At 43.9% G+C, this 1,127,658-nt stretch overlaps 6 protein-coding genes and 3 long non-coding RNA genes across 43 annotated transcripts; 4 read left to right on the top strand and 5 right to left on the bottom strand.

Moving 5' to 3' along the window:
• Window positions 1-49,090: 49,090 nt before the first annotated feature.
• LOC127051344 (uncharacterized) lies at window positions 49,091-52,165 on the bottom strand. Its single transcript, XM_050953601.1, has 2 exons — window positions 52,127-52,165; window positions 49,091-51,544 (listed from the first exon to the last, which is right to left on the bottom strand). The coding sequence occupies exon 2, from the start codon at window positions 51,005-51,007 to the stop codon at window positions 50,066-50,068; it is 942 nt and encodes a 313-aa protein (XP_050809558.1). The 5' UTR covers window positions 51,008-51,544; window positions 52,127-52,165; the 3' UTR covers window positions 49,091-50,065.
• Window positions 52,166-73,044: 20,879 nt separating this feature from the next.
• On the top strand, window positions 73,045-216,350 carry ACTN1 (actinin alpha 1). 5 transcript variants are annotated; one of them, XM_050953473.1, is made up of 22 exons: window positions 73,045-73,346; window positions 138,661-138,775; window positions 151,243-151,362; window positions 167,797-167,883; window positions 168,498-168,585; window positions 170,569-170,647; window positions 178,824-178,905; window positions 180,982-181,067; window positions 188,280-188,372; window positions 189,922-190,152; window positions 191,011-191,158; window positions 192,806-192,956; window positions 195,402-195,510; window positions 196,739-196,879; window positions 199,260-199,442; window positions 200,382-200,516; window positions 202,921-203,100; window positions 205,424-205,570; window positions 207,771-207,851; window positions 208,400-208,465; window positions 210,707-210,865; window positions 215,437-216,350. In XM_050953473.1, exons 1-22 carry the CDS (start codon window positions 73,242-73,244, stop codon window positions 215,593-215,595), a joined length of 2,745 nt encoding a protein of 914 aa, XP_050809430.1. In that variant the 5' UTR covers window positions 73,045-73,241; the 3' UTR covers window positions 215,596-216,350. The 5 variants fall into 5 exon arrangements, with proteins under 5 accessions (XP_050809430.1, XP_050809433.1, XP_050809432.1 ...); XM_050953476.1 differs by lacking the exons at window positions 180,982-181,067; window positions 207,771-207,851 and adding an exon at window positions 182,812-182,897; XM_050953475.1 differs by lacking the exons at window positions 180,982-181,067; window positions 208,400-208,465 and adding an exon at window positions 182,812-182,897.
• A 13,301-nt stretch (window positions 216,351-229,651) lies between these two features.
• Window positions 229,652-235,452, bottom strand: LOC127051375 (uncharacterized). The gene is made up of 2 exons (XR_007774486.1): window positions 235,242-235,452; window positions 229,652-229,827 (listed from the first exon to the last, which is right to left on the bottom strand). It is a non-coding gene; the product is annotated as an uncharacterized LOC127051375 (long non-coding RNA).
• Window positions 235,453-235,647: 195 nt separating this feature from the next.
• On the top strand, window positions 235,648-257,120 carry LOC127051354 (serine/arginine-rich splicing factor 5-like). 3 transcript variants are annotated; one of them, XM_050953615.1, is made up of 8 exons: window positions 235,648-235,751; window positions 239,861-240,004; window positions 245,375-245,445; window positions 246,240-246,335; window positions 249,641-249,713; window positions 254,076-254,149; window positions 254,970-255,080; window positions 256,026-257,120. In XM_050953615.1, the coding sequence occupies exons 2-8, from the start codon at window positions 239,879-239,881 to the stop codon at window positions 256,240-256,242; spliced, it is 768 nt and encodes a 255-aa protein (XP_050809572.1). In that variant the 5' UTR covers window positions 235,648-235,751; window positions 239,861-239,878; the 3' UTR covers window positions 256,243-257,120. The 3 variants fall into 3 exon arrangements, with proteins under 3 accessions (XP_050809572.1, XP_050809571.1, XP_050809573.1); XM_050953614.1 differs by having other exon boundaries at window positions 256,023-257,120; XM_050953616.1 differs by lacking the exons at window positions 254,970-255,080; window positions 256,026-257,120 and having other exon boundaries at window positions 252,927-254,080.
• A 45,960-nt stretch (window positions 257,121-303,080) lies between these two features.
• LOC127051382 (uncharacterized) lies at window positions 303,081-307,801 on the bottom strand. 2 transcript variants are annotated; one of them, XR_007774495.1, is made up of 3 exons: window positions 307,610-307,801; window positions 306,543-306,686; window positions 303,081-303,617 (listed from the first exon to the last, which is right to left on the bottom strand). It is a non-coding gene; the product is annotated as an uncharacterized LOC127051382 (long non-coding RNA). The 2 variants fall into 2 exon arrangements; XR_007774496.1 differs by lacking the exon at window positions 307,610-307,801 and adding an exon at window positions 307,195-307,597.
• Window positions 307,802-307,936: 135 nt separating this feature from the next.
• ZFP36L1 (ZFP36 ring finger protein like 1) lies at window positions 307,937-313,034 on the top strand. The gene is made up of 2 exons (XM_050953599.1): window positions 307,937-308,142; window positions 310,497-313,034. The coding sequence occupies exons 1-2, from the start codon at window positions 308,086-308,088 to the stop codon at window positions 311,442-311,444; spliced, it is 1,005 nt and encodes a 334-aa protein (XP_050809556.1). The 5' UTR covers window positions 307,937-308,085; the 3' UTR covers window positions 311,445-313,034.
• An 84,901-nt stretch (window positions 313,035-397,935) lies between these two features.
• Window positions 397,936-1,078,814, bottom strand: RAD51B (RAD51 paralog B). 16 transcript variants are annotated; one of them, XM_050953535.1, is made up of 14 exons: window positions 1,021,812-1,022,049; window positions 1,019,414-1,019,457; window positions 1,018,748-1,018,841; window positions 1,017,796-1,017,909; window positions 1,014,050-1,014,166; window positions 1,006,372-1,006,508; window positions 996,063-996,182; window positions 994,627-994,810; window positions 727,946-728,042; window positions 632,483-632,607; window positions 585,548-585,626; window positions 558,971-559,025; window positions 410,183-410,269; window positions 397,937-398,592 (listed from the first exon to the last, which is right to left on the bottom strand). In XM_050953535.1, exons 3-14 carry the CDS (start codon window positions 1,018,829-1,018,831, stop codon window positions 398,265-398,267), a joined length of 1,527 nt encoding a protein of 508 aa, XP_050809492.1. In that variant the 5' UTR covers window positions 1,018,832-1,018,841; window positions 1,019,414-1,019,457; window positions 1,021,812-1,022,049; the 3' UTR covers window positions 397,937-398,264. The 16 variants fall into 16 exon arrangements, with proteins under 16 accessions (XP_050809495.1, XP_050809492.1, XP_050809489.1 ...); XM_050953532.1 differs by lacking the exon at window positions 1,021,812-1,022,049 and adding an exon at window positions 1,020,674-1,021,057; XM_050953533.1 differs by lacking the exons at window positions 1,019,414-1,019,457; window positions 1,021,812-1,022,049 and adding exons at window positions 1,020,674-1,020,768; window positions 1,022,056-1,022,125 and having other exon boundaries at window positions 397,938-398,592.
• On the bottom strand, window positions 1,048,870-1,112,073 carry TMEM229B (transmembrane protein 229B). Of its 12 annotated transcripts, XM_050953631.1 has the most exons (5): window positions 1,078,729-1,078,813; window positions 1,072,744-1,072,897; window positions 1,072,090-1,072,178; window positions 1,068,314-1,068,447; window positions 1,049,211-1,053,132 (listed from the first exon to the last, which is right to left on the bottom strand). In XM_050953631.1, exon 5 carries the CDS (start codon window positions 1,053,103-1,053,105, stop codon window positions 1,052,602-1,052,604), a length of 504 nt encoding a protein of 167 aa, XP_050809588.1. In that variant the 5' UTR covers window positions 1,053,106-1,053,132; window positions 1,068,314-1,068,447; window positions 1,072,090-1,072,178; window positions 1,072,744-1,072,897; window positions 1,078,729-1,078,813; the 3' UTR covers window positions 1,049,211-1,052,601. The 12 variants fall into 12 exon arrangements, 10 of the variants coding, with proteins under 10 accessions (XP_050809595.1, XP_050809588.1, XP_050809589.1 ...); XM_050953638.1 differs by lacking the exons at window positions 1,068,314-1,068,447; window positions 1,072,090-1,072,178; window positions 1,072,744-1,072,897; window positions 1,078,729-1,078,813 and adding exons at window positions 1,054,797-1,054,809; window positions 1,082,233-1,082,419; window positions 1,111,899-1,112,073 and having other exon boundaries at window positions 1,048,870-1,053,132; XM_050953632.1 differs by lacking the exon at window positions 1,072,744-1,072,897 and having other exon boundaries at window positions 1,078,729-1,078,824.
• LOC127051380 (uncharacterized) lies at window positions 1,072,908-1,078,721 on the top strand. Of its 2 annotated transcripts, none has more exons than XR_007774492.1 (3): window positions 1,072,908-1,074,319; window positions 1,076,521-1,076,697; window positions 1,077,017-1,078,721. It is a non-coding gene; the product is annotated as an uncharacterized LOC127051380 (long non-coding RNA). The 2 variants fall into 2 exon arrangements; XR_007774491.1 differs by having other exon boundaries at window positions 1,072,908-1,075,074.
• Window positions 1,112,074-1,127,658: the final 15,585 nt, after the last annotated feature.

Below are 1,127,658 nucleotides of genomic sequence, written 5' to 3'. Positions count from 1 at the left end.
TCAACAGCTGGCTCCAGAGGTGTAGAATGACCATTGAATGCTATTTTGGTACATTGAAAGGGACATTGGCATTGTTTACTCACAAGATTGGATATCAGTGAAAAAAAATCCCGATGGTTATAAATGCCTGCTATGTCCTGCATAATAGCTGTAAAGCAAAGGGGGAAAAGTTGCCATGGCTGTCTGCTGAGACAGACTGACTCAAGGACTATTAGAAGAGCTCAATGCAGAACTATATGACTCAGGGATGCCCTGAAAGATCACTGTAACAGTGAGCCATGGTAAGGCATTGTGGACTGTGCTCTATCTGGCCTGACAGTTTTGGTGCCTGTTAAGAATTGTGTGGTGCTGGGTGTATGTTTGAATAAAACACTGTCAGTGCACCTATTTTGTGGAGCTTGCTCTATATTTATGACAGGTTTCAGAGTAGCAGCCGTGTTAGTCTGTATCCACAAAAAGAACAGAAGTACTTGTGGCACCTTAGAGGCTAACAAACTTATTTGAGCATAAGCTTTCGTCGGAATAGACAGTCTATGCATCGGATGAAGTGGGCTGTAGACCACAAAAGCTTATGCTCAGATACGTTTGTTAGTCTCTAAGGTGCCACAGTACTCCTGGTCTTTATGTATATTTATGATGATTACTCTGTGTTGGTCACTGATCCTGAGAGTTGTCACACTATACAATAGCAAATAAGTAGATGCTTTCAGTACCACTAGGTATTCTGCAGCATATGTTGAGAACTCATAAAGATTATTTTAAAAAAAAATGGAAACCACTTCAAAAAATAAAAGCAGCAAAGAATCCTGTGGCACCTTATAGACTTAACAGACGTTTTGGAGCGTGAGCTTTCATAGGTGAATACCCACTTCATCGGATGCATGCGACAAAAACACGAAGTGGGTATTCACCCACGAAAGCTCATGCTCCAAAACGTCTGTTAGTCTATAAGGTGCCACAGGATTCTTTGCTGCTTTTACAGATCCAGACTAATACGGCTACCCCCTGATACGAAAAATAGATCAGTGCAAGTTAAAAGCAAATTAAAAACTAATGGAACAGAACTTAAAGGGAAAACATTCACATCAATTTTGGCTACACATACAGCAACCATGGCCCTCACAGGTCAGCATATGTGAAGCTGTGGCTGTCCTTTCTGTCCCTTGGTATGGTGTAGTAGGGGTACCATCTGGAATGTTAATGGGGGCAGGATACAGGGAGGTGCTAAAATGGAGTCGTCCGAGCTGTAATTGTTGAACCAGTAAGTCCACAAGAGTCTGCAGCATCTGTGTTTTGCTGCTGGAGAAGCCCCATTATGTCCTTGTGCATCTCCCTTTTCTTTTTCTGCTAGGACTCCTGGGCCTTTCTCCTGTCTGCTTTTTCCTTCTCCGTACAGTCTGCAGTATTCGTTCTCCAGGACCTGTGCTCACAGTCTGATGCAGCACTGGCTTGAAGGATCTCAGTGAACACGTCATCCCAGGTCCTCTTCTTTCTCCTCTTTATCTGGCTCAGGTGTTATGTGGATGGGGAGGGGGAACCCCTCAAGGCCGCAACAGCAGCAACTCTAAATAGAACACATACACCATTGTCAGTATAGTCAAATCAGAACATGAAACTTAAGATTCAGATTTCCTTGCTCCCTGAGAGTTTTAAACAAGACCTGCTTATTGCCATGTCTGCTTAGGCATGCTCGTGCACCACGCATAGTACCAGTCAGGATGAGTATTGCCCACAAGGGAAAGGTGGGAATTGCTGAGTTGCATGAAACAGTATGAGGCAATGGCACTGAATACTGGCACCAGAGAGGCAGTGGTGATTTTAGATGTTATCTCACTCCTGAGGGCAACAAGGACACTGTGCACAGTTGCTGCAAGTGTCCCAAAGCTGCCCAGGCCTGAATGCCACAAGCATGTTTACTACAATGGTGCCTGCCATGGCTATTGCCGACTGACGTGGGGAAGTATTCTACCATGGATGAAGAAATAAGGCTGCCATCCCTAGAAACCTTTGGAAGGGAAATGCAGACCACTTCCATGAAAGTTTCATCAAGAGCACTCAGGTGGGTTCAAGGGACACCTCCGTATACATAATCTGCATTGTGAGACAGGTGCTGGGAGGACTGTTAGGGTCAACATATGTAACACAGTGGCTACACTCGCAATGCGTCGACCTCAGTACATCGACCATGGCTCACTGCTGTGTGGGGAGGTGGTGTTACTGCATTGCTGCAAGGGGCTGCTTACATCGGTGGGAGACAAATTTAAGTGTAGACGCAAATACAAGTAGGTCAATGCAAGGCAGCTTATGTCTGTCTAACTTTGCAGTGTAGACCAGATCTCAGTCAAACAGGGATGAGCACTACAAGAGCAGCCTCACTGATTTGGGGACCTTTCATTCCCACAAGTGGGTCTTAAGGGTCGTCATGCAAAATTCTGTGGCTGTTTTCCCACTCCAAAAGAAGAGATTAAGTGTGCGGCGAAGCCCTTTTTCAAATACAATGACTTGTGGGGAGTTCCTTCTAAGCCAATAATGAGTTCTGGAAGCTGTTCAGCTTTCTGCAGTGGTGGTTTCTCAGACACAGCATGCACAGATGCATATACCTGTCTCCAGAAGCCAGTGGCATGGATTTTGACCACAGACTTAGCAAATAGGCAAGGCATTTATTAATTCCAAGATATCTTGATGATGTGTGTAATTAGGGGGAGGGAGGTGTGAATGGAGAAATTTCAGATGAGATTCCCAAGTTACTTCAGAGTCAATTTTTCCCAAAATACAGTGCATGGGAGAAGTATGTTTCCTGAAATATCATATTCCTTACTACTTTAAACCTGGCTTTTCTGCCTATTCATAAGCAACATCACTTGATAACTAGGAAGACACTGTTCATAAATTTAAGGAAATGTATTTAAAATACTCTAGATCCCATCACAAGCTTTTGTTGGTTAAGGATACTACCTGAGTGTGATGCTGGACACCCTAAAGTCATGGCTTGAACCTTATTTTCTTTCAAAAGTTGGTATAATGTATACATAGAAAACCTTTATTCATCATAACCAGCAAAAGTTAATGCTGCCCTCTCCCATGAAGACCTTGAAAGTTTTTTTTTTTCATTTTTGCATAGCCTAGCTATAGCACTTTCCTCGTTTATTTGCCGTTGAGAAAGAGACAGGTATTTGAATTTCTTTGCTAGATTAAAATTCTGCCTGTTAATGGTTCTCCAACTCTGTCTGCAGTCAGCTTCATCAGAGGGAGACCCTTATGTTCGCCAACCTTTCCTCTTAGGCTCTCAATTTTCCTTTTACTGATTCTCTAAATGTTTCCCTTTTTTTGCAGAACATGAAGGTACTATAGATTGCTGGGGATAATCTTAGCAAAATAATTGAATTGCCAAAGGCGGTCTTGGAAAACATTTTTTCCCCCAAGCCTGTTGTAATACATGTATAACTTTTGCATGTGCAAAGTGCACACCTACGTCCCTGTGGAGTGTTTAAAATGGGGACCCAGGTGGACATGCAGTGGTGGTCCCACAATAAGAAAGGTGTGTTGGGCTTTAAAGAGAGAGAAATATGCAATTTCCAGTCTAACTAGTCACAAGTGTTCCTCTCATAAGCACTTAGGATGTAGGTGTAGACATAACCTGTGCCAGCAAAACTTACGTCGCTCACAGGTATGAATATTCCATGCCACTGAGCGACATGAGTTACATGATAGAAGCGCTTGTGTGTACAGCGCTATGTCAGCAGGAGAGCTTCTGTCACTGACACAGCTTCTGCTGCTCGCAGAGGTGGGTTTTTTATGCCAGCGGGAGAGCTCTCTCCCATCTGTATAGAGCGTCTTCACCGGATGCGCTGCAGCGGCATCAGTACAGATGTGCCGCTGCAGCACTGTATGTACAGACATAGCCCTAGATTCAAATACTGCCTGAGGTACCGGCCATTACTGGCCATTCCAGATCCTATGACACTTTTTCAAAGGGTTATAGTATTACCCTCAGCATCCTGGTTAAGTTCCAGGTTGGACAATTACATCCTCTGTTGGAGTGGGAAACTAAGGTAGTGACAGCTTCCCATTTTGATTTTCCCTGTGCTATGTTAATTTAATTTCACCAAAGAAGTGTGTGAGAAGGGGCAGCTGTATCTCTCCTCTGCAAATCTGTGTTGCATGTTCTCTTAAAAAAGAAAAAAAGATGAGGGGCAGGACCCACATATCTGATCAAAGGACAGGGGACGTGATCCGACGCATCTGAATATTTTCTGTGCTAGAGGCGATTTAAAATGCAGATTAATGACCCAAATCAGGAGGCTTATAAAATGGATGTGTTTGTAGATCAACAGAGCTCACGTACTCAAAAACTAACAGAGTAACAACTGTGCATAGGCTGGCCATTTTTATAACAAGTAATGTAACTGTCTGTATTTTTGTCCTGTTCCTAAACATCTGGGGTGAAGTTTGTCCCAAAAGTGCACTTCACGCAACGGCTAAATACACATAGTCACTTTGAGTGTGAAAGTCATTCTCTCTGTTCAGGTACTGTTGACAAATGCTCTTGCACAGTTAGTTACAGAATCAAGCCTGGGCACAGTTTGCATGTTATTGCAGAAGTATGTTAATATGAACAAGGTCACCCTGAAAGTGGTCTGGTTAAGTGTAAAGAACAAAAACCCCAGCTAATCACATCCCCCTACTAGAACCCCGTGTATGTGCTCTGAGTATAGGTGAGCACAAGTTGTTCAGCTCAGCAGTAGAATAGCATGCATGCAATAGCCGCAAAGAGTCCTGTGGCACCTTATAGACTAATAGATGTACTGGAGCATGAGCTTTCGTGGGTGAATACCCACTTTGTCAGATGCATACAATAGCTGAGTTCCAGCCATCCAAACATAAGTTGCTATAATGTCCTCGCTTCTCTGATGTCCTGTGGTACCAAATAGCATCCTAGACAAGCCGACTGTCCCAAGCACAACCCACACTAGTCCTGTATTTGGGTTACTGTACGTGCTGCATAAATCTGTCACTACTTTTGTGAGCAAGTCTCAGCTATTCTTTAAGTTTCTTGCTTTGCAAAACACCCTATGAGACTATGCATGTGAACTATTGGTAGGTATGTGGAGTCAATTAGTACAAATATACCACCATATGCCTACAAATATCTATGCATAAATATGGCTCACATTTTCTCATTTAGTGAGTGAACAGGCTCTCAAATGCTAGATTCTGCCTTCCGCTGTGTATGTGGTGCTCCCATTGTGCAGGTCTCACAGAAGTCGTTCATCCATAAGCAAACTTAAGGCTTATAGCAGCATTGACATTTGAAATCACTGACTCCTATGTATGTATACACTTTGCATTCCAAGAACTTGAAGATAACCAAACCATGTGTTTTGTGGGGAAATCTTGTGTGTTTAAATTTCCTTCAAGTCCCAGAACTAAGACTTGCTGGGCCAAATTCTGCCCTTGGAAACCAGAAATGTGACTTCAAGGAAACAGTATTTGGCCTGAAATGGTGAGTTTCAGTCCAAGGAGCATTTTTATGGCTGAATTCTGAAATGTAGATTTACAGTAGAAACACTGAAACAATTTGAACTGCAGAGTTCTAAATGGAGTAGTAACTCTAAGTGGGACAAGGGATGAAGGAAGCAATTTAATCTTTGGGAAATATTTCAAGTACATTCTGATTTTAAACACTTTAAAAACTCATCTACTAGCTCTGAATCCAAATTTAAACCTCTAATTTTGTCTATATGTGAATATGGTACGAGAACAGGCATTTCTGTCTTGACACTATCACTAGATATGTGCTAGCCATGGCCTCTGAAGACCTTTCTCACATGCTTTCAGTAATGTCCCTGCATTTAGCAATGTCTCCATGATTGGATGTACTAGCTCTTGAGAGACAGTCTGGACCTTATTGCCAAAACAGCCCACATACAATCAAGGAGACCTTGACCCACACTGGAAACAGAAATAGAAACAAGAAAAGGAAGCTGAGCAAGTGTCAGAATTCTAACAAAGGCAGTTGGGACCAGTGGTCAGATCAGAGTCAAACCTGAAGCTGGGCATAGTGGAGGAGTTTACAATTCACTTCCAGGCCAGGGTCAACAGCAAGAGGCAGAGCCCAGGCAGGTTTCAGGGTCTGGGTCAGCAGGGGAGGGAATTCCAAATCAAGCCAAGGCAAAGTCAAACATTCAGGAGCAGGAATGGTCATGACAGCTACAGGAACTCCATGCTGTTGCTTGGACACTTCCTGGAATGTTCCTTTGGCTTCCTCACCCTATATAAACCCATCAGGAGCCATGCAGCTGTGATCTGACAGACCCCTTGAAGTGGGACTTCCTAAGGTTTGTGTCCACAGCGTGTTGCCCGCACTGGAGTGCAACTGTTTTATTACTGCTGTTGGGTGGTACCATGGAGATGCCAGCTGCCTGGCAGCTCTTCAGGCCTGGATTCTAGACCCACAGGGTCTTACAGAGCGAAGGAACCAGAAGCTACACATGCTGCTGTAAGTTGCAGGTGACTAGCGTGACCTGGGCCTTTAAAAACTTTCTGATTTTAAGTTTGGTTGCTGTCACTCAAGGCTCTGAGATAAGAGCGTTATGAACTGGGTTAAGCTGCTCCTTCCTGGACTGGATGCCTGAGAGAGAGGGAAAAAGTCAACCAACCTGCCTCCTGGAACAATAAGGGTATGTCTACAAAGCACCATAAGACTGGGCTCTGATTTAGGTTTAAGCCCAAGTCCACCTTCCCTCCACACTGAAATCACTCTACTGGGGAGAGTGGATCTGAACCTGAGTCTGGAGAGTCTGCCAATGCTATCCCACAACCCCCTGAGACTGTTTCCCAGCCCTTAAGAACGGCTAAACTGGGTCAGACTAAAGGTCCATCTAGCCCAGTATCCTGTCTTCTGACGGGCCAATGCTAGGTGCCCCAGAGAGGATGAACAGAACAGGTAATCATCAAGTGATCCATCCCTTGTCACCCATTCCCAGCTTCTGAAAACTTGCCAAAACTTCCCACTTGCTTCCCAGGTAACAGAAGCAACCTCCTTGTTCAAATGCAGCTGGTTGGTGTTTAACCCTTCATTTCCACACAGTCTGCTCAACTGGGAATACGTTTAACCCTCGTGAATTAGTATGGCCAGCACTGCTGCCGAAATGTTCACCGTGTTGCAGATGCGCCACCTGTTTTCCTGAAATAGGGCTCAGAACATGAGGTGAAGTTTGTCTACTGGGTTGGGCTCCATATTGATGGTTCTGGCTGCAGGGAGAATGCAGACACAAAATGGCTCAGCTGCATGTGTTGGTAGGCCAAAACCATCCAAAACACTTCCAGGCAATTGCCCTGGAACAGACAGGCAAACAAGTTCTCCCACTATGAACCACGCTCTGGAGCAGGCTAAGCTGGTGAGGGTGCTAGGAACCCTGGGATACGATATGTGCCCACAGAAGCTGAAGTTCTGACTCAGTGCTACATGGTGCAGTATGGCTGCAACCGCATGGTTGAGAAGCCCAAGTTTCCAATGCAGTGTGGATGCTCAAGTGTGGACTTGGAAACACCTGTTTGTAGGTGCAAGTCACAAAGCCCCAGGCTGTGATGTGTCGCCACACTCTGAGAGGACTAGGAACTTCAGAGGCCTTCTTAAAGAGGACTAAGTTTGCTTTTCGGCCTCCCCTTTCTCAGATTCTGTGCAGCCAAGCTTTACACTTGGATGGACAGGGAGTATCTGAGGGTAAAATGATACATCTGCCCAAATGTCAACTATCAAATATGCAATATCTATTCTGCACACTGAGTTCTAATTAATTGTATGTACTGCTTGGAAGCACTTGGTGGACCATGTCCTTTTGGATCTAAATGATTTACCAGATAATTTAGATTCTTGGTCCCAGAACTGTCTGGTTTGGCCACAGAACCACATGCGATTTGCTGAGCAAATAACTTGCACTCTCTGGTATAAAGGAGTTCATGTTTGTTCTTTAGCCCTGATAGAAGGTGGTTCTAAGGGTGTCTGAGCCCTCTGCCACCAGATCAAGTTTTCTGCAGGCTTTTTCCTCATCCACCATTTAACCCATAGTGAGATGGATGCATTCCCAAGAACCTCCTTCCCCTGCCAGGGGATCATAGGAGGTGAGGTGAAAAGCCTGATCCTTTAACTCAATCTTCTTCCTCTTCTAAGAGGGCTATGGTGCAAACTCTACCTCTTCCTTGTGACAGCCAGTTGTGGAACCCATATCTCTTTCTCCACCTCTGGCTGGCATCTACAGAGACTTACTGTATTTGGATGAATGGAATGGAAACAGGTGTTGGTGTTAACCAGTCCTTTGCTACTGAGCAAGTAACTGCTTCTCGGTGCTGTGCTATCATCACATCTGCCTGTCTGGTACCTCCAGCTGACTATATCTAATTTCATGAGTTGCTGCTTTGGATGGCCAAGTTCTTAGTCCTGGAGCTCACCATAGGGTGAGAAAAGACTCATCAGCCATTTGGCCTTCTGGAGACCAGTGAGAAGGTGACCTAGCATCTGACCCACTATGTGAATAAAGTTAGGTACCTACTGTACATGAGTTCTTCATAGGTCTACTTAAACATTGATTAATCAGTGTTTTTCTTAGCAGCTGACACTTCTCTCTGTTATGAATGTTAGTTACCCTACAAATCAGTAATACGCACAGCAGCAGCCTTTCATTTCCAGCCCATGATTGATCATTCTTCTGGGAGCTTCTGCACATTCTTAAATCTGGCTTGTTTTCACTTTTATCATAAAATTAGCTGACAAACTGAGAATGGATTCAGCATGTCCTACGGAGCAGCTCTCCAGGACTCAGGTATATTTCTCAAGTCTGATACCATAAAAGCCTTAATAAGAAGCCAGGAATGTCTACAGTAAGTTTTGAATTCCCAGATCAGAGTGGGGGATAATCCATATCTCCATCATTGGAGATTTTTGAAAGCAAGTTAGACAAACACCTGTCAGGGATGGTCTAGATCAGTGGTTCTCAAAATTTTTTGTACTGGTGACCCCTTTCACATAGCAAGTCTCTGGGTACAAGCCCCCTTATATATTAAAAACACTTTAATATATTTAACACCATTATAAATGCTGGAGGCAAAGCAGGGTTTGTGGTGAGGGCTGACACTTGTTCCCCTCCCACGTAATAATCCCATGACCCCCTGAGGGGTCCCATCCCCCAGTTGGAGAACTCCTGGTCTAGATAATACTTAGTCCTGCCATGGAGTGCAGGGGTCTGGACTAGATGACCTCTCAAGGTCCCTTCCAGTTCTATTATTCTATAGCTGAAACAGTAGGAGTAATTAAAGCCTCTGTTGATGTTTTGATTTATTTACACGCACATTTTTACCACGTTACCAGCCACACAAGGCTCCTCAGTCTTCATGTAGCTTACAGTCTGCAAAATGCTAGAGTTCAAAGAGGTGGAGGAGGTATTCTTCAGTGATTAGAGCACAGATTCTGAATTCTGTTCCTGGCTCTATTGTTACGTGGCTGTATGACCCTGGGTAAGTCACTTCTCTGCTTTCTGCTTCAATTTCCCCACTGCAAAATGGGGATAATACCTACATCTTGCAGTGCTGTGGCACTTAGTTCTTATTTGTAATTGGCTTTATCTGCAGATGGAAGCTCCTGTAGATGGGGAAAATAATTATAGTGGACATGGTGGGTGCCCAGAGGTTCTCTTTGCAGGATAGCAGGGAACGCCTGGGGTTTAAAGAAGGCTTTCGGACAGGTCAAATGGGCAATAGGGGACAGGCAGTGGCACTTTGTCAAAAATGGCATTACCTATTTCCAAATCATTATCCCCTTGGAAGCAAATGATCTTGACCGTTCTTGGATTATTGTTCTACCAGATTAAAACACAATTGGGGGGTTTAGTTGGTATCTGCTGTAGACCATCCAATCACATGAGAGAGCAGGATGCTCCTTAAGCATCCATCTATAATATGTAGCAAAAAATGTACATTATGACGGTGATCTACGCTGCAAGTCTCATGTTGCCAATCTTAAACCATCCTTGGGATTTCTGAAAACTTCCTACTGCAGAAAGTGTTGCATCCCAGATGGGGAAAATTCTGTATTCAGCCTCATCTCGGCAGGTAAAGAGGAATTAATCCCAGAACAAAAAGTTAGTGGTTGTTAGGTAGAAGTGCTCATGACTTGATCACATTTGTTCTGTGCAAACTGTGGCAAATTGCCAGCACTACTATGATAAGTCTTACGCTTCCTCTTCTTGGGGTGGGGCGTGGGTAAAGTGTTTCAGAGCGCCATTTCTTGCCCCTGAACTGGGACGTTTACTGCCCCACTAGTGTCCTAGAGGAGGAGAGTGGAGAGGCAGGGACTCAGGCCCGCCATCTACTCCGGGTCCCAGCCCAGGGGCCCTAGGGATAGCAGTAAACCACTCGAACTAGCAGTTCCTTCCCCTGAGCTACTTCCCTCTCCTGCCCTTCAGCTTGTGGGGGCTTCCTGCCCTCCCTCTGCACAAGCCAGGTGCCCCTTTACATAGAGTCTTGGTCTTCGCCCACCGCAGCACTTCGCCAAACTTTCCTCTGCTCCAACCCCTCCACTTGTCTGATTGAAGCAGGGGGGTTTTATCAGGTGATTGGCTTCAGGTACTTTAATTAATCTATAGCAAACTTTCTTCCCTCTACAGGGAATAAGGCTCCCTTCTAACCCTCTCCTGCTGCCCTCTGGCCACGCTGTATCACAAAACAGAATAAAGTCCAAACCAGCAATATACGCTTGCTGCTTTAAAAGGGCCAGTTTCACAAAGCTTAAAACAATTATGAAACAAAGCAGCTGGTAGAATTTAAATGGAAAAATGTGAATGAAAATTGGGAATTTTTTGAGGAAGTATTTACTAGACATCTAAAAAGCCCCAGTTTTTCTGGTTAAAAAGCCAGGATGGCTTAGAAGGGAAGTTTAATGCAACAATAAGAAAATAATAAATGTTTAAAAGGGGAACCCTGGAGCTTATAGCCTAAATGGACAAAGGGTGAGGAGACAAGAAGTAGTAGTATCCCAATTTTGCACATGGGTAATAGAGGCAAAGAGATTAAATGACTTGTCTGAGATCATGAAGTCTGGGGCACCACTGAGAACTGAACCCAATTCTGCTGAGTCTCTGGCCAGTGCCTACACTGCAGGACCATCCTTCCTCTCGTAGGAAACTGTTGTTTGCTTGGTAGTCAAATACAGCATTGCAAAGGGTCGTGCTCAACAGAACTAGTGCCTCTTCTGCATATGCAGCAAAATGGTGTCTTATAAGTCTGATATGAACTTGTCTTCCTGGTGGCAGGTGGTACTTATTTTGTTGCTCTGTTTTGACCATAGCGGGCTGAGTCTTTATACTGCCGTGCATTCTGTTGTGTAATGTATTTGTAATGCCACAAAATTAAACTTCTTGGGTTTTGTTCAAAGTGTAGGCAAACCTGGGACTGACTATTCAAATAGACTATTATTTGTATATAGTCAATTGTACTTTCCCTGGCTTGTCATTGCTGTAGCAGATGATATCCTATAACTCTGGCTGTTCAAAGAATGCAAGCACTAACTGTACTTGTGCATTAAATTAAATCATGTGGGAGAGCTTTCCTGCAGAATTTACAGGCTACCTTGCTGAGTTCAGGAGCCCTATATCTTTTACATCACAGACCTGATAAAAGGGGCTTTATGTTTGTAAAGCTTGTCTGTTAATACTACACAGCTGGGCTGTCAGAGGTTGCAATAACTCTCAAGGCGTCTCAAACAATAACTGCCTCTCCAGGTGTCTCAGGCTGATCTGACAAAGGAAAAAACATGGAGAATGGCAATATGTGTGTACAGTGAATAAGCTGACATCAGCATCTTTGATCTCTTGAATCTGATGTCCCCTATTAGTGTGAACCAACCAAGTACAGGAGCTGAGCCAGGTCTGGGCATTGGTTCCTGACGAGAAGAATGAGCTGTAGTATAAATAACTAAAATATAAGAGCACTTTAAAAATCTCATTTTGGATTGGCTTGTTGACAGTTGAGGCTGTAGACTAGCCATCTGGGCTCTCATTGCAGGAACTACCTCTGCAGGTGTTACTCATTTTACTATGGGAATAAATACAACTAAAGAGCATTCAAAGGCCCAAGATTATTTACCAGGCACTGAGAGACAGTGTGGGCTAGCAGATTGTCCATGAGACTGGCAGTTGGGGACTGCTGAGTTCTACCATTTGCCAGTTAAACAGAGCTAGCACTTCCTCAGTTCCCAGGGAGTTGTGAAGGCTAACTAGGATTTGAAAGATTTGCTAGCCAAGTACTAAGAATTGTTAGTGGGGTCCATGCCCTACCAAATCAACTCTGAAGTTTCCCTTTTGGTACGTTACCATTTATGTTGCAGCTATGGCACATGAGAATTTTATGAAAGAAAATCTAGCCTTGCCGGTTGCTGAAGTTTAATAGTGTGGGTCATTTTTAAAAACCAAACCCAACAAGGACCAAGTTCCACCAATGCCAGCACAACTGCAGTACTAGGACACATAGTGAGTGTGATGCACCTACTTGAGCCTAATGGAAGATCCCAGTTCAATGCCCCAGCAATGGTATGGGGTGAGGGAATAAGAAGGAAATTCTGAAGATCTGCTTCAACTGTAGAATTTTTAAAATAACAAAAAAAGCAAGAGAAATTTGTTTTGTAGAAAAAACTGTTCTGTCCAACCCAGCGTCCTCAAAACAGTATTTTTCAGCTGTATCACACACTGTGAGACTTGAACATAGGAAGCCCCTTTCTCCAGACCCCTATTGCTTGAGCTAATGAAGAATGGGTGACCTGTAATAATATTCTTTGTGGGCTGGACACTGGAGGGAGACAACAACACCCACGTAATCAGGCCAGGCCTGCTATCCAATAGATAGCAGTGATGACTATATTCATTCATCCCCTGGCATATGTTATGTGAGCACTGGCTAACTTCCTAGGATTGAGGGTTGCCATGGAGAGGTGAACTACAGGAGAAAGAAGATTGTTTCTGGTTGCTGAGAGGCTGGGCTGTGTTAGGCCTACGGCTGTCAAGTGATTAAAAAAAATTAATTGTGCAATTAATCGCACTGTTAAACAATAATAGAATATCATTTGTTTAAATATTTTTGGATGTTTTCTACATTTTCAAATTGATTTAAGTTACAATACAGAATACAAAGTGTACAGTGTTCACTATATTTTTATTACAAATATTTGCACTGTAAAAAAATCCAAAAGAAATAGTATTTTTCAATTCACCTAATACAAATACTGTAGCGCAATCTCTTTGTCATGAAAGTTGAACTTACAAATGTAGAATTAGGTATTAAAAAAAAACTGCTTTACAAAATAGAACAATGTAAAATTTTAGATCCTGCAAGTCCACTCAATCCTACTTCTTGTTCAGCCAATCACTCAGACAAACAAGTTTTATTTACATTTGCAGGAGATAATGCTGTCTGCTTTACATGGTCACCTGAAAATGAGAACAGGTGTTTGCATGGCCTGGTTGTAGCCAACATCACAAGATATTTACATGCCAGATGCGCTAAAGATTCATATGTCCCTTTATGCTTCAACCACCATTCCAGAGGACATGCGTCCATGCTGATGACGGGTTCTGCTTGATAACAATCCAAAGCAGTGCAGATGGACGCATGTTCATATTCATCATCTGAATCAGATGCCACCAGCAGAAGGTTGATTTTTTTTTATGGTGGTTTGGGTTTTGTAGTTTCCACGTTGGCTTGTTGCTCTTTTAAGACTTCTGAAAGCATGCAACATGCCTCGTCCCTCTCAGATTTTGGAAGGCACTTCAGATTCTTAACCCTTGGGTTGAGTGCAGTAGCTATCTTTAGAAATCTCACATTGGTACCTTCTTTGCATTTTGTCAAATCTGCAGTGAAAGTGTTCTTAAAATGAACAACAAGTGCTGAATCATCATCTGAGACTGCTCTAACATGAAATATATGGCAGAATTCAGGTAAAACAGAGCAACAGGGGACATACAATTCTCCCCCATGGAGTTCCGTCACAAATTTAATTAATGCTTTATTTTTTTAATGAGCATCGTCAGCATGGAAGCATGTCCTCTGGAATGGTGGCTGAAGCATGAAGGGGTGTACAAATGTTTAGGGTATCTGGCACATAAATACCTTGCAATGCTGGCTTCAAAAGTGCCATGCAAATGCCTGTTCTCACTTTCTGGCAACATTGTAAATAAGAGGGCAGCATTATCTCCTGTGAATGTAAACAAACTTGTTCGTTTTAGCGATTGGCTGCATGAGAAGTAGGACTGAGTGGACTTGTAGGCTCTAAAGTTTTAAATTTTTGTTTTTAGTGCAGTTATGTAATACAAATGTAGATTTTATTTTAAGTTGCACTTTCACGACAAAGAAATTGCACTACAGTAGTTGTATGGGTAAATTGAAAAGTACTATTTCTTTTGTTTACAAATATTTGCACTGTAAAAATGATGATCAAAAACAATATACACTTTGTATTCTGTGTTGTAATTGAAATCAATATATATGAAAATGTAGAAAAAACATCCTAAATATTTAATAAATTTCACTGGGTATTCTATTGTTTAACAGTGCGATTAAAACTGCGATTTTTTTTTTTTTTTAGTTAATTCCATGAGTTAACTGCAATTAATCAACAGCCCCAGTTAGGACTAGAGCCCTCCTCCTCCCACATCTTCCATCTCCTAGGGAAAACTCTCCCCTGCCTCAGTGTGTGCACATGGCATGGACATCCTCACCCCACTTCTAATTCTTGTCCCCTCCTTTAGGTTGGGAATACTCCTGGGTCCTTGTGAACAAAAATGAATGCCAGAGTGGCTTCGCGCAGAAAGGCCGAGCTGGTGGTTATACAGAAGCAGTTGGGGAGTACAAATCTGTTGGGGTAGGTGTTTGACAGGATGGAGGGATAGGTAGGGGAGAGGGGGCTCCATGTTTGAGGGAGCTAGCAGGTGGAGGAGGTGGAAACGTGTGGAGTGAAAGGGGCAGAAAATGAGTAAACAATTCAATGGTTTAAGGGATAACAGTAAATATCACACCCCTCCCCACCCATCCCATCCCATGTTGCAATGCTATGTTTTGCACTGAAAATTCTATACATAAAAAGACTTGTTCTAAGGCTGGAGTGTACACCCTTGTTGCCTCTGACTGCACACACGGGAATGGCAAGGCTTCTCTGGACATTGGTGTTAGAGCATGCTTCAAGGTTACGAGAATCATAGAATCTTAAGACTGGAAGGGACCTCAAGAGGTCATCTAGTCCCATCCCCTGAACTCCTGGCAGAACTAATTATTATCTCTAGACCATCCCTGACAGGGGTTTGTCCAACCTGCTCTTAAAAATCTCCAGTGATGGAGACTCCACAACCTTTCTAAGCAATTTACTCCAGTTCTTAGCCACCCTGACAATTAGGAAGTTTTTCCTAATGTCCAACCTAAACTGCCCTTGCTACAATTTAAGACCATTTCTGCTTGTCCTAACCTCTGAGATTAGGGAGAACAATTTTTCTCCCTCTTCCTCATAACAACCTTTTATGTACTTGAAAACTGTTATCGTGTCCCCTCTCAGTCTTCTCTTTTCCAAACTAAACAAATCAATTTTTTTCAATCTTTCCTCATAAGTCATGTTTTCTAGACTGCTAATCATTTTTGTTGCTCTTCTCTGGACTTTTTCCAGTTTATCCACATCTTTCCTGAAATGTGGTGCCCAGAACTGGACACAATACTCCAGTTGAGGCCTAATCAGTGTGGAGTAGAGCAGAAGAATTACTTACTTACAACACTCCTGCTAATACATCCCAGAATTACGTTTAGGGGTTTTTTGCAACGGTGTTATACTGTTGACTCATATTTAACATGTGATCCTCTGAGCCCCCCGATTCCTTTCCACATTACTCCTTTCTAGGCAGTCATTTCCAATTTTTGTACATGTACAACTGATTGTTCCTTCCTAAGTGGAGTACTCTGCATTTGTCTTTATTGAATTTCATCCTGTTTATTTCAGACCACTTCTCCAGTTTGTCCAGGTCATTTTGAATTTTACTCCTATCCTCTAAAGCAAAGCACTTGCAACCCTTCTGCAAACTTTATAAGTGTACTCTCTATACTATTATCTAAACCACTGAGGAAGATATTGAACAGAACCAGGCCCGGAACTGATCCTTGCAGGACCCCACTTGATATGCCCTTCCAGCTAAACTGTGAACCACTGATAACTACTCTTTGGGAACAGTTTTCCAACCATTTTTGCACCCAATTTATAGGTTGTATTCAGGGCTGACCTTAACATGAGGCGAACTGAGGCAGCTGCCTCAGGTGCCAGACTGGGGGAGGCGCTACTAGGACCCAGAGTGTAGAAAATTGTCTGCTGCTGGTGCATACGTATTCTCTTTGCTCTAGATACACAGAGATGGTGGAGTGCTGTGCTGGAGGAAGGAGGCACAAGAGACATAACAGGCCGGCAGGAGAAAAAGTGACAGGAAATAACAGAAAGCAGCAGGAGCTGCAGGGAGAGGAGGAGGAGCCTCTTATGTACCTCTCTAGCACCCCCAGGAGCCTGGACTGATTAACTCCAGCTTCTCAGGGAGCTTCCTATTTCCTGCTGCTTCCCTGAACCCACCTGAGGAGACCAGGCAGTCAGCTGAAGTAGTAGGAGCCAGTTAGGCCCTTAAGACGCTGATATCTTCCCTCACTCAGGCCCTGCTACCAGCCTGCTTATTTGTCCCCTTCAATTGAGTGTTGAGAGCCACTACAGCTGGCACAGAACAACAGTCGTGAGTGAAAGAAGAAAACGCCCCTCTGGGGCAGCATTCAGAAAAAGAAAGAAAGCAAAGGAAGCTTTTCTATCTAAGCAGGAAGGAGCTCTCCTGAGATACATAGACACAAATCTTCACGGTGAGCCTTCCGGCCCCAGTGAGGATGTGAGTGGTGAGGAGATGCCTGATCTTCCAGTTAGTCAGAGTGCAGGTGACCTGGCAGCTACTGCAGCATCCATATCTCCATCTCAAATGGATGTACCCAGGCACATTCCTGAAGAAAAGTGTAGATCAGAGAAGTGTGTGGTGAAGGCGCGAGGAACAGCTGCTGCTGAGTTTAGTTCCTTAAATCCAGATGATCCAGGACTGTGTACCCACTTAAGCAGTAGCCTGAGGGACTTCCTTGTACTGCATGGGCCACAGCAAGTAAAACACTTCATATTCCCCAAAGACAATGAAAATAGAAGTTTCCATCCAACACATTACTGGCGTGAAATCCCCAATGGTGACAAAGTAGAGAGGCCATGGCTTATGTACTCAAAAAAACAGAATTCTGCATACTGTTTTTGTTGCAAACTCTTCCAGTCTAATGTTCCAGCCACATTGGGTTCTACAGGAACAAAGGACTGGAAAAGTCTGGCTAGAAATCTGGCATGCCATGAGAGGGCAGCAAATCACCTGAGAGCATTCCATAGGTGAAAAGAGCTTGAGATGAGACTAAGGTTAAAGGCCACCAGAGATGATCAGCATCAAGAGAAGATTGCGTCAGAGCCTCTTTACTGGCAAAATGTTCTGAAAAGGCTCATTGCCATTGTGAGAATGCTTGCTACCCAAAACCTAGCACTGGGTGGCACTTCAGATCAGCTGTATGTGCCAAACAATGTAAAATTCCTTAAAACTGTCAGGGCTACGATAATGGTGCCAACATGAGAGAAAAGAACAGAGGAGTGCAGACACAGATCTGAGAGTTAAACCCTGGAGCTTTTTTGTCCCAGACAGTTCTCGTTCATTGAATTTGGTAGTCAGTGATGCAGCATCAGCTTCTAGTGAGGCTGCTGAACTTTTTAATGTAATTCAAAGCATCTATGTATTTTTCTATGCCTCAACTCATCGATGGCAAATTTTGAAGCAATATATGGGAACATCCTCTCTGACACTGAAAGCCACACAATGGGAAAGTCAAGTGGAGGCGATAAAGCCTATCAAACACCAAATTGGGAAGATAGATGATGCCATAGTTGCCATGTTCGTGACACGTTGAAGCTATTTTCGCACCCATTCAAGAATACAAGAGTCACTGAAGAAGACAACATTTTGATTACAAGGCATGAGGTAATCCCATAAGAGACCCCAAACAACAATTCAAAGTTGAATTCTTTAACCAGGTGCTAGATTGTGCAATACAGTCAGTTGAACGTTTCATGCAGCTCAAGGAACACAGCAGTATATTTGAGATGTTGTATGATATTCCAAAACTCCTCGTTATATCTGAAGACCTACACAAGCAATGTAGGGCACTAGAGACAGTGTTGACACATGATGACATGGACGATATTGATGCAAGTGATTTAGGTGATGAACTTGAAAGCCCTTTCAAGATACATTTCAGCAGGATCAACTCCAAAGGCTGTTCTGGAATATATGTGCACAAATAAGATGACTACCCTCTTTACAAATGCTTTTGTTGCTTTGCACATACTTCTAACACTTCCTGTTACAGCTGCCAGTGGAGAACACAGCTTCTCCAAGCTGAAGTTAATAAAAACACATCTACGCTCCACAATGACACAGGAGAGGCTGCTCGGCCTTGCAACCATCTCCACAGAGCATGAGCTGGCCCAGACTGTGGACCTTCAGGAGGCAGTTCAAATATTTGCAGCCAAGAAGGCACGGAAAGCACCACTTTGATTATTCAAACAGATAAAAATGCCAGTGTTTACTATGCAGACAAGAAAAGTTACATTTTCTGTTCAGGAATTCAAAAATTTTAAGTAACAACTTTCAAACAAGGCATTTTAAGTTGTTAGTTCTCCTTTATTGGGGTAGGTAGCAGAGCAGTACCATGAGAGGAGTAGAACAGGAAAGAGGCAGAATTGAGACCTTTCAAAGTTTTAACCCAAGCGAGAGGGCATGGGTATTTGAGCTCCTTGCCTCAGGTGCCAAAATGTTGTGGGCCGGCCCTGGTTGTATTTCCCTAGTTTGTTTGTGAGCCGGTCATGTGATACAGTATCAACACCTTTCTAAAGGCAAGATACACCACCTCATCTACCACTACCCGCTATCCACAAGGCTCCTTACCCTGGCTCGTAAGGTTGTTTTACATGATTTGTCCTTCACAAATCCATGCTGAATGTTACTTATCACTTTATTATTTTCTAGGGGGTTGCAAATTGATTGCTTAATTATTTGCTCCATTATCTGTTTGGGTACTGAAGTTAAGCTGACTGGTCTGTAATTCCCTGTGTTGTCCTTATTCCCCTTTTTATAGATGGGCACAATATTTGCCCTTTTCCAATCCATTGGAATTTCTCCCGTCTTCCATGACTTTTCAGAGATAATTGCTAATGGCTCAGTCAGCTTCTTGAGTCTAGGACGTATTTCATCAGGTCCTGGTGACTTGAAGACATCTAACTTGTCTAAATAATTTTTGACTTGTTCTTTCTCTATTTTAGCCTCTGATCTTACCTCATTTTTGCTGGCATTCGCTATGTTAGACATCCAGTTGCTACTGATCTTTTGGTGAAAACTGAAACAAAGTCAGTTAGCACTTCTGCCACTTCCACATTTTCTGTTATTGTTTCTCCCTCCCACCCTCATTGAGTAACTGCCGTACTCTGTTCTTGGGCTTCCTCTTGCTTCTAATGTATTTGTAGAATGTTTCCTGGTTACCCTTTATGTCTCTAACTAGTTTAATCTTGTTCTATACCTTTGCCTTTCTAACTTTGTCCCTACATACCTGTGTTATTCATGTAGGTCAAATTACAAAGGGTGAATATAGTTTCCACTTTTTAGGTCAAGAGCCTCTAAGACTGGTGCTTGTACTTCTGCTGAGATAACCCACCTGAGTGCTGAATAGCGGGCTGGGGCCACAAACATTACAAGGCAGCACAAGCATGTTTAGTGGCTCTGGCTTAGAGCCCAGACTTCATATTCCAGCCCAACTTCTATGCCAGAAAACTAAGTTGGGGTTTATTTTTCAATTTTGTTAACACCTTTTAGAAACTTGAAAATGAACCCAGATTCCAGACCATTTTAAATCATTCCCATGTTCATTACAACACTTGGATTAACTGGCCTGCTGTGACACAAAGGAACATGTCTGTTGGTCATAGACAGAAAAGACTGGATGGTTATTGCAAACCTCTGCCCACTGAAGGGCATCTTCGGCTTCTCTGTTAACAGCCCTGACATCCTATTAGGAATTAGCAGTGAAATGGCAGTTCCCAGTGAGAGGCACCAGCACCATTCCTGGGTATTGAGAGAGTGAAACGGGGCTGGAGATCTCTAAAAACATGTAATAGCTGGTGTGTTATCTAATATAAAATATCTACCATTGCTATGTATATGGCTATCAGATACTAGAACTAAACACTGCAATTTCCCCAGCAAGATTAATCTGAAAGCTGACTCAGCACAAAATACAGGGTGCTTCATCCCACTTGTTGCATTAAGGCCACTCATGATTATTGCCCTTTACAGTTCCCTTCCACTAGTCCTCTTTCACTAGCAGGGCTGTATCCATGCCCCTCCACAGATTATTTTGCAAATGAGGAATACACTAAGTCACCAGAAAAACACAGACCTATGAAGCCTGGGGACCGAAGGAGGGTTAGTATTAGAAATGGTCAACATACATCTGCAATAACTTAAAAGTCTAATTACAACATCCAAGGCAGGGATCGGTGTGGGGAACACAACTGGAAATAATTACTTTTGAAGAACACCCTCTTCCCCAAAGAGTTGTGTGCTGTAACAAGTGTATCTCGGAAAAAGCTACAGAGGGCTGTGTTTTATGGAGAGCAGGAGATGGAGCAGGCCAGGCCCAGTGACCTTTCGAGACTGATTTAAATGTTAAGGTATCTTTTCAACACTTTACCTGAGTTCAAAAAGCACCAGGAGTGGAGTAGCGGGCTCCGCACGGTAAAATGCTTTGAGAGGAACCGTTAGCTGTGCAGTCATCTCCTCCAGCTTCAGCATGTCCACAACCATCTGGTCACCAACTAAACACAACGAGCTCTGGCACACATGCCAGCTGACTGGCATACTAGGACTACAAGGGATGCAGGGAATGGAGCTGGCCTGGTGGCTTGGCTATCGTTGTGCATTGCCAGTGCTAACCTCTGAACACAACGGGAAGTAACAGAGAGGCTGACTAGGCAGGAAGAGCCACTGGCAATGGAGGAAGTGAGCAGCCTGCTCAAGATTTTGGCTATTTCTGAATATTCCAATGAGTGAGACTGCATATTTTCAATTAATCTAGTTAGTGAAGGTTCATTTCAAGATGGTGGAGGTCTGGATTGCGACTGTAATTAGACATACCAGTGAACAGTTCACTGCAGTATCATTAAACTCTCTCTTGAAGGGGCTTCTTAAAGCACTGCACCTAATAATTTTATCTCTTAATGATTGTATTGTTTGTTACTCATCAGAGCATTCAGAGTCAGATCTTCAGGGATCTCTCTCCATATGTATCCATTTGAACTTGGGGTTATATATGGCCGCTAGTTGGAAGGGATTATTATTTGTATTATTGTAGCACATAGGAGTTTGTCATGGACCAGACTCATTGTGCTAGGTGCTGTACAAACACAAAACACAAAGATGGCCCCTGCCCCAAGGATCTTACAATCTTAATATAAGGCAAGATTCAAGCAATGGATACAGACAGACTGATGGGGGAGTACAAGGAAACAGATCCACAGACCACTGATGATCAGCAGTGGTCTCTGCATACCCAAAGCATAACTGTTGCCAAGTTTTTTGCAAGCATCATGGCAGAGGAGGGATTTGAAGGTGGATAATGACGTAGCTTTCTGGATATTTATGGGGCACCAGCCTCTACCCAAGCATGTGTGCAAATTTTCCATGGGAAAAATCACAAGAATGCTTGTTTGAAAACTTAACATGTGGGCAATGGAGACTGGCATCGTGGGCTGCTTGGAGGTGAGCACTGACAACTCAATAATGAATGAGCGATGATAGGTAGGATGAGGATTGACTGTGAAGGGCCTTGAAAGTCAGAACAAGCCATTTACGTTTGATGCCATGAAGAGGGAGCCAGTAGAGGAATGCAAAAAGGGGGGATGTGGTCAAAGCCACAGTCTAGAAAAATTATTTTTGCACTGGCATTCTGAATGGATTATGAACAGGGCAAGATTGCATTTGTCAAGGTCAAAGAGAAGGCTGTTGCAGTAATCAAGACAAGGCAATGGGCTGAGATACATTGATGTTTTGACTGCTGAATGTGTCTCCTGTGTACTGTTGTGTTTCTGCAACACCCTACAAACCTTCTCACTCCCAATTTCTTGAGCCCAAGTAAACCAAGTCACGACATAGACGAGGTAAAATTTAATTGAATACATTATTCATATGAATTATTTGCTTGTTTTAAACAACTAGCTGCTTGAGCATTCCCCCCTTCCCTCCCCCATCCCCAAGTCAGATTTTATTTCAAGTGCATCTGATTTACTAGCTTTAGGTGAATTGAGTTAGACTTAATTTCCTTCTCATAAAGAGCCTGACTTTGATGGGGAGCTTGTGTAATCATCCAGAAAATTCATCATTGCATAAATGGAGAACACAGACCGAACTTCAATTAGCAGGAGAGCTGCGAATGTTCACAGAGACGTTCTATTACATTAGCCAGATCACGAGTTGGAGGCTTTGGCTTTTTCTCCTCACTCATAAAATGGTCCCCACCAGAGCCCTCTGTGGTGAATGCCTCCAATGTTCATCTTCTTTAAATAAATCTAATTATATTTTCAACATTGGAAACTGTGTGGATGAAATTATCAGCATCAACCATTCATCTCTTTATAATTCATGTCATGTTAACAAGACAATGTTCCACCACCGAAGGAAGCAATGCGCTGGGCCCTTTGGATTAGATAGAAGAAGAGGGAAGTGTCTGCCAGTGTTACTCAGTTTTTTCCAAATAAAACACTATTCAGATGTAACACTGACTGGCTCCAAAGCTTGTTTCATCACAGCCCTTCTTAGCCAGTGGGGGCAGCTATGGAGGATCATGATGGCGAAGAAGGTGTAATATTGTGAGAAAACAGAGCTAGACTGGGGCTGGAGCACAAGGATGTTTTATATACAGGGACTTGGGATACCCATGATAAAGGTATGTTCTTGGTAACCTTATATACCTCTGGGACTCTGTTACACAGGACTCTACAGATTTCCACCAACACCTGGGCTGTATGTAAATATCGCTTGGATGTGTTGTATCCTTATAACTATAATGTATATAGTTCTCTTGAATCTCTTGAACAGAGCTCAGTGATACCACACTAAACACACCTGTGCTGCTGAGTGTACCATTGAGACCGAATGCACCCCTGTATTCACACCCTGCAGACTGGTCTGGATTGCACCCCAAAATGTGATAACCATCTACATCCTAACTTTCCATTATTCTGCTCCTCCTATGTTGTGTGCAGATATCGGGCCACTTCCAAGAGGCTCTACAAAAGGTTAGTAATGCCATACAGTTTCTTCAATTGAATTTAGTGCTGGTAAAGGAGCTGGCTTGGCCTTAGATCAGAGGGATCTCTGCGGTAAACTCCTATGGGTTTTCCCTATGGAGAAATCCCCATTGGATGGCTGAACTTCCCTTACTTCTTGGGGGAGGGGAAGCTAATCAGAGGCACTGTGGGTGCTGTGGGACAAGTTAGTGCCTCCCTCCCTGAGTTAAGGAAGGGTGTCACACTGCTGGAGTTCTGCAGCAGCCCTGTGACTGTACTGAGCGCCCACTGGGGTACTATCACTTCTTGCCAGTTCTGCAGCAACCCCATCTTGCCGTCCATGCCCTGCCCCTCCCCGGGTCTGGAAGGGAATAGGAATCCCCTGGGCTTCTAAAGGTAAAGAGAGGGAGACAAAATGTCGTGATTTAAGGGACAAGAGGAAGAGAATTAGGCCCTGATTCTGCAAAAACTTGTGCATGTCTTTTAAACATTGAAATCAGTGGGGCTCCTTCTGTGCTTAACGTTAAACTCATGCTTAAATGTTTGCAGGACTGGGGCCCGAAATGGCTATGGGAGGGCAGAGGGAAAGCATTGAAATGCTGAGGTCTCACTCCATCTTCCTGGTCCTCCCTCTGCTTTTTCTCATTCTTGTGCTGACTTACTTGTTTTTTGTTTTGAGGATGTTGGCAGCTATGAGACCTAAAGAAGGTAAAAGGCTCCCTCCTGTTCCTAATCTCCTGAGCCATCCACTCCCCCACCAGGTTTTAATTAACACACTGCCAGCTGTGCCTGTCTGGCCGCACTTGCTGTGTTAGTGACCCCACAGCGCAATGGCAGCTGTGCTCGGGGTGACTGAGGAGACCGGAGTTGTGGGGGAGCAATGGATTCAGTAGGGTTTGTACAATTTCAGATTATGATGATTGTTCTAGCTCAATCCCAGCATGCATTGGAGCATGAGTCCCAGTAGCACCACACCTCCACTGGCAGGGAAGGTTGTATGCTCTGATAATGAAATAAGCAGTTGTCTTTGGTGAGGAAGCTGGGATTAATTGGTCCCACTGCAAGAGCAGTGTGTGGATTATCACAAACAGGTTGTGATGGCAAACATGTCCCTCTTTGAGCTGGTTCTGATTCCACTGTCCTGTTGCCAGCTTGACTTGATTACGATCACTGAACCAGGGTTTAACTTCAGCCAGAGCTGTATAGAGTGGAGCACCGGTCAATATTTTGAAACCCACAGGGCTGACACCCTGAGCCCCGGTGCCTCCTGCAGAGGGCTCAGGGAAATGCGCTTTTAGAATTTTTAAGTACTTCACTGAACCAACCAGATGACCAGCTCCTGAGACAAACTGAGCCACCTGAGCTCCCGGTGAAGTCACTTGGAATTTCATTTTACTGAGCAGGTCCCAAGATCAGGTTCTAAAGGGCCCCATTTAGTAGTGAGGCAGAGCGCACACAAGCTGAAGCCTCTATTTAATAATGTATGACAACACGGCAAATACTCTGTCCTTTCCTCCGGGCAACAGAGCAGTTGCCGGAAGTGATACCGGGCTGCCTCCTGCTCTAAGGACAGTTGTTAGCATTCAGGCTGGTTCTGCCTCACGTTTACATGGCATCTTTTACTCCAAAGGTTCCCAAAGCCCTTTGGAGGCTATATGTGACAGTAGCTTCAGCTGCTATTAGAATGTAGCTACCTCTGGGCTGGAAAGCAGCAGGTATTTTAACAATAAGCTGTAATGCCTCAGAACAGTTTAAGACATGAAGTGAAACATCCTGCATCCAATTCAAAGTGCAATGGACCTTTCAGGTAAGTAGAAAGTCAAGGAGCAATTTTGCCAGGACACAACATCTAAATCCTTCTATTCCCTTAAAAAACAGTTATTTTTGTAAACAAGATTCAAGGAATACCCTTCATGGAAAGAAGGTCCCTTCAACAGGTATAGAATTAGGAGTATTTTCTACTGTTTCTGGTTATCTCCTGTCATTTTTCCTAGAAAAAAAGTAAAACAAAAATATTTCCTGCTCCTAACTCTTGTGATAAGTGTCATAGAATTTCGAATGACCATTAACTTTCATGACTTTGGCTTTATGTCATCCAAACTATGGCACCTCTAGTATTCTGGCTCACTTGTTCCATGTTAGCTCAGAGGCAGAGAATTCTACCTGCTGTGTCAGTCAGCACAACTTCCTGAAGCCCCAGAGCTTTTCTTGGGGATCACTTTCCAAAGGACTGACAAGCTCTAACCTTGGTTGAGTCTTTCTTCCTTTTATTACGTAAATCTAAAATAATGCCTATCCAATAGTCTAGGCACCGTAACACGCAATTCATAAAACAATAAAGTCCTAGCAGCACTAGAAATTCCTCTCTGCCCCTTCACTACTCTGAGAAGCACACCCTCAACCCTCTCCAAAAACCCTCCCAGATATTAGTCTTTGCAGATGCCCAGAAGGTCACCAGATTTGAGCCATTTCCAATCAAGAGGGCAGGGAGTGAGTTCCAGAGTCCTGTAGCCCTCACAGAGAACACCTGGCCAGCCACTCCCACTCTTTTATAATGAGGGGGATCCAGCTGAGGCACTTGTCCTGACCTCATCTGTGGCAGGATGGCATTTGGAGACATGCAGTCCCTCAGATAGGCCACTCAAGCTTTACCAACACCTTCAACTCCACTCCAAGACCAATAGGTCAGATCCCAGAGCACTGGTTTCATGAGATCCCCTGCTAAAATAAGCAAGCTGCTGTGTTCTGCACCAGCTTCAATCTTTAAATGGCTTTAACATGTAACCCCACGTAGAAAGCATTGCAGCCATCTGATCTGGAGACAGTAAAAGTCGAGTCCAACCAGGCAGACATACAGCTGGGTGTTGTCAGCAAACTGAAGACACCAGACCCATGCCTCCTCTTTACTGACCCTCCTCCTTGCCCTATGTACACATTAGCACCTGGCAGGACCTCCTTGCTTGAGAGCTCTTCAGGAAGAGGAACAGTTGCCCCTAACTATGCGTTGAGACCTCTCAGAGACAAAAGAAGGCAGCCACTGATAGGCAGCCCTGTCTGCTCTCATCATGGTCCACATGAGTCTACAACACTCACTAGCTGGTTAGCTGGTGAAACCTACTGAGGGCACAACACAACACCCCTCCTCTCCAGTGGTTTATTACCACCATATTTTGTGGCTAAGGAAGTGTGCCAATCAAGTAAATAAAAAAAAATCAGTTAAAGGAAAACAGGTGTTCTTATAAAGTGGTATTGAAGCGGAGTGTAATGAACTCCAGGCTGCTACTAGGTATTTATATGGATTTCTTCAGTATGCTTGTAAAATTCTGACAGTTAACTACTTGCCTACTGTCAGACACCCCATATACCACACCGGCTGGATATCCTCACGTTTCATTGATGTGAATTATGTGTCTTGGGTGAAGCTGCCCATATGTACCTAGATGGCTGGAGGATGCATTTAAAAACTAAACTGGAGTAAAGAATGGATGACCATTGCAATGTCTCCAGGGAGATGAGGCTTGGCAAGGAAAAGGGTTAAAAGTTTTACTTTAGATGGTCGAGGAAGAGTGAATAAAACCTTCTGCTGTTTGGTAATGACAGTGGCTACCAGAAGTGGTTACCATTTGCTGATTGACTGGTAACATGTGGAATGAGTTTGATGTCTGAGTTCAGTTTCTGGTGTCCATATCACAGACTGAAGGAGGGTTCAGGAAAAGGTGAGGAAAATGGCAAGGGACCTAGAAAAACTCTCATCTGAATTCACAGTAAAGGGAATTTGCCTTAGAAAGGAGATGAGTAAGAAGGGACATGACCCCAGTATATAAAATTAATGAGTGGGAGTGTCTGTTCTCCCTGTGTCCTAACTGTCAATGAAATTAAAAGGTGGCAAATTTAAAACTGATCAAAGGAAATACTTTTTCCACACAATATGTAATTAGACTGTGGAACTCATTGCCACAGAAAGTCACTGAGACAAAGTACTGAGCAAGATTCAAAAAGGGATGGAACATTTACGTGGCTAGCACAAATATCCAGAGTTGTCATAATTAACTATAACACACATTTCAGAAGTGCTATTAAAGCTTCTGTTCAGGGCTTAAACCGGTCTCTAACTATTAGACATCAGTGTGAGACCTAATGTGCAGGTCAGATTATCTCATGTTTGCCTACTGTAGAGTTCTTATGCCTTCCCCTGAAGCACCTGGTGCTAGCCTGGATGGACCTCAGATGTGATTGAGTGAGGCAATTCCTGAGTTCTTAACAGAAATGGCCATGACGGGCATTAATTAACCCTTTTGTTGGCAATGTCAGCAAAGACTGAATAAGCCACAGAGATTGAACTCCTCGTCTATCCCTACAAGTGGTCAGCCTAAGGTATGCTGGTGAGACCATGGGAGGAAGGCTGCACTGCTACTGCCAGTGCTGCATTTGTTTTGTGCCTAAAGAAAGGAATTCAATCTCTAATCGCTCACCAATCTGCCATTTTGGCACTACTTTTAAATTCACTACAGAAACCCAAAAAAACTTTTCAGTTGCCACACCCCCAGCCTCACACTGTTCCTCAACGCAGGTTCCTCAGGGTGCAGCTGCTGTGAGACTAGAGGACTGCAGGCCTTTGGCCCCTATACTACCTGCTGCTGGAACTTCACTGGAATCTTGGTGGCCATCTCACTATAGGACACATAGTTCAACAAGTGGACCCCCACTGCAATGCCTGCTGTGCTGGAGAAGCTTAGTCAATGGACAACTACCCATGAGATTGTCTATAACCCTTGGAAGGAAGTGGGAAAAAGACTGAGGCTCTTGGTGAACTTTGCCCTGTCCTAAAATAATTTTCCACACCTGACGTTACCTCATAATAGGATTTTGCTGGTTGATACCAACTAGTGTGCATGGGGCAAAAGTGGTTTTAAATGGGTGTTGAAAACCCGTGAATGGAGAGTTTCCAATCTGTTGCTACAGGTGGGAGAAGCCTGGAAGAAAGCCACATGCATGGAGCAGTCTAGACATGTTTGGGGTTTGTTTTTTTTTCAGTGTTAAAGAACAGAAGTGCCATAAGCCTTTTTTCCCCCAGGGATTCTTACAAGTGGCCAATGTAAACAATTCCCTCACTGCCCTAAAATGTAGAGTAACTCACAGGATGAAGCAGTGACCTACTGAACCTCTGGGAAGGGTAATGCAAGTCTCTGTCTGGTTCGGTACCTTTAGTGAGCCGAGTTTGGGCATTTCCGCTCAGTTGCTTCAGGCTTTGTGATGTGGAATGTACTCCAGGGGCCTTGTGGGGCAGTTCTCCATATCCACGGGAGGCCCAAAGTTTCAAATTTGACTGTCTAATGTTAAGGACCTAAATAACTGGCCTGCTGTTCAGAAGCCCTGAGCTCCAACAAATTCCACTGTCTTTAGGCAGAGACACAGGTCTCCATCACTTCTGCAGATCAGGAGACTGACCCAGATACCTTGATATAGATTTAAGTGATTAACATCAAGCCCTCAAGCTTGAAAATGTTGACCTCCAGGTGTGTTTACCACCACCCTGAGGAAATATTATCGCTCAGCCCAAGTGCTTCACAAGTATTAATGAATTATATCACACTTCCACACTAAAACTTTTTTTCGACTAGTCCTTAAGACAGAGATCTTCTCATGGGCCCTAGTGCCCTTCTTAACCTGCCGAGTCCTTGCCTTCCCTGCAATAGCTATAGAGCTTGTTTGCATTAAAATAAATATTAGGATAACGTAATGAAAACAAGATAAAAATAAACTCATTTTATTGTGAAGGCTACAGCTGCCGGGTACCTCCCTTAATTTTGTATCTAATGTTCCTTTCTGTTTCCTTTACTGGTGTCAGATTCCATCTCATTGCCTGCAGCCCCTTTGCTCTAACTTCTCTAGGTCACTTTACAGTTGGGTTCACCTCCTATATATTTTTTACCCCTCCAATTTTGCTTTTGGCTGCACAGGGGAGGGATAGCTCAGTGGTTTGAGCATTGGCCGGCTAAACCCAGGGTTGTGAATTCAATCCTTGAGGGAGCCACTTAGGGATCTGGGGCAAAATCAGTACTTGGTCCTGCTAGTGAAGGCAGGGGGCTGACTTGATGACCCTTTGGGGTACCTTCCAGTTCTAGGAGATGGGTATATCTCCATTAGTATTATTATTTATTATTATTCGATCATGGTTGGAATTACACCAAAGAAGCACTCAACAAGGACAGATACAAAGCAGCTGTGCATTTGGGCTGTTTGTTAAAGTGCTGTGAAGAAGATGTGACCTAGCCAGTGCTGGAGTCAGTCATGTAATACTGAACATGGAAACTGGTCACAAAAATCTGTCCAAGAAAAATCTGAATGGACCTGTCCAAAGCATGGACTTCTTCCTCGCTGGCAATAAGGTGGGAGAAGTCTGCTGTTGATGGTGATGTCCTGAAGGCATGAGGAAATGCTGATGGCTATATCAATCTGTATAGCAAAAAGGTGAATTATTTTTCAATAAACCAATTGGAAGAACTAGGCAGAGATGTGTTCTCACTTTCTTGGTAGGGTGGGGTCGCTTGTGTGTAAAGGGCTGATATTTATTACGGTTGGGTGTAGAGAGTGATTGTCTTTGAGAAAGCTAGGTCCTTTGAAAGTGGAAGGCAACTTGGGTGAAAGTGATCATGAAATGGTAGAGTTCATGATTCTCAGGAATGGTAAGAGGGAGAACAGCATAATAAAGACAATGGATTTCAAGAAGGCAAACTTTAGCAAACTCAGGGATTTGGTAGGTAAAATCCCATGGGAAGCAAGTCTAAGGGGAAAAACAATAAAAGGCAGTTGGCAGTTTTTCAAAGAGACATTATTAAGGGCACAAGAGCAAACTATACCATTGCGTAGGAATGATAGGAAGTATGGCAAGAGATCACCTTGGCTTAACCTGGAGATCTTGAGTGATCTAAAACTCAAAAAAAGAGTCCTACAAAAAGTGGAAACTCGGTCAAATTACAAAAGATCAATATAAACAAACAACACAAGTATGTAGGGACAAAATTAGAAAGGCCAAGGCACAAAACAAGATCAAACTAGCTAGGGACATACAGGATAACAAGAAAACATTCTACAAATACGTTAGAAGCAAGAGGAAGACCAAGGATGGAGTAGGCCCGTTAGTCAATGAAGGGGGGAAGACAATAACAGAAAATGTGGAAATGGCAAAGGTGCTTAATGACTTTTGTTTTGGTTTTCATCAAGAAGGTTGGTGGTGATTGGACATCTAACATAGTGAATGCCAGTGAAAATGAGATAGGATCAGAGCCTAAAATAGGGAAAGAAGTAGTCAAATTACTAAGACAAGTTAGATATCTTCAAGTCACCAGGGCCTGATAAAATGCATCCTAGAATACTCAAGATGCTGACTGAGGAGATATCTGAGCCATTAGCGATTATCTTTGAAAAGTCATGGAAGACAGGAGATATTCCAGAAGACTGGAAAAGGGCAAATATAGTGCCCATCTATAAAAAGGGAAATAAGAACAACCCGGGGAATTACAGACCAGTCAGCTTAAGTTCTGTTCCTGGAAAGATAATGGAGCAAATAATTAAGCCATCAACTTGCAAACACCTAGAAGATAATGAGGTGATAAGTAACAGCATGGATTTGTCATGAACAAATTATGTCAAACCAACCTGATAGCTTTCTTTGACAGGATAACAAACCATGTGGATAGGGGGGAAGTGGTAGATGTGATTACATCTTGTGGTATATCTTGATTTTAGTAAGGCTTTTGATATTGTCTTGCATGACCGTCTCATAAACAAACCAGGGAAATACAACCTAGATGGAGCTACTATAAGGTAGATGCATAACAGTTGGAAAATTGTTCCTAGAGAGTAGTTATCAGTGGTTTACACTCCTGCTAGAAGGGCATAACAAGCGGGGTCCCAGAGGGATCGGTTCTTGGTCTGGGTTCTGTTCAATATCTTCATCAATGATTTAGATAATGGCATAGAGAGTACACTTATAAAGTTTGCGGACAATACCAAGCTAGGAGGGGTTGCAAGTGCTTTGGAGGATAAGAGTAAAATTCAAAATGATCTGGACAAACTGGAGAAATGGTCTGACGTAAACAGGATGAAATTCAATAAGGACAAATGCAAAGTACTCCACTTAGGTAGGAACATGCAAAGTACTCCACTTAGGTAGGAACAATCAGTTGCACACATACAAAATGGGAAATGACTGCCTAAGGAGGAGTATTGCAGAAAGGGATCTGGGGGTCATAGTGGATCATGGATCACAAACTAAATATGAGTCAACAGTATAACACTGTTGCAAAAAAACCAAACATCATTCTGGGATGTATTAGCAGGACTATTGTAAGCAAGACATAAGAAGTAATTCTTTCACTCTACTCCGTGCTGACTAAGCCTCAACTTGAGTATTGTATCCAGTTCCGGGCGCCACAATTCAGGAAAGATGAAGACAAATTGGAGAAAGTCCAGAGAAGAGCAACAAAAATTATTAAAGGTCTAGCAAACATGATCTATGCAGGATGGAAGATTGAAAAAATTTGGATTTGTTTAGTCTGGAGACGAGAAGACTGAGAGGGGACATAACAGTTTTCAAGTACATAAAAGGTTGTTAAAAGGAGGAGGGAGAAAAAATGTTTTTCTAAACCTCTAAGGATAGAACAAGAAGCAATGGGCTTAAATTGCAGGAAAGGCAGTTTAGGTTAGACATTAGAAAAAACTTCCTAACTGTCGGAGTGGGTAAGCACTGGAATAAATTGCCTAGGGAGGCTGTTGAATCTCCATCATTGGGGATTTTTAAGAGCAAGTTGGACAAACACCTGTCAGGGATGGTCTAAATAATACTTAGTCCTGCTTTGAGTGCAGGGGACTGAACTAGATGAGCTCTCAAGGTCCCTTCCAGTCCTATGATTCTAATACCAGTTTGGGAGACTTCATTATTTCACTTACCTAAATTCTCCTTGTAGTTTCAATTACATGCTGTATTCTTCCTCACTTTCTATCCCAAACGTTGCAGTGTTCTATGCAGTGTCAAACGGCTGCTACATCCTACCAGAGGTGGCAGCACTTCAGTGCCGGGTCAAATGACCCTCAGATAAATGAGGTTATAAAGTGGTTTGGGATCCTCCTGGATGAAAGGTGCTACAGCAATATTGAAGTGCTGACAATTTTATCATATTGAAAACTCCTCAGGTACCTTTCAGTGAACTTCATTTCTTGTGTGTCTCTGGCAATGTTCCCTGTTGCCATAGTGATGGTTATTCCTTTAAATAGGTCTGAGTCAAGAACAATATTGTGGTTCTTTCTCTGTTGTGGTTTAGTTAAAAATAACCTTCCTCAAGTCCTTGACATCAATCTCTGCTGTATCTGTTGAGTGAGACATTCCAGTCAAACTCTCTAATCAGCCCATTCCTCTACCCAGTTAATGGACTTGCCCCCGCCACAGTCTCTACATTATCACAGCAGAAATTTTTGACCCTGGACCTTCATCATTGGTAAATATTGTAGAATCTCAGCCAGGTGAGCTAAAATGGACCATGCTGAGCTGTCCTCAGCTGGACACTGCGCTTTGTAGTAATGGTCTAGAATGCTGCAGAGCTTGAGGCCAATACCAATACTGTGCCTTTCCATTTGTGAATAAGATTTGGTTACCAAAAGGTTTTGGTTGTCCTCAAGCCTTTCATGAAGGATAAATATAGAAGGTGAAGAATTGTTGTAATGGTAGCAAGATCCTATGGGGCTTGGCCTCCGAATTATACAATATGGAATTAGAGTCCCTTGCTGGGTTCATGCACCCCATGCAGAATATGCACGCCTGCACATGAAGGTATTCCAAGCCACTGGACAGCAGGGGCAAAAGAAGGAAAATATATACCTCTCCCCTTCCCCAGCTTCTGGGTTTTAAGTGGTTTTTAAAATATCTACCCTTTGCTAAGTGCGAGCAGATTTTGAGCTTTGCAGTGGGTTGGTTTCATCTTGAAAGTACAATTGGTAACAGACGCTGGGCATTGTCTAGTGTAATTAAATTGTTTATAACATTTACACATATTACCAGTTTACCAGGAATGGAGATGGCCAAAAATGCACAGAGGTATGGCCCTTCGTTTTCAGTTTTTATTTTACTTAATTATTCCTGGGAATTTATCAGTGTTTATTACCACCACAACAAAAATAGATGAAAATCAGTGCAAAAAATATTAATGATTTTTCTGGGTAAATATCAGGGTTTATTTTGGTGGCCAGAAAGCCAGAGGAAAAAAGTATTCAGTAGATTAATGTTTACTGCTGTAGACTTAGAACTATTAGCCTACAAATATTTACATTTTATAAGTGGGCCATACCATTTCCAGCACATACACTCAACTCCATCCTTTTCTCCTGTTTCTGTTTTGTTTTGTTTTGTTTTGTTAACTTTTGACTGTTTCCTAGTGTTCTGAAATGTACTCAGATATAGATTTTCGTTTTATTCTCAGTTTAGTGTGTCAAATCTTTAAATGGTTATCTAACAGCTTGAAATGTGTACTTGGTGGGCATGAGATTCATCAGTATGTTCAGATGTGCACACATTTCAGAGCTTGCATGCTTGCCTGTTTATTGTGTGTATCTTTTAGACTAATACATAGCCTTACTTCAACAGGCAGCTTTGCATATACACTGATTAATGTATTATTGTAATACATAACTCATGCAATGTATTATTTTTTCTTAATAAAACAAGTTATTTTTTATATATTTGAATGATACAAAAGTAGGGTGAAAATCAGAAAAATCTGAACAATACTTTTTGTAAAACCTAGGAATTTTTCAGTAAAAATCGGTTTAAACTGAAAACAAAGGGGCTTACACACAGGCAATTTCTTTGCAAAATAAAACCAGTTAAACCAGGTTTATGACTACTTAGCATTACTGTGATGGAGTGTCACTGTCAAACAGCTGCCATCTTCCACCCCAGAGAAGGCTGCACTCCAGTGGTAGATGAAGTAATTTCTGTATAACCAGTGTTTACATGGACTGTGTTTCTTTTGTGTTAACATGAGATCTCATAGCATAGCGGGGCACCTATGGGACTATCTCAAGTAGTTCCTTACTCATCTTATGCCTTTGGCTATACTATGGGATCTGAGTTTTGGATGGGACTGGAAAGAAGGGTTGTTAAAATACAATGCTGCCATGATCAGAGTATCATCTCAATGCTGAAATCGTGATCTTTATGTCCTCCTGTCTATTGCCATGCTCTGGGACTCCTGGATCCAGGGTGGTTCCAAAATTCTTTGGGGGTATTGTACTGCTGAGTCACTGGGCCAATCTGGTGAGGTCTACTAGAACTTCATAAGCATGTCTATTGACTCAGTGGCACATACACACACCTCCCTGTTCATCATATCTGCAAGTTACCACAATTTCCAGAGGACTAGAGATAGAAGCGGCTATATGAGCAGGAGCTTCAGTGGGGAAACACTCACTCCATATCCAATTGATCGTATCAGAGAAAATCATTGTATTTTTATGCCATGGAGAGAGTTTTCTTTTACCTGGCCATAACAACTACAAACTCCAGAGTTGCAGTCTTTTAGAAATATAAACATTTGTATAGTTTGAAAGTTGCTTTGGGATGAAAGGCACTATAAACAGAAACGTATGAGATGCAGCCTCTCAGCTCTGATTTATTATGCTGCAATCAATAGCTGTCAGAGTTTAGTGCTTTTTTTGGGTGGTGCAAGGGAGACTAGTAGGAACTATGAAGTGGTAACTTATCCCTCAAGCTGAACTAGAGCTTGATGAGCTTTCTTTTTATTGGAGTGGAGGATCAAAGGTTCCAGCATGGTGTAAAGGGACCATGTGTGCATCTTGTCAATCTCCAGTGACCATGCATAAGGGAAAAGAGTAGTGCTAGAGATTCCATTGCGGTCACATAACAGGCTCCTGTTTACCAATGTTGACACTGATTCTTTAGCATGCTTTGAAGAATAGTTACAAGTGGGATGTAGAGACAAGGGCTCTTTGGTAATGCACAGTTCTGATCAAAGGGGAAAGCGTACTGAAGACTTTTTCACAGCACTCCACCTCTGCCTTCCCCTTCCTCCTCCTCTTGGGTAGCTTGTCTGGATATCAAAGGGCCTATTCCTAGGCCGGACTGGTGAGCTACCACATACGTTAGAGATGGAAAAGATCTAATAGGTCATTTAGTCCATCCTGCTTCTACAACCAGATTGATTCATATAGTTTAAGCAATAAATATTCATCAGCTCAGCCGCCTTTACTGTTCCACTGCTTGAAGAGTTGGAATGGCCCAACTTTGGTCAGTGAGATGATCCAGGGAAAGCAGGGGAACTCGGATCCTATTTTCACTGCACTATCTGAAATGTACTGATACCCTGTATATGTGGGCTGCCAGGGCCAGATTAATTTTTCTGTGGGCCTGGGACTGTTAGATTTTGTGGGGCCCCTATATACAAGTCTTTTTCCTAATTTAAACCAAAATTCTCACTATTATGGCATCAAAGCTATTAATACTATACTAAACTTGCCTTTTAATTAACATAAAGCATTTCTGTGGTTATATTTCAGTCTTAAAACATGTAGACTATAGTTAAGTTAATTCAAAATAGCCTACTTCTTACCTCAGAACAGCTGTTATATTAGTTTCTTTTGGGGTGAGAGTTAAGGTGCAGGAGGGGGCTCCAGGCTGGGGCAGAGTGTTGGGGTGCAGGAGAGGGTGAGGGGTGTGGGCTCTGGGAGGGAGTTTGGGGCAGGAAGGGATTCTGACTTGGGGCAGAGGGTTGGGGTTCAGGAGGCTGTGTGGGGTCTGGGAGGGAGTTTGGGTGAAGGAGGGGATTCTGACCTGGGGTGGGTCTGGGAGGGAGCTTGGGTGCAGGAGGGGATTATAACTTGGGGCAGTGGGTTGGGGTGCAGGAGGGTGTGCTGGGTCTGGGAGGGAGTTTGGGTGCAGGAGGGGATTAGGACTTGGGGCAGCGGGTTGGGGTGCAGAAGGGAGTGTGAGGTGCAGGCTCCAGCTGGTTCCCAGCCAAAGGGAGCTGTGGGGACGGTGCTGGGGGCAGGGGCAGCACGCAGAGCTGCCTTCACCCTCCCCAGGGGCCACACAGATGTGCCAGCAGCTGGCTGCTTCTGGATGTGGAATGGGACCACGGCATGCAGGCAGCCTATCTGAGCCCTGCTGTGCTACTGAATTTTTAGCGGCCCCGAGATCGCGATCGACTGGCAAAAGATCCAGGATCAACCAGTTGATTGCAATAGACGGGTTTGTGGCCACTGAATTGTATATAATTATGGATTTATGTTTGCAGGGGCCTCCTTAGCCTGAGGCCCTGGGCTGCAACCTCTAAAGCCCCTGCGTTAATCCGGCCCTATGGGCTGGGAGCAATGCATGAGCTGCAGGTCTCTCTAGAAAATGGTAGCAGGTGGTTTAAAAGGAAAACAGTGAGACGAGTAAGAGCTTTGAGGGAGGTGGCTGTGTTTTGCCGGCCTCTCTTCATAGGAGGCCGTGGTACACCCTGGAGCTGAGAACTGTGTTTCAAGCTTTGATCATGGGGACATCTGTAGCTGCTATGGCTTTACCTTTGTAGACGCTGGGTAGAGAAAACTGTTGCTCAGGAGAAATAGTAAACCTAGGAAATAGAAATAAGGAGAGTGTATTATAAATATATGGCAGAAAAAGCAAAAGCTAATCTATCGAAGATGGCTTGTTCTTGTAACCATGATAATAGGCCAAACAGATGAGCCTTCCCCCCCCCCCCCCGACCCATTTGTTTTCAGGGCAGGTATTTTTCTAAGGATGGAACAAGGATTTATTTTCTGATCTCTCGATAAAAAAAAATGTTAAGGGTGCACAGTTAAAAAATCATGATATGTCCTGAGCCACTTTGCACATTCTGTATAGTGCTCAGTTTATGTTTATTACATAAACAGCAATACATAAGCAACACATTTAAGCAGAAAAGTAGGATGTGGACAAAGCATAGCTTATATATGGACATGGTTCACTCAGTGTTGCTGTTAAACACATTTCTTGACTTTGGGTGAGTTAATTGCACAATCTTACCCTTTGCATTAAGGAGGGTGCATTTAATTTCCTTGGTTCATTTTACATGCCTGTGCTTATTTATTTAATGCATTTATTTCAGTTTTTACTCTCCTATAGCATATACCCTTTGCTCCAGGCACTCCTTGACAGGCTGCAATAAAATCATACAGACAGACAACTCCAGGGATGCCTCTTCATCCAGTTATTAACAGCAGTGCTTTAAAGTGGTCCACAAAAAGTGGGGTGTCTTATAATCTTGGAGGAACAGCTTTGGTAAGGTAGTGCTTGAAGTGCACTCCTGAGAGACCCAGCTCAATTTTTATTTTTTTCCCTCTGGGTCTGTCACCCCTTGTGTGCCACCACACACCTTCCCCCCTGCTTACACACTTTAAGCACTGATTATTAGCATAAATCTTAACCTTGTAACGTTTAAATGGACCCACTTAAGCCCTGGACTTCAGACTTCACTGGAGTGAACAAGTTCTTGAGGCAGACAAGTTCCTTCCTTCACAACTGCTGCTGATAGTTTGGAGACCTTTTCTACAAGGCTGAGTTAACAGTTCAGCAATCTCCTCAATGTAGGTTGGGAAGACAGTAACTTGACAAAAGAAAAAGAGAGAAATTTCTTTTGAACTGGAGTAAAGTAATTTTGGTCCAGTGTAAAACCAATATTATAGGAACAGTTATCATATAAGCTACCAGCTGACTGAGATGATATTTCCTGGATACATTTTCAGCAATACATGGAACTAATAAGTTTTGTACTTTGCAATTCCCTTTGTACGGGTGAAGAGACTGATCCTTATAAGGCGGAAAAGCTTGTGTCCCACTTCTGAAGATTGGAATGTTGACACGGCAGCGATTGCTTCATACGAGCTGCTTATCTATCAGATTCATGATAAAAGTGAAGAATTTTATGTGCTATGGAAAGAATTTCTCTCTTGTCTAAAGGAAGCCAGCGATGTGGAAGGAAGAGTCGCGCCGCATGAGATGGCTAGACATGGGGAACCAGGGGTGTAGAAGTCCAGGAGATTGCTTTGCAATGTGGCCATTGGTTGTCCATACCTTGTGTTATTCACGTGTATGGTTCTATATAATTGTACTGAAATCAATACATTTTAAAACTGTATGAATGCAGCAAAAATTCTTCAGAGACCTTACCCTTATGGTATTTCTGGTCTTGATCACATGCACAATTTTGACCTGTCTTTGACATTCAATTGAGTTTTGAAGGGGTAGGATTTTGCTGTGTGCATTTCAGTGAGTTATTTGCAATTTCCCTCATGCAAGTTTTCCTGAGAGCAGCAGTTTCGGTGCCTATTAAAACAGGGAGAGAGAATATGCAGTGAAATCTAAAGGGCTTCATCTGTCTGAGCAGACACCCACACACTTTGCTCAGTCACTAATACCTTCATTTTAAACGAACTGTGTTTCCCCTGTAAGCCAAGGAACGATGCCAGTCCTCAGCATTAACACTGTCCTTGCCGAGTTTTAAACTCCAGCTGTTGCTCTTGTAGCCTCCTTTTTCAAAGTGTGGCTAGACACATTCTGTACAATTGGGAAAAGTGTATTTTGTCCCATCACCTAACACAGGCACCTGGAATGATTTCCCTCAAACATTCTCAGAACGTCACCTTCCGCCAGAGATTGACTGTGACAGACATGGGGAGACAGGGGACCGATAGCCAGGGCCGACTTTAGGCCTATTCCACCAATTCCCCCGAATCGGGCCCCGTGCCCAGTGAGAATCCCTTCCCTGGCTAGAGGCGCCTTTTTTAATTTTTACTCACCTGGCAGTGCTCCGGGTCTTCAGCGGCACTTCGGTGGCAGGTCCTTCGCTTTCTCTGGGTCTTCGGTGGCACTTCGGGGCCGGGTCCTTCAGTGCCGCCGAAGACCTGGAGGGAGTGAAGGACCCACCGCTGAAGACGCAGAGCACCGCCTGGTGAGTACAAGCCCCATGTGGTTTTTTTACATTTTTTTTTTTTAAAGTCATCCCTGCTGGGGCCCTGCCGAAACTGTTCGAATTGGGCCCCGCATTTCCTAAAACCAGCTCTGCCGATAGCAGCCCTGCAATGGAAATAGTAGGGAGTGGATTTATGTCTCCACCCCACACAATATCTTCTGGAGGAGAGCGTGGGACCCACTATGTTCTGCATGCGGGGCGAGGGAGGGGAAAAGGCAGAGACCAGAGTGTGACCTAGAGGGACTTGAGCAGCTACTGTGGCGCTCAATATCGGACTGGCCTCTGGGGAGCAGGTAGGACTCTCTGACCTAGCCTGGTCCTGCCTTCCAGCTACCACAGGTCCCCAGGGGGAGGGGCAGAAGCACATGCACCAGCCCCCAGGGTGGGATGGGAGATGAAACAGGGCACCAGCATCTAGCATAGGGTAGGGGGCATAGGTGCCCAGGGCCGGGCCTCAGGAGCCGGCTCTCTGACCCTAAGTCTCAGTAGCTCCTTTGCTCCCCCTCCTTTCCCTCTGCCCCCCGTCCATTCACAGGAGCTTCTGTCCCCTCCAGACCATGGGCAATTTCAGCTCCCAGGGTGAATGTTTCAGAACAATCTGAGAACGTAAAAACCCAGATAATTGTCAAGAGGCACCTTCCTGTCTCCCTACCCAAGGGGGAGGATGGGTGCGGCTCCTTCCCTTTCTCACTCCCTGGGAGGACATAGGAATTTCGCCTTCTTTTTTCTCCTGAGGTGGAGGTCGGAGGGGCTTCTCACCTACAGGTCCCAGCTTGGCCCCCAGTGCCTCTGGTTACTGAAATCCTCCTTATCCCTCTCCCTCACTTCATTTTTGCCTCTCTGTCCCTCCAACTCCTTTCTGACTAGTGCCCCCTTTCTGTCTGTCCCCTCCTTCCTACCTCTAGCTGTCTGCGCTTTCCTCAGTAGCACGCAGGGGGAAGCCAGGACAGTTTATTCTCCTACTCTGCAGCTCCCAGCCAGCATCTTGCTGCTGGGCAGAGGGAGCAGGAAGCTACCAGCTGGCTGGCTGGCTGCCTGCCATCCTCCCCATCTAATTAGCGCTGAGATGTTGTCAGCAGGCAGGGGGTGAGATGCGCTGGTCTATTAAACAATCTATGAGGCCGCTGTGAGGTGCTGAGGCTTTGCTGTGTCACACCCAGGAACAGACCTCAGGCTCTTTAGCCTTTGGTCTCGTGCCAGCATAAGCAGCATTGCCAACCCCAGGCATTCACAAAACTTGAGTCCAGCCTTGAGACAGCGTGAAGATTTAAAAAAAAATAATAATTCATTCTGGTTTCTTTATATTTGTCCATATGAGCCTTTAGGGAGCAGTCAGACCACGTTTTCAAGTTTTTTGCTACAGCTATGAGGGCTAGCAACTTCTTTTTTAAATGAAAGTTGAGATTCTCACATGATCCCAGGGTACCAGGAGCTGGGGCTTTCTAAAAAAAACCTACCAAATACCACAAAACTCACAATAAATTCACAAGAGGTTGGTCACACTGAATACGTCCCTCCTCTTTCTTTTTCTTCAGTTTCAGCCCCGCCTTCACCCTGCCATCTGTCCCAGCCTTTCCATTGGTGTCTGAGTTTCACAGAAACTCCTGCTCCCTCCACAGCCTTAATGGCAGGAGGCCAAATTATTCTTTCTTTCTGTGGCTGGGGTTGCAGATATCAAAGATAGGGTTAAAAACCCAGAGAACTCTTTGACCAAAACAAGGCAGTTGGCAGGTAGGGACTGTAATCATGACAGCTCTCTTAAGCAAAGCAGGGTCAGACCTGTGGTTGCCAACTTTCTACCTCCATCAGTCTCTCTCCCCTTGCCCCCCCCCCGTTCCCTCACCCCCCCCCGCTCATTCACTCATTTTCACTGGGTTGTGGCAGGGGTTTGAGGTGCAGGAGGGAATGAGGGCTCTGGCTTGGGGTGCGGGTTCTAGGGTGGGGTCAGGGATGAGGGGTTTGGGATGCAGAAGGGGGCTCCGGGGTGGGGCCAAGAGGTTTGGAGTGCAGGAGGGAACTTAGGGCTGGGGCAGGGGGTTGGGGCACAGGACAGGGTTTAGGATATGGGCTCCAGGTAGCGCTCATCTCAGGCGGCTCCTGGGAAGCAATGACATGTTTTCTGGCTCCTAGGCAGAGGGCCAGCCAGGCACCTCCATGCACTGCCCCTGCCTGCAGGCATTGTCCCCACAGCTCCCATTGGCCACAGTTCCTTGCCAATGGAGCTGTGGAGCTGGCACTTGGGGTGGGGGCAGTGCGTGGAGCCCTCATGGCCGCCCTTGTGCCTAGGAGTCAGAGGAAGATGCTGGCAGCTTCCTGAGAGCCATGCAGGCACCCTGCCTGCCCCACTGGGGAAGGCCAACCAAACTTTTAATGGCCTGGTCAGCAGTGCTGACCAGAGCCGCCAGGCTCCCTTTTTCACCGGGCATTCCAGTCGAAAACAGGATGCCTGGCAACCCTAGCAGTTCTCCATTTGTAAAATGCAGATGATAATGCTGCCTTTGTTTTATCTATATAGATTGTAAGCTTTTTGATGCAGGAACCGTCTTGTGCTACGTGTTTATACAGCACCTAGCACCAGGGGGACCTGATTTTGATTGGGGCCTTTATGAACTATTGTAATATAAAGACATGCTGAGCACCCACAACTCCCAAGTCAGTGGGAATCTGTAGGTCAATGGGAGCTGCAGCCCCTCTCATGGCCAGAACTTTGCTGGGCTTTCCTATAATGTTATGTTCTTAGTATATTCACAGTAATTAGATCAAAACTACAAATATTCTTGCAGGAAGTTTGGAACTTAGAACTTCTTTATTTCTTAGAATTCAGAACGATAAAACATAAAAACCCACAAACAGAGAGAGACAAAACAGGATGCTCCCTAAGGGAGTGAGGCACAAATCACTCCACATTGCACTAAGCTGGCTCATTTCAGACTGGCTGGCTGCTGCACGTTTTGCTACAGAGCGCTGTAGCCTGCAAGTGGGACCCAGAAATCTCCCCACTCTTAGAATGATAGCTTGCAATTCCACATATAACAACCCATCATCTCTAATAACAGATTACCTGGGACAAGTACTCTCTTACAATTCTTGGAGGGGGAACATTATTACAAATTTGGTAATTACATTCTTTCTCTCTAAATTCTTCCTGCAGTTTTTAACTAGATTCCATCTTCTTCACTTTCTGTGTTAGCCTGTTAGATAGCCTTGCTGGGCACTTTTAAATAGTGGCCATGTTCCAGCCCACAAGTGAGCTCATTGCAATGTAGGGTGCAGAGATTCTTGTGTGTGTGTGTGTGTGTGTGTGTGTGTGTGTGTGTATATATATATATATATATATATATTTATAATTTGTAAAGTAATTTAGGATCCTTCAGAATGACAGGTATTATAGATATTTAAGCTATTAGATATTGTTTTACTAAACACCATTTAAACTGAATTTAAGACAATGGGTTCAATAAAATGATCTCCTGACTCCTAGTCTAATACTTTTCACCATAGCACCAGTCATTCTTTCTAAAGATCAGGCCCTCTGAGAACAAAACCTGATGACTGTTTGCAAATTACTTTGATCCCAAGGCCATTCAGTGTTTTGTTTTGATTTGATTTTCAGCTTGTTTCAGTGACAGCTGGAAATGAAATTTTTGGAGGAAAGGATAAAATTGATGAGGAACATTGCTGCAGGATTACAACCTCCTCCCTTCCCCTGCTTAAAGGAAATAAGAAATCTGAAAGAATCTGTCCCAGGCATATCTCCCAGGTGGGTGACCCACAATAAACTCCAAAGGCTAACAGTATGTACAGCAATCATTTCTGTTATCAGTGAAGTTCAGCCACCTCTAGTAGCTCCATGCACAACAACACTGCATACGTTTAGGGAAGCAAGTGAAGCATTCAGCTTCGCATAGACACTACGGAAGGAAGTTAGAAAGACAATTCTGTGAGTTTGAATTAGGCCATGGCACTAGGGCTAAGCTCCCTACACTGTTAAAAATTTTCATGGGATCCTCAATGGCAACAAGGGGACAGGACTTTTGTTGTAAACATTTCACCTGCAAGATGGCAAAGAGTCCCTGAACACCAGGCTGTGGTATGATTCAGTACTGACCTAGAGGTAGGGTTGATAACTTTCTAATCAAACAAAATCAAATACTCTTGTCCTGCCCCTTTCCCGAGGCCATGCCCCACCCCTCTCACTCCATCCCCCTTCCCTCTGTTGCTTGCTCTCCCCCATCCTCACTTCCTCATTTTCACCAGGCTGGGGCAGCGGGTTGGGGTGCAGGAGGGGGTGAGGGCTCTGGTGTGGGGCCAGGGATGAGGTATTTGGGATGCAGGAGGGGGCTGGCGGATAGGGCTGAGGGGTTCAGAGTGCAGGGAGTGGGCTCCGGCCTAGGGCAGGGGATTGGGGTGCAGGGGCATCAGGGCTCTGGCTGGGGTTGCGGGCTCTGGGGTAGGGCCGGGGATGAGGAGTTCAGAGTGCAGGAGGGGAGCTCCCAGAGCTGCGGAGGCAGCACTCAGGGCCCCAGGGCAGCATGTGGAGCCCCCCGGCCATCCCTCCGCTTAGGGGTCACAGGGACATGCCACTCACTTTCAGGGAGCTGCACGGAGCCAGGTAAGGAGCCTGCCAGCCCTGCACCAACCAGACTTTTAATACTCTGGAGTGTTCCAGTCAAAAACCAGACACCTGGCAACCTACCTAGAGGGAAGAGCTCCCCACTACTGAACTATACCACTAACAACATTTCCAGAAGTGCTCTAGGGCAAATACTGACCAGATCTGAGTTAACTGAACTGAGGGCAGAATTTGGGCCTGTAACTGGAACTTATTTAGCAATTATGTTGTTGATGCAGGAAACAAAATAGAACCCAGCTAGAGTGGTTTGGCAGCACTAGTGTGATTAAAATATAGTTAAAACTTACCCCAGCCATTACAGTCAGCAGATAGCAATCATATTTACACAAGGAGCAAAGGTGCCATTTGAACACAGGCACTTTTCTGACCATAAATGCACTTTAAAGGGTTAACAAGCTTTCCTCTTTGCTTGCAGAAAAAATATGCCATGCACCATAATGGATACTAAACATAAACAAAACTAGGGACATATTCAAAGTCCTTTTTGCTTTTTAAATCCAGGATTTGAGCTTTTCAAGAAAACTGAAGCAAAGTTAATAAAAGAATGAGGGTTTTACCTTCAGAGCTCCTAACTGGCAGATCACTCCACGTGTGCTAATCAGCTGGGTCCTGCCTCCCACCAACCCATGTAGCAATACCTCCTCTTTGTCTCCAGCACTCCCCCTGGGAGCTAGTACCTTTTGTCAAGCCATTCCTGCACTTGCTCCTCAGAGAGGAAGAGAGCGAGAGATGCTATATGATAAGCCTCATTCATGTGGGTGGAAAGTGTAGGGCAAACATTTACCTTACCCACTGAGGGAGAAATGGGAGGAACAGACACTCACCCACCTGACAGACAGACGGGCTTCCCCTTAAATCAAGGATTCCATCAAAGGCTTATGTGAAGCTAAAAATGCCCCCTGGAGGACAGGTCTCCAGAAAAAACTTGAATTGCAACACCCCCTTTCCTCCCCCACAGGATCCTTTGGAAGGAAAGGTGCTGTATAAGGGTATTATTTATGTGCTCTGCTAGGTGCTCTTCTCAAAGACCACTTGGAAGCAGAGCAATGGCAGAACTGAGGCCAGCTAACACTCCCTTGGTTTAAAAGGATGGAGACAGGGCTCTCTCAGCAGAGGGCCCATGTCTTTAATTCACTCCCATCATTGATCTAGCAGAACCAGAGTCTGTTAGGCCTTGTACAGCTCTGAAAAGCTCATCTCTTTTACCTGGGACTGGGGAGGAAGATTTGGGAAGTAGGGCTGATTTCTAGAATAGATCTATGTAGCGTGCAATAGATTCTGTATGCAGTCCCTGAAGCATGTTGAATAGGGTTCATTTTATAAATATAAATGCTAAGGTATGAAAAAGGTAAGTGAACAGTTCAGGTAAACAGGCAATGAGAGAGGGTGCTGGCATAATTGCGATGGGAGTTGAAGGTGCCTGTGCTGTTCCTTTATTATGAGGATAAATAAAAGGCAGGCCAGCTCTTGTGCCAATTAAAGTCTGTGGTGGTTTTGCCATTAACTTCAGCAGGCATTGGATTGGGCCCAGATTCTTCTTTTAATTGCTTTTTTAAAATTACCATTATTATTGGGGGGTTTCCCAGTGAAGGCTTTTGTTAGAGTTGAACGCAAAGGTTGTGATGCACATAGATGTCACTCCCATGCAGTGCCTGAGCGATAGGATGTGACTGTTGCAGATCTCACAGCAAAACACCAAAGGAGGAATTCACCCCTCCGCTGCAGCCACTCTGCACCAGCTAAGCCAAAGTGCTGTGTGGCCACCCTGGTGAATTCCCCATGGGGAAACAGAGACCCTCAGCAGGCACAGAGCTGGCTCTGCAGGGGGGTGATGCAAGGCAAGCAGGGGCATGGCTAGGGTAGACCTGCTCCCTCACAGTGGCCCATAGAGGCCACTGCAACAGATCTGTAGATTATGGCAGCCCTCAGAGCTGGTCAAGGCTGTACTGGGGTCCAAATTAGCCCTCAGAAGCCCTTGCGTACGTGAGATGTAATTTTACCTTCCTGTTCTGAAGTAGAGATGAATTTGCCTTTTTTGCTTCCCATGTGCTGTCTGAAAGACCCACACAAACAATGGGAAAATTGTAAAATTGACCAGACACAGTGCTGCCATATGTACAAGGTAAACAAATGGAGGGGAGAGAGACTATGTGTGTGTGTCGGGGGGTAGGACTTGTTCTCTAATCTTCAGCTATAGCGATCTCAGATATGACAAGTAACAGCAGGTACAAGATGTATGGACAGACATACAATTTGTGTCCCAGTCCAGTATGATTTCTTTGAATTAATGCTGTCCCTTTAAGGCTGCTTTTGTTGCTCTTTTAAGAGAAAAAGGTTAGGGGTTTTGTCTGTGTAGTTTCATGAGACCCACATAGACTATCCCAGGGGCTTCTTGGCAGGGCCGGCTCTAGCCATTTTGCCGCCCCAAGCATGGCAGCATGCCACGGGGGGTGCTCTGCCGCTCGCCGGTCTCACGGCTCCGGTGGAGCATCCGCAGGCACGCCTGCGGGAGGTCCAACGGAGCCGCGGGACCAGCGGACCCTCCGCAGGGACGCCTGCGGGAGGTCCACCGTAGCTGCGGGACCAGCAGACCCTCCGCAGGCATGCCTGCAGGAGGTCCACCGGAGCCGCCTGCCGCCCTCTCGGCAACCAGCAGAGTGCCCCCTGCGGCATGCTGCCCCAAGCACACTTTTGGCGCGCTGTGGCCTGGAGCCGGCCCTGCTTCTTGGATCCCCGACCAAACCCCTGCTCAGAGAGTGTGTGCATTATGGTGTCACAAAGGGGGTATTCACTAGGTTATCCACATTTATTAGCAGATGCCTTCTGAGCATGCTACAAAATATGTCAGTTGCCTAGACGTTTTTAATTTTAATTTTCCACATTGCACCAAGCAAGGCGCTAGTCCTCAGTAAGCAGTATGCCTGTGCAAGTTTCACAGTTCAAACAGGAATCTCGTTTTAAGCAACAACAGCAAAAATGTGTGATCTTCAATAGTATGAGCTGTGTATTTTTTCATACTACTCCTTAACTCAAGAATTGAGACAATAGGAATTTAGCTCAAGCTTTAACAAACAAACAAACAACTTGGAGTAGAGACCAAGCATGGAAAATTTTAGTCCCAACAAAGAATGTTTCAAACAGTTATGAGCATGTGAAAATGGCGGATAATAATGGAAAGTGTTTCACAACTTTATCTATAGCATCTGCTGAGAGTAAAAGAATAAAAAAGCAGTCTCAGAAGGGTGTCATAAACTCATGATTTAACCATTCCCAACTAGATCCCTTAGTCAGCAGTGCACAATCTCTGTAGCTAAGGGTTTGGCTACACTTGCAGGTGTGCAGCGCTGGGAGTTAAAGCTGTCTTCGTACAGCTGTGTAGGGAAAGCGCTGGAGTGTGGCCACATTTGCAGCGGTGTTGGGAGTGGTGCATTATGGGCAGCTATCCCACAGAGCAGCTCGTCTCATTTTGGTGCCGTGGGTTGTGGGAAGGGGATGGAAGGGTGCAGGTCATTCTGCTTCCTGTCCCAATGCCCCGTGATGCATCGCTTCACATCCCAACAATCCCTGTTTTTCCGTCCACATTTGGCACCATCTTGACTCTCTCAACGGTTTCTGTGCAGCGCTATTTCTGTGGGAAATGGAGCCTGAACTGCTGAGGAGTATGCTGACGAGTCTCGCCAGCACATCACGTTTGGCGGTTGAGCTATTCCTTAAGATCCAAAGTGATGAGGAGTCTGACGATGATAGCGAGTCGCCTGACGCGTATGACACTAAATTGCTTCTGGCATTCACGGAAATGCTCAGCACCGTGGAACGCCGCTTTTTGGCTCGGGAAACAAGCACTGAGTGGTGGGATCACATCGTCATGGAAGTCTGGGATGATGAGCAGTGGCTGCAGAACTTTCGGATGAGAAAATCCATTTTCATGGGACTGTGTGCTGGGCTCGTCCCCACCCTGCGGCGCAAGGACACGCGATTGAGAGCTGCCCTGCTGATGGAGAAGCGGGTGGCTATTGCAATCTGGAAGCTGACAATTCCAGACAGCTACCGATCAGTCGGGAACCAGTTTGGAGTGGGAAAGTCGACCGTTGGAATTGTGTTGACTCTGGGGAACGTGCAGGACATTGTGGATGGCTTTGCATAAATGGGTTTCCCTAACTGTGGAGGGGTGATAGATGGGACGCATATTCCTATTCTGGCACCACCCCACCTAGCATCCGAGTACATTAATCGGAAGGGGTAGTTCTCTATGGTTCTCCAGGTGCTTGTGGATCACCATAGATGTTTCATTGACATTAACACAGGCTGGCCTGGAAAGGTGCATGATGCACGCATCTTTTGGAACACTGGCCTGTTCAGAAGCTGCAGGCTGGGACTTTTTTCCCAGATCGGAAGATCACAGTAGGGGACGTTGAAATGCCCATTGTGATCCTTGCAGACCCCGCTTACCCGTTAATGCCTTGGCTCATGAAACCATATACAGGGAAGCTTGACAGGAGCAAGGACTGGTTCAACTACAGGCTGAGCTGGTGCCGAATGACTGTGGAGTGTGCTTTTGGCCGTTTAAAGGGGCACTGGCGATCTCTGTATGGGAAGCTAGACTTGGGGGAAAGCAGCATCCCCGCGGTTATATCCGCATGCTGTACCCTCCATAATATTTGTGAAGGGAAGGGTGAAACATTCAGTCAGGCATGGACCTCTGAGGTTCAAGACCTGGAGGCTGAATTTGCACAGCCAGAGAGCAAGGCTACTAGAGAGGCTCAGCACAGGGCTGCAAGGATTAGGGATGCCTTGAGGGAGGAATTTGAGGCTGAAAACCAACAGTAATGTTTGGTGTCTTGCATGGGAGTGAAGTGCAGTGGTTACAATGTTAGTAGGAATCTGTTTTTCCTAAGCTGATGTGCAATGCCTGTTTCTTTCCTGGGCTAAGGTATCTTTGACTTTCTGCATTAATAAAGACTGTTTTCAAAGTCAAGAATTCATTTATTGAAAAGAAAATAACTTTATTGACAGACACACAACATTTTGGGAACCTAAAAGGGCAGGGGGGTGGGGTGGGGGGTGGAACTGTACAGTCACAGGTTTGAAAATATCCTGTCTGGAGTGCTGTGCAATGACTGCTGCACTTCAGGATGCCTATACTGCATGGTGGTGGGGGTTGAGTGCAGAGGGTAAAGGTCGTAGTTCTCAGGGCTGGTAGGTGAACTTACAGGTGTTGGAGGCAGCTGGTGGTGGTAAAAACCTGGATGCTGGGGAAGGGGGTTTTGAGCTGACATTGGGGCACAAGGGAAAGAGCTTTGGGATGAGGGGGCGGGGCCGATGCTGTAGTGCTCTGCCTGCATGGCTACGAGCGCCTGGATAGAGTCCGCTTGGCACGCCAGGATGCTTATCAGCTGCTTTGTGCTTTTCTTCCTGGCCGCTGCGTTTTTCTGGCGGATCCTGCTTTCCCTTTCCCTCCAGTCCTGCACTTTTTGATTCTCTGTGACAGAGTGATCCATAACTGCTTGCAGCAGGTCTTCTTTGCTTTTTCGCGGCTCCTTCCGGAGGTTTTGGAGTCTTTGAGCTGTTAATAACATGGGCAGCCGAGATCTCAAGGTTGCTTGTGGAAAGGCAAAAAAGGCAACACTTAACAGAAGCAGTATTGTTTATATCAGACAGTTATTCCCACACAGTGAAGGAGTTTACAGTCGTCACAATAGCATAATTTTCCCATACCAAAGAGAGCGCACATAACCCACAGGAGCCCTGAAATGGTGAGTAAGGGGGACTGATTGCTTCAGGGCTGTTCTGTCCTCGGGGTTTCTGTCCGTTGGGGAAAGCAAACAGCTGCAGGGGGCACCTACACTGAACACTCTCCCAACATTTTCCACAGGAGCTGATCCTGGAAGATATCTCGCTGCTGCGGGTCACCTGGGAAGAGCAGGGGGGTCTTCTACAGCAATGCGGATTCTGCCCTGGCCCCTATGCAGTTTGCCTGTGTCTTGCAATGGTCCCCCCACCCCTCGTGGCACAGTGGCGCGGACGCGTTAGCCAGACTAGGACAAGGACCGCAGTGGATCTCCCAATAAACACATCTAGGCATGCATGCAGCCCTAACCCTCCCTCCTCTCTCGAAAAATTTCCATCCTGAAAATAAAAGCCACTTACTGGGAACCCGCTCCTCTGTTTGTCCTCCACCAAGTACCAGCTGCTGCAACTGGTTACCTTCCTCCTGGCTTGCGAAGAGCTCCTGGCTGCATGCCTCCAGGGACTCCGGGGTGTCTTCCCCCACCCCAGTACCCTCACTCTCAGTTTCCTTCTCCCCCCCTCCCGCTCTGAAGTGTCCATCATGGTCCTCGGATTGGTGGTGGGGTCACCCCCAAGTATCGCGTCCAGCTCTTTGTAAAAATGGCAGGTCGTGGGGGCAGCGCCGGAGCGGCATTTTACCTCACGGGCTTTGCAATAGGCACTCCACAGCTCCTTCACTTTAACCCTACACTGCAGCGCGTCCCAGTCATGGCCCCTTTCCAGCATGGCCCTTGATATCTGGCCGCAGGTATCATAATTCCTACAGCTGGAGCGCAGCTGGGACTGCACAGCTTCCTCTCCCCAAACACTGATAAGGTCCAGCAACTCGCCATTGCTCCATGCTGGGGCTCGTTTGGCGCGTGGAGGCATGGTCACCTGGAAAGATTCACTGATTGCACTCCACACCTGGCTGAGCAAACAGGAAGGGGATTTTTTTAAATTCCCAAGGCATTTAAAGGGCGGGTCACCTGAGGCCAGGGCAGTAGAGTTCAAACTGATGAGCAGAGTGGCTGAACAGGCATTCTGGGATATCTCCGAATACCTCTGGAGGCCAATAACAGCACTTTTGGTGGCCACACTGGCGGAGCAGCGCTGCATCAGCAGTGCTATAGTCATTATTCCCCAGGCTGAGGTGGAGTACAGCCAGCACTGTAGCCAGGGAGATACAGCATTGAATGTGCCTTGCAAGTGTGGACGGGGAGTGAGTTGCAGCGCTGTAAAGCCACCACCAGCGCTGCAATTCTCCAGTGTAGCCAAACCCTAAGGGGCCTGAATTAGAATCTCACTAGGAGGCAACTTGTGCACTGGCAATTAGCATATACATTCACTTAGGGTTTTAAGCAGCAATAAATATAGAGCACTAAGTACACACAGAACTTAAAGAAACATATGGAAAGATTAAAATATACTTTGTGGGCTGTAGGTGGAAGTGTATCAATGAGAAGACTAGCACTGCTTCCCTGAAAGCAAGTTGTTGATTTGAGCTTTGAGCAGGGGATGGGACCAGATGACCTCCTGAGGTCTCTTCCAACCCTGATCTTCTATAATTTCTGGCTCCATCCCTGAGTTGGTCACACACATTCTAGAATGCAGGTCGGAGTGTATTAGGCAATTGCAATGTTTTCATTTGTTTCAATTCAGGACAGAAAAGGACTGTTCACAAATAAAAAATACTTCCAATTAGGCTTTCACAAACAGCAGCCCTCTTAAATTTTCTCACGAGGGTCCCCCTCAGAAGTCACTTAACTTACAAGATGAGATAGTCAATTTAAGATTTAAAAAAAAAACCCACACCACAAGGTTTCCCCTTCTATATGGAAGGTGCCCTGAGAAAAGAGAAGTTACTATGAAATAATGTCACCCATTGAAAAGCCTGAGAATCAGCTGAGTTCCTGTGTTGGCTGAACCTCCTGAAACACCATCTGATAGGAGACTTTTAAAAAAAAAAGTCCAAACCCTCTCATTTCTCTTTCTTCTGTACCAGACTGCAGACTTGCAAGTAGTGATGTCATAACAATGCGATCACATAGCATGTATTTGACAGTATTCAGATTAGAATTTTTTTTTAAAGTTTTGGTTTTGACAGATCAGCATTTTCTGATGGAAAAAAGTTTAAGTGAAAAATTCTCAACCAAGGAACTCAGATACCACAGGAACAAGTGCAGTAAAAATGCCTAGAGAGATTAGATGTTAAAGGCAGAAACAAATGATAAGAAAAAAGGACAGTGCACGGACCTAATGGCACATCCTATTGGGAAGTTCATCATCCTTGTGGTAGCCCCTCTCCATCCTCCCTCCGTTTTCTTTAGAAAGATACCTTGTACTGACTTGTAGAATGATTCTGGAATGGGGGTGCATGCTCAGAACCATGGTTTCATGAAGGATGAGCTGATCACAAGAGGCACTGGAATTCCACATCACCAAATTGCTGAACTGGAAGCAGAGAGAGAGGAGCCCCAGCTCCCTGGCTTCAGAAATGACCTCCGCTGAGTGTGGACATGTGTAGATGCAGATGGTAAGAGTACCTCCTTAGCCCATCCCTGGAAGAAATAGTGGAGTTGCACTGGACATGCCACCATTCTGTCATTCCCACAATGCATAGGGAGCAACCATTGCAAGAGTAAAAGCAAGGATCAAAGACCTTGCCACTTTCACACACACCTCTCCCTTTCTGGGACCTCTCTGCAGTTTGGGCAGAAAAGAGGGTCCCAGTGCACAAACTCAGTAGCCAAAACCTCCCTGCCTGGGACAAGGACCCCAGCCACACCCATCACAGCTGCTAAACCTTCCCCAACCATCAACCCCATAACATGCATGGGTCAGATTGGATACCCTTCCTTTCCACACCAGATATGCAGGTGATGAAAATCTACCTGGGATACTATCTGTGATTATCACCAGACTTAGAGCTAGCTCTGTTGTAATGACAGTAATCAAAGCTCATACTTCAGGGGATAAGATGATCACCGTGGTAATCAGAAAGGAAGCCATGGGTCAGAAGGACCTGACATCTGGCACAGCACAACAGAGCGGGGCTGCTCTGCCTTTCTCAGAAGCAGCCAGCATTAGCTGTTCTTACAAGTCAGGAGCAGGATATTGCCCTAGATGGAGCAAGAGTCTGATGAGATATGGCAGTTCCTATGTTCATAAACCTCAGCGCAGTTTAGTAGTTTTAGTGTGTTAATGCCAATAAAGCAAGTTTGTTCATGTACGGACCATGCAAGGTTATTTTCTCTTTCTAGAACTGGGTGATTTGCACTTTCTTAAGCCCCCCGCCCCGACCCAAGCTCCTTACTCTGCCCGTCTGTGTATAACAGCCCTCTGATGCCTACTGAGCTCTCCTTGTTCTGGGCTGGGTGTGTGGAACACTTCAAGCTACCCCATCCACAGGACCAGGTATATTTGCACATGGCCAGATCTCTTCCCCCTTCTCCTGCTTCCTGCTGTAGTGTGAACATAGAGACAGCAGAGCAAGTGGAGAGCAGAATCCTACAAGACATGCTTTGGGAGGGGGAGGAGATTTCATTATTTTTAGAAAGAGGGAGGGGCAGGTTATAGATCCACCACCCGCTAGCCCTAGAGTTTTCTTTAGGAAATGGGGCGATGGCAAATGGGCAGTGATTGGATGATCCAACAGAGGCTTTTACAGCCACCAAGGTGGTAAATCTTTGTGTTTTATTAGAACTCAGAGACGTGGCTCACATTAGGACTCCACCTGAACCTCATTTGGAAGAAGATGGCGAGGAAGCTGTTTGGTACGTATTCTCTGAGGACATATTACGAGTGAAGTGGAAGGAGAGATCCGTGCACCTGTGGTGAGTTCCGTAAGGATGCTTGGGGGAAAGAAATCAAATCCCCAGAAGAGGGATTGGGTGGTTTCAGTGATTGGTAACAAGATGCAGAGCCTTTTCCTCTCGAGTACTAGCTCACATGCAGGTAAGGTTTGTAGCGATTGAACATTGCTGCCACTCGAGAGTTGTTAGGTACCTATTCCAGGCCTGCACCTCACCCCAGCTCTAACAGTGCATTCAACGTATCCATATTCATGAACATGCACAAAGACCCCATTATACAATGTGGGCAGCAGCCATCCAATCTTCCTCATGCGGCCCTGCAAATGTGCCCCAGCCTTGGCCTGGAGGGACCACCTCTGTGGAGGACATGGAAGCTCACTCTCAATGGGCAGTCAGTCCTAGCCTGTGGCTCCTATACCAAATTCTGCCAAACTCAGGGCATGGCTCTTACCTCAGAGCCTGGGCAAGTGAAAAAGGTTCCTTCACAGAGTCTCTTTTATCTGCTTGCGGCTGCCCTGCCCAAGCTGACTCTCTTGCAGCTTCTCAGAATCAGCCCCCTTTCCCTGCTCCCCAGAACTGCTTCAGTTCTCTTATAAGGAATCAGCTGCTTAAGGTTTTTTTGCTATGCTAGGTATCTCTGGTTGGCCCATATAGCAAGCCTGTGCCAGGCTTGAAGTCTCCTGCTGGGCTGCTTCCTCACTTCCTCACAGTAATGTACTTACCACACAACACTTTGGCTAAAAAAACTAGAACATAAAATTAACATGGCACACATTAAATAGATTAAAAACTGGTTAACTGATAGATCTCAATATGCAAATGTAATTGGGTAATCATCATCAAGCGAGTGTGTTTCCAGTGAGGTCCCTCTGGCTATGTCTACACAGGGATAAAAAAAAACATGGCTGGCCCAGGTCAGCCGACTTGGACTTGCAGGGCTCTGGCTACAAGGCTGAAAAATCGCTGTGTGTTGCTGTTTGGGCTCAGGCTACAGCCTGAACTCTGGGAGGGACCCTGAGAGGGTGGAAGTCCCAGGACTCTGACTCCAGCCCAAGACCGAATGTCTACACAGGAATTTATAGCCCTTTGAGCCTGAGTCAGCTGACCTGGGCCAGCCATGGCCAGGCTGTGGGTCTTTTATCTCTGTGTAGACCAGGGGTTGGCAACCTTTCAGAAGTGGTGTGCCGAGTCTTCATTTATTCACTCTAATTTAAGGTTTTGTGTGCCGGTAATACATTTTAATGTTTTTAGAAGATCTCTTTCTATAAGTCTATAATATAGAACTAAACTACTGTTGTACATAAAGCAAATAAGTCTTTTAAAATGTTTAAGAAGCTTCACTGAAAATTAAATTAAAATGCAGAGCCCCCCAGAATGGTGGCCAGGACCCAGGGAGTATGAGTGCCGCTGAAAATCAACTTGTGTGCCACCTTCAGCACGCGTGCCATAGGTTGCCTATCTCTGGTGTAGACATACCCACAGTGATCAGTTCTTGGCCCTATGCTATTTAGCATTTTAATGAGTGATCTGGAAGAAAACGTAAAGTCATCAGTGATAAAGTTTGTAGATGACACAAAAATTGGGGGACTGGCAAATATTGAAGAAGACAAGTCATTGATCCAGAGTGATCTCAACCACTTGGTAAACTGGGTGCAAGCAAATAATATGTGTTTTAATATGGCTGAATGTAAATGAGTACATCTAGGAACAAAGAACATAGGCCGTACTTACATGACTGAGGACTCTATCTTGGGAAGCAGGGACTCTGAATGAGATTTGGGGGTCGTGGTGGATAATCAGCTGAACATGATAATCAGCTCCCAGTTTGATGCTGTGGCTAAAGAACTCGTAATCCTGGGATGCAGAAACAGGAGGATCTTGAGTAGGAGCAGAGAGGTTATTTTATTGCTATATTTGACTGCGACTGGCATACTCTGTCCAGTTCTAATGCCACAATTCAAGAAGGATGTTGATTAATTGGAGAGAGTTCAGAGACGAGCCATGAGAATGACTAAAGTATTAGAAAATACTCCTTGTACTGAAAGGCTCAAAGATCTCAATCTATTTAGCTTAACAAAGAAAAGGTTAACAGGTTACTTGATTACAGTCTGTAAGTGTCTACATGAGGAACCAGTTTTTTAATAATGAGCTCTTCAATCTAGCAGAGGAAGGTCTAACATAAGCAGGGGCAGCTCCAGGCCCCAGCACGCCAAGCGCATGCTTGGGGCAGCAAGCTGCAGGGGGCGCTCTGCCAGTCCCCAGGAGGATGGCAGGCAGGCTGCCTTCTGTGGCTTGCCTGTGGAGGGTCCACTGGTCCTGCAGCTCCGGTGGACCTCCCGCAGGCGTGCCTGCAGAGGGTCTGCTGGTCCCTCAGCTTCAGTGGAGCCGCGGGACCAGCGGACCCTCCACCGGCACGCCTGCGGGAGGTCCACCAGAGCCGCAGGACCGGCGACTGGCAGAGCGCCCCCCACGGCATGCTGCTGTGCTTGGGGCGGCGAAATGTCTGGAGCCACCCCTGAACATAAGCCAAGGACTGGAAGTTGAAACTAGGCAAATTCAGACTGGAAATAAAGTGTAAATTTTGTTAACAGTGAAAGTAATTAACTATTGGAACAGTTTCCCACGGGTCCTGGTGGATTCTCCATCACTGGCAATTTTTAAATCAAGATTGGACATTCTTCTAAAAGAACCTCTGCTCTGGGCATTATTGTGGGGAAGTTCTGTGGCCTGTGTTATACAGGAGGTCAGACCAGATGATCGCAATGGTCCTTTCTGGCCCTAGAATCTATGAATAGGGTTTTGATCAACTAAAAGTGCGAGCCATTAACCCCAAACTACTTGTGTTCTGTAAAGGGGATGGGAGGTTAGTTATTCCAGGGACTGTTGGAAAGATGAATCGCATTTTTCAGGAGAGGAGGGTGCAGGGGAGATTGAAGGATTGGTTTCATTTTCCAAAAGTGGAAAAGGAGCGAGGGGTGTCAGAGGGGGAGGGTTGTATGGATTCTTTTTGCAGTTTGTGGAGAGGAAGTATCTCTTAGCTATTTAAATAGCACAGGTGCCTGGAGCAGCCAGTGAATTGGCCCTACATCTTTCCATACCATTCATACCTTTCCCCTGATACCTTTCACCATGCATTCAATGCCTTGTCTAGAACAGCAAGCACAAACCACTCTAAAGTTGGAAACTGGCTGGGGAAGGGGGGCGGGGAGGAGAAAAACCAAAGGTACAAGGCGGGGCCCAGTTCTGCCCTCAGTTACTCAGGTGCCACTCTGATTGCAGTCAACAGGAGCTGCACCCATGTAAATTAGGAGAGAGTTAAGTCCCTGAATGTGTGACTGACTGGCACAGTGCCAACAATTACAGTTCAGAGGGAGAGAGAAGGAGCCATGTGAAACTTGTACCAATAGGCTGATGCATCTTTAAGGGGACTCCAGCAGGACCCCCTTTTCCCTCCTCATCTAGCTGCATGATGTCACTTTCCCACATCGCCTCAAGTATGCAAGTTTGTCCATATAAGGCAGTCAGGCTTTCACCTTTCCCCGTCCCAGCTCCATACTGCAGGGGGGTGGGCTGGTATAGAGGGAGCCAGCCTTACCTTAGATGGCTATGAAAACCTCTGGCCTCTTTGCACGGCATTTCAAAGTTAGCTGCAGCCCCCCAGGCAGCGGTGGGTGGCAGCAAGCAGCTCTGCACATTCCTCCTTAGTGTGTAACGGGAAGGAAAACCCAGAGCCTGGCAGGGAGCAGCCATTCCTGGAATGCATCTCCTTGCAGCCCTGCCTGCTTTGGCTTAAAGGGGAACAGACACCCTTTCTTTGCTCCCTTTACTGTCCTCCCATCTCTGTGTTTGTACAGCACCTAGCACAAAGGGGTTCTGGTCCAGCCATACAGATAATCAATAATAATGCCCATTTTTATAGATAGGGTAAAGTGAGACTTGGAGGATCAAATCCAAACCTGGAGTCAGTGGGAGTGATACGACTGGAGGATTTGCAGTCGTACCCAACTTACATCAGCTCTGAATTTGACCCCAGTGGCCCAGTTAATCATTTTCCTGTGGCCCTTTTACTTCAGCTAGGCAGCTGTGAAAGGGTACAAAGTAGGTAGGCCTCCCCACAGGCAGTATTCCCCCCACAGGAAACTCCTGTGTGCAGGTGCTGAGCTAGCTCGGCCAGTAGGAGCCCCAGAGCAGGCTGGGCCAAGCAGAGGTGGGGTGTGGGCAGACTAGATAACGCAGGGATTGATTGGAGAGGATCTGTGCCCTGCTATTCTGCATCCCTGCAAAGGTCCGCAGGAAACAGTACAGAGGGCTGCAAGTTAGCACGCTTCCTTCCCCCACTCACAGACCTTCTCAAACCTTGCTTGGGCTGGGGGGGGACACTTTTTAACCTCTCTGGACTATGTGTCATTTTATCCATTCCTACAGGCAAGGCCCATGTACTCCGTGACAAACTGGACCTAACTTCTCCCACACTCTTGCTCGGCAGGCTGAGGACTCTGTGACAATTCTATTTAGATTTACAATGGACATAAAAAATAAAGTCAGTGCAGGAGCCCCATGTTACTCTTTATATTAAATTCAATTTATTTTATGCTGCCCCCACGTTTTCCAGTATGTCTCAGATTCCTGTATCAGCAACACATAAGTGAGTCATAAATGGCGTCAGGGGAAACTAAAGGTTTTAACAGCTGGGTAGGGGGCAGCTCTGAATTATGGACTCTGGCCATACACCTCTTCCCCTGCCGAGCCCCCCTGGGCCAGGCTGCGGGGAGAGCTCCAGCAGCTGTACCACAGCAGGGAAGTCCCCTTAAGAATTTCCTGGGGCCCACTTCCAGACCCTTTAAAGCCCCTTTATGCCGCTCGTTGGTGGAACTGCAAATTGGTCTCGTCAGCTGGATGTTACTGCCAAAACAATTGTTAATAACTGAACTGCCATCATTAGCATTATATTAAAAGGTAACAGTTTTCAGCGAGATGAACAAGGCAGGTAATGCGTCAGGCTCTCCGCGAAGCCTGGAAGACGGTGTGCATCGGTTATGCTTGGTTCTTGTTTGTAAGGCTTCACAACCCTTATTTTATGTAACCCACACACCTCCTGGGTGAGGTGTTCTGTCCCGGGCAGTGGCACTGAGACCACTTAGAGAGAGAGAGAGATTAATGAGTCTGCTCTACAGCCTTAGCTAACAGCCAGTGTATGTGGCCATAGACTCAGGATCACAGTTCTGAAGCAAGGCCTGAAGCTTCAGCAAATGCCACAGCTGCAGAATTGCGGAACACTCAGGGCTTTCTCCTATGTTGTTTTCTTCATGTGTGGCAGGACTCTGAGAGCAATAAACTCCCAACAGCCACCAAAGAGCCAAGCTATTACAAGTTTACTCATGTGTGGCGTGGTTTCTGGATGGACATCAGTTCCCCCTTTCCCTCTTTAACTTAAGCCAGTGTCACTGCATATGTCCAGCATGGCTTCCTGCTGGGGCCCAGAGCAGTGTAGGGAACTCTGCCCTTAGGCAACAAGCAGGCATAGCAATGGCTGGGTACCACCACCTCTACTGACAGGTGCTGGCTGTAAATCCTGAAGGCGACGCATGCAGCTGCAGCGATTGAGCCAAGGCAGTTGGAGTGAGATTTCATGACTGTGAGGTACCGAGCACTCACCTTTCCTGTTGCATCACCTCTCCAATTTGCACAGACCATGGTCTGTGTTTCCTTACTCATACCCCCTCTACTTTAGTACTTTCAAACCAGCTTTTGTTGTAGCATCAGAGGAAGCACAAAAAAGCAGCTAAACATTGTACAGAAAACTTGACAGAGGCAAGGCACACAATGGAGCAAAGAGATGACGCTCGTGGTTTGAAATCTGCCAACCTCCCACATTGCCTGCAAAATCGCAGGTACATAGCACATGACCAGGGCAAGGAAAATCCCTCCCACAGGACAGGTTTGTGAGGGATCAAACTGCTGTCTGGCTGCCCCCTGCCATGCTGGGGCAAACATGCAGTTCTAGTGATAAATCTGACTCTGGGATGTTTTTGCTGTTTTCTTCTGCCACATTTCCCCTTCTGCTTACAGAAGCTATCCATGTTTTCAGCCAGGGTTTATTCACTTGTAGCTCATCTTCTGATGTAAATGATGTCACCATGCTGCATGTGTCACACCACAAACATTGTTTGGCTGTGGATGGTGCTGCCACAGGCACAGTGTTCTGACTGCCCACTGCAGGCTCAGATAGAAGAGTGGGCTGTAAGGTTATTGAGGCAGAGATGCTTTGTTCTGTGAATGTACAGCACCTAGCACAGTCACTGGTCCATAACTGAGCTCCTAAGCATTGCCACAGGACAAACAAGAAGAAGTATGAGCTGGGAAGGAGAATGTGTATCTGAACGCAAAATAATAGCAGGGGAACACACACAAAATTACCAGCCAATGGCTTTTTAAATACAGTATTGTTTGCACAGGGAATCCAGAGTTGACCCCCTTTGTGCACTGAGGTTATCTGCCACCCAGATTAAGAGAGAGATCCCTACCAACAGGGCTGGCTTTAGGAAGTGCAGGGCCTGATTCAAATAGTTTCGATAAGGCCCCGGCAGGGATGACTCACCCGGCGGCACTCCAAGTCTTCGCTCCCGGTCTTCTGCGGCACTGAAGGACCCACTGCCAAAATGCTGCCAAAGACCCGGAGTGCTGCCAGGTGAGGAAAAATTAAAAAGGCACCTAAGTTAGGCGCTCTTCTTTAGGGCGTGGGAGCAGGGCCTGATTCGGGGGAATCAGCCTAAAGCCGGCCCTGCCTACCAAAGGTGAACTCCGAATACAGGAGCCAAAAGAGAGAGCTCGGAGACAGCTCCTGGCCTCTGGGTAGGAGAGAGAGGGGGAGAATACCTTGCCCTGGGCCAGGTGCATGTGAAGGAGGTGGGCCTGTGTGTGTGGCCTAGGCAGTGAGCAGCTGCCAAGTGACATTTGATCCCCTCCCGTGAATTAGTGTGAGAACTGAGGAAGATCGAGGGGCAGATTGCACAGCCTCAAAACCACCAGTTCTAATAGACTGAGCCCCGGTCTACTGTACAGAATCCCCTGAGTGAGGCAGTTCTGCCAACTGAACTCCCGGTGTAGACAGCACTATGGCATGGTGCGTGGAGGTGGAGTATGGACAAGCCCTGAGAAGGATTGATGGGTCTGGGCTCAGTTAACTTTACATCAATGAGGCAGACTTAACGGAGCATGGATGATCTGAAGCTGCCTCATGAGTTTCGTTCTGCTTCAGCGGGTGAGTCTGAGTTTGGAGACAGACCAGATTTATATAACTTGGCACCCTCCATTGCAGTTGTGTCCCCACATGAAAACATTGCATTGTGAGCTGATGACAACATCCGCTCCTGACTGCACAGCAACGCAGCTTCAGTATGTGGAGACAGAGGTGGGTCAGGCTGTAGGGTGTGCAAGACCAACCTCATGGGGGGACAGAGCCAAAATCCAAAAGCTAGCCCATGCTCACCTGTTCCATGTGCCCTCACAGCTGATCTATTGCTGGGTAGGGTAGCCTGATATCACAAGGCGCAGAAACATGATTAATCCCCTGAAGGTTGTGGGTAACAAGTAAAAATCTAATCTTTTCAAGGGAGATAATGTCCTGTTTGTCCAATGAGTTTGGGGATGGGCTGCTGGGGTTTAGTTTGTCAGGTGGGTCTGTTTGTTCTCAGCTTTCTGTGACCTGTCTGTCTGCTGTCCTGGCCTTCACTGATTGTCTGTACATCTCAGAGCTGCTGGTCAGATGTCGCTGTGACAAATGTCACCACTGAAATAAACAGTTTATGCTAAGAAAGTGTGGAGATGGGGGTGACTGAGGCACATCTGATAGTCAGAACGAGAAGGAAAGCATCTTGCAGCATTTGAATATTGACCCCTATTCTGACATTGTCTGCATAGCAACAGAAAATAGCATCCTCCTTTACATTAGCAAAAGGATTGTATGTAGCTTATGTCCAGATAAACATACTGCAGAAATATGGCTGTGAGTTCTGTAATTCCTCCATCTCCGCTATTACTGTACTTTATGTCTAGACAGCAACTAGGAGCGCGCTTCCCCGCATGGACAGACAGACACAGGAGCTCTGTTCCAGCTAGCGAACTAAAAATAGCAGTGTGGCTGAGGCAACACAGGTGATGGCTTGGGCTAGCCCCAGAGTACAATCTTACCTGATGTCTAGCCTGAGACCCTGTGCTGCTGTGGCCACTCTGCTATTTTTAGCATGACATATCTGTTGTCCTGTGCTGGGATGCACACTCCCAGCTGGTGTGTAGACGCACCCTGAATTATGTTAAACTTCTGAGGCACTAAATCAGGGCCCTGACCTATTATGCTTATTGTGACATGACGAAGTCATGACCCTTTTCACATTGCCAACCTCGTTGCCCTGGCCACAGTCCCTCCCTAAATTCCCCTTCTCACTGCATATGCTTTTCTGACTCTGTTGCTGTCACTAACCTGTTGTGTAGTGTTTCTGCATGTTGTTAACCAGCTGCTCCCCTCCATCCCAGAGCTGGCTGTATTTCAGTGGGTGGGTGAACTGATGGTTCTATGCAGATGTGTATTTACATCTATTCGTACACAAAAAAATGTGTATCCGTTAAGGTTGGTCTACACATAATAGATTTAACAGAATCTCAGCAGCAAAACAATGAAAAGTTAAGCCATCTAAGAGCATGTACGCTGTGTTGCTCCAGCTAGAGACAGATTTCACTAAGAGTGTAACCACCATACACCACAGACCACACGTCGCAGCTTTAACTCTTCCCCTTCTCCCCCTGAGAGATACAAGACTTCCAGTATCCCCTTCCCCAAACTCCCCCTGCTCCCATAAGGGCTAAGGTTCCATTGTGTGGGCTGCAACAAACAGGAGAATGGAAAGCCCCCAGTTCTCCCCAGACTGGGATCACCTTGCACATGGCAATCCTGAGCAAGTGTGGTGCCAACAAAATCAGCTCCTTGCAATTCCCATGTAGGGGATATGGCCAGCGCAGGGCAAACTCTGGCAGTCATTGACCAGAGTAAAGTCCCTTGGAGAACATAACCACCTGGGGTATACTGGTGCAGCCCCATGTGCTGAGGTCGAGGTTGGTGCAGATCAGTCCAGATAATCAGGGATCTTTAACTGGCTCCCTGACATCACCTTGTGCAAAAACAGATCTTGGCACAGGACAGAATCTGGACCTATGTCCCCAACCACTTTATAGAATTTAATAATACATAGAAGAGAGGAGGGTTATATAAGATTGTACTACAAGGTTTATAGTATAAGATTGTATTTCATATGAGAGTTGAAAAGGGACAGAGAGTTGAGGTGAGAGAGTCTAACAACTTGCTTGTGTTGTGTTTAGATTCTGTTCATAAGCAAACAATAGTCAGGCTGGATGTAGGTTCCAGCATGATTCTGCTGTGTAGAAGGACAGGGCCTAACTCACTGTGAAGGAGAACATGCTGAAATCCACTTCAGTGTGCGAAAAACACCTATAACCCTCTGCCACTGGTACCAACAATTGAGGCAGTATGGGACAGCTGCCCAGATTTTCCAGAATGCCCTAATGCAAACACAATTGTACAGCCTGCTAAGTTTGGATAAACCAGTGATGTTGACACACTATTGTGCAGGGGAAATTGTAACTCTGTGGATGAACTAAAGCTGTAATCATAACAGATGAGCACGTCAGCATGGTTATGTCTATAGTGTAGATGGGACCAACCAATGTGAGTTTCATAAAGAGGAGGAGGAACCGTGACAGGACACTGGCATAACTATGAAGCAGTGATCCACTGAGGTCTAGGAGTATGATGAAGAAGGAGACTTCCTCAGTGGAAATAAAGAGTTTAACTACATGCATGAAAACACACTCCCAGCTATAGCCAGGGTGAAACCCCAATTGCAAAGAGTAGAGGATAGTGTTATGCGAGAGGTGATGGGAGAGGGCTAGTTTTGCAAGCATGCTGAGAAACATAATGCCTGTAAATTAGAGAGAACATCAGAGTCAAGGGAGGGATTTTTAAGAAGGGGTGAGCAGTGTCAGATCTCAAAGTTTGATATTTCTCTCACAAACGAAGAGCGTCTGTGTGTGAATGGGGGGGTGGGAAGACCATCTCTGTTAAAGACTGAATAACCCCCTACTTTGCCTTCCCACCACCAGATTGCCATTGCCATCCTTCCAAGTAGACTTGGCAAAACTTGCCTCTTAAGTCTGTCACAATTGCTCCATAAGCAGCTAGGAGGGTTGCTGCTGAGTGAGGCAGCAGAGTCCATCTAAGGGACAGAGTCAGGCTGTCTTGGTAACCTCTGCCGGTTCAGAGAGAAACTGGGAAACAAACCGGTCCCAGAATGCTATTTTAGGATGCTGCACTATTGGAGGCAAGATCTGTCAGGTCAGACATAAAAACAAGGTCCTGATCACTAGTCATTAAAGATCTCTCAGTATTTTTACTGGGGTGCTGGCCCCAGTAAGATGGTCAAATTCCTATGTGGATAATTATATTCTGCCTCTCTCTATAACATTAACCCCGTAGCTTCAGTTGGATACAGTGTTCTTCACTTCCTGTCTTGCACTGCTGTATGGTGTTCCTGTGCGTAGCTAAACAGCTGCCGCCTTCCACCTGAGAGGTGACTGCATTTCAGTGGGGAGGTAAAGTGAATTTTGTAAACAACGTTTGTAAAGCACTCTGTGATCATTCCAGATTAAAGTAATTATAGAAACAGAATGGATAATTACTAATAGTAACAGTTAATTATAAATTCAGTATTAACAAACAAACAATACTCTGAAGGCAAAGGGAGCGATCTGTGATAAATTCTACTTGGAAAATAAACTGCAGTGCTGTATTTACAGGAGGATCAGAATATTCTTGCTCCCGGAATTATTCATTTGGTAGCACAAGTAAAACATTATCAGACATTTCAATTATATTTAGTAAAGATGATTGTAAATCATTTTGACTCGAGTGATTATTTTCTTCATTTTTATTTCCCCTGGGACTTACTGGGTGGCCTCCTGCAGCTCTCTCCATTTCTCCTCCCACTTCACATTCCCTCCTGCCCTCATCCTTGAGTTACCCCTGCCCCCAAAACCAGTCTTCTGCCTGACAAGGAATATTCCCGTGGGAGTCTATCAGCAATGGATCAAGGGTTTATAAATGTACAAGCTGCAGGCGATGACTTAGAGGTCCAGCTCTCTGGTTTTTATACACTTAGGGGTGATCTACTGTTGCCCTGCCCTTTATGGAGTCATTTACAGCAATGCCAAGTGAGTCCTGTGTTTACATCCACTCAGCAGTGGCGTAAATGCCTATGTACAGTGCAGGGCAATGATTAGTTTGGCCTTCAGGGCCTGGTTCAGTACTAACTGAAACTAGTTTTACACCACTGTGACTTCACTGATTTCAATTATCTTAAGCCTTGTCTACATTGGGGATTTCAGTGACCAGCCACTGTTGTAGTTGCACCAGAAACTCCTAGTGTAGACAGGGTGACTAACTGCATGGGGGGAGGGATAGCTCAGTGGTTTGAGCATTGGCCTGCTAAACCCAGGGTTGTGAGTTCAGCCCTTGAGGGGGCCACTTAGGGATCTAGGGCAAAAATCAGTACTTGGTTCTGCTAGTAAAGGCAGGGGCTAGACTTGATGACCTTTCAAGGTCCCTTCCAGTTCTAGGAGTTTGGTATATCTCCAATTATTATTATTTTTATTTATTATTATACTAGTGTAGCTTGCCAGGTTCAAGTAGGGGTACATTTTTATAGGTGTAAATCATGCCTATAGAAGCTACCTGCCTACAATAGGGTCTTCACTGTTACATGCGTGGCTGAAATTCCCTGTGCAGACAAAGCCTCATTCCTAATTTACTGTGCACAGAACAATTGGACCCTTAAATACCCAGTAAATCTAGGGAGGGTCAGTTGAACCCTTTATTCTTCCAACAGGGAGTTCAATGCAGTTTATTGCACTAAAGGTATTTGGATGAGCCCTTAGAAACCAGGCTTCCATCTGATTGCTGTCATTACCTACTTTTTTTTGTGAGCAGAGGCTTTTGACCCGTGCCAAAATTTCTCCCTCCCTCCACTCTTATGGAGGATGCTGCTACCTCTACCCTGAAAATGGCTGTATGTCAGTGGTGCTGTGTATACCTACTTTGTAAAGTTCTTTGGGCTCCTTTGATATGAATGATCCTGTGTTGTTTTCAATATTGTATATATCTGAATAAATGTAAAGTATTATCCCTCCAAGCTGCTTTTATGCACCAGAGAGACAAGGTGGGTGAGGTAATATCTTTTATTGGACCAACTTCTGTTGGTGAGACAACCTTTCAAGTTACACAGAGCTCTTCTTCGTTTATGCCCCTGAGGCATACGGGCTTGTGAGATTTGCTCTAAAGCCTTAGGACAAAAGGCAAGTGCTATTTGAATAGGCCTTTGAATGTCCTTATGGATCAACAAAGCTCACCTGCCAAGCAGACAGGAATCTTTACAAAAGAATCTGAATGCCCCTGGGCAGGCCCCTTATGGGTGGCTCCCCAGGGGAGTGAGCTACTCATTGCTAGTATTCTGAGCACAGGCAGAATGAGCAGCAAGCAATTCCCAAAAATACCCACATGCCCTTGGCTTAGCTTCCTTCTTTTGTCTGTTACAGCCCAAAGAACAGGGTGCGTCCCAGCCCTTCTCATGAGAGGGCTCTGCCCACAGCACTGTAAAAAATGCTCCCTTCACTGGCCTGAGAAGCTTTCACAGCCTGCACAATGGGAACTCCCATGGAAGTCGATGGTGGTTATGTGTGTCTTGTGTGCTGAGACAATAGGGCTGGAGGGGGGGGCACAAATGAAAACAGAAGAAAGCTTTTTCTCATGTCAGGCTCTTTGGGTGATCCCCTCGGATTGGATCACCCTGGATTACTACTTGGGGTGGTTTGGACTGAGCTCTCATCCACCATTTATCATCTGCAGTCAAAACACCACAGCCTGCAAGTCCTCTTCTCTGCATGCTCATTGAAAGTGTTTGTAGGGCTGCTGACTGGTCTCCTCTGCCAGCCCAGGCAGCAGTGGCACTAGAACCCATTTTTACAGTGGGGGGGTCCTAAAAGCCAGTGGTCCCCAAACTTTTTACCTGGCACCCCCCCTTACCCCATCTATGCCTCCTCTCCCCAGATCCAGACCAAGACTGGGCCATGGCTGGGGAAGGGGGGCAGGATGTGATAGAGGGGTTGAGGCTGGGACAACAGCTGTGGGTGGGAGCACAGCCCCAAGGGGTGGGTCCTGTGGCAGCCAGGATCCTGTGTGTGGGACCAGGGGGCAGAGTCCCAGAGTCCCAGGCAGGGGTCCAGCAGCAGCTGGGACCACACATGGAGGACCCTGCATGTGGGACCAGGGGCCAGGACCCCACACAAAATCTGGAGGTGCTGCAGCACTCCTCACACCTATAGTTCCCATGCCTCTGCCAATAAGGATCAAACACCACCACCCAAACTCTGTTCAGGCCCTTCCTTCAGTGCACAGTTACAAAGTGATACAAACAAATCTATTCCCCTGACCAAGGCAGGCTGCAGAGGCCTCCAGGCCTTTCCCCTTCCATCATTCCCCCCTCCTGCAACTCCAGGACCCAACCACAAATGACTACTTACTTCCCATAGCCCTCCTTCAGTTAAGATTTTTCAGCCCTTTATAGGAATCAGCTGACCCTTTCCTAGCCCAAACTGATAATCCCCTCTACCAGGCCCAAACACCTGTCCTTAAAGAGGTTCTGTCTCCAAACAGAGCTGACTGGTCCCAGGACACTAGAAGGGCAGAAGTTACAATATTGTACCAGGGTAGAAGATGGAAACAGAGATGGGAGAGGTCATCTATGAGCAGGGTTAGATAAGACAGGATTTGTCACATGAGGACCTGGCAGTCTAAGGAAGCACGACAGCAATGGGTTGTTGAGAAATCAAGTATCTGTCCAAGGGGCTAAGAGTACAAAATCAAGGGGCCCCTCAGAGTTCTGGGGGGACAGTCTGTTTGAGGCATAAATGTCAAGGCATTGTGGGTGGGGGGCCTGAAAGCAAGAATCTGCATACTGGTATTTTAGGCCTCAACTATTTTGCTAGATCTGGGCTACTTTAGTTGTAATTCACTCTTATATTAGGTCAGGACGGTAATCCATCTCCAGCTATTGCAGCAATGGATTAAATGGATGGGATCTCTGATATATTTTTTTATTAATAATACAAATACTTACACTGATTTTTATAGTATTACAAGGCACCACATCACAGTGACATCTAGGTACACTGTGCACCAGTTAAAAAGAACCAAGCAACATAATGAGAATGGGGAACATACACTCTGTGACCCTCTGCAGCAACTAACTCTGTGGTCACAGCGAGCAGACAGCATCCAGAAGATTAAATGTCTGGGATATTAAGTGCAAGTTTTTGGGATCAAACCTATGAGGTGGTGAGCACCTCCTGGAAGATGTGGAGTGCCCTCAACTCATGAATTTCAGCAAAAGATGAGGGCTCTTGGCAACATGTGGGAGGTATGTGGTACAACTACATCATCTGGGAGGTACTGGGCCATTAAATGTGGGAAGGAAATAAAATGAGGACCTGATGATATTCAAATCCAAAGCAAGGCTGTTTGTCTGAAAACATCGTATTCATCTCCTCTCAAGGAATTTTTTAAAACCTGTTTTGTTTTGTTTCCCCAGGTCTCGGTGAGTCAAACATCTTAAGATTGGAAATCCTGAGCTGATGAGAGGAACAATTAAAAGGTGACTATTGCATGGCATTTTTATTGTCTTTAATCCATCCTGCGATATCCCAAAGATATACATAGTCTCAGAGATAAGTGATCCAAAATGACCTGCAGTTGAGGGAGCAGAACAGTATATTACCAAACATTCATCAAATGTGTATGGAAAATAAATGTAAATGTATTTATAAACTGAATTTATTTTTGGGCCCTTCTCTATTGAAGTTCTTATGATTCCTCTATTTTTCCCAATTTAACCCCCTATTTTGCACTTTAGAGTCTCAGAGACCAGTCATCACTATCATCTTCCTTCCTACTGAGCTCATCAATCTCTCTACAATATCACCTGACATTTTATAACACCTTTCATTGCTGAAGCACTTTGGTCAAGATTTTTAAAAATGCCTAATAATTTTGGATGCCTCAGTTCTGGGTTGTCCAGTCTGAGGCACCTTGAAGGGTCCTGATTTGGAAAGTGCTAAGTACGCAGCCGCTAAACATCAAGCCCCTTTAATGTGCCTCTAGTTGGGCATCCAAAAACCTAGGCACCACAAATCACTAGTCACATCTGAAAATCTTGGACTTTATGCACCACAAATACAAAGGTGATTTTATCCTCCACTGTAATGCAGCTGATTCTAGGGTGGAACATGACAACTGTTAAATAGTACAGAACTCTATAATCATTATTTATGGGTTTATAATGTCCAAAAGTGTGCTAGATGCCTTGCAGTGCTGATACAAAGACAAGGCCCAAAGACCTTATATCTAATAGACCCTGCATAGCACTTTAAGACGAGCAGTGAAGAAGACTATAGCCAATTCAAACTTCAGAGAGAATTTTAAAAAGGCAAAGAGTCATTACCCAATTTGGAAGATGATCGTGACCATGGGATTAAGGATTCAATCCTGCAAGGTTCTAAGTGCTCTGGCTCCAATACAGCAAAACTCTTAAGTATGTGGCTAACTTTAAGACAGTGAGTAGTACCATTGACTTGAATATGTCAGTTGACTTGAATCAATATTTATCACTTGAAGCTTAAAATTGAAAACCCAAAATTTAGTATGTGGACACAAGTGTGTGGTTAATTAGCTGTCTTTATTCAACAACTTCCAATTTAAGCCCACCATCAAGTGGCTGTGCAACCCCATAGCCCAGCCATTTTACTCTCTATACCTCAAAGCTCCCATAGCATTGCATATAGTGCATATATCATGCCAGCTGACCAGCTGGACTACTCTTGAACAAATGTAAAGTATTTTTAATTGTAAGACTTAGAAAGATAATACTTTACACTTCCGTAGTAACTCTTCATTGTTGAGGATCTCAAATTGTTTGACAAACAATAAGTTAAGCCTCACAGTATCTGTGGGAGACCAATAAGAAGTATTATCCCCATTTGACAGCGGAGAAAACAAAAAGCATGGAGAGGTTAAGCGACTCACCCACAATCACACACTGAGTCAGTGGTAGGGCCAGGGAAAAAAAATCCCAACCCCCTAGTCATAGGCCTGGTCTACCCTTAAAATTAAGGTTGACAGCTATAGTGTTACGAGGTGTGAAAAATCCACATCACTGAGTGCTGTGGCTATTCTGACTTAATCCCCAGTGTAGTTGATGGAAAAATGTATCCATTGACCTAGATATCATTGCTCGGGAGGTGGTGTTCCTACAGCAACAGAAACAACCCCTTTTGTCACTGTAAACTGCATTTACACTGTGGGATTATGCCATCATAACTACAGGGCTGTAGCTGTTTCTAGAGTCTCCATAGTGTATACATGACCATATGCTCTGAGCATTAGACCCTGCTTCTTCTGCTTTAGCAGTGCTGGTGATTCAATAGGTGGCACTCTTCTCTCTGAGTCAGTACTGAAACAGTGATCCAGATCACTTCAGAAGAGATGTCACATTGATGTCCTGCCTGCTTGTAGGCACTAAAGATCCCACAGTGTTTTTAATTCATGAGTAGCAGTGTTAGTGCCAGAATCCTGGACAGATTCCAATTTAGGTAATCACATTCTGTCTCCCTAAAAATTCTGCCTGCAGCTTCTGTTAGATATAATATTCATTTTCACTCCCTTTCCTAGGTGGATTTATAATGTTGCTCTTAAAGAATTGCTGCGTTCCATCCAGAAATGGCAACACCTCATATCTGGCAGATAATTTCAATACCTTGTGCCACACTTATTTAATTTGAAAAATATGGCTCATAACATACTTTACAATTGCCTAGTGCTTTTTCATTTTAGATTTCAGAGCACTTTACAAAAATGGGTAAGTTTTATTATCACCCATTTTACAGTTGGCCTTTATACAGAGATCTGAACAAATTTGTTTGAGAATCACCATGGCCTCTAGTAGATCAGAGCTGGCTCTCCTCCATTTCTGATCAGATGTCTGCTCCGAGCTCTATCATATGTGTTCTATATAACTATTCATATGTCACATACTCTCTATTCCTTAAGCAATCTGAAAACTGGACTTGTGTACACTCTCCCTAGGCCAAGGGATTGTATTTTGGTGCATAATGCCTGCGGGGGAGCTATTTTAACAAGAACTGGGAATTTCCTTTCAGTGTCGCAAAGTAGCCATGACTGGCTCAGAGACTCTTGCAGAAAATATTTGCTGTTACCAGGTTTTTTTCTTCATCAGCTTCACTGACAGAGAATCATGTCAAGTTCTCAAACAGCAGCAGCTTCTTAAATATTTTACTATGCCAGTCTTTGAAAAACTGCCTCTTGCGGGATGATCCAAGTTCCAAATCTATCCAAGTTTAAAGAGTTCTAGTGCAGTGTGATTTTGTTGGATAGAGAGAAGGACACTAAGAAACACTGAACCCTTTGTAAAAAATACTCTTAAAAAAAAATTTCAGGCTTTTTATTACTTACTTTAAGTAAAATTATCAGCAAATGCTCCAGTTGTTAATGAAATTTAACCCTACAAATTTGAAAGCTTAAGAACTTTGGTTTATTTTATTTACAATAATGTAATGGGAGTGTGGTTGCAACATTAGCTATGGAGAAGCTATTGCCGCTCCATAATAAAACAACATGTAACTGTAGAGCCAAGATGGAATCCTGGTCCTTCCACTCCAAAAACATAGGCCTTCAAACACTTGTGGTTAAATGAAAATCTCTGTTAACTATCATATATAGAAATACCATTATGTTCTTTCTGGGCTCCAGCCAGCCAAGGGGGCAATGATCTCACCTTATTCCACCTTGGTTGATCCTTGTGCCCATACAGAGTTCTATTAATTTCCCTGGGGTTCTGTGAAGATACAGGGGTTTATCTAGGCGGACGCTATCATAGGATCAGAGCGATAGCTCCAGTTCAGCAAAACACTTATGCATGCACTAACCTTTAAGCATGTCCCTGAGTGCTTTAATTTTGGTTTGGAAAGTTACCAGACTTACTCTGAAGGAATTTACTCAGAATTACTCAGGGAATGTTTTTGCAAACGCTGAAGAAAATGTGTACAGGACTCCCTAGTTTAAGGCCCCAGTTCTGGAACACACATGGACTTAACTTTAAGCATGTGACTAGTCCCACTGAACTCAATGAGGTGACTGGCATGCATAAAGTTAAGCATGTGCATAAGGATTTGTAGCAACCGAGCCAAAAAATTATGGTAACTTTAACTTTTTATGGCAATTGTTTCTTTGTCTCTCTCTGGCTTAATATGTGTTTTACTCTCCTCTTCAAACATTCAATATAATTTGATTTTTAACAAATAAACTTTCCCTATAAAGTTTGCAACCCAAACATTGTAGCACAGTGCTAGTGGAATCAGGAAATGAAATAACTGGAAACATTGTAACTGACTGTCCAATTTGACAGATATGCACAGACTAAGGCTCCTATTCTGCAAGTTCAACTCAACAAGACTACAGACATGTTAAGTGTACATCTATAAGGATTTGCAGGATTCTGGCTTAAATAAAGTGCTTTCCTACTGACAAGTCAATGAGATGTTTAACATTTTTTCAGTTTTTAATAAGGTGTTTTTCTAGTAATCCAGGTAAGGACTATTTGTTTGACTATTGTTCATGGTTAACCTGACAATGTTTCTTTAACACTGACCTGAATAATGTAGAAGCTTGTGTAGTAAAACAGGGATGAGGGGATAATACATCAAATATAACAGTATGCGGTGTTGGTTCCAAAGGTGGGTGAGGTTATATAACAAAAGTTGGTTCAATAAAAGATCTTATCTCACCCACCTTGTCCCTCTGTCAAACACAATAAGCAGACATACTTTGTTGTTGCATTTTTTGTATTGCACAGCAGGAATCTCACTGGGTTTAAGAATGTCTATTCTGTCTGTTCAGTAGCTTCAGATATTACTATAAACCCCCAAGGTAAGGGGAGACGTCACCAAACTGAGTCCACAGCAGATTAAACTCAGATGTCATATGAGTAAGGGGGAGGAGGTGGGAGGGCAGCCTTAAATCAACCTATATCAACTGCTGAAAGCCCTGACTGACACAAGGGGGCCTCAATGAGAGCGACGGTAGCCTTGGAAAATGAACTTTTGGCAACTCCACCTAGCCAATGAGATTAACTAGGAGGCAGGGCTCTTCCCCCCACCACCCCCTTCCCTTCTGTGTGTGCAAAGACTAGGTTGAGCTCTGGTGTAAGTGGAGCTGCCGCGCGCTGCCATCTCCTCTGTCTCTCTCTGCCCGTGCTCCGCTGTAGCTGTGCTTCAGCAGGGAGCTCTCGAGACCGCCTGGGAGTGCGAGCTGTGGCAGCAGCAGAGGAGGAAAAACAAAAGCAGACGAAAGGACACGCACAACCATGGATCATTATGACTCTCAGCAAACCAATGACTACATGCAGCCGGAGGAGGACTGGGACAGGGACATGCTTTTGGATCCAGCCTGGGAAAAACAGCAGAGAAAGGTAACACCCCCCCTTTCACCCTCACCTCACCCCTTTCTCTCCCCCCCCCCAAGCATCCTAGTAAAGATTCTGGAGCAAGGGGTGGGTTGGTATTAGTAGAGGCTGCAGTAGCTCCATTAGAGAGGAGTGTTGTATTACAGGCAGTTAGCAGGATGGGGGTGGGGAAAAGGTTTCCTTGGATTTGCGGGAGACTAGTTGTGTATTGGGGGTCTGCGTGGCTACCTTCGCACGTTCAGTCCCCTCCCTGTTGAACGCTGGGGGTATTTTCCACGTTTGCGGAGGGTCCAGGACAGAGAGCAGGTTTGATTGATAGCTGGGCAGGTTTCCTGTTGGGAGCCGGATCCCTGCATCACCCTCTCGTTGTATTTAATTAAATAATGGAGCCTCGTCTGAGGAAGGGTTGGGGGTGGGACGAGCTGCAACATCAACCTAATTATGGATTTGTATATGTATAGCCGCCTATTTCCTCCTCCTTCCGATTTTTCCCATCTGGTCAGAGGTTGCAGTGGCCCCTGGAGCTGTACTCGCCTGCCCAGCTTTGCACAGGACCTGTTGAGATGCAGAGCTTGAATCCTGTAGCAAATAGATCGCCCCACGCCCGTCTTTTAATTCGATCTACAGCAGTGATTTTAACTGAATTTAAACCAAGGTTTTATCTGGTGGCTCACAGATCCCCGTGGAAACAGCGTTTGGAGATTGTGTATTAAACGCCTCTGGAGGGCTTGTGTGATTTAAAGAAACAACGTGTAACAGACACACATTAAGCTGTTGTCTTTCCTACCTGTGTGTGTGGGAGGTGGCTGGGCGCTGAAGTAGTGCGACCTGTGAGGGGCGGTGGATAGGCGAAGAAATGGTGCCGTTTTAGTGCCCAGTGTAGCAGCGCAGAAGTTCCTTTCCCCCCTAAAGCAACAGATGTTTTCCCTGTCAGCGCCAGGAGCCAGGCAGACGGGAGCCCTAGCTCAGTCTCCTCCCATTTCGCAATGCAATTTACCAGGCTACACTCCTCACTTTCTGGTTTTCTTAAATGGTGACGGGACTGCATTTGGCTTGTCCTGCTGTGCGTGCTATTAGGGGCCGCCTAACTGCTCCTCAGGAAGCTGTTGAAGAGATGAGTTGGGCGGCTGCTGGTGCCCTGGGGGAAGGAAGGGCTGTGCAGGTACATGTGTGTCTGCTACGAAGTGTCCCTTCCATTGCAAAGCACTCCACGCGTCTGCGTTGCCCCCAGAGAACAATGGCACACAAAGGAACGCTTAGATGGAGGCAGCAGACGCTGATTAAGGAGGAAATCAGAATGGGAATGTAAAATTGGCTTGTTCCCAGGGTGCACGCTCCTTCAGCTGGAGATGACCCCTCTACGCTAGACCTGCCTCCCCGCTGTACAGGGAAACAGGAGCACTACAGCTATTTAGGAGATCAGATTGACTGACTGACCAGCGATCTGTTGTTAGTAAATTACCTCTTGCATTCCCACCACCTTATTCTCCCTTTTTGAATGGTCCCCAATTCCATGTGATCACAAGCGGGATGATAGCTCACTTCTCATTTGAATGGTGTGGTTTAGGGTTGGGCTTGTGCAGAACTTATGTCCAAAAATGGTAACATTCATCCCTTTTTAAAACTGGGGGTGGGGGGGAGCTTAGGAGGAGTCCTAGCTGCTTCTTTTTCTCTTTTTAAGCCAAGGCATCCTGTATTAGATCACTCTGGAATCCTAATCCCTGAAACATTTCCCTTTTAGTCACTTCATCAGACAATAAAATTGAACTCTTTTTTTTTTTCTTTTTTCTTTTTTTAAAGCAGCATGGCAGGGCACCTCCTACAACTGTCAAAAGTCACTAGAGTGACTCACTTGTTAATTTTACGCTTGCAGTTTGTCCCACATCTTGCCAATTCTGAATAGAAAATCGAACTACTTTCCTGTCGCTCATAGTGGACATAGGTAGGGCCCTACCAAATTCACTGTCTGTTTTGGTCAATTTCACGGTCAAAGGATTTTAAAAATAATAAATTTTGTGATTTTAGCTATTTAAATCTGAAATTTCATGGTGGTGTAATTGTAGGGGTCCTGACCCAAAAAGGAGTTGTGGGAGTTGGAGGTCATAAGATTATTGTAGGGGGGGGTTGTGGTACTGCTACCCTTACTTCTGTGCTATTGCTGGTGGTGGCACTTCCTTCAGAGCTGGGCAGCTGGAGAGCGGTGGCTCCGCTGGCCAGGAGCCCAGCTCTGAAGGCAGCGCTGCTGCCAGCAGCAGCGCAAAAGTAAGGATGGCGTGGTATGATATTGCCACCCTTAATTCTGCACCACTGCCTGCAGAGCTGAGCTCTCAGTAGGCAGCTGCCACTCTGCAGCCACCCAGCTCTGAAGGCAGCAGTGCAGAAGTAAGGGTGCCAATACCACAACCCCTCTAAAATAACCTTGTGACCCCCCCCATGATCCCTCTTTGGATCAGGACCCCCAATTTGAGAAACGCTGGTCTCTCCCTTGAAATTGCTATAGTATAGGGTTAAAGCACACAAAAGACCAGATTTCATGGTGAGAGACCAGATTTCATGGTCCGTGAAACATTTTTCATGGCTGTGAATTTGGTAGGGCCCTAGACATAGGTGTTGGAGGCTGGTGGGAGTATATCTGGGATTTTAAAAATTGTGTTTGGCTCCCTTCATGAATTTGGGAGTAACTGTGTGTACCAATAAGAGGACTATTTGTTTTTCCGTGGCCCTCACCCCCAATACTTTAGTTCATAGTTAACTGAAATGGTGGGTTCAGAAAGATTTCCATTGGGGACTGATGAGTTAATTAGAAATGATAGCTATGGAGCGCCTGCCATTGGTTTCATAGCTTGAAAAGGATGCATGGAGAGGATAAAAGGCGTGAGACCTAAAGCATACAAACAAGAGTGCTTATTTGAGAACAGAGTTCATGGTAGGTAAGCTTATATGTCAACAGGGGGAAAGAGAAATTTTAATTCCCAGTCCATAGTGTGAGAATGCTAGATTGCTTATCTGAAGGATCAACTAGCAGTAGTTTCTTTCTTTGCTCCTGACTAATTTAAAAGAATTGTCTGACTATGCCATAAAGTTTAATTCTCACTCAGGTATTAGGATACTAAAGTTGGTAAGATCTAATGTGGCCTAGTGGAGCCTAGCAATTTCCTTTGCAGAGCAAGGTGATCAGTTTTGCTAATAGATACTTCTCTGAGGGGAGAGGTATATTATGTTTGTTACTTGTGGTTCATTGGGGTAAATATTAAGTGATTTCATAAAGAGTGTAACACTCTGACTTAGTTGTCAGCAGCAGGGATTGATCCCAGGCCTCTGGATCTAAAAGCATGTGACTCTGCTGCCTGAGCAAAAATCTTTTAGTCTTTTAGATCAAGGATGTAGCACACTCAAACCTCTATGTGGGCCAACCACTTAAAGGGGACAAAGAGTTACGCTATAAACATGGGTTACACGCAAGAGAAATGAGTGGCACAAGGGGAAATGGTCTGAGGAATTCGTGTATCTGTAGTAATCTACTATATTCTATTGAAACTGAGCCTGGACCAGGGAATTTGGAATATTGTACGACATTCCTCCTCCTGTTGTGATAGAAGGGATGTAGATGTCTGTGTGTTTCTCTCTTTGGGGGATGGGGTTGTAGCATGGATCCCTTCCTCAAATGCTACATTACCAAAGAGATTCTCTTCGGCAGAGGGATGTAGGATCCTAATCTCATAGTGAGACACCATTCTGGTTCTGCACGTCCATATGCGGGGTCAAATGATGGGGGAGAAGTGGTATTCTCCCATGCTCTGCCCGCAAAATAAACTGTCTATGTGAATCACCAGATTGAGTAAAATGTGCAGATGTTCAAAATGTGACCTTGTGTGCTTCCTGGTGCCCCCTCAGTGGGACCTGAATATGCCCTTGCGCTCTTTGGGCTTGGCTCCTTCTTTATTAAGGGGGAGGTGGTGGTATTTCCCAAGTATCGCTCAATTGTGGCACCGAAGATTAACATCTGGGAGCAGAGCTAGAGTGCTAAATATAGCAGTGTGGCCATGGTGGCACAGGCTAGCCACTTGCGTAAATCCTGTCTGACTCCCTTACTATGTACTCCAGGTAGCTAGCCTGAGTCACTTCCCATGCTGCTGCAGCCACACTGCTATTTTTAGTATGCTAGCTTAAGCAGAGCTAGCATGGATATGTTGAGCCAAGCTGGGAATTACACCTTCCAGCTGCTGTGTAGATGTACCCAAAACGAGACTCTCAGTAAACTATGCAGATGTGATTTCCTTTCTACACAGCATGGCAGCACTTTAATGTGGCTGTGTAGTTGTGACTCCAGCGCTGGGAGAGCTGCTATAATAAAACCACCTCAAAACCACCTCCGAGAGGGGAATAGCTACCAGCGCTGGGAGCACTATCTACACTGCCACTTTGCAGCGCTGAAACTTGCATTGCTCAGGGTGGTGGTTTTTCACACCCTTGAGTGAAGAAAGTTTCAGCACTGTAAGTGGCAGTGTAGACAAGGCCTTACACAGGGAATGAAATAGTTCACAGTGTTGACATTAAATAATAATCACTGGGCATCTAAGTTTTCACCCCAGTGAGGTGAATGGGGCAGTTCACACCTGCTTTGCAGACTCATGTCTGGACCAGATATGCTTGGTTCACATTTCAGACATTTTTTTTCACAACCACAGTAGCTGCTGCTGCTTTTATAGCAAGCCAAGACTGGAGAGCAAAGAGAGTAGATTCAGAGAAGAGCCTGTATAGTACATGAGTGCACACCAGCTGTTTCTGGGTTATATGTGTTTGTATATATATAATTTTTGTTTTATATATAATTCTGTTTGTATAATCCGCTTTTAGAACTTACTGTCACTGTTTCAGTGTTTCTTTTCCATTATGTGAATAGTGCTGATAGTGCCCTTTTTTTGATGGCATGAAGGAAGAGATGCTTCCATCTTAACACTTCCAAGCAGAAGGGCTACTCTGAAATTGTGTAAGACTGAGGGAATCTGAGAATAAACATTTGAGAATAAACAGCCATTCTCAGTAGTGCTCTATAGCAGTGGGTCTCAACCTTTTCAGACTACTGTACCCCTTTCAGGAGTCAGATTTGTTTTGTGTACCCCCAAGTTTCACCTCACTTAAAAACAACTTGCTTACAAAATCAGACATAAAAATACAAAAGGGTCACGGGGTGCTATTACTGAAAAATTGCTTACTTTATCATTTTAACCATATTCCAATTGATGTATTTTATAATGATATAAATATTGTACTTACTTTTCAGCATATAGTATACAGAGCAATATAAACAAGTCGTATGAAATTTTAGTTTGTACTGACTGTTCTTTTTATGTAGTTTTACAACAGTAAAACTAGGCAAATATCTAGATGAGTGGATGAGCCCACTGGAAGACCTCTACGTGCCCCCAGGGGTACACGTACCCCTGGTTGAGAACCACTGCTGTATAGGCCAAACTAGGCCCTGGGTGGTAACTGTGCAATCCCATTGTCTTCAGTGGATTTGCACAGTTATAACTAATTGTAAACAGTTCTGTTGACACACAAAAGGACTGGAATCTCTCTGCTGCGCTGCTCAGCAGAGCTAATGCAGGAGTAAAAAAATAGTAAGAATTTAGATCTGCTGACTTTCAGTAACTGACTCTGAATGCTCAGCAGATCTGCACCCAATGTGCAAGGAGATATTTATACAGAGTTAGTTTTCAGGTAGTTTTCACACATTCTGTGTGGTTGTATTTCTCCTTCTGTACAATGAGATTGATGCAGTGTTCTTCACAGGTGAGTAGTGAGATTGGGATCCATGTCTCCTATAAATCACTTTGAGATCTGTGGAGGAAAAGCCTCTAAAAGTCCTTATGAATGATAGCTGGAAGATGCCTCCGCTCCCTCACATCTTCTTATCCTCTCATTTCAGACTCCATTGAGTAACTAGCTCCCTGCAGGAGCTTGCTAGGTGAGGAGCAGGAAGTTGTCAATTTAGAATGCAGAGGGCATTGCCACTGCTTGGAAAAAACAGCTTTTCCAGCTGCATAGCTTTTCTGTGAGAGGCTTTTTGGGCTGTCATGTTTTCAGAAAGGTTTTTAAGAGGCTTTCAAGAGCTCATCTCAGCAGTGATATTCACTTAAGGAGTGGAAAATAATGAACAGGACTAATTCTGCTCAATCTGACCTTTAATAAGCTTCTTCAGGGCCCATTTGTACAACAGCGGGGGTCTCTTGTGGGGATTAAATCTCTTTCCCTTGCAATATCGGATGACTCTTGGTGAAATCTTTCAGTTAGAAGAAACTACCATCTATTATACTCTTCCCCATTATTCTCAAGAAAATACAGTAAATGGGCTTCTAAAAAACACTTGCTAAGGCCTAACAGACTGATACTACTACTTCTCATTGTTACCTAGTGAAACTTTTTGAAAGCCACTGTCAGAAAATCACTCTCAAAATGTTCTCATCACTGCAGGTTGTTTGGCACATTTTATAAGACTACATAGATTTCCCATTATTGCCTTCCTGTGGGCATTTACTAGTTTTGAAATACACCTCTACCCTGATATAACACTGTCCTTGGGAGCCAAAAAATCTTTGTGTGTTATAGGTGAAACTGTGTTTTATTGAACTTGCTTCGATTCGCTGGAGCGTCAGGCCTTCCCCTCCCCCCCCCCCGCTCTGCTTTACCGTGTTATATTGGGTCCTGTTACCTCGGGGTAGAGGTGTACTAGCCAATTTGTTGTTCCAGTTGTAAAAGCCGCCATGAAATAGAACTTCACAGCCCACAAGAAATTTCTGCCTCTTGATCAGAAAAATCTGAGGCCTTGATCCAGCTCTCATAGGTCAATCAGGAGACACCGACTGACTTCAGTGAGGGCTGGAGTGAATAGGTGAGCTCCCTGCAGATCAGCAAGCTTGGGCTCCGTCTGACTTGTGATGGAAGCAAAGTCCACAGCTGAAAACAACCAACCCCTAGTGAGAAAACCAGCCTCCGGGGATGCAGTGGCAGTTCAAGCTAAAAAGTTTGTGAGGCCAGTGACTTTTGTGGTACCTCCATCTGAAATGCCATAGATCTGAGTTTTAGAGATGCTAAGTACTGGGCACCTCTGAAAATCCGGCTCATGTTTTTTCAAATGGTTAACTCTAATTTCAGACACTGGTCACTGTCTGTAAGCGACTGGTCCAAGGTTGCAGAACCGAGAGAGAGAAATCTGATTCCCAGCCTGGTATGCTAATGACGATACTATGCTCCCTTTCTGACCAGACAGCTGCCATCTTGATAATAGGATGCAGAGTAGGGTGAAGAATCCATTTGTAATGAGTGAACAGAAATTAAAAACCAACAGAAGTTTTTGTTTTTATCTATTCTTAAGGGATTACAGTAACATTATTTTAAAATATAGATTCAATGTAAATGATTCAAAGATTTAATTTTTATTTTAAAAAAATAATAATGGTCTGTTTTCTCCAGGCCTGTTATCACACAGGACTGCTTAATAGGAAACGGCAGTAAAATGCACTTCTTGCTGAGAAATCTAAACCATTCAGATTTTTGGAATTAGTGGAACAGTGACAGCAATAGCTAAACTGTGCTGAATACTTCCTGTTTATAGGTAAATATTGACTAAATAAAGTATCTGTAAATCACTGAAATTATGTTAGAAATGGCACCATCCCAGTAACCGGTAATCCTCTCAGTCTAGCAAGCAGTGTGTCATGTGCCATATGTAAAGATAGTTATGAAGATAAATGGTAGTTTGTATGGCCAGAAAGCTGTGGAATAGGTGCTGTCTGCCTGACGCTCTGTTCCATTCAGTCCAATGAATCTACCCACAGAAGTTGGTCCAATAAAATATATTACATAGCTGACCTTATCGTTTATTAGTTCTTTAAAGACATTTAACTCAAAAGCATCCCTGACATGTTGCTGCAGAGGATGGATAAATCACTGGCTTTGGAAGGCAATTCATTGTAGGGCAGTAGGAGGTGGCGCGCTCTCTCTCTCTCTCTGATCAGGGTTTTTTTTGTTTTGTTTTTGTATTTTTACCAAGAACATTATTATTCATTGTAACCTCTTTGTATTGTGAGATGAGTGAGGCATCTGGGCTTTGTAGTGACTTGTTCATCCACACAGCAGCATGTTAGTGGAAGAACTAAGGACGAGGTGAAGATGGACAGGAAAATGGTCTGTGCAGATTTGTGAGGGATGTTACAGGAGTGTGGACTGCAATTTTAAAAACACAAAATGTAATGTACTAGATCAAACCATCTGTCCACCTACTCTGAGATCCATCCTCCTAATTGTCTACAGGAGGGGGGAAAACATCCAAAAGGAAGCAAGCTATTAGCCCAGCAGTGTGAATGTATGGTTCTGGGGAATCCCTTGACTGTTGCAGGCAACCAGTTTAAATTCTTGGGTCTGTGATTTGGTTATCACTATCTTACTGTACATAACTACAGAAGGCAAAGGTGATACCATTAGCCAGCCTCCCTAAACTTATTACTGATTTTCAGAGTGCAGCTTGGGGTGTATTTTGTGCTTACTGCTAGTCCAATAAGCGGTGAAATTTGAATAGAAACTGTCCAGAAAGTTGTATAAACACTTTTTTTTAGGCTGTCTAGTGAGAATTGGTCTCTTTGAAAATAATTGCATGTTTAGAGATGGCCTTTTCCTGATACAGAAATTAAATGTAGCTAGATTACAGGTTTGGGAGTATGGGTCTAACAGTATTATTAAAATAGCTAGGATTGGAAGAGCAGTTGGCTCAGATTAAAATGACATCTATTGTGTCTTAATTAGAGCACACAAGATTTTTTTTTAGTGTTTTGACCATTAGATCAGCATAATACAAATGCAGTAATGTACTGTATCCTGGAGGGTGGGGGTGCAGCTATTTTTGTCCTAGGCACTTTGCTCTTGAACTAGTGCTGCACTGCATGTGATATACGATTTCAATGCCTCACATGTAATACATTTTATATACTGGAGGTTGCAAGCCATCTTCACCAATGAGGATGTGGGACTGTGTACTGCTCACTGCAATATCTTTGGAATTCACCGATGAAATTGGCCTGGAGTCCTCCTGGTTGGTGGCACCAGCTTTGGTGACAGAGATGGCAAAAGCTAACACAGCATTGCTTAAGAAGGCTTGGGAGCTTGTTACTACATCACGGCTAATTTTATTTTGTAGCATTATCTGTGAAGTCCTGTGCCTGGTGATTTATCATTGTTGAGTCTAACACTTAAGACATTCTCTAGGGTTTAGTTGCATTGGTATGAGGCAGCTTGCTCTGTCCGAAATTAGACTGGAGAAAGGGTTGGAGAGACTACCTTGGGAAGACTTCATGAAGGTGTAGCCTAAGGTGGCCAACTGGTTGTGTTGCTGGTTTTAAATACGTTCTCTCATAAGGGCCAAGCACTGATTCTTGGAGAGGAGGAGAGAACTCCACTGTAGTTCTTTAAGAGCTTCTAATGCATCCATTGTCATGTGGGTATGTTAGGAAAAAATCCTCCATGGCCTCTCCCACCTCAAAACAGGGAAATAAGTACCCACTTGCCCCCACCAAAATACAGGGCAATTAATTAAAGACCTGAGTTTGTGTATGCATGTAAAATAAATCTATAAAATGCAAGAGTGTTTTTTCCCCTGAAAATTTCCAAATGTGAGTTTTTTGTAAGAGAGTGACTTTTTTATGAAGAATGCCCCCCTCTAGGATTTCAGTGCTGGAGACAGTTATCCAGAGCCTTGATCAATTATGAAGAAGTAGATGGGGAGAGGATGATTTGTGAGCCTTGACTATTGACCATGGGGCCTCCAATCTGAGAGTAGCCATCACTCAAATGTCAAGTCCAGTTAACCACCTCAGGGCTACTTCCAACTGCATTTTGAAGCAAGATTGACTGACTCATTCTGAAAGGAGCCTGTTGGTGATGGTGGGGAATCTCTTGAATGGGGGGTCGGGAGTGGAGAGAAATGGAAGGGAATCCATGGGACTCTAAGCAACAAACTGTATTAACTGAGTGAAACCGCAAGCGTTAATAAGATTAGCAAAGAGCTATCTAGCTTCCTGTTTCTCTGCTGCTGCCTTTTTTTTTTTTTTCTTCCCCTTCATTATAACAGAACCCAGCCATAGGATGTTTGTGGTGTGGCCTGGAGCCAGATAAGCCTCTTAGCTCCCTATTAGGCAATAAAACAGCACTTCTCTCTCTCTCTTTTTTTTTTTTTTTTTTCCATGTTAATTTCCCATCCTTGTATCTTTCCTGCCATGCTGGTAATGGACATGTGACTGGATGGGCTATGATTACTGTAAGCAAGCTGTGCCAGGGCTGTACCAGTGTTACCACTGCCTCACACCTCAGTGGTAACATGAACTCAAATTTGTCTTCTGTCTGTCTTATTTCTTCTTCTCCTGCTTGCCATCTCCTGTTCTTTCCATCTCTGTCCCAAACACTCACAGATGCCTGGAAGTACTGAGACCTGAATTCAAGAAGGTTTTATGATTGCAAACCCAGGTCCTACAATTATGTTGCACCCCCTTACCTGGAAATATTGCCAAGCGTGCTGAAAAACACTGAACTGCAGCTGTCTTGGGGGTGGGAGGCGGCAGCCAACCAGTGGCTACAGCTTGCTGCATAGCTGGGGTTGGGCAAGAGCAATTCTGGCTGAGATGCCTTCTCTGATTGCACGTTGGTGTCTATCCCCCTAGGGCCTGGCTCTTAGAGGTACTGATCATCCACAACTCCTGCGGAAGTCAATGGGAGCTGCAGTTGCTCAGCATCTCTGGAAAACCAGGCCCAGAAATCTCATTCAAAGGGCTTCCTCAATGCATAAGTACAACTCCCGTTGGTGTGAGTGTGAGGTGTATGGATAAACATAGTGTGGCATATGGTCATTTACCCAGCTGAGTCTTACAGCTATGAATCAGTCTACAGGGAGAGAATGCCTCCTGGAAATGCATTCCACTCTAAAGAGCGAGAACTGACACCAAAACTTGCTCTTCTCTTGTGCTGGAGCCAAGGGGCACTGTTCTGAATGGGAGACGCTGGCAGGTGACAAAACTACGTTCTGGTCATTTGCATAATTTAAGTGCACACTATTGAGGTGTGAGACTCAAGTTAACTTGTGTGTCTTCTCAGATCTGGGAGGTTCATGTAAATGTCTGGGCTCTAAAGGCCAGCAGCCTTGTTTTTATGATCAACCCTACAAAAACAAACCAATAGGATTAATGAAAAGATGTGGGGGGGGGGCGGAGAAGAGTTTTCTTTAAGGAAATCATTCAAACTAGTTTTGGAAGGCTTCATTGGTCAGTGGAAGGGGGGCTGACTCCGAACAGAATCAGCAATAATTCTAAATCTGTTTAACTTGTAGTGACTCCAGATTACTATGATGATGGTCACCTACCACCCTGAAATAAAAGGTTTTATAATATAAAATGAGGTGAGGGTAGCCCGTGCTTGGATCTTACTCTGCAAGTGCTGTGTTGTGAGCTCCTTGCTGACTTGCCTAACTTGGTGATTATGGGTTCAAAAGCAGCTCAAGTCAGCAGAGTCTGAAACTGGCCAGTGTTTCTCAAACTACTGTACTGGTGACCCCTTTCACACAGCAAGCCTCTGAGTGTGACCCCCCCCACCTTATAAATTAAAAACTTGTTTATATATTTAACACCATTATAAATGCTGCAGGCAAAGTGGGGTTTGGGATGGAGGCTGACAGCTCATGACCCCTGATGTAATAACCTCACGACCCCCTGAGGGGTCCTGACCCCCAGTTTGAGAACCCCTGAGCTAGGAAACATAATCTCTGCTTTAATAACTAACTACTAAATGATCAGGGTAGACAGGCAGAACTGATTGCTGGGGATGATCAGTGGGCCCATCCTTCACTGTAGTATAGGCACATGCTGCTCTTTTGCACGTACTTAATTCCAGTTAACTGTGAAACCCTTTTGGAGTATCTGTATCCAGGCAAAGCAGGCTATCTGTGTCGTAAAACAGCTCAGGAACTTTCATTCTACTTGCTTTATAAACAGGTTCACTATTGTGTGAGGTGGGTTCCACGGAGAACACACACATTGCTACCAGATTCTTTTAGTATCAGGCTTAGCTCTCAGACGGAGTTGATCCAAGACCTGTTGAAAGCCACAGAAAGACACTCAATACTTCTGTGAGCTTTGGATCAGGTGCCGAGGGTTCTTGCTGCCTCTTCAGTGAGGTGTATAGTGTGTTTATCATCATTACTGCTATGATGTAATATGTGTTGCTAAACCCCTGAATACAGACCTATGAACTAGCCTCTCAAGATTTCTGGGACATGTAGAGAGATCCGGGTATGGTCTATATGTCCGAACTGTGTGCTCTCTTCTTAACTATAAAAAGTGATGTACATGTCACATAGGGTTTCCTGAAATTCTCAGTGCTGTTACCCATGGCACCTTTATTGTTGTGAATGCACCTCCCAGCAAATGCACAGAGGCAGTTGGTGAGTAACTTCTGCTACTTAATTTGTTATCCCCTAAGAAAGATATAAAACAAAATTGAGTCCCACTGCCACCCCCTAAAAAGCCCCTGTCCCCTTTCAATTGATTAATGGTATAGCAAAAACTATTCTCTTAAAATAGTTATACCAAGCATGGGTAAATACTTAATGTCCTTGGGGTAATATTAATTGCAGCCAATAACATCTGTCTATTTTTTCATCTGGCTTCTTAATTTCCTAGTAGGTATCTCCGACTGAACCTTTTTTGCCAGGGAGATAGATATATATAATAAGTAGCAATGTCCTACCTGGCTTCGGAGATTTTGATATTCTGTGGAGAAGAGAACAGTAGTTAGGCCTGTGTGTGTGTGTGTGTGTGTGCACACGCACACACACGTTTCAAGCTACTAGCTTCACTCCTGCTCCAGATCATGGTGGTGGTTTTGTGAGTGGCTGCTGTCCGTGCTGTACCTGCACTGTGGATACAGCAAGAACATCAATCTCTCTAGCACTGTTTGTCTGGCACCTTTCACCAGCAGCAAGTTCAGTCAGTTGAATTGCCTGGAGATTGGAGTGAGAAAGGGAAGGAAGAGGGTCATCTTTATATATTGCTTCGTTAATAGCCACCTTGAAACAGACTGGTTCTTAACTCATGGACACTAGCTGTTTCCCAAGGGCTTTGTTAGGCCACTGGAGAGCTCAAGCCAGGATTAAAACTGGTTCCAGCTGTGGGGAGCCAACTCTGAACTCACTCTGGGTTGTAGTCCCAACTCCTGGGCTTTCCTGGTCAGAAATCCTCATCACCAGCCTGCACTCCTGACGTGATCAAACTTTTCCCTGCCTGTGTTTGAGCTGAGAACAGGTAGTGGAAGTGACTTGGAGAGGTAGGCCATGCAGAACAGGGCATCGCTGTGTGGTGAGGGGGGCTTACATAGTTCAAATCTTAGTGGTGAGGTAGGCTGACAGCATATATGAGACAATTGGGGATGGAGGGAGTGCAGGTGTAAATAGGCCTCACAGAGGAGCAATGTTACAGTTCCTGCCCCAGGGGCCTTACAATCAAAGTATAAGGCAAGAGACGACAGACGAACACAGACAGGGCTGTCCAAGTAAACGATGAGACAGTACTGGTCAGCATGATAGGCAGTGGTCTCTGCACACCAGCAGCCCAACCGTTATCAAGGTGTGTGTGGTGGGTTTTTTTTGTTTTGTTTTTTGGGTAGGCATCATGGCAAAAGAGTGTTTTTTTTGAGAAGGGGTTTGAAAGTGATGAATAATGAGGTGATTCTGTAGATGCTTACATGGAGTGCCTCCCAAGCATATTGGGGAGCACTGGGGAGCCCTCTGGGAATTGGAATTTTTTCCCCTTTACTGTGGCTCTGGCACACTGGGGGCTTGTCTACATCAGAAAGTTGCAGCGCTGGTGAGGGAGTTACAGCGCTGCAACTTAGGAGGTGTACACATCTGCAGGGCACCACCAGCGCTGCAACTCCCTGTTTGCAGCGCTGGCCATACTCCTGTTTTGTCTCGGGTGTAGAGGATCCAGCGCTGGTGATCCAGCGCTGGTAATCAAGTATAGACACTTACCAGCGCTTTTCTTGACCTCCGTGGAATAAGCATGTATCCCAGCATACCTGAGGAAGCCTCTGGTAATCAAGCTGGTCTCCTTCCCCGGCTTGCTCTCGCGTTCCCCGAACCCCGAGCAAGCAGGTCTTCTTCCCTGCGGTTTGCAGGGTGGTTCGGGGAACGCGAGAGCAAACCGCGGCGAAGCTGGTCTCCTTCTCCGGTTTGCTCTCGCGTTCCCCGAACCCCGAGCAAGCAGGTCTTCTTCCCTGCGGTTTGCTGGGTGGTTCGGGGAACGCGAGAGCAAACCGCGGCAAAGCTGGTCTCCTTTCCCGGTTTGCTCTCGCGTTCCCCGAACCCCGAGCAAGCAGGTCTTCTTCCCTGCGGTTTGCAGGGTGGTTCGGGGAACGCGAGAGCAAACCGCGGCGAAGCTGGTCTCCTTTCCCGGTTTGCTCTCGCGTTCCCCGAAAGCCCTTGAAGCCGCCCAACAGCGCTGCAGTGTGGCCACATCTAACACCACTTGCAGCGCTGGTTGCTGTAAGTGTGGCCACTCTGCAGCGCTGGCCCTATACAGCTGTACTAATACAGCTGTAACAACCAGCGCTGCAAAATTTTAGATGTAGACATGGCCTGGGTGTTCCTTTCCCCTTCTATTAAATAGGAACACTCAGTTTTTCTCTCTCTCATCCTGAGTGGTACAGGACAGAGGAGGTATGCAGCTGGAGCAGGAAAAGCTGTGTGACCATGATCTGCCTCACCTCACAGAAAATGCTTGGCCAGAGGTACAGCATGGAGTGACTCCGTGAAACTGCCTGTCTTACCTCCCAGTAAGCATTGCCTCTTGGACCCAGAAGGCTTTGAGTTCAGGCAGCAGCCCATTGGCTCAACCTTCTCTTGGCACTCTGCTTCCAAGGAATGCTCCTAAGGGAAAAAGGAGAGATGGAATCAACAGGGCCAGAGGCTGCAGGAGGCACCCACTGAGACTAAGCCACATCAGGTTGGAAACTTCTGGGTTAATGACTGATGCTCGAGGCCCTTGCATTATCATTAAAGGTTGCTACTCAAAGGAAAATACTGCATTTCCACTGTTTCAGATGACATGGCCTTTGGCTCAGGATGCTGTCAGTGTTCACGTCTGGCTAATCAGTCAGAACTAGCAGGCTTGTGTTAAGAGCTTCCAAAATGTTTGTCATTTACAAATCATTACATGCTTGTAACAAACTTATGAACATGATGGCATGTAGATAACTTGTCATGCACATGCCTGTCTACAGCAGACCTTATAGTTCAAATGGTGTACAGGCCTCCCAAATTACAAAGCTAGTGTATGAATAGGAGCCCTCCTGTTCATGCAACTATGCCTCCACCAAGAGTGTAATTTTCATGCAACAATGTATCATTTTGTGACACATTACATTGCACTTCTTGCTGTGCCAGTCTTTGCAAATGCTTTGAGCCTTCCAACCACTGACAGGCTCTGAAATCTGAAAAGAGAGGTTTCCATTTTAGAACCTTAGCGATTTTCCCCTATTCCTTCTGTAATGGTTTGTTTCTTTAAGGCTGTTAACTGGCTGTAATCCAGTCCAGTTGCTCCCTAGTTACTGTAAGCATTCTGTTAATTACAGTAGTAATAATACTTGAAGGCTAATACCATTGATATTTGCAGGGCTTGGAAAAACTTCTACCTGATAACTACTATCCAAGGCTGCTGTTAAGAAGGGGGAGGCTGCTGATCAGCATCTGATGTGAAGCCCAGAACACCTCCCCTCTAGGCATGTGGTGGGAAGGTGCCTGAGCTTTGGACTAGGGTGCCACCTCAGGAACCCACCATGAGGATCCACACCTCTTGGCACCATGCTTTGCCAGCTTGTGTCTGGCAAATTCTGGAGTGGTTCATGCCCAACTCCCATCCTGTCTGCTAGAGAAGAGGGTTCTCTCTTCTCTCACCTCAAAGGAGGCATTAAAGCTACTGTTCCCCTACCCTTATCCCCTACATACATCCATCTGCTTGTGGACGGGGGTCTCAGTGGGCCATTCTTCATTTCTCCCTTCCCACCCCAAAGGGAAGGGGATACCGGTTTAGTGCTTGGCTCTCTGATCCCTGCTTTGCTTGAAGGGCAATAGAACAAACAGGGAGCGGTTTGTTGCACCAATGGGCAAGGCAGTTCTTGTTATTAATTTTGACTCTCATTGGTGTGGGGACAATCCCATCCTGTCCCAACACTCCATGTCTTCACAAATGCCATGTGCCAGTTTCCTGCACTCCTCTGTCAGAAATGACACTCTTACTCGCACAGGCCACAAAGAGTCAAAGTCAAAGGAGACAGTGTAAGATGAAGCCAAGTGGCAGCTGGAAGTTGATTTTCATGTTATAAGGTGGTATAATGCCTAGTTTTTGCACTGTAAAAACAATCCCCATTCTTTCCCCAGTGGGAGTAATTCTCTTGTCATATGAACCTCTTGCCCCTCCCCCCATATAATGTATGCTTTTCCTACTCCAAAAAAAACCTCCCCCCCTCCCCCCCCCCCCGCCCAGTGGGCCTGAGGTGAGGTGATCTTTCTCTGCTGACTCACCCTTCTGCCTAGGGCTCAGAGTTTCCAAGCAGACAAACCCTCCTTGCCTTTGTCTTTAGACTCTTCCTTTTTAGGATCAGTGAGGTGAGTAACCCAAAGGCTTGTCCTGCTCTTCTCTCACTTCCCCCACATACTTATCTAGGAGCTTATGTGGCTCCCATCATGGTGGTATCTGTGTGATTCTCATACTATCCTGTATCAAGTATGTTGTGCTACAGACAAGCTAACTCTTGTCTTGTGTAGGAGAGGGACTGAGGAGTGGCATTTGGGAAGTTCAAAAAGCAGAGGGCGATGCTGGGTGAAGGAGGAAGAAAGTAGATGGGCGTGGAGGGAGAGCTACAGAACATAGAGGATCTGACATTAAAATACTGGTGTATCTAGCTGCCAACTCTCTCTGTTCACAGGCTGGATGTGCCGAGTGGTTGAATTGGTCTGTTTTAGTGTGTGTTGGCCTATGATACAGGATCAGGGAGTGAAAAAGGTATTCAGTCTGGCTTCAGGACAGGGAAAAGAAAAATATACCCCACCACAGAATCTTCAGTTTGGTTTTGGGGAATCTTATTTCACTGCTTTTACAGACTTCATTCTGGATATGTGCGGGGCATTAGAGATGTATGCAATTTGAATCATGGCTTTGCCATTTAAAGTGAGGAGGAAAGAAGGAATTTTAAAAACTGCTGGTGGGAGTTGGCCTGACCCATGCACTGGCTTTTGTCTCTGGAAGTGGTCAGATTTTGTTTGAAACCAGGTAACAGACAATCACCTTTGACATCACAGTCCCACAGAGTTGATTACGTTATCACTTCAGAGGCCCTGATGTCACCGGTACACTATGTGGAATGGAGTATGACCCAGACTGTAGAACAAAATTTATTGTACAGGCACTGCCTTTAGCACCGAGTCTTGTCATAAGGTAGCGAGGAGGGTTTCTGAAATACAGTTGGCCCCAACACGGGAGTAGGTCTGCCGAGTCCAAAGAGTATCCATGAGACACAACTAGTTCATGAAACAACCTGGCCTTAAAGGACGTTGTCAAAATTTACCTTTTAACTTTTTTCCTTACAGACTTCTATATTGATTATTACGAATGGAATTTGCTTCCCCATTTTTGTTGCCTGTTTGCATCTTACTAAGCTTAAACCATGAAAGTAGCCCCATCAGTTTCAGTTCCTTATTCTTCTTCTCTAGCACAAGGTGTTTGGGTTTCCATCTGTCTTAGGTACTGATGTGGCCCTGTTACCACAGTATTGGACCACCTCACAATCTTTAATTTGAGGTGAATAAGTGCTCTTATCCCTATGTTACAGGTGGGGAACTGAGGCACAGAGAGGCTAAGTGATTTGCCCACGGTCATGCAGGAAGTCTGTGGTGGAGCAGGGAATTTAACAGGCACCTCCAGAGTCTTGGAGTAGTGCCCCACCGCTGACCATCCTAGTACATTGCTGCAGGGAATGCATTAAATCAAAACTGTCACTGGAGCTACAAAGCTCACAAACATTTCCAGTTATACTGGGTCTTACAAATCCCCATCTTATTTATTTTTAAATCTCTAGTTTGAGTATAAGCTCTTGGACAGCATCACTTTAATATCTTTCCTCTAGGGCTATTGAATTGGTTTAACCCAGGAGGTTTTCTTTTCTGATGTCAATTTCTCCTTCCTGCTCTCTTCTCTTCTCTTTCCTCACCATTATCATTGGGAGCTGTGAAGCTAAATCCCTGCTCTCACTGTAACTTGCTGTTGTCTTCGCTGCTTCCTTAGGCTTTGGGTTGAAGTTCGCTGTTCCGCTTAGATGGGCTGCTGGCTCTCATGGTCTGATTACGTTAATAAACTGAGACAGTCGTGGAAAGGAAGTACTCAAAAACAGCACTTCTGCTAACAAATTATCAACAATTATCTTCTTCAGCTTCTTCCTTTTGTAGGCTATTTTACTTGTGCCATTTTAAAAGTATTTATTCTGAAATCTCCTGTTGGCAATGAATTCTGGCAGCCACTAGCTATCTAAACCTCACCCTGCTTCTGTGTATGGCAATAACAGACCAGATTGAAATAGGGAAGTTTGTTTACAATCAGATTATGGGAATCTGAGATGGGAATGTAATTTACACAGTGCATGCAAGGAAACAGCTCTTGTGCACAACAAAGTCCGTCACCTAGAACTCTGCGTACAGTACATAGCCAAGGATATCCTCTGTATAAACATTCTCAAGTGGGTGTGGAAGGATGGTCTTGAGTCTAAAGCAAAGAGCTAAGAGGTCTTGATTTTATTCCTGGTTCTGCCATGAATTTCCTGTGTGACAATGGGCAAATCACAATCTTGCTGTGCCTTGGTTTCTTTATCTGTAAAATGAGGACCATTCTTATTTATAGGCTTTTTCAGATATTACCATAGTATCTGAGTGCCTCCCAATATCAAGTAAGCCTCCCAGCCCCAGTAGTAGGGTTGCCAACTTTCTGATTGCAGAAAACCAAACACCCCTGCCCTGCCCCTTCTCCAAGGCGCCGCCACCATTCACTCCATCCTCCGTCGCATGCTCTCCCCCACCCTCACTCGCTCACTCATTTTCACTGGGCTGGGGCAGGGGTTGAGGTGCGGGAGGGGGTGAGGGGTCCAGCTGGAGGGTGTGGGCTCTGGGGTGGGGATGAGGGATCTGGGGTGCAGGAGGGGGCAAGGGGTTGGGATGAGGGCTCCAGGGTGGGGCCAGGAATGCGGGATTTGTAGTGTGGGAAGGGGCTCAGGGCTGGGGGCAGAGGGCTGGGATATGGGAGGGGGTGAGGGGTGCAGGCTCTGGGTGGTGCTTGCCTCAGGCAGCTCCTGGAAGTGGCCGGCATGTCTGGCTCCTGGGCGGAGGGGCCAGGGGGCTCTGCCCACACCTGCAGGCACTGCCCTTGCAGCTCTCATTGGCTGCAATTCCTAGCCAATTGGGAGCTGTGGTGCTGTCAGTTGGGGTGGGGGCATTGCACGGAGCCTCCCTGGCTGCCCCTGCGCCTAGGAGCCAGAAGTGCATGCCCGCTGCTTCCAGGATCCGTGCGGAGCCTGGGCAGGTTGGAAGCCTACCGTAGTCCTGCTGCACCACTGACTGGACTCAACAGCCTGGTCAGCAGGACTGACAGAACAGCCAGGGTCTCTTTTCAACCAGGCATTCTAGTCAAAAACTGGATGCTTCGCAGCCCTACCCAGTAGGGTAGATATTAGGTGAGTATTGTCCATAAATATGTACCTACTCACTTCAAAAGTGGATTGAAGCTTAATTAATTGCTCTTTGTAAAGCACTTTCGAAATTCTCTTAGAGTACAGAGTTTTCTAGATGTATGTGTCTGGTACAGCTCCCCCCTCTGGGACTGTTCATAGGCTTGTTGTATAGAGTTAAATCTACTGTGGAACTGGTGCAACTTGGTAGTTCTGTAACTAGAAAAAAAAGTCTGATAAAGAGGGATTAGGTTTGTACTGTGTGATCCCAACTCTGGATAATTTGCCAGGAGACCTCCATAAAGATCCCCTCAAATTGGCAGTCTCTTGGTTTTTTTCCACTGGCCTTCAAACCTAAGATCTGTCAGGAACTCTTGTATCCTACTTTTGATTTAACTTTTGTATATCCAAAATGAAGTCCTCTCCCTTCTTTAGTTTAGCTGGGGAAGGGCTCATTCTGCAAAGTAGTATGTGGAACCACAGACAAATTGCAGATGGGATCTAGCCCTGATATAGCCAAGAGAGATGGAGGGCTGCACCCATCCCAGGACTCTAATGGCAATTGCTTTTTACTGCTGTACCATCTACTGCCTGGGGGGAAAAAAATCTCTTTTCCTCTGTTCAAGCCTTGCCCAGCCATCCTGAATTTTTGCAGGTGGGCCCAGTAATTGTGTTATTCTGTATGTGAAAAGAATAAACTCTGCTTTAATGTTCCATTGATAGGAATATAACAAGGTTTAAATAGCCTTTCACTAAGCAATACATCTGAATTCAAGCATGGGAGGCTGGCAATCGGAAGCCTTGGCTGGCTTGAATACTGTTCAGCCAGGAACTGCAGACTGGCCATTCCAGTAAGGCTCAGCAGGATGCAAATGCTGTCAAGTTTGTAATTTACAGCAAACTGTCTATATTCAAGTAACTGTCACAGGACGCAATATTGTGAGCTTAACTCTGACCATGTCATTCCCCTGGGTACTCTACAGACCTGGCCTATAGTTTGAATTTGGCATTCTGCTTCTTTTTGTGGTCCTAACACAGCCGCCTGCATTTTAGAAAAGAGTGTTAAAGCTGATAGTCAAAATACCTGCATCTGCTGCGAACCCTGGAGGACTGAGCAAAGGCACTGCTTCTGTTGCCTATGAAGAAGCTTCAGCTAACTCCTTCTAGTCCCACTGGTGATCTTCTGAGCTCAGACTTACACTTGGGTACCAAGTTGGACATTGGCTCATAGCATAACAATTGCATATGTGCAACCTCCATACTTGTTAAGGCTGAAAGTTCAAAAATCTGGAGGCTTTATGCAAATGATCTGATATCCTAAATTTGAATATGCATTGCCTTATTTGCACAAATAACAGCAAATGTCCTGAATACCGTAATTTTAAGAAGAACAAGATTGCAGCATGGAATAAACTGTGGATATATAAGAATTACTGTGCTATGAGCAGGCTCTTGCTTCTGCCTGGGATGGTGTCCAGGTAACTGGTGATTGATTCCTCAGTTGCCCCTTGTCTTGCTGGGTTGGTAGCCCCTGGTGCCAGCTGATGCTTGCTCTGGGCTTTGAGGGGGCTATGATAGCTTCCTGCCATCATTTTGGGGATGCTCTAACTGTGCTAGCCCCTGGCTGGGTGTACTGCTGTGGCAGCACCTTGTTCCTTGGCAGGTGGAGCTTTGGCCCAGCCTGGCCAGGGCTCCCTAGTTACTGCTTACAGGCCTGTATGACTGGGGAGAGATCTGAACACAGCTCCAACTCTGTAGCCAAAAGTGCGTTGGGGCAGCATGCTTAAGGCTCAGTCTTCTTGGGTAGATCCTAGCAAAAGTAACTTTTACAATAGAGAAGCATCCTGGAGTGTATCTAGTTCTCCAGCTAAGATCTCCTAGGCAGGAGCAGTTGAGAAAACTGCTGAAGATAGGAGCTTGCAGGCCAAATCCAGAGACTTAACAGCTCTGGCAACCCTAGTGGGGGAGAGAAGGAATAAACTCTAAAGAGTTTAACAATACCGTACCTTTTTATAGAAATAGACTGGCTAGTTCACGGCACAGTAAACGTTCTCCTGTGGAAATGGTAACCTTGTTCAGCTGCTGCCAATACATAAATGTGGAATCGCCTGCAGCAGGAGGTCTGATACTGAGATAGGATTTTAAAAGACTGTGAATAACTCAGACCATTAACAATTGTAATTAGGCAAGCTAAGCACTGTGCAGTACTTAGTGCTGTGAAGCCTCAGGCTTCCTGGCACAAACTGACTGGTTTATTTAGGAAGGAAAATTTTACCTTCCATATACAATGCTGTATAGGTGGCTAAGTGCACGGGAAGAAAAAAGTCCTCTGAACCGGTCTTGGATACTACAGATAGCAGGGTGGCAGGCTGTAGGTTACAATGGAAGGGGGAGGACGCATTACCTGGGTCCTGTCCCGCTGGTTTGAGGCAGTTTCTTTGCCTACTTTGTGGTGGATGCTGGCATACAACTACGAAATACTTATGACCCCTTTCTGTAACTGTAGGAATTAACATAGGAGTTGATGCACTGGATCAGACTTCTGGTATGACTGGCAGATGCCATGTCTCAGGTAGTGGCAGGTACAGCCTTTTCCACCCAGGAAACCATTTTTGGCATGCACTCCCCTCACCCTCCCCACCAGTGGCCCTGTATTCACACTGTACATGCTACTGTAATAATCTTTGTACAAAATATGCCTTGTGAGTTATCACTTAAACTAAGGTTTCAGAATAGCAGCCGTGTTACTCTGTATCCACAAAAACAGAAGTACTTGTGGCACCTTAGAGACTAACAAATTTATTTGAGCACAAGCTTTCGTGGGCTACAGCCCACTTCTTCAGACTTAAACTAAAAACTCACTGGTCAATAATATCATGGTGAAATAAATGTATGTAGCAATATTAAATGTAAAATTCTAAATTCCCCTGAATGATGTTGGTAGTACATATTCAAACCCATGTAGGCCTGGTTAAGCAGATCTCGCTCTTTCACCAGAGAAGACAAAGGAAACCAGCCCTTTGGACTTTGGCGGCAGATCTTGACTTGAGAATTTGGTCAGCTGTGTTGCTGGGAACATGTAAGGATTTCACTCTGAAGCAAGTCTAGTTTAAGTCTTAGCTGCTAGGAAGCACTGTATCTTTATTTCTCTTGTAACCATTTCTGACTTCAGTGACTTTAAATAAACTTGTTTTATTCTTAAAACAAATCCAGTGTTGTTTTTAAACTTAATTGTTTGATTGATCCAACTAAGGTAGCAAACTGTTGTGTATTGACTCCTTACAGGGGCAATGGACCTATAATATCTGAACTGTCCAGGAGCGGGCTGGACAGTGCAGAACACATGCTTTTGGGGAAAATCTGGGAGTGGGAGTGCATTGGGGTCACCCTGCAAGTGGTAACCAAGGCAGGTGGAAGTGAGTGTGACTGGAGTGTTGCTGGCAGGCTGCAGCTATACACAGTGAGATTGTGAACAGTCTGCTATTTGCATGGGGCCCAGGTTGGGTGCTACAGCCACAAAGCATCTTGAGGCACCCCAGGTTGTAGGGCAGGTGGTGACATAACCCCTCGTGAGTCTGGATTGCACCCGGAATGGGATACTGGGCAAGGAGGGAAGTGGGAGGAAAGCCAAGTAGTATTGCGCTCCCTGGAAGTTGGTGCCTGGGCGACTGCCTTGTTCACCCACCCCTAGAACCGGCCCTGGATAGTGGCCATTACTTATCTATCCTTGTTGCATGCAATCCATGCGTGTTGCTTTAGAGAAAAATCATGACCCTTGTGGCTCCTGCTCCCAAAGCACCTAGCCAGTAACCTGCCAGGTATGAGATTTAATTACCCTTAGCTTATTTTCTCACTCTTGCACCTTTGCATCTGCACATTAGCATTTGTGTTATCCTCTAATGTGATGGTGGCTGGTGCAGGTCCTTAGGCCTGAGCCAGAGTGGAATATGCCACAGAATAAACAGTCTTTGTGGGGAGCAATTGTGAGTGAAGGCTTTATTTGCCCATCTCTCACATGGCAGTTTTCTTCCAGAGGAGATGGCAAACAGAGGATAATAGACTGGTTGGCATGTACAAATGCTGCTTCACTACTCCCTGTGAGGTAAGTGCACGTATTATGCAACAAGTTTCTGTTTACTGCATACTTCTCTTGTAATCAGGGTTGGCATCCAAATCCGGAAACAGATTAGCACGTAGAGCCCCTGAAACAATGTGTGAATTCCATGTTGGTGCTCCATACCCTATACTATCAGCTCTACTGCAGAGACCAGCTCCTTTCCCTGTCCTTGTATAGCAGGGGTGGCCAACCTGTGGCTCTGGAGCCGCATGCGTCTCTTCAGAGGTTAATATGCGGCGCCTTACCTAGGCACTGATTCTGGGGCTGGAGCTATAGATGCTAATTTTCCAGTGTGTTGGTGAGTGCTCACTACTCAACCCCCTGCTCTGCACCAAGCCCTGCCCCCACTCCACCCCTTCCCCCAAGGCCCCTGCCCCTTCCTCATAGCCTGCCATGCCCTCATTCCTCCCCTGTTCACCCCATAGCCTCCTGTGCACGTGAAGCAGCTGATTGCAGGGGGAGGGGAGAGTAGGTGTTGATTGTTGGGGGCTGCCGGCAGGCGGGAGGCTCTAGGGGCTGGGGAGCAGATGGGAGGCTGCTGATGTATTACTGCGGCTCTTTGGCAATGTACATTGGTAAATTCTGGCTCCTTCTCAGGTTGGTCACCCCTGTCTTAGAGGAAGTAACTAGCACAGTAGAAAATGGATGTTTCTGGAGGCTACTAAGAGCAATAAAATGCTGTGGACCAAATTTGTCCCAGCTTTAAATTCGAAGTCAACTTGTGCCAGGAAAGAACTGAAGCCAGTGAGTTACAATGGGAATGAACTTGATCCATATTACCCAGCTCTGTTTCAAAGGTAGTTTTAAGAATTGCTGGCTGAGACTCTATTCTAAGACAACTGCAGAATGAAATACCAATTTGAGAGAGATGGTCTGTCTCTCAGGGAAATGGAGGTCTGATGAAGGCCAAGCATCCCATAACTGACTAATTTAAAATGTAAAGGATAATCAGAGTCAGTCTGATCTCTTGTGAAGTAGCTGTATTACTGGGCCAGGAGGGCAGTGGAAGAAGTCCAGTGGTATCTGTGGGCAAGGTGTGGAGAAGGGTATTACAGTCCCTAAAAACACCACGTAACTACAAGAGGAGGGTGTAGGCCTCACTGTAAAGTTAAACGATTGTGTTTCATTTTATCTAAACTGCTTTGCCTAGGGAGTTGGTTAGCAACAATTACAGACTCACAATCTAGCACAAAGACAGCCAGCAGAGGTAAGAAACAACTGGCATGGGGTGTGGAGGCCCAGTTTTGGGGACCAAGAAGTGCTGAAAGAGAGGTTTGACTTTACAGTGAGGCCTACATCCTCCTCTTGTGTTTTATCTTCATTGTAGCTTTGCTTTCATTGGACCCCCATTTTGAAAGGTATGAGCCAATGGGGACAGCTTTTCCCTGCCTTATCAGTTAGTAGAGCATAGCAAGCTTTCAGAATGGAGGGAGTGGGGAACTGGAGATGGCGTCTGCCCTTAGCACATATTTGAAATCCTCCTCTGTCTGTGTGACTATCGGTTCTATTAAAACTGCCAGTTTTGTTTTGTCCTGTGTGTTTAAAGTAAACTAAGCAAAGCGTTACAACATCTTGTAAGACACTTAAAATGGTTGGCACACCATCATTTTTCCTATATCAACTTAAGGAATTGGCTCCAGGATTGGCGCCAGGATGACAACATGGGAGTTCCTGGCTTCCATTCCTGTGCCCTGACTACTAACCCATGACACAGCTTATCATGCTGTACACATTTTTAAAATATAGTGACTTGAAAATCTGTGTAAATCCAGTGTAATGAAGTAGACCTATACCGGATAAAGTTATTACAAGAGAAGCGCATAACCATGTGGGCATATGGAAACCATCGCAAATTCCTGTATTTAACAAATCCAGGAAGAATGTTGTGGAGCACTATAAAGCAATCTCAGCTTCTTATTGTGAGAAGCTTAGGATGACCTCTATTTTTGGGGTGAATTTGTAGGTCTTCCTAAACAAGTGGCAAAAAAGCTTCTTAGCTCCACACACCATCACACCTTTGACTTCCAAATGGTAACTAAAACTTAGTTAATAACTATCTTAATTTTCCCTTCCTTGATAGGTTTTTGCCTCATTCAGCTAGTTTCCCATGTCAGGAAAGCAGCTGCCAAAACATAGGAGCTGGATCAGATAACTGATCAATTGAACACACTATATCATTTGGATTATGTATTTAAAAAGGAGAGAGACAAGAAATAGGAGGTGGAATCCAGGGTTTGCTGGTTTTCCTTTTTGTTCTAGTTACACCCACACATGGATATTTCTGCAACAGAAATGCAATTAGGAGTCCACTTGGGTAAGAACAAAAATCTGAGTGACACTGCTGAGGAAATAGAGCAAGCAGAAGATCTAGAGTTTGGGGAGATATGCAAAGTGAGCAGGACCCAACAGCAATACATTTTACATGGCAAATATTCCAAATTGTTATCTGCTATTAATGGTATCTGTAAATGGTATCTCAATGTTTTGCTTAGCGACTGTTGCCAAGGAGAATCTGTAGGTTAAAGCAAAGTTCAGAACCCATAGTGTATTAAGTTGATGTTGTCTCTAAGTGAGGTGCTCCTCTTCAAACAGATGAGCTGTATTGTGACTTGCTGTTCATTACTGGATGATTTAGAATATGCTTATATGCATGTGTGGGAATATGAATGTTTATGGATTAAGGAGTGTTGAAACAGCATGGTTGGGTGAAGATTCTTAGCAGCCTTACATGTATGGTGCCTTTTGTGTTAGATCTCATTATTTGTACTACATAGCATCTCGTGGTCCCGTAGGGCAGGCGTGCTTTCCTCTGCAGTGATTCTTGTGGCTACTCAAGGAGCAGCATTGATGAACTTCGAAGGAAGTCCCGTCCAGCTCTTGTTGGCCAAAGAGGCAGTGGTTGGTTTAGTGAACCTCCACAGAGCAATCCTTTGAGGTTGGTCTAAACTAGACACCACTTTCCCCAAATTTCCCACCAGCTCCTTCTCTATTGTAGACAAGGCACCGGTGTTTCTACCATCATGTCATCTAGTCTGGGTCTGGGCAGAGTTAGAGAATGCAGTGGTTAAAATGCTAGCACCTTGTCTATGTTAGTGCTGCAGGTAGGGAAACTTGAGGGGGAAATAAGACCAGAGTAGACAAGGCTTTAAGTTTCAAAGTAGAAAATGGATACCTGATGGAGAGTAGCATAGTAAAAGTTGCATGGATCACGGGAGCGAAAGAACTGAAATATAAAACAGTGAGCTAAGCCAAGCAATAAATTGAAACACTAATTTCACTAAATCTTTCTTCTTCCTCATACCTACCCCATCATTTATATTGTAGCCTGAACATGGAACCATTTTTATCACATAGTAGAATGTGTATGACTGTACACATTGAGCAATTTAGCAATTAGTTGAAGATTAAGAGCAGTTTGAGCCTTTAAGAGAGGGAAACATGGCTATGGCTCATTCATCCATGGAAGACAGGATATAAGGTATTAAGGGAACCTGCATTAAACAACCTCTCGGGATGAGCAGACATCATTCTAGTTGAACAAGCTTCTCTAGCAGTCTTGCAAGTGTAGTGTGAAATCGTGGAGGATCTACTGAGTGACACTTGATGCCACAACACTAGTGTTATGAAGATAATGGGAACTTGTTTAATTTATTATGAAATTCAGTGGAAACAAAGTTTAAAATAATGAGGAGTACTTGCGACACCGATGAAGTGGGTTATAGCCCACGAAAGCTTATGCTCAAGTAAATTTGTAGTCTCTAAGGTGCCATAAGTACTCCTCGTTCTTTTTGCTGATACAGACTAACACGGCTACCACTCTGAAAGATGTAAAATGTAAGTTACAGAAAAGAAAACAACCCACTGGTTTCATAGTCCTAGGGTATGGCTACATTTGGAATTTCAAAGCGCTGCCCCGGCAGCGCTGCGAAGTGTGAGTGTAGTCGGAGCGGCAGCGCTGGGAGAGAGCTCTCCCAGCGCTGCATGTAAACCACATCCCTTACGGGTGTAGCGTGCAGCGCTGGGAGCTGTGCTCCCTGCGCTGCCGCCCTGATTACACTGACGCTTTACAGCGCTGTATCTTGCAGCGTTCAGGGGGGTGTTTTTTTCACACCCCTGAGCGCGAAAGTTGCAGCGCTGTAAAGTGTGAGTGTAGCCATGGCCCTAGAGTGAGATCTTTATATTCTCTGTGTGGCTCTCTGATGTTTGAGTAGGCCCGATAATGGAATCTAAATGAGTTAAGTCTCTAATCTAGAGATTAGCCTGAACCAGAGCCCCAGTCCTAGCTGCATACCTCTCCTTTGCACCCAGCTCTCAACCTGGAAAATCCAGATCAGCACTTCGGTACTGAGACAGAGCTCCTGTGAAGGCACTCTTGGAGTGAACAAGAAGCAGCTGGCAGGGAGGGAATTTTGAGTGAGGGGATCTCTTCTCCAGAAAGCAAGTTCCAACCTTAGTTTGACAGAGCCTGAGTCTGATGTTTGTTAGGGCCTGATCCCTGAACCAGGTGGGTTGAAAGTGGTAAAGAAGATTTTAAGTTTGGTGTGTAGGGATGATTGCAACATGGGCATTGGCCCTCCTGGATTTAAATGTATGTTTGTAGTTTTGTTTGTGTAGATAATTCTTTTCCTCAGAAATAATCTTGCTTATTGCAAATCACCATTGCTCCCAAACAAATCTAGGGTCCCTCTTTGTACATATGATTACAAGAAAATCTAGGTAAATCCCATTCTGAATTTCTCCTCCTTCCCGTCCCCTGGATGGACTAGTAACAGCCCAGCACAACACATAGGAACTCTCAGATGCTGGTGAACTGTCTGTGCTGGGACTGGTACAAGCATGTAGTGTAGTGGCTACTACAGTAATCACTGTTTTTCCTTGCCTTTTCCACCCTCATCGCTATACTGACTAGTGTGGTAATGAAACAAAGCCTTTGGAATGTTCCAGGATTCTGCTGGAGGAGGGAGGGCAGCTGTACTGCCAGCATAATTACAGAGGAAACTTGTGCCATGGTTACTAGCCAGCTCTATCCTGCATGCTGTGTTCGATTTGCTGTTCCAAAAAAAATTAATCTCGCTCTCAATGCACATATTTTTGTGGAACCTGAATAATTATATTAAACAATATATCAGCAAAAAGAACGAGGAGTACTTATGGCACCTTAGAGACTAACAAATTTACTTGAGCATAAGCTTTCGTGGGCTATTTATTTAATGTAATTATTTACATTGTAAACAAGACACGAGAAGTCATTCTTCCACTTTACTCTGCGCTGGTTAGGCCTCAACTGGAGTATTGTGTCCAGTTCTGGGCACCGCATTTCAAAAAAGATGTGGAGAAATTGGAGAGGGTCCAGAGAAGAGCAACAAGAATGATTAAAGGTCTTGAGAACATGACCTATGAAGGAAGGCTGAAGGAAGGCTGAAGGAATTGGGTTTGTTTAGTTTGGAAAAGAGAAGACTGAGAGGGGACATGATAGCAGTTTTCAGGTATCTAAAAGGGTGTCATCAGGAGGAGGGAGAAAACTTGTTCACCTTAGCCTCCAATGATAGAACAAGAAGCAATGGGCTTAAACTGCAGCAAGGGAGATTTAGGTTGGACATTAGGAAAAAGTTCCTAACTGTCAGGGTAGTTAAACACTGGAATAGATTGCCTAGGGAAGTTGTGGAATCTCCATCTCTGGAGATATTTAAGAGTAGGTTAGATAAATGTCTATCAGGGATGGTCTAGACAGTATTTGGTCCTGCCATGAGGGCAGGGGACTGGACTCGATGACCTCTCGAGGTCCCTTCCAGTCCTAGAGTCTGAGTCTATAATGGAAACTGGGGCCTGTTTAATGATGAGGGAACAGAGACCTCAGATGTATCTTTGTTGATTGGCCTGTCAAATAGTGCAGGCCACCATGGTGCATGGTTGCCAAGATGCAGACAGAGTGTAAGTTCAAGGTGCTCTCTGTCTGCTGGACACCAGCTGTGTTGCAGTCAGTTCTCTCTTGGGCTTGTGCCTCCTTGGCACTGCCATCCTCTCTTTATTCCAGCACTGGACTCTGTATGGCAGCGTAGTCTGTAAGAACTAGTGCCGTACCCTCATCTCTTTCACAAGGGTGTGATGGTCTGTTTCTAAAGGTGTACAACTACTGAAGAGAGAGCCAGTGTGCTCGCAACTTTGCTGCCTCCCACCCCAATCAGCAGCAGTGATTCACCTCTGCCAATCTCTTGATGAATATATGCAGTGCTTGCTGATTTCCATCTCTTGATGTTCCCTCAGAAGTGGAACTTGTCATCATTCTATTTGTGTGTGATGGCATTAACCATCTGACTTCCTTTGCAGTTATAGGCTTGTATTTAAGGACAATTTCTTCCCATCTTAAGGGGAAGGTTGCCGTGCCTTTGGTATGCGAGAATATAGAGCCTTTATTCTCTTTTAGCAAAGTTGCCACTTACTGGAGTTTGGCAGATGGAACAGACTCGGTCATCTGTACTTGGCAGGATGGCATGTGGTACATCATATCACATCAACAGATCATGTGAAATATCACAATGGAACGGCACTTCTTCAGACCCTGAAACTGAAGTTAAATGTTCACTTCATTCTCCTGCCAGTGGTACTCTTGAAGCTAAATTAAGTGTAAAAATGTAATAAGAAAAGCCAAAAGGAGTTTGAAGAACAGCTGGCCAAAACTCAAAAGATAATAACAAAATGTTTTTTTTAAGTACATCAGAAGCAGGAAGGTTGTTAACCAACCAGTGGGGCCCCTGGACAATTGAGATACAAAAGGAGCACTTACAGATGATAGTCATTGAGGAGAAACTAAATGAATTCTCTGCTTCAGTCTTCACAGCTGAGACATTTGGGAGATTCCAAAACCTGAGCCATCTTTTGTAGGTGAAAAATCTGAGGAATTGTCACAGATTGAAGTGTCACTAGAGGAGGTTTTGGAATTAATTGATAAACTTAACAGTAACAAGTCACTGGGACCAGATGGTATTCACCTAAGAGTTCTGAAAGAACTTAAATGTGAAATTGTGGAACTATTAACTATAGTTTGTAACCTGTCCTTTAAATCAGCTTCTGCACCCAATGACTAGAAGTTAGCTAATGTAACACCAATATTTAAAAAGGGCTCTAGAGGTGATCCCGACAATTACAGACTAGAAAGTCTAATGTCCGTACCAGGCAAATTAGTTGAAACAATAGTAAAGAATAAAATTGTCAGACACATAGAAGAACATAAATTGTTGGGCAAAAGTCAACATGGTTTTTGAAAAGGGAAATCGTGTCTTACTAATCTCTATTAGTTCTTTGAAGGGGTCAACAAACGTGGACAAGGGGGATCCAGTCGACATAGTGTACTTAGATTTCCAGAAAGCCTTTGACAAGTTCCCTCACCAAAGGCTATTGCGTAAATTAAGTTGTCATGGGATAAGAGGGAAGATCCTTTCATGGATTGAGAACTGGTTAAAAGACAGGGAACAAAGGGTAGAAATAAATGGTAAATTTTCAGAATGGAGAAGGGTAACTAGTGGTGTTCCCCAAGGATGAGTCCTAGGACCAATCCTATTCAATTTATTCATAAATGATCTGGAGAAAAGGATAAACAATGAGGTGGCAAGGTTTGCAGATGATACTAAACTGCTCCACATAGTTAAGACCAAAGCAGACTGTGAAAAACTTCAAAAAGATCTCACAAAACTAAGTGATTGGGCAACAAAATGGCAAATGAAATTTAATGTGGATAAATGTAAAGTACTACACGTTGGAAAAAATAACTCCAACTATACGTACAATATGATGGGGGGCTAATTTAGCTGCAGCTAATCAAGAAAGAGATCTTGGAGTCGTCATGGATAGTTCTCTGAAGATGTTCACGCAGTGTGCAGCAGTAGTCAAAAAAGCAAACAGGATGTTAGGAATCATTCAAAAAGGGATAGAGAATAAGATAGAGAATATCTTATTGCCCTTACATAAATCCATGGTACGCCCACATCTTGAATACTGCATACAGATGTGGTCTCATCTCAAATAAGATATACTGTCATTAGAAAAGGTTCAGAGAAGGGCAATTAAAATTATTAGGGGTTTGGAATGGGTCCCATCTGAGGAGAGATTAAAGAGGCCAGGACTTTTCAGCTTGGAAAAGAGGAGACTAAGGGGGGGATATGATAGAGGTATATAAAATCATGAGTGGTGCGGAGAAAGTGAATAAGGAAAAGTTATTTACTTGTTCCATAATATAAGAACTAGGGGTCATCCAATGAAATTAATGGGCAGCAGGTTTAAAACAAATAAAAGGAAGTTCTTCACACATTGCATAGTCAACCTGTGGAACTCCTTGTCTGAGGAGGCTGTGAAGGTTAGGACTATAACAGAGTTTAAAAGAACTAGATAAATTCATGGAGGTTAAGTCCATTAATGGCTATTAGCCAGGGTGGGTAAGGGTGGTGTCCCTAGACTCTGTCTGTCAGAGGGTGGAGATGGATTGCAGGAGAGAGATCACTTGATCATTACCTGTTAGGTTCACTCCTACTGGGTCACTTCACATTGGTCACTATCGGTAGACAGGATACTGCTGGATGGACCTTTGGTCTGACCCAGTATGGCCATTCTTATGCTCTTATGAGCCAAGAGGCTTTTTTCCCACTGCAGTTGGGAAGTGTTCAGAACCTCCTAATGCAGCACACAGTTGGGCTGAATAAAGTCTAGCAGGCCTTTCTCTGCTCTCCACAGAAACTGATCTTGCTTTGAGAAATGCAATTCATGGTACTAAAACATCCACCGTAAGTGGCACTTACCCCAGGATTCAGAGGAGAACTATTCTGCAAAGGCTTTTCTCTGCCTCAGTGGGAAAGAAATACACCATTCCCTTCAAACAATTCAAAGTACCAGTGTGCCACAGCAATTTGACCATGGTTTGGGGCCACTACCATAGCACACATTCACATTTATAAAGGGAGCCCCTTATCAAGAGTTAGCTCATGTAGACTTTTTTAAATATAGCCACTTGATGTAACATTATGGATGTTGAGATAATGCATGCATCTTTAGGAAGCTCACATGGCAAAGTGCTGTAGGACTGAGCAACCACCTGGTAACAGGTTTCTTCCCTGGGACTAGACAGACGCAGGGGGAGAGGAGAAGGGAAGAGTTGCAACTGAGACACTGCACTGCTTGACTTGCCATCCAATTTGGCCACCACAGTCCTCCCCTGCATTAGGTGGGAACAGTGGTAAATCTGGTCCTCCAGTTTGCCAGCTAAGAAAAGTGTTTTCAGTTGAGGAGGCTTCCAACAGGCCAGTTCACCTGGAAAGGTGCCTTACAATATGTGCTAGCTACATATGCTGAACAATCTGTTCCACCTTGCATTTCATTGTGATGCTAGGAGTATCTTTCCCAGACCCGAAGAAGAGGTCTGTGTGGCTCAAAAGCTTGTCTCTCTCGCCAGTAGTAGTTGGTCCAGTAAAAGATATCACCTTACCCACCTTGTTTCTTTGAATGATTCATGCAGTTTGGATGCAGGCAGATAGGAGCAGTTTGCGAACGCATCTCTTGATTAGTTGGATGATATCTACTGCACAAGGCTGTATAGGGAAGATGCTGTTTGGATGGTGAAATAGAAATATTTTCTCTTAATAGCAGTCAGTCCTACCTTTCCATTTTAGTCCTGCCAGGTGCCTTGTCCTTCTCGGTAGTGTTGTCCACAATGGTGGCTGCAGCTTCAAAGGGGCTCTGTAGCCCTATTTAGCTGTAACCTCTTTTGAAAGTGCCCTCAGCTCATGTGCTCGGCTGCTGAGCTGTTCACTGAAGTGCAGGTGCCTCTTTGACATCTTGGTGCAGCTTTGGAACCCTCTCCATTCCCCACAGTGCAATGAATTATAGCCTGGGAGGTGCCTGAGCAGATGCCCCATGTGGTTCCTTAACCTGAGAGATGGATGCTAAATGAACAGCTGTGATTGCATACTATTTTCCCCTTGGCCTTTTAGGGTGGGAGCCTTCTCTGTGATGAGGTTCCTTGTCATTCTTAATCATTAATGATTAGGTCTCATAAGTGACAGCATGAGGAGAAACTGGACAGTACCTTTTTAGGTGGGGAGGGACAGCTCAGTGATTTGAACATTAGCCTGCTAAACCCAGGGTTGTCAGTTCAATCCTTGAGGGCAAAAATCAGTACTTGGTCCTGCTAGTGAAGGCAGGGGGCTGGACTCGATGACCTTTCAAGGTCCCTTCCAGTTCTAGGAGATATACCTATCTCCTATTTATTATTATTATTATTATTATTTATTTTATTTTAATCATCATCTTGTATTCAATGACCTGTAGCAGCTAACAGGGCTGGATTAATGCATAGGAATGAGGCATGTGCCAAGGGCCCAAATTTGTGGGAGAGGTCCCTCCCCAGTCATACAGTGCACTCACTGCAGCCATGCTGTGGATCCACTGGGAGTGAGTGTTCATCCTGCTCAAGGCACTGCTTACCGTGACACAGGGGTGGCCAGGCTAAATTTGAGTGGCATTGTGATCCCGTGCACCAGACCACAATGCCACTCACTCAGATTTGGTGAGCAGTGGCAGGATGAGCAGCCCACTCTGGCAGATCCAGAGCATGGGTAGTCCAACTGCGATGAGTATATTGTATGGCAGCTTGTTCATGAAAAGATAGGGGCACAGAAATGGTATGTTTGCCTAGGGCCCATTAATTGGCCCTGGCAGCAGAACAACTTGAGCAGGCTGGGCTGTCTCTCTGGATTCTAAGGCTGTAATAGTCACCATTTCATTTGGGTCTTTTTTGCGCCTCGAAAAGTGACTGTGGTTGGGGTTGCCTTATTCATCCTTCATCTAGGATGGAAAGCTGGGTTATAGCCATCTTGAACAGGTCTGTAGTTTTATTTACATAGAACAGGCTTATGAAGAAGGAATTTTAGATGTCATTTCAGTGAGATATAATATCATTGTTGCTGTGTGCTATGAAATGTTTTTATAGTACCCATAAGTGTGCTTGCTGCCTCAAAGAAAATAGTCCCTGAAGAGCTCACAATCTCAAGTCACGAACATGACAGCTAACAATGAATAAAACAAAAATCAGAGAGCAGGGAAGCACGTGGGTCATAGATGTTGTAACTCAGTTCTGGCAAATGTGTCTTGATGGTTCAAAGGCTTTTTTTTTTTTTTTTTTTTTTTTTTTTTACACAATGCAATGTAATACATGCATTATTTCATTAAAAGACAATCCTGTGGTAATGTATGTTTAGGAGCAATGCATGTTGCCACCCCAGAGGTAAGTGCACTTGTGTGAGAACTTTTTAAAATGTGTAAAGTTGTGGTGCACAAGGTGAAGGAAAGTGACCTATTCAGTAAACATTTCTATTTGATGTATGGGAGAGGGGGGTGCACCTCCCTTTGATGGCTTTGAGGCTTCTGTTGTTGGCAGCAGGTCCACTTGTAGTTAATGTACAACCGGAATGTCCACAGAAAACATGGATTTCAGTAGCTGTTGCTTGAACTCTGGAAAAGGGCGGGAGGGGATGAGTTGCTTTGTGTTGCCTTAAACAGCAAATATAAACCCAACTGCAAGTCCCTTAATGTAAAGCTGATCGTCTTCCAAATCAAATTCTGTATAAACCTTCCCTAGCAAATACTGCAAATGGGATAATGGTCTAGAAACACTACAGTGATAATACTGTAAATTTGTAATTTCAACCATTGCTGCAGTTTGCTTAGGGTTAATACAAGAGCCTGAACTTCGTAATAATAATAAAACTGTCCTCCTTGAAATATTGAACAAATGCCACGTGATTATACTCTTTCCCCATGACACTACTAGGCATTGATAATGCTGCTATCTCAATGGGCCCGAAGAATATGCTAGTGGTAGTGCTTGATTTCTGTTCTTTTCTTTGAGATTCAGTACTGAATACAGTTCATCCAGCTGAGGGTGGATCCTGGATTTTATACAATTGTATTATAATATTGCTGGTGATAGTTTTCAACCCGCTTCTTATGAGTCCTAACATCTTGTCTGCTTTTCTGATGGTTTTGTTGCATGTTAAGCAGAGGAATTGGTAAGTTGTCCATACTGATAGCCAGATCTCTCTTCTTGAGTGGCCACAGCTAATTTAGAATCCATCAAGATGTATGACTAGTTCAAAATTTTCTTGCAGATGTGCATCACTATGCATTAATCAGCAGTGAATTTCATTTGTCATGGTGTTGCCTAATTACCAAGTTTTGATAACTGAGGAAGTTCAGTAGGAGTTTTCCAGGCTTTACTAACCTAAATAGTGTTGCTACCATGCTGTTCACCTGTTCCAGGTCATGAATAAATACACAAGGACCAGTGTCCTTGAATGTGTGCCCAAAGTTCCCTACTGTTTAACCTTTTGCCATAATAGAAATTGACCATTTATTCCTCCCTTGTTTTCTGTTTTACCCAGTTTCCAGTCTGAAAGAGGACATTGCTTGTTTCCCTGAGTACTTGAGTTATTTGATAATCTCTAGTGAGTCACTTAGTCAAAGGCTCTTCAACACTCCAAGTCAACTGACATCTGGCTCTCACTTATCCACTGACTGGTTGAGGTACCCAAAGCTCTTTGGGGCAATGACTCTCCCCCTCCCCCACTTGCAATGTTTGATCAGAGCCTAATGCAATGGAGCTCTGTAGTATGAATAATACTATTACAAATGCTACTGCGATATAAATAGCTAATACTAGTGAGGCACAATTCTCCTTGACAGAATATATTACCATCACCTCATGTTTGTTGAGATGTTTTACTTGCTATGGAAGTAAGGCTTGCTGGCTTTTATTTCCCTGGGATGATCCCTAGGGCATGCTGCATTTAAAAAAAAAAAAGTTACACTGCTTGTTACACTTCAAGCCTCTGGTATGATAGGTGATTGCTTATTTTTATTGGAAACTCAGCCATTTGAGGCCTGGTCTACACTTTAAAAGTTAGGTTGTCATAACTACAGTGCTCGGGGTGTGTGAAAAATTCACACCCCTCAGCACCATAGCAATGCCAACCTATCCCGTAGTGTAGAAACAGAAGAACACTGTCATTGACCTAGCTACCATTGCTCAAGGAGGTGGAGTTCCTACAGTGATGGAAAAACTCCTTCCGTTGCTGTAAAAAGTGCCTGAACTATGGTGCTACAGTAGCATAGCCATAGTACTCTAGCTGTGCCACTATAGTGCCTGTAGTGTAGACATGGCCTTAGTTTACACCCAACAGGTCGGAAGTAACTTATCTTGTATTCCAGCACCACTTTTTTTTTTTTTTTTTTTGATACCTCCATCCCGGGCAGTACTCTATCTTTGTTACTTAAAAGATGATGGTTGGGATAGATATCTCCCCAACATCCTCTGTGGTGAAGATGGATGCAATTCAGGCAGATGATGTCTTGCTTTATTAAATCTCTAAGCAATAACTACAGTGGTGAAGTCTCTGCCAGACTTTGATGGTAGCTAGGGCTGCCAACTTTCTAATCCCATAAAACTGAACACCCCTTCCCTACCCCCCTCCCCAAGGCCCCTCCACTTCTCTGAGGCACCCCCCCCGCTTGCTCCATCCCCCCTTCCTCTGTCGCTTGCTCTCCTCCACCCTCACTTTCTTTCACCAGGCAGGAGGTTGGGGGCCAGGAGGGGGGAGTGAGGGCTCTGGCTGAGGGGGGGGTTGGGAATGAGGGGTTTGGGATGCAGGAGGTGGCTCAGGGCTGGGATTGGGATGTGTGGAGGATGCAGTTGCAGACTCTGGGAAGGAGTTTGGGTGCAGGAGAGGACTATGGGCTGGGGCAGATAGTTGGGATGCAGGAGGGGGGTGAGAGCTCCGGCTGGGGGTACATGCTCTGGGATGAGGCTGGGGATGTGGGGCTGGGGGGTGAAGGAGGGGTCAGGGGGTTGAGGTGAGAGAGTCTTCGGAGTGCGGGGTCCCAGCGGCTCATACCATGGTTCCCAGGAAGTGGCTGCCAGGTTCCTGTGGTCCCTAGGCACATGGGCGGCCAGGCAGGCTCTGTGCCTACTGGTGCCGCCCCCACAGCTCTCATTGGTCACGGTTCCTGTCCAATGGGAGTGGTGGAGCAGGTACTCGGGCAGGGGCCGCACGCGGAGCCTCCCTGGCTGTCCATGCGCCTAGGGGCCTCAGGGACCTGGTGGCCACTTTCAGGAGTTTTGCTGAGCTAGGACAGGTAGGGGGAGCCTTCCTTATCCCCAGGCCCCTGCTGCACCGGTGACTGGACTTTTAATGGCCCGCTCTGCAGTGCTGACTGGAGCCGCCAGGTTCCCTTTTCAACTGGGCGATCTGATCGAAAACCAGACATCTGGCAACCCTAGTGGTAACAGGCTATGTCTTTAATTCTAGGGCTGTTAGTTAATCGCAGTTAACTCACGTGATTTAACTAAAAAAAATTAATCACGATTAAAAAATTAGTCGTGATTAATTACAGTTTTAATCGCACTGTTAAACACTAGACTACCAATTGAAATGTATTAAATATTTTGGAAGTTTTTCTGCATTTTCATGACTTAATTTATAAATTGTAGAGAAGGATGGCCAATTGTTAATGGGATCAGGAAGCATATGCAAAGTATTGAAAGGTCTATTGGTGGTTAAATTGAAGATGGGATTTGACACATGGTTAATGGGAGAGGGATAAACTTAGTGAATCAAAAGTCTGATGCGTTATAATTTTCAGTCTTGCTTGGTCCATGGAGAAGTAAGTATGTGTGCGTGCGCGCAAGGCCTATGAATTTCTAAGAGCACTGTTCTACTTCTACTGTGGGGAGAGCTGCTGACTTAACGTAACCTTTGGATTTGTTCAGTTCCGTTGTATGGCTATGCTTCTGCAACCACAGATCTAATCTCAGGGCTTGTCTATGCAGAGCAGCAATACACAGTACAGGGGTGTGATTGCTAAAGTGCGTGAATGTGGTGCTCATTAACAGGTCCATGTAAACACTGCTGTAGTGCTTTTTCAAACAATGATATGTTAGAGCATGTTAGCAAGGTCTACACAGACCAATTTAATGCACTTGGAAATCATAACCCTATAGGATGCATTACCATATCTTGTAAACAAGCCTATACATTTAAGAGCTAGTACTCTTGTGGGTATGTTACTAGCTCCATTCACTGCTAGGGGTGCCTCCTGCTGGCCGTCCTGGGGATTAGCCCTGCCAGCTTGTGTTCTCCCTTGAGTGTTGTCTTCTTCTGTCATGTCTCCCTCCCCTGCCCTGGTCACTCCAAGAACTGCAGTCTCCTTTTCATGACTTGGCCTTCAGACCAGATCACTAAGGCCCTCCTCTTCTGGGGAATTTGGTCTTTTCAGACCTCCTGTCTGTCTGGTGCCTGAAACACCTTTGCTAAGCCTCAGTGGCTGTTAGGGGAACCCAAGCCCACCCTCTGCACTGAGTTCCAGCCCAGAGACCCTACAACATGCAGCCACAGTCCTACCTCCTGCTGCTGTTGCCCTGGGCTTCTTCCTACATATCTGGCTTCTCTGGGTTTGCCAGCCTCCAACTCCCTCCACTCATGGAGTGACTGCAGCCTACTTCCTTGCAGCTTTTCCCAGCAGCAGCCCACCCTCTGCAGCCAACTCCTGGCTTTATACAGGTGCTGCCTGTTTCTGCACAGCAGAGCCTGTCCTTAATTAGCTTCCTCCAACCTAAATCTCCCCTGCTTGCAGCTGAATTAGCTGATTGGGCTCACCTAGCTTAATTCAGCTCTTGCAGGGTCAGTGTGGGGAGTCCACCCCATCACAGGGTGTCTTTCTTTCCTGACATTTAAGAGGTTCATGTTTCCTTTTAGAATTCTGCCAACTTTTGGATCCTCTGTAATTTGCTTGTAATGCATATCCTATGGTGTGATACCAGCTGGAGTAACCTCTGGGTCAATTAATCATGGAAGGCCCTTGAACTGTTTCTGACAGTGTGTCCAGGTTGACTTGTTGGTCAAAAACACCTAGGGTTTCCCTGGTCTATTTTAACAGCAAAACTCTTCCAACAAGGCTCAATTCTTTGTTATTCCTGGGCGAGACTGTATAGGGCTCGAACTGAACTTGATTCCAGGCTTTTTCCCTCCAGAAACTGATGTGTAATAGGGGTGGATGGGAGGTACCTCCAAGACCAAGTGTGCAGCTATACCATAGATGTGTATATTTCTTCTGCATTAGGGCATAAGACCACATGTAAATTACCCAATAAGTTAATAAGCTCTCTATCTATCTAATTTATCTATCTAGTTGGAGCAGTCAGTATCTCAGGAGAAGCACCATATTCCGCCATTCAGGAGAGTGGGAAAGAAGAAGAATCATCTTTCACCTTCCCTCCCCTGCTAGATGATTCTATTTTGCATTTCTCAATCTCTACCTGTGGGAACTTTCTTGGCATTCAAGTGACATGCCAATGAAAATAAGTTTTGAAGGTGTGAAGCAAGCTCTGCTCTCAGCCCCAATTAATTTAGAGTCCTAGGTGCTACTCTTCAAGACTTCATGAAGCACACTTGCACCACAAAGATAAATGAAGGGTGTTGTGGAGTGTTAATAGGGTCTGGGTACTCAGTTAAGCTTGGGTAAGTTGGGGTGGGAGAGGAGAGATGAGTGGTGCAGAGACCCTTGAAGATCTGAGCAATTTTGGCAACAGAGGAGGTGCTCAGTATTTAAATTTAGTGCAGACAAGGGGAAGAAAATTCCCTCTAGCATCTGGTTTTTATTACAGCTCTCTGCTTCAGAAAAGGGTGTGTTTACACTGAAGAGCTCTGGTGCCTAGCAAGGGGAGTTCTAATGCTGTTAGCTTCTGAGAGCTTCTGTGGCTTGTGGTTAGCCTTGCAACTGCTCTAGTGTCCTTCCATTGTACTCCTTAAATAGTTCCTGTTATCTGCTATCCAAAAAGGCTTTGCCATGTGGTATGGCTTCTTGGTCACAGTTGTTTCTTAACAAACTAGATAGACATGGTTGTCAGTCTCCTAGGTCTGTTTAGGAAAATTGTGCTGGCTGCTTCTCATTCTGTTCAGCCTAGAAATGGGAGGCAAAGAGTCACTTGCATATGGCTTTATCTGAACATGTCACAAGTGACCTAAGCTTCCCAGTGATGGCTATAAAACTGCTTAATGGTGCAATCTAGTCCTAGCTTCTTCTAACCCTTTGATTACAGAATGTCACTTCTGCATTGCTGTAAGTCTGTGCTTCAGAGCAGCAGTAGGAAGGAGGAGTAAACACATTTATTGTTGTGGTGTATGGATTTATTTAAATAAACTGTGATTTGTGTTCTTCAAGCAATTTCAATATAGCCAGGTTTTGAAAAGAAACCTGGATGTTGATATTAGTTGCACCAGGACTCTTAAGAAACAAATCACAGGTAATATCTTGCACAATACAGTTGTAACTAACATAAATATTGCCTTCCACTAAGATCTTGTGTGATCCTCCAACGTGTCTCATCAGGAACTGATTATACTCTAAACCTTGTGTTCTATTAAACTATAGCTGTGGAAGGCCGATTGCTGAGCTCCAGCACTTTCCCTTTGAGTAAGGACTTTAAAAATTCCCCTGAGTTTAAATGTCTTGTTTAGATCCAAGACAAACATTCTTCAAAGCTTCTTCATATGCAGGGATAAAATAAAGATGCATTTTAAGTCTTGTGTTCATGACAAACTAATATCTGGTCTGAGAGGTTAGTGATTTATTTTAGTGTCAGATATATCTGACCACTAGGAACAAATGCTATACATCCTCTGGGGAAAAGTGGACAATTCCAAATTTATATTAGAACGTAGCAGGGATGAAATCCCTGCTAATATGAACAGCCTCCCCAGCTGCTGCTGCTGGACCAAAACTGCTGTCCCCACCTCCAGCCTAGGACCAAGATTCGTAACCCAAATAAATTCCTGCCCACAATCTTTGCAATGTCCCTCACCCCAAGAGAAATCAAAATCAATTCCCGACACCCAACTTTTACCTCACTTAAAAACTACTTGCTTTCAAAATCAGACATAAAAATGCAAGTGTCACAACACAGTATTACTGAAAGATTGCTTACTGTCTCATTTTTACCGTATAGTCATAAAATAATCAACTGGAATGTAAATAATTTGTTTACATTTCAGTGTAAGCATATAGAGCAATATAAAAGTCATAGTATGAAATTTTAGTTTGTATTGACTTCGCTGCTGCTTTTTACGTAGCCTGTTGCAAAACTAGGCAAATATCTAGATGAGTTGATATACTCCCTGGAAGATTTCTGCATACCCCCAATATGTGTCTCACTGGTAGAGAGCTACTGGTCTAAGGAAACCAAACACACAAGAAAGATTCATCAAGAAAAATGAATGAATCTAAAGATTGAATAGTGGAGTAGTTGCTTTTAATAAAGATCTCGGATCTCAAATACACACTTCAGGATTTTTGATTTATTGAAAATAACTCAAGATTTTGACTCCTTTTGGTCGAAAGCTGGAAAAAAACTTTTGAGAACTAGGATTCAGCATCTAACCTTTCTCAGTTTACATTGCCTACTCTATTTCCAGTCTCCTTTATTTTTGCAAATTCCTGAACACTGCCTCCTAAAACAGGCAAATTAAGGAATATACAGATTTATCCCAAGTGTGCCTAGGGCTTAAATCTTAGGCTGTCTCCAATACTTTAGCCACTGTAGCTCAAACTCTTGCCTGCCAAACATTCATCAGCTTCCTCTGCTGTCCCCATATGTTGAAATTAACTTCCCCATCCTGATACAGTAGCATAGTGTTGATAATTTAGTTAGGGTTAGGCTTGTCATGTCTTTGCAAGAGGAAGGAGTGATTGAAAGCAGTGTGGTTTTATAGAAGCAAAGCTTGTGCTGGGGAACTCCTAAGCCTATGTGAGCTAATGGAAACTCCAGCTTTCATGGGGCAATGATGCTGCACAGAATACTATTTTATATTAGAGAGAGAACTTCCCCTCCTGGAAAACCACTTTGTGTCTCAGTCCTCCAAATGCTCAGATGCACAGAGAATGTTGTTTTGAAGCCTCCAGCTCTGAGTTAGAAAAGTAGAAACTTCAAACGTTTTCCTGAAGGCTGAACTGATCAATAAAGGCATTTTTCCTTTCAACAGTTTCTGCAGTGTTTTTCCCCTCTGTTCACAGAGGCTTTCTTGTGATCAAGACTTTATTGCTGGATTAAATTCTTCCCAATGATCTCTGGCAAAGCATTATCTGTATTTACTTTAAAATAATGCAGCAGCATCATCTCATGGCTTGTTTGGAATTATGAGTCACCAGATTCTTTCAGTCATTTCCTTCCCACCCACCGCCAGCAGATAGGACCTGATCCATACCCCATTGAAGTCCAAGGGAACACTCCCATTGACTTCAGTGGCCTTGGAGCAGGTCCATAGGGCATGCTGACAGCACTTCCCAGTTTTTGTAAAGCACGGCTACACTAAGGGATGGAGAATATTACATTCAGTTAACTTTTCTAACTAATTTGATTTTTAAATCCAACTAGTTACAGCAGTGCAAACTCCTAATGTAGATGTGTTTTAAACCTCACTTATATCAATTTAATATAAATCAGCGAACCTCCCAGCTGACCCCTTTCTCCCATAGATTTGAATGTACTTTAAAGGCCCTAAAACTAAGTGGAGAGGGGTGAGGGTTTTTTTTATAAAAGGTTTCAGAACTGAATAAGAAGGTTTAAAAAACTGTCAATATGAAGCTTTTTAACCTGTAAACATTCCTTTGTTAAGTTTGGGTCCCTTGTGCTGTTGCAGTGTGACTGTGTTACCAAGAAGTGAAACTGGTCAGTGCAGTGGTCCAAGTTGAACAAAGGCATGAAAGAAAATCCCTTAGTATTAGTTCAATGCAGGGATGGGCAAACTGTGGCCCGGGGACCACATCCAGCCCTCCTGATGTTTTAATCTGGTCCTCGAGCTCACGCCAGGGAGCAGGGTCAGGGGCTTGTCCCACTCTATGCGGCTCCCGGAATCAGCAGCATGTCCCCCCGTGGCTCCTATGTGTAGAGATAGCCAGGGGGCTCCGCACGCTGCCCCTACCCCTAACTCTGCCCCCACAGCTCCCATTGGCTGGGAACTGCAGCCAGTGGGAGCTGCGGGGGCAGCGCCTGCGGACAGGGCACGTGCAGAGCCGCCTGGCTAGGCCTCCATGTAGGAGCCAGAGAGGGGACATGCTGCTGCTGCTGCTGCTGCTGCTTTTGGGAGCTGCTTGCGGTAAGCGCCGCCTGGAGCCTGCCCTCCTGACTTCTCTCGCCCAGCCTCCTTCCCCAGTCCTGATCCCCCTCCAAACCCCTTGGTCCCAGCCTGGAGCATCCTCCTGCACCCCAATCCCTCGTCCCCAGAGCCCGCAAACCCAGCTGGAGCCGTCTTACCCTCCCAGACCCCAACCCCCAATTTTGTGAGCATTCATGGCCTGCCATACAATTTCCATATCCAGATGTGGCCCTCAGGCCAAAAAGTTTGCTCACCCCTGGTTCCATGTCTGACATGTCTGTTAATCAGACTGTTTCCTGCCCTTACAAACTGCATAAACAGTGACAAATAAATTAGATAATTACAGTAAAAATGCATAAAATTTGGAGATGTGTAGTCTCAAAAGGAAGAAAAAAAAAAAAGAAAATTAAACAGCTCCCTTGAACAGTCCATTTAACGTGAATCCTTTTCTGTTTAGGTCCCAAGTTTGGGGCCTTGGCTGCTGAGAGGGGACAGTGTACCAGAACAGAGTGTGTGAGCTGAGGGAGGAAAAGGAGAATCAGCCATCTTGTCCTCAACTGTATTACATGGAATGAGTCAAAATTGCTTTCATCTCTCTTAAACCGGGCACTGCTGTTTCTCACAAAACAGGATGTCTGAAACACTGAACCACAACAGGCTGGAAAGAACTGCTGTAACTGATCACGCACAACTTTTAACTTGCGTCTGCTTTCCTTTTTTTAAATCTCTCTTAGGACTGTTGGCACTACATGTGAGCAAATGTCCTGGGCAGGGCTTTCCAGGAACTGGACTGGACTGGACTGACCCGACCAGTGTTTTTCTCCCCTCAGATGCTAACTAACTAGCTTTTTCTTGTCGTTTGCTCTGTAATCTGCAGAGGGAGGAAATTCATTCAAACAGGGCAACTTAGTCTAAAGGATTTGACACAGGTCACCTAACGCAAAGCTCAGAGTTTGTCAGGGACAGGCTGGCTCAGGATGTAGTATGGCATCACTTACAGGATGGTGGTGGTAAGGCTTTGTTATAACCAGCTCTTGGACAGTAGGAAGAGTTGCAGCCTTTGGGCTCCCAAGGTGCAAGGTCATAAGGCCAAGCAGTGGCAGATATCACCTGTCCCAGTGGTGGGCAATAGAAAATAGCTTACTATCCAATTGCAAGGGTGCGTGCAGATGTGGACAGCTTAAATCCTGGATATCCTTGCAAGTAGGCTATATGTAATCTGCTAAATAAACCATGGTGGATGTGGGTTCAGATGCTTCCAGCTACTGGCATTCCTGGATAAACCTCCAGGGTTTCCTGGGTAATTGAGAATTGCCACAGATTTGCATCTACCTTACACTGAGAGTGTCTTGTAACCTGCCACCCCAGGCAGCATTGAGGTTCTGGGGTACAGTTAAAGTAGTCAAAGTCTAGAATCTGAACATTCCTTTCCTTTCCTTTTTTTTTTTTTTTAACCTCCTTCCCCCTGCTCACTGGTGGCACTGTGTGTTTATCACAATGGCTCCATATCCAAGGGACTTAGAACATTTTTACTTGTAACCTAAATTATAGCTGTACAAACTTGGGCCTCAGCCCTTCAAGTTACAACTTCTAGGAAGACCTCTTCACCTAGGTAGGGCCCCACTGAAGTCAGTGGGGCTCTGCATGTTGTAACATGCAGGATTGGGGTCCCAGCCTACATCTTCAATAATAAAGATTTGCAGGTCAAACTAGACACCCTCCACCCCACCCCAGTGACCACAGTGAAGCCCCGCTGGCTTAGACTATAGGTATATGTCTGACTTGAATTTAGGGATCAATTCTGTTCATGCACAAAAAGTAGAGTGAGCTGGGTTCTGTTATCTTAACTGGGCTGCCATAGCAGAGATAACAGAAGTAAGAAGTAGCTACTTGTTTTGGTTTTTGTTTGTTTGTTTGTTTAATCAGGTATATGCATATGGAGCAGTTCTACTGAGTAAGAAGGTTCCTTTTTCACAGTCGCTTCTCAAATTGAAACCACATTTTTCATTCTGCCTTTTGATAATTTCTGACATGCCGGAGGGAGGGCGGGGCTGAGTAAAGCTACCTCTGAATTCCTTGGGGTTCAGATATGTATTTTACTTTTGAGGCTACATTGTTCTGTTCCTGTTCATTTCATGTGGTGGATTTCTCCCCCCCCCCCCCGCCCCCCACTCATTTTATATGTATGCAAAAGCTTAATTCCATCCAGATCAATGAAATCTTGTCATTTGGCAACAGATGTGATTATATGTTGGATCAGGGAGTTAACTGTTATTTCCTTCCACAACTGCCGAAGGATCATAAAACTCTCGTTCAAACTCTCATGATCTCATGTCTTGATTACTGCACTATCTTTTCTTCAGGCTTTGAAAACTGCAGTCGTGTCCCACTTGTATCCATACAGAATAATGCTGCCATGATCATTTTCTTAGCTTGTTACTTTGAGCGTGTCACCCCTCTTCCTCTTTCTTTGCATTTCTTCATTGGTTCTCCTTTCTGGGTCACCTTGAATGTAAGCTACCTATCTTCACTTTCAAGACCCTTCAGGGGCTATCCCCACCCTACCTGTCATCTATCATTCACTATTAAGATAGACTCCCACATCCAATGTGCCAGAGATGCCTGCTTCCATTGCCCACTTGCTAAATTTTCAACCACTTTCTCTCATGCTGCTCCTCATGCTTGGATGGAGCTCCCTATAAACACCCACAAAGCTACCATATCCTCCTGAATAGTCTCCTTGCCATGATGCCTACAAAAACCTTAGGGAGACAAGGTGGGTGAGGTAATATCTTTTCTTGGAACAACTTCTGTTGATGGGAGAGACAAGCTTTCAAGCCACACCGAGCTTTTCGTCCATTCGCTACATTGCATATAAAAACCTTAACAGTTTTTAACAGCTGGAGTGTTGAAACCGCAGTCTATGGTGCTGACCATTATCTCATTGCTTTTCCTTCCTATCGTTCTGGCTAGTTTCCTGTTGTCTTTTACTTCTAGACTCTGAGCTCCTTGGGGCAGGGACCATTGTTTTTGTTTTGTGTTTGTACAGCACCGAGCACAATGCTTCTAGGCTTTACAGCAATACAAATGATTAGAATTCATAATAATAGATCTGTAGGTCATGCTAACCCAGGAATCACTTTGTCAATTATAACAATTCAAAACCAAGTTAGTCATTAAAATGACTATGCATTTGCACAAAGGAGGAGGCTATTGGGATGTCTGAAGACAATGTTCCTATAGCTGTGAATGAGTGTTAACATTCTGCATTTTGTTATGGTTGGTGTTACAATATGGGAATCTGTAGCCATCTTTTGCCACCTTACAGATGATGTGCTTGATGCTGTTTGTACACCTAAGGAAAGGCTACAGCAGGCTTTAGCATGTGCAGAATGAAGATCTGGGATTTAGGAAGGTCATAGCAAAGGGAACTGCAGTCAGTAAAGACAAGAAGTGAAGGTAAGGGAGACGAATCCAGCATAGTAGAGCAAAGGTAGTGGGATAAGCAGGGATCTTGCAGAGGTGGTGATGAACAAATCTACAAACATGGGAGATCTGGTAGGAAAGACTTGAAGGTTACAGTGTCCTCACCAGTTTAGTTTGGTTTTCCTCCTGCAAATTTAGCTGTTGGTTTCAGTCACACGGGATGAGGATGAAGGCTGAATACATAGTAAATCCATTATGCTAAGCCGTCAGGAAATCTCTTGGCTGCAGGTATCCTTCCAGCTCCTTGCTCTTTGTTACCAAGCTGTCAGGCTCAGTGCCAATGATTAGCTCTGATTCTCTTTCTCACTGGAAACGTAACTATGGGATCTTGTGGCGTGGCTGTGAAAGCTGCCAGAGAGAGACTGCTACCTTCCTGCTACCAGATGACTGAAGTGAGGTCCTCCAGCTTTGGTTTAAAGAAGGTTTCCCTTCCCATCCCTGCTCATGGTGAGGTGGTTTGGCTCTCAATAACAGAGTGCAGTCCCTGCATTCAGGAAGGGCTAGTATGCCTCAGGTGAGGAAATTTAGACTGTTGACTGCTCAGGGTCCCTGTTGAGAGGCTGTATTTTTTTGCTGGGGGGCAGGGGAGAGGAATAAGCTTCACCAGTGGGGGAAAAAATCTCTTCTTGGTAAGCAGTTCTCTCCTTCAGAAATCAAGATTATGTCAAGGTCCATCTGCTTAACAGAACAAGGAACTGATAAATTGCTCCAGCCCTGGTGATTGAAAGTGGGCCAACTGTCTAGAGCAGGTGAATGACTCGATTGGCACAGCCTTTTGTGCAGAGCAGCAGGGAGATGGGTTACGCTCTTTTAATTATTCACTCTGTTTATATTGGCTTTGTGTTTAGAAAGCCCAAAGCGACAACACTACCTATCCTCCCCCAGCAAAACAAGCAGCACAGGAAACACCATAGAAAAGGCAACACCTGCAAGTCCTCTCTTGAAATTTGAAGAGACAGAGCTGCTCTAGTTGGCAACATTCTTCATAACAATAAGGGCTTTGACAGAGAACAGAAATACTCGGAACTGTATGCAAAGTCCACGAGTGTGCTAAAAGCAAAACCAAAGTACGTAGAACACCAGAGTTATGAACTGACCAGTCAACCACACAGCTCATTTGGAACTGGAAGTATGCAATCAGACAGCAGCAGAGACAACCAAAAAAAAACCCGCCAAATACAGTACATGTTAAACATAAACTACTATAAAATTAAGGGAAAACAGCATTTTCCTTCTGCATATTAAAGTTTCAAAGCTGTATTTAGTCAATGATCAGTTGTAAACTTTTGAAAGAGCAACCATAAAGTTTTGTTCAAAGTTACGAACATTTCAGTGTTACGAACAACCTCCATTCCCGAGGTGTTTGTAACTCTGAGGTTCTACTATACAAAGCTGCGACAATACAGCTATGTGTGGGGAACACATCACACATCTTGACCGGGGTATCCTCTGAGTAGACCTTCACTGAAGCCATGTTTAGGCTGCTGCAAGGACACTTCTCAGCCCTCCATAAAGTTTTCACCTTACTGAAAACTTTTGCTGTGATCTCAAGCAAACCAGAATTCGATCCAGTCAGTATGTGGGCAGGAGACATCCAAGGAAAATCCAGAAAGGTGCAGGAAGATAGATGACATTCTTCCCTTGGACTCATTACAGAGATCCAGCATGATACGGGCAGCTCCAGCAGCAGTGGAAGGATTTAAAATGGAAATTTGAGGAAATTGTGGTCATCCAAGGTGCATGGCTCTTTGTAGTGGTTTTAGTCCTAGTATCCTGGCCAAACTCTAATCTGGGTAGTTGAGTTCTGCCTCCATAAAATAATTTGATTTTTAATTCCTGTCTTTGATGGCTTGTTGCTATTTTCCACCCAAGAAGAGGCTGCATCTTAGTGTTGGCAAGTTGATCCCTTTCAATATAGCTGAAGTACTGTAAAGTGTGTTTTGGGACTCGCAAAACATGTAATGCAAGCTGCAATGCTGTGTGATATTGCCTTGTAACATCACTCTGCTTTCAGACAGTCTGCAACACATTTTTATATTTTTTTTTGTGTGATGTCTAAGGACAGAAACAATCACTATTCAAGCCCAAATGAAGAGTTTTGCTAATGAGAATTTCACTTTAAAATAATATTAAGGGCATACTTTTAATGTTCTCAACACAGCCAGTTTTATTATTTAATTTTGCCGGGACTTCTTTCTGCTTCTCCAAGGAAAAGAGTGAGGTGGCAAACCTTTTTGGTGACTTACTAACATTATTACTGTTCTGGTCATGCAGAAGTAAGCATTTCTGGTACTTTACCAATCTGAAAAGCCATCCGACTCACTGATTTAATGGTCAATAGGATTAAAATGACAGCAGCAGATTCTCCCTCTGGCTGCACAACACTGTAATGGTAATGGAGACACAGGATTCACGAGGCACACATGCTTGGAAGAAGAGCAAATATTTACTATGTCTTTATGGAGGCACATGCTGGTTTTTTTTCTTTCACTACTTTAGTCTGTCATTGGCTAATAAAAGGTACACTCACTTCACAGCATTTTGCAATATCCTGTGGGGAAAACCAGTTCGGCAAGGATTCCAGCTTTTCTTTCCCCTTCTTTCAACAAAGTGCCGCCGATCGCGGTTTTTCTTTTTTTCTTTTTTTCTTCTTTTGTTTTTCTCTTCGCTGCTTGGGGCAGCAAAAAAGCTGGAGCTGGCCCTGGCTGTGTATCTAGAAGCACGCATAGATATAGCGCAATCATTGAAGATATAGATGTAAAATCTGCAACACAAGCCATGTGCACAATCCAAATTTTCTATAGTGTAGGTCTAGTCTGTTGGCAGCTAGAGCTGCTCTAATGGGTGATTGTGTTGCATCAAAGCCCTGTGTGAACCAGTTCTCTGTCCTTTCTTAGTGAACTATTACAGAACCATGAATGAGGGTCTGGATGTTTTTAATTTAAACAAAACCTAATAGTAGCATGGACAGGGCATTACAGTTTGCTGAAGAAGTTAGTGGGTCCTAGGCAATCCCATAATGCACAGCATCATGTCAAGAACCAGTGCAAAGTGCCTACTTCCAAACCAGGTAGTAAAAGCAGGCTGTGTTGTGCACTCAGAAACACACAGGTGCAGCTATTCAAACACGTGGCTCTCCAAACATAAGTGCCTGTGACTCTGTGAATTGATTTTGTTTTCCAGACATGTATGACATGTACTTCTCAGTGTTGCCCTTACAGCCTTTACTTTGTGGTGAGGGAGGGACTTCCCCTAATTCAAGATGTGGCAGTTGAAAATCGTGGGATAGTACCCTGTAGCTATAGTTTGCCCAAGATTTCACACTGCAAAGTACATCTGAGCTGATTTGTAAAGTAGATAGTGTACTGTGTAGTGCACAGAGGATTGACTGTCTGAGGCCATGTCTACATCTAAAATTTTGCAGCGCTGGTTGTTACAGCTGTATTAGTACAGCTGTATAGGGCCAGCGCTGCAGAGTGGCCACACTTACAGCAACCAGCGCTGCAAGTGGTGTTAGATGTGGCCACACTGCAGCGCTGTTGGGCGGCTTCAAGGGGTTTTGGGGAAGGCGAGAGCAAACCGGGGAAGGAGACCAGCTTCGCCGCGGTTTGCTCTCGCGTTCCGCGAACCACCCTGCAAACCGCAGGGAAGGAGACCTGCTTGCTCGGGGGTTCGGCGAACGCGAGAGCAAACCGGGGAAGGAGACCAGCTTCGCCGCGGTTTGCTCTCGCGTTCCGCGAACCACCCTGCAAACCGCAGGGAAGGAGACCTGCTTGCTCGGGGGTTCGGCGAACGCGAGAGCAAACCGGGGAAGGAGACCAGCTTCGCCGCGGTTTGCTCTCGCGTTCCCCGAACAAGCAGGTCTCCTTCCCTGCGGTTTGCAGGGTGGTTCGCGGAACGCGAGAGCAAACCGCGGCGAAGCTGGTCTCCTTTCCCGGTTTGCTCTCGCCTTCCCGGAACTACCCAGCAAACCTCAGGGAAGGAGACCTGCTTGCTCGGGGTTCGCGGAACGCGAGAGCAAACCGCGGCGAAGCTGGTCTCCTTCCCCGGTTTGCTCTCGCCTTCCCGGAACCACCCAGCAAACCTCAGGGAAGGAGACCTGCTTGCTCGGGGTTCGGGGAACGCGAGAGCAAGCCGGGGAAGGAGACCAGCTTGATTACCAGAGGCTTCCTCAGGTATGCTGGGATACCTGCTTATTCCACGGAGGTCAAGAAAAGCGCTGGTAAGTGACTATACTTGATTACCAGCGCTGGATCACCAGCGCTGGATCCTCTACACCCGAGACAAAACGGGAGTACGGCCAGCGCTGCAAACAGGGAGTTGCAGCGCTGGTGGTGCCCTGCAGATGTGTACACCTCCTAAGTTGCAGCGCTGTAACTCCCTCACCAGCGCTGCAACTTTCTGATGTAGACAAGCCCTGAAGGTCTCCCCTCTTCTAAACACAGACTAAACCTTTATGGAAACTTACTCGGCCTCAAAATTGTGTGTATGTGTTAATAACATTACGTTAAATGTAACTTATGACACAAATAGGGAATTGAGTAGCTTTTGATGGTTGTTCTAGCAAAGCTTATGCTCCTTTGAGCTGCTTGCCGCTAGACTTAAACCTCCTAAATGGGAGAGTAGCAGACAAGACTTTCTTGGCTTAGTTACAATGTCTCTGCAGCTATTATACAACTATGGTACAGCCTCTCTGCCATGGTTTGGAAGTTTATACTCAACTGTAGAAGGAGGGGCTGGGGTGGAAGAAGGATTTAGTAGGACTAGAAAGAATAAAGAGCAGCTGAAAAGGTCAGATAAAGCTGGTATGTCTCAGCAAGAAGATAAAACTGCCCATTTGATTTTATTAATATCTGTCACTTCTATGTTTGTGGTGGCATTGACATTTTAGATTGCAAAAATTGCTTGTGGGGGTGAAGTGCCTTGTGCCTTGTGTGTTTTCCTGTTGCAGAGCACTCTTACGCTTCTTGCAGCAATGTCACTTCTGTGTTTTGCCTTCTGCAACATATTGTAGCTGTCACAGCACGTGTCCAAGTAACAATGGAAGTCTCTGTCTCAGTGGTGCACCCTCTCTTTCAGCACTGGCTCTGAGACTTTGCCACACTCCTAAGAATCTGACAGTGGACATACTGACTTACCAAGGCTTCCCCCTGAATTGCAGGATGTCTCATTAGAGCTGTTGATACAAAGAGAAGTGTCAGATTGGGAAAGGATGATGAGATGAGCAAAAGCCAGCCCGACTGAGGCCTGGTCCACACTACAGCTTTAAATCGATTTAAACAGCGTTAAATCGATTTAACGCTGTACCCGTCCACACTACAAGGCACTTAAAATCGATTTTAAGGGGTCTTAAAATCGATTTCTGTACTCCTGCTCAACGAGAGGAGTAACCCTAAAATCGATATTACTATATCGATTTAGGGTTAGTGTGGACGGAAATCGAAGTTATTCGTCCCATTCTTTTACTGAGCTACCCAGAGTGCACCACTCCGGAAATCGATGGTAGCCTGGGACCATGGACGCACACCACCGAAGTAATGTGCCTTAGTGTGGACGCGTAAAATCGATTTTATAAAACCTGTTTTATAAAATCAATTTTATTAATTTTGATTTTACTCTGTAGTGTGGACGTGGCCTGACTTTAGTGGAGGATTGGTGTGTGTGTGTGCGTGTAAGCCAATCTGGTGCTACTGTAATGGCAGGACAGCCAGTTGCTATGGGGAAGATCAGACCAGGAACTATGAGTTGTTAACGGTGCTCATAGTAAATTGGGGGCCTCAAGTAGCCATTTGCTTTTCTTGTGCTTCTGGCTGGCACTAACAAGAGTTGGTACAGTGGAATCTGGTTAGCTTGGGTCTTCCTAGCTGGAGAAGCAGGAGGATTATATAGCTCCCAAAAGGATGTCTTTGCTTTATACACGTATGAAGTCAGGCCCTTGCCACAAGGAATGTACAGTCTAACCAGACAACCCAGAGTCAAAGGGTGGAAGGAAGGGGCACAACATAAAGCGACTGAGCAGAGGCTTGCATTGTATTTTGTTTCATATTTTTATATTTACTATTTTTCTGACGTTATCTCACTGTTTCTTGAAACTCCTCTTCCTCTCTCAGCAAAGAGACTAGTCCATGTGGACTGTGCTTACCTATTTAAGCAGTCTTTCTCCTGTAATCCTCTCTGCAAAACTAGTTGAGAGACAACACACCTGGGAGGAGAGTTGAGGAAGAAGTACCCTAGATAATTGGGTGTGAAATGTCTGAAGGCCTTGGAATTGTTGGGATGGAGGCTGGTGCTCTGGTTGCTACTGCCTGCAGTAGCAGTCACTAGTACCATTGACTCCTCTCTGTAAAAGCAGGTGAGGGCTCCATTAGTAGGTCTTCCTGGGTTTAGTGAGGGACAGATGCTCTTCCCTTATCAAATGGTTGGTAATGGGTCTACTTCTTCCAAGTACTCTGTTGCCTTATCTTTTGTTAGGAAGAATGTGTGGAAGCAACACACCCATCTCCATAAGCTTCTCAGGGCTTGTCTACATCAGAAAGTTGCAGCGCTGGTGAGGGAGTTACAGCGCTGCAACTTAGGAGGTGTACACATCTGCAGGGCACCACCAGCGCTGCAACTCCCTGTTTGCAGCGCTGGCCGTACTCCCGTTTTGTCTCGGGTGTAGAGGATCCAGCGCTGGTGATCCAGCGCTGGTAATCAAGTATAGACACTTACCAGCGCTTTTCTTGACCTCCGTGGAATAAGCAGGTATCCCAGCATACCTGAGGAAGCCTCCGGTAATCAAGCTGGTCTCCTTCCCCGGCTTGCTCTCGCGTTCCCCGAACCCCGAGCAAGCAGGTCTCCGTCCCTGCGGTTTGCAGGGTGGTTCCGGGAACGCGAGAGCAAACCGGGGAAGGAGACCAGCTTCGCCGCGGTTTGCTCTCGCGTTCCCCGAACCACCCTGCAAACCGGAGGGAAGGAGACCTGCTTGCTCGGCGGTTCGGGGAACGCGAGAGCAAAGCGGGGAAGGAGACCAGCTTCGCCGCGGTTTGCTCTCGCGTTCCCCGAACAAGCAGGTCTCCTTCCCTGCGGTTTGCACGGTGGTTCGCGGAATGCGAGAGCAAACCGCGGCGAAGCTGGTCTCCTTTCCCGGTTTGCTCTCGCGTTCCCCGAACCCGAGCAAGCAGGTCTCCTTCCCTGCGGTTTGCAGGGTGGTTGGGGGGACGCGAGAGCAAACCGGGGAAGGAGACCAGCTTCGCCGCGGTTTGCTCTCGCGTTCCGCGAACCACCCTGCAAACCGCAGGGAAGACCTGCTTGCTCGGCGGTTCGGGGAACGCGAGAGCAAAGCGGGGAAGGAGACCAGCTTCGCCGCGGTTTGCTCTCGCGTTCCCCGAACAAGCAGGTCTCCTTCCCTGCGGTTTGCAGGGTGGTTCGCGGAACGCGAGAGCAAACCGCGGCGAAGCTGGTCTCCTTCCCCGGTTTGCTCTCGCGTTCCCCGAACCCGAGCAAGCAGGTCTCCTTCCCTCCGGTTTGCAGGGTGGTTCGCGGAACGCGAGAGCAACCGCGGCGAAGCTGGTCTCCTTTCCCGGTTTGCTCTCGCGTTCCCCGAACCCCCGAGCAAGCAGGTCTCCTTCCCTCCGGTTTGCAGGGTGGTTCGCGGAACGCGAGAGCAACCGCGGCGAAGCTGGTCTCCTTTCCCGGTTTGCTCTCGCGTTCCCCGAAACCCCTTGAAGCCGCCCAACAGCGCTGCAGTGTGGCCACATCTAACACCACTTGCAGCGCTGGTTGCTGTAAGTGTGGCCACTCTGCAGCGCTGGCCCTATACAGCTGTACTAATACAGCTGTAACAACCAGCGCTGCAAAATTTTAGATGTAGACATGGCCTCAATCTAGTCACCTGGAGCTATAGACTGTATCTTGACAGTCAATCACAGGCTGTTGCATTATCCTCATGACATGACTCAGAGTTTCATTTTTAGCCTCTATGGAAATCCTGACAGGAGTCTGCCCACGTCTATTCTACTTCCAGCATATAGCTGCTGTAGGCTGGTTTACCCCTTGCCTCTCAGGAGAACATGCTTCTTCTTCTACAGCATGTGAGTAGCAATTAAGTCTATACCAAAGCAATAAATATCTAATTAAGTGGGTTGAGATATGGTTAGTTGGGTTCCAAAGAAACTTACTAAGAAAATGAATAGAGTAATGACTGTCTGCTACCAAGAGGGAGACCCGAATTCATTTTCTGTTTACTTCACAAGTGAAATGGCTCAGCTGGTGGACACTTACTCTGCTCCAATTTTGTAGTGAGGACAATATTTGCTCTCCAAAGAAGAACAGCAGATCCAGAACAGTAGGAGTGTTAATATTCTTTACTTTTTTATTGTTTATCTTATTATCGGACTAGTTACATTGCAATAGCATTCAAAGGGCCTCAGTTGAGATGGGGACCCTAGTGTTTAAACAGCACATAGCACGTGTGGGAGGAGACAATCCCTGTCCCAAAGGCCTTACAATTAAGGCGCAAAAAGAGAGGGTAACAAACCATAGAAATGAAAGGGCGTGGCGGGAGGCTGAGTGTAATGGTGATAAAAATCACACATTTATATGAGCTAGCTAAGTGTAGAACGTAATGGTTCTGAATCACTTAGGGATTCTAATGAACACACATTGGCTATTGCCGACTGCCCTTCAATCTAGCCACCCTTAGTTGGCTCATAACTCGTAGGTATCACAGAAGTGGGCCTTGAGGAGGGAATTGAAGAGTTGTGGTGTTCAAGGCTGAAATTAAGATTATAATATAGGTTAAGGTCTTTGGGTCCAGGAGCATGGCTGTGTTTAGGATATTTTTGGCCAAGTGCCATCCATACATATGTATATGGCTGTGTAAATAATACAGGGGCACCATTGTGGATTTGTGTGGAGGAAGCCCAACTGGCAGTACCTTTTTGTGCCACTACTATATCCAGTTTAGCAAAATTTTCTTTTAATCCTTTGAGATTGACAATGTATTTCTTGTTTCCCTTTACCTCCAGCTCCTTGTCCCAAAGTGAAGTGAAACAATGTCCTGGCTCTTGCCTTTGTAGACATCTAGGAAATACACATCTGTCGCTTTAGAGGAGTAATTTTAGCCAGTGAGTAACTAAATGGGGATTCCAAGACGTCTCAGGTTCCATACTCCAAGAATTATTAATGTCGTGCAGAATTGCCAGCTGCCTCACGCCACCTCAAAAAACACAGGTGTTTTGTTTTTTTTGTTTTGATCTGGCTGGTCCCAGGGCTGGGCTTGCACGGGAAATGAGGTTGGCTGCTTTCAACAGCCTTTTCCTCTTTCAAAAGCCTTTTTCCCTCCTGACAGGAAGTACAGCTGTTGTAACGGCTGCCAACTGCTCATGGCTACAGTTAGCTGTGTGGGGGGGCTGTTTTCTTAACCAAAAAAATTGGAGGGTGCGTGTGAGAGAGAGAGAGAGATTCTCTATGAAGCGAAGTCAGTAAAAATGGCTTGAGCCAAGGTTGCTAAAATTTCCAGGACCCCATCATCTTATCACATTCTCTCGCCCCTGGGCCTCTCATCTGCCAATCACACATCTTTCTAATCCTCTACTTCAAGAGTACAGGGTACTTTAGCTACATATGTTGTGTAGGGTAATGTAATTGTAAAGCTGCTTTCTATGTACTGAATGTTTTCAATAAAGTGCACCCCACAATTTGCGAGGATGCTTCCTGTGAGTCACATCAAGATGGCTGCTGTTTGTGAGAGAGTTCAGTGAGACTGCGTTTATTATTCATCAGCCTGCCCTTTGTAAAATGGCCCTGCGCATCCTCAGACAAGGAGGGTGGAGTAATATTGTTTACTGAACAAACTTCATTTGGTGAGAGAGACAAGCTTTCGAGCTACACCAAATTGTTCTTTAGACCTGAAGTCTGTGTAGCTCAAAAGCATCTCTCTCTCTCTCTCTCTCTCTCTCTCATATATCAACAGAGGTTGGTCCGATAAAAGATATTACCTCATCCACCTTGACTCTCTCATATCCTGGGACCAACCAAGCTACAGCCACGTGTCAAACAGTGCATCTGCCTACAGAGCTCCCAACTGTTGGTACATCAGTGCACTGTGGGGCTGCATGGCAACTTGTGAACTTTTGTAGGACCTGAAGGGTGTGCTGGGAAACTGCTCTGGACATCCCAGTACCCTTGGGAATTGTCACTACTTTCTGTATATTAAACGAGCATGGAGCTCAACCAGGAGGAGCTGAGCTGTCAGCTGTTTGCTTTGCAAGATGATTTCTGACTAAATTTCCAGGCTTTGCAGAGTTAATTGGTGTCAGAGGCAGGGCTGCCCAGAGGATTCAGGGGGCCTGAGGCAGAGCAATTTTGGGGGCCCTTCCATAAAAAAAAATTGCAATACTATAGAGTACTATATTCTTGTGGAGGCCTGGGGCAAATTGCCCCACTTGTCCCCGTCCCCTCTGGACGGCCCTGATCAGAGAGTCTCTGATATTGGTGAGTGTGATTATAGGAGAGACCTAGATGTGTCAGAACTGGGGTTCTTGCATATGATTCATTCTCAAGAAAGGCTTGCAATAGCATTGAAGTGAGGTCAGGTGCCTTCCAACCTCAGAGATGCAGTTATTATCCATGTGATGTGTCATTCCGTATTCTTTATGAAAAATATGCTTATGATATGAATGACATAACTTAGATATACTTTGGGTGATGCCCTTTAATGATGCGACGACTCACCCCTGCGGCGCCTCCTGTCGGTCATCCTGGGAATTAGCTCTTCGACCCAGGAGTGCCCTCTGCAGGCCGGTGTCTCGTCTTGCCGCTGGCCCCTGTGTCCCTCCCGAACCCAGGTGCCTCTTCTGCCAGGGTTCTGCCGTCTGCAGTACCCCATGGTCTCTCTGGGTCTCCCTTCCCTAGGGAACCTCCTTGTCCCACCTCGCCTCAGTCTTTGGCTACTGCCAGTCACCATCTAAGCCCCGCTCACTGGGGCAACTGCAGTATAAGCCACTCATCAGTGACAATGGGAGTTTGGATTTGCTGCCTCTGCCTACCCTTAGGCTGCCCCGTTGCAATCCCAGTACCTTTTCGGTCCTTAACAAGGCCTGCAGCCTGGGGGTTGTCTGGCCTTTCCCCAGCCCTGCTCCACTTTAGGTGCTTGGTTCAGCTTCCCAGCAGCCAGGCCCTTCTCCCTCTAGAGACAAGAGAGAGACTCTCTGCTCCTGGCCCACTGCCCCTCTTACAAGGGCCAGCTGGGCCCTAATTGGGATGTGGCCAGTGCCGGCGCAACCCATTAGGTGACCTAGGCGGTCGCTTAGGGTGCTAACATTTGGGGGGGGCGGGCGGCCACCGTGGCGGCCGGACCTTCTGCCGCCTCTGTCAGGGGCGGCGTTTTGGGGATGGGACCTTCCGCTGCCAGGGGCGGCAAAAAAGCGGGTGGTGCTCCTGGGCATGGCCCCAGCTGAGGCTGCTTCCCCAGTCAGCCTTTCCCCAGCTACAGCCCTCTCCAGGGCTGTGTTTAACCCCTCCAGGCAGGAGTGAGGTGACTGCCCCGCTACATGCGCCCTGCTTACACTTCAGGTACACTGATGAAAAAGCCAGACAGTGCTGATGGCCCATCAGCAAGAGCCAATGGACTGTAAAAGAGCTTAGTCTTCCTGTGAACCTGTGCGTCAGCTTGTGAAGAATGGGAACAGGGGCCTTAGAGGCATGTAACCAACGTCCTCAGATACTGGAAGACATCTTGAATTCTGTACTTTTTTCCACAAGAAGTTGAGGGTCCAACTAGGAAACAAAGGACTCCCGCCTATGCAATCCTGTTTAAGGGTGGGGAGTGAGTTAATCAAGGTTGTCAGTTCTCTCCTGCTACCTCACCCAAGATGACTGCTGGAAACAACTAAGACTGAACTGGGGGAAAGAACTGGACCCAGGCTGGAAGGGCATCTGGCCTCTGAAGAAGATTATTAGAACCATATTTAGGGTGAGAACTTACATGTAACCAGTTTCTTTAGTGTATTAAGCTTAGTCTGCGTGCTCTGTTTTATTTTCCTAGTAACCTGCCTTGTTCTGTCTGCTACCTCCTTAACTACTTAAAATACACCTGTTATAGTTAATAAATTTATTTCTGGTTTACAATATAATCCAGTTTATGGAATTTCTAACTGCAGGGGAGGGAGGGGAAAGAAGTGTGCACACCTCTTCCCACATTTCAGAATATATCTTTGGGTGTGTACTCCAAGTGAGGTGGGCATCTGAGTGCTGGAGCAAGTCCCTTAAACTGAGTCTTCCCAGAGCTGATCTGCAGCTGGATGTGGCCCTGTCTGTGTGTATGCTAGAGGAGGTTTTTGGGAGCCTGGCTCAGCAAGACAGGTTAAAGGGGGCCTATGCTGGCAGAACAGATAAACTCAGTGGCATCTCAGCACATCAGGTGGCTTCCCAAAGGGTCCAACCCATCACAGTGGCATAGTTGAGCAGGATAGTGTGCACGGCTTATTGCCCTGAAACACTGGTGGTGGCTAGAGTACAGACAGTGTAGTTACTGGTTGGTTATTTTCTGTTTGCTTATTTCGGGCAAGAGAAGTAGAGACAGAAAAGTAGGAAAATGAGTGAAAGTGAAGCTATGAGGAAGTTGGAGCTCTACAGGTTGCAGGTAGAGGAAAATGGAAAAAATACACCAGAGACAGATAGAATTAAAACTGATGGAAATTGATGAGCAGAAGGCTGCACATCAGAGGGCCCTGGGACTGAGCCAGCTTGAGGCTGACAGGGAAAGGGAAGCTCAGAAGCATGAACTGGCTGTAATGAAGTGGAGGAGACAGAACCCCCACCAGGGGGCCCCACCTCTCCAAAAATCCATAAGGGGGAGCAGTTGTGCCCACCATATAGTGAGTCTGGTGACACTGTTGAATATTTCATCGCCTTTGAGAGATTGTGTATGCTCCATGCAATTTCTGAGGATCAAAAGATGACCAGTTTGATTGCAAAATTGACTGGGAGAGCTCTGGACATACTCAATAAGATGTCCTTGGGTGATTCTTCCAATTATGGTAAATTTAAGGATTTGGTTTTAAAACGGTTTCAGATTACACCTGAAATTTATAGAGTAAAATTAGGAGCCTTAAGAGGGGGGCTGGATTAAGTAATGTGGTTTATGTGAACCAAATGAGAGATCTACTGGGTAAGTGGGTGAGAGGAAAAGATATTACAAGCTTTGAAGGAATGTGTGATTTGGTTGCTCAGGAATAGTTCCTGAATATGTCTAGTGATGATGTAAAACAGTGTTTATGGGATAAAAAGGTGGAAATAGTTGATGCACTTGCTTATGCTGATAAATTTGAGCAATCCCAACCACCTAGTAGGAATGAATCACAGGCAGAGGGGTTAAAGTTTGGTGGGAAGCAAAGTCCCTGTTTTACCCCTGGGAAGAAAGAGGGTGGATGAGAGGCTCGACACTCACCTTCCCAAGTTCACTCCTGCAGTCCTTGTTCCAAATCTCCTGTGAAAGCAGAAGAGCCCAGAAGGTGCTATCATTGTAATTCCACTAAGCACCTGAGGAATAAATGCCCTATGCTGAGTGGGAACAGGCAGCAGATAACTCAGGGAAATGCTGCTACCCAGAGCACAGTGACACCTCAGGTAGTTGCCACTTATCACACAGGATTTGTAAAGGTTGCCACTGCACAGCCAGGCAGTAAGCACATGAAGGCTGTCGGAGTAAATGGCAGAGAATTCCCTTCATGGAGAGATACTAGTGCAGAAATCTCTGTGGTCAGGAGAGATGGCAGAGCTTTTGTTAGTAGGGGTGGGGGGCACAAAATCCTTGTGCCTTTGGTTAAAGTGCATATGGAAGCTGGGGATTTGCAAGCTGAGTTAACTGCAGCTGCAGTTTTTCATCATGCAACATAAATTCTTTTGGGTGATGACTTTTTTTCAATGTGGCTAGGGCTATACAGGGGTCTGTCAGCAGCGAAGAGAAATCTTGTGCTGAAGCCCCAGTGGGAAGGAGCAAAGCTACAGAGAAAATGGGAGAGAGTCTCTTTAATTCCTCTCCAGGATTGCAAAGCCATTTGCCACAAGGGGTGGGGGTGAGTAGAACCAGCTCCTGTCCGATGGCTGTTCCCTCAGGGGAGGGGAATGTTTTGCCTGATGGTAGGGAGACTGTCAAGGTTGCTGGCTGCCAAGATGTTGCAGTTAAGCAAGGGATAAATCCCGTTCTAGGATGCATAGGGAAATGTGTCCTGGAGGAAGCTTTAGAGGGGGAAAGTGATATCTGAGAAACTGCTGGGGGGAGGGGAGGGGGGAGGATTCCGGGGCTCTGTAACTGGAGGCCAACCCCATTCAAAGAAGGAGGAGGATATAGGGCTTGACAGTGAAGGGTCTGTCATGGCTAGTAGCTGTGAGCCCAGAGCTGGACAGGAGACAGATTGCCCTCCCAGGGAGCGCAGGGGTGTGTGCCGTGGCAGGGGGCCCAAAGAAAGAAGTTAAGAAGGAAAGTGGGGGAGTAAAGGAGTGTCTCCCCATTCATTACAAGGAAGGGTTTTGCCCAGGAGAAATTTGCTAGATCTGCGTCTGTAACCCCAGGCACCTCACCCGTGGCTCAGGTTTTAAGGGGGAACTGTGTATGGCCGCTTCCCTCCGGGAGGTCAGATATAATTCCTTTTGGGAATAACGAGAGGGGTGACCCCAGTCCAGGTCCCACTTCGGCAAAATGTTTTTCCTACTGTACTTGTGAAAACTAACTCTGTCTCTTTAAGGCAGGGGGGTTTTCTTACAAGCATTTTGGTGTCTGTGAACATGCTAATAATCCACCTGATGAAGGGGCAGAGACAGCCACTTCCCGGGCAGGTAAACCCCTCCCCGCAGCTAAGCATCAAACACTGGTTTGGAGGTGAACAGCCCAAAGGAATCTCAGGAGAGGGGGTGGAGTCTTTGCATGGGCTTAACTCTGGAGAGGAAATGCAAGGAGGGGGAGGGCCAGTAACATACAAGGTCTCCTTACACCCTTTCCTTGCCAAAACCCCAAAGACATTCCCTAGGTAAGAATTTTTACTGAGGGGTGAGAAATACCATAAGTGCTGAACAAACTGATCTGTTTAGACAGAAGGCATAGTATGATAATCATACTAATCAAGGGGGATGGATAGCTCAGTGGTTTGAACATTGGGCTACTAAAGCCAGGATTGTGAGTTCAATCCTTGAGAGGGTCATTTAGGCATCTGGGGTAAAAATCTGTTTGGGGATCTATCCTACTTTGAGCAGGGGGTTGGACTAGATGACCTCCTGAGGTCCCTTCCAATCCTGCCATTCTATGAATACTTGGAAGCACCTCTCTGTCATGATTTGCTGGTAACTTTCTCTCTTACTACACACACTGTGGGTTACAACAAATAATTTGATACTGGTGGTAAATACCTTAAAAATGTGTAACATGCATGATTTTTGGAAAAATCTTCGGTACAGACTGGGAGTGGTAACAAGAAAGTTCTATGAGCATACTGCTTCTCAGCTAGTACCTGTAAACAAGCTTAGAGTTTGGCACAACAGAGAAAGCATAACCAATCTAGACTGCTGTGTGGAAGGGGAAACTGAGGCACACCACCTCCTAGCATTGGTGGTTAAATGCCAAGACACCTACACTTTAAAGGACACTGACATCTGCATTATGTGCACAATGCTGCACACCACAATGTTTTCTGGCAATCTGGGAACAGAAACCCAGAACTTTGCAAAAAAACCTATGAATGACGTTACAGTGTTTGGTAACACTTGGAGGTTGTATAACCAAAGCCAAAAAAGGAATTTTAGGCACACTGCCTCCACATTGGTCAGTGACCAACCCTCTGGCAGTAATCTCAGAGGGGAGGTGTAACATATCATTCCATGTTCTTTATGAAAATATGCTTATGATATGAATATAACATAACTGAGATATACTTCATGCAAGATGGCTCATGTGAGATATCATTGGAAAGGTTAAGATTCACTGAATATGATTATCCTATTTGGATGCATGTATCATTTCTGTATCTGAAATTAGGAATATTGACTATATCTATATTTCAACTATGTTACTTTGGGTGACACCCCCGCTAACACTTCAGGTACAACAATGAAAAAGCCCCCAGTGCTGATGGCCCATAAACAAGAGCCAATGGACTGTAAAAGAGCTTAGTCTTCGTGTGAATGTGTATGTCAGCCTGTGAAGAATGGCTACAGAGGCAAGTGGCCACGTCACCAGATACTGGAACCCATCTTGAATTCTGTACTTTTCCAGGAGAAGCTAGAGGTGGGAGGTTCAAACTAGGAAACAAAGGACTTCTGCCATATGCAAATCCTATTTAAGGGTGGGGAGTGAGGTAATCCATGTCTTCAGTTCTCCCCTGCTACTCCACCCAAGATCCTTTTATTCAGCTAGTTAGCACACTGCCACACTTTGAACTTGAGGTATTTATTATTTTAATTTCTAAGTGAACAATAGGCAGGCCACATTTCTGGCCTTGCATATATGACGCTTCCCCTTAGCAACCTACCAACTGATAAGGAAGAGATATCCAGGCAATCTATATTACCATGTGTTCAAAATGCTAATCTTAATTTAGGTCTTTCTCATGACTGACCAAACAGTCATGATCACAGATTGCAGGATGACCGAGACAAATTTCACCACAACTGCTGATGAAATCTTTTCTGTGGTTATGCTCGCCCCTTTGAGAAATCCTATGTTCTGACCACCTGGGATTATTTAAGACCCGGAGCATTTCCCAAGAGTATGTGGGTGTTAGTGGCCAGGCACAACTGGAATTCGGATATATGTGCTCTGGGAGCCTAAATTCCTTCTGTTGCATAGAATTGCTAGTTTATAGAACGGAGACTGTATTCTATCTTAGGTGTGTCTGCATTGGCTCCCAGACAATGGTCCATGGACAATCAGCAGACCACAGAACACTTTCTGGTGTCTTATCATCAGGTGCTTGAATTTTCTTTTCCAGGTACTATATTACATTACAGGCAGCAAATACCACAATTATTTGGAAAGCATTTATTCTTCCACATAAGCAGCTGCAGCTGCCGTAGGGATGTTAAATGACCGTGAATGTGAGGCGAGGTGGCTTGTGTTACTATGAAGCAGAGAGGAGGCAGGCCACAAGACCATCCCTTTTAAGATGTTGCTCTCACACTTTGAGAGGCTCTGCTCTGTGTAGTCTCCATAAGTGTGCAGGCTGTAGTGCTTCCTAATGCTTTATTGATGAAGGAAAAAGGTGGGTAAAAGAATGGTTCTCTGGTTCAAACACCTGCCTTGGAATAGGTAGACCTGGATTATTTTCCTTTGACATATTGTGACATACTGAGTCACCTGCAGCTAAGAGAAGTAAATGGGAGCTGTGAATGCCTAACGCTTCTGAAAATCAGATTCACGTGTCTCAAGCTGAGCACCCAAAATTAGGGGGCTTTCAGGAGAACTTGACATCCTGGAGCCCTAGACTGAGTAGTTGTTTCTACAAAATTCTTATTAGTATTGTACTCATACGTGGAAGGGCTTTGCAGGCCCTTTGTGTCTTCAGGTACTGGCTCTAAGTGCAGGGTCAATGCATCAAATGTTGTTCAGTCTAATTGTGGCTTGAAGTTAACCCCCTGTATCCTAGCATCAGTTCTTTGGTTCTCTGTATTTCCTTTCTGAACTGTAATATAGCCATTGGGAAGATTGCCAACTACTCTTTTCTTTTCTTCTCTTTGCTTCTGTTTCTAGACATTCACAGCATGGTGTAACTCTCACCTCCGCAAGGCCGGCACGCAGATTGACAACATAGAGGAAGATTTCAGGGATGGTCTTAAACTCATGCTACTTCTGGAAGTCATTTCAGGTGAGAGGGGTTTTGTGTGGGTTTAAGTATCATTAATGTTGCTCACCCAATACGAAATATATGTAGGATAGCATGGGCAGTGATGGTGGAAGCTTTGTATGTGCCTGTTCTTGATCTGCAGTGTACTGAGAGTGAAGCTCGGGTTTCATGGCCTCTCTGCCCATTATCCAGTGCTTTTGCTCTTCTCTCTCCACCCCTTCCTGTCAGCAAGGAATTGGGTTGAATTCGCTGAATTGTTTTTGTAAAAACAAAAATACCCAGCTAGGGTGACCAGATGTCCCAATTTTTCACATTTGCTGCCTGGTCACCTTACCCCTAGCCCTCCAAGAAATAAGTTGCAAAAAAAAAATCAAAATGTTATGATACTGTTCAAAACAAAATATTTTATTTGGCCCGAAACTAACTTGTGTGTGGTATATACAATTTTATATAAAACTGTGGGTTTTATGCTTAGGCTTTCTTTTGATGGCTCCTTCAGCAGACTTTCCATGTCAACAATAAGGGTCCTCTGTTTGACTTGCTCCCTTCCCCACCTCTTATATTTACGAATAGAGATGCCTCAGCAGGGACACGCAAGCCCTGACTCCCCATCTAGAGTGTCAGTTTTTGTGCTCTGCAGAAATTGAGGCCACAACAAACCTCAAGTTCCTATCTTTTCCTCAGGCTGCTAGTTTTAGAGGGTTCCGAGTTCAAAATGCTACTGACTTGGAAGTTAGGAATAGCAGTTCCACAGCACATACTCTTTTGTAAGAAAGTAGCTGACTGAGTCATCTGCTTATTTCAATTATTTACCTTTTTAGTGAATCCTTGTTCACATGCAGGGGAGGAGGGGAGGTAGATGTTAACCAGTGCAGGTATTCAAGTTGTAGATTGCTGAGGCTGAAGGGAAGGTGAGGAGATTGAAAGATGGAGGGAGAATGTGTTAGTTTAACTTAAAAGTAACCAACTTGTAGCTATCACCACCGCTGTTTTACATCCTTGTCTCCCATCAATCATCTGACCTTGTCCATTTAGGGCAGGGATAGTCAATAGGTGGACTGCGGACCGAATCCAGATGGCCAGACCTTTATGAACAGACCCCAACATCTTTTTATTTACTTATTCTTATCATCATTATTGTTAATAGGTTTTTTATTATTATTATTATTATTATTTTCTCTGGAGTCTGGACCTTGACTGTACCTTAACCAGGAAATTTGGACTTTGGCAAAAAATAATTGACTATCCCTGGTTTAGGGCAAGGACTATGGGTTCCCATATATGCTGGAACCTATTCTGAGCACTGTGGCATTCTAAATACTGTGTGATCCAGTGTATGGCAGCGTGTTTGAGTGATGTGATGCACCAGTCTGCCTCTTAATGACATGTCTACACTGCAGCAGGGTGCTAGTGTGCTCGGAGTAGCACGGGTGGAAGCTCAGGCTAGCTGCGCAGGTACATACCCAGAGGTCAGGCAGCTAGTGGAAGCCACCACCTGTGCTCCCCCCAGCTAGCAGAGCTAGCCCGTCTGTGTCTACCCATGCTGGGAAGCATGCTCCCAACTGCACTATAGACTTACCTTAAATGCAGCTGGGTGTGGCACATGCTGCATGTGCTTCAAGCACTCAGCTCTAGAGGTTCAGGCCCTTGACAGTTCCCATAAACATCCTTACTTTTTGAGTAAGGGGAGGATTAAATAAATATAAATTATAAGTAAATTAATGGAGATATACCTATCCCCTAGAACTGGAAGCGACCTTGAAAGGTCATTGAGTCCAGCCCACTGCCTTCACTAGCAGGACCAAGTACTGATTTTGCCCCAGATCCCTAAGTGGCCCCCTCAAGGTTTGAATTCACAACCCTGGGTTTAGCAGGCCAATGCTCAAACCACTGAGCTATCCCTCCCCCCTCTACTAGGACTGCCAGATACCAAAAGGCATGATTGCTAAGGCACAGTTACAACAAGACACTAACCCAGCTCCTAGGGGCAATCCAGTACAGGGATATAAAGGGTAGGGTCTCAGTGTTGAGGTGAATCCCAGCCACTGTCTTGCATGTAGGCTGATGCCCTGCATATTCCTGCTGCAGTTACTCCTAGTCCCCTGCCAACCGGGTGTGTCTGCCTGGCTCACAGCCTTCCGGTCTCAGCATCCAGGCTACTGCCTCTGCCTGCTGTCCCTCTTCTTTTACAGCCCTGGCTCTCTCCAGAGCCGCCTCAAACCTCTAGCGTGTCCTTCCTCTTCCTGTCCTCGGGATAGTGGAGCTCTCTACTGGCTAGATTTTGAACTGGGTAACAGTGCCCTCCACGGACTAGATCCCTTCCTTTGAGCCCAGCAGGAGTGGGAAGAAGATGCCCCAGTAATGGGACAGCAGGCTCAGTACAATAATAATGGGCCATGTCAGCTCTGCTGAGATCTATGAGCAGATCTGTGCCTCTCCATGTGGTGGTGAGAACTAGGGTGACCAGATAGCAAGTGGGAGGGGTAATACACATCTATATCAGGACTTTCTTTATAAAATCTGGATGTCTGGTCACCCTTATCGGAATTGGCTGTGGGATGGGGTAGAATCCCTGGTAGCACAGCTGCCAGAGAGCAAGAGGGGGGGTGCTGTGGTGAGATAGAGTTTCTGTGCAAATTGCCCTAGCCTTACACAGATCCACCAAATTGCAGTGCAGAGGGGGCAGGCAGGTATGGTTCCCTCTCCAAACAGGGTGATATGGGAAGATTTTCACAAGGAAAGTCCCTTCCTTTTGCTTTTACATTAAGAGGTGATGATCTGGCCCTATCACAAGGTTTGCCCTGAAAAACAGCTTTCCCACCATGCATATATTTCCTACCTCATGCGTTCCCTTCACCAGCAAGCCCCTTGCTTGCCATGCACCTTTTAAATAGGATGCTGTCAGGCCAAACAAACTGGACTTAAAATTTAATACCTGTAAAAGAGCTCTCTCTCTCGCTCTCTCCGCTCCCCCTCCTTTACAAAGCAGCTGACCAATAGCGTTTTTTATTAAACAAATTCCACTGTAAGCAGCTTTTAAGCCAACAGTTCCTTGCATTTTTTGGAAGACTTGGCTTGTGCATGAGAACCAGAAAGCAGAAGTGAGGAGATTATTTTAATTGTCTGAGGGTAGTACAGAACAGTAAAGCAGCAATGCAAACAGTAGAAAGCCGAGGTGGGGTGGGAGGGGAAGGGGAGAACCCAAAACACTTCTCACATGGTTTAGTTCTAATAGCCTATGAGGGAACTTTTTTTTACAGGGACATTGTCATTTGACACTTTGCTCTGAAATCTAATTTGTTACAAATGTATATTCTAGTCTAATGGAAAGGTCCTCAGTTCTTCAATTTTTTTTCCACTGCAAAGTTATTTTTAAACAAGTATCCTGCTGTAATGTCTGAAACACTGAGAACCTCATGCTGGAACTGATTGAAGCCAGCTTGGTTTTTGTTTTGCAATGACTTTCATTATGCAAGCTTGGAGAAATGCAAAAAGAAAGCAGCACAGAGTGTCATGTCCTTTTAGACCAGTGGCTCTCAACCTTTCTAGATTACAGTACCTTTTTCTTGATTTGTCTTGTGTACCCCAGGTTTCACCTCACTTAAAAACTACTTAAACAATCAGACATAAAAATACAGAAGTGTCACAGCACAATAGTACCAAAAAAATGCTTACCTTCTCATTTTTACCATATAATTATAAAATAAATCAATTGAAATATAAATATTGTACTTGCATTTCAGTGCATAGTATATAGAGCAGTATAAACAAGTCGTTGTCTGTATGAAATTTTAGTTTGTACTCATTTTGCTAGTGCTTTTTATGTAGCCTGTTGTAAAACTAGGCAAATATCTAGATGAGTTGGCGTACCTCTGGGGGTACATGTACCCCTGGTTGAGAACCACTGCTGTAGACTATTAAAAGTGAGATAACTTTTTAAAATCTAAGCTGGCGGTAGTGATTTAGGTAAAGAAACTTGTTTACGCCATAGGGTTAAGATGAGTGTCTCTCTTCTTGATTGTCAGGTAAAAAGAAACAGGCCTGCAATAAATAATAGAAACAATTATAATAATTGGGAATAAAATAATTTTTTCTCTCTGGGGGAGGGAGGGAATGCCCATTGAAGTAATCTGCTGCTTTTCCCCCTTCACTTTTCCAAACCTGTGTTAAAGAAACAACTGTGGCAAGGCACCTTCTCAGTCTCCCCAGTCTCTGCTGCTTTTAGCCCTGGTGAGACAGGCTCGGGTAATGCAGTCCCCCTTGTGACACAAGGGAAGTTTGCTCCCCATATCTCCACTAGTCCTGGCTAACGAATTCTTACCCCCTTGTGGGAGAAAGTACTGCCTCTCCTCCTGGAGTGTCTCGCTGTTTTTCTGCTCCTGCACTCCTGGCAGCAGGGCTTCTTCTCTCTCTACTCTCCCCCCCCTTCCTTCCATAGGGAAGGGTTTAAAAAGGTCTCAGGCAGCCCCAAGTTGGAATCAGCTGGTCCCAATTAACCTCAGGTAGCTCCCCCCTCAGCTGATTCTAATTTGCTACCTTGGTAACCCTTCACAGCTGAACCTGATTGACCTGTGGTTGCCTCTCAGTTGATAAGGAGGAGGGCCTTTTAACCTTCTGGTACTGATTCCTACCCCTCCCTTGCAGCTGTCTGTCCTGAGTTTATCACATTAACCCCCCCCTCAACACTACAGGGTTGGGCTACTTGGGTCGGCAAACAATGTACCCTTGAAAGGCCATCCGCATTGCCATGCTTTATTCTGGACCTATGTTGCACTCTGAAGTGGAAGGGCTGTAGCGACAGGAACCACCTTGTCACTCTCGCATTTTTCTCTTTGTTTTGGTGCATCCACTTCAGAGGGGCATGGTCCGTGACAAGGGTAAACCTCCGTCCGAGTAGGTAGTAGCGGAGGCGTTCTACGGCCCACTTCACGGCCAGGCATTCCTTCTCTCCTACGGCATATTTACGTTCCCTGGGCAGGAGTTTCCTACTGAGGAACAGGACTGGGTGTTCTTCCGCTCCAACCATTTGTGAAAGAACCGCTCCCAATCCAACCTCAGAGGCATCCGTTTTCAGGATAAACTCTTTCTCCCAGTCTGGAGATACCAGCACTGGGTCGGTGCAGAGGGCGGTCCGCAGATGTGCAAAAGCCTCCTCAGCCGCGCTAGACCATCTTACTATGTCTGGACCACGGGCTTTCGTTAGGTCTGTTAGCGGGCATGCCCTGGTGGCGAAGTGGGGGATGAACCGCCTGTAGTACCCAACCAGCCCCAGGAATGCTCTGACTTGTTTCTTCCGGACTGGTTGGGGCCAATTCTGAATTGCCTCTAACTTGTTGAGTTGGGGCTTCACCACGCCTCTCCCCACTATATACCCCAGGTACTTGGCTTCTGCTAGCCCAATTGCACATTTGGAGGGATTTGCAGTCAGCCCCGCCTTCCTCAAGGTGTCGAGGACTGCTTCCACCTTTCCCAAGTGCGTCTCCCAATCTGGACTATGTATAATGACATCATCAAGATAGGCGGCTGCATACTTGCCATGTGGACGCAACAGTTTGTCCATGAGCCGCTGGAAGGTTGCAGGAGCCCCATGTAAACCGAAAGGGAGGACTGTGTATTGATACAGTCCCTCTGGTGTTGAGAAGGCCGTCTTCTCTTTGTCGGCCTTGGCCAAGGGAATTTGCCAATAACCCTTAGTCAGGTCAAGGGTGGACAAAAATCGTGCTTTCCCCAGTCGGTCAATTAACTCATCTACCCGGGGTATAGGGTACGCATCAAATTGGGACACCTCATTCAGTTTCCGGAAGTCATTGCAAAATCTCATACTGCCATCCGGTTTAGGTACAAGGACCACTGGGCTTGACCATTGGCTATGAGACTCTTCAATGACTCCTAACTTCAACATTTTCCTGACTGCTGTTTTGATCTCTTCTCTTTTCACCTCCGGGACCCGGTATGGCTTGACATTCACCTTCACTCCAGGCTCTGTGAGGATGTGATGGTGAACCTCAGTAGTCCTGCCTGGCTTTTCCGAGAACACGTCCTGGTTGCGCTTGATCATGTTGATCACCCCAGATCGTTGGTCAGGGGTCAATTCTGGGGATATTCTCACTTGGCCTTGCTCTCAGGAGGAGGTGACCCTAGAGTGACCACATGAGCTACTCTGTCTTGCCAAGGTTTCAACAGGTTTACATGATAGATTTGCTCCAGCTTCCTTCGTACCGGCTGTCGGACTTTGTAATCGACTTCTCCAATGGCTTCTATTATCTCATATGGCCCCTGCCATCTGGCCAGGAGCTTGCTCTCCGCTGTGGGTACAAGCACCATCACCTGATCTCCCACCTGGAATTTTCGGATCGTCGCTTGGCGGTTGTAGTATGTTTGTTGGGCCCCTTGTGCCCTTTCCATGTGTTCCCCCACTATGGGGGTGACTTGGGCTATCCTGTCTTTCATCTGCAACACATGCTCGATGAGGCTTTTCCCTGGGTTCGGCTGTTCTTCCCAACTTTCCTTGGCAATGTCCAGTATGCCACGGGGGTGGCGACCATATAACAGTTCAAATGGGGAGAACCCAGTTGAAGTCTATGGTACCTCCCTTATCGCAAACATTAGGTACGGTAACAGGGTGTCCCAGTTCTTCCCATCCTGGCTCACCACCTTTCGTATCATGTTCTTCAACGTTCTATTAAAACGCTTGACAAGGCCATCTGTCTGCGGATGATAGACTGATGTCCTTAGGGTCCGTATGTGGAGCATTGCACATAAGTCCTTCATTAATTTAGACATAAAGGGAGTCCCTTGGTCCGTCAGAATCTCTTTAGGTATTCCCACTCTAGCAAAAATTTGGATTAATTCTTTAGCTATGATCTTGGACGTAGTGTTCCGTAGGGGAACGGCCTCGGGGTACCGGGTGGCATAATCTATCACCACCCGTATGTGCTGATGGCCTCGGGCCAATTTTTCTAGTGGCCCTACTAGGTCCATAGCTATTCGCTCAAAGGGGACTTCAATAATCGGCAGAGGTACCAAAGGTGCCCTTAGGCGTGGTCGGGGCCCATGTAATTGGCATTCCGGACAGGAGGCACAATATCTTCGGACCGCCGCATATATTCCAGGCCAAAAAAACCTCTGCAGAATTCGATCCAGGGTTTTATCTATTGCCAGATGGCCCCCGAACAAATGACTGTGGGCTAGCTCCATCACTCCACTCTGATGTTTCTGTGGTACTAGGAGCTGTTCCACGACCTGCTCTTGGATACGAACTACCCTGTATAGTAGATCCTTCTTGATCACATAATATGGCCCTGGGCCCTTGGCTCTTCCCTCCACAGGGACCCCATTCACCTCAACTACTTCTTTGCGAATATTATTATATACTGGATCATTGGCCTGATCCAGCCAAAATTCTCTAGTGAAGGCCCAATTTGCCCAAATTCAGGGGGTTCTACTTCCCCCTCCCCCTCGAGGGAGGTCCCTGAGGAACTGGGCCCAGCTGCTGGTCTCCCCGCCTCCTGCCTAGTTTCCTTGTCAGTCCGACCAACTTTTTCCCCTACGAGTATAGGCTTATGGTTCTGGGCCAGGATTCTCGTTCCTCTCCTCTTATCTGCCCTCCTTTCTCGCCGAGTCTTCCTGGGCTTCCCAGGGGGCGAGAATAAATCCTGGGCAAATTCATGGAAGGCCAGGGGGTCACTAACTATCGAGGCCATTCCATTGCTCTCTGGGTCGTTACCACCTTCTGACTCCCTTCCAGGAAGTAGATGCCGAACCCTGGGAAGTCTCGTCCTATGAGGACTGGGTAGGGGAGTTTCGGGACCACCTCCACCATCACCTTAGTGGGGTTTCCCAGGACCTCCATTTTTACTGGGATGGTTGGGTAGTAATTGACATCCCCATGGACACAGGATATCCCTGTGCGCTTGGCCCAGGATAGTTGATCATACCCGACCAGCTTTCCCGAGACCAGCGTGACTGCGCTTCCTGAGTCTACTAATGCGGTGGTCTTTATGCCATTCATTTTAACTGACCTAGTATATCTATGAGGGACCATCATTACCCCTACTAGATTTATCAGGTCACATGGCTCTTCCAGATTTCCCAGGTCGCATTGTATGGGCTCCTCTAGGTTTGGGCATTGGGCAGCTATATGCCCTATCTCTCCACATGCATAACATCGGTTTCCTGCTCGGGGCAGCCCCCTAATTTTCGGGCTGTGAGGCCTTACCCCCCGAGTCTCTCTCCCAGTCCCCAAGTCCCTCCAAGTACTCTGGCTGCTCTTCGGTCTCCTTCCTCCCCTCCAGAGTTCGGCCCGGAGCTACAGCAACTCGAGCCCTTGGTACATAGACTTGCCTCCTATTCTGGTGCCTCCCTTCTCCGGTGGTCCGAGAAAGTTCCCGCGCTGCTAGATGTCTCTCTACGAGGGCAACTAGCTCATCATAGGAGGAGGGATCATTTTGACTGACCCATCCTCGTATGTCTGGCGGTAGCCCTCTCATGTACCTGTCCAGCACCATGGTTTCCACGATTTCCTCTGGCCGGTGGGTCTCGGGGCGCAGCCACTTCCTGGCTAGATGGATCAGGTCAAACAGCTGAGACCTCAGGGCTCTGTTGACCCGGTATTTCCACTCATGGAACCGTTGTGCCCTTATAGCTGTCGTCACGCCAGACCTCGCCAGGACCTCCGCCTTTAGCTGGGAATAATCTGAAGCTGCTTCTGTTGTCATGTCAAAATATGCTTTCTGTGCCTCCCCACACAGAAAAGGAGCCAGAATACTGGCCCACTGGTCTTGGGGCCAGGCCTCCCGCCGGGCTGTTCTCTCAAACGCAAGGAGGTATGCTTCCACGTCATCATCCGTCGTCATCTTCTGTAAGTAGTGACTGGCCCGCAGGGGCCGAGTCCCAGGGGGGCCGTGCGCTAGGCTGGTCAGGGCCTTTAACTGGTTCACAACCTCATGCAGGGTGACTCGATCCTGAGCCACCTGGCTCATCAGTAGTTGATTTGCCTCCTGCTGTACTCGCACTGCCTCCTGCTGGGCAGCTATCTGCACCCTGGTAGCTTCTTGTTGGGCCGCAGCGGCCTGCAACAATGCCTTCACTATATCCTCCATTTTGGGTTTTGTTTTTTTTTGTTTTTGGTTGGGGGGGGGTGCTTTACCCTGCCCCGAGATGACGTGCCACGAAGCCTCACTCACATCCTACTCCTGACACCACGTGTGGCAAGGCACCTTCTCCGTCTCCCCAGTCTCTGCTGCTTTTAGCCCTGGTGAGACAGGCTCAGGTAATGCAGTCCCCCTTGTGACACAAGGGAAGTTTGCTCCCCGTATCTCCACTAGTCCTGGCTAGCGAATTCTTACCCCCTTGTGGGAGAAAGTACTGCCTCTCCTCCTGGAGTGTCTCACTGTTTTTCTGCTCCTGCACTCCTGGCAGCAGGGCTTCTTCTCTCTCTACTCTCCCCCCCCTTCCTTCCACAGGGAAGGGTTTAAAAAGGTCTCAGGCAGCCCCAAGTTGGAATCAGCTGGTCCCAATTAACCTCAGGTAGCTCCCCCCTCAGCTGATTCTAATTTGCTACCTTGGTAACCCTTCACAGCTGAACCTGATTGACCTGTGGTTGCCTCTCAGTTGATAAGGAGGAGGGCCTTTTAACCTTCTGGTACTGATTCCTACCCCTCCCTTGCAGCTGTCTGTCCTGAGTTTATCACATCTTTCTTCAATGGGGCAGAAGAGTTAATGAAAAAATAACCCCTCTCTCTCTCTCTCTTCCCCCCATTAAATCTAGTGATATTGAGTCTAATCCTGCTCCCACTGAATTAAATGGTGCAGGATTGGGCCTTAGGAGTAGACTTTGGAACAGGAAATGAACTGAGTGAATAACCACTAACAAATAACAACCAAATTTGCCCTTTTATCTCTTTGTGGATGTTCCACAACTTGCTAAAACTAGCTCTGAATGTAAAATCTCTTGCAACTCTGTGACTCTTGACATTTGGATGGTTCTGCTTACGTGATTGATGATGTACCTATCTAATTAGGTTGCTGGTGTGAGTGCTTATAGGATATATTAAAATTCAGTTTGAGTTCATGTGTGAGCCTTTTGTTTTCTATGAATGCCAGTTAAACTGGATCGTGTGAATATTCACAGGAGGCCAATCAAAAGGGCCACACATATACTTGAAGCAAACTACTTCAGAAGAATATCTTCCAAAGACTTTTCTAGAATATTCTCCAAGCTCTACTTAAGTCAAAAGTTGGTATTCCCTGTGAGATCCAGCCCCATCCAAATAGAGGTTACTTGCTCTTGTCAAAGAGCTGTGTTACTCCCTGTGAAAGGGCAGGCACCTCTTGAGCACCTCCTTGCAGCTGGGTGCAGTGTTATTGTCCTCTCGCCCCTGGTGCCTCCTGTAGGCTTCCAGCCAACCATGGCGGGTCTTCAGAGGTTTGCCTCTCCAGCCAAGTCAAAGTCCAAATGAACCCTTTCCAGGGTTTTAAAATCCAATAAACTGTCTCTTTGCTCTTGCTAGGGTCTTCAGCCCCTGGTCTGCACTCTTTAAATTCAGGCCTTTGTTCAGGCACCCATATAAGACCTACCCCTTTTAGGGGTTTGACAGTTTATCTGTGACCAGGAGGGGACTCAGGCTCACACACTACTCCAGGTTCCCACCCAGGGACTCCCTAAACAGCAGCCACATGCAGCTTGATTAAATTCATTGCTGGTGCTTCCTTGGTTCTCTGCCTCCCTGGCTCCTTTAGCTTCACCCTTATCTCGGGGTTAAGATTCTTAGGTCCTTTGTCTTCCTGCAAACCCAGCTATTCAAAATGCATCCAGAAAACAAACTTCAGTTGCCCCTCAAGTTCCTTTGGCCAGAGAGGAGCACCCCTCTGGTCCTAGTAAGAAACTGAACTGCTAAGCCCAGGCAGCTCCTTTTTTTCTGGCCAAGTAGGGCCCTGATTGTCTGTTGCTAGCCCTTCGAGGATCAGGTCATTGTGGGTTGTGAAACTGCAACTGCAGTCTCCTTTCTAGGCAAGCTTGGTGGACCCACCTTTGCTGCTCTTTCTCTCAGCTTGCTGCTTCTTGGGGTAGGGGCAGTAGGACAGTGAGGCTCCCAGCAGGAATAGGGGGGCGGGGGTAGGCTAGAGGGATGAGCCCCCAGGCACAGGGGAAGGCCAGCCCGCTGCTGAACAGTTTCTGCAAGAGAGAGTTCTGAAGTTCCCAGCTGGGGAGTGACTGCATGCCGTTGACACCAGATCCCTGCAGCCACAAGGTTCTGGGAAGGCTCTCCCCCCTTACCTCCACCCCCTTCTCACGGTCCTGTCTGGGGGAGTTGGAGTCGCTGCCTCTGGCTGGCTGGTGAATGTACCCAGGCAGGAGCCATTCAGCAGACTGGTGGCCTTCTGTACAGCTGTGGCCTTGTCCTCCTCTTTGCAGCCACAGCTCTCTGCTATGCCTCGCCAGGACCCAGCCTTCCCTGTACCTTTTGTCTGCAGGGATTCAGTGTCACAGCTATGCAGGGGGCCCTGCTCGCTCACTCACCAGGCAGAAACTGTTCAACAGCGAGGTAGCTGGGGGCTCGTCGTCCTACTTACAGACCTGGCCTCAGGTCTCTTTTTTGCTGGGGCAGGATGACCACAGTCTCCCCACACCTTGAGCCCTGAGGTGTTGGACTCCTAAGCCATATAGGGAGCCTCCTGCAGCCCCGCTGTCAGCACTGTCCTAATCCTAACCTCAGTGCTACTCCACAGAACTGTAAAAATAAAAATAGTTACAAATAGAAGGAAAAAACCTCTTAAATAAAAATTGATTTTTGTCAAAATTAGAAAAAAATAATCAAATTTTGCCAAGCCCACCTCTGCTACATAGAGGCTGCTCACAGAAGAGGAGAAATCCAGGTGATTTTTTTTTTTCCTTCCTGGCATATGCAGTCGTGGTCATTCAGCATTTAGCTGCACAGAGCCTGCGGAAAGATGAGTCTCACACCGTGTCCTAAAAAAGGCAAGGCTTGGGCTGATCTTTGGCAGCAGTGAGTTCCATGGCAGAGAGGTTTCATGAGAGGTTGCCCTGTCCTTCCTACAGTTCAGATCCTGACCTGGTACATGGAGAAGCAAGTTTTGGGGCACAGACCACTTACTGTACTTTATGATTGATATGCTCTCCAGAGCATGCATCAAAGGTTTTGGGGAGTGGCCTAGTCCAATAACTGCCTGAGATGTGGTAATGGTAATACTCCCCTCCCCTCAAACAGTCTCTTCAAGGGTGCTCTTTGTATTTGCTGGGATTTTCTTGTGGGGAGGGGTCAACAAAGTGCATCAATTATTAGAATTCCCAAGAAGTGACCCAAAAGATCGTGTGCTGTATCTTCACTGCTGAGGGCAAGAACGTGTGACTTGGATCAAGCGTTGGGATTATCTTATTAGATCTGCCTACTTGGGCTGGTGGTGGGGAGAGTGGAATGGAGCAGTTCCGAATTTGTTTTGTATTTTTTCCCCCCCTTTCTGTCTAGGTGAACGTTTGGCTAAGCCTGAAAGAGGCAAAATGCGAGTGCACAAAATCTCCAATGTGAACAAGGCCCTGGATTTCATTGCTAGCAAAGGAGTGAAGCTGGTGTCTATTGGAGCAGAAGGTAAGGGAGCCAATACATGCCTCTAACGCTCAAAATCTAGAGGGGGCGAGTGATGATGATGGGTGGACTGGCAGCTCCCCCAGTTTTAGACCCAGTCCAAATATGCTATTTCCCCCACTCCACACCACATTCTTTCCCCTGCACACCCCTCCTCCCCCCAATTACTCTATAGCCTTGTTTATAACCTAGCTCATGCCTCTCTGTGTAAGGCAAGGGTGGGGGACGAAACATTTTGGGCCCCTTGATGAAGACTAAAATCCCACTTGCCAGTGTTGTTCCAGCGTTGAGGGCTCTGTGCCTTTCTTGCTAGTTTCTTCATACACTGAGACTCATAGACTTTAAGGTCAGAAGGGATCATTATGATCATCTAGTCTGACCTCCTGCACAACGCGGGCCACAGAATCTCACCCACCCACTACTGTAACAAACCCCTAACCTGTGTCTGAGTAATTGACGTCCTCAAATTGTGATTTGAAGACCTTAAGCTGCAGAGAATCCTCCAGCAAGTGACCCATGCCCCATGCTGCAGAGGAAGGCAAAAAACCTCCAGGGCCTCTACCAATCTGACCTGGAGGAAAATTCCTTCCCATTCCCAAATATGGTGATCAGTTAAACGCTGAGCATGTGGGCAAGACTCACCAGCCAGCACCCAGGAAAGAATTCTCTTATTCTGACTCTCCTGTTCTGACTCAGTGACAATGTTTAGAGAGGCTATAAATATTTCATGTATGAAAGATGTTGTAAAAATAAAACTGTTCCATGAATATTTGGAATATGGAGTTATATACAAGGGGAGCAAGATTAAGAAGTGGGAGAAAAGATTCCTTCAACTGAGATTTTAATTGGAGAGACAAGGAAGCTGTTTTAGATAGTACAGTCTGTGGAGAAGAGGCTTGGTCTAATGGTGGTGAGGTTATGCAGAGGCCAGAGTGGAGTGAATTTTTAAAAAAATTTTTTTTAAATCACCAATTTTAATCATGATTTAGATCAGCGAGCTGGAAACCTTGATTTAAATAATCAGTTGTAATTGTGTTTTGCATTTGTCCTTTTGTTATTTTCCTAAAGAGAGGCTGATTCTCATTGGTTGGTAACAATTAAAAGGTATTGGTTTGCCACTTAATACAACCTTTACACTAAATTTGGTGCTTCTTTTTGCTAATCAGGAAGATGCACATTTATTTAAGCAAGTGTATATAGATTTACTTATTTATTCAGATTCTTAATGTTTACTTTTTTATTATGTTACAAAATGAATGATCCATTTCTTTTTGGGGGGGGACAATTTTTCTCCATAGTTTCTCCGACTTTTTCATTTTTGTTGCTCTCTTGTCTATTCTACTATATGAAGCAATGCCTTCTGGTTTAATTCATAAGGCGAGAAGCCAGACTCCTGGGTACGTTGCCTAAGACCCTGCAACGAACCTGTTGCAGAACTGGGAAAGTTATTTAGCCCAAATGTCCAGTCGTGTACATGCTCAGTTTGAATTGTCAAAAGTGTGCTTGTTCTCCACCCCCAGAAGTGCTGAGCACCAGCAGTTCCCTCAAAAAGATGATACAATATATTTGAAATGGGAAAGGTTCAGAAAAGGGCAACAAAAATGATGAAGGGCATGGAACTGCTTCCGAATGAGGAGAGATTAAAAAGATTGGGACTATTCATCTTGGAAAAGAGATGACTAAGGTAGGGGGGTATGATAAAGGTCTATAAAATCAGGACTGGTGTGGAGAAAGAGAATAAGGAAGTGTTCTTGTTTGCTCCTTCACATAATGCAAGAAGCAGGGGCCACCCAATGGAATAAATAGGCAGCAGGTTTAAAACAAACAAGAAAAAAATATTTCTCTGCACAACACATATTCAACCTCTGGAACTCATTGCCAGGGGATGTTGTGAAGGCCAAAAGTGTAACTGGAGTCAAAAAAGAGAAGTTCATGGTGGATAGGTCCATCAGTGGCTATTGACCAAGATCATCAGGGATGCTACTCCGTGCTCTAGGCTAGGTATCCCTAGGCCTCTGACTGACAGATGCTGAGAGTGGATTGCAAGGGATTGGGCACTGGCCCTGTTCTGTTTGTTTCCGCTGAACCGCCTTGCATTGGCCACTGTCAGAAGACAGGATGCTGGGCTAGATGGACCATTGGTCTGACCCAGTCTGGCCTTTCCTACATTCTTAGCTCCAAAAATTAGGTCTTGGTGGTCAAAAACTGAGTGGCCAAAAGTGGAGGCACCCAAAACAAGAATGTATTTTTGATAACCGGCTTTAGTCTGTCTTAGTTTTTAGCAATCTGTAAAAAAAATGGGTATAATGTCAACCTCCTGCACTTCAAGGGAGTTTTTGTTCTTATGGCACCCTTCTTCCAAGGATTCTGCAGTACATATTATTAACCAGTGACTCCTTCAGGTCTCAGTTGAGGATGTGTACTCTGAATACTGCAAAACTAAATAACTTGTCTACTGATCTGGATTCCAACTCCATGGCATGGTTGTCCCTCCTCACTAGTCCTGTATTTAGATTCCATCTAGGTCAGGGGTGAAAGTAACTTAAAGGACATACCGGTACACCGGAGTCCTGAGCGGGGGCGTGGCCTCAGTCCGAAGAGGCGGGGCCTTTCAAGATTTAAAGGGCCTGGGGCTCTGGCTGCTGCAGAGCTCCGCGCCCTTTAAATCGCTGTGAGAACCCGGCTGCCAGAGCTCCAGCGGGGATTTAAAGGGCCCGGGGCTCCCCGCAGTGACCGGAGCATTGGGCCCTTTAAATCCCCACCCGAGCCCAGCTGCCGGAGCTCCGGCAGCGCTTTAAAGGGCCCGGGGCTCCCCACAGTGGCTGGAGCCCTGGGCCCTTTAAATCACAGCCACAGAAGCCGGTCCAGTCCGGCACAGCATACTGGCTCTTGCCAGTACACCGCACCGTACCGTACCAGCTTACTTTCACCTCTGATCTAGGCACTTATATTGTCACTGTTCCTGTAGTATTCAACGATATCCAAAGCATTTATGGATTTATCCTCACACACCTAGATGAGGTTATCGAGGTTTATTATCCCCATTTACCAGATGAGACTAAACTATTTGGCCATAGTCCCCAAAGGAAGCATGTGATAGAGCCAGGAATTAAACCCAGTATTGGGCCCAGGATGAGCTCCCCCTTGTGGATTGTCATCAGGCTGCTGTTTTGGACCCAAACCCTGGATCCCATGTATTTTAAGCTTACTGACTCTGAGCAACGTCCAGATGCTGTCTGAGAGTCTGGCCTTGCAGGAAGAAGAACAAGAGTACTTGTGGCACCTTAGAGACTAACAAATTTATTTCAGCATGAGATTTCGTGAGCTACAGCTCACTTCTTCAGATGCACAGAATGGAACACACAGACAGGAGATATTTGTACATACAGAGATCATGAAAAGATGGAAGTATGCATACCAACAGGAAGAGTCTAATCAATTGAGATGAGCCATCATCAGCAGGGGAAAAAAACTTTTGAAGTGATAATTAAGATGACCCATAGAAGGTGTGAGGAGAACTTAACATAGGGAAATAGATTCAATTAGTGTAATGACCCAGCCATTCCCAGTCTCTGTTAAGGCCTGAGTTAATTGTGTCCAATTTGCATATTAATTCAAGTTTAGCAGTCTCTCTTCGGAGGCACGTTCCTGGAGTACAGACTCCAATGCGAGTACCCCTTCTTGGGATGTGGACTCAGCAGCGTTAGCTCCAAGATCAGGGTGGACCTCCCACCCAAGTCTCACTAGTAGAGCTTTCATACCCTCTCCAGAACTCCATCTGCAGGGGTGTACTCTGCTTTACAGTTTTGCCCTTTGGGGACTTTGTGACAGTTAAAGCAAGTAACACAGAGACTTTGCAAAGGCACCTCTAAGCCCACAGACTTTACTCATAAACATGACACAGAGATATACAGATCTGTGGAAGAATAAGAAACACACACACTCAAGTTCCGCCCTCAGTTTCCTCCTGAGTGTCCTTTGGGTATTAGTGTCTCAAAGGGAATCCAGGATCCTTCTGCACCCCTACCACTCCTCCTGCCAGGTCTTCTCTTCTAGTCTCTCCTTGTTAGTGAGAGTGATTTCTTTTAATAGAAGATTCTAACACCTTGTCTCCTCCCTGGGGTTTTTCCATTCTCTGATCAGACCTCTGAGCTGCAGCTGCCAGCAAGCTGAGTCATCAGCAAGTGAAGAGTCTTTCGCCAGTTGTCTCCATTGTTCTGTTAAGGCAAGGTTAATCAATTACTGATGGTCTTCAATGACACTTGAATTTAGGGACAGATGCTTAGATGTCACCCCCCCTCCCCACACACACACACACACCGCCTCCTTAGCACAACAGGGATGATGTAATCTAATGTGACCATCTTTAGTGGAAGACGTATAAGAAAATAGAGTTCATAAAATCATACAAGAATTCGTAAGTTCATATAGGCAGTTTCCCAAAACTTTCCCACCCAGATCTCAATTGCCACCTCCATTGACTTGGTCACAATTCATCCTTCCTCTTTAGTTGAGCCACTTCCTTCATCTCTTATTTCTTTGAAAGATATCTGCATCCTCCTCCCTTTCTGATTGGCAGCTAAGTAGCTTTTGTTCCATTTTGTTTGCTCTATCAATAGGGTGGCCGAATTACTGCTCCGACCAATATCTGGCTTCTGATGCCATCAAGGGAATGGCCTTGCTTATGATAATCAAAAGAGCTGTTGCTGCTGATACTCTGAAGAAATGTGGTGCAGATTAAAACTGTCTGGTACAAGACTGTGGAAACCCTAAGATTGTCAGAGCCTCTCCTCAGGTGAAGCAGGTGCAGAAAACAAAGATCAACTCAAAACTAGTGTGGTGCTAGCTGGTGTACTAATTTAAATTCTTCCTTGGTCTATATGTGCCAGTGTCTGAATCTGTGGGGAGGCTGGGACTAAGGTAGCAGGGGGTGCTGAAAGTTAGGACTGGGGATTGTCTGATCTCTATTCAGAAAGCTGGTACATGTTCTTTAATGACAGCACAAGCTATAACCAAGCCGAAGTGATCACAGCATGAGCATGAAGTTGTATTTCAGCTAGACCTCACTAATATAACTATTGAAAGTGGTGAGGGAGCACCGCTATACTTACGGTTGCATCCTGAGATCTGTTTAAAAGTTGACCTAAGACCTCTAAAATTGACATGCTTAGTTAGATTTCTTTGAATGTTTGTGTGTCTTAGGAGGGTGAAGAATAGGATTTGGAATTGTTTGAGCCACGGATTCTGGAGATACAAGCCCCTCCCCCCAGTAGCTATTTTTAAAAACGTGTATAGGTCTGTTTTTGCACAGGGCTAGTGATCAAATTATTGATGAGCTATGGGTCAAAATGGTCTCAATCTTTTGGTGTTTTCCCAGTAGCTATTTTTAAAAACGTGTATAGGTCTGTTTTTGCACAGGGCTAGTGATCAAATTATTGATGAGCTATGGGTCAAAATGGTCTCAATCTTTTGGTGTTTTACCCATGGTAGTGTATGGCTCTCTCAAAAGCTTTAGGTGACCCAAATTGAAGGTGTTATTTCAGATAATGCCCATTTTTACAGTGTGCATGCGCCAATACCGAAAAATGGCTAGAGGGTTTCAATTCCTGCAAATATATATGCTTTAAATTCTACTCTTGTAAGTGCTGTAAAATGAAATTTGGTGTGCCTCAGGGAGGCATGGGCTTATTGTTAGTGATCCAAATTTGGGGTAATTTGACCAATGGGTTCCTAAATTACAGCTGGCTGCCCCACCCCCCCGCTCCCCCAAAAAGGTTTCCTTGTTCTACTCTTAAACTGAAAGGCACTAATTACTGGATGAATCACAGGCCTCTTGATGGCTGTGAACTCACCCTTCATTTAATATATTGAAGGATAAGTTAATCAGACCCCCACCTAAGATAAAAGGAGTTGTAGACGCAACCTGACATCAGTTACAGTTTTGTGAGTCGTGGTGTCAGTTTTGTATTGGGGGAATGTAATCAAAGTGTTGGGGAAAAAAATAGGCACATGCAAGATTCCTGAGAGAAATGGGATATTGAGGACTGAAGAGTGGGGGAATAGGGGGAGAGCATTTGGGGCTGCTGTGAAGGGAGAGGGAGGGGGATGGATGGTAGGCAGGCGAGAGAGGTTGGGGGCGTGGCACCTCTAGCTTTGCCAGAGTACCAGAACCCCTGCACCTCTAGTTTTGCCAGTGGATTCCAACCACCCTGCACTTCAACCTTCCTGTACCACAGCACTATTCCATTGTAACATCATTGTCCTTCACTCCAGGCCCTGGAGGTGAATGTGGTTACAGGAATGGGGGGTAACTGCAATAGAAATGTTTGCAGCCCAGGGAGTGAAGACTTTAGGTGGGAGGCCGAGGGTATAGTAGGGAAGGGGGCCAGGCTGGAGGAGGGAACGCTTTAAATGGGTCAGCAGCATGGTTTGGGAGGTGTTGTGAAGACGGCACAAGATCAGTGGGAGAATTACGGCGTAGGTATTTCCTTCACTGAAGTGCCGCTGTAGCATTTTAAGTGTAGATAAGCCCTGTGTTAATGCAGAGTTACGGCTGCTTGGTGGTAGGTCGTCCCCTTGCAGAACGCTGAGTTGAGTAACACTCAAACTTCTGAAAATCAAGAAAAGCAGAGTTAAGGCATGCTGACTGCACTTGGGGTGTATCCAAATAATTCCCACTGGCTACTGACAGCTCCAGGGGAACACAGGGACAGTGTTGTGGGCAACCTTTTCTTTTTTGTCCTTTAATAATGTTAGCTGGAATCCTGTGGATGAGAGTGAATGGGCTGTAAAAGGAGGTGAAGAGCTTGTACATTTCAGCAGCTGTAGAGGGGGTGTGTGTGTGTGTGTGTGTATTGGTTCACAAAGCATGTTAAGGCATTGCTGAAAGAGGATAGAGTTAAGGTTGTATGGGCTGTCTTAACTGTGCCTGTCCTGGTTTTCAGACATTTGAGTTTTGCTGAACTCAGCATTCTGTACAGGGAGACACACACCACCAAGCAACCTGAAAAGTACAGTAACGTAGATGTGGTGAGGTTTAGCCCAAACCACTGCAGTTCATAAGCACTGACTTCCCCTCTGCCTGGTGGATGCTTGACCCCTCCCCGCCCCAGCCCTGCCTCTTCCCACCCTTGCCCCACCCCCATTTCCACCCTCTTCCCCCAAGTCCCTGCTCCACCTCTTTTCCGCTGCCTCCCTTGAGTATGCCACATCACTGCTCCTCCTCCTCCCTCCCGGAAAGTCCTAAGCACCTCCAAACAGCTGTTAGGCGGGGGGGGGGGGAGAGAAGCACTAGGAGGGAGTGGGAGGAGTGGGAACGTGACGTGCTGGGGGGGCGGAAAGAGGTGAGGAGAGGGGAGCTTGGCTGCCGCTGGGTGCAGAGCACCCACTAAATTTTGCCTGTGGGTGCTCCAGCCATGATGCTGACTCCGTGGGTGCTCTTATGCTGCAATTGATGGAGTAAGAAGATGTAGGTGGTCTAGGTGCTAAGTGAAATGCATATACATCAGCATTAAAAAAGGGCCTCTGCTGTTAATGTCCCTGGTGTGACAGTAACTGTGCCCACTGAAGGGATTATGAGCTTTTCTGGTGCATGTATTTTAATAGCCTAAATTAAGACTTCAAAAAGTTATCACATCAGCAAACTAGAAAATAAAAACCAATGAGGCAGTCAAAATGCTACTAACACAGCTCAGGAAAAACAAGCTATAAACCCCTTAGGCAGGTGAGACTGAGCTAGGAAATTATCTGAGTAACTTACTACAAAAGTGGGGAAACTTTGGCCAGGCAAGTGCATTTCTCACCCGAAAACAGTCCCCCCACCTCACCCCCCATCTCAGAGTAAGGCTGCCATGTGGCATCCAAAGGATCTGATACCCAGGGGCTCTTGCCCTCTCTGTCTCTGTGTGTGTGTGTGTGTGTATATATATATAATGTATGTATATATGTGTGTATATAAAATATTAAACAGCAGCACTTTGTTGTTGCCCATATCTGTGTCTAGAGCTATTTATTAAATTAGAAAGACAGAATTGTTTCCCACTCCCTTCCAAAAAAGCAAACCCAGGAAAAAATCCATGGGAAACTGTCAGGCATGGGTAACTGGTGAAAATATTCTTTGGTGAGGCCTGAGCCCCACACTGATCCCTGGCCTGGTGCTCTAGATCGGGGAGGGAGCAAACATTGAGAGTGAGCCCTCCCCACACTGGTTCCTGGCCCCACATGGTGGGGAGGCTTAGAGATTGAGCCCACCCTGTACTTATTTCCAGCCCTGTGCAGAAGTGAAGTCTTGGGGTTGGGAATCAGAAGGGGTGGAGTGGGGTGGGCGTGGGTCAGTCTTGGTTTTATCAGACACAAGGCCAATAGCAATATTTTTCATGCTATTTTTCTTACATTCTAACAAATATTCTCTGGTATTGTTCTGGTGCGCGTGAACCAGAAAGTGGAATTGACTTCTTTATAAACAATAACAGAGCTGGCTCTTTTTCCTTGTCCAAACTGAATGAAATGCATTGTAAGCAAACAGAATAACCAGTGAAACCTAACCACAGCTTTTACAACTATCTTCAACTATTAACCTCAAGCATCACTATTAACCTTTAAAAATTACTTAATTGGAGGCCCTCTGATCGGTTCACTTGCAGTACAAGACAGCTGTAAAAATCTGGGTCAAGGGTGTTGTAGCCAGGGGTGGCTTCCAAATTATTCTCTATCTGACACTAAAAATCTCATTCTGCAGAGGTCTCATTCTGCTGATGCCCAGTGATCTGTCCTAGGTATTGATCTGTCCCACTCCATCAGTAGTAATGTGCCTCCTATAGACCTCTGCTTGGAGGGTGTTCTATATTTTATCTTTGGCCAGTTAAGATAAATACAATGTGAGTGTGGACTCAGGGCTCCTTGTCTTTAATGTGCCTCATTTTGATCAATGCTGGCATGTTGATGGACGCTCGTCAGCAGAGTGGTGTTTATTTAACTTCCTAATTATATCATCTCCTATCCTGCCAATTATCCAGACAGTGGCAAGCTGCTTTTCCAGTGGCTGTGCTCTAGTGGGTGACACACATAAATGGCCAGGAGAGAAAATTAATTCTTTTGACCCTGCTTCTTACCACTGAGGTTAGGAGAGGAGAAGAGAGCATGGTACCTATTACATTATCCAGAGGGTCAGGATTCCTGGATTATGCCTATGAAAAGAGTGATGGCATTTCAAACTCCAGATCTCCAGAGCAAGCCAGTCTTATTCCTGAATATTTGTCAGCCCCTTAATTGGCTGCCAAACAAATGGATGGAGGTGCTGTAATTTTTGCATATCTTGTTAAGAGTGCAGGTTGTAATAATGGGAGTCAGATGGAAGCGCATTTACTGGTGCAAAACATTTCCTGCCATTAGCAGCAAAGCCTCATCTGTTCTAGTCTCACATTCAGTATGAGGATAGATCAGTTTAAGTCATGTTAATAACATGCACTTGCGGTTGTGGTTTAGAACAGCCGCTTGGTGTTACTAGCGGAAGCGCGCAAATAATTTTTGTAGTGCTCACACCTCAGGAGTGTTACAAAGCATAATCGGGCAATTGGTTCCACAGCAGGAGGCACTCTCTGATCTGATCATGAGCCCTATAATGTCACATGGAAACTGCTCTCAAACTGTTCAATGTTAGCTGGGCTGATGGAGAGCAAACATCCAGAGTCTTTAATTAAACAAGTGTGAGGTTGCTCTAATTGGTTACATTTAACTCCTTTGTAACTTCTGTGGTGTTAAAGATTCTCATCTGATGAAATGGCTTTTAGCCCACGAAACCTTATGCCCAAATAAATGTGTTTAGTCTCTATGATGCCACAAGGACTCCTCATTGTTTTTTCTCTTTATAGTGTGGAACCAGCAACTCCCTGCTGCACTGTGAGCTTTGCTCCTCTATATTAGAAGCAGCGATAGTCCAAGGGCACCACATGAATCCTATAGTGGAATGAACTTGCAGTGTATCTTGGGCCATAGGAACACAGCTATAGGAGATGTAGTAAGATGAGGCCCTGAAACATTAACTCTAGTGTCAGAGGCCTAGTCTGAAGCCTGAACCAAAGTACTTCCAGGCACTGCTAAGCAAAAGCTGGGCTGTGAGCTAGAGGCAGGCCTCACTCACAGAAGAAGCGAGACGAGGAACTTGTGCCAAGATGACATCAAGATACTCCATAGACATAACAAGGAACAGGCAGGTGCATCTTAAAGACAGGACAGCATGATGGATAGATCTGTTTGTCTGGAACAACATGATCAAAGGGGAAACAGCACCCTAATGAGCCAAGGGGCTGTACCTCAATACGTTAGTAAGGATGAATAATCTGTTCTGTAACTGTATAAAAGTAGGTCCTGGAGTGTGCGTCTTTGGCCAGCCTAGCGGGTAGTGGAAAGTTCGACCACTGACTGAGCTGTGTCCATTGCCAGGGGGCACATATTCATAGTATGTCCTGTAGAGTCTATAGGAAACTATTACTGTGCTTTGTTTGACAATAAACCTGGCTCGGGTTCCTTCGTACCTTACTCGAGTCTGTGGTCTTTGGGGGTTCTCTCGGGGTTTGCTGTGTCAGCTATCTGCGCAGAGCCGGGGCAGCACACAGAGGGAACATGTACGCAGCTGACTGTTATCATCATCGAACAAGAGCAGAGCACCACACCAGTAGCTACTGGCAACAGGAGAGTGAATGGGCTAGGGTCAGATAGCTTCACTGGAGTAGGTGTGACCACTGGCTTCTTTCAGCAAGCTGGCAAAATTTGTACCCAAGGTGCTGGAGGATGTACTTGGGCTCTAGAAGGGAAGGGTGCCTGCCTGCTCTTTACTCAGAGCAGCAATTATGTAAATTGTATCAAAGTCTTTAAAATGGTGATATGAATTACCTACCTCATATTGGTTGATTTGTTAGTGTTTGTAAAGCACGTTTAGGATTAAAAGATGCCATAAATTGAACTGGAGTCAATTAAAATAAAAAGCTAGCAGCAGTTTCAGGTCTTAAACCTTCCCCTGTGTCTTCCTGCCAACTCCTGTGATCTTTACAATCCTAGCTGGTTTTTTTCCAAATGTTTCTCTCCTCTTGTTTTGGAAAAACCCACAGAAAATGCTGTCAGATGCACCAGATAAACAAACTGAACACAATAGTGCAATTTTCCTTCATTCTTTCTGAACTGCAGGCATCTCAGGTTGTAGACATCATTTGTAACAAAAGTACAAAAATACTCAAAGGGAAGTGTGGGTATTTTTCTTTAAATTGACTGGAGTTCTGGAGCTCTTCAAAATACTAATATCGTAGGACTGGAAAAACTTGCTGTAAACTATTTCATATCATATTTTTGATTCTTTCCTCAAACTGTGGGATGTATGTAATCTATTACTTAAATAAGCTTCTTTACTAGATGACTGGAGGATAGATAATGTGATGCCAGAGGTGATCCGGGCAATTACAAGCCAATAAGTCTAACGTCAGTATCAGGTAAATTGGTTGAAACTATAGTAAAGAACAGAATTATCAGATACATAAACAAACATAATTTGTTGGGGGAAGAGTCAACATGGCTTTTGTGAAGGGAAACCATGCCCCACCAATCTATTAAAATTCTTTTTAGGGGGTCAACAAACATGAGGAGAAGGGGGTATTGTGTACTGGGACTTTCAGAAAGCCTTAAGAAGGTCCCTCACCAAAGGCTCTTAAGCAAATTAAGCTGCCATGGTATAAGAGGAAAGGTCATCCCATGAATAAAAGACAGGAAACAAAGGGTAGGAATCAATGGTCCATTTTCAGGATGGAGAGAGGTAAATAGTGGTGTCCCCTAGGAATCTGTACTGGGACCAGTGCTGTTCAACATATTCATAAACGATCTGGAAAAGGGCGTAAATAGTGAGCTGGCAAAGTTTGCAGATGATACAGAATAAGTATATAAGATAGATAGTTAAGTTCCAAGCTGACTGCAAAGAGTTACAAAGGGATCTCACACAACTGGGTGACTGGGCACCCAAATATCAGATGAAATTCAGTGCTGATAATTGCAAAGTAATGCACATTGGAAAACATAATCTCAAATATATATACAAAATGATGGAATTTAGCTGTTACCACTCAAGAAAAAGATTGTGGAGTCATTGTGGATAGTTCTCTGAAAACATTGTTTCAATGTGCAGTGTCAGTCAGAAAAGCTAATAGAATATTAGGAATCATTAGGAAAGGGGTAGATAATAAGACGGAAAATATCATAATGCCTCTATATAAATCCATGGTAAGCCCACACCTGGAATACTGCATGCAGTTCTGGTCACCACATCTTAAAAAAGATATATTAGAAATGGAGACACAGAAGGGTAACAAAAATGAAAAAGGGTATAGAACTTCCATATGAGGAGAGATGAATAGTCCCAGTCTTTTTAATCTTGGAAAAGAGATGACTGGGGACGGGGGGATGATAGAGGTCTAAAAAATCATAACTGGTGTGGAGAAAGTGAATAAGGAAGTGTTATTTACTCCTTTATATAACACAAGAACCAGGGGTCACCCAATGAAATTGATACAAACAAAAGGAAGTACTTCTTCACACAACGGACACTCAGCTTGTGGAGTTCATTGCCAGGGGATGTTGTGAAGGCCAAAAGTATAACTGGGTTCAAAAAAGATTTAGATATGTTCATGGAGGATAGGTCCATCAATGGCTATTAGCCAAGATGGTCAGAGATGCTACTCCCATGTTCTGGGTGTCCCTAGGCCTTTGACTGCCAGATTCTGGGACTGGATGACGGGATGGATTACTTGATGACTTGCCCTTTTCTGTTCATGCCCTTTGAAGCATTTGCCATTGCTTGTGGAAACTGGTCAGGAGTGTGAATACAACACATGGTAATGCTCTTTTGTGCTATAACAAAAAGTTCTATGCATATTATTATTGGGCAGTGAGCGTCTGTTTACTACAAAGATTCCATTCCAGATTGGGATAGTAAAGGCACCATAGTCCATTAGTGTGTTGTGAGTGGGGAGACGTGTGAGGAAAAAGGGTGGAGGAGAACGTACCAGCATATCTGTTTTAGGATTTGTCGAAAATTGGGAAATCTCTACCAGTACAAACCCTTATGGAGACGTGCTTCTCTGCTGCAAAACAGGGACTGCATCAATGAGGTTTACCCTTGTACTTTACGAGGGATTGTCATAACAGCAACATTGCCAACTTTTCATGCATTCAAAAGTCACAAGATTGGCTTGAAATCATGAGCTTTCCAACATAACAGATCTGGAGTTCTCTTTATTTGCCTTCTGGTTTTGGAACCTTTAGAGATCATACTTTCCAACTTTTATCTGCAACCACAAGGGCTTAATTTTTTCGTTCTTTCTTTCTTTAAAATGAAAGCCAAGATTCCCATGCAATCCCATGACTCCAGTAGCTGGTTATGAGAAAAAAGCCAAGTATTGTGGATCTCACTATAAAATCAGGAGAGTTAGCAGCTGCAACCAATGCAAGCCTCGCTTGCACCAGTATGAGGCAGCTACACAAGAGATTTGCACAGGGGTAAAAACTAACTCTGCCAGCTCTTTTGTTAGCATTCTAGTAGCTTAGGCCCAAAACAATAGGCTTATCCAACCCTTTTCTTTAGAAGTCTTAAATTAGAAAGACCTTTCTAGTCATTTTAAAGTTGATTGTCTCTTAAACATTTCCCATGCAATGCAGGCAATAGCAGTAGAACAAAAAAGATAAATTGACTAGTTTAGTTTCACTGTCCAAAAATAGTTAGTGGTATACATTATATGTGATTCTTTCAGTTTTGTAATCTCTAGTACTAGTGACAGAGGCTAGGTATCCTAAAGTCGCTTTTTTAAAACATTGATAATGTTTTTCTCTTAAACCCTATGGAATATTTTTACCTGTCAAGGGTCAGAGCATTAGAAACAGCTATTTGGTACGTCCTGTATTACTTGGCACTAATCCACAAGCAATTGCAAACCCTTTCTGAACCGGCTGCTACTCTCCAGAACTTACATCCCAAATTCTAAACCTATTATGTCTCACGCATGCATAGAGTCTGTTTCTAAAGCCCATGAGTTGTTGATCACTTGCTGATTTGCATTGCAAAAGGGTCCAGTGAGCAATAAAGTACAATCTGTTTCATATCATGAGTTAATATTCTGCTTGAGTGGAAGATAACGTGCTTTTTGCTGCATCTTCAGCTGAGATGTATGTGCTTTGATGGTGACATGCTGTTGATGCTTTCTGGCAATTATGTATCTAAAAGTAGCCCTACATGGATGGAGTCTGAAGACCTGCACTTACCCAGGAACCAGCCATGTTTCATTTGTAATCTTGGTGGGGATTTGTCCACACCACAACACTAGCTCTTAGGGTTTAGTTACACAGGAAAGATTCACCAGTTACATTGGTATAATTATACTGATATTTTAAACTGCAGTAGTTCTGTCAGGTGTATAACTCCCCTGCATGGCCTCTCTTGTTGTGGGATATGAGTAACTTTTTAAGATAAACTTTTTCAGTTTAGCTTAAACAGATTCTAAAGGCTTGTCTACTCTACAGAGCCCGGGCCAGCGTAGCTATGCTAGCAAAGCCCCTTAGTGGAGATGCAATGTATATGTCACCCAAAAGAGTTCTGCTAGCTCCTCAAATGACATTAGCTGTGCTGACAAAGGTGCTTTCCTGTTGACATAGTTGTATTTACGCTATGGCTTTTGCTGGCATAGCTATGTCAGCAAGGGGCATTTTTGGACCAGACTCCAAGTCAACATAGCTGTGCTGGCAAAACTTTGTAGCATAGACCCAGGCCTGCACAACTCGTAAAGCAGCAAGGGCCATATTACTCCAAAGAAAACAGCTGAGGGCCAAAACTCTCCGGCACCCCTGAAACACCCTAAGTCCGTGGAAAAACACACACACACACACCCCAGCGCCACCCAGCCCCGTGGAAACGCACACACACACACCCTAGCGCCGCCCCTCCAAAACAGCGGTATTGACCCTTGGTAATACGTTATAGTGGGCCCCTAAGATAGTATAATTAAGGTAAAAGAAAAATTTCTTTTGCTAGAAGTAGAATAAGATCTCTTTTCCCCCTCCCACACTTTTGTAATCAATTGCCCTGTTGAATGAATGAGGAAGGCGTGGAAGGCAGCACCTCCAGACAGCTGCAACCCTTGGAGAGGGGATGGGAGCCAAACCAAGGATAATCATACTTGTCAAGTGGGCTGACTAGAGAAGAGCAGACATACTGATGGCCTAGGTGGTTAGAAGCAAGCTCCTTCCTTTGGGAACACCCTCTTTGCAGCATTGGGACAACCCCCCAGCCCAGGGAAAAGCAGTAAAAGGACCAATTTTTATGAGAGACAAGATCAGTAGAACAGGTTAGCCACTGACTTGCTGCTCGCCTCCTCACCCCGCTCCTGCCACTGCCCATTCGCTCGGCTCATCATGCTCCCACCCACCCACCCCCTGGCTCACCTACTCACCTCCCCCACCCACTCGCCTCCTCAGCCACTTCCCCCCCCCCACCACTGCCCGCCCGTTCGGCTCATCATGCCCCCCACCCCACCCCCAGCTTGCCTACTTACCCCCGTCGCCCACTCGCCTCCTTAGCCCCCCCTCCCCCACTACCGGCTTGCCTACTTACCCCTGCTCGCCTCCTCAGCCCCCCTCATACTGCCCCCCGCCAGCTCACCTACCTGTCCGCCACTGGCTCGTCTGCTTCCCCCCGCTGCCAGCTCATCTGCCTGCCCGCCGCTGGCCTCTTACCTTCTGCTGCTGCCCCCGCCCCATGCCGCTGGCTTACCCTCACTCCCCAGCCTGCCACTGGCCTCTTCCATCCTGCCCGCCTGCTGGCTGGCCAGCCAGCCGTTGGCTTGCCCCACCCCACCGCTTGCCTACTCAGCCCCCGCAGGCCACACAGTGAGCCCACACAGGCTACATGCGGCCTGTGGGCCGTATATTGTGCAGGCCTGGCATAGACCAAGCTCTAAATGACATACGTGAAACCAGAAAAAGGCATTGTACTGAAATAAGAGTGTCCGCTTGGGAAGTTACACCAGTATAGCTATAGTGGTTTGAATGCACTCTGTACCAGATACCGATATAACTTTCCCATGTAGACAGGCAGTTATACTGTCAGCCGTACTTAAAGGCTCAGTAGTAGGATTGAGATATATCAGTGGAGCTCTGCAGAGCTCATACATAACATACCAGTGGGTGCGGCAGGTCAAGACTGTGGTCCATTGACACAGTTGTAGAGGTTGGGGTGGGCAAGCTTGTGGAGAGCCTGCTGGGCTGTATCAATTTAGCCTGGGAACCTTACCCTGCTGGAAACGTTCATCAGATGGAAGTCCAGCTCTGAGATCTGTAAAAGATAAAGCTCCCCATGTCAGGCTTCCCCTGGGGTTTGCGCACACAACATAATTTTGTTTTTTCCTGCAGAAATCGTGGATGGAAATGTTAAAATGACCCTTGGAATGATCTGGACCATCATCCTTCGCTTTGCTATTCAGGATATCTCTGTGGAAGGTAAATCTCAGAGCCTCCATCTGCTGTTCGAGAACAAGTGAAGGTGGCTTTGGTTGGGGGGCAGGTAGCTGTGTTCCTTGCCACAAAGGAGATCCCATTTCAGGGGTAACTGAATCAGCAGAGAACATATCCTGGATGCCACAATGGGGCCTGAGATCCAAGCTGCCCTGAACTCTGACCACCCTTGATGGCCAGTTCATGGCTTGATATGGATATCGTGGGAGGAGTCTTCATATCCTGCTCCTTGGAGTGTATTTGAGAGGAGTGAGGAAGGAAAGGGGCAAAGGTGAAACCTGGCAATGTGCAGTGGGTCTTGGACTCTAGGGCCTTTCCTGCTGGCTGATCTATGGTGTTGCACGGAAATGTTGACCTGTACTAGGCAGCTAACTCCAAAATGCCATGTAGACCTACCCTGAGAGAAATAATGGTAACAAATCAGAAACCTGCATAAGACATTCATCGCTAGAAGAAGGAAGTTAAATGCCTCACTGCTGTTTCTAACAAAGACACTGGGTCAGAATGAATTGGAAATACTGTTCTACAGCCTATGCAAGGGATCAGAAAATTCCAGGAAAAAATAGGTTAATCCGTGTGTGTTTTTGCTTTCTCTCTAGAGACATCTGCTAAGGAAGGGCTTTTATTATGGTGTCAGAGGAAGACAGCTCCCTACAAAAATGTGAACATCCAGAATTTCCACATCAGGTAATATATTATTCAAAACAAATTTTTCTTATAGTATTTGGCTTTCTGATCTTTGTATGTTCATAGGGCTCTTGACACTATTCAGCATCTGGCATAAATAACCTCTCAAGGAAGTTCTGAGACTAGTTATTGTTCTGCTATTATGCAGGCGAAAAGTTGCATCTACTGTCTTGCCCAGTGTCCTACAGCAAATCAGTAGCAAAACCCACAACAAGACCCAGTTTCTCTGCTCCCCAGTCCCTTTCTCCAAACACAGATGCTGCCTTTGTCAAATACTTTGGAGTGTTAGGCACACTGAAGACACTGTCGGTGTTTGTAGGCTGATTAAGAAATGGTACTTCCCCTGAGTGAAGCTATGAAAAGTTTTAGGATAAATTTCCTAAGGTCGTGTCTATATTAGAAATTTTTACCTGTATAGGAAAGTTGGTTAGGAAGGTGATTTTTTGTTTGTTTGTTTCTTAAACAACATTTCTGTACTGGCAAAAGCACTCGCGTAGACGAAGTTATACTGATATAAGAGATTTTGCCGTTACAGCTCACTTTGCTTGGGGAGCCTGTTTAAGCTATACTCGCAAGAGCACCTTTTTGCTGGTATAAGCTGGGTCTACATTAGGAGGGTTTCCCGGTAGAGCTACCCCAGCAAACCTTTTCTGGTGTAGACATGGTCGAAGTTTGGGATCTGTTAAGCTATGCAAGTATCACCATGGAAGGGGGAAGGGGGAGCCTTGCTAGTGGGGGTGGTGGTATAAAGTTAGGTTAAACAAATCCTTACAAAAAGCATAACTGTGCGGAATGATCCTGTCATAGTCGGACTGGGGAGGAGGAGAAATTGACTAGAATTGCCAGTTTTGTTTGTTTTTTGTTTTTTTCCTTTTCCTTCACCTTTTGAGTTCTACTAAATAAAAGCCCATCCCTCTCCAAAGGCAAAATATAGGTAGTCTTTTGTATTAATCTGACATTACACCGATCAGGGTGGATTGATTTAAATCGTCAAGTGGGAAGCCTTAATTTAAATAATCAGTGTTAATTAACTTTTCCATTTGTACTTCAGGGTTTTTTAAAAGAAAAATGAATTCTCATCGGTTGATGTAAATCAATACATTTTAATAGTTATAACTAAACTGAGCCTTCATACTAGATTGGGTGCATCTTTTTGCTACGTAGTAGGGTACACTGCTGGCATAAATTTATTTAAACAATTATACAGCTTAAATATTTTCAGGTTCATATAAATTGTATATTTTTAGCATGTTAGAAAATGGTGAATTATGGGAGGAGTTATAAGAATATACATAATTTTGAGAACTGAGCCAATCAGAGCTCAGGAAGGGAGAAGCTATAACATAGGAGTGAGACCACCCAGGTGGGCTCATTGAGTGATCCTGGTGGGGTAGATGATGGTGTCTCCGGGAGTCAGAGGCTGGGTCCCAATGCCTAGTTGTTTTTTTTTATAATTTAAATAATAGAATAAAACCCTCATTTTTATCCGCTCTGATATTGGTCTATTTTTTGTCCTCCCTTCTCCCACCAGCTTTGGATTCTATGCTGAGGACCCCCAGGGGTGGAGAGAAGAGGGAGGGCAAATATAGCACTGATCATCGCCAATAGCGATTGCTCCCCCTCATTCTTGATCTATCCTCTCCTAGAAGATCTTTGGTTTGCATATGAAGACATTTTTCATCCCTAAGCTCTGCTTCTGCCCTTGAGTGCCTGGGCACTATTTAACAATGAAAATTCTGTGGTGAGTGAAAATTGGCATTAGGGAGGCAGCAGCACTAAGAACCTGGTCCTACACCAAGTCAGTGGGAGTTTTGGCCACTGACTTCAGTGAGAGCAGGATGGGGGTTACGGAAGTTGCTATAAGCCAATGAGCCCAAAAGTAAAGATCTAGGCTCCCAGAGTCTTGCCGCCATCTGTCATGCCCCTCCATGTGTCTTCCTGACTGAACACTGCTAATTGTGCTGTCTTCTGTCTCTTTCACAGCTGGAAGGATGGCCTTGGCTTCTGTGCTTTGATTCACAGACATCGCCCAGAGCTCATCGACTATGGGAAGCTGCGAAAGGTACTAGCTTAATTTGATTTAAGTTAAGGAGCAGATACCCTGGGTTTGCTGAAATTAAGAGGGACTTGAATTAGCTTGACAAACCAGGAGGAAAACTTAAACTTGCAACTGAAGCTGAAAATATCTTGCCTAAGGGAGGAAAGAGGGAAGAGATCAATAGATTCAGCCTCACTGAAAAAAGCTTCATGAATTTGCCTACCTGCCATTCCCTGTTTTTACAATGACTTATTGGCAGATAAGAGGTGGCTGTGGTCTGTAGGAAGTATGGATCATGTGTGCCCAGGTCCAATGTAGCAAAATTTGTTAACTCAGTTATGCCAATTCTTTTATGCTAGCCTTGTGTGCAAATTACATGAACTAGCCAGTCAAGTCAGTGTTAGGTCTGGAGCAAAAAGGATGGGGCAGGTTACCTGGCTATGAGATACCTTTTCACAGAACTAGAGACAGACAGGCATATGTGTATCCTTTGCCATCTCTTGAAGCCTTGTAATGCGCTGCCTCCTTAGTGGTAAGTCATCTCTGCTGTAGTGTTGGGCTCTTCCTAGCACTTGGATTGGTGCATTCAGCAATTGAAAAGTGTTTATAGGAAAGTTTGATTCTACTTTGAAAAATAATTCTATGAAAATGAGATCTTCCTGCTCAAAAGATCAGCTCCCTGGTGTATTGGAGGCAGGTCGGATGATTTGGTGCCCAAAGAATGTTTATTGCTTTGTATACCTGTTAGCTCTCCTGAGCCAGCACAGTATGAAAGCGTGAGCTGGATTCTATTCCTACTTCTGCATTGTCAACAGAACAGTCTAGTACACCTCTACCCCGATATAACACGAATTTGGATATAACGCGGTAAAGCAGTGTTCTGGGGATGGGGTGGGGCTGTGCACTCCGGCAGACCAAAGCAAGTTCGATATAACGTGGTTTCACCTATAACGCGGTAAGATTTTTTTTGGCTCCCGAGGACAGCGTTATATCACGGTAGAAGTGTAGTTCTACTTACTTACGCCTGCGCCAACTCATTGAAGGAACTGACACTGCGCAGGTGTCACGGAGGGCAAGAATTTGTGATACTTGGAAACTGAGCGTGTTAGATATAGAAATCATTGATATAAGCATAGAACCTCATTGCTAATGGATCTCGGTTCTTGCAGTGGTGGGGGCAAGTGGATGGGACCAGTATGCAAATAAGTAGAGTGCAAAAGAGTTAATTAAATCAGCTGTCTGTGTGAGATGCTAACTGCACAATGCCTAATACTGCATAGAATCAATAACTTCCGAGGTGTTCACTGTCTTGCAGAGCAGTCAATTGTGTTTTCTATCAGTTTTAGCGTCTTGGGATCAGCACTTGATGAATAAACAGTGGAGCTGGACCCCATCTGTTTACACAAACAGCAGCAACAAAAGAAAACAGGTTAAAGTCAACCACATTTTCATATTTTTTTCCTATTGGAAAAATAAGGCAGCTAAACAATGGGCCTTTGAAAATGAAAAATCCAGCAGGGAAACCACAGAGTTCCCCTACTAGAAACAAAAGCCAAATCACCCTGCTGTGAGGAAAGGGAAAAGAAGTTTGTCTGCTCACGCAGCCTGACAGCTTTTTAGAATGAAAATGAGTGGTCGTCCTGTCCACATGGAGGGCAAGAATTTGGTCTGCGGAGGGTTTGACAACCCCTCCTCCTCCCTTGTCTTCTGCCTTTCTTGAAGGTTAAAGAGAAACCTTCTAATGAGAGAAACTCATCAGACCTTTGCTGCTGCTTCCTGTCCACTTTCCCATGGTTGTTTTTCCTTCCCTGTGCACTTTTCTTACCACCGTTGTTCCTTTGCCTCTTCCCCTTGCTTTTTTTGGCCTTGCCTAGACTGGGATTTAAAGGTGCCCTGTTAGCATGTTGTCTACAGCAATGGGGTTGGCTGAGGGACACTGTCTTTTACACACACTGAACTGGTTGAGCTAAAGCCTAGGGAGAGTGTAGCAGGCAGCCTTGCTCCAACTCTACCAGTTTAGTTTATGCTGAAAGCAGCAGGGGGCCTTGTCCACACTACACTTTTACATGTCATCTAGGATGTTGCTAACATGGCTCTTTTTACAACCTGGTCTCAGCAAAGCCATTTCTCCCTCCTCAAATCCTTGCCTTTTGTCTCTTCAGTTCATCTCACTTAGTTTTCTCCACTGCCCCCAGAGTTTGGAGCCTTTCCCCTGGTTCTGTTTCATTCCTGCTAGAGCTTTTGGATCAGTGAGGAGGAGGGTAGCAGCTGGATAGCAGAATAAAAATGACAGTTTATCATTGTAGATAAAATGAAGGGAATTGGGCACGTTCTGAACAGATATGACCGAAGGGAGACACAATTGTCCACATAAAGGAATCTTTGAGATAAGCTGGGGATTGTGCTCTTTCAGTAAAGCTCAGACTAGTATTATAAGGGGCTTAAGAGGCAGCAGGAAAAACTGACATCTTTTTAATGAAATGTTGACACCTGATGTCCTATTGAGCTGCTTCATTAAAAGCTGCAAAAGGGCTCAGCAGTTCTGGAACACACCTGAGCCTTAATAGGCTTGGATGGCAGCAACTACTTGATATTGCAGCTACCTGTTTTGGACAAGTGATTGCTCTTCAGGGCTCTAGTTAATGGTAGGGAAGATGTTGGGGTGAATTCTCTTGGCATGCTGACATGGGGCAGTTTGTCAGAACAGGAGTTGGGTTTTTCCCTTCCCCCATCTTTAGCCTAATTGCAAACCACGTTTTTGATCTCTTCATTCAGCATGAAGATTGAATGATGGCATAATCACTCCTCCAGTACTGTAATCAGTACATAAACTTGGCCAGTATAAGCTTCATATTGCCATGTTGTATGCTTCCTAATTTGTTTAAGATAACTCCTGAAAACATAAGTCATACTAATTGGATTTCTTTCGGCTTCTGCAGCTCTGACAGATACAGTAAGTGCTCTGTCTCTCCACTCCCACCTCCTTCCTGATTGCTGGTTGATAGAGGAATTTTTGTATTGGTGACATTGCAATAATTACCATGGTAACACTTGTGATATGGGGACTTCAAGCTTACTGGAGGAGGAGAGACATCTCTGAGTGTGTGAGTCAGGGTTGTGGGGAAGAGGGGGGAGCTGTAGGAGAATCTAACATGAATGTCTCCAGTCAGCAAAAGCAGAGTGCACAAGATAGTTTTTATTCTGGCCAGGTTTACCAATGATCACAGTTTAAATAGTGGAATCTTTAAACAAGTAAAATACAGCTTTCCTTAATGTTGGCTCAGACAGACTCTAGCAAGCTGTTCCTTTCTTCTTCCCTCATCTACCTTAAAGCTCATCTGAGGCAATTTGGTGTCAAGGCACTTCTGCTGGGCCTTACCCCTTTAAACATCAGTCTTGTGTGTTCTTTGGGGTGCACAGCCCTAGAAGGAATTGGAGATGTTAGAGAAAGAGAAGTCTCGGCTTTCATTCTATGCCAGTCTATCCATGTTCTCATATCACCTGTCGCTGTGGCATATGAGTGCTGTGTTAAACCATATGACTAATATGTGACAGATATTAGTTCTTTCCTTGTTTTTCTCTATCTAGGGGAAATCTGCTGCATGTGGATTTAAAATAACAATATGTCTGTTGTGCTATGTGTGTGTGTTTATATTAGTGAAGGTGAGGTTGAAGAGGTGCATGTTCTGTTTGGAATGGAAAATGGTGAGGTTTAGAGGTGATTTGTAGAATCTGTGTGAGTTCATTCCACAGTCGTGGACTGGCATATAAGACAGCTCTGTCTCCTGCATGAATGAGCTTCACCTTTGCAGCTCTGTTGTTCCTGAGAGGTGGACTTGTTGACCATAGTCCTTTTCCTGTATCTTTAGGCAGTCATTCAGGTACAAGAGGACTGGATTGTTAAGCACCTTACATTTTGGTGTGAGAGTACAGGGAGCTAGTGTAGTGAGTAAGGACAGGTATGATGTGCTCACGATGACCCCTGTTGATGTGGAGATGTGCTGCTGTGTCTTGTAGCTCCTGAGGAATGTGCAGGTAGAATGCATTGCTGTAGCCCAGTGAAGAGGTATCACAGGTTTGTATTACTGAAGCCAGGTCATCACCACTTGCCTAAGAGGGGACAGTGTCCTAGCTAGCCAGAGATGGTGTAGTGCACTACTCATCTCCAGTGCTGTATGAGAACTAATTTAAGCATGGAATACAGGGGCACTCCTAAACTGGACCGACTTGACTAATTATGCATCTTCCAACAGAAGACTGCACCATTGCTATACAGTTCTAAAAGCATTTCTCTTTGCCAGCTCACAGTCTGAGTTTTGCTCAGATTTAGGTCCCCTGTTCATCCATGAGCTAGTCTTTGTCAAACACTAGGTTGTTTGCTTGCAGTGGTGTGGTCATCAGCTTCATTCCCTTATAGGCCACTGAATCTTGCATTTTTGTTACCTACAAAATTTATATATGTATGGACTTGTCTCGCTTTGTGTTCACTTTCGCACACAACAGGGCTTCCAGTGCTTCCTCTGGGAGAACTTCTACACAGTAGATCTTCCCTTCAGGAAACCCGTCCTGACTTTCAGCCACAAAATTTCTTGTTAACTAGGTTCTATTATGCTAAGCTGTACCCCTCCTGTGCCAGGCCTAGATTCGTCTCCCTCTTTGGTGTTGGAAGGGTGTAGATACTGTCTGATATGCAAATGAGTTTGACTTAATGTTTTGCTCCTCCCTTTCCTGAAGGAGGTGTTGCTGAGTCTGACCACTCTTCAAAACACATGTTCAAACAGGTCTACACCAGTGAAGTGTATCAGGGCTGGTTTTTCTTTTAAAAGGCCATTTAAATGCCAAACTGTTTAATGATCACTTATGACTGAGAAATTAGACTGTTAGCGTACACGGTGCTGCTTAATGTATGTGGTGTTTCTGTACAGTAATGGAAATGCTACGTGGGCTAGGGGATGGAGTTAGTGATGGAGCCAGCACTTCGGATTTCTGAATTCTCAGGCTTTTTAATGCAACAGTCTGGCTGAGAATTTAATGTAGTTTAATGAATGAAAGGCCTTTTCTTTTTTCTCTCTCAAGCAATGGGTCTAAGGCCCTGCCTATATAAGGTGAAGGAATGTTGCTATAAATGTTGTTTGGGGTTTGCCAAATTCATGAAACAGTGTGTATCCACACGCAGTAGCTGATGTAAGTGTTTTACATGCACTGACTTACTAACTGGTCCCAGTGCCTGAGGTGAGGTCTTTAGCAAAGCACTGGCTGAACAGGCATGGCTTATCATGGTTTCTCCCCACTGCGGATAGGAAACAAGAATGTTGCATGCGAATTGTTGTGTCCAGTCCTCTTAACTCCATCCCACAATACAGTTCTTTGTGGCTGCCTACAATCTAAAAGCACTGATGCAATCACATTTATGAGTATACTGTGCCTGGACAAAGCAAAAAGGTGCCATCAAGCAGCATGGATTATTTGTGGCTACGGCTCTCATAATGACACATGTGACAGCCATCAGTTTCATGCCAGCTGTGTCCATACAGTGGTTTCCTCACTTAATATAGACACATCCCATTTAGATTAAAGGACGAACTCTTTTCAGCCTTGATTGGGGAGAGGTAGGGGTTGTTTTGTTTTGTTTTTTGGCAGCTGTTGGGAAGGAGAAGGGGAGCTTAGGGTTGTCACATTTTGTCAGCCAAAAGTCACTTTTTTATTTTAGGCAGGGACCCAAGTGTTATGGAAGCAGGAGGAAGAAATCTCTCTAACTTGTAGCAGGCAGGAAATACCAGGGAAATGTGCAGACTGTATCTCTGTAGTCTAGCAACACTAGAAAATGACCTATTGCTGGCAGTGGTTGTCTGCAACAAAAAACAGCACTGCAGCCGGCCTCCCTTGCTCTTCCTCATCTGGTGCTGAAAATCATTATCTGCAAATGTAGACAAGGCACTTTAAAACCAGCATAGAAAAAGTGACCAGTAGTACCATGTTCCACGAGATCTTCACGCTTTCTGAAATGGCACTGAACGCGTTTTGGTTTGGTCTACACTGATACTTAGACTGTGTTCAGTACTGGGACTCTCCACATGTGCCATTACAGATGGCCGCCTTGGCTCTGTGTATCTGAATGTATAGGAGTTAGAGATTGAAATGCTTATTGTTAATTGTGATGCACTCCTTTTTAGATGTTGAATGCATTGCCAATAGAGTATTTTTGCCATGGTCTCTGTCTGTGTCCATTTCACTGATTGATAAAGTTTGCAGATAACACACAGCCTCTTCTTTATTTACCACTCCCCCAGTTTAAGTCAGTTATACAGAGTGATCTAGATTGCTTAGTAACCTGAGGCACAAGCAAACAATACGTGTTTTAATACAACTAAATGAAAGCATATACATCTAGAAACGAACAATGTAGCCCATGGTTACAAGATGGAGAGACTCGATCCTTAAGTGTTGGAGTTAAGGGGCATAGAAAAGCCAAATGTGAAGTATGAAGAAATTCCATGCAGTTTATCTCCTAGCACTGGGGAGAGTCAGGGGTACACCACTCTTGTATTGATGAGAATATGCTGAGAGAGACAGTCTTCACACTCTCCTGAAAACCTGTTAGTGTACGTGCTAGTTAAACACTACCAACTGCCATGTAGACTCTCTACCAATAGAAGCCACTGGTTCCAGTGCCAACAACATAAAAGTTGATGGTATCTCTTTGGCAGCTTATTTCACAAAAATAGAATGATTTTTGGGAGCATGATTGTGACAAGTTTTGACTATTGCAATATTTTCATAGAATAGAACTAAATCTCATTTCTGTAGGTGTTTGATGCAAAGCTGAATAGTCTGGAGTCCCAGAGTTCTCAGACTGGTTGAGAGGCACTAGATTGTTGGTACCTATGTTTGAACACTTAATGATTTCTCACAGAGCTTTCTTTTTTGATGATTGCTGCCTTCGGAATTCTAGCTCCTTGTTTGGTCCTTTAGAGTTTAGTTATCTTCATGGTATGGTCAAGGCACACTTACGTGCTTTAGGATTTGACTGACTACCTTTTAAGCTCTGTAACTGAAGTGCATTTTTGCCCTGGCAATCGGTATAATAGAAATTAATACAAATATGCTATGTTTTCGAGGGCTACATACTGTCTGTTAAGTGGGGAGATCTTGGATGGAAGTTTAATACGCATGCAAAAGACAGGACCTTTACTTAAAAACAAAAACAAAAAATCTTGCAGAGTAGGGATTTATTCCAGGTGTCCTGGGAAACTACCTTGTCTTCCCACTCAACTGTACACCAGTTGGTAACCATAGTCAAGCCCAGAGGTAGCTGCCATCATAGTGTTGCTGGATGTAAATAGTTGGTGAAGCATTTTGAATTTTTTTTTGGGGGGGAGGGGTGTTAAAAGTGCTGTATAAATGTAAAATACCACTGTTACTATCAATATGACATTAAATCTATAGTAGGGCAAATTACAGACTTTTAATTAGGCTGTGAGGTATGCATAATGTTTCCTATTGTTGCATCTTTATATCAAGATTGAGTCTCTTTCTAAAATATATGTTCTAACTCATTGGTTCTCAAATGTTTGTATTGGTGACCCCTTTCACAGAGCATGCCTCTGAGTGCGATCTCCCTTATAAATTAAAAACACTTTTAAAAATATTTAACACTATTATAAATGCTGGAGGCAAAGCAGGGTTTGGGCTGGAGGCTGACAGCTCACGATCCCCACGTAATAACCTCATGACTCCCTGAGGGCTCACGACCCCCAGTATGAGAACCCCTGCTCTAAATCAAGCAAAAGCTATGAGCTTGATGCAGGAGTTATTGGGTGGAATTCTATGACCAGCAGGAGATCAGACTAGATGATCATAATGGTCTCTTCTAACCTTAAAAGCTAGGAATCCCCACACCCTTTAGATGCTTTTGTTAAATCTGTTTGCAAAGTTGACTCCTAACCAATCAAATGCATACACTTGTGATTCCTGTTAATGCCATTAGTCACATGACTGAGTCCCCAGGCACTGCTTTTAAAATGAACCCATTTATTTAATCTGTTGTGGTGCCTGCTGCATCAGTGGTTTCATGTATGTATTTCTGTCAATCCAACTGAGTTATCGGAAGCAAATCAAACAATGATGGTCTCTGGTTTCAGAGAAATATTGTTCCTCTTGTTGCATTTTGATGCTAATGCTCTGGCTCTTCCTATCCTAGGATGATCCTCTTACTAACCTAAACACAGCCTTCGACGTGGCTGAGAAGTATCTGGACATCCCCAAGATGTTGGATGCAGAAGGTAAAGTAGAATCCAATTTTTATTTTTAATTGTTTTTTCCAAGAGATTCCTCACCTCTTCTAGGTGGACATGTATTATTTCATAACTTCCTAATCTTGAACGCCCCCTCCATCACCGCACCCCGAACAAATAGAATAAAGGTTACAACAGAAAAATGAATCTCTTGTTCTGTTTCTCTCTTCCTCCGGTACCCTCATTCTCCCATGTCTGCTCTGTAGTTTTTAACCTGGGGCTGATACAGTGATCAGAGACACGTAATACTTGGATAGATCTATCTGACTGGGGTGGGGCTCCATATTGGACACCTAACTGAATTGTGAACCAACAGCACGTTATGTGGTGGCCCTACATATAATGAAGGGGGGAGAACCTCAAAACAGACCAACTTCAGTTATTTCCTAAATATCGTCATGGTATCATTGTCCCCATCGTACTGTGTTTGACACATGTTGGCGTCCCAACCCTGGACCATAATTCCCTATTAGTTACAGTAAAGGCTCCAATTTGGGTTGGATCTAGTCTTCAGTTCCCACAGACCAGACTCCAGACTACAAGTGATTGCTTATATCTAATACCAATTTGTCATCTCTGTAGTCAGAAGCCTGCACTGTCATTACTGCCTTGTGTAAAGGTTTCAATTATCTTGCCATGAATCTAAAATTTACCTAAGATCTTGGTTTCCCCATATCCTTTCAAGATCTAGATTTAGTGGTTCAAGAGAGAGTCCAGTGAAGAACACACTCTTCCCTTGACCCCGGATTCATATCCTTGACCCTTTTTTGGTGTAGTTGGTTGCTGCCATTTAAATGAAGCCATTTGTTGAGAATTAGAGGAGGGTATGGAGAACAAACTTGGTAAGAACAACTCTGCCAGTTTTCTCCAACCCACTCTTATCATGTCTGGTACTGTAAACTGCTTCCCTGTGAACTGCACAGTAATATTAGGCATGAGACTACAGCACTGACCAGTTCTGGAAGCAAAGGGAGGGATCCACTTTTTCAGAAATGCCTCTCATAGAAAGTAACTGGTTATCTGAAGGCATTTGGGGCAGCAGGGATTACCTTTAAGAAACATGTGGGGTCCAGTTTGGAAGGCTCCAACTCTGTCGTTTGCACTTCAGACCACTGGCCAGGTCTTCATTTGTACAGTGGCTGTTTGCCCAAGGCCAGCTGGCTCTGAAGAGGGAGGCTATGTTCCAGGCTTGGTTTGGGAAGTGAAGACCTGTGAAATAACATGTCTCGGTGGTGGGGATACACACAATTAAAACTGGTTAACTAGCGTTTGGGCAACTAGAAATTTACTTTGCACACTTTTTTGATGCAGGGTTTCCAGCCCCAGTAACCAGTCATGCTTCCTCCCGCCCTTGCCCGCTCCTCACTGTTGTGACCCCGAGGAATTGCCATGTTTCTGGGCTGGATTTTATAAGATTGTCTTGTCCAGGTGCTCCCAAAGAAATCTACCCCAGAAATAACTGGGTCTAGTTTTGGGAATGATAGAAACAGATGGTTAAGGCCATGCAGGATTTCTCCTGCTTTGTCAGAGCAGCTCTCCTTCCTAAAGGAATAGAACAAATGTGTGTACCTCTGCAGTGTAAATATCGATGGCCTGATATTCAGAGGTGTTGGCACCTTTGGAAAATCAGGCCATCCGTATGTTGGGGTGGTTTGAGGGGCAGAAAAAAATTCACCTCAAGAACTTTTAGGGGATGGAGGAGTAGAATTATGCTAAAATAACCCAACGGCCTATTGGTGCTTTGCTGGGTTCATCCCACTGATTCAACTGACAGCTCTGCCTTGGCTGGATCCTTCTAGAGAGGGATGAAATGTTCCAACATGAAATGTACTGCAATCCCATTAGGTTTGCCAGGGGCTAGATTACTCCTCCTCTTGGGAGTTTTGTTGGTGAGGAAAGGGTTGCTGGGGAGGGTCAGGGAGTCCTGCGCAAAGAGTGTGCAGAGTAGGACTTTCCTGTGATACATGCGTGCCCCACACCAGGTGTCCTGGACCGTTCTGGCTCTCCTCCCTTGCTCTTCTCCCATCAGTCGATATGCTCTTAACTTCAGGTTTTTTTTGACAGACATTGTTGGAACTGCCCGCCCTGACGAGAAAGCCATCATGACCTATGTTTCTAGCTTCTACCACGCCTTCTCAGGAGCCCAGAAGGTATCGCAGGATTCCAAGCTCCCTCCACACAGCGCACCTGGTCCTGTTGCTAATGTCCAAACCTTTTTTCTTTCTCTCTTTCCTCTCTAGCTACGGGCATCTTTATGTTATTTTTGGTAGAGTTGGCTGTTGGTTCAAAGTGGTGTCCCAAACATAATATTTTGGGGGACAGGGATTGAGAGCGCATATCCCTAAAGTCAGTGTACAGTAAAGCCACAGGGCTGCTGAGTGCACATTAATCCTGTGGTACTGGGAGTTCTCCCATCAAGATTCCCTCTCAACTAGCTGAGCACCAGCTCCTGTCATACCAGTAGGACTAGAACTGGAAATCAAACCTAAATCTTTAACACACTGTTGCGGTGTGTAGGCCACCAAGCTTGCTCAGACACTATAGCATACCATCATCTGAGTTTATTTCTGATTAGCCACTTCTTTGCGAGGGTGGGGAATGTGGCTGGGCAGGAGGTTTCAGAAAGAGCACGGAGTGGCAAAGCTAAGACATTCACTCACCCGTATACACATTCACTACACCTGAGCTACAGGGTCTGTAAGGCCTTGTCTACACTTCAGGGGAAATTTGATCTAAGCTACATAATTTGAGTTACGTGAATAGCGTAACTCAAATTGACATAGCTTATATCTATTTACCGCCGAGTCCACACTACACGATTTTGATGGGCTGCTCTCCCGTCGACTCTCCCTACTCTTCTCAATCTGGTGGAGTACAGGAGTCAACAGGAGAGTGATCTGTGGTCAATTTAGCAGGTCTTCACTATAGACGGTAAATCAACCACCGATGCATTGATCACTGCTCATTGATTCACCCTCCCCCCCAAAATAAAAAAAAGTGTAGGCAAGCCTGAATTCTTCCTGATTCTCTTCACTTACTCCTTAGGCATCTGTGTAAGTATTTCTTCGACTAACTGAGCCACTGGAAGGATCATCCCAAATACCAAGCAGCCGCTCCTGGCAGAGTTCAGCATAACACCTATTCCTTTTACATAGTGAACTCAGCCCAGATTCAGCTCGGGTTTGAAGAGTTTATCTGACAAACCCTCAGGTGCTGTGGTTCTCGAAATAGAGAGGATCACATATTGCATCTGAGACACCTACTTTCCCTTTTTCTTTCCCCCCTTGTGTCCTCTGTGGTGGAGGTTGGACAGATGTGTCCTCACTGTATTTTGCCAAGCAATTGCCTGCTGGTATGTAGTTACTTAAAGAAAATATTGCCAAGTGACACCTGATAAATCTCCCTCAAAAATCAAACACACGGTAACTGCTTCAGTGCCATAGGATTATGCAGTGCACACTGAAGCAGAGTGGGAAATACTCTGCATGAAGGCAGTCTGATCTCTGCAGTGGCCTGGCCACTTAAGACTCACAAGCCTTTCAAGAGCAGACTCTTAAAATGCTAAAGCAATAAATAAATTTTATTCATTCTCATGGCTGGATCAGGCCCACTGACTGTGGGGCTATGAAAATATGTAATTTGGAGGTTGGCTAGGAACAAGAACTGGATGCTGGGAGGAGAAAGGGGAGGTACCACTTTGATCCACAGAGCCAACACTGCTGGTCACTTTCCGATCCGAATTCCCAGCTCTCCGCATGGAAATCTATTTGGCCTGTCCTGCAATGCATGATGGGAAGTTTTCTCCCCCTCTCTCACGCCACCCATGACTGTTTATTTTATTCTGTGTTCTGCTTCTTACTTTATCCTTTCAACCTCTTTTCCTTCTTTGCACAGATATTATAGGCCCGCTAAGGCCGGATGAGAAGGCCATTATGACCTATGTTTCATGTTACTACCACGCCTTCTCAGGTGCGCAGAAGGTGAGACATTACTCCTAACAAAACCTTCCCTCTTCTCTTCCCTGCCCCCCTGTCTCCCCCAACAGTTAAGTCTCTGAGAAACATCCCAAACCTTTGGTCCATGAACAGAGAGGCAGGGAATCCCATGCACTGAGCAGTCTAACCACATACATAACTATTCTGGGATGTTTGATCTTTAACCTGGCTGAAGAAGTTATATGAGGAAACTATGGATTCAGAAAGTGTTCTTTAAACACACTTCAGCTCTTTCCTTTATGCCTCTCTCTGCATCTGCTCCCATGTGGTAGACACAAGATTCCTCCCCAAAGTGGGCACAACCCCACTGACCAAACTAACAGGAAGAAATTGACCTTTGGACTCCATCACCTCTGACCGATGATGTGTATCTCAAAGCAACAAGCTTAATTTCCACCTGGTCAAGCATAGTCTTGTTCTGAAAGCTGATTAAGCTGGGACTGTTAAGGGTCTTATTTTGCAGCTGCCAGATTCCCTCCCTACTGAGCTCCCACTGGGTCAGTGGCCTCTACCTGGGCCAATTTCCAATGATATGCAAACTACCTAAGACAAAGTAGTCTATAATCTCCTACCCCTAGACAGTGCTCCAGCTGCGAGTTTCATCCCTAATAAGTCTCTATTGAATCACCTGAACTTCCCCTCTCTTACCCATGTCTTCTCTCCTGGCTTGTCTCCCTTTTGTTCTTTCCTTCCCACTCATTCGCCTCCCTTCACCAAACCACCTGTTTCTTCCTCCTGTCAGATTCTTTTTCTTCCGCAATATTCTCTTTAGTTCTTTCTCTGCTTTTATTCCAAGCCCCTTTGCCTGGCACTGGGCCTACCCCCAAAGCAGCTGATTAGCCAGCTCAGAGATTCCTGCCTCCTACTGAGCAACAGTTTTCTAAAATGCCAATTTTGTAGTAGTGCTTTTTATAGGAGGAAAGCTCTGTGCACTGTTAAGTGTAGGTGTGCATTCTCCTCCCCTCCCCCTCCAAGCTCAAGGGGATTCAGACCAGTGGTTTTAGAAATATGGTCCAAAGCTTGAGACTTAGACCCATCTTTCATTAACATGTCACAAACAGGACACAACTTTCCCTTCTTTCTGTCAACCGCTTTCTATAAAGGATACACAGTCCAATTTTTCCCAAGGGAGAGCCATGCTGGCAGCATACTGAGCACCTCAGGGCTACATGTAATTTATATAAATCAGTTTTTATACCAAGATTCTACCCACAGGTTGCAGGTTCCACATGTAAAGAGCTAGCTTGAACCATAAGAGAGATTTTTTTTTATTTTTTATTTTTAATCAAGCTAGAATATTGCATGCTGGGACCTGCTCTGTTTTATGCAAAATAGGTGCAGCTCTGGTTCCTTAGTAAATTGCAAATGTGGTACTTCATTTGGACAGTGCTGAAGTAGGTTCACCTACATATATGGGTTTGGTATGAGGATCCTGGCTAGTAAATTATTTGAAACTCTTCACAGCAGGCTCAGTGGAATACAAGTCAGCCATGCTTTCCCACAAAGACCATTCTCCCAGAGCCCATGCCAGACTAACCACCAGCCCCAGTATTTTCCAGTTGCCCCACACACAGTTCTTCAGTGTAGACTGATGGCAAACCTCAAATGTGGGTAGAAGGTGAAAGAACTGGGTAGTTTCTGGTGGTGGTAAAGGTGCTGCCCCTCAATCCTATGTTCTTCTCTTCTCCCGTCCCACTCCATCCTTTGAAAATATTTGCAGCAGCTCCTGTGCCCATTTCAGCAATTAGTACAGGTGCCAGGGCTTCTATCGATACTGTAAACAGAAACATTGTCTACTGCCACAATGTCTGAACCAAGTAATTGGAGTAAGAATCAGAGAATTTGCTTCTTTGCTATTAAGGTTTGAATCCCATGTAGTCTAACTGGCTTATAGGGAGGATTAAGAAAATTGATTAAATTGTCAATTTGCTAGCAACTTAACTATGACTGGAGGATAGGGTGTAGCTCCTTTTTTAAGCTCTGCCAGGGCAAATCCTACATTTTCCAGCTGTTGAGTGACAAGTTTAAAATCCCGGGCTAATACAGAGCGATTGCTGAGCATGACTCTCATTAGGTCTAGGAGCACAGTGTGTCTTTTTAAGCACTGCCGTCTCTTACTTGATTAGGTGACTTACTGTGATGTCGCTCCATTTTTCATTCAGATTTCTCATTACTGCTACCAGCCCTGAAGGGGAGGTCACATGATCAGCTTTCCGCTTCTTTCATTCTCTTATACTGAGTCTTGAAAGGTACAGGGGCCCCAGCCTTACATGACATTTGTGTGGATGGCTGCTTTTCCTTTAAATGATTTATATATATCAAAATATGTGTGTATACTTGCTTTGGTTGGTTTGCTTGTTTTCTAACTGCTTCTAACTTTCACAACACTAAACTGCATGGGTGTTTAACTACTGGTTGGGTTTAATATGTTTTATTATGTTGTAAAACTTGACTTCTTCTGCAGTGAAATTTTCTGAATAACTTTTTGCCATTTTATAAAGTGTTTGTCTGGTATGCAGTGTCCTGGGGTGCTCTTGGGATCATGTGTTAGTCATAGACTAGTGGCCACATCACAGAAACCATTATGGTCCTAGATCACTTTATTGACATTCTCAGCAGGGAGACCCAGGGTTGAATGGGCCATGGAGACCGCTCCCCTTTCATCCCTAGAGGGCTAGATCCTCAAGGCCAGGATTGAGACACATGGACAAGATAATGTGGGCAAAGCTTATGGTGCCACTGCCTGTGTTGTATCTCTTCTGTGGCTGGAGTCTCTGGGACTGTCAGTCCAGAACCTTTCAGGAGCAGCAAATTGTCCATAAAGATTCCTTTAATAAAGGAACATGTGGTGAGCTGTCTAGACATTATGTAGATTATATCTACATTCCACTCCTTTCCTTAAACATCACTGCTGCTGCTCCTCTCCTGGGAACACTGTTGGGAGCACAAATGGAGATCACGTGGAACATTCTGTTGTCAAACCCTAATCACAGCAGGTCAGCACAACATATTGCCAGCAACTCTAGTAGTTGTAGCACCTTCTCTACAGTAATGCTCCCGCTGTTACTTGTAGTAACTGGATGATTTAGCGAGGAAATCCAGTGTAGGCAGAGCCACAGAGAAGCAGGGGTTGGTGTAGGGGAGAGAGAGACTGACTTCCAAACAAGCTGAACATCGGCAATTGGGGATTTTTGTGTTTGGACACATGGACGCCCAAAATGTGGGGGAACTGGAGGAAATCTGCTATCAAACACATGTACATATACCTGTTTTAAATGGAATCCCTACTGTTTAGTTGGCTGCTGCCCCAGCCGCATGTGAATAACAGGGTTGGAGAATTAATCAAAAAAAAAAAAAAATCCCCACCATCCTGGCCCTGGGTCCTATAAAGTTTGAGGTGACCTCTCTCTCTTCAAGTCACATTGGATGTAGGGACACGGGGTATGTCTTTTTGAGATATCACTTGATATCTTCTCTGTAAACTCCACCTGGATGGCAAAAATGAGCCTTTGGTACCAGCCAAGAGGAAGTTAAAATCAAAACAAGAGAATGCTTTCTGACATTTTAAACTGTCCTGAGCACTTTTCATTTATACTTTTTACCGAAATGGCTCTTTAAAGACCATTTTTACATGTTCTTATTAATGTAGCTAATATTTGTATACCTGCCAGCTGGCCTAGTTTAGCTCTGGGAGAGATGACTGAACACACATTTTTTGAGCCTCTTCCCAACAACTAAGATAGCCAGTTCCTTTGGGACTGTGCGACTTGTACGTCATTTTGGAGCTTATGATTTTTATTGCTATTCTTGCTACCTCACATCAGCTGCAATAATGAGAAAATTTTTCTCCAATGACATCAGAAGCTGAATAAACAAATACTAAATTCCTTTTAAAAATAGATGTATGTTTAAACGTGCCAGTTATGAGCTCATTAAATGGTCAGCTATTTACTGCTCCAGAATCACACACACACAACCTCTTTTGGTGTCCGTTCCACTTAGATATAAAGCACTGTGTAACTTACAGAATGTGAAAGCTGTAGAGACACCATGTGCACTCACTCCTTGCATTGCTCAACAACAGTCTCCTGTAACGAGTTGGGATTGACTCCCTCTATAGGAAATCCTATCCCAGTTTCCTCAGCCACCTGGAGATACCCACATTGTGGAGGTAGGATGGTGATCGTATCTTTAGGGCTTCGGTGGGAAGAGGAGATAAGGATGATGATGATGGCCTCTAGTACACTGCTATCTGGGCCAGAAAGAAAATGGCCCTTCAAGTTGTCTGCACAGCAGATGTTTTTCCAAGGACTCTGTCCACCCCCGGAGAAGGATCTAACTGTCCTTCATGATCACAGGAGCTGTGCAGATACATGGGCAAGTAATGCCCCAAGAACAAGCCTTTTATATATTTCAAGTATTAAGCACATGCTCTTGCTAATAGTGTGGCACTCCAGGGTGGACTGTTCAGAGCTTACTTTGCAGCTGGGATTTCCATTCCTTGATCTAAGTTTCAACATGTCCAGTCTCCCTCAGAAAGCCACTGTAATGATGATACACCATTGCTCAAAAGACTTGATTTGGGGAAAGAGGCAGAGAGATTACGAAACAAATCCCGGTTAGATGGAAGGAAAGTCTCACTCTCAGCTGGATCATGAAAATCCAGATAAATGGAGGTCTGAATAGCTGGTGGGGAAGGAAGGAAAGGTTTCTCCATCCATCAGATACTTCTATGCCTTGAGATGGAATTGCACGTAAAGGATATCAAAGATTGTATATTGTAGGGCAAGCTAGAAGATAGCTCAATTGTTAGACAGATTTTAGGGGTAAGGAAAGAACAAACGTAAGTATTTTCTTGGAAATTAGGTAAAGACTCACTCAGAGTCCAGCGTCAGGATCAAATACAAATAAACAGCACTTTCTTAAGATTAAAAGCATTTAAGGAAGATTTCCCCCGGTTTGACACTTGCCATAGTAGTGCCCAGGCATCATAGATCAGTTATTGGAGTTGTGACTTTGAGCGTCTGCTTGTGGGGTGGAGAGGATGTCTCAAGCCTCTTATATGAATAGTTTGCCCCAGAGCAGACAGGCCTAGACTGCTGCATCAGTTGAGCATGGAGGCTGAATCCACTTGAATGCATCGCAGAGAGATGCTTTACTGGGGAGAAAAAAATCCAGTTATGGTAGAAAGTCAAATAAAAAACTAAGTTTCCTGGACATGCTTTCGGACCAGAGATGGGCTGCTAGAGCCAGGGATGGGAGACTTTACCTTTCACCACAGGTATGTAGCAGGAGGCTAAACCACAAGTTTTGGGTTACGGTGTTTTGACACGTTTTCCCCTTCCTGTTTTGTCTCCTGTTTGACAGGCGGAAACAGCAGCCAATCGTATCTGCAAGGTGTTGGCAGTCAATCAGGAGAATGAACAGCTCATGGAAGACTATGAAAAGCTGGCCAGTGATGTAAGTATCCATGGTGCTGTCAATTCCTGGGCAGCGTTGTGTGTATTACATGTATTACTGTAGAGCCTCGGTCATGGACCAGGATACTATTGTATTAGGCTCTGTACAAACACAGCACTGTGTTTTTAAACCTACAGACAGATCTCTAGTACTGTCGAATATATACCATCTCATGTTTCCTTAGAAAGTGTTTTTTTCCAATAGGTAAATATGAAAGACTGAACTATGTCAGGTGTCAAATGTAATATACTTTAAAATGGTGGCCATCAGAGTGGAACAGCCTTCAGATGCTCAATTTTATTGAAAGAAATCATTGTATTACTAAAACTAAAGAGAAAAAAATCATTTTAAGGTGTGCAATATTGTACAACTTTATTGTGTAGTGTTTCATGCGTTAAGAGTTAAGTAAATCATAATGGGGAAGAGAAGTTAAAGATGTAGGCAAGGAAGAAAATAAGTATTCACTAACATTTGGAAAGAGTCTATATAGGATAGAAACTGAAGACTGTTCCAGATAGCAGGAACTGCAGGGGAGAAGGCTCATGCGTATACAGTTATGAGACTGCAGAAATGACCATAGGAGGCCTGTGGTAGACAAGTAGAAGCAGCAAGTGGGAGAGCAAAGGGATAAAGTCCGTAAGCAGGGTGGGAGGAAGACAATAAAGAACTTTGAGTACAAAGAGGACAATTGTAAAATTGATCCTGAAATGAACTGAGAGCCACCACAGTTGTTTTGGGATGGATGTGATGAGATCCCACTGCACTGTAGGAAAGCATGTGGCAGCTTTCTGCTCCACCTGGAGCTGCCCATTGTTTTATCTCCCTGCTGGCTGCCTAGCAGCTGTTTGCTGTTGGAAGACTATTCCCGGATCTGTGCTGACTTCAAAGAAACTAGAGTGGAAAAATGAAAATGGAGGCAGTAACTTCATTTCTACAGCGTAGACCCTTCTGTGTCAAAGAGGGCAAATCAGTTACAACAGTGTAGCCCCAACAGAGCCAAAACACTGACAGGCTTGCAGTATTTTTGAACCAAGCAACTGCCATGTTAAGGTCTAGCATGATCTGAGAACAGTGTTTGGTCTTGTTTTTGCAGAACTGAACTATGAATTAACCACATAAAGGCATTCTATGCTGTAATCGTGTGTAGGGTGCCCAGACAGCAAGTATGAAAAATCAGGACAGAGTGTGTGTGTGGAGCGGGGGTGGGGGTGTTAATAGGTACCGATATAAGAAAAAAACCCAAATATCAGGACTGTCCCTATAAAATCAGGACATCTGGTCAGCCTAATCATGTGCCTCAGCATGGTAGTCTGTACAGGGTAGATACCATAAGATCATACTTTTACAAAGTGGTTGACAGCCTGTTCTTAAACCAATTCCCTGCCTTTGGCAGAACGCTGCTGGCAACACCCAGTTTCAGACATAAAGTTGACAGTTCCTACTAAGTTCTGAGGACACAAGTAGTTTTAACAAAACCTAAACTTGGGGCTTAATTTTTAATGATTTTGCAGCTATTCTGACTCCTCCCTCTCGTTCTTGCTGTTTTCAGTTGCTAGAATGGATCCGCCGCACCATTCCCTGGCTGGAGAATCGGGCACCTGAGAACACCATGCAAGCCATGCAGCAGAAACTGGAGGACTTCCGGGACTACCGTCGCCTGCACAAGCCCCCCAAGGTCCAGGAGAAGTGCCAACTTGAAATCAATTTCAATACCTTGCAGACCAAGCTGCGGCTCAGCAACAGGCCGGCATTCATGCCTTCAGAGGGGAAAATGGTCTCGGTGAGTGTGACATGCTAAAAGCGCAAGGCATCTGTCTACCCTTCCAAATCAAGCATACTACTTTAGACCATATTATTTATATTACCACAGCACCTAGAAGCCCTAGTCATGGATGAGGACCCCATTGTGCAAATACAGAAGAAAAAGATGGTCCCTGCCCCAGAGAGTTTAAAGTTCTTGGGTAGAAGATGAGACAGACAGGCATGAGAGAAGTGTGGCCATGCCACCCTCATTTTCAATATGAACCACTGGTCTCTGAATGTAGGACTCCATCCTGATCAGAGCAGTTAGATCAGGATGGGATATTTGCTCACTGGGACCTGTTGTCCTCACACAGACTATTCCTGCACATTAAGGTGGGAGTGGCGGTCCAGTCTCTGCTTCTCTGTGTACAAATTAGGTCCGGCCCTTGGGCTCCTGTCTAGCTGACAGTGAAATCTGTGATTGGGTGAACATTAGGTCCATCTGTTTTGAGGTCACAAACTAATTTTTATTGACCTCTTCAAGGAAGGAGTGATCAAAGAGGTTTTTTCGTATTAGGAGGCATGTGACTGCCTCTCATGACATTTCACTGCATTCATAGATAACATGCTGTGAGTGGCAGTGCTTCACAGAGTGTCTCTTTTGGGTTCCGTGTTTCTGACCTGCTAAATGCACTCCATCTGGTCAGATCATCAGCCTGCTGCAAATCTATATCTCATGACCATGGAGCCAAAATACAGCCTCCTGATGCTACAGAGTGATTGGAAGCCTATGGTCCGCTTGGATGAATGCTCAAAGCATGATGCTGAAGAACATTCTCAATCTTCTGAACCAATCCCTTCCTCTCATGCTGCTGTATCTTTTACATCACTGCAGGACATAAACAATGCCTGGGGAGGCCTAGAACAGGCTGAGAAAGGCTATGAGGAATGGCTTTTGAATGAGATCCGAAGGCTAGAGAGGCTGGACCACCTGGCTGAGAAGTTCCGGCAGAAAGCTTCCATTCACGAGTCCTGGACAGATGGTAATGCCAATCCTAATGCTTCTTTCTGAAAGCATTTTGCCTCTGAAAACGTGCCATTGCCTATCTGAAGATAGAGAGGACTGGGTGTCACAGGATTGATTGTACTGGTCTGTCACATCTAGATTAGAGCTGAGCAAAAAATTGGTTCAGTAGTAAAACCAATAATTTTTTGGTTAGTTTTGAATTGAAACTGAATGTTTTCTTTCTTTTTTTTTTTTTTTCCCATGCTGTGGGGGACAGAGAAGGGGAGGGGAAAAAACAGAGAAATGTTAATTTAAATCAAACAAAATACCTTGAATGTCGATCCGAAGAGGCAGTTTCTAAACAAATGTTGATTTGGATTGACATTTCATTTTGAAAGTGTCACTTTGAAAAGAAAAGTTGAAACAAAATGTTGAAATGTTTCTCTCTTTTTTTTTTTTTTTTTTTTTCTTCCCAGCTGAAGGTATTTCTTGAATTCAGCCTGAATTTGTGAATGGTTTTGGTGGCCTGAAAAATGCATTTTCAGCTAATTTACTATTTGCCAATAATAGTAATAATAATTAATTAATTAATCACATGGCTCTAATCTATACTAAACTGGACAGTTCCAAGACTGTAAGGGTAGAGAGTGCTGCATGTGGAAATGTAGATCATTTGGCAGAGCTGGAGGGAGGTGCTTATATTGCAGCTGGCAAAGCTGTTGCTTGGCTCACGCCAGTTGTGTGTGTGAGTGACTTTCATGATCACCAACTCCACTCACATTTTTAAGGAGAAAAAATAATTTGAATGTTAGTATTGAGAAGAGATTCAGGTCTAGGAAAATAATGAAGTAGCACCGAAGGACTATATTCAGGGCCCCATTGAATTAAGTCTTCTACAAACAAATAATATAGTCAGAATGGCCACCACATAGAGCATGAGTGTCAGTACATCTCTCTCTTCTGAGCTGGAAAACTACTGGTTGGTCTGTGGCAAATATATGCTTTTGGTGTTATGCCTGAAATATATAACCTGCTTCATTACTCCTCCAGAACCTCTCTGGCAGTGTGGTTACAACTATGTTCCATAAAATATATTCTCTAACTAAAATATATTAGTGTGGCCACATTCTGATTATGTAGCCATCTCCCCCTTGTTGCCACATAGACTCATACACTTTAAGGTCAGAAGGGACCATTATGATCTTCAATTTAGTCTGACCTCCTGCACAGCGCAAGCCACAGAATCTCACCCACCCACTCCTGTAACAAACCCCTGACCTATGTCTGAGCTATTGAAGTCCTCAACTTGTGGTTTAAAGACTTCAAGGTGCAGACAGTCCTCCAGCAAGTGATCCATGCCCCACGCTGCAGAGGAAGGCGAAAAATCTCCAGGGCCTCTTCCAAGCTAGAGACCGAATCTGGAACCTAGTGTGACTGACGGCACTTGGTTGAGCAGCGCTGTTGCCAGTTAACACTTGATACTTACAATCCAAGAGACTCGTCTGAGACTGAAAAGTGTGACTCTCCAAATTGGCCTGTCTTGACTGCAGGAGTGTTCAGAGGGTTACCTTTGGAGTAGTGGTGGGTCCACCATTGGAGTGTAAGCTAGTTGGCCTTAGCATGGGCATGAAGAATCCATGCTGAACACTGGTTTCATTCTCCTGTCCTTTGGCTCCCTCTGTAGGTAAGGAGGCAATGCTGCAGCAGAAGGATTATGAAACTGCTACCTTGTCAGAGATCAAGGCCCTGCTGAAGAAACATGAGGCCTTTGAGAGCGACCTAGCTGCTCACCAGGACCGTGTTGAGCAGATTGCTGCTATTGCACAAGAACTCAAGTACGGCTGCCGCCTGCTGCATTTGCTTTTCTAGGAGCTAGAATGGGGACCTTGAAGGCTAATCGGCTTTGCTGTCCTGCCCAGCACAATCATAAAACAATCCCTGTTAAGATTTAGAGTGCAGGAATGTAGGAAAATCCCAAAGTCCCTGTTATCTGATCAGGGGGCAGGAGGGGTTGAAACACAAGAGAGAGATAGGTTAAGAAACTCTGTCTGTGGGGAAGATTAGTAGTGGTGAGATAGGAGCATATGCTTGATTCTGAAAGGGGATTCCCACCCTTTTCCACCTCAGTGTCCTGCCATTTAACTCTTCCCTGAAGAGCCTGGTCCTCTTCCTGCTCCTGCTGGATTTCAGAACAGTTGCTGTAGCACTATTGCAGTTTTTCAGGATGAGGAATAGCTTTTTTGGTGGTGGTCGTTGTTGTTTCTATTCTCTTCTTGCTAGCTTAGAAAGGGCAACCAGGAAGCTACCCTATATCCTTTTCCCTCCCTCTCATGTATCAAGCTCTGCTTTGTCTGCCAGGGAGTAGAGATGGACCCATCAGTCACAGATTTATATGGCATGACTTGTATGATTTCAAGCAGGTCCGTTGTTAGACTCCTGGGGCCTATGCAGGTGAATAAGGGTCCACACTTCCAGGAGTCCTGCACTATATGCCTGGCCTGGCAGCTAGATCACGGTCCACGCTCCTGACTGACTCCAGTGACAGTGGGCCCCAGCACAGACTGAATTCCCTGACTGCCTTCCCTTGCTCCTGCTTGGAATGCTGCACTTCAGCTCTACTTCCTAGAGGCTGTGACGCAGAGGTCACAAGGGAAGTGGAGCCTCATCAGTCGGGGAAGCTGGAGTGTATGATGGCCACAGTGTGAGGGCAGTTTGTAGGCAGGCATGTGATCAATAGCATGTGAGGAAGAGAATTAGCTGGGGCTGCATAAGGACCAGGACAACTTGGTGTTGGCTCATTTCTGTAATATTGAAGAATAAGTATCCACCTCATCTTGACCTGAACAGCCTGACTGGCATAACAGCCGCATTTTTTGGGCTGGGGAGCTGTTTTCTTTACAAGATGAGGCTTATTGGATCAGTCCTTCACCTAATTTTAGGAATTGCCCCTTTGTCCAAGTCAGGAGGTACCTCAGAAGGAGAGGAGTGCCAAGTTACTTCTCAATCCCTTTGAGCAAAGATTAGAACTAAGGCCAGCTAGTCCATAGGAATTAAAGTGATCCTCCAAGCACCCAAAGCAGTTAAATCTCTGATTGCAGCAGAGAGAGAGAGAGAGATTGGAGAGCCCTGGTCCTGGGATGGAAGAGATCATCCCTTTTCAAGCTGTGTGACATGCAGGAGGGAACAGAGGGCTCAGCGCACATCCCAAAAAACAACCTCAGGATTGGCATCAATTGCTCTTTGTTAGCAGCCTCAGCGAAAAGGGGCCAAGTAACAGAGCATGGATGCTGAGCTCCCTTCCCTTCTGGAGATATTCTAACAAGCCAAGGTTGAGACGTGTTGGTTGTGTGGTCTGGAGGAAGCCTGCCCTGCTGCTGTTTCTGCTGCACTTGTTCAGAGGATATAGGAGAGTTTCACTATCCAGTACTTTCAAGTGTTGTATTCACTCAGTAGTCAAGTCAATTATCCTACCTGGCATTCAGGATTCTCTGCTGCATGGCCTGCCTCCTGCCCCAGACACTTCCCAGGCTGGGTGTCATTAAGCTACTCTCTTCCTTTCCTGCTAAGTGCAGAACCAAGAGAGAGGTGTGTGTGCTCTTCTGCCTCCTCACTCTTACAGAACATTGCCCCATGAGTATGGGCATTGCAGGCAGTGCACTCTAGAGCAGGGACTATGGCAAATCAATCCACGTTTTAATCCTGAGGTTATTTTAAATAAGTTAATGTTCTGTGCACCTCAGCTGCTCCTGTATGTTCCTCATTGCCTAAAGGGTGCCTGCAGTACTCTACATCCATTAGCATGGTTTCTCGCTCTTTGAATCCACAATGAGGACCTTCTCAGCCCCCTCTCCCTATATACAAGAAGTAGGTATTTAGGCAGCATGAAGTTCTGAAGTGGAATGCATTTGGCATGGCTGTGTACTCGAAAACCACCAACTCCCAACTTGGACTGAAGTCTCACCTTTTCTCTCCCAGCCCATTTGCCATATCTTCCCAACGTGCACCATTAATTGGAAAATAGTCATGGGAAATCAATGGGAGGGTGTTCTCTTCTATTTTATAATTTCCATATAGTGGCATTCTGAATGTGATACACAATACCACTCTGTAACATCATGTGCAATGACTCCAAAGCTGGGTACTGTTGATTTCTAAGTCTCATTACAGGGAGTGGAGGTATTTTTGGTTACTTCCATTCTCTGAGATTGATGGGGAATTGTTGGTTGTTCCTCCTGTGGGTGTCTTTGTTTAATTTTTCCATTTTTGTTGTTGCTTTTTAGTGAGCTGGATTATTATGACTCACCGAGTGTCAATGCCAGGTGCCAGAAGATATGTGACCAATGGGACAATCTGGGTGCTTTAACCCAGAAACGTAGAGAGGCCTTGGAGGTAAGATATGCTCACTGAGATCAATCTTGAGTCACATTGACCTGGCGGTCTGGAAGAATCTTGCACTGCTGCTGACTGTGCTGGGCTTGCTCAGGGGATATTGGAGAGTTTCACTTTCCAGGGCTGACTGCCAGCACCATCAAGTGTTACACTCACTCAGGAATCTAGTCTGTTATCTCACTTCCTATTCTATAAGACATTCCCATCGCCCAAGTTGTTTATGATCTAATTTAAACAGAGGCAATGCAATTCAGATAACACAATGTACCGAGGGTGATGCAAGTTCAAAACAGGGATGATACCTATGATCTCTCCTAGATAAATGGTTTTGTGAAAGTCTACCTCAAAGCTTCCTTCCCCCACTGCAGAAAATTGATCATGTGTAACTTGTGCACTCCCTGTAACAGAAGATCTCCAACCCCATGCTTGCCCATTGTTCCAGAAGAAGGTTGAAACCTTGCAGGTATTTGCCTTTGGGATTACAAGGCCATCCAGCAGAGAGAACCTTTCAGGCCCTCTGTTGTTCCTTGCTTATCAGAAACTTGAAGTTGAAGGTGTGATTCACGCAGACACATGGTCTCCTCTTTCTCTCTTGCATCATTTGCTGCTGACCTAGAGAGAACTTCTAGGACCACTCCATGGTTTCATCAGTTCATCAATAGGGTGCCATAAATGCAGGACAGCCAGCAGCCTCCTTTGCTAGCATGGATTCCCACACCAGCTGCAATGCACGCTAGTATTAAATTTCAGATCTTCAAACTATTTTCCAAAGCTTAGGCATCCAGACTAGTAAACGAGTGTCCTATTTTTACTTCTAGCCTAGCTGTACCACCAGATTTGGCACCTCTGCATTGCGTGAGCTGTTACATTTTCTTGGCATTCCTGTATTTTTAAATTTTTCTCTCTTTTGAGAAGATTATTCTTACAAAAATAAATAAGTAAAAAGAAGAGGGGGAAATCAGTCTTGTGTAATGGCATGATTATATAACATGTAGCTGATTTAAGTATATGCAAATTAAAAATATTTAATAAGTCGGTTTTTCCAGTTCCAGACCCTAATTTCAGGAACACTTTTAAAGTCACTTCCTTCTGAGAACACTCAGGGAGCAGGGCCATGGCAAGGAGTCGGGGAGCAGATAAACACAGGAGGGAGGCTCTGCTTAGCTAATTACAAAGCGTGCTGTCTGGTTACTGTTCTCTAATCCTTTCTTCTTTTTGGGAATTCCAGAGGACAGAGAAGCTGCTGGAGACAATTGACCAGCTATACCTGGAATATGCAAAACGAGCTGCCCCTTTCAATAACTGGATGGAGGGGGCCATGGAGGATCTGCAGGACACCTTCATTGTTCATACCATAGAGGAGATCCAGGTATATGCAAGTCTTTCTCCTGAGATGTGTTTGTGTGCAATCAGACAGTACTTTTCACTTGATTATGGCAAGTGGTGTGCTTATGGTGTTCTGGCACTTCTGCTCTATCTGGTGATCTTTGTGGGGGGGGAAATTGAGTTTTTCTCAAATTCTTCAGAAGACCTGATATAAGCCAAGATTACTCCCATCTAACTGGATACCAAGACTTGAATGTGGATTTTTAAAGGAGAAGTGAGGGTCTTGCTTAAAAATGACTGAGTCGAGAGGATCATGCATTCTTATCCTAGTGAGAGGGCTTAAAGCTACTCTCAGGTCCTGTGTACTAAGCCAGCAGTCCCATAATTCCCCACCCCCAGTTCCTCTGCTCCTCTTGTTTCTTTGATGGCTTCTCTAGTCCTGCACTGGACAGCTACACTGCTGAATATTGTGCTCGCCCCTTTGCTGCTGAGTTACTGTTGAGGGTCAAAGCTTTCAAATCTCCATGACGTCATTGGAGGCAACAACTCATCTTATCTTCCCCTCTCCTGCTGCAAGGCTGCTGTGGAAAAAAGCTTATAGTAGCTCCCCATAGTCCTCAGACCTCAGCGGTCCAGTTGCCCTTCTGGGTTCTGAAAGGCATTGTTGTTTCTCCTGCTTGACTAGCACTTGTGAAGACAGCAGACAGTACATGTATTTGCTTGGATTAGGCTGGCTGAGCTGAAGAAACGGCTCTTCTTGCTGTTCAGCTGTTGCTTCATGGTAGCAACTGATTTGCTGGCCATCAGGCTAGAATGCTGTCATTTCCAGATTAGGTCACTGCACATGAGAGAGAATGCATAGAGTGCTGGTGGGTTTTTTGGGTGTGGGCTCTGTAGTACTAGCAGTGGGTGGAGATGTCGTAAATGGTACTGACTCAGCATGAGCCCTACTACTGAACTAGAGACGTGCCATTTGCTAAAGTGCTTTTTCTAGATCAGCGGTTCTCAAACTATGGGTTGGGACCCCAAAGTGGGTCACAATCCCATTTTAATGGGTTTGCCAAATTTGGCTTAGACTTTCTGGGGCCCAGGGCTGAAGCTGAAGCCCAGGGCCAAGCTGAATCCCAAAACCCACTGTCTGGGGCTAAAGCCCTTGGGCTCAGGCTTCAGTCCCCCCTCCTGGGGCTCTCTAGTAATTTTTGTTGTTAGAAGGGGGTCGCAGTGCAATGAAGTTTGAGAATCCCTGTCCTAGACCAATGAGTTATTTTAACTCTTTCATACTGTAGATCAAATCTGAATAGAGAGTGCATTTTATGAACACCACCTTCTCCCATTTGTAACTTCATGGACTATACTCCCCTTCCATTCATACTTGAAATACATCCCTGTGAACACCACAACAGTTGCTTACATAGGAAATTATTTCCTGTGTTTAACTGTGTATAACAGAAGTAGGTTATCAGTCACACACTCTGCTTTCATCTTCATTTCCTCTTCCCCTGTCTATCTGTACTATTCACCTCTCTGTCCCTGCACCTGCGCCTCTGCTTCCTGGTCCCGTTTGCCACCTCTCCCCCTGCACTTGTTTCCCTGGTCTTTTTCTCTTCTTTTACAGGCTTCCATGCTCTCTGGAATTACAAACCTAGAAATGGCTGGAAATGAGCCAGTCTCAAGTGACTTGCCAGCTGTCCATAAACTATCAGCAAGTGTTCCCCAGACCACCTTAGATTATAGTTTGGGAATCGCAGCATTAAGAGGAATAGACAGGACCAGTTGTGGTCGTGGAGAGGGTGCCATTTCCAGCTACGGAGCACTTTACCAATGGGAATTTACCAATTTCTGTGGGCTGGAAGATGTTCACCTAGTTGTGATCCATGAACGGACTAGACCTGCTTCTGTTGATTCCACTGTAACCATATTAGATGTGGATCTGGTACAGCCCTACCTGGAGAAAACTAATGGCTATTTGTGCTAGCACTCTGTTAGTCACCCAGCTGCTATAAAGTAACACTAGTGGTCTGATCTCTTTTTTCCAAAGTCATTTAGTGCTCACAACCCTCATTGCAGGGATCAAGGACTCTGGGGAAAATCAGCCCACCAGAGTCTAAAGCAAGATTTATTTGACAAGTTTTGTGATGTTATCTCTGTAGCTAGTCAATATGGGATACACCTAAACACAGCAAAAATAACTTGCCTCATAACTGCCTGCCTTAATCTAACTATGAAGGTCTGAAAAATGTTTGAGTGCCATAAAAGTGGCTTTTACCTGCTGTGGAATGGCCTTTTCTGCACCCTCAGAGATTGATAGCTCTGCTTTAGCAGCAGAGGAGTTTCCAAACTGCACTGTTTTCAGTAACACCTTAATGTGGTGTTTTGACTAATGCTCTTCTTATCTCTCCTCTGCTTGCACCTCTGTTTTCCAGGGACTGACCACCGCCCATGAACAGTTCAAGGCCACTTTGCCAGATGCCGACAAGGAGCGACAGGCAATCCTGGGGATCCACAATGAAGTCTCAAAGATTGTCCAGACCTACCATGTCAACATGGCAGGAACCAATCCCTACACTACCATAACCCCACAGGAAATCAATGGCAAATGGGATCACGTGAGTGCTTGGAGCCTTGCACTTTCTCTGTAAGGGAGAAGATGTTCAGCCTATTTTATCACGCCAGGAAGTGAATTATTCCCTTTCTAAATTCTCCTGTCCAATGCACAGTGCTCAGCTAGAGACATAGAGATTAAGGCCAGAAGGGACCACAAGAAAGCATCTAGTTTGCCTTACTGTATATCACAGGCCACCAACATCACCTAGCGCCCACACACTAACCCCAACAACTGAAGTATTACAGCTCACAGACTAAACTATTACAGGTCACAGGCTGAGAATAGGAGGGACTGATATGCCCCAGTGCTCAGGGCCCCTGCAATGGCAGTGAAATGATTAAGTGAGATATACGCAGATAATTCCAGCAAGTGACCCGCACTCTGTGCTGCAAGGGAAGGTGAAATACTCCAAGATCACTGCCAGTCTGACCTTGTGGGAAAATTCCTTCCCAATCTCACATGTAGTGATCAGTTAGATTCCGAGAAGGTGACAAGACCCACCAGCCAAACACCAGAGAGACAAAATTCTCAGTATCACCTCAGAGCATAGGCCCTGCTTGTCTCGCATGATTTGTTTCCAGCACACGTCTGGGGGCTTAGAGTGCTTCCAAGTGCAGGATGTGCAGGTTAAAGAAGAGAACTTGGATCTTCTTTTATTCCCTTCTTGTTCTGATGAAAGATGCTATCCCTAATACCAGTTGTGGTGATGGTCTTTGTGGGCATATGGCAATTGAACAGAGCCCTTCAACTCATTTAACACAAGCCATCAGAGAAGACAGGTTTCATGTCCCATTGCCCATCCCCCAAGCCATCCAGCCCAGGCCAGATGCTTATGACTTTTTATTTGTCCGCAACCCTTTGCTGCATCTATTTCTGGATGCATTGTGTCTAGCTGACTGCACGTGAAATGCATGCTGTGCCTTGGTATGTTTTGCTACAGGTGCGGCAGTTAGTTCCCCGAAGGGATCAAGCCCTGATGGAAGAGCACACACGCCAGCAACAAAATGAACGACTCCGCAAGCAGTTTGGTGCACAGGCTAATGTCATTGGGCCCTGGATCCAAACCAAGATGGAGGTAGCATCTTAATAATTTTGAAACAATCTTTTTTTCCTCTCCTCCACAATCGCAGCGGGCATTCTGGAGTGCCTCTTCCTTCAGGCTTTGGGCAATCCTCTCTTCATGCTTCAGTAAGGGAGGCTTTCATGGAAAGTCAGTGGATAGTGTGTGCTGAGATTGTCTCTGGCTAATCAGATGCATGGTACTTTTTTCTCCCCACTCTTTGCAGCAAATACAAAAATGTGGCCTCAAGAAAGAGATGCTGGCACTTGAATATATTCAAAGGGTTTCTCGCTTGCTTTACACAAATACAGCAGAAGTTTATTTTGTATAACCACTTTCATACCATCTGTTTCAAAATGCACTACAAAATAAACACAATTATGTGGTAAAACAGCAGTAGGAAAGAGAATTTTTAAGGGAGAACTTTTTTAGCTAAGATCTGAATTAAGGTAAGTAGAGTTAAAGATAGAAGAGTACAAGAAGGCTAGTGCTGATGGCAGGAGGTGAAAGGGATGGGGGAGGCTCTTCAAGGAAGACATTTAAGAAGGGAGTAAGGGAGTCAGTGCTAGATAAGCAGAGATTTGAGGAGAAAAAAGCCATGAGAGAAGGAGCACAGAGATAAAGAGCATGAAATAAGCAGGACAGCAGATACTGTGTGAGGAAAGCATCTTGATCTCTCTCCTAGCTGAGGAAAAGAAAAGTGCTGGCCAGCTTATTCCCTGTCCTTAAATGACTATTATCATAGACATACTGAGAGGGTTCGCAGAGCAATCAGCCACACCTTCGTCTTTTATCATCCAATGTTGCCCAACTAGTGATTCCACTTCATTGGATCCCCTCAGTGTAGGCTGCTTGTCTGCCTTGAGAAAACGCCAATGCTGTTACTGTTCTTTGGGTCAGTGACCCAAGTGGCACAGTTGGAGGTGGTAACATATAATGCAGCTGCTCCTCTGAGTTCCAACTGTTCCCAGCATCATTGCTTTTCCATCTTCCGTCATCTTCAAATCCCCACCCTCGTCCAAGTACAGAGATGTATCTCTTATGTAGCCTCTACTACCCCTTTGCTGGCAAGTTTCTGATTTGCACAGAAATGGCTTTATATAAGTCTCCTCATGTCATGTCCCTATGTCTTCTGAAAGCATGAGGTCCTGGCTGTATTAAAACATTTCCCATTGTTTAACTGGTGATGGAGAAGGAGGAGTTGTATGATATGGGGTAATGGTTTGTTTCCAACATGGAAGTCACCATTACCCTGCACACATGCTAATCCCTAGACCTAGATGATCTTGATAGACATCAAGGGGTAGATTTGTGGAATGATGGCCTTTGAAGTGACCTACTCAGACGTGCACCCACAATTCATTTTCCAGGTGTAAACTTCAGGTGCAAATTACACCTGCAAAGTGGGAAGGTATGCTTCATCTGAGTTCAACGCACAATCAAAGGTCTGATGTGTTCATTTTAGAGGTCACGCTCAGCAAAGCCTACCAGGGACTAGGACCCTTGTTCTCAAACCTGGCTTCTTATATTTCAAGGCTAGTGGGAATCAGTCCTGCAGCAGGTGGCTTTACCTCTTCCTAGTGGGAAGAGGCAGAAGGTGGAAGGTAAGGAGGGTAAACCTCCGCACTCAGTAGTTACCCTTGATCAGTTTACTTAAAGGATGGTTTTGACGAGGTTTTCAACAGAGCGCCAAATAGTCTGGTGATTGGGACTTGGCATAAGTGACAAAGTGTGAGAGCATAGCATGTGTCTGATATGGTGAGCATACAAACGGGTTAGGAAGGAAGGGAAATTGCAACCTGTAGGCTCATAACTAGGGCCCCGTATCTGTCATAGATGTCATGGAAATCACTGATTGCGTTACTTTCCAAGACCTCTGTGACTTCTGCAGGGGTCAGGATGGCTGACCCCACAGCCGCCCAAGCAGCTGGCTCTGGGGCCAGATGCTCAGGTGGCACCCAGGACAGCCACACCAGCTGCTGCTACGGGGGCCTTGCATCACCCCACCCCCAGCATCACCCCACCCCCGATTTAATCACAGGTATTTTTAATATAAGTCATGGATGGGTCATAGGCCATGAATTTTTGTTTATTGCCCGTGACCTGTTCATGACTTTTACTAAAAATACCCGAGACTAAATCGTAGCCTTACTCATAAGACAGTGAGCCAGAACTTCAGCTGATGTAAACTGGTGTAGTTCCACTGACTTCAGTAGAGCTAGAGTGGTTGGTAACATATGGGGATCTGACCTCATATGTTTATCTCCTCTCTTTAAAGCCATAAAACTGGATTCTGTTCTCTCAGATCTATATGACTTGTTGTTGAAGCATTTTATCCCATACAGGGAATAGGTAGATACTGTGTGTGTTGAGGCATGTCCCTCTAATGGGCCCAACTCCCTTGGGTTTGTTTATGCAGGAGATTGGCCGCATTTCCATAGAGATGCATGGGACCCTGGAGGACCAACTCAACCACCTGCGGCAGTACGAGAAGAGCATTATTAATTACAAACCAAAGATTGACCAGCTGGAGGGAGACCACCAGCAGATTCAGGAGGCACTGATCTTTGACAACAAGCACACCAACTATACCATGGAGGTAAATGCCTAGAGAAGCCTTCAGCCTGCTGTGTTTTAGGCCAGGCATACAAAACAACCTAAGCTGTGTTGGCCAGATGTAGTTAAGATGAGCATCCCCATAACACCCAGATTCTTTTCCAAAACCCTTGGCTAAACTTCGCACTCATGAAAGTGAGGAACTGACAGCACTGCTTTGCCCACAATGCCCTGCCAGTGCATCTTAGTTCAGACCTGCAGCTCTGTTTGCTAACCCAGTTCTGAGTCCTCCCTGAGTAGTTGTGACTTCAGCAGGTGGTAGATGGGGACCAGTTAAGAACACCAGTGCATCTTGAGTGTTTACCTGACACTTATTAGCCTGCTACTTGATAGCTGGATGCCTAACCTAATAGCCAGGGTGAAAATACCAGTGGTGGTGGCGGTGTGGATATATTAATGCGTTATTTATACTATGGTAATGCCTAGAGACCGCAACCAGGAACAGGACCTTGCTGTGTTAGGGTCTATACAAATATAGCAAGAGACTCTTGCCTCAAACAATTTAACATCTAAATAGACAAGACATACAGTGTGTGAGGGGAAAGAATGCAACATACAGGCAGTCCCCCCTCTGACCTCTGGAGTTTCAAGGAATAAGACAACTGTGTATTGTTGCTGTGCTCCATATTTCATTGTAACATTGCAAATCAACTCTCTACCTAATGATTTTTTTTTTAAAATGTTACTTACTGCGAGGGCTGGTCCAATAACAGAAGAAAGATAACACCTGACTATATTATGCAATTAACTTCACTGGTATTAGCTAACTAGTATTTGACCAGCTATAGAGCTAGTTGAGTTCCACAAAGTTTTTTTGAATAAATTGTTTGGCACATCCTGGAGAAATTCCCCAAATACTATTCAGCAAATACTATTCAACCAGCCGTACTCACTAAATTTCTCTCTTTAGCATTGACTTTCCTTTCTTGGCTTCTTTTCACTTTCCTATAATTATTTATGGTCCATCTTTGCTTGAGCTGTCTTCAGCATGTTTCCTAATTTCCCTTTCTCTCTATGTTGAATTCTCTGCCTCCTCCCCTATATTGTCTCTCTCCTTTTCCTCTCTTTATAGCTATTCTGTACTTATTCTATCAATCTTCTCCTTCAACATCCGCCCACCCATATATAGACCGGGAAATTGTGCCAGATACTTAATAGTCAGAGGACTACACATACTAATAGCCACAGCCTGATATGAAACGTGGGGTCCATTGTCCAGGGCCAATGCAACAGATGAGTGCCCCACCATTTGCCAGACTGCTGGGATCCATACCAGAGTATGATCCCTGAACTTTATTTGGGGGCAGTGAGGGCCTTAATCTTCTGTATCAATCTCTGGCTAGTAGATGTGTCATAAATGTAGAGTCATGGGGTTTAAGGCCAGAAGGGACCCACCACATCATCTAGTCTGGTAGCCTGTGTATCACAGGCCATCTGCACCACCCAGCAGCTGCACACTGAACCCACAACTAAAATTAGACCAAAGTATTATGGCTCCTAGAAGGCTAGACTATTATCTGCCACAGGCACAGAATAGGAGGGACCAAGGTGCACCAGTACCTAGAGGCCCCAACCAGGAACAGTGACTGAGATCCCTGCAATTGGCCAAGTTCCCTCACCATCTGGAAAGAGAAGTTTTCTCTCTCTGCTTCCCCCTCTACATCCTGCTGGGTGCCCCAAGAATATGGGGATGGTGAGGTGTCTCTGCTACTCCATGCCTTTCACAGACTCCATTCTTTTGCTCCTTCTCCCTAGTTAATAGTTTCAGTGTTGCTGCTGGAAACTCTCCCAAGCAACAGCACACTAAAACTAACCAGATTCCTGTCAGTTTCACTTTGGCAACAGACTCTTTGGTTACTTCTCATTACTGTATCTGGCTGTGCTATAATAGAGGCACTGGAGAAGCGGGTGTCAGACCTAGGATGACATGCGTGCATCACTTTACATTCAGTTCACATTTGAAAGGTTTTCTGCATGACTGAGAGCTAAAAACTTTGGGCTTGATTCTTGTTTACTCTAAGGCTGCTACACCATTCTGGCAGAGTAAAGTGACCTTAAAGCTGACGTAATGCCTTAGTGTAGATGAGAATCTGATCTTTAATTTTTTTTTTTAAATGAAGGTTCAGATTTTGAAGAAGTTGATGGCACTTGCCCAGGGTGAGAGAGAGGTTTTCTGAGCAAGTGGATTTACCAGGCCCTGACCATCAGGATCACTTAACTTGTAATGATTAACACAGTCGAACCAAGGGCTCCAGATGCAGAAGGTGCCACTTTTTAAAAGAAAAGTCTTGTCCTTTCTTCTTCAGCATATCCGAGTGGGCTGGGAGCAGTTGCTTACAACAATTGCTAGAACCATCAATGAAGTGGAAAATCAGATTCTGACCCGTGATGCCAAAGGAATCAGCCAGGAGCAGATGAATGAATTCCGGGCCTCCTTTAACCATTTTGACAGGGTAAGTCTGTGCCCCCTGGAGCTCAGTGGGCCACCTGCTTTTTCATAGGCTTGGCATAGCATTAGAAACCAAACAGCCCCTGCAATAGAACTATCCACATAGTAGACTTTTCATTCTTGTGCTTAGAGGACTAGGTCTCATGAGCCGTCAGCCCTGTGGAGATTGTCGGGTAATCCTGTCCACGTTAGGCTAGTCTATTTGTCATGCTGAGACAGGAAGTTTGTCTGGAATGCAAGTTTCCTGACTAAGCTAAGACATGGGAGAAGTCTGCCAGCATATTTAGAAAATGGATTATTCTCCCCGCCTCTTATTCCCCATCCCTCAAGAGGGTTTCCATATAGTGACTGAGTATTGGATTTATAAAACTGTAGGCACCCATCCCTTCATCTCTGGAGGTCCCTCACATAAGTGCTACGTACAATATAACAAACCATAAATAAATATAGAGCCACCGGCAAACGCAATAATAAAATAAGCCCATAATAAACTCAACCATCATCCTGCCAGCAGCTTTCTCACTTGCATCTAAGGGAGATCAGCTGGCGTGCTTCCATGAATCTGAACAGCCACATTGTTACCCGGAGAGAGGCACTCCCAAGTCCAGAACCATTTGGGGTTCTGTAGGTTCCATGCTATCACCTTGAATGCCACCCATAGACCTACTGACAGCCAATACAGATCCCAGAGCAGTGTGCAAACGTATGCGCCTGACACTTGCTAAGCCTGTCACAGCATTCTATGGCGGTCTCAAGCTATATCCCCATTACTGCAGTCTTATTTTAAGGAGAAGCCACCTCCAGATGGCCAAATAATGGATATCCTAACTCCTCTCGCATTGTTGAAAGTGTGTTCAGGTAACGACCCCCTCTCTTCTGTCTAGTGTTCCCCAGTGTACGCTGTACATCCTAGCTTTCCATTCACATAAATAAGCCTTCTATTTACATATGGATGGAAGATAGGGGAGGTTACATTGGTAACATGGAAAATATGGTTGCCTCATCCTCAATTATTTCTGCTGGGAAGCTGTAATACTGATTTAAACACCAAACTGAAAAAGTTGACTCTTTTTTTGAAAAAGGGAGTCAGCTGAAGCTGGCCCTGCACACCTACCCTGAGTTCCTTCTCCTGCCAGTGTGGCATGTCAAAATGATGATGACTGCAGGCAGGAAGCTCCTCAGTGCTGCCTTGCAGCTAAGTTCTGCTTTTCAAATTGGGATTCTCAATTTTGTGTATAACTCTTGGTGATGAACGCTTCCCACCCCACAGTGTTTGGGGATTCTGAGCCAAAAGAAGTGCAGCTGTCATAAAATGTTCTGCTGGGCTTGTGGCTGGCCTCCAGTAGGCTCTCTTGTGAGGAAGTTCATGTTTACCATGGGGGTCCTCTCAAAACACAAAGGAAAGGGGTGTGATAAATGAATATTGTATCCATCGTTGGTGCATCCCTCTGTGTAATAGCAAAGATAGCTGCTATACAAAGCCAGGGGTGCTATTTTAAGGGTGGAGCACTTGAGAGAGCTCAGCCAGTCACAGCTCTGCTTTCATGTACAGCTCTTAGAAATACAGGGGTGGCAGCACTTCCCTGAGTTTCAGCTGTTTTTTTCCCGATGTATTCTTGGGATGCCAGGACTGTTCAGGAGCACACAAGATACTCCACCAGCTAAGCTTCACTGAAGCATTGCCAGGCATACCTACCCTAGCCTACCCCTTTATTTGGGGCATCTGACTTTTGATAGCAAGAACAGTAAGGTGATAGTGTTTGCTACCCACTGTGTCTGTCTGCTTCTTTGCACTCTGGGTTACTGTTGAAATGTAGGACTTCTGGCATTACTGGGTAAAAGAATAGCAATGTCAGGGACTGATTTGGAAAAAGTAGATTTTAAAGCTTGCTAGTGTTAACAATTCTTATTCAAACACTGTCAAGATGTGATCAAGTTCTCTGAGAAACTACTGTTTTGAGAGCATTTTTAGCACATCCTGAAATATCATTGTGGTATCTAACTTTGTGCACTTTTTATTTTTCTTCCCTGTCTTTTTATCTGCATGTCATTCTTTCTCTCTTCTCTCCTCATCCACTGCATGGTGCACCTGTTTGTTTTCTTTTCACCTGCTCTTGATCTCCTCTTTACCTCTCTTTTACCTGCCCCACACTACCGCCCCCCTGGCACTGCATGTCCTGTTGCCTGGCACACCGCATAACCAGGATCACTCCGGCACACTTGGCCCTGAGGAATTCAAAGCCTGCCTCATCAGCTTGGGTTACGATATTGGAAACGATGCACAGGTACTGAATGCTAGTGGTGAATGCAGCGAGATGTTGAACTAAGAGGAAATAACAGTTTTCTCCTTTCTTTTCTTTTTTGTTTTAATCCTTCTGTCATTGTTGTTCTCGTGTTTTATTGTACATGTATCTCTGTTCCATCCCACCTTTTCTCTTTACTTAATGAATTTTCATATCTACCCCTTTTAATTACCTTCATTTATTGTCTTGGGAGAATCCTTTTTATATCTACCTATTCCATTTACTTGTTTCACTTAACTTCCCTGTCTTCTTCTCTTTGTGTATTTGTCTCACTTGATATCATTGTGCTTTATTCTTTTTTTTAATATTCAATATGTGTCCTATATGAAAACGATTTCATTTCCAACTGAATCATTGCTTCTTCATGGTTTTTCAAACCACCTTTATTGTATTGTTTTTCATTGTCCAATAATTCCTGTCCCTTTTCCCAAATCCATTCTTTGTAATATCTCCTGTGGGTTCATCTCTTCCTCGACTGGTTTCCATTTTCTCTCTCTTGGTTTCTTCCATCCTTGCATCGCTCCATGTAGAAGAAGACTGGCATGATGGATTCTGAAGATTTCAGAGCCTGCCTTATCTCCATGGGTTACAATATGGTAACGTAGAGCCCTCTGTCTCTCATGTTCACAATGATTCATATGACCTTCTGCAAAGGGGAAGGGGACACATTTGTAATGAATCAAGGTAAAAGCTACCTTAATTCTTAGGACTCTCTCAGAAATGGAAACTAAATGTTGAAATGGTTGTGTGTATGTGTGCATTTAAATCTTTGTCTTACAGCTCTAGCTGGAGGGAAGAATGGGAGGGTTAGGTCCAATTCTGATCTGTGTAGAGTGAGAATTGATTTGGAAAACTGCATGGCTTATAAACTGGAAGAAGCGATGACACAGCTTGTGTTGCTGTGTTCACTGTTTGCATACAGCAACATGTAACCTTTCCAGCAATAAGTAACAGTGGAATTCCATGGAAGTCTTCATGACAGCCTGAGGAATGAAAGAATGCTTTTGCTACAAATAAATATTCAAACAGTTTTATTTCTACAGGAAGTGTTTTTGCTAAATTCTCAGTGCGCGCGCACACACACACACACACACACACACACACACACACACACACACACACACACACACACACACACACACACACACACACACACACACACACTGTACCATTTATAAATAGATAAATCCAACTAAAATTCAGCCTTTGAGCTTCTAGTGCCTAAAAGTGAAACTAAAATGGACAGTCTGTATACTGTGTCACCCCACACCTGGTGTGCTACAAGGATACTTGCTTCAAGCTTCTTCCTAAGGCCAGTTATGACTCTAGGATCCTGATATCCGTTTGTAAATCTTTCAATGGTAATATGGCAGCAAGCCTTTCAGCAGGTGTAAATTTTAATCTCCATTGATAACATTACAGAGATCAGCTTTTTCTAACCAACCAAAGATACTTAGACTAGAAACAGTACAATTAGAATGCTTTCCTGGTAGCTGTCTCCCTTTCCTCTCCTGTCCTATCCCTTCCCACTATGATAAGTGAAATACTCCTTTATTCCACTCCGCTCCTGCCTATTCATGCAGGCTAGAGTCCTGTTTGTAGCTCTCTCATAGCTTTTTCCTCAGTAAATAGATTAGTGTTCAGGACAACACCGCATTAGGCTGACTTTGTTGACAGAAGAATCATAATGGGGAGAACTTCTGCAGGCAAAACATATTGGTACTAATCTTCTCTAAGAGGAGAAGAGAATCACACAAGAAATTTAAATAATGTCCTTAATAACCTTGCTGCCACAAATGTTAGGCAAAGCAGTCTTGTGGTGTAACCTACTTCTCAGCCCAGTGTAAATACAAACTCCTTCAGTCTGGTGTACAAGGCCACATCAGTTAGCATTTGACCAAATGCTTTAAAGATTATGTACGTATGTTACTATTTCATGTTGATTTGCACTGAGTTGCCTGAAGGTTTCACTCTTGCTCCCAGGCAGATTGGGATCTAACCTTTCTCTTGTACCATTTTTTCCCCTGTATGAGGATGATCAGAATAAATGCTCTTAGATACAGAGATAATTAAGAAGCATAAGGTCTTAGCTTCCATGTCAAAATAATGTACAGTGAAAGAACCCCTGGGTCTAAAGACACTACCCTGGAGATGCTGCTCTGCCAGGCCTCTCCAAAGCATATAGGTCTCTGATTTCTGGTGCCTTTTTGGTAAGAATGAGCTTAAAACCATTAAGGTCCTAGAGAAGGGCAACTGGTATGATGAGAAGTAAAAGGGAAGTAAGATTCCAGAGAAGAAATTAAAGACTAAGGCCAATTTCAAATCTGGCTGCCCAAAATTAGGTTCTGAATCCATGTTTAGGCTCCTAAATAAATTATCTGATTTTCAGAGGGCCCTGTGATATAGAATTGCATCATTCTGTGCATTATAGGGACCTTTGTATGTTGAAGCATCCATACTATTAGCCTCTGTTGGAGACATGATACTGAACTAGAAAGATTACTGCTCTGTTCTGCTTTGACAGCTAATGTAGGGTAGCAGTTTTGTGGGACTAAGATGGCATTGTTCCAGAGCACTGTTGAAAATACCTAACTCCAAAGGGGAAATGAACATTTAAAAAAAAATCAGCTAGGGAAGCTTGTTGGTGAATGTGTTTGTGAGATTGATTTAAAGTGTCTTCCCTAGTTTTATTTTCTTAGCCATGAGATTGGGATCATGTAGAAACATTCCAGTCTCATTATTTCACCTTCCAGATGCCATCATTTGTGTGAACTGGACTTACATTCTGGTCATTCTTAACAATAGTCTGACCTGTTGCTGACTCTCTTGTCATCTAGGGAGAAGCAGAGTTTGCCCGCATCATGAGCATTGTAGATCCTAACCGCTTGGGAGTAGTGACATTCCAGGCCTTCATTGACTTCATGTCCCGGGAAACAGCAGATACTGATACTGCCGACCAGGTCATGGCTTCCTTCAAGATCCTGGCTGGAGACAAGGTAAGTTTAGACTTTTTTGACGGGAAACGAATGCTACTTTTACATAAAGAAGAAAACTGTGACTCAGTAGTGGCTGAACTGATGTGAAGAGACAGGAAGTATAATTCTTCAGAGATGAACAATGAAACACTGCAGTCATGTGTAAATCTCTGCTTCCTGACCAGCTCAGAGGCCAAACAATAGCTCTTACCTTCATGTACCCTGCAGAGATCCTGATTTAGCAAAGCACGTTAACACATGCTTAAGTCCCACCGACCTCTACTGAAGTCAGTGGAGCTAAGAATATGCTTTAAGTATATAACTGCAATAATACAGAACAGGGTCGGCAACCTGTGGCACGCGTCCCAAAGGCGGCATGCGAGCTGATTTTTAATGGCATTCTGCTGCCAGCCGGGGTCCTGGCTGCCTGCCCTGCTCAGCCCGCTGCCTGCCTGGATGAACGGAACCCCAGGCCAGCAGCAGGCTGAGCCACTCAGCCCACTGCCAATCTGGGGTTCTGTCTGCCACACCCATGGCCGGTCTGGGGTTCTGTCCACTGGCCCCTTCCAGCCGGTGTCCCAGCTGCCGGCCCTGCTCAGCCCGCTGCCAGTCTGGGGTTCCGTCCGCTGGCCCCTGTAAATGTAAAATGTATTACTGGCACTGAAACCTTAAATTACAGTAAATAAATGAAGACCTGGCACACCACTTCTCAAAGGTTGCTGATCCCTGATATAGAAAATGTCTAACACACAAAGTTAATATTAAACAAGAAACCAATGTAGCTAATATTTCAACACAAAAGTGTCTCTTGGAGGCAAAAATGTTTATTACCTTGAAGTAAAAACACATTTCTATAAAAGTTTGAAGTCATGACAGGAAAGGAACCAATATCAATTACTGATGTCAGCTGATGTTTCTTATACACACAATAACTACAAATTAGCAGAGCAATTACCTTATCTTAACTTAAACGGTTTGGAGCCATGATACTAAAGTAACTAATCAAAAGTTATGGTTTTGGTTGGTTATTTTAAAGTGCATGATTAAATTCAACAAACACTGATCAATTGTGTTTTTGATTAATCTTGAAAAAGATGAATTACTGGAAATTTACAAGTTCAAGTAGTTTTTCCACATGTGACAATTTACAATGACATGTAAGTGTACATCTTACATAATCAATATCAGATTTTCATTGATTTGAGGATAACCTCTATCAGTTAACAAATTATTTTCAAATACCAACCTTTTAACCATATTATTACAAATACTATTTGATAGACTGGAAAATTCCCAGGACCAGGCTAGATTATAACTTCTCTAGATTTGTATCAGAGGGGTAGCCGTGTTAGTCTGGATCTGTAAAAGCAGAAAAGAATCCTGTGGCATCTGACAGACTAACAGACGTTTTGGAGATGCATCCAACGAAGTGGGTATTCACCCACGAAAGCTCATGCTCCAAAACGTCTGTTAGCCTATAAGGTGCCACAGGACTCTTTGCTGCTTCTCTAGATTTGGTTAATCTGTGGAATGAATGTACCAACAAATCATAATTTTTTATTTTTCTTGCATAAAATTACTGGCAGTTCCTTAAATTAGCTAATGAAATAAATTTAATCTTAATATATGCCAATATTTTCTAATACTTTTGGTGATCTGTTTTGAAATATGACAATATGTAGCAAAAATATTGGAATAGCATGTTAACTGAAATCTCAGATTTTAATGAATTATCCGAATTTGAGTACTTTTTTCGTTTCACTAATGATTTTACTATAATCTCTACGTATAAACCTCATGTTTCATTCATCTTTTATTACACATTCTCTCTGATCAGAGTATATCTCCTGTCTCAACAGCTGTGTAGTAAATTCCTAATTCAACAGGATGAAAATTACGACGTAAATAACGTTATCAGTAGTTTTGTGATAAAGTATGAAATTTAAACTTGATTACTGTGTACTTCCAAAAAATGATAATTATCCATTTTAATTGGTTTTAAATGTTGTACGAAAATACTTTTTGTTTCACATTGCACTAAGAAGGTAGTCCTCCCTCAAACTCCATTCATGAACATAAAAGCAGAGCACTTAATGATCGAATTGGGAAGTCAAAAGACAGAAAACCTCTGACCCCTAAATGTCTTTTAGATGCTTCTAAATAAAATTGTCCATGAGTCAGTTAGCTACAGAGAACTTGTTGCTTAGCTCATGTTCAACAAACTGCTACCTTATATCCAGAATTTGAATTGGTGATGGCTTCAGTGTGTTTACATTTCCAATAGCCAAACCTAGCTGGAGGTTTACTTCCTTTTGAAAGATGTCTCTAGGAAAGGTGGGATGTAGGAAAAGCAAGGAGAGTGGAAGGAGAAAACTATGGGAAAAAAACAAAAATTCTTTGGGAGACGATGTTGTCTGCTGCCTGTGCTGATATAATTTACAGCACTGGTAGGAACTAATTCGTTGTCTTGTGGATGCCATCCCTTCTCGGGAGAATGAGTCATTGACAGGGCCGTCCTTAGGCATAGGCAACATAGGCAGCTGCGTAGGGCACCTGAAAATTTGGGGCACCACTGGGTCTTAGTGTCCACCGCTTGTTTTCCTATCCCTGTTCTGACCCTTCCTGCAGGCTCCCACAGATGGCTGCTCTAGCCTGGTGAGTCTTCCTTGGGAGGGAATCTAGTAGTTAAAAGTGAAAAAACCTCCAGCCTGCCAGACCTATTAGCACAACATTGAAACTGTTAAAGAGACATTCAAGGGGTAATAAAGCCATTTAACAGGCATTTGCCAACCCCAAGGTATATACTGACAGGTTTCAGAGTGGTAGTCCTGTTAGTCTGTATCAGCAAAAATAAGGACGAGTCCTTGTGTCACCTCAAAGACTAACAAATTATTTGGGCATAAGCTTTTGTGGACTAGAACCCATTTCATCAGATGTCCACGAAAGCTTATGCCCAAATAAATTTTTATACTGTCAGTTTCTGACTTTACTGACAAAAACAGTTGTGCATTAATGTAATATTTGCACAGAACATGTCAGTCTACAGGACCTTAGTTTAAAATTTGCTTTAAAAATATTTCATTAGTGAGCTGGTGAAGATTATAAAATCACATTTCTAAAAAATGCTTGCATAGAGTTTTAGATGCACAATCATCTTTAGCCTTAAATGTGTGGATCTTCAGACATAGTTTTTTAAATAAATCCTTCAAAAGACCTCCCTTATCTAAAATACACATTTTAATTACTATAGTTTAAAAAAAAAAGTGCTTCCAAGTCTTCCTGTCCTTTCTGTCCATCCCTTCACCACCTCTCCCCCCACTCCCTACTGAAGAGAGCCCTTAAAGGGACAACAGAGCTGGACAAAGAGTTCCCTTTCTTTACTTCTGACTATCCGACAAACTAGTTTTAAAAGAACCCTCCAGCAAAATCAGTACCTTAGTAAGACAAAATCCTTGTTATTCCTAAAATCTTTGGAAACATATTTTTTTAAAGTTGGTGAAATTTCATAACCATGTCTCTTGTTATGGAGATCACACAAAGTAAATTACTGTTCCCTTTTTCTAAAAGCAATGAACATTGTTATGAACACACTAAACCTCTCTGATTAATTTAAAAGAATGTCTTTGTTTCAGTGAGTTAAATATGTAGTAATCTGGAATGCTGGCTTAAGATTTGAGTACATTTAAAATATAAATTCAGTTTAGAAATACTGATGAAGAAAATGTAAAACAGAGAAGAGCTGCATCATGTATTCCATTATATGTAATGTTGTATTCAGCAGGACAGCTGATTCACCCTTACTATGAAGTTTTTGCAAATAAATCTCTGACAAACTTCAGGGCATATCAAAAAACCTGTGACTGACATTTTTTATTCCCAAATTTTAGTGCTTTTAATTAGGTACTTTCTTCATGTTCATTCTGCATGAGGGAGAGTGCATGGAATTCTCTGCGGGGAACTGTGACTCTCCACCACCATGAGGCAGGCTGGGCATCTCATTATCCTTTGCTGTCAAGTCCCTCCTCCCCCTCCCCCATCAGGCTGTGAGCTTGGGCTGCCATCCGGCATAGGGGCACCAGTTTAATAATACTGCGTAGGGCCCCATAAATCCTAAGGATGGCCCTGGTCATTGAGGCCACATTTTGAAGCCTTAAAATCAACTTATAAGGCACAATAGGGCACCCATCTTTTTAGTGCTTTTTAATGAGGGACTGGAGGTAATGAACAATTTCTGCTGCTTCCCATTCACCTTAAACAAGAACCACACCATCAGCAAGACAGCAGGCAGCCTGACACTGACAACCTCGCTGCTCTCCCACACAAACACTCCGGATCTTCCAGGGCTATTCTACCAATCTAATCTCTCTCTCTCGCTGGTCCTGGGCCAAATTCCAACTAGGGTATTGCATTCTGCCTTCCTGCATACCCAATGTGCCTTCAGTGGGATACAGTTTTCTTAATTTACCATCTTAAACTATAGCACAGTTGCCCCAGTGCACCCCTGAGCAGCAGAGTGTGATTTGTAGAGTACTTTCTAAGTAGCACCATTTGCTGGAAAAAATAATTTGCTTTGTCTCTTGTCCTTTTTGCAGAACTACATCACTGTGGATGAATTACGACGGGAACTGCCTCCTGATCAAGCTGAATATTGCATTGCTAGGATGGCACCATACAGTGGGCCTGATGCTGTACCTGGTGCCCTGGACTATATGTCCTTCTCCACAGCGCTCTATGGCGAAAGTGACCTTTAACCTCTTCCTTTCTCCCCACAACATACTCCCCACCCCCTTTCCCGTCCAGGCGCACTCTTCTTTCTGTATGCAAAGCAGCCTCTGCTCCGCCTCCTTTTATTTTGTGTCTCCATTTTTGCTTCAGATAACAGATCATGTTTATGAGGGGGGACATTGAAATGACTGTCTACCTTGCCCTTGAAATGACAGTTTACAAAATTATTTTCTGCAAAAAAAAAAAAGTTACATTTAAAAATAAAGACATATTTTATTATAGAAAAACAGGTATTTTTCTCCATCAAATTAAAACATAAAGAGAAAATTTTAAAATATTGCACCAAATGTTTTGTGTTGTGACATAGGAAATCGAGCACAGTGTTACATTCCATTCTTCTTTACAAAAATTAAAAAGAAAAAAAAAAGAGCAAGCCACCTGTACTGTTAACTTTTCCATTTGCGTATGTCTCTTTATCATGTTTATCTTGGGGGGGGGGGTCAGACACGCAAGTGCATGTGTTTGCTGGTTCACTCATTTCATGAAAATATTTTATGATAAACTTTTGAAATTGCTGTGTTTTCTAGGGAAAAATAATGTACACAGCTCATGTTTTCATATTTAATTAAAAATTTTCAATATGCCTCCTATGTTTATCAGTGCACAACTTTTTTTTGTTGTTGCTGAGAGTTGTCTGGTTTCAGAATATGAAGCTTGAGAGTTGGTAACTTTGATATATTGCTTGTCACAAACCATATTAAAAATTTCTTGTGATAACAAATCTAGACTTCCTTCATTTGTCTAGTAGATTTGTTTAATTCCATTTAATCAACACCCTGAACACAAGTAGATTCTTTAAAAATCAATTTGATAGCCTTTTTTTAAAATCTTCATAATATCTGAGGTTAAATGTTTACCTCCATTTCCTTAGAAGCTTTTCCTTTGTGTTGAATGATGTTGAAATTTACATAGCTGGTAGATACTTATAAACAGCTTCAAATGAGAAGGCTTATCGCTGCAAAATAGCATCTTGAACCATTCCTGTGAATAGTGCTTGTTTTTTGTTTTGTTTTGTTTAATTGCTACAAGACCAGCTCAGAATGAGTGTCTGGAGTTAATAAACCCAAAGTTTTAAATGATCTGATTAACATTCTTCCCTCTGTCAAAACTTAACATTAAGTATCTTAGTATTTGTGATGTTATCACTTCAGTCACCATAGTGTCTTTCATGTTTCTAACACATTTAAACAAACAAACCAACTGCCCTCTGATAAAACTCTGTACAGGCCTTCTTTATATATCATAAGAAAACAAAAAAGAGCATTTAACCCCTTCCTATTCCTCCTCACTTTGCAGGTAACCTTTAACCTTCCCTAGTCTTCATCCCTTCTGCAACCTTTTTGGAAACTAAGGAGATTTCTTCACGTCTCTTTCAGCATGATCAGATGTCAGGGACTCTAGCACTTACAGCCAGTTTGTTCTTGGACTAATAGATTGCAAGAGTGCAACATTAATTCACAAAGTCACAAGGAACACCTGCTACTTTCAGTGCTGTTGCCCAGCAGAGCCAGTTCTGATTTCCTGGGGTTAGGCTGGTTTCTGAGCAAGAATAGACATTTATTTTTAATCTTTCAACTGAATACAACTTTATTTCTTATTCTTAATCTAGTTTGTAACCTGTAGAAGAAATCACTGGGTTGTCATGTAATCCCAACCCGACAAAACCTGCCTACAGTATCTGGGAGAGGGGAGAACAAATTCTGCTGACATGCTTAAAAAATTCTTAAACTACCTTCCTCTTGCCTACCAGTGGTGGTAATGTGTCTTCAAAGGGTGCGGCTGAACACAGTTTAGTTACAAGACCACACTGTACTCAGCACAGTTCATCTTGAGCAGCTGAGGGGAACAGAGAGGTTATATGACTTACCCCAGGTTGCACAGCAAGTCAGTGTCAGAGCTGGATTAGAACCAAGGTCTCCTAATTCCAGGCCAGCACTTTAAACAATTAGACCATACTTCTCCCTACTTAAAACATTGGAAGACCCTATATAATACACCAGTAAATTTTTCAGACTTGAAGCTGGATCATCATCATCTTCCCTGGCAAGCTCATCTACATGACTTGCAATTCACTGCATATAACTACTATGCTTTGTGAGAAAAGGAAATCTTCTTTTAAAGGATATGCCGTGCAGTTCCTACTAACTTGATTTTTGCTTCATGTTAAAGAACTGCTAGAAAAAGAAAGCAGACATGCTCTGGGGCCTCTTGACTCCTGGATGTAGGGAAAAAAGGAGCTCTTATTCCACTGCGAATTTTGCGGAAAGAGATTTTAACTTTTCATGGCTATTCAGTCTTATGTACATTGTATGATTGAGTTGGCTATATGTCCCAAAGCAGACTAGTTTACTGAACCTAAAATGGAGCCCGAAAGCTCTTTGGATTTAGAATGACCCCTTTGGGGGAAATTGCTAATAGTACTTTGCAATGTCCACTCTTACTCTGGTCTCAATGTACTTCACAAATGTCTTACAGTAGTGCCTACAGAGCGTGATTCCATTGTGCCGCTAGACACTCTACACTGCTTCACAACCCTGTGAAGCAGGAAAGTAGTAATATCCCTGTTTTAGGTAGAGAGAGGTTAGGTGATTTTTTCCCCAAGATCACCCAGCAAACCAGTAGCAGTGTTGGACTAGTAGCTGTTATACATGAGTCCTGACTCGGTTGTGTGCACTAATCACCATACAACACTGCATCCTCTGGGTTAAGATGTTAACAACATTCTCATGGATGCTCTGGTTCTGTGTAGTTAAAAACAGCCTCATATTGGCAACAATGATAGGTGTCAAGTATCAGAGGGGTAGCCGTGTTAGTCTGGATCTGTAAAAAGCAACAGAGAGTCTTGTGGCACCTTATAGACTCACAGATGTGGTTTGAATTTAAAATCTTAGCTGCATCTACTGTATCTTGGGCTCCCCTTTCAGCTTCGGTGGATGGCCTTGGGTAGTCTGCCCAGAGCTTACATGTCTGGTTTCCTGTTCTTCGAAATGGCATCTGGCAATATGTCCCTGTTTCAGATTGTGTGCTAGGGGCAAAGCAGTTTGGCCCTGATCCATAAAGATACTTTGGTGCCAAAGTCCCAGTTTTAGGCACCACTGTGATACATAGACCTCCTGTAGGTGCCTAAACTCACTTGGTGCCTAAGTTCTCAGGGTCAAAGTTCCCTCTGTAGCTAAATTTCTGCCTCTAGGCATGTCTGGATGCTTTTCTCACACCTAAGCCCTAGAGTGATCCATTATCTAGGAAAGAAGCATTTGTCTGCCTAACTCAAATGGGGTGGCCCAATTTCCTATGTGTGCACAGGCTGCCTACCAGATCAGGTCCCATTCACAGTCTGAGTGCTACCTACCTTACAACTTTTAGCCCACTTATTAGAGTACTTGCCAGGAATATGGGAGACCCAGGCTTATTCCCCTGCCCCCTCTACCTGAGAGGAGACAGGATTTGAACAGGGGTCTCCTGCCTCTTAAGCCAGTACTCCAAACACAGACCTATGACACATCCTTATGTGGGGCTTATCAATCTCCTACTGAAGATGTTCCATTGTGTATAAATACTTAGTCACTGGAGCACAGGCACTGGATCCTGGGTCTCCCATTTCCCAGGTTCATGCTCTAATCACTGAGCTATAGAGTCGTTTTCTCTCTCTCTCTCTCTCTCTCTGACCCAATGATTCTCTAAGGGCTTGTCTATATGACTTGCTGGATTGGTGGGCAGCGATCAAGCCAGCAGGGATCAATTTATCATGTCTAGTCTAGACACGATAAATTGACCACCGAGCGCTCTCCCGTCAACTCCGGTACTCCACCAGAGTGAAAAGCGGAAGCAGAGTCGACGGGGGGAGCATTAGCTGTCAACTCACCGCAGTGAAGACACCACAGTGAGTAGATCTAAGTACATCGACTTCAGCTACATTATTCACGTAGCTGAAGTTGCATAACTTAGATCAATCTGCCCCCCCAGTGTAGATCCAATAAAAGATACCACCTTCCCTACCTTGTGTCTCATCCTGGGGCCAACCCAGCTACAACAACTCTGCAAACGTGTAGATCGTAAGTGTTTTCTAGCTGCCAGAACTTAAAAGGAAGATTTCCAACAGCTTCTCAAATAGATCTATTTTATAATTGGCACACTACTTCAATGGTGCTAGGAAGTGTCCTTGGAAGTGAATGACTTTTCCAGGTATCGTGCAATGATAGGAACTCTGTTAGTTACAGGTTTTTGCGTCTTGCTTAAATAGTTCCAATTTCATAAGCTTTGCTTTCAAACATAGTGTCCACTGTCATTTCTCATCTTCAAAATTTCAGTTTGCGGAAATGTTCAGTGAAGTCGGCAACATTCAAGTCATTAATCCAAAGGTGGCGCATGTGCCTATTGCTGGCCATCACTAGTGGAGCAGATTTACATCAGAAATGCTGAGTCATAGTACTGAGGTTACTTAAAATGCCATTGTGATTCCTCCTCAACTGTGGGGTTTTTTTTTGTTTTTGTTTGGTTACTTGCTTTTTCTTTATTTCAGTCAAAGGCTTTGGTTCATGTGGGCTATGGCATGCTGGGAAATGGAGAGAAGGTTGCATTTAATATTAAGGGCTTTTCCACACTGGCAAGTTTTGTCAATGAAACTAGTATCGACAAGGAAAAATCAACAAAAGCAAAGTGGCCAAAGCATGGCTACATTTGCTCCCTCTGTCAACAGATCGTGTCCACATTCGGGGCACCTTTGTTGACAGCGAGAGCAATGCACTGTGGGTATGTATCCCACAGTGCCTGGCAACACCATCCGTCGCTAGGTGTTGTGGGAATGCGGAAACGGAGCGCAGCACATCCTGGGATGGCAGCACAGTTACTCGCCGAGTTACTTGCAAAGTTAACAGGATGAGTTGCAGGCAATCAAGTGCGATATGGACAGCAGCAACTTATCAGTGCTTTGTGCATTCACAGAGCAGCTGCATACAGTAGACTGTCGCTTTTGGGTTAGGGAAACAAGCACCGATTAGTGGGATCGCATTGTCATACAGGTGTGGGATGACGACCAGTGGGTACAGAACTTGAGGATGTGTAAAGCAACCTTCAGGAGCTATGTGCTGAGCTGTCCTCTGACCTGCAGCACAAGGACACCAGATTGAGAGCTGCCCTTTCGGTAGAGAAGCATTTTGCAATTGGTGTGTGGAAGCTAGTGAATCCAGACTGATATTGGTCAGTTGCAAATCAATTTGAAGTAGGAAAGTCCACTGTTAGGGCTGTATTACTCCAAGCATGCAGGGCAATAAGTCGCATCCTGCTGCGGAGTACCATGACTCGGAAATGTGCATGAAATAATGGATGCCTTTGCAGAGATGGGTTTCCCTAACTCTGGCGGGCGATTGATGGCACACACATTTTAATTTTAGCGCCAAACCACCTTGCCTCTGAATACCAGAGTAGGAAGGGATACTTCTCCATGATGTTGCAGGTGCTTGTGGATCACCGGGGGCATTTCATGGACATCAGTGCAGGCTGGTCTGGAAAGGTGTATGATGACGCATCTTCAGGAACAGTGGCCTGTACAGAAAGCTGGAGGTGGGGACTTTCTTTCCAGACCACAAGGTCAAGTGGGGGTTGTAGAAATGCCCATAGTAATCCTGGGAGTTCCAGCTCACCTCTTACAGCCCTGGCTCGTGAAATCTTACACAGGGCACCTGGACAGCAGCAAGGAGTGTTTTAACAACAGACTGAGCAGGTGCCGCATGGTAGTTGAATCTGCCTTTGGCTGTTCGAAAGCTTGCTGGAGGTGTCTCAATGGCAGGCTCAACCTTACCAAGGATAATATTCCCATGGTCATAGCCACGTGCTGCACTTCGCATAATCTGTGTGAATCTAAGGGTGAAATGTTTACTCAGGTATGGAGCACTGAAGCAGAGCATTTGGCTGCACTAGGCATTTTTTTTTCCAAAAAAAGTCACATTGCAGTGTGTATGCTATCAAGAGTTTTGTCGCCAAAAAGCAGTTTTTGGTGACAAAACTTGCAGTGTAGACAAGCCCTGAATCAGAGGTTCTCAAACTGAGGGTCGGGACCCCTCAGGGGCTTGTGAGGTTATTAAATGGGGGGTCGTGAGCTGTCAACCTCCATCCCAAACCCTGCTTTGCCTCCAGCCCTATAATGGTGTTAAATATATTAAAAAGTGTTTTTATAAGGGGGGGTCACACTCAGAGGCTTGCTATGTGAAAGGGGTCGCCAGTACAAAAGTTTGAGACTTCCTGCCCTAAATGAATAGAGCAGGAGACAGTAGATGCAATGAATGCTTGCACGTTAGAGGGAGCATGGAGAAAGGCTAGAAAGAAGACAACTTAGAGTGCTACCTCTAACGATCTTAGTTTAGAAAAGTGTTTATTCCTCTGTATCGTACCCATCCAATTTAATTTTACTGGCTGCTTGGATATTTCAGTCAAATTACCATACTGGAAGTCCTGAAGAAAGGAGACTATTTGTAATTGCTGGGAAAGAACCAATTTGAAGTAAAATGACTTTTTTAGAAGTCAGAATGCAGGTGTGATTGTTTCAAACAGTAGCAAAAAAAATCACTCATGTTGTAGACAGTGGAGTGGGACAGCTTTTTGTTGTAGTAGCCAAATATTAAAGCTCAATCCTGTTGAATTAATTGAACTGTCTAAGGGACTCTTGGCTTTCAAAAGAGCTACTGTGATATAAGCCTTAAAATCCATTTCATTATCTCTAAACTATTAGAAGAATTTGCCATAATAAACCTAAATTAACAGACTTATGCTGCATGGCTAGTTAGCTAGCCTGGATTTTCCCTTTCATGCACAAAGGCAGCTAGCTCTGAACTACATCTTTCAAAGACATCCATATTTATGTTTCTGATAAAATACAGTCAAGGGCCTAATGCTTTGAGCTTTTGTGCATTGATTCTTGAGTAGAAAAGTTATCCATAAGTGAGGGTAAAGATTAGTGAGGAGATACTGTAGAGATGAGTGCTTTAATAATGTCCAGATAGGCTTGAATCTCCTCCAGCTAAAACCAAAACTAAAGGAAGACCTGCTAAATGATCTAGTCCACTGGTTCTCAACCAGGGGTACGCAGAGGTCTTCCATGGGATACATCAACTTATCTAGATATTTGCCTCATTTTACAACAGGCTACGTAAAAAGCACTAGTGAAGTCAGTACGACTAAAATTTCATACCATTATTTGTATCAGAGGGGAGCCGTGTTAGTCTGTATCTGTAAAAGGTGACAGAGTCCTCTAGCACCTTTATAGGCTAACAGACTTATGGGAGCATAAGCTTTCGATGAAGTGGGTATTCGCTCACAACAGCTTATGCTCCAGTATGTCTGTTAGTCTATAAGGTGCCACAGGACTCTGTCACTTTATACAATGACTTGTTTATGCTGCTCTATATACTGTAATGTAATTACAATATTTACATTTCAATTGATTTATTTTATATTTGTATGGTAAATTAGAAAATAAGCAATTTTTCAGTAATGTGCTGTGATACTTTTATATTTTATGTCTGATTTTGTAAGCAAGTAATTTTTAAGTGAGGTGAAACTACCCAAGACAAATCTGACTCCTGAAAGGGGTACAGTAGTCTGGAAAGGTTGAGAGCCACTGATCTAGACCATGCACGGTGGGCTATTGCAAAATGGTTTCCCACAGAATAATCTCCAGTCTAATGTTATAATGGCTTCACCCACTTTGAAAACTAAAACCATGATCAAAAAGTATTTCCTTACTTATTTTTCTTAGTTTGAACCCCTTGCACCACCCTACATGATTCCATCCTTGCCATTCACACCCTCCCAATACTTGTCAACGGTTCACATATTATTGACTACCACGCTGGTCAGTTTAGCCAAACTATAATTAGATTTATCTATTAGAGAACCAGATACTACTGGGGCTGGGAGTCTAAAATATTAATGAATTTATCCTTACAATACCCCTGTGAGGCCAAAAGGTAGGAAGTTCTATAGTCTGTGAGGCAGGGAAGTACCAGTTCTCCAAAATTCCAGTCCAGTGCTTTAACCACATGACCATTGTTTTATCATTCTCCATAAACCATTTCCTCCAGCCCCTTAATTTCTTTTATTGCTTTTTTATGAATTACCTTGGCTTTGTTGTAGAGTTTTGTCTAAACCCAAGAACTACCTGAAAAAGCTGCTGAAGCACAGAGAGAAACATTGACAAAACATTTTGTCCCTTTATTGCTAAGCACATTCAAATGACACCAGTATTGTTTGTCATCCTCTCCTACTGCTTATGATTTCAAGCAGGGAATAATCTTCTGTCTGGGGCTCTGTGACATTCCCCAAAGGTACCAAGGGTTGTGAGGTACCTCACCACCATCTGCTCTTAGTGTGAGGAAATTTTGTCTCTGGCTGCTGTGGATCAGCTCCCTGAAACACTAGCCTCTGTCAGTACAAGAACTACCTTCCAGGCCTCCACAGCCTCTCTCTCCATACAAGTTAACAATAGATACACACCAACAGCAGAATCCCCCATGTTCAGTTTAGTGTCTAGCCTCTTATCCACTGAACACTCAGAGATCAGGCCTGTGTTCCCAAACAAACACTGCAGCTTACTTACCTGAGAACATAGCTTCACTGAACATGTAGCACTTAGATACAGTGAAAACAAGAATGTTTATTATCAAAGAACAGAGATTCAATTGATGAGTAAGAATATTGGGAACAAATAGTTACATACAAAAGACAATTATAACATGCTTTCTAGAGCACAGAGAACCTTCGGTCTGCACTTAAAGAACAGGTTTCAAGCACTTGCAGACCTTGATGAAGAGGAGGGAAATGCAGATGAGATCAACAAGAAGTGGGACAAAGTAACAGCAATTTATAAACAGACCAGTGAAGCCTGTCTAGGCTACAGGCAGAAGAGAAGGAAGGAGTGGATTACACCCAGCACGTGGAATGTCATAGAAACCAGATGAGCCCTGAAGAAAAAAGTTTGAGAGAGACAATCCCAGAAGCTAAAGGACAAATATCACGAGCAGTACAGCAAGGCACGCAGGAGGTCAAATGCCTTATGAGAGCGGACAAACGGTATTATATTGAGAATCTGGCAACACAAGCAGAGGATGCAGCTGCTCGTGGTGAACGGACAGTACAAAATGAGGGGCTTATCAGTGGTAAACAGCAGACACCAACACACACTCATCAGGAACAAACAAGGCCACCTACTAACAACCAAAATAGAACAAGAAATGCACTGGACAGAGCATTTCAAAGAATTGGTGAACAGGGAGTCACCTAAAGAGGAAGCAAACATCCAGGAGGCAGAAGATGATCTTGATATCAACACAGACACCACAACTAAGGAAAAGATCATTCAAGCCTTAAAAAATGGGAAAGCTCCTGGCAAAGATAACTTGAATTCAGAATTGTTCAAGGTAAATCCTAAATTAGCAGCATTTATCCTGGCCCCCTCTATTTACATCAGTCTGGGAAAGGGAAAAAGTGCCAGATGAGTGGACCAGTGGGGTTATAATGAAGATACTAAAGAAAGGAACTCTCAGTGATTGTAATAACTGGCGTGGTATCATGCTTTTATCTGTGCCAAGCAAAGTATTGTGTAAGATCATAGTCCAACGTACATCAGAGGCAGTTGATAACATTCTCAGAAAAGAGCAAGCTGGTTTTCGGAAAGGGTGTGGATGCACAGACCAGATCTTCACTCTATGAAACAATAGAACAGTGCTTAGAATGGCAACAGCAACTCTATATAAATTTCATAAACTTTGAGAAGGTTTTTGATAGCATTCACAGGACCAGCCTATGGTACATTCTGTGGGCATTTGGAATGCCTTTCCATATAATCAATGTCATCAAAAGATTCTATTTCAACTTTACATGCAGTGTTGATCACAGTGAGCTCGGTTTTGAAGTCAAAACAGGAGTAGGTCAGGGGTGTGTCATGTCTGCAATCCTCTTCAACATTGCCATCGACTGGATAATGCAGCGTACAACAGAAGACATGCCAAGAAGCATTAAATTGAAACTCTTCTCATTCCTTGAAGACCTGGACTTTGCATATGATATCACTCTCCTATCACATACCCAACACCATATACAAGAAAAAATGACTCCACTCAATGCATTCACCCAGCAAATTGGACTGAAAATCAACCGCAATAAGACAGATATCATGACCTTTAATATTACCTCACCATCACCAGTATGGATAGAGGATTATGTTCTCACCAATGTAGAAACATTCACATGCTTGGGCAGCACCATTAGCCAGGACATCTGGAACAAATCTAATAAAGCCAGGAACACCTTCAGGAGCTAGTGCAGAATTCTGGGGAATGAGAAAGTCTGACACGTCCAAACTGTCTTCATTCCATACAACCTGCCTCAGAAAAATTCTCTATATCTTTTTGGCCCAGAACAATCTCAGACCAAGATCTATTGATACAGTACAGCTAAGAGGATCTGAGCACTATCATTGCCAGGAGGTGTTGGAGATGGATTGGTCATGTGCTTTGGATGGAAACTGATTCCATCACCAAAGTAGCAATAAGATGGACACTTGAAGGCAAGCGAAAATAAAACTGTCCAAAAACAACATGGTGAAGAGCTGTGGAAGCAGAGCTGAAGAACCTGGGGCACAGCTGGGGAACCATTGAAAGACTTGCCACAACCAGACAGGAGTGGAGGAGCTTCATCACTGCCCTAAACACCAGAGGCATAACAGGAACATCATGACGATAATGATGATGATTCTAGAGCACAAACTTAACTAACAAGGCATTCTTCTATTTACTAAAAGAACATTTACTCCAAGTTCTGTTACTCACACAAAATTTTTTTGTTATTCACACACTCAGGGGCACCCACTTTCACCCAGTTCCTAGGACTCATGGCGTAACCCTCTTAATTTAGGCACCCCCACCCTTTCCCAGTTCCTAGGCAAAAAGCACCTAACTTTACCCCTCTGGGCAAACACCCTTTCCCTGTGGACTCAGGGCTTACTCTTTTGTGGGTCTACAGAGTCTTTTACCAGTGAAAGAGCTTTACGCAGTAATATACTACATAACCTTTATTTATTAACAGTCACCAAAAACACTGCACACGCTACACATACAGTGCTCACCACTCCCAATAAGACAGATGAACTTCTCTTGATGGCCAGTTAGGATCAGGTCCATCTGCAGGGACTCCAGTTTCTGCACAGTGTCACAGAGTGTTGCAGTCTGGTAGCTCTGATCTTTGGGGCTATGTCCTGGAGTTGGTTCCCCAAAGAATTTCCTTTTGGACCCCAGTATATATAGTGAAATTTGAGTCCTTTTTAGCTATACCTTAACCAATCATTATACTAAAATTTTACTAACCAATCCTAACAATGTAACAAAATTCTTTAACCAATCCTATCCCACCACCTTAATTAATTTACACCTACATAATTAATTATGTAACAGACAGAGACCATACAGCTAAACAATAGGGAAGTGGGGACCACAATGACAAAACAAAGAAATGAGGATTTCATAACCACAACTATTGCTAAGTGATTTCTTGACAGACAGGATGCTATCAAACTACGTTTTCTTTAGCCATCTTAAGATGTTTCTTTATCTGGTGATGCTGGGTGCCATTAGGATAGGGTCTCCTTAACAAACTGATATTACATTGTTTTAATGTAATGTAGATGAAATGTGAGGTTGTGACTTCCTGCTTCTCAGCTAATGGCTGCTGCTTGGCTGCTCTTTTAATCTAGCTGCCGATGAAGGCCTTAGGCTTTAGGCCTTACAGTATGGCTGCAAACAATGGCCTCATCCCTCCACCCCCATTGTCAACCAGTTTGGTTGATACCACTTCTCATTAAGACCAAGCCTGTTGGCAACTTGTCCTCGTAGACTGAAGGAATAACTCTGAGTTCATGTGCATCCTGTAGAAACAGTCCCTCAAACCATTGATTTAGTTTTTTCCAGTCTTGTTTTTTCCTATGTGCTTCTTTCATGTTGATTTCACGTCCCACCATTAGCATTTGACTCAGTATGTCAATGAGCTGAATAACCCTCCATTGTCCTGACAGCAAAGGTGTTACTTGCCCTTTCATATTAGGTACAACAGGTAGGAAACCTGTTATGCTCTACAATCTGTCCTACCTTGTATTTTGCTTGGATGCTGGTTACCTTCTCTAAATCTGAGGAAGAGTTCTGTTGATGCTCAAAAAATTGGCCCTTCCACCAACAGAAGTTGGTCCAAGATAAAAGACATTATCTCCCACCTTGCCTACCTGTAGTTACCATGTCATTTACCACAGTATGGCCAGGTCAACTACTTATGGATCAACAAGGCTGTCAACATTTAGGCCATGTCTACACTACAAAATTAAGTCAGTCTAAGTTATGTCAACATACAGCCACAACAGTAATTAAATCACATTTGCATGCTCACACTACGCTCCTTGTGTTGGCAGTGCACAGCGCTTGCATCAGTGCAAAGAACAGTGCACCATGGGTAGCTATCCCACTGTGCAACTCGCCACCATGTAGTGCAGGGTGTTTTGGGAAGGGTTTGCAATGCTTTATGGGGACAAATGAGTCATGCAGGGGTGACTGGGAACATGGGTTCAACATCCCATCATTTAGGGCCCTCCTATTAAGTTTCATGTAACTTTTGAAAAGCCCTGCAAACCCGCATGTCCACCATCTCTGAGAACCATGGATCCTGCACAATATTGTGATGAGCGATACGAACACAACACACCTGATCCTGCGGTATTTTCAGAGCTGTGATATGGAATGATGATGATTCCTTGCAGGCTGCCTTTTTGTGTGCCATGGAAAGAAACAATTCGAGGTTGTTAGCATTCACGGAGCAGCTTCACATGGTGGAAACAAGCACTGACTGGTGGGATCGCATCGTTATGCAGGTATGGGATGATGAGCAGCGGCTGCAGAACTTTCACATGCAGAAGACCATATTCCTGGAACTGTGTGCAGAGCTCACCCCAATGCCCCCAGCACAGTGACACCAAATTAAGATCTACACTCACTGTGGAGCATGGTGATTGCTGTGTGGAAGCGTACAAAGCCAGATTGCTATCAATCAGCCAGGAATCAATTTGGAGTTGGTAAATCCATGGTAGGGGTTGCAGTGATGCAAGTGTGCAGGGCCATTACTTGTGTCCTGCTAAAAAGGACTGACTCTGGGCAGTGTTTGAGAAATAGTGGATGGTTTTGCAGCAATAGGGTTCCCTAACTGCATTGGTGACAGATGGCACGCATATCCCCTTTTTGGTACCAGACCACCTTGCCATGGAGTACATCAACAGAAAGGGCGACTTTTCTATGGCATTACACGTGCTAGTGGATTATCAGGATCATTTCACCTACATCAACATGAGCAGGTCAGGGAAGGTGCATGACAACCGCAGAGACTTTTCCAGACCTGAGGATTACCAAAAGGGATGTTGAAATGCCAGTAGTGATCTTGGGAGATCCAACTTCCCCTGGGTGGGAGACTTTGAAGGACCATTATAACAATGAGCTACAGTAATGTGTTCCTCTACTGTGCTGCACCTGGCATTTTTTTCTTTGCACCCCAGTATGCACCTTGTAATGAGAGCTCTGTGTGTGGTAATATAATACTGCAAATGCACCTATTGCTATTATCCGTGAATGATGCCAATCCCAGCCACCATATCGTGTGAACTAATAAAGATGAATTCAGTTTCCATAAATAGACTTTTATTCTGAACCCATGCAAATAGACATATTTAAAGCAGAACAAAACTTTATAAATACAGGGACAAGAACTTTTGAAGGGGAAAGAACAGTCACTTCCATTTCACAAACACTCGGCCCCAGATGCCATGTGGATTAGGGAGGTGGCCGTGTAGAGAACTGCCAAAATGCAGTTCACTATTGGCTGCAGGGGGAGATAAGCATGGACCTATTGAGCTTGAAGGTCAGTCAGAGACCACAGCATGTCTGTCTGCTCCCTGAGAAGTACTATCATCTCTTGCTGTCTGTTTTTCCTGTCCTCACTATCCCTGTCCATTCTGTCCTCAAGTGTAATCCTCCACGCCCTCTGCTTGGTATCCAAAGCACCAGAGGCTTGCAGGATCTCCTGGGACATATCTTTCCTTGTCCTCTTCAGCTTCCTTCTCACCTGGCTAAGCCACTCCACCGGTGTGGATGGAGAGACCCTCAAGACCGCATTTGCAGCTGCAAAAGAAACAATAGATAGAGATACTATTGTGAGTGCATTCACTCCCCACTTTATCCACACAAGTAACAAGCACTACTTTTTCACTTCTGCTTGAGATTCATAGAGCATACTGCAATTCCCAGCCATGGTGCGGACAGCAGGGAGGTGGAGGGGACAGCTGGGGTGGACCTCACAGGCATAAGTGTATGCGGATAGAGCCATTGAACTGAATATTGGCAGCATTTTTCAAAGACAATGGTGTCTTTAGTTGATATCTCACTCCTGCAGATAACAGAAGCTTAAAGGGAACAGCTCCTGCACACATCTGGCTGCAGACTGGATCCGTTTGCTGCTAGCCTGTGTGCTGCAGTGATGCCTGGTGTGGGAAAGTGTCCTATTGTGGCAGAAGAAATAAGGCAGCCTTTTGTCAGAGGACTGCAGACTACCTCCAGGAACGCTTCCTTGAGATCTCTACGGAGGATTCAAGTGCCATCCCAGTGCACATAAACAATCTGTTTTGCAAGGGCCCCTCTGCCTAACTGTTGGCAAGCAGATAGCAAATCTACCTCTATTGGTTATTTCACTACCTCTTACAGCATGATTAAAAGTGAGTAAATGAACAGATGTGTCCCAGCAATATCAAAGCAAATTGCATACTTACCAGAGGTTCCTACCCCTGCATCAAGCTCGCCTCCTTCTCTTCCAACACCTCATCCTCAGGATTCACTTTGGTGGCCTGTGTATCCAGCTCCCCTGAAGTATCCACAGGACCCTTGCGGTGATGGGGGTGTCGCTGCTGTGGATGACATAGAGCTCCTCAGAGAAGTGGCATGTCTGCGGCTCTGCACTAGCGTGACTGTTTGCCTTCCTTGTCTTCTGGTACCCTACAGCAGCTCCTTGATTTTCACGTGGCTCTGCTGCACGTCCCTCTTGTAGCCCTTCTCTCCCATCCCCAGGGTATCTGCTTATCAGTGTCGACATTTCTATGGCTGGATAGGAGCTATGCCTGCACAGCCTCTTATCGCCACAGACCCAGGAGATCCATCACCTCCTCTGTGTACTCTGGGCAGGAGAGCATTTGCAGCATGGAGCCTGCATGGTCAGCTGGGTAGTTGGTATGTGAATGTTCTGGGATGAGCAAACAGAAAATGAAATTTAAAATTTGTCGAGCTTTAAAAGGGAGGGTCCTGTTATTGTGTACGTGGTTGCCAGGCAGCAGAGTTCAAAACGGTGACCAGAGCAGTCATGATGGGGCACTGTGGGACATCTCCTGGAGGCCACTAAAGTAGACGTGAATAATGCAGCGTCTACACTGACATTGCATCGACTTAACTACGTCGAACTAAGCACTATGCCTCTCGTGGAGATGGAGTTATTACATTGCCGTAGTGGGCGAGTTACATCAGTGGAAGCAACATGGTAGTGTAGATGCTTACATAGGCTGATGGGGAAAAAAGCAGCTTTGCATCGACCTAACTCTGTAGTGTGTAGACCAGACCTAGCCACTGTATTGTTTAATCCTGCTAAGCACATATTATGAGCACTTTATCTACACTAAGACTCCCACCAGTGATGACCTGCTGAATGACTTTGAGTAAATCACTATGCCTTAGTTTCCCCATTTGTAAAATGGGGATAAAGAGAAAAATACTTGCTGTCCTTTGTAAAATAATACTTAACTCCTGCAGATTTAAAAGTATTATTATTATTAGATGAGTGGTATACTACGAACAGAGGGAAGATTGGTAGGAATATACAGGCACAGCAGCACTCTATTCTGAAAAGAACATAATTTCAGTAAATCGTAACTGTCCCCTTACAGTGACTTCTGACGCCTTCTTAAGCTCCCTGAGCAGGGCTCTCTTCTATACAGAACTCTTCTCAGCCTTTATTTGTCCTGAATCCTCTTTGAAATGAGTTTCTCTAGCGGTCTAATAGTTTAGGCAATCAAGGAGAAAAGTCTTCTAGTCACAGTGAGATACCTAGTCATCTCCCCAGACCCTCACCAGACTCTGCCTCTCTGGCTCTCCCTGTGTCTTCTTTCCTGCTCCATCCCCTTTCCTTTTGTAGCAGAATAGTGCCAGGGAGGAAACACAATGAATAGCTCCCCAAAGGTCCAGTTTGGAATTACACCTTCCATGTGAGCTCTACCATTGAAAAAATTCACATTATCACAGTTCTAAGCATACTCCTAGGTCACGTCTGTACTCTGCATACACCAACACTGGGAACAGGACCTCCTTCTGCCATAGGTATGTGGCAATTATGGTATTAGAACTGGAAATAGAACCCAGGAGTCCCGACCCCCGGTCCGGTATTTTAAGCACTTGACTACACTAGCGGACAAATGCATCACAAAATCCAAGATATACCTGAGATACATCATTGATATTTTTATCCTCTAGACAGATGCCTTAAATATCCTTATAGATTTCCACCACTATTTCAACAATCACCACCTGTCCATTAAACTCTCTCTGGAACACTCCCAGACCAACAATCAACTTCCTGGACATCATGATCAGCTTCACCAATAGAACCCTACAGACAACTATATAAAATAAACCCACAGATCACCACACCTGCGTTCATATATCCAGTCACCACCTCAAACACACTGAGGAAATCTATTCCCTATAGTCAGTAATCAGATACAACAGAATATGCTCCAAGAAGAAAGTCCAGGATATACATCTTAATACACTCAGAACTGCCTTCCCCAAAAAAGGACACTCCATCAGAGAAGTAGATAGCATCATGGAGCAGGCCACCCTGAAACCAGTCAGCTCCGTGTTTTTGGGGAACCAGGGTGCAGTGTCTGGCCTGTCTGACTCATGAGGGACACCCTCCACCCCCAGTCTCTGCCTGAACCAAGACCAACCAGAGAAAAGGCTTGCAGAGAGCAATGAAGGGCATTGGGAGACACACCTAGAGACCCCTCCTGACAAGGGTGACAAGATTAAGACATCTCTATTTGCATACAGAATTGAGAGCAGAAACAACTCTCCTAGCTTCATCCGCATGAAAGATGAGACAGGGATTAGCATACAGAATGAAGAACAGAGAACTGGACTGAACTCTGGGACCAGAAAAGCAGGGAAGCACTGCATCATGGGAATCTGTGCTCCAGATGCTAATGAACCTATGCCTGCCCACACCCAGCTCAGTGGTTATCAGACCAATTCTAGTAATGAATCCTTGACTGATATCCAACATACTGAAGCAATCTATTTGCACTGTGAGCTCCCCGGAAGAAAACACCACCCATAGCCAAAAGTGATCAGCTCCTATTGTCTAGCCTAAAGAAAACCTTTGAGTTATCAGTTTACCCATAAACAAATTAGTGTTCTCCATTGAACCATTGTTGTTTCTCTACAAAAACCCCTACGTATGTTCAAGTAAGGTGTGGATGCTTAGATCCAAACTGTGCATCAGTTCCACTGGGACTCCATCTTCTCCTGAGTGATTGTGCTGGGGGCTCTGCCTGTCTCCTGCCCACAGGACCCTGAGCTACCACCATCACCTGGGAACCCCAACAAGTTCAAGCTTCATGGGGTGGGTGAGATTCCTCTTCTTTCTCTCTGTTTTCCTTTCTACCTTACATGTTAACCTTTAATAATGTATGTTATGTTGGCTTAGGCTCTCCTTGTGTAGTTATCACTATTATTCAATAAATAACTTGTATGGTTAAGCTGGTTGCTTCTCTCTCTCTCGCTGAACTTTACTCTTTTGTGTTTTTAGCTTCCCTCATTTATGCTGCAGCAATGCTGCTTTTACCTAAGCTAAAGATCCCTGCAGTGCCCAAAATACTGTGGGCTTTCCTCATCAAGTAGGTTACTGCCAGTACAATTGTGATGTGAGAGTGGGGATTGGGATGTGCTGAATCTGGGACACGTAAGGGTGGCAGCTTGAAAGTGCTGCTTGACTCAGCTCATTGAGCCCAGGAACATATAAGGGGTCAGCTTGAAAGTGCTGATTGACCCAGTCTACTCAGACTTGCTCTGTTAATGGGTGTGTGTTTGTGTGTGTGTGCGCATCTGGTTCTGGGGCTGGAGGAACCCAGCCCTAGGGAACCTAGGTTCTGTGGGATAGCTCCAATGGGATGGGACTTGCAGAAGGGAGAAGCAGAGCTCCATATGAAAACACACGACACAAACAGTACATTGATAGCATTACAGAAACACCCCACTCCCACCCAAGTAACCTGAATAAGCGAGCATACCCCAAAGTAATGGGCAAATCTGGTAACAACCCAAATACCTCAAGAGTACCTTCTTCAATACAGAAATAAGCCCCTCTCCAACCGCATATCCCTAGTTGTCATCTACCATCCCACTCTGGAACCCATATGGAGTATCATCAAGGAACCCATATGGAGTATCATCAAACAACTACAACCCATACTCAATAGGGACCCCATCCTGAAATCTTCCTGACCACCCTCTTCTATCCTTCAAAAAACCCCCCAACTTTGCCAAGCTCATCATCAGAAGCAAGCTGCCTACAAACCAGGACACATAAATTCAAAGCAGCACCAGACCCTGCCAGAACAACAGATGCAAACAGACATATCTCCACTGCTTCAATGAGCAACCCGCCCCCCTCATAACATACCTTTCAAAGTCCTACATATGCCTTTCACAATAGTTAGTGTACCTCACCCAGTGCATTAAATGCCCCAATAACAACTACATGGGTGAAACTAGACAATCACTATGCTCTCAAATGAACTAACACAGGAAAATGATAAAAGACAAAAACACCACCTCACCGTGGGTGAACACTTTTCAGAGTAACCATCATACAGCTGACCTATCAGTCCTCATCCTCAAAGGAAGTCTGGGAGCTTAAATTCATAACTTCGTTAAAAATCACTGCAGATGCTAAAAATCATGGACTGAATAGAGAAAGAATGATTTATAGTTTGTTACAACAAACTATAACCCACTAACAACTCCTCCAGCTGCCCCTTCCTCCCCCCATGACTGGATGGGTGGTAACAGACTACAGGCCACTTCACTTTGAGTGGTCTCTTGAAATACATGTTAATCATTTATGGTAAACAATCTCTCCACCTTGCATTCAGCTGTGACACCGGTCTACCCTATAATCAGTACAACTATGTCCCTTAGGTGTGAAAAATCCACACCCCTGAGTGATGCAGTTGTACTAACTTGGTGTAGACAACGCTATACCCACGGGAGAGCTTCTCCTATGGACATAGTTACTGCCGCTCATGGAGGTGGGTTAACTACACCCACGGGAGGAGGTCTCCTGTCACCATAGCAGCATCCTCACTGAAGCACCACGGCTGCAACACTGTAAGTACAGACCTGCTCCCAAGTACCTTTCCCAAACCTGAAGAGCTTGAAGCTCAAAAGCTGCTCTCACCCACACAAGTTGGGCCTATAAAAGATATTACCTTACCCACCTCCTCTCCCCACCCCCTTCTGTCAGGAACGCTTTGCTCCGGGCGCTGCCCACTCCCAGGACACCCAAGGCAGAGGAAGCAGCTTGCACCGTGTCTCAGCGGGTACGTCTGGGCCACCCGATTCAAGCCTGCTTAAACCGGGCTAGGAACAAACACGGTTCACTAGCTCCGCCCTGTTTATGCGTCACGTTCACGTCAGCCGCCACACAAGGAACGCGACTGGCAGAAGCAGCTCCCAGGATACAGCGCGCATCTCCTCTTGCCATCGGTCCTACAACTCCCAGCGTGCAGTGCGCCGGCAGTACCGCAGCGGCACGTCCAGGCGGCTGTTGGGGCGGGGCAAGGCGGTGCGTTGCGTACTGGGAGGTGTAGTCCGGCGGCGGCGCGCCAATAGCAGGGTTCTGTGGTTGCCTCCTTCCTCTCGGGACTGGCTCCGCCATATTGCGGCTGAGGAGAGAGGCCCTGTGCGTTGCGCTCCCAGGGTCTGGCTGGACCCAGCGGCCCCCACGGGTGAATATCTCCCCGTGAACCTGAGGGAGCCGGGAAAGGGGCGGAGGGGAGGGGATGGATTTGGGGGGGGGGGGGAGAAGGGATTTGGGAGGGAACCGGCGGTCACAGGCGGGGGGTGTTGGGGGGAGGGGCGGTACCTGATCCGTGGGTTGCGAAGTTGCGCAAACGGAGCGACTCGCGAGCCCCGGTGTGACGCACCGAGCGGCCCGCGCGGCCTGCGCCACCTCGGGCAGGCGAGACCTACCCCTCCCCCTCCCCCGCCACCTCGTGTTTCCCGCCCAACGCCACCGGCCCTACCTGCCTCGCTCGGACCCGGCCGGGAGCCTCCGGTCCGTTCCCCCACCCCACCCCACGGCCATTGCCGCTGTGCTCCCATAGTCCTTTCCCGTGCGGCCGCTCCCCGTTACATATCGCTCTTCCCGCGGGTTCTGTTCCCCGGCGGGGCTAGCTGGCTGTTCCTTCTCTTTCTCGTTATTACTTGCTAAGCCCTTCGCAGCGCCCCATTTTCCTGCGCCTGTGGTGCGGGGCCTGCTCTCAGGTGCTCTAAGTGAGGAGTGTGGAGATCTGTTTGGGTTTGGGGGGTTTTGCCTCTTTCTGTGTGTTAGCAAGCAAGTTTGGTCCAAGTTTGGTTTTTGTCTGTGGCTGGGAAACACTAATCTTTGATGTTTCAGTACTTGATCTATTCACTCTTCAAGGAATTCCAGTACCCGCTCTATTTCAGCTCATTAACCTCTCTTTCGCCATGTTACCTAGCAAGTATGTAAAGGTGGCATTAGGCAATCTCCAGGCCTAGGCAACACTCCCCCTCTCCGGATGTCACTCCAGTTTGGACTTGGCCTGGACTGGCCTCTCCTCTCATCATGACAGAGGGGTGGTTGGCTGGGCCCCATTTGAGCAAATGGGGTGGTTGGCTGGGCCACATTTGAACAAATGGCCTTGGGTGTGCAGGGGTCACAGTGCAGCTCAGGTTTGGCCCAACCACCATTTTATTGTGACTAGGGGAAGGTATGGGTTAATATGCCAGCCTAGACTGCTTCCCAGAAATCTGCCACCCAAAGCAGCTGCCTAGCTTGCCTATAACTAGAAAGGTCTCTGCAAGTATGTACCAAAACTCTGTACCAAGAGGAAAGCAACTACACAAATAAGGAATATCTAAAAAAATTAAAATTCACCATATTCACTTGTTCATATAAGGTCTTATGGTTTTCTGTTGCTGAGTTTTTGAAAAAAGGCATACCTTGTTATCAGAAAGTTACTGCCTAATGTTGGTAGATGCCCAGCCAGCTTGATGTCTGGGACCTAGTAGTTTTCTGTGGAAGTTGTCATTTAAGATGACTGGCAGAGATGAAAACTTGCTACTGTAAGCCAGAGCCAGCTAAAGGAGAAGAGGAGTATGCAAGGAAATGTACCAGCAAGGGACTGAAAGCAGGGCAAAGATGCCTGGCAATAGCAATCTGTGGTTCTGTCTTCCCTTTCACCTGTTGAAAGGTTGGCAAGATTGGAAGTGCTCATTGTCTTGTTTTACATTCTCAAGAGGGTGAGAGAGGGCCCCTTCCACTCCTGGTTTATAATTCCTGACTGCTATCTCTCTCTGTATATGGCTGAACATATATGGAATCCTTAGAGGCAAGACTCAAGTCTTTTGTTTAGCATAGGTGTGTACAGGAGGGATGTTTTGTTTACCTGTTTGATGTTTGTTGCCTTGTGTAACTATTTATAGTTAAAAACTTCCAGGTACAGAAATAAATAGTTAATGAACAATTGTGACTATTAAGAAGGTTTTCTGCCCATTCCAGAGAATGGCAAAGACAGTTCCAAGCCAGAATGGGCCTTGATACTGCAGTAAGCCTAGTGCAGGCAAACCCCTTCGGGGCAGACCTCTGTCACTTCCTTTAGACATTGTTTGATCTACACTCTTTCACTGTTAATCTGTTTTATTTATTTTTTTAAATTGGGTTGATCAGATTTCTTAATATCCCTAGTTCTGTGTCAAGGAATGTATTTTGGACATTTGAAAAAGTACATGCCATTTAATTAAAATTCAGAAAATTGAATCTTTCTTTTCCTTTAAATCTTTCCTTATAAATGTGCTGCTTGTTGAAGCCTTTCAGTGCTACTCTGTGTGAGATGTAATTTTGTTATGTTAATATAATTTACCACTTACATCTGAATTGCCATTAGATTTCACCCCTCATGGCTCATCTGGTATATTGTCCAAATGATATTGTTTGTCTACTTTAGGGCCTAGTTCTGTAACACTTTCATATACAAAAAAGTTACGAGATAGAACCCTGGTATTTCAAGGTCCTCAGGGCAGAGACTGTTTTTATGATGTTGAGAATATTGGTGCAAAAATAATCTTGGGTTAAAGCTTACACAGTCACCTAAACTTAAACAGATGCACCCATACTTTCATATTAAAAATTGAAATGATGTTGTTCTGAACAAAGTTGTTTGGATTGTTAAACCAATGTTAAAGCAGGAGGAGAATGGCCTGGAGAGAGAATTCTTACGGAACTCCACAAATGAAAGGTCTGGTGTTGGTAGTGATGGGAAAATGCACTACTCAAAGCTTTTTCTGGAAGGTGTCTCAAATTAGATACCCAAAATCACTAGTCAGTTTTGAAAATCTTGGTCCCTAATGTTAGACCTCTGTTCTGCCACTATTCAAATACTCATCTCATGATGAGAAATCACATCTCACTCTGTGGTCTGGTAGAATGCTGCTCACAGCAAAATGCTTGCATCCTTTTTTAAAGATGAAAATTGCTTTATTGATATTTGGACTCATTTGAGCAAAGTGTAACCTGAAGTACTGTGATCTTCAGAATGAAGTAATACTAACTGGGTTAAGAGTTATAAAATATGTCTTTCAGATGATACATCATAACTGTAGTGTGGCCATGCTGTAAAATGCACCTTTTGGGTTCCATGTTTGCTTCAATGACTTCTATAACCATTTTGTTTAGTTTACAAATAGCAAGCTGATTCTTCTCCTTACTAGTCCTGAGTTTGAAATTCACTTGGGCTTTTTTCCGGGATCCATATTATCCTCAATAATAAAGACTCTGCAGTTAGAACTTGGTTAACAATTCTGTTAATGATGTATGAGCCAGTTTACGCTTTAGATCACTACCCAATAGCTGGGTTGGCTCTGAAGGAACAAAAACAGTAAACAAACAAAAAAGCCCTCCTTTTCAGAAAAGTAACCAAACATGATTCTGCATACGCAGAAGGTGGAGATCTACTGAGTAACCGGGTTCCTTTTTGGTCACTTCAGATCATATCCACTGTTCAAAGAGGAGATAAAATTGGTATAACGTTGTCTGATCAGTGAACTATGCAGCCATTTAAATACATAATTGCTGTATGTCCAGTGCTCTTGCAATATTTTATATACAAAATATGTGAAAGCTTTGTAGTTTTAGTGTGCTTGCATTTCACAGGCTGTGCTAGTTGGATCTGATGCCCCCAAACAGAAAACTAGTCCCTTGTTTCTCTGTATCAGAAGATAGTATCAGAGGGGTAGCCATGTTAGTCTGGATCTGTAAAAGCAGCAAAGAATCCTGTGGCACCTTATAGACTAACAGACATTTTGGAGCATGAGCTTTTGTGGGTGAATACCCACTTCGTCAGATGCATGCATTTGTCAGACATGCTTCTGACGAAGTGGGTATTCACCCACGAAAGCTCATGCTCCAAAACGTCTGTTAGTCTATAAGGTGCCACAGGATTCTTTGCTGCTTGTATCAGAAGAGTACTTCTTCAAGAGTGAATAATCTTACTCTGTAGTTAGTTTTCACATCTCTGTGATGCCCACATGCATTGCCTGATGCTGAAATAATTCCTTTATCAAAGGACAGGTATCAAGAAATATTTTTTATACTTTAAAAAACAATCTACTGGTTCTTCCATGTACATTCTACTTAAGACTGTAATAAAGAACTTCTCTCACTATAAAGAAGAATCCTATTTCTAACATGGTTTGGATTTTGTTGTCTTGAGTATCTAATTTGACTAGTGACCAGGATTTCTGGGGCTTCATTTAGAAATGACTGATCAAGCTATTTTTAGTTGATGAATAATGCTAATTAACTGTTGTTTTACAGTTTCACCTTTAAACTAAAATGAGTGGCTGTCGTGTCTTCGTTGGACGTTTGAGCCCACATGCCCGGGAGCGGGATGTGGAGAAGTTCTTCAAAGGATATGGACATATACGTGAAATCAATCTGAAAAATGGTTTTGGGTTTGTGGTAGGTGTATCCTCATGTTTCCTCGTTTATGCGATTACAGGCTGTTAGCTTACTAGCAGGGAGGGGGCATCACTTAGGGAGGAAGTGTTTGAAACTATAACAGTTCAATGGTGAAATGGAAAATGTTTGTGCTTTAAATTGCTTTTTATATAAGCTTAATTCAGATTTTTCCCACTCTAGGTTAGTTTTTGTTCAACAGCAATTTTGTCCATGTTTCCTTTTAAAACTTGATGAAATCTTGGTTCTGAATTCAGTGGGAGTTTTGCCATTGCCTTCAATGGGGATCAGGATGTCATCCTTATTTCTGAGGACACTAATGACCCTATAACAATTCACTCAAGTGTAAAACTCAGCGGACTTTTGTTCTGGGGGAAAGATTGGGTTTTACAAGAAATGAAAGGAAAAAAGCTTATACTGCAGTTTTTACATTATTTTAGTGCTTTGGCCAGATCTCTAGAGCTGTGATACTTAGATCTCAGTGTTTCAGGAGCCAAATTATTGATCAACATTACCCAAAAGAACCACAGTAGTGTCAATTCATTGTTTCATTTACTATAGTACTATATATTCATATTTAAACAGTATGATGGTATATATATTATTCTCACAGTTAAATGACTGACCAAATGTTATTAACCAAGTGTAGTTGATAAAATAATATAGTAAAAGCATCCTGATTGGTTAATAACTTAGATTTGTTAATAAATAAATCACACAATCTTTTAATATCACGTGCTGCAGGAGACACATTAAAGAACCACTTGCGGCTCGTGAGCATCAGTCTGAGTATCGTTGCTCTAAAGAATGGCTTGGTGCCTGCCAGTTGTTGCCAAAAACAGTTTTAAGTGTTTTTCTTTTGAAACCCCACAAATGAATGGAATTCTGTAGTTGTTGCACTACCTCTTCAATAGCCATCAAGCCACTAGCAAATTATAAAATTTAGCTCTATAGCACTTTTCATCAGGGACCTTAAAGCACTTTAATGTACTGACAAAAGCCTCAGTATTCTCTGTTAAGTAATATTCCCATTTTACATACTGGTGAACTGAGTAACAGAGATTAAGTGTCTTGGGTGAAGTCACACAGCAAGTCTGTAGTAGAGCTATGAATGGAATCCATAACACTCGACTCTTGGTCGTCTGCTTTAACCATTAAGGGGCAGATTCTGATATCCTTACTCAGTGTATAGCATCTTAATGTGTGAGTGATTTCAGTGGGACTGTTCATGATGTAAGGTGCTGAGTAAGGAGTTCATATTGTCTCTAAATTATTTTCTTCCATGAGATGTTCAGTCATTTTAGCTATTGTTATGAAATTAGATTTTGTGTTAAGCATTCAAAATGCAAGTGCTGCTGATCTTGCTTTCTGCTGTGGTGTCAGTGAGCAATGCAACTGGAGATACTAAATAGCTTAAGCTCTCTTAATACTGTTAAAACATTTTTCTTTGTGTATTTATTGCTTAAGTACAAGACAAGAGGACTGATTATCATTTTAGAGATCATTTCATAGATTTTTTTCTTTTAGATTAAATTTTATAGAATACTGTAAAGAAAGAGGATAAAGACACAGTTTTTCAAACCATAGTGACCTAAACTTAGGTACCTAAATATGTGGCTTGGTATTTGTTTCTGAAACTCTGCACACCTACAACTCTAACTGGGAGATGTGGGTGCTAAGCACTGCTGAAACTCAGGAACGTTCTTATATAGGTACCCAGCTCCAGGGAAACTTTAAAATATTGGCCTAAGTGAATTGCCCAAGGTAATCTGAGACAGGTTTATGAATAGGAGCCAGATTCCCAATCCAGTGCCCTAATCCCAAGATGATCCTTCCTCTGATAAGAATACATAGAATAAGGGACTTGTTAACTCATAACATATCCATATAAAGGATCTGATGATCTTCTTGGGACTAACTCATTGTAATCAATGGAGATAGTGGAACCAGACTGCTGGCACTTAACATTAAAAAGGTTGCAGAGCAGTTTTTAAACTAAGAGATGGGGGAAAGCCGACTGCTGCAGAGGAGCACGTGGATCGGACAGAGACTTCTTAGAGAAGAGTCTATTGATAGAGATTTTCTAGGTTTTAGTCAGGAGGAGAAGATGGAAGAGGCTAATCTAGGGGCCAGATCAGACAAGAAACAGTCACATAAAAGAATCGGACACATCTGGAAAGGGCAGACAAATAAACAGTGACCATTTTTTTAAGTACTTGTATATAAATGCTAGAAGTCTAAATAATAAGATGAGTGAACTAGAGTGCCTCGTGATAAAGGACGATATTGATATAATAGGCATCACAGAATCCTGGTGGACTGAGGACAATCAGTGGGACACAATCGTTCCGGGGTACAAAATATATCGGAAGGACAGAACAGGTCGGGGTGGGGGTGGCAATATATGTGAAAGAAAATGTAGAATCAAATGAAGTACAAATCTTCAGTGAATGCACGTGTTCCATAGAATCTCTATGGATAATAATTTCATGCTCTAATGAGAATATAACATTAAGAATCTATTATCGACCACCTGACTGGGACAGTGATCATGATGATGAAATGCTAAGAGAAGTTAGAGAGGCTATCAAAATTAAGAACTTAATAATAGTGGAGGATTTCAATTATCCCCATATTGACTGGGAACATGTCACCTCAGGATGAAATGCAGATACAAAATTTCTCGATACTTTAAATGACTGCTTCTTGGAACAACTGGTATGGGAACCCACAAGGGCAGAGGCAGTTCTCGATTTAGTCCTGAGTGGCGCACAGGAGCTGGTCCAAGAGGTAACTATAGCAGGACCGCTTGGAAATAGTGACCATAATATAACAACATTGAACATCCCTGTGGTGGGAAGAACACCTCAACAGCCGAACACTGTGGTATTTAATTTCAGAAAGGGGATCTATGCATAAATGAGGGGGTTAGTTAAATTAAAAGGTACAGTGACTAAAGTGAAATCCCTGCAAGCTGCATGGATGCTTTTCAAAGACACCATAATAGAGACTCAACTTAAATGTATACCCCAAATTAAAAAACACAATAAAAGAACTAAAAAAGAGACACTGTTGCTTAACAACCATTTAAGAGAAGCAGTGAGAGACAAAAGGGCATCTTTTTAAAAGTGGAAATCAAATCCTAGTGAGGTAAATAGAAAGGAACATAAACACTGCCTAATTCAGTGTAAAAATATAAGAAAAGTCAAAGAGGAGTTGAACGGCTAGCCAAAAACTCCAAAGGTAATAACAAAATGTTTTTTACGTACATCAGAAGCAGCAAGCCTGCTAAACAACCAGATTGAGGTACAAAAGGAGCACTTAAAGACTTTAGTCATTGCAGAGAAACTAAATGGATTCTTTGCTTCAGTCTTCGTAGCTGAGGGTGTTAGGGAGATTCCCAAACCCGAGCCAGCTTTTACAGGTGACAAATGGGAGAAATTGTCACAGACTGAGGTGTCACTAGAGGAGATTTTGGAATTAATTGATAATCTTAACAGTAGTAAGTCACTGGGACCAGGTGGCATTCACCCAAGAGTTCTGAAAGAACTCAAATGTGAAGTTGCGGAACTATTAACTATGGTTTGTAACCTGTCCTTTAAATCGGCTTTTGTACCCAATGACTGGAAGCTAGCTAATGTAATGCCAATATTTAAAAAGGGCTGTAGAGGTGATCCCAGCAGTTACAGACCGGTAAGTCTAACGTTAGTACCGGGCAAATTAGTTAAAAACAATAGTAAAGAATAAAACTGTCAGACACCTAGAAGAACATAAATTGTTGGGCAAAAGTCAACATAGTTTCTGTAAAGGGAAATCGTGTCTTACTAATCTATAGAGTTCTTTGAAGGGGTCAACACACGTGTATGGACAAGGGGGATCCAGTGGACATTGTGTACTTAGATTTTCAGAAAGCCTTTGACAAGGCCCTTCCGTAAATTAAGTTGTCATGGTATAAGAGGGAAGGTCCTTTCATGAATTGAGAACTGGTTAAAAGACAGGGAACAAAGAGTAGGACTAAATGGTAAATTCTCAGAGTGGAGATGGGTAACAAGGGGTGTCCCCCAAGGGTGAGTTCTAGGACCAATCCTACTCAAGTTACTCATAAATGATCTGGAGAAAGGGGTAAACAGTGAGGTGGCAAAGTTTGCAGATGATACTAAACTGTGAAGATAGTTAAGACCAAAGCAGACGTGAAGAACGTCAAAAAGATCTCACAAATCTAAGTGATTGGGTAACAAAATGGCAAATGAAATTTAATGTGGATAAATGTAAAGTAATGCACACTGGAAGAAATAACCCCAGCTATACATACAATATGATGGGGGCTAATTTAGCTACAACGAATCAGGAAAAAGGTTTTGGAGTCATCGTGGATAGCTCTCTGAAGAGGTCCATGCAGTGTGCAGTGGCAGTCAAAAGCAAACAGGATATTAGGAATCATTACAAAAGGGATAGAAAATAAGACAGAGTATCTTATTGCCCTTATATAAATCCATGGTACGCCCACATCTTGAATACTGTGTACAGATGTGGTCTCCTCATCTCAAATAAGATATGCTGGCATTAAAAAAGGTTCAGAGAAGGACAACTAAAATAATTAGAGGTTTGAAACGGGTCCCATATGAGGAGAGATTAAAGAGGCTAAGACTTTTCAGCTTGGAAAAGAGGAGACTAAAGGGGGATATGATCGAGGTATATAAAATTATGAGTAATGTAGAGAAATTAAATAAGGAAGAGTTATTTACTTGTTCCCATAACACAAAAACTAGGGGCCACCAAATGAAATTAATGGGCAGCAGGTTTAAAACAAACAAAAGGAAGTTCTTCTTCACACAGCACACAGACAACTTGTGGAACTCCTTACCTGAGGAGGTTGTGAAGCCTGGGACTATAACAGCATTTGAAAGAGAACTGGATAAATTCATGCAGGTTAAGTCGGTTAATGGATATTAGCCAGAATGGGTAAGGAAGGGTGTCCCTAGCCTCTGTTTGTTAGAGGGTGGAGATGGATACAGAAGAGAGATCACTTGATCATTGCCTGTTGGGTTCACTCCCTCTAGGGCTCCTGGCATTGGCCACTGTCGGTAGACAGGCTACTGGGCTAGATGGACATTTGGTCTGACTCAGTACAGCCGTTCTTATACGTTAGTGTAAATGAGAAGGAGAGTAATTCTCAGTGTAAAAGTCTGTAAATGTTCATCAGTTTTCACTGTGTTCTGCTTTAAGGATATAGACCTGCTAGTTGATGCTTGCTGCACTGTGTAGCTCTTAAATATACACAAATTTTTAAGAGGATATGGAAAAGAATACTCTAGTGGTAAATGTGATTGTATCATTATAAATCTCTGATGCTTATTCCTGTTTCTTTTCTAGGAGTTTGAAGACCACAGAGATGCTGATGATGCAGTTTATGAACTGAATGGTAAAGAACTGTGCAATGAAAGGTAAACGTCAAATATATTTTTTTTCCGTAAAGCACTAAAATAAGTTTTATACCCCAAATATGATGCACTAGGCTCTGCTCCAACATCTGGTTCAGGTGGATCCTTGACAGATCTCCATGTAGGTGGAGGGGTCCATTAGGCCGCCAGTCCTCCATCAGGATATGCTTAGTTTGTATTGTAGCATAGAATTCAACTGTTTTGGGGTGGGGATTTTTTGGGGTTGTTTTGTTTTGTTTGGGGGGGTGGGGGGAGGTTTGGACAGAGATGTTAGGAATTTGTTTTCCCTCCAATATATGTTATACGTCTCTTCCCCAAATGAACAGATGCAATCTTACCAGAAATGTCAAATCCATTCATTTCACTCTTCTCCTCATTAGTCCATCTGTCACTTTCAGAAATTGATCAGAACCTCTTAGCATATGTATGACTTACAAGAGTGCCAAACAGTTATTGTACATGAGAAACCAAAAGTTACTTAATGAGCTAAAAAGCAGCTTCCATATTTATCTTAAACCATCAGTGTGGGCCTTTTCTTTCCATAACCTGATGCTGTTTATAGACTCTTGTTCTTCCTTTCTGATCATTAACTTACAATGTTGCCATGAAATTTACTACAGGTCTGCTGTTTAGATGTAATGTTTTGGATGCTTATGAAATATCTGCTGTTGATTCTGCTATGCTCCATCAAATAAAAACTAAAGGGCAGGACCTCTCTTGATTCTGCATGTGTACTTCTTATTGCAAAGGATTGAAGTGACTTAAGTAGTTACAGATTTTTTCCCCTCACATTTAAGGGTTACAATTGAACATGCCAGGGCACGAAGAGGGGGAGGCAGAGGCAGATTTCCACAACGGTTCAATTATTACCAGTCACGTAGCAGTGGACCTAGGTGAGTGATTTGGTCAATTTACTGCATATAAAATAACTGGGGATTCACTTTGCTTAAAACATTGTTTTTTCTTCTTCCCGTTGGTAGAGAGGGGGAGCTCCACATCCTTACATACCATTGAGGAACCCAGTACTGACATCCCTGTATCTTGTAGCCATTTATTTTTCTGGCTGAGGAGGACAAGATGGGACACCTTTGAGCCAATCATTGCTGCTCCTTAATTGACTCAAGGGATTTGCTGTTAGCAACTTGAGTGGTCCGTCTGTACCCCACAGCTAATGAACAAACACTACTGTGCTTGCACCCCTACTGGCCTGTATGATGCTGAGTTGACCCATTCTTTTTTAGGCTTTTTCCTAACATAACTAGGTAGATAATTACAGATGTCAAGTCAGTACAATGACTTCTTTTGAAACCATTAGAAAATCTTAAGTGTTAATTGACATTGTCTGAAACTGCCAATACAAAGTTGCATGAGTCAGCAAGGAAAGAAGTCATAAATACTTCCCAGTATGTATCTGTCCCAAAACCTTTTGTGATTCATATTGGAAAACCAACTCTATATATTTAAAAAAAATTGTAATTAAAAAACCCTTGCAAGTTTATTTATTTTTTAATATTGAGATCATATGTTTCTCAACGGGGGCATCTCTCTATCTAAGCGATGTGTCATGGGTTTAATATTACTGTACAGCATTGGTTCTCCAGCATAAATTCTGTCAGCCATTTTACTTGAAAGTTCCTCTCGTGGATCATCTAACCTACCAAGCTTCTAAATTTCCCATTGTCTGGTTCTAAAAAGTTTAATTCAGCAAACACTGGGGTGGGGTCTCATAGATCATGGTAAGAACCACTGCTGTAGGGACAAAGTGGTAGCATACACAGCCATTAGTATAACAATACAAAAAGGCAAAAGTTGCTGACTGAAAAGAAAGTGACCCCCTAAAGGACAATCTCTGTCCATGGATGGAATTTAAAAACAGTTACAGTATAGAACATGTATCTACTACATATGCTGGATATACAGTATGTGTGGAAAAAGTATTACTTTGAATTATTTAATGATAGTGTTATCTTTGTGTATTGATAATGGATTTTCGTAAATGATATATTTTGCATAGTTAAATGACATAGCACCACTTTGTTTTTTACCTTAAATTGTTATTTCTAAAGTAAACCATTTGAACTGATGTATTCTGTAGTAGAATTAGTAACTGTGTACTATGCAGAGTAGTTTTTTGAAAGAAGGATAAACGTTTCACTGAAATATAATTCTTAATCTCTCTGAAGTTGTTTCAGAGGCAGAGTTCCTCCCAACCACAGACCAGTAAAATCTGGGGCATCTAATTTGCATATGCAAGTATGCTAATTAGATTCTTTTTTCTTTAGCGACAGTGACCTTGATGCGGTAGGATTGATCCGAGGTCCAGGCTAAAAGTGAACTTTTAAAGTAGGAAGTGTGATTGAAGGTCGTGGGCATCTGACGTTGTGGCCATGTTCATGACGTCAGACACCCGGTGCCAGACAGGAAGAGACTACCGTTTGAAATAATGAAAAAATGGGACTCAGCCTGCCAGTTTTGGGACTCTGGGACTTCTGTTTAAATGCTCTGAAGATCTGGATGTTCTGAAAAAAATTGGGACACTTTGAGGTATGCGCTGAAATCAAATTACCTATGCTTCAGTGTACAAATCGGTACACACCATTAGGGCTACGTTTTATGGGATAAGGCGTGGAGTTGAAAGAACCATAACACTGAGTGATTCTGGCATCTAGACGAACAAATTAACTTAAGGTGTGACCCCAATGATGTGTGTTAATTTTCTATCATATAATTTTTTCATAACAATAAGCAGGGTTTTTGTGCCAGGGCAAGTAAAATTTTACATGCACGCACACGCACACACACATACACACACACACGCTAGACAGTCCTTCTCTGTATTTGTCATTTCGTATGCACCTCGTGTGAGAGTAAAAGTACAGACTAGGAAGCAGTGACAATTGGTTTATCTATCCAAAACTGAGAATGTATGAAACGGTGTCCTTGGGTATACTTAGTACTGCAGTAAGCACTCAAGTCTGTTTCATTTGAAAAATATAACTAAACACAAGGGTGCCCACAGTAGCAGTACAACCTCTTTGAATTGTGATTGTGAGAGACATAAATTGGAAGGAATGAAAAAAATGTTCTAAGTCATCTGATTGGCTTAAATTGCTATCAGTGCTTTTTAACTATCTTGATAGCCCTTACCAGAAACAGCTAAGTGGAAGAACAACTGTCAAGTGGAAAACATTTATCTTCTCACTGTACTGTTGTTTTTCTCCCACTATTCTGATAGAAGTCCAACATAACGCCATTAACAGAATTGTGCATTATTTCTTCAAAAGCCAGTGTGCTTTTTCCAAACTCCCCAATGGTTCTCAAGCCCTCTAATGGAGTTGTGGGGATTGAGAGCACTAATTGACTGTTAGGGGCTTCCTCTCCCATTCTCCCTCCTCTCCATCCCCCATAACTCTCGATCGGACCTTTTCTTCTTGTTCCTTTTTATACAAATATATATTGTAAACCAAGCTTTATATTTAGCTTCTTTAAAACAAACGTTTAATCAATATTCATTTAAAACTACTATATAGTAATTCCTTTCAGTAATGTTTCTTGGCATGAATATTTCTTTTATTCACAATCAAAGTGCCACTGCCACTTGTATGCAACCAGTTGGCTTCATGTTGTGTTTCTTGAAGTCAGAACATTCTGACCCATAAGAAACTGCCATAGGGGCACATTGGCATATCCAGACATTAGCAAGTGCTTGGGAATTGAGAACCATTGGGCTGAATTGTCTTCAGATGTGTGCATGTGTCTCTTTGACGTCAAAAGGCAGAATTTGCCCCTTGTCTGCAAGGAAGTAATTATACCTTCAGTGGGAGTAGCCTCCAGAGTTAATATGACCAAAACCATTAAAGTACTTAGATTATACTTTTTTGTCTGAACTAATTTAATGAAAATAAATTAGTCTTCAATAGATCTGAAAATGACATCTATATTGACTGCTTGGTGTAAAGTTCTTCCATTGAAATACTAATTTATTGCTAATGTCAGCACTTCCACTCTTATTATGAGTATATGCTTTTAAATATAGCATAGAATTAACCAGGGAGAATCTAATCTGCACTCCATCTGTAAGGAAAATAATTAGTATTTAACTCCATCAGCAAACTGTCAGAACACATGAGTTTGTGTGTAAGAGTTTTAAATACTCTGCTTTGGGGAAATGTATTTTATTGTCTCTGAATTCTTATAGCTGGTATGGACCTCCTGTTCGTACTGAACACAGAATTATAGTTGAAAACCTTTCTTCACGGATCAGCTGGCAGGTGAGTTATATTTCAATCTTTTTTTTTTACCTTTAATACATTATTTTATTCAGAGCATTTTATTTTCCTGCCCTTAAGGAGGCAGTTTGCAATCTAATCGTGTATTAAAGCCATAATAAATATTTTTATTAAAAGTAAAAAAAGTGCTTGAATTATATATTCCAACACTTAAGAGTAACTAATTTTCAAAACTACAAATAGGTATCATAGCTGACATTTTGTAGTTGGGAAGCTAGTGGTTCTTGCTTGGTTATGATTTTCAGCTGGTGATACTTTGGATTATCTTTTAATTTGGGGTTACATTTGTAACATCTAAATCATTAATCAGTTTAGTAGGGTGGAATATTTGAGATTTCCACACCTTTGAGTTTACATTTTTGTTCTGATTGAAACTTGTATCTTTTTTTAATTGCACTGAACATTTTTTTGAGATGGAGCATGATTGAGAAGAATCCATTAATACTACATGAATAAAGCAGATTCCAAGAAAGCCACTTAGCCATAGTGTACTTACTGCAGGGGTTCAGATAAACTCTCTTTAAAATTCTTTTTAAAGCTATATCACTGCATTTGTGATGTCTGCAATTTTTTCTAATCCTTAGCTGGTTTAAAAAGAACGACCACATGATCACTGTTTTTATATTAATGTGTGTGTTTTTCTAATATATTTATTATAAGGAATTAACTTTTCTTTGTGGGCTTCTCAACAGAAATATCTATTGCTAAGCCCATACTACTTAAAAAAAGTAGAATCAACAAGTGAGGTTTATTTTATTTTATTTTTTTTAAAAGTCACTACATTAATGAACATAGATGGCTTTTTTTGTATATTGAAGAGACGGACATGGATAAATTGTGTTAATTTAAGGCTCTGGTTCCTGCACCAAGATCTGCCAGGGCAAACATTCTGTGTCTGTCTGCATTTTCACTGATGTTAATGGTGCAGGGGTCCACCCATGTGGATCCAGTGGCAGAATTAGGACTAAGTTTGCAAAGCTATGTGCCATCCTTTCATATGGAAAGCACAATATTTGATTATATGATTCTATTATTAAATAATAACCTCTGATCAGTTTTAAACTTGATTCAGCAGACAAGTGGACTTCATCTAAATCCCTCTAGTACATACTACACAACTACTCTGTATATGAAGCTCTAAAAATCACTGATCTTGTAGAGATAACATTGACGTAGGGGTAAAAACTATAATGGAGTCTTGAGGAAAGCAATAATTTAATGGAGGTATTTACGTTAAAATTAATTCACAGCTTGGAAATTGGATCTTGCAATAACTTTTACTTTTGAATATTTGTAATGGCTTTATTCCTACTAATTACATGTTAGATTTACATCGTCTTAATTCAGATTCACCATAATAAATCTTTTGTGGTTACCTGAGCATGTAAATATATCCATACCTAAAAGTTTGGGGTAAAATTTCTTGAATGCTTAACCTGAAAGTTGAGAATGTTCTGACACGTTTTACACGTGCTAAGTACGCTAGTGCTAATGTAAGCACTCCTGACCAGCTTTGCACTTTGTAGGCTTAGTGTGAAATTACTGTGAATCTTGGCACTGGTCCATTAGAGATGATTTAAGGTGGACAATGTGCCATTTCTTCTAGATTTGTGGATGTATACAATTAAAGTACTTGGTAAGCTAGAAGTGTGACAAATTATAGCAAAACTGTTTTCAAAGCCAATTACTTCTCTCTAAAATGTTACAATTTAAAGTAAAATTCTCTGTACACATGTAGTTTAATTTTGAAACCATAATACATCAGAATTTGCTAACTATTAAACATTAATAGTTATACTATTAATATGATGAGACTAGAAATATGATAGTTACTAAAATACTGGATTCTAGCTTATCCTAGGACAAGTTCTGGTCTTCGTCTCCCTTTGAGAAATTAGCTGTTTTGAATGAAATAGATACAATACATTGTCTTCAAAACTTGTAGGCATCTGGATGTGTAGCTTCCCAGAATTTGAAACAGGACTATATTTGTCTGCTTTTAAAGCCAGCATCTTCAGATGCAAGAAATAGTTAAAATGTATGTCCACATCACATTTCTTTCCCTCCCACCCCCCAATTTTATGGCTCCATGTGTGTTTAAAGCCAAACAAATAGTAATTTTAATTACCTGTGCCTATGACAGTGCAAATTTGTTACGACTGGCTTCCCATCAACACTGCCAGTTCTCCCAAAAAATAAATGATAGTTGATCTGGTAATAGATCTGTGATTGCTAAAAGAAACGTAAAAGCCATGTCGTCTTAGGACAATATTAATGTAAGTTTATTCTTTTTCACAATTTTCTGTTTTTTTTTTAAAATACATTGTCTATTAAATTTTTAATTGCTGAGGATCACAATGATATATTTTTGTGAGTGCGGTGAAACCAAACATCAATCCTCATGAATTGTGAAATTTCATTGCTTTTTTGGAGATTAATTTAGATAGTTTTAAGACCTTCTGTTGGTTGAAAGAGAGCAGCGTCCTAAACTTCCTATATTTATACAAACATATTTCTTCTCTCTTCAAATAATATTTTTAATGTCTTAATCATATATTGTTCTGTTACACAACTTTTTATGACCGTGATCCTTAGCAAATCAGAGTTTAAATATTAGGCATTTGTTTGGATGGCTCAAAATTGTAGAACCTAAAAAACTTAATAAATTAAAATGCAATTCTATGTGATTGCCTTACTTAATTTCCTTTTCTTAGCAGCACTTCTAAATTAGAGCATTTTGTTCTAGATCAAGAAAATCTTTGATTTATTAATAACAAATGTATAGTTTTAAATTTGTTGGGTGAAATCCTCACCCCACTGAAGTCCATGGCAAAATTCCCATTGACTTCAGTAAAGTTAGGATTTCACCCTTTATCTCTGAATTACTGTACATGTGTTTAGTTTGCAGTAACGGTTTTTAAATGTGGCTATGGATCATGTATTAAATGTGGTAACTGAATGAGATTGTTTGGGTTTTTAAGCATTTTAAACAAGAAAAATTAGTCACTATTTTGCAGCCTAATGTGTAATTCAGATGCTCACTTTTAGAACTAAATTGTTGAGCTTTATTAAGCATTAAACTGAGTCTTCCATATGCTATAGCAAATGTTCTAAAGTTTATTTCTTAGCTTTTTGTTTGTATTTTTTTCCTCAAACATATTTCTAACCAAGTGCATTTTGAACCTCTTTTAACAGCCTTGCTTTGGGTTAACCCTCGTTTCTCTTGTGTGGAGGAGAGAGAGCCCAAGAGTTTGGGGTTTCTAGTGGCTGAAATTCTAGGGCTTGGCCTGTTCTGAATTTTCCTTTTGGTTCCTATGACACTCCTGTTTTGGCGATCTAGATCTTGGTTTGTCCAGGTTTGAGCTCGATTTGGCTAGCACAGGTCAGCCGCAGGTTCTGTATCCACTTCCGGATGTTGTCAAGTATTTTCAGGGTCTCTGGTACATCCCCCTGAAGCATATTGCTATGAGCCATTCCTCTGCCCTTCTCATGTAAGGGAGTTCCTCTTGGCCAGCTAGGTATTGGACAAGCGACTGTTTACTTAAGGTACCTGCTTATATCATCTGACCACTTGTGGTATGTTGCGGTAAGTAGCCTTGGGCTATAAAATGCGCAATATTATTTAGAGAATGTATTGTTTTTAAGTTTTGCAAATAACTTATAAATATAATTGTATTTATCTTTTTAATCACCTGTAACATTATTTGTTCTCTTCTTTTATCACATTGTGGGGCAAGTAAACATGCTATAGTGTATATTCAGTCTCTGTTGAAATTAAATACAAGTATCTCTTTTGAAATAACACTGAGGTTGTGACACAAACTGGTGAAAGCCAGAAAAATCAGAGTTAAAACAGATTATACTCTTGTAACTCTGAATATTCTGCCGTTTGTCACTTTGTTACAATCTTTGCATTAATTAAACATAGACATTTTGCATTTAATTTGTGTGTATGTAGCTTGAAGTGGGGGTGGAGAAGAATATGCATGTAGGCAATTTTAAATATGCAAGATTCTCATTTAAATGAGGCTTTCCAAAATAGCCTTTATGGTCAGTTGTAAAAGTTTGCATTTAATATCCTATAACTCCTTATCAGGTATGGTTACAATGTTAATTAATGCTTTAATTGCTGCATCATGTTTTCATAAGAGCTGCTTTTGGGATATGGGCTTAATTTAAAAGCAATAATTTGTTTTTATTATTGTAATTGTTACTAAGTAGGCTGAGTTTCAAAAGAAGTCTAAATGCAAAAATTGTAACCTAACAGAGAACTTTACTTTTTTGACTTGCAGATAGCTTGTTAGTGAATTTCATGTTCAAGCTGAACTGTAATTTTTGCTGCAGGACTTGAAAGATGTCATGAGAAAGGCAGGAGAGGTGACCTATGTGGATGCGCACAGAAACAACAGGAATGAAGGGTAAATCCATATTTGTGTATAAATCTGGGCAATACCAGGATAATGATGATCCAATCTTCCTGCTATTTCAAAGTGTAAAAATCACCATACTTAGAGCTAAGGTACTGTTCTTGTTCATGAATTTCCTTTTAGGGAACTTTTGTACAAATTTTGACTGTCCATAAACATATGCTAAGGGACTTGTTGTGGGTAGCCCAGGGAAAAGGAAGCATGGCTAGAACATTACTGTTCTCTGACGAATCTCCACTGCCAGAATAACTCCTTGAGGCCCATTGCAGACAGGTGCAGCTTAAAGAAGCCCTGATAACATGTTTGGGGGAAGAGAGATGTAAATGAGGCCAACTAAAGAAGGGAATTATATTTACTGCTAAAGTTCTAAGGAGGGGGCAGACTTTGCTCATTTGTATTCCTTCTTCCCTGAAAAGCTTAAGCCATATCTTGAAATCCTTCAGAATTTTACCCAAATAAGGAATGAAGGGCAGGTGGATACTAAGGTGTGCCATACGTTGTCATTGCTCCATTGACTCCCAGCTGATGTACAGCAGCTGAGATCTGCCCCCAAGTGATGACTTCAGGAGTTTGCCCTTTATCATTCAATATTATTTAAGATGCGTGTGGGCATTAGAAGTGGTTAGGATTATTTTGTCAATGTCAGTCCAGTTACTAATCAAGCTAGAAAATCAATTTTAAGGAATTAAAACCTGAGCATGTAGATCTAAAAAAACAAACCACCCACTCTAATGAATACAAAATCTTTTTTTTCCTCTTTCCTCCATTTTCCCCCATAACTTATTTTTTGTGACTTCCTGATGATCCATAGTGTTGTGGAGTTTGCATCATATGATGATATGAAGAGTGCATTGGACAAGTTGGATGGCACTGAGCTCAATGGGCGCAAAATTAAATTAGTTGAAGATCGCAAATCACACAGGTATGTCGCCTGACCTGACAGTTTGTAGGTTGGTATCAGCACTGCCAAGAATTGTCCCATGTTGTTGTAGTATTTAACTCCTTTGCTGTTATTTGCAATACCACAGTACAAAACCAGTTCCCAGCAGTAGATGTACTATAGAGTTTCAAACAAAATGTTAATTCAGAAACGATAGATTTTTAATGCTGATTTGAGTTTTATTTGCCATCTTTTTGGTGGAGAGACAATTTTATAAAGAATAAAACCTGACATTTCTCTAATGAGCAAAATGAAAGATGTTACATCCAAAATGTGGCCCACATTAAAATGGTTATAATGTGAAAATTTTCTCCAGATCTCTTCATATTCTTTCCATTATTCAATCTTCAGGAATTTTGCAAAACTGCCTTTCTGGTGAGATCCAGTAAAAAGCAACTAATTAATATATGTTTTTAAAGCTGTTCTGACATTAATTAGTAATTAAAAGTAATAAAAATGTATGTTAATTTCCGCTCCATCATCTATACAAAGATCTGTCTTGTTAAATGGAAAAAGATTGACAGCAGAACAAGGGATATAATTTTCAAATCTTTGAGCTTGCAGAGCTCTTGTGATACTCAGATATGTTAACGTCTTACTGAGGTCCCAAGGATTGTACCTAATTTACATATGCTTTTATAGGGGGGAAAAATGACTTGTGTGATTTTTGTGCTTGCATTTTTCTTGATAGATGAGTATAAATTGTTTGCATACTCCAAGTTTTAGTTGATGAGGATCTTACAAATGATGAAGAATAAAAAGAAACTCAGTACCTGAAGTGATTGAATGTTTTGTGCAGTGGTTTGAGTTGTGTAGATGGAAATGTTATGGGTGCAAAGTAGCTTTTTTCAAAATAATTAACATCCATTAAAATTCTTAATTTAAAAATACTCCAGAGTAAGACCTTTAATGTTTTTTTCCCAGAAGCAGGTCTCGTTCAAGAAGCTACTCAAGATCTCGCAGCAAATCCAAGTCTGCAAGATCTTCCAGATCAACCAGTAGGTCTCGCTCTCGCAGTCGTACGCCTGACAAAAAATACTCTCAGAAGAGCCACCACTCCAGCGTGCAGCCTTCTTCTCCATCTCCCCGTTCCTCCAAGAAAAAATCTCGTTCTCGGTCTAGCTCTGCTGAGAGCCGTAGTTAGTGTATTCCAAAAGATGTGCCAGTGTGTTTAATTTCTGAGTCATATTTCCCTAAAAGCTTGAGACAAATTACAAACTGGGGGGTGGGGGGGAAAGAGTTAACATGATGAGGGGCTAAGCACCTTTTTCATTACAAAATGCATGTCCTCAAATAGGCTGCAGCACATAGAACAGGCTTTCTCTGTGTGTCTGTGAGGAGTGAAGTTGTATGAGGGGAGGTGGTGGGGGCGTTGCCAATTAATACAATATTTTGTTTTGTCAGTAAATAATATTTCTCACCTAGTTGCACCATATACACATAATGTTAGGTTTCAGGTGGAGGCCATACATTGCATTTTTTTTCAGAACAGCATATTTGTATTAGCTTTTGTTGATACTGAATCCATAGAACCTGAAGTGTAGATTTTATTCATTAGTCAGACTCCTATGGCTGTATTTCTTTTTTGTAAGTAGATAACTGAATTCTTTTAGTGGCTTAATATTTGGTTCACCCCCGTTGCTGGGCTGAACTGGCTATTAAATTCCATCTTTAAGAGATCTCAGATAACATTCGCAGTATATAGGTGTCCTTTAGTACTTGTCAGCATATTACTTGCCTGTTTAGGTAGTGAGTGAATCAATATGTTTACCCCTTGATGAAGGAGTCAGAATTTCCTGTTACAGTGGGACATACTATGACCAGATGACAAAGGATTATCAGGATTTTCTTCCAGTTAGTGAGACTTTCAGTAGGATGGTATGGGAAAGAGTGAGGAGGCCCTCATTTGACAAATGAATCCATTAGAAATTGCATCAGATACACAAGTCTCTCTATGTATTTCCCGGGTTTTAATATGTTTATAAAGGCAGCATAGCTTTCATATTCACAACAAGAATATGATGCTAAATACCATGAACACGTGTGAATAGCGAAAATCAAAATGGCTGATGAAGGGGAAGTTTATTTTAGAACATGACAGCAGCAAAAATTCCCAGTAAAAGTTTAGTTAAGGTTATGACAGGAAAATTTGGTAATGTCTAAGAGTAAAGAGAGGATATCTTTAAATTTACTGAATGTGCAATAGTTTTGATTAATAGGTATTTCTACTGCAAATAGTATTGTACATTCTTTTAGTTTATTGTGATTGATTAGTATTTTTCTGGCTTTTGAATAGTTAAAAGAAGGGGAATCTTGTTGGAAAAAGTTTGTAAATCAAACCCCAAGGCATACTTATGTTAAATGTACCAGTCTTAATACAATAAACAAGCCTCTTTACCTGCTTAGCTCACTGAGTGGAGGAGTTTGTCACCTTAGTGCTGGTACTGCTCATTTTGTAAAGCCTTTGTGAGGCTTTTGTTCTGTCACAAATTATTTGCTTTTATAAAAACATGTTCTCATGAAAGCTAACAAAACACAAACTAGAAACAGAAACGGACACATTTTTGTCATTAGACGCTTTGTGAGGTGAGGAAAGTAGGCCTTAGGGTTTTACTGTCATGGCCATCTGATGGCTGTTCAGTAGCCTGTGTGAAATGAGTTAAAGGCAAATGGCAGTCTAAATGTGGTTCTTAGCCATGTCCAATCACTACCAGTCTCAGCAGAAAGGCCAAGAACTGAATTACCCCATCACCCCAGCAGGGAGTCCCACCCTAAGGACTGAAGTACATTTTCTGGAAAGAGTGGGGGAAACTTGCCTGGCCTATGCTATTTCTGCTCTTTGGACATAGGACCTCTGTCTTCAAGGTTGGCCCTTTTCATAAGCATAACTATTGCTTCTAATCTTGTTTGTGGACTCTTGGCTTGTAAGGGTTCAGTGTGCTTTTAATACATTAGCACTTCACTCGCGTGTAGGGAACAAATGTAGATCACTTAGCAAACAAAACAGAGTTTCATAGTCCGACTTGAGCCCCGCTAAGCAGTTCATATTTTGACACCAGCATGCAACATTGGAAGTCTGCTCAGAAGAGACCCAGGACTTTGAAAAGTAAAATGGTCAAATGTGTCAGAACTATGTGGGAAACCTTGAAAAGTGCTTGCCCTGGCCATGTTTGACTCAGTTGTTTTCTTTCAGTTTTATTCTTTTGTAAACACTAACTTTATCCCCATCTTTAAAATTAAAAAGTTAGTGTTAATATTACTTCAGTTCATGCAAGGCAAGCTCTGTTTGCACACACTTAACTCTTTTCCTGGCCTAGTTCCTATATGGTAGGTAAATATAACATGAAATGGGTCTTTCCAAGCCTCTGACCATGCCACGTTAGGCTTGCATCTGAATTAAACATTGAGTTAAAACTAAAGTTCACCCTTAATCCTCGTTATTTTTTTGGTCCTTGACCCACACTAGGTTTCTTCCCCCAAAACTTCCCACTATTGATTGCTACCAGTAGTGGCAACAGTAAGAAATGTTGGATGGGAGAGAATCCTATATGGACAAACCTATAAATAGGCTTCTGGGTCCCTGTGTAGCCTTTGCAGCCCTGAATACATAAAGACCATGTTTCTATAATTTTGAGTCCAAAGCTTAGTCAACCCACAGATTTTGTACCTGTATAACTGTTTTGGTTAGAGGTAGCATAACTTAAAAAAAAAATAGTTACACCAATGTAATCCCTAGTGTGGACACAGCTATAACAATATAATTGTGTACAGTTAAAACTTACTCTCCTTCCGATACAGGAATAGCTGTGCTATGTAAGCATCTTCATACCAATGTAATTGCGTCGACACTGGAAGGTTTATACCACTTTATACTGATGGCTGACTAGAGAACTAATAGGATTGCAGCACCTCAGCTGTGGATGCCATTAAAGTGTAAACGAATTACATGAGACTGAATGGGGGGGTTTCAAATTCAGACTGTTTTATACTTTGTTGTGGGAATAGGGTTAAAGATGATCTGCAGTGAGTTGTTAAAAATGGGCATTTTGCCCCTTTATGATGCATAAAGGACTAGAAGATATTTTGGGGGAGTGGAAGTTATATTTAGACATACTAGGAATATCACATCTAGTTTTCTGTTTCTTCTGGAAGATTAATGGGCCCTAACTGGATTTGGAATTGAAGGGGAAGTGTGGAATCTTTAACAAACTTCCTTTCTCAAGTTTGTGTTAAGTTTGTTTGAAAAACAAAATAATTCAGTCATCTGAATAAAAGGCTCTTCCAGCTCTGAATTGCTCAGATTTCACTGTTCTGTAGTACCAATCCATCAACATCCAAGATAGGCAATCCCACTATTCAGTCTCAATTGAGCCTGCAGCGTCAAAAGCCCTCCCAAAGCTACGGGCAGGATCCAAGACCAGCAGTTCTCTCTCAATGGTTTGTTTCCACATCTTCCCCCAAGGATAGAGAGAGAGAGAGAGAATCGACCAGAGAGGAAAGATGGTCTGGTGGTTAGGGTGCTAGCCTGTGATTTGGGAGATTGGGTTCATTCCCTAGCTTCACTGCAGAATCCCTGTGTGATATTGGTAATTCACTTACTCTCTCTGCCTGAATTCTGCTGTAAAATTAGGCTAATGGCAGTTTCCTATCTCACAGGGGTGCTGTGAAGATAAATACAAAAAAAACGGTGAGTCACTCAAATATTACAGTAAGGCGGGCTATAAAAGTACTGTAGATGGGTAGATGGAGCCAAAAGGCAGAATGTGATGATCTGGGAAAGGGTTTAGGAAGCTGTGAGTTTCAGAATAAAAACAAGAAATAATACAACTGCCTCAAACTATCCAATGACATGTTATCTGCATTGTAATACAGAATTTGAGGTAGACTGGCCCCATTCCATTCCCCACTGACTTTCCTTCTGTCTGCTCCATTCTTTATGGAAGTTTGCTATGGAATTTAGTGTGATTTTGAAGCCTATCTCTAGAATTCTATAGCAGTGTTATCATTCTCTAATAAATGCTAGAGGGCCTAAATCATATGTGTAGGGCCCTATTTGATGGGGCCCTATTTGATGGAGCCCTAGTGGCATCAGCCCTATTAAGTTATAGAGCACTCTTTCATAAGGGCATCATTTTGAAGGCCATAGGTTGCCATCTCCATGATCTTCAGTTCAGTCATGGGACTAATTTCCACAACCATCAGATTAGACTTCCTTCCCACTTGATTCCTCTGTCTCCAGGGGCAAGGGCATTCCCCGTTACAGTCCCAGACAGAACTGATGCTCTCCCCAGTAGCAATTACTGACATCTGCTGCAATAAGGCAGGAAGCTGCAGCATGCACCTTGATGCTAACAGCAGAAATGCAGCCTCAACATAAAGGCACAGAGAGTCTGTTTACCCAATGACCTCAGATATTAAGGAGGCTGGAGAATCTTGACCAGCACATAAACTGGGTCTGGGTCTCCTATCTCCCCTTGTTGCAGCTTGTCCAGCTCTGGTCTCATGTACTTGGAAAATCCAGGAGGAAAGGGGAAACAACCATGTCCAAGGGGTATAGCACCATACTGATCAACATATCTCTCACATGGATACCTTCCTCTTATTGGTCTGAGATCCCCATTTTGGTCTCAGGCTGTCAATATAATCTCCAGTCCCACCATCCCTTTGTTCCCTACTCAGTGAATTAAGGTTCAGAATCACTAAGGTCTATTTGGAGGACAGAGCAGCTAAAAGAGAGAGATGCAGATTGGAACTGCAGCGATTGCTGAATTAAGAGTGCCTGAGCGGGGCAAGCCCCAGACCCTGCTCCCCAGCAGGAGCTTGAAGGTCAGTTTAAAACAGTTGGTGGAGTGGATTCTGTCCCGCACCCTCCCCCGGATTCGTGTCTGTCTAGAGCCATCTAGTGGTGTATGACTGTACTTGCAATAACTGCCTTTGGACTGACGACATGGAGGAAATTTGATTTTCATAGACGTGGAAAACTCACTTTCAAGAACAAAGATGAAACAACAACATCGCCAGCATATTGGAGTGCCAAAAGTTATCACTGCATCTTGAATCAGTGTTTTCATGGAATGGACACTAACTCTTTCCCCACCCATAAGTTCTAGTTATGTACAGAAAGGAATACATCTTTATTACCTCTGAGACGTAACACTGACTTTTTAATCTGGGTGCTAGTGGCAACAACTCCATGTGAGGTGGCAATCTGTGACAGCCATTTATGGTCCTGAGTACTTTTTCTAAATTAGACATAGTTGTGGTGCTGGCAGTGCATTTAGAAGTATACAGAGAGAGAGGATGGTAGGTGGCCAAGTCATTTCAAATATTGCCTCCTGCAGCTGCCCGCAGAGTACTTAACGACCAACAGGCCTCTGGGTCACACAATGTCTGAAGATATTTGTATCCATTAGACAAAGACAATGCATTTCTCTTTTAAACCTCAAAAGACCAGCTAAACCCAGGGTTGTGAGTTCAATCCTTGAGGGAGCCATTTAGGGATCTGGGGCAAAAATCTGTCCAGGGATTGGTCTTGCTTTGAGCAGGGGGTTGGACTAGATGACCTCCTGAGGTCCCTTCCAACCCTGATATTCTATGATTCTAAGAAAATGGACAGCTACTGCGATGGAGTTTCTTTTTGTTCCTTCAGGACTTCTTTCCAAAATTAATGTGTCCACAGTAAACAAGAAAAGGAGGGTAAATAGGAGCTTTGGATTTACCTTCACTAAACCAGACATTATTTTATGAAAAATGTCACTTTAATTTCACTCTGGATTTACCTTCACTAAACCAGACATTATTTTATGAAAAATGTCACTTTAATTTCAAGGTTTATAAAGTGTATTTGTCCAATTAGAAATGGACAAGAATTTGTCCTATTTTTCTCACTCCTACAAAGAACATCACTGCCCTTTATAGGCTCCCAAATGTGCTCATATTCCTCCTCTGCCTCCCCAGGCCCCTGAGGCCAACACTTAGGGTATGTCCACACTGTAATCACAGAGTGTGATTGCAGCTCATATAGACATACCCACTGTGACACTATACACCAAAATAACACCCTGGCATCCCCATATTTACCATGGTAATATGATTGATATGCCTTTTGAGGTATCATTCTAAAAGTTGTGATCTGTCGAACATTAATATCCTGTTGGATTGTATGTGCTAGCATTGTGTGTGGAGTTATGAAATTTTGCTATGTGTATGTTACTGAAATATGTTGTGAAGCTGGAAACACCCACAACCAGCCTTTCAGGTACAACAGTGCAGAAGCCAGACTGTGTTGATGGCCCATTAAGGGGAATCCACACTACCAAGAACTATCACAGGATCTGTATACAATTAAGACTTCTCAGAGGTAGCATGAAAACAAGGAACACTGCTTGATGCATAGCAAAAGATCTTTCCAGTAAACTGGAGCAACCTATAAAGGAAGAGGTGATATTATCATTTGGCCTCTTCCCTCCTACCCTCCCCCCAGCAACTCAAGACCTGGGAACATGTCTGAAGGACAAAGACAGCTGGGTAGGTGGTCCCAGGCTGGAAAGGAAAATCCCAGCCTGTGTAGGAAGAAACTATACCATCAAGGTGAGACATTGATTGATTCAAATCCTGTCTAGTTTATAGAACTAAGATTGCTATTTTAGTTTTATTTCTTAGGTAACAACTTTGTACACTTACTACTTACAATCACTTAAAATCTTTCTGTTTAATTAATCTGTTTTATATTTTACCTAAAAGAGTGTGTTGCTTGAAGTGCTTGGGGAATCTGCTCAGTATACAAAAGCTAGTGCATGTCCACTTTTCTTTGTAGAAGTAGCAGACCAGGTAATAAATTTACACTGGTCAGGCTTCTGACCAGGGCAAGACAATACAGCTCTGGGGTCCTAGGCTGGGGAGTTGGGGGAATTGGCTGGAGCCTCTCTATTGGTGGTTCATGAATGGCTAGGAGAAGCATTCATGTAATTCAGCTGGGTGTGTCCCTGCCTGTAGATGTCTGTGCAAGCACAGGACCTGGAGGGAGTTTGCAGCTTGTCACAGCATCACAGTGTGAGAGGGAGCCCAGGCTGGTGAGACAGGGCTCAGCAATACCTCAGTTCCAGGTTGCACCCCTGGGAATCCGTAATACCCACATTAGCTAGCTTGGGTACTGAAGCAACAACGCTGTGGCAGCACAGGTTTCAGTGTGGGCTGTACAGGCCCACTCGTGACCCTGGGTAATTGCTTGGGTGGCTGGCTCACGCTGAAGCTGTGCTGCTGTGGCTTCACCACTCCAAGACCTGTGCTAGCTAAATTAAAGCTAGCTCAGGTATGTCTACCTGACCTGCAATTATACCCTGTGATTGCTGTGTAGACATACCCTTAGACTGGCTTCTGCAGCAGGCAATGGGACCTTATAGTTCACGAGCCAGTAAATTCTAAACCTCACTTTGACCTGAACTGCAATTAAATTCTGATCGCTGTTGCCCTTGTTGTGTGGTAAAGTCACCTGTTTCATTTTGCCTGACAATCATTCTGCTCAACACTATGGCAATAACGCTGTAATGAACTGTTGGTCAGTAGCACTGCTTTCTACCGCTCAACTGTGTGTCATAGACTCTATAATGCTGTGATGCACCTGCAAAGCAAGGGACTACAACTCCCATCTGCCCTCTCCCCACAGCACTTTGCCCAGGCCCTGTCAGGGGAAGGGTTGTGAACCAGGAAGTGCATGGGCTCTGTTTTGGGAGCAGTGGTTGCATGGCAAGGAGGAGCTGCAGGGAAGCTGAAGAGCTGCATGGCAGCAGTAGGGAGCTGGAGAGAAGCCCCAGAGACTGTGGACAAAGCTGCATGTGAAATAGGCTGTGACTGCCAGACATTGCAACGTGGGTACAGGTCTATGTAGAACTTTTGGGGTGGTAACAGCAGGTGGGCAGGGAACCAGTGCAGCAGGGCCCTAAAGAGAGAGACTAGCTGAGCCTTGCCTGGAAACCCACAAGGGTTACTTGAATAGAAATTGGACTGGAAAGGACAGAGTCCACAGAGCCCTAACTCTCAGATGTGGTGCTCCAGGGATTCAAACAAGAGTTGCTGTTGCTCACTTTGAACTGCAGCTGTGTAAACCTCTGCATCTAGGGTATCTGCAAACTTTCCCTTTCCTGCCAGTCCTAATACAAACCACTCAGCCATGTGTCTAAGTGGCTATTAGGACCTACCAGGCCTAGCTGCTGAAGCACCTGAAGTACTTGCCTCCAAGTGTGGTACTGGAACCCTAGAGGCTTGATTTAGTGGGTATCCCCGGTAATTGCAATGATAGTACACTGGCAGAATTTTTCAGCTAGCTGAAGTGATAAAGGACTGTTCATTTTGGAGGAAGAAGCTTTCTGTTCTGTTGGCTCTCGCTGCTGCCATAATGTTCTGAGAGACCACGAAGCGTAAGGTATGTTGCAATGACTTAAGCGTCATTTCATTTCAGGCATGTTTCCTCTTCCCTCCCCTTTTTTGTAATTCTTTGTTTTGAGACTGAAGGCTCTGTGTAAGGTACCTGAGGGCACAATTCCCTTCCTCTCAACCCTGCAATCAGTTTCTCCTCCTCCCACTGTCATTACAGATCTACAGGAGAGCTGGTCCTCTTTCACCCAGGGGCGATTTACCAGGAGTGTAACACTGATTGGAGCAGTTACACCAAAAGGAAGGCTGCAGTTAGAGATGGTGGCGCAATCAGTGCACCATACACATGTCAATGTAATGGATGGGACAGAACAGATATATCGACTCCAGACAACAGAACTATTCAGTCACCACAAAGAGGCAGCATTGAGAGTGAAGTGAAAGGGTTAGTTAGCCTGTGGCCCAAAATATAAACTAGGGCAAATTATATACTGCAGTGAAATGCTGGGTAATAGCAGCTGCGTATGTCTGGATATGCTCAAGATGTCTAAAGGACAATCGCTACTATTGATTTGCAGGGCTTAGGAGAATGAGCTAGTGATAAGGAAAGAGAGAGAGTAAGGTAAAACCCACTCTTCAGAAGCAATGAAGGGTTTTAAATAAAAGGATAAGCATTTCATAGGAGTTGAATAATGATTTTGTATCATGTAATGGCTGCTTACCACAAACACTATCAAATCTTTCTCTCCTTTGTTAGTCAGCGTAAGTTGTCTATATTGGCTCTTAGCAGGGTTGGGCCTGAGCTGCAAAGCCGAGATCTGGATTCGGATCCAAGTGTTGTCCCAGTGTAGGAGAGTGTTTTGGGAGCAGCTCAAGATAAAAGAGCAAATTAGGAAAAGGGGGCGTGTGGGGGAGCGAAAGAGAACCGATGGCAGCTTTGAGCCTCTGCTCCAGTGCCTGCTGAGTTGGACAGTGTTAGACGTGTAACCCACACACCTTCTGGGTGTGGTGTTCTGTCCCACGATGGCACTGAGACCACTTAGAGAGAGAGATTAATGAGTCTGCTCTACAGCCTTAGCTAAGGGCCATGTGGCTTTTAGCTCATGCAGTAGAGGCTCATGCACTTAGTTCCAGAGGTCCCAGGTTCAAAGAACCAGCCCTGCTCTCTGTGCCTGTGTGTGCACTCACAGACATGGACGGAGGAAGTGCATAGTTAGAGACTCCGAGGTGGGAGACTGAGTTCAGACTAAGCCCAACAGTCACATTTATGTTGGCTCCTTTTCATCCCCTTCAATATACAGCCAGTGCTCCCTGGTGGGAGGGCGATGATTTGCTCTTTCCAGATAAGGACCCACTCAGTTTTGGGTGCCTCAGTTTTTAAGTCCCCAATTTGAGCCATCTTGTGCCCCATTTTTAAAAGTGCTGAGCACCCACAGCTCTAACTGAAGTCAGTAAGATCTGCAGGTGCTCAGCACCTCTGAAAAGGAGGCTCATAATGTGGGGCACCCCAAAATGCAGGCACCTCAAATCGGTGTTGACAGTTTTGGCCAGACTCAGGGTTCTAGATTGAGCCCATGGGAGATCAGGAGAGAGGGGAGCAGGGGGCATTGCTGCTGGTGCTGTGCAGGTAATGTTGGAAATACAGGAGTTCCACTTCCACCTACTGAAATCAACAAGAGCTGGGGGAAAGGAAGTTGTTTGAAGACGACCATACAATGGTGGGGCTTGAAGCAGACATTGGCACCTCACTGATACCGAATGAAATGGGGAAGGAAAGTGAGAGGCAGAAGAAATACTAAGGGAAAGAGGCTGAATTTGCTGAAGGCTTTGCATTTCACAGCTACGGTTATGAGTTATTCCTTGAACTATAGTGGCAAGGAACTGTGCTTTCGTTCCAAAGGCCTTGGGCCCAGTCCCCACTGAAAGCCGTGATTTCTCTGTGATTTTCAAAGGAGCCTGAGAGGGTAAGATGCCCAACTCCCACTGAAACTCAGTGGCATGTGGGCATCTTTGAACAACCCAGCCTTTGTGGCCACAGTTTTCCAAAGGTCTCAACATGCTGGGTGCACCTTGGGTATTGAGCTCTTTTGAAAATCTGGCTCTCCTTGAGGGGACAAAGTGGGAGTTGAGCATATTTGAAAATCTGCCCCAATTGTGAGTTCTGACAGCTTGAAAATCTGCTTTTGAGCTCTTTTCACACCTGGCCCTATAGATTTGTGGCCATGGATGCATGCTGTGCTTCAGAGGAACCAGGGTTAAACCCTACACCCACGTACTCTCTAGTTCAAAGTGGGTTGTTTTTTTTGTCATATTTGGCGTCTTTCTTTCCTAAGGTTTAGTCCAAAAAAACTTCAGATGCTGGATGTTTAACAAAAATCATAAGACAATTGTCCTGCCATATCTCAAAGACATGTCCCTCTCCTTGTTTTCCACATAGCTGTTATTTCCAATGAATGTGTAATTAAAAAGCTGTGTGATCAGAATTCTAGCCTCTTATCTGTTAAAATGTTTCCTGAACTCCTTTCCTCTAACTGCCAAGGCCATTTCTAACAAAATCCAGGAATCACTTCTGACCACATTTATTGGTCTTCCAGGCTTGCTAGAATGATTCTGCTTTTCTTTCTGCAGACTCTGTACCCACATCCCGCCTCCTTCTGCATTCATTTGCTTTTCTCTCTTGTAAGATCTATATTGGGACACCTTTAAAAGCCATATCTGGTCATAGTGCAAAAAACATGTCTCTATTATTCAAAGATCTGACAGCTCCTTTCCCCACCCCAATGTCCTCACATTGCATACCATATCCTCTAACAGTAGCTGATATTTAGAAAGCAACTTTCATACAAAGACTCTAAAGTTCTCAACAAACTTCACAAACAATGGGTCAGTTGACTTTACGTAGCTGGGTAAGCCCACTGAAATCTCTAAGCCCAGGGCTGTGCTGCCCCCTATGCTGCCCTTCTCTACACTAGAATGTTTTGGCAATGCCACTGGTGATAGCAATGGTGGGAGGGGGAGCCCTAGTATACAGGCAGTTGGATCTTGGAGAAATGCATGTTGTTAGTTGTAGTGCAGCTCTGTAGGGAAACTTTGTGCAGAAACTACTAAAAGTTTGTTCTCTCCCCCTGAATTTCTCTGACTATCGCATATACCCACATAAAGTGGACAAAAATATTACATGGTGTCAAAAACACCAACAAGGGAGGGGGATTTCTGACAGGTTGGAGGATAGGGCTAATATGGACTCACTTCAGCCTAGTGTCATGGCCTGGTGCTGTCTCCCAGAAGCCAGAAACCTTTCCTCCTCTTTCCACAGCATCCCCTGGTAACTCCCAGATAACCCTGATGTGTTTAATACTTTTGGACTACCAGTGTCTTAAGGATTGAGGAAAGGCAGTTGTGGGTGGAGAGCTCTGTCATGGGTATGACCCAGCATGGGACTGCAGGTCAGACCTGCTGTGATCAGTCTGTAGTTCTGCCACTCCTGAGATCTTGGGCAAGTCACTTAACCTCTACAATTCAGCTTCCCCCTCTGCACAATGGTGTTAATAATACAGAAAGGAGTGATGTGAGGGGCAATTATTAATGCCTGGAAGGTGCTTTGAGAGACTCTGCTGATGGGCATGTTAGAGCCATGTATTGTTGTTTGTTCTCCAACCCATCATTCTGCAATTCTCTCTTTGCACATGGAAAGGGAATGAAGCTGTTCCCCTTTTACCTGGCATCGCACTCTGATTTTGCTTGGAGGAACCCTGCTCATGCATGGTAAGGGCTAGTCTGTGATACCTGGGACATTGAATAGAGCACAATTAATCCCCATTTTAAGGAGCTCGTTGGGCACTACCCCAATCGCTAACCTGTCATCTGTGAGTTCTGTGAAAGGATCATCCCTAAAGAAAACATACCTGCTACCTATCATAGCCAGCAGATGGTGCTGCCACACTGCATTGCAAAAGTGAGCGTTTTACGACAGATGACTTTTAGAACAGTGATCATGACTCAAACCCTGTAGGAAAAGCCTGCACAGGGATCTGGAAACTGTTGCACAGAGTCCTGCACATACTCCTCTGAGGGAAGCAGGAGGGTTGCCCCCCAAAATCAGCAGATTACCCAAGATGTGTGCAGTTCGTGAAGGCTCTGCTAGGAGCCCAGGCTGTGTGTGCAGAGGTCCTGTGCTCGCATGCGGATTCCTGGTTCCCACACACTCCCTCTGGCTCCCTGACAAAATGGCTCCTTTGGAGTTAGTCTCTCACTGGCATCTGTCTTTGGAGTCCCCCCTGTGATGTCTTCCGCTCAGCTGTGCGGCTAAATGTTGTGGGGAATCCCAGCAGGGTTGATGTGCATCTGCCCCCCAGCCCAGTCTCTACCCAAGTACAGACTCTCAAACCTGCAGAGGAAGAGGGTTACAATTTCATAAAGGCCTCTGCTTCTCTCCTCTGTGGCCACTGGCAGGGGATCTCTAGTGCTTTCATTTGCACAAAGAGACTGAGGAGATGATTTGGGATCTAGATACTTAAATTACAAATTTAAACCACAAAGCAATCACCCAGGAAGCCTTTTATTGGCTTTCATTGAGGGAGAGAGCAATTAGCAGGACTTGTAAGTAGAAAAAGCTGCACTTCTGAATTAGAGTAAGAAATCAACATATCTGAAGGGGAACCAGTCCCAAAATACCCACACAACCAGCCAGGAAAAGGGAGTGAGTGTGGGTATTTTGGGGCTGTCTGGGCTGTATATCTGGTCCAGCTCATCCCAACAGTGTGATTATAGATTTATTGTTGCCACTCTTCTAAAGCAATTTTCAGAATGATCTAAGCCACCCCCTTTCATGTGCCAAATAAACTCAAGGTAGAAAAAGTCACAGTAATATGATAGAATGGAACAGCAGTTTACATAGACAGTCTGAAGTAGACTGAATGTGGGCTCAGCAGAACACCTAGGTAGATTTAATGAAACCTAGAGCCTCATCTGTACTATGACTTTCCCTACCTGTTTTTCAGCAGCATTGCAGTGTAGATTGCAAGCCGGTGTTTTTACCACCATGTCACCTACCTCTGTTCTGAGCAGGTTTCCCTGCCATGGTGCTGACAACATCTGCCCCCTATTGATAGCAGCACTCTTGATGAAAAATGGATAAGGAATTTCCTAGTGTACCAGGCCCTAGGAAGGGGCAGCCATTGAGATCCACTGGTGTCTGGTTGAACTCGAGCAGATTTCATTGTTTGAGTGACAGTCACTCCCTTTCCCCATTCTTGAGAGGTGTTAAGGCACAGGCCTGGTGAGGAGATCCTAATGCTGCAAGATTCCCTCAGAGAAGATGGGGAACAGGGTCCCAGAGGTAATGTAGAAAAGCCAGCTCCAATTATGCCTGCTTTGAGATCTCCAGAGACAGAACCTGGCTCTGCATGGTTCTCAGGCTGTGCCTCAAAATCCCATTCATGGGGACAGGAATCTCTCATCTGCAGAGGAAGTTCATCTCAGGGAGTTCCCAGCATGTTCTTCTCTCCTGGAAGATTTTTCCATGAGAGTTGCTCTGGGTCCTTTGTGGGTACCTAGAGTGGAGTAGAACCTGCCAGTCATTGCTGCACTACAGCACTGTTCCTGCAGCAGACCTTTCTGTAATATTTGCCAAGTGGGTCTGATGGCTAAGGGGCTTCAGGAAATATCTTTTGGCTTGGTTGGGGAAATGCTTTTGCTGCCTAGATGTTGGGCCTACAGATTGGGCATTCATTCTTGGGACTACTTGGCCTATCTTCGATCAAGTGCTTGATTCTCTCTTGCTTACACCAGTTTTACAGCAGTGTAACCCCACTGACTTTAATAATTTCTCCTGATTTATCCTGGTGTGAGTGGGAGCAGCATCAGCATTGGCTGCTGCTCCAAGTATAATGTGAGGCGTTCCTTTTGCAGGGCTGGACGCTCAGTTTCTAGGGCTCTAGGCACGAGCAGCTGGACTCCCAAGTTGCTGGAGAAGAGGATCAGGCCAAGAGCTGCCAGTATCTCTGCTCCTGAGGTTGAGGTGGTGGGTTGCTTCCTTCTCTTCTTGTCCTTTTGTTGTAGAAGGAAATAAGGCCAGGGCCTCTGAGTTGCACATGACACAGAATCCCAGCTGGTCTCTTGCTCTGCTTGTGCTTACATCTGGCTCTATCTTCCCACCAGGAGCTCAGCACATGCTCTCTCGATTTACAACGTTCCCAGTACTTGCTGGCCCATGGAACAGACAGGGGTAGTTCCCTGTGGTTCTGTATGTGTGCATAGGTTTGGAATGTGAAAAAAGGGGTTAGTTTAATTGGTCTCCCCCCACTGTGTCTTCACCATTTACCTTTGGGGAACCCATTAGCATTAACACCTCTCAGAAGATCCCTTCCCCATTCCTGAAAGTGTCACCTCCCATGTGACAGAAAACATGAAAATCCTGGTGCTTTAGTGCCAGAAATCCTGACTTGCTACCGATAAAATTACCACACGCATTGCCCTCCAGTGAGGTCAGCACAGTGAGCAAGTGGCAACATGCAGTATGTTTCCAGTAGTCCTTTGAGATGCCCTTGGATAATGCATGTAAACTCATCTCCTCAGGAGTGTTCCTCACAACAGACAGTTGATGCTCCTCAACCCTGAACTGGAAACCCCTAGTGTTCCAGTCCTGAGCTATCATTCAGGTCTGCCAATGCATTCCAGTGCTGGCTTTTCCCTCCTCTTGCTATTCCAGTCCTACGCTGCCTGCAGCTTTGCTAATATACCTCAATCCTGACATGTCAGATCCATGCCAGTTTGGGTCTGGCCCTCTCTCTCCAGCCGCTCTGCCAGCTCACTGCGCTTCATTCCTGCCCTATGGATCTCCTCCTCTATTAAAGCTGAAGAAACTTTCCAAATAGTGTTCACTTTCCATCACTGATGCTGTTTGCTTTTCTCCTTTCACTCAGCTTGGACAGTGAAATGGGACTCACTTGCACTTCCTAGATCTTCTGTATGAGGTGCCAAGCTGTTATATTTGAGTTAAAGCACCCAACATTTCAAGGCCAGGGGTAACATTTTCAAAAGCACCTACACCTAACTGACTTACGAGCCTAAATCCCACTGACTTTCAGTGAGATTCAGGCTGCTAAGTGCTTCTGTACCGCTTTCAAAAGAGACTTAAGTGCTTTTGAAACTGCTATCCTAAATCACAACTATTTAAAAAGCAAACCTCCTTTTCATTTACTTAAACAACGATCTTGGAAAGATTTCTGTTGGTTAGGATTTGTAAAAGCTGTTGTTGTTGTTGTTGTTACCCTCTAGTGTTTTTAGTTTCTTATTAGTGGAAGCTGTATTTTGGGCCTAAACCACACATCACTGTTGATGTAAGACATGAGCACTCTGAGTAATAGACCAGGAGGGCTGGGGGGAAATGGCAGTGCAGTGGAGTAGATTGCATTTCAAACCTCCTGACGTTATTTATAGAAAGGAAGCTACTGCACTGCAAAGCCGGGGCATAAGGCAAGTGAGCAAGAAGGAAAGGACAGGGCCTGCAGGAGCAAAAGCTGTGTGTTGTGTTTCAGGGCCAGGATGGAAGGGTTGCGGGGGCGGAGGGGTAACCCTATTTTTAGCTACATCTGCAGAACTTTGCTCTGTTGTCATGAAATAGCTGTTTCCCCTGTTTCTGATGTAAGCGTGCCTGCTTTAGTTCAGGCCTGCTTTCAATTTAACTTCTATTTCTTTTGTCTTGAGTAAAAGAGAGCGTGCTCCCATGAGCTCCTTGGACAGGGCAATACCAGGGGCAAGAGACTCCTAGTTAGGGAGATTGGATCATGTCGAGGCCTCCACTTTCACCTTCATGGCTGAGGGACTGCAAAAGCACAGCTGGTGCTGAGACTGGAGGCCTAGAGGATAGGAGACATGATGGGGTACTTTATAATACAGCCTGTGTAAGGCAGAGGTCAAGGTGTGCTTAAACCAACCTCAGGCCTCTGCAAAGCCATTTGATTGGGCCTCTCGGCTGCAAGACACAAAATTCCGTATACAATCCTCCCCTCTATGCTCCACTTCAAACTGCTCTGCCTTGCTAGCTGGGGTGGGTGTGGGGAGGGGAGATTAGATAATGCATCCACAAGCAGTATGTAGGACTATGGAGGGCTTTTCGGTAGCAGCGAGTAACCCATATCTCTTTCCCCATGATGCTCAAGCTGTTATCCCTGCAGAGTTCTCAGTCAGTATGAAGTAGGTCCTACACCACACAAGGAAATACTGGGGGAAGACAAGTACTAAATAAAAATGCATACTGGGAGAACATGGTTAGACAATAGCAATGCAGAAGAGGATCTGGAAGTGGAAAGTGAATGACAGATTAAATGTGATCTCCCAGTACAGGGCTATACTCAGGGCCGGCTCTAGGCACCAGCGCTCCAAGTATGTGCTTGGGGCGGCACTTTCCAAGGAGCGGCACTCCAGCTCCCTTTTTTTTTTTTTTTGCTCGGGGCACAAAAAGCCAGGAGCCGGCCCTGAGCGGAGGTGAGCTGCAGCGGTGGGGAACGCGGGGAGGGCTGCAGGAAGTAACCAGGGATGGGGGGCAAAGAAACCACTCCCCCCCCAGCTCACCTCCGCTTCACTGCTGCCTGCTCCCCTGAGCACACCGCCACTCTGCTTCTCCCCCCTCCCTCCCAGGCCTGCCGCGCAAATCAACTGTTTTGCAGCAAGCCTGGAAGGGAAGGGGGAGAAGCGGAGCGGAGGCAGCGCTCTCAGGGGAGCAGGTGGCAGTGAAGCGGAGGTGAGCTGCGGCGGTGGGGGGGCGCGGGGAGGGCTGCAGGAAATAACCCTGGGGGGGCCAGAGGAACCGCTTTCTCCCAAGTTCATCTCCACCTCCTCCCCCAAGCACACTGCCGCTCCTCTTCTCCCCCCTCCCTCCCAGGATTAGGAGGGGAAATGTGGCACCCTGGGGGAGGTGGCGGGGCCGGGGATTTGGGGAAGGGATTGGAATGGGGCAGGGAAGGGGCGGAGTTGAGGTGGGAACGCGGGGGGCGCAGGAAAAATGTTTTGCTTGGGGCAGCAAAAAACTTGGATCTGGCCCCGGCTATACTAACAAAAGCAAGGCCCAGACTCCACTCTCCATACTGAGAGATGGGACCAGATCCAGGGGAGGAGAGGGAAGAGGGGGCAGAGGAGTTGGCTGATTTGCATGGTACCTTTGTACTTCTCTGATCCTGCTGCTCCTCTGGGCTGAGCTAGTCCCCTGCTCTATGTAGAGAAGACTGAGGGCTGCTCTCGTTTATGCCATTTGGGCACAAGGAACCAATATCTCAGGCAAAGATCAATATGGTGCTGGGGCATTCTAATCATAGCCTCTTTCCATTATTGACAGCAGTGCAGGGGAGTGGCACAGGACTGTACTCCATTGGAGGATCTCTGTTGGCTGGGATGGTCCTCCATCAGAGATTAGGCTGGCTGTAGGGCCAGATTTGACTGGTAGAGCAACACAAAGCCTCTGCCTCACACTTAGTCTCCACCAAAATCACACATTTAAAAAAAAAATCTCTGCACTACAGGGGAAGGAGAGTGATCATCTTGTGGTCACTTTTTAATATATTTGTAAAGCACTCAGATACCACCGCAGTGGATGTTATCTATGAACGCCAATTAGGAAACAGATAAATAGAATATACTTAATGTTCATAGGCATTTTCAGGTATATTATTTTGGCCTCTAGAGGGCACCCATACTATTCCATGAATATAATCAAAATACTGAGAATTGTATAGAAAACTTAATTTTAAAAATAGAATGGACAGCTGGATTTAGAGTTTGCTAGTTCAGCCCTAGAGCTACATGCAGTCAATATTTCATGAAAAACAAACTGGGTTTGCTTTTTTCCTCCTTCTTAAAAAAAACCCCCCAAAACACTAATAAGCACATAGAAATAAGGATTTCCCTACCTTTTGACTCCATATTTACCCATAAATGAACATAAATGATGATATGAATATATGAGTTTCCAGTGATAAAAAGCAATGTTTGCAATGGTCAGCCTGATAGTTCCTGTAGGCACAGATTTAGGGAGCAGTCTGTAAATGAGTTGTTTGTCCCCAGGTGCCCCTTGTGCCTGGGGGAGCCTCTCTACTGCCTTACTCTTTAGATACCCTCTTCCAGGTCCTTTTAAACAGACTCCTTTGCTCTCTCACATAGCCCTCCGCCCCTTTGACTGGGCCTGTGAGGACACTCACTGTGTGGCTCGCTATCTTCATCCATTGTAGAAAAGCCGCATTCTGATGGTTCTTGCCAGAATGATGCTCTATATGAAAATGAAAGAACTGTAAGGTGAGGTACTAACAGGTAACCAGGCATGTGAATCTTTCATTGTCTGAAGCCATCAGCATGCCAAGTTGTCAGGAATGAGAAGAAAGAGAGTCCCAAACAAATAATATTGCAAGACTTTCACCGGCCAGACTCCTCCCTGAGGACTGAATACCAGGTTTCACGGTCCAGGAGTTTCCTACTCATATACAAGATCGAATGTTCCTGACCATGGAACTTTTGTGAGAATGCCGCTCCCAGGGCCTGGTGTGAGACATCCGTGTGTAAAAAAAATTCATGGGAAAAATCAGGGCTACACAGTGCTGGTTTCAGAGTAGCAGCTGTGTTAGTCTGTATCCGCAAAAAGAACAGAAGTACTTGTGGCACCTTAGAAACTAACAAATTTATTTGAGCATAAGCTTTCGTGGGCTACACCCCACTTCATCGGATGCATAGAATGGAACATTTAGTGAGGAGATATATATACACATACAGAGAACATGAAAAGGTGGGAATTGTCCAACCAACTCTAACTTAACCAACTCTTAATTAATTAGCCTCTTAGAGTTGGTTGGGCAACTCTCACCTTTTTCATGTTCTCTGTATGTATACATACCTTCTCACTATATGTTCCATTCTATGCGTGCGATGAAGTGAGCTGTAGCCCACAAAAGCTTATGCTCAAATAAATTTGTTAGTCTCTAAGGTGCCACAAGTATTCCTGTTCTTTTTGCAGTACTGGTTTGTTACAAAGAATCCATTTAATTTCTCAAAATGCCTGATCATACTGGGGAGACCTGCCAAGGAGCTGTTTTTTTTTTTTTAATGAGATCACTAAGGGGAGCTACAAGAGAGGCAAACTTGGGTACAAATTGCCTATAATACCCTGCAGCCCAAGCAATGCCTAAATTTGATTTTTTGTTTTCGGAATGGGTACGTTAGCTGGGGCTTCCACTTTGCCAACCAAGGGTTGTATACTTACCTGTTTCCCACCAGATACCCTAAGTATGTGGGTAGGTGCCATATGTAAACAAGTTGGCTGCCCCCAGGTGCCCCTTCAGGGCCAGGATGTCTCTGTGCTGCCCTGCTCTGTATCCTCCCTCTTGCAGGTCTTTTTAGACAGACTCCATGTGCTTGCTCATCCAGTCACCACCTTTATTGGGTCTGGCTTCATTCAGACGAACTGAAAAAGCAAAACTCAAAATCCCAAAAGGCTGTCCCAGGGCCTGGCTCTTACCTCAGAGCCTGGGTGAGCAAGGAGGCTCCTTCACTAGGGCCTTTTATCTGTTCTTAGGAGGTGCTCCCTTATGGGGTTTGGCTTGCTCAGAGGTGATTCCCTTAGAGACTTCCCAGAATCAGCTCCCCTCTTCAAGAGATACTACACCTCTCTTATAAGGAACCAGTTGCTTGAGGTTCTCTCTCCACACCAGATGTTTCTGGTTGACTCATTTAACAAGCCTGCTCCAGGCTTCAGGTCTCCTGCAGGCAGTTCCCTCACTCCCTTTGCTCCCTCACACAGTCCTATTGGGTAAAGTTAAGCACATGCCTAAATCTTTGTGGAATCTTTCCTGCTAACTGTGTTCCACAATTAGGTAGATAAAATCATTTAGATTTAAGCGAATAAGACTTCAACAGAAGCAAATGCACACTTTGCTCAAGGTGCTTGTAGGGTGACCAGATGTCCCGATTTTATAGGGACAGTCCCGATATTTGAGGCTTTGTCTGATATAGGCACGGATTACCCCCACCCCTGTCCTGATTTTTCACACTTGCTGTCTGGTCACCCTAGGTGCTTGTAGCATAAATTTCTCTACAATTCTTCTTATTTTTTAAAAAATTATACCTAATAGACCAAAGGTTCCCTGTCTGTGGTTTATGGCCGCTGTAATTTAGGATCCGAATGTAGATTTGCAAACCTTTTTTAAAGTTTGTGTGTATGGGGGAAAGAGGAATTCTGCTAAATCTCAGAATGTTTAGAAATGTTCTTATGATCTATTTCTATATTTAAAATAAAAGAGAGCAGGCCCTGGGGGGAGTGATGTAAATGTTTCCCTGCAGTGTTGTAAATGCTAACAGAAGTGATCATGAGAACAACAGTGAAGCTGACTATGGGCAGGAAATGAGGCTATTGATCTAATTTACTCCTAAGGTACTTATGTGGGCCACATTACTATAGTATCTGAGCTAAGAGGTGAAAACATTATCTAAAAGTTGTATCTGAGTGCCTCACAGTCCTTCATATATTCATCCTCACAACACCTCTGTGAGGCAAGGAACCCTGTTTTAGAGATGGGGAACTGAGACACAGAGAGATTACGGACTACATTTTTAAAGGTATTTAGATGCCTAAAAATGCAGATAGGTGCTTTGTGGGATTTGTGATTCTGACTCATTGAGTCATAGATTCCAAAGCCAGAAGAGACCATTGTGATCACCTAGACTCAGCTTCTGTATAAAAGACCATAAAACTTCCCCAACGTAATTCCTAGAGCAGAAATACATCCAATTTTGATTTATAAATTGCCAGTGATGGAGAATCAACCATGACTCTTGGTAAATTGTTACAGTGATTAATTACCCTCATTATTAAAATTTTATACCTTCAACTTCCAGCCATTGGGTAGATTGAAGAGCCCATTATCAAATATTTGTTCCCTGTGTAGATGCTTATAGACTGTAATCAAGTCACCCCTTAACCTTCTCTTTTTTAAGCTAAACAGATTCAGTGTAATCGTTCTCATGACTCTTCTTTGAACGCTCTCCAATTTATCAACATCCTTCTTGAATTGTGGACACCAGAACTGGACACAGTATTCCAGCACTGGTCACACCAGTGCTAAATATAGAGGTAAAATAACCTTTCTATGCCTACTCAAGAGTCCCCAATTTATGCATCCAAGGATTACATTAGCCCCTTTGGCCATAGCAGTGCATTGGTAACTCATGTTCAGTTGATTATCCACCTTGACCGCCAAATCTCTCATAGTCACTGCTTCCCAGGATAGACTCCCCCACTGTGTAAGTATCAGCTGCTCCATTATTTTGCTGGGGACTGATGTCAGACTGACAGACCTGTCCTTTTCCAGATTAACCTGTTTACCCTTTTCAAATATCGGTACAACATTAGTTTTCGTCCAGTCTTCTGGAACTTCCCCACGGTCTAAGACTTCTTGAAAAGCAACACTAACAGTTCAGTGAGAGGCAACTCTTTTAAAACTCTTGGATGCAAGTTATCCAGACCTGTTGATTTAAAACTGTCTACTTTAGTAGCTGCTGTTTAACATCCTTCCAAGATATTAGTGGAATGGAAAGAAAGTTATCATATGATGTGACTATATCCTCCTCCACCTTCCCCCCCCCCAATACAGAACATTTATTGAACATGTCTGCCTTTTCTGCATTATTATTGATAATTATACCATTTCCATCTAGTAATGGACCAATACCATTGTTAGGATTCTTTTTGTTCCTATTATAACTCTGCTGACCATAGAGTTTTGCCTTGGCCTCTTTGCTTCCTTTATCAATTTTCTACAATTCCTAGCTTCAGATTTATATTAATTACTATCAACTTCCCTTATCTTCCATTTGTTTATATGTTTTTAAATTTTTGTTATGACTGCCTTCACTTCCCCTCTAAACCAAGTTGGTTTTTAATCAATATGGGCACCTTTTTTGGTTGTGGCTTTTTACGCATCTAGTAAAGCATTCTTAAACAATTCCCAATTATCATTCACATTTCTCTGATTATATTCTTCCTCTCAGTGCATTTGGATCATAATTGTTTTTTCAACTTTGTGAAATTGGCCCTTTTAAAACACCAAGTATATATATCACTGTTTTGGACTTTATTCTGTTTGCACATTATAAGTGTGATCCAGTCATGACCACTTGTATCTATGTTACCATTAATTTTTATTTCTGTGATCAGTTCCTCTTTATCTGTCAAGATGAAGTCTAATATATAATTCCCTTGTGTTGGATGCAACAATGGGAGTTAGGTACTTAGGCTCTTTTGAAAATCCCGCAGGGCACATATCTGCATCTTTAGATGCCTTTAAAAATCTGGCACTATATGACTGGCCCAAGGTCACAGAGTGAGTCTGTGACAGAGGAGAAAATGGAATCCTTATCTGTCCAGTCCCAGTTGTCTACCCTAACCACTGGACCATCCTTCTTCTCTTGAACTGACTACCAACTGTCAGAGTCCAAAGTGAGCAAAGTGCACAAAGCAAGCAAACAGCGTCAATGGGAAAAAGTAAACATGATTTTTAAATTGATAACCTCAGAAGTTGATAACAGAAGGGATTTTTGTTTAGCCTGTGATTTTATTTTGACAGTGCACCTTTAAAACTACAAGCACTAAACTGGAACATTTCATGGAAAACCTGCACATTTGGACAAAAACAGCTCATAACTTTTAAAATCAGTTTGATTTCCGTAGTGAACAAGGCTATGGATCACCTGTTGTTTGATACGCCGATCCCAAGGGGATGAGCACAGTATATGTGCTTAGATAGAATGGGTGCACTTCCTACTGCTGGGCAAGTTTGTGGGGGTGGGGTGGATGAATATGGATGGAATACAGAAAACAGTTTTTTCATTTTAGGAAAACACAAAAAAGAGCGTGAGTAATTTAGGGCCTGATTGAAAGTCCATTTAAGTCAATGGGAACCTTTGTGTTCACTTCAGTGGGTATTGGATCAGGCCCAAGAAGAACAAGTTATTATCTCCTTCACTGACTATCTGCAGCCACACCCCACACTGCACATGATTCAGTTTGACCCTGATCAGTGTTTGGCTGGGAGAACAAAGTTAAAAAACAGATGCTTGTAGCAAGTGGTGCTGATGACTCTTCCATCTGAGCCAGTGTCCCAAAATCAGTGTGAGGAGCAGGCTGCCACTGGAGGGGGTTGCCATCCTCTGAATGAGACCGTAGTCTTGACCACAGGGCTCATTCAATCAAATCTAGGTCCCCTTGGAAAGCCACTCAATTGGGATTCCCCTCTGTAAGAACCAATAGGCAGCATGTGACCTCTGTCTGACCTGTCCTAAACTGCTCTCCCATGTCAGCTGGGGGACTTCAGCCTCCTAAAGGTAGAGGGGAGCAACAAGATGGTTTCAATTCAGAGCAGCCAACTGCTCAATGTACAGTGGTGGTCAAAAAAGTAACCCAACAGACTTAGGTTATATAAAGAATAGGACAGAAAATACCACTGAGAATATTCTAATGCCACGAGGAAAACTAAATTAAGGCTGAGAGTTAGGAAAGAGCATTCAGTAGGTAGGGTGTTAACCTGGGATTTGGGAAAATCGGGTTCACTTCCCCATTGTGCCACAGACTTCCTGTGTGAGCGTGGGCCAGTCCCATATGACAGGTTTTCAAAAGAGCTCTGCACCCAGCACAATGAGGTCTTTTATTTAAGTGCCTTACACTGTGTGTAAATTTCTCCATCTGCGAAATGGGGATAACACCACCTACCTACCTGTCGGGGAGCTTGTGAGGAAAATACATTCATTGAAGATTGTGAGGTGCTCACATACGATAGTAATGGAAGCCATATAAGTACCTAAGGCAGAACATATGCCTTAGTAATTTAGGGTAAAACACATCACAAGGAGGAAGTAATTGTCTCCAAACCAAGCATTACAAATCCAGGAAATTCAAAGTTAAGGTAAAACTTAAAAGAAGTCCAAACGTATTAGGACATGGAAATACACACTTAGGACATCCAAACACCCTTAACTCTGCCCTGTAGTGATGCTATACCTAGTCATATAATTATAATTAGTGCATAATAGTGTTTGTGGTCCCAGATAATATTAATTTTTAAGGATGCATTTTTTTAGTCCATTGTGTGACTATGGCAGCTCCATGATGATCTGGGCAGACCCTTGGCCATGGGGAATATCCCCAGTACATCTCTACTAGCCTCCTGTACAATGCCAGAGTGGTGTACAGGGGGACAGATCATAAGAGACTCAGGCCCAATGTATTCAGAACCACTGTGTTAGCTTGTAGAGGGAGATAAGGAAATGGTGAACTGAGATTTCCTGTTAAATAGAAGTGAGGAAAACCTGTGGTGTGTTCTAGAAAGGATAAAGGGCTATGCAGCCTTATTCCTCAGAGGGCTCAAATAATTATCATCACTAAGTTCTTAGTCAGCATAAAGGCATTTGTGATTCACGCCAGGGGGCCTGAGTGAGAAGTAAACACTCCACTAACATTTCAACCAGTTTCAGGTGGGGAGGGGGCCCCATGACTATGGCCCTCCTGTGGCTACAGGTCTCTCAACATTTTCTGAAACAGCCCTACTTGACCATTGTAGGCCTTAAAGATCATATAGCACTTTTTGTAAGAGTTTGGGTGTCAGGCTGTCCTGTCCATTTTGCATTGTGGGTAATTACATTCTGCCTCCCTAAACTTCCTATGCAGATGTATCTGGCTACATTAGCAAGGAGCCAGGCCAGAGGTGATGGCAAGCGGGAAGATCAGAACAATGCACTGAGAGACAGGTGGGGAACTGGGAGGAGGAGCTGAAGGGGACTGGGACAGGGAGCTGGGAAGTGGGGATGGGGGACTGAGACAAGGAGCCAAGGGGTTGGGAAGAACTGGGGTTGGGATGAGGAGAAAAAGGAGGTGGTAGAGGAGACTCAAAAGGGGGCATGAACAGGCTGGAAAGGGCAGTGGTAGGTGGGGTCAGGCTTGGAAGAGACAGCAGAAGAAGACTCTCTGTCCATTAGAGTAAACTCTCTTCAGAACTTGGAATAGAACCCAGAGATTCTGAGCTTCATCTTTCTTCTGCTGTTAGCAAATAGCTGTGAAAACGTATGCCTCCTCCCCTTCTAATGGCTGGTGTACATAGTGGATGACAGCCTACTACTTCTGTCAGCTACTCTGTCAGCTCCAGGGGCAGAGGTGTGTGCTGTGGGTCTAAAGGTTCCAAAACTGATGATGATGAACCACGTGGGTGTCCGTATGATGCAATATGATGGAATTTCTGCTTTTCCAGTTTGCTGTTTTTAAAAGCTAGCAAATTGTACGTAAGAACCTGTATTAAATGAACATTATTCAGGTTGCAAAGCTAAACATTTGACAGTTAGGAAATGTGTGAATTACAGTTTGCCTGTACAGCCTTAATTCAGATCCTCTGCGCTTATGCATTATGATACTATCTTTAATTACATGATCACATACTATGTTTTCCACAGGTGCCTGGCCTCACTCTGTGCACAGTATGGATGGTGCTCAGGGAATGAATTAGTGTTGAGTAGTAATGAGACTGTTGTCTGTAGGACTCCTGCTTCATTTGCTGCAGAAGTTGGAAGGTGTGGTAAATGAGGCAGGGGATGGCAGGAAGAGGAGAATGGTCTTATAGTTTAGGCAGTCAAATGTTGCCCTAGATAACTGGATTCTCTCTCTACCTCTGCCACAGAGTTTCTGTGTGATGCTGGGCAAGTCACTTAAATCAAACTTTTCCCAGGTGGCCACTACTAGTGTGTTCCTCATTCTCTGGGTGCTCAACTTGAGACACAAGGGGACTGATTTGCAACTGAAGTCAATGGTAGCTGTGCTATGAACCTATAAAGGGCTACATAATGCTACGTTATCTGAAAAATCAGATCCCAGGTGTCACAAATTGGGCACCCCAAATAAGTGAACACCTTTGACAGTAATGTCTCTGTGCCTCAGTTTCCCATCTGCAAAATCAGTATAATAACAGCCCTCATCTCATGAGGAGGTTGTGAAGAAAAATATCATTAATGGCTGTGAAGCACACAGATATTTTAGTGATGATGAATGCCATAGAAAAGCCTATGATTAAATGAATACTTCTGTATTCAGAGCAGGGTTTGAATAGTGTGTAGTGAGCAGTAAATAAGAATTTCAGCCACACATTGAATGAGGAGGATAAAACAAAATATTACAGAAGGACATAAGAATGGCCATACTGAGTCAGACCCATGGTCCGTCCTAGCCCAGTATCCTGTCTTCCGACAGTGATCAATGCCAGATGCTTCTGATGGAATGAGCAGAGCAGGGCAATTGAGTGATCCATCCCCTGTTGTCCAGTGCCAGTTCTGGCAGTCAGGGGTTTAGGGACACCCAGAGTTGGGGTTGCATTCCTGACCATCTTGGCTAATAGCCATTGATTAACCTATCCTCCATAAACTTATCTAATTCTTTTTTTAACACAGTTATACTTTTGGCCTTCACAACATCCCTTGGCAATGAATTCCACAGGTTAACACTGTGTTGTGTGAAGTACTGCTTCATCCATGTTTATTTTAAAACTGCTGCCTATTAATTTCATTGGGTGACCCCTGATTCTTGTATATTGATTAGCTGCTCATTAAGTGAGCACCTTCTGTGACCACTGAATGAGGCAGGGGTCCTCTGGAAAAAATAGTGTGTGATCATGTATGCACATGTTGTCTTTGGTATGTAATAGTATATACACTATTCTTATAATTATAGATATACATAAGAAAGAGGCAAATCCCTTCTTTAAATGCAAAGCTCAACTTCACTGTAACTTCGGAGCTACAACCACCACCTACGCAATACAAATATAACTACTGCTGATACTATTTTACTGTTGGTGGAGAGGGGTGAGGTGATGGATGCTAACGTTATTTTTACCTAGGGTACCCGGAACACCTAAGTCTGGCCATGAATTCTCTTCACATTGGTTAACAGCCTTGCTCTGTATCCGCTTCTCTATGTACCAGTCAGTATGGTCGCTTACAGTGGAGATGTTGTGACTGAGATCAGAAGAGGCCCAGGTAGGCTGTAGGAAAGTGCTTTTACTGTAGAGCTAAGAAAGCACAATTACTAGCTTCAGTCCACAGTGGCATGTAAACATTACCCACAATTCCCCTTATTGACTCTCGCCACAAGCCTCCACCAGAGCACTGGCCTCCTGCTCCCTACACCAACAGTCATGAGCTCAGACTAAGAGACAGGTGCCAAATGTGGCTTGTATCTTTGTGCAGAAGGCCTGCCAGAGGTCGTCTCGTGCCTCCTTAAGCAAACAGGGATCCTCGCCAGTTGATAAATCATTTACAGGGACAAGTAAGAAGTGAGGAACTAGATTAACCAGGTCACTGGGTGTCCCGAGGGAATGACGTGTCAGTGGAGCTGAAACAGCAGATCCATAGCTGCAGTCGGCAAGCTTCTCATGCGCTGGCTACAATACATAGAAGTCCCTAGAATCAGAGATGTTAGATTGGAGAAAACCATTTGCTCATCCTGTCCATCTTCTAGTCCACGCAATTATTCCCTCTTTTACATTTTCTAGGGTATTGTACAATCTAGTTTTAAATGTCTCAAGCTACAGGGTTTCCATCCACCTTGATACATCTCACCATTAGGAAGTTTCTCCTAAAGTTCTGCTAGTTCTGGAAGGCAGAGAGTTACTCCAAAGACAACGAGAGAAGAAAAATCACTGATGACCTAGACTTAGATTGTCTGGCTCATCTGGCTTTTCTGTTGTTAAAAAAATTTGCAAAACATGAATATATCCAGATGGACAATATTACAATATGAGTTGTGTGAATGCATTGCAATTTATGAGTCACATCCATTTTACACCAACAGAATTGTATTGACATCAAGGAGTAGAAGAACAGTCCAGTGCTTAAAGCATTAGCATGGAATTTGTGAAACCTGGGTTCATTTCCTTACTCTGTCTCAAGCTTCCTGTGTGATCTTGGGCAAGTCACTTACTCCTTCTGGACCTCAGTTTCCCGTCTGTAAAATGGGGATAATAGTACTTCTTTACCTCACATAGCTGTTACAAGGCTAGATACACTAAGGATTGTGATGTGCTCAGATAATACTGTAATGGGGACCAGATAAGTACCATAGATAGAAAGGCACTGATTTACTTTGGTGAAAAGATGAATCAGGCTCAATATCTTTTTAGAGAATTTTCAGTGGTCAGAAAGAAGAAGGTGGAAATCAAGCTCTTTGTCTTTGGCATTGCTGATGTCTATAAACCACTGCACTGTGTCCTCTCTTCACTTCAATTATTCCTCTGCCCTCAAGTAAGCTATTTTCCTTTGGGCAAGTCATTTCACCTCATTGTGCTTCATTTTCCTTGCCTATAAAATAGAGATGATTCCGGCCCACATCAAAGGATTAATTAATCTTTGTAAAGTGCTTTGAGAGCCTTGGAGGAAAGATAATGCCTTGTGTACTCTGCAGCAAGCTGGACCTATGTTCTGCCAACACATGGAATCTGTGGCTCTCTGCCGCAAACTGGAAATTCTGCATCAGCTTCAGGAACATATTTTTTTAAAAAGGTGCTTATTGAATTCAATATGACAATGAACAGTGCAGTCAGTCCCCTATCCTGTGTCATTAATTTTGATATGAAATTCAATTTATTTTCCTGTCTCCCTACATTTGCAACGTGCCCAAAGTTTCAGTATTGACAAAGCTGAACTGCACTATAGAAGTTGTCAGCAAGGAAGATGGAGATTTTGGCAGCTGGTTTTTTTTTTTTTAAGCATCTTTGGCATTGTGGGTAAGTAAATTAGCTGCATAATGATGTTTACATCCTCATCATTAGGTTTCAGAGTTCACTGCTCATTTAGATGAATGTATGCAGCAGATACATCTCAGCCATGTACTGGGAAGACAACACTGTTTACGCTCTGTTCACATTTGAACAGTTTCCATCACAACCATGATAGCAAAAATGTAATTTTCAGAAATGAAAGCTTAGATTCTAGAGCAAAACTCTTTGGCACAGGGGATTCTTTGATGGCATCCTGTAGTCACAGAATCCCAGAATACACAGGGCCCTGACTACAACTGCAATGTGGTTTTGTCTATAGGGATCCTGTGGGAGTATGTGATAGTGGCGAGGAATTACCTATTTTTTAAAAATCCCTTTTTTGTTTTGTACTCCCTGTTGCTTGTCTCCTGGAATCCTGAACCTGGAATATGTGTTTTCACATACTTTATTTCCTCCGCCTTGGGTACTGTGCTTTGTAATTGCAGCACTGGTTATGGGCATGGACTTTCATTTAATGATTTGTTTTGGTAGGGTTGTTCATGAGCACTGTGTGCACTACTGTGTTGTTGTAAGGTAGTTCACAAGTGTTGTGCTACACACACTAGCTTGGATGTGAGCATCTTTAGTTGTTTGTTTTTGTTGAGTGGATATAGCACTGAGGCATGAAAAACACTTTAAACGAATGAGATGAACTTTAGAAATGGATCTAAGAGAAAAGGTGTAGGTCACATTATGTGCCTTGACCATGTCCCTTTAATTGTTGTCAGACACTAGCCAGATGACCTCTTAAACCCCTTGCCCCTTGCACTATGGAAGGATAAGAGCAGGTAAAGTCCAGTAACATTTTAACTATGAGATTAACTCTACTCCAGTTCAACAGCAGACACTCTGCTGTCCTTTTGGATGAAAGGTGCTGACTAGAGTATCTGCCATACGCTGTCCCACACTCCCCCTAGTACCAGCTGCAGTCCCTCCAGCTTTGCAGCAGTCAGGCTGTACTAGGCTACTTCCCCTCCCTAGTTGGTGGCTTCCCTGTGAGGATCCAGTTTAATGCTCAGCATTGATTGGACGTTTATACTTCACAGGAGAAGACCCACCAGTCTGCCACTGTGCCTCTGCTGAGCCTCTCAAGGTTTCGGATGCAATCTGGCCAACGTTAAGGCCGTCTGTGGATGAATATAATTTAGATTACACTTGCTCTCCAAGGCAGTCTCTTCCACATTACTAATGGATCTATAAGATTTCCCTACTCTCCATTTTTCTCCAATTGCATCCTTACCCCTCGCCAGGGCCGGCTCTAGTTTTTTTGCAGCCCCAAGCAAAAAAAAATTTGGCTGCCCCCCACCCCCTCCCACGCTATTTTTTGGCTTTTACATGTTTGCACTTTGCAATTTTGTTTTGTTTTGACTGTTTAAAATTTAAAAAAATGAAAAGGGAGAATTTGTAGTTAGTGAAATAAAACTATTTCCTACAGTGTAATTTTAACATTTAATTTTAACAAAATCATAATTACAAACAATTTGGGTTCAACTATACACTGTAATGAAAAACGTTAGTGTCTTCCAGTTTCTCATAAATTAAAAGAATGTATATGAACTGATTTTTTCTGGTTTTTATACTTGCGTAGTCTTTTAATAAGTCAGTGAAATCTAAATTTTTTGCAATGGTACTTTCAATTGAAATTAATATGAGTCCTGACAAACGATTTTGAGACATGGTGGACCTCAAATAATTTTTTAGTAATTTCAGTTTTGAGAAACTGCGCTCACCAGAAGCCACTGATACTGGTAATGTTAAAAGAATGCATAATGCTATAGCAGTGTTTGGAGTGAAAAAATCATTTCTTGCTATAAATTCTAATACTTTTAGAGGAGAAGTTTTAGGACTTATTAGCTCAGATAAAGCTATTAATTCATCATACAATTCTACTGAATCAATGTCATCAGCGTTATCAGTACTGAGCGCTAAATGTAGGTCTTGGCATGCTTCATGAGGTCTTCTTTGGAAAACTGTTCTTTAATATTTCCAATATCGTATAAAAATTCAAAAGTTTCACAATGATCATGCAACTGACAAAATCTTTCTTCAATGGAAGTTATAGCTACATCCAAAATACAATAGAAACATTCAACTTTAAACCTTTTGTTTGGATCGAGAATAGGATCATCATGAGCCTCATAACAAAACCATCTTGTTTTTTTCCAAGGATGAATGAATTGTTGAGGTGCAAACGTCAGTTCAAAATCAAGATCCTCTGCTACTGTTGTTGCTTCTTTGACAGTTTCTTCAAATCATTCATCTGAATGGTATTTTTTTAAATATTCCAGCCTTTTATTCAAAATCATCTTTTCCTCGGATATGTCTATGGTTATGTTCTGCATAACTTTGCGGGTCAAATTAATTTGATTTAGAATATTATGCCAAATAACTGTGCAACATGAAAATTGAAACTGCATCATTTTCTGAGCCAATGTTTCAGCTTCATGTCGAAATGAAGGATCATACGACAAGTCCTGGCTTATTTCGAATAGTGCATCATAAATCTCTCCTGATGAATATTGGAATGGTCTAACAGCGTCTATCCTGCTTTCCCATCTAGTTTGACTTAGAAGTTTAAGTGTGAGTTTTTGTTCAAGATGCTTCTTCAAGTCTGCCCAACGGTGTGTGGAAGCACTAAAAAAGTTGTAAATTGCTTGCACTGTGGTAAAATATGAAACGGCATCTTTAGATGATTTGGTGGCATCACTGACAACCAGATTGAGCGCATGCACATGGCAAGGAACGAAAAAAGCTTGATTGTTTAAATTCAGTATTTTTTGCTATACACCTGCATGTCATCCTCGCATGTTTGAGCTGTTATCGTACCCGTGGTCACACATATTTTCTAAAGGTATTCCATAGTGTTCCAGTTTCTGTAGAATTACCCCTATGAGGGCTTTCCCAGTAGTTTTGTTCACTGGTAAAAATTCTAGAAAGTATTCACAAATTTTCACTTCTGCATTTTCATCAGTTTTCACAAATCGTAAAACTATTGACCTTTGCTCGGTTTTGCTCAGATCTTGAGTACGATCAACTATAATTGAGTAATATTTGGCATGTTTCAAATTCAATAAAATTTCATTATGCACTCCATTAGAAATTAATTGTATTATCTCATTTTGTGTATTTTTACCCAAATAATGGGTGTGAATCTCTCCATCTTTCACTCTTCATACATGCTCAGCCATAACATTATCAAATTTTGCAAATAACTCAACCAGTTTTAAGAAATTTCCATTGTTATTCTCATATAAAATATCTGACGATCCACAGAATGCGAGGCACTGTTCGGCTAGAAAATTAATGATTGCCAGTAAATGTTCCAACACAGCTTGCCAACGTAGAATTTCTGAATTTAGTTGATGTTTCAGTACCGCATTGATTGTTGTACCGGAACGTAATCTGTTTGCTAGCTCAATCCAATTTGTCAATGAGCGTAAATGATTTTTTGATGTTTCATGTTCTTTCAAATGCCGATGCAAATTTTGCCAGTCATTAAAACCTGCAGTTGCCAGAAGAATGTCTGAGTTACCGAACAGTTTGCAGCAAAAACAAAACACTACATCTTTGGTCTGTGAATACACTAACCACGATCTATTAATTTGTTCCCCATTTTTCATTTTTTTCTTCATACTTGGACAGCATAAATCGACTATTTGACTAATTAAATGGATAGTCAAATGTAAGATCTAATTTTGAAGGACCTTTTTTCACAATAATCATTTGCATTGCATCACTAATTTTTGTCGGCTATGTACTTGGATCCAATCCTATATCAGTCTCTCCACCTTCCAATAATTGTTCTTCAGTTTTAGGTTTGGATAACAGTTCTTAGTTTCTGGACTCTTCAGCTGAAGAAATAAATCTTTGGATGGATAGTGATTGTTCATCTTTATCAGTTAGCAAAGATAATCTTTGGTCAGATTGTTGTTTCATCTTTGTCAGTTGATAAAGATAATCTTTGGTTCGATTGGTCTTCATCAGTTGATGAATAATCACCTTCAATGCTTCGCTTAGAGGTTTCTCCTTGATTGTTGACTTTTTAAAAATACTTTTTTGAAGTACGAGATAGTTTTTCTATTTCTTTTTGCTGTTTCTCTCTTGTTGCCAGTAGGCAGCACCAGAAGGTCATTTTCATTTTTGTCCCGGCATTTTAGCCCTATAACCACTGGCGCCAATGCGAAACAGAAATTAGTGGGAATGGCGCCGATAGGGCAGCACAGTACACACATGTAATCGTGATTTGAGTGACTGTGTTACAATCTGAAACGATATTTTTCACGTCATGCTCCTATCGCACTGCTGTACTTGCTGTAGGTAAGGCGCTAGTCATTGGGGCGAGAGAGCTCCCCATGAGCTCGGAAACACACTAGACCCAGCCCTGCTGGCATTTTCCCAGCACTGAGGCCACCCAGCTTGGAGCCCGAGGGGCATGCAATGGAGAGAGCTCTGGGGCTGGAGGAGCCAAGGAAGAGGTGCTGGACAGATGCTGCCCCTCTCTGCCAGGTTGCTCACCCCCTGCAGTGGGGGAGGCAGAAGGAGACTCCAGGCACCGGCGCACTGTGCGGGGCAGGGGAGGGACGCGGCAGCCTCTGGGGCTCCAGCAGGCAGAAGCTCCCCAGGGGTTCCAGGGACCCTCCTGCCTGGCCTGACTCTTATCTTGCTGCAAATCTGGCCCAGTCTCCTGTCACCGCTGCTCCTGCGGCCAGGGGTTGGGGCTGCTGCTGGATCCTGGCCGCGCTCGTTCTCGGTCTTCGCCTTGGCCCCGGCATGCATTCGTCTCAGCCTAGGCTGCCTCTCTGCTCCCCTCTCCCCTCCCCTGGCAGGAGGCGGCACAGAGGGGAGGTGGGAACAAGCCGTGGAGGAGCTGCCAGCCCGGGTGCTATGTTCTGCCCGTCTTCTGCAGCCGGGGCAGGGCCGCACTACCAGATCCTGCCGGGGGGGTGTGACCGCTGCCTGCGGGAGAGTGGCGGGGACACGCTCCCCACTTAGCCAGCTCCCTGCCCTGCCGGCAGAACAACAGGCTGGTTACCGCCCCCGGAGCGGTCAGGATCCAGCCCAGGACACTGCCTCAGGTTTGAGCTGGGGCCCCAGCATTATGCCACCCCTGATATTTTGCCGCCCCAAGCACCTGCTTGTTTTGCTGGTGCCTAGAGCTGCACCTGCCCCTCGCCCTCTCCCCCATCTCCACCCCAAAGCACACTCTGCAGCTGAGAAGGTGTGGATGGGCACTCTGTGAAACAGTCAATACGGCTCTTGAATTGTCTGTACGCTGTGGCTGTGTACTGAGGGACTCGCATTGCAAGTATCATGCGTTCCTCAGGCCTTCAAATGCACTCTGAGGGCCTGATCGATCCTGCACTCCTTTAAATCAGTGGGAGTTTTGCCATTGCTTTCAATGGCTGCAGAATCAGGCCCTAAGGGCCTGATGCAAAGCTGACTGAAATCTATGGTATTCTTTCCACTGATTTCATTGTAGGCTTTGGTTCAGGGGCCCTACATCTTTGACTATTAGTGGTAAATATGCCCAGTAGCCTGTGATGGGACACTAGATAGGGTGGGGTCTGAGTTACTACAGAGAATTCTTTCCTGGGTGCTGGCTGGTGAGTCTTGCCCACATATTCAGGGTTTAGCTGATCGCCATATTTGGGGTCGGGAAGGAATTTTCCTCCAGGGCAGATTGGCAGAGGCCCTGGGGATATTTTCACCTTCCTCTGCAGCATGGGGCATGGGTCACTTGCTGGAGGATTCTCTGCACCTTGAAGTCTTCAAACCACAAGTGGAGGACTTCAGCAGCTCAGACATAGGTCAGGGGTTTGTTATAGGAGTGAATGGGTGAGATTTTGTGGCCTGCGTTGCGCAGGAGGTCAGACTAGAAGATCATAATGGTCCCTTCGGACCTTAAAGTCTATGAGATGTAGCCACCCTACAAATCAACCCAGTGAACGGCTCCAGATCTGCAAAGATTAACATTTAAGAGCATAACAGACCTTAATGGGACCTTTATAAAAAAAAAAAGTTGTATAGAAAGTTACTTATTGAGACGTGTTATGAACCTCGTTACAGTGGCATCCTGTTAGTGCATGAGAACCACACAATGAGACTGGCTGGACTCACAGACTGAATCTGACTAATCTGACTAGCCTACAATGAGTTCAAGATGACTGAAATCATGAACAATGTAAACAGCATGAAAATCAAATTAGGTGGATACAAGTGTTTTTAATGTTTTAGCTCTATACTCGGGTGGGATGACGATAATACAAATAAAAGGCTAAAAAACATATGACCTAAATGTTCAGCAGTGCCAGTGACTAGTAATTTTAACAATCAATTATTGGGTGTTTAACTTGAGTCTCCTTAACAAGTCCTGATTTTTAGAAAGTGATAGGTACCTAAAATCACTAGGCCCTTTTGAAAATGTAGGCCACAATTTTTCAGTTTGACGGTGTTCTTTGGAGCAAATTCCATAGGATACAGAAACATCTTCCATAACTTCATGAATCTACATTTCTGATCTCAGTTATTTGCATCAGGGTTATGTAGGAGAGAAGTCAATTTAGGTCTAAAATGGGGGCAATAGAAAGGTAGAGGGGAAAAACATGAGAGGAGCAGGTTTTTTAGGTGGCCAGCTACAGCTCAGTTGAACCAAATTGTGTCTTGATCCAAGTTGGCATGGCTTATGGGTGCAGCATTACTGATTTCCAGGATTCTGTCCAGCATCCTGCAAGGTGCTGAGAGAGTCCTGCATTTATTTAGGCATAGTGACATCATGAAACCATAACAATGTCTCATGACATGATGACACTGTCATCTTGCATTAGCACAACATTGTGCTATCAGGCTGTTAACACTGATATATCATTACATGATTATTGCTCCACAGGACAAGCAGGCAGCTATCATACGGGGTTGGCATCACTTTCATAGAACGTTCTGGGAGAGAATGTGGACTAATGGTCAGAGCAGGAGATTGGGAGCCAAGAATCTAGATTCTGTTCCCGGCTCTGCCACTTACATGCTGTGTAACCTTGGGCAGTCACTTAGTCTGTCTGTATCTCAGGTTTTCCATCTGTAAAATGGGGATAATAATATTAACCTACCTTACAGAGCGGTTTGCGAGGCTTAATTAATGTTTACAAAGCACTTTGAGCAGGCTGAGTGGGAGGACTTCAGTACAGAATTCTGTTCTACTAAAAAGAATCCATAAGGTAGTCTCATCAACTTCAGTGGGGCCAGGATTTCACCCATAGTCTTTAATGTCATTTCACTGTGCAGACTCCACCAAATTCCTCAGCTAGATATATTCCTGAAAATACTTACTTCAAAGTTGATAGTTGTAAATGAAAGTACTTGAGAAAATTCCTCAGGAGAGAAACAGAGAAGACTTAAGACTATATTACCTGATAAACTGATGCACTCCCTATTAAAGGGAAAGCAAATTCTCTTTTTTCTTTTTAAGAGAAGAAGAATAAATGAGCTGTGACTAAACAATTTAAACATGGCACTGAGAGCTTGGGTTTCACATCCTCAATGGGAAACAGAACAGAGAAGTGAATCCCCTTGAAATAAAAGTGAAGTTAATAATTGGATGGCTTTAGCTGCTTGCCACATCCTGTGTATGCTGATCATTCTGTTTATAGCAACAGGAGTCTGTCTAGAATCTTCTTTACCAATTTAACTCTTTACTAAGCCACATACTACTAACACCAAGAAAAAAGCCATCCTGCCCCACTCTTCCAGGACCACAATATTTTAAATAATGGTCTCTTTCCCACATACACACACCCCCTTGCATAGTCTCTCTCGCACACGCACATACACACCACTCCTTGCATAATCTAGCACTCACACTCTCATACATACACATAGACACCCATCCACACAATGCAAACACTTTGGTATAAGCCAACCAGAGAGAAAGTAAGAGTTCCACAAATGGAAATTGACTATAATTTTATAGAGTTGAAGCGTGTGAGTTGGGTATAACCTCATTACTTTTCCATAGTGTTATTATCTAAGCAGAGTTTCTCCCTGTGACTGGCCTGGGGGTCGGAGAGTTTGGCTGCAGCTTGATTTGGTATATTAAAAGTATTTTCATTGACCAGAACAGCTCTTTTTACTGGCTTAATTTCTTTTTGCTTTTCAACTTCTGATGCCTTGCTGGTTTATTATAATAATTATTATTATTGTATTTTGAGTATGACACCCTAGGTGACCATAGCACTTTTTTCCATTAGTAAAAGGTTTACTCATCTTAATAGTTTTCACGCAGGAAGGCTCAGCCATCCATCCATCCTTCATAATGAATTTCTATTCTTCAACCATTTGATCGGCACTGATAACTAGGCAGTGTTATTTTGGAAACAGCTGCAACAAGACACATTTATCACTGCTGCTGGGTAAAAATTTTTGACAAACTTTTTTTGTCAAAATATGCAGATTCAAGTCAACTGAAACATTTTGTGAATTTGTGCTGATTTTAGCAAATTGTTTTGGTTTAAAAAAAGGATTTTTTGGGGAAATGTCAAAATGAACTGTTTTGACATTTCCAAAACTAAATGTTTTGATTTGTTGGGCTAGATTCACAAGGGGATTTAGGTACCATTCACAAAACTGAAACAGAAGAGGAGAAGGTGGTCGGGACGCCCCTTCTAATACCAATTACCCCATTGGTTAGGACACTTGCCTGGGATGTCTGAGACCCTGTAGGAATGCCTGTTCCAATGAATATTGAATTATTTATACAAAATGGAGCAACTTCAACAGGAGAGACCCCAGAAAAACCAATAGCAGGGTAGATGAACTTGGATCTCCCACCTCCCAGGTGACTGTCCTAACCAATGGGCTATTGGCATGAAGGGGGCAGCCCCACCTTTTCATTCTCCTTGGTTCTGTGAATCCAACCCATACTTTCCTTTTATCAAAAAAAAAAAAAGCTAAAAATGCCCAAAATTGAAACAAAACATTTTGTTTAACACTAAAGGATTTTTTTCCCAACTTTTCGATTTAGGGTTCACCCAAATTGAGTTTCCGTCACACACACGTACCCCAAAACTGCCAGCAAACCGAGAATCAATTAGTCAGCCAGCATGCCACTATTCATCACCACCACACCTGGAGTTTGTGTTTGCTTAAGCCATCAAGGGCACTAAAGATCAATGAGATGTTCATCTTTGCCCCACAGTTCATGATATCTCTGAATTTGTAAAGAGCAGCATGCTTCCTCCATTCTGATCACTGCTGTATGATCATCTAACCGCTGCTCGAGTTCCAACACTATCTAGCGATTGCAAGTTTGGTGACAGTCAGCAGGCACGCTGTCTTAGTAAAAGGAACTTTACGTGACTGTGTGAATTTAAGGGCTGGATCTACAGACCAGAAGATAGAACTGCTCTATCCGAAATAGCATGAATGGCTTAAAAATCAAGCAATTTTAAAATATAATAAATTTGGATTCTTTCTATATTGGCCTTTTGGTTTGTGCATCTCCAGGGGTTACATTTTCAAGCTTTGCTCTGCAACCAGAACAGCTAAAAACATTTTTTTTAATGAAAACCGAGAGACTCACATAATCACATGACTCCCAGGGCTGGGTCTTTAAGAAAAACAGCAAGTATTGTGACACACACATTAAAAATGTGAGAGCTGGCTTTCCTTCCCATGCAGCAGCAGCAATAACTGCTTTCACCAGGCAGCCTCAAAATATAAATTATATTTATGCAACATCTTTCATCCCAACTTTACAAAGCAGAGACATAGTACAGAGGAAATACCCTACCAATGAAATGCAGCTCACAGACAGATGCAGCACAGCAGTTGCTTAGTGGCATCCCATAAAACTACACAACCGATTAGGACAGCAAGTGGAGAATGCTGTGTCCAGCTGAAAGTACTGTGACTGTTTAGGTAGCAGGTAGTAATGCCCTAAGTTGGAATTTAGCTGGACTCCAGGGCTAACATTTCTACTCTTGTGAAAAGTATGAATAGATTTTTAAATGGCAAGTGGTCAGAGCCTCAGTTTTATTTCCCATCCAAAAGACTGTCCCTCCAGCAGCACTGCACCCCTGGCACGCTGCTAAGCCTCGTCTCAGTATCGATTAAGAGAGAGGAATGTCATCTACGGAATCACCAGCACCACTGCAACACTGGATTTTCTTTGTAGGGGGGTGAGCTCTCCCATCTTAGTACTGAAAAGTTCAGCCTGGCTTATCTTGTAAGGTTTGTGTGAAGTAGAGTCAACTTCAAAGACTGTAACATCACCTAATAATCAACTACTAAGAAGGAAGGACTATCCTTGCAAAAGTTTTTCCCCTCCTCCCACTTATCCTGCCTTTGCTTTGACCTGCTTATCAGTTATATACCACAAATATTTCAGTTTCTAATTAATTAATCTGTTAGCTCATCGAATTCACATGACTTGGCTTTATTACATAGGACTGTAACATGCTGATCAATAGTCTCACCTGGCAGCCAGCTTGTAGAAAAATGTGTTTTTCCCAAGTGACTTTCTTGTGTGGATCAAATTATGCTTGAAACTTTTGAATGCTATTATCTAGCAATTTGCAACCTCCCTCATGCTCCCACTGGAATGTATGGTAGCTGTCCAGTGTCTCTGGGCCTACCTTGTGTTGCAGTGTGGAGGACTTCACCCTCTCAAATTTTTCTGCAATGTCACTTGCTTCCAGGAAAATGTAGAAGCTCTACAACCACCTCCTCCATTTCCCAGCCAGGCTCCCTTTTGGAATAAAGGATTCAGGTAGACTAATTTGCTCCATTTGAGGTCTTAGTATCTGTTGCTTACCGGAGCTAGAGGTATACCAGCCACAAGGTCTGATGTGTGCTGCAGTGTATTAATTTATCACAGATACCAGTCCTCATGGCGGAGTTCGGTTTGTTTTCCCCGTAAAGCACATTCACCAGCTCAACCTAGTATCCACAAATTCAGCATTTCTATTTGGTGACTGTGCCTACCAGACATACACAAATATAGCGAAGTCTGGCAGCATTTAGATTATAGCAGACTAAATTACTTATATATTTATCTCTCTTTCTTATTACATGGTTCTTATCTTACAATATGCTGCAGTGCCTGTTGTTTCTCTGTAGTACTGTTCAGACTCTATGGAGTTCAGATACGATGTTAATGGGTACAGTATAAGTGCTGATGGTAGAGATCTGAGAGCACCGAGTTAGACACTGCTAGCACAGTAATTGTGTTAGGTGAATGTGGCAATTACTGTAATCCAATCAGTAAATCTCACATCACCTGAAACTATACTGAGAGACAGAATGTTAACCAGAACACCTGCTTTACTTTCCACTTTTTTTTCTTCAAAAAGTGCCTCTGAATCTTTGTCTTCCCCTTGGACAGTTTAAAGGTGGGTAATAAAAAGGAACATCCAGACAGCACTATTAGTTATATTTATTGTTTTAGATGCTTCTGTCATTGTGCTTCTCCCTTATACTAAGTAGTACTAGACTTGTATACTTCCCCTCACCATCCTAGTTATCTTTGACTTAAGCCTATGCGTCTCTGTTCTGTTGTGTTGTCTTTCTCTGGGCCTTCTCTGTTTCTGCTCTGTCCTTTCTGAGATGATGTGACATACAATCAGTGACTATGTACCACTAGTTTATACCGTGTTATAATATTTTTCATCTTGATCTTTAGCTCCTTCTTAATTCAGGCTTACTATCTTATCCCTTTTACTAACCACTCTTGTGTTTTGAGTAAACGGTTTCATTGCCCTGTTGACACGAAGAGACCTAGATCTTTCTCTTGAGATGTTAACCACTAATTTGGAGCATACAGGTGTATATGAGTGCTTTAGATGATTTCCTCCAAAATGTATTACCTTGCATTTACCTATGTTGAACTTTATCTAGCATCCTGGAGTCCAATCTCCTAGTTTTGTTAGGATTTTCTAGTGTCCCACAATCCTCACTAGCCTTGACTAACTTGCAGCTGCAATAAATAATTCAGCGTTTATCAGCAAATTTTGCTGCCGTGTTCCTTTCCCATTTCCATTATGTTAATATCATTCAGAATATTATTTTCATTGTCTTCCCCTGCATTAACCTCTTTCAATGTAGAAATAAACGGCCAGTTTTCCAGTTCTGTTCTTCCTCTTTCAGACACAGTTTTTAATCCATGACAAGACTTCCCCTGTCATCCTCTCATTACCAAGTTTCCTTATTAGACTCTCGGGAAGGTCTTTATCAAGAAGTCTTTTGAAACTGCATTTATTGTAGTCCCTGCTTTTTCTTGATCAGCTATTTTAGTAACTTGGAGAAGTCAACTGACTGGAGAGGCATGATTCAGCCTTACAAAAAGCTACAAAATCTTACTCATTTTGTTCAGCTGTTTTATGATTTTGCTCAGTTGTTTTTCTCAAAACAAAGGTCAGGGTTAGGAGGTCTATACATTCTGGTATCTGCATTGCTTCTTTTTGAAGATTGGCACCTTCCAGTCTTCATATCATATACAGTATCAGAGCTGGACATTTTGTAAGGCTACTCACCACGGGTTTCATCCTGCACCACTGGAGTCAATGGGAGTTTTGACTTTGGTTTCAGGGTGAGTGGGAGCAGGTTTGTATAGCATTTCCTCTTGAATATCTGCTATGATGGTGCCTCAACCATTTGCTTTAGGAGTCTAGTCTGCTGCTCAATTGCTCTTGAGTTTGAGGAAAAACTAATTTTTAATCCATGTTTTTTTTAATGTAGATTTACTAACTTCTTTATAATAGAAAGAGTGCTCTCTAGTCATTGGAGAGAAATGGGGTTCAGGACACCTGGGTTCTTTTCCTTGTTCAGAGAAGGCATGTAGAGTGCTAATTACACCAGGGGATTGAGACACAGGAACTGTGGACTCTATCTTTGGCTCTGCCCTGGACTTGCTGTGTGGTCATGAGCATGTTACTTAATCTGTTTGTGGCTCAGTTTCCCAATCTACCTATGAACTGTTATATAGGGATTTAAGAGATGATTGGTCAAAGCATTAAAGAAGTACCACTGATGATTAAACTTTAATGGCAGGTTTTTCAAAAGTGTTCAGTGTTGTCTTAGCTCTTCTCCCGTTGGAGTCAATGGCAATTTTACCATTGACTGCTGTGGGAGAAGAGTTAGGTCAATGTTGGATGGTCTGGAAGCTCTATTAGGGTATGTCTTCACTAGCAACGTTAAAGCGCTGCCGTGTAGTCGCGGCACCAACACTGGGAGAGAACCCACCCCCATGAGGGTAGTAGCCCCCAGCTCTGGGAGCACGGCTCCGAGCGCTGGTGCACTGTCTACACTGCCACTTCACAGCACTGAAACTTGCAGCACTCGGGGGAGTGTTTTTTCACCCTCCTGAGCAAGGAAGTTGCAGCACTGTGACATGGCAGTGTAGACAAGGCCTAAATATATAAGTTTACTATATCAAACGCCTCCCTGAAACCCAGAGTCTTTCCATTATATTCCCTCTACCTAATGAATCAGTAGTTATGTTGAAGAAAACTATTATTTCTTTGACATGACCTATATAAAACCACATTGTCGTGCACATAGTTGGTGTTATGCCAGGGTTCTGTGCCCTGTGTAATATTGTCTTGCATACGTAACCATTGTTTAAATCTCAGATCAAAACAAACCAAGCCATGTTGTTTGTCAGTTATTAGACATCTTTCTTCCAAATAGTCACACAGCCTTCATTACCATAACAATAATTATTATTACATAGTGCCTTATTATGTGCTTGAGAATAGTTAGCACATTTGCCTTTTCCCACACATTAGTAGCTTCTCCTGACTCTCATGACTCACTGGTGCTTATTTCTCAATGTCCCTCGAGTTCTTTTAAAATTCCCAGCTGCATTTCATCAAGGCTTGCAGATTAATACATTACTAATAGAATTTTTGGTTTGTACTGCAACAATGCCCAAAGGCCTTGGGCAGGATTGGGGCCTCATTGGGCTAGGTGATATGCAAACACATAGTAAGACATGGACCCTGCCCCCGAGGAGTTTAATAAATATTTAGTTTAGTCTAGTAATGTGATTTGGAGCCTTTCCAGGCTGACAGTTCAAATCCAGCCCCAGTGACTGAAATTTATTACCATCTGGTGGTTATTTATTGGCTTAAGTGAAATGGGTTGGGGATCTCAGGAACTGTATCATGATCAGTGGAACTGGAGTTAGAGGGCCTGTGTTCAGGGTGTGGGGGACCTTTATTGATGGGATACCAGTGGAACAGGGAATGCAGGGAGTTAGGCTGGAAGCAACCTAGCCACGCGGACAGAGCAGTTCACAGAGTTTCATGAAGTTTTATGTGTTCAACTTAATCTGCAGTCGTCGTCATTCTTTGGTAATGAAAACAAACAGGCTCCCAGTGGATGAGGTTCACATGACAAAACCATCACCACAATTGGCAATAATTGACATCCTTTGTGGTAAATCTTAACCTGGCCCAGTATTCCAGATGAGGGATTACCATTGGCTCTTTTGTTATCTGCCCCAGTTCTACTTCTGTGATACAAAGGGAAGGGAAAATCCCTGTATCTACCCAATGCTCAGAAGAGCTAGTGTAGCAAGTCCTCTTACAGTTCCTGATGAAGGAGGTGTGTCAGAAACATGGCTGGAGCATGGTGCACTCCAGTAATCCCCAAATGGCATAGATTAACACTTGCCATCCTGTGGAAAAAATATGTGATCATGTATTTTAAGACTACATCAAAATGCACAGGCATGAGGTTCATCAGAAGAGACCAGTCTTGAACCTGGCTCCCTGCCCACTGCACCTTCCCCCAGCCTAAAAGGCATTTTGATGGGATGAGCAGGAAAGCAAGCTGACTGGTTGGTGCAAACACCTCACTGAGGCTTAGAAGCATATGCGGTGCAGTGGGAATGTTCAGAAAACTATGGAACAAGTGCAGAATAAGTTCCATCATCGATACGCCATTTCCCCCCACCTTGCCCCAAGGGTTATAAATTGGAAAAATCTGGATGGATTTGCAAGCCGGTAGAAAAAGGCAGCACCCTGACCTCAGTGCTATATCCCTTTCAAGTAACAAGATCCCACCCCAAACCCTGGAGGCACTCAAGTTGTTTCAAACAAATAACAACAAAAAACCTAGACAAATATTTAACATTGGCAACAATTCATTAGCACATTCAACTTCCGGCAAAGACCAAGCATGGAAAATTGCACGGGTGAAAATTTGTCAGACACAATTGGAATTGCACCAATGTAATTGAGCAGATATTGGCACATAGTGACTGAATTGCTTTATATTCCTTCTGGATGAGAGGTTCTATACAAATCTAAATGATTTAGATTTGTATAGAACAACATCCATGGGTTTATAAATCTGGAGTGAGATTTTTGGAAAGAAGTCCGGAATTTGTGCTGTTTTCTGTGTACCGCACCTTTAAATTTCTGGCAGGCCCTCCATTTTGGAGAGTAGTTTCTGTTCAGATTTGCGGCAGATATTACTTGCTCTCTCATGGAGACTTTACTGTCATGCTTTTTTGGGTCGTTATATTTTCCATTGATCTAAAATAAAAGTCATGTATCTGAGAGTCTTTGACTGCCCTTCATGCACTGAACAAAACAAAGGTAGCTCTAATCACGCTAGGTTGAAGCTAAACTATTAAAAAGGCTTTTCCTTTTCTAAAGTGGCTGATATGCTCTGCACCACAGCCCAGATCCTCAACTTCAGCCAGTGAGCTCAGAGCAAAGCTAACGAAGTGGGGAGGGGGGTGCCAATTCGCAGACACAAACTACAGCAGCTTGAAAGTTGATGCTGGCTGCCAACAGCAAGGGTAGACTGTGGCTGGGAGTTCCTGGGGCATAGGGAAGCTGTGATAGCTGTGATAGCTGTGGTGGGGGATAGTGGTGTAGGAGTCACCATGCCAGCTCTGTGCCACTAGATTCCCCCTATGTGTGGGTGCTCTAACCCTGGCCAGCTAGGCTGGCTCTAAGGCCATAACTCACCAATGGTGCCACATCAATCTGCAGTGGAGAAATTGTTCCCACACCTTCATATGTTTGCACTGTTTCTTTTACTAAACTGGCCTACTTTCCATGTTGTTATGAATATTAAAAACATTTATATGGCCTAATTAACTTGCTAGCATTTCGCAAACAGTGATAAGACCTGCTCCCTCCCTTGAAGAGTATACACTCTAAGCTAGACAGAACAAACACAAGATAAGACACAGGACAATAGTACAAGCAATGGGGTGGGTGGTAGAAGGAATTGTTTTGAAAATGTAGGTTTTGAAGAGCTGAGAGGGTGGCTACGAGATGAGGTTACATGGCCTATTACAGATAAACAGCCTTATTCACTGCAGTTATGTACAGCAGTGCAAAGTGCATGTAAACTGCTACCAAATCAGAATGGTAAAGATTTCTACACCCACTTTGTACTCATGTAAACAGCTACAACAGGATGCAAGACAATGGTGAACCCGGCCTATAGGGGGCAGTATTGTAAAAGGCACAAAGCCAGAAAAAAATGAAGGCAAGTATGCTGAAAACAGTGGAAAAGTAGAAGAGATGGAAGGCCAAGATGACATCTGGAGCACATTTATTTTACACAGATGGGCAGTAGGGGCTCCAGACCCAGATTTTAACTCTTTTCTTTTTATCACCCACTGTTTTTCCATTGCTATACAGTTAGTGGCTGTTCTTCCCTCTCTCCAGCACGTTTGGATCCCTCTTCACAGCTACTTAACAGTGGCAATGTATTGGCCACAAGAAAATTAATCATAGAAAGCAAATGTAAGTATAGGCTCAGTGTCCTGTTATGTGGAAATACATTAATGGCATTAATATTTCCTGGAAATTATAACTTATGTCCTTTAAGTTTCCTTACTCGATAGCCTGCCAAAATGACACCTCTGCCTTTTCCAATGTGAATGCCACCAGTGCTAAGTTTGTCACAAGTTATTCAAATATTTTTGATCTTTTCTGCAGAGAGCAAATTCTGTCCTCACCTCCTGCCTCTCCCCCTTTCCCCCTGCCAAATGGGTTCAAGTATCTGAGCTACTAAGAAACTATGAGACACTCTTGTGACCAGCAAACTAAGATCCTAAAACCCAGAAATGATTAGCAAAGATGTCATGTAATTTATCTCATGCTGGATGTTCTTTATGTTATTTACAGGTGTAAAGTCAGGAGGATTAAGAGCTTTTAATATTTGCCTGGTACTGGATATTCCAACTCCTGCAAAAATAGTGCTGTTGGCGACTTGAGTTTCCTGCTACCGCAAAGTACACACACACACACACACACACACTCTCTCTCTCTCTCTCTTTTATAAATGTTTACACACCCAAGCTGCCAGGAATCGCAATCCCATCACTTCCTACCACCTCCACGCACTTTCCTGTATCTTTGGGAGTTTGTTTTCTTACCAAGCAGCTGCAAATATACCTTTTTGCTTTTGACCAGAAGGCCAGGCAGTTCCCAAGGAGCCAGCAGTGCCCGGTTTCCAACTTGGGCCATTCATACCTCCCAATGGATACACAGAAGTGTTACATATAGGGAACACAAGACCAAAATAACAGATTTAAAAAAAAACCAAACACACCTTAAGGACGCATAAGGGGAGAGAACAGAAAGAGGCATGCCTAGACTCACCTATCCATGCACTCTCTTTGTAAAGGCTGCTGAAGAACTGGTACATGGATTGGGGAAAATGTGTAAAAAGACATTGGGGGTACATGAGACTAAAAGAAATCTACCTTTACCTATTCCCCAAACACACAAAAATAGCACTGTGACCCAGAAGATACTAATACTTCAGTGAACCAGCTGAAACAGATATAGGAACGTTACTCTGCCTGTTTAAACGCAGTGTACACTAAAGCATTATGACTGAGAAGCCACGTTCATTACACAGGAAACCCCTGTTTTCAAGGGCTTATAACCTTCTCAGCTAAGAACAGGTGCCTCTGGTAATTTTGGTATTTCTACAGAAAACCAGATCTCTCCATGGCTGTAAGAATTAGAAAATCACAGACTCTGCATGCTCCAAATCCTGAATCTTTATTTGGTTTAAACTTGGCCCTTAGGCTAACCACTCCTTATAGTCACTGGGAGTTAATCAGAGTAAGGACTAAGGATTTTCCCTCTGTCTTTTAACAATGTACTGAGGCATGCAATGCTTGCAGGTCCATCTGAGGCAAGCATGTTGAAATAAAGTGTTCATTGGTTATGAGACCAGTTAGAGATCAGTTTAAATTTCCCCGTGCTACAGTCTTCACCCCCTGGCCAAAACAACATGACAGTACATGTCCAGTTCCAATTTTGCAAACTGTGGTTCTCTGCATTGAAATCTGAAAAAAAGTGCACAAAATTGGAAATTAACAGCCATTTGCAATATACGCTGCTCCCCTTGAAGACAATGATAAAACTCCCATTGATGTCATCACATCCCATGAAAAGATAAAGGTAATTCAGGGGCAAGGCCACCAGACCTGGTGGAGCCTTTGAGATGCCAACTTTAACTATTAGGGATTATTAGGAGATGTAGTGGAGGAGGTGGGGGAGTAATTATCCCACATCTGCCTAATGCGGGGTTTCTCATCCTTTCCTCCGACGCATCTTGTACTGACCACTATCAGACACAGGATACTAGACTACAGGGACCATAGGTCTGATACACTCTGGCAATTTCCATGTTCCTTTATGTGCATGTGGACTGGATAAGACTCATCTCCCACTCTTTTTAAAATCATGTCACTGGGGGAGCTTGGCCAATAAAGAGTGAGGGAGGCCTGGTCAACTGGTTGGCCTGTGCCTGAATCTGATGATTAAGGCTTATGTGATGGCACTCCAGATGCAGCACCTACAAAAGAGGCCTACAGATTGCCGCAGAAGAGGCTCAACAAATTTGGCAGACTTATTGCTGACCCCCAAGTCCATTTGCACGATCTAAGCTGCAGAGTAGGTGCACTACATTGAAGATCTACAGTGCGAACCCCAGAGAGCATGACATTACATTCAGATAAAGACACCCATGTGTTTACTCATGCGTGTGGTTTTTTTCTTCATTTTTAGAAACCAAAAGTCACAGTTAAACTCACTGCAAAAATGTGATTGTTATATTTGAGAATGGACATGTCTGATTTTTCAGCCCCCAGAGAGGTGTGCATAGGTGCACAACAAATTCCCATTGTGTGTGTGCATGTGGCGAGTCTGGCTTATATTTATCCAGGCACGTGCTCAAAGGAGGGATTTGCTTGCGCACAAATCCAGACATGCCTCATGGCTGAAAGTCAGGCTCTTACAGCCTAAATCCAGATTCCATCAAAATTCTCACTGGACATCAGTACAACCAGTACTTGACCCTAAATGCACAGAAGTTTTAAAACAGAAAGCTACAGTTCCCATAATAAGTATAATATGTATATCCTATTGCATACATTTAATATAAGGCACAAAATATGTATACTACTACTAAATATAACATGTATACAATGTGGTGAGTTGATTGATATGGGGCATGTAACAGAGAGTCCAATCCTGCATTCCTTGTGCACCCAAAACTCACATTCAAATCCATGTGGGTTGGGTGTGCAAAGAATGCAGGATTGTACCCATTGTGGCACACCCTCCACTCTCGTCCTGAGCCATTTGAGTAATCGGAGTTGCTCTGTATAAAGTACAGGAGACCAGATTCAATGAAAAAGCCAGGCTCCAAGCAAGTCGGTCATGAAATAGTTATCTGTACTGGCTTCCTCATTTGGACTTGGTAACCCTTGGAAAGTCCCTGGAATGACGTTTCCAACCTAACAATTAAAAAGGGTTTAATTATACAGAGGCTCAGAGCTCTGGGAACAAGCACCATCCACAGAGCCAGTAAACAACTGCAGAAAATAACATGTTCAAGCTGCTCTCTCTGCTGGTTGTTTCTCAATTCTGGCAAAAAAACAAAACAAAAATGAATCTAGAAAGAGAAGGAAAATTAGCGGAACTAGTGTTCTATCCTTAAATAAAGAATAAAAAAAGAAATCTGGAAGGGACCGACTCTGTGGGTGTTTGTTCTCGATTTGTTATTTTGACTATTCTTCGATATCGAAGGAGGGGAAAGCTAGGAAGAAAAGTTTAAAGCCCAGTTTCTGAGACTGAAGCAAACAGAAGAGGAAGTGGGAACAGGGATCATTTGTTTTAAGTTTTAAATGTGCTTTTCGCTGGGTTTGCATTCTGGACTCCGCAGTTACGGTTTCAGTTCTCCTTGGAAGTCTTGGATACATGAGGAAGCAGAATAATCAGTACAATAGTGAGATGCATTTTAAGGAAGAGTTTATAGTTCAAGTCTCAGTCTGGATGGATTAGTAACAGGGGGCCAAATACCACAGTCCTTCCTCTGGCAACACTCTCACTCCCACTTACTTCAGTGAGAGTGTTACCTGAGTAAGGACTGCAGGTTTTGACCCAACAAGTTTCACATTTAAGGAGCCCCAGGTTAGACGCCTTGAAACATAAGCTTGTTACAAAGAAACTGCTCCCCCCCCCCCCGCCTTCCATCAATATCAGTATACATAATTCTTTGTGTACTAAAATCTGGAACTGATTATTTGCTAAGAAACTTTACTCCGCCCCGCGCCCTCCAGCTTTATTATTTCAAATAGTAAAAAGTGCCCTTTGGGGACTAGGGGAAGAGTGGAGGGCAAAGGCAGAAATTAACAAACACCACTTTAAGGACTAAACACATATTTTAATGATTTAAATTAATATGGATGTGAGTTATTTCCTTTAGCAGAGCCTGCCAGGTTTCAATAAAAATTGGAAAAAAAGCCGTAAGACTAAGGGGGTGGGAGATGTGAATCAACTTGAAGACAGTCAGCCTGCAAAAATGCAAAGACAGCAGCAATGTTAAAAATGGATTGAATCAATTTAAATCAAAGTAGACAAATCCAAGCCAGCCCAAACTGGAAATAACTTTTCATGGTTGTGAAATACAATGCACAGGTCAGCTGCAGCCCTTAAAGCTTAAACAAGTAAAGTCTAAAGTTTGTGTGCGCTCTGATGTTTTATTTTACATTGATTAAATAAGTTCCTGGTAGAATTTGTCAGGAGGAGAGTCAGACGGATTCATACTCTAATTTTGCCTTTCTAAAGAAACGTGCTTATAATTAGGTGACCTAATTATATTGCAATGGAAAATGCACTTAAACACACACATTGTTTCATAACAGATCGAGGAGTTAAAAGTGTTGTGGAATAAACATCTGAGGGCTGGAGTGGGTGACACTTACTGTAAAAAGGACGAGGAGGTGATGAAGGACAAATGGAAATATGTAGGAAAGAAATTAAGAGTTTAATATTTCCACTTCAGTCTAGTCTTCCATTTCAGAACTTCAGAGGGGAAACTGATCAGCTTTTGCAAACGTGTTGCTTTCCTGATGCAAAGAGCAGATAAACAAGTTTACGGGTTGTTGTTTTTTAAAAAGTCAGTCTGTCATGTTTCAATCCATGTGCCCCGCTCCTTTGTCATCCCGCCAAAAGAAGAAAAAAAATTAATAGGAGTGAAATGAAACCTAGATGGACTGAAAAACCATCTGTTACATTCAAAGAAGGGAAGGGAGGGGAGCACAGAATGCAACGAGTACTCATGCAGAAAGCGCACCCCGTGCAAACACACAAAATAGTACTCCAGTTTTCGACCAAGCAAAGAGGGGAAATCGAGAGGGCCTTGTTTTTTGTCAGTGTCCCTTGTTAGGATTTGATCGCAGAGACCATCTTAAATAAAAATCTGCCAGTGTGTTGTTAAGCAGCTGGAAACTGGGTCCCTGCTTTACTGGGGAAGTAGATTTCCTTGGGGCGCGGGGAGACCTCCAACACATAAGCATGCAACTGGTGTCCAGCAGAGAGGAAAGAGCCTCACTCGAAAAAAGCAAACGTTACTACCTAGCTCACAGAATCAATATCCTGCAAACAAACACAAACAGCCTTTCCTCTTTAGTTTCACGGTAATTACAGCTGGGAGAAAGGAAGATGAGTCTCTGCAAAGATCAGCTTTGTTTTGCTCATCTACCACCCCGAACCCGACCACAGCTACGCAGCTACTCTTGCGCTCACACCCCGCCTGCCTTTACAAAAGGCTAAAGTTGCCGTTTCTTTCCTGCACATGAGAAGGAAAGCGGGGAAACTACCGGGGGGAGGGGGGGGTCTGAGCACTCGCAGAGCCTGCTGCAAAGACACAGCTCCCGCCCGGGGCGTTTTGCAAAAGTTCAGTGCAAGCTGAGCTGGGGGGTAAGGGGGGGCAGCCCAAAGTGGGTGCAGCAAATGATGTCACCACCCCTTGCATAATTCCAACACTCACAAAGGAGCGCGGGCCCTTCCCCCGCCTTCTAATCACAACCAAGTTGTACATGCACGTCGGGGAGGGGGTGGGGAGCTTTGAAAAACTTTCCTCCTCGTACCAGGAGCCCAGCGCAGACTCCGATCGGGCTTTGCCTCCCCTCCCCGCCCCCCTCCTTCCTCTTGAAAGTTTTCTAGGGCCCGACCGCGGGGTGAGTCAATCGCGCTGTCAATCATCTGCCTCCTCCTCCTCCCTCCCCGGCTGGCAATGGGCCGCGAGCTCCTCCCCGGGCCGGGCTGGGAGCTTGCAAACTTTATAAATTGAGTTTAGGCAAAGCGGCGGGGGAAAGCGAGCGGCCGGCCGGAGGCAGAGCGAGGCGTGGCGGCAGAGCAGAGGGGAAGGACTCGGAGCAGGGCGCTGGAGGCTGTGCCTTGCTTCCCACACTGCGATCCCTTGCGCCGGGTTAGTGCTGCTCTGCCGCCCTGCGATCGCCCACCATGTCCACGGCGCTGGTGTCTCCGACCATCTTCGACCTGAGCGAAGTTCTGTGCAAGGTAAAGGGGCTCGCCTGGGCTGCGTGGGGCTGATTGGCCCCCTCTGCCCGTGCGGCTTTAGGGGATGCAGCTTTTGTCGGTTCTTTCACTAAGTTCGGTGCCTGTTTGGACTTAACTGTGTCGCCAGCCCTCCCTGGCGCTCGCCTCGTGCAGCCAGGGGAGTTTGTGTTGCCTCGATCGTAAGTCAGTTGCTGCTTGCCGTAAAATTATTCTGGTCTTCTCCCTCATGAGCTGATTGTGGCTGGTTTTCCTGCCTTTCATTGCCCGTAGGAAGGACTAAGTGCAGCCGAGCAAACTTGTTACATGTTTTGAGTGCCTTTCCGGAGTTGCGTTTTTAGTTCTTTATTTATTTTTGTAAATAGTCTTCTGGAGGCCAATGAAGTTGTAAAGAGAACTCGTTAATGTGGCCAAACTGTTTGTGAGTTGTTCCCTTTTTTCACTGTCTCCTCTTTCTCCTCTTCTTCCCCCCCGCCAGACCTCCGAGGGAAAAATATTTCTAATGTGTTAATCGCAGGCATTTTGCGAAGATGTGTGTGTTTAACGAGTTCGGGTGTGAAATCCCAAGAATCCAAGTAGTTTTGTAAAACTTGTTGAGGACGTTTCCCTTCCCTCTGAGTTCAGTGCTTTTGAACTGAGATGATTCTAAAAGTTTTGGAAATGTAAAACTTCCTTTTTTTGTGTGCATATGCGTGTGTCAAAGCTACCTCTGGCTTCAGAGAGCTGTTTGACATGGGGGCGTTGGTAGAAGGAATCTTAACGTGTAAGTTAGAAAGCTTTTTCTTCCGAGTTGTTGCTCGGCCACTTTTAATTGCTTGAGTTTTAGGCTGCTGTAACACGCCTGGTCTTGTTGCTATGATTTTCCCAAGTTCTGCTTCTGCTCCTACAGCTGCAAATTTACTTTGGGTGCAAAACGATCTGGTGATGAGGTTCCTTTAATAACTTTTGCAGGCCAGTGTGCTGCACTCACAGCTGGTTCCATTCACTCAGTGCAGTTTTACTTTTCTTATTTTCCCTCCTCCCTTTCGGATCAGCTTTGTTCCCTCCCACCCCCTGTGGATTTGTCCTTTGTTAAGCGAAATTCTGTCTAAAGACACCTTTTTTCTCAATTTATAACAGAGCTGGTTTAAAAAGGGGAAACAAAAGCAGAGTTTTCTACCCTCAACAAACTGATAGTCAAGAAAGTACTTTTCCTCCTACTCCTTAGATTTTTCCATGTTTTGAAATTATCGGTGTAAAATGATTACAGATAGGCATTCTAGACTGACTCAGTTTTGCCTGTTTACTTAAGAGTTGACAATGAAGGTGCACTACTAAAACAGGGCTAGGAGTCTCATATTCAATGAATGTGAACAAGGGCTGTGCCTCCCTTTTAAAAACAAAACACACAAAAAATTAATCTGGACAGGTGAAGAGCTTTAAAAAAGCTCTGCTTTTCAAAGTAACTCTAGCAAATCTGTGTAACTTTTCTTGCCAAAAGAGCGCTTTTAATATTTAAAACGGAGTTTGCAGATGAAGTAACTGGTTCCTGATCCCTTCCAGACTTTCCTTGCAGCCCAAAGGCTAATGGCAAAGGAATCCTCTTGCGGTTAAGGGTGAAGACTGGCTTGGATCAGATGAAATGCTATTGCTGTGCTGGAGGAGCAAGAGAAATGGGATTAATTTAGATCAGCAATTAGTGCATTTCCAAAAAGTCCTATGCCCCCACCCATTTGTCTCACACATACGCCCTGTCCCTGAAGCAGGACTGTCCCAGATAATGCTTCTGTACTTTTCTGTAGTGCAGGAAATCTACAATCCTCAAAGGTGTCTACAATAGTCTCTGACACTAAAGGGGTTTGTGAACAGGGTGGAATAATTCAAGAGAGGAGAGATGACAGGAAGTACTGCCTCTTGGGTCTGGCAGGGGTCCTGAACCTGGGGGAGATGTGGCTGTGGGACTGCAGGTGGAGCAGGGCGAGCAGTTGCTTGCGGCAGGGGAGGACTGTGACTCTGGAAGGAAGAATAGTGGGTTTGGCTCTTGCAGGCAGCACTAGGTGTTGGTAGGTGGGGCATCCAAGTTATTGCCTTGGGCGGGGGAGGTTGTATGTATTTCAGGTTGACTGAGTAGGTGGGGCACCTGGTCATTGCCTGGGGAAATGGGTGCTGTGTTGTAACAGGATGATTTGCTGTCCTATGAGGTGGGATATTAGAAGCAAGGTTATTTTGCAGAGCGATGGGGCTGTTGAAGATAGAGGCTAGGTTTGATATGGTGGGGCTGGATGTGGTCACCTCATTGACTGATGAGTTGCATTGGGAATAGGCTGCAGGAGGGAGCTGGAGCAGGCTGGGTGACTCTCTTGTTTTTCTCTCCACAGAGTAACAAGATGTTGAACTACAGCCCTTCAGGTGTTGGAGGGTGTCTGTTGGATAGGAAGGCAGTGGGCACCCCAGCTGGCGGGGGTTTCCCTAGGAGGCACTCTGTCACCTTGCCCAACTCCAAGTTTCACCAGAACCAGCTCCTAAGCAGCCTCAAGGGGGAGCCGGCCCCTGTGCTGGGTCCCAGGGAAAGCCGTTTTCGGGACCGCTCCTTCTCTGAAGGTGGTGAGCGCCTGCTGCAGCAGAAGCAGCCCGGGGGACAAATCAACTCGAGCCGCTACAAGACAGAGCTGTGCCGCCCCTTCGAGGAGAACGGTGCCTGCAAATATGGTGACAAGTGCCAGTTTGCCCACGGCATCCATGAGCTGCGGAGCCTAACCCGCCACCCCAAGTACAAGACCGAGCTGTGTCGCACTTTCCACACCATCGGCTTCTGCCCTTATGGGCCTCGTTGTCACTTCATCCACAATGCCGAGGAGCGCCGTGCTGTGGCTGGGGGCCGGGACCCCACCATCGCCGACAGACCCCGCCTCCAGCACAGCTTCAGCTTTGCTGGCTTCCCCAGTGTCACTGCCAATGGGCTGCTGGACAGCCCCACCTCAGTCACCCCACCACCCATGCTGAGCGCTGATGACCTTCTGGGCTCGCCCACCTTGCCAGATTGTGCCAGCAACCCCTTCACCTTTTCCAGCCAGGAGCTGGCCACTCTCTTTGCCCCCAGCATAGGGGTGCAGGTGTCCAGTGGGGGTTCACCCACTGCTTTCCTCTTCAGGCCCATGTCTGAGTCCCCCAACATGTTTGACTCACCCCCCAGTCCTCAGGACTCCCTCTCTGATCAGGAAGGCTATCTGAGCAGCTCCAGCAGCCACAGCGGCTCAGATTCACCCATCCTGGATAACTCGAGACGTCTTCCCATCTTCAGCAGACTCTCCATCTCTGATGACTAAACTGGGGTTTCCTCTTGCCCTCCTCCCACCTTTATTACAATGTTAAGCTGAAACTCTTCCCCCCCCCCGCCATACCCCTAATCTAAGGGTTAGATGTTAACCTAAAGGCTGTCCACTTGCCTGTAGCTGACTCACTGGCTTAGACCTTAAGTGCCAAATTACAATAAAAAGCAATAACCGTTTACAAAATTAGTGCCTTTGAACATTTTCACTGTGACTGTATTACCTCTCTGGCTGCAGAGGGCACCAGCAGCCTCCTTAAAGCTCTGTGCACTTCCAGATGTGCAGGGAATATCCAGAATCAACTGCTCCCTCCACTGGCCACAATAATACATTGTTCCTTCTCCCCTCCCTTCCCATTGGCCAGTTTCTGCTAGACTTAATGGCATGTGGACAGCGGTTAACATCCAACCCTTTTCCCCTTTAAAGACTAATCTTGCCTGGGTCTGCTCAGGTCTGCAGGAAGAAAAAGCTGAGAATGGACAAAGATTGTAACATGAATGGGACTTGTGATTGGGGGAAAAAGCCAGATGGACTATGAAAGACTTGATTTTGGTGCTAAAAGTTCCCCATGTATACATGTGACATCTTTACAAACAATAAATACAACTAGAGGGGGTGGGCAAATGGAATTCATTCCACACACGCAAGTTCCGTGTATTCTGAGTTCCAGTAGACATAGCTTTAATGGTTTTGCTCTAGAGTACGTTAGATCTATCTTAGAGCACTCACGCCAAGCTTTTTATTATTTTTTTCTGGGTTTTTAATTTTGTATAACTTTTCAGAAATTGGAGAGCAAATTTTGCTTGTCACTGCACAACAATATAAAAAAAGCTTATTTAACTTATCAAAACGTATTTATTGCCGAAACCTATGCTTTTTGTTAATTTTGTTCATATTTATCGGGATGATGAATCCATAGAATATATTCTTTTATGTTTAAATTATGATCTTCCATATTAATCTTAAGATTGTGAAGTGTCTTTTTTCCTTTTTTCCCCCCACAGTTTAATATATTATACTACAATGACATTTTTGTAACTTTACACTTTTTTTGGTTATTTTATTTTAAAAAATGAAAAATTAATTTAAAAAAAATGCAAAAACTGTGTTTGGATTATTTATTTTAGAATTTCCTCCCTTTTTTGTGTTGGACTGCAAATTGAGTTAATGTGCTCCTTTGCCTTTTCTCTTCCTCCTCCTCTTCCTTCCCCTCCCCCCTAGGTCATACAACACCTGGGCTTTAGAATGTATGTGTATAAGCTCTGTTGTGAGACAGTATAGAAGGAAGACATTTTACTTCCTTTTTTTTTTTCGATAGCTTCTTAATGGAGACAAAAGCCTTTGGCTTAAAGTGCCTATTTGAAGACATTCCAAATGCAGTTTGTCTTTGCCTTTCTGTATTCCGAGTTTGGAGTTTTCCTTGTTGAGGTGAATGGGACTGGCACAAAGAAAATAATGAATGTAATTTTTTTCCCCCTGTTACTGTTCACTACATTGCTTTTTTTCTCTGTGAGTTTATTTAAAAGAATCTCTTTTGTAACGACTGTTTGCAGTTTAAATCAATAAACCCCAAGTTTTTTCAAGAAACTGACAGTGAAATTGGTTTTTCTTGCAAAAACGAGATGCTGTTTTTTTTTAAGATAGCCACTCAAATGTAGACTACTTCCTCCTCCCAGCCCACAGTCTGCACGGAGGGCTTTGATATACCATCTCTCCCTCTCTGAGATGAGAATATGCTGATCAATTTAAACAAGCATATGGGTGTGTTTCCTTGTAAGAAGACACATGCAGTGGCTTGTTCGATCAGGCTTTGTTGATCTTCATGTTTACACTGGGATCTTCCTCCTGTCTTAATATTCAAAGTCACTCAGGCTTTTCCCGCAAACTTCCTCTTCTGATATTTGTATCTGGATCTCCTGGACTGGCTTCCACTCCTGCTAGAAGAGATGGACCTTTATTGCACCAAGAGAGTATGAGCTATGTTTTGAACTAGACTCTAGAATAATTTCATCAGAAACTTCAGTTTACCAATTATTTTCAGATTTCAGGGTTTGCACATTAGTAACTGTTCTAGTTAGGCTTTTAGAGGGACTACATATTTTGTAAGGTGAAAACACCAACCAAAAGCAATTGAGTCAAAATGCATAAATCTCATCCCACATCATAGCCCAATCCTCACCTACTCCTTCAATGCAAAATTTCACTGGCGCTTCCAGGGACTGCTGAAAGCGTATTGTCTTGGGGCACTTTCTCCTAGCAATGCTTACACTGTAACTCTTATACTCAGACTTGCTTAAGGTTCCCCTACCCATCTGAACATGTTTCAGCATCTTTCCAAGTTGTTGGAGGTGGGAAAACATACCAAACCAACAACCATCTACGCTCTTGTCTCTTGCCCCATCTCAAGGAAGTTCAGGAGAAAATCTTTCCAGATTTCCTGTAGAAGAACATCTTCCTAACATAGAACCTGCAGGACACCCCAGGGCCAATGCTAAACTTCCACCTGTGATATTGGAGGCCCTTTGGACCTAGCATTTCTACAGTGCAGTTTGGCAGAAACATAGGGCCAATTTAAGAGGTAAAAGTGGAGTGGGAGGTGGCTACTAGAGAGATGGGTTACACTGGATCATATAAAAGCCATATGGAATTTTATCCAGCAGAACTTCACATAACTGGTAAGCAGTACATGCTGCCCATGGGGGAAGAGCTCCTGGCACAACCACCATGCTGTTACTAATGTTTGACAAATGTCCTTCAAATGCATTGCACAGGCTGCAGCAATCTTCTGCTTATATTTGCACATTCTCGGTTACTCAAAACTATTCAAGCCTGAAAGACTGGTATCTACCATAAAATGCTTTGCAGCAGTAACTGCTTAACTGTCTCCCCTGAATGTTTAATGGAGTTTTGGTTTAAAAAAATAAATGCTTTGAACGGCAAAAGATTCTTTGGCGTATTCCAGAGTGTGAGCATGGAGCTGGAAACTGCTCACCATTCTAGAGTTCTTTGAATGAATGTGCTTTGCCCTGTTAATAATTGATGAAGGAAATAGCTGTGCTACTTGCATGTTGCTCTCTGAGAAATAATTAGGATGCTGTGCTAAAAGCAGACCTTTGCGCATAGCACTTGTGTGGTTCCCCAGCGGTGCAGTGGCCTAATGTGCCAGCTTTTGGAGACAGGCCACCATTTGTCTTTGGATGGTTCGTGCTTTCTTGATGACACACACCTTTGCCAGTAGGTTTTTATGGCACTGTTTTGCAATAGTTAAGTAGACTAAACTTGAGCCCTGGGTGGACAAGGGAGGAGAAGGAAACACTTTGTAACCTTTTAGAACAGGCCACAATACACATTTATTTAGTATGACCTCATTAATATTGGGAGTCTCCCGGTCTCTAACCCCAGTTACTTTGATATAGGCCTGCCTATAGCATAGCAGCTATCTTAGCAGTGCTGCTATTCTCCTGTCTGTGGATGAAGCTCAGTTATCCATATTGATCCTTTTAGATGGCAGCTGACAAATCTAAAACTTAATCATGAAATGTTAATATGTCATCAGATATTGGGAAGATTAAATTGAGTCACCAAGTGGCTTCATTGCTCCTTTTCTAAGAAGTGCTGGAGGATAGTCTTGGGCAATTTCTCATCTGATCTAAGGGGCCTTGTCCTCTATTTCCTTCTGTTGCCTCTCTTCAATTAGTATATGGGGTTGTTAAGGTGGGTAGTGAGGAAGTGTGGGCAACAGTGTCTTCAGTATGCTAATAGCCCACTCAATCTCTTTTGACTTGGTCAGTGTTCTAACATGCAAACTGATGCATGGATCAGAGCCAGCTGCCTGGGACTCCGTACAGATAAGATTAGGGTGACCAGACAGCAAGTGTGAAAAATTGGGACTGGGTTGGGGGGTAATAGGTGCCAATATAAGAGAGACCCAAAATCAGGACTGTCCCTATAAAATCGGGATATCTGGTCACCCTAGATAAGATGGAAAAATGCTTACAGTTGAGGGAAAACAAACTAGATGGCAGAGCTTACCTCAGCAACTCAGATTGATGGGGTTTGCCTGCTGTTCACTTCTAAAGGTTCTCCACCCAGGCCTCTTCATGGTTCTGCAGTCGCTACTTGAAGTTTAAGTAGTTGCTGTTCCAAAGACTGCTGCTTGCCATCTCTGCTTGACAAGATTTCATCCATTTCTTTCAGCCCCAGGCCTCACTTGTTCCCTACCTTTGGTGCCTTGAGATTAATGTCTGTAATGCTCTCGATCTTCAAACCGTCCAGAAATTGCAGTTAGTTCAGAATAAAGCAGCCTGCTTGCTGAGCAGTGATACTTCTCTCCGTGATCTGCATTGGCTACCTGATGTCTGGCATGTTAGAGGAGGATTTTGATCTGCAAAGTTTCTACATGGTTTAGGCCCAACCTATTTGAGTGACTGCCTCTCCCACTCTGTGATGGTATGGCAGTTGTAATAGCTGGGGCACTCTGGCTTGTAGTTACTTGGAATAAACAAGATGGAGCTCTGAAATGCTTTCCTCTCTCCAATCCCAGGCACCTTGGCCTGACAGTCACCAAATCCAACCTCTCTGGCAAAACATGCAAAGTGACTCACCTATTTGCCCAAACTTCTCTGGATGTGAGGCATGCAGTGTGAGATGGATTCTTTACCGGGGCGGGAAACAGGTCTCTCTGCTGTCTATTTTTTGATGTACTGCGTTTAGTCTGTTTTAAATAGATGTGATGTGTGTGCCTGGAGTATGAAAGGGCAGTGATAAAGCAAAATACATTTAAAAACAATATCCTACGAACTCTTGTGTCTCTCTCTCTGCTCTTATTTTGCTCTGTCAGTGTAGTTAAGAGATAGACGAAAGGAAGAAAACGGTCTCCAGGTGTGATTTAAGAACTGTGGAAGTGGAACAGAATTTTGTTACAAGCTCTTCAAGCACCTGGACTGTCTATCTGTCTAGTGCCTACCACAGCAGAACCCTGGTCTATGAACAGGGCCCCTAGCTGCTACCACAATATAAATAGAGAATGCAGTGAGCTGCCCAGGCAAGTCTGTCTTACAAAGCAGAATGAGCATGCGCAAAAGGACATGTAGGAGGTTGCTGCTAGATGCTGGGAGTGGGTAGAGCAAATCCATACAACACTTTATAAACACAGGTTGGAGCTGGGATTGTGCCTTCTTGTGTTCACACAGTTGCTACAAGCAACAATGAACTGGCTCTCCAGAAATGCTTCAAGAACCAGTGGAATGTTGTGAGGAGGGTCTGGGGTGGGAAGAGTATCAGGAGCATTTGAGTCTGAGTCTGGGGGGTTGGGGAAGCTATAAGGAGAGGAGCTGCAGCAGTGTGAGAAGATGGGGTTTCCAACATTGATGTAAAGGAGTCGTGTTGCAGAAGTGTGGGTGGACCGACAGATGTGTGAGGAGAGGGAGTCGAGAACAAAAGGCAATGCTGATGTTACAAACCATGGAAGCCAATGGAAGGGCTGAGTTGAGATGAAGTTGTGCTTGGGAAGGCTCCTCATACCCAAAGAACCATGTCTGTTTTTGAGAGCTGCAGGAAATTGAAAGCCAGACTTGTTCAAGACAATATGGGTCAGGGACGAGTCACAGAGGTTGAAAAATGGTCTGAGTAACAGCAGCAGCTAAGGTTATAAACAGTGAAAAGATGAGTGAAATGAAAAGTAGATGGAAAAACAACTGAGGGCCAAAAATGGAGTCTTGTTGGGACACCACAGAACAGAGATCTGGGGCCAGAGGAGGAACCCATACTGGAGACAGTTTGGGAAGAACAGAGCCATAATGGGACAGGAAGTGTAGGAATCATTGCATTGGTTGGGGGTCTAAGTCTAGGGGGAAGGAGTGCTCCATGATGCCAAAGGCTGCACTGAGGTAAGGGAAGGAGGAATTGAGACAGCTCCTGTCTTTCCTCAAGAAATGGGAGTTCAGGTAGGCACGAGAATACTGTCAGCAGAGATTTGGGAATAGTGTTTCATGAACTCATGGAACTACACTTAGAACTTTGAACAGGGCCAGTTTAATCCAGATCATTAGAAGATGATACTGTTGAGTGGTGTACATTGTCCTTTATTCTGAGACTCTGTGGCTCCATGTCTGCTTTTTGCAAAGCCTGTACTTTTTCTCTAGAAAACTTCCAATTAAAAAAAGTTCTTTAAAACACCGTAAATCAATACCTGCTGTGCTATGACTAAGCCCCTCAGGCAGCATTGTAGCTAATTTATAACCTCCCCTTCTGAATGAAGGGGGGTTCTACTGGAAACAGACACAATAAGCATAGGCAAGGGCACTGAGGAACACAATTCTGCAGTAAACCAGGGAGGAAATGGGAAAGTGGGTGGGTGGCTGCCAGGTGTGACAGTTTCTTATGTTTCCCCATGGGTAGACCAGAACTCCTGTTTGGTTAGCACAGCTTTCCGGGCTGGGTGGCGTTTATTATACTGCAAATGTTTGGAATTCCACGTCTTAATTTTCCAAAGATTTTTAATTTTGTTTTGTCATTACCATTCTCTCAGCCTCTTCTCGGTGACATGGTTTAATCAAAACTGTGCAGCTTTTTGGGGATGCAAAGGACGAGCTTGGAGCCCTCATTCCTTCTGCAAATTAATCTTTTTATGGTTTTATTTTTATATCCTCCACCCACCCACCACTACCACTTGCTCAACACATGGAAGTGAAACTTCTCCATTTAACGTTCTCCAGGCTTTATAACTGTCTCTGTAGCACATGGCTGCTAGCTACACAACTGTCGCAGAGGTCAGAGCCTGTAAGGTGGTGTTTCCCTCCCGGTTTCTAAATGGACGTTGGTATGTCGAAAAAGAAGAATGGGAACCAGTGGAAACAAATTTATATTTCTCTATATTTTCAGATCCTATTACCCCTCTTTGGTGGCATCAGGGGCAAAAATGCTTTGAGACTGGAATGCCCACCATGTTAACACTGGGCTTTCAACAACCCACTGTCCTAGATGTGAGAGTCATGTGGAAGTTTAGCCATGTGTCTTGCCATCTCTCTGGAGTTTTATCTCCTGCATGGAAAAGAAGGGGGATACAAGCAGGCAGCAGTTGGAGCAACACAGATGGATACATTGTACTGCCCAGGTAGAACTAATACTTAGCACTTCTCTAGGTTTCCTTTCACATGTGCATCTGGAAGCACTTCACTAAGATGCTGAGCATTTCTTAAGGTAGGCAGATATCACTGTACCTATTTCATAGATGGGGATATTGAACAACAAAGCAGTTAAATCAAGTGACTTGATCAAAGTTACACAGTCTGTCAGCAGAAGAGCTAGGAAAAGAATTTAGGACTTCTGACTTCTACCTTTCTGTTTTAATCTTCAGACCACAGCAAATATTTCCTGTACAGATGCCAATGTTGATTCACAGGACAAGGATGTGGATTGCAAGTAATAGAAATGCCAGTACTGCTTAGGTCTATAGTCACGGACTCTGAAAGAGAGACTAGAGTACATGGAATAAAAGCAAGCAAAGTTATTTTTAAATGCTTTTGATATATGTGCTTTTAAGGAATTTCTTGGAAGACATCAGCATTTACCCTCCTAATGACAGAGGAGAATGACTCCACTGCAGGCCCAGCTTTTAGTTAAGGAGGCTATAGGAATCCTGGTTTCAGCATGACTCTGCAGTCATGTGACCATGGAATGTCATGTTCATATGCAACAATGGAGTAGTCATGTCATTTAAGAAGTGCAGTAGTTCTCTGAAAAGTTACTGTAAAAAACAGTACAAGAAGTTTCCATTCTCATTTTCTCTCATGACCTCTAGATGTGATATGTTCAGTTTGCAAATCAAGTTTTTTTTTCTGCCAGCCCTAAAAATTCATCCTGGATCTAAAAGTAAAGACTGACTCCAACTTGCTCTCTCTTACCTACGCTAGCCCAGCATGTCTAACAGGAGTAGAAAAACAGTAAAAACTTTTTTTCACTAAGTTTAGCCAATAGTCAGCTGAGCACACACGGGAACAGATCTGTTGAACGAGATATCTGCCATTGTTACAGTCACTTTTCTGACAATAACAGCACTTTAAGGTGGATGTGAACAACTGGAAAAGTTGTCTTTTTTTTTAAAAATAAACAAAATTTGTGATAACTTTAAAACAGGCAGTTGGAGGAGTGAACCTAGTGATGGAAATGGAAGGCAGGAGGCCTGCTGGGTTATCATATCATTAGGGTTGGCAAGGACTTCTAGTGAGTCATCTAGACCATCCCTCTGACTATGGCAGGATTGATTTCATTATCCCTAAACCACCTCGGATTCAGATAGCTGTCTAGAGCTAACCTTGAATGCTTCCACTGCTGACAAGCCCACAGAATTCCCTCAGCAGCCTGTTCCATTGCTCAAGCTGTCCTAATGTTACATATTTATCCTAATATTTACCTTGAATTTATCCTGCTGTAGTTTGTCCATTTATTTCTTGCCCTGTCCCTTTTGGCTAATCAAAATGGAACACTATCCTCTTGATAACATCTCTTTACATCCCTAACCTGGGTTGAGAAGAGCAGAATAACTGCCAAGATGGAGATAGACATTATCTTTCTACAATACAACCAGATACAGCATTTAACCTTTGTCACAGCATCACATTGCTGACTTTTCTTCAATTTGTCATCTCCTGAGGCCCGTGACACCTCTCTGTAGCACTGCTGCCTAGCCAGTGCCCCCCCATATCGTGTTTGTGTGAGGATTATTCCTTTACTGAATTTCATTTCTCTTTCCATTCTATTAAGAGCGTGCTCTGATTGTACTACTGTCCTTCAAAGTATTTGGAACCCTCCAAGCAGCCCGCCAGCTGAAGGTTTGGATAATGTACTGTGGCAGTGGATAATACTTGATGCTTTAGTGTAAGTTGCACCCCTGAGCCCTGTAGCACCTGGTCACTTGTACAATCCTCCTCCTGAAGGAAAAAAAATACTTCTTGTCTCTGGGCAGCTTAAACCCTGAACATAAAAGCCAGTTTAGTCCCTCTTACCATGAATTTGCATAGTTATAACTGTTCATAATGGTCATAAAATTATCCAGCGTTTTAAAAAATTCACCCACAGTATTGGACCTTGTGACTTCCCCTATCAGCTCAGTTCCAAAGGGTGACCATACACTATGTAAAGACGTAGTACCTTTTGTTTGCTCTGAGTGTACTGCCCTTTAGGGTTATCGACCGACCCTTTTGGTCTCATATTATTGGCCAGAGTAAGACAGAGGGATGTTTCACTTTTCGCTGTGTCCTTCATAATTTTGAATACACCAATCAAGTCTCCTTTGCCATTTCAGCTTTTCATCCCAAATAATCCTGGTTTATATAATCTCTCGTCAAATGGCAAACCGACCAAGACCTCAACTTTATTGCTCTTCTATGGATATTTTTTAACCTCTTCTACACCCTCCTCAAAGTGAAGCAACCAAAATTAGACGCACACAGTTCCAAAAGAGTTCAACATAACTGTCAGAACATTTTAAATCACTTTCAATGCAGCCAGGAGTACCATCTAATTTTTTAGCGGCTTCTCTGCACGGGACAGGCTGCTTCAACTATTCATGAAGGTCAAGATTTTCAAACGTGAGTTCTTAAAATTAGATTCCTACGTTCATATTTAGGCTCACAGGAGTTACTATACTAGATCAGACCCATAGTCCATCTAGTTCAGAATCCTGTCTCTGACCGTGGCCAGATAAAAACTGTACATAGATTTGTAAATAATTTTTATGCTTCATAGCTTTTATATTAGTATAGTTTAGTTAGTATAGCTTGTTTTTCCCCATCCTGGGGACTCCCTACCTGTGGTCTGGGACTGTGCCCAGAGTCCCAAGGTACAAGAATCACAGGTCCTGCCTTTGCTCCTTCTCCGTGAGTGAGGATCACCAACACTGCATCCCTACTGCTGTGGTGAGATGCATATGTCTGCAAAGTGCAGTATTTGTTGCTCATTTCCATCAAAAACTAACAAAGCTTTGTCTAAGGAAACACCTTATGCTGAAAGCTATGAGGCCCTACTCCAATTTGGGCCAGGCAGACCCTCTTGTACATTGGCCACTAACAGATGAGCGGCCCGTCTCCAAGCATGTGCTTAGGAGAACAGTCTGCAGCTCCTAAACCTAAGGACTCTTCCTCCAGGTCTTCCTATGAGAGTAGAGTCCACCCTTATGGTCACAAGGCCAGAGCCCTGTTCAGGACTATCTACACGAGAGGCGATCCCTACCGCCCTTCCGTACAGCCCATCAAGGTTGGGTAAGTCCTCACACAGGAATTGTAACAGGCCAGTACCACTGGAAACCCTCAAGCTGTAGGATAAAGTGTGCAAGAAGAAAGATCCACTGGTTCAATTGGTGACTCCAGTTCTGAAACACAAGGACCGTTATCCACTGGTTCTGTCTAGGAGTATGGGTCTGGAATCACCAGCTCACTCATCCAAGGACTGCACTAGCCCCCAAGAAACACTGGAACCCTCTGAACATCAGGATGTATGGAGACAAATACAACACCACAGGATATTTTCCTCCCTTACCCCCAGTCTCCTATCCTGTGTGGCCTGGCCCTCCTGTGGGCAATTACACTGGAGGACGATGCTACTTCAGTGTCTCAGGAACCATCTCATTTCCAACCATCGAGCAGGAGTGATCTGGTACCAAAGCCCCACCATTGGAAGGGGAGCAGTTTTCTGACTTGGACAAGTCAGATGTTCTGGCCACTCCTTCATCTCCTCAGAGAGAGCTGAGCCCTGACAGGCAGTTGAGGAGATCTGGAAGCTACCTCTATTTATTCCCAGCCACCTGCAAAGGGCTGTTTTTGCACCTCATTTTAGACCCGCCTTCTACCACAGATGCCACCACCTCTTCCCCCATTATATTCAGAGACCATCTCGCAGTCATCACCCACAATTGGGCCTTGATCATGACAGACGGTTGGGTCTTGGATATTATCCATCAAGAATACTCCATGCAGTTCCTCTCCCTTCCCCCTTCATGGACCATTCTCACAAGGTGATTCTTCATCAAGAGGTGGACTCCTTCCTACAACAAATGGCAATAGAGCACATCTCATCTCAGTATCAAAGGCGAGGGTTCTATTCCCAGGATTTTCTAGTTCTCCAAGAAGATGGAGGATGGATACCCATTCTGGATCTTCAACAACTAACCATCTTTATTTGAAAGTCAAAATTCAGGGTGCTTACATTAGCATTGATAATTCCCTCCCTATGGGAGGAGATGTGGTTCATGGCTCAAGAAGGTTGCATACTTTCATGTAAACATACCTCCTTCCCACAGAAGGTTTCTGCAGCTTATAGTAGGCCAAGAATATTTTAGTTCAGAGTCCTTCTCTTTGGGCTAGCAATAGCACCCAGTTTGTGTTTACAAAACTTTTCTCTGTGGTGCCAGCCCAGCTGAGATATCAGAGTTACACAGATTTCCCATATCTGGACAATTGGCTCTCAGTGGGTCACTCATGCCAAGAGTGGTGATGGATTTTCTGCTCCATCTTCTAGCAACTCTGGACATCTGCCTAAACAAAGAGAGGTTTATTTTACCACCCACACAGAAAATAAACTTAATCGGCGTGACACTGGACTCTGTTTCCATGAAAGCTTTCCTTCCCATAGAAAGATTTCAGTTAATGAGCAGCCTGATAGCCCGGACTACTTGCAGACCAAGAACTACAGTCAGAATGTGTCTTTTAAACCACATGGCTGTGTGCACTTGTGAGATGCTGTTTGCCAAGCTTATTTATGATGTCTGCAGGCCTTGCTCTGGTCTGTCTACACTCCAAAGATCACATCAAGTTCAGCAAGTCTGCTCCCACCAGAGTCATCACCTCTCTTGCCTGGTGGTTCAACCTGGAGAGCGTGAGAGTGGGTGCTCCCTTCAACACTCCTATCCCAACTGCCATCATCACTTCCCTTCTGGGTTGGGATGCTCACCTGAACAACCACACTGCACGAGGCACATGGACACCATGAGAGGCAGGTTGCACATCAATATAGTAAAACTGAGAGCAGTTCCACCTGGCTTGCAGAGCCATTCTCCTGCTTAAACATTTACACCATATCAGAGTGATGTCAGACAACATTACCACAGTCTTTTACATAAATAGGGGAGAGCAAGGTCTCTTCCCCTTTGTCTCAGAGCAGTCAGGCTTTGGAACTGGTGCATCGAGAACCACAACACTATCCAACCTCCCAGATGCACAGCACTCGTTAGCAGACAACCTGAGCAGGCACTTCTCTGTGGACCACAAATGGGAGGTTCAGTTCATAACTCTGTCCTGAGAGAAATATTCACTCAGTGTACACCTCAATGAGATCTCTTTGCATCCCAAATGAATAGAAAACTTCACCTGTACTGCTCCAGAGGAGCTATGGGCCATGGCGCCCAGGGCAATGTTCTCCTGTTGTCATGGATAAATGATCTCAGATATGCCTTTCCTTCCACTCCTCTGCTACAATGACAGAAAGATCTGTCATGCTAGGGCCAGAGTCATTCTCCTAGCACTCAATTGGTCCACACACTTTTGGATACCAAAGCTCCTGAAAATTTCAGCCTACCCAATTAGAATCCACTCCTTCTTAGACCTCCTAACTTAGGAGGGGGGCAGAATCAGATAACCCAATTCAGACTCGCTCCATCTCATGGCCTGGTGTTTGAATGGGCATTGAAAGTAGAGCACTCCTGTTCAGCACCTGTTCAGGCTATCCTTATCCAAAGTAGGACGGATTCAACTGGGACTTGCTACCTAGCTAAATGTAGATGTTTCTCTACCTAATCAACCTTCTCCAGGCACTGCAGCTATTTCAGTTGTTTTAGATTATCTCCTGTCTCTGAAAAACTCACATCTTTCCAAGAGCTCACTGCGGGTCCATCTCGCAGTGATTAGTACCTCCCTCCCTCCAGCAGAAGTATGTTCTGGTTTCACCCATCCAACTACAGTAAAGATTCATAAGGGGCCTAGTCAAGACCTTTACACCAGTGGTCAAAAGTACACCTCAATGGGACCTCAATCTCATCCTGCAAACACTCACCAGACCATCATTGGAACAGTTGGTGACAGGCTGCATGTCCCACCTGTCCATGAAAGTTGCAATCACTTCAGCCAGGAAAGTGAGAGAGTTGCGAGCCCTCATGGCAGATGCTCCTTATATGTTTTTTTCACAGCGAAAAGGTGTCACTTTGCCTCCATCCTGAGTTCCTCCCCAAAGTTATTTCTGAATTCCATGTCAACCAAAGTATCCATTTACCTGTCCTTTTCCCAAAACCCCATCCTTCTGCCAGAGAAAAAATACTTCATTTCCTCAATGTCAGATGTGCCCTGGCATTTTACTGGCAAAGGACCAAACCTATCAGAAAATCACCAAGACTTTTTCTCACCATAACAGAAAGATCACAAGATCAAGCAGTATCATCTTAGAGAATCTCTTAGTGGTTTTCTGGGTGCATCACTGAGATTAGCACACTGACCGTCTCCTGATGGAGTCAGGGCAGACTCCATGAGGCCACAAGATGCCTATAAAGCATCCCTGAAGGACATTCCGATACTAGATACATGCAGAGCAGCCACCTGGAGCTCCAGCCATGCATTCATTAGATTCACTAGTGAACTTGCTCGTTCAGGCCTCTACTATGGATGCAGCAGTGGGAACTGCAGCACTGCAAGAATCTTTGCTGCTGGCTTCCTCACACTCTGCTCCAGTCTGAGCACTGCTTGTCAGTCACCTACGTGTGGAATACACATAGGGACCAGCACTTGCAGAAGAAATGGAGGTTACTTTGAGACATGTGGTCCCTATCTGTATTCCACTACCTGCCCTCTGTCCCCTCTGCTTCGATCATATTGGAGTCACAATACGGAAAGTTGTCACCACACACTGCATCTTATTCCTTAGGTCAGGAGTGTGAGATGATTACTGCACTTTGCGGCCAATGGACACTGCTTCTTAGAATTTCTGGACTCAGGCGCATACCATGCATGCCTGCCCACGTGTGGAATACACATAGAGACCACACATCTTGAAGAACCTTCAGTTACTGATAAGTAACCTCCATTTCAGAGGCCACTAGCATTCTTACCAATGTTCATTATCTTACATTTCTTCAAGTTAAATGCATTTGGCGGTCTTGCTGCCCAATTTTCCAAAGTGTTTAAATCTTTGCAGAATGCCTCACAAGCCTCCATCATCTACCACCCTACCTTAAAATGTGCTCTGAAAAGTGACTCTGTCAACAGGGCATCGTGAGAGTCTAGGTTTGTCTCTCAATCGCTACAGATCAGCTCCGTGTAGTTTACAAGTAAAATGACTTTTTCTAACCATCAGTCCAGCAAACTCAACCTGGAATCTGAAAGTCAAGCTGGATTTTTTATGAATCCTGCCTCACTAATAATAAAAATTCTGCAGTCAGGACCCAGCTAAAAATTCTGTTGATGAGACAGAGGCAAAGTGAGACTCCTAAGCTAGCCAGAGTAAAAAAGTAGAACCTTATTTTGTTGCTACTAAAAATAGCAGCTATGACTCTGACTACCCATAAGGAGCAGATAGGTTGAATAAAAGGTAACATGTTTACATAGCCAGTATTCAGAGAGCGTGTCAGCCAACTGAGATAAAGTTGGTCTAGCATCGTGGGCCAGAGCAGGCATCAGAACCGAGGGTAAGAGCTAGAGTCAATAGTCAGAAGCTGGAGTCATTGGTCGAGCTGGAGGGCAGGAACTGGAGCGAGCAGGGTATCAGGCAGGGAGAGTTCAAGGCAGGGGCAGGACAGAGGCAAGGCTTGGAGCAGGGCAGGAGTAGCAGGAACAAGGTAGCTCGAGGTGAACATGAGCACTGAGCAGCCAGCAAGGTCCTGCTGCTGCTGACTTAAGAGTTGGTGTGCTAGTCCCTCCAGCCAATTAGGTGGTATGGCTAATCAGGCAGCCTGCTGTTGGCCAGCTGTACTAAAGAAGCTTCCTGGAGATTAGCTCTGCTGCAGGTCCTGATTCCTGACAGAGTGGAACCACACTTCAATATTACCAGCAACTTGCACCCACTGTCTGCCTCTTCCTCCATATGTAAAATAATATTGATCTTTATACCAGTCCCTGGGACATCCACTGGCAGCTCTTGACTCTGAGAAGTAGCCATTAACTCTGTTTACTATTACTTAACTAGCTCTTAATGCATGAAAAACTTTGCCCCTTAACCTGTGGTTATTTATTTTCTGTTATAGTTGTTTATAAGAGACCTTCTTCAAAACGTGCTTAAAAATTCATGGGACCACAGACTGTTTATTGGGTCATCCTTATCTGCTTTTTCAGTGGCCTTTCTAATGCAGACTATGGCTGTATTCTCACAGGAAAATTATTGGCAATTGAAACCACCTGGTGTGATACAACTTTAACCCAGCACCCCAGAAGGGGTTAAGGTGAGAACATGGTTGGAAAGTGAGGGACAGAAATGAGTGCAGGCAGCATATGGGCCCAAGCACAAAGTGTGTGTCGTGCTTGCTCTGTGGTAGTTCAGCTGACAGGAAGTTGCAGATGTCTGCTGTAGAGAGAGAGCCCCTCTCCCCCCGCCACCCCGATCAGCAGTTCTGCAGGAGGCAGAATGGAGCCGATTCAGTTTACTTATCATATTATAGAGACTGCTTAGGAGAAGTGGGAGGAACAAATAGTGTCCATTTTCTGAAGCTAATTTAAATCACCATTGTCAACCACAGAGCAAGGCACAATGGATCCATCTTTGTGTGTGCCGAACTCTGGCCACATCTGCTTAGGATTTCACAAACAGAGAACAGACCCTGCGTTAAAGCTGGGAGAATATGTTGAGGTAATGTGTTGCTGGGCTACTGCCCTAAACTTCCACAGCATGTGGCAAACTACTGGCAAACAATAATCAGACACTCACTCTCTTTTCCTAATAGTGTTTTTATTTTCACTGCTTCTCTCCTATCCTCCAGTGTACCTAGCAGTTATTCTTAGCCCAAGAAAGGGCAAAGTCTATTATCATCTCTGCTCCTGTTAATCCATCTCCATTAGCTGTTCTCATTCTTCCTGTAGAGCAAAGGCCTTTCCTGTCCATCCACCCACGCTGGCCAGTTTCAGCTCACCGCAGACCCTTCAGCTCTGTTCTCCTGTTCATCCATTGTAGCAGCTATTTGTAGCCCTGCTGCTGGGACAGGTCTCTCCAGCATTGCTTCTGCCCATTCATCCATCTCCACCATTCCCAGCCCCACTGCAGAGCAAAAGCCAGTTTGGGGGTGTTGCTCTTCCTGCCCATCCAGTTGAAGGGCTTTTCTGGAATATCAGCAGCTTGGACAATGCTAGTTGGGCTGGGTGTGACATTTAGATAACTGTGTCTTTGCTCACCATCACCATGGTTAAAGCTGCTAGGGACAAATGTCCCTATTGGCATCACACATGGGTCCTTTGTCAGAATTGCTGCCATAAACTGTATGACTATAAAGTGGTGTCCAGCGTCTGAGTGGCCTCCTTTTCCTGCCCTCACTCCTCAAAATAACAGCTTCCTGGGCGAAGAGACTGAGCAGTGTGCTACACCAAAAGATTTCTCCTGTATCCCTCTAGTTCCTCCTTAGACTACATGTGGATTTATATTTTTGGAACCAAATCTTGTGTAGAGACTAAGCCCAAGGTCCTTGCCTAGTGTGCCTGTAGGTAACCACCTCTGCTAGCATTCGAGGTATGTGTGCATTTCTTGTGGCAGGAACACCCAGCCTTTGGGTAGTAGAGGATGCACATCACGCTCTTCTATCTCATAACATGGCTGCTGATCACCTAGCTCAGATGCACATGCGGCAGTGGAGTTTGGACCCTGTCCTTCATTTTCCTGTCCTTCATTTTCATCTGGGCCTCAATACTAATCATGGCTATTTCAGTTAACTCACCCTATCATTCCTCCTCCTTCTTAACTGGCCCAATTCACTCTGCCCATCAACCCCAGATCATGGCCACATGAGCCAACTCTCCCCCATAAAAGCACACAAATCAACAAAATTTTCCATGAAAACTGTACATGCAACTTTTAATTTCTTAGGGCCAAATGCTGCAATTCTCAGCTGTAAGCTGGAAATGCCGTAGGACAATAAAATGTCTTTTGACATGTCTATAGAAAGCATCAGACACACCAGTGATGCTGTAATAGTCACAGACAAATCACATTGTTAAGTTGGAGCTAAGCTAGTGATCATGTATCAATAACTTAAGGCTAAAAAAAAATAATTACAAGAATGTTGTAGTCATCACTCATCAGCAAATAAACAAACAGCTTTAATAACCTCCAAACATTAGAAATCCAGGAAACTCAGAGTCAGGATTGAATTTAAAAGAATGTCAAACATGGATGCATGGAAATACACAGTTTAGGCCCTCATACAGCCTTAATTCTGCACCTGACTGATGGCAGCCTCTGCCCTAGCCTTCTACGTTCCTTCTATACTTAGGAGCTGATCATAGTCATGTGAGTTTGCAGGATCAGGCATTGTAAGATGTGTTATTTTTAATCAATTACCTGTTCTAAGTTCAAAGACTAAGGTTGAGGTCATCTTGTTTGGAAAAGTCACTGTATTGCCTATCCCACTTCCCTTCTTCAATTTTCTCACAAGGTCTTTAAGAAGCATGTAGTCTTTGGCAAAATCTACATTTGGAGAGGACATTGCACTTGTACAACTTGTACTGACAGGCATGTAAGACACTAACTGTAAGTGTGAAGTTTTGTCACCACATTAACCTTTGCTCTTTTCATGTAAGTGGAATAATTCCCTAGCTGGGCCTAGCAGGTTTGCACATATAAACACATTAGCACTGTAGTTACCAATAGCTGTTTAACTGTTGTCACAAGGAGCCTTAATGAAGAATGGACAATTGTACAAATTCTCTTTTTTTTTTCCGCAAGTGAAAAGGCCAGAGTGGGCACAGTCACTGAATATGTAGAAGTTAGGTATTCTGGTATTTGTGGTCACTGATTAGATCAGACTTAGTTATGAATGGATAAGGGTCTCAGGGTTTCTGGACCCAATTCTCTCCTGTGTCTGAACTCCATTCGGCACAGAGAAGCCGGGGGAGGCATCAAAATGTAAACAAACACTATGAATGGCAAAAAGTAAATGGGGCTCTAAAATTATTATATTTATTTATTTGTATTACTGTAGCACCTAGGAGCCCTAGTCATGGCTCAGGACCCCATTGTGCTAGGTGCTGTACAAACACAGAAAACAAAGCAGCAAAGAATCCTGTGGCACCGTATAGACTAACAGACGTTTTGGAGCATGAGCTTTTGTGGGTGAATACCCACTTCGTCAGATGCATGACCCATGAAAGCTCATGCTCCAAAACGTCTGTTAGTCTATAAGGTGCCACAGGATTCTTTGCTGCTTTTACAGATCCAGACTAACACGGCTACCCCTCTGATACTTGACAGAAAACAAAATGACCTTGCCCGCCTCAAAACACTCACAATCTAAGTGGTTCTCAAACTGGGGGGTATGCCCCACTAAGGGGGCCTGGAGGAACACTCGGGGGGGCAGGGAAGGCACCCTGCCCCACTCCATCCCCAGCTCTGCTCTGACCCCAGCCTCAGCCCTGGCCGCAGCTCCACTCCTGGACCCAGCCCCACCCCCAGCTGTGGCCCCAAACTCGGTCCCTGGCTCCCAGCTTGGCTGTGGCTCCAAACCCAGCCACGGCCATGGCTGCTGGCCCTGACTGTGGCCTAACCTTGGCTCCACTCCCAGTCCCAGGCCCAGACCCACCCCCAGGCTTGGCCCTTGGTTCCTGACTCAGCCATGGCTCTGGCCCCAGCCTCAGCCCCCTATCCACTCCCAACCCCAGCGCCATGGCCCCACTCCAGTCCTGGCTCCTGATCACGGCTCCCAGGGATAGGGGGATGAAGACATGCATAAGGGGAGACCACTGATTTAAGTAGAAACATTATTTCTTACCTATCAAAGGTGGTTATTTATTAATAAAGGAGGTAAGAGCATTTTAAAAGAAAGATTTTGAGCTTAAGTGTCCCTTTAAAGTTGTACTTTTATTAGCAGTTCTTTACTTTTTCACTGTCAGATGGCTCACTACATCTTGAACACGGAGGGCCAGATTCTCCACTCCAGTGGCACGAAGAGGCCAGAAAGCACAGTGCAATTCCTGGCAGGGAAGAATCCCTGAGTGTCGTGGAGCTAGCATAGCCTCCCCCTATGCTACCTTCCCTCAGCCCCCAGTGGAGGGGCAATGGTGAGGAGGAAGGGACTGGCCGGAGTGCAACTGTACTCCAATGATTCCCCAAGTAGGGCACTGGCCTGTTGGGGCCACAGCCAGCTGCCAAAGCATACAGCAGCCCCAAGATTGCTCTAAACTACTCAGGAGATGGGGCTGGCATAGAACCAGCCTCATGAGTGGGGACCCACAAATGGTTCTTCCCTCAGCTTCTTCAGGTGCTTACAGGGAGGTGAGAATTGGGCCACTAGAACCCAATCCAGCTCCCAGTAAAATCAATGTTGCAACTCCTATTTAATTCAGCTGTGCAGAATTGGTCCTTGAGTTACTATTATCATTCATCTCTGCTGAAGAAACAAAACATAGTATTCACTATAGTCCAAAACAGGAGTACTGTAATGAGTTGCAAGCCAAGACTGAGGAGCAGAGCTATGGGGACTTGAATAGCAATTGGTGCTGCAGGCTGGGCCTGAGAAGCTGTGGCAGTGCTGTATGTATGCCCAGTTTTGACTAGAAAAAGGTACTTCACGAGTGATGTAATGTGGCAGGGAGTGTCTTAGTGCTTGAAAATCAGGGGATGCGCCATATCAGCTCTGAGTGCCTTTGGGCTGAGCAGGGCTGGGCTGTGCAGACATGTGCAAGCCAAGTATCATGGGTGCCCCAGAATGTAAATAGCAAAAGGTGCTGCGGATTTTTATTGTGATACACCAGCAGAGATGTCAGGGGGGACCTTGTGACACTATAGCGCTAGACAGTTGTACCAGTCCCTGGTTTCATCCATTGGGTAGAATATTATAGAAGAAGAGGAAAGAGAGACAGCAAGTGAGAGTAGGAACAGAGACAGAAAAAGACCCCCAAACATATTTTGGTAGAAGGGCTGGATTTTGAAATACTTGTGATCATGTCTGGCCTTTAAACTAGTCAGCAATCTTTCATGCGTGCCAAATGTGTCAGAGAATGTCACTGCAATACCTGGGAAATATAGCTAGCCTCAGCAAAGGTCCTGTACAAGGAAACTCAATATGTCCTTGGCCATGTCATACATGATAATATGGTTAAACTCCTCAGCATGCCTTGTCATAACACACATCTTATCAGGCCTAGCTGATAACAGCAGCCATCAAGTGCCCAAACTGACATCATCCATAAACTCACTAGTTTAAGGTAGAGCCTGAAGTATCTTCCTGTGCCAGCAGCCGTGCCTGACTGAGTTGAACTGGCTGTACTGGACTTCCAGGCAATTTGCTAGAGGAGGAGAAATAATAAGAATTAGCCACAGTGGCTTTTTTTTGTTTCCTATGTTTTCTGCCATTCGGCAAATGATCACAGAGCAGGTGGAGGTGGCTTGAGTACTTGCCAATTAAAAAAGGTCTGATTTCTTTATAGCTGCATAAGGAAAAACTTGTTTCACTTGGCTGAAGGAGCGGAGAAAAAGTTCTGCTTGAGATTTGACAAAATGCTCAGATCCAAAATTCCCCTAAATTCACAGTGTTTGGGTTCCAAGACAGATGCTAGTTGCCAAATTCAGCTCTGGATCCGAATCCCAACTTCCCAAGGTTAGGTATCGATGGTTGGGACGGTAAGGGAGTGAGTTAGTTCAGGGAAATGTCTAACTGCAAGGCACAGAAGTCCTTGTCAATCAGTGTGTTTGACTGCAGTATTGGTTCCTGTGAACAAACCTAGCAGCTGACTCTGGCTGGTTTTGTCTAATTTAATCTGGGGTGAATTTTAGGGCTCAGGGAAATGAGAAACTAGATACACCAATAAAGAGTGCAGGCCTTTGCTGTACGAGGTTCTCTGGATAGTTCTATGACCTGCCCTTCTTATCATAGGCTCCCCAAAATAGCTTTGCTCTGATGCACTTCAGTCTAGACGTGCAACACCTCAATTATTCTAGTCCTGGATAGTCCTCTGGAAAGAGTCTGCCAGTCATGTTATGTTGTGTTTCAGTTTTGTGGCTGAGACAAAAAGAGACCATATTAGATCAAATTCATTTTTACTTGTGCTCTATCTGCTTAAGCTTCTGAAGGCTGCCATAAAACTAATAATACTGTTAAAAAATAATTGATTAAAAAATCCTTAAGGAGAATTTGAAAGTGCAAGGCAAACATTAACATGGAGATATAGTCTGATTTCTGTGCTGAACATACTCATTAATCATGCTATAGAGGCTAATTAAGCACAGACATGCATTTTAATTGACCTTTTACAAATATTTCCCCCCTTTGCAAAATCTTCTTGGTTTATGTTCACCAAAGAGCTACTCAGAATGCATCATGCTGTGGCGGTTCACAAATATCATGGGCTGCAATGAGACTTTTGGGAATTGAGATATTGCATTCTGGGATCTCTTCAGTGAGCCAGGAAGAACAAAGAGGATTCCCCCTGATGGAAAAATAATTTTTGAAAGGTGGATTAAAACTGATTGCTAAATTGAATGGCCTTCACTCCCCATCCCCAACCTAATCTGGTCCCTTGGGACATTCAGCACAAAAATCTGCATTTAAATCAATTTTAATCATTGCACTTCATCTTGGAATTCAGGCCATCATCTGAAAAGCCAGAGGTGTAATCTACTAAGTCTGCATTCCCTGAGGGAGGCATCCACTCCCCCACTGCAGTAATGACTGGTCTCATTCACTCCCCCAACTCTGCCTGTCTCCAACCGAAGTGTAGACAGTTTGATTGGACAGGCGGAATAAGAGAGGAGGCTATTTAAAACCAGCCTAGCATATATGTAATGGGTTCATCAGAGTTTTTTTTACAGTATGTGCTTAGAATGATTTTACAGCCTCTGCAGACGAAAATTGCTTGACCCATGTCCACTTTTTCAGAGAATGAATGAACTAAAATGCAGCACTGTTTTTGACTGCCACATCCATAGCTTGGATGTAACCCATTCTAATGCGTATGAGGTTTCTCTACCAACTTGCAAATGTCACCAGACTCCAAGAGGACTAAGGCCATGGCTACACTGGCGCTTTACAGCGCTGCAACTTTCTCGCTCAGGGGAGTGAAAAAAACACCCCTCTGAGCGCTGCAAGATACAGCGCTGTAAAGCGCCAGTGTAAACAGTGCCGCAGTGCTGGGAGCGCGGCTCTCAGCGCTGCAAGCTAATCCCCATGAGGAGGTGGAGTTCGTGCAGTGCTGGGAGAGCTCTCTCCCAGCGCTGGCGCTGTGACCACACTCGCACTTCAAAGCGCTGCTGCGGCAGCGCTTTGAAGTTTCGAGTGTAGCCATACCCTAAGCAAAGATAGAACCTACAGGGACAACTGATGAGCCAGAGACTAAGGATCTTACTCTGCTCTGCCTAGCACCTTGTGTAGTCTTTTGTATCTGCACAAAGGCAGTGCAAAGTGGATATAAAACACAACCAAGCAGAATTAACCATTCACCTACCCCAGTGGTAGCATTTCTCATCTCCTGGGCTCGCACCTTCCTCATGTGTAACTGACTGCACAAGGTGCCATACCAGTGGAGTATCAGGCCGTAAGTAGCTGGAGCTTTCAGGCGATGTGCAGGTAGGCCCCAAAAAAGTTTGGTGCAGAGCTTATCTGAGGGTGACAGGAACAAAAGGCAGTATCTTCATTGCCTAGCCCTTTGTCAGGTTAGACATGGCAAAAAAGGGCCCAGACTCAATGGACTGGCTGAGCTGTGCTTGGTGCAGATCCAGAGGGAGTTCAGCAAGGTGATTTTGAGCCTTATTTCTGGCTTCCTGAGCTGGGAGCCAGCACACATAACTGCTGGTCCTTCACACAATTTAAAGCAGCCTCGAGGCAATTCTATTTTACAGCAGCTATCTATGGCCCAAAGTGGCCTTACAGTAGCTGGAGATCCAGAGCACTTAGTGGTAGATCCCCAACCTGACACATTTTTCCCTGGACATATCCCCTGTGCTGGATTTGGGAGGGACAGGTGGCATAACAGCTGCTTTACTGGCCTTATGCAGACTGGAGATTGCCCTACACTGGGGGAATCCCAGGTAGCTAGTTCAGTTTATGGCTGCCACCTCTGAGGTACAAAGAACGCCGGACATCCAGGACGATCCTGAGCCCGTAAAACTGGACAGCTGGCAGTGTGTATTGAGCCCCCCAGAGATTTACCAGGACAGGACAGCTAGTTCTAAAAAGGGACAATCCTGGGAAAACCTGGAATAGGCACCCCTAGTTAAGCTGGGTTAGTGCTCATCTGTCTTGTGCCCGCAGAACCATGCAGATGATTCAGACCGAGAGAGTTCAAAGTTCCGTTGGGGTGTACTGCAAATTCACTGCTTCCTTGCACCGAGACGGATGTGTTTCTTGTTCTGTGTGGAACCTGACCTAGGTGTAAGCAGCAGTGAGAAGCCGTTGTGCTGTGGGGAGGGGAGGCTTAACGGAAGCTTTAGTAAACAATGTGACTAAGTTCAAAAGTCCTCACCTAAGAATGCTCTCCAAAATACTCCACTTCTTAAGAGACCTTTTTATTCCTTTGCCTACTTGCACTAGTACTAGAGTGCTTCCTGTTGTAGGAGCAGCAAAAAGTCTGTTACACCTGCCCCCAACCCCCTTTGAATACCTGTGAAGTGGCTTTCTCCCACCACCTCCCTTCTGGAGTGCTTGTGAGATGAGTGGGCTGCTTAAACACCTGGAAGATGTTTGTACCTCCTGTGAAGGCCCTTCGCCCAGACTGCCTGGCCAGTGGTTCGCTGCGTTGCATTTCATCGTGCCTTGGGATGACTTACCTTCATTGCATCATCCATCACTGCACTGTGGGACACTTACCTTGACGGATCCTGACATCTCCAGTGCCGTGCCTGTCCTGGGAGCGTGAGTCTGCGAGTGTGACACCCCCCTTCTTTTGAGCGTAGCAATCAGTATAATAAACATGCTGCTTTCTGCCAAACTCTGGTGGGTCATTAGTCCTCCCTAAGCTTACTAGCTGGCCCAGTTTCGGGCAACACTTCCCATGTTGGTATCTAAGCGATGCTACATTAGTTGGTTTGGCGCTTACTGTTGCTGTTCGTCATTACTAAAAAATAACAATTTTAAATAATGAGACATTGGGAGACTGGATGACTCAAGCGATTGGTAAGATATTAGAGAGCTTTTCACCTCTGGAGCCAGGCTCCAATCCTGCCCAGGTATATGGAGGCTGTTCAGTGACCCTTGTAAAGTGGTGGTGATGGCTAGGGCCTGGTCTACATGAAAATTAAGTTGGCTTAATTACATCGTTCAGGTGTGAAAAATCCACACCCCTGAGCAGTGTAGTTAAGCCAGCCTAACCTCCAGTGTAGCCAGTGTCAGGTTGATGGAAAATTCTTCTGTGGACCTAACTACTGCCTCTCTGGGGGGTGAATTACCTGTACCGATGGGAGAAGCATCCCATTAGTATAGGTAGTGTCTAAACTGAAGTGCTACAGCGGTGCCACTGCAGTGTTTTACATGTAGATATACTCTTAGTGTCCACATCACAACACTCTCCTTGACAATCACTGGTCATTGACCTCATGCTGACTGTCTCAGCAGAGAAGCCAAGGAATGAATGGGTCATGAAGATTCAGTTCCTCTTTCACCACTGAGGTGGCTCTCAGGTCCAGTCAGTAAGGATGGAGGAGGGAAGCCTGCACTGCTGCTTCACATGCTGTACATATTCTGTAGACAAAGTACATTGGTCCTCAGGGATGTCAACCAAGTATCCTTCCCCAGCACTAACTGTATGAAATGGTGATACAGTGAAAGAACATTGTTAATATAGTAAAGTGGTCATGATAGGGTTAATTGGATTACGAAGCGCATTATGGGATGGAGCCATGCTCTTCACCTCCCTTACTTCATATTTAATCAGGGGATGTTTTTCTGCAACACTCTGTTGTGATGCAGCTGAACAAAGCAGCATGTTTCCAGCCTGCAGTCCAGAGTGTGAAATCTTTTTTTGTTGAACTGAGCAATCCCTTTACAAAAGTCCAGGCTGCTAGACATAACTAGTAACCTACCTAAGCAGAAGGCCTTAGTTTCAGATTCCCCTGAGGCATTCCTGCAATTAAGAAAAAAAAAAAAAGACAAAACCCTGAATTAAATTAAATGGTTGTAAAAAGGTATTTTGCTGTCACCTACACTACTGCACTGGTAAAAGGTCCCATAAAAAAGAATTCTTTCCCCAACCCCATCCTTTCACCGCAGAGGAACAAGCCATCTCATTCCCTTTTAGCACCATATGGATGAGAAAGTAAACACATTCTTAGGGCACGTCTTCACTGGCAACGTTAAAGCGCTGCCGTGGCTTGTGTAGTTGTGGCATAGTGCTGGGCGAGAGCTCTAAAAAAACCCTCCTCCATGAGGGGAATCACTCACTGTCTACACTGGCACTTAACAGTGTTGAAACTTGCAGCACTCAGCGGGGTCTTTTTTCACACACCCTGAGCGAGAAAGTTGCACCGCTGTAAAGCGCCAGTGTAGACAAGCTCTAGATAAGGCCCTCTGGACAGAATCAGCTTTACATGTCGGCAGGATACTGACCAAGTAAGTGGCTTGTCTCCCTACCTCCTCTCTCCCTGTGGGTATCATTGCCAGTCTCACTGGTGAGGGCACCACAATATATATCTCCCCAGAAATTATGCCTTTGGGTGCTGCTTTCCCTTCAGGTTCCTGCTAGGACATTTGCTAGTGAGAGTTTTGGTAAAATGTCAGTTGCAGTGGCTTAGATTGATATGGCTCAATTTATTGCACACTTCTAGATCTCTTGACTGATTGTTAAATGCTTCAGTGCTGCATTCTGCCATAGTCTCTGTGGCAGAATCTGGTGGTATCCTCTGAAGTGCCAATTTATCACTGGAACTTATTGCACGTGATGCAACACCAGAGGGGAGTTTTTGCCTCATGTACCTGGTAGGTTTGGCTGCATTGATGCAGTTAAACTAAACAAACAATAGAAGATACAATAGGAAGGACTGAGGTCTCCCACATGCCTAACTCCCTCCAGGTAAGCACAGGAAGCAGACAAATTATGGGCAGTAGACTGTGGATACTCCCACCTGATCTTAATGTATGGTCACTGCTCAGTGCTCTTAAAACAAGGGAGACGCCACTGACAGTTTTCACTAATGGAATATGCCTATCGGTGAACAGTTTAGCGCTGGGTACATGAGGAGAAGTCAATGTGATTATGTAACTAAGCCCATCTGTAAAGTGAGAGACTGTTGATATCACAGTAACTGTCCATTCCCTCCCCCCACCAATCCCAGTATTGTGTATGCTGCTAGTACAGTACCACAGGAGGGGCCAGAGAAATTCTTTTGCATGATAAAGTTGAAGCGCTCTCTCACCCCAGGAGCATTCCCTCAAACCCAAACTCTCCAACGCTGTTTTGCAAGCAGCAACCTCACCGTGCTACACCACAGCTAGAAGGCCCTGGGGATAACAGGAGAGGAGGTGAGAGGAATAAAGGGGGTGGGTGGAGCTCAGTGCTGCCTCTTGATGCCCTTCAGCCAGTTGGCAGGAGGGAGGCTCATCCAAAGTTTGTTCTGTTTGCCAGAGAAGACACTTGGTACGTCAGTGCCAGGTGGGGCCTGGCAGCAAAGTACAAACACTTGCCTGCTGCAGCATGCCCTGTTCCCACAGGTTAATCTCACCTTCCTTCCCTTACAGCTCTGCATCACAAAGCCACGGAGGCTGTTGAGAACTGCATGTCCTGGGTGTTATTAACCACACTTCCCCTGTTGGTTTACTTTGTTTCTGTGCTGGAACGGAGGCTGGTGGTGCTGGAGGTGGGGGAGGGGTTGTGGTGCTGACTAACACACTACAGCTTTGGGCAGGTGAGGCAGCTTTGCTGGCTCAGCATTCAACACACTGTTTCTTTTTGTCTAGTCTAAGGGCTTGTCTACACTTAAAAGGCTGCAGGGGCGCAGCTGCACTGATGTCATGCTTCGGTGAAGATGCTGCTGCCTATGCCAACAGGAGGGCTTCTCCTGTCAGTGTAGGTACTCCATCTCCCTGAGAGGCAGTAGCTAAGTCAACAGGAGAAGCCATTCTGTCAACATAGCCCTGTTTACACAGAGAGTTATGTCAGTATCACTGTGTCACTCAGGGGTGTGGATTATACCAACATAAACTGCTAGTGTAGACCAAGGCTAAGCTGGAGCTATTCAAGAGGAATTTTGCACTCCTTCGCCATACATTGGTACTGATATACCAGAAAAGACAAACTGCTCATATCGTTTGGGATCTCGTGCCTCCAAAAGTGGCCAGTGCTGGGTACTTCCCAGGAGGATTGTAAACCTCCACAGAGTTGTACAATATTATCCCATGGGGAGTGCTGAGAAAACAAACTTTTTTTCCAGATTAAATTACTGTTTATACAATATAGTGAATTACAGCCTGCCATCTAATTGGCTGAGATGGTCATGGGATGTAAAAGTTTTACAGAATTGCCCTCCCACAGGGTATTAGCCGTGCTTCTGTAACCTCCAGATCAGACTGCTGCAATGTGTTCTACATGGGGTTACACTTTAAAACCATCTGGAGAGGTTGCAGGACTCTGGAACTCATTTCCCACACCCTCTTTTGGGCCAAAATGGCCTACAGTTGGTGACTTTCTGGGCAAGCTGCAGAAGACAAATATCTTAGAAAGTTTTGGGGGAGGGCTGTGGGCGTGCTTCCCGAGCAGTGAAGGGGTGGAAAGGAGTTTCTGGTGTCTGGCTAGCTGGGGTCCTCTTGAACTGAAATGCTGCTGAGATTTAATTGTATTGTTAAAGGCACCTAGAGCCTTGGGTAGCCATTTTTTTTAGTTAGTCAAAATAGAAATAAAGAAATGAATACATAGATATATATCTAGTTTGTTAGAACTACTGACTGGTTCATCATAAGCTGAGACAAGAGCACATGAATAGTAGTGTGGTGTAGTGGCTAGCGTAAAGGATTAGCCATGGGCTCTGTTCTACATTGTGCCACTGACCTCCATTCCCACTCTGTAAAATGGGGGAAGTGATGCTCCCCCTCTGCAAAGCATACAGAGATCCTTACTTGAAAGATGTAATAGAACCTCAAAGCATGGTATTTATTAACTATTACTATCGATTAGCTAACTCACCGCATGAGCTAACCTTCAGGAGAGAATAGCTTTATGCAAAAAGACCTTCCACAGTATCTAAGGTAAAGTTACATCACACTTCTGCTGCATTTATGCATCAGTTAAATTATGGGAAATTGTAGAAAAAATAAGGATATAAAATTATTTTTAAAACCTTCCAGAAGCAGCTGGAGGTACCCAAGAAAACAGAAGGGAAAAGCTAAATTTTGTTTCCAGCTGACTAGATCAAGAGACTATTAAAATAGCTATTAACTCATGAGCAAATCTGCTGCTTTTTGTTAACAGTAACTGCATTTTGGGTGACTTTCATCCCAGGGCAAAGGAGCAACAAAAGGACTATGCATCACTCATGTCTTACTTAAGCCTTATCTTTGATGCTTAAATGGGACCTAACTATCGCATAGGCCTTGGGCTGGCCCTCTACACAAGTGTGAATCTCATGTCTAGTGCACTGGTTTGCATTTAGCAGTTACCTACCAGTGCATTGAAGCAGGTTAAACTGTCTTGGCTGGGTCTGTGCATGTGGGCAGTTTGAGGAGAGTACCTCCTTTTAGGAAAAGCTGCATTTGAGAATGAAAGTGGGGGAAGGGGAGGAGGGGAATCATTTTCAATACGTTAGTCCAAGATGGCTGCCAGCATTGCTCCTGCAGCTGGGCTATTGTCTGTAACATGTGACTCTGATTTTCAATATAACTGCAAAATATTTTTGAGAAATGAGAGAGAATTTTAAAGATGGTGCTGAATGCCTGAAATAACAAGGAGTGTTTGGCACATAATTGACCATAAACTTACCATTTTTAGGATTTCAGGAGCTGCAAAGATACACTGACCCTGCACAGTTCTGCAAAGGCACCTCAGTCCATGCCTGCAGTACAACCTGCTACTCCAGTCCTGAACCCACACAGCTCTGCCAGAACACTTTAATACTGATCTACATCATCTCCCTTTATTCTGACCTTTGGCCCCCTCCATATTTCTGTCAATGCAGCTCTGTTTTCACTCTTTCTGCCTCCTCTTTTTCCAGTCGTGGATCCCCATCCTGTACTGTTAATGCATGGACATCAGTCATGATCATGATCTTCAGCACCCTCTAGAAACTGTTAATCATTCTATTTACTGGTTTTGTGATCTTAAACCAGGTTTGAACTCAGCTCTCCAGAGGTGAAAGCTTAATACCGTATAGAGCATGCCAACCAATCCTGTCTCTAACCTAACAATATTTTAATCACAAAATCCAACCTCAAAACCCACAGCATTTTCAGTTACTGTATTTCATCACCACACAACTGAAAACAACTTTTTTTTTTCAACCACCCTTGTTTTTTTTGCATGTGAATCATAAACCATGGAACTTAACAGATGGAAAAGACCTTGACACAAATCATCTCTCACTTATAATAGTGTAAATCTGGAATAATTCCACTTACTTCAGTGGTATTGTTCCAAATACACACCAGTATAAACAGAGCAGAATTTGGCCTGTAAAGCATTAGAGACCAGCTAGCATTCATTCAAAAGGACTAGTGCAGGTCTGTTAGCTACAGAATATTATTTTGATCAGTTTATTTTTAAATGTCCTAAGTGACTGAGTTTTCAGCTCGTCCTCAGAAGTTTATTCTGCTGCCTAATAATAGATTTCACAATTAGGGTTTCTTTCCTGAAATTCATCCTAAATTTTCCTTTGTTTGGTTTTATCTTGTTATTTGTAGCCTTGCCCCTTGGTTCACCCTAAGTAACATATAATAATAATATTTTGTTCTTCTGTAGATCTGTGGATCTCAAAGGGCTTAGCAAACATTAATTAATATGACCTCACAAGCATCCTGGGAAGTGGGAGAATATTGTTCTATATTATCTGTTTTACTGATGGGAAACAGGAGACACAGAGAGGTTAACTTCATGCAAGAAGACTGCAGCAGAGCCAAGAAAGGGATCTTGATCTTCTAACTGCCAATCCAAAGCTATAACCGCATGACCATCCTTCCTCCCATGGTGTTCACTCCCTTGTGGAATCACTGGACATTTCACAACCTAACAAAATAAATATTTACTGCTCTCAGCCTCACTGGTGTCTGACTACAGCTGTGCAAGGACAATAGGTGATGTCCAGGGAACACGCTTGGTGTTTGAATTGATTAAGGGGCTGGAAGACTGAAAAGTAAGGACCAGATGTGACCTGGTGTAAATCTGAGTTACTCTGGATTTAAATCAGTGTGACTAAAAGCAGAATTAGGCCCTAAGAGCCTGAATCTTCTCTCACTTATGCTTGTATGAAACAGAAGTATCTCCCCTGAAGTAAATGCAATTACACCAATGTAAAACCAGTGTATGAGAGAGACAAAACAGGCTCTCAATTATGGCTGTGAAAGTGAAGGAAGGTGCAAGGGGGCTTTCACTCCTTTGCACTTCGTATCAGGACCAGGAAGAGGCCCTGGTCCCTGCTAACACCCACTAGGCACCAGCAGGGGCAGACAGCAGGGCCAAACCACAATTTGAGGACTTCAGTAACTCAGACATAGGTTAGGGGTTTGTTACAGGGGTAGGTGGGTGAGATTCTGTGGCCTGCATTGTGCAGGAAGTCAGACTAGATGATTGTAATTGTCCCTTCTGACCTTAAAGTCTATGAATCTATATTCCCCACTCCTTTCCTCCGAACCATTGGGGAGCACATACAGTACCCTGCTAAAGGTGTTGCAGTGGATGTGTTCCCCCTGTGAACGGGGGAGCTCCCAGACACATTTTGCCTCCCTGAAGTACAGCTCCAGCAAGTCCCTCAGGGCAGTGCAGCTCCAGCACAGGACTATGCCCATATGGTACATATCAAGCACTCAGTGGGGCTTGATTGTCATCCCGATGTATGGGAGCTTAGGATGGACACATGGTTCGTGAAGAGTAAGACTTTGTGAACCTTCCTATTTGGGGTTTTGCAAGATTAGAGTTCACAAAACCTTTTTCCTCTTGCAAAGTAAACCCACATTTTTCTCAAGGCTGACTCACTGTTAAAACATAATGTTTTTCTAGCTAAAGGGAAGTCTGCACTATATGTTAGAGATAAAACAACCTCCTCAAAACCAGGCTGGTGGCCTACAGATGGTATATATGCTCCATTTGTTTGTTTACTAGAATCTCTTGCCTTGTCTCGCTCTTCCTCTCTCCAAGCCTTGTGATGCTTTGTACTCACCACATTTGCAGCTCCATTTTTTTACCCTTCTTTTCCTGATGGATTAGTTCTCTCTGCCCCTCTCTCTGCCCATTTCATCATCATTTCCCCTACCTGGAATACAAATCCAGTAACATTTGCATTCAAGTCCAACTTTCAAATCCACAGTAGAAGAGGGGGTTCAAAAGAAACCCACCAATCCTTAATGTACAAACACAAAGAAGTTGATGGAATTGTTTTGCATTGTACAAGAGACTAGAATTAGGTGAGATGAGAGTAAATAAAACAAAGAAAACATTAGATTGAATAGCAGAAAACATCCTCACTGAGTTTTGTTAGGTTGGGGAATAATTCGTTTATCAAGGGAAGTGGTTGAACTCTGTCACATGGTATTTTAAAACTAGATAGGCGTTTTGCTCTTTAATGTATTATAGTGACAATCCTGCACTGTCTCCCCAGACAAGAGACTAGGTGAGTCAAGTAGGTCTTTGTCATTGTAATCTGTATGATTGTTTACTCAGTAGGAGGTAACCCACAGAGATAGAGAAGAAGATGATTTCAAAGATAGGTCAGAAGTTTGCTGAACATGGAAGAAAAGTTGCTTGTAAGCTTGGTATGAAGGAAGGTTCCATGAACTACACACAGAACAGAAACAAACAAACCAATGAGGTCAAGTAGAGTTTTGGTTTAAAAGGAGGCTTACCTTTAGCTAATTACCAGATGGGAGCTTTCCTCCAGATTCTATATGAGTAAGTCTTTTTTTAAAAATGTTTTAAAAATAGAATTTGAGTTTAATATGAAAAACACAACAGTGGAGGAAGTGCACTTAGATTTACTCAAGTGTCCTGTGGGTAAAGTTGGACAAGGTTGCTGGACAGGGGGTCTGCCCTTAGAAGGATAGTCCACAGTCTAATAGAGCAGAAGTTTACCATGAAGAAAATGTCCTTGTGGTTAAGGCACTGGACTAGGACTCGGGAGATCTGCATTCAGTTCCTTTCTCTACCACAAAATTCTGTGAGACCTTGGGCAACTCCTAGGGTGAGATACTCACCTTGCTCTGGTCCCTATATACAAAAGGGCTGGAGCAACATAGAGGACCTAACTGCCCCATATCTGACTGGGGGAGGATTCCCCAAGCACTGCAGAAAACAGCTGTCATGGGCCTCAGGGCTATCTAAGTTAAACCAAAGGCCTCTTTGGGTAGCGCCCAAAGAGGCACAGCACAGAGTCTTGCCTTAATCTTTCTGTGCCTCAGTCCCCCAACTGTAAAACAAGGCTACTTCCTCTCTCCATCTTGTCTTAAGTTGAGATTTGGGACAGTGACTGTGCCTTTGTATACTTATGAGCAATGCCTAACGTAATGGGCTCTGATCTCGGTTGGGGCCTCCAGGTGCTATTGTAATACAAGTAGGAACAACCCTACATTAATAATAATAAGGTAAGTTCAGCACAGGCCGAAGGGCTCAATTATGCCAAACGCCAAAGTGCGGAGAAGCAGCAGCATATCCCACTGCTTGGCAATAGTGAAGGAATAAGAGTCTTCTAGAAATGTGTGATGGAAAGGACTGACTTCATTTAGTCACTCCCCACCATAGCGGCAGGGCTCTGGCTAAAGTTTCTCTAGGATGTTTTTGTAAAATCCGAGTCTTGTTTGTTTGTTTATTTTAGAGTCTGGTAACTGATGCCCCCATTTTTACCCATAGACCCACCTTGCATAGAAGTGCCTATTATCTATTAACCTTCCCCTGGTCATATTTATTGTCTGTACTGTTTGGCTGGGAGGATCTGTGGGGTAGAGACCAATTCTTTCTATGTATTTTGTTCAGTGCTGAGTACGCTGACCGTGATTAACAAATAATAATGAGAACAGATACTGCAAAGGCAAAGCAAGTTTCCTTTTATAAAACTGCCCCTGGGACTTGGGGGCTAATATCTCTACTCGAACAATAAGTGTAAATTGTGCTGTATATGTTATGCATGAAAAGGCTAAGTCATTTAAGGGTACCACTTAGAGTGACCAGATGTCCCAATTTTGGGTCTTTTTCTTATATAGGCTCCTATTACCGCCCCCCACCCACTGTCCTGATTTTTCATATTTGCTGTCTGGTTACCCTAGTACCACTTCCACTAGTAGCTAGCAACAATGTACTGATCTCAGCACAGGCCCAATGGTACTCTGGTCTTTCACTTCACTCAGAGCACGCTTTAGCCTGTTATGATCAGCCAAGGAGCTATTTATCTAATGATGGTACTGCTTTTAACTGCCTGTGGAATCTTAATTCAGTTCCTTTGTGAGTATGCATCGTGACTGGTCACATACTATTTGTTCTACAAGACACCTTCCTCATTCAGTGCGCAGGATGGGCAGTAAATGAAGCAGAGGGTTGCAAGAACAGAAAGGATATTCTCTTGTCTTTAATGTACTGGACTGGGACCCAGGAGAGCAGGGTTCCACTCTGTGCTCTGCAAACTGCAAACTTCCTGCTGTTGCGTGGGGTATCATAACCCATGCATGCAAGGGGTCTGAATTTCACCAGCAACATTAGTTATGGTATATTCTGAATATAATAGCTTGACTTTTTAACCTTAATGTTCTTTTAATGTAGCTGTATGTATGTCCAAAGAGACTGTCTAGTCAGTCTGTGCCTAAAGCCGTCACTGCTTTGGGCACAGACTGACTAGACAGTCTCTTTGGGCACCATACTGCAGGATGTGTTAAAATCTCTTGGCCTACCTGCAATATCAGTTAAAACAGAAGGTTCCATCCCCCTCTTCTCAGAGCACACAGGACCCAGCCCCTTTGCTTCTGCCCATCTCTCCAGTACACACACAAGTTGGTACTCTGGGATTTGATGAGTCCCAGAGTCTGTTCTGCATCAGATCAGGTGAACATTCCATCAGAGGAGGTGACTGAAGCTCATTTGAGCCTGAGATGCCTGTGCCCTCCAGGATCTCAATTCCAGAAGTATGTGGCTAATGGTAACGGTACCTTACGATCTCCTGCACCCACTGGAGAATGAAGAGATAGTATGAGAGAGTGAAACTGAGGCAATAGAAAAAAGGTAAGAGACCCAAGAATGGAGAGCAGAAAGAGCAAGAGGTTGCAAGGGAGGGAAACAGAGTATTGGGCCCAGGGCCATCCTTAGGCATATACAGCATACGCGGCTGGATAGGGCACCCGAAAATTTGGGGCTCCACTTTCACTGGCTGTGGTGCGGACTGCTCGCCTCTCTGGCTGCTCCCCCAAACTGGACCCTCTGGCCCCTCCCCTCCCCCCCTCTCACTTCTCAGCTGGCCCACTGAGGGCTCTGGCTTGGGTGGGGCTTCATGGGGCCAGGAGCGAAAATTTGCATGTGAATGAGCTGGGGAAGCCGGGCCAGGCAGAGCCTGGGGTGGGGAGGCAGGCAAGGCTGGGAACAGAGCGGGCAGGAGGGATACCTGGAGGCTGGGGAGCTGAGCTCAGGGGGTAGAGCCGGGAACAGGACTTTGGGGAATGGGAGGGCAGAGGAGGAACCGGGCTGGGAAGGGAAAAGCGCAGGGGGAGGTTCTTTGGCTGGCTGAGTGAGCAGCAAGTGAGCTAGGGCCTCCTGAGGAGCAGGCTGGTGGTCCTGGGGGCGAGCAGCTGTTCAGAGCAGCCCCACACTGTACCTGCACCTCTATCCTCTTCTGCCCACATGCCCTGCCCCGCCGGCAACTCCCTGCAATACCTTTCCTAGTCTCCTTTTCACTCCACCTCCAGATGCCCTTTGGACTGTGACCTTTTCCTCTCCTCCCTTCCCCAGCAGGTTTCAGCAGCAAACGGGGCTGGGAAGAGGGAGAGGCACACATACAACCAGGCTGGGGAGGAGGGCAAGTTAAAGGCAAATAATAGTAGGTGGCGTTTGCTCTTCCTGCCCATTCACAATATTCTAGTGTCAACAGGAGGAAGCTGACACTAAAGGAGGAGCGGGGATGTTCTCAGACAGAAGAACAGCAATTAGGGCTGCAGAATGCAAGGGAGGGAGCGACCTCTTAGCTGGGGAGGAAGATGGACTTGCACTTGACAAGGCTGGAGTAGCTAAATTCTTTTATTTAGGGAAAAGGGCCATGATTTTTTTTTTTTTTTTGGATCCAAGTATCTCCAGAGCTGTTTCTCAAGCTGGCAGCATTTTGAAGGAGGGAGAGTTCTAAACAGTGCAGAGTTGAGTGGGATTTTAAAGGTCCCTTCAGGAATGCAGCACCTTCTTCCTCTCCTGTTGGAAAGACCTTTAAAAACTGCCTTATGTAATACAAAACAAGAGCCATTGTTCAAATGAGACTTGGCCGGTTATGGCTCCAGCCCCACTGTTGAAGCATTGTTGAAACTAGGTGCTGAGGGCTTGTCTGCACTGGGTATTTATGGTGCTGCGACTTTCTGGCTCAAGGGGGTGAAAAAACACACACCCCCCTGAGCGCAGCAAGCTTCAGCGCTATAAAGCACCTGTGTAGACAGTGCACCAGCGCTGGGAACTATGCCCCTCCTGGAGGTGGTCTTTTAGAGCGCTGGGAGAGCTCTCTCTCTCCCAGCGCTCTGGGGTAACTACACAAGCCACGTTAAAGCACTGCCGCGGCAGCACTTTAGCGTTGCCAGTGTAGACTAGCCCTGAATTATACCCAGTAGAATCCCACTGAGCCGTGTGTGGCAACCAGCTGTGGAAATCAGGGCAGAAAAAAAGACTGGCGCCTGAATATAATTCCCTTTCTTATTAAACTGCACATCCCAAGCACCTCTTTACTTGTCAGGATTAGAGGGAAATGCTCTGTTTTAGAGATAATGAAAGGCCGTTTGGGAGTTGATGGCCCAGAGCGGTGGCAGAAAAGGGCCTGGATGGGGGCTGGACTCAGCCATTGGTATCAGCTATTTCTTTTTTGTCATTCAAATGGATTTTGGGTCATGGCTGACATCCCAGCCATCATGTAAAACACTTCCCTGTGGCCATTTGACAGGCACACAGGGGTATCTCACTGCCAAGTCTCTATCCTAGGAGGGGGAAGCCTGCAGGGTGATCTCCCACCTCCATGCAGCCAGTGGCCTATGCTTGCCACTGCCATGGTGGAGCCTCTACATTTATTTATTGACAAAATTTGCAGAATTTTAAAATATTGTGCACAGAATTTAATTTTTTGGTGCTGAATTCTGTGAGGAATATGGAGTGCTAGGAAGTTGGGAGGGGGCTGTGAGAGGAGCACTGGGCAGTGGTGGGGGCTGTGGGTGGGAGATCACTGGGCATAGGGATCTGTGATGGAGATCTCTGGGTGAGGGGCCACTGGGCATGGGGGTTGCTGGACATAAAGGGGTTGGGGGTACTGGGCAGGGGGACTGTGTGGTGGGGCATGCTGGCAGTGCAGCACTGGGGTTGGGGGTATAGGTGGGAGGGAACTGCAGGGGTTGGGGTGAAGGTGGCACAATTAAACTGTTTTTAATAAAGAGCATGTGGCAAGTTTTCCAATACTGTAAGCTTACGTGCGTGTTGCTAAGAGCAAGTTAGGCATAGGAGCACCAGTTTAATAATACTGTGTGGGGCCCCATAAATCCTAAGGATGGCCCTGATGGGGCCCAGAGAATGAAATGGGTTACAGAAAGACATTGGGGGTACTGGAAGGAAAACAGATCACAGTGGACTGGGAGGGAAGAGAATGGAGTAAGAGGAAGAGAAGGGCAATGGAAGAAGGAAGGGAGAGAAAACAGAAAGGAAGGAGGATAAAGGAGTGAAAATAAAGTGGAGAGAAAAGAGAAGAATGAAATGTGAAGATGAAAGAGAAAACAAAGAATGAAGAAATAGAAGGGGCATTGGGGAACAAGAGCAGATTCTCAAGCATGTTAAGATAAGAATGTATTGATGTCACTCAGATTCCTGTGAACTACAGAGTATTTTTTTGCTCAGGGTAGCAGAAACCTTTAGGCCATCCCTGCTCTAAAGACACAGGGCCTGTCTACATGAACACTAGTTTATGGCAGGCTGGGATGGTAGCCCGCCAGGTACCAGAGTCCCACTGCACACTAAAAGTTCTGTAATGTGCTTTCATCTACCCCCTTTGAAATGGGAGTGGATCAAAGAGCACTAGGGAACTTTTAGTGCATGGAAGCAGGGTCCACACAGATACTTAGTGCAGGATCGATTTACACCCCAGCCTGCTGTGAACTAATTAGACAAGTGCATAGACTCTGTTAAGAAACGAAGAGAGACCTGCGGTCATTATTGTCATAGACATCATGGAACAGGTGGAGAGCCCAAATGCGGCTCACACTGAGAATCTAATGTCCTACAGTGACTCAGCCCTCTCCAGGTTATGGTTCTCTGGCACCTACCTACCCAGCACAGATTTTTCATTTTAGACCTGCACAAATGGCAGCTCTAAATCCAGGTCAGAAAACTGTCATTCTTGCCACCTAACTGCATCAGTCATTACAACTCAATTATTTATAGTTGTGATATCTTAATATGCTAGGCAAGCAACACCAGCAAAGAGCATGATGCAATCTTTTGGCTTGGTACACAGAGATATTAAGAACTTCCAAAAAAACCAAACACTTTGGGATAGAAAAGGAGCAAACATTTAATCAAAAGCAGTTCAGTCTTCAATGTGCAGTTTTAGTCTAAAATGTGAAAAAAAAAGCCATCATTCTGCTCAGCGGATCTGCTCCTTAGGCCTGAGTCACCTCTCACAATGGTATAAATTAGGAGTAGCCCAAATGAAGTCAGTGGAGTTACACTGGCATAAAACTAGTGTCAGTGAAAGGTGAAGCAGGTGTGTATTCAGGCACAGCTGCTGAACTTACTGACAAAAACAAGGTCTTACAACTGTTTACTCCTATAAGCTCTGCTGAGCCAACACAGCGCTGGGCAGTGAGCTGGACCCTTTTTTCCCAGTATATAGTGAGAGACTAGAACTGATTGCATTTTTCATCAAAAAAAGTTTCAAAGAAAGATTCCCAGTTTCTGCAGACTAGGAATGTTCCTCAGGACAATTTTGATCTTGCTGAAGTTTTTTATTTTTGTGGGAAAAATCAACATTAAATATTTTATCTCTGGTTGCACAGACTCAGACAGAAATATTTCAGTTTCATTTTACGTCGATTCAACATTAATCGGTGTCTGCTTGAGCTGCTGCCTCATGGGAGTTGCAGTTCAGATGCATTATTATCCCCATTCTATTCTGTGGGCCAGCCTCCTGAGTGAACTCCATCTCCCATTATGCACTGTGGTGGTTCAACCCAAAGGAAGTCAGTAGCACTTTGGGCTGGAAGTTATTGGGTCTGTGTTTCATGCATGGACTTGATCTCCCACCCAGTGCTGACACTGCAGTGTAGTACTGTGAGTGTACTTAGCACTATGCAATGTCAAACCAGTGGATACTCCAGCACTGATTTTGATATAGAAAGCTGGGTGTATTCCGTTGCTGAATACACGATAGTTCTGTATAGTCCCTCCACTTCTGGTCTCTAACTCATTGCTTTTTGGATCTCTGAAATTATGAGAACTGCTTATAAATAATCCACATTTCCCTGTGGACAGGTTGCCTTCACAGAGCAGCTCCAGTGTGATCCATTCCTCATCCATCTCAGTTAGTCACATCTTGGAAGCAAATAATGAAAGAGAAAAGTAACATGAGATGAAGAAGAAATAAAAGGCATGCCCATGAAGCTTGGCTGAAGACTCACATCCCCCATGTGAAGAACCAAGCAGCAAACATCCAGTATTCCAGATGATGTAATGTTAGTTTAAAAGCAACACACACCTCTGCCTCTGTGTGCTGATGAGCAGAGCAGGCAGGGGCAAGTATACACCCAGTTAGTTCCAAGGCCGCTAGATAGAAATGGACCTCTGTGTATATACATGGCAGTAACCACAAACTGTATCTGTCTGTTTAGTGCTGCAAAGGAACCTTTTACTTTTTGAATTCAAATAATTCCATTTTGCCTGTGGGCTGTGAGGAAATAGGAGAAGATGGAAGCAGGATTGAGCTTATTCTTCACGGAGGAAGTGGCTTAAATTTTGTAACAGTAATATTACATCTTCTGAATGGAATATAAAACCTAGACCCTGAGCCCTTGTGATCATTTAAGATTTTCACAAGAGTAGTGGCATTCCCCCTGTTGTTTTGTCCAAATTCCAACACATGTAATTAATTATATGATGCCCCTCTAAATTCCCTCTAAAATTTCAGTCTGATAGAAAATTATTCACTTCCTGTCCTCACCTGTTTGATAGTGTTGCTGTTTTGCAGTTGCAGCTGCTGTGTTCCATCACAGAGGTCATTCATTTCTCTTGTTGACAAGCGGTATATGTAAAGTGATTCACTTGTGTCCGGATATTGTAGCAGTAGCAACTACTATAACTGGATCGCAATGTCCAGCATAATGCCCCTTATTCAGTTAACTTTCTTAAATAAAATTCTTCTGGGCTGAATTTTTCCACATTAGGTCTTAAGCCCATATTCTTTTTTTTAGAAAGTTTCAGCCATGTTTGAGAGTAAAATATATGCATATGTTCCATATGAATGGATGGTAGTGACTCCTGCTTAATTCACAGACATTCACATATATCCAGTGACTGGGGATGAATTTGGCTAATGCCATGTAGGAGCTAAATGGTGTTTAACCAAGTGTTACATATGCTGTAGTTTTGCCTGGGATCATGGGAGCCTTCCTGGCTCGGGGGAACCAAACTAGAGGGCTCCCTTAAGAAGAATTTCAGCAGCCTGGTCCAGGGTGGGATGGGTGCTTCACTCACAGCTGTGCTCAGCCTCACCTAGTCCAGAGAGCTTCTGGGTTTGATGTCCCTCCAGCTTCAAGGCTGGAGGCTGCAAGATGAGAAGATATTTACATGCAGGGCAGGGAGTAAATAGCAGAAAAGGGAAGGATGGGAAAAGAGAAAGTATTGACTAATGAATGCTGCTGCAGCAGATGTATTTCCATATAAAAGCCGAATACAGGAGAGAGCGAACAGAGAAGCTCTCCCATTTTCTGAAGTGCTGGAGGGACTGGCTGCCTTATTTACATAAGCTCTTGCGTAAACATCACAATCACCTCTGATAGGGGTGGAAGTTTATCTTGATCTGGGATCAATGGAAATGATTTTTAACCCTTAACGTTGTCTTAGATTGCCCAATTCACATATAAACATAATGGCATATTTGTGGTGTAATGATCCCCGGGGCTAGGAAGCTACCAGAATTGCTATTCTTCCAAGCTACAGTAAGAAAGGCAATGCTGTAACAGTTACCGCAAAATATTTTTAAGTTGTTTTCTTCCTAGCCTTGACTAATTTTCTAGGGGACTATTGCTTCCTGTCCCTGCCCAGCATTTGGGGACAGAAAGCAAAGCCTTTTCCATTGGGATCCTGTAACTCTGGAATGTTCTCTCCCTCCACAGACAGAGCACATTAGCAAGTGCAGTTCTGCTTGGAAAAGTGGTTCTGTTAAAACACTTATGGCAAAGTCTCATAAGAAGTTGCAGATAGGAAATCAATGGAATGCTACAGACAGTTAACAGGATTCTATAGAAATTACTCTTGAAAGTGATAGGATTGGAGAATCACACCAATTCTAGAGGTTTTATGAAAGCTCCTACAAAATTCTGTATACTGTCTGCAGTGAGGTTGCACAAATGTAGCTGATAGGAATTTAGTAAACGACTTCAATGGTGATGTTCAAGAAAGAATAGTCTCTGCAGCTCACTCTGCTGATTTGGCTCTGCAAGGCTAATGGAAGTGAAAAACAGTAAAAACTGCCTTTTGTCACTAATGTCAACAGGTCTGATTGTAAATATGCACCAGGAGCAGACATTTTGAGTGAGATGGTGCCATTTTTCAATACTATATATTAAAAGTAAAATCACACTTTCAGGGTGAGGGTCAAGACATTCTTGTTTCCTTTTTTAGTGGCATTTTGTTTGAGAAGTAATTTAAAATGTTGATAATTACAGCATATTTGGGGGAATGGATGGTTATCATAATGTCATAGACATTACTGATGGAAAAGAACTAATTCGTCATCTAACCCTGAAAGGTGAACTGTCAGGCTGGAGAGAGGTTACTAGTGGAGTTCCCCAAGAATCAGTCTTGGGCCTAGTTATTTAAGATTTTCATTACTGACCTTGGTACTCTAAAATTTGCAGATAACACAAAGATGGACGGTATTGCCAATACGGAGGAGGACCCAAATATCATACAAGAAAATATGGACAACCTTGAAAACTGGAGTAATAGAAATGGGACGAAATTTAATAAGTGCATGACCTTGCACGTTGCCCTAGGGATTAACAGCAAGAATTTTTGCTGTAAGCTGGGGCTGTATCAAATGGAAGTAACAGAGGAGGAGATAGACCTGGGGGTATTGATCAATCACAGGATGAGTATGAGCCACCAATGTGATGTGGCCATGAAAAAGGCTAATGCAATCCTAGGATGAATCAGGCGAGGTATTGCCAGAAGAGATAGGGAAGTGTTATTACCATTATATAAGGAACTGGTGAGACCTCATCTGGATTATTGTGTGCAATTTTGATCTCCCATATTTAAGAAAGATGAATTCAGATGGGAACAGGTGCAAAGAATGGCTACTAGGGTGATCAGAGGAATGGAGACCCTACCTTAGGAGAAGAGGCTTAAGGAGCTTGGATTGTTTAACCTAACCAAACAAAGGCTCAGAGGAGATATGTTTGCTCTGTTTAAATACATCAGAGCGATAAATACCAGGGAGAGAGAGGAGTTATTTAAGGGCCAATGTTGGTACAAGACCAAATGGATATAAACTGGCCATCAATAAGTTTAGGCTTGCAATTAGACAAAGGTTTCTAACTGTCAGAGGAGTGAAGTTCTGGAACAGCCTTCCAAGGGGAGCAGTGAGGGCAAAAAAACCTGACTTGTTTCAAGACTGAGCGTGATGAGTTTATGGAGGGGATGGCATGATGAAATTGTCTACACTTGCATATGGCCCATCCACAACAGCTACTAGTAAATATCTCCAGTGGCCTGAGATGGGACACTTGGTGGGGATGGCTCTGCGTTACTGTGTGTTTCTCAGCAATGTGGGGCACGGGTCACTTGCTCATCTGAATCAGAGTAAATGGTGGATTCTCTGTAACATGAGGACTTGAGTAACCCAGCCAGCGGTTCTGGGCCTATTATGTGAGTGAGGTTCTGTGGCCTGCGACATGCAGGTCAGACTAGATGATCTTGATGGTCCCTCCTGGCCTTAAATTCTATGACTCTAATGCTTCCTCCCATGTCAGTGACATATTGTTCCCTACGTTATAGTTCCTAGAAGAGGTGCAGTCCCATTTAGAGAGAGACTAGAAATTGGGCTGTACCATGTTCTAGCCCTGTTCTCTGACACTGATGTCCTCTGATCTGTCTGCCCCAGTATTCCATCTGTGTAAGAGAGATCATAAAACTTACCTACCTCCCCAGGTTTGTTGAGAGGAATAATTGGGGATTGTCGACAAATAGTTACAAGTTTAACATGTAGAACATCTAAACGTTCCATAGTTCATGTTGAGCTACCTGCTTCAAGGTGGGAGCAGATCAAAGTGCACTAGGGAACTTTTAGTGTCCAGCAACAGAGTCCACACATGGACATGGAGTAAAGGACTTGTGCAGAGTCCACACATGGAGCGTGTGGTAGATTAGTATGGGGTACATTTGCACCCCCACCCAATTGATGCAAACTGAATGTTCATGTAGACAAGCCCTTAGATAGTATTTGTAAAGCACATTGAAGTGCTTAGTCCTCACCTTAATCTAGCTGACTTTTAAATGTCTGCTCTTGTGTTTTGCTCCTGTGCCAGCATTAGATTGTGATCACATGCACATACAGAAAGCTATTGCCAATTCAGGAGCAATTTAGCTCAATGAGACACCTGTCCCAGATATGCTAGTTGCATTCAACTCACTTTTTTATTTAGTGCTTTCAGCATTTAATGCCCCAAACAACTATGGGCCTGAGCCAAATCCCTTGTTCCAAATCCCCCTGAAATGCATGTAAAATGCTACTGTTCTGAGTGGGCAGTATTTTGCAATCTCTTTGCACAGACGTAAATGACTGTATAAGGTGAAACACGTGGAGAGCCAGACCTACTATGCTGGGGTCCCGGGCCAAGTGGCTCCAAAAAGAAAGAGAGAAGTGTCCTTTCCATTGCCATTCCTTTGACAGCTAACAACACTCATGTTATGAGGCAAGATTGGCCTCAGTAGTGCATCCACCCCTGGTGACTACATGAGGTACCCAGATGGGCACAAAACCTGCCCTCTGCCCACTCCGCCCTCAGTTTGGGAACACCATCATCTCTCTTGGGTCACTGACAGGCATGACTGCAGAAAGCAGTGACACCAAACACAAGGGGAGGGCCCAAGAAACAAGCATGAAAAATGTTTAGCTGAGCCAGGCTGGAAATCACCGTTTACCCACCTGACTTGTGAGGTAAGAGCAGAACTCGAGCTAGTAGGGAACTAGTTACGTTTAGGCATGCGCTTGAAACCCGTGTGCTTTCTGGGGGCATAAATGTGACACCACCCAAAAATTATTTCCCTCCAGCACAAAGAGATGTTTCTTCTCAGCCCTTGATTTTTCTGCACCTGAGTACCAAAAATCTCTTCCTTCCAAACTACTGTTCCACCAGACTTTTTTCTCCCCTTCTCCCACCACATCCAGTTGTGGTGGTATGTAGAAACTTGATTTCACTGCTGTGTCATACCCCTTCAATCCACTGGTTCCAGCCTTGATCTGCCCCTGGTGCTTTATAGTGAAGTGGAAAAGGACTGGATTAGAAATGGATGGAGATCAAATCCCCAATCTGAACTCCCCACTCACCTACAAATTGGTTCGTCTATAACCTTTCCTGTGCAGTCAGCCTGGACACACACAACATTTAGGGCCAAATTGTGACTGGCAGGATGCACCCACACAGGGGAGTACGGGTTTATAAGGCACTGCTTTATTCTCCTGCAGTGTCACAGTGTGTGTGAGAGAGAGAGTGTGTTTGTGTGAGTGAGAGAGCAGTCTCCATAGGACTATTCCTCTCCTATGCCTCGAGTTGACTCTGTCCCCCTCCTCCCAGTATTCTAGCCTGCACAGTAAAGGACTTGTGCAGATTACTTCTGAAGAAAGAGGGCATCAGGGACCAAACTGTGACTCTTATATAATACAGTCCCAGATTCACTCCTGGGGCAGCACACCCATGCATGGCCCTTTCTCAGGGCTTATGGTAACACCGTGCTCTAGCACTTAGGGAAGTTTGGACACTAACTTCCGCTGGGGCTCATCCCTAGGGCGTCTGTTCAGTTTGGATAAGCACTAGAAATTGGGATGCTTCTAAAAACATACCCACATTATCTAAACCTCTTGAATTTGCAAAACTGGGCTGGAAATCTCAAGAACATGCTGTTTCTCAACATTTCTGGTACTTCCTGGTCAGGCCAGAAATATCACAAGAAAAACTCCTCTTTAAGCACTCTGACTTCCACTTACAGACAGAACCAATAAGTGCAGCGGCAGCGAGAAAATAAACCAAGGGTCGGGGAGGGTGGAGGACAAAGCAGAGTGTCTTCAAAATTTCACAAAAGATGTAGATGTTGAGGTCAAGGTTGACTGAAAGTGGGCAGGCTCTGACACCTATGCGGTGTGAACGGAGCTTGCAGATTTCATTCCACTAGTGGTCACTACACTGGGCAGTAATTGACCCCAGAGAGATTTCAAGGTGGAACCTGCCCATCTCAGCAGAGAGGCCTAAGATTAAATGGACCATGGAGCCTGAACTCCTCTTTCCATCCTAGAGCTGCTGCCTGTAGGGCAGAGTTGAGGCATATGGCAGAATGGGGCAGGCGGAAACTTTCACTGCCCCAGTCTACATTCTTTCTGTATATCAGGCTCCAGCCTTTCTCACCAGCACTAACTTCACTTGTACACAAAGACTTTAAAAAACTGGCTTGGCCTGAGTCGTAAGCCCAGGTTTTGGGGGAGGGGAATTTTCTTTCAGCAAAACTACCTCACCTATCCCTGGTGCTTTCTCTGCCCCAGCTAAAGTGTTCTTCTCACCCATTTCTTTCTCTGCAGCTAATTAGTAGGTCCCAGCCAGCACGTTGTCCGGAGCTGGTAGTTCCCTTAATCTCTCTGTTGCTAGGGCACGCCGACATGCACCAGTGGTACTGGGTCCAGCGTCATGTGGGGGATTGTGGAGAGAAAGCGCTGATCAAACAGAGTCTGATTAAAAAAAAAAAAAAAAGCCAGTCCTTTTTGGTGAAGCTGTAAAGTTCACAATGGGGGAAAGCCTCTGGTGAATGATAAGGCCTAAAGGAGCTCATTAAATTGAGGCAAGCTGAGCTGACTTATCTTAGCCTCCCCAGCACGGAAGGCTCTTTTATCAAAGTGGGGGAGCAGGATCACTCCTTGATTAAACGCTTTGTACAAAAAAGTAATTATTTTCCTGAGGGTTTTCTGTAAATCATCCGCTTAAACATTTTTGAAAAAGTGAGTTGAAATCCTGGTGAAAGATACCAGATTGACAGCACTGGAGACCGCAGGCCTTCGGTTTACCCCCAGGAAAGGAATTAACAGTCAGAGGTACCATAACCCTTCACCAGCACTTGCCAACCGAGCCAGCCAGTTTCCCAGGAAAAATAACAGCAGCATTAAAAAAAATTAACTAAACTATTTGAACTGCAGTGAAGTTTAGTGTCAAGGCTGATTTCAAAAGCAAAAGTTTCAGGTTTTGGAGCGAGTGTTTCTTATTATTTTGACCTAGTTCATCCATTTATAATTTCACTCAGGTTTAAGGAGGTGAAAGGGTCTGTGCATTAAAAGAGGGTGCTGCCTAGGGCAAGGGGCCATTAAAAGAAGGCCCTAGGGCAAGAGGACAGTAAGAGAGCACCTCCCACTCTGGCATGTACTCCCCAGAAGAATTCTGTTGCCCTTTGCTAGAATGTCTCCAAGGACTCCTGATGCTGTGCAGCATCACTGCATCCTCCCCCTTCGTGCCCCCAATGGAGCCTGTGGTTTAAAAGCCACCATATCGCCCTTCTTAAAAAGCAATCCATTAACGTAAGTAGTTATGCTAACATTCCCTGAGCAGTGCCCTCCTCCCTTAATTCTTCCACCCTTGCCAAGAATTCCATTCTCAACTCAAACTGTGCAACCACCCAACCATTTGGGCAGGTGAGACACACAGACATTTGGCTTCTCCTAGGACATATACAGTTATTTATTTCACACAGATTTTTTTTTTTAGTTTTTTAATGTGCAAATCCTTTTTGGTTAATTCCTTGCCCCTCCCACTTTGTATAGTTCCTCCTCCGCCATAGGAACAAGAAGGGTCCCTTGTTGCATTAAGAGGAGAGCATGTTCCACATGGCAGCCCAGCCTGATAACATAGCCTTACTGTTTGATCTCTTTCAAGTATCAGAAGATCCTTCTGCAGGGTGGTGTAAGACAATCTGAGGGCTTTCCTCTGAAGATGGATCAGGTGTTCTAAAAAGCAAGCCATCGGCTCTTAATGCTTTCTGACTTGGGCCAAGTCTACGCTACAAACTTTTGTCAGCATAGCTATGTCAGTCAGGGGTGTGATTAGGTGTGATTTGTGACTAACACAGCTGCACTTTAGCTTATTTTACATTGCCGGGGAGTAGGGCTGGAATGAGCCATGCTGGCCAATGTGCAGCTTAGCTGGTATAAGCATTGTCCACACTGTATTCGAGCAAAGTGCTCCAGCTGGAAATACCAGTAGGGAGAGATTCCACTCACTAGGGACACTTTAATTAGTATTGCTCCTTCTCAGACATATACACGTGTATGTATGTGTGCGCATAGACACTAACACATTCATTAAACACACACACGCATGCTCAGTCTCAGACTGCCTAGGCAAATTCAAGCTCAATGGGACTTTATTTGCGTACTGAGATAAAAACTTGTAATAGAATGGAACCACTAAGGTATCTCAGAGATATGTCTGAGCTATCATGCTAGGGCTACCCAATGGTCCTGAATTGCCATTGCCTTGAATTTACCAAGTATAGGCATTTACACTAGTGCAACGTGCATGTAAAAATGCACCCAGTCTGCTTTGGTTGTGTTTTACACCCAGTTTGTACTCCACTCTCCACTGGGGTAAATAACACAAGATGCAGAGCAATGGAGAAGCAGATCCACTCTATGTCAGGTTTGAGCCCTTGTGGCCATTTGTAAGCAGTGTCTATTCCTGATGCAGTGGCAGGTTGCTACATAGTGCAAAGCCATCTCTGCTTTCTTCCAGAGTGCTTTTGCTGATCTAGCTGATATCAGTTCCCCAAATGAAATAAACTCTGGGACTTTTTGCTGGTATAATTGTGGCTACACTAGGGATTTTTTCAGCACAGCTTTGTTGACTAGGGGTTGATTTTTTTCACACTCCTAACTGACTTAGCTGTGACAGCAAAATTTTAACTGTAGGCCAAGCCATAGTAGACTTTCTGCTGGGGTTTTATTCCAATCAGAGTAATCATCTGTTAAAGCTGGGCCTCAGCTTTAGTAGAATGGCATTGGATTGTATTGTCCAATAGCTTTAGCAGGAGTTTTATTGGGAGTAGCGGGGGCTGTATCTCTTGTGACAAAGTTCCTCCTCTACCTTGGTGGGTCCTGCGCTTATTGGCAGATTTGCTCACCTCAGTGATCTTCCCCACAGTCTGGGTCAACTTCTCCTGTGTCTGATTAGGAGTTGGGAGGTTTGGGAAGAACCCGGGCCCACCCTCTACTCCGGGTTCCAGCCCAGGGCCCTGTGGATTGCAGCTGTCTATAGTGCCTCCTGTAACAGCTGCACGACAGCTACACCTCCCTGGGCTACTTCCCCATGGCCTCCTCCAAACACCTTCTTTATCCTCACCACAGGACCTTCCTCCTGGTGTCTGATAACGCTTGTACTCCTTAGTCCTCCAGCAGCACAGCCTCTCACTCTCAACTCCTTACGCTTCTTGCTTCCAGCTCCTCACACACTTCTTCTCCTCTGGCTCCCCCCTCCCTGACTGGAGTGAGCTCCTTTTTAAACCCAGGTGCCCTGATTAGCCTGCCTTGATTGGCTGCAGGTGATCTAATCAGCTTGTCTGCCTGAATTGGTTCTAGCAGGTTCCTGATTACTCTAGTGACCCCTGCTCTGGTCACTCAGAGAACAGAAAACTACTCAGCCAGTGACCAGTGTATTTTCCCTCTACCAGACTCTTGTACCCCACTGGCCTGGGTCTGTCACACTCTCTAGTGGTTGTATTATGATAGAAGGCCTGCAGGCACATGCACACCCAGTGTTCACTGGCAAACATAAGTGGAAGTGAGAGCTCTTTGCCTAAAATATATTTTTATTGTAGAGCAGACAAAAGTATCAGCTTTTTGTCTCCTGTTGGCAGCTAGTGTCCAGTAGGCAGCCCATGTAGGGGCATCTGGAATCAGAAACAGCTAATGCCACTTCAAACAACATTTACTTTTCCTTGGATTTCCAAGAGGCCTCAGAGTATTGTATTATGGAGCATCGATCCCAGCAGACGCGCTTCCATGGAGTTTCAGGGAAGGGGCGGCACTACTCTTCCCTTTCTTACATCCTACTCCGCAGCCTTGAGGTTTTTGTGCTTTGCTCACACAGAAGCAGAGGAGATGCTCCGGTCCTATATTCATTTTCACATCCAGCTCCTACCAGGATACGTGGCCATGTGTCCCACACACTGCAGACCTTTTTGATGAAAAAGCTCATTCTCATTATCCATAGGATACCTATTTATTCGAATATCATGCAGGACACAATAATCATACTGCAACTTCATGATGCTGAAGCATGAAATCAGGTCACTCAGAACCCTAAGCCTATGACTTCCTGAAGGAGTGCTCTCTTCACTGATCTGCAGCTGTGTTCTGTATTCCAGCCTTAATCTGGTAGCCTTCTCATTAAGGTCAAGAACAATATAGCCAGAATGGGGACTTCAGGATTTCTGATGCCTAGCAGAGTAGCAGGCAGGCACCTAAATAAATGTTCTGATATTCAAAAGTACTGAGTACCAATAGCTCCTACTGACTTCAGTATCTTAGTTGACTTCCATGAGAGCTCTTGCGTGCTCAGCACTTTAGAACAACCAGAGAAGAAACTTTCCGCAGGGAATCCCTCCCAGTTTTATTCTCAACCCAGTATGTACTGGAACAGGATTTTGGAAGTTAATGGCCCAATCTTGCTCTCATGGCAGTCAACAGCAACATTCCCACAAATGTCAGTGATACAGAATTGGATCTTTAGTGAATCCTGGGCTATGTAAGCAGGAGAATATCAAGTAGGAGTATAGAGATAGTGCTTCTGTAGATGACATTAGTGAGACTATTGCTGGAATACTCTGCCCATTTCTGGTATCCTCACTTTAAAAAGAATGTTTAACAATTGACATGTTATAGTGAGACACTAAAGAAGCTCAACCTATTTAGTTTATCCAAGAGAGGGTTCAGAGGTGACTTGATCATGGTCTTCCAGTACCTACCTGAGGAAGAGAGTTTTATGTAGTAGATGGCTCTTTAATTTAGGAAAAGCATAATAAAACCTAATGTTGGAAGCTGAAGCTAGACAAAAGCAGTCTAAAAATAAGGCACAAGTTTTTTAAGGTAATTAGCCATTGAAACAATGTACTTATGGGTGCGCTGGATTCTCCATCATTTGAAGCCTTTCAATCAAGACTGGATATCTTTCTAAACAACAAGCTATAGCTCAACCAGAAGTTCTGACTTTGATGCAGTAATTGCTGTGTGAAATTCTATGGCCTGTGTTAAGCAGGAGGTAAAACTAGCTGGAGCAGCTGCCGTGGGGCCTGGGATTGTGCCAGGGAGCAGGGACCAGGACCCAGAGGTACTGGAACAGGCCTGGGAACAGGTAGGAACCCCCAAGACCCTCCTTCCCAACCCAGAGACAGCTCCTCCCTGGCCAAGTGTCAGTACCTCCCTTGCTATCCCACTGCCTCCCCCGAATACCATCCTATTTAGCTCACTAGCTTGTTTTCAAGAGGGGTCAATAACTGCAGGCACATGTTGCAATCTTTGGGTTCACTGGGTATGGCCAGTCTTTGACCAAGAGGGATGAAAATTTAAGAATGTTCCTGTGTCTCTGTCATCATATCATCTGTGATTGAAATGACTGACATGGCAAAAGACACAGGAATTCTAAGAAGAAAAGAAATGGAATGGGAAGGAAGAAGACTCATAGCTAAACAAAGAGCTAGGTACTTCTGCTTTTCCACTCCTGGCTGCATGCCTTCACTATCACCTGATGTTACAGCAGTTAACCCGAAGTGAATCATGCCTGATTGTAAGGAACCGCAGCACCCTCTCAAATTCACTTCCTCCTTGGCAACAGCAACTTAATGTCTGCATATCTCGCAGGCTCATCAGACTCTTTAAAAAGAACACCATTGTGATATCATCACAGCAATGAAACACAGATTTGCTGTTGTAGCTGTGAATTATGTCAGCATTTTCAAAGCCAGTAGGCTATTGGTAGCTTTGTGCAGCTAGAGAAAATGTGATAGCGTAAGAAGTGTTAGGATTTCTATTGGCGTGAGTTTAGGATGACTATGCCACTCATGAAAAGTGGAGCCATAAATGATTTAAGCTGAGCTCCCCAAACACATAAAACCAAACAATGCTCCCAATTCCACCAACATCCACTTTGCACTGTTGGCCAGCTGAGAAGGGAGTCAGCAACATTGAATCCAAGGAAAAAGGCAGAAGAAAAACGATCTGAACACTCTTGAACTTCGGGATGTCTGAAATCTGTATCAGGGTTAGAATGCTGTGAAGGACTATGTGATAAACAGATTCTGACCAGCAGAGGTGGATGTTAATAAATATAGATTAGTCACATATGTAGCCAAACAGCGAGTGAGAGGGTAGAAACAAAGGGTTTGATTCTGATCTTCCTTATGCTGGTGAAATTACCTTGATTAATACTGAAATCAGAGGAGTTATACTGGTATAAAAATGGTGCAAACTCAGGATCAGGTCCCCTTTCTTTTGGGGGAAGCAGAAGCTTCAAAACTAATACCAGTAGGTTCCAACAAAACAACAGCAGTACTGAAGAAAGAAGCAACAGCTTCTGTCATGGAATGGCTAATGAAGGAACCAAGGCTGGTGGTTGTGGAGCATTTGCAGTTTCCCTGTTTTAATGCCAACAAATGAATGAAAGCTACTCCTTTCAAAATGAATTGCAAGCTGCTGTTTGTTCTGGGGAAGAGAGGTTTGAATGGCAAGGGAAGGTACCAAGGGGTCAGTTGTAGGCACATCCTTGCTTTTTGGTGTTGTAGAATTATACTTCCAAAGGAAAGTAAGACTAGTCTTAGATTTCTTTCTTTCTTTTTTTTTAAAGTGTCTGGCCCTTTCTGTGGTGGAGATACGCTATTGTAATCTTGAAAAAGTAAATCAATGTGAACAAGTCCCTAGTACTGAAAGTCTGCCACTGTGATTAGGTCCAAAATTCAGATGTTACCTACAGTCTCCCACACAGCCATCTAGGGCTGGTCTCTGTGGCCCATGTACACCAGGGAGGTGCTTCCTTCTATTTCGGTAGGGACCCCAGATCAATTTGTGGCTGTGGGGTATGGAGACAGGCAGTTGCTGACGGTGCTAAGACTACCGCAGGCTCTTTCCCAGCCACTGGCAAATAGAAAAATGAGTGGCTGTGCTGTTCTATATCTGAATTTTCTGCCAGGTCGTTTGGTGCAAATCTTGTTATTGCTCTTTTTGCAGCCCTTTAAAGCAGTTTAATTTGAGTTCCACGCACAATCTGAGGGAAAACCAATGCCCCACATGGAAAAGGGCACAAGCAGGAGGGACAGAAATGTTATTTTTCAGCTTCTAAAGACAGTTTTTACAAACAACAGAATAAAAATAGAAAAAACTGAAGCCCATTTAAAAGTGGTGGCTGACCAAGCCTCCCTTGAAAAAGAAGCAGAACGCAAACAGTGAAACACTGAAGCCTGTTGACTCTGCGTCATAATTTATTGCAGGTTCCAAATTGTGAAACCTCTCAGCAATGTGGGACAGATGTTATGGCAAGGAAAATAAAACAAACAGACAACACGATGGGAAATGTAGAGGAGATGAAATGATACCATGTTGTAATCCCATTGGGAAAACTGCAGACAGTTTTCCAAGATACTGTACTGGTGAGCAATTATGAGGCTAAACAGGTAATATAAAGAAGGCCACTAGAGGTCTGTAATCAATTCTGCACAGTTTCTGCAGTGAAGTGTGAGTCCCAAGTGCATATGAGGGGGAGGGGGATATTTCTGCCCTACTGTCTTATAAATGAGCCCTTCAATATTCTGCTCAGAGCTGTGTGTATAACAAATGTACACAAGTGGAGTTTTTATAGCACCCACTCCCGTTCCTATGGCAGTAGATCAAGGGTAATAACAATACCATAGTTAATTAATTCAGTAGAAGGAATTCCCACTTGCAAAGGTCTTAACCCAGCAGCAGAGGGAAGGTGTCAATCACAAGGACAGAGATGCCATAGCTTCAGCTTGCATTTGTTTTTCTTCACTCAGGAGGCAAAGAGGGAAGATAAAAAGTAAATGTCAGCTACAGCTAGCGATGAGTGAACCTCAGAAAGCCTGGCATTTGGCTAAACAGCTGAAGTTTGGCTGCACATATGAACCACCCAGTTCTGGAAAACTGGGCTGACAGTTTGCGAGGAGTAGCTCTCTTGGTAGGGGCACCATACTTCCTGATTCCACTCAGGACAGAAGAGACATAACCAGGGCTGGCTTTAAGCCGATTACCACAATTCCCTGGAATTGGGCCCCGCGCCTTAGACATCTTTTTAATTTTTTTTTTTACTCACCCGGGGGCTGGAGGGGGAGGGAAGGGGGAGGTCCACTCTGGATCTTCGGCAACATTTCAGCGGCAGGGGGTCTTTCGGTGCTGCAGAAGACCCAGAGCGGACCCCCTGCCACCGAAGTGCTGCCGAAGCCCCGGACCACCGCTGGGTATTCAAATTGGGCCCCGCCGTTCATAAAGCCAGCCCTGGCGATAACAGCCTACTACAGAATTCAGAACTTCCACTCCCCCGTCACAACCAGAAAGCAAAGGCTGCTGCACGAAGAAACAAAAAATAAAGGGAATATTTCAGGGCTTGGATTTAGTTAGAGTTCTGATGGAAAGTTGAGGGCAGGTCTTATTTTGTCTGAACTGTTTTTCCCTTCTCTGGCTACAACCAATACCTCAGAGGAGCAGAGGGGAATTAAATCACTGGGAAGGTCCAAAAACTATTCAGCAGTGACCAAAAAAAAAAAAGATCCTTATACAGAATGAGGAAAAATAGCTAAATGCCTTTTTGGAGACAGCGTGCTCGAGTGGCCAGAGCAAGAGACTGGGCATCAGGGCTCCTGTGTTTTGTTCAGCTCTGTCACTGACTCATGTGATGGTGGTTGAGTTGCTTAGCCACTCAGCCTCTGTTTAGTGCTCTGTAAAATGTGAATGATACTTCACTGGGTTTGATGAAGTTTCATTAATCACTGCTATCAAGGCCGGCTCTAGCAATTTCACTGCCCCAAGCACGGTGGCATTCCGCGGGGGGTGCTCTGCCGCTCGCCGGTCCTGCGGCTTCGGTGGACCTCCTGCAGGCGTGCCTGCAGATGCTCCACCGGAGCCGCGGGACCAGCGGACCCTCCGCAGGCACGCCTGCAGGAGGTCCACCGGAGCCACCTGCCGCCCTCCCGGCAACTGGCAGAGCGCCCCCCGTGGCATGCCGCCCCAAGCACGTGCTTGGCGTGCTATGGCCTGGAGCCAGCCCTGACTGCTATGAAGTGTTGCGAGAACCCATATTTGCATTTTTGTGTCACACAGAGACCTGGTTATTTGACAAGTGATAGCATCAGAGAAGACCTTTCCTTTAAAATGCTTTCCACTTTCACCACACCAGTAATCTTGGATGGCAGAGGAGACTAAGGAGTTAAGAACTGTTTGTGAGTGGCTTACAGCTCTAGGGGAGGCAGAGGAGAAGGGGGAAGTTTGTTTTCTTTACTTAATCTGTTCCACTTTAGTCATCTTTGACCTTGATGGATATCTAGAAATGGCAAATGTCTACAGGGGCCATTAGGAAAGGAAAGAGGAAAAAAACGGAAACTTGCTTACATATCTTTCATAAATCTATTGCACATGTATGGGAAATATATATGTAAGCAGAGTCAGGATAAGCTCTACCCTGACATCTGGTGGAAAGAATTTCAGAGAATGTATTTGCACAGGCACGCCTACCCTATCCCAGACTGCCGAGCTGTGGGACTGCTTGGTGACAAATGACTCACCCTCAGTTGTGTGGTACTTGCTAGACAAGGGACATGGGTTCCAAAACCCAGTGAATTGAGAGAGGCTGGGGACAGGTATCTGTGCCTGGTGGTGCAGTCTCCTTGTGGAGCCAGAAGCACCATTTCCACCCCCTCCTCTCTCCACTGTGGAATGTCAGAGTTGATTTTTTTTTTATTCCCTCAAGAATCTAAATACAGGTTACTGAGCTGAACTCACTTTGGGCTAATGGTGCACTAGCACTGGGGCTCCCTGACTAAGAGCTGAGGTCACTGAGAGTTGAAATCACTAAAGAGCTGAAATTACTGAGCTGAGAGCACTGAGTACTGTGTTAACTAGTAGGGGAGCCTGAAGCTATACTGTGGAACCAAGCAGCTGGCGGAGTGGAGCAGTTGTGGGGATGGCTGGAGCGGATCACGGGACAGCTGGTGAAGCGGAGCGACTGGCAGAGCGGAGTAGCTGTGGGACGGTTGGAGCGGCCCACAGAGCGAACGGAGCTGAGCAGTTTGCAGGGAGAACTAGAGCAGCTCATGGAGCAGAGCAGCTGGTGGAGTGGAGCAGTTTCTGAGGACGGCTGGAGGAGCAGAGTGGAGCGGCTGATAAAGCGGAGCAGTTTGTGGAGAAGGCGGAAGCAGAACCCACGGAGAGGCAGGGCAGTTGGCCCCGGACCACGTAAGGTGCCCCTTTCTACCCAGGCTGGGGGGAGGGACCTCTACAGATAAACTCTTGAACTCTGGGGTGGCATTGACCAGAGACTTTTGGGTTGTTGGACTTTGGGGTGATTGGACTTAAAACCCTAAGGGGAAAAAGGACAGTGCCAAACATACTTGGAGGTGGGTTTTTGTTTATGGTTTGTGTTATAACCCTGTTCGTGGTGTTTCTCCAATGGGATGCCGCATTGATTCCTTCCTTTATTAAAAAGATTTTGCTACACTCAGACTCCGTGCTTGCGAGAGGGGAAGTATTGCCTCTTAGAGGCGCCCAGGGGGGTGTGGTATGTGAGTGTCCCAGGTCACTGGGTGGGGGCTCGAGCCGGTTATGCATTGTGTTACTGAAACGGAACCCCTGGATACTGAACCCGGCCCTTGTTGCTGCCAACTCAGAGGGGCAGAAGGGTTACATATAGAAACATGAGCAAGCACTGTTTATGAAGCAAAATATTATGTGATTCTGCAAAGTTCAGATGAATTACAGTAATTTCATGTCATCATAGAGACATCTGTTTATAAAATATAGAGGGTGAAATTCTGGCTCCATTGAAGTCAATGGCAAAACTCCCATTGACTTCAAGGAGGACAGGATTTCACTTGTATCATTTACCCTGTTTCTTTACCTCTGTAACTAACTACACCTCAGAGTATTAAAGCGGAAATCACTTTACAAATCACATTCCCTTTTTGCTCTGTATGTTTTTTGTTTGCTTTTCACATGCTTCTCATCCAGCTTGGCCTTACACTTTCCCCTGCATTGGGAAACCATTTTTAAGACAGGGGTCTTGAAAGCGGTTTCTGCAAGCATGGTCATACCAGCCCATGTTAACAGAGCAGACCTTTGCTGAAGCTATTATTAAAAAACATTTTCCAGCCGCGGTCCAACCTTGGCCCTGGTGTACAGAACTGCAATTCTACTGAGTTTAATGGCATTGCAGCTCCTTACACGGGGCTGAAGCTGCCCTCATGTCACTTGACACTGCAGCGGGGATTTTTGATCAGGCAAGATGGATTCAAGCTAAGAGCTAAAATTCCACTCTTGCAAAATGCTGACACTTCTACCACACTTTCGAAATAGGCACTACCTTGTTTGGAGAACTAACTAAAAATGGCTTGTTCCTATGGTCTTGTCCACACTAGGTGGCATATCCATGTTTACAGAAAACTTTTTAAAAATCCACTGTTTAAAAATTATTTCCTAACATGGGACATAATATAGAGTAGCCTGGGGTTTCTCTCTCCTTTCAGCGCCACGGGCTGTCCCTTCTTTGATCTCTAAGTATCACCTTCCAACTGCCTGCCATAGAAATTTCAGCCTCCAATATTCCAACTGCTTCTTAAAAGGGCCCTTCACCTTATATTTTCTTACTGTGCACAAATATTGAATCACTGGAAAAGCTGTATGTGACTTTGCTGTAGTGCATCCCCAAACACCCCGCCCCCCCCCAAATCTTCCTATTCTCTCTCTCTCTCACACACACTCACACACCATACATTCCTTGCACATGGGCCCACTCAGAAGAACACATTTTAAAACACACATACACTGTCTCGCCTTATGTGAGTTTCCACTGAAAGAGGAAGGCAAGAAAGGATGAGCCATTGCTACAGGAAGAACACATTCTGCCTACAGATTGGAAAGAAGAAGTGCTGCAGTTTGTGAACAAGAACTCTGATTTGGGCTTTAAAGAAGCCTTTACACTGGTGTATTCAATTTCTGCATTTACTGAAAGTGTACATGGTGAGCTGCCAGAACACAGGCAGCCGTGGAAATATGTCAGGCCTGCTCCTGTTCCCACTTAAAATCAGTGGGAAAACTCAGTTGACAGCAATATTGGGCTTATCATATGTAAGCTGTACTACATAATTTTTAATTTCCTTGGGGGCGAGGGAGAGCCATGGTTTTGATGGTATCTAGCAGGCATCCAGCCTTTTTGCTAACACACTGCTAGCTAGAGCTTTTAAAATTATATGTGTATCACTTCCCTCTGCTGAACTGTATGGGAAGAGACCCGGCAAACACTTGGTCAGTTTGCATTAGAATGAGCATGCTCAGCAGAGCGCTCATGCTGATTTGAATAGGGTCAAGAGTCTATGGCAGTTGGAGGCAGGCAGTACGTGTCAGTCAGGAGGTACCTCCAGGACTATGTGTGAGGCGAAGTGCACATTGACATTAGTGCTGAGAAAGACAGGTTTAGTGGTTTGGGTTTTTTGCTACCATGTCACCTCCTGCTCCCATTGCTGTCATTGCAACACATTCTGTTAGAATAGCTACCTTCAGCCCTCACGACACTTCAGAAGTTATTGGCGTGTCCAACTAAAGTTCAAAATGCCCCCAGACAAAAACCGTTATCAATCTGGAGCTAAGACTGAAAGTACATATCCGTGACCTGACTGAAAAATGCCTTTGAACGTTAAGAAGCAAGCAGCCTCCCGTTTGCCGTTTTTTGTGGTGGAATACTGAAAATGTGTTTCTGAAAACACAGGCTTTATAACTGGATTCATGCACACATGTTTCCAGTACTAAGTGTGACCTAGTTCATGTAAGTGTTAGTTTCATGACCTGGGCGGTTGTGGACTCATACTAGCTTTTTATTTCATGACACTTTGATCATATAAAATCATAGCACCCACTTCTGTGAGCTGCTGAACAGGCCACTAAGAAGGAGGAATGGGAAACAATTGCCATCCAGTGCCATTTGTCTAATCAGGAATTTGTTTAATACGTTTTTTTCCCTGTGGACTTAATATGACCTTAATGAAGTATGTCGTTGGCACAATCATTGCGTGAGCAAGATTAAAGCATTCTTGTTTTTGTGGTCACTGATAAGAGGGAACTGTTGTGGAGGGATAATGAAGTACAAGCAAGTTTCTCAGGGGGATCAGGGATCAGGGCAGAGTTAAGGCAGAGTGGGTACCTGAACTGGGAATAATCATAATTTTAAATGATTGGGTTTAAGTTTCATTGAACTCTGACTCCTTGGGGGCAGTGGTGCCGTGCAGTTCTGATTGTTTTTTGCTAACTGCAATGTTCTAGTAATTATTTTTACCTGCAAATTACTGATATCTACTCTATTCTCCGGCAAACCTTCACATTCATTAAGATTTCTTGTGTCTTGAAATTTGCTTTGACTATATCATTGGCATCAAGCATTGCAACTCCAATACCAGCCCTGCTTCCTAACCAGAGACTGGCAGGAAATGAGGATCAGACCATTCAATGCACACAAAACTTTCCAGAAGGGCAAGCTATTTCAAAAATCATCCAACAGTAGGGCTAAATTCTGCTCATGTAACTGTGTTGGGCCTGAACCTTGTTTGCATTTGAGAAAAGCTCAATGCAGCTCAGGAGGAAATGGTGTAAAAGTGACTTTAAGCAATTTTTGTATGCTCCTGAGCCTGGGTAGCTGTAAACTGGGCAGGTTTCTAGGTATAAATTAGAACTGCCTTCATGACACTGTAAGATATCCTACTGCCAATGGCCTCAAAGAACTATTACAGTAGCTGCGGATCAGGCACCTACCCTTCCTCCCATATCCCCAACCTCACTCACAGGGAGGAAGGTGATATTGGCCTCTCTATGCCAGCTCTGTGCCACCAGAGGATCTCCAACACTGGGGTGATCTTCCTGTGGCTGGCTATGCTAACTTTAGGGTCACGTTGCACTGAAAGTATGGCACAAAGCAGTCCAAATGCAGAAGAGAATCTGAGTCACTGACTTCAATGGGCTTGTACTGGCTATATGCAGAATTTGGCTTATAATCCAATCACAGGAAAGATGCAGAAATGATTGGCTGTATATCCAGGGCATTATCTGTAGTGGAGGAGATTTGTCTCCAAAGATGACTGAAGAACTCGGTCACACTGTTCCTGCCCAAACAGAAAGTTCTCCTCCATCCTGGACGTGCTCTGTATTCACAACATCCATCCAGGACTAAAAACATCTTTCCAAACAGGTTCTGGAAGGTGGGCAGAGAAGTTATGTCATGGCCATAGCAATACATGCTGGCCAAAACCATTTCTTTGAATAGAAATCTGGTAGGAGAGAGCCCTTGCTGTTCTACCAAACTACAGAAGTGACTAGCATTATAGAGTTCTGCCAGAAAGGCTGGTCAGTGGGACCAGGAGAACCAGATGATGGAAAATCCTAAGTATTTTGCAAACCTCACCCCATAAAAGACATTAACATCTGGCTTGGGATCATCCAGATGATATGAACTTTCATGTATCTGTTCTTCAGGGTTGGCTCAGAAAATTCTCTCCGGGCAGATTAGCTAATGAATTGCTCAGCCCTTCTCTAAAAATGCAAAAGAGTGATTTCCTTTACCCCTTCCTCCCCTTCATTTTGTAGTTGTCAGTCCTCCCTATATCCTCCAGGACTTCCTACCTGGCTGTCAATGCCATCATGTATTGATCACCAGCGGGCAGGGCATGGATTTACTATGGGTTCCCTTTCCCTGTGCATTCTACCAGCTACAGTATATGGCTGTCACACAATCCTCTCAACTCAGTTTCTTTGTGATCATCATGACATGTTAAAGGCTCAAGCCTGGTTCTGCTGCCAGCACCTCATTGTCCCAGCTCAAGATTACCCATCAGGGCCAGGCAATGACTCTCCTCATTTCTGACACCTCCCGGCAGAAGCTGAGAGCGAATCCCATCATTTATTTTGGAGGCCTCTCTTAATCCTATCCACCCTCTCTCCCCTTGATTTACAGAATCGCAGCTGCTTCCAACTTGCGATAGCAGGATGGCCTCTGGGTGACCCCGGATTAGTGTAAATATTTTGCTTTTATTGGAAGGAAATGTGACATACATTTGGGATGGAAGTTATCCAGAGACTGCAGACTTGGGAGCCAAGCCTCTGGGAAGCACACACAGCGGTGGTCTCAAGGTATTTTACTGCTGAATGCTTTAGAATTTTCATCCCCCCTTTCGCCCCATAGAAGGGCTGCTTTTAGAGTCAGAAGGATTTGCCTTTCAGTGATGGCACGGTTGCAGCTCAAGGTTAGCCCAGCAGTGTCCCTTCCTCTCAGACACAGAAGACAGGAGGCCACTTTGCATTTGTGTACTAGTCAGTACTCTATGCTTCTTAGAGGAAACTGGTGCATACAGAAACACACCAGATTCCCATGTCTAAGGTATCTATTACTGTGGAGAATGAGAAACTAGCACTAGAAGACAGTGTTGTATACGGGAATGAAATGGGATTAGGAGCCAAATCTTGGGTCCGCCACAGACTTGTTGTGTGGCTTTGGACAAGTCACTCTATATGCACTATGGGTGGGATGTTCAAAAATGCCTAAGTGATTCAGAGCACAAGTCCCACTGAAAGTCAGTTTGGTGCTTTTAAGATCCTCACCCTACAACTATAACTATTTAGGAGGACCCATGTACAAGAGAGCTGCCCCCAACCTAGGAATACCAGGGTTAAAGTTATAATGTAGCTGGAACCTATTCAGTTTAAAATCGCAATAGACCAAGGCTTTAACCAGGTGACAGGGACACCATTACAAATGTTTACAATACTGCTTTTAACATGGTCAGGGAACAACTATGTTGTAACAGGGGCCAGTGACTCGGTGATAGTTTGGTGTAGATAGGGCCTGTAGTTCTCTTCCTTAGTATCCTGATCTATTAGGTATGTATAACAATAGTACAGCCCTTACAAGGATACAGTATGACGTAGAAAGTTAATGTTTGTGCAGCACTTGGAATAAGACACATATTAATACTATGATAGTATTTCAAAGAGCATTGGGTACAGTTAAATAAATCCTCCCTATCTGCATGTAACCCTGATGAGTGATGGATCTTACTTGTAATGCATGATTACCAGAGAGTTGTGTCTTATTCAGCTTGGTCTACATACTACATACTACAAACTTTGGTCAGTATAAATTATACTGGTTTAGTTATACCGACCTAACTCCTGGTGTGAACAGCACTATGTTGATGCGGGGGGCTTCTGCCATCAACATAACTACTGCCTCTTGGGGAGGTGGAATACCTGTGTCAAAAGGAGAAGCTCCTGCCGGTATAGGTAGTGTCTTCACTAACAGCTACAGCGGCACAGTTGCACCAGTGCAGCTGCGCCTCCGCAGGGCTGTAAGTGTAGAAAGTCCCTAGTCATGTAATGAGGTGGCAAAACCTCACAGCCCATCCTGGGACCTTGGGGCACCAGAGTCTAACAAATATTATAGTATCTATAAATGAGCAATTGGCAGAAGATCGTTTGTGATAGGAATGCAGATGTTCATAACTTGAGTTAAACCCATAGAATTTGTAAACCTGGTCTAGCTCTCACCTTCATCATCTCTTCTTAGGGTATTTCAGCACTTTCCAGACAACAAGACTGTTCATAGAGAAAGTTTGTGTGTGTGTTAGGTCTACCTATCCCTATCCTGAATTAAAGACACAACAGTGGATAATTTCAAATTGAATGTCAGTGGTTCAGCCCCCTGTCAAGGCCTAAAAAGAAACAGACCTGTTTACAGGACAACAGTCTTCATGCACTAAAGCCAGGGCTTAACAAAATGTGCAGTGATGCACGGACATGCTGTGAAACCGTGGAGACATGCATTGACTTTTTAGGAGTATATGCAATGAAAGTTAAACAACTCCTGAAGTTCTTGGTCTTGCTGCCTAGAATCAGCACTTCATTTTCTATTACATGCAGCGACAGTCTAAACAGTTTTGTAGGCAGCCACTGACTGCATCATACTGAATTCTTATGGCAGCCCTTAGAAATGAATTTCTGTCAAAGGAATTAACCCATTCCCAACCTCCAGAGCACTGCCAGGTGAAATGCAACAAGAAAGTGAGGCAATAAAACAACCACTCTGAGAAATGAACATTTTCATCAGTGAAGACATGTTAAAAAAGTAAATGCCCTGTGTGGGGAGGATTTGGTCTGTCATCCACAACCCAGGTCCCATAGAACTCTCCTACATAGGTGTTTTACTTGGGCTGTTTCATAGGCCAGGATTTGGCCAATGGAATATATAGAGATGAGCATGCACTGAGCAATACTTAATACACATTTAATACAAATTTGCATCTTGACAGGGGGTTAGACTAGACCCTTGTTTTCCCTTCCAACTACTCTAAGGCCATGGCTACACTAGAGAGTTGCAGCGCTGGTGAAGGGGTTACAGCGCTGCAACTTAGGATGTGGCCACACTTGCAAAGCATGGCCAGCGCTGCAACTCCCTGGTTGCAGCGCTGGTTGTACACCCGGTCGAGCCTCGGGTGTAGGGATTCCAGCGCTGGTGATCCAGCGCTGGTCAGCAAGTGTGGACGCCCACCAGCGCTTTTATTGACCTCCGGGGTATAAGGAGGTATCCCAGAATTCCTGTCCACAACAAACCGGAAGAAAGGGAGAGCTCGGAGTTCAGCCAAACTGCTTATTTAAAAAACAAACACAGCTCCTGTTTGCTGAGCGAGCGGAGGCAGGCAGGGGAATTACTTTGGAATGTTCACAGCTGTTTGCTTGAAGAGAGAAACAGCACTCTCACACGGCAGAGGGGGAGGGGGAAGTCCGTGCTGAGCAGTTGCTTATCTGGTCTGACGGGTATTTAGAATTACATAATTTGCATTTAGTGAATGAGAGAGGAGTGGGGGAAGGGAGTTAGAACTTTTAAAATGATTGAAGGTAGGCACTGTGTCTTCCAGTCCTTAGAACTTGCAAGGCAGGGAGCTGAGAACAGTGTCAACTCCAAAAATCCATTCTCTCTGTCTCCTCTACGCTCCCTGTCACATTCCACCCCACCCCCCTCTTTTGAAAAGCACGTTGCAGCCACTTGAATGCTGGAATAGCTGCCCACAATGCACCACTCCCAACAGCGCTGCAAGTGCTGCAAATGTGGCCACACTGCAGCGCTGGTAGCTGTCAGTGTGGCCACACTGCAGCGCTGGCCCTACACAGCTGTACGAACACAGCTGTAACTACCAGCGCTGCAAAACTGTAAGTGTAGACATGGCCTAACTATGAGTCTATGATTCTGCCTGATAAGGTAAGAACTAGTAAGCTGTTAGGATCAACCCATGTCTACCAAACCGAACCAAGAAATTGTGGCCATACTATTTTGGGCTGTGCTCTCGTCTTAGCTCTTATAAATTAAACCAAGTTAGGCCTAGGCAACACTCAGGTGGGAAACTACAAAAGAAAACCCAGCTTGTTGTCGTGGCAGTAAGTGATTCAGCTGCTGCCATTCTTCCCTCTGGGTTAGTACTAAACCAGTAGCCCAGCATGGTTCTAGGGGCTGCTGTGCTAATGCAGGTGCCATGTTCTGTGCATCTCAGGTCCTGAACACTAATGATCTTTAAAGATCACTTGGCACTTTTTACAAGACTAGGTGCATTAGTCCCATTATCACAAATGTCTTGGTCAAATTCAAACCTGTTTAATTACAGTTTGACAACTTAAATTTTCCTTGAAATGTCGATTGTATGTAATAGTCTTCTTCTCTTTTATCTTCTCTCTCTACATCAGGTATTTCTGAGGTGTCTATAGTTGTAGTAGCTAAGCACCTCTCCTAAACTGTTACATAGCATTGATTTCAATTGTTAGCTTTAAAATATATATTCAAATTCAAAATGGATAAAAGGAAATACTTTTTCACATGATTAATATTTAGACTGCAGAACTCATTGCCACATGAAATTGTTGAAGTCAAAAATTTAGTAGGATTCAGAAAAGGGCTGGACATATATTGGATATTAAGAATATCCAGACTTATCATAAGTACTGATAGAACTTCGGAAAGAATATTAAACCTCATTCTTCAGGGATTAAGCCAGTCTCTAACTACTAGAGACCAGGATGAGATCTAATATGTAGGGCAGATTATCCCACATCTGTGTACTGCAGAGTTCTTACACCTTCCTCTGAAGCACCTAGTCAGAGACAGGATACTGAACTAGACAGACCTGGTAAGACAATTCCTGTGTTCCTGTGCCACATTCCATCCCAGAGGTGGCTGCACTTCAGTGGTCAGTGAACTGATTCTTGTATGCAAATAGCTCAGTGAGAAAAAGTGCTAAGTTAATTATCCCATGGACTGTAACAAAATTATAAAGCAATGAAGGCATTATAGCTACTGAAATCAACTTCTGATGCTGGACCCTGTGGAAGAGACTTACAGCCACCATAGATACAATTAGTTAGTTAGTTAGTTCATTACCTCAGTGAGAAAAACAGCTAATGGGAAGTTAGTGGCCCACTCCAACCCTGTGTTTAAGGAGGTTAATTTAATTCTGTTGGGCTTTTTTTGTGTTGCAGAGCAGTTGGACAATAACCCACTTTCTCAGCAGCCACAGGTATATGAGGCCTGATTTTACATACGCTGGTTTTACTCTGATGTAACTTCATTGATTTTAATGCAGTTATTCCTGGTTTACATTACTGTGAGAGGAGAATAAGGCCCAGGGTACCTAAGTGACACATCCTACTAGCCAAAGGAGTTGTGATTTTGTCAGACAATGAAGGAACAAAAGGATTTTAATTATTTGGGGAGGAATTATAACACAAACAGCGTAGTTGCTGTGTCCGTCTCAGGATCTTAGAGAGACAAGATGGGTGAGGTAATATCTTTTATTGGACCGACTTCTGTTGGTGAGAGAGACAAGCTTTTGAGCTCTGTGTGGCTCAAAAGCGAGGCTCTCTTACCAATAGAAGTTGTTCCACTAAAAGATATGACCTCACCCACCTTGTCTCACAAAGAGAAACTGCAGTCTGCTGAGGGATGCAATGACAGAGCTATTTCCCTGCAGTACTAAAAAAAGTAGTGCTACTTCTGAGTAAACTTTGCTGCTGTTCTTACTATTTTTATCCAACTTTGGTCAAATCAATGACAGCAACAATTGGCATGTGCATTTTGTACATTAAAAATAGACTAGCAAAGATTGTCCTGAGTCTGTGTCCATTTGGTTCTCTTGCAACAAGGCAGTACCTCACTTCTGGGGTCCAAATATGCCCTGACCACTTAAAAGCTAGGAGGATGTTTATATTATTGCAAATTAGTGATGAGATTGAGCCACCAAGTTGAGATCCAGAACTAAACTTCCTCAACATTCAAGGGTGTTTGGATTGGGGTAGGGGTGGGGGAAGGCAGGGGTCAGCTGTGAAATGCAGATCTGGACCTCACATTCCCAAGTTCACATCCGTCTCTGTTATAAATGTCTCTGGTACAGTGGAGGATCAACTTTCTTTGCACCAAGGTTTTCCCTTTCCAGGTTCACATATGATGCAGGGGACAAGGGGAAATGTTCACACACCGAATGGGCCTCGCCTGTGAGATAGAACACATGAAATAATGAATGAGGAGGAAACATACCACAGACTCAGAAGGATAGTTGCAGGAGGGCAGCTGGAAGGGCTCCCTCCTTCCATTCTATCTGTTTATCAACAGGATATAGATACTTGAAGACTGTGCCCCTCCCGAAACCCTCATTTTCCTTTGCAGAATAATAAGCAAACAGGTCTTAGCCTGCTGCCTGCAGGGAAATGGTTTTGTTATGGAAGGAGCGCCCTGCACTAAAACAACAAACAGAAGAATGGCTGTGTTTGTTTTTCTGTGTGCTGGAGGTGAAGGTGCAGCCAGAGTGGGGCTACTTTCACATCCTCTCCAATTGATAGAGGGCAGGGGACAGGCTCAGGAACACACACACAACAATGCGTGCAGTCAGATTATAATTGGCTTGGAAATATAAAACTTTGGTCCCTGGTCCATATCAACATGCACACCCAATGTGTGCTGCATGCTGGCCAAATGGGAGTTATAGAACTCCCGGATGTGCAGGCCCCTCTCTCCTGAGATAATCTCATAGCATGACTTGAAGGACTGAGGGGAGGATTATGGACTAGAGTGCTTCTCCTCCTCCCTTCAGCCTATCTATACCCACAGCAAGTGACAAGCCAACAACACTGCAATTGTACTGTCTGTTTCTCACTAATTCAGGGTAGATGTGGGAAAGGAGGATGACTTATCCAGAGAGGTTCCCCCATTGCTACATCCCAAAGACAGGTTAGGTAAAAGTAACTACAATTCTCAGCCAATGCAACATTCTACAGAATGGCTCTGCAGAGGTAATCTCATTGAGGAGGATGTATCTTTATCCTTCCCTGTATAGGTACATTCACCTCATCCATATATAAATATAATTTGTACAGATACTTAAACTCAGCCACATATGCTCCTACCTAATGCACACATACCTACTAGCGTACACACCTGCAGACATCTACTCCTTTGCTTAAACACCGGATATACACATACAACAGTGGTCCCCAACGTGGTGCCCGTGGGTGCAATGGCACCCGCCAGGGCATCTATGTGTGCCCGCACACTGGCCAGTGGACAAGCGTCCGCTGAGATGCCACCGATTTTTGGCGGCATTTCAGCGGCGATGCCTCTTGATGTTGCTGTTTCTTGGCGGCATTTCAGTGGCTGCTTGTCTGCCAGCCACGGTCCTCGGTGGCTTGTCATCCAGCGCCTGCCACCTAGAAAAGGTTAGGGACCACTGACATACAGTATTTCTACTCCCATACATACCTAATACACACACTCAGACATGTACTACTCTCCATCCATAAGTAGTACCCATATAATTAGATATGTAGGCTCCCATGCAGACTCACCTAATGCACATGCTCACACCTATCTACACCAATGCATAAGCTTCTATATACCCAACATGTTCACACATGCTCAGACATATGCAAACATAAAGCCATTTTGCTGCATCAGTCTATAATGTATTTCATTAAATAGCTGAACCTTGAAACCTGCAGGCTGGTTTCCCATGGTTACTCTGATGCAGAGGTTTCTTCTGCCCCTGCCTAGTAAGGAACACAACAAGTATTTGAACAACTGGGATTAATTGCTCTATACAGATCACCATCTAGGCATCAGACCTCCCACAGCAGGAGACTGGAGGACGGAGAGCCACTCTCTTTGAAATGGGGATTATTTCACACTTCAGTGTGATGAGTAATCCCATGCTAAAAAGTGCAGTGAGTTATTTATAGTGGGATGGTAGTGTGGAGAGGTGGCCTATGGGGTAACTGACAGGGGCTCTGGTTGATAGCCACCCCCTCAATAAGATGTGCACAACTAGATCTGCTGGGATCAATAGAAAGATTCCAGTTATAAAAAGGAGACATCTTAAAATAAACTGTTTTGCCCAAGAAGTGTTTTCTAAAATTAGGACAGGGCAGGCTCTGTGATGATGGGGCAGGAACATTCTCCGGCAGATGGTGGGAGAGGCTCTTTCGGCATCTACAATTAGATTATCAATTTTTTTTCCTTTTTAAAAATTGGCCTTTCCACTCAGATCACATCACTATAGACCATGATTAAGGCTCCAAAAGTGCCCATGCTCAGTTGAAGCTTATTCTGAATTTTGAAATGCCATGGCTCTGATCCGAGCCAACCCACCTGCCTGCATTTACCTTTGGTCAGTGCTGCAGCAATAATTCCCTTTGGAACATTTTAGAATGTCTTACCACCCTGGGTGCCTGTTTGTTCCTCACAACCCAATCCAACTCCTATTAACCTTAATGGAAAGTTTCCTGTTGACTTCAATGGGAGTTGGATGTGGCCCTTAATCAATTGGCTTGTTTTGGTGACATATGCAGACTACATTTGTTTAGCATATCTAATGTGTTCAGTTTTAAATGTTTAGCATAGTGGTCTCTGATATAGGAAACAGTGATCTCAATATTAAGAAGAGATTCAGATATTCCTTTATCTCTTGCCACCTAGTGATGTTTTTCAAATTAATTTAAAAAATTTTATGAGCTTTTTTGTTTCAGTTCCCGCTATATTTTCAGTCTAATTACTCTGCCTTTTAATACAGCATTGAGTCTTTCCAATAGCGATTTTGTTTAACATTTTCCCAGGTATCATGGTTTTGTACCAGTACCTTCTACCACTAGTTTACCTATTTCCTGGTAGAAGTCATTGCTAAATACATCTCAGGATTCATAGAGAAAGAGTAAACCAAAGGTAAAAGAAACAATTGAAGCACCTGATGAAAAATGGCGAACAAACCTTCCCAGTTATAAAGGCATACCACACTGCAACCCAAGTAAAGTTTAGAAACATGGATAACCACAATGCCTTTGTTAGTCAATTGTCAGAGCAACCACACTGTAGAATTCTGCATACCAGCAAATATTATAATGCCATTGCTGATGAGGATTTGCCCAGCACTCAAGTGCTGTCAATTTATATGAATTATTTTATTTATATTATGGCAGTGCCCAGAGGATCCACTTACACTGCATCCAATCCATTGTGCTAGGTGCTGTTTGAACAAGTAGGAAGACAGATCACGGCTCAAGAAGCTCACAATGCAAGCTCAGTGAAATCCCATGAGAGCAAGGCAGGCTGTACCAGGTTTGCAGTGAAGCAGTGTGGCTACATTGACACACTTCATTCACAGCATAGGATGTGCACTATCCATTTACTAGGACAGGCTATAGGCATATACCAAGTTGTACCAGATCCAGGTGGTGGCATGGAAAATGTGTGTATATTGGAGATGCACAATATCAGTTCCGTTTGGAAGCATGCAGACTGTGCATATACTGAAGATATAACAGGTATATTAGTCAGCAATTACATGGTTAAACGTTTCTTCCCTTCCCCTGCTCTGAGTCTATTCAACAGCAGGACTTTATTTTAACAACCTTGCTATGATTAAATATGCTGCCAAAGATATGATAGGACCTTCTGCAGAATTGCCTCACCAGTTCTCCTCCATGGCAGCATACAGGATCACAAGAACAAAGCAAGTCTTTTGTTCGGGTTGTCCAAGACACGCCTAGAGATGAAGATGGCTACCCTTGTGTGTATCACAATCCACGGGCAGTTGAGTCTCCCCCTTTTTGCCTAGATGAACTGGGAGTCCCTAGGTAGATACAGTCTGACATGAACAGAGAACATGCTGTCAACAAAATGTGGAGAGTCCATGCTATGTCTTCAGTGACTGCCTGAGGTCATATTCAGGCCTGAAATCTGAATCTACTTCCATTACCCTGAACCCCAGCAATTGAAAGACCAACATATCATTAAGCTGTCTGAACCAGTTCTAAATGGGATTGATTTTGGTGACTGCCTCACAGCCTGTTGTGGCTCTCAAAATGTGCTTCTGGCTATAGCAGTACACACATCATCCATTATGCATTTCTGGATATCTAAGTGCTTGAGCCTTTTCTAACCACAGACAGATGAAACCTTTTCTAACCTCAAGGGGATGATTTTTGGCCTGGACTTTCACACAAAGCTGCAAAAATCTTAACAGCCCTGAACTTATCTGGAGTAATTAGAATGGTGTGAGCAGATTTTCAGCTGCAAATTTTACATCAGACATTTAACCATAGTCATCAATCATTTTTAGTGTGATCAGAATTGCTAGACATTTACACAGATTATGCAGGTAACCGATATGTGTTTTTGCAGAGGCAAATGTAGATCACAAAACAAGTGAAACACTTACTTCAGTCTTCCATCAAATAACAATAGTACTGTTCTTCAGTGCCTTTCAGCCTGAAGGATCCCAGTGCACTTTAGACGTTAAACATACAAACTATTGGTCTGCAACAAGAGCCACTGCTGAAATGCAGCCAGCTCTGGAGCGGAACACAGTACCTCTTTAATGGTGCACAGCAACAGTACCTAACAATTTAGAACAAGAATACTATATATGATTGAAACTGCAAGTCAGTTTTAGGTGGATAAAATGTAATTACCTGAACTTGAATTTGTCCAGTTTACCAGTGGGCAAATGAAATTTTTAATGACCACAAGTGATCAACACCTTAGTTTTGATTTCATTGGAAAGTGATACCCCCATCAACACAGTGCCCCACTTCCCCCAATATGCTGGGAGCACTGGTGGAGTAATAACTTACAAGGGAAGCATGCCAACTACTAAATCATCAACACTACCTTCTCTCTTCACTGCAGAGTTAACTTGGCATTGCCCCTAACCTGGCTTTCTCTCTCACCCTCCCAAACCCTTACATGGGTGCAAGGCCTCACTGAGGTTTTGGGAGCCCCAGTGCAAAATCTGAAACTGAGGACCTCACCCCCTACCCGCACTCTTCCAGATAAAATGATCACTGAGGGAAGATGGCTCTGTGTGTGTTTGTGCATGTGCAGCAGCTGCTCCTGTCCTGTAGGTCTGGGCCCAGCTCCTGCTCCAGGCATTGTGAAGTGGTATGTAGGGGCACAATGCCACTCAGGTTTGGCCCATCATGATGCAGGGCTCCTGGCAAAATTTCAGTGAATGGCGCTGCGACCCAGTGTGTGGAGTCACAGCTTCACTCAGTTTGGGATCCCTTTCAAGTGGCCTAGGGCAGGGGTTCTCAAACTTCATTGCACCGCAACTCCCTTCTGACAACAAAAATTACTACACAGCCCCAGGAGGGGGGACCAGAGCCTGAGCCCAAAGCCCCACTGCCCCAGGGTGGGGAGGTCAAAGCCGAAGCACTTCAGCCCCAGGCTGGGGGCCTGGAACCTGAGCCCGACCACCCAGGGATGAAGCCCTCGGCTTCAGCTTTGGCTTTGGGTCCCAGCAAGTCTAAGCCAGCTCTGGTCACCCCATTAAAATGGGGTTGTGACCCACTTTGTGGTCCCAACCCACAGTTTGAGAATACAATACCACTGAAGTGCAGCTAGCCCTCCATTGCCTTCCCACAATCCTCCCCACCTCATGTTCCTAGAAGGACAGACAAGTTCTCCCACAATTCAGTAAGAAAGCCATAGAATGGCTCAGCTTACTGCAGCACTAGAAACCCTGGGATCTGACACCCAGAAGTCCCAGTGCCTCACATGAGTGAATATAGCACTAATGTGGGTGCAGTCAGGTGGACACACTCAAATATGACTTCAGTGTGGCCACTGACAACCAAGCAAGGCCAACTTGGATAGTCAGACCCAGATGCCAGTCACTCAAGTTAGCTCTGCAATGAAGACATACCCAAAGAGATACTTACCTCTCTCCAACATGCCAAGTAATGGCCTAATCCAACCTTGCTTGGGACAGGATGGTGGCAAGTCTGCAGGGAGCAAGGCAGAATAGTTAGATCATTGCCAGTGTATATATGTGCGAATGCATGTGCTCAGTATTATTTGACGTTGCTTATAAATAGATTGTTATTCATAACTGTACACAAAATCAAAAATGGCTGCCATCCTGTGAGCAGATAGCAGAATGGTATCTTACAATGACTGTTTTTTTCCCCCACACCAGAGAGAGGGTTGTGGGTGTGGGTGGGGGTGAGGGGGTGTCTTACCATACCGGAAATGACAACTCTTGAACTGACTGAGCAATACTGCATGTGTTCTCAGTAAAAAAAGTTTAAAACGATACAGCACATATAATTTACTTATTCTTCTTGGCCAAGAGCCCACACTGGAGTTGAAAAACATGGACTTTGGTTGTTTATTCACATTGTTAAAATAAATGCCTGAGTAAATGTCAAGCAATTTCCTTAAGACAATTTTTTCTTGAAACTATTTTTTTAACCTCTTGATTTTTCTGGTCAGGATGATGGGAACCATCCATTTCCCTGCACCCCTTATCGAGGGAAAGTGCATCCATTCTGATGTTCTCAGTGACTCGTGTGTGTGTGTAATGCCTTCTGTTGCCAATGGATTAAGTACAAAGTGTGCACTGCATTTCTGAATTACTTGTTCCCTTTGAACAGCCATGCAGCCATTTGTCTACTGCTAACAGAGGTGAAAGTAAGCCGGTCCGGTCCGGCATACTGGCAAGAGCCAGTACATCGTGCCGGACCGCACCAGCTTCCACAGCGGAGATTCCATAGCCCAGAGCCCTTTGAATCCCGGCCACGGCTCTGGCGGCTGGGCTAGGGCCAGGATTTAAAGGGCTTGGGGCTCCCCTCAGCGGCAGGAGCTCCGGGCCCTTTAAATCCCAGCCCCAGCTCTGTAAAGCTCAGGGTTCCCCTCCCGGCCGCCAGAGCCGTGGGCCCTTTAATTTGCCCCTGAGCCCCAGGGGGCTCCCAGCCACCTCTTCAGCTGGGAGCCCCTGGTTGATTTAAAGGCCCTGGGTCTCCCAGCCACAGCTGGTGCCCCAGGGCCTTTAAATCTTAAGTGGCCAAGCCTCTTCCGGATGAGGCCACACCCCCCTCAGGACTTCGGCAGTACTGGTAAGTCCTGTAAGCTACTTTCACCACTGACTGCCAACTGCCACAGAAAGTCTGCCATTGCCATGTCGGGTCATTCCTAGTGATTGGTCATTAGAATTCATTCTGACTAATTGGTGGCTGTTTCCCCCTCAGATAGACCAGCAGTGTTGGGTGATTACAATTCAGTGCATAAACATTGATTCTTTTAATATTCCCTTTGCTGGCTGGGAGAAGTCACTCTTGTGTTATTTACATGAGGGTTTTGCTGGAAGGGACAGGATTTTCCAAGTCTCAGACGTGCTGAGTTTGAAAATTTCAGTTGAAGCAAGCTAGAGTCACTCACATTTCAAATTTTAAAGAAAAATCATAAGTATAGATGCCATAATGAAAGTTGGATAAGCTGGTTTTAACTGGCTACATTTGGCTTTAGGCAGTCTTTATTAGAGCTGGTTTTAGGCATCGATGAAGGGTAGAGTTGTGGGATTTTAAAAAAAAATTGTATTAAAATAGAGAAAAAGGAATTCATACTCAAACAACAAGCCACCATCTTGACAGTCTGATGATATAATTTGAGACAAAGGAAACACACCTGAAACGCAGAGCCCTCCAAAAATGATGTAAGTTCTGTTATTTACTTGAATTTTTTTTTTTTTTTTTTTGGTGAGGTTGGGGAGAGTGACTGAACAGACTAAACACAAAAGAAAACAGAATTTACCTTTGAGAGTCAACTGTCTGGCATGGCCTTTAAACTTATAACCACAAAAGTGCATGTACACTTGTGTACTCATAAAACTGGATTCACAGTTCGAACATCCAATTAGTCAAACTGCAGGTGCAAATGTGGGTTTTGCACCTAGCACTGGGTTCATGTGCCGTATACAGAGGCCAGCAGAACATCTGGCTATGAACATCACCGCCAGCCCCATGCATTCTGCTTAGGGGTTAAAGTAACATAAAAGACATACTGGTAGGAGCAGTGCCTCAGGCGGAAAGGCTGGGGCTGGGGGTCAGCCTCCCCCAGCCATCCCATCCGTGCTGCCTGGCCTGTGCTGGCCGGGGCTCCAGCGGCAATTTAAAAGGGCCCGTGGCTCTGGCTGCAGCGGCACTTTAACCTCTGCTGCATATGGGCTGGTACCGGTGGCCACTTCTTACCAGTACGCCCTAACAACCTACTTTCACCCCCGATTCTGCTACAGTTCTGCACTTCCTGTGCCATAGAGTCTTACTGGAGTGGTGTTTCTGCTGGGAATTATCAGTCCAATGGCAGCTTCTTCTGAATGAGACCCCAGCACCCTTTGCAATTTTCCAGCTAGTGGGTCAGAGGCAGAAAACTTCTGTTTTCCATGTACATTATTTAGTAACCATTCCCTTTAAGGAATCCAGTCATTGCCAGCCCCTGATCCAAGCCTTTCCAAACCCACATCTCTTCTGTGTAGCCTTGCACTGTTAATCCTCCAAAATACTGAAGGTTGGAGGTGGGGGGGGGGGGGTATTAGATTATCTTCTGGTCATATTGTGTATTACAGCTGAACTCTGATGTGCAATTTGTTACTTAAAACGTATGGGGCAAGGACTGTATCTTCTTTGTTGATTATGTAACTTACTGTGGTGAATTATAATGAAGATGAATTTTAGTGGCTATGGGGAGTTTTCCTTTTCAGATAAGGCATTAATTAGTTATTTAAATACCTTTATGTGGCTATTAACTAGAATTGGCCTTATTGTGCAGGAGAAGAGTTGAAGGGAAACAATGTGGTTTTGGAAACACCAATTTGGTCTTTCAGGACCTTATACAGAACTGTCAGAGACACACTGCTTTTAAAGCCTGCTCTATGGCTGGCATTTAGACCTTGGAACATAGCTCAAGTGAGCTGGCATTGAGGGGCTGAGTGATTACTTTCGTAACACCGTGCTCCCTCCAAAGTTTTCCTGGGACTGGATCAAGAAAACATTGCAGTGGATTCAAGAGATGAAGAAAGAAAAAATGGTCAGTAGAAAAAGCTTAAACTCTAGCACATAACATTGCACATGACAGAGCTGGTTGTTCAATGTCTGCAGATGTCTTTGGGAAGCAGTGGCTGTGGCGACCTTGGACTTCTATGGGATAGAGTGAGAATGCCAGCAATGTGCATGGGGCTTAGGGATGCAGATGAAAGGGAAAAACGACATGATGAATGAAGTAAGACGTATGCATGCAATTTGTAAATGACTTTTCCCCTTTGCTTGACCTGCCAACTCATGCTCTACAAGAGTATCCTATGATTAAGAAGGTTGATGCCATTCAGCTTCCAACTCTGTCTGCCAATTGTCCATGGTGACATTTGCCACCCTGGAGTCACTCACTGCACATTGCTTGGTTTCTGCAGATAGTTCTGCAACACAGAAGAAAGGATAGGGCTTTATGTGTTTCATAACAATGAAAAGAAAGTAGCGCTTCAACAGCCTCATGATTGGTAATGTGACATCAAGTCTCTTAAAAACTACTACAACAAGAAAATAAAACTGCATTCTGATTGTAATAAGCAGAATAAGGCAAAGTTCTGTTTGGGAGTACACCACCACCTTTGATGTGACAAATTATTGTACTTGTTGGGAACCTTATGTTCTATTTTGAATCCATTCTGAAGCACTTGGAGGAGAGGAGGTGAACAGGAACAGTCAACATGGATTCATCAAGGGCAAGTTATGCCTGACCAACCTGATTGCCATCTATGATGAGATAACTGGCTCTGTGGATATGGGGAAAGCAGTGGACATGATATACCTTGACTGTGATCAACAGCTCAGTGTCTAGTTAAGAGCCAGTATCAAGTGGAGTGCCCCAGGGGTCGGTCCTGGGGCCGGTTTTGTTCAGCATCTTCATTAATGATCTGGATGATTGGATGGATTGCACACTCAGCAAGTTCACAGATGACACTAAGATGGGGGGAGAGGTAGATATAGGGATAGGGATAGGGTCCAGAGTGACCTAGACAAATTGGAGGATTGGGCCAAAAGAATTCTGATGAGGTTCAACAAACACAAGTGCAGACTCCTGCACTTAGGATGGAAGAATCTCATGCACTGCTACAGGCTGGGGAACAACTGGCTAAGTGGCAGTTCCGCAGAAAAGGACCTGGAGATTGAAGTGGATGAGAAGCTGGATGTAAGTCAACACTGTGCCCTTGTTGCCAAGAAGGCTAATGGCGTATTGGGTTGCATTAGTAGGAGTGTTGCCAGCAGATCGGGGGGAGTGATTATTTCCCTCTATTCAGCACTGGTCAGGCCACATACATCTGTAGTACTGCGTCCAGTTTTGGGCCCCCCACTACAGAAGGGATGTGGACAAAGTGGAGAGAGTACAGCGGAGGGCAATGAAAATGATTAGGAGGCTGAGGCACATGACTTATGAGGAGAGGCTGAGGAAACTGGGCTTATGTAGTCTGCGGAAGACAAGAGTAGGAGGGGATTTGATAGCAGCCTTCAACTACCTGAAGGGTGGGTTCCAAAGAAGCTGGAGCTAGGCTGTTCTCAGTGGTGGCAGATGACAGAACAAGGAGCAATGGTCTCAAGTTGCAGTGGGGGAGGTCTAGGTTGGATATTAGGAAAAGCTGTTTCACTAGGAGGGTGGTGAAGCACTGGAATAGGTTACCTAGTGAGGTGATGGAATCACCATCCTTAGAGGTTTTTAAGGTCCAGCGTGAAAAAGCCTTGGCTGGGATAATTTAGTTGGGGTTGGTCCTGCTTTGAGCAGGGGATTGGACTAGATGACCACCTGAGGTCTCTTTCAACCCTAATTTTCTATGATTCAATAATTCTATGTCTTGCATAATAAAAGGATCCAACATGATTAGGTCTTGAATACAGTAATGTGGGGATAGCTTTTTAAATGAGACATTCAGGCCTACCTGCATATGTGATGGGGAAAACTAATGGTCATCGATTAAGGACCCTAGGATCAATTTGTGATGTTGCACTCTATATGATTTTATAAATACATGCTAATGAGTGAATATAATGTAATTGGAATATGCTTTATGCAAAAGGTCTCTTGTAAGGTATTGTTACAAATCTTATAATCTACTGTGTGGTCATCCTATTTGTATAAATGTATCACTCTTGTATTTAAAACTAGAAATATGAAATATAACTCTGAGGGTCTATTGTAATTATGCAAAGTGTGGGCCATTAATGGTTGTTTGGAATCTTAATGGCTCCCATCAACCAGGACAATTGACTGTGGATGCAGGCAAGTCTTCCTGTGAGGGCTTGTCTACATCAGAAAGTTGCAGCGCTGGTGAGGGAGTTACAGCGCTGCAACTTTGAAGGTGTACACATCTGCAGGGCACCACCAGCGCTGCAACTCCCTGTTTGCAGCGCTGGCCGTACTCCCGTTTTGTCTCGGGTGTAGAGGATCCAGCGCTGGTGATCCAGCGCTGGTAATCCAATGTAGACACTTACCAGCGCTTTTCTTGACCTCCGTGGAAGGAGGAAGCCTCTGGTAATCAAGCTGGTCTCCTTTCCCGGTTTGCTCTCTCGTTCCCGGAGCCCAGAGCAAGCAGGTCTCCTTCCCTGCGGTTTGCTGGGTGGCTCCGGGAACGCGAGAGCAAACCGCGGCGAAGCGGGTCTCCTTTCCCGGTTTGCTCTCTCGTTCCCGGAGCCCCGAGCAAGCAGGTCTCCTTCCCTGCGGTTTGCTGGGTGGCTCCGGGAACGCGAGAGCAAACCGCGGCGAAGCGGGTCTCCTTTCCCGGTTTGCTCTCTCGTTCCCGGAGCCCCGAGCAAGCAGGTCTCCTTCCCTGCGGTTTGCTGGGTGGCTCCGGGAACGAGAGAGCAAACCGCGGCGAAGCGGGTCTCCTTTCCCGGTTTGCTCTCTCGTTCCCGGAGCCCCGAGCAAGCAGGTCTCCTTCCCTGCGGTTTGCTGGGTGGCTCCGGGAACGAGAGAGCAAACCGCGGCGAAGCGGGTCTCCTTTCCCGGTTTGCTCTCTCGTTCCCGGAGCCCCGAGCAAGCAGGTCTCCTTCCCTGCGGTTTGCTGGGTGGCTCCGGGAACGAGAGAGCAAACCGCGGCGAAGCGGGTCTCCTTTCCCGGTTTGCTCTCGCGTTCCCCGAACCGCCGAGCAAGCAGGTCTCCTTCCCTGCGGTTTGCAGGGGGGTTCGCGGAACGCGAGAGCAAACCGCGGCGAAGCTGGTCTCCTTTCCCGGTTTGCTCTCGCGTTCCCGGAACCCCCCTTGAAGCCGCCCAACAGCGCTGCAGTGTGGCCACATCTAACACCACTTGCAGCGCTGGTTGCTGTAAGTGTGGCCACTCTGCAGCGCTGGCCCTATACAGCTGTACTAATACAGCTGTAACAACCAGCGCTGCAAAACTTTAGATGTAGACATGGCCTGAGTCAGGCTGGGAGGAATGAAGGGTTGAAGTCTTACAGTGACATGTGATCATGTCACCTGAACTGAAATCCCAGGCCTGGAAGGTGTGCATTTTGAGGAAAAAACTTACTGAAGCATCTTTAAGGGTGAGATTATGTGTATTCAGTTTGATTAAACATAGATTTGCGTGTTTTATTTTATTTTGCTTTGTGACTTATTTTGTTCTGTCTGTTACTACTTGGAACCACTTAAATCCTACTGTCTGTATTTAATAAAATCACGTTTTACTTATTAATTAACCCAGAACATGTATTCATACTTGGGAGGGAGGGTGTCAAACAGCTGTGCATATCTCTCTATCAGTGTTCTAGAGGGTGAACAATTCATGAGTTTTGGGAGTTGGGCAGCTGAGTGTTAAAGACAAGAACACTTCTGTAAGCTGCTTTCAGGTAAGCCTACAGCTGTTAGGGGATGTGATTCAGACCTGGGTCTGGATTTGCAGCAGGTTAGTGAATCTGGCTCAAACCAGACAGGGCACTGAAGTCCTAAGCTGACAGGGCAGAAAAGCAGGGGCAGAAGTAGTCTTGGCACATCAGGTGGCAGCTCCCAAGGGGGTTCTGTGATCCAACCCATCACACAACTATCTAGAGGTTGGTGCAGTGTCAGAAGGCAAAAGTCACATACTGAAATAATATAGGACTTGAGGGCATGTAGTGGAAGTAACTGATGACCATCCCAAATGTCAAATCTTGGGAGGATTAATTAATCGATTCATAGATTCCAAGGCCAGATGGGACCATGGTGGTCATCTAGTTTGGCCTCCATAACACAGGCCTCAGAATTTCCCCAAAAATAATGCCTGGAGCAGGGGTGGCCAAACTATGACCCGCAGGCCAGAGCTGTTTTATGCTGGCCTGCGAACTCCTGCTGGGGAGTGCAGTCTGGGGCTTTCCCTGCTCCTGCACTCCAGCCAGGATGCAGGGTTGGGGTGGGGGTGCACCATGCGGCTCCTGGAAGCCACAGCATGGCCCTGTTCTGGCTCCTACGCACTTCCGCATAGGAGCCAGAGATGGGACATGCCGCTGCTTCCAGGAGCTGCTTGAGGTAAGCGTCGCTGGGACCCTGCACCCCTGAGCCTCTCCCCACACTCCAAACTCCTGCCACAGCCCTGAGCCCCCTTCTGCCCTCCAAACCCCTCTATCCGAGCCGGAGCACCCTCCTGCACCCCAGATCTCTCAAACCCCAAACATTCTTTGTTCCCTGATGTATACCTTTACATTTAATCATATTAAAACACGTATTGTTTGCTTGCAGCCAGTTTACCAAGCGATCCAGATTGCTCTAAATCGGTGCTATGTCCTCTTAAGCCCTCCTGATTATTGTATCATCTGTAAACATTATCAGTGGTGGTAGCAGGGCATTTGCCATTGGGAGACATGACTCTACAATTCTTCACACTGCCCTATGAAATCATCTTTTATCATCCTCCAGGGCTAAGGCTTTAGGGGTAGGTCTATGTTCCGCTGGCTTCCTTAACTGAAGCGGTTGCTGACAATGACGGATAGACACCAGCTCTTTGACCAGTTAGCCTCCTGCTCCCACACTTTCCTTGCAACAGTTAGAGTGCATGTTCACATAAGATGTTAGCACACTCGTAAATGAAAATCAGCTCAGTGTAAGGCAATGACTGTCTGACAACTACGCAGGATTCCTAGGCTCATTTTACATTGGTGCCATTTATTTCTTCTCTTTGGCTGTCAGACTTTTTATTTATTAGGACTGGATTTCCTGGTGCCTGCAGCAGCTGCTGGTTTACTCTCCAAATCACGTTGAGTCTGTCCTGTATATTTCTTATCCCTCTGACTTGGGTGCTGTTAGCAAATTTGGTCACTGGTGAGGTTACACTAAAAGAACACCTAACAAAAAAGAGACTCATTGATGGATTTCAATGCTTGTGCTGCAGCCCAGACAGTCAGAAGCATACAGAGAGCCCCAGCTGGCAAAGAAGGAAGCTCTGCATAAGGAATTGCTTATACACAAATTACACTTTCTAGGATGGCAGGAAACCCTCTTGTTTCCATTGCACATTCTTCACCATTGGGAGGCTCTGTGCACTATATAGATGTGCTCTGTAGCCCACTGTTTGTGAACCACTGCTTTCCAGATGTGATTGTAGCATATTCCACCGATGCATGGGAACTGAAAAAAAGGCATACACATTTTGAACAAAATCAAAAAAATGTGTAGCTCCCTCACAAGATTCGGCTGCAGCATTGCAGATTAATTTTAAGAAATGGCTGGAACATGGTATGAATAAAGCAGAGGGGCTTCCCATTGTTCAATCTTGCCTGTAGACCTGAATATTTTCCTGCCATATTTGCTGCATTATCAAAGCTCTGCCCAAGACCATTTTTGATGTCCAAATCTAAATTTGCAATGATTTCCAAAACAGTTGTCTCTAGACATTCAGAAGTACAGGATTTTAGTGGGACAAAACAAAGAAATCACTCTACAACATCACTATTGCAGGTCACCTATCTTAAAATTAATGTTAATTGGTCTACATGACTCACATCTGGTGTTAAATCGACTATTATGGAATAGTACTTGGCATCCTTTACTTCATCAGTGAATTGGTTTCTGAGCTGCTCTGCCATTATAGTGATGACTTCATCTTAGGTTTGGTGCATTAAAAAATTGGTCTTTCCTGAGCCACAATACTGATAATTTTTCAAATGTTCTTTGAGAAAATTGTCAAATTCACTAGGATATTCAAGGCAGGTTAAAAAATTACCTTTGTGATTTGACAATGATGACTCATCATGTCTTCTTAGAGGTAGTCCCAAAGAAGACAGAGGTTGACCATGGCAACAACACATCTCAGCACTTTCTTTCAATAAGAACACTCCTTTTCAAACTGAGCTGATTTGACAATGACTCAGTGATCATGACCATTGCAACAACACATCTCAGCACTTTCCTCCAGTAAGAACACTCCTTTTCAAACTAAGCTGATAACACAGAATCAATCCTTCCAGATAATTTACACCTTTGAACGAACTTACACATAGCATTAATACGAGCTTTGGAAGTTTCATGCTCAGCAATATGGCTTGCAACATTTCTCCAATTAGAGTGCCCGTCGATGAATGTTTGGTTTTTTTTACTATGGTCAGTTGTTTCCGAAAAAATCAACAAAATTCTCATGTCTGTCGTCCCATTTTTCTTCACCCTCACAAACTGGGACTCACGAAGACCTATAAATTGCTTTCATCCTGCAACCTCATACTCTTTTCTCAAATTTTCCATATTACCTGTTTTTCGGTTTATTTACTAAGAAATATTTTATCATAGCCAATGAAACAGATTTTGGCCATAATGCAATGTCTTCAGGATAGGTTTCTTCCCTTACTTCAACAAAATTACCAATATTTGGTAGTTCCACTGTCACTTCAGAGTCCACTTGTTCAACTTTTGCAGTCATTGTGGTATCCCCACAATTCAGCAAGTGATCAGCTAATTCAAATGTTTCCTTGCCCATATTTTTTGATGCATGTCCACTATTCAATACTTCAAGCTTATTAAAATAAGATGACAAACTGTCTTTTTTGCTTAGCTTCAGCTTCTTGCCTTGCCTTCATTTTTTTATGTTTTTGACTGCCAGACTTCATTATGCTAAAAAACTGACCTTGCGTTTAGGCAGATTAAAAAATGTCTGAAAGAGCAGGGGCGTAGCCATGGGTGGTCCTGGGTGGGCCATGGATCACCCAATTAGGCTTAACGCAGTTAATCAGGCTCTCTAAAAATGGGACTTTTAACCATTACATACTAGTGACAAATCACAGGCACTGTTGCAATGTGCAGGGGAGGGTGCTTTTGTTCAACTGGATAACTGGTCAAGCGGACAGACTTTGATTGGCAAATGACATTTTCCCTTAGTTGCTGCTGTGCTATTGCTGAGACAGCGAAAAAATGGCAAAGCAAAATTCTTCACTAGGCTATTTAAAAAAAAAAGTTTGGAGCACAGTTTACAGAATGCAGAAAGCCTGGAGTGCTTCGTGACTTGTAATGCTTATTAAATTCAGTCATTTGTCAGATTTGTCCTGCATTTTGGGGAGCCCTGTTGTTGGGAGCCCCATTCCACAGCATAGTTTGTTTCACGGTAAATCTGCCACTGGTGAGAAGGGGTGGTGGGGGTTGCAGAGAAGGAATCCCTGAAATATAGGGGGAGGGTGGCACACAGCGAGCTTGTGGGAGGTAATGGAGCGGTATAAGGAGTCCCGGTTGTGTGCAAAGCGCTTGGCCTATCAAAGCCATAAAATGTGCAGTCCCCTAGTTACGGGCCAGCTATGCAGCCAGGTTCCCGGCGTGCATGGGTGAAGTGGATTATTTTACTGTAAAAGTGTGATGCAATCCATTCCATATCCCTTTTGGGCTATGAGCCTGTCTGCTGCTGTTGGTGTTGGGCAGTAGCTAGATGGTACAGCAGAGTCAGGCACGCTTCCTTTTGAATCTGTGTTGAAGCAATGCCCAAGCACATTAATAGGGGGTACTATTCTGATGTCATTGAGATGAGATGAAAATCAGAGCCTAATGCATTATCAGCAAGAGTTGGTTTGTTAACCCCAGCATCCTGGCCAAATTTCAACTCTGCTATTTATAGCCTTCCTATGTAAAATTGTCCCTGTAGCTGCATTTGTATATAGACATTTTCCCTTCTTGTCTTCAACAGCTGTGTAGTGTTGCTAGGCACTGTTAAGTGGCTGCCATGTTCCACCTCAGACCTGGCTGCATTTCAGTGATGGACGAAGTGATCGCTGAGAAAAGAATTTTCAAAGCACTTTGGATCCTTTACAGGGGAAGGTGCTATGGAAATGTACAAACAGGCTATTATCTTAACTGGGGCATGACGTCACAAAGAGGAAAAGGACATTAGCAGGTCATAGGCCTGGGGGCGTAGTGGGACATAGAAGAAACAGGAGGAAGCTGTCCTTGAGTGATCTAATTTTCTCTCTCTCTCTTTCCTCCACAAGTGCTGGAATGAACTGATACATGCTGGTTTGCCTCCTCACTGGCCTCAGAAGTTGTTTGTACAGTGTGAGAAGCCTTCAAAAAGCCAGTTTAACTCAGTATGTACCCTTTTGCATATCTGATTACAGAGCAGTTTGGATAGGGGAGGAAAAGAGAAAAGAAATCAGTTCAGGCCTTTTGAACTACAAACTTGTAGTGGTCTCTTTCACGCAATAAATCATGTTCATGCTCTTTTTTTGTTCACCTATAATGGAAACAAATCTGTTCAACTGGTAATTAATTTCTTAGAGAGAACCTGACCCAATTAGTGAAGGAAGTGGCTGGTGGATTTTACTATTGTCCTTAGAGAGGAGAAAGAGGATGGCTGCAGCAGTCTAGTTGCAAGATTCATAGCATGGGATGCAGCAGGAACTGCGTGCATCATGTGTTTGCAGGGCCATGGAATCACAGGAGTAGGAACAGAAGAGACTTATTGATTCATCTGGTTAATTTCCTTGCAAAAGCAGGCTTCTCTGGCGATATGGGGTTGGTTGTGACATTTATGCCACAGCTCTGTCTGCGTGGTGGTGGTGCAGAATTGACCAGGCACAGCAAAAACACTGGGGAGATTGTGCCTCAGATTGCTCTCACTGGTGCACCCTGGGAGCCAGTGCAGATGAGGACAGAGATCTGACCATGGCTCCCCACCATTCATTTTCATCATATTAATCCCAAGGGGGAGCAGTAGTCAGCAGGTCTCTGTGCTTCCCAGGGGATGAACAAAGAGTGCAGGGGCTGTTATTCAGGGTGTGCTGAGGCCATCACATCATAGAAGGGGAAGTATAATTATTAAGGTCTGAAAATGTGGGGATGTTAGAGAGACAAGGTGGGTGAAGTAATATCTTTTATTCACATCCCTTGTCTCGCTAAGAGCCTGTGAACAACACACAGGAGAGGCACCAGGGTTTTTGGCGCCCTAGGCGCAGGGTCGGCTCTAGCCATTTCGCTGCCCCAAGCACGGCGGCACACCGCGGGGGGGCGCTCTGCCGCTCGCCGGTCCCGCGGCTTCAGTGGACCTGCCGCAGGCGTCCCTGTGGAGGGTCCGCTGGTCCCGCGGCTCCGGTGGACCTGCCGCAGGCGTGCCTGAGGATGCTCCACCGGAGCCGCGGGACCAGTGGTCCCTCTGCAGGCACGCCTGCGGGAGGTCCACCGGAGCAGCCTGCCGCCCTCCCAAATCCTGGTGCCCTAGGCGACCGCCTAGGTCGCCTAAATGGAAGCGCCGGCCCTGACAACACAGCTACAACATCACTGCATACAATAATGTTTGTAAAACACTCTAGCTCCTTAGATATATTAAAAAGCTTAGCCCCCCACCCAAAAATCATAACGTTCCTATAATACAGGATAAATCAGCTAAACAATTCTTGCATTTCAACATTTAAAAATATGTGCTCCCCTCCTCTACCTCCTCCCCAAAACAACAAGGCGTTTTAAGCCTAAACAGACCCTGGCTGTTTCTTGGCAACCTGAATGCTTCTTGATGGAATTTTCCCTGCCCTTCAGCCTTCTGTAGTTCTAAAAGGTCCTGGACTCAGGCATGTGACTGTAAGTCAGAGCAGGCACTAGACATAAGTAGACTAAGCAATTGCTTAGGACCCTGAGCAGCTCAAGGGGAGGGGGGGCTATTCACTTTTTATTATATGTTGTGTGTGTGTGTGTTGGGAGGGGAGGTATCTTCCTGCTTAGGGCCCCCTGTGGGCTAACACCACCTCTGATAAGAGCAGAAAACACTTCTGCGTCCGAGTGTGGTACCAAACATTTATAAGCTACTCAGGTGAAATGGGTACATACTAGCCCAGCGGGACTTATTAAAAAGCAGCTGTGGCACACAACATCATCAAGCTGAAAATCTCTCCTTTGGTTTAAAAATTAAAAAAGCCTCCTCAAAGTACCAAACAGTAACACAACAGCCAGGGAGTTTCTCTTCCCCAAGACGCATTTTGGAAATTTTATGAAGTGGAATAACATGTTTGGCAACTGTAGCAACAGCTACTTCCAGAGAGGAGTGTGTGAGAGAGAGTGTGTGTATGCAGAGCACTCATCTCCAAGTTGCTCTCCCAATTTACTCAGTAAGAAGGAAGATTATTTTCTGTGCCCCATCCCATGCTTAGCCTCTGCTGAGACCGCCAACATGAGTGTCAATAAGTGACATGTATCGGTGTTTTTGAGATGTGAGCAATTGTCCACTAGGAACTAGGCTGACGCTATTGGCAGTGGAGGATTACCGCACGGGTCTATGGGGTTCCCATTGTGGCTGTGGGGATAGAGGAGCTCTCGCAGCCAGAGCTTCTCCAGTCTCGGGGCTGCAGCAGGGGGTGGCAGAAAGAAGTGAATGGGGGACAGGGTTGCAGAGGAAGAGGTGGAATGGGAGTAGGCTTCATGGGGCGGAGTGGGGCAGGGTCACGGGGGAAGGGGCAGAATGGGATAGGGCCATGGGTGGGAGTGCAGGTGGAAGGGATGGAGCAGCAGGAGGAAGGGGTGAGGTGGGCCCACAGTTCCGGCATCAGGACCCCCCGCCCCCGCCACTTGCTCTGGCCCAGGGCCCCAAGAGACCTTAATCTGCCTCTGCTATTGGCTAATTTCACAAAGACCGCCCAAGAACCAGCAGATGGTAATGACTTTCACTCAGTAATAATGTTGAATGGAGTGGAATGGCCTTAAAGGGAAAACCTCTCTTCATCCATGTAGCATTTTCTGGATTCCTCATTTTGCATTTCATCACTTGGTTTCTTCTTTTTGATCAATGCATGGTGTGTTCAATGTTAAACCAGAGGAGGCAGAGCACAGCACTCTGAAAAATGGTGGCCCCCAGCCAATACCGGACAATATAATGTCTGACAAACCACCCCAAAAGTGGGCTGTCTGGTTCAAAATCAGACGAGTGACCTCCCTAGTTGTGGAGAGATAGGCATGGTTTGTGCTTGCAGAGAATTAGGAGCCAGGAACTTGTAATCCCAGCTCAGGCCATGTCTACGGTACAGTACCACAGCTACAATGCCGCAGCTGGGCCGCTGCAGTGAAAACACTTCCTACATTGACAGAAGGGCTTTCGCCATTGCTGTAATAAATCCATCTCTCCAAGAGGAGGTAGCTAGGTCGATGGAAGAATTCTTCCATCGACCTAGCTGCTCTGCCTATAGTGCAGGTTAGATTGCTCTAACCATGTCGCACAGTCTCCAAAAGTTTTTACTTCCCTGAGTGCTGTAGCTAGTCGACCTAAATTTTAGGTGTAGACCAAGTGTGATCTTGCACAGGTCACATTTTCTGATTCTGTTTTCCCACCTGTAAAATGAGTAACAATTACTTTCCTTCCTTGCAGTAGTGTTGTGAGGATTAGTGAATGTTTTGAAGATGGAAAAAGCTGAACAGTGGACATACACACTAATCATCTAGAATTCAGCCACAAGAAGGATGAGATTGCAATCATTGCTATATTTTCTCCCTCAACCCTGAACTGCCATAACCCTACGATTAGATTTCACTGTGATACATAACAGGCTAAGATTATTCTAAAGTGCATCATAGCCGCAAGAGACACAGAACTGCTTTGCTTTAGTCAAACCAACTGGTGGGGTTCAACATTTCCCTGGAGATTTTGAACTGACATTTTAGGACTAACTGAATTCTCCTCTCACTTTTGGAAGTGGGTCTTCCAGGTCAGGAAGCCTATTGGCAAAGCCGTGGTAAGATGGAGATGCATGTGCTGCCACAGCCTGAGTTGTATCTATTTTAGAGCACCAATCTGGCATCTTTCTTCATCATGTCACCTAAATTAAATAGAACTAACACAGAATTTTTATATCACTAAATATAATATGGCTACTCAGGTACAAAGAACAAGAACCACATTCAAAATCACCCTGTTCAGAGGTAAAAGAAGAAGCAATTCCATGAACTGCTTCATAGGAATTTAAAGAAATCACATTTGGCAAAATATCTCTCATGCTTCTCTCCAGCTGAGACATGTTCTTCTTCATATAGGTTGTGCTAGCTTGAGGGTCTGAGTAGTGGAACTGGGGAAGCCATCTTTCAAGATATTGGTCCTCACTCTTATGGCCTGCAGTACAGGACTGGAGCCTTCCCAGCTGGCATCTGGGTGGTCCTTTCCATCTGAAACACACAATGAAGAAGGTCAATGAATCACTGTATGCACTTGGATCACGACCGAATGGTAGCATTTCCCCTAGTACAGAGACAAGACATATTGTGTGCTTCAGCCAATCAGAAATCTGGTTTACCCATGAAAGAAAAGCACATTAGACTTCTCAGTATAAGCCAGTTTCTGACCAGCTGAAGCTTAATTTACTCATTTGATTTATAACTTTTAATTAGTGAATAATGATCATGTCTCCAGCAGCCTGATTGGCTGTCCTGGGGCCTTGCAGTCCGACCGGATTGTTTGGCTTGGAACAGCACCTGCAAAATTATTATAGGTCTAGCTGCTTTTTCTTGTTTGTCTGATTGGCTTTTTCAGAGTTTATGATGCTCCTCACAGAGGCAAACTCCCACACTGGGCATCAAGGTGACAGGGTCAAACTGCCTCTATAAACCAATTCTTAGCCTGATCCAATTCCTTCAATCATTCTTCACTAGATCACACTAAAGACCAGCTCCTAAACTGGTGTAAACTGGCATATCTTCATTGAAGTCAATGAAGCTATGCCAATTTGCACTTGCTGAGGATCTGGCCCTAAGTGTATCAGTCAAGATCCACATTTAGGCTATCCTTGCAGAGACCTCCTGCTGATAGGGATGTAACCCACTCCACTCATCTACCCAATTTCCATATTACAGGTTATAGTCTAAAGGTAAATGTGCTTTTAAAAAAATGTACAAGGGTTAGATGGGACCTCCAGGGCTCGCAAATTATTTTCCAACTTTTAATCAAACTGCTGTGAATACAGACCAAGTATTGTTGCTTACCAATACCTTCAGTGTTTCATCCCTCTTGAAACAGGAACAGTGAGCATATTAATAAATGGATTGATGGACTTGTCTAAATGTAATTTCCATAAGCATCTCTATATCACCTACTGAAATGCAATGAAATATCTAACTTCTCGCAGAACATACTCCCCACTGAATCACTATCCCTAATGCTTTCTCACCCACCTGGAGTCAGCTAGAGGGATTCCTCCCACTCACTCTCTCTCTCCAGTGGTAAAACATATCTGTGTAACAGAATCTTTTGTCCAGGTCATGCCAATAGCCAGAACATCGCATGGCTTGTCTATCAGATCAATCTATATACACGCTGGTCACCATTTCATCTAGGCACTAAATACATCAGTAAGCAAAATGGACTCTGCTTTTGTCATCCTAGCATATTTCTCTGTTTCCTTCTGTGATTTACATCCCTCTGCACTAGTATACAGATCCAAAGTTTTATATTAGACTTCACTTTGAAGACTAATGATTAGATTTTAAACAGTGGAGGTGAATTTATATAGGCAATGAAGGCTGTCTGCTCTCCATCCTATGCCCCCTTCAAAAACCATTGGGCTGAGAGCTATCTGCAACTGCCTTCCCAGCAAGACAGTGCTGATTCATAGCCTATCTGAAGGGTCTCTGTCAAACAGTATGGGGTACTCTTTCCTCTCTGGAGAACACTCTGCCCTTATTCACAGGGTGGTTGATTCTCTGCAGAGCTCACCTCTTTCTCCCCTAGGGAGCTACAGTTTGCTGCTTCTGCTCTTAATTGGGGTCCTGGAAAATTAGATTTCCACACAGGAATCTTTGTGGCCAACTGGCCAGTTAGGACTTTGTCTCATGTACTTGGCTAAAACTTCCACTCCCCTCAATGTTCTGCCTGGCTGCTGCCCCCACGTCGGACTCAATCCCATTTCACTGGTGCTAGACGTATATAGTGTGTGAAGTGCTTGGACAGTAAACATGCTATATAAATGTAGAGATGTTATATTATTATAATTAACTACAGCATGTAGCAGATGCACTGTTGTCTGTTGGGAGGAGATAACCATAATGAGAGTACTCTTTAAGATCGTCTTGATCTATGCTGTAGGCAGATGAAGAGGTGAGATAATGAACTGAAAGAGCACCCAGCAATTATCAGAACCAAAAGATCCCAGGTAATAACGAATCACCAGTCAGAGCACGTCCTCCTGTTTGACAGAGGAATTAGACTGAAAAGACCTGTTTGCTGCCAGTAATTGCACTGCAAGTTGCCACAGTCCTAGGCAAATATGTACTTCTGATCATTCAGACAAGCTCCATTGTAGGACAGAAAAGTACAGTTCCCTCAAGGACCCTGCAGAGCAGTCAACACCTGCATGGGCCAATCACTATTGTTTGCTATCAAAGCTTTGAAGAAAGTCAATAAAGTGAGTGAAAGGAGGTAGGTAAAAGGCAAGTTGATGGACTGAAAGGGGCCAGGATAATGCCAGCATTAGCAGAGGTGGCAGTTCAGAAGGGACAAAGTGCCAGGTAGCAAAGAAGTCCTTTCTTATGGTTTATTTGGAGTTTTGAAGTGAAGAGACTCTCCACCTCTCTCTCCTGTCTAATGCTATGTTTCTCCTCTCTCAGTCTGCCTAATGTTGTGTAATACCCATATGAAGGCTCAGTCTACACTAGAAAAGTTTTGCTGGTACAACTATCCACAGCAAACTCTTCTAGTGTAGATGCAGTTTACACTAGCAGATAAGTGGTTTTGCCAGTAGATTGGTATAAGCTCTACCACAAAAGCACTTTTTTGTCAGTGTAACTGAGTAGTCTACACTAGGGATGTTGCCTGTATAGAAATGTCATCAAAAAAATTACACTTCTGACCAACGTCACTATACTGGCAAAATATTTTAGTGGCGACCCAGCCACTTGTAATGCGTCCTCTGCAAATGCGCAGAGTCTTTTGCACGGCTTCATGAGATGTGCCTCAGGAATCAGTGCAGTGGTTTATGGACTATTTCTAGCTTTGGAAGAGGACTGGTTACAAATGACTCAGCAAATTTAGAGAGAGAAGGTGGGTGATGTAATATATTGTATAGGATCAACTTCTGCTGGTGAAAGAGACAAGCTTTTGAGCTTGCACCGAGCTCTTCTTCAGGTCTGGTAAAGGTACTCAGCCCTGGTCTACACTACAGACTTATGTCGAAGCAAGGCAGTTTATATCAACCTAACTCTGTAAGCATCTACACTAAAATGTTGCTCCTGCCAATGTAACTCGCCCACTATGCTGACTTAACTCCATCTCTGCGAAACGTGTAGTACTTAGGTCGGTCAATGTAGTTAAGTCGATGCAGAGTCAGTGTAGACACTGCATTGCTTACATTGACTATTACTGGCTTTCAGAAGCCATCTCACAATGCCCCATGCTGACAATTAAATCAGTGCATATGCTCCTAACGAGGACACAAGGAGCATAATGTGGACACACAAAAGCGATTTAATTACTGTGGCAGCTGTACATTGTCGTAATTTAGGCCGCCATAATTTTGTAGCGCAGACAGACCCTCAGTGTCACAGCTAAATACAATATGGAATGTATTATTTAGCATAAGTGGTTAACACATATTGTAAGAGACCATACAAGGTAAAGTGGCCAGTTCACCCATCTGCAGACATAGTACAAAAAGGTGGGGGTTAGTGGGTTACAGATTGTTGTAATAAGTCATAAATCCAGTATCTGTATTAAATCCATGATTTTTAGAGTCCCGCAAAGTTATGAATTTAAGCTCCCAGGCTCAGTCTTTTGAAGGTGTTGTGCAGGATTCCTTTGAGGATGAGGACTGAGAGATCAGCCATGGAGTCACCACTTTTTGAAAAGTGTTTGCCCATGGATAATACAATGTTACTGACTTTTATCATTTTTCTGTGTAAGTTCATATGAGAATGTAGTGATTTCCTGGTTTCACTCACCTAGTTGTTATTGAGGGCATCTGATGCACTGGATGAGGCTCACATGTGATAGGCAGGTGTACAACCCATGGATCTTGAAATGTGTTTTGCATCTGTTGTTCGGCAGAGTCTGGTGCCACTTTGAGTTGGCATGTCCTGGTCTGTGAGGAGCTTGCTTCTGCTAATGAGCTTGGCAAAGTTGGGTTGTTTGAAAGCCAGAAATTTAGCTGTGACATACTGAGTACATTTTCCAGACCTGAAGAAGAGCTCTGTACAAGTGCAAAAGCTTGTCTCTCTCACAAACAGAAGTTGGTCCAATAAAAGATATTACCTCACCTTTGGACCACGTGGCTCCAACAACACTGAAATTTACTGCAATAGCAGGCTGTGGAAGGGAACAGAAGTCTTACAGGATTGTGGCCTCCCTCTCCCTTTCCCCAAAGACAGCTGCTAACAACCCCTTAACAACTGCTACTCTAAGGCCTTGGCTACACTGGCGCTTTACAGCACTGCAACTTTCTCGCTCAGGGGTGTGAAAAAACACCCCCCTGAGCACTGCAAGATACAGCGCTGTAAAGGGCCAGTGTAAACAGTGCCGCAGCGCTGGGAGCGCGGCTCCCCGTGCTGCAAGCTAATCCCCATGAGGAGGTGGAGTATGTGCAGCGCTGGGAGAGCTCTCTCTCAGCGCTGGCGCCGCGACCACACTCGCACTTCAAAGCACTGCTGCGGCAGCGCTCCCGTGGCAGCGCTTTGAAGTTTCGAGTGTAGCCAAGCCCTAAGCCATTCTGCTTCATGTTCTTGGCCCATTTGCAAGTTACAGCATTGAAACCCAATAAAATTACAAGGCTTTTGCTGAAAAAAGTTAATTTTTCCATTGATAAACTTCCCTAGTAACTGGTAACACACTGCTGTCTGTCTCTGCAAGAAAGGGGCTAGAGAAGTACTATTTTTCTTAATGAACTTGTACCAACATTCCTCAGCAATGCCTTTAAAGAAAACATTAATACCTTGCAATTTTACACAAATCAACTTCATCTTGGGCCTGGGTATTATGTCTCAACTAGGATAGTCTCCCGTAAAGGAAGGTTTTTCTGTCTCCATCTCTCTGGTGGTTTGCTACGAAGGGCCAAAAAAATTAGAAGAGTTTTGGAAGCATGTTTAACAACACTCACTACTTTTAGAGTGACATGCTTCAGAATGTCATGAATAATTCATTTCATATGTTGCAGAAAAATTCTGCCTTAGCCTCAGACTTAACCTACCATTTTGAAGCTGCTATGACTTGTTTGTGACTTCCATAAGGATCCACTCTCTGCTAAACTGGTTTTCTACTGGAAACTTAGTTGCAACTTTAACTGTGGAGTGAGTACTACTATTCCATAATCACACGTTTTCAAAGCATGGCACACTTTTAGAAGCAACACTGGCTTTCACAGCAATTGATAGTAGAGGTAGGGAGCTGTTATTTCTATGGAAATATAGTTATCAAAGTGTGTATCTTGGTGTGGGAGAGACTGATGCTGTAATCGTTCAGAGTTCCATATAGCTGTGACCTGGAAAAGGTAGAATCTGTTTCAGGGACTTTTACTTTGTCTCCATGGTTCAGCTGGTTTAACCGGACTGAATGATTACAGGACATAAGTATGACTACGTAACACCCTCTTGGAGCTACAGGCAATTACAGGGTTATCTGTTGTGTATGCAAAGCAACTTCAGTTTAAGATTGTCTGGGTGAGGTCTTCGGGAATTGCCCTACTTTATGTAATCTATTGCTGCTTCTCAACTTCCTCTATTAGCATGGCCAGGAGGCAAAAGAGCAAGCACCCCTAGTGGTATTTCTCAAATTCTCAGAAAACAATTATGATGATTGCTCAGTGACCTACAACAATCTTGCAGCTTTCAGAACATGTTCCCATTCCAGGTGGATAACACCTGGAAATGAGGAGGGTTTGGCAGCTGGAGGGAGTGGGACAGAGGATGGGATGTACTGGGATACTGCAGAAGAGCTTGGCAGCCAGGAAGATATGTACATGCCAGTCCCCAAATACAACTTTGCCAAAACATTTCAACCCTGACCTGCACACCACCTGTTCTTAGCATTCCCGGTCCCCACACAGTTCTGTCAGTACACCTCAAGCATGACCTGCAGTGTCTTTCTGGTTCCAGCCCTGGGACTTCTTCTGAACAAATTAAAAAAAATTATTAAAGCTAATGTTTAAAATTAAATAGACACAAGTTAAGAGGGAAGGTACTGTACATCTGGGATCAGGCTTGAGTTCTGAGGGATTACAGGTATCGGCTGCAAGAGTGAAGAGATACATCAATATCACATAACTGCCATAGACCCAGATTGGGGTGCAAGAGTTTTTAAAGTGTCAGCGGATAAGTGGGCTCGGGTACGCCGCCCTTGGAATGTATAAGGACTCCAAGTCACTATCAGTGTAGCGAATGAGTACATGGGTGGGGTGCGTCCCTTGGTTCGTCTGGGAAGGAAGTGGGTTATTTCCCTGGTTGGCGGTCTCGATTACTCAGTGTGGTATTGACAGTGTCCTGTGATGTGTTCCATATAAATGTCTCTGGACCAACCGATGGTGTCAGACACCATGACCTATCTCATGAGCCAGGCGTAGCGTCAACCGACTCCACACGCTCTCAGAACTGGCTCATTGTGGGGGGTCCCACGAGCCCAGGGCTCCCATGATCAGGGCATGTATCTGGACCTCGTAGCCCTGGGCTCTCAGGGTCGTGGCCAGCGGGGTGTACTTCGACGTCTTCCGGGCTTGGGCCTCATGGAAAGCCGGTGACCTGTTTTCAAAGGGCACCATGACATCTATCATGAGGATCTTCTTTTCTGCGTCCGTCACGACAATGTCGGGTTGCAGTCTGCTGTCTGTCCCGAGGATGACCGAGTCGAGCACGATCTTCCCCAGGGACGGCGGGATGGCTTTCACCACCCAATTCTGGATGGCGTTGTGGCGGTGCCGCCAGGCTCCGGAGTGCTTTTTGCATCCACACAGGACGTGGGGCAGGGTCTCGTTTGTGTAGTTGCGCTTCCTGAAGCGCTTATCCCAGTTGCCATGGCGGATGGCTCCATTGAGGGGAACGCAGTTGGGTCAGGCCCTGTGGACGAACCACCAGTCGGCGAACCTTGTGAAGCTGCCCCTGGGGAGGAAGTGGTTGCTGGCGTCTTACTTGCTGGACACCTCGAATACCTTGCCTGGTCCAGCTTCTGCTTGAGGTTCTCAGCATAGTGGCAGCGAATGGCATCTTTCAGGGTCCTTTCCAGCATAGCTCTGGCAGTCGGGGTGATGATGGTGTGGTCCAGGGTCTTTATGTGTGGCACCAGTATTCCCAGCTCCTGGCGCTACTCACACCATTTCCAGCGGCAGCCAATCCTCTTTCCCAGGCATCTCGAGGTGTTGCAGGCACAGGACCAGAGAGAGGACAGGTCTCCCCCCTCTCTCCCGAACTCAGCCTCCAGGGAGCCACTGAGATAAGTGGCAATGTCCTGCTCGGAGGGGGCCCTGGCGATGCGTTTCCTGACCACATCCCATATGGCTTCCTGTGCGATGCTCCTTAGCGTCGGGTCTGGGCACCTCAGGAGGCAGAAGGCGTGGGTCATCACTGCCATGTCGCATAGGTCACCCATCCGAGGTACATTGGCACAGCCCTGCCTCTGGGAAATGTAGATGAAGTCGGTGCTGGCCCTCTGGGGAAGGTAGAGCCTTTTCCTCACCAGCTGCCTGATGGTGCTGTTGGCCTTGTTCAGGGGCACCTTGGCTACAGCCAATCCCTTGAGGACAAAGGAGACGCAAGGGATCAGGAAGGTATTGAGGGCATTGATCTTTTGCCGGGGGCGAGCAGGGAGGAGTCAATTTGGGCCGCGTCTCGCAGGATCTCCACGATGGTGTCTTCGGGGGTCTGTCGGATGCAGACTCCTGTGAGTGTGCCAAGGTATTGGTATAGCTCTCCCTCTTCGAGGGAGGCCATGGGCTTGCGCTGGGTCAGAAACAGCGATGGCCGGACCAGCGCCCTGGCGCCACCATTGACATGGAGAGAGGCACACTTTTTGGGGTTGAAGGGGAGGCCCATCCACTCGGAGGCTTGGCTGGTGACGTCAAGAATTTGCTGGAGGCTTTCCAGGGCCAGATCGTCCTACTACTAGTCATGCTAAAGTGACAATGGACATACACAAAGGCAGGCCTGGAAGAAAACAAAGCCACTTTCATTTGTAACCTAAACTAGATGAAATCCTGCAATAAGTGTCTATTAAATTGGTAGACTGGACAACATTAAGCTTTAGTGTTAAAGTCCCCAATGGAACATAAGTAATTCCAACAGCCACACAGATTGTAAGAAACAAGGCATCATTACTGAAAATTGCATTTAAATGTAAATGAAGCAAGCAAGGGAAGCATCATGTCACTGATTGGGAAGGAAGTCTCTGCACTGCATGGGTAAGACTAGAGCTGTATACTGTGTTCAGTTCTGGACAACTCGCTACCAAGAAGATGCAGGAAAACTGGAGGAATTCAGAAAATGATCAGGAGGCTGGAATAACTGACTCAGGGCTTGTCTACATCACAAAATTGCAGCGCTGGTGAGGGGGTTACAGCGCTGCAACTTAGGAGGTGTACACATCTGCAGGGCATCACCAGCGCTGCAACTCCCTGTTTGCAGCGCTGGCCGTGCTCCCGTTTTGTCTCGGGTGTAGAGGATCCAGCGCTGGTGATCCAGCGCTGGTAATCAAGTGTAGACACTTACCAGCGCTTTTCTTGACCTCCGTGGAATAAGCAGGTATCCCAGCATACCTGAGGAAGCCTCTGGTAATCAAGCAGGTCTCCTTCCCCGGTTTGTTCTCGTGTTCCCCGAACCCCCGAGCAAGCAGGTCTCCTTCCCTGAGGTTTGCTCTCGCGTTCCCCGAACCCCCGAGCAAGCAGGTCTCCTTCCCTGCGGTTTGCAGGGGAGTTCGGGGAACGCGAGAGCAAACCGCGGCGAAGCTGGTTTCCTTCCCCGGTTTGCTCTCGCGTTCCCCGAACCCCCCTTGAAGCCGCCCAACAGCGCTGCAGTGTGGCCACATCTAACACCACTTGCAGCGCTGGTTGCTGTAAGTGTGGCCACTCTGCAGCGCTGGCCCTATACAGCTGTACTAATACAGCTGTAACAACCAGCGCTGCAAAATTGTAGATGTAGACATACCCTCAGTCTGTTTAAAACTCTTCTCTCCCCTCTTTATGCATGCCTGTTTAACGCCAATGCATAACAAGCACGTGGCAGACAGGATATCTTTATTAAACAAGCCAACACACTGCCCTTTCAGTGAAGATATGAAAGGTCTGAATAAACTTCAGTGAGGGCTCCCTACAGGTTCTCCAAAAAAGCCAAGGGAAATTAACCCTGACAAGGAAGGCACTATAGCCTAGTGGATAGGGCACTGGCCTGGGACTCAGAAGTTCTGTGTTCAATTTGTGGCTGTCCGACTGGCCTGCTGGGTGATCTTAGGCCAGTCATGTCACCGCTCTGTGCCTCAGTTTCCCCATCTGTAAAATGAGAATAATGATATTGCCCTCCTTTGATAAGTGCTTTGAGCTCTACTGATGAGAAGCACTATGCATTATTATTCCTAGTATTTCTAAGGTAAAAAACAAAGAAAGAGCAAAAGCAACCTCCCAGGGCTTCTTTAATTGTTAAAAAAAATTGTTCAAAAGAAAGGGCACACAGATAATTACAAAAATAAAATTAAATCCTTGGTGGGTCACCTTCAACTAGGAGTAGCAGAGGGGTTAAATTAAGAAAAGGCTGGCTCTCAGGAAAATCTCCTGATGGTGAAATGAGTTGTTAGACTGCTGAATAGTCTCCCAGTTTAGACTCCCTTTGTTTGAAACATTTACAACTAAACTGTTCAAAGCACTAGCAATTACAGTGTAAGGAACAATCTTGTGCTAGCCTTGGGAAGGAGGAGGGCACTGGATGGCCTAGCAGATTTTATTCATCTTTAATTTCTATGATTCTAAGAGAGCTCTTGGTCTTTTGGCTAAGAGTAGCTATACTCTCTGTCTAATCAACTGGATACCTGTAATGCCTCTACCAGGGGGGCGATATTGTGATCTTGCAGGGGGATGGACTGAGACCAGGTCTACACTATAGACCTATATTGGTATAACTATGTCACTCAGGGGTGTGAAAAATCCACACCCCTGAGCGACATAGTCATACCGACTCCCCCCCCCCCCCCCCGGCCCATGTAGATGGCACTAAGCTGACGGGAGAGCTTCGCCTGTCAACCTAGCTACCACCTCTCGGGGTATGTGAAGACAAGCACTGAGTGATTTCTAGGTCTTTTCCATCCCTAATTTCTATAGTCTAAAGCTAGTAGTTTGCCTAGAAACCTACCATGATTTTATTGGGACCCTAATGAAAGATCATGATGTAAACAGCATCATAAGACAGAGATCTGATAATGAAACTTTATATGCTTTATGTCAGATTTGCCAAGGTGGGAACTGGGAGTAGTTTGGAGGAATCTTAGGCCTTGTCTATACTAGACTAATTCTGCAAACATTTTGCACTGTTGCTAACACAAGTTTAGCTCCACTGGTGAGAGCAGTGGTGGGAGTCCTAGTGTAGACAGTGCTCCTGAGGCCACCCTATCCTTTGAACCTGCACTGAAATCCAAACTTTGGGTCACACCATTGTTTATTATCAGTGTTTTGGGTCACTGTGTGGGGGCAGAAGGAGGGGAATAGCAACATAAAAATGCACTTTAGGATTAGACCTTTTTTCTCCATCTCTTCTTTGCCTCTAGTGTTTGTTGATGTCTAAAAATGATTATGAGCCGATTAGGATGGTGCTTGTGTGTTACAGCTCTGTCTTAGGCCTTGTCTACACTACCACTTACAGTGCTGAAACTTCCTTCGCTTAGAGGTGTGAAAAAACACCCCTCAAGCGATGCAAGTTTCAGTGCTGTAAAGTGGCATTGTAGATAGTGCTCCAATGCTGGGAGCTGCGCTCTCAGTGCTGGCAGCAATTTCCCTTGTGGAGGTGGTTTTATTACAGCGCTGGAAGAGCTCTCTCTCAGTGCTGGAGCAGTCACTACGCAGCGCTTTAACGTCAGCTGTGTAGACATACCCTTACTCGCTTCTTTTTCTGCATCTGTACAGGACTTCAAAGCACCTCTGAAAGGCTCCCAGCCCTCATTACTTGCATTTGCATGGTTAGCAGCAATAAGGAAGAAAAGGCCCAAACACGTGAAGTATTGGGTCTGTGCCACCAGTTACAAGTTGTGGAGTGGGGAGGGTAAAGGGAAGAGAGATAGATAGAGACCCTTGAGGCAGGATGAGCTCTAGTGAGTTCATGGTTTATCTTATCTTTTACATACTCAGAAAAGAATGTAAGGGCTTGGCAAGGCTTACAGTTACAGTGGAGTACAAGCGAACACACTTTACCCTGTACCTGCTAAAATAAGGATTAATGTTCTCTGGACACTGAACCTCCCCTCCACCCCACACAGAAATGCCCTTACAAATGAATCGCCAATACAGAAATTAACATGTTACCAAGAATCATGTAAGTTAAGATAGAAAGTACCTATAAGATCGCAACTAGTCGCTTTCCCCGCACCAGAGGCCTGTGCAGTATCATTCCTTACAGTATATTTTCCCGGGCTTTGCTCATCTTAGACTTAAAGAAAAGAGTATTCTACAATACAGCTGACCTCATCATCATTACATTTTCTCACTATTCTGCCTACATTTTCTCTTAATTACATCTAATTATTTCTAGTAAGAAGAAATTTCCAGGGATTCAAATTTGATATGCAACAGGAAACTAAAGTGGCAAAAGAACACACCTGGTAAATGAAGACAGGCAATGAACCAAAATGCCTTGAAGCAGCTGAGCTCCTGTATCCACAGACTGCTTACAGGGCAAGGGCCTGCTGTAGGAAGAATTGTATGGCGCAATAAGATTATGAGTTTAACAGGACTGTACGCTGTAAAAAGTGGGAGAAAGTAGAGATTTGCTGGCTTAAGCAAATCATAGCATGGGTGGCGTATGACTCATTCTGGGCTAGTGCCGTTGATGACAGGTACCCTAACAGTAAGAGTAACCGAAGTAACTATGTCATATATGTGATCCAGTCCGAAAGCATTGATGTGTAGAAAACAACCGCTTGCCTTCCTGATTAAAGAGAAGCATCAGAAGCTCCTCAGAGATGAGTTGATGGGCACTTCAGAAAACCGTGACGTAACTGTAGTTATGTTATTCCTGCAGCTAATAGCTGTTTGGGATGTACTGTTTGCATCTATAACACCTAATAGTGAAAATCCACGTTACAATCACAACAAGGCTCCATCTATACTAGGAAAATTTTTAAAAATACACACTGGTGTAACTACATTGATGCAGTTACTTAAGTGTGAATCCTTAATGTAGATGTGCTGCCCTCATACAAAACCAGGTTTATGTAGGTATGACTTGCTGGACTAAGTTAGCAGAGCAAGCCACAATGATAAGTGCCATGCTTTACACTGGCACAGTGTGTCTACATTAGGGATTTGCAGTGCAAATTCCTCTAATGTAAATGGGACCTAAATCTGCAGCATTCTTAGAAGGTGATTGCAATTCTCTTTATATATACATCAGTATAACACTGGCACACAGCACACAGCTTTGGGATACTGTCAGGTCAAAGCTGGCCCCAGATTCTTTTTAAAACAACCCTAATTCCAACTGAAATGTTTCCATTACATTTTTTTTTAACCGAATGGCAGTGGGAACAGGTTGGTTTTGTTTGCTTTTTCACAAATAAACATTCCCCTAAAGGGTTCACCACAACCCAAACATTCCAGCGCTGTGCTAGAGCTTGAGAGTCAGAGAGTGAAAATGAATGATCTATTTTCACTGACCAAGCAGACCGAAATGCAAAAACATGGGAGGCGAGGGAGCGGGGGAGAGAAACAGCACAAAGGGTGAAGAGAAAGAGGGATTTTGAAAAGCTCAGTACAGGGTAATCATAAAGGAGTTACTGGTAACATGGACAAGAAAAACTGATTCTGAGCCTGTGTTCCTTTAAAATTAATTTTGTCAACTTGAGAATTTTCATGAGAAATATTGTCTTAGGAACCATCTACACTTCAACACTGTAGACAGACCTATTGCATGGATAATTTTCTTCCGTGCTCCTTGCCTCTTACCTTACATGCATGAGAAGCAGGAGGGGGTGGGAAATCGGAAGAAATCCCCCTCACTGCCTTCAAAGCTAGAAACTATTTTGGAATGGAGGAAAACCATGCAGACAAATCCCTCATTCTTGAGACAGGACAGTTTTAAAGCTATTTAGAAAGCAACAGGGTGACTCTGTTCAAAACATCTCAATAGATTCTTTTCTAAAGAAAGGGGAATTTGCCTCCACTGTACTGCTCATCTCTTGGGTCAGGTCCACAGAAACAAACAGAAAGCACCACAAGAAAAAAAGAGACAGAGACAGTAAGTGACGGAGGCTAAGGGGCAAATTCTTCCCTAATGTAACTCTATCAACTTCAGTGGAATTACATTAAGGATGAATTTGCCCTGAGTAGCAATTACATACAGATGTGTGTGAGTACACACACCCACTTGCTGGATCTCCCTAGAAGACTCACATACAGATAATACTAGAGTGAAAAAATTCTGAGTGAAGGCCTGTCTGAAAAGGGTTGTATATATAGACTGATCCAGTGACACATTAGCCTAGCAACTGCACCACAGGGTTTCTGAAACAGTAAACAGGAAATGGTTAAGTAAGAGCAGGTGGAGCATGCTGACTGCAGGAGCAAAGCAGGAAATAGCTGTGTCTGAATGGATTCAAAAGAATGCTCTCCCTCTCAGCCCTTGGGCACTTGCAATACACCCACTCCTCTTCCATCCACTACCCTTATCTCCAGGAGCCCCGAAGTCATAAAGCCTTGAAGGCTGCAAACACCTTTTGCCTGAGTAATCTGGCCTCCTCAGAATTTCAGAACCAACCACTGGGAGTATTGCAAGGAGCTATCTGGAAGGAGAAAGAAAAGAGAGATCCACCTACTGCACAAGTGATAAGTCAGAAACACCCAGTGTCAGAGACTGCAGATGTGAGGAGCTAGACTGGCATCTCTGGATAGGGCCTCAGATGCTGTGATCGCAAATGTATTTAACAAAATAATGAATTAGAGAGAACCATTTCTGTAGCCCCTTTCATTCCACAGCACTTAGTTTAGCAGTCAGGCTCACTCACTACTGATATGCAGTTTTCTCTGGGGTAGAACACAGCAGCTGTTCAATAACTAACAGCAACATCACACAACAATTGGGAAAAGAAATGAAGAAGTATATAAGAATTCTTTCAATCCCTTCCATTCCCTCCTCTTACTCACAGCATCCTTTGTGCTAATTCCAGCCAAGCAAGTTGCTGGCATCTGTTGTCAGGTGAAAGGAGCTGTGTGTCTGTAAAGCCATGTCTACACTAAGGGTGCTATAGTGGTATATCTGTGGTGCCGTAACTATGCCACTGTGTAACCCCACAACAGAGATGCAGATTAGTGTGACTGAAGGGGTTTTCCCATTGCTGTAGGAACACCACCTCTGCGAACGACAGTAGCTAGGTTGCTTGAAGTATTCTTCCATCCATCTTGCTGTGTTTATGCTCAGGGCTAGGTCAGCATTACTGCAGCACTCAGGGGAAATTTTCACATCCCTGAGTGCTATAGCTATGTTGACCTACGTTTTTAAGTGTAGACCAGGCTTAGAATTCAGTGACAGTCTTGGCTCAGGAGCTTTAAAGGGATCCAATAGTCAACACAATGTCTCCTGGAGCTCTCAGGCACAAGGGGGATAGCATGCCTGCTGCTGCACTTCTCCAGGGACTGCAGTACACATTTCCCTCCAATGCCAGCCAGGTCTGTTGGCTGATGTAGAGGGGCGACATGTCTCAACAGTAACAATTCTGACCTTGTCTCGGCTAGGATTAAAAGGTCCAATGTTAGAATGTGTTTTGCTAACATGCGCTAACAGATTCTAAAAGTCAAGTGTAGACAAAGGACCTCTGCCTTTAACATATGCTAAACTGGTCAAAATAAAACCTAGAGGGAGTCTAGGCTTTAACTTCACCAATTTAGGCCTTGTCCCTTAAAATGTTTGCTGGTATACCAGGAAACCCTTCTAGTATAAATGGAGTTTATTCCAGCAAAAATGTCCTTTTGCTAGTACAGCTTATACCAGATTCCCAAATGAAATAAGTGTTCCTAGCAAAAGCCTTTTTTTGCTGCTATAACTGCATTGACACTAGGCCATTTGCCGGTACAGAAATGTCACAAAAATATCAAACCCTCTAATCCGGTGACTCTCAGCCTTTTCAGACTACTGTACCCCTTTCAAGAGTCTGATTTGTCTTGTGTACCCCCAAGTTTCACCTTACTTAAAAACTTACAAACTCAGACATAAAAATACCAAGTGTCACAGCACAGCATTACTGAAAAATAGCTTACTTTCTCATTTTTACCATATCATTATAAAATAAATCAACTGGAATATAAATATTGTACTTACATTTCAGCATATAGTATACAGAGTAGTATAAACAAATCATTGTCTATGGAATTTTAGTTTGTACTTACTTCACTAGTGCTTTTTATTTGCCTAGTTTTACAACAGGCTACATATCTAGATGAGCTGATGTACCCCTTGGAAGACTCCGAGTAACCCTAGGAGTACACATACCCCTGGTTGAGAACCGCTACTCTAACTGCTACAGTGGGAAAACTTTTAAGTGTATATCAGCCCTTACTGTGTGTTAAAGGTGACAATGCTTTGTCTACACTAGTCTTTTCAAACACCTTAGTTAGTATGTGCAACCTAATCCCTTCTAACATCAACCCCTTAAATCCTAGTCTACAAAAGGCTTCTGAGACCAGGGTTCAAATCTAGTTCAGCCTGCTCAGTCTCCAGTGGGCAGCAGTCCACAGCACAAAGCACCACTCGGCACTTATACCCATGCTGTACCCGTTCCTGTGCTGTGGATAAACAGAGAAGTTTGGTCTCCAGCAATGTCAATCTGGCACCTTTCAATGCAGCCCCTCTTTCAGAGGCGTCTCACTGGCACCTTTCATAGGCACTACATTCATTTAACCAATGCGAGAACATGGGAAGACCCAGAAGACTCAGCCCATCAGATTTAGTTTGACTGTATGGTACTTTGGGGGACTCAAAACTAGACAATGACTGTTGTGAAAAATTGTATAGGAGCAGTCTGAATCTGGGGCACAAAAAGAGGTTAATTGAGTTTTTGCTAGTTGAACTGAAATAAGACAAAATGTGTCTCCCCTGTTTCCTTGTCCATTTCTTGCTTCCCACCACCCTTATCTACCTCCTCCCTCTCTTATTCTTTTACACTTTGGTTGTCAAGAAAAATTACAGGAACAAGGGTCCCTGGCATAATTACAGTTTGCTGGGGAAAATCACAACCTGCAGCAGTAATTCCTCTAGCACTGGAGACAAACACATGATGCCGCTCAGAGCTAATCACTATATTTTCACTAGGCCCTGAGTCTAATCTGTCATCATCTGAGAGGCTACTGACTCCAGCCACTTACTTGAATTTGAGCTCTTTGATCTACCCCCCTACTCAGGAAAAAGGCAGTGCCAGAGGGATGATTTGTTTCTATCCATTTCTTGACCCCTCCATCTCAGTGATACTATAACTTCAATGCACTGCTTATCTCTACTATGTTCCTAGTATCAGGCCCACTCAAAAGCATGCTAGAAGGAGCTCAGGTGGCTGTTTTCATCTTACATGCAGAGGTGGGACTGGTATAGAGTGGCAGTGACTGCACTGAAGAACTATAATTTGGGCTGAGATAAGTTAAAGGAGATTCTTAATGTCTTGTACCTCCTGCCTCCCAATACAGTTGGTTCCCACTCCCTGTGTTTGATAAGAAGTCTTTGTGTTTTATTTGTATTATAACCTGTTTCTATAACTGAAAACAACAAGAGAATGCAGAGATCCAAATGTCTAAACAGAGTGACAGAGAGGCAGGTGGGTACAAAGCAGGAAAGTGGGAAGCAAGGTAGAAGGAGAAAGAGATGGTGGCAACTGACTACATAAAAAAAAAGGAATTGCTGCTAGAGACTATACAGTTCAGCAAGGATGGGACAAATCCACTCATTTCAGATTTGCTAAATATAAAATACCCTTCCGAATGATATTCAACGAATGTAGGGTCTGCTTCTTGGGTTTGGTATGGTGGTGCAAATGGACTATAAAGCTGTGGATCTGGTCAGCTGGGACTCACACTGAAATAGGTGGGAATCACCAGGTGGCACAGAGTCAAGGCCTTTGAGTCAGAATCCCTCATGGGTCACAAGAGGGAAGTGGCTATGACTATTTCCAAGCCATGTCATTGTGCAGTAAGGGTGTGAGTGAGAAGATCTATCTACTTTTCATATTGGTGCCCATCACCATAGCATCTCTGTAGCTTACTTGTACTACAAAGTACATATGCTGCACTAGGAGAGATTGACTATAAGAGTTGTATTGTGCTGGGACAGGTAGTGGGAAGAAACAAGGAGAGTTTTACGTCATCAGATCTGGTGTCAGGAGACAACTCATTTAAAATGGTTGCTACCATGCAGAGGTGGCCATTGCAAGTACTTGGTGTTTGTGTCAGTTGTATTTTGCAGGGTTGTATATGATATATATGTACAGACTGAATTCAAAGCTGATATTCATCACATCTGTACAGTAAGTTTCTATATGGTTACTTTTGTGCCTCTGTATTATACCATGCTTCTCTCAATGAGAAAGGCAACAGAGAGCATAAAGTGGTATCTTGGGGAGAATGACTCTCATAGGCAGGACACAGTAGGGTATGGAGATACACTAGAACAGGGATCGGCAACCTTTGGCATGCAGCCTGCCAGGGTAAGCACCCTGGCGGGCTGGGCCAGTTTGTTTACCTGCGGGAAGCAGCGCAGGCAGAGGGACGTGCTGGCCGCAGCTTCCTGCAGTCCCCATTGGCCTGGAGCGGCATACCGTGGGCCGAACCTGCGGCAGTGGGCTGAACCTACGGATGCGGCAGATAAACAAACCGGCCTGGCCCACCAAAGGTTGCCGATCCCTGCACTAGAATAAAAGAAAGAAGATGAGCATGGATTTATAGCCTACAGTTTATGCACCCATGCGGTTAGGGTGAGGCAAAGGTGAGCAGGGGTGAGCCTTAGGGTGAGGGAAGAGTGGGAGGTGGCAGTAATGAAAGTTGTGGGAAGGAAACTTTGACTAGGATTTAATGTCAATCAGGGGCTAACGTGGAAAGAAGGCTTTAAGATGAAATTCAAAGACAGGAAGTGACTAAGTAGCTGGGCGGGGGTGGGAATTCAAGGTAGATTGTGTTGGTCTTGAAGAAACTACCCTGGCTCTGAAGGGCTGACAGATTTTGTTTTTTGTCTCTAAATTAAACAAACCTGACTGTGAAGACACGAGCAGATGGCAATTAGAGACTGTTGAATCCTAAATCACACTTACACAAAACAGATACTGTACGTGCACTATAATGGGACTGGTTTTACAGTCACTTTTTATTCTAAAAAATCTCTAAACAGTCTGCTCTTGTGACTGATTGGGATTTCTTTGTGATATCTTAGGAACAATGTACTGGCTAACAGAAATTGTTACAAACTCTCACATGGGTAGCTACCGATCAGATTCTAGATAGTGTGGGGACAGATGCAAGATAGAACTCTGTGTGATGGAATGACTTCTGGGAGTGGGAAGTGTATCATAGAGTTTTATGGTTGGCTCCAACTACCAGGGTGCCTTAGAACATTAGATAAAACCTAGGCTTGGCATGAAGGCCCTTCCCTCCCCACAGAAATTTGTTGACCTTAAAGGTAGTTGATCTTTCTATTTCCAGATTAAGACCTAAAAATTGTCCCCAGAGATCCAAAACAAACAGAAACATCTTCTGTGCACAGACAACTTTAGTTAACTTTCGAGTGAGACTGGTTAATGTTATGCCTTCTTTCTCCCATTCAGGATGCACAGATCCATTAAAATTATGGCATTAATGCATACTTTACTGCAGATGCACTTTCAATCAAAACCTGTATCAAAATTTGAGAAATTAAGTTTGCCAGCAAGTGCATTGGCCAGGAGGCAGTGGATGGGGGAAGTGGCAGACAACACATCCTAAATGCAGTAAAGTCCTTTTCAGTCCTAAATGTGATGAGTCTTTGATTCCATGGTTTTGTTTATATCAAGGGCAGTTTGAGGACAAGAGCCACCTTGTACTTTTGTACCTGCTCAGAAAACCCCAGATTGTGCTTGTGCACTGGGTTAGTTCAATGTGTGTCTATTCCATCTTCAAAGGGGTTTTTGGATGTAAAAGGGCTAAGGAAGGGTGAGAACTGCAAAAGCTAACCCTATTCTCATTAAATCTTTGTCCTCGCTGGGGCAAGCACGCAAGTGGAGAGAATAGAGGATATGCATGAGCAGCTGAGCATCTGTGACCTCATGACCTTTGAGTGCTGTATTCTGGGAAATGTATTCTTCAATTGATAAGCTTTTTTATTCATTTGTCTTTTCCTGGCTCCTTCTGTGACACTCTTGTATTTTCTTTGGTGCTCCTGTGTTGTGATTTCAAGAAAACACAACTATCTCTGTGTTGAGCATTCAGACAAAGCTTTAATTAAATGTTTGGAAATAGCCCATGGTAATGCACAGGATAGTGAAAGCAAACAGAACCATATTCATTCCTATCCAGTCATCCTTTCTCAGCCCTGCTGTGGGGTGAAGGCCTCTGCAGCAGTGCTCCTGTTCACCCATCTCAGCTATTCTCAAATATTGCAAGGTGAACACAGTGGGACTGGGAGGAGTGTGATAACGGTTCCACACTCATAGCATATTGATACTATTGTGCACTTGGATACCTGTTAAACATTCAAGCATTCTGTCCCACTTGCAGTCTTAGAGAATATTTCCTTTATGACCATAAGCCAAATCCCAATGTCCTTACTTAGACAAAACGGGAACAGAGCTGCACAAATTAGCCATACCTAAGAGTAGAATCCAGAGAAAAGGCAGGATCATAGGGAGTGCTGGAGGAGAGAAGAAGGGCAGGGGATGATGCTTACTGAGCCGTCTCTGTGTTAGGGCCTTCAAATGGGGTCTGATCCAACGCTCACTGAAGTCACCGGAGACTTGCAGTGACATTACTGGGCTTTGGATCAGGGTCTTTATGGGAATCTTTAAGGTACTCTTAATGAAGGGCTCTACCACTGGGCCCCCTATTGCAGTATAGACCTTTATTTTTAAATTTGCATTGGGAGAAAAGGCTTCTTAAAGTTCATTTAGTTTTTGATGATAGTGGGAAGTCAAGGAGGAAGATGTTTCAATGAGTGTGGAGATGATAGATAGGTCAAAGCGAGGAAAGAATGCATCTCCCCTCTTTATCCACAGCCTTATATTCCTGTCTGTCATTGCTAATACCTCAGGTGGGGACTATCCTTGACCTGTTGGAATGAGGTCATGGATGCAAAGATGCACAGTACACCGTGATAACATGTCAAGAATGGGCTAGTTTGGATGTGATTTTTGGGAGGGTTGGTTGTTTTTTTTGCTCATACTGTCATAAGGCAGAATTCTGCTCCCATTTTAACAAGAGCTGGCATGAGCTAATGCAGCAGCTCTGATTTCATTTTCCTTTACTTTTTAATACTTTTTAAATGTTTCTGGGCACAGATTAACTTGCTTTGTTCAGTATTTATTACTGCTTCATCTTCCTTGAAATGGTAGCTGCAGGCCCTCTAATGAATGGATTGGCAAGTTGTCTAGTTTCGCTGGTGCTTTTGTATCCTCTGCTAAAATGCTGTTGTGTAACTTCTTACACCAAATACCCCACAGCAAATCCCCAAAGGTATTCCTCTCTCTGCTGTAGTAACAGAAGAGGGAGAATAGTTATTTCCTTCTGTTCCACAAGTGGAAGGACACCAGTATCATAAAAGCTGTGCTCAATCTGATCATTGTACCTTTTCTCTCCAAGAGGCTGAGTTTTCATGGAGGCTGTTACATTGTGCCATGACTTTCATTGTACAGGTACCAAAAAATCTTAGCCGTCTCAATAGTACTACTCATGGAACTACTCCATGAGGATGACAGCACTGTAAAAGCCCTACTCCCACCAACCCTCAATACTGCGGGGCAGGCACTATGAATGGATCCTTGCTTCCCCAAGTCTTTGTGTTCTACTTCCCGCAAAGCCACCTTATTATCCGCCTTCAAATCCCTTCTCAAAACTCTCCTTTGCTGTGATGACTGATTGCAAAAAACCTGACAATGATGAGGCTGCTGGTGTGCAGAGACTATTGCCTATCATGCTAATACTGTCTCATTGTTTACTTATACTACCCTGTCCGTATCCATCTTATCTCATACTTAAATTGTAAACTCTTTTTGTTCTGTGTTTGTACAACACCTCGCAAAATGGGTGCTGGTCCATAACTAGGGCTCCTAGATGCTACAGTAAGACAAATAAATAATAATAATAATAATTTCCTCTTTTTGATTTGACTGACAATCAGGTTAAACACAAGGTTCAGTCCCTGAGACCAGACCCGTCTTCTCTAATACAATTGTAGGCACTCAAACCAATGTGTTTCATAAACGTTCTCCACACTGTTTTCCAGGAGTGGAGGAGTTGAGGTGTGCACAAAGAGAGAAAAAAATTATGAATTTTAAAATTTCTTTTACCTAGTTTGTCCTATAATTTTAATAACGCTTCCTCCTGCAAGGCAGCCTTACACCAAACAGATAAGAGAATATGTGTGTATACAATATTTGTGCATATAGGATGTGTGTACATGCTATGTATGTTCCTTATAAGCAGGGCCGGCTCCAGGCACCAGCGTAGCAAGTAGGTGCCTGGGGCGGCCAATGAAGAGAGGGGTGGCACGTGTGGCCATTCGGCAGCGGGGCCGTCACTCCCTCTCCGAGCGAAGGACCTGCCACTAAATTGCTGCTGTAGAAGCAGCGGCAGTAGGGCTGCCGCTGATCGGGAATGTAGCCTCTTTTTTTTTTTTTTGCTGCTTGGGGTGGCAAAAATGCTAGAGCTGGCCCTGCTTATAAGATCCATTAAAAATAAACTAGGTCTCAAATAATCTGGAGGGAGAGATTGAGGGACAGGGGCCACAGTGACTGTGAGGAAAATGTCAAAAGTTAATCCCTGGTATAATACACTGGAGGCCAAATTCATGCGGTCAGCGGAGCTGTTCTTAGAAGATATATGTGTTTTTTTCTCTCTGAGCTTTAAGGTAGACCACAACCAGTTACTGCTGCATTCCTCACTACCCCCTAGCACAACGCATTGCTGCCTTTCCAAACTGCTCTCTCATTATCCAACAGTACATTTTTTCCACGGCATTAGGTACTTGTTTTTACATGCTTGCAGCAGTACGAGGCTGGTTTTTTTTAAAGTAACTATAAAAACACCTGCATTTTATTAAGACTCAGGAGCTGCATTCAACCCTCTCCATTTTCACAGATGTGTCGCCATTAGTCAGGTTAACCCTTTGCCAGTCATATTTGCTCTGGAAGTGAAATTCTTGAAGCCTGCACATAATCTGACTTTATGTGGCAATCCTACACTGATTTTGGAGGAAAGGAACTCCAGTTCTGAGGCCTCTCTGCAGCTGCCAATCTACATCAAGTAGCTTGCAGGATCACCCTCCAAATTCCTCATTCAGGCCATGTCTACATCTAAAATTTTGCAGCGCTGGTTGTTACAGCTGTATTAGTACAGCTGTATAGGGCCAGCGCTGCAGAGTGGCCACACTTACAGCAACCAGCGCTGCAAGTGGTGTTAGATGTGGCCACACTGCAGCGCTGTTGGGCGGCTTCAAGGGGTTTGGGGGAAGGCGAGAGCAAACCGGGAAAGGAGACCAGCTTCGCCGCGGTTTGCTCTGGCGTTCCGCGAACCACCCTGCAAACCGCAGGGAAGGAGACCTGCTTGTTCGGGGAACGCGAGAGCAAACCGCGGCGAAGCTGGTCTCCTTCCCCGGTTTGCTCTCGCGTTCCCCGAACCGCCGAGCAAGCAGGTCTCCTTCCCTGCGGTTTGCAGGGTGGTTCGGGAACGCGAGAGCAAACCGCGGCGAAGCTGGTCTCCTTTCCCGGTTTGCTCTCGCGTTCCCGGAACCACCCTGCAAACCGCAGGGACGGAGACCTGCTTGCTCGGGGGTTCGGCGAACGCGAGAGCAAACCGGGGAAGGAGACCAGCTTCGCCGCGGTTTGCTCTGGCGTTCCGCGAACCACCCTGCAAACCGCAGGGAAGGAGACCTGCTTGCTCGGGGGTTCGGCGAACGCGAGAGCAAACCGGGGAAGGAGACCAGATTCGCCGCGGTTTGCTCTCGCGTTCCCCGAACAAGCAGGTCTCCTTCCCTGCGGTTTGCAGGGTGGTTCGCGGAACGCGAGAGCAAACCGCGGCGAAGCTGGTCTCCTTCCCCGGTTTGCTCTCGCCTTCCCGGAACCACCCAGCAAACCTCAGGGAAGGAGACCTGCTTGCTCGGGGTTCGGGGAACGCGAGAGCAAGCCGGGGAAGGAGACCAGCTTGATTACCGAGCTTCCTCAGGTATGCTGGGATACCTGCTTATTCCACGGAGGTCAAGAAAAGCGCTGGTAAGTGACTATACTTGATTACCAGCGCTGGATCACCAGCGCTGGATCCTCTACACCCGAGACAAAACGGGAGTACGGCCAGCGCTGCAAACAGGGAGTTGCAGCGCTGGTGGTGCCCTGCAGATGTGTACACCTCCTAAGTTGCAGCGCTGTAACTCCCTCACCAGCGCTGCAACTTTGTGATGTAGACAAGCCCTCAGTTTCCTATCCTCCCCTCCATATGGGCATATCCAGTACTGGTGTGGGGCCTGTCTTTAAGGTGGAAGGGGTGTAGAACATCCAGTGCCTAGCTGCAACCCTAGTGCCCTCTTGCACGGGAGCACTGTAGTGGTCAGTGGCGCTGGAACGCTTTTTATAGTGGGGGTGCCGAAAGCCAGCAAAACTATCCCCAAACTTTTTACCTCCACCCCTCACATCCCCCGAGCTGAGGCCGGGAGCAGGGCGGTGTCTCCAGGAGGGGTAAGGGGGCTGGGACCCCGTGTGCACAGCTGGGAACAGAACCCCAGGCACAGGGCCAGCATCCCACGTGCACGGCTGGGAATGGAACCCCAGGCGCAGGGCTGTGAGGCAGGACCCCGCGTGCGGGGCCGGGAACGGAATCCCGGGTGTGGGGCCGGCAGCTGGGATCCTGCATGTGCAGCCGGCAGCCGGGACCCTGCATAAAACCAGGGGGTGCTGCAGCACCCTCCGCACTCCTACTTCTAGTGCCTATGGTAGTGGTTCTAGCAAAAGATCCTCTGCCAATATATGGCTCTCACTAGTGTGGAATTTTCTTACCAACCACTCCTAGTTCAGGAGGGAGAGTTCCCAATGTTATCACAGAAAGTAGAAACAATAAAATGGGAAAACTCTAATGGCTCTCCCCATTTCCTGTCCTGCTGTTTAAAGGATGTGATGATTGAAAACTTAAAAGATTTAAGACCCTCTTGGAGTTTTTATTTCATCTAGTTCTATTCTGAGTTGTATAAGAGCTATCAGACTCTGGTGTCCTTAAGTAATTTGGTTGTTCCCTTTTCCTCCCCACCCACTACAAAAATTATGTTTTCACATCTTTGAAATGCCAGTATATTTGGTTGTGCATTGGCAGGTGTGGATTGTGGTGTGTTTGATATCCATGAAAGAAATGTTCAGCTATTAGATGTTTCTAGGCAATAGTTTCCTTTCTTTAGGGTCGTTGATTAGCCACTCACAGATTGGTCTGATGAAACACAGTTTCGAACTTGTGTTTCACTGACTGTGTGTTTTCACTTGATATGGTGCCTGGAGAGTTGCATGTCTAGAGTTTCGGAAACCATTTTAATGACAACACTAGCGCTCTTGCTCATGGAGCTAATAATAATAATAATACTTAATTTTGTAGGGCCTGATTCAGTAAATTTGTTGAGAATCATTCCATTGTCTTTAATGGGAGTTGGAGCAGAACAATGTAGCAAATTTTATCCATAGATCTCAAAGCATGTCAGTATTAGGATCATCCTTATTTTACAGATGGGAAAACTGAGGCATATAGAAGTGAAGTAACTTGTCAAATTTCACATAGTAAACCAAATGCAGGGGTGCGAAGATCCCAAGAGTCCAAATCCACTGCCCACCATGCTGCTTCCTCAGTTGATTTAGCTTCTCAATAAAGCACTTATTTTTCTAATTCCCCTCTATGTACATCACATAACCACTACATTAACACAGCATTGACTGCTGCTCACTATACCAGATGTGATTATTTCACTGATGGAGAGAGAGAGCGAGAGAGCAGTCTAGTACTTTAAGTGAGGGGTTAGGAATCTTAAGTCTTGAGTCCTAATTCTTCTTCTGACACTATTTGACCTTGGGGACATCACTTAATTTCTCCATGTCTCAGTTTCCCCTTCCATAAAATTGGGAGGGTAATTCTTGACAGCCTCATGGGTGAGTTAGGAGACCACGTATTTCCTGTGTGACTTTGGGCAAGTCACTTAGGTGCTCAGTGCCTCAGTTCCCCATTTGTAAAATGGGGGATAATCGCACTTCCCTACCTCATAGGGGTATTGTGAAGATAAATACATGAAGGTGAGATGCTCAGATACTAAGGTGAGGGGAGCCACATAAGTACCTAAGTTAAATAGGTAGGTCAGCAGATAGGCAGAATTAGTTATTGTTTATATGCTGTTTTGAAAATGCTAAATATTAATTTACTCTTAGTATACTTGATTCTGGTATATGAGGTATTACAGTTATTTTAACCTTGTAACTACATGTAACGAACATAAGGAAGATTAACACATCACACTGCATAAAAAAGGGAAAATTTAAAAAGTTTACACTTCACTAGCAAACTGGTGATTTATATTAATTCACACATGGAGCCAAATATTCAAAAATGTGCACCTAAACAGTGCTTACAAAATACACATACATATCCACTGTGAGGGTGAAAAGGCCATTTGCCCTCACAAAACAAGTCATTACAGATGTAAATACCTGTTAGAATGAACATACCACCTCTTTTACGGTTTGCTCAAAGAAAAGTTGAGAGTGCAGATTTTGCAGGCACAATTTAAATGGGGAACTTTCAATATTTGGGCCATGATTCATAAGTGTCTCATTTTCAGTGCATTATAAATATGTACAAATGAAAATTTTAAATCACTTTACAAAATGTATGTAAACAACCTTTCAACATTCCTTTAACAGTAAATCTGTATAAATCTGACATTCAGTTGAGTTTATACAATTTTACTGGCTGAGAAACCTATTTACATCACATTTACTCCTAAACTGTGGTTTGGAAACATTACACATCCAAGATACCACTAACATCTGAGATTACCACTAATTTACACACAAATATAAATTTCATTCCTCATGCAGTGTATGAAGCTGTGTTATACATTTTAAGTTACAATGATCAACTCTATGTTTATATAGCCACCCAAACAGATTTTTTTCCCCCTTCACAGTCATTTTCAAAGGGTCACCTAGTCAGACCTACAGCCAGGGATATAAGCCACTGGCTGGCACAGGTCTTTAAGTAGGCTCATGGTATTTTTTGTAGGTGGCCTGTATAATGTGGGCTTTATCATTCTGATGTTATATTTGTTGAGAAATGAGGCACTCTCTTTGCAAACCCTGGGAAAAATGCAACATTTTAGGCATTCATTTCTTCATGGGCTTTGTGAATACATCTTCCTGACATGGGTATCACACAGCTAGAGCCAGTACCTTTTAAATCACAGAATCTAGCACTGGAAAAGCCTTACAGTATTAGATCTAGTCTTTTTCTTAATATTACACGAGTGTTCCCTATCGTATGTCTGCTAGTGTTTTGTCTAATTTTGAATGTCTCAAGAGATCATGCTTCCATCACTTCCTTTGGAACATTATTCCACAGTTTAATGGCACTAAATGTCAGCAAGTTTTCCTTTCCTTAATCTGATGCCATTACTCTTACGCCACTTAACCACTTCTCTTAAAATCTGTTCACAGGAATGCTCTACTGTTTAATTAAAATCCATGAAGTGGAACTGTGGTCTCATTGCAATCTCTACTAACCACCAGCTGGACTCTTCTTTCAATTTTCCCTTAGAAAAATACTTGCACTTCTACAGCACCTTTCATCAAAATACCCAAATGTTCTTTAGAAACATTAATTAATTAAGACTCACACCACCATTTTGAGTTAGGTATTAAAGGTGCATTTTTCATATGGCTAAACTGAGTTATGGAGAAACTGATATATGGCTTGAACAGAGGGAGTCAGTGGCAGCAGCTGGAAACAGAATGCAGGAGTCCTGATGCCCAGTTCCCGTTGTAAATATATATCCTGGAAACATCAGACCTGTCTCATGTGGAACATGCTTTGGCCTAGATCTACCTTGCACTGCTCACATTCTTGAAAAGTGACTAAAGAGCATTCAGTTAATTAAAAGAGAAAGAAAATCTGAAAAGTTATGTCTGTTTCTTCTTCATTTTCCCCTTTGAGGCTGATTAAAAAACTTATAAAAGATATTGGCAGGCTCAAACAAACTAAAATAGGGGAAAAACCAACCAGCGTATCTTGAGTGATTACTCAACTGGGGTCCTTTGACAGGAAATGCAGCTGTGTGACTAATATGCCTGACTTTCTCTTGGCTTCCTTCCCCCTTCCAAGTTCTTGTTTACTGCCTGCCCTGGACACGGACACACGCACACGCACACAAGGTCTTTGCAAGAGGCAAAGGCAGTAAATCTTACAAAGACTGAAGGCTGCATAGCTCTCTCCCATCTATTCTTTTCAGCCTTCCAGGCTCCTGATTCACACTACATCTTCCCTTGTTCTGCTCAGCACGTGTCCAGCAGATCTCTCTTCTTGGGTGTGGGGAAGGAGTATGCGAATCACATTTGCAACATTTAACTCTGGAATTCATAAAGGAAGGGCTAATTCCAGTAAAGAATCCAGGGGCCTTCTCAGATTCTTGCTTTTTAAAATAAAATGGCCATTGTGCACTCATAATCCATGATGACTTTGCTGTAAGCACAAGCTCTTGTGAGACATGAGACTCTGCTCCCATGAAAAAGGGAACATGTAGCTTTAAATGTTGTTCAAATTTGGTCTGGGTTGGAAATCTGCTTTATTGGGCTTCCTAGGTAACTAGAGATGGGTCAGAAACTGAACTGCAGATCAGAATCCTCTTGAACCTTAGGGGGAGGTTAGATATAGATCACAACTTCCCAACAGGCCCTTATCTTTGTAACGTGCTGAACTAACATCCCGGCCACTCTCTAACAGTAAATTATGCGTGTGCTTTGATGCTGAAGGGTAAACAAGTGGGATCTTGCTGTCTTATAGAGACAGAAAGGGGAGCTGCACGTGTTAAAGGACTGCAGCATTAGGCCCTGCAAGGAGTGGAGCCATGTATTGGAGAGCATGTGTGAAGTAACTGTCTGCCTGCTTGACATGCCCCTTTCAAACTTCAGTGAACTATTTCTGGTCAATTTCTTCACTTGTGTGGGGCATTGTTGAAAGGCAGCACTGTTGTGGATGTCATTTTACATGCATGTAAGAGAATAATTGGTATAATTCTAACCCCACTGAAATCAATAGGAGTTTTGCCACTGACTTCAGTGGGGCCAGGATTTTACCCAAGGGCTCTTCTTGCTTGCCTTACTCATGAGAATTGCTCCACTGACTTTACTGGGTGTCCTATGGCAGCCCTTGACCAGGGTGCCCTCCTGCATAAAGCTGCAGCACTAACAATGTGCGTGCCTCAGTTTCTCCTTCAGTGGCTCCCTAAAAATAGTCCAAATGGTCTTTCTGGGTATAAACAGCCCTTGCAGGGTTCATTTATTACAGCAGAAAGTACTGTGCCTATAAACCATAACAAATCAACCTCCCAAAAAGAGTCCATCAACCATGGGCCGCGGGTATCATAGGCTAGGAGAGGCTGTGCCCACCCAAACAGCCTGGAGTGGCCATGCCCATTCTCTGCCCTCAGTCCCCCTCCTGCCATTCCCAGGGTCTGGACAGCTTGTCGCAGGGACTTGAGGCAGCTGGCCCTGGGACCACAGTGCCCTGCTGCCTGGTGCTTGGGGCACTGCTGCTGCACCGTGAGGTGCTCCAGTGCAGGAGCTGTCCTGGCCGTGCCACCCAGCGCTAGGGCCTGCTGTGGGGGTGCCCTTGGCTCCTCTGGGGCCTGAGGAGCTAACAGGGAGGAGGAGGGGCAGGGCCTCAGGCAGAAGGGGAGGGGCTGGGGGCTTGCCTCCCCCAGCGGCCGGATCACTGGCCGCCTATGCCATCAACGTATAGCTCTAACATCCCTCACCACACTCAGGTTCTCTGCAGCTCCAGCACCTCTCACCCCACTCACCTCACATGTATTATTCCAGCATCCCTCACCCCAGCCTTCAGTTCTCTCTGGCCCTCCAGCTCAAAGAGCCAGCAGGCACCTCCCTCTGCTGCTCTTAGCCTTCAGCCCTCTTCTGCCTTCTCTGGCCTTGGCTCTCTGGCTCAGGAAGACAAGCAAGCCTGCCTGTCCCTCTACTGGCTTCCTGGCAACTCCTCCCTCTTACCAGGGAGGGCCTGCAGAGCCTTCTGCTCACTGCAGATCCCCCCACTCCAGGGCATCACTCTGCTACTCCTCCTGTCTCTCTCATGTGCTTAGGAAACTCTCACCTACCCCTTCCTTCCTGTACTCCTTCAGGGACCTCTGAGGCTGGTCTCACCTGCCTTTGTTTTCTGACTGACTCCATCTGAACTCTAAGGCAGCTCTGACTCACCAGGTCTCCCTCCCACATAGGGCCCATCTTCTAAGCCCAATCTGGATCAGCTGCTGAGTCACAAGTGCACTGGCCTTTTCCTTCTTGTCCCTTTTCCTGCATGAGTGAAGCAAGCAGGATTTGGCCCTAAGTCTGATTGCAACAAGAAAGTTTGTCAAATGGTGGTGGATTTTGGAGAAGGGGAAAACAAACGAAAGCACAAAAGGACCTGCTCTTGAGAGAGCATTCATTTCCAAGGAATCCAGAACATTCATATTGTTTCTGCCCTTGTGCTCTCAGGAGGCAGGGCTCACCATAGGTGCCGACCACAGGGAAAAATTAGTGACTGCCCTGCACCCCCCACCAGCCAAGCTCCCCTCACCCCTGCCCCACCTCCTCCTCCCCCCCCCCCTACCTCTCAGTGTTTCCCGCCCGGCCACTGCCAAACAGCTGTTTGGTGGCATGCGGGGAGGGAGGGGGAGAAGCAGGAACATGGAGGAGCAGGAACATGGCAGGCTCAGGGGAGGAGACGGGGAAGAGGCAGGGCCGGGGCAGGGATGTGGGGAAGGAGTTGGAATGGGGCAGGGAGGAGGTGAAGTTGGGGCGGGGACTTTGGGGAAGGGGTTGGAGTGTGGGTGGGGCAGGGGTGAGGAGAGGCAGGGCCACGTGGAGTGGGTGTGGGGACGGCAGTAGAGAGGGCAGGGGTTGAGCACCCAGGGCAAAGCAGGGAAGTCAGCGCCTATGGGGTTCACTGCATTTTTACCAGGATCCTAAATTACCTCCATACAAATGCATTGTGTGCCTCTCTTTAATTTGGGAAGTTGGAAGAGTGTTGCTTAAAAGTGCCCTTGTTGTGAGGTTAAATTAATAAAGGTATGTAGAGCACTTGGAAATCCTCAGCTGGACGTCACTAGAGAAATGTAGAGCATTATTAAATATCCCAGAGTTGTATTGCTGTTCTCCAGGGGGACAGACTGGGTGACTTAGGGCACTAAACTCTAACACCAATGATTACTGCACACACACAACCACCATTTCCCCTGTAGTTTTAACTGGACACATTATTCCTCCTGTTCCCTACTGTAATGGACTCCACACTATTGTGGGTCAGGCCAGGGTGGCCACTGCATTCTAGCCCAGGGTGGCTGCATTTCAGCATTGGGAAAGCAACCCCTATATAGACATCTATAAAGTGCTCTGGGATCCTTGAAGATGAAAGAGGCAGGTTAATATATTCTACCTGAGCTGTACAGAAATTCCCATATCCCTTTAATCTTTGTTTGGACTTGTTGCTCTAAGCAGACTGCAATTGCAGGTGTCTCTAGGGTTGCCAGGCATTGGGAACGCCTGGTCGAAAAGGGACCCTTGTGGTTCAGTTCAGCAACACTGTCTGGGCCGTTAAAAGTCTGCTTGATAGCGCAGTGGAGAAGGCAGGCTCCCCACCTGGCTCTGCATGGCTCCCGGCATCTCCCTCTAGCTCCTAGGCCCAGGGGAAGCCACAGGGGCTCCACAGGCTGCCCCCGCCCCGACTCTTCAGCTCCCATTGGCCGGGAACCGTGGCCAATGGGAGCTATAGGGGCGGCACCTGCAGGCAGTGGCAGCACAGGGAGCTGCCTGGCCGCCCCTCCACCTAGGAGCCAGACATGCCAGCCGCTTCTGGGAACCACTTGAAGTAAGCGCTGCCAAGCTGGAGCCCACACCCCAAACTCCTTCCTGCACCCCAACCCCATGCCCCAGCCCTGAGCCCCCTCCCACATTTTGAACCCCTCAGCCTCAGCCTGAAGCCCCCTTCTACACCCCAAACCACTCACTCCTGGCCCCAGCCAGCTGTTGCTCTGGCCCACTCCCACACCCCAACCCCCTGCCTCAGCCATGAGCCCCCTCCTGCACCCCAAAATCCTCATCCCTGGCCGCACGCCCAGCCAGAGCCCTCATCCTCCTGTACCCTAACCCTCTGCCCCAGCTTGGATCCCCCTCCTGCATGATGAGTCCCTCATTTCTGGCCCCACTCCAGAGCCCGCAGCCCAGCCCAGCCCATACCCTCTCCCACACCCCAATCCTGTCCCAACCCAGAGCCCCCTCCCACACTCCAAAACCCTCATCTCTGGCCCCAGCCCAGAGCCCGCACCCCCAAAGAGAGCCCTCACCACCCCCCGCCCACACCAACCCCCTGTCCCAGCCTGGAGCCTCTTCCCACATCTTGTACTCCTCATTTCTGGCCCCACTCCTGAGCTTGCACCCCCAGCCTGTACCCTCTCCCACACCGCAACCCCCTGTTCCAGCCTGGAGCCCCCTCCTATACCCCAAACTCCTCATCTCCGGCCCCAACCCTTTGCTTTCACAGGGGCAGGGTGGGGGGCTGACAATATATACCCTGAACGACCCGCGACAATGTTTTTGACTCTTCAGGCTTTGGGAACTCAGCCAAGAATTCAAATAGTTTTCAGAGAGTGCGGGAACTGTGGGATAGCTACAGTTGTCAGTCACCCCTCCCTCACTCCGTGAGTGTCCATTTGATTCTTTGGCTTTCTGGTACGCTTGTCTCAGCTCCTTACGTTTCATGCAGCACTGTGCTGAGTCCCTGTTGTGGTCTCTGTCCATCATAGCCTTGGAGATTTTTTCAAATGTTTTGGCATTTCGTCTATTGGAATGGAGTTCTGATAGAACAGATTCATCTCCCCATACAGAGATCAGCTTCAGTATCTCCCATACAGTTCATGCTGAAGCTCTTTTTTGATTCTGGGACTGCATGGTCACCTGTGCTGATCAGCGCTTCACACTGGGCAAACAGGAAATGAAATTCAAAAGTTCGTGGGGCTTTTCCTGTCTGCCTGGCCACTGCATCCGAGTTCAGATTGCTGTCCAGAGTGGTCACAATGGTGCACTGTGGGATAGCACCCGGAGGCCAATACTGTTGAATTGTGGCCACACTAACCCTAATCCAAAATGGCAATACTGATTTCAGCGCTACTCCCCTTGTTGGGGAGGAGTACAGATATCGATATTAAGAGGCCTTTTTACTGAAATAAAGGGCTTCGTTGTGTGGATGGGTGTAGTGTTAATTCGGTTTAACGCTGCTAAATTTGAAATAAACTCGTAGTGTAGACCAGGCCATTGTTAAGTAGCAGTTTCCATGTGCTGCTGTCCATTGGAGAGTAGAGAGAGTGTTTCTAGGACTTCAGACCCATTCTGCTTTCATTTTCTACTACCACACATGCTCTTCCCTAAAACATCTCTCCACATCTTTAACTTTAATTAAAGAAATTCAAACAGAAGCAACCTGCATGTTAACACCTCCAAATTTCTCCCCTATGATATCTAAGGACTTTGAGATCATTTGTTGATTTGCTCCCTTCTCCTCTTTAAAACCCCGATTACTCAATTACACAGAAGTAAAATGACTCTCTGTGTTGCCCTGTGGTTAAAGTGGGGAATCAGGACTGTTAAGAGACAATTTTAGCTCTCGTGCATATGGTGCTTTGGCCAGGAATTGAACCCACATCTCCTGAGTGGGAAGCAAAAATTTTACCACTGAGCCACCAATGCTCTGATTTCAGTTTGACTGCAACTGTACTGAAATCAACAGTTGCACCAGGCCTAAATTAGGTATCCCTACCTTGCCACATCACTGACTTGCTCTTTGACCTTGTAAGAGTTATTTACTTTCTCTGAGACAAATGCAGACTTGGTGTGATTCCACTGAGTTACATGGGGGATGAATGGTCTTCTGTACCTCAGTTTCCCCATCTGTAGCATGGGAACACTAACAGCCATGTCACAGGGAATTGTGAGGGTTCATTAATGTTTTTGAAGATCTTTGAGGTCCTTGGATGAAAGGTGCAATATTAGTGCAAAGTAGTCTGGGCTATTCCTTCTTTCTTTTAGTGACTCCCCCTTGCCGCTGGTACTATACCCTCACATTCCTGAATTAAGCTTGCTCGAGGGATTTTATTCCATTTTAGTTTAAAATTGTTTGCTTCCTTAGAAAAGATGCTGGAATGCACCTTTAAACATAGCAAATCTCAAATATTCAGACAGCTTAGGCCTGAGGCAGTTGCAATTACCTTCACTTGACCTTCCTCCCTAGCCCTCTAGTACATATAGGGAGGAAGGTTAGAAGTGTTTTATATATGGATGTTTTGGTATTTTTTAATATATATCTATAAAAAGCCTTCTGGGCATAGTGATCGCTAAACATATTTCAGCATATAGAATCATTTTGCAAATTAGGTGCCCTAGGCTATGGAAATAATTGCACTTGGATTGTGCTATTGCAGGTTTACAGTGGAGGGGTATAAGAGAGATTTTTGAGTTCATTACAAAAAGGTATGGTCCAGAACTCAGAGCACAAGAGAATTCTCTGGGAGCAGAGAATTGCTAAGTTCTAAACCCAGATACCTCAGTGGCCTTGGGAAAAGCAGTCTTCTCAGCTTCCTCATCTGTAAAATGGGATACCGATACTCTCCTGTTTCACAGGGGTTTTGCTATAATCAGTTCCTCAGTGTTTCTAAAACGTTTTGTCAGAGCTAAGTATTAATTGTTATGCGTTTTGCTATTTCATTGCAAATTGGAAGAGACAGTGTGCTCTGGAGTTCCTGATGTGTTGCTACAGTATTCTGTGCAGTTAGCAAGAGCTAGTGCTCCTTTCTGGTAACCTTTGTGCTAGTTAATTATATTGCATAAGCAGAATTAATGCACAGAGCTCCCCTGCTGCTACCTTACAGTTATGGAATGGAGGATGAGGGTTTGGAAAGCAGGTAACAACTATGCAAATAAAAGTGAGGAAACTGCTGTTAGAGGCTTTGGAATATATGTGTTCTATGCAAGCACTGTCTGCCTGCTTACTCAGAGCAGCTTTGTGTCTCTGTGACAGTGCTCCTCATTCACAATGTAGTGTCCAGGGTACAACTCCTCAGCTTCACAAATGGAGAAGACCTTAAAGCACACGCAAGAATGTGTGGTGGCCACACATGCACTGTAGCTCTTGAATTTCCCTCTCCCTTTCAGTGAAACATGGTGACAGAAAGCCACCACCCAGTAAAGGCCTCATTAAATGATCAGATGAAGAACGAGGTGGTGAAGAGTAGCAGATGGTGGAAAATATTGCAATGAATGATCATTTTCACTAGGACAAAGTATACTGGGCCTCATTCACAGCAGTCCTATGGTGGCTTTGTGCTGGGGAATTTCCCTGATGTACCAAGTCTCCAGCAGATATACAGTTGGCATAGCTGACTCTACGTCACCCTCCATAGAAGTTCCTAGGCCAGAAGGCTGGGGGCATTCCTGGGAAGGAAGGAGGCACTACTTGGATATTCTTACACCCCCATGTAATCCCAGCTACCAGGATGGGCCATAAGGGGAGTTGGCAGCTGAGCAAGGTTGGGCAACCTCATAGTTGCTGTAATAGGTACTGAGGGTTGAACTGACTTCTAGAAGCTTCAGCACAGGAGAGGTGTAAAGCTATTTCTGTCCTTTCCTCAGTTTGTGTGCCGAGCTCATTTTAAGTGCAGGGATAAGTTTGGCACATTGCCTCTAGGATTCATCAATCCAGGTACTACTTTCCATGAGGCAAGCCAGGTCTGCTAGTTATGGATGGTCAGAGTTGGCAGTAGCGACTCTGTCCGCCCACGCAATCAAAGTCAGATTATTACAGTAAGTCAGCAACAAAAACATCGGCATGTGTTGCCAGGTTGGATAAAGCACAAGGTGCTATCATCTTGATGTGGCAAGAGCTCTTTCCAGGAAAGGCATTTGCACCTGGCCCAACTGGAAATCTACTGAGCAGAAGAGTCATCTTCTATATTTTTGCTCTATCATGATGGATGTGGTCTTGCCATTTTAAGGCTAAGAACTGTGAGGTTCACTCGCACGTACTCAAACGCCCAAGAGGCCAAGGTTACGAGTTCCTCAAAGAGGTCAGTTTTTATATAGTAAAGCAAACAGTTGGTCTAATCAAGTTTTTTTTCTAAGACTTTTGGCATCTGGCCTTTTATTTGCAATCTTTAATTTGTACTGTGGCTTCCTTTTCCCTACTGCATTCTCACTCAGCTGCAGAAATGTTCCATTTTCCCACATGCTTACCTCTCGACTCTTCCTCTTTATGGAGTGCATCACTCATTTCAAACCAAAATGTACCTCTCCCACACAAAATTGCTGTTACCTCACTGTTTAGTCCTGTAAATTACTACCATCAGAAATGCAAAAGCCTGAAAACAAGGTTATGGAAAAAGTATGGGCCAAATTCATCTCTGGTGGAAACTCACTGCCATTAGGAGAGTTACCCCCAGGGATGAATTTCACCTTATTAGTTAATTTCTATAAAAGTATCTGTCATTTTGAGCCCTCTCTTGTGTTATTTGTTTGGTTGTATCCCTGACTAGGTGTTTTTGTCACATTTCAAGAAAGGGTCTGTGTGCCACATTTGCAGTGCGGAAGGCTTGAGAGTTATATATGCCATCCACAGTCTGGCCCTAGGTTAAAGCCAGTTTAACACAACTCCCCCATTACAGCGGCAGAGTCAAATAAAGTCACTGTTGTGGCGTGGGTTTTGTTTTTTTTTTTCTTATCCAAAGCAAAAGAGGGAAGATTATAGCACTTCTCAGAGTTAAAACAGCTCCACAATTCAGAGCATTTGTTCCTTTCATAATTGCTAAGGAACAACAGATGAAGCCAAAATATAAATAAACTTTTCAATTAAAAACACAGCAAAATTAAATAGCAATACAGTATTAACTTGCTAACACGCTAGAAACTGGGATTGCTCAAGGATTCGTAATGAGATACGAACTCCTGCTTCTGAATGCAGCCTGAGTTGATAATGACCAAAAATTATCATGCAGTAAGTAGTTGGCGGCCTCTGTGAAATGAGTGGGTGGTCTCAGTCCAGTTCCCAATGGACAGGTGTCCATACCACAACTGGCACGAATTGCTCCCCTTGGCAGTCTCTGCAAAGAAGCCATGAATTGAACAGGCTGAGCCAAACATGTTGGGAAGCTTAGACAATTACAGTCTATCTTGTACCTGTTCTGTGGCTAAGCAAAAGACTGTTTCCCAGAGTTGACAGCCAATTCAGTACTTTCACAAGCCCTAAATTCGCTACTGAAGAAAATCGTTTTTGAGGTTTTCTTAAACCTTGTCTTAGTGTGGAAACTATCTTATGCTAGACATTGGGACAGATCCTCAGCTGATGCAAGTCAGCATAGCTCCACTGAAGCCAATGGAGCTTTGCAGATTTGCACCCGCTAAGGATTTGGCTGGTTGTCTTTTGGAGCCACTCCCTCTCCTGTTTGCAAGCACAAGCCCAAATGTTGAGAAACTGGCAGAAATGAAGTATGCATAATGTTCATATGCAAAAGTGCTATCAAATGTCTCCTCACGGTACGTAAGCTGGAATAATACAGCCGTTATTAGAACTATGCTACAATAAAACAAGTTGGGTGAGTCAACCAGCAGTGCTTCTAATCTACCCTGGCTGCCTTTCCGGTCCCTAGGCTCCCCATCTATTTTTATCTCTCCTTGTTTTTAATACACTTTTTGGTTGACAAGCAATAAATCTAAGGCTCTCTGGTCTCCTGTGCATGCTCTTGCCAGCAGGCAATTCAGAAGTTAGAGCCTACCAGCCAGGAATTAGGGATACAGACCACTGGGCTTGGGATTCAGATTGAAGGAATAGCGTGGCACCAGGGAGCATAGCAATGATTGCTGACTGCAAGCATGACAGTAATTGCAGTTTTCAGGACTATTGCACAGTCGGTAGGAGACTGGCATGGCACAGGGTGCAGGAACTTGGCACTAAGTGCAAAAGTGTGGCAAGAACTCCAGGAGCACAGCATTGCCTAGACAGGGCCGGCTTTAGGAAGTGCGGGGCCCAATTCGAACAGTTTCAACGGGGTCCTGGCAGTGATGACAAAAAAGACAAAAAAAACCAAACAACCCACACATGTAAAAAAACATGGTGCTCTGAGTCTTCGGTGGCACTTCGGCAGCGGATCCTTCACTCTGCCCAGGTCTTTGGCGGCACTGAATGACCCGCTGTCGAAGTCCCAGAGCAAGCGAAGGACCCACTGCTGAAGTGCTGCTGAAGACATGGAGCGCCGCCAGATGAGTAAAAATTAAAAAGGCGTCTCTAGCCAGGGAAGAGATTCTCACTGGGTGCGGGGCCCTCTTAGGCGCAGGTCCCGATTCGGGAGAATTGGTGGAATTGGCCTAAAGCCGGCCCTGTGCCTAGAGGTGCAAGGCACAGGCTGCAGCCTGCAGGAATGTGATACAGTCTGACAGAGCACGGTGTAGTCTTGCAGGAATATGGCATTGATTTTCAGTCTACAGGAGTGGTTGCAACCTTCAGAACACAGCACAGTCTACAGGAGACTAACACTTTCCTCTAACTCCCTTACTCCTGAGACATGGCCTGAGGCATAGGCTGTTCATTTCTCATACGTCCAGCATGGAAAACATTTTAGCTCAGAAGTGAGAACCAAAATGCTAGGAGGTTTGCAGGGAGCAGCTGGATATAAACATTTACTGTAGGATACAGGTCAGATTCTCCAGGCATCTGCTGGGGTTTAGCATGTATCTCTGGATAGCCCCATGCTTTAGGCATGGAAGTCCCACCCCATCTCCAGTCAGTTTGTGAGTGGTGACTTGCTAGGGCTTGCTTCACTCAACTCCTATTTTAGCTTCTGTCCAAGAGGTGTGCTAAGAGAGGACTGAACAAAAGGAAGGTGCTTGGTATGCAGCACTCTTGCTGAATCGGACACTGATATGGATTCTTTATGCTTCTTTGAAGAATTCTTCAGTAGGATGAGCAGGGTGAGGTAGGAGGAGGGATGGGCCCCGTTCCTGCAACCCTCAAAACTTTCCTTTTACAGATATTTCGAGATAAAAATAGGAGGCTTTGCTACTTGTGTGTCAATAAATCAAACTAAATAAAAAAAGGGTTTCGAAAGCCTGAGAGGCTTTGTAGGGAAGAACACAAAAGGTTGGCTTGTGCTGAAACTCACACAAAACTTCTTGGTTCTGCTAACATGGGGGGCAGGAAATCTCATGAGAGCAATTTTCCATGCAGCATTTTGGTGCACTTGTGCCCTGGTTGAACCTGGAGTTCAGAAGCAGTTGCTAACATGAACTAAAAATTTATTTTTTCAAACCAAATTCATCGTGATAACACTTAGCATTCGCGTTGGGCTTTACATGTGGGGAGTAGGAAATGCTTTTCCAAAGAAGGAAAGCAGCACATTACCCCATTTTCCCTCTCTGTAAAGTGAGTCACAGAGCTTAAGATATGATTTGCTCAAGGTCCCATAAGAGTTGAGACTAGAGGCTGACTGACATTGGAACACATCACCACCCCCTTTTTTCTGGGTTCATTTCAAATTTTTCCTGCAAGTTTGTGTGGGGCTTTTATTTAAGCTGAATCCATTTACTCTGTCCTACAGTGTATGTATTATCCGCTACACAGTGCAGCTCTCAGAGGTTTATAGACAGGCATGTCCTGTCAGGATCATTGATCAGGAGTTGTTCTGACAATGTAAGGCTTTTTATCTTCTGTTTCATTGGTTGGGTGTGCTGGCATTTTGCTGGGAAACGTTTGGGTGAAGCTCTCAAATCAGGCAAAACATTCCTGCTTCATTGTGCTCATGTAGTTGAATTAGGTTGCTAATACAGCAGCTGCTATTTTTCTAATTTATCTCCAGACTCTTTAAATACTTTCACTACCAACACATGCATCACTAGTTACCTGAAGTTCTTACATGGCAGGAAACATCTGTTAATCCAGTACTGAGGTGGCTGGAGTATTACACTGGATAGGAACTACTGAGATATTATGCTAGCATACAGCAGGCTCTCTCATTTCAGGCCTACATGCTTCAGGGAGCAAGGGAGAAGGGGTAGGGTTTTAATTTCAGACCTTCACTTTCTAGGTGCCCCCAAAGGACATACATATTTCCTACGTAAAGTTCAGTCTGTTTGCAATTAAGCCTCTCTGCTTATTTCCGGATAGATTAACAACAACAAAATCAGCTTAATCTTGGACATTTTGAGATAAACAAGGCCACTGTTTCCTGGGGTATAAAAATGCTGATCATGTTTATGGATCTTGGAAGGCTGAATTTGCCTTGCGAACTTTTCATGTTGAACAAATGTTAAGTTACAAAGAGATAAGAAACAGCTGGGTCTCCATTTTTAGAACTGAAGAGTTTTCAAAGAGATTATCTTTTCGTTTCAATTTTAAGTGAATTTAGTGCTGATGAAAAGTGCCAGATGGTAAGTCCTAGAGACTGACATCCTCTAACCATAGAGAATTGATATGGGAAGGGCAGTAACAGTGCAAACCTCTGCCCTCAACTCACAACAACAAGGAATCAACTCTAAAGGTGAGTGGGTAAGTTCAGTTTCCATTATAGTTCAGTCCTAGGTCTTCCTGTTGAAGGCCAGCACAGGTGTCCACTGCATGTAAAATGCAGGTCTGATTTTCACGATGTGGATGCCTATTCTTTAGGAACTTGACTGAATCAATTCATTTTACAGTGGGGTCTAAATGGCCATCAGCTGCCAACAACTTTTAGTCATTACCTGCCTGGGTAAGATGCAAATTGGTGAGCTACACCTGATAGCTTCTGCCTCCCATTATCACTCCCTGAACTGCTCAAGTCCTTCCTCATTTGCAGGGATTATCCAGTCTATAACTCTATAGTAATTCCCCTCCTGTCATGTCGATTGCACAGCTGTGATATGGAGTTTAACCAACACTGCTTGTTAGTTTGAGGATAGTAGACACTTTGCTAAAGATCACTGAATCTTTAGGACTAAATTCAGCCCTGATGTGGATATGACTCCCACTGAATCAATGGAAATTGTGCTCATTTCTGCTATATCTGAATTTTGCCATTGGACTGGATTAAAGGCTTGAGTCAGCACCTATAGTCTTTCATCTTGAAAATTCAGTCATGGTACATATGATTTATAAAACTAATAATGGAATATGCTAGGTTTTGAGATTACAGACCTTTACATCATGTAGGACGGTTACTCACCTTTGTAACTGTTCTTCGAGATGTGTTGCTCATATCCATTCCAGTTAGGTGTGCGCACGCCGCGGGAACGATCGTCGGAAGATTTTTACCCTAGCAACACTTGGTGGGTCAGCTGAGATATCCTTATGGCGCCGGATATATGCCCCTGCTGATCCAGCGCCCCCTCAGTTCCTTCTTGCCGACTACTCCAACAGAGGGGAAGGAGGGGGGGTTTGGAATGGATATGAACAACACATCTCGAAGAACAAGTTACAAAGGTGAGGAACCATCTTTTCTTCTTCGAGTGCTTGCTCATATCGATTCCAATTAGGTAACTTCCAAGTCTTACCTAGGTGATGGGGTTGGAGTGACATGTCGCGGAGCGAAGGACCACTGAACCAAATGCAACATCACCCCTGGACTGCTGCACTATTGCATAGTGGGAAGCAAAGGTATGTACTGATGACCAAGTTGCTGCCCTACAGATCTCCTGTATGGGCACATGAGCCAGGAAGGTGAAGGAGGAAGCTTGAGCCCTAGTAGAGTGGGCAGTAAGGTGCATAGCTGGGACACCAGCCAAGTCATAGCACGCACAGATGCATGATGTAATCCAGGATGAGATGCGCTGTGTGGAGGCCAGGAGGCCCTTCATCTGGTCTGCCACCACTATGAGCAGCTGGGTCATCCTCCTAAAGGGTTCGTTCGTTCGATGAAAAGGCAAGGACCCTGCAAACATCTAGGGAATGCAGCTGTTGCTCTCGTCGAGAAGCATGCGGCTTCAGAATGAAGACTTGAAGGAAGATGTGTTGGTTGACGTGGAAGGCAGACACCACCTTAAGAAGGAAGGCAGGGTGTGGTCGCAGATCTACGTTGTCCTTATGAAACGCCGTATACAGTGTGTCCGAACTTAAGGATCGAAGCTCTGACACACGTCTCACCGAGGTGATAGCAACAAGGAAAGCTGTTTTCCGGGAAAGGTATAGAAGCGAGCAAATGGCCATTGGCTCGAACGGGGCACCCATGAGTCTGGACAGGACCAGGCTGAGGTCCCACATAGGGGCCGGATGCTGAATTTGTGGGTAGAGATGTTCCAACCCCTTGAGAAACCTGCTGACCATGGGATTGAGAAAACTGAGTGCCCGTTTTTGCCCAGGTGGAAGGCCGAAATTGCTGCTAGGTGTACTCTGATGGATGAAACTGCTAGGCCTTGCTGTTTCAAGGACAAGAGATAATCTAGGATGGTAGGTACTGGCCCCTTCAGAGGCAGTATTGCTCAGGTCATACCAGTAGGAGAAACAGTTCCACTTGGCCAGATACATGGACCTAGTAGAGGGCTTTCTGCTACCCAAGAGTTTGTACTGTTCAGATTGAGTTAGCCATGCAGCATCCATGCTTTGAGATGGAGGGATTGCAGATCCGGATGACACAGTCAGCCGTGCTCCTGAGTGATCAGGTCCAGCCACAATGGGAGTGGAATTGGTGTGGTCACCAACAGATCGAGGAGAGTGGTGTACCAATGTTGCCTGGGCCACGCCAGGGCGATCAAGATTAACGGGCCTTGTCTCTTCGCAATTTGAGAAGGACCTTGTGGACTAATGGGAATGGAGGAAAGGTGTAGAACAGATGGTCCTTCCATGGCATTAGGAAGGCGTCTGATAGGGAGCCCAGGGAGCGCCCTTGGAGAGAGCAGAACACCTGGTACTTCTGATTCTCGCAAGAGGTGAAAAGGTCTATGTGGGGAAACCCCACTTCCGGAAAACAGAATGGATAACATCCAGGCGAATCGACCACTGTGATCCAGGAAGGACCTGCTGAGGTGATCTGTCAAGGTGTTTCGGACTCCCAGGAGAAACGACGCCACCAGGTTGATTGAGTGGGCTATGCAGAATTCCACAGGTGAATGGCTTCCTGACAGAGAGGGGACGATCACACTCTCCCTTGCTTGTCGATGTAAAACATGGCTGTTGTGGTGTCGCAGTCTTCGCAGACAAAACGGCCCTGAAGGTGTTCGCGGAACACCTGACACGCCAGACGCACAGCTCTCAGTTCCCGTACATTGATGTGCAGGGTTCTCTCTTGTGTGGACCAAAGGCCCTGTGTGCGAAGGTCCGCAAGGTGAGCGCCCCAGTCGAGAGATGATGCATCCGTGGTTAGGACTAGGGAGGGCTGTGGGGCATGGAATGGCATTCCCCCGCATACGAAGTTGGGGTTCAGCCACCAAACCAGGGAGGTTAAGACTTCAGTCGGTACCGTGATCACTGTGTCTAAATTGTCTCGGCCTGGATGGTACACTGATGAGAGCCAGGCCTGAAGTGGACAGAGGCATAGTCTGGTATGTCTGTGTCCCAGTAGACCAAGGCACGTGCGTGCTGTCAAGGTTGGGAAACTTTGGAGGCCATGGATAATGCTCGCCATGGCCTGGAAGCGGGCTTGTGGAAAGCACGCCCGGGCGAGATTTGAATCCAGGACTATTCCAATGAAGTCTATTCTCTGGGTCGGCTGCAAAGTGGACTTTTCGACATTGAGCAGCAGGCCCAGCTGTCTGAACAAGCTCATGGTGAACCGAACATGAGATTGCACCTGGAGCTCGGAGCGACCCCGAATGAGCCAGTCATCAAGGTACAGAAACACTTCGATCTGATGTCAATGGAGCAAGGCAGCTATGACAGCCATACACTTTGTAAATACCCTTGGTGCCATGGATAGGTCAAAGGGTAGGACAGTAAACTGGAAGTGGTCATTGAATGACCGTAAAGCGAAGGAAGCACCTGTGTGGGGGGTAGATCGCTATGTGGAAGTATGCATCCCTCATGTTGAGGGCAGCATACCAGTTTCCAGGATCCAGGGAAGGGATAATGGTCCCCAGGGAAACCATGCAGAACTTCAACTTTACTATGAATTTGTTGAGTCTGCGCAGATCCAGAATGGGCTGTAGCCCCCTCTTTGCCTTGAGGATTAGGAAGTAGTGGGAGTAAAACCCCCTCCCCCTCAGTTCCCTTGGAATCGCCTCTATAGCTCCGATAGACAGGAGCATTTGCACCTCCTATAGAAGGAGTTGCTCATGAGAGAGGGTCCCTGAAGAGAGATGGGGAGGGAGGGGACAAAACAAATTGAAGTTGGTATCACTTTCCACCATGCATAGGACCCAGGTCTGATGTTATGCAGGACCACACAGGGAGAAAATAGGAGAGGCGGTTGGTGAAAGGTGGGAAAGGATCCTGAAAGGAGACTTGTGCTCTGCCCTCGGGCACACCTTCAAAAGTTGTGCTTGGGCCCCGCCGATGGTTTGGGGGGCCCTGGTTCTGGCCCATCTGAGGACCAGATTGCCTCCTCCTACCACCAAGGCCGCGTCTTCTAGAGAAGTCCTGTCTCGGCCAGGGGTTAGGGTAGGTGCACTGCGGTCGGGGTAGGAAGGGCTTACGTTGCGTCACCGGGGTATGCATGCCCAATGAGTGCATGATGGCCTGGTTATTCTTTGGAATCTTGAGTCAGTTTTGTCTGAAAATAGCCTCTGGCCATCAAAGGGCAGGTCCTGAATTGTTTGCTGCAGCTCCGGAGGAAGACCGGACACCTGCAACCACGAGATGCGGTGCATGGCTACACCCGAGGCTAGAGTCCTAGCCACTGAGTCTGCCGCATCTATCGAAGCCTGCAAGGATGTCCTGGCTACTTTTTTGCCCTCCTCTAGCGAGGCCCTGAACTCCTCCCTGGACTCCTCAGGAACCAGAGCTCTGAACTTCCCCATCGAGTTCCAGGTATTATAACGGCTCAAGAGGGCCTGCTGGTTAGCCACCCTAAGTTGTAGGCTGCCAGTTGAATAGATCTTGCGCCCGAATAAATCCAGGCATCTAGTGTCCTTGGATTTAGGGGCAGGAGCTTGTTGATCGGGTCTTTCCCTCTCATCAACAGACTGTACAACGAGGGAGCATGGTTGGGGGTGAATGTACAAGTACTCATAGTCTTTGGAAGGGACCAAGTACTTCTGTCCACCCCATTGGCAGTGGGAGGAAACGACACCAGGGACTGCCAGATTGTATTAGCATTAACCTGGATGGTCCTAATAAATGGCAAGGCTATATATGTGGGGGTATTGGTAGATAAAATCCCACCAGTGGATCCTCGACCTCCACCTGGAGGTTCATGTTTTGTGCCACCATACGAAGCAAGTCTTGGTGCGCATGGAGGTCTATAGGTGGTGGGCCAGAGGAGGACGTACCCGCCACCACCTCGTCAGGCAAGGACAAGGATAATACGCCTGGAACTAATGGGTCCTGGGACAAGTCTTGCTGGGTGTGTGTGTGTGTGGGGTGTCTGGCTGCCCTAGGTCCTCCATGCTAGGGGCATGGGCCTGAGCTGAGGGTAGGGCCGTCGCCTCCGAGCCCCCTGGGGGGGGTGGTGAGGGTGACTGACGGCCTCTGGGACGTAAGGTTCCAAGTAGGCAGAACGAGAAGCTCCCGATGGGACACCTTGGGCCCGATGGTATGCTCAAGGGGTCCAAAAGGACCACTGTGGGGGTCCCTGAGCAGGATCCTGCCCCTCGTTGTGCCATTGGCTATCTCTGTCCACATCTTGGTCATGGACGCGGTAGTCACTTTCCACTTGGGACGACCTCGAGTTGGGGCGGGAAGGCCAAGGTGGAGCCGATTGCTCATGCTGGGTTGCACTATCATGTGTTGTTGGCCTGCGCCACGGAGATGAAGATTGGTGCCGCGGTCTTGAACGGTACCGCGACTTGGACCAGGAGCGATGGTCATATCGGTGCCGGGAGGCAGATCTGGACCTCAATGATCGGTGCCGGGAGCTGGACCGGTACCGACCATACTGAGAAGGAGATCTTCTTGAGGTGGAGCGGCACCACGAGTATGACTGGCGCCGAGATGGTGATCGGTGCCGGGACTGCGAGTGGTGCCATGGAGGAGACCAGCGCCTGGATTGGGACCGTGACCTGGACTGGAACTGAGATCGGTGCCGACCCTTCTTGCTGTGCGATGGAGGGCGCATAATGGAGGGCTTCCCTATCGATGGAACAGCCTGCACTGGCAGTACCAAAGTTTGTGACAGTCCTGGCTTCGTGAGCGCAATCAGGTTGCAAGCAGTGGAGAAAGTCTCCGGGGTGGAAGGCAGGCCAAGCTCGACCATGGTGCGCACTCGGGAGTTTATGTGCACCGGAATCAATGGCGCTGGAATTGACAGTGCCGGAGTTGGAGCCTTTGCAGGGTGGTCTGGCATGGGACGCTGCTCCAAAGGGGGCACAGGCAGTGCCAGCAACTGTACAGGAGCAGCAGGTTGCTTATGGCTCCCAGAGACAGCAAGCGGTGCTGCGCTGGTAACGGTGCCAGAGATGTCCGGTGCCAGGAGTCTTTGCCGGTGCCAGGTCGATCCGGTGCTGGAGACGTGCTTCAGACTGATGGGGCCAGATCTCGGCATGGGGCTGAGGGCATAGGGCTAAGTGCTACTTCCATGAGGCGCTGCTTCAGACAAAAGTCCCGCTCCTTTTTTGTCCAAGGCTTGAATGCCTTACAAATGTAGCACTTATCCAGGGGTGAAAGTAACTTAAAGGACGTGCCGGCACTCTAGAGTCCTGCAGAGGGAGAGGGGCCTCAATCAGAAGAGGCGTGGCCTCAATCGGAAGAGGTGGGGCCTTTAAATCCCAGGGCTTTTAAATCAGGATTTAAAGGGCTCAGGGATTCAGCTGAAGCTAGGAGCCAGGCCCTTTAAATCACCCCCGGAGCTACCAGCTGCAGAGGTGGCTGGGAGCCCTGGGGTTTGGGCAGGGGTGAAAGTAATTTACATTTCTTACCCATATGGTCCAATCGCAAGCAACCCACCTCTCCTATGTACTTCATGGATCCCTCCCATTGCATGACATAGAGAAAATAAAGCTACAATTACTACTATCAGTACTGTCTGTAATAAAACTTTACTATTGGAATAAGCCTGAAAAAGTGAAAATTCACTTTCACATTTTTCTCCGTGTCTTCCCTCCTCCTCCAGCCAGGCTGTGGACACTGGGCTCCATGCTTTCTCCCTGCCTGGCACTGAGCAGCAGCTGCAGGGGCTTCCCTCTTGCTTGCAGCAGGGAGCAAGGAGACTGGCTGAGGGAGGGAGAAGCCTGCCTCCTGCATAAGAACAGTTTAAATTCAGCTGTTCCCTGCGTGATTCAGTAACAATTCAAAGAAGATCTGCAAGCAATTTGGACATCACAACCATGATCCTCTGCTGGGGAGGGAATGGGATAGATTTGAACTTGGACATGGTTCCTGATTTTGATTGTGTTTTTTGTGTATAGTAGATCCCCTCATCCTGGGGGCAGAAAAGAACTGCCCCTGCCGTGGTCACATACACCCTCCCCACTCCAACAACAACTGGGAGTGACATTAACAAGGATGCCAGAAACGGTTTCTAACCCTGGGGGCTGAACTGCGCAGGGAACAACTGAGTTTAAACTGTTCTTATGCAGGCAGCAGCAGCAGGCATCTCAGCCAGTGTCCCTACTGCAAGCTAGAGCCTAGAGGAGAACCCCTGCGGGGGTGCGGGGTGGGGAGGAATGCAGAGTCTTGTCTGCAGCCTGGCTGGAGGAGGGGGAGGGAGGAGACGAGAAACCAATGTGACAGTGACTTTTCCCCTTCCACCTGCTTTTATTAGCTTTGGATTTAAGCGATGGAGCTAAATGCTTGTATTTGTTGTGTATATTAGTACTGGAGACAAGATCCCCTCATCCAGGGAGCAGACAAGGACTGCCCCTGCCATGGTCAAACACACCCTTCCCACTCCCCACAGCTACTGTAAGTGAAATTAACAAAGATGCCAGAAACCACTCCTAACCCTGAGGGCTGAACCACTCAGGGAACAGCTGAGTTTAAACTATTCTTATGCAGGGGGCAGGCTTCTCCCTCCCTCAGCCAGTCTCCTTTTCTTACCAGTCCTCCGTACCTGCCCATACTCGCTTACTTTCACCTCTACACTTATCTGATTGATGGGATTCCCCCAGGCACTTCAGACAGGAGTTGTGGGGGTCTCCACTAGGTATCGGCTTCAGGCAGGCAGAACAGGGTTTGAAACCTGGAGACCTAGGCATGGGCCCAGGTACCAGGAAGGAGGGAAGGGGAGAAGCCCCTTACCTCCAATTACTATATACACTAATACTATTATTAACTACAACTAGAAACTACTAACAACTGCACTATAACAACTATCTACAGGAATAAACGAGCAAAGAGCTAGGGAAATAGAGATCAGCTATGCCGCGCTCCACAGTTCCAATGACCGTCACGGGCGGTAAGAAGGAACTGAGGGGGTGCTGGGTCAGCAGCGGCATATATCCGGTGCCGTAAGGGCGCCACTCTAGGGGGCGCCGCAGCTGATCCATCAAGTGTTGCTAGGGTAAAAATCTTCTGACGATTGTGCACGCGGTGCGTGCACACCTAACTGGAATGGATATGAGCAAGCACTCGAAGAAGAACATTCTGATTACCAGCTTGCTTTTCCCACATCTGAATTCTGGCAATTTTATTTTGAGAGCAGATGAAGTCAGAAACCAACTGAATAAGGACCTGATTCTGCTCCCAGTTACAGCAGTGTAAATCTGGAGTAATTTAGGTGAAGTCTGTAGGATAAAGCGAGAGTAAACAAAAGAAGACTCAGAGTTATAGGCTAGAACCTCAGCTTCTTTAAATCACTGTAGTTCTGCAGAAGTCAATGAAACTACATGAGGATCTGACTCTTCATCTCTAACTACAGGCTTTTGTGGGATATCACTTGCTAAAAATCATGTGGAAAAATGTGCATATAGTTTGTAAGCCAGTACAAACACTTTCAGGAGCAGTACATTTTTCAAAGCACAGCTTCCAGGCAAAATCAAAATAAGCCATTGTAAAATTCATGGGACATCTCTGGTTTCCCAGGTAAGGGATTGTTCAGTGGAAGGTTTGACAGCTGGGAGAGAGTGATTCCAGCAGATTTTGAAGTTGAGAGGGAAGATTGTGTACCAGGGTGCAGGGGATTTAAGCAGGTGTGTTTGTGGACTGGGCACTTGCTTGACAGGAGTTAGGGCTGGAATAGCAGGGATGCTGCAGGTTAGGATTAAGAGTCATTAGTAGAGCTGTGTGTGTGGGAGCCCAGGACTAGAAGAGGATTGCAGGTTGAACTGGTAGAGCTACACAGGAGAAGCTTGTACAAAGCCTAGCCACACTCTGCCTGGCTCTGGCTGGTGCATTAGTCACTCACTGTGTGAGTACTGAATTCTTCCCCCCCCCACACCACAAAAAAAAAATTGGAAAAATATTCAAACTGGTGATGCAGGGAGAGAAGATTAGGGTGCATCCCATATCCCTGCAAACAAATGGACACCTTGACCGTTGAATAATGAATTCCTGGGGACAGTTCCAGGCCTGTTAAAGAGGGAAGAAAAGAGGAAAGGGAAGATGGAGTAAAAAAATACGGTTTATATATAAACAAGATAAAAATGAAGTGACATATGCCACCGAGCTCTGCTGTTCTGCCCTTTGTACAAAGCAAGATTGTGGTACATGGGAGTAAGAGTGGAGTGGGTGTGGGGGAAAAGCTGCTTGTTGTCCACTCCATACTTCCCATGAACATAGGAAGATTCCTCCATGACAGCATGGCTTCTTTTGGCTGCATAAAGAGCAGGGCTCAATCCTGCAATCCTTGCTGAAAAGAGTAGTTCCACTGGAAGTCAATGGGACTATTCAGATAAGGACTAGTCGTGGGAGTCAGGATTGCAGGACTGGCCCCTCATTTGGGTGGAATAACGCCCAACCTAGGAAGCAGTCCTTCGCCCCTTAGCTACTGTGCTGAGGGCCTAACAAAGGTTCTGTTGTGCTATAAGAAAAGAGCCATATATAGAAGTCAGAAAATAATGAGGGCTCTTGGAAAAGCAGGTCAAGAAGTGATTTTTAAAAATATGTTCTTGGAAACAGATGATGCTCTTGACCCCCTTTGGCTCTCAGCCATGCAAACAGCAACTTGAAGAGGCTGGGGTCCCTCCCCTTGCCCTTACAGAATGACATGAATCCATAAATCTGTCATTGAGAGATTCAGGTCTCTGAGCTCTAGTCTTCAAAGGCAGCACACTTCCAAGAGATTGGTTTAAAATAATAAATAATAAAAAAAAATCTGCCTGTGCTTCAAACACGATTTCACAACAGTTACAGTACCAGGCAGGGAGAACCCTGCCTACCTGGCCTACCACTTTGGCCTGAAGCCAGTCCATCTTGGGCTGTGAACTTTCCAGCTCTCACAAACTAAACAGGATCAGGCCAGGAACTTGGCTGGGAGAATTCCACAGAAAATGAAGGTGCAGCAGGAAGTGGTACTGATGACTCAGCCAGGGACCATCTTGAAAATCAGGTATCAGAGGGGAAGCTGTGTTAGTCTGGATCTGTCGTGTGTCTGACGAAGTGGGTATTCACCCATGAAAGCTTATGCTCCAATACTTCTGTTAGTCTATAACAGGGGTCGGCAACCTTTCAGAAGTAGTGTGCCGAGTCTTCATTTATTCACTCTAATTTAAGGTTTCACGGGCCAGTAATACGTTTTAACCTTTTTAGAAGGTCTCTTTCTATAAGTCTATAATATAGAACTAAACTATTGTTGTATGTAAAGTAAATAAGGTTTTTAAAATGTTTAAGAAGCTTCATTTAAAATTAAATTAAAATGCAGAGCTCCCTGGACCAGTGGCCAGGACCTGGGCAGTGTGAGTGCCACTGAAAATCAGCTTGCATGCTGCCTTTGGCACGCGTGCCATAGGTTGCCTACCCCTGGTTTATAAGGTGCCACAGGACTCTGTCGCTTTTTCCATCTTGAAAATGTTTCTCAAATCTCTTCTGGAGAAACAAGCTCTAGTGGACAAAGGATAGTACATTTCTAACTCTGGATCTCTGATGAAAATACTAACGGGGACAAATTAGGTGGGGTTGACGATGGTCAGAACACCTGACTTAAGAATTAGACCACCAACTCATTTCACAGTGTCCACAAAACAACCATCAGATGGTAACAACTTTCATTCACTATCAACTGGAGCTGGACAGGTGATCGAGTGGTGAAAAGGTCCATATGCCATTATCAGTCCTCAAGACAAACTAACTAGAAGAAACATAAAACTGCAAAGGAAAAGTTTGTATCCTTTGAGGCGCGTTGATTTCAACAGAGCTTCTTGCAGGGAGCACTGCTTGAATGTGTGGGGGTGTCTCAGCTTTACAGAACTCCAATGATTTCAGTCAGATTTCTGTGGAAATAGTCAGAGGAAGGTAAAAGGGGATTGCTGCTGCCCCTTTCCACCCCACTAATACCTTTGTGTGAGGGGCATCCCCCTCTGGCTCCTGACCATTGCCCTGAGAGATGGGGCTGTGATAGGAGATCTCCCCACTATCTGGCTCCCGACTTGGCCCAGACAGGATACAGCAAATGAGGGAAATAGGCAACGCTGATCCTTCCCCCCAGCTTCCCACCCCTCCTCACTCCTTTTCTCTGGCCCAAGCCTTGCCTTCCTTAATCCTCTCTGCTACCACTCATCCCTATTTATCCCCCTTGTCCTAATTCCCCCCTTTCCCTGCCACAGCCCCAAATCCTCTCCCGCTACTCTTCTGCACCAATGCTCCCTCACCTTCCTGCACTCTTCCAACCGCCTCACCACACACCCAGCACAGCTACACCTCCAAAGTCCCCACACATTCCCCCCTCACTGTCCTGCCCCCCCCACCAAAAAATTAAAATAATCTAAAAGGATATGAACAGGTCATGTTGGAGAGTGGGGATGTGTATCAGTTCGAGCAAATGACCCAGCAACTTGCTTTCCTTTGATCACTTTCATTTCCATTGTTCAGGAAGCCTCATTACATTATCCTTACTGCCTACTAGACTCTTATCTTCCCTCTATTTAGACGTGTTTTCAAGGAAATTAGTATTGATTAAAATTAAATCAGAATCTGCACATGCAGTTTAGAGCACTTTAAAATGTCGTTCTTAAAACAGAAATTTTGGCCTCATGACAAAACTTCCAGAAGGAGCCTCTGCAGAGAGCAGGCAGAGAGCAAGGAACATGCACAACACACACTCTGAATGACCACAGTATGTCGCCTTGAGCCACCCTACTGCCTGGAAACCCTCTTGCTTCAACAGAGTCCTAATCTTGCTTCCATGTACATTTCTGTCCTTTAGGCACATCAGGTTGTCATGTGCTGACCTTGAGTAACAAACTTCACCCTTATTTTTTTCAATATTTGTTCTCCCAAGTGAGAGTGAGTGCTGTGCAGTAGCTGAGATAAACCATGACTGGCTGCTATCAGTTTGGGGAGGATCAGTGCTTCAGTTTGAGCCCCAGGTATGCACAAAATGTCAGATGAATGAGATTTGTAAAATGCTTTATGGGAGTGGGCTGTATTTCATGAACCCCTAGTTCAGATGACCCCAAATTTGGACCACTGACACTGCACCCCCAGAAGGCACAGCAAATTTCAAGAAAATCCAAGTTAGCATGTAGATTTTAGAGCATTTAGAATAGTTCACCTTTAAACAGAAAGCAACACTCAATCTTAACTACAGAAGACTGGGCACTACTACAATCAGAGTTTTTATTCACGCTGTGATACGTTTTTGGTAGCATTTTTCCCTTTTAAAAGTGGGAAATCACTGCATAGTAGGGAAGCTCAGATATTTTCAATGGAACACTGTGTTTAGGGTTAACAAAGATACCCTGTAACTATGACTGATTTCAAGTCAACAACCTCACAAAACAAGAGCTCAAAATATATTTCTTCAAATTTTTGCATGCTAGACAGAGTAAAATTTTGTTACCCCCACACTCCATAAAAACACAACATTAAAACTCTTTCCCCACTTCCTAGCAAGGATTTGAGGTCAAACTGTGGTGTTTTGCACACTCAACTGAGTGTGCAAAAAACCTTCTCCCTTTACACCTCTCTTGCAAAGGAATAACCTCAACTTCAGTCCCCCACTCTCTTATCCCTGTTCCCTTAAAAAGCACCAATTACATACAAATGCCTATGCATCAAAACTCCCTCCAGTCTGTATTCTTATCCCCCTCACAAACCATCAGTTCCATCCATAATACACAAGATTTCATATTCTTAATCCTTCCACTCTCACCACCTCTGGCTCAGTACCTCTCGGCCACCCAGGATTTGAAGAAGGGTTAATGAGTTGCTATATCCCAAATCAAACTGATTCATTCTATATAATGTATGTGTGAGTGCATGAGAGATCTTTAGGTTCCCACCCAAGCCTCCTGTTACTGAAGTGGAGCCCACATGCTTGACACTTTCATCCACAGCAATTGGTTTGTACCAGTTTTTTTTTTAATCTGTTGTTTTCAAGGCTCTTTTCACAAGGAAATGGGCTAGAAACTCACTTTTGTTTAATATGAAAGTTGACCTTCTCTTTCATTGGACCAAAGGGGCTTGTGCAAACACCCTCTGGATCATAAGTGCCTCCACTTGTCAAAGTCTCATCAGGTTCCTACTGGACTCATGGCTATTACTTGACACACAAACAGCAGCAATAGCCAAAAATACCTTTTCCCACTGTTAGTTGGAAGACTGTGCTGTTTCCTTACAGATACAGACATAGACACACTGATTCATGCTTGCTTCACCTCCAAATTATACCACTGTAATATACTCTAGCTGAAATTGACTGTGAAAGCCATGTTGAAGCTTCAGTTGGTCCAAGCTGTGGCAGCCTGAACCATGTGACATCACACCACACCAGTGCTCAGGACCCCACATTTGGCCCCCAAGCAATTCCATACGTTCTCCAAGGTCCTACAGCTAAACGTTGCAATGAGATAAACCAGGCTCACTCTGATCAATTGAGACAACTGCATTCAAGAGAGATGATGTGGCTGCCAGAGTCCAGGGTGAAATTCTCAGGTGCTGGACATTCTCAGCGGCAGGCTCTCAGCTATGGAGTGCCCTATCTCTAGAGATCAGGATACACCCAAGTCTTGCTGTCCTTGGACACATCTCTTCCTGGAGGACTGCTCTCAGTAACAATGGATGGCACAGCCTCTCCTGGAGACAAACAAGAGCAGTTCTATTTAGAAAAATATGTCAATGATGGAGGGTTGAGGACTTGGTCTTATCAGCCAGTTTTATTACTATTCTCAATTTGTACATATGGCATCTAGATACTGTGACAATGGGTGCATAAAAATGCCTATACAAAGACAGACAGCTTGAATGTGTATGTTATATTAAGCTGCTTATGATTTTGCAGCTGGCACTGCTCCTCATAGTAGTGGGAGCAGCTCTTTTAAATTTCAGAAAGGGATCAAACCGCAGTCAAGTATTTCAAGCTGTATTTCTCCCGCATGATCCCTCCCTTCCTCCCAACTACCTCTCCTCCCCCAATCATGAACATTCTTTGCTTCTTTGTTTATATTGTAGAAAACATCTGTTAGTGTATCTGCTCAAGGTGAAAGATTTTGGCAAACAACTATTTTTCATTGCTCGGCTTCAAAGGAAAATATGAAGAGGACTCCTCCCATCCTACTGAAGGGTAAGGGAAATTAGATCTGAATGCAGACAGGCCAGGCCAAATAGACTGTTGCCTCACCTGCCTCATTAAGGGAAAATGGGATTGTTTTCCCAGTGGAATGCACTATCTTGCAGGGACTGCAGGGGTATGACTAGGAGTAACGGAATTAATTAACATAAAGGGCAATTTAGATGACTATGAGAAACATCTTCTGGACAGTGAGCTGTGTTAGGCTGGGCATAATCTCCCATGGGAAATAGCAGAAGCCCCATCACTTGGGACATTTAAAACTACACTGGGGACAACACTTAAAAAAAAAAAAAAAAAGATACCACAGAACAACCCTGCACTAGCAGGAGATGGACTTGATGATAAGGTAGGTCTTTTCTGTGTTTAGCTTCTATGATGCTACACAGGATTGGGGTTCCTTAGAGAAAGAAAAGAACTGGTTTATCATGATTACTGATTTCTATACTGCCTCAAGCATTAAAGTACTTTACAGATCTATAGGTTATAATGCACAGGCAGGACCTGTAGTTTTCCCTGGCAAGCAGTCATTAATTTCTGTGCTAGGTTTCAGTGGAATCTGCAGCACTCAGTAACCCAGACACCATCAGTTGCTCTGACTTTCTGCGATCTGCTGCAGAAAGAGGGAAGGAGAGATGGAACCATTTCTGGATCCACTGCAGCTGAGGGGGAGATTCTGTGGATGGTCCCAGATTCCAAGCTTACTTCCATAGCCCGGAACTAGCCTTGTGGATAGGGACTCCTTCATTCATCACTGAATTGCAGCCACCTCTCGGGTGGGATGTGATAGCTGTTTACAGCTCACAGAAATGCTACATGGTAGTTTAGGCTAGGAAGTGAGGAAGAATAGCAAGTTTAATGATTTACAGGAAATCTGAGCAAGAAAGCTCAGCAGTGCCTAAACACTGGATTTTAAAAGATAAAATTAAAAGGCCAAAGCAGAACTCAAGTTCAAATCTAGACTTCACTCCTCTCCCATTACATTCCTCTCTACTGTTCAGTTGACCTCAGAATGGACAACTTTCAAATACAACAAAGCTCAACTTTTGCCATAGATGACATTCTGCTGGACTAATCAGGCACGTATCCCCCAAGTTAGAGCCAAACTAGTGTGTTTCAAAATCTCCTAGCTGAACAGAGAAAGAGGTTAAACACCTGGGATCTATTTGAGAGCTGTCACCAGAACTGGCATAACAGATCACTGACAGGCAGAGCTTCAATGTAATGGGAATGGGACGTATGGGCAGCTGGGTATATGTACTGCCATATGATCCTCCTTCCCTTCTCTGTCTGCCCTTCTCCCTGACCTGGAGAGGTTTGGAATTCAAACAACATCCTGAAATGCTGTTAATTCTACCAAATTATGAAAAAAAGAGTGCTCATCTCGAAAGACGACAAAAAATCAACTCCCTTCCCAATATCACAGCTGTTCCCTCCTCCCCACCATGTGTTCTTGAAATCTGGGACTGTTCCAAATACTAAATGCACTGGAAAGCATATCCATGGGCCAGCTGTGATCTGATCATGACCACTGGCTGTCGATGAATCAGAAACCAACTGATAGGCAGGCAAACAATGTTTGCCTTGTTAAGCCTCAGCAATCATCATTCTCAGCCCCTCTTCTTTCCCCATCAAACCAGTTTGCACAATGCTGGGGAGGGCTTACATAAGATGCCTCGAGTGATCCTTTCCCGCCAACCCTTCTCTGAACTGCAGCTATCTTCTATTTTGAACAACACGCTGTGTTGTGAAATACATAGCGTAGGGGTTGTTATAACTTCTTTGGAGGTAGAAGAACAGCAAACTAGTCATTGATACTGATATTTACAAGCTGCTATAGGAGAGGCCTGGCAGTAGCACCTGGAATCACTGTTACCTCTGGAATCCCAAGGACTTGGAAGCCTCCTGGGAAGCTGGTTTCCATCAGCTCAGCAGAGTACTTAGCACATCGAGAAGCTGCACAACTCCTGGAAACCAGATGCTATCTGGCCACAGAATTCTGCTGTTGTTTTTAGATAATCTGCATTGTGTCATTCAATAATTATTATTGAAATAACTGAATGCATCCAGCCACACCCGTCTGTTATTCCCATCAGGCCTCACAAGCCAAGCAGGGCTGGGCCAAATCTTGGAACCAGGTGCTGCAATAACTGGGGTTATTGGTTCAGTAGGAGTCATGCTTCTGAGACAATAATGAATGATTGGTGTTGGGAGGCAGAAGATACTGTCCTCTGGGTGAAATTGAGGCCCTCACCACTTATAGTTAATATAAATCCATATGCAATTTACAAAATATTATGACAGAATTTAATCCTGTGGTCCTGACAAGTACCAGTATTTATTATTTGTATTGTGGTAGCATACAGAGGCCCCCATGAACTAGGAACTGTGTGCGCGTGCGCGCACACACACACACACACAGAAAAGTCAGTCCCTAGTACATTCTGCCAACCTAAATCCCCCCCTGCAATTTTAATTAGATACAAGATTCATCACTTCCTGCCCTAAACAGCTGCCATACTGTAGTGCAGAGGTGACTGCTCTTCAATGATGGATAAGTAATCCCAATATATTGTTTGTTCTGAGTTTTGGTTTAAATCTGTAAATCACTTTGGGATCCTTTGTGATGAAAAATACTATAGAATGCATGGAATTCATTAATGAATGATAACAAAAATAACAGATTTATACTGTGTCTTTGGGAAGCTCAAGTTACTTTACAGGGTAGAAGTATTAAATACTCTGTACAAGGTTCACTTCACTCAGCATCAGTATAGTCACTTGACTGGTGAGAGACATTATAATGGTATGAACCCCATCACACAACGGATATGAGGCAGGAAGTGAAGAAGGATATTTCTGTTCATGAGATTTCAACCCAGTACTGCAGATCTGGTTGTTGGGATAAGCTTCAAATAAGTCTTCAAACTGTGGGAGACTTATCCAAAATGAACCTACTGCTATAATTCAAGCCTGTATAAGTGTTTCTATTCTAATCCCATTTTCAGTCTGAAACTTTCATATTGTGTGCTGAAATATTTGAGACTTAGGCCCAGATCCTCCAGTCTGTACAAGAGGCAGTAGGAGTAAGATCTGCCTACATGGATCAGATTGCAAGACTTGGACTTAAATTATTAAACCACACACTGTAAGGAGACAAAAACTTAGCTAAAATGTCTGCATCAGTAAAGATATACTGTACCATTATGACAATGAAATGGTGTCAGTAACCAAGGAGGAAAAAAAAACCTACAAGATGCTACATGAATGAGGAGAATACATATTTAACCTCTATTCCGCAAAAGGAAATACTGTTCTTTTCTCATTGCACTGAATCCAACCCAGTAACTTTCTTTTGAATAATTTTGTGCATGTGTGTGTAAGTGCATGTGCGAGAGAGAGAATGAATTAGCTTGGAATGTTTTAAGGATGTATGCCAAGGTCTCAGCATCTGGAAAACAGACATGAGGACTATATTTAGTGCACAGTGACTTGCAATAATTTGTGCAAAAAAGCAAATTTGAAGCTGGCAGTGTTAGGCATGTAAAGAAATTATAATGAAAAAAAGAACTACCAGCCTGGCAAAGGAATAAATAAAACCAAGGGTGACATGTTGTTATAAGGGCTGCTGGAGAGAGAGTCACGGTATAGGCTTAGCAGACATATTTATAAACACTCTACAGATAATGCATAGTTCAGTATAAATATCACCCTAAAAAGTATGTACAAAGCATTCCAAACACAGAACAGTTAGCGCATTGATCTGTGATGCACCTCTTTCTCCTTTATCTGGTAGAAATTGCCGAAATATGTTCCTTCACTCAGACACGAAAAACTTTTTTCCATAAAGTAGCCGCATCAGCAGGGATTCTGCATGGGAATATTATACAGAGCTGAGAATGCTTTGGAAATTCTTTGTTATGTATATATTACTGTGCACTATCCTGGGCATACTTATAAATAGATTAGTAACAAAGTTAGGGATTGCCTTTTATAGAGACATACTCCAGATGAAAATGGCATAAATATTTTCTAAAGTTCTTACCCAGGGTACTTGTAAAATCCTGAATAATTAAACCAGAATTTTAAAATCAAGTTCTCATTTCCACCATTTATGTAGTTTGTTTACTTTTCATGCTTCACTGAACTTGGACAGGATAACTACATAAGTCAATTTCATCACCCTATTTCTAGTCAGTTTCACTTTCCAGTTCTCTGGTCCCTGTCTCCAACACTGAATGGAAAAGTTTAAATAAAAAATGAAAACTTTTTTCACTGGACAGAAAAAAAGTCGTTAAATAATACTTATTCCTTTGGGTTTTTTGTGAAACTCATTGTCTACAACAATCCTCATTTACACTAAGGCAGTGTAAACAGGTAGTAAAGTGGAAGTAAATTACATCACATTAAATTACAATATAGTCACAACAGTGTAAATAAGAATCAGACCCACAAAATCCAATGACCCATGTGGGGTTCAAATTAAGCTAAGTCACCCTGTCATTTATGTAATTTACACCAGTATAAATGCTTCTCCCCTATAACTGCATTGCACAGGTATAAGTGACTGCTCAAAGTACAAAGCAGCAGAGAATCAGGCATGGTAAGTGTAGAGTAGTGTGATACTTTCTTGAACACCAGTGAAAATGAAAAAAGTGTTGCCTCTGAAGTGCAGGCGAGTACAGCAGCCAGTTAGTGGTAGGGCAAGAAGAACATAGCGGCTTTAGCCTGTAGTAATTCTATGGGTGGCATACCCAAGATCACTAATTCACGGATGTTTTAAAACTCCCACACCCCAATCTGGGTCCATGCTGGTTACGTAATATGTATGTATCTTGCGAACCTTGGAAACTGATACTTGTAATCTCCCATAACTCAACCCTGACCTCAGATGTACAGAACCTTCCTTCTTAAACTTGTATTAGCTTTAGTAAAATTAAGTTTATGTTTAAAATCAACTTCAAAATATTTTTTCCCAAAGTCCATTCTGTTTGTCATCTTTCTCTATTGTGTATTCTTATGAGATGGTAAGTGTGGAAGTAGAGCAGAGACTGGCACTGTCCATCTGGTTTCCATACCAGTTTAAAATCTGGAGAAACTTGAATATTGACTTATTTACCCGAATTTGATATTTGCATTCTATTTTCTTTAATGTTTTTATATGAATTTCAAGCTGGAGAAAGGTGCCAGACTGACACCTCTGAACATGGACGCCTTCTGTTTATGCATAGAACAAATACTGCTTAGGCAGCAGCATTACACATGCTGCCCTGCCAATGCCCTCAGCCCTGACCTGGAGGCCTGCCTCTAGGACTGAAAGAGGAGTTCTATCTCCATGGCCCATTTAATTCTTGGCTTCTCTGCTGAGTCTGCCAACCAGGCTACCAGCATTTGCGATGTGCATGTATATTTGCTAGGAAGTGGCGGGAGACCAAACCAACACACTTCACAGAAGCCATAAAACAGTAGCTAAGGTACCTGTCTTGTGTTATGCTGCCAATTATCTGAAATGCCCCCATATGCCCCCAACACACACATCTAAACACACACAGGGATGGTGAACAGATGGAGAAAATAGATAAAAGATAACAAGAGGTCTATCTTTAGAGCGATAAATATCCTGAAGCAATGGGGATGGCGTGCAGGAATTAGGGTAGTGCCTCTACCTCAGTGTTTGGAAGGGACCAGCACATGGGACTCCTCAGCCAAGGGGAGAACCTTGTCCGATAAGAAAAGGATGGGGCTGGGACAGTTGCTGGTCCTCACAGGCAGATGGAGAGCTTGGGGCAATGCCTATACTGCAGCAGGCAAGGGGAATGTTAGGAGCAGTCACCAAGCCACACAGTAAATATGGGGATTAGGTCAGCGACTAAGGCTCAATAGGAAGGTAGAGGAATTGGGGCAGTGCAACCCCTGTGGGAAGAGTGAGGGACTGCAGTTGTGGAAGTGACTGGCATGGTGCCCAGCCCCCAGAAGCTAAAGAGTGAATGGGTTAATGTCTTGCTCTACTAGGGAAACTCTTTACCGCTCCAGAGACTGAAGTCCCAAAAGCTCCTGTTTTCTTTCCATATTACTGTCTTTGTCTTGAAGCTCTTTAAAGACAACATAGCCCACTCCCCTCCCCACTGCTTCTCTCAGTGGGCCGGCAGAGACAAGCTGACTGGGGTCGGGAGGGGAGGGGGCTCTAATCCCAAACTCCAAAGTAAATCAGACCCAAGCTTCAAGTATTGTAAATTAAGGCTTCTAAAGAGAGGGACAATTATGACTGAGTTGATTTCTGGCATCACAGCCTTCTTGTTTTAACCTCTGAGGTACTGTTAGAACCAGGACTCCTGTCTCAGAATAGTCTGCTGAAGTCAGCAGAAGATGAGGATTTACTGTAATCAGTGTTGCAACATTTGTCAGTGAGTCAGGCTCGCTCTCAAACTGTTTCCTAAGAGATGTAGCCAGCCTCAGCTGGGTGCTCTTTGTAGTTCTGGCAGAGGTCAGCGCTGTCTCTTAGCACACGTAGCTGAAAGCCACAAATCAGAGCAGCAAATTTAGTCTAAACAATTCTCTGTACTGTTCCAGAAGCAATTAAGAGCATTTTGCTTTGTATAGTTCATCCAGGTGTGTGAGCGAGTAAATACTACCCGCAGGCAGCAGCTAGAGCATGGTCACAAGGACAAAACCCCCTTTGCTGGGGAGGAGTTAAAAGCCCCATTGCTTGGGATATTTAGGACAATGCTGGCCAAAAGCACTGGAGAATGCACTGTAGGGAATAATCCTTTACTGAGCACCAGGAAGCATCTTGCAGTAGGCTCTAGCAGGGCTGCTCCAACTCTAACTCTTATGAATTAGGCAGCCTCTTTATTATGGGTCTGAGCTCCACTTTTCTACTTCACTTAAAATCCAGACTTGTAGCAAAATCATTTGTTCAGTCATCATGTCAATGGTCTGATGGAATGGAAGGAAGGTATGTGGAAGAAGCACAATCCCCAATTAGCATATTACCTCAGTAAAGTGCAAACAACATGAAGGACAGAAATAAGAGAAGGAGTCCAAATCACCTTTGTAAAGTGAACCATCTCATTTTAACACAACTTTCCTGGGTAAATAACCTTTGGTTGTCCCCACGCTCAAATGTTTAGATCAGAGGTTCTCAAACAGTGGTCTGCAGACCACCAGTGGTCCGCGAGCTCCATTCAGGTGGTCCGTGGATAGTTCTTTCTAAGATGTGCACCTGGGTGGCCGCCCAGCTAATTAGTGGAGCTGCGCAGGCGTGGTGCTTCCTGCTGGTGGTGAGTGTGGGGAGGTTGGGGAAAGGACGCCCTCTGTACTCACCGGCGGTGGGAAGTGGAGCAATGCAACCCGCTCTGCTTTCCTTGCCCCGGCCCCAGCCGTGTCGCTAGGGGGCAGGGGAGGGGATGTTGGGGAAAGATCCCGCACTCACCTGCAGCAGGAAGCGGAGTGCCACGGCTGGGAGCTGGCAGAGTGGGAGCAAGCTGGGGCCTGACTACTCCGCTTCCGCTGCTGTCAGTGAGTGCTGGGGCGGGAGGGATCCCTCCCCCCAAGCCCCTTTCCTGTAGTGACACGGCTGGGGCTGGGGCTGGAGCCGGAGCCGAGGCGAGGGAAGCCGAGTGGGCTGCTCCTGGCCCCCCCGCTAATCCCCCCGGCCACTCTGGGGCTGCAGGGCCCCCAAAATTCCCCCCCACAGCTCCTGCCTCCTAGACCCTGGAGCGAGCCCCTGACCAATGCCCCCCCAAGACCCTCTGCCCCTGACACACACCCCCATCTGAGACCCTCTGCCCTTTATCCAACTCCTCAGCCCCGGCCCGGCCCCCTTAACACACTGCTCAGAGCAGCATGTCAGAGCTTTACCACGTTGTATGTGAACCTGTGTTATATTGGGGTAGAGGTGTAATTACAAGAAATAAACAATAGTAAAACTGCATCTATTACCATCAAAGTTCAATGGCAACAGCACTATGAATTCCACACACACACTCCGCAAATGAGCGGTGACTGTAGTACTATGGTTGGCATACTGCTGGACTTTCAAATAAGAAAACTACCATTACAACCGGCACTAACTGTACATATGGGCCAAGAACCGAGCAGCTCACGGATACAGAATTGTTCTTTCATCTCTGTATGCATTTTCTTTGGGCCAGGGATGAGGCACTTTATGGATTATTCTCCGGCTACCTGGCACCTTCATGTCATCATTGACACCTTTGCAAAGTCCCACCATGCTGGTCTGGGAGCCCTTTACACAGGTATAAACAAATACACAAGATGGAAGAGAATGGAAAAGTCAGGCTAGTGGGAAAGCCTACACCGCTGAGTCTCTTCCTGTTCTGTAGCTAGTGGACATTAGTTCCCAGGTTAATTAATCTGCCTCTTTCATATGCCACATGTTCCCTAAACAAACAAAAAACAAAAACAAAAACCCTCAGAAAGCAACCATGTTTAGTTAGTGCTGGTCAGAAAAGCAGAGCTGGAGAACCCCTGCTCTGGTACAGCTAGAGCCTTCTGTACAGTAGCACACTTACCTCTTGCCAACAAAGGATGTCAACAACACATACAGTTGCTGGCCATGATTTAACTGCCAACTTGGAGTGTTAACCATGTTTCTCAAATGGTGCTGAACAGAGTTTGTTCTGTTAAACCCTAACCCTGACCCTATTACCCCAACCCCTCCTCACCATTGCCTTATATCTATGCCAGTTGCTGATATCCATTGTCTGTAATACGTAATTTTCCTAATGTAGAGAATAGTTTGGTGAATTTAAAGAGAATAATTTTACCTCAGAGAGACAGGAAAACTTTACACCCTAATATGGCTCATTTGTCCTTACTGCCAGCCCCAGGCATTTCTATTCCAGTAGGGATAAGTGGGAAGAAAAAAAGAAACCCATCTACATGCACTCACCCCACTGACACCAGACAGTGTGTCTGAACAACTCAAGCTTCTTCTGAAGGACTAAATTCTAATCTTTTGCAAGTGATTTTTTAGACTAAAGAAGTGAGATGAATGTGAAGACCTGGTATTAGTAAGGCTAAAAAGCAGCTTGCTGCAGCTGGGTTATATTTAGATTGTTGGAGACATTAATCTAGCTTTTTTTTTTTAAATGTTCTTCCTTTATTGTGTGTCCCATGTAAATAGCATGCATCCCACACCCCTATCCTCCAAATGTTTTGTTTTTTCCAGCTATTTGGCATGTCATGCTCTGAGTACAAGTCTGAATGCCTGCAAACAATCTGTCCTAGGCAGTCTGGGACACTGAACAGGGCGTCCTTCTGTGTATTTTACAGGGGAAACTCCCCTAGCCTTGTTGCATCATCCTAAAACTGCAGTGAGATTCCTTAAAACACAGAGGACCAAACTATGGGCCACATTCATCCCTGGGAGTTGTGGCCAATCATCAACTTCTGGACACGGATAGGACTGTCAAGAATAGAGTGATAATGAGATAGCCAAGATTATTTATAGTAAATATAAAGAGCTTGAGCTCCACTATGATGGAGTCGGAGGAGGGCAGGGAGCTAGTTGTAGCTCTTGGTGGCCCAGCTCTGGTCCCAGTTAGAACTACAGAGAAGCAGGGACCTTATGGCAGTGGAGGTTAGAGCACACTGAGCTCTGCTCCCCACTAGCTGTCTCTGGCTGCTTTAAGACCATGTTATTATTCAGCTAACAAGTGTTAGATTTTTATGTCAAGAAATTGAAATATTTTATCATATTATACTTTGAATTGACCCAAACAATGAACGATTAAGGAATTTGCCACTGGAAAGCAGGATTCATTCCTGTCTGAGGTCACAACTAAAATGAGATTAACAGGGTTCACCCTGGTCCTTAGCTCTAATCACAAAACCACTATAGAATGTGACATAATTTAGCACCATTTGCAGTTTCCTCTGAAGAGAGACCCAGGACTGGGTAGCAGGGGCTGCTGCTAGCTCACCCACTGCACCTAAACTTGGGTATGTGGGATTCCAGACACAAAGAGCAGAGGGGATGCAGGTCAGGACTGAGGTGCACTGGCTAAATGGTGTGGGGACCCAGAACTGAAAAAGAAGCAGGGAACTGCAGCTTGGTATTAAAGCAGCAGTGGCAGAGCTGTGAGAGGAGGAAGTTTGCACAGTATCTGCAAAGATTGTGGCTGGCTACAGCCAACAAGCTCAATCTTTGCTTTCCTGCATGCCAGACATCTAAACATGTTGAGAAAAACAAGCAGCAAAACAATAGGTGACTGTAGTGTGAATAATAAAGGCCTGACTTCCCTCTTGGAACCTGACTGCTGTTCATAAACTGCTCCAGCTGTGCTCTCACGGTTTGGGATGTCAGCAGAGCCCCTCAAGTGAATTACAGCCTTCTATTCATTTGGGGGCTATCTACTGTATCCTTTTATATGCTGTATTGTAAATGCCAGGGGGGTTGCTGTATTGGAAGGCTACTGTTATCCTTTCCCTTCTACACAGCTGGGATCTGTAATGGTGTGATTCCATTTATGGGTTTTTTTAAATGTTTTAAAATTAGTGTCATGTTGATGGGAGGTGCTGGCTTAACAGCTCCGCAGACCAAAGTCCTGTGTTTATTCCAAGAGCAGGTACAGCATATAGTCCCTCCCCGCCCCAGTATGCCCCTATCCAGCTCTGGAGGGATTACGGGCACACTAGATCTTTTCCATTAATGCAATAGAAAGATAGTGTGGCTATAAATAATTGACTCAAAGGCAAAGGGCCAAGTTCATCCCTGGGGCAACTCCACTGACTTCAGTGAAGTTACCTTAAAGATGAATTTGGCCCCGTATATTCAAACAAAATGGATCTCTTTGTTCATGCCAGGCTCACTCCATGGCTGACAAATCCCATGCTAACCAGACTTAATTTTCTGCATATTTTGCTTCTTTAATATTAATGTGAGAAGTTTAATAATGGATTTCCTATACTTTGGCTATAATGGTATCTGTTGCAGGCTTTTGGTTTTTTTTAAAAATGTGAAATACTTTATTTTATGTCTATAGAAATACTTTATGTCTATACAACAACAATAAAAAGAGCCAGGTTGTGGCTGTCCCTTGTGTTGGCACGTAAGCCACCTTCTCCGCCTAGCAGTGTCAGCTAGGGCACAGCAACGACTGCAATTCCATGTACAGTAACTCCTCACTTACCGTCCTCCCACTTAACGTTGTTTTGAAGTTACGTAGCTGCTCCATTAAGGAACACACTCATTTAAAGTTGCGCAATGCTCCCTTGTAAAGTCAGCCAAGTGATGTTCTAAGGGAGCATTGCACAAGTTCCTCTTCTCTGCCTCCTCCCCCTCTCTTCCTCCTAGTGCTTTCCCTGCCACCAAACAGCTGTTTGGCGGCACTTAGGACTTTCTGGGAGGGACAGAGAGAGCGAGCGAGCGAGCGGGAAAGCTGCCCCCGCCCCAGCAGGCAGGGCCACCCAGAACGCAGGGGCTTTAGGGACTGCAGGGCCCTGGGCTAAGGGGGCCCCGGGGACCTGGCCTGCAGCTCTAAAGTACCTTCCAGAATGTGGCCCTGTGAGCACTGGCCGGAGGACTCAGGAGGAGCAGGGGCAGCTGCGCAGCTAGTGGCTGGAGAGAAGCGGTGCTTTCCCTTTCAAAGCCAGCCAGAGAGAAGTGGGGGATGGACAGCTCCGAGAATCACAGCCATGGGGGCAATGCCGCGCTGCTCAGAGCCACCTGCACACTCCCTGCACCAAACAGGAGATGCCCCAGGTAAGTGCTCTGCACCTCCTGCCTGCCCCAGCCCTGAGCCTCCTCCCATACCTCCACCCTGAGTGCCCTCCCACACCCTAACTCCCTCACAGCCCCTGCACTCCCAGCCCTGAGCCTCAGGGGTAAGCCAGGGGCACCTCCTCACCATAGTACAGTATATAATGCCTTTTGTCTGCCCCCCAAAAATGTCCTTGGAACCTAAATCCCCCAACATTTACATTAAATCTTACGAGAAAATTGGATTCATTTAACATCGTTTCACTTAAAGTTGCATTTTTTAGGAACATAACTACAATGTTAAGTGAGGAGTTACTGTACACTGGGCCTGTCTCCTGACTGTCTCAGTAGGTGCTAGTCATCTCAAAAGGGGCAAGGAAGACATGCGGTCATGTTCCTGCCATTGCATCAGTCAGCAGTCTGCGCTCCCATGAGCCATGCTGCATGTTTTGTAGATAGAGGACTCAAGGCTACAGGGCTGTCAGTTGAGTACCTTTCACCAGCCTCAAATTGACTTCAAACAGAAAATGTACATATTCCTTGTGTATTTGATTACTGAGGTTGGATAGTAGCTATAGCACCAAGGTGCTGGAAAGGGCTCCTGAGAGCCTCTGACTAAAACCTTATCATCCAAAAATAAAGGGAAGGTTGGGCTCTGATGGAATTCACCTGCTCTCTCAACACTGCAAGATCATCCCCACCAGAGGCTCACAACAATTCTTCAAAAGAGCAATTTTTTTTTTTTTGCTTTTGAAGTGGGCCAGATTGTACCAAGTAGCAGGTATTAAACATTTCCCAGGGGAAGACACCTGCAGACTCCCTTCCCCGAGCCTTCCACCCCACCGCCTTTACAAACATCATGCAGGGCCCACTGAATATAATAAGCAGTATACTTGGCAGATATTCCGGAACAAAGCATAAGCTTTTCAAGAAAAGGGCAGCTTTATACAAGTTTGTTTGCCAAATGGCACTGCCTCTTTTTAATTTTTTAAATGAAAAGCATTTTTGTTTAAATAGGGAAACAAATTAATAATTCCCCTCTCCTTTCTATGAGCATGCACAGCCTTGGGGCACTGGAGTTTATCATAGGCAAAGAGGATAGGGGACATTTTTATGGGAGCCCTTTGTGAAAACATTGGCAGTATACCTGAGTTATATTAACTAGCTGCAATATCATCAACATAGCCAAGGTACACACCCTAAGTCATATCAGTTATGGTTATTCTACATGTCATGTCATATTTCTAGTCATTGTGTAGACGATCAAAGTCACCGTGTTTCACCCAAAATAATTAAATGTAGTCAGGGAAACTTCCACTTGCCATCACCTTTGATTTTCCAAATAAACACTGAGGTGATAGTAAGGAGTAAGGAAATGACCTTCCCAGTTAGAGATCTACATGAATGTCCGGTCATGTCCAGTTTGTCAACAGTTGACTGATTTAGAAAAACAGTCACTCTTGGCCTCATCATGTCATGAACTTTTGAATGGTGCCTGGCCTATCCAAGTCAGTGCCATAGAGAAAAATCTATTTAATGGACAACTTGGATTTTGTTTTTATTAAGATAGATTAGAAGAGGAGAGGCAGAAGAAGAAGTTGTAGTATTTTGCAGAGCCAAATATTTACATTGTCTAACAAGGAACAAAATATCAGATTGAGCCTTCATGCTATAGTGAAAAAGTCAGATTATATAGCACCTTTCCTCACATCCTTCAAGACTGATTTGTTCAGTGCATCAGACATTGCTCTTATCACTGCAGATACAGGGGCTGACTTGCCCACACAGTGGAGAAAGAAAAAAAATATCTTGGGGTTCTTTCTTAGAGCACTACCAGTGTTGCATTTTCTTAGCTCACGTCCTAATAACAGCCCCTGCTCCAAGTCATCTATATACAATAAACATGAACACAATCAAAACTTGGTCCTCATAAACCATGACAGTTGGAGAGATGAGATCAATGTCAAGAGAGTGACTCCCCCATAATATCATCCACATTAATTCAATGGACCAACTTGAGTTCTGGGGTGAGATTTCATTGATGTGCCCCGCTGAGTGTGTGTATGGGGAAAATTTGCCCTAAATCCAGTATATTTGGTTACCTCAAATCATCTTCATGAGTTTAATAAGAGATCCATGCTCATATGATGTTTGGAGAAAAAGGCAGTATGCAATGGCCAGGAGAGAGCCCACCGTATGCAATGTTATATGCAAATGATGCCTTGGGGATAGTAGTGTGGCAGAGGGGAAGAAAGATCGTATTAAAAGGTTTGGCAGCTGAGAGAAGGCCAGGGAGGTTGGGTGCCAGTGGGTTTGGAAGCTGGAATGGGATGGGGGAGTTAGGATACAGTGCTTGTCATTGTGGTGGGGCACACTAGAGAGATTATGAGACTCACACAAGTTGTGTGGAACATGACTGCTCCAAGTCCCCCCAGCATTACAAATAGAACTGCGTGGTTGAGAAGGGCACCACCCATCTAGAAGGGATAGAGCTACAATTGCTTCCACAGATCACTCCCCTCATTGGTTGGAGCTGCTTCCAGTTAAGAATCCAAACAGGCTCTACCCATCACTCTGAAATCAGTGGCTAACTCTCTGGTCTTGAGTTCTGCTCCAACTACATTTTGGGAAACTAAACACATTTGTTTAATTTCTCCCAAAGATCCCATCTGAATACCATCAGCCCTGTCCAGCCCAATGAATACCAGGAAAATGGCTTAGTCCAGCCACTCATCCCTATATACAGTTTGGTCTTCAACATATACTCATGTTCTGCTTGGTTCAATAGCCTCTTTTGGTTAAAACCTCTGTGGGCTCCTTTGGTTTGTGCCAGATTGAGTCCTTCCCGGAGATGAGCCTTCCCTTATGAGAATCAAGTCTATGTGTACCTACCGCTGTCACTAGGACCAGGCGGAACATTTCCCTTCAGACCTATTTTAAACCTTTTCCCTGCCAGACTGTATGTAAAAGTACATGCACTCCATCACAGGATGGCTTAGTGGGCTAAGCTGTGTGTTCCAAATACCTAGACTGCCTGGAATCACAAATACAACTCCCAGGTGGTCACCTCAGTCTCTACTCTTCCTCAGAACAAACAAAGTTCTATGGAGATCTTAAAAACCAAGATCATGTCTGCTGGGTGTGGACATTTTTTTTGGAGTAGGGGTGTGTTCAATTTCCTTTCGTGGACACATGACCTTGTCACAATGCTATGCAGTGAGATGTTTGCCTGCTGGTTGCTGCCCTCCACCTTACTAGATCTTGTTTGGGATGCTTTCTGGGATTCACTGAGATGAAGTGTACAATAGAAGGGCAAGGTCCTGAGGAAAAGCAATGGTTTTGTGGGTAAGGCACAGGACTGGGACTCAAGACATGCAGGTTCAATTCCTGACACTGCTACAGATGTCCTGTGTGACCTAGGGTAAGCCACTTAGTCTCTCTGTGCCTCCATTCCCCATCTGTAAAATGGGGATAACAGCACTTCCCTACCTCACAGGGGTATCGTGAAGATACATTCATTAATGTTGGAAGGTGCTCAGATAGTATGGTGAGGGGAGCCACAGTATCAGTGTCTCCTCAGCCACCCTTCATCCTGGGGAAGTAGATTCTTCCTTCTCAGGCTACCCCCACACAATCATATATTTAAGTTGTGTGCTAGATAGGATTATTTGGGCCAATGAGCTTTAGCAGTGAATAGGGCCTCGTCTCTATGCTACTGTGAACTTCATTCAGTGCTTTGGAAATCATGGATTTTTATTTTAATCATTAAACAAAAGCATAGCTGTTCACCTTGAAGTGGTCCATATTAAATAATTTTGCTCCAGTATTTAGATTTTGCTTTAAAAGAAGGAGTTATGAAGTCTAACATGACTAGAAATGTTTGCATGTAAAGTGAAAAAAGTTGCATGAAAACAGGCTTGTTTTACAATTCATTTAAACCTTCTACTGCAGTGTTGAGTTTCCAACATAAAAACACTGGGCGAGGCGCAGGATGAAGCAGAGAGTGAAGCAGACTAGAAACAGAAAAGGAAACTGAGTAGAGCTGCATGAGTAACTGATTTGTGTGTTCAGTGGCAGTTCGGGAGAGGGGAAGAGATAAGTGTTCCAGGTCACCCAAAAACGAAATTGAAAAGTCTAGAAAAACCAATTAATTTTGGGTCAAATGAAATATTTAGTTTGACCTGACATAAATGGTCATGGTGCTGTCCCTTTGCACCCTGTGGTTGGAGCATGCAGCTGGGCTGTGGGCAACTGAAGTTCAAATCCCTCCCCCATCTGGAACAGGGACTTGAGCCCAGCTCTTCCCCTCTCCTACATAAGTGCACTTACGTCCCCTTATACCTAATAGCTGAATTCCTTCTCCTTTTTCTGAAAGGTACCTAACTCCCTTGTCAAACTAGCCTGAAAAAAGTAAAAAATGTTTTGTTTCAGAAGTGTGGAAACAATTTCTTTTGACATTTCCAAAACCTTTTCTTCCCGACAAACACAATTCGCCAAAAATCAACCCAAATCTGCATTTTCCAGTGGAGAAAAAGTTTAGCCCCCCAAATTTCTTTCAGCTCTAAAACTGAGCAGTCTATGTTCCATGAATTAGTCACAAAAAGTGAGTTGTCACCCATGGGCTAAGCATCTCTCAGATTTTCTTCTTGCCTCTTTGCTCACAGTATTGCTTATTTCATTCACCCAGAAGAGGCAGGACCTCTTTTCATAGGCTTTTTAGAACTTTTCAGGAAACACCATTAACTTCAGGTTTATCCAGAAAGTCTGTGCTATAGTAATTAGAAGTGCACCTCTTGGTCAGAGGTACCAGATTTAGGTTCAACAAGGAGACTATTTCATGATCTTAATGACATTAGCAATTTTCACAGTGAATGATCCCAAAGCCATATAGGATCTCTCGCCCATACTGAAGTGCAGCCATTGTTTGAGTGGAACGCAGCAGCAACTGAATGGGTACAGTAATGCTACACCCAAAAGGAAGTGAAATATTTCAGACTACAGGAGAAATCTGGACAGGACAGTCACTCAAATTAGAATGTGGCCAGTATACACTCTAAAAAGCAAATAGTGTACTGGCATTTTTAATGAATGCACATGGTCAAGACCCTGGTTTAAACATCTCATCTGAAAGACTGGAGTGCTGTGCTGCTGGAGGTTCTAATGCCTTTCTGGGTATTGGTTCAATCCTGAACCAAAGGGAAGATCACCACCAAATGAGTCACCAACCCCTCTTGCTGTAGAACCTAGCTGTTCCCAGGTAAACTATTTATTTTCAAGACTCAGGGATGCATAGCTATCAATATTGGACAAGATCACAGTCAGAGATAGTATGAGTGCAACAAGTTTCAACAAAGGTATTCCTTGCAAAAAGAATGCACTTTAAATTATTTGCCTTGCCTCGGCTCAACAATGACTACACCCATCTTGGCGCATACTCAAGAATGGAGCTGCCATGTCAGGAACCAAACTTGGCTCCCCACTCCAACGTTATTTTCTTTGGCTTTGAAGTGTATCAAGGTGGATGCCAAGGGTTACAGAAACAGAGAGATGGAAGAGTCAATGAGAGGACCTGCCTGAGAGGGAAAGAAATGGGAGATACCAACATGCCAACAGTCCGTCTCCACCCAAACTGCCCACAATGTTCTGTCGCACAGACTTTGTAGCAAAGCTGGAGGCTTGGTACTGACATGGTGTGGAAGCAAATATTTAAAACAGAGCCAAGAGAACAAAGAAGGGCTTTGTAGTGCAAGGCAACACTGAAAATTGTGTGCCCCAGCCAGCCCCCTTGCAAGGAGTGTTTGCTAGAGTACACAGTAGAGTACATTCCTCTCATTCGATTACATGACAGTTTTATATACCAGGTACATGGGGAATTTTTATTAACCCTTTCACTGCTGTAGGATAAGTCCTGAAGGAACATCAGAGAGACAAAAAGTGGGGGCTCATTTCTGCCCTCTATTACACCCACACTACTCAATTGTAATCAAAGGGATCGTGCATGTTTAGTGGACACCAGAATTTGGCCACATTTAAAGAAGTGATCTTTGATGCTAACAACTGAGATCATTAAACATTAATAGATTAAAATCTAATGTACCTTTCACCACTGATGTTTATTTGCTGCACTTTACTGGTCTTAGGCAGTGACACTAGATGAGCTGTGTTTTGTTTTTGGTGGGAGGAGGGAGGGGGAAGAGAGAAAGGATCATTTAATTTTTTCCTCCACAACCTAAAATGCAGAACCTATGAATTCAGTATGTAGTGCCCCCCCTTCCACCCAGTTACCTCCTTTAGCGCCAATCTCCTTATAGATTTTGATGTACAGGCCTGGGTTCTTCTGAATGCCATCCACTCAGTAGGTGTAGCTCTTTTCTTTCCATATGAATTTATTTGGTGGTGCCTCCACCCCCTTACTCCTTCCTGGCAGGGTCACCAGGGCAGCTTGGGAGGAAAATTCTAAACACAGGGTAACCCCCATTACTTGCCAGATAGTTGGGAGACTTCCAAGAAATAACACACACAGTCATTACATTGAACAGGAGATAAACATTACATAACAGGGTAAAACAGTATTCTCAGGGTCACCAGGAGGAGAATACCCACGAATTTCCCCACTCATGTGACCTGCTATAGCAAATGTAAAATTAGTGTAGTGTTGGGACACATACCTTGTAGGGGCCCTCGATGACCTGCGACAACAACATCTTCTGTGCAGCAGTTATCAATGGGGCTGTTCAGTACAGCCCCAAAGACTCACAACAGGATAAGGTGCTAAATCCCTCCACAGATGTAATAGGCAGCAGATAACAAAATCCCCAAACACTTACTCTTTGGCTTGAGGACACAGTTCAGGGAGTAAGGGATCTCCCAAAAATTTCCCCAAGTAGCTAACTAAAAGATGGTGCACTGACAACTCTGTGACCGATTCTCAAGTTCAGAGATGGCTTTGGACTCCTCAGACACCGCAGAGGGGCTGGTGTCAGGCGTCCTCTTCATGCAGGCATCAGGCTGCTTCTAGTGCCAGGATTTCCCCTCACCATAAAGGGGTGCAGGGCTCAGAGTGAAGATTACAAAAAACACTGTACCAAAATCCAGACTTTAGTCGCTCACCCCAGTGCTCAGACATACTCACAGCAGGCAGGCAGCCAGCCCTGGACTAGCAGCCAGAACAGTGGTGCCTGATCTCACTTACGGAGCTGGAGGGCTAACTCAACCTGGCTTGGGGAAGTTTTCCCCAACAAAAATTGAGAGTTACCTTGGAGAGGGAAAGGGCCAAGCTGAGGAATTTTGCTTTTAGGTAAAAAAAAGAACTAGGTAAGTTCATGGAGGATAAGTCCATCAATGGCTATTAGCCATGATGGGTGGGAATGGTGTCCCTAGCCTCTGTTTGCCAGAAGCTGGGAATGGGCGACAGGGGATGAGTCATTTGATTGTCTGTTGTGTTCATTCCATCTGGGGCACCTGGCATCGGCCACTGTCAGAAGACAGGTTACTGGGACCTTTGGTCTGACCCAGTATGACCATTCTTATGTTCTAGGCAAGTTCTTAGAAGGGGAACCCTGAATGCAAGCCTAGGAGTCACCAGTCCCCAACACAGCTAGTCCTGCCCTTTCCCTGGCTGGCTCCAGACTGCTCCAAAATGGCTTCTCTCCACTCCTGAGCTCCTAGGGAAGGGCATCTCTATTGGTTGCCAAGCAGGCCCTGAGTCAACCCTTGGCTTCCCCACCATAGCAGAGACAGCGTGCCTCTCCCTGAGCTACTAACGCACAGAGCCCCAGGAATCTATTTAAGTTCCTTGGGGGAGAGGGAGGTTTACAAGTATATCCAGCATTAGATCCCCTGTTGTTAAAGCACATAAGTGGAGTCCAGGAGACCTGGGTTCTGTGCCCATTAATGGATAGTTATAGGACTTTGGGCAAGTCACTACTTTTCTCTGTGATTCAGTTTCCTTTATCTGTAAAATGGAGATACCACCACCATCCTTTGTAAGGTACTTTGAGATCTATGGATGAAGAGTGAGTAATAAGAGGTAGGTGATATTATTATGTACCTGAGAAATCCCATTGATTTCAGTATTTGAAGTTAAGCACGTGCAGTTTCTTTGAAGGATTGAGCCCTAATATTGTAAAACACTTTGGATCATTGAATGGCAGTTTAAGAAAAGTAAAGTAGTATTGTTCTTCCTGATGCATTAATCCACAAACAATGGTAAATTTCTAACCCATTATGTTGATAAAAAATAAAATTTTAAATACTACAGTTCGTTATAGTGTCTTTCATAAACATTTTACAAAAGCAGAAATTCTTAGCACCTGTATGTAGCGTTTCTATGTTCCAAGCACTGGATGGAACAATATCTAACCTCCTGAGTGCTGTGAGGTGGATAAGTAGGAATTATTTCCATATTTAAACATATGGAGAAACATATCCTAGGCAGAGAGGTGAAGGCCTTTGTGTCAGAGACAGGATTAGAATTCAGGAATTCTTGATTCTTATCCCCATGCTGAAACAACCTAAACAAAGCTCATCGCCTTGACAGAAAATATATGATTAGGGCCAATATTTGAAGTCAGATGGAGAGAGAGACTGGAAGGCTGTTGGTGAGTGCTTGTAGAGGGAGAGAGAGAGAAGGCTGGTGTTAGATGGAGTGTACTGTGGTGGTAGTAAAGAGTCATTGTGGTAGGCTTTTGCAAGCCTTTGGAGGGTGATTTTGAACTGGATCCTGAAATGAATGGGGAGCAGGTGGAGGTGCCTGAGAATGGGCATGGAAGTAGTCCAGCTTCTTTGTGCCTGACTGTTCATGTATACTTGCTGGAATATTCTGCATGTTAGACACTGTACAGACTGAGAGTCTGAAGATTCCAGAGGAAAATGGAGCTGAAACCAGTGACAAATGTGTTTTTTGACCACAGGTTTCTGGCCTCAGAGCTCAGTAGACTCAGGATTTACCTCTTTATGCAGGAGCGATGCCAGGGTTTTTGGCGCCCTAGGCGGGGTCCTTCTGCGCTCCCGGTCGGCGGCAATTCGGCGGCAGGGGGGTCCTTCCGCGCTCCTGGTCTTCAGGGCACTTCAGCGGCAGGTCCCGGAGTGAGTGAAGGACCCGCCGCAGAATTGCCGCCGAAGACATGGAGCGCAGAAGGACTCCCCGCCCCCAAATTGCCGCCGAGGGCTGCAAAATGCCACCCTCCCAAATTCTGGTGCCCTAGGCGACCACCTAGGTCACCTAAATGGAAGTGCTGGCCCTGCCTTTATGAATAATTTTGCTGGTAATGCTAACTAGTACGATTACCAAATAGTGCAGCCTTTTCTCTCTAAAAAGGGCCAAATGTTTATTAGCCAATCTTTTCTTGCAGGAGTTTTGGGTCCAATTCATCATTTCCCTGCATCTTGTGCGATCATTTAGCCTAGTGAAAATTGGATGAAAAGCTACCAGATAAGGCTATATGAGTAATACCCACTTTCATAGATTCTAGGGCCAGAAGGGATAATAGTGATCATTGAGTCTGACCTCCTGTATAAATAATTCCTACAGCTTGAAGAAAAAAATTCCAATCAATTTAAAAGTGGTCAGTGATTGAAAATCCATCAGGACCCTTGGTTGATTGGCTAACAATTGGAACACTATCCCTGTTAAAAATGTATGTCTTATTTCCAGTCTGAATTTGTCTAGCTTCAACTTCCAGCCCTTGGATCGTGCTATACCTTTCTCTGCTAGACTGAAAAACCCATTATCAAATATTTGTTCCCCTGTAGGTACTTATAGACTATAACCAAGTCACTTTTTGCTTTGTTAACCTAAATAGATTGAGCTCCTTGAGTCTACTATAAGGCACGTCTTCTAATCCTTTAATTGTTATTGTGGCTCTTCTGAGCCCTACGCAATTTTTTAACATCCTTCTTGAATTGTTGACATCAGAATTGGACACAGGATTCCAGCAGCCGTCATACCAGTGACCAATACAGAGAGAAGATAAATCGTGAGTAGGAGAAGAAGAGTGATGCATGCACGGATTGCATTAGCCCTTTTGGCTATAGTGATGCACTGGGAGCTTCTATTCAGCTGATTATCCACTCCAATTCTCCCCCCGCCCCCCAGTTGCATCTTTCCAGGATAGAGTTCCCCATGGTGTAAGTATGGCTACATTCTTTGTTCCTAGATGTACATGGTTTACATTCAGCTGATTTAAAATGCGTTGTTTGCTTGCACCCAGTTTACCAGGCGATCCAGATAGCTCTGTATTAGTGACTTGTCTTCATTATACAAAAATTAGGGGAGTGGTAAATAATCAGTGATTTTGTGTTTTTCTTCAGGTCACTGATTTAAAAAAAAAAAAAAAAAAAAAAAGAAAGAAGTGTTAATAGTATAGGGCCAAGAACAGATCCTTGCTGGATTCCCCTAGAAACACATCCCTCAATGATTCCCTTTGCATTTTGAGACCTATCAGTTAGCCATTTTTAAAAATCCATTTAATGTGCGCCATGTTAATTTTATAGCTAATTATAGTTGTTTTTAAAATCAAAATGTGGTACCAAGTCAAAGGACTTAAAGGTAATATACTTCGACTTCTGTATCAAACTTGTAATCTATTAAAAAAATAGATCAGTTAGACAGGTTCTGTTTTCCTTGAACCCATATATGATTGGCATTAATTATATTACCCTCCTTTATTTATTAATATAGAGTCCCATATCAGTTGCTCCACTATCTTGCCCAGGATCGATGTCAGATTGACAGGTACCTATAAATACCTGGGTCATCCTATTTACCCTTTTAAAAATATTGGCACATAAGCTTTTTTCCAGTCTTCTGGAACTTCAGTGTTCCAAGACTTATTGAAAATGGACATCAATGGTCTAGCAAGCTCCCCAAGCAGCTCTTTTACAACTCTTGGATAGAAGTTATCTGGACCTGCTGATTTAAAAAAAAAAAAAAAAAAAGTCTGACTTTTGCAGCTACTGTTTAACATCCTCCTGAAATACTAGTAGAATGGAAAGACTGTTATAATCATATGATGGATCAGATCTGTTTTTTGCACAAATACAGACCAGAAATATTTATTGAATACATCTGCCTTTCTTTGCATTATTATGGATAATTCTACTAGTTCCATAGGGTAATGGATAATACCATTGTGAGGATTCTTTTGGTCCTAATATACATATTTAAACTCCTTATTGTCTTTAACTTTGCTGGCCACAGATTTCTCCTTGTGCTCCTTGACTTCCCTTATCAATTTTCTACAATTCCTAGCTTTTGATTTACATTCATCACTAGCAACTTCCTCTTTTTCATTTTTTTTAATGTATTTTGTTTTACACCTACTTTCACTTCCCCTGTAAACAAGCTTAGTTTTTAACCAATATGGTTTTTGCCCTCAACTTTAGAGGTGTAAATCACTACACAGAGTGCAAGACACCATGGTATCAGGCCCTCTTCATTTACAAAGTCTCCTCTAAAGCTAGCTTGTTGAACACCAACTCTCTGCCTTGGGAGGAGTTCTGAAGTTAGACTGGCTGCTTATTCCTCATCCTGAGCTTGTGCCATCACACTCATCTCCAAAGCCAGATATCAAATATCACAAGCAGACAATGATGATGTCAGGTGAAGAGAAGCAAGAACTTTGCATGAGCACTCAGAGAGACAGATCTTGTTTCCAAGCGAATGCTGCCAGCAATAAAAAGTGAGTGCTGCAGAAAGTGTGATATATTTACAAAATTATCTCTAAAAAGAGTAGTTTTCTCCACAAGCCACTGATAGTTTCTAAAAGTTTATTAGCTGTGAGATCCCTACAGAGACATCACAAGGGAATGCTTTTTAAAAAAAATGATACAGTGGGTCTTTTCTTTGGATGAAACAAAGAATCCATATGGAAAAGTCATGCTGCATAAAAACGTATTGCACAGACAAGCCCCCACCATTGCTTATTCCTCTTAATTTTTCTTTCTTTCTGCTGCTCTGTAACTGGATTATCTCTTGTACATAACTTTATAAATTCCCAAACTGAAATATTATCCATTTTTTGTAAGTCTGTTCAATACCTATACTTTTTAAGAGCGGCATGATCTAGCACTCATTACTACTCAGCAGCATTGATAATGAAACAGTGCTGTCTTGGCTTAAAGATCTGTCAGGGTAAACAGAAAGGCCCCCTGAGTTGCATCATATCCCATCTCTTGAGCCAATCCCAGAGGACGATGGTGGGAAGTTGCTCTCTGCCATGAGAGCTCTCACTTGTAGAGCTCCAAAGGGCTCAGTTTCCAACTTGCGCTTTCCCAGAGGCTTTGGTCTCTTCCTGACAGATAAGGATCTGGCCACAGTGATCCGAGTCCTGAGCTTTCAAGACCTCCAGATTGGATTACTGTAATGCACTGTACATGGGAAGACTTGAAGAGTCTCCAGTTGGTCCTATATGCAGCAGCTCACCTATTAAATAATGAGTCATTGTGACCACTTCACCCCAGCATTACTGACTCCCCGTAAAACATCCAATCACATAAAAACCTAATTCTGATCTTCAAAGCTTTCAGTGGGATGGATCTGAAGTATCTCACGGACTGGGCCAGGGGACAGAGCTTCAGCACTCCCTTAGACAAATTTACTGTCTTCAGAACACTTCCACCCACTCTTTTTCAATGGTTTTCCACAATAATTAACAAACTGCTAGTCTGTTGCCCAATAGGAAAGGGGAGAGGTCAAAGGAGAGATCATCAATGCTGATTACTATAATGCGCTCTATACCACCATAACGAGGATAGACTAGACAAAGAAAAAAATGACACTTGTTTAATTTTGACATATTGAACAGCTGCCTTCACGTGGCAACAGAATATTTTCTCAATCACTTTCCATTTGGCAAGCATTGATTCCTCCACCCCCACTTTTCAACTGGAGCTGAAATTAACATACATAGCAGTTTTCCCTAAACATCAACAACTTATGTAACACTGGATCCTGCCAAGACATCTCGGGTTTGAGCATTAACAAACCCTGGAATAGTGTTTGTTAGTTAATGGCTGGAGCGGACTCAGCAGAGGGAGCATAAAACATTACAGCTTTGAGGGCTTTATACAAGTGATGGCTAATAGCTCCTCCATCCCATGCCAATGGAGTAATGGACCAAGCACATAAATTCTGTACAAAACACCTTTTTAGAACCCATAGGTGGAGGAAAAAACCTTTTGAACTAATCAAGCTATTGCTCTGCCAGGTTGGGGAGAAAGAGATAGATTGTTATTGTTATTTCTATTTTTAAATACTTTGGAGATGCTCAGATACCATGGTGATAGGGGCCATATAAGTACCCAGTGAGAGAGGAATTTTTCCAATCAGATAACTTTAAAGTAGGTAGTCTCGATTTTAAGGTAGTCTCGATTTTAAAAAGTGACAGCATATTTTTAGACAAAATTTGAGGAACTTTCCAAATCAGTCATTAAAAAGTATGAGGAACAGTGAAATAGTAAACAAGACTTTCAGGCTACTTTTGTAGCCAATACTGGGCTTAATGCAGAAAGATGCCCATGTGCTACTCTCACTGAGTTAGACATTGGACACAGCCAATTTATATTATCTCCTTGACCTCAATGACACAGATTTAGCCTCTTTGGATTTAAAAGGAATCTTGGAGGAAATCTCTCCAATTTTGAAGTATCAAATAAACGTTACCATACAAAGAAAAAATAAAGTCTTTTAAAGGTTTTGAGCTCACTGTGAATTTACTGATCCATATTGCCATAAACTCACAGTGCTTAAGTTTCCCCCCATCTGTAAAATGTGTTTAATGATATTTATCTACCTTATGGGGAAATTATGAGGTTTAACTGATGTTTCTAAAGTGCTCCAAGAACTTTAGGTGAAAGGCACTTTAGAAGGGAAAGTGTTGTTAATATGAAGCCTCGGTGAAAATGAAAAGGCATGTTGGAATATTCAGAGGATTAATTTACGATTAACTGGATGGCACAGGTGCATAAGATTCCTTTTTCTCTTTCTCATTCTTCTACTAATGAGTATTTTTGTTAAGAGTTTGCATATAAGGAGGGTGAAAGCTTATGTTATCTTGTCAATTTCATCTTGACAAAAGCACCTTTGTAACAGTGTTGGTATCAATTTCCCAGGTGGAAAAAAAAAAATAAAAAAAGGAAAGCCACCTCACACATCCTATGAGAGATAAAGCAATGATCTGAAGTCACAGTAAAGCTGGGAAAACAGTCTGAGAGAAAAGGTAAAATGAAAAAAGTCCACCCTGAGACAATCCAAAAGATTTCTGCCCAGTTTGAAGATGCTGTGATCCCCACAGGGAATTGTGACAAAGTTCCTCCTCTACCTTAGTGGGTCCTGCGCTTATTGGCAGATTTGCACACCTTAGTGATCTTCCCCTCTGGTGGAACTCACAGTCTGGGTCAACTCCTCCTGTAGCTGATCAGGAGTTAGGAGGTTTGGGGGGAACCTGGGCCCACCCTCTGATCCGAGTTCCAGCCCAGGGCCCTGTGGATCGCAGCTGTCTATAGTGCCTCCTGTAACAGCTGCATGACAGCTACAACTCCCTGGGCTACTTCTCCATGGCCTCCTCCAAACACCTTCTTTATCCTCACCACAGGACCTTCTTCTTGTGTCTGATAACGCTTGTACTTCTTAGTCCTCCAGCAGAACACCCTCGCACTCTCAGCTCCTTGTGCCTCTTGCTCCCAGCTCCTCACACGCCCACCACAAACTGAAGTGAGCTCCTTTTTAAACCCAGGTGCCCTGATTAGCCTGCCTTGATTGGCTGCAGGTGTTCTAATCAGCCTGTCTGCCTTAATTGGTTCTAGCAGGTTCCTGATTACTCTAGTGCAGCCGCTGCTCTGGTCACTCAGGCAACAGAAAACTACTCATCCAGTGACCTGTATATTTGCCCTCTACCAGACTCCTGTACCCCACTGGCCTAGGTCTGTCACATATCCCTCCTCCCTGTTCAACACCAAGAGGTTGGGCAGTTTGGGATGCCAGACAGTGCACATGTGACAAGCCATCGACATTACCATGACGGCTCCCTGCTCTGTGTTGCACATGGAACTGGAAAGGTTGGAGGAATAAGAACAACCTGGTCACCCTTGTGTTCTTCTCCTTGTTCCGCTGCATCCATTGAAGAGGGGCATGGTCGGTCACGAGGACAAATCTGTGCCCGAGCAAGTAGTAGCACAATGCTTCCATGGCCCATTTTACGGCGAGGCACTCTCTCTCCACCACTGCATATTTTTGTTCCCTCGGAAGGAGTTTCCTACTGAGGTAGAGAATTGGGTGTTCCTCCTCCCCGACCATCTGTGATAGAACGGCCCTTAACCCTACTTCCGATGCATCTGTCTGCAGGATAAATTCCTTGGTGAAATCAGGGACTATCAGTACAGGGTTACTGCAGAAGGCAGTCCTTAGGTCTGTGAATGCTTCCTCTGCTGCATCAGACCATCTTACCAGATCAGGTCCATGGGCTTTTACTAGGTCTGTTCGGGGGCTTGCCCTTGTGGCAAAGTGGGGGATAAATCGTCGGTAATACCCCACTACACCTAGGAATGCCTGGACTTGTTTCTTGCGACGTGTTCGGGGCCAATTTTCAATGGCCTCCAACTTATTCACTTGGGGTTTTATCAGACCTTTTCCCACAATGTAGCCAAGATATCTGGCCTCCGTAAACCCCACAGCGCACTTGGCAGGGTTTGCTGTAAGGCCAGCTTGCCTGAAGGTATCAAGGACTGCTCCACCTTCTCTAGAAGCAGCAAAGAGTCCTGTGGCACCTTATAGACTAACAGACATTTTGGAGCATGAGCTTTCGTGGGTGAATACCCACTTCATCAGATGCATGTAGTGGAAATTTCCAGGGGCAGGTATGTATATGCAGGCAAGCTAGAGATAATGAGGTAGTTCAATCAGGGAGGATGAGGCCCTGTTCTAGCAGTAGAGGTGTGAAAACTAAAGGAGGAGAAACTGGTTCACTTGATACTTGACACCTTCTCTAGGTGAGTTTCCCAGTCTGGGGTATGAATGATCACATCATCCAAGTAGGCAGCAGCATAACTGTTATGCGGGTGTAATAGCTTGTCCATGAGGCACTGGAAAGTAGCTGGGACCCCATGTAGTCCAAGAGGGAGGACAGTATATTGAAAAAGACCCTCTGGTGTAGAGAACGCAGTCTTTTCCTTTGCGTCTTCCGCAAGGGGAAACTGCCAGTACCCCTTTGTCAAGTCTAGAGTAGTCAAGTACCGGGCATTACCCAGACGGTCCACTAGCTCACCTATGCGAGGTACGGGGTACGCGTCGAACTGGGATACCTTGTTTAGTCGCCGGAAGTCATTGCAAAACCTTGTGGTGCCATCAGGTTTGGGCACCAGCACAATTGGGCTGGACCACTGATTGTGGGATTCTTCAATGATCTCCAACTCCAGCATTTTTTTCACTTCTGCATTTATTTCCTCCCTTTTGGTCGCTGGCACCTGATAGGGCCTCATCATTATTCTGGCCCCAGGGTTCGTGACAATGTGGTGATATGTCTCAGTTGTTCGACCTGGTTTTGTCGAGAACACATCTTGGTTCTGAAAGATCATCTCAGACACTTTATTCTTCTGGTCTGGTGTTAAATTGGGAGACACTCTCACCTGTTTGGAAGGATTGTTCTCCTGGGTTAGGTATTTTTGGACAGTTATGCATGCCTCTTGTGCATGCCAGGGTTTCAGAAGGTTGATGTGATAAATCTGTTCTTGTTTTCGGCGTCCTGGCTGCCACACCTTGTAGGTTACTTCCTCCACAGGTTCAACCACCTCATAGGGCCCCTGCCATTGGGCCAGAAGCTTGCTTTCTGCCGTGGGTACCAACACCTTCACCTGATCCCCTGGCTGGAATGTCGGACTTTTGCCTGGCGATTGTAATAGGTTCTCTGGGCCTCCTGTGCCTTTTCCAAATGTTCCTGTGCAATAGGGGTGACATGGGCTATCCGGCCTCGCATCTGTATTACATGTTCTATTATATTTTTCCCTTCACTGGGTTCCTCTTCCCAGATCTCTTTGGCAATGTCTAGTATGCCATGGGGTTGATGCCCGTATAATAACTCGAAGGGGGAAAACCCAGTTGAGGCCTGAGGTACCTCTTGGATAGCGAACTAAGGTAGGGTAATAGGGTGTCCCAATCCTTCCCATTCCAACTTACCACCTTCCTTATCATAGCCTTGAGGGTTCGGTTAAACCTTTCTACCAATCCATCAGTCTGCGGATGGTAGACTGAAGTTCTCAGGGTATGTATATGGAGCAACGTACAGAGATCCTTCATTAGTTTTGACATAAATGGGGTTCCTTGGTCTGTTAATATCTCCTTTGTTAGCCCCACTCGGGCAAACATCTCCACCAGCTCTTTGGCTATCGTTTTAGAGGCTGTGTTCTGCAGGGGGACAGCTTCTGGGTAGTGAGTAGCATAGTCCAAAACAACAAGTATATATTGGTGGCCCTGAGCTGTCTTCTCCAGGGGTCCCACTAGGTCCATGGCTGTTCGCTCAAAGGGGACCTCTATGATGGGAAGGGGTACTAAAGGTGCCCTCAGGTGGGGATGGGGACTGTGCAGCTGACACTCTGGGCAGGACGCACAGTACCTCCGCACTTCTTCATGTACTCCGGGCCAGAAGAACCATTATAGGACTCGTGCCAGGGTCTTCTCTACCCCCAAATGTCCCCCCAAAAGATGACTATGAGCAAGACTTAATACAGTGTTCTGGCGTTTTTGAGGTACTAGGATCTGCTGTACTTTCTGCCCCTGTACTGGTGCAACCCAGTATAAGATTCTTCTTCAATATGAAGTAGGGTCCTGGTCTCTGGGTTTTTCCTTCCACGGGGACCCCATCTATTTCAGTCACCTCCTTCCTAATGTTGTCGTACCTTGGGTCTTCGGCCTGGTCCCATCCAAAATTTCCTCTCCTGGGGCTAATCTGCCCAAGATCTAGGGGCCCAGTCTCTGTTGCCTCTACTGGTTCAGAAGTGTTAGGGTGGATTAGGGAGCATGGGTCTCCTCAGTTCCCCAGGTTACATTGCATCAGCTCCTCAGCGTTGGGACACTGTGCAGCTATATGTCCCCACTCCCCGCAGGCATAACATCTGTATGGAGCCCTAGGCATTCCCCGGTCTCTTGGTTTGGGCAATCTAACATCATGATCCTCTTCTCCCTCAGTGTTCCGACTCTTTGTGGCTTCTGGTGGGCCTTCAGCCCCTCTCTTTTTCCACCTGGGCCCTCTTGGTGGCCCAGTCACCCGAGCTCTAGGGCTTGGTGCTGCTAGTTTAACCCGGGGTGCCTCTTCCTTAACTGGTCAGGTCAGCTCCCTTGCTGTCCTTCACCTCTCTACCAGTGCAACAACCTCATCATAGGTGGAGAGTTCGTTCTGGCTTACCCAGGCATGAAGGTCTGGTGGTAGTCCCCTCATGTATCCGTCGATGACCAGAACCTCTAGTATCTCTTTTGGACTCCGGGATTCCGTTAACAACCACTTTCGTGCAAGACGGATGAGGTCATAGAATTGGGACCGCGGGGTTTTATTTTCCTGGTACCTCCACTTGTGATACCACTGGGCCCGCACTGCAGTTGTTACCCCAGATCTGGCCAGGATCTCTGCTTTCAGCTGGCAGTAGTCTGCTGCAGCCTCTTCAGGCAGATCATAGTAGGCCTTCTGGGCCTCCCCACACAGGAATGGGGCAAGGATGCCAGACCACTGATCTCAAGGCCAGGCCTCCTGTACGGCTGTCCTGTCAAAGGCCAGAAGGTATGCGTCTACATCATACTCCCGCGTCATTATCTGCGGCCAATGGCTGGCCCGTATGATCTGCGTCCCATCATGGCCGTGGTTCAGCTCTATAAGGGTCTTACCTGGTTTACCAGTTCCCGCAACATAGCTTGGTCTTGAGAAGCCTGGTCCATCAGCAGGCGATTAGTCTCTTGCTGCAGCCGCACTGCCTCCTGTTGGGCGGCTGCCTGGACATGGGTAGCCTCGTGTTGGGCCGGCATAGCTTGTATCAATGCCTGCACTAAGTCATCCATTGTGGTGAAACCCCCCCTGCTTTTTTTTTAAATCACTCTTCTTCTTCTGCCGCACCGTGCACACCAAATCCCACTCCTGGCACCAGTTGTGACAAGGTTCCTCCTCTACCTTGGTGGGTCCTGCGCTTACTGGCAGATTTGCGCACCTTAGTGATCTTCCCCTCTGGTGGAACTCACAGTCTGGGTCAACTCCTCCTGTAGCTGATCAGGAGTTAGGAGGTTTGAGGGGAACCTGGGCCCACCCTCTGATCCGGGTTCCAGCCCAGGGCCCTGTGGATTGCAGCTGTCTATAGTGCCTCCTGTAACAGCTGCATGACAGCTACAACTCCCTGGGCTACTTCCCCATGGCCTTCTCCAAACACCTTCTTTATCCTCACCACAGGACCTTCTTCCTGTGTCTGATAACGCTTGTACTCCTTAGTCCTCCAGCAGAACACCCTCGCACTCTCAGCTCCTTGTGCCTCTTGCTCCCAGCTCCTCACACGCCCACCACAAACTGAAGTGAGCTCCTTTTTAAACCCAGGTGCCCTGATTAGCCTGCCTTGATTGGCTGCAGGTGTTCTAATCAGCCTGTCTGCCTTAATTGGTTCTAGCAGGTTCCTGATTACTCTAGTGCAGCCCCTTCTCTGGTCACTCAAGAAACAGAAAACTACTCATCCAGTGACCTGTATATTTGCCTTCTACCAGACTCCTGTACCCCACTGGCCTGGGTCTGTCACAGAATGTATGTTACACTTTTTAGATGAGACTCTTAACATGTTTTATAGACATTGATTAACTAAACTTCACACACCCGCTGTAGGATATTCTCATTTTGCAGCTAGAGAAACCAAAGCTCAGAGGACTTACTGATTTGCTCAGGGCCACAAAACAGAATGCAGTTGATGCTCCTTTACATGAAGTAAAGCAGGGGTTCTCAACCTTTTTCTTTCTGGGGCCCCCTTGACATGCTATAAAAACCTCTATGGCCCACCTGCACCACAACTGTTTTTCTACATGTAAAAGCAAGAGCCGGTTAAGTGGTAGCAATAGGGAAATTGCCTGGGGCTCTCCACCACAGGGGGCCCTGTGAAGCTAAGTTCCTCAGGCTTCTGCTCAGGCCCCAGGCTGCAGTCCCGCATGGTGGGCCTTTGGCTTTTTGCCCTGGGCCCCAACGAGTCTAACACCAGCCATGCTTGGTGGACCCCCTGAAACTTGCTCACAGCCCCCCAGGGGACCCTGGACCCCTGGTTGAGAACCATTGAAGTAAAAGACCCAGGTTTCTGACCTAAAAACAAGTTTAAAAATTAAAAGAAAAAAAAATCCACACCCATCAAGCATTTTTTGACATTTTCCTTGTTTTCAAAGAAAGAGTTTCCTACCTCTGCTTGATCTCACTATGAAGTTAGAATACTGCATCTCTAAACCACACTGTGACTTCCATGGCAACATATTACAGGTCACAAACACAGAAGAATTTCATCTGACTGCAAGATCATCCAGGAGGGAGGAGAGGATGGGCAATTAACTTATTCTTACTTATCTTCAACACAACATAGGCAACAGACGATGCTACTTACTTTGCCACAGATTTTGGGTACATCGTACATTAGAGGCACATTATTACTATTACCCATCACCCACTAGTATAATAATGATATGTTGTCCTTCTATCTAAGGATCTTGAAGTGCTTTACAAACATTAATGAACAAAGTGATTTGCCCAGGGTCAGGAAATGAGTCAACGACAGGCCTAGAACAGAACCCAGGCATCCTGACTTTCAGTCTTATGGTTAAACCGGTCAAAAATGCTTCTCTCAATTCCCAAGATACTTTTATGGTCTTACAAAAACATGTGTGGGAGTTGGTGTTGCCCCTTCCCTTCTGGCTGCTGGGAGGGGAAGTGATTCCTCCTGTTAAGTGTCTTTCTGCATGGGAGAATGAAGGGCTAGGGGGAACCACACCCCTTTGTTTTCGTAGATGGGAAGAAGGACAAATCTCTTTTTTCTTGTTTTGGGCTAATTTTCCTGTGATCAAACAGACAAAGCAGAAAAAGCTCCTGAGATAGGTGTTCTGCTCCTGTGACTGGAGCTTTGCTCAGGATCCTTTATACAGGAACCTGGCTGCAAGAAGTTTGCAAAATTTTAATACAGTGCAGCAGTCTGAACACGATTAAAGATTTGCCAGTTGTGCAGCTGTATACTCTTGTTTTAAGCCTGCCAAAGAGCGACAGTCCCTCCAGCAAAGACTCCTTCCACTTTCACATAAAGCAGAGCTTGACATTGCTTTTCAGACATCTAAGAAATGCCAGGCCTGCGAACAAGTGATCTAAGACTCTTTATCCTCGCTCCAAAGTGTGATGATAAAGAGGTGAGACTTGCGTGGTTGGCTGCTATCTCCAGTCACACCTTGCTACTAATCCCTCTGATGAAACAAGGCACGCCTTGGGTCTGAAACCCTGCTCAGGTCTGTGTCCAACCTACTGTACAGAACACATGCCATACCCTGATCCTGTTGCAAAGGATGAAGAACAGAAATTCAACAGAGCAAGCAAGCGTTTGATGTAACAGATTCCACTCTGATGTGATGTGGAGCCCAGTGAGAGAATCCTGCAGTTTTGCACATCTGTAGTGTTTCTCCTCAGAGGATCTCTTTACTTCCATTAATTAAGTGAGCTCACACCACTTCAAAGTATAAAGCAGTCCTCATTTTACACCTGGTGAGAGACAGTAAGTTAAATTGGCGAAGCTCCCACCAAATGTCAAAGGTAGTAGTGAAAGCAGGACTAGGGATTCTTGGAGAATCCTAGCAGATTCTTGCTCAATATCTAAATGCTAGCTTAGCTGGTCTGGCCCAGCAGAAATGACAGGGGGAAGAGTTTCTCAAGTTAGAGTATGTTAACTATACCTGGCTGAAATAGAGCTGGCCAGTGCTGAGAATCTGGAAGTTCAGAGCACAATTCCTAGGCCCAGTTTCTCACTCCCCAGATGGCAGGGTCTGAGTGCTACAGGGGTCACATGCTCAGGGAAAAAGAATTTACAAAACCAAAAAACAGGCCTGTCAAGTCTGTCTTAAGCAGAAGCCAATGCTTTGTGCTTTAGAGGAAGGCAAACAAAACAAAAAACCAGAAGCCCCACCATAATGCTCCCAGCTTACTGTGCAGTAACCAAGCAAGCAACACCTTATGTTATTTACAGCAAACTCTTCTGGCTGATGAGGAAGAGGCGGTGACAAACTCTAATGGAAACAAGGAGTCCGGTGGCACCTTAAAGACTAGAATATTTATTTGGGCATAAGCTTTTGTGGGTAAAAAACCTCACTTCTTCAGATGCATGGAATACATGCATGCATCTGAAGAAGTGAGGTTTTTTACCCATGAAAGCTTATGCCCAAATAAATATGCTAGTCTTTAAGGTGCCACCGGACTCCTTGTTTCTGTGGATACAGACTAAAACGGCTACCCCGATACTAAACGCTAATGGGAATCCTGCTTCCAGTCCTCTTTTGGGAAGAACAGTAAATGTGACAGATTAGAGGTTATTAAACATTAGGGAAGAGATAAGGGGATACCCCCAAGGATTGAGAGAGCCCCCTATGGGGAGTAATGAGATGAGACAAGTGTCTAAGATAAGTTCCTGCTCTGTCCAGTCCCGCCTCCCTCCCCCCGCCCCCAGCGCAGACTACAGCTATGACAGATACAGTTTTCTTAATCAGCATTGTGCAGCAACTGAGTTTGGCTGTGAGGAGGGCAAAGAGCCCAGGGAGAGTTCAGCACAGAGAGGGTTAAAGAGCCTTCCCTCTGCTACTTCAGCTTGGTGCCCAGAGTATAGATTACTCTCTTCAACAATAGCAAGTCATTATTGGGGGGGAGGAGGGTATTTTTTTTCTTTTGCCTGCAGAGCTGATGGCCTTCTCTTGTAGAAAGCATAGCAGGAACAATCCAGCAAGGTCAGAGGAAGGGTCAGGGGTCAGCAGGCAGGACAGGCCAACACTAGGTGCTCTGAGCTAGTGGGCACGGTTGAAAGGTCTGTTTCAGTCTCCCACAAACCCCCCTTAGAAACTTAAGATGCACTTTGGGAGCAAGTTGGATCACAGTAAACTGGAGTAGCAGACAGGAGATGCTTCTGTCCCATGGTTCCTAAGGGGGGGGGGGGAAATAGGAGGACAAAATGCATTATGTTAACTGGTTTGCTTGTGTTTTGCTCTGTGTGTGATGGACAAGTCCAAATGCATTGGGAAGAAAAGGAAATGTGCTGGCTTCTTCTGTAGCGAGGGCTGTGTATGTAAGAATTGTGTTTAGATAAGCAGAGGGGAGACCCTGGATGAATGACACAATGAAGGGAAAATGGGCAAACTAAAGGGAAATCTCATTTCTAGAATTTAACCCACAAACATGTTTTTCCCCAATCCAGGAGAAAGAACAATACACAGCAATTAGAGAAAGGGACTGGCAGCCAATCAGGCCTCTTCAGTTCTATTCCCAGCTCTGCCATAAATTTATTCAGCTTGATTCTTTGCACTTACACAAATGTCATTCAGGATTAACTCTACTGAAGTCCACTGAGTTACACCACTGTAAAACTGCCACAAAAAGAGGAGAATTAGGCCCAATTTCCTCATCTGTAAAATGGAGAGAATACTTCCAGTAATAGAGTTGAAAATGCCTCCCCATGACTGCTGAGTCAAGACAGGAGTTACGGTGAACCTGTGTGGAGAGAAGTTTGGTTTAGATAGTCTGGGAACAAGAGGGCCAGAAAGAACTAGAGTCCTGCCTGCATCTAGAAACTTCAAAAAAGAATAAGAATCCCCTTTAAATCTTTACAACAGTCCTGTTTCTTCTCCACCATGAAAGACATTACACTTGTCTCCCCTGCCCTTCACCTGAATCCAAATATCAGATGAGTTGAATTTTCAAGGTTACAACATTTAACTGGCTTGAAATTAAGCAAAGTGAGCTTGCTCAACCCATTATAGGGCTTCAGTCCTTCTACACCTACATTCCCACAAAACAAAATAATTAAGAGGTGCACACCCACACAAAAAGCCAGAGAAAACTCCCGGTGTCTTATCTTAAGACAGACTTCTGAGCCTGCCAGAGGAGAGAACAGATAGAAAGGAACAGAAGATTTGCCATACCAGATCAGGTCTATCCAGTCTAATATTCTGTCTCTAGCAGTTTAGAAAGTTTTTTTTTAAAAAGCAGCACAATGGGGATAGAAGGAGAGATTCCTTCCTTCCTTCCGCCTTTGACACCAACACAGCCAACTCTTCTCCTCAGAACCTTTCTCCCACAAACGTAGGCCTCCTTTTCTCCCATCTGATCTCACTTATTTTGCCATGGTTTCTGGCCAGTAACTGGGAAACAAAGTTGAATCTAGCAATTGGCAAAAACTGATGTTTGGCTCTGAAACCGAACTCTCTTGAAAAGTTTAGGATTGTTTGAATCAGGGGTTTTGGTTTAACCCATTAGTGAGATAAGTAGTCAGATGCAAAGTCTGGATCCAGATCTACACTTCCCAGAATTCAAAGGTTTAGATCTTGGGGGGGGGGTGTTTGGTTCCCCCCTCCCCCCAAGATGAACCTGAACCAAACACACACACACACACACACACACACACACAGACACACACAAAACAGGGAAGAAAAAGAAAAGGACACCCTGCAACAAAGCTCTAACTCCCAGGAGAAGGTGCCATCTCCAGTTTCAAAATACTTCCCCTGCTTGTGACTACATATATTCTGGTTATGAAGGCGCTAATCCCACGTATGAAAGGCAAGGGGATGGAGAGAGAGAGAAAGAAAGATTTTATTCCTGTTACAGATCATGTACTTAGTCTCTCTCCTTATCATATTTGGCTTCTGAACAGAGACTTTCCTCTTCCTCCTCCATACAAATCATCAGACCTGAGACTAACCCTTTTGAAAGGGAAGAGAGCTGATTGTCATCTCTGGACCAAAAGGTTGCACAGGTTAGAAGAGGAAAACACCTGGTGCTAAATTCTACTGCACAGCACAGCTCCATTTTCATGCATGAATGGCTTGGATTTGAAGCCAGTGTGTTTTTTTTTTAATTACTTCTCTGCATAATTCATGAGCTTTTTGATGAAACTGGGTCACAACATTACCTTTTCCTCCTTGCTGGGATTATTTGCTGTGTCAGTTTGTACTGCTTACACACACATCCTTTGAGCCAGGGACTAGAGTTGTAAACTGTTACTGGCTTTGGCTCAATCTCTTTTGGCAGTTTTTTCACTTGAAGAGCTGAAGCATTTTGTGTGGTGGTAGGGATGCTGAGCTGCCACAAAGGGACACAGAGCTGCTCCAGTCCTCACAACTGACTGGATAACAGAGCTATTTGGTCCTTCACCACTACAGGGACATCCCTTTCAGACTTCAGAGCTGCCCCATTCTATGACACAGAAAGGACATGGGCTCCTCTCTCTTGAGCAGCCACAGGGACGCAAATCTGCCCTGTTCCATGCTACTGTGGAGATGCTAAGCTGCCAGCACAGAATTCTTACAGCTTTCCTGCCTTTGGAATAGTTCTGGATTCGCAACAGCAAATGTAATGGCTTCCCCTCCCCTTCACTTCTTCCCACCAGCTCCCTCACAAATACATCTGCTCTTTTGATATAACTAAAAAAGGAAGAATTTAGCAAGACAAAGAGAAAGATACTGACACACAGGAAGGCCATAAAGAATTTGCTAAGCTCTGGAGTCCTCAGCCCCTCAGGATTCCTGAGGAGTAGTTCTGTTCTGGTACACAGCCTGACTCTGATCTCAGAGAAAAGATTTTTAACATGTCAATACAAGGTCCCCACCCATTTCTATATGAGCAGCCTCTCTGTCCAGCCCCTATTTATTACCCTGACTGGACATGGTTCAGTGTGCACTTAGATTGAAGTTACTCAGCCTCTTAAACCAACGCTGAAAGAAAAAAGAAAAACAAAAGGAGTAATTTCCATTTCCACTATGCTGTCCCTTTCTACTGAGTTTGAACTCATCGGCCATTTAATTGTCTGAGCTGAAGAGGGGCTGCTCTCTTGTCCCTGACCTTGGGTATAAACTCCAGTCTGGCCACCCCCCTTAGAACATTCTGTGTCTGGACTCCTGCTCTCTTACCCTTGGACTGGTTACAATATGCTCCTAACAGAACTGAGTGAAGGGCTCAGGTTACAACTGGAAACCCAACAGCTGATCAAAGCTCTTCACAGTCCAGGGGAAGAGATAGAGGCCAGCTAGGACTGCCATCACATTTTATTTCAAGACCACCACATTTAATTTGTTCAAACCCAAATACCTTATGGCTCCAGAAATGTCTATATGAGAATACAGCCTGATAACAAAACAGGATTTAAGAACCAGGATAAAAATAACTCCTTCCAAACCTCCCCGCAACCGATAATGAGCCATGGAAGTACATTGGTGTATATTAATAACACTAACACCCAGCTCTTCATCTTTAGATATAAGTGCTTTACAAAGGAGGGCTGTATCATCATCCCTGTTTTACAGATGTGGAAACTGAGGCACAACAGGACAAAGTGACTTGCCTTTCTGGGTGACATTGGGTAACTACAGACCTGGGAACAGAACCCAAATCTCCTGGGGCCCTGTCCAGTGTCCTATTCACAAGGCTATACTATCTGCTTGTTGAAATACAGAGAATTCCACAGTCCCGGGTGTTCTGTGTACAGTCCCCTAACCCCTCCTTCTTAGGATTATATAATGCAGAGGGGTCAGCAGTTCCAGCCCCACTGAATGAAGTTGCTGCAGGTCATCCTAAATTAGAAATCATAGAATATCAGGTTTGGAGGGACCTCAGGTGGTCATCTAGTCCAACTCCCTGCTCAAAGCAGAACTAATCCCCAGCCAGATTTTCACTCCACATCCCTAAATGGCCCCCTCAAGGATTGAACTCACAATCCTGGGTTTAACCAGCCAATGCTCAAACCACTGCGCTAATTAGAAATGGCTTTAAATACTAAATGCACTCAGAGCAAGTTCATCCTACAGGGGTCAAACTGTGCACTGCAGGGTCCTGCAGAGGTGGCAGAAAGACCTTATTGTTGCTGGCACTGGAGCAACTCCACTGCTGGTAGTGGAAGTGCTACCGTACACCAAGTGCTAGCAGCCACTAGTTTTTACCACCATGCAATTCAGACTTGCTTTGCACAGGTCTAGATAACACAGCAGCTAAAACCAACAGCTGCCTAGAGCCTTGCCTGCATTAGAGCTGCCACCATTTGTGTCACCAGTGGCATTGCAACTGCATTAGTATCAAAGACCTGTTTTTCAGAAAAAAATTTCATGTAGCCAGAGCCTGTATGAAGTAGTCTCTTTGCATTCCTGCAGTGTTAGCCTTGTTTAAAGCTGACACTAGCTTCTACTCCTGCCTCAACAGTTAGCAGATGAATGGCCTGGAACCAGTTTTTTTAATTAATTTCTTGGGCATGTAATTCTGGGTGTCATGAGAAGTACAAGGAAAGGTTTGCTTTGGACCACCTGGGTGCACAACAGTCTGCTACTCCTGGTTTATTTTGTTTTCATAGGTTTCCTTCTATAGTCCCTCACTTCTGCTCTGTTAATGGGCATCTCTTTCCCCTTCTGCCGCTCTCTCCCTCCCTGCATTTGTGTATGTCTCATTGGCAGGTCTGTGGCCACTATTTTATTGTAGATTTGTCCCTGACTAGATGGGCTGCACATCCTAATTTATTATAGTGCTGATCCTGATTCCCTCCCAAGGCCATTGCATTTGCAAATACAAAGAATTACTTGGACTTTGGAAACAGATACAACAGCTTGGCATGAGTGGGTTTTAGAAACACCAGCCCTCCTGCCCTTGAACTCTTTTTACATGTTCACCATTTGCAGACTCCATTCTCCATTCCCATTGCCGAAGTGCTGCAGAAGCTGCCTGTCCATTTGCTTTCCTTGGCAGCAGAAGCTCAGGCACAGCATGTACATTTGGGAAGCTGTAAGCTGGGGTCAGGGAAAACTGCTGGCCCCATTTGGCTGTACAGACATTGGCAATTGCTGTTACAAGTCAGGCTCGGCCCCCTAGAGCAGGCAGCAGACGTGCAGAATTGAAAAAACTCAAAATATTTTTGGTGCATTTGCACTTATCAAATATCACATCCTAAAACCAGAAATTTGTGTAGGATCCCTTCCAAAAAGAAGGGGATTTCAAAAACAAACTCAACCCTACCCTCACGGCAGACAGAATTTCCGGCCCTTTTTGAGAAGTCTCATGCATCCCCCCAAATTCTCTGTCTCCTCTTCATCCCTTTCTCCCGCCTCACACAGTACTGCCAGAAGTGGGAGGGGGAAGGGAAGAGTAAAAGGCAAATTTCTGGGTACAATTAAAAGCCACAAAATGTCCTCCATATATATGCTCTGTAGTTCCACTGCAGATATATGGAGCTATGTGAAACTGGGCAGTTAGTGATTCTGGCAACGTATGAACTACACAGTTCAGGGTCTGAGGTGGGTGTGGGCCAAGCTGAGGTTTTCCAGAGTGCCTTACCAGATGGGTTAGAGGAGAATGCATCTCTCGAGGCCTAGAAAGGTGGAGTCTGAAGCAAAGTTCAGGGAACATTCTCCTCCAACATACAGTAATTAACATGGTGTTAAACACGATTTTGCCCTCAGTGGACTTGTCTGAGCTAGAAGATTTTATGATGTTAGAATACACATTTACTAATGTGACTAATAGCCTGGGACTAATTTAGAGCACCCTCCTCTTGTCAGACCAAGCTTTATTCTGCTGCTCACTCCCTTCAATTCCTTAAGAAGCAATTATCAGCTGAGTAGTTTCTATAACTGAGCCTTCGTAAACATAAACCCACCTTTTACAGATTCTTACTTCAAAGTCTATGCAAGCATAACAGTCCCTTCCCCAAATCAGTCTTTTGCACCAGTCATTCCCATAGCAAGATTTTCTAGCCCTTACCTCACAGCCTCATGGCTCTCCCAAACAATTTCCCTCTTGTCCATTTGGTTTTCTGGAGTAGTTCTTCTCAGCTGTAACTCCCATGGCAATCCATTTGACGCACTGCCCAAGCACTTGCACTTCTAGAAGTCCCCTCCACCTCATTCCTGCTGCCCTCTTTTCTAAGGGTCAGCTAATTAAGGTCCACCTCTCTCCTCAGGTGCAGGGGGTGGTGGGCTAATCAGGCAGCCAGGCCAGCTCCAGGTCTTTGACTGCTGAGGAATGTTATCCCTTACTCCTTCCTTCACAGTGATCTTAAATATAGCTCAGCACACAGTATAGACAGGGACTACTGTGTTTAAAATCACAGCACCTGGTCATGGTTAACTACAGGGTCTGCCATGTTTAAAACCATGTCAGATGGCTGTGGTTATCCCAAATGTGAAGGAGACTAGCTGACACAATTTTAAGTGAAACTAAACTTCTCTACACTGAGTGCTTAGCATACTGCTAGTTAACACGTTCTAACATAATGTAGTATGTCAGGGTGGATAACTCCAGACAAGTTTAAGCACGTGCTGACTGGTTAACTCTATCCTCTCCAGAGATACCCACGACCAAGCTAGTATGTTTTTAAACACAATTATCACTGGCCACAGTAAAGACAAAGTAATATTTATCACTGTGTTAGTTCATTGGTGTTGCATATGTCTTCACCGCAAAGCTCATGCAAGATATCTACACTCACGTTACTTCTCTCAAAGTTAGCCTAGCTTGAGTGCAAGAGGCCACACTGCAAAATAACACTAGAACTGCTGTGAATTCACTTGAGCTGCATTCATCTGTTTATGGCACAGAGAATTTGGGAGCATATCCCATGGTTATTTGCACTGCAATAGGGTAGGAAATTTTGGGAGAACTTTTCTGGGATGAACTTGGGTGCCTAGCATAAGCCTCCATCAGTGTCACAATGTCCACACAGCTATTTTCAGCATGCTAGCATGTGCTCTGCTACCGCAAGTCTATTTACCCAGGCTGACAGGCAGCTGCAGCATAGACACACTCTTAGTTAATACATTTTCTAACATCATGATTTCTCCCAGTATAGACAACGCCTCATATGAGGCCACAGAAGAGTAGGGATTTTAGTCCTAGGACTTTTTCCTGGAAATGCCAATAAAAAAGACAATTGTAGAATCAGAGAAATGTAGGGCTGGAATGAACCTTGAGAGGTCATCAAGTTCAGACCCCCATGCTGAGGCAGGACCAAGTATACCTAGACAATCTCTAACAGGCGTTTTTCTGACATGTTCTTTAAAACATCCAATGACAGCGATTTCCATAATCTCCTTTGCTAACCTATTCCAGAACTTAACTTATAGCTAGAAAGTTTTCTCTAATATCTAATCTAAATCTCCCTTGCTGCAGATTAAGCCCATTTCTTCTTGTTCTACCTTCAGCAGACATGGAAAACAATTGATTACTGTCCTCTTTATAACAGCCCTTAATATATTGAATACTTATCAGGTCTCCCCTCATCTTCTTCCCTCAAGACTAAATGAGCCTTTCTTAACCTTTTATCATCAGTCAGGGTTTCTAAACCTTTTATCATTTTTGTTGCTTTCCTCTGGACTCTTCCAAGTCTATGCACACCTATTCCTTGAAGTGTGGCACCCTACATTGGGCACAATATCCCAGCTCAACCTGCCCATTACCTCTTGTGTCTTACATATGACATTCCTATTAATACCCTGAAGAATTATGTTATCCTTTTTTCCAGCTGCATCACATTGTTGATTCATATTCAATTTGTGATCCACTATAACCCCCAGATACTTTTCAGCAGCACTACTGCCTACCCAGTTATCCCCTTTTGTAGTTGTGCCTCTGACTTTTCCTTTCTAAATGTAGTACTTTGTACTTTTCTTATTGAAATCTTGTGATTTCAGACCAATTCTAAAATTTGTCAAGGTCATTTTGAATTCTAATCCTGCCCTCCAAAGTCCTTGCAGTCACTTCCAAATTGAGGTCATCTGCAAATTTTATGAGCATATTCTCCACTCTATTATTCAATGAAAACATTGAAAACTACCAGACCCAGAATAAACCCCTGTGGGACCCCACTAGATATGTCATACCAGTTTGACATAAAACCATTGATAGCTACTCTGAGTAGGTTTTACAAGCAGTTGCCTACTCACTTTGTAGTAATTTAATATAGATCACTTTTCCCTAGTTTGGTCATGAGAATGTCATGTGGGACTGTGGCAAAAGTGTACTAAAATCAATGTAAATCATGTTTATAGATTCCCTTAATCCACTAGGCCAGTTACCCTGTCAAAGAAAGAAAAAAGGTTGAGTTGGCATGATTTGTTCTTGAGAAATCCATGTTGGCTATTACTTATAACCCTATTATCCTCTAAGTGCTTAAAAACTGATTGTTCAATAATTTGTTCCAGTATTTTCTACGTATCAAAGTCAGTGACAACTATGTTGATTTTACTGACTGGAGCAATTGTCCATTAGAAACTGGACCCAGGTCAGCAACTCATTTCACATAAAATACAAACCAGTCTTCAATATTAATTGCTGTTAGTTACCAGTGACTTTAGTTAGATTTGAATCAGTAAACTAGAGGGGAATGATTCTGTATCTCATTACCAATTCCTTAAACCATCTAGTCCCCCAGATCTGATTTTTTAAGAATGGTTGTTTTTTGTCAGTGTAAAAGATTGAACAATGTTATGGGTCCTCAATGAAGGCAGCATGACAAAGTCATCAGAGTGTGAAGAAAGCTGTTCAGGAGTTATTTTGAACACAAAAAAGTCTCAAACTTCTATAAATTAACGGGAAATATTTTTTACAGTCTTCTGACCAAACAACTGAGCAACAGACTTGCTGTGTAGCCTTAGGTAAGTCAGCTAATAGCTTATTACCTCTGTTTACTCTGATCTAAAATGGGGATAATACTACTAACTAGAACTGTAGAAAAGAGTGACGAATTAGTCATGAAATTTGCCATCATTTCATCTGAGGCACCTGCTAACTCCTTCAATTTTGTGTTTTTGCAAAATTCAGTGAAATGGTTATTTTTATATTCAGAACTTCATTTTGGCATGCTTTTCCTGCCTAGTCACCTTCACTTGAAAATGACTCAATTTCCATGCAAAAAAATCTGAAGAAAAAATTCATGAAATTTTAGTTTACTGATAAAAGGCAAAAGTGTACTAAAGTCAGTGTAAATCATGTTTATAGCTTCCCTGAATCCACTAGGCCAGTTACCCTGTCAAAGAAGGAAAAAAGGTTGAGTTGGCATGATTCACATACTTGCATCCCTCTGATTCTCTCACTTTTACACCAGGTCTTGGCTGCAGTCTCCGGCAGCTAGCTGTGATTACGTCAGCAGGTCCTAGCTAGGTTCAGTACCTGTAGTCCTTTCCCTTCCAGGAGCTATGACAAGTGGTGTCCAGTCACCAGACAGCCTTCTTAAAGCAGACAGTGTTTGCATTTGTAATAAAATGCAGCCCCATGCTCCCTCCCAGTTCAAATACTTTCACTGCAAACATTTCAGACACTTCTTGATACCACACAGGGGGCACTGCCACTTAATTAATGTTTAGCTAGTGCTTTCGGATACTTGGATAAAGGAGATGATTTGATGTGCAAAATAAACAACAATAATCAATGCCCTATATATTCTCTCTAGCAGGTTCTATAGGATCAAGGAATCTGGCAAGGAACTATGGGATCAAGTGGCTGTGGGATACAGCCACACCAGTGCAATTTCTCTCTCTGCAGAAGCCCCTGGCAGGCTAAACTCCAGAGACTGGCACAATCTCGCATATTTCCTCTCTGTCTGGGGAACACTGGATCCAGGGATTTGCCCCCACCCACGTGCTTGCCCTCTGTATGAGAGCCCTGTAGTCTTTGGAGATCTGGCCTTGATAATGCTTTCAGCTGCAATGGACTATAGAGAAGCTAAGGAAAAATGAAGAAAAAAATCTGCAGATGAAAGTCTGAAGCTGTGTTTTCCTTTCCAAAGCACTGCTAGATTCCTATAAGCCTGTGGCTTCCTGTATCCTGCTGGAGTTTTTCTTTTCTTTCTTTTTTTCTTAAATCCTTTCTGTGATATCTTAAGAGGAAAATGTCCAGTACTAACAGGGGGTCTTTTGTTCTCTTTATTTCTAAGTGGACTTTAACCCAGTTACTACAGACTGAGTCACTGTATAAACAAATAAAATGAAACGTCTTCTGTTATGTCCCTCTGGACAGGTTGGGGACACGTTATGCTCTGCTCGCTCTCTCTCGCCTTCTGGAAGTATCACTGGGCCAGGCATTATACTGCAATAACAAAGAACATGCTTTTTGCTGTTCTTTTTCAATATGCCCTGGTAATTCCAACAAGCTGATATCCCAAGAGTGCTGGCATCTCATTAGCAAAATAAATGCACAAGGGGTATATCTTCAGGTAAGGGATGAAACTTAGGAAAGGAAATGTATGCGATTAGGGAACAGTGGATCTGTGTGTCAGTTACTGGGCTTACTGAACCTCTGACCCCTCCAGGTCTATTTGAAAGCACCTTCTCTGAGGTCTCAGGCCTTAAACTATTTCCTCTCTTGGGATGCAATTATGTGATTCTCTCACTTTTACACCAGGTTTTGGCTGCAGTCTCCGGCAGCTAGCTGTGATTACCTCAGCAGGTCCTAGCTAGGTTCAGTACCTGTAGTCCTTTCCCTTCCAGGAGCTATGACAAGTGGTGTCCAGTCACCAGACAGCCTTCTTAAAGCAAAGATTTGTTTATTTATAACTCAACCAACCTAGAGAAAACAAACCTTAAAATAATAACCAGTCTCTACACATGCCTGCTTTCCCTAAGGTTTACTGGTCCCTGGAAGTTGGGGAAGGCCCCAGTTGCTTTCAGACATCCTGCAGGGTAAGTGTCTGTGTTCCATGCCCAGGAATAGCAAATTCATGATTCCCTCACTCTTTCCAGAGGATCTTTTGAACTGTTTAGTGTCCCTTTGATCTATATGCTCTTAGCGTGGCAAAACTGCTGTGTAACTTTGGGATGGAGCCTGGAAATAGGCCATTATCTTGTAACTGACCCCCATGTGTTGGGAGGTTGCTCATCTAGAGCAGTAGTCAACAACTAGTAGATCATGATCGACTGATCGATCCTGGAGCCTCTGACAGTCGATCTCCAGATGCTAAAAGTCTGGCGGCACCCTGCCTGTCCTGGCCCCACGCCGCTCCTGGAAGTGGCCAGCATGTCCCTGTGGCCTCTGGGGAGGGCACGTGGCTCCGTGTGCTGCCCCTCCCTGTAGGCACTGCCCCCGCAGCTCCCATTGGCTGGGAATGGGGAACTGTGGCTAATGGACCAATGGGAGCTGCAGGGGCGGTGACTGACGGGAGGGGCAGCGCGCAGAGCCACGTGCCCCCTCTGGGGTCACAGGGACATGCTAGCCACTTCTGGGAGTGGCACGGGGCTGGGGAAGGCAGGGGATCTGCCTTAGCCCCACTGCGCCAACGACTGGGAGCCACCTCAGGTCAGTGCTGCCTGGGGGAGCCCGCAGCGCTCCCGCACTCCAACCCCTTGCCCCAACCCTGAGCCCCTCTTGGAGCCAGCACCCCATAACCCCTCCTGCACCCTGAATTCCCTCCTGCCCTCCAACCACCTGCCCCAGCCCTGAGCCCCCTGCTGGAGCCAGTTCCCTGTACCCCCTCCTGCAGCTCAACACTCTGCCCCAGACCAGAGCCAGCTCCTGCACCCAAACTCCCTCACAGAGTTTGCACCTAGTATCTCATCCTGTCAGGACATGGAAGGCTGCAGAGATGTCTGAGATTCACATGGCAGCTTCTGCAAAACAGTTTCTATGGTAATATATTTTCATTTCCTGACTGTAACCAACTGTACTCAGCATTTTGAACAATAAACATGGGTATGGGGGGAGCCGGTGACTAGTGGGGAAGAACATCTGTGTTCCTGCAGACACAACTAAATTGCAAATGCCATTAATGTCATGTGACTATAGAAGTGTCAGTGTCTTCATGGGTTGCCCTGAGAGACGTCACATCAGTTGAACTTTGTGGTAAACAAATGCCTTACTCACTTGGAAATCCTCCAGATGATGCATGGTAGATGCTGAACAAGTAGCTCTTCAAATAAGAATCTGGTGAGGTTTGTTTTCATCATCAGGTAAGTTGAAGGGTAGGGATACATTGCATCCTTCTACAATGCACCAAATTAGTCATGGGTTCTTGTGCATATTTCTTTTAGTGCCAGTCACAGATAGACTCTGCTCACTGGCACAGGAATGAAACTTGAAGTCATCAGTTAGATCACCAAATGTTTTTTCATCAGTAGGTTTGCCTATGAGATATTTAGAGATAATATGGTTTATAGACCTATGGTCAATGCCATCAGTGACTTTGCACCCTCTGGAGGATGTTCTGTATTTCTGTTAGTGGAAGAAACACTTACATCATGTTGCACCACTTCCTGCCAGCCAGCTTCACCAATAGGAGGAGACTCTGGAAAACATTTTAATCTGCTTTAGGAATGAGGTTCTGGTTTCTCCTTTATGTTGTTCACTTTCTGTGCTTCCCTCAGCTTGGACAGGGCTATCTTGACTTTATTTCCACTATCCACTCCTCAACTTTTACTGTCCGGGTCTCAGGCATTAGAGAGAGAGAGAAGAAGAAGAAAAATAAAGGGCACATGCGAGAGACCCAGGAAATGCAGTGCCACAGCGAGCATGTGTGAGTGGTATTTTGTGCATTGGTACAGCATGACCAAAATGAGGTGTAATGAGTGTGTGTGTGAGAACATGTGCAAGAATATCAGTTAATGTGTGTCTGTGTATAATTGGATAGCTCTGTGGGATTTCTGGGAGATAGCAATGGAATGGTGGCTTTGATTGTTTTGTAGAACTGCCTTCTCTGCCACTAACTCCAGTTGCACATGGTATGTGGTGATGAATATACATTTCTGGTGGGGGAAAAATCTGATCTTGTCATAACTGCATCAGCATGTTAGACGTCCAATTCCATCTCTTTCTTTGGCTCTATATATGCAAGAAAGGCCTGAAAATTACACCGGGAGCTTCCATTATCTGATAACTGGGTGAAAACCAGCAGTAAATGGTGGTTTCAGTTACATTTTGGGTTGATTAAAAATGGGAGCCAGTGCTGTAGTAATGTAACTTGCATCCATTTGGCATTCAGTGTGGGTGCAAAATAAAGTCTGACTTACTCCATTTTGGTATTCTGTGGGGATCAATTTTATCACTGAAGCTAATGGTAATGTACTTATTTATACTAGTGTGAATTTTACTCTAGGGATTGTTGGGATGGATCAGGCATAAATCTGAACATGTGCGAGCGCTGCTTTATTTTACACCCGATCCTCCATTGGCCCCTTGCTGCGAAAGTTGCACTCAGTTTGCAAACCGACAATACCAAATCATTGCAAATTTCTTCACTTTGTCATCTAGTTAAAAGCTGTATTCTGACTAATTTACACCCACTATGCAACTTACACCACATTTATATCACTGGTGAATTTGGTTCTTCTGGGAGTTACACGTGCTAACAGCTGACTGCATTTAGCTGAATTTAGCCTACTGTGTGTTCAGTTATGAAGTTTAAAACAATTTTTCATTGGCAAACATCAGAAATAATCTAGGAAACCATATGGGGAGTAAGCTTAATTTCTAATAAAAAGCATGGATTCCCTGGCTTCAAGCTGATCAGGCAAACTTTCAGCTTCTTTCTCATGTGATTCTCATATGAATCTGGGGAAGTTTGGGTAGCACTGTTTAGAACCAATGGGTTGTTTTCCCTGTGTATGCATAGGGGTCAGGAGAAGGGGAGTGTCCTTTTTGCAACTATTAACTAGACAATGGTGCTGTAACTGTAAAGCCTCACAATAAAGAATAAACCTATTGTGTCTCTGGCTTGTTTCCCACATTTCAAAGGCCATGAAGCAGCAGCAGCAGCATCTTTGCCCCTGGGTTACTGAGAAGGCAGAGTCTTATGCTTATTAAATGATGGCTTTCCCATATGATTTGAAACAAAAAAGGCATGCACATACAAAGCCAAGATGTGCATGTTTAAAGCTTCTACTGCCACAAGGTCAAACACATTAAAAACAACAACAAAACTTTGGTCCTGTAATGTTAGAGGAGACCCACTTGCCCATCTCTCCCCTACCAACCCTTACTCTTCTTTTCTGCTGTGAGAGGCCCCAGTTTCCAGTACAATTAAGCTGGGAGCCAATGAGATTTCTGCCGGCCCTCCTTCCACTTGGCTTAACTGCTGAGAAAGAGCCTCTTCTGCAGGGAAGCGGGCAGCAGTGCTTGAATAGCCTCTAAAACATTCATTATCTCGCTCCTAATTACATGGCGGACATACTGCTACCTCTGCCTACATGGGAACATTGCATCACATTAATCACCAGAGGGTTGTGCCAAGATGAAAGGGTCCCCTTGTCTCTGCTCTTTGTGGTGGAAAATGGGGCTGGGGGAAGGAGGATATTTATCAACCCCCAGTGGAGGGAAGGCACAGCAGGTGGACCCAAATCCAGTCCCAAGGCCAGTTCAGCACTTTAGCTTGCCTCCATCCTATCCCTGTACTGGCTTCCACCATAATTTACCAACCTACTTGTAATAAATGGGCTGCTTTTGCTCATGCAAGATGATGGATCAACAGCCCTGGAGCCTGAAACCTTCCAGTCACAGAACAGGTACAGCAAAAACAGCAGCATGGCATGTTTCTCCTCACACCCTCTGTTTCTGTGCCTCACACCTCAAGGAGTGAGTGGAGAGTTAACTGTCCATGGCCTATTCAGTCCATGACCCACTCAGATCAGCCTGCCAACTAAGGTAGTTTTGCACCAGCTATGGTGGAAGGTTTGCTAACGCTGACACCTGTCCCTTGGGACTTCGTAAGACCCTCCCTGCATATCTTACAAAAAACCTCTCATTTCATATGGTCACTGGAACAAACATCAGATGATATTTTAAGATGGACTGTCAACTTAGATCAGATTCAAACTGAGACCTAGAAGTGAAAGTCTCCATGTCCCATTGGCTAGTACTGAGCCATCCTGTTCAATATAGTATGATTTTTAAATCAAGTCTTGAAATTTGAGGAGTCCTAATTCTTTGTCCCATTGGTAGGACATTTATGAGAGCCCTGCATTTGTGCAGTGGGTGAGAAATTGCTTTCGGACTCCAAGGGAGGTTTAAGGCATCTGCACTTGCAGATATTTAAACCAGTTAAAGTTGGGAGGTGTCCAGTGAAATATCAGGTCAAACTGGAACACCAAGTGGCATGGTCAGGCTGGCCTATCTATTGATCTGTGACATGACGGCATTGCACCAGGACAAGATGGGTTTCATTCTTCAGCAAAATAAGGGAAGGCAGTAGAAAAAAAAAAGTGTATAATATACAGTCCTTTGCATCTATTAGTTTCTCTTGTTCACTTCAGAATAACCAACTTCAGAACTGTCCTCTTTGTTTTTAAAATGCAACAGAGATTTGCACCAGCCTAGTCTCATCTCTCATTACTCCTCTCCTGCTTTTCATCTGGTACTGATCTCTGGCCTGTTACTTCACACAGCCTCAACCCTGGTGGTGAGAACCCCCTTTTCCTCCCTTGCCTCGTTCTCTTCATTTCTCTCTTTTCTGCTATTGTTTATTCTATTTTCAATACTTTATTTATAATAAAACACACTCAATGTTGAAACTGTATTAATGATCAGAAAAAAGATGAGTCATTTGATAGTAACCCCAATATTAGTACTTATTGCTCACTGCTGATGGGCACCTTTGAAATACAATGGGCGGATGGATAGCATATATAGAGAAGATAGGAGAGGTAAATGATTTTCTTTATTATTTTACTGTAAAGCATTCAAGATGTAGTCTGTATTAATGATGCTACACAAAACCAAGGTTATTTTGTATTTCTTTTTCTAAGGCCATATGCTTGTTCCATGTGCAATAATCACATTCTTAGCACTTGGGCAGAGCCAGTACTGTATGAGAATTCTTTCCAAGGTCTCACCATGATTTCTAATGGAATACCCCCTGCCTTTGCCCCCACAAAACGTGCTCATAGGGAAATCGCAATAGGCAAGACATCATTCAGTCCATTTCTAAGCCTGATGGATCTTTTGTCAGACAAAAGCTTTCCATCCCCTTAAGCCTTTCATTCATGCAATAAACCTACAGAAAAGTTGACATCCTTGATGTGCACACTGAAAAAGCAGCTTGTCACCCCTTCCCAACAGGCCAGGCTGGGGTTGTTTTAGCCTGTTTAAATCTCCCCTCTGTTTACTTTTCTAGTAAAGATAAGGAGGTGTTAGTACTGTTATACAAGGCACTGATGAGACCTCATCTGGAATATTGTGTGCAGTTCTGGTCTCCCATGTTTAAAAAGGATGAATTCAAACTGGAACAGGTACAGAGAAGGGCTACTAGGATGATCTGAGGAATGGAAAACCTGTCTTATGAAAGGAGACTCAAAGAGCTTGACTTGTTTGGCCTAACCAAAAGAAGGCTGAGGGGAAATATGATTGCTCTTTATAAATATATCAGAGGGATAAACATCAGGAAGGGAGATGAATTATTTAAGCTTAGTACCCATGTAGATTCAAGAACAAATGGATATAAACTGGACACTAGGAAGTTTAGACTTGAAATCAGACGAAGGTTTCTAACCATTAGAGGAGTGAAGTTCTGGAACAGCCTTCCACGGGGGGAGTAGTGGGGGGCAAAAGACATATCTGGCTTTAAGATTAAGCTTGATAAGTTTATGGAGGGGATGGTATGATGGGATAGCCTAATTCTGGCAATTAATTGATCTTTGATTATTAGCAGGTAAATATGCCCAATGGTCTGCGACGGGATGTTAGACGGGGTGGGATCTGAGTTACTGCAGAGAATTCTTTCCTGAGTGCTGGCTGTGAGTCTTGCCCACATGCTCAGGGTTTAACTGATCGCCATATTTGGGGTCGGGAAGGAATTTTCCTCTAGGGCAGATTGGCAGAGGCCCTGGAGGTTTTTCGCCTTCCTCTGCAGCGTGGGGCACGGGTCACTTGCTGGAGGATTCTCTGCACCTTGAGGTCTTTAAACCACGATTTGAGAACTTCAATAACTCAGACATAGTTTACGGGTTTGTTACAGGAGTGGGTGGGTGAGATGTTGTGGCCTGTGTTGTGCAGGAGGTCAGACTAGATGATCATAATGGTCCCTTCTGACTTTAAAGTCTATGAGTCTATATGTTAATGTTCTTATAATCGCAGAAAGTGTAAACACTGTTGTTTATGGCATCCTATAGCATGGGAGCACAAAGTTGCTAATGGAAAATTGTTCACTGGGCAACGAGATTTGTTTGTTGACAGTGGAATGATCACTTCTCAGAATATGGGGAAATATAATAAACGTGTAAAAATACAGCATCAGCCATACAACCATACAAAACAGGGCTTGCCAAAAGCCTTCAGCCAGTAAGCTACAGGTCCAGGTAGCTCGGAGAGTTGATATTTAATGGGGAGAGGACTGAGTAGACCTTCAGCACTGAGACCTCTGTGCAAAGAGAGCATCAAGTTCCTTGGCTAGTCTGTTTATGTGCTCCATTTGGTGTTTTTGCAGATCTTTGTTCTTGGATAAGGGCTCATAGCTTGGCATCTTCTGCTGGAACCTGAAGTGAAGTTAACTCTCCACAGGAAAAGCACAAAGCAGTGTGGTGTAGTGGAGTAAGACCAGGACTGGGAGCCAGGAATTCCTGAGTGCTAATCCTGGCTCTCCACGAGCTTGCCGTATGACTATCTGTAAAATACTATTTCCTAAAAATAATGGTAATAACAAAAACAGGCCCTGGTTAGGATTCATACCACTAATATTTCCAAGGTGTTTATAACATATCAAGCTCTGTGTAGCATGGGGGCATAGTTACAATGTTTTTCTCCTTTGTATCAGTAAGAAAAATATTACCAGTTCCAGTGGTATTCCCCATTAAAAGTATAGAGAATAACGGCTCAAACAATAATATTTTATCTACTGAATAAGAGTTCAAAAATACAAAGCCAAACCAAACTATTGTACAAAGTTTTAAAGTGAATACATTACTGGTGAAAGGTGCTTGACTGCGAACTATGAAATTAGAGTCCTGTATTCACAGAACAGGTACAGTACAGGCAGTGACAAAGAAAGCTTCACCCATCCTAGCCTACTGAGAAACGTCTTCATTCTGTCCAGAAGAAGACCCACTCCTAGGTAGGGTGACCAGACAGCAAGTGTGAAAAATCGGGACAGGGAGTGAGGGGTAATAGGAGCCTATGTAAGAAAAAGCTCCAAAAACCGGGACTGTCCTTATAAAATCAGGACATCTGGTCACCCTACTCCTAGGAGAAAGTAGGTGTAAGTGGGTTACTTCACTGACTTCAGTGGTGGTTGTACCCACTTCATGCTAGCATATGAATTTGGTCTATCTAAAAGTAGAATATATCATAGACTATCTTATGTTTTCAGTGTTGTAGCCGTGCTGGTCCCAGGATATTAGAGAGACAAGGTGGGTGAGGTAATATCTTTTATTGGACCAACTTCTGTTGGTGAGAGAGACAAGCTTTCTGTATAATAAAAGATATTCCCCACCTTATCTCTATCTTCTTTATGGGTAGAGATGGACTTTAAAAAGGCCTAAAAGCAGGATAGCATAAGGAATGCTTGCACTGCCAAGCCATGCTCTAACTGTTCATAGGCAGAAGACTCCAACTGCCAGAATCTTTTCATCAGCTGTACAAGGCCACATCACTAAAACCATCATTGCTACTGGTTCCCTTGTTGGGCGGTCTCAGTTGAGAGGTCAGGAAATAAATGGACTGTGGACTCTGTTTTGTACTCTAGCAGTGATCCCTTCAGGTCAGGGCTGAGGCACATTGGTAAGGTAATGCGAGGGGTCTGGGGGTTTGCTCAGTTGTTGCCTGAGCTGTACCTACAATATAAATAAATGGAAGATGTTAGCATCCAGGACTGTCCATTCAGCACCTTTCAGCTACAGTAGATTCACACAAAAATTAAAAAGCCAAAAAGCTCATTTCAAACATAGCTGGAAACAATTGAACCCTATTCAATTAGGACAAGATACTCATATTCACAGTGATGGACAATATGAAAATTATACTAGCAAAGAACAAATTATATTTCTTAAAATGTATTTCTGTAGCAGAAGGATACAAGCAGGATTTACAGAGCAGGTTTGCTGCAATAACTACAGAAGGGCCTGAACCAACCCGCCACCTACAGTTAACAAACTGGCTAAGAGCATCATGTCCTTTTCTACTAGCTAGTCCACAAAGAAAGTAAGAGCCTACTGTAGCTGCCCAGTAATGAAGTCACTCCTTTAGCTTAATTAGTAGAGGCCACTTTTTGTACCAAAGGTCATAGATTCAATCCTCACAGATGATCTCAGTTCAAAAACTCCCTTAGACTATGGTAACACTTGGATCTAGATCTTCTCTCTGTATCTGCAACATCTTTAAACTGGGCCAATCCAAAATCTCAGATCCAAAAATCCCGGTATGTTCAAATCCAGAGGGAAATCTAAACATAGCAGAGTAGGCACACCTCCAGCAATCTTAGTTAGTTACCTTAAGTAAATTTCAACAATTCAAGGCTTAAATCAGATTTATAAAAAAGGGAACGGAGCAGATGATAGACAAACAGTGAGTATGAAAAATGGTTGTGCTGGACCAAGTTTCCTGAATAGGAAAAAGCATCCCATTTATGAATCGGCAGGTAAAAAAGGTTTGCATATGGCCCTGCACACGTTACTTACATAATCTTTTCAAAATTTAATCCAACCAGTTGCCAGATTTTTCAGCAAAACATAAACTGGTTAAGTATAACCAGACAGCACCAGTTTGGCCTGTACACATTATACAGTGTACTTTTTGGGATTATCATCTCAAGAACGCAAATAAACTGGTTTAGTGCATGTAGCCCACCCACAATTGTCTGAATGGTTTATTTTTTAATAATGGTCAGCTAAATCACTAAACCTGGGATCATGTTTGTTAGAGCAGTTGCAAGTCTGGCTGCAAACAGAAACAGCAACTTCTACATCTATTTCCGTTGCTTATTATTATTTATTGCTATTTGTTAAGCATCAGCAGCGTAATCAGTTGTGCAAAGATACAAATGCAGATAGAACGTAGCTCCTTGGTGTTGTAGGGACTATGCACAGAGCATAGCAAGTAGGACTGCAATATGAAGACCAAGGGAAAACTTGAGACTACCCATGGGCCATGTTCAGTGTCTGCGTTTTGGAATTGTGAATGAATTAAAGAAGCAAATAAACTTGTGAGGATGTGAGAGAGCACGTGTGTATGTGTTTTAACTGTCGCTGGGTGCATGGGCATGTATACACATGCAAGAAAATGTCCATGCCTTCAGAAGTACGAGAGGAAAACATGGATCCACTTCTTAGGGATGTGTCTACTGAAATATTAATAAGGAAAAGGTTGGAATGTAGTCTTACATAATTCATTGCTGCTGGGACACAGGGGGAGAGTGAAGAATGGAAAAAACAGTCCATAAAGATGCCAATAGTTTCTAAACAGAAACATCTGTTGAAGTCTTAAAAATGGTCAGGCCGTCAGCAAACCCAGCAACAGGAATGCCTGTAGCTGATCGCTCCTACCCTCATCAGTACTGTGAGCTCTCACCCCTGGGATCAATACAGAGCTTCAGAGACAACTTACACAATGCATCAAATACAGCTCCTTTCTTAAAAGGGAAGGAGGAGGAGGGGGTGAGTTCTCATATTCAGGGAGGGCAAATTATTATTTAGAATGGAAATGTTCAGGGATAGTGGCAAAAGAGTAAGTAAACTTGCAGAGGGTAAAAGGAGACCTGGTGGTTTATCTAGTCTCTCCTGAAGGAGCTAGTGCAGCAGATTTTCCATTGTTTTGTCTGATCTAATTTTAAATCTCAAATAATAGTGCTTTCTCTGGTCCCTCTTGGCAGACTATTCCAAAAACCTCACAGATCTCCATTGCCTTCTGCATGACTGCTTCCCTTCTCCCTTCATGATATTTCATTTTGTTTGCTTTATTCCCTTTTGATACTCACCACTACCCCCGTACACCTCAGTTCCAAACAACAGTTTGGCCTTCCAGAATGCAGCTCTTCCCCTCCCACTCCTATATTTGAAGTACTGTGTAAATTACAGTATCTGTGTCCCTCTACTGAGGACTGAAGGAGGGGACCCGAGCTCTGCTGGGTCATATAAGATCCACTGGAATGGAGGTTCTAATCACTGCACCTCAGCAGGAGTCCCGGGTGCTCAAGTCCCTGCACATCAGAGTTGGAGCCTATCCTGATCCCTCCAAACCCACACAGTGCTCCCTGAACCCCAATAGCTGACAGCTAGTCACTTACTGTGACATGCTAAAACTTCAGTTTCTACATGCTCAGTAAAGAAAACTTTATTCACCACACAATTAAAACTTTAATCAATGGTAATTAAAATGTTAACCACTAAGTGGCAGGTAGAGATCTAATCCATAAAACACAATTTTTGTTTCAAAACCAACATTCCAACAGCCCATACTATGCATGGGAGTGGGCAACAATCTAGGAATGAATGTTTGAGCTTACAGAGTATTCTATTTCAGTTAGTGGTGGCTGAAAAAAAAAATCACAAGATCTTTATTTTACATTTCAAAAAGGGCTAAGGTTTGAGTCCTTAGCATTTCAGAAGTATTTATCTTGCAAGTTTGAAAATATCTCAGTAAAATCCTTCCCCTCCCTTAAACTAAGCACAGTCATTTTCATACCAATTGCCTTTCTACAGAAAGTTGGGGTGGGGGTGGGGGGTCAACATATGGCTTAGATTGGAATTCTCACTGCAACATTAACCTTGGAGACCACAACCAGCTCCTCCATAACAGCAGCAGAGAGAAAGCAGACAAAGCTGGAGGAGTGTGGCTAAAGTGATCAGATGTTCAGATAAACAACTCTGCAGTCACAAATACATGGATTTTCATATTTGGACTTTAGATTCTGCATCCCAAAATCTCAGCTGGAGCTTAGTACTTCATTTTCAGACCTGAGCGCTAAGTTGCCTCAGTATTGAGTATTCAAGGAAGTGGTCACTCCCAAGCGGCTATTTGCCAGCTTGTCCAGCTCTACACTCCTTCCAACGCTTCACTTTTTTGTTAGAGAGGCTGCTTTGAAGAAGGAGGGATGGTCACTGCTTGAAGCTCCCTTAAATTAGTTGCTGTAAAACCTTCCTCTGACTTAACTTTGCTCTCTGACCATATCCTGATCCAAGTAAAACTATCTCAAGGGATGATTGCTTGGCAGTGGACTTCTTCACTCCACCAGCTTTGGAGTAGACTACTTGCACGCAGTGCTGACTGGGATTTGGATAAGGTTTCAGACAGTGGTTCTGGAACTATGGAGCACCGGAGGTGCTATCGTACCTCCTAGCTTGAAGTAGTAATAACAAACAACCAATACACGGTGTCCATGGTTTCCAGTATCAGCACCCCACTATAAAAATTGTTCCAACAGCTGTGGTTCCAGAAGCCATAAAGTAATGGCACTGGACCCAGCCCTGTCATGCAAATGCTGCTCAAAACAATGACAAAAAGCATCCCCACCAGTTTTTGCTTTTCGCTGTGAGCGTGCTGCATGACTTTAGCATTGTGTGTGACGCAGAGAGTCACTTCAAAGCACAAAAAAGAATAAAATGACTCAAGCAGCATCTAGCTTCCGGCTATTCTCACTGCAGGCCTCGAACTGGTCTCAACCAGCTGCTTATAACCAGTTTGGGCTCAGGAAGGCCCTATTTCTCCACAGCACTGCTGGCAGTACATAAGGAAGAATAGTCTACAACCAATGGCAGAGGAAAGGGAACTTATAACTCAGTGTTAAGCCTCTTAGAAAGTGAACTGAGGCTCCACTGAGGTTTTATTTCATAGCCTGGCAGATTTAATACTGTCCATTGGATCAAAGGCACAATGCACTCTTTCTTAATTCTTGCTGAGCTCTTCATTGCTCTCCAAATGGCAGGAGGGCTGCATGGTCTTCCTAGGTCAGTCATTAAATACAAGGAGCCCAGTCCAGAAATTCACCAGGCACCAAATGCCAGGGTGAGACTCTGTCATCCTCCTAGAGCATATCTTCTGACCCTTTTAATTCCTCTTCACTCCCCTGTTCCTTAATACTCTAAAGGAAGAAGCACTGCAGTTGATGTACAAACCCCAGCTGTAATGATTAGTAAAAAGGGCAGCTCCATGTTGGCGCTGATCCTGCCTTCATCTCACTGCATTCATTGTCCATGAGAACAGAAGCTGGATTAGAAGTGGGTTTAGAGTGCAGCAGGGCAATAAGATTAATAACTGCTCTGAGGTTCATTCATGATCAATTGAGTGTGTGTGAATCTAGGGAGGACCTTCTCTAAACAATGTGTGGTACTGGCAATGGCAGTTATGGGATAGGAAATGTTACTTTGAGGTACAAGTGAAACAACTTGATAAACCAGGCCTACCAAATGCTGTTTTGCTTGCACAGATCCACTAGCATTCACCCCAAAAGATCACTATGTGCCTGATCCTTCCCCACTGAAGTTAATAGGAGCTTTACCATTCCCTTCAATGGGCACAAGATTAAGCCCTAGATGAGAGAAGGGGAGGATTACTGTCTGGAACTTTTCACTTTGAAGCAATTGGTCCAAAGACTTGCTAATGAGACGAGCAATTTATCTTAACAGGTTTGAAATAATTTAGCTACTTACAGATGCCAACCATTCTGAACTTTATAGGATCATCCTGATTGCAACAGATTTGTCCTAATGTCATATCCTGCAAGTTGCAACGATTCCCAAAACTATTTCATGCCAGCATAATATTGGCACATTATGACATCACATAGTGACATGATAACCTTATGTCTTGATGCGGTCACTCTGTATTGTGATATGATGTCACTGTGATATTGCACAACTGTATGATGACAATTTTGCCATGACACAATGGTGAGATGAGAAAACATAATGGATTTATCCTAAAGAACAAACTGCTGTATGTGTTAACCCTAAATAAGTCCAAACATTGTGGTACAACTGGCAGGACCTCCTTGAAGGTAGGGGGCATTTCATTCTTTTATCTTTGCCAAAGGAGGTATTAAATGAAGGTCAACCAAAAATTAAAATGCCCTCAAAATATTAATTATTCAAAATTATTCAATTAATTTGTGTATGACTTAATAAGCATGGACTGATCACAAATATGATTATTTAATGACAGTTGCTTTTTGAGCTGGTTGTATTATTGTGACTGGTCAGGTAAATCACATAGTATTGCTTCTCTTTCCTGATTGGACGACCATATAAGAATTCCAGTGTGAATTCTCACACATGCGACTATAAAATACAGTTTTCACACATGATCATGTATGTGATTGTGAAATTTGTTTTCTATGGGAAGTCATGTCAACATAACGTGATTGCTTAGCTGTTTTTATTAACCTAATTAAATATTAATAGAAAATGTTGTGCAGTATCTGCACATGTTTTTCATATAGTTCCCAAAGTAGCAACTCAAAGCAATGCTTCCTGATCACACTGACTGATGGGAGCTGTGGAGGTAAGGTCTTTTCTGCAAACAATGTCACAGCTTAAGTATACTTGGTGTTTCAATATACGGCCACACAGATGGATCTTTTGGGCAACCCAGCTCTATTGGTAATCAAAGCCCTCCTATATACAGGGCAAGGCAGGGTGATGGTTGCTAATGTGGGAACAACATAGAACACCAAGTGATTATCTAGAGAGATGATACTATTTTATATTTATACTGTATAGCACTTTGTCCTGGAGCATTCCAAAGCAGTTTACAAACTACATAAAGGAATCACTACATCCTTCACTGAAATGCAGCCATTTCTGGGTGGAGTGCAATGGCTGTTTAATAGTGCACAGCAACACTACACAACAGTTTAGAATAGGAAGTGAAAAGAATAGTGTATCCAATTGAAAATTGCATGGGGGATTTATGATGTAGAATGTAATTCTCCAAACTTATATCTGAACGGTTAATAGTTGGGGGAAAGTGCTATGGGATCTTTAATCACCACATGTAGTCAAGACCCTGGTTTAACAGCTCATCTGAAACGTGACACCTCCATCCACCCAGTGGCCCCAACACAATGCAGAGACACTTAGAAGAGAGAAGACAAAGGAGGGAGAGACTAGATGGGTTTGTGCCATTCAAAGTATGGTTTTGGCAAGGTCGTGCCTGGCACCACAAACTCTGACCACCTGAGCAATTTATATTGGAGTCACGGAGAAAGGCATATGGAAAACCAGTGTAATTAAAAAACAAAACAAATAATAAAAACCAAAGGTCCATCTAGCCCAGTATCTTGTCTTCTATCAGTGGCTGTTGCCAGGTGCCCCAGAGAGAATGAACAGAAAGTCATCAAGTGATCCATCCCCTGTCACCCATTCACAGCTTCTGGCAAACAGAGGCTTGTATTATTTTGACTGAGACTCTCAGCTAAGTGTTTGTAGTAATTTTCAGTTCTCTTCTCTCACTGACTCATGCTCACAACTCCCTCGTAGTATTCATGGGAAATACACATATACACTGAGGAGAGAATGGATCCCTTAGAATAAGACATGATAACATACGGATCATTGGATGAGACTGGTAGTTAGATATGGAGTCTTTAATCACTACAGTGGGTCATTGGTTTAAAACTAAACAAGGCCAGCACAGTAACCAAAAGGTGTTATTACCTGATGACTGTCAGGCAGCCTATATGAAATGATCTGGGTGTTTTTTTAACTTGGACAGATGTGTACATCAGATCACCACCACAACTGGCACTAACTATCCCCCGTCATAGCAGTTTCTGGACTGACTGGGCTATGGAGACATCACCTTTCACTCCTGGATGTGGTCCCTCCACACTTTAGGATTGAGACAAGTTAACAGGGCAATGAGGAGAAGCATGCTCTGCTGTTCTGTTGATAAACAGAAGAATACATCAGCCTCCAAGGCAATCATACCAGCACTAAAGTTACTTAAAAAAATTAAAAGGGACAGATGGTAGTAAATCTAAGAATGCTGATACTCCTGAGAAGGGAAGTGAGACTTGGGTTATTTCTAAAAATAGCCAGAATTATGTCTGTAGCTTGAGCAATACTCAATTTTTCAGTTTAAAAGGGTCCTCAGAGGCAGCAGCTTCCACTTGCCTATCCCAAGCTTTCCTACGGGGCATGGGAAAATAAGCCCATTGTGTCTGAGGGCTTTGAAAGGGAAAGGAGGCTTGTGGGGAGGAATGGGGGAGAGGGAAGTTAGATCTCAGCTTGAAGGATGGAATTAAACAGAAAACAAACACACATCATCCCCCTCCAACAGACACACACACACACAGCCCTTAAACTCCGAGTGAACTTCGAAATCCAACACTGGACTGGGTTGAGGAGCCGGTGCTTAAAAAAAACTTTGTAAGAAAAAAGCTGATTGTGTGTGTGTGTGTGTGTGTCACACAAGCGGCTCAGGAAAAGAGAACTGTCAAAAGCCCAGCCCAGTGTCTGGCTTTTTTGTTTCTGGTGAGGATTTTATAAATATTTGGAAGGTTGCGTGGGGGATGGAGGAGGGAGGCAAGATAACTTTTCGGCCCTCACGGCACAGCAGTTTTCAAGGCCTGCTTTTCATTAGTATCGCCTAGCAACCAACTCATCTGCTGCAAATCTCATCACGCCCCAGCAAAGCATCCAAGGCACGCTAATCTTTTCATTTAATAGCAAAGCTGCTGTAATCTTTCTTCCTTTTCTCTTCTTAAACAGCAGACAACAACAACAACGATAAAAAAAGAATCCAGCCCTGTTCTTCCTGCTATCCTCCCCTGACCAACTATCACTGACCTAGCGCTTTGCTGAGTTCCCACATATGACCTGTGTGTGTGTGTTCTGACTGATAAGTACCATCTGCAAAGGGAAGCTTGAGTCCACTTTACTTTTTGTGCCACGCATGTTGGAAGGGGGGGGGAGTATTTTGCAGGCTCTGTGCTGAGAGAGGGAGGCAGGGAGACAGCAATCAGGAGTTAGAATAGCTTAAACCAAACTCTGGCTTCAGATATTGTAACTGAGACTCCCCATCAAGCAGGAGAGAACTGGTTTCATCTGGCATGTGTGTATGTGCGCACAAAGGAGCACCGTATCCCCTTCTGAACTGGAGTGAGCCTTGCACTGTAGCTGATGCATTCTATCAACAGCCAGCTGCAAAACAAGGCAATACTATGGAATCTCCCTGGGCTTTGCTCATCATATCACTGCTGAAAATGTCACCCCTTAGTAGGGGGAAGTGGTCAAACAAAATAAGATTTGTCCTGAGTATCTGCCCAGAAACCAAACCGAGCTCCAAAATTTCCAATTTTTTTTTTTTTTTTTTTGCATTTGACATTTAAGATAAATCCCCCCTGCCTCATTTTCAGGCATCTCTGCACTTTCAGATTCCAAAGGGAAGCACAAATATACCACAAAACAGGCCACATTCACAGTATTTCTCAGCTGGTCAGAGGCAAGAAGGACCTGAAATCTTACAGGAAACCCAGGTCTCATGAGATTTCTAGCCTTGCTTTTGCAGATGAAAGAGAGTCAGATACTCAAGGGTCCATGACACTTTCTCCTTATCTCCTCTCTCCTACCACCTCCTGGATATTTTTTAATGCCCTTCCCTCCCAAAATAATGAAGCTTTAAAGTGCTATTCTAAGGCTTACTCCACATTCCCTGATATCCTGCCCCCTGCCAAGCTGCACGCAGAATCTTCCTGAATAACGATTGCCACGTTTTGAACAATTCAGCAATTTCAGTTGTCTCCCCTTCCCCTTGGACCTATTTGAAATTTTCCCAAGCTCAAGGCTGGCAGCATTTCTTGAGGAAGATACTATAAGGGCTTAAGTCACTTGGAACAATAAGATATTTGCAATATCGGATGAAAATGAGGGCAGGATCAGTTTATATCAGGTTAGGTAGAAACACAGAGAGACCAGGACTCTAAGGTATCTGGGCTAAAATTGGGGCACTGTAGTGCCAACGAAGGAGCAAATAGGTGTGTGGGGAGTGTGGGGGAGGATTCTGAAATTGTGGAAGATGCTTCATGGATTTCAAATAAGATTGCACACTTTACACCACAGTGGACTCTTCAAACCCTGCAAGGAAGAAACCCCTCGGATCACCATGTAGATCAAGTTAGGGGGCTTATAGTCATCACCTATTGCGGGCTCTCCATGACAACAAAGTCCTGACAGGCAGTCCTGCCAATAGAACATTCTAGAGTCAAATCAAAAGGATGGCTGCACAACCCGGGGAGAGAACCCTGAGGAAGCTCAACCAATCTCAGCTATATCCTCTGGCAACCACTTCAAAAGGTTTCATGGAGCGGAGCGCTCACAAGGAAATGAAACAAGACCCTTCATGCACCATTTATTGCGCCTCACAGGGAAAAACTGCCAGGTTTTGAAAAACACATCCACCTCCTCCCTCCAAACAAACTTCAGTGCTACCAGCTTCAGCACTCCTTATGCTGTAAACTTTTCCAGAGTCATCAATCAGGTGAAAGCTCTTTTCCCTGTGCACATACTGTGCTCTGCAACCATTATGGGTTGGCTCTACTCCCACAACCAACTGGAGACAGGGAAGCTCCAAATATTTTCTACAGGAAAGGAAATACAAACTCTGGCTTAGTTGTTTAATTTTTTTTAAAGTATTTCTGGATCCTCACTGGTTCACTTGCTGACATGGAGTTATATACTGCACATCGATAACTCACATTTAAAGGGACAGTGTTGAGATGAACATTTTAACAATTTCCTTCACTCGTGTTCCTAGTGACCCTGTAGATGATTAAAAAGCTAACTGACTTTTCACCACTGAAGCAAGGTTTTGCGGTCACTGGAGGGGCAGAACATTTGGGACTCTTGGGAGGAGCAAATCCAGCCTTGTCTCACCTCCTCTTGCCAGGAAAGTGTGCTTCTTCCTCTTCTATCAGTTCTTGATCCCTTCCCAAGATTATGAACTGAGGAGTGTAAAATCAGTTCAGCTTGCAGTGGGTAAGAAGTAGCATGAAAGCCAAAGCAACTCTGTAAAGGGAGGCAGGGCTAGATGCCAAAAGAGGACAAGTGGGAAGTACAATGCCATTCAGTAACCAATGTGGACATGCCACTGTTCCCCCACCTCCTTTTTTTTTTTTGGGGGGGGGGGAGTGAAGTACCGTGATTGCCCTTTAAAAGTTTCTTCTGCTTTGAAAGGTTCTGCTAGCCTGAGAGATATGCCCTATGCTGAAAATGGGGAGTACCACTTGAATTGGTAATTTCTCTCAGACCAGGAGAAATATTTTAAGTGCATCCACTGTATTAGTAAAATGGCAGCTCTCATTAAGAGAAACCTAGGTGATATTCAGTTATGAGACAAGCATAAACAGTTTTGAAAAAATCCTCTCTCTCTCTCTCACACACACACACTTGCAACTAACCATTGCAATTTTTCTTTTATTGAACCACCGAGAATACAACTTTCAGAGTATTTTGTAGTTAGAGAGCAAACTGTTTGTTAAATTGGCAGAATATTGGCTGAAAGCAGGAAGGCGCTTGAAGCCAGTTAAACAAGGTTACACAGGTGCTGCTGCTTCAAACTGAAGAAAAAATAAATGATCACATGTTTGAGAAAAATAATCTAATATTTGGGACTCTTACTGCATGCATGTCAAACCACAAGCTTGCTTCAGCAGTGCTGCCCTCCTTTAACTAGCCAAACATCACACTGACATTCTTTTGTGAGTTGTGGTTTAAGAGACACTGCCATATGCAAAACTGAGGTCTGCACAGTTCTTAGAACCAGTAACTATTTGTGTACATTCTGGTAAACTTTTAGGCAATCATGCCAAGGTAAATCTAACATGCTAATGGGTCTGAGCTTTGGGATAGGTTTTACAGACTCCTAAGATTTCACAGTTGTCATTTAAAACTGTTCCCACCCCCACAAATCAAGACAGTTTCAGTTTCTGGTGAAAAAGCAGGAAGACGAGAAGAGTTTAAAAGCTGCCATTATCATAACACAAAACCTTAAACTAACAGGAGTTTGGAGCAAGCTTGACTACTATCATCACTTGAAATGGGCCCAAACCAAACCCTATATCTGAGCATCCCCAGACTTTAGAGAAACTTCGATCTGGGCTGGGGCACAAACCTAGTCATCACCAAGGAAACAAATGCCCCCAGCCCCAAACTGTATGTTTACTACTGCTATCACGTTTCTTAAACAGATGAGCTATCCTTTGTGGGTATATCTAAACTGCAGCTAGGAGCAAGCCTCCCAGCCCAGGCAGACAGACTCACACTAATGGGGCTGGAGCTAGTGCGCTAAAAATAGCAGTGTGGGTATTGTGGAGACTTGGGTTAGTCAACCAAGCTCAAGCCAAGGGGGCTCAGGTGGGCTTCAGAGCCTAAGCTCCCACCTAAACCACTAAGGCCACATTGCTATTTTTAGTGCACTAGCTCAAGCCTCACCGGAATGAATTTGCCTACCACCACTGGGAGGCTTGGGCCCAGCTGCAGTGTAGACATACTCAGAGAGACAGATATGATCTTACAGAGGAAACACAAAAACTGAAAGTTGATTTGGCACAGAAATAAGTCTAAATTAACCTTTAAAATTATTTCTGGCTCACACAAGTCTTCCTACTTTTTATGTGCCTGATCCCTCAAAATGCACTGTTCTGGGAGGTCAAAGATACAAGAAAACTCAGGGTATGTCTTCACTAGCCACGTTAAACAGCTGCCACAGCAGCACTTTAATGTGGCTGTGCAGTCGCAGCACCAGCGCTGGAAAAAACCACCCCCACGAGGGGAGTAGTTCCCAGCGCTGGTGCACTGTCTACACTGCCACTTTACAGCGCTGAAACTTGCTGCACTCTGGGGAGTGTTTCCCCACACACCCTCCTCTGAGGTCCCTCCTTTTGCAAAGGATCATTTAGCATAGGGAAAACAAAGCACGACAAAAGCAGGATTACTTGGGCAAATCTTTTACTAAAGCCTGACCCCAGATGCACAGTACTTTCCTTCTTAACTTGTGTAAATTTGATTTTAAACATTAACTTTAACAAAAATTTTAAATCGGTTTTAAAGTTAATTTAGAGATAGTGAAAGGTGCAGCTCTGACAGCCCTGGAGACAGAGCTCCTCTCTTTATCCACAGAACAGGTACCACATGGATAGACCAGCAGCACCGGCTTCCCCAAAACGTTGCTCTGCCAATGTGTGTCACCCCAAAGCGACTAGGACTACAGGTGAGAGGGGAAGGCAGTCTCCATGACCCATTCAGTCCCTGACCTCACTACTGAGACTGACAAAAAAGACATCACTACTAACTGTGGTGGTGTATATTTGTGCCGTGGCCTCTTGCCCACTAAGAGCCAGAGTGAGATCCCCTAATTAATTTCACCTTAGCTACTGGACAGCCACCAGATAGTTGTGAGTCTTGTGTAGAATTGTTCCTGTATTTTATTGTAATGATCTTATTCTTCATATAGGTGTGGAGTCATTAGTTAGGAATCCTCCGGTCTTTTACTTTCAGTTCTAATGAAACACAGAAACAGAGTTCTAGGTTCTATACTTGACAGTCTTTAGTAGCTATTTCACAGCTGTCTAGTCATATATGGCAGTGCTGGGTTAGTTCTTGTACAATGAAGTGAGCTAGATGAGCAACCCCACTTTGGAGTACCAATTGTTCACCTTGACCCACTTACTAAGATGGGAAAGAGAGTGCGCCCCAGTTGGAGGTCTGTTTTTTTCTCTAGCTGGGTCCTCCTCCCTCCTAAAAGTGACAGAGTTACAGGACCTAGTTCCTTTAAAGGATCGGTCCTTTTTTAGCACCTTAATTTTAACACGATGAGAGAGGTTGCTGATATCTACAAGTTTTAGAGCAGGCTTGGGCATGAAACAGTCTGGATAGCAGAGAGCTAAAGTGAGTGCACAAGCTCTCCTCTCATCTGCTGTTCCACTACGATCTCTTCCCTGTTAAGCAGCCTACATATTTAAGATCCCTTTTAAAAGTTTCTGATGTACAATGTTACTCCTAATGGGGCGTTACACCTGTGCATCAAGTGTAAAATACAAAGGGCAAAACCCAGAGGAAATGGGTAAAGTGGCTTAAGTTGGACCCCCAACACTAATTTATAATCCCTTACACATAGGTAAAGTAGATACGGGTCCATCTAAGGGAGTCTAACAGAGCATAATGGAGAATGAAAGTTAGTGTGAGTGTGTGTAGAGGGGGATGTTGTCTCACCTACACCATCTTACACATCATCTCTGAGCTTGGTTCATGGAATCCTACATATTTGTTTCTTATTTCTAAAATGGGTTTCATCAGGGTTTCTCAAACAGGGCTCGCCACTTCTGTAGGGAAAGCCCCTGGCAGGCCGGATGGGTGCGTTTACCTGCACCGTCCGCAGGTCCATCCAATCACGGCTCCCACTGGCCGCGGATCGCTGCTCCGGGTCAATGGGAGTTGTTGGAAGCGGCAGCCAGTACGTCCCTCAGCCCGCGCCGCTTCCAGCAACTTCGAGCAGTGATCTGCGGCCAGTGGGAGCCACGATTGGCCAGACCTGCGGACGGGGCAGGTAAACACACCAGCCTGGACCACCAGGGGCTTTCCCTACAGAAGCTGTGACCCCTGTTTGAGAAACCCTGGGTTTCATGGTTTGTATAGAAGGTTGTTCCCTTTTTCTTGTCTTTCCTTCATCACAACACAGGCAGTTGTGGTCTGATCCAATGCCCACTTAAGTCAATGGAAAAACTTGCACTGCCTTCACGGGACATTGGGTAATGCCTTTGCTGAACAAGGTAAAAAAGCAACAGCAAAATGGCTAAGAGCTGGATTGTAGGGAGCACCCAAAGAATCATAATTAATGGCAGTAAACTACTGCAAAGAGAAGTGATTAGTGAGGTACCACATAGAGTTTAGAGCTGAAACCTGCTGTCCAGTGTTCAGCATTGACTGGGAAATGGAATTAGCTGTGTAGCGCTCACATCTACAGGTGACATATGATAAGACACAAAATAGTTGACACAGTGGAGGATATAGTAAAACTGGTCCTTGGCATATAAATTAAATCAACTTTATAGGCATCAGTAGTCCTAGTCCTTTATAGGCATCAGTAAAGTGGGTGTAAATTAGTCTAAGGGAGTCTAACTGAATATAAGGCTTGTGAAAGTTTAACTAAAGGTGATATTTTAACTGGTGCAAATCCTAGTGTGGACAGTTTTATTCTGCAACATGTTAAAACTAAACCATAATAAGTACGTCCACACAGTGGGTTAACTGGTGCAAATTTTCCATGTAGACAAGGCCTTTGTGATTCCAAGGGGCCAAATTTTGTATTAATATACATGCTGTGCACCTCCATGGAAGTCACCAAGTATGCTGGAGATGTAAACCTGAAAAGAATTTGCCCCTATACAAGGGAGCATAGGATGAGTCTAAATTGGCATAGCAGACCTTAAAGTACCAAACATCTACAAAAACTCTTGCACTACTAGGCAACCATTCCAAAGGCAAATCCATTGGCAGCAGTGCACAGGAAGCATTCCCTCCTCCCTCTCCACTGTACCTGTTCTCTTCATGCTTGTGAACTGGCTGTTTAAGGAAATTTACAAGAACCTTGGTCTCCCAGCACTTCAAAGAGCAAGAGTCTTGTACATTTCAATATCCTGCCAGCTGGAAAGAATGGAGCGGAGCTGGCTGCGGCTGTGGGGGAGGAGAAAGGAAGTGCCTGTGATCTAGACTATAACTGGTACATACAGTAGGTCTAATTCTTGCCCTATCAGCCTTGACGCAACGTGTCCCTTTCCTTCAGCTACTTTAGATAAACAGGAAAGAAAAAAAAAATCAAATCACTGTTTGCCAAATGAAAAAGGACCAAACTAGTTAGGAGAGAAACCCTTATTGTTAAGTGTTCTAAAGGGGATTTTGAACAATAGAGAATGAAATATACTGTATGGAAAATACGGGTTTGAAGAATGGAACTGCCACTGCTGCTATGACCAGCTCATATAAACACCACCAAAAAGTAGATAGCAGTTTTCTTGAAAGTTATGATATAAGAAGAATACTTTGCAGTTCTAAAAGCAAATGTTGTCAGAAACTCTAACAGCTTTACAAACATTAATTAATTAAGCCTGTGAAGTGCCCATTTTGCTGAAGGAGAAAATGAATCACAGAAGGTTGAAGCGGCCAGCCAACATCTCCAAGGCATAGCTGAGATTAGAACTCAGAAATCCTGCCTCCCATTGCCTTCTCTAACCATTAAATTGTGTTGCCTTCCATTATTAAATATTCCTTAATTAAACTTGAATGCCTGCACTATATCCAAAAAGTAGATGGAGCCTGGTAACAAAGGCTTATGGGAATGATGTGCTCCAGTCTCCACCAGCCAATCTACTTTCCTGCTGATTTTCTGCTAAGGGTATGGGGGAGAAAGAGTTACTACCACTAAAAAGGCACATTCTGCAGTTGAAGATCGTGAAATATGCCTCTTACCAATTATTTTTGTTTCTCTGGCCCACAGGCCACAACTAAAAGTGTAACTCAGCCATCACCTCAGAATGAGTTTGACTCTTTTGTTTTAGAGAATTCTGTTTAGTTACACACAGAAGATAGTTAAATTCACCATTGGTGCTAGTGGGCACAGCTCCAAAGAAGTCAATGTAACTTACATATGCAAGAGGTAAGTGTGGTCCAGTGAATTTAATCTTTTATCAAGTATTTGAGTCAGATTTGATCATTTGGAGTATAGACATAAATAGGCTGAACAGATTAATTCATTTGGCCTATTTCCCCACATTTTGTAGGTTGCTTTTTGCCTATTAATAAAAATTACCACTTTTATAAACTCATTTACCTCCTCAATCCCTCTGAAGTAGATATTATTTCCAAAATGAATCAGAGAGGTTAAATGATTTGTCCAAGACCACTCAATGAATTGGTAGCAGAGTTAAAATAAACATTCAGGAGCTCCAGGTCTTAGTCATGTCATCTATTCTAGCCAATACACCACGCTGTACTCACTTAAAATCAGCTGTATGGTATTATGCATTCACCTTTTAACAGGTTCATCCATAAAGGACTCGCTTATTCCTTCCAGCTGGTCCTTCCACAGGCAGGGTTGAAAAAGTTTCCCTACCACTGCCAATGCTGTAACTGTTCTGGGGTTAAGAGAGGACTTCCAGGGCTGTTAAACCAGTACTTTCATTTTTCCTTACTCTTGACCAGTCCCACGTACAGCTGGAATTCCACTGGGCTCCCTTCAAATCTTCATGAAGCAATGGCTGCTGTCTGGGTTCTCTGTTGTCTCCTACTGACAACTGTCTGTTGTTGTCTCCTACTGACATCCTCCCCTTACACCTCTGACCCTACACCTTTCCTTTTGTTAAATTCAATTGAGAGCAGTATCTTTGTGGCACCTCCTCTCTGACTAGGGGGCGGGGGCAATGCTGTTTCTTAGGGAGGAGCTTCCCTCCCTAAAGTGGAGGCCAACTAGGCCAGCACTTTCATTCATGAGCTACATATTGACTTTAAAAAGTTTGGAAACAACATGTTCTCCATAACATGAAGGAATGGAGAGGCTTAAAAGCAAATTCAAATCCCCAGACAGAAAATATTTGCCTGACCATAAATCTGGGTATACTGATGTTGCTAATTCTGACATTGCACAATCAGTAGCTAGCATACAAAAAAACTGGAGACTGTGGCTCGGAGTCGCCCATTTGTTAATGAAACAGGTTTTGGAAAATAAATGTTGGCACATCATTAAAAACCCCCAACACATTCTTGTAGTAGACTGAACATTTTTCTTCTGAAAATCTGACTCCTGAGAGTAACAGAATGGGCTGGTACTCAACACTGAACAGCAGACATTTGTCTGCCATTATAAATTGATTTCTGGTTGGGAGAGGATGGGGGTGGAGAGTTGATTATGTAGCTATTTTTTATTAATCCATCATTTGAGACTGGAAATATGGTTATGCCTTAGTGTTGTGGCTCCCAATAAAAAAAGAAAGAGAAACTGTGAATTTTGACCAATCCGAGAATTTCAGTTTCTCCTCTCCTGAAAATTACATGACCCATGGCCCATTTTTAAAGCCAAATTTCAATCCTTTCCAGCCAGCTGTCAGGAAACCACAGAAGGTGCTCGAAAGAGCACAAGAAATGGCTGGTTCTAATCTCGAGGAAAAAAAAAGTGAGGAACAAGGCAGCTACTTATGGCAGAATGTTATTTTTTCTTCAGTCCCTGCCTGCATATTTTCACAACATGTGTACTCTGTTACCCCGTCACTTCCCTGTTTTCCTTGGGTAAATATCTCCGCTTTGGCATAAAAAAAGCCCAGGGGTACTACTTGTAAGGGCTGCACTCGCCTGGATATGTTGTTTTTGAATTGAGCACACACACATCAGATACAATGGACACATTTCAAATTGGGAGTTTAGCTATTATGGATGTTGCTTTTAGCTTAACCTCTTCAGCTGCTGGAGGGCTTGTGAATGGGGTAGTCCTTTGCCAGATCTAGGGAGTTCATAGAGAGCAAGCACGACAGCCCACTCTGAGAATCCAGAGCACCCAACCCTTTTCCAGTGCAAGAGATCAAGGATGCAGAAGAGCACACCAACCCACCCCAAGTACTGGGCAGGGAGGAAATCCTCCTTGGTACAGAAAGCACCCTCTCTTTGTAAAATCAAATGCAAATCCTCCCTGATCAGAGAGAAAATGGATGGGTTTGAGTTGTGGCTTTGCCATCGAGCTAGCTGATGGGGGACATACAGAGAGAGAGAGTTCTGAATTGATTACACATTGCTCAGCCCCAATCCATAGCAAACAGCCTACAGATGCCTCTGACAGACAAAACTAAAGGTGGAGATATTATATATATATATATATATATATATATATATATATATATATATATATATATATAATATCCTCATTTACAAGTTCTTCATAGGGAGCAAGAAATACAAAAGGAATCTTTCTCCATCGTCTAATACAATAGACACTACATCATGATAATCTATATATCATAAAGACAATCACATCTCTCCATCTATAGTAAGTGTAGTCTTACAGAAAGAAGAGTTAGTTTAGACCTATGATCTATAGGAGGATTAGGTGCAGGATTGGGAATCAGGAAGTTCTGGATCTAATCCTGGCACTGATACGGACTCACTTTATGACTGAGGAAAGACACTTCACTCTCAGCCTTAATCTCCCTCTGTAAAATGGGGATAATGATACTTTACGTCAGGACTAACCAGATAATGGGCCCGATTCTATAAAGGTATGGCATAGTTCCTGACAGACACTTTAGTGCCCATTATCCAGACTAACAGATCCAGACTAACACGGCTACCCCTCTGATACTTAAGTGCCCTAAACTCCCACTAACTGCAAGGAGAGTTGACAGCAATCAATACAAGATTAGGTCCAACACTTGTAAAGTGCTTTTGAACATGAAAAAGTGCTACATACACGCTAACTATTATTATGAACTACATGGACGGCACGTGAACTCCCCTGTAGCAGGGTGCTGCTGCAAGGGCACCTAATTAGCCCCTGCTCAGCCAGCCCCAATCAGGGGAAATAGATTGGGGCTGGAGAGAAGTCTGGTGCCTGGCCTCTGGAACTGGCTGCACCTGTGGGCCTGCAGGTTGAAGGGCCATAAAGGCTGGCTGACAGCCAGAGAACATGGGGGAATGGCCAGAGAAAGGGCGGTTTCCAGGCTGGGGTAGACTCCCTGTAAAAGAGGAGACAGTAAGACCTGTAAAGCTCTGTAAATAGTATCACTGGTGGTGGGAACTTTGTGTGAATAAAAACCACAGGTGCTGCATTAAGAAGAGGCTCGTAGTGCTTTACTGGGACAGCAAAGAGCTTCAGCAAGGGGGGGCCAAGGAAAGGGCCTGGTTACATCCCCGTACAGGGAGGCTAGCCCCTGGCCCCACCTCTTTTGCCTGAGGCCTTGGCCCTTTTGCTCTCCTTCCCAGACGGAGCCCCAAGCTGCCAGCCAACCCACCCCGGGTGCTGTGGCCCACATGTCCAGAGCCCTAGGCTGCCCTGCCCCAGCTGGCACAAGCCCTGGGCTGCTGGCTAGCTGTCCCGCCCCTTCCCATCACATCACCCTTCTTTTGAATCCCTCCTCTCATTCAAGCTTCTACTCTTGACCTTCAAGGCCCTTCACAATTTTGCCTCTCCCAATTTATTCACTCTTGTCTCATAAAACATCACTTTCCTGTCCCACTCTTCCACCAAGAGTGCCAGCCTCAATCACCCATCTGACCATTCTTCCCATAAGCTCCATATTGTCTTCCAGGTTGCTCTGTATGGTTGGGGTACCCTCCTTGAACTGATCTGTAAAGCTGCTACCCTCTCTTTCAAATAAAACACCTGTGCCATGACTCCTACAAGAAATTGGCTAACGTGACAGCAGAGCTGAGGAGCAGTTGGGGAAAACTGATATTTACACATTCAAATGACAGAAAACAGTAAATACAAATACATTTGTAAGAAACATATAAATCTGATTGTTTTCCTCTTCCCAGATTTTCATATGCTGCTTGTCTTCTTAAATTGTAAAAACAATGGAGTCCCTTCCTGAGCGACGCCTTGAGTTTTTCCATACTATGAATATTAAATAGTGATAATTTTTCTATCACATTTGCTTGGAAGAAAACAAAGCTAGCACGTTTAGATACTAAGGGACAGATTCTGGCCTCTGCTGTGTGCAGGCTGTAAAGCCAGCCCAGCTGGCTACCCAAGGATTTACCTGGTGCATTAGAATCCCCTGTTGGCACAGGGATGGTGTAGCTGGATCTTTGCCACTCCATTCTCTCCCACCAGTGGCCACCACCCTTAGTATAAAGCATAGAAAGTGTGTTACTGCATACCTGGGTAAACAGGTGGTGGCCAGATCACTGTCTGGAAACTGTTGTAACCAGGTGCATGATAGCTCAGGTCTTGAAGGTGCTCTAACTTGTGCCAGCAGCCACACTGATTACCCAGCTAGTCATAGGATTGGAGAGATTAAAGACAACTTTGCCATCTCCCCTCTGAGTCTTGCACTAAGTGGAGCTTGGCTGATACCAACAATCTAGACCTAGAAGTTTTGGTATCTAACAGTAGTACTATACCAGAGATGGAAAAATCCTGCATGGTTTGGTTTTTCAAAAAATCTTTACTAGTTCTTAACATTTGAAAGACACAATTGTCCCTAACAAAAAATGACTCCTCTCTCATTCCTACCCCAGAATAAAATGCGGAAATCAAAATGTTCCATGTTTGGGAATCAATGAAACAATAAAAAGTTTTATAGTGTAGAACCCACAAAGTCTTAAAACAGCCCTACAGATCAGAGCCCATGTTTTAAAAAAAATGTGGTATGCAAAATCTCCACGCAGAGTTCGGAATACAAGCATCTTACATTTCTATAGCACCTTTCAAACCCATATAGTTCCCAAAATGCTGTCTAAACGTTAACAGATTGAACAAACTAGATCACTTAGGTAGGAAATATTTTATCCACTAGTAAAATGCAGCCACCTCTGGAGTGAAACATAGAAGTTTTTTATAAGAAAGAAAACACAGGATCCAATTAAAATTACAAGGTAGATTTAGGACTTGTAGGGACATGGGGCAACATAGACTCTGGGCACCAAATGGAATTTTATTAAAATTAAAAGAGCAAAATACAGGTAGCTTAGCTAAACAATTACTAAGAAGGAAGACAGTGGAGAAGGGGCTGGAGTATATCCATTTACAAGTATCCATATCTGAAACATTTAAACCCCAAAAGATAGATGAAGTTAACTCCATGGGATGAATGTAATCAGGATAACAGGATAAAACGGCTAAGGGAAAACTGTAGGTTAATATCAATAAAAACTTCTTGTTGGTATCAATCAATAGAATGGAAAAGCACTGGACAAAGCACTGGAAAACATACTTCATGGAACCATTCTGAGTTGGCTGGAGGGTATGACTTAGCCGATCTAACAGGTTTTTCCATCTATAATATCTGTGGGTATGTCTGTATTGAAGTTAGCCTGGGTGATCGGTACCTGGGTTAACCTAGCCTGTGTGAGAACAGCCATACTGCAAATCATACTTGAGTTACTCTGTCTTCACTGGTGCTGTAGCCACTTCTAGTACCATCCAGCCCTATGTTTGCCACTTGGGTTGGGTCTACACTGGAGCCAGAAGGTGTAATTTCCAGTGCAAGTAGACATACCCATGCTAGCCCTGATTGAGCTAGCAAAATAGAAGCATAGCTGCAGTGGGGCAAGCTAGCCACCCAAGTACGATCCCATCCGAGACCCTAGGCATGTACTTGGGGCAGCAGCCTATCCCACCACCATGGCTAGACTTCTATTTTTAGTGCTCTAGTACAGTTGGAGCTGGCACCTTCCAGCACTAGCATAGACATACCCTAGAACTTCAGGGCATATGCCATGGTTCTTTGTGCTGCAGTAAGCTTAGCCGTGCTATGATTCTTTCTAAGAGCACTGTGGGAGAACTTACTTCTGGACACACAGGGGGAACTGTGGGAAGGCACTGGAGCACTAGCAGCACTCGAGTAATTTATCTTGTGTCCTCAAAACAAAGAGGATGGGTTACCAGCACTCGAGGTCCAGCCCATACCCCAAGGCTTTGTCAGCTAGCCGAGTTTGAAAACACCAGCAAACCTGGCTATCGGAGGGTTTTGTGTGTGGATGGGAGGGGGTTATGGGGTAACACCTGGGTAAGAGCCCAGGTTAACTCTTCAGAGAAGACGTACCCTTTGATTGTATGTGTGATCCAAAAAAAGCACAAAGCCTGGCTGATTACCAAAAAAAGCAGTTTGTAACATGCTACCAGGCATGCCTGCAAGAAAACCCAGAAGAAAAGAACTAACTAGATAATGTGCTGCCAAAAGCTGATGTCTCTGAGATGCTGCAATGAGATTATATGGGCCCAGTTTGCACTGCTGCTGCATGTCCTGTGAATATAGGGGATGGATACTTGCTACAGCTCATATATGACACCTGTCATCAGGCAGTTTTTCTCTTAAAATTAATGTATTTAGGCTTGAGCAATGCAGCCCCATGATACACATGATAATGAGCCCCCTGACATTTGTTCTTTTCCCAGCCAGCTGGGGTTGGGTCACAGATCAATCTTTTCCAGGTATACTGGTCCAATGCTAGCTGCATACCTACTCCATCTTCCCAGACACAGTTGGTCTGCCATTTTCTAAGCTGTCCTCTTGTGCTTGGCCCACATACTCTTAGCTCAAATGCTTCCCTAGTGGAATTTCCTTCGTACATGCCCATACCACCGCTAGGCTCCTCTCTTGCAGCTTTTCTCTGATACTACAGGCCTTGGTCTCACGCTCCTGATGACATCATTCCACATATAGTCCAGCAATGTAATCCCATCACTGTCCTCAAACATCTCATTTCAATGACTTGAAATCTTCTCAAATGCCTCTCTTTGGTTGCCCATGGCTCTGATCTGTATGGAAAAGCTGGACTTATCACGGTCTGACCTGAAATTTATCTCTGAATAAAGTTACTGGAAGGGATTCAAAATGTCAGGGCATAACAAAATAATTCCCCAATAGGTTTCATAGAATGCTCTTGACATGCCCATGTCTACAGTCCCTGCAAGCCTTTATTTTTTTCCAGCACTGTTTTCCTACCATTACTTTCCTCCTTTCCTTAAAGGGGTAAAGACCAAGAAGGAAAAAATCCTGCATATGTAAGCACAAATGTCAAGGGACTCTCAATAAACGTCTTCCTTTTCAGTTCAGAGATTGACAAGATCACTTTGAAAAGCTATGTGAAAAAATCATCTCTTTAGGTCTCACAGCAAATATCACCACGTGCCAGATCACTCCTGTCATAAACTATAGCTTACTCCAATCTCAAAGGACCAAGCAATACTGAAGGTGGCAGAGTAACGTGAGTGTCATGAATCAGTTTTGGAACTTGGGACATGAGGGAAACATTTCTGATTGGTGTCCAGTGATGCCATAGCCCTGTCTACATTGCCTGGGAGGAACATCCTGGATATAAGTGCTTCCCTTATTTTACATGATATAAAAATATGACTTCAGAATAGAAAGAAGGCTCTCCAGGCAGCATGTTTCAAGGCCATCACTGCACCATCAAAAGAGATGTCTTTTATCTCTGCCCAAGACGTGCTAACATCCTCCAGACACCCTGTACATCAGCCTTTACAATCCTACCCGAAGAGTCCAAAAAACCACTAGAAATGCATTACTCATTGTGCTTTATTCAGAGATTGTCCTGAGTTTAAACTGTCTCTGTACCTGAGGTTTATCTAAGAAATTCAGTTTGTCAGTGGCCACTCCATATCCAAGCTTTTTCCCATCCATGTGGTTTGCTGCTAACTGCATTTATAAAAGCATCCTATGCAAGCGCATTTAAATTCTACAATACTGTCATTTCATCCTTCCAGTACCTGGGATTGAGGCACTATTCCTGCTTGAGTTTAGTTTCTCTACAGTCTACTATGAGTATTTAGAGAACAGCAATTGTGCACATACAGAGAGCTGACATCACTTGCGTCAGTCTCACAGCCCTAAAAAAAGAGATTGCATTAAAAAACATGTCTAACTCCAGCTGTAACCTTAAACCCCCAGAACTCTGTGAAACTAGTATAAACTAGAGTAAATCAAACATTGTTCTTACCACTGGACCCACCCTGCAACTCTTTCCAATCAGGGAATCTAAAATTACCATATTTACAGCGTCTGCAGCCAAGCCAAGTACAAAACAAGATGAATAGCTGTGACGCACAAGGCAGTGTGTAAAAGTATGCAGCTGGGTCTGTGAACAATATAGGCACTCTGTACTAAAGCTCATCTAATGCCTTTCACAGACCAGAGCAGTAACAAAAAAAAAGAGAGAGGGGAGAGGAAGGAGAGGAAAAATTCCAGTAAGATGACTGAAAACATAGCACAAATCCCAGGCTGCTCTGCTAATGGGCAATTGAAATGACTCACAAAAGGGCTAGTAGGGAATTCAATTAATTAGGGATGTGACTGCACTGAAGGGAGGAGGGAAAGAAAAGAATGCCGTGATACAAGAAACTCACTCCTCTCCATTCACTTAAGAAAAGGGCTATAAGAAACATCAAGGGAAGAAAAAACAAAGTTCTCCAAGGCAGGGCCCCCTGTTAGGGTACCATGTATAAAGGAAAAGGCCACAGTGAAATCCTCTTGGATCCACGTGGGGACAAAAGAACAGAATAGTGCATCTCCCTCTTTCTCTCAATCCTAGATTTCTAAAGAAAAATTTTCACAGTGAAAAGGAAGTAAAGGAATAAAACCTGTGAAATCAATCAACTCACGATCTGGGCCTGCAGTTGCTAGTATTTATTTATTGAAGAAGTTAGAATGGAGGGAAGAAAACAGGGATGAAGTCTTTTGGGTATGTTTATATGATGCTGCTAATGCTCCACAGTCCTGAGGCACTCCCCTGTCCTCAAGAAATAATCGGAGGAGGTGATAGGTTAGGCTGGGAAGAGGAGGATGGGAATCAGAATGGAGAGAGCAGCTGCTTGGTTGGAAGAAGGGAAAAGGTGATGAGGGAGAGAGAAGGTTGATGGCACGGGAGATCAACAGAAGTAGGGGAGCAAATAAAGTGGCAGAAGGGAAGAGATGGAGAGAAGGCAACGGAGAAATGCAAGGTGAATTGGGAAAAGGTGGAAGTGGATGGGTGAGGGAGATGAGGAGAAAGGGAAAACAGTGGGAAAAAGAAAAGAAGAGATGTAGGGAGGAAGAAGGTGAATGAAAGAATTAGGACAGAGTATCACAACCAATTTGCAGTTAAAATCTGTAGTGATTGGTAAACTGAAACAGCAGTGTTGTTGATTCAGCAACTATATACTGAAAAACACTGGGGTCAACCAAAATCAGAGGCTTAACATTTATGTTAATGCTAGTAGTTAGAAAGTCTTTAAACACACACAACCTCCAAGCCCATAGTTGGACAATACTTGGTGGTGGACTAATGGGGGAAAGAGGACTGGACTGAACTACTGGTAGTAGAGCTGAATGGAAATTTTCTAACAAAATGAAATGTCATCAGAAAATGTCAGTTTGTTGGGCCAAAATGTTTGGTCAAATCTACTGCAGATTTGGCCAATCTTTTGCTGAAACACAGGCAGCCCACCAGCAGAAAGCCTGGCAGCCTTAGGAATCCTGGCTGGAGACAGGTCTTTGGGGGCTATTAGGTGCCCTTGCTCTCCAGCAGAGACTAAGCCAGCCCCAGGATTCCTGATTGGATCTGGGGTGCTCAGAATTGGCTAGACTTCTCATTCCACTGGATTGACTGTTCAATAACTAATATGAAATATTGATGGTTACTGACCATCTCAATAAATTGATGATCACACTACACAGGTAGCACTGATTGGGGTCCCTACCTTGCAATTTAAAGACACAGGCTAAGGACTGGGTGGCCTGTGGAAGCTTAATATGCTCGCCTCCCTAGGGATCAGAGTAGAAGCACAGAGAAATGTGGGAGGAGCTTGCGATATGCTGCTGTTCTGGTGATTTCAGTCTCCGGGACTGTCTATCCTACACCTTTCACCAGCAGAAAAACATACAAATCAAACCATGATCCTCAGCCAGTGAATTGGACTTTAATGTTATCTCCACTGCTAAATGAGTTTCAAAAGAGCAAAAGTTTTCTCTCTGTGAACAGACTACATTTATTGTACCAGAGCAGACAGGGTGTGCAAAACTGTCCAAGGAGAGAATTATTGTTTATTCAAGATGTGTTAAGTAGAGAAGGACGACACACACCAGTTAGGCGATATTGACAGAAACACCTTTATCCTAGAATAGTGGTGTCCACACAGGGGGATTACTCCAGTTTAACTACGTTGTTTATTCTTTGCATGGTGCCAAGTATCAGAGGGGTAGGATTGTTTATTCTACCAATTTAGTTAAATCAGTGCAAAAGTTAAGCATGGACAGAACAGACCTGAGTTGATTCCGATCTCTGCCCCACCATGACACTATGGAGTGCTGCACTGCTGGGGGTGCCATCTTTTAGCAGAGACATAACATTGAGCTCCAGACACTTGGGATCACAAAAGACCTCATGAAAGGTTTGCAAAGGTTAAGTTAACTTTAGTGTTCTAGCCAAATTTAAATTTATTCCAGTTTCTAACTGGCTGGGCAGAAATACCCCAGGGCAGGATCAGGGGCTACAGATTTTACAAAAAGTGCCCATTCAATAGCCCTGACTGCCTACACTACAATAAACATAATATAAAAATTACCATACAGCAATTTAAAAGCCAGATGAGTCAGCAAAGCCACATAGCAAAGTCATGCTAGGTGGCCAGAGCCCCAGTACAAACAATACTCTGTTCTGCCTCAAAGCCCCATTCTTCACATGCCCTTCCCTCTCAAATGCCTGGTGTGAAACAGGTCCAGAAGGTCCATTTCAAATCTGAACTGCCCCCCAAAGTTTAACAGGGCTCTTTATAATTTTGTCCTTTTTATTGTGCCTTGATCTAATTACTCTAACAAAAATTACAGGCGAGGCCAACATGCACCTCAAAGCTATCTGGATTCATTTTAGCTCATTTAGTTGGAGGCTTCCCCCGGCCCACAGATAAAAAATGCTAAATGGAAAAGAGCTCACTTCTCTCCAAAATTAAAATAAATTCCTTTTATCTTTGTAATTAAGTCCCATCCCATATTCAACCAGCTAAGGGTGGCAAAGAATGACTTTTCTGTATTCCACAATGTCTTTCTCCTTCCATGGCCCTATTCAAAGTCTCTTGTACGTATTTAATCACCCATAGCCAAGCCCGGCTAATGAAATGGAGGGCCTTGCCCTGCCCTGACCCTGCTGCTATTTCTGTTTTGGCTCAGCATGTCCTTTGCTTGCTAGCTGCAACAAAACAAGCAGGTTTTTCTTTCCTCACTGGGGTTTAAAGGTCCAATTGCTGGCAGGCGGTTAGACTAGGGCCACTGCTGAAAATGAAATGAATGTCTACAAACACTACAGTGCAAAACTACTGCAAACACAGAACAGAACCCAGCAATGAAGGCCTAATGGCCTTGCCTTTGCTTTACAGAGGTCACTGGTCACTATTGCCCTGATGAGGATCTTTTCTATCTAGAAGATCTTAAACAAAATTAGTCAAACAGGTTACAGGGCTCCTTCATGAGGCCTTGGTATTCATGGCCTGGTCATGAGCACTTGCCACATCAGAACATGTTGTTTCTCTTTTTTCCCAGCTGCCCTTGCCTTTTGCCAAGGCAGTCATTTAAAAAGATGCCTTGCCTGTCTTAGCTCTTTCAAAGAAGCGTGATCCCACTCCTGGCCCTTGGGAGACATGGATGCTGTGATAGCCCTTCACCACATGATGTTGCTTGTGAGAATAGTTGACATGCCAATCAGAGGGCAGAAATCTGCTTCCAGTGTGTGATGGCACATGGCTAGATGCTGATTAACATGGTCTAAAAAATTTTAGCCTATGAAAAGTGGCCACTGATTTTATTTGCCCTAATTTTCGCATGCCTAACTTGAGACTACTTCAAGTGTGGAATACCCATAAACTCTATCTGAAGTCAATAGGGCAGGGACCATCTTTTCATATTATGTTTGTACACTGCCTACCAATATGGGGTCCTGGTCCATCAGTGGGCTCCTACATGCTACCACAACACAAATAATAAATAACAAAATGTGCAAGTGCTCAGTCCCTCAAAAAATCAGGCTCAGAGGGTCTGACTCAACACTGTTACTCCAGTTTTATACTCATGTAACTCCACTGAAATCAGTGGAGTCATAGCAGCATAAAACTGGAGTAATACAGTGATAAAGTCTAAGATCCCTTAAATCGGGTAACCAAAAATCAATGCACTCTTGAAAATTTTTTTCTTAACTTCCCCCATCCCCCACCCCATGTGACACTGGGAGGCCTCAAAGGCAGTCTTGTGAAAGGAGACACTGGACATTAGAAATGTGGCTTAAGTCCCTAAACTAGGTCTCTTATTATTAGCCTCTCTGCATGTACTGGAACTGACTTCAAAGGAGTTAGATCGGCATTTATGAGTCTGGTTCTTTGTCAGCTTAACTAAAACAAACAGGTTCAAGCTGCAACATTCTGTCAAGTGGAAGCAGTGGGAGGTTTAGACATCATTTGGGGGACGTAATGTTAAAAGCATGTTTGCAAGCACTAGAATTCACACAATATTGTCCTGTCATCTTTTGTTTAATATTGTTTAGAGGATTTTTTTAAAGTCTCCTTTTGGTAAAAGCTTCTAAAAATTATCTTGTCCCCCTCTTCGTAAAGGGGATACACAGTGGGCCATTTTCTGTGTGCTATTGCTTCTTTCCATCACCCTAACAGTGCAAAGGGGCCATAAAACTGCCCTAAACAGGTGGCTAAGGGGGATTTTCCTTTGGCGTTGCCAGCTCTGTGCTACTCCTCATGGTGTAGGGGGTCTGCTGGGGGCATGGCCATCAGCACTCTGCTGACCCCCCGATCTAATGGCCCCTTGGGGACTATTACAAGGCAGCATAATTTAGAGCAGCCCCAAGGCCAGTTTAGCCCCTGGGGATCAGGAGAAGGTGGTGGTGTAAAGCAGCTTTTGCCCACCCCTCTCCCTAGCTCTGATGCAGCTGAGGACCCAGACCATTGACGTTTCCCTACCAATTTTTCTAAAATGGAGCCAAATGCACATTACATAGCTGTAAAGTAATCACACACATAAAGAGTGTTCATGCTCTTTCCTGTTCCCTGGTGTCAGAGACAGGGTTGTGGGTCATCATATCCAGAGGTTAGAGCAGGAGTCATTCCTAGTGGTTACAGCAGCAGTCAGTAGTTAGAAACAGACGTTCAGGGTCAGAGCTCAAATCATATGCCAGGGCACCAGAGCCAACGGTCAGAGCCAAAGTCAAAAGTCATAAATTGAACTCAAGGGTTATGATCGGGTTACCTGGAATGAGGTAAAGCAGGAACAGAGCTGGAACAAGGCAGAAGCACAACTGGGAATGAAGCAAGCCCAGCAGCCAGTGGAGCGATGGACAAATGCTTTGGGCAGCCACTGAACTACTGCTATTCTTGGGCTTAAGAGTGGGTCTGCTGATTCTTCCTACCAATCAGGCAGTCTACTACAGACGGCACTGCTTGTTACGTTCCCTGAAGACTGGCTCTGCTGTAAGGCCCTGTTTCCAGACTAGCTCTGTTGCATGGCCTCATTCCTGACGTCTGGTGATGTATAGATTACTCCAGGCATTTTTGTCTCCTTGACTTTCACCCTGAATGTCAAGATCAGTTGCACATACACCAAATGGGAAATGACTACCTAGGAAGGAGTACTGCGGAAAGGGATCTGGGGGTCATAGTGGATCATAAGCTAAATTTGAGCCAACAGTGTAACACCGTTGCAAAAAAAGCAAACATCCTTCTGGGATGCATTAGCAGGAGTGTTGTAATAAAGACACGAGAAGTAATATTGCTGCTCTACTTTGTGCTGATTAGGCCACAACTGGAGTATTGTGTCCGGGTCTGGGCACCACATTTCAGGAAGGATGTGGACAAATTGGAGAAAGTCCAGAGAAGAGCAACAAAAATGATCAAAGGTTTAGAAAACATGACCTCTGAGAGAAGACTGAAAAGACTGGGTTTGTTCAGTCTTGAGAAAAGAAGACTGAGGGGGGACGTGAGGCTCATCCCAGAGCTCCTTCCCACACTGCCAACCCCTTGGCCCCAGCCCAGAGCCCAACCCCCCTCCCAAATGCCAACCCTGAGCAAGCGACACGGGGGGGAAATGAGTGGGGCAGAGCTTTGGGGAAGGGGCAGGGCCTTGGGGAACGGGTGGGGTAGATCCTGGGTTGCCCTTAGATTCAGAAAGTGATCTTGGGCCTAAAAAGGTTGGAGACTACTGGTCTAGATAATACTTAGTCCTGCCTTGAGTACAGGGAACTGGACTAGAAGAGCTCTCAAGGTCCCTTCCAGTCCTATACTTCTATGATTCTATGATTACGTGGCCCTGAGTTTTCTCTCCCATTGCTAGAGGCCTTGACCAATGCTTGGAAGACAGAGTGCTATCACAGGACGCTGAAACCTGAGCTGCCTCTCTCCCTGCCCCCTACACTGAGCAGGGAAGAGATCATAGAAACACAGAAATGTAGGGCTTGAAGGGACCTCCAGAGGTCATCCACTCCAGCTCCCTGCACTAAAGCAGGACCAAGTAAACGGATACCATCTGTGATAGATGTTTGTCCAGTCTGTTCTTAAAAACCTCCAACGATGGGGATTCCACAACCTTCCTGGAAGCCTATTCCAGAACTTAACTACTTTTATAGTTAGAAATTTTTTCCTAATATCTAACTTACCTCTCCCTTCTGCAAATTAAGCCCATTACTCCTTGTCCTACCTTCTGTGGACATGGAGAACAACTGATCATCATTCCCTTTATAACAGCCTTTAACATATTTGAAAACTGTTATCAAATGTCCCTCCCAGACTTCTTTTCTCAAGACTAAACCTCCCCAGTTTTGTGAAACTTTCCTCTAAACCTTTTATCATTTTTGTTGCTCTCTTCTGGACTCTCTCCAACGTATTCACAACTTTCCTAAAGTGTGGCTCACAGAATTGGACACAGTACTCCAGCTGAGGCTTCACCAGTGGCAGTGCTGAGTATTGCAGGACAATTACTTCCTGTGTCTTACATGTGACACTTCTGTTAATACACTCCAGAATGATATTAGCAATTTTTGCAACTGCATCACGTTGTTGATTCATTAAGTTTGTGATCCACTACGTTAGAGGTTCTTCTGTGTGGACACAAGAGGAGCAAAGCCTGAATTTATCATACAGGCAGTGAAGGCACACCATGCTATTAAACATCTGGGGGTTGGCATGCCATAGCACTCACAGCAACTCCTGAAAGCGAAGTGATTGACAATATATTCTGTACAGTGACACAAAGCACAGGCTCGTTTGTAGGGCAACATGCACTGCAAAAGAAACTACAGGAATTTCGACATGCACAGGTGGTAAAATCAATGGCTGCACTAATTGCCAGGACAGCAGTAGAGAGAATGGGAGGGCATGTCTGAACTAAGGCCTAGTCTATCCTATGATTTTAGGTTGAATTTAGCAGTGTTACCTCGATTTAATCCTGCACCCGTCCACATGACAAAGCCCTTTTTTTTCCGACTTAAAGGGCTCTTAAAATCGATTTCTTTACTCCATCCCTGACGAGGGGATTAGTGCTGAAATCAGCCTTGCTGGGTTGAATTTGGGGTAGTGTGGATGCAATTCGACAGTATTCGCCTCCAGGAGCTATCCCAGAGTGCTCCATTGTGACTGCTCTGGACAGCGCTCTCAACTCAGATGCACTGGCCAGACAGACAGGGAAAGGCCCACGAACTTTTGAATCATTTCCTGTTTGGCCAGCATGGCAAGGTGCAGGTGAGTGCAGATCTCATCAGCAGAGATGACCATGATGGAGTCCCAGAATCGCAAAAGAGCTCCAGCATGGACCGAACAGGAGGTATGGGGTCTGATCGCTGTATGGGGAGACAAATCCGTGCTGTCAGAACTCCGTTCCAGTACACAAAATGCCAAAACATTTGAAAAAATCTCTGAGGGCAGGAAGGACAGAGGCTATAACAGGGACTTGCAGCAGTGCCGCATGAAACTTAAGGAGCTCAGGAAAGCCTACCAAAACACCAGAGAGGCAAACGGCCGCTCCGGGTCACAGACCCAAATATGCTGCTTCTATGATGAGCTGCATGCCATTCTAGGGGGTGCAGCCACCAGTACCCCAACCCTGTGCTTTGATTCTGTCAGTGGAGTAGGATGCAACACGGAAGCAGGTTTTGGGGACGCGGAAGATGAGGAGGAGGAGGTTGAAGATAGCTCACAGCAAGAAAGCAGAGAAACCGGTTTCCCCAACAGCCAGGATCTGTTTCTTACCCTGGACCTGTAGCCAGTAACCCCTGAACCCACCCAAGGCAGGATCCCGGACCCTGAAGGCAGAGAAGGGACCACTGGTGAGTGTATCTTTGTAAATATTAGACATGGTTTAAAAGCAAGCGTGTTTAATGATTAATTTGCCCTGGCATTCATGGCCAGTACAGCTACTGGAAAAGTCTGTTAATGTGTCTGGGGATGGAGCGGAAATCCTCCACGGACATCTCCATAAAGCTCTCCTCGATGTATTCCCAAAGCCTTTGCAAAAGATTTCTGGGGAGGGCAGCCTTATTCCATCCTCCATAGTAGGGTTAGTTGGGTTTGTGCTGCACGTTAACCCGGAAACCACAGCCCCTCCTTTGAAATGGCAAACCCATTTGAAATGGTCAACCCAACAGCCGCTTTGTATGGGAAATGAGGGTGCTGCTGTTTGAAACCATTCCCACATGTTATGAAGGTTAAAGAAGCCAAAAGACTGTGGCTTACCATGGCTGCCTGCAAGCCGAATTCTGTTGCCCGGCCCTGCGTAAGTGATCTCTCACAACAAACCGGCAGGCCCTCAATAAGAGGCAAAATGCAACCTTGTAATGAAAGCACATGTGCTATGTAATGTTAACAGCAAGCTTTACCGTGAAAGTGTGTACCCATTGTTCTATAAAATGTGTCTTTTTAACTACCACTCTCCCTTTTTTTCCCTCCACCAGCTGCACATGTTTCTCCTTCCCAGAGATCAGCGAAGATTAGAAGGCGAAAAAAATGCACTCGGGATAAAATGTTCTCTGAGCTCATGCTGTCCTCCCACGCTGACAAAGCACAGCAGAATGCGTGGAGGCAGACAGTGTCAAAGTGCAGGAAAGCACAATATGAATGCAAGGAGAGGTGGTGGGCTGAAGAGAGTAAGTGGCAGGCTGAAGATGATACGTGGCGTCAGCTTGCAGACAGAAGGCAGGAGTCAATGCTCAGGCTGCTGGAGGATCAAACTCATATGCTCCAGTGTATAGTTGAGATGCAGAAAAGGCAGCAGGAGCACAGATTGCCACTACAGCCCCTGTGTAACCAACTGCCCTCCTCCGCAAGTTCCATAGCCTCCTCACCCAGAAGCCCAAGAACGCAGTGGGAGGGCCTCTGGCCACCCAGCCACTCCACCCCAGAGGATTGCCCAAGCAACAGAAGGCTGGCATTCAATACGTTTTAAAGTTTTTAAGTGCAGTGTGGCCTTGTCCTTCCCTCCTCCCCAACCCCTCCCGGGCTACCGTGGCAGTTATCCCCCTATTTGTGTGATGAATTAATGAAGAATGTATGAATGTGAAGCAACAATGACTTTATTGCCTCTGCAAGTGGTGACTGAAGTGAGGAGGGGAGGGTCTTTAGCTTACAGGGAAGTAGAGTGAACCAAGAGGGGGAAGGGGCAGTCATCAAGGAGAAACAAACAGAACTTTCACACTGTAGCCCGGCCAGTCATAAAACTGGTTTTCAAAGCTTCTCTGATGCGCATTGCGCCCTCCTGTACTCTTCTAACCGCCCCGGTGTCTGGCTGCGTGTAATCAGCAGCCAGGTGATTTGCCTCAACCTCCCCACCCCGCCATAAACGTCTCCCCCTTACTCTCAGATATTGTGGAGCACACAGCAAGCAGTAATAACAATGGGAATATTGGTTTGGCTGCCGTCTATCTGAGTCAGTAAACTGCGCCAGAGCGCTTTTAAATGTCCAAAGGCACATTCTACCACCATTCTGCACTTGCTCAGCCTATAGTTGAACAGCTCCTGACTACTGTCCAGGCTGCTTGTGTATGGCTTCATGAGCCATGGCATTAAGGGGTAGGCTGGGTCCCCAAGGATAACTACAGGCATTTCAACATCTCTAACGGTTATTTTCTGGTCTGAGAAGAAAGTCCCTTCCTGCAGCTTTTGAAACAGACCAGAGTTCCTGAAGATGTGAGCGTCATGTACCTTTCCTGGCCATCCAACGTTGATGTTCGTGAAATGTCCCCTGTGCTTGCAGCAGCATTGAAAAGTACCCCTTTCAGTTTATGTACTTGCTGGCTTGGTGCTCCAGTGCCAAGATAGGGATATGGGTTCCGTCGATTGCCCCACCACAGTTAGGGAATCCCACTGCAGCGAAGCCATCCACTATGGCCTGCACATTTCCCAGAGTCACTACCCTTGATATCAGCAGCTCTTTGATTGCATTGGCTGCTTGGATCACAGCAGCCTCCACAGTAGATTTGCCCACTCCAAATTGATGCCCGACTGACCAGTAGCTATCTGGCATTGCAAGCTTCCACAGGGCTATTGCCACTCGCTTCTCAACTGTGAGGGCTGGTCTCATCTAGTATTCTGGTGCTTCTGGGTAGGGGAAAGCAAGTCACAAAGTTCCATGAAAGTTCCCTTACGCACATGGAAGTTTCGCAGCCACTGGGAATCATCCCAGACCTGCAACACTATGTGGTCCCACCAGTCTGTGCTTGTTTCCCAGGCCCAGAATCAGTGTTCCACGACATGAACCTGCCCAATTAACACCATGATGTGCACATTGCTGGGGCTCGTACTTTGTGATACGTCTGTGTCCATGTCCTCATCACTCTCGTCACCATACTGCTATCACCTCCTCGGCTGGTTTTGCTTTTGCAGGTTCTGGTTCTGCATATACCGCAGGATAATGCGCGTGGTGTTTACAGTGTTCATAATTGCCACAGTGATCTGAGGGGGCTCCGTGTTCCCAGTGCTATGGCGTCTGTGCTGAAAAAAGGTGCAAAACGATTGTCTGCCATTGCTCTGATGGAGGGAAGGGTGACTGACAACATGGCTTATAGGGAATTAAAATCAACAAAGGGGGTGGCTTTGCATCAAGGAGAAACACAAACAACTGTTACACAGAATGGCCCCCTCAAGGACTGAACTCAAAACCCTGGGTTTAGCAGGCCATTGATTTCATGGAGGGAGGGAGGGGGGAGCAAATGAATACAAAACAAATCTGGTCTATTTCTTGTTGTGATCCACTCCATCTATCTTATACATCTTAGGCTGGCAGCAGATGGTGCAGTACGACTGCCGGAAGGACTGAGTCTCCAGGAGACAAAACTTATAAAGGGAATGACCTGGCTGTCACTCTCACTGTTTTTGCCCCATCAGGCACTGAGATCTCAACCCAGAATTCCAATGGGCAGCGGAGACTGCGGGAACTGTGGGATAGCTACCCACAGTGCAACGTTTTGGAAGTCAACACTAGCCTCGGTACTGTGGAGGCAGTCTGCCGACTTAATGCACTTAGAGTGGGGGGACACACAATCGACTGCATAAAAACGATTTCTAAAAAGCGACTTCTATAAATTCAACCTAATTTCATAGTGTAGACATGCCCTGAGTCTCACCCCAGCACTAGATCCTTGCAATGTAATACAGGGAGGCAATGTTTCATTTCTTAGGGTCTGACAAATACACAGTAGGGGTTAAAAAAGCATTATTAGATTAATTTAAAGAAATAGCAACATTTACTCAACTCATAGATTCCCTTACCACATAAGGACAGCATGGGCCAGCCATTGCTGTGAGGCTTGCTCCAAAAGCAAAGACACATTTTTAAAGAACCTACAGCCGATAAGAACTCTATTGGCTCTTTCGAACAAACATACCTTTTGAGACATGCTATTTTTACAAAGACAGGCTGGCAGCCCAAAGCTGAATCTGATGTATAATCCTAGGATAGTTTAGTCAGTTGTGTTTTTTCTTTTCTTGTCACTTTCATATTCTGGACTCATGAAACAGCAAAGGTGCTGTGATGGAGTTTCCAATACTTCAGGAAAAGTTTTAAATCCCTAAAAGCTGTTTTAATTGTCATTTTAAAAAGTCCATACAAATATTTATATTAATAGTTTAAAAAAAAACCTCTTCGGCCTAAAGTAAATTAATCGCCTCTCTTTAATATTTCCAAAAGGGGGACAGTGTTCATGGCTCACCTCATTTTAAAACATGCCTAAGTGTGCAAGTTTCTTGCTGCATAGTGTCAGCAGCCTGATTAAAGAGCCAGCAACACTACACAGGCCAGTTTTAACAAACTCCCAGTGAAGTATCATTTCCTTTCCCTCCAAAGCAAATTACCCAAGATACAGGAGTACGTATGGTAGATGGGAGCCCATTTCTGCAATCACATTCCCTTTTGCTTAAATTGGGTGCTTAGTTTTTATCACAATTCAAAAATTCAGCTTCTTCACAGGCACTTTACATGAGAGCAGTTCAAGAGAAACACTCAGCAGTGGGGATGCCATGTAATCTAACTCCTGACTTGTAAACCAAATTTAATTATGTAGGTGGAATTGCAAACACTTGAGGGCCCCCCAACCCTGCTTCTTTCTTCTCCTGGTAGCATATTAATGTCTTTAAAGAAAACAGCTGCCTTTCCACATGCTGGCTAGGGCCAAAATAAGCTGTCCCTCCAGATGTGAACACCCAGACACAAACACAGTGCCTTCTCCCACTCCCCAGTAACATGAAGTGTGTTAAAAGGAAACTGGGCCCTGTGCTGGATGCTGCACTTGTCCTCACAGTCTGGCACAGAGGGGACTACTGTTCTTTTTTTTAAATCCTCTGCTCTTAGCAACATTTGTTTTTCTAACTGGTTCCCAGAAACCTCTTGGGGGCTCCAAACTCAGAAAAAGTTATTACTGCATTACCTTGGCCTCAGCCACAATGTCAACCTTGTTAGGCTTCGTCTGTGGAGACAGCCAGATTCAAACATCTGCTGCTGCAGCATTTATTTGATAAGCCTCATAGTTCACTAACATAAACCTGATCCTGTTGACCTGAAGGAGGATGAAAAGAAGTAGGGGGAAGAGGGGTGGAGCAGTCAGATGATCACATGACCCACTGGCCCAGCAGTGTAAGGCCCTTTTTCCCTGCAAGCTTCCATTTCTTCTCTTTCTTGTTTTCCCGCAAAAGCTTCAGGGAGTTGCTTTTGCCCCTGCAGTTATGCAAGCAGATGTGGAAGGCGCTAGGATTCCCATGCCTTATGACAGATTAACTGACAAACACAGGATCAATACAGGAATTGTTCTAGCTCTGGCTGCATATGGAGCCTTCCAAAGCAGACAGAATGGCTACACACACACTTGTTGGCATGGTGGCATGTGCTGAAAGGCTAGCTTACTAACAAAGTCCATTAGTTAACAGCAAGGGGGGAGCAGAAGGTGGGAATCACTAAAAGCAACAGATTATAAAGGTTGCGGGGAGTGGAAGTGAAAATCTACATTTGATTCTTATTTCCCAAAGGGTCTTGTTTTCTTGTACAATTAAGAAAGAGGAAATGAAATAAAGGGTTGCATTCTCTCTCTCTCTCTCACACACACACACAATTGCGAAAAGATAGAGGAACCAGAGGAAATAGGGGGAAGAAAGAGGGGGAAAAAATTACTCTAGTGATTTGCTTGTTGTCAAGCAGATGACCCGTACCTGCTGATAGTGGAGGGTGGGCACAATTTAATTCAGCAGCCCCACAGAACAGCTCAAGTCATGGCCTTCTCTGAGACAGGGCTCCTGCCGTTACCCTCAGTCTCCCTTCCCAGAAAGCAATGGCCCCTCCCTGTAGCTCCCAGCTGTTGCTCCTACCTCTCCAGGTGGGGTGCACCTTGTGGGCTCTGGCAACTGCTGCGCAGAGAGGGGGCCTGGCTGCACCATGTGACTGAGTAGAACTGGCAAACCCTGGCAGAAATCTGGCAGGGCACATGACCCCACATGCTCCCCCTGACATTGCCTCTTGTGTCAAACTAGCCTGTGCTTGGCCTGGCCTTTTCTCTACACTTGGGGGTGGGGAGGGACGGCAGCACTAGCGGTGCATTATTTGGAAGCCTGGAAAAGCACATGCCTGAGTATTTTGGTGTATCTGATGTTTGGCACATGTAGCCATGTGTGTCGTAGCTGTGTACAGTATGTCTCTGGTACTTTGTATGTTGGGAATATGGCTGTGTGAATAGCTCCCTGGTAGGTAATTAGGAACAGATAAGTGGGTTTGGATAACATAGCCACCCCGAACTTCTGTTTAAACTTGTCCAAAAACCTGAACTCTGAACCTTTGTGCATGTGTGAAAATGTTCAAATTATTGTTTTTCTTACTATTTTTCATATGTGAGCTGCCTCTGGACTTCAGAAAGTCTGTTTCCTGCAGGGATCCAGATTGGGAAATGGCAAATAACATGACACAAGTTGCTCTCGGCGTAATTCCAGACGAACTGGAAACAGAAATCTCACAAGAAAGCTTGTTTGAGTGATTTCAACCCCTTTGAGGTAGGGCCATATTGCTATAGTAATAACCACTTTGCAGATTTGAAAGGTTCAGATAAGATGTGACAGGCACCCAGGCTTTTGGGTGATTGACCAAACCGAACCTTCAGACCTTCCAGTGTTAACTCATCACTATATGGGACCCACAGAACCAGACTGTAGTGCTAAATGTGTTCATAAAACTGATGACTGACTGTAGCACATAATAGTTTAGTCTTCTGAGGGCAGTATAACTTTGGTCTAATTTTGGTTGTTGGGTTTAGTGTGTGGGTGCTGGGTGGTGTTGGTGGCCTCTGATATACAGTAGGTCAGACTAGATGACCTGATAATGCCTTCTGGCCTTAAACTCATGCTATGACTCAGATTACTCAGATTGAAAGGGCAGATGGTTCAGCAACTTCTGCTTTTATTGCCTAGTCCATATTTGTTTCTACAGCACACTAAGACTGATACTAAAACTCACAGCAACTAAGTAAACCAACCAACCAAACTCCCAAAAAGCTGAGTGTTTACATCAGTCTCCTCTTGGAAAGCATTATAAGATACAAGACAGAAGGACTAATTGACTTCAACCCAGGCTAGGAAATCTCTATTGTTTGCAACTAGGAGAACAAAAAGACCCATGAAATACGCACTGGCCTACACATAAATCTTGGAAGCAGTGACTGACAGATACAATCAACCAGGTGAAAACGAAGCCTGGTCTGCCAACTCAGTTTCCTTGCAAATTCAATTAAACAACAGAAGAAAGGGATCATTTGTTCACATTAGCCACCACGTTGCTGAATTCTTCATCCTCAGGCTCCATCTCACCCCTTGTCCAACAGCAGGATCAGAGACGGGGAAAAAAAAATCTCATTGTGCAATCCTCTATGCCCATCGAACAGTGGGGTACTAGAGGAGTGGAACAATTCATGGTTTGCTCCCCACATCCAGCACCCAAGAAGCCTTCAGGCTCTGGGGGCCTTGCAGTAGCTTCACTGCTTATAGCCCTGTAAATTGTGAAGCCCTCTTGAGCAGGTTTCTTTTAAGAAAGACTTACAAAAATGTAATGTACAAGATACTGGAGTGGGTGATGGAGCTCCTCTCCCAATGGAATTCTGTAGATACAGCAAATTATGGAATGCTCTTGTGTACTGTTCTTCCTGTTTGCTGTTAACAAAATTAGTATAATACTGTGGGTGTTTACATATGCATCACACATCAGCTTCTCCCCATGGCAAACTAAAGGTATTCCTCTCCTCAGAACACACAAGTATACTACATGGCAGAAGCCCTTGGAAGAGTTTGTATCTAAGGTTAAAATATTAATATACTCCTGAAACAATCAGAAATAATTTTAAACACACAAACAGGAATATATTTGGAAGCAGCCAGCCTGAACTGTCTGTTACAGTCAGTGAAGCAATGTGCAAAGAGCTCATGTTGATAGTCCACCAATTTGTTCTGAATTACACTAAACTGTAGACTGCAACAAGGCAAACAAGAACCATTGGTGATCTGATGTGCAGCTCATTCAGAGCATCCCCAGGAGAATGTCCATCTGTTCACAATGGATATTTCTGCATAAGAAAAAATATTACACTTCAGATTCTTAAAATAAATCCTCACAAATGTCCCCGTTTCCTGTTCTGTTAACAGTCACCAAACCAGAAGAGTGGCACTCACTCGCATGAGAGCATTTAACTGGAGGGGTGGTGGTATGTGCACATGTTCATGTATGCCTGTCTAAGATATTGAGTACACGAGGGTATAAATTTCTCTCTCCTTTTTGCCCTAATTTTCTTTTTAAAGATAATTTTGTGTTAGTGAAAAATGGCAGATTGTGAATTTTGGATACTGAAATCCATTATTTATCCTCAGAATAGGTACAGTATGGACAACAGCTGTGCAAGCTTCCATCACATCAGGTCCAGCCTCAGCACTGACCTCTGGGGTAACAGGAGTTCAGTCTCCATGGAAGCCCACAGGAGACACCAGCACTGACACATAATCACATCCCATCTGTTCCATCACAGCCCGGGAATCTCCAGCATCAAGATGTGACAGCATTCCCTCCTTTATACTATAGCCAGGGGTCAAGGTGGGCTGGCTCATGGCAGTATGGTGAAATGGTACTTTTACATGGTGGTTGCAATGACACTGTGAACTAAATGCAACCAATCCGGTGATGTCTGCCAGAGTTTGTAAATGGCCTGAAACAAGTTCCCCCAAGCTGGCTTCTACATCCCAATTTGATCCCCTTGTGGCAGCTTTCCGTAATATTTTCCCTATTAGTTTGACTTTTATTTTCCTTCCATGCTTTCTTTCCATCCCTTTTTTCCAAACTTAAAGCTTTTTTAAAGTTCTGCTCTCCTAAGGTTTGCTCTAAAACCCACTGAATCAACGGGAGTCTTTTCATGGACTTTGCTGGGCTTTGAATCAAGGCCCTACTACTATGTAGATTGGTTCTCTTGCTGTTCAAAGTGCAGGCATCCAATACCTACAGCTCCTCTCTCCACAGACACAGTAGAACTGCTTTCAAAACTCAAGTCTCTCTACTTCAGCCAAATATCTTCCTCCATAATTCTGCTTCTTGCTTCATTTCTTTGCTGTTGGATCTGGAAATTTCTCAAAGGTCACATCTGTGCTTTTATCTCATTCTTGGTCCCAATCTCTGATGTCATCTATCTTTCCAATAAGCTGCTGATTGCGTCATAGTACCAGTGGGGCAATGATGAGCAGGTTTTCTGGAGCTGCCTTCATGATACTAATGTTCACACCACACCTTCAGTTCTCATTCCTGATATGTAGCACATTCAGTTGGGTTATTTTGGTGCTAATAAGGCTTGGTTGGGTTCCAGACCACACCAAGATTATGACCCTCACTCATTTCTGATGTTGCATTGCAATACTATGGAGGTTGCAGCATTGTTGCTGTATTGTCAAAGAGAAAACAGGAGATCCCCTTTGCTTATGGGTGGCTAATGCTGACAATGCAAGTCACTACTGTATTATGCAGTGCTGGACTGCTAGGGGGGCCATCCATCACAGCTGATACTATACAGACATTCCTCTCTGCTTTTCTCAAATTGGTGGTCTGAGTGGAACTTAAAGATCCCAGGGCAATTTACGAAGAGTTGAGGATGAATACAATACTCTAACCAACATTTAAAACTAATTTAGATAGGCAAGTTTTTCTAAAAGTCATTGCTAAAGACAGAATGACTGCCACGTAAATCATGCTGGGATACTAGAGGCAATAAAAGATATTAAGGAAAATCACTATCCTGATTTGTTAAAAGAATCCCAAGAACAGGGTTCTCAAGACTATTTCTTACTTGGTGTTTCCTGAAAGGAAGCCATTCAAAATGGATTTACTATCTTGAAATCCTGATAGTCAATTTGGAGGCTTAAAATAAGTCTCTGAAACACATTAAGCAGGTGAGTAGGATTTCAGCTTCATCTTTTACCCACAGCTTATCTTGACCCTGGCTAATGACTTCCTACTGGTCATCAACTAAGCCCCAACTTCCTCCACCAGACCCTACCTTAAAAGGAAAATAATAGGATGTTTCTGAGTTTTGGACAAGTAATAGCTTTATGGAGCATTAGTATAAAACAAAAAAAGGCTAGGAGACAGGGAGAGAAGTTGTTTCTATCTGTTTCAGGGGAAAGCCTAGAGAAATATGTGGAATGTTCACTTCAACACTCCTGGGCATATTTTATTTCAGTCATACCTGAAATCAGGCAGATTAACAAAATTACTGCTTTAAATTTTGGGAAAAACCAGGTGGAAAAGGTGGAAGTTGTTGAAAGCACTTCAGGTCCTTTACCCCTGTTCCCAACACACCTATCTTTCACTTTCACTATTATACAGTCACAATGAATTATGTTTACTCATCAGAGACTGCCTAATCCTCAAATGTTCTGCACCATCAGGTATGGTAAGCTTTCAAGGGGCTTGTGGAATGCTGCTTGTGTGTTGTGTGCTGGAAAAAAGATATGGCCTGGGGCCATGGAGAAAAGGGACTAGTTTAAGATTCCTTGAAGGAGCCAGTCCTGTTCCATCCAGCCTCCAAAAGGACTGGTAACTTCCTCTCCTCTTTTAGCCTGTGTGGGAAGTCATTCAAGTCCATTGAAGCAAATGGGATTTATGCACATATTTTAATGCTTTACTGAATTGGGGCTTAAACCACAAAAGACATGTCAGTTGCAAATCCGATCCTGTATGCTATGGCCAGATCACCCTCCAGGTTCTCTTGAAGATTCAGCAACACCTGGCTTATCTATGTATGTACTTACATGGCTCTGATCATTGTAGAAACTAAGCAACTCACATACACAACTGAATATCCTCAGAATACCTCTGTGAGCCAGGGAGGTATTATCCACATTTCATAGATATGAAAAATGGGGCACAGAAAAGTGAAGTGATTTGTCTAGGGTCACACACAAAATCTGTAACAGAGATAGGAACTGAAGCCAGATGTTCTTAGCATTTAACCAGAAGACCATACTTCCTCTACTACTGATCATAGCTGGGGCACATTCAAGAAGGAGTTTTTCATAATTAATGCTGAATTTGGAGGCTTTTAAAAACAAAATTAAACCAGAGCTAGTGATAGGTATATGTCTTAGCATCTGCAGTAATAAACTATTAGCCTATGGCACTGAGAACCAGTTCCTCCGACTGGACCCACTGGAATCTGGCACCATCCCAACCTACCCTCCCAGATATTGTCCTGATCCTTCTCAAGCCTGCTCAGACCTGGGGACTGCCCCAAACTGACCCTGCCTTCCAGGTCCTGGGCTCCACCCAATTCCTTTCATGCTTACCACAACTCTCCTCCATACTGAGGCCTGCTGCACACAGTCCCAATTCCTTCCTCTCACCCTGCAAGATGTTTCTCAACATATTAGAGAAGATGAAGCAGTTTGGCATGTTATCACTGGGCCATTACCTGACTGGTCCGTATATGTAAATATCAACAATCCCATTGCAAACCCTGGTCACTCCCTGGTTTTCTCCTGCCTGAACCCTTTCAGAGTGAGAGCAGAGGAGTTTGACACATTTATGCAAAAGTCCTTGGGATGCTGTCTGGCAGATGATGAAAAGACTTTACCATGCAATTGAAATTCTCTATTCCAAAACAATCACTTTAAACCTGTTAATTATACACACCAAACTCAGTCAGACCTCCAGAATAGGAATCCAGTTGTTGATCGGTGAGAGCCAAGCCTCTAAAAGCTGGCTTGCACAGCACTACACATGCTTTGTGTTGAGTAAATTAGTTTCAGGAAGAGAATCAATATTAATTAAAACCACATGGAGATCTTCTGCCTCCCTCCCACATCCCCCACCAGGAGACAGAGGCCAGTTCAGTCTAATTTAGTCCAGTGTTTTTGTTTCCTAAAGTCTCAATCTTGGGCTTAGTCCATTAATAGGCTGCAGCTGATTTTAATCTAGATGAACTCAAGATTTCTCTCTCCCCTTTGGTTTTAAAAAGATTAAAAATTGTGTATTATATAAATAGAGGAAAATGAAAAAGATACCCGAATGAGTAAGAAATCTGTTCTTCATTAGCCAACTTGCTGAACAAGCCCATTATCCAAGCATAGCTGAGGAATGGGCGCTGTGGAGGGAGAAGAACACGTACAAACAACCAAATATTCTAGTGATACTATGCCCAAATGTTCTGGTGATGGGAGCTGTAGTAATGACTGACAATAACAATCAAAATGACAGATGTTAAAAAGATTCCAAAGATGGGGAACTGGATGACCCAAACACTGGTTTGAAAGTTTTTCATCTTCTGGTTGCTGGTTAAATTCAGACTAGGTTGGTAGTGATTGAAAGCTTTTATCTTCTGATGTCTATTTGGTGACCAAGGTGAAGTGAGTTTGTGGTATTAGACTACCTCCTAGTGGATAGGTGTCAATATAAAAAAGCTGCCATTATTACTGGAGCTGTCCTCCTTGCAGGTAACCTCAGGAGACAGGCCCAGGGCTGAACAGGCCCTTTGAAGAGGGAGACTAAGCTACCTAGATGTAATCCACTCTCTGACAAATTGGGGGTTCTGTCTGTACCACTTCCGTATCCTGGATGTTTTAATGAAATTTTATCATGAAATTACTGTGTCAGGGAAAGCCTATATGGATATGGATCACCCATGAGCTAGTAGGGTTGAGTCATGTCTCTGGAAGGTCTGAGACAATGGTGCATAATCAGCACTTAACTATCCTCTATTCAAAGTAAAACATGTTGGAACAGTGGGTTTGTTCTACTTGGAAGAAGACATTTCCTCCTCTTGCCGGAAGGGAGGGGGGTTTGGAAGTAAGGGAAAATTACCAAGAGACAGAATAGAAGAAACAGGTGACCCAACAGCAGTCTATAAAGGGATTCTTGGAGGGAATTCGGCACCAGATTAAGATGAGGAAGGCAAAAGAGGAAGGGTAGGCAAGTGGGCGGAGGACCTGGCCTGACCTAGTGAGGGACATAGTGTTTATGATGCTTTATAGTTTTATATGATCTGTATTCTCCCGTGCTTTACTGGTTAAGTAAAAAACATAAAGTTAATAGATCGAACAAAGTGTGTGTGTGTGTGTGTGTGTGTGTGTGTGTGTGTGTGTGTGTGTGTGAGAGAGAGAGAGAGAGAGAGAGAGAGAGTGTTAGATTGTAAACCACAAAGGTCAGCAGGGCCGTCCTTAGGCATAGGCAGAATAGGCAGCCGCGTAGGGCCTCACTCTGCCTGGGGGCACCACTCTGCAGGCAGCCCAGACAGTGTAGAAGCAGGGCTGCTGGGTCCTAGAGAGAGCCGAATGCAGCACAGTCTGAGGAATGGGATTGGCTGCTGGGGTCTCTGGGAAGGGGAGGGGATAGGGGTTGGGGAAGGAGCTCACCTGTGAGTGTGACTCTTTCCCCCCGGCTGAGGTCAGGTGAGGTGAGGCAGGCTCTGTGGCTCTGGAACCAGTATCCTTTGTTGTCCCCCATAACATCCATTCTTCTCCCCCCCGCCCCATGGAGCATCCCCTCCTTTCTCCCTCCTCCCCAGGAGCACCCCTCTCTCTCTCCTCCCTCCCCTCCGTCAGGGCTGGGTTGGGTGAGGTGCTGGGGGATAGGTGGGGGGAGGGCTGGCTGCTGCCTACTGAGGAATGAAGGTGAAAGTAACTCACTTCCTCGGCAGGCAGCCAGGATTGGAATGTCACACAGGGCTAGGTTGGGGTTAGCCAGATATGTGAAAATCAGGATAGGGGATTGGAGTAGGGTGAGCAGATATCCCTATTTTATAGGGACAGTCCCAATTTTGGGGTCTTTTTCTTATATAGGCTCCTTTTTCCCCCGCACCTCCACCCATCCCTGTCCTGATTTTACACACTTTCTATCTGGTCACTCTAGGTGGGGGTAATTGGTGCCTATATAAGACGAAGCCCCAAATATCGGGACTGGCCCTATAAAATCAGGACATCTGGATCTATCACCCTAGCTGGGGAGCGCCTCTCACTCGGGCTGGCAGCTGCCAGCGATCCATCTCATCCGGGGGGAGCCGCTGCTGTGGCTCCATGGGTGCCCCGTCCCTGAGATCAGATGCTGTGCTAACTTCACCATGGTCTGTTGGGCTGGCGGCAGTGCCCATTGGCGTGTGATTGGACCTGAGGGTTTGCTGCTGCTGTTGCCACTCTGCACCCAAGAGGTGGATTTTGGGGTCCTGCAGTTTTCCACCTATCTCCTCCTCTACTGCAGCTGTTGGACCAGCAGGCTGGGGGGTGAGCCAAGCATGAAAACAGTACTGTGTTGCCATTTAGATTGTCATTTAAAAACTTTGTTTGCCAAAAATTCTTGCTAAGAATCCTGAATCCAATTTCAATGTTTTTTTTAAATCAATATCTTAGCCAAAAACAGAAGATTAAGTTGTTGACAATTATTAGTGACAGGTTTGGTTTGAGGCAGGGAGTGGGTCAGTTTTCATCAGAGAAACAAAAAATGTTGACTGACTTTCCTATAGCCTGTTACTCCTGATAAGAGCCCTCCAACAACTGTAATATGCTCATCTCCTTACTAGTGTATAAAGCAGGGGTCGGCAACCTACGGCACACCTGTCAAAGGTGGCAGGTGAGCTGATTTTTGATGGTATGCAGCAGCAGGCTGAGCAGCTCAGCCCATCACTGCTCGGAGGTTCCGGCTGCTGCCGCCCTGTTGCCAGCTGGGCTACCAGCCATCGGCCCCACTCAGCACCTGCTGCTGGCCTGGGGACCCCCAAGGAACCCCAGGCTGGCAGTGGGCTGAGCAGGCCAGTTCCATTCACTTAGCCGGCAGTGGGCTGAGTGGGCTGGTGGCGGGCTGAGCGGGCTGATGGCGGGCTGAGCAGGGCCAGTGGGGGGTTGAGTGGCTCAGTCTGCTGCCAGTCTGGGGTGCCAGCAGCACTCAGCCTACTGCTACTCCGGGGTTCCGGCTGCCGGCCCCTTGCCAGTCAGGAGCTCAGCCGCCAGCCCCACTCTGCCTCCTGCCAGCCTGGGTGAGCAGAATCCCAGGCTGGTAGCGGGCTGAGGGGGGGTTGGCGGCCGGGATCCTGGCTGGCAGGAGTTGGTGGTCAGAACCCCAGACCAGCAGAGGGCTGAGCAGGGCCTGGGATCCTTGTCTAGGGTTCCAGCCACCAGCCCACTGCCGGTTTGGGGTTTCATTTACTCAGTTGGCAGTGGCCTGAGCAGGACCGGTGGCCAAGACCTCAGATAATAACAATAGTTTATTTATATAATATAGACATAGAGAGAAACCTTCTACAAACATTAAAATGTATCACTGGCACGAGAAACCTTAAATTACAGTGAACTTGGCACACCACTTCTGAAAGGTTGCCGACCCCTAGTATAGAGTGACCATATGTTATACTAAGATTCTCCTGCTTTTTTTTTTCCCTGTGAGTCAGTATAACTTTTGCCAGCCCAGATGTTGGGCAGCCAATGTTTTACGTTTTCACAATGTTTTCTCCAACTTTCATAAAGTAAATACATAGTTAATATGAGTTAAAAAGGCCAGGGACACTTCTTTGTGAAGAATCTGTACAGCAGATCATGCCCATAGACGATCCAGAAAAGAAATTTGAGGTTGAATTTTTTAATGTTGTGATGGATAAAGCAGTATCTGCTGTTGATGAAAGGTTTAATACCTTGCAAGTACACCATGAACAGTTTGGATTTTTGTATGACATAACTAAATTCAACGAAATAGGAAAACAAGAGCAACTAATGACAAAGTGCAAGAATCTAGAGAGCCTCCTGAAGCACGGTGATAGTTTTGATTTTAATGGACTTGAACTGTACGAAGAATTGTGTACATTGTCATCAATGTTGCCACATGCAAAATCGGTGATGGACATTGTACAGTTTATTCATACCCGGAAACTTGTTGACATATATCCTAACGTGTACATTGCCACTCGTATTCTACTGACAATTCCTGTAACAGAAGCATCAGGAGAACGGAGTTTCTCAAAACTAAAGCTCATTAAAAATTATCTCCGCTCTACAATGAGTCAGGAACGCTTGACTGGTCTTGCTATTCTTGCGATCGAACAAGACACGACTTTGTCTTTGTCATACGATGACATTATTACTGATTTTGCAGCCAAAAAAGCCAGAAAGATTGCTTTTAATTAAAAACAAATCTTTGTTTCAATACCTCTTCATATAAATTTCCAATAAAATTTTGATAAATTAAAAAAAATATATTATTTGCATCATTCTGTCATATCAGAATTTTTTCTATAGTGCTGCTTCTTTAGTGCTAGTCCATCAGCATTACAGTGTGCTTAATTAAGTTAAACTGGTTTTAATAATGTGAATGTGGCAAGTTTTCCAATACTATAAGCTTATGTTTGTGTTGCTAAGAGCAGATCAGGCACAGGGGCACCAGTTTAATAATCTCGCCTAGGGCACCATAAATCCTAAGGCCGGCCCTGAAGGTCAGTACCAGATAGTACAGAAGAAGCAAAACACAACCAAAACCAAAAAGCCAAATCCCATAATGCATCTAATGAAATGCTGCTAGCCATTATATATAACCTTTCCTCTCCTTCTGTCCAAGGAAGCCAATACAGAGCAGCTCTAATGAGTATCTAATAGAGAAAGCAAACTAGCACACTGAAAGACGTATACAAGAGATTCTCTTATTTTGGTAATGTGCTAGCTGACATAAGGTGCACAGAGGCTTTGGGACAACTGTCAGGTGACAATGGAAAAGAATGACAGTCACTTCTACCATTGTTCCTCATTAATATAGCCATATCCTAATATTTTATTTAGATCCTGATACACATCACCACCACATACTCATTATGTAATTATGATCAAAGTATTTTAGTATTTATGGCCCCAAATTAGATTCAATTGATTTTGTAAAGACACATTCATTTTTTCCTTTTTCTCATGGTGTCACTACAAGGCAGAGTTAAGATTACTTGGGTGCTCTAACTGTACATTTCTATATCTAACATGTCTGGATTTCTTTTAAGTTTAACCATAACTCTGAATTGCCTGGGTTTAATCTTGCTTGTTTCTGGGATAATTACAACATCCTATAATGAATTTTACCCTAAATTACTCAAACATACTCTGAAACGTAACACTCTCTTAACACTGTTTTTGTCTAGAAATGTCCTTGTATTTTTTTATTTAACAATATCATACCTAACCACTAAAAGAATGCTATCAGGTGACATTTCTAATGATCTGAATGTTGGTAGAATAAACCTCAAATTATCTTTTAAAAATTTATAATTTTTAAGACCAGATTCACCAGTATGCTCTGCTGCTTTATGCCATTCTGGAGAAACACTAAGCAACCATAGCATAATGGCCGGTTAAGCGAGGCATACCACTGCTTTGCATCATAGACCAGCACAAAACAGCCAGTGTCAATGTCAGTTTACCCTTCCCATATGTCTTTCACATTCCTCTCCTCAGACCCACCTCTAAATACCTTATTCCTTCTTTACTCCCTGTACTCCCCTGCACACACACACACACCAAATTCCACCTCCATTCCCTTGAACATACACATCCCCATTTCCCCCCCTCATTCCTCTACGTGCATATGCACTGCTGGTTTCCCTCATTCACCTGCCCTCCTTGTTGAACAGAGTGAGTGCAATGCATTTTTTAAAAAAATAAATATTTAGGATTGATGGTAATTTTTGCCATTGCTTTTCATAATGTAAAGTTTATCTGTCAGTAGTGGCTGTTGCATTAAAGGTGCTCCTTCAGAGAAACTTATGAAGGACTGCCCTCTTTCCAAATGGCCACTACCTCCACAACCCGAGTGAAGCCAAGCTGCCAGGAGACTTGAGAATAACACTGTGAAGAGCAAGTGAATAGTGGTGGTGGTCATGTTTGCTAAGAGCAACCTGTGATCTCAGTCCCAGTGAGAACAAAAGGATGGCAACCATTCTGAAAGAGGACAGTTCCCTATGGAATTCTTTGTAATAGAACATTATTCTTCAGTTTCTGCTGTAGGAAAAACTTTCACCAAGAAAACTGGCAAAAATGACTTTTCATCCATTAAAAATGTCAAATGTAGCCTATGCATAAAGATTTCAGTGAATTTTAATTATACAGAGGAGATACCAAGAGTCTGTTATTAACATTATTTAAAAAATCTGACATTGGGTGCTAATTTTTTTAAAGCATCCATTTAAAAATTAATTATAACAAACTAATTAACAGATTCACTAGTGAATTCTAGGAAAATCATTCTGTACTTAGAGTAAGTGCTGTAATTTTGGAGAGAATATGCTGTATTTTCCCATGCAACAAAGATACCTCCTTTAAGTGCAAATCTCATCTCAACCTTAACAATGTAGCTGCAACAGATATCTGCATAATATTATTAAGGTACTGGTAATGAATAATAAATACATTAGTAGATTTATATGTAGAACTTATGTGATCCTGGCAAGTTATTTCAACTCTGTCATACACAAATTTTCAATGAATGTCTTTCAGAGTGCTAACCAGCATGGATATATAGCAGTAAATTTTCACTCTGCTCTAGCAAGGTATATGTAACTAGAAAGACATAGGAAATCACTGTATGTTTTATTTGTGCAGCTTTTCCTGAGTTTGACTGCTAGGGAATATTTTTGTGTGTGGGTGGCTATGGGAAGGGTGGACAGCTGGATGGAAGTCTATGACAAAAGGAATCTTGTCCCGTTTCCTGCTTGTATTTCATTCACTAATGATGTTGTTCTGGGTCATTCTCAAGATTTCTTCATCTGTTGTCTTGTCTGTAACAAGGGGCACCTCAGCAGTGGAACTGTTGTCAGTCTGCCTTGAGAGTTTATTCTGCTGCCTCCACTGCAGCTGTGCTGGATTGTAAGTGCCTGACTATAAAACAAAGCTATATTTTAGTGTGTTTTTTTGGATAACATGAGGGCAAATCTAAGTTCAGATATGTTTGCTAGAGTGATCTGTTTCTACTTTCTTGTAATAAATGCATATCTTAACATCTAATAATAAATTGAGATAAGGATTTTCTGTGGCCTTCCCGAATGTGATTTTTGTTGGAGGGAGAACGTAAATTAAATGTAGTAAATCTCTCCTGTCCTCTCCTTATGGAGGATTCTACTGATTCCATTAGTATATCCCCAACATTCCATAGCAGAAACCTGTGAATGTGTTGTAACCAAATTTCTCCTGTAGCAACGTCCATATAAATAGCCTGTGGATACAAAAACCACTGTTCCTTCAGGAATCATTATATGGTTTGAAGGAAAATATCATTTCTTAGATTGGCTTTTTCATTAGATCAGTTTGCTGTTATCATCACTTTACACTGCACTTTGAAAGGTTTCCTCCTGGCAACCAGTTTATTCTTTGTTCTCGGATTCATTTAAAAAAGGCTTCTCTGTATCTTCAGGCAGGTTTTAGCAGGGTCCCCCAGAGCAGGATATTCTGTGAACAGGCCTGGTTCCTTTATAAGAACCCCAATTAAAGTAGCTTTGTGGTGTATTCATGTCTTATGTGAGGATAAAAACCAAATTTGTGCTGGTTCCAGCACATACAGGAGAGGCCCTTGAGAATTCCTCCATTGAGTCTGCATGTACATGTAAAGGGTAGATCACAGCGACACCCTGCAGACTGAGTAAAGCCTGTATCTGAGAGCACTGTGTGCGCTTTTGGCCAGAAATACCTATTAATTTGTATTTAAAATGGTGCTTGGATCAGTCTTCCTCTTCTTCTGTTCCATACAACTACCCTCTCTCTTCATTTAAAACCCTCTGCAAGACTCTCCCCAGAAGCCTTTCAATGGTATTCCACCAAAGAAATGAAAGGAACCAAATAATCTCCCGCTTGCCACTGCTTTGAAATTGGACTTTCCAATCTCTGGTCATCTGGTATGTTATATAGCTGCACAGGAATGTCTGTCTGTGATAAGTCTAATTCAGTAGAAAAGTGATAAACTTGGTCTCTGGAAAGAAAGTCACAGTGTTGTTGTTCCCCCTGAATCTCCTTCAGAGAAATGCATTGAGGCCTTGTCCCAAAGGAGGCTTCTCCTGCCCTCTCTGCTGACAGGGACAGGGAGTGGGAGGAAAGCATTTCAATGGTGCCTAAAAATACTAGTAAGTATATAATACTGAAGAGCAGTTCTACTCTGAGAAGTAACAATGCCAAAATGGCACCTCTTTCCTCAACAAATCTGCTCCCTGAATGTAGTCAGAATTTTATCTACTGACTTCAGTAATGATCAGTTTGTATACTAATTACTCCTGTTTGCTCTACAGAGCCAACACAGCTAAGAGATCTCAAAACTGTATTTGATCTCTATTGTACATCTTCAACAGAACTGTTTACTAAGTCCCAGCCATAAAATAAACCAGGAAAGTGTGCATTTAAGGCAAAGGCAAACGGAGGGCGTAAGTTAAAGACAATGGGATTGCATAGCTGATACTGTAGGCATAATTTGGCCTGCAGAAACTTTATTATTGGTGATAGTATAGAAGAAGGAAAGAACCCACTTTCACTCTCAGAGACTAAGAGTGTGTGCAGGGTTGCCAATTAAAAAAAAATCACTTGTAAATTGAGCACATTTGTAGATTGAGCACAATGTCATTTTTCAGATATTTTTCAGAAAACAATCACATTTTAAGTTCCAGTAATGTAAAAAAGATGAGTCTGGACTGACCTTCTATCTCCACTTCTCCATCTGGGTTTTCCATGTCCTACTTGCACTCTCAGATCTAACATTTGAAGAAAAGAATCATTTGTTTCCAGAAAGCTAACTCCTTAGGTGGGTGGTCTCAGTTTAATTCATTCTTTAATTTTATTTTCCAAGGCAGTAAGAGTTTTCTTTCCATGTTCTGTGTTGAACTTTGTGGCTTTATTTTAGAACCACAATGCCCAGACTATAACATGGTACATTTGTTTAAGTTTTCCAATAGTCTTAAACATGGTCTTCAGGGAGATCAATCATATATACACATTAGAGTACACATTAGCAGTATAAGGTAGACATATAATTTGAGCTCTGCTGCAATCCTTATGGTTTGATCAGTTTTGTATACTAAGAGGATATCCTGACCCATTTTTAAAATATTCATCAAGTGGAAATCATAAGATTGACTTTCTTAATTGTTTCATAGGATTCTCCCCATTCTCTCGTGTAATGCCTTCCACTTCGATGGCAGCATACTACCTTTTTTTTTAAAAAATTGATTAGATCTATCTGTTTGTCTGCACTTAAACACCCACATTAGGTGAAGGATGCTGATATGCTCTTCAGTTTGTGTGTTTTTGACATGTGTTTGCTATTCACCTGACTACTGAAACATTTGCAGAATCCTGATGTAACAAGCAACTCGCTAAACCATTGAGTTATAAGATTTAGCAAGCAAACTCCCCAAACCCATGTATGTGATTTGGAGGCTCAAGCATGTGCATTCCTGAGCCCAGCTACCCAGTGGGATTGAGCTGTGAGCACACTGAGCTTCTGACCCTCAGTACTGATGTATCACAGACATAAAACAGTGCAATTTTATAGCCCATATACCTGGCAGGTGAAAACTGCAAGGAAGTTAATCCATGGGTCAGTGCACCTGGCTATCAAGACAAATAAAATAAAGAATTACATTTCCAGTGTCTCCAGCATTTCACATCCAAGGGCCTCAAAGCATTTTATGTTCACGAATTAAGCTAGTGTGTGTTGTACTGAAAGCAGCATGAGGATACTGCCTGTTCAAATACCCTGTGACACAGGATTGCATACTTTGGGGAATAACAAGGCTTCTGCACCATTCTCTAAACGTCTGGCCACTATCAAAGAGAGAGTAACTGGACTAGATAAACCCAAGGCCAGATTAGGGCATATGCACCATAGGGCAATGCCCCAGCACCTGGAGTCATGTGATGACACCAGAATCTCTCCTTTCATTTAATAAAAAAGTAAGTATCTTCCCTTCGTGGCTGCAAAGAAAACCTTGAAATCATGACTTAGTGCAGGGGTCTCAAACACGTGGCCCACAAGGTTATTTTCTGCAGCCCACGAGCTCCTCACTGCCCCCTCGCCCTCCCTCAGCATTTACCTAGAGCTGCTCTGGCCCAGTGCACACCGGGGGCAGGGCAGGCTCCCTGCCTGCCTGCCCTCCCCCTGCACCGCTCCAGGAAGCGGAAAGAACCTGGGGCAGGAGAGGCACAGGGGTGTGTGTTGATGTTGCTTCAGGCACCATCCCCAGCAGCTCCCATTAGCCACGGTTCTCTGCTCCTGGCCAATGGGAGATGCTGGGGGTGGTGCTTGAAGCAACAGCAACACACACCTCTGCGCCTCTCCTCCCCCACGCTCCAGCCGCTTCCCAGAGCGGCGTGGGGGCAGGGCAGGCAGGCAGGGAGCCTGTCCTGCCCCTGGTGGGAGCTGGGCCAGAGCCCGCCCCCCGAACCTCTCCTGCAGTTGAACCCCCTGCCCTGAGCCTCTTGCTGCACCCTGCATCCCGACCCCCTGCCACACCCTCCTGCACCCCAACCCACTTCCCTGAGCCCCCTGCCGCACTCCGACCCCCTGCCGTACCCTGCACCCTGACCCCCTGCCCTGACGCCCTGATGCACCCCTCCTGCACAGCTGCACCCCACACCCCAACCCACTGCCCTGAGCCCCCTGCCACAACCCTCACCCCTGCCCTGGCCCCCTGCCACACTCCTCACCCCTCCTGCACCCCACACCCCAACTCCCTGCCTTAATCCCTCTGCTGCACCCTGACCCCCTGCTGCACCCCTCATCCCTCCTGCACCCCACACCCCAACACCGTGCCCTGAGCCCCTGCCACACCCCACAACCCTCCTGCACTCCCTGGGGGCAGTGAGGGACAGAGCTGGGGTGGAAATTTTGGGGAAGGGGTTGGAATGGGAGCAGGGAAGGGGTGGAAAGAGGCAGGGCAGCGGCAGGGCCTCAGGGAAAGGGTGGAGTGGGGGCAGGGCTGAGGGCGGCAGGGGGGAGATGTCAGTAATGCGGCCCTCAGGCCAATGTATTAGTCCTCATGTGGCCCTCGTGGTCATTTGAGTTTGAGACCCCTGGCTTAGTGTAATTGATGGTGCAACTACTTTCTGAGTCTGCAGAGAGCCTGAAACAACAGCTATGAGACCAGTGAACTGCCCCAGTCATCCTGATGATGTGTTAACTCCAAGACTCACTGCTCTGGGAGGCCTGCTACTGCACTCCAGCAGAGGACTCTATGTGTGTGCCAGGAGGAGAAGAGTGCAGTGGGCCTGGCTCACTCATCCAAGCAGATATACCTCTGATGCTGGGATAAGTACTGGGAGACTCCTACAGGTCCTGGCACTCTGGGTAGGAAGCTCCTGCCATTGCAAGTAGTGGACAGGCTATGGAGGTGGGATGGGGCCACATTCTGGGAGGTAGGGGCCACAGGGCAGAGCAATGTGGGGGTCTAAACCCCCGTATTGCCTCAATCCGGCCTTGGATAAACCACGAGCACTCAGGTACCTGAATTAGAGCTTTGATCTGAGGCCTGCTCTCAAGATTAATAGCGTGCACAGTTTATGCCCTGAACTATCAATTTTTGCCATCTATTACTGCGGAAAGGTTATGCTGCAGTGCCCTGTACTTCCTTGCATTTAAAGTTAGGGTAGCCAAGGGCCACAAAGACAGCATCCTTCCTCTCCAGCCTGATAGCAGTTTTCTTCCTTCCTTTTGTTCACACTAAGAACAAACACTGTTCAAACAATAATAGTGGGTGCTTTATTATGATGCTCTCTTAGGAACAGAGCCGTGGTTAGTATTATCTTGCACTTGGTTTTGTTTTGAAGGAAACCGTGAATGGCCCTTTGAGTTGTTGGTGTTTCAGGGTCAACATTACCTCTACTTCCTTTATTTTAAAAAAATAATCCTTTTACCAAAAGTGCATGCTACTACGGAAGGGTTGAGTTACACAAGGCCAGTCAGCCAAGGTCTTGTGCCTGAGGGTTCCAGGAGCAGGCATGAAGGCAAAGTGCCAATTTAAGATGCAAATCAGAATAAAAGACAGTTTATATCCTAGTTCTCTCTAAACTGGATCAGCTGCTGCATCTAGACACCAGGCACGTAAAAGAAACAGGAGCTTTCTGTTTCCTACCAAACAATTAAGTACGGATTTGGTAGACATAACACATAGGTATTTTGCTGTCAGGTTTCACTCTCTCAAGTCAGTACTAGCACTAGGTCCTTTCCCATCACATCTACTCCTTGGTGGATGAAAGGACCTTCAGATAATTCTCTTTCTCTCATTCTCCCTCCATAAGGATTGGGGGCAAAATCCTCATCCTCTGGTTTGTGCATGGCCCGTGGAACGGCCTTTATCTCACTGCCTTCCTGTTTGTACACTCTTGAAAAATTCTACCTGCCTTGGCCAATCAGTTATTTTGGCAAATAAGGTATTCAATTTTTCATTATTACTGGTCATCATAGCAAACACAGGTGAGAATATCTTGTGCCTGAGCCAGTAAATTTTCACGACAGTTTTGCATGACTGAGCTGGTGTGTTATGATTTCTCCCTTCCCACCAACCCATGTATGCATGGTCAAGAGGAGGCTTCAAAACTGCAGAGCCTGGAGTGCGCTGACTGGCTCTCCACTAGTTCTGTCTGATTCAAGCAGAGCTAACCCGCTCCTAATCAATGGTCCATCAGCTGACTCCCAACCCTGCACCCTCCCATCTGATGCTCTACGTGTCATTCCTTATGAACATCTGGAATATTCCTCTCTCACTCTAAATATCTGTCATAGTCTATGTATTCAGCAACAACATTCTATTCCATTCTTGTACTGGACACTTGCCAAGCTGCAGCTGAACTGTTACACACAAGAATTTACTATTTCAGAGGTTTACTGCAGACCACTTTAAATAGAGTGCCTTGTGACATGATGCAAAATGTACTTCAGTGAGGTACTGCTGCTAAGTGTTTCATTCGATTTTAGGGATCAAGATAAATAATAATAATACATAGAATGGATATGACACTTTTCATCTCAAACCACTTTAGAAATGTGATTAAACAATATTACTCTTATGTAACAGACAGGTAAACCGAGACACATAGTGATTTAACAATTTTACTTAAGTGCCTATGGTCACACAGCAAATTGCTGCCAGAAGTGGGTACAGAAACCAGGTCTCCTAATTCTTTGTTTTCTGCTCAATCCACTAGGCCACAGTTGCCTCAGGCACTACTCCCAACCCCAAGCACCTTCTGTTGCAGTTGCTACATATAGCTGTCCAGAATGGAGTGAACACGAATCATTAAACTGACATTTTCTGCTCTAATTCAGATCTGGGCCTACATTTAAAAGCAGGGCTTTGGAGCAGAGCCTGGAGCTGGAGTTGGAGCGCGGAGCAGCAGTGGAGCTGCAGGTTTTTGCCTGGAGCTGGAGTGGAGCCGGAGCACAGCTTTAATGCCCTGTTTAAAAGATTTGCAAGCATAGCTATGCCAGGTAGGAGTGTTAAGACAAAACAGAAAACTACCTAGCTGACACAACTATGCCAGCAAAAGCCCTAGTATAGATGCAGTTATGGGGGGGGGGGGATTCTTTGGTCGGTACAATGCATTTCATTTGAGGAATTGGTATAGATAAACTGGCAAAAGGGTTCTAAGTTCCATCTCCACTCCGCTAGTTTGCTGGTACAGCTATAACAGTGTAAACATGGCCTCAGGCAGTCAGGAGACAGGGATCCTACTCTCCTTACATTTTCTCCCTGCTCCCTTTTTTGAAAAAATCATCTTTAGAGGCAAACCTCTGCCTCTCTCTCCTCAACAAGTGGAAGCTCTATTGATCACAGGCATTATCAAGTTTCAGAGTGGTAGCTGTCTTAGTCTGCATCAGCAAAAACAACAAAGAGTCCTTGTGGCACCTTAGAGACTAACGCATTTATTTGGATATAAGCTTTCGTGGGCTAAAACCCACTTCATCCGTTGCATGGAGTGGAAAATACAGTAAGCAGGTATAAATACACTGCACGTGAAGAGATGGGAGTTGCGTTACGAAGTGGGGGGTCAGTGCTAACGAGCCAGTTCAATTAAGGTAGAAGTGGGCTATTCTCAATAGTTGACAAGAAAGGGTGAATACCAAGGGAGGAAAAAAATTTTTTTTTGGACACCATCAAATTAGGCCTGAATAAAGACTGGGAATGGATGGGTCACTACAAACACTAACTTCCCCCTGCTGATACTCATACCTTCTTGTCAATGGGCCACCTTGATTACATTGGCCTCATTAGCACTACAAAAGTGATTTTCCCTCCCTTGGTATTCACCCTTTCTTTGTATTCACCCCAACTGTTGAGAATAGCCCACTTCCACCTTCATTGAATTGGCTCATTAGCACTGACCCCCCCACTTGGTAAGGCAACTCCCATCTTTTCATGTGCTGTGTATTTATACCTGCTTACTGTATTTTGCACTCCATGCATCTGATGAAGTGGGTTTTAGCCCACAAAAGCTTATGCCCAAATAAATTTGTTAGTCTCCAAGGTGCCACAAGACATCATCAAGTTACCTCCACTACTACCTCCAATTCACACGACACAGGATTACTGTGAGGATCAGTTCACCAGTTAAGGTAGCTTCCTCAGCACTTAAAGAACTACCAGGAGCTATGTACATTCTGAAGAGCTGGTGATAAATAGGATTCCCCACCATCCCCTTGCCCTCCTACATATTAAAGAGAGGGTGTCAAACTGACAGTACTATAGACTGAAGTCCTCTGCTTAGCAGGCAAATTAGAAAGCAATGGACACTGAAATGTGGGAGAGTTCTAATGAAAGGCGAACAACTTTCTCCTAAATCACTCAGCCAGGTCTCCCTCTGCAAGATCTGCCTGTGTAAGGCAGAAACTGAAAACAGAATGTAAAGGAAGTTGAAATCTGTTAGTGCAATATTGTTAGTTGCAACTCCAGATCTAGATAAAGCCATTTAAGCCTTCTGCCATGGAAGGATTTGATCTGTGCAGATTTAGTTTGTGTGCTGGAGTTTCTGGTGTGTTTGGGAGATACAGCAATTGGTGATGCCTGTGCAGAACCCAGAGAGCTGTGACCAGCCAGCAGGCTGTCTCCCCCACTCATGTTCAGACATGGTGGTGGAATTTAATTAATTGATTCTGCACACAGAGCTCAGGGAGGAGTGTGGAGTTGTTCCTACTCCTGGCCACTGCTTGTGACTGTTTCCCACCAGGATATAATGAAGTGAAACAGCCTGTGTGGTAGCTCCACAGTTAGTGTTCTATATTGCTATGGTGTGTGGGAAGCTCAGTTTCAATTATTGGTCCCTCACTGCCCAGGCCATCAGTCTCTGAATGCTACCCAAGGGAGAGGGAGAGCAAGAAACTTGTTTCTCAAGAAACAATCCTTCTGGGTGATTAAAAAGCCTCTTTCATAGATTCCAAAAGGAGTCCTATCTTGTCACTCAATTGGAAAGATTGTAGCCATGAAACAAGGCCACAAAGAAGTGGGGAAGTGGACCTCAAAGACTGGAAAGATGTGGTGCAGCTGTCAGCTAAAATTATGCCCTGTATGCTGGAGCCTGTGATCTCCTCAGGCACATCTTTATACTGGCCATTAGCCATGTTCTAGAAGTACATGATCCACACTTTAACCACCCTAATCTAGTGTCTCTGGATTTTGTTACTGTCTACGATTATATTGGCTTGATTTTCAAAGGTGCTGAGTGGCTATAGCTCCTACTGACTTCAATGAGACTGCATCTCTGAAAGTCAGGTCAAGATAGCTTTGCATATTGGGAAGAGCTGGAGAAAAATAAAAAGCCTATTGTGTGAGAGTACGAACAGTTTCAACATTGCTAATGGGTGGTACACCAGTCCCTTCCCTTTTCAAATGAATTTCACTTCATGTTTTGTTTGATTTTCCTGTTGATGCATCCTGCACCCTACAGTTCTAAGCTGGTGGGATCCAATTCACCCTTCCTGACATGTGGAGTTTAAAATAAGAGACCTCAGCAATCGGACATCCTCAGCATTTCCAGCTATTGAGCACAATCATTTGCACTGTGATCCAATTTCAGAGTAGAAGAGAAAAGATATATGTAGGAATATTCTCCCTGCACCGCTATAGGGTAGACAAAAGGAAACTAAACAAACAGGATGTGAACTTCACCAAGTGACCAAGGCAGACAGGATATGGGTCACAAATAAATGGCTACAATATGTACGCATGTCTCACTGTCTGCCAGCTGAAACTGTTCTGTTCACAGCACAAATACTCAATGGAGAAAGCAAAAGGGAAGACAACTTGCTATTTAAGATCTTTCCCCTTGAAAGTTAATTTAGTAAAAGTTCCAGCCCGACATCTCTGGCGACAGAAGTCCTCTGTTTATCCATAGAATACATAGAGCCTGGGCAGAAGAAATGTGAGCTTCCCATGCATTGCCCAGCTAATGAGTCTCACCCCTAACAAGCAGGAACATTTCTAAGAGTGAAATGCTGGATGCTCAGCAGCTGGAAAACCAGGCCACATATTTTGACTTGAGTGACCCCACTGTAAAAATCTTGGCTGAGATTTTGTGTGTCCTACCTAAAGCTCTGAGCCATTGTTTCTTATATTGCAGATTGCTTAATAATGTTACAATTTAAATAATCCAACTACGTTTTGAAGGTCACTTCTTCACATCTTTCCTTCTGCTTGCCAGGGAAGAGTTTTCTATGAGACCAAATTCACAGAGCATTGGATTACGTGGGAGAGTTATTTCTTCAATAGAAAGGATAGAAACTTATTTGCTTAAATGAAAACGTAGATTCAGTGGAAAATGGATATAAGAACAAAATACTTCCAAAGATAAAATGTCTTGGCAAAGACTTGATTCTCTTGATCCCTGTGAGCATCATCCATTTGTATTCCCTCTTCATCTTAGCCGCAAAGTGCAATTTCACCTCCCCACCACCCGTAGAGAGCCTAGGAGCAGATCCCTCTGGAAGGGATTCAAACAAATGGCAACCCCAAGAGCTAGTGAGCTCAGTGTGCTCTAACCTTGATATCTTGACTTAGCCTATTAACGCCAGCATTCACATAATTATTCACTATCCTGATCCAGACCTGCAGTTAATCTCAAGAATTTTTCAAGGTCCCAATGGCGTTGTATCATAGAGGTCCAGAATCCGATCTGAGTTACATCAGTGAAAATGTGGAATAACTCCACGGACGTCAATGGAGTTATGTAATCAAGATCATAATCAGGCCCACAAGGAAGAGGAGTTAACTGCTGAATAATTTTTTTTGTATAATTTTGTAGCTTATTGGTGAGCAGTTGCAAGTATTTGTTATTTAAATTTCAAATTATTTTACTATGATACACAGGTCTCATAGTATATTTTTTGATTGGATAAATATAACTCTTAGAATCAGGTTTCCAGGACAAATACCTGATTAAGAATTAAGAATTTGAAGTTTGCTTCATTACTTCATTGAGAGGATTCTCTGATCCCTTCATCTGCTTTAACTAATACACAAAAAAGGAACAAGACATTGTGGGTGACATTCTGTTCCCATGGAAATCAATGGCAAAATTCCCATTGACTTCAGTGGGATCAGGATTTCACCCTGTGTGTTGGATAAGGCAGTTACAGTGGTGTTCAATATGAAAAGGGAGGAAGCACCTTTTTGATTAAGGGTATGTCCACACTACCTGCCGGATTGGCGGGTAGCGATCTATCTATCGGGGATCGATTTATCATGTCTCGTCTAGACGCGATAAATCGATCCCTGAACACACTCCTATTGACCCTGGAACTCCACCAGGGCGAGAGACGGAAGCGGAGTCGACAGGGGAGCCGCGGCCGTCAATCCCGTGCCGTGAGGACAGGAGGTAAGTCGAACTAAGATACATCGACTTCAGCTACACTATTCTCATAGCTGAAGTTGCATATCTTACATCGACTCCTCCCCCCCCCCCCCCCCCGGTGTAGACCAGGCCTAACACTGTGCTTTGAAAATGTCAACTGAACCCTTTTAAAATGAATTTTTCCATCTTACCTAATGTCCACACTAATGGCAAAATTCTCTCTGATTCAGATGGGGCATCTCAACGGCATATTCTCCAGCCAGTTCACGGAAAGAACTCCCACTGACATAAGATCCTTAGGTGGTGAAAACTGATGTAGCATCATTGATTTCAATGGAGTTATGCCAATTAATACCATTTGAGGACTTGGCCCTCTTACTGTCTTACATTTTGGTAACAACTTCATCCTTATGACTCCAAAAATGTTTTACTAATTGATATACAAACTATATACAAAGATAACTTCACCCAACCACTGAAATGTGGCCATGTCCATGGGTGGAATGTGGCAGCTGTTTAGCAGAGCACCACAAAACTAAACAACCGTTAAGTCAGAAAATGAAAAAAACATATCCAAGTGACACTGAGGAGAATTTAGAGAGGTAGAATATAGTTGTGTGAGTAAGAATTTAGCTAGGACACAGGAACTAACAACCCATATCATTATGAAAAGTGTTAGAGGATCTGTAATGACTATGTTGAAGCAATGGTGGAGAGAACCAATCACTGATGGGCATTCCGCCAGAAGAATGAGTGCAGTATATGCACTAAAGATCTGCAATGCAGATTGGAGGAAAGACTTGATCATAGGGCTTGATCTAAAGTCCACTGCTTTCATTGGACTTTGGATCAGGCCTTAAATGAGAAGAGATACCGAGGCTTAAACTGGATAGGAACTGGGTGCAGATGAAGCAATGAAAAAGCAGAACAAAGCTAGGAGCTAGAAAATATCCAGAAAAGCTATGTTTCTGTGTTCCCTATGCCAGAGCCTACAGTGAGAGTCAGTCTGGCTTGCCTATAGAACCTGAATCCAGTTTAAGTGGAGTCCACTGTAACCCTTAAAGGGCGGTTATGCTCAGAAACTGGATTATGTCAAATGGCACCTTACTGAATATATTCTCTTCTTACGTGTCAAAGTCAGATTTCACTGACACCAGTAAATAATGTATAACATGTAGTAAATAATTAACAGACACCTCTATGATCCTATTCATTCTACTGACCCTATGCAGCTAAAGGATTGAGAGCTGAAGTCTATTTGCATCATGCATCATTAACCAAATTGTTAGCTAGGATCTAACTGCAGTATTTTTAGACTGGGGATGTTGTCAGTGCTAAAAAGAGCCCAGCTGGAGTCTGTGATCCTAGGTGGAGTTTATAGCAGTGATAATTAGAAAATCACCTTTTGATTCTACAATTGAGCCCATTTGATCGGGAAGCCAAAAAAAGAAATACTGAATCCCACAATGTCACTGTTCAGAGACATTTCACTGACTTTGGTCCATATTCATTTCTCTGTGCCTTAGCTCCCCATCTGTAAATGAGGATAACATTTTCTTACCTGTGTGGATACATTCATTAATGTTTGTGAGCAGCTCAGAACCATGAGGGGGCCACAGAATCGTACTTTAAAGGCAGGGAAATTTTAAGTACTAACATTACCAAAGCTCTGGTATGATGTTGGTATTTTAGTAACAAAGTGTTTTTGTAAGCAGGATGGCCTCTATGATTCCCCCTCATGGCCACCTTGGTATGACTCACCCGGCAATGGAGTTCTTGTTGGTTTGCCACTGTCTCTCACAATGTAGGGGTGCTTTTGTCCTCTGAACAATGCACTCTTCAGTCCTACTCTTTCCAGGGTGTTACAGTCCCAAACAATACCAGGGAAAAACCACAACTCAAAACAGGGTCATTCAATGACCTTTCAGCAGTATCCCTAAAGCTAAAGAGATGTTGTGCATGCAACTGAAATGCAAATCATTCTTCAGGACAGGAGAGCTTATGGTTAGCAGTCAAGATGAAATGACAACATGGGCTAACTTAGTGTTTAAGCAGCAGTACAAAAATGGTGGACTGAACAAACATTGGAACATATTGGTAGCAATTCTACTGTATCCATGAGGGAAAAGACCAGATCAGTGGTTCTCAACTAGTGGTCCAAGGCCTCCTGGTGGGGGCTGTGAGCAAGTTTCAGTGGGTCCAAAAGCCAAAGCCCCATTGCACAGGATTGCAGCCCAGAGCCCCAGGCCAAAGGCTGAAGTCAAAACCTGAGCAACTTAGCTTTGCAGTGCCCCCTGTGGTGCGTGGCCCCGGGGAATTGCCATGCTTGTTATCCCTTAATGCTGGTCCTGGCTTTTATATGCAGAAAAACAGCTGTTGTTGCACAGCTGGGCCGTGGCATGTTGTGGGGGCCTCAGAAAGAAAAAGGTTGAGATCTCCTGGACTAGACGACAGTATGTCTTTACTACCTCTTACTTTCATGATCTTATGATACAAAAAGACATGAGTCTATCCCAGCTGAAAAGGATGTTTTCAGACTTGCAGTTTCCTCGCTTCATATTCAGGACGGTGTTACCTTGAGAATGTTACAGCCATTAAGTGTGTTTGATGACATTGTACAAATCTGTAGCACAAAAGCTGTAATAATGTAACATTTTCTATGTTAAAGCCAGAAAACTGCTGATGTAGCCATATGGGACCACTAGATCTTGAAATGATTCTGTATCTCATATTTCAGTTCCCAGGAGGATGCACTGACACAAATCACAGATATTAGCTGTCATCAATTAGAGACTTCATCCGTTATGTCCAAAGCCTCTTGGAAGTATACTATGGCAGCATTTGCTTCAGCTTTTTACTGAAAACACATGGGGACAGCTTTTATTTGGATCAGGAATTCATTACCAACAGAATAATAAGGGAAAGTTTCTCTCTAATCTGAGGTTGAGAGAATACTTTAGTTCTGGAACATTTGCAGGGCATGTGAATCATGTCTTGTACTTGGGTGGGAGGCAGGGGAGTGAAGGAATTTGCAAAATTAAGACCAAACTCTGCTGTCATTTTCATCATTGTAAACCAGCAGTAATCACATTTAGTTCAGATTTACAATATTGTAAATGAGAATGGATTTGGTCTTCAGTTTTATGACATGCAAGTACTGAAGAGTCTAGAGAGCTGAGTGGGGCCAGCAGAGAAACAGAATCAAAATAACACAGAAACTTAGGGTCAGATCATGTTTCCTGTACAAAGATTTGCCCTTTTCATACATTAGGAAAGCTTAGCTACATCCAGGTTAGCTGTCCTCCTGGCCTGGCTCATGTGAGGTACCTCAATAGATTTGAAATGGAGGATCTGTGCATGAAGAGAGGGAGAAGTGTGTTGGGGGCAGGGGAAGATAATATATTCTTTTCCCCTGGCCCAAAAGCCTGGTCAATCTCTGTATTGCTGCATCCCTCTGAAGGAAGGATCACCAGGGACAGTGTTGGTGCAGGAGGCTCTACCCATGGTGAACAGCAGGACTTCTTACTTCGGTTCATTTTCAGTATTCAAGCCTGAGTGGTTTACAAAACTGCGGCTGAAAGTTTATATTAAATAAACAAACATACACATGAATGTTTTTTCACTGAAAGTAATAAGAACCATGAAAACATATTAGGATCTTTCATATTAGATTTTATAAGACTTTAAAAAATCTAAATGTTGGGACATTGGCCATGACTTAGCAAAGCACTTAAAGATATGTTTAACTTGCAGTATACAAGTAGTTCCAGGGGCTTCAAGTGGGATTGCTTACATGCTTAAAATTAAGCATCAACTTAAGTACTTTGCTGGATTGGGGCTAAAACTACTTGATATGTTCCCTCAAGTTGACAAAAGTTATATTACTAGCCAAAAGCGCAGTAGAGTCTAAACAAGTCTATCCACTATATAGGTTTTCTCTTTTTAAAGGGAAATATTTTACTACTTTGTATTGATAATTTTTCTTATTTCTGTTTGATCTAAACTCATCAAGTCCAAAATGTCACCAGTCATTCTTCAAAATTAAAAAAGGTGGCTCCTCCTCATCGCCATTTTTAGTCAGTTACACCTCTGTAATGAATACAGTTAGGTCCCTCTGCTCCTCAAGAGCCTTTGATTTTACAGATGAACAATTGTTAATGCTTTCTGTTCTTGATGCTGCAAATCTTTCACAAACATCATCAAGTCCTCAATGTTAATGAGGAATGTAGCAAAAATCATTTCACTCCACAGAGACCCTAACAATGTTAGATCCATATTTATCCTTCCACTTGGATCTGAAATCACTGACCGAACCATGCACAAATCTATTACCATCTCAATAGCAACAAACATCTTAATTCCCATTAATCTGTCTTCCATCCCCTCCAGTCAACAAGTACAATTCTGCTTCATTTTGTAGATCATATCCACTCTGCTCTGGACAAAGGGCACTATATAATAACAGTTCTTCAATTGAATAAAATCTTTTGATGAAGTAAACTATTGCGTCTTGTTCAAGCTCACACAATATTGTGTAGATAATGCCTCCCTTTCTTTCAGGATGCTCTTTCTCCCTCACTAATTAATCATCTTATAGCACATGGAGAGTAATTTAGAATAATAACTAAACAAAAAAATTACAAATGACCATAATGCCAACTGAAAGCTCACTCCAACTATCTATTCCAAGCCCACACTCAACACTCTCGCCTCCCCAAAGCCTGGGAATACAGATAGACTTTACAGCATGTCCTGAAGGTCTTCCAATCTAGGATCCAGAGAACCAAGAGAGGAAAAGGGAGGTCCCAATACTAGATGTTAAAACTAGAATATATTGATTATAGAAAATTGATTCACTTTTTGCTGTTAAAAATGTAATAATATTTTTTCTGCCACGCTAAGGCCAGTATATGGAAAACTAAAGGTGATAGGAGCTGACAAATAATACCACCAGAAAGACAATGTCCCTTTCATATTCTAAATTGAAGCAAGATGCAGTAGTGAGTGGAAAAATTACAGAAGAGAAAGTCAAGAGCAACAGTAACCAGAGAGAATGGTTATTTGCTCTGCAGTAACTAGTTCTTCGATGTGTTGTAGTCAGTGTAGCTCCCACTATAGGTGCACAATATGCCTTATGTGCATGAGACCAAAAGTTGCTTTGAACAGTAGTGTCTGTTGAACCACAAATGTGCCCTGTGTCTCCTCATGCTCCTGTGCAAGGACATACACGGCAGAGATGGAGGGCAGGTCATAGGATCAACACTGACAACATCATCTTTAACTATAGTCGTTGTAGGGTAAGTAACCACTCTCTCTCTCTTCTTTTACTATGTGGTCAGTGTGGACCCCACTGTAGCTGACAGGCAAGCAGTATCCTCACTGGATGGTGGGAATGAGGAGCTTCAGCTGTACTAGTCAAGTAATGATTGCTGTACTGCCCACTTGAACTTGGTTCTGAGATATTACATCTGGACAAGTCGGGAGATGTATGGGAGGTTGCTGGGACACTTTCAGCAGGTCTGTCAACCAAAACTGTCTTGCCTAGTAAGAGGCTATCAAGATGACCATAGCCTTTTACTGTCTAATCTTGGATACTATCCTGGGAATCAGGGGCATTGGTGGGAAAGCATATAGGAGTCCTCGAGACCACAGGCAGAGAAAGGCATCTGATAGTGAGACCGGGCTCATGCCTCCCCTGGGGCAGAAGTCCAGGCATTTGGTGTCTCTATTGCAAATCAGTCTATTATGGTAGTCCTCCACTGAGGGAATATCAGCTCACGTCCAGGGCACCCTAGTCTGTCCCTGAAGCATCTGTGATAAGTGTCATAGTTAGGAAGGAGGAAAGGAATGGGAACCCTTTTCCATTTACTGTATGTAGCTGCCAAGCACGCTTTTATAGGATTTGAGGTGGGACAGTGATCCTCCTGTTCATGTGGTATCTGGACAGAGCATATATATAACTGTGAGGGCTGACAGTGAAGTCTGGCAAGCAGTGCCATATACATATATGCTGACATGTGGCCTAAAGTCCCAGATATGTATGCATGTATTCACTACCTTTGATTTTAGTCTGTTTGCCATTGATGGGAGAGATGAGAATCTGTCCTGTGACAGACAGGCTCTGGCTGATTGGGAGTCAGTAATAGCTTCTATGAACTCTATCATATGAGAAGGTGTAAGTGATGCTTCTATGTAGTGCAGAAGGAATTCAAGTTGAGGGAACAGCAAAGGACTAATTCCACGGCTATTGTAGTGTGTCAAGTATCAGAGGGTAGCCGTGTTAGTCTGGATCTGTAAAAGCAGCAAAGGATCCTGTGGCACCTTATAGACTAACAGACGTTTTGGAGCATGAGCTTTCATGGGTGAATACCCACTTCCTCAGATGCATGTAATGGAAATATCCAGGGGCAGGTATATATATGTGTGCTAGCAAGCAAGCTAGAGATAACGAGGTCAGTTCAATCAGGGAGGATGAGGCCCTGTTCTAGCAGTTGAGGTGTGAAAACCAAGAGAGGAGAAACTGGTTCTGTAATTGGCAAGCCATTCACAGTCTTTGTTCAATCCTGAGCTGATGGTGTCAAATTTACAGATGAACTGAAGCTCAGCAGTTTCTCTTTGAAGTCTGGTCCTGAAGTTTTTTTGCTGCAGGATGGCCACCTTAAGGTCTGCTATAGTGTGGCCAGGGAGGTTGAAGTGCTCTCCTACAGGTTTTTGTATATTGCCATTCCTAATGTCTGACTTGTGTCCATTTATCCTTTTCCGTAGAGACTGTCCAGTTTGGCCGATGTCCATAGCAGAGGGGCATTGCTGGCATATGATGGCGTATATTACATTGGTGGATGTGCAGGTGAATGAACCAGTGATGGTGTGGCTGATCTGGTTAGGTCCTGTGATGGTGTCGCTGGTGTAGATATGTGGGCAGAGTTGGCATCGAGGTTTGTTGCATGGATTGGTTCCTGAGCTAGAGTTATTATGGTGTGGTGTGCAGTTACTGGTGAGAATATGTTTCAGGTTGGCAGGTTGTCTGTGGGCAAGGATTGGTCTGCCACCCAAGGCCTGTGAAAGTGTGGGATCATTGTCCAGGATGGGTTGTAGATCCTTGATGATGCGTTGGAGGGGTTTTAGCTGGGGGCTGTATGTGATGGCCAGTGGAGTCCTGTTGGTTTCTCTCTTGGGTTTGTCTTGCAGTAGGAGGCTTCTGGGTACACGTCTGGCTCTGTTGATCTGTTTCCTTATTTCCTCGTGTGGGTATTGTAGTTTTGAGAATGCTTGGTGGAGATTTTGTAGGTGTTGGTCTCTGTCTGAGGGGTCAGAGCAGATGCGGTTGTACCTCAGTGCTTGGCTGTAGACAATGGATCGTGTGATGTGCCCGGGATGGAAGCTGGAGGCATGAAGGTAGGCATAGCGGTCGGTGGGTTTTCGATATAGGGTGGTGTTAATGTGACCATCACTTATTTGCACCGTGGTGTCAAGAAAGTGGACCTCCCGTGTAGATTGATCCAGGCTGAGGTTGATGGTGGGGTGGAAGCTGTTGAAATCATGGTGGAATTCCACCATGATTTCAACAGCTTCCACCCCACCATCAACCTCAGCCTGGACCAATCTACACGGGAGGTCCACTTTCTTGACACCACGGTGCAAATAAGTGATGGTCACATTAACACCACCCTATATCGAAAACCCACCGACCGCTATGCCTACCTTCATGCCTCCAGCTTCCATCCCGGGCACATCACACGATCCATTGTCTACAGCCAAGCACTGAGGTACAACCGCATCTGCTCTGACCCCTCAGACAGAGACCAACACCTACAAAATCTCCACCAAGCATTCTCAAAACTACAATACCCACACGAGGAAATAAGGAAACAGATCAACAGAGCCAGACGTGTACCCAGAAGCCTCCTACTGCAAGACAAACCCAAGAGAGAAACCAACAGGACTCCACTGGCCATCACATACAGCCCCCAGCTAAAACCCCTCCAACGCATCATCAAGGATCTACAACCCATCCTGGACAATGATCCCACACTTTCACAGGCCTTGGGTGGCAGACCAATCCTTGCCCACAGACAACCTGCCAACCTGAAACATATTCTCACCAGTAACTGCACACCACACCATAATAACTCTAGCTCAGGAACCAATCCATGCAACAAACCTCGATGCCAACTCTGCCCACATATCTACACCAGCGACACCATCACAGGACCTAACCAGATCAGCCACACCATCACTGGTTCATTCACCTGCACATCCACCAATGTAATATACGCCATCATATGCCAGCAATGCCCCTCTGCTATGGACATCGGCCAAACTGGACAGTCTCTACGGAAAAGGATAAATGGACACAAGTCAGACATTAGGAATGGCAATATACAAAAACCTGTAGGAGAGCACTTCAACCTCCCTGGCCACACTATAGCAGACCTTAAGGTGGCCATCCTGCAGCAAAAAAACTTCAGGACCAGACTTCAAAGAGAAACTGCTGAGCTTCAGTTCATCTGTAAATTTGACACCATCAGCTCAGGATTGAACAAAGACTGTGAATGGCTTGCCAATTACAGAACCAGTTTCTCCTCTCTTGGTTTTCACACCTCAACTGCTAGAACAGGGCCTCATCCTCCCTGATTGAACTGACCTCGTTATCTCTAGCTTGCTTGCTAGCACACATATATATACCTGCCCCTGGATATTTCCATTACATGCATCTGAGGAAGTGGGTATTCACCCATGAAAGCTCATGCTCCAAAACGTCTGTTAGTCTATAAGGTGCCACAGGATCCTTTGCTGCTTTTACGGCTATTGTAGTCTCCTTTTGGGACCTGCCCCATATCAGTCAGTCGTCCAGGTACTACTAGAGATGGGATTCCCTGCCTCTTTAACTGCAATGCCACTACTGTTTGGCATTTTCTGAATACTCTCCATGGAGCATGCGAAGAGAAGAATCCTGCAGTGATAATATTTGGGCCCCACTACGAATCATAGGGATTTCTTATGGGTCACATGGATGGTTATATGGAAGTATGCATAAGTCAAGAGCTGTGAACCAGCCTTGAGTTTGGAGACATGGAAGGATGGAGGAAACTGTTACCATTCTGAACCAGAGATGGTATATGTATTTGTTGAGTCTCCTCAGAAGGATAGGACAAAGACCCTTTTTTTATTTTGGAATGAGGAAATGCTGGGAATAGACACCTCTTCCCCTGAACTTTGATGGAACCTCTCCTATAGCTCCTAGACAAAGCAGCAAGGCCACTTCTGTTTGCAGTAGGCTCTTGTGCGAAGGGTGCTGGAAGAGGGACATGGAGGGTGGGATGGATACTGATATTCAAAAAAAATTTTAGTCTTGCATATATGAGGCACAAGTGCATCTACAGCATGAGCTGCACTGACACATACCTGATGAAGAACACATGATACAAGGTTGCTGCAAAGGTTGACAGTTCCAAATCATTTGACATTTTTTTTAGTTTGCTGCAGAGACAGACTGAAGTTCAGTGGTAGTATCTGAGGACCTAGGATGGGAGTAAGCAGAAGATGGCATAGGCTGGGATTGATGTGCATTGGCAGAGCTGTGGCAGCGACAGGGCAGGACTGGAATAAATATGGGCTGCTGAAGATCAGGACTGAGATACACTGGTAGTTTTGCATATAGCCCTCAGAGGCCTGGCATAGCAAGCGGTGCACTGAAGCATAGGATGTAGGTATATTAGCAAAGATAAATGGGAGGGTCACGACTGGGATAAACCTGGGATGCTGAAGATCAGGAATGAAGTACATCGTCAGAACAATGTGAAGTTGCATGATTGGATTAAGAGGGAGTACTCCAGGACAGGTTTGGAGTTGACAGCAGTCAGTCCCTCACTTTATGAGCACTTCATCCACCTACACATTAAAAATACAAATCAGAACAAAAAACGGAATGGAGACACAGGCCTGATATATCCCTCTACTTAATATGCATACTGTCCTCTTAAAGCTATTCTCCAGGAATTCTGCTCCACTACTCATACCTAATCCAAGTTTTTATGGGCTTTGCTGAGAGATTCAAAGGGGTCTTGCAAGTTACTAGATCTATATGTAGAAAATGTTATGGGAAATAATGGATGGCCCCTATAACATGGTTCCAAGGAGAAATGTTAGAATTCTAAGGAAGAAGTCTAGAGGTATTCATAGACATTTTGTATCTGAGAAGACAGTAAGGTGGTCACCACTGAGAAAGGACAGGAGAAGCATAATGAAAGTCTGGTAACATTAATGAAAAGTTTCTTTTTAAAAAGGCATCTTATTTTACACCATGCACTGAACGACAAAGAGAGGAACTCATACATTCTACTAGAGTCTACTCAATTAGACCAATACAAAAGCACCTTTCCTAGATATACCTTTACATGTATGAACTAAAAAGCCTCTACATTTAAGATCATTCATAAATAGACACAGACATATTCTCTGTCACTGAGGACACCTTTCCAAGTCAGTTTAAAATGTGCTTTTGCTAAATGTTCATTAACAATTCCCCAGCCAGTGAAGCATTACATTTTAAATCCAAGCCATAATTTTCAATTTCCTTATTCCCTTTTCTCCAGAACCTTCTGGAATTCTTCACCATGAAATATCTCTACACACTTAAGAATAAAGTATGAGTATTTGGCAGTAATGAAAGTGAGCACTGGCTAGCATGTGGACAGGAGCTGTACAAGCTTCTGGTACTGCCAAACATCTCAGTCCTGACTTGCAGCAGTCCAGCTAGCCCAGTTCTGAACTCCTCACAACAGCTCAGTTAATGCACCTTCTCCCTTATAACTTTCCTTGCTATTTCAATTAATCTCTCTCAGCATTCTGAGATGAACAGGCATCCTGGTGTACCCTAAGTGCCACAGAATGCCATGGCTGAGTGGGGGCCTTCTGATGAGTTCTTTAGGGAACAGAGTAGTAGAGGAAAATGAGAACGGTTTTCAGTGCTAACTCTTGACTCCCCAGATGCAACAGCTGGAGGCACTGCTGTAGGAAAAACAATAGCTCTGAAATGCAATCAGAATCTAGTTCCTTGCTCATAGGTTCCTCCACATTTCTTTCTGATGCCCAATATTTCCATACTTTGCATATCCCCTTTATTTTATTTATTGGTGTCAATCATTGTCCCACCTGTGCAAAACTGCCACCCTGCACTCTCTCAGATCTGTTCAACCTGTACCCTAAATTCCCCCTCCCAAGAGAATCACACATCCCTTATCTCTACAAGCCATAAGTCACCTGTCTCAATGAGCTCGCGACACATGACACCACTTAACCTTCCACAACACTTGCTAAAAGGATGGGGGAAGAAGGGAGGGGGAAGTCAGGATGTTACAATCCTTTCAAGAATCAGTCATCACTTCTGCAATAGTCCTGCGGTCCCAGAAGTCAAAACCTGCCACATGGCAGTACAGGGAACCTTATCAGTGTATTCAGTATCTTCTTCAGGGAGTGAGGGGAATCAGTCTGCATGAGGCGGAGAGTGTTGACCCTTAAACGCAGAAAAATTACAGCTTTTTTAAATTAAAGAATAAAACCTAGACTCAGTGATCTTATGTACACCTGAGCAACTCTGCAGTAACTCTAAATGGCTTTTTAATCTAATGGACAAAGGCATAGCCAATGGCTGGAAGCTGAAATCAGACAAATTTGAATGAGAAATAAAACACAAGTGTTTAACAGTGAGTGTGATTCACCACTGGAACACATGGCCAAGGGAAGTGGTGGAGTCTCAGTTTCTTGATTTCTTCAAATCAAGACTAGATGCTTTTCTGGAAGAGATGCTTTAACTTCAAGCACTAGTTATTGGGCTCAATATGAGAGTTAGAGTGAAATTCTATGGCTTGCTTTATATAAGAATCAGACTAGATGATCTAATGGTCCCTTAAACTCTATGAATCTATAAAATCCCAAAGAAGTAATTTCTCATCCCAACTCCCATCTCACTCGTATATGTTATTGCTTTGTGTTTCGGTACCTTTTATAAAGAGTGAATTATTTCACCGAGCACTGGGGTAAATCATCTGGTACTAGGACTCAGTGAAAAAACACAGTAAGTTTATCCTTTGGGGATGGGGAAGGAAGATGTGCGTGCAAATGGCCATTGTTCTGCCCAGTCATTCTTTTAAGTACTGTTTTCTCACTAACAGAGAGGATATTTGGTTGGGGTGGGAGGAGAGAGAGAGACAACTTCACAGGCAGCAGTATCTGTACTAAAGCTACCATAATAGAGAGTCCAACATCTCTCTCAGAATGTTACTTCTCAAATAGTTATAGTCAGAGACATATACAGTATACAGCCTAAATCTGACATCTTCTGATTCAACTTTTCTTCTTCCTGGTTGTGGGCGTGTGACTGAGTTGCATCTGCCAACTTTACAGACATAAACAAATGTTTGTTCCATTTAGCGCGTCATAAACAGATAGTTAAGGGGTAACGTCTCTTTTACCTGTAAAGGGTTAACAAGCTCAGTGAACCTGGCTGACACCTGACCAAAGGACCAATCGGGGGACAAGATACTTTCAAATCTTGGTGGAGGGAAGTCTTTGTTTTGTGCTATTTGTTTTGTTCTTTGTTCTCTCTTGGGACTAAGAGGGATCAGACGTGAAACCAGATCTGTCTCCATTCTTTCAAACAGTCTCTCATGTTCAGAATAGTGAGTACTGGCTAGAAAAGGTGACTTAGTTTGTTTGTTTTCTTAATTTGCAAATGTGTATTTTGCTGGAAGGATATTTTACCTCTGTTTGCTGTAACTTGTAACTTAGGCTAGCGGGGATGGAGTCCCTCTAGTCTATGTATAAGCTTATACCCTGTGACATTTGCCATATTGATTTTACAGAGATAATTTTTACTTTTTTCTTTCTTTAATTAAAAGCTTTTTTTTTTTTAAGAACCTGATTGGTTTTTTCCTTGTGTAAAACTCAAGGGGATTGGGTCTGAACTCACCAGGGAGTGGTGGGGGGAGGGGGCGGGAAAGGTTAATTCCTCTCTGTTTTAGGATCCAAGGAGTTTGGATCAGTGTATCTCTCAAGGAAAGTCTGGGAGGGGGAAGGAGGGGGAATGGTTTATTTCCCTTTGTTTTAAGACCCAAGGGGTTTGGGTCCTGGGTCCCTCAGGGAAGATTTTGGGGAGACAGGGAGTGTACCAGACACTGGAATTTCTGGTTGGCGGCAGCGCTATCAGATCTAAGCTAGGAATTAAGTTTAGAGGGGTACATGCAGGTCCCCATTTTCTGGATGCTAAAGTTCAAAGTGGGAATAATACCTTGAGATAGCGCCACTGAAACTCCACAACTATGGGAGAGCGAGCTGGAGTCTATTCTGACTCATGCATCAGAAACAGAATTGTCAGATAATCACTAACTGCAGTAGTTACCAGAACTGGCGTGTAATTCTGAAAAAACTCAACTAGGTTTTCTGATGCTAGGAGGGGTTTATGCCACTAACAGTCAGAAAAATAATCTTTTGACCTACATATTTAGTCAAGTAGATCTGGAATCACTGGAAGGGAATACATATAAATAAGGAACCACATGTTGTTATTGTTGTTGTTGTTTTTCTTTTTAACAGAGTCATTTTCCTCACTTTAACTGCATATGGGTGGAGGGACTCAAACAATACAATTTGGATCCAGATTTCAAAAACCTCAATATGTTTGGGATGTTCAGATCCAGGCTTTGGTTTGTCTGATTATTTACGTAGAGGCTGTTTGATCTGCAGCCAGGACTGGATTTTGGAGTCACAGTTCAGACTCATGAGGAATCTACATTATATTCTATCATAAAACAAATGGGGCTTTCCGAGTCCCCCCACCTCTCCCCAATGCGCACATACATCCACACCTACACACCATATTTAAGTTGGAGATGAGGATGGCTGAAGGCTGGCTTCCTTGGTTAAACCTCTGACTAGTCATCCTTGTTTTCCAATTGTCAAGTTGCATTTCTTTAGACTAAAACAAGAATAAAAGGAGTGAATACTTGGATTCTTTTCAACCCTGAACGCTTCAAGTTTATAAAGGAAGAGAAGTTTCTCTCTGCAGTGACCTTGGGCAGATTGGAGCTCTTCTCAAATGATATAAGAGGTGTGGTTTTTCCTTCATTAGAGTCTCTCTGAACAATTTTCTGTGCTTATACTGAGGCCATGAGATCAAAAGAGACCAGGCAAACAGAGCAGCGATTTACATCAACAAAGAGGATTTTGATGCACTCCTCCGAATGGGCAGCATTACCATGTTAATAGCCATTTGCTCTCAGCCCTCTTTTCCTAAGGACGCTGGAGACTTTTGCAAATGGAGAACAGTTCCGCTTTTCATTTTAATTGCAACAATAGCAGAAGAGATCCTTAAACTGCATCAAATAGCAGCCTGTGAAATCCCTAACTAGCTGCACCGCCTCTCCTGCTATTTATTATCCTCTGGTCCATGGAACAAAAGTGGGGGGGGAAGCTCCTCTTGATTTTAGCCCATTTCACATATCCTAATCCCTCAGAGGTGGCAATGGGAATTGCTTGTGGAGCTGTTAAATCAAACTTTCACTTTGTCTTTTATTCTCCTCTCCTCCTTTATAATCAAGGCATTTCCAGGTACATTTTCAATGTCAATTTGTTTATGGCCTCATGGGTAATAGACTAATGATGGGACCCCCACAGTTAGAGGAAAGAATCCTGGGCATTTCATTTCAGACAGCTGCTGTTTCTCACCAGTTCCCACACTCATCCCCTTGTTCTCTTGTCAGACGCCCTGAATGTGTTCCCCCTCCTGACACCGACTGCCATGCACAACAAAGACTCAATGGAAAAGCTGCCTCTGCTATCAGCCTATGGGATAGATTCCATTTGTTAGCAGTAAGTTGCCTTTCAGCCCGGAGCACAGGTACCATCTCTCGCCAGACATGCCTCAGCTAGCTGCTTAATTGTCACCCATTACTCAGCATCTAGCCTCTATTCAGACAGAAACACAGGTTCTACCTCTCCCATAGTTCCCAGGCACTTTTCAGGCAGAAGCCTGGTCTCTCCTTGTACTAGATACCCAGTTACCTTTTGGCTAGCAGGTTAGGTATCCTCCTATCTGACACTCAGTTATTTCCAAATGTTTTGTTACACTCCTTCCTCTGTGTTTTGAGCAGTACCAAGCTCATTTTCGGTGTTCAGAACAGAATAAATGAAACAACGACAACAGTAGTCATTTGGAGGCTGAATGTAGAACCCTCACTCACAGGAGTAACCCCATTCAAGTAAATGAGACTCTACTCATCTGAGCAAGTGCTCACAAGTGTAAGGAAGGAATCCATAAACAGGGCCTTAGTGCTTAGACACCATTTCTCAATAACACTGAACTCATTAAACAGAACCGAGAAGAACAGAGGTGGGTTACATAAAAGCACAGACTCAGATTGAGTCCTGTGACATCTAAGGTTCAGATACTGCAGTCTGGTCTCTGGTTAGGATGTTAACTACTAAATGGAATAGCCTGTGGAAAATTACTAGAGAAAACAGGACCTTGGTTTCCTCCCTATCTTTAATTAAAGTCAACTTTCCACAGCAATAAGAAAGGGAAAATAGCTAACAAACAAACAAAAAAGGATTTGAAATTATAACTGCCTGGTCAAAATCTAATATGTGGCTAAAACAAATAAGAATTTTAAACTGCTTTCTAGATGTGCAAAGAATGTATAACAAAGGATTTGTTTAGATTAATCTGGGTTTATCTTTTATCCTCCTTTCAAAAAAAAAGTGACTTAACCTTTTACACCTGGAGACAGAGGATAAAGTGCAAAAAGCAACTACCATATCCCTGCAACAGTGCAGTCTAAAAGCCAGCTATAAGAGGCTCCTACTCCATGATCATAGTAAATGACCGGGCCAATCTGTTTCTCTGAAAGGGCAGGATCCAATCAATGGGGAATCCATACTCTTGGTTGAAAAAAGTAGACTCAAACAAACAATTATATTCACCAGACAAACACTTCCATTTTCTGACAGAAGAGACCTTTGGGAAGGAAGGATTTTCATTGTTAGTGTCTGGGGATAGATACATCAGGAGATGGGTCCACTTTGCTAATTAGGGTTAGAATTATCCTCCAGAACTATGAAGATGTTTGGGACAGACATAAAACAGCCCTTTCTTTTGCTCTGGGCTGAGTCTAAAAATATCCATACCCACCCCTACCAGTCTACTCCGCTTTAAGTAAAGAAAATTGTCCCTGACTTCTGTAGCCTGTTTAGGTTACTAATACCAACTGAGGCAGATTAAGCTTCCAGCACAAGTAAGAATGCATTGAATATAGTGTCCAACTGTTTAGAAAGCAACTAGTGGACCCCACAAACAAGCACACAACTGAGTCAAACAAACAAAAATGGATCCATTGCATTGCAAATCATCCAAGTATCCTTTTTCTCTGACCATTGTATATTGTTATTATTAGCGGTATTACCGTAAGCAGAACGTACAAGCCTCCGTCATGGATCAGGACAACACAGTGCTACGATCTGTAAAAAACACTGAACAAAAAGACAGCCCATGCTCCAAAGAGCTTACAATCTAAGTTGCCACAGATCCAAGCTTAACCTAGCAGAATCTAGCCATTAAGTCTGGCAGAATGGCTTTTTGGTATGCAGTTAAATACAAGGCTTACAGTGTTTCATAGGATCAGATAGGCCAGTGATTTCTGAGCCACTGAAGACTGAGGAATTGTGAGACTGAGATTTTTAAACAATATTAGCTCCATAGCAGGTCAGATCACATACATCTGAATGGGAGGGGCAGGCACTGATAGGTCTACCTTAAGAATTTAGTCTGGTAAATTGGATCAGTTAGGAACATGGGTGGAAACCAACCAAGATCAGTTCAGCAAAAGGTGGATTCAGTACAGTGAGTTGGGGATTTACATATCAACAAATGAGTAGACCAATCCATATATAGAATCATAGGTATGTTTATGGCCAGATGGCCTTCACCTTAAGGTGATCACAACAAGACATGTATAAGAAAGGGGAGTGATGATGATTTCCTGTGTTTTTATTGGTCTCCGTCTAACAGCTAAAAGGGGGACAATATAATATTGCATATTTTTATCATATTTCAAGACAGGTATGTTTCTCCATGAGAAGCCCACCTACTGGAGAGATGCCTCCAGAATAATTTGGTTTCACCTTGAATGAAAACTGGGAGACTTGATTAATTATTTCATAGCTCATTTGCTGTCAGATATGTGGAAATATGCAACACAATACAGTATAATTCAAGACAGTATAATGAAAGGAGCAGCGTGATTGTGTTTGTCAGCCAGCTTGCTCCAATATATTCTTTTAATTAGTTACCAAGGCACCATTTTAAACAATCACAGTATTTTCTGCTTTCAGCCTACTTAAAACACTCATTGGTAAAACAAAATCTCCTTTGTGATCTTACCTTGAAGAACCAGGCCAGAATTTTCAATGGTGTAGAAGAAAGCTGAGAATGGAGCAATGGGAGATTTAGCAACCAGGACCTGCAGAACAACAAGAAGAAATCCCTAAAATGTATTGATTACAACTCAAGTTTGTGGATTAATCTTTGTGGATTTACTTTTCTGAAGCTACTACCATGAGTTAAAGTAAAAGGTACAGTACACTGCAGAGGGACTATAAAATGGCTATTGATTACCTCTCTTCAGTTCTACGGTAACCGAGATTCTTATGAAAAACAAGTACAGATCGTGCTGGCATTTTAAAGGGATTCATGGGTCTTGCAAGAACTTCATGGAAGTGTGCAGTTCATGGAAACTGCACACTCTCCCCCTAGTTCTCTACTTCTCACAAGTGTTTATTAACCCTGGTCAAATATCACAACCTCTCTTGCTGGTGCAGCCAGTTGTACCCAGAGGGATTCAACTGAGTGAAGGTTGGTGGCACTACCAGTGCCTGGCCTTCCCGGAGGGTTTTCTGAGTAAGAACTGCTTTAATCTTCACTCCACAGATGCACATTCTGGCCACTCTCTATTCCATCCCAATGCCACTCACCTTTAAAGCTGTGCTGCTCTGCTGTGTGTCCCCTGACAGCAGGGAGACTGCAGATGCTTTGTGCCACTGCAAGTCTCAGAGCACTTCAATTTAGCCCAGTATTTGACTGTGTGCGCTCTAATCTGCAATCAAGTCTAGGATGCGCCAAAGCCCAGTCTTAGAGCTGCCTTAGCTTCACTACAGGTTTGACCACACACCAGTGAAGAGGAGATGGGCTGTGCCAGAGCTCTGATACTCTCTGATACCCAAGAGACAGGCTTATCATTAAGGTAGAGAGTTGTAGTCTAACGTACCAGTCACCAAAGCCTGATGTATCATTGGCTTCTTGTACCGCACGTTGAGGATCACTGACTAACAACATACACTGAAAAAAGAGTACTCTATCACCTCTCTGAAATGTGCCAAGCACTGCCTGAAGGGTAATCAGCTCAAACCCTGAACCAATGATTCCTGCGTGGACACTGCAGAAGAAGTTGACATTGACAGTTGTTGGTAAACACTTGAATGCTCACTGCTTTTCTTCATCCCAAGATAGGAAAGAAACTGGAAATCAGGTTACCAGCCTTGGGTTTTCAGAGCATTGTTCCCAACCTTAGGGATTCTTCTTAGGGATTAAAGTCCTGAAGCTACGTGTCTTATAAAACCCCACATCTCTCTCTGCTCCAGGATGTGCAAAAATCTCCGTCATTTCTCAATGCTTATTAAATAACACAGCCAGGTGCAGAGTTATCCCTTGAAATCTGAATGTTTTTCACAGTTTATATAGTAATGGCCTGACGCGAAGAGATACAGCTCCCTTTGATTTTAACTGGAGTTGCGAGTGCTGAATACTTCAGAAAGTCAGGACCCAATTCAGCAAAACATATAAGCACGGATTTAACTTTAAGTTAACTATGTTGGGGGTTGCTAGACAAGCACTTTAGCTAGGTGTTTTTGCTAAAATAATCAGAAGTAAAATATTTAACCATTTTTATGCCACCAGGTTTCAAAGACAACATTCCATGGGTAAATGAGGGAAGTACACCCCTTTCAGAACTCTTATTTAAGATCTGACTGCAAACTTGGGCAGACAAGACTGCATCATTTTACACTCATGCGTGTTTGGAAAGTTTCTTCACAAACACAAGGGCTAGGAGTTTAACAATATCAGCAATGAAGGCTTAAATTCTGGATCACAACTTGGCAGCAAGATGTGGATTGTGCAGCTGAAGAATCATACGACACATAACTTTCCAACAAGTGTTTGTCACAATTTGGAGTGTGATTAAGACCAGTTGGAGTGGTATCATCACTTGTCCTGTAACCCCAAATACATTAAAATGCTCTGCACATGTAGCTCCATGTCTGGTGCACCCAGCCAGCATACAAGTATGCACCAAGCATCTGTGTGTTGAGCAATCCTGGTTCAATGCTCTAACCCCAGAAGCCTGCCTACAACACAATAGCTCCACTCTTGTCACCCTCAGTCCTGAATTCTCCCAAAATCATCTACCCTGAAGTGCTCAGCCCTCTCCTGGAATACCCAGAGAAGCAAATAAGGTTTGTTGCTCCTCTAAAGAGACTGGTGTTAACAGTCACTTCAGTTCAAACAGCATTGGGTTGGTTTAGATTAAAAGTAACACAATTTACTTAACAAAAAGAGATCAAGTGCAAAGAATGAAGACAAAATGGTTACAAGCAAATAAAAATAAAATATGTTTTCTAGTGGCTAAGACTCAACAAACTACAGCCTTGGTTCAAGATAGATTTCTTACTAATCTTTTTACCTCCTGTCGTGGCTGATGTTCTCTGAGTAAGGACCTTCATAAGTACAAGGTGCTGGTTTCCCTGGTCTTCCTAGGTGAAAGATCTTTTGTGATAGATGTCAAGATGGCTTCTTCTTTTCTCCTTAAATTTTCCCAAACTCAGTGTATTGTCCCCAGACTCAGGATGACCTCATACTATTCTTACCTTCTTGTGGATTTCCCACCCCCCTGCTGATTTGTATATGTAAATGGGGCTTCCATTTTTTCTGGTAGCACCTTCCTTAATTTCACTTGAGATACATAGATAGCTGCCTTCCCTCCTCTCTGGGGGGAAACGTGTTTCTGTCTTTGTTTGGTCACGGACTTTAAAGCATAATATTAGTGAGTATCCATAATTCTTCACACACTGTTAATACATTTCACAATGAAATTAATCACCCATGTGTCACCAGTTTGTGTATGATACCTTACATGCAGGGCCGGCACTTCCATTGAGGCGAACTAGGCAATCGCCTAGGGCGCCAGGATTTTTGGGGGGCGGCATTTTGCTGGGGTAGGGGAGCGGCAGGCGGCTCCGGTGGACCTGCCGCAGTTGTAGCTGTGGAAGGTCCATTGGTCCGCGGGTCTGGTGGAGCTGCCGCAGGCATGCCTGCGGACGGTCTGCTGGTCCCACACGGCTCCAGTGGACCTCCCTCAGGCACGGCTGCGGCAGCTCCACCGGAGCCGCAGACCAACGGACCTTCCGCAGAAATGGCTGTGGCAGGTCCACCGGAGCCGCGCGGCAAAATGGTTGTGCGCCTAGGGCGCGAAAAACTCTAGCGCCGGTCCTGCTTACATGACCCATTTTAGATACAGATTATGACAACAGTGAGTTGGGGTACACTGGGCTGGTCAGACCATCTGAAACTCACTGCTCTGTACCAGGGAGTCCCTTGCCATCTGACACTGGAGTGGTCTTAGGGTCACAGTGTTGCATGGCACAGTAAAAGCCGAGGAGATCTATACAGTAGCTATGCTCTGTTGGTCTTATAGGTCAGGACCCAGATCATATTCAGATTTCTTGTGATCCAGTCTCACATTATTCTGATAAAGGCAGCAAAAAAACATACTCCTGATATCTGGTTTTTAAATCTAACTATTATGATCTACGTTTTCTCCACTCCAAAACTAGATTCAATCTTATGGTTTTCAGAATTTATATGTAATGTTTGTTGGCCTTGCAATTTACCCTCACTAGTAAGGTATGAAATAAAGATGGACACACAAATACCGCATGTACAGCCAAAGAACGTCGGGTCAGTCACCAGCGTCAGTGTTTTGCATGAGCTGTGTGAAGCCAGCAAAGCCATCTCAGGATGCAATGTAACCTTTGTGACCTGCTCCATACAGGAAAACCGCAATGCAAGCACTTTCCTCTCCTGCACGTTAATTATTGTTCTTACTGTAACAAGCTGCTGGAGAAAGAAGTGTGCCAGAGATCACGTCTGTGATTCACCCTGACAATATCAGAATTCCCTTTCCTGTACCTCCCTGCCCGCCTCCCATCCTTCACTTGAATGTTCCAGCACTTTCATTTGAATGTGGGGAGGGAGAGAAGCCATAGAAATTTAAAAAAAAAAAAAAGTGCCATCGTATTTGTCTTTACCATGCTTTTTGTGCTTGCATACTACTATAGTCCGAGAACTGCTCAAGATAGTTAAGACTAAAGCAGAATATGAAAAACTTCAAAAAGATCTCACAAAACTAAGTGATTGGGCAACAAAAGCAAATGAAATATAATGTGGATAAATGTAAAGTAATGCACATTGGAAAAAATAACCTCAACTATACATACAATATGATGGGAGTTAATTTAGCTACAACTAATAAGGAAAGAGATCTTGGCGTCATCTTGGATAGTTCTCTGAAGATGTCCACGCAGTGTGCAGTGGCAGTCAAAAAAGCAAACAGAATGTTAGGAATCATTCAAAAAGGGATAGAGAATAAGATGGAGAATATTTTATTGCCCTTATAGAAATCCATGGTACGCCCACATCTTGAATACAGTGTACAGATGTGGTCTCCTCATCTCAAAAAAGATATACTGGCATTAGAAAAGGTTCAGAGAAGGGTAACTAAAATGGTTAGGGGTTTGGAACAGGTCCCATATAAGGAGAGATTAAAGAGGCTAAGACTTTTCAGCTTGGAAAAGAGGAGACTAAGGGAGGATATGATAGAAGTATATACAATCATGAGTGTTGTGAAGAAAGCAAATAAGGAAAAGTTGTTTACTTGTTCCCATAATATAAGAACTAGGGTCCACCAAATGAAATTAGTGGGCAGCAGGTTTAAAACTAATAAAAGGAAGTTCTTCTTCACACAGTGCACAGTCAACCTGTGGAACTCCTTGCCAGAGGATGTTGTGAAGGCTAGGACTATAACAGGGTTTAAAAGAGAACTAGATAAATTTATGGAGGTTAAGTCCATTAATCACTATTAGCCAGGATAGGTAAGGAATGGTGTCCCTAGTCTCTGTTTGTCAGAGGGTGGAGATGGATGGCAAAAGAGAGATCACTTGATCGTTACCTGTTAGGTTCACTCCCTCTGGGGCACCTGGCATTGGCCACTGTTGGCAGACAGGATACTGGGCTAGATGGACCTTTGGTCTGACCCAGTATGGCCGTTCTTATGTTCTTAACAGTGTTCATTCTTATTCATCTGGGGTCAAACTGAGACAAAAAATGGTAGTGATGCTCTACTAGTCTCCCCCAGAACTGCAGGATGTTTCTATTAAACAGATCTACAGAGAAATAGATTAGAAATTTGACATTTAAGGTTAAATTATCAGTACTCTGTGCAAAATAGGGGGCACAACTGCTAATCTATATTTGCATGCACGTTAATCACAACTGCATGCACAAATGGATAGACATCCAAAAGACCATTTGTGCGTTCAGTTACCAGAGTTTTATGCACAGTGTTGGTATGTGCATAAATAAGTGTAAATCTGCATATGCATGCACACTTTCACAGGTACACCACAAGTCTCCTTTGAAAAATTTGCCATAAATTGTTGTTATTTGGGTTCAGAGTTAACATTCCATTCAGAAGAATGGGGGAAATTCATGTCAGGCAAAGCTTTTGTTTCATTTTACATCTCTGCAGATTCAGAAAGACAGCTTTGCACAGCCTTAGTTTAAAGGTTATCGTCCCAACCAGAAAGGCTAGATATTCGGGTTTTTAAATGAAATATTAAATTTTACATGAACATAGTTTGAAAAGTGTTCCTGATTGATATGCATATATGTACCTATTCAAACACCACATAAAGAGAACAGGACAGGAATACAGAATAGAACCCATGACTATCCCTGAGTTTGAGGCAGTGCACAGCATTCCATGTCCCTGAAGGGAGGTGAGGAGTTCAACCCTCCCAGCCAATCTCATACACACAGGCCCAGCTGGACTGGGACCATCCAAACCAGCAACCTCCTTGATATCCCTCACGTGATTAAGGATTTGCAGGATGATGGAGTAAAAGTAGGAAGAGGGAAGCTTTCTATTCGCCAGAAGTTACAATTTAGGGGTAAATGGCTCTCCTTACTACCTTGCTTAGGAATACTTGTAGCCAGCACCAGTTTCTCTCACCGGAGATAGAATGTTCAGGTGGCCAGCTGAAGAGCTGTGGACAACTTGATAAGGTTTTCAGTACAACAAAGGTTCAGGAACATTTGAGCAGACAGATCTAATGAAGAAAATGTGCCTTAGAAATGCCCAGGTAACGTTAACTATAGCTGTTGCTCCAGCTTTAGTCATTACCACCCCAAATTTGAGGGGTTTTGTAATCTGAACCTGAATTGAAATCCAAATTCTGCAAATGATGCCTAACTTTATAACAGGCTAAAACAAAATCAAGAATCTGCATAGCCCCAAACTCTGAGGGTTCAAAATCCATCTCTGACATTTGCACCCCTCTCCACTATAAAGGAGGGCTTTCCCCAGACATTTGTTTGGTTTTGTGGAGGAAAACTACTACACAAATCCTCTAATCCTCTGTAGGTGTATATGCCTACAATCCTGACATCCTGCAGCACTATTTAAGCACTGGTGTCCTGCTGGGTATGGTGAAAGAAATAGTTGCAGTAGTGTCCTGTTGGTTGGTGACATATAATACTAATTAAGGTCATCCAGTGAGAAGAGTTTGGTGTAGGAAGTTACACAACAGTATTTCTGAAAAGGATACAAAGGCAATGACATGAGTTAAGCTACATAAACTTCTCAGTCTATTTAATCAATGCACCGCGGATGAAAACGTGTCACCATAGAAGTCAATGGCAAAACTCCCATTGACTTCACTGAAGCCCAGGTTTCACCTCAAGAGTATACATTTCAAGGTGGGTGAAACAAAGATAAATGGAGATCAAAGATAGCTAATTTGTAGCTAGAGTATTCTAACAAACAAATTAAATAAATAAAATCAATGAAGCTGCATTCTAGTTTGTTATTCATAATTGTCTGGAATGGCCCATAAAAGCATAAGCTGGTTATTCATTGTACAATAGTCACTCCTGAAAGCAAATGGCAGAGCTGGATGATAGAAGAAGTTGGAAACAAAGTGATGCCAAAGCCCTGACATGGCAAGAACCATCAAATCTTTTTTCCGTTTCTTTTCAGCGTCACAGATTTACTCTAAACAGGCTTGCGATGATTATTATTTACTAACAAGGTGTGACAGGTGCTATACAAGCTGCAGAAGAAAACATGGTTCCTGCCATGAGGAGATTATAAAGATACAGAGATACCATGTAGGAGCTCAGATATTGCATTGATGACTACAGCTATGTAGCGGGGTGAACACCCACTCCGGCCCTGAAGGGCTTAAAAACAGCCCTGGGAGGGGGCTGTGGCTGGAGAAAGCAGCTTTTAGGCTGGGCTGATTGGGGGAAGGGGCTGCAGCTGGGGCAACCCCCCAAACAGACTCAGCTGGCCCTATAAAGGCAGAGAAGCCAGAGACAGACAGTCAGTCTACCTATGCCTGTAGAGGGAGAAGGGCCTGGCTGCAGGGAGCTGGAGACACGGTACCTGAGTGGAGCAGGGCTGGGAAAAGGCAGAGAAGCTGAGGAGCTCCAGCCTGGAAAGCCCTAGGCTGCGGCCTAGCAGGGGGGCCTATGGGTACTCGGGGTTGCAGAGGTCAGCCCAGGGATAGGCCAAGGCAGCGGGTCCAAACCCAACCTTGCCAGTGATGAGTAGGTTGATACTGCAGTCTGCCCCAGGGCATGGGGCTAGACAATGACTAGCAGTAGCCTTATACTGAGGCGAGGTGGAAATAGTGGGTGGGAGTTCCCCGGGGAGGGGAGAACCTAAGACTGAGGAGTTCCTGCCAGGGGGCAGCACCCAGAGAAAGGGGCACCGGGGCCCAGGAAGGGACACAGGGCTCAACAGCAAGTGGTAAGGCAGATCACCGGCCTGCAGAAGGCGCTCCGGGCTGGAAATTGAACTAATTCCCAGAAGTCACCAGCAGGAGGAACCGCAGGGGTGAGTCCACATGTCTACAAGCTAGTAACTAGACAGATACAATTAGATTAGATAAAATAAGAGAAGATGGACAGCTCAATCCCAACACTGAAGATGCTGGGAGACCTAATGACAACAAGAGGAAAAAATAATGTCTTAACAGAGTTTTGTTTAATTTGTGAAAGCATTCTTTTTAACACATGTTACTGTTTGTGAGCTTTGTGGAAGAAGCGAACCACAGAAATCAGTGGTATAACTGCAGAGCTATATAAACCCTATGATGATATCAAGGAAAATGGTGAATGGACAGTGAACTGAATGGACACTTCAATACAATCAAACTTGATAACAGAACCCAAGTGCTGTCAGAAAACAAAGAAAATCAAGAATAAATCTGCTACCAAAGGTAAAATTATCAAAATACAGTGGATTTAAATCACCAGTAGTTGGGAAAACAAGTCTGGAGTCTGTGAGATTATTTTGATTGTAGCTATGGAATCTCAGCCTGTAAAAGAGACTAAAGTTTGTGAAGAAATAAGTTTTCACAATGGAAATCTAAAGATATTAATGAAATTATGAATTAGGAGAATTTGACGAAGTATTTGATTAAATGAGTTGACTTAAGGATAATACTTCATTTCTGTTCAAATCATGATGAAACCCCACTATTCTCCTCCCCGCACCCCCTGGAACATTGAGAAACTTTCTTTGGACAAATTTCACATTCTTCTCTGGTTTGGCCCCAAACTAGGATGTGAGTACCAGTGGGATTTCCATACTGCCATCTTGCTGAATACTATTCATACACACTGAGATGCTAAAAGGTGGCTCTTGGAAACAATATGTGCCATATGGTATGGTGCATGTGGTATACCTAGAACTATAATCATCTATGGGTGCTTCCCAAAATCCACTGGACAAGTCCAAAATACTGAAGGGTTTAAGTTCCACTCAGACTGCTACTTACTACTTTCACATTTGGGAGCTGAAACTTCTGTCCCTTTGTAGCTTTGTTCAGTTCCTTGGGATCTAGGCATGTTTTTGGGGACTTGTTTTGTTTTTCTAATAGTGCAATTTAATTTATTGAGTCAGTTACTTCACTGTTCCTTTTTTTGTTAAGCTGCCCTGAGCCATTTTAGCCAGCCACTGGAGGATAGTCCCAGCGTAGAATGATCCTACAGTGGAATAGAGTAACAGGAACATATCCTATACCACTCCTCCCTTCCAGGCTACCAGCATAGCAAGTATGGTTAGACAAAAGGGGGCAGGAGTAGATATCTCTGGACATCGTCAATCCCAATTGTTTTAATGGCTGCTTGGAGACTTTGGTAGCTGACATAAATTAGAGGAGCCTTCAGACTGCAACACTCAGTCAAGCAATGCTTAAATTCCTTAAGAAATTTGGGCCTTATAGCTACAAAAAGTGAGATACTCTCAAACACTGCAAAAGCTAAAGGAATTTTTAATGCAAGTTCCTGTTTTGCATTATTTTGGCCAGACAAATCAGTTACATTAACAGTTGATGCCTCACAAAACACATCCTCCTAGTCCTTTGTCTCTTTTGCCTCCAGACAACTAAACCCGTTAATACTTGCTGTACAATATTACAGCTTGGAAACCAAAAACGGACTCTGTCAATAACATTTTATTCCTTTGCATGTCTTCTTGAATAACACATCAGTATTTATGCACTGGCCCAGTAGATGTCATAGAATAACAGAGTTTTGACAGCACTTGCTTTTTTTTCTAAAGAGCTGGAGTAAATATTATTGTAGCACATTCCAACGGAAGGACAGAAAGCTTCATGTGAGGCTTCCTCACGGGTTGCTTTAACCTACCCGCCCTCCACCCCTTTATGCTAAGTTTTCTTAGTTGTTTTTATTTCCTTGAAAAGAAATGCTTTGTCCTTTTGATCAGGAACAGGTTCTCTTTTTTTCTTTTCTGGTGGATTTACCCCATCTTATCTTTTGTAGTCAATGACTGAGGGGTGACAGGAAGGAAGGGGGAATACCCAAGTGTCACACACAGATACATACACAAAGCATTTTTATTTAATAGCAAAACTATGGCTATGACCACTCCAACACGTGTTTTAGAGGTTGTCTCTCTCAAATGCATGGATAAACCACCAAATGTAGTACATTTCCAAAATGAGTCTCTCTCTCACCACTGCAGTTATTTCTTCTGAAATGACTTCAGAAAAATCAGTCTGTTCTGTTAGCCAGGAATTCCCAGCAGAACTTTCTAACTGCATTACTGACAACTACATTTGCCTGGAAGACCATAGCTGAGAACTGAGAAGGAAGCCCATTGAACTGGCAATGTCATTCAACAGGGAAGTGATTATCTTTGAATGTTCAATTAGATGCATGTACTAATAAAACCAGTGCTAAGCAAAACAAATCTTTCCTCTGATTGTGCCAAATGTCTGGGACAGACAATCCTCATGCCAGAATTTTGCTTAGAGTAGATTTAGAAGAGTTGTTTTTTCAGCTGCTTCAGAGCCTAGTAAAAGAGTGAGGAAAACATCTAACTTGATTTTGCATCAAATAACTCAGACACTTGTTTTTTTTTCTTTCTTTCTTGCTGCTTGAATCTTCTGTCCCTTGTTGGAATTCACCTGCTGCTTTAATGTCAATGTGTAGGGACTTGATACATTCTAGAAATCCAGATCCTGAGGCTGGAATGAAACAATTAAAGCAGCAGTTGTTGTTCTGGGGGTGATCTATATTTTTCTCAGGATCATGACAGCTTCAATTCTTAACCCTAGCTGCTTTGTGCTGCCCCAGTGCAATCGGAAAGGTGTCTTACAGGAGCAACCAAGGATTCCCTCTGAGAGAGGGGAATCCTCGAATGGCATAGAGGCAGCACAGACAGCATGTTTAAGGAGGGAGTGGGACAGTTTCCAAGGTAGGAGAAGGCAGAGTGCACTGTGTGCTGCCAGATCTTTACCCAGCACCAGAGTCCCTGTGGGCCTTAGAGCAGAAATACTTGGATTCCCCACTCAGTGTGTGGTCAGGAGGGGGCACTTGGTAGTATCAGTGACATCTCCGCTGTGTTATTTTTTTCATGTAGTCTCCCTAGGGGCCCTGGGAGCTTCCACAGCTAAGGGGCATCCTTGGTAAAATTACTGTAATGGTACCACTGTGTCAGGGAGCTGGTGACCAGAACCCAGTGCAGAGACACAGGGCCCTTTCCTAGGTGGTCCTAGTCTCCAGCAGATCCCCTGGAACAGGCCTGCACAACTCGTAAAGCGGCGAGGGCCATATTACTCCAAAGAAAACAGCTGAGAGCCGAACCCCCGCCCCGCCCAGCCGAACCCCCCCACCTCGGTGCCACCAAGCCCCCCCTGAGACACAACACCCCTCCCGGCGCCACCCAGCCCCCTTGAAATACGTTCCCCCCCACAGCACCGCCCGCCCCACGGAAACCCTCCTTCCCTAGCGCTGCCCCACCGAAACAACGGTATTGACCCTTGGTAATATGTTATAGCGGGCCCCTAAGGTAGAATAATTAAGGTAAAAGAAAATGTCTTTTTGCTAGAAGTAGAATAAGATTTTACCCCCACTTTTGTAATCAATTGCCCTATTGAATGAATGAGGTGTGACTGAGGAAGGCGTGGAAGGCAGCACCTCCAGACAGCTGCAACCCTTGGAGAGGGGATGGGAGCCAGACCAGATCAGTAGAACAGGTCAGCCACTGACTCCTCACTCGCCTCCTCAGCCCCCCTCCGCCCCGGCTCGCCTACTCAGCCCCTGCCACTGCCCACCCACTCGCCTCCTCAGCCCCCCACCGCCCCGGCTCGCCTACTCAGCCCCTGCCACTGCCCGCCCACTCGCCTCCTCAGCCCCTCACCGCCTCAGCTCGCCTACTCAGCCCCTGCCACTGCCCACCCACTCGCCTCCTCAGCCCCTGCCCCCGCCGCCAGCTCACCTGCCCCCCCGCCACTGCCTGCCTGTTCACCTCCTCAACCCCGCCCCCGGCTCGCCTCCTTACTCCCCGCCTCTCCAGCCCCCCTGCCTCACCCGCCGTTTGCCTACTCACCCCCCGCGGGCTGCACAATGAGCCCATATGGGCCACTTGTTGTGAAGGCCCGCCCTAGAATGTACAAGTTTGGGGAGAAGGTCCTCCAGCCTTTTCTGGGAGGATCACAAGAGGGGATGCTCACAGGGCTTTTTTGCCTCAGAATCTCTTCCTGCATTTTTTTTTTTTTGCCTGAAAGTATGATCTGGACCTATGAATAAAGAACGAAACAGCACGGTATACTGAACTAATCATAGCACTATAGGGTGGATAAGTCCTTAGTCCTTACAAATTACCAAGATCTCAAATGTGACTTTAAGACACAGCCCTGCACTGCGAGGTATGGAGGCACATCACCCAACAAGTTGCTCTGACATTAATTCTGCCTCCCTGGGTCCCTCAGTGTGCATGGGGAGTGTTATTGCTGATATGCCCCTGAAGGGAGTGCAAGATCCTTCCATCCTCCATAGTCGGACAACTCTGCTGGTTTGTGAGGAAGCTCATCATCATCATAGCTTGTCACTTTAAAACCTCAGCCCAAGACCTGATACTGTCACTTATCTCAAACAGTTCCTTTGGAGAATAGCATGTTGACAGGAGCACCATCCATGTCAGGTAGTGTTCCAATGTTTGCCTAGGCACGTTTGGGGTCACTCCTCAGCTTCCACTTGGTCTTAGTGTCACCAGTCTTTGCCATCCCAGCTGTCACTTGATTTACATTGTCATTTTTTTCATTTGAAGTCAGTGCCTGGGGGGGGAGTCATTTTGAAGGAACCATGTTCGTCAAGTTTATAGGCATTTCCTGTCATTTTATTACTTTGTAGCTTTTCTGACCATCCGTATCTACAAGGAAACTTCAATTCTTGTGCAGGGAAGAGACCAGCATACTATTTCTCAAAATTCTTGCCAATTTCAGAAGAAGTGCACAATGGTTCCCAGTATTGTAAGTAGCTAACAGATCAACAAACAGCCTCTGTAATTTTACAGGTTTCGAAGCCATCTTCAGTGTATGGAGTTAGGTTTACATCTTGGCCACAGCATGAATGTCCTGGGTGGAAACTGGCTTGGTCATCAGTCAGCTGCCCTTCCATTACTGGCACTATTCTACCCATTATCATCCGCTTATATAGCTTGTAGGTTAAGCAGACTGAGTATATAGGGTGGTAACTCTTTGCAGAGGTAGGAGCTTTTTGAGTAGTGCAAACACTTTGGCCTGTCTCCTCAGCTTGGGCATCTCTATTGTCTCCATGCAAGAGTTAAAGAAGTCAAGCAGCCACTTCTGTACTCTCATCCCAAAGTGTAATAATAGTTGATTAGTTGATACCATTGACCACCTGCCTTTCCACATTTCAGCATTTTCATGGCTCGTCAGCTCCTTAATGTTGAACTGCTCACTGTAGATTCTGCTCTCTTTAAAGAGTGAGAATAGTTGCTGCTTGACTTGTTTCATGGGTTGGTTTACCATTCAGGATAATTGGTACACAGCATGGTTGGGAGAGACTGCAGCGACGAGCTATGATTTTTGTTGATCAGGGTTCAGTTTGCAAATGGTGATCCACACTTTTTTTTTTTGCTATTATGGCACAGATTTGTTGTTTCAATCAGCATCCTCCAGTGATGGCATCGCTCCTTCCCAATCTCTTTAATAAGCATTTCCCTGAGACCAGTGGTTTCTTCACCAAAGGGATCCAGGTCAAACAGTTCTGAATATCTCTCATGTTGTCGGATTGTCTGTTCTGAAAGCCCAGCTATATAGAGTGTCCAGCATAGCCTAGGGATGAGCTTTGGGGCAGTTTTCCACACCCAGAAGACAAATTCTCCATTGTGCTTATGTGTCGGAGTAATGCTATAAATGAATTCATCCAATTCAAACTCTTCTCAGTCAGCCTTCCTGAAGTTGAATCTCAGCAGGTACTTTGTTTCCCTGGGTTGTAGTGCAACCTCTATTGCCATTTGCACTGGTCAATGCTGCAATCTTGGGATTTCTATCACAAACCCCCTCCTCTGAAATTGCCTACATTTTCAGAGGTGATAAAGGCTAGGTCAGAACTGTACATCTTGTTCCACTGTGTGCTTTGGAAGGTGCAAGTGTCCTTGAAGTTGTAGATCAAGGTCAAGTTGCTTGTTCCTGCCCACTTCTCAACTTCTTCCACATTGTTGGGGTCTCCCCAGATAGTGTTGTGACTGACAGTTTTTCTGGCAGTGGAAATTTGGTTTGGCATCCAAACTGTTCACCTGGCAGTTTGTAAACAGAAAATACTACCATTTGATTAAGTTCAACCATGATAAGTTCTATTGTACCATGGTGTTTCGGAGCAATGGTTTTTACTAGTCTTTTGTCACATAAAAGTGTTTTGCTGCCATAGATATTGCTTTCAAAATTCACAGCAATATGCATACCAGGGATGTTTGGTTCTGTTGTCTCTCTGTGTGTCTCTTCCTTGTCTCTATGTGTCTGCTTTCATGTCAACCTTCTCTGCAGAGAATCTCTTCACATAAAAACTGATTTTATGTGCCGATTTTGGTGGAGGCTCTGAAAGAGTCTGTTTATATCAACAGCTATGTCTTCTATTGCAGTCTCAGGGTGTATTGTCAGATTTGGTTAGTTGCCATGAGATATTAACAGGAGTCACAATGTGAGTGTATCTGACATGACAAAATAGCATGTAGCAAGGTAGCAGGACATGACCCCACATCATCTTGGATGTCTTGAGCACCAGGGACCACACAGAGGGGGGATGACAGGACTATAGTTGTGCTCTGAAGGGGCATGGACTCCTGGAATATCTTCCCCGACCTCAAGGCACAATCTAGCCTAAAATGATTCCCTAGAAAAATGTCAAGTCTAATATGTCCCTGCACTCAATGGAGAAATTGGGTTTCATTAAGACCAAGTTAATGGGTCACAACTCAATAAAATTAGTTATAGGGCACTTTAAATGCATCATATTGCCCCTTCCCACACAAGAAAAACCTTCCAGTGGAAACTGTTTAGAAATGGGTTTCCTTTCTACCTTTTTTATAGAACAGTGCAATGGCTGCTTGGAGAATTTTATGAGAAGTGGGCCATAAATTCAATCTAATTAGGGTAGACAGTACATGGGCAGTATTTGTGCTGTGTGTATACCCTACACAAGTCCATTAGCACAAGTCAGGAAGCAAGGCTCATGGCAAACAACCGCAACATGAACAAATTTAAAAGTCAGCAAAATGCCCTGCTGTTGTCTCACCTCCAGAAATCTACCACCCAAGTCTGTTTATTTACCTTCAGTTTAGGGCATATAAGAACAGGTTGCTCACCTTGTGCAGTAACTGTGGTTCTTCACAATGTGTGTCGCTATGGGTGCTCCACTTAAGCATGCACCTCTCTAGCCTATGATTGGAGATTTTGTGTGTCCATTTGGCCTGCACACGCTCCCTATGCTTCCTTATGCTGGACACCAAGGCTATACAGGGATGTGCAGGCGAACCTGCCTTCCAGGGGTGAAAGTAAAATACAGCTTTTACCGTACGGGTCCCACTCTGTGCCCCCTCTGCCACCCCTGGAAGGGGTGGGGCCTCAGACAGAACGGGCGGGGCCAGAGGTAGAAGTAAGTTACATTTCTTAGCCGTACAGTCCAAACACAAGCAACCCACCTCTCCTACATACTTCATGGATCCCTCCCATTGCATGACTTAGATATAGAAAATAAAGCTACTATTACTACTACTAGTACTGTCTGTAATAAAATAAGGCTTCTCCCTCAGCCAGTCCCCCTGTTACAAGCTAGAGGGGAGCTGCTGCAGCCCCTGCTGAGGGGGGGGGGTCAAGGGTTACTTTCACCTCTGCTGCCTTCAGTTCCTTCTCCACCTGAACATCCCAGGGAGAATAGTCTGAAGCAGAGGGGAAGGAGGGTAGGTAGTGGAGCATCCATAGGGACACATATCTCAAAGAACCAGAGTTACTGTACAAGGTGAGTAACCTCTTCTCCTTCTTCAAGTAATGTCCCTTTGGGTGCCCCACTGTCTGGTGTCCCAAGCTGCCCAACCCCTTGGTGTTGAGCAGTGGGGCGGGATATGTGACAGATGCAGACCAGTGGAGTACAGGAGTCTGGTCCTATTGGCATCCAGCGGGGGTGGGCGGGCGAAGCCTGCCCACTTCTAAAGGGCCTCCCCCCAGCCTAAGGGGAGGACCCACAGGTCTGGGACACCAAGTAATTAAGGGGGACAACTAATGAAAATACTGGATCGGGAGTGAGGTCATAGGACTAAATGAAGGGAACCAGATGGGGACACCAAGCAGAGAACCCCGGACAAGGCCCACTGCTCCTCGAAGGCGTCAAGGGAGCCAGTGGACGCCGCCCATAGGAACTCTGCCCAGATGCGTGAACAGACGGAGGAACGGAAATAGGCCCTACAGTCGCAGGAAATCCCGTCGGCCAACCTCCTCTCCCTGGTGTTGTAGATGGCCAGTTTGGCCAGGGCCAAAAGGTACAGGAGTCTGGTAGAAGGCAAATATACTGGCCATTGGATGAACAGTTTTCTGTTCCCTGAGTGACCAGAGCAGGGGCTGCCCTAGAGCAATCTGGAACCTGCTAGAAACAATTAACACAGGCAAGCTAATCAAGACACCTGGAGCCAATTAAGAACTTTCTAGAATCAATTATGGCAGGCAGGCTAATCAGGACACCTGGTTTAAAAAGGACCTCCCATCAGTTAGTAAGGGGGGCATGCAAGGAGCAGGGAGTGAGAAGGCGTGCTGCTGAAGGAGTGAAGAGTTCAAGCGTGATCAGGCTTCAGGAGGAAGATCCTGCAGTGAGGATAAAGAAGGTGCTGGGAGAAGGCCATAGGGAAGTAGGCCAGGGAGTTGTAGCTGTCACGCAGCTGATACAGGGAACATTGTAGACAGCTGCTATCCACAGGGCCCTGGGCTGGAACCCGATGTAGAGGGTGGACCCGGGTTCCCCTCATCCCCCCAACTCCTGATCGGACACAGAAGGAGTTGACTTGGTCTGTGAGAAACATCAGAAGGGAAGGTCTAAATTGAAAACGGATCTGGCCTGTTCCTGACCCACTAGGTTGGACACAGAGACTGCGGGGATTGTACTCCGTTTCCCCCATGCTGGCCAGTGATGAGGTTAGCTGAGTGGATGGCAGGGTTGAGCCACCAGCAAAAGTAGCCAAACTGAGGGCTGCCATGAATCTCTGAGGCAAGCAAATCCACCAATAAGCACAGGACCCACCAAGGCAGAGAAGGAACTTTGTCACAAAGCTTATAAGAGGTGTCCCAAAAGAGGGACAGGGAAGGGTGGAGAGGAAGGAGAGACATAAAATGAATGGTATAGCCTGATGTTATGACCTACTTGCCTGTAGTGATCTGTGCCTCCAAGTATTTTCGAAATAGGAAAGGCAGTCTGCAAAGAGGGGGAGGTGGGCAAATGGGCACTGCTGCAAAACCAAAGGTTTGGTAGGATTTGAACCCTTGAGTGACCTGTCAAAGCTGTTGCTTTGAAGATGACTGGGTGGTCATGGTGAGTAGGTGAGCCCTCTTTCTCTGGAATCTATGTCTTTTCCTGGTGGTTTGGTGGATCTGTAGAATCCAGAGAACTGAACAGGATGAAGTCTCTGGGCAATCTGTGACCTACTATATCTTATTTTATTTATATGCGTATACATGACCAGGGATCATAAAGTAGCCCTAGAGTCCTTTGGTCTGTGCAAAGACTCATCCATTGTCTCGAATAAAAGCTTATAGCTGTCAAAGGGTAGGTCCTCAGCAGTGTTTTGGACTTCTTTCAGAAACCCCAAGAGTTGGACCCAAGATGCCCTGAACATAATTACTCCTGTGGAGATGGACCTGGCAGCAGTGTCCACAGCATTTAAGGATGCTTGAAGAGCTGTTCTGGCCAATAATTGGCCCTCTGAGATGAGGGACTGGAATTACTCCCAAAGTTCCTGAGGTAGATGTTCAACAAAGGCCGTAAATCTATTATAGTCTGTAAAATTATATTTGGCCATGATCGTGTGATAGTTATGATCCTGAATTATAGGGTTGCTGATGAGTAGGACATCCATCCAAAAAGGTCCAGTCTCTTTTGGACTTTGTTGTGTGGTGTAGACATGAAGAAGTGTTGCTTACCCCATCCATTTACTGTGTCCACCACCAGGGCGTTGGGTGGAGGGTGCAAGAACAAAAAAATCAGAGTACGTAGGGGGAACATAATACTTACTCACCCACTTACACATTGGTGGATCAATAGCAGATGTTTGCCACACAGTCTTGGCTTGATCCAGGAAAGAATTGTTAATTGGTAATGCTACCCTACAGAGTGTTGCTGACTGCAGGATGTCCAACAGTTTCTTCTGTGACTCCTTGATCTCTTCAAGTGGAATCTGAAGAGCATCAGCTACCCTCTTTATGAGGCCTTGAAATTGCCAAAAACCATCAGTCATGGAAGTTGTCAGATGCATAACCACCTTGTCTGGAGACAAGGATGAAATAGGTGTTTGAGTAGCCTCTTGATCCGCCCTGGTCTCTTGCTCCTCAAATGTCCCTCCTGTGGGAAGGGGGAGGTGCTGGTTGGTAAGAAGAGGACTGTATGACTTTAGTCTCTCTATGAGATGGTACTGGTGGTCTGGCAAATTGCTGCCCATAAACAGCCCAAAGTTCCCAGTATGGCCATTGGAGGGGCCTATCAAGGAGTAGAGGTGGTGTTCTTCCCTGTGACTGTCAATGAATGGGCTCCTGAAAGGATATGTTGGAGATCCCTATACAGAACTAGAAGAGACTGCCTGGAAATCTCCTTCATCCTCCTCAGTATCATCCAATGGAGGAGCACCCCCAGAAAAGGGTGGAGAATCCTGTGGTACTGGATGAAAGTGGTGGTCTGGAGATTGTGATCTTGGTACCAAGAAACGCTTCGTACCAGTGAGGAGTGGGGTCTCCAGTTCATCTGTTACACACAGGCCCTTAGTATATCTGAACTCTTGTGGTACTGAGTAGGGGATCAGTACAGATGTAGCTAAAGCCAACAGTAGTCGATGGTGGCATACTGATGCAGGTGCTGATGGTGTCTGGCACCATTGCTTGTTTTGTACCGAGGGTCCTCAATGGATAAGTAAAGAAGGCAGACCTGAGCCCAGCAGGGTCAGTCTGAAATGCTTATGCTTTCCCTCTTTGTCTCTCCTAGAGACCCTCTTGGAGCTGTATCTCTCCTTTGAGCTCTAGAACTTTACAGTCTCACTGGTACCAGAGGAGGAGTCCTTTGACTCAACAGCACTGAGTTGAGAGGTTGAGGCTTTGGAGACCATAGATCTCACAGGGGACCTGGGCTCTTTTAGAGCTGGCTCCTCAAAAAGAGAGAGTCCATACTCCTCTTTTTGGAAATCTTCCCAGAAGCCTCCGAAGTCTGCACTTTCTTATGGGAAGCCAGAGCCAAGGTTGAAGGGATGCTGGATCTATCCGGAGACAGATGTTTGGGTGGAGGGCTCCTGACCTGACTCAGAAGATGGTTAAAGGAAGCATTCCACCATTAACAGTCTGAATTTAATCTGCTTGTTCTTCCTTGCCCTGGATTTGAAAGCCAGGCAGAAGTTGCACTTCTGGAAGACATGGGACTCTCCCAAGCAATGCCACTGTTAGAGTGGCCACTGCTAACAGGCAATGTTTCCCTCTAATTTTTGACAGGCCATGTGCGCAAAAAATTTCTTCTGTGCAAATTTTTGAAGCAGAGTTCAAATTTGTGCGCCATGAGGCAAATGCGCCCAAGTGAGTAAAATACTTATACATTTAAAAAGTGTTAATTTGCAATTTGTGATAACAGTAGTTTTACACCATGTTATTTTATTTACTTTTATTTAAATACTTAGAAAAAGGAAATTTAACCATTCTTCATGAAGTAGAAGTTAGTTTTAAGAATTATGCTTTATGATCTTTTTTTATAGACCATCACAAGCATATATCAAGCAATATTAATCGTGATCATTATCAGTCCATAGGCTTCTGCCTGTTGGTGTCCACTTTCATCTTTCATTCCATAAACGTCTGAAAAGTTTTTGATAAACATAATAAACATATAATAAAGACAATTTAATAATTATGCCATTATGTCAATTTGTATGGGTTTTCAGAGACATCATAAGTTAAAAAAAGAAAAACAAGAGTTTGTGTTTTAAATTTACAATTTTCCTAAAAAAAATAATCAATAAATGATTATCAGCCAAGAATAAGATATGTAATTACAAATGCATTTTAATTTCCTTATTGGTCGAAATGTCAAAGACTGCTAAACTAACCTTATTGTTTTTCCCCTGTGATCTTCTTCATTTACTCATTCAGTATAAACTCTGTCCAGATCTATAGTCCTCCATCCAGCTGGCAACTCTGAAATGATCTACTTGTAAACGATTCCGTAGTTTGTTTTTTAGAGTGTTCATTAAGCTAAAGCCACACTTACAGTCTGCACTTGATGCTAGGAATGTTCCTCCAATATCCATCAACTTTGCAAGATTCTGAAACTGTTCATTCTGGTGAGCAAATGTCACCCTATACGGAAAAGTTAAAACCAATTGGCTTTTGATTCTTTCGGCTACTGCAAACTTGAAGTTGTTGTACTGACTGACTATAACAATCTCTTCTGCAAGGAAGTCTTTGTATTTTGAACATAGGGATTTGACCTGATGAATTCAAAATTGAAGTCACACTTAACTATTGCTGCACAATCAAAAGCGGACCACTCCTGGACTTCATCCTCTGGAAACCTGTCTGCCAAATGTGCACACAAGATGTTTATGAAAGTTATTATGGAACTGGTATCAATTTCATTATTTTCTTGAGAGCTCATATCTAAGAGAGCCTTAACTTTGTCACTCCATAAGACTGAATCTCCAAAGTACTATCTTCTGATCTTGTTCAGTTTACCTCGGGCAAGGTGAAATGTTTGAAGAGGTGTAAGGCCCCGTTTCTGAAGCAGTGTGGATAATGAGGCCAGCTCCGACAAAACAGCATTCAAAACTTCTAGTTATTTGGTATTCCATGGTATTCAGCTTTTTGTGGCAGCTGGATCAGTATCTTTGTCTTGCTCAAAATATTCCAGAAGAGGATCATAGTTGCAAATAATTGCTTAAAATGAAAAGTGCCTAGATAACCAGCGCACTTCACTGAAAGCCACTGACTCACATTCAGAAGCATCTACTATTTCCTGAACTTTGCATTTTCTCCTGGATGACCGACAGAACACCGTGTAGGCAGTTCTCATTAAGGTTTCGATGTCTCTTATCGGTTTGACTTCTTTCCATGCATTGGAAATCCCCAAGTCTTCCCGGTGCGCAATGCAATGTTGCTGGACTAAATGTGGAATATCACGTTTCAGCTGAGCCGCCATGCCATTGAGTTTGCCTTTGCCCAACATCACAGAGGCACCATCAGATGTGAACATCACCATTTTCATTAGATCAAGTTGGTGTTTTTTATAAAACTCTTTGATTGCAGACACTATTGAAACAGCATCACATGCTTGCAATCATAATAATCCAATACACGAAGTTTTATAATCTGCAGAATTTATGGATCTATATTTAAAGTAGAATATCAAGTATCTGTTAATGGATATATCAGTGCTTTCATCAACAGCTAGAGTATGAAACACTGCCAACGCTATTTCATGCATGAGGTCATTTTGGACAATGCAGTTGATAATTTCAAGAAATTCAAAAGCATAATTTTTACTTCTCCAGTTCGCTGGTATGCGCGCATACTTTTCCATATGGTCATTAATATCCTGAACAGAAAGCATTGAGCTGTTCATTTTAATAGCCAACACCACACTGGCAATTAACTACCTTGATTTTTTCTGGATTTGAGTGCTTGCATTCAAGATTAATGCGCCTCCTCTGCTTTTCAACTGGACTTTCAAGAATCATGCTAAGCAATCCGCTCCGTAAGGAAGGGTTTTTGTTTCTAAGTCTTGTTACACCATCTATATGAGACTTACTTGACAGATGACGCTTTAAGAAATCCAACTTTCATACACTGTTCCACATTCTTCCTGTTGAAAATTCTCCCAAAGCTCTGGCATCTTGACAATATACACAAACCACTCCGTTGTCCTCATCATATGTGACTATTTCATGAAGTTCAACAAGCATTACGCTATGTGACTTCGGTGTAATTGTCTCTACAGTCTCATCCAGCCATCCAAATTTAAATGAAGTTGCTGTTCTTTTATGCTTTACACCTCTAGACAGTGACATTTTGGGATTGATTTTTTACCAGATTGGTTTATTTAAAATTAATACTTTTATTATATGGCTACTATTTCAATGCACTTAACAGCGTGACTCGACAAAAGGGCAAACAGGAGATCATTGAGATCAGGATACCAGAAGTTTGTGCATAGCAAAAAAACACGGGAAAATGGCAAAACATCACAAGTACATGTATGTAGTCCAATACCTTTGAAAGATTTCAATTACGAAAACAACATTTACCTTTGTTCTTTCTGGGCAAACTTTGCAGTTCCTTAGCAACCATAGCCAGGCATTTTGACTTATTCGCAAGTACTTGAGTTTGTACACAGCCAAATGAACAGACTACAAGGAGATGTGTGGGTCCCGACATGATCAACGTTCCACATTCGAAATGCTGGCGGAAAGGAGTACGAACGATTCATTGCCCTCCTTTCCCTTTCCCTCCCTTGCCATCTAGTAGAATCTGGCTGTTTAGATAGATGGTGGGAGAACAACGTAAAAAGTAGCCTGTAAATGATATTTTGGCCTGGCTCCAATGTAGTATTTCATGTTTTGTGCATGCGCTGTTTCACCCTGTGCACGGGGTTTAGGATCTGTGGGCACATGCTGTGACCAAGTGAGGCTGTTCTTAATGTTTCCTCTGACTATTCTATGGGTGCATCAGTTTCCCTTATGCATTTCTTAAGCCTCTAAGGGGTGAGATTGTTGCAGAGCAAAGGACCAGTGTGCACAAATGGCCGACACTCTGTCTCCTGGCAACTAATGGCTGGGGCCCTTCCCCCCCCTGCAAGGAGATAGCTAAAGGTGTTGGAGAACAAAGATCAGGTGACCTCCTGGCCCAGGAAAGGAACAAAGCCCAGAGAGGAGGGGCTGGAGGGGGAGTCAGTTTGGGGCTGGCTGGGGACGAGGAGTGAAGTACAGACATGAGTGTCTAGGTCGCTGCGCCCTCTCCCCCCAAATGGACCTGGCTGAGGGGTCCAGTTCTCTGTACCTACAAGCTCTGTTTTAGACCATGTTCCTGTCATCTAATAAACCTCTGTCTTCCTCGCTAAGAGTCATATCTGACTGCAAAGTGGGGGTGCAGGACCCTCTAGCTTCCCCAGGACCCCACCTGGGAGGACTTGCTGTGGGAAGCACATGGAGGGGCAGAGGATGCTGAATGCTCCAAGGTCAGACCCAGGAAGGCGGAAGCTGTGTGAGCTTCTGGCCCTGAAGGCAGTCTGCTCACAGAGAGGAGACTTTACCAGAGTCCTGACTGGCTTTACAGGGAGCAGTTCCAGAGTACCGCCCGAGAACTCCGTGACACATGCACATGCGCACAGCTTAGTGGGAACAGTGCTAACAGGTGTAGCCTCTCAGCAGCATTGGCACTGTTTAAGACTGGTGAGCCAGGCATGCCCTGCCAGGAGACTAAGGCTCTAAAAGGGAAGGGAGAGGAACAAAACAATCCTCTCTCTACTTATATCTAGCTAACTACCTAACTATAACTATCACTAACAACTAACTAATCCTAAACAAACAACTATAGGAAAACTGTATACAAGAAATCCAACGTGCTTAAGGCAGACATGCTAAGGCTCCATCTCAGGCTGAAGCGGCTGAGAAAAAGCTGAGGAGGTTCACTTATGCAATCCTATGTAGCCTTGGTGTCCAGGATGAGGAGGGACAGAGAACATGCATGGACTGAACACTGCTAATGGAAATTCTCCAATCAAGGGATTGAAAGGCACATGCACACTAGGAAGTAGAGCACCCATAGGGCCACTATTCGAAGAAAAATGTATATACTCTATTACACACAAAAAACACTATAGCCTGACATAGGTATAGTGCTCAATGGTGTGAACAATTCCCATCCCTAAATGCTGTGGCTATGCTGACCTAACCTCTGGTGTAGATGGAACTAGATTGATGGAAGAACGCTTCCACTGACCTACTTACTGTTGTTCAAGGAGGTGAAGTTCCTACACTGACAGAAAAACCCCTTCCATCTCTGTAGGATGCATCTTCACTACAGGGTTATACCAGCATAGCTATGCCACAACACTTTTTGTAGTATGTACACAGCTTATGGTGAAAGAATATTATTAAGGTAGCAAAGTCATGCACTCAGAAGTTAGGAAATGTCAGAATTAAGGTTTCCTGTATAATGTCCCTCCACTCCCCAACTCTTGTCCCAGTGTCTTTGCCCAGCCATTTTCAATTCCCTTCCTCTGTCTCTTCATTGGAGCTGTCTCTCACTAACTCCTAAAGCCTCCAGTCACCCCCATATCTACATTCCCCATCCCCAGTGGCTTCCAGTCCCAGTCTCCCTCACTTCAGTGTCCCCTTGATTTGGCACCTTGTCCCAGTCAGTTTTAACCAGCAATTCCAGTTCTCCCTTTGCACTCTGGTTCCTCATCAGATCTATCTCCCCTCTCCCACCACTTCCTTCCCCTGGTCTCACTGGTTCCCAGGCCTAGTCTCCTAATCATGCCAGACTTTTCCCTCCAGCTCCTCTGCCACTATCAGTCTCCCCGCAATCATTCACTGGCTCCCCAGCCCCTCCTCATTTCCTTCCCCACCTTCCAGTCCTAGTTTCTTTGCCCAGCCAATCCCAATATCCTTCTATATATCCCCACTCTGTTTTGTCCAGCTGTTGTGCCCTGTCTGACACCTAGATTGTATTCATTGTTGCTTTATGGAGAGGATAAAAATTTCAAAAGCACCTAAATCCTACTTTTCAGAGTGACTTAGATATCTAAGAGTCTAAATCTTATTGAAAGTCAATGGGGCCTAGACTCTTACATGCTGAAGTCACTTCTGAAAATAGTACTTAGATGATTTAGAAAATTCTACCCTCAGTCCCTAATGCAATGGGGCCCTAGATCTTTGGTTCCCAGGCACTACTACACTACAATTAATAAATACCATTATTGCCTTCTTGCAGGTGGAGAAATTGGAGCACAAAGTCTTTAAGCAACATGTCCTTGTTCAGGCAGTAAGCCAATGAGAAAGTCAAGACTAGAACTCCTTCCTTTATTATTATTATTATGTATCAAGTGCTCATCACATGTTCAAAACTCACCAAACATGGAAGAAGACAGTCTGTGTCCCAATGAACTTCCAATCTTAAATGGACACTGATAGTATTATTCAAATACATTCACACATAACAAGGTGACATGAGGTGGTAGGTGAGAGAGAGTCAATGAAGGGATTCAAAGAGAGGAGCGATTTGGTTGGAAAGGTGGAAAAGAAAGATGATTTCAGCAGCAGTATTTTGTACAGACTGGGATAAGGCATCCACATGAAATATGGGAGTCAAGAGAAGAGTTTATTACAGTCAAGATGAGAGATGTGGAAAGGTGTTAAGGATGAAGAAGTCAGGACAGATTTAAGAAAACATTATAGAAGGAGCAACAGTGGGTGGACAAAGGTTTGAATAAGTGAGTGAACTCATGAGGGCAAAAGGAAAACGTGGGATGGAATCATCAGAGGATAAAGAACTGAACTAAACCCCACTCTCCAAGAATTAAATCAAGTCCAGTTCTCAAACCATTAGACCACAACCGCAGTTAGTCTCTAACTGGTCATCTATGAAACAAAACAATGTTACAAAAGCAAAAGCACAAAAAAAAGTTATCAAAAGCACTTTGCTAGTCCAGCTCTTCCTATAATAATGAATAACATCATAGGCAATGACTCTACTAAAATAATGATTCCTGCACACACATGTGGTTAGGCTTACTCCCAGAGGAGCCAGTCAATACTCACAAAGGATAGAAAATACAAACAAAAGAAGGAGATAGAAATGAAAAAAAAGAATCCTCATGAACTCCTGGAGAGAAGATACATTGTAAATCTCAAGTCTTGCCATACATGGCTGCCTATGCTCCTGCTCCTAGAGGGGAACATGCAAAAGAAATCTTGCTGAGCACAGGGAGCTGGGAGACAGGATTACTGAGTTCTGTTCCTAGCTCTGCCACCAATTCACCGCTGTGTCACTATCTAGGATACATAGCAAACTCTGAAATGGGGACAGAAACCTGCGTAACATCATTGCTTAGTGACAGAGTGTTAATCCTCTATCAGCCAGCTAATATGCTGGGGGCTGTACATCTCATCACACCACATTCTCACATAGAGGCTGCAATGAAAAGGTTAAAGGGCAACAACTCTAGTTTTCATTTTTCCCCAGATCCAGTTGGGTCAATCACCTCTTTCTACTATAGAAGAAACGAGGGCACAGGTTTTGGCACCTGGATTCTCCATCATCTCCAAATGGCTCCATGAATATATTTCCCATCATCAGAATGCTATCATTGGACACAGTAAAGGAACGATGTAAAGGAATCTAATTTTCCAAACCTACCACATCTTGAATCTATTTTGTCCACATAACTGATGGCATTGGATGAGCAAACGTCTCAAAGTTGTTCCAGCTCTTGTGGTGTGCATGCATTGATTTGACCTTAGACATCTGGTGAGGGAGCCTTAACATGAGAAAATGTCCTGCCATTTTGACATGGTTCTGGCTTCAGTCACTATAAAATGACCTCTAGATATCTCTGGACTCTGCAAACCCAACTTCACTGGAAAGAAACCAGCAAAACTCAAATGAATAACAAACATGCTGTGATAAATGGAGGGAGGGAATAGCTCCCTTTTATGGACACCCAGCCACCTTGTTAGCTATGGGATCCCTCTTAGTAGTTGTTCTTTACTAGCTTTACCTGGAAAGGGTTAAAAAGTAAAGTCAAAGGAAGGGAGTGGGCACCTGACCGAAAGAGCCAATGGGAAGGCTAGAACTTTTAAAAATTGGGAAAAAATGTCCCCTTTGTCTGTCTGTGTTGTTCTTGGGGAGAGAGAGGGAACAATTAGAACTATGCTGTAAAAGCTTGGGCCAAGTATGAAAAATCATCAGATCATACCTAGAAACTACTTATTTGAAACCCCAGATATGTAAGTAGATCAGGAAATGTCTAGGAAGATGTGATTAGGTTTATTTCTTTAAGGCTTGTGAATTTCTCTGTGCTAACCCCAAATGCTTTTCTTTCACTTGTAACCTTTAAGCTGGACCTCAAGAAAGTTATTTTGATGCTTAATCCTTATAAGTGGGTTATTTTTAAAATTTAGCAATAGTCTAAGTTTTCAGATGTATTTTTTTTCTTTTCGTTTTAATAAAATTTAAGTTTTTTAATAACAGGATTGGATCTTTATGTCCTAAGAGGTTTATGAACATGTGATTTAATTAGCTGGTGGCAACAGCTGATTTCCTTTGTTTTTCTTTCTCAGCTCTTCCCCGGAGGAGGGTGTTTGTAAAAGGGCTTGAGAGTACCCCACAGGAAGAAATTCCTATCCAGAATCACAGACTAAGCTCAGATCTAGGGTTTCCATGGCTCTTTATAAAATAATGTGTGAGGAAGGCCATGCAGCAATATCCACTTCTATGACTGGATAAACAACCCAATTCCCATTAAATTCCCCTTTCCATGGCCACTTCCTGTCTCTTTGCAACATCCTTTATCACCCTACTTCATAAATTGCATGTTGACCTTTTCCTGGCTTTCCAGTCAATGTGAAGAAGTCTCTAGAGGCCAAAAACCTCACAGAAAGACTTATTATGGCAACCCCTTATGCTGTAATATGTTTGAAGCTCCATAGCATCTGGTTAGCCTCTTACATGGAGGGGGAATTCAAGAGATAAAGTCGTTACAATTTACCAAGTGGGGAAGGACACTTAAGGAATTCAGCCTGCCCCAGCTCCCTGGTACCAAAGTGAAACAGGAATATGAAAAGGGGCAATCTGCTCTGACTGGCAGGTCAGGAGTGTGTGTATGTGGTGTGAGGCTCCTGGGAGTGTATGCCCCTATGTGGCTGCATACTGTAGCTTGCACAGGCCTAAGGTCTCCACTAGCACGGAGAAAAGTGAAAATCACAAAGTTAATGTAGTTTTTCAGAGCCTTCATAAATATTTGGTTTGAGTTTGGGTCTAGAAACAAGAAAAGGGTTGTATGTTTACCAAAAACTGATCAATCCAGCTTATGTTCTGACTTCACAAACACTACCTTATCACAATGAATTTGTGCACTGAATAAGGCAGTACTACTGTGGAAATATTACTGAAACTGTGTAATTAATGACTGTATCGTAACAAGCACATAAACACATACATTTTATATATGGGCATAGGTATGCATCAGTAGGTAAAGTTAACATGCACCGCTGCTGCGTCTGGGCTTCTTTCTTTCCTCATGTTGGTGAACCTCATTAATAAGTCCTTTTGTAACATATCTCCCATGCTGTTTCTACTGGAAGAAAATGTTTAGATAGATAGAGCCAATGCAATCTCTGATTCCTTGATTTTTAATCCCTCACAAATCTTCATTCAGCCAACACATTGCCCTTTCTTGCATATTGTTAGCATTTTGCTTTCTTTTGGCATATAAGTGACTCTCTCTCTCCCCCTCACACACACTCATCATCTCTAGACACTACTAAAAACAACAATGTCCCTCATGGTTTCTTGATATGAAGCCACAAACTAAAGTTCCCAGACACTGGCCAGGAAGAAATGGGATTCAACCAAACCCTAGACCACAACATAAATATTTTCACCCACAGTATTGGCTGCAAAAAGCTTTAAGCATGAAACAAAAACTGTTTTCCAACTGTTTTTGAGCTCGTGCCATCCTTTTCCTAAAAGTAAAGTTCTTGGAGAAGATCTAACAATAACATTTGCGAACTCACATTAGGAATGAGACAGTAATTTTATCATATCTTAGGCTTCAGCAGAATATACTTCAGGTCCCACTGGACATTGCATAATGAGGACATGAATAAAACTGATAATAGATGTTGGATTTGGGGTCTGATAAAAGCAAATGTAATACACACACTTTGGAAGTACCCTCATTCTGGGAAAAGGTGATAGGCAGTCTTTAATTTAATATTAAATGTAAATCTTTTTATGGTACCCAGCTTTTCTGTCGTGAGAAATATTAATAACAGGGATGTTACCAAGGCAGAAGAAAATATTGTGTTAAGGGCAAGTTTAGTGGCCTTACAAAAATGGAAAACATCTGTATTGCTGAATGTTCTACACTGGTTTAATAACTTTGGCAAACCATTTCTTTAATAAACAAGAAGAGCTCAGGGAGAGTTGGTCTAAATTTTGGAGGCTTCTGATGAATACATTTTTGTTGAATTACTTTATAATTTTGTTATTTGAGATAAGGGAAAACATGTTTTGTTTCAGTATAATTATTTTATGCATGATACAGACAGTTACATAGACTTGTAGGACAAGAAGCAGCACCTTAAATTCATTGTGTCTGGAATGTTTTGATGACAAATGTGCGCCGGAGGACATTCATCAAAAATGAACCCTCTCTTGTCACTGGGTAAATCAAGGGAGAGGTGAAGCATTTGGATCCTTCCTGTCACAGAATTATTGGGAGTTGTATTTATGTCTACAATGCCCAGATACTGTACTATGGTGACTGTGCTTTAGAAATTCAGATAGGTATATCAGATATATTAGATATCCTGTATATTTTAAAAATTTTAACTGGTTATGCTCAGAGGAAAAAAATACTGCCATGCCAAAAAGCCCCCCAAAGCTATGCAACCTGGGGAACGGGAAACAATCAGTGAAAAATTCTCTTCTAACCTTCCCTCTCCCACTCTGTACCCAAAAGGCAGGCAGATAGTTCCAACACAAAATATTTATGTTTTAAGTTCCATATAGCTATCAAATGCTTGCAATGCAGTTGAATTGGAAGCCCATCCTATCTATTCACTTCTCTTCATAAAATACTTCCTTACATTTTAATTCCCTCTTAATTTTTACCTCTGTCTCCTAGTTTTAGTCTTTCAGTGACTTCAAATAGATCTAAACAAAGGTTTAGATAACCACTGTCTCAGTGCAATGTAAGAATAATATAAGGAAAAATGAGCACAATCCAGCATCCATTGACTTTTAATGGGAGTTGGATCACATCTAATATGAGAAATGAATGGCAGCTGAAAGGGAATTTAGCTGATTTTCTAAGTCCACCTGAAGTTTTGTCTCACTCTGGACTGAGTTAAATACAGATCAAGCTGCATCAAGTCCAATGGCAGCCAGTCCTCAGACACTGAATAGAATGTTTCTCCTGAGGACATACTGGAGAAGAATCTGGTTAGTAGTCATCATCATAATATGCCAAAATACAAAGAAAGCCACATTTTCCCCTCCTTTCTCCCACCACCTAAACAAGGAGAGGCTGAATGGCTGCAGTAATCCAGTGTGTTACATCAAAAGCATATCTATCTGAAAACAATGAAGTCCACCTTGACTGAAGCATAGGATATTCTGATTATGTATGCAGGAGCAAATCTATTGGAGCCAAAAGTGCAGGCAGAAATAACATGGGTGCAAGCTGGTCGACTGGAAGGCTCAGATGACTGATTATAGGACAGGACCTTTTAAATTTAGGTCAAGTAATCTCAAATATTTTGACAGTGTGGACCACATCTTGACAGACAGACTGTCTCATGGACCTCCCGGGATTTCCCTCCTGTTCATGAGTGCGCAGGCAATTGTCTTCCCATTTACAATCACATAACACCTGAACGACAACTACAGCAATTAGTACATGGAAACGTAATCCCAGGAAAATAATATATTTTTAGGTTTGTTTTTGTTTTTTTTTATGCAGTGTAGTTGGTGAAAATTATGACAACGACCCAGCTCATATAACCAACCAAACTCTCCACAGGCCGCCAGCAAGAGCCTGTAGACCAGTGGTTCTCAACAAGTGGTAGAGGGGCCTCTGGGGAACCCTGAACAGATTTCAGGGGTCTGCCAAAATAAACCAGAGAGCTGGGCCAGCGTTAGACTTATTGGGGCACAAGGCAGAAAGCTGAAGACTGAGCCCTGCTGCCCAGGGCTGAAGCCCAAGTCCAAGCCCAAGCCTCAAACTGAAGCCTGAGCAACTTAGCTTCACAGGGCTGCCTGTTGTGTTGGGTCTCAGGCCATTCCCCTGCTTGCTACCCCCTAATGCTGGCCCTGGCTTTTAATCTATTGGATATGCAGAAAAACAGCTGTGGCACAGGTGGGCCATGGAATTTTTATGGAATGTTGAGGGGGTCTCAAAGAAAAAGGTTGAGAACCCCTGCTGCAGACTACAATTTGGAAAGCACTGCTCCAGGTCACTGTTTTAAGTCCAACTCAGGCCTGTGGTGATTAGAGTTGCCAACTTCGTAATATTTAAAACCTGGACACTCCAGCAGGAGTGCCAGAACCTTCCCCACCCCGCCTCTCACCCCCTCCAAGTTCCCACCTCTGTCCCACCTCTTCCTTCCCCAAAGCCCCGCCTTGTCAAGTATAATTCCCAAATCTGGACCTTAGCGTCCAAAATATGGGTACTAGCATGAATTCCCCTAAGCTTAATTACCAGCTTAGATCTGATAGCGCTGCCACCAATCAGGAATTTTAGGGCCTGATATCCTCTGGTCCCCCCCAAACCTTCCCAGGGGACCCCAAGACCCAGATTCCTTGAGTCTCACCACAAAGGGAAATAACCCACTTCCTTTCTCCCTCTTCCCCTCCAGGTGTTCCCTCCCTGCGTTCCTGGAGAGATATACAGATTCAAGCTCCGTGAATCTAAAGAAAGGGATTCCACCCTCCCTGCTTCAAGTCCTTGAAACACAAGTACCAAGAGATCTAACCTCTCTCCCACCTCACCCAGAGGGTATGCAAAGTCAGGCTTAGTAAATCTAACACAAAGAGATTTTCCCCCTCCCTTCGTTTCTTAGCCTTAACCAGTGAAAAAACACTCAAACAGGTCTTAAAAAGAAAGCTTTATATAAAAAGAAAGAAAAAGGACATAAAATAGTCTCTGTATTAAGGTGACAATATACAGGGGCAATTGCTTAAAGGAAAAAAATGAATAAACAGCCTTATCCAAAAAGAATACAATTTAACACATTCTAGCGACTACACACATGCAAATACAAAAAAAACCCAATATAAACCTATTATCTTATTATCCTTGTACTTAACAACTTGGAAACAGAAGATTAGAAAGCCTGGAGATAGAAAAATCACTCTCAGAGCCGAGAGGGTCACCGAACCAAGACAAAGAACAAAGAACTCACCCCCAAAACTTCCCTCCACCCAGATTTGAAAAAGTCTTGCTTCCTGATTGGTCCTCTGGTCAGGTGTTTGGTTCCCTGTGTTAACCCTTTACAGGTAAAAGAACATTAACCCTTAGCTATCTGTTTATGACACGCCTCCCCATTCACTCCTCTTCCCACTTTCCCCCGGTAGCTTACTGCTTTTCCTCTCTCGCTTCCCCCTCACCCCTGGGTCGGGAAGGACTGGATATCAAAGGCTGTTACTATCATATAAGACTGTTTAGTGGCCTTGTAAGAGGGAGCCATCTCAGCGAGCCTCTATGTGGCATGACATAGCCCTGCTGGTTCGTTACCCTTAGCTCCCTCTTGGCTCTTGTAAGAACTTACCTCCCAGGCAAGAATACTTAAAATAATATCTCCTCTTTATGGAGTCTCATTTATTAAATCTCCTACAGCAGGAGTGCCCAATCTACAGCCCGCAGGCCATACACAGCCCACCAGAGCATTTCATAAGGCCTGCGGCCTGCTTCAACACAATATACTAGTGACCAATTCATTAGCATTTTATCATCACGTTTATATCATTTTAGTTTACATAAGTGGGTACATAGACAGTACTGTACATAGAAAAAACCTATCTAAAGACTTATGAAACAAGCTGGACTTAAAATATAAATCAATACAGATGACTTTAAATCTAATTAAAATATGTAGAATCTGTTTGGCCCACAGAAGGTTGTACGTAGGCCCTCCTGTGCATTAAGTTGGGCATCACTGTCCTATTTCTTTGCTCAAGTCCAACTCTTGTTCCTAGGACCCCACAGCCCTCCTTCTGGGCCAGTTCTGAGAACTCAGGTAGGTTGCCGCCCTAGGCTTGGGGTGGGAGGAGGGGCAGGTGGGCAGGCCAGCCTCCTTCTCTCCTTTCTTTACCACTCTGGAGGCTTCTTTTTTATCTGCAAGCCTGGACTGATTTAACCACATGACCTACCTGTCATGTAGCTATGATAATTGCCCCCACTTTGGGAGGACACCTGAGTCAGTCAGGTGAGGCTGCACCCATTATCCCTTATAGGGTCGGTCACCCTGTGACAGGTCTGTGTGAAATGAGCTAGTGGTCTCTATTCAGTTTCAAGGAAATACATTTTTTTAAAATCACCACTAAAGGCAAAAACTGACATCACTGATGGGAATTCTAAATAGACACCAAGGATGGAAAAGGATACAAAGAACGAACACCTCGCACCACAAGAAATGGCCCCATGAGGTCAAGGGTTGGGTATAGTGGTAGGGTTCTTAAGAAGAGAACTTGGTACTGCCTGTTCTGTACCCATCCTAAGAACACACACTGGCCCTCAGTCACTAGGGCTGTCAATGAAGCATCTTTCACTCATATTAGTGTCACTTTAAAAAACATTAATTCAAGTGAAATCTCTAGATGACTGAGTGCATTAGAAGATGTGCTCCTGATGTGCTCAGAGCATGGTGAAAGTTTGCGTTGCCTGAATCTGGCATGCCTGACTCCAGCCCTTTTTATGGAAGGTACAGTATATTTTGTCCACTGAAGACAGTATTTCAAAACTTGTCTGGTGTTAAAATGTTCTCTTAGCTTTGACACATCTGAAAGGTTTTCGCAAATACCACAGGACGCAGATAGTGCCAACTGAGCTCCTTTTCTCAAAAACCATTAGGAAAATGCTGCATGAGATGTTTGCTTTTGGGGGTAGCTGGATTAACCATGTGACAATGGGAAGGCCATGTTCACACTATCACTTTTGTCGGTATAACTTATGTCTCTCAGGCATGTGAATAAAATAACCCCTCTTTCCCCGCAACACCAAGTTATACCAACAGAAGCACCAGTACGGACAACGCTATGTTGGTAGGAGATGCTCTCCTGCCAACATAGCTACCACTGTTCATGGGGTGGTTTTATTATGTTGACCGGAGAGCTCTTCCGTCAGCATAGAGTGGCTACATGAGTGATCTTACAGCTGCGCAGCTACATTGGTACAACTGTGCTGCTGTAAGCTCGCTAATATAGACATTGTCTCAGATCTTCTTGATGTCAAACATGTTTGTGGTAAGAGCTGGGGAAGAAACTAGACCCTAGGTGCCAGTGCAGTTAATATAGAAGGCTTGACAGCAAGGCTGGCTCTATAGTTTTCGCCGCCCCAAGCAGCGCGCCGAATTGCCACTGCGGGCAGAGGGGGCAGTCCGTGTGCCCTTAGGGTAGCAGGTGCGTTTCCACGGTGGCGGCAATTCGGCGGCAGTTTCTATGTTTAGCTGAAGCTGCCGCGGACAGCTAAACATAGAAGCTGCTGCCGAATTGCCTTCACCACAGAAACGTGCCTGCCGCCCTAAGGGCACACGGACTGCCCCTGTCACCCGCAGTGGCAATTCGGCACGCTGCTTGGGGGCAAAACAACAGGAACTTCTGCCCTTTGCAGAATGCTGCCCCAAGCACCAGCTTGGAATACTGGTGCCTTGAGCCGGCCCTGCTTGACAGAGGTCAGGGAATCTGCATAAAGTCCAAGCACTTACTGTAATGTAGCTGAGGTAGCACAACCAATAACTTTACAATTCACCTCTAGAATCCATCACATGTTCTCGGGCTCCTTACAGAGCAGGAGACTGTCAGCAGGAACCAGCACAGTTAGTAACCTCTCAAAAGATCAAAAGGGCTGGTGTCAGTACAAGAACACTAATATTCTCTTTTCTGTACCCAAACGAACTGATGCCAGGATGATACCATATGTGTGTGTGTGTGTATGCACCTACACAGGGAGTCTACAGGTTATTACTTTTGTACTCCCTGCTGAAATTAGCTACTTTCATTTCCCATAAGTACTTTTACCTATTTCATATTTCAGATCCTTGCCAAAGGCCAGGTCTACCCCAGAAACTTTTGCTGGTACAGTAATGTTAGTTAGGGAGTATGATTTTTTTTACAATTTTTCTGTACTGGCAAAGCCCTAATGTATCAGAGTTATATCAGCATAAAGCACATTTGGCAGCACAGCTTATTTTGCTTGGTGAGTCAGTATAAGCTATACCGGCAAAAGGACTCTATATAGATACAACAAAATGGCAAACATTTTCTAACATAGACCTGGCCTAAGAAGAAATATCAAATAATCTAGTGATCAAGCAGAAAATCCACACAGTTAAGTTTTTAGACCTAGGTTGAGTCTGCAGTTAGAAAAACTGTCTTCTGGCTTATAAACTAAGCACATGTGAAGAGCAAGAATAGATGTGAAGTCCCATCATGTTATTTACACAGATTCACTTCTTTTTTTTTTTTACTTTATCTGTACTTCAGCGTCAGCCTATGTCAGAGAACAGATTGATTTCACAGAACTTTTCAAAAATAATTCACTCTTATTCAGGTTCAGTTTTTTTTAATCAAGTGAGAGGTAGAAAGGTTCTGGTAAGGGACAGGAGGCAGTGAGATCTGTCAAGGTATTCCAAGGGTAAACAATTCTTCATATTATACTTCTGGTGTCAGGAGCGATGGTGTTCCAGTTATCAATGGGAAATTTTTCCCTAGACTAATTCCAGTCTGTTTTCATGGGGAGCATGACACTGAAGTACAGTTCAAGTCAGAAAAGTGCTTCTCTAGAAAAACATGACAGTGCTCCATATTTATTCTCTCTCAGTGCAAACAAGCTCAGCGTACAAGCCAAGAAATGATTTCTCTAACTGAAAACTCAGCCCAATGTTTGAAAATCAAATTGGGTTCCCCTCTGCCTTTCCTCCTCTCCCCTCCTTTTCTGAAATGTTATTTTAATGAATTGTGAATTTAGTTTTTCTAAAAGGTGCTGGATTGACAGCCGTGGAGACTGAAGTCCTCTGTTTATCATCAGAATTGCTGTATTATAAGTAAACTTCCCCACCCTACCCTGGCAATGTGTTCCAATCCTGTTCAGCTGGGACCAAACACATGGTAGATGCCCCATGACACAGATCAGAAGACAGTCCCTGCTTCTAAGAGCTTACAAATTAATTTCACAGATCATGCAATGAAGGGGATAAGGTAACAAAACAGAAAAGAAGATTTGGGGGAGGAAGGGCAAGACAATAAGATTATGGTTACTTAGCAAAGGCTAGTTCACAGCATGGAAAAGTAAAGATTTTCTTTTTTGTTGATATAAAAATTTCAACAATATACTAATGTCACTGTTGGCTCATTTTTATAGTCTTGGTGGCAGAAGTAATCTTCTGAAGGGATATTAGTGAGAAGACTGGGACCTTACAGATCATCTTTAAAAAAGGATTCCATATATAAAGGGACAGCATGGAAAAAAGCCTGGAGCCGGACAATGAGGATTGAAGAGAGTATCACTGCCCTCTACCCCCTCGATTCTAAGAGTGTGATAAGAAATATGGTTGGATAAGAATGGAGGGGCAGACTTGTGCAGAACCTTGGAAAGATAAGACAAGAAGCTAAAATTTCAAGTAATGAAGTAGAGGAATGCTGTGAAGAAATTTAAAGAAAGGGGTTAGAAAATGGTTCTAGCAGTTGTGTTTCAGTTCTCTGTGACCCAGTTTCCTGGGAATAATATTGACCCGTGTCGCAGGGGTGTTGTGGGGATTAAGTATTCATGATTGTACAGTCATTTTAAAATGTGATGCCCTGTATAAGTACTAGTATGATTATTATGTCACTAGTTCACATCCAGCCAAGCTGACAGTGACCAAAGGGAATTACCAGCTGAAAGCTGCCTGATTGGTCTGTGAAAAATAACTTGGATGTTGCAGTTCAGTTACTAGTAGACAAGTGTCCAAAACACAGCTGCCCCCTTTCGTTGGCATGTTTCAGCAGAAAGGCTCAGGACTGAATTTGCCTCACATCCCTAGAGCTGTTCCCACCCCTTGTCTGGAACGCCCCACATCAGTAGAAGCGGGAGTTGAGAAGTTTGCACAGCTGCTGCTTATGCTTTACCTCTTCTGGGAATAAACAGTTTCCAGGGCTCTCAATCTGGCACCCTTCACCAGCATAAAAATCACTTAACATTTTTTAAAAGCTGATTAAATGAAAGATTGAGTGAAACATATGATTCCATTCTGTTCTGCTCCATTCTATTAAGGGTCCTTTCCTTGCTCTTTAGGTTCTTATACAGTACCCATCAATGCAGTCTCTGAGCCCCTGACTAAATGGTCCATGGTTAAGACTGATATAATGTAAACATTTTTCCTCGATAATGGGAGTGGTCCATAAATTCAGCCCCATTTAGAGTAGACAGTACTCAGGCAGTGTTTATGCTGTGCATACATCCCACACAAGTCCATTAGCAGGGATAGCTCACTGCGAACAGCAGAAGCATGAACAAACACATAAGTCAGCAAAGTGGCCTGATGATGTGTCACCTCTAGAAGCTTGTTACTGTGCCTTTCCCTCTACTTCACTGCATCATTTGCATTTAGAGTATTAGCCAGTTTAACACTGCACCAGATTGTTATATTAACCATATTTATATAATCGTTACACAGTATGTTAAGATGTGCAGCCTCACCTTGCTCTCATACAGCTCACTAAGCTTGCACTGCCATTGCCTGTATCTGCCCCATGGGTAAATGGAAGACTTCAGTCTACAGGGCTATCAGTTGAGAACCTTTCACCCATGCTCATCTGACCTTTTTTTTTTTTTTTAATAGACCTGCTAATTGTTTAAAATGCACTAAAATTTGAACCTGTCACATACTGTGCAATTTTATTACCAAAACTTTATCATTAGGCCTTGAGCCTAAGTAAAAAAAGTCAAGGGGAGTCAGAACCCAGCAGTAGCCCAGCTATCCGAGAGAAAGGATCCACAAAAGACAGAAGGTAGTAGGGTTCATAGAATTCTGATCAAAGCTCCCTCAATGTCTCTACACTTGCCCTTCTTTCAAACTCCAAGACCAACAGAAGGATCTTGCCACACAAAAAGCAAAATGAGAAAAATAAAACAGCCAGCTGGAGACGTGAGATAAAGACAAGGTAGGTGAGGTGATATCTTTTATTGGATCAACTTCTGTTGGTGACAGAGACACGTTTTCGAGCTTAAACAGAGCTCTTCTTCAGGGCCATTAGAAGTCACTTCACTGTTCTTTTTCTCCCTGGGAGCACTGATTTTGATGAGTATCTGAGTAAAAGGAAACCTAGGATAAATTAAAAGAGAGCAAACAAATCCAATGAGTAATGAGAGACAGGATACCACTAACCTGCAAGAGACATTGTGTGAAGTGCCCACACCTGCACTTCACCCCACAAATACAGTTCCTAGAAAGATACTGTTGATGATGCTGGTGCAGAAAAACATTACACACCAGGAAAGTGCATTTGAGAATAAAGAGTGAAGTAAGGTTAAATAGAATCAGTCACGCTTACAATTTTAACTCCATTGGAAACACAAGGAAAATGAAGACAGCAAGGGAAATAGCATGATTCTCAAATAGATATAGACTAAAAGTGATGAGAAAAAATATTTCCAGCCTTTTATGAGGGTTTGGCAAACAAGAATGATTTATCTTGCTTTGCTGTATTAAGGAGATTTCTTTTCAAGTTATGTAATTGTGAAAATTCTACAAGCTTGGGTAAAATAATCTTCTCGGAGAACCCCTCCTCCCATAAACTGTATGATATAGAGTCTGGGTTAATGAGATTGTAAATCTGGTTACCTAAACCTGCATTGTGGTCTGGGAACAAGCCTGTGTTAAAGCGCACTGACGTACTTTGAAACTGTGTTCTTCATAACACTGAACCATTAAAGTATAATCCCCACCTGGAAAATGTACTCTGTGGCAATACATTCATCCCTTCAAGTGACTCATTCAAACAGTCATTTCTCTTTGTCTTGGCAGGAAATTTATTTTTTACCTGACATGATCTTCAGAAGGCTCATTTTCTATATTGTCGGTATGGTATATAGTGGCGTGGCACAATATAGATGGATGTCTTTAACAGGCAACTTTCTAAGTGAATTAGACTTCTACTTCAACACCCAGCCCTCTGCCCTAGAGAGGTATTATTTACCATTCAATTATCTGGAATAGTAATATCCTTTTTTGCCACCACTTTGCATTGAGTTAACAGTCAATACATTATTCAATATCACCTTCCAATTTTTTTCCTGCATTACTGCCCAAAAAGCAGCACTGTACTGGGCCATATGCTGCTGTCCTTGATCAACATATGGTACTCAGGTGGATGTCTGCTGGGGTTTCCCACACAGATCCAGGCCCCTAGGAGACACTTTGTCTGTACACTTGGGCATGTCATTGCTTTGAATTACATGTACACTTGGGCATGTCATTGCTTTGAATTACACTTCTGCTGCAATCTTCATCCTGGGCTTCATCCACTCTTGCCCTGACTATTGAAATTTCTTTCTCTGTGGCTTCCCCAAATCCCAGCTCACCAAACTGCAGCACGAGCAGAATGATACTTCCTGCCTCACACATGAAAAGAGACACAATCATGTCCCCCAAGTACTCCAATACCTTCGTTGGCTCAAGATCCAGTCCAGAATCCAGCTCAAATCTGCTGCTGTGTTTGAAATTCTCCAAAGCTTTCCCATGCCCACCTCAGAGATCTTGGCTCTCTCTCTACTCCTCTCACTCAAACACAACTGGCTTCTTCTCTGCCTTACCACTGCAGATCCTGCCATCAAGAGTAGCTTTATGTGTTTCTGCTTTGTCCTAAAGGTATGTCTACACAGCAAAGAAAAACCCGCCTAGGTCAGCTGACTTGGGCTCCCAGGGCTCAGGTTGCGTGAGGCTGTTTCACTGCTGTGCAGACTTCTGCGCTTGTGCTGGAGCCTGAGCTCTAGGACCTTCCCACCCCACAGGATCCTACAGCCCGAATTCCAGCCCAACCCTAGAAGTCTACACAGCAACAAACCAGCCCCGCAGCCCGCGCCCTGTAAACCTGTAGCTGCTGGCATAGGCCAGCCATGGGTTCTCCTTTGCTGTATAGACATACCTACAACTAATTTCAAGACTCATCCATGAATATCTTTTCTCCCAGTCTATGTCTTCATTTGATTTTATCATTTAACTTTGTAACTATTGACTATAGCAACTCCGTAAAGCATTTGGGGATCCAGTTTATAGGGGAGCCACTAGAATACACAACCATGTTGTTTATACTTTATTTGTGCTGGTCATGATCCCCACCCACAGCAAATTCAATACACCAAATTTCTTTAGATTAAATCTCAACACTCCATAACTTGCAATAAATATGTCCATCTCTCTAAAATATCCGGAATCCTCTGTAATTTAGGGCAACAATCCTTCAGTCTGTTTGCACACCTGCCTAAATTTGACACCATTTGAAAATATGATCATTATATTCATTATACTCCTGTTTACTAATGCAGATTTTTAAAAAGTATTAACCACACATTGCACCCATGTGATTAGTGCTTATTTCCTCTCCTCTGTGCAAATGCAATGTGGTTTATTTGTTTTCTCTCCTTCTTATTGAGAAAAAGCTAGCCTGACACTAACTTATCTCAATCCCCTCATCTGCTATCAGAACCATATCAGCAAATTCCTTAGAATTGGGTTAATTAACTTTTGCTCCAGTGGCTGTAGAATAACAATACTCTAAGTTCTGCAGCATGCTTAATGATCATTCCTTAGTTGCCAGTGGAATGACAAACATATAAAGAGACAAGGTGCGTGAGGTAATATCTGACCAGAAGTTGGTCCAATAAAAGATATTACCTCACCCACCTTGTCTCTCTAATATCCTGGGACTGACATGGCGACAACCACACTGCATGTAGAAAAACATATATACAGTTTGGAAGACTCGCCCCCAAAACTTTTTGAAAGTCATTTTTTCATTATATATCTCCATCCCTCCACCAAAGATCATGGTTGTCTGATAGTCACAAGATTGGAATGCTATTCATACAGTACTAAGCAAACAGCACAAGAACAGCTGGTCTGTAACCAAGGACATCCTGAAAGTTATGTCTGGTATCGGTTTGACTAAGGGAAGTCTTGTGCTTGTTTTTATGAGTCACAGTGGATTTGTGGAATTGGAACACTTTACCTGAATCAGGAAAACTGCCATCTGTCACCTGGTCTGAGCTCTGAAAGTCTTAACCCCTATCTCAATCCAAAACTCAGCCTCTTTGCAAGGAGCACCACAGGAAAAGGTTTACTATCATCATAAAATAACACTTTGAACTTCTTTAAGCACCTTCCATCTGAGGATCTCAAAGAGTTTTACGGCATTAATGAAATACGATGAGCCTCATAACCCTCTTGTGTGGTATAAAGTAACACAAGACCATAATAATTGCCACACAGATTAGACCACTGGATCATCTAGTCCAGGATCCTATTTAATAGCAATAAAATAGCATGTCAACCTTTTAAAACCATAGGTGTGCTAGCTCCTGAAGAGAGTCCAGTGGACTTGAGACCATAAGTCTCTGAGCCTATTGACTCAATGCAGGAAGTAAAGGCAATAAAAAAGCTAAGGGTGTCTGGGAGCCCCAAGTGACTCTCCAGAGAGTCTGGGTAGTCCCCAAGTTTTTGGCCCAAACCCAATGGGTCCATATGATTCTGTGTAGACTTCAGGAGAATGAATAGAGTTTCACTGTTTGATGCCTACCCCAGTCCCAGGTCAATAACCTAATTTGACTGGTTAGAGAAAAACAAATAAATCGCTATTTTATACTTAGCAAAAGGATGTTGGCAAATTCCCCTCACAAAAGAGAGGAAACAAAAGAGAACTTCCTTTGCCACCCTCCTCAGAGCTCTTTCATTTCATCACCACACTTCACAGAAGCTTAGGGACCAAGTCCTCAATTAGTATTGACAGTACGTGGCTGTGTTCTTGGATGGCATGACTAATTTTGGTACAGACTGGAGATTCCACCTCAGGAAAATTGCTTCTGTCCTCAAGGAATCCGAATATGAAATTGCGGAACTACTACCTGTAGTATGTAACTTATAATTTAAATCAGCTTCTCTACCAGATGACTGAAGGATAGCTAATGTGATGCCAATTTTTCAAAAAAATCTCCAGAGGTGATCACAGCAATTACAGGTCAGTAAGCCTAACTTCAGTACTAGGCAAATTGGTTGAAACTATAGTAGAGGACAGAATTATCAGATACATAGATGAACACGATTTGTTGGGGAAATCATGCCTCATCAATCTACTAGAATTCTTTGAAGGTCAACAAGCATGTGGACAAGGGTGATCCAGTGGATACAGTGTGCTTAGATTTTTAGAAAGCCTTTGACAAGGTCACTCACGAAAGGCTCTTAAGCAAAATAAGCTGTCAAACTACGAGAGAAGGCCCTCTCATGGATCGGTAACTGGTTATGATAGCAACCAAAGGGTAGGAATAAATGGTCAGTTTTCAGAACTGAGAGATGTAAATAGTGGTGTCACTCAAAGGTTTGTACTGCGACCAGTACTATTGAACATATTCATAAATGATCTGGAAAAAGGGGTAAACAGTTGGGAGGCAAAATTTGCTGATGATACAAAACTACTCAAGATAGTTAAGTCCAAAGCAGACTGGAAAGAGTTACTAAGGGACCTCATAAAACTGGGTGACTGGGCAACAAAATAGCAGATGAAATTCAATATTGATAAATACAAAGTAATGCACATTGGAAAACATAATCCCAACTATATATACAAAATGGTGGGATCTAAATTATTTGTTACCACTCAAGAAAGAGATCTTGGAGTCACTGTGGATAGTTCTCTGAAAGCATCCACTCAATGTGCAGCGGCAGTCAAAAAAGCTAACAATGTTGGGAATCATTAAGAAAGGCATAGATAATAAGACAGAAATTATCATATTGCTGCTATATAAACCCATGGTACATCCACATCTTGAATACTACATGCAGATGTGGTCGCCCCATCTAAAAAATGATATATTGGAATTGGAAAGGGTACAGGAAAGGGCAACAAAAATGATCAGGGGTATGGAACAGCTTCCATATGAAGAGAGATTAATAAGACTAGGACTTCTCAGCTTAGAAAAAAATGACTAAGGGGGGATAGAACAGAGGTCTATAAAATCATGACTGGTGTGGAGAAAGTAAATAAGTAAGTGTTATTTACTCCTTCTCATAACACAAGAACTAGGGGGCACCAAATGAAATTAATAGGCAGCAGGTTTAAAATGGACAAAAGGAAGTACTTCACACAACCCCAACTCCTCCTGGATAAATGAGGCACTAAAGAAAGCTGCTGTTCTCCACACAAAAAGCAAGCATGGTCCATTTCAAGACAGGCAAACTGTTACATGTGTTTCATTACTTTGTCACCCTTGCTTCTCTTTGAGTAGAACTCACCAGCCACAGGGGGCTCCAAACTGCCCAGTGAACCATGCAACACGACACTGTCTTTTCCACAATAAAAGAGATCCTGTGCCAGAATTCTGTACTTCATTTCCCTGACTTCACTCAAATATTCATGCTCCAATCGGATGCCTTGGAGTTACCCTGTCCCAGAACATTCAGGATTATGAATACCTACATAATATCTGAGTCTTCTCCAAGAAAATGAGTATTCCCCAACTGAGAATGAGCATCTAGCAATCTGATATGCTGTGGTATCCCCTCACATATTATGCTTTAGGAAATCTCTTTGTCCGAGTTATGGATCCTCTCTCACTTATGCTAGCTTCATACTAGGAAGGACACCACTCCTTTCCTGAGTTGATAGAATCTGGCCATATAGTCCTCTGCCTTTCAGGTGCTGATTTTTCCCTTGTCTGAGTGAACTCAAGGGACTGATGCAGGACAGATGCCTCTAATTTTCAAAAAGCACTTATACAGAGGACAGTACTCTAGGAAGTTGGCTGCCAAAAGAAAATTACTTTTCACTTCTTGAGGCACGGCTATAACGGTATGCACTTTAGTTTGCTTACTTTGCATTGTAAACCTCTTGTTTTCAATAGGTAAACTGAGGATCTGAGCACCTTTATGAAGACATTTTTACTCTGGGTTGGTGCTCTAAAATAAAATAAAATAACCAGGCCTTTTCCCCAAAACAGGCTTTTTCTCCTATGCCAGAAAGGATCTCCTGTTGTTTGCAGGAGGGATTTTGAACTGGGTCCAGCCAGAGGTCTTTGTGCCACTTTCCCAGGGTAGAGAACCCTCTATTTGATGCCCAGGTCTCACTTTGGCAACCCCATATGCCCTCCATCTTTTTAGGGACATTATGTGGTATGCCATGGTAATCTATCTGGAGGTCTGCCCAATGATGGGGCTGCTTTTTACTGGACTACAGCTTTCAGTATACACTAAGTGTATTTCACAAAACTTTGCATGGCGTCAAGTATCAGGGAGTAGCTGTGTTAGTCTGTATCCACAAAAACAACAAAAAAACAACAAAAACAAGGAGTGCCACCAGACTTCTTGCTGTTTTTTCACAAAACTTTCTAATTCCAAATTGCAAAAGAAAAAAGTGTGATACTTGTGATGAAGAGGATTAACAGTTATTTCTTCAAACTGACCCTATCATATCCATTACTTTCAACCCTTTGCCATAACACTACTTACTTTCATGGTTAAAGCTCAAGTAAATTGATTTAACAGAACAGCAATGCTTGTCAATATCACTAACCGATGGCCGGTTTCAGCTACAGAAGCAGAAATCAGAGATTTAATCTGGAACTCTTGTAGGAATACTGTGGCCCCACATTTAGCATGAGATTTGTATGGTCCCAGGATGGTAGTGGAAACCAATACTTAAAGTGTGGTCCTAATCTGAAAAGCATCTGTACAAATTGCATTTTTGTCTCACTAATATTGATAACAAATCTGTTCAGTTCACAAGAAACATGATTTTTCCTAACTGCAAGTTCCACATGGAATTAGAAAGTCAGGCCATACTCTTTGGGTATGTCTACACTGCAAAAACACACCCACCGCCAGCCAGAATCAGCTGGGCCTGAGCCGTGGGGCTATAAAGTTGCAGTGTAGACATTCAGGCTTGGGTTGAAGCCTGGGCTCTGGGACTCTCTCCCTTCATGGACGTTTTTTGTTTTTTTACACATACATTCAGTCCTTGTCGGGGCTGGCTGGAGGAATAATAGAATATGACATCATAAGTACCAAGGAGGTGACACATAATTAACTGAGATGGGGAGTGATTATCCATGGCTGGGACTTATTGGCACGCTGATGATAATAATTATTAATAATTATAATTAACAATTCAAACTGGTTCAAATGTTTTGTTTTTGTTAAACATCTATTCAACTAAAGCATGCAGGAGAAAAGATCTTCATTAAAGATTCAATTAAGGACTAACTGAACACCTTCTACACATTTCCATGAGTCTTCCAGGAATGTCAGGGATGACCAGACTTGATATCCTGATTTTCTCTCAGGTGAAAACAGCAGAATGTTTAGCCTGCTTTGCACATCATAAAGCAGCACTAAACCCAGTCCCCCCACCCCACCAAGTCACATTTAAAATGATCCAGGACACAATTGGCTTCTTTCTACCTTGTACAACATGTCTAGAGGGACCAGAACTCCCTGTAGCACAGAATGTAAAGCAGAACTAGGAAGAACTTAAAGAGCAGCTGTATTCAGAAATGTGTTTCTGTACAAATGACATTGTGGGTTCCGTATTTACTTTTCAATGACTCCAAAGTAAACGTGCCCACTCTATGAGTCAAAAGAGTCTTTTTCTACCCATCTTTGATATAAATTCAACCTGGGATGTGAGACTCCAGTTGAACTTTCTGCCTCACACTGTACATCATCCCCAGTAATAAAGATGATGAAATGAGAACGTCACTGATTATGTGCATGGTAGAATCACTCTTCTGTAGATGTATGGGCCCTGGGAAGCTAGCAGAAGGAATCACTGGTTTGTGGCAGTAAAATCAGAAGCTCTGACTGGCAGACACATAGGGAGCAAATATGAGAAATAAGAAGGTGCAAGTTTTACATAGTCATTTTTCCGACAACACCCTGACTTTAAGGAACAGGAAATCGGTAACATTAGAAAGAGTGGCAGGATCTTTGGAAAGAGTTACAGTGGCGTAATAATGAAACATGCTAAACCAAGAAAGTCCAACCACATAGACGCCCCAAGGGAATAAATTACATCATGAGTTGTGCTGGCCTCTCAAAAAGCAAACATATTATGTCTTGAATCCAAATTTTTCACTGCAAGCAAAAAATTCTACCACACTTCACTGCACATCATATCATTTCTCAGCGAAAATGGTGAGTTCTCTTGCTATTGCTAAAATGCTCCTGGAAAATTTTCGCCATGTTTGCAGTTAAAAGCTATTACTGCAAGTGGAGACAGAAAAATTTCACTTGAAAATGGCTGCAAAAACTGTAAGAGTTTCTATATGAATACTCACAACAGATATTTTGCTCAAGACTTGTAGAAAATCAGAGAGTATACAGAGTGCAGGGCACATGGAGGACTGCCTCGAAGATCACTGAGTGGGAAAGTTCTCAAAGGACAACCCTCCATCTCCAGAACATCAGAAAAGTCATCTCCAAGTCACTCAGAAAACACCACCACTGCTCCAGAACACAGGGTGTCAGAGCACTCAAGGAATGGCCCCCATCCAAAAGAACAGGGTGCTAATGCATTCCATAAACCATAACCCCAAGCACAAGGGGCCAGCGTTCTCAGAGAGCGCTCTCTGAGCCAACGGGACCAGAACTCACAGTGAGCCCATCCCCTAAAGCACAGGTTATGAGGCTCTGGGCTCTCAATTTTTATTGTTTTTTCCTGATAAGTTCCTCACCTGTCTTGTCTGCAAGTCATGATACTGTAGTATGAGCCTGGTGTTGACGCTGTGACTCCATGTGTTCCCCAGTGCTGCTGTCACATAGCCAGGTTCCCTTTCCTTGCTCCCAGAGGCTCCTGAAACTAAAAACAATACAATTTCTGAGTCCAATGTGTCATGCCTGCACCAAGGATGTGTTTCACTGAGGAATCTTTGTCATACGTCTCAGCTCATTCCACAAAGTAAGCATTCATATGAATGTTTGGCTTAAATTTTCAATTGCAGGAACTCTCCACTATTTCTTAAGAATTCCCTGCCTTGTAGGCATAGGTCTGGGGTAAGTCCTTCTCTCACAGAGTACTACCACGGTCTATCATTATATTTCAAAGCAGAGTCTAATTTCCAATGCCTATTACTCTGCTTTTTGAAGTACCTGGTCTTGCACCATTCAGGAGAAGCACTGATAGACTTTCAGGTATTGAGAAAGATATTTGAGACCAATATCGAGACCCAACATTCTGTTTATTATGTGTCAGAACAGGACCATCTCATTCTCTTGGCATCCCCTCCATCCACTTTTCTCTTTAAGCCTATTGCTTCCATGCAGTCCCAACTTCTGCAGGTCTGGAGACAAGGGAGCGGGCCAGGAAAGAGATGTTATTAAAAGGAATCATGAAGGAGGAGCTTTACGGGGCATAACTGTGGAGCCAGGAAAGATAGCAGTCATGTCTCTGATCTCAAAATTAAACCCTACCCCACACTACTAGAAATCTCACACATTCTGTAAAACTTGAGTTAATGTCAGATGTCTCCAAAAACTGAGCCAACTCCTGCCTGAGATACCAGTAATACTAATGAAGTCAATGGAGTTACATCAGAGATGAAACTGCCCCCCTTCCCCCTTACTGGAAGTTAGATTTTGGGGAATCTTCTCATTTGTGTGAACTCTGTACATGCCTTGGGGAAAATGCATTCAGCAAAATCTGTGCTGGTCAGCTATGATGACACAGGCGAAGGCATTTCTAATAATGCAGTGTGACCTGGTTTGCTAACCTACCATTTCACTTGATTTTTCTAATCATGAAATAGGAGACTGGTCCATCTATAATGCTGGCAGAAGCCCCAGTTCTTTTTCTTTTGAATACCACATGCTCTGTACAAGATGGAGAGATAGATGGTTGATCTGTTTTTACTCCAAGTGGTACCTCAACAAATCAAAATAGGGACAAATTGAAGAGAATTCAGAGAAATGCAACAAAAATGATTAAAGGGGGTAGGAAGAGACTGATGTATGAGTAGAGAGGTGAATTTTTGAGATAGTCCAAGAGAATATAACTAAGAATATTCGACTGAGGATGAGTAAAAGGAAAATTATATTGAATGACACGAAACTTCCTGACAGATTTATTACACTGTGAAAGAGTTTCCTAAGGACAGCAGTGAAATCCTGATCACTTGAGCCAGTTAAAACAAGACTGGACAAAACCCTGGAGAATATACTGTAGGGAGAAATCCTACCCTTGCCATCAGGCCATATTATCGAAGTCTTTTCTTTCTTCAGCTTCTAAATGGGTATGAACAAACAGTTAAAACTTTCTTAGTGTTTAAACGTGTTCTCAAGCATGGAGCAGAAAGACCTACTTCACGTGGCCATACAGCATGTCATATTTCAAATTGGGAAACAGAAGTTGGATTGAGAAAAAAAGAGGGTTTTTTTTACTTGCTCTCCACCCAAGAGTCCAGAATAGCTGGACGTTTCTGTTAAAACAATCAACAGTGAAATAGTTAATGTGGACATTGAATTTGTAACCAGTAGGGTTTTGAATTAATACTTCACTGAGGTGAAAAGGGAAGTTTATACCTCAACAACTAGAATTACTGTTTCAGGCTGTCTGCAGACTCAGGACCAGAGCCATCAGCATTTTCACATGTGAAAGGCTTTCTTCACAGCTATATGGGACAGAAATGTTGTTGTTGTTGGGTTTTTTTTTTTAAACTTAGAACTTGTGCTTTGGAAAAAGTGGTGAGGCCACCAGAAAAGTATTAATAAAGAGTAATTGCCAGTAACTTGTAAGGTTGCCCCTAAGGTTGGTAACTTGCAAATGATGGTAAATATATAAAGTCTGTTGTGCACTAGTACGTTTTGAGCCAGAAGGATATGTAGTCCATCCTAGCTAATCCACAGCCCATGTAAATCAATGGTTTAAGTTAATATTCTAAGACATAGGGGGTTTTGAATCAGGCTCTAAAACATTTGAAACCACATTTATAAGTTTTCTTATCAAAGGCAGTGGTTAAGTATGAGCTTATACTCTGAATTACTTCTCTCATTGTATCCAAACATTACATCTTACTCCTGTACCCAAGCACTTTCCCAGAACATTAAATTATCTGGTTTGAAGACAGTTCACAGTAGCACTATCCTGCTCTGAGGATCACTTTTCTTTAGGCTGATACATGTCAAGTTTTCACATAGATAAATACCTCCAGAAGCAGCAGCAACAGCAACAGCAAATGGGAAGCTGCAGTATCAGGAATGCAGTTCGGTTAGTCTAACCAATCTGTATTGAAAAGGCAGATGTGCTGACAATAACATCTTCTCTTTCTACCTCTCCAGTACAGTCTACCAGCTGCATGATGGAATATGGTCTAATGTTTGGAGCCATGGACAAAGAGGTCTGAGTTCATTACCCAGCTATACCACTCACTGACCCTTTTGGTGACAGTGAGCAAGTTATTTACTGCAATTCATTAAGGTTTGCAAAGTGCTTAGACTCGACATCATTGGACAGAATACTCTATATTAGGCCAAAATGTATTACATTATTATTAGAACAGACTTGATGAGAATGAGAGTAAAAAGAGGGAGCCTTAAGATTTTCCATACCACTCATAGCCATGTGGCATAAGGTGGAGGCCTGCATCCAAACTGTATTGTCCTCTTTTTTTTTTTTTTTTTTTTAAATCACAGCTAGAAATGGGCAAGGATCACAAAGTTTAGGCAGCAGTCACATGTGGGTTTTGGATTGGCCTGTTAGAGTGAAAGGGGCTACCCATGAAGTTCAGAGATGAACTCTCCAAAGTTCTTTGCCTATAATATTAGCTTTTATGTGATAGAACATCTTGACATTTCAATGTAGACAGTAAGGCTGGGCTGGGCAATGAAATAGTTAAATGTCTAGGGTCCGAGTAGAGGAGAAAACACACCATTACTCTCCCTGATCCTGCATTTCTTGCAGACCCAAAACTCCCATTGATGCCAACAGGAGCTCTGAAGGTGCAAGGAGGGCAGGACCAGGTTCACGGCAGTTTAAAAGAAGGCAGGCAAGTTAATTGCTGTAGCCTCTTCATTTTTTAAAGGAAAAAGCCTGTTGTACCAGGCTGTGTCAGCACCTGTCAGGAAGGAGACTGTTTGTATGACCCACTTTCCAACAAATCTTCTTCCATGAAGTTATTCAAATTTATGACTCTGGTGCAAAGTGGTATTAAAGCTGGAGGAAATTTACAGTGCAGAACTTTTACAGGGTGAAAAGGAATGCTTTGCAGAAAAGGTTTCCATTTTAAAGAGATACTGTAGGTCTGCTGCAGACTTATATATTAGGCAACAAACAGGATGAAAAACTAGCAAGTGAGGAGCTGAGTCGAGGTGGGAAACAGAGCCAGCTTTGCAGGGAAGTTCAAGGATGGCGAGACTAGATATTCTCTCCCTCCTCCCTGTGCCAAACACCAGAAGACAGCAGATGTTTCAGAGGCAGGAAATAGGAAATGGAAGGAAAATGGATTAAAATTGAAATGCACTGTTAAAAAAATTCTTATCTTTTCTATTATCTCAAAAGCTATTTGATCATTAATGAGCTCATGAAAGGAGGTGCACAAAAGTTACTATGTTCATAAAAACATCCCTTTCCTGCACTCTCTGCCTCTCCATCCCATCTCCAGTAGTTTCATATCTGGAGATATTTTATACCACATCATTCTGCAGCTGGGCTCAAAGACACCAACAAGCTCACAGACGAGAGTCAGGTAATAGAACATAGGTTGCCGTTTTGACTCTAGGTTACTGATTCCAATCCAGGTCGAGTTCCTGTCTATTGTTTGTTCAGTAACATATACGAAAGGAGATGCAAGTATCAGTCCACATCACAAAATCCCAATGGCAACTGGTACTAACTGACCGCCTTGTTGGCAACATCAACAGGAAGGCCAAGGACTGAACGAGAATAAAGAATGTTCTGTCTTCTCCTCCACAAAAAATGGTCCCTCCAGGTCAGGAGTAAGGTACATTGACAAGGGGCTGTAACTGTTCTGGAGCGCAAGTGCATGGTAGGATAATTTCTGTCCATAAAAAAACTGGCTGGGTCACACTTACCTGCTGCCACAAGTGAAAACAAAGCCTTTTGTGGCTAAAATCAAACACAAAGTTAATGGCTTTCCACAGCCAGAGGAAAAATTAAACAAAGGAATAAATTCAAAGTGCAATCCAAAATGCTGCTTCCACCAAGAAGAGGCATGCACAGCTGAAATAAGATGAGGCTTTGTTGTCCTAAAAAGTTTCAGTTGTGCATGCATCAGTCTTCATGCAATGACACCTGGTGCTAGTTATAACCCAAGTCCAAGATGTATTTAGGAGCTTTGCTTTTTCTATCAACTAAACAAAAAAAAAACAAACCCAAACCTACAAGCATCTCTCACTTCCCTACACAACAGGTATACGCTGCAGACTGGATTAACTTGGTGCGGTTTGTGAAATCACCCTCCCATTTTTCTGTGCTGCTGGTAGTAGGAATACAGCCATGCACTGAATCAGAGGTTGCTCCCTCATGCCTGGCCCCAGTGAAAGGCCAGCATAGATAGATTCACAGGGTCCCCCTTCACCCTTAATGGGGAGGGAGCCATAACGTTGGATCTTTTTTTTATGTAACCAAGAAATATGATTGTTGCAGGGAAGGTTGGAGAGGAAGGTAGCCATGAAAGGCCATCAGACTAATGCACTGGCCCATGTTATGGAAATGTTTTAGAAGTACTAGAGCTAATGTTTTTTAAACAAAGAAATAAGGCTTCTTGCACCCAGAATCTTTAAATACAGAAGCTTTAAGGTTCCCTGCAGCCAGAGTCTAAATGTACTCTTGAATTAAAGATAATCTGTCCCTTGCCAGTTCAACTTCTCAGAGCAACTGCATTCCACCCTTCCCCAATTTTTACGCAAGTTCTTATGCTTCCTGAAGGGAGAATCCCCACCAGCTGTGACCAACTCCATTGCCAGGCTATTCTGCATTCTCTGCATGAAGTCAAACCCGCAGCAACTGGGTTTAAAATATTTCCCCACCACACGTGACAAGGGGTCTATACACATCACACTGAAGTAAACAGAGGAAAATGGTCTCCAAAGTAGTCAATTCTGTCATCTTTCAGCAACAGCATGTTCACTAACAATAAAAACTTTGAAAAGCACAGAGAAAATATTTATAAATCAATTAATATTCTGAGCTGAACAAAAAGGGCACGTTCTTAAATAAGAATGAAAGTACTTTCCCTCTGTGCTCAGACAGTGTGGGTGTCTCAGGCAGGAGCTGTGGTTCACTGACAGAGCATAAAAAGACCACTGCTCTTCACCTGTACTTTACTTAGCTTGGCTTTTTTGTGCAGATCTCTAATGACACCAGAAGAAGCTATTTCCCCCCCACCAGCTTGACCCTATTCAAAAAGTATAGGTATAAAAATATCTAACAGTGGAAAAACCCATTATCCAATAAAAAGCCACAAGACAAGCTTCTATATGACATCATTAACCACACTGCCCTTCTACCGCCCACTCCCGTCCTCTGCCATTTTAAGTTCTTTCCTTTGCAGTATGTTCATTAGTCAGGACAGGAGTTTGACTGCCTTGCCGTCCAGTAGTGATGATCTCATTCTCTGAGTTGGCTGGCCAAGGTGCATTCCGTACCCTTTATGTGACATACTCTCCTCTGCCAGTCCACACGGAACTAATAGGCAGTGGGTGGGAGGCAAAGACCGACAAACTCACATGCCAGCCCCGTAAGCATAAATCACAGACACCGATATAAAAAAACCTACCCTTTCCACACCCCTAGCTCATAGTGTAGACATTGCCCTCAACTGAGGTTTAAGACTCTGTCTGCTCTTGCTGATTATTGCCCACCTAAAGTCATAATCCTCTGTAGAGAACAAGGGAAGAGAAATAAAAATAAGTGATAGGCCAGCAGTATTGTTTATGAATAGAATATATTTCAATATTTTCTGTAAGAGATCCAAGGATCTTTAGAAATAAGTTGGGACCTCCATTCAGTATCAGGATATGGGATGGGTCTTCCAGAGAATAAGACAAATGCTGTTTTGTTGTTAATTTCATGCTTCTTGATGCTGGCCAGCATGTCCATTATCATCAATATGTTTTGAATTAGGGAATCTCAACCCCTGGCATCAATGGGTTCATGTTGATTCCATTTTGTTTTGAAAGTCAGTGAAAGAGCGAATGCTCAAGCCAGTACTGAGGCTCCTGTCTGCTGACTTGAAAATGGAATTGAGGTTAAGAAAGAAGAGAATCCAGCTGGTCTGACTTCTTGCCAGACAATCCACCAGCCCTGAACAAAACGGTCAGCTCTGAGGAGCTCAGCGGAGGAGGAAAGACAGCTGGTGGTTTACAGCACCTGAAACAGGCCCAGATCTGGAGAGTGCAGAGAGTCATGATACTAGGGAGTTGATGGTTTCTTTTCATCACTTCAAACCTTTTGCTTCTGTAGTTTGGCAATAAATCAAACTGATCAGCTTCCAGCACTCCAGTATTCCCACATTTCTAATGGATGCTTGCAATCAGAAGTACTTGGGTAGGTGATGTGGTGAGGGTGAATCCCAGAGGACACAGTAGAGTTGTATAACCAAGGATAAACTGTTTACACACTAACTCACCCTCTCCTCCTGGTCTTTCTATGAATAGGCTTGAGAAATTCTCACTCTTTTTTTCTAATATTCCAATGATTTGCAACATTATTTCTTCAATGACCACTGCTTACCCTCCCACACTGTAAGTTTCTCCTTCCTTTCCTTTGTTGTTGCCGAGATCTTCCTGACATCATCCTGACCCCTAAAAAACAAACCCCCTCTCCTGTCCCATCATTTAACCCTGTTTTTCCAATAGCAAATCATTCCAACAGCAAAAACATTTCCCAGTTGTGCACACTCTTCAGAAAAAGAGTCAGAATTTTGTCTTGGCTACACATACCCTGGGCACACAGATCCAAAATGATCCTTGTCCAAGCAGGGCATCTGGCAAAACTAAGGCCCTGTGAACTGGAGAATGCTTTTAATTATCATCTAATCAATCATACTACAAATTACTGCTGTTTTTTTTTTAAACACCTCCCCACCCCGGGGAAGTGGACAGATCATGATAATAATCAGAGTGCATGTAGGGGTGAGGGCATAAAATGCTAGAATTAATGTGCTCATGTCCCTTAAAGCTAGAATAAAGAAAGGAGATTTAGTACTGATCTATCAAGACAACTGCAAGCTCCCTGGCACACTGTCCTGAAGAACCACAGTGTACAGCATTTGATGTTTCCATGTTGGTTAATCTCAGCTGCTCAACTGCATCAACCTCTCCTAGTGCTTACCTGTCATCTGGATGCCCCTCTTCTCAACTTCCCAAGCTAAAACCAAAAGAGCCTGCTGCAAATCTCCTCCCTGACAAGGAAAAAAGGTAGCTTGAAGTTTGGAAGCCTATGTGTCTATTGTCCCAGTAAAGTGGAAAAGGAGGAGGGATAGTCAAAACAAAAAACTTGCCTGGGGGGGAATGCAGAGAAGAGGGAGAGAAATTTTGAAATGGCATAACCGTAAGGAGTCCTACAGGATGCTACTCACTACTCCATGGGCATCTCATGAAGCCCTAGTGTAGGACTTATAACTCCTAGATTTATATTTTTTCATGAATTATATTCTGGTGAAAAGGCAGTGTATTGGGAGCCCTAGAATCCAAAGTCCTCTTTTTATCCACAGAACTGGTATAGCGCAGGCAGTGGCAGTGCAAACTGTCCATGCACCAATTTGCCATTGAAACTCAAGTTTCATATGAAAGGCTGTGAGTGGAGTCCAGTCTCCATTGTACGTTGACTCCTTGGCTTCTCTGTCAAGATGCCCTACAAGAGGGCCAATTAGTGCCAACTGTGATAAGGGTGTTTCTGACAAGGCCATCTGTCTCCTTGGGAGCAGACTGAGACTTCCTCAACTCATTTAATATAGGCTAACAAAAATTCACCAGCTAGTATAATTTCTGATTATTGTTAACTGAGCTGGAGTTCAACCTGCAATTTAAATCAGTCATTCACCCCAAATTGGGGACTATTTCAGCAGTATTCTACCTTTGTAATTACTTTCAAATGTCAATGAGCAACAATTTCTGATAGCCTAAGTTTAAACATTCTCTAATAAAACAACACTACTCTTGACAACAAAGGCTCAATTATTTTAAAAGACAACAGTAAATTGCACATGAAAGATGTGCAGTTCTCCATGCAAAGCAGGCAAAGTGTCTCTTTTTGCATTACAACCTCTCGCACACCTCTGAAAGTGCAGCCCTAAATGTTTTCAGAACTACTCACATAATTCAGAATTAGAAAAATTACTGCTGGGCTTAAATAATAAGAAAAATCACAGATGGGAATGAGCTGTAAAGTTTGGAACAAGATCCAAACTCTTCCCAAAATAAGGGTTGATTGGACCTGGAGTTTCTCTCCAGTCCACAACCTGAAGGCAGGAGTAAGCCAGACATTTTGGGTCCAGAGTAGTATGCTTGCATATTAGGAGGTCTTCACCTTTGGAATTTGGAATTTTTCCATAATATCCATCACAAAAACTATATTAAGAGAATGTTATAATTGCACAATTAAGAACTTAAAAATCAGGAAACATTAAAGGTAAGGTTACATTTGTAATTTTAAATATGTCCCTTGTGTGTATGAAGAATGATAGTCTTTATTTCTCAAAAAAAGTAACATCAGCCTTAACTGTAGAATTTACTATCTTTTGAGTACTTAACCCTGAACATAAATATTCTCAAACACAGTTTTTGACAGAATGTCTTAGGTTTAAAAAAATGATAGAAAAAATCCAAATGCAGAACGATTTATTTAGGCATTCCATTAATGGCCTATCCCATGCATTGTAGGAGGTCTGAAGGAAGGAACCTGCAAAGCTTGTCAGCTGGGCAGTTTTTATCTTATGGGATACACATTAAGGGATCCAGTGGGTCCCTGCAGAACTTTGTCTCATTCATTGAGCACCCTAACTAAATTTTTTATTGCACAGCTTTGTAGTCACACATATATGGCCTCCTTTAGCTGCACACTTTACAAGATTAGTAAGAAAACACTGTAAATTATATTACATATGTACAGACTGTAAATGACTCATGGGTCTTAATTCACTCATTTACAAAGCGGAATGTGTATTTTTTCAAAAGGAAGATGAAGGAGGATGGTCTTGTCGTTAAGATAGACTGGGACTAAGGGGTTCTGGACTCAATTCCTATCACAGACTTGCCAGAGGAACTTGAGCAAGTCACTTCATCTCTCTGTGACTTAGGTCCCCATCTATAAAATGGGAACGATAGTGCTGCCTTTTCCCATCCTGTCATGTTTGTATAGACTGTAAGCTGGTCGGTGCAGGGGTGGTCATCTCTTTGTACAGCGCCTAGCACAATGGAGGCATTATAACAACAGTCATTCTCAAAAAGAGATGAATCACTTTTATCTCAAATCTACCAAATCAATTAATCTTTGGACAGAGCCTAAGCCTGGAAATTTTCAACCTGAAAAGGTGAGTGTTTCACTGACTGAGCACAGAGAGCTAGAATGGAAATGTTGATATGGCTTTAATTTCCATTCCTGTTATATCCCAGGGCATGGCAAGTATTTAACTGCACACTGCAGCATACGCCAAAGAAAGACCCATGGCTGCCTGGAAGAGAGCAGTTCATCTCAGTATGAACACAAACTGCTCATTCGACTGCACTGAACTCCACTCTCCTGAGGTGTATTACATTTTTAAAAAGTCAGTGAAATAAAAAGTTACAAAATGTCACTTTTAAAACTCGACTCATAGGAGGGCTAAAGCCCCAAGAGGCCAGTCTGAGCCAGAAAAACTTTTTTTCCCCAAACAGAAGAGGGGAGGGGGCACAGAGAGCAAGAGAGAGAGCCAGGGAGTGAAGAATTGCTGGTTTCAAATAGCAACATTGTCCAAGGGGTGAAAGGGAACAGATGGCCATAGAGAATGCAGCCTCAAAGCTCTGAAGAAAAGGGCTATATTGACAGATCTTGCTGTTTCCCATTCAAGCATGAACACCCTGGCATGGAGAGTTAAGACGATACAAGGAACGACCTCTGTTCCCAGCAACTCGCTATGGGCAACTGGCCTCTGAAGCTCTCTGAGAAAAACAACACCAGAGAGAGAGAGAGACAGACAAACAGATATGGCAACAAGCCCAGGTTTCAGCCACAAGAAAAAAAAAACCAACAACCAAGAAACAAAAAACAAACAAAAAACCCCAGAAGGGCTAGAAACAGCTGCTTTTTCCTGGCTCCAGTGCAAAGCATTAGAAGGAACATTTCCAGCTTTTCTCATCTTCCTTTTCAGAGCAAGGTTTTTTGGAGAGGTCAGTCTCAAGCTGCTAGTCTTTGCCCTGATTTGAGGTGAAAAAAAGGACAGATCAGAACTTGTCTTGCTCAATGAAACCTGCTTCCTTTAATCACAAGGCCCTCCCCTCCAGCTAATTCACAGCAACTTTATAAATATTTAAGTGCAAAGCAATAATGTTAATGCTTAAGTTTTGCATGCAAAAATGCTGGGAAATTTCAAGTGGTGGCTCCCACACTAAGTGTAACTGCATCCCTTGTTCAGTGAGTGGAATTTGCTTTCATAGCACTCAGCAATTGCGCCATCATATATAAAAGCAGAAAGAGTTACACTCACTGTGGGAAACATAGCTAATAATGTCCTGTCCTTTGTATGTGGCAATTCTTAATTATAATATTGCACTAGCAGTTGCTTTCATTTAATGACACTGTGCATTTAATATTAGAGAGTGACCTGAGATAGGAAATTCAGCTCCCATCCACACCAAAAATTCAGAGAGAGGCCTAAGCCATAAAGTTTAAATCCATATGCAGACTTGAACTTACCCAAAGTTTGAGGGGGTGTAGGGTGAATCTGCATTTCTAATATGAATTTCTCTCTCATTTATATAACACCTGATATTTTTCATACCAGTGTATAAATATTAACCAATAAATCCTCATGATTCACTCTTGAGGCAGGGAAGTAAGCAAGCATCATCCCAAATTAAATTTCCTTCTTTGCAATAATAAATAAAGGGAAAAGATAATAGAGAAATTGTGGGCGATCACATACCAAATGTCACAGCAAGTGCTGTGTACAGCAAGTGCTGCACAAATCACTTATCCTGTCTCTCCATCTGTGAAATGGGAGTTATAATATTGACTATACATTAAAGGGGTGTGGAAAGGGACACTTCAATAAAATATACAAAGCACTTTGAGATCCTTGGTTGTACAGCACCATAGAAATTATTGTTTAAATTATGTTCTTCTACAGGATATCTGCACAGTGCTACATTCACTTTGCTAGAAGTGATAGACCTATCAGTTATTAATGTGTGACTCTGAATAAATGTTATTTGGTAAAAACAGTGAAACATTAAAAGTAAAAATATACATTATTTAGATTAAACCAAACAAAATCCAATCAATTTTTAATCATTAGTTTCTTTAGAATGCAAAGCCCAAGAGCACAATTATTAAATGATCATTTCAAATGCTGATTGGCTAAATATGAATAGTTGATCAGTCAATTTGCCAGCCTTCCCTAAGCGTCCCTGCATAACGGCTGTATTCAATAGCTCTCATTGTTTTATTTTGGTTGTGTGTGTCTTTGTTTTACTCGTGCTGATGCAGGGACCAACATTCGCAAACTGGATCTGTCTTTCAAATTTCAGGACAGGTGGCTCCCCAGTATATTCCCACACATTCCAAGTATTTTTAAATGTTCCACATCTGTTGTTTAAAACAATTTAAGTTCTCTGCAAGAACCGTGGGAGATAAAAATGTAAGATATATATAACATGTTAAATGACCTCTTATGCCACACATGAGTTCTGTGTCATTTCCACAAGAAGATAGATATCATAAAAGAACTCACCCATCATTTATTATGCTGTATAGTTTCTGAAAATTCCTACAGAGCAGCAGACAGCATGAGTCACCTTGTGACAATGATCACATATATGTCCATGATCACTGTCATAAGACAACTTTTTATGTTGTCTGCTTCTCTATTGAAAATTTTAGGAATGTATATATGCCGTACAAAGTGCTTTACAAACTTTATTGACTGAACAAACTACAGTATATGTAAGTATATACATGTTCTGGGTAGGATTTTTCAAAGATACTCAATGTTGGTCTAACTCTGTTCCCATTAAAGTCAATGGTAACACACACACACACACACCCAATGAAACAGAGCCACTACTCAATATTTGAGGACAAGAAGTAAGAGTACCAGGTCTATTGGAACTGCTAGCCTAACAGGAGATGGAACACAACTGCCCAAGCTGGAACTGGACTAGAGTGTGAGTGCTAACACTTCTACCCTTGTAATCAGTGTCAGGAGTAATCATGACCTTGGTTTTATGTCTCACTATCGAAAACTTCTCCTCCAGCATCACAGTGCCCCTTAATAATACTGGGTTATGGGTTCAGTACAGATTCAGAGGGAAGAATGCCACCATTTACTGAATAACCAACACCCTTTCCTGCAGTATACTGGATTTTCCATGAATGGCTCCCAACCAAGTACTCAACCAGTCTGACAACCTACTTAGCGTGTGAGATCTGACATCCAGTTCTGTGATGGACTAGCAACACTAAGATTATGTCTGTGGCTATGCAATATAGACAGACATTTCAAACGAACATTCTAACTATTTTTATAACACAGAAGCAAGCAACTATGTGCTACACGGAAACGTTATCTTTGGGTTCTGGGTGAGTGACCCAAGCGTGGCTTGCCTGATTTGTCTACACAGAAAGTTACTGCACAGCAAACTAGGGTGTGACTCTACAGTGCACTAGCTTGCTGTGCAGAAATTAACCAGGTGGACACTGGTACAGACAAAGTCCTGGGACTTTCACTGAGCTATAGCAGTGTTAAGCTGCACTCAGGAGTTTCATTGTGTTGAAGCAGTGTTAAGCCACACTCTGGGAATTTCACTGCACTGCAGCAGGGTCCACACAGGATGCTGCTGCACGGAAAGCTAGTGCAGAGCTTCCAAGCTTTAAAGACTGAAGGGCCACTGAAAAGTCACACTCAAAATGACACAAATGTATTCAACTACTATTTGTTCACATTTTGTTCTGCATAGTGGTTTACCAGCCTTAAATAATTTTTTGGAGGAAAATCAGTACATTCAAAGGAACTCAAATTGTGGGGTCCAGTCAAGCTCCTGCTACTAAAATCTTGGACATGAGAGTATATTTTCCAGACCTTTGAACTGTATTGTAATTTTTTAAATATATACTTAGATAAAACGTAGTATCTTTTCATGGGAGAAAACATCCTTCTGACTCCTATGCTGTATGTACAATAAATTAATATGAGGAAAGTCATGAAGTCTATTTCAGAATCTGTATGTGCATGATCTGTGTATATACAATATTAATGAACTGATGCTGCATTTAAAGAGACACTGGAGAGGATGCTAGGCCTTCAAACTGACCTATTTTCACTACAGTTCATTCTACAACTTTTTATACACATACTTGTTATTTCTTTAGATCTGCGTTTCTACAGCACCCAGCACAACAGGGCCCAAATCCTGATTTTGGGATCTTTTGGTGCTACCAGAATATAAATATTTTCTATCAGGGCTTTGGAGCGGAGCCCAGAGCTGGAGCGCGGAGCAGCTCCGGAGCAGTGGAGCTGCAGGTTTTTGTCTGGAACTGGAGCGGAGTCGGAGCACAGCTTCAAAGCCCTGTTTTCTATTATATATTGGGCGTGTCTATGTACTGAAGAGAGATTTTTTAGATTGACAGATGTGCAGGGATCACGGCAGAGAGTGCTTGCAAACAACAGTATGCTAAATGAATTTCTGTTGACATATTTCTGTAAATTGCACCCATGTTAGATGTAGCAAAAGGTAACCCTGGACGTGACATGCCTTTCCATGAGTGATTCCCCTGGAATCAGCCCCTGCTGAAATAGCAGAGGCTCTCAGGGCTGCTGCCAGAGGCAGGAGGCCCTGAACTTCCACACTGCTCTTCCAGCACCAAAGGCAGCACAGCTCAGAGGAAGCCACCTTACCAAGTACTTCACTGCCACTCTCTACCTTTGCAGGTAGGAGCATTCACAGTATAAAGGGGGAACCTGGATAAGGGCTCAATTCTCCAACCTTTACAACAGATAAGCAGCAGTTACCTACATGAGTAGCTGCAGATTCAACCTGTGGGGCTGCAGCGACTCAGAATGGGTGCCCTGTGGGCCAGGTGTGGGAACAATAACAGAATGTCCAAAAAGGACTTCTGAGGATTCAAGCAGAAGAGGAGGGTAAGCCACAGAGTGTGTACTATCTCAGCCTAGATCCACTGAGTTCTGCTATATTCTGTTCAGAGGCAGAGGGTGACATGGGGGGTGAGGGCTGTTGGTTAAGGGTGAGATAAGTACATGGGCGGCTCCAGGTATTTTGCAGCCCCAAGCACGGCAGGCAGGCTGCCTTCGACAGCTTGCCTGCGGGAGGTCCCCAGTCCTGCGGATTTGGCGGCACGCCTGCAGGAGGTCCGCCAAAGCTGCGGGACCAGCGGATCCTCCGCAGGCATGCCGCCAAAGGCAACCTGCCTGCCGCCCTTGCGGCGACCGGCAGAGCGCCCCCCATGGCTTGCCGCCCCAGGCACTTGCTTGGCGTGCTGGTGCGTGGAGCCGTCCCTGGATAAGTACCCATTTCACAAGAAAGGTGTGTTTTTATGGGGTTTGTCACAATACTTAGGAAAGAACACACTGGTTGTTTGAAAAGTTCTGGCTTGAAAAATGCTTTTGAAATACCGTATTTTGTCATTCTCATCTGCACCCCCCAAACTGGTGCTTTTGAAATAGTCCCAGCTCTGATTAAATGTTGATTTTTCCCTAAAAAACAGAAAACCCTCACAACCATGCAACCAAAACAGGTACTTTTTTTTTTTTAAAGGAAAAATCAACATTTGGTTAGAGAGAGTTTGCTTGGACCTGGGCCTATTATACTCTCAGTCTGTTTTAGATGACTGGGCAAACAAAGGTTAGTGGATAAAAAGGACTGTCTGGGCAGCTATCAGAGGACATCACACATTTGTAATATTCTGGCAGTCCCTTTGGTCTATCTTCTCCTGGATTTGCTATGGTAACCAAGTGGATATGCTCACTTACCCCTCTCCCAATGATCAGTACACATTTTAAAAAACGATGAGAGGGACAGTGGGGTGTAGGTAGATGGTCAAGTGAGTGAATATTTGTGCTCCTGTATGTCAGACAATTAGCGCTATTGAGAAGCCACATCCTATTTATCCACAAGGCCAGATGTGGCACATGTAGCTCTGAAGCGAGTTTCCTTGTGCCTGCTCTGCCAAAGATTTCGCCCCTGACCTGGGGGACATTCTCTCTGGAAGGCGAGATGTGATACAGTTTCTAGGCTTGGCTCAGTTCCTGGAGCTGGCAAATGTGACACGCTGTATGTGATGCTTTTGTGAGGAATCAGTCTTAAAGCTTGGGAAGGGTGAGACTGTCTGAAATTTTGAGACCCGTTCTCATTTTATTAGGGACTACATTTTAACAGAGGGTCTGAGGAGGAGAGTCCCAGAGGTACTAGGCTATACTATTATTTTAAAGTCCCCATTCCTGTATTAAAAAAAAAAAAATAGCCCTCTGTATACAGGCTGTAAGAATGTGAATGTTCCTCTGCTTCTCAGGCATAGCAGAACTTTCTACTATAAGGGTAAAGCTCATCTCTGCAGGAGACAGAGCTTTCCGAGCGCCGAGTCCAAGACTGTGGAACAACTCATACAGGAACTAAGGACCTTCACAAACCTCGTCACCTTCTGCACCAAATGGAAGGAGCATTTCTCTAACAAGAACAGAGAAAAGTGTACATTTAAAACACAAAATAAAACACCACGCTCCACCCACAATTCTCCTCCAGGGGAAAGGGTGAGAGAGAGAATGAACCACACATTACAGATGTTAATCACTTTGCTTAATTGCATTCAGATACTATGCAATGAGGATGAGATTGGAAGCCTATCAAATAGAATCAAATCAAATCAAATCAAATCAAATCAAACTAACCTATCTGGAAGCTGTGGAGTGTGTTGAAAAGTGTTTGTGTTTAGGTAAATGAAGGGTGACAACCGAGGCTGCCAGGAAACACTGCATTATGCCATTCTAACCTAGAGCAACTGCAGTCTGAAGCCCTTTACAATGTAATACGCTGTTTTATTGTACTACTCCAAGAATTAGAATGGCTACTTGGCCACCCCTGATTTCAGTAGTACCTTGAAAAGGCTGTTGCTGAAGTTGCTATTGTCCTGAACCATTTCCTAGTAGTATGACACGCCTCTATCTTTACAATACTGATGTTCTACATACTCCTGGTAAGTTTTCAAGAGCTGAAAACAGAGTTGACAAACTGAGCTGTACATGTGATGGCCTGAGGCAACTAAAGTGGGGAGATCTCCAGAATGAGATGATGGCCAGAAGTGTAATCACGGATTGCTGGTGTAATCTGGGGCATTCTACATAATACACTCACTGGAGAAAGCAGCATCTTACCCACCCCCAAATGCTTAGCAGAAGCAGTGACCTCATCATTCTTTCTTGGCATGAGTAACACCATCTGACTTCTTGTTTCTACAAAGGAGCACTATGGCCATGTTCATGTTGTGTCCTGTGCCTAAAGAGTAACACAATGGCAAGAACACATATTTGACATGGTCAGAATGGGTACTGCTATACTACCTCTGCAGCTGTCTGACCTGCCTTATGCAGTACGTTCTGTTAAAACACTCAAAATTCTTCACGCTGGCCAGAACTATATAATGAAATAACTTGAGCAAAAAGGGAGTGGCACAGTCCCGGCGGAATCCCAAGTATGCTTTCCAAGTGGAACTCATGGCATGATACTGAGCCAACAACATGAGCAAGTACCTGAGAAAAATCACAGATAAAAAGTAGAACTCCAATATTTACTCCATTGGCACAAAGCCAACTGAGGGATGAAGGTAATACCAAATTCAGATGTATGAGCAAAATCTTACTATGGATGAGGGATATATCTTAGTTTTCCCTTTGAGGAACCCTATTTCCAATCGCCCTGATCAAAGCTCTCAAAAAAGATATTAATATTGATAGACAGTTACAATTTAACAGCTGTGAGGTGGCTTAGGTGAGATAACTTTGGGGTTTCAGTCTGCTTCCTGGAGGTATATGTCCACATTGCAAAAACTACTACCACGCATAGCTTCATGTTGGCAGTCTCAACAAAGAGGCCAAGGTTTGAATTCTCCCAGTCTTACACTTCTCTCTCTCTGTTTGCCCTCCTATCTTTTGTCCGTCTTGTCTGTTTAGGCCCCAAACTCCTCCTCCCCAAGTTTCTCCTAGCCTCCTTCTCAACCAACCCCCTCCTCTCTTACCTCTCCTCAGCCATGTAGGCCTGGTCACAAGGAACCTGATGAAACTGGAGTCATATTGAGTTCTTGGAGAACCATATGGAAGAGGTCTCAAGGGACTCCAACAAGCCTCAATGGGCATCTCTCATTTGCCTCTGCATTGCTCATCTGAAGCATTTAACTAGACCTGCCTGCTCCTGCTCCTCCGGCTCCAACCCGTCTTCCTGATTCCTGCAGGTGTCTTTGGATTTCTCATCAGCATCATCACAGAGTATCAGGCAGGTGGCAGATAGCTTTTCTCCCTCTTCAACAGACTTGCTCTCTTTCCCTGCTGCCTCCAGCTCTATACATCACTGTCTGATGGCAGCGCAGAAGAAGAGCCTGCTAGGGAAGGAGAGAGGAATTACCTAGTCCACGGCACCCAGTGGCAGGATTAGGATGTCCCTGAGATTGTCAACCAACTACCAGAAGAGATGTGTCAAGGGAAGGGAAAGGGGGAGAGATGCCCGTTGGCCCCACTGGGAAAGTATGAGCAGCGGTGTTGTGGTGGAACTGCTTTCTTAAGATGCTGAGTAAACAGGACAGGGGTACTTACCACCTGGCCGTAGAAGACCTGGAAATTAATATAGAAACTGGATTTGGTGATGCTTTAGACAGCACATGGAAGAAAACAAACTATTTCCTATAGGCTTTGACCATGAAAATTTGATTGTATGTTGGAGCTCAGATTTGTGATGGTCCAAAGCAGGCCAGTTTGTGTTCAAGCCCCTCCCAGACATGAAAGGGAATGTGCCTCTCTACAGCACCTCTCTTGGTAACAGAGCAAGGCAGAGAAATGCCATCTTTAAAATGACTGAGGTCCTATGCAGGAGCCAACTGCTCCTAATCAGACCCAAAGAAACAGCTGTCAACTATAAAATGACACTACCTGTAGAATGGAAGAATGTGAGTGGCCTCGTGGCAAAGTCTTAGCTACAGCACAGCAACGTACCAAGGAGAGCCTTGCAGAGGGAATTTTTGAACATCCAAACTGTTCACTCTCTTTGGCATTTCCTCATTCACAGAGATCATTTGCGCAGCGCCACCGCTGTCTTCAGCAGGCAGAACAGAACTTGGCTCCACAAGAATGGCAAACAGTCCAGCATGGCACAGCTGGCAGCTTCTGCTCTGGAAAAAGCTACAGTCTAACTGGCATGCAGACCGGAGGTCTGTTAACCTAGAGATGCAGATGCTTTTCTCTCTAGGTTTGGCTCACATTCATTATTAGGGATTAGCAAAATGTGGTGTCTGATCAAGCAAGCTAACAAAACAAAGACAGATGGCAATGCAGTATTTCTGCAGTTTATTTATTGCAATGCGGTCATCACATACTTCTCCACTGCACTCCCTCTGACTATAGCTTCCCCAGGGAAGATTTCTCCCACAGTGCAGTCAGTTCCACACCACGTAGTGATACAGAAGTGTAATATAAATTATACTGTAATCACTACAACTACTGTAATTCTAAATTAAAGTAAAATCATTAATTTCTAAGGCACTTTAAATACAATTGTAAAAATTAGCCATTAAATTGGAAGCTGCCATCTTGACAGTCTTAGGCCCAGACTGAGAAAATTGCTACTTGGCATAGTGCCTACTGCCGTGAATAACCCCATTAACTACAGAGGGACTATTCATGAGAGAAAGCATTATGTGTGGTAGTAATTATTTCCGGGATTAGTCCCTTATACTGGAAGCAGGGACTTTCCAGGTGTCTGGTTCTATTGGAACAATTTACCTAGGGACGTGGTGGATTCTCTATTGCTTGAAATCTTGTTTTTCTAAAAAGATGCTGTAGCTCAGCCAGAAGTTACAAGCCCAATACAGAAATTACTAGGTGAGGTTCTATGACCTGTGTTAGACAGGTCAGAATAGATTATCACAATGGTCCATTCTGGCCTTAAAAATCTGGTAATTTAGTTCTAACTGAAGACTAGTCTCGGGACCAATTTGTAAAAATATTAACAGAGTCACATATGGGATTGAAAAATTGGTTTTGCACATGATCAGTATGAAATAGCCCCTAGGCGACATTTTGAGACCATGGAAAAACAAATACACAATGCTAAATTCTGCCTTCACTCACATCCCTAACAATGGTAAAATTTAGCTTATAATACTGAAGTTAGCATAAAGCTCTACCTAGATAACTAGTTCGCTATTAACTTTCACAGTTGCATATTCAAGAAATGATGCAACTATGGAAATAAACCGCAGAATCACTGAAGAGATTAAAATGCTAATCACTTTTAACTTGTGTTTTAAAACAACAAAACCCCAAAGGAAATCAAGCACAACTTACAACTAAAGTTACAATTTCAAACAATCAAAAGTCTGAAAATACAATTCTTACCTTGCTTACTAGGCACAGGTGGGATGTTTTGGATTTCAAATTAGAATGTTAAATGTACCCTTACAAAACAGTGGTCCCATTTTTGCCCTCAGACAAACATGCATGCACAGTTATCAGCGTGCAATAGGAGTTATAGGGATATACTAGTGCAGCAGTTCTCAAACTGTGGGTCGGGACCCAAAGTGGGTTGCGACCCCATTTTAATGGAGTCGCCAGGGTTTGTAAGGATAAGGCCTTTTCCTGTAGCCATATTATAAGGCCTAAGACCTTTGTCTGTGGCCATATTGGGAGAGCTGAGCTAAGAAGCAAAAAGTCACATCCTCACATTCCATCTAAATTACATTAAAACAATGTAATATCAGGCAGTTAAGAAGGCGATCCTGTCCTAATAGTACCCACCATCACCAGATAGAGAAACAGATACTAAGGTGGTTAAAGAAAACTTAGTTTGATAGCATTCTGTCTGGCAAGCATCACTTATCAATAGTTCCAGTATCGGGGGTAGCCGTGTTGGTATGTATCCACAATAACAACAAGGAGTCTGGTGGCACCTTAAAGACTAACAGATTTATTTGGGCATAAGCTTTTGTGGGTAAAAAACCTCACTTCTTCATATGCATGGAGTGAAGAACCAGTGTTGACAGGGCCAATTTGATCAAGGTGGATGTGGTGTACTCCCAATAATTGATGAGGAAGTACCAATTCCAGGAGAGGCAAAGCTGCTTTTGTAATGAGACAGCCACTCCCAGTCCCTATTCAAACTCAAATTAATGGTGTTAAGTTTGCAAATGAATTTTAGTTTTGCTGTTTCTCTTTCAAGTCTGTTTCTGAAGTTCTTTTGTTCAAGTATAGCTACTTTTAAATCTGTTATAGAATGTCCAGGGAGATTGAAGTGTTCTCCTACTGGCTTTTGTATGTTACCATTCCTGATGTCCGATTTGTGTCCATTTATTCTTTCACATAGGGACTGTCCGGTTTGGCCAATGTCCATGGCAGAGGGGCATTACTGGCACATGATGGCATATATAACATTAGTAGATGTGCAAGTGAATGAGCCTTTGATGGTGTGGCTGATGTGGTTGGGTCCTCTGATGGTGTTGCTAGAGTAGATATGGGGACAGAGTACAGGCAATGAGGTTTGCTACAGGAATTGGTTCCTGGGTTACTGTTTCTGTGGTGTGGTTTTCACCCCACCATCAACCTTAGCCTGGACCAGTCCACACAAGAGATCCACTTCCTGGACACTACAGTGCAAATAAGTGATGGTCACATAAACACCACCCTATACTGGAAACCTACTGACCACTATACTTACCTACATGCCTCCAGCTTCCATCCAGGACACATCACATGATCCATTGTCTATAGCCTAGCCCTAAGATACAACCGAATTTGCTCCAATCCTTCAGACAGAGACAAACACCTACAAGATCTTTATCAAGCATTCTTAAAACTACAATACCCACTTGGGGAAGTGAGGAAACAGATTGACAGAGCGAGATGGGTCCCCAGAAATCACCTACTACAGGACAGGCCCAACAAGGAAAACAACAGAAAACCACTGACTATCACGTACAGACCCCAGCTAAAATCTCTCCAGCACATTATCAACAATCTACAACCTATCCTGGAAAACAATCCCTCACTCTCACAGACTGTGGGAGGCAGGCCAGTCCTCGCTTACAGACAGCCCCCCAACCTGAAGCAAACACTCACCAGCAACTACACACCACACCACAGAAACACTAATCCCGGAACCAATCAATAGTTATGGTTGTAAAATCCCCATTTCTTTATTGTTTTGTCTTTATGGTCCCCACTTCTCTATTGTTTATCTGAATGGTCTCTGGTTCTGTCTGTCATATAATTAATTTTGCTAGGTGTAAATCAATTAATGTGGTGGGGTAGGATTGATTAGAGAATTGTGTTACAATATGTTAGGACTGGTTAGTAAAAATTTAGTAAAATGACTGGTTAAGGTACAGCTAAGCACGACTCAAGTTTCACTATATAAACTGGAGTCCAAAGGAAGGTCTTGGGAACCAACTCCAGGACACAGGTATGCAGCCCCAAGATCAGAGCTGCCAGACCTCAACACCCTGCCAACCACACTGTGCAGAAGCTGGAGTCCTAAACTGCCATAACTATCACTGGCCAAGCTCTGTCTCCTAGAATTCCCCAGTTTGCTGGTCTGTACAAATTTATGGCATTAGGTGCTCTCTGTTTATATGCTGTAGTGCAACAGATTCAGTCAAAATCAATCATAGCACAAGGGAAAAAAAAAACAACTTCAGCTGCTTTGCCAAGTACTGCAGCTTGTCCAAGAGATCCAGAGTACTTACAAGTGACCTACAACCATATATGAGAACTTCAGAATACTGCAGAGCATATATACATGCTGGGTACTACTGGATTTGAGTAAAATGCTTGTATGGTATTTTCTCACTTCAGATAGAGTGGGACTAGTAGGTACTGGACGTGAGGGGATTTACTTACACCAGTGATGCTTTATCTTGCCCAAGGCTCAATAAGAAAACCAAACATAGTTTAGTGGTCATCCTGAAACTTCTCATTTGAGATGAAGCTATGTATTGGCTGCTAATCTTCAATATTCTAATTACATTCCACTTTGTCAGTTTTTTCCAAATAGAAGAAGAAATCTCTGGAAAGCCATAATTATTTTAACAGAACTCCAGTGAGCTAAGGAGTGACTGTTTCATTGTCTCTAATTCACGTCAGCTACAGCTCATCACTTTCAGGAACAATAAAGGAAAAATAGGAGCTAATTTACAACATGTAACTCTGCAGTCAGATACAATGAACAATTTAAGGGACTCTTGTAAAAAAAACCCAGCCTGTAACAGGCCAACCAAACCTAGCAGCATATCAAGGATAGTTAAAATATAGTAACATACCAAATGCATAATGTTAATATTTATATAAACATACCTAATGCTTTCAGGATGAGAGAACCCAGAGATATTTACTGAAGGATTGTGGAAAAAATGGGGACATTACCAATATGCTGTGGGGCAAGTTCCTTCCCATCCTAAATTTGGTGTATGATTCAACTCTGTGCATATGAGCAAGGATCATAATTGTTATGGAACTAATTTCATTTTCCACCTGACATAGCACTGGTATTCAAGTAATTATTCTTCAATCCCAATAATTAATATTTAATAACTATCAAGTCCTTTTTTTTGTAGTTTTTTGCTTGTGAACTGAGCAAATGCTTTTACTAAAATCACTAAATTAATGGAATTGCAATTATTTCGTTGGATCACTAGCTCTCTTAACTCCATCCATGCCCTGCCTCCAAGCAGAAGGATATCTTTTAGGTTTGTGTGATAGGCTGACTTGAAGTTTCCTTGTCAAACTGGAATGGTGAGAATAAAAATAATACAAACCCAAACATTCATACATTGTAACATCTTTAATTGTTAAAGACTCTTAAGCATTTTGTAAACTATGCACTGCAATCAATTGTCCTTCATTGAAATGTAGATACTGTATTCTAGGCTGGAGTGCAGCAGTTTAACTTAGAGCAACACCACTTAGCAGTTTGGGATGGGAAGTGACATATCATATTGTATCCAGTTGAAATAACAGGAAGACTTTATGTCAGAAAAATGGACAGAGAAATCTATGCTAATGGTCACTCCCTAACTGTGAACACCCACTTAGCAAATAAAATTTTGGTTAAAGCAAGATTTCCACCATACCAACACAAGGATTATGAGTAACCCCTAGAGGTAGAAGTCCCTTTGCTGGCTCATTGCTAGGCAAAACTTGGCAATCCTATTTTCCAGTGTTTGTGCACATTTTCTGTTGTTCTTTTGATCCTGCACGGTTTAACCCCCTGAGTTTCAGGTTTGAATGCTCTGGAAAAAAATGAGTTTCACCTAGACTGAATCAAAACCATATAAACTGAAAAACCACAAACTGGCCCAAGTATTCTTGAAATGTCTGTGACCTTTAAATGAGCCCTTTGATGAACTTGGGATATATTTATAATGAACTCCATATGCAGGCAAGTTTTGTGTGCCTTTGGGTTGTCTGGCAAACATTTCACACAGCTCAATTACCCAAACCAGAGGCCAGGGCTCTGAGGCTAAAACCTCTCTACTCTATTCTTGTAGCAAGTGCCACAGATTGTTTAATGACCAGAAAGGTTTAGACCCCAGCTTTGCTTCTCTTCCAAAACATGGCATTCCCAGCAGCAATGCAGCCCGACTCCATACTGGAGGACAAACGTTAGCTCAGTTCTGACTCAGGGAGAAGAGTGCTATTCATGGATGCACTTAAAGACAGCCTTGGCACATTCGGCCAGGCCCATAGGACAATGTTTTGCCATTCTCCAACCCAAACATTACCAGTTCCTGTGTACAATTATCACACTGCTGGGCACAGAGCTGGCTTATAGATTTTAGAAGTAGTTAATGAGATGATTTTTTTCAGTTACACCCGGAATTTAACTGATTTATTTCTCATAAAATATGCATATGAGTATCTTTAGGTCCACTAGCTGCCTGCTGTAGTAGTAGAGACCAGCTGTTTGCATCTTTATACCATAGCAATCAGTTTTTATTAGTTACGTTTTCAAAGCTCCCTTCGTAAGGTAAAGGGCCACATATTTTTTCAAAAAATGAAAGTTGAGATTCTTCTTTACATTTCTAGTTCCCACAAATAAACGGGGCCTGCAGTTGCAGGCTTCACAGGGCCCAAAGGCTGGCTCTGAATTCACATACATCATTTTCTGCAATATCCTGCCTTTCCTTGGAGGTTTCCCATTCAAAGCAATGGCTGAGCCCGAACCTACTCATTTTGTTAGACCCAAAGGAGTCACAACCCAAGGTGATACTGCATAACATCCATAGAGCCAGACACCCTTTTGTACTAAATGCCTTTTGCAGTTGATTAAATGACTCACTTAGCTCGGCTTTAGCATCCAACCTGCAGCAAAAGTTCCGTATTATTTTGTGTCCTGCAGTACAGCAGACATTCCCTTAAGCGATTTTATCAGTGATGTAATTTCTGAGTACAAAACTGCCTCAAATAATCCAGTAAAACAAGATATGCACAGTGAAAGATAAATTGCATGAGATCAGCAGCAAACCATGCCTCATCCCCGAGGGGTGGTGAATCATGTACCCTGTTCAGATCAAACATCTCCTGGGTAAAAGGAGGTTGTGTGTGGTGGGGGGGGGAGGGGCGGGGGACTGGCAGATTCTATGGAAAATCCCCTAACAAGACAATATTGTTCGTCTGTAGTTGCCAACCTAATGCGTGTGGGGTGAGGTAGGGAGGGGAAAAAGTGGATTTTAAGTGGCTGCACTGAGATTAAGCTGCTGACCTATGTATGTCCCAGCTGAGACGCCAGCATAGGTGTGCTCACGGGGTATGCTGGGTGTGCCCAGGCACACCCTAATGCCCGCGGCCGGATCCGGCCCTTCAGGGCTTTGGATCCAGCCCGTAGGATTTGCCCCCTGTGGTGATGCAGGCCCCACACCGCTCTCAGAAGTGGCCGGCAGTCATTACGTCCCTGGGGCCCCAGGGAGGGCAGAGGGCTCCGTGCATTGCTCCAGGCACCACCCCCCGCAGCTCCCATTGGCCGGGAACGGGGAACCGCAGCTAATGGAAGCTTTGGGGGAGGTACCTGGAGGTGTGGCAAGGGCAGCGCGTGGAGCCCTGTGCCTTCCCACCCCCCGGAGGGGCCGCACAGGGACGTGGTGAGCGGTGTGGCACGGCGTGGGGCCAGGGTGGGCAGGCAGGCAGTGAGTCGGGCTGGAGCCGAAACCCTCCTGCACCCTGCCCCCAACTCCCTGCCCTGTACCTCGCACCCCTCCTGCACCCCAACTCTCTGCCCTGAGCCCCTTGCCTGCACCCCATACCCTTCCTGCACCCCAAATCCCTGTCCTGGGCCCCCTGCCACACACCTCCTGCACCCCAGCTCCCTGCGCTGAGCCCCCTGCCTGCACCTCGCACCCCAACTCTCTGCCCTGAGCCCCCTCCTGCACCCCAACTGCCTGCCCTGAGCCCTCTCCTGCACCCCATCTCCCAACTCTCTGCCCTGAGCCCCCGCCACACCCCACACCCCCCTGCACCCCAACCCCCTGCCGAGCCCCCTGCTGCACCCTGCACCCCCATACACCCCAGCTCCCTGCCCTGAGCCCCCCATACACCCTGCACCCCTCTTCTGCCCCAATCCCTTGCCCTGAGCCCCTTCCTGCACACCACACCCCCTCCCACACCCTGCACTCCCTCCCGCACCCCAACCTTTATGATGTTCGCCTTTAAAAAAAAATTCCCTGGGTGCACACCCTAATGAAATGTGCTGTGCATGCCTATGCATGCCAGCAATAAATTCAGCTCTTTCCAGCCCCTCTCCCCAGCAATTCAGTTTTTGAAGCATGTAGATTACCACGGATTTTAGCATCATAAACATCTGATTCCTTTCTGTTGCATTTAAAGTCCAGTCAATACTCTAAAGTTTGCACAAACATCAGTCATTTTGACTTCTGAAAGAATTAAGCTAGGGGTAAGCAAACTACGGCCTGGGGGACGCATCCGGCCTTTCAGACATTTTAATCTGGCCCATGAGCTTCTGCTGGGGAGTGGGGTTCAGGGCTTGCCCCACTCTGTGCGTGCTGTGGCTCACGCAGCTCCCAGAAGCAGCAGCATGTCTCCACTCTGGCTCCTACAAGTAGGGGCAGCCAAGAACTCCGCAGGCTGCCCCCAACACAAGCGCCTCCCCTGCAGCTCCCATTGGCCAGGAACCACAATGGTTAAGGGAAGGAGCCAAGCCTGAACAAGGGAGTGTATGGGGTAGGACAGAGGGAGAATACTGCAGTTGAGGGAGTGGTGGCAGGGGTAAGGCAGGTCAGTGGGAGGAAGTGAAAGGGTATAGGGCATCTCTGCACCATAGATGAAGTTTGAGGGTCAAGCTAGATTGTGGAATAATGGCAGAAGACTGGCTGGAACTAATAAAGGGTGGTAGGAAGCAGACAGGACAATGAAAGGTAATAAGCATGCAGTACTCTGGGCCGTGTAGGAAAGACACAGAGTAACCTTTGCGGCAAAGCTTATGTGTCTACCACCCTAGGGCAGAGGCCATTTTAAGTACTTGAAATTTGTGTATTTTTTTTAAGTTGATTAATTATCAATACTGTCAAAATACTAGAATGTGTGCCTGGACTGAACATCAATTAATACTTCATTGCATCTCTCATTTCTGACCCACCTGTAGAAGAAAGTACCAGATATCTCAGAGAAGAGCCTATGTAATTTATGGACCGTGTCAAACAGCTTTCACAGTTTATTCCTGAGATCAAAAGATGATAGTTCAGTGGTTAAGGAAGAGAAACTAGGACCAAGGACTCCTGAGTTCTACTGTAATTTTTACCACTGATTTACATGTGGCCCTTTGCAAGGCATTAACCATTGTGTGTCTCAGTTTGTCCCTCTTTAAAATGGGGATAATAATCCTTCCTTGAAGTATCGCACAGGAGTGTTGTGAGGCTTCATTTGTTAATGTCTTTAAAGTGCCTTGAGATCCTTGGATGAACTAGGGCTTAAGAGGGGCAAAGTGATATTATTTTGAACTTTCAGACTGCCAGCCAAATTGATACAGTTTTAATCTAAGGACATGTTTACAAACTATACTAGTAAATCACTTTTAAAAGAAAAACCCATAGCTTCATGGAAAGAGGTGGCGAGTACGTTTTTAGAATTCCAAGGAGCCTTCTCTGTATTGGGCTACCAGATGAGCTGGGTTATCTCACAGGTAAGTTGCAGCCACCAGGCAGATCCAATGACAGACTCCATTATTTCTCAACTGCCTGGAACTTCTCTATGCATTACAGTTTTAATAAGTACAAGAGAAAATGTGGTAATGAAGACTTCATTTCCAAACAGTCGAAGGAAAGCTGCCAGTTCATGTGGTGTGTGGCTCTGAATTGGCTCCTCGTTCAGGGGTGCTTGGACCTGGGGTTTATGTTCAGGCCTAACTCTAGAAAAGATGAAAGTCATCAATACTGTATATTTGTCAGACTGACTGTTAGCCCCTCTTATTCTTTTGTGTAAATGACAATTGCTGTCCTGTTTCTGCTATGTCAGCACTAGCCCATCTCTATATAGTTAGATACTGAAGGTGGGAGAAGTGTGGTGGCTTTGTCTTTAATTCTCTGTTTTTTCATTCTGTGTAAGCACTGGGATTTGCAACCATTTAGCCACATGTTCCATAGGGAAAACTCATTGTGCCAGATAGACCTTGACCAGAAAATGCACGTGCAAAATTGCACCTCCCTGATCCAGCAAAAATGGCAGTGCCGCAACAGCAGGATGGAGATATCTCCACTGTTGCCCACCCCAGGGGTCTCCACTAATGGATAGCAGCTTTCCATCAAGAGCTCCTCAGAGACTGCAGCATATACTCTAGTAGTCCAGGCCAAGACCTGATTATGGTATTATGGTTAGTGCTTGGATCAAGTTTTAAGAAAATTGCTAATAATGGATTCATGCAAAATGTAGGTTTTGACCCCAAATCTGACTGGTGGGTTTTTGGAGATGTGGGATACTGTAGGAGGACTCTCCAGACACAAACCTGGCAATCCAGTCTTCAACAACATCCACACTGGAAAACGAGTTAACCTGGACCCATGCCACAACAGGATGCAGGCTTGGACCCATACCCTGGACAAGTCCACAGACCCAAGTTCTGAGAGGTCTCTGGAGCAAGTCAGAAGACTGCATGTGGCTGTTGGGGGGGGGGGGGGGGGCTGGGTTTCAAATCATTCAGACTGCACTAGTTTCTAATTCACTCCTGGGTGGGTGCAATTCATTGTTGGATTTGATCAGAAAAGCCCTTTATGGTTTTATAGTTTGGGCTTTGATCACAGAGATTGTTGTCTCCCTTGTGCTTCAATCTGAGCTGACATGAGCTGGGAGCCTTATCTGAGGGTCCCCAGATTTCTCTGTACAGGGGCAGGGCAGAGCCTTTGACTCAGAGATTCACTTCCCCATTTTGTGCATGAAGCAAAGCTTAGTCTTCCACCGAGAAGACCCTTTCACAAACCTTGTCAATGTGCTGCACAATGAAGCAATAACCAGGATTTGAAAGGAAAGTACAATTTATATCATTTTAGTCCATTCTAGTTGGCCCTGCTAATGCACAGTTCATAAACTCCGCCCCCCCATTAAGGAGGAGCTCACATATTCCATTAACTACAGAATTCAAACTCAACACTGCACAATGACAAGGATTCTAGTTTACAGCCCTTCCTGCATTTCATAAAGAACACTTCAAGCACTCAGAAGAGACCTGTTTTTATGCCCCAGAGCTCATGTGAGTGACATGTTACAGTTGGAACCTGCCTGAAGTCCGTTTACACACTGAAGTTATTAATCCCCTTCTTCTATATTTGATATAATCCCAAGGGCACTTGGGATGGTGATCCAATTACCCAATTGAGAGAATTGCCCTTTTCTTTCAAACAAGTTCATAGCAATGAAATTTTGTTCCACCAACGACTTTTTGTTTCATTCAAACAAGGTCATGGAAGAGGCCAATATCTGCCAAGGCCAACAGGGGTTTCATTTACACTCTTACTAAATGTAAGCAACATAAGAACCTCCTGAGAGCTCTAACTGGGGTGTGAGGCAACAAGCTCGTTATTTACCAGCTTCACAGCCCACCATTGCCAGATTTTTTGCTATTCCACATTTTTGGTCACCACATTGAATTTAGTCAAGTGCTCCACTGTGTGTCTCGAAGACATGGGTGTGATTTATTTACATGTCCATGTCCTCAGGAGAGATGCTCAAGGTTTACCTGATGGAAGGTTCTTTGGGTCTTTGCATTTGAAGTAGGCTAATAGTGTAACAGTAACAATTTTATACCTCATTTATATTGAGCTCTACAAGCCAAGTTATTGATGGACTTAAGAGATTTGTTATATTTTTATCATTGTCCTTTTTCTTCTTGCCAGTGCACAGGTCTGTGCTTGAAGTGCATAAGCAATCTAACTGTGGAGACAATTAGAGGCCTACCATAACATTAGCATTTAGTAACACTGGGTGGCGGGGTGGGGGGCGAGATTCTAGCACTGGGAAAAGAGGGGAAAATCAGATCCCTGGTTCAGTTGCACCCACAAAAATCATGAAAGTATGAGTGCCAAACCTGAGTGGTTCTGTTACCCCGGGTTGCAGGTCACAATGCCCAAAAGTAGGGAGCTGTGCCCAGACCCACGAGACAGGAGCCACCACTGTGAGATGAGTGCAAGATGGGCCCGCTTTCCAGGCCCTCCCACTTTGCACTGGGCCAGGATTAGGGTTGCTGGGGCAGAGGGTACTTCTGCAGGTCGACAGTTCCCCCTCTTGACTGCAACTCAAAATCACATCCAAGAAGAGTGAAGTGTAGCAAACCTGTTGAATCAGGAGGCTACATTACCCCTGTCTAGAAAGCAAAGGGATGTCTGGTATGTTTGGAGAGTGTTTGCTGCACACAGTAACACAACAGCATTTGAGCATATTTGAGAGAGGAATTTACACACATTACAGTGAAACTAACAACCTCACAATCCAGTTTACCAAAGCATTCAGAGTTCACCATCCAAGGTAGTGTTGAGTAAAGAAAGTGAATTCGCATACAGAGCAATTTCATTTTTTAAAATTACCAAAGAACCCAAAGCCCCATTCACTATTGCTGACTACCCTGCCACCCCCACCACACATCTCTGCCCCACTGTGGTCCCATCTCCTGCTATCCATCCACCTACTGGCACCGCCTCTGCCTCTACTACTTCACATAACTTTGTATTAGGTGGCAGGAAGATGGCCTTTCCCAAGAACTGTCTCTTTCTCTGAAGTCTAAAATTGTCTTCCTTCCAGCACTCCCTGTCCTCTGTGGACCAAAATGCTGTGGAATCCTGGTGCACCTGTCAGGCAGATGCAAGTGCAATGCATATGCAAGCTAAGTAAGCTAAACATTCCCAGGAGGATAATTTAACACCCCCTTGACCTGTCTTGTGCACCCCAAAAGCTCCAGGAGGGAGATACAATCCCACCTGGATCACTCCAGGAGGCAGTAGGACTTTTCACTGACCCTAATGCAGGCCAGGACATAACTGCCACAAATGAATCCAAACTAAAGAGTTGCAGTGCTTGGTATTGTCAGGGTGACAGCTCAGTTTCCTCACCAAGTTAGGTCTTGTACAGAAAATAATGATGGTGGCTCTTTCACTAACTTGGCTTCAAACTATCAGCGTGACTCTCAATGAGACAGAGCCATGGTCTGTGAAATGCATATCACATGGTAACACTGTATATTTACCTTATATTTTTACATCAGGCAAAAGAAAATGTAGTAAATTTCACACACACACACACACACACACACACACACACACACACACACACACACACACACACACACACACACGCAGTGGGATGCAACTGGTACCAAAGCTATATGTATTAAGTCTTGCTTAACCGTTTCACCAAGCTATCTAACGGCCTTTTCAGGCTGCTGGTGTAAGTACAGAATACAGGACTGGACCACAAGCAGAACAGGCTGTGCATTTCAAGGCCAGTACACCCTGCCTCAAATGCTGGAATGGAACACGAGGCTGAGTGATCTCAACTACCCGAGAAGAACAATAGTCAAGCAGAAAAGTGATCCTTGGTAAGTGGGTTTTCTGATCGTTGCTGGAACTTATTTAGAAAAAGAGTTCAAGATTGAACATTCATTGTATACTACAGGCATCAGTTTAACATGACGACAGCCACACAGAACAGTCCTCTGTGTCCGGACAACACAGCCATTTACTAAGCCATACATTCACTGAGATTGAAAAGGTCCACATAAAGTTAATGAAAACAGAGTTACTGTGGGATTGACATATGCAAACACTAGGATTACTCAGATGAAAAGGGAATGAGTTAGAGGTAATTTATATGAGGTATTTAAGATTATGAAGAGAATAATTCCATAAATATAACAGGTCACTTGGTGAAATGAACGGAAGATTTAAATTGAAAACAAATAAAGGGGTGTACATGCAGTGTGGTGTTAGCCATCAGAATTCACTGAAACATGAGGCCATCGAGTTAAATGCTGGCTTTAAAAGAGTGGGTGGATCATTTCATGACCAATAGCAACACGTGTAGTAACAGTGTTTGCTAAGATAGGAGGAATCAATTTTCATGCTCCAGGGTATAAACTTGCTGCAGAGGCCAGTTAGGAGTTCCCACCACACCAAAGGAAAGCATTGGACAGCGGTGAGGTGCTTTATGGAGTGAGATTTTGGAAGCAGGGTGGGAAGAATTATGGTTCCTTCCCTCTAAGCATTAGGCACAGGCCACTACTGAATGCAGGATACCTCATTTGATGGATCACTGATCCAAACTGATATAACAATTTGTATCTTAATATTTCATAATGTTTTTATTCCTCTCATATTCTGAGAATTGATTTAATTTGTAATAAGCAACCCCTCCTAGAGGGTCACTGATCAATCATTTTTCATAATAAGAAAGGGCTGGGTAAAGAATTTTGCTAAAAACACACCAAGGCCCGTTCACCCAGAGCAAAAAAAAGATAGCAAAAAGTGCCTCTGCTGGGAAATCACGTTACCTGAAAGCCTGCTGCTCTGCCAAGTTCGTAACTAATGAGCACACAGGTCTGTCTTGAGAGTTTAATGTCACATCTGGTGCCTTTAGGTCACAAGTTTGCCCTTTCAGCTAATTTACAGCGCTTTCATTTTCATAAAGATGTTTCTGCAGGGCTCTGAAATCCAGCTTCTCCAGAACCATGTGGGGAGAGTAGCAGGGTATTGAGTGGAGGCTGGCAGAGCAGCAGAGTGGCTGGACAGAAGGTGGCAGGGCGGATTATGGCAGGACAGGGCAACAACTGGATACCTGGCCTGTGGGATGATGGGGCAGAGGATGGCTGTGTGAAGAAAGGGTGCGTGGGCAAGCGAGTAGAAGTAATATATAGATATGGTGCAAAGAGATGTCTGAGGGAAGCGAGTTATACCTTTGTTTTCAAGTGATCCGAAGAGTGAATCAGTGTCCCTCTAGTGCCCAAGTCAGCAAGCACAGAAAGACAGATGTGCACTGAGTGTGGAACCCCAACTTCTTTTAGATCAATCTTTTCTGTCACAGTCAAGGGCCCCAACAATTTGGCTCTCAGGCTCTAGAGGGCAGGTACAGAATTTTAATTCCACTACATCCTCAGACTGGGGAGACACCACCTTTTTACTTATTCTTTGACTATTGAGTCCATAAATAGCTGCCCCCTGGGTTTTCAGGCAACTATTAGGATAGTGAATTCACTGAATCGGCATCCTTCTGACACGCTCAGTTAGCAGACTTTGCTAAGCAGTGTACAGCGAGAAGTCTGTGCTTGTCAGAGGGGAGCTAAAGATAGTTGCCCCCCTCCCCTCCTTGCTTTCTCAATGCAGCCTTTCTGACGACGTCGACCAGATGGACTCTGGATTCTAATAGCTTTGTGAAAAGGAGAAGGGATGTTTCCTGATGTGCTCAGGCTGAATAGAAAACCCACCTCAGGCTGCAACACGCCAAAAGTCGGCCATTAAAAAAACTCCTAGATGCTTTATATCAATTGAAGCCGCAGAGTGTTTCACGCTGGAACTATGTGCAGAAGGATTAAAAAAAAAACAGAACAAAACCCACACACAACAGGCCTCCCAGCACTAGTGAAGGGGTTTATTTTAGATGAAAGGAGGACTCACATTGCCCCTTGTGAGAGATCATTGTCCCCCTTTCTGCTACAGTGTTCTGTGAAGCTGTGGGAAACAAATGACCCTTGAGCCACAGCACTGTGTGTAACTGCAAAAGAAAAGAGAGGGGGAGGGGAGGCAGTTCTGCAGGAGGGCCTAAATCCTTGCTGTCCTGTCCCAGTGCTAGCCCTACTGGGCCATCCCCATCACAGCAAGCATTTGTCTCACATGCTCCAGAATTTTCAATTGCAGGATAGTCAGAGGTAGGATCAGAGTCACAGCTCCTGTGAAAGCAAAGCATACTTCTCTGCTCTTCCCGAGACACGCTCTCTAACTAATAGCTCTTCTACCTGGCCAGACTTAGTGACCACTCAAACTTAACCACTGAAGAAGTGCTCCAGTCACTGCCATTTTTATTTTTTATTTAAACATATTATTGATAAGAAAATGCATCTCCTGTTTCACTAGCAAGAAGAGTGAGGGGAGGAGAGGAGGGGAAGGAGCGAAAGAGGAGCAGGGAGGAGTGCATAAGCAAATGAGCTGTGTTAGATGTGAATGAACAAAGGAAAACTATGTGAAACTTATCCAGAGCCCAGCAGAGTCAAAGGGCTTGGGATCTGGGAAGAGTGAGTGATGGGGAAGTAGCAAGAGGTCCCAGAGTATCCTTGCATCTTGCTGGATCACTCTGCACACACACTCCTTGCTCACTCTTCTCCGGTCTTCTCGTTCCTCATTTCTTTGATTGCTCGCTCCTCACCCCCTCCCGTAATGTCAAGCACACCACAGAACTTTTAGTGGGCGGTAGCAGGGTCCATATGGCAGGGCCGCCCAGAGGATTCAGGTGGCCTGGGGTCTTCGGCGGTGGGGGGCCTGGGCCACCAAACTGCCGCCGAAGACCCGGAATGAGTGAAGGACCCCACTCCAGGGACCCTGAAAAACTCTCGTGGGGGCCCCTGCGGGGCCCAGGGCAAATTGCCCCACTTGCCACCCCGCCACCCCCCCGGGCAGCCCTGCCATATGGCTACTGAGTGTGTGGCAGGCTGGTGTGCTATAGATTCACACTCCAGCCTGCTGTGCACTAGTCTCCATATAGATAAACCCCGATAAATGTTTATCTCTGTGCTCTGCTGCTTGCACTGGCTCCCCACAGAATACAGAGTTCGAGTCAAGGTCTCTGCCCTGATATCCAAAGCCCTCTATGGACTGGACATCGCTACCTAAGTGACAGCCTCTCCTCCCATGCCCTCTGCACCCCAACAGCTGCTGCATTCCATTAGAACCATTAAACTGTTGACTAATGGGAGAGGCTCCGGAGTTCAGCAGAAGGCAGATAGTTCACAAACTCTGGAACTCACTCCAGGAACAGATAAAGAATGGCACAAACTAGCTGCTTTTAGAGCCAAAGGCAAAACTCATTTCATCACAACCACCAACACAACACCCACAAACCGAGACAAGCAAAAAACCTATGAACTATTCAAGATACATCTCCTATGGCTGGAAAGGGAGAGAGAGATTGCGATTTCTAATTTTCAGTATTTAGGAGGCACTCAGATACTCTGATGCTGGGGGGCATATGTATCTTGGGAGAGAGAGAATTTTTTAAAAAGACAACTGCAAAGTGAAAAATCATATATTTTAAAATAATACTTAGCTGTGTTAGAAATAACATCAAATTATTCAATCTGCATTTTCAAAATCGAATGTACTTTTAATGATGGATGTTCTTTGATTGCTTTTTACATTTGACTTAATTTGGAATCAGTTTCACTTTCAGGCACAGCACTATAGTCTCTACAAACACATTCGGGAAATGCTTAAATCTAAACAAGTATTGTCTTCAATTATTTCATTTTTAAGTTCATGAAAACATTACTCTGATGAGTAGGTTCTTTTACCTTTTTTTTTATTTAATACACACAAAACCTGCATTTGGAGTGCAAACTACAGCACCTCCTTTTCAAATGTCAATGAATTAAAAATATTCCACATCTATAGCACCTACCATTAGAGGTACAATTTTTATTTTATTTATTAACAGATCCATTCTTTTATAACAGAAATCTTATAAAACTTGTTTTGCAACTTGAATAGTGATAAATGTGTCTTTACACACAATTATTAATTGGCCTAATGCCATAAAGTTATATTGACAAGAACTGCTACCAGTCACTTTCTTAAATTTGTGGTACTGATCACATATTGTGGTTGATGCTTTTCTATTCTTTATCCTCCTCTTCTGTCTCGTCAGTTGATAGCATCCGTTAAAGTCTTTCACTAGCTCCTATTTAGGTCCATAAGTTCTGTTTTTCTTACATTTAGAAGCATCACCTATTTAATAGCTGTCCTATCAAAACTCTACATAATATTAAGATTTTCTCATTTCCCTTCGTCTATTTTCCTTATTTTAATATCATAATTCTGAGTTTATTTGTGACTATTATTTAAGAAATTTCTCCCTTCCTTAGTATTCAAAAAAAAAAAGTTCTCAAACTATCAGATTTGATAGCAGGCAATGATGCCTTCTTCCAACAAACTCCAAAAAATTCCGCCAGACTTGTAAGTAATCTTTTTTCCTTCTTCCCTGTAGAATCCTGACTTGATGAGTTGGTGGCTTGCAGACTCCCTGTGAGATATGCACTAACATCTCCATTGCATAGGCTTAGGAAATGGAGAACAGAGAGGTTTGGGCTAGACCCTGCCCTGCACTTATGTGGCCATGCAATGTGGAGTAAGAAGCCTCCCCCACTGCATGACGATGTAAGGGCTGTACAGAATTTAAGCCCCTGCATTCCAGTGATTGCAGGGCTACTACCAAGATGCTCCCTAGGGGGTGCACAGTACCCCAAAAGGGGCAAGCAGAATTGGGGAGTAGGCAGAGCCATAGCTCCCTTTATCCTCCACAATCCAGCAGGAGAAAATATTCCTTGAAAGGCTGTAGCAATTTGTGGTCCCTACAGTGCACTACAGAGCTCTAGAAGGGCTCCAGTATTCTTCTGGGACAGCGCAGCTTGCACTGCCACCAATGCAGTACTGTGCCAGTTTCCCAAACAGGTTCAAATTTACACAAGGTCCCTCAGGAAGTTTATGGCAAAGCCAGATCTCCAGATGCCCAGTGCTGTAATTTCAGAATGCTACTCAAAGTGTGTGTGCATGAACATGAACGTGTGTGTGTGTGTGTGTATTTATGTATATCCAGTTTACATGCAGGGTTGGAAACCCAAACACTGCAAACAACACTGAGTTAGTTTCTGAGCCTGGGGAAGTGAAACCGATCATAATATTTGGCATTTATACAGCGCTCTTCATCATCTTTGCTGTTTGAAAACAATAATTAAAGAATTGAGGTTTCACTCTCCAGTCAGAGTAAAATGAAAAAATAGACAACACAAAGACAGAAGTAAACAAGATGTTTCAAAATCTTTCAGTCTTAACGCCAGGTATCATCAGGAACAGGTTAAAGAAATTGTTCTAATGTTTTATTTTTATCTTGCCAGTGGTCATTTAAATAAGAAAGTATGGCTGGAAATGAAAGAGAATCAAAATGATTGTGCAATCTATAAAACAATGTTTGCTGATGGAAAATAGGAATACCAGGTGCAGGAGAGGAAACTCAGAACCTTTAAAATAGCTAGCTACAAATAGCATTTTATATTAAATAATCCACTAACTCAACAGTCTTCAAAAGACAATGGTGCAGATCCCCTGATGCGGTAAAGTCACTTTGAGAACTGCTTGTCCTATAACTAAACTAAGCTGAACTGAAAACTGGCACAACTGGCCCTGGAAGGATTACCCCAGGACAAGGGTGATACTTGGGTGGCCTGGAGCCAATGCAGAGGCTTCAATACAACCTCCCTCTCTGTTGCTGGCATAGAAGTGAAAGGGGATGTTGTTGTGGAAAGTGGGCATGGCTGAGCAGCCCCAGTGATACGCTTATCCTTGGTCACATTTTCAGATCTCTTTAGCAGTTACTGCCTGAAATAAGTTAGGACCTTTCAGTCCTCATCCTCAAAGGAAACCTGCACACCACCTTCAAAAGACAAGACTGGAAACTTACGTTAATAACTCTACTAGACATTAAAAACAATGGACTTAACAGTGACACTGGCTTTATGGCTCATTACAACAATTAGTAACATACCCCACTGTCTGCTAACCCTTAATTGCCCACTTCATTTTAAAATGCCTCCTAAAGCATGATAGTGCTTAATAATCAGTTCCAACTTGTATTTACCTTAGACACGCTATTTACCCTCCCCAGACATGAAGAGCTCTGTGAAGCTCAACAGCTTCTCTCTCTCACCAATAGAAGCTGGTCCAATAAAAGATATTACCACCTACCTTGTCTCTCTGAAATAAGTTGGAACAGCCCCTGAAGTGCACAGAGCAGCCCAATGATCGGGGAAGGAGAAAGTGATCTTTAAGCCACTGTCATACTCATACACACGACCTGCACTTTGCATTTGAGCTGAACCCTAGAATCTAGCCCAATGATTCTGTAGTAGAGCGGCGCCAGGGCTCAACCCTCCTTGCAGGCGGAGGGGAGCCACACCGGCCCACCGCGCTCCATCGACTCAAGGTCCGTCCCTTGCTGCGGGGCGGAGCGAACCCACAACAGTTAGCAAGTGGCCCAGGCCCTTAGGCAGGGCGGGGCAACACACACAGTCTAGGCTCAGGCCTCGTCAGCGGGGCTGAGCACAGGGGAACAGTATATAGCTTCCCCCAGTCAGGGGAGGGGGACTCCCACTCCACTGCGTTCCAGCCCAGGGCCCTAGCAGTGGTCAACACTGCTAGCGGTCAGTGGGGGATCCTGATAGAAACACACTGCCATCGGCTCAGGTGAGCCTGCAGCCTAACTGGGGTCGGCTGCCCCCGGGCCACTTCCAACCTCCCCCTCACTGGGTACCTGCCCTCTGCCAGCGTAGTCCGGAGGGTCCCACATCATGGGTTCCTCAGGGTGTCCAGCGTCGGGAGGTCCAGTCCACTCATCAGAGTATTGGGGGTCGGGAGGTCCGGTCCACTCCTCGGGGTACCGGGCGCCGGGAGGTCCGGACAGCTCCTCCACAGGCCGAGCGTCGGACCGCCAGTCGGCTCCTGTGAGTACAGGCCCCAGGGGAGGTCAGGCCAGTACCCCTCCGGGTACCGGACATGGGGTAGGCCGCGCCCAGCAGGAGCTCGGGCCCTAGCGTCTGCCTTCTCTGGCAGCCTCCTCCTAACTGAGCACTGGGGCCAGGCTTTTGTACTTCCGGTCCCCACCCGACTTCCGGGGGGGGGGGGGAGGGGCAGGCAGGACGGGCCTTGGACTTCCTGTCTCGCCCCTTGACTTCCGGGGGGCGGGGCCACACCTTCTCTGGCCTATGTCCCTCAGGAACGCAGGGGAGTGGGGCTCCCTTGCTACAGACTCTCCAAAAGGAAATACTTTCCAGACAGTTACTGATTTCTTTAAAAATCCCATAACTCTGCACAAGAGCTGAAGCCCCAATCTGGCTCCCATCTTTGTGTGGTTTCAGAATGCAGCTCTTTGTGTTTACAGCCTCTAGCGAAATTTCTGCTTTTTAATCGCACAAGAGCTGCTTGGGTGCCTTTGCCCATGGCTGTGGGAATCAAATCACCCTAAAAAACAGACTTTTTACAGCAGGCTTAGGGGGCTCCTATAAACTTGCTGGACAGAAGAGATTAGAGAGGTATGTTTTTTGAGAAGTCAGATTTACAGTCTCTGTACCTGTCTCTATCACATGCCAATATACCGCACTCAGCAACAAGCTTACAACCCTCAAAAAGGTATGGGTCAGTTCTCTTTCTTACTGCAGGGCATGATCAGGAACAGAGTAAAATATCAATGCATTCCCACTATAAAATTTACAGACTAGCAATTCAGGAGAGCATGAGCATCTAATCTGTGAATTTAGGGATATTTTCCAGAGTGACAAGACTGCTTACAGGTCAAACAGGCTGCAAAAGCTTCTCCAATGAAATGCTGCCTGTACACTTCAATTAAACCTTGCAAAGGTTCTAGCATTATCCCACTGCTACCGTATTCAGAGCTGGCACTAACAATTACAACAAGGTGCATAAGACTTTTATTATATAGGCAAATGTCCATTAGTGGCTAAGAGGAGGCCTGCTGTCACACACCACTCATGATAGACCAGTTTAGCTGCTGGTTCTCCTGTGGTGGATGTATTTAAGACAAACACCAAGACAGTGACTCTGCAGGAGAGGATCCCACCTTTGCCTAGTTCTTATAGAAGAAGTATAAGACAGTTTATTTTTGAGCTGAAAGCAGCCCAAGAATCCAGGAGAGACACAGCTGGGAGTTACCTAGGCCAGGAACCCTCATTCAAGAAGGCTGTGAGCTCTTATTTTGGACCTAATGATGAAGAATGTAGCATAAATGTCACATGGCTGCCCTGTCTCAAAAGCTGTCTAGAAAAAGCATATCCTCCCTGGGGATGCTGCTGGCTATGTCTCCCACCCTCTCCACAAGAGCTTGGTGCTGGTGATGTCCAGAGCTAGAGGGAAATTGGCGGTATTTCCTCTACTGTGCCTCAAACCCCTAAGCTGTTATTCTGGGATTCTTTTGGATGAAAGGTTTACAAGACTGTGCTGCAACCTTTGGCATCCAAAACCAGAAGGCCTTCGTGGACAATAGTCAGATAAAGTTATGGAGGGAGGCCTCCACCAGGACTGAGTCTCTTCTACAACAGAAATACCAGCAGCTAAAAGAGCTAGTCCCAAGGACTTAAAGGTGGCCAAGCACTGGGTATGAGTGTCCTTTAAGGTGGGTGAGATGGTGGCAAGGCCCCTTCCTTAGGGGTCAGTGACCAAAAATCTAGCTCAAGGACCTATCTTACACCATAAAGAAGTTGTTTGGAAAGCAGGTGGAGGTCTTGATAAAGAAGGCAAAAACCACACTGGGAGCATATGCACTCCCCTATTTGGATGACTGTCTGATTGAGGAATTCACTCTAAAGTGTGTCAAAAAATAAATCAATGTCACCACTAGGGAACTGGAATCACTAAGGTTCATGATAAACTGCTGAAAGCCCCAGCTTGTCCCCACTGGAGTACATGCATGGCTCAAATAAAAGATGTCCTGCCCTTGGAGAGATTCCAGGGCCTCACTAGTTTGGCTCAAAGGACATGTATAAGACAGCAAGTAACAGCATGGGTAACACCATGGTAATAGTACTCCATGACATGTCTCCACTGTAATTCATTGGACCTTAACATTGCAGTGGAAGTGAGGATCACAGGGACTCTCACATTGCCTCAAGGTAATGAATGACTTCCAAGCCTTGCTCACCTAATGGCAGTTCAGAGGCAACCAGGAATGGACTTCCAAACATCCTCCATCCAATCTGTGGTGACCACAAATGGTTCCACATACAGGGACTCCACACTGATGGTGTTCAGGGCTTGTTTATATAAACACTTAGTTCATGGCAAGCTGGGTTGTTAATCAACCCCCAGTACCGTGCCACATATTAACTGTCCGTGTGGACCCTGTTGCCATGCGTTAGCAGTTTGTTAGTGCGCTTTGATCTGGCCTGCTTTGAAACGGGATTAGATCAAAGCACATGAACAAACTGTTAATACACAGCAGTAGGGTCCACAGGGGAGTGTAGGGTAGAATAACACCCCAGCTTGCCACGAACTAAATGTTCATGTAGAGAAGTCCTCAGTCTTTTAAAAGTTCTCCTGAGAAGGATGGTCCTGTACACACTAAGGACCTTCACAGATCTGGTATCCCAAGAAAGGCTCCTAGTTTACACAGACCATCACTGGTCATTCAGAGTCCATGGCAAACTAAGAATAACATGTTTTTATTTTATATGGCACCTGCTGGTCTTTACAGCAGAACATACGTTTTAATAAAACGGCATTGCTCAAGCAATTCCCAAGACAGCAAGGGGAAAAAAATAACCCTTAACACAGAATAAACAAACTATCCACAAGTGAAAAAAGGAACCACTCAGCCACAAACTAAACAGAAAACTAAAATGTCCTGAATTTAAATTAGAAGGATGCTATAGATCAGGGGTGCACTGTGACCCCCTTCTGACAACAAAAATTATGACAAGACCCTAGGAAGGGTGCCCGAAGCCTGAGCCTGCCGAGCCCCACCGTCCTGGCGGTGGGAGGGCTGGGACCAAAGCCTGAGCCCCACTGCCCCCGGCAGGGGGTCAAAACTGAAGCTCAAGAGCTTCAGCCCCAGACAGGGAACCTGTAGCCTGAGCTCTGCTACCCATGGCTGAAGCCCTCACGCTTCAGCTTCAGCCCTGGGCCCCAGCAAGTCTTAAGCCAGCCCTGGCGACAGCATTAAAATGGGGTTGCGACCCACTTTGGGGTCCTGACCCACAGTTTGAGAACCCTTGCTATAGATAAGCTTCTACCTCTATGGAGGATGAGAGCATTTCAGCCTCAGACTCCTTAATGGTGAGGATCCTTCTTCCAGTCCTCTCAAGTCTTGGGAGACAGGAATGCCAAACCATGACAAGAACATACACATACTGGTGATTTCTGTCTCCTCATCAATATTTTGTTTCCTATGTTTTTCACTTTGAAAATAAAAAGTTGAAGATTTCACTCAGCAGCTTGATATAAAAGGAAAAAGCAAGTCTGAGCATTCATGACCTGGATGGTTTCTCCTGGTTCACATGGGGTTTAATACAGAGAGAGTGGCAGCTGTTGATTGTGTGAGGTTACAGAAATCTACAGCACTTCTGGACATGGATGAATGAAAATAGTAAACAAAACTGATTCTGGAGAGTACAGGACCTGAGAGTAAGGGAATCCTTGCATGTTTTAACACTGGAATAATACATTTCCAGGAGTGGGGTGACCAGACAGCAAATGTGAAAAATCGGGATGGGGGGAGGGACGGGGGTAGGGGGTAATAGGAGCCGATATATGAAAAAGACCCAATAATCAGGACTGTCCCTATAAAATTGGGACATCTGGTCACCCTATCCAGGAGTATGGCAAACAAACATAAACAAACACACTTTCTGTTCTCTTTTCAAAACCATAAGTGACCATAGATGGGCAAAACAATTTGATTCAATCAATCCTCTCCTTCTGAGCCTTGTGCAACAGTTGCGCGAAGCTTAAAATTTCCAACCTTTCCAGAGTTTCAGAAAGTCCTGTTAAATAAACCAAATTCGGTGCTGATTTATACACTCCAGACAAACCCATTGAAACAAATGACTGAAAAAAACATTTTAAAAACAGTTTTTACAAATCACTGTCTCTGTTTAAAGCGAATGTAGCTGATGTGTCTTTTACCAAGGAATGCTACCGCAATTTCTTCAACTTGACTGGGGCCTTGTTTGATGCAAAGTTGGACTGAATTGACTGGCTTTGCCATTGGAAGGATTTCAGACAGTTTGAATTTACCTTAGGATCATGTTTTGGTTACAATATTTGAATAAGTTAACCAAATATGTAATATAAATATTAAAAAACATATATTACAAGAACTGGGAAAATTTCCACAGTTTTTTAATGTTGACCCTGGTACTTCCAGTCCTAGATTGAATTACATTCTTCCAGTCCTTACATTTTCTAAGTGGTGGGTGGTTTTCTTTTTCATTGTAAGTTATTCTTTTCAAATTATATTTAAGAAACTTAAAAAACAGTTTAAATAATGTTTTTCCAAATGCTGGTAACATAAAACTACATGTATAGACAAACATCAAAAGTAACCAAAAACACAGAATAATTGAGATCAACAGTCAATTCAGTCATTCTTACAAGATATTCAAAAGACCTTCCAACATTAAAAGCTACCAGTGTGTATGGACATATAGATCTTAAAAGAGAGTTAACATGTCAAGCAAATTTAAGCACATTGGTAACTCTGAATTAGTTACATACTTGCGCTGAAAAGTTACCAAGACACATCATTAAGGGTGGGCCATTACTTGTTTAATCAGAGATTCACCAGCAGGGGGGTTGTAAACAGGGTATTTGTAATTCACCTGAAGGACAGCTGGCAGAACACGTACACAATGGAACTGCATGATCCAGCAAGAACTTTTCCAGTGAAAAGGGTCAGGATATAAGGAGAAGAAAAAAAGTCCTCTGGCCACCTCTCCTCCCTCATCTCTACTCATTGCACCAAGATCACTGAAAAGACATTAGGTACATCATTGAACTGGGGGGAGTGGCCCTAACTCGAAGGCTTTCCAGTTAGTATTGACTGCTGAAAGTTTGGGGTGAGAGAAACCATTTTGCTTTCAAATCTCATTTAGCTTGATAAAGGTTAGGAATTAGATTGTGATTTCATCTCTTTATTTCTTTTGTAACCAATTCTTACCTTTATACCTTCTACTTGTAAATCATCTAAAATCACTCTCTCTCTAGTTAGGAAACTTGTTTCACAGTTTTACCTAATCCAGTGTGTATTTGGATTGAAGTGCTTGGGGACTCCACTTGAGACAACAAGGCTGGGGCATATAAACATTACCCTTTGTTGCTATGTCGGACTAATAATGAACAGGGGTCTACTGAGCTGTATAAAATGCACATTCCTGGGATGCAAGGCTAGGGCTGGGGAAGTTGTAGATGTTGCCCTGTATGTAGTTCAGGAGTAGCTGAGAGAGCATTCATGTAACTTTGCAAGGAGTGACTTTCCATGCTAATGACCATGCGTGAGCAGAGCCTGGAGAGGCTGCTTGTCACTAGCAAAGCAGTGTAAAAGGCACCCTGGGCTGGAGAGTTAAAGGGAACAGCGGTTCAACAGTCCAGATTGTACCCTAGGGGATGTCACGCTCTCCCTGTCCCCAATCTTGAGCACAGCGGAGGGTATTGGCCAAGCAGCTCCAGCACAGCCCCACCTCAGCCAGAGTTGCAATCTGAACATGAAAGGGAAGCAAGTGTGGTCACATTATCTCCTACTCTCATGTGCAGTCAAATAAGTGGCGAGACAATCTAGTCCTAAGCAAAAGAAGAAGGACAGAAAGCAAACAAGAGAGGCTCACCCAGCAAATATATGCAATGCAACACAATGCAAGTTGAGTAAAGAATAAATAGCTGTGCCCAATATTCAGTCATCCAAGTTAAGTGGCAAAGGATTTTTCCCCATCTATGCTGCAAAATATATTTTGCACATAAGAATGTCTCACTTCATCTTCTCTAAGGCATGCCACATGTAGTATATTTCTGGAATCATGCACAAAAAGAAGGACCAAATCCTTCCTGCTTTAGATGCCCAGGTAACCACAATGATTACAATAGGTGGGTTATGGGCAGTCCATTTGGATGTACCTAGGATTACAACACCTTAAAGTGGGGCACTGCTAGCCAATAAATAATAGTTATGGATGTATTTTATTTTGTTCTAATGCTACTAATTAATAATTGTCTAGATCATGCAAGGCAATGAACATCCACAACTCCCATACAGTCAATAAGAGACAAGGGCACTCAACTGTTCACATAAAGTATTAGGCTCCTATTATCAGGCTCAAAGTTCTCAAGTGAGGAGGGGGCCAAAGTCTATATCCAACACCACAAGTAATTCCTTTATGCCTCCAACAACTGTGACATCTTACACCAGATAGTTTTAGTCTAGCTGGCAACCAATATATACTCTGAGGAATTCTGTAGTGTCTGGGTTTTAATTTAGCCTCTCTCCAGGCACACGAGATCATAATATGTAACTCCATTTCTTCTCTTCACTGATGTGAAGTTCCTGTTCACTGATTACTCAGCTGACTCTGCACTCTGTGATCTAAAGTTTAAGTTACATTGATTTGTACTTTCTGCATTAAAACCACCACAAAATATTTTACATTTCTGATGATAAAGTTAAGAATAGGACACATTACATATGAATTGTAAGTAGCTTCGGAAAGAAGAGAGAACAAAGGTGCAATCACAGAAAGAAGAGCCACATTATTCAGCAAATCCTGGACTAAATTCAGCCCTGGTGTAAGGCCATTTGAAGTAAAAATTACACCAGAGATTAATTTGACTCTTTTTATTATAAAGTTCTCATGAGAATTAGGTAAATAATATGAATCCTGCAGGGAAGTAAAGTTCAACACGAGTCCATTTTGAAACAAGACACTTCAGGCTTAATCTTGCATACCTTGCCTCCTCAACACTCCCAGGTGAAGGCAAGCTATACAAGGCTATGGCCTCTGTTTGAATTATCCCTAATGTCTGTCAAAAAGACCAGTGAATGGTTCTTTTCTCTCTCTCTCTCAAGAATTATGCCAGTGGAGAATGAGAAGTAGTATAAAACAGGTTTTACTAGTTGAATCCTTCCAAATTAGTACTGGAATATTCTCAATCTGTTTTTTTTTAATGGATTATTAATGAAAAACACAGGCCAAGATATTAAAAAGTGACAAGTGATTTTGGATGCTCAACTTGACACCTTAAAAGGAGACTGGTTTTCAGAAAATGCCAAACACCCACACCCAATTTAGGCCCATTTAAGGTTTTTCAAATGAGTATCCAAAATCACTAGTCTATTCTAAAAATTAGGGCCAGAGTGTGGAGGGGACACAGTAGCTTCAGGCAATGTTAAAAACACAGTGAATTTTTTTTTTTAACAAATATGTGATTAGAATACATGTGATAATGTACTGGGGGGTTGCTTTAACTTCTTGTTTTTATTTTTCATTTCTGTGCATCACCACACTTCCTAGTTCTATCTGGGATCTGAGTTCTATCACAGAGAAAGAGTGCTTTGTTTTTCCAGCTCAAACAGAGGCAAGAAATACACCCCTACCCCAATATAACGCGGCCCAATATAACACAAATTGGGATATAACACGGTAAAGCAGTGCTACAGGTGGGGGGGAGGGGCTGTGTGCTCCGATGGATTAAAGCAAGTTCAATATAACATGGTTTCACCTATAACATGGTAAGATTTTTTGGCTCCTGAGGACAGCGTTATGTCGAGGTAGAGGTGTACTAAAAATCTCACCAGAAAATACATTTTTGTGAGATTTACAGCCCAATTTTGTAGACAAGAGATTCAGATAAGTATCCACACTTAGGACTATATATCTGAAACAAGCCTCTAAACCTTTTAAGCAGGGTTGTCAATTAATTACAGTAAACTCACGCAATTAAAAAATTAATCATGATTTAAAAAATTAATCATGATTCATTGCAGTTTTAATCACACTGTTAAACAATACAATACCAATTGCGATTTATTATATATTTTGGATATTTTTCTACATTTTCATACATATTGTATTCTGTGTTGTAATTGAAATCAAAGTGTATGTTATTTTTATTACAAATATTTCATTGTAAAAATGATAAACAAAATAAATAGTATTTTTCAGTTCACCTCATACAAGTACTGTAGTGCAGTCTCTTTCTCATGAAAGTGCACCTTCCAAATGTAGATATTTGTTGTTACAAAACTGCACTCAAAAACAAAACAACATAAAACTTCAGAGCCTACAAGTCCACTCAATCCTACTTGTTCAGCCAATTGCTAAGACAAACAAGTTTGTTTACATTTACAGGAGATGCTGCTGCCCTCTTCTTTATTTACAATGTCACCAGAACTTGAGACCAGGCATTTGCATGGCACTTTTGTAGCTGGCATTGCAAGGTATTTACGTGCCAGATATGCTAAACTTTCATATGTCCCTTCATGCTTTGGCCACCATTCTAGAGGACATGCTTCCAGGCTGATGATGCTTGTTAAAAAAAATGCATTAATTAAATTTGTGACTGAACTCCTTGGGGGAGAATTGTATGTCCCATCGTGTTTTACCTGCATTCTGCCATATATTTCATATTATAGCAGTCTTGGAGGATGACCCAGCACATGTTCATTTTAAGAACACTTTAACTGCAGATTTCACAAAAAGCAAAGAAGGTACCAATGTGAGATTTCTAAAGACAGCTATAGCACTCAACCTACGACCCAAGGGTTAAAAATCAGAAGTAATTTCCAAAATCTGAGCGAGACAGGGTACAGAGCATGCTTTCAGAAGTCTTAAAAGAGCAACATTCTGATGCGGAAACTACAGACCTTGAACCACCGAAAAAGAAAATCAACCTTCTGCTGGTGGCATCTGACTCAGATAATGAAAATGAACATGCGTCAGTCTGCACTGCTTTTTATCGTTATCGAGCAGAACCCTTCATCAGTATGGTCACATGTCCCCTGGAATGGTGGTTGAAGCATGAAGGGACATATGAATCTTTAGCGCATCTGGCACGTAAATATTATTAACTGTGTGATTGTGATTTTTTAATCACTTGATTAATCATGATTAATTTTTTAAATCATTCGACAGCCCTACTTTTAAGTTTAACCCGTCTCTATAAATAACCAATAACTAATATCTAAACTTGGAATTCGTGGCTAGATTTTAAGCTAGGTTCTGACTTGCAAAGAAGTCATGGTCTGCCTTGAATCCCCTACATGGGCTATCTGGACCTTGAGCTACATCACACAGGAGTAGATCTTACTTCTAACCCTGGGGCAGGTGGGCAGGAAGTGAAAAGAAAAAGGTAGGGAGTGGGTGGAGACTTGGTCCCATCTACCTTACTCACTGAACAGTGTCTATGTCAGTGCAAGGGATGGCATTTACTGCTGGTATAGGCCAATATTAAAGTGCTATACCATCCTCCTCCTATCCTGCCAAAGCAAGGAGGAAGAAAGGGACAAATATAGCCTTAGAGATGTATCTCTAAGTCACAATACCTCCTAGGGAGACTTATGCAGCTTATATCTCACTGCTTGCTCAGGGCTGTGCCTAAAATCTGAATCTAGCCCTTGTAGTCTAAAGTAGCTTTGACTGAGACTCTTAAACCAGTTCTGGTATTACAAACAACCACTGCAGGTTTTGCCATAGCATTATGCAGCAGGCTGGACATAGGCTATAAATCTGAATGTGTATTAGCTATAGCCTGCCTTGACTTTTAAAATCTCAGATAGTCTCCACTGCCCCAAAATGAGGTGGTCTCCATGCCTGTGATTACACTGCTCTACAGCCAAAATGCTTCTGAAATACATGTAGTCCAACTTTACTAATTCTGGGTCACTGAGAATGAAATTGATGCTTAAAATTGTTGATTGGCTCTAGTTTTCAAGATATGCTATTGGGTCAGTATATACGACCCATGACTTGGGAATGGCGGAGGACGAGTGAGTTATAAAGGGAAGGGATCTCAATTTAAACCAGAAATGACTAAAATACATCTTTGACTGGATCTATGAATAAATCTATGACTGGGTTTGGACAGTACTTGCTTTTTAGGCAAAACAATGAATGATGCAATCTGAAGCTGGTATTGCATCATACATGATATGAATTGCATCATGTTATTCCTAGAAGTCATGGATGATGCAATCATAACGAAGCTTACATCACTCTGCTGAACAAATTGCCCTATATCAGCTCTAGAAATCATACAGTGTCCTGCTCTCTTATTTGTCAGTGTTTGATTTTGCAAAGGGACACATTTCTGTTTAGCCAAAGTGAGCAGAGATGCCTCCTACTTGTGTGAACAGTGCAGATAACTTCTGCTATGCTTGTGGTGAAGTGACTTTTGCATCACAAAAGCACAGTATAAGCACTATGGTTAAGAAAGCCTATCACCTTTATTTTGGCTGCAAAATTGGAGATCAGGACAAGAGGTGGGCCCCACACATATGCTGCAACACTTGTGCAACAAATCTTCACCAGTGGTTGAACAGGAAAAGGAAATCCATGCCTTTTGCAGTGCCAATGATTTGGAGAGAGCCAACAGATCATACCAGCAATTGTTACTTCTGCATGGTGCCTCCAGTTGGGAAAGGTGTGTCAAAGAAGAAAAAGTGGACTGTGCATTATCCAAACATTCCATCAGCTATACGTCCAGTACCCCAGGGAGAAGGACTGCCGGTTCCTGATGCACCAGAATCATTCTCGCTTGAGTCAGACGAGGAAGAGGAAGAGGATGAAACTTCTGGTCCTGAACCATCAATGTCACAGGACCCACATTTTCTCCCATCCTCCTCCTCTGAACCACACCTCATAACACAAAGTGAACTGAATGACCTTGTCAGGGATTTGGAACTACCCAAGAGTAAGGCAGAGCTGTTGGGCTCCAGACTACAGCAGTGGAATCTCCTGGCAGGCTATCAGGGCAAATGGAGCCCATCAATGCTTGCAGACTATTGCTGGACAGTGACAAGAGATGCTCCATTTAATGAATACAAGAGACAAGCCAAGAAGCGCCGAGTAGACACTGAATAGGACTAAACTATGTACATAATAGTTTTTTGCCTTTTGTTTCATAATAGATTTTATTTATATAACCCTTTTGCTGATTTTTAAAGTGTTACATAAACAGGACAGGTGAAATAGTATCATGTAAAGCAATCATAAACACATGAAAAGACCTAGGTTTACAATTTATGATTAAAACTCTACTATCTACACAATATACATAGACATAAAATGTAAAAACTTAAATATCTTAGAAACAGTAGCCAATCCGTTGTTTTGTCATATTTGAATTCAGCACATCAAAATACATAATAAACAGCACATTTTATCTCTGAAGCAGACAATTTCTCAAAAATTGTAGACCAGCGTTATTGGATGGCAATGGCGTTGGACAACAAAATGTCCCCCTGTTCCTTATTCTGGTAATATCAGAATGCAATTTGTTGGACAGATTCTATAATCCACAGATGAAGGCAGTTATAGGTCTTGAGTTTATCCTGCGTTAACAAGCCCTAATAGTCTAGTTCAGCTCAGACATAACAAACGGAAATGGCTTTAAATTATCCTTCCCCCGAGACACGATTTCATAAAAGAACAAACTCTATATGTGCACAGACAGATTTCCAATGTAAACATGTGCTGGAAGCTAAAAGCTGCAGTCAGCTTGAGAGCATGGATATGCCAATGGCAGAGAGGGGATACAATTTCAAAGTCGCCGGTTTCTTTCCAATTCACAGCATATATTCTTTTTTGCTGACTACACTTTGAACTCTGAGGAATATATACATCTTTTTATAGTTACTTTTTAACTAGGACGTTAATGGTCTCTATTTCATTTTCCTTTACACAGGCATAGCTGGGGTACAAAATCTACAAAGATTGTGTGTTAATCACAAGCAGTAGCACATTCATTTGTAACATATGACTGTCAACAAAGTAAGTTATCCTCCAGGTTTTCAGAGACCTGTGTTTTGCTTTGTTATTTTAGATACTAAATCTGTCAATTTCTGATTCTGGTAAGAAGAAAAAAATATACATGCCCCAGCACAACAATCTGAAAGGAGTTTTAGCATTTTGTTTTTCAGGATTAATATTCAGAACAAATAAACAAACCTACAACTAATTTTATTTAATTTGTATCACCAGACATGTTCAAGACACCAATTCTGCTGAGAGCAAACCACTGCCAGCATGAGCCAAGCTTTACAGTTACTGCATATTTATTTCATAAACCCAAACATTATTATCCCAGAGTGCTACATCGTCTTGTGCATCCATAATGAAACTATCTTGCAGCCATTACTATTTTAGGGTGTAACCTTACCAGCTTTCACAAATTTAAGCAATACCAGGCCAGGGTTAGTACTTAGATGGATATTTTAAGATATGTGTTGACGCACATGGCGCTAATGCTTGGTTATTCCAAACCTAATGTTCAGAGCACTACGTGTCAGTCACTTTTCTGGCTTTCACCTTTCAACCCCAAGCCATTTACCTGTGTCACAGCCCTAAGGCCTCTATTCTAACATGGTGTCTGTATGGCCAATCGTCGGTCATCTAGAGGTCACACTGGTACCATGTGCAACACCGTGGTGCTGTGTGCAATCTTAAGGTGCGGGGTGCAACATTAGAGTGCCGTGTGCAGTTTCCCGCTCTTTTTGCCTGGTCACCTAGGGGTCAGGCTAGTGCTGTGTGCATAATACCGGTGTGCCGTGAGCAAAGGGATCCAATCTGACCAATCGTAGTTCAGTTCAAACGGTCAGATTAGGGTTGTGTGCAAAACCATACTAGTGTGCTGGGTGCAGCTTCTAGCAGCTTCTAGTGTGCTGTGTGCAGATTCTATCTAAGTAGAGGGCGTCAGCTCGGAGCCTGGAAGGTGAAGGAGCTAGGAGACCAATCAGATTTTGACAAGTGTAAAAGAGCCTTTGAATAAAACCATGCCTCGTGCCAGAATCTCCAGGAGTATCCACATACTGACTGAAGGACCTGATCAACACTTCAACCTGGCGTCTCCTCCGGATATAGCCAGCTCGGGACGTGACATTTATTTTTCAAAGTTATCTTCTACGAATTTTACGGATTCGGTATGGTTCTGGTGTCTGTACTGCTGGTCAGCTGCACCTGGAATACGGTACTTGCTTTCTAATTTTTCTGTGCATACTCTGTGCTTTGCTTAGTCTCTTCTGTAGAACTGTATATTGTTGTTATTCGGTATAAAGTGTGTGTATACAGCATACAAAAAGTTGAATTGTTGTATTAATAGCTATTGTTGGTGTATTTTATAATATTTGGTTAATGTGTGCACAGTTCATTTAATTTGGTGTATTTACCTTAATTTTTAAAGAGCAGATAATTTTGAATTATTTGGTTCCTTGTTAATGGATGTAAATAGATTGCTTCAAGTTGTGTAAAATAGTTCTTGTTCTAATAGTACTGCTAGTTGGTAGAAGTGCTCCTCCCCAGCCCAAGTTGTGATTTTCTCCCTGTCAATAAACGGCCACGTGGTGTTTTAAAGTTTCAATTTGCCTGGTTTTAATTTTCCTCTCTTAATTAAAAAATTAACCGAACCCGCATTAGGGACGGACAACCTATAAGCATGTGCGGAAGTGACTTGCTGAATCAGGGCCTAAACAAATAGATTTAAAGTTAGCCTTTTGAACATGATGTGGGGCTTACCGTGATAAGAAGTGTTGAGTCTGTGAAACAAATTGATATTGAAAAGACGGTTACTCATCTTTGTAACTGTTATTCTTCGAGATGTGTTGCTCATATCCATTCCAGTTAGGTGTGCATTTGTCAGAAGATTTTTACCCTAGTAACACTCGGTGGGTTGGCTGGGCGTCCCCTGGAGTGGCGCCGCCATGGCGCGGGATATATACCCCTGCCGACCCAATCACCCCTCAGTTCCTTCTTGCCGGCTACTCCGACAGTGGGGAAGGAGGGCGGGTTTGGAATGGATATGAGCAACACCTCTCAAAGAACAACAGTTACAAAGGTGAGTAACTGTCTTTTCTTCTTCGAGTGCTTGCTCATATCCATTCCAGTTAGGTGATTCCAAGCCTTACCTAGGCGGTGGGGTCAGAGTGAGATGTGGCAGAATGTAAAACTGCTGAGCCAGAGGCTGTATCATCTCTTGACTGTTGAACCAGAGCATAATGCGAAGCAAAGGTGTGAACCAAGGGCCAGGTAGCTGCGCGACATATCTCCTGGATAGGTACATGAGCCAGGACGGCGGCAGATGAAGCCTGAGCCCTGGTAGAATGCGCGGTGATGTGGCTTGGGGAAATATGAGCCAAATCATAACAAGTGCGGATGCACGCCGTCACCTAAGATGAGATCCTCTGAGAGGAAACAGGTAGGCCTTTCATTCGGTCTGCTACCGCGACAAAGAGTTGGGGCGTTTTATGAAACAGTTTTGTCCACTCAATATAAAATGCGAGCGCTCTACGGACGTCTAGGGAGTGCAATTGTTGCTCCTGTCGCGTTGAGTGTGGCTTTGGGAAGAAGACCGGGAGAAAGATGTCCTGGTTAACATGAAAGGCTGAAATCACCTTAGGGAGGAAAGCCAGGTGCGGTCGCAACTGCACCTTGTCTTTGTGGAACACAGTGTACGGCGGATCCACCGTAAGAGCCCTAAGCTCGGAGACTCGTCTGGCTGATGTAATGGCTACAAGGAAAGCTGTCTTCCAAGACAGGTATAGCAGCAAGCAGGTTGCTAACGGCTCAAATGGGGGAGACATAAGTCTGGTTAAAACCAGGTTGAGGTCCCAGGTTGGGGCTGGGCGGCATACTTGAGGGTATAAGTGCTCGAAGCCCTTGAGGAACCTCGAAACCATAGGGTGTGAGAACACGGAACGACCACCTTCGCCTGGGTGAAAGGTAGAGATGGCTGCCAAATGTACCCTCAGTGATGATACTGCTAGGCCAGGGCCGGTGCTACCGTTTAGGCAGCCTAGGCAATCGCCTAGGGCGCCAGGATTATTCGGGGGGCAGCAGGCGGCTTTGGTTGACCTGCCGCAGGCATGCCTGCAGAGTGTCCGTTGGTCCGCGGCTCTGGTGGAGCTGCCGCAGTCATGCCTGTGGACAGTCGGCTGCTCGTGCGGCTCCGGTGGAGCTGCCGAAGTCATGCCTGCGGACGGTCGGCTGCTCCCGCGGCTCCGGTGGACCTCCTGCAGACATGACTGCAGCAGCTCCACCAGAGCCACTGACCAACGGACCCTCCACAGGCATGACTGCAGCAGCTCTACCAGAGCCACTGGATCAGCATGGGGGGCAGCAAAATGGCCGTGCGCCTAGGGCACGAGAAACCCTAGCGCCGGTCCTGTGCTAGGCCCTGCTGTTTGAGAGACCAGAGGTAGTCCAAAATAGAGGAGATCGAGACCTCAGTGGGAGTAAGATTAAGCGTTTCGCACCAGCAGGAGCAACTCTTCCACTCAGCCAAGTACACTGACCAGGTGGAAGGCTTCATGCTACCCAGGAGAACTTGTCGTACTGATTCAGAGCAACATAACTCTGACTGGTTTAGCCACACAGCAGCCACACCGTGAGGTGAAGAGCCTGCAGGTCCGGGTGGCAAAGCCTGCCGTGGTCCTGAGTTATGAGGTCTGGGTGGAGTGGCAGGGTAATTGGGTTGGCTATCGACAGGTCGAGCAATGTGGTGTACCAGTGCTGCCTGGACCACGCTGGAGCGATCATGATGATGCGTGCTCTGTCCCTGTGGAGTTTCAGCAGGCACATCGACCACTCGTGAGACAGGAAAGACCTGCTGAGTCGATCCGCCAGGGTGTTCCGAACACCTGGGAGAAAGGATGCTACCAGATCTATCGAGTAGGATGGCCTCCTGACAAAGGGGGGAGGACTGTGTCCCTCCCTGTTTGTTTATGTAGTACATGGCCGTTGTGTTGTCTGTAAACACTGACACACAACGGCCTGGCAACTGTTGCTGGAACGCCTGGCATGCCAGGCGGACTGCTCTCAGTTCTCGGACATTTATGTGTAATGCCAGCTCCTGAGAAGACCAAAGGCCTTGAGTACGAAGGTGACCGAGGTGAGCACCCCAGCTGAGAGATGACGTGTCCGTCATCAGGGACATTGAGGGCTGGGGCGGATGGAACGGCATGCCTGCACACACCAGGGAGGGAGTTAACCACCATTCTAGGGAGCCTAGGGTGCTCGAGGGAATGGTGACTATCGTGTCTATCGGGTCCCTGCCCGTGTGGTATACCGAGTTGAGCCAAACTTGGAGAGGACGGAGGCGGAACCTGGCGTGTTTGGTTACAAACATGCAGGCAGCCATGTGACCCAGGAGACCGAGACAAGTGCGACCCGAAGTCGTCGGGAAATTCTGTAGACCTCGGATGATTGTTGCCATCGCCTGAAACTGCAGCTGTGTTAAGCAGGCTCTGGCTAGATTGGAGTCCAGGATAGCTCCTATGAAGTCTAACTTCTGCGTGGGAACCAGAGTGGATTTTTCTATATTGATCATCAGGCCTAGACGTGTGAATAGGTTCTTGACGATGCCCACACGCTGAGTGACTTGTGTCTCGGAGGCCCCTAGGATGAGCCAATAGTCCAGATATGGAAAAATGTGTATCCGAAGTCGGCAGAGGTAGGTGGCGACTACGGCCATACACTTTGTAAATACCCTTGGGGCTGTAGAAAGGCCAAACGGCAGGACCGTAAACTGGAAGTGCTGACGGTTGGCTACAAAGCGGAGGTATCTCCTGTGCAGAGGAAAGATGGCAATGTGAAAGTACGCATCCTTCATATTGAGGGCGGCATACTAGCCTCCAAAGATGAGATAATGTCCCCAGGGATACTATGCGGAACTTCAACTTTATCATAAACTGATTGAGTCCTCGCAGGTCTAGGATAGGTCTGAGACCTCCCTTCGACTTGGGGATTAGGAAATAATGGGAGTAAAACTCCTTGCCCCTTTCGTCCATCGGTACCTCCTCTATGGCTCCTATGGCGAGGAGCGTCTGCACCTCTTGTAAGAGGAATTGCTCGTGAGAGGGGTCCCTGAAGAGGGACAGGGTTGGAGGATGGGAGGGCGGGGTTGAAATAAATTGGAGGTGGTAAGCATACTCCACCGTGTGTAGGACCCAGCGATCTCAAGTTAACTGGGACCAGGCCGGGAGGAAGTAGGAGAGACGGTTGGAGAAGGGAGGAAAGGGATCCTGGCCTGTAAGTGGTACGCCGCCCTCAGGCGCACCTTCAAAAGTTCGTCTTTAGTCCCGATGGTGGTTTCGAGGGACCTTGATTTTGGCCCCCTTGGGGTCCTGACAGTCATCTGCGACCACCTTGGCCGTGCCGCCTGCCAAAGTCCTGTCTTTGTCTAGGCACAGAGTATGGGCGGTGAGGCTGGGGACAGAAAGGCCTGCGTTGGGTTACCGGTGTATGCATGCCAAGAGAGCGCATTATGACCCTGTTGTCCTTCAGGCTTTGCAGCCTGGGGTCAGTCTTTTCCGAGAAGAGGCCTTTACCATCAAATGGTAAGTCCTGAATAGCATACTGCAGCTCCGGTGGGAGGTTTGAAACCTGAAGCCATGAGATGCGCCTCATGGCAACACCCGAGGCCAGAGTCCTGGTTGCTGAGTCTGCTGCATCCAACGATGCCTGGAGGGAAGTTCTGGCCACCTTTTTCCCTTCCTCCAAGAGGGCAGCGAACTCTTGGCGGGAGTCTTCAAGGAGAAGGTCCGTAAACTTACCCACCGCCACCCAGGTGTTATAATTATAGCGGCTAAGCAAGGCTTGTTGATTTGCCACCTGGAGCTGTAGGGCCCCTGCCGAGTACACCTTGCGGCCAAGTAGGTCCATTCGCCTAGCCTCCTTCGATTTCGGGGTTGACGCCTGCTGGCCATGGCGTTCCCTCTCATTAACGGACTGGATGACTAGTGAGCAGGGAGGAGGATGGACATACAAATACTCGTACTCTCTAGAGGGCACCATATATTTACGCTCAACTCCCCTGGCTGCAGGAGGGATAGAGGCTGGGGACTGCCATTTAGTATCGGCATTGGCCTGGATGATCCAAATAAACAGTAGGGCCACTCTAGTGGGGGCATCCGCCGATAGAATGTCCACTACCGGGTCCTCTACCTCCGGGACCTCCTCCACCTGGAGGTTCATATTGAGTGCTACCCTCCTTAGGAGGTCCTGATGGGCTCTCAGGTTGATTGGAGGAGGGCCCGAGGAGGATGTTCCTGCCACCGCCTCATCTGGAGAAGAGGAAGAGGAGATGCCAGTGACGAGCGGGTCCTGGGTGGCCTGTTGCTCTTGGGAGATCTCCTGCTCCAGAGGAACTTGGGAGTCCGGTGGGTGAACTGGGGCTTCCTCCGCAGCAGTCAGAGGGGGACGGCTAACTGTCGCCTCTGGCACTCCGTGCTCTGATGAGACAGAGCGGGACGGAACTATTGGTACGCCTTGGGGCCAGAAAGACCACTGATGGAGTCCTTGGTCCTCGTCCTGGGTCTCTTGGAAGACTCTGGTGGGCACATCAGAATCGCGGTCCTGAGCATAAGAGCTGTCCTCGTGGGACGACACTGATGCGTGTCTGGATGGCCATGGAGGTGCTGAAAAGCCCTGGACAGAGTCTCTGTCTCTAGCGATCCTTGCCCTACTCGGCACCAGGGACTGGTACCGGGAGGCATACTGGTACCGGGAACGAGATCAGGACCTGCGACAGGAGCCGTGCCGGGAGCGGCTACGGGAGTCACGGTTCCTGGAGCGGTGCCGGGAGCTGGAACAGTGCCGCGGGCCAGCAAACCGGATACCGACCGGTGCCACGAGTGCGACCGGTATCGAGGAGAACAGTACCGGGACTGCGAGCGGTTTCGGGAGCGGGAGCGCCGAAGGGACCTAGAGCATCTGCGGGACCATGATTGTGAACGGTGCCGCTCTGCTGTGCCGACAGAGGATGGTCTTATCAAGGCAGGCTTGCCGATAGACTGTATTACCTGCACCGGCGGTACCGGGGGTTGAGGCAGCATCGACTCTGTCATGGCAATCAGATCCCTCACCGTTGAGAATGTCTCCGGCATGGAGGGAACAGTAAGCTCAACCACGGCGCATGCTGGGGAGCTGTCAGGCACTGGACTTGATGGCCCTCGTGGGACCGGAATCGATGGTGCGAACGTCGTCGGTGCCGCTGCAGGTGTCGGTGCCGGGAGATCTGACTTAGACGAGCTCTCTGGCTGTGGTGCAGGTGGCACGGAAGCAGCAGGAGTCTTAGGCTTTCTCGACCTCGGGGAGAGGGAGCGGTGCCGAGTCGACTTCGGTGCCGGCGACAGCCGGTGCCGAGAGGCCTTGGCAGTACCAGTGCGGTCCGGGGCCGAGGAGGGGCTTCTGCCCGCCGACTGACCAGCGCTCAGTGCCGAAGGCAGAGGGGTAAGAGCAGCCTCCATGAGGAGCTGCTTTAGCCGAAAGTCCCGCTCCTTTTTTGTTCTCAGCTTAAAAGCCTTGCAAATGTGACACTTATCTGTCGGGTGAGATTCCCCGAGGCACTTAAGGCAGGAGTCATGTGGATCTCCTGTCGGCATCGGCTTATGACAGGCCGAGCACGGTTTGAAACCGGGTGAACCAGGCATTGGCCCTGGCACCGGGTGTGGGGAAGGGGCTAATCCCCGAACCCCTCTTAAATATACACTAACTATGAACAATAAAAATTAACTATAACTATATAACTTTGAACTATACACACAACAAAATAACTAGAGAATTACAAGTAGCTAGGGAGGTGGAGGTCAGTGAAACTGCACTCCACTGTTTCAACGACCAACACGGGTGGTAAGAAGGAACGGAGAGGCAGTTGGGTCAGCAGGGGTATATATCCAGCGCCATGGCGGCGCCACTCCAGGGGGCGCACAGCCGAACCACCAAGTGTTGCTAGGATAAAATCTTCCGACGAACGTGCACGTGGCGTGCGCACACCTAACTGGAATGGATATGGGCAAGCACTCGAAGTACTAAACCATTTTGCATTACCTCAGGAGTACATTTTCAAAACTGGCTGTCTAAACTGAAATAAGCAGATCTTCAAAAGTGCTAGACACCACCAGCTCCTGCAGATAGAGTGGGGAAAAAAGTTTATGAAACTAGATACAAGCCAGAGCTCTAAGAAGTGCAATAAAATATTGGGGAGCAACATTGTAAAATGTGGGGACAGGGTCACAGGATAAAAGAAAAAAAGAAAAAATGTATAGGCTTAATTGCAATGAATATTATCCATAATCAAGAACTGCTGGATTAAAATAAGGGTTCTCAAACTGGGGGTCATGACCCCTCAGGGGGTCACAAGGTTATTACATGGGCGTCACGAACTGTCAGTCTCCACCGCAGAACCCCCTTCGCCTCCAGCATTTATAATAGTGTTAAATATAAAAAATGTGTTTTTAATTTGCAGGGGGGGTCACACTCATAGGTTTGCTGTGTGAAAGGGATCACCAGTACAAAAGTCTGAGAAGCACTTGATTAGAATATGGATGTGGAGGAAAACCTATTACTAGAGATATTTAATACCTGACTAGACAAAGCACTGGACAATAGGTATGAGAGGATCAATTTTACATTGGGCAAAGGAATGTACCAGATGATCTTTTCCACCTCTCTCTCTTCTATGATCCTGTCACAATCTTTCACAGATTATGCCACAGGTGCAGGAAATTGGATGAGCTCCATGCAGGAGTTCATGAAAGCTCTCTCAAATAAAAGATGAAAACTTAGGATATGTGATCTTTACTTATGCCAGTCTTTTGAGACAACAATACATTCTGGAGGAATATACTGCGGGGATATTCAGTGAATCCTTTACTATGTACATGGAAGGGAAAGGGTATTGTAATTTGTGAACATTTAGTTTTAGGAGATATCTAATCTTCAAAGAAATAAGGAATTAGCATTAGATCTCTAAATAATAAACCATTATACAGATAATTTGATAGCCACTTTAATGGGACAAAACCAAGGGAACCGGTTTTTACCTTTAAAATTGCATGAATGTTTGTTCCTGTAGAGGGACAATTATAATTGCTCACATTGCTTTGATGGGACAAATTTGGGCTTCAATGCAAAGACCAGTACGCTCAGAGGTATTTCTATAGTGACAATAAGTTACAGTTCTGGCTTTTGTTCTGTATCAGTATGAGCAAGATATTGTGAGATCAATGGGACTGGAATGAGGGGAGGTAAGGGAGATGTGAAGTTAACAAGATTTCTGAAATATTAACATTAATATGCTGCTGGGTAACGTGATATTTTAATGCCAGTGTTCCATGAACTGCAGATGTGAATCAGATGAGATGGTTGGAGTCTAGTTAAAGGCTCAGCAAACTGTACCAACGTGTAATGACAATTCAACTAATGCTCAAGTTTCCATGCTCCTAATTTTCAGACACTTTAACCCACATCTCCCTTATCTGCAGCTAGAATGTCTCCATCCCCATGTTATCCCAGAAATCCCACTCTGCATATATGTAGGATTCCTGTTATAGCCTCTTCAGAATTTGTAAGTTTTCTGACCTCAGAAGTAGCGATTTTTGACCCAAAACTCTTTATTATGAACATGTGACCTGACTCTAATCTGCAATCTCCAAAAGGTAAATATTCTCCCTTGTGGCTGAAAAGGCACTTAGATATCAAAACATGGCTAAAAAAAAGGGGGGGGAAAGGGAGCGGCTAGGGCTTGATCCCTCACTTCCCTGAGTTATCCTGAAATGACACCTCTGTTGAATCCAGACTTTTACTATAAAAAAAAAAGGAAGGCTTTTATTAACAACCTTAATTAAAAAGCTTTAACAGTAAATCCACCCACATAGGTACATAATCTGTTGTATAGGAGGTGCCTATGCAGAGTGCATTTATGGAGAATGAAAGCCACAGCTGTTACAGACATTCATCTCTGAGAGGAAAAAAGTTCTTTTGAGAGGAAACTGTGGCATAGAATTTGATACTCTTGTCTTTTGAAGAAACTAACTTAGTAGGGCAAGTATGGAAACAAAGTTAAAACTGAGCACTAAGTTTCTAGATCAACACAAGAAGCTAAGCAAAGACTTTTGCAAATGCTAGCTGTTATAAAATGATTCCCTTTTAAAAGTTTTCATATGATTTCACAGTGGGGGAAAGGTCCTATATAAACAACACTGGAGACAAGAGTCCTCTAACCCACAGAACAGGTACAGCATGGGTAGCAGCAGTGAAAGCTTTCCCCTCACACTTGTTGTGGAGAGAGCACCTCAAGAGGTGAGGAGGACAGCTGAGTTTCCTGAGGGCTTGATCAGGCACTGTATCAGTGTCACAGAGTGTGGGGGAGTCAGGGCCCTGCACCCCCCACTTCCTGCAATTTACCATGACTCTCAGCCAGCCAGTAAAACAGGTTTATTAGATGACAAGAACACGGTCTAAAACAGAGCTTGTACGTACAGACACCAGGACCCCTCAGTCAGGTCCATCTTGGGGGGTGGGGAGCCCAGACCCAGACCCAGGTTCTGGGCTTCCCCCTGTCTCCCCAGCCAGCTCCAAACGGAAACTCCCTCCACCCCCTTCTCTGGCCTTTGTCTCTTTCCTGGGCCAGGCGGCCACCTGATCTCTTTGTTTTCCAACACTATCAGTTGCCACCTTGCAGGGGAGGGGTCCAGGCTAACAGTTGCCAAGAGACAGGGTGACAGCCATTCTCTGTGCAGACATCATCACACCTGCCTAGGGCTCTCCAATAATCAAACCCCTTATCTCACCACCTAGATACTTAAGAAATGCATAGGGGAAACTGAGGTGCCCACATAGTATTCAGAGAAAACATTAAGAACATTCCCACTTCATCACAATCAGGGAGGAGGAAGACTGGCTATTCCTCTTCGACCATAAGTTATTGGGCTTTGTGCAGGAAATATTGGGTGAAATTCCACAGCCTGTTATAGGAGGTCAGACTAGATGATCACAGTCGTCTCTTCTGGCCTTGGAATGTATGAATCAATGAAAATCAGAACTAGTCCTTAACTCTTTAATAGGCTGAACTTAAACCTATGATCTAAACTCCTTTGAACTTGGGGAAGTGTGGATACAGATGTGAGCTTCCCCATGTATGTCCCCTGATTACTGCATATTGTATCTGCACATCATATATGCCTGCCTGCTTTCATGTATATAGAAGAAAGCCATCAAACTGAAAAGCATCCATCCAGGAAGGGTTAATAAAGATTTTGCATGCTAGGCACAAATGGCCTAAGAAAGGCTAAAAGAGTTAAATATTATTATTTCTACCACACTATAGGTGTTTGGATCCACATTCTGGTTGAAGGCTGTCTCTAGTTTTGAACATACAGTGCAAATATAAAGAGTATTTTGAGAGGACAGAGAGGAAGATGAAAAAGATCAGCACGAAAAAGATCACAATTTCCAAACTCCCATGTTGTACTTTTCCAGTCCATACAAACTTTCACTGCTAAAATCATTTTTATGCCTCATTTTAACCGCCGCCCCTTCCTCTGCTGAAACCCTCCACTAGTTTCCCCTCCATTACTGCATCATAGACTCATAGACTCTAGGACTGGAAGGGACCTCGAGAGGTCATCGAGTCCAGTCCCCTGCCCTCATGGCAGGACCAAATACTGTCTAGACCATCCCTGATAGACATTTATCTAACCTACTCTTAAATATCTCCAGAGATGGAGATTCCACAACTTCCCTAGGCAATCTATTCCAGTGTTTAACTACCCTGACAGTTAGAAACTTTTTCCTAATGTCCAACCTAAATCTCCCTTGCTGCAGTTTAAGCCCATTGCTTCTTGTTCTGTCACTGGAGGCTAAGGTGAACAAGTTTTCTCCCTCCTCCTGATGACACCCTTTTAGATACCTGAAAACTGCTATCATGTCCCCTCTCAGTCTTCTCTTTTCCAAACTAAACAAACCCAATTCCTTCAGCCTTCCTTCATAGGTCATGTTCTCAAGACCTTTAATCATTCTTGTTGCTCTTCTCTGGACCCTCTCCAATTTCTCCACATCTTTCTTGAAATGCGGTGCCCAGAACTGGACACAATACTCCAATTCACGCTTCTTAGCAGCATCTTTAAAGCCCAACATAACTCCACCTCTCCCAGCTAATCTTTTATCATTTCACCTGACTCCATCCACCTCTGCTGCACAAATGTCAGCTTCACCTGCCATTTAGTAACTTCTCAAATAAATATCTCCTGTGCCTACTTCCATGCCATCCCCTAGATAAAGTACACCCTTCCTGAACTCTCAGCATTTGAGTCTTTTTTAAAGACTCACTTTTGCAGTTGTGAGGAGGAATTTAGCTGACTTATATTGAGTAGCTCAATCTCTCTCAAAGATTGCAATGTGCCTTCCCAGGCTAGCCAAGGAGGGATGGATATGACTAGTTTCATTCTCCTGAATGGGGCTTCAGGTTTCAGAGGTTTGGGAAACCATGATCTAACCTCAGAGACAGCCAAGCACCATCTTGATCTCTCTACTTATACTCCATATTCTTTGCCCCAACCTAGTGGCGTACAGTGATATTTTTAATAAGGCATGCAGTTATACACTTGAATGCCTTAGGTGGTCCAAAATGGTGTTCTCCACACAATGTGACCTCATATGCACTGTATGTGTGATATTATGCTGTGCAGAGGACACCACTTTGTTCTAAATGCATGTTTGGGAGCTGGACAGAGTCATCTGAAGGCTGTATCTGACCTGTGGGCCACCAGTTAGACCACATTTTATTATTTCAGGGGCTTGCAATCAATGCATGCCTTGCCTACACAGATGACATACCACTAGCCTAACATCTGTTTGTCTGATTTTGGATTGTAATCTCCTTGCAGGCAGGGATTGTGACTTCTTTCTATTTGAAAAGTGCCTAGCACATCTTGGACACTAGCAGAATCAAATAATGATGATAATCATGAGACTTGGATTTCCACAGACACTGAATTAAAATAGCATCATTGTCACACTGGTAACCGAAATACTTGAAACCATTCTCCCTGATTTGAATAACCACAGAAACCCCACTATCTGCAATGGGACATGCATCCACTTCTGCCAACCTCATTAAGAAAAGATTATAAAGATGAGCAGGGAAAGCAGCAACCCAAGAGAAAAAAAGATCCATTATCCCATGAATTGGAATTCAGTCAAAAGGAAGTTGAAATCACCACTTCACTGTGAGAGGTTCTTTGGAGAGGCAGTTATTTTTACAGGAACTGAAAGTATCCAAGAGTTTTGACAGATGACAGGAAATCAAATCCAAAAATGAGATGCCAATTACAATGAGATACACACGAGAGCCACTGTTCACTGACGCTCCAACCCTCCCTCCAGATGCAACAAGATCACGAAGCATGCCATTTGTGGGACAGATATATCTTCCTTCTGAAGGCAGCAGAGTCATAAGTGAAAGTCACTGCTAATCTGAATCCTATTTTCAAAGATAGCAGGTTTGGGCACATTGGGAAGGAAACCACTAGTACCCAGGTTCCTTGCTCTGTAGATAGAATAATCCCTCTGTCTCTCTCCTCATTCATGAGTCTTACTTCTTCCTGTCACACAAGACAGATCTTTCCTTCACTACGAGCCACGCTTTGAGCAGAAGAAAACTCAGAACAACAGACGAATGGGAGATTTTTGTTCTGTTTTCTACTTCATCATTAAAATAAGTGGAAAAGCTACTGTTTTAATTTTCACTCAAAGTGGAAAGACATTAACACTGGAGGCTGTTCTTAGGCAAGTCATCAGGTATAAATAGCTCTGCTGCAGGCATCACAAAGACTGTGTTGTGCTATCACATAACAGAGCAAACAAGGAGAAGCAGCCTCAGAATTTCTTCTCTCTCTCCCCTTTGGGCCTCACCTCCCTAATCCAAAATACATGAAATTCAGTCACTCAAAAAAGATACATCCGGAGGGTCTCTTATTTCCCTTCTTTGTTGTATGCTTGCTATATTCAGGGCTTCATTTGAAAGTTTCCATTTCCTGAGGGTAATCGTTCCAGGAATCTTTATATCAGCAATGGAACGCTACCCAACATCATGGGTACATTTTCAGAGTGGCAAGTAGTTTAAGACCGATTTTCATTGGCTTCAATGGCTGTTGTATGGCTCTCAGATGGTACTGTACTTCTATTATGTTAGGTACTGTACTGTAGGTTGATATATAGCTATTAGTGTGGTAAAAGAATAGACTAGAAATCTCTCAGGCCAACCTACAGATGCACTTTCAAACCATTAGAGCCAGCTCCTAGACAGAGATTTCTAGTGAGATGTAAAAAAATGTTTATTGTATATCTTTACCAGAAATGTATGTTACATCAACACTAGGGAATGTATATTCTCAGGCTATTCCTGAGGCATAATGCCTAGAAAAGTTAGTCTAGTGTCAGTTTTAGTGGCTCAAAGCAGAATTTAATTTTTCTATCATGTTCACATACAGTGAGTGTGTGTGTGACTGTACAATGTTTCCCTCACTTACCTGCCTCTTTGTCATGGCTCTGGCAAGGAGTTTCAGCAATCTCATGCTCCTGCTGTTGCAAGCTTTGTACCTTCCCATATCAATTACACCAAGTGGTTTGCATTTACCAGGCAAGCTGCCTCAATTTCCCAATCTGTAAAACCGAGATAGTATCTTATTCAGCTGCCCCTCAGAAGTGTCAGCAGGATCTGTCTCTGTATGGTGCTTTGGACATGGAAAGCACTGGCCATCTCAACAGGGAGCCAAACTGTGTAGTTACAGATAATCTCTAATTATTTTACCCCTAAGGGTAGCCCACAAGACTAGTGTTGATGCAGACTGCTGGGTCAAGGGAAGGGGAAGTTTGCAATCTCATTGCCCATTGTGGAATTCTCCTGTGGAAAAAAGAGGACTTCATTATCTTGGGTGATTAATCTTGCACCTCTCATCAGCACTAAATTCATACAGAAAAATATATATTTAAACAAGTGACTAAGCACTGTAGTAGTTTAAAATGGAAAGGCCACCTCACCCTTACTAGAGCATTATTAATGCAAACAATAATGATCGAGGATATATTTATCCCAGTGACAGACCCCAACAAGGATTATTTCTTTTAAAGAACTGACTGTGACAGTTTGGGGAATAAGTCTATGCCAATTTCTGAATTTCTTTTTCTTTTATTAAGAGCATTTAGAATGGTAACTTTCAGTTTGGATTGTGGGAGCCAATTTCGGGCCCAGAGCAACTGGACTGCAGACTTGCACGTGTCTAGAGGGTAGGGGGCAATCAGGGAGTCTGCACCCTGAGAGGTCAGAACTAAAGACTCTGTTTGGATTCTACCCAAACACAGCAGGCTTGACAGCAGGTGAGATCCAAAGGTTGGGTCCAATACAGCAGAACTCAGTGGAACTCAGCCAGGGCTGTAACACTAACCACATCCCTGCCCCCACCGCCGATACCTTTAAATTTTGTAGGGTAAAGAAAAAGGGTAACTTGTGATCCCTTCACTGGCACCATGTTTGTTATAACTTAGCAGCCACCAGAACCCAACCAGAGCAGCAGCATGTGTCTAGCTAGGTCTTGAATGTTGTGTAGATAAGTAAACATGATTATTTTGACCCCACTGTGCCTGTTTGGTTCCTTCATATTATGTTTGTTGTGTAAAGAGCAAAGGACAACAATATTTTTCCTAAAACTACATTAACCTTTCTCTTTCATTATTTCCTTTCACAGCTGTTGATTGCCAAGGAGAGAAAGTGTGCATATGTGATCATAGCATTGTTCTCCCTTATTGTTGTTTTCCTGTTTCCTGCATGATTAATTCAGACACATCACTGTCCAGTTCTTGTGACATCATCAAAAGTGACTCTAATTTCAGACACTAAATTGCTGTATCATTGAATGAGACAGGCAGAAGGATAGTCTGGGCGGATAAAAGAAAGTCGTTGTTTACACACACATTCCTTGTTAGCCAGCAATTAGGAGAAAGAAAACATAAAAATTACAGGACAGTTTAATAGAGGCAAATATTTGGGGCCTAATTTTCAGAACTGCAGGGCACTCACTACTTCATTTGAAGCCAATGGGAGCTATGTGTGATTGGCACTTTTGAAAATCAAACCCTAGGTTTGAAAACATTTGCCAGTGTTTAGCTGTGTTTTTTCAAGCATCTGTTCTATGAATGCAGTAAAGAACAAGACAGACCTAAGACCCAGACTTGAGCTACTCACAGTCTCTGAAGTAATACAGTCTTTTGGCTCAAAGGATTGCTAATGGGATATAGAGCCTTTCACCTCTAGGTCACTAGTTCAAATCTGATTCAAGTCAAGAGACTGGATGGTTCTGAGAGAGAGTATATTTCAATTTAGGTCACTGGTCTGAATCCAGTACAGACCAGTAGTAACCAAATGTTGTTACCATATGACAGTTGTTGAGTGCCCAATGCAAAATTAATTTGTGGCCTGACTGCTCTTGCTAATATTGCTACATTAGAACGAGCCTCCTTGATGACAATCTTGGAAGAAAGGCAGAAGATAGAACTGTTGAAAGTGGAGTCTCCAGATCAAAGCAGAAGCGCACTAGTGAGGCGGTGTGGGGGGGGGAAGGAATCTGTACGGTTGCTGCCTGTGCTGTACCGAAAATCCGTTTTTAAAAGTACATTCCTTTTATAGTAAATATTTTCTTCACTGCAGATGTAAGTAGAAAGTAAAGACATCCACACCAATATTCTAACATAGCCAAAATCATATTTATCTATCACATATTAGGTGTTAGAAGAATGATAATGTTGCTATCAGTGGTTTTTGTATTTGTTTTACACTGTGGTTGGATCCATTTAGTTACAGTACAGTCAGCACTGATATTTTACCTAGTTACAGTTACCTTTAGAAGGAATGTCAACATTTAAGGGCAATGACTTATTGGTAGCTTTAATGTTATCCTGGGATTAATATCAGAGGAGAAAAGTGGACTGAGAGTTAAGAGGGAATCAGTACTGCAATAGAACTGGATACACTCTTTAGAGGCACTGCAGGATACTTGATAAGCCAAGCTTTTGGGATGTCCTAGGTCGGTATATTTGCAATTAATCACTAGCTGTTGCCAGATTTCATACCAAAAAAGCTAGTTTTTCCACTATACAAGCAACTGCTCATTTAAAGAGGGACTGAATTTTCCTATCTGCTATGTCCAAGGTTTGGGAAGACAGATAGTACTCTTCCAAGCACTGCCCACTTGAGCTACCATAATGAGATGTGTTAATTTATCTACAGTGACTTCAACCAGAGGAAAACACCAGGAAGAAAATAAAACAAAGATGAGAAACTCTTTATTTATAAGCTCCATCAAGCCCCACAGAGTCAGAAGGAGGGGTAAAGTAGCAAAATCTCTCACCATCCAAGAGACAAGAGGCAGCATCCTTAGCAGCCTGAGATGGATAAGGGTCAGTGTCCTGGCACTGCCCTAGGACAGGGGGACTTCTGTCTTTCATAATGGTCTGTGACTAGTAGGGTTAATTCTCAACGTATTAGGAATTTTATAAAAATTCCAAGCCCTACATGTAGGTGCATGGATGAGTGTGAATATGTAGGTGCAAGGATGGGTGGGCAACACAGAGACAGTGATTGATAGAAGAGAGAAGTATTTTACATATGGAAAGTGACATGGAAGAAAGGAGAAATAAAATACATAGAAGGAGGTAGAGATCACAATGTAGGGAAAGGAAACGGAAAAGAGAAACAGGTTAATGGAGGGAAGAAAAAGAGGAAGCAGACACTGAAAACAACTCTGAGAAAGAGGTCCCTTGATCCATTACAGGAAATAAAATTAAAAAGTGGCGTGAAGGCAGAAAACAAAGAACATGTTTAGATTTAAACATGTCAGATTATATTTTCAAAATTCACTAGTCATCTTTGTTGCCCGTCAGGGGCTTGATTACTAAAGGGCTCAGCACTTTTTGAAAGCCAGACCCCTTTAAGACCTCTCAAGTTAGTTATCCAAAAACTGAAGCACCCATAATCAGTAGCCAGTTTTGAAAACATTGGCTGTGAGTTAAATAGTTTTTGTCTCAGAAATTAATTAATGAATTTCTCTAGTAACTGTTGAATCATTTATTTGAACGATACTGTTGTTGTGCCTTTTTGATCTGAGCAACTAGTCAAAGTCAGGGGCCCCAAGGGTGTTCCAGTTGGGAGTAGAAATTGATGATGAAATCAGGTATTTTCTTTGATGCAGTCTTGTTAACTTACAAGGAATGTAGGAAGTCCTGCTTTTCCAAATGCAGGAAGAACAAAACAAAACAAAATAAACCCCAGGGAATAGCTTGTTTATAGCCCCAAGCTTCTTTAGGCAGCACCAGGCCTAGTAGTCTCCTTTCTATCTTCTCCCAGGATCATACACCATGTTTATTCAGGCTGTCCCTCTGTCTGCCTGTCTCAGGGTATGTCTACACTAAGAAATTAAGTCAAATTTATATGTCGATTTTTTAGAAATCAATTTTATACAGTTGATTGTGTGTGTCTCCACTTAAGACCATTAAGTCGGCGGAGTGCGTCTGTCTTGCTCCATCTTGTCCTCTCTCTCTCTCTCCCCACAATTCCATCAATCAAAGCCATAGCCTCTGCATTTTAAAACTCTTGGCTCATGTGATTCAGCTTCTGCTCAACTTTTCATGCACCTGTGGTTATGGGTGCTACTGCCATTGTTTCAGCCAAGTGATTACATTGGTTTCTTTACACTTATTCTGAATGAGAGGCATGTCTGACTCACAACAGTGTTTGGCGCAACCCATAAAACTATTTTTGCAGGTTTCAATTAGCTCTATTCTCATCAAATATTGGCCTATGAATATATACTAATATATATTTGATAAATCCCTGTGAAATTCACTGAATAATATTTAGCTCAGTTTCCCCTGCTATTCAACAACTGTAGTAATAAGTTATATATTTAAAATGTGTTATAATAGAAAGTGGATCCATACGCCACAATTAAACATGGTACACAATGAACACATATATCTAGTTTATTCCTTTAACTTGCAGGGACTCTGGGGACTGTTAGCAAAGGTATTTCCAGTGATTAGTATGACATGAACCAGCAAGGGGTTCTGTTACCACATGCCCTGTAATCTTGGAGTGCCTTCAGATCCCAGGCACCAGTAGCCTGCCCACAAGCACAAAATCTCACTCTGGCTTTCACCAACCTAGTGACTCCTTAGAGGGTGACCCTCAACGACCCTCCCAGTCCTGAGTCTCCCCAAATCCATCCTTCCTGAGTCCTTAACTAACAGACACTCAGACTTATCCCCTCTGGTTCATCCCCCAAAAGGAGTGAAACCAGCCCCCTAGATTCCAGCTTACTTTGGAAAGTACACTCTACACGGTCTGCACACCAGAGACTTGCATGTTGGAGGAGACACCAAAAGGTTTATTTAATAGAAAAACCAAAGATTCAAAGGTGAAATAGCAAGGAGAGCAAACACATACAAGTTACTCAGTAAATAAACAAAGATGAAACTCAGGCTTTACACTGCTATTTTGGATAAAATCCCTTTTCCAATACAAGCTACTATTGCCTTTTCAAAATTTCCCAGTGTACCCTTCTCGCTATAGCAGGGATCCAGCATTTCACAGACAGCTTCCAACTTAGAGACTGTCCCTCAGTTTCTGGATGAAAAACCTCAGACCCAAACCTGCTTTTAAAAGTTTTTTTCCCCACTGCCCCCCATCCCCTCAATCCATGGTGACTCATGTTTATTCAGAGTGTGGAAAACCCCTCTTGAATTGAGAGGCAGGATATCTTAATGTCTTTCCACTAACTCTAATGGTCCATCCTTGTCTATTCCTGGGGTGAACAATGAATCATTTACTTGGAGCCGGTTAGGTGTAAACACCTGGCTTGGGGGGAGTCTCTCCCTCTCTGATTGCTCAGTGTTCTGCTGTGAGATGGGGTCAAAACTTATGAGCCCCATTCTAGATATACATCAATCAATACATCAGACATGCATCCGATGACGTGGGTATTCACCCACGAAAGCTCATGCTCCAAAACGTCTGTTAGTCTATAAGGTGCCACAGGATTCTTTACTGCTTTTACAGATCCAGACTAACACGGCTACCCCTCTGATACTTGACATCAGATATACAAATTCATAACCATAGCTTCTCCTGCTATACAAATCATGATGATTGTTAAGTTTAGAATATGACAAACTTTCACAGAAGACCTTACTTGACATATTTTATAGCACAATAACATTGCATACAACCAGTTGATACAACTGCTTACTCTTTGGGGTTCAAACCCCTGTTCTCCCATTCAGGTATCTGGACCCTGATTGTCACAGCTAGTAGGCTTAGTCCTTGGACTTGCAGATAAATCTTTCAAGCTTTACTTGGTGGTGCAGTTGCTCAGTCACAGCCAGTCTGTGGTGTGAAAGGAAAATGGAGCCATAACTAAATCTGTTCTCCATTGAGACTTCAGAAACTTCCAGTACAAAAGAAACTCCAACAATACAGTAAGATGGGAAAAAAGAAGTGGCTACTGATAACTACACAACAGCACTGTTTCCAATATATGTCTGAGTGACATGTGAAAGGGCATGCCAAGGGAATGCTAGGCACCATATTAACAAACAAAACTGTGATGTACTACATTAATATTCAGTTTACTAATTAAATGCCAAAGTGGGCTCAGGGCTACAAAAGCCATAAAAGAAGGCACAGTCCGTGCCTTGGGGAACTTACAACCTACACTTGCAGCCAAAACAAGAATACACTAGAACAGTGTTTGACAACCTTTTTGATATGAGGGACTGGCTTGCTGCCTTCCTCAACTGTGTCAGAGAGATGGACCAGTCGTTGAGAAACACTTCACTAGAAAGCCCAGAAAAAGATGACAGGTTAGAGGATTTTCCTTTATGGTGTTGTGATAGCGCTTACTGTCATGGGTTAGCAGTTGTGGGTCTCTCTGTGAGGATCTGAATGTGGAGAAGCTGCATGAATGTGATGATCCTGGAGATATGGAGAGAAGACAGAGATAAAAAGAAGCAGCAGATATGGTCAGGGAGTTGTTTTCTTCAGAAGCTAATTATGGCGAGCAGGAATGAATGAACCATCATTACGAACATCTAATATTTATTCTTTGATCCTTTCTGCATCGGTGTTACCAGAAATTCTCGATTACAGACAATGAACAGAGACTGTATTAAAATGCTGCAAGTGCAGAATAGGAAGTTTAAAACAAAGGGCAGCATCAAAGCTAGAAAGATAATTTTAGTGTTCAAAATAGGTAATCAGGTGCTCACAGGAAGTCTGATTTAGGTGGCTGAGGTAAGAAAACCCCACATTGTTTCAAACGCTTGTGACGCAGTCTTTTCCATCTAAGTGTAAATAGGGCATGTGATCTCACTAACACCCAGTACCACTCCACTCTGAAGGTGCCAAAGGAGGAAACCACACTGCAGAGAGGAAACAGTGAACTCAGTTTAAAGAGGTTGCAGGTTTTTACGCCTATCACTGCTACTAAATTTTAAAGAAACAACATTGCTCTAGATATTAAACAACTAACATTAAACAAGTTCTCAAAGGTTTTCAATGGGGCTACTCACAAGAGTAAGTGCTCACCAGTGTGTGGGGGGGGGTCACAAGCAGGCCCTAATTAAACAGAAAAACTACAATATTGTTCATCACTACCAGATATATCTGCATAAAAAGCAAATCGGGTGTCACAATTTCAGAGGGAACTAAGAAAGGTATTCTAATATTGCATTCAGCTGAAGCTCTATCGCTTTATAAGAACTGCAGCAAATCTTATTTACTGTTTGGCTGAGACTGGCCTGCTAAGGGCCATTCTGCTGGTTCAGGGTCCTGCGATTCCCTCTGCTTCCCCTAATATGCCCTTCATGGAGGGGAGGGGCAAGAATGGAGCACATACAGCCATTTATGACTTTACACCACCCAGGGGTTCCTCTACATGTTACATAAGAGGCATCCCCAGCTAACTATTTAAATGAATTTCCCATCTCCTTTGCAATGCCAGAGTGGCACAAAGGGGACAGAGCCAGGATATGAGCCACAGGATTTGCTAGTTCAGATTAGACTGTTGTTTCATCGAGTCCATTATTCCAATTCCACAAATGGCCAAGCTGTTCTCAGGAAGAGGTGAGATGGGGATTTGTTGACCAGAAGCCAAAGCAGGCATCTCCCGTTGATGTTGTTTTGTTAGGAGTTTACAGAGAGTGTTACACTGTGGAGAGAATATGGCCAGAGACTTTGCAGGTTTGTGTTATTCTGGTTAAGCAACAGACACTGTAAAATAAACTGGAAACCCCAAACAATGGTTGGTGGGTGTTCTGCACATAACCTGGGCATATTGTGAACTCTCTCTCCAGCAGCTTGTGCTCTCACCCTGCCCCTGCCTCTCACTGCTTGATACTACATAGCTTGAATGCACTGAGGCTTATACTAAATTCCAGCTTCACTTACGGCCTTCATTCACACTGAGCTCTAGCAGAAACACTCTCACTGCATAGTTCTCTGTAAGTGCTGGACATCAAGAAATATTTCTGTGGAGAGTCACTCCTCTTCCAGCCTGGTGCCTGCCTCAAGTAGCAAACTAGGTTTCTATAGCATGTTTCAGCTTATCAAAGAGCTTCAGAAATGTTAATTAAGCCTCAAAATACAACATGGCAACCACCATCCCACCTGCTGAGAGGTAAGGAAATATTAGCATCCCCAACTTTGTAATTTGGTGGTATGAGCTGGGAATGAACAGAGCTGAGGAATACTGACACTCAGTCCTTTCCATTAATCATTAGACATACTGCCACACTATTAATCACCCAGAAATGTAGTGCCTAACTTGTCTTAGGTGTTTTCTGATGTTTTTCCGTGTAACATACTGACATTATAAATTGATAGAAGCACAATCACACAAAGATGTTTGAGTGCATAATCAAGGGGCCTGTGGAAAAATGGAGGTTACTTACCTGTAACTGAGGATTTTCAAGATGTGTGGTCCCTTATCTGTATTCCACACTTGAGTACCCATGAGCAGCATGCGCCTGAACCAGAAAATCCTGCATGTAGTGTCTGTTGATGCATGTCTGCACTCTAGATCTCCTCATGCTCAGCATTGAGGGTAATGCAGACCAACTGCCTCTCCAGTTCCTTCTCTGCTGTGAACCCAGTCATGATTTGAAGCAGAGAGAAAGGAGGGCAGATAGTGGAATATAGATAGGGACCACACATCTCAAAGAACCTCCACTTACAGATATAAGTAACCTCCATTCCTTCCCCGAGTGCTGGTCCCTGTGTGTATTCCACATGTGGGTGACAGGTAAGCAGTAGTCAAATAGGAGGAAGGTGTGAGGATGCAGGTGATATAAATGCTTATAACACTGCATCCCAAAAGTTGTGTCTTCAGAAGAGACATGGACTAAAGTGTAATGCTTTGTGAAGGTGAATATGGACATCAGGTTGCCAACTTACAAATGTCCAGCATAACCACTTGTTGAAGAGATATTACTGAGGTTGCCTGTGCTCTAGTGGAATGGGCCCTCACCCCACCTGCAGGAAGAAAATGCAGCAACTGTTAGCAAGGGAGGATACAGCCAGAAATCCACTGAGAGAATATCTGAGCAGATATCACTTGACCCAGTGTTCATTCTGCCGTAGCAACAAACAGTCTAGCTGTTTTTCTAACAGATTTTTCTCTGCAGGTAGAAGGCCAAAGCTCATTTGATGTTGAAAGAATGAAGCCTCTACTCCTCACTGGAAGTAGGAGACTTCAGGAAGAATACCAGTGGTGAACTGATTGATTTTTAGAATTCTGAAATTATATTTGGAATACATTTCAGGTGGACTCAAAGGGATACTTTCTCTTCAGCATATGAGGAGTTGGCAGTGAGTGTCCCCTCGCACACTCACTCTACTAACCAACATGATAAGGAAGATGACCTTCATAGACAGATGGGACATCAAGCACATGGCCACTAGTTCAAAAGGTGGCCTTGTAGGTACTGAGAGTACAAGACTGAGGCCCCTTTGTTGTGTTCGCCTCATACTGGTGCAAAGGTCCTGGTGAGGTCCTTCAGCAATCTGGTTGTAATTGGGTGAGTAAAATAAAATAGCCCTCTATCCAAAGGTGGAAGGCACTCATTGCTATTAGGTGTACCCCAGTGAGCTAATAGAAAGAACTGATGTCTTGAGAGTAAGGGGGTAACTTAGAATAGCAGGAATACTTGCTGCCTCTCGGGATAATTGTTTCTGTTGTACCCAGGTGGAAAGAGACTCCTTTATTTAGCTAGACAGCTTTTTCTGATGCAGTCCTTTCTGCTGTGATGACACATCTTCCACAGAACATGGGGTAGAAGAGGTCTTAGAGAAAAGGCATACCTCAGTGATCTGTCCAGGATAGTAGAGGGATATCACCCTTGGATTCCCAACCTAGTACTGAATGGGAGCTGTATATATTGAACTTCCTGTTAATCTGAGAGGTGAACAGGTCCCAAGATGACACTCCTCATAGAGTGAAGATTATGTTTAGCACTGAATTGTGTAATCTCCCACTTGTGGTCAGTGAAGAAGTGTCTGCTGAAATTGTCCACCAGCAAATTTTGTTCACTTCACAGGTACATCACCAAGAATGTCATGTGGTTTCAGATACACCAATTCTATAAGTGGAACACCACTATGAAGAGATGAAGGGATTTCACACCTGCTAGTTTGTTTATGTAAAAGACAGGCATCATGTTGCTCGACATTATCCAGACATGTTGGGATTGTATAAGTGGAAGGAATGCATTGTAGGCCCATCTGACGTCCACTGTGGGTTGGAGTGAAGATTTTCCCATAAGTCTACCCTTGTCAACAAGGGCTTTGAATTAGGCCCTGTTCCCCTGGTGGAGTTTAACTTTGCACTTGAGGAATTTTGACTAGTTCATAAAATCATACTTAACTAACAGAGCCTGGTAGTTAGTAATTTTAAACTGGAGGCTGGTGGATATGAACACCTTGCTTTCTATAAGATCCAGTCATTTGGTGCCCTGTCCGCAGGGGTGGTCTTGGGGTGTTCTTGCGTGGATCTTTCTGCAGCTTCTTATACTGCTAGGGAGTTGGGGGTAGGGTGGGTGAACAAAAATTCTGCCCTTTTGCAGATATGAAGAATTGTGTTTCAGCTCTTTTGGGGACTGGGGTGCATGATAGAGGTGTGTGCCATACCACTCTGGCTGGTTCCATGATGCCTTGTTTACTGGGAGAGCGACTTGATTGGGTCCCAAGGGCTGTAGGATGTCCAGGAGCTTATGTATCAGTAACCATGAACTTCCTAAAGTGGGATTTTAGGTTCAACAGTCACCTTCTCTAAGAGTACTTGGCATAGACGACTTGCACTTTCTGATACTCATTTGGTCGCTCTTCCTGGCAGCCAGGCCCAGGTGGGGAGTGGGACAGAGGTACTGTTCACGACAGCTGAAGCTGGCCACTCCAGGTCACTGCCCTGTGCAGCGTGGAGGTTGCCTAAGAGAACCTGGCTGGGGAGGAGAGTGGGTTCCGGCTCTCGGCCCCTGTCCCCGGCAGCCAGTCCCAGGTGGGAAGCAGACAGGGAAGTCTGCTGCCACCTCCCCAGCTGGGCTCTTGCATGCATCAGAAGCGACTGGCCTGAGAAGTGGCTGGTCCTGCCCCTTCTGCTCCCTGCCCAGGCCCCGCTGCCAGGTACAGGGGCAAAGCATTCCAGGGGGCAGGTGCTGCGGAAGCAGGGAGCCCCTCTCCCTCCATTGGCAGGCCAAGCAGAAATCTGAGTAGGGGGTGTGCTTTATCCCTCATTAGCCCCCACCTACTCATCGCCTATGGTACTTGTTATTGCCTGTGATCATCCGACAGCAATGACAAAGTTGGGGCAATTGCATCATCAGATGAGGATGGTATGTCTGTCAGTACCATTGGTATCACTGGATCTGGCTCCTGACAGAGCTAGTTGCTGTTGCCTAAGGGAAGAGGTCCAGTGAGACTGTTGCACAGATCCAGGGTGCTGGGTACAGGGATCCCATGGACCCTAACAGGGCCAGTATGATCGTTCAAAGGCTGGTTGGGGAGGACCCCAAGGGCACTGGCTACCAGAGCTATCTTGGAAGGTAATCTTGTCTGGGTGGAGGATAGGTCCAAGATAGTTAAGAAGCCCTGTCCATGCTAATCTTTCTTTGTTGAGTTGATGGTTCACTCAGGACATCACATTCAGCTGACAAGAAGGTTGGAACCTGATCCACTGGTGGTACTGTCAGTAATGGTGGATGGAGTCTCTAGCTCGTGGACAGAGCAGGGGGAGTAGCTTTCTCTCCTCAAGGTGATTTCCTCTTCTGGTGTCAAAATGTCCCTCAGAATGACTGGACCCGAAAGCAAAGGAGATTAAGAACATAAGAACAGCCATAGTGGTTCAGACCAAAGGTCCATCTAGCCAAGCATCCAATCTTCCTATGGTGGCCAGTGCCAGGTGCCCCAGAGGGAATGAACAGAACAGGTAATCATCAAGTGATCCAACCCCTGTCATCCATACCCAACTTCTGGCAAACAGAGGCTAGAGACACCACCCCTGCCCATCTGGGATAATAGCCATTGATGGACCTATCCTCCATGAACTTATCTAGTTGTTTTTTGAACCATGTTATAGTCCTGGCCTTCACAATATCCTCTGGCAAAAATTCTCACAGGTTGACTGTGCACTGTGTGAAGAAATACTTCCTTTTGTTTGTTTTTAACCTGCTGACTATTAATTTCATTTGGTGAGCCCCTAATTCTTGTTTTATGAAAAGGAGTATTTACTTTCTCCATACAAGTCATGACTTTATAGACCTCTATCATATACCTTCCTTAGTCATCTCTTTTCCAAGCTGAAAAGTCCCAGTCTTATTAATCTCTCCTCATATAGAAGCTGTTCCATACCCCTAATCATTTTTGTTGCCCTTTTCTGAACCTTTTCCAATTCCAGTGTATCTTTTTTGAGATGGGGCGAATACATCTGCATGCAGTATTCAAGATGGGGGTGTACCACAGATTTATATAGAGGCAATATACTTTCTGTCTTATTATCTATCCCTTTCTTAATGACTCTCAACATTCTGTTAGCTTTTTTGACTGCTGCTGCACATTGAGTGGATGTTTTCAGAGAACTATCCACAATGACTCCAAGATCTCTTTCTTGAGTGGCAACAGCTAATTTAGACCCCATCATTTTACATGTATAGTTGGGATTATGTAGGTATGAGAGGGCAAAAATATCCCCCAGGGAGGCATAGGTCTCAGTTCTAGAGGGCACTTGGTCCCACTAGTTAGCTGGTATCATTGAATCCAGCACATCCATGGTTTCAGTGGTCTGCAGGGCCTTACATAATCACGACAGAACAGTCAGAGGAGAAGAGCCCCACCTGAAGTTCTTGGTCAGTGCAGGCAGAGGTTGATTCATTGGCTTACTAGCTGGTACCAGAGTCGGCACCCTTAGATGCTTGCTCCTGCTACTTTACCCTTGTGGTCAGGAGGCTTAAGCAGACATAAGTCTTTAAGAACTGAGTGAGAGAACTAGCCTGATTTGGAGGGAGCTGGGGAAGGACCTCTTCTCTTGGGAGGAGATCTGGAGTGCAATCTGTTCTTGTACCTGTGAGACTGTCCCTTACTCTCAAGAGAAGCGTGATCCCATAGGTCTTTGGGTTTATCAGATCTGACCTCTTCCCTGGAGCTCATGCTCAGAGGGGCGCTGCTCAAGGACTGAGGCCAATGTACAATAGGATACGGGTCCAACTGGGGTCTCATGGCTTCCTCTATGAGGTACTTCCTCAATCGAGGCTTGTCCCTCTTGGATCCAGGGAGGGAAGGAGAGGCAGATACTAGAGTTAGTGGAGATATGTGCCTCCCCAAGCCAGTAGAGACAGTGCTAGTGTTCATCGCTGATTAAGAAAGAGCAAGGACAGGAGACACAGTTCTAAAAACTTGGAACTCTCGGCACAATCCTTACCCAAGGGATGGGGGAAATGGAGAGTGTTCCCAAGATGGGGAAAACTTAATCTACACTAACTATAATAGACTACAAAACACACTAAAACACTAAGAACTATGTCAAATTATATTTACAGGTAAGAAAGTGCAAAGATGCTTAAAACATAGATGATGCTGACTCAGGCCATGTAATGGTAAGAGGGAACTGGAAAGCCGGTCATTCTGCACCTCCCCTTATACATTCGGTACTGAGCAAAAGGAGCTCCAGAGAGCAGGCCAATGGACACTAACTGCAGGGTTTTCCGACCTCAGGTGCATGGCACACATGCGTGTGTGGAATACGCATAAGGATAGCACATGAAGAATGGGGAATTACATAATTCCACCCTAAGTATCCTTGAGAAAACAGCAGCAAAATTCTTACACTGTGCATTCCAAGGGAGCCAACAGCCAGAAGCTAAAACCATTTAAAACATGATTCTGACTTCAGACTTTCTATGAACAAGTTTTTTTTTAACAAAAAAAAACTCTGCATCATTTACAGTTCTTCCTCAAATGCAGCTGACAAAATTTCATCCAGATGTTTGCTATGCAAGAACAATAGCGAGCAACAAAGCCAGGCAAGAAGTTGAAAACATAGTAAGTGGAGAAAGAATTATAATGAAAAGAAGAGCAGGGAACAGAGTGGGAGGGGGCACCTGTCTGAAATCTGATATCATTTTAAAAGCGACACAATGGTTAATTTATTTTGTGCGTAGGACATCAAATTTATTAGATTTTTTTCCTTCAAAGCCACGGGGGCTTGGCTGATGAAGCCTGAAATTGTTGTTCCATAACCTTTGCTTTTAAATTAAACAAATGACCTCAGATTTTGGAGCCGTTTTTCACTCAGGGGAGAGTATGCCATTAAGAGAGTGCCAGAAACATATTTAATTATACAAGTCCCAAGAACTTCTCAAACGAGTGCAGACGTCCGCATATAGATTTCAGGGAAATTACTAAAAGTTCATGGAGCTTCATCAAAATGTGAGACGTGAAGGGAGGCACATGAAAGGCTCTGTATCAAAAGGGTATATTCAATTCGGGAGATATTCATCTGATTACCTAAGAGGTACTGCAAATCGGATATGCTCCGTTGTGCATCATATCCAACCTGGACAGATGGAGGAGCCTTTGTGCTCCATTTTCTAACATACAATTAGTTTTTAAGAGACGATCAAGTTACAGATACAAAGTTAAAAAAAAAATTCAGGAGTAGCATGTACAGTACCAGCTTGTAGCAAGAGACATTGCTGACTTTATTTCCTTGAGTCACTCTGGAGATTGCCACCATAAGGAGTTGACTTTGGTGTTTGTGTTTCAGTCTGAATGCTCTCTACACCTGCCTGACAGAAAACCAGTCCAGCAACCTCCCTAAACAAAGAGCCCTGTATAGAGCTTTGAAAACCCAGACTTGCACAGACTGCCAAACTCAGGCAAATTTTATAAATTACAGCATTTTATCTAAACTATGAGTAATTGTCATACTCTCTTGGCTCTCCCTCCCTCCTCCGCATACCCACCCCCATCATTGGCAATTACCAGGATCTTTGTATGTATATAAACAGAATAAATTCTCCTTTCCAGTCAGACTCCTCCTCCTTCCTGATTTTGCTGTTTCAATCCTTTGTTTTCACTACCATGACTGTGAATGATGATGTCATGGACACTGGATTATGAAATCGATAAACAATATGGGCAGGCTGGTAGAAGATGTTTATTAAATGGGCAAGTTTCTGTTTTACATCCAAATATCTCATTGGTATTGAGAGTTACTGGTGGGAGAATGATTTGCATGGTTGGGTTCACAAGTTCAGAGCAAACATTCTCAAAGTTATTAAGCAAAACTTCCATATTTTCTTTATAGGATGGAATACCGACATTACAAGTGAGATTAACGCATGCAGAGACTTACAAGCATTTCATAGCACCTAAACACTAAATACATCCTTATAAGACTAATAACTATTTTGAGCAAATCTTAACATACAGGTAAACTGGTCTGGTCTCCAGCTATGAGTTTCTCAGTTCTTAGCTAATGCCTGCAGCCTGGGCAAGAGCTGGAATCTGGCCTTCCAGCATCATAGCCACAATGAAAATGCCTTTTGTTTACTTTTTCATTTATATCCTAAGATTTATAGATCACTGCTAACATCTGCAGGAGTATGCACAGATGTATGAATCCAGCCACAGACTTACAAAACGTACAGAAAGAAAACATCTAGTCCTTCCCCTAACTAATGCAGAATTCTGCTCTTCAGTATTGTATTTTGTCCAGTATAGTTTTAAATGACTTCAACAATGGAGCCAGGGCCATCCAGTCAGGAGTTAAAGGTGCAGCTGTTTTGAGAGGCAGGCACAAACAAGCTGCACAGACAGAAGGACAAGCAGGGGATGCATGAGTTATTAATGGCCAGTTGGTACACCTTCAGCAGTTGTGACTGTGCCAGACATCCTAGGTGAGGAGCTGCATCTGGGTGCCAGCCAGTTGGTGGGGAAGTGCGATAAAGAAACAATTCCATGAAAAAGGGATGTAGCAGGACTACAACCTTTTGATCTCTTTGCTCTTCCTGATGCACCACCAAAGTGGTGTGCCAGATCTAACAGATTAAATTTCAAGGTGGATTTAAAGGCACTCATTGGGTTGATCCTGCCCTGGAAGGGGACTTCTGCCACTTCCCTAGAGAGACTATTCAACAGTCCAACAGATTCCATAGTCAGGAACTTTTTCCTGATATTCAGCTCAAATATTCTTTTGTTCAGCTACATTCCATTACATATTCATATCCCGCCCTACATTAACCCTTCCCCCTCTTCAGGTACTTCCCAAGAGTTACCAAGTCCCCACTTCCTCAATGAGTGTCTACACTAGCCTTTTTTCCTTCAAATTTCCAATCATTAATGGTTGGAGCGCTAGAACAGAGCAGCCCTCAATATTTTAACCATCATGTCATCCAATTCTGCACAAAACAGATCTAGGTAACACTATGGCTAAAACAGCAGCAGATGCTGGATCCTAGAGCTTGCATCATTGCTACTATGGAAACAGTGCTATAGAGGGAAATTTCAGAGAGAAAAAAGGCTAGTGCAGACAAATCCTTAGTCTAGCCAAGATATGCAGATTAAGTTATTTTAATCTTCTTCATAAATCAATCTGTCAAGAGCTCTGATCGCTTTGATTGCTCTTCTCTGAATGCTGTTCAATTGTTTGACATATTTCTATTACAGAAAGACAAGCAGCTGCCAAATGTGATATACCCCCTGTTCAGTGTGTAAGATCTGCTGCTTCACAACCAAAAGGGGAGCATAGAAAATCTGCCTATTTTGATTATATTAAGAGAGAAGCCATTTTTGTTGATTTTTATTGCTGATTTTTTTTGGGGGAGGGGAAGGCTTGAATTTATCCTTTTAGGAGCAGCCCATCCATGGAAAGAAGTTCACTCACATGCCAGCACACCCCCAGCTCCAACCTCCAAAGAAAGTTAACAGATCCTAAACTTGCATGATTTAGGACAATAAATCGCAATTACAATACTAAAGCAGGAAATACACACAATTTAAGCAGAAACACCAATACACTCATTTTTATTACAAATAAGGGGAGCCATTAATCATATGGTCTGTCTAGAATTAACAAGGAGTCAAATTTTCAAACATCCTGCAGTAAATCCAGAGCAAATCCAGCTGGAAAGCAGATATGTAAGTGGAACTAGAATATAGGCATGAGACTCTGAAGTGTGTTCCCTCTCCCGCACACACACACATACCCGTCAATCTTGGGCCACTCTCGCATGGTCTTATTTTGGAGAGTGAGCCATATGCTGTACATATTTCCGCAGGTCAACAGCTGTCCTTTCACAAGGATGTTTTCCCATACATATAAATTCCCCTAAACTCTACTTTCCTAATGAAAAGAGATCAGTTGTTAGTGCTATAGAACTCCACAGAACACAGGGCTGGATGCTAGTGAACCACAAAGTCTCAATTTTACTTCTATTTCCCTTAACCAATGTATATACAGAGGTGGTCACCGTGTGAGCCAAACTGAGTTTAGAAAATATATCCTTACCTTGAGTCTCATCTTCATTTATGAATTATGTTGAGAGAGTGGCATGGCAATGCCCTGACATGGTTAAAGCATGGAATATAAAGGAGAGAACCATAATTTAACTATATTCAAAATCCATGCCATAACCCTGTAAACTCCAGTCACTTTCCCTCTCAGTGTATAATTATAAGCCCCACTAACATAAAAAAATAGGTCAGTTCCCTTTGGATGTCCATTACTATCACCCACTGACATCAAGGAAGCCAGCGCATCTCCCAGAAGTGGAGTCAATACACAGTATTGAGCAAGCAGGCTTTTGGAGAGGTGAGAACACCTGTGATCATTTGCTGGTTTTGACAACAGTCATTGAAAATGGTTTTCAGAAAAACCTGAAGATGGGAAACATTTGTGCACTTGACAGCAGCACATGGCATGGTCTGGCCATGCGGCTCTAGTCAAATTGTCGAGAGCACTCGCAGCATGAGTAGTCAATGTCATTGACCTTCTCCTCTCAACAGGTGTTTACAAATGCTCATGGGAGACAGAGCTAAGTGCGTGGAAAAGACAAACGAACAGTCTATTGCAAGGCTCTGTGCTGGCACCCATGTTTCTCAACATGTACACAAATGACCTTCCACTTACCCAATTCTGTAAGTTCACGTACACAATGACATTTGCTTAGACATCCAAGCACGGTCCTTCACGGAACTTGAAGACTCCCTAAAAGCTCACTGGATTAAGATGGCCAAATACAGTAGTCAGTGGTATTTACAACCAAGTGTGGCCAAAACAGTTTTTAGTGTGTTCTGTCTTTACTATGCCAGAACAGTCCAAGAACTGACTACTTTCTCAATGGACATTTCTTGAAACAGGATTCCCACTCTGTCTACCTTGGAGTAACCCCAGATAGATTTCTCACATATCTTCTTAACCACTTGAGTAAAACTGTGACTAAGGTGAGGTCACATAACCTTCTAAGAAAATGGGCTGACAGTTTGTGGGGAGCAAACGCTCAAACTCTTTGATCATTCAGTTTAGCCCTCTGTTACGCTGTAGCAGAATATTATGCTCCAATCTGGCTCCATTCATCCCATGCCAAATTGGCTGACACACAACCGTACTCAACTGTACACATCGTAATTGGGATGCTTCTACTCACACCAATACTCTGGCTTGAGTTAAGCAACATCACTCCTCCACACATCCATCATGAGGACACTAAAGCCAGAATGGTTGAGATGATCAGGGCAAACCTATGCCTACCACTATACACAGACCTCTTTGATCACCCAAGAGCATGCTTGTCATTGAGGCAACCATTGTGGACCTGCTTGCCCTGCTCAGATTTCCCTGCATCATCAACATGGCATGAAGAATGATCTGCAGCTGACATCAGCAACTAGTCTATTATAACTGGCCCGACCATGCATGTATCCAGCTTCAATTTGCCATGCCACTCATGAGTCCTTCTGAACTGATTTTGAATGGTTCAAGTTTAAAATGCAACCAGCTTTCACACATGGGGCAACAAGAGGATACTACATGCCGATGTGGTCAAAGACAGACAATGCCACACATCACTGACAACTGCGCTTTGACCAGTCTTGATGGTGGTCTGAGGGCTCTGAACTTCACTGATGAGGATGCTGTAAATTGGCCTGGCAAGCTTCATATCCAATAGGAAGATCAAGGATGCCTATGTTTAGGAGTGGAAGAATTTGATTTTTTTAAATATAATTTCAATGGATAACATCAAGGTTTATTTACAAACCTTTTTTCTATTTTTATCAAAAAATTTGCATGTTGTGGGAAATTATGGGGGAAAGTCAGACAGTGGGGAATCAGACAATCATTTAATGAGAGTAAATATTGAAATTCAAAAAGTTAAAGCTTTATAACCGTTAAAACAAATTGTCAAAATCACATCAAAATATACAAAGCAAATATCCTTAATTCAAACTCTAAGTTTTCAAGCACCACTTTTCTTTGCCATCCATAAATTTCAATCATAAATGGAAATATTTTATCATTGATGGGTGTGTACACTGAAATCGATGTTTATGTTATCTGCAGATAAAAATCTAATTCTTCCAAGCCTACCTATACTACTCAATAAAGGCACTAATATCCATTAACGTAACTGGGGACTATTCCCTCTCTGGTGTTCATATGCAACTCAGTATTAGGTGGGGTCTTTCCTTCTCGCTGTGCATATCTGAATTGTTTTGGGCTCTTTCCAACCCCACCTAAGGCTTTGTCACTAAAAGTCGGGCAGTGTAAATGCTGTTTGTCGGCACTTTTGCAGACAAAATACTTCCACCCGCTACGAGCAGGGTTTGTATTGTTGGCAGGCAGTGTAGACAAAGCCTAAGAGTTGCGTATGCATGTACATAAATTCCCTGACAAATGCGTGTACATAAATTCCACTAACATTATGGGGGCCTGTTCAAGGAGGAATATAATCAAGGCATCTTTGATGATTGCATAGCACTGTACAAGACAGAAATGAAATATCTCAATCTTTAGAAAAGACTGTCAATGATGAGCAAAAACCAGGTCTTTCTTTCATTACCATCCAAATATATACAGACCCCAGAAAGCTAATTACACATTTCAAAAAGATAGTCAACTTGTTTATGAATTGTCCTTTAAAAAAAAAGTACTCTAGTTAAATTGGATAATATCTGACAAAGCCTCAGTATTTCACAAGATGTCAAGACAAAACCTCTCTTCTGTCAGACAGAACTTGTGTAAACCAGCCTGTAAAGGTTTTAAGGAGCTTGCGGCCATAACACTAAAGAGAGTAATCTAATGTATGTCAAAATGTTATGATTCTTTCTAATGTTTTTCAATATGAAGTGCTGGAGCAGTTGACAGGAACAAGCAGTTTCACATGGCTTATAAAACTACAAAGAGGAACAGCACTGACTCAAAAGCATGTTTAATGGCTGTCCCATCAGCTCTAATCCTCTCTGAAACAGAGGTGTTTGTGTTTTCATAGAGATTAACAATCTTTGTGACTGAGATAAGATTACCCATAGGGCTAGCCTTAAAAACAGGTAAAATAAATGACTAGTAGGAACTGTGAAGTTTGGGGGTCCTTGGTCATCTTACTAATTCCCTGCCTGATTTCCCCTCTCCATTCAGCAGCAGGCCTGGAGGGGAGTAAATTATAGTACTGTACTTGCCTGCATAGCTACCCTCTCTGTGTCATAAACAGAGTGTTAAGGGTTAATGTCTCTTATACCTGTAAAGGGTTACAAGCAGGAAACTGGACACCTGACCAGAAGACCAATCAGAAGACAAGATACTTTTAAAATCGGGTGGAGGGAAGTTTGGGTGTGAGTTCTTTGTTCTTTGTTCTTCTCTCGGAGGGTCTGAGAGAGACCAGACATTACTACAGGCTCTCTAAGTTTCTTTTCATATAGTAAGTAAAACAGGCAGTTTAGGCTTTTTAATTGTTTTATTCTATTTGCATTTGTGGATCTGGCAGGTTAACTTTTATAGGTGTAGTTGCTGGGAATATTTTGATTTGTATTGGTACTGGAGGGAAGGTCTCTTTCTGGTATCTGTAAGCTATAAGACCCTGTACTATTTACATCTTGAAGTTACAGAGATAATTCTTTACTTTTTCCTTTCTTTTATTAAAAGATTTCTTTTTTTTTTTAAGAGAACTTGATTGATTTTTTCTTCCTTGTTTCCCTTGTGTTACTCCAGGGCACTGGGATAACTCACCAGGACGGGTGCGGGGGAGACGGGAGGAGGAGAGATAGAATCTCTCTTTGTTTTCCTTGAATCTGTTTGCCTCTTTGTGGCAGGGAAGGGAGATGCTTCTCTGTATGGTGATTTAAGAGGTTAGATCAGTATCTCAGGATAGCCCAGGGAGGGAAGTTCTGAGAGGGGGAAGGTGGGGGAATGGTTTATTTCTCCTTGTTTTAAGAACCCAAGGGATCTGGGTTCTTGGGGTCCCCAGGGAAGGTTGGGGAGGTCAGAGTGCCCCAAAACACTATATTTTTGGGTGGTGGCAGCCTATCAGATCTAAGCTGGTAATTAAGCTTAGGGAAATTCATGCTAGTATCTCATTCCTGGACTCTAAGGTTCAGATGTGAGAAAGAATGCTATGACACTCTGGTAATGGGACTCAGGTTTTTTTCACAGGAGGATCTCAAAGTGCTTTAAAACAGATCAGTCACAAAGTAGGAGAGGTTATCCCAATTTAAAAAATAGGGAAACTAGGGCACGGAGTAGTGAAGTGACTCTCCGAAGGTCTCAGTGAATCAAAGGTAAAGTAAGGAATAGAATCCAGGTCTCCCAACACTGAGCCCCTTGCCTAGTCCACTAGACTAAACTTCTTAGACCAAGGGAGGAAGGGTCCTATGGAGAGAGGGCTGTGTGGCAGCTTCCAGCCTTTCATCCTCACAAATTGGAAGGCCACCCTTTCTCCACAGTCTAATACAATTTAAGATAGCAATGATGAGCAAGATTGAAAGGACACACTAAACCCACTGTTATACTTATGAATTAAGAAGTACTGTCCAGCAATCTGTGCTTGTTTTAAAGAGAATGAAAGGGAACACCAGCCTCTCTGACCTAGCAGAAATCTACAGACCAAGTCAAGTCAAAGAATAACTCTAACTTTTCCAAACAAACATTTCAAGACAGCAGCTAGTTAGCTGAGATTCCCTCTCTCCCTGCCTCCCTTTTCTTATACCTCTGTACCTGCCAGAGATGGCAGGGCTCTGCTCTTGGCCACAGCAACATGGTCATGACCTTTGCCCAAGTGAAACAGGCCATTTGTTTGATCTCTGTAAGAGGCACCTTTTGGTCTTGCTGGAATATATATTAATGTCTTTTGGTTTAGAAGGGTCCTTGAGTGGGTTATACCATCATATCCCCCAGCACCAAAACAGGAGTCGCTTAATTTTTCCTAAACCTGGGATGCTTATTCGTAATCCTGAGTATCCCCACTGATGGCAATACATAGCCTTCCTTTGCGCCTCACAGAGTAAATAATTAGTAGCAAATAAATATCTGATGTATTTTACTTCCTCTTCTGTTCAAAGAATATCTGTGCAAACAGCATTTTTTCTAATGTATTCTTTATGCAAAACTATTAAAGTATGTTTTTTAAAAATGTTGCTTACTCTACACTTTGCTATTCAAGCTTTGCTGCAACTATGAGATAATGTGTTGTGGGGTACCTAGATAGATGGAAAGTGATTAGTATATTGGTACTGATTCTGTTCCTTGAATGGATGTGCATTTCCCTTAAAAAACAGGATTTCTGGGACAAACGCTTAAGGAAAATTAATTTAAAATTTGCTTTCCACTAGGATTCAAACATGCAAGCCTACAACTCACTTTTTTCATGAGTGCACATGCTGGCATAACCTGATCACGTGAATGACTGCAAAGCAAAATGAAAAGGGCACAATCATGGCCACAATGAATTTTGTTTAGGAATCTGAATGAATAGTCACAGGAAATGTTTTGCAATAGTTGTTAAGCTCTACTTCTAATATTTGTTTAACCTGACACAGCTTAAATCTATTTCTTCTGGGTCTTTCCACTACTAACAAGGATATTTTGAGTTTGTCCTCTTCGTAACACATTGGAATACTGAGGAGTAGCTCCTCATGTAATGCTTTTGAGCCTGGTGACAGCTGAGAGCTAGTCTGGCCCTCACTACAACTCAGAGCAGCCATGAAGCTGCTCTAAATTACATCTGGCTGCAACAGCCCACAAGGGGCTTATTCTATAAGCCAAGATTCACTGAAGTGCAGCAACACTCTGGACATGCCCCAACATAACCCCTATGTTGGGAGCTGCAATAGGGATGGTGTAGGGCCAGCTATGCTGGCTGTACACCATCAGAGGATTCCTCTACGCATGAGGAATCTTCAGCTGGCCAATTAAACTAACTACATTTGCACTGCATCTGAGGTGTGGTGCAAACAGACTTAACAGATCCCAGGATCTTGCTCACTTTATTTCTGCCTGTATCATCTCTTTACTAAGAGCCAAATTCAGCCCTTCTGCAATGCCACAGATTTACACCAGTTACACCACTATGAATTCAGCCCTAAGGCTCTCTACTGTTGTAGGAAAATATCTTTTCTTATGCAACCTTTTAGGACCCAACCCTGCATCTACTCCAGGGTAGAAATGAGGTGAGGATTGGGCCTGATCCAACACATGATAATGGCCCAACAAATTCCCTTCTAATGCACAGTAAGACACAGAAGCAAAGAATAAAAGTCACTGTAGCACTTTGTTTCTTCCTAATGGGATATTTAGAACAGTGAAAGGTTCATTTCTGGATGATTTTCTAAAAAATTATCCACACACCAAACAGTTTACAGAAACATGACTTGGACATGGCTAACATAATGTTTTAAACATACATAATCCAACAGAATTAATTCCTTTTGGGACTAATATTGTATTATGGATCCTTCACAACTAAGTTACAAGCTCATATCCAGCTCAAGTTGGTGATGAATGAAAGGAATGGTGATCTTATGATAAGAACACAGTCATGAGTTCTAGATTATATTCCTGATCATATGTGATGGGGTATACAAACCTCACACTGGACAACAAGGGGGTTAAGGAGCTGCCCTGAGCTCAGTCATCCCTGGCCCGCCACACCTGTAAGAGATGCACAGACAGGAAGAGGAGTTAAAAGGGAGCAAAACAGCTCACTTGTGGACAGACCAAGGAAGAGAAAAGAACCTCTGCCTTGAAGCTCCTGAGAAAAGGGCTAAGGGAAGGCAAGATCTCTCCCTCAACAACTGCCTAAAGGTCACTCCCTAAGGGAAGGGAAGACCTGTTTCTGTTATACCCAGAGAGGGAGGCATTCCCTCCCACCCCCATCCCCAATTTACTAACCCAGTTTATTTGTGTTGATTCCCTATGTTTTGTTTATGGACTACCCCTGAACGGGAGAGACTTGAAACTGACCTGCATGGAGGGCCAAGGCATGACAGGAGGCAGCCACCACCCCAGGAGGAAGACAGCTAACACACCATGCCCAGCTGCAAAGAGATACCAAGCAGTGAGCCTCCCTTAAAAGCCTCCTGAGATAGACTTCAAACTTTGGACAATAGCGGGCTGGTAGAAAGTGGCCATGGGAGGACAGCCTTAAGGTGCTCCTGAGTGTCAGACCTTGTGTTACCCTCACAGGGCCCTGGGCCGGATCCCAGTGGAGTGGGAAGGACCAGGCTCCCCTACCAAAAGCCCCCTCTGCATGTTTAAGGGGCTACGCGCTGACCACTGTAAAATGGGAATGATAATTACCTGCATCACAACAGTGTTGGTAGGCTAATTCATGAATGTTTTTAAAGTCATTTGAGCTCCCCAGCTGATCAGAGCAATAAAATTGCAAAGTATTATTATTATTATTTGCAGGTTGCTTGGTGGTAATATCAAGAGAGTTTGGAGGGTGTCTCAGTCCAATTCCTAGTGAACCCGTGTCCACAGTGCAAAAACCATCATGACAGCTGAGCCCCTTGCTGGCAGACAGAAAAAGTAGTGAATGGGGTGAATTCCACTTTTACTCACAGAGGTGGTCAATATAGATGAGGACTGAGGCATTTAATGGGAGAATTTGTAGGAAAAACTTGCACTTCTGCTGCCTGTTTTGTTCTTGTTCTGAGGATAAACAAAGATCTTCAAATCCCAAGACTATCACTCCAGCACCTTTCACCAGCATGAATTCACTTAATGAAAAAAATTCACATACAAAAGTCAACAAATCCCACCTCATTCATGGCGCTCCAGGGCAAAAGTTCAAAACAATGGCACCAGAAAATCAGACACACAACAAACTCCCATTACTATCCACAATAGCTGCATGAACACATTTAGCGTAATCACTACAAAAAATTACACCCACGCCATCTTCCAAAGTCCTGATTTTAGAACACCATCATCTTTGCTTGCATGAGCCACTAACACAATCTTTCACGTACAGAGAATCCAATGCTATCTAACAATAAAAGTATATTTCAGCACTTTTTTTCAGGATTTTTTGACACTTAACCAAAGCCAGAAATCACGTTTAACTGAGAAAAACCAGTTATGAACCTGTTTTGTAACGGTTGTTTTTCAGATGCACTGCATATGTCCATTCCTCTCGGAGTCAGTGCATTCCAGCGGCTGTTGGTAACTTTTTCCCTCAACAGTACCCACTGGGCAGCACAAGTTTCCCCTGCTGCCACACACCACTGTGTGCAGAAATAAAGGGCAGAGCTAACCCTAACTCTCTCAGCTCCTTCTTGTTGCAAGTCCAATGAAGAGGTTAGAACAGAGGTGGGCAAACTTTTTGGCCTGAGGGCCACATTGGGTTTCGTAAATTGTATGGTTAGGTGAGGGGGTCGTGGCCCAGCTCCCACCTCCTATCTGACCCCCCCCAAGGACTCTTGCCCCATCCAACCTCCCCTGTTCCCTGACAGCCCTTCCAGGACCCCTGCCCCATCCACACACCCCCACTCCCTGTCCCTTGACCACTCCCAGATCCCCACCACCCCATCCAACCCCTCCTCTCATTCCTGACGGCCCCTGCAGGACCCCTGCATCATCCAACCCCCACTTCTCCCTGTCCTCTGACTGCCCCCTGCCGTCCTATCCAACCCCCCCTCTTATTCCTGACTGTCCTCCCAGGACCACTGCCCCCATTCAACCCCCTGATCCCCCCTGACTGTGCTGACCCCTATCCACACCCCTGCCCCCTGGCCACCCCCCGAACTCCTCTGCCCTCTATCCAACCCCCCCTGCTCTATGTGCCCTTACTGCACTGCCTGGAGCACCGGTGGCTGGTAGCGTTACAGCCATGCTGCCGGGCTGGAGCTGGGCCACGCCACCGTCCCCACGCAGCACAGAGACTGGGTCAGGCCAGGCTTTGCAGCTGCGCTGCCCCAGGAGCTCACAGCCTCGCCACCCAGAGCATTGCACTGGCAGTGGAGTAAGCGAGCTGAGGCTGCAGTGGAGGGGGAACAGCAAGGGAGAGGCTGGGGCTAGCCTCCCGGGCCAGGAGCTCGGGGGCCGGGCACAACGGTCCCATGGGCCAGAGGTGGCCCACAGGCCACAGTTTGCCCACCTCTGGGTTAGGAGGATGGGTTGTGGAATGGATATGTCCAAAACATCTCGAAGAACAACTGTTATGGAACAGATTAGTGACCATTTTTTCTTCTTCCCACTCCAGCATCATCTCTGGAGTCTTGAGCCACAGCATAGTGGTAAGGGGGCAGGGAGTGGGAGAGGGCGATTGGATAGACGGCAGAAGAGTTTGGGGGTGTGGATAGGGGTCGGGGTGGTCAGAGAGCGGGGAACAGGGGGGGTTGAATGGGGGCAGGAGTTGCGCGGGCCGTCAAGGAGAAGGGGTGGTTGGATGGGGCGGCTGGGGGCAGTCAAGGTGAGAGTTCCGGGGGAGGTCAGGGGACAGGGAGAAGGGGTGGTTGGATGGGGCAGGGGTCCCATGGGGGCAGTCAGGAAAGAGAGGGCAGTTGGATGAGTCGGTGGGGGGCAGTTAGGGGCGAGGGTTCTGTGTGTGGTCAGGGAGAAGTGGTGGTTGGATGGGGCACGGGTCCCGGGGGGGCCGTCAGGAAGGAGGGGGGCTCGGATGGGGTGGCGCGGAGCAGTTAGAGGCAGGGAGTCCAAGGGCAGTCAGGGGACAGAGAGCGGGGGGGTGGATGTGGCAGGGATCCCGGGGGGACCATCAGGGGGCGACGGATAGGGGGCAGGAGCCAGACCATGCCTGGCTGTTTGGGGAGGCACAGCCTCCCCTAACTGGCCCTCCATGCAATTTCTGAAACCCAATGTGGCCCTCAGGCCAAAAAGTTTGCCCACCCCTCCTGTAGATGGAGGTGGAAGAGAGAGAGAAAGTGCATAGCAAACGTTTCTCCTTTTTATCATGTCCTTTCTTCCCTCTTGGCTTGCTCCCCCCTTCAGAGTCAGGTGAGCATTACCTCATCGTAGTCCGAACTGGCCATGGGAAGGGAGGTGACTCACTTGAGAGCCCAACAGATCCTTTGTTGTTGCCTAGGCCACCTTTGTTCCTGTGAGGCTGGGCTGGGTTTGTCCCATACATGCCCTGATGAGATGTGAACTGCCCCTCTGCTCCTGGAGAGTTTTTGCTTGGGCTTGTTTTAAGCCATCAGGACAGTTTCAGCTCATAACTATATACATATGAAATTACAACCTATAACATTACTATAACAACAATGCTCAGTGCATCACGAGCCTTCCAAATACACTCAACATAAACTTTGCATTGGATACCACACAATCATACTATAAGGATGAACATGTGGGTGCAGGGTGCTCCCCCAAGGTACAGAGCGTCACAAATGCCAATGCTCTTCAGACATCGAATGTACACAAATACTCTTCCTCCCTGGTCATGTGTGGTTTGGTTAGAATTCAGGCAAATAAATTGGTTGATATGGAAAGAGGAAACCACCTTTGGGATGAACTTTTGATGAGGATGCAGGTACAACTTGTCCTTAAAAACAGATTGTACATGGAAACCCTGACATTAATGCCCATACTCCCCTACTCTTCAGACCAAGGTAATGTCCACCAGAAATACTACCTTCATTGATAGATGCAACAGCAAGTAGGTAGCCAACGGTTCAAATGGGGGACCCATAAGTCTTGACAATAGTAAGTTTAGATCCCACAGAGGAACGGGGTCTTGCATTTGAGGGTATAATTTGATTAAGCCCTTTACAAATCGTATGGACATATCATTGGAGAAAACAGAGTGATTGTCCACTTTAGAATGGAATGCTGAAATAACAGCCAAATGTATTTTGATGGAACTAACCATCAAATCTTTGTATTTCAGGTATAGTAAGTAGTCCGGAATATGTTGAATTGAAGAACTGGTTGGTGATACCCCTTACTGCCAAGACTAGGTGGAAAAATGCCTCAATTTAGCAAGGTAAGTTCTTGTAGAAGATGGTCTAATATTCAGTAGGATCTTTTGAACAAGCCTGCTCTTGATTGTCTAGCTATGGAGCATTCATGCAGTTAACGGAAGGGATTGTAGGCTTAGTTGGGGTAGGCAACCATGATCCTGGGAGATTAGCTCTGAATCTAGTGGTAATTAAATTGAAGGTTTCACTGACAGCACCAGGAGAGTAGAGAACCAGCACTGATGGGCCCACACTGGGCTACAAGTATGACCTCTAGCCCGGTTCTGTTTTCTTTTTAGTAATATCCCTTTGCATGTCTCTTATAGGATGGGGAACTGCGTGAGAACTGGTATAAGAGAGTAGCTGATCCAGACCCACCAGAAAGGTGCAACAAAGAAGAAAAGTGAAAACCACCTTACCATATCCTGCCAAGTTGCAAATTTGATATAAGGTCAGCAATACTGTTTGAGGAACCCACTAGAAGGAAAATCTTGCTTACCACAGCAGAGTGGGGCTTCTGACACAACTGAACTCTAAATAGGGAACTTCTCTACAGTTTTCTGCAGCATGTATTATGGCCCAAGTATTCTTTCAACAGCTAGACGCTGCAGTTACCATATAAGATGGTGACCAGGTTTGAATTCTTACTTGGAGTTACTTTTTCTTCTCACTGATAGATACATTGAGAAGTTAACTCTCTTATTATTGAATGAAAATGTGTAATTATTGCTCCAATTTCTTTGGAAAATACAATACCCTGAAATTAGCACAGAAAGAAAATGCAGTATTATAATAAAGGTGTTACAAGGCACACCACACTTTTATAGTTATCAATGTAATATTGAGATCTGCAGTTTGAGTCACTGTACTTGAAGCATGATTACTGTATAGTCCAGGGGACACAACTGAAAGTTTATCCTTTTTTGATTTGTGGCAAGGTGTTTCTCTTTTGAATTGCTGATAATTACAATCAATGAACAGGAACATAGGATTTACCATATCAGATCAAGCCAGTGTCTATTCAGTTTCTTGCCTCTCACAATGGCCTCAGAGATACTAGTGCACATAGCTAATTATGCATCAGCGATACTACAGAGGAAAATACTATAGAACTGGACACTGAAAATTTCTTTGTGGCCCCTAGTAAACATAGTCTTTTGGTTAACATGGGTGACATTCTCCCTTAAATGATGAAAGTTACAAAGAAATTTAAGTATCAGAGGGGTAGCTGTGTTAGTCTGGATCTGTAAAAGCAGCAAAGAGTTCTGTGGTACCTTATAGACTAACAGACGTATTGGAGCATGAGCTTTCGTGGGTGAATACCTACTTCGTCGGATGCAAGAATGTTTTTGAACTCCAACTATATTTTATGCTAAACTTGATAAACCCAATCCCATGTGCTCCCAAATATCAACAAGAGACTGCAAGTGACAGTGGGGATTTGCATAAGTATCAAGCTTCAGCTGTGATAAAATGGAACTCCTACCTTCAGATAGGGACAAGTCATCAGCTGGAGACACCAGGTCTGCCCGGATATCAAGACCATTGCTCAGCCGTGTGGTAATCTGATTTGTCAAGATAACCTGCAAACAGGAGGAAAAATGAATTGTTATAGCTACTGGAGGACAGGTAGCAGCCCAGATGAGAACTAGAACATACAAAGACAGACAGACAGACAGACAACTCCACACTTTGACCTTCATCAAGTTCATTTCTCCTGGAAAATTTGAAGCTAATTGCAGTAACTTGTCAAAGGGATATTGTAAAAAGCAGAACAAACTGAGGAGATTTTTAAAGTTAGTCAAAGACAAAATATTACCCACCCTGTATATCTATACTGCCTTTTTTCAATAGCGACTGTCATGGGGTCCTGGTCTCAGAGAGAGCCCCTGTCAATAGAAGTGGTATTGCAGAGATTCTATTGCCTGTCATTCTGTGATCCAGCCAGGTCACCTTTCAAGTTCAGTCACCTTTCAGAGTAACAAATGTCCAAATGAAAATCCAAACAAATGATCCTTCTCCCCCTCTTGGGCTATGCTGAAGTTCCCTGCCCTTCACTCTTACTCCTGAACCCTGCAGAGTTCTTCTTTGCTCTTGCAGCTGAGCATTGCCACCTAAGACTCTCCTCTTGGAGGCTCTTTTCCTCCTAGTAGGTATCCCACTGCCATCCTATATATTTGCATGTGGCCTTTGCACTCTCTAGTTCTGACTGAGACCAGGAGCAGAAGTGCTGAAATACAGCACCATGAGAAAAGCTCTTGTTGTCATATTTCCACATTGACCAGAGGTAGGCAGCGCTCCAGATCTCACAAGGTAGCCTGTTTTCATAAGGTTTCCTGGCATGTTTTACTGATTCAAGAAGTTTCAATAAATAATAATAATAGTAAAAAAAGTAGCACTTATCTAGTATTATACAAATATTAATTCCTTGATGAGGGATGAACCATTAGCAGTATAAAGTCAAAGCTCAGTTATTTTTTTCTAATGAGAGATAGAAACAAACTAGTATAAACATATAATGCCAACTATACAGGGAGACTGAGTGGGTAAGTGTGGATCTATTGCAGTGTAATCATTAGGTGGTAATGTAAGTGATTATCATTTCCCCAGAATTACCAATAATTGATCCCCACTCTTGGAGTCTAAGGAAAGCTATAGGAATGGGTCTAAGGGCCCAAATCTGCTAATAGTTGCACACATAAGTAAACCGACTCCATGCATACTCCCATTGAAGTTACTGGACCAGAGCTTCAGCTCTACCTGACACAGTGAAGGAAGGTACAAAGGGCCTAAAGCAGTGGTTCTCAAACTTCTGTACTGGTGACCCCTTTCACTTAGCAAGCCTCTGAGTGCGACCCACCCCAATAAATTAAAAACACTTTTTTATATATTTAACCATTATAAATTCTGGATGCAAAGCGGGGTTTGCAGTGGAGGCTGACAGCTCATGACCCCTATGTAATAACCTCACGCCCCCGTGAGGGGTTCTGACCCCCAGTTTGAGAATCCCTGGCCTAAAGGCTGCTCTAAGTTGCACTCAGGTGCAATGGCCCCCCATGATCCTCTTCTGGCAGATGGGCATCACCATACGGCAATGATACCATAACAACAACATGCTCCCTGGGCCGAGTCCTATGAGGTGGATTGGCAAAGAGATGGCTCCTTACACTAGGGGAATTCCCAGATAGCCAGTTACATCAGCATTCTGACTGTTTTGTATCACCTGGATGGCATCCAGCAAAATGCCCAGAGGGGACTGTGGATCTTCTCCAATAGGAATAATCATGAAAGTTATGCCTGTATGTTTGCAGGACTGGGTGTTAAGGTTGTGACAAAGTGGGGCTTCCCCCTTGTTAGGTTGTTTGCGAGCATATGTGAGTCTTACTGTTTTGCATAAATATGGTGCGTGCCTCAGTTTCCCTGTGTATTGCACGAATGCCTAGGTGGTGGGAATAAGAGTGTGTGACTTTTTTTGAGACCCTCAGGGGCTGGTGAGGCTGCTCCAGTTGCTTGCACATAAGCTATGGATAGTGCCCTTTGTAACCCGAGAACCAGGAGGGGGATGCGACCAGGTGACATTTTGCCCGGGAAGTGAGACAAAGACCGGAGGAGGAGAAATGGGCATGTCGGAGGCCAGCAGAAGGGTCAAGTTCAGTCTGCTGTGGGGGACTCAAGCAAGGAGGGAGTCCAGGGCATCTGGCCCGGAGTTCTCCCAAGATGGACTTGGCTGAAAGTCACTGATTTCTGTGCTAATAAGTTCTGTTCTACATTTTGTTCCTGTCAATTAAGAAATCTTCCATTTTACACACTGGCTGAGAGTTCCGGCTGACTGCAGAGTAGGGGTGCAGAGCCCTTTGACTTCCCTAGGAGCCCCACCCAGGCAGGGCCGGCACAACCCATTAGGCGACTTAGGCAGTCGCCTAGGGTGCTAACATTTGGGGGGCGGTGACCGCGGTGGCCAGATGTTCAGCTGCCACGGTCATCATTGGTATTTCGGGGGCTGGACCTTCTGCCGCCTAGGGCGCCAAAAAGGCTGCCAGAGCTCCTGTGCCCAGGCTGGACTCGCTGCAGTAAGGGCACGGTGTGAAAAGGGATGCTGAATGCTCTGAGATCGGACCCAAGAAACCAGAAACTATGTAAGCTTCTTGCCCTGGCAACAGTGTGAGGCATGCTACACCAGAGTCCTGACTGGCTTCATATAGAGCAGCTCCAGAGCATCGGCTTGGTGCCTCTATGACAGGCTCATTGTGAAAGTTTATTACAAAAGAGAAACCTCAGGATTCAGGTTTTCAAGTAACAATCTGGTACACAGCACTAATGTCACTACCATCATAAAAACCTCAGCACAGAGCGTGTACCTCAGATACCAATAGAAAATAAGCTATTCAAGGGGGTGGCAGAGTCAGGCACCTAGAAAACAGTTTTGTGGTTAAACCTCGATTCAAACGATAAGGTAGAGCCCAAGGCACAAGCCTGATAGAAGCTTCTAGAAAACTCTGAGTAAACAGAGGCAGATGTAAAGGAAGGGATAGAATAGATTTCACATCAACATTATATAGTTTGAAAGGGAAACTGCAATGATTAGTTGTAATACCTTAAATTAAATAAATATTTGCTATATGTATATATGCATTCTGGTGTGGTATGATGTTTTTATTGGCACAAGTTTGCACTGACCACATTACTCATAAGTTTCAAAGGCACCCACGAGTGATGCAGTCAGCCCAAACCTGGGCCAAGATAAACAAAATATGATGGCACAGTATAAAGTTTATGTCATATAACTGAGAGAAAAGCTACTTTATTTAAGATTTAAAAAAACCAAAAAACCTAGAGGTACCATATTTCATATCCCCCCTGCCCCCAATGGACTCTACAGGCTTCAAACAGAGAAAACTAGAAATTGCATAACTGGACTCTGTACCTTTCAGGTTGGTCAGCTCTCCCCACGTCAGGGAACTTTGTGGCACTGGTCTGGATGGAGGATTGTAATCCTCTTCACCCTTTGCTTTAAAAAACCAGCCATACCTCTGATTCTTATCTTCTATGGGACTAGAGTGCACTTTCTCTCTGAATAGATCATCAGGAACATTCCCTATTTAAGCATCTGTAAAGTGACTGTAAAAATGGCACATTTTTACTCAGCTACTCTGGCCCTGATTCAGGATGACAACTAAGCATGTGCTCAAGTTCCACTGACTTCAGAGATAGTTGAGCAAGTGCTTAAACAGTGCCATGAGTAAGGATGCTTTTTTTGGAACTGGAACCCTATGTGTATTCAGAAAGCTTATTTCTGTGAAAAAAAAATTAGGTGATACTATTTGTTAGTCCTCTTGGCCCAACAGAGCTGGGACAGACAGCTGGATTCTACTCTAGTTTAAGCATAAATTAACAGAACTGGTAATTAAGTACCAAATATAGCGCCAAATTCTGCTTCAGTTACACTTTGCAACCACACTGCCTGAAATGTCTACCCTCAGTTATAGCTGTGTATCTCTAATGTTATCAACCATTAGTACAATTCTGGGTCCCCAGCTTCCCTAGCTGAACCTGATTTTTAAGGTTGTTGAGTACCCTCTACTCACTTTGGCTTAAATTGGAATTGTGGGTGCTCAGCAACGGGTGGCAACCAGGCCCAAAGTGTCTCATGCTGGGCAGCAAAAAAAAATGAGGATATTTCTGAAAATGCAGGGCTTCAAATATAGACTCACGAGTTTAATACAAAACTCTAAATAATGTACCCATATATAACTATCTACTGGATATAGTTAAAAAAATGTACATTTCTAAAATGGGATTTTGGTACAGCAGAACATCCCATTTGTAAATAGCAGCAACACATCTCCCAGAGTCCCTCAGCATACAGGCACATCTAATTCACCAGCCAGAATGCCACCCCCACTTTACTCTGATGTCAGCAGGCCACAAGTATTAAATTCCTTCAATGTCTTCGTTGCCAGCTTTAAAGGTGCACTTCATCTTCACCTCCTGATCCACATAAATGGCTCACCAGCAGCTGCTGAGCCTCACAAACAGGTGCATGAGGGATTCATCACAGCCTGAGAGGAAGAAGAGATTCAGATAGACTAAGGAAGGGTGGTGAGACATGGCCATGTGATTTCCCAGTGGGGTGCTGCACTTACAAGTAAGGAGGGACACACATAGTACTTCAGACAGGTCCCACAAAACCTAGAGCTGGCCTGACTTTAAGGTCCAATATCTTACAAATCAGCAGGGATAAACATAAGGGCTGTATACACACAGAAAGCTGGAAAGGTCAGAATAGCCATCTTTCATCTGTTACATCTCTTGCCTGAAAGATGCCATCTCTAATTATGCAGTGCTTCCTAAAAACATGCTGGAGCATTGATCCAGAACTTATTTAGTGGGGGGAAGTGCCTTCAATCGAGTCACCATGTAACTTTCTGAAATTTTCCTTGGAGAGCTCCAGCCAAGTATTGACCATATTTTACTCTGTTTAGTTCATGAAACTTGCCAGGATCACAGTCCAGTGGGTAAAGAAAGATCTGTTGTGGGGTCTCCTAACACATAATGGACTTCAGACCATGCAGCCCTGGCTTCAATTTAAGAGGCACAACTCAACTTACTAGTCCATTAACTTCCAACAAGGCTTTCAACAGTAAGAATTCTGTTATGCAACATTTTAGCGCATGAGAGATCCTATTGTCTGGTATCAATTAACCCAACAAAGCTCTCTCTCATTCTTATTAGAGTAATCATTACAGAGTAAGGGAACAGGAAACACCACCTTCCCTCCTTCAGCCCAACTAACCCCGAACATGTGCAATAGGTAGAGGGTTGTGTTATAGTTTTCTGTTCCCTGTTCATGGTAAAATCAATATGAGGGGCTTCCCCAGCCAATGACTGTACATGAATAGAAAACACCCTCTGCAACTAAAACTAAACTAAAAAGGTCAGTTAGATAGGTCAATGCTGCTGGAAACTTGTCTCACTTTCCTGCTGAGTTCAGTGAACCACTGCCCCTTAACCTTTGAGCATGGCCAATTTTGACCAATATGGCTAACAGTTTAACAAATGAAAATTTGCAGTCCAGAGGCTGCAAAACATGATAAGATTGCAAATACTATTGAAAAGTTTATTTAGATCTATTCAAATGTCAGAACCACTTATTGGAAAAGTTTGAACTTAATATCTTACAATACTTTGTAATTAGTTTCTCCCATAAGAAAGCTAAGTATTAGTAGCAGCATATTAGCATTACCATTTAAGCTCTTTGGGGCATGATCCACATCTTCCTTCCTGCTGTATCTGTAAAGAACTATGAACAGCTAAGGTGTTACAGAAATAATTAACAATCCTGTATTACAGATAGGGAAACTGAGGGACAGCAAGGGCAAAATTTTCAAACATGGGTGCCTAAAGTAAGGTATTTAAGAAATATTTAGGCTTCTAAATCATTTGCCTGCTTTTCAGAGGTGCTACCATTGTACACAGGAACATAGGGGATCAAGCCCCCAAAAGCGCTGCCCTATCCTGGATGGATCTTACCTCCTGTAAGAGATACCTGAAGTACACAACAATCTTTTATGCTTTGGCAACACTTGTACAGCTCATCATGCCAACAAAATCTCCCCCAATTTAACTGTCTTGGCTGACGTTCTGGGAGCCCGTCAGAAAAATCAAAAGACATTTTTAGGTGCCTAAGCTGAAGCACCCAAGTTTGAAAATGCTGGCCTTAGTGAACAGCCTTTGTAAGCGTAAAGCCCCTGCAGAGCCTTGGAGTGAGTTGGCCTAGGAACTGAAATATGACTGCTTTGACATGGAAGAATAAGCAAGCTATTTTTTGTTTGGTTATTTATACAGTATAATTCCTCAAGTACTCCTCCTGCCCTCCCAAGGACCACACTGAAACTACTAAATCTGACTTTGTCATCCTTGTAAATGCAGTAAAGTAAATAAGTCATTCTCTGTAAACTTGTGGTCTCAGCCTCCTTGTTGGTTTATTGCAAAATTAAAGGGAGTTCAGCACAGAGCCATCAATCAGTAACCAGTGGAGGTATAAAGCCTTTTGGAATGTACTGAGAGGGGCGGAAAAACCCTCTCATGAAATGGCTGTTTGTTAAGAGAATAGAGTAAAATTTCCCATTTGACATGCAGCATCATTTAGGAAAACTCTTATTAAAGGCTTCCTGTCGAGCTGGAAGAGCAAACACAAAAACGCAAACAAAAATCCAGAACCACTCTGTCCTTCACTAACGCATGTTCTTTGTGTTTTTTTACTGCACTCCAGCAGGGCAGTCAGAGATCAAGCAGTACAAGTGACAGTCAGTCTTGAAGGGTAGGATGCTGACTCAGCATGCTGAGTAAGGGGGACACAAGCTTTTTTTAATCCCCAACATTTCAATGTTGTCCCTATCAATGAGATCAGAGTTTAACTTTCTCCATTCCTGTCACTAAAGAGGCACCTCTCTCTTGTCCCAGAGCAAGGAGCTTTTAATATGCCACATTCAAGTATAGACAGTACTGTTTATAATGGACTTAAACAATGATGACTATTGTCTAGGTTCTAGAGGAAGAAATGTGCACAAAGCAGGAAAGGAAACAGCACAAAGCCAGATAGGAGCGGCACTGGGGTTACAAATGGAAAGATGGAGTGGTGACAAAGCTGAGGTGGGGCACAGTTCATAGACTGATGAGAACTTCAGCCCTCCTGCAGGAATCTGTTACAGCGTTTTTTGATTGTGATGATGACTAGCATCAGCCTCTGCACAAGGGGAGCAGTTGTATCCCAGCTAGCACAGGCAGTTGGAGAAAGGGGATATTTACTGACGACACAGAATTCAGACCAGACACTGGATTAGCATTTCCTTCAGCTCCAGCCTCTCTTCAGGTACAGTCAGGATTAGTAGCCACTCGCCACAAAGACTGTTGAAAAGTTGCCCATGACCTCAGAGAGACTTACTGTAAATCACCATATTAGCAGCCTTTCAAAAAAAAAATCAGCACCTTCTGTAGAATGAAGGAGTAAGGGACATAGAAAGACAGAAGCTGGAGTTGAAGTATCAGAACAACCAAGCAATACCAGAGTTTTACTAAAAGAACTCAAGGGCTCAGAGTTGTGATGATGGCATGTCATGGTGCCACAGGGGAAACCAGGTTTATGTGACCAACAGCTTCTACCATTAGAAAGACTAAGTGGGTGAGGTAATATATTTTATTGGACCAACTTCTGTTGGTGAAAGAGACACGTGTTTGAGCTTACACCGAGTTCATCTTCACCTGTTCTTCAGCCTCTACCTTTATGATAGAGTTTAGGTATCTCAGAGGAAGAGTGTTTGGGGAAGAACTGTTCTAGGGAATCAGGTCCAAATGCATGTGCACTTACAAAAATAGGGTTTTATGTCCTTCATATTCTCAGGACATTTAAAATCTCTCTTGGCTCATATGAATCAAATACACAATGAAAACGCAGATTTTCATCCTGCCCAAACCCAAAGCAAAAAAAGACTATTTCACCACAACAACTCAATTCCCTTCTCCCAGGTGTCCATCTAGTCTCATATCTAACCTCTGGCCAGCCCCACTAGCTTATTGAGAGGGAGCTGGCTACCATACCCAAACAGTGTCACCACCAATCTTGAAATTCAAAGGACAATCTCAATTTTTATGACATGATACTGAATTTTCACAAGATAACTTTGTATCTCTGCATCCTGACACTATATTACTGTGATGGCATAGTATCCCAGTGCAATTATAGAAGCCACCATCTAAATACTACACAAAAAAAAATAAAATAAGAATAACCAGCCCAGACAGATCATCAGTCAAAACTAGAGAACTAGACTGAAGGGTAAGCCCTTGAAGTCAATGGACTAATCAGATACTCAAAATTAAGCATGTGCTTTAGTACTTTGCTTAATCAAGGCCCAAGTTAGAAAGGGCTTTATACAGCAATGCTTTTATGTGCTGTATTGACAGTCAGTGTAGATCACAGAGGAAAGTGACAGGGGTCCTTTACTCCTATCCTAAGGAGCAGACAAGTTGCCATGTTCTGCAACTATTGCAGTCACCATATGAGTTTAAAGGAAAGCCTGATAAACAATGCATTAGAGCAGTTTTACCTAAATGTGACAAAGGCATGCGTAACTCTGGTGAGGCCCACATTTGAGGGAAGTGGGTGGATGTTTTTAGATGTGACAATTGAAAACATTGAAAAAGCTGGGGCCGCTATGCTGAGAGCTGACGAGAGTTACCCTCAAATTCCAAACCTGCCTCCCCAGAAATGGGTATAATGCTCTGAATTTTAGGCATCCACAAACCAACAAAAACCAACTCAAATGTCTCCTCTCCCCCTCCATGCGAGCACCACCCATCTTGTCTGAGCTGAGTTTTATCTCTGTGTGTTTTCAGCTGCATCTCATCAAGATAAAAAATGTTGATTAGACAGTCCAATAGTTGAGAAACAATGCATAATGAGTAACTTCTAGAGGAACTGTACTGACACAGTGGAGATCTTACATCCAAGGCACTTTGCCCAAGGCTGCTGGGGGAAACTGATCTTATTAGACTTCTATGATGGAAGTGGAACTCCTACTTTGCTACTACCTCTCATCCACCCAAGATCCTCTGCTCTTCTCCTCCAGTAGGGCAATTCATAGTGGCACAGGCTACTTAGAGCCACTGGATTTCACTGGGTATAAATAGGATAGGGAAGAAACCAGGGAACTTTTCAGAAACAAAACACCCAAATGGCCACTGTATATTAGCTCCAATTTATTCTGTTTTATACAGGAAAAGTACAGAGTTATGCAATTCCATTCCAAAAGCCTGCTGGAGAGGCAGAGACTGGCTGCAAGTCTGTGCCAAGTGCTTAAAAATAATCACAAAAATTAATAAAAGTCCCACAGGAAGAAAAAAAACAAAAAACAAAACACAAAAATGTGTGGTTGTCAGGCAGCTACATGTCTTCAAGTTGAAACAACTACCACCCAGAGACAGCCCAAGGTCTTTTGCCTTTCCTCTTCTCTGAGCAAGGAACGCAGCCAACACAAATGTAACCTTCCAAATCTAGGCTCTGGCACCCCTTCATTGTGCTTCTCAAAAAGACCTATGTGCCTGGACAAGCTTCACATTCAACACTCCATGCTTCTGCAGCCTGTACAGACCTGTTTGCAGAGAAATGCGCAAGATATTCCCCCAAGGGCCAGGTGGCTCAGGTTGCCAACCTGCTTTTACACCCTGCCAGTCTCCCAGAGCTCTGGGTTAGTTTGAAGCGACCTTCCCACCCCTCTAGAAATCTTTGCAGAAGGGCAAAGCTTTCTGTATGGAGCTCTTTCCTTTGCAGTTTTGGGACTACAATAAGGCAACTGATACTGGCCAGGTTGGAGTGGAGAAGCCAGCAGTAGGCAATCCTACTCTAAAGCCAATTGTTTGACCAAAATCTGCTTCATTTTCAAATAAGTAAAAATCATATGGCAGATTTATTGGGGAGTTTGTGGTGAATGTACAATTTCCTTAGCAAAAGCCTATGCTTACAAATCACCCTTAAACCATTCCTCATTCCAAACAAATACCTTTGTTTTGGAAGACTGAAGAGGAGATTGGTAGCAAAGTTGTAACCTATCAACTCTAGGTCATCAGTTCCAATACAGCTCAGGTTAGTAGTGACTACACAACCTTATCTTTGATGAGAGGAGATCTAGACATGGCTGCTTCCACGGCTCATGTTTGGCAAAAAATAGTGTGACTTTTTTTCCAATTTATTTCATGTGATACTGCACCCCCAAAAATTCACTTTTTTGTGCAATTTCAGACAACTAGAAATGTTCACACTGAAACGTTAAAAACGAACTTGAAAAGTCACTTTTGCTTAAATATTCACTCTGCTAATTTTCACCAGTAGGTTGGTTTGCCAATTAGAGACTTCATGCTCTAGTTCAGAGGTTCTCAGGACAAATTTTTTGGTGGTGTCAGAGTGCAGTCACCAGCTCTTGTTGATGGCCACTTTCACACTTTTTCCTAAAATACTTAATTAGCTTCCATCATGGGCCTCTGGATTATTGCAAAGCTGATACACAATGTACTGTATTCTTATTTGACTCTGAGAAGTATGTGGGAAAGACACTTCCTTTCATAACACACACATAGGACCAGAGAGGTGGAGCACAGATAGTATGGACCAGAATTAGAATGGCTTAATTCACCTCTGTAACTCCCTGATTCTGGGCTACTCTGGGGAACAATAACGCCCCTGGTACAAATCAGAGCAGCCTTCAGGACTACTCTAATTTATGGCAGCTTTACTCAACTGCCTATCGACAACTTCTCCTTATGCCCCATTGTCCCTCAGCATTCTCCAATGCCAGGGAATGCAAGGGGAACAGTGTAGAGTTATATACACTGGACTTAGCTGCTCCTGTGCTGTAGGCATCCTCCTTGTGGACAGTCCACATCCATTTACAGTCAGTGTTTGCTACTGGAGCAGTGTAAAGAAGGTACCCGAATCTGGCCCAGGGACTAGTTTTGAGAAGAGTAACCTTGTACTATACATATGAGCACACTCATCAGGTCAGCTTTGAGGTAGGAAACTTGGAAGAGGAGTTGGCAGGGCTAGCACAGTCTCATCTTCTGGCAGGATGTCACACTGTGCATGTGCAGTTTCCAAAATTCACAAACCGCATACAATCTGTTGTACAATCTGAGGGAAGTGATAGATGAACAGCTGACTAGCAAATCTCCCCACTTGGATTCACAGACTTAGACAATTAAATGAATCTAATGACAAAGTATGCACCACGCTGTACTCCCAACAAAGCTGCTACTACCATTCAATCCCTCTTTTCGTGTCCTGAGTCTGCTGGGTTGAGGTTCTCCAAGTTTCTGTGATAGCAGAACTCAGATAACTGTAGGAATGTGTATTCTTCCCTACCCAGTACTGCTCTGTGCTCCTCCAAGCTGAAGTGGGCACCTACTATAATATTAATAAATACTTCATTGTTCTTCACATTGTTTTACTATTAATGTGTCCTCACAGCGTTCCTAAAGTACAGTAGTTAAGTCCTATTTAGTCTACAAATGATGTTATGGATTCCAGGGTGCTTTTCATAATAGAGGCTTTCCACAATGTCCTTGACAGAGGTTTCTTCTCCCTCTCCCATTATGCTACAGTACCTGCTGCCCTCCATTGAAAAGTGAATGAATTTCAGGGGTGAGAGAATTTAGTTCTGTATGTATATACAGTGGTTACCCATAAAAACTTGCCAGTTGCCCTAAACAGCTAAGTAACATAATTTCAACATTTCTAGTATTCCCTACATTAAATATAGGGAAGAATGGGGAATTTTGCAAACCTACTCTGTATTTAAGGTAAGAGTACCACATCTGTATAGCCTTTTGGGGATCCATTGGGGTGAAAGACATTGTATAAAAGTATGATTATCCCATCAAAACACCAATGATTTCCACAAAATGCAGAGAAACTTATGAACAAAGCAAGAGCTGCACAAGTGAATACAGCATCAGTCAGTGCAATCAGGCCCATCTGGAGAAATAGTGTTTCTCTCTGGTAACCCCAAAGTATTGCAAACACTTCAGCCACCATCAGCTGGAAAGGATGGAAGATTTAACTCATCCAGTAATAATCAGTTGTTGAATAAATATATTCTATCCAAAACCACTGTCAGTTTTGCCTCTCTCTATTCTCACGCTCAGAAATACACGTGGAAGGAAATGAGAAGGAATAGCTGTCAATCACTTGTATTGTGTGTATGCCGTGTGTGTACCACCCCGTATCCTGGTAACTGGCCTAGTGAATGGTGGAAAGCAATAGACATGGTAAGTCTTTTGACATACTTTCTCATGCTATTCTCATAAGCACCTAGTGGGGTCCTGCAGGAGTCAGTCCTGGGTCAGACTCTAGTCAATATTTTTATTAATGATTTGGATAATGCAGTGGAGAGTATGCTTATAAAATTTCCGGATGATACCAAGCTAGTAGGAAGGGGGGCTGCAAACATTTTGGCGCACAGGATTAGAATGCAAAACAATCTTGACAAACTGGATAACTGGTTTGAAATCAAACAAGCTGAAATTCAATAAAGACAACTATAAAGCACTACATGTAAGAAGGAAAAATAAAATGCACAACTACAAAATCGGGAATACTGGCAATACTGTTAAAAAGGATCTGGGGGTTATAGTGGATCACAAATTGAATCAGAATCAATAATGTGATGCAGTTGCAAAAAAGACAAATACCATTCTCACGTGTATTAACAGGAATGTCTTAGGTAAGACAGAGATAATTGTCCCGCTCTGTTCACCACTGGTGAGGCCTCAGCTCTTGTATTGTGTTCATGTTTGAATGCCACACTTGAGGAAAGATGTGGATACATTGGAGAGAGTCCAGAGGAGAGCAACAAAAATGACAAAAGGTTTAAAAAACTTGTCATAGAAGGAGAGGTTTAAAAAAAACTGGGCATTCATAGTCCTGAGGAAAGAAGACTGAGGGAAGGCCTGATAACAGTATTCAAATATGTTAAGGATTGTTATAAAGAGGATGAGGAAATCAATTGTTCTCCATGTCCATGCTCAGTTAAAACAAGAAGTAATGGGTTTATAATCTGCAGCAAGGGAGATTAAGTTAGATATTAGGAAAAGCTTTCTAACTATACAGGTAGTTAAACTCTGGAATGGGTTTCCAGTAGAGGTTCTGGAATCCCCATCACTGAAGGTTTTTAAGAACAGGTTGGACAAACACCTGCCAGGGATGGTCTAGGTTGGTCCTGCCTCAGCTCAAGGAGCTGGACTTGATGACCCTGAGGTTCCTTTCCAGCCCTATATTTCTATGATCCTAGTGTGCTGATATCCATGCACTGCATTGCATTTATCATACCTCTGTCACTCTGACAACTTTTCCATCTCTGCCATAACTACTTACAATATTCCAGACCTCTCAGGAACTTCATTCACCATTTAACAAAAATTAACTTACAAGATGTTTCCGTAACTTCCTCAAAATATGAAATTCCCCAGCCCACTCCAAATATCAGTGGTGCAAAGGACAGGCAATATTCAGTACAGCACCACTGACATGCCCAATATTGTGTGATCTATTAAGGCTGGGAATGGGAACTTTATACCACTGGAACAGAGAAATTCTTAAAAACTCTCCACTGGGATAACTTGCATTACTTCCAGCCTAGATATCAAAGTCCCTATAATATAAAGTTGCACTATTTTTGTGCAAAGAAAAATTGTTCAGGTATTTTTTTCACTGCTTCCAAAGCTTGTACAGTTGGATGGTGATAACTAAGACAGTTGGCTTTGTAAGCAGAAGGATATTAATTTTAAAGTTTCAATACAATTTTTAAAACCCTGTAAAACATTCCTAAAAGCTCTTGTCCTGCAAAATGTGTGTCATATACAGAACGTGTGCTGATGTGGTGTGGGGTGAAGATTTTATTTTCACCTGTGTGAGATGATTAGCTCCACCATTTGTGCATAATGTGTCCATCCCAACTCCCCTAAAAAAACCCAACCTATTGTAACTGCTCCACCACATGCACTATATGCTGCATATAACACACACAGAGGTATATAGCTGGACAGCTCATAAAAAAGCAGAAGACAGACCTGAGTATATATGATTCCTTAACAAGCATGTCTTATATGATATTACCCAGAGGGAAAACAAAAGTCGCCAAGTTTCCTTTCCCGACAGAAACAAAAAAATCGTCTTGCTGATTAAGCTATTCTGGAGTTTCATCAGAGGCATTTTCTTGGGGTTCTGCGGCTTATTTCTAACTCCATTATTAAGAATCACAGTCAGTTAGTGCTTTCCCAATAACACTGGAGCTTATGTTTCTTTTAAAAATGACAACCTTCTATTTAACTCAACTCTCCTAGCAGACAGCTAGGCCTTACTCTGGAAATGTAAATTACCCCAGACCTCTGAAACTTAGAGCTCAGGATGGAAAGTGAACTTAGAAAAATGCAGAGAGCCATTTTTGTGCTGAGAATGCAGCATGACACTTCTTCTTTTGGTTTTCCTCTTTCATAATAAAATGAAAATAGCATTTGAGATTGCCTGAGAAATAGTTCAGAACCATAAAAGAAGAAGTGCACTAGCTACCTTCTCACCCCTAGAGGTGACCCCTACAGCCACTTCAGTAATATATGGATGAAGGACAGTGTGGGTGAAGCTTGCATGGCCACTGCTGTACTGCACCTGGAGGATACCCGGAGGACAGCATGCTGCAGGGCTGTTTGAGCCAACATTTCACTGCACTATGTTAAATTCAATTGAAAAGTTGCTAACAGTGAAATATATACAAAGAACTTAATTCAAAGTCCTCTAAGTTAATGGGAGTCACTCCACTGACTTCCAGGAGAGGGGTCTACAGGAATGATTAGTCTGTTCAACTGACATATTAAGAACTAACATATAATGACTGAAAAGAACATAAACCTTATCACCTTTATTCAGTACAACACATACCTCTCTGAATACATACTTTCATTTATTTTTTTTTTAAGTCACTGAAACTACAGCAAGTTTGGGGTCATGAGCTCTGGTAAAGTAACTATGTTGCTGCAGTGTTAGGGATGCTATCCTTCAGGGTAACATTTTGTGATGGTGCTAGATGTAGGATATTTCAGAATTCCAAAAGGAATGCTCATTGGGAATTAAATGTATAAGGCCAAGTTCTGCTCTGACTCTAATGGGGTTGCACAGGGTAAACATTGGAGCAGAATATCACCTGTTGACACTCTGGCTGCATATCTTACTAACTATTTATAATGGCAGCAGTAAAATATGTCTGGCATTTCCTTGTTAATAGGCTAGGCTTTTGCAGAGTTGTAGGACTGAATGCTCAAGGCTGCTAGCAGTGTGTTATACCATTTCTTTTGTTTGCTGCAAATTTTACAGGATAGTGCTTTTTCATTGGCCTCCACTTCATTTGCTTACTCCAAAGTCTTCCTCACAAAATCACAACAGTTAGATTCAATTTGCAGTCTCCACTCAGGACAGGCCCAGCACTGGACTAGCAAGAGACACTGTACGTTACCAGTGAGGTCCATTGGTTAAGTTTTGTGAGGATGCAGGAGTAGAAAAGTAAATTATGTTGTAAATCAGGAGTACTGAAGTGCACTGGTGGACCTTGATATAGCTCCCATGACTGGAACAGCAAGTTGTGCTACCTGCCAGGAGGAATGTAGTGTGTTGAGAAAGATGTGTGGGAACCCAGCAGTGGGACAGAAAAGGCTGCCACAGGTCAGGATTGAGGCATATTGGCAGAGATGTGTAGGAACCCAGCACTGGAACAGTAAGGGGAAGCTGCTGGTCAGGACTGAGATGTACGGGCAGACAGATACAAGTCATCAGCACTGGAATAAAGGGAGCGCTGAGAGTTTAGTGGGGTGTATTAGCAGAGCAGTATGTATAACAACTTGAACAGCAGCTGCCCGCCTACATCCGAGTCTAGCTAACGTTTATCATGAAAACTACATTCACATCAAATGTTTAGCTATGTGCTAATTTTGCAAAATGCCTTGTGTGATATAAGCATTGCAATTTCTGCAGGCATAATGGCAATTGCAATATACGCTTCAAGCTATGCTGTCTGTTTTCCTGAGATCATCAAAACAAGAATCAACTAGAAAACTGTTTGTTGGAATTAATAACTCTGAAAAATCCCCTTAGCCATTGGCTGCTCCCCAGGATTACTAAGGACAACCTACTGATTGTAGTTTGTTTTACTTTTTGCCTGCAAACATTGCCACATTTTGAACAAACCTGACCTGCATAGTAACTGTATATGTAGCGATCAAAGAGGTATATGTAAATTTATAAGCACAAGGAAACAGAGAGGGAAGTTTGCTATTTTATCTTTAACCCACCTATCTAGGAGAACATTTGATATGTATCTTACTACAGAATTTAGGCCAGGATAAACAGGATAGCTGATGTGCTGGGGAAAACATGTTGATATTCTTTTTTTAAATTATTCAGTTTGTATTTCATAATAAGCCAGGTTAATCCTAGCTCTTACTCCATAGATTTAAAGGAAGTTAACCAAGGAAATGTTTGTCTCTCTCCGCTTTCATTCTTTATTCCTAAAGACATTTGCAAGGAAAGATAATCTTTGGTTAAGAGTTCATCTTCTCCTACTCCTGAGTCTTCACCTGAAGCCATAATCTAGTAGAGACAGGAGCAATCTTGGAGTCAGAACTCCTGGTTCTAATTCTAGTTCTGACCTTGAGCAGCTGTAGCACCATAAGCAAGTCACTTAAATTTTGTGCCTCGGTTTCCCAAGCAGGGATAATACTTACCATACAGGAGTATTGTGAGGCTTAACAGTTGATGTTTTCAAAGTACTTTGAAACCTGTGGGTGAAAAGTCCTGTACAAGGAGAAATTACTCTTGTAATCCCCTCAACACAGTTGATGTGGAGGTGTTTTTTGTAATTTAAGCAATAGTATCCCAATACTGTATGTTCTGTGTATGTAGCTGCATGCCTTTAAGTACTGTAGACGGAAGTTCTTAACATCTTTCCCCACTCCTTGTAATGTGCAGCATAGACTCGGTACCACTACTACATGTACTGGGGTTGGGAAGGGAAAATGGAGAAAAATTGCCTTTGGCTTTGTACCTCTCTGCTCTAGGATGTGCATATGGCTGTGAAATGTTAGTTCCTTATTAAAATAATATTAGGGTTTTTTTAATGTAAGTTTTAGCTTGTGGTTCTGGCTTGGTGAATTCCATTTGTGGTTCTCTTGTGGAGGGTGTTTCAGAGAAGTGTCAACCCTTTTGCAAGGCAGGGAGGACTTTGGGAGTTCCAGGGTGGTGAAAGTTATGAAAAAACAAGAACCAGTGTGAGGTATAATAGCTAGAAGAAGTGAGTGTGGCCTATAACTAAGAGCAGGGCAGAGAGGCATGATTCCTGGTTTCTAGTCTCAGCTCTGTCACTGATTTATTGTGTGACCCTGTGAAAGTCGTATATTTTACTTATAAAATGCAGACAATAGTTACCTATCTTCCAGGGTCCTGAAGACTAAAATGAAGATTTTGACCTAACACCAGTTTTATAGCTATCAGACTAGTTAAGGAATCAGTTGTAGATGGTGGGGGCAGTGTGGGAGAAGACTACATCCCATTGCAGAGAGAGAGAGGGGAAAAAAAATTTGGTATTTAAGAGAGATGAGCCCAAATCACATCACCATACCAAAACACTTTGGAAGGCTGGGGGAAGCTCAGATTCAGATGTGAACTTTGGCTGACCTCTTTAATAGGCTGAACCAAAATGTCAGAAGAGAACTTTTCCAAAGTTTAGATGTTTGAATCGAGATCTAAAATCTGTGGCTTGGGGCCTCTTTATAAGTATTTTGAGAAGTGTAGGGAACATTGATGCAGAAATTGATGCAACTAGGGGGCCTAGTTTAAGGAGGATCCTGAAAGCTAGGAGGGAGATTTTGCACTGGACTGTTAAATGGACAGGAAGCCAGTGGAGCCTGATCATCTGGAAACACGAACATGTCCTACCTGTAAAGAAACCAGCTGTTATATCTTGTAAAGACTGAACTTACAATTCTGAGAGACCACGACAGCCAAAGATAGGAGATGCAGGGAAGTATGTTAGCACCCATTTACAAATCCCTATTACAATCTGGTTGTTTCAGAAAATATGTTCTGCTGCTCAGGATGACTGCTGCCAAACGTAAATGGGAACAGCAGAATGAGCAGACCTCTGTTCAATTAATATAGCACTTCTAGGACAAGACAGGTCATCAGGCCCTATTGCTGGAGCCACAGAAAGTGCAATGGAGTCCTCCTTACACTGTCCTCCTTACACTGTGAGTAACATGTCACTAAATAAAACATTTGTTCTCTGCAAGAAGCCATTTCTCCCCAAAGTACCAATCTGTTAAACTTGATGAAAGTGTGCCTGTTATGGGCAGTAAAATAGCATGGCATGAGGCCACCAAAGAGGTCTATAAATGACTGTGTAACAGTCACCAACCGGATTATGAAGGATATCAAAGTATGGTAAGCTGAAAGCTACTGAGAAAAAAAAAGTACCAAGAATAGATCTGGGCCCAAACCAATGATCTAAATGTCCTTGAACTTGCAGGAAGTTTGGCTCTCATTTAGTAAAGATTTGAGACTGTAGAGTTCTTCCACTGCATGCGAGAGAGGAAAACACCCTGCTTGGCATTATCTTCTAAATGTATATTTGACTGAGGAATTTTTAAGTTAAACTGTGTTTTATCGAAGGCTAGTTAGGCTAAGTGAAACTAGATAACTGTTCTATCATCTTATAACAGCTGCAGTTTCCAATCTGAGGCAGATGAAACAATTAGTGATGATATCTGAAGTGTACATAATTTCTGGATAATTAATGACGATCTGTGGGTCCCTTAGCTGCTCTTCAGGGCATCGTCCTCCTCCCAACTAGTCATATATTCCCAAGAAATATCATGCATGTAATTGAATGTGCCTTAATTGTTTCCTTTGTCTGAAAAAGAAACTGAGGGTACTTTGACTACCTGAATGAATCTGTTCAGTTTCACTGTCTCTTTTGCAAGTGCCTCTGCTTAAACACTATTATATAATTTACAGTACATGCTCCCCCACTAATCGAACTCTTACAGCGGCAAAGGCTCTCAGGTCTGAGCACAGAAATGGAAGCCAAAAACTCAGGAGTTCAAATTATGCCATTGACTCCCTCTGAGATCTTGGTACTTAGTCTCTCAGTGCCTCAGTCTGTGTATCTGTAAAATAGGGCTAATGCTTACTTCACAACACTCCTATGTGGTAAGCAAGTGCTGAGTAATACCATGTCCCTATAACCCCATTGTCACAGTACACAAGAGAGGACTGTCTTGTATTTCCTATCAAACAGAACAAAACAAACACTGCTGTTACAATCCTCTTCTAAGTCAAAGAATTGCATGCTGTACGCAATACCTAAAATGTGATTTTATTGCTGTTATAAACCTAAAATTACAAGGATTATATTAATGTTGCTGTATTTTCAGCTGGTGTGTACTAGGTATTTCTAGAACATTAATGCCTTGTACATTAGCCAGATTATGTTACTTGTCTCTCAACATTCCCGTTAGCCTGTAATTATAAACAATGGGCAAAGAAAAGTTAATCCATAACCAAAACATTTTAATGAGGAGCACCAAAGAAATGTATACAGCTCCATTAGTTCTTGCCAGCTTGCGACTGCTGACATGAGGATAAGTTTAACATGGAGCATTGTCACATGGTTTGTGACAGAGGATTGTTCCGGAAAATTTACTGGACTAAAAAATCCCCCATAAGATATCATCAGTTCTGAATGACTTATAAATTGAGTAAGAACAGAACACAAGCCAACTGTCTACCTAAGGCATCTTTTTTATTTGTATTTCTTCGTGTAAAAACATTATTTGACAGGTCAATTTTTGAAAAGCTCAAATACGATGATACTGTATTAGTCCTATTTCCTGTTCCCCCGATCATTTTGGGAAAGGAATGCATTCTTTTCCAGCAGCTCTCTTCTTCCAGCACAGCCACATAAAGTCTCAAGTCTAACTGCTATTCAAGCAGCCAGAACAACTTAGGTCAGCCTGAATTGGGATGTTTTCCTCTAGAAGCTCTCTTGATTTGAATCCAGAGCTGTCAGCTAGGAGACAACAACTTCTTCCTCACATGGGGAAAGGATGTTGTTTAACTGTCCCCTTCCCATGTAAGGAGAGAACTGGGGACAGGGAACTGGGGCTAGTATAGTGCAAAGCTCAGATGTTTCAGTTCAGAGGACACCCGGCAAACTTTTCCTTAGTTTTAGTCTGTGTTGCTTTGAGCCCTCTGGATTTCTCTAAGAGTTCCATTAAATGAAGCTGGAAAACTCAGCTAAAACCAAGGTTTTGCCTGGTTTTGGGTTGAGACTGTATATCAGATAGCTTTGGAACAAAAACAGACATAACTCTTCTTCCTCCAAACAATCTTTAGCACACCATGCCGTACCCTTTTGTGTCTTTTGGGGTAACCTGCAACCTTCTCCCACCTTTGATGTCTTTGGGGGACAACCAGTAGCTCTTTCCTCTCACTACACCTGGCATCTTGGGGGTTCAGCTGATAGGTCCTTTAACTCCCCACAAATTCCTCATAAACATAATCTGTGAAGCAGGCAGTTCATCCCCAGCCTCATTCTTCAGTGTAACTGGGATACAGTCTTCTGTTTCCTGAGTTTACTGCTTCTCCATTGCCACTGCTGGGGGTGCCCTAGAAAGTGGTGTCTTGTAATGTGAGGGAGGTAATCTATCATCTCTGTGCCTCAGTTTCCAAGTCTGTAAGGCAGATATAATAGTTCCTACCTCGAGAACTTCTGATGAAAGATGGGCTAGTAGGACAAAGTATTATCATCATGTTTTCATCAAGTTCACCACATTTATTTTGTGTGTGCTTTGATAATCATATCAAAACATGACCAGAACCATGTTTACAAGGAGTCCTTCAGACAGAGTATGTTTAATTGCAACTGTCCTTCCTCTATTACACAAGGATACAAACCTTTTTATCATTTTTGAATGGCTATGCAGTCTTTGTGTGGCTACAGTGTTGAGGTATATTATTATACTCTTTGTATTTCTTGTCACTCTTGTAAGACAACTAGGAAAAAGGTTTAGGCTCAGTCATGGCTGTTTGTATACTGTCTCTAAATCTTAGCTTATAAGTGGTGTCAGCTGTTTCAATTTAGGACCCGTGGTGCTTTGGGGGTGGGGGGAGGGAAGAGTGTGTGTGCTTTTTTTCATCTGACATAACAGGGTCGCAGACTAATTCTAACTGAGGAATCAATTACATAACGGAAAGGGCTCCAAAATGGAAGTGTGTTGTAACTAAGCCCCCAATACTGTTGAATTTGTAGTGCAAACAGGCCTAATTGCAGCAGGCTAACTTTACCTACATTAAGGTTGTCAAGTTGAATGATTTTATAGTGAATCTCATGATATCTGGTGGTTTTCTTGAAGCCCAACTCCTAAACTCATTTGATGATGTGAGAATCTCAGCTTTCCTTTAAAAAAAAAAAAAGTCTCTACTTCTGGTGGCAGAGAAGAGCTGGCAAATGTGAACTCTCGAGACTCTAACTGCAAGGCAAATAAAATACCTCCAAATTTATTTATTTTAAAAATCTGATCCTTAAGAGAGTCTCGTAACTTTTGGTGGCCTGCATCATTTTTGAATACTTGGATTTAGCAATTCTTTGTTAGGTATCACATGGAAAAGAAGGAGATAGTCCCAATCAGTGTCTTTCAGCTCTGCTTTAATGTCTTCAAAGAGTTGTGATATATAAGCAGTATGGGAGAGAGTGCGACGAAAAAAGCCTTTGACTTTTTTACTCACACACAGAACCTCCTTTGCTTCTCTGGGTCTCCAGAAGATGTTATTGCACAAGTTTACAGTAGAACTAACAACTAGATCTACCTTTCTACCTGCCATTTTCATTCCTGGCAGGAATGTTCCTGAATCCAAATCCAGGTAAATAACATGCTCAGAGGGGCTCAGGAACCCATTGTACTTTGAGAATTTGAGCCACTGTGATAACTCTAGATATTGTTGAGTAGAGATAGGCCTGAGCCATGAAATTCAGATCTCTCTCTCTCTCTCTAGATTTACCCCCCAAGAATTTTGTGCAGACCTAAAGAATGATACAACTGCAAGGTAACCAATGGGGGAAATGAAACAAGGCATTTCTTTCTTCTGTATATCGCTTTACTCCATAAATGTGTACATTTTCTTCTTTTCAGCAATTCGTCTGACTGTATCTACTTTCAGGGCATGCAACCAAGACTGGGAAACAAATCTTTAAAATCCCTTTGGATTGACAAGTTAATAAATTATTTATATAACATTTAAAGCAAAGATCAAACCAGGGCCTCCCTCCTCCAGAAATATCACCTCATATAAAATTTTTCACCTCAGACTTTAGAATGAAAAGGAAGCCACATTCTTTTCCACAAGCACCAGGATAGATCAAAGAAAGTATCTAACAATGGACTGTTCTAAGACTTTGACCTGATACAATGGACATTGTCAAGCACGTTTGACCTGTAAGGTTTATAAATATTTCTAAAAAGCAATCATCAAAAGGGATGCAAACACAGCCAAAGACTCTGATTCAGAAAAGCACCCATATTCTGGAAAGTATGCACATGCTTAATTTTAAGCATTTGCTTAAGTTCAATTGACTTCAATGGGCTTAAGTGCTTTCTTGAATCAGGGCCAGCATGAGTTTTCTTAGAAATTCAAATGGATGTTAATAGTAAATTTTGGGCAGTATTCACACAGCTTTACTTAATACCTGCAATAGTGAAGGGACTATTAGAAAACAAAATACTGCGGGCAGAGATTGAATCTTCCTGTATGCGTAGATTGCAACTAACATATTAAGAGCCCTCCTGGATTGCAAATAATGCATAAAATAAAATAATAGCTGAAATGTAATGGGGACATGTGGAGACCACAGAAATTATTTCTGATAATTAAAAGCAGTTAAATTAAATTAATTAATAAGCAGTTAAATTAAAATAGGCATATTGTCAAAAAATAAATATTATAAATGTCTGTATACCAATGTGAAAAGCTCGATAGCAACAAATTATCAAACTAGAATACTTAGCAACAGAACAGACATTTACATAATAGACATTACTGAGAATAACAAAAGTCAATATCATACGACAATGCCTGGCTGTAAACTATAAAGGAAGGACAGACAAGGTCTCAGAGGTAGTAGAGTAGCATTAAACCTAAATAATTCCATATAATCTATTGATATACAGAGTGTAAGCGGAAGATATCACAGTGCAATCTTCATTAACATAAATCCAAGTAATTAGAATACAAATATACTACTGGTCTGCAGCTCAGGAAAAGGATGTTGAGTGCACAATGTTGAGGAAGATCAAAGAGGCAAGTAAGTCTAATACGATAGTAATTATGAGTGACTTATCTTCCCATATATGAACCGGTCAAATGTGAAACAGGACAAGGTTTTGAGATGCAATTTCTCAAGATCTTAAATGATTGCCTTTCTGGAATAGCTAGAGCACAAGAGGTTCTTCCTCTATTCAGTCCTAAGAAATTCAGAGAAGTTGAGTCACTATAGTTGTGCCACTAGATAAGTGACCACAATTCCACAACACTACGGGAGGGAAAACATATCAAAAACTAGCTTAGTTGCATTAAACTTTAGAAAGAGGAATTGCAAAAAAAAACGGGGGAATTTCAAAAAAAATAAAAAGAGAGAGAGAAGGGAAGCTAGTGAAAGGCTCTAAAATCAAAAGTAAAAACCTAACAAACCCAAAACCTGTAGTTTTGACATAGAGGCTACCTAAAAGCATACTGTAACATGCATGCCCCCGAACATAAAAGGAAACAGCAAGGCAAAAGGTAAGCCAATAGAGCTAAATGGCAAACTTCAAGAGGTTATTTGAGCTAGACAAGTAATTTTCAGAAAATTGAAATCCAAACCTACTGTAGTCAATGGAAAGGAGAATAAACTTCAGCAGTCAGTATGTAAGAAGGAAATTTGGAAGGATATGATGGAACTTAAAGAGCAAATAGCCAAAGGCATCAAAACAAACAAGAAATTATTAAAATGCATCAAACGGAAGAAGCCTGAGTGAGAATCCATGAGTCTGCTGGATCACAAGGGAGAAAAAGTCACAGTTAAGGAGGATAAGAACCATAAGGAGAAATTAAGTGATTCCTTTGCATCAGTCTTCACCATGGACAATGCTGGGGAAATACCTGACCTGGACCTACTCTTTTTGGGTAACAAAGATGACATAATACCAACAACTAATGCATTGAAGGGAAAGATGCTAGACCAAATGGATATGTGAAGGAGCAACAAGCTACCAGGACTGGATGGCATATACCCAAGAACACTGACAAAACGTATGTCAAATGGCTAAACAGCTAAAAAAATTATGCACTTGCTCATAAAAATCAACTACTGTGCTGGAGAACTGGAGGGTAGCAATGCTGCACCTAAAAAAAAAGAAAGAAAAAGCAGTAGAGATTATAATGATAATGCAGACTAGCCAGTCTTACTCAGTATCAATGACATTGGTTGAAACACTCACCAATGAGTGTTCCTTTTCGGCAAAGGCAAACAGCCTTTTTTTCCCAGTGTTCTTATTCTGCTGCTCTCACTCCTTACTTTCCTTAGAATCATGAACTCCACCCTATCATGATCACTTTCACCCAAATTGCCTATTTATTAACAATCTGGGAAATAGGTTGAACATCGTGGTGGCAAAATTTGCAGATGACACAAAATTATTTAGCATAGTCAAGGCCAGAGTGAATTGTGATGAAAGTCAGCAGGACCTAGCATAGCTGGATGAATGGGTAACAGCGGCAGATGAAATTCAGTGTAGGCAGATGGAAGGAATAATTTGAACTATACATACGAACTGCTAGGCTGTAAATTAACTGTGAGAGGTCAATTTAAGACCTGGGCCTAACTGTGGACAATTCAATGAAGACCCCTGCTCAATGTGGAGCAGCAGGTAAAAATCCAAACTGGACTAGATAACCCTCTAGTCCAAGGATAGGCAACCTATGACACGGGTGCCGAAGGCAGCACGCGAGCTGATTTTCAGTGGCACTCATACTGCCCAGGTCCTGGCCAACGGTCCGGGGGGGGAGGCTCTCTGCATTTTAATTAATTTTAAATGAAGCTTCTTAAACATTTTGAAACCTTATTTACTTTACATACAACAATAGTTTAGTTATATATTATAGACTTACAGAAAGAGACCTAAAAACGATAAAATGTATTACTGGCACGCAAAACCTTAAATTAGAATGAATAAATGAAGACTCGGCACACCACTTCTGAAAAGTTGCTGACCCCTGGTCTAGTCTAATCTTATACGGCAATTCCTTGTAGCAGCATAATACTAATAAAAGAGCTCTCTCTAGGATATTTCACCTCTGAATGGATATTTTTTAGTGTATTTCATTTTGAGGAGCATTAAAAGACCCACTTTAAATTGCCCGGCCCATCACATTATTTTCATGTGTCTGATGATACCCAAAGTCCCCGCCATTGTTTCATTCAATTAATGTAGTTTTTGTTTACATAGCGTTGCTGTTTATAGAGCTGCTGTTTTCCCTTCCTCTGCACTCATCTGTGGCCTGATTTTACAGCATACAATATTTTTAGTTTCTCATATTTGTGTGCATAGCAGGGTTATCTACAGTACTACTACTCTTCAGCTTAGTTTAGAACAGAGCAGCAGATGGCCATCTTGTCATATAGCATTTAACACAAAGGAGTCCGTTGGAGGACGTCACAGCAACCACCATGTTAGAATTCATTACAGCAATGAAGGCAAAACTACTACCTACTTCCTCTTCAGATCCAGATACAATGTCACAGCCCGATACCAATATATCATTGCTTTTCATACTATTTGTTGCATTATGTAAAGTTTTACTCCATGTGTGCATATAAATATATGAATACTTGATGTTATAAAGGTTTTATCAATTTAAGTTTGCAATGGCTGTATTACTCATGAGTGGTGCAGTTACTCACATGTGATGCTAGCATCCCAAACCAGCGCTGATAAAACCTTTCAACCCCATCATACCCTCGTGTGGTTTGTATATGGAATGTTTTTTTGTTTGTTTGTTTGTTAACAGAAAAATTAGTTTAGAAATGTTTTAGACTATCTGAAAACATTCTTAGTTCTATTTTCATAACCCTCCACTTCTAAAGCTAAGCTCTCGAGTCCAACTGTGTAGGCATCCAAGGAAGAAAAATATGTCTAAAAATGTTAGAAAGCTCTAAAAGTTACCTCAGTTAGTTTTTTTAAATAGCACAAAATCCAAGAGATTGGTGTCCGATATGAAGGGATCAAGCAGGGCTAGAAGCAAGTGCTGAGAATCTCCCCTTCCCAACGGTACAATGATCCTAGGCCTAACTCTCATGTCTCTGGCAGTGTAAAATGGCCTTAGTATAGATGAGAATCAGGCCCTCTGTTTCTAGCCCTGATGGATCTGAAGATTTCAGAGACTAGTCACTGCTACAGGATTGAACAAGGCCTATTGTATACCCTAAAGCAATGTAGTTTTTGGATGGAGAGGGGAAGGAAACAATCAGCTAGTAGACTTTTATTTATTTTAAATGGCACTCTTTGATGCTGCTCAGAGTTTTGGAACGTGAGAAGTTGTCCCGGGGAGATGGATTAGTGGGCACAGTGTAGAAGGGTTGGTATGAAGTGCATGATAAATCTTATTTGTCTCAGGGCTGTCACACTCAGCCACGCCTCCCCCAAAATAGCTTATTTAGATTCTTTACTCTTCGATTGTCAAAAAAAAGGGGTCTTTATTTACTAGAATGTTTTCAATGATCATTCATATCTTTATAAAACTGACAGCAGTATTAGTCTGTGGCTTACTGGTGCAGAATATGCATTTGTTGGTAACATAATTACATACTGTTTTGTTTTTTTTTTAAAAGAAAGAAAAGGATTGTGTGTGTATTTACTTAGACACACAAACCTTCTAAAATAGCATTTATTCTAAGTTAAGCATGTTGCTAACAAATGTGTGTTCTGCAGCAGTAAACCACAGGTATGAGCTCTCTTTGAAAACATTCTAGAAAATAAAGTACCTAGCTGTTGCACAGAATCAAGGAGCAGAGAATCTTAAAAAAGATAAGTAAAGAAAATCTTGCAGCATCTGTTTTGGAATTCCCTCAGTGCATTCTCTGTTAAAAGAATTGTCTGGGGGTACCAATTGGACAAATCTCACGTGGGTACATCTGTTTTTCTCTAATGTGTAAATTCACATAGGAAAGAGTGGGCTAATCTAAGGAACTGATCTTTGGATGCAGTTATTCTGCCATCTACTGTTTGTTCTTATGGATACATTAGAAATTTTAATACAAGTCTTTGCAACTTTAAAACAATAACCCTAATAAAAAACAAATTCAATTTTTCTATAGATGCCAATATAAAACACAGCTATTTCACACTGTCTGTAAAAAATAACAACCACTAGCTATTATTAGAGACAAAGCCATAAACACCATATTAATCTATACAATACACTCCTTTCCCCCTCCTACTTTTCTTTCCACCTATAATTTTAAAGAGATCCACTACCAAGGTCAGCAACAGCAAAGTCCAACATTTAGAAAAATATAAACATAATCATGACAAATATTTTCAGGATTATGCTCAAATTATCTCACAGAAAACAGTTCTTTAGGGAAAATTATACCCCTGTGAGGTTGTGAATCCAAACTCTGCCAGATGATGCTGTGAAAGACAGTAGCCTGATTTTTAAAAAAGTTAAACTGTCCCAGCTGATGAAGTGTAAATGTAGAGAAACTGCATTAATAGGGAAAGTTAAACTATATTTTTAAAATCCTTTCAATTATAAGAATCTCAGGTGCTACTAGCAACATAACTAAGGATTTATCATGACTGACAAAGTCCCTTTATAACTGGCAAACTACAAAAGGGTACAGTCTACCAATTGGGCAGGAGAGTATTCAATCCCCAGCAACCTCTGGTGTAAGTCGCCATCATCAGTTCACATTAGTTAAGAGAACACACTGCTCATTTTCAGCAGAGCAACATAAAGGTGACTCCATCATGTAACCTGGTGGCCTGGAAAGTGTAAGGATTCCTACTGCAGAGCAGGTATCTAACAGCATTTCCACTCTCCCTTACAGCACTCGCTAGGACAGGATTTGTCCCTTTAAAGGAGAAATCCTCTTCTCTCTTATTTACGTCCTATACACAATATATTAATTCAGTTAGTTCGTGGGCCAGCCCAGCAGGCTAGCGGCAGTACAACACTTAGATATGTGAGGAGTCTAAACCAGACTGCTATCCCAGCAGGAGCTGGAATTCACAGGGTAGGAGAGAAGAGAGGGCTGAGAAATGCCTTTAGAGACCGCTCTGACAAATAAAGGAAGAAATGGAGAGGAAATTAGAAGAATCCCTCTTCTTACTCCCCAAAAATGAATTAAATAAATCATGGAGTTCTCATTATGCCTGACTATTTTGAGATCTAATAATAACAAAATTAGATCTTTCATTTGTGCTCTATGGCACCATTCACACCAAAGGACTCACGGCGCTTTACAAATGCAAACGATGCACAAGTATCACTTTGCCACTGATGAATGTCTGTCTTTGGAATGGAAGAGGACAGCTAACAGTAACATCACAACTGTATAGGGAAAGCAGTGAAAAAGAATATGCCATCCAACTGAAACTGTAGAGGGAAATTAGAGAGCAAGGTCATAGTTAGATGCATTAGAGATCCAAAACTCAAGTGGAAAAGTTCCATGGAATTCTTAATTATCACAAGTGGTCAGGATTCCCATTTTACATCTCATCCAAAACTTCTAGGATGAAAACAGACCTTATCTCCACATATAGGCAGTGGGAAAGTATTTCCTCAGAGAGAAGAATGCCTTCAATGAACTAGGAACTCTTCTCTCCATAATGTCCTAACAGGTTTCCCTACATTATTGGGCCATTACAGTCATGGGTGGCCTCCTGTTCAAATTTTACCCTGGACTAATGTTGCTTAGCTTGTGAGACTTATGGGGATCACAGCACAAGGTAGTATGGTTAATTGCTCTTTGTATTAAACTGACATATTCTGTCTATCCTTCATTTACAGCTCCACTGAAGGCATGTTATATCTTGTTAGTTTTGGCGGCTATCCATTGCCATCTACAATAAACATACACTCCCTCATTCAGGTCATTTAGGCCTTTGATTTCCAACTGCCTCGTATATAACTAACATTGCCTTCTCCAAGTGACATGTTTTCATCAGCTTCACACTCCTACGACTGAGGGCTTAGAGGAGGGCATTTTTGTTTTAGTTTTAGTCAGGCACAGATTAATTATCAAGACAGCACCTTTGCATCCCACCTACAGAATTTCTCCAGGATGTATCCTAGGAAATCTATGGAAGAGAATGCCAGAGGAGAACCCAGCCAACTCTTCAATATGTAATGTGACTGGCAGTGTCTTCAGCAATATCTCTGGTACAGTGGGAATGCAGTGATGGATTTACTGGCTGGATTTACAATTTTTTTGGTCTTTTGTTTCCTTTTCTTCCAGCAGATTGGACTCATTGCTGAGTCTGATGCTCAAATTTGTATTTTTTATTAGAGCTTTTAATTTCAGATTTTGAAATGATACCAACAGTTCCTATATTATGGACAATAATATTGTAGCTAGGTATCTAGGTATTTATATGAGTCCCATAACCACAGTATCAAAGAGCCTCAAAATAATTAATTCTGCACTTCAGTGAGTTGTGAAAGCATTACTGTTCTTGTTTTTAGAGACAGGGAATTGCGGTATGTTGCCCAAGGTCACCGAGGATGCCTGTAGCAGAATGGGCTCTAACCCAGATCTCCTCAGTTCCAGTCCAATACCTTAACAAGACAATCCTTCCTTCATTATTAACGTTAACAAGCTAGCAAAACATTATTTTCATGCATTTATAAAAAGCTTAATCTCATAGAAGAATGCATTGTAATAGTCTTGAATTTAATGAAGGCCTGTCTACTCTTCAGAAGTTTTAATGGAATGCCCTCATGTACAAGTCCTGTATCCTGAATTTTGTTTTCCTCCACTGCATAAATATTTGTAGTTATTACTCAAAATAATCATGCAGATGTTTTAGTTTTTACAGTACATTAATGTTTCTTGACTGAAAATTCAATAAATGGAAGCCAAATGCCATTCATTTTTATCTACCTTGGATTCAAACTTGATGGTGTCATTTTTCAGCCCAGCTATCTCCCATATTTTGTTATACCATGTGAGAATGCAAAAGAGTGCTATTTTCTTCCACTACCCAGCTATATAATTCTTGCTGCTGTCAACAAGAGAGATAATTGGACTCTATTACTGTGAAATGCTGGTTTATTTATTGGTAGAATTAACAGTGGATTACCAATGGATCTCCGGGCAGGACTCACCCTGTGCTTTGATTAATTTGTTCTCTGACCCTGGACCAATCAAACTGATGTTTTTAAACCACAGGGGGAAGTTCATTTTACCTTTGAAAAGAAGACCAGACCAAATTCAGACCTCCTGTAAGTAGAGGCCAATCCACTGAAATTAGCAGATTTATTCCATGACTGAATTAGCCTAGTGATTTCAAATATTCATCGTCTTGAAAGTGCTAGTGACATGAGCCCCATATGCGAGCTCTCTAGGGGACAGGCATGAAGGCACCTCTGGAGAACATTCACTTCAGCTCAGTCTGCTACTAGAAGTGAGACTGAAGGAAAAACAGAAATCCAATACTTCAAGAGATCACTTAATTAAGAACCCTCTACAATTTCAAAACCCTGGGAGATATTCTGTAACATGCCCATACCAGAGAAAAGGCCTAAACTGTCCTTCCAGGGTTTTATATTTTTGGTGGTTTGGCTGTGATAGAGCATAGCTATTTGCTCATATGTCCAGGACAGGCTCCTTTTTACAGGAACTCTGATACAATGGCTTATTCACCGTAGGAATGCAATAGCATTTGCACATAAAGCAAAAGAGCTTAATGGAAAAGCAGAAGTAATTTGACTCAGAATTTAAAATTATATAGTAATAGTAGTATCTTACATTTATTATATAGCATCTTTCATACAGCCAGATTGCAGTATGCTTTACAAACTATACAATTGCAGCCAACTCTGTAGTTGAATATGACAGCTATTTAACAGTAAACAGCAACCCGTCACTACAGTTTTGAAGAGGACGTGAAGAATACCCTCACAAAATTAAACTGCAGGGGGTATTTTAGGAAGGCGGAATGCAGGTACTAAATTGGAATTTGCTTAAGACACCAAAATCTTGTGCAAAATTCAAGAGACTTTTCAATGAGCGCACAAGACAACCATTGTTTTGCATCTCATCAGACAGATGGCACTTCCGGCACTACAGGGCCCCTTTATGCAGGGATATTGGAAACCCTCTCTCTGAGTCAGTCCTGAGTCACCTACCTACTTGCCAACACCGGTTCCTGTTTCCTTGGCGGTCTCCTATCCATTTATTGACCAGGCCCAACCTTGTTTAGCCTGTGAGAATTGTAACAAAAATCACAGCCTGAGGTGGCATGGTTGCATATTTAGTACATTATACACCTTACTTGTAACAAAGTCATAAAAATAAAGTAAATGCAGTAACTCTTTAATGAATACATCTTAAAGGACCTGAGTACTTTCAAAATAAACTAACATTTCATAATACATATGAAAAGGCTTTTCAATTAACATCCTGTTTTGAATACGACTGATCCGCAGCAGCCTCTGGCAAGAGTCCACTAGCATCTCAGCACAGCATGCCTAGACACTTTTGGCAATACATCCCATTTCTCTACACCAACAACAAGCCTATTTATTATCTAACTAGCCTGATCTATAGTGCGATGCAGCCAGAATCTGAAACTATTTCCTCAAGACTTGAATGAGTCAAAGTATGCAAATAATTAATCAACACAGAGTTTTAAGAGTTCCAAGAGTGCTGAACTCTGACTAAGGCCCATGTGAAAAGAGGATTGCAACATTTGGAAAGTCAGGGGTTTTCCACTGGCTGAAAGCACTTGGACCCCTTCTTATTTAACCCTTGACCTGTGACAAAGCAGAAAAGACCAACAATAATTATTTAACTTTGACAATACGTTTGCTTTGAGACGCATATAGTGAGAAACCAAAGAGAGCAGAAATCAAGCTATTGAGCCAGATTAACTCTTGCTGGTGCAAAGAGGTGTAAATTCTATCTCCTTGCACCAGCCTAACCTGCTGAGCTCTGGGGATATTCGTCATGAGCTAGAGCAGTAGTGTACTGCCACCTTTCTGCCATTATTTCTGGAGGTCCAAATTATGTACAGACTTAGACTCCAAATGAAAACAACAATAGTCATTTCATTCCCGTGCTCATTTGTGCAAATCACCAAACACATAGCCTTATAGACTTTAAGGCCAGAAGGGACCATTATCATCATCTAGTCTTACTTCCTGCGCATTGCAGGTGACTGAATATCACCCATCCATTCCTGTAATAGACCCGTAACCTCTGGCTGAGTTACTGAAGTCTTCAAACCATGATTTAAAGACATCAAGTTATAGAGAATCCACCATTTACACTAGTATAAACCTGCAAGTTATCTGTGCCCCATGTTACAGAGGAAGGCAAAAAAACCAAAACTAAACAGGGTCTATGCCAATATGGCTTGCGGAAGAATTCCTTCCTGAACCCAAATATGGAGATCAGTTGGACTCTGAGCATTTCACCAGTTTCACCAGCCAGACACCTGGGAAAGAATGCTCTGCGGTAACTCAGAGCCCTCCCCATCTAGTGTGCCATCGTAAGTCATTGGAGATCATTTGTGGCTAGTAGTTGCAGATCAGCTACATGACATTGTAGGCAGTTTCATCATACCATCCCCTCCATAAACTTATCAAGCTCAGTCTTGAAGCCAGTTAGAGGTTTTTTTGCCCCCACTGCTCCCCTTGGAAGGCTGTTCCAGAACATCACTCCTTTAATGGTTACAAATCTTCATACAACTTCAAGCCTAAACTTATCAATGGCCAGTTTATATGCATTTGTTTTTGTGCCAACATTGGTGCTTAACTTAAATAACTCCTTTCCCTCCCTGGCATTTATCCCTCTGTGTTTATAGACAGCAATCACATCTCCCCTCAGCCTTCTTTTGGTTAGGCTAGACAAGACAACCTCTTTGAGTCTTCTTTCAAAGTAGGTTTTCCATTCTTAGTACCCCTTCTCTATACCTGTTCCAGTTTGAATTCATCTTTCTTAAATATCGGAGACCAGAACTGCAGACAGTATTTCAGATGAAGTTTCACCAGTGCCTTGCATAATGGCACTAACACTTCCCTATCTGTACTGGAAATATCTCGCCTGACGCATACTAAGATTACATTAGCTTTTTTCATGGCTGTATCACATAGTGTGACTATGAACTGCCAGTGATCAACCAATATACCCAGGTCTTTCTCCTCCTCTGTTGCTTCCAACTGATAAGTCCCTAGTTTATAGCAAAAATTCTCATTAGCTCCTAAGTGCATGACCTTGCTCTTTGCACTATTCAATTTCGTCCCATTTCCATTACTCCAGTTTTCAAGATTGTCCAGATATTCTTGTATGGTATTCCAGTCCTCTGTATGGGCAAGCTCTACCAACTTTATGTCATTTGCAAATTTTATTAGCACATCCCACTTTTAGGTAAGGTCATTAATGAACATGTTAAATAAGATTGGCCCCAAGCATGAGAGTTCACCTTTCAATATGATACATTGTCGTCTCCCCTTTAACCAGTTCCTTATCCACCTTTCAATTCTCATATTAATTCCCATCTTCCCCAATTTAATTAATAATTTCCCATGTGAAACTATATCAAATGCCTTACTGAAATCCAGGTAGATTAGATCTACTGCATTTCCTTTGTCTTAATAAAAAAAAAAAGTTATCTTCTCAAAGAAAGAGGTCAGGTTGGTCTGGCACAATCTACCATTTGTAAAACCATGTTGTATTTTATCCCAATTACCATTTATATCTATATCCTTAACTACCTTCTTTTTCAAAAATTGCTCCATTGTATTATTAACCATGTTTTTTCAGGAGAGCCCAGGGCTAGAATAGTATGGGGTATTACAGTTGATTAGGGGTATGGAACAGCTTCCGTATGAGGAGAGATTAATAAGATTGGGATTTTTCATCCTGGAAAAGAGACAACTAAGGAGGGGTGGGGAGGATATGATGACTGGTGTGGAGAGCAGGTTTTAAACAAACAAAAGGACGTATTTCTTCACACAACGCACAGTCAACTTGTGGGACTCCTTGCCAGAGGATGTTGTGAAAGCCAAGACTATAACAGGGTTCAAAAAAGAACTAGGTAAATTCATGGAGGATAGGTCCATCAATGGCTATTAGCCAGGATGGGCAGGAATGGTTTCCCCAGTCTCTGTTTGCCAGAAGCTGGGATTGGGTGATGGGATGGATCACTTGATGATTATGTGTTCTGTTTATTCCCTCTGGGGCACTGGGCATTGGCCACTGTCAGAAGACAGGATACTGGGCTAGATGGATCTCTGGTCTGACCCAGTATGGTTATTCTTATGTTCTTCTACATTTTACCATTTGGGACCCTAGAATTTTTGTCTGGTCACATCTCTATTCCTTTGTCAAGGATCCATTTCTTAAGGCTTCTCTATGTGGTATTATAGCAGAGCGACAGAATGAAAACATATCCTGTGTTACAGAACTATTTCTTTAACAAGGTTTCACTGAAATGAGCTCCACTGACTATATCAAGAATCCCAGTTGCAAAGCCTTTGTACCACATTACAGTTTTCTCAGAGGAGCTTGTTACATGTTATGACTAAAAAAACTACGTGGGGAGCCTGGGGCTGGAATAGCAGAGGGTGCCATGGGCAGAGAGTATATTAGGCCAGGGGAGGCTCTGCCTTCCCCGGCTGCCAGACCCCTGGTTACGTGGTTTGGCAGTGAAGTTTTTGCTTTATTGTGCCCCATCCATGTTCCGGGGCTGCTGAGGAGGAACATACTGCCTCTTCAGCCGCCCCAGAACCGGCATCGAGCATATCAAAAGCGTCTTCTTTCAAACGCTTTTCCCCTAGGTGGTTGGGTCTAGGGAGGGGAAGCATGGCACGGTTGTGGCCAGCCCCGGGCTCCTACGGGCAGGAGAGGGTGGGGAGGCTTGGGACTTCGGCTGGCCTGGGGCTCCTCTGGTTAGAGGGGGAGGCTCAGGGCTTCAGTCGGCCCGAGGCTCCTACGGCTTGGGGCGGGAGGGGGGAGAGAGACGGACACCTTTACAGCCGGGGGGACTTGTGGCTCCGACCATGGGGGGCGGGGGCAGGGGATCTTGAGGCTCCAGTTGTGGGGAGGGTTAGGGGGGAAGGAGTGGTGCCAGGGGCTAGACTTCCCATAGGCGGGCTCCACCTGCTGTCCATGGGGGGTGTTGTAGGTAGGCTTGAATAAGAGGCAAATATCTTTTACAGTATAAAAAAATTTTATAGCACGCTCAACCCCGTAATATCTAAGCACCTTCTAGTATTGCTGTAAGCAATGTGTTTACACATTTGTTACAAGTTGTTTGTTCTCTTATTCTCTCCCCAGAGGAAGAAGCATGTGCAGTGGAGTGTCTTGTTTAAGCAGGTTTTTTTAAACAGTACATTTGTTAAATACCTTACCTATCTATCGACCATCCAATGCGACACAAACTCTGAAAATCAAAGAGAGCACACTAGTGGCCATTTAGCTATTCACTGTATAGGGAAAACATGAACAAAACGAAAAGCAAAATATTTAGGAATAAGTAAATGCAGCTGAAGAAATGTGCTTCACTGTCATTAAAAAGCCCCTTTTCTTTTATTGGGTTACTGCATTCTCTGAGATGAGAGTACTTGCTGTCAATCCCTCTCATTGTATAAGTTTATATAGACAACAGAAAGGATATATATGCAGAGGGAGACATATCTATATATCTCTATGTATCATATTTTTCCTAATCTTTTTTTAAAGTGAGCTTAGTGTTTGTGAAAGCCTGTGATGCTCTGTACCCCGGGGGAACACCCTACACCCCCATGTTTATCCTTATAATATGATTGTGTGGTATCCAATGCAAAGTTTGTCATGTCGGGTGTCTTCAGAAGGCTCAGGATGCACTGAGCATTGTTGTTAAGGTAATGTTATAAGTTGTAATTTCATGTATATAGTTATGAGGCTAAAAATATGTCATCATGGCTTAAAACAAGCCCAGGCAAAACTCTCCAGGAGCAGTTCACACCTCATCAGGGCATGTATGGGACAAAATCAGCCCAGCCTCACAGGAACAAAGACACTGGCCTAAGCAGCAACAAAGGATCTGTTGGACTCTCCAGTGAGTCACCCCCCATTCCCTTGGTCAATTTCAGACTACGATGAGGTGATGCTCACCTAACTCTGAAGGGGGGGAGCAAAGCCAAAAGGGAAGAAAGAACATGATACAAGGGAGAGACATTTGCCATGCTCTCTCTCTCTTCCACCTCCATCTACAGATGCCACCACCAAGTAACTAAAGGGAAACCAGCCAGCCTGTGGTGAGAAGCATCTAAGTTTGTACGGGCACTGAAAGTGTTAAGATCAGCTTAGAATGTGTTTTGCTTTTATTTCATTTGACCAAACCAGACTTCTTGTGCTTTGACTTATAATCACTTAACACCTATCTTTTGTGGTTAATCAATTTGTTTGTTTATTCTACCCAAAGCAGTGCATTTGATTTGAAGCATGCCAGAGACTCCCTTTGGGATAACAAGCCTGGTGCATATCAGTTTCTTTGTTAAACTGATGAACTAATATAAGCTTGCAGCATCCAGAACTGGACACTGCAAGATGGAGATTCCTTAGGATTGTATCTGGGACTGGAGATACTGGCTAGTGTCATTTGGTTGCACAATCCAAGCAGCGGCTGGCCAAAAGTGCTCACTCACGTAGCTGGGAGCAACTCCCATGCCAGAGGCTGTGCGTGAACAGCCCGGGAGTGGGGGTTCTCACAGCAAAGCAGGGTAAGGCTGGCTCCCAGAGTCGAGGATTGGAGTGACCTAGCAGATCACCAATCCAGATAATACCAGGGGAACATCATAAAGCTGCCCAGTGACAAGCTTAGAATATAAAGTCTGCAATATAGAGAATAATTATAGCATGGGCAGTAGCTGTGCAAGCTTCTCCCACATTACTTTAGCACTTTAGCACCCCCACCAACATGATACAGTTCTGTGGCGATCTGGAAGCCTACTTTCGCCGTCTCCGACTCAAAGAATACTTCCAGGACAACACTGAACAGTGCACTGATACACAGGTGCCCTCCCACCAACAGCACAAGAAGAAGAACTCCACATGGACTCCTCCTGAGGGTCGAAATGACAGTCTGGACCTATACACTGAATGCTTCCGCCAGCGTGCACAGGCAGAAATCGTGGAACAACAACATCGCTTGCCTCACAACCTAAGTCGTGCAGAACGCAATGCCATCCACAGCCTCAGAAACCACCCTGACATTATCATCAAAGAGGCTGATAAAGGAGGTGCCGTTGTCATCATGAACAGGTCTGACTACCAAAAGGAGGCCACCAGACAACTCTCCAATACCAAATTCTACAGGCCACTTCCCTCAGATCCCACTGAGGAATACACTAAGAAACTACAGCATCTACTCAGGACACTCCCTACACTAACACCAGAAGAAATCAACATACCCGGAGAGCCCCGACCAGGGTTATTCTATCTACTACCCAAGATCCACAAACCCGGAAATCCTGGACGCCTCATCATCTCGGGCATTGGCACTCTCACTGAAGGACTGTCTGGATATATGGACTCTCTACTCAGACCCTATGCCACCAGCACTCCCAGCTATCTCCGTGACACCACTGATTTCCTGAGGAAACTACAATGCATTGGTCATGTCCAAGAAAACACCATCCTCGCCACCATGGATGTAGAGGCTCTCTACACAAACATCCCACACACAGATGGAATACAAGCTGTCAGGAACACTATCCCTGATGATGCCACAGCACAACTAGCTGCTGAGCTCTGTGATGACAATATATATCTCCAGATCAGTGGCACGCTATGGGCACCCGCATGGCCCCACAATATGCCAATATCTTTATGGCCGACCTGGAACAACGCTTCCTCAGCTCTCGTCCACTCATGCTCCTTCTCTACCTACGCTACATTGATGACATCTTCATCATCTGGACCCATGGGAAGGAGACTCTGGAAAAATTCCACCATGATTTCAACAGCTTCCACCCCACCATCAACCTCAGCCTGGACCAATCTACACGGGAGGTCCACTTTCTTGACACCACGGTGCAAATAAGTGACGGTCACATTAAGACCACCCTATATCGAAAACCTACCGACCGCTATGCCTACCTTCATGCCTCCAGCTTCCATCCCGGACACATCACACGATCCATTGTCTACAGCCAAGCACTGAGGTACAACCGCATCTGCTCTAACCCCTCAGACAGAGACCAACACCTACAAAATCTCCACCAAGCATTCTCAAAACTACAATACCCGCACGAGGAAATAAGGAAACAGATCAACGGAGCCAGACGTGTACCCAGAAGCCTCCTACTGCAAGACAAACCCAAGAAAGAAACCAACAGGACTCCACTGGCCATCACATACAGCCCCCAGCTAAAACCCCTCCAACGCATCATCAAGGATCTACAACCCATCCTGGACAATGATCCCACACTTTCACAGGCCTTGGGTGGCAGGCCAGTCCTTGCCCACAGACAACCTGCCAACCTGAAACATATTCTAACCAGTAACTGCACACCGCACCATAATAACTCTAGCTCAGGAACCAATCCATGCAACAAACCTCGATGCCAACTCTGCCCACATATCTACACCAGCGACACCATCACAGGACCTAACCAGATCAGCCACACCATCACTGGTTCATTCACCTGCACATCCACCAATGTAATATACGCCATCATATGCCACCAATGCCCCCCTGCTATGTACATCGGCCAAACTGGCCAGTCTCTACGGAAAAGGATAAATGGACACAAATCAGACATTAGGAATGGCAATATACAAAAACTTGTAGGAGAGCACTTCAACCTCCCTGGCCACACTATAGCAGACCTTAAGGGGGCCATCCTGCAGCAAAAAAACTTCAGGACCAGACTTCAAAGAGAAACTGCTGAGCTTCAGTTCATCTGCAAATTTGACACCATCAGCTCAGGATTGAACAAAGACTGTGAATGGCTTGCCAACTACAGAACCAGTTTCTCCTCTCTTGGTTTTCACACCTCAACTGCTAGAACAGGGCCTCATCCTCCCTGATTGAACTGACCTCATTATCTCTAGCTTGCTTGCTAGCATATATATACCTACCTCTGGATATTTCCACCACATGCATCTGAAGAAGTGGGTATTCACCCACGAAAGCTCATGCTCCAAAATGTCTGTTAGTCTATAAGGTGCCACAGGATTCTTTGCTGCTTTTACTTTAGCACTGTTTGCCAAATCCTATTCTGGAGAAGCCACTTCTAGGGTTGAGGGAAGAGTTCATTTTCCATAGTAATTCAGCCTTCTGCGGAAGGGATGAATTGAGGTAATGACAGTTCTTGCAATGTTGATATTGGTCTGAGATCACCAACATTTCACTTAAGTCACTAAATAGCCACCAGGTGGCACTGGCTTCTGGGACCAGTTGGCATAGGCTGGTTATAAACCAATGATTTAGAGGGTTAAGGTTCAATGGCCCCATCCCAATTTGTTATATTTTGACTTTGGTAAGCAAGCAGTCATTGAATTAAACTCGATTATTTAAACTAACTCACATAAATGCAACAGCTCTCTCACCATTTTGTTTTCTCCTCCTTCACTCCTTTTTTTAAACTTCCTCTAGTGTTCTCAAGAAGGCATTGCATTTACTTATTCAAGCTCTGTTCAGCATAGTCAGCCACACCCAGCCCTGGTGCAGGCCAAAGGCCTCTTCAGCACTGAATTTATTAATCTATAGTAATAGTCATATTAATAATACATCATATATACAACTCTTTTCACCTTTAGATCACAAAGAACTTTACAAAAGAGGTCAATATCATTATCTCCATTTTACAGATTAAGCAACTGAGATACAGGGAGGGAAGTGACTTGCCCCATTTCATCAACAGGCCAACTGTAAAGCCAAGAATTGAACTCAGGTCTCCTGGGCCCCAGTGTAGTGTCCTATCCACTAGGCTGTACTACTACTCTGATAATTCCCTGCCCTACAGGAAGGCAAAGGTTTCTTGATTACAGCCTTGACTCACTTGGCAATGCAATTTGTTGCAGAAGTGAGAAGTTAAACAAATCCCTCTAGTTTACCAGCTACAAAATTGGTTGGTGATAGCCAGGCAAAGCACTCACTGTGCCCAATATGGATTGAGAGAAGCAATGTCTTTTTCAAGGAAGGCAATTTACAAACCATGCTGAAGCATTCTGGTCTCCCACGTTTAGGAGGGACGAATTCAAACTGGAACAGGTACAGAGAAGGGCTACTAGGATGATCTGAGGAATGGAAAACCTGTCTTATGAGGGGAGACTCAAAGTGCTTGGCTTGTTTAGCCTAACCAAAGGAAGGTTGAGAGGGGATATGATTTGCTCTTTCTAAATATATCAGAGGGATAAATATTAGGGAGGGAGAGGAATTATTTAAGCTTAGTACCAATGTGGACACAAGAACAAATGGATATAACTGGACACTAGGAAGTTTAGACTTGAAATTAGACAAAGGTTTCTAACCATTAGAGGAGTGAAGTTCTGCAACAGCCTTCCAAGGGGAGTAGTGGGGGCAAAAGACATATCTGGCTTTAAGACTAAGCTTGGTAAGTTTATGGAGAGGATGGTATGATGGGATAACCTAATTTGGGCAATTAATTTGGCAACTGATCTTTGATTATCAGCAGCTAAGTATGCCCAGTGGTGTGTGATGGGATGTTAAATGGGGTGGGATCTGAGTTACTACAGAGAATTCTTTCCTGGATGCTGGCTGGCGAGTCTTGCCCACATGCTCAGGGTTTAACTAATCACCATATTTGGGGTTGGGAAGGAATTTCCTCCAGGGCAGATTGGCAGAGGCCCTGGAGGTTTTTCACCTTCCTCTGCAGCATGAGGCATGGGTCACTTGTTGGAAGATTCTCTGCAGCTTGAGGTCTTCAAACCACAATTTGAAGACTTCAATAACTCAGACATAGGTTATGGGTTTGTTACAGGAGTAGGTGGGTGAGATTCTATGGCCTGGATTGTGCAGGAGGTCAGACTAGATGATCATAATGGTCTCTTCTAACCTTAAAGTCTATGAGTCTATATACTGCTCTGGTCAGCCCTAAACAACGCAACACTCAATCCCAATGACTTCACCAATGACCAAGCCATCTCTTTATGGGGAAAACTGCTGAAAGCTGAATACCAGCACTGCCCGACCTCTGCCTAAATCAGGCCTGCTCAACATGCGGCCCGTGTGGGCTCACTGTGCGGCCCGAGGGGGGTGAGTAGGTGGGCTCACTCCGCGGCCCGTAGGGGGTGAGTAGGCAAGCAGTGGGTGAGGAAGGGGGGCTGAAGAGGCAGGCGGACAATGGCGGGGAGTGAGGAGGTGAGCTGGAGAGGGGTGGGGGGCTGAGTAGGCGAGTGGGCGGGCAGTGGCGGGGGCTGAGTAGGCGAGCCGGGGCAGTGGGGGGCTGAAGAGGCGAGTGAGGAGTCAGTGGCTGACCTGTTCTACTGATCTGGTCTGGCTCCCATCCCCTCTCCAAGGGTTGCAGCTGTCTGGAGGTGCTGCCTTCCATGCCTTCCTCAGTCACACCTCATTCATTCAACAGGGCAATTGATTACAGTGGGGGGAAGATCTTATTCTACTTCTAGCAAAAAGACATTTTTCTTTTACCTTAATTATACTACCTTAGAGGCCCACTATAACATATTACCAAGGTTCGATACCGTTGTTTCGGTGGGGCAGCGCTGGGGAAGGAGGATCCGTTTTCGCAGGGTGAGTGGTGCTGGGGGGGGAGTATTTCAGGGGGGCTAGGTAGTGCTGGGGGAGTGTTGTGTTTTGGGGGGGGGCTTGGCGGCACTGGGGTGGGGGCCCGGCAGGGCCAGGGGGCTTCGGCCCTCAGCTGTTTTCTTTGGAGTAAAGTGGCCCTCGCCACTTTACAAGTTGTGCAGGCCTGGCCTACATCCTTCCCTCTTAACAATCAGCAATCAGATTAGGACATGATACACAAAGCTTTGGTGACAATGACAGATAGTCTCCTTAAGGCCTTTGACAAAGGACAAACTTCCATACTGAAGCTCTCTACAACTTTCATCTTCTCCAATTGTAAAGTACTGCAGACAAGTATAGGGGAGCTAGAACCAGTGAACTATGTAGCAGTAAGTTAGTTTCAATTATTCCTCTCAAACAGATCCAGAGAGTCACACTGGGCAATTTCTCCTCTTACCCAGGATCACATATGGAATCCAGCAAAGCTCAACCCTATTTCCTCTCTTTATCAGTATTTATATCCAAACATGTACATATACACATACATATATATGTATCAGAGACCCTTGGGAGAAGCTGTGAGTTAGAAAGTAAGTTGTGAGATTCCCTGGACTCCCCTATGCTGAAAACACCCATCTCTGTTTCTCTTATTCAATAAATAGGGCCAGTGCTATCACACAAATTTCTCAGTGCCTCAGAGAAATAACCACATGGATGAAGATCAGCTGGCTCATGGCAACCTAGGTAAAACAAAGGCAATGCTGGTAAGAAGAGGGAAAACACAAAGGAGCTAGCCAGAAGACTGATTTTTGCCTTTTACTGACGGCACCTGACCTCATATCATCGAAAGTAATAAATTGTTTCAGAGTCATGTTGGACTCAGTACAGCTTCTGAACACACAGACTGCAACAGTAACAATAAATGACTTCTTTAGTCAAGGGATTATGCTAATTCCTATCAAAAAAAGAAGTTCCAACTGTGATCCATCTGTGATTCATCATCTCTAGGATAGACCACTGAAACGCACTCCACATGGACATAAAGGTGAAAGCTACACAGCAGGTTTAATTTCTACAATCACAATGCTTATAAAGCAGGAAAGACTGGCAAGAACACATCACCCAGGTACACCATACACATCACATGGCTCCCTATTCATTTCCAAAAATTCAAACCCCTAGTCCTAGTCTCTAAGACTCTTAATGAGCTAAAGCCCAGCTATTTTAAAAAACACCTCTCTACTACTGAGATGTAGACACTCAATGAGTATGCTGCAGCTGACAAACCCCAAGATAAAATAAGATGGGGACAAACATTTTATACAATGGGGCCATAGACATGGACCTTCTGTTGCAAGTTTGATCGCTTTCAGAATATATTGCAAAGCCCATCTTTTTCACAAGAGCCTCCTCTTAATCAATAGAGCTCAAGAATGAATCTGCATCTTTCTTCAACAAAAAAGCTTTCAGTAGCAGTTGCGGAGTGAAAGAGTGATGCAGAAAAAAGAGTTCTTTTTTAATAAACTTAATGCTTCCTTTAATTTTTGTGTTTGCCATCAAGACATCAAAGCAATGGACATATTAGAGAGCCATATACTGAATCTTTGACACAAACTTGAACTGAAACTTTTGGGGTTTAAAAGATGTACTTTTATTTTAACTTTATTTTTCACTATTCGTGCTGCCTCTGTTTTTCCAACTTGTACAGATCAGAATCATAAGTAATGAAGTAGCATAAAAAAGCTAGATTTAAGGAACATAACATATGTTTAAAGCATGTGCTTATGTCCCATTGACTTCAGTGGAACTTCTCACTTGTTTAAAGCAAAGCATATGCGTAAGTGCTTTCCTGCATCAGCACCATTGTGTATTAAAATAAAAAACATCACAGATCTGCTTGTTTAAGTATATTATGATATTCAAACCCAGAAGATTTAATGATCAATTTACTTTTTATGTTTTGCATTTCACTTAATTTTGATAATGACAAACTGATCAGCTCTACTCTGGTTAATTTTCCAGCAATTTCTAGCCAATTCACTTTCATATAGTATCACAACGTAATAACACTGAGGTGGTGTCATAAACAGATAGCTAAGGGTTAATGTCTCTTTCACCTGAAGCACCTGACCAGAGGACCAATCAGGAAACCGGATTTTTTCAACTTTGGGTGGAGGGAAGTTTGTGTCTGAGTCTTTGTTTTCTGCCTGCCTGCTTTCTCTGAGCTTTGGAGAAGTAGTTCTACTTTCTAATTTTCTGTTTCTAAGTGTAAGGACAAAGAGATCAGATAGTAAGTTCTATGGTTTCTTTTCTTTGGTATTTGCATGAATATAAGTGCTGGAGGGCTTTGATTTGTATTCTTTTTGAATAAGGCTGTTTATTCAATATTCTTTTAAGCAATTTACCCTGTATTGTATCATCTTAATACAGAGAGACTATTTGTATGTATTTTTCTTTCTTTTTATATAAAGCTTTCTTTTAAGACCTGTTGGAGTTTTTCTTTACTTCAGGGAAATTGAGTCTGTACTCACCAGGGAATTGGTGGGAGGGAGAAATCAAGGGGAGATCTGTGTGTTGGATTGCTAGCCTGATTTTGCATTCCCTCTGGGGGAATAGGAAAGTACTTTTGGTTTCCAGGACTGGAAACAGAGAGGGGAAGTCACTCTGTGTAGTTTCACAGAGCTTGTGTCTGTGTATCTCTCCAGGAGCACCTGGAGGGGGGAAGGGAAAAAGGATTATTTTCCTTTGTTGTGAGACTCAAGGGATTTGGGTCTTGGGGTCCCCAGGGAAGGTCTTTCAGGGGGACCAGAGTGCCCCAAAACACTCTAATTTTTTGGGTGGTGGCAGCAAGTACCAGGTCCAAGCTGGTAACTAAGCTTGGAGGTTTTCATGCTAACCCCCATATTTTGGACGCTAAGGTCCAAATCTGGGACTAAGGTTATGATATGGTGTAGCAGCGGTTACTTAAGAAGAATGCCTATATGTTTAGAGAAAAACATTTCAAACACCTACTTTTTTTAAACAAGACGGAAATATTTCTATTGGTTTCAGGTTTTGCAAATGAATATTTTTTAAAAACTTGAAGCTAGGGCCAAATTAAGAAAGGGATGAACAACTTTATGACCAAAAACAACATTGTAGTTAGGCAAACTGAGAAAAGGGTAATCAAATCTCATAGATTATTAGGGTTGGAAGGGACCTTAGGAGGTCATCTAGTCCAATCCCTGCTCAAAGCAGGACCAATCCCCAACTAAATCCCCAAATGGCCCCCTCAAGGACTGAACTCACAACCCTGGGTTTAGCAGGCCAATGCTCAAACCACTGAGCTATCCCTCCCCATGTCTCATAGCATAAATGATCACCAAAGCCATGGGGGTACATGTCTACCCACCCATTCATTCATCTGTGCATAGCACTGCACATTGTTCTGATGCATATGGACTTAGCAAGAAAGGCAGGTGAGGGAATGCTGCCTTACTCTGAGATATGGGGGATATAAAATAAAGAGTCTGATCTGGTATGTTAAACCTTACTTCCTTAGTCTTTGCCAACTGACAAGTGATCTGTGGCTTATGTGAAATGAGTGGGTGGTCATGGTCTAGTTCCTAGCAGACATATTTCTGCATCACAAAAAAATCCAAAACTCATTGCAATTGGCAACTAACTGCTGCCCTTCTTAGTAGTGTCCAAGAGATGAAGGACTGATAAATTTGAAGACTGAACTCCCTGCCATCCCTATAGAACGGGTCACTATTTTAGGGTGAAGTGTATTGGCAAGATCGTGTGTGAAGGGAGGAAGCCACTGTTTGTGCTGTACCTGATCTGTGGATAAAAATAGAGGACTTCCATCTCTGGGCTACCAATCCAATACCTATCATAAGTACTAGATTCAATACAACATGAATTTTCAACCTGGGGGCCATAGACATTAGGTGAACAAGAAAAGGTCACAACAATCCTCCCTTTCTTTATAGTTAGATGGGGGAGAGAGCCTGAAACCTTATTCAGCAGTTATGTGGATCATGGTTTGGAAAAAGTTCAGCCTCTGCACTAGATTATTAGTGCAACACATTCACTAGAGGAGGGAATAAGCATTTCAGCATATGACACAAACTATGGTATTACTGCTAGGTTAAAATTTGTTTTAATAAAAAGCTTCGGAGAGTGAAATATTTTCATAAAACTTTATTTATAGATGAAAACAATGCTTAAAAACAGGTTTTCTACATTATGGAATTGCGTTTCAAAGGTTATTCTTCTGAATGAAAGCCAAATACTACAGCATTTTAAAATTTGGTTTCAAACTTAATACAATGCAGACTTTTAAAACACAAATACCTTTAAAGGAAACCATATGGTGAAGGCAGAGTCTTACCCTTTCTTTAACTGCATGGAATGCTTTCAGTCTGAATCTAAATTTACAGAAGGTTCAAAATTGGATTTGTAGATTATGCAAACATCTTCCTTTTATGTTAAAAAAAGCATATTCACTTAAATGTGGCTATGGTCTGAAATGTCACCCTTTAACTATGACACCTTTTTACTCAATATACAGTATCTGCTTAGAGTATGTCTTCAAGTCAATGCTCAATAGCAGTATATGAATGAAAGAAAGTGTTTGGTCCTGTTAACTCAGCTGTGTCCCATACAGCTACAGAAGAGCAAATTTGGATTCTGTTCTGTCTCCAATATTAGGGAAAGCATTCTCAGGTAAGTACTAATTGTTGACTCTGAAATCTTATCATTTTCAAACAATGTGTTTAAAAAGAATTTTTGTGGCTTCAATCATATTTTCCTGGTTTTTCAGTGTCTCTCCTCTGATTCCCTGTGAAAGACAACATACATAACTGGGGAGAGTGTCTGACTACTCAGATGAAACACTAACTGTACATAAAGTGCTGTCAAATGCACAAAGTGAAATGAAAAAAAAAACTTTTTCTTCTAATCTCTTTCTGTTACAGTAATCTTAGGTACAATTTGTAACTATAATTTGGAAAACATTTTGAGATAGAAATATGATTTTTTTTAAGTTTATGAAGATCTCTTTATGAGACAGAAAGATGCAGCTGAATTCTCAGGGTCCCAGGGGAGCTTGTGGTGCTAGCAGAAAAAAGAAACATTTTCTGACTTGACTGAGCACATTTGTTGCAGAAGGTTGCAAAGTAAATGCATATGGGACTTACCATGTGATTTTTGAAGTCCCTTTTCAGAGTATAACCTGTCAATTTTAAAATCAACTTACTAAAAGTGTATTGAAGAATTCTATGCACTGTCTGGAAGAAAAGTTAACAGCACAGCAGAACAGTTAAATCCAAACAGAATTGTTAAGAAAATGGTATTTATCTTGAAAGTGACTTTTTAAAGTAACATTAACAAAGGCAAAGACAGCTTCAGCTATCACTCCTACAGTATTCTTAAATCGGCCTTGCTGTGCTTAAGCATTGCACTACACGCAGCGCTATATCCAAGGGAATTATTTTGTACCAGTGATGGCTATAAATCAAGAATGAGGCTTTATAGAAGGCAAGTGATAATGCAAGTGCACAAAATAAAAAGGCTACCTATTGTAACTGTTCATATGCTTGACCCATATTAGTCTTGTCTGTAGAGTAGATAGAGAGGAGATCTTTGTTCAATTCTTGGCTCCATCACTGACTCACTGCAATTCTCTTAGGGTATGTCTATGCTGCAGTTAGACACCTGCGGCTGGCCTGAGCCAGCTGATTTGGGCTCACAGGGTTCGGGCTAATGGGCTGTTTCATTGCAGTGTAGATGTTCAGGTTCAGGTTGTGGCCTGAGCTCTTGGACCTTCCCACCTCACAGGGTCCTAGAGCCCAGACTCCAGCCTGAGCCCAAACATCTACGCTGCAATTAAACCATCCTTTAGCCTGAGCCTGGGCTAACCATGGGTTTTTAATTGCAGTGTAGACATACCCTTCAAGTATATCTTCACTGCAGCTAAAGTTGTAATTTCCAACTCAGACAGATGTATGCCTGCTAGCTTTGATAGAACTAGTGTGCTAAAAATACTTGCAGTGTAACTTGGGCAGCTTGCTCTCCCTGTTGTCCATGCTGTGGAGGCTAGACTGGTGTTTTTGGAGGGCTAGCTCGATCAAGTTAGCACAAGAACGTCTACCAGAGCTGGAAATAACACGTCCAGTTCCACCATAGACATACCTTGAGTCTCTATGTGCTTTAAATTTCACATGTATAAACATGAACAAGTATATAACGCCTTTTTTTTTTTTTAAGACGACTATCAACGGATACTGAGCAAGGGGGAAATATTGACTTATGTAAAAGTAGAGGGAGCGTTTTCCTTGATGGACAATAAAACTTCTGTTCACCAAAATCAGATATCAATATTAGCATGTATTGTTTCATGAATTTTAAATGTCTTCATCACAAATATCTGATAATTACTCTGTTATGGCTGTGTATTTAAAAAGTATAGTTTTCTTCATTTAAACTAATATTCTGAAATACAGATGAAATTAAAGGGTTTGATAAAAATACTTTACTTGCCTCCTGGGAGAGGACAGATTTATCTGATTTCAATATAGAAGTCAGCATTCACTAATTTGCATATATTTTTTCTGATTAAACTATTTCCAAACCTCCTAGGTGGTAAAAGATAGAAGCTTATTCACTAGCCACATGACTGTGTCTGGTCAGTGATGAGCTGTTACTTTTCTCAAGTGTATAACAAAAATACTTATGGGGTGCTTAATTTGTTATGGCATGTCAAGCGCTTAAGAAATCCTCAGATGAAAGATACTGTAACATTTTTAAACTAGGTGGGCACAGCAGGTAGAGAAGAGCAAAACAGCATAGTTATCACAAAACCTGATCCCATTTTGGTAGCTAATGATTAGGACTGTCAAGCAATTAAAAAATTAATTGCGCTATTAAACAATAATATATAAATATTTTTGGATGTTTTCCACATTTTCAAATATATTGATTTCAATTACAATACAGAATACGAAGTGTACAGTGCTCACTTTGTATATTTTTAATATTTGCACTGTAAAAATAAAAAAAATATTTTTCAATTCACTTAATATAAGGATTGCAGTGCAATCTCTTTATTATGAAAATTGAACTTACAAACGTAGAGTTATGTACAAAAAATAACTGCATTCAAAAATAAAACAATGTAAAATTTTAGAGCCTGCAAGCCCACTCAGTCCTACGTCTTGTTCAGCGAATCGCTCGAACGAGTTTGTTTACATTTGCAGGAGATAATACTGCCAACTTCTTGTTTACAATGTCACCTGAAAGTAAGAACAGGCATTCACATGGCACTGGTGTAGCCGGCGCTGCAAGATATTTACGTGCCAGATGCGCTAAAGATTCATATGTCCCTTCATGCTTCAACAACCATTGCAGGGGACATGCGTCCACGCTGATGATGGGTTCTGCTCGATAACGATCCAAAGCAGTGCACACCAGCACAGATTCATTTTCATCATCTGAGTAAGATGTCACCGGCAGAAGGTTGATTTTCTTTTATGGTGGTTCGGGTTCTGTAGTTTCCGCAACAGAGTGTTGCTCTTTTAAGACTTTTGAAAGCATGCTCTACACCCTGTCCTGCTCAGATTTTGGAAGGCACTTCAGATTCTTAAATCTTGGGTCGAGTGCTCTAGCTATCTTTAGAAATCTCACATTGGTACCTTCAAAAAGGCAAAGAAAAAGTGTTCTTAAAATGAACAACATGCTGGGTCATCATCCGAGACTCTGATGACATGAAATATATGGCAGAATGCGGGTAAAACATAGAGCAGGAGAAATACAATTCTCCCCCAAGGAGTTCAGTCACAAATTTAATTAACACATTCTTTTTTTAATGAGCATCATCAGCATGGAAGCATGTCCTCTGGAATGGTGCCAAAGCATGAAGGGACATACAAATATTTAGCATATCTGGCACATAAATATCTTACAGTGCCAGCTACAAAACTGGCATGCAAACATCTGTTCTCACTTTCAGGTGACATTGTAAATAAGAAGCTGGCAGCATTATCTCCCATAAATGTAAACAAACTTGTTTGTCTTAGCAATTGGCTGAACAAAAAGTAGGACTGAGTGGACTTGTAGGCCTTAAAGTTTTACATTATTTTGTTTTTGAGTGCAGTTATGTAATAAAAAAAATTCTACATTTGTAAGTTGTGATTTCATGATAGATTGAATTACATACTTGTATGAGGTGAATTGAAAAATACTATTTCTTTTATCATTTTTACAGTGCAAATATTTGTAATAAAAATAATATAAAGTGAGCACTGTACACTTTGTATTATGTTTTAATTTAAATCAATATATTTGAAAATGTAGAAAAACATCCAAAATATTTAATAAATTTCAACTGGTATTGTACATAAGAACAGCCATACTGGGTCGACCAAAGTTCCATCAAGCCCAGTATCCTGTCCTCTGACAGTAGCCAATGGCAGGTGCTCCAAAAGGAATGAACAAACAGGTTATCATCAAGTGATCCATGCCCTGTCACTCAATCCCAGCTTCTGGAAAACAGAGGCTAGGGACACCATTCCTGCCCATCCTGGCTAATAGTCATTGATAGACCTATCCTCCATGAATCTATCTAGCTCCCTTTTGAACCCCATTATAGTACAACACCTCTGACAAGGAGTTCCAGAAGTTGACAGTGCGCTGCGTGAAAAAATACTTTCTTGTGTTTGTTTTAAACCTGTTACCCATTAATTTCATTTGGTGGCCCCTTGTTCTTGTATTATGAGAAGGAGTAGATAACACTTCCTTATTTACTTTCACTATACTACTCATGGCTAGTATAAGGACAAATTAAAAATATTAGCAATATTAAAAGCAATTTTTCGGGGGGGGGGGATTGAATATTAAGTGCCTTTCATTCCAAAGAATACCAGATAGCCATATATACCATCTGGATCACTGAAACAGGGTGGAGGGGAACAAACAACTGGATTACACAATGTTGCACAACAGGGGACACAGGAAGGGGGACAATTTGGCCAAGGATTCCTGGAAACTCTCGCCACCATACATTTATAAGAGTGTCACAGGATCATTAAAATCCACTCAGGGCATACCTGACTTCAGTTTTTAAGGGCTCATTGAAATGACTGACACCCAGTTGACTGTACAATACTCAAGCTACCATGGAAGGATGTACGGTTGAGTTGACAATGCCAGGATTTCAGCCAGTAGTTCCAGGAAGTCTGAGTATTTCAAATCTGCTGCATAGACTATAAAGCCATCCTACCACTACCATTCTATGTTGGGCATGTGGATGTTCTATAATGCTTTCTAACTGTAAATTATATCAGGTTAAAATAACTTTATTTGAATTCTGGAAGCTAATATGGAAAAGAAATATTTACTAGCTGTTGAGATGTTTTTCTTGTAACTTCTAGTCCAGAATTTCTGTGAAGGTACTGATGGAAAAATATTGATAGTAGTTCATGTATCTTTCCATTTCGAATAAAGAACACTTTCTTTAACATTCTTTTTATATAATTCTATAAAATGTGCTTTGCAAGTTTCCTTTAACGTCTAACACCCTGTGTGCTCAAAATATTGCTGTAGTTCAGCACCATCCATAAAGGAAGCCTCTTTAACTTATTGAGGAGTAACTTGTATCAAGTACAAAGTGTTTTTCTGATAAATCTTTGGCAGGTTATTACAATCACCTGCCATCAAAACTACCAAATTTCTAATTAACGAGCTGCTGGCACCTCAAGGAAAACTTTGCAAATTTTTATATATTTAGAAATAATTTGACTTGTATTTACAGTGTTGCTATAAAAGGCAGGTGATTTTTTTGGTTGAAGCTCATTTTTTTAAACTGGTTGCACAATACACAAATGTACCAGCAATATTTTAATCAATATTAGCAATGTGCAGGATGGTTCAGCGGTCAGGCCATTAGCCAGAGACTCGAAAAATCTGGGTTCACTTGCCTGCTCCACCACAGACTTTGAATACATCACTTATGCCTAGACTAAGGCAGCAGTGCATATGCCCAGATGCAGAGAAACAAGGACCAACGGAACTTTGTAACTGCAAAAAATGCTGAGTCAGTTTAGGTACCTACAGGGTTCAGCAGGAGTTTTGTGAATCACAATGAAGCCTAAAGTTTAGGATTTAGGTGCCTAAGTACCTTCGTAAATCTAGGCCCTAGTCTCCCTGTGCCTCAGGTCCCCATCTGTACAATGGAGATTAGAGTACTTCCCTACACCAAATGGGCCCTCTGACAATAAATACATTCAAAGATTGGGGGGGGGGGTGCTCAAATACTACAACGGGGACCACAGAAGTACCTAAAATCTCTGTGTAGATAGATTCTATTTCTACAGACAGATTCCTTCTCATTTTTATATTTATGTGACCTAGAAGAAGGCTCAAATACAACTAGCCATGGTGGAACCAGATTCTGATTGCATTTACACTAATATAAATCTGGATTAACTACACTGTTGCCAGTAGAGATACTCTAGACCTACATGGGGCAACAGATTATAATCTGGTCAAGCATGTGAGTTAAGTAATTTTATGAGCTTTTGCTATTACCACCACCAGTAGGCAGGGCTGTCTTTAGGATTATGGGGCCCTACATAGTATTATTAAACCGGTGCCCTGTGCTCCACTGAAGGTGGTTCCCAGCCAGTGCTGCTGACCCCAGTGTGTCAAAGGGGCACAGACACCCCCCTCTCCCATTGCTGACACACACCGAGCTTTGTACACAGCAGACGCTATAGCAGTGACTGAAGGCATGCTTTGCGCTGTCACATGGGGCCTGCATCTTGCCAGAGCCCACGGCTCTTCTGCAGCCCCTCGCCACTCCTGGCTCATCACCTGCATTTTGACAGGAAGTACCAAGCAGTCATAACAACAACAATAATACAAGTGTGGGTGTGTGCGCGTGACGGAGTGTGTGTGTGTGTGTGTGTGTGTGTGTGTGTGTGTGTGTGTGTGTGTGTGTGTGTGTGACAGAGAGAGAGAGAGAGACTGTGCATCTGAGAAAGACAGAGAGAGCCCAGTGTGTGTGTCAGACAATCTGAATTGGTGGACTGTGACTCGTGAGAGGTAGAGTGTATGTAGGTGTGAGAGCCAGCGTTTGTGAGTGAGAGAGACAGTGTGTCGGGGGGAGGGGTGAAGTGTGAGAGAGAGTGAGCACACTGTCACTTTAAATCCCCGTCTCCCCCCCACGGACTCATCTGGAAGTTTCGCTTCTCCTGTCCTGTCCCTGGCCCAGCCCCCACCAGAGACCAAGCGGCACAGGCAGGCAGGGTCCAGGGAGGGACTCCACTCTGAGCAGAGGTGGGCTGGGCCGCCAGTGACCCGCCACACGGCTCTCTGAGCTCCCCAGGGCTGGGGCGGCAGAGCTGGAGGCTGGATCCCTGAGCCGGCCGGCTGAGGAGCAAGTGAGGGAGGGGGCGGGGAGAAGCCTGCTGACCCAGCACGAGGGAGGGGCCGGAAAAGAGAGGATACCAGCCGCGGCCAGTGAGGGGAATGGTGTCCCAAATTTTTGGATACCCTACGCAGCCACGTATGCCTAAGGATGGCCCTGCCAGTAGGAAAACAGAACTTAAATCAGAACATACAACTAGATACATACCATCTCTGGGGAAAAGCCACAATAACAACTTCCAAATAAAGCCTGCATTATACAGAAAAGTGTACTTAATTATTTGTACCATACTTATTTGCCCATCTTACAGGGGTATTAGTTACTTTGAAGCACTTTGAAGGCAGAAAGAGCTGAAAAAGTGGTAAGTTATAAGGGACAAATCATGGTCTTTGCATACAAACTGAGAAGCTGAGCTGTGTGTTGATGAAACCCACAGAATCTATGGAAGGAAGGAATATCCTTGGCCATGGAGTGGCAGTGGAGCTGATCTGAACCCTTACCTCATGGTTACACTCAGCCAAACTTCTGCTGCACCTGCTCTTCGTGGGTGAGTGAGAGGTGGATCTGCATAATAATGAATCTACTGATCATGTGATGAACCCTCCGCACACCCTTGAGAACCTACTCCAACATTTTCTGGCAAACTGGAGTCTGCAGTCTTATAGGTCCATGGCACTCAATGGATGCAGAAGCTCTGCAAAAGTTCCCCAGAACTGGTCCCCTCTCCCCATGCAACAGAACTGTATTGATTCTGCTGTGGATCTCTGCACATGTAGCAGGGTGTTTGTGTGTAGGATTGCAGTAACAGCACCTCTGTTGCCAAATATATTAATCTGAGGCTTTTTTCACCCTCAGTAATGGACAGAAAATCTGGTATTAAAGACTTCCCTGGTAATACTCATGTACTTAAGAGAAGAGCAACAACAGTAATCAGTGGCACAAGTCTTTCCTTCCCCTTTTCCTACCAGACTATCAGTTTCTCCTGAACGAGACTTCATCTGTCCAAATATTCAGCTCTATAGAAACAGCTGTGGAGAAAGCTTACACATAATAGAATCAGTTGGGAACTGGGGAACATCTACTTTAAAGACTCTTCTCTGAATGAACTCCATATAGCAATGGGTGCCAGAGTGAAGATACCAGAGCCAATAAAGCTGGAACAGGACGAGTCAGCCCTGCAGCTCAGCTGATTCACCACATTGTATTGCAGTGTGATGCTTGCTTCGTTCAATAAAAACAGGGGTGGAGCCACATACAATGTGTCATTATTTCCAGGAAAATAAATATAATATGTTCATGTACACATAGATATTGGGGTTTTGCACATACCAGTTTTGGTGCACACAAATGTATTTACAGCACAGTACACAACTGTCTCAAAATTCCGATCCACAATTTAGCTATCTTGGATACTTACATGGCCCCTCCTATTACTGTAGCATTTCACAATCTTTAATTAAAATATTCATCCTCACAACACCCCTGAGATAGGGAAGTACTATCATCCACATTTTATAGATGGGATGCTGAGGCACAGAGAGGCTAAATGACTTACCAATGTCACATAGGAGAGCCTGTGGCAGAGTACAGTCTTGAACCCAGGTCTCTCAAGTCCTAAGCTAGTGTCCTTACCACTGCACACAACTGCTATCACAATTTATGTACGGAAACTGACTGCTTGATTATTGTGTGTGTGTGTAAATTAGCTGACTGTGCATGTTCAATTCTGACTCACAAGTTAAGCATGTGGAAATGCGTGTCCACAACACGCATGTAACATTAGAAATTTGGCCTTATATTTCTATAATGTTCTTTCCCCATATATCTTTACCTTTTGTAGAAATGGGTGACCAGCTTGTGCAGGCAATTTGAATGTGGCAACACTGCTGCTGAAAAAGGGTAGCCTCTAATTAACTAGTAGGTAATAAGAAAACATTGTGTCTCTCATTGATAGCTCAAGATAAGCAAGCCTCAAAGTCTGGAGCTCAAGTTTGGTTCACAGAAGTTTGCTGCTTAGCTGGCTCTAACCCAAACAAAATATTTAGTGATGTTGAAATGTCTCTGAGTCCTGAAGAGTGAAGCCCTCTTGCAAGCTTTTCCACACACCCCCACGAATGTGATGCAACCTTGACCAAGAGGGACAACTTCTAGGTATGAGAGAGCAGTTCAGTTTCCAGAGCCCATTCAATCCTTAACTACAGTATTCTGCTGAGACAGCCCAACAAGAGGCCTGCTTAGTGCCAGCCATGATGGGGAAACCTGTTTATTATAAAATCACTAACTCATTTCACATAGGCCACAAAACTGCCATCAGATGGCAAAAAGTTCCAGTCACTACCAACCTAGGCTACAAAAGAAGGGCTACTTAATCCCATATAATCCCCTCAACCATTCAATTTCTCTTTCCCTTTACACTGTCAATAGTCCTGATCCACATCAGAGAATACAGCTGAAAGGAACTGGTTAATATTAATGCTGTTAAAAATCCCTGTTCAAAGCTTCCACTATACTGCTCATTTTCTCAGGCTCACCCACACCAAGGTAAATATCAGTTTCATGGACAAGGAAGGTGCCACAAAAGAAATCATTAAAAACAACTGAAAGACGATTACTGCTTTGTGACTCTAACCCTAAAGCCTGAAACTTGAGTAGAATTCATTTTAGTTTCTTTAATGAATTCCTCTGCTTCTGTCATGCGGCTAATTCACCACATTTCCTCCTGTTCTGATTATTAAAAAGGAAAAAGAGCCAGTATAAACATCAAAGAGCAGAGATTACTCCCTTCTGTGGCACCGAGATATTTTCCAAAGCTATAGGTACAAAATTACCACAGAATTTTCTGATCCTTTGGTGGGAAGGGCATGAAAAACCTAGCGATAAATGATCACTATCCCACACAGCTGCATTCTGCACACAATGGAGTCTGGAGAGCTGGCACTTAAAGAGGTCAGCAAGAAGGGAGTTACAACAGAGAAGGTAAGAGAAGATATCTACCCCTTAAAAGTACAAATTGCTCAATGGCTCTTCACAACCCACAGTTCTCTCATCCATATCCCTCAAAAGAAAACACTTTCATTCACCCAGTGGTTAACGGTTTGTAATCATCCAAGGATGTGCACATTACAAACCAAATCTGTGTTGAATGCAATGTTTGTGTTACTTCAAACTAAAAAAAAATGCTAAATTACTGCTCAAATCTGGTGCAATACAAATAGACAAATTTCAGGGGAAGCTATAGGTACTCAGCAACTCTGAAACCTACTAGGTTGCATCAAACTAAAGGAGTCTACTGCTGGGCACCAGAAATTTTGTTTTAAATCATTCTATGACTCCACTTCCTCTTGATAACATGTGAACAGTTTGTTTATTATGCACTATTGCCTGGAGGTAAATTAGACTGCCCCCAAAGTAAATTCCATGAAGAAGTGATCCTTTACCACCAGGCAAGCTTTTAATCAATAATACCAAAATAGGGTGAGACTTTAAAACTCAGATATTGCACTGGAAAAACTGGCCTTGGATGATGCCCATTGAAATTGACTTCAATGGGAAGTGGTCAGGTCCTAAAATTTCCTTACTTCCAGGCCATTTAATCCATATCCTCAAGTAAAAGGGACATTTCCAAACACAGCAAATTCCCTAGGAGATTTAACTGGGTTAAGTCAATTCTCAAATCCTCAACTCAAAGACACCAATCCTTTTCTGGCCATTACCAAAAAAAACCCTCCTCTAGCTTCAAGCTCTGAGACAAAACCATTGGTAGAAATGCCTCTGTTAGAAAGAAAACCCCTCATGGGGAAACATCTCTAGGGTATGCTCCTCAGAAAGCTCTCAGACTGAGGATTTTAGAAGTGCAGGCAGAGCCCAAAAAGCCACAGGTGAAGGCCTCCAAATGCGCCACTCCAATCAAGACCAAGAAGATTCCTTATATACATATGTACCCAGTAGCTCTCTCAGGGCCTGATCCAAAGTCCAATTAAATCTATGGGTGTGTTTCCATTGACTTCAGACCAGGGCCTCTGTTCCTTTAGGTAATTACTCTGCCACATCCACACTAGGAAAACGTTTAAAACACTGAACTAGAATCCGGCTGGTTAAGAACACATAGCTAAAGAACATAACAGCTGTAACTTATATGTGGTGTAGTATTTCAAAATGGGATAGCTGTATAGTGCTTACTTGCACTGACAAAAATATTCTGCTGGATTGAGTAATGAACATGGCTTTGTCCAACTGATGAGTAACTAGGGTTAGTAAGAGGCACCTGGGTTGAAATTTAACTCTTCTGCACACGAGGTATGTTAGACGTCTGGAAAACCAGCGATGTAGGAAATCCCCGTGCTATTGATTTGTGCAAAAGTCAGTCTACGGTACAAGTGTAGAAAAAACAATTCTATTGGGCCGACAGCAAACAGTCATCAAATGCTGTCCAAGTGTTCTCAAGGTTTTAGAGCCAAACACTGAAGTTATTACTATAGAGTCAAGATAACTTTACTACCCCACCCCACTGGGCAAATGCCTGCTTGTTGTCATCTGGACAAAAAAATGAATCAATATTTTCTTAAACTACACCCTTGAAGTTTCACTCTCCGACTTAACAAAGTTAGCTTTTGTGGGCCACGTCCAGTACAACATGACAAAGGAGCTGAACTAAAATCTTGAACACTTAGAATTGCATTAAAAATAAATGGGAAAGACCTATAGGATCATCCAGTCCATCTCCCTACTAATGCAGAACTGTTCTCTGTAGTACATTTTTCTAGTACTTTGTCTAGTCTAGTTCTTAAAGTCTTAAATTATAAGGCTTTTAACAGTTCCTAAGGAAAATTTACAAAGTCCAAACAGGAGCTATGAGGCTGCTGCTTGTCAAACTCCATGAGGCAGGTCTTCCCATAGTCTGTGTTCACAGTGGGTCATGGACAGCCTCGAGATGTCAGCTGCCTGACCGTTCTGCAGCCCTGGGTTCTAGACCTGCAGGACCTTACATTTCCTTTCTTTATTGCTAGATGGGGCAGGAAGCCAAAATTTTTTTCTCATTTTAAGATGGGGGGTCATACTATGGAAAAGGTTGAGAACTACTCCACTAGACCATATATGTAGTAGTGAAGAGGTGACATGTACTTTCAGATGAGTTGATTGGGTGAAATAATATCTATTTAAGCAAAAACTGGACTATATCAAAATAAATTAAGCAGGTATTTGTAAGTGTTATGCTTAGGGACACTTTTCAGAGTCAGCAAGTAAATCTTCTCTGATCATGTTTTTGCCCCAGATTGGCTGGGTTTTGCATGCAAGTGAAATGTGTTTGCTCTCCTCTCTGCAGCCATAAAAAATTTAAAAGTATATAGGACTGAGATAGCAGAGTTGTCTACAAACTGTTCTGGATATGGAGCGGTTTTGACCCTGTACAACCTGTAGAGTGAAATGGAGTTTCATTAAAGAGCTCCAAGAGTAATAATCCTTTTCCTGCCTCAGCATAAACCCTCACTTGCTCTGCACCCAACTCCATACTGACTATAACAATAAGACTTTTAAAAAAAAAGATTTAAGTTGTTTTCTTCCTTCCTTAAAAAAAATTCATTTTTCCCACTAGGGGAGTTAGTGTACAAGTGAAATGTCTTCCTATAGAGAATCCTAACCATCAAAATTCAGTGGAATAAGTGCACATGTTTCTAAGAGCAGAATTTGACTCTATTCACCTCTAGCCACAAGTGTTTTATCAGCTCTCACCACAATGAAAACAGCTGAGTGGATATTTATATCACCACACATTTGCAGACACTAGGCTGTACCAACAAATCTTTTTTTCTTTCTGGATACCAGCCAATGGAAGTTTCAGAGACTCAAATATTTGGAAGGGAAAGCAATTAAGTCTCCCATAAGGGGTCTGCTGCCCCTAAAGCATGGCATCATGGAAGCCAGAACATTTAGGAATGGATTTCAATAAATTACATGTCACAAAAAGTGTTACCCGGCTTTTGCAGGGCAGCTCTTTAAAAGGAAATCCATCCTGACTAGATATTAAATGGATGAAATGGGATTATATATACCTTCTTCATATCTTTCATTTAAATTAAAGAGGTTTCAATATAATCTTTAAGGGAAGATTGCTAATACTTCCTCTCATGAACCTGAGTGCATCTGAAAGTTGTGATTTCCATCCGAAAAATGACTCTGGATAAATGACAGGGAAAGACTCCACATTCTCCCTCTCAATGACTCTGATCAGAACATACTCAGTTTACAAATTAACATATGATTTTTCTAAATACTAGTGCCGCTGCAAACTCTACCTGGGCGTTCTCTGTCTCTGACATCATCTCCAGGACCAGAGATTCACCATCCGGAATTTAACAGATGATGAATGAGACAGAATAGATTCCAGCTTGGTTGCTCTTTTGTAGTTGTATGGGATCTGCAGGGCTAATACGAGGAAAATGTATAACTGAGTAAAACTCGCATATCTGACTTACAAGATAAGTCACTTTTCTGATCAAACCAACAATTTGAACTCACAACTCGTACTACAAAAAAGTAAGGATATTTGACTGTTACTTGAAACAGAATTATGCATGCCTAACAGAGTTCTTACCCTGTCCTTCCTCAAATATACCAATTAAACCTCCAATCAGCAGTGTCCCTCCTCTCAGCAACCATCTTTCTATCCCCTTGGCATGCACTTCCACTACTCCAAAGTCAGCTCAAAGGACTGCTGTTGAGCAGCTTAAAATATCATCTTCCAAAGGGACAAATGGGCAGTATCCACAGCACTTCCAGCTCCTGTTAGCACAGGGAAGGAGAGATCAGAACAAGCCCTCAAAACTGATTTGTGCATACAGCAGCCAGGGGCGGCTCTAAGCATTTTGCCACCCCAAGCACGGCAGGCAGGCTGCCTTCGGCAGCTTGCCTGCGGAGGGTCCGCTGGTCCCGTGGCTTCAGCGAACCTCCCGCAGGCGTGCCTGCGGGAGGTCCGCCGAAACCACGGGACCAGCGGACCCTCCACAGGCATGCCTGCGGGAGGTCCGCCGAAGCCGCAGGACCAGCGGACCCTCCGCAGGCAAGCCGCTGAAGACAGCCTGCCTGCCGCTCTCGTGGTGACCGACAGAGCGCCCCCACGGCTTGCCGCCCCAAGCACACGCTTGGTGTGATGGGGCCTGGAGCCACACCTGACAGCAGCATTGAACACCAGCCACAAGGCATGCTTTCCTTTAGGATGTTCAACACCAGCCAAACTCTTCCATGTTCTCATGGCCCTGAGTTTTAATGTACAATCACAATTAAAGAACTGACATACAGATGGAATCAGATAGGGGATGGAAAGAGATTTAAACACAGAAGCTTGGGATTTGTATGTTTCCTACTCTATTTTCAAAGGGCCTGATTCTGCAACCCTTCCACACATAAAGACATGCCTTATTTCATAAGTAGTCCCACTAGCTTCAATGGGACTGCTCATGGAGAGTAGCGACAATGATTTCCAGTCCTAGAGTAAGATACTATGTAATGTGAGTACATGTGGCAGAATCAGGCCCTAAGCAAATGTATCAGTCAGCCAGTGGAAAAGGCCAATTCAGATTAGTTCCTGGTGAAAGTCCCCTGGCTTCAGCAGAGTTACATCAGGATTAAATTTGGCTCTCTGGATATAGCTGAACTTTTGCTATGTTTTCTGTTTCAATTTCAACCTCATGCAAGAACTTCATATAAATTAAATAAAGAAAATAAATTGAATAGCTTATAAATATTGTTCTAAAGCTCCCCTCTGTGCCATGAACACCTGCTTTTGGTCGTGTTCAGGTTTCCATTCATGCACTGTACACACAAAGAACGTGTTTGGTCACTGAGTGAATAAGAATATTGGAAACAAACCAAACATTAACATAAAAATAAGTTTGTGAAATATTATAGCCCCTGTTCATGTAAAGTTCTGACCAGCTGACTGTATACACAAATCTTGGTATTGAAGTGCAAAGTATTTTTATTTGGGAATAATTACCTTCCCGAGTATGAAAGTTCTACTTTAAGCCAAGCAAGCTAAACCCCTGGAATGCATTAAAGAGAGCTGCTATCTCAGAAGCAAGAAGTAAAGAATTTTACCTACAAGCCTCTCCCAATGTCTCCCTAAAAAAACCCTCCATTATTTAGCAGCTTAGATACATGGTGCAGTGTTCCCAAAATGCTGATCACGCTGATTACCTTCAAGAGTCCCTGGATAAACCCAGATCATCTCTGTAAACACACAACTTTAATCTTTACTACCTCTGGCACAAAATGCAGCGTCTGATTTGGTTCTGGAACAGGTGGCAAAATCTTTTCAGAATCCACCTTATTCACTTTCATATTAACGCTCTCTCAAAGAGCGTCTCCTCTTGGTATGACTAACTGGTGCCACAGGCTTGCATGATACAAAATGTAGTAAGTGCACCAGCTGAAGCTTGGGGCATGTTCTCTTTCTAATACTGTACTTCTGACTGGTACTAGGTGTTCCCCAACAGTTATATTATAGAGGACTGGCAGGACTACTAAAGCTAATGGTTAAATGAGCTTTGTGTTTAAAGCTGGACTTGAAACGCTCTAAAATCTGAATGGCTAACAAAAGGAAAGGGCATCCCTCCCTTATGATTTTCCTCTCCCTCCTCAATCCTCCAAACGCTCACAGTTTCTCTTTTTCACTCTCTCAATTCATCACAGAAATGGTGGAGATGGCCACTAGAAAACAAGCTGGAGAGCAGGGCAATGCAGACAGGGATATGGTCAAAAGAGCATGAACTCCCACAGGAATTAAGGACCATTACAAACTTCAGCCCCTTCCACTCCAAGTGCAAAGCACATTTGATGACTTGCCTTCTCTAATATAAACACAGAGCAGCATGTGCATACAAAACCTAACACCCCTCCAAAACAAAACAAAACACTACTGCACACACAATTTTCCCCCTGGGAAGAGGATGAGAGAGTAAATGACATGACAGATGCTAATCATGTCACTCTATGCGCTACTAGAAGATACTCAGATATTATAGTGATGAGTGCAGTGTTAGAACCTATATAGACTAGAACAGGGTAGATATGCCATGTGGCAGGAAGAACTTTAAGTGGAACACAGACTGTGGGCAGAGCTTCCGTGACAATCATCACTGTATTTTTCCCAATTTAAACCCTAATGATAGGTACTCTCCACCTCAGGTTTGTGTGTCTCGGAATACAAGTAAGGTACAACTACCACACTGTTTATACTACCATAATGTTAACATAGTACAAGGCTGTGTAACCATATTGCACCACAACGTTATTCTTGCTGCAGACCCTGTCCCTGTTAACTGACCTGAACGTCGGAGGGCATGACTATATTTTGGCTGAGCGTTATGGAATGTGTCTCAATTTATCAAACCAATTCTTCTATCAAGTAAGTGCCTTCCAGGTAGGGGAAAGTATCTCAGAGAAGAACAAGAGCGGGCAAAATCTCACCACAAAAAAAATCCCAAAAAGTTCCGGGGCTGCCACCTAAGGAAAGCAAGGCAGTTTAAGGAATTCTACTGTTGTCATTCAAAGATGCCATTGCCATGCAAGAGGTTCTCTCATAAAGCTGTGTAAAGGAACATACACCTAATGCCACTAAAAGTGTGTCACTGTCCATCACCATTTAAAAGCTCCAACGGAAAAAAGTGCAACAGAAACCTTGGCAAACCAAACCTAGCTAGAAACACTGTAATTCACACTGATATAAGGTCTAAAAACAGCTCCCTTTTTGGCTCCTGAAAGAAAAAAAATTCTTGTTCACACTTCAAAGTCTAATACTGAGACTAGATTTTAAAAAGGCCTGGATAGTTTTTATTTGAAAGACAAAATGGGTGTGGTAATATCTTTTATTAGACCAACTTCTGTTGGTGAGAGAGAAAAGCTTTCAAGCTCTACTTCAGGTCTAGTTTTATGACTGATAACATTTGCAGTTAGGCAAGCTAAAATAAGTGTAATCAATCTCATGCTTCAGAGGATAAACCGAATGCTGCAACAATCAGGAAATAATCCTATTTTGCCTCGTACGCAGCCAACACTACACAATTGTTGGGTTTGGTTTTTTCTCCCCTTCTTCTGAAACACCAGTTTGATCACTGCTGGAGGCAGTGTGTTGGATCTGACACATCAAAAGCCTGATGACCCAATGTACATACGTTATTTTAGGGCAGGGGAGAACAGAAGTTTAAAGATCTACTTTCAATTATATGAAAAGCACTTATCCTCTGTGCTTCCTAAAGGGCTATTTTAATAATGTATTTTGGTTACTTGAATATGCCATATAGCAGGGATTTTCAGATTCAGCTCCTATGTAAGTGTTAGCATAATATTTCATGTGGCATCTGCACTCTTTAGAATAAATGCATATTCAGTCTGTACCTGCCACTATAAAAACAGCCTGAGGAACAATCCCACGGCCAGGCTCTGCCTACGTGCAGAAGGAGACAAACAACATGGCTACCAGCTCAAGATTAGAAAGATTACAAACATGAAAGTAGTTGGACACGGAGCGGTTAATCTGCTACTACATCTACAGTTCCTGGGTGTAACAGTGACCCTACTAACAATGTCAAGGTTGTGTGCATGTAGCCATCCAAAGCACTTGAAAAAACCCCACAATTTCTAGCACTGCAATTTACCTCAGAGTCTGTTTAGAGCACCCAGGTAACTTAGCAATGACTCAAAAGGAGTAGGAGAGGGTTGAGGTCACTCCTTGACCAGACATAATGACTTGGGAGAAATATTTAAACTCTGTGTTACTTTTCTGAAGTGGTGCTCATGGTAGGTACAAAACAACACAGCTCTCTCTTTTAAATGTGAATTTGGGGCAAGTGAAGAGCGCTGGATTTCTAGTTCTAGTAGACCTCCTCTACACTAGAGGATTTTACAAAACAAATTCACACCATAGCTGAGTCACACTGATTCAGCTAAAACAGGGCAAGCATCAATGGCAGCTCTAATGAAGACAAAACAAATTCTGGTAGCTTCTGGCTTTTTTATCACCATCCCAATTAAAGATGCGCCTCTGCTTTTGGAGCCTCACCTACACTAGGGCTCATAACAGTATTTTGTGTAGACATGACCCCAGATTCCACTAATTATTCACAGAAGAAGTAAACAAGCAACTGTTGTGAAAACTTCCCCTGCTAAATAACCCACTAGTGTGGGAAAGGTGGGGAGAAGAAGGTAGTTAAGTTTGCATGACATATTAAGTTCCCTCACAAACTTTATCTACATCAAAAATTCCTTTCCTCATAAAGCTGTTGTGTTGCAGTGGATAAACTGGCATTGCAAACCGATAAGTATAATAAAAAGAGTGCTTAGAATAGGTTTCAGGCGAGGTTCAGAACTTCTAATGTAACACAGATGATTAACACATTGACTTACGGGAATAGGGACAAAAATGCATTAACAATTGTGATGGAAGTAAATTCAAGAGCAACAATATAGAATTTTTTTCCCCATCAGTCACAAAATTATATTACCTAGTATTAACCTCATCTGATACTGGTCTTATGAAGTATCAGAGGGGTAGCCGTGTTAGTCTGGATCTGTAAAAGCAACAAAGAATCCTGTGGCACCTTATAGACTAACAGATGTTTTGGAGCATGAGCTTTCGTGGGTGAATACCCACTTCCTCAGATGCATGTAGTGGAAATTTCCAGGGCAGGTATATATATGCTAGCAAGCAAGCTAGAGATAACGAGGTCAGTTCAATCAGGGAGGATGAGGCCCTGTTCTAGCAGTTGAGGTGTGAAAACCAAGAGAGGAGAAACTGGTTCTGTAGTTGGCAAGCCATTCACAGTCTTTGTTCAATCCTGAGCTGATGGTGTCAAATTTGCAGATGAACTGAAGCTCAGCAGTTTCTCTTTGAAGTCTGGTCCTGAAGTTTTTTTTGCAACAGGATGGCCCCCTTAAGGTCTGCTATAGTGTGGCCAGGGAGGTTGAAGTGCTCTCCAACAGGTTTTTTTATATTGCCATTCCTAATGTCTGATTTGTGTCCATTTATCCTTTTCCGTAGAGACTGGCCAGTTTGGCCGATGTACATAGCAGAGGGGCATTGCTGGCATATGATGGCGTATATTACATTGGTGGATGTGCAGGTGAATGAACCAGTGATGGTGTGGCTGATCTGGTTAGGTCCTGTGATGGTGTCGCCGGTGTAGATATGTGGGCAGAGTTGGCATCGAGGTTTGTTGCATGGATTGGTTCCTGAGCTAGAGTTATTATGGTGCGGTGTGCAGTTACTGGTTAGAATATGTTTCAGGTTGGCAGGTTGTCTGTGGGCAAGGACTGGCCTGCCACCCAAGGCCTGTGAAAGTGTGGGATCATTGTCCAGGATGGGTTGTAGATCCTTGATGATGCATTGGAGGGGTTTTAGCTGGGGGATGTATGTGATGGCCAGTGGAGTCCTGTTGGTTTCTTTCTTGGGTTTGTCTTGCAGTAGGAGGCTTCTGGGTACACGTCTGGCTCTGTTGATCTGTTTCCTTATTTCCTCGTGCGGGTATTGTAGTTTTGAGAATGCTTGGTGGAGATTTTGTAGGTGTTGGTCTCTGTCTGAGGGGTTAGAGCAGATGCGGTTGTACCTCAGTGCTTGGCTGTAGACAATGGATCGTGTGATGTGTCCGGGATGGAAGCTGGAGACATGAAGGTAGGCATAGTGGTCGGTAGGTTTTCGATATAGGGTGGTGTTAATGTGACCATCACTTATTTGCACCGTGGTGTCAAGAAAATGGACCTCCCGTGTAGATTGGTCCAGGCTGAGGTTGACGGTGGGGTGGAAGCTGTTGAAATCGTGGTGGAATTTTTCCAGAGTCTCCTTCCCATGGGTCCAGATGATGAAGATGTCATCAATGTAGCATAGGTAGAGAAGGGGCGTGAGTGGATGAGGGCGTGGTCTTATGAAATTTATCATCATCAAATCTTTAATTCCAGATTTGGTGATACAGTATACCTTTTTGTATTTTAAAAAGGAAAATGGTATAGTTTTAAAAAAATTAGTATAGGATAGCAGAAATGAAGTAGCACTTGTTTTGTTTTTTAACTGACACTGACAGGACCCAGAATTTGCATGTAGCGGGGTGGACCCCCGCTCCTGCTCTGAAAGGTAAAAAGCAGCCCTGGCAGGGGGATGTGGCTGGAGAAAGCTGCTTTTAGGCTGGGCTGATTGGGGGAAGTGGCTGCAGCTGGGGTCATGCCCAGGGCCGGCGCTACCATTTAGGCAGCCTAGGCAATCGCCTAGGATGCCAGAATAAATGGTGGGTGCCGTTTTGCCAGACGGGGCGGCAGGCGGCTCCGGTGGAGCTGCTGCAGTGGTGCCTGCGGAGGGTCTGGTGCTCCGCGGCTCCAGTGGAGCTGCCGCAGTCGTGCCTGCAGATGGTCGGCTGCTCGCACGGCTCCAATGGACCTCCCGCAGGCACGACTGCGGCAGCTCCACTGGAGCAATGGAGCACCGGACCCTCCGCAGGCACGACTGCAGCAGCTCCAGCGGAGCCGCGGGACCAGCGCGCAGGACGGCGAAATTGCCGTCCGCCTAGGGCACTCAAACCCCTAGCGCCGGTCCTGGCCACGCCCCAAACTGAGCAACAGGGCCTTATAAAGGCAGCCAGGGAAGCCAGACTGAGTCTCTCTCTGCGTGTAGAGGGAGATGGGCCTAGCTGCAGGGAACTAGAGACAGGGTACCTGAGTGGAGCAGGGCTGGGGAAAGGCAGAGGTGCTGGGGAACTCCAGCCTGAAAAGCCCTAGGCTGCAGCCGAGCACAAAGTCAACAGGTACTGGGGGGTACAGAGGGCAGCCCCGGGGTAGGCCAAGGCAGCAGGTCCAAACCCAACCTTTCCAGTGATGAGTAGGATGATACTGCAATCTGCCCCAGGGCATGGGGGCTAGACGATGAGGCAGTAGCTGTATACTGAAGCGAGGTGGGACTAGTGGTTGGCGGGTTCCCCAAGGAAGGGAGACCCAGATTGGAGGGGTTACTGCCAGGGGGCAGCACCCCAGCTAAACGGGGCCCCAGGGTCCAGGGAGGGACCCAGGGGCCAGAGGACAGGTGGATCACTGGCCTGCAGTGGGCGCTCTGGAGTTGGAATGAGCTAATTCCCGGAAGTCACCAGCAGGAGGCGCTGCACGGGTGAGTCCGCTCCTCTACAGTGCACTATTAAGCAGTTGTATTTTGTAAGCCAGCAGTTAAAAGTACACATGTAAGAAAAAGTTAGAGAAATGAAATCTAGAGCATTTGGATTCTTCAGGATGTAAGTATTTATATAAATGAAAAATATCAGTAGTTTTTAGATGAATATTGATTCAGATTCTGAATTCACTTAAACGAGAATAAATCCAATGTAATTCCAGTATAGTCAGTGGTGAGCTGGAGCTAGTTCCCACCGGTTCGCGGGAACCAGTTGTTAAATTTAGAAGCCCTCACAGGACAACTGGTTTGAAAAGGGCTTTAAAATTTAACAAAAGCCCAAGCAGCTCCCTGCCCTTCCCCCGGCCCCAGCTCACCTCACTCGGCCTCTGCCTCCTCCCCTGAAGGCTCCCCCAGCTTCTCCTCCCCCTCCCCGGCTTCCCATGAATCAGTTGTTCGTGCAGGAAGCCTGCGAGGGCCGAGAAGGAAGCAGGGGCTTTCCGCAGGTGAGCTGGGGCAGGGGCATAAGGAGGGCTCTGGTCCCTGGGCCCGACCTCGGCCGGGCGGCCCAGTCCGGCCCCCACCTCCAGGCAGCACGGTAAGGGGGCAGAGAGCAGGGCGAGGGTGTTGGATAGAGGGCACGGGAGTTGGATGGGGTGGTGGGGGGCAGGTAGGAGCAGGGGTTCCAGGGGCAGTCAGGGGACAGAGAGAAGGGGTGGTTGGATGGGGCAGGGGTCCCGGAGGGGCCATCAGGAATGAGAGGAGGGGGTGGATGGGGTGACAGGGGGCAGTCAGGGGACAGGGAAGGGGGTGGATGGGGCAGGGGTCCCCATGGGGGGCTGTCAAGGAATGTGGGGGGTGGGGGGCATGATCCCCTCATGGGGTGAGGAGAAGGGAACTGGTTGTTAATATTTTGGCAGCTCATCACTGAGTATAGTAATCAGAATCACACTGAATTTACTACTGTGTTACAAAACCAAGTTTGCACCATTATACATTTAGTGCAACGAAACACAGCACAAGAGTTTAGAGCAGAAAATCAAAACATATCACAGCCATTTAAAACCTAGAGAATTTAAAGAGGCATAATGTAGCTACCCAACTTAAATGTGGCCAGATATTACAGGAAACACCCTTGTCTCGTGGAAAGTGCTACGGATTCTTTAATGAGAGCAGAATTTGGCCAAATGATAACATGCTATCTGAGGACACATACTACTTTACTAAAAATCTAATCACATTACTCATGAAATTACTAATTTAATACTGGAACAACAGTCCCAAAACACTCCATTAAATCAAAGACCTTTTTTTAAACTAGCTACTGAAATACATTATTTTCTTATTACACATAAGGGACAATAAAAACTTGTCATCTCTTATGTGCAGTCATCATCATCATGTTCCCATTACGCCTCTGGTGCTTAGGGTAGTGACAAAGCTCCTCCACTCCTGTCTGTTTCTGGCAAGTCTTTCAATGGTCCCAGTGACATGTGCAATACATGACACTTATTTTTCACTTGCAGAACATGCAAGAGAAATCCAAATTAATTTGGAAAAGAGAATTTAGACCATACTGAAAGAGGGCATGAGGTGTTGTCAGCTGTGCTGTGTGGTACAAATTAACAAGGAAGTTTGTTAGATACTTCTTAACCTTCTGTGGCTGCATCATCATCATTATTAAATATTCTTAGATGGACAGTTTATGCTAATCAGTTAGTATACATGGAAAACATATCTTAGCTGTTTGAAGTAAAATTGAAAGTATGATGTTTTAATTGCCAGGGAGTTTTCTTTTATAGTCACACATTAAGTGACAGCCATATGGTGAAAACTGTCAACATTTTTATATGTACAATTCCTCTATATTAAGGCATCATTTAAAAATATATATATGTTCTTAATAACTTAAGTACTTCTTCTGTGGAAAATATTTATCTAGCTAGCTGAAGTCTTAGAACTAATGACTGCACTGTTCCTTTAAGGGACATTGGTAAACAGTATACAGATCCACTTGAGCAACCTCCATGTTGATTGTTCTGTCTGAATAATCAGGGTGGCTTCAATTAAGAAATAATTTAACCACAGGCTTAACTGTAAGCACACAGTTAATCCCACTGAGGTCAATAGTACAGCTCACATGCTTAAAGGTAAGCATATGTTTACGTTCTTTGCTAAATCAAGGCCTACATTCAGATTCAGTAAGCTTCTTAAGTCAGATACATGCACAGAAGGAAATGTCCATCTTGTCAGGACAAAGTTTGTTCATCCAAGACATTTTAATGCCACTCCCAACAAAGGAGGTTAACATTAGTTCTAACTGATGCTCCTACAAACTGCAACATTCTTTGCATGAAGATGGGGCATAAAGGAAAAGTACTCAAAGAAGTATGAAATTCTTTCCTAACTTTTACAATATCAAAGAAAATCAAATAAAAAATTTGTAATCTTTAAAAACCAAATCCTCAGTTAGACTATTTGCCAGGAGACAACACATCAGGCACAATAGGAGATGACATCTGGAAAGTAAGATTTAATGCATTTAGCCAAGTGATCATTATAAATAAGAATTCTACTATATTTACTGTACTGATCTATAGTTTGGGTGGATCCAGCTGCACAGTCTCAATGTAGTACTAAGAATGCCTTTTTTTTTTAAATTTTCACTCAGTAGTTGTCTTTGCTTCAGAGATTACAAAAACCAATCTAAACCAATGCTTAAGGACCATGACAATAAACCTAACACAAAGAAGGGGGACTCGATAGACCAAAATGTTGGTGAGACATGGAGCCTTACATCACCACATATGGTACCATGGTGATAAGTTTATTCAAAACACACAAATAGATTAGATAGATCTAGTATTTATCAGGTTTCTGCTTCCAATAAGATGAGGTTGGTATTAATCATTTATCTTTATTCTTTGCAGATGATGTGGTGACCTATTCAAGATGAGCTGGTGGTTGCAATCCACTTCGTAGGAGAGGTGTTAAAACCACAAAAATCAGTCAGCACCTTTGGTGGCAGCATCAGCAGAGAAGCCAAGAACTGATTGGGCCACAAAGACTAAATCATTCTGAATTGTCTTGAGACATACTGATAAGACATTATGGGGAAACTCACATTAATGCTGCCCACGCTGCACCCCCCTTTCTGTCTATAGAGGTTTTCAATATCTGTCAATTTGGCACCTTTCAACTACTAGGAAAAAAGTCTGGACCTTGGTACAACTCCAATACATAGTAGACAACACTGTTTCTCTGCATACAAAAGCAGCCAGATACTAAAACCTTGCACTCAAACACAAAGGCTAAGGCAACATTTCTTTTCTGGCTGCAAAATCTTTTTCCTTATTTTGGTGCAAGCGATGCTTTGTAAAGTGCTCACCAACTCCTTGGAAAGCATTGCCCTTGCAGAAGAGGCAGTCAAACCAAGAGAGCTGAAAGCCAGTCACTACTATATCTCCTCCTTTTCAAAGTCACTCTCTCCGAACTCTGGTAACGGTTAAATTTACATAACTGGGGATTATCTTCTCATCCATTCAAAATTTGGGATTTCACCATTTTCAAAAGTGAAATATAAATAGTTAATTGCCATTTCTTTAGCCTGTTGAGTATGAGAGATAAATAATAGTGTCCTCCAGGGGTCTGTACTGGGACCACTTCTATTCAACATATTCATAAATGATCTGGAAAAAGGGGTAAACAGTGAGGTGGCAAAATTTGCAAATGATATAAAACTACTCAAGATAGTTAAGTCCCAGACAGATGCCGAAGAGCTACAAAGGGATCTCACAAAACTGGGTGACCGGGCAACAAAATAGCAGATGAAATTCAATGTTGATAAATGCAAAGTAATGCATGTTGGAAAACATAATCCCAACTATACATATCAAATGATGGGATCTAAATTAGCTGTTTCCACTCAAGAAAGAGATCTTGGAGTCATTGTGAATAGTTCTCTGAAAGCATCCACTCAGTGTACAGCGGCAGTCAAAAAAGCTAACAATGTTGGGAATCATTAAGAAAGGGATGGATAAGAAGACAGAAATCATTATAATTGCCACTATATAAACCCATGGTACAACCACATCTTGAATACTGCACGCAGATGTGGTCGCTCCATCTTAAAAAAGATATATTGGAATTGGAAAAGGTTTAAAAAAGGGCAACAAAAATGATTAGGGGTATGAAACAGTTTCCATATGAGAAGAGAGATTAATAAGACTGGGACTTTTCAGCTTGGAAAAGAGATGACTAAGGGTGGATATGATACAGGACTATAAAATCATGACTGGTTTGGAGAAAGTAATAAGGAAGTGTTATTCACTCCCTCATATAACAGGAGAACTAGGGGGCACCAAATGAAATCAATAGGTAGCAGGATTAAAACAAACAAAAGGAAGTACTTCTTCACACAACACATAGTCACACATGGAACTCCTTGTCAGAGGATGTTGTGAAAGCTAGGACTATAACAGGGTTCAAAAAAGAACTAGGTAAGTTCATGGAGGATAGGTCCATCAATGGCTATTAGCCAGGGTGGACAGGGATGGTGTCCCTAGCCTCTGTTTGCCAGAACCTGGGAATGGATGACAGGAGATGGATCACTTGATGATTACCCGTTCTGTTCATTCCCTCTGGGGCAACTGGCATTGGCCACCACTGGAAGACAGGATGCTTAGCTAGATGGACCTTTGGTCTGAACCACTATGCCCATTCTTATGGTCCTTAATTGTCCAAATGGGAGATCTGACATCCCATTTCTATCGCTCCAGGCCCAGAACTGATTAAACAACTGTATGGATGGGCATTTCATCCACTCCACATCCAGCTACGGCAAAGGTGGTCACCTATCAGGGATATACAATTAGAAGTTAGAGCAGAGGTTCTCAACTAGGGCTCCAGGACCCTTGGGGGGCTGTGAGCAGGTTTCAGGGGTCCTCCAAGCATGGCTGGCAGCAGACTTGCTAGGGCCCAGGGCAGAAAGCCAAAGCCCCACCATGCAGGACTGCAGCCCGGGGCCCCAAGCACCATCACCCGGGGCTGACTCCAAAGCCTGAGCAACTTAGCTTTGTGAGGCCCCCTGTGGTATAGGGCCCTGGGCAACTGCCCTGCTTGCTACTCCCTAATGCTGGCCCTGGTTTTTATATACAGAAAAACAGTAGTTGTGGCACAGCTGGGCTGTGAAGTTTTTATAACATGTTGGGGGGGCCTCAGAAAGAAAAAGGTTGAAAAGCTCTGGACTAGAGGATATACAGGCTCTTTTAGCAAGCAATGTATAGGAAAACTATTTATGATTCCACTACACCACCACTCTCACTAATGGATTCCACATATTCTTGATAGATGTTTATACAGGTGACTTGTCAGAAAAAAGAAACCCAGCTCCCATATCTGCTCAACCGGGTAGTTTCATTCCCCAAGTACTCTGATATCTGAAAACTATGATAAAATGCCACTGAGATTTTTCTTAGAACTGAGCAAATAAGCTACAATAAAGGCATGACAGAGGAGGTGAGTGAGGCCATAGAGGTTAAAAATTAACAGGACAAGTGTCTAATTTCTCTTTCACAATGCAGATCTCATTACTGGTGAACACCACCAGCGAGCACAAAAAGTGTCAGGCACTGCAGAAAGAAGAAAGGACTAGGGATGTATTCCCAACAGTTCAAACCTCAAAGTTCTTTATGTTAAGACGGCAGCCTTCCCTACACCTTACAGTACAGCTCCCAAACCCACTGCAGCATTTAGCATAATCCATGTCGGCTCATGAGAGGCTCAGGCTGGCTATAAGAAGAGTGCTGCAGGTGAAACCTGAGGTGCATTGACCAAGTGGCATAAGTGCTCATTACTGAAGTAGCCAGGGGTTCTGATACTCAGGAATGATTGCCGTAAAAACTAACAAAGCTACATAGGTGCTGAAGGCCGGATTAGAGATACATTGGCTGAGCTATGCGGGCCCCATACTAAAACAGCAAGGAGTTAAGCAAAGCAGGAAAAGGTTGAGGCACATAGGCAGAGCTGTGTAAAAGAAACCAAGGCTTAAATAGCAGGGAGTTCTACAGTTCAAAACTGAGAGACTGTTCACACATAAAAATTAGGGCTGTTGATTCATCACAGTTAACTCACGTGATTAACTAAAAAAAATTAATCACGATTAATCACAGTTTTAATTGCACTGTTAAATAACAGAAAACCAATTGAAATTTATTAAATATTTTTGGATGTTTTTTACACATTTTCAAATATATTGATTTCAATTACAACACAGAATACAAAGTGTACACTGCTCACTTTATATTATTTTTTATTACAAATATTTGCACTGTCAAAATGATAAATGAAAGAAATAGTATTTTTCAATTCACCTCATACAAGTACTATACTGCAATCTCTTTATCGTGAAAATGCAACCTACAAATGTGGATTTTTTTTTGTTACATAACTGTACTCAAAAAAAAATAATGCAAAATTTTAGAGCCTACAAGTACTTCTTGTTCGACCAATCACTATCACAAACAAGTTTGTTTACATTATGGGTGATAATGCAGCCCGCTTATTATTTAAAAAGTGAGAACAGGCATTCACATAGAACTTTTCTATCTGGCATTGCAAGGTATTTATGCACCAGATATGCTAAACATTCATATGCCCCTTCATACTTGGGCCACCATTCCATGCTGATGATGCTGTTAAAAAAATAATGCATTAATTAAATTTGTGACTGAACTCCTTGGGGGATAATTGTATGTCTCTAGCTCTGTTTTACCCACTTTTTGCTATATATTTCATGTTATAGTAGTCTCAGATGATGATTCAGCACATGTAGTTCATTTTAAGAACACTTTCGCTGCAGATTTGACAAAATGCAAAAAAAGGCACCAATGTGAGATTTCTAAAGATAGCTATAGCACTCAACCCAGGGTTTAAGAATCTGAAGTGCCTTCCAAAATCTGAGAGGGACGAGGTGTGGCACATGCTCTGATGCAGAAACTACAGAACCCAAACCACCAAAAAGAAAATCAACCTTCTGCTGGTGGCCTCTGACTCAGATTATTAAAATAAACATGCGTCGGTCCGCACTGCTTTGGATTGTTATCAAGCAGAACCTGTCATCAACATGGACTCGCATCCTCTGGAATGGTGGTTGAAGCATGAAGGGACATATGAATCTTCAGCGCATCTGGCATGTAAATATCTTGCAATGTCAGCTGCAACAGTGCCATGAGAATGCCAGTTCTCACTTTCAGGTGGCACTGTGAACAAGAAGCAGGCAGCATTATCTTCTGCAAAGGTAAACAAACTTGTTTGTCTGAGGGATTGGCTGAACAAGAAATAGGAGTGAGTGGATTTGTAGGGTCTAAAGTTTTACATTGTTTTATTTTTGAATGCAGTTTTTTTTAACAAAATTCTACATTTGTAAATTCAATTTCATGATAAAGAGGCTGAACTAGAGTACTTGTAGCAGGTGAATTGAGAAATACAATTATTTTTTTACAGTGCAAATATCTGTAATTAAATATAAAGTGAGCACTGTACACTTTGCATTCTGTGTTGTTATTGAAATCAATATATTGGATAATGTAGAAAATATCAAAAATATTTAAATAAATGGTATTCTATTATTAACAGTGTGATTAATCACACAATTAATTGTTTGAGAGCCCTAATAAAAATTAATCCAGATTCAAGTAGGTGTGAATTTAAAGTAGATTAACTCCATGTCTGGATGCTCTTATTCTGGAATAGAAGTATTTTATTCCAAATTAGCTTAATCCACTTTGGAAGTGGAATAGTTAAACAGGAATAACGTTGCTGGAGCTGAATGGCAAAAGCTTGAAAAGACGGTTACTCACCTTTGTAACTGTTGTTCTTCGAGATGTGTTGCTCATATCCATTCCAGTTAGGTGTGCGCGCCGCGCGTGCACGTTCGTCGGAAACTTTTTACCCTAGCAACTCCAGTGGGCCGGCAGGTCGCCCCCTAGAGTGGCGCCGCCATGGCGCCTGATATATACCCCTGCCGGCCCACCCACTCCTCAGTTCCTTCTTGCTGGCTACTCCAACAGTGGGGAAGGAGGGCGGGTGTGGAATGGATATGAGCAACACATCTCGAAGAACAACAGTTACAAAGGTGAGTAACCATCTTTTCTTCTTCGAGTGATTGCTCATATCTATTTCAGTTAGGTGAATCCCAAGCCATACCTAGGCGGTGGGGTCGGAGTGAGAAGTCGCGGCATGGAGCACTGCAGATCTGAAGGCCACATCCTCTCTGGACTGCTGGACCAGGGCGTAGTGGGAAGCAAAGGTGTGGACCGATGACCAGGTCGCTGCCCGACAGATTTCCTGGATGGGCACACGGGCGAGGAAAGCCAGCGACGACGCCTGCGCCCTGGTAGAGTGCGCAGTCACACGGCCCGTAGGAACGTGAGCCAAGTCATAGCAGGTCCTGATACAGGACGTTACCCACGAGGATAACCTCTGCGAGGAAATGGGAAGCCCCTTAATGCGGTCCGCTACTGCCACGAAAAGCTGGGGGGATTTGCGGAACGGTTTGGTCCTCTCCACATAAAAAGCGAGAGCCCGACGGACATCAAGCGAGTGGAGTTGTTGCTCCCTGCGTGAAGAATGAGGCTTTGGGAAAAAAACTGGGAGGAAGATCTCCTGGTTGACGTGAAAGGCTGAGACCACCTTGGGGAGAAAAGCAGGGTGCGGTCTCAGCTGCACCTTATCTTTATGAAAGACCGTATACGGAGGATCTACCGTGAGAGCCCAGAGTTCCGACACCCGTCTAGCTGAGGTAATAGCTACTAAAAAGGCAGTCTTCCAAGAAAGATAGAGCTGGGAGCAAGTCGCTAACGGCTCAAAGGGGGGCCCCATGAGCTGAGTCATAACCAGGTTAAGATCCAAGGTAGGGGCAGGGGGTCGGACGTTAGGGTATAGACATTCCAGCCCCTTAAGGAATCTAGTCACCGTCAGGTGAGAGAAAATGGAGCGGCCATCCCCACCCGGGTGAAAGGTGGAGATAGCCGCCAGGTGGACCCAAAGGGACGATATCGCCAGGCCCTGTTGCTTGAGGGACCAAATATAGTCGAAAATATTGGCTACCGAAACTTCCATCGGGAGGAAACCCCTCTCCGTGCACCAACAGGAGAAACGCTTCCACTTGGCCGAGTACGTCGCTCTGGTGGAAGGCTTCCTGCTGCCCAAGAGTACCTCACGTACCGGGGTGGAGCAGCGTAACTCGGATCTGGTCAGCCACGCAAGAGCCACGCTGCTAGGTGCAGCGACTGGAGGTCCGGGTGACAGAGAGTACCGTGGTCCTGGGTGATCAGGTCCGGGTGAAGGGTCAGGGGAACTGGGTTGGCTATGGCCAGGTCCAGCAACATGGGGTACCAATGTTGCCTGGGCCACGCTGGGGCTACCATGATCACGCGGGCCCTGTCCCTGCGCACCTTCAGAAGGACCTTGTGGACCAGCGGGAACGGGGAAAACGCGTAGAACAAGTGGGTCATCCACGGAATAAGGAAGGCGTCCGCTATGGACCCGGGTTCCCGGCCCTGAAAGGAGCAGAACACCTGGCATTTCCTGTTCCCCCTGGACGCGAAGAGGTCCATGCGGGGACCACCCCACCTCTGGTAGATCGAGAGGGCAACGTCCGGGCAGAGGGACCACTCGTGTGCGAGGAAGGATCTGCTCAGGCGATCCGCCAGCGTGTTCCGTACTCCGGGGAGGAAGGAAGCCGTGAGGTGAATGGAGTGGGCTATACAAAAGTCCCAGAGTCGCATCGCCTCATGACATAGGGGAGAGGATCTGGTGCCGCCCTGCTTGTTGATATAGTACATGGTCGTGTTGTCGGTAAATACCACGACACAACGACCTCGAAGCTGGTGACAGAACGTTTGACAAGCAAGGCGGACCGCTCTCAACTCCCGCATGTTGATGTGTAGCTCCACCTCCTGCGGGGACCACAGGCCCTGTGTTCTCAGGGTTCCCAGGTGGGCCCCCCAGCCGAGATCTGAGGCATCCGTCGTTAGGGACACCGAGGGCTGGGGTGGGTGGAATGGGAGCCCCGCACACACGACGGACTGGTCTAGCCACCAACTGAGGGAATCCAACACCCCCTGGGGGATTGTGATAAGCGTGTCCAGTGACTGCCTTGCCGGCCGGTAATGTACGATGAGCCAAGACTGGAGGGGCCTCATGCGGAGTCGTGCATACCCTGTCACAAACGTGCAGGCCGCCATATGGCCTAACAGGGTTAAGCATGTCCGTATCGATGTCAGGGGGGCTGTGAGCAAGCGCTGAACGATCGCCGACAACGACTGCAACCTGGGCAACGGTAGAAGGGCCCTGGCCAAGGTAGAGTCCAGGACGGCCCCAATGAACTCCACCCTCTGCGAGGGGAGCAGAGTGGACTTGTCCACGTTGATCATGAGGCCCAAGGTAGCAAACAGGCCAGTGATCCTGCGGACGTGGCTGCGGATCTGCAGCTCTGACGTGCCCCGAATTAGCCAATTGTCGAGGTAAGGGAACACGTGAATGCGACTGCGCCAAAGATGTGCCACAACGACAGCCATGCATTTTGTGAATACCCTCGGAGCCGCAGAGAGGCCAAAAGGGAGGACCGCGAATTGGTAGTGATGGCGGTCGACCACGAACCAAAGGAAACGTCTGTGGTGTGGCCATATGGCAATATGAAAATAAGCGTTCTGCATGTGTGGGCGGCATACCAGTCTCCAGGATCCAGGGATGGGATAATGGTCCCCAGGGATACCATGCGGAACTTCAACTTCACTAGATATTTGTTGAGCTCTCGCAGGTCGAGGATAGGTCTGATGCCTCCCTTGGCCTTGGGGATCAGAAAGTAGCGGGAATAAAACCCCTTGCCCCTCTCGTTCTCCGGAACCGCCTCTATAGCTCCTTTGTCGAGGAGCGACTGCACCTCCTGGCGGAGGAATTGCTCGTGAGAGGGGTCCCTAAAGAGGGACGAGGGTGGGGGGCGGGAGGGAGGAAAAGATATAAACTGCAGACAGTATCCCGTCTGCACCGTGCGAAAGACCCAGTGGTCGGATGTTATTTGGGTCCACGCCTGGAGGAAAAACGAAAGGCGGTTGGAAAACGGGGGGGAAGGATCCATGGGGGACACTGGTACTATGCCCTCGGGCGCACCTTCAAAACGAAGTTTTGGGTCCAGGTGGGGCTTTAGAGGAGCTTTGGTTTTGCCCCCCTTGATTCCCCGACTGCCTGCGCCTGCCATTTCTGCCGCGGCGCCTATTAAGGTCCTGCCGCTGGCGGAACTGGGGGTACGGCCGGCGCTGCTGCTGTTGTTGTGGTCGGAGGGGTCTGCGTTGTGTCCCAGGCGTGTGCATCCCAAGGGAGCGCATAATGACCCGATTGTCCTTGAGACTTTTCAGTCTGGGGTCTGTTTTCTCCGAGAACAGGCCCTGGTCTTCGAACGGGAGGTCCTGGATGGTGTACTGGAGCTCCGGTGGAAGGCCAGAAACCTGAAGCCAGGAGATGCGGCGCATCGTCACCCCTGAGGCGAGTGTACGGGCAGCCAAGTCCGCAGCGTCCAAGGAGGCCTGCAACGAGGTTCTTGCGACCTTCTTGCCCTCGTCAAGAATCGCCGGAAATTCTTGATGCGCCTCCTGTGGCAACAGCTCTTTGAACTTATCCGCTGCCACCCAAGAGTTAAAGGTGTAGCGGCTAAGAAGGGCTTGCTGGTTGGAAACCCTGAGCTGAAGGGCCCCCGCCGAATAGACCTTGCGGCCGAGGAGGTCCATACGCCTGGCCTCCTTGGATTTGGGGGCTGGGGCTTCCTGCCCATGACGCTCCCTCTCGTTCACCGACTGTACCACGAGGGAGCATGGTGTCGGGTGAACATGGAGGTACTCATAGCCCTTGGAGGGGGCCATGTACTTCCTTTCGACGCCCCGTGCAGTAGGGGGGATGGAGGCCGGCGATTGCCAGATCGTATTGGCGTTGGCCTGGATCGTCCGAATAAAGGGCAGGGCGACCCTAGTGGGAGCATCGGAGGAGAGGATGCTGACGACGGGATCCTCGATCTCAGAGACCTCCTCAGCTTGCAGGCTCAAGTTCTGTGCTACGCGCCTGAGGAGGTCCTGATGTGCCCTGAGATCTAGCGGAGGAGGGCTATTGGAAGAAGTGCCTGCCACCGCCTCATCGGGAGAAGACGATGAGGAGACCCCCGGCAAGAGAGTGTCCAGCGGGGGGTCTGCCTCAGCCCTCGCCTCTGACTCCGGAGGGAGCTCAGGGTCTTGTTGTTTTGACCCGTCCTCCTCGTCCGGGGGGGGGGGGGGGCGAGACAACGACGCCTCCGGCGCCCTGTGCTCTGTCGTCGCAGGCCTAGGAGGAAGCTGTTGGGGGCCCTGGGCTTGGTGATACGCCCAGGGTGTCCAGAACTCCCACTGCTGCGGTCCCTGGTCCTGTTGCGGAGGGTCTTGGAAAAGGGCCGCTTGTCTGTCAGTGCCCAGTGCATATACACTGTCAGCCTGCGACGACACCGACGGCTGTCTGGAAGGCCATGGAGGGGCCGACCGCGGGGCTGGTAAGAGTCTCCGCGTCCTGACGCCGAAGATGTTCTCGGTGCCGGGGACCGGTACCGGGAGTCATACTGGTGCCGGGATTGGGACCGGGGTCTGTCTTGGACTCGGTGCCGGGATCGGGACCGGTACCGGCCGCTGACTCGGTGCCGGGATCGGGACCGGGACCTGCCACCAACGCAGTGCTGGGAGGTCGACCGGGACCGGGACCTGCCACCAGCTCGGTGCCGGGAGGTCAACCGGGGAGCTTATCGACGGCGGGAATGGCTCCTAGAGTCCCGGTGCCGGTATCGGTGGCTGGAACCAGACCGGGACCGTCTGGAGGCCGATCGGTGCCGCGAGTACAACCAGTACCGCCGAGGGGAGCAGTGCCGGGACTGCGAGCGGCGGCAGGATCTTGAGCGACCACGGTGCCAGGACCTCAACAGCGAGCGTGAGTCCCGAGACGACGCTCTCATCATTGGTTTGCCTCTGGACGCCACCCGCACCGGAGGTACCAGGGGTGGAGGCTGAGTTGGTTCAGTCAGGGCAATGAGGTCCCGTGCCGAGGCGAAGGTCTCCAGCGTCGATGGGACCAATAGCTCAACCCCAGATCTTATGGGGGAGCTTGGCGGGACCGGACTCGACGGACCCTCCGGGCCCGGAGTCGACGGGATCCCTGTCGGTAGCGCCGCGGCAGATGTAGGTGCCGGGCGCTCCACTCGAGTCTGCCTGGATGGAGTTGCAGACTTCGAGGGCCTTGCTTCTGTACCCGGTGCCGGGGAAGGTCGGTGCCGGGGAGTCTTTCCGGTGCCGGCGCGATCCGGTGCCAGTGTCAAGTTGACGGTCTGCGAAGCTGCCGGGTCAAGTGCCGCTTCCATGAGGAGAGTCCTAAGTCTCTGGTCTCTCTCCTTCTTTGTTCTAGGCTTAAAAGCCTTACAAATGCGGCACTTGTCCGATATGTGCGATTCCCCCAGGCACTTTAGGCACGCATCATGGGGGTCGCTGGTCGGCATCGGCTTCTTACAGGTCGCACATTGCTTGAAGCCTGGCGAACCAGGCATGAGCCCGGTGCCGGGAAGGGCTACGGCCCAAACTGGCTAACAAATATTTACAAATATTATTTACACTATTTACTATATTACTACTTAACTAACTACACTTAACTACTAAATACAACTATAAACAGTAGAACAAGGAGAGCTAGGGACGTGGAGGACAGCTATGCCGCGCTCCACAGTTCCAACGACCGACACGGCGGTAAGAAGGAACTGAGGAGCGGGTGAGCCGGCAGGGGTATATATCAGGCGCCATGGCGGCGCCACTCTAGGGGGCGACCTGCAGGCCCACTGGAGTTGCTAGGGTAAAAAGTTTCCGACGAACGTGCACGCACGGCGCGCACACCTAACTGGAATGGATATGAGCAATCACTCGAAGAAGAACAGTGCCTTCCTGCACTAGGCTTGACTGAAATCAATGTTATTAATCTTTCAATGTCATAAGCATCAAATTCACTTACTAAAAAGCTTCTTTTGTGCTAACTGCTGCCAATATGATAGCATCCCATTATTTCTATTAAGCTAATTGACCTATTTTGGAAAAGTATATGGATTGATCACTTAAGTAGATACGACCCACCCAAACGAACCACTTCTAAAAAAACTGACTCAGATTCTTACTGTGCCCCTTTACTGTGTGTCTGTTGAAAAGACTGGTTTAAAGACAGGATAAGAAAAACGCATGTAGCACTAGGCCATAAGCGATTCAGCTCCCATCTATCAACCTATTTATAACAATGTTTGGATGATGTGGTAAGATTTTGAGAATGAATGCTGTTTAATGTGAATTCCTCAGCTGATATGTAATAATGTTCCATTTAGTCTGCAGCAAACAGTCTAGAAAAGGGAATCTGTATTTGATGCCTATGAAATTCATTTTTTCTGGGTTTTAAAATGAAGCAAAGTATCTAAAATTAGAAACTGCTGCCATGCAGCAGTAACCACATCCAGGTTATTTATTGCTCTATGGTATACGGTACAAATGACTAACAGGTAGAATGCTGGCTAGGGAGAACCTTAGTTAGGTGGAGTCTAGATTTGTAAGCAACCTGCTGTCTTGCCTCTTACAGTGACAAATTTCTGAAGATTCAGAGGAAGGATTAAACACTTAATCTAGGCCCTGCTGTGCAGTGCCCTACATGGGGAACAAATTCCTTCCTTATCCCATATTCACAACTGGCTAGCTAATTAGGAGGTGTCACAAATGTATCAGAGTACCTTAATCCCTTTTTAGAATCTGGAGCAGTTAGTGAAGACATATAGGTCTCATAGAAAAAGAGAAGTATTTAGGCCCTGCTTTTTCCCCCCCAATATTCACACGACACAGCTAAAATTCTCATCTAAATCATGCAGTTGGGGGTACTCACATAGTTCTGCTACAGTCTGCATGTATTTTATTCCTTTGTTGCAAGATCTTACACAATTTTGGCCAACAAGTTTCAAACAACAACAGTGGGGTCTCTACAATATTGGAGTTCTTAACGTCACAAAGGGGGAGCTGTTTTTAAATTCGTCTCTCCTGTCCTTTATTAAGAGGTAATTGAAATGTGAATTTCCATAAACACCATGCCGTACTTCTAAAGTCTGCCCATAGGAATACGCTACGAGATGTGCCACTGATATCTCCAGGTATCAGGTTTGTAAATTTCATAAACACATGAATTTTAAGGAAGATGGAGGATGAGTGTTCAACCATTCTAAATCAGAGGTACATCATCATGGAGACCTTTTGGAGATTAAGAATAATTTGAAATTTTAAACCAATTCTGTATGCAGCTTTAATAGAGAAATTGAGGCAGTATCTCCATCACTAGTTATGCTCCCTACAGAAGATAATCATACTGCCACTGCCAGTGAATGGGACATATAAATAGCCTCAGAGTCAATGCACAGAGCAATGTAGTTATTTAAAACCTTTGTGCAGATGTATTAATTTCAGTGACATGATGGCTATGTGTATCAATCACACCAGGCTGGTCACATTACACAGTACAAATCTGTCAAGAGACAATGGAAGGCCACCCAGGTCAAACAGCCAGAGGACATGGGAGCAAACCATGATTTTAGGTAAAGCACTTTGACCCCTGTGTGACCCAAGATAAATCTAAAGGAAATGTCCTAATGATAAGCATCAAAGACCTAGCACAGAGAAAGCACCTGCATGACTCAGTAGGGGACTATACTCAGAGTGGGTGGAGTGTTATCTTTATTTGCAGTTTACATTGCAACAGTTGTTTTTTCCTACTTCTTTCAGGTGAGCCCTGAGCAGCTGTTCACCTGTTGTTGTTACCTCTCTTCCACCACAACATCGGCCCGCACTCCACAGACACAGAAACTGTAATCCTGAGTTTTATGAAACTGACACCTCACCTGCTTTATCATTATAGCTGACCTATATTTGCTAGAATACATTCTCTCCTGAAAGAGGATAGATGTATTTAACAATGAGCAGACGTGTGGTATTTTGAGTATTACACTTGAGGAAACACGTTTATACTCTGGAGGGACTGGGGAGCAATCACTGTGCCATTGCTTCCCTGAGTTTTTCATTTTATTTCTGAGACTGACATGCACAACTGGCTGGAACGTTATACAGCCTTTGCACTTGCAATATCCTGTATGGCCTACAGTCAGAAATGGCACCATATAGAGACCCTGCCTGGGATTCTGTCCTTTTGCCCCTCAGTGATAAGATTGCTCTGTTACTGGGTACTATGCTGTCCCAGCATTTTACAGGCAGAATCATCCATTTCTGAACTGAAGCTTTTTTCCCCCAAGTTAAATTTCTAGCAGTCTTATGGCTGCAAAGAACACCATCTAAATGTGACCATAGGAAAGTCTGCCTCAACAACCCTGATAGGCTGAATAAGAGCTCCGAGAGTTGCGAGCGGCCCTCATGCTGATGTAGTGTTAACTCAAAATCCTAATAGTGACTACTCCATTGAAGTATATTTCTGTGAACTGTTTAACAGGAACATACAATTGTCTCTTTTTTCTACTGTTCCGACTCATGTTTATAAAGCAGGTCTTTGCATTTTTTGGGCAGGCTTATGAAACAGTTCTTTGCTGCAGCCCATCTCAAACACAACTGATTCCTCTTCCTCTCTATAATACTATGCCATACTATGCCATGCTACAGTCACTGGGCCATCCTATACTCTGGAATTCTTGGTTCTAATCCTCACGATACTCTTACTATGTAACCAGAAACAGAACTCCATGACCAGAAACCCAGTCCTTTTCTGAAACTACAAGACCATGATGCCTTATATACACTGTGCATGTCTCAGTCTAGTTCCTAGGGGACAGGACAAGTACAAATTGCTAGCAGTCTCAGCAAAGGACAGAGACTAAATGAGCAATTGAGACAATTCTGCTCTCAAATCATACCAATAGATGATCCCTCCAAGTTCTGGCTGGGGCAAAAATGTCAAGCAACAGCATGGGGTCACTGCCAATGTTATACCTGTTCTGTGAATAGAGAACTTCAGTCTCCACCACTGTCAATTTAGCACTATCACCAACACTTAAAAAAAAAAAAATCCCTCAAAACCAAACAAAACCTGAATCAAATCAGTTGCCCTAAACTTGATTTTTCTTGCACCAGGAACACAGTGAAAGGTACTTTACTACTACTGCCCAAAAGCTGAAAGAACTTGTGAAATTTACTAAATCCATAAAAGAAAGAAGTGTTCATGCTATAAAGGTTATTCAAAATGGCATGTAGTTAATGCAGTTTTTATGGCATTGAGCTGAACTCCAAAGGTAACACTGAACCAGGTTTCAAAGTTAACCTACCTCATTTGTTTACTTTGTCTGATTTACTTAAGACAGGTACGTTGAGTGTCTGAAATGTTTTATCTAGCCCTGGGAAAGGAAAACTAAAGGAGTGTTTCACTTTTATTAATAGATAATGTGCAAACAGTCACAAGCCTATCAAATGAACAGCAAGAGCCTTTGGCCACTGTTTACCAAAAACAAAATTAGCACTGGCAGGTACTTATCACATCTGAGAACAACTACCCACCCACATCTGGTACATGTTAGTAAAAATGCTATGGCAAATGTTAAAGAGGGCTGTCTCTCAGTCCATTAGCATCACCTTCAGATTGCCATCAGAATGCAATCCAGATTCTGAATCATACTCACACACTGCAAGTATATTAAGCCACATCAATGTATTTTTTCTGACTGTTTAATTTTGTACTAATATTTAAATCGGAGATGGACTCTAATCAAAACTTAGGATCCTGAATTTTGGGATATTTGAAATGTGGCTCCTAATCAGAATTTTGTGGCTTGATCTCAACTTTAATTTACATTTTTATGTAAATTGTTTAGGAGATGGAAGTACATTCCTAAGTGCCAATGTACGTTTTGCAATTATGCAGCATCCAAGCATGTGTGATAAATGAGATTGTTCTTGGTCAGCAAATTGAGCATTTTTTAGAAAATGAATGTCAGTTCCTGTAATTAAAAACACATTAGGTCACACTGAACAGTTTTCTTTTAGCTGTTTACCATTAGGTAAGGTTTTAGCATTTTCAGCATGTAATCCTTATACTTGTAATGGGAAATCCTATGGGGTCACATACTTCATTTCTGCTTCTGTAAGCTGAGCTCTCTGCACACCAGGGGCTTCTTGCATTCCTCCACTGTCTCCCACAAGCTCTGTGTGCCACCGTCCCATCCCCCTCTATTTCAGGGACTCCCTGCAACACCCCAACCTCCTCCCTCAAGCTAGGGGCTCTGTATCCCTACCCCCGCAATTCCCATCTCCCTCCATTCCCACTGTCACAGTTTCAGGGTAATTGCACCTGTATTCCCCTCTATGGGCCACTTCAACAGTCCCCAGTCAGGTCTCAGGTCTCCAGCCATCAACTGTTTCTGGACAGGGAGCTTTGTGACCAGGGTTTTTAAGGCTGCACCCATCCCTGTCTTACATTGTGATATACCCAGCAAGCCAGTCTGCTCAAAAGCCAGCTTTGCTTTCTCTCGGAGGAGCTCTGACCAGTGCATTGCCAGCAGTTAAAACTTACCGCTCAGCTCTCTTAGCAAGCTCATTTATTCTTAACGTAAAAGCATTATAGAGAAAACAGATTTTAAAAATCAGATTTAAACACATACTAAACATACTAGGAATCACCCACCAGTCTTATGGGTCCTAGTAGGCCAACGTCTTTCCAATCCTTCTGCAAGGGTTAGGGTCTCTTCTCGACAGAAGGTCTTGTCTGTTTGCTGGATCAGAAAAAGGCTCTGAGCCAGTTCAAAGTCAGACTTTGCATACCAAAGCTCTTTCTTTGTCTGAGTTTCTGGATAACTCAGTTTGAACCATTACATGCAAACATCACAAGGTTTGGTCCTTCTCTGGGGATGTTTATGAACTAAGTGATTCATCTTAATCTCCCCCCACTGTTTTTGGTTCCTGGAAGAACTGTTGCAGCCCTCCACCCTGGAGTTGCAAACAATCCCTGGCTCACAGTGATACATAAACATAACACAACATGATTCCCAAAGATATTGCATGGAATTGCAATAAATGTTCTATGCTTGTCCTCATTCCCTCCTCTGCCATGTCAGGGGCTGCATGTGTCCCCCATGTCTTCCTCTACCCCCTACCATTGTCTCATTCTTCCCTCGTGCCAAGGGATCTGTGGGCCCCCATTCCTCCCTTCTCCACATGTCAAGGGCCCTCTGTGTCCCCTCTCCCGCTCTATTGACTGTGTGTGCTCCCCATTCTTCCCTTTCGCCCACCATTATTATTTCAAGGGACATAAGTTATTCAGGGTGTCAAGATCTTAAATTAGAAAGATGGGTAGAGCTGAGTTGGGGAGCGTTAAGCTGGAAAGTATTAATGCTTGACATCAACTAGTTCAGTGGATCTCAATCTTTCCAGACTACAGTACCCCTACTGTACCAACATTCCTTTTCTCTTTCACCTTTCATCTATCCAAAACCTTATTTAAAACCTCACACTTCTACCATAAACACACAACACATTGTACACTTAACCTGTTCATGTATGTTAAACGTGCATACCTGCCAGTGTTGCTGAGGACATAATTAAGGTTTTGCATTTTTACTGTAAGAGAGATTACTGTGTTTTGTCAGTGGCTGAATAAAATTTCCTGTGAAGATACAGAATCTGTCATATTCAATTGAAAGGTTTTGTGCATATTAGGGTAAAGGTGCCCCATAACACAGATTTTCTTGCTGTTTAATTTACACTTAGGTATGTCATATTTAACCAACCCTGAATCCTTCTAAATGAAGAATTGCTTATGGAATTATATTACACTATTAGGTGCAATGTGGGATTTTAAACCCTTGTAAAGCAGCTGCCAATCAGAGAAAAAGAACCATACTAGGTTGACCAGAAACGTAAACCAGAATTGCATTTACTAAATTAAGTATAAAACGGCTACATTAGAATCAAGAACAGTCTGACAATCCCGATTATATACATTACTACCCATTTTCCAGCATGTTACCTCTTCATCTCACAGAATGCACAGTGATCCTACTGGTAAAATTTTCGTTAACCAAGAGGAAATGAGATCATTAACCTTTCACCCTTGGAGATCTGAGTTCAAATCCTGGAACAGGTCTTGCCCTTAATGGCTCTCTGACACAACAACACTATCAGTCTCAGTCAGAACAGGTTCAGGATAAGAACAGCAAAGGATAGTTTAGATCAGTACCTAATTATACTGAAAGACCTGGAGTGGGCTCAGAACTGGAACAGCAGGTGTTACAGGTTTGGACCAAAGCTTGATAGCAAAGCTGTTCATGAGAGAAGTCCACTGGAAACATATGTACTATATCTGCCACTAACCAAGTACAGTATTAATAGTCCCTCAGTTCGTGGGCATTCAGTTTGCCTATAAAAGTTTAAAAAAACCAAACAAAAATACTTGCTTTGTCCAGTAATAAATCTCAGTCATCAATGTGTTATACTCAGTTTTATGGCTAAAAAATAGAACAAAACCATCACTTTATGTAACCAAAATTTCATAATACTCATAGAAAGAAACTGCTGTCATTCGAGAACTTCAAAATGATATTTTTACCACTTTATTTTTTTTTTATTAAACACAGTAGCACAACAGCTTTCTGAATGCAGAACAGCTGCAGTGCATTCAGAAACCTCATGTACTTGGAGTAACAAATGGGATCAAACCCTGTCAGATCAACTGTATAATTTTTTTTTAAGTTTGATTTCTCTGAGGTGTTAGACCAAATAACCAGCAGCTGTAGGATATGAAACGCATTCCACAGGGAGAGAGAAGCAGGCACTCTTCCTGTATCACAAAGTCTCCATTTTGTAGGAGAAATCTGACAGCCTATCCCACGCATATTCATAACATCCTCTGGATGTTATTCCTTCTCTCCTGAGGGATATTCCATAAAAACTGGAATACCAAACCTTGCAAGAAATACCATTTCACAGTTTAGTTCAGCTACACTCCAGTCATCAACCAAATGCACTTGCAGGACTGGGGTGGGCTGAGAGGGAATGGGGAGGAAAGGGTATTAATAAGCCCTAAGCAAACAATGTTCATGAAAGTCAAAGAACATTAGCCCCAGCCGTGCAAGTTCATGCCATGGGCCCCATGTCTCAACTGTACATTCACAGATGCATAGCTAGAATCTGAGTCACTTGTGAATTACTATTGATAAAACAGGTATTAGAATTATAAGAAAGTGTTTAGTGTGTACTGAACACTTTTGAATTGCTGCATGCATTAATGTTACTTGTAATATCTGTATTCTATTCTGTAATGTAATATTTGAGCAGTTGTATTGTAAACCTCTGCGGCTGTATGACTCTGTATTAACTAGTGTGAAGAGCTGCTCTTCTTCAGAAATTGTTAAAACAACTGGTGTGAGATCTAAAGCGCAATTGACTTGGGGTAAGTGACTGGTCCTTTGGAATTAGGAGTAACCTGAATATTGCTAAAACAACAAACAGTCCGATGGCACCTTAGAGACTACCAGATTTATTTGGGCATAAGTTTTCGTGAGTAAAAAACCTCCCTTCTTCAGATGCACCATGAAAGCTTATGCCCAAATAAATCTGTTAGTTTTTAAGGTACCACCAGACTTCTTGTTGTTTTTGTGGATACAGACTAACACGGTTACCTTCTGACACCTGAATATTGCTGTGATTCTTGCTGTAAAGGGCCATCTATCACAAAGACACACACACCTGGGAGGCAAGAAAGACCAGAATACCCCTAGGGGACTGTCTGTGACTCCATATTAAGACTGTTAGAATGCACAAAGAGATTGCACTTAATATCATGGACTATAAGGGTCATCTAGTCTAACCCTCCTCCTCTCCCCCCACAAAAAATGCAGGATTTGTCGTCTCTAAACCATCCAAAGAAAGATGGCTATCCAACCTCCTTTTTTGAAAACTTCCAGTGAAGAAACTTCCACAACTTCCCTAGACAGTCTGTTCCATTGTCCAAGTATTCTTATAGTTTGGAAGTTTTTCCTGAGATGTAATATAAATCTGCCAGGTTGTCGTTTGAACCCATTACCTTTTGTCCTGTCCTCTACGGCAAGAGAAAACAACTTTTCTCAATCTTGTTGTTGAAATCCAAATTTAGAACTCACAACCATTTGGGGGTTTGTGCCCTGGTTTTTAACAGTTTGCCCTGAGGTTGGCATTCATGCTCTTGCAACACCATTGGAAGATTCACAGCAAGTACCTATCCAGTGCAATTATCTCTTACCCAGCAGTTATGGTGCAAAAACTGATAATGTAAAATTACAGAGTTCTTACTCAACCTATCTGCTCCCCACAAATCTTCAAATCAGAACTGCTCACTTTACTGATACACAGCTCTTGTTTTGGGGCTGAGGGGTGAGAGAGAGCAAGCACAAGTGAGTAAGCAAATGCAGGTGAGAGAAAGCAGGGCAGTTGCTCTAAGTGCCAACTTCCATGGGGGTGCCGTACCACTATGCTACTAGATAAGTTTTTTTGGGTTTTCTGCTCTACTTGGATTGTCTGTCCAGACATTTTTACTCCATTCTGATTGGCTGACTGTGGGTTTTCTTGGTTTTGGAGGTAGGGGGAGAGCCCAAACACATTTTTTGCCCTGGCTGCAAACACGACTAAGGCTACTCCTGCTGACACAATTATGTTTCCTCCTGTTAGCCTTGCAGAACTAGCCCATATAGCTGTGGGAGAGTGAACTCTATTTGCGTCATGTATCAGCATAAGAGTTGTCAGCTAAGTTCTGATTGCAGAAGCTTTCTTCCTGGTAAGGGAAGCAGAAATATCATAGCTCCATTGGGGGATAGTTCTGGTGCTGAAACTTACTTCGGCTTTGTCTACACTACATAGCTTTTAGCAACGCAGCCAACTCAGTGTAGCTGCTGTTTGTCAGCTGTCCTGCCAACAAAAAACTTTCACCCCCCAATGAGCGGGGTTAGCTTTTTCGGTAGGAGCTGTTCAACACTGGCATTTGTTGCAGCAAAACTTTTGTCTTTGGGGACTATGGTTTAACAGCTCTGAAAGACAAAAGTTTTGTCATTCAATTGCCAGTGTGGACATAGCCTGAGGGCATGGCTACACTTGTGAGTTAGAGTGCATTAAAGCAGCCCAGTGCGCTCTAACTCACAACGCGTCCACACTGGCAAGGCAGGTAGAGCGCTCTGACTCCACGGCTAGAGTGCTCCTGGTAATCCACCTTGGTGAGTGGAATAACGTTTGATGCGCCCTCACTGGAGCGCAGTGGCACCAGTGTGGACGCCCTGGTCTGTTAATGGGCTCTGATCGGCCTTCAGAAGTGTCCCACAATGCCTGTTCTAGCCACTCTGGTCATCAGTTTGAACTCTACTGCCCTGCCGTCAGGTGACCAACCGTCAGACCCGCCCTTTAAATTCTCTGGGAATTTTGAAAATCTCCTTCCTGTTTGCTCAGCCAGGCATGGAGTGCTCTCAGCGAATCTTTCCAAGTGACCATGCCTCCATGTGCCAGGCAATCCCCAGTATGGAGCAATGACGAGGTGCTGGACCGCATCAGTGTTTGTGGGGAGGAAGCTGTTCAGTCCCAGTTGCACTCCAGCTGTAGGAATTACGATACCTTCAGGCAGATATCAAGGGACATGATGGAAAGGAGCCATGACTGGGATGCACTGCAGAGCAGGCTTAAAGTGAAGGAGCCACAGAATGCCTACCGCAAAGCCTGTGAGGCAAACCACCGTTCCAGTGTTGCCCCCGCAATCCGACGTTTCTACAAAGACCTAGATGCGATACTTGGAGATGACCCCACCTCCACTCCGAGTACCACCATGGACACTTCATTTCCAGTCCAGGAGAAGAAGCAAAGCAGGAGTGAGGGTGCTGAGGCAGAGGAAGACACCCCGAAATCCCTAGATGCATGCAGCCAGGAGCTGTTCTCAAGCCAGGAGGCAGGTAGCCAGTCATAGCGGCCGGTGCTTGGGGAAGAACAAACATCAGAGGAGGTTCCAAGTAAGCAGCTTTTATTTTGGGAAGGAAGTTATTCGGTGCAGGCTCTTGGGGCAAGGAGGGTTAGGGCTACATGCATGCCTAGTTGCTGAATAGGGCATCGATGTGCTCTCTCACATCGTGGTAATCGGCCTCAGTGATCTCTTCAAAGGTCTCGGTGAGAACCTGGGCAATGTGCTTGCGCAGGTTTCTTGAGAGAGCCACTGTGGTCCTTGTCCCATTCAGGCTAACATGTCCATGCCACTGTGCCGTAACGGACGAGCAGACCATTGCTGCACACAGGCAAGTTGCATATGGGCCAGGGCGGAAGCCGCATTGTAGTAGAAGACCCTCGCTTGCTTCCCAGGTCACCCTCGGCAGTGAGATCTTCCAGGACAAACTCCTGTGGAAAATGTGGGGACAGTGTTCAGTATAAGTCCCCCCTGCAGCTGTTGGCTCTCCCCAAGGCACAGAAACCCAGAGGGCAGTGCAGCCACGAAACAATCAGTTCCCCTTGCCCCTGTGCTTACTCACCATTTTGGGGCTCCTGTAGGTTATGTGCGCTCACTTTGGGATGGGCAAATTATGCTATTGTGTAGATTGTGCTTGCCCTCCTTAAGTATGGGGGAATCATTGCCCTGTCTGGTGTGAACAATGCTGCCTCTGTTAAGTGTTGCATTTTGCCTTTACAGATGCAACCTTCAGATCTCAACCATCTGTGTTATCGCCAGCTGAGAGACTGCAAAGAATCAGGAAGAAGCCATGTAGACGCAAAGAAGACATGCTGCATGAAGTGATGCAGCAGTCACTTAACGAGAATCTAAAAGTGCAGGAGTGGAGGGAGAGTGACAGAAGGATCCACCAGCAGAATGAGGGGCACTGGCACAAAAGCGCAGTGCTCTGGCAGCAAAGCACAGATAGTCTGATAAACATCATGGAGTGCCAAGCAGACTCTATCCAGGCACTCGCAGCCATGCATGCAGAGCACTACCGCGCCCACCCACACTCCTGCAGCGCTCGTCCCAAAACTCTTTCCCTTGTGTCCCCATGTCACCTCCAACCCACTTTCCCTAACATCTCGGTTCTTACCACCACCAGCTGCCTCCAATATCTGTAACTTCACCACCCAGCCCTGAAAACTACGACTCTTACCCATGGCACTCAACCCCCATCACAATGCAGTATAGCTATCCTGAAGTGCAGCACTCCAGACAGGAAGGCTGAGTATGATAACAGGACATATGCAAATCTGTGATTGTACCATTCCCCACCCCACTCCCTTGCCCTTTCTGTTTCCCAAGCAGTTGTGTTTCTTTTCAATAAATGAATTTTCTTTCCAATAAATAGATTTTTTGGCTTTGAAAACATTCTTTATTATTGCATAAAGTAAAAGATACCTTAGCCCAGGAAAGCAATAGGCACTGCAAGTCAGTGCAGCAAACACAGATTCCTACTAACATTGGAACCACTGCACTTCACTCCCGTGCAGGGCACCAAACATTACTGGTTGCTTTCAGCTTCAAATTGCTCCCTCAAAGCATCCCTAATCCTTGCAGCCCCACGCTGGGCCCCTCTAATAGCCCTGCTCTCTGGCTGTTCAAATTCAGCCTCCAGCTGTTGAACCTCCGAGTTCCATGCCTGAGTGTATCTTTCACCCTTCCCTTCACAAATGTTATGGAGGGTACAGCATGTGGATATAACCATGTAGATGCTGTCATCGGCCAGGTCCAGCTTCCCATACAGAGAGCGCCCGCAGCCCTTTAAACGGCCAAAAGCACTCTCCACAGTCATTCTGCACCAGCTCAGCCTGTTGTTGAACCACTCCTTGCTGCTGTCAAGGTTCCCTGTGTAGAGTTTCAAGAGCCACAGCATTAAAGGTAAGCGGGCTCTCCAAGGATCACAATGGGCATTTCGACTTCTCCTAAGGTGATTTTCTGATCTGGGAAAAAAGTCCCAGCTTTCAGCTTCCTGATCAAGCCAGTGTTCCGAAAGAGGCATACGTCATGCACCTTTCCAGGCCAGCCTGCATTAATGTCAATGAAACACTCACAGTGATCCACAAGCGCCTGGAAAACCATAGAGAAATACCCCTTCCGATTAACGTACTCAGAGGCTAGGTGGGCTTGTGCCAGAATTGGAATGTGCGTCCCATCTATCACCCCTTCGCAGTTAGGGAAACCCATTTGTGCAAAGCCAGCCACAATGTCATGCACATTACCCAGAGTTACAGTTCTTCTGAGCAGGATGCGATTAATGGCCCTGCAAACTTGCATGAACATGATTCCAACGGTCAAATCTAATTAATAAAATTCCCAGTTGGATGTATTTCAAAAACTATCTGTTTAGGATGTTAGATTTTCTTGAAATTTGCCTTCTATAGTAATTTATCTGGGAAGGCAAGTTCTTCTGTTTAACCTGGAACCCCAAATACATGACTTATTAATGTTAAAATGTGAGTTACAGAGGCAGTCGAATATGGAATCTGTCCTTCTGTTGTAGCTCATAAAACCAAAGGATCAAAATGTCATTTTGAAGATGCTTAAAGAGAAGAGCAGACATTTAGGAACGATCTGTGGCATAGGATTGACTATGGGGAAGGAAAACATTAGTGTGTTATATCCTTAGCCAGTACCACTATTACAAGCCTAGGTCCCAATTCTGCAAACACATAAATCCCTTTACATACAAGTACAACCCCAATAATGAGCACAATAAGACTACCCATGTGTGTAAAGTTACTCAAGTATAAAGTAGTTGCAGGATCAGGATCCTAATTTGCTAAAGAGATATATGGAATTTTAACTCTCATTTTAACATGTTTAGGAAACAGACAGAAATTTACTTCTGAGGAGGAAGGGGAAAAACCAGGCTACTTTTGGGCCCAGCCTCCATTTGAAAATAAAGTTCCCTGGAGTATGATGTTCAATAACTTCCTAACAAGACAATGTAATTCACTACATAGTTTTCCATGCTTGCATTATATATTATGATGAGCTCTGTTTCTCAGCAAAGCACTAGGGTAGCAGAAAGACCAATACAACCTGGAGCTGTATATCCAGAGGAATCACAGAGCAGCAACACTTGTCAATATAGTGTTAGTGGGCTGCATTTAACTCTGGATTAAGGTGACCAGATGTCCCAGTTTTATAGGGACAGTCCCGATTTTTGGATTTTTTTCTTATATAGGCTCCTATTACTCCCAATCCCCTGTCCTGATTTTTTACACTTGTTGTCTGGTCATCCTACTCTGGATACTTCAAAACCAAAAAAAACTGAGTCAAATTGGAGAGAGTTTCTGAAAGGAGCAAAGAATGCTCTGGGGACTAGAACAGTGAACCAAAAAAGCTAAATTTGAGTAACTTGGCTAAACAACGACTAGGAGAGGACATGATAACAGTCTATAAGTATTTGGAGGTTGTAAACGTCAATGAGGGGAAGGAATTGTTAAGATTGGTACCAATATTGCAACTCTTGTGATTTTAGGAGTCACCAATATTTAGTATTTCGCTTGAAGCCCCAGTTTTCATTAAAGGAAGAAAAAGACGGGGGAGGGGAACGTAAGGCTCCAGCCCTTATGGTTGCAGAGAAAAGTTGGAAAATGGGAACTCCTATAGACTCAAAAACCAGAAGGCAAATCAAAAGAACCCCAAACTTTATTACTTTAAAAAAAAATCTAATTTTTAAGCCAGTCTCATGACTTTTGAATGCTTGGGGTTGGCAGTGCTGTGATACCATGAGACATTACCAGAAGTAAAAGGATGAATTAAAACCAAGTAAAATGTAGATGTATAAACAGAAAAAACTTCACAGCAGTGAGACCTATTAAACTATTGAATACTTTACCAGGAAAAGTTGTGGAAGCCTCATTGTTTGGGTTATTTAATACTGTCCTGAAGAGGGCACTGGAAACTATATGGTAGGAAACAATCTTGCATTGTGCTCCACAATAGAATAATTGAGCTAATAAAAACCTTTTCACTCTCTTATGTCTGTGATTCCCCTTCCACACCCTCTATAAATTTCACAAATAAATCACTGGGAACAGGAGCACTTTGTAAGGCTACTCTAGCTATTTTATTATTCCTGAGATATTCCAAAATTAGATTTCTCATAAAATGTTGGAAGAAATCGGAGTGGCACTGTACTTAGTATATAGATCATTAGGAGGAGCACCCATCATTTCAAGAAAGACCACTAGATCCACAGGAAGCAACCAACTGTAATTTTAAATTTTAGTGATTGTTATTTTCAATATTGAGATGCAGAATGAAGATCAGGTTTTAAAAACCCACAAGTATTTAATATCCTTAAGGAGAATACTTTATTAGGTGAGACTGAAATAGAGAAGGAGAGCATAAATTGCTCAAACTTCTGACTCACTTCAGTTTATTTTGTCACTTGATATTGTATGTCTGAAAACTCTCTCTTCGTCTGCAGTGTTCTGTGGGCTCTCAATTTGTTTTTGTCCTTTTTAAGGAACTAACAGAAATGAGGAGAAAAATGAGAGGCCTGTAAGTAAGACAAGGCCTCTGCTACACCTTGGCTCCACAGAGCACACAAATGGACTCTTAACCTTTAAAAAAAATATTTTTAAAGAAATTCAAAGAGCAGGGGCACACTAAGTTAGCAGGGTCCAGAGCCAGAAACCATCTTATTAGGTGTGATTTTTGAGAAGATATCCATGGAATTGTCCTGAACATAGGAGGGGAAACTTAAGTTGATGTTCCACCAAGATCTGTCTGTCACTCTACCTTTCTTGCTACTCCCTGAAATCCCAAATTCCACTCAGAGCAAATTATAGAGAGGATCCACACAGGGGAATCTTAAAGTGACTAGGAAACCCAGAGTTAGGGCACCTCTGCACCAGCAGAGTGACACAAAGCAAAGCAGGCACAAAGCAGCTGAGGATCTGGCCCTTACTGTCCCAGTTGAATGAAGAACAAAACAAACCGACTTTCAGATTATGTAAAATCAATTAGAATGTTCAGCTCTTTCAATTTTGATAAACTGTTGGGTTATTAGAAACTCAAGTAAGGAATATTCTACTTTTTAAAAAACTAATACAGAACTGGCTGGTGTCACACATCTCACATGATGCTCATGTTTTCTAACTTTTTTTTAAAGGAGGACAGACCTATCCCCTCACAGAAAAGGTGCTCAGCTTCCTTCATGGCACCATCCCCTCTTATCTCCTTCCATATTGGACAGACTGCGGGGGGGAGTAACAACAGTCACTCTGATTCCATAGGGACTCCCTGGAAAAGAAAGTACAAACGGAAGGTGTTTTATCTTTTTCATGCAGCCCCCAGAAGGGCAGTGGCAGCTAGTGGGAGCTCTTGGTAGCACATTTCCAATGGGGAAACATACAGCCAGGGTTCTACAGAAACCAGTGGGGACTAGAGTTGAGATTTTCAAAGGACTAAAACTTAGCCACACAGCTACCACAGGGGTTTCTCTAGTCATCTTCCTGAAAACCTCAGTCCAGAAGCCTGGCCTTTGGTGGAACCTTCAAAACCCAAGATCTTTGACAGAGGTCTCACACTTGGGCCACGACAGGGTCAGAGACTTAAATACCACCCAACACCTGTGACAGAGAGATGTGAGAGAAACTCCACAATGGATCCTAGTACAGGTTCCCTTCCACAGTGCTCTCTGACTGGGAGAGGCTGATCTGGAGCTCAGTTCATAAATGGCTTTGTATTAGAATGTTACAAATGAAAACTCTACATTGAAATTTTCCTTTTGTTCACTTCTAGCATTTCTGAGGTGGGAGTCACTTAAAGGTCCAGTGTTTGATTGTTGTTCATCTACAGAATAGATTGCTAAGTGATATTTGGCTTGTAATGATTATCTGTGAATGTATAACAAACTAAGTAAAAATAAATATGACATGACAGAGGCCTTTGAAAACTGCCAAGCAGGCATTAGATTTCAATAAAGTATCTTAGGTATGCAGACCTGTGCTGTGTTAAGCCCCTTGAGATACTGCACTTGAAAGCGCTGTCTCAGCGCCAAAATGTGAGAACTCTCCCCTAGTTCAGGAGATAAGGTCAGCAGGATCAGTAACTAGTCGCTCTAGTGCAAGGCAGCAGCACATATCCTGCGATGTGACTGGAAATTATTCCATGATGATAAACACAAAAATACAACAAACAACAAATGAAACACATTTATTACCAGTCCTTAATGCCTCCTGGGCCAACAACATGAAACCTCAAAACACTTGGCTCAGAAAAATTTGATGATGCAGGAAACTGGAGGGAAAAAAACCCTCTCCCTACTACTCATAGACAGGGTCAAGCTGCATTAAAATTCATAGACTTCGAATCATAGGGTTAGAAGGGATCGCAAGGGTCATCTAGTCCAGTAGCTCTTAGCCTTTCCAGACTACTGTACCCCTTTCAGGAGTCTGATTTGTCTTGCTTACCCCAAGTTTCACCTCACTTGCTTACAAAATCAGACATAAAAATACAAAAGTGTTACAGCACACTATTACTGAAAAATTGCTTACTTTCTCATTTGAACCATATAATTATAAAATAAATCAACTGCAATATAAATATTGTACTTGCATTTCAGTGCATAGTATATAGAGCAGTATAAACAAGACATTGTCTGTATGAAATTTTATTTTGTACTGACTTCGTTAGTGCTTTTTATGTAGCCTATTGTAAAACTAGGCAAATATCTCGATGAATTGATGTGCCCCCCTGGAAGACTTCTGCATATCCCGGGGATATGAGTACCCCTAGTTGAGAACCACTGATCTAGGCTAACTCTCTGCCAAGATGCAGGACTGGTTATGTCTAAACCATCCAAGACAGATGGCTATCCAGTCTCTTTATGAAAACCTCCAGTGATGGACCTTCCAGTTCCCTAGGCAGTTTGTCCCATTGTCTTACTGTTCTTCCAGTTAGGAAGTTTTTCCTGAGATTTAATCTAAGGCTATGTCTACACTACACAGCTTTTAGTGACATGGCTGTGTCGCTACAGCTGTGCCGCTAAAAGTCACGCAGTGTAGCCGCTGTTTGTCAGCTCTCCTGCCAACAAAAAACACCCACCCCAAACAAGCGGCATTTGCATTGTCGGCAGGAGACAACACACTGTTCATACTGGCACTTGTTGCTGGCAAGACTTTTGTTTTTTAGGGTGGGGGGTTTAACACCTCTGAAAGACATAAGTTTTGTCATTCAATTGCCAGTGTAGACATAACCTTAGGCTATGTCTACACTAAGAAGCTTACAGCAGCATAGCTGTACTGATGCAGCTGCAATGCTGTAAGATCTCTCATGTAGCCGCTCTGTGCTGATGGGACAGAGCTCTTCCGTGGACATAATAAAATCACCCTCAACGCACTGAGATAGCTATGTCAGCAGGAAAAGCTCTCCTGCCGATAAAGCGCTGTCCAAACTACGTTATGCCAGCAAAATGTATGTTGCACAGGGGTGTGTTTTTTCACAGCCCTGAGCGACATAAATTTTGCTGACATAAGTGGTAGTGTAGACATGGTCTAAATCTGTTATGCTGTAGTTTGAACCAATTGCCTCTGTAGCAAGGAAGAATAATTTTTCTCCATTTTTTTCTCTCTCTTTTTTTTTTATTCAATGCTTTGCTCAAATAGTGGATTAACAACACTGATTGCATATTAATCACTCATTTCAGATAATCAATCCTTATTCCCTCCTGTTTCATGTATACAAACACTTCAATGCTTTAAAAAAAATTTTTAACTATTTTCTGTTTCTTTCTTATCCAGCATCTATTGACAAAGGAGATGAAACTACCATAAAGTGTTGGCAACCCTTAATATATTCTGATAGTGTATCACAATTTTCTATACAGCTGGTATAGTGATGTCTTCTATGTTAAGGCCCAAGCCTGCAACACTTATGCATGTGAGCAATTTTACTCAGGTGAGTAACCTTAATAAATTCAATAGGACTGCTTACCTGATTAATGTCACTCACATGCATAAGTGCATGCAGATCAGGCCCCTAAAGAGCTTTTGCTGGACTCTGGCAAATAGCACTGAATTTAATATTTTATCGAACTTTCCATTTAACTGTCTCTCCCCCTCACACACACTCATTTGATAAGTGACCAAGGGCTTTTGTTTCTTAGTTTTTAAACAGGAGCATTAGTTTCGAAATTGCCCTAATAATTAAGTGATGTCATTCACCACTGGAGCTGAATACCTTCAAAACACTAGGCAAGCATGTTGCAAGGCACAGGGATTCAAAAGTCTTAGGTTCTATTCCTGTCGCTGCTACTGACATGGTTCATGGTGGGCATGTCTTTTCACATCTACCTGCAATATCTATCTGTAAAATGGAAATACTAATTAACTGCCTCATGGAATAAGGCAGGAGTCCAGATTTAATTCATTAAGGTTTTTTAAAAGCTCAGTTAAAAACTGCGGTAGTAATAGCAAAATATAATTCAATTAGTGAATAATACAAACATTTCCAGGATGACAATAAAGAGATTTTATTTACATAAAAATTCCCTGGTAATCAAAACTAATGATAAAGGAAATATGATTTTAAAAAGAATATGACAGCAATTTTGGTGGTGGTTGTTTTTTCTAATTATCATAGCGTCCAAAATTCCCTGAAGTGAAGCTTTGATTTTATAAACATTCTGCTAAACAAGCTGAAAACCAGAGCTCAGATCAAAAGGGTACCTCAGGCGGCTTTCTATGGAGGGCTCACATTTTGAAAACTTCCTGGCTGATATACAAAGAAAAACAGGCCAAAGAATGCAGCCAAGCTCAGATGCAAATGCCAAGAGGGGCAGAAACACTTTCTAAACTCAGCTTGCTTCTTTGCACCACCGCCACACCGAAGGCAAAGACAACGCAATAAATATTTTTAAAACTTCTAATCCTGCTCTCACCCAGTTGATGCTGTTAAGCAGTTTGAACTCCCAAAATCCACATTTCTTTAAAATATAGATTTACCTGTTCCATTTGAGACAAATTCATCCCAACACAAAGCCAATGTTGAAGACCCTCTGCACTATCAAAGTCCCACTTACATCCTTAAAAAGATGCTGAAATGGTACATAGAGCCATGTGCCAGCCTTCTGCACAGGGACATTTTCATCTTTTGTAAATGTTCGCCTGATCATATCCACATATGTAGTTTTACAGGTTCTATTTGAAAAGCTGTTAAAACTAATATCGTTCTTTTTGTGAGTACCCCACCACCACAAATCAGGTGCATAAATATAAGTTTAGGGACCTACCTGTAGGCTCCTATTTTTATTATCTTGCCCACATTTTTCCCTAAAGCTATTCAGAAACAAAGAATATTCAAAAGTGGATATGCTGGGATTGTCAAGAAAGTAATTTGACATGCCATCATTCAACTTGAAAAGATATTAACAAAAGTACCCCTTTAAAATGAAGGCTGAGGAATTCCGTAATAAAAGGAACAGTGGACAGTTGGGAAGTACACTATGAAACAGCTGATTTATTTACATCGCAACTTCCCAAAGAGTGATCAGGAAATCTGACGCTGTCATACTAGCAGGATCATTAAAAATGAAGACACTGACTGGTGACTTGGCAGTGCTATTCTAGGATTCCACAATAAGAGAACTGTTCTTGATTTTTATACACAACCTTTGGCTTCTTAAACCAACAGCGCCTGTGTCCCTGTCTCATCAGTTATCATTGATAGTCAGTTTAGGTGCTGTGTTAGTGAACTTGACCAGAGGCCTTCACTGGTACTGAAGCAGGGAAAAACTGGTGAGAATATATCAAAATGGGAAGATGAAATGTAGTAGGAAAAGAAATTCTATGATTTTGAGTGAGCTAAATTCATCTATCTTGCTGTGTCTAAATGTATAAAAATGTTTTATGTGGAAAAAGCTGTCTGGCAAACAATCTGAAAGAAACTAAATCTCCCACAGGACATTTGTAAACAAAAAGCAAAAGAATGCAGATACAAACTTGTAAAAAGAACGACAAAATCTGCAGGCTCTATATGCAGGAGTTTCAGGGAAGGACAACTACACCAGCCAACTCTCTGGAAAGGGGCAACAGACTCTCGTAGCTGTTTCCTAAGTCCCCAATGATTTTAACAGAAAATGCTTTAAAAAGTGATAAAAAAAGGAATCAAGTTTCTGTCTAAAAGCAGCAAAGAGTCCTGTGGCACCTTATAGACTAACAGATGTTTTGGAGCATGAGCTTTCGTGGGTGAATACCCACTTTGTCGGATGCAAGTTTCTGTCTGCCTCTCTAGAGGGTCATGAGACTTTGGACTTTAAATGAAACATTTTTCCACAACTGAACATTGTGTGTGCTGCATTTCACACCTGTGTAATTTGAGGAGTCGGGGGATTTTTTTAAATTGGCAGATCAATTTTTATTTTAATGGTAGCAGTTGGAAAGTCAAGTGACATTGCATTTATTATGCAATTTGACAGGCTCCCCTCAATTTGCCCATTGTATCTATACCAGGATCATTTCTAATATTTCAACATTCTGAACAATTTGAACAGCCACCATTTAAAAAAAACCTCAACCACAGACATGGTTCCTTTTCCATCCCTGCTCTGCCCACAAGTGTCCACTTTTTTCCTAAACTCTCACTTTATTCAGTTCCATGGTCCAACAGGCGAAACAGTCAGTCCAGGGCCAGACAGACTTTTACGGTGCAATCTTGTATCTGCTACAATAACTAGAAATATAATTTTAGACTATTGGAAAGGGGAGATTTCTAGATGTTCAACTAGTTTCTAAAATGGCAGATATCAGACCTTAAGTCATGACAATTATGCTGTTTTGTGCTAGTCATGGGGTTTGCTCTTCCTGGGACCTAATCTTGTTAGATAAATGATTGTAAGTGTAGTAGCCAAGTTTTCCAGGCCATCTATACATGCAGGATGGCCCCTAAAATTGTACCCCAGCTGTTACTCTTCTTCAGAGCTTTTCCAAATGTGGATGAAATATAAATGGCAGTGGGAGGGCTCATGGAAATGCAGAAACTTGTATGCACTTAAGGAACAAAATCTTGTCACTGCAGTTTCTTCTCTTATGCTATACATTTCTCTTACATGCAGTATTGTTGTAGCTGTCTTGGTCCCAGAATGTTAGAGATACAAGGTGGGTGAGGTAATATCTTTTATTGGACCAACTTCTGTCGGTGGGAGAGACAAGCTTTTGAGTTTACACAAATTCAGACCTGCTTTTGCACACATGAAATCAAGGGCTCGGATCCCCAGATATGCCCAAGGACAGCACTGCTTAATTATAGGTCTGCAGAAGAGCAATAATCATTCTCTGCTGGCAAAGAGGGTAGGAAACACTATATTAGCATCCCTCTAAACTGTGATCCTCCCACAGATGGATATGCTCCCATTAGAAGCACAAAGCAACTGAAACTGCAGCACATAATCTAGGCCAAATAACACAGCATGTGAACATGGCATCAAACAGAACCATAGTCAATTAAGTTCTATCATTAGAAAGCACCATAAGAAATGTGAATCTGTTATCAAAAGGGCCCTCTCCAGGTATATTTTGGATTAATCACTCTTTTACTCCACACTATTATTTACTTACAAAGTCCAAATAAATATTACATGGGAGGGGGGTTTCGTCAGAGTGATGCAGCGTTCACAAATGCTGCACAGTCCACTGTTCAGGAGTGACCATACAAAACAAAGCTCAAGGCTGAGAATGGAACCTACAAAAACGCAAACAAAAAATGTGCAGTTTAGCGCTTTTTCTTAACCATACAGTAACAAACTAATGCACTCATCTGGAAATACAGGAAAAATATATTTTGGCAAGACGTGTTTTTAAAATTATGAAAACTACCTTACTAATTACCTTGTAACTAACATACTAACATGGTTTTACAATTTGAAAAGACAAGAAAGTTTTAGGTGGTGGAAAGAATCAAAGACTTCTATTGAAGACAAACAGAATTATTTCTGGTTTTACTAGGCATACAAATATCATGGCTAAACTCCAGCAATGTGCTGGTGCTTTTAGGAAGACTATGGTAAAATTATAAGTACAATTTTTATGATTTTTGGCAAGCAAACATCATCTTGTTAAACCTCTAAAAACCAATATCTTGGTGGAGGTAACGTTTTCTGTTTACTGCAGCTCTGGTTGTTAGGGGTTACACTCAGGTCCTGTTTTTCCATGACATCAGCAGCATTCCAAGAGGAATGTATGCCAGTGAATTTTAGTAATGACTGTAACCTCTAAGTACTGAAAACTCAGCCAAAATTCACGATACCTGCAGTCCAGCTAAGCAGAAGAAAAATCAAGGAGACAGATGGATTACATGGGATTTCTGACATGATTCTTAATGAATAATAAAAATGAAAAGCAAAAAACTTGTTTTTTTGGTTCCTTGGCTCTTTTTTTTCAATTTGCAGTGGTCAAAACACAAATCTTGAAGACTTCTAAGTGACACTGCACTACAAGAAGGATGTGGAAAAATTGGAAAGAGTCCAGTGGAGGGCAACAAAATTGATTAGGGGGCTGGAGCACATGACTTATGAGGAGAGGCTGAGGAAACTGAGATTGTTTAGTCTGCAGAAGAGAAGAATGAGGGGGGATTTGATCGCTGCTTTCAACTACCTGAAAAGGGGTTCCAAAGAGGTTCCTTCTTTGCAGGCTGGCAGACAATGGGTGTAGACAGCCCAATCATTGATAATTAACCAAACAATACAAGTGTCAAGAGAGGTTATGATTTTGTCCAAGTCCAAGGGGAAGGACAGGAAGAGACAAGGGAAGATTCTCTCTAGCAAGGGAGGGCCCCAGCAGAACCAGAGACAAGACTGGACAGAAGAAGAGCGGGGTACAGAAGAATCCTGGGCTTCCTGGCAGACACTGACTAAGACGCAAAGAGCTCTAAGAAGGAGTGAGGAAACTGTGGGAGGGACTAGTGCCAAATAGGGTGACCAGTCAGCAAGTATGAAAAATCGGGACAGGGGGTGGAGGGTAATAGGAACCTATAAAAGAAAAAGACCCAAAAAGTGGCACTGTCTCTATAAAATTGGGACATCTGGTCACCTTAGTGCCAAGATATTATTTTTCAGTAGATATGTATATTTCTGTGTTGTGTCAATCAGTCAAGTGTGGGTAATTTAGAGACCTTTACAAATTCCTTGTGGCCCTTGCTTTAGCTGTCATGACGTCACCAAAGGACATCTATCTAGACAACCTGCCAGGTTGGTGCTCTGGAGAGGGCATGTGAGAGCTACTGGGAGTCTTGGGGCTTAAGGGCAGCTGGGCCGTGGGGCCTCACATCCCAAGAAGAGTTAACCAGCTTTGGAGTGTTTTCCCAAGGAATGTGCCTAAATAGCCAGACAGAGCCAGTGTCTGGACACTGTCAGACTCTTTACGCTTAAAAGGATGTAGTAGCCAAGGTTTGGATCTCATACAGCAGCTTGGTCACTGTGCACAAGAGGAGTCCAGCCAGGGCTGAACACCATCTTACAGAGATTTGGCAAAGTTTAATACATTTTCAGTAAATACTGTTGTACAAACATACAGCTACAGAGAGTGCAGTTCAGCTGTGCAGCTAAGAGGGAGCAGGATGCCATGGCTTAGCCCATGCAGAGGATCCATCTCTTCTTTGTGCTACAGAATTACATTCCATGAGGCCTCACTGCAGCACTACATGCAAGGGGATTTGGAAAGTAGACTGGATCAATATGGTCGTCGACTGGCCATCCCCTTGCAGAACTGAGATGCGAGAAATGTATGGACTGTTGTCAGATGCTACCGGTGTGGTGCTCTCTGTCCAATGTTGATATCAGTCGGCTGCATGCCTGTGTTCCCTCTGTGTGCTGCCCCAGCTCTGCGAAGGTAGGTGACCCAGCAGACTCCAAGAGAACCCCCTATGACTCTAGTAAGGTACGAAGGCACTCGGGCTGGGTTTATTGTCAAAGAGAAACACAGTCTCCAGCTCCCCGGCATAGAAGTCCAAGGTGCTGCTAACGTGCTGCTAGCTAGTACATATGCGCTCTCTGACAATGGACTCAGCTCAGTCAATGGTGGGACTTTGTCTGGCCTAAGGGGCAGTGGAAAGACATCCATTCAGGGGTGCACTCTTACATAGAGGTACAAACAAGTTACACATCACTCCTGACGTATTGAGGTGCAATCCCCTACGGAGCAAGGTACAACCCCTCTACATAGTAAGGTGCCGGCTCTCACCTTGTACGTTGTAGTTCAAACAAAACAACTCTATCCATCATATTACCCTTTTGGCCCTGTCACTGGGATGGGTTAGCTTGTTCCTTGTTATTTGTGTGGCGTGTACAAGTATGTGAATGTTCTGATATCTGCTGTCCAGTACCTTTTAGGTATGTCTCTTTGCAGCATCAGCCCTTTTCTTGCCAGCTTCTGTAAGCACGGCCTGCCTCTGGCTCACAGCTTAACTTTGCTTTATGTTAGCAAAGTCTTGACCGTTACTTTAGTTCAGACCTTAGGCCTTATACTGGGCCTCTGATAAGGGTTTATGTTTCAGGGCCTCCTCTTACTACATGGACTATTGCATTAGTGTTTGCACAACAATCAAGAGATTCCTTCTCTCCTGATGAAACACCCTCTCATCTGTATATCTCTGTACTGAGTTATTTGGTCTGAGTCCTCAAACTAGATTTTGGCCCTTGAAGTTTGTGGCCTAAATTGCTCAAAGATCCTCAGATGAAAGGTGCTGCAGTAAATAAATCCAAAGTACTAATATATCATTGTCACCACCTCCTATCTGGGCCAGGTACACAGATTATGGGGTATAGTTTTAGATATCAGATTACATTCTTTGTTTTTTTTAAATAAATCTTCAAAACCTCATTCAGAATAGACTATACAGGAGGAAATTACTTTAATGATTTGCCTCTGGTCTTAACAGAGCTTATTCTGTGACAACAAAAATGAAATTTTTACACCTCAAATTGATTTAAAGAAAGTCCAGTCTTTACTAGCAAAAATAGCCGTCATCTTCACTTCACAAGATTAAGATGACACAAAAATTACAGTATTGGTGCATGTACCAGAAACAGGTGTCCAGCACCTTGGTGAAACAGCACATGTTTCCTTCAGGAAACCTGCTCACTCTAACCAAAACAATAGGAAAGTACAAATGGTTCTGATTTTGCAACCTAGCACACAAACAGAGGAACAATTACAGTTAGTAACTGTAATTTTAAATTAAACCCTTCAAATCCACAAAGCTTGTATGTTAATGGAAGGCAAACTGTCCACATGCAGATTTTAAAAAAAAGACTTGTAAAACATTTGAAAGTCAGAGGGATAATTTTTCACTAAAAACATTTTACCTTCAAATGATGGGAGTTGTTTCCCCTGCTCAAAACAGAGGGTTTAAAGAGTTCTGTTAATGATCCATGACTCCTTCACCAGAACTACAGCCGCGCTTTTGCAGCTCCCAAAGTAAGCTCAGTTGGACTGGGTCAGTAGAAAGGCCGCCAAGGAGCAACCAGGTGCTGCAGGACTATGTATGTATGGTGACTATGTATTTGGCACTCTTCTGTGACCCAATGTACCAGGACAGTTTCTAGGGTGTCGGGTCTTTCAGATGTGATCAAACTGATGCCCTGACCACCTGTTTTCATTAAAGAGCCCATGAACTTTTTGCAAGAGTAGCAATACTAACTCAATATCCCACGCTAAGTCCCAACTCAGATATTTACATATGGCCTACCTAAAATTCCCTCTGAGGTTTCAATTCTATACGGAATATTTAAGATTTAGTCTCTTCAGTGGTTATGTAATGTTGCCCCGTCTACATTACAGCATTATGAGATGAAAGTCCCACTCTTGTAAACACATATGTACAGGCTTAATTTTAAGCATGAGTAGCACTAGTTAATTGCTAATAAGAGATGCTATAAAATTGCATGCTGCTATTATATTATTCATACATTGGTTGCCCTACTAAAGTCAATGTTTAGCATAGACACCTTTAATACTTTCTTTACTGTTCTATTTAACAGCACATAACAGAAATAAAAAAGTTGTGAAAATATGTTTATAATTCTACTGGGTTACTAACACAATTTCACAGGAGAATTAAGTTAGATTTCACATGCAATTCAAATTTTACTGCCATCTACTCTGCACATTAACCATCCTATTAGAAATACAACAGGAAATGAGAATCCACCTCCTGCCGACATGTTTTTATACTTATACCAGCCCCATCTCTTCAGAGCAGATGTTTAAATGCCAAGCACACAACTAAATAAGGGAGCAGAAAGTTCTCTTTATCTATTAATGGTATTTAATTATTCATTTCAGTTTATAAAATGTGCACTTCCAAGGCACAATGTAATTGTTTTAAAAAAAACACATAAAAATGTTCAGGTTGAATATCAATACTAAAGCCTTCCCATCCACCAGAATGTAAACTCACTCCCTCCAACTCACCCACCTGCTCCTCCAGAAAAATCATGTGAAAAATATATAAGCTTTGCAACACATGAGCAGGCCAACAAATTCAAGTTCTGGCAGACAATGGGAGTGCGTTCCAGGGTTGAGGACTCTTCACTAAAAATGTCCAGCTGCCAGCTCTTTCCTGTTTATTTAGTGGGCACGCTGGACAGTAAAGGAGGGTTGTTGACCTAGTTTACATAGGTAAATGAGATGAGGTCCAAAGCACTTCTGTCTTCTTCAGGGATTAAGGTGACACAAATAAGAAATGAAACTGAATTCTGCAACCCTCCTGCAGGATTCGCTCTAAAAATTGGAGAACGAACACTTAATGAGGCTAGACTCATAGACTCATAGACTCTAGGACTGGAAGGGACCTCGAGAGGTCATCGAGTCCAGTCCCCTGCCCTCATGGCAGGACCAAATACTGTCTAGACCATCCCTGATAGACATTTATCTAACCTACTCTTAAATATCTCCAGAGATGGAGATTCCACAACTTCCCTAGGCAATCTATTCCAGTGTTTAACTACCCTGACAGTTAGGAACTTTTTCCTAATGTCCAACCTAAATCTCCCTTGCTGCAGTTTAAGCCCATTGCTTCTTGTTCTATCATTGGAGGCTAAGGTGAACAAGTTTTCTCCCTCCTCCTGATGACACCCTTTTAGATACCTGAAAACTGCTATCATGTCCCCTCTCAGTCTTCTCTTTTCCAAACTAAACAAACCCAATTCCTTCAGCCTTCCTTCATAGGTCATGTTCTCAAGACCTTTAATCATTCTTGTTGCTCTTCTCTGGACCCTCTCCAATTTCTCCACATCTTTCTTGAAATGCGGTGCCCAGAACTGGACACAATACTCCAGTTGGGGCCTAACCAGCGCAGAGTAAAGCGGAAGAATGACTTCTCGTGTCTTGTTTACAACACACCTGTTAATGCATCCCAGAATCACGTTTGCTTTTTTTGCAACAGTATCACACTGTTGACTCATATTAAGCTTGTGGTCCACTATGACCCCTAGATCTCTTTCTGCCATACTCCTTCCTAGACAGTCTCCTCCCATTCTGTATGTGTGAAACTGATTGTTCCTTCCTAAGTGGAGCACTTTGCATTTATCTTTATTGAACTTCATCCTGTTTACCTCAGACCATTTCTCCAACTTGTCCAGATCATTTTGAATTTTGACCCTGTCCTCCAAAGCAGTTGCAATCCCTCCCAGTTTGGTATCATCTGCAAACTTAATAAGCGTACTTTCTATGCCAACATCTAAATCGTTGATGAAGATATTGAACAGAACCGGTCCCAAAACAGAACCCTGCGGAACCCCACTTGTTATACCTTTCCAGCAGGATTGGGAGCCATTAACAACTACTCTCTGAGTACGGTTATCCAGCCAGTTATGCACCCACCTTATAGTAGCCCCATCTAAATTGTACTTTCCTAGCTTATCTATAAGAATATCATGCGAGACTGTATCAAATGCCTTACTGAAGTCTAGATATATCACATCCACCGCTTCTCCCTTATCCACAAGGCTCGTTATCCTATCAAAGAATGTTATCAGATTAGTTTGACATGATTTGTTCTTTACAAATCCATGCTGGCTATTCCCGATCACCTTACCACCTTCCAAGTGTTTGCAGATGATTTCTTTGATTACCTGCTCCATTATCTTCCCTGGCACAGAAGTTAAACTAACTGGTCTGTAGTTTCCTGGGTTGTTTTTATTTCCCTTTTTATAGATGGGCACTATATTTGCCCCCTTCCAGTCTTCTGGAATCTCCCCCGTCTCCCATGATTTCCCAAAGATAATAGCTAGAGGCTCAGATACCTCTTCTATTAACTCCTTGAGTATTCTAGGATGCATTTCATCAGGCCCTGGTGACTTGCAGGCATCTAACTTTTCTAAGTGATTTTTTACTTGCTCTTTGCTTATTTTCTCTTCTAAATCAACCCTCTTCCCGTAAGCATTCACTATACTAGACATTCCTTCAGACTTCTCAGTGAAGACCGAAACAAAGAAGTCATTAAGCATCTCTGCCATTTCCAAGTCTCCCGTTACTGTTACCCCCTCCTCATTGAGCAGTGGGCCTACCCTGTCCTTAGTCTTCCTCTTGCTTCGAATGTATTGATAAAAAGTCTTCTTGTTTCCCTTTATTCCCATAGCTAGTTTGAGTTCATTTTGTGCTTTTGCTTTTCTAATCTTGCCTCTGCATTCCTGTGTTATTTGCCTATATTCATCCTTCGTGATCTGCCCTAGTTTCCATTTTTTATATGACGCCTTTTTATTTTGTAGGTCACGCAAGATCTCAAGGGTAAGCCAAGGTGGTCTTTTGCCACATTTTCTATCTTTCCTAACCATTGGAATAACTTGCTTTTGGGCCCTTAATAGCGTCCCTTTGAAAAACTGCCAACTTTCCTCAGTTGTTTTTCCCCTCAGTCTTAATTCCCATGGGACCTTGCCTATCAGCTCTCTGAGCTTACCAAAATCCGCCTTCCTGAAATCCATTGTCTCTATTCTGCTGTACTCCCTTCTACCCTTCCTTAGAATTGCGAATTCTATGATTTCATGATCACTTTCACCCAAGCTTCCTTCTACTTTCAAATTCTCAACAAGTTCCTCCCTATTTGTTAAAATCAAGTCTAGAACAGCTTCCCCCCTAGTAGCTTTTTCAACTTTCTGAAATAAAAAGTTGTCCGCAATGCAGTCCAGGAACTTATTGGATAGTCTGTGCCCCGCAGTGTTATTGTCCCAACATATATCTGGATAGTTGAAGTCCCCCATCACCACCAAATCTTGGGCTTTGGATGATTTTGTTAGTTGTTTGAAAAAAGCCTCATCCACCTCTTCCGCCTGATTAGGTGGCCTGTAGTAGACTCCCAGCACGACATCACCTGTGTTTTTTACCCCTTTTAGCCTAACCCAGAGACTCTCCACCCTTCCGTCTCTTATGTCCATCTCCACCTCAGTCCAAGTGTGTACATTTTTAATATATAAGGCAACACCTCCTCCCTTTTTCCCCTGTCTATCCTTCCTGAGCAAACTATACCCATCCACACCAACATTCCAGTCGTGTGTATTATCCCACCAAGTTTCAGTAATGCCAATTATGTCATAGTTGTATTTGTTTATTAGCACTTCCAGTTCTTCCTGCTTATTACCCATACTTCTTGCATTTGTATAAAGGCATCTAAGATACTTGTTTGATTTTGCCTCCCAGCTTTGCCCTGACCCTCCTTCCTCTCTGCCATTATAGCCCGTGCTCCCTCCTGCTTCCAACCCATCTCCCAGGTCTTGTTCCCCACTTTCCTGTGGGCTTTGCTCACCTGTCCCCGTCGAACCTAGTTTAAAGCCCTCCTTACCAGGTTAGCCAGTCTGTGCGCGAATAAGGCCTTTCCTCTCTTCGAAAGGTGAACGCCATCTGTTCCTAGCAGTCCTTCCTCAAGTAGCATCCCGTGGTCGAGGAAGCCAAAGCCCTCCTGGCGACACCATCTTCGCAGCCAGGCATTCACCTCCACAATGCATCTGTCTCTGCCCGGACCCCTACCTTCAACAGGAAGAATCGAAGAGAATACCACCTGCGCTCCAAACTCCTTAACCCGTACTCCCAGAGCCCTGTAGTCACTCTTGATCTGCTCAGCATCACACCTCGCAGTATCATTTGTGCCCACATGGATGAGTAGCATGGGATAGTAGTCAGAAGGCCGGATAATCCTCGACAAAGCCTCTGTAACGTCTCGGATACGGGCCCCTGGCAGGCAGCATACCTCCCGGGATGAACGGTCAGGGCGACAGATGGGTGTCTCCGTCCCCCTCAGCAGAGAGTCTCCAACCACCACTACCCTACGTTTCTTATCAGTGGTGGCAGCAGACCTCCCAGCCTTAGGGGTACGAGACTTCACCCCCTTAACTGTTGGGGGTGATTTCTTCTCTGCTGTATCTTTTACCACAACAGGAGGGTTCGCAGCAGCGGTGGAGCACTGCCCGCTGCTAGAAGTAACCAGCTGGCCGTGTCCACCCTGAGCCTCCTCCTCCACTGGTGTGTCAGGTACACCCTGAGGCATCTCCTCTTCCACTGCAGTGTCAGTAGTCCCGTCAACTGGGACAGCACCATCAGCTGTCTCCACATGGATACTGTCCAGGAATTGCTCATGGACATAGATGTTCCTCAGCCAGGCCACCTCCTCCTGTAGCTCTCCCACCTGCTGCCTGAGAGATTCCACCAGTAGGCACCTTTCACATTGGATGCCACCCCCAGCCTGGATATCAGTAAGTGGAAATTGCAAGTTACAGTCTTTGCAAGCCCACACCAGAATCTGGGTAAAAGCATCCATGCTTTGGTGCTCTGTCTGGCTACAGGCGCAGGTGGAGGAGACAGAAGCAGTGCTGGCACAGGTGTTACGGGTCCTCCTCACCATTTTAAGCCTCCCTCTGTCAAAGTCTCAAATTCCTGTCTACAGCTCTCTGTCCGCTCCTCTTTGCCCACAGATGCTGTCTGTGCTCCTCCTTCACCTGGAGAACTCCCTTGCAAAACTCCCTGTTAGCAGCTCCTGTTCGCTAAGCTCCCTGGTCGCTTGTGCGCAGCTTTATAAAGCCCTGGCCTGAGTGAATGCCCCGCCCACTGGTTAAGGCTCAGCCAATTACCAGAGGCTTCTAGCTTTCAAACCTTCCTAGTAGCTCCACCTCCAACTGCCAGCTACAGCACACGGTCCCCACAGATGCTGTCTGTGCTCCTCCTTCACCTGGAGAACTCCCTTGCAAAACTCCCTGTTAGCAGCTCCTGTTCGAGTCAGTGCATTGTTTGAATGGTGTACAATTGTTAGCCATGAGGTCTACGCATTAAATGATGACATAAAACCACTGAACAGTGGCCTTAATTCAATGAACATCTCCCATTGTGCAAACTAAACAAGACAGGGTTCTGGTGGAAAGAGTAGCATAGGTGATTATGTAACTAAGCATTATATCATAACTATACACACAAGAGGCAGAATTAAGTTTGCACAGGCAACCTTAACATTATAAGTACAAACAGAATATGGCTTTTGAGTGCGCCTTAATATTCTTTTAATGTTTTTGTATTTATTTTCCTAGGATTCTGCTTGCTGGATTTGGTTTTTTTAAAGAACAAGTGTGCAATCATTTGCCAGACAGCACTAGAACACACTGTTCTGCATAAAGGGTATAAGGGTATTAGGAGCCCCTGCTTCTGTCCATTCACATCCAAATCTAGCAACTGGAAAGGTGCTTGCCTCCTCCAAAATGCACTTCCACTGGTCGCATTGAGAGGGCCAGGACTCCAACAGAACCCTGCCTCTGCTTATTAAACTGTAAAATGTAAGAATTCCTAATTTTTTCACTTCCTAAAACTGGCAGTCAATCCAGTTTGTTAAGCAATATCTTTTTTTCTTTTTTTTTTTAAAGCAGATACTCAGTCCCACAAAAATAAAGGATGCTCATGATCTTCCACTGGGAATCTACTGATACTGGGCATTGATCTCAAGTACTGCTATCTTGGCACCAAGTACAAATACCCTAGTGACGATGAGACTCAATAATTGTACATTTCCCTTTATATAGGGCCCTCAATATGGCTGTCCTGTTGTGTGCAGTATGTTCAAGGGAATGACTATTCACTCACGTAATTTATGAAGATCATATTATATCCTGCTTGGTTTACACCAGGGGTAGGCAACCTATGGCATGTGTGCCAAAGGCAGCACATGAGCTGATTTTCAGTGGCACTCACACTGCCCGGGTCCTGGCCACTGGTCCAGGGGACTCTGCATTTTAATTTAATTTTATATGAAGTTTCTTAAACATTTTAAAAACCTTATTTACTTTACATACAACAATAGTTTAGTTATATATTATAGACTTATAGAAAGAGTCCTTCTAAAAACATTAAAATGTATTACTGGCACGCAAAACCTTAAATTATAGTGAATAAATAAAGACTCGGCACAGCACTTCTGAAAGGTTGCCGACCTCTGGTTTACACTGTCTGCCAAGAAAGTTGTGAGTTGATTTAAAACTGGCATATTTTTTTTTAAAAGCTGTTAGTTTTGTGGGCCCTGATTATACTTGAGACCTGTTTCTTCAGCCTTCCATTAACGGGTAGCTGTGGTTACACACCGCCCAGTGATTAAGCATCCATCATTGTGGGGCAGGCACTGATTGAGAGGTAACTCAGAAGAAAGCATGACTACTGAATAGCTGAGGTCCTTCTTACAATGTTATTTTACAATCTCATTTGATAGATCAGTACAATCAAAACTATAGCAAAAATACTCATCTTGAAAGCATTTAACTAGTTCAAGGCTCTGTGCATGTTACACCCCTTCAGGGGAGTAGAAAATTGGAGTTTCATTTTCTCAGTCTTCCAGAGTGTCCATGGAGTTCGGCTATCACATTGCTCTACTCTTTCCTTCATCCACTGTAACAGGAGCAGTGAATTGGATTGATCAAAGTGACAGGAGGGAGAAGAAGGGGGTTTTCCTTTTCTATAATCTGACCAACATTTTCACTAAGTTCTGTCCCCCTACATATAAGAATGAATCTTTTCTTACCCATAACCAGTCAAAACACTAGCCCCCTGTCCAACACCATGGTTGAAACACAGTTGTTGCCAGGCTTTGTTGGCCATTGTGAAGAGACATTTTCCACCAAGAGGTGTGTCAGACCAATTGCGCTACACAACCACCCCATGGCAAAGTTTTATAACCCACTTATAACAAATCTCTTTGAAAAAAACAATATCTGTATCCACCTGACTTCAGAACAATTTGCAGCCCACAGTTTTTCAAATGGCACGTGCCATTCATGCAGGCCAGCTCAGCACAACACAGTGAAACTCAACCAATCTGGAAAATTGTTCCAGGGCAGTTAGGGAGAAGACAGCTCATTTCCACGTGTTTATGTACATATAGCTTCCTATAAGTGTTCTCATTGATCCTGCCCCCTGGCTTTTGCAGGGGTGTGCAGGGGGAGGAGGGGCGGTGTCACAGGGTCTGCACAGGTTTCCTCCTTCTTGCCCCGTGTCCTGTGCTTAGGCTGGGTAAAATGAGAGTTCTCACGCCTTCTTCCGGTGTTTCACCCTAGTGCTTTATTTTACAGTGCCACCGTGTAGTCCTCTCTATCCCCCATCAGTTATCCCCTTTCTAACCCGTTCCAGGGTCTCTTGGCCCTTGGAGGTTCACTTCCTGTGGTGAGGAGACAGAGCTATAGCCTCCTGTCCCCTCCCCGGCTAGCCTCCTAACTGAGTTTTGTTCAGGGCTTTTATAGCTCTCCTAGCCTTCAGCCCAGCTGTCGCTGCTTAGCTTAGTCTAGGGGTCAGCAACCTTTCAGCAGTGGTGTGCCGAGTCTTCATGTATACACTCTAATTTAAGGCTTCACGTGCCAGTAATACATTTTAACGTTTTTTAGAAGGCCTCTCTCTAAGTCTTTAACATATAACCTAACTACTGTTATATGTAAAGTAAACAAGGTTTTCAAAATCTTTCAGAAGCTTTATTTAAAATTAAATCAAAATGCACATCTTATTAGTTTAGTGTGATCCTTGTCCTTGCTTTTCCTTGCTGAGTTTTCTAATGTCTGGTGGCACTTATCTGGATACTTTAAGCTGCACACAGGCTTCTGAGTTACCAGTTGTTAACTGGCTGGAACCCCAGATCGACAGCTCAGGTGAGGAGCTGGCGGCTGGTAGGGCTGAGCAGAGCCGGAGGCCTGGACCTGTCTGGCAGGGGACCTGCACTGGAACTCCAACTGGAAGCAAGGTAAGTGGGGCTGCGGCAGTGACCCCAGCTGGCAAGGGGCCAGCAGCCGGAACCCCAGAGCGGGTCAGCCCGCCCAGCTCTCGGGTTTCGGTTGAGCATCTCCGCCTGCCCCCCCTCTGGGGTTTCAGCCACTGGCTCCTGCCAGCTGGGGTCTCAGTCCACCGCCAGCCTGGGGTTCCTTCACCCAGGCCAGCAGCAGGTGCTGAGTGGGACTGGCAGTGGGGCCCCGGCTGGCAAGAGGCCAGCAGTGGGAACCCCAGAGCGGCGCTGGGCTGGGCAGGTCAACCCGCCCAGCTCTGAGGTTTCCACCACCAGCTCCTGCCAGCTTGGGTCACACCTGCTGCCTGTCTGGGGTTCCTTCCCCCAGGCCATCAGCAGGTGCTGAGTGGGAGCAGTGGCGGGACACCAGCTGGCAGAAGCCAGCGGTGGAAACCCCAGAGCGGTGGTGGGCTAAGCGGCTCAGCCCACCACTGCTCTGGGGTTTCAGCCACTGGCTCCTGCCAGCTGAGATCACAGCCCGCTGCCAACCTGGGGTTCCTTCACCCAGGCTAGCAGCAGGCGCTGTGTGGGACCAGCAGCGGGACCCAGGCTGGCAAGGGGCCAGCAATGGGAACCCCAGACCAGCGGCGGGTTGAGTAGCTCAGCTCACCCCACGTGCCAACAAAAATCGACTCGTGTGCCACCTTTGGCATGTGTGCCATAGGTTGCCGACCCCTGGCTTAGTCTATTGCAGTGAGCCAGCCCTCATTAGGGTCCGCAGCTGGGCTCCTTGCTGGCTGCTTTGAACCTCTGCCTCTGGCCTCTCTGCCTGAAAGCAAGGCTTAGCCAGCATTTTAGCAGGGCATTCAAGGGGTTTTACCCTTACCCTGCCACACGCGGTTACACAAATAACCTTCCATCCCTTCACCATTCTGTGCCGTTTGCAAGTCCCTGGCCCTTGCCTCACTCTTAGAACATGTATTTTAAACTACATTTTTGCCATTACCAACAAATTTTGGTAGATAGAAGGTAAATATCGATCTCACCATCAAGACTCTTCCTCAATCCAAGTATCCAGATCCAATTCTAAGCAGAGGAGGATCTGGAGTAGAATCTTTAATCTTGCCAGAGTGCATTGAGCCCACTTTATTATTTTTTAGACAGAAAACTATTAATTTTATAAGAGAAAAGTGTGTTTTTTCTGAACAGATTTAATTGCCAAAATGTCTTAACAGAAAACAGAAATAACCACCTTTCATTGTGATTAAGGATTTGGTACTGAATGCCTGTTGAATCAAAAGTAGCTATTTTATCTGCAGTGGGTTTTTCATAATATGCAAGGATGACAACAAGTAGTAATTAACAAAATGGGATACGAAAAGCCAACATCTAACTCAACATCTAACTGACTATTGTTTTTTTATTACTAACAACCTGCTATATTAGCAGATCAAGTAAGAGAGATGCATGAACCAGAAAATGAGATCAAATGCCCTAATATTTTACCTCATACTTTTAGCAACTCTAGATTTGATTCTGATTCAAACTGTGAACCATGAGACACTGGCCTCCATTTCCAGAGTCCAGTCTTCTCTCAGACTAGATTCCTAGATCCAAACATCCCCCACACTTCGGAGAAATTCAGATTTGGGAAAGATTCCATATCTGAGCTAGGCCCAATTTAGGCCCATCTGTAGGTCAATTACAATAGAAAAAAATGATAGTTACAGCTGTTGTTTCTCTCTCCCTTCCCATCCCTTCCCACTATTTGGCTTTCACAAATAACATTTCCCTTAATCTAACTAATCACTGTACTGTTCCATTCAGAGCCACTGAGAGTAAATAGTATTTGAATGACCTTTCATTTTTAAGTGAGATATAGTGTACAATATAGAGTTGAGGAAGGGATCTCAGACATGGATACATAATTTAGAAAGAAATCCTGAAAATTAATCACACCAGCCTGAGGATGAAGAGAAAATAAGTGGGGGAAGAAGCTGAGCTAAGTTCTCTCTGTGCAGTTAAGACAGAAGTTGTCATGCCCAGCTGAACAAACAACTAATACACTGAACCTGTGAACAGCAGCAGCTAAAGAGCTTACTTTAAAACATAACACATTCACTTCACTTCCCCATGGAAAAGGCAATCACCAACTAACTTGGATCAGCATCAGGACTAGTTCAACAGAACCATTTCCTTAAATAAATACATTGCCTGCTCTCAGGCAGAGGAGGGACGAATGGCACACAGTCCATTTGCTATTACTTTACTTTTCTCCTCTATGTTGGAATATTTGTGTCTGGGATAACACAGACTACTAGGACATATGGTCCTGTGCCTCAGTTCTGATGAGGTTAAATTATTTTCTTAACTTGTTCTACCTCCTTTAAGAGGAATTAATTATGCAGAAAGTGAAAGTAACAATAGCAACTCTTATTTCAATAGTATCTTTCATCCCAAAAGTCCAAAAATACTTCACCCACTGAAATACAACCACCTCTAGGGTGGAATGTGACAGCTGTTCAGCAGTTCGCTGTAACAACACACAACAATTTAGATAGGAAGCGAGAAAGAATACTGCTGTCAGCACTCTCTTTCCCCTACATCCCATTAGTGATATTTCAAGGTTCAGCTTTTGGGCCACTCCGCCCATTCATTTGTACACTCCCATATGCATCATGGACCTTGGGGAGCCCCAAGTCCTAGAGCCTTCCAGATAGCATAAATTTTGGGTTAGTGTGGCCCAAACTTCATTGTGCATCAGAATAATGTCAAAATGAAGTGGAGATGGGAAGCAGTGCTGTACCACAAGTCAATGTGTAGTTAAATTTAAAGTAGGGAAGTGTATTGCAGAAGGCAACATATGTCCAGCAAAATACCACTAGCAAAAGCATGATGTGCCACTTCATGGACATATATTTTCTGTTGAGAACTGCAGCTTTAACTGGTAATGGAAGTGAAAGAGGGGCACATGTGGGGCAGTTACCAAATGCCCTATGCAAAGTTTCTACCACCTGAAATGCTAAACCCTAGAAATACACTTTTCTACTATCACACAGGTCACTGAGAGTTTAGATTGCAGGCTTCTTAGAACAGGGACCTGCAATTTTTGACTGTAAAGTACTATGTACATGTATAAGCAACCAATAATTTCATCACCTAACATTGAGGGACTCTATGGCCTTGGCTTTTTAATAATAAATAACAATAATAATGTATTAAAGTGAAGACTTCTGGGAAGGACAGTACAGGGAAGCTGTACAAGGCCTGTCCCCAGGGTCTGAAGAGAAACAGCACTTTCAGGTGGCACAACTATAAACTGATTACACACAGACTATTTTCCTTTTATACAACATAAGGTTATTGTATCAGAGCAACAAAACTGGGAGGCAGGCTGGGCTCTTTCAGAAGTGATATATAAAGCCTAAGTGGAACTCTGAATTGTATTTTGTTTTAGTAATTTTTTGGAATTCTCAACTAATGTTTGAGCATGAACTGTTCCCTCTGCTCTTGGAACATATGATGAATTTGATGTGGGAAGGTGGGTCTAAAGGAATTAAAGCGCTACTGCACATCCAACAGCTGTCTGTTCTCCAAACATATTAGTTATTGTAGGTTTGCACTTGCAGATTCAAACTACCAGCTTACAATATTAACCACTAGGAAAATGTGCAGATCCACGGTGGATGTGGAGAGGCCACTGGGAGATGCAGCAGCAAGGAGGCTTTCTTGATGAGACTCATATGATGGGATATAAGTTCTCCCCCCTTCCCCCATCAGTGAGAGCTGCTCTCCCTTTCCCGCCAAGTCCCCACCTTGCTCTACTCAGGAATCAGGAGGAGAGTGGAGATGAGGATTTCTGTTTCTGCCATGATGATGCTGAGTTTGTGGCATGATGAGCAGGATCAGATGTCAGATGGACAGTTTCAGATCCAAGACTAAACAGAAAAAGAAAAGTCAAAGGCAGTTGATTTGGAAGTTGTCAGTCTAGAAATGGAAGTTAAATTCATGTTAGATGAGATCACCCAGGGACACAGTATAAAGGGTGGAGGGGAGACGGCCAAGGAAGATCCCTGATGGACATCAAGGGAGAAGGTGGAACCAAGAAGGGTGACAATGATGGTGTGGGTAAAAAAGTAAGAGGAGAATTATTCAAGCACTGAGTCATGAAAGACCATCAAATAGAAAGGAGAAGGATGTGACTAACAATGTCCAATGTAGCAGATAAACTGAGGCGGCCTGAGTTTAAGCTTTCCTTGGACCATGTCAGTCTTCTGCTTGGTGTCTAAACAGCATCCAGCACAAAAAGGTCCTGATCTTGACTAAGGCCTTCAGGCACAGTCATAAAACAAACAGTAATAACTGTGTGATATTGCTTGTGATACACTGAGAGGGATAATTTCTAAGACATACATGGGAGTTGGATGCTTTTGTGCCTTTGAAAATCAGCCTGAGTTTGTTTAGTTAGCTTGTTTTGGTTTTCAGAGAGGGCTTTTGGGGACTGATACAGTGTTTAAATGAAGGAAATTGTATTGGAAGTCATATAATTTGAAAGGGCATTATTATTATTATTAATATAAATACTATATATGGGCCAAAAGGTATCAGTCAGGTTAAGAGTCCCACTATGTTGCAAGTTGTACACAAACAGGAGTAGACATGGTTTCTGCCTCTATGAGTTTACAATCTAATTAAAGAAAAGATGCACAAGAGAGCACAACAAAAAACTAGAGGGTAGAGGGAAAAAGGAGGATGAATTTATGCTAACATTACAAGTTCATAGACTTGGAATGTGGACAAGTATCAGAGGGTTAGCCGTTTTAGTCTGGATCTGTAAAAGCAGCAAAGCAGCCGACGAAGTGAGTCTGGATCTGTAAAAGCAGCAAAGCATCCGATGAAGTGGGTATTCACCCATGAAAGCTCATGCTCCAATACGTCTGTCAGTCTATAAGGTGCCACAGGACTCTTTTCTTGGAATGTGGAGAACTTCATGGTTTTTGTCTATAGATTTTCTGCTGTGACTGATGAGTGGATAAAATCATGACATCACTCAAGTAGTACTGGATGACTGGTCATTACACACTTTCACTGGGGACATGGGGTGACTCCCTTCAGATCATGATGGCTTTCGAGCTAAAGAGGCATATGAAACCACATAATTCACATAGCTTCAAGTTACATTACAAGGACTTTCACAGAGCTACTTATCTGTATAGTACATCAACAGCATTTTGGGGGTGTAGGAAGTGTCCTCTACATCCCTCCTGCAGCCCTGAAGAACCTGCCAATTTCCTCTGATTTACAACTCCACACTACCCACAGTGAAGCCTTGTGCTCTCCTGAGCTTCCCCCTCACCAAAGAGGTCTATGTGGGATTCCTTTAGAACTCACACCTCATGTTTCTGTAACAATAAGGAGTGTGCTGCAGTGACACAAAGTACTCCTTCTACTCAAATAAACTAATACACAGAGAAAAGGTTCCAAGAAGCACAGTGTCCCAAGAATTTGAGCCTTGGATTGAGATTTAAGGATACTGGATTATAGTCCAGTGTTACTAGTCAATCACTAAGAGTACTTTCTAGAACAGAGCATCACAGGGTGGCCTTGGATTCCAACTTTAGCAGACTTAGTATAAGTTACCAGGCTTTGAGTTATTTGGCATTTATACACCATACCGCGGCCATTCTCCAAAGTCTCAAACTCAAAAGAACACTGGGCTGTCAAATACACACTACTGTCTCCACCCAGCTGGGCTGACTTTTTCCTCTCTGGTTGTCTCTAACCTTTCAGCTATAACCATTTTGTTGGCTCTCTTTTATAATCTCTCAATTGGAAAGTTTCCACAACAGTCAAAAAAAATGGGATGAAATTTTATTACAAGCCAAATAAATGGGTGACCACTGGTTTGGCTTGCGGGAGCAATCCTGCACTGGCCAGAGGTGAGTGGGGAGGAGGATGGACTAAATGACCTAATAGGCCTTTTCCATCTCTAGTTGCTTTTATGATCTGTTTTCATTGTGTAGCTGATGACACTAGTATACTCTGTATAGAAAACCACATCCACTCTTTAAATCTTCACTCTGGAGAGCACATGGAATTTCCCTCCATGGAGGGAGGGATAGCTCAGTGGTTTGAGCATCGGCCTGCTAAACCCAGGGTTGTAAGTTCAATCCTTGAGGGGGCCATTTGGGGATTGGTCTTGCTTTGAGCAGGGGGTTGGACTAGATTATCTCCTGAGGTCCCTTCCAACCCTAATAATCTATGATTCTATGAATTTCTAATCATTGCTCTTTGGTTGGCATTCAAAAGGCAGTTTCTATAGGGTGCCAGGCATTCCACTGATCCCAGATGCAAACTAATGCTATTTTCATGCAACACTCCACTGTCTCAATGCAAAAAATATGCAAACTGGTAAAATATTTGTTCACACAGCATCAGAACAAAGTTTTCACTGTAGTAAGTAAATCACAGTTCAGCACAATGTTGCCTGTAGTAGGTTAATTTTTCTTTTATGCGGTGAATAATCAGCAAGAGAGAGACAGACTGATAGGTCACTCGCAAATCTAGTCTAAGAACTCAGAAGCTCAAATTGCTGGAGTTTTTCTTATTTCAGATCAGAAAGCTTGTTCAGAACTCCACAGCAACAAGCTGCCACATCTAAAACACGTATCACAGTTGAAAGAATTCCTGACGGTATAGAAAACCAGTGGGTAGGGGGTTTTCAAGGCTTTGAGATCTGTTAATAGAGAGAATTTACATTTGGGAAATATGGAAGGCAATGTCCACATTAACTTGGATTGCAAACCATGGTTCACTACACATTGAACAGTCCTGGAAGAACATGTACCCTGCAACAAGCTGGACTCAAAATCTGCAGCCCTTTAGTTTATTAGATTAATTATTTTGATATATCAAATTAATTGTATTTTATTTTTGTGTTGACCACACACACATACTTTGTTCAAAAGCCATGATCCAAAAAAACAGATAGTGTGCACATTCCAAACCTTGCGTCCACACAACATTGCGCTGCATCTAATTAAATACAGTGTAGGTAGGGACTTTAGGGTTCCTTACATGGATACCAGCTTTGCCACATTCTCGGCAATTTTTGCAGTGTAGTATGAAATATATTCCCGGGTTTCAGAGGAAATAGGGAAGCTGGGGGACAACATCCATCAATGCTCCCACTGTATTCCAGAATTTCTCCTGGTGCCCACGCCAATTCTGAAATGCTCTGTCAGCATGGATGAAGCCCAGAGGAATCCTGCACTTCTGTTTATAGAAAAGCAGCATGTCTTGCACTGGAAGATTCTCAGGGGGAAATCTGGTGGTTTGGCTAGCTGACTAGGGGACAGTTGATGTTTTTGGCACAAAGGAAGACACGAGAATTGGCCCTAATTCAGGACAGCACTTAAACATGATTACTTTAAGCACGTATTTAAGTCTCACTGAAATAAATGGGAGCATACCCTTACATATTTTCTTGAATGGGGAGGAATTTAAGCATGCATTTAAGTGCTTTCCAGAGTCAGGACCTTCAGATGTGTGATGAAACAAACTAATGTGATGTTTCTGCTAGAATGCATATCAGCTGTGCAAACAGTTAATGTAACTATTACACAGTTACACAGTGCTCTTTCTTCTTCAGGTTTCTGTGTTGCTTGAAAGATTGTCTCTTTCACCAACAGAAGTTGATCCAATAAAAGATATTACCTTATCCTCCTTGTTTCTCTACTCATTTTGGCATAGGTGGTCTTTGTGAGGCATGAACAGTCCATTAGCTATAGCACAGGACTGAGAGTCATGAGATCTGGGTTTTATTCCTGGCTGTGCCTCAGACTCACCACGTAACCATGAGCAAGTCACTTACCCGATCTCTAAAATGTGGTTAACAATTACTTATCTTACATATTGTCATGAGGCTTACTTCATTAACATTTGTAATCCTAACCTGTTGAGACCCACCAAGAAAGGACAAAGTAAGATTTTGTATCCTCTCTGAACCTTTTCTATTTCTGATATGCCCTTTATGAGACAAGGATGGTTATGTCTTTTTCTTATGAGGTTACAAAGTATACAGATGTTCAGAGACTTCATGTTGCCTTAACATAAAAATCATAAAACCAAAACAAACAAGTAAACTTTTCAAAATTAAAAGTGACTTAGGAGTCTAAAATGCATTGACTTAACACCAGTGGGATTTCAACTCCTAAGCCTCTTCAACAATTTTGAAAATCTGACCCAATATGTCCAATATTTCTAAGAGTAGAAGTAAAATTGAATACACCTTTACCTCGATATAACGCGACTCGATATAACATGAATTCAGATATAACGCGGTAAAGCAGTGCTCCGGGGGGTCGGGGCTGCGCATTCTGGAGGATAAAAGCAAGTTGGATATAACGCAGTTTCACCTATAACACAGTAAGATGTTTTTGCTCCCAAGGACAGCGTTATATCAAGGTAGACGTGTATCTTTAAATAAGTAGCTTGAATCATTCGTCGTGCGCCTCAGCACTGATCTGCATCACCTCCCCTTTCTAGTCCTGGATTTTCCTGGATTTTTCTTGAACAGACAGCCTCTGAACTGATATTCAGATTTACAGAGTTGCTTTACTTTTACATCTATCTCAAGACACTATAGTAGGAACAAACATGGAAACATCACTTTACAGTTAAAAGTACCAATATTGATATATATTTCTTAGTGGAGCTCTTCCCTGCCTAAGGAATAGGGATATTCAATTTCAGAAATAAAGGAGATTTACTAAGCAACTTTATCCTTGTAAATTAAACTCTAGTATAGGAACCAACAGTCAAATATTTGTTTTCCTGTATATTAGATGTCTGGCAATAATTAATAAGTAGTGACATGGAGGTCACTAAATGCTAAATTTGAGCTTTTATTACAAATTGAGGGGGGAGTGACCTTTCCTATCATCTATGGTACAATCTTCCAGTAGTTCTCAAACTTTTGTACTGGTGACATCTTTCACTTAGCAAGACTCTGAGTGCAACTCCCCTTATAAATTAAAAACACTTTTTTATATATGGAGGCAAAGTGGGGTTTGGGGTGGAAGCTAACAGCTCAGGACCCCCCATGAAATAACCTTGCAACCCCCTGAGGGGTCCCGACCCCCAGTTTGAGAACCCCTGCTCATATTCAGAATAGCCACAGGCATGTACATGTATTTGCATGTTGTTTGTTACTATTATATTTCCATCTATTTACCGCATTTTCTTTTCCCATTCTTCTTATTTTGGCTTTAAATTACCTGGCAAATATTTCACAGGACAACCAGATAAGGGAACTTCATTTTGCTCAGCAACAATGGCAAAATAACGTCAATGCTGCTGCTGCCTCTCTGTGCTTGCTGTTAATGAAGTACAGCTGGAATGTAGCTGGATCACAGCTGTCAGTTTTTACTTCCCAAGTCTGCACTAAAACAACAACTACAGTTCAATCACATGATAATTTCCTCTGAATTACAGAGTTCTAGGTTTGAGACATTACACACAATTAAAAATTAGCCAAAGCTTGAGGATGACAACAAACACAAGTTTGAAGAGCTTTGAATTTTGGTTATATTCTGCTTATACATATCTACTAATGCAGTACACTTATCCTGCACCAGCTATACAGATTTTAGTAACAATAATATTTTGCACATCCTTAGTGCCTCCCAGCCAAGGCCCTCAAAACACTTTGCAAACAATTGATTAAACTCAAAATATCCCAATGAAGTAGGTATGATTATATCTATTTTACAGAAGTGGGAATGGAGACTCAGAGTGGCCTGATTTTGAAAGCTGCTGAAATTAAATTTCTGGCAACTATAACACAGCTGGAAGTGTTATCCTTAATTCAAAGCTGTAGGTTTCTAAAGTAACAAGTGAATTGAAAGCAGTTGCATCTTTCACTTCTGTCACCCAGTAAACTAGTGTTTTGCATTAAGAAAACATTATGAAGAAATTTTATTGCAAATTGGCAACCTTGACAGTATGAAGGAGCATTCAGGAAAAACGTAGAAATTTTGCAGGTTTTAACCACTCTTTCACTCTGAGGAGATGGGCAGTTATCAACGAGGCACAGCAGGCCAAATTCAGATCTAGAGCAGCCCTGTTTACTTCAACAGAGTTCACAAAGGATGAATTTGGTCAACCTATGTAAGTTCTTGTTATCACAGAATTTCACTAAAAGTAATGAATATTTAGTAGCCTTTTCGTCAGATCACAGCAAAAAAATATTTGCTCCCACCTCAGTAGCTCAAGATCCAGACACCAGTTCACTAACTCATCACGTGATCTGAATATTTCTTCACATTCAAATAAGAATTTTGATGTATAGATTTGCTTTCCCTTTAATCATGCCCCAGTTAGGACTATTCTTCACTCTTTTTGAGCTATAAAATGCTCCATACGCTAAAGATCTGACACAAAAAACACTCATTGACCTATTCTGACCATTCCTCTAATTTAAGCTGTCCCCAGATAATGACTTTCCAGAATATTCTGTCACAGACAGGCAGAGCAGAAATGAGGTAAAAATGATAAACAGTATACCTATTAATATAAAACACCATATTGCATATTAAACTGACTTTCAGAGAGATGAATCTTCAAGATGGAATGCATCTTTAGCAAATTTAAGGTCTGAGAAGAATGAACTTCATATTTTAGGACAGGGGTGGGCAAACTACAGCCCGCGGGTTGGATCCGGCCCATCAGGGCTTTGGATCCAGCCTGCAAGATTGCCACCCCTGAGGCAGCATGGGCCCCGCGCCACTCCCAGAAGCAGCCGGCACCATGTCCCTGTGGCACCGGGGGAAGGGGCGGACAGAGGGCTCCGTACACTGCCCTCACAGGTGAATTCCACACCCAAAGCTCCCATTGGCCAGGAACGGGAAACCGCAGCCAATGGGAGCTTCGCAGGAGGTACCCAAAGGTGAGGGCAGCACACGGAGCCCTTTCCCCCCTCACCCAGGAGCCACAGGGATGTAGTGCCAGCTGCTTCCAGGAGCAGCGTGGCGTGGTGTGGGGCCAGGGCAGGCCCAGTGCGCACCACTGCCATCCTGGAGCCACTCTAGATAAGCGGCATCAGACCGGAGCCCGCACCCTGAATCTCTCCTGCACCCCACCCCCCAAACCCCTGCCCTGAGCCCCTTGCCACACCCCAAACTCCTGTCCTGAGCCCCCTGTCACACCCCAAACCCTCCTGCACCCCAATCCCCTGCACTGAGCCCCCTAACCCCTGCCTTGAGCCTCCTGCCACACCCCTCCTGCACCCCAACCCCTTGCCCTAAGCCCCTTTCTGCACCCCAACCCCTTGCCCCACCCTACATTCATGGCCTTCCATGCAATTTCCCCACCCAGATGTGGCCCTCAGACCAAAAGGTTTGCCCATCCCTGTTTTAGGAGTAGACTTCTAAAAAAAAATTTCCACATCATAATAATAGTGCTTTCTGTTTAACAGTATTAAGCATACCTTCATTTGGAAGAGGTAGGTATTATCCCATTTTACTGATAGGGGAAATTCAGGCACAAAGAGGTGGTGATTTGCTCAGGGTTTCTGGCAATACTGTAAAATTGAATTCAGAAGTTCTCCCAGTCCTCAGGTCTAAACTCTAGGCTACAAACAATTAGATATGGGATTGACTCTAATTTAGAAGTTAATGACAAAAATGATGGATATGCCGAGACATACTGTACAAACCTCAGGAAAAAAATATGATCTTTAAAGGGAGACAGCTTAGGTTAGGCATGAAGCTTCCATTCTTTTTTAAAAGGGTGGGGCTATACATTTTAAGAGGGATAAAAACATTTTTAGGATTTTTTAATCTTTTTTATTTAAATGAAAGCAGGATTTTGGCATTAAAAAAAATGTTCCTCACTAGCACTGGAAACCCAAATGCAGTAGCATTGTGCTAGTGTGTGGAGACAAATGTCAGGTGGCTTGAGGCCAAAAATTAAAGATTAGTCTCTCTTACTGGCACTCCCATATCACATTGTTGTTACCTGGTGTCACAGGAAAACTGTGGCAAAAATGGACCAAATTAAGCCACCTTAATCCTTCATCTGGGAGGTAGTTGCAGTACTTCCATGTTTTCTTGGAAGAAAGTGATATTGAAGAGAAATCGGAGAGGGTGAAATTCTCCATGCTACTACATACAGTAGACCAAAGCAATTGAAGAGCAGCAGTACATTCCTTCGGAGCTACAAATTGCTAAACACATTCATTAAAAACATTCAAGAACACTTTGATCCATGAAAGAATGTGATTTGGAAAAAGGCATTTTTTCTTCATTTGAGAGCAGCTGCCAGGTGAGATCACTAACCATTGTTTTACAGACCTACATAATAAAGCTAAGTCAGGTGAATGTAAAGAATTCACAGATATACACAAACTGGGTCTCTAATTTGTTTAAGTGTAAACCAGGTCAAAGGAAGATTATAGCAAGAAACTGATCTCCTCTGCAAACGTCCAGTTCTTTGAAGCATCTAGTAAACACTGTGTTAACCAAATGAAATCTTAACAAACCAAGGCCTCAAAGCTGAATACATGGGTAAACATCAGTCGTGATTTGTTTACAATAAAAGTGTAGGGTATCACAACCCACACCAAAAATGCCCAATACAACACGTGAAGTAAAAGCAACTAAGTTGTTAACCCTTTTGGTAACATTTTGCACATACTGTAAAGTAGTAAAAAAGCAAAACACATTCATAACCATAGAGCTGGACAAACAGCTCCTGATAATACAGAAACAAAGTTATTTGTTGGGTCTTTTAATGCATTTATAAAGCCACGTTCTCCAAAAAATTGGTTTATTACATGAAAAAAACTTGACTAAAAAATTATTTCAGGATAGATCACTGAAAGTGAGTGCAATGCAATCACAGCAAGTATATAAAAAGGTTAGCGATGATACAATGGGAAAATATAGAATTAAATTTCATGTAATACAGACAAAATTAGTCTATGTTGCAAACCTGCTATGATTGATACTAAGTGGATTTTGATACAGTGGAACAGGAAATCCAATGTGTGCATGGGTTGAAGATCAGTCTGTAAATGTAAGATAAATAGAATTATAAACTATCCACCAAACAGGATGCATAAAACAATCTTAAAGAACTTTCTGGAGAGCTTAATGAATTGGGATGCATCAGGAAATGAAGGTTACTCACTGATAACTGGAGTTCTTCAAGATGACCTCTATACATTCACAATCCTGGGATGCACCAGCAGTGTACCTTGGCCCAATGGAACCTTCTAGTAGCTTTGCCCAATGGAGCGCTTTCGTGCCTCCTGCCCCTTCCACCCTAGCTCCAAATGCTCAGAAGTTGGGGCTATCAAAGATGGTGTGGCACACCAAATGCCTCAGTTCTTTCCAATACTTCCTCCAGTCCAAAACTAAAATTAGGACTCTGAGGAAGAGGGAAAGGATGCGGGGAGTGTGAATGTGCAGAGGTTATCTTGAGGAACTTCAGTTACTTCATTTTTTAGAGTGGCCTCTGTACATTCCCACCCTTGGGACTTTGGCAAGCAGTACTCCTCCCTCTGGGTGCTGGGACAAAAAATATTTAAATAAAAGTTACTTTAGTACTCCTGATCTAGGAGTAATGTTTTGTCAAAATATTAATCAAGCAGTTGCTCATCAGATTTCTAATATGGAAATATGTCTAAGGCAAGCCATGACAGTAGCCTTCATTACAGTCAAGAGCACACTGAGCACTTCTAGAAGAAGACTAGAGGGATGTTAATAACAGAGCCCACAGATTGTTCTTATTTACATCAAGAGGGCATAACTGGCTCCCTGATATTCTCCCTCCCCCAAGTCCAATGCTCAATGTATTCTGGTGCAGGCCAGAATCGGGACAGGAAATGCCAAACCATGCAACTTCTGCTTTTCAAGCAACTTCCCTGTGAGTCTGCCTGATGATGTGAGGTATACTAAAGCATCATGACCCATATCATTGAGGATCAGGATGGAGTGGAAGTAATTATTGCTGCTATGGTGTTCTAGATTAAAGATGAACAATAACATTATGAGAAGTGGGGAAAGTAATCTGTTACTGTAACAGACTGGCTTTCTGATACTTGAGAACATCCAGAATGTTGTTAACAATCCTTGTCAGAATAATATGTGCCCACCCATTCACTGACAGTGAAGAACAACACACACTGCAGCTGCCAAACAGGCCACTCCAGGAGGAACATCTCTGAGAACTATTGGATGAGCAATCAGAAAACCACTGAGGGTAACAGTTAATTATAAACAGGTGTCCAATAACAGAGCATAATCTTCTCATCAGTGCATAGGTATTCAGGACATTTGCTCTGTTCACCATCCTAGTTGCATGTTTTATTAAATGTCTGTATTCCTTTGTGGTTTATAGTTTTAGTTTACATTCTGTTTTATTTGCATTTGATTTTTTTTAAAGGAAAGATGTCACAGTCCCACTGTAGTAAGTGGATACTGACTCCAGCCAAGTGAGAAGGGTATAATCCAGGGGTAGGCAACCTATGGCACGTGTGCCGCAGGCGGCATGCGAGCTGATTTTCAGTGACACTCTCACTGCCCTGGTCCTGGCCACCGGTCCAGGGCCTCTACATTTTAATTTAATTTTAAATGAAGCTTCTTAAACTTTCTAAAAACCTTATTTACTTTACATGCAACAATAGTTTAGTTATATATTATAGACTTATAGAACGAGACCTTCTAAAAATGTTAAAATGTGTTACTGGCACATGAAACCTTAAATTAGAGTGAATAAATGAAGACTCAGCACACCACTTCTGAAAGGTTGCCGACCCCTGGTATACTCTTTTGTACCCATCACACATATTATATGAATAAGACTGAGAAATAAAGATCGGTCCCACTACGTGTGTCCCATTGCTGCTTTTACTTTAATTCATTTTGTAAGTTGAGCAGTCAGTGCATGGGGAAATGAACGTGTCCAGGAGACTGAGAGTGTAGCGGGGTGGACCCCCGGCTCCTGCCCTGAAGGATTAAAACAAACCCTGGGAGGGGGCTGTGACTGGAGAAAGCAGCTTTTAGGCTTAGCTGATTGGGGGAAGTGGCTGCAGCTGGGGCCACGCCCCCAACAGACTCAGCTGGCCCTATAAAGGCAGAGAAGCTAAGGGCAGACAGGAGCCTCTCTCGATTTGTAGAGGGAGATGGGTCTGGCTGCAGGGAGCTAGAGACAGGGTACCTGACTGGAGAAGGGCTGGGGAAAGACAGAGGAGCTGGGGAGCTCCAGTCTTTAAAGCCTCAGGCTGTGGCCGAGCACAAGGCCACAGGTATTGGGGGTTGAAGGGCAGCCCAGGGGTAGGCCAAGGTCCAAACCCAACCTTGCCAGTGATGAGTAGGCTGATACTGCAGTCTGCCCCAGGGTATGGGGGCTAGCCGATGACTGGCAGTAGGTGAGGTGGGAATAGTGGGTGGGGGTTCCCCGGGGAGGGGAGATCCTAAGACTGAGGGGCTCCTGCCAGGGGGCAGCACCCAGAGAAAGGGGCACCGGGGTCCAGGAGGGACATGGGGGCCAGAGGACAGGTGGATCAGCAGCCTGAAGAGGGCGCTCCAGAGCTGGAATGAGCTAATTCGCTTTAGAGACCAGCAGGAGGTGCCGCAGGGGTGAGTCCGCACGTCTACAGGAGTCATTGGAAATGTAAACCGATTAAAATTAACATATTAAATTGTGATAAAGCTGAAGCTGTGATTCAAAATTCTTTTATTCACCCAATGTAAATAGTAAGAGATTTTGCATTCCATCTGGCAAAAGCATACAGATTCATCTGAAAAAAGAGGGATATAAAACATACAGAAGGATGCAAGTGTATCTTTTTCTGCGATTTTCTGTTTCATGTGCATTCAGTATCCATGATACTTACCTATTATCAGGGCAAGGGGTCCAGAGATACCAGAAAACGCTGACTGCCTCTGAACTCTATACCTCTGAAAATTCCTGCTGTCTCTTGTGCCTCTGGCTGCAGTTCTTATCTTCCTGCCCTCATAGATATCATCCAGCTGTGCTTCCTGTTGTAATTATCACTAAAAAGGTACCTTCCAGGGTTTACACAGCTGCTTAAATCATAAATTCATAGATTTGGGCATATTTTGTTGTTTTTTTAAATACTGTTTTGAAATGTCCTTAACATACATACTCAAGTTTTGTTTTGTTTTTTGTAGCCACCTAAAGCAGTTCTAAAATTCACTGCAGTATTCCTTTAACAAATAATCTCAAGAGCCATTGCTTCCTGCAGCACAAGATTGAGGACCGGACATTCAACCCCATTACAAGCACCCTACGTAAACACATAAAAACATTCATAAAAGCACATTCCTGTTCAAAAAGCGAAGAGATACGAATGAATTAATAGTCTACACTGAACCACCAAGATGTTATTAAAGTTTATTCAACCTGCAGGGGTTTTATCAAACCTTAAATCACCCCCACCCCCAATATGCATCAATAGACTCTTATGTTTTGGCATGCAACCATTTAAAGTGGTGTAAGTGTCAAGTCCTGCTGCAGAAGCCTGCTGGTCATGCCATGCCATGAATAACAGACTGAAAGCAGGAAAAAACAGTTCCTAAATCAAATCTGGGCTCTCAGGGATAAACACATTTCCAAATGAAGTAATTATAACAATATGTCACTCTCTGTTGAAAAATTAATATAACATTAAATAAAAAAGAATGAGTGGGTAAGAAATAAAAAAAAAATGATATAATAGCATGTCATGCCAGATTCTGCCTATTTCCAATCAGATCAGTTGTGAAAAAATGACTTGGGGGGGTGCAGGGAGGAGAGGGGCAATCTCAACAACGATCAAGGGAATTTCTGCTTAAGACAGACCCCTGTGCACCAAGGTCACATTTGACCTTGTAATACAAATAAAGTAACCCAAATGGAGTATATACAGAGCCTGAGAAAGACAGGCTAGGGGTAAAGCTCAGCCTTATATAAACACATATAGACTATGGGAACTGCAAGCAGGGCTAGCCTTACACACTCACAAAATAAGTAAGCGCCAAGGCAGAGGGGACACACTCAGAGATGAGAATTTGTTATTTTATTTTTCACCTTAAACATTATGCACTGGTGAAAGATGCTGGTTTGACAGCACTTAATTTAGTCCCGTTTAGGACACCCGAAGCTCCTATCCTTACCCTAATTATCTGGTCCTAAATCCAATCTACATGGGTTAAAAACCTCACAAATGAACAGACTGCAAATATTTATCTTATAAATTCAGCTAGGTGTACAAGTGAAGCGATACCACCTCATAATGTTGTAACAGGTTCAGACCTGAATCCTCAGTGTGGTTGTAAATCTCATTATCAGCCTCCAGAATGAAGCTATTTGGGCCTGTCAAGACTGTATTAAACCCATTGTAACTTTCCTGCAATCCACTTATAAGAACTTTGTGTATCATTATTTACCCAACTAGTGTGTGAGTGGAAACTTGGAGACAAATTCATTGCAGGCAATAACATCTGCAGCTTCTCTAAAATCAATGGCGTTGCACAGGCTTACATCAGTGATGAAGTTACGCCATGATGGCAACAGTGAGAGATTACACTATTCCTGTTTAGCTGGGTAACAGTCCTGCTGCTCCAAAAAATACAGCAACTTTGGAACACATCTGGTTATAATGATGAAGGGGAGCAGAGGTAAACTCAATTTCCTCTCTCCTTCCCCAGCCCTTCTCCCTCTTCCAGCGTCTCAGTGATACGCCTCACATTTCTTTGCCCAAGCAAGGTATTTGAAAGGTGCCCCCTGAGTAGGCAGAGAGACTCTTAAACCCTGCCCACCTGACCACTGTCTCCTTAGCACAGAATTTATCTGGGCTCCAGATAAGGATTTCTCTGCCCCTTGCTGCAGCTGCCCAAGTAAGCATCAGAACCTGGCAATAAAGGTAGACGAGACAGCGTGGGGAGGCAGGCCAGAATGCAGCATGGGAGTTCTAAGCAACAGAAAGGAAGAGCTCCACCCAGAAGTCCCAGCTCCAGAAACTAGTGCTGCTCTGTGGAACAGTTTCCCCTTGAAGCTTGTAACAAGCAAGTCACATGACTATTATTACACTGATCACTCGACTGATATATTGTACCCCTTTTCCCCTACCCTTCTTCTGTCCTTGTCCTTTTGTACTGTATCCTCTTCAAGGCAACTTAAATATTTTCCATTCTACCACAATATAAATAATCATCTTAATGAACACACTTAGGGTTATGAAGAAGCCATAGGACCAAATTTATCACTGGTGTAATTCCCTCCTTTCATCTGAGTTACAGCAGGAATGAATTTGGCCCAATGACAGTGGAGGCATTGGAAGCCAGGCATACAGAAAAGGAAGCAGCCCTTTAAAACTGACCTGGCATGTAACACTGGAACCTCAGTGCTTTTTTGGCTGTAAAAAACGCCAAATAAAAAAGTCTCATGAACCCATTAAGCAGATGTTGTTAGCTGGTGTTTCTGGGATTTGTCTGCAGTTTTAATAGTGTGAGTGTCTAAATGATCCATGGTGTGTTAGTGGTTTTGGAAGCCAGGGCTGATTCATTCTACTTTAATACAGGGTCAGGAGGAATCCATTCCTTATACAGAACAAGGGGGAACTCGATGAAATCAACAGGCAACATCAGGTCCCCTTATGCTGGGCACTTTATAAATACATGCCATCCACCTGCATCAACAGGTGGGGAAATGGATGGGGCCAGCAATGAAAGGGGGACAGTCCCAGTAGCAAGGGAGGGAGACACTCATGAAGGACCAATAAATAGCTCCTTTCCCTGGAAGTCTCTGGCACACATTAGCCAGCTGAGGAAGAGAGGTGCTGATTGGCCAGCATTCCCCAGCTCCCAGGATTTAGCCCAGCACAGGGCCATGCAGAGTCTCTTTCAGGTCTGTTCCAGCAGCCCACTGTACCCACCCATAGTAGGAATGAAACCCATCCTGAGAGATGTTGCACGTCTAGCCGATGACCTCTTTAGGGGGCAGGAAGGAATTTTTTTCCTCCCATGGGCCAACTGGCAGAGAACCAGAGAGGTTTTTTTGCCTTCCTCGCAGCACCTGCAAGCCACAGTGGGGTTGAGTAGGAACAGGCTTAGTACCGAAGTGAGGTACTGGGGCATAGTAGTTTACTCATCACAACCTGCAGCCAGTCTCCAGTGGGATAAGAGAATAAAATGAACAGTTCTCAGAGGTAAAATACCTGGGATTTTGGTGCTGCGCTTTGGGCTCATGTGATAGGGTCAGACCTTGTAGCCCTCGTGGGCTAAGATCGCCACTCTGCTGCACCCTCTCTTCCCTCTCACAGAAAGAGCTGAGTTCTGTGGCGTAGGCTGAGGAGATCCTACCTCATATTATTGGTTATATGGTAAAAAGCCCCGTAACCCTGGTGCCAGTTTCGGTTTATATGGTAAGAAGCCCTGTAACTCCCCGGAACCAATTACATGCCTAGTATAGGAGAGTATGGGTGATGGGTAGGTAGCACCCTCCTCTGTGTTAAAGCTTAATAAAAGGTGTGGCCTGCCACTTAATTCCATGTATGTTTCTGTCCTCATTTTGCTGCTATGTCTACATCAAGAGAGGTGATCAGTCCCTGACTTGAAGAGCTTGCCATCTGATTCAAGACAAGACACAATAAATATTAGGAAGAGGTAAGTGAGGAAGAATGAAGGAAATAGTAATAAGAGTATGTGATTAACATAGGCCAGTTTTGTTGCACAACTAAATTGTTTTGAGTCTATTTTTAAACTATGATTTATTTCAAAAACAAATAAAGCTAAATATGTTTTTTATGCAATGTGCTGGTATCCCAGGGAACCCACTGTCTCAAGCTCTTATTGAAACATCTTAGAATATTTTAAAAAATGAATACAATGCTGACAGAAGAAAGAACATCTGCACTAGGACTACATGGTGATTAAAATTACAAGAGCTCTTTAACCCTCATGCTGCAGGGCATCAACTACCACCAGCTGAGGTCAGGGGGAAATTATACAAAACTCACATATTAACTAATTAGCGGCATTACTGGGGTTTACTTCTTTCTCTGAAGAATCCAGCATTGCTTATAGTTGGAGACAGGCTACTGGACCAGATGAACGACTGCTCTGTATCAATATAACAGTTCTTATGTCCTTAAAATAACAGCAGTCATCTTGGTGATGTGTATCAAGATTCGATATCGTAACTTCACCTTAATACATCACAACATCTTGTAATACAGTCTCAGGGAAAATGTGGGCATCTTTTTCCCTTTAGTTGTATGTTCGCTAATATAAAAATACGTATAATTCAATGAACTAAAAGTTATCAAAGTTCAAAATACAGTGATACAAGGGTGGTAAGCAGGGCTGGTGCAAGGATGTTTCGCGCCCTAGGCGAAATCTCCACCTTGCGCCCTGCCTTGTCCCCAAACCCCTGCCATGAGGAGCTCCCCCCCAGGGCAGCTCCCCACCCTCCGCTCTGAGGCGCCCCCCGCCGCCCCAGCTCACCCCTACCCCACCCCCTTCCCGAGCATGCCATGGCTGCTTCATATCTCCCACTCTCCAGGCTTGCGGCACCAATCAGCTTAGTATGGGTGCTCACGGCACCAATCAGCTTAGGTGCCGCAAGCCTGGGAGGCTGGAGAAGTGAAGCAGTCGCAGTGTGCTCGAGGAGGAGACAGGGCAGGCGTGAGCTGGAGCGGGGAGTTCCCCTGCATGCCACCCCCTTACTTGCTGCAGGTGGCCGTCTCTCTGCTCTCCTGCCCCAGCTCCCTGCGCCTAAATGCCAGTGGCAACCAGGGCAGCCAAAGATCCGGCCACTGCAGTCGCTGCAGAAGAAAATGCCGCCCCCCAAATGCCAGCACCCTAGGCAACCGCCTAGGTTGCCTAAATGATTGCACTGGCCCTGCTGATAAGCATATCCAACTTGCACACACTGTTGGAATTTGCAGCATGAGGGGTCTGCTAAGTAATCAGATGAGAAATCCTGAAAAAATCTTGAAGCTGCATGCAGGATCCTACAAATCACTTAGCGGGGAATCTCACACTTTTCAGATAACAGCAGGAGTATTATGAGTTTAAGGCCAGGCCCTTGCTACTTATCAGGCAATTTAAATAAAACTAAGCTAAGCTTTAAGTGCCCCCTCTCCTCCTCCTATCTAAGCAGTGCTTTCCCCACCACACACATACTTTTCATAGGATTGAATATAGCAAATCTTGGACCAGTGTAATTTTGAGTCCCTGTACCATCTAGAAGAATGTCAGATTAATATTTTTTCAGACTATGGGTTTAAGAACAGAAGGGATAATATGGACAAATACTAATCACACAGATCCACATAGTTTCTGTTCCGTCTATCACTTGTACTTCCAACTAATCCATCAACAATCATTTCACAACACAACTTAAAAATCATGGAAAAGCGTTAACAGCCTACAGGTTGCTTGATGAGTTGCTGAGAACTAACTGCAGATGAGATACCAGGAGATAATCAACATTGTTGGTCTCATGGACTGTTAAGGAAACTTTCCTGAGTAGGATTGAGATACCTGGCATGTAATATGAGACTGAAAGGTATAAGCACTGAAACCAAACCAAGACCTTAAAATCAATCCCATGTTAGAGAAAAGAAGCTGAGAACTGTAAACTAATCCTGGTGCCCAAAATGCGTAGTACTTCCTGGAGAATAATGAGCAACTGGGAGGGCCAATTAATCCTAGCTGGTCCTTGATCCACAGGAAATTCTCTACACCATGGGGATTGCTGTTATTTAAAATAAATATTTGAATTTAGAGTTTTAAAATACCATTTGCTTTGTTGCATTTCTTTTTTCTATTCTCAGCACAGTCAAAATATATGTAATATCAGCAGCATATTTACTTAAGCTGTACTGTGCACTTCAAACAGTTAACTGCTAGTATATAAGCCAATTACAAGTTTCTTAATATTCTAAATTAAATGGAATGTTACCATCAATTTCTATAGCACCTTTCATGCTAACGGATCCCAAAGTGCTATGCAAATAGAAATCACGTCACCCATTACTGAATACCATAAAGCAACACTACACAGCAATTTAGGATATGAAGAAAATAAGTGAAGATAAATATAATCAAATGAAACTGAAGAGGAAATTTAAGGAGGCATAAAAAAGTTACCTGAGTTGGAATCCGGCCAGAATACCAGAGAGAAAACTGCTGATCTTACAAACAACAGAAACTCTAGGCATTCTCTATTGACCACACGTGGTTAGTATCTTTATAATCTACAAGTGCCATGGAAGTCACTAGAAGCCGTGGCTGCTCAGCACCTCTGAAAATCAGACCATTTTTTGTTTAGGTGCCTAACTTTAAGACAAAACATATTTTAAAAATATTGGCCATAGATTTTTTTTAAATGAATGAAGCATTACTTTACTCATATCTGTCTTTCAAAAGTTTTTGGTCATGTGCAAATATACATCTGTGGGAAAAGATGACTTGGTCATGATCATTTCAACCCATAAAATCTGATTTCAGAGGAAGGTTATTCACATCAATTTTTAAAGATGGGCATAAACTTAAAACTTCAAAAAGCTAAGACCTGGAACCAAACTTTGTGACTCAGATCTCTCTCTCTAAAATGGTCTAAGTCAAAACATCAAGCCACTTCGGGAAAGTTTATATTTGGATCTAAACCCCAAACTAAAATTTTACACCACCTCTGTGAAAATTAGAAACAGTTTCCAAATCAAGAGAAGAACCAGATCAAATGGAAGATACACTTCCCTTCAGGTATAGCTCTGTAAAATTCTGCAGTTTAGACTGCAGACATTTGTGTGAACTATTTGTTTCAGTTACCACTGCTGAGTTTCACTTGGAATCTTAAAACTCAAAGCAAAATTCTGTGAAAGTAACTGATTCATATCAACCCAGATTTGCTCAAAATAGTGCCAGGTTCTATCAAATCATTTGGGAACAGTAGTGGACCTTTTCACTAATCTGATCTAGTTTCAAATATGTGTAAACAATTCTGAACAATGAGTTTGACAAGATTTTGAATTTTCTTGCAAACATTTAAGAGAAGAGGAAGGATGGTCTTCTGTGGTTAAAAAAACAGGACAGAGCCAGGAGAGATTAGTTCTATGTCCCGCACTACTACAGACTTCCTGTATAATCTCAAGCAAGACACTTCACTTCTCTGTGTATCAGTTTAACCAACTATAAAATGGTCTAATATTGTTACCTTCCTCATGGGGTATTATGAGGCTTAACTCATTAATGTCTGTAAAGCCAATTAAGATTATCATTGGAAGGCCCTATAATAGTGCAAAGCAATATTGGTAGCAGCATTTTATATAGCACTAGCCCAATAATTCTTTCATAGGGCAGAAGCCCATGAAACCAGCATTTTCCCTAACCTCCCAAAACACCCTCTTTCTTCCTGACTGTAAACAGTAACTTGTACTTGTTCCATCTTCATGTCTTCCTTTTTCTGTCATTTGCGTTATTTTCTGCTAACTATGCTATGATGTACTATATAACTTGGTCTGCAACTTCAAGAGGCTTCTCAGCTCCCTAGAAATTTCATCAAAAATTTCCAGGAGTGGGTGCCTTGAGTTAATCTCCTACATTTATGTTTAAATAAGTGGCCTGGTTTCCAGAACTGCTTAGCACTGATGTCAATGAAAGTTGCTGAATGCTCACCATTGCTGGAAATATGGCCATTAATTTAGGAGCCTAGACACGGATTTGGGAGTTTAACTTTAAGCACCCACTTTGGAAAATTTTGATCTTCACAAATAAAATCATTGGGGGAGCACTCAACCCCCATAAGAAAACAGCAAACCTGAATCCTGAAGTTTCACAGGTAGAGTGTGCTAGCAGTATGGTTAGTTGCAGGAGCAGTAAGAGAAGATTACACTGTATAAGAAAAGGCTTATTTTAATTTGCATTCTATGATCCTTAATTGGTCTGAACAGCCTCGTCTTCCTCTTCTCCTGAGAGTTATAGTGAAATTTTGTGTTGTCTAATTCTCAACACTCTGCAATGATTTAATCATTTTAAAAAGATATGGGGGTTTTGTAACACACACAAAGAAAATCAACCAGCTGAACAGGAATGTTTCCCACCTGTGGTTTACATGTCAGGAACCTCCCCTGCAGAATTTATTTACGTTCCACTCTTTAAGAGGCTTGTCGAGTTAGCTGCCATATTCAGATTTAATCAGTTCTCCCCATTTGTTTGGCAGCTCCTAATGCAAGAAACTGAAAACTTTTCCACTTGATTGGGTTCTCTCAATAGAAGAGCTGGCATTTCTTCACACAACTTCATTTAAGTGGAACAATAACAATATCAGGTTCACTTCTGACAACAGCACCAGTGTTACGTGATGCTGTCAGTCCACCTGTCAAATGCCTCAAGAGAAAGGCAAATCTGCAAATTTACCCAGAGTTCCTAGGAATGTTTTCTTCCAGACAAAATCCAAGAGAAATAAGACGACATTGGCCTTTTAAAGCAATCAGCATCCAAGCATGTCAGGGCACTTTACAATCATTAATGAATTTAGCATTCCAACTCCCCAGCGCACACAATGTGTGAGGCAAGTCAGTATTATTACTGCCATTGTACAGATGAAGATAGCAAGGCTCAGAGAGGACAAGTGTCCTGCTCAAGGTCATACAGTGAGGAAGCAGAAAAGCTGAGAACTGAATTCAGGAACCCTGACTCTCTGACCCCCTCCTCTAAATACAAAGGCCTGGTTCACACTGGGAATAAACTCCATTGCTGTAAGGTGCGGTTAATCAGACTGAAACAGAGGTAAACTCCACTAGTTTATATCCTGGCTTGGCTTCCCTTGTTTGCTCTGCTGTCTGAAAACTGTTCAATTATATTTAACAGAATCGTGTTCAGATGTTCCTAAGATACACCAGAGGAGGTGTCATGGTAATTCTGTAAATGAAGCAGTACCTCAAATACTGACTGACAGCATCATGTGTATATACCAAAGACAAGATTGCAACTGGCTCTCAATGCAGATGCATAGAGTGAATAGAGGGCACAAGGGGCTTTCCCCTCTGTACCATTCAAGGCAGTGCAGGGACTGCTCCCTCCATTTGTTCCCAGGGACACACATCACCCCAGTGCAGAGAAAAAGGAGATAGGACTATGCTCCTCTACTTTGCCACTCAGCACCATTCTAGGGTGACCAGATAGCAAGTGTGACAAATCAGGACAGGGGGTGGGATGTAATAGGAGTCCATATTAAAAAAAAGCCCCAAATATTGGGACTGTCCCTATAAAATCAGGACATCTGGTCATCCTACACCATTCTAAAAGACAATAGAGTCTATGTACCCTCTCTGCACATAATCTCAGCCACAATTCCTCCCTGAGCTACACTCGGGCAGTGCAGCCCCACACTATCTGACAAGGCAGGCCAATGATTAATTGACACAATTTAGCCTCAACTGTGCAGGGAAATTAACAAACCTTTTTAGAAACATAACTCCATTAATTTTTAAAAGGTTCAAAATCTTAAACAAGAAATTACAGACCAATACGTTAAAAGGTGAACTACAAAGGGTTTCTTACAAAAATTAGCAACCACATGGGTAAGACTCCCAAAAGGAAAACAATCTACAGGTACTGCTACAAAATGAAATTAGCAGCACTGTATTTTAATCATATGTGAGAATCATTCCCTCCATCACATGTGGAGGAATCTCAGCTGCAGTCTTCTTGTGGGAAGGATATGACCTCACAACCACCTAGCCTTAGAAAGAGACATCGCTTCCCATATAAACATCTGTTTTTGTTCCTTCGTAACATTTCCTAACATTTTAATTTTACAATGAAATGTCTTATGCTTCGTTTCAACATAAAGGTGATTTAAAAGAAACTTTTCACCAAATCATTAGAACCAGTTTTGAGTCTTTGTACATAAGGATACCTTTTTGCACATGGTTAATTAGGAAACAGGTTAGATTTTAAGTATTGATTTATCAATGAGTTCTCAACTAAATACATAGCAACCGAAAATAGAATCAATAACAAAACTGATCCCTGAATAAAAGAACTGGTGCAAGTGAAAATTAACCATCATCGTTAAAGTAAACATCAGCTAGAACAGCCTTTCAATCAGTGGGGACATACTTGCCATTGTCAAACTAGGTCACATTTGATCTAACAACACTGAGTGCGTGTGCTTGTGACAGGGTCCAGATGACTTGCTTTGTTTTTCAGCAAACTAGAAGGCAAAGTTAACTCCCTGCTTTGACACAGCCATATGGGCAAGTATGGAAGCAGATTGAAGGCCTAATCTGGGTGTCTGTACGGAGAAGCTAAAAAAGCCATTTCAATATTAGAAGGGAAAAGATTTTCAGAAGGTGGAGCTCTAACACCCTCCTTGTTTCAGAGCTAGGTTGTAGTCAAGGCCAGGTTACTTTTTCTGTTTAATATGTTTAAAAAAAAATTGTGCTTCTCCTGTTGTGATCCCTGCACTCTACAGCCTCAGGAATAAAACCTTCAGGAGGAAAACCTGTTGAATGAAGGACTGATCTATCATTGTTCACAGAATCATAGGACTGGAAGATACCTCGAGAGGTCACCTAGTCCAGTCCCCTGCACTCATGACAGGACTAAGTATTATCTATACCATCCCTGACAGGTGTTTGTCTAACCTGCTCTTCAAAATCTCCTATGATGGAGATCTCACAACTTCCCTAGACAATTTATTCCAGTGTTTAACTACCCTGACATTTAGGAAGTTTTTCCTAATGTCCAACTTAAACTACCCTTGCTGCAATTTAAGCCCATTGCTTCTTGTCCTATCCTCAGAAGTGAAGGAGAACAATTTTTCTCCTTCTTCCTTGTAACAATCTTTTATGTACTTATTGAACTAGTTCATCCACACACCTGCTTACCGGGCTACTCTAAAGATCCTCCCCCATGTTGGAATATAATCTTGCTATATACAACCCCAAAGTAACAGACAGAAAGATTTTTAAAAAATTCCAGTCCCTGAATCTGGACTTGGGGAAGGAAGAGCAGGTGAGGTAGAATTTTCTATTTTCAGTAGCTGAAAACAAGAAATCCAAACTATTTTCCTTGATCCTGATTCCTCAACCATCCATAAATCCTTGTCTTTTAATGATACTTGCTGGGTAATGGCTGGTCTGTTGAAGAGTAGATATCTTACTTTCTTGATGCTTGACAGAAAAAGCAGACGAAATATTAGCCAACTTTAGATTCTTCAGTGTCCTCATGAACTAAAAGTTAAGCCTGGTCTACACTTAAAATTTATACTGGAATAGCTATGTCAGTCGGGTATGAAAAAAAACACATTGTGCCTTGCGACATTTATGTCAACAAAACTCCCAGTGTACATGCAGCTACTGCAATAGAAGACAGCCATGCCAGCATAGCGATGCCAACATAGGCTCTGCAGTGTAGATATGGACTCAATTGGAGGATCATATCTGGCAAACTAGACACCATATGTGAAACAAGACTACAGTGTTAGGGCTTTAAATTCATAAGAAACTTGAAAAATTGTCTAAAAGAAGCCACAGTTGATAGGAATTAGTAATTTTGCTTTTTAAGTTTGTTCTATACTTTTAGTTAAAAAGAAAGCTCATTTTTCCACCAAAGATGATCAGAATGAAAAACAATCAATGATAATGAAAAAAATCGGACAGATGCCATTATGATCAAAGCTACTTGGCATTCGCTTTTCCTATGTCAGGAATGCAGTTCACCTCCTTTCAATCACATTACAAGTGCTTCACCTTCCTTCCTCTCCTGTTCCCCAATAATTATTAATAAAGTGTGAATTAACGCCATTGCCCTCTACCTAGCCACCATTAACTGGCTGATTTTTATAGGTGTCACAATATATGTGGTTCTTGAGGAGGGTTTTGAAAAAGGAACGGAGAATGGCTTTATGGACTATGTCAGGGAGAATGTCCACATATAAGGAGCAGAAGGCAAGACAACATATGTACAAAAAGTTGACAAACAGGCAAAGACTGGCATCACTGCAGAGGAGGCAGCACAAGATTACCAAACTGTGCTACTTCCCTGGTCTTTCCAGGACTTTAATATAGATACTCAAAATAAGAATCAATTCCGTCTACACAGATAATACCAAACTACATTACAACAATGTTAGCGCACTATTGTACTGTAACACGATCCCTCCTCATCATCTTTCGGCATGTGACACTGGGCATAGAAACTGACAAAACTTCTGTGGTTCTGATAGTGCTTCTCAGAGCTTATCAACTTTGCTCACCTCATGCACAGAATGAAGCAGGGGAATGCAAGGAAGCTGTCTAGAACAAATTGTCAGTAAATTACCCCAATGAGTACCAGTTAAGTCTATTTTACAGGAAGACACAGCGACAACTCTTAATTTGAGAAAATAAATACCAAAGGGGCAGGCCCTGCTTTAGCATAACAAACATGGACTATCCAAATTAATCTTCCTTCCTCTTAGACTGATCAAAAATAATCCTATTTTCTGTTAATAAATAGGTTCTAACTGATAGCAAGTAAATTGCAACCAATGAATGGGATTCTCTGAAAAATACACATACCTGGATAATGCAGCCTCACATATATGGTATCAAGTTTGACAGTCATAACACAGCGTAGTCTCAAGGCAATATTCTTTTAGATCTGTACTGAATATGCTTCATGCCTCTTGCACCCAGGAGCAGAAACTGGTAGAGCTGCAGACACAGCAAAAATCAGTGTCTGGTAGGGCAGAGCACCTCCTGTTTTTCTAGAGAGACCAATCCATGTGCTCAGATGAGCTCTGCCAGAGACACAGTTGATAAAAAATGTAGCCTTTTAATGAAGGAAGGAAAGGATCCTCAAAGCTCCGAGGGTAACTCCTTGGGAAGGAAAAGAATGGTACCATATCTATTGCATCTGTCAGTCTTGGTGAGCTAGTCTCAGTACAAAACATACAAAAACATTCAAGGGAGCCAGTTAACATCAAGTATATCCACATCTGGGCATAAGTCAGAGCAGCCCTGATGCTGCTATAATGTTAGGGACTGGCTCAGTACCAAGCAGACCACAGGAATGGGAAAACAAATGTAGCTTTAAAGCCACTTTTTCATCAACCCCTTGATCTTGCTCTAAGTGCAGTCCATGCTGACTGGAGGATCTGGGTCTTGGTGGGAAACAAGGAGATTCCATCAGTCAAATTGTGAGGTCCAAAATATCTTGATGGTCTCTTAACATACTTGATAAAGGCATCAGAAAAATTATATTGTCCTATTTCAGTTCACTGGTGAGCAAGAAACACAAAGTTCTTCACAACACCAGTTTGAAACATTTTTGTTTTTCTTTTAATCACTAAAGAGTATATTTATTAGCAAGAGATTCATCACCACCTGAGAGTTCAACCAGTGCAGTTAAGCTGGAATTTCCTAATTGTGGTCCTCTCTTCACAAACACAACACAGCATTTGCTATGTCAAGTTTTTAAACACTAGGCGTGCATCAACCACTCTCTACTGAAAGGCTATCACTATACTGATTTATTCAAACACAGCATTGTAGCACAGTGTCATCTGCAGTACTTTTCCCATGAAAGTGGCTTGCCATTAAACTGGACATCTGCCGCATCCCTCCCTCTCTTCCCAGTGAGATCCCTTCTTGTTTACAACAACATTACAAAAAATACACGGCCACACCCTTAGAGAGTGTAAATCTATGTTGCTTCATTGACTTCAATGGAGCTATGCTGATTTACAGCTGTGGCCAGATCCTCAGCATGTACCACTAATGAACAGCAAATGGAAAAAGTTTGGAGAAACAAAGTGCAAATTTATATTTAATTCAACCTCAAATTTATTATTATACATATTCCTAAGGCACCCAGACCCAAAATCTGGTAGAACTTTTTCAGATCAACAGCAAATAACCTTTTGGGGGAGCAGCATATCCTCATATAACCCTTCTCAACAACCAAACTATCTGCCAAGAAGACAGAATACCAGCCAAAAACTATTTTAAAAGATGATTAGCAACACAGTAAATCATTGCAAATAAGGAAGCCACAGTGGACAGGTCAGATCTAACCTCAGCTGTTTGTCTTCTAATAGCATGTGTTGACAATACTCTCACAGATAGCAGATGTTCTATAAAGCTGTCATTGGAACCAAACAACATAACATTATTGATAGATGTTTGCTGTTTGAAACCCTTACCAAGTAATCCAGAGCTGTAATCTGAATACCCAAGTAGGAAACAGAATTGTAATATTCTTCACTTCTGCGGAGCATGTTAATCTGTAATCAAGTGGTTCTTCCAAGCTATCAAAAGAGCCACAATCAGGAAAAAAAAATGTAAGAGACACCATTAGCAAGGCCAGTAATTGAATAGCACTGTACTGAAGTGGTTGCATGGATTTGTTCCACCAAGAGGCTGTTTGAAGCTGAGTTATTGTTCTATCTTTATAACAGAGTATAAAGTGTTTAAGTCTTCAATGCAGCATAAGAGGGCTAACAGTCATCCCCATCATGGTGCCAGCCCCCAAAATGAGCTATTAATGAAGACTGAGTGCTAAAATGAAACACGTTAAACAGCTACGAGGAAAGTTGTCGTCCAAGACAGGTATAGCAGAGGGCCGGTCATGAACGGCTCGAATGGGGGAGACATAAGTCTGGTTAAAACTAGGTTGAGGTCCCAGGTTGAGGCTGGGCGGCGCACCCGAGGGTGCAAGCGCTCCAAGCCCTTGAGGGACCTCGAACCCATACAGTGTGAGAACACGGAATGTCCACCTTAGCCTGGCTGGAAGGTAGAGATGGCTGCCAAGTGTACCCTCAGCGATGATACCACCAGGTCCTGCCGCTGAAGGCCAGAGGCAGGCCAAATAGAGGGGATCGAGACCTCAGTAGGAGCAAGATCAAGCATATTGCACCTGTAGAAGAAATGCTTCCACTCGGCCAGGTACGTTGACCAGGTGGAAGGCTTCGTGCCACCCGGCTCAGTTACGCAGCAGCCACACCATGAGGTGAAGAGGCTGCAGGTCCGGGTGACGAAGCCTGTAGTGGCCCTGAGTGATGAGGTCTGGGTGGGGTGGCAGGGTAATTGGGTTGGTTATTGACAGGCCGAGCAACGTGGTATATCAGTGCCGCCTGGACCACGCTGGAGTGATCATGATAATGCGCGCTCTGCCCCTGCTGAGTTTGAGTAGGACCTAATGAACCAGTGGGAACAGTGGGAAGGCATAAAGGAGTTGGCCTTTCCACGGCATCAGGAATGCATCCAAGATCGATCCCGAGGAGAGACCTTGGAAGGAGCAGAACATCTGGCATTTTCTGCTCTCGCGGTGAGCGAACAGGTCTATGTGAGGAAAAATCTCCACTTCTGGAAAGCAGAACGCCTCACATGGGGCAGAGTGACCACTCATAAGACAGGAAAGACCTGCTGAGTCAAAGCGCCAAGGCGTTCCGAACGCCTGGGAGAAAGGACGTCACCAGCTCCATCGAGTGGGCCATGCAAAAGTCCCAGAAATGGATGGCCTCCTGACAAAAGGGGGGAGGGCCATGTCACTCCCTGGTTATTTATGAAGCACATGGTCGTTGTGTTGGCTGTAAACACCAAGATACCACGGCCTCGCAGCTGCCGCTGGAACCCCTGGCACGCCACGTGGACTACTCTCATTTTTGGGGCATTGATGTGGAATGCCAGCTCCCGAGAAGACCAAAGGCCTTAAGCTCGGAGGTGACCATGAGCACTCGAGCAGAGAGATGACGCGTCCGTCGTCAGGGGCAGTGAGGGCTGGGGCGGATGGAACCACATCCCTGCCCACACCAGGGAGGGAGTTAGCCACCACTCTAGGGCGCCTAAGGTGCTCGAGGGAACGGTGACTACCATGACCATTGGCTCCCTGTCCGGGCGGTACGCCGAGGTGAGCCGGACTTGGAGAGGACGGAGGCGGAGCTTGGCGTGTTTGGTTACAAACTTGCGGGCAGCCATGGACCCAGGGGACTGAGACAAGTGCGAGCCGAGGTCGTTAGGAAAGTCTGCAGACCTCGGATGATTGTTGCCATTGCCTAAAACCGCGGCTGTGATAAGCAGGCTCCGGCTAGGCCGGAGACCAGGATAGCCCCTAGGAAGTCCAACCTCTGCGTGGGAACCAGAGTGGATTGCTCTATAGTAATCATCAGGCCTAGACCTGTGAATAAGACCATGACGATGCCCACGTGCTGAGTGGTTTGTGTCTCGGAGTCTCCTCGGATAAGCGAATCGTCCAGATATGGAAAAACGCATATCTGACATCAGCGAAGGTAGGCGGCGACTATGGCCATATACTTGGTCAATACCTGTGGGGCTGCAGAAAGGCCAAACAGTAGGACCGTAAACCAGAAGTACTGACAGTTGGCTAGAAAGCGGAGGTATCTCCTGTGCGGAGGGAAGATGGTGTTGTGAAAGTACGCATCCTTCATATCGAGGGCGGCATAGCAGTCCCCAGGAGACAAGGATGGGATAATGGTTCCCAGGGATACCATGCAGAACTTCAACCTTATCCTAAACTGGTTGAGTCCGCGCAGGACTAGGAAGGTCTGAGACCTCCGTTCGAGTGGGGGACTAGGATATAACGGGAGTAAACCCCCTTGCCCCTTTCGTCCGTCGGCGTCTGCACCTCTTGTACGAGGAATTGCTCGTGAGAGGGGTCCCTGAAGGGGGACAGGGTTGGAACAAATTAGAGGTGGTACCCATGCTCCACCGTGCGCAGGACCCAGCGATCTGAAATTAACTGGGGCCACGCCAGGAGAAAGCGGGATTGGGATCCCGGCCTGTGACTCGTACACCGCCCTCAGGCGCACCTTGGAAGGTCTTTGGTCCCAGTGGTAATTGCGAGGGACCTTGACCTTGGCTCTGTAGGGGTCCTGACGTTTGTCTGCGACCACCGTGGCCTCGCCGTTTGCCAAAGTCCTGTCTCTGGCTAGGCACAGAGTATGGCGGCTGGGGACAGAAAGGCCTGCGTTTGGTCGCTGGCATATGCATGCTGAGAGAGCGAATTAGGACCCTATTGTCCATCAGGCTTCACAGCCTGGGGCTGTCTTTGCCGCGAAGAGGCCTTTACCAACAAAGGGTAAGTCCTGAATGGCATACTGCAGCTCCAGCCGGAGGTTTGAAACCTGAAGCCATGAGATGCACCTCATGGCGACACCAAAGGCCAGAGTCCTGGCTGCTGAGTCTGCTGCGTCCAACGAGGCCTGGAGGGACGCTCTGGGTACCTTTTTCCCCCGTCCTCCAAGACGGCAGCGAACTCTTGGCGGGAGTTTTGAGGGAGAAACTCCATAAACTAAACTACCTTCACCCAGGTGCTATAATTATAGCAGCTAAGCAAGGCTTGTTGCTTTGCTACCCAGAGCTGCAGGGCCTCTGCAGAGTACACCTGGCGGCCAAGTAGGTTCATTCGCCAAGCCTCCTTCGGTTTCGGGGCTGGCGCCCGCTGGCCATGCCAATACCTCTCCTTAACAGACTGAAAGACTAGTGAGCAGAGAGGACAGCGGACAGACGAGTAGTTGTATCCCTTAGAGGGCACCATACCGGGTCCTCTACCTCTGGGACCTCCTCCACCTCAGGTTGTTTGGGGGCGTATCAGAATTGTGGTCCTGAGCATAAGATAAGACGGTTACTCACCTTTGTAACTGTTGTTCTTCGAGATGTGTTGCTCACATCCATTCCAGTTAGGTGTGCGCGCCGCGCGTGCACGTTCGTCGGAAACTTTTTACCCTAGCAACTCCAGAGGGCCGGCAGGTCGCCCCCTGGAGTGGCGCCGCCATGGCGCTCGATATATACCCCTGCCGGCCCACCCGCTCCTCAGTTCCTTCTTGCCGGCTACTCCGACAGTGGGGAAGGAGGGCGGGTGTGGAATGGATGTGAGCAACACATCTCGAAGAACAACAGTTACAAAGGTGAGTAACCGTCTTTTCTTCTTCGAGTGATTGCTCACATCCATTCCAGTTAGGTGAATCCCAAGCCATACCTAGGCGGTGGGGTCGGAGTGAGAAGTCGCGGCATGGAGCACTGCAGATCTGAAGGCCGCATCCTCTCTTGACTGCTGGACCAGGGCGTAGTGGGACGCGAAGGTGTGGACCGATGACCAGGTCGCTGCCCAACAGATTTCCTGGATGGGCACACGGGCAAGGAAAGCCAGCGACGACGCCTGCGCCCTGGTAGAATGCGCAGTCACACGGCCCGTAGGAACGTGGGCCAGCTCATAGCAGGTCCTGATACAGAACGTTACCCATGAGGATAATCTCTGCGAGGAGATAGGAAGCCCCTTCATGCGGTCCGCTACTGCCACGAAAAGTTGGGGGGATTTGCGGAACGGTTTGGTCCTCTCTACATAGAACGCGAGGGCCCTACGGACATCAAGCGAGTGGAGCTGTTGCTCCCTGCCTGAAGAGTGAGGCTTCGGGAAAAAAACCGGGAGGAATATCTCTTGGTTGATGTGGAAGGTCGAGACCACCTTGGGGAGAAAGGCAGGGTGTGGCCTCAGCTGCACCTTATCTTTGTGGAAGACTGTATACGGGGGGTCTGCCACGAGAGCCCGGAGTTCCGATACCCGCCTAGCTGAGGTGATAGCTACTAGAAAGGCAGTCTTCTAAGAGAGATAGAGTAGGGAGCAAGTAGCTAACGGCTCAAAGGGGGGCCCCATGAGCCGAGACAACACCAGGTTAAGATCCCAGGTTGGAGCAGGGAGTCGGACGTTAGGGTACAAACGTTCCAGCCCTTTTAGGAATCTAGTCACCGTCGGGTGAGAAAAAACGGAGCGGCCATCCCCACCCGGGTGAAAGGTGGAGATAGCTGCCAGGTGGACCCGCAAAGACGATATCGCCAGGCCCTGTTGTTTGAGGGACCAAACATAGTCTAAGATATTGGCCACCGAAACTTCCATAGGGCGGAGACCTTTCTCCACGCACCAACAGGAGAAACGCTTCCACTTGGCCGAGGATGTCGCTCTAGTGGAAGGCTTCCTGCTGCCCAAAAGTACCTCCCGTACCGGGGTGGAGCAGCGCAGTTCAGTACCAGTCAGCCACGCAGGAACCACGCAGCTAGGTGCAGCGACTGCAGGTCCGGGTGACAGAGAGTCCCGTGTTCCTGGGTAATCAGGTCTGAGTGAAGGGGCAGGGGAACTGGGTCGGCTATGGCCAGGTCCAGCAGCATGGGGTACCAATGTTGCCTGGGCCACGCCGGGGCTACCATGATCACGCGAGCCCTGTCCCTGCGCACCTTCAGAAGGACCCTGTGGACCAGTGGAAACGGGGGAAAGGCGTAGAACAAGTGGGTCGTCCACGGAATAAGGAAGGCATCCGCTATAGACCCGGGCTCCCTGCCCTGAAAGGAGCAGAACGCCTGGCACTTCTTGTTCCCCCCGGACGCGAAGAGGTCCACACGGGGATAACCCCACCTCTGGAAAATTGAGAGGGCGACATCCGGGCGGAGGGACCACTCGTGTGACAGGAAGGATCTGCTCAGGCGATCCGCCAGCGTGTTCCGTACTCCGGGGAGGAAGGAAGCCGTGAGGTGAATGGAGTGGGCTACACAAAAGTCCCAGAGTCGCATCGCCTCGTGACATAGGGGAGAGGATCTGGTGCCGCCCTGCTTGTTGATATAGTACATGGTCGTCGTGTTGTCGGTAAACACCGCGACACAACGACCTCGAAGCTGGTGACAGAAAGTTTGACAAGCAAGGCGGACCGCTCTCAACTCCCGCATGTTGATGTGCAGCTTCACCTCCTGCAGGGACCACAGGCCCTGTGTTCTCAGGGTTCCCAGGTGGGCCCCCCAGCCGACATCTGAGGCATCCGTTGTTAGGGACACCGAAGGCTGAGGTGGGTGGAAAGGGAGCCCCGCACACACTACGGACTGGTCTAGCCACCAGCTGAGAGAATCTAACACCCCCTGGGGGATTGTGATCAGCATGTCTAGTGGTTGCCTTGCCGGCCGGTAATGTGCGATGAGCCACAACTGGAGGAGCCTCATGCGGAGCCGAGCGTAACCGGTCACAAACGTGCATGCTGCCATGTGGCCTAACAGGGTTAGACATGTCCGTATAGATGTCAAGGGGGCTGCTCGCAATCGCTGAACGATCGCCGACAATGCCTGGAACCTCGGTAACGGTAGAAGAGCCCTGGCCACGGTGGAGTCCAGGACGGCCCCGATGAACTCCACCCTCTGCGTGGGGAGCAGGGTGGACTTGTCTATGTTGATCATGAGGCCCAAGGTAGCAAACAGGCCGGTGATCTTGCGGACGTGGCTGCAAACCTGTAGCTCCGACGTGCCCCGAATTAACCAATCGTCTAGGTAAGGGAACACGTGGATACGACTGCGCCGGAGATGTGCCACAACGACTGCCATGCATTTTGTAAATACCCTTGGGGCCGTAGAAAGGCCAAATGGGAGGACTGCAAATTGATAGTGAAGGCGGCCCACCATGAATCGAAGGAAACGTCTGTGGTGTGGCCAAATGGCAATATGAAAATAAGCGTCCTGCATGTCGAGGGCGGCGTACCAGTCTCCCGGATCCAGGGATGGGATAATGGTCCCCAGGGATACCATGCGGAACTTCAACTTCACTAGGTATTTGTTGAGCTCTCGCAGGTCGAGGATAGGCCTGAGGCCTCCCTTGGCCTTGGGGATCAGAAAGTAGCGGGAATAAAACCCCTTGACTTTCTCGTTTTCCGGAACCGCCTCTATAGCTCCTTTGTTGAGGAGCGTCTGTACCTCCTGTCGAAGGAATTGCTCGTGAGAGGGGTCCCTGAAGAGGGACGAGGAAGGGGGGTGGGAAGGAGGAAACGATATAAACTGCAGGCGGTATCCCGTCTGCACCGTGCGCAAGACCCAGCGGTCCGATGTTATTTGGGTCCACGCCGGTAGGAAAAATGAAAGGCGGTTGGAAAACGGGGGGGAAGGATCCGTGGGGGAAACTGTTACTGCGCCCTCGGGCGCACCTTCAAAACGAAGGCTTGGGTCCAGGCGGGGGCTTAGAGGAGCTTTGATTCTGCCCCCCCCGGTTCCCCGAATGCCTACGCCTTCCATTCCTGCCACGGCGCCTATTGAGGTCCTGCCGTTGGCGGAACTGGGGGTATGGCCTGCGCTGCTGTTGCTGCTGTGGCCGGAAAGGTCTGCGCTGCGTTCCCGGCATGTGCAACCCGAGGGAGCGCATAATTACCCGATTGTCTTTGAGACTCTTAAGTCTGGGGTCTGTCTTTTCCGAAAACAGGCCCTGGCCTTCGAACGGGAGGTCCTGGATGGTATATTGGAGCTCCGGTGGAAGGCCAGAGACCTGAAGCCAGGAGATACGGCGCATCGTTACCCCCGAGGCGAGGGTGCGGGCAGCCGAGTCTGCAGCGTCCAAAGAAGCTTGCAACGAGGTTCGTGCAACCTTCTTGCCCTCGTCCAGAATGGCCGCAAATTCTTGGCGGGCCTCCTGTGGCAGCAGCTCTTTGAATTTGTCCGCTGCCACCCACGAGTTAAAGGCGTATCTGCTGAGCAGGGCTTGTTGGTTTGAAACCCTGAGCTGAAGGGCCCCAGCTGAGTAGACCTTGCGGCCAAGGAGGTCCATACGTCTGGCCTCCTTGGATTTGGGGGCTGGAGCTTCCTGCCCATGACGCTCCCTCTCGTTCACCGACTGCACCACCAGGGAACACGGTGTCGGGTGTACGTGGAGGTACTCATAGCCCTTGGAGGGGGCCATGTACTTCCTCTCGACGCCCCTTGCCGTAGGGGGGATGGAGGCCGGTGACTGCCAGATTGTATTGGCGTTGGCCTGGATCGTCCTAATGAAGGGTAGGGCGACCCTGGTGGGAGCATCAGACGAGAGGATGGTGACGATAGGGTCCTCGCTCTCAGAGACCTCCTCGGCTTGCAGGCTCAGATTCTGAGCTACTCGCCTAAGGAGGTCTTGGTGCGCCCTGAGATTCAGCGGAGGAGGGCTACTGGAGGAGGTGCCAGCCACCGCTTCATCAGGGGAGGAGGATGAGGAGACCTCCGGCAAGAAAGTGTCCAGTGGGGGGTCTCCCTCAGCCCTCGCCTCTGTCTCAGGAGCAAGAGCGGGGTCTTGCTGCTTGGATCCTTCCTCTCCATCCGGGGAGGGAGGGGGGCGAGACAACGAAGCCTCCGGCACCCTGTGCTCCGTCGTTGCAGGCCTAGCAGGAAGCTGTTGGGGGCCCTGGGCTTGATGGTATGCCCAGGGGGTCCAAAACCCCACTGCTGCGGACCTTGGTCCTGTTGCGGAGGGTCTTGAAATAATGCCGCCTGCCTGTCGGTGCCCAGCGCATACACGCTGTCTGCTTGGGAAGACACCGACGGCTGCCTAGAAGGCCATGGCGGGGCCGACCCCGGCTGGTAAGGGTCTGCGCGGGTCGGCACCGAAGATCTTCTCGGTGCCGGGGATCGGTACCGGGAGTCATAGCGGCGCCGGGATCGGGACCGGGTTCTGTCTCGGTGCCGGGATCTGGACCGGTACCGGCCGCTGCTTCGGTGCCGGGATCGGGACCGGGACCTGCCACCGACGCGGTGCCGGGAGGTCGACCGGGACCGGGACCTGCCACCAGCTCGGTGCCGGGAGGTCGACCGGCGCGGCGAGTGACGGCGAGACCGGCTCCTCGAGTCACGGTGCCGGTATCGACGGCTGGAGTCAGACTGCGACCGTCTGGAGGTCGATCGGTGCCGCGAGTGCGACCGGTACCGCCGAGGGGAGCGGTGCCGGGACTGCGAGCGGCGGCGGGATCTCGAGCGACCGAGGCGTCGGGACCTGGATCGCGAGCGCGAGTCCCGAGACGGTGCCGTCATCATGGGTTTGCCTCTAGATGCGACCCGCACCGGAGGTACCGGGGGTGGCAGCTGAGTAGACTCAGTTAGGGCAATAAGGTCCCGTGCCGAGGCGAAGGTCTCCGGTGTGGATGGGACCAATAGCTCAACCCCAGATCTTATGGGGGAGCTTGGCGGCACCGGACTCGACGGACCCACCGGGCCCGGAGTCGACGGTGCCGGTAGTGCCGCGGCCGATGTCGATGCCGGGCGCTCCAATCGGGTCTGCCTGGCTGGAGTAGCAGACGTTGACGGTCTCGCCTCTGCACCCGGTGCCGGGGAAGGTCGGTGCCGGGGAGTCTTCCCGGTGCCGGTGCGATCCGGTGCCGGCGCCGAGATCACGGCCTGGGAAGCTGCAGGGTCAAGTGCCGCCTCCATGAGGAGAGTCCTGAGTCTCTGGTCTCTCTCCTTCTTAGTCCTGGGCTTAAAAGCCTTGCAGATGCGGCACTTGTCCGACCTGTGCGATTCCCCCAGGCACTTCAGACACGCGTCGTGGGGGTCGCTGGTGGGCATAGGCTTTTTACAGGCCGCACACTGCTTAAAGCCCGGCGAACCAGGCATGAGCCCGGTGCCAGGTGCCGGGAAGAGCTACAGCCCAGGCCGGCGAACAACTATATACAATACTATTTACACCTAATTAATTAACTAACTATACTTAACGATCTACTAACAACTGTAACAATAACGGTAGTTAACAAGGAGAGCTAGGGACGTGGAGGACAGCTATGCCGCGCTCCACAGTTCCAACGACCGACACGGCGGTAAGAAGGAACTGAGGAGCGGGTGGGCCGGCAGGGGTATATATCGAGCGCCATGGCGGCGCCACTCCAGGGGGCGACCTGCCGGCCCACTGGAGTTGCTAGGGTAAAAAGTTTCCGACGAACGTGCACGCACGGCGCGCACACCTAACTGGAATGGATGTGAGCAATCACTCGAAGAAGAACTGCGCATGTGGGATGACACGGATGCGTGTCTGGATGGCCATGGAGGTACTAAAAAAAGGCATGGGCAGAGTCTCTGACTCTATCAGACCTTGCCCAACTCGGCACCGGGGACCGGCAAAGGGAGGCGTACCGGTACCTGGAATGAGATCCAGACCTGCAACCAGAACGGTGCCGGGAGGTCGACCAAGATCTCGAGGCTCGAGGAGAGGTTACGGGAGTCACAGTACCTGTTGCGGTGCCGGGAGTCGGAACGGTGCCGATAGTAGCGGGTCGGCGAACGGGATACCGACCGGTGCGGCGAGTGCGACCAGTACCGATGAAGAAAACAGCACCGGGACTGCAAGTGGTGTCGGGTGTGCCGACGGGACCTGGAGCGTCTGCAAGACCGTGATCATGAACGGTGCCGCTCTGCTCTGCCGACAGAGGACGGTCATATGAAGGGAGGCTTGGCAAGAGACTGTATTACCCGCACTGGCGGTGCCGGGGTCAGGCAGCATCGACTCTGTCATGGCAATGAGATCCCTCGCCATTGGTAATGTCTCCGGCTGGAGGGAACAGCAGGCTCAACCACAGTGCATACTGGGGAGCTGTCAGGCACCGGATTCGACGGCCCTCGTGGGACCGGGATCGATAGTACCGAGGTCGTCAGAGCTTCAGTAGGTGTCGGTGCCGGGCGATCCGACTTAGACAAGCTCTCTGGCTGAGGTGCAGTTGGCACGGAAGCAGCAGGAGCAGTAAGCTCAACCACGGCGCGTGCCGGGGAGCTGTCAGGCACTGGATTCAATGGCCCTGGGGGACTGGAATCGACGGTGCCGATGTCATCGGTGCCTCTGCAGGTGTCGGTGCCGGGTAATCCGACTTAGACAAGCTCTCTGGCTGCGCTGCAGGTGGCACGGAAGCAGCAGGAGCAGGGGGCTCAACCACGGTGCGTGCCGGGGAGCCGTCAGGCACCAACAGGAATTGTAGGCTCTCTCGACCTCGGAGGAAGGGAGCGGTGCCGAGTCGACTTCGGTGCCGGCGACAGCCGGTGCCAAAAGGCCTTGGCAGTACCGGCGAGGTCCGGTGCCGAGGAGGCGCTTCTGCCAGCCGCTTGATCATCGCTCGGTGCCAAAGGTGGAGGGGTAAGTGAAAGTCCCGCTCCTTTTTGTTCTCGGCTTAAAAGCCTTGCAAATGGGGCACTTAGCTGTCAAGTGTGATTCCCTGAGGCACTTCAAACAGGAGTCGTGTGGATCTCCCTTCGGCATTGGCTTCTGGCAGGCCGAGTCCATTTTAAAACCCAGTGAACCGTGCATGGGCTCCAGCACCGGGTGCAGGGAAGGGGCTACTTCCTGAACCCCGCTAATTATTACTAAACTAACTATGTTAGCAAAGAAAAAACGTATAACTATACAAATATATATATAAAATGATTATAACTGCATAACTATATACAAGAACTACGAGTAGCTAGGGAAGTGGAGGTCAGCTAAGCCGCGCTCCACTGTTCCAACGACCGACACGGGCGGTAAGAAGGAACTGAGGAGCGGGTGGGCCGGCAGGGGTATATATCGAGCACCATGACAGCGCCACTCTAGGGGGCGACCTGCCGGCCCACTGAGTTGCTAGGGTAAAAGTTTTCCGACGAATGTGCACGCGCGGCGCACACACCTAACTGGAATGGATATGAGCAATCACTCAAAGAAGAATTAAGAGTTTTGGGTAAGAGAGAAAACTACTTTCCAGCTGTGGCACTTGTGATCCAAACAGGTCTGAATGATAAGGAAAAAATGTGCTTTCATTCACACCGGAAATCTGGATCTACGAGGAAATGCAAACAGAGCTAAAATGATAATACTCTGCACTTCTACAGCACCTTCCTTCTTTACAAACATTAAATGAATTGAGGCTCACAATCCTGCTGTTGGGTAAGCATTTTATGGATAGGGAAACTGAAGCACAGAGAAGTTAAATGACTTCCCTACATTTATGTAGTAAGTCTGTGACAGGAGTGGGAACTGAACCCAATTCATAGTCCTAGGTTTTAACAAGACCACCCTTACTCACTGTAACTATTGCTACTTCAAATGAAGCCCTTTTAAATGATACCTAAAGGATACCGGTACTGTTTGAACTTTACATACCGTCTCTAAGCCAAGATTTGGGGAGAGGCAGAAAAAGACTTCACATAAAGCAGCCGTTTTGTCTGAGTTCTCTAGTGAGGATCTGGAAGGAGACACCACACTGATCTCACTGAGGAGCTCAAGCATGAACTGACCAGATTACTAACTGGTTCCTTCAATTTCCATAACAAAAACTAAGGAAGAATCATTTTTAAATGGAGATCAACAGAACAGCCACCCCAGGCAGAAGGGCTGTTCTACTGAAGAGATGTCAGATACAATGCTCAATCTTGACACTTGCTGGACAGAAAGCCTTGATCTCACCTGCTTAAATGGACCCTTCCAATAGGGAGCAAAACTGAGCTGAATTTATATAACTGTGTTCATACCTGTATTATGGCTTAATATTAAACCTGAAAAATAAATTCAGTCAGGCCAACAGACTACATGCCCTGCCTATCTGTTTATTAGTGTAGATGTATTTACTGGTGAGATGTGCACTTTTTAACTCCAGCAGAACAGTTAATCTGAGATCACAGTGTGGCACATAATTCAATTATTATATTTATTATTATATTTTAAAACCATTTAAATGCATACATTTAACTTCTAAAAAATATTGAGAATTCTGTGGCTGTGAATCATGAAAGATGCTGGATTGCCATCTATGGAGAGTCAAGTCACCTGTTTATCTTTCGAGCAGGTACAGCGTAAGTAGTAGCAATATAAACTCCTCGCATCAAGGTCTCGCATTCCAATCCTGGAGGATTACCTCCATGGCTTATTCAACTGTTAAGCCTGCCAGAAGGGGCCCAGTTAGCACCAACTGTGGTAGTATTTTTAGTGGTGTTGAAACCTGTCTACTGGGCTCTTGGCTACGACCACTGAATTGATTCACCAAGTGGTAAACATAAGATTTGAAGGGTAATATTTACATCCTGGTTAGGAACAAGAAAGAACAGTAGCATGAAGTTCAATTACTGAAATATCAAGACAAGATAGATTTTCATTGTGTATACTGGCCAGATGTCCAAGTAGCTTCCTTACACATCTCCCCAGTCAATAGGGATGTCTTGCTAGTGCTTCTGTCACAGCGTGGCCCAGTCCATCACTCTAGACAAACATCAAACTGTGGTGAGTGGCCCCAACCACCAAATCCTATGTGATTCTAAGCCCAATGGACCCAGCTAGTGACTGATCACTATCCCTAGTTCTAAGTCTCTAAGGCACACTCCCTGGTATAGACCTCATATCTGACGCCCTTCTTGGGTAGTGGGACTCTCCAGTCCGGCTGCCTTAGACTCCAGAACAAGTCTCAGAGCTCTCCTGAACCACTAGTTGCTTGGACACATTCCCCCAGAGTCCACCTGGCTGGTTTCCTAGTTACATCCTCTGTGGACAATGTGACAGTAAAGCAAGGAACACAGGCTTAGCAAAGAAATTCTTAACCACAAATACATTACTCTTTAAAAAGCATAAGAGAGAGATTCAGATCTACTAAAAACAACAAACCTCCTGCCCTCCCCAGTCTGAGAGCACACCATCTGAGAGTCCAAGTTCTGGTTGGTGTCTTTTGGTGCGGCAAAGTGTCTCCTGCATTAACTGTCTCCAACAAGTTCAGTTTACAAATGGTGATGGAATGGCCCCTTGCTTAGAATAGCAGCCTTCTCTTAAAACTGTCTGTCCCATTCCTGCCAATATGCTTTGGTGGGCAGAAGGGGAAGGAAGTTCACAGCTGCAGCCTCCCTCCCCTAGCTTCTGTGTAAAGAGTCCATTGTCCTAAGAGATTGGATTGGTTTTTGAGAATCAAAGTCAAAGGCTCTACTGGTAGAAAATCCATCTTTCCAGAAAGGAAAAGTCATTCAGCACTGATGGCCCTTTCACTCTTAGCCCTCTCAAGACATCCCACACTAAAGCACGAGCACGCATCTAGAATAGTCTGATCTTGTCAAGATTAGACGGGTTTTCAGCACGACCTGGATGACTTAACCTAACATGGAGGTTACAAAACAAAGTGAATGTCGCAGTAATGGCTACAATCACAAAATGGAGTTCACAAAGCAACATGGAGTTCACGATTTGACCCAAACTTAACCCTGCTCTATAACAGCTTCATCCCTGCCAATAGTGCAGAAGTGACCCAGGATGAATAATGGAATTGGCTGAATAACTTAATGTTATCTGAGGGATTCGGCTTATTACAGTAAAAGCTTTGTTATCTGGCATGTTGGGGAATATGAGGTGCCAGTTAATCAAAAATTCCAGTTAACTAAGAGTTATATTTATCAATGCAATATCAATTTTCAAAGAATTAGAATACAATAAAATGAATAAAGTATAAAATAGTATATAGGTACTCACCAATCCAGTAATAGTACTGCATTGCAGAGTGGTTAGTTTCTTGAAGCTCTTAGGTGTATACAGGTACATTTTTCTATACAGTAGGTTATCTTATGATACTAGATATCACAGTGGGCAGCACATGGCGTACACCCAGATCACTAAAAGTACAATAGCACTAAAACTATATTTAATATAATTTAATATTTCTTTGATGATTCAGAAGGCACTTCAGGATCTTGCAGTGAATCAGAGTCATCATTATCAACATCAATTATCATTGCATATGTAGAAGGTGTAGGAGATTGGGCTGAATCTGTAATGATCCTATGACATACCCTGTAAGCTGCTTTTTTGAATAAATCCAATATCAGCTTGCTTACTTGTCTTCTGCCTCTTTTGCATAGAAGTATAGTGCAGAATGTGCAATTGCATAACCTCCTGGGCAGTATACTAGTCCCAGCTGCCAGACTGAAGATTTGAATTGGGAGATATCAGAAATGCTAGTTAATAGAGATTTCCAGTTGATAAAGTACCGGATAACATAGCTTTTGCCGTACTTTCAAGGTTTTGATCATTAAAATACATGCTTCTTCCTGAGAAGAGAGTGATCTGCACTAGATAGAAATGAACTAGGGAGGCATTAAAAAGAAGAGATAAAAGCCTGTCCATTTTCTGTATTCAATGGACTAAACAGGTCTCCTTCCTTCCAAACAGCACTCCCAGGACTTCATCAGCTAGGTTATCAATTTACAAGGGAACAGACCTTTGCAAATCAAGCCAAATCAAGAACAATTTTAACAAACATCAGAAGACCAATCTTAACTCAAGTAAACACAAATTTAACATGATATGTTTGAATTAAAGTGGGTTCAAAAAGTGACTTTGTAAAAATGACATCTTCTGGTTTCACATTTATTCTTCCCTCTCACTCCTGAGCAAATCTGCTTATTTTACAAGTTAAAAACAGATTTTTCTTGCTGTGAGAGGATTACAAGCTCAGCAATCTCTCTGAAAATTAAGCCCAGTACTTCACCACATACAATGATTCCAAAATCAGAACTCAGCTAACTATTTTGTTGATGTGAGAGAGACAATTCAGCTCAATCTTCAGCAGCTATACTGGCTATGCAGGCTCAACAGAAGTATAGATTTATTCTGTCAATACATTGAGCATCTCTCGCTCTGAAATTACAGAGAGCTATATTGTGTGCCATCTTTACTCATGTTAAGTAGTACCTTTCACTGCGAGCGGCACCACTGAAACTAACGTGATTTATTGCAAAGTATGGTACTATTCAGCATAAAAGCAGCAAATCTGTCTTCAATGAACAAATATGCATTCCTAGATCATGTGTAAGATGTATAATATTTTAATATAATATTTGTAGATATTTTAAGGTCACTTTTTTGATCATGCCACAATCTTCTTTAACTTTCCTTACTAACTCATCACAGTTTATCATGATTCACATTGCCTTGTCCTGCAGATAAGTTCATTTCAACATAGTTCAATGAAATGTCTTGATTTGCTACATACTTCCATCAATGTGGCTTTTCCCATGAGAAATTCAGTTGGTTTTCTATTAGTACATGGACAACAATGCAATAAGAAAAGGAGTAATTCCTGCCAAGTAACTCAGTTCACTTTCTTATGCAAAACAGGTAACTCCCATTTATGAAAAAAAACAATTAAAATTGTTGCAGTGAAATTTGCAAGAAAGATTTTCTCATGTTATTAATCACCTTCAGGAAAATGAAACTAACACTGCATTTAAGAGGAAAATAATACAAAAGTTTTGTCTTCTGAGGGCTTCTCTACACATAGATTTAGTGCATGGCAAGCCAGTGTAAATCTACAGCACTCTAGTCTGATGTGCACTAAGCTGCCATGTGGACTTTGCTACCAGGTCTGTAGTGTGCTTTGACCTCAAAGTCTCCATATGACAAACCCCTCATTCTGATGCATTAGTCCTTCATAACAAATGGCGGACATGCCTAGATATTTTCTTGCACATAAATGCCAAAGTTCCAATGCTTCCAGATTTATTATGTACTAAGTGCAGTCTTTAAAAGAAATAATGTTTCATGACAATCAAATATCAAAGTTTTCTCTATTCAGATAAGAGCCCAGAAGCTTTAAATGTTTACCCAAAGTTTGTCTCAACTCTTCAAACTTCCTGAATCTGCACTATTTGACCACAACTTCTGAAGAAGCAGTTCTCTCACAAGAGGGGCTAGCAACAACCTCTCTTGTCGTATCTTGACACTTCCAAATGGAACCCAGAAGTCATAAGAAAATAAACAAGAGTAAGATGGAAGAAAGAAATATTTCAGCACCTTCAAAAAGGTTAGTCCCAAGGATGGGTCCAAAAGTGAACAAAGTCTTACAGTAGCTTTCCCTCTGCAGGGTTTGTGTATGTATTGTGGCACATTAATGCCTTTTAGCTATTTGGTAGCAGGATCTACCTTGGAAGCTCCCTTTTAGCAACCTTGAAAGCAAGTGTTGCAGGCACTCTAAGGACTAGGCTTTACAGATTCTAGCCTTTGTTAGGCAGCTAACAGATACATGCGCGCTTCCAGTAAATAAGAGATTATTCTTCACTGAGGACGAGCAAAAAGGTAAAGGTTAAATACACCAGGTACGACAGACGATCTACACTATTGTTCCTACTCAGCCCCAAAGGGAACAGTACAAAAGAGGGGTAACAAATCATGCGCAGTGGTGTTCTTCTTGCCAGATACTTTACTACCACTGCTAATCCATTCCTCTATTGAAAAACGGAGGAAAAATGGTTATAATGTTGTACAACAAAACATTGGAAGGGATAAACACCAAGAATTCAGGGCCAATGTAATTTTGAAAAGATCTTTTAAAATAATATATATCAGACAAAAATGGATATAACCCCAAATAATGAGAAATCCACTGCGTTCCAGGAACCCATCAGAGTCAATGTTTATTTAATAGAGACTGTTCCCCAGGCAGGATGCAATTTAAAGGAGTTGCAGTTTTCACTTTGTTACAATAATACACTGGCCCTCCCAGTTTTTGCCAAAGCCTATACGACAGTGGCATTATTTCATTCTGTGGAGGATGGAGAAGCAGACATGCTCTGCTTCCAGAACTTCAGACGAACTCTGTGGCACCAGTGCAGAGAAAGTACAAGAAACTACTGGCTTCAATAAACTTCTGAAAACTTAAAGCTCTGCAATTATTCACTGTTTTATGCAACATTATGTTATACAGATGCAAAATGAGGAGCTGCACTGACATTATCTGGCTACACCAGGGAACTAGGAGCCAAAATTCCTGGATTCCATTTCAGACTGTTACTAATTTATTGTACTATATTGTACCAGTCACTTAGCCCCTGTCTTCTATTATTTATCTTTAAATTAAGTGAAATAATTGTCTAATTAAAGTGTTTGGAAAATGATTTGAGATCCACTGATGAAAGATGCTGCATATTTACCAAGTGCTGTCACTTGTACCAATAAAATGAATACATATTTTACAAGAATTTGATTTTGTTTTTGAGTACTCCCTCCTTTTCATCAGAATTGGTTGAGGAGTATTGAACAGAACAAGATCATTATGATGACCATGATGAAGTGTGTCACAGCTGGAACGAGTAGCGACACCCAACAATAAGGTTACCTACATCAGTGGTTCTCAACCAGAGGTATGAATATCCCTGGGGGTTCTCAGAAGTCTTCCATAGGTTACATCAACTCATCTAGATATTTGCTTAGTTTTACAACAGGCTACATGAAAAGCACTAGCGAAGTCAGTACAAAGTAAAATTTCATACAGTGACTTGTTTATACTGCTCTATATACCATACACTGAAATGTAAGTACAATATTTATATTTCATTTGATTTATAATTATATGGTAAAAATGAGAAAGTAAGCAAATTTTCAGTAACACTGTGCTGTGACACTTTTGTATTTTTATGTCTGATTTTGTAAGCAAGTAGTTTTCACATGAAGTAACCTTGGGAGTACACAATACAAATCAAACTCCTGAATGGGACACGGTGATCTGGAAAGGTTGAGAGCCACTGACCTAACCATTTCCATTCCTCAGGCCTTTTTTCAGTCATGTATAACTTTAGCAAATTTTCCAGGTGATGTCTCTGCTTGAAGAAGAATTGTATTTATTTTTTAAAAAAGGAGAATGAAGACAGTAAAGAAAAATTGTCTTTATTCACAATATAAATATTTGTTGAGCAGCTTTAAGTAGGCCTGGAGTTTGAAAATGTTGGCACTATAATCTAAATCTGGCCTCAGATTACCTGGAATATTATACTGAAACTGGGACATTTACCTTCCATTTTTTCCTTATGCATACTCTCTCAAATGCCTTTCAGGCAAATATTTTTCTTTTTTTAATATTTGTCTTTATGAATATGGCTAATATTGAATTCACTTGTGCCTATTAAATAATAAATAAAGTAACGAACCAGGAAATTTTATAACAGAGAGATGCCATAAACACATATTCTACTGACTGCCTTTCAGAGAGTCCTGTCCTAGAGAGCAATATCTCCCTTGTCTACATGAAGTGAAAGCACAAGACAGAACAACAAACCAGACCAACCTTTTGGAGTTAATACTTCTTTACAATCTCCTTCTGAATTCAAGCTGGTAGTGGAATACCACCTCAGTGAAAACAACAGATAAGGATGTTAATTCCTTCTACAGATTTCACACAATTTAAAAGAATTCATTATTACCTTTTTCCACAGAAAAGAATGTCAACAACAAATATCTTGCGCATTCTCTCTCTTAAGACATGTGCATGCTGGAGAACAAAAACATAGGCACCTTTGTTTTGGAATATTTTTCCCTCCCCAATATAACAAACCCGGATAAATCCTTTTGTAAAACATGCAAGCAATTTTCAGTCCAAGTCAGCTAATTAACTTGACAAGGTTTAAACATGCACTCCTCTTGCAAATGACCCACTGACCCCCTTTTTCTTCCTCCACAGGTGGGGAAAGGAACCATTAATACATCTAAGCAAAGCACTCTGCACCTACATGTCAGTCCTATTTCTTTCACTTTATAATCTCCTGTCAAACATTTCCAACACAATGACGGGGGAAGGGGAAAGAGAAGAAAATGGGATGTGAACTCTGATGGGAGCCAGAAACATTTCTCATACTTTTTCAAACCAAAGTACAGGAGGTATTCAATAATAAATAAAATCAGTCTCGGCAATTTATTTTGAAAAATTATGATTATATGGACTTGTAATATTAACAATTTTATAACATTTATAACATTTTATAAAAATTATATGCAACCATATACACAACTCCATATTTAAGTTTGAAAGAAGTAGGTCCATTAAAAGCCTTTTTTGAACCCTCTAGAACTTTTAATAGAAATAAGGTATTCCTATAAAAATAGTTGTGATTACTTTAAGAGAGGTGAAGATTATTCCCCCAACGTTTCATAAATCTAAGATTATGTTTTCAAATGCCATAAATGCATTTAAAATAAAATGTTATTTGTAAAAATAATGTTGGCGTCATTATAGATCTGAGGTAACTGTAAATGAAAATGAAGTAGCATGTACTAAGGTATCAGAAGCTGAATTTTAAAACCACAAATACAATAATTGAGGTACCAAATGTTCCCTAAGCAGATCATAATTGTTAAACAAATTGGAAAAACTTGTCAAAAGGATTGGATCAGCTACAGTAAGTAACCTGGAGCACTATACTGAGACCAGGATACAAAAGTATTATGGAGAGATTAACATTGCATAAGCTCTAATAAAGTCTATAAACCTGTGACTGAAACTGGGTAGTTATTTAGTGGGGGAAACTTCCTCATCCTCCTGCTGCAGATTTGGTACACAAGGCTATTTACTGAATTCTTAGTTTACCTGATGGATCTGCTGCAGTGCATTATCTCTGCACTTGATGAAGCCAAGTAGGTGAGAACTATCATCTAGAACAGGTCCAGAGCCAATGCTAACAAACAATGACAAGGACATGCAGTGATCATAGCTGGGCTGAAATTAGCCAATATTTGAAACAATATCTGGAAAATCTGAAAGTCAATAAGGAAGGAAACTGTTTCAGAAATGGGAGGATAACAACAATTATATTAAGAGCTAGTCAGGCAGGTGGCTTCACTGGTGAAGATGAGCCCAGGTCAAATAGTTGCTGCAAGGGAACTGATCGGGAAAATTCAAAAGACATGGGATAGATGGCATTACCACTATTGTACTCATGGAGCATCCAAAAAGTTGCTGCAACCACCATCATCTATGTGACAGTAAAATACTGGATGCAGCAGGCTGCAGAATGAAGAACTGAACACAGGAATTGGGAAACAAGTAGGGGAACAAACAGGGCACAGATAGTGACCACACAATCAAAATAATCCAAACAATGGGATCAACTCTAACTTACTAACCATTATTAGAAAGAAAAATGTCAGATCCATAAACAACAGGCCTGCAAAAAAAACCAACAACTTTGGAACCACAACCGGAGAGCATAGCTAAATTGGAGAAATATGTCTAGTTGCATGGTACTTAGATAAAGCAAAGACAGTCCATTGTGGGAATCAAATGCCCAAGTGAGTCTCCTAAATCAAACTAGATGAAAAAGCATTTGTTTACCCACTGTGCAAAAGCAAACATTTACTGGATTACTGGGAGTGGAGGGGAATCTTGGCCTTTGGGAAAGGAATGGGGCCAATATTCCTTGGGAAGGATAGCCTGAGGTAAACTGCAATCTACCCAGCCACTGTACATAATATGAAACACAAGGTGAATTATATGTGCCATTCTTATTAAATAATAAACAGAAGAGACCAGTGATTGGTTTTACTACAACACAAACTAAGAACATAGACTGTGTCATATCAAATCAGACTAATGGTCAACCTAATCCAGTAACAAGTTTATGACAGTGGCTGGTACCAGATGCTTCAGAGGAAGGTATAAGAAACCCTGCAATAGTTAGTTTGGAATAACCACTTCTTAGAAAAAAGTTCCTTCCTAACCCCCAGCAGTTAGTGGGAGGGTTTATGTCCTGAAGTACAAGTGTTTAATTCTAAAGATTTCTTTTAATTCTTACTGCTGTAACTGCAGATGTTCACCCTATCCAAATGCAGTGGGATTTCAAAAGGAATCCCTGCTAGTTAGACACTCAATTCCCATTGAAATTCCATGCGGCTGCCTGGTTCATTTAAATTGCAGATTTTCAGAGCATGGAAAATCTCTCTTCCTATGTGTATATGGACAGCACCCAGCACAAAGGGGTGCTGATCTCAGTGGTCCCTCTAGGCACTACTATAATACAAATAAAGTAATAAAAACAACAACATCCTACTATTGTGAGAGCAAATATTTATGTGGTTATGTTATTTGAATATTCAGTAAAAGGTGGAATAGTACCCCATTTCAAACAAGAAAACTCAGCTTAACCTTAAGCATAGCACCATCAAGGCTATAACTTATTACCGTTTTAGAAGTTCCTCCATGTTAGACTCCCACTTAATACCTTTTTCTTAGTTATTCAGCCAAAAGAACTGCCCATCCCCCACCCCTTCCGTTCTTGCTGGCATCACAGGCAGATCTGCTTGTAATTTCCTATAAGATGATTCACCATGGCAACTAGGGGCAAGTCCTGCTGCTGAAGAGGGAATTTCTTCTGAGTGAGGTGGTTGGTTACTGTTGGAAACAGAAGGCTCATAGCAGCACAGGATGCTCAATCAGCTTGGGAAGGCAGGGACAAGGGGAATCTGTGGCTGCTTTAACTGAAATTACTAATACATCTAATGAAAACAGTTTGCCACCTCAGCAACCTACTTTCTGAAGACTTGCCTGTGCTTCCAGTGCTTATGTGTTTTCCTTTATGCTTCTCCTGGGAGAAGAGAGGAAACTGAACTCAGTCTTGCTGAACCCACCCCATGTGGAAAATCTACATCACCCCCAACAGTGCCTGAGGACTCTCATTTCCTTATTTCTACTGAATCAGTGATTTCTCACACTGAGTCACTTACTGAGAGAATGTACAACTTCCACTGTTGCCATCGAAAATGGCGGTCTTATCATGAGTTTGGTTTCACAAGGCCAACAGAAATGTTTCCATGCTTTAAAAAAAACAAAAAAATCAAATGAAAGTTTTTAGAAACAGTTTTGCCTGAAGAACAGCCAAGTTTTGTGCAGTTTTGTGCAGCTCCATGTGTGACATTTCTCACTGATGACAAGTCACTTATTTCCATAAGAGGCAGTGAATGGGGAAACAGGAGTTTATTCTGCAAAAGTGGTGTCAGGAATCTTGTGGGGGCGGGGGGAGAAGAGAGCACTTTAAGGATTGTTCAGAGTGAGAGAAGGAGCCTGGAATGCTGGGGCTGGGTGGAAGAACTCTGGGAGGCTCCCCAAATACTGCTGCATCCTATTAAGCTAGCTATATTCTGTTCCTGATGCTTTCAGTTCCTATCCCACTGAGTTCAACATTGGTCCCTCTCCTGTTCTCCAAGCCAGCCATGCCCCCGTAAAGTTCCTTACTCTATTCTGTTTCCTAAAATCTCTATGAAGTCTTTAGCCTTCGTCTCCAATATACCCCTCTTATTTCCCCTGAGGGCAGCGCACTGAAGCAGCAGGTTTTTGCCATGTTCTCCTCTTCCTCCTCCCTGCTATCTAGGGCTGCTTCAGAACTGAAAGTTCTTTGAAGGCTGCAAGTCAACAGTGGCTCCAGAGAGCCTGGCTGCCTTCATATCTGATGCCACAACCTCCCGGGTAGCTAGAAGGAGCACTTTCAATGAAAACTTGCAGCTCTGTAGGATGCATGGGGGTCTAGCTGAGCTACAGGAATAAAAATGGTTGGTGTTGCAAGTGCAATTGCCATGCTAAGTGCATGACATTGGGCAGATCTGCCCCAGACATATTTGCAACCCAAACATTGAACCGCTATGCTTTTTTTTGAATGAGAGCCTGAAAATGAAACTGGTCATTTTAATCAATTTATTTCCACTAACTAGCTGAGAAAAATGCAAAAGAGTAGTTAAAATAGTAAAAAATACATTAGATTTTAAAAAGTCTCTCAGTTTTAATAATCCAACATGTTATCAGTAACACAGGTAAGAGAATTTGTTTTAGAATAATTATTTTTAATTTTAACCAGTCTCTAACACTGTAAATCTAAACAAAATAAGTTGCTTATTCTGGCTGCTTCCACCCATTCTCGTATTTCACAAATGAATACAAATTAAAAGTTCTCTCTGCTTTTAGCTTGCAAGTTGTGTCATAAACAGATATAAGCTACTTAGGCACTTGTCCCCTATACTCACTGCAGTGTCTGTGAATCCAATGTTACATGTCTAGGGACAAAAGCAGAACAATGACTTTTAAAAAGCTGAATGATCTGTCAAAGACTCTGCATTATTCCTGGCTACATGAAGCACCCTTTTTGCCTAGAGACACTGGGTAAAGTCATTCTTCATCGTGGCAGAACCAGAAAAAGTGATCCCTCTATCCTTTTACCATTTTGCTTGTTACCTCAACCGTAAAAACAAAATTTTCATAATTTTTGTACAGTAAATGATATTCCTGCATCTATAATTATTGACTTTGGAACTGGAATAAACAATTCATATGATTACTATCAATCTCTGGTCTTGTGGTTAAGAAATTTTTTGTTGATCCAACAACAACATGATTTTTTCCCAACCACTTTTCTCTTCCTTTCTCATATTTATGGCTTATTTATTCATTTTGAAAGGGAAAAGCCAGGTCTTTTCAGCAGTAACACTAATGCATGTACATACAGAGACTGATCATTCAATCCCTATCCTCACATCAATAGTGTTAATAAAATTTAGCACTTTTCATATGCAAAGTGCTTTACTAACATTTAAGCAGTAACTAGCTATAATTGTCAGTTACCTAACATTAGCTGTAGTTACAATATAAACATTGTAGTGCGTTCAAATCAGTTGACCAACTCACTGGGAAAATACTGGGATTTTAAGTCCTTTAAAAAAAAAAAAAAAAAAAACAGCAACAGATTATCACTCCTCCACTGTTGCAGAGTTGTCCAAAAACCAATTAATAAAGGCACTGGAGGATTCCCTCCACACAGGAGGATCCTTGGGAAGCACAGAACCCCTGCAGGTCTCCTTCACCACCACTCCTCCTGGCCACCAATGTAGTGTGGAGAGACAAGGGTCCCTTTATTTGGCTAATCCCTAACTGCCGAACTAGCCCCATGAGGCGCTTGGCAGCTTGCATATATTAGAACAACCTTCAGTCTGCTCAGAACAGCCACAGGATTAGGGTAGCACAAATATGACTGAAGGCTACCTTTGCACAGACCCATGAAATGTGCTCAGTGTTCCTCAGCCATGGCTCATGATATGGGTCCAAGACTTTAAAATTATTAAAGCTACTGGGGCAGATCTTAAGCTTATGTACATTGGCCACTAATGGAGCTTTGAGAATTTCCACCAACTGAGGATCTGCCCCACTGATTTTATGAAAAATTAAGTGAACACACAACTGAAATATTTTACGAACCTGTCTTATTTTGAAAGCATATAAGACTAACGCAATATAGGAACTCAGACCTCCTTACAGTAGCATACTATTAATAGCTCCTCAGTTGGAAGTATGCATGGAACATTTTTAATGAACAAAGTGTAACAAAAAAGAAAAATATAAAATGGAGAGGAATTTTTGAACCATTTTCACTAACAAGCTGAACAATTTCTCAACATCCCCCAATTCAAAGTTACCAAGCTTGAGAACAATTGTGTTCTTTGCAACATATTTAAGGTGTCTGTGTTTCCATATTTATTTCATTGTGTAGGGAAGGGATTTTTGGAGGAAACAAATGCAATATTGTACTGTACAATTTTCCAGACATTATTCAACACAATTAAAATATTTATGTTCTCAGAAGGGGAAGCCCATGAGCAGCCTGAAAAAAGTTTGGCATTCTTATCCTTCTCAGCATAAACAAACATAATACTGCTGAATAATTAAGGCCAGGAACCTGCAAGTGCTTAACTTTGAGCATTGAGTAATACCAGAGTTAAGCAGCTGTTTGTTTGCAGGATCTGAGCCTAGAATAGAGAACTGGGATTTAAGATTCTTGCGACATTTTGAACGGTATTTGATAGTTATTTTCCCTATCTGTAAAACAGGAACATACCTATCACAGTGTGAGATGTAAAATAGTACTATTTATTCCTCTAGCAGACTTTTATTAGTAAATATTTCTTTAAACCTCATGCCCTGCATGCACTACAGTTCTAACATTGTTAGCCAGAACTGTGTTAAAATACAGCTTTTGCTAGCAAGGTACTAAAATGGTTCTCCTATCCAGAACAGACATGCCCTAACTATGTTATAAGGAATTTTTAAAAAACAAAAAAAACAATGCTACAGACAGACTTACCCGTTCCCAGAAATCTATAACATGCTTATGTCTTCCCATACTGGCCAGAAAAAACATTTTAGCACTTTTCTTGTATTAAATATGAAACTGCCTAACACAGTAAGAACTGTAATACAGACAGGACTTATACCAAGAAAACCTGAAGAGATTCTATTCCTTTTTTCTATTGAAGCTATCACTAAAAAAGACCAACCTCATCCAGCTTGCCAATATATATTTCCACATTCACACTGCCAAAGCATACAAGTAGGAAAGACAAAATCCATGTTTGCTCCAAGAAGCACATAAATGAGATTATAAACTATCAATACACAGTATTTTACAATTTTCTAGTCAAAGTTAAATTGAGATCAAAACCAAATTTTAAGGGCATAAGCACTGTCACCTGAAGACAACACACCCAAAAAGAAAGGTGCTGTACCTGCTATACTTCAGAAAATACTGGAGCCAAATTATGCTCAATTACACCAACATAGACCTGAAGTAATTCCAGTGTTGCTCTGAAGTTACACCCAGGCAAAATTTGGGTCACTACTAGAATCCTTAGATTTCTCATTTCTTTAGATTCTGTAAAGAAATAAGTGCGATTTATTCTATTAGTCTTGCTTCTGCTGACAGAGATGTTTCCACAATAATAATAATAAAGGCATCAATTATCACTCAGTGCAGCTCTGGGGAATGATACAAAACTCAGACTAGAGGTTTATTCTTGACCTTTCATAAATTTTAAGGCCAGATGACAACATTCTAATCATCTAGTCTGACCTGAATAATACAGGCTATAGAATTTCACCACATGATTCCTATATCAAGCACATAATTCTCCACAGTGCCCACAAGCTAACTGTATGCCACACATCATTTTGTCCATACTGGAACTGGACAGGACCCAGGCTTTTCTTTTTGCAGGGAAATCCATGATTTTGAAATTTCCATTTAAAAAACGGAAGATTTCTAGATTTCCCACAAAATGAAATCTCTTCCCTTCCACTCCACCAAAAAAATTGTTTTGGACAAAGCATTTCATTCTGATAAAGTCACAATGTTTCATTCTGATTTCAACTTTTTTATTATAATAATATAAAAGAAAAATGAAATGGAAACTCATTTCAAAATAGAAAATTGAAATGTTCCATTCCAAAGGTGTTGAAACAATGTTTTGACATTATTGAAACACTTTTTCTCAATTTTTCTTTTGAAAAGAAATTTCATCAAAATTGACATGTTTTTGTAAAATGTTTTGCTTTCATTGAATCAATATTTTCTAGACTCAATCATGTGTTTACTTCGTTCATTTCTTGTTCTCTTCTGGTGAGTCTTCTCTGCCTTTTTGGAGGAAGTGAAACTATTCTTCCTGATTTTCAAAATCTTGTGTGAACTGAACTGATGGTCAGCTATTCAGAATGGTTTTGCAACTCCTGAAAGCTTGAGGAGATTAAGTTCACTGCCCAGGCTATAAATCATAAAACTTGGCTCATCCATTGGGGAGGTGGTGTGCGTTCTAAAGTATCCTCCACTGGATGATCCAAGGAAGAGCATTTGCAGACACTTTAGACAATTCATTCCACCTTTTTGGTCCTGGGAGACATGCCAAAATATTAGTTATCTCCCATATCATAGGTGGAAATTAATTTCAAAGCGTAAATTAATTAGCATGAAGAGAAATCTGCCTGCTGTTTAGAAAGGATCTCCGACATCACCCAATCATCTTCATTTTCAGACTCAAGGATATGAAAGTACTGTGGCACATTGAGGACTTGGCTTCCTTCACGGTAACAAAAGCAATCGAAGTACTAGAGCAGTTAATCCCTGGAAGCCTTGTGATCACATTCCGTGACACGTTTGATAAATATGGAAATAGTGAAAACGTTCTGACTTGTTAAAAATTCTTGCAGTCTATTTAATTCACTCCTTGGCCTCAACATGCACAAACTGCTGACTTGGCACACCTTGGGAACCTTTACTCACCTTTCTCATTAGACACACATTGATAAGACTGAGCTTTCTCAAACAACAGAAGTTATGCCTCTTAAAGAAACGTTTACCCTGATTCACAAAGTGGGACTCTTTCTTTTCTATGTTGACATAGCCAATTTTGTGAGAAAATGTGTGCATATATGTATAGAACTGTAGCAGATGGACAATGTAAGCTAGAATCTGAATGACTCTAGAGCACTTTCAAAAACAGCTGAGGCTAAAATGTTTTGGGTCATGAAACGGTGACCTCTGAATAAGTTCTATTTATACCAACTGAGAAAACTGTCAGCAATTGACACTACCACTGTAAAAGATAAACACTTGGGCACTTTTGTTCGTGAGTCCTAATTATTGAATGTAAGCATTTTTACTCATTTACACAATTTCACTAGCAGAAGACCCATCATATGACATTATAACCAACAAGTCATATGATAGTTCAACATAGTCAGCATGTCAAGTCATATTTCTACAATATATTTCAGCTTTCAGACTGTGACAGTACTTGTGTTTTAAAGCACCTTTCGAACAGATTTATGGTTAAATACAGGTCATATTAAATTGCAAAAAAATTACATTGTTTCAGAAAGAAGAAAGATGTAACAAAAGGAACCCAACTGAAAACTCCATTGCCTACACACCACTTGCTGCCACCTATGGTTTTGCTGAAGTAACTTGTGCTTCAAAAGTTGTGCAAAGAAAACTGTCTTAACTGGTAAGACATGTATGAACCGTTGGTTGTGCACACTATTCAAAAAACAAAAGCCGTGTTTGACATATACGGATTATGTCATTTTGACTGATGTATGGCACATCCAGATCGCTTCGATTGGGGGAAAAGTTGTCCATAGACAATCAGAGAGATCACTTTATTGGAAGGCTTTCAGACAAGTTGTCCCCTTCCCCAACCCATGAAACATGCAGTGTAGGTTCAGTTTATAAAACTAACGAGAGAGTAACAAACTGTAAAGATTGTGTTTCCTTTAAGATTTATTTGCTTGTGTGAAGAAATAATTACATTACCTTTTCAATACTTCTCTGAGCCACAGTAACATGGATAGAAGTTTTACAATCTGAACCTTGTCTTTAGGAAATTGTACAGGATAACAGAAGTGAAACACAGAACCAAATGCTGTTTTTACCAGCCTCTTCACACAGACGTACCTTAAAGAGTTACACAATTTGATTTATTCCAATTAAATGTACAATGTACTCCGCTGTACACAGACCCTGTCACTTTCAAACATTGCTTACCAGCTTCGGAATGCACTATTTTAAAAAGAGATACTCTACGGTTAGTCCCTTAAATATTAGGAGAGTTATTTTGATTCATAACTGATATTCTAGTTATCTTTAGATACCTTTCCAGCATGGAGAACAAAACTGAGTGATTGTCTTTCCAAAGTTTTCTACAATACCTCATGGAAAATGTTTGTTTCTAAATAAAAGTTTTCAGATTGGGAAAGTGAACATCACATTATCAATGCAAGATATGGATTATGGAAAAATGTAGACTGTCAAGTCTTATTATATAGTAGTTAAACCACATATATGGTGAAAAATTGATTCATAATGTTATTTCTGTTTTAATGTTCACAGGGGTTTATCAACAACATTGGAATCCCATTGTGCTAGATGCTGTTCAAAGACATGGGAAGACATGGTCCCTGCCCCAAAAATGTTTACAATCCGATTTAAACCAATATGCAACAAATGAATGTAACACGCAATAGGAGGGAAAGAGAAAGGAGAATGAAAGTGAGGGGCAATGTAGTAGGCGTGTTTGGGAAATGACACCTCGGGTTTCCACTTTTGGGTTCTGAAGCGCCGACGGGCATGATCTGGGTTTATCCCCATTCGGTATCTGGCCTTGGTTTGAAAAAGTTTATAGTCATTCATTTGCAGCTTAGGCATTTCAGCTGCCACCTCTGCTAAAGGTCCACTGAGCTGTGACCTCAATTCTACCATGAACTGGTCTTCGGGGATGTTGTACCCAAGACAGGCTCTTTCAAAATTTTCCAAGAAGGCCTCGGTGTCATCACCTGCCTTGTAGGTGGGAAATTTCCTGTGCTGTGGAGCAATAATTGGCGCCGGGTTGTTAGGGTTGCCTGGCACATGCAGCCCAGCTTTTGCCATCTCCAGTTCATGTTTTCTCTGTTTTTCCTTCTCTTCATTCTCTTTTTGTTGTTTTTCCATTTCTTTTTGGTGTTTTTCCATTTCTTTTTGGTGTTTTTCCATGTCTCGGCGGTGGGCCGCCTCTTCTTCTGCTTGTTTCCTTCGGTAGGCCACCTCTTCTTCTTCTAGTTTTCTTTTGTGTGTTGCCTCTTGGGCTGCCTGTTCTCTTTGGAAGGCTGCCAGTTTGATGCTTTCTTCCTTTTCTTTCATCTCCATCTCTTTTTGTTTTATTTCCAGTTGTCGCCTGTGTTCAGCTTCTCTGAATTGCTCTTCGGCCTCAATTTTTGCCTTAGAAGTCATGATTCCTGTTTTCTTGTGTTGGGGTGCCCTCCGGTGTTTATCTTCTGAACTGCAGGTTCTCTGTTGCCTCCTGAAGTCTGCCTAGCAACAGTGCTTTTTTCCTTTTCTCTCTCTAGCTAATGTTCAATGAAGGGAAACCAGAAAAACCACTTTATTTGCATGCATATAAGTGCTGGTACTTGCCTCCTAATGGGAGGGCTATTGTATGACAAAAGACCCTTAACAGTCTGGTAATGGCTTCTCGCTTAACATGCAAGCCACAAACTGCCAGAGAGAGCAGAAAAAAAAAATTCCCTTTGGTTCCCTTTTAAAACCAACTGTTTCTCTCTGCTAAAAAGCCCTTAGCAGAGAAAAGAAAAATATAATATTCCTACTGGCTTCTGGATTTTGTCTATATCCCACCGCTGCACACCATATCATAACCTTAGTCCCAGATTTGGACCTTAGCGTCCAAAATATGGGGGTTAGCATGAAAACCTCCAAGCTTAGTTACCAGCTTGGACCTGGTACTTGCTGCCACCACCCAAAAAATTAGAGTGTTTTGGGGCACTCTGGTCCCCCTGAAAAACCTTCCCTGGGGACCCCAAGACCCAAATCCCTTGAGTCTCACAACAAAGGGAAATAATCCTTTTTCCCTTCCCCCCTCCAGGTGCTCCTGGAGAGATACACAGACACAAGCTCTGTGAATCCAAACAGAGTGAATCTCCCTCTCTGTTCCCAATCCTGGAAACAAAAAGTACTTTCCTATTCCCCCAGAGGGAATGCAAAATCAGGCTAGCAATCCAACACACAGATCTCCCCGATTCCTTCCTCCCACCAATTCCCTGGTGAGTACAGACTCAATTTCCCTGAAGTAAAGAAAAACTCCAACAGGTCTTAAAAGAAAGCTTTATATAAAAAGAAAGAAAAATACATACAAATAGTCTCTCTGTATTAAGATGATACAATACAGGGTAAATTGCTTAAAAGAATATTGAATAAACAGCCTTATTCAAAAAGAATACAAATCAAAGCCCTCCAGCACTTATATTCATGCAAATACCAAAGAAAAGAAACCATAGAACTTACTATCTGATCTCTTTGTCCTTACACTTAGAAACAGAAGACTAGAAAGTAGAAACTACTTCTCCAAAGCTCAGAGAAAGCAGGAAGGCAGACAAAAGACTCAGACACACAATTCCCTCCACCCAAAGTTGAAAAAATCCGGTTTCCTGATTGGTCCTCTGGTCAGGTGCTTCAGGTGAAAGAGACATTAACCCTTAGCTATCTGTTTATGACAGCAACAAGATCACATGGTTATATAGGTGAGCTATATAGGCAACTTAATGGGTCCAAATCATTTAAAAGTGTGTGACATTGTGTTTGATTGTTTCTTTAATAATTATAAAATAATATCAGCTACATCCTTCAACCTTGTTGTATGGCTGATTCTGTGCAGGCATCACAACAGAACTATTTCAAAATTTAAACCTGTGAAATATGTACATTTCTATAAAGCATCTATATTGGATGCTTACTGGGTCCAATATTGCAGTTAATGCCATGTTACAGATACACAGTCAAAAACCACCATAGTACATAATGTGCATGTATGCGTGCGCATGTATATAAAGTTAAACTTCAGGGCCCAGTTCCGCAGGACTGCAAGAGAGGGATTTCTCCTGAGAATGAGTGAGTGATGTGATGCCTTTTAAAACTATTTTTCTAACTTGTGGTGGCCCAGATGCCGAATACAAAAACAGACAAGATTCAACTATCTGCTAACCACGTGATAATGCAACTCTCTAATTTCAGATTCTTCAGCTGGAGCATATCAGGGAGCCTATACACAGGTTAAGTACATGGGCTGTGTCTAAAGAAGCCCCTCAAGGGAACTAGCAGGGATGGAATCCTCACACTGCTAAGCACTTCCAGGTTATTATTGAAGCCTTACGGATACAGTAACTCACACAAATGAAGCACAAACATACACCCACTGTGGGGTAAAATGGAAGACCCATCTGCCCCATCCCTGTTCCTCCTTTGGCACATTTCTTCCAGCATGATTGGAAAGAGAGATGATTTTACTGATTCCCTCCTGCCATCTCACATTGATTCTGCTGTGTTCATAACCTTGCTTGTCCATGTGGGCAGCAAGATTTTGCTCTTACTGAGCAAATATGTAGAAGAATAAATTGAACTCGCCATAACAAATGGCTCCAAATCCTATCAGGAGGCAGCGTGTGAAGTAGTTAGAACAGAACATTATTGACTCACAAAATTCTGTTCTTACGTCCACTACTAAAGCACTGTTTGACCTTGGTGCCAGTCACTTATCAGCTCAGTCCCTCAGTACCCTCATTTGTAAAATGGAGACAACACTGCATACCTAACTTTGTAAAATGCTTTGAGACTCTTGGATGAAAGGCATTATATAAGTATCAATATCGTCAATGATATACTGCTACTCTCAGACCCACAAACTTTTGGATAAGTCAAGGGGCTGTGTATTAGATCAGCACTGGCCTGCTAAACCTAGGGTTGTGAGCTCAATCCTTGAGGGGGCCATTTGGGGAACTGGGGTAAAAATCTGGGGATTGGTCCTGCTTTGAGCAGGGGGTTGAACTAGATGACCTCCTGAGGTCCCTTCCAACCCTATGATTCTATGATTTCCCCATCTCTAATATTTGTTGCTTTCCCTTGACCTCCATCTATATTATTGATAGAATATTCAATGTCTCAGATTATTTTATTATAGAGCAGTTGGATCAAACCTCAAAATACTCTCCTCATGTTGTTCTTACATGAATTTCATCCATATTGCCTCTTCTAATTTGTGTTTTTACTTCTGAAAGGCAGTTTCAGGATGCAGACACACCCAAGGAATACCAAACAAGATTTGGAAGTTACACAAGTCATCCCAGACATATCCTGTAAACAAGGAATCAGAATTGAATCTCAAAAAGCTGCTTGAAGACATGGAATTTACAAGGGTTCTAAATTCTCATGCTTCCAGGCCTAAGTTTATCTTTGGTTGTAGCCAGAAAGTCATCTCCCTACATGATATGGTATACTACAGTTTTGCTTCATTATGAGTGTTCTAGTCTTTCCTATGAAATATCAGAGGTGATTCATTCTTTTTAAAAATGAGGATGCTTCTTGATCCTGGAGCCATAGGTGCTGAAACTAGGGGTGTTGTTGCACCCCCTGGTTTGAAGTGGTTTCCATCATATACAGGGTTTACATATTGCTTCAGTGGGTCTCAGAACCCCCACTATACAAATTATTTCAGCTCCCCCTGCCTGGAGCAATATAAATATCATCAGTAAGAACTCAACCTATAATTATTTCCATGATAAAATATTATGCCATCACAGTGGATTATGGTTTTCTGGTGATAAATAAGTTACGAGAGTTTATGAACCTGACGAAATAAACAGCCTATTTTCAGGCAAATGTTCCAACAAGAAGAAGATAGGAAAAGGAATAGAGATAACAATAAATATAAAAAATAATGTATAACCTGTATGTTCCCACCAGGAGACATCAACAGGTCTTTTAGGGTATGTTTACACTGCAATTAGACACCTGTGGTGGGTCCATGCCAGCTGGCTCAGACTTGGGCTCAGGGGCTGTTTAACTGCAGTGTAGATATTGGGCTTGGGCTACAACCTGATCTCTGGCACCTCCTACCTCACAGGGTCCTCCAGAGCAAGCCCAAACATCTACACTGCAATTAAAACAGCCCCTTAGACCAAGTCCCACGAGCCTAAGTCAGCTGGCATGGCCCAGCCATGAGTTTTTAACAGCAGTGTAGACATACCATAAGACCTCTGGTTCCCAGCCAATGGGAGCTGCGGAGCCAGCGCTCAGGACGGGGCGGGAGCAGCGTGCAGGTTGCTGCATGTGGGGAGTCGTCCAAGGTGAATGCTGATCCGACACCCCATACCCTCTCCCACACCTCTGCTCCAAGCCCACTTCCCACACTCTGAACCCCTCATGGCCATTCCTCTGCCTTGGAGCAGCAGGGACATGTCACCACTTCTGGGGAACCACGTAGAGCCAGGTAGGGAGCCTGCCGGCCCCGCACCAACTGGACTATAAACCAGTTTTTCAATGAAGATCAGAAATGCTGATTTATAGAGCTTTTCGGCAGGTAAAGTGCTGGATAACACAGCTTTTACTATTTCCTCTCTGATGTGTTTTGGGGATGTGTGCATTGCTTTACTGCAATAGCACAGAACACAATGTGTTTGTATTCCTTATTTTACATTGGAAGCCTGTTCTGGGACAAGATGTTGAGTTCCTTCACAAAGTTATGACTTCTAAATGTAATTACAATGTAACATGGATCCAGTAAAGCTCAAGCTTACTTCATATCCTGTTGAGGACAGTGTATTTGAATTGTTGCAAAAGTATATTTCTTCCTATATTTCCCTTTGTTTTATTTTATCATGTAGCTTGGTTCTGGAACATCTAATAAATCCACTTAAGATAATAAAGTCATATTTAGGAGCCAGAGGAGATTTGCTTACACCATTGCAGTTAACAATGCATTTTTCAAGTATTTCTGTACTTGTTTACAGTGACTACCCTTACAGGTTGTCAGATCCAGTGCTACATTACATAAACAAGATCAAGAAAGAAAATTCTCAGCTGGATCCTTACAAAGAGAATTTAGTTGCCTGATTCACACCCATGGAGAAAAAGTTGCCAACATGGGAGCCAATTAGTGCCAACTGTAATGGGTGTTTTTGATGCAAACACATGCAGTATCAATCTGACAGATCATATAATGCAATGTTAAAGGGTCGTGTGCAATAAATAGTTAGGCTTCCGAAGGAAGTTCAGAGTTGACACACAGCCTGCAGGACACTATCCAGTGCCTCATTTCTTGCCGACTCACACAGACACAAAAGAAACATAGTTGGGAGAGATTACCACAGCAGCATAACTGTTTGCTGTTTTTCTTGCTGTTACCCTAAATGCTGCCTAGATCACCACTGAAAGACTCCATGAAATAGATAGCCGCAGATTCCTAGCAAATCCAGAAGAAAAAACAGCCAGACTGTAAATGGTTGAGGAGAATCATGTTGCTTACTAACAGGTTGAAAAGCAAACAAAAAATAGCTACTGTTGAGCCTGTACAACTGCAACATGTAAATCCACCGATTATAAATCTCATGGAGAATTCTGAAACTCAAAAGTGCAATTTAAGCTGTAGATGCTAGTAAAATGGAAATTGGGCTAAAAATTGCACTGCTGTTGATGGTAGCTGATGCAGAAGATCTAAATATTTACAATGCAGTCAGCAATAAAGAAGGAGAAGAGAGCACTGAAAATCTCTGACTGTTACCGTGTCCCTAGTAGAGCTGAGCATATAATAGATTTTTTGGTTCGATGACTGAAACAAACAACAAAAATTCATTCAGATTGAATGAATCTTTTCAAAAATGTTGTTTTGAAATGAATGTAAAAACTAAATGTCTTTTTCCGCCCAGCGAAAACTATTTGCCATATTCAACCTACATTCAGTAATAGTTTTGGTGCTCTGATAATGCATTTTTCTGCAAAGTTATTACTCATTGAAAAAATTTCAGCCAGCTCTAGCTCCTGTGTTACCTGTGAAAAATATATTTTTCAGAGTATTATGAATCTGGAATATTAGAAGACTCCCTTCATTAAATATCAGTATAAAAGTAAATGAAAAGCTACACAGGGTACGTTTACACTGCAATTAAAAAACTGCGGCTGACCCATGACAGCTGTCTGGGCTTGCAGGGCTTGGGTTAAGTAGGGGAGGTTTAATTGTGGTGTAGATGTTCGGGCTTTGGCTGGAGCATGGCTCTAGGACCCTGAGAGGTGGGGTAGCCCCAGAGCTCAGCCTGCAGCCCAACCAGAACCCTTGGCTGGAGCCACACAAACTCAAGTCAGCTAGCATGGACCAGCCGCGGGTGTCAAATTGCAGGGTAGACATATCCTCAGTGACACACACCTGATACTTGAAAAGGCATAATTCACATGCCAAGCAGAACATAAAGAAATGCAAATGAAATTCCTAGAGAGAGGCACAAAGTGCATGGCTGCGATCAACATAGTTAACAAAAGAACAGATTAATACTAAATAAAGACAAAGTCTAGTGAAGACCTGCCAAATCAACTGTAGATCGTTCTCTGGTTGACTCCAGCACTCCATCCCGAACGAGAAGAGTAAGGTAAGTCGACGGGAGAGTGTCCCCCGTCGACCCAGCGCAGTGTAGACACCACAGTAAGTCAAGCTAAGCTACGTCAACTCCAGCTACATTACTCAAGCAGCTGGAGTAGCATAACGTAGGTCGACTTACTGCATAGTGTAGACATGGCCTAAGGTAGCAACTTGCAGATAAGGGAGGCTATACAGTGTAGAAGGAGGCTATACAGTGTATAAGTATGTCCTGGAACTGAAGGTTCAAGGCAAGCTACTCACACAGCTGCATGAAGATGTCCTCCTTCATATGGAAGTTCTTGAGCCACAAATGGTCATCCCAGATCTGCATGAGGAGGTAGTCCTGCCACTCTGCGCCTGTGGTGTTGTGCCAGAATCACCAATCAGCACAGGAGGATTTCATATATGTTAAAACCTGCATCAACTTCTGCACTACACCATGTCTGCACGCAGCCTGTGTGATCTCCTCACCAAGGCATGATGCTGGCTTTCCATGGCAACAAGCTAGTACAGAAATGGCCTCCACAGTTTCTCGTGCCCTATTTCTGTCATCTGTTGCCAAGTAAGCATTGTATCAACAATGACAACAACTGGACCAGGCCATTGCTCTGCTGGATAAACATCTTGCTACTGTCTGCAATGTGGTCTGTGGACAGAAGTAAAGAGCATACCCAGTTGAAAGCATTTTCATTGGTGGGCTAATAACATTTCCACACAGGGACTTGGGAAAGACAGACAAGTTCTCCCACAATATGCCACAAAACAATTCATAAAGTAGTGCAGCTTAGTGCAGCACTAAGAACTACAAGGTGTCTCCCCGGAAATCCCAGCACCTAATCTGGGTTAGTGCAGTGCCAGTGTGGACGCAGCTTCATCGATATGACCTAGTGTGTGGATGCTCACACCTGGGGTTGGCTAACCCTGGTTCCCATATCTGGGGAAACTCTGTAGTGCAGACATAAAAGGTAAAAAATATTAAAGGAATTTTATTGTTACTCCACAACAAAGCATATGAAGAAATGCAGAGTTGTCCCAACCCTGTCTGTAGTCTATATTTAGATACAAACATTAATAATTTAATTACAACTTAATTTCTTCAACTATAGCCTATGCATATAATTTCAAATCATTTTGACTATATGGAAAGTATGAAGAGTGTGTGTTACTCTTGTAAAGTTATTTTTACAAATTTTAACAAACTAATTTACAGATCTACAATTAAATTCTCAAAAAAATCATTCTATACTCAAAAAGTAAGTGCTGTTCGCTTGGGTAGGATACACTATACCATTCATATAAAAAAGAGGCTGAGCCCTTGCTTTAAGTGCAATATGAAATCAACTTTGGCTACGGAGCTAAGACTAATGCCCCCATGATGACGATGGAAGTTATACATTTACATACTTCATGTCTTTTCTATTGGACAATTAACATTTAAACTTTAAATCTGTTTTGGAAGAAAATTTTAAATAACCTGGGGGGAGGGGGAGAAGAAAGCAAAAATAAGATTTAAACAATAACCTCTCCCCACTTTCCTCCAGATAGTGATAGGTTAATATCAGACAATCAGAAATGCAAAGTTACTTTGGGATTTCCTCTGAAGAAACTTGCACTGTGATGTAATGAATCACCTGGGACATAACCTAGAGAAGGAACATACTTGCAAAGTGATTCCTGTTAGGTGTCAAAGTTAAGCGTTTCCAGAGGCAAACAGTTCTGTTCTATCTCTCCTGTATTCCCAAGGCAAAACTGCAAGTTGCATAGTTTCCAGTCTCCATGTCTGCTCTCCTTGTGTAGTCCTCCCCAAAGATCCCCTTCTCTGTCTTTAGGGGGAGGAGAGATTATGATTCTTTCTAAACCATTTTAAAGATACAATCACAAGAAAATCAAAGCAATTGCAATACAAGGCTTCATCAGTGTAAACCAGGGGTGGGCAAACTTTCTGGCCCGAGGGCCACATCTGGGTATGGAAATTGCATGGCGGGCCATGAATGCTCACAAAATTGGGGGTTGGGGTGCAGGAGGGGGTGAGGACTCTGTGATAGGGCCAGAAATGAGGAGTTCAGGGTGCAGGAGGGGGTATCCAGGTAGGGGTAGGAGTGCAGGCTCTGGCAGGGGGTGCGGACTCTGGGGTGGGGCTGGGGATGATAGCTTGGGGGTGCAGGAGCATGCTCCAGGCTGGGACCAAGGGGTTTGGAGGGCAGGAGGGGGAGCAGGACGGGGCAGGGGATTGGAGTGTGGAAGCAGCATCATGTCCCTGCTCCGGCTCCTACACGGAGGCGCAGCCAGGCGGCTCAGCGCACTGCCCCATCCACATGTGCCGCCCTTGCAGCTCCCATTGGCTGCAGTTCCCGGCCTATGGGAGCTGCAGGGGTGGCACTTCGGACAGTGGCAGCATGCAGAGCCATCTGGCTACACCTCCACATAGGAGCCGGAGCAGGGACATGCCACTTCTTCCAGGAGTTGCGCAGAGCCATGGCATAGGCAGAGCAGGGCAAGCTCAAGGGCTGGATTAAAATGTCTGAAGGACTGGATGCAGCCCCCGGGCCGTAGTTTGCCCAGCCATTGTGTAAACCCTTTGAACTGGAGGAAAAAACCTGGAAAAAAACTAAGACTCCTCAGAGAAGAGGCTAAGTACATTATACTCTTTTCAGGAGTCCTTCTGTAACCTCTTTCCAACATTAAACACAAAACCACTGAATCTCTCTGCTTTCTGCGGCAGTCAATCAATCCCATACATTACTCTTCACCAGCATTTACATTTTAAGCTTAAATTCAAGTTTCTCACCAATATCAGAATTCTATGCCTAGATTAGACTCTGACCTCTAGGCACAGATGGAAAGTTGTCAGATGGATAGATCACTCTACACATTCTTATACTGGTACAACTCATTCCCAGTTCTGGGCAACATTTTCAAAACTGAATAATTAAAGTTAGGCTCCTGAGTTCTTATTTAGGCACCCAACAAGCCTGATTTATCAAAGTAGTTAGCATGCCACTGCTTCGACTGGAGTAAATGGGGGTTGCTGGATATGCAGCACTTTACAAAATCAGGCCACAAATGTAAGTGTCTAAATATGTATTAGGAGCCTAATTTAGACATCCAGTTTTGAAAGTCTTTGCCTGTGAGAACAACCTGCAGGTAATCCCAAAAAAGTACCACAAAAAATTTATAGCACATGACACCAACAGGTAGTCTGTGTATTTTAGGAGACAATTCAGTTTCTGTGACCACTTAGTCCTGCGTTTTTACAAGAGTGTCTAGAATGCTAAACATGGTAGTAGTGGTTGTAAAGGGCACATCTGTTCATTATAAACTGGGCTGAGACTCTAAAGGTATGTCTTCACTACCAACACTAAAGTGCTGCCATGGCTATGTAGTCACGGCACCAACGCTGGGAGAGAGAACCACCCCAACGAGGGGAGTAGTTACCAATGTCTACACTGCCACTTTACAGCGCTGAAACTTGCATCACTTGGGGTGTGTTTTCACACACCCTTAAGCAAGAAAGTTTCAGCGCTGTAAAGTGGCAGTGTAGACAAGGCCTAAGATTAATTTAACTGAAATTATGAGCAGCCATCATATTTTATCATAATTAGCCAAGATGCTCTGTAATTACAGGTGTGGTTGGTAGCACTGCCTAATAATGTTGCCTGAACTTCCCATTATAAGATACTGTTTTCTGTTGTTCATTACATTGCCAAAAACTTTACCTTTCAAGTGTGCAGTAGAAATAGAACTGGGACATGGACAGCTTGGAGGGGAAGGGTCAGAAAGGCTTACATTTTGGAGCAATGGCAGAAGAGTCTGTGCCATCTAGAGCACACTACCTTCCAAAACCTGGAATGGAATCCAGGATTCCTGTCTCACTATTCCTCTGCTGTCAGCAAGTATCTGTGAAACTCTCTGGTAAAGAGTCTCATCCCCTTTAGGGCTGGTACACAGAGAGGATTATAACCTACTACTACTATCATTTACTTGATTAGCTGTCTCAGAGATCTCTGAGTTTAATCTAAAACAGTGATTCTCAACCAGGGGTATGCATACCCCCATGGGTACACAGAGGTCTTCCCGGGGGTTCATCAACTCATCTAGATATTTGCCTAGTTTTACAACAGGCTACATAAATAGCACTAGCGAAGTCGGTACAAACTAAAATTTCACCTAGACAATTACTTGTTTAGACTGCTCTATCTACTATATACTGAAATGTTAGTACAATATTTATATTCCAATTGATTTTACAACTACATGAGAAAAATTAGAAAGTAAGCAATTTTTCAGTCATAGTATGCTGTGACACTTTTGTATTTTTATGTCTGATTTTGTAAGCAAGTTTTTAAGTTAGGTGAAACTTGAGGGTATACAAGACAAATTAGACTCCTGAAAGGGGTACAGTGGTCTGGAAACATTAAGAACCATTGACTTAAAAGGTCCCAACCTTACTGATGACCCACATACCTGTTATGATGGAATTTGTCTTTTCAGTTTGCTTTTTTTAAATCTAGCAAATTACACAAAAAGCCTAACATTATGGTTGCAAAGTCAAGCACTTAGGAATTAGAAAATGCCAGAATTAAGGTACCTGTGCAACCTTAATTGACCTTCCCCATACATATGCATTGTGATATAATCTTTAATTAACGATTACATACTATTCCCTCCGCCCCTCCACCTCATTCACTGCACAGGATGGATGGTACTCTGGGGATGAATCAGGGTTGTGTAATGAAGTAGACTTGACTGTAGGAGTCCTGCATCTTTTGTTGCAAAAATCTGAAGGACAGACTCTAGTTAAGACAGTTGAATCCTGGCGTGGAGAACTGGATCTTACCTCTGCCTCTGCTACAGTGTTCCTATGTGATGCCAGGTTGAACCAAAACTTTTCATAGGTGTTCACTAGTTGTGTATTTTTCATTTTCTGCGTGCCTGACTTCATCCTGGGTTCTGATATGCAGAAGTGCTGGACACTTACATCTGAAATTGAAGTCAACGGTAGCTGCACTTTAAATGGATTAAGTGCTATCTAATGCTATGTACTCTGAAAAATCAAGTCCTAGATGTCTCAGATTGGGCACCCAAGATTAGTGAAGACTTTTGACTTTAATTGCTCGGTGCCTCAGTTCCCCGTTTGTAAAATGAGGATAATAATACCCCCTCATCACACAGAGGTGTGAAGGTAAATTATTTAATATTTGTGAAGCACTCAGACACTATAATGAGGAGTGAATACAAATGCCCACAAGAAAATTAATAATTCTGTCCTCAGAGCAAGGTATGAATAGTTAACAGTAAATTAAGCCCTGGGACACACACTGAAGAAGAAAACAAAATATTGAATGGATGTTCACTAAGGGAGTATCATCCATCCTGTGCACTGAGTGAGGCAGGAGCCTTGTAGAAAAAACTGTATGAGATCCTGTAATTAGACTGTATCGTAATGTAAATTCACACAGGGGCATAGGCAACCTTAATTCTGGCATTTCCTAATTCTTCAGTGCTTGACTTTGCAGCCTTAATAATGTTCTTTCAAAGTAGTTTGTGTGTGTGTGTGTGTGCGCGCACGCAATATTATGCTTTGGTTTTTATACAGCACCCCATCACTGTGGTACCTGATCAACTGGTCTAGATATGAATTGCTGACCTCCAGGTAAAAATCTTGATATCATATTACCAATCTGCAGAGATGGCCAGTCCCCGGAGTAAGAAGATTTTAAAATAGTATACTGTTTGTTTTCTGCTATGTTTCTTTGCTAGGAGACTTAAACAGACTTGCGTCTTCTCACAAAATAGTCTTCAGTGTTTTCTATCACTTAGCTTGCCCTCCCACAAGGCATTAAAATCTGGCAATCAGCATATATGCTTGGCACCTGTTGGATTATTCTGCTAAATGAACTCATTTTCCTTAATCTTTAGCTGTCTAAAGTTACTGTCTCAGAACAAAAGAAAAAGAATCTATATATCTAGAGCAATATTTTAGTTAAGAATATGGGTGAACAAGGAAATAATGTGTTCCTGATAAAGCAGATGTGTTTCACACGCAATAGCAGACTATGTTTCTTTTCAAAACACCCAAACAATAAAAGTCCCATCTGTAATTCACAATAAAGAATTCGTGTGGAAGAGCTACAGTTCTATTTTGATATCCTACTCAGAATTGTCCATCACCGTGGCTCTATACAATCATCTCTCTCACATACACACAGATTTTAATTTAAATGGAACAAAGTATTTCATCAGCTTGGGCGGGAGGAGGTGTCTTCTTTTGTTTTGTTCTTTACTCTTTATTTATCACAACATCCTGAAAGCTACAAAATACAATCCATTTTCTTATGAAGATATTTCCACTGTATTCACACACTGGTTTGTTATTGCAAACTGGGCTGCACACACTGCTCTGTTAAAGGAGATCATGAGCACTGGACTGTTTGTTTTAAAAAGTTTCTAAGCATCCGTTTTGAGTATGAAAAAATACATTGAAAAATGAGCATAAGCTTTTAAATTACATACACAACAAAAAAAGCAGATCATATTTTGGGCATGAAAAACTTGACTCTGTCTCTTTAACTTTGGATTCAAAGAGGAAACAGTTTAGTGTTAGATAAAAGGACAGGGAGTCAGAAGAGTTGGGTCTTAGTCCTGGTTCTGCCACAGACTCACTCTATTCTTGGGCTAGTCATTTAACCTTTCTGTGCCTCAGTGACTTATCCATAAAATGGAGATAGTAATTCTTCCTTATCTCACAAGGGTTTTGAGAGACTTATTGTTTGCAATGTGCTCTGAGACCCATAGGCAGGTGAAAGACACTACACAAATAATGACATATCAAGATTTCAGAATATATAACACTGCTTGATAAATTATAGGATGTGTACTACCTGCAGGCCAAATTCATTGTGAATATTACTATTCAAGAGTTTCACTTTGTAACAAACAAAATTTAGGCCAGTATTCTGTAATTTCCATTACTATTTGGTGCCTCTCAGCAGTCGACACAAACTTACTTAGCACTATGGCCACATAGGGATCTGAAAGTCTGCCTAAAAAGAATACGATCTTCACAAGCTAAGAGCATCTCCAGGTGTCTACATAGATACGTCTGTTTGTTTACTGGGATTCAAGACAACCCACAATGATCGATAAAACATTTAGCGTTTAAAACCTCTGGTGTCAACACTTTGCAAGAAACTCATTATTATTCTTGGCGAGAGATTGTGGAAACTGGTAAGAAATGGCCAGGATACCTTCATATGTCAGTGAACTGGAATGTTTCAGGGAACAGTTACCCTTGTAAATTTGTCTGCACCTAGTTTAATCAACAAAATTTGCAGCTGTTAACAGGTTGTGCCTCCATATCCCACACCATATAAATAAACTTCTTAATCAGTACAGACGTGGGTTCAGAATCCAGTTGTTTTAACTGGACTTTGTACAGAAAATGCATAACTGTAATGAAATTAACTATCAAAAGAAAATTATAATCTTGTGCCAGCTGCAGGAAAACTACCTTCCCTCCAGGCTCTAAGACTGTGTTCACAAGAATGCCACAAGCTAGTCATACTAGGCTCTGTACACACACTTACAATGGAGACAACAGTTACAGCATAGGTTTCTTGATCTCAGGAAAAATATGCTCCCACCCCATTCTAACGCCAACTAAATTTGAAAAATGGACACGTTTAAGGCACTGTGTCAAAGCACAGGAAAAACTACCTTAGCCATTAATGGAATAAAATGCACATGTCCTTATAAACAATGCTATTTCTGCGACCTTGCTTAGGATTGTTTATTTGGGACTCATCTTCCCTTGTTCACATTTGTCCTTTTTCTATATGTCAATCACTTTCTTTATTTTTTTTTTTAATGCTCCCTTTTTATGTTCCCCGTTTGGCAAGGTGCTTCTGCCTCAGGCCTACTGTGTTCGCCCACGCAAACATCAACTTCTGACTGCCAGTCCATACAGGCTAGTTGGATCTTTATGTTTCATTTTATTGCATAGCATTTAGATGCTGAATGACAGGCATCTTAAAAAAGTGTTAAATAAAATGAAAAGATATTAGAAGGGGAAATAGAAGCTTAAGGAATCTATATGGAAAGATGCATCCAATTTTACCCCCTGGGGAGTTCTGAAATTTCACACAGCAAGGGGCACTCCTGCTGAGTATAAGGTTTAAAATATATTTGAACTTTGAGTCTCTGCTTAACACTGGCATCACCAAGCTGTCTGCTGGCACCGTACATCTTGTTGAAAAACCAACCTCATCTATGACACCACTATTCTCTGGGAAGTACCTAAAGTAAGACTGTAAACTAGTTTCCATCTGCTTTAAATCCCAGGATACCCATGGAAGTAATTATGTTCAATATTTTTCCTTCTTATTATTATTTGTATTGCAGTAATGCTTAGAAATCCTAAGCAAGATGAGTGCCACATTGGCCAGGCATTGTACATGTCCATAGTCAGAGACAGCACATAACCCAACTAGTTTACAATTTAAACAGAGAAGGAGTGGCACAGGAAATGGTAGCACAAAGAGATGGCAAGTCATATGCCTGATATCACTGCATGTCAGGACAGAGCTGGGAATGCAAACTAGGTCATCTGACTCTCAGTTCAGTGCTGTTCTACACCACACATATATTGAGATTAACACATATTTCTGTTAATCTCAAGAACTTTGTATTTAATGTTTAAAGAATGTAATTACAGATGACCTTGAACAGATGTGCTTGAACGAGGTGATGGTGCAGGGAGCCCTGCAGTGCATTCTTGCAGAGGACAGCCATTGGCTGGCTTCATTGGAAGAGCATAATCACTCTCCCACACATAGCACCACATCAGCCTCTGCTTGTAACCCCACTCTATCCCCAATCACATATGCCCAGCTATTACCCTCTCCCAATGTCCTTACTGCCCTTACTCTGCTCTCTCCATCTTGGAGATTCCAGCCTAGCTGCAGCCCTGGGCTGAGCAGCTGGCATGCATTCTTCACTCTCTGCCCTACTCTGCTCTCCTGAGGCCAGTAACATAGGATCACTTCCTTTCTTGAGACTACTGCCTATCTCTTACATAACATCCTATACCTTTCCCAAACACTTCCCAAAGCAGAGACCACACCTTTTCCCACCCAAATGCTTTATATAGAAGTCAGGTGCTAGAGAATTACATTAGAGGAAGTCTCCCTGACATCCCAGTAGGGGTGCAAGTTCTTCCCTGGTTGACCAACAGTTAATCATAAGGAACCTTACAGAGTTCACATGGCCCTAAGACTATTCCTTCCAAATGAGTTGCCAGAAAATGATGGGACTATCAGACAGAAGATTTCCCCCTCCCACACAAAAACGGAAGCAAATATTAAAAATTCAAAACTTTGATCAAAAAGTGAGAAAAACTGTTGCTCAACAACTTTCAAGTACATTTTTTGCTTCAGTTTTCATGTTCCATTTTCACATCTTTTGCCAATATAGCCTATACCAGTTTCCCAAGAATAACAAGCTCAACTGGAAAAAAAGATTTTTTTCTCAGTATAACTGCATCTATAATAGGACTTTAGTTGGCATAGCTAGGTCTGATAGAGGTGTGATTTTTTTCACATCCCTAACCAAAATAGCTATCACGGTAAAACTTTTAAGCGTAGACCAGGCTTGAGTCTATTGTGAGTCATTGTGCACACTGTCAACTTGCTTTAAGAAAAAGAAATTGCATGCTATTATGCTTCTGCAACTGCTGTAGAAAACTGTGTTCCAGTGTAATCAAGTTCAAATATGGATGTCTGAGCTCGTGAAACAGTGTATATGGAGCAACACTACCAGAAAGGATGAACAGACGCCATGAGCATGAACTTTCTTTTTCCTTTCTCACACTACATTCACCACTCCAACTCTGACTAAAGGAATTTAGACCATAGTTTATCATCACTGAATTGCCCCAATGTGCAAATAACACTTCTACCTCATATACCCTAGGTAACTATTTTGCCTTTGCTTAAATCACTGAACAAACCTTTTCATAAATACTGAATCGAGCCCAGTAAGGCAATTAGAGTGATGTAATCACTTAGCAAAAAACACCTATCAAGTGAATTTACTCAGCATGAACTTCATTCAAAACCAAAATCCAATGAAGCAATCTTCTACAGAGAACTCCACAAAATTAGTGCCACTACAGTGATGCAGAGACAGAGGCCTGGTCTACATTTAAGTTCTGCCACATAACTATTTGGGTATGGGTTATAATTTTTATCACCAAAGTTGTCAGTTAAAGCCTTACTGTAGACACAGTTGTAGCAGTATAGTACATTTAATACCCATATGGCTTAATTGGCTTCACCAAGCAGGAATAGCTATAACTGATAAGCATTTTTATACTAGTACAACTACATCTATACGGGTGGGTTTTTTTGACACTTTAAATTATGCTGGCAGAATAGATAAAGCCACAAAATTTTAAGCATAGACAAGACCAGAAGCCCCTAACTAACAGACATACATAAAGTCTATAAAGTTATATAAATAGCATTTGGGTGCAGTCAACATGACACATTGTATTAGCATATGTCAACAAAGGAAATAGTGATTACAGAGCCATCTGACCAAAAACATCCAAGCATTTATCTCTAAACAAACACAGCTAATGTTTGTGGGTTATTTTTATCACCAGGTGAGTCATTTTCATATAGTTGTCAAAGACAGTTATGCTGAGAAACACTGTTTCTCTCACCTGGAGGCACTGAAAACAAATGATGAAAACTGCTTACATGGCAATAGTGGCTTCCTTTGTTTATGTTTTAATTATTTCACAGAGAACTACTTGGGGGTGGTGCTGCGCTGTGCAGAGCCACCTGTACACTCCCTGCACCAAACAGGAGCTGCCTCAGGTAAGTGCTCTGCACCTCCTGCGTGCCCCAGCCCTGAGCTCCTCCCGCACCTCCATCTTGAATGCCCTCCCACACCCTAACTCTCTCCCAGACCCCGTACCCCACGCTGAGCGCCCTCCCGCACCCTAACTCCCTCCCAGACTCTGCACCCCCAGACCTGAGCCCCAGGGGTAAGCCAGGGGCACGTCCCCACCACAGTACAGTATATAATGCCTTTTGTCTGCCCTCCAAAAAATTCCTTGGAACCTAACCCCTGGCATTTACATTAAGTCTTATGGGAAAATTGGATTTGTTTAACATCGTTTCACTTAAAGTTGCATTTTTTCAGGAACATAACTACAGCATTAAGTGAGGAGTTACTGTATTACTGGTGATGTTGCGAGGCAGAAGAAAGCCAGCTGGTTTTTCAGAGTCTGGGTGGAGTCTGTAGTACCATTAGTTAGAAAAGGGATGCCGGAAGACAGATAAGGCTGAGAGAAGGGGAAATCAAGCACCTGAAAAAGAATGTCAGAAGTTTCATGAGAAAGGGAGTCTAGACCTGGAGCTAGCTGTGCTAATTTACCAGGTGTAGGCATCTGGCAGAATAGCAACTATTAGCAGTTGCCTATGTTTAGAACTAGAGATTTAGGAGACTTTGCTGTCAAGTTGTCCCTGTTGAAACCACACGAGCGGTACTAAGGCCACGTTGCATCCACAAGCCTACTAGCAAAAAGCTTCAGCACATTTCCTCCTTCTCAGCAGTTGACCACTGAAAGCTGCAAGCAATTGTGGAAAGTGTGAGTACCCCAGAAACTATCCTTGTTTGGGGAGACCCTGTCAGTCCCTGTGGTGGTTTGGAGTGAAAGTCTTTGTGCTAGGGACAGTGTCTCATCACAAGTTAGCCGAGGTGAAGACCAAGGAGCTTGTAAGAAAAGTGATTGCCTGCTTAGTGTTGGTAGCTCTTGTTTAATAACATGCCATCACAAGAAAGTGTCTGGGGTTTTAAAACTACAAGGGAGTGCATGCTCAGGGTTTGTACAATGTAATGGTGACTGTTCTTGTGTAAGTTTAAGTTGTTTTTTTAACATAAGCGTCGGTTGTAGTGAGTAGTAGATAAGTTTACTTTAACGTTTATAAGCAGCAACCATTAGCCAAACCGTTACAACGCCACTAGTTGACTTATTACAGTAGGTACTCTTTTTTTCTATTGCATTGTCATTGTATGTTGCTATATTACTTCGAAGTAAAGCTGATCCTGGCTCCAACGTATGTGTTTAATGATTTCCTTAGAGCAGTGGTTCTCAAACTGTGGGTCGGGACCCCAAAGTGGGTCGCATCCCCATTTTAATGAGGTCGCCAGGGCTGGCTTAGACTTGTTGGAGCGCAGGGCCAAAGCCTGAGCCCCACCGTCAGGGGGCCCAAGCCCTACTACCCAGGGCTGAAGCCTGAGGACTTTAGCCCTGGGCGGCAGGGCTAAGATTATAGGCCCCTCGCCTGGGGCTGAAGCTCTTGGGCTTGGGCTTTGGCCTCCAATGGGCGATGGCACTCGGGTGGGTTCTGGCTTCAGTTTCCCATCCTGGAGTCATGTTTTTGTTGTCAGAAGGGGGTTGCAGTGCAATGAAGTTTGAGAACCTCTGCCTTAGAGCAGTAAGTATTATTTGCTCTTATCTTCTAGGCCAGAGTAGTTCCTGTAAGCTACCAAGGTAATCTAACAAAGGTATGCAGTACATATCCAGGTGGAGGCACCACCAACTGTTATTCTTCCTATGAGTAGAGAGCTGTTGCAGATGGGTGGATAGAAGATTTCCATCTATCCAACACTATCACACGGACCTTCACAGAATCTCCATTATCCTCAAGAACATCAGGTCCCTAAGCAAGTGGTGAGCCTGCTCCCAGGTGATCTGGGAGGGAAGAGAGGGTTTCAAAATCATTGATAATGAAAACTGAGAACCCCACAATCTCATTTATACATTTATGTTTCTACCTATAATTTGCAATTTAAAACCAAATCTCCATAACTACGCTAACCCCATACAGGAGAGACCAGACAGAGTTATACATCTGCTGCCATTCTTTTAATGGAAATATAATAGCTGAATTTTTAAATGTGAGAGTAGAGAGAATTTTATCACCACCACTGAAATGCAATCACACCTGGGATAGAGAGACAGCTGTTTAACAACACAGCAGCAATATTTAATAGATAAGTATCCTTCACTTCCTGTTCTGCATCTAATGAACCACTGTGATGGGATTTAGGAAGGCAGACTGTGGTTACCAAAGTTGCAGTTTAGATACTAGGGCTAACATCTCTAAACTCTTGCAGAAGTTGACAGGAAATGCTTAATGACCACAAATGGTCAGAACTATGATTTTACACCTAAACCGAAAGATAAATCACTACTACACTCTTATGTATGATGCTAAAAACTCTTTTGTCTCTGGATATTGTCTGCTAAGTATCTGTTCTGCAGTGAATCAGTTGTACAGTATGATATATCTTCCTGCCTACGCACTGTGAAATACGAGTTATTGAAATAAAAATATAAGTTGAAATTAAATAAAACCTCAGATATAAAACCTGGCCAATTAGCTACTGCATATGGTCAAGAATTCACTTTTCAGTAATATTTTTCTTTACTTCATAGACCCCTAAGGATGGGTAAATTCATTCCAGTGAATCTAAGCAGAAGTATAGGAGCAAAGTAAACAAACTCCAGATCCTTTCCTTCTCTGCCTCCCCGTTACCTCCTTCCACACTCTACTCTACTCCCTCCCTTTTGGGTAAGACCTCTACCTCTTCCTAATCCACCTCAAGCCTTCTGCTAAGCACCAGCTGTCAGCCCCATATCCTTGCTAGCTGCCAACCGCTTCTTGTTGCTAATTCTTTTATGTTTGCCATCAACACTGTCTATCTACATGGAGTTCCTCCAGGATCCATGCAAATTCCTCTTCATCCCCAACATTGACTGAACCAGGCCATCTTCCATAGCCTAGCTCTCAGCTTGGTGGCTTTTTATGCTTTATTTTTAATTGGCTGGGTGTTTTTTTTAAAGTGGCTGATATGCAAGGATGGGATGTAAGGGTTAACTATACTGTGTATCTCAGAGGCGAATGGACCAGAGCTCACTCATCAGTGTTTCTGATCAAGCAGGAGCGACACTTCTTGGGGCTCCCAGGGCTGTGATTCACTTTGTTGCCATCAGCCTCCAGCACAAGGGAGTCTTGCCTGTACTTGATGGGTGTTAGCTTCCTAACACCACCAGCATCTTAGCCACTCAAACTCTCTCCTCTAGGCTACTCCTGCCTTGTCTCTGCCTTGAAGGTTGACAACAGATGCACCCCAGGTCTTCAAAGTGTCCCCCAGTGGGATCTCAGTTCCCTCACATTGATGTGTAACAAGAGCTACTCTGGGGACCTGAAGCCTTGAGTTCTGAGGGTCCCCAAGTGAGCCCCCCATCCCATCACCGACATCTCTGTGACAAGTGACATTGAAGGTTGGGATCTTGAGAATGGGACTCCTGTGCATACTGTCCCCAGGTCCAGCCACCAAAGGAGAGTGGAAATCACTGACAGGGGAAGGAAGTCCACCTTGTTCAGATGGCGTCAACCTGGTATGTATACTGATGTTAGCCAAGACTGGAGAGGTCTGAGTTGCAGTCTTGTGTGTTGCACCACATAGGTGTATGGTGCTATATGCCCCAGGAGATTTAAGCAGTTTCTTGCTGTCGTGCTGGGGTGACTCCTCAGGCTCTCTCTGAGCACCCCTAGAGCTCTGAACCAGTTTTCTGGGAGAAAGGCTTTGGCATGGGTTGAGTAGAGGACCACCCCGAATAATTTTATCCTTTGAACCAGGCAAAGAGTGGACTTCTGCATGTTTGTCAACAACCCCAAGTCCTGGAAAGCTGACTGGACTAGCTTTATGTTTGCCTTCACCCTGGCCTTGGAATGACCTCTGATTTACCCCTATCTAGACGTCTGCCTGACCTGAACTCCTTGTCTCCTTAGAAATGACTGCAATGACTGCCATGCACTTTGTGAACACACAAGAAGCCGCTGACATGCAAATAGGAGTACTGCAAATTGGTAGTGCCTGTGGTTTACAATGAATCATAGGAACCTTCTGTGTCCCCGAAAGATAGCAATATGGAAATACGCATTCTTCAAGTTGAGGGTGGCGTACCAATTCCCTGGAACCAGAGAAGGGATAATGGAAACCAAGGAGACCATGTGGAACTTCAGTTTCTTCATGAATCTGTTGAGGTTTCACAGATCCAAGATCAGTCTGAGGTCACCATTGGCCTTTGGGATTAGGAAGTAACAAGAATAGAACTCCCAGCCCCTTCATTCTGGTGGAACATCTTCCACTGCTCCCACACTTGGGAGCAACTGCACCTCCTAGGCTACAAGTTTCTCATGAGGAGGTCTGTGCAGAGGGACGGGGAGGGAGAAGAACAACTAAACTGAAGGACGTATCCCACTTCTATCATGAGTAGCACCCAGTGATCTGATGTAATGTGGACCCATGCCTGACAGAAGTGGGAAAACTAGTCCACAAATGTAGGGGAAATCAGATCCATAAAGTGTCCCAGTACGTCATCCCCGAGCGTCCCATCAACAGGCCTCCTTAGACCCGCCGAGTGTCTCGAGGGGGGCAGGAGGAAGACAGGCACTGGGGCAGATGAGGATTGGAATGGAAGCCTCTTCCTGTACTCTGTTCCTTCTCCTGAATAGAAACAGGCCATTGGGTTGGGGCTTGTAGTTCTTCTTGGCGGGGGCTGGTGTATGCAGCCCCAGGGATTTAAGGCTGGCTCTAGAGTCCTTTAAGATATGCAGGTTCAAGTCCGTCTGCTCCAAGAAGCGTGACTTGCCTTCAGACGGAAGGTCCTGAAGTGTCTGCTAGACCTCATAGGGCAACCCCGAAGATTGAAGCCAGGAAATGGGCTGCAGAGTCTGCCACATCCAGAGCTACCTGGAGGGATGCTTTAGCCACTAATTTCTCCTCCTCAGCTAGGAAAAAAGCTTCCTGAATTTCACCATTGCGCTCCAGGAGTTGAAATCATACCAGTCCAGGAGCACCTGATGGTTAGCAATTCTGAGCTGGAGGCCACCTGTTGAGTAGACCTTTCTACCAAAAAGGTAGAGGTTTTTTTTGCATCTTTAGCCTTGAGAGTTGGCCCCTGCTGACCCTGTCTCTCCCCTTTTGTTTGCCGCTGAAACAACCAGTGAACCTAGTGTGGGGGGGGGGGGCAAAAATTCATACCCCTTGGGAGAGACACAGTACTACTTCTCCGTCCTCTTGGCAGGATGTTGGAATGATGCAGGAGTTTGCTATAGAGCTTTTATAGGCTACAGGATGGCACTGTTCAAAGGCCAGGCCATTGGCAGCATGCCCTAACTCATGTCAGCCATAGGATATCGCTGATCCAAACGGTGTCTGATCCTGCATGAGGTGTAGGACTGCTTCAGTACTGGAGTCCAAGAAGTCAGTTCTTGGCGACCAGGGTGGAGTGATACCAACCGACTGGTGCGGCAGAACAGTGCTGGGGGAAGGAGATTAGCACTGCACCAACATGATCCTCTTGCCCTTTAACAGCACCTGCCTCGGTGCCACAGTGGTCCTCATTCCTGGTGCTGCCACTGTCATTTCCCAAATGAACAGGTATAGTGGTACTGGGAAGGATAGTAAGTTACTCGCTGCTTCAAATGCCTCCAGTATAGATGGTAGTGCCAAGGCTGTCATACTCCAATGGCTTCACTTGGCAGAGAGTCCAATGGTACTGGATTCAATGGCACCCTTCCCAGGGCCAGAGTCAACGGGACCACCTGCCCCACTGGTGTCTCCGAGTGGCCTGGCACAAGTCGCACTCTATTGGAGTCTCTATGGTCCATCGACCTTGAGGTTGGAGAATGCCCCTGGTCAGTCTCTCCCATCATCAGTGATTGAGAGCGGTGCCGAGAGTCCCATGCTGGAATTGAATTCCTCGGCACCAGGGATGTGTGTCAGTGCCAGGAGTGCCAGGCTGTAGGTATGGAGTCCCTCCTCAATGCCAGGGAGGCAGAATGCCACTGCACCTCCCTCAGAGATGACGAGGCGCTTCTCACAGAAATCAAAGTCCTTGGTGCCAAATCCACATGACTCGGCTCTGAAGGGGGATGGAGCGCTGCCTTCAGGAGGAGGAACTTCAGTCTGGTGTCCCTGTCCTTTTTTGTTCTGGGTCTGAAGCCCCTGCAGATCCTGCAACACTATGCATTAGCCTCCCCTAGACGTTTAAGGTCACTAACCAGCATCAGTTTATGGCACGATGCACATTGTTTGAACCCTGGGGACTGAGGCATACCTCAGTGCAGGGGAAAGAGTAGCCCTGCTAAGCTGGTTATGCTGCTGGCTATATTACTAATTAGCTAATTAACTAACTAAAACTCAACTCTAAAAAGGTAACTATTTACTATCTACAAAACAAGTCCACTAAGAGAAGGTACTTGTAGGAAAAATGAGCAGAAGTTCCAGTGACTGTCATGGGTTTTAAGATGGAACTGAAGGCACCATGGGGCCCTATATACTGGTGCTATGAGGGTGCAACTCCAGGGGGCACCAAAGCTGACCCAACGGACATCCCTGAGGGAAAACTTCCCAGCGGTGCTGCTTAGGGAAAAAATACACCTACACTGGAATGGACATAAGCAAGCACTCAAAGAACATAACACTTTCAATGCACTACACAACAGATTATGTGAAGTACACCTCTACCCCGATATAACATTGTCCTTGGAAGAAAAAATATCTTACCGTGTTATAGGTGAAACCGCGTTATATCGAACTTCTTTAAGCCGCCAGAGCGCGCAGCCCTGCCCCCCTCCCCCTCCCCCTCCTGGAGCGCTGCTTTACCGCATTTCATCCAAATTCATGTTCTATCGAGATGCATTATATCAGGGTACAGGTGTAGTAAAAAATACTGCACCAATATGATAAAAGATTTTACTCTTATGGCTCCGTTGGGAGCCTTATTCAGTACTTTTTCCAAATAGACCATATACTGAAGGAAAAATGAAAGGCTAATTCTTCTCCCTGTGAGTATCAAAACTTTTCAGGACCTCTCCTTTTTATAAAAGTAATTCGATCAGGGAACTGAAATGGTAGCACATGACTTAGGTAACAAACCACAGTATCTGATATTCACATTCAATATTTGGGCTAACAGCAATACAGTATTTGCAGCAGTGTGCAAAAGAATCCATAAATAGAAATATACCCTACCAAGGAGTCAAATAAATGCAAACACTGAACAAATGTATGGAAAACGTAATCGCTTGTGGCCAATTTGCAAACAGAGAAGGGGCTACATTTAACAAATTGTTTTACTATGGTTTATTTGCACAGCTTTAATTATATCTAGTCACTGCAATTTTCCTCAAAGGTCTGCACAGAGAAACTCTTCAGAAGAGTACTGGTTTAAATTAGTTTTTTTGAGAATTTAAAAATATCAAAACACACGAGGTAAAGTTGGAATTTTAAGATTAATACAACAACAATGCAAACAGCAGCCTTTATTGGACTTACCTGTGCATTTCTTGATTTTTGCTGCCTATTATTCAAACTATCATGGTGTTTAATTATAATTTGGCTATTTAATGGAAAGCTGAGTGTACCATGGATGTTACCTATCCAGTGTTATAAAAATGCTCCAATTTCAATCCTTCCATTGAATAACCTTTGGCTGAACTACCCTTGAACATTATTTCATGTAGAATATAATTGCCAAGTTATTCAAACACTCACACGCACAATACCACACTGTGGAGAATGTCAGCCATTACTCCTAATAAAGTGCTGAGTAAGCAAAAGTTTTGTTTTATGTTTAAATAAAGGAACCGTGATGTGGTAGAATCAGTTAGAATTGCTGAGGCAAACAATCATAGAAGATAAATGGTTCCAAACAGTAGCTTAGTTAAGGGGCCTACTGTAAAACCCTTATACTGGACTCCCCGATGGTGTTTATTCTATCAAGAGGACAAACAGTTCCAAGACTTCTTTGAAATCTGTTAATTATTTAGGTAACTCAATGTTTCTCCCCATTTGGCACCAATATGCAGGGCCGGTGCTTCCATTTAGGTGACCTAGGCGGTCGCCTAGGGCACCAAGATTTGAGAGGGCAGCATTTTGCCGCCCTCGGCAGCAATTCGGCGGCGGGGGGGTCCTTCCACGCTATGGGTCATCGTCGGCAATTCTGCCGCAGGTCTTTCACTCACTCCAGGACCCGCCGCCGAAGTGCCCTGAAGATCGGGAGCGCGGAAGGACCCCCCAGCAGCAGAATTGCCACCAATGACCAGGAGCGCGGAAGAACCCCCGCCTAGGGTGTGAAAAACCCTGGCGCCGCTCCTGCCAATATCCTCTAAATGACATGAATCGTTATCTCTGTCATAAACAGATAAGTAAGAGTTAATAGAACAAAACTGCTTCATATCTCTTTGCCTGGAAAGAGTTAACAAGAACAGTGAGCCTGGCTGTCACCTGACCAGAGGACCAATCAGAGGACAGGATACTTTCAAATCTTGAGGGAGGGAAGTTTTTGTGCTGTGCTGTTAGTTTTTTGGTTGTTGTTCACTCTGGGGGCTCAGAGGGACCAGACATGCAACCAGGTCTCTCTCCAATCTCTCCGATACACGCTCTTATAACTTTAAAATAGTGAGTACTGGATAGATAAGGCGAGCTAAGCTTATGTTTGTTTTCTTTATTTGCAATTGGCTGGGAGGAGTGCAAATGTGTATTTGGCTGAAAGGAGTTCAAATTGGTATTTTGCTGAAAAGATTTTAATTTGTACTTGTATACTTAGGCTGGGAGGGTATTCCCAGTGTCTATAGCTGAAAGACCCTGTACCTATTCCATTTTAAATTTACAAAGATAATTTTTACTGTTTTTTCTTTCTTTAATTAAAAGTTTTTCTTGTTTAAGAACCTGATTGGTTTTTTTATTCTGGTGAGACCCCAGGGGACGGGGTCTGGATTCACCAGGGAATTGGTGGGGAGAAAGGAGGGAAGTGGGAGAGAGAGAGGTTAATTTCTCTCTGTGTTAGGATTACTGTCTCTCTCAGGGACAATCTGGGAGGGGAAGAGAGAAGGAGGGGGGAAGGTGAATTTTCCTCTCTGTGTTAAGATTCAAGGAGTTTGAATCACAGTAATCTTCCAGGGTAACCCAGGGAGGGGAAGCCTGGGAGAGGCAACGGTGAGGGAAAGGGTTTACTTTCCTTGTGTTAAGATCCAGAGGGACTGGGTCTTGGGGGTCCCCGGGCAAGGTTTTGGGGGGACCAGAGTGTACCAGGCACTGGAATTCCTGGTTGGTGGCAGCGCTACAAGTACTAAGCTGGTAATTGAGCTTAGAGGAATTCATGCTGGTACCCCATCTTTTGGACGCTAAGGTTCAGAGTGGGGAATTATACCATGACAATCTCATATGACATTTTCTAGTAATACTTCTATAAGGCACATCTTCAAAAGACCTCCTATCCCATCTACAGAAAAACAAGTCTAATTTTCTGTACCCATTGACTAGATTGTCTAGATATTTTAATAATAGTTTGGGTTCTGCATTACTTAGAAACAGCTAGCATTCACATTTTAACTTGCAGCTGAGATCAGATGAACCCTTGAGATAAAGTGTCTACCTTGGTTCTGAACTTGCTGAGCATTTAGATGTGTACATCTGCAGGAAGGTGTTCTGGAAAGAGGACCTCAATTCTGAAACTCACACTTTCATTCCCAAGTCTGATGGGATCAGTGTTCCGTGTAAGTCTTCTCTATGTACTAAGGCTTTTTCTGACAGAACTGCATTGAGTTATGTATGCTTTCATTAACACTGTATTGCACCAACATTTCTACATCCGGGAGCAAGGTGTCATCAGAGGAGGGCCTCAGAAAACCTAAGAACACTATAATCAAGTTCCCAGTCTAGCTCTACTACTGGTGTCTGCACTTAGATGCATGTTTACCAATTTATTTATTTTTTCAAAAACTTTGCCTATTACAAGTTACAACAAAATCAACTATACATGCTAAAAACATACATTGACTGATGCTGGACAGGAGTGCAGGTCTTTTACAAATTTCCTGTCATGTTTTTACTTCCATAATTTCTCACCATTTTAATCCAGTGAACTGTAATAACTACCGACAGATTTGGGGTAGAGATATGGATCTTTGATTTTATATGCATGAAGGATAAACTCAGGAGTATGATCCATTACCCATATTTACATCTGTTCCTCCTGCTCTGCACTCAGTTTATAACTTGACACATTTTGGGCCTCATTTTCAGAAAGTGCTGAGTACCAAATCACCCGAAAATCAGACCTCCTTAAAGTGCTTCACGTTGGGCATCCAGAAATAGAGCTACCCAAAATCACTGGTCACTTTTGAAAAATCTTTTCCTCTTGTATTAGTCATGTTGGCTAAGTAAGGGGAAAGTTCCATCAATTTTCCAAGTAATTTTTCAGAGTTGTGCTCGCATGGTTCCAATTCTTTATTGTTAATTAGATGAAGCTAGCTTTCCACTGAAATTGCTTCAGTAATATCAAACTAATCTGTAAAGCCTCTTTGAAACCTTCTTTAATTGCTGTGCATGTTGTGTGAAATGTATGTTAGGTTTTTATCAATCTTCCTTATCTCAGTGCAAATATCAACATAGTTATGGCAGGTGGACGAAAACAGAGAATCTTCCCACAGGTTCCACTGAGTGTCACTGGAAGCTGAAGTATCACAATTGCTTTTTCAGCTATGAAGCTGATACAGGGCTGCAGAAAATTTTGTGAATCTCCACAGTGTGCTTTAAAACTGCACTAGGTATTATGTCTTCCTCAGTGCAGCTTAAAAAAGCATGCTGAATACCCATGTGTTAATAGTTTAGGATGATTGATTGCACCTGAGAACTTTATTTTATTTTTCTTGCCTCTGCATTCTTTGAATGGCACTTACAACAATGAACACAATATTCTGTGGGTTTCTTTTCAGACACAGAATAAATAGTCTTACATACAAATGTTTGCTTATATGGCTTGTTTGTGACCATCACTAGATTTTTTCCCATGTTTGACCAACCATTTTGCATTAATGTCACTGTGGAATTTTGCAGTTCTTCCTTTATTTTCTTCACCTGCAGTACTGAGCAAGTGGACCTGCAAGCTTAAACCTGTTTGGAGAAGTTTGTCCAAAGGGATGAATTTCAATCAGTTCTTTAAACTGCTCATTTTTGATGCATCAAAAGGTAGTGTTAACATAAAGTAAGGTGCAACTTTCTTACCAAATTCAAATATTTACCTTTCCAGTCACTTTTATAACAATCCCTGCTTGAACTTTGCCATATTTAGTGGTGAATGTTGAAGAGCTGCTGGAAGGCCTGGAACAGAGACTTGAATTTTCATTCTGGCTATACTCTGATGGCAATAGTGCTGAAAATGTCTCACTTGCAGGACCGTCACACACTGAATTTTCAGCTCTTCTACTTCCATAGACAGTTTCACTCAACAGAATCAATATTTGATCTTGAAGAATCCAAATAACCCATTTTGCTGCACTTTATTAAATGAATGAATTTCTTCTATCTTGCTACTTAATTCTTGACAATGTTTTACCTTATAAGATTTCTGTTTTCATTACATAACGCCATTCAATCACTTGTTTCCTATTGCTTCCCTTCAGCTTTAGGCAGATAAATTCATACACTGATGAATGGTAACAACTAAAAACCAATCATGCACTTGAAGTAGTGGAGATTAGCAGCTACTACCTAACACTATCCCTGAAATCTAAAATGAACCAGCCAGCATATTAAAAATCCACATGATCAAATGTCCTGCTACTTTCCAGAAGTTGCTAGATTCTAGCAAGCCAAGCCCCCTTACAGTTCACAAATCCGTATCACCCGCCTTCAGCATCCAACAACAATAAATTCAACACACTAGACCAGCGATTCTCAACCCATGGGCCACTTGTAGCCCAGTCAGCACACAGCTGCAGCCCATGAGAGATCCTCAGGGCCATACAGGTAGTATAAATATTGTGTGGATGCAGCCCACATAACACAGAGAGCTGCATATGTGGCCCACAATGGTAAATAGGCTGAGAACCATTGCACTCTCTCCAATGAGCCTTCCCATTTCCCTGCTCATCTAGGTTCCTAACACTTTTATATCTTTCTTTATCTTTCTTATTGCTTTCTAATAGGTCTAAATGGCATAAAAAGAGCTTTGATAGTTGCATTATATTCCTTTTAACTTTTCAGAATAAAGCTGTCAGGCTCAGATTGAAATTACAGACTAACATTTCTACTGCCAAAAACAAACAAAAAATACTTGTAAATATATGTTCTGTTCAGGTAAATACTTCAGAGTGACACAGCAGTTCAAAGCAATTGTACACCCCTGTAGAAGGTAAAAACCAAATGTATTTATTCATTAAAATGGTCCACTGTTAGATGGAAGAACTAAAAAAATTCCATATAGACATTAATGTAAGATGTTGGCCAAACACACAAAAGTGACCCAACGTTATTAAGGGGGCACTGTTAATCTATTTATTTTATCAAAGATAAGGTTAAGGGGTGATTTGATCAGTCTCTAAGTACCTACATGGGGAACAGAAATCTCAAGGCTCTTCAATCTAGCAGACAAGAGTATAACAAGAGCAGTTGAAGTTAGATAAATTCATATTAGTAATAAAAGGAGCAAAATTTTAACAGTTAGGTTAAACACTGGAACAGCTTACCAATGTTAGTAGTGGATTCCCCATTACTGGATTTTTTTAAAATCAAGATTAGATGTTTTTCTAAATAATATGTCCTAGTGCAATCACAGCTATTGGACCTGAAACAGAAAATAATTCAAGCAAGTCCTATGGCCTGTGTGTGACACTATACTCCACATTCTTTATGAAAATATGCTTGTGGTAGGAATATGACATAACTAAGGTATGCTTTATGCAAGATAACTCTTGTAAGGTATCATTGGAAAGGTTATAATTTACTGAATACAATTATCCTATTTGTATGCATGTATCATTTCTGTATCTGAAATTAGGAATATTTACTATGTATCTATATTTCACCTATGTTACTTTGGGTGACGTCCCCTAACACTTCAGGTACAACACTGAAAAAGCCCGACAGTGCTGATGGCCCATCAGCAAGACAATGGACCGTAAAAGAACTTAGTCTTCCTGTGAATGTGTGGGTCAGCCTGTGAAGAATGGCTGCAGGGGCCTTACAGAGGCATGTAACCATGTCACCTGATACTGAAACCCATCTTGAATTCTGTACTTTTCCATGAGAAGCTGGGCGGGGAGGGGGGGAGGAAGGTCAAACTAGGAAACAAAGGACTCCCACCTTATGCAAATACTATTTAAGGGTGGGAAGGGAGATAATCCACGTCATCAGGAAAAAACACCTACGAGCACAGAAAGTTTCAGCACTGTAAAGTGCCAGTGTACGCTCCCAGCACTGGTAGCTACGACCCTCACGGAGCTGGGTTTTTTAGAGCACTGGGAGAGCTCTCTCTCCCAGCGCTCTGCTGCGACCACACAAGCCATGTTAAAGTGCTGCTGCAGCCCTAAGACTGAACTGGGGAAAAGAACTGGACCCAGGCTGGAAGGGCCTCTGGCCTGTGAAGATTATTAGAACCACATTTAGGGTGAGAACGTACATGTAACCAGTTTCTTTAGTGTATTAAGCTTAGTTTGCATGTTGTTTTATTTTCTTAGTAATCTGCCTTGTTCTGTCTGCTAAATCCTTAACTACTTAAAATACACCTATTATAGTTCAGAAATAAATGTATTTCTGGTTTATACTATAACCCAGTTTATGTGATTTCTAACTGGGGGGACGAGAAGTTGTGCATACGTTCCTCCACATTGAGGGAAGAGGCAAATTTCATATAAGAGAAAGTTACTCACCTTGCAGTAACTGAGGTTCTTCGAGATGTGTGTCCCTGCGGGTGCTCCATTCTAGGTGACGGTGCGTCCCAGCGCTGTCGATTGGAGATTTTCGGTAGCAGTGCCTGGTTGGGGCACACGCACCCAGATGGTATCTCCCGTCTAGCTGGAATCTTCCTGAGTGCGTGCGCCCCACACCCTCCTCAGTTCCTTCTCTACCATGGAGAGTCATCTCTGTACTCCAAAGTAGGGGGGAGGAGGGCGGGGAGTGGAGCACCCACAGGGACACACATCTTGAAGAACCTCAGTTACTGCAAGGTGAGTAACTTTCTCTTCTTTTTCAAGCGCTGGGGTGAAGGACTCATCCGCTGTCCTGGTAAAGGAGGTCTGGTCTGTTGGGGAGAGCCCATGGGTGATGGGAAGACATGCAGAGAAGGTAGGGGTACCACGTCTGTCTTGGCCAAGCCAGGGCAATAAGGATGACCTGAGCCTTGTCATCTGCGATCTTCCGAAGAACCCTGGGTAGTAGAGGGATAGGTGGGAAGGCGTACAGGAGTAGTTGTTCCATCAGATGAGGAATGCATCCCCTAAGGAGAAAAGCTGTTGGAATACTGCGGGGTGTAGTTCCCATTCGTGTTCTGTCGAGAAGTGTCTGCTGAGTTCGTCCGCAGTAGTGTTGTGACAGCCTGCTAGGTAGGAAGCACTGATCTGTATTCGATGTCATATGCACCAATTTGATAGTCGAATGGCTTCCATGCAGAGGGAATGTGATCAGGCTCCCCCTTGTCTGTTTATGTAATACATACATGCTATGTTTTCTGTTAAGACTCGCAGGTATTTGTTCTTTATGAGGGGAAGAAAGTGAAAGCATGCTCTCCTCACTGCACTGAGCTCTAAGAGATTTGTGTGTAGATGTCTCTCTGACGCAGACCACCGGCCTTGTGCCTTGTGTTCCCCTAGATGTGCTCCCTAACCAATCAGGGAGGCGTCCGTGGTGAGCATGAGCGTTGGGGATCATTGCTGGAAGGAAACACCTGTGCAGACGTTTTCTGGACTTGTCCACCATTGTAGGGAAGTTACTGGGGTGGAGGAATTAGCAGCATCCCTAAGGGATGTCTGCTGGGTTTGAAACTGGAGTTGAGCCAGCCCTGGAGGCATCTCATATGTAGCCTGGTGTGTTGGACCATGAAGGTGGTAGCTGCCATGTGACCAAGGAGCTGTAGGCAGATTCTTGCTTGTATCCTGGGACGAAGAGAGAGCATACGTATGAGCTGCGTGATAGCGAGGAATCTGTTGTATGGGAGCGAGGCCCTGCTCTGGGTTGAGTCGAGATGAGCTCCAATGAATTCGATCTGTTGCATGGGTATCAGGGTAGATTTTTGGATGTTTATTTGGAGGCCTAGGCTGTGAAAAAGGGAGATGGTGAAGCACGTGGCTTGAAGTGTCTCACCATAGGAGTCGCCCCTGATGAGGCAATCATCCAGGTAAGGGGAAAGTGTGACCCCTTATTTGCGGAGGTGAGCCACAACCACAGCTAGGGTCTTGGAAAAAACTCTTGGAGCTGTGGAGAGTCTGAAAGGGAGAACTCTGTATTGGAAATGATCCTGACCGATTGTGAATCGGTGGAAGCATCTGTGAGCTGGATGTATTGATATATGGAAGCATCTTGTAGGTCGAGGGCTATGAACTAGTCCCCTTGATCCAATGCAGGTATTATTGTGCCCAGTGTGACCATCTTGAATCTCTGCGTCCTCACAAATTTGTTCAGTCGGCGTAGGTCTAGTATAGGCCTCCATCCCCCAGTTTTCTTCTGCATTAGAAAGTAATGGGAGTAGAACCCTGTCCCTTGATGCTGCGTAGGCACAGGTTCCACTGCGCCTAGTTGCAAAAGGTGTGCCACTTCTGTGCGAAGTAACTGCTCGTGAGAGGGTCCCTGAAGAGGGACAGGGAAGGGGAAAGGGTAGGACGGTAGGATATGAACGGGATGGAGTAACCGGTCTGAACTATTTCGAGGACCCAGCGGTCCTGTGTAATCCGCTGCCAAGCGTGCTGGAAATACTGGAGGCGGTGGCCAAATGGACAAGTGGTGGAATCAAGGGGTGGTTGTGCAGACCCTCAACCAAAGCTTCAAAACTGTTGTTTATTGCGCGGTGGACGGAAGGTGGTGGCTTGATTTTGATTTTGTCTGCGTTTGGGAGGTCTAGTACGATTCCTAGTTGTGTCGTACGGTCTGGATTGAGGGCGATAGTACTGATGTGTGCGTGGTCTTTGGTAGGCTTGGTATCGTTGTCTCCGGGGAGGAGATGGGTGAATGCCCAGGGTGCGCAGTGTCGCTCCCGAATCTTTCATGGTGTGGAGGAGTTCATCAGTTTTTTTTCGAAAAGAGTTTGTCCTTATCAAAGGGGAGATCCTCCACTTTGGTCTGGAGCTCTTTAGGAATGCCTGATGCAGAGAGCCATGAGGATCTGCGCATAACCACAGCAGTTGTAGTGGTACGGGCTGCTGTGTCCGCCGTGTCTAAGGATGCCTGTAGGGCTGTTCTGGAGATCAGTTGTCCCTCAGACAGGATTGAATTGAAGTCTGCTCTTCTGTCCTCTGGGATGTATGAGGCAAATTCGAAAAGCTTATTGTAATTATCGAAATCATAGCTGGCGAGGAGAGCAGAATAGTTTGCAATCCTGAACTGTAGTGTCGAGGATGTATAAACCTTGCGGCCCAGGACATCAAGGCGTCTAAAGTCCTTGTCTTGCGGGGTAGGTCGATATTGTGACGGTTTGGTCCTCTGTGCAACTGCATCGATGACAAGAGAGTTCGGTGGTGGATGAGAAAATAGGAAGTCTGCGTCCTTTGCAGGAACATAGTATTTACGTTCGATCTTCTTACAAGTTGGTACTAGAGAAGCTGGGATTTGCCAGAGTGTCAGCTGGCTCCATGAGTGCTTCGTTTATAGGGAGCGCGATTTTCGAGGGTACAGATGGTTGAAGGATTTTGAGGAGTTTGTGTTGAGTCTCCTGAACCTCTTCTAAGGGGATATCCTGACTGAGTGCAACCCTCTTAAAAAGTTCTTGAAATTGTTTGCAGTTGTCCTCGGTCTGTGGAGATGGAGGGAGGATAGCTTCATCTGAGGCTAATGGAGAGTTAGGGTTAGGCGAGTCAGGATATGGTGCATAGCTCCCAGGCTCAGGAGGGGGCTCAGGCACCCTGGAAGTGGATGGAGCAGGAGATTGAGGCACCAAAGGAAGATGATTGGTAGGAGGATTCTGCCACAGGTACCACTGAGGCCAAGGCATGGGTTAGGAGAACCCAGGCATCGCCCACGGGGGGGCAACGTAGGGAAACTGAGGCTGCTGAGCTTGAGCCGTAACCTGAGGCGGTAAAGGTGCCTGTGGAGGAGAAGCAGGAGGGGAGAAATCCGCTTGCTGCTGTAGCTCAAGGTCACCGTCGGTGAAAGCCAGTTCAGGTGGAGAAAGTGGCAGGTCAAGAAAGGAGTCCTCTATCTAGGAGCGGAGAGTGAGGCTCAGGTGGCACTAAAAGGTCACTTTGAGTGAGAAGCTGTTGTTCCTGCTCCCTAGGTAGAGCTAAGCCTGCTCTCTGCTCTAGCTCTTTAGTAGGAGAGTGTGACAGAGAGTGTCCCGCTGTATTGAGCCTAGAGGTGCCCTGCAGGGGGTCTGCTGCTGGTGCGCGGGCAGAAGAGTGGCTGGGTGCCGACGCTCTTCTCGGTGCCGAGGCTGATCGCGTCGTCGGCACCGCAGCTATTTTCGTTGCTGAGGCAGAGCACGCTGGCGGGACCGCGGCCGCTTTTGGTGCTGAAACTGACCAGGTTGTGAGTACTGCGGTCGTTTTGGGGTCGGTGCCGAACGCGCTGCCAGCACCGTGGCTGTTGCCGGTGCCGAGGAGGAACGTGGTGCCGGTGCTGAAGCCTCTCTCGGTGCCGAAGAGGAGTCAATTGTCTGCGCCGCAGTCATTTGCGGAGCTGAGGGGACCGAGTCAACAGATGCCTTCCCCACGCAGGAGGTCTGGTCCCTGCCTCTAAGCTCTGTCAGAGCGGTTGCTGAGGCGTTAGAAGAGGCTGAAACAGCTGTCTTTTGTGCTGTCAGCACAGGAGGTAGGGATCTTGCCGGAGACCCCCTACCCCTGTTAGAGTCTCATTTGTGAGACTGCTGAGCTTCCTGCCTCCACTCCAGGGAGGGTGAAGCAACGCTCCCCACCGGTTCCGATCTGGCTGGGGAGCGTGTGGGAGCGGGTTCTACCTTTCCCACCTCCGACAGCGGCTGCAGGGATTTTTCTATCATAATGATCTTGAGGCGCAGATCCCTGTCACAATGAGCTCTTGACTTGAGGCTCGCACAATGGAGGCACTTTGCAGGCATATGGGTGTCCCCGAGGCACCTGACACAATGAGAGTGGCCATCTGACCGTGGTATGCAGTCCTGACAGGAGATACATCTTTTGAAACCTGAAGCTCCTGGCATTATGAGTTAGAGATGGCCGAGGAGAGTGTCTCAATGGGAGACAAGCTTGAGAGTTGGGTTTTTTTGTTGTTTTTTTTTTGTAAACTAAGTAACTATCTATGTAACTATACTAAAGGAAGGGAAACAACTGGGAAGTAATTAATAATTATTTCTATGTTTCTTTGTTACTGTTTCCTATAGAGATCAGGGAAGAGAAGGTAGCACTGCCCCGAGTCCCGTCTTCAGCCAAGGACAGTTGAGAAGGAACTGGGGAGGGTGTGGGGCACACGCACTCAGGAAGATTCCAACTAGACGGGAGATACCATCTGGGTGCTTGCGCCCCAACCAGGCACTGCTACCGAAAATCTCCGATCGACAGCGCCGGGACGCACCGTGACCTAGAATGGAGCATCCACAGGGACAGCACTCGAAGAAGAATTTTGGGTTTGTACCCCAAGGGGGGTGGACAGCTGGGTGCTGTGGTGAGCCCCTTAAACTGAGCCTCTCAGAGCAAATCTCTGTCTCTCTGTGCAGCTGGGTGTGGCCCTGCCTGTGTGCTTGGCTGGAAAAGGCTGGGGACCCTAGCCCAGCAAGACCAGGTAAAAGGGGGCCCAGCCTGGCAGAACAGTCTGACTCAGTGGTGTCCCAGTACACCAGGTGACATCCCAGGGGGTCCAACCTGCAGGTTAAACTACTAGACAAACACAATGGTCCCATCTTGTGATTCTGTGAAGAGAAGAGGCAGGGAAAATGATTCACAACTCAACTGTTCTCCGAGTCCGTACTGAATCAGTGAACTCAAACCCTGGAATACAGGTCAATCCTAATCATCAGAATGTCTCAGGAGACATCTAGAACCTTTGAATAATTAAGAGTCAAACAAAAAAATTTCAGATTCAATGGACAAATGTAGGATAACCTAGTGTGACAGGACCCACTTGCTCCTGCCTCCGGGCAAGTCCACAAACAGCTCAGAGACCTTTTTTACTGGTAAAACACCTGATGCAATTTATTTATAATATTAATTTCCACCACCTTTATACACTATAAAGCCTTAGCCTTAGAACCCTCATCTCTTGAGGCAAGCAGGAAAGAGCATCTTAATTCCTCCCTTTCCCACTTCCTTCTTGTACTTTTGGTATCATCAGCCTATTAGCCCTTTAGTTCTCTCCTCAGCCCATCAATTAGGCACAGATCTTCCTAATGAGGTCTGCAGTGGAGTAATTAATTAGAGTTGCTGTGATCAGAGCACTTGCTCAGCTGCTGTTGCCCAGAACACTGCCATACCCAGGTTTTAGATATTTGGAATTTTCTTGTCATAGATAGAATTTCTCATCAGTTCATCTAAATCTAATGAATGACCAGTTCTGTATTCCCTACTTAGGCAATATTCCCACTGAATTGAACGGAACATACATCAACTATAGGCCTTTCATCACATTTTGATGAAGAAGAATTCTGTTATTCCAGACTTTCAGTCTGTTTGGTGTGTATATTTCAGATTTACCTCTATTATTATGCCTGTTTGAGATAAAATCTAACGTTCCAGATTGTGGAAGATGAATGATTATTTTCTTTCATATATATATTGCTATGTATTTTGATTGATTAATAAGTCTCTTTAGATTTGTAGAGTATGAAACATTTGCAATGACTCATTTAGTCACAGTGTTCTTGTGTGAATTTTATGGAATTTATAGAAAATTAAAAACTCATCTATATAGAATGTCATCCTTCATCTCTAATTGTCTGTGTGTACTCTCAATTTCAAATGTAAAAAAAAATGAATTTGAAAAGAATTTATATTCACGAGTAATGTGCTTAATGAAATAGGATATTCAATAGGAAGGACATTTTTCAAGAAGTTTAGATCAAACATTTAGGATTTGTTTTAAAAACCTACAGTACAAGGTTTTAGTGATTATATTTTAAAGTAAATAAAAACTGTTTTTGTTTAGTTTTTAAACACTGTGGAAGCATAAAATAAAACAGCATTATATCAGCTCCTGGCAATAAGGAAGTTAAACATCTGACTGTCAGCTGGAAGGGAATCAGGCACATCTATTATCACTATCCAAGGTGAGTGAAGTGTTAAAATGAACTGGATAAATTGTGAAAGGCAAGTTGTATTTTAAAATTATTTCAGATTTAATAAGATCAGTTGGTAAAATAAGGAATTATTTTTAGATACGGGGCCAGATTCTCAGCCACATTCTCAGCAGTGTAAAAGCTCCCATAAGGTAATCTTGGTGGCAATCTGAGGATTCCCATAGTTTAGGGAAATTACTGGAGTGGTGAAGAGCTAACAAAGCCAATTCTACAACACCCTTTTCCCAATGAGTTAAGTGCAGGTAGCCACAGATTAGAGAATCCCTGATATTGCACTCTAACATGCTAGGGGCCAAATCAACTTCCAGCAGCCCTTGAGATCAGAGGAATATAAATTCATATACAGCCAACTTTACCTCCCAATTTTGTGTGTCCTGTGCCATGCACTGCTCAACCAGACCACAGGATCAATACCATAATTTTTACTTTAACAGTGCCCCTTTTATACAAAAGAGAACAAATGTGTCTAGCTCACAGAATTAGATTATAATAGGACAAGGAATACATACACAAATCTGACTTCAAAACCAGATAGAACAGTAGATACTCGCAAGAAAAACCTGAAATAAGTTAACAGCACAGGCTACAAAACCAGACAAGTATCAGTTCAACAGTTCAAATTTTAAATCCCCCAAATAATCCAAGTAAATATACGAGGCGCCTTCTAATTTTCCATTCTCTGAGCCCTTGCTCTGCAGTACAGAAGCTTGATCCTCTTCCTTATTTTTCTTAGAGTGTGGGTAGATGACTTATCCAAGAAAATGTAGGTTTACACATCATAAAATACCACAGAATTTGGTCAGATAAAACAGCAATTTTGCATTTACACAGCTTCTTTCATTGGTGGGTAAAAGGCTCCCTCTGGTACGTGTGTAGCTAGTACAAACAGTTAAAGTTTGTAAAGAGTTTAGGGATCCATATAAATGAAACACAACCACCTTTGTGGTAGAATGCAGATACTGCTTAACAGCACACTTCAACACTACACAACAGTTAGAGAAAGTGACTGAAGACTACACAGACATCAAGAAATTCAAAGTTATGGATTCAGCAAAAACTGTTACCTGACTACATTTTATTTCTGTAGTAAGGCAACATATATATTCAGTATCATTTACAATACATCAATAGAAAATGCTATATACACACAAGGACAATTTTAGATTGCTATAAGAATTTTAATTTTGAATTTCCTGTCTTGTATGCATTTCAGTACTTAACTCTAACATTTCATGACCAGTATTTTCCATTTACAAATGGTAAGCCATTACTGCAAAATTACACATCTCAGTTCTGCTAAACTCCTCACTCACAAAAGATATAGACATGTATTCCTTAGCTTTATACTTCTGTCAAAATGTTTGGCCATAAGCATAGCTTTGAGGCACAGTAAGGATCAGACCACATGAATCGTTCATTATTTAACACCTGTACTGCTCTGAGATTCTGACACTTTCTGCTTTGATAGTTTAAGGCTTAAAGCCAGTGCTTCAAGCTTGCCGGAGGGAACATTTCTGGGATAAATCATTTCATATGGCATTACTCCCCATCAAGACAATAAAACACTGCTCCCAGGTTTTCCCTGGACACCAAGTTCATCCTTATTTGTTATTGTGGAGAAAGTACACATCTGTAAACGTTTAATATTACTTACACAGCATTCGCCAGAGGGCTTTTAACAAAGGTGATTTTAAAAGCTTTGTCTACTGCTTGTGACATTCCCCTTTCCTTTACCAGATCACTAGAGTCTCACTGTCTGTATTTCTTTCAGTTACCATGGAAAGATGCATCTCTACCTTATATAAAGTTTTTTATGACAAGGAGAAGGATGATGGTAATTTCTTACCTGTAAATTTGGTTTTTCCAGGATCCTGTATGTCAAGAGAGTAGGTTTAAGTTCTCTTACCAGCAGATGGAGATAGCAAAAGGGAAACTCATTTGCTATAACTCCCCATACGAAGGGAGCTGACCGCATCTGCTCGCTCAGACTTCCAAAGTGATAACATTTCTGTTATTTCTAAAGAAATATTTAAGATTTTTTCAGAAAAGAAGATCCATACTTCACCAAAATAACTAAAATTGAGTGACATTTCTGGGCTACAAGACAGACAGGCAGATAACAATTAAGAAGTTACAACTATCCCTCTGTGCCAGTCCAGAGAGTGAGAATTTCAGCAAACACCCAGTCCCTAAATAGGCAAAGAGTGGATTACTGAGGGAAAAAGTAGACACGTTCACACCATAATCAAGGTTGACTAAATCAAAGAGATGACTTGGACCTTCATGGTTTCATAAGCCAAAATTCAGGAAAGAACACTCAACCCATCAGTATCAAACCTGGCAACTAAATCATGCTTATTTGGATGGGTGATAATCTCGAGCTCAGTTATGAAATATATTGACCTCTCAACTCCCATGACTTCCATGGGCATTGTGGGTGAACAGCACATCAGGACCCAGTCCTCCTCCTGTTTTATTATTGGGTTTCATAAAGGACTTAGAATCAAATTTAGGACTGCAGACACAACTGGAGCAGATTATTACAATTGGCCATCAAGTGCATCATACCTTTGTTAGTTATGCCCCATTAAGCAAACGCCTGCCTTTCTCCATCTTACTTTTGGTTAGAACAGTAATCAGATACATCAGGTGTTGCATTCTTAAACTGTTTTTTTACACTGAATGGTTACAGATATCAAGCCTTTGACCCCATGCTTTATGACAACACCAGAACCATGCTATAAATTGCCCAGGAAGATGCTGCCTCTTGCTCCTTACTGTTTAATTGTAAGATACTTTCCGAATATTCTGGCCATTAGTTAGAGGATAACAAAGATGAGCAGCTCCCTGCATAACAGAACACGTGCGAAGTCTGCTATTCCTTTATAGTAACTGTCAGCAGAACCTCATGTATGCCTTTACATAGGTAACATTCAGAAACATATTCCGAAATATAGAAGATTTTACTTGGTTAACTAACTTATTTTATGTATCAGAGGGGTAGCCGTGTTAGTCTGGATCTGTAAAAGCAGCGAAGAATCCTGTGGCACCTTATAGACTAACGGACGTTTTGGAGCATGAGCTTTCGTGGGTGAATACCCACTTCCTCAGATGCATGTAGTGGAAATTTCCAAGGGCAGGTATATATATGCTAGCAAGCAAGCTAGAGATAACGAGGTCAGTTCAATCAGGGAGGATGAGGCCCTGTTCTAGCAGTTGAGGTGTGAAAACCAAGAGAGGAGAAACTGGTTCTGTAGTTGGCAAGCCATTCACAGTCTTTGTTCAATCCTGAGCTGATGGTGTCAAATTTGCAGATGAACTGAAGCTCAGCAGTTTCTCTTTGAGCTTCAGTTCATCTGCAAATTTGACACCATCAGCTCAGGATTGAACAAAGACTGTGAATGGCTTGCCAACTACAGAACCAGTTTCTCCTCTCTTGGTTTTCACACCTCAACTGCTAGAACAGGGCCTCATCCTCCCTGATTGAACTGACCTTGTTATCTCTAGCTTGCTTGCTAGCATATATACACCTGCCCCTGGAAACTTCCACTACATGCATCTGAGGAAGTGGGTATTCACCCACGAAAGCTCATGCTCCAAAACGTCTGTTAGTCTATAAGGTGCCACAGGATTCTTCGCAGCTCTAACTTATTTTAACAACCTTCTCATGCTCTAAATCCACTTCTGATAACTTAACTGGATAAAAGCATGCATTTGTCTCATAAGCTTTTCAATATTATCACTATGCAGGTGTCACAGCAACAAAGGGCCAACCTGCCAACTGTGAGGACACTACACTCATCTCAAGCATCTATTCTGAAATTAACTGTTCATTTATCTCCAGTGTCACAAACTGAACCTTGTATGACTTAGCTTTTTAGACCCAACAAAACTTTATATTATCACCAGAGCTTTGTCCTCCAGTTGTATGTTCATTAATTTATTTTGCATTTTTTGGCAATTTGTGACACTCTTGTCAAATGGTTGCTTTTACTGAAAACAGGACACCACACAACTTGTGCTGAACCTCTTTGTGTCGTGTTGTGATTGCTTTTTTATTGTAATAATGCAAACAAATCATCTCTCCCATTTGTTCACCTTTGTATTCTGCCTATAGGTCTTGATATACATTCTTAAGTTTGATGCACTACCTGATTATCAACCATAGCTGATGAGTCTGTACTTCATGCTTCACCGGTGTTTCATCACCTGATTTAAACTCCTTTCTCCATGGCACTACATTAATCCATTCCTGCCCTGGCCCACTGTGGGGTTTCCCAACCACATCACAAACAATATGAGATTTCGCTATTAGGAGAGGGACTGTAACAGCAGCCTCTCCATTTGTAGTTTAATGAGGTGCAGAATGTATAGCTAATTGAGAACTGGCTGAATATTCCTTACTGCTTTAGAGATATATACAACCCTAAACTTGCAGGGAAATTCTATTTACAGAAATGGGGATTTTAGATACAGAGCAAGTGAAATATATTCATATAGTGCTGTATGTGTCTCACTCCAAACATTGATTATACTGAGTTTAGTAGATACAGCTTCACGACTTTGATAGATAACAGTTTATGAGCCACTGGAGTGGTGAATAGGGCACTCCCTAATTTCAGCATACATTAATTTCAGCGATGGTTATGAAGTGCTTTAAAATATACATTTTAAAAATTACATTATAAATACATAACACCCAGTTTTAAGAAGGAACACATCTTCCCACCCTTTAGCTAATTAAAAGTGTAAGAGTGCATTGTAATAGCCAGTGTTCCACATGTAAGGCACCCTCAGAATTCAAAATCAAAGTTAGATTACTTGAAACAGCCAGTCTAAGAATTTGACACTCATTAGTTCTTTAGAATCCCAACATCATATCACCTAGGTCAGATGGTATGACAATGAGAATAAAGCATACATCTCTACTGTTTTCCTTTAGTTCTCTGATTTAAAGAGATAAACTTACTCATTTCTATAAATATCCATTTTGGGACTTGTTCACACAAGACTGTTATGCCAGCATAAGGTAGGGTGTGAATTTAAACTGTCATAGTTATACCAATATACCTCCCCAAGCAGACACTTATTTCAGAATGAGGAAGCCTTTTTCCAGTTTAGTTTGTCACTTTGAGACTGGTTTAAGCCATGCCAAAAAAAGCTACTTATTTCAGAATAAGATTTTCCACATGGGGGATTTCCGGAGCTATTACTATTCTAATATGATTATACTAGAATAGCTGGAAAAATGTTCTCCTATAGACAAGCCCTAAGTTGAGGCAGTTACAAATTGTAGGACTCTGAGCCCAGCATGGACGGAGCCTCACTTTTCTTCCCAGCAAATATTATGTTTGGTGGTGTGGGCTTTTATTTATTTTTAAAGAAAAAGTATAGCTGTGATATGTAAAATTCAGATCTGGATTTTGAACAATTGGAAGCCTGCAGGTGTTTATGTCCAGGGTGTTAGTGTGGGCCCAACTCTAGGAGCAGCAAGCACCCCAACCTGATGAAAGACTAATTAATTTATGAGAAAAGTGACAAATCGCAGGAATGGTTAAGACTGCAGATTTTAAAAAAGATCCTAGGCAAGAAAGACTTCAGTCAGCGGAGAGTAGAAGAACACAGTTTTCATGCACTACCAGCCCCAACAGAATACTGGTGGCAGATTTCACCTCTATTTTTCTTTGTGAAAACAAAAATGACAGTCAGTTGATACTGAAAACCTCGTGACAAAAGACAAGGTTTTGAACAAAAATGTATGTGGAAAAACAAAATTTAACAATAGCGATTGAAAAACTAGCCAGTCAGGGTGACCTCGTGCTTGGTTCTTGCAGCAGGTGAAGGCTATAAATCTTTACTTCATGATGTTAAGCAAGGTGGAGAGAAAAGGAGCAAGCAATTTAAAAAAGCTTTCAGAGCAAACTGGAACAAAATCCCAAGTACAGGCATAAGTCTTCGGAAATTTCCCCACTTCCAAAGTTGATCTTAAAAAGGCAAACATGAAATGGACTAGCCAAAAGTTTTGGAAACCATAGGCCACTAGCTCAATTAGCCAGATTCTGCCCAGTTCCCTTCTATCCATTTACCAGACATCTATTCACCAGGCTTCTGCTTTTTTATTAAATATGTTGCCGCTCCTTGCACAACAAAGTCTATTTCCACAATCTGCTGTCAAGATGGTGATTTTCTATTGATTTTTTCGTTATACCAAGACTACTTCAGTTTAACTATGTTTTAGATGGTAAGCTCTTTGGACAGGATTAATCTCTTAGTTTATGTTTGTACAACACCGTCATGGGGTACACTCCTCACCGCTATGGCACCTCCTTCTGACATTGTCTAGGGATTAGCTTTCAACCAGTCTGATGCCTCCCCCTTCAGTGGCTTGTCCTATGGTCTCTCTCCTGCCCTGTAATCAGGTTACTCCATCTTCGTGACACAGGGTGCTCCCTCCTTGGACCTGGGCCCTTCAGCCAGATCATTAGTTTTCCCCTTCAGGGATATCACAGTCCCTCTGGACAAACTGTCTCAAGCAATCTTCTGATCCACTGCCCAGACTGTGCCATTTCTCCTGTGGCTGGTATGGGAACCCAGTCCCACCCATTACTCCACATTCCAGCCCAAGGACCCTATGACTAGCAACCACGGACTAAGCAATCCCAGACCCTGTTGCTGTTATCCTGGGGTCCTTCCTACCTTTCTTCTCTACCTCTGCCTCCTCCCCCGCCCCCGTCGCCATTACCTGTGGAGTTTTCTCTACTCCCTGTAGCTATTCCAACCCCTCTCAGGTTCTTGCCAGTGTCTGTATTCCCAGGCAGGATGCCAGAGTTCACTGCCCCCTAGAACTCCTCCCTGTCTCTTGCCAACTCCCCTCCTATCTATGGAGCAACTACAGTGTTCCTCCCAGCAGCCCATCTTCTGCCACCAACTTCATGATTTTATACTAGCTCAGCCTGCCCCTGCCCAGCTGGGCTTCATCATCAGTTAGACCTTATCAGCCCTGACTCTCCCCCAACTTCAGCCTGTCACAGGGTTAATCGACTCCTTTTACATACTAAGTCTTGTGTGGGGTAGAGTCAGAATTAGGGCCTCTGGTAACTACTGTAGTGCATGTAAATAGTTAAAGGTAGGGGATAGAGCAACAGACTGGGTTTATGGGTAGTTAGTGAATTCCATTACCTTCTCTGCCACTGATTTATTGTGTAACCTGGGCCAAGACTTATTACCTAAACTAAAATGTATTCAAAAAGAAAAGAGAGAAAGTATGGTTAAAAGATCAATATACATACAGACATGAGTTCAATTCTTGAGGTTCAGATACATAGCAGAGATGGTGAGCTTTGTAGTTGCAAAGAGTTCTTTTAGAATTTAGTTCATAGGGTACAGTCCAATATCCAATATCACCTTCAGGGAGTACCAGCACAACAGGGACCTCACTCATGCAACTCAAACTTCCCCTGATGAAGCTTAAGCAGATCTGAGATAAAAACGATCAGGTCCCAAGAATCTTTTATACCATTTCAGGCCTTCTTTGACAAGTTGGAGTCCCTCGGAGAACAATAGGCCCTCATTTCCTAAGCATCTTTGTTAATTATTCACAGATTAACATAAGGTAATAGCCTCTTTTTCCACCATTCACACGTGATTTGCTATACATGTCAAAGAGATAAATACTCAGATATCCCATGTTTAAAATTCATTTAAATGCTAGAATCTTCTTTTGATCTTTGAATTAACAGACTACAGCATAGACAGGGACTGTTGTTTACATTGCTGACCACTACCCATATACAAAAACACAAACATTATCTCCTCACATGTCTTTAAGGTTAAATTGGAGCCATTTATTCTACAGGATGTTCAACCCTTTTTGGCCATGCATCACAAGTCAACAACGTGATGCAAAAAAGACTAATATTCTTTGGTGTATTAACAGGAGAGTCGTATGTAAGATATGGGAGGCAACTGTCCCACTCTTCTGAGCACTGGTGAGGTCTCGTCTGGAGCACTGTGTCCAATTCTGAGCACTACACTTTAGGAAAGATATGGACAAACTGAAGAAAGTTCAGAAGGCAACAATAAAAATGAAAATAGGTTTAGAAAACCTGACCTCTGAGGAAAGGTTAAAAAAAACTGGGAATCTTTAGTCTTGAGAAAAGAAGACAGAGGGAAACCGATCATAGGAGTCAAATATGTTAAGGGCGGTTATAAAGAGGACTGTGATCAATTGTTCTCCATGTCCACTGAAGGTAGGACAAGAAATAATCGGCTTAATGTGCAGCAAGGGAAATTTATGTTAGTTATGAGGAAACATTTTCTACCTATAAGGGTAGTTAAGCTCTGGGATAGGTTTCCAAGGGAGGGTACAGAATCCTCACCACTGGAAGTTTTTAAAAACAGGTTAGACAAACATGTTTTAGGGATAGACCTAGGTTTATGTGGTCCTGCCTCAGCGCAGGGGGCTGGACTTGATAACTTCTCAAAGTCCCCTTTCAGACCTTTTCTGATTCTAAAATATGATATTAAGATATGAGTATGGTATGTCAACTGTCCAAACTGAACACAAGTTGGGACAACCAATGTCCAAAGCCCTATTGTAACAAATTGTGCTGTATGATATTGCTGCTCTGGTTTACAAGCCTTTTATTAATATTAAGAAAAAATTGTAAAGAACCACTTGTTTTGAAAGATGCAGGTACATAATTACATAGGCTTTACCAACTGATTTAAAAAGCTAAAATGTAGGGCCTTTCAAGTCTTGACAGTGTGTGTTAAGCATCCAAGGTGCTGAAAAGGTCAACAAGACATTTGTTATCTTCGTCATCTCAAAATTGATGCGGAGCTTGTAACCAGATGACCCAAGTTAGATTTATGAGGTTAAAAAATAGCCTCTCTTTCTGTAGCTTTTGTAAAATATATCAATGTCAACTGAAAATGTGCTTATTACAGTAAATAAGTCTCAAATGATTATGATCAAACAAGTATTTCCATGTAAAATGCAATTATTATAGCCTGAGGTTCAGTGTCATATAACCAGGTGATGTTGTTTTAACTAAGGAGGAGCAGTCCCCTTTTCAGTGATCAAATTACAAGTAAACTAAAGAAGCTTGTGCACATTTACAAGCAAAATACAGAGTATTGAAATACAACAAAACTATTTAAGCAAACCAATAAGTACAAAGCAAATTAAAGATCTGAATTATACTCAGAAATGCTGAGAAATAACATGCAGCCTCTCCTTGCCCCATTGTGCCTTAATATTGCAGTGTATACCATGTTACTGAGAGTTCTCTGTTCAATAATCCATGTAATGTTTCAGTTTTAATTCTGAATATCTTATCTTTGTTTTAGATTTTAAAATGACATTTGTTTTGGTTCCGTAAATTTCCATTCTCCTTATTCTCTGCACTCTCATCCCCCTTGCAGCACTAAAAACAATGATAAGTTGTGTAGGAAAACTCTTCAGTTTTGGGTTTGTTTTAAAACTTTGAGGCTAAGATTTTGTAAAATGGCTACTAAATTTCAATTCCTAAGTCCGTATTTAGCCACCCAAATAAGTGGACTGATTTTCAAATGCAATGAGCACCCAGCTATTGACTTTAATGGCTTTGGATCCAGCCCACAGAGAGTGTTCCAAAATCTAACTGGACAGACTAGTGTTTTCACTTATTGTTATTCTCTTTGAAACCTGTCCCACTGCTTTAATTATTGGAACTTGCAACACCCAAAAGTCAAACACACTAGGTATCACTTAAACATTCAGGAAAACCAGTGCTGCTTCCTTTCAGGTTCACAGTCTGCAAATGGATAAAGAAGCCGTATACCATTTGTTCTGGTTAACTTTGTTATGAAATATTTTCAGGGTTTAGCCCTGTGGGCATGTTGAAATCATAACTAAATAAATCACTTCAGACAACACAAAGAAACAAACTCCGACACCCACACCCAGGCGCCTACAGGGAAAACGGTGTCTTCCCAAAGAAGCATACAAACTTGTGTTGCTTCAGTTTTTAATCCTTAGCCAATTCTATTTTAATCTCTGTAATTGCTGTGAAATTCAATTATTTGACAAGTAAATACATACACCCTCTGTTCCCCATTTATCCACCAACCCCCCTCCAAAAAAAAAAAAAAAAGCCTCTGAGTCTCCAGAGCTCAAAAACTGATAGTACTAAAGATTTTCTTTTCAATAAGAAGAGAGACAGCATAAATAAGAATTAATTATACTTGCCTTCCATATTTGCATTCCAAAACAAGACACTGAGTATATAAAGAAGGAAAGTGTAGGTCTACTACTTAGCGGTGAAGGAGAGATAATAATGGATGGCATCAAGAAAGCTGAGGTGTTTAATGCCCATTTTGCTTCAGTCTTCACTGAAAGGGCTAATTGCGATCAGATATTTACCACAATTAATAGTAACAAGGGGGAAGGAACACAAGTTCGAATAAGGAAAGAACAGGCTAAAGAATATTTAGATAAATATTCAAGTTGGCAGGGCCTGACGAAATTCACTCTAGGGTACTTAAAGAACTTAGCTGAAGCAATTTTGAGACCATTAGAAATTATCTTCATGATCTCAGAGGATGCATAAGGTCCTAGAGGACTGACAATGCACAAATAGAGTACCCATCTTCGAGGTGGGGGGAAGAGGACCTAGTAAATTATAGTCAGCCTAACTTCAATGCCTGGAAAGACGCTGGAAGAAATTAAACTATTAATTTGTAAATATCTAGAGGACAGTAGGGTAATAAGTAATTGCCAAAATGTATTTGTCAAGAACAAATCACCCCATAACCAACTGAATGTCCTCCTTTAACAGGATTACTGGCCTAGGGGATAAGGGGAAAGCTGTAGACATTGGTCTTGATTATAGTAAGGCTTTTGATACAGTCTCATATGACATTCTCATAAGCCAACTAGGGAAATGTGGTCGAGATGAAGTTACTACAAGATGGGTGCACAACTGGTTGAAAAACTGTATTCAGAGAGTTGTCATCAATGGTTAGCTGTCAAAGTGGGAGGACATATCTAGCAGGGTTTTGCAGGAGTATGTCCCGGAGCTGATACTTTTCAATAATTTTCGATAATGGTGTTGATAATGGAGTGAACAGTATGCATATAAAATGTGCAGATAACATCAAGCTGGGAGGGGTTGCAAACACTTTGGAAGACAGGATTAGAATTCAAAACAACCTTCACAAATTGGAGAATTGGTCTGAAATAAGATTAAATTCAAACCAGAGAAGTGCAATGTACTATATTTAGAAAGCAAACAATCAAATGCACAACTACAAATGGGGAATATCAGTCTAGGCAGTAGTACAGCTGAAAAGGATCACGATTTGAATATGAGCCAACGTGATGCAGTTGCAAAAAAAGACTAATATTCTGGGGTGTATTAACAGGTGTCTCGTAAGTAAGTCGCATGAAATAATTATCCCACTTTACTTAGTATTGATGAGTTCTCAGTTGGAGTATTATGTCCAGTTTTGAGCACCACACTTTAGGAAAGATGTGTACAAATTGGACAGAGTCCAGAGGACAGCAACAAAAATTATAAAAGATTTAGAAAACCTGACCTATGAGGAAAGAACATTTAGGGAGGGATCTGATAACAATCTTCAAATATTGTAAGAGCTGTTATAAACAGGACAGTGATCAATTGTCCTCCACAGCAACAGAAGCTAGGACAAGAAGTGATCAGGCTTAATGTGCAGCAAGGGAGATTTAGGTTAGATACTGTAGAACCTCAGAGTTACAAAATGACTGGTCAATCACACACCTCATTTGGAACTGGAGGAACGCAATTTGGCAGTAGAGACCAATAAAAGCAAGTACAGCACAGTACTGAGTTAAACGTAAACTACTAACAAATAAAAGGTAAGTTTAAAAAAAAGATTGGACCAGGTAAGGAAACTGCTTCTATGCTTGTTTAATTTAAATTAAAGATGGTCACCAGGTCACTCTCTAAGTGGGTCTCCTCCTTCAGATTCCCCCCAGTCCTTTGTGGCCCCCAGGTGTGGCCCTGCCCTCTGAAATAGGAGCATCTGTTCTGGCACAGCGAGCTGGGCCTACTTCTTTTACTGGGGACAATCACTTTGTGAAACCACTATAATTACCTGGAAAACCATTAGCACCGAGAACCCCAAGAGAACCCCAGAAAACCAACTGACCAATCTGAGAACAAATGGCATCTATACTAGGAGGGGCAGCAGAGTTCAAAAGAATCAAGTTATTCACAGTGGCTCTCACTGACAAACATAACCTTAGTCTTGCCCAGGTACAGGTTTAGCCAGCTGCTCTTCATCCAAGAGCTGGTTTTGACAAGGCATTGAGACAGCTGGATATGGGGCAATATATAGTGCTTACTTTGTAGTGAAAAGGATGCTGGGCTCAAGATTTTTTTTAATATTCATAACTGATGCAGCAAGCCCAGAGGTGCTGGGGCTATGAAATGCTCAGCCCTGACACAAATTTAACACTGATGGTATATACTGACCTACAGTAGATATAGAGTCCATTTAGCCTTCACTGCCACCAAATCTCTCTTCCTGACTACTTCTGGGCCAATTTTGATTCAGTTAAACCCAAGACAATTTTGCTCTGATTCACATCCTGTGCAATCCTTCTGATTTTTAACTAGGGCATCGCAGAGTGCAAGTCAGGGCAGAATTTAAACCCAGGATTTTAAATTGCATTTTGCTACATACAATTAAAATGGCAGGACAAAGCTCTGGAGAATATGCAATCAGGAACCATCCTGCACTGGCCCTTGGTAGGGGATGGATTAGCTCTCCTTTGGTCCTTTATCATCTCTAATTGTTTTGATTTCAAGTTTTAAAATGTATTCACTGCAATCTCGGCCAAATTTCTCCCATATTTGCTTTGCTATCCTCCGAGGGCTCTTGCCCAGCAGAAGCAGTGCAGTGCTGCTGCAAAGGGACTCTGTGTGGGTCCCTTGTGTCTCAACACTCAAGGTTTTTTTTCGTTTTTTTGGGGGGCGGGGGGAGGAGGAGGAACAGGATAGGTGAGAAGCAGGCAATGGGGCCAGCAAATCTGCCACTATAGATCCAATAGGCACTTACACACCAAGGGTGGGAGTAACCCAGTCTTAAGGAGTTGGGAGGATTCCCCTCCACTTAAGAGATCCTCAGTCCAACCAATCTACACAGACTGCATGCTGGGTGTCAGGAATTCTATCTGCCAATTATATGTACTTACATCATGAGCAAAATACCTGATCATCTCCCCAGAAATTCGCTAAAAGCCAGCAAGTTTGAAAGCATCAGTTTTTTCAGTACTCAAGGAAAAGCCCAAAAGCTTGACTTTGTGTTTGTCAAGGAATCACGATGAGATTCCTCATGCTCATTTAAGGAAGCAACAAACTGAAATGGACTTGTAATTTAAATGCTGATTGCTTATGCAAGGCAATGACGGATGCATTTTTTATGCTTACCACAGTGCTTGTCTAACAGTTTCATGTGATCTGTACGTGCATTTAGCAGAGTTTACTCAGAGTTCACAGTTGGTTAACTTCACTTATTTAAACAGCATCAGTGTAAGTGACTGAATCCCAACTTAACCAATTTGTTGTATATATATGTAACTTCTAAAATATATATATTTTTCAATTAGATGTAAATAATTACAACTAGAAGTACAATGATCAAAACAATGATTTTTAAAGCATACATTTATAGAGTGGCGTGTCCTTCCCCCCTAAGGAATCCAAAGCACTTTCCATACATATACATATAGGAATACCTCGTTATCTCTAGCCTGCTTCTTGCTTGCAAATATATACCTGCCCCTGGAAACTTGCACTACATGCATCCGATGAAGTGGGTATTCACCCATGAAAGCTCCTGCTCCAAAACGTCTGTTAGTCTGTAAGGTGCCACAGGACTCTGCTGCTTATACATATAGGAATCGTTCTTATCAGAAAGGAAATGCAGACACCTCTGTGAGAGCATGCGAGCTGTTTAACAGCACATAGGAACATTACACAACAGATTACACAAAAATGTTCCAGTAAAATAAAAGACTTTTTAAATAAAATTCCTCTTATGGTTCATTCTAACTGGGAAAGCTTGCTTATCACTAGTAGGTATTCTATTATTAATCTGTAATATAGCTAAGGTTGCAACACCCAAAAATTGGCCTACTTTCCTTTTTCTGATATCTGTATATAAAGACCATGTAATTCTTTATATGTAATTCTATGCTTTTTAAAATTAAATGGAAACTAAAATGTGGCCAAAATGTAAGTTTTGTAAAAGCCTGTTTTTCTAAAATGTAAGACCAATACTATCATATAGTATTTATATTGGAGCAGCTTTCCAAAGCCTTAGTGAAGATCAAGGCCCCATTGTGGTAGGCACTATCCTAATACATACAGAAAAAAAAATCACTGCAGAATTTACAATCTAAGACAACAAGCAACATACAAGAAGGGTGAAACAATGAATATAACTATATAATTTTAATGCACCTAAATTAAAAAAAATATATAGACGGTTCTCCCCATCTGTCCCTCAAGCTAGCCATCATCAGTTGGATGATTTCTTATTAAAGTCACACACAAAAAAAGTGTTTCCATGGTTTTTTAAGAGAGAAAAATGTTCCCCAGCAGTGTTCACAACCCAAATATTGCAGCATTGTGATACTACATGAAACTCCAGCATTGAAACTGATTACTCTATTTTCATTATCCAAGTTGAGAGAACTACAAAGCAAACTAACAGTATCAGTGGTGAAAATTAAATTAGATTCCTAACATTTTTGTTTTAACAACATAAGAGGATATCTACCTCATAGTAAAGGGAATCTGTTTTTGCAACACAATCAATTTTAACTTAATAGCACACTATACAAAATAAATAGCAGCAGCTTGGGGTTCATGAGTACCTCTAAAATATCCAGTGAGTGCAGCGCATAGCACACGATCAATTCACATTACCTGCTAGCAACTCCACTGACCAAATAATTAGTGCCTCAATGCACTTTCAAAAAGCCTGCTTAGGCCCACCAGAGTATCTATGCGACCCCAGCACTGAGGTTGAGGTGGATGGAAGCAGTTGATGGTGCTTGTAAGCACTGCCCCTTCTTTTGAACAGGTCCTGAATGGTGGCAGAGCTGAAAAGTGGGCCTGCAGTGCTTCCTCAAAGTAAATGGAGCACAGAGATGCTGGGATCTGAGAGTAGCCCTTGAGTCCTTCAGGCTATGCAATTTTGTGTCTGTTTGCTCTGAAAACAAGGAGACTCATGGCCGCTGCAGAAGCCATCATCCTGGTTGCTGCGTCCAGCGCTGCCTGAATAAATTTTTCTCACAAAAAAAAAAAAAGTTTCTTTGCATCCTTCCGTTGGGGGGTAGCACTTGCTTAGCCCTGTCTATCCCTTTCATTGGCCGCCAATACAACTAGGGACCCAGGAGGGAAGTACCCTTTGGCCGGCATGTAGTATTTCTACACCTCTTCAAAGTGGGAAGGAGAAGATGAGGACCCATTACAGCCTCGTTAATGGGTAGGGCTACGTTAGATGGTGCTGCTGTAGCCAGAATGTCAGTGAGGCTATGGCTGAGCTCCTCAATCTCTAACCTCAGATTAACCGCTATCCTCTTCAGAAGCTCCTGATGGGCTCTAAAGTCATCTTGCGGCAGCGAGCTTCACAGTCCTGAGACGGCCTTGTCTGGGGAAGAGGAAGACAAGGCCTGTACCAGAGGGGGGCTTCTTCCTCTTCTTCAACCTCAACTACCTCCATGCAGCCCACATCTTGTGCATCAGTACAGAGTCTGGTACCAGAGTCAGGGTCCGGTGACGACCGGAGCGGTGCAAGGCCCTCCTCTCAGGAGCAACTGAGTATGGTCAGTCAGAAGATGGTCCCAGTATCAGGGGAAATCCCCATGGATTCTAGAGAGCACATTGCATATACCACAGTCCATCTGGCCAGGTACCAGCAAGGGTCTCACACTGGGGTCCAGTGTAACATACGACAGGTACTGGTGGCAGTTCTTGGGATGGGTGTAGGGCTCCACCTTGGACTCCGATGCAGAGTTCTCCCAAAGTGACCATTACCAGTACTCTCGCTCATGGGCACAGGCTTGCCATAGGAGGCACAAGGAAGCCCAAGATCGGGGCATGTCCGATCCCAGGGGCGAAAGGAGCTCCTCAATGATAAAGGAGGGGTTCTATCTACACAAATATTATTTACAACATTTACACTACAACTATACTAAGACTAATAAACTAGGATACAGAGAACAAACCACTGAAAAATGGCTTGCCAAAGCAAAAGGAGTTGTTCCAGCAACTGTCACAGGTGGTAAGAAGGAACTGAGTGGGTGAGGGGTCAGCAGCGTCCCTTATAGCCGGCCTGATGGATACCACTGAGGGAAAAATCTCCGGCAACAGTGCACGCAGCACATGCACACCTAATGTGGAATGGACATGAGCAAGCACTAGAAGAAGGAGACAGCTATTTAGAGTCAAAGTTTTAATACAAAATCACAGGTTGGAAGGAAGGGCAGCTAAGATCATTTTCTCCAGCAAAAACAGAAAGTGAAGGCAAGAACTCTCCTCATCAGGCTTTAGAAATGAGTGAAGTTAAGCAACATATAGTGGCAGGGTATTGATTTGTATCTGAGTTTAACTGAGAGACCAGATCAAAGGAAGACTAATTAAAAATATCAGGTACAGGGTGTACAGTTCCTCTCCTTAATTATGCCAACTGGAATTACAGTAAACCCCAGGGCTTCACTAAGCACTTTACTTTCAAGATTCCAGATTAGTTTACTTCTTCCGCTTCTAAAGCCAGCCATGGTGGGAAGGCAGCCTGGAATTAAAATGAAATGTATGTGTGTTCCAAGGCAGTCCTTACATATGGATGTGCATTTTAGCCAACTGGCTGGGCAAGCTGGGCAAAGTGGCACCTTCTGTTCGTGCATTTGGAAGCCTCATTCAAAGAGGACAAAAGTAGGACTGTATGTACACAACTAACAAGCTGCTAAAAAAAAAGTTTTTATTAGGTCTCTGCACCACAGAGTGTCTTGAATTTCTCACTACTTCTTCAGTGCTAGGTGCCCTCTACCCCAGAACACTTTAGTACCCACAGATATGAAGCTCTCCCTCTCTGTTCTGAGAGTAGTCAAATCCCAAAAACCAAACCACGATGTTCCCAATAATATTAATTGCCACTGACCTTTACTATTTTAAACACTATTATAATATGTAGCATTCCCCCAAAGGATGCAATTACAAACTGTTACACAAATGCTTGTTAGCCAAATACAAGCATCTCCACCTAATGAGCCTTTTATCCAAATCAGCTCAATAAAATGAAAGATATACAGCTGAAAAGATCTGCCCTCTAGCAGACAGACTGCTGTATAGCCACTCTTTCAGCTTTGACAAGTTGATATCTATCACCTTAGAAAAGACTAGGACTGGCAGAATGATGAAATCTGTGTGCAATGAGTTTGGCGGTTTCAGTCCAGTTCATAGCATATGGGTGTGTCCATCACAAGAAACCACCAAACACTACCTGGAGAAAGAAAGGTCAAAGGAATGAATGGCCAACAGAGATTGAGCCATCCTCTTATCCCCTGAAGGATCCCTGCAGATCAGAGTTGAGTTCTGGTGGCAGAGCACTATGGGAGAAACTTCTACTGCCACTTCATCTTTCAGGGCTGTTACTCCAGTACCTTTCACCAGTACTGAAAATTGGATATTTGAAAATAAATAAAAGACTAGATAGTACTGGCCATGAGGGCAGCGCTGAAGATAGCACTAGCTAAGCACTTAGATCAGTGGTTCTCAACCTATTTACCACCGTGGGCTGCATATGTGGCCCACAATGTATTACGTGGGTTGCATCGAATACTACCTCTATGGCCTTGAGGATGTCACATGGACAGCAGCTCTGTGCTGATTGGGCTGCAGGTTGAGAACTATTGACTTAGAGTATCCTCATCCCTGTATTTTACATTCTGATTAACAGAAACACTGACAGATCCTTAAGCCAAAACACGGGCATTCAGGCACTGCTAGAATAAGGGAATCTGTTGCACAACCATCTGTTTTATGAAAAAGTTTTATTCCTAAAAGCCTACTTTGTTAGCAATTTTCTGAAACTGTTACTACTGCAAATGGGCAGGGGATGGGGAAGGTAGAGCAAGAAAGAGATCAGGAAACAAAAAAAGAAAAAAAAGAGTACTGGAGAAACTGATGGAAGGAATGGATTATTTTTTAAAAAAGGGCTGGCAACATTTAAAAGGGAAATGAGCATACAATTAGCCCGTATGTAGTTATGGTTCAAACTGAAAATGTGTTATTTTCAAATAGGCAAATGGAAAGCAAATCAAGGACTCTGAGAAAACATGTTTGTACTGAAAAAGATTTTTTGTTATCTTCTAGGGAGTGCCTATCTTATCAAACGCAAAGCTTTGAAACTGCTCTTCTGATGAAATATTGCCTGTTTAAAAAAGGTGTTCAAGAGCTGAGTTAGCCTTAATCTTCTCTGTATCTTCAAAAATCAGAACTAAAGCGCCATCTGCTGCATCTGTTTAGGAGTCCAGTATTTCTGCTGACAAATGTCAGCTACGCCCAAGAAGAAATTTGCCCTTTTCATATCAAATAAATTTGATACAGTATGCCCAGTCTCACCCACCATCCCAACACACAGCATATATGCCAACAAGCCTTAGGCTGTCACCCTTTTGAGGCAGGGAATTCAAGTTATCTTGGTCCAAGCCAGATCTTTAGATTCTCTCACACTTTCTTTGCTTCTGACCCAACATTCTCCTCTGCTTCACTCCCTCCTCAATCTACTTCTAGTATGGTTGATCACATGCTACTGCAGCCACTCAGAGGAATATTATTCAGCTTTTTCTCCCCTCCAGGGGATACCATTTTCACAGTGCTCTTGCATCTTCCAATCTCAGCTCATAGAAATTAGAGATGGAAAAGTCCCACAGTGGTACCATTGAAATGGCAGCAAAGGCCAACAGTTACCATCTAATGGAGTTGGAGATACCACTATGCAGAAGTTCAGAATAGGAAGTGAGTATAGTATCTCATACATTGATATTGTGATAACGATGGTGTATTAAACTGTGTTACAATTGTGATCTATCACATTAAATTCTCAGAAGTTTTCCTAGTCCTGTTGCAGGGAAGTGCGCCACATCAGAGTCCGTTTGCAGACAGACAGCCTAAAGTCAGGCGGAATGCCTTGTGCTAGGGAGCAGCCTAGTTTTGCTCTGTTTTGAGTTCTTGTATTTTCTCATTCTCAATTCCAAGAAATAAAGTAATCTTACATTGCAATCTTCCAGCAAGAGTATTTATGTTTTTAGTTAAACTTCTCTGTGGTATTTCATGAAAGATAGTAACCGTTAGCAAATCGTGTATTTTAATTGTGATTGCTATACTACGAGACAACCCCAACACTATTTCTGAGAGGAAGTTTCCCATTCGATAGGAACCCTAATATAATATTGCAAGGACAATAATGTTTTTTGCTGACGTCAATTACCTAATATAGAGCACATGGTCTCATGACAGTTTGCGGATTGCATACTGAAGCTATCTAGGGCTGCCATTCAGTGTAGGAGACAGAAACCCCACAATGATGGGCATAAATGTGCTATTGGCTATCTTTCCATTCAGAATTCATAGTCTTCAATTTATTTTTATTAGATATCACTGTTGATGGAAACTCACCTCCTCTCCTGGCCTCCTCGTCCCTTGGCAGTCTGACTGCAGTACAGGATGGCCTTCTGAGCAGGACAAGGAAGCTTGAGAACACAGTTATTATTCTACATTCATTATTAACGTTTAAATCACAGGATAGATCTTTTGTAAATCAGTTTCTGATTCTCCCTTATTCTACTTCTCATTCTGACATCCACGGCTGTAGGAAAGATATAGATATGTGGATACCAAAAAAAATTCCAAGGCCAGGGCCAAAGAACTATAACCTCCCTCTGGAAACACAGTTCCCTCCCTCCACAATACATGCAACAAGCAAACAGACAAGGCCTATCCTCTAATATGAATGTCACTGTTTCCAAAGTATCCCCCTCCACTGGCATGTAGAACGCAATACTTCACAATCTTCTACTAAACAAATAGTGAAAAAATGGCTAACTCCTGGGGTTTTGTGGCTTGTTCCTTGTGAGAGAGATCTGAAAAGAGTGAAACCCTGTAATGAATGGGAGGCTATACCCAAATGTCATCAGCATTTCAACATTGTTCTGAATGTTGATTTCGGAGTTCAATCTCATATGGTTATCAAGTAACAGACTGTGTCCAGACTTATAAAATACTAGAAGTGACCCTTCCCACTTCTGGATTCCAAAATAAACACCAGGCTCAACATGTGTGATTAAACTAAATTTCATTTCCAAACTAAACACCGTCATGCACATAATGCAGGGTTTAAAATACCACAAATATTCTGCAATGGTCATGAGGTACACACAAGCAAACACATGACCAATTTATAGCAGGAAATTTGGAAGGGAGGTAAGAAAGGAGTCTGAGGTTTACTAGTTTCGATGAAAATTGATATAATGCAGCGCATACCTGAGAGAAACAGATTTTTTTCTCCCATTGACAGCCCTGATGTCTGAAATTGTGCACAACTAGCAGGAAGATCCTAAAAAGATTTCAAAATATAATTACTTTGCCATGCAGTTTTTTTTTTTAAAGAACTGAGCAGATGGGTATTTAAGTGTTTGGTCTGTCAGCTCAGGCAGTGCCCCTTTCACCTATCAGTTTTGTTTTGGTTTTTATGCATGTTGTCAGAGGGCTCACAGATGGGAAATATATATAGGTCAAGTGAAAAAACACTCCTCCCCTTACATACCTAGTTTCAATTCTCACTAAACAAGAGATGAAAACATTTCAAGCAATTTATTAACTGCAGCGCCTTCAATTATTTTAAACTTATAAAGATAAACTTAAATGTAACTGAAGTGGTAATCTTTGGAGTGAAGTGTTGATTATTCTGCACTGGAGTGAAAGACTGATCAAGCTGGCTAAATCAGACTTAATGTGCCTACAGACATTATGCTAACTACCTTCTCAATCCTCTGCCACAGAGTGGACTACATCACCCTTTGATCTTCCACTCTTGGGTTTTACACCTCTGTACTAATACACCAGCTTAATCCTGACAGGCAGCAACTTTTGCTGTTCTACTCCTGGTCTTAACAACAGCTCTGGCAATTTACCTCAAACCTGACCTGCAGAACTTCTCTAATTCCACACTGGTTCTTTCATAGCTCTACCAATACAACACAATCCTGATTTACAGTAATCACTATCCTATTCTCCAGTTCTGGGCCTCTGAGTACCACAACTCAAACTGTTCACATGCTGACACCTCTGCAATAGAGCAATGTTTGAAACAGTACAGAATGATGGTGTTAACTTTTGTTCAGAGAGAAGGGGGTCAAAACTACTACTTTGCTATCTAAAGTCTTCCTTTCTGCCAAACAGCAGGCAAAAAGCCAGCAACCCTTTATACAGTACATCTTTTAGCTCACTGTCCTCTTGAATTTACAGAGTTGCGGCACCACCTAGTGGCTGCTTTCTCTGTGAAAGAGGCATCAGCAACGGGCAGGAACAGTTCTAGTACAGTACAACCCCAATTATCCAAATGTCATTGGGGACATCAAATACCTTTGGATAATGAGAAAATGATCAGTAATTAAAAATTATCATTATGAGGGCCTGGCATGTTTCAGATAACAGGAAGTTTTGCATAACAAGTGTGAATAATTAAGGCTGAAATGTACTTGATTTAGAAGTGGCTACTAAAAAAACAACCCTCACTAATACCCCAAAATGTGAATTAGTTTAACCTACAGCACAACAGCAGGCTTCTCCAGTATCCCATCTATATGTTTATCACTTCTGTAACAGCATTAACTGTTGCTAATACTGCATGTTAATTCACAATTACTGCTTCAGTGTTGATGACTACTATTGTTGGTCAAATGCTAGTTTAACACAATAGCCACAAACAGAATCACAGCCCTATTGTGCTAGATGTTGTGCAAACACAGTAATAGACAATTCTGGCCCCAAAACATTTACAATCTAATTCAAAACAAGATACTCCCAAGTGTTTGTACAACGACATGAAGAAAATGGGTAGGAAGGATGAGGCTAACTGCTAAGATCACAGTTACATAGTTATGTGCCAATTACATCTATACAAATTGAAATCAGTAACAAATCCACAATACTTTGCAGTTCTGCAGCAGCTTTCATTTCTGACCATTTTCCTTACATTCTTTAATTAAGCCTCAACTTTCCCATGAGTTAGTAAATATCCATATTTCATAGAAGGGTCAACAAACACAGAAAGGTTATGCAGCCAGAGCTGGGAACAAGATCCAGAGAAAGACTGGGAGACAGAAATCCTAACTAGTAGAAAACACACCCTCTCGTTAAGTGACTGAAAACACATCTCAAAAAAAGGAAATATTGATGTACAATAGAATGGGGCTCTCAACACTAGCAAACTAAACATCATGATATGTCTTAATGAAATCAATACACCTACTGCTCACAATATGGAAGGTGGCAATAAATGTTTATAGCTTTTTAAAAATTCAATTGCCAAGACATGAAGTTCAATAAAGATAAATGCAAAGTGCTCCACTTAGGAAGGAACAAATCAGTTTCACACATACAGAATGGGAAGAGACTGTCTAGGAAGGAGTATGGCAGAAAGAGATCTAGGGGTCATAGTAGACCACAAGCTTAATATGAGTCAACAGTGTGATACTGTTGCAAAAAAAGCAAACGTGATTCTGGGATGCATTAACAGGTATGTTGTAAACAAGACACGAGAAGTCATTCTTCCGCTTTACTCTGCGCTGGTCAGGCCTCAGCTGGAGTATTGTGTCCAGTTCTGGGCACCGCATTTCTAGAAAGATGTGGAGAAATTGGAGAGGGTCCAGAGAAGAGCAACAAGAACGATTAAAGGTCTTGAGAACATGACCTATGAAGGAAGGCTGAAGGAATTGGGTTTGTTTAGTTTGGAGAAGAGAAGACTGAGAGGGGACATGATAGCAGTTTTCAGGTAACTAAAAGGGTGTCATCAGGAGGAGGGAGAAAACTTGTTCACCCTAGCCTCCAATGATAGAACAAGAAGCAATGGGCTTAAACTGCAGCAAGGGAGATTTAGGTTGGACATTAGGAAAAAGTTCCTAACTGTCAGGGTAGTTAAACACTGGAATAGATTGCCTAGGGAAGTTGTGGAATCTCCATCTCTGGAGATATTTAAGAGTAGGTTAGATAAATGTCTATTAGGGATGGTCTAGACAATATTTGGTCCTGCCATGAGGGCAGGGGACTGGACTCGATGACCTCTCGAGGTCCCTTCCAGTCCTTGAGTCTATGAGACATCAGAAAATCAAAATCCGCACTGATATCAGCTATATAATCAACCGACATTTTTAGAATATTCAGACATCATTTACAGGAGTATCTTGGGAAGTACAGATCAAATAACCAGTTAAAATGTATGAGAATAAATTAAGCCAACATTCATTGTGCTTGAAACTTTTTCCATAGATGCAAGCATTTCTAGTGCAACTGATTCACTAAGTTTTAGGTTTTTTTAAAGTTGTAATATATTTAAAATCAATAGATTATAAAGAAACAAGTGGATTGTGATGAGTTACATCCTGTAAGTCACTGCCATCCCATCCATCAATGTACTTATATATATGGAAAATAAATCTGAAATTAAATCTTATGCACTTCAATTCAGTTATCACATATTCAAACAAAAATATATATGTCATCATCAAAATAAAAATAAATAATCACAAGGACAGGCAAGCCTTAAGATCTCTGATATCTCGTGTCATGTTTGATTAATTCTGATACGGACACCATGTACCCACCACCCACCCACCATTTTCATGCCACTTCATTAAATTCTCCAGGCCAAACACACCAAAATGCAGCTTGAAGTAAGCATATGAAACTCCCTTGGAAGCCTCTGGGCCAAATTCAGCAGTGATTAAAAAGAATGGTGTAAATGTGGTCAGAGTGTGGATATAAGTTCCAAAAAATTGTCTAACTTGTACCAATTTGGCATCCAATAGGTGGGCAAAATGAGTAACTTGTACAAAGAGGGAGTGGAAAGGTGCTGGGTATTAGGAAAAGTAATTAACAGGAAGGCTCAAGCCATGCTTTAACTAACTCCCACATCTTGACTATTGCTCCCAGGGGCAATTCAGCCCTGGAATAAGTGGGTGTGTAATTTCCATTTAAGTAATTGTGCTTAAGATATCATTTCACTGGATTCCTACCTTTCCCTAACGGGTGGGAAGAGAAATCTTTTCAGTGACTGAAGAGATATTTTGGAGGCACTAAGGCCTTGTACTTAGTGACATCATTTACACCAGCACAAAAAGATTGCAATATACATGTAAATTACAACAAGAGTTCAAAATTTTGTAATATACAATATAATCTTAATTAGAGAGCAAACCTTCAGAGAAGCAGGGTTTCTGAATAGGAGACTTTAGTGTCAGTACTCTGTCCCTTGACCCTCAAGTACAGATTTCAAAGCCCGTTAGCAATTGCCCTGACTTTAAATAGGCAACAGACATCACTGAGGTGCAGCAAAAAGATGTGACAATTACAATCTAGGACTTCAGACTATAGCGTTTGTGCACTGGTCAGACTTTACACTAAAGTCTGACATTTATTCTGCCACAAAGACTTCAGTGTATAAATGTTTATGGGGCAATATAGGAAAATGCATGGGCCAGTGATAAATTAGGAAGCTACAATTTCATCTAGAGCTTCTGATCATGCAATAAAACATGACCAAAAAATCACCTAGTTTATATATTTAGAACTCCAAGATTGAATTGTAGCATTGCAGTGCCTCTTGCTTATACAATGCCATTTATAATACATAGCACAATATTATGAACCAGGCATCTTTGCTTTGTAATGATTTTTAAATTATTTTCTCTTTATCCTTTCTCTCTTTTATACAGAGCTAAACTAACTGGTTTGAAATAAAAAGTCTGTATAAGTAGAGATGGGAGATAAGGGATGGGAGCTGAAGCTGAATTAGAATTCTGTTGAGTCTGAAATGCTTAGAGCTGTTCTACAGTGTATTTTCTGCAACAGTATCCCAATTACAGACCATATATCCAATTATCAAAAACATGAGCCCATTTGAGTATGTTGATCCAGTTAAAAGCTGTCAACCCTTGGCAGATTAACAGGGATGCCAGCTGATCGCAGGATGTTATCTAGTATATCTTGCAAACCACTGAAATACATGAACCATTTGAGGGATGTCATATAGTTATTTGCATTTTTTACAATTAAACTCAGTATACAAATTATCAGTGTTTGGTGCCGTACAATTTACTTGTGCAACTATGTACGGTTAATTTAGCAGAGCATATTTACATAGATGCATACGTTTCAAACTCAAGAGCAAACAAGATTCCACAATGTACGCAAGGTGCTCTCTGGATTTTCTAGTTTCAGGTTCACCTATGGGTGATGCTTCCTTCTCATTCTTAACATTCAGATTGCATTATTAACTCAAATGGCATCACTGAAATCTGCAGCCAACATACTCCACTGACAGCTGGCCAAATTATCAAAGTGGTGAGGCCAGAAAGATGAGAGCCTGGATAGGAACTATTAGCATTCACTTTCACTATTCACATATTGTCTTTTTTTTTGGTACGCACTTTTCAAACCTAAAAACACAGAGTGGGTCCAGTTGTGGCTTTGCTTCTTTGAGGAGCTCTGAGGGCATGCAGATGTAGTGGCCAAGCAGAGGTTATCTGAGACATTAGCTGTTCATATATATTTGGTGTGGCATGTGCTTCACACCTCGTGCCTCCTATCAGAAGTCGGCAGAGGCTCGGGTGCATGGCCACAGCCATTCCTGGCTGGTAATGCTTCCTTGCCAGGAATACTAGCCAGCCCACGTCCCAGTGTACAAGCACTGGGCTGGAGGAGAGGTGATATTAGCATTCCACCAGCTGCTGCTGAGTCCTCTGTTGCGGTGTCTCCTTTCCCCAGCTCACCTGTATTCAACCCTTATTTCATTCGGGTGTGGGATTGAGGAGGACTTAATTGCCTTTATATTTAAATAGCTGTAGACCCAACGTCTTTGTACAGGAACAACAGCTCTTCAGAATTCCTCTAGAGTGCATGCATCCAACAGAGGGAGCAGGATGGCATATGCAAGGGGCAGGCATAAGACAACTTGTAAACCATTCAGTCCAACAAAATGATTCTGTTACATGGAAATTATCTAGGAAGAAAGCAAAATTCCACATCTAGTCATTTACAAGCATTGTGCAAGCACCTCAGATCTTACTGTCTGAAACATTATACTTCCTTGCGCCCCCACAGCAAAGACATAAGCTTCTCTGTGAATGTAATGAGATTTAACTCAAGATTTTCCAATCTTCCTTCCTTCCAGAGATTTGTGTCAACCCAATTTTATTTACTGTAACTGGGCCACTAAAAATTTCTGGATACTCCTAGCTACTCCAGTGTCTGAAACAAGGATGAAAAGGGCCTCTGGCTCCAAAGGAAGCATTACTATTTTACTGTAAAACAGCTTATAATACAGATATAAAGGCTGATTTGCTATGCAACCACTTTCGATAATACTAAAGGAAAATATTCTAATCTTCAGCATGCTCAACTCAGCGTCACATAATAAAAAAAAATTGGTACTGAACATGCTATTAGCCCTTACTGAAGGTGCATCATTTTACTGATATTCAACAGTTTTCATTGTGTCCCATAATTCAAGAGTAATGACTAGAGACTCCAGCCAGTAGGAGAAAAAGCAATGAAAACAGGGACTGCTGCACAAGAGGGAGAAGAGATAAAATGGTGACCAGCTGGTCCCACCTCTCCCCCACACCCTCATGTATCAACAACTGTGCAGAGAAGACCCCCCATAAACACATAGGGGAACTGGAACCCGGTGGTGACTCCTCCTCCAGTCATCAGCCACTGCAAAGGGGATCCAGCCTGACTCCAGTTGACGGGAGCAGAAGAGGCCAAAGCAGGGACTCCGGACATTCACAGAACTTTCTACAGTATTGACTAGACTTTTTCCGCTGATTGGCTGTTTGCTCCAACCCTCTCCTTCCCCCCTTCCCACCCCAGTTTCTTCATCTCAGCTTTACTCCACACCTCTCATCAATTCCTTCCCTGTCCCATCCACCTCACCTTCTGCCCTGCCTTCTCTTTTCTATTTGGCTGATTCTCCTTCTAATGCACCCTCCAATACATTAAATCGGGAATTCTGAAACTGTGGGTCGGGACCCCAAAGTGGGTAGGGTTCCCTTTGAATGGGGTCACCAGGGCTGGCTTAGACTTGCTGGGGCCAGAGACTGAAGCCTGAGCCCCACTACCCAGGGCTGACACCAAAGACTGAGGGCTTCAGCCTTGGGTGGCAGGATTCAGGTTGAAGGCTAGCTGCCCGGGGCTGAAGCCCTTCAGCTTCAACTCTGGCCCCCCTGCCCAGAGCAGTAGTATGCATATTGACACAGGAATGAGTACTTTTTCATGACTGCATGACAGTACCTCATATCCAGAGGCTGCTTACTCATTGCATCCAAAATGGTGGACTCAGGGTATGTCTACACTACGGGATTATTCCAATTTTACCGATGTTGTAAAACAGATTGTATAAAGTCGAGTGCACGCGGCCACACTAAGCACATTAATTCGGCGGTGTGCGTCTATGTAACGACGCTAGCATCGATTTCCAGAGCATTGAACTGTGGGTAGCTATCCCGTAGCTATCCCATAGTTCCCGCAGTCTCTCCCGCCCCTTGGAATTCTGGGTTGAGATCCCAGTGCCTGATGGAGCAAAAAACATTGTCGCGGGTGGTTCTGGGTACAGCCTCACCCCTCCATCCATGAAAGCAGCAGACAACCATTTTGTGCCTTTTTTCCTCGGTGAACTGTGCAAATGCCATAGCACAGCAAGCATGGACCCTGCTCAGATCAAGACCGCAATCGTGGACGTTGTAAACACCTCGCACATTCTCGTGCAGTCTATGCTGAACGAGGACCTGCAAAGCCAGGCGAAGAGGCAGCGGTTACGGCAAAGCAGCGACGAGAGTGATGAGGACAGGGACACAGAATTCTCTCAAACCGCGGGCCCCTGCGCTTCGGAGATCCTGCTGGTAATGGGGCAGGTTCTAGCCATTGAACGCCGATTTTGGGCCCGGGAAACAAGCACAGACTGGTGGGACCACACACTTTTGCAGGTTTGAGACGATTCGCAGTGGCTGCAAAACTTTCGCATGCGTAAGGGCACTTTCATGGAACTTTGTGACTTGCTTTCCCCTTCCCTGAAATGCCATAATACCAAGATGAGAACTGCCCTCACAGTTGAGAAGCGAGTGGCAATAGCCCTCTGGAAGCTTGCAATGCCAGACAGCTACCGGTCAGTTGGGAATCAATTTGGAGTCGGAAAATCTACTGTGGGGGTTGCTGTGATGCAAGTAGCCAAAGCAATCACTAAGCTGCTGCTACGAAAGGTTGTGACTCTGGGAAACGTGTAGGTCACAGTGGATGGCTTTGCTGCAATGGGATTCCCTAACTGTGGCGGGGGGGGCGACAGATGGAACCCATATCCCTATCTTGGCACTGGAGCACCAGGGCACCCACTACGCAAGGGGTACTTTTCAGTGGCGCTGCAAGCACTGATGGATCACAAGGGACGTTTCACCAACATCCACGTGAGATGGCCAGGAAGGGTTCATGACACTCGCATCTTCAGGAACACTACTCTGTTTAAAAGGCTGCAGCAAGTGAATTACTTCCCAGAACTGAAAATAACAGTTGGGGATGTTGAAATGCCTGTAGTTATCCTGGGTGACACAGCCTATCCCTTGATGCCATAGCTCATGAAGCCATACACAGGCACCCTGGACAGTAGTCAGGAGCTGTTCAACTACAGGCTGAGCAAGTGCAGAATGGTAGTAGAATGTGCATTTGGCCATTTAAAGGCACGCTGGTGCACACTACTGACTCGCTCAGACCTCAGCCAAACCAATGTCCCCTTTGTTATTGCTGCTTGCTGTGTGCTCCACAATCTCTGTGAGAGTAAGGGGGAGATCTTTATGGCGGGGTGGGAGGCTGAGGCAAAACACCTGGCCGCTGATTACGTGCAGTCAGACACCAGGGCGATTAGAAGAGCACATCACGAAGCAGTGCACATCAGAGAAGCTTTGAAAACGAGTTTCATCACGGGCCAGGGTACGGTTTGACTGTTGTGTTTGCTTCCCCTTGATGAACCCCCCCCTTGATTGACTCATTCCCTGTAAGCAACCCACCTTCCCCCTTCGATTACAACTTGAAGAAATAAAGTCACTATCATTTAAAAATCATACATTCTTTATTAAAAAGTCATTATAAAAAGAGGGAGAGAACTGACAAGGTATCCCAGGTGTGGTTTGGGAGGAGGATAGGAGAGAAGGAAAAGGCCACTAAAAATATTTTAAAGTAATGACAGCCTTTTGGCTGGGCTGTCCACGGAGGTGGAGTGGGCGGGTGCACAAAGCCTTCCCCCACACGTTCTTACATATCTGGGTGAGGAGGATGTGGAACACGCTGAGGGGTGAGTGTGGTTATACAGGGGCTGCAGCGGCACTCTGTGACCCTGCTGCTGTTCCTGAAGCTCCACCAGACGTCGGAGGATGTCAGTTTGATCACGCCATCGCCGATCTTCCTGTCGCCACCTCTCGAGTGTCCCTCCTGTCCTCATGTTCACTGGCATCTTTCCTGTAATTTGATACCAGGTCCTTCCACTCATTCAGATGAGCTCTTTCATTGCGGGTCACTTCCACGATTTCCGAGAACATTTCGTCTCGCGTTTTTTTTTTCCTCCGCCTTATCTGAGATAGCCTTCGGGATGGAGTAGGGAGGCTTGAAAAAGTTGCAGCTGCATGAGGGAGGTAAAAGAGGGAGAGAAGTATTTTAAAAGATACATTTTACAGAACAGTGGTTATACTCTTTCACAGTGAACAACATTATTCACCTTACATAGCACATGTGATTTCACTACAAGGTCACATTTTGCATCTTAATATTGAGTGCCTGCGGCTCTGCTGTTAGAGATCTCACAGACGCAGGTCCGGGCAGCAGAATTCAGCTTGCATGTGGCCATGGTAAACCATTGTCTTTCGGCTTCTGCAGCCTTCATATACACAGTGCCCTTCTTTCCCAAATACCAACCAAATCCCGTTCAGAGCTGCTTCTTTCCTGTTAACATGCAGCAGCAGAAACCACCCCTCAATCCAATTCTCTGGGATGATCGCTTTACCCCTCCCCCCACCACGTGGCTGGTATCATGGAAGATCACTGCTAATCACTCCCCTTCCTCCCCTACCGCGTGGCTGGTAGAAGGGAAGATCCCTGCTAGCCAAACGTGAAAAAGCTCAGCGCCATTCCCCCCTCTTCCTTCCCCCCACTTGGCTACCTGCAAGGAAGGATTTCTTTTAAGCAACAGGCAAACAGCCCAGTAGGAATGGCCATCTCTGTCCCCTTAATTAAATTCCTGAATTTCAACCAGGTTACCATGAACGATATCACTCTCTTGAGAATAACACAGCAAGACAAAGAACGGATGTTGCTTGAATGCCAGCAATCACCGGGACCATACGCAGCTAGGCTTTGTCATGCAGTGATACCAGATTACTTACTACATGCACGGCGTGGTCAAGTGTCCTACCATGGTGGACAGAATAAGGCTGCCTTGCCCAGAAACCTTCTGCAAAGGCTTTTGGAGTACCTCCAGGAGAGCTTCATGGAGATGTCCCTGGAGGATTTCCACTCCATCCCCAGACATGTTAACAAACTTTTCCAATAACTGTACTGGCCGTGAATGCATCCCAAGTCCTCAGGGCAAATCAATCATTAAAAAACGCTTGCTTTTAAACCATGTTTTATATTTACAAAGGTACACTCACCAGAGGTCCCTTCCATGGCTTCATTGTCTAGGCTAGTGGCTTGGGAGGGTAATTCCGTCTGGGTGAGAAAAAGCTCCTGGCTGTTGGGGAGAACAGAGTGCTGTGTGCTCTCTGCAAGTTTGTCCTCCTCTTCCTCCTCCTCATCTTCCCCGTCCGCAGAATCCTCAGCCATGGCTGATATTACCACCCCCACCTCGGAATCCACGGACAGGGGTGGGGTAGTGGTGGCAAACCCCCCTAGAATTGCATGCAGCTCAGTGTAGAAGTGGCATGTTTTCGGCCCTGACCCGGACCTTCTGTTTGCTTCTTTGGTTTTCTGGTAGGCTTGTCTGAGCTCCTTAACTTTCACTCTGCACTGCACTGAGTCCCTGGTGTGGCCTTTCTCCATCATAGCCTTGGAAATTTTTTCAAATGTATTTTCATTTTGTCTTTTGGAACAGAGTTCTGTTAGCACAGAATCCTCTCCCCATATAGCGATCAGATCCAGTACCTCCCATGCGGTCCATGCTGGAGCTCTTTTTCGATTCTCAGGAGACTGCATTGTTACCTGTGCTGGTGAGCTCTCCACGCTGGCCAAACAGGAAATGAAATTCAAAAGTTCACAGGGCTTTTCCTATCACCTGGCCAGTGCATCCAAGTTCAGACTGCTGTCCAGAGCGGTCACAGTACTGCACTGTGGGATACCGCCCAGAGGCCAATACCGTCGATTTGCGGCCATACTAACCCTAATCCGATATGGTAATATCGATTTCAGCGCTACTCCTCTCATCCGGGAGTAGTACAGAAACCAGTTTAAAGAGCCCTTTATATCGATATAAAGGGCCTCGTTATGTGGACGGGTGCAGCGTTAAATCGGTTTAACTCTGCTAAAATCAGTATAATCGCGTAGTGTAGACCAGGCCTTAGGCTTCAGTCCCCTCTCCTGTGGTCTATGAAGTAATTTTTGTAGTCAGAAGGGGGTCACAGTGCAATGAAGTCTGAGAACCTCTGAATTAAATAAATCCTGGGACTAACATGCCATTTGCTACCATCACATTACTCGCTCTGTCTTTGAGTCCTGCCCCTTTCTCCATCCTGTGTCTGTCTTGACTATCTGTAGTAAGATTGTAAATTCTTCAGGGCAGAGATCATCTATTACTCTCTGTCTGTACAGTGCCTAGCACAACGGGGGCTAATCTTGGTTAGCCCTTAAGTGCTACCATAATAAATGTGATTCATAACAATAGTGATAGCCCATGATTCAGTTACACTTGATTCATAACAATAGTGATAGCCCATGATTCAGTTACACTTGTGTGGTAGTATTAGGGCTTATAGCTTCTGTGTACTCCAGCCAACAGGGAGTGACATGATCACACATATTTGAACAGGTCTGACTTTCCACCCAGTAAAGGTCAAGGGTAACATACACAGCATTTTGACATAGGAATTAGTACTTTCTATGACTGCTTGACAGTACCCCATATCCAGAGGCTCTTTGCTCACTGCATCCAAAATAGTGTCCACACTTTCTGGGATACAGTTTGAGAGGGAACATCACAGATTTTACAACCCTTTAGCCCTTGTGTCAGCTGACACATTTATCTTTGTCTCCTTTGAGAGAACAGATGTCTGTTTCCTAATTACTACTAGAGAGTAATTTCCTCATAAGTAACTATGAAACCAACTTCATCGTATAGTAAACAGTAACATTTAGGGCTATTTACAAGACAGAAATTAAATAAGGCGACAGTGGATATTAAAATACTTGAATGGGCAATAGGAACTTCCTTCAAGCTATCATTATATTTATATTACAGAACATTCCTGCACACACAAAAATCTACTTCAAAAAACCTACTCAGTGTGGGCGAGTTCTGGACCTCGGAATTTTTGGAAGTAAAAATGGAAACATTTCTTTGATAGAGGTTGTTTCTGTTTATTTTAAATAACAAGTGTTTGAAGAAACTTCTCAGAGCTTTGGAATGTTACTAGTAATCCAGCTATAGAGGCTGGAGTGGACTGAATGCAGATGGGACAGTCAATGGTGAATGATAAATGTAATTTACCACAGGGCTCTGCATTTTATAACCCAGTAAGGACTTCATCACATGACTATTGAGGTATTGGTACATGAATGACAGTGGTAGGACACAGCACCTTTTAACCATACAGCAACACCACTTCATTTGAAAACTTTCCATTCATGTCTGGACAGGTTTCATCTAGCGCCGCTATTAGGAATGGCGGGGGAGAGTCTGAAAGCATCCACCCATCCCCAAGTGATACCAGCTAGTGCTTTCTGTATTAGCTGGTAATGGAAGTATCTAAATTACACTGGACTACACAGGTGAATGCGACAGGTCACCTTTAGATCACAGGTTTGAATCTAGAATACATCAGCAGTAAATAAAATTGCTGCTGTTAAATGTCTGTTCAGCAACCTGGACAAGATGACTTGGGAATCTCAGTCCAGTTTCTAATGAACAAATATCTTCATTACAAACAACTTACAACCTTGTCAATGGTGGAGAGCGGTCAAAAAATGAATGGTCCATAAAGAATAAATCTCTCTCTCTCCCTCCATCTCCTAGAGGTGGACCTTCCAAGTCAGGATCCTTAGAAAGTCAAATTGGCAACTTTCACAAGCATAATTCTAACTTAAAAAAATGTTTCAAGAACTATGAAAACTATGAGCAGACTCTCTAAAGAAATGATTTGATAAACAAAACAATCCACTGACAGTTTGAGTAACTGATGCAACCTGTATAGCTCAAACAAAAGAAATCAAAGGGCAAAAACCCATATACTGTTGCACCAAACAGAGATATTAATGCCACAAAGCAGCTTGAGCTGCATTATAAAGATAAGAGAATGTCCACCTATAGCTGAACTTGCAGTCTTGGACAATTTAACGTTTCCTGAAAAATCTCTTCATTCTTATCAGTAGACAAAACTCAGGAGCAGAAGATAACCATACGCTGCGGACTTCTACAACAGCTACTGCAAGAACTTGGCTAATGTTGTAGCCATAGAGTGCTGACAGATGGATATAAAATTATTAATAATGAAGGAAGGCAAGCAAGTTACAACCTCACCAGCTATTCTGCTGGTGTCTGCAGCCCCACAGCCCTGCCCCCTGCCTTGGAGTCGCCCCAGCCAACTGCTCCTGGGAGCCTCCCATTTGCCGCACGGGGTAGTGATGTCAGGGTGTCCCCCGTCCATATACCCCATCTCTGCAGAGCAGGGGATGGGGAGGTGATGACAGGGCTCACCAAAAGAGGGATGGAGCTGCTGGCAGCTGCTTCTGTGTCTGAAGGAGCTTTCCTTCAGGCTGGCGAGTGCCACGCTCTCACACTCCCCCAGCTCACATACACTGTCTCTTTCACATTCACCCCCACAACACATACTTACATTGTTGTTGTTGTTGTTACTTGTTGGTACTTCCTGTAATGCATATATGTTCTCTGTTATTTTATTCTTTCAAAATGCTGTTATTTTAGTGTTTTGACTGGTCTGTGCATTTCATAATTTTATTTCTCTCTCATGCTTAAATCTAATTCTTTGAGTAGTGAGTTCTAAAATGCCTAACCTGTCCTGGCTGGAGTAATTATCATTATTACTTTTATTATCATATTGTGCTTTGTCATTCATTATTTAAAGCGGTACAATCAAATAATAGTATCCTTTTAGAATGTAACTTTAGCTTGTACTAACCTTAGCAGTGCCAGTTTAAAAAACATTAGCTAAACACATAACTTTAGACACTAGGCAGATAAAGGTTGATTATTTTGAAATTGTATTTTTAGTTATATCTGTAAAATAACAAAATCTGCATAAAAATTAATGCAGTTCCAACTATGATACCAATGGCAATGACGGAGTCAAATGTTAGTGAGTCACATACATGATTGTGATCGGTAAACATAAATGCCAAAATAATTAGAAAAATAAATTCTTTCTTAATAAAAGAGGAAAAAGCCCTTAATCACATGTTAAAATTTTAGTGAAAAACCACTGACTAAAATAGAATAGATAACGGCAGTAACACAGATTTTATTTATTTTTATGTATCTCTAATAAAGATAGCATACAAAGTATCAAATGTTGTGTTTCTGATATCGGTGTTAAAACTCTAGAATTGATACCTCAAGGTTTAGGATTGGGAATATTTTGCTGTATTATCTCCTGAGTGTTCTAAATTTTCATATAAACTTTAAACGTGGCTTTAATTGACATTTGTAAATATTTTTTCTTTCTTTATATAACAATTAGATTCAGTGCTCCTGTTAGCTAATTCCTAAGTTATTATCTGCAGAAACTGAGTTTTCAGATGCCTAAGTAGTCCCTGGAATTATGGTTAAAGTTTCCTACTTTTCCCCCCACTCCAAAATCTGAGATGGTGCCCTGGGTGAGCCAGGAGGGCCATGGGATCTGGCAAGATGCAGCCCCCATGTGACAGCATGAAGCCCGCCTTGAGCCACATGCCAAGCATCAGGTGCCACAAGCCACAGCAGCAGTGCAGAAATGGGGCAATACACCATATACCATGCCACCATTACTTCTGCGCTGCTGCTGGTGGTAGTGTTGTCTTCAGAGCTGGATGCCTGGCCAGCACCCGCCAGTATCAGGCCGCCCTGCTAGGGCTTAGTTAGTGCCAGGGCTGAGCTCTAGCCTCTGGCATCTCTTTCAATACAAATTAAACACTGGGGGGAGGCAGTGGGGCCCAGAGGTGATGGGAGAGAGCCCATGGGGGCCAGCAGTGATAAGGGGGCGCCAAAATACAAGTTCACCTAGGGTGCCATTTTCCCTAAGGCCAGCCCTAACCTCAATGATAATGCTTTATGCAATGATCCCTTACAATCTGCAAACACAACAATTGTGATGCATTTCTAAACCAGTACATACATACTACATCAGAGTTATAATTATTAATAAACTGTCCTTATGGGGTAAGAAAACCTTTTTGAGATGCAGGGACCGACAGTACAGCCAGAGATTTGACTGCTTCTTGTCAAAGGCAGAAACCAACACAGAAATGCCTGTAATTGAATTCTCCATAAAATGATTATGGTTCTAAAAGGCATACTAATGCTTAGCATAGCTTCTTTTGCCCATTTACACTGAAAAATACCTTGGATGTCTCTTTCAATTATACTAAGCCTTTTATTCAATAATTTTCTGTCTCAGTTGAAGCTCTGATGCTGACTCATACTCTGACCTTGGGCAACTCACTCAACCTCTTTATGTTTCCCTGTCTCTAAAATGAGGACACTACTTATCTATCCCTCATCATTGGGACTGTGAGGCTTAACAACTGTAAAGCACTTAAGGTATGTCTACACAGCAATTAAAAACCTGTGTCTGGCCCATGCCAGGTAACTGGAACTTGCAAGGCTTGGGCTAAGGGGCTGTCTAATTACAATGCAGACTTCCAGGCTCTAGGACCGTGCAAGGTGGGAGGGTCCCAGAGCTTGGGTTGCAGCCTATGCCGGAATGTCTACACCACAATTAAACAACTCCGCAGTCTGAGCCCTGCGAGCCTGAGCTACTGGCACAGACCAGCCGCAGGTGTCTAATTGCAATGTAGATATATCCATAGAGACTATCTATAAAAGAACAACATTTCATTATTGTGAGATACACCAGCCATCAACCTGAACTGCATGTATTACATAAGAAATTCTGTGATTACACACATTTAAAGACTTTCTAAATTAAGAATTTCCTCTTGGAATATAACTGTTGCACACAACCAGGCCCTAAAAACCACAACATTGTCAATTCTTGTTCTAAATAAGCACTGGTTATACACCCTAAAAAATTACCTTCCAGACATGCCTCTGCTTAAAATTAAAGGGATTCATATGTGAATGTTGCAGATGGAGTGCAAAACAATTAACTGGATATCAATATGTTAGAAAGACAACACTTTGTAGATCACATAAAAATAATGAGCACTGCTGAATTAGCATTATAATTCCATCTTATTTATGTACCATAAACAAAAAATCTGGAAAATTGCTCCCTGATTATATCCTTCCTGGGACTGACTTCTCCCCTAGTCAAAGCCAATTGCACTGTGCCTCTCTCTTTTTTTTTTTTTTTTTTTTTTAAAGCAAATAGCAGCAGCAATTCAGATTTGTCCACAAGGCTCCTGGAATTCTTATACATGTCCCTTCCCTGCTTATTTCCCTACTTTACTAGGCTCCTCCAGCACAGATCTAGTGGCCAGGACCAAAATGTAGTTAAAGTTAGATTACCAAACTAATTCATAGGACATCAGAGGATTTCTGGAGACCTATATTTTTTTCCATTTTAAACAAAAATCTACCTCTGGCTGTTTTCCTTGAAGAGACAGGCCTCAAAATGTAACGCACTCACTAACGAGGCTCATCGATAAAAAAAATATACAATTTTTCCCACCAAAAGGCTCATGAACACAGGCTGATAAGCCTTTTCAGATTCTCTGGGTGTTATCTCTTCCTGCAGCCCTTAGAAAGCCCATTGGGATATGGGTGAGGAGACAATGCAGCTCCGATATTCTCCCAAGGGCACTCTCCACCCCCCCAATTACTGTAGACCTCCTGAGATTCACAAGAATGAAGCACACTGTTCCTGCAGACCTTAGGAGACCCATGTAGGTGGAGGATTGAGTAAAGGAGATTAGAGGACATTTCCCACTTTCCTTTTGACCTTCTCAGGTTTACTGGAGAGAGAACACCTAATATCACAGGTCACCTAATGAGCCTTAGGTGGTACAAAGATTTCCCTTGTAAGCCTCAAAACGCAGAAGTAGATATGGTCCCACACCTAATAGCTCACAATCTAATCATGGCACATTACATTAAGGTAATTTGTGTGCCTTGTCTGAGAAGTATAACTTTAGCTCTGCATTTCCTTGATTTCCAACATTTGCAGGTTTGTTTTAACCAAAATCATTGAGAAGTAATATGCACACAAACCACTGATGTGTGCCAGCAGCCTTCAACAAGTTCTTTCATGAGGGAATGTATATAGTATAGCACAGTGGTTCTCAAACTGTGGGTAGAGATCCCAAAATTGGTCGTGACTCTGTTTAATGGGGTCACCAAGGCTGGTGTTAGACTTGCTGAGGCCCAGGGCTGAAGCTGAAGACAGAGCCCCACCGCCCAGAGTTGAAGCCAAAGCCCAAGGGCTTCAGTGCTGGATGGGGGGTTCAGACTTTGGCCCTGGGTGGTGAGGCTCAGGTTACAGGCCCCCTGCCCAGGGCTGAAACCCTTGGGTCTTGGCTTTGGCCCCCCTGCCCACAGTGGAGGGGCTCAGGCATAGGTAATGTAGTAATTTTTATCAGAAGGGCATTGTGGTGCAATGAAGTTTGAGAACCCCTGGATAGGTAGAGGTATTAGAAGAAACATGAGGTAGTAGAAGAAAACTAAGTCTTTTTTCTGAATATGAAGTTATTTTTAATGACAAGAAAAAAAAAGTGTGTGGTTCTCATATTAACAATCACTTAACTAACCAACATAGGATGGAAACAAAAATACTGGAGACTGCTAAAAAGAAAGTCAACACCTCAGATACCACCCCTGTTCTGCATCCTTCCCGCAAAGCCCTGCAGTCGCTTCACCTCCTACTTCCCCTGCCCCGCTCCTCCCCGAGGCCCCCACCAGCTCGCTGGCCTCCACCCTCTCCCAAGCCCCTCCCCCAGCCACCAAACAGCTGCGGCTGGTGGGTTTTTTCCGGTGGATGCTCCAGCCCCGGAGTACCCACATAGTCAGCGCCTATGACCCAAAATACTACCACAAAAACCCAAAAAAGTCTCACATGGGATAATACTATACATATCTAAATGAGAAGCAATGCAACCAATGTTTTATAAGGGAGTTAAAATCAAATGGACTCTTGGATGGAGACTGCATTTTGAAAGTTTCTTTGTAGTGCTTGATTACATTAATTTTGCCAAACATATTGAAATGCTTAGTTGCAGCTATCCAGATGTGTAGTATTTTCACCTCAATTTTCTACTGAAAATTTCTTGTGAGTCTTTTGGTGGAAAAAATTCTGTCTTTTTATTGACAAGCCTCCTGAGCAACTGGGTTACAGTATAAGGCCTATTTTTGCAAAGACAAAGCTAGATGTATATTTTTGTTTAAAATGAAAATATAGGCTTCTCTATCATTAAAGTAAGAAATGACACGCAAAGTATGGATCAGATCAAACACTCCAGTAAAAAAAAAAAAAAAGTCGGTGTGAAATTACTCAGGAAACTCCTCAAGTTGCAGCTCAGTTCCTGACTCATCATCTTATCACAAGGCTAAGTTTGGAGCACCGCCAAGGGGGCAGGGCTCATGGCTCTTCAGATGCACGTTTTGAGATCAGAAGGTAAATTCACAGAAGGTAACAACTTCTGTGCTGTTATTCAGCCTTCCTGTCCTAAAGGCAGCATGGCTCCCTCAAGCACCATACTGCCACTGTCTCCCTGCTTGTCCCTGGAGATACTACCACTCCCACCCTACTCTCCAAACACAGGAGGGAACGCACACAGTAGAAATTCTGAGAGACAATGTTGACAGGTTAGCATTAACTTCTGAAGGAGATTCTCCCATGAGACTGTCAGGAGATTATGCTGTATGGAACAGCAAAGCTCCTACTAGGGTAGTCTTCTCATAAAGGGGTTTCCATAGATTCAAAAGGAGGAGATACTGCAACACTGGTTTCCTTTCTTTTCTTCTGTCAGTTTCCAGGCAATGAAAGAAAGGGGTTACTCTTTTCATCCCTCCTTGGGAGGATATGGTCCTATTTGAAAAATCTGCTTATCAACAACAGCTCCACAGCAATCACATGTGCTGCCTCACTTTCATTTCCACTGGTACCTTCATCTCATCACCTATACTGTTAAGTTCTGCTCCCTGGTGTCACAGCAACCAGCAGCAGCAACTAGGATGGAGCTTGCTCAGTGTAGATGGACTCTTCAGCAACTTTCACAGCAAACTAACAAATCTCTACTGAGCACATGCAAACTGAGATTTTTCAAAGGCTTATAATTTGGTCAAATGGGGACAATTTTTCCTAGAAACAGCAAAAGGCACATGGCTGATACAAAGCCAGCCCTCCCTCCCTACCTTCCCCCCCAATTTCAAGTCCCTGCTCAAAAGCAGGAAGGGGTTACAGCTTCCCAACAAAACAACTGTAAGAACTGTATTATCCTGAACAAAACATATTTTTCTCTAATCTCGTCCTCAGAAATTGCTGAACCATTTTTACTGAATTTTTTTTTTAAATTCAGCCTGAGGTAGATACCTAGCATGGAAATTTCAGCCTGAATAGGTAAACTCTCGCAAAGTTATAAACAATTGAAAACAGGGTTTTATACTGATGTCCAACCACCTTAAGAACAGGCTACCAACTATGCCTATGAAGGAGCAGCAAAGAGTCCTGTGGCACCTTATAGACTGACAGAAGTTTTGGAGCATGAGCCTATGCTATGAATTTAGTCTCATAGCCCCCAAATGAAGTAAATAGGTATTCTAATTTTACAGATAGGGAAAATCAAGACATTTCCAGGGTAAGAGATTTGCTTAAAATCACAGACTGAGCCAATGGCAGATTTGGGAATAAAACCCTAATCTCCCAACTCCTATGCCCGCACCTTATCCACAAAGCCATTTGCTTCTTTCCTTCCACATGACGCTGTACCAGCATCTATGCAGGATGTTAGTTTTTGACAGGGTCATTTGCACTGTAGAATGGAAAAAATAATGAGGCAAAAGCTAAAAGCAAAGAAAAAAATGACTTTCCGGTATTTTATAACTTTAAACCACCTCCTTCTATATATTTCACCATGGCATGAAAACAGGAAATACTGCTCTAGCGGTTTTCATTCCTTTTTCTCAATAGTATTAAACATTTTATGAGCATGGATATTCCAAAAGGAACACTGTGTCAGACCATGAACTGCAGAAATGCATATTCTCCAGAGGTCTATAACAAAGAATGCATATTGCAACGGTACTGAAAATGGTAATAATTACATTTTAGTCATTTTCAACTAACACAAAATTGTGCCTTCTGAGAATACTTTTTTAACAACCAACATCAGAATACAAAAGCATCTCAATTCACCTTTGCAGTGACACATTCAGTAGTAAACCAGAATAATTCTCTTTTATTAAAAAGTTTTTACACAGTACTATGGAGCAGAGGAACACAATTTAAACATGGCCAACATGCCAACAATAAGTAATTTGGTGAAAATTTATGTAGAAAAAGTAAGGACATTGCTCTCCAGTTGACAGATTTCCCTCAAGTTCTTAGTACTGTACATAATAATGCAACTGGAAACAGATTCCAAAAAATACTTTCCCAAGGTGAACCCTATATATAAGTGAGGTATTTTCATTGCGATTATAATTCAACAGTGTTAAAATAACAAAAACAAAAGAGACAACAGTGGCTGTTTTGAGTACACTAGAAATGGCTAACCAAAAACAAACCTATGGATTCAGCTATCTCAATGAAAACACTGCTACAAGTTTATAATGTGGAAGAAAAAAATCATGCAGTTGACTATAAAATGCTTTACATGCTTTCTTAAAGAATTCATTACAGGAACTGTTGAAGTGCATTGAAGGGGTCCAACTACATCAAAGGGAAAATGTATTTGAAAGCCATATTAAAACACGGGTCAAATACAGCTCCTGTTGTCCTGTTTTCTATCACAGTTTGGTTCCCTGGTTGGTGGGACAGTGCCAAAACATGTTCCAAGCAGTGATGAGCTTACAATGTCTTAAGAACCGGTTCCCTGCTACTTCTTCGGCAGCACTACAGCGGCAGGCCCTTCAGTACTGCTGAAGACCCAGAGCAAGTGAAGGACCAGCCGTCGAAATGCTGCCAAAGACCCAGAAGGGAACTGCCTGGTGAGTACAAGCCCCACAAAAACAGCCTGTCATCCCCCCCGTCTGACCGCCACCCATGTCCTGCCCCCAATTGCCCCCCTCAGAACTTGCAACACATCAAACCCCTCCGCTCTTTGTCCCCTGACCACCCCCTTCCAAGGTGCCCCACCCTAACTGCCTCCCAGGACCCCCCAGTTCCCCATCCCCTGACCACCAGAACCTCCGCCCCCTCCAACCGCACCCTGCCCCTTATCAAACCCCTCCTCCCAGCTCCGGTCCAGCCCCCTTACCATGCTGCTCAGGGCAGCGTGTATGGATGCCGCACGGCCCGCTGCAGCTCACAGCACCGCCCCCTTACCATGCCGCTCAAAGCGGCAGGAGCTGCAGAGCTGCCCAGGAGCGGCCCAGAGCAAAGGGCTCCGGTGGCATGCTACACTGAGGCTCTGTGAGAGGGGAGAAGGCAGAGAGGAAGAACCGGGGAAGCCTCCCCAGCTGGGAGCTCAGGTGGGCCAGACAGGACGGTCCTGCGGGCCACAGTTTGCCCACCCCGTTAACAACTAGTTCTAAACCAGCTTCTAAATTTAACGACCAGTTTGCACGTACCGGCGCGAACCAGCTCCAGCTCACCACTGGTTCCAAGGATATGCTTGAGTGAATATTGTTTTTCATTGGTCCAAGTATGGTTGGTGTTAGTATTTCATTAGTTATGTTTTGTGAGTGATCTTGCATAATGATTTAGTTTTTATTAGTCTTTTCACAGAATTAACATAAAACATCATCATAAATGCCTTAACATTCTGCATTTATATGTCACCTTCTAAAGAAGATTTTGTGCCCTTCACATTTATTTAGCCTCACAACACAGTTATGAAGCAAGCAAGTATTCTTATCCTATTTTATAGACAGAGAAATTGGCAAATTTAAGTAACTCTTCAAAGGTCATACTGGAAGCAATGGAAGAGCTGAGAATAGAACCCAATGTTCTAGTTCCCAATCCTGTACCTTAACTACAAGGCCATCCTTCTTCCCTATACAATAGATAAGCAAAGCAGAAATTAAAATGTACATCTAAAACCGGGGTAATTGGAAATCTATATACCTTTAGTTCATAAACACTAACAATATTCAGATTCATCAGCTTCTGAGGAATCTATCATTTATAAACATTATCTTTGCAACTGTAAGGGCTTGCAATTTAACCTTCCAAACACAATGACTGTAAAGCAACAGTATCTTCCCATCTTCCTGACTCTGAAGAGATACTTCTGCTGCTGCTCCTTAGCTTTTCCAAGAAGGAGAAAAATAAAATTAACAAAACTGATCAGCTTCACAACTGCTATTGAGAACTCCTACATCGAATTATCACAAATCATGTCAATTTAATTAAGAAAGCTACATGCAGGAGTAGCGCAGTCAGGCACTGGAGTTATTCACTGGGAAGAAGGACCGAAAAACCAGAAGTTGAAGAAGGGATATAGACTCAAGAAGACCTCATCTCCTTTGCAGCAACCAGATGGCTGGGTGATGACCAGATTAGAACACTCTACTGATGCAGCAGCCAGAAGGCTGAGCATGGGGAAGAAGAGACAGAAAGCTCCTTCTCCCTTCTAGCAATTGTGGGGGAGAGACTTCAAATTCATACAACACATACCAGAGACTGACATAAAAGTTCAGACCCACGGGAGGATCCAAGGAGAGCACTCTGCTAAAAATCCCCGTATAGTCCCTCTTCCCAGTAGCTGGTGGAAGAGGAACTGGACTTCTCATTGAGGTCTTGCCTGTGAAAGTATCGGTTTGAAGCCAAGTACACAATCATTTCTGGGTAAAAGGCCTGGTCCTCTGGCTAGAACATGGCTGGTACATTTTTCAAACTGATAGTAAAGTTTCTCTAACTGCTTCTCCCTCTTAGTCAGCACCTCGTTAACCAAATAAAAACAGTTCTCACTTTTTAGACAGACTCAAAAGGGGCATGGTGAGGCAGGCATTTAGAAGAAGGACATACGTTTGTTCAAGAAAAAGGTGAAGGAAACAACTACCAGTGGTTCTCAAACAGTGGGTCAGGACCCCAAAGTGGGTCCCAACCCCATATAATGGGGTCACCAGGGCTGGCTTAGACTTACTGAGGCAGAAGCCCGAGCCCCACCACCCAGGGCCGAAGCTGAAGCTCAAGCCCCACCACCCAGGCCAATGCCCAGGGGCTTCAGCCCCGGGCAGCAGGGCTCAGACTTTAGCTTCTGAAACCCTTGGACTTTGACTTTGGTCCCCCACACCCGGGGCGGTGGGGCTTGGGCAGGCTCAAGCTTCGGTCACCCTCCCGGGGTCATGTAGTAATTCTTTGTTGTCAGAAAGGATGTGGTGCAATGAAGTTTGAAAACCCCTGAACTAGACAATAGGCAAATATGATTATTTGTATAACATCAATAAGATACTCTGGTAGTTGCTATACAGACAAGTATGAAAACAAGGTACCACCCCAAATAGCTTACAACCTAGACATTGCTCAATTAAAGGCCATTTGAAATTCAAATTTAACAACATATCTCTATGCTGTTGGAAATATCAGAACATATGGGTTATCAATGTCACAATAAAGACAGTCTACCTAATTTTTTGCAATGTTTTTTGCATATTCATATCCAGTGGCAGTGTAACTTGCTTTTTTCATATCTTCTCCTCAAAACTCTTTCTAGTTTTATTTGGGCCTCCTCAACATGCTGATTTGTTCAGAGATAGAATTTGCAGAGGTGTTGACAAACAGAACTGCACACTCAAGAAGAGAAGGAACGTGCAGTGTTAAGGATGATACCAAAGTTACTGACAACAGAGATAAAAGGGAGGACTTAACACAAAAAGAAAGAAGATGCAGAGTTCAGTTTGAAGATCTTCTTGCCCAATAGAAACACTTCTGTTCTGGAGACATTTAGCTGGATGAAGCTGAGATGATACCATAAATTTACATGGTTAAAGCAGACACAGAAAAGGACAGAGGAGAGTCACTGCAGGCATCAAATGTTATGTAAAGTTGAATTATTTTTGAAAACAAGAGTTTACAAAATCTGAGAATGAACAAAGAAAATTTTCCTCTTAATTAAAAAAAAAAAAAAAAAGTATCATGAAAGCAGCCTATTGGATTTAAACTTTCCCTCACAGGATTCATAAACCAAACATATAGCACTAGGCTAAATGCATGAGAGCCTGAGAGGGAAACTGTCCAGAAAATTTTAATTACTCATGCTGAGAGAAATAAAAATATAAACCAGGAGCAAATAGTGACAAGTAATCTGCCTTTTTAAAACTTTTTATTTTATGGTGTCAATCTCAAATGAAATTAAATGTATTTGTGAAAAAACATTGTTTTTAACCAGAGCATTCCTTTAACTCTCACAATTATAGTAGATAAAACAGTGTAAGTCTGACCCCAAAATGTCCCACTTTCATTTGCACTATATTCATAGATGACAAAGGGAAATCTCTCCATGTCATTAAATTATTTCACTTCAAAAGCCTATTTGTCTCTTTGATGGGGGAAGGAGATTCCCCCCCCCTTTTTTTTTAAAACAAACGGATATGCATTTTCTTGTACTCGTGTTGACCAATGTCCTCAACATATGCAATAGGAAACATTTGCCCAGATTTACAGAGAGATCATCTACAGTGTTTAGGACAAAGCGATAGGAGCTAAATTCATCTCTGCTGTAAATCAATGGCGTTACAATAAATTGAATTTCATCCTAAGTCTCCCTCAGTCTTCTTTCCACTTTTATTTATTAAACAGAATTATTCCTATAGTTTGCTTTTGCAGGGTCATTTTTAAAAATGCTATCTAGAGAGAATGGCTAGCCACTCACATGCATTTTGTTAACTGGATTACTACTAATCAGCAGGCTAGCCCACAGAAATTAACATTTACAGAAGTTGAGCAAGTAATCAGAAAACTACTTAAAAACTTGTCACAAGAAAAGCAGTATGATCAGTACTATTCTTACTATATATTCAAATCTAGTTCTCTCTCTCTCTCTCTCTCTCTCTCTTTAGAATAGCGATATTACTTGTTTCTAGATTGGTATGAGCACCACATGCATTTCATATAACAAAATTAAACTAAGCTGTAAACGTCATCAGCCACATACTCTGCCTGGGAAAATTACTCAGAAAACACGTAATGCAAGAATGAACATTTCCTCTGATGTGATTTAGTAATGTCTCCAAACCTTGGCACAATATACCCGTATGAAGTATGGGATGCACACATAACAAAAACAAACAAAATTCATCCAACTGTAAATCCAGAGTGTGTTTTGGCTTCCAGCTTCATCGAGTGGCTAAAAAATAAGATGTGGCTTACAAATAAAATGGTTTCAAAACACAAAATCACATTGAAGCAGTGTACACAACACGGAAAAACCAAAGAATACATACACCACCACATTTTGCTGTGGCATATTATACTGAGAAGGACTCACACCATGTAAAGTCCAAAATAATACATCCAGAGATTCTCTCAAGTTGTTTAAGTCCTTCCATTTTTTTATGAGGGAAAAATTATTTTTGTATCTGAGAGACTGTGGTGACTGTTTAAATATTTTAGCCTAAATCAGTCTAAATCATTGTTGTATATTATTAAAGAGTCAATATTGGGTACATTCGTTTGGATCCAAATGCCCTTTAATGCACCATGCTATTAATGTCCCTTTTTTAATAGCTTTTATAAACACAATAAAAGCTTTCTATATTGTTTTATATCTTCAATGTATTCTACAAACAATAGATTTTTTATCAATTTTGTGTGCATATTTATTAATATCAAAAACAAAAAAGCCATTGAAAGAACATAAAGTTTATAAAGTCAAGTACTCAAAAGTTAAGAACTAAATCAGCCCTCTTGTGCACATACATTTTGATACAGTTTTTAAATTACATGATCACATACTATTTTTTCTACAGGACCCCTACCTCATTCAGTTCATAGACTATACAGTGCTCACTTAAGAAGCTATTCCAGTGATTTTCAACCTTTTTTCATTTGTATACCCCTAAAAAATTTAGAAGCATAGGCCCTTTTGGAAATCTTAGATGCAGTCTGCAGACCCCCATGTGTCTGTGGACCACAGGTTGAAAACCACTGTTCTATGGTAACAACCACCTTTTGTGGACACTGTAGTCTGAGGATCCCCAGGGCTCCGCAGACCACAGACTGAAACCCCCTGAACTATGCAATATTTTACTTTTACTTCATTGTTTAATGTATGGCCTCCATTCATTACTGCACACAATTCGTACCTGCCCTTGAGGACAAAAGGAGAACTTAGACACAGAGAGATTAAAGTCAAAATTAGGTGCCCAATTAGGGACACCTAGGAACTGATTTTCCAAAGAATTATATAGGACTTTATATATTCAAAGCACAGCTCTCATTTAGTTCAATTGCAGCTGTGAGTGCTCAGCACTTCTGCAAATCAGACCCCAGAGACTCAATTTGGGCACCCAGAAAATGAACACAATAATTCATAGATTTATAAATTATAAAGCCAGATTAGAGTGGCATAATTTAATTTGACCTCCCACATAATACAGGCCATAGGACTTCCTTGAATTCATTCTTGTTTAAACTAGAGCATGTTTAAAAAAAAACCCATTCAATTCTTAATTTTAAAATTTTGTCACAGAAAATCGTCCACAAACCTTTGTAAACTATTCCAAAGGTTAGTTACCCTCACTTAAGGAAATTCAGTCTTATTTCTAGACTGAATTTGTCTAGCTTCAGCTTCCAGCCATTGGATCTCATTATACCTTTGTCTGTTAGACTGAAGAGCCCTTTTTTTAATCAAGTTTCAGTTCCCCATCTAGGTATTTATAGACTGATCAAATCACCCCTTAATCTTCTCTTGATAGGCTAAACAGATGGAGCTTCTTGAGTCTTTTATTATAAAGTATGTCTTCCAATCTGTTAGTTATTCTTGTGGCTCTTCTCTGAACCCTCTCCCATTTTTCAACATTTTTTTTTTATTGTGGGCACCAACACTTTCAAAGTCACTGCTTCCCAGGATACAGTCCCCCATCCTGTAAGTATGACATGCATTCTCTGTTCTTAGATGTATGACTTTACATTAGGCCATCCTGAAACATCTTTGCTTGCATGTGTCCAGGTGATTACTCTGTATCAGTGACCTGTCCTCTTCATTATTTACCACTCCACCAATCTTTGTGTCATCTGCAAACTTTATTAGTAATGATTTTATGTTTTCTTCCAGGTCATTGGTACAAATGTTAAATGGCATAGGGCCAACAACAACACTATGCAGGGCCCCTCTAGAAACATAGCCATGCCATTATGTTTCCCTGTTTACAATTACATTTTGAAACCTATCAGTCTGCCATTTAATCTGTTTAATGTGTGCCATGTTGATTTTACCTTGTTCTAGTTTCTTAATCTAAGCATTGTGCAGTACCGAGTCAATCATCTTACAAAAGTCTATTGCATCAACACTATTATCTTTATCAACCAAACTCCTAATCTCGATCCCAAAAAAATCTAGTTAGTTTGACAAACTCTATTTTCTCTATACCCCAGTTGATTGACATTAATTCTTTATCAGTGAAGTCCCATATCAGCCTTTCCACTGTTTTACCCAAGATCTATGTCAGGCTGACAGGCCTAATTACCCAGATCATCTCGTTTGCCCTTTTTGAAAATTGGCACATCATCTTTCTTTCAGTCTTCTGAAACTTCCTCAGTGTTCCAAGACTTATTGAATAGTATCATTAACGATCCAGCAAGCTCCTCAGCCAGCTCTTAAAATTCTAGGTTGCGAATTATCTAGACCTGTTGATTTTACAACATCTAACTTTAGTAGCTGCTGTTTAACACCTCCTGAGTTACTGCTGGACTGAAAAGTGTTTAACTATCATCATATATGAATAGATTATGCTGCATTTTACCAAATACAGACCAGAAATATTTATTGAACACTTCTGTCTTTTCTCATTATTGACAATTCTATCATTTCCATTTAATAATGGATCGATAACCATCTCAGGATTCCTTTCAATGACCACCTGTGAAAAATTTAGTTTAATTGTCTTGCCCAGCATCACATAAGCACTCTGACAGAGGCTGCGATAGAATCCAGATCTCCAGGGTAGCATTCAACTGCCTTAATTATGAGACCATCCTTCCTCTTCCTGCAATCCTCTGCCTCATTCACTACACCCCTTCCAACTTCTGCAACAAATGAGGCAAGGGTCCTACAGATAAGAGATTCTTTCACTACACAACCACAATTCATCCCCAGAGCAGGTACATCCAGTGCACTAAATGAAGCAGGATCCTGTGGAAAAAAATCGTATGTGCTCATGTAATTAAAGACTATCATATTGATATCCACATGGCTCATTAGCAAGGTTGCAATCTTTAGATCCACTGCACAGACCTCTGCCACTTGAGCTAAAAGCATAACTGATAATGACACTGGAGGGGAATGAGACACACATTTTGCCCGTGGGTTTCACAGATATTTGCTGACAGCAAAGGAATAATGAGACTCAGGAATCGTGGGTTCCACTCCCAGCTCTGGAAAGGAGCATGCTCTAGGGAGCACATAGACTATTATCCTTATTTTCCTCCAAGCTTGACCACCCCATCCCTCCCTCCAGCCTGTCCCAGTCCTGTCTATTCCCTACACCTGGCTCCTTGTCCTTCTCTCATTCTCCTTCCTTACCCAGTCCAGTCTCCACTTCTCAGGCTTCTCATCCCACTGCAAGTCTCCTTGACCAGCCAGTCTCCATTCTCCTCTCCCTGCTCCTCATCCAATCTGTCTCTCCCCTTTCATCCCCACCACTGGTTCACAGTCCCAGACTCCCTCATTGGACCCTTCATATTATCTTTGTCTCTTCTCCCTGACTCTTTACCCAGTCATTCCCAGCTCTCCCCCTGTACATAACTCCTTGTGCCTCTCCTCTCCCCACCACACACTGGTTCCTTCTTCCGATCTCCTTATCCAGCTGGGCCCAGTTTCTTCCCTTCTCCTCCCCATGGCTCCCAGTTTTCTTGCCCAACCAGTTCCTGCTTCATTCCCTTCCCACACCCACCCAGTTGCTGGTGAGTGAGTATTTGCCTCAAGCTTCAATTACTTCAATTGCTTCAAATACTCACCAGCAACTACACACCACACAATAAAAAACACCAACCCAAGAACCAAACCCTGCAACAAACCCCAGTGCCAACTCTGTCCACTTCTCTATTCAAGGGACACCATCATAGGACTTAACCACATCAGCCACACCATAAGGGGCTCATTCACCTGCACATCTATCAATGTGATATGTGCCATCATGTGCCAGCAAATGCCCCTCTGCCATGTACATTGGCCAAACCGGACAGTCTCTATGCAAAAGAATAAATGGACACAAATCTGACACCAGGAATCATAACATTCAAAAACCAGCAGGAGAACACTTCACTCTCTCTGGTCACTCAATAACAGACCTAAAAGTGGCAATTCTTCAACAAAAAAACTTCAAAAACAGACTTCAACGTGAAGTTGCAGAACTGGAATTAATTTGCAAACTGGATAGCATCATATTAGGCCTGAATAAAGACTGGGAACGGTTGGGTCATTACAAAACCTAAACCTAATTTCTCCAATACTAATTTCTCCCTACTGTTACTCACACCTTCTTGTCAACTGTATGTAATGGGCCACTCTCTTACTACTTCAAAAGTTCTTTTTCCTCCCTTGGTATCCTGCTGTTAATTGATTTATCTTGTTAGACTGACCTCACACTTGGTAAAGCAACCCCTATCCTTTCATATATTTATACCTGCTCCTGTATTTTCTACTCCATGCATCTGATGACGTGGGTTCTAGCCCACAAAAGCTTATGCCCAAACAAATTTGTTAGTCTCTAAGGTGCCACAAGAACTCCTCGTTGTTTCTTCTAGATCAAATGTGTGTTAAGATAAAAATGTAACTGATGTGCAAGTGTCATGAAAACTAATGAAGGATTGTTTGTTTCCTATTACATTACCTTTTATATTGTGTATATCCCTGTGACTAATTCATCAAATGGGAATGGAACCTTGGAAATGCTAATGAAGGACTTAATGGCTGTAACAAGAAATGATCATTTCAAAGCAAGGGGACATGGAGGAGTAAAGACACATCAGATTGCTTTCTGTGTGGAAAAGCTATAAATATGAATTCAAAAAAGGATCTAATATCTCTGAACTATTCGGACATTCAAAGGAAAAATGTTCCAGATGCAAGACAGAGATCCTCAAAGTTATTTTGGGTAACTCTGAGAGACTTATGGAAAACTAGCAAATTACTACATCTCTACTATCATTGTGGACTTATAAACTTAGACTTATCAGTTAATGTACTTTATCTGCTTTTATCCCTTGATAACTCTCATTTCTTTTTCTCAGCTATAAACCTTTAGTTAGTTTACTAGAGAAATAGGTTGCCAGCATTGTCTTGGTGTACGATCGAAAGTATTCATTGACCTGAGGTAAGTGACTGATCCTTTGAAGTTTGGAGTAACCTAGTATCACAAAGTCCAGTTTTCTGGCTGGTAAAATAGGCTGGAGAGTCTACGGCAAATACCAAGTTTCAGTCAGAGGCAGAAATTTATGGCCAGAATTCTAAACCTCTGTATGGAAGGTTTCTAACGGAAACATGGACAGAACCCTGAAATCAAGAAAGACCAACAGACAGCAGGTATAATACATACCTCAAAACACTACACTAGTTCTGATACATTGAAGAATTTTAAATGGTGAAGTTTTGTTTTCTTTTAACCAACTGCAAATGGTTTATATAGAGCTAACCAAATCAAAAGGATAAAATAAATAACACAAGCACACAACCCTTAACTTTTCAATTCATCCAGTGTCTCTAAATCATTACAAGCTCCATGAATATTAATATTCTGTTTCCCTGTTTCTAAGCAGGGCCATAAGCATGGTCTCTGGATGGCTCACAGCCAGCTCAAATTTACCATTTTAACAACTAAAATCAAATTTAAAAAAAAAAAATAAATAAAAATAAAAAAAGACAGAAATGAACATCTTCCAGTATAAACTGTATAACCTTCTTCTTTGCCAGGGAACTGCATCACATTTTCCCTAAATATGAATAAAAGTGTCATTAAATACACACTTTCTTGCAAACTTCATATTTTTCCTGGCTTCTTTTTAGCTCTATAAATATAATTGGGTGCGGTAATTTGGGACACTACATTTGCACACAATTTTTAAAGGCACAGATGCAGAGTTTTTTAATTTTCTCAAGATATCCAAATGTCTTGATATTTTACAGAGTAAACAGAATCCAATTCCTCTTAAGCTAGGGATAGACTCTCCTCCTGACATATGCATAACTCTGACTGAGAAGGCAGCTATACAAACCATAGAAGTTACAGATGGACAAGACTTCACATTTCTAAAGTCCCTACAGCAGTTTACTCCCCTATACTTAAACTATTTCTGTTGGGGGAGCCTCTCTGACATCACTTGGCAACTTCTTCCGTTCTCAAATTGATTTTACTATTAGAAGCTTTTTTTTATGTCTGAACTTTCCCTTCTTTCATTCAAATCCATTACATCTTGTAATACCACTTTGAACAACCTCACCCAATCCTGGTATGGTACTGAAGCTCTTGTGAGTGGTACTGTAGGCTTACTGATAAGCCTGTGTCCTGGGGCCCAGTGCACTGTCACTATCTTCCTCCCACAAATCTGTGGGTACTTTAGTTCATAAAGGAATGGCACTGCTCCAGATCCCAAACTCACAATCACAGCACTTGGGCCTGGAAGACCCAACCTTCATTTGAGACTCCACAAAATTTAACAGGAGGGGCAGGAAACTGACCATCAGCGGGTAAGACTCACCAAGAAGCACTGGAAGTACTGCTTTAGATGACAGCATCAAAAGAAAGTTATGGAACTAAATTAGCCATGTCTAATTGAAGCAACACAGATAACAGCCTTACAAAAAAGCTAAAGAAAATGAAACACTGAAAAGAAATGGTAGAAAGAATCTCATAAAGCCATCTCTAAAGTCTGAAATAAATATTAAGGAAAACACAATCAAGTCACCAAATGAACTGTCCAAATAGAATGATGTTTTTTTTCACAGATGTGCTTACAGTAATTGGCTTGTCCATTCCTGTTAAAACGTCATCTGTTTTTCATCTTCCTGTCATTTTTCATGCTTCTCTGATTTTATGACTTGATACTGTGGGCCAGAGACTTAAAAAAAAAAAAAAAAAAAAAGGAAAAACTTACTGGTATTGAAAATTCCTCAGCCAAGTACTTCAATAACGATGCTTCTCTAGCCAGAAAGTTACTTCTCTCCATCAGGTTTCCTTGAAGTTTCATATCAAACTCCTTTCTGACCACTGAAGCAACAGAGTCAATTATTACAAGCTTAACCTTCTTAGAAATGATTTCTTCTTCCAAAGTCTCAATCCTTTAAAAAAAAAAAAAAAAAAAAAGTATTGACTTAGGTGAAGCAGTAACATCAGACAGCAGGATGTTAGTTGTATACAGTTAACACACAAAAAAATATTTTATAAGCATAAACCTGTTACACCAAATTATACTAAAACCTTTATATACAGCCAACCCCCTCTGCCAACAGTCACCCTTGCTGGGTTATGGAGATGTGGAAGGGGGAAGGAATCCTGCTCCATAACCACTACCACAGCTCTCAGGCTGCCATAGCTACTGTACCCCAAAGTGCCCCCTTCAGAGTGGAGGGTTGGAGGACCCATATAATATGGAACTGCTCTGTCCCATGCAGTCAAGGGGGTAATCAGGGAGATATGCACGCACAAAGACTGTGCCCTGCCTCCTCTCTCACATAGTAGAAACATCCTATGTCTACCACTGTGGGTCCCCTCTACAGCCACAGGGCCAGGTCCCTTTCTACGTACTTGTCATGTAACACACATGTCAAAATATATTTGATTAATAATATGCTAATAGTTCATCCTCTCTGATGAGGCTGTAGGTAGTATACACAGCACAAGTACTCTGCCACTAACACGTTTGCAAATACACACAAGAAGAATGGCAAGACATCCTTGCCACATCATAACCTGTCTTCATGATAACGTGTCATCACAAGTTGACAAAGTAACATGGCAACACAGGATCATCATGTAAAAGCCTTCCTGGCTGACAGTCATGAGTGGGGCTCCTTTCTCTGTTTGCAGGAGGATCCCAGCATCTCCTTTTCTTTCTCCCTCATAATGTGGGGATGGGAGGAAGATACTCAGGAGAAAAAGCTGGGAGGCACTTCCACGATTTTGCTCACTCTACCCTAAACTGAGCTAGAGCAAGCCGGTGCCCATCAGAAGCACAAATTCCATAAGAGCTACATCTAAGATTATGAAGGGATTCCTGCAAACCACATTTTGCTGGCTGTGTATTAGAGTTTACTGCATTATAAAAATAGCAACAATAATATCCATTGGTCATACACTAAATGAGACATCGCAAAAGCTTTTTCAAAATCTTCAGAACAAAGACAACGTGGGATCAAATACATGCATTAAGATACAGGGTTATTAATCGTTTTGCACTAGTCAGACTTGCTTAGCTATTGAAATGTAAAGACCCAAAGAACTACTGTACATAAAGCTTGAGATGTAGAACATATTCATTACAGACCATTCAGCAATGATGGGCTTCTCACTGCATTCCAAAGCAAACAATACCTTTTCAGCACACTGTCACAGGTGAGCTCCCGATAGAGATGAATGCTACGGGTCATTGAAAACAACTTTTCTTCTGTGCCAAAATAATTAGGGAAACGGTGTTCTGCTATCTCAACCAACCTGTCAAAATTCAAAAGGCACATCACTGCAAATTCTGGGCTAAAAAGATAGCAACCTTCCTGTATCATTTCCACCACTCCCATAAATTCAAAGTACACAAAGGAAGAGATATTTGATTAACTAAATAGATGAAGGGTGAGCAGATGTAGATTTAAAGCTAATAATACCGTTCTATTCCCAGCTATGCCACTGAATCACTAGTGAAGTTAGGCAAGACACCACTTCTCTGCATTAGCTCATCTATGAATAAAATAAAAGTAATATCATTTCCCAAAGGGGAATTGTGAGGTTTAGTTACTAACGGCATGTCTACAAAAATAAGTCATCCTAACTTAGGTCAGCATACAGCCGATACAGTAATTCATCACTGGTGCATGTCTGTATTTTGCTCCTTGCGCAAGCGGTATGCGTCTTTATCAGGAATGCTTGAATCGATTGTACTGTCAGTGAGGGTCATTGTGGGATGGCTTCTAAAAGTCAGTAACAGTCAATGTAAGCAACTTAGTGTCTACATTGACACTGCAGTGACCTAACTACATCGACTTTGACTCTACACCTCTCATGGAGGTGGAGTTATTAAGTCAGTGTAGCAGGGCAATTATGTCAGCAGGAGCAAAATTTTAGTGTAGATACTTACCTAGTTAGGTCAATGTTAATTGCCTTGCATTGACCTAACTCTGTAGTGCAAACCAGGCCTGAATGAAATGCACTTTAACATTCTTGTACAAAATTCACTACTAAAGTGAAAAGTATTATTGCTATAGTTCTGCTTATCAATGATATTTGTATTTAAATACGGGTATTGATGATCCCAGATCGTCTTCTCTTCTGCCTCAACCCTGTAGTGAGGTCATAAAGCTGAGTTTGTGTCATCATAGAAATTTCTTCGGCGACAAGCTGATGTCATAAACACAGGATTATGACATCATGCAACATCCAGTAGACAAAAAGGTGGAATTGGGAGGAGGAGATCATGATTCAAATGCAAATTGATAACAGCAGCACAGATATGGAGAAAGTTCTTGACCAAGTCAAATGCTTTTTCATGTATGGGCAGTTTTAAAAGTTTGCTTCAGCATGAAAATCTCTCAAATGACAATTCTCTGATTTTGCCACTTACCCAATTTTTAAAAGGACATGTGAAAGCCTAAAGCAGAAAAGGAGAATTTATTTTTCAGGCCACAGTGAAAGATCATTAGATGGACAGCTCCGGCAAATAAAATCCTGAGTTTATCCACAAAACAGACACAATATAGTCAGCCAACTCAGAGGTTACCCAAGATGGCTGGCAGGAGCCATTAAGGGGCATTAATGTGGCATTAAGATATGTCCTACACCATCATCTCGCTTCACATAGGTCAGTCTTTCTGATACCAAGACCGGCTTGCTGCCTTCCTAACCTGAGTCAAGGAGATCTCATGGACCAGTCATTAAGAAAAACTGATATAGGTCACTGAACAGTTTTTAAATGACAGCAACTTTCAGACACTATTGACTGATTTAAATGAGTGGCCTAGTGATGAAATATTCTATATCCTATTAGCAAGTCCCTGACCCATCCAGTCCATTAGTTGTCATTGTTAAGATGTGCAGCTGCTTATTACCATGCTACTAAATGAATCTCATTAATTGATCAAACCAAAAAATCCAGAGCACAGTGAATGTTTTTCACCTGGTCCTGAACATTATTATATTCAAAAGCCAGGCTCTAAAAAAAAAAAAAAAAGGCCAAAATCATAACTCTGAACTAAATAATTCCCAGTCATCAGCGGCCAACATTTTCAAATTCAGGTGCTTAAAGTTACTCAGGCACTTAGGTGGAAGTGGCATGATTTTTAGAAATGCTGAGCTCCCACAAATTGCACTGAAGTCAGTGCAAGTTGGAAGGACTCAAACACCTTTGAAAATCAAGCCACGTTTATCTAGGTACCTAAATATGGATTTAGGAGCCTAACTTCAGGCACTGGTGTTTAAAATTTTTGATCCCGATGACTATTGTAAATTGCTTTGCAATGTTCAAAATGAACAAGGAAGAGAAACGGTTTAACTTTGCTAGATAGTATTTACACTCCACACACTGTATGTGTGAAGAGAGTGACATCTGGTGGATGATATTTTTTCTCAAACACTGCACTGTTGAGATAAAAATCATATTATAAAATGTTTTCCTTTGTCTTACGAGAAATCACAATATTATTAAAACTGAAGCTATTTTGGAAATGTATGTTACTTTTCATTATAATTTGTGCTTACTTTATTTAAAAATAAACTCTTAATTGAACCATTAGGTTAGGCATTTTCACATCTTGACTAACAGTGTAATCTTACTAAGATAATCATTAATCTCCTTCCTCTATTTAATAGTAAGACTAGTTGCTGCATCTAGAAGTTCAGAGCCAACTTTTCAGGGCAGAGACTTTGTGTTTCAATTAGCCCAGTATATTGCACAGCAACAATATTCAATAATAACTTACTCACTCTGCACAACAACTAAACTCCAGATTTATGCAAGTTGGGTGCTAAGGGGGAAGTAGCATGGAAAAACAACAGGAACTGGTAAGATAAAGTAAGGAAAGTCCTTCTGTTAGCTCTTCCTACTTCATTTCAGGTGGGATTGAGTTAAATCAAAGTGAATGAAATCACCAGTTTTGGTCATGATTTAAATCAGCAAGCAGGATATCTTGGTTTAAATAATCAATTTTAACTTATTTTGCAATTGTACTTTTTATTTTCTTACAGAAAGTTTGTTTCTCAATGGTTGGTATAATCAGTACTTCTTTTTGCTTACCAAGAGGATACACTATATCTATACACATTTAACTAAATTTTTTTATAGTTTAACATACATGTATTCAGATTCTTAATTTTTATATTAGAAAACAATGACTGATTCATTTCTTATTTACAGAATGGTTTTTTTTTAAACTCATGATTTGTGATTAGCTGCATTTGGCTGAAAATTGGAATTTATTTAAAAATGCACAAAATCAGCATTGCAAAATTATTTTTATTAGTTAAAACTATCTTAAATGTGCTGAATACATAAGGAAAAAAGTAAGTTTATAAAAATGTTTTGCTTTTAAAATGAACTAATTTATTAAACAAAGATAATGTTATCTGTAATTAGTGAACTGAATTGATTGTAGTCACAATAAGAACATAACAACGGCCGTGCTGGGTCAGACCAAAGGTCCATCTAGCCCAGTATCCTGTCTGCCAACAGTGGCCAATGCCAGGTGCCCCAGAGGGAGTGGACCTAACAGGCAATGATCAAGTGATCTCTCTCCTGCCATCCATCTCCATTCTCTGACAAACAGACTAGGGACACCATTCCTTACCCATCCTGGCTAATAGCCATTAATGGACTTAACCACCATGAATTTATTCAGTTCTCTTTTAAACACTGTTATAGTCCTAGCCTTCACAACCTCCTCAGGCAAGGAGTTCCACAAATTGACTGTGCGCTGCATGAAGAAGAACTTCCTTGCATTTGTTTTAAACCTGCTGCCTATTAATTTCATTTGGTGACCCCTAGTTCTTGTATTATGGAAGTAAGTAAATAACTTTTCCTTATCCACTTTCTCCACATCATTCATGATTGTATATACCTCGATCATATCCCCCCTTAGTCTCCTCTTTTCCAAGCTGAAGAATCCTGGCATCTTTAATCTTTCCTCATAAGGGACCCATTCCAAACCCCTAATCATTTTAGTTGACCCATTTTTTTTTAAACCTTTTCTAATGCCAGCGTATCTTTTTTGAGATGAGGAGACCACATCTGTACACAGTATTCGAGATGTGGCCATACCATGGATTTATATAAGGGCAATAATATATTCTCAGTCTTATTCTCTATCCCCTTTTTAATGATTCCTAACATCCTGTTTGCTTTTTTGACCACCTCTGCACACTGCATGGACATCTTCAGAGAACTATCCACGATGACTCCAAGATCTTTTTCCTGACTTGTTGTAGCTAAATTAGCCATATTGTATGTATAGTTGGGTTTATTTTTTCCAATATGCACTACTTTACATTTATACACGTTAAATTTCATTTGCCATTTTGTTGCCCAATCACTTATGTAGTTCAAAATTTTAGAACCAGTAAATCTCATTCTCTCACACCTATTCCTGCTTTTTCAGCTCCCAATCGGTTTCTGAACTTTGAATGAACTAGTCATTCAACTGATCTAGCTGAATAAACTGGCACGAAGAAAATATTCTCTTTGCACCTACAAAAAAAAGCTACCGCTGTCAAAAGCTGGTTTGCCATTCAACAAACTCTGGTTCCAGGTTTTTAGCCAGTGACTTTCACCAGTCAGGGGTCTGACTTTCTTTACAACTCGGACAGCAAATATGTACTGCTTCCCTTTTTTATTTCAATGACATGGTTTTAATAGATTATAGTAAATTTAGACCTTAACATATTACTGTAATTTCAAATTTAATTTTAAAATGTATCTAATTCAATTTAAATAAAAAAGATATCCAATTTAAATCAAACAAATACTTTTTAGTTTTATCCATCCTGCCTCGTCGCCTTCAGCACCAGTTACTCTCATTTACTGTTTGAAAGCTGATGAGAAGACACAGGCTTCATTGCAAAAAACATGTCAATGACACCTGGATGAATGTCTCATTTTTCACATATGCAACCATGCCATAACAAGGATATCACAAGGCCAACAGTAAATAAACACCTGGATGAGAAGCAGCTCAAATTCAACCCAGGAAAGACCAAAGGAATATTAGTCAAAAGGGGAAATTTCACTCAACTACCTGAGATACTGGCCTCCCCCTCAAGAGAGGGCATTCCTCCCTGCTCTCTTCTGTTTGTCAAAGTGGAACAGAGCTTCGGGGTCTTATTCAACTTATTATTAACTCAAGGCCCCGCCTAGAGCAGGGTAAAAGCACTGGTTTTTTTACATTACCTAATACATTTTAAAAGTGTTCAACTCTTTGACAGAAGGTGTTAAGTGATGCCTACAAACATTGAAATATATTTGCTAACATGTATATTAGCTCTAAAACACCACTATTTTCTTACTCTGGACAAGGCACTCTTCATAAGGAGTGCTGTCATCATATGACAGCCATTCAGTGAGTGGCCAGGATGAAAGATTTCCTGGCTTCAGTCCACCTCCTAAAGGAAAGGTGTCCACATCAGAAAAAACACCAGTACAATTAATCTAAAATGACATCCTTACTGGCAATTTCAGGGAGATGTAGTTCATGTTTGCACAGCACAGTGTAGGTGCAAAGTTCTGTAAGAGCTAAGGATTATTATTCATTATGAAAGGCCAAGGACTGAAAGAAGCTTAATTGTATTCCCTGAAGATCAGGGTTCAGGTGTTTTACCCAGACAGGGTGGAAAATCTCACACTGCCATTGACTTTGGTTTCCAGTGTTTTACACAAACCATAAACATAGTTAAAGAAAGAATAAACAGAGAAAATGATTTTCATACACTCACTAGACAAATATAGTACAGATTCCTCAGTCACTAGCTGGTTACTTTTGTACTGAACTGCTACAAAAAAATAAGAGCGTAACTGAAAACAACTTTAGTTTACTGCATTAACAGAGATGTTTTCATCTACCTGTCCTAATGCCCACTTGTTGATGAAGATGCAGAATATCCACTGCACTAATATAGCTTTTATGATGATTTATTATTTATGATTTTATTACGATTTATTGTTCAATTTTATTATGATTTAAATCATTTAAAATGATGAAAACTGCTGCAGAAACTTGCAACAGTGCATTGCTTAGGTACCCAGCGGCAGAGTTTGTCAGGGTGAAGGTTCAATGGGTCTGCTTAATGGGGGAGCCCCAACTGCTGCCGAGGGGATACTGCATGCTGGGCTCCCGCTCCCCCCCCCCGATTCTCCTATCCCCATTTCTTCCCATCTCATTGTCTTCCCTGCCCTATTCTACACACCCCCTCCTTCCCCACTGCCGCTTCACCACAGCCCCTGAACCCCCACTTCCCCCACCCTCCCTTACCCAGCCCCACCACAGGCACTCACTATTGCACAGAAAACAGGAAGGCTCTCAGGACATAGAAGGGAAACTAGGACTCAGGAGGCAGCATTCAGTTCCAGACTCAGCATTGCTGAGACTCAGCCTCCTTCAGCTGGGTAGCTCTGCACTTGCAGAAATGAGGGAGGGACAGTGGCACGTAACTCTGTGTATGCCTCCATGCCTCACCTCTGTTTGGGAGAGGCAATCCCCACAAACACTGCATCCATGGTCATCCCCCCTGCTGCGCAGCTTCCCTTTGCTTCCCTGCCGTTTTCTGGGCAGAAATTGGGTGGGGGAGGGGCATTTTCTGCAGGCACACAATCCCACAGAATTCCCCCAGAAGTAAGTTAAGGGCTGGGCTGAGCACCCAGAGAATTAGTACTCCACAAGCTGGGCTGTAAATCTACAACCCACAACCCTGCCAGTGGACCTTTCTATCATGCACTAAAAGCTCCCCAGTGCACTTTGTTAAAACAGTAGTATGTCAAAGTGCACGATGGAAAGCAGTAGGTCAAAGTGCACTAACTTTTAATGCATAGTAACATTGTTTACATCATGGTCAGTTGTGGGCAACAAGTCAGTGCACTGTAGATTTACACCCCAGCCTCCCATGCATTAAGGATATGTCTTCACTAGCAATGTTAAAGCACTGCTGTGGCTGTGTATTCACAGCACTGGGAGAGAGCTCCAGCAGGGGAGTGGCTCCCAGCGCTGGTGCACTGTCTACACTGCCACTTTACAGCACTGAAACTTGCAGCACTAAGGAGGGCGTTTTTTCATATCTCCGAGTGAGAAAATTCAGCGCTGTAAAGTAGCAGTGTAGACATGGCCTAAGTCCCAGTGGATATGTCCACACTGGAAAAAAAACAACAACAACAACAAAAAAGACCTCCTGCAGCAGAGCCCAGGTCTACAGACTAGGTTTGTGTTACAGCACTAAAAATAGCCCCGTAGATGTTTCCACTCACGCTGAAACTTGGGTATTGAAGCTTGGGGAGGAGAGCAGGGGTTTCAGAACCTGAGCAGGAACAGTTACACCGTTATTTTTAGCGCCATAGTATGAGCCCCAGTCTGTACACCCAGGCTCTAAGACTCGCTGCTGGGGAGATGAATTGGGGTTGCAGCATAAACACACCCACTGTGCACAAGCCCATAGAGTGAACTAAGCTGTCATTCTAGAGACCCGGCATAAGAATAGACCATGAAAGTTTTTGAGAAAACAACTCCCTGAACTAAAGGGTACGTCTACACTACCCACCAGATGGGCGGGAAGCAATCAATCTATTGGGGATCAATTTATCGCATGGAGTGTAGACGTGATAAATCGATCCCCGATCACTCTCCTGTCAACTGCTGAACTCCAGCAGTGCGAGAGGTGGGAGCAAAGTCGGCGGGGGAGCTGCGGCTGTCGATCCCGTGCCGCGAAGACACAAAGCAATTTTAATTCGATCTAAGATAGGCAACTTCAGCTACGAGAATAGCATAGCTGAAGTTGACGTATCTTAGATCGACCCCACCCCACCCCAGTGTAGACCAGGCCTAAGTCTTTCACACCATCTGATCAATTCCTAACCAGAAAGACAAAAAGAATGTCTCAAAGGGAATGTCTTTTTCATGAAGCATGGACCAAAGCCTGTGGCACAGCAGATACAGTATATACTTCCATTTCCCCTATGGAAATACAGCAGGACTGTGAACATTATCCCTGACTTTCTGATACAGTGAATTTTTGTCTAGAAAAAGACAATGACAGGTAAGGTTTTCTCTGCTTATCTATTTTTTAAAAATTATTGTTAAATATTCTTGCTATTCGCTCTCTTTCACCTGTCATTTCTAAAATAGGTATGTTAAAGTGAATTTTGGAAAGGATTGAATTCCACTTTTATGATGGAATATATTTAAACTCAGTACTACATATGGTCTTCAGCTCTCTGTGGATTTTCCATGCATATCAATGTGAGCTTTGATCAAAGATCAAATGTAGATTATGGCCTGCCTGTATTAAAAAATCTTTTTAACACCATTAGTCTCTGTTAAATCACATTTAGCATTGGTCAGTGGAAAAATATTCTCACCTTTAGAAACACTGCTATTTCTGCAGTGTTTCTCTGCCTTCCCCATCCTCCTCTCTCTTTCTTTCCTGCTTCCATATCTGTGTGTGTGTATGTGTGTCTCATTTCTCCTTTCTTCATTCTGCATTCGCTTCACTGAAGCAACTGCAGCCCACATTGGGCTTCACTCGCCCCCCCATTCCCCACCCCGACAGGATGATCTGCAATGAAAGTTAGTGCTTATATGCAACAGGTCATCGTTCAAGTTAGACATTAATATTAATAGAGGCAGTGGAATTCATACTTCTCAGTGCAACTATTTCAGACAATCTGTAGATTCAGAAAGATAACACTGAATCAGTTTGCACTAATTTCAAATATCTGCAAGGTTAACCTGACAACCATAGGGGCTAAAACCTTTCTTCGACACTTCCTTGGAGTACCCAGAGTTGTGAGGCACGGGTCAGCTCCATACTCCACTGGCAATATGAGCACTCCCTTCCAGGCCTTGCTCTCTCTCTACAGGTTAGTGATTAGACCGTGCCTATCCTCAAGCCCTCCAAGCACCTCCCTGGAGTGTTCAGTCCCTGGTCTACTGGATACTTGCAGTGTTCACAAATTTGCTGCTTCCAAAAAAAAAAAAAAAAACAAAAACCAGTACAACCCATCTTACCAGTTCCACCTCAGATCACTGCTCCGCTTAATACACATCACTTTGATTTTTTATTATTATTATTATTATTATTATTTTTCAGTGTAATCAAGTATAAGTTTATTTAATAAAGCATAGAGATTCAAGAAATAGCAAGTAGAAGCACTGGAAACAGTTACATATAAAACAAAATCATAGCATGCATTCTAGACCTAGACTTAATTAACAAGATACTCTCCTGTCTTGTCTCCCCAAATCTTTGCAACATTTCACAGCCAGATTAGTTGTGACCCTCCTTTTGTGAGACAGATGCTGTCAGCTTGCCTCTTGGATGAAGGGTCCTGTGTGTTTCCTTGTACCCAGATATGGACCCTAACAATTGTTTGTCAATTCCCTCTCCTATAGATTTCATAATCTCCTCTCTTGCCAATATGCAAATAGGCCTATATTGCGATGCATACAACACACAGAAATGACCAGACAAGGAGATAAGTATATCCCTCTATATTAATCAATTAACCTATCTCATAGAGCTAGAAAGGACCTTGAAAGATCATTGAGTCCAGTTCCCTGCCTTCACTAGCAGGACCAAGTACTGTCCCTGACAGGTTGGTTTTTTTTGCCTCAGATCCCTAAATGGCCCCCTCAAGGATTGAACTCACAACCCTGGGTTTAGCAGGCCAATGCTCAAACCACTGAGCTATCCCTCCCTCCTGACTGAAAGGAAATTTCAGAGGTATGTGACCTGCCTTAATGTCAAGATCCTAAGAACACAGATTTTAATATGGATACTTACTCTTTAAATATTATCTGTACATACATTTCACAATGATTATGTCAACCAGTGGGCTATGGGCTCTCAGTGGAGACTGCACATGCCACTCTTTGGTGAACAGTTATGCATATATCCGACCCATAGATCCCTGTAAACCCCTGTGGCACCAAGAAGTACCTGGGTCACACTTTTTCCTTTTCCTTTTCTAGTTTAAACAAAAGTTTGAGATCTGAGTCACAAATACACATACTTCAGATGTTGAAGATTCAGGCCACATGAAATAGATCAACGGCGGCACATCCAGCACACAGGCCAAGTTCCTGAAACCTCTTATCTAGAAGATCTAAGAAGGTCATTTTTATTTCTCTCTTGTATCCAAAAGATTCATTTAGTGAACCTCTGCCTCCCAAAAATTTCCCTGCTAACTCCAGAAACTAATATGCAAAAGGAAAAAAAATGGACATGTAGTTTTTTAGTTGCAAACTTTATTACATATTATGGGAAATGTCCAGTGGATAGATCAGCATGTCAGACTATGCACTTTAGTTTCCCCATTTGCAAAATAGCTCCCTACCTCACAGAGCTGTTGTGATGCTTAATTAACACTTGGAAAACATTTTAAGGCTGTGATGAAATGTGCTAGAGAAACTGAAAGTATTATTTTAGAACATATACTTCTTACCTTTCAGCACCAAATGCAGACTCTGTATCAATGTATATGACAGCCCCATCTAGTCCTCCCATGCTGATAGGCAGAGTAGCCAGTACACTCATCATAAGACAAAACTGAGTTTTGCCACAACCCGATGGGCCAGTTACCTAAAAGGAAAAGTATTCATATAAACCGAGTATTACACTCATTGGGAAAAAGGGCCTAATTCCATTTTGAATTATGGTCCATGGGCCAGAATAAACAGTTAAGAGTCCAGGCACCTCTCTTCAATTTACAACACAGTTCCCACTGATATCAATGAGAAGTTTGCACAAAGATTAGGTATGGCCTTTATGTGGTAACTAAATTTGTCAGCTTTTATTTGTTCATTATTGTCATCATACAGTATCACTCGGAAAGAAAACACACTCAGCTTTCGGACTAGTGGTATTCCTGCCTTTTGTTTCACTTTCTTCCCCATCTTCCCTTTTCTATTTCTCTCCCTCTGCTGTGTCACTGTGAGTCTCTTATGTTCTTCCCTCTTCACTGCCTTCCCTGTGGCAACTCCCAGTTCTCTCCCCAATGGGCTTCACTCCTATCCCCTTTCCCTTTCCATCCGTTAAAATAATCAGCAAGAAAATAATTACGGCTGTTACTGAAGCGCCACAACTGAGCTTTAGAACTGACATTCCAGTGAGATTATAAAGGGAGCCAAGATGTTTGCAACCCGAGTCACTGTTTCAGACAAATATCACAACATCAGTTACACTCAGGTCACATTTGGAAGCCATCACATATGTACATCAAGCAACCTGTATCTGGTCAAAGGGCTACATGTTTGACATTTCTAGTCTAAAGAAATAGGGATGGATAATAGGTTAAAAACAATAAATTTGATTTTTTGGATAAAAATCAATTATTTAAAAAAAATTAAAACAATCAGACTTTTTTTTTATTTAAATTGGATTTTTTTTATAAAATTCTTTGAGGAAAAAACCTATCTATAGATAGTTTTAACTAAGATACATTACAGCTCAAAGATACCTCACCATGGAATAGGGATTATAAATTCTAATTCGATAGTATGAGACAACATATTCATGTAATGTTTAAGAAAAGTTTTTGTAAATGAGTTCCAGTAGTTCATGGATTAGGGACCAAATCTTATGGAGTTCCAGGGGCTTCTGTATAGATTATGTAGGTTAATCTTTCTATCTACTCAATGAGACTTAGTGCTCAGTCTAGAAGATACCATCACAGATGCTTAGTTTTGCAGTTCTCAAACTGTGAATTTCTATCTCCAGAAATAACATGCTTGTTAACAGCAAAAAAAGATTTAAATAAATAAATAAATAAATAAATAAAAGGTAAGAAATAACAGACCTCAACCCTATTGTCCCTCTGCAAATTTGTGTGCAGAGTCAATCCCTTACCTCTCTCTAAAAGTGCACTTTCAAAAAGTTCAGTGAATAGAAGATTGTTGGGGCTGGAATGGATCTGGACAAGGAGAAGTCTGGAGATAAACGTGAGAAGGGAGGGACACGCAGTAGAAACAAAAGTGAAACTGTTTGAGCAGCATATTCCAGAAGTCTTGAGGTCTTTATGAGTGTAGCCTTCATTGATTTGAGATCTATCATACCATTCTCTCACTAGAAACGAAAACCTATAATGGCAGCAGGCAGTAAGAGAGACCTAGTTTGGGAATATTTTAATGAAGTTCCTCTATCTGTGGGTAAGACAGGCATGTGTGCAAAATGCAAACAGTGCAACAAAGACATGCAAGGCCTGGCTGCCCAAATGAAAAAAACACATCATCAGAAGTGTTCCTTCTCAGGAGGAAGCTGCGTTGAAGATGATGAAAGGAACGTCTGAACATACAGGATCTTCAGGTTGGTCAACTTTTTTATTTAATACTTCTTTCTTAAGGACTGCCTGTCCTCCTCCTGGACTATTTTTGAATTCTCATGTTTGAGCAAAAAATATAGTTGTTACTCTACAGTACTCCTGTTCTTTTTGCAGATACAGACGAACACGGCTGCTACTCTGAACTCTATGGTACTAACATTTTAGATGCAGTTGTGATAAAAAATAAATAGCTGAAATAGGCAGATTTTTCTTCTACAATTTCACCTTTAAAGAAGTACTGAGTGTCAGTGAATGCAATGAGTAATACTAAATGAGCAGTATGGTGGTAATCATTAAATAACTGCATTGGCTTATTTTGTTTAGGAGAATCCATCCTCAACATACAGGATTCTGAAGACTTCAAGATCACCATCATTTTCTATAGTTTCAGAGTTATCTGCCAATGATAGTGTTTCAGTCACATCATGTATGTTACACACCCATAGTATATCACCTGTAGCAAAAAGAAAATAAAATCTCCATTGTCCAGAAGAAGCTACACATAGATAAATTTGTGATAAGAACCAGCAGATTACAAAAAGAGGTAATTGATGAAAAAATTTCCCAGTTTTTTTATGCAACAAACTCTCCTTTCCGTAAGAATGAGAACCCACACTTCATTAGCATGGTTCAGTCATTAAGGCCAGGATACAGTCCACTCAACAGAGCAGATGTTGCAGGCAAATTGCTGGATAAAGGATATTGGGAGATACCAGTGGCTCCAGTGTCATCAATAATCTGATAAAAAGCTCTGCAATCTCCTTCTCAAACATTTATAGTGTTGTATTCACCAACTGTCCCAGTGTCTGGAAGAAACTAAAATCTGTATGAAAAGCATTGATTTAACCCAGGTGAGCAACTATGATTACTGCTAGACAGAAGTATTTTCAGGAATTAAGTGCTGATCCTCTATTGAGAGCATCTGCATAGTCTCAAGATCCTATATGATTCTGTGCTGGTCCTATTTGCCCAAAGAGCAGCTGTTTCATCTTTAGCCAGCCATGAAACATTGCCCTTTTCCCCTAATGCAGGCTAAGTCGCAGTGCTGATCACTTTCAGGCTGGATTGTGCAACATGACCCCCTTATGGCCAGTTATCAACACAGGTGTCAAAACTCACATCTGAAAAAAAACTTCATTAATTCACTGAGGGACAAAATAAATTCACAAGATACCCTCTAAAGTAGCTCTTTGGGGATGAACTGTACATCCTTCTACACCTAGAGCAGAAAGAAAACAGGTCTCTTTCATGTCTCTAAGGTCATAGCCCCAACCCTGTTATATAAGCATTTACTGAAGCAGAAACCACTATAGTTTAAGCTGCAATACTGTTTTCATTCCAGCCTGTTTTTACTTATTACTTTCATGCTTCAAAGGTGATTTCTTTTTAAGTTTGAGCAAAAACAGTTCAGTCATGTTGAATTATGAAGAGTGGAAAAATATACTTTCCCCTGTGATAAAAGAATTTTTGCAGTCTGCTCATTTGTACAGCTCTACAACCACAATGTCTGAGTTTAAAGTTGAAATTTGAAACATGGAAATGGCCCTTACTGAGTGGAAGTGACTGTCAGTGATCCAGAGAAAATTGGTTTGGACTTGATTGAGCTCTGAGCATTTGAAAATTACATACTGAGTAGTAGGGTTTTTAACTTACTTCAAGTGCATCAAATCTAGTCAAATACATTGTGGGTTCCTATGCAATTTAAAGTGCTTAGGAGGTCTCCCTTAGCATCTCTGCAGCTTAAAAAAAATGCAAGGCTTGAAAGAGGGCTCCTACACATTTTGTGAGGTGTGCAGGGGTTGAGGAGAGCAGGCATTTGGATACTTCAGTGATGAGCACAGCATAAGAAAGTAGATGGATCTTGAGCAACTTGTAATCTGTCTACTGAAAATATTTATGGGTTGAGGCAAGAACATAAGAATGGCCCTAGTGGGTCAGACCAAAGGTTCATCTAGCACAGTATCCTGCTTCCAACAGTGGCCAGTGCCAGGTGCCCCAGAGGGAATGAACAGAACAGGTAATCATCAAGTGATCCATCCCGTCGCTCATTCCCAGCTTCTGGCAAACAGAGGCTAAGGACACCATTCCCACCCGTCCAGGCTAACAGCCATTGATGGACCTATCCTCTATGAATTTATCTAGTTCTTCTTTGAACCCTGTTATGGTCTCGGCCCTTCACAACATCCTCTGGCAAGGAGTTCCACAAGTTGACTGTGTGTTGTGTGAAGACATACTTCCTTTTATTTGTTTTAAACCTGCTGCCTATTAATTTCATTTGGTGACCCCTCATTCTTGTACTATGAGAAGTAGTAAACAACAACACTTCCTTATCTACTTCCTCTACACCAGTCATGATTTTACCTCAACCATATCTCCTCTTAGCCATCTCTTTTCCAAGCTGAAAGTCCCAATCTTATTAAGCTCGCCTCATGCAGAAGCCGTTTTTGTTACCCATTACAGAACCTTTTCCAGTTCCAATATATCTTTTTTGTGGGACGACCACATCTGGATGCAGTATTTGAGATGTGGGCATACCATGGATTTATATAGAGGCAACATGATATTTTCTGTCCTATTATTTATCCCTTTCTTAATTATTCCCAGCATTCTGTTCGCTTTTTAGACTGCTGCTGCACATTGAGTAGATGTTTCCAGAGAACAAGGTCATTAGAAGTGCTTACCTCAGCCCCTGAACAATTCAAAAGGTACAAAAAGTTTAAAGGAGGAATTTGGGTGCACCTTACATTGCCAAATTCTGTCATTACACATTACTACAACAACACTGCAAATTTCAAATGATATAAATTTTACCAATTATTGGCAACTTTTTGCAAGACAGCATAGTTTCTAAGTACTAGATAATGACATTCTATCTTACACACACACACACACACACACACACACACACACAAAGAGGAAATGCCATGCAAAAAACTATGTTAAGAAAACTTTAAAGTTAAACTTAAAAGTCAGAAAGTGACAAAATTAAAGGTTTATATGCAACTTTAATTCTGTCCTGTTGTGTATACACATTACAATGCAGTCTTTAATTATGCTATCACATATATTTTTCAAATAATACCGTTATATAATTTTTTTTTTTACAGCTTTAGCTACACATGATCCTTCTTGTAAAAATATTTTCATCCCTGCATTCTTACACTTCTGTTTGTTGTAATGGTCCATTATATCTTTAGTAACTTAGGGTACGCCTACACTACGGAATTATTCCAATTTTACATAAACCGGTTTTGTAAAACAGATTGTATAAAGTCGCGTGCACGCGGCCACACTAAGCACATTAATTCGGCGGTGTGCGTCCATGATCCGACGCTAGCGTCGATTTCTGGAGCGTTGCACTCTGGGTAGCTATTCTGTAGCTATCCCATAGCTCCCGCAGTCTCCCTCGCCCCTTGGAATTCTGGGTTGAGATCCCAGTGCCTGATGGGGCAAAAATCATCGCCGCGGGTGGTTCTGGGAAAATGTTGTCACTCATTCCTTCCTCCGGGAAAATGGCAGACAATCATTTCGCACCCTTTTTCCCTGGATTGCCCTGGCAGACGCCATAGCACGGCAACCATGGAGCCCGTTCAGCTTTTTTTTTTTTTTTTTTTTTTTTAACTGTCACCGTATGCGTACTGGATGCCACTAACAGAGGTGTTACTGCAGTGCTACACAGCAGCATTTGTTTGCTTTTGCATGATAACAGAGACAGTTATCAGTCGTTCTGTACCATCTGCTGCCATTGTAAATTGGCAGTAAGATGACAGTTATCTGTCGTTCTGTACTGTCTGCTACTATCATGGGTGCCCCTGGCTGAGGTCGGCCGGGGGTGCAAAGGCAAAACTGGGAATGACTCCCTGAGTCAATCCCTCCTTTATGGTTTCTAAAAATAGAGTCAGTCCTGCCTAGAATATGGGGCAAGTGTACTAGAGAACCAGTGTATCAGAGAGCACAGCTGCTCCGTGTCAGATCCTGCAGAAATGATGAGCTACATGCCATTCACGGGGGATGCCCCTGCAACAACCCCACCCGTTGCTTCCCTCCTCCCTCAACCTTCCTGGGCTACCATGGCAGTGTCCCTCCCCCATTTGTGTCATGAAGTTATAAAGAATGCAGGAATAAGAAACAGTGACTTGTTAGTGAGATAAAATGAGAGGGAGGCAGCCTCCCGGTGCTATGATAGTCCAGGCAGAACATTAAGCGGTGCGGGGGAAAGGAGCCCAGCATGCCGCTGCTATGATAGTCCAGGCAGTACAGAATCTTTTCTTTACACAGGAAAGGGAGGGGGCTGATGGAGCTCAGCCCCCCGGTTGCTATGATGAGGACAGTTACCAGCCGTTCCGTACCATCTACTGGGAATGACCGAGAATCATTCCTATTTTTACCCAGGTGCCCCCGGCCAGCCTCACCTGAGGCCAGCCAGGAGCACTCACGGGCTCATGACAAGGACGGCTAGCAGTCCTATTGCACCATCTGCCACCAGGAAAGGGAGAGGAACGGATACTGCTCTTCACTGCCGCAGCATCGCATCTACCAGCAGCATTCAGTAGACATAGGGTGACATTCAAAGAAGTCAAGAAACGATTTCTTTCCCTTTTCTTTCACGTGGGAGGGGAGGGAGTAAATTGTTGAGCTATACCCTAAACCACGCCAGACAATGTGTTTGAACCTACAAGCATTGGGAGCTCAGCCAAGAATGTAAATATTTTTTGGAGACTGCTGTGGACTGTGGGATAGCTGGAGTCCTCAGTACTCCCTCCCTCCCTCCATGAGCGTCCATTTGATTCTTTGGCTTTCCGTTACGTTTGTCACGCAGCACTGTGTAGCCTGGAGATTTTTTTCAAACACTTTGGCATTTCGCCTTCTGTAACGAAGCTCTGATAGAACAGATTTGTCTCCCCATACAGCGATCAGATCCAGTATCTCCCATACGGTCCATGCTGGAGCTCTTTTTGGATTTGGGACTGCATCACTACCCGTGCTGATCAGAGCTCCACGCTGGGCAAACAGAAAATGAAATTCAAAAGTTCGCGGGGCTTTTCCTGTCTACCTGGCCACTGCATCCGAGTTTAGACTGCTGTTCAGAGCGGTCACAGTGGGGCACTGTGGGATACCGCCCAGAGGCCAATACCGTCGATTTGTGGCCACACTAACCCTAATCCAATATGGTAATAGCGATTTTAGCGCTACTCCTCTCGTTGGGGAGGAGTACAGAAACCAATTTAAAGAGCCCTTTATATCGATATAAAGGACCTCGTAGTGTGGACGGGTACAGCGTTAAATCGGTTTAACGCTGCTAAAATCGATTTAAACGCGTAGTGTAGACCAGGCCTTAGATAGGTAAACTAAGGTAGGCAGAGAACGAGTGACTTACCAAGGTCACATGGCAAGTTAATGTCAGATTAGGAATAAAATCATGATTTGTGCTCTAACCAATAGACAGTGCTATGGTCCTATTCTATCAGTTACAAAATTATATTTGACTAACTGTTTACAAAATTTAACTTTCCTCACTGGAAAGTATCAGTGAGTGGTGCATTCATATTAAAAAAAAATGTGAAGTGCATCATTTAAACATCTCTTAAATCTTTTTGTCCTACCTACCTTTAAAAGTGGAAGCAAAATATATTTAACATACTGTACGAGTGAAGAAGAGTCCCACGTATACATTTTAGACTGAAAGCTCTTTGGGTCAAGAACTGTGATTTATTATACATTTATACAGTGCCTAAATGGACCCCCACGAAAGGTTGTGGCCTTTAGGCACTACTGCAGTAAAAACTGTAAATATTAATTTTACCTCTGTGAGGGATCCACAGGCCACTCCACCATGCAGGGTTTTATCCAAACCATCTAGGGTAGTGGATAAGAAGGCTGACGATGGATTGATAGCCCTTTTCATTTTCATCTCATAAGCCTATAACAGCAAAAATTAACCAAAAGCTTTTTCAGCTGGCAAGAGAAATTTCTGGCATTTGCTCCCCAACAATATAGCATGATTTAATACTTGTCCACAAGTTTACTGTACAAATCCTAAACTATATTCTCATCCCTCCCTCTGTTCTTTCTCCACCTGAGCCTCTACCACACTTAAAATGCAGACACCACTAAGTAGATTTCAAGGAGTTTATTGTATACACTGAGGTTTTTGCAGTCTAGCTTTGAACTTTTCTCCCACATCATAATGTCAAATTATAAAAAGCATTTTACAATAACTTTTCAAAAGTGATTTTTTTTCTTCCCCCTGGCCAACATGTGAAATACTAACCCTGCGGTCAGCAGAGCTGTGCAAAACATTCGCAGTGAAACCCAAAACCAAGAATTTGGCTGATTTTGAACTTGGCATCTCAAAACTATTTGAGTTCATTGAAAGGCTCATTAAGATTTGTACACTGTTTGAACAAGTCTGGGTCAATACCAAAGTCTAGCATAGCTTTTGGATTTTGTAAGCCTGATCTAGTGAGTACGGCACCAGACTGGCAGTCAGGAAATTTGGGTTCTCCTTCCAGCTGACTTAAGATCTGAGGCCAGTCACTCACCCTTTTTTATGCCTCAGTTTCCCCATATACCAGACAGCAGGTTTAACCAGTTAATATTTGAAGAGAATTTGGAGATCCTCGGCCAAAAAGTGCTATAGAGGGGAACTGTACAAAGTATATGAAAAACATCTGTTTTGATCTTTTCAGCGCACAAAACACCACAAAACAAAACTGGCTCCAGCGATATCCTAATGGATTTGAGTTCAGATTAACTGGAAAAAGGAATGCACAAAGTGAAAAGGGATTTGCACACATTTTTTCATTAGTACAAAATTAGTCTTTGTTTAAACTATGACATTTTACACTAGCTGTGGATCTGCCTCATATAGATTTTAACTTCAAAAGGGATCATTACGATAATCTAAGGTGACTTCCTGCATAACATAGGCTATAGAATTTCATCCAATAATTCCTGTACTGAATCTAAGAAACTGTGGTTTTGCTAACACTTCTTTTAGAAAGACATTCAGTCTTGATTTAAAAACTCCAAGTGAAAGAGAATTTACCACATCCCTTAGTCTGTTCATTGTAAAAAATTTTCCGTCTTATTTCTCCTTTGAATTTTTCTGACTTAAACTCCAGCCACTGGATCTTGTTATGCTTTTGCACGTCAATTAGAATTTTCTAATATCAGATATCTTCTTTCTTTATAGGTGCTTCTTGGACACAGTCAAATCACCTCTTAACTTTACCCCTTGATGAACTCAATAGATTCAGCTCCTTAAGTTTCCTATTCTGAGTGGAATTTTCTAGACCTCAAACCATTTTTGTTACTCTTTTCTAAATCTTTCCAAGTTTTCAATATCTTTGGACACAAAACTTAAGTAGTACATCTGAATAGAACAGGGGTGGGCAAACTACAGCCTGGGAGCCACATCCAGCCCTCCAGACGTTTTAAACTGGTCCTCGAGCTCCCGTCGGGGAGCAGGGTCCGGGACTTGCTCCACTCTGGCACTCCAGGCAGGGAGCGGGGTCAGGGGCTTGCCCTGCTCCTCACGGCTCCTGGAAGCAGCAGCATGTCCCCCCTCCTTCTCCTACACATAGGGGAAGCCAGGGGGCTCTGCATCCTGCTCTTGTCCCAAGCGCCGCCCCCACAGTTTCCCTTGGCCAAGAACCGCAGCCAATGGGAACTACGGGGCGGTGCCTACGGACAGGGCAGCGCATAGAGCTGCATGGCCGTGCTTCTGCGTAGGAGGCGGAGGAATGACATGCTACTGCTTCTGGGAGCTGCTTGAGGTAAGCATCACCTGGAGCCTGCACCCCTGACCCCCTCCCATGTCCCAACCCTCTGTCCCAGTCCTGATCCTCTTCCTACCCTCCAAACCCCTCAGCCCCACCCCAGAGCCCTCACCCCCCCCGCCGCACCCCAACCCCTAATTTCATGAGCATTCATGGCCCACCATACAATTTTCACACACAGATGTGGCCCTTGGGCCAAAAAATTTGCCCACCCCAGTATAGAACAATGTTGAGACCACTATCACCTTCTTACCCACACTCAATATTTCTGTTTTTTCACTCAAGGATCACGCTAGCCACAGCATCACACTGTGAGTTCCTGTTCAGTTGCTTATCCACCATGACCCCAAATCCTTTGCAGAACCATTGTTTGACAAAATACAACCCAGATTAGCTGACAAAAATATTGATTCAGGATGGTTTGAGAACCAGTCTCTATGGGACCCCACTAAAAACACCCTCACCACTTGATGATTCCTAGTTAACAGTTATCCACTGAGATTTAATCAGCCAGTTTAAATTCATTTAATATGTGCTATGTTGATTTTGTATAGTGCTAATTTTTTAATCTGAATTTTATGTGACACCAAGTTCATATTAGTAGTTACCTTTCACAAAGTTGCAAGTATGGTTGATAAAGAACAATTTTATGTTCATTTGACAAGACCTGTTTTTCAAAAATACATGCAGATTGGCATTAATTATATTTCCTTCCTTTGCTGATAGAGTCCCATATCAGCCACTGCAATATTTTTTCCTAGGATCAAGGTCAGGCTAGCCAGGTCAGCCCATTTAACTTTTGAATACTGGCACTACGCTGGCTTTCTTCCAGTCCTCTGGAACTTCCCCAGTTGCCCAAGATTTATTACCCAAGATTTATTAAAAATTCACATCAATTATCTGGAGAGCTCCTTGGCCAACTCTTAAACTGCAGTGAAAGTTATCTGGACCTGCACTGTCTTGACATCCAGTTTTCTCTGCCCCATCTCCCCCTCCTGCCACAAGCAGGCAACTATCATTAGCATCTTTTCTTCATGGCTGGGAGGACACAACAACAGTCTAATTCAGACTTGTTCTCTTAGAGTAGGCAAAAAAATCGTGTGGTCAGCAGTGCAACCCTTCCCTCCACTCCCACGAACTCTAAGACCAGATGCATCACTTTCATGCCACTCTACATTCCCATTTGCCTATGATGAAAAAATATGAGATTCTTCAAAATGAGCAGAATATAGCTTTAATGGTCACTCTTCTCTTGGCATTAACTTACTTTCTAAAAACCAGTGTCTATGGGCACAGATGTTCCTACCCTTCACCTACACTAATCAATGGCACTTTCAGTTGTAAGGCTCAGATTGGAAGCAATTTCTTTGATATTCTCAAAGGTAGGAAAGAATTTCTTATCTTCTTGAGTGGCTCCCAGTATACATGTGTCACTTGTAGGAGTGCTACTTATATCCTATTGTAATAATCTGAGCAACCTGCTTAAGCACTAAAATACATAGCTGAACTCATTGTATTCTGACGAGAAAGATTTTCTTTTTATACACATCTGAACTGAGAAATTCATTGTCTTTTGGATCTGAATTTAGCAATGAACACAGGCATAGCCTGACTTGATCCTTATAATGGAATTCCACTGCTTACATCTTGGATGGCATGTCATCTCATTTTATTTGCAACAAAACTATACTACATTATACCCTTGCTAGGTAAAAAGAAAAATGACTTTAGTCAGATTTCGTAACAGGATCACCACAAGGATACTTACAGTCTGCATTTTGGGAGCACAAGCTAAGCTGACTTTGCAAAGAAGCTTCTGTACATTCCAATAACTTTGTCCGGTCACTTTCATTAGCTCCAAAAGTGAAAGACACAGAAAGTCCTGAAAGATGATTAAGAGGAACAGAGTTCAATCTGGGGATTGAAGGGGGGGAAAAGAGATTACATTCATTTAATATTTATAAACAAACAATCAATTCATATTCCAAATTCCCCCATGGTGCAATTCCACTCAAGACAATGGAATTATACAAGGCATTAATTTTGCCTCACATTTTAAAGGGCTGGCTGGGGGTGGGGAGGGCAAGAAGAAATTAAATATTCAATTATTGTCATATTGAGGTGGGATGAAAAAACAATATTGTCTTCCTCACAAGCCTCTGTCCTTAACTAAAAAATGATCACAGACCACCTCAAATGATGTCTCATCTTCTAATTATCAGACTTAGGGCCAGATCCTACAATTGGATTCATGTCAGAGGACTGCAGCCACTGCACAGAGACCCTGGCTCTGCTTAGGATACATTCATACAGACATTTGCAGGATCTCGCTCTGAATCACCATGTACTGGACAAAGTCACAGAACACCAGATTAACAATTCTGGTTTGAGAAGAGAATGAGAAAACACCACTACTAGTTTCAGTTTAATATGACCATCTTCACTTCCAATTGTATTGTGCTGCTGTATTTGGTTAAACAGTTGTCTTGCTCCACCCAAGTGGCAGCTGAATTTCATTGGTGATAGAAATGATCTCTACATTACTTTAGGATCTTTGGGATGAAAGGCTCTATATAAATGTAAAGTATGAAGCTGTTGGGAAGTTATATTTCTGCACATTCAAGACTGCACCTTTACAAGGCAGCAGGCCATACATGTGTCAAAGAGCCACATAACCCAACATAAAATAAATCTCTACATCTATTAAGCGAAAGTCTCACCCGACAGGTAATGATCTGATGCCGACTTAGCCTGTCACAAAGTTCCTGAGATAACCCTGCTCTTCTTAATTTCTTAGTGGCCATGTTCTCACATCTGGTGGACAGAAAAAACAATCAGTACAGCAAAACAAATCTAGAAAAGCTGTTTGCAATACCAGCACGAACAATACCAGCACAAAAACACAAACACACTCTCTCTACTCTAAAGAATGGAAACATATCACACATTAAAAAATTTTGTACTATTGGAATGTGTAAGTGGTCAAAGAGCAACTCCTGTTAAGTAACAATTACCCATGAATAGCCAAATGCAAGGCCATGCACCTAGGAACAAAGATAGTAGGTCATACATACAGGATTAGGGACTCTATTCTGGGAAACAGTGACTGAGATTTTAGGGGTCATAGAAAATAATCATCTGAACATGAGTTCCCACTGCAACGCTGTGACTAAAAAGACTAATGCAATCCTTGGATGTATAAGTAGGATACTATTTAGTAGAAGCAGAAAGTATCTGGCACTGGTGCAACCGCTACTGGAATAGTGTGTCCACAATTCAAGATTACTTAGAAATTAAAGAGTTCAGAAAAGGGACATGAGAACGATTAAAGGATTGGAAAACATGCCTCAGTGAGAGATTTAAGGAGCTTGATCTATTTAGCTTACCTAAGAGAAAGTTAAGGGGTGACTTGATCAGAGTCTGTAAGTACCTAAATTGGGAACAGAAATTTGATAATACAGGGCTCCTCAATCTTGCAGGCAAAGGTATAGCACAATCCAATAGCTGAAAACTGAAACTAGACAAATTCAGGCTAGAAATAGGGTGCATGTTTTTAACAGTGAAGGTAATTAACCATTAGAACATCTTTCCAGGGGTTGTGTAGGATTCTTTATTGCTTGCAATTTTTTTATCCAGATCAGTTGTTTTTCTAAAAGATATGGTCCAGTTCACCCATAGCTATTGGACTCGAAGAAGGAATTCAAGGAAGTCCTATGGCCTGTGTTATACACCTCAGACTTAAGAGATAACAATGGCCCAGCCTTTAAATCTAGTAATTAGCTGGGATATTACAATTGTACCATTTTTCATGTTCTAATCTCTCAGCCAGGGCATAAAAGATATCAGTATGTCTGGCAACTGAAAAGAGATGTAACAGGTTATCTAAAGAGGGGTCCCCAATGTGGTGCCGCCCAGCAGGGACACCTCTGGATGACACCGTTTGCTGTCGACAAGTGAAGTCATCGAGAGGCGTCGCTCCCGAATTTCGGCGGAGACAACTCTTGATGATGTCACTTGTCGACAGCAAGCGGCGTCATTGAGAGGCATCACCACCAAAATGCTGCCGAAATGCCGCCGCCGCAGTGGTCCTTCGTCTGGCACCCGCCAGACGAAAAGGTTGGGGACCACTGATCTAAAGCATCTATACATATTTGTCTTCCTATCTACACATATATTCAATCATTCTGTTCTTTCACACATAATATCCTGGGGATATTCCCTACGGGTTTGTACAAGGACTTCAAAGAGACTGGCTCTTCTGAATGTCTCTCAGGTATCACACTGATCTTGCTGCATGGTGGATCAAGCCTCGGGCTTATGTTAGTGTTGTGTGAATACTCATGCAGTGCAGAAATTATCAGTGGAGTTCATTGTTGTGTATCTCACTATAGAGTCTCAGAGCTCACAACATAAACCTTTGTCATTTGGCTGCATCAAAATGTTATTGAAGTGCTAAATTCCTCCTGCAGCCACAGAGGAGATATATATATCTTTACATGTTCAGTGTCCTGCACAGAAAGCGGTGAGCGTCCTGGAGACTGAGAAGAGAAGGTTGGTTGTAGAATAGGATTTGCAGGATGTTAAAAGGACAGTCATGAAAAGAATCAAAACTAGTAAATAATTTTTCATTTTAATATAACACCCACACACTCAGCCCATAGCTCTAGAGTAGCAACTGGCTCTCATGTATCTCACATACTGTTATTCCAATCCCATACGTCTGATCAGATCTTCTGTTACTCTGCTTTGTTTCAGGAAGAGAAGAAAACAATTAGACACAGGAACAACATCTATAACCCTTGGCACACGACATAGCACCAGGCAAAGGGACAAGAGCTACTTCCAAAGCAGCCTGGAAGAAAAAAGAACAAAACAGATTAGCAGGAAGACAAGGAGGAAGGAAAATAGAATCATAGAACAGGGTTGAAAGGGACCTCAGGAGGTCATCTAGTCCAACCTCCTGCTCAGAGCAGGACTAATCCCAAAACAGATTTTTGCCCCAGATCTCTAAATGGCCCCCTCAAGGATTGAACTCACAAACCTGGGTTTAGCACACCAATACTCATTGGTGAACTGATTGGGAGTTCCAGAAAGCCCAGAGGTCCTGAAAATTCATTGCCATGTTTGCCTTGCAACATTAGGGCTTCAACTACAGGACCCATAATTCATCACTGATGCAGTTCCTGCAGTAGAACCTGTACACAGGACTCAAGTGTTACTTCCACCTGTTACTCAGATGATGCTATGGTACAAAAATAACACCTGAGGCTATGGCTACACTACAGAGCTTAAAGCGACACAGCCGTGCCACTGTAGCACTGTTACAGCAGATACTCTGAAGCCAACAAGTTCTCTCATCAACTTATTTACTCCAGCCTCGGAGTGCAGCGGGAGCTATATCTGTGGGAGAAGCGCTCCCGCAGACATAGCGCTGTACACACTGGTGCTTAGGTCATGTGATTTAGTCGCTCGGGGGGTAGCTTATTCACACCCCTGAGCGACATAACTCATACGGAGGTAAGATGTAGTGTGTACATAGCCTCAATTTAATCCCAGTTTCCACCAGCGGGGGCTGCACCGACAGGGAATTACAGGTCCTAATGCTGCCACTGCACACAGGGTTTACGGTGCGGATCCTGCACGTGCCTCTATGGGGAACATCATCCAGCTGTTCTCCCTCCTTTGTGAATGCCCCCAGGGGGAGAGAGGCCTCCCTACCTACCTACCCCCCACTTCTTGCATGGCCCAGAAGGCGGCAATGAGCGAGTCGCTCCACAAACACACCTCAGAAGAACGGGCGGCGTTCCTCATTCTGCCCCGACCCCTCTTCCCTAGTGGGACAGTGCGGGGATGCCCCTCCCACGCACTGCCGGGGTGCAGGGCGCCCCGCTGCCTTCCCGCGCCGAGCCAGGTTCCCCTGCCCCGCCCGGCGACTGCTAGCTGCAGCCCCCTCCTCCTGCCCTGGGGCCGCCGAGCCCCTCCCGCCCGGGCTCCGTTATCCAATCGCCACAACGACCCGCACCCTGACCTGGCAACTTTTTCAAAGTCTCCCACTTCCCCCAGCAAGAGAAGCAGCCGCCGCGCAACATCCAGGGCAGTGATTGGTCCGTTAGCCTAAGCCACCGACCAATCAGATGCAGCGCTATGGCTCAGGCAGGCGCGGGGCGTACTGGGAGTTGTAGTTCTCTGGGGAGGCTCGCATAGTGAGCCGTGTCCGCCAGCCCGTTCTCGTGTGGGCGTATGAGGTGTGCAGAGGTTTTCCTCCCTGCAGTGCCTCCTGCCCCCCTTGCCTTGTTTTCAAGGGATGGAAGATAAGAGAATTCCTCTTCCCCCATAATTTCTTGGCTGTGGTTGTGTATACACAAGCACGTGATAGTTTGAAGCTGCCCGAGGCTCGGAATGTTAGAAGTTCAGGGACCAGCTGAAGTCACTTTCCTTGTAGAGACTGGTCCAAAGGCAGAGCTCAAACTACATATACTGGAAAAATGGAGGTACTTTTAAAATTGTGATTACTATTACTTAGCATTAATATACCCCTTTAATCGGAGGATCTCAAATTGCTTTACAAAGGTAGGTAAGCATTATTTCCATCTTCTGATGGGGGAGACTGAGGTGTTTGGAGTTTGAAAGATTGTTTACTGAAGGTGGAGCCACTGGTGCAATTTCAAATTATAAATGCATATAAAATAATCATCATGGTAGAAATGAGTTAGCAGGTAGTTGCCTCTACCTGTAGCAAATTCTTGCATCGTAATTCTAAAAAGAGTGTTTCTTTCTTAAGAAGGAGGGACCCTAATGGCAGAGTAACCCCTTCACACATATTCAAATTCATTACAACATGAGGGAGAGAGCTTTATATTAATCCACTTGTGAGGAAATTGTCAGATCAACCTTCAGGGAATTCTGGAAACACTTGCAAAGAAATTATTCAAGTAATGGAGGCAAAGCCAAAGGTTGCCTTCAAGAACCAAGGCAGGGTTAGATTCTAACTGATTACACAATATTAAAGTAGAACTGCAAACAAAGAGGAATTATGCTTCAGATTACACTAACCGTTCTAGGGGTCCAGCTCTGTGGAGTTTAAAAAGAAATGAGATTCACTCCACAATCAGCCAAGTGATTTGTCATCATTTTAATCTCATAAAAAAACAGTATGGTAAAATAATTGATGGAAATCTCCATCAAATTCAGGATTATTTGGTCAAAATCTTAAATGATTGGGAACAGAATTCAGTGCCCAGACATGGGTCAAAAATAAAAATAATCTAGTTGGTCTCTAATTAGTCCTCATTTGTCCATTTCACAAAGCCACTGCAGAATTTGATATTACTGGCATCCTCTGTTCAGAAAAAAATATATGAAAAAAGATCTAGTAGGGTGCTAGAAAATATACTGTTCATATCCATTTGGATAATCACGTTGTGTTGACTTAAATTCTCCTTGCAGTTCAGTTGCCAAAGTTAGTCTTTACTGTGTTCCCCCTTAAAAACGTGAATATCGCTGCTGGGGCAGAATGGCTGCCATGCCCTACTTTAGAGTTCCCGCATTCCATTAGTAGGTTAGCACATACAATCCTTGTATGTACAGTCTACAAATCATTTGGGAGCATTCAGGATGAAAACCAGTATAAAATATAAGGTTTCAGTAATAATGAATAATAAGAGAAGGATTATCTTTTGACTCAAACTCAGGACTTGGTCAAGAGATTTCATTTCTATGGCCAGCCAGCCCTATCACAGGCTCCCTCTCCAGCCTAAGGAAAATCCATTAACTGCTTAGTGACACCTGTAAAATAGGAATAACTACCTTACAGAAAGCTTGTGAGGCTTAATTCATTAATGTTTGCAATGTGATTTGGAATCCTCGGATGGAAGGCACCTAAAAAGTGAAAAGTATTATTTGTGTTATCTACAGTATTAATCATTGTCATAATATTTAGTCCCAAAGATTAACCTAGCTGATTGAAAAAAATATGTTGACATCATTTGGAATATATATTGAGGGAGACCTATGCCATGAACTGTATGTTTATGTGTGTGTAGTGCAATAAAAAAAATATAGGGGAATTGAAAAAAAAATACAAGAGCAAGTTAAATATTTTATAAAACCAGCAAGTCATGGTGGATTAGCCACTAGGCCAACAGGGCCTGTGCTCCGGGGCCCCAGCCAATTGGGGGCCCCCAGAAAATGAGCACCCCTGCTCCGCCCACCTTCCCGGTGCTCCTGCCGGAGAGCGGGGTTGGGGCACAGGGGCTTGGCCCCTGTCCACCCGCCCAGTCCTCCTGCCGGGGAGCGGGGAAAGCCTCGGCAACCCTACCCTGCTTCCCGGCAAGAACACCAGGTGGACGAGAGAAACCCCCGCACACTGACCCCGCTTCCTGGCAGGAGTGCCAGGCCGGGGGTGGGGCAAGCCCCCACGCCTCAACCCATTTCCCTGCCAGGAGCACCAGGAAAGAGGGAGGATGGGGTGGGGGACTTCAGGCAGAAGGGATGGGGAAGGGCCCCACTTGCTCTGGCCCAGACCCCTACAAACCCCTAATCCACATTTGCAGCAAGTCAAAAACATAGTGAAAGATATGACATAGCAAGAGGCCATGAGTAAGGCTGAGAGATTGACCTCCGTGACTTCTGCAGCAGCCGATGCGGCTGGCTCCGGGGCTGCCCGAGCAGCTTAGGCAGCCCCTGGGCCACTTGTACTGGCCACTGCTGGGGCAGTCTCAGGCACCGCCCCCAACTAAAAACTAGCGGGAGGAGTTTGGGTGTGGGAGGAGACTTAGGGCTGGGGCACAAGAGAGCGTGAGGGCTCTTGGCGGGGCTCCCGGAAAGCGGCAACGCGTCCCTCCCTCTCAGTTCCTAGCTCTGCGCACTGCCTCCATCTGCAGGTACTGCCCCCACAGCTCCCATTGGCCACAGATACCGGCCAATGGGAGCTGTGGAGCTGCCAGCGCGCGTAGCTAGGAACTGGGGAGGGGGGAGGAGAGACATGTCGCCGCTTCCAAGAAGCTGAACTCCCCCGCTCCCAGCACCAGCGAGAGTTCCAGGTTGCTCACACCCAAGCACCTGTGGCGCCCCCTGGACCGCCACCCCCAAACACCCGCCTTCCACCAGCACCCATGGCACTCCCTCAGGTCGCCCCCCCCACCATCCGCAGCCCCATTCCCAAGATTTAGTCAGGGGTGTAGTACAGGTCATGGGCCGTGAATTTTTGTTTACTGCCCATGACCGGTCCATGACTTACTAAAAATACCCGTGACTAAAATGTAGCCCTTAGCCATGAGTAATCTAATAAATATACAATCAAAAAGAGTTAATGAAACAGGGAGTTCACACTAAGAAAGAAAGAAGCTGTGTTAAATCCTCTGTGGTATTTCTCATTTAAGAAATTGGTAAAAGAGCAAGTGGTATGTCACATATACAGAGATGACATGGAGAAAGAGTGCCACCTAGTGTAGGAAAAAAGTCTGCAATCAAAAATGGACTTTAAGACGGACTTGAAATGAAAAGGGTTGGACAAGTGAGGGAAAGCTGTGTGCATATTGGAGTGGGCAAGGTATTGAGATACCCAGGGCCAGATTAAGGCAGTCTGGGACACCATATCACAGCCCCATTGCCCACTAGTCATGGAAGTAACAGGGCCTCCCCACTTCTCCCAGAGTGGCAGTAGCACAGGTCTCCTTGTCTTCTCCAGATGCAAGTTTCCCCCTCATCTCAGGAGAAGCAGGGTTCTCTCTCTTCCTCCAGAAAGGCAGGACAGCCGCAGCAGTAGTGAATCCCCCAGTACTTACCCTAGTATCTGGGGGTATCTGCATGAAGCATAGGCTGGATTTACAGCATTCTTCTCCTCCTGTCAAATAGTCACCAGTGTTAGACCAGCTCTCCCAGAGCAGTGGAGTTTGCAGTTAACACCCCACTAAGATGCATAGGGCAGTTCATCCCTCTCAGAGCTACTGTTCCAGGCCATCTGCAGCGTCAGACAGATATCAATGTGTTGGTTCCATTTGGGTCAGATTTTCAAGTTTTTCTTAAGATTCTAACATAATCATATACCTCCAGCAATTAGGGCCCTTATTCTGGCCCTCAAAATATGGGTGTGCAAAACAGACTAAGTTCACATACAGACACCATGGTCATAAGTAGGCATGGAACCTCAGGCCTTTAACAACAAAAGCACAGATCCCTTTAGCTAAAGCTAAAAGAGAACTCCTTTACTCACGAGCATAGACATGGGGGTGCAGGGTGTCCTGCAGCACCTTCAGCTTTTAGATGGGGCTCCACTGCTGGCCCCTGGTGCCCTGGGTTCTGGCCCCCTGGTCCCCACCCCCAGGTCGTGGCTGCCAGCTCCGGGGAGTGGGGGGAGCAGACAGGAGTAAGAGGGCTGGCTTTCAGCACCTCCACTATTCAAAGAGAGGTAGCAATAGTAGGCTGTGTAGTTGCTAGGACCAGTGACTAAAGGGAAGCATCACACTCACTAGATTGGCTTATAATTTAGCTGGTATGGAATATTTTAGCCCAAATTTCAGCAAAATTATAAGCAACTGAAAACAGGGTCTTATAATGGGAAGTGTTGGGCAACTGTAATAATAGGCAGTGCCAGCTCCACATATAATATGGCATGCACAATTTAATCCAGCAGCCAAAAGGAATAATAAATTCTGATATGCCCATGAGTCAATGAGAGCTGCTATAGTCCGATAGGCTAGAGGTGCCTGGCTGTCAAAAGTTTGCCATTTCTATTTTATATTCGTTCTACAGTTTGCCAAATCTAGCCTGCTTTTGGCCAGCAGTGTCTTCTTGAGTACCAGATCATGCGTTTTGTTTACCTCAGGGGTGGCCAAACTTACTGACCCTCTGAGCCACATATAATCTTCAGAGGTTCAAGAGCCAGAGTGTGCATACTGGGGCTCAAGGCTTCAGCCCTGCTGGGGATGGGTGGGCTCAGGGCTTCAGCCCCATAGGAGGCGCACCTTATGGTCGGAGGCTCAGGGCTTCAGTTCCGCAACAGGGTGGCAGGGCTAGAGGCTTCTGCCCTGCAGGGACTCAGGGCTTCTGCCCCGTGGGAGGCACCTGCCAGGGTCATGGCTTCAGCCCTGCAAGGAGGGGGATCTTGAGGCTTCAGCCCCATGGGAAGCACCTGCCAGGGGTCTTGAGGCTTCAGCCCTGCAGGAGGCACTTGCCATGGCATGGGGCTTCTGCCCAGTGGGAAGGGAGGTATTGGAGCTTCAGCCCTGTGGGAAGCACCTGTTGGGGCTCAGGGCTTCAGCCTCATTCCTGCTGAAGTCCCAAGCCCTGGCAGGCACCTCCCATAGAACTGAAGCTGCAAGCTGTGACAGGCGCTTTCCACAGGGCTGAAGCTCCGATACCCCCCGTCCCACTGGGCAGAAGAGCCAGCGGTGATGTGTATGAGGGTCACATGTCCCCTAGACTTTTGCCAGGGTTTGCTGGCCCCGCTAGGTCACATGGTGCAGCTGCCGGGGCCCCGCCCTGCAGGGCAGCTGCTGGAGCCAGCAAAGTGGAAGCTGCAGGGAGAGCCACTGCTTTTGCTGCTCCGTCTCCCCATGGAGCTGAAGCAGTGGCCTCTCCCTGCAGCTCCCAGCTGTTTGCTGCTGCCTTTTCACTGGAAGCTAACACCTGGGAGCTGCAGGTAGCGGCTGCTGGGGGGGGGCGGGGGAGAAGAAGCATGACTTAAGCTGTTGGGAGGGGGGTTGTCCAGACCTTCAAATTTTGCCTCCCCACTCTCAGCAGGCACCAGTTGTCTCTGGCAGAAGCCCGTATCCCCACCGCTGCGCGCTACAGGGCAGAAGCCCCAATTTCCCCCCTTCCTCCATTCTGATAAGTGGAGAACGAGGGGTTCCTGAGCCACGCTTTAACTATCAAAGAGCCACATGCGGCTCGGCGGTGGTTTGACCGCCCCTAGTCTATGTGGATGTTATTTGGAGACTGTAAGGATGTGTTATTGAAGCAATGTTACTGGAGTGAGCTTGGCTGTTTTGAAGCTGGGTGGCACTTTGCACTTTTCTTTCTGTATTAAAGAAGAATGAACCATTTTGTTAAGGAGATCCAAGCAAGTGGATCAAGAGGCATGCCCCTATTTACTTCCCAGATATGCCTATTTACAGCTTTCAAACACTGGCGTGTAACTGTACGTCTTCCTTCTTCCCTGCACACTACTGCATAGTTGATGTTACCTCTCCAAAAGATATTTATTAAACAAAAAAGGGAGTAAGAAGTGTTGAACATCCACATATTTGCAATAGTCAACAAAGCTTTCAAATGCCCTTTCAACCAAGCCTAGAAGTGACTCACTAACCTTTTCCAGGGATTTCACACATTTGAATAGGGGCCCAGTCTGAGAGTCAGGACACCGAGGTTCTAATACAGGGGTGAGCAAACTACATCCCGTTAGAGTGACCACAGGTCCCGATTTTATCGGGACTGTCCCAATATTTGCTTGTTTGTCGGGACACTGGACAAACAGGCAATTTTGCCCTCCGCTACCCCGCACAGGCGGAGCCCAGAGGGGGCTCTTGCCCCCCATTGGATCCCTCCCCAAATAGCCGCCCTGGACCCGCCCCCAGCCCCGCCCCTCACTGCCCCATTGGATCCCTCCCCAACTCCCCGCTCTAGCCCCGCCTCCTTCCCATGTTTGCACACGGGCTATGGCTGGGGGCTCGGAAAGCACCTAGGAGGCTTCTCTGCAGGAGGGGCCCGGAACGGAGCTTGGCTGCGCAGTTCGGAGTCCAAGCTGGGCCCAGGAGCGAGGGGATGGGGGAGCTGGGGGTGTATCGGGGGTCGGAGCCGAGATTTGGGTGGAGACGGGGCTGTGCTACTGCTCCGGCTTTTTTTTTTTTGCTTCCCCAACCCCGCGTTCCTATATTTCAGGTTTGTCATCTGGTCATTCTACACCCAGTGGGCACATCCCACTGGTCAGACCATTTAATCTGGCCCTCAGCTCCCGTCGGGGAGCAAAGTCGCGGGGTTGCCGCACTCCAGCCGGGGAGCGAGGTCCGGAGCTTGCCCTGCAGCGAGCGGCGCCCAGGAAGCAGCCAGAATGACCCTACTCTGGCTCCTACGTAGGAGGCGTGGCCAGAGCCCTCTCCCCCTCCTGCAACCCTACTCCCAGTTTTGTGAGCATTCATGGCCCACCGTGCCATATCCATACCCCCATAGGGCCCTCAGGTCAAAAAGTTTGCCTATTCCTGTTCTAATATCAGCAGTCCTCTTCTGTATGACCTTGACCAAGTAGCTTAATCTCTCTCTCTCTTTCCTTTTCCATCTTTTTTCCTATCTTGTCCTATTAGACTGAACTCTTCAAGGCAGGGACTCTCTCTCACTATGTACCTATACAGTGCCTGGCACAAGAAGTCTCCTGGTGCTATTATTGGAATACAAATAATAAAACAGTGATAATAAAGCCAAGAGTTATTTGCGTGAACATAGAGTCTAACTGCACTAATTCAAGGAGCTTCTACTAAACTGAGGCTCCAGAGGAAGATTGTCACAAAGAAACAAAGTATAACAGCAACAGCAAATGAGACTTTATAGGAGCAGTGTTCTAATATCAAGCAGATCAATTACCATCAAGAATTTAATACTAAGTAGCATGCCCAAGGGCAAACCAGTGGGGAATTAGCCTGATTTGAGTGGTGGAGAGTGGAATACTTATCAACTTTTGTCAGTGTAAATCCCTCATCATTTGGATGACTTTGCTGGGCTCCTGCTATGTAAAGGACAGTATCCATTCAGCAAATTCCTGAAAAGGAATCAGCACAACAGTTTCGGTAACCCAAGGCAGCCTGCCACATGTATCTTCAGCAAACAATTTTACGCAGTAGCAGAAAGTTTCAGATTATTCAGCCAATTAAAAAACAAGGGTAAATCTCAGACTCCCTATTCATTATCTTTCTCAAGATTATCTTCTAATTATTCATTATTTCTTTAGAGTTATACAGTGTGGGAGGAGAACATTTAAGCACATGCTCAGAAGACTCACAGACCCTACCACAGAACTTATTATCAAAGTACCCAGTTCTGCAGCTCTGACTCCTGCTGCGTAGCACTTGTTCATGAGAGTACTCCCATTGACCTTGCACGAGCCAGTGCTATTCAATGTATTCATGTCAATGCAGAAACAGACCTGGTGTAGGCAGACCAAAATTCACAGGATGGATCATTCTCCAGTTTATTCTTGCTGTCTAGAAATAGTCTAGTTCTTTGTAGATGTCTATTTGACCGATATCTAGCCCATTCTTATGGAGGAGAAAATACATTCTCCTGGCCTGGGAAATTATTACAGGCCAGATCAAGGTTTCCTGAGATAAAACCCACCAAAGGTTACCTACAAGAATGAAAAATTCCACAAAGGAATCCACTTTGTTCCATGAGGGAAGAGCTGTATTCTCCCAACAGCCATCTTCTCCAAATGAGATGCTAATCTATTCCCAGTCCTGCACATCTCCACAGGAGGCCAGTAATGTGCAGGGAGGCTCTATACCAGCACACCAGCTCCAAGACCCTGGATCCTGCCGCCTCTGCTTAGCAGTACAGCTCCAGCAGAGCCATGTCACCAGGGCTTCCCCTGGCTGCAACTGTCCTTGGGACCATCTTTTTGTTTCTGAGTTTGTACTGCACCTAGCACAATGGGGTCTTTGTCCATAACTAGGGCTCTTAGGCCCTGTGGTAGTACAAATAATAACTAATAGGGACATCTCTCAAAGTGGAACCTGCAGAAACAGATTTTTCCAGATGGGGCAGTTCCCTGCTTTCCACCCCAGTGTGCAGAGGACTGGAAGTATGGGTTGTCCACTGTTTAGTGCATCACTATTAAGTTGCATCTCCCCCAAAATATAAGTTGGCATTTCTCATTAGGTATCTACTTTCTTCAGAAAGAACTTTTGTATCTCCTGCCCCTTTGTTAAAACAAACTAGAACAGCTGCCGCTGCTAGATGAGAAAATGCATGTTGTACACACAGGGTGACCAACCAACTCATATATTACAGCTTTGAACAAGGATTACTGATTAGAGGGAGAGTTGTGTTTACTCTTTGGCAGAAGCACAACAGGCTAAATAAGAGGCCTCAAGGATTATTCCACATTTAGCTTTTACTCATCTAAGCAGATTGCCCTCAAGAGCTTCTTCCTACTTCCTTTAGGTTTTTTTGATTAAAGGGACAGCAGCAGTTCTTATTTATATCTGGGGGCTTTTTATAGCTCTGTATTGAAGTCCTCTTAGATGAGGAGACTGTAAACTGCTGGGGTGACAGCACAATAATCACCAAGGATTTCTTGTGAGAGGGAGAAAATCTTTGTCATCATGCATTAAGAACAACCTACTTTATGTACAAACAAAATAACAGAAACAGAACCAGCCTAACTCTATTCTCTCACAGATACTTTCCCTCTTCTGCCTCCCCAAGACCCCAGCATCTCTTCTTATAGCCTGTCTCCTGATACCTGTACAAGGAATGGGGCAAGGGAAGCTGGAGTTAACCTCTTGTATACTGGGAAGGCCATGCACCATGTCAGAGCCTTTTTTCTCCTGGAGATGAATAGCACGGGGGGAAAGTGTGGCCAATAGAACTTGGACTTCAAATGATATTTCTTGCCCTTCTATAGCTTCTTCTGTCAAAGAACCTCAAAGTGCTTTGCAAATATTAGTTAATTAAGCCTAGTAAATCCCCTGTGAATTAGGCAGACATCATGGCCCCCCATTTCTCAGATGGGAAGAGTGAGACACACAGAGAAGTGAAGTGAAGTGCCTTGCCCAAGGTCACAGTCAGTCAGTAGCAGTGCTGGACACAGAATCCAGTACTCCTTTTTTTTTGTTTGTTTTTTTTTGGGGGGGAGGGGTGAAGGAGGGCAGGGAAGTGTCCAGACGTTAAATACTGGGTGGATTGCAACTTAAATACATGTTCTATGTGCTTCTCTGCTCCTCGCCTAACTAGTCCATGACAAAACTTGGAAGGAAAGCTGTGCACAGGCAAAGATGGCTTCAGTCTTATCTACACTAGGATTTAATATGCCGCCTATTGAGTTAATCTGCTTTGAGAATATTGGAGTACACACAACACAATTCATTGTAGTGCATTAACTCTCTTTCAAAGGGAGCTAAGGGTTTGTCTACACAGCCCCATAATGCAGACCATGGGGGTGTGAGTTGCAGTGTGCACTAAAATGTTGTGCTTTATCTGCCCCATGTAGGTACTACCAGTGTGAACTAAAAGATACCTAGTTTGCATTAATGTAGTCCGATTTGTGCCTTTTGCTCTTTCTGTGACAATCTGTCCAAATTTAGTCAAGTTATGAGCTTCCAAAAAATCTCAATTCATACATGCTCAGTAGAAACTTGCTGGTGTGGCAGCTATCTTTCTCCAGTGTTTCCTTCTGTACTAAGCATGCTCCATCCTAGGATTGCAGGGGCTGAGCAGGATTTTTTTTTTTTTGTACTGGTACCTCCTGGCTGCTCTGAGCCACTTTGGCACAGGCCACAGGAACTGATAGTAGGGAGACTGTCTCACTTATGCTCTCAGTGATCAGGAACAGTCAGCATAAATTCAACAAGAGCAAGTCATGCCTGACTAACCTAATAGCCTTCTATGAGGAGATAACTGGGTCCGTGGATGAGGGGAAACCACTGGATGTGGTGGATGGGGGGAGGGATAGCTCAGGGGTTTGAGCATTGGCCTACTAAACCCAGGGTTGTGAGTTCAATCCCTGAGGGGGCCATTAAGGGAACTGGGGTAAAAATCTGGGGATGGGTCCTGCTTGGAGCAGGGGGTTGGACTAGATGACCTCCTGAGGTCCCTTCCAACCCTAATAGTCTATGATTCTATGTGTTATTCCTTGACTTTAGCAAAGCTTTTGATACAGTCTCCTACAGTATTCTTGCTGGCAAGTTAAAGTAGTATGGGCTGGATGAATGGACTATACGGTGGATAGAAAGCTGGCTAGCGTCGGGCTCAACAGGTAGTGATCAATAGCTCCATGTCTAGTTGGCAGCTGGTATCAAGCGGAGTGCCCCAGTGGTCAGTCCTGGGGCCAGTTTTGTTCAATCTCTTTATTTATGATTTGGAGGATGGCATGGACTGCACTCTTAGCAAGTTTGCAGGTGACACTAAACTTGGAGGAGTGGGTAGATACACTAGAGGGTAGGGATAGGATACAAAGGGACCTAGACAAATTAGAGGATTGGGCCAAAAGAAACCTGATGAGGTTCAGCGAGGACAAGTGCAGAGTCCTGCACTTAGGACGGAAGAATCCCATGCACTGCTACAGATTAGGGACCGAATGGCTAGGCAGCAGTTCTGCAGAAAAGGACCTCGGGATTACAGTGGACGAGAAGCTGGATATGAGTCAACAGTGTGACCTTGTTGCCAAGCGGGGCAGCTCCAGGCCCCAGCACGCCAAGCATGTGCTTGGGGCAGCATGCTGCGGGGGGCGCTCTGCTGGTCCCCGGGACGGCGGCAGGCAGGTGCCTTCGGCAGCATGCCTGCAGAAGGTCCGCTGGTCCCGCGGCTCCGGTGGACCTCCCGCAGGCGTGCCTGCAGAGGGTCCGCTGGTCCCGCGGCTCCACCAAAGCCGCAGGACCAGTGGACCCTCCGCAGGCGCATCTGCGGGAGGTCCACTGGAGCCGTGGGACCGGCGAGCGGCAGAGCGTCCTCCGCGGCATGACGCCTTTCTTGGGGTAGCAAAATGTCTAGAGCCGCCCCTGTTGCCAAGAAGGCTAATGGCATATTGGGCTGTATAAGTAGGGGCATGGCCAGCAGATCGAGGGACGTGATCATTCCCTTCTATTCAACATTGGTGAAGCCTCATCTGGAGTACTATGTCCAGTTTTGGGCCCACACTACAAGAAGGATGTGGAAAAATTGGAAAGAGTCCAGTGGAGGGCAAAAAAAAATGATTAGGAGGCTGGAGCACATGATTTATGAGGAGAGGCTGAGGGAACTGAGATTGTTTAGTCTGCAGAAGAGAAGAATGAGGGGGGATTTGATTGCTGCTTTCAACTATCTGAAAAGAGCTTCCAAAGAGGATGGATCTAGACTGTTCTCAGTGGTACCAGATGACAGAACAAGGAGTAATGGTCTCAAGTTGTAGTGAGGGAGGTTTAGGTTGGATATTAGGAAAAACTTTTTCACTAGGAGGGTGGTGAAGCACTGGAATAGGTTACCTAGGGAGGTGTTGGAATCTCCTTCCTTATGGGTTTTTAAGGTCAGGCTTGACAAAGCCTTGGCTGGGATGCTTTAGTTGGGAATGGGTCCTGCTTTGAGCAGGGGGTTGGACTAGATGACCTCCTGAGGTCCCTTCCAACCCTGATATTCAATGATTCTATGATTCAGTGCTACCCCAGCTGGGGCCCAGACAGCCAGGAAGAGGAAGGAGCCTGGATGGCATGCAAAGGAGCGAGATGCTGGGCCTGGGAATGGCGAGGGGACGAGGAGCCAGTAGAAAAAGGAGTGAGGTGGAGCATTGGGAAAAAGAGCCTGAGGAGGATCTGGGGTGGGGGACTGGGACATGGAGCCAAGGGCAGACTGGAATTGAATATGGGAGTAGGAGACTGGGACATGGAGCCAGAGAGTAGGAAATGGAACAGATTAAAGGCTTCTACAAGGAAAGGCACTTTCAGGTCAGCAGAGGATTTAGTCATCCTGCACAAATGATTTCCTGTATGGGGCTGTTCTGGTTTCTCCTTCCCACTGCAAGCATGACTTCTAGAGGGGCAGTCCTGCCCCTGGCTACATTTGTCCCCCCATATCCACCCAAAGCAGGTCTCAGCTGCTTTCGTTGGTAGTTGAGGGTATTTACCGCCTCTCAGCTGGAACTTGGTACCAGACACTAGGGCCCCAGTTATCAAAAGGGACCACTCATTTGGGGTGCCTCCATTTGAGGCATTTTAAGCTTAATTCTTCAGATGTGCTGTGCATGTCCAGCTGCCACTGACTTCAGAACTTTAGAAAATCAGGTTTAAAATGTCCCCACCTGGGGACCGAAAAATTGAGGCACCCCAAATCAGTGGCCATTTTTGATGATTTGGGCCTAAAGTTATAGTACAAATCACCAGGGTTGAGAGATGGAAGGATGAGGGTGAGACTAGTTTATTTTTAACTCCCGAAACTCTTTAAAAAAAAAAACAGATATGTTTAAATATAACAGCCTGCTTTTCTACTTACATTGGTGTAATCAGGACAAAGTCCAGTGAAATAAATGGAGTTTACACAGATGTAAATCCGGTGTGAAATAACTCAAACATTTGGTGGATTAGTAATATAGGAGATAAACACATTAATCTTTTACTTCAACCATTTTTTCCCAAATGGTCAGAGAGAAAAGAAACTGAGGGTAAATGAATGTCAACTGAAAAGAAAATTGTAGGCTTCTCTATTTCCCTTCTTAAACAAGGACTGGCTAGTAGAATACGCTGTAGGATGAGACAGAGCTGCACTGAAAGAGCTGTGGTCACGTTCCGAGGACTGAAAAATGGGTGGTACTTTGCAGTTCAGGACTGATGTGTATCATCTGAGACGTGGGAACAGAGACTGAAATAGTGGAGGGCGGCACTTTTCAGGACAAGGCAAGGAATGGATTTTCCCTCTTGTACTCAGTTCCACTGATCATTTTTGGTTTCCATTGCCTTATTTATAGATACTTGGCACATCCCAGATAGCAAGTGCCCCAGTCTCTCCATTAACCAGAATATTGATTTCCTACAAAGAATGAAAACCTCAAACTCTGAAGTATTTTGTGTGACCATTAGCTAAACAGTGCAGTATAAATATCACCAATCCAATTAAAATTTTATAAACCTAAACAATTTTTTCCATCCTCCTTTTCCTGAATCGCTAGGAAAAACAGACTCATTCCTTTCCAATGCAAAATGACATAGCAACCCTCCCCAAGCTGTTATCTATGTCCCTTTCATAACCCACACATATTTCTGCCCCTTCCATTTTTGCTTCATAGCTCCCCCATCCTCCCCACCCTGCTTCCCATGGGCCATTCTCATCAAGAAGAGCTGTGAAATCCTCTCCAAAGCATATCAGAGCTGCTTCAAAATCAGTAAGCAAGCAGGCATGCTGTCTCTGAAGAGCAATTCCAGAGCCACTAAAGAGGCTGAGAGCCCTGTCACCAGCCCAGAGTGCCTGAGGAGGGCTGATGTTTGGTTCGCTTGGATGAAGCTTTTGACTGGGGTTTGAGTTGTGTTTAGGGTGACCAGATGTCCCAATTTTATAGGGACAGTCCTGATTTTGGGGTCTTTTTCTTATATAGGCTTCTATTACCCCTCACCCCCAGTCCTGATTTTTCACACTTGCTGTCTGGTCACCCCAGTTGTGTTGTGGGTTAGCAGTGGATCTTACTTGGCTTGGATTGTTCTCCTAAATATCTGCCAAAAGTGCCTAGAGTAATGGACAGGCACTTTAAGTATATTTTGTCATAAATCTAAATCTATAAACAAATGTAACACATTTTAGTGAAAATGGGAAACATACTGGTGGTGGAGGTCAGTTTCTTCATCCTCCCATATAGGAGGTTCCTACTACTAACCCACCACCACCTGCCCCAGACTCCACTCAGTCTAACACTTTTCTTCTTCCTTCTATTTAAAAGAGAGAAAAAAAATATGTTGTTGCCACCACTCCTAGCCCCAATACTTTAGCAAAGGTGCAACAAGGGCAAAATTGGTGATACGTTGTGTCTGATGACCAATGGCAACAGTGACCAGGATATGATCAGACTGATTCTGAACAAACTTCTCCCCAGAAGTGGGCTCAAACTAGCCACCCAAAGTTTGAAGAAGTTCAGATCTGGATCCAAATTCTGCAGTTTGGACCTGTCTTGACTTCTGCAGCATTAGGACCTTTTGCTTTCTTACCCAGCAGTAATTTAGAAATAAAGGTTTGGTTCATGTCATCCTGCCCATGACTTCTGCCACACCTATGTGGAATATTGCAATGCTGCTACTAGCCAATAAGGGGGCAGGTGCCAGGATAGCACATTCTGACCCACAGACATCCTTTCCAACCCTATATTCATTACTAACTTTACCCTCTTACAGTACATGGGGGATAAAATGTCTATAGCACATGGCTGCTGTTGCAGAATGAAGGGGGAATGGGGTTATTTTAGGTATTTTTGTGGTCTTTTTAAGAGCTTTTTATATATAAGCCCTTATAGCCCCCCATAATGCTCACTAGGTTACCTAACCATATTTATTACATCCCTACACATTAACGCTTCCTGCCATTTACCTTCGATTGGTATTAGTAAGTTGTGCACATGGAAAAGATGATGGGGCATTTTGTATGTGAGGCCTGGTCTACATTACGCTGTTAAACCGATTTTAACAGCGTTAAATCGATTTAACGCTGCACCCGTCCACAATACACTGCTCTTTATATCGATTTAAAGGGCTCTTTTAAATTGATTTCTGTACTCCTACAAAACGAGAGGAGTAACGCTAAAATCGATATTACTATATCGGATTAGGGTTAGTGTGGACGCAAATCGACGTTATTGGCCTCATTATTTTACAGTAGCTACCCACAGTGCACCGCTCCAGAAATCGACGCTAGCCTTGGACCATGGACGCACACCACCGAATTAATGTGCCTAGTGTGGATGCGCACAATCGACTTTATAATATCTGTTTTATAAAATCGGTTTAAGCTAATTCGAATTTATCCTGTAGTGTAGACGTAGCCTGAGAGTCAGCTGCAGCGCATAGCTCTAAAATGCTTGAAAACTCATCTCTGGATAGGGCTTTACAGGCTTTGAGATGCACCTGCTGAAACCAGCTCTTTCTCTGGCTCAGTTTTCAGCACTCTGAATTAAATTCTGAAATCCTTCCTTAGTTTTTGCTTTGTGCTTATTCAGGCATAACTCTCGGTGAAGTCAACAAGAGCTTTGCCTGAGTTGGGACTGAATAACCACTGAGGGCCAGGTTTTCTGTTGCCCTGCCCCATGCGTCGTCATGTACATCAGTGCAAAGTAGATGTGGATCATTATTATCTTTCCAATTTGGTAGCCTTTTATGCCCACTGCCATTGGTGTAGATGACGCTATAAGGTGGAGGGCAATGGAGAATCTGGTCCTGAAGGAGGATTCCAGAATTTGTCCCACATTTTCTTTCAATTCCAAGGCATTAGAAGCAAGTTCATGTTCTAGCATAGCCTTGATTTGATGCCTAGTTGGTTAACAGGTGTGATAGCCTGAGGGTGTTTTAAGGACTGAGCTCAGGATTGGAATACTGAGACTTTGTGGAACTAGAAGCTCATATCCCACTAGGGTTTATTCAGCTTTTAATCCTTCATTATCTGAAGCAGATAAATTGAATGTCAGGCAGAGCTGGAGTTTTTCTGAGAACATCTTAAAAACTGAGCTCCTTTCTGGCCTGTGTGTGCATTAATGATCCCATGGCTTTTCATGCAATAGTAGAGGTTTGCTGCAGTATTCTTGGACATCATTTCCTCTCCTGCCTGTATTGCGCAGGGTATTATGTGCTGGCCAGGTGATGATGACCTCTTCACCAGATGTGTCTGCATTTACAAAAAGCACCTGCTCCTGCAAACCTCTGCTGGGGCAAGTACTCCTTACTCATGTGTATAGTCACATTGAATCGGGGCTGGGGGAGTAAGAGCTCCTCATCTGAGTGAGGCTGTGCCCAGAGCTGGAGATGAAAGACACTACAGAAATGCAAGCTATTTGAGTAATGCTTATGATTTGACTATAAAAAAGTCACCTAGCACTTGAGGTACAATTCCACTGAGGGATCAGAGGGGTTCACCTCCCTCTCAGTGTCAGAGAGTCTACTGCTGACCCCCCTCAGGAATGCCTTGTGCTGTACAGATGTTTGTACTGTAACAATATATCACCCTCCTCACTGAGCCATAGAGCCAGCCCAATGCTACCCCTCTGCCATGCTGGCCCCGTACATATCTCCTAGGAGACCTACTGTACATGAGGCACTATAATCTTTTGGCAGTGTCTGCTGCATGTGTTGTGTTAAATCTGAATGGAGCTCAGCCATCAAAGCCCAAAATCACTCACTGCAGAATCCTGTAATGAATCATTGGGGCTTTAAGGCAAAAATAACCCAATTTGAAAAGAGTTCTCACACAAAACAGTATCTTTCTGTTGGACTAAGTAGGGTTCTTTTCTCTAGTGCTCAGCATGGTGACCCAAGAGATTTCTGTAGTGCCTGGCCAACATCTCACTTCTTTGTGTGTCCTGTGAAAGTAATAGCACACAACAGATGGAAAATAGAGTTGAGTTTAGGGAGATCACTTTAACATTACACACAAATCCTTCTACCTTCTGCTGCACAGTTTCTGTGCTGTGCTGGGGCAGTTAGAAAGCACTTTACTAGTCACAAAGCTACAAAGAGGTCAGATGGAACATAACAAATTCATCAGTCTTACAAAAAATGTCTGTTAACTTTGGGGTCACTGAAGAAGGGGGTGTCTGTTATGTATGTACTTCTATTTCAGCAATGCCAAAAATGTGATATGCACTGTCCAAACACAGAGGAAGACGGTCCCTGCCCTGAAGATGGGGACAGACATACTGAGGAGGAAAAGAACACAATGTACTGAGGAGGAAAAGGGTACAACATACAAGCAGAGTGAGCAGGGGCAGGACAGGAACATGACTTATCTGCTACATGTCTGTCTGTGTTATTTTGGTTATCTGCATTTAATTTAAACACAGAAAATTCACACACACACACACACACAGTTATGTACCTTCACACCTCTACCTCACTTCAGTTCCAGTATTCTTATTTCCCTCCCATGTAACAATTGACCCCTTCACAATAAATAGATCACTCATAGGATAAATAAGTGAAATAGATCAGTTAATCAGCTGGTTTGTTGAAGGACCTGAATATGGAGCGGGTAGCTCCTGGTGGGTCACCTCAGGAAGGACATTCTATTTGTAAAGGGCAGCTATTGGCAAACAGAGTCTGGAATTATTGAGAAAGCCGAGTGGATGGGGGCAAGATGATAAGAGACAAAGGTGAATAAATAGGGAAAGGCAGAGTTGTGTAGGGCCTTGAAAGTGATTACACGAAACTTGAACTTGATGTGAGGGAGAGGGAGAGCTAGTGGAGCACTTCAAAGGTGGTGTGAGAGACATGGTAAGAAAAATGGGTAAGGAAATTAAACTTGGTGGCTGTTTTGTATGGCTGGAGTGGGGCAATATGGGTGTCAGGGAAAACAGAAGAGGGGACTGAAGTAAACAAGACATGAAATTATGACGGTCCCTACGTATGGTTTAACTGTATAGACAGAGAAAAAGGATCAGGTCTTAGGGCTTGTCTTCACTGCACGGTTGACTCCAATGGTGCCTCTGACTCAAATCCCATCCACACATAAATCCTTACCTGAAGTGTGGGGATGCTTTTAACTCTAGCTGGCTGGCTCGCCAGGGGATATTGACTTAAACTCAACTTGTCAACTGCTGACACCACCACGCAGCAGTGTGGACTCAGGCTAGCACTTTTCAAGTAGAACTAATCCTTCAGTGCCTTCCCACAATTCCCCCATGTGCCCAGACAGGACAGATAAGTGCTCCCACAGTTCACTGGGAAAGAACTCAGAGTGCCTCCATTTATTGCAGCATTAAGAAATGTGGGATATGCTTTCAGAGGTCTTAGTACTACACATGAATGAATGTAGTGCCAGTGTAAACACAGCAGCTCAAGTGTCATATCACAATGGGAGCATTTCCCCATGAGCTAGGCTAACTCAAACAAAGTTTGGGGGTATGTAACTTGAGTTGCTCTGCAGCGAAGACATAACCCACTGAAATACTGTGAAGGAAGAAGGAGCAAGAATTGGACACAGCCTAGGCCTCATCTGCACTGCAACAAAAATGTGTTCTTGAGTTAACTAGCTCCAAGTAAAATCCTAGTGAAGACAAGGCACAGGTTTTCACATGAGTTACTAGGTCTAGTTAAAGATAAGGCTCCCCTATAGTCTTTAACTCAGCCTGCTAACTCATGTGACCACTACAAACTTCTTCATCTTCACTAGGATTTTACCTCAAGTTATTTAAGTCAAGTTAGCTAGCTTGAATTAAGAACTTTTGTTGTTGTTGCAGTATTATTTCCTAGATAACGTGGGATGAAGGAGAAAGAGGAGTTGGATATTATCCCCATTATGTGGCTGACTGACAAAAAGTATGTCTGAGAATTGGACAAGTAGGTGAAGATCAAGATCTTAGTTTTGGCCACGTTAATTTTACATTGAGGTTAAACCATCTAGGAGGAGATACTAGAGACAGAAAAGTGCAAAGTTGGATGGATGGAGACAGGTTAGGAGCAGAGTGGTAGATTCTGAGGCATCAGCATAGATATGGCAGTTGAAGTGATGTGAGTGGATGGGATCTCCTCCAGACAGAAGTGCGGGGGAGGGGAGGAGGACCTGGGACAGAGCCTGAGGACTCCCATGGGGAGGAAGAGAGGAAAGCCTACCAAAGGAACAGCCAGAGAGGCAGGAGGAGAACCAGAACAGTAGGAGTGTGTCATGAAAGCCAAGGGAAGGTAACTTGTTGAGTAGTGGAGAATGATCTACCATGTCAAAAGAAGTAGTCAGGTCAAGGTGGATAAGGATGTTGCAGAGGCCAGCCACAAATTGGTCAGAGGCCTTGCCGAGAGGAATTTTAGTTCAGTGAAGAGAAGATCAAGAATGGAATTTTGTGAAAGTAGAATGAATTATATAGTAAGAATAGAAAGGATTAAAGAAATGTTGTCTGTACCTTTAAGCAAAGTTGTTGGAATTTTGCAACCAGGTGTCAGGAATACAGACATTAACATAGAACAATTGCACTGTTTAAGGGCAATTGGTGAAGCATTAGCCTTAGATCAGTAAGGAAATAGGATATGCATGCTGTGCCCCAGGTAAATTTTACTGTTTTGATTTCTTTGTCCCTTTGTCTAATTCCCGCTCTTTTATCTGTATAAATAAGCCTGTTTGGGCCTTGCATGGCCACTCACATATTCTGAATGTTATTGGCCGAGCGCTGCGCTAATAAACAGAGTGGTCTGACAAATTGTGAGTCCTGATTCTAACTTTGACAAATTGAAGCTATGAAAGTAAACTGTGTGTTCAGTGAGTTTGAAGGTTAAAGGAAGCAGGGAAATGGTGGAGCGGGGGATAATTGGTTGTACCTAACATAAGCCAAAGTTAAAGTTTAAAACTGCTTTATGGTTGAGGTGGGAAGCCAGAAGCTCACATGCAGCCTTTGCCAAGAACACAATGCTGGGGCAATTTTACTTTCATGGTAGCAGAGGATTCTCCTTATGCTGTGACATTGGCAGTAGAGGCTAGATGGAAAGTGATAGAGATGCCTCATTACTGTGCAGGAAAATGCTGGGCAAATTCTTTTGTTAATGGAACTGAGTTTGGATTCTTAGTTCTGTCACCAAGGGCTTTGAGAGACATTTTAGAGTCATAGAATTTAAGGACAGACAGGATAACTGGGAAAACTTTATTCTAGCCAATGAGGCCAAGGAAAAATTGGTTTTGCAGCTAGGTCATTGGTCCATGTTTGGTAGTAAGGCTGTCTTTCCCTATAGCTCAAGGAAGCTTGTTTTGCATTTTACTAGCATGTATGAAATATCCCTGGTATATTGATTAGCATGTCTGTTTCTTTAATGGTGATTCCTAAAGTATATTGATTAGCATGTCTGTTTCTTTAATGGTGATTCCTAAAGTCACAGACAGATTGGGTCAGAAAAGACAACTTGGATCATCCAACTTGATACTCCCCTACATTTTGCAGCAGTCTCCCTACCATATTCCTGCTAGAGTCTTATCTAACCCATTAAACTGAGTACCCTGTGCTCATAGTAATTCCTTGGAGGATCTCCCCATATATCACATTTAAGACGCCCACTGAAGTTGATTAGCAATAGGACTTGGGGATACAACTGTGTATTTTCCACAACAGGGTATTCAGTATAAATATTCTATTGATATTCAAGCTCCCAGGAACAATCCAGCAAGAGGAGTGAATCTAGTGGGATTCAGATTGGTCTGTTCTCCCTTAGGCAAGTGCACACAGTTCTCATTCACGATAGTGCATTTCCGCTAAGCGCATGAAGAGGGGAATGAAGCCCATAGCAAAGACACTGGAAGATGCCCCTAAGGCAGCAGCATAGATTCCTCTTCTTTTAGAGATGATGCAGAAAAGAATTATACATTTACCCCGGAGAGGAGCCTGGACCAAAGCCCCTGATGCAGACTCCATCTGTGTCCCCAAACCACATCTCCTTTCCCAGGGCATAACCACATGCTAAGAATCAAACAACCCAAATGTGGAGATTTCAAACACAGATATGAATAGCAGCCTTCCCCAGTGCTAATCTCTTCAGATTCAGCTAGTTATAGACAGTCTTAAACTATGAACTGTCATCTTAATCTAGGTCTGCATGCCAGGCTTTGATTCAGATCCTCTCCAGTTCACACATGCAAGAATGGGCCTGCATGTATGAGCCCTGCCCAGTGTTAAACTCCTTTTTGGAGGGAAGAACTACCATACAGCAGATGTCTTCCTTCACTGCAGAGACTGTAGGACGCCCTAACCCTGTAGGCAGACTCAGCTGAAACTAATTATGGAGGACAAACAGATTCATAAAGGAAACTGCTTACATTCCATTTTTCAGACACTCTAACACAAATATAGGATGATAATTTCAAACTCAGATGCCTAAAATTAAGCCCTTAAATAAGGGGCCTTGTGCCCCGATTTTCAGAAGTATGAGCATTTCCAAATCCCACTGAAGTCTATGGAAGCTGCAGCTGATCAGCATGCAGCCCACTTTTATTTAGCTGCCTAAATGAGGATTTAGATACCCAGCTTTAGATGCCTGTAGATAGCCAGAGCTCAGCCATCATCTCTTGCCCCTGCATCCTCTCCAGAACCCCACTCCTGGGCAAGCCCACTCCTAGGGTCCTTTCTGACTCCAGTTACCTCCAGTCCCTGGTGCTGCTCCTCAAGTCCAGCTGTAGGGCACTGTTGGAGAGCTCCTCTCAGGGCCCCAGGGCTTCTACCCGGGGGGGGGGGGGGGGGGGCGGGTGGAGGGAAGGCCAGCTGAGCTCTAGCAGCCTCTCCTCTTGTGTAAGCTTCCCCCCTTGCTCTGTGGCCAGCTTCACTTTGTAAGCTCCCTTCTCTGGGCAGCGCATGCTTGGCAGGTGCACCTAATTGGCAGTGCCTGAGTGGAGGGACACCTGTTAAGCTTGCTAGGGATGGAGGCATGTCCCCTCAGAGTGCCCATGAGTGAAAACCAGATCCTTAGTAAATGAGGGTATGGAAATGGACAGACTGCCAGCATGGCTGGTAGAGAAACAGGACCAACAGCAACAGCTGCTGCTTACAGATGGTGAGTGATCCAGCAATAGAAGCAGTGACATATAGTGGGCTCAGTAACAGCAATAACACAAATTGACGTAGCAGATGGTCACCACAGTGACCACTAACCTGGCTGGTTGCTCCTTACTCAAAATCTTCACCTCAGAGTACTGGGCTGGCAGACACAATGGGCACAGCTATCTTGTTTTGAATCAGACACAGCTCTACTATAAATTGGCTGTCCTCTTTGCTTGCCAGTTTTGCCTACCAACAAATTATGTTCAGCTTGCTGCCAGTGCAGCCCTTTTCTGGTGCAGAGTTTGTATGTCTATGTTTTCAGTTGTAAACTTTGAGAACTACGCAGGCTGATGCTGTTCCTGGAGCCTAGCATGTCTAACACAGTATCGGAACCAGAAATGTACAGTACAAGCTCCAAAGCAGGCCCAGGAATTAGAGTAAGGAGGCTTTGCAGAGAAGCAAGGAAGATTTATGCAGCAGTTACGATGGACAAAAGTGGAAAGCACCCATTTAAATGCAGGGAAGGTCACTATGAAGGTGGATATCCAGAGCTCCTTCATAATACAATAAAAACCTCATAGAGACACCTAGTAGAGGAGACAAAGCTCTTCCTTCCACTCTCGCAGCAAGAACTTGTCTCTTGTCTACATGGCAAATTTACAGCACAGCAACTAGCTGCACTCTGGGACTTTCACTGCACAGTAGCAATGTCCACATGGTGAGTTGGTGTGCAGTGGAGGATCTGGCCCTGAGCGAGGACTTCAGAATTTTACCCAATAAACAGTACTGAATAAATGAAAAACAACTGGTAATATCTTGAATAGCCCTCACCCAGCCTTACCTTAGTCTTCAGGGGTAAAAGCTGAGTGATAAGCAGGCAAATTGCTCCCAGCTCAGCTCCAGGTGTCCAAAGCTAGTGGCCTTTCTCCCTCATCCCAGGATTTTAATGGGATGGAATTTGTCTGCTCTCCAAATCTAGAATCTTTTGGAGATGGGCAGAGAGATAATCCCACTTTTCCAATGCTGAAAAGATCTTCAGGGGGCTTGGAGGGCCCCTGCTCCCACACGTGAACAATTCTCTCTATGCCTGAGTTTCACTCCCCGTTAAGTGGGGATAATACCGACTTATATCACAGGGCTGACATGAGGTTTAAAGTGTGTGATGCATTCTGAGATCCCCTGAATGGAAGATGCTACAAAAAAACTAAGTATTATTATTACTCTAAACAAAACACCAGGAAAAGCCTATCCCAGATTATGATGGCTATGTTGGGGCTGGGATATTCATTATGGAAAAGAGAGTCCATCCCAGGTGGTAATGGTAAGAGGGGAACATTCTGTTCCAGGGATTAGCTCCACTTCCCTCACTGGGGAAATGGGTGTAAAGTATATCCCTGTGTCTGGTAAATCTGATGACCCAGAAATCTGCAGGTTTTATGCAAGTAATGCAATATTGCAGTTTGCATATCTAATATGCATGGGACTCATTTGCATAAGTAGTCTTTTTAATGAACAAGTTGTTTTTATTTTCCACTCCTGCTCCCTCATGCAGTAACAGCTGCTCACCCCCCAACCATGATAGGCATGCTATAAGCATCTGCAAAAATAAATAACTTTGCTAGATATTTAGGTGCCTTTAAGTCCTAACGAAACAGAAGCATAAATAAAAACTGAAGTCAAACATTTGGATTTATTGTTTAAAAATAATATTGGCTGACAGTCCGATGGAGTGTCTCATATCAGAAATGCCAACAGCCACTAATGGAGGGGGAGCGAGGAGCCCAGACACAATGGTGAGGGGATGAGAACTGCACTCCTTCAGCCAAACCAAGAAAAATGCCACATTAATGCCTTTAATAATGTTAGACTCCAAACAAACCCCAAGCAGGAAGAGCCGAGTTCCTTCAATGGGAGACTCTCCCACTACGGGGCTGTTTCAGACTCATTTGTCCAGCTCTTCTGGCAGCTAGGATCATAGATACCATCTCCAGCCCCTCCTCTGCAATCACTGCTGGCTCTATTCCTGCTGTTCATCTCACTACAACCCCAGATCACCCTGTGAAAGCCCCTTCCCTGCTTCACACAGAAAATGAACAGCTCCAAGGTCTGACACAAGGTCAGGGTGAGTCACTCTACCCCACCCCAACCTCTGGTCCTTAAGGTCTCAGCTAAGTTGTTTCATCCATAAACCAGAGCAACCTCGCTGAAACCATAAAGATGAAGGTTTGAGGATGGAGCATTTCACCCCAATTCCTGTTTAAGCCTCCTTGTTTCCCCAGATACTCATTGAGGAATTCATAAAACTATGAGTCTCCCAGGGAAACGGGAGACTTAACAGACGTGAGGATCCCCTCCTCCCCTGAGACATTTTAGAAGGGCTTTCTCCCTGGGGGAGGACAGTAGCATTTGCATTGCCATATTCATTGGGCATTCCACCAGAGAAGGACCGCTTTCCATTTGCAGCAGGAGCTCCACGGGTCAGTAACTAATCCATGCATCCCCAGCTACCCTAGCTTTGCCTACCCTTCCAAGGCAGCATTCCCTACTTTGGGGGCTGTGCTAGCTGACTGTGGGCCTCTGGCAGAACAGGGACCGAGGGCATCTTGTGCCACTGTAATCCCTCTCCAGCTGGATATCCTTAAGGGATTCAGTGCCAGGAGGGCAGAGCCTGGCTGAATTGAGCCCTAGGCATCTGAGAGATGCAGGAAGCTAATCCCATTGATGTGCATATACCATGATGCCCCTGCATGGGTTGTTGACAGTGGCATTTTAAGCAGAGAGTACTGGATCAGAAAGCATGAATCTCTACTGGCTGAGCTAAAATGGAATTATCAACCTCTGTGCCTGGCCCACCCTCTAGACCACGGGTGGGCAAACTTTTTGGCCCAAGTGCCACATCTGGGTATGGAAATTGTATGGTGGGCCATGAATGCTCATGAGATTGGGGTGTGGGAGAGGGTAAGAGCTCTGGGTGTGCGGGGGGGCTCTGTAGTGGGTCCAGAAATAGGGAGTTTGGTGTGCAGGAGGGGGCTCTGGTCTGGGGCAGGGGGTTGGGGTGCAGGGGGGAGGGCTCCAGCTGGGGGTGTAGGCTCTGGGGTGGGGCTAGAGATGAGTATTTGGGGTGCAGGAAGGCACTCTGGGCTCAGACCAAGGGGTTTGGAGGGAAGGAGGGGGATCAGGGCTGTTGCTGGGGTTGAGGAATAGGAAGAGGTCAGGGGTGTAGGCTCCAGGTGGCACTTACCTCAAGCAGCTCCCAGAAGCAGTGGCATGTCCCCTCTCCAGCTCCTATGTGGCGGCGCAGCCAGGCAGCTCTGCACGCTACTCCATTCGCAGGCGCCGCCCCTGCAGCTCCCATTGGTCATGGTTCCTGGCCAATGGGAGCTGCGGGGGCAGCGCTTGGGGCAGGGGCAGCGTGCAGAGCCCCTTGGCTACCCCTACGTGTAGGAGCTGAAGGGGGGACATACTGCTTCTTCCAGGAGCCACGTGGAGCCACAGTATGCACAAAGTGAGGCAAGCCCCCAACCCTGCTCCCTGACTGGACTGCCAGAGCGGGGCAAACCCTGGACCCTGCTCCCTGGTGGGAGCTCAAGGGCCGAATTAAAATGTCTGACGGGCCGAATGTGGTCCCCGGGCCATAGTTTGCCCACCCCTGCTCTACAGTGATAGATTGGCACACACTGGAAGTGTGGGTTACATGAAGATTGTGGAAATCCCCTTCTCAATGGCTCCAGATCATGAAAAGCACATTTTGGCGTAGTATGAGACAGAAATGTAATTAGCTATTTGCTAAAACTTGAACTAGGCTCTGAAGAGTTCTCCACAGCTCCATGATGGGTGGATGCTGAAGCAATTGGATAGAGATGTTGCATTGTAGGACCAGCAGCTGACTTGGAAGGGACTCCATAAAAGCAGTGACACTTTCTGTTTTAATATATCAGATATGAAGCAAAAGCAGGGATTGTAATAGGATCCTTCTATTGTACAGGTGAGAGGAAAAGGGGGAAAAAAGCATTTTGTTTGTTAGTAGAGGATCCTGGTTAGAAGCCAGGAGGAACTGGAAGCAGAGAGAGCACTGGTCTGTAAACTTACCTCTTGCATGGTATGTTGCATCAATTCAGAAAAGTCAAGCCAGGCTAAAACAAAAGGACATTTTGTTTTAACTCATGTGAAAGTCTCATCTCACTAGTGATTTGTGTACTAATATTCATAATGCAGAAAGGGCAGAAGTTCAAATTAAATATGAGATCCCTTTTCCCTCGGTGCAGGTTTTGGTACATTGGTTACTGACAATCAATGCTGCTGCACCCAGAAGGTCTCGGGTTACCTGCTTGCTAATTCCAAACCTAGCTTTCAGTTCTTTCTTCACTTACTTTTATTTTTAAACAACTATTTGTAGTTCAAGCAAAGCCTTGATGGGATTATCTCTATGCAAGGAGGATTTCAATTACAAAACAGACTTAGACCAGAAGCAGCGGGAAGACTTTTCAGAACCTGGTATATTGGTATCCCTGCATCTAGATCATAATGCTGAAATTAAACAAACAGTTTAGCTAACTTTGCTTTAATATCAACAGTTCTGCACTGGCAAATTCTTCAAAGCAGGAACGATCACCATGCTGGTGCTAGAGCCAGCTCTCTTACAAAGCACCAGTGTATATATTTTGTGACTTCCTTGGGGATCCTTTGGGATGGAAGGTGCTCTTGAAATATGAGAGAGGTGCCCAGAGTGAAGCCCGAGGGTTAAATGTGGCCCATCGTATCTAAAAATGCAGCTCTGGTCCACCCTCCCAGAAGCTGCAGAGTGAGGACAAAGCTGATAAATCACAAGTTTTTATTGCTGGTGAACTCAAACAGGCAATTTTAATCTATTGAAGATACATATACAAGCAAATATTAGGCCTTCGTGTGTGGGTCTGGGGGTGTGTGTGATAAATTTTGTATCTAAATGTCTCTGCACATTAAGTATGGCTCCTGAGGAGCTGCTAATGTGGGTCTTGCTGTCATGTAGCTTGGGCGCCCTTGTTGTAAAAGGTTATCAGTAGTATTCACTTGTATTGAACGGGAAATTAAATTTCTGATTGCAGCCACCATTGCTCTTGAGAAAGAGAAATGAGCCCTGCATGGTGTAACAGCAGATACATAGCCAGCTTTTCAGAAGTGCTCAGCACCTAGCAGGTACCATTGAAAACGGGAACTGGAGAGCACTCAGCACTTTTGGAAATCTGGCCAATGGTGTCTTTGTTGGAAGGTGCCAGGGTACCCAGTAATAGTAGGAGAGTAACCAGTGGATGCTACACAGTGATTTAATAGTGTACTGGGTCCAATTCAGTTCCTGGTGTGCAAACTGCAAATAAAGTGCACTTTTGTGGGTAAATTAGCGCCCTGTGAGGGTGCAAGAGCTGAGCTGTATTTGTCAGTCATTGGTGAAAAAGAAGCTTGAATAGGTGCCACAATGATAATTCGGGGGCAACTGAGTTTGATTTGCATGATATAGCCACATGGCAAAGGCCACTCAGGGACCATTCCTTAAGTGAGCCACTCATTGTTATGCAGCTGTGCAAGAACAGTGGCACTGGGGGAATTTCTAAAGCCAAAGAACATGCGATTGAGGTGCTGGTCACCACAGTGGATAGCTGCCCCCACCAAAGAGTCATAACTGTGGGGTCATTGGTTGTTCTGCCAATTCACTAAGCCACTTAAACCTTCTTAATGTTTCCATAACGGCAAGGTTCCAGTGCAACCTGCTTCAAAGTGAGGGCATGACTGATGCAGACATTGCATGCTGCACGGAAGGCAGTGCTACACCAGAGTTAAACTGGGCAGCTAGAAGGTATTTGGATTTAGACACTGAGGTTAGTCACCCTCACACATTCTCTTCATGAATGCAACTGCCACAATGGATAGGCATGTCCCAGTTCCTGTCTGCACCTCCTCCCCCTCACCCGAACCCCAAATATCTGATTCTACTGCCTATGAATTGCCCCCATGTGCTAATTACTCATCCATATCATTTGTACACCCAAAGGGATTATTTTGCTGAGATCTAAATATCTGAAACCATCATTTACCTGGCTGATAAACTGAACCTATTTATTTCTTTGATTTCATGGTACTGGCATCATAGCATGGAAAACACGTTTCTGTTCTCTGTTTTTTGTTTGTTGGTTTAATTAAATGAACTACAAAAAGGGAACACTAATACCTCTCTCTATGTTCTGGGTATTTCAGGAGGCATTGCGTACCACAGGACAGAGCTCATTAACTCCTTGCTGCCACTGCTTTCACATGTCCATTGCCGGCAAAGGATATCATGTGAAATGGGGCATAGGGAGGAATAAAACAATTGCATTTTGTGCAGTACAGAAAAAATTAACACTGTGTGTGTTGGTAACGCTGCTGCTTCTGAACAGGAATCAAGAAACAATTCCACTGATAGCAACAGAGTTTCTTTTCCCTCTGGAATGGAATTCCACAGACCAATGGGCAGATTTATGGGCTGAGTGCTGGCAAGAGAGAACAGTCATGGAGCAACCTGGTAATAATCCAACCATTCCCAACACAACAGAAAAGAGAGACTCCACAATCACACACACATTCACATCTTGAACCAAATTCATTGCTGGTGCAATGCCACTGACTTTGGTGGAATGACACCTGGAATTAATCAGGCCCCATATCCTATTTACAGCACACCCTCCTCATAAAGCTCTGAGTGAGAGAAGACTGCCATGTGGTACAATGCATCCTTGTTGCTTATGACAGCAGCCAAGGAGAGTCCTCAGGACAAACAATTAATGTGTGGCTGCCAGAGCTATGCATCTTTCATGCCACCACCTCCCCAGTAGCCTCAGAATTGTTTCCAAGTGGCTAAATTTGAAACTCTCTCTAGCTGAGATAGCTCTAAAATAGAGCAACAATACCCTGCAGCCCTTCCACCTCCCTGCTGCCCCTCTCACAACCCAACCCCATCCTCATCTGGAGGAAATTGAGGAATAGCTCTACCGTGCTCCTTAGAAACTTTCTTTTTTAACATACTCCCTGATATCAGGAAGTGAGGCTCATCCTGTGCTGTCCAAATCAGCTTTATGGAGAGGGTTTGCTGTACTTAGTTTAAAATAGCATTTGGGAAGGGAAAATAAAGTCTACTCAGAGAAGAACACTGGGCCAAGCTGAGACAAGATCAACTGGTGCAAGAGGAAACAGACACAGGCGATATAGTCTGTCCCAGAGGACTCCGACTGATTCCTGGTTGCTGCCTTAGTCAAATGAGGATTTTGACATCAGGCAGCGCAAGGGGCTGCAGTCAGAATTAAGTCATCAGCATCCTTAGTGACAGAGAAATCCCTGGGAAGGAAGGCAGAAAATCCCAGGTGGCGTTTACATCTCCATTGGGTTTGCCTGGCTGGAAATGGAGCTGGAGCTTGGAGCAGCTCTTGTGATGAGTTCCACTGTGAAGGGAAGACTTCAGCTCTTTCTCTCTTTGGCCACTTTGCCATGATTCAGATTGCACAGAGTATGGTGGAATACACCCGGCAGAAAAGGCCTTTTATTTATAAAAAGGAGTGGGGAAAACTCTCAAGTGAGCATCAGGACTGAGAATTCAAAAAGTACAAGTTTCATATAAATCCAGCAAGATGTCCAGCACCATAACATACTATGGTGCAATAAAGAACCTCAGGGGAAGGTCAGGGAGACCACGAGAGGGGGCGCTGTCTATCTCCCCAGTAGAGCACCACTGTTGGGTAGTTCTCAACAGCAGATTGATTTTCCTTGATCCTGCAGCATCTCAGGTCCCATGGGAGGTATTGGTTGCAAGCAAGCACCTGAATATTGCCTAATGGAATAAGCCAAATCACTAATTTAGCCAGGGCATCTATGCCCATCCACTAGTTTGTTTTTTGTATACATTTCAACTGTAGCATTTTCTCTCATTTCTCCACATCCAGTAAAATGCAGCTAACAAGACTTTTTTTTCCATAATAATTTACAAGTCAGAAACTACCTAACCAACAAGTAGCTGACATTGCTTCTTATGGCCAAAAACATAAAATCCATAGAAAATCTATTGGTTCCATTTTTATTCTGCTATATCCCATGCATGCCCCCATCATAAAGGGGATTGTGTATCGTACAGGAAGTATCAGTCTTTGAGACCAGTCTGGGATGTGGGTGGGCTCTCTCACTTTAAGTGTGGTGTTGGGTTATTGTTCAATTGGTTTTGACATGGCCATTGGCCAAGGCAATTGTGGCGGTGGGGTCCCCTGGCTCAGCATTTTCATCAAATCGCAAGCGCAAGGTGTTCCTGATAACCAGCTGCTCCATGATGAATGCAGCACAGAACCATGGGATGGCATACTCTAGGGTGATGAGGCCCATGAAGTCAAAATCAAACTGTGAATAGTCCCAAGGGCAGGCGTTAAACTGGCGCAGGATGAAGCCAGTTGTGAACTCCCAAAGGTATGTCCAGAGGGTGTAAATTAGACATCGCACTAAAATGTTACACTTGTCTTTCAGATACAGGTACATCTTCTCCACGATGAGTATGGAGGTGCCATAGATGAAGAGCGCCCAGACACTGGTGACACCTGGGAACTTCCAGTTAAAGTTGACCACAAACTCCCAGGCAGCCGTAAACATCACCTCACAGAAATAGCCATGAATGGCATACAGGTACCACCGTGAGAAGGCAGTCAGGGGTTCTGCAGCAGCCATCTTTCCACACAGTCCCCAGCCGGAATTCTGAAAGGAACAAAGACAGGCAGAAAATCAATAAGGACATCACTGGGTCTCATCTCATTGGGAGGAATACGAGTACATTAACAACACTGACAAGAGAGAAATCGAGAAAATGAGACATATCCCTTTTGATGATGGGATTAACCAGAGATGAAAAAAACCTTAAGTGGTTTCATTCTTCCTAGCATTAATCTTAGTGCTGGTGAAAGCTGACAGATTGGTGATTAAGAGGCTGGCTGTCAGGCAGCAGCAGTGAAGGTTTCCTGCACACTGCACTACCAGGAGGACTTGGATTGAGCTGGTACTCAGTGGTAATGAGGGAGATGAAGGGTAGCGTGACTACAAATCAGCTTACTGGAAACAAGTAATACTATGAAGAATACAGGAGGAAAAAGTCCTTTAGTTCTGAAGGAAGTAGCACTGACCCCTACTTTGCTGAATCCCAGGCAATATAGGACAGATGAGGCAAGTAAGGTATTGAAATAATCTTAGACCCTTATGGTGCCCTTCATGGTTCATGCCCCCAGAAATCTCAGTTTAGCAAACAGGGATTTGAGGGTGCCCTTTTAACTGGCTAGTGAGAGAAACAAAGAGGAGTGTTCTCAGCTGTTACACCTGCCCCTGTTCAACTGAACCGTTGCTGAACATTAAGGAACTGGCAGACATAAGATATCTGGGATTCAGGGAAGCATTTGATATAATACAGAATTGCCTGATTTACAGTCAAAAGGCACAAGAGATCTATTGAAATATGTTCAAGTTTGGCTTCTGGAAGCATAAAGAGTGAGAATAAAAAGGAAAGCTGAGGGTAGAGATATAGTTAGTCATGCTGAGTGGGGGTTTGGAACAAGGACCCTGTCTCTATACAGGAATGTAAGTTACAGGAAGAGATATGAGGGTGGAAAAAAAGATTTTAAAAGGGAGTAACTTCTTCATCACCCTAAACAAGTTCAACTCTCCCCCTCTCAAACAATTACTATTACATCCTTCAAATATCTGTAGAGATTTAGCCTATCTTAATCACTGCTTAGCCAAGCTATACACTAGGGGTAGGCAACCTATGGCATGTGTGCTGAAGGAGGCACACAAGCTGATTTTCAGTGGCAGTCACACTGCCTGGGTCCTGGCCACCGGTCCAGGAAGCACTGCATTTTAATTTAATTTTAAATTAAGCTTCTTAAAACATTTTAAAAACCTTATTTACTTTACAGACAACAATAGTTTAGTTATATATTATAGACTTATAGAAAGAGACCTTCTAAAACCGTTAAAAGGTATTACTGGCACGTGAAACCTTAAATTAGAGTGAATAAATGAAGACTCAGCACAGCACTTCTGAAAGGTTGCTGACCTCTGCTATACACATTGTCCCAAGTTCATCCTGGTGTAACTCCATTGACTTGAGTAGAGTTACACCAGAAACAAATCTGACCAATTCACTTTTTTAAAAATCTATCCTTACAAATCAGTTTCTCCAGTCCCTTGTTCAGATGCTGCTTTCTAACTTCCTTCCTCAGGCGCCCTCTGGACGGTTTTATGGTACAAGATACCCAGAACTGACTGCAGAATGTCAGGTGTGGTCTTATCAATGCCAGAGAGAGAGAGAGAGCGTAAAACTTCCCTGCTCTGTAACATGATGCCTCTCTCTATACAGTATGAAATTGCACTGGAGGTGAGGTACTGGTGGGAGGTGAGTGAGAGAATGATTTGTTTGGGAGAGAAGGAAGACTTCCAAAGGAGAAAAGGCATCTAAATAATGGACAGAGTGAAGATGGCAGAGGGAAGAGATTTACCTAAAAATGGCATAAAGGGAAGGAAAATTGTGGGGAGAGGAGGTTAATCTTCTATTTGTTTCTGAGAAAGGAGAAGGATCGGGGTAGTATTGAACATTGGGAAGACAAATGAGTGCCCATGGCCCACTCACTCTTATATGAGAACCATTAAGATGACCAACCAGCGCCCACTGTCATGTTTTTTATGAAGTGCACACCTGTCCCACTAGGCAATGAACTGAGACCCACTTGACAGGGTGACTGGCCCCTTTATGAGGTAATGGGTCCAGTCTCACCTATGACTCATTCAACCCTCCTCCTCAGGTGGGAAAAATTAGTGTAGCCACATAACAGGTAGATCATATGTTAAAAGTCAGTCCAGGCCTAGAGATAAGTCCCCAGAAAACTAAAAGGAGGAGAAAAGGCAGACAGCTCAGAAAGGAGACTGCCTGTCTGCCAAGCAGAGCCTCAGGAGGGCTGTGGGCCTCCCTGAACCAAAGGAGAGAAGAGGTGCTTTGTGAAGTAGAGCTGGAAACTGACTCTAATCACAGTATAGGCCTGCCCTCAGCAGGAGGCCATGGGATTCCTCAGTCATGGAGAAAACCCCCTGCTTTAATCATAGCACAAGCCATAGAGGCATGGCTATAGGACTCCTGATTTACATGGAAGAAGGTTTGGAACTGGGTGGACAAAGTGCCAATAAGAATTAATAAATGATACCCAACTAGAGGGGTCTTACTTTAAGTATTCTGGCATGGGAATCAATTATCGCAAGAAGCCAGAGGGGGCTGAGGACAGGATACCTGCAAAGCCATACCGTGCCTCCCACTAACCCCATTTTACATAGGCCACTGACCAGCCTTCAGGTGCTGCAGACTTTGAGTCAATATCAAACTGGTTGACCCACAAGTGAAAGACTACAGAGTCATTAGAAAATTCTCTGAGCCATTCAGACCCTAACCTAAGAATGATTTAATCAACCAAGAAACTCTTGAGGATTAGAGGGCAATAGGGTTGTTGCCTGAGACGTGTGAGGTGTAACATCTCCACTGAGAGCTTCAGTGCAGTGCATGTCACTAATGTTCCTGAGGGTGATATGGGGAACTGCCAGCAGTTATTCAGTGTGCTGTTACTTGGTTCCTTCTCAGCACAGCTGAGAGACCTGGGCCAATGAGTTTTCATATCATTCCTCCATTTTCACATGATTTCAAGAGAAAACTGATATATATACCTGCTAGTTAGAGTTAGGAATAGGAGACGGGGTGGGGGGAGGCCAGGACAGTGTCTAAGGGAGGACAGGAGTTATGAGAAGGATCAGAGGAACTATTCCTATCCAGGGAAGACAAGGCACAGGGAGCTATCAGTGTCTGGAGTGGAGAGGGGAGGACCCAGTCAAGGGCTGAGGTTCTTCTAAATAATTTCCATAAGCCTTTCTAACTTGCTCCCCACTCTGTAGGAGCTGTATTTTCATTCTGTTGGTTGAGAACTCCTACAGCCCCAATGCTTTCTGCAAACTCAGGTCTTTCTTTCTAGTAAGTTCAGAAATGTCTTTTCAAAATGTTCTGGGGCCTTACAAAATAAAAACTCAGCAAGAGAAGCATTGAAAGATGCAATAAGCACCTTCTCTCAAAGTCACAACTGCTTCTGTTCAAGTCCTGTTGCCGTATGCCTGCCCACTGGTGACCAAACACTCAGTCCAGACTAAAACTGCACCCCTTCCAGGGCAGAGCCAGCATTCCCAGAGCTGTGTTGTGGTGCTCTCAGAGGAAAGCCATTCTTTACTGATAATATACACTCCATATTTATTAGATAATTATCCATCCCGGGGACTAACCTGAGGCCGAGTCAACGTTCTCTCTTCTCTCTTATTTTTCCAAATAGGTGTCTAGTCCACACAATGGAGGACTGGGGCCAGAAACTGAACACAGGCCTCCTGCAGGCCATACTTTGCACTAGCAGCTAGTTCACCAGACAGACCATAACTGGTCTTTTTTGAGCCTTGTGACAATCACTAATGAAAACTCAACTGCCCACAATTATCAGCTGTGCTGGGAATGAACCAGGTAACCATGCACTTATCAACTGACAGCACTGTCAGCCACACCAATGTACATAACTCCCAGCGAATTCTGTGGCAACATTATCCTTATACATATGCCTCAAGTGACAACCCCATCAATTCCTAACCAGAGTGGTCTGAAAGTCAGAATGCCCCTTTCTGTGAGAAATTTCAACACTTTGGGAGAAAAAAGGTCACTGTTTCAAAATGAAAAGTAGCAACTTCAAAATTTCCTGCAGAAGGGCAATTCTGATAAAAAACATTTTGAAATAACCAGAATGTTTCATTTAGAAAATTTCTAATCAAAATATCTTCTTGGAAGCCAAAGCTCTGAAGCTCTCCACTTGGCCCTGGCTCCCAGATGCCTTGCTGTGCAGCCATGGGACCTGGATGCCCAAGCATCCCAACTCCAGGGCAGTCCACCACTGAGGCTACTAAGGATGGCAAGAATCCATGCTAGATTTGAAACCTGCCTGTGTTCTGAGGAAGATCTGAGGCTATTCACATGTTCCCATGGAACATTTCAACAGCAGTGAATCAGCATTTTCCCACGGGAAAATGACCCATTGAAAAATTTCCAACCAGCTCTACATCTAACCCCTGAGGTTCCTCACTGATTAAAAGATTCCGAAACAAAGTCTGCATTTCTCTTTTGCTGGATTTTGGTAATGCCCATTGGCCTCAAATGAAATCAGACGCTATCCTGCTAGGCGCTGTGCAAATGTATAGGAAGCCGCGGCGCTTACCCTGAAGTGCTTACATTCTATTCTATACAAGATGCAACATGTGAACAACAAACAGAAAGGAAGCGTGAGGGGGAGATGCAAGAAACAATAAGATTACAGAGTTACACAGATTAGCAATTGCACAACACAATGGTTCTAAATCATCTTAAGTGTTTATAAAATCCATCTAATCCCCAAGCACCACACCACCTAGCCTTCACTGCTTGGCTGATTTCTTGTAAATATCACAGCAGAAGTGGTTCTGGGGGAGGGATAGGAAGGAGGCGAGATTAGTGGCCTTACAGATTCATTCAAAGACAGCATTTTATGTACAAGGGGCATCCTGAAAGAAAGCATGGAGCCACTTGTTGAAGAAGCAGACTAAGGTCTTGGCTACACTGGCGCTTTACAGCGCTGCAACTTTCTCGCTCAGGGGTGTGAAAAAAACACCCCCCTGAGCGCTGCAAGATACAGCGCTGTAAAGCGCCAGTGTAAACAGTGCCGCAGCGCTGGGAGCTCCCAGCGCTGCAAGCTAAACCCCATCAAGATGTGGAGTACGTGCAGCGCTGGTGCTGCGACCACACTCGCACTTCAAAGCGCTGCCGCTTTGAAGTTTCAAGTGTAGCCATACCCTAAATGATCACAGTGATTCTTTCTGGCCCTAAAAATCTATGAAATGGAGGCTAGATGAGATAAGAAACAAGAACGAATGAGCAGGGAGGAGCAGATTTGTGAAGGGTCTTAAAGGCAAAGAGAAGCTTGAATGTGATGACAGGATTTCTAATGGAATCACTGTGATAGTGATCAAAAAGCTCTTAAGAGTTGATAGCTCTTCTATCACCGGTGGGAAATGAGGTGGAGTAAATCAGTGCAATTCCCAGCAAGACAGGTGTCCACTTCCCGAAAGCCAGTCCTGCAGATGGCACATTGCTGACTGTTCACAGCAGAAAGTGAATGGGGCACAGAGACTGCACTCCTCTCCAACCCCTGGCGGTCGTCCCTTCAGGTCCCCCTGGCAGAGGGCAGCATAGGCAAAGCTTGTTCTGCTACTGCTCATGCTGCACTTTAAATATAAAAAAAAAACCAAAACTTTATTTATTCAGGAAGTTCTTACATGTTTAGAAATCTTTGCCATATAAATATCAGAAACAAATAATCATTACAACAGTGAGCTTTTGTTTAAAGAGGTAGTATACAGGACTACAGTCATCATTAGCTCTTCCTATTTAACAGGGTGTTGCCAAATTACAGAGTCAGCATCATTAAAACCCCAAAGTTGTTCCTAGGGATTTTATTAAATGGAGTGAAATCTCCGATTACACATAGACTTACTAGGTCTGTTGAATATCAAATGTTAACATTTAAAAAAAACAGACAGGTGGAGTTTTGTTTTTGCAAGTGAATGGACTGTGTCTGAATACTGAATAAAAGATAACCAAATATCTAAGTATCTATCTATCCTCTATTTTGCTGGGTATATAATTGGTGTGTTAATTTTTCCATAACCACAACCTCCTCCACTTTTTTATTTAAACCATTCCTCCATAGTTGGGCTATTTTTCTTTTTCCAATGAAAGGCTACTGATAGCAGAGCATTTGCTAGAAGATGAGAGATGAATTCTTTTTCTCTTTGTGCCTGACCATTTGTAATAAGGAGCCCAAGGTGGATTACCAACGGATCATTTGGTAATAAACATCTAACAATTTGTGGTATTTTGTTACAGACTGCATCCCAATACTGTCAAATGACTGGACGTATCCACCATATATGCATTAAAATCCTCTTTTTCACCACACTTTCTTCACCATTTAATCTCTCTATTTTAACCTAACTAGTGTGAGGTGCCTTTGGCATAGTATCTTAAAGACATTTTCTTTTATTGTGCTACCTACTGATGTTGCTGGTCCTCTCTTCCAGATGAAACCCCATTCCTCTGGAGTAATTTGTCTAGTCACATCCTGTTCACAGGATGTCACATATGGGCACTTTTTTGGCTAAGAAAGCTGCCTGCAAAGATTGATATAAATTAGTTCTAGAGACAAGGTGAGTGAGGTAATATATTTCATTGGACCAACTTCTGTTGGTGAGAGAGAGAAGCTTTCAAGCCACACAGAGCTCTTCCTCAGGTATGGGAAATGTACTCAGAATGTATGTCTACAGTGCAATTAAAAACCTGCAGCTGGCCCATGCCAGTTGACTCATACTGACAGTGCTTGGGCTAAGGGGCTGTTTAACTGCAGTGTAGATGTTTGAGCTGGGGCTGCATCCTGAGCCATTTCACAGGGTCCTAGAGCCCGGGCTCCAGCCCGAGCGTGTACACAGCAATTAAATAGCCCGCTAATGTGATCCAGAGTTAACTAGCACAGGCCAGTCCTGGGTTTTTAACTGCAGTGTAGAGATACACAGGGTGTCACAGCTAAATACATGGTGGAACAGACTGTTTAGCATAAGAAGTTAACACATATTTCAAGGGACCGTTCAAGGTGAAGTGGCCCATTCATGAGGTAGGGGGAGAGAAGAAGGAAAAAAGGCAGCTTGGGATGGGGGTTGTTAGTGGACTATAGATTGTTATAATATGAATTAATTATATATTTTTTTGTTTCCTAATTGACCAGATGTCATCACTGCTATTAAAGTTAGCTCTCAGTAGGAGATGGTTTTCTAGAAAGTTGAGTGGAAAAAACAGATGACTTCAATTATTCAAGGCTGTGAAACTAGCACCTTTCTCCAGCACTAGATTCACTTTACATTTCAAATGTTTAAAGTGAAAGAACAGGAGTACTTGTGGCACCTTAGAGACTAACAAATTTAGTTCCCACTTCTTCGGTTGTATAGGTGCCTTCAAACTTAGCATAAAAATGCAGCAATGGCCAAAGTATTAAGTGCCTTCTTTTGTTTCATGCAGCGTTGTAGCCTTGTTGGTCCCAGGATAAGAGAGACAAGGTGGGTGAGGTAATATCTTTTATTGAACCAACTTCTGTTGGTGAAAGAGAGAAGCTTTCAAGCTATACAGAGCTCTTCTTTAGTTCTTTTGCTTCAGTTTTCACCAAAAAGGTGAGCAGTCATCGGACAACTAACACAGGAAACATCAGTGTAAATGGTGTATGATCTCGGGCTAAAATAGAGAAAGAACAAGTTAAGAATTACTTAGGACAGTGCTTCTCAAAGTGGCGGTCTGCGGACCGGCACCGGTCCACGGCGAGTTTCCTCATAACAGCATCAAATAGGATAATAATATGGCACCAGTCCCTGGCACATTGGGAAAAAAACTGCCAGTCCCCCACATCAGATAGCCTGAGAAGCACTGACTTAGGAGACATCGACCCTTAAAATGCTACAGCGGCTCAGCTGCACCCCTGCAACTAGGCCACTGTAGCGCTTCAGTGTAGACCAGGTAGGACAAGTTAGATGTCAAGTTGGCAGGACCTCACAAAATAAATCCTAGGGTATGTCTACATCTACAATTTTGCAGCGCTGGTTGTTACAGCTGTATAAGTACAGCTGTATAGGGCCAGCGCTGCAGAGTGACCACACTTACAGCAACCAGCGCTGCAAGTGGTGTTAGATGTGGCCACGCTGCAGCGCTGTTGCACACCGCGGGGAAGGAGACCTGCTTGGAGGGGGGGTCGGGGAACGCCAGAGCAAACCGCGGGGAAGGAGACTTGCTTGGAGGGGGGGTCGGGGAACGCCAGAGCACACCGCGGGGATACCTGCTTATTCCACGGAGGTCAACAAAAACACTGGTGAGTGTCTACACCTGATGACCAGCACTGGTGATCCAGCGCTGGATCCTCTACACCCGAGGCACGACCGGGTGTACGGCCAGCGCTGCAAACAGGGAGTTGCAGCACTGGTAATGCCCTGCAGGTGTGTACACATCCTAAGTTGCAGCGCTGTAACCCCCTCACCAGCGCTGCAACTTTGTAGTGTAGACAAGGCCCTAGAATACTTAAGGCATTGTCTGAAGAGCTCTCTGAGCCATTAGTGATTATCTTTGAGAACTCATGGAGGACGGGAGAGATCCCAGAGGACTGGAAAAGTGCAGATAGAGTACCTAGCTATAAAAAGGGGAATAAGGACAACCCAGGGAATTCTAGACCAGACAGTTTAATTTTGGTACCCAGAAAGATAATGGGGCAAACAATCAATTTGTAAGCGGCTAGAAGTAATAAGTAATAGTCAACATGGATTTGTTCTTGTCAAATCAACCTAACCTCCTTTGACAGGATAAGCCTTACAAACCTTGTGGTCCAGAGGTGGGAAGGAACCAGTAGCTGTGATACACACCTCTACCCCGATATAACGTGGTCCTCGGGAGCCAAAAAATCTCACTGCCTTATAGGTGAGACCGCATTATATCGGGTTTGGTCCAGTACGGCGTACCGGCAAAAGCTGCTACGCTGTGCTAGACCGGACCAGCTTCCCTGGTGATGATTTAAAGGGCCCGGTGCTCCAGCTGCCAGAGCTCCGGTAGTGGAATTCAGGCAGGGATTTAAAATTCCAGCGGCTCCCTGCAGCGACTGGAGCCTCTGGCCCTTTAAATCACCACCCAAGTGTGGCTGCCAGCAGTGATTTCCCTACACCCTCCCTGAATTTCCCCAACACCCCCCCCCCCAGTTTTGTGAGCTAGTTACATATCAATTCAGTGACTGTTTAGAAATCTGAATTTAAACTGAAATATTAATACACACTTTAAAAGCTTATACAGCATATGATAAAATGTGTATCTGAAAAAGTATAATAGATTTGAAAAGTATGAACATAGACTAGCTTCCTTGCTTTCTTATACAGCTGTTTTTTTATGATGTCAGTGCATTCGTTTCGGTGATGTTGGCCAACCTAATAATTTCAAACGATGATTTGTAAGCAAAGTCTAAATGAGCTCTCCTTGACAGCTAGTGATGAGCTGGGGCTGCAGGGAAAGGCTTCAGGGCCAGATTATATTTACATTCACACCTAATCTGCCTAGGTATCCAGCAAACAGAGCTGTGTTGTCCAAGTGATAGATTTTGGCTGGGGTTGGGTTACAAACCACTTGAATGTGGGGGGAATGGGGGATGAAATGTTGTTCTTATTGTATGAGTAAAGGGCAGTAGAACTGTACTTAGCCTGTGATGATCTGAAGACATCAAGAGAGAGGGTGGGGACCTGTCCCTCTCCACCGTTTAAAGACAGAGCTGATTAGGCTCCATAGATAGTCTTTTGTTCTGTTAAGTGACCACTGCAGCTGAAATCACTGACAATCAGGTCTAAGTGCTTAGTCCTGTTGTGGGGACAGTGTTCCTGTGGGGACAGTGTTTTTGTCTAAGAGACAGCCCAGACTGCACTAGCAGCGAGCGAGGTTCCCGCACTGAGAGCTCAGCTGAAATCACTGAGAGCTAGTGGAACCTCAAGAGACCAACTCACAGAGGTCACAGTGGCAGGTGGCAGCCGAAGGTGACTGCGCAGGGCCATTGGCAACAGAGTGGTGGAGTGAATGGTGGCACAACGAACAGACGTGGCCAGAGAGAACAGTGAGCAGCTGGAGGAACAAGCAAAGTGCCTTCTTGTCCCCCACCTGGAAGATGTATTCACGTGAAAGCACCTCTGAACTCTGAGTCTCCACTGACCAAGGACAACACCGGTGAGTGGAGTGCGGTGGAGGGAAAAGTGAAGGGCATGTTAAATAAATATTTGTTTATTGACTATATTTTAGTCACTTTGCTCCAGAATGCTAGATTTGTGACTGGGAATGGAAACTTACATAAACATGTTTCCTAGTAGGCCAAGATTTTTAAAATGCATTATTTGCCAAGGTTGTTATTTCACATTGTTGCTATCTTGGGAGGTCATTATATTGGGGAGTTTCTGTACTAAACATTTTTATTATTATAATTAATTTTTACATAAGAATGGTCATACTGGGTCAGACCAATGGTCAATATAGCCCAGTACCGTCTTACAACAGTGGCCAAGGCCAGGTACTTCAGAGGGAATGAACAGAACAGGTAATCATCAAGTGACCATCCCCTGTTGCCCATTCCCAGCTTCGGCAAACAGGCTAGGGACACAGAGCATGGTATTGCATCCCTCCCCATCCTGGCTAATAGCCACAGATGGAGCTGTTCTCCAGGAATTTATATAGTTCTTTTTATAATCCTGTTATAGTTTTGGTCTTCACAGCATCCACTGGCAAAGAGTTCCCTGGGTTGACTTTATATTGTGTGAAGAAGTACTTCCTTTTCTTTTTTTAAAACCTGCTGCCTATTAATTTCATTGGGTGACTGCTAGTTCTTCTGTTATGTGAAGGATTAAATAAAATTTCCTTATTCACTTTCTTTGCACCAGTCAAGATTTTGTAGACATCTATCATATCCCCATTAGTCATCTCTTTTCTAAGCTGAAAATGCCCACTCATTTTAATCTCTCCTCCTGTTTCATACCCCTGATCATTTTAGTTGCCCTTCTCCGTACCTTTTCCAATTCCAATATATATATTTTTAGGATGGGTGACCAGATCTGCACACACTATTCAAGGTGTGGGCGTACCGTGGATTTATATAGAGGCAATGTGATATTTTCTGTCTTATTATCTATCCTTTTCTTAATGATTCCCAACATTGTTTGCTTTTGTGACTGCTGCTGCACATTGAGTGGATGTTTTCAGAAAACTATCCACAACTGGGTGACTCCAAGATCTCTTTCATGAGTGTTAACATCTAATTCAGATGGCATAGTTGAGATAGCTTTCCCATGTGCATTACTTTGCATTTATCAACATTGAATTTAATTTGCCATTTTGTTGCCCAGTCACCCAGTTTTGCGAGATCCCTTTGTAGCTCTTCGCAGTCTGCCTGGGACTTAACTATCTTGAATAGTTTTGTATCATCTGCAAATTTTGCCACCTCACTGTTTACCCATTTTTCCAGATGAATATGTTGAACAGTACTGGTCCCAGTACTGACCCCTCAAGGATACCACTATTTATCTCTCTGCATTCTGAAAACTGATAATTTATTCCTACCCTTTGTTTCCCATCTTTTAACCAGTTACTGATCCATGAGAGGACTGCCCTCTAATCCCATGATGGCTTACTTTTCAAAAGTCAATTTAAATTAAATACATTTTTTTAATTATTTTTTTTTTTTTAGAAATCTAGATCTGTTATGTGTTTTGGTGTAACTTGCATTTTCCTTATGTTAAATTTGCACAATCCTAACAAAACATTTACTTTATTCATATCTCTTTTATTATCTCATTCGACCTGACACCCCCCCCGTAAATTCAAACACCCCCCCTAATTTCAATTCCTGGGGAAACCACTGGCTGCCGGGGCCCTAGCAGGGATTTAAAGGGCCCAGGGCTCCAGCCTATGGGGAGCCCCAGGCCCTTTAAATCACAACCGGAACTCTGGCAGCCGGGCTCAGGTGGGGATTTAAAGGGCCTGGGGCTCCCCGCAGCGGCCAGAGCCCCGCGGCCTTTAAATCACCGCTAGAGCTCTGGCAGCGGGGCTCGGGCAGTGATTTAAAGGGCCCTGGGCTCCACACTAAATTTGGATATAACGCGGTAAAGAGTGGGGCTCGGGTGGCGCTTTAAAGGGCGGGGCTCCCTGCTGCTTTACCACATTATATCCGAATTCATGTTCTATTGGGTCATGTTCTATCGGGGTAGAGGTGTATATCAACTTTAGTAAGGTTTCTGATACTGTCTCACCTGACATCATAAGCAAACCAGGGAAATATAGCCTAGACAAACCTACAATAAGGTGGGTGCACAACTGGTTGAAAAACCATACTCAGAGAGTAATCATCAATGATTCACAGGGATCTGTCCTGAGTCTGGTTCTATTCAATATCTTCATAAATGATTTGTATTACGGCATAGTAGGTACATCTATAAATTTTGCAGATGACACTAAGTTGTGAGGGTTTGCAAGGGCTTTGAAAGACAGGATTAGAATTCAAAATTATCTTGATCAACTGGAGAAATGGTCTAAAATAAATAGGATTAAAGTCAATATGGCCAAATGCAAAGTACTACACTTAGGGCAAGTCTACACTTAACGCTACATTGGCGCAGGTGCACCACTGTAGCACTTCAGTGAAGATGCTACTACACTGACAGGAGAGCTTCTTTGTCAGCATAGTTAATCCACCTCCAAGAGAGGCAGTAGCTTTGTGGACAAGAGAATCTCTACCGTCAGCATAGCACTGTCTACACCAGGGGTTAGGCTGATAGAACTGTGTCGCTCAGGGGGGTGAGGTGGGGTTTCATACCCTTAAGCGACATAGTTACAGCGATGGACATCTATAGTGTAGAGCTGGCCTTAGGAAGGAACGATCAATTGTACAAATACAAAATGGGAAACAACTGCCTAGGAAGGAGCACTGCAAGCTAGGAGAAGTAATTCTTCCACTCTACTTAGCACTGATAAGGCCACAGCAGGAGTATTGTGTCCAGTTCCAAGCACCACACTTTGGGAAAGATGTGGGCAAATTGGAGAAAGTCCAGAGAAGAGCAACAAAAATGATTAAAGGTCTAGAAAACATGACCTATGAGATGTGATTGAAAAATTGGGTAGTCTGGAGAACAGAAGACCGAGGGGGCACATAATAGTCTTCAAGTATGAAAAAGGTTGTTATAAACAAGGTGATAAATCGTTCTCCTTAATCCCTGAGGACAGGACAAGAAGCAATGGGCTTTCATTGCCGCAAGGGAGATTTAAGTTAGACATTAGGAAAACTTTCCTAACTGTCAGGATAGTTAAGCAATAGGACAAATTACCTAAGGAGGTTGTGCAATCTCCATTATTGGAAGTTTTTAAGAACAGGTTGGACAAACACCTATCATTCATGGTCTCGATAATACTTGGTCTTGCCTCATTGCAGGGGACTGGACTACATGACCGACTGAGGACTCTTCCAGGCCTACATTTCTATGATTCTATGTTTTGTCTGAACAGGGTTAATAGCATGTGCTACCATTTTCCTTCTAGGAACTTCCTTCTCAATCTGCTGATGGATTTAGAGAGAGAAAAGGGCTAAGTATTGAAATTACACATCATCCTCCCCCACTGTGTACCTGGGAACAGACCGTACCGAACTCCCTTCCTTGCCTGACAAGGCTTCTGTGGTTAATCATAGAATTTGCTGACAGGACAGAAGCCAAGAACTTCTGTCTGCAGTTGACAAGGGCACTTTCAAAGCAAATGCCTGGCAGTCTATGTTTAAAGGACTCTGTTACCATACAGAAACCTGGTTTCAGGATCAGAGCTAGATTTTCTGGCCCAGGACTGCAAGAAGAGGTATACTGTTATGGCACTGAAGTGAAGGCTTCAAATGCCAGTTTGGCAATTGGGATTTGGCTGTCAGCCACTCCTGTGATCTGGAGGAGATATGGAGAGAGAGGCTGATGCTGTGGGCCAGGCAGATAAAATGGTGGTGGTGGGGGAAATAATCACACTGAAACCACAACCCACTCTCCAAATCCTCCATATCAGGAACCAACTCTCTACTCAAGCTTGTTTGACTTTGCTAGAGGAATATGCCCAAATTCCTGGGGGAAGCATCTTTCTGCCTCACATATGACTAGAGAGATGCTTCCGGAAGTTAGAAGTGGGAGCGAGCTAATTCTTCGCCTCCCTTCCCACTGTAAGTAATAACCTTTTCTTCTACCAGTGTATCTTGCCTCCTCCCAATCAACATTTTCATCACACATGCCAATACCCCGATGCAGTCTAACAACCCTGGGATGTGGTCCTTTACACAGAGCAAGCTATATGCAGAGATCATGCAGTCCTAGTCATTTTCCCTTCTCAAGACCCCTCTGTGCATCTGAGAGCGAGCACTATGATGCTGACATTCTATTCTGATGCTGGACACTATCCATTGCCTAACCTGCATCCAGGCTAGCAGTAGTGAAGTGGTGATGCACGCCTGCAGCAGGTCCAATGGAGCCACAGGACCAGCGGACAGTCCGCAGGAACGCCTGCGGGAGGTCCATTGGAGCCACGGGATCGGTGAGCCGGCCCTGCACCTAGAGCGCCAAAAACCCTTGCGCCGCTCCTGCCCACAGAGCATGGCAGATTTGCCACACAAGCGCTTTGCGGAACATGCTAGTGTGTGTCATGTGCATGTGTGATCAAAAATGTAGAACACAATCTGTTTGCTTGTCAAAACTCTTCTACCTAGAAGCTCTCATGCTGTGGTGGATCAAGGCCAAATCAACTGATCTGTGCCCTATCTTCCAAAGGCTCTCCCAGATCTTACACATCCTCCCTGCACCCCCATAGAGGCTGGCAAGCTTACCTTGGATGCTTTTTAGGGTAACATATCTACTTCTGAGTTGCCAATATTAAAAAAAAAAGTTTTTCATAGGACATTTCTTCAAGTTAGTGGGGGATTGAAGGCTGAGAGTTCCCCCAGATGGGGTGTATGTATGTAGGCTCAGGTGAACTTCAAGAAGGCTGAAGCTGGTTCTTTATTCACAGTTCCCAGTTCCTTATTCAAAGATTTCTTTTTAAATCAATCAACACTAAGTTTAAAGTTTTAAGGACATTCACCAAAAGAAGTGAAAATAAATTTTATAATAATATATATTCATGTTTTTAAGAATATACTTTAAGATACAAGCAAGACCCCACGCCTACATTGTGTAATTGCCTCTTAATGTCTGTCTCTTTCCCATTCCAAGGCCCACTTTCCAATCACTTCTGGTGTCTTGTCCAGTACATCCTGTAGCTGGTGGCAGCAGCTAATCCCTGCCAATCTCTCAAATCTGTCCCTGAGAGAATATGAATACAATAAAAAAAAAGAATGATGACCAAAGAAGATTACATGAATCCAATTACCAGCTAAGCCATAGGAGTTGAGTCCTTGTGGGTTTTAACAGTAATACTTCTCCATTCATGCTGCCCAGAAGCCAGCCCCAGCCCAGTTCCCTAGGTGACTGCTCACGGAGTAAAGGGAGAACATGTAGACATCATCATTAATGTAGTCATTTTATTGACTTTAACCATGGAAAATGGCAGTAAAAAGAGTATAAAGCTTGCACTTTCCCATTACCCTCATCCAGGGGCCATAAAATGTAGGGCAGAGAATGAAAACTGCAACTAAACCTGGCAGATGGCAACACTAACATGGGAGCCATAAAGACAAGGCTCTATGTTTACAATAGGATGAGGGATGCTTGCTACTGTACCGATAACTGTACTGTATGGCATATGTACTGTATGCATGCACACACTCACATCCCATGCACATGTCTGCAGGCACACAAGCCCCCTCATACCTGCATCCTACATTTATATATGCACCAGCAGGCATGCACCCACATTGACATGTGCACCAAATGTGTTGACAGGCATGAATAGAACCACAGACATATGTACTTATTTATGTCTGCACATCCATGTGCATCTACACATGCAAATGCACATCCCTGGGTCTATGTGCACACACATGTAATCCGTCATACACATGCACAGCCCACATACATTCTTAGACCAAGTTTTTGTATCTGTACAGAGACTAATAGAATGGGGGTTTGATTCTAATCTTCTAATTGCTACTATCATTAAATAATGCACGTGTGCCTGTCCACGCAATCCAGCAGCTTATGAAGAATTGTTGGGACAGACTGACTCCATGGCTGAGACTGGCATTTCATTCACAGCCAGCCAGGCTACTCTGGAGACGAGTTGCAGGCATAGTATTAGCAGCAAAGTTTTAAATCCTTCGGCCACATGTGGGGGGTTATCAGGAGCAACCCTGTGCTACTCAAAGCAAAGTGCTGCTGAGTGAGAGGTTGGCTCCTGCCAGCACTCCACTCTGGTCCCCAGAGGCCTCTTAATCACGAACGAATGGCCTGGTCAAGTGGGAATATTTGAGGGTCCATGACTGTCACTCACTGACAGAAGGGTGAGGGACAGCCAGTGTAACAACAGCCACAGGAATCAGTGGATACTGATCCATGTTATGTGACAAGTGTATTAACCTTTGTATCTCTCACCCGGGTCAGGTGACTGGGGGGAGGAAATAAAGTTCACTCGCTTATCAGCACTCCTGCATACTGCCCTACTATTGCATTGTCTCTGTAAGAAGAGTGGGGACACTGAAGAACATAGCTTGTATCTCTATGCAAGGAGGATGCCTAATTTCAGGACCTTCTTATAGTCCTGCAAGTGCCAGACTCACATGAAAGACCCATAAAAAACTGATAAATCCATCCACCTTGGGATCCTAATGTACACAAGATCGGAATTACAGACCCATAAAATATAATTCACAGCTCTCCCTAACTACAGATGTGACTTTACCAAGAAGCATTCATCCCAAAGTCTGTGGTAATCTCCGCTATGAGCTGGATTTCAATAAGCATGTATGTCACTGTTTTCATTGCTTTAGATAACTTCTTGTGTTTAACAGGTTATGCTGTGGCACTTTATTTCTCAACCAGTAGATTCTGTTTATATCACTGGCTGGCCATTCAAAGTTTGCCTACCTCCAAGTGCTCATGGGGGGCAGGCCCAGTGTAATTACCAGGAGAGAAAATTAACAGCACAGCAATGAACAAAAAGTCTAAGGCCTGGCCTACACAGGTGGAGGCATGGAGGGTATCTGTAGCTACATGCCACAGCGAAAAGCAGGCTGTGTCTACACTGCGGTGTGTAGCTACACGTGGCAGTGAAAGGCTCTGGCAGTTAGACCCTGCCCTGCTAAAAATAGCAGGGGAGGCACTGCTTGGGCACACAGAGAGCCGCGTAGGGCACATACCCTATGGTTCTGGTGTATTCGCTTAAGCAGTGCCTCCCCACCTACACTGCTACTTATAGCCATGCCGGGGGGCAAACAGCATATATACGCTGCACACTGCTGGAAATGTAGAAAAAGCCTAAGAGGGATAATGTTAGCTAAGGACCTACTTCTGCTCTCCCTGGGCCAAAGCCTCAGCTGCAGCTGAGCAGCACTTAGCAGAGCTGAAAGGGGGGTGTACAAAGGCATTTGCCCCACTCCGATGCTGGGGCTCAGTGGTATCTGGATTGACCCCTATCATACAATGAACTAGTATGACTGGCAGCAGAAGGGAGCATTGCTAGGCTTTCCTCATACTCCTCCAGTCTCTGGCTGCCAGAAAGGTTCCTTGGGGACAGGGCTGTTCTAATTAATACCAGATGCTATTATTCCTGCTCAAGTGGTCAGGAGCAGGAGGTCGGGACCAGGAGCTGCTACAGTGGCTTAATGCCACCCATGGATCCTCCTACACCAGGGGAATCTTCCATCAGCTGTCCAAGCCAGCGTTAGGGCTATTTTGTGTCACTGGAGCTGTGCACTCAGACCTCCTAGTTGGAGAAGTGGGTGCTCAGTACTTTTGAAAATCTGGCCCCTCATCTGTTATGAAGGGCACCCGAATATTTTTGCAGTCAGAATCAGTAGCCACTTTTGGAAGTTTGAGCCTAAATATTGTATTAGCGGATGGCAGCAAGTGCAGCAACAAGCAGAGCGCTACGTGCATCACGGCTAATTGGTTTGTTTTTGCAAAGTGATGAGTGAATCCTGGAGCTGACAGCATCCAGCCACCTAAGGAAGCACTACAGTCCCCATCATCTTCTGCACTGTCGCTGCAGCCAGCAGACCTCAAGGGAGGACTGAGGACACCATCAGGATCAGGGCACTGTCACCTCTCATGTGATTTCCTAAAGCCATTTGGAAATCCACACAGTTCTTTAAATGTGTGTCTCTTTTCTGAACATATTCCCCAATCTTCTTTCCAAAAAGAAAATCAGTTCCACCAGTGCATCCTTCATGAGCAACCCTACAATAACCGAACGTGAGAAAGCCAGTGCTCAGGAGCAACCCTACAATAATAAACCAAAATGTTCAGCCCAGCTCTTCTGAGCAAACTGTGATAATCAAAACCAACATCAATGTGCAATGGAGGGAAGCCACATTTGGCAGTGAAAACACGTATCAGTTTTAGGAAGGGTATTCTGGAGGAAATAGGGTCTTATGGCTAAGGCACAAAATTAGGAGCATCTAAATTTCTACCTCTGCTAGTGTGACCTCATGCAAATCACTTAAATTGTCTCTGCCTGTTTCCTAACGAATGTGGATAACAAGACTTCCCTCCCTCTCAGGAGTCCTATGCAGGACTGCCCAAAGGTGGGGGGACAAGTGGGGCAATTTGCCCCAGGCTCCAGGCCCCGCAAGCCCTGGCCCGCCGGCAGTCCAGGTCTTCAGGGGCATTTTGGCGGTGAGGGGCCCTTCAGTGCTGCCGAAGACGCAGAGTGACTCAAGGGCCCCCCACCGCTGAAATGTCGCCGAAGATCCGGACCGCAGCCGGGTAAGTACAAGCGCCACAGTTCCCTCGCTTTGCCCCAGACCCCCTGAATCCTCTGGGCGGCCCTGGTCCTATGTGTTGGCTTACATCATTGACATTTGCACAATGCCCAGAGATCCTCAGACAAAGTGTCATAGAGAAGGGTAAAACAGGTATGATGTTAAGCTTCTGGGGAGCTAGAAGCGGAGAGTAAAAGATTCCTTTTAGAAATGTTGAACATGACAGTATCTATTAGCTTGTCTCAGGCAAACACAGGCAAATTAGACTTCTAAAATTCTACCTGTTATTTAGTGAAGAACAAAATGGCAGCTTCCAAACCTCTTTCCAAGTAAAGGTACAACTGGGGGAAACAAATTCCCTTCTCTCCAGCACTTTCTTCTAAATCTTTCTGAACACCCAAGGCAAAGGCAATGTATAACATTTTTTTAAAAACCTTCCCACTGTGAAATATATTTATCTTACCCCAGAGCTCTCATATACAGTATAATTACCCTTCAAGGGCCTTTCAATTTTATTGAACTTTTTACCATCTCTTATGTTCCAGAGGGTCCTGAAAATGGTCCAACCACAATCTTTCTCTCTCTCCCTTTTGTTGTTCTCTTGATAGCAATTCTGTAGCTCCTCCACCCCCTTACCCCCCCAAAAAAGCACATCTTCCTTCTATCACACTAAGGAAGAGATGCCATGGAATCAGTTCCTCCGAAAACCAGCACAGGAACCTTTGTATTAGCTGCCATTTACCAATCTGGGATTCCTGAAATTCCTCATAATAATCCTCAAAATACTGTGTTTCTTTCTGACCAAACATGTCCCTTGGGAGTCTCCGTAGTGTCGTTCTGCCATGTTCTTAGGTCCTAGTTCACAGGTTCTAGGCGATACAAATATCATATCGTTCCTGGATGGGGATGGGGGATGAGGAGAGGATGGGAAAGGATACACTTAAAAAAAACAACTATTGAGTATTCATTAAAATATGTTCTTTCCTTGCTACTGCAATTTGTCCCCAAAGACCTTAAAATTCCTTCTTTCTTGTCTGATAGGGCCCTATTTGGCCAATTCTAGTAAAGGTTCCTTCTGCCTAATAAAAATAAAAAACAAAACATTACAACCAGTGAGCAAAGGACCTCTACTTTAAAACAAACAAATGTGCAACATAAAAACGGACTCTGAAGTTTTGCCATTGGTGGGCATGACTGTTAAGACACATTTCTGAAAAGAGCCACTCTGTTTACAGCTGGGAAAGGTAGGTCCCCTAAGCAGTTTCTGTGGGAATAAACTACTTTCCTCCTGGCTTAAAGCAAATATCTTACCACAAGGATTAGTTCACTGCCGCCATGGTTTTCAAAGCATATCATTAGCAGTGGAAACATATTGTACAGTCAGAGGAATTAGTGGTGAGTTTTATTCTCTATTACCCAGGTGCTCTTCAATGCAGACACTTGAAAATAGAGAACAATAAGCAACCCACGAATCCCCAGTTATTATGGCTTAGTACAGCTGGCCCCACCACACAGTCAATGCTCATTTGTCTGAAGGATAAGGAGGCCAAGGAACTTTAGACCTATCTTGCAGGGAACTTGAGATCCAGGAGAGTAGTTCTCACACAGTGAGTTGGATTCCACACTGCCTTGTGCTGTCATTTGCACATTTGCAAAGACGGCATAAAATGCTACCAGATCAGAATACACCTCTACCCCGATACAACGCGACCTGATAGAACACAAATTCGGATATAACACGGTAAAGCAGCGCTCCGGGAGGGCGGGGCTGTGCACTTCAGCGGATCAAAGCAAGTTCGATATAATGCGGTAAGATATTTTGGCTTCCGAGGACAGCGTTATATTGGGGTAGAGATGTAGTTGCATTTTACCCAACATCACATTCACTGTGCAGTGATGCCAGCAAGTACACGGGGACCAGGACGGTGGAGAACAGGGCCAGGAGGGGCAGCTAGAATCAGAAAAGGCACTGTATAAATGAGGGACAGACTCCCCAGTAAAGGACAGCTGCTTGGCTCTACATTGTCAGTGAAATGTGGCTCTAAAGCTGGCTTAACTAGCCAAGGGAAGATCCTCCCAGTGCAAGGTGGATACTCTAGTGGCATAGAGCCAATGCAGGGGCTCTCACACCACCCTTCCTCCCTGCTGCCAGTGTAGCAGGAGAAAGATGGCCTGCCCTGGATGCCCCTGCACTTGAACTCTATTGCTCTTTAGCTGCATTTTTATCCCCTCGGGCCATTGCAGCCTGGTATAAATTAGGGCACCTTTCATGCTACTCCAAGTGCAAAGGGATCGGCCCCTGCACAAAGAACACAAAGGTGAGATTTAAGCCACCTTTTCACAAACACATGCTGCCAGCCCTACATGCACCCCCTGTACTTTGACTTGGGCCAACAGTCTGGCCCTAGACTGAATCCCATGTTGATTCTCTTTGTGATTTCTAGAGCCAGCATGCTCTGCCTATGGATCTTAAGATCATTTTTCTAACTGCTGGTGCCATGAACTCCTCCTAGTATTGCAGAATCCAGGGATGGCTTTCTGCCTTTCATACTCTTTCCAGAAATAACGATTCTAAAATTGAAACTTAGCTGGCAATTCAGCTTTGATGGGAACATCCAGCCTTGTGTGATGCTATCCTGCAGTTTCCTGAGGCATCGAAAGTCCTGAACTAACTTCAGGGCTAACGCAACTTCACCACATCACGACAAAATATCTGCAATACATCCTCCTTGAAGTACTGACAACAACTTTTGCCTCAGAGGGCACAAATTTCCAAGGCTGCTAGTTCTAATCCCACTTTCAGTCTTTCGCAGGGTGGGCTGGCAAGGGTGTCATAAACAGATAGTTAAGGGTTAATGTCTCTTTTACCTATAAAGGGTTAAGAAGCTCAGTAAACCTGGCTGACACCTGACCAGAGACCAATAGGGGAACAAGATACTTTCAAATCTTGGTGGGGGAAGTCTTTTGTTTGTGCTCTTTGTTTTGGGGGTTGTTCGCTCTGGGACTAAGAGGGACTAGACGTCAATCCAGGCTCTCCAAATCTTTCTGAATCAGTCTCTCATGTTTCAAACTTGTAAGTAATAGCCAGGCAAGGCATGTTAGTCTTATTTTTGTTTTCTCAACTTGTAAATGTTCCTTTTTTGCTGAGAGGATTTTACCTCTGTTTGCTGTAACTTTGAACCTAAGGCTAGAGGGGGTTCCTCTGGGCTATACGAATCTGATTACCCTGTAAAGTATTTTCCATCCTGATTTTACAGAGATGATTTTTACTTTTCTTTCTTTTTAAGAACCTGATTTATTTTTCCTTGTTTTAAGATCCAAGGGGATTGGATCTGGACTCACCAGGGATTGGTGGGGGGAAAGGAGGGGGAATGGTTAATTTCTCCTTGTTTTAAGATCCAAGGGATTTGGATCTGTGTTCACCAGGGAATTGGTGAAGTCCCTCAAGGCAACCCAGGGAGGGGAAAGTTTTGGGGGGACAGAGTGCTCCAGACACTGGAATTCTGGATGGTGATAGTGTACCAGATCTAAGCTAGTAATTAATCTTAGAAGTGTCCATGCAGGTCCCCACACCTGTACCCTAAAGTTCAGAGTGGGGAAGGAACCTTGACAAGGGGCGTCACTGAACAGAAGCCTTCTTTTCCAGAGGGGCAGGGAATGCTGTCACGGTGAACTCTCACTCCCTTCCCACTAGCTAGCACTCCAAATAGGAGCCAATACCCAGCTCTGATGGAGGCGGCTAGAGTGGTCCTGATGAAGGCAGGGATGCAGTAGGAAAGGGAGACTGGGGTTTGAGCCCTGTCACATAGGACTGATCCTTGCTAGGAAGGGAGACTTTCCTGACTGCTGCCTTTTCCTCCAACCTCTAACTACGTGCCCAGAATTCTATTAGCTTCTCAGTGACCACAGAGATCAAGGCACAGAAGGAAATGAGAGGCTGGAGGGGGCTCCAGCTCCACAGTCCCATTTGGGAAAGGCTGCAGGACAAAACAGATGAGTGATCTGAGGCAGGGGATTAATGGAGGTGGGATGGAGAAGTGTTGTGATTGTGTAATGGAGGAGCAAGAAGGAACACACTGAAGTGAGATGGAAGGTGTGTTTCATAGATTAGAAAGTTGAAAGGACCATTGTGATCATCTAGTCTGACCTCTTGCATAATACAGGCCATAGAACTTCCCTGAATTAGTTCCTGTTTGAACTACAGCTTGCCTTGATTTAAAAATTGTCAGTGCCACTACCACCCGCAGTAAGCTGTTCCAGTGGGCAACTACCCTCACTATTAAAACTGTAAGCTCTACTACTGTAGAGGCCTTGCTGGGGTGGGCTATCGGGGGGACAAGCTAGTGAATCCTCCCCCGCCCTTGCTATACCTAGGTAGTCAGTCACTTTTGGAGATCCCTTCTGTGAGAAGGAGCTAGTGAAGATGCATTGCTCCTCAGTGGCTATTACAGGGCCCAAGTAAATATGGGAATACCAGAATACTTCAACATGCTTCATGCCTCCACTCTCTTCTTATCAGGCTCTTTCAAACAAACCTGCCTGAGAACCTTAACTGGTCTGGAAAGCAAAGGCCATTTTCCTCTCATTGCTGGGCTGCTGATGGATCACTCAGAGCAAGCTGCACTGAAGTATCAACAAGGCATCTATTGAAAGGAAGAGAGCAGGAGAGATACAAAGCTGCTGCATGTCCAAACAGGTGAACACAGAGAGTAAAGAAAGCCTTTTAAAGGGATACATTTGAGCAGTTTAGTCCCTTAAGTTAGACTATAGAAAGGGAGCAGAAGGAATAGCTCAGTGGTTTGAGCACTGGCCTACTAAACCAAGGGTTATGAGTTCAGTCCTTGAGGGGCCCACCTAGGAATCTGGGGCAAAATCAGTACTTGGTCCCGCTAGTGAAGGCAGGGGGCTGGACTCAAGATGTTTCAGGGTCCCTTCCAGTTCTAGGAGATAGGATATCTCTTATTATTGAAGTCTGTTTAGAACTACCTTAATAAGAGTATTTTGTTCAATTGCAGTGTTAACATGGGAGGTGTAATTCCAAACTGGACCACTGGGCAGCTACTCATTGTGGCTCCCCCTTGGCAGACCAACACCACTCTGCTATGTAGGATGCAGGAAGAAAACACAAGCAGTGAGGCAGGGGCTGCTGAGAAGATGACTGGGTAGCTCACTGTGACTGGAGAACATTTCACCTTGATTGGATGAACTACTGGACAGCCAAAAAAACCCAACTGAAAAGGTGTTCAGGCAAGTCAAGGTTGAGAAGAGTACCGTAGAGACAACAGACCTGCTCAGGGAGGCTAAGGAGACAGTAATTTCTCTTGGTACAAGCCACTGTTTCAGTTTTATTGAAAGGAAATTTGTTGCAGCTTCTCAGGCAAGTGTTTCTGTGCTAGACTATTGCAGCCCTTCCTTCTGTCCACAGTGCAACAGCTGCTGTGTGCAGATCAAAGATAAAATGGGTGAGGTAGGACTGTATCATTCATGCCATCCCTTTACCCTACAAAATTGACTATACTAGGAAATTGTTCTTAAATACCAATTTTAAAATGGTTTCCAGTAATCTGGCATTGCTCCCTGAATAGATGGGGCATAATTTGATTCAAACAGCTTTTGGAAACCATTCTCGAGACTAGCCAGTTTTAAAAAAGTGATTTTCAGTCTTTTGTAGTGTAACTGGGATCTTAAGTCTTAGGCCCATCAACCAGCAGAGGCTATATTTACTCTCACAAAAACATAGCTATTGCCATTGTGTTTCCTAAAATGGATGGATAGAATACAAACACAGATCAACCAAAAAGAAAACCTTTTCAAAATAAAAGTGTGCTAAAACCTAAAGTACACAGGAATGAACAATACTCCCTTGTGTCTTCTATCCTTTCCACTTGTATCTAGTACCAGATACTTCAGAGCAAAGCATAAACCTCTTTATTATTACTATAGCATTTATACTGCAGTAAATCTAGACATCTCAACCAGTTTAGGAGTCCCGTTGCGCTATGCCTGCACAGTGCTTAAACTGAGTCCCTGTCCCAGAGAGCTTTCTATACCAAGTGTTTCTTAGTCAGAATTGGATTCCTTTTAGAAAAGGGGAATTTGAAAATTAGAATCCTGTTTCCTTTCTGAGTGAGGCTGTTGAGAAAGCGTCCTGTCCTGTCGGCCCTCTCCCTATCCCAAAGCACATTTGGCTCCCTCTCTCTGGTTTTCTTGTATATGTTTCAGTCCCAATGACTGACACCTCCATATTTCTATAATCAAACTTTCCCCACAGTTAACACTATTTGGCTCTCGCTCTTGTTATCCTCAGCACAGAAGCCAGTCTCCATAGTCGACTGGAGTTCTGAATTCCCGCTCCTGCCCCTAAAGGCAGGTCTCTCCAGGGCAGCATTGAGGCAGACTGCTGTCGGGAAAGCAGACACGGTCATTGACGGTGCTTTGCTTTCTTTTTCATAAACAGAGCACACAAATCTTCCAGGCTGTCAAACCAACACCATTCACAAACACTAAACTAACTTTACAAAAACATTAATGATAGTCACTCAGAGGCCCTTAGGACATAAGGGGGCAAAGGAGAAAAAGTCAGAGGTCTACCAGAGAACTACACTATTTGCTCAATCACTTTAATCTAACTACCTTGGTGTCAGGCTGTGGTCATGTCTCAGGGACAGTATCAAACTGAATGTCTTCTCATGCAAAAAAACCAACAGAACATTGAGATATAATGTACCTTGCTCACTTCTCTTGAGAGGTGAAGTTTCCAGGCACCCCACAGCATCTTGGAGGCTAAATGCCACTGCAAAGGCTTCTCCCAGTTGGTTGGAAAGTAGAGAGAACCCTGTTCTGCCAGTGCTCATACTACATAGCAGCTCACTCTGCACAGTAACTTCCAAGAGGAAGTGGTGTGAAGGCCACTTCCTGTCTGCAGAGTTCTCTGGCAGCTGAAGTCATTTTTAGTTAATGCCACTCAGGAAATTTACCCCCCATCTCCAAAAATTAATTTTGTTAAGAGAAGGGAAAAAAAGCATTGAGCCCCCTTAACTCCTATTAGTTTCAGTGGCCTCCCTCTGAGAGAGACTAGGGGTCTCCTCACTTTGCAGAAGGCACGCAATTCCTAACTGCCTGCAAACACAGTGGCTGTGGCGGTGCCACACTCTGTACTGGAAGGAAGAGACACACCACAGCAATGAGCCTGCAGCACTCTCAGAGGAGCTCTGGAATTATATAAGGCCACCCGGACCTTTTAACTGAAGCACCAGATCAGCTGACCTGTTGAACTGTAACATAAATCTTACCCAGGTGGCATATAACTAATAGCTGTTATACAGAGAGAGAATGGTCTCAGCCAGCCATGGCACAGGTATCCTGTACTGTTAATCACTCTGCACTGTTCTGTAGTAGGAGTCTCAGAGATCAGTGTATTTCCTGCCCTTAATCTTGCCATTCATATGCCTACAGCAGTTATGGTCAGCTTAACTGCTGGTTTAGAACTTCAGCCCGAGTTTTACTTAGGAATGGGCATAGTTAATGCCTCCTAAAAAGAGAAAAAAAATCTAAATAACCACTTCATTCATTACTTTTAAAAAGATGCATTTAATTGGTAGCTAAACACTACGGACCTGCTCCTTCCTTAATGCAGGCACATAGCTCTTAGGAATGCTGATAACTGCACCTCCAAGGGGCAGATTTACTGAGGTTCAGTCTCTAACATATCAATATTATACCTTGGTACCATTCGGATTTATCACTTATTCACCTGACAGGTCATAACTGATTTATGAAGTCTAAGCAAACCTTTTATTTCAACACTCACTTATTGTACAATGAGACTGTTCCTTTTTCTTCTTTTCCTACTAGACACCAACTTAAACAATGTCTTTCTGGGCAGGGGACTGAGTGAACATAGGGGCACTGGCACTGCTATGGTGATGGGCTCCTGATAGCTATCTAGGCCAGAATACAGTTTCTAAACTTCAGTGAAACACAGTTTGGTCCTGTCCAGCCTGGCCAACCAAACTGTGTTTAAACCAAATTAGCCTCAATTAGTTTTAACCCATGTTTAAAACCTATTAAGCAAACATGACATCTGTTGACCTAGAACAAGTGGAACCAGACACTGAGCCTACGTTGTCCCAGTCTTTACAAAGGACAGAAGATTTGCAGTTTCAGTGCCTGAATCCTTGAGTCCTGGGGGTCTTGGTTCTCAAAGGGCACACTGACAGCCCTAGGGTAGCAGGCATTGGGCATTTTGCCCATTCTTCTCTTCAGGTTGGCATGTGCACAGTGCGGAGGAGCTTACATGAAACCAAGTAGGTATTACACACTAGATGAATATATTGTGTTATGTTGTCTATTCTAAGAGATGCATTATCAGTGGCAAGCAAGAATTCAACTGTTCGGCTCCATCCACACTAAAAGGAAGTGATGCTGATAAAATCCACAAGTACCAAGCTACCTATGGATCCCTAAAATCACTAGTTTTGAAATATGTGCAATCACTCCTCATATCATACAGACACCTCACAGCGCCTGATTCTCCACTGCATTGCAGCTTGTGCAGTCATTTACACCTGTGCGGAGCCAATGTAAAAGGCTATCATTCAGATCTAGTAGCTTTTTAATACTCCCTTTAAACTTAGCCTGGTGCTGTCTTGCAACCTATAAGATGAAACTGATCAATCACTGTCTGAGATGAGTAAAGTCCAAAGAACAGACAAACGGCTTCAGTGGGGCAAAGATTTTCAAAATTCTTTCCACTGTAATGATCAAAAATATTATTGTTACTAGTCAGGCAGATAAGGGAAATGTACGTGGTATATATATTGGCCTCAGTATGGGAAGCAGATGATCTATGGAGTGCAGGTCAGAGGTTTGTGTCCAAGCGTGGCTTAAATGACCATCTGTACACTCTCCTCATCCTGGCACTACCTCTGACCAACCTAGCTCCCTGCTTTCAACAAATTGGAGCCATTTTCAATCGGCTTTATTCAGCTGTTTGTAAATAGCCTCAAGAGGACAAAAACATAAAGGATTGGATTACCAACAGGAGTGTCCTGATCATGCCTATTTCCTCTGGCCACACCTCTTTCCCCTCCTACCCCAGCAGCAGGAAGTGATGCATAAACCCCTGTGTCATCTCTGCACCACTGGAGGACTACGCTTGCGCTGGGGTGATCCTGCCTGGACCTGTTCCACCAGATGTCAGGGCAGTTTATACCAGCAGTGTGGTACAAAGTGGCTGCGCTGCATTGGAGGGCCTGGACCATAATTTTTATCTCAACAGCACGCTTTAAAGTAACACTGTGAAACTGCTTCAGAGCATTTTGAGCAGCCAAGCAACAGCCACTTGGGGAGGGGAAGACAAGAAAAAGTAAAGGAAGTGAGAGAAGCAGAAACAAATGACCTACTTGTATTCTCAAGAATTTCCCCCCCAGGGATTATCGTGCCCTCAGAAGTCTGATACCAGCGACGCAGGCTCTAACTCATTACCCGCCCACTCAGCCTCCCAGAGCTCAGCAACTCTTTGCTCCAAAGAGAACACGAGGGGCAGGCGCAGTGCCTGCCAGGAGAGAGATAAGGCATTCTCCTGCCAAACTGACAGAACGAAGCTGAGCTTTCGACACACGCCTCTCAGAAAAGCCAAACGAAGGTGGGAACTGCCCAGTGAAGGAGATCAGCCCAGTTTGCTAGGATGCCCCACTCAGGAGAGCAACCATTCTGGGGGTGCTCTTTATACCCGGTATCAGCATTTATTCCAGAAGACACACTAGGCCATTTAGAGCTCTGGGGACAACTCTCAGCACATCATGCTGAAAGTGCCCTCCTGGGTAGGGTTTTCTGTCTCCTGGGGTCCACTTCGCTCCTTATGAAGGTCCCAAGATCACCTGACTTTTAGTTGCTTTAACTACACATGAAGTTGCCTGTTGTAACTCTGAGATGCACTGGACTTTTGGAATCCTATCAACACTCCATCTTTCACTGGCTCCTAGCATGGTCATTGTACAAGCATTTCCTCCTTCCTGGGAAGTGACAGCAATTCAGTACCACGCCCTCCACATCTCCCCTGTGACTGGAATAACCACACTAAGGTGCATTGGCAGAGCTTACTGTGTGTTCGGAGTCTCAGGACTCAAGTTATGGGCATCAGATACATCAGGGTTGAGGTGCATTGGGAGAATGGTGAGAAGGGCCATGACCGGAAAAGCTGAAGGTGCTGCAGAAAAACATGAGGTACCTTTGGAGAGGTGTGCAGCATTTGGATAAAAGGAGGTGCTGCAGATCCAGACTGAGCAGTGCTGGAGGGAGGTTACCAGAACTTGAATACCAGCTACAGTAGAGTGGCTCTCTCAGGATGGACATAAAATACGCCATTTTGTCAGCAGTTTGGGTAGGAAAGACTTTGGAGGACATAAGGAGAAGACCTGCAGGATTCAGGGAGAGAAGCACAGGAACACGTAGGGATCAGGGTTGAGGTTTACTTGTGGAGTTGGCTGTAGGTATCTTGCACTACGAGCATGCAATATGTCTGCTGGCTCTAGTCATACTGGCTCTAAGCATAAAGTTACAGGCAATGTGGTTCAGTGGGTAGAGCATCACCCTAAGACTTGTGAGACCTAGGTTCTATTCCCAGCTCTGTCAGTGACCTGCTGTGACACCTTGGGCAAATCACTACATCTCTCTCTCTCTGTGCCTCAATTTCCCAATCCACCCTTTGCCTGTCTTGCTTCATTAGACCAAGAGATCTTTGGTGCAGGGCCCCTGGAGCCCCTAGCACAGTGGAACCCTGATCTTGGTGAGGCCTCCAGGCACTACTGGAGGCACAATCCTTCACTTTCACCAGCACAGAATTCATACAGAAAATAAAGCAAACCGTTGTTCTGGTGGGTCCCCGACTAGGTGGATCTGCACATTATGCTCATTTGTTCAATTGCCTGTATCACATGGACTCCTAAACTTAGCAAAGCATTTCTTCTGGGGAGCCCAAAGGCAGATCTCCAAGCCAGACGCAGGCATTTGCATTTAATAGCACGTTCAAAAACGGCTCGGTACAGCACTTAAGAACAAGTAATTAAAGGGAGTATCACTGCAGTACAGCCTCTCATTAGTAGTGTAATTAGTCTGCTGAAAATAATTAACATTCCTTTCTACAAAGAGAACAGAGGACCCATTACATTCATTACATCAGCTCTAAACAAGCAAAACAAAGGCCCTAGAAGAGGGTCTTCCATTCAGGGAGATGGAAAAACAAGTGTCCAACAACAATGCAGATGTTTCTTACCTAGGAAAACAATGGAGAGGCCTCAGGACAGGAGGCTGCCATCCAAACGGAATTCAACCTGTGCAGTGATGTTGGGGCTCAGAGAGATCAGTGCATGCAGGTGGATATGGAGGAGTGGTACATGTGATTGGTTGACATAAACATCTGGGTGTGCGATTGGTTGATGTATGTCAGGTGTTGGTATGTGGGTATGTGTAAATGTTGTAAAAGTGATGGCAGGTACATAGATCATACGTACGGCTCTGTGGCATGGCTGCATTAGTCATAGGAGTATAGTCGGGACATGTCTGATTGGTGTCTCTGTGTGTGATTTGTGTGCAGGAGATTGATACTTCTGGTAGTGAGCAAGTCAGTGTGATAAGTGGATGTGCTGTATGTTTCAGTGCATGTGACAGTCATAGGGAAGTGCATGACTGGGTGCCACTGGTGTAAGCATATTTGTGACTAGTGTATAATGGTGGTGGGGTACGCACTGGTGAGAGAGGCAGAGGAATGTCATTCTTCTTCAACATCGCCTTCCTGAACTCAGACTTTGAAAAAAAGCAGCATTGTACAGTCACCTCTTAAACCAGCTATGTTAGCTCAAGGACTTTCCCCACACCCAAAGAAAAACAGAGACACCACACATTCTGTGCCCTTCCATCTCTGTGATCAATTGACAAACCACTAGCTGTAACGAAGAAAGATCCTGCTCTCTCAGCCTCTCCTGAAAGCCAAGTTTAAAATGTTCTCACTTTTAAATTATTAACAGTTAGATCCACCCCTCCATGTGTAAAAATCCCCCAGTGTCAGAAGTCACGGCTATTAAAAAACAACCCACCCCAGGAAAATACTAGAATCCACCATTTCGTGACCTACATGCAGCCATAATCATAATCTTGCTCTTATGACTCACATATGCAAGTGAGGTGATAGATGTCTGTGTGTGACAGAAGCATGTGTCCAAAGGTTGTGCCTGTGATCAGTTAATGTGTATTGAATGTGTTAGGTATGTGCCTGTGATTAGTGTATGTTTGAGATTGGTGTATGTGTTCTGAATATGTTAGGTGTGAGTATTAATGGTTTGTAGCATGTACGAGAGCAAGGGATATGGGTCATTATAACCTTGTGCTTATATCTTCAATGTCTGCTGCAGAAGCTACTGTATTATCCCAAAATCCATGTGAAATTTCAGTGCCTCACTTGGCTGCAAAGGAGCCATGGTTTCCAACAAGCTGGTGTTCATAGTTTGTTCAGGGGACACAGCAAACACAATAAACATAAGTACTCACAGTTGCCTGTCTTGGGATTTCCATCCCATTTTTGAGTTGGATACATTTTCCTTGGTATGAGAGTTGAGCACTTATAAACCATTAAGTGGAACTGCCGTGAGGCTCAAGACCAGAAGCACAAAGGGCTCCACAGCTACATTGCTATGGAAACCATCCAGACACAAGTCAAAAGCCTGGCTTGCTTTGTCTGTGTATTTCTTTTCCTAATAAGTAATGTATTCTTCCATGTTTCAGAGGGGTAGCCCTGTTAGTCTGTATCAGCAAAAACAACGAGGAATCCTTGTGGCACCTGAGAGACTAACAATTTTATTTGGGCATAAGCTTTCATGGGCTATAACCACTTCATCAGATGCATGGAGTGAAAAATACAGTAGGCAGGTGTAAATACACAGCATGTGAAAAGATGGGAGTTGCCTTACCAAGTGGGGGGTCAGTGCTATCGAGGCCAATTCAATTAGGGTGGATGTGGCCCATTCCCAACAGTTGACAAGAAGGTGCGAGTATCAAAAGAGGGAAAATTATTTTTTTGTAGTGACCCAGCCATTCCCAGTCTTTATTCAGGCCTAATTTGATGGTGTCAAGTTTGCAAATTAGTTCCAATTCTGCAGTTTCTCACTGAAGTCTGTTTTTGAAGTTTTTTTGTTGAAGAATGGCCACTTTGAAGTCTGTTATTGAGTGTCCAGGAAGACTGAAGTGCTCTCCTACTGGTTTTTGAATGTTACAATTCTTGATATCTGATTTGTGTCAATTTATTCTTTTGCGTAGAGACTGTCCAGTTTGGCCAATGTACATGGCAGAGGGGCACTGCTGGCACATGATGGCATATATCACATTGGTAGCTCCTGATGGCGTGGCTGATGTGGTTAGGTCCTATGATGGTGTCCCTTGAATAGATACGTGGACAGAGCTGGCAGCAGGGTTTGTTGCAGGGATTGGTTCCTGAATTAGTGTTTTTGTGGTGTGGTGTGTAGTTGCTGGTGATTATTTGCTTCAGGTTGGGGGGCTGTCTGTAAGCGAGGACTGGCCTGTCTCCTAAGGGATCATCCTCCAGGATAGGTTGTAGATCCTTGATGATCCGCTGGAGACGTTTCAGTGGAGGGCTGTAGGTGATGGCTAGTGGCGTTCTTGTCAACTGTTGGGAATGGGCCACATCCACACTAATTGAATTGGCCTCGTTAGCACTGACCCCCATTTGGTAAGGCAACTCCCGTCTTTTCATGTGCTGTGTATTTACACCTGCCTACTGTATTTTTCACTCCATGCATCTGATGAAGTGGTTATAGCCCATGAAAGCTTATGCCCAAATAAATTTGTTAGTCTCTAAGGCGCCACCAGAACTCCTCATGGTTTTTGTATTCTAACCACGCAAGGGGTTAAATTCTTACCCTAAACAGTCCATCATCTCTATAGCTGCTATGATTACAGTGAGGGAGAGCCAGCTGAGAGTCTGACCATCTGCAAGCTGGGAAAAAGCCTTCTGGGCCACAGGAATTCTAGGGGATGTGGAGGAGAGATGGGGGAATGCTGATGACTCTAACTGGCAGCATCCTTTGACCAGAGCTAATAGAGTGCTTTTGTCACTGCCCTAAATGCCAGAGCCGTAATGGGAACACAATAATGATGATGAATAGAGTGGTTGGAGGGGTTTTTAATATAAACCAGCAGCAGGAAAGGAGTAAATTATAAGAAAGGTCTCTGCAGCCTAATATGTTAATTCTGTGCTGAGGAACAGCTACCAGGTTGACAGCCCTGGAAAGCAAAGCCCTTTTTTCTCCTCAGTGCAGCCTTCCCTTATTCGGCTCTGTCAAAAAAACTCACTCCTGACCCAAGAGGATCTTCTTTGGGGGTGGGAGGGGAAATCAGCCTCTAGTCTGGTGAATCTTTAGCCTCCCTGCTTAGGGTGCCAACAAGGTCACCAACCACGATGCTTACAACTGCCAAACAGCAAATGAGCTGAAACAACTAGCTCACTTCACATAGGCTGTGGCACAGCCACTTAACAACTTCTCTTCCACTGAGAGAGTTTGGGCTGGGAAAAATCCTTACTCGGGACTCAGGAACTTTCAGCAGGGGCACCTAGACTGTTTTTGAACATGGACTCACAAGAGACTGCTTGGCACATAAACTATTATTCAAGGTGCAAATTCCCCTCCCAAAGCAAAGAGCCACTGCCCAACTAGCCCATCACATCCCTTCTTGTAGAAAACATCAGACCACTACTTCCCAGCTTAGCCCCAGCTCATTTACTCACCCAGATAACAGCTAGTCCCAATTTTGCTGAGTGACACTGCTTCCTACCAGAACTGCTTGCAAGATGAGCAAAGGTTGCACAATCGCTTTCTTGGCCTGGGAAATGTCATGCGGCATTGCAACAGCCACAGCTTCCTGGAGGACAAGCTGACAGAAGTGGCAATCAGTCTGTAGGGTTCCGTCTCTGTGGTTTTGGAAGTAGATCTGTCTGTATATTCAGTGGCTAGAACTCTGAGCAGCCTAAATGGATGAAACACACAGGAGGCATTTGAGGGATGAATTATTCATAGCCTTGTTCAGCTGCCAATATCTCTGGGGTTCTTTATGCCCACACGGGTGCTTGATTTTTGTTTTAACAGTAATGGAAGATGGCTGTGCTTCCTTTGATGGTTCCTGAGGGCAAGCGATAAGCAGCACTTGCACTACTCATACCAGCTTTTTTAATAACCATGCTCACAGCTTCATCATTGACACAACACTTGGATTCATTCCAATAGCTCAGTCCACCAGCAGCTTCCTGAGGAACCCTGCTGACACCTGGTTTATCATAACCTTGCTACAGTGCTGACCTGAACTTTACAGTTCAGTGGATGACAGTTTTCTACCAACTGAAGCACTGTTTTCAGCTGAATAAAGGGCAGCCAGATCACATTTGGAGCCCTAGGCAGCAGCTAATATTGCTTACCCACCAGCATTTCTGCAATCAAGCTCATCTCTTTCCCTCCCCAGCTGAAGGGAATTCATGAGAATCACCTGGTCCCCAACTGCAAATTCATCTGGACAATGGAGTCCGGATGTGCCATGTAAAACAGCAATTGTTAACTAAAGGAGAAATATCTGTGGGACAGGGGAGCGGTTGGATGGGTGGTTAAGGGATGTCACAATCTCTCTTTGGGTAGGATTTCCCCAAGGATCTCCTGGAGAGAGCTACTAAGAATGAGCCCCACTGGGACAGAGGATAAATCAAGGGAGGAATGGAGAGTTGGAGCATCCATGTGAGTTGCATATATTCCACATTGAGCTATTAGGGGGATTGCCTTGTTATAAACAGAGTTATAAGATAAGATAAAGAAGACCAGGAAGTACTGCAAGTACTGGGAGCTATTAATGAAAATTGGTCCACACTATAGAATTGCACTGGTGCAGCTAATAACAGTGTGCTTGAACTGCTGCAGGCTGTAACGACCAGAACATCCATACTAGGCCTCCTGTTTTAGATGCACAAAACACACTGCAGCCCTGCAAGCACTGCGGGGTCTCTGGATTGTTACACTTACCCTGCAATGCCAAGTACAGGTGCCTGGATCAAGTATGTAAAGTCTACGGTGTCCATCAACCATTCTGATTCAGTAGCATTTTACACCCACTATGCAACTAGTGTAAATGACTATACAAGGCACAGAGTAATGGTGAATTGAGCCCAATGGATTTATACCAGTGTCAAACTGGAGTAACACAATGGTGAATCAGGCCCTGAAATCATGCATCAACTCTTTTGCTAAGCCAGGAATAGAATCCAGATCTTCTGACACACCCCTGTGCTTTAGCCACAAGATCTTCCTCTCTTTACCTGCTGTTTTCCTTTAGTCCCTAGCTGTTGTTTGTTGTGCATAGTTTTATTGGCCCTGAGTGCACCTGCTTATGCTGTATTAGAGAAGCAGTAACACCACAATATGTTTAACCAACTAATTATGAGTGACCAGAACAATGTGATGCAAAAGTAAAGAAAGAAAATCAGAGGCAGCATGGTTCAGGAACTCAGGAGACCTGAATCCTATTCTGTGCTCTGCCTCTGATCTGCACTGTGACCTTAAATAAGTCACTTCAGCTCTGTGTCTCTGTTTCCCCTCCCATCTTTTGTCCGTCATATCATCTATTTAGATTCTAAGTGCCATAGTTGCCAAGCCACCTGCACCTCAAACCCCTTCTCTCATCTCTCTGAGTGCCCCCCAAAGGTATTAGGCTTTAGGCCTTGTTCCCTCATCTCATCTCTGGGCAGAGAGTCTTAAATTTTTATTGTCCTTTGATCTTTTGGGTCCCAGCCTTGGTAAGCAATCTGTTTAACTTGGCTGGAGCCAAGGAAGTCAATAATTCATCAATTATTGCAGAGCAGCCTCACATCCTTCACAGTAAGCTCCTTGGACCAGGGATGCTTACTATTTGTACAGCACCTAGCACAAAGGGGTCCCAATCTTGGTTGGAGCATCTAGATACTCTTGTAGCCCAAGGGTAGCCTTCCTATCTCTCAGGGCCAGGGTGCCCCCTCCGGCAGTAGCGGGGTGTCAGTATGACCACCAGAGGTTTTGTCAGGCAGCCTGGTCTGCAGCTGCACAATTGCTCAAATAGCAGTTCAAACCTCGGAAGGAGGATTAAGCAAACCACCAACTGGCTGCTAGTTCAGGCCTCCTGGTGTAGGGTGAACAACAAAAGTCTATGGCTCAGGCCCTCTGAGTGCGGGCTGAGCAATCAAACGGTCTATATTGCCGGCCTTCTGGCCTAAAGATTAGAGCACAACCAGTCCCTGTACAATGCTGGGAGGAGAGGGATCTAGGGCCACTCTGCTCCACCAGCTCCCAGCCCAGGGCCCTAGATGTAGCAGGTGATCCCGGCCGGGGTCAGCAGGGAAATGTGATAGCTGCCTCGCGTCCCAGCAGCACACCCAGACCAAAGTCTCTTTTGCCTGGGCTAACTCCTACTGGTTCCTGCTGGCACTGCTCCGTTGCCACTGGGACCTGACTCTCACTGTCGCGATCAGGCGGCCCTTCCTCTAGTCTCTCCCTGGGGCCTTCCATCTCCTGGGGCAGTGGTTTGCCTTTCTTTTATGCTCCTGGTCACAGGCTCGGCTGAGGGCTCAGCTCCCTGGGAAGGACATCTGCCTCCTTCCCTTGTCTAGCCCTAACTGAGTTGTACTGCAGGGTAGGGTTGCCAACTTTCTAATTGCACAAAACCCAACACCCTTGCCCTAACCCCTGCCCTGCCCCTTCTCTGAGGCCCTACCCCCACTCACTCCAGTCCCCCTCCCTCAGTTGCTTGCTCTCCCCCACCCTCACTCACTTTCACTGGGCTAGGACAGGGTTGGAGTGTGGGAGGGAGTGAGGGCTCCTGCTGGGGGTGCAAGCTCCTGGGTGGGGCCAGAAATGAGGCGATCAGGATGCGGGGGTGTCATAGTATAATTCCCAAATCTGAACCTTAGCGTCCAAAATATGGGTACTAGCATGAATTTTCCTAAGCTTAATTACCAGCTTCGATCTGATAGGCTGCCACCAATCAGGACTTAGGTAGAGCGCATGATAGACTCTGGTCTCCCCAAACCCTTCCCTGGGGACCCCCAAGACCCAGATTCCCTGAGTCTCACAACAAAGGGGAATAAACCATTTCCCTTCCCCCCTCCTTTCTTCCTCCCAGCTCTTTCCCGCCCTGGGTACACTAGGAGACCACCGTGATTCAACTCCTTGAATCACCTCTTCCTCCTCCCTTCTTCCCCGGAGAGAGATACAGAGATAAATGCAGAGAGCAGGTTTTTCTTCCCTCCTCCCTTTCCTTTCTCCCACCAATTCCCTGGTGAGTGCAGACTCCCTTCCCTGGAGTTTTACAAAAGATAACCAAAAAATCAATTAGATTCTAAAAAAGAGGAAAACTTTAATAAAAGAAGAAAAAACATAAAACTTGTCTCTGTAATCAAGATGGTAAATATACAGGGTTTTTATAGCTTATAGACAATAGAAAGAAGCTTTCTCCAGCAGAAACACAATTTAAGCTACTTCCAGCAAGTACACATCTGCAAATAAGAAAAACAAATTAAAAGACTATAACCGCCTTTTTTCCTTACTCACTATTCTGAACAGATAAGAGACTGTAGCAGGGAGATTGGCAGAAACCTGGTTGCACCTCTAGTCCCGTCCAGGACCCAGAGAGAACAACCCACAAACCCAAAACCCACAAACAAAGGCTTCCCTCCACCTAGATTTGAAAGTATCTTGTTTTCTGATTGGTTCTCTGGTCAGGTGTTTGGGTCCCTGTTTGTTAACCCTTTACAGGTAAAAGAGACATTAACCCTTAACTATCTGTTTATGAGTGGGGGGGGCCTCTGGACTGGAGCAAGGGATTGGGGTGAGCAAGGGGGGGTGGGCTCCAGCCGGGCATGCAGGCTCTGGGGTGGGGCTGGGGATGAGGAGCTTGGGGTGGAGGAGGAGGCTCTGGGCTCGGGCCAAGGGGGTTGGATTGCGGGAGCAGGCTCAGGGCTGGAGCAGGGGATTTGGGAGGGGATTCAGGGTGCGAGCTCTGGGAGGGAGTTTGGATGCCTGAGGGGGCTCAGGATTGGGGTAGGGGGTTGGGGTGCAGGTCAGGGTGCAGGGTCTGGGAGGGAGTTTGGGGTGCAGGCTCCAGCCAGGTGGCACTTACCTCAGGCAGCTCCCGGTCTGGGAGCTGCACGGAGCCAGCCCTGCTGCGCCACCAATCAGACTTTTAACGGTCAAGTAAGCGGTGCTGACCAGAGCTGCCAGGGTCCCTTTTTGACCAGGTGTTCTAGTCGAAAACCAGATGTCTAGCAACCCTACTGCAGGGCCCTGTCCCTATACTTCCTGCACTTCCTCCAGAGGAGGCAGAGTGAGGTCAGATGAGGCCACTCTGCTTCCTTACACCAAGTAATAAACAATAAATCTTTGCTAAAAATCAGCACAAAACTCTCCCATAATAACTCAAAGCTTTCCCTACAGTTGTCTGCTGCCCCTATTTTATTGTCGAGAAGACTATAAACCCAACCAAAAGGTGGCTGACAGAGACAATAGCCAGTATGCGAAGGATGACATTGTCCTAAGTTACCTAGTAATAGGAGTTGTATGGATGTAGTGCCTAGCAGTCCAAGCCCCATTGTGCTAGACACAGTATAAACATATCATGACAGGATGGTCCCTGACCATCTAAGGGCCTGTTTACCCATGGAGATGTTCCTGATTAACTCCATGTATGGACCTACTTGTTCCGGAAGAGGACTGCCTTGTTTGTGCATTGAGCTAAACAGGAACAAGGCACTCTTTATTGTGGAAAAAGTTTGTCCACGCATGGAGTTAAATCAGGAACAATTAAATGTACAGACAAGCCCTAAGTATCCGACTACATTCAGTCTGAGATTTTCAAAGGAGCCTAATCGATTTAGGATTGAAATTCAAGGGATTTGTGTGCCTAACCCCCTTAGGTTCCTTCAAAAACTGCAGCTTTAATTTATACAGTAATGATCTAAAAAAGTATTCCAATAAAATGAATGCAGATTAAATGACTAAGCCTCCCTCACCCAAAAAAAAACCTCCCACCAAGATTTACGCAATAATTAATAAGAGTATAAACATTTAATTAAATCCATGTGCCATGGGAATTAGAGAGACAGAGTTGGCACCCATTTCATATTTACTTAGATAGATTTAAATCTAATTAGGCTTCTCTTTCTGAGAATAACATTGCTATTATTAATAAGATTGTGTTAGTGGATCAGATACGGAAAAGGCCTTTCTATTGTAACTGGGTTAGCTATGATTTATATTGTTATATATTTTATAATGCTTTTAAAAAGGTAATTTGTATGTTAATTTCATTTTACATATCTTGTCTCAGTTGGCTGTAGGGGTTTGTATTTAACTTTGTAAGGCTGAGATGCAGAGAAAGCCTATAAAACTGTACTCCCCAAAACAATGAGACTATTGTGAACATTTTTAGATAGCCAAATCTATCAGTCCATAATTAATTTTGTAAAAAATGAGGAGAAGAACATATGAACAGAAAGCTTTGCAGTTATTCAGAACTCCTTCAATGTGCAAATCCATCCTCTATGTTTGGGAATGTACTTTTCACTCTCAAATGGAAAATGCACTACTGTACTTAAACTAATGGCTATGACTCCAATTCATTCACTTAGTTTTGCCCTCTTGTTTACAGGTGAAGTAGGTTTTATTTGTTGAAACCGTTCCTGTGAACACAAATAGCTTAGAGCTCCTGACTGCCAGTTTTGATACAAGAAACAAGGGCAAAATTTACAAAAAATTTAGACCAACATTTTCAAAAGTGGACACTTATTTTGGGTGCCTTGGGCCTGATTTTCAGCTGACTTAAGCAGCAGTTGTGCAGTGCTCAACACCTCTGAAAATCAGGTCCAAGGTGTTTCAATTTAGACACCTAAATTCAGTGGCTACTTTTGAAAGTTTTGGCCATAGCATGGATTTTGCATGGATTTCTTCTTTATACTTTTGCCTCACATTGTCATGGTCATTATTTCCATTCAAGCCAATACGAGTTTTCCCATTTACTTAAATGGGATCAGGAGCTGACCTAGAATCAAGGACAAAAATCATGGTTAGAAGTCTACTGAAAACTAGGTTAGTGGGAGGGAGGAGGACCAGAAGGCAGCCGTCTTCTATATATTTGGATCTCCACAGACATTTTTTGGTGTCTGTAACCCCACCCATCCTCATTTAAGAACTAAGAAGAAAAAAAAAAAGATAGGTCTAGATATTTCAGGATGCGAGAGCTGGAATAAAAAATCCTGCAGTTCTGTTACATAGACCAGTGATCTTGACCTTGCTAACTTTGTGGAATTTGACATGTTGGGACTGATGTGCTGAGATGAGAGCCTCCACTGCCATGGAAAAACTCAATGCTCTAGGAAGCGGTGTTCCTGATTCAGTAGGGGGCACTTTTAGTTACGACTCAATTCTAACCAATGGCCTACCAGGGGATGAGGGGACACAGTGATGCCGGAGATCAATAAAATAATGCAGCTGCATTACAATACAGTCTGTATTACCTTAAGCACGTGTGTATCTGCATTTGAATGAAAACTATTATTTGAGAAATAGTATACTGTAAAGCACGTGAGCAAAGCAGAGCAGATAAGGATGCATGCTCAGCCTCATACTTGGAGCACATAATGCAACTGTAAAGTTCCAAAAAAAATTTTTTCATTCAATATGTAATGAAGTTGACATGTTTGCAATTTCAATGCTTAAAAGGTGAAATGCTTGTGAAGGCATCTTTTGATAATGGTGATGGGGTCTTCAAGATACCTAGACAGAAATAAATAAAATCCACTAGTGTAGGCCAGGCTCAGGCATCTTTTAAACCAAGTGTCATGAACGCCTATTAGGAACTCAGGTATCAGAGGGGTAGCCGTGTTAGTCTGGATCTGTAAAAGCAGCAAAGAATCCTGTGGCACCTTATAGACTAACAGACGTCTGTTAGTCTATAAGGTGCCACAGGATTCTTTGCTGCTTTTATTAGGAACTCAGTCAACCACTAGCACTTACACTGTTGTACCACTCACACTGGTGGGCACTAACGTTCCTAATGTAGACAAGGCCGGAGATTGCACGTTCATAGGATTAACCACTTGTACTGTTCACCAAATAAGAGTATCTGCAGTAATCAGACAAAAAAGCGGAGTCAATTCTTGACTGGAAAGTGGGAGTTTCTGTATTTCCTCCATGTATTTTTCTGTATTTTGGTTAGTTTACTACAGTACTTTGAACTTTTCTTCAAAGTGCTCTGTAAAACTAATTAACTAATCAGTCCATACAACAATCCCGTGATAAAGTAATAAGTGCCATTTTACAAATAGGAAATGTAGGCACAGAGAGGTTATGAGACTTGTCCAAGGTTTCTCTGTGAGTTAGTGACAAAGCTGGAACAGAAACCAGGAATTCCTGGCTCCCAGTCCTGTTTTCAGAAACTCAACCCACTTTCTTATGAAAATACGGTTGAGATCGCTGTGTCACAGTGTATTAGAAACCCACAATTCTTCATATGCCTTTTCATACTTGTACACCAGTCAGCGGGGATCTGAACTTTTGTGAACCTAGACTAGCAGGCAAAACATTAGTTTATATTCACAGCTGAGTTTTCCCTATGAAAGCCCTGAATTAGAATCTGCAAGTTATCTGCAGTATACTGCTACCACACATTCCCCACCTACCAAAGGGAACAATTGCGCTACTGTACATTTCAAGCCAAGTCTGTAGAGTGACAACTTCTAGATGCAAATGATGAAAGCAAACAATCCACAGAGCTATGCATGAGATATCCTTTTTCCTAAATGCTACTAGGTACAGTAGTAGCCCAAGTGAAACCTTCAGGCAAAGCGTTGGGAATCACAATAATAGAGTTTCAGAGTACAACATTTCTTTTTAACTGCCTCATTGCCACCCTGCGTCTCACAAATGTTGGGGAGATGCCTGTATCACAGGAGAACTATAATGTCGTCAAATATTTCCTTGGAAGTTTGCTGCCAGGAGCAAAATCTGACTTTTTCTGTGTTTCGTGTAATAGTTAAGTGTAAAAAAAAAAATTTGACTACAACTGTTTTCATACACAGGACATAGCCCAGTTAAAATCAACATTTAAAAACAAACACATATTTTCGTGTATTACTAAGAGTCTTTGATTATTAAATCCTTATTACTTTTTTGCTGTTTAAATTGTTCACTTTTAAATTTTTCTCTGCTCAACAATGAAAATAAAAATAGACTGGTTAGTTTCATATTTGTTTCACATTTATGCTCTCAGGCACCAGCATAATGCTGCAATGTTTGGATTGCAAACACTGCACAAAGGAACAGTTATTTATTTATAAAAATTTCTTTTGAATTATTTTAAAATAACTTAACTGGAATATTTCCATTGGTCTTAGGTTTTACCAAATTTAAATTTGGGGTCAAATTTGACTTGATGGTGTGTCTTTAAAATAAAAGTAATTTAGCAGAATGAGAGCTGGGGTGTTCCCTAAACAAAGGTGACCAGTTTTCACAAAACTCGACCCACACGTGCTTTATCAAGGATTAAAGTACAAACATGACATCATCAGAACAAACTCTCATTGGCTGATTGGTAATCAAAGGCAGGACATTATTGCCTAGAAACTTGTATGGCTACACTTGCAGCTGTACAGCGCTGGGAGTTACAGCTGTCTTCGTACAGCTGTATAGGGAAAGCGCTGCAGTGTGGCCACACTGACAGCTACCAGCGCTGCAGTGTGGCCACATTTGCAGCATTTGCAGCGCTGTTGGGAGTGGCTGAACAGGATTCTGGGATACCTCTGGAGGCCAATTACAGCACTTTTGGTGGCCACACTGGCAGAGCAGCGCTGCATCACCAGCGCTGCAATCGTTATACCCCAGGCAGAGCAGGAGTACAGCCAGCGTTGCAGCCAGGGAGATGCAGCGCTGTATGTGCCTTGCAAGTGTGGACGGTGAGTAAGTTGCAGCGCTGTAAACCCACCACCAGAGCTGCAACTCTCCAGTGTAGCCAACAGTAACCTTTTCCCAGGTGCCACATACAATTTTAGATATCATTGTCACATACTCATTTGTCATTCTTATGTTTCCTTACCCAATTAAAAAAACAATGGCTGCCACAACTAACCCATTTAATCTCTTTACTAATAATAAAGTAGAGTTTAGTGGTTACAGCACAGATCTGGGCTTTAGGAGATTCCTGGATTCCTGCCTCTTCCACTGGTTGTATGTTCTCAGGAAAATCATGTATCTGCTTTGCTTACCTATCTGTAAAATGGGACTGATAATACGTACCTCACCTCACAGAAGTATGGTGAAGCTTCGTTAAGACTGATAGTGAACACTGTGATTCTATGATGAATGGTAATGTATAAGTGCAGCTATTGGTACTCACTACAGTTCTGTACTCTCCACTTTTCTTATCCCTGGTCCATCAAGTAGCAAATTCTGACTGTCGTCATTCCACTTGTCAGAACTTGTTTTTCATATAATTTTCCTCACTCATATCTCAAGTAGCAAAATATGAAAAGTATGTCTCTCCGGTCAGAATGTGATACCCTCCCTCATTCCAATCCCTGGGATATAGCCAAAATGGAGTAACACACACAGACTTCAATCTGGAGTAACAGCAATCACAAAAATGAATGGAGCTCCCCCTCTGAGGAACCAGGTATAATTCAGTAGCTGTGCAACATTTTTAGAAATGGATGTCTTCTACTTATTGACTTCATCTTTGGAAACTGATCAAATTCTAACAAACCTACAAAAGAACCATGCCTTTTATTACCTTTATGGTGATCACTAATACCTTACAATGTCAAAGTCAAAACTCAGACCTTGTTTCCAAAACATGTAATTAGTTCACAAGAGGACTGAGTACCTAGATAAATGAAAGGTCAATCTCCAAACTGTATATTATCCTAACATTATAACAAACTGGCTGCTTTATACATCTACCACTGCCCTCTATTGGTTGGCATCTGAACTGCCCAACTACATAGGATAGTCCCCATGCTGTTCACAAATAACAGATATTCTCTTTTATCCCAAGCAGCAAGGGCTTGTGCTTTTGGAATGCGGGGTGGGGGGAATCTCAATTCTCTCTCTATTGTCTTTGTGAAGTTTTGAATGGCCATGGAGAGCATCAGAGTGGCAACAGTGAAGTCCTACATCACTATGGAATTGTGAATACCTTACTGTCTTACTTATCTTGCTATCTCATATTAGCTGATCTCATCCTGGTGGATTTCAAAGTAGTTCACAAACTATTCATCAGATCCTGCAGTGGGCTGCCAATTAAAGGCTTCACTGGGTAATGTGCCTTTGAGAGGACTGCAGGACCCTATATTTATTTTGATCTGCTTACACTGCAGCCATCAAGCCACTCCGAGAAAATGTAAGCAACATTATAACACCAAAATCACAAAACAAAGAGACTTCCCCCTCCTCAAGAATTTACCTGGAATGTCTTTCCCACAATCACCTGCTCATGCACAAGCCTAAGAAGATACATGGTCCCAAGAGGGTGCCCTGAAAGTCAACTGGCTTGGGCTTTGTTAGATTAGCAAGGAAAGTGAATTCCAGAATAGGAAACCCTCCACTGAGAATGTCCAGCAACCAGATATTCAGACCTAGGGACTTTGAGCAAATATACAATAATATGGGAGTCTCTGAGGTAGCCAGGAACCACACACCATAAAAGTTGGGAGCATGTCTAATTCCGTGGGCCAGTTAATGATAGAAAAGTGAGGGAGGGGTCATTTGATTTGCAAACATCTACAGAATTTCAATGGTGTCACCCTCTGCGGCATAGCAGGGATACTCCCTCCCATCCTCCCCAGCCCCCAGCACCATGTCTTCTGGTAGGTGGAAATGTTGATAACACAATGTTATTGGCAATGCGTTGAATTGGATATCATTCAAAAGTCCCTTCTCTCAGGAACACAGTGGTACCAACCATGAGAAACCTAGAACAATTATGTAGATATATGTATTCGAAAGAATGTTTAAATATATCTTACCACAGATATATCAAACATGCAGCCCTCACAAAAAGTTAAATTGTGGTCCTTGACTAACAATATTGTACTATCAATTAATGCTCAGAACACAATATCCAAATAATTGTTTTAATGTGACAGATTACTATAAATGGAAGGAAGGCTTAAACTTCATTTGCAATCATCAGCAAAAAAGAAGAGGACCAGCGGTATTGATTATCAGCTCTGTTTATTATGCCAAACAAGTTGTAGTGACACACTGGTTAAGACATCAGCATCCAGGCAAAAATTACAGGAATCCAACGGCATGCACAAAATTATCTAATTACAATCTCAAAGTAACTTATTACAAAATCCTTGTTTTTACTTTTGCTTTGATCATTTTTAGGCATCAATGGGGAGATGAAGAATACCAACTAATAGCAGAATCTTTGGAGAATACCACAGGGAGGACCTGCTTAAACACAGCACTCAGTGGCATCTTACATACAATAAGAAGTGTGCCCATAAACTGGCTTTGGCAAAGCAGGTTGAGGAAGTTCATCAAGGATCAGGAGAAACATGAAGATGCCGGGACAAATGCCAGCTGTTGGCGGATATTTGGTGCTCTTTATTTGATCCGTCAGGACGGCTAATGGAATCTGCATCTCACAGCTCTGGAAGATTTTGTGACTGTGTTCCCTTAAGGTGCATGCCTGCGCAGCTGCACAAGAGGTTTCAAGGGGCACATACCTGATTAGTGCCAACACACACACAGCACATGAGGGGTAGATACAGGTGGGCCTGGAGGATGTGTAGGGTGAGGTGGGGAATAGGGTTGGGCGTGGGCAGTGGGGTGAGATGGGAGGCAGTGATGAGGGAGCTGGGGGCATGCATAGCTGTTGCGGGGAGAGAGGCCTCTCCCCCGGTCCCGGGGCTGTGGCAGGGAGAGAGGCCTCTCCCCCAGTCCCGGGGCTGTGGCAGGGAGAGAGGCCTCTCCCCTAGTCCCGGGGCTGTGGCAGGGAGAGAGGGCTTTAAGAAAATATACATTATATCTAGTTTTTTTGTTTCTACTGGTGGTGCACATCCACACATTATCTCAGTATTGGTGCTGCACATGACAAAATTCATTCCGCACATGGATAGAAAAAATGAAAGGGAACATTGCGGTTTGTGAAATAGTTTTTGCTTTAGATTTAACCAACTATTCTGCAATGATTGCCCTATACCTTGCTGAAATAACAGGTGGAGAAAAGTCTGACCCTGACACATGGGAGGAATTTCAAAAAGGAAATTGAGTTGTTAGAAAAAGTCGCCAGTTCTTCTGTGTACTTGGTTCAGATGAAAATCTAGAACATGAAAACAGAGCAGTGAAAGTCATTATGGGGTTGGTAGGCATAACACAACATCCAAATACTCTTTCCTGGTGTTTCCTGACAATCCCAGAAGTCCATCCAATTTAGAACAAAACATTAAGTATAGCTGGGATGACATCCCCAGAAGTAAGCAAGAGCCTTCTAGACTCATTAGGCATTGTTAAATGCCAAGAAGGGGGAATTTTAAAGCTACAGGATGAGTTTACTCATACCGGCAATCTATTTGAGTATGATAGACAGGAGCTCAATAATATCATGATGAAAGCAGTCTTCAGAGATAAGATAGCTAAAGATGTCAGTCAAACAGATACTTTAGGTCATCACTTGTATGAAACCTTCAAAATTCATAGAATTATCCAAAGCTCCATCACTCTATGGGCTCTGATCAAAAACAGACTAAAGCTGTGCTCAAATGCAAAGAAGAAAGTCAAAGTGAAGGTGTGGCAGGACGATTACATGGCTTACCACAGACAGGTCATTGTTTGCTCATTTCCTGGTTGTGTCCAGATCTCAGCATGATCTTGATCTATGTGAGGTTTGAAGTATGAGTTTTCCATGGTACCACAATGGATGTTCAAATGCGACAGAACAATTTATATGTGCCGGGCAAAAAGCAAACTAATATGTATCCTGCATGGTTTCCTAAGCCAGCATCTACTAACAAAATGACCAGTATCTTATGTACCCAAGGCCTTTCAGCATAGAATCATAGATGGTCTGGTTGAGGTACAAGCTCTTGACAAATCAAAAACTGCTAACACTGGCTGAGATTTGGCTGAACACTTCATTATGAGGCTACAGAAAAAATATTAGACCTATGGCAAAGTCTACCTGGCATTTGATACATATGCAGAAGAATGAATTTAAAATATTACCAGAAAGAAGAGACTCCATGATATTACACCTGTCCAATACAAAAATCACTGACGTCATGAACATCTCCAACATCACAAAGAAGAAGTTACTGTCTCATACTCACACAAAGGATGAGTTAACAACATACCTTACAGGAAAAATACTCCAGCACGCAAAGAATTGCTCCAAGAATTTTGTCATTGGATGGTATAATGAAGCTGCTGCCTTGCTCTGTTCAGTGGAGTTTCTTCATAGTTCCCACGAGGAAGCTGACACTAAAATTATCTTGCATATCATCAGTGCCACAGAAAAAGGTGCTAGATCTTTGCACAAGACACAGATATTCTAGTTCTCTCTGTGAGCGCACTAGCCAAGATTTCTGCAAGATTCTGGTTTTGTGCCTGCTGCTGGGAAACAGAATTGCTGTCTCTCTCTCTCCTATCACTCACACCATTAAAAGCCACCACACTGCCAGATTTCTTTCAGGATGTGACACTACTGGAAGGCTGGCTGGGAAGAATAAATGATCTTACTGGAAGGCATTTGATTCAGCTTCCAAAGACTCTCTCCTCTCTCTGAGGGTCCTTGGAACAGCTGAGAGTCTCTCTGATGAGGTCATAACTGCACTGGAGGCATTTATATACTGAGTTTACCATTTGAAGACCAACATTATGACACTTGCAGAACTAGGTTGGTGGATGTTTTCCAAGAAATAGACAAATGGATAAAAACTGCCACTAACAAGGGACTCATTCATACCTGCTATCAAGAGGCCAAATTATCAAGCAGTGGAATGGCTCTGGGATGATTGAGCGCATCCAGAACTACTCTCACTTTCAGGCATGGATGAATTTTGGGAGATGGACTGATCAAAACCAGTTATGTGTGAAATATCACATGCTCCCGAATCAATCCTTCAGGTAATCAAAAGCAAAGACCAGATGTTCACTATCCTGCAAATGTTTGGCCAGAAGCCTGCCTGGTATGGAGATATGCAAGTGTGGCGCAGATGAGGATCAGTGTGACATGTCTAGCAGTGGTGCCCCAGAGAGGACACCAATGATGACTTTGATAAATAAATGGTTTCAATCCTACATGTCAAGGCTAACTACCCTTGAATTACCAAAGATCAATGTCTTTTTTATATAAGCAATGCATCCTTATATTAAAGTATAATTTTAAAAAGTTTATTTTTAAACATTTTCTCAAATACATAACTACTTAATTGTAGTAGGTTTGTCAGGTTTGGTACCATTGTGTTCATGCAGAAAGGGTTTTCGAATGATACCTAACTTGACCCATTTCTGACAACATCGTATTATTAAAATTTCCATCAACTGGAGGACCTGAAGCTGGGAGGCTGGGGGGACAGGGGGGTGTCGTCTGAATCTCCCCTGCCACACCACAGAGGATGACACCATTTAAATTATGCTTCTGTAGAATTTTATGAGTCAAATGACATCTCCCTTACCGTTCTATCACTAACTTGCCCATGAAATGAGATTTTACTACTTTATACTCCCAGGCTAATATAGGTTTTTATAGATCTAAATCAATACCTTGGACAAGATTCATGGAGCTATACCATTTATGCTGTTTTACAGTTTTCTCCCCTTGAATTTTACATCCAGGATACATATACAGAGATTATTACAAGCACCACTGAAGTGCAGCCACCTCTGAGGTGGAGCACTGCAGCCATTTGACAGCACAAAGCAACTTAGAATCCCTTTTCTTTCACCAGCAGTGATGGCGCAGCAGAACTCAAGGACAGAAGTTTGATTTTCGGAGCTTCTTTATAATATGTACTTCTGGTAGACGCTGCCTTAATTCTAGACAAACATATCAGACTGAAAGGGACGATCCAGCAAGAAAGGAGTTCACTGATTGTTCAAGACTTGCCAGCTTACCCCATCCTTGCTGATCTAATGAGCACTAATTCTTTAGCCTTATGCAACTGAAGGAAAGATAACACATGACAGTGAAGACTTAATGGACAAGATCCTCTTTATATGCTAATCCAACTTTTATGAAGAGCTTGAACAGAAGATTGTGGAGGAGGGGAAGGTTTAGGAGTGGGGCTGCTCTGAACTACTGTACTAGATTTGATTAGCTGGGTTCATTGGCAATACGCAAGCAGAGGATGACATAAATCCTTCCCTGACCCCCACTAATGGGAACCAGTTCTGATTCCCCACTCAGGGCTTGGCTACACTTGAAACTTCAAAGCGCTGCCGTGGGAGCGCTGCCACAGCAGGGCTTTGAAGTGTGAGTGTGGTCGCAGCGCCAGCGCTGGGAGAGAGCTCTCCCAGTGCTGCACGTACTCCACCTCCTCATGGGGTTTAGCTTGCAGCGCTGGGACCCATGCTCCCAGCGCTGCAGCACTGTTTACACTGGCGCTTTACAGCGCTGTATCTTGCAGTGCTCAGGGGGGGTGTTTTTTTCACACCCCTGAGCGAGAAAGTTGCAGCACTGTAAAGCGCCAGTGTAGCCAAGGCCTCAATGTGGAATTTATAGTTTACAAGAGAAACTTCTAAAGCTGCCCAGCTTCTCTTCAGGCTAATATTATATTTAAAACAGTTACGAACATGCACATAGGCAACCTTGGAAATTACCTATATCTTTTGCATTTTGTGGGATGCGGTGGTTGGAAGGTGTTTGGTGCCTTTGAGTTTATGAACAACCTCTGACTTGTAACAGACAACAATGGTTGTATCACTTACAAAGAAGTTAACAGGAATGTGGCATGCTAACCAACCAGAAACAGGCACGTTGTTCTAAACTGGCACAGATACTAGTATCTGTTGCTGCAGAGTCAGAGCTTCAACTCAGTTTGCTTTCTTTCCTATTCACTATCAGATAGAATCACTGCCTAAACTTCTTATCACAACCGTCCAGCACAGATGGTATTTGTACCTTAAAGTGCAGATATAGGCAGAAAAGTGGTGCTGTAAAAGACATTGTATTTATCCTCTCTCCATGACAACAGGGGATGGATCACTTGATAAATTGCCCTGTTCTGTTCATTCCCTCTGAAGCACCTGGCACCAGCCACTGTCAGAAGACAGTAGACTGGGCTAGATGGACCACTGGTCTGACAGAGTATAAACCAAACTATATAGACTAGAATCATAGACTGTCAGGGTTGGAAGGGACCTCAGGAGGTCATCCAGTCCAACCCCCTGCTCAATGCAGGACCAATCCCCAACTAAATCCCCAAATGGCTCCCTCAAGGGTTGAACTCACAACCCTGTGTTTAGCAAGCCAATGCTCAAACCACTGAGCTATCCCTCCCCCCATTCTTGTGTGACTTCCAAATCCAGCTGGCTCAGTTTTCAAAAGAATGTGCTTTTTCTGGCTGCCAGCACAGCAGCCTTCATCTAGGATGTGAGAAACTAGCTGGGTCTTTTTGCCTCATACATCATCATGGATAATGGAGAGACTAGAAACTGACTAGATAACTCTGTTGCTGGCTTAAGCACAACAGGCTCCAGTTCAGTCCACTACATCTGTATTGGGCTTGCAGGGCTAACAGGAGGAAACATTTGTTGTGATGATACAAGCAGCAGACCTTATTCAAATATATTTATGGGAAGCAGATCTGAGAAGCAAAATGAGGCCATTTTTATATATTCACTTGTTGGCTATGAGGAGCCCAGGTATTGTCAGTATATTTAGCTCCCTGGGTGCTAAACCTTCCTTTGAAAATAAACAAGAAAATAGCCACTTTCACCTTCTTGTTACAGATAGGATTTTCTCTGGAAGGTGGAACTCCCACTGCTAGATGCTTAAAATTCATCTCCAGTGTACTTCAGTTTAGACCAAAACCAAAAGTACCTTTATAGAGTCTTGCTTTACTCTCAGTCCACATAGGAGCTGACAAACCAGAACAAACCAATCATTTTTCTAGTCAGGATCCTGTATCCATCTGTGGCCAATGCCTTATGCAAAGAAATATGCAAGACCCTCAGAACATATCTAAATATACAAAACTCTCCACTAGGGGAAGGTGGAGAAAGGAAAAATTATCTCAATCTGACTCCAACTGGTAAACAACAAGCTTACTCAGCTCAGTTGACTCAGTTTCCCCAGAATAATTAACCCAAGGGGGAAGGAATATTGGTGCCTTTTAATTAACACGACCGTTTTCTAGTCTATTTTGCTGAAGGTGGCAGGCAGTTTGGCATTGAAAAGCCATGACTGGAAGCCCCTTCACTTTATTTATTTAAATATGACTTTTACTAAATGAAATCCAGAAACTCACAATATCCTGAGGGTGACATAGCATCAACAGAAATAACGACTACCCTACTACTTGTATGGCTCTAGTCCCAGGACAAACAGATCCTTTTCATATGCCACTGTAACCTTCACCGCCTCACAAACATTAGGCTTTACCAAATCTTTACTGTTTTGTAGCCATCTTTTTAGGACACTTTCCTTTCATTTTCTGTGAAAAATTTGCTTATCTGCCTTCATAGTTTCAAAGACTTTAAGGCCAGAAGGGGCCATTTGATTATCTAGTCAGACCTCCTGCGTATCACAGGCCATTAAATTTCACCCTGTTTTGGGCCCAATAACTTGGGTTAGACTAAACTAATCCAGTCACCAGGAGACTAAACTTTCTTGTTCTCTGCAGACAACTCCACCATCCTGCCTGTCACTTAGACCCATAACCTAGTTATCATCTTTGAGCTGAACCCCACTCTAGGTCCTCACATCCAGGCTATGCTTAAGTCTTGCAGATTCCTTCTGCATAACATATCTAAGAGAGGGCCTTTCCTATTCATCCACATAGCTAAAATGTTCTTCCAGGCTCCCATTATCTTATCTTTGAAGTACTGAAACATTCTTCTTTCTGGCCCTGAGAGATGCAATCTTGCTCCACTTATATCCATTCAGCATGCTGCTGCAAAGATCATTTTCCCAGCCCAGCAGTTCTCAAACTGTGGTTTGGGACCCCAAAGTGGGTTGTGACAGGGCTGGCATTAGAATTGCTGGGGCATGCAGATGAAGCTAGAGTTGCCAGGGGTCCATTTTTTGACTGGAACGCCTGGTCGAAATGGGACCCTGGTGGCTCTGGTTGGCACTGCCAACCAGGCCGTTAAAAATTCAGTTGGCAGTGCAGCGGGGGCCCAGGCCTAAGACAGGCTCCCTGCCTGCCCTAGCTCCGGCACAATTCCCGGAAGCGGCCGCCCAGTCCTTGCGGCCCCTAGACACATGAGCGGGCAGGAAGGCTCCGCGCACTGCCCACGCCCTGAGTGCCAGCTAAGTAGTGCCCATTGGCTGGGAATTGTGACCAATGGGAGCTGCGGGAGTGGTGCCTGCAGGCCTGGGGGTGGCACTCAGAGCCTCCCTGGCTGCCCATGCTGGAGGGGCCACAGGGACCTGGCAGCTGCTTCCTAGAAGCTGCGGTAAGTGCCGCCAGGACCTCACACCCAAACCCTCTGCCCCAGCCCACAGTCCCCTCCCAAACCCAAACTCCCTCCTGGACCCCACCCCCTCCACCCGCCAGCCACCTGGCCCAGCCTGGAGTCCCATCCTGCACCCCAAACCCCACATTCCCAGTCCCACCCCAGAGCCCACACTCCCAGCTGGAGCACTCACCCCCCCACCCCGCACATCTACCCCCTGCCCCAGCCTGGTGAAAGTGAGTGAGGATGGGGGAGAGTGAGTGATGGAGGTAGGGGAAATGGAGCAGTAAGGGGCGGGGCCTCAGGGAAGGGGCAGGGTAGGGCAGGGCCTTGGAGTGTTCAGTTTTGTGCAATTAGAAAGTTGGCAACCCTAGCTGAAGCCCAAGCCCCACTGCCCAGGGCCAAAGCCCTTTGGCCCTCGGTGGTGGGGCTCAGGTTACAGGATCCCGCCTGGGGCTAAAGCCCTTGGGCTTCTGCTTTGCCCCCACCCCCACCCCCACCCCCCGGGCAGTGGGGCTCAGGCAGACTCAGGCTTCAGTCTCCACTCCTGGTGTCAGGTAGTAATTTTTCTTGTCAGGAGAGGGTTGCAATTCAATGAAGTTTGAGAACTCCTGTCCTAGCCCATTGCTTTGACCATGTCACCCTCTCACTATATCCCTCTGCTGGCTCCCCCTTCTCTATCACATCAAACACAAGCTGCTTGTCTTCAGTTTTCAGGCCCTTCACAACCTATCCCTACCCTACCTATCATCTCTCATTCAGTACTGAAAGGTCAACTCTTGCCTCTGATTAGCCCAGGAAGCCGGCCTCCATCACCCATTCGTTAAATTTTCAAACAAGCACCTTTTTGCTTTCCCCCATGCTGCTGCTCATGTATGGGAGAAGCTACCTGTAAACATCTGCAAAACTAACTTAGGATCCTCCTTCAAAACACTCCTTTTCTGTGATACCTACAAATAATTTGACAACAGTTCAGCTGTTGGTGATCATGCTGACCAATATTGTCTCACTGTTTCTTTGTATTACCCCATCTGTCCATATCCTGCTGTTGTCTCTTGTCTTATACTTAGACTGTAAGGTCTTTGGGGCAGGGGCTCTCTTTCTGTTCTATATTTGTACAGCACCTAGCCTAACAGGGTCTTGTCTCTGACTGGGGATCCTAGGTGCCATGATAATACATATAATAATACTAATAATGTGCACCACAGGCAGGGAGACGAATCCAAGATGCCACTGATGCCCGAGGCTCCTGCAATGGCAGGGAATTGATTAGGTGAGATATGACCAGATGATCCAGCAGGCAATCCATGCTTCATGCTGCATAGGAAGGCAAACCCTCATTTTACCAAAATCTCTGCCAATCTGGGCTAGGGTGTGTGTGTGAGTGGGGGGAGGGAATTCCTTCCTGCCCTCAAATCTGGTGATCAGTTTGACCCTGAGCACATGAGCAAAACACCAGCCAGGCATCAAGATAGAGGATTCTCTGTACCACTTCAGAGCACGGGTCCACTCTGTATCTAGCTGTGGCCAGTTGCTGATGCTTCAAAAGAAGATGGGAAAAACCCCTCAGAATACATCTAGACAATTGTGCATTAGAGAAAAGAAACATTTCTTCCTGACCCCTGCAGGCAAATGGCTGAAGCCCCTGAAGCATGAGATTGTCATTGTCTTACTGCAGAGTTGCAAATATTATGAGCATGTTGAGGGCAATGGAGAACTTCCCATTGTCTCCAGCGCCCATAAAAGAAAGGAATGGACACAATGATTCATAAAAGCAGCAAAGAGTCCTGTGGCACCTTATAGACTAACAGACGTATTGGAGCATGAGCTTTCGTGGGTGAATACTCACTTCGTCGGATGCATGGTTCATAGAATCACAGATTCCAAGGCCAGAATGAACCACCACCACCATCCCGTCTGCCCCCTTGCATACACTGGCTGTAAAATTTCTCCCAGAAACTGGATTAAAGCATATCTTTTAAAAAGGATATCCTATGTCTTCTTAATGATGAGCCCACCACCTCCCCTGGTAAGCTGTTCTAATAGTTAATTTCCCTCATTGATAGGAAATTGTGTCTTATTTCAAGGTTGAATTTGTCTAACTTCAATTTCCAGCCATCGGATCTTGTTATGCCTTTGTCAGCAAGGTTGAAAAGCCCCCTGTGATCAGCAGGGATCATAGAAATCCGTTTGCCATGGAAAAACGCAGAATTTGCATTTTTACACAAAATCTTTAGTTTTTACACATTGTGAAAAAATAAAAAGAATAAGAACCCCGTTTATGTGCACCTCCATTATCCAGCCCTCCTTACTAACTGAATCAGGACTGATAGCCCAACCCTCGCCACCCAGGGCTGAAGCTCTCTGGATTATCTGAATTTTTTACAGGTTTCAGAGTAGCAGCTGTATTAGTCTGTATCTGCAAAAAGAACAGGAGTACTTGTGGCACCTTAGAGACTAACAAATTTATTTCAGCATAAGCTTTCGTGGGCTACAGCTCACTTCAATTTTTGATGATCTAGTCTGGCCCCAATCCCAATTACATCGAATAAATGGGGTTCCTTTGTATACAGTTGAACACAATGTTTTATTGATACCTGTATATATTGTGGCTAGGGAAACTAAAATTCAGCATCTCATTTTAATCATGGAAAAATGCAAAATACATTTTATTTTTTTTAAATCCGAGAATTTTATTTTTTTTAATCCCAGAAAACTAGGATCCCTGATGATCAGCTCTCTCATCCTGCATGTAAGCATCTATACACAGTAATCAAGTCACCTCTCATCCTTCCCTTCAATACGCTGAGCTCCTTAAGGCTCACATTGTAGGCTTGTTTTCTAGCCACTGGATCATTTGTGTGATCCTCCATGAGCTTTTTTACAATAATCTGCAGTACTGTGAGAATGCCAATATGTGACCCTTACTGGCACAACTGCAGCTATGATAAGTCATTATTAATCAAATAGGTCAACCATTTACTCTGGATGTATGTGTTTTCTGTTTGATTACAGTGTTTTGCTTGTTTGTCATAATTGGGCCTTAGCTGTGTCAGTTCTGGCATTTATATTATATATAGCACTATGACCAGGGCAAGCCACTGGAGGGGTGTCTGCACTGCAATTGGGAGATGTGACTGCAGCATGTGTAGACATACCTGAGCCAGACCTAAGCTAGATCAAAGCTAGCACAAGGAACTAGGGCAGCAGCATAGTCAGCAGCCACTCAAGTAGAAATGTAGGATCCTGGGCGGGCAGGGCTAGCCCATGAAGTTGCCGATGTTGCTGTGGCTTCATTGCCATTGTTACTTGAGCTAGCTCAGGCACATATACAGGTGCTACAATCACAATGCCTGATTGCAGCGTAGATATAAGAGGCAGGATTCCCAGAGTCTATTCTTTGCTCTGCCATTGATTCACTGTGTGACCTTGAGCAAGGCACTTACTTTCTGTCTGCCTGAGTTTTCACCCATCTGTAGAATAGATACAATAATATTGACCTCCCTTATGGTCATGCTGTGATAATATCAATAAGGAGAAAGTAAATATTCTTTCCAGTGCCTGTATGTCACTTATCCTGGGTAGGGGGAGATAAGTTAATACTTTGTATTTCTTTGTGCATTTTATCAGGAGGATCTCAAAGCATCCTGTGTCTGTACAGCATGTAGCACAACGGGGTCCTGGCACATGACTAGAGCTCTTAGGCCCTACAATAATAACAAAAAATAGTAAGTGAGCCTCCCTGCCCCGTTATCCTTTGTTGAGAGGCAGTGTTAACTAATGGTTAAACCAAGGGATGGGAGTCAATTCCTGGGTTGTAGTCCCAGATCTACTATGGACAGTGCCTCAGTTTCCCCTTTTACAAAACAGTAATAGTGTCTCTCAAATGGAAGGGTCCTCTACATAAGCAGTGCAGAATAGGCCATCTATATGTACAACAAAGCTCAGGTAGGAGATTCCCCACCGTACCTCTCCACTTTGAAGTGTAATACATTTTTCCCAGCAGCAACGTACTGTATCATTGTAGTTAGGAACATGTTCACTTCTGTCATCTATGTGTGGAATATCTTGGACCAGCTTATTATGACCCCACTTCAGGAAGTGCTTAATCTCAGGTTTAAATCCCACTGATGTAAATAGGACATAAGCTTGTACTTAACATTCGGTACATAGTGAATGGCTTGCCTGACTTGTAGCCTGCAGTGGCTGCCGCCAGTAGAGGTCTCGTTGTAACAAGTGCTGTTTTTCTGCTCACTCAATTTTTTTTTAAATTCTCCTTTGGGATTTATTATCTATCACTATCAAGTCCTTGACCAATGCAGTATAAGTATTAATGTATTTGCATACATGAAAATGAAAGGATGTTGCATTCTGAGGGCTTTATTTCTTCTACAGACACTTGATAAATACAGTTCAGGTAATCAAATTCACCATCCTGCCTATGAATAATTTCAGCTCCTGGAGGGACCATCTTGTCCAGCTGGCAAGAGGGAAATAAGAGGATCCTCCTGTTATTAAGCAATGCAACAAACTGAAAAGAAATACAGAAGCTGGAAAAGCTTCCTTGCCTCTGGTGGGAGGGAGAGCAGGTCCAGCTTCTGAACCTTAGCTCCTCTGTGACACAAGTTTGGAGGTCCAGCGCAAGAGTATGCCAAAACCAGACGAGGAAGCCTGGGTGTGACACGCCAGCTCAGACAGGGGCTTTGGAACCCACCTCCTAATATCCCAGCCATCACAAATGTCTAAAGGTATCTTAAGAAACTCCAGTACCAAAGACTAGGGATGGGTAGAAGCCAGATTTTCTGTTTAGAGGGAACCTCAAGAATGCCAATATTTTTCCTCATTCTGAAAAAGGAACAAAAACTAAAAAGTGAAGAAATTTTCTGCAAAAACAAAATTCTGGAAATTTCTTCAGTTTGGGTCAACTGAAGTGTTTAATTTCAATAAGATTAAAACATTTAATTCCCAATTCAGCCTTATGAAAAACTTTTGAAAAATTAGTTTCATATCAAAACAATTAATGGCATTGGGCAGAGAAAAACTAAGCTGTGCTGTTCAGAAAAAGCAGGGCACACGGCACTATTCAAACACCATTTCATTTGTTTCCCAAAACAAAAACGTCACAAAATCTACAGAAAATGCTTAGTGTCAAAGCTGACCCGTTTTCTTGCCGAAGAGACCATGTTAACGTGCATTGCGCAGGCAGCTCTACCAGGGATCCTCCAGTACATCGCACAAGGGTCCCTACCCCTCATCTCAATCACCTCTGGCTGAACGCGAAACACACACAGAGAAACGTGCCTACCCTCGACCTGCCCCAGTGCGTGCCAGCCCCGGCTCTTCACGGCCACAGGGGACAAAGGAAGGAGGGGAAGGGCCCCTGCTGGGGGGCGGGAGGAGAAGGAGAAGGCGTGGAAGGCGCAGGGGAAGAGCAGAACCAGGGGGGCTGAAACTATTTGTATACTGGGGTGTTGAAAGCCATTGAACCAAATGTAAACCCCGTATATGAGGATATCCACTTCAAGCCAGGGGGTGCGGCAGCCCCACTCCCCCGACCCCCTAGTTCCAGCACCTATGGCAGACACTGCAGGTGCCCGGGATCTCTCCTGCCTGCGTCCCGCTACCCGATCAGGCAGGGCGGGCAAGCCGGGGCAGGCGAGGCGCCTTCTCTTTGCTGGGAGCCGGGTCTCAGCGCCTGCCAGATGCCCCACGCGGACGCTTTGCCTATTCCCGGGAGGGGGCGCCAGATCCTGACCCGGAATCGTCCGTGTGGCTCCAGCGCCCAGCCTATGGCCGGCCCCGGCTCCTTCGAGCCACCCCCCGCAACTCCGCTCCAGCGGCGCTGGCGCCCAGCCCCCGGCGCTGCCAACATCTGCTCCCTACAGCAGGCTCCAGCACGCCCTGCTCCGGCGCACAAGGGGCCAGCCCGCTCCCGCTGTTTGCCTTCCGCTGCCCCGGGCAACCCCCTGCAGCCCGCTTTGTTCCGGGTGGGAGTTGCTTCCTCACCCCCCTTCCAACTCCTCTCCTGCGGGAGGAAGCGAAGCAAAGCGAAGCCGGAGGCGGCGCAGCGAGAAGCGAAAGCAACAGCGGCCGGGCTCCAGAGCCCTCCCTCCGGCTCCCACGCCGGCCCCGCATCCCCCAGCCCAGTTGGCATCCGCCAGCTCCGTCGCGGGAGGCCTGGACGGGCTCCCCCTGCACCTACCCTGACGGAGATGGGGAGAGAGCGCTCCAGAGCAGCTGCTGCGGCCACGCTCTGCCTCGCTCCTGCCTCTCCCTCCTCCTCCGCTCAGCCGCGCATTGTCTTCCTCGTCTCCATGGATGGCTCGAGGCGGCGGCGGCTGAAGATTAAATGTTCCAGTGACACTAACCCATAGCATGGATGCGGTTGCAAACTGCACATGCTCCCTCCTGACAGCCGGCCTTCTCCCGCACCAGCCCTTAACTCCTTCGTTGCTGTCCTGAGCCAGCTGCGGTACAGGGAGGTGATGATGGAGGGGAGATACCCGCACTGACTTTAGCAGGAAAAATCATCTGGCTGCAGGCCTCAGCTCTCCTGCTCCCACCCCCTGGCCTTCTGCCTCCACCTACAGCAGCTCTTATAGAGCAGAATCGGCTTTCCAGCGCCTTCTGGCTTGCTAAGGGTTAATTCAGGTCACATTCCCTGCTGCAGTTCTTCCAATTTTTAATAATTTACCTGGTAAATTTACATGCAACGACTTTGCATCATTTGTAGCTGCTAAACACAGAAGCAACACAGGTACCAGCTCCTGAGAATTTAGGATTTGCTAGGCCCTTTCAGACTCCTGGTCCACCAAGGCAGGTAACTGGCTTCCTGGTGATGCTTCAGAGTCCTTGTGTTACATGCTGTAGTTGCCGTGAGGGGCTGCAGGAAAAATAGACACCTCCCTCCCACCCATATTCCAGGAAAAATAGACAACCCCCTCCAATCAATATTCCAGTTATGACATACCTCTTTGCTTGCCAACGCCAAAATATGGGACAAAACAAAGGATATAAAAATAGGAGCTAGAAGAGAGCACTTGGGTCACTCAATCTTTGCAGGCATCAATCACTCCCTCCTCAGTCTGATTTATTACCTACTCAGGTACTTTACCTGGAATAGATCCTAGGCTATTGACCTTCTATTGGATGATCTCTAGTACAGTGTCTGCCACCTACCTCAATTTCCCCCTCATGAGAGCCCCTTTAAGAACTCGTGTCTCAGTTTCCAGTCACTTTCTCAGCCCAAAATCCTTTAATTCACTCTTTACAAGGCAGTCAACAGAGTTTGTCAAAAACAGAACTCAAAAGTCCCAAAACAAACACAAAGTGTTCATCACTTCCAGCTCCTCACAGCATCCTGTTTCCTGGGCTCCCCTAGCTTACTTCAAGGCCTCCTGCTTTTGGCAGTCTGCGCTACTTCTCTCAACCAATTACCCTACCCTCTTCACCTTCCTGCTGCCATTTATATATGAATTGTCCGATTCCTCTCAGGTTGGCTCATCTTGTAGTCACAGCTGGTTTAGCCCTGGGCTTTCCAGCCCAGGGGCAAACCAACCTGTTTCAATCTCAAGGTCCTTTGCAAACACTCATTCACACTTCTGTAAAGTGGTAAATATTTTCTGTTCAGTTTTCTAACTAAAAATCTGCTCTCGGATGTGGTAACCAATGCTTGTAAAAGCGGGACCGGCTCTAGGCACCAGCAAAGCAAGCATGTGCTTGGAGCACCACATTTCCAGGGCTGGCATTCCGGCCATCCTTTTTTTTCAGGGCAGTTGCGCTTTCTCAGAGCTGCGCCACTTAGATGGGGCGAGGGCGCCACGACCCTGGCTGCAGGGGAAAGGGGAAGTGCCAGCCCTGGGATGCTGAGCTGCCAGGGCCCAGCCACTACCTGGGGAGGAGAGGGCGAGTCCTGCTGAGGAGCCAGAGTTGCGCCACCTCATCTGTGCACTGGCTGCTGCACTACCTTGTGTCACCCTGTAAGCCAGTCGTGTCGGGGCTCGTCCCTCTCAGGCGCGGCGGGGAGCCAGGGCGCCTCCTAGCACGCTGCAGTCCGGGTAGGCTTAGCCCCTCCACAGGTGTTGAGGGGGGTACAGGGTCTGCAAACAAGGTAGAGACCCGGCCCTCTAGCCGGGGTCGGGGCTCTCAAAGTAAATAAGCCCCAGCCCTTGGACAGGGCGGGGCAGTAACAGTTCAAGCTCAGGCCTCTAGCAGGGGCTGAGCAAACACAATATCAGCCCAGGCCCTTGGCAGGGCAGGGCAGTAGCAGTTCAAGCTCAGGCCTCTAGCAGGGGCTGAGCAAACACAGTATCAGCCCAGGCCCTTGGCAGGGCGGGGCACCAAACACAAGTCTAGTTAGCTCTGGCCCTCTGGATCAGGACAGAGCAGTGGCAAAGTCAAAGGGGCTCAGCCCTTGGTTCGGGCAGGGCACCAAACACAAGTCTAGTTAGCTCTGGCCGTCTGGATCAGGGCAGAGCAGAGGCAATAGGCAGGAAGAGGGGGAGTCTGCCATCCGGTTACGGGTGGCAGGGGGAACGCAGGCCCTCCCACTCCACTGCGTTCCAGCCCGGGGCCCTAGCAGCGGTCAGGACCCGCTGCGGTTAGTGGGGATCCTGGCCGCAACACACTGACATGGGTTCGGGCTCTTCAGGAGCCAAACCAGGGTCGGCTACCCCCGGGCCACTTCCAACCTCCCCCTCTCTGGGTACCTGGTCCTTGCCAACATCATCTGGGGGGTCCCAGACCATGGGCTCCTCCGGGTACCGGTCATGGGGAAGCTCAGGCCACTCCTCTGGGTATCGGGTACACGGCAGGTCAGGCCGACGTTCCTCCAGGTACCGGATCTGAGGCAAGTCCAGCCAGCGCTCCTCTGGGTAGTGGGCGCGGGACAGGTCCGGCCAGCGCTCCTCCAGGTAATGGGCACGGGGCAGGTCCAGCCAGCGCTCCTCTGGGTAGTGGGTGCGGGGCAGGCTGGGCCCAGTGGGAGCCCAGGCACCAGCATCTGTCCTCTCCAGCAGCCTGCGCCCAACTGAGCGCTGGGGCCGGGCTTTTATACTTCCTGTCCCGCCCCTTGACTTCCGGGGGGCGGGGACAGGCAGTGCTGGCTCCGCCCACCGAGGCACCTGCTCTGGCTCGTCCCTCTCAGGCGCGGCGGGGAGCCAGGGTGCCTCCTTACACACCCCTTATATTGGGACTTCTCTGCACAGCTGGGCAGGGGAAGGGGTAAAACCCCTGCAGACACTGGGACAAGGTGACATCACTCCCTCTGCTTCCAGTGCAGCCTGCGAGCCCCAGCCCCACCTGAGATTGGGGTGGCAAATTTTTTGCTTGAGGTGGTAAAAAACCTAGAGCGAGCCCTGTGTAAAAGGCCTGGGTCAGCTGTTATGAGTGGACGCTAGGCATTGCACTGTCATTTCAATACTTTTATTTAACGTAGATACAAGAGAGATTCCATATATGATTTCAGATTAATAATCATTTATGTATAAAACACCTAAGAAACATAAGGGGAAAAAAAGGTCATAGAATATAATCCCAGTAAGTGTTCCCTCTAATTTTTTACATCCATGTGCAGAATGAATTTTGTTATGTGCACCAATATGGAGGTGATGTGTCACACATCACCTCCATATTGGTGCACATAAAATTCATGTGGTGGGGCCGAAGGGTTCAAGATGCAGGAGGGGGCTCAGGGCTGGGGCAGAGAGTTGGGATGTGCAGAGATGATGGCTCTGGCTGGGGGTGCGGGCTCTCAAGTGGGGCCAGGGATGAGGGGTTTGGGGTGCAGGCTGCCCTGGGGCTGGAGTGGGGAGAGAGGACTCTCCCCAGCCCTTTCTTGCCGAGGCAGCTCAAGGCCAGGGGAGAGGTGCCTCTCCCCAGCTACAGCAGCTCTGGTGGGCCTGGGCCGGGCCGAGGGAGGGGCTCTTCTCCCCCAGCAGCACCAGTGGGCCTGGGCCAGGAAGTGCTGAGGGAGGGGCTCTTCTCCCCTAGCCGTGGCAAGTCCGGGGCAGGTCCGCACTGGGGCCGGCGGGGAGGGATGCCTCTCCCCGCTGCTACAGATCCGTGCTTTGGCTGGCAGGGAGCGGCATCTCCCTGCCACAGCCCTGAGCCACTCCGTGAGGCTTAATAGGCAGCCGTGCAACTTGGAGGGAACTTAGATCCCAATGTCATTTGTTGTCACTGACGGGACACCCCTGTATTGTATGAGATCAGACACACATAGCAAGAAATATATTTTTGAAGGCTTCATTGCTACATGCTGAAACAATCTCTTTACCGTTTTTCCATTTCCACCCAGAAAGTCCTCTTTAGATTATTCCCTGACTAAGCTTGCCGATGGAGAAGAATGAAAATAAATTAAAGTTACAGAATCAAATTCCCTTCTTCCTCCGTGTTAACTCTTCTGCAAGATTGCCTGCTTTTTGTATGGTGGAAGAGTGCTCTTGCAGTTAAACCACTATGTTAGCAGTGAGGAGGTTTGGCTCCTGCCACAGAATTCCTTTGTGACCTTTGGCAAGCATGTAACTTCCCTGTACCTCAATTTCCTCACCTGTAAAATGGAAGTAATACCCGTCTAGCTTAAAGAAGGTCTCTGAGGAGGAGGATTAACTAGTTAACATTGGTAACGTGTTTTAAGGTCCTCTGATAGAAGGCTGAGAAGTACAAGGTTTAGTATTTTACAGAGATAGAAATTGAGGTACAGATGAATAAAATGACTTTTCCTGTGTCACCACCTGAGGTTGTCTGTACTAGAACTGGGAAAAGAATCTAAAACACTTGCTTCTGAGTCTCATGTTTTAACCATGATCTCTCTTCTCCAATCAAAACAATGAGGAGTCCAGTGGCACCTTAAAGACTAACAGATTTATTTGGGCATAAGCTTTCGTGGGTAAAACGCACTTCTTCAGATGCAAGAACCCACTTCTTCTCCAATCCGCCACTTCCTTTGTGACTCTTCCTTTTTCCTTCAAGAACTAGCTGAACAACAGATACCATGTTTGCTTTTTCATAGTGCTCAGGTGTCTCTCCTGGCTTTTATGGTTAACCATGTCTTTAAGCAACTTCATGGGATAAAGTATCAGAGGGGTAGCCATGATAGTCTGGATCTGTAAAAAGTGACAAAGAGTCCTGTGGCGAAGTGGGTATTCATGCACGAAGGCTTATGCTCCAATACGTCTGATAGTCTATAAGGTGCCACAGGACTCTTTGTCGTTTTTCATGGGATAAAGGATTCTTCAATCCAACACAGCCATGATCCAATGGTTGAAAGTGGAAACTAGACAAATTCAAACTGGAAATAAGACGTATGTTTTTTACAGTGAGTCATGAATCATTGGAACATGGGCTGTGGATTATCCATCACAGGATATTATAAATCAAGAGTGGATGTTTTTCTAAAAGATATGCTCTAATTCAAACTGGGGAACTCTTATAGCCTGTTACACATAGGAGGTCAGACTAGATGACTGGGGTCCCCTCTGATCTATGAACAATGCTAGAAGCACAAAGTTAATGTAGCTGAGAGAAGAAGAACATTTTTATAACTTTAATTTTATGTCTCTGCATTCTGATGTCAATAATATATAGCTACAGGAGCGAGGCAACATTAAATTTGTGCCGGACAGAGGCAATTAAGGGATGCCTTATAATGAGGGACCATCAAGAGATCCTGTCACAATGGACCATCTATCAAAGACAACTTCTTCAGCACAGAAGTGTCAGGATCAAAGAGAAGTTACAGGGCCAGCAAGTGCTCAGCACCATGCAGCTTTCAGAGCCCAGACTGCATTGGAGAAGAATACTGTGTTATTAGGATCTCATTCTCAGTGAATATTCACTCAGGTAGTTCTATGCACAAATGAATGTGATTCCTCCTAATATGCCACAATGCAGCAAACCAAGCTGCCACAGAGTCACCTGACCAAACCAATTTCTGTGCAAGGACAAGAGTATCAGAAACATGGAGTATTTTGATGGGGAAATAAAATGTAGCATATGGCTGAATTATAACTCAGCGGCTGACCTTTGCAAGCTGGGCTATTATTGCTACATTTAGGATATGATGGTTGATAAAAAAATTATTATTTTGAGTAGATTTCAATGGAGCTGAAAAGGAGGTTGCTTAGATATTACAGTGAGATGCCCCTTACAGATACAATAGATGATAAATTAGTCAGAAAGAGGACCACAACCTGATACAGTACGATACATTTTCTTGTTAGGTCACATCTTTCTGAAAGTATCCAAGCCCATTTCGCAGCATGAGAAGAAAAGGAGAATGCTGTGCGGGGAGTGAGAGATGAGGGAAAGATCAATGAGGAAGTAAGAAAAAAAAAAAAGCTCCCTAGTTAGAAAGAAAGGCTCACCCACAGGCAGGAAGGGGAAATCAATGTACAGAAATGGAAGAGCGTAAAAGCAAAAAAAAAAGTAGGAGAGATGAACATGCAAATCTATATTCTTCCCTCTAGTCCAGGGGTCAGCAACCTCTGGCACGCGGCTCGCCAGGGTAAGCACCCTGGCAGGCCGGTCCAGTTTGTTTACCTGCCACATCGGCAGGTTCAGTAGACCGTGACTCCCACTGGCTGCGGTTAGCCGCTCCAGGCCAATGGGGGTGGTGGGAAGCTGCAGCCAGCACATCCCTCGCCCGCGCCACTTCCTGCCACCCCCATTGGCCTGTGATGATGAACCACAGCCAGTGGGAGCTGCGGTCCACCAAACCTGCCTACGTGGCAAGTAAACAAACTGACCCAGCCCACCAAGGTGCTTACCCTGGCGAGTCACGTGTCAGAGGTTGCCGACCCCTGCTCTAGTCACAGTGATCAGGCAGAGGAAGGAGCTATTACACTGAGGAGAATGGAAGGTGGAGGCAGAGCGAGGGTGGGGAAGGTTAGTGGAGATGAGAATGTCACAGTGAGGGGAGGAGAGCCAGGTAGGAGGGGTCAGGGTTAGATTGAGGAGAGTGAGAGGCAATAGTGGGAGAGGAGAAGATAAATGGGGTGAGGGCCATAATGAGGGGGAACAGCAGGAGGATGAACCATGAGGAATGAAGGGATGACACTTCTGGCACTGCCCCCACACTTATACCCTTTCATTGGCCCACCATGCATGCTTCTTGGGATCAGAGCTCTGGAAGGTCTGAGAGCTTGGGGTGGTGGAGGAGAACAGAGCATGGGACTGGCTGTTCCTTACAGCAGCACTATCTCCAACAGAGCTGTCAGATTTCCATGCAGAAATGTGGTTGGGAGTTAAGACAGTTTGCAGCTGAATTAACTACTTCTGGGTCCCCTCCATGGCTGCATCTAGGCAGCTGCAGGAGAGATCAAGCCATAGTTACCTGCACAATCCTACTAGTTCTTGAATTGTCTGAAGAATCTTCTAAGGGAGCTAAGTCCTGAATTTCTGAGAAAAAAATAATAATCAGTTCCTTCTGTAACAATACTCAGCCTTTCTGAATTTGTCCTTACATGTTTGTGCTATTCTTCTGTATGCCTCCTTAGTAATTCATCCATGTTTCCACTTTTGGAGGATTCCTTTTAGATTTTCAAGTCATTAAAGAGCTCCTAATGCAGCCATATTGGCCTGTTACTATTCTTCCTCTCTTTCTTTCACATTGGGATAGTTTGCTGTTGTGCCTTTAATATTGTCTCTTTGAGAAACTGCCAGCTCTCCTGAACTCCTTTTTCTCTTAGCCCTGGTCTACACTACAAAGTTAGGTCAAATTTAGCAGTTATGCGTCTACACAACCTACCCCATTCCGTCGACCTAAAGGGCTCTTAAAATGTACTTCTGTACTCCTCCCTGACGAGGGGAGTAGCGCTAGAGTCGACCTTGCTGGGTCAAATTTGGGGTAGTGCAGACGTAATTCGATGGTATTGGCCTCCGGGAGCTATCCCAGAGTGTTCCAATGTAACCGCTCTGGACAGCACTTTCAACTCTGATGCACTAGCCAGGTACACAGGAAAAGCCCCGGGAAATTTTGAATTTCATTTCCTGTTTGGCCATGTGAAAGTGAAGAAGCTTAGGCAAACCTACCAAAAGACAAAGGAGGCAAATGGTCGCTCCGGGTTAGAGCCCCATACATGCTGCTTCTACGATCAGCTTCATGGCATTCTAGCGGGGGACCCTACCACTACCCCACCACTGTCCATGGACACCTGCAAGGGGGGAGTCTCACGCAACAAGGAAGAGGATTTTGTGGATGAAGAAGAGGAGGAGGAGGAGAATGCGCAGCAGGCAAGCGGAGAATCCGTTCTCCCTGAAAGCCAGGACCTTTTCATCACTCTGGAGCCAATACCTTCCCAATGTGCATTCCTGGACCCTGAAGCTAGAGAAGGCACCTCTGGTGAGTGCACATTTGTAACTACACTACAGGGTTTAAAACCAGTTGTGTTTAATGTTTGATTTACTCTGAAGACTTGGGATACATTCATGGCCAGTACACCTACTGGAAAAGTCTGTTAACATGTCTGGGGATGAAGCAGGAATCATCCATGAAGCTCTCCTGGAGGTACTCTGAAAGCCTTTGCAGAAGGTTTCTGGGGAGAGCTGCCTTATTTGGCCCTCCACAGTAGGACACGTTACCACGCCAAGCCAATAGCAAGGAGTCTGGAATCATTGCAGCACAAAGTATAGCAGCGAATGGTCCTGGGTTTTGGTCGCATTCAAGCAACATTCAAGGGTATCAGGGGTTGGCAACCTTTCAGAAGTGGTGTGCCGAGTCTTCATTTATTCACTCTAATTTAAGGTTTCACGCGCTGGTAATACATTTTAACGTTTTTAGAAGGTCTCTATAAGTCTATAAACTATTGTTGTATGTAAAGTAAACAAGTTTTTTAAAATGTTTAAGAAGCTTCATTTACAATTAAATTAAAATGCAGATCTTATCAGTTTAGTGCAGTGGTTCTTAACCTGGGGTGCATGCACCCCCTGGGGCAGGGCTGGTGCAAGGATATTTTGCACCCTAGGCAAAACTTCCACCTTCCACTTCCACCCCCCCACACACACATCAGTTCATTGAGGGGCAAATCCCACTGAGCCTTTATAGACCCCAGAGGCCAGCTATGCCCAGGGGCTGCTCTCCAGACCAGGTTCCCCCCTCCCCACCCCCTGAACTCCCGTGGAGGGTGCACAGCACCCCCAAGAGCCCTCCCCACCCCACCCAAGTGGCCCCCACCCCAAGCCCACTCACTGACTTTGCCGGGCTTGAGCCGCTGCAGTTCAGCAGTGAGGAGCCGCCTTCCGGAGGCACCGGAAAGCCAGAGCATCCCACTTGCGGCAGCAGCGAGCCCCAGCCATGAAGGAGCTGGCCTGATGCAGAGGGGCAGCAGCCCTGCAAAGGCAGCGGTGCTGCTAACGGGGAGCAGCTGCACCACCCCATCCCTCCGGCCCAGACTGCAGCCCAGCATCCCCCCGAGGGCTCCTGCAGGCTGCAGTGGATGTATGCGGGCGCCAGCCACCATGTGCTCCCTGGCTCCTCCCTCACCTAGGGTTACCATATTTCAATAATCAAAAAAGAGGGGAGAGCCCTGCCCTAGCCCCGCCCCCATCCACTCCCTCCCACTTCCCATCCCAATTTCCCCGGTAAGAACCCCCAGTCCCCCGCTCCTTGTCCCCTGACTGCCCCCTCCTGGGACCCCTGCCCCTAACTGCCCCCCAGAACCCCACCCCATACCTAAGTCTCCCTGCTCTTTGTCCCCTGACTGCCCCCTCCTGAGATCCCCAATCCTAACTGCCCCCCTAGGACCCTATCCCCTACCTGTCCCCTGACTGCCTCAACCCTTATCCACACCCCCGCCTCCAGACAGACCCTCGGGGACTCCCAAGCCCCATCCAACCACTCCCTGCCCCCTGACAGGACCCCCCAGAACTCCCAACCCATCCAACCCTCCCCCTGCTCCCTGACTGCCCCCCGGGACTCCCCTTACCAGGACCATGCTGGTCAGACACTGGCTCCACATGGATGCAAAACTCCACGTGGAATGCTGAGGCAGCTGAGGGGCGGACTGCAAGAGGGGCAGTGGCGGTGGCGACTCACACTTCCGGGAGCTGCAGAACCCGAACGCAGTGAGGGGGGAGCCAGGGGGCACGCCTGTCCAGGCTGTGGCCCAGTGCCCGCCCCTGGGGGGGACTCCTGCAGCGGATGCATGCGGGCAGCGGTCCTCGTGTGGCAATGAGCCCCCCAGCTCCCTTCTCGCTGCGCTTGGGCTCTGTGGCTCCCGGGAGAGTTAGCCGCTGCCCCTCCCGCAGCAGGCTCAGGGCCCCGAGCCCCAGTGGCTCAGATTCCCAGGAGCTGCAGAACCCGAGCGCGGTGAGGAGGGAGCCGGGGGGCACCTGCTACCGGTCTGGGGTCCCGGCCGCCAGCCCCGCTCAGCCTCTGCTGGCCTGGGGTTCCATTCACTCAGCCAGCCCCGTGCTGAGCAGGGCTGGCGGCTGGGACCCCGGCTGGCAGCCACGTGCCAGGCAAAGTCAGCTCGTGTGCCAAAGGTGGCATGCGTGCTGTAGGTTGTCAACCCCTGGTGTAGACATACCCTTAGATTTTCTTCTCATGGGACTTTACCTACCAACTCTCCAAGTTTGTTAAAGTTAGCTTTTTCTGAACTCCAAGATCCTCATTCTGCTGCTCTCACTCCTTCTTTTCCTTATATTCATGAAATCTGTCATTTCATGATCACTTTAATCCAAACTGCCTTTAACCTTCAGATTTGCAACCAATTCCTCTCTGTTATTCAAGGATAGAAGAGTCTCTGCATTTGTTTGAACTTCTAATGAAAACAAAAGATTCCCTCATGGTTTCTGTTCTGGATTCATTGCTGAACAGCAGTAAAGCAAATATCATACATGGAAATGACATATATTACAAGGATTGGTGGTAGCTCTCTTTTCTGTTATTTTTCACCAGTTTAGCAAAATCCAAACGTTGCCTTTGAAGTGAGTTGATGTGGGTGCTGAAATGGTCATTCTGCAAAGCCAAAGTTCAATTCAATGCAATTATCTATTCTGAGCTGCAGTGTGGCCCAGTGGATCGGGCACCAGACTAGACTTCAGCAGACCTAGGTTCTATCTCCTGGTGACCTCGGCTTCATGTTTTTGTGCCTCTGTTTCCCTATTCGTAAAATGGAAATAATGATACTTCTCTCCTTTGTAAAGGGCTTTGAGATCTATGGATGTAAGCCACCATATAAGACCAAGGTATTATTATCTATTTGAGGGATTTCTATAGCACCCATCACTATGCTGTCTAGTGGTTAGAGCTGGGCATCAGGATACCTGGCCCTTCTACTGATTCATTTACACCTCTGAGCTAGGTCAGGGAAGTGAGACACAGACAGGTAAAGTGAGTTTCCCCAAGGCCTCCCGGAGTGTCGGTGGCACAGCTAAGAGAACTATAATAAGTAAATACTGTACAATATTATTCTGCACAGTATCTTTTATATATGCTATATTGCAAAATGGTTTAGAGAGTTAATATCTCTGTAGCTGTATTTTTTATTTATACAACACCAAATGTTTACAGTGTGCTTTACACAACAAGTAAAATGACAAGTCCTTGCCCCAAGGTGTTTGCAATGTAATTCAAACAAAGTACACAAGAGATGACAACATACCATGTTGAATGCATGGTGGTAAGGGATGGAGGAATGAGGACAAGGGTTACAACAGGAAAAGAAAAAATGGAAGAAGAGGAGAGAAATTAAGTAGTATAGCTGAAAGAAAAAAATCTGTTTGTCTGAAATTTGAAATGAAGAGGAGAGCTGATGAGGCAAAGAGATATAGGAAGGCTGTTCAAAGCTAAGTACTGCAGCTTGACTCTTGAATTTCTGGTGTTGAATACTCACAATGAACTGCTCATGAATAAGCCACAGACCAAGAATGAATTGAATAGTGAATACATCTGAGACAAATGGAAGCTGCTTACAAACAATTCTGAAGCAGCTAAATTAATCAAGTGAATAATTTGAAACAAATAATTTATTTCTCTCTTCTCCATCTAGCCTCCCTAAATTTCTCCTGCCGTTTCTCTTGTTGATGAGAGTCTTCACTTTCTTACTTAAACCATTATGTATGGTTGCTGTGTGCTGTTAGCAGCTGCCAGTTCTACCCTACAGGTGCATGAAGAGATTCCTGTACACAGAAACGATCCTTAAGGATGGAAATCATAATGGGCCAGATTTTTAAAGATACTTAGATGCCTAAAGATGCAGATAGGTGCCTTGTGGGATTTTCAAAAGCCTCATGGTGCCTAATGTCCATTGAAATCAATGTGAGTCAGGAGCCTAGTATCCCATTAGGCACCTATCTACATCTTTAGGTACTTAACTACCTTTAAAAATCTGGCCCATGATGACTATAAGATATTTTTCATTCCTAGTGAGAATACCAGCTTCCATTCATGTTTTCTAGCAATAACCTCTGCAAAGTTTTCTCTTGGTATTATGTGCACATCTAGTCTTCTCCACACAAGATCAAGTCAGTGCATGTTTGTGTCACAACCAAGGAAAGAAATCTCTGCAAGGAGGAACAAGGGACAGAAGAGGCATAGTTACTCAGTGAAGAACAGGTCTTAGCTTGTGTGATGACCCTGATATTGCAAAGTCTATTATAATGATCTACCAGGCAAGGTTACCATCTGCTGAAGTGTCTAAGTAAACAGAGAAAATTGCTTTGTGGAGATTTTCAGTCCTCTGGTCCCTTCCATTAGTTATCTTGGCAGGTTTAATTCATTCCATTATCATTAAATGGCTTTCAAGCACAGAACAAAAGAAATGTTGTATGTTTAGCTGCAGCTCATTAAATACTAATAATTAACAATACCTTTCTCTTCTGCATCACCATACATCCAAGGATCTCAGAGATTCATTGAGTTTAAATCCAGAAGGGACCAATAGATCATCTAGTGTGACCTCCTGTAAGTCACAAGCCATTAGATTTCACCCACTTACCTCTGATTAAGCCCAATAACTTTTTTTTCTCTAAAGCATATCTTCCCAAAGGGCACCTAGTCTTATCTGAAGTCAGTAAGAGATGAAGAATCCACCACTTCCCTTGGTGGTTTGTTCCAAGTCACCCCCGTTACAATTTCGTACCTTATTTCTAATTTGAATTTAGCTTTCTGCCACTGGTTCTTGTTAGGCTTTTCTCCACTAGACTAAAGAGCCCTTTAGTACCTGGGCTTTTCTCCCCATGAAGTTACTTATATATTAGTGACCAGATAGCAAGTGTGAAAAGTTGGGACTTTTTTTTCAGGAGTGTGGTGGGTATAGTTGCATATATAAGACAAAGCCCCTAATATCAGGACGATCCTGATAATATCAGTATGTCTGGTCACCCGAATCAAGTTACCTTTCAATTGTCTTTTTGCTCAGCTAAACAGAATGAGCTTTTTTAAGTCTCCCACTCTAAAGTATTTTCTCCAGCTGTTGAATAATTTTTGTGGCTCATTCCTGCACCCTCTCCAATGTAAAAAAAATCCTTTTTAAAAGGTGGACATCAGAGCTGTGCTCAGTATGCCAGTACTGGTTTCACCAATGCAGTGGACAGAGGTAAAAATCACCTCCCTACTCCTACTCACTACTCCTTTGTTTATATACCCAAGGATTGCTTTCACATTTCAGCTGGTCAGGAATTTTTTTTAAGAAATGTTTTTTTCATTAGGAAATGCTGATTCATCTCATCCAAAATGTTTTGTGGAAAGATTTTGGTTTTGAGGAACTGGCTGCTAGGGATCAAAAACAAAATGAAAATTGAAGCAGTTGGATTTTTCCTAAACAATTTGTTTTTTCAGAATTTCCTTTCTGCAGGAAATTTCAAAATGTCTAGGTTTTGTTCTGATTTACAATGAAATTTTTTCTGAAATATCAGAATTTCCCACAGAATGGAAAATTGGAGTTTCAGCCAGTTCTACATTAGTCCTTTATACCACAGAATTGCACTGGGAGCTCATGTTCAGGTGCTTGTCCACTATGACCCCTAAATTCTTTTCAGAGTCACTGCTTTCCAGGATACTGTTTCCCATTCTGTAGCTATGGCCTGTACTCCTTGTTCCTAGATGAATGACCTTACATTTGGCTCTATTAAAATGCATTTGGTTTGAATGGGCCCAGCTTTGCAAGCAATCCAGATCACTCCACTTGACTGCCCTGTCCTCATCATTAGTTACCATTCCACCAATCTTTGTTATCATCCCCAAGTTTTATCAGAACTGATGCTCAAAACACCCCTGTGAAGTAGGTATATATTAATATAACCATTATTCAGACAGATAAACCAAGGCAAAAAGAAGTTTGTCCAAGGTCAAACAGCCAATCAGAGGCAGAACTGGGAATAAAACTCAGGATTCATAGTCCTCTAACCTAACCACTTGTCTCCCAAATAAATGTACAGGGGTCAAAGAGTGCTAAATCAGGAGGGTTATGGCCCTTTTAAACCACATAATATAAATAAGTTTGCATTTTCCTTTTGTGTTTTGATTATCTTCATATAACATCTGTGTGCCAAATACTTGATCTCAAGAGATGGCAATGTGACAATTTAGAGTGATTTTCCAGATTGCTCTCAGAAAATTTTGCTTGACTGAGGAAGGGAGCCCATCTTTGAGGATCAGTCAGTCCAGAAAGATATCAGTTTCTTATTGATATGCTGAATAAATAAAACCTCCCACTAAATTCTGATATATCCTCTGTGTAATGAAAGTACAGTGGGCATAACCCCACTATGGAGTGCAAAGATAGTGGGGGGGGGGGTTGTTTTTGTGGGGGGAGGTTTGGAGGGGGGGCACACGTTTTCCACAGTACTTCTGTGGAAAAATTCATCCAAATGCAAATATGCAAACAGCTGTAACAATTAGTCACTTGACTACAGCACTGGGGGAATGTCAGTTCATAACATTTTCAATAACAAACTATACGTGACACTTTCTAATACAGTTTAAATATAACATCAGCAAATGCCTGCTTGCTCATGTACAGCACACTGAACTTTAAAAATAAGTCTTAACAAGTGTCTACTCTGAAAAGTGACTAAACACAGCACTGTGAGGTCACAACTGGAGCACTGTGTCCAGTTTTCAGCACTGTAGCAAAGCGATGACTCGGGGCAGAGCACCTCCTGTTGGTCATGCTGGGAATTAGTTCTTGTCCAGATCAGAGTGTTCTCTGCAGGCTGGTGTCTTGCCTGCCTCAGACCCCGTGTCTCTCCCAGACCCCAGTGCCCTTTTCCTCACGGTTCTGCCTCAGCAGTATCCCCACACTCTGTGTCTTGCCTCCCAGGGGAACCCCCAACCCTCTAAACCCACCTTGCCTCAGTGGCTACTGCCAGTCAGCATCTAGCCCCCACTCATTGGAGCAGACTGCAGTCTGTCGTGGTCGCTCATCATTAGCAAGGAGGTTGGACCAGCTGCCTCTGCCTATCTTGGGGCTGCCTCTGCAACCCAAGTACCTGTTTTGGCCCTTAGCAAGGCCTACACCCTGCACATTTGCCATGCTGGAGCTCCACAGCTCCTCTTGCCTTTCCCCAGCCATGCTCTACTCCCAGGTACCTTTCCCTCAGGCAGCTAGCCCTGCCCACTCCAGGCCTAGAGTAAGACTCTTCCAGTTTCTGGCCCACAGCCCTCTTATCAGGGCCAGCTGGGCCCTAATTGAGCTGGCTACCACTGTGGCTGCTACTCCAATCAGCTTAGCCTTTCACAGCTCTAGCCCTCTCTGGGGCTGCTTTTAACCCATGTTTTCCAGGAACGGGGCAGCTGCCCCACTACAGGCACCAGCCTTTAATCCCCTGCAGTGCATCAGAGGTTGGTCCTGGCAGAAGTGAGCAGGGTTGGAGACCTCCTGGATTACGACTGGGGAGACTGGCTGGATCCCCTGATGCTTGCTCAGCGTATGGGGCTCTCCAGGCCTTGTACTCCCCGGCGCGTACTACAGGAGGTGAGGGCCGCTTTGCCGCCCGCTGCTCAGGCCTACCTTGACCAG

Source organism: Gopherus flavomarginatus, chromosome 5 (genome assembly GCF_025201925.1).
Source record: "Gopherus flavomarginatus isolate rGopFla2 chromosome 5, rGopFla2.mat.asm, whole genome shotgun sequence".
Lineage (NCBI taxonomy): Eukaryota > Metazoa > Chordata > Testudines > Testudinidae > Gopherus > Gopherus flavomarginatus.
This window is presented reverse-complemented; position numbering and strand designations above follow the sequence as displayed.

Excerpts from the sequence above, each read along its gene's own strand:
- LOC127051354 (XM_050953614.1), top strand. The coding sequence starts at position 239,879 with ATGAGTGGCTGTCGTGTCTTCGTTGGACGTTTGAGCCCACATGCCCGG. Across the intron at positions 240,005-245,374 it reads AAAATGGTTTTGGGTTTGTG|GAGTTTGAAGACCACAGAGA; the intron begins GTAGGTGTATCC and ends TTTCTTTTCTAG. Across the intron at positions 249,714-254,075 it reads CTTCACGGATCAGCTGGCAG|GACTTGAAAGATGTCATGAG; the intron begins GTGAGTTATATT and ends TTTTTGCTGCAG.
- ZFP36L1 (XM_050953599.1), top strand. The coding sequence starts at position 308,086 with ATGTCCACGGCGCTGGTGTCTCCGACCATCTTCGACCTGAGCGAAGTT. Across the intron at positions 308,143-310,496 it reads TGAGCGAAGTTCTGTGCAAG|AGTAACAAGATGTTGAACTA; the intron begins GTAAAGGGGCTC and ends TTCTCTCCACAG.
- RAD51B (XM_050953536.1), bottom strand. The coding sequence starts at position 1,018,831 with ATGGCCACTAAGAAATTAAGAAGAGCAGGGTTATCTCAGGAACTTTGT. Across the intron at positions 1,017,910-1,018,747 it reads ATCAGATCATTACCTGTCGG|GACTTTCTGTGTCTTTCACT; the intron begins GTGAGACTTTCG and ends ATCATCTTTCAG. Across the intron at positions 1,006,509-1,014,049 it reads CCTGTGGATCCCTCACAGAG|GTAACTGGCCCATCGGGTTG; the intron begins GTAAAATTAATA and ends TTTTCCTTTTAG.
- ACTN1 (XM_050953473.1), top strand. The coding sequence starts at position 73,242 with ATGGATCATTATGACTCTCAGCAAACCAATGACTACATGCAGCCGGAG. Across the intron at positions 151,363-167,796 it reads GGTGTCTATTGGAGCAGAAG|AAATCGTGGATGGAAATGTT; the intron begins GTAAGGGAGCCA and ends TTTTTCCTGCAG. Across the intron at positions 178,906-180,981 it reads CAAGATGTTGGATGCAGAAG|ACATTGTTGGAACTGCCCGC; the intron begins GTAAAGTAGAAT and ends TTTTTTTGACAG.
- TMEM229B (XM_050953638.1), bottom strand. The coding sequence starts at position 1,112,073 with ATGCTATGGGTTAGTGTCACTGGAACATTTAATCTTCAGCCGCCGCCG. Across the intron at positions 1,082,420-1,111,898 it reads CTCTCCCCATCTCCGTCAGG|GTCTTCTCCTTATGTCCTCC; the intron begins GTAGGTGCAGGG and ends TGAATCCTGCAG.
- LOC127051344 (XM_050953601.1), bottom strand. The coding sequence starts at position 51,007 with ATGACTATAGCACTGCTGATGCAGCGCTGCTCCGCCAGTGTGGCCACC.